Here is a 1,091,256-nt window from a genome sequence, read left to right as displayed (position 1 = left end):
ATACTGTAGAACAGCGGTCTGCGCACACACACTGTTAAGCCGCCCCGTACAATTTACTCACACAAATACAAAACAAAATGTAATTGTATGAGTGTGCCGACCGCTGCCATAGAGTTTCCATCCACATCCACATCCAATAACAGCTGACTTGAAGAGCAGTTGCTCAACTCAACATAAACGAAGGGGGATTTCAACTCGGGAAACTGTCGTAAAAATGCGTTGTCTTTATTTTATTGTAGAATAATTGCCATATCTGAACGTTTATAACATATCCAACAACGAGTATGCATACATATTGCTGACTGGGGGGAGCCTAACCTCCCGTACCCCACACTCCGCTCTTTCTGCGCCTCTGCCTAGCCAATATTAATATGAAAAATTTGTAAACAAAACTAAATTTATGTTTTTTTTGGTAAATTATAGACACTTTGGAACTTTATAGGAGTACAAAGTACACTTTTAATTAATATTAGTTATATTTATGAAGTGCAAAACATATTTTGACACTTTGCTGCCAACATTGATGTTTTCGTACGCACAACAGCTTACATTTTGGCCCACTCATAGCAACATGCTTGCGAACGCTTTTGCGCTCATAACAAACTACAAATAATTAAAAAAAGAAACCCAAAAAACAATGAGCTGAAGCAATATTTAATTTTTTCCCGCCATCGATTTGATTTGTTCTGCAGTCATCGTTTCAATTTTCACAGTCAAGAGGAAGAATTCAGAGTTGCACCGAGAAAACATCGCTTAAATATCGCATAATCAAAGTCCGTTAAAATTGGATTGCGGACTAACTGGAAAATTTTCGGAACGTCAAAACCTTACGGACCATCCGTTCAACGGATCGTGAAAAGTGGATGGAGCTCTGTGGAAAGACCCTATTAGTTTTTAAGCTATCGGGATGAAACTTTTCCAAAAGTCTTCTTTCTATTGCAAGTAGTATATAAGTCGGAACCGGCCGGATTGGACAACTATATCTAATAGCTCCCATAGGAAGGATCAGAAAAAACACGTGAAAAAAATCTAGCTTCGGTGTTCTTGGGAATATTATTTTTTAAGGGGTTATATACCTTTTGAGCGAAAAAATTGAGGGAACTTTGGATTTTTTTTTCAGGTGTGTAGCAATTATTTTATGACTCTGATGTTATTATTATTGATAGTACATGTTTTTATCGAAACAACAAGCGTTTGTTCTTGAAAAAATATGAATAATTTACGAAGTTATGGCAATTCTCTCGGAACCCTATTTTTTTCTATATCGGCTTGCGGTGACCACGATGGAAGTCCAGCAGGTCAACTGAGTTCAAAAAACCAAAAAATTTCTATTAGTATAGTATTCTTTCCAGTTCGTGAACGATTATTTTCAAGAATATTTGGTTTTTTCTGCATACAGTAACAATTATTCCAAAAATTTGATTTTTCGAGTTCTAAAAATTGTATTAAAAATTTCTGATCTGTGAAATCAAAATCGGCGCATAAAAACTGAATCGTTCACGAACTCGGCACAATCATTACGAATAATTTAAAAAAAAATTGAAGAAGATCGATCAAATAATTCTTGTGCAATCGTGGTCACAGCGAAGGCACTTTTGATAAAACACGACTTTGAGGTAATCGCATTCAAAGTTTTACGTTGAGTGTATGCAACTATGAAGTCGAGCACACAAAACGTTGTTTTCCTATAGAACTATTATTCGGATCTCTATGAAAATTTGGGAAAATGTTCTCTAAGGAATATACTTTAGGATTCAGCAAAAAAAAATTTTGTTTTTTTAAAGTTATATAACCCTTTAATTATTTTTAAATTTCGAATCAATTTTTTAAGAAAACGGACCACTATATCATATAGCTGCCATAGGAATGATCGGGAAACAAATGGGAATAAATAGGAAAAAAAGTATATCTTTGATGATTTCTTTTCCATTATTTTCTTCTCTGGTATAGAGCTTTTCTTTAACATAATAACATAAAAATTTCGAATAAAATTTAACAAAATTTAGACCATAGAAAAATATAATAAGAAAACAGCTAAAATCTTGGTTGTTGTTACATATAAGCAAGTATTTCTAAATTTAATGTTTATGTAAGTTAATAAGAATGATCTGCAAGGGTATATAAGCTTCGGCTGACCAAAGCTAGCTTCCTTTCTTGTTATATATGGGCGGTTCTTCTACAAACCGATCGGATTTGGCCAAAAAAAAAAAATTTCTCATTTTTGATTTGCTTGAAACTTTTTTAAGTGTACTATTCGGAAAATTAGTAAACACGTGTATCAAGATTTGGTTGAAAAAAAATTATTTGTTTTTCTTTAGAATTTTTTAAGTTTGCCCAAAAACGTGAATTTTGAAAAAGTACCCTCTCATTGAAAATCTGAATCTCCGGTTGTAGTAATCTGATTGACTTCGTGTCTTTTGCATTAATTTCTCTAAAACCTCTTCTTAAAAAAAAAATGTAGAAAAACAAAGAGTTTTTAATTTCTTAAAAATAAAAAAAATTAAGATTTAAAAAATTTTTTTTGACTGGTTCCCCACAAAAATAAATGTTTTTTAATTTAACATATGAGCCATATTGTTAGTTTCAATTAGTTTTTGTCAAAAAGGTGGAGCCATGTTTAGTTTTTAAAATATCGAATTTGTTTAAACAAGGCCTCGGCTTTTTTCTATGAAAAAATGTCGCAGCATGTAGATCTATTCTCTCACTCTTATCAGATCCTTATGGAATTGATGTTTTCTCATCGTTTACTAGTCCTTTAACAATTGTTAATGATTAAAAGTTATGTTTTAAGTCTTTTGACAATTTCTGAATGACAAAAAGTAAAAAGTCATTTTTTAATCTATTAAAAACTTACACTTATTTATTTTACCGTCCATTAAATAAACAATTATTTAAATATTTTTGTATTTATTATTTTTCTGTATTATGTAATTTATTAAACATTTTTAAATATATTTTTTTTAATTTTTTAAAAAAATTTATTAAATTTTATATGTTTTTATTTTTATTATATTATTATTATTATTTATAACGGCCCCAAATGCCTTCTGCGACGCATCAGAAAAACCATTTCACCTCTGGCTGGAAACCAACCCACCTTGGAATACGGATCTGCTCAAGCACGGAATAGCTGCGCAAAAATTCTTGCCATCTTTGATTAATTTCTGTGGGGATATTTTCATCCCAGCCCAACTCCTGCAACCAAATCTTTTGCATAAAGATTTTTGAGCGGATAATAAACGGGGAGAGCTATCCGGCTGGGTCAAAAAGCTTCGCGAATTGGGAAAGAGCCTCTCTTTTCATATAAGTAGATTTAATCGAAACTGGCGGTGGAACAAAATAGAACTCGTCCGAGGTCGCATTTTACCGAACTCCAAGTGTTTTGGCAAAGCTTTAGGAATTAAGATCGCGAAAGTCCTTGTGGAGTAGATGCTCGTTTGGGATATCTTCGAGTATGCTCTTCTGATTGGCTGTCCACTTTCTTAATGGGAACCCGGCGCGGTTGAAAGCGTGGTAAAGATCGCTAATCGCAAGTCGAGCCGTACATAAAAAAACGAATAATATTGCTTTTTTTCCCCAGATGTCATTAGTAACATAATGACGGGGGCCCTTACCTGACTCAATGAATGGGCAAGAACCTGCGGACTAGGTATAAACCCGAGTAAAACTGAACTAATGCTCTTCACGCGGGGAACAAAGATCGCAACATACAGTAAACCAAAAATAGATGGAATCGAACTCGAGCTATTGGGTAAAGCTAAGTACTAGTATACTAGACCCGAAGCTCTCGTGGAAACTGAACATCACGGAACGAGTAAGAAAGGCCAGCATAGCATTCTACTAGTGCAGGAAAATGTTCGGCAAAAACTGGGGTATACACCCTAAGATAATATTAAGGCTTTACACAGCAGTGGTAAGGCCAATTCTCACATACGGGGCACTAGTCTGGTTGCCAGCCCTGACAAGAGCATACAATATTACCACGCTGACAAGAATACAGAGATCAGCTTGCGCAGGAGCTACAGGGGCATTAAGATTATGCCCAGCTGCAGCGTTGAACACTATTCTGGAATTTTTCATAAAGGATACGGCAGCGCAGAGTGCGGCCAGACTGAAAGGCAAGTAAATGATGGAATGGCTACCACACAGGGCACTGCCGTATCTTAGAGGACAGCAACTATCTGGCAACAAAACAAAACGGATTATATGACAGCGGAGATAAGATTTGGAAATGGAATTACGACTACATTTCCAACGAGGGAAGACTGGGAGAATGACAGAGTAACCGGTAAAGATGAGGTATCACTCTACTCTGACGTCTTTAAGATGGACTGTGGTGTAGGGGCTGGAATTTTCGCTGAAAGCTGGGGGATAGACTCGAAATTCCACCTCCCAGAATCAGCGAAAGTTTTTCAGGCTGAGGTACCTGCTATTTTAGAAGCAGCCAAGCTTTCGATTCAGCAATGCCTCAGGAATACCAAGGTAAGGAAATAATCTGATAGCCAAGCAGGTAATAAAATCTCTCGCAGCAGCAAGAACCAACTCGACACTAGCAGCCGATTGTAAGTCGGCTCTTAACATACTAGCAACAAACAACTATGTAAAGATAACATGGGTGCCAGGGCACAATGATATACCAGGAAACGAAAAGGCGGATGAACTTGCACGAATGGGGTCGGCAGACGACTCTTATACAACTAGTCTACCTGAATCCCTAAATACAGTCCAAGCAAGGATTCACGAACACTACAAAACACAAGCTAGTAAAAGTTGGTCGGAAAAGCAGGGTCTCAGGAGATGAAAACTTTGCTGGCCAACCATCAATAGCAAGAGATCTCGAGAGCTAGTAACCAAAAGTAAAAAGGATATCACGGCACTCATCACAGGCCATTGGGCCATTGGCACGCAAGCCAACAACGCTAATTGCAGAAGCTGCAAAGAAAGAGACACACAGGAGACACCTGAGCAGATGATGTGTAATTGCCCAGCACTAAACCATATCAGGGCGAGATACTTCGGGGCGTATCAGCTGGAATCATTGGGAGAAATAGGAAAGCAGAGAATAACTGCAATCTTAGGTTTTATAAATGACGTAGGCTGGTTCTAAAAAGAACGCGGAGACAACAATTTACGAGGGTGTGGATCAAAACGGAGATCAGATTAAAAAATGACTTTTTACTTTTTGTCATTCAGAAATTGTCAAAAGACTTAAAACATAACTATTGCGTCGCCGGGCCATGCCTCCGTGGTCGCGGGGGGTTGTACCTTTTATAAGTCTGTCTGTTAGAGTCCCAAACCAAAAGCCGTTCCTTTCGTTTTACTCCGTGTAACTTTTATTTGCTTCATACATTGACACAAGTTTTAACTAGTGTGGAAATTGGAAATTATTATGGAAAGACTAAAAGAAAGAGAGACTAAATAACTTGTACGGCTCTCCGGCTAACTTGCAGCTTTCACGCGTTTTCTTCTCCTGTTCTTATTAGCTATTGGCCCAGCGTAACCATTCGCCGGCGATGGCCAGCCATCAGCTGTTCGTACGTCGCGTTGCCAGCTGATCTGTGCTGCCAATTAGGTTCATGCCGTAACATTCCCCCCTTCGCAAACAATCCTCGCCGATTTGTTTGCAAAACCTATGGTTACGTGTTGGCCGCCATCTTCACCAGCAGCTGCTGGTTTGTTGACATCAAGCTTGGCCAACTTGACGATCGGTCGGGTCAGCAATCCAGTTGCGGTGCGTATAACCGCGCTGCGTGCTGTCTTTGGCCACTCGAAGATCCATGATGACACCTTCTTTCCACTGCACCTTGGGGTTCGCTTCATCAACCATGACGACGACATCTCCTATGCAGATCGGATTGTTAGGCGGGCCATGCCATTTAGCTCTTTGTGTGAGGCACGGTAGGTATTCCCTCAGCCATCGCTTCTTGAAACTGTCTGCAATCTGACCTGTAATACGAAAACTCTTACCAAGCAAAATGCCGTTCGTGTTGCTGCCGTCCTTTGCTACCTTCGCGCTGCTTGCTCGTCGTAGAAAATGGTTTGGGGTAAGTGCATCAGCTTCTGGAGTCTCCAGCGGCAAGTACGTCAATGGTCGGGAATTGAGCGTGTTTTTTATCCTGGCTAGAGCTGCTCCAAGCACCGGTTCTTGAACGTGCTTCTCTTCTAGTATTTCAAACAGAATAGATTTTACAGATCTTATCATCCGCTCCCATGCGCCACCCATGTGGGGCGATCCTGGCGGTATGAAAGACCACTCGATCTCTGGGTACTTATTTTCCAGCTCTTCTACGAGATCCTCTCGATTTCTTCTTGTAATAGTCGGCTCGCTCCTCGAAAATTGGTCCCGTTGTCCGACATTATTTTTTTCGGCACTCCTCTTCGTGCCACAAACATTTCAAGGATCAGCATAAATGTATCCGTCGACAGCGAGTTAGCTAATTCGATGTGTACTGCTCGTACAGTGAGGCACGTGAACAGTCCGCCCCACCGTTTCTCTCTTCGTCTTCCAACGTTCACCTCGAATGGGCCGAAGTAGTCGATACCAGTGTTCGTAAAGGGTAGCTCATTAATAGCAAGTCTTTCTGGCGGGATATCTCCCATCTCCGGTGGCTCCGGAGCCGCTTTCTTATTGCGGCACCTCTGACAAGCATTTGCTAGTGATCGAACTTTGGCTCTCAGTCCCGGGATGTGATATAATTGGCGCATCTCGTTAACTACAATTTCGGTAAGTTGGTGGTGGAACTTACGGTGAAAATAATCGACCAGAAGATCGGTGATTTTGTGTTCTTTGGGTAGAATTACTGGTCTTTTCACGTTCAAATCTACTCCGCTCATTCGATCGATCCGGCCGCGTATTCTCAGCACGCCTGCTTCGTCCAAGTAAGTTTATAAAGTTTATATATTGGACTCTTCCTTCCTAATACGATTCCTCGGCGTAAAAGAATTATTTCTTTTGCATACGCTTCCTCTTAAACCATCCTGTAAATCACGTTGTTTACATCATCGAGGTTGCGAATACGTGTGGCAATATTTGCCTCCTCCAACGTTAATACTTTCTTGCATATTTTACTTAAAAAATGCATTACGCATTTTAGGGCTCGTCGCAGCTTCTCCCACTTGCTAAAATGGTTAATTCCCGGGAAGATGCTTGCCAGCCTTGATAATGACGTCTCCTTTAGTTCATTGACATTTATCCTCTCCAGTGTGTGTGGGCTTGGATCCGTAACCGGCCAGTGGTCTTCTGATTCTAATAAAAATGATGGACCTGTAAACCATCTCGAGTCTGCCTGAAAGCTCGATTTCTTCGTCCATTTTGTCCCATTCAGCGCAGATGGGACCCATTTCCACCAATTCGTAGGGCTACAAAGTGGTGATACTTTCGAGCATCTGAGCGTATCCAACATAAAACGTTTTTGGAATCGGTCCAAAACACACGTCTCTTCACGCCGATGGATAACTCCTGCTCCAAAAATGTTGCCAATCTTAGGCCTAAGATGGCAGCCATTAGTTCCATTCTAGGGATTGAAATGGGTTTCAGCGGCGCCACTCTCGTTTTAGAGGCCAGTAACGCACATCGGATACCGTCTCGTTCTTCGATCCTTATGTAGGCCACCGCGGCGAAAGCATTGATACTCGCATCTGTAAATATGTGTAATTGAATATTACATGTCTCAGTAGATAAGCCAAGATATGGTGGGATTTGTAAATCTTCGATGTGTTTGAGTTGCCTTATCCATAGAGCCCAACGATCATGCTCTTCTTCTCCGATTGGTTCGTCCCAACCTACGGCAGACCTCCACACATCCTGTAGTATCAGCTTCGCCTGAATTATATAAAATCCCAGCAGACCTAGAGGGTCAAAGATGGTCATAACTATTCGTAGAATTAACCTCTTTGTCACGACTGTAGTTTCGTTATAAATATTTTCTCCAATTTTGTTGACAAAGGTAAAGTGGTTAGCTCTAGGATCCACCACATTCCTAGCACTCGTTCGTTTGTCGTAGACTCGGCCATCTCAATGCTGCGTTCAGGTGTTTTAGTGTCACCCAAGAGCGTCCGCATTACTGTAGACGAGTTTGATATCCAGCCTCTCATCTCGAAGCCTCCTTCTTTATGTATGTGTCGTACTTCTTGAGCTAGGCGTACCATTTCTTCTTCAGACTCACAACTTTGGAGCCAGTCATCTACAAATGTATTCCTTAAAATGGCTCTCGCTGCCTTCGGGTGTTCATCGAGGAATTGTTTAGCGTTCCTATCTCTCACGTAGTTAGCCGCTGCTGGGGAACAGGAAGCACCAAAGGTCATTACGTACCTATCTGGCTCTCGACTGTTGTCGCCATATCGCCCGAGAAATTGCTGAGCTCCTTGGTGGAACATTTATTTTATGTCTCCACATATTCCGACCGCTTTCTGTCTGAATCTTAAAATCACACCAACAAGAGAGGGTAGTTGATCCGGTCCCTTTAATAGCATCGTGTTGAGGGCGATCCCTTCCACCTTGGCTGCAGCGTCCAAATTAGTCTCGATTTTCCTTTACTCGGATTTTTGACAACGAATATGGGCAAATACCAAGTCCGTTTTTCGTCGGCCATTTCGTCGGTTTCTAATTTGTGGATATATCCCAACTGCTCGTAGCGTCGGATCTGCTGATTCACGAACTCTCGTAGTTCTTTGTCTCTCGCCATACGGGTTTCCAAACACTGGAGTCTTTGCATGGCCATCTCACGGAAGGACGGGAGCTTCACGTTGTCGTACCGCCACAGAAGTCCAGTCTGCCACCTCTTCAGCTCTCTGTTATATGTCGTCGATTCATTTAAGATACAATTGGCTCTCTCATCTTCTTTGGACCTAAGAGTGTTATTAGATATACTGACACCAACCGCATCTAATGAAAAACTCTCTTTGATAAGAACATCCAATTGCTGATCGTTATTACATTCGCAGACATGCATTACCCTAGAGTTTGCCGGCTTACCAGTATCGCCTTTACGTCCGTAAACAGACCATCCGAGCCTGGACTTAGCTGCGATAAATTCCGAGTCTTCGAGCTCCTTCACAACAAGCGGTTTCCTAGTCGCAAGTGTTACGTACGCCCTTTCCTTCAATTTATTTGATGGAGAATAATGCACTTAGAAAAACCACAACTAATCTCAAGGCAAAGGGAGAGGGGCAATCGACAGATTGACTCACCGAAAACAAGCAAAGAAATGTGCAACTTGACGATCTTTTGCATGGCATACGGTCAGAACAACGACCGCGATCGACCTACTGGTAACCATACACCGGCAGCAGGCAAAGTGCATCAGTCGGGCGTTGGCGCTACATATAGGGGAAATCATAGGTGGGAACACCTAAATAACCCAAATATCACGGGAGCCGAGAAAAAGCTCTATACTGGTATAAAAGACCGTAGCCGGATAGAGAAGGTAGACAGAGTTCACCCTGATCTCTGATATAGTGCTTACACTACACTATATTCCAGAAGTCGACAATGACGACAGCCCAGACCAGGAATCCTGAAGATACTCCTGTGCCCGTCGATGCACCACAACTCTCCTTGGAAGAAGTCAATAAAAGCCAGCAAAAACATATCCCGAAGGAAGTCCTGTCAGTGACTGCATAAATCAGCGTCCTCGAAGGAAGTCCTGCTCGCCATTTATGAACCACAACCATCATTTGAAGGGAGTTTTGTTTTTGATGTCAGCAGACATATCCAGGGAGAAATCTTTCTGCCCACGATTTCAATAAGTGAAGTCTTGCTACAGCATAGCTTCTAAGGACCAGCATCTATTTGCGATTTATCAACCAGCAAAGACTTCACCATGGGTGGAACCAATTCCAGAGCGGACCACAGTACGGCCAATGTGATCAACACCGTCAAAATAATCGATCACAAGGTCGACATTCAGGATGTGAACCATAATCTAAAAATCGTCATCGGTATATTTGTTTTCGTGGCCATCCTGAAGGTAGTCAAGATGTACAAGCGATCTGTACAAGGTCGCCGGGACCAGAAGCAAGCCCTCGAACAGGCGATATGCCGAGTCTAATTAAAGCAAACAATAAAACAATAAACAGTGAAAAGAAGCCAAAACAATAAATGCATTAATTGCAAACAATAGTGCACCGAAACAAAAATAAAAAAACAAATTGTGAACTCAGGCATTTATGAATGCAAGTGCAACAACAGCGATACGAAGCGAAGTGAGCAAGACATCGGAGACGCCGCTGCCCGCAACCCAACTCATCGGAGAAGACGTGTGCCGCCGTGGGATACACCGACATATCTACATAAACATACATACCTACATATATATATATATATATATATAATAAGTGATTGTGTTTAAGATGTGTTTAAGTTTGTCGGAACACGGTTCCTCTTCATATACCAAATATATATATATCCGTGCACCATGATTAATAATCAGGCTCTAGCGGTCACTCTTAGAAAGGAACCCCATTTTTATATTAAAGTCCAGTATCTATTGTCTAAAGTAAATTCGCCTATTACTATAAATGATTTAGAACTTCTATACATTGAGACCTTCAGTCTGGATTTTTTCCCACTGTTACATTGTACTAAAGTAGAAAAAGCCATAGTCTGTGCCACGGTACCCAAGACTACTGTTAATTCTAAATACTTCTCTAATGAATTTCTTGGGGAGGTTAGCACCTTTGTCATCCATCTGATGAACTAATTAGATAAATAATACAGTACACTACCAGCTATTTTTAACTATATCTTTACCTAAGTTAATCTTTTATAATATAATAAACATTGACTTTTCAGCGGCGAGTATCAGCCTTGTGTTTGTATGAACAATCACAAGAGCCCTCAGAGCGACGTTTGTAGTCGTGAATAGTCAGCAATTTGCTGACGTGTGCACCCTGTACGGGTGGTAAATTCGATACTCTCCGCTAACAAACTTTGTTGGTCAATTAGAATTAAACGCATATGTATTCTCCATAATAATATTACTCATAAATGGCACTAGCCAATATTTTATTCAATAAATTTATAATGTGAAAAACGAACTTAAAATCATGCTGTGCTAGGTTTTCAAGCGGGGGTTGCTGACGCGATAAGTGGAGTAGGTGAAGAATAATGACATAACTTTTGACGAACAACCTTGACAATAGGGGATCGTATTGCGCGGCCCGCGACGATCCATTTGGCACACGAACGTGTGAAGGGGAGGGAATGTGGCCGAAACATTGCCCGATCGTGTTACGATCAAGCGAAAGCTAAGCTTGTGGGGCAATGTAGACTGATGACCGACGGACTTTACGACTCTTAGGGCCGGTTTCTCGAGTGCCGGCTAACATTTCTCGAACAGATAAAGTCCCTGCTAAGGCATTTTGACTTTCTCGAGCACCAATGTGAGAGCTAACTTTGACAGGGACTCGGAGTCCCTGTTAAGCGTTTTCGGCTCGATAGAATGACAGCTGATTTCCCAAAGCCAACTATGAAGAAGAAACGAAATCACAGCTGACTTTTCCTTTGAATTATACCCAAACAGCTGATGAAATAACCGAAGCAAGCCATTTTTTGTGCTTTACAGCACAATTCTGTGCGTTAACACCACTCTGTAATTGTTTCTCGTTCAGATAGTCGAGAAAGCGGATTTGCTTTTACGAACAGTTTATCTGGTATTTAAGTTTTTCGAACAGATAGCTATCAGGGACTTTGACAGGGACTCGAGAAACCGGCCCTTACTATTTTTTCAGGCATCTCAATATTTATTCTCGTTATGTTGGAGAGGAAAAAGTCTTACCAAGAACCCACCCCATCCGGCGAGCTTATGCCGGCAAAATTGGTGCCTGAACATCGGATGACTTTCCCTCGGCCCAAGTCCTTCTCAGGACTGGGGCACTAATATGTCCAGGTAACAGAATTGGCGCCCAACGGAGATTATCTCATATTCCTTAAGGACAAGGATTTTAAGTAGATTAACACGTGCTTATTAATTTGTTTTTATTTCTAAACGATTGAATTCGAAAGTCCCCAACTTCTGCGACAGTCAGAATTGAGCGGCCACTCAATCAGAACTTTGTCTCAGAATAGAGGTATGACTTTAGGAAATTTCATTATATTTTTAGAATCATAGATATCCTTTGTTTCTTTCATAAGAAAAATTACTAAAATTTCCATCGAGAGATATGAGGTTTCCTTTTATATTACTATATAACTATGTGCCGACTGACCCTTTACTTTTTGAAATTAACGTAAATACAATTTAGATGTGCTTTCTGGCCGACGCTACACGACGTACTAGGCGAAGCCTGGTCGTTTGATAGGCTCGAGTCCAGAAGGAGCAGGAGCGCAGACGATACGGTAACGCATTTAGCCATTGCGGTGCGGATCTATTGTGCGATTGTCGATCCAGGACAGAATAGGTGGGTGGGGGAAATGACAGGAAACGTAAAGCCGACGCTACACGACGTACTAGGCCAAGAGTCTGGTCGTTTGATAGGCTCGAGTCTTTACGGCTTCCTTTGACATATTTGGGCGGGGGACGTATTTTAGTTTCTCTGGCCGACGCTACACGACGTACTGGGCAAGTTGGTCTGGTCGTTTGATAGGCTCGAGTCCAGAGAAATAGGAAAACTGCTGTGGATCCCGAGAATGATCGGTCAGATAGCAGCAGGTTGTGGAGCCCGAGAATGATCGGTCAAATAACCTGATTTCCGACGACTGGCGGGAGGGGGATTTCGGACAGACTTTTCTTCTAGGCGTAGCTAGTTCCCATTGAGAACGTTAAAGCTGACTAGAAGGGAAGAAGAGCTGTTAGTTCAGGGGAACCCAGTTGTGTAGAAGCTGCTAATACCTCTAGTTAGGGATATTCGCAAACCTTAGTCAGCTGTACTAGGCTGATCGCGCGTGTGGACATTTAAAATTAGACAAGTGTAAAGTGTGTGGCATTTCTAAAGGACACAAGTGAACACGCGAGTGGAAAAGAAAGAAAAGAAATATACGTAAGACAGAAGAAAAAAAAATCTTTGGCCTAAATGAAGGGGGCAAAGAAAAAAGTGCTTTTCCAATCCATCCAAGGAGAATGACCCGATCAACGACAAGAGAAGCAAATCAAGCACCCAGGAGTGCTAGTGCCGACGACACGCCACGAAGAATCAACTCTCTAGATATAGACAATCTTAGTATATTCCGCGAGCCGGAAGAGCAAGAAGAAAGTAGATCTATTGAAGACAATATGGATCAGTTAGACGATACAGAAGGAGCTGTAGGGGGAGAAAAGTTGCCCCTGGGTCAGCCAAAGGGACGCTCAAGTATGCTCCCGCAATATGAGCCCAATCCGACAAGCGGTTTGGAAGCGGCTGAGAGAAGGGAGCAAATAATGCGCTCGGTAATAAAGCAGAACAATGAGACACAGGCAGCCATACAAGCGCAGATAGAAGCATTAAAGGCGCAAGTAGTGGAACTGCGATCCTCACAATCCATGAGGGTGGTGCAGCCAGTATTACCACCACCGCAGCGGTTCCCGGCACACTCATCGGACAGCTTTTTGTGTTACCAAGAGACGCCTCCTCTCGAACCGCTGTCGCAGGAGACTCTCAACAGTCAGAGGCACCGGCTTCGAGATTACCGGCGCCCTGATACATCCCAATCCCAACAACCTCGAAATAACGGCCCGAACACGAGTTATCCACGACACCCCGAATATGACCAGAGCCCCGGATATCAAGCATCAAAAGGAGTGCGGCTGGACAAATGGAATTTGAAGTTTGACGGAAACAGCCGCGGTATGACCGTTGAAAGTTTCTTGTTCCGCGTTGAACGGCTACAAGTACTCTATCGGATAGAGCCGAGCCAAGTTTTTCGCGAATTCCATAGTCTACTGGTAGGAGCTGCCAGCAAGTGGTATTGGCAGTTGATGGAGGATCGAGCAGACGACCTCAACTTCGATTACTACTCACTGACGACGGAAATGAAACGCGCTTTTTCCTCCTCCGGAAGTGACCTTATGAAAATCAAGGAATTGATGGAACGGCGACAAGGACAAAACGAATCTTTTAGCGACTATGTATCCGATATGCATTACTTGCATTTCCGGTTGCAGAACAAGCTTGAAGAGGACAAATTCGTTGAGCTCATCAAGGATAATCTAAATGCCCAGATGGGAAGCTTGTTGCTGACATCCCCAATTAAGTCTCTAGCGGATCTGAAGAGGGAAGGACTTAGAGTCGACCGCTGGTTAAGAAGTAACGGCAGATCGCGGAGCAGGCCGGTCAGTGAACTCGAGGAGTACCAAACACCACAGGATTTTCCGGACGCTGTAACTGTGGAAGAATTTAACCGGAAGCGAAGAGACACCCGATTGGGGCTGGAAAACGGACAGGGATGCCGAGGACCACTGCACGAACTAGTCTGCTATAAATGCGGCAGAGCAGCGGACTTTTATAGAAAGCATCCAAAAGAGGATCCCTGCCCTACTAGATTCCATGACGCCACTTGCAGAGTGTGTGAGGAGGTAGAAGACGCCCCAGATGCTAAACCCGCGGCTTTTCAGCGGAGTCCGTCAGGCCAGACCGGGGCAGCCGGGCGGACCAAGGCAGTCACATTCCCGTAGAGACCACCATTCCCAGACAAATCTCTCCCCACAAGAGCCTAGAACAACGAGAGAGGGAGTATGATCTGGCGAGACAGCGTATCTTCCACGGCTCAGAAGATACGGACAACACCACCCGGGACATACGAAAGATGCACAAGCTATATGACACCAGAGCAGAATATCGCAAGCTTAAGCAAAAAGTAGTAGACACGGTAGTAAGCATACAAAACGATAACCGTTTCTTTGCCAAGACTAAAGTCGACGGAGAAGAAATACTAGCGATACTGGATACAGGCGCTAGTGCAAATTGCATTGGCAGAGGAGCGGAAGCCGTCTTAAGGAACCGGACGCGGCCCATAAGAAAGCTTAGCGAAGAATGTGTGCGCACAGCTAGTGGCGGCGAAACTCGAGTAGTAGGAGCAATAACCTTACCCGTGGAATGGGAAGGCGAGACTAAGGATCTGGAATTTTTGATAGTACCAGGTCTGACACAACGTTTTTATTTCGGAATTAACTTCTGGGATACGTTTGGCCTAACATTCCTTGGTAAGGGCGGAAACGAGTTTGCAGCCATCGAAGCACCACCAGAGTACGACTTAATGACCGGAGACTTGGATATGAACGACCCTCCTAAACCCGAAACCGCGTACATGCCTCATCAGCTATCTACAGAACAACACAGTAAGCTGAGGCGAGTAATTGAGACATACCCATCATGTTTGGATAAAGGTTTAGGAAAGACCAGCTTGGAGCAGCATGTAATAGAAGTAACCGACGAGGACCTGCCGATCAAGCAGGGGCATTATCCGATTTCCCCAGCCAAGCAAAAGCTGGTGTATGCCGAGCTAGATCGCATGCTTGGTCTAGGTGTGATCGAAGAGAGCAACAGCAGCTGGAGTTCACCAGTGACTCTAGTCCAGAAAGGCCAGAAAAATCGCCTTTGCCTCGACGCTCGCAAAGTCAATTCCCGGACTATCAAAGATGCATACCCATTGCCACACATTGAGGGTCTGTTAAGTCGTTTACAGGAAACATACTATATTTCCGCAATCGATTTAAAAGACGCTTTTTGGCAAATACCCTTGGAAACAAAAAGTAGAGAGAAAACCGCGTTTACAGTACCCGGCAGACCACTATATCAATTTACAGTCATGCCGTTCGGCCTGTGCAATGCAGCGCAAAGAATGTGCCGACTAATGGATAAAGTAATACCGGCGTCGCTTCGCGAGAATGTATTCAGCAGCGTGCAAAACTGACAATAAATGTCGACAAAAGTAAGTTTTGCTATAGCCAGGCTAGATATCTAGGCTATGTAGTAGGAGGGGGATGCATACGAACGGACGACTCAAAAATCCAGTCAATCCAAGAATTTCCTCAACCAAGCTCTCCCAAACAAATGCGGAGGTTTTTGGGGATGACTGGCTGGTACAGGAGGTTTATTCAAAACTATGCCCAAACAGCGGCACCTCTTCATGATTGTTTGAAGAAAGACCGCGTTAAGAAATTTGAATTGTCCGAAGAGGCAATTAAGGCATTTGAAGAACTAAAAGCTAACATGGCATCAGCACCTGTACTTGTCACCCCTGACTTTAAAAAACCCTTCACCATTCAGTGCGATGCATCAACAACTGGAGTAGGAGGAGTTTTGTTTCAGACGGATGACTCAGGCGGCGAACACCCGATCGCCTACATGTCAGCCAAACTGAACAAGGCACAGCGGAATTATAGCATAACAGAGCTCGAATGCTATGCCGCCCTTCTTACGTAGAAGGCATGCCGTTTAAAGTGATCACCGATCATGCTAGTCTAAAATGGCTAATGAGTCAAAAAGATTTATCAGGCAGATTAGCACGATGGAGTCTGAAGCTGCAAGCGTTCGACTTTACCATCGAACATCGTAAAGGAGCACTTAACGTCGTGCCAGATGCCCTCTCGCGAGTGCATATGGACGAACTACAGAAAGAGAAGGCGGAAGAACAAGACGTACAGATAAACTTAGACTCACCAGCGTTCCAATCCCCGGAATATGTAAAATTGGTGCACGCAGTAACCCAGAATGAGGGAAAAATCCCGGATATGCAAACAGCGGACGGCTTCGTATACAAGCGGATAAGGTTCAGCTCGGGGGATGCCGTCGATGAAACTCGAGCATGGAAGCTCTGGGTACCCGCTGAGCTGCGATCTGACGTAGTCTGGAGAGCTCATCATGCCATGACCGCAGGACATGGGGGTTTGCACAAATCCCTAGCCAAACTGAGACAGTTTTACTACTGGCCAGGGATGGCAGTAGATGTGCAAAAGGTAGTGAAAGAGTGCGAGGTCTGTAAAATCAGCAAAACCACCAACAAAATTATCCGACCACCCATGGGAGAACAAAGGGTCACGGAACGGCCCGGTCAAAGGTTGTTTATCGACTTTATGGGGCCATATCCGAGAACCAAAACTGGGAACTCAGTGATTTTTGTATGCCTCGATCACTTCTCCAAATTTGTCTGGCTGCAGCCTATGCGACATGCAGTGGCATCAGAGGTAGTCAAATTCCTCGAGACCCGAATTTTCCATCAGTACGGAGTACCCGAGTACATACACTCTGACAATGGAAAACAGTTTGTGTCTCAAATGTTTGCCGAGCTAATGACCCGCTACGGTATTCGACATGTGAGAACAAGGCATTACTCCCCGCAAGCGAATGCAGCAGAGAGGGTAAACCGATCGGTGCTCCAAATTTTGCGAGCAACAATTGCATCGGATCAGCGAAATTGGGATACCCAGCTAAGCCGAATAGAATGTACCCTTAGGAGTGGCCGACACGAGTCGATAGGCATGGAACCCTACTATGCCATGTTTGGGACACAAATGGTGACACACGGTACTGCATACCCTATTTTAAGGAAGCTGGGTGGAATCCAGACTGGAGACCCAGAGATAAGCCTACCGGATAAAATGGATCTTATCCGACAAAAAGTGAGCCAGGGGCTAAACAGGACCCATGAACGAGCAGAAAAGGCCTATAACACCCGTAGCAAACCGGTGGAATTTTCCGTTGGACAAGTTGTCTATCGAAAAAACTACCGCCAGAGTAACAAAGCTGAGGGATACAATGCCAAACTTGGCCCGAATCGAATTCGCTGTGTTGTACTCCAGCGTAAGGGCAAGGCGTTATACGAGCTGGGAAATGTCGGTGGGAAGAGTGTTGGCGTATTCCATGCCAAAGACCTCTATATCGCTTGACCCCCTGGGTGAAATCCGAGGATCGTCCAAAGTGCAAGAGAGGGAAAAGCTCGGAACGTCGGAATTAGACCAGGGAACATGGAATCCGGGAGAGCGGCTCCGCTATATAACCCTCGACAAGGGGACTGCTGTCATACAGAACAATGACAACTACAAAAGAGCAACAACTGGAGATTGTCGAGACCGCCCGTCAGGTGCAAGCCTTACGGGGGTCTATTCAAGAGTGGGACCACCGCGTGACGGCAGTCTCCCTCAAAATCAAGGAGTCGCACGACAGCTTGCGTGCAGACTTCCACTGCGTACAGCGGTTATGGGTAGAAATCCTAGAACTGAGGATGGTGGAGCCGACCCGAAGGAATAAGCAGAAAATTGGGCGCTGTAAAAGTTTGATCCGTCAGCGGCTCAACTATGAGGAGCGCCTCAAAGGATTACTACAGGGACTACAACAGGACCTTGAGCAAGCCCGGTCAACATTGCTTAAGCGACAGACCCAAGAGGTGGAGCTGCTGGCTTGGTTGCATAAGGCAATCCTGAAGTTGGCGAGGACCAGTCCGGAGCGGGCTTTGCAGGCCAGAAGGGACCTGCTGGTAATTTTGTAAATTATGTTGCCAATCTTAGGCCTAAGATGGCAGCCATTAGTTCCATTCTAGGGATTGAAATGGGTTTCAGCGGCGCCACTCTCGTTTTAGAGGCCAGTAACGCACATCGGATACCGTCTCGTTCTTCGATCCTTATGTAGGCCACCGCGGCGAAAGCATTGATACTCGCATCTGTAAATATGTGTAATTGAATATTACATGTCTCAGTAGATAAGCCAAGATATGGTGGGATTTGTAAATCTTCGATGTGTTTGAGTTGCCTTATCCATAGAGCCCAACGATCATGCTCTTCTTCTCCGATTGGTTCGTCCCAACCTACGGCAGACCTCCACACATCCTGTAGTATCAGCTTCGCCTGAATTATATAAAATCCCAGCAGACCTAGAGGGTCAAAGATGGTCATAACTATTCGTAGAATTAACCTCTTTGTCACGACTGTAGTTTCGTTATAAATATTTTCTCCAATTTTGTTGACAAAGGTAAAGTGGTTAGCTCTAGGATCCACCACATTCCTAGCACTCGTTCGTTTGTCGTAGACTCGGCCATCTCAATGCTGCGTTCAGGTGTTTTAGTGTCACCCAAGAGCGTCCGCATTACTGTAGACGAGTTTGATATCCAGCCTCTCATCTCGAAGCCTCCTTCTTTATGTATGTGTCGTACTTCTTGAGCTAGGCGTACCATTTCTTCTTCAGACTCACAACTTTGGAGCCAGTCATCTACAAATGTATTCCTTAAAATGGCTCTCGCTGCCTTCGGGTGTTCATCGAGGAATTGTTTAGCGTTCCTATCTCTCACGTAGTTAGCCGCTGCTGGGGAACAGGAAGCACCAAAGGTCATTACGTACCTATCTGGCTCTCGACTGTTGTCGCCATATCGCCCGAGAAATTGCTGAGCTCCTTGGTGGAACATTTATTTTATGTCTCCACATATTCCGACCGCTTTCTGTCTGAATCTTAAAATCACACCAACAAGAGAGGGTAGTTGATCCGGTCCCTTTAATAGCATCGTGTTGAGGGCGATCCCTTCCACCTTGGCTGCAGCGTCCAAATTAGTCTCGATTTTCCTTTACTCACCAAATACCAAGTCCGTTTTTCGTCGGCCATTTCGTCGGTTTCTAATTTGTGGATATATCCCAACTGCTCGTAGCGTCGGATCTGCTGATTCACGAACTCTCGTAGTTCTTTGTCTCTCGCCATACGGGTTTCCAAACACTGGAGTCTTTGCATGGCCATCTCACGGAAGGACGGGAGCTTCACGTTGTCGTACCGCCACAGAAGTCCAGTCTGCCACCTCTTCAGCTCTCTGTTATATGTCGTCGATTCATTTAAGATACAATTGGCTCTCTCATCTTCTTTGGACCTAAGAGTGTTATTAGATATACTGACACCAACCGCATCTAATGAAAAACTCTCTTTGATAAGAACATCCAATTGCTGATCGTTATTACATTCGCAGACATGCATTACCCTAGAGTTTGCCGGTTTACCAGTATCGCCTTTACGTCCGTAAACAGACCATCCGAGCCTGGACTTAGCTGCGATAAATTCCGAGTCTTCGAGCTCCTTCACAACAAGCGGTTTCCTAGTCGCACGTGTTACGTACGCCCTTTCCTTCAATTTATTTGATGGAGAATAATGCACTTAGAAAAACCACAACTAATCTCAAGGCAAAGGGAGAGGGGCAATCGACAGATTGACTCACCGAAAACAAGCAAAGGAATGTGCAACTTGACGATCTTTTGCATGGCATACGGTCAGAACAACGACAGCGATCGACCTACTGGTAACCATACACCGGCAGCAGGCAAAGTGCATCAGTCGGGCGTTGACGCTACATATAGGGGAAATCATAGGTGGGAACACCTAAATAACCCAAATATCACGGGAGCCGAGAAAAAGCTCTATACTGGTATAAAAGACCGTAGCCGGATAGAGAAGGTAGACAGAGTTCACCCTGATCTCTGATATAGTGCTTACACTACACTATATTCCAGAAGTCGCCAATGACGACAGCCCAGACCAGGAATCCTGAAGATACTCCTGTGCCCGTCGATGCACCACAACTCTCCTTGGAAGAAGTCAATAAAAGCCAGCAAAAACATATGCCGAAGGAAGTCCTGTCAGTGACTGCATAAATCAGCGTCCTCGAAGGAAGTCCTGCTCGCCATTTATGAACCACAACCATCATTTGAAGGGAGTTTTGTTTTTGATGCCAGCAGACATATCCAGGGAGAAATCTTTCTGCCCACGATTTCAATAAGTGAAGTCTTGTTACAGCATAGCTTCTAAGGACCAGCATCTATTTGCGATTTTTCAACCAGCAAAGACTTCACCATGGGTGGAACCAATTCCAGAGCGGACCACAGTACGGCCAATGTGATCAACACCGTCAAAATAATCGATCACAAGGACGACATTCAGGATGTGAACCATAATCTAAAAATCGTCATCGGTATATTTGTTTTCGTGGCCATCCTGAAGGTAGTCAAGATGTACAAGCGATCTGTACAAGGTCGCCGGGACCAGAAGCACGCCCTCGAACAGGCGATATGCCGAGTCTAATTAAAGCAAACAATAAAACAATAAACAGTGCAAAGAAGCCAAAACAATAAATGCATTAATTGCAAACAATAGTGCACCGAAACAAAAATAAAAAAACAAATTGTGAACTCAGGCATTTATGAATGCAAGTGCAACAACAGCGATACGAAGTGAAGTGAACAAGACATCGGAGACGCCGCTGCCGCAACCCAACTCATCGGAGAAGACGTGTGCCGCCGTGGGATACACCGACATATCTACATAAACATACATACCTACATATATATATATATATATATATATATAATAAGTGATTGTGTTTAAGATACCCATTTTTTTTATTGTGTCTTTCAACGATAGTGTTTTGCACGTATATATATATATATGTTTCTAATTTCTTCAAAAAGCCCAGGATCCAGTGCGTCGAGATCTCATCGCCCAGGACATAAAGGGGTAAGTTTGTCGGAACACGGTTCCTCTTCATATACCAAATATATATATATCCGTGCACCATGATTAGTAATCAGGCTCTAGCGGTCACTCTTAGAAAGGAAGGGGAGGTTAGCACCTTTGTCATCCATCTTATGAACTAATTAGATAAGTAATACAGTACACTACCAGCTATTTTTAACTATATCTTTACCTAAGTTAATCTTTTACAATATAATAAACATTGACTTTTCAGCGGCGAGTATCAGCCTTGTGTTTGTATGAACAATCACAAGAGCCCTCAGAGCGACGTTTGTAGTCGTGAATAGTCAGCAATTTGCTGACGTGTGCACCCTGTACGGGTGGTAAATTCGATACTCTCCGCTAACAAACTTTGTTGGTCAATTAGAATTAAACGCATATGTATTCTCCATAATAATATTACTCATAAATGGCACTAGTCAATATTTTATTCAATAAATTTATAATGTGAAAAACGAACTTAAAATCATGCTGTGCTAGGTTTTCAAGCGGGCGATAAGTGGAGTAGGTGAAGAATAATGACATAACTTTTGACGAACAACCTTGACAATAGGGGATCGTATTGCGCGGCCCGCGACGATCCATTTGGCACACGAACGTGTGAAGGGGAGGGAATGTGGCCGAAACATTGCCCGATCGTGTTACGATCAAGCGAAAGCTAAGCTTGTGGGGCAATGTAGACTGATGACCGACGGACTTTACGACTCTTACTATTTTTTCAGGCATCTCAATATTTATTCTCGTTATGTTGGAGAGGAAAAAGTCTTACCAAGAACCCACCCCATCCGACGAGCTTATGCCGGCAAAATTGGTGCCTGAACATCTTCTCAGGACTGGGGCACTAATATGTCCACGTAACACACGTTATCCAAGCCGATGATGAGCGAAGCTTGCGCATCCTTATAGGTACGAAAGGGAAGTTTCTCGAGCTGCGAGTGCGATCTCAGGATGGATTCGTCCAACGTCTGTTTGGGCAGGTCCAGATGCTTGACGGTTTTCACATTTTGCAGCGTAAACTTACGGACTGCGTCGTAGCTTGGGGAGATCGTTGAATTTATGCGCTTCAATTCAGCTTTGAGTTATTATTGAGTTATTATTGAGTTATTTCTCCTGTCCACCGTAGGCACAGTTCGTCTGAAGGTCCGTCGATACCCAACTTTTCCGCTACATGTGTCTCGATCGGAGTGCAGGCTGATCCCTCGTCATTAAGTGCAAATGTTTCTACCTTGAAACTTGGCCCGTACATCGTTTTGGTCGTACTGCATTCAAATCCGCACCTTCAAGCATTTTTGCAACCTCATTAGATTTTCCTGGTCGCTAAATCCACACCTTTCAGTGGACTGCTCAAAGTTCACAATAAACATTGGCCATGCTTCTGGATTTCCAGAAAAGCAAGGCAAATCCTTACTAATAACTTGTCTTGTTGTTATTTGCGATGCATTTAAGCATACTTCTGACGCTGCCGGCGCTACTCTCTGTGTATTCATATATAGGCTTGTGCCCCAAGTGCCCTGACTTGTGCTCGCATAATCCGGTATGTTTTGAGGATTAATTCCATATACGCTCGTACTCGCAGTCGCTCGTGGCGTCGTGTAGGTCATGTTCGGCCTCCAATTGCCCGGGATGATAACTTGAGGTCCCGTAGGCTAATCGCTCCATTCCTCCTTTATAGAATGTAGAATTTACCAAGGTTCCTCCAAAAGCTGCTCCGGGATGCGTTACGCTAAAACGCGCTCCCTCATAGGCGGTAACATACATCATATTTCCCGATGCACCTGGTTTCCACTGACCAGCCAATCCGGACACCTCTCTATGACTTGTTATGGGCGAGTGTTGATCGACCCAATCCATTCTGCTTCTGTGTGCTGCTACCTGCTGACATGTGGATGCTACGATTGGCACGTTAGGTGCGGTCGATGTAACCGCCGTGATCACGCCACTGTACGTATCACTAACGCGATCCAAGTCCAAACGTCCTCCTTGTGCTGCAGAACTCGTAACAGACGTGACGCCTTCAATGTTTTCCATTAATTCGCTGAGGTCCCCACTCTCCACTCCGGCCTGTTGATCACTTGCGTCATCCATTATATGTAGTCGATGGCTGCCTTCTGACCACGCGGATCCAGGATGTGTGGTTATACACGAACCAAGCGCTTATAAAAAGGTGCAAACCGAACCTTCTCGTGTCGTAATAATCTCCGGTGCACGCGTCGATCTCTCTCCAGATCGTGGTCGTAGATGGTTCAGTTTGCTGCTGAAGTTTTCCACCAGAAGTTTTTTAGAATATTGCCTCGCCGGGTAATGCCTCCGTGCTGCCAATTAGGTTCATGCCGTAACAATAGCTTTTAATCATTAACAATTGTTAAAGGACTAGTAAACGATAAGAAAACATGAATTCCATAAGGATCCGATAAGAGTGAGAGAGTAGATCTACATGCTGCGACGTTTTTTCATAGAAAAAAGCCGAGGCCTTGTTAAAACAAATTCGATATTTTAAAAACTAAAAGTGGCTTCAACTTTTAACAAAAACCGATTGTAACTAACAATATGGCGCAAGTATTTAAGTATTATTATTTTGAAAGAAGAGGTTTTAGAGGAATTAATGCAAAAGACATGAAATCAATCAGATTCATATAACCGGGGATACAGATTTTCAATGAGAGGGTACTTTTTCAAATTTGACAATTTTTGGCAGACTTAAAAAAACTCTAACTACAGAAATAATTTTTTTTCGGTCAAATTTTGATACACGTGTTTACTTATTTTCCGAATAGTACGTGTAAAAAAAATTTCAGGCAAATCAAAAATGTGACCCAATAAAAGCTGTTCGGTTTGTAAAAGAACCACCCATATGTGTGGGAGATCTCGACCTTCTACACTCAAAAAAAAATTCCTAGATTTAAGGAAACACGGACTACATTGCCTTAAATGGTGTTTTAAGGCCATTGTGGACTTAAAAATAGTAAAAATGGCCAAAAGTGTTCAGTCCACTACCTAAAAAATACCAAGCCCATAAATAACACCAGCATACAAAAAAAAATCGATGAAATATACCATGAATGAAACTATTGTTTTCCGGTAAGGTACGTTTTCCTAATTAAGAAAATGGCACTTAAAATTTTTTTTTAGTTTAAAAAACGTTTTTGACACTTTTTTAATTTTTAACTTGCGTTGTGGTTAACCGTTTTCAACCATAAATGACTCAGTTTTCAAGTAATAGAATGAACTCCAACTTTCTTATACACTGCATTGAGTTCCATTCATTAGTTTAGAAGCTACACTTCGTCAAAGTTGTAAAAGTGAAAAAAAAGGGGAAAAATGCTGGCATAAATACACGCCTAAAAACCGAAATTAGTTTTATGACTTATACTTAAAGATACATCCTTAAGTCAACTAACAAGACCATCAACAAAAAAATCAATCAATAGTTCGATTTTTTACGTTGGGAAAAACGGGTATTACAGCCCTGTTGTGTCAGTTAACGGCCAAAAAAAACTCCATTGTCGCAAGCTTCAAAAATGCATATCAAATTAATTTGCTGGTGGATTTAATGATCAATAGCTTGTTATACCCTTGCAGAGGGTATTATGATTTCAGTCAGAAGTTTGCAACGCAGTAAAGGAGACGTTTCCGACCCCATATAGTATATATATTCTTGATCAGCATCACTAGACGAGTCGATCTAGCCATGTCTGTCTGTCCGTCTGTCCGTCCGTCTGTCCGTCCGTCTGTCCGTCCGTTTCTACGCAAACTAGTCTCTCAGTTTTCAAGCTATCGGGATAAAACTTTCCCAAAAGTCTTCTTTCTTATGCAGGTAGTATATAAGTCGGAACGAGCCGGATCGGACAACTATATCATATAGCTCTCATAGGAACAATCGGGAAAAAAAATGTAAAAAAATTATATCTTGGGTGTTTTTGAACCTATAACATCCTACTTTTGGAAATGTCATTTTTTATCTTATTCTGAATTTCGAATAAAATTTTTTCAAAATCGGAGGACTATATCATATAGCTGCCATAGGAACGATCGGAAAATTAATGGGAATATAATAGGAAATAAATTTTTGCTTCGTTGGTTTTTATTGTATTCTCTTCTACTATAAGATATTCTTCGTTTTCAAATATTTTCGAATTTCGATTTTAATTTTATCAACATCGAACTACTTTATCATATAGCTGCCATCGAAACGAACGCAAAATTAATGAGAAATAATAGAAAAATTAACATTTTTGCGATTTGTAAATTAATAGGAATTATCTGCAAGGGTATATAAGCTTCGGCTGGCCGAAGCTAGCTTTCTTTCTTGTTTTTTTTTTGTCAAAGCACCTTTTATCAGTAGAAGTTATAAAACTAATTTCGGTTTTTAGGGGTGTATTTTTAACAAAGCCATTTATGCCAGCATCTTTGCATTTTTTCTAACTTTTTCATCTTTGACGAAGTTTAGCTTCTAAACTAATGAAACTCAATGTCGTGTATAAGAAAGTTGGAGGGCATTCTATTACCTGTAACATAAGGCATTTATGGTTGAAATCGCTTAACCACAACTCAAGTTTGAAATTAAAAAAGTGTCAAAAACGCTTTTTTAAACTAAAACGAGGACCGAAGCTAACTTCGGCAAGCCGAAGTTTTAATACCCTTTCAGATTTCACGAATGAAAACTTGACTGAAATAGCAACATGAAATAATAAAAAACCAAATATTCTATAATTGAAATAAATAAAAATTTAAAATTTTTCACCCTATTGTTCCTATGGGAGCTATATGATATAGACGTCCGATCGGCACGCGCTTTTACCCTGATCAAGGTACGCACAAAAAAATACGATTTAGAATGTTTCATGGGAATAGCTTATATTTTTCGCGAAATATCCTGAAAATCGTAAAATTTTGACCGATTTCACCCTATTGTTCCTATGGGAGCTATAAGATATAGACGTCCGCTCGGCACGCGCTTTTACCCTGATCAAGGTATGCGTAAAAAAATAAGATTCATGTCAAAATCTCTTACACTGAGCGAAATATCTTCATTTTGTGAAAGCTATATCCGATTGTTCCTATGGGAGCTATAGGATATAGACGTCCGATCGGGTCGGCTTTCAAACTTGATCTGCGTACACATGTTTTAGGACGACTGTGAAAGTTTCAAGGCGCTAGCTTTTAAACTGAGCTCGCAAACGGTATTGAAAAAGACATACAGACGGACAGACGGACGGAATGACAGACGGACAGACGGACATGGCTATATTGACTCCCCTATTGATCCTGATCAAGAATATATATACTTTATGGGGTCGGAAACGTCTCCTTCACTGCGTTACAAACTTCTGACCAAAATTATAATACCCTCTGCAAGGGTATAAAAAAATTGGCTCCATAAAAAAAAAATTGTGTGTCATTTTCTTAATCAGGAAGACGTACCTTACCGAAAAACAAAGGTTTCATTCATGGTATATTTCATCAAATTTTTTTTTGGAACCCGGTGTAATATTAAAAAACTTTTTTTTTTTTTACAAAAAATAAGAAAATCTAAAAACAAATAATTTTTTTTATTCGGAGGGAAATTACGATCTCAGTACTAGACCTCGGATTTTGCATATTGGTCCATTTTTGGTCCGACTTTTATAATATTATTAATATTTTATTTTTCAAATATAATAAATTCGGATGCATATATATGGGCACTTCCAAAAAAAAGTCCACCAAGCCAAAAACCTTGAAACTTGAATAAAACATATTTCCACATGATTTTGCCCCGATATTACTTTCTAATTAGTTGGATACTGAGCTTAACTACAAATTTGGAGTATAGTTTGATTATTTTTATGACAAACTCCACCAATATACGCAAAAATCAGTTTTTGGCTATTTTTTTGTTATTTTTTGGACCTGTCTTCTGTTGTTAATTTATCCTATAGGAATGCTAATATGTAACATTTTTCTGTACTGAATGCTTCATTCACATGCTAAACTATTAAGTTAAAAGCAAAACATCCAGCAATTGAGAGATAGAGGTAAAGAAATCCGCTTCACACAACAGTCGGAAAAAATGTCCCGAGCGACATGTCCCGAGCGAATGTGGTTGAAACTGCATAAAAAAAAAACGGCAAAGAATTTTTGAGTAAAACCAAAAGTATTTCACAGCGACATGTTTGAACAACATTCTAAAAAAAATCGCATTCAAATATTCCATCAGAATTTGCTAATTTCTGGTGTTGTATGAACTTCCTCGAAATCCACTTCTATTTTTGTCCCGAGCGAATACGGCAGTTTTTTACCGATATCTTAAAAACTAAAAGTGGTACAAAAATAAGATTTTTACCAAAAATAGAGCTTGGGAAGAGTGAAAAGAAAAGCCCATAATTAAAATTAAAATCCATTGTTTTACAATTTATTTTCAACTTTAAAGGTGTGCAAATGTCCCGAGCGACATTTTGGAAGTGCCCATATGCAAAAAATATGCAAAAACAAGAGAGAACGCTATAGTCGGGTTCGTGTCCCGACTATCTCATACCCGTCACTCGGCTAAAGGGAGTGCGACGGGGATGGATATATATTTTTTTGATTGCGTATAACTTTTTAATAAATGGTCCGATTTGAAAAATGTCTTTTACATTTCGATAAGCATAAATCAGAGCTTGCAAATAACTGTCAACCGATTTTCCTGAGGCAGTTTAATCTCGACAAAACCGAAAAAAATGTTGCTCACAAACTCTCTCTCTGAGCGGAACCCTTTTTTAGTTTTGCTTGTCGGTTTCGGTCCGACCGTTCGACTTAACCGAACAAAGCAATCGGTCTTTCAATAACCACTCGGTGAGAACCTTTTAAGTTAACAGTCACCTAAAAGGGTTTCTATAAGACTACTGTTAAATAAAAGTCAAAAAAATGGGTTTTCTCTAGAAAGGGAAGAGTATAGGCCTGCTGTGATATGTGCATTAAATCAAGATAATTCTAAAATTGCTTTGTACAGTTAAATGTATATGAAATTGTATTCTGAATTTAGGTTAGCTGCTATTTTTTTGTTTGCTTCAATATGTTTATTGACTATATAAGGAACTATCTTTAATAAGAAATGCCATAAAGTCTTAAGATAAAAAATGACTCAAAGTATTCCAACCAAGCCTAATCCTATAAAATGGATCGCGCGTTCTTTCAAATCTTTCGAAATATTTTGAATAAAATTAAATATTGTTGTGAAGATATTCTTAAATAGTTAGGAATTGATTTAAAGCTACATAAACAAAATTTGAAAAAAAAAACTATAATTTTTCCTGCAGCTAAAAAGATTGGCTTCTTATTAAGTGGATTTGGTTACTAATCTCTAAAGATTATAAAATGAAAGACCGATTTTTAGGGGGATACGACCACAGCCTAAACCATAAGAGCTAGAGCAGCCAAATTTTTTCACAGTATTCCATTGGGGCGTAGGCGCCCACTAAGGCCCGACATGTCCCCCCAGTGGCCCCAAACAGCTCCAATATCCATATTTAGAGCAAAAAATCATTAGATTTACTTAAGCTTAGCTACTAAAGTGGTTGGAATTTCGAAATTTTGATTTTGCAGAATTTTAGGTCTTGAAAGGGCCTAATTAGAAATCTAAAAGAAATTTCGATATGCCCCATAATTTGGGGGCTACATTTAAAATTAACTTTTCGCTTTAAAAAATCTAAACCGCTGCTCCGATCAAAATGATTTTTTGGTAAATGGTTATTCCATGTCCCAAATGCTTAAGTTTAATTTTTTAAGTTTTTAACATTTTTTTAAAAGTATTTTTACCGAATTTATTTAGTTTTCATAAGTTATTGCGTTGCATTTCGTGGGAGCCCGCCGAGAGAGCGAAACCCAGAGAGCGGATGGCAAGAGAGCGACGGCCGAGAGAGCAGCAGTAAAGAAAACTGTCGATGGGGAGGGGTGCTGTGGGGAAGGGGGAGGGGAAAAGGGCAATTTAAGTTAAAATTAGTTTTGAATTTTAAAAACTTTAACTGCTGTTCCGATCAATATGATTTTCGATCAATAGTCAGTCCTGTGGATAAAATGCTTAGGTTTTATTTAAAAAAAAATATTTTTCATTTTGTAGCAGAAGTAAGAGCCTTATTTAATTTCCACCATGGAAGAAGATAAAAAATTACTGCAAATTCTGTAAACAAAGCCAAAATGTTTCCAAGTTAAATATCTTAAGATTCGAACTTTAGCCCAAATACGTATGTATATTTGGATATGTTTTGATTTGTACAATACATGTACAATACAATACATACACACAATGTGTGTTTATGTTTCTACTTGAAAGTCGATAATGTGCTCAAATACAAATAAAATTATTCATTTCCTTTCAGCTAATGCAAAATTTGACGAGTTTAATTTTAGTTAAAATTTGTTTTGAATTTTAAAAACTTTAACTGCTGTTCCGATCAATATGATTTTCGATCAATAGTCAGTCCTGTGGTTCAAATGCTTAGGTTTTATTTAAAAAAAAATATTTTTCATTTTGTAGCAGAAGTAAGAGCCTTATTTAATTTCCACCATGGAAGAAGATAAAAAATTACTGCAAATTCTGTAAACAAAGCCAAAATGTTTCCAAGTTAAATATCTTAAGATTCGAACTTTAGCCCAAATACGTATGTATATTTGGATATGTTTTGATTTGTACAATACATGTACAATACAATATATACACACAATGTGTGTTTATGTTTCTACTTGAAAGTCGATAATGTGCTCAAATACAAATAAAATTATTCATTTCCTTTCAGCTAATGCAAAATTTGACGAGTTTAATTTTAATAATTATCAATCAAATGTGGAAGCAGAAAATAAAAAGTTACTTCGCTACTTTTGTGTATACCTACAAATGTTTTCGTTTCATTCAAAACCACAAATTTTAAAACAACAAATTACAATTTACAAACAAGTATACATATTTGTGCGCAAATTAAAATTGCATTGATAACATTGTAACTGATAAAAAAAATATACAAGTTCACCACTTTTACTTGCTTCACATTCATTTATTATATTTGTTTAAGCAATCTGAATTTAATATATGTTTTTAAGGAATCTAAAAAGATGATATATATTTTCATCGACGATTTAACAAATTAATATCGCAAGTATTAGAAGAGGCGTATGCAAAAAATACACTTGCTCTCCTTTGCCACAATTCGATTTTTGGGAGTGAGAAGTAGGCAATTAGAAGAGGCCTATTTTTATTATTATACATATTAAACTTCCTTTGGATTTAGTTAATTTAGAAACACCTAATTGCTCTATTTTAAAGCAATGCAATATGGCTTCGGTGTTTAAAGATTGTAAGTTAATTGTTTGGGATGACTGCACCATGTCACATAAAGGTGGGCTTGAAGCCATAAATAGAACCCTTCAAGATATTAATGAGAATACTGTGTTGATGGGTGGTATTACAGTCCTGCTAGCTGGAGACTTTCGCCAAACCCTTTCTGTTGTGCCACGAGGTGCAAGAGCTGGCCACAGATAAAAAAAACTAGCGCTCACGAAACAGCAGATGGAAAAATAGTTATAACGCTTAGGAAATGTAGTCAAAAACGTTCAAGACCTTACATCCAAAATATTTCCTGACATTTCTAACATATCAAGTAACAGCTTAGATTGGCTATCTGAGCGCGCCATTTTGTCAACGAAAAATGAAAGAGCAGCTACTATTAATAATTTATTGCTAAACTCATTTGATGGTTTAGAAGTCTCCTATAAATCGGTCGACTCTGTTCCTGATGCTGATAATGCTGTTCATTACCCTTTTGAATTTTTAAATTCTTTGAATCCTCCAGGAATTCCTCAGTATAATCTGTCTCTTAGGATTGGAGCACACGTAATGTTATTGCAATATTTAAGTCCCCCAAAGATATGCAATGGGACACGATTGCAGATAAAAGGTCTTCATAAGAATGTAATTGAAGCAACAGTATTTACGGGATGCGCGAAGGGGGAAACAGTGTTTCTACCCAGGATCCCATTAATACCATCCAGTCTGCCGTTTCAGTTTAAAAGGTTACAATTCCCTCTACAAGTTTGGTTTGCAATAACTATAAGTAAATCGCAGGGGCAGACTTTAAAGCTGGCTGGACTAGATCTTAGAGAAGACAATTTTATGTCGCATGCTCTAGAGCTAGCTCCGCCAGTAGCCTTATTATTCTGGCTCCTAAAGGATCTTCTAAAAATGTTCTTTACACAGAGGTTTTAAAGTAATCTATTAATTAACATTATTAAACCAGAAAGTTTCAGTGAAATTGGTCTAATTGGACCTCAGGGGTGGTGTGGAAATGGAAAGTCTTGACAACCGTAATCAAAACTAATTTTAAGCGAACGAAGTCGCGCCGGGTACAGCTAGTTGATTTATAAAGCTATCGCAGAGTTTAATTAAATAATTAATTTTTATACTGCCGAATTTAAATCCGCCTGTCATATGCTTGGCGGAAAGTTTCCGTGTGAATTTTTCGGAAGTTAACAGAGTAACAACAGAGGGAAATTCGATTTCGTGCAGTTCTTTCGGAAGTGAGTCTTGGAACAGGTCTGGGCAATTCGAATCCGCGTGAATCTTTCGGAAGTGAAAACTAGAACAGGGCCGATAATATTCGTTCAATTCTTTTTTTGTATAATAAAAAAAAAGCGTAGTGACAAGAAAATGTCATGAACCCAAGCTTAAATAGATTTTGGCAGAACCCCACTTTTATGACAGAACTCGAATTTTATTAGCCCGAGAAAATAGACCAAGAAATGAATTCGAACACAAATACATTTCATAACTCGGACTATCATTCTCACCCTTAATAAGATGTAATGCAACAGCAAAAGCATTAAGCATTGTATTATCAACAATCTCCGGGGTATGCGTTATTTCTGTGGTTGATAACAATAAAATACTCGAAAGGATTATAAAATTCGTAGTTAGTCTTACATCAGGCCTTAGCCTAATGACTAGAAGATGGAATAGAATACAAAAGTTCTTTATTGAAAAGAAGAAGAACGTATTAAAAAGTTACAAGTGTATCAACAAAAATACACCCATAAGAGAAAAGACAGTACAAAAACATCTGTCCGACATAATTTTAAACACAGACAAAATTAGAAGAGCAATAGCCGTAACTTCGGATATGTTAGCTTTTACATATTTTAAATTTTTATTATATATTATTCGATGATCCCTTAAGAATTTGAAGACAATACCATAAATGTGGAACCCGATCATTTACGTCCAATCGAGATTGACAAAGAGGTCATAACAATGACTCAAACTAACGTCCAATTCGTGAGAACTACATCGTCGCTCATACCTGAGTTCGACGGCAAAGCAGAAAACTTCCGGAGTTTTGTAGATTCCCTAAGAGTGGTCGATACCATCAAAGAAACTTATAAACCTATAGCTGTCCAACTAATAAAAACAAAACTAAAGGGATAGGAGATCAAAATACCATCGCTAATTAATTGACAAAAACGGTCAAAGGAGAAGCAGCAGAAGTTTTATCGGCCAAATGGATGAATTTACAGCAAAACAAGAAAGAACGCTATAGTCGAGTGCCTCGACTATTAGATACCCGTTACTCAGCTAAACAACTTAATAGAAATATGCCTTCTTATATGTTTTTCGCCGCTCGATTTTTACCCAGGGATCCCTTTCTAGAAGAGGCTTTCTAGAACTTTCAATTCTGCCTAGCACATCTTCCGTCTCTCTCTAGCGCAGGTGAATGCACTTGTGAAAAACGTATACGAGCAAAAAGAGACAAAATGCGCGCCCCATTTCAAGTAATTTAAAATTTGCATTAACATAATGTGAATTAGAGTGACCACAGAAAAAAAGGCAGATTTTTTCCAATGCCATTTCCTAGATGGCGCTAGTGTATAAATTATTGCGCCATCTACCGCCAGATATTGGTACTACTGGTCATGAAAGGCGGAAATGTAGGCGCTGGCCAGGTTTAAGCGATTATTGGGTTTGTGGGCGTTAGAGTGGGCGTGGCAATTTTTTACTTGGCCAATCGATAGGTATTGACGAAGCGAATACATATCAGTTACTATTTTCATAATAGCTTAAAACTGTGGGCGTTAAAGGGGGCTTGTGGGCGTTAGAGGGGGCGTGGCACCTTTTTGAAACAAACTTGCGCTGCGTAGGAGCTCCTAGAATCTGCATGCAAAATGCCAATCTTCTAGCTTTTATAGTTTCGGAGATCTCAGCGTTCATACGGACAGACAGACAGACAGACAGACGGACAGACAGACGGACAGACGGACATGGCTAAATCGACTCGGCTAGTGATCCTGATCAAGAATATATATACTTTATGGGATCGGAAACGCTTCCTTCTATCTGTTACATACTTTTGCACGAATACAATATACCCTTTTACTCTACGAGTAACGGGTATAAAAATAGAACAGCTACAGTGTATGCAAGAAAGTCGAAGATTTGACAAAAGACCTTTAAGGAGCTTATGTTAATAATGGCTTACCACTGGAATTAGCATCAAAATACAGCCCGGTATTAATTGATACTATTGGCCCATTTCCGCGTTCGGAGAAGGAGAAACGAATACGCAGTCACAATTATTTGTGATTTAAGTAACCCTTAGTAACCGTACCAATTCCAAAGAAAAGCGCAAACACTCGTTTACGGCCCAATGAAAGTTATTCTAACAGACATGGGCACAGAGAATAAGAACAGAATAATATGAGATTTATACTGTACACCACCATCAAACCCCAGAGACTATTGGACGAAGTCCCCGAACGTTTAACGAATATGTCTGTTCATATATTTCAAGTGACAAAAGTGATTGGGACACATGTATTGTTGAAATTTTTCTCATACTGTTACTCGTAGAGTAAAAGGGTATATTGTATTCGTGAAAAAGTATGTAAAAGGGAGAAGGTAGCGTTTCCGACCCTATAAAGTATATATATGCTTGATCAGGGTCACTAGCCGAGTCAATATAGCAATGTCCGTCTGTCTGAACGCTGAGATCTCGGAAACTAAAATAGCTAGAAGGTTGAGATTTCCCACACATATTGATGGGCTTCCTACGCAGCGCAAGTTTATTTCAGCTGAGCGCCACGCCCCCTCTAACGCCCACTAACGATTTTAAAATGTGTCTGGCGCCCACAACTTTAAAGATTTCCGAGAAGTATAAATGCAATTATGTATACATCTACCTATCTTTGTATATTTATACCTATCGAAATCGGACCATTCATTAAAAAGTTATGCGCATTCAAAATGTTATATATCCATCTCCCTTGCACTCCCTTTAGCTGAGACACCAACCCGACTATAGCGTTCTCTCTTGTTTCACACTACATTAGTAAATTAATGAACTATAACACAGGTCAACAAAATGGACTTTATTAAAAGGTGCAGGCCTGTTGGCATTAAAACATGTTAATATAGACGTATATAAGCAAATCTGCATACTTAGTTTTCGCGTTTAACGGGTGGTATTTGGGCAATCGCGATTTGAAAAAAATAGCAACATTTAATTTTTTGATTTAAGATATCTTCGAGTGTCTGTGCTCAGTTGTAATAATACCTATGCCAAAAAATTGCTTAGATGCCCTTCTACTTTATTGCACTTATGGTTCCATCATAATTTGAGTCAATCACAGCCTATGAGCCATTGAAGTAATTTGTTCACCTCTATTCCCAACCAACTTGATGCGGTGAACACGCTTAAAAAAATACATGGAAAAATATATGCCCTAAAATATTTTACAGGCATCTAGAGGCGTCCTTCACCGAATTTTTAAGACAAATAAGACCATTGTACGTCGAAGGATGGAATTTATAGAATTTTTTCCGTAAGAACTTAAAAAGTAACAACTATTTTTAAATCCCATTTTACATAAATATCTGACACATTCGTAAAAATTTGCTTTCAATTTGGTCGGCAGTAGGCGCCGAACATAGACAAATTATATTTTTAAGGGGTTAATATGCCTTAAAAAAAATCCACACCACAATTTTAAGGCGACGCCACTGTTATCTTTACAAAGCCTACTGTGTAAAATCACGACAAACTCGTTACGTAAGAGTGACTCTAAAATACTTGTTACTTTTCCCATTCTTACGGAAAAAATTCTATAAATTCCATTTTTCGAAGTACAATAGTGGGATTTATCTCAAAAATTCGGGAAAAGACGCCTCTAGATGCCTGTAAAATATTTTAGGGCATATATTTTTCCTTGTATTTTTTTTAGCCTGTTTACCGCATCAAGTTGGTTGTAAATAGAGGTGAACAAATTACTTCAATGGCTTATAGGCTTTTATTAACTCAAATAATGATGGAACCTTAAATTCAATTATGTAGAAGGGCATCTAAGCAATTTTTTGGCATAGGTTTTATTACAACTGAGCACAGACCCTCGAAGATATCTTAAATGAAAATATAAAATGTTGCTACTTTTTTCAAACCGCGATTGCACAAATACCACCCGTTAAACTCGAAAACTAAGTATGCAGATATGCTTATATCCGTCTATATTAACACAATTTAATGCCCATAGGGCTGCACCAAAAACACTGTTGGCCTGTGTAATTAGTGTTTGGAAAACCAGCTCGAAAATTTAAAGATATTTCTAAAAAAAATCAAGTAGATCAAGAATTAAGTTTAGGTTAGAATCAGCATACAAACGGGCAAGAACCGTGCTGGAAAGGGAAAAAGAAAAGCGAAAAACACCATACGATTAAGACGTAAATAACTTCGATCTAAAAATCGGCGATCAAGTCTTACTTAAAAATGAAACAGGTAATAACTTTCTAGGACCATTTAAGTTCGTAGGTAAGAAATAAAATAAAAATTATAGACAGTAAAAAGAAGCAAACGAAAGGTAATCCAAGGCAGATTAACACTAATAACGTAAAATAAAAAAACTAAAAAGAAAAAAAAAAATTAAATAAAATAAATATACCAGCTATACCCGAAGCAACATATGTAGAAAATCCTTCAAGAGAGAGAATCAGAAGGCTATTGGCAGATCTATATAATAAATGAATGTAATCTTAGTAAAAGTAGTAAATTTTATACTTTCTATCAGTTACAATGTTATCAATGCAATTTTAATTTGCGCAAAAATATGTATATTGTTTGTAAATTGGAATTTGTTGTTTTCAAATTTGTTGCTTTGAATGAAACGAAAACATTTGTACACACACGAAAAGATTGGCACCCCATACAAAAGTAGCGAAGTAACTTATTACTTTCCGATTCCACATTTGATCGATAATTATTAATTTTAAACTCGACCAATTTTGAATTGGCTGAAAGGAAATTAATAATTACACCCGTTACTCGTAGAGTAAAAGGGTATATTGTTTTCATGCCAAAAAAGAAGGAAGCGTTTCCGACCCTATAAGGTATATATCAGGGACCGAAAATAATCATTATTTTTATTTCTTCAAACCAAAAAATCAACCACTTATTATTGCTACAAAAAAAAGATTTTCACCAAAATAATTAACTTTGTCCAATCTATGCACTTCCGCCATGGTTTTTAAGTATTTGAATTTTATCTTTTTGTTTCTTTATTCTTGATAAAAAAATAGGACTAAAAAATAATGATTATTAATGATTTTAATTTTTCCGCCTCCATATAGTATATATATTCTTAATCAGGGTCGAGTCAATCTAGCCATGTCCGTCTGTCCGTCTCTCCGTTTGTCTGTCCGTATGAACGCTGAGATCTCGGAAACTACAAAAGCTAGAAGGTTGAGATTTCCCACACATATTATTTATTTATTTTTATTTATTTATTTTTAGTTTTATCCTGGTGCTACAGGCAAGGTGAGCCTTTTAATTATGGCACCAGTCACTATAGATATAACATTATTGGGCTTCCTACGCAGCGCATGTTTATTTGAGACGAGCGCCACGTCCCCTTTAACGCCCACAATCGCCCATTAACAATTTCAAAATGTGTCTGGCGCCCACACCTTTAAAGATTTCCGAGAAGTATAAATGCAATTTTGTTGTGTATGTTTACTCTCCAATATATATATTCTTGATCAGGGTCACTAGCCGAGTCGATATAGCCATGTCTGTCTGTCTGCCTGTCTGTCTGTCCGTCAGTATAAACGCTAAGATCTTAGAAATTACAAAAAATAGAAAGTTGGGATTACCCACACATATTCTTGGGTTTCCTACTCAGCGCAAGTTCCAGCCCACGCTCCCTCTAACGCCCACAATCGCCTTAGCCGATTTTAAAAGGTGTTTGGCGCCCACACCTTTAAAAATTTCGGAAAAGTAAAAATTCAGTTATTTTTGTGTTTATCAATATCGAAATGTCGAATAATATTTCAAATCGGACCATTCGTTTAAAAGTTATGCACGATCAAAGTTTTATATCTCCATCTTCCTCGCACTCCCTTTAGCTGAGTCGGTCTAGCCACGTCCGTCTGTCTGTCCGTCTGTCTGTCCGTCTGTCTGTCTGTATGAACGCTGAGATCTCGGAAACTACGAAAGCTAGAAGGTTTGGATTTCCTACACATATTCTTGGCCTCCCTCTCTAACACCCACAAACCGCAAAAAGCCGTTGCGCCCACAGTTTTGTGTACAAACAGTACCAATTCCGTGCCATAGATGGCGCGTCGCCGCGTGCTTAACACTCCTGCTGGAGCTGAAAAAAGCTGATCACTCTAATTTGGAATATGTGAATGCAAAATGTAAATTATTTGAAATGCGGCGCGCGAAAAACGTACAAGAAGGCATATTTATATTAAAGTTGTTAAGCTGAGTAACGGGTATTTAATGGTCGAGGAACTCGACTATAGCGTTCTCTCTTGTTTTAATTATAACCCAAAGAAAATATAAAAATTGTGGTATGCAGATAGTTTATAAAACTCATTAGAGTTGTCTTAAATAAAGTTATACTCGTAGAGTAAAAGGGTATATTGTATTCGTGCAAAAGTATGTAACAAGAAGAAGGAAGAGTTTCCGACCCCATAAAGTATATATATTCTTGATCAGGGTCACTAGCCGAACCGATCTAGCCAGGTCCGTCTTTCTGTCCATCTGTCTGTCCGTATGAACGCTGAGATCTCGGAAAAGCTAGAAGGGTGAGATTTTCCACACATATTCTTGGGCTTCCTACGCAGCGCAAGTTTATTTCAGCCGAGCGCCACGCCCCCTCTAATACCCACAATCACCCACTAACGATTGTAAAATGTGTCTGGCGCCCACACCTTTAAAGATTTCCGAGATTTTTCAAATCGGACCATCCATTAAAAAGTTAAACGCAATCAAAAAAATATATATATATTATTAAAGATAATCGGGACATCAACCCGACTATAGCTTTCGCACTCCCTTTAGCTGAATGAGGTATTAGATAGTCGGGACACCAACCCGACTATAGCGTTCTCTTTTGACACGCATTTGTATGTTGGTTTATTTTATCAAAACGTCCGGCAAAGTACGGAGGATTTAGAAACGGTCAAAGAGACGTCTGTGACACCGAGCACGCTTTTGCTTAGTCCAAAGTAGTCCTCTTCCTGATGTTCTAATTTAACATGTTGTGGTACAAATGAACTTGCAATAAAGGATAGTGGGCTTCCATAAAAGTGAGTGAAAATTTCGAAATTTGGAGCAGTTATGGATAAATGCCCCAACGCAAAGTTTTATTTGTTTTCCTATTAAAAATACCCGTCGAATGAGGGGTCACGTGATAAAATCCGATGCTCCGTTCAAAAGTTAAAGCCAAAATAAGATTTTCTTCTTCTTCCCAAATTGAAAATTTAATTCTGTTTGTGAGTTTGTCAGTCTGTCCCAAGACAGCTCGATATAAGAAACATTAGTTGTACCACTTTTGGAAAAACTCGCTAGTTTAGCGGGAAAACAGCTATAAATAGCGAAATTTTGGAATGCCGTAACTTCTGTACTACTAAAGCTAAAGACTTGCACTATATCTCGTTGTAAAGGTATTTTGAAACACTATAAACGCCTTCTAAACGTAATTTGTCCAAATACAAAATTTTAAAAATTATAGCAAAATTTTTAAAATTATTTTTTAGTTTTTTTTTTTAAGTTTTCTCTAGAAAACTTTAAGCTGTACAGCCCTTGAGATTCCCCAAATTTTGGTGTATGGCGCGATATTGTAAAAAGTCTGGTTCACAAGTTATTCAAAAACAAAAATAGACAATTTTTCCAGCTTAGAACAACTAACGCTTCCTGAGCTTTTAATTTTGTGCGTGGGAATCCAAGCTGTATTTTAGGGTCATGGAATCAGTTAATTTGCATTTAGCAGTTCTATATAGGAATCTTTTGTTCTACGACTTTTGGAAAAAAAAACCGCTACTTTAGTGGTAAAAAAACTTAAAATAGCTCAATGTTGTTAGTTCGTAAGTTCTACACTACTAAAGGTACAGACTTGTGCTATAACTCGTTTAAAAGGTATTTTGAAATACTTCAACACCTTTTACACTTATTTGGTTTAAATACAATAGTTTAAAAATTATGATTGACCAATTTAAATTAAAATGTAGGGGAGAGTGGGGGAATTTCGTCAGCATTTTTTCAAAGTTTTTTTTTGTCCATCTTGAGACACGTTATCATATATCTATGATGCGGTTAGCACCAAGCTTTAAGATGTGACATTCCCCTATTTTTATACCCGTTACTCGTAGAGTAAAAGGGTATATTGTATTCGTGCAAAAGTATGTAACAGCTAGAAGGAAGCGTTTCCGACCCCATAAAGTATATATATTCTTGATCAGGGTCACTAGCCGAGTCGATCTAGCCATGTCCGTCTGTCCGTCTGTCTGTCCGTCTGTCTGTCTGTCTGTCTGTCCGTATGAACGCTGAGATCTCAGAAACTACAAAAGCTAGAAGGTTGAGATTTTCCACACATATTCTTAGGCTTCCTACGCAGCGCAAGTTTATTTCAGACGAGCGCCACGCCCCCTATAACGCCCACAATCGCCCACTAACGATTTTAAAATGTACCTGGCGGTCACACCTTTAAAGATTTCCGAGAAGTATAAATGCAATTTTGTTGTGTATATTTATACCTATCGAAATGTAGAAGACATTTTTTAAATCGGACCATTCATTAAAAAGTTATACGCAATCCAAAAATATATATCCATCTCCCTCGCACTCCCTTTAGCCGAGTGACGGGTATTAGATAGTTGGGACACGAACCCGACTATAGCGTTCTCTCTTGTTTTAATTACCTTGGTGATTTATAAAAAATTAAAAAGTAAAACCAATATACTGGGCCAATCTCGCCACACAGGGGGGTAAAATCACCACACCACCGGGGCAATTTCGTCACCTGAAAAATTTAGGGAGTTTAACGCCTGTAAATATGCTACACTGATCAAGCGTACCATTTTTGTTGACGTCCTATATTTGTTGCTGCTGCTGGTAGTCTGTTCGTTAGCCAGCTCGTCAAATATAAAAATATGTATTTAAAATAGGTGCGAATTTACCCTTAGCGTAGGGTTATTTTTCTTCCGAAATTAGGCGCGAAGTTAAAAATCACTGACGCAGAAATGCACATTATAGCACTGTGTATATATAAAAATTCCTTTTGAATTGTGGCATACAGAAAAAATTTCGTCGAGAACTAAATGTAGCTTTTGAACTGTTAAAACACATTTAATATTATAGCTTAATTATCTTGGCCTTCTGTGCAAAACAAATGCATTGGTTGTGTCTGGCCGTCTTGAAGGACTAAAACAAAAAAATTATATATTTTTACGACTTATGGATTCCGAGATATTGCAGGTGACGAAATTGCCCCTGTGACGAAATTCCCCCCCTCTCTCCTATATATTTGCTCCTATGAGAGCAAAAGTAAACAAACAAAAACTTCTGATATCAAATAAAAACACCTCCTAAGGAGGTAAAAAAACTAGTGACGCTCGCACCTTCAAAAGTTCTAGTATCAACATTTGTGACGAAAAATTATTACAGTCGTCATCAAATACACTTTCTAAAATTTTCCCATTCCGCACGCTGCAATAAAAAAGCTGTGAAGAGTAAAGGCTGGAATAGTTTGCTAGGTCGGGCCGAATCAGAAAATTTTAGACCGTTGAGTTATAAATAACTCAAACTTCTAAAAATGACCTCGAGTCTGCTAAAGTACTCAATAGTAAACATAGGTCGATTAAAATCACTAATACATTCTGTAATTTTTTGTAATTTATTCAAAGCAAACAAATTTGAACTACTTTATATAATTACTAGCAATACCCGAAGCGACTTTGTGCGCTACTATTAGCAAAGCATTTATTGCTGATTTTTTCTAATATTCAAATTCAAATTAATATCAGAGTAAAATCTTGTCTAACCTTAGCTAAACAGTAAACCCACCTAGAACGAACTCAGATTCTATCCATATCCTTCTAACCATAACATACCTTACCCTAACACCGTATTAACCCTAATATTACCTCACCTTAACCCCACATATTTTATTATAACCCTTGGCACACTTTTTTAGCACCTTATTGCTGTTTTCACTATTTCCTCGTCTTAACCCACCCTAAAACCAGTTCGTATTCTTAGCTAACCTAACTTTAGTCTCATCTGAAAACAAGAAAGGAAGCTAGCTTCGGACAGCCGAAGCTTATATACCCTTGCAGATCATTCCTAATTATTAGAAATCGGAAAAATTTTAAATTTTCTATTATTTCTTTATGATATAGTGTCCCGATTTGTTCTTAATTTTATTCGTAATTCATAAATATTTAAAAAAGAACATTCCCAAGAGTAGAAGTTAATATTTCAAACAAGAGAGAACGCTATAGTCGGGTGCCCCGACTATCAGATACCCGTTACTCAGCTAAAGGGAGTGCGAAGGAGATGGAGATAAAAACTTTGATCCGCCGACACTTTTTAAGGAATGGTCCGATTTACAAAATTTCTTCTACATTTCGATAGGTATTGATAAACACAATAAAACTTCATTTTTACTTTTCCGAAATATTGAAATTTTTAAAATCGTATATAAGCGATTGTGGCGTTAGAGGGGGCGTGGCGCTCGGCTAAAATAAACTTGCGCTGTGTAGGAAGCCAAAGAATATGTGTGGGAAATCTCAACCTTCTAGCTTTTGTAGTTTCTGAGATCTCAGCGTTTATACAGACGGACAGACGGACATGGCTAGACCGACTCGGCTAGTGACCCTGATCAAGAATATATATACTTTATGGGGTCGGAAACGCTTCCTTCTAGCTGTTACATACTTTTGCACGAATCTAATATACCCTTTTACTCTACGAGTAACGGGTATAAAACACAGAACAGAAACAAATTAATTTTTCGACACAAATCCTTACACTAATTTTCTTCACAACATTAATTTTTTGTCCAAAACATATTGTTTAAATATAGAATGTCATACTGTCTTTCTCTAAAAGATAGCTCACCAAAAACCAATATGATTCTTTTGGTTAAGATTTATGAAGTTAGAGGAAATATTTTTGTTTAGATAAGAAAAAGGTAATTAAAAAAAATCAAATACTCTTTGCGATTTAGCTATCATGGGGGTTTCTGGAAGGTATCCACTGTAGACAACTCTTATAAGGGAAACCAATATTTATGCGAAGCAAAGTTTGGTTTATATATTCGACTAATTTAAGAAAAGACATCAAGAAACGCAATTCCATAATACTGCATTTTACCATTCATATTTTGTTTCGGTATTTTAGTTTTCACATTAATTTTTCACCTTGATTATAATTATATTAATAACTAGCTATACCCGGAGCGACTTCGTTCGCTCAAAATTAGTTTGCAGTTTGGAAATTAGGTTGTCAGGACTTTCTTATATCTTATTTGCGCGTTTGTTGAAACCCTTTGCGTAAACATCCTTTCTAGAAGATTCTTCAAGAGAGAGAATCCGAAGGCTACTGGTAGAGCTATATAATAAACTAGCTGTACCCGGCGCGACTTCCTTCGCTTAAAATTAGTTTTGAGTAGATTACTTTAAAACCTCTGTGTAAACAACATTTTTAGAAGATCCTTCAGGAGCGAGAATAATAAGGCTACTGGCAGAGCTAACTCTAGAGCATGCGACATAAAATTGTCCATGAGAGAAGCAATCTTCTCTAAGATCTAGTCCAGCCAGCTTCAAAGTCTGCCCCTGCGATTTATTTATAGTTATTGCAAAGCAAACTTTTAGAGGGAATTGTAGCCTTTTAAACTGAAACGGCAGACTGGATGGTATTAATGGGATCCTGGGTATAAAATTAAATTTCTCAATAACATTACGGGTGCTCCTAAGAGACAGATTATGCTGAGGAATTCCTGGAGGATTCAAAGAATTTAAAATTTCGATAGGGTAATGAACAGCATTATCAGCATCAGGAACAGAGTCGACCGATTTATAGAAGACCATCGTTCTAAACCATGAAATGAGTTTAGCAATAAATTATTAATAGTGGTTGCTCTTTCATTTTTCGTTGTCAAAATGGCGCGCTCAGATAGCCAATCTAAGCTTTTACTTGATATGTTAGAAATGTCAGGAAATATTTTGGATGTAAGATCTTAAACGTTTTTGACTACATTTCCTAAGCGTGATGTTATAACTATTTTTCCATCAACTGTTGGATGGACGCCATTCCCAATTTGTAAAAGAGTTTCGGCAAAAATTCCTGCGGAGACAGTTCCGTTGCAGTTAAGTGCACTCGCATATTTTTCGTGAGCGCTAGTTTTTTTATCTGTGGCCATAAAAATGAAGATTTTAAACAGGCCTTTATTTCGTCAGCTCTTGCAACTCTTGGCACAACAGGAAGGGTTTTGGCGAAAGTCTCCAGCTAGCAGGACTGTAATACCACCCATCAACATAGTATTCTCATTAATATCTTGCAGGGTTCTATTTATGGCTTCAAGCCCACCATTATGTGACATGGTGGACTCATCCCAAACAATTAACTTACAATCTTTAAACACCGCAGCCATATTACATTGCTTTGAACTAGAGCAATTAGGTGTTTCTAAATAAACTAAATCCAAAGGAAGTTTAATATGTATAATAATAAAAATAGCCCTCTTCTAATTGCCTGCTTCTCACTCCCAAAAATCGAATTGTGGCAAAGGAGAGCAAGTGTATTTTTTGCATACGCCTCTTCTAATACTTGCGATATTAATTTGTTAAATCGTCGATGAAAATATATATCTCCTTTTTAGATTCCTTAAAAACATATATTAAATTCAGATTGATTAAACAAATATAATAAATGAATGTGATCCAAGTAAAAATGGTGAATTTGTAAATTTTTTTATCAGTTGCAATGTTATCAATGCAATTTTAATTTGCGCACAACTTGTTTGTAAATTGTAATTTGTGGTTTTGAATGAAACGAAAACATTTGTAGGTATACACAAAAGTAGTAAAGTAACTTTTTATTTTCCGATTCCACATTTGATTGATAATTATTAAAATTAAACTCGTCAAATTTTGCATTAGCTGAAAGGAAATGAATAATTTTATTTGTATTTGAGCACATTATCGACTTTCAAGTAGAAACATAAACACACATTGTGTGTATGTATTGTATTGTACATGTATTGTACAAATCAAAACATATCCAAATATACATACGTATTTGGGCTAAAGTTCGAATCTTAAGATATTTAACTTGGAAACATTTTGGCTTTGTTTACAGAATGTGCAGTAATTTTTTATCTTCTTCCATGGTGGAAATTAAATAAGGCTCTTACTTCTGCTACAAAATGAAAAATACTTTTTTAAAAATAAAACCTAGGCATTTGATCTACAGGACTGACTATCAGGGCTGTGAACCCATATTATTTTTGCATGGGTTCGGTTCGGGGTTCAAACCTAATCGATAGATAATGTTCCGGTTTGCGAACCGGTTCAATGATGAGCCGGAGCAGGGTTCAGGTCCGAACCAGGGTTCAAAAAATTTTTTTTTTAATGAAATAATAAAGTCAACATTTTCATTGAAATATGTACCATAACATTAAGACTTATAAGTAAAGTTACTAGATTTATGATTTATATAGTGTTTACCAGTTAAGGCAAAGAGTATACTCTTTGCTTTAATCATGTAATTTTAATGTGGGCATACTGCGAAAAGTTTTGGAAGATGGTAGTTATATATTATTAGATTGTTTGAGTTAGATGCAGTCATTGCATAGCCAAAAAAATTGCGGATTTTTATTTCCTTTAGTAAATAAACTCTATGTTAATATGATCAGAAAGCCCCCCACACTGTTGAATAAAAAAACACGAACACACAAAATAAATTTTTCGTGAACCGAACCGGTTCCGGTTCGGTTCCGGTTCAATTATAAAAAAATTCGGGGCTCCGGTTTATGGTTCGGTTCGTTTTCTAAAAAAAAGTGAACCACTCCGGTTCGGAGTGGTTCAGCTCCGGAGTGGTTCACAGCCCTGCTGACTATTGTTCGAAAATCATATTGATCGGAACAAATTTTAACTTAAATTGCCCTTTTCCCCTCCCCCTTCCACACAGCACTACCCCTACCCCTCATAAGTTTTCTTGGCTGCTGCTCTCTCGGCCGTCGCTCTCTTGCCATCCGCTCTCTGGGTTTCGCTCTCTCGGCGGGCTCCCACGAAATGCAACGCAATAACTTATGAAAACTAAATAAATTCGGTAAAAATACTTTAAAAAAAATGTTAAAAACTTAAAAAATTAAACTTAAGCATTTGGGCCATAGAATAACCATTTACCAAAAAATCATCTCGATCGGAGCAGCGATTTAGATTTTTTAAATCGAAAAGTTAATTTTAAATGTTGCCCCCAAATTATGGGGGATATCGAAATTTCTTTTAGATTTCTAATTAGGCCCTTTCAAGACCTAAAATTCTGCAAAATCAAAATTTCGAAAGTCCAACCACTTTAGAAGCTAAGCTTAAGTAAATCTAATGATTTTTTGCTCTAAATATGGGACATGTCGGACCTTAGTGTGCGCCTACGCCCCCAATGGAATACTGTGAAAAAATTTGGCTGCTCTAGCTCTTATGGTTTAGGCTGTGGTCGTATCCCCCTAAAAATCGGTCTTTCATTTTATAATCTTTGGAGATAGTGTCGGAAATGCTTCCTTCTAGCTGTTACATACTTTTGCACGAATACAATATACCCTTTACTCTACGAGTAACGGGTATAAAAATAACGAAGCTAGAATTTGTTTTATTTTTTTTTTGATCTTTTCTATGGGAGCTATAAGATATAGTTTTCTGATCCGGACGGTTCCGACTTATATACTACCTGCAACAGAAAGAATGCTTTTGAGAAAGTTTCAAGCCGATAGCTTCAAAACTGAGAGACTTGTTTGCGTAGAAACAGACGGACAGACGGACGGACATGGCTAGATCGACTCGTCCAGTGATGCTGATCAAGAATATATATACTTTGTGGGGTCGGAAACGTCTCCTTCAATGCGTTGCAAACTTCTTACTGAAATCATAATACCCTCTGCAAAGGTATAAAAAATGTTTCCTTCCTATACTTACATACTTTGACTTCACTTTTTCTAGGTAAAACTTGTTTGTCACCTTGACCCACCTTATCATCACTAAAGTCCAAACGATTCTTACCTTTCTCACCTTCACCCTTCCCTTACATCACCATGGATGGCAGTTTATGTAGTGACGAAGCGCACAAGGAGAGTGTGCGAAGGCGACTACTATATATACACAAAGAAATGAAAATCTGCTGTAATTGTCCGATCATAATGAGTGATACACCAATCGAAAAGTATCGCATACTTTCAGAAAATCAATCGGCTTGGAAGAGAGAGCGGAGAAAGTAAAAAAGTGATAATTTCGAATTTTGGAGCTGTTGGGGCCGGTGGGGATAAATGCCTCCCCACAATGTTTAATTGTTTTCCTATTAAAAATACCCTTCGAATGAGGGGTCACATGATAAAATCCGATGCTCCGTTCAAAAGCTATAGCCAAAACACGGTTGCCAGATTTGGCTCAAAAGAGCCAAATTTGGCTCTTTTTTTCGCGTTGGCTCTTTGGCCCATTTTTATTGAATTTGGCTCATTTTTAAAAATAGCGATATAACATATTTTAAAGTTGAAAAAAACGAAAACATTTTTTAATTAATTTTTTTTTTTTGCAATTTTAAAAGTGATTAATTGGCTAATTTTTAGTCTTTTTTTGGCTCATAAAAAATTTTTGAATTGGCAACCGTGAGCCAAAATAAGATTTTCTTCTTCTTCCCAAATTGAAAATGTAATTCTGTTTGTGAATTTGTCCCAAAACGTCGGTTTAAAGTCCTGCAAATTTTATATGGTGTTAAACAGGTCGATATAAGAAACATTAGCTCTACTACTTTTGGAAAAACTCGCTAGCTTAGCGGAAAAAATAGCTCAATTTTGTAAGCCCATAACTTGCGAAATACTTACGCTACATACTTGTAGTATACCCCATATTAAAGGTATTTTGAAGTTCAACAAACGCCTTCTTAACACTATTTATGTACATGCAATAGTTATAAACTTATGCACAAAACCATTTTTTTTTAACTTTATTTTTAGTTTTTTTTTATTTTTTTCAAAAAACACTTTTACAATTTTCTTTAAAACTTTAAACTATATAGTTCATGAAGTTCCTTAAATTTTGGTATATAACACATTATTGTAAAAACTCACGTTTAAAATTTATTAAGAAACGAAAGAAAAAAATTCTCGAGTGCCGACTAACATTTCTCGAACAGATAAAGTCCCTGCTAAGGTATTTTGGCTTTCTCGAGCATCAATGTGAGAGCTAACTTTGACAGGGACTCGGAGTCCCTGTTAAGTGTTTTCGGCTCGATAGAATGACAGCTGATTTTCCAAAGCCAACTAAGAAGAATAAACGAAATCACAGCTGACCTTTCCTTTAAATTATACCCAAACAGCTGATGAAATAATCGAATCACGCCCTTTTTTGCGCTTTACACCATAATTCTGTGCGTTAACAGCACTCTGTAATTGTTTCTCGTTCAGATAAATTAAAGCAGTCGAGAAAGCGGATTTGCTTTTACGAACAGTTTATCTGGTCTTTAAGTTTTTCGGACAGATAGGTATTATGTACTTTGACAGGAACTCGAGAAACCGGCCCTAACTCTTTCAAAGCATTTAATTTTGTGCGTGGGTGTCCAAACTGCATTTTAATTTCATGGAATCAGTTAATTTGCATTTACCAGTTCCATATAGGAATCTTTTGTTCTACGACTTTTGGAAAAACACGTTACTTTAGCGGGAAAAAAACTAAAAATAGCTACATTTCGTTAGTTTCTTAGTTCTACACTACTAAAGCTACAGACATGTGCTATACCTCGCTAAAAAGGTATTTTGAAATACTTCAACGCCTTTTTAACTTAATTCGTTTAAATCAGAGCTTGCAAGGTTCGGTCAACCTTTTCAAAGTGTTAGGAAAAAACCTGTCACAAAAAACCCTATGCCAACTGGGAGTGAGCTTATTAGATGTTACGCTCAGAGCAAAACCCTTTTTTTCAGAGTTATTTCGGTTTCGGTTTCTACTGACTACTTTGCTCGGTCTGTTAAGGAAAACGGTCTTTTGTGAATGTATGAGTGTGTATGTGTGACCTGTTCAGTAATGCTTCAGTCAGTTTTGATTATTAAAATTCAAAAGGGTAAGGACAAATACGTAATGTGTACTTTCTAAAGCTGAATCTGTAAGATTAGCCCATTTACCATTAAATTCCAATATTCTACATATTTTAAATAATTTACGATCCCAAAACTCCACTTTTGGCTTATCTATCTTATGTAGTAATTAATAACCAAATCCACGTAATAAGAAGCGAATCTTTTAAGCTGCAAGAAAAATTAGAGCTTTTTAACAGGTTAAACCTCCTTTAGCAGTTTCAAATTTTGTTTATGTAGCTTTAAATCAATTCCTAATTATTTAAGAATATCTTCACAACATTATTTGGTTTTATTCAAAATATTTCGAAAGATTTGAAGGAAGGCGCGATCCATTTTGTAGGAATAGGCTTGGTTGGTATACTTTGAGCCATTTTTTATCTTAAGACTTATGGTAGTTCTCATTTATTCTTATGGTATAGCTCATTTGAAAGGTAATTCGTTTCTTTATGGCATTTTTTATTAAAGATAGTTCCTTATATAGTCAATTAATATATTGAAGCAAACAAAAAAATAGCAGCTAACCTAAATTCAGAATACAATTTTATATACATTTATATGTACATTGTACAATGCAATTTTATAATTATCTTGATTTCTTATGTAAAATTTCTCGAACAGATAAAGTCCCTGCTAAGGTATTTTGGCTTTCTCGAGCATCAATGTGAGAGCTAACTTTGACAGGGACTCGGAGTCCCTGTTAAGTGTTTTCGGCTCGATAGAATGACAGCTGATTTTCCAAAGCCAACTAAGAAGAATAAACGAAATCACAGCTGACCTTTCCTTTAAATTATACCCAAACAGCTGATGAAATAATCGAATCACGCCCTTTTTTGCGCTTTACACCATAATTCTGTGCGTTAACAGCACTCTGTAATTGTTTCTCGTTCAGATAAATTAAAGCAGTCGAGAAAGCGGATTTGCTTTTACGAACAGTTTATCTGGTCTTTAAGTTTTTCGGACAGATAGGTATTATGTACTTTGACAGGAACTCGAGAAACCGGCCCTAACTCTTTCAAAGCATTTAATTTTGTGCGTGGGTGTCCAAACTGCATTTTAATTTCATGGAATCAGTTAATTTGCATTTACCAGTTCCATATAGGAATCTTTTGTTCTACGACTTTTGGAAAAACACGTTACTTTAGCGGGAAAAAAACTAAAAATAGCTACATTTCGTTAGTTTCTTAGTTCTACACTACTAAAGCTACAGACATGTGCTATACCTCGCTAAAAAGGTATTTTGAAATACTTCAACGCCTTTTTAACTTAATTCGTTTAAATCAGAGCTTGCAAGGTTCGGTCAACCTTTTCAAAGTGTTAGGAAAAAACCTGTCACAAAAAACCCTATGCCAACTGGGAGTGAGCTTATTAGATGTTACGCTCAGAGCAAAACCCTTTTTTTCAGAGTTATTTCGGTTTCGGTTTCTACTGACTACTTTGCTCGGTCTGTTAAGGAAAACGGTCTTTTGTGAATGTATGAGTGTGTATGTGTGACCTGTTCAGTAATGCTTCAGTCAGTTTTGATTATTAAAATTCAAAAGGGTAAGGACAAATACGTAATGTGTACTTTCTAAAGCTGAATCTGTAAGATTAGCCCATTTACCATTAAATTCCAATATTCTACATATTTTAAATAATTTACGATCCCAAAACTCCACTTTTGGCTTATCTATCTTATGTAGTAATTAATAACCAAATCCACGTAATAAGAAGCGAATCTTTTAAGCTGCAAGAAAAATTAGAGCTTTTTAACAGGTTAAACCTCCTTTAGCAGTTTCAAATTTTGTTTATGTAGCTTTAAATCAATTCCTAATTATTTAAGAATATCTTCACAACATTATTTGGTTTTATTCAAAATATTTCGAAAGATTTGAAGGAAGGCGCGATCCATTTTGTAGGAATAGGCTTGGTTGGTATACTTTGAGCCATTTTTTATCTTAAGACTTATGGTAGTTCTCATTTATTCTTATGGTATAGCTCATTTGAAAGGTAATTCGTTTCTTTATGGCATTTTTTATTAAAGATAGTTCCTTATATAGTCAATTAATATATTGAAGCAAACAAAAAAATAGCAGCTAACCTAAATTCAGAATACAATTTTATATACATTTATATGTACATTGTACAATGCAATTTTATAATTATCTTGATTTCTTATGTAAAATTTATGCACATATCACAGCAGGCCTATACTTTTTCCTTTCGAGAGAAAACCCATTTTTTTGACTTTTATTTAACAGTAGTCTTTCAGAAACCCTTTTAGGTGACTGTTAACTTAAAAGAGTCTCACCGAGTGGTTATTGAAAGACCGATTGCTTTGTTCGGTTGAGCCGAACGGTCGGACCGAAACCGACAAGCAAAACTAAAAAATGGTTCCGCTCAGAGAGAGAGTTTGTGAGCAACATTTTTTTCGGTTTTGTCAAGATTAAACTGCCTTAGGAAAATCGGTTGACAGTTATTTGCAAGCTGTGGTTTAAATACAATAGTTTTAAAATTATGATTGACTAATTTAAATTTAAATGTATTAGCTCCTATGAAAGCAACAACAAACAAACAAAAACTTCTGAAATAAAAACACCTCCTAACGAGGTAAAAAACTAGTGACGATCGCACCTTCAACATACAAAAGTTTTGATATCAACATTTGTGACGAAAAATTATTGCAGTCGTCATAAAATACACTTTCTAAAATTTTCTCATTCGGCACGCCTGTGAAGAGTGAAGAAAATAAAGGTTGGAATAGTTTGCTAGGGCAGGCAGAATCAGAAAATTTTACAAAGTGTATGTAATGACGAATGTAATAATTTTTCGTCACAAATGTTGATATCAAAACTTTTGTATGTTGAAGGTGCGATCGTCACTAGTTTATTACCTCGTTAAGAGATGTTTTATTTGATATATTATACGAGCTATACCCGGAGCGACTTCGTTCGCTTGAAATGAGTTTGGAGTTAGGAAATTAGGTTGTGAGAACTTTGTTATTTGCGCGTTTTTTGAAAACCTTTGTGTAAACAATCTTTGTGGATCTTTCAAGAGACAGAATCAGAAGGCTACTGGCAGAGCTATATAATAAACTACCAGGGTTGGAAGCCCGCAGCTTCGCCTGCGGAAATTAAAATTGAAAAATTAGCATAAATTTATATTTGGTTTTTATTTTAAATTAAAAAAATTCCTCTTTTTAGCCTATAAGCCGAGAAAAGATTTTATCATAACTTTTTTCATTTATTTTCTATAAAAACAACAGTATATTGTCCTATGCAAACTACTTAAGAAATATTAAAAAACTTGCAAAAATGAATCCTAAAAGTCTTATTGCTTGCGTAAGTTATCAGCTGCACAAAACAGAAACAAAGAAATCCATACATTAATTATACCCGTTAGTCGTAGAGTAAAAGGGTATATTGTATTCGTGTAAAAGTATGTAACAGCTAGAAGGAAGTATTTCCGACCCTATAAAGTATATATATTCTTGATCAGGGTCACTAGCCGAGTCGATATAGCCATGTCCGTCTGTCCGTCTGTCTGTCCGTCCGTATGAACGCTGAGATCTCGGAAACTATAAAAGCTAGAAGATTGACATTTTGCATGCAGATTCTAGGAGTTCCTACGCAGCGCAAGTTTGTTTCAAAAGGGTGCCACGCTCCCTCTAATGCCCACAATCGCTTATATACGATTTTAAAAATTTCAATATTTCGGAAAAGTAAAAATGCAGTTTTATGGTGTTTATCAATACCTATCGAAATGTAGAAGGAATTTTTTAAATCGGACCATTCGTTAAAAAGTTACTGCGGATCAAAGTTTTTATCTCCATCTCCTTCGCACTCCCTTTAGCTGAGTAACGGGTATCTGATAGTCGGGGCACCCGACTATAGCGTTCTCTCTTGTTTTCTTCATAACATTAGTACTTTACACAAAAAATATTGTTGAAATATAGAATTTCATACTGGGTTGAGCATTTAATTAAATTCCAAATTGATTAGCGTGTAAATCTAAAAAAAAAACTAAAAATATTTTTTATAGGTAACAAAAAGGTAAACAAAAACCAAATACTCTTGGCGAATAAGTTAACGGGGGGTTTTTAGAGGGTATCCACAGTAGACAACTCTTATAAGGGAAATCAATATTTATGCGAAGCAATGTTTTGCTTTATTGTTATGTTGAAAAGAATGGCAGCCCTTTTCATTCCGACAAGATCACCCTGTGGATTAATCGTGACGTGTCGTGGTGAATGTTCACTACATTATTGATATCCCATCTCTACTTTTTCTGTACTCTTAAGCTCGTGCATAATGCGAACCAATTAAATATGTATTAAAGCTAATAATAAAGGACATATCATTTGGTGTCAGAAGTGAGTCAACATGGCAGACGGAAACCTGGATCTAAACAGCCTAATTGCTTCCATAAGTGCTGCAATAACCCAAGCAGCCAAAAATGCTGGCCAGGCAAGCAGCTCTTCAATGACGCCGCCGTTTTCAATGGAAAACTACAAGGCGGGCGAGGACGCATCGGTACGCGAATACTTCACACGATTCGAATGGGCATTACAGCTGAGCAAAATCCCAATTGCTGAATATGAAAACTACATCCGAGTCCATATGGGTCCAGAGCTTAATTCCGCGTTGCGAATTTTAATAAGTCCACTAAATCCGGAAGATCTTCAGTTTACCGAAATTAAAGAGGTGCTAATTAACCACTTCGATGGAAAGCGAAACACGTTCGCTGAGAGCTTTAAATTCAGGCAGATTCGTCAGGAAGCAGGAGAATCAATTGCGACATATGCGCTGCGTCTGCGACAAGCAGCAACATATTGTGATTTCGGATCTTTTCTAGATAGAATGCTAACGGAGCAAATGCTCTTTGGAATGGAGTCTCGCAGTATATGTGACGAGATTATTTCTAAACAACCGAGAACTTTTACAGATGCTTACGAAATTGCTTATTCCAGAAAACTTACGCATCGATCCACGGGGATAGTAAATGCATCAGAATCGGTATTCCACGAGACAACAATCAAGCCAGAACCTACGTACAAATTGGGGTATTCACCAGTAAGAAAGAAACAAGGAAATACATCGGGATACACGCAGATGAATTCTTGCTACGGCTGTGGGGGCCAACATCTTCGAAAGAATTGCAAATTCAAAAATGAGAAATGTTTTTCATGTGGCAAACTGGGACACATAAGAAAGATGTGCAAATCTACTACAAACCAAATCACTGACTCCGAAGCAGAGGAAAATGAGCAGGTGCAAGTATTGCGCCAATGTAATAAACTGAGCACGTCAGGGAAACACAGTAAGAAAATGATTCAAATGCAGATCAATGGAAAGGAAATAGTAATGGAACTAGATACAGGGGCTCCATGTAGCATCATAAATCATGTCGAATTTCGGAAGAATTTACCTACAACACCCCTAACAAATACGAACCGAAGATTTGCGAGCTACACAGGTCACATCGTCAACTGTATAGGTCGTGCAGTGGTCAGAGTGAAATATAAGAACACCACCCAGAAACTAAATCTGTATGTAGTGGAGGGAAACTTTGACACATTATGTGGACGAGAATGGATTTCACAATTCGTGCGAGAAATAAACTTTTCAAGCCTATTTGCGCCCGATCAGACACCGCAATCGTCCGCTCAGGGAACCTCAAATGCGAGTAGAGCGTTGGTCAACGCAATAGAAATACGAGCGACAGACTTGAGGACAGCTGAGATGTTGCGCCTTCAACAATTACTTCAACAATTCACAGATGTTTTCAGTGCAACAGCGGGCATGTTTAAGGGACCACCTGCAAAAGTTCACCTCAAAGCGGATGCCAAGCCGATATTCGCACGACCAAGAGAGGTACCCTTTGCACTGAAGGATGCTTACGCCAAGGAGATCGAATCAAAAATTGCGGCAGGATTTTACAAACGTGTCGAATTTTCAGAGTGGGCATCAACTACACATGTAGTAACAAAGAAGAATGGAGGCATTCGCATTACAGGCAATTACAAACCTACAGTAAACCCGCAAATGATTATCGACGAACATCCCATCCCGAGAGCAGAAGATATCTTTAACAAAATGAGAGGAGCCACAGTATTCGCTCACTTAGATGTAACGGATGCCTATTCACACTTGCCTATCGACGAGGAATTTGGTCACGTGTTGACATTAAACACTCCTACGCATGGTCTAATTCGCCCAACACGTGCAGTCTATGGCGCTGCAAATATACCTGCAATTTGGCAGCGCACAATGGAATCTGTGCTTCACGGCATTCCGAACATTTTAAATTTTTTCGATGATATCTTGATCTACGCTAGTAATGTGGAGGAGCTTCTAAAATCCTTAGACAAAACATTACGTACACTGAAGACCCTGGGGTTCAAGCTGAATAAGAACAAGTGTGTATTCGCCGCCCGATCGATCGAGTTTCTAGGTCATAAGATCAATGATCAGGGCATTCAAAAATCGAACAAACACGTTGAAGCCGTCCTTTATGCACCAATGCCGAAATCAATTGAGGACGTACAACTATTTCTGGGAAAAGCAGCGTACTACACCAACTTCATTCCAAACCTGGCCAGTTTAGAAAGACCGCTTAGGAATCTCCTTAAGGAAGGCAAGTTTTATTGGACTGCAAATCACAATTCGGCGTACAATAGCATTAAGGACTTGCTAGTATCACCACAAGTCTTAATGCCATATGACCCCTCGCTCCCACTGCTACTAGCAACAGACGCCAGCCCAACTGGTCTGGGTGCTGTTTTGTCACACCGCCTGATGGATGGAAAAGAGAGACCAATAGCCTATGCAAGTCGAACGATGACTGGAACAGAACAGCGATATCCCCAGATTGATAAAGAGGCGCTCGCTATCGTATGGGCGGTGAACAGATTCTTTAAGTATCTGTACGCAAGGCATTGGACCCTTATAACTGACAATAAGCCGCTTTCCCAGATACTTCACCCAGTGAAATCGTTACCAACGTTATGCATCTCGCGTATGGCAAACTACGCCGACTTTTTGTCTAACTTTGACTTTGAGGTGATAGCAAAAAGATCCAAGGAAAATTGCAATGCCGACTACTTATCCCGTTTGCCTATCAAGGAAAAACAGAACTGCGACGAAGAATCCGATGCATTTGACAACTTTGTAATTCGCCAAATTAGACAGCTACCATTAACATCTACTCGAATAGCACTGGAGACAAGGAAAGATGACCAATTGGGAAAAATAATACAAGCGATTGAAGGGGGCCAATGCCTCAAGCGAGCAGGATATAAAGCTCCAGAACATCACTACCAAGTTTCATCTGGCTGCCTAATTTACGAGCACAGAGTGGTAATTCCGACCAAACTGAGGAAGTTGGTACTAGAAGAACTTCATAGTGCTCACTTGGGTATCGTCAAAATGAAGAGCATTGCTCGTTCGTTAACATATTGGCCAGGGATTGATAAGGACATTGAAAACATAGCCAAATTATGTGAGGATTGCGCAAAAAATGCTAATTTTCCGCCGAAATATTCTCAGCATCACTGGGAATATCCGAAAGCACCCTGGGAACGCGTGCATATCGACTATGCTGGACCATTTCAGGGCAAGATGTTACTGATAATCACGGATGCTTTCTCCAAATGGCTAGACGTGGCAGTTACAAAATCAATCACAGCGTCAGCTACCAGCGCTTTACTGGATAACCTTTTTGCGAAGTTTGGAGTACCCCAGATGATTGTTTCCGATAACGGAACCAATTTTAAATCCGAGGAGTTCAACGATTTTTTGACCAAAATCGGAGTAAAATACCATAAGTACACAGCCCCATATCACCCCGCAACGAACGGACAAGCTGAGCGCAATGTACAAACCGTCAAAGGTGCCCTTAAAGCAATGGGTACTTCTTCTAGTTCCTTACAGGCAGATCTCAACGAATTCCTCCGTCAGTATAACAACGCTCAACACTCCGCAACAGGCGAGTCACCAGCGAAACTATTTATGGGCAGACAACTACGCACGCGCCTGGATCTAATTCGCCCTGACGGACCCCAGAGCAAAGTAACATCCAAGCAATCAACACAATGCAAGCAGACATTCCGACGATTTGTTCCAGGTCAGAGAGTCTACTTTGCGACCTACACTCCGCGAATGGATAAGTGGGTGCCAGGAAAAATTGTCAAGAACTCAGGTGACTTCCATTATGAAATCGCCCACAACAACAAAATCTATAAGCGACATATTGACCAAATAAGGAGCGCACTGGAGGGGGACATTCAGGAACACCAAGAAGAAGTAAACATTTCGAGTCCCGCCTCTACCACCTACGGGAAGGATGAGGAAGTAAACCACCACCACAACAGATCCTTCGGCGATCCACCAGAGTTCGTAAGCCGAGAGTAATATTTTCCTCATCACCCTGAGAGGGGAAGAAATGTTATGTTGAAAAGAATGGCAGCCCTTTTCATTCCGACAAGATCACCCTGTGGATTAATCGTGACGTGTCGTGGTGAATGTTCACTACATTATTGATATCCCATCTCTACTTTTTCTGTACTCTTAAGCTCGTGCATAATGCGAACCAATTAAATATGTATTAAAGCTAATAATAAAGGACATATCATTTATGTATTTGACTAATTTAAAAAACAGCATTAACAAAAGGAATTCCATTTTACTGCATTTTACCGGCGCTCCCTCGTTGCTCCATCGTTGCTCCCTCGACGCTTTCTCGACGCTTTCAACTCCGAGAGTTTCTACGGCGCAAATCGGCATCTCTGCAGCAATTTTGAAACTCCCGCGCCGATCCTCCATCTGGTCCCACTGGGCATCGATAACCATCGGATATCGATATGCCAGCGGGCCCGTAGTTTGAATTTCCCGCGACGATCTCTGATCTGTTTCCGCTCGGAACCGATATTCATAATCTATCGTTATCATCCGCTATCGATATTGCAGGTGTAGTGTTGCCACCTGATCGCAGCGATATTCACCGTGATATTTCCATTTAGCTCATCGATCGCACTATCGTCCGGTGCCAATCGACCGCCTTGTCGAGGCGCCCCCGTCCCTAGTTCATGGTGAATTTGCACAATTTTTCTGCAAGTGCCGATTTCACTGGATTTGTTTTTGTGTTTTCTTTCCTTATTCATCCCTACCTTTTCAGATGCTGCAACTATGCCCTTCTTTGCCCTTGGGTTTTTAGGTAAATGCCCTTAACAGGTTCGGCTGCGGCTGCGCCGTAGGTTGTCGCGCTCTGTCAGCAGAAGGGTTTGTTTAACCGTGGTGAGTTTCCAATTTAACTGGACCGGCACTCACTTTTGTTTGCATTTCAGGGTTTTCCGGTGATTTGGTTGTGCTTGTTTTCTGTTCGGAGTGTTCAGCTGGCTACGGTATAGCCCCAAAGCTGTACCGTCTCCCCCCTTTCTTCGGGATAAGAAGAGTAGGTCTTCCGCGCATATTTTTTTCCCCTTTGGTGTTGTCCCTCTGCCTGTACTGTGTGTCTTTCTGTATTCTGGTATCCTTGGCGTTGCCTCGGCGTATCCCTGGAGTTTCCTCGGCGGTTCCCTGGAGTTTCCTCGGCTGTTTCCTGGAGTTTCCTCGGCTGTTCTCTGGAGTTTCCTCGGCTGTTCCATGGAGTTTCCTCGGCAATATCCTGGAGTCCTCGGCTGTTTCCTGGAGTTTTCTCGGCGGTTCCCTGGCGTGTCCTCGGCTGTTCCCTGGAGTTTCCTCGGATGTTCCATGGCGTTTCCTCGTATCCTTTGAGTCCTCAATGTTGTTGTTTCTCGGTTGCGTCTGCCTGATGCTGTTGATCGCTTGTGTCTTGTGTTTGTTGCTGTTTGAGCTCGCTTACATGTATGGTCCGATCCTTCTGTGTGTTTACGTTCCGTATTTTGCAGATCACCGGTGAGACGAAATCTACGACCTGGTAGGGCCCGTCATACCTAGGTGCCAATTTTGCGACAAACCCTTCTGCAGCTTTTGATAGGTGGTGTTCCTTGGCCCAGACTACGTCGCCCACCGCCGGCGTCCATTGCCTCCTCCTTAGGTTGTAATACCTAGCCTGTTCCTGGGAGGCCTTCTTACGATCTCGAAGATCTCTTTTAGTTTCTGCGCGTTTTCATCCGGGGTTTCCGTGGCTCGTCCGGTGCCTAAGGTTTCTCTGTCGTAAAGGGCGCTCGGTAGTCGTGGCTTACTGCCTTGGGTAAGAAACGATGGGGTGTATCCAGTGGATTCCGATATGCTATAGTTGACGGCCAGCATGTTCTCAGATTCGGCTGTCGCACTGCGTAGCGGCACTTGTTCCGTCCATTTAGAGAACCTGTCTATGAGCACCAGTAACATTGAATTGCCGTGCTTCGATCGCGGTAGTGGTCCAACGAAATCCGCGCATACTGTTGCCCATGGTTCCTCTGGCACTTGGGTTAGCATTTTGCCCGCCGCCTGCATTTGATTCGGCTTGAATGTCATGGAGGTTTCGCATTTCCTTACGTGGGCTCTGGCGTCTCTATGCATACCTGGCCAGTAGTATCGGGCTGCCAGACGTGCTATTGTCCTTTGGCTTCCTACGTGCCCAGCTGCTGGTGAGTCGTGGTTTTCCTTCAGTACTGTTTCTCGTAGGGCTCTAGGGACGCACATCTTCCATGTGACAACGTCCTCACTACCCGCTCTATGCGGTATGCTCCTGTACAGATTCTCGCCTTCCATAACGTAGTCCGGGTACTTTTGCGGTTGGGACCTTATCTTGTCGCACATTTTTTGAAACCAACTGCACGCTGCTGAAGCTTCCGCCGCCGATGTCTCCTTTATTCCCCTAAGCGTTTCGGGCAATGGCTGCCTAGACCGAGCGTCTGCCACCACGTTTAGCTGTCCCTTCCTGTACGCTATCTCAAAGTCGTACTGCTGCAATTCCAGGGCCCATCTGGCGATCCTTCCTGAAGGGCTTTCTATGCTGTTGAGCCACATCAGGGCCATATGGTCGGTTACTACTTTAAAGTGGTAGCCTTCCAGATACGGCTTGATTTTTCGGATCGCCCAGACAATTGCCAAGCACTCCTTTTCCGTCGTTAAGTAGTTCTTCTCAGCGCCGTTAAGCGTCCGGCTAGAATATTAAACTCGTCATAAAATTTTCTCATTCGGCACGCTGCCATAGAAAATGCCTGAGAAGGTAAAAAGGCTGGAATAGTATGCTAGGGCGGGCCGAATGGACAATTTTAGAAAGTGTTTTTAATGACGAGTGGAATAATTTTTTATCACAAATGTTGATATCAGAACTTTTGTATGTTGAAGGTGCGATCGTCATTAGTTTTTAATGATGATTTAAATGATCTCTCAAGGTAGAAGGTGAGGCCGTCACTATTTCCTTATCTCGTTCAGAGGTGCTTGGTTTTATTTCCAGAAACAGGAAATGAAAGCAGTTTTCCATGCACCCTGGGACAGTAGACAGCATCAACTTTCTGAGAAATTCAACTAAAACAAGAAAGGAAGTTAGCTTCGACCAGCCGAAGCTTATATACCCTTGCAGATCATTCTATTAATTTAATTTGGATGGATTTAATTCAAACCTTTTGTATATTATTTAGTGTCATTTAATTAACATCCACTAATTTTTATAGCCGATACTATCGACTAATATATTGGTGGCAAAGCGATTGCTAAAACACTATTAAAAAAAAGGGTACCTCCGCTAAAAATGATCGGATCTCGATTTTCTTTCACATTTCGCTAGTGAATTAAAAAACCCGCCCCCTATGAAGCCCTTTTTTTTATTTTTTATTTTTAAGAATTTTTTTCAATATTCCAAAGTCAAAAATGCGTTTTTCACCTAAAAAAATTTGACTTTCGGCTTAAATATAAAATATTTAAAGTTAAAAAATAACAAAAAACGCTTTCCAGGGGGCGGGTTTTTTTATGCAAAAAAATATGGGACAAATTTGAAATGATCGGTTGAGCCGTTTAGAAATGCCGATGAACATGGACTTTCAAAACGTGGTTTCGAGAAAAATGCACTTAAAGATGCACTTACGTACCTAAGATCTTAGAGGTTAGGGTATCGATAGTTTCTTTTTGCAAGACCCCATCTATGACTTTCGGAAACTTGGCTATTGAAGATCTTCAATACGCAGGTACTTCATAAATTGTTTTGAAAAAGACGTTATAGCAAAAGAAACTTCCGTAACAGTTTTGATTTATATTTAACTGTAAATAGAATCACCTGTTTTCGAATGAAGAGTGGAACCAGATGACAACGCTGAAATGTCTGGCAACAATTGCGCACAATCCAACCGCACAAATTTTGCACGGTGGATAAAATACCGAGACAAAATTTGTCGCTACCTGCGCTAACATAAGGACGAGTAAACCATTTGTTTATCGCTCCGTTGTCCCGGCAGGCAAATTAAAGTACGGACGAGAAAACGGCCCTTAAAGATGCCCTTACATACCTAAAGTCTTAGAGGTTAGGGTACTAATTTTAGCATACCTTCTAAAGTTTTTTTCCGATTGAACAAACATTTTTTTTGTATAATCTTAAGATGTCAATCTACAAGAAAAAAAATTAAAAAAAAATCGTCTTTATTTTTGTGCAAGACCCTACCCTATATTCTTGATCAGGGTAACTAGCCGAGTCAATATAGCCTGGTCTGTCTGTCTGTCTGGTATACCTTTTCCCCTTTTTCCCCTTCCAATTCGGCGATGGCCGCTACTTTCTCCGGATCTGTACCTATTCCTTCGCTAGTCATTCGGTGTCCTAGGTACAGCAGCTTTTTCTTGAAAAATTGGCACTTTTCCGGGTTAATCCTGAGGTTTGCTTCCTTTAGGCGTCGGAACACTTCTTTTAGGTTTTCCAGCGTGCGTCCGATCACTATGATGTCATCTTGGTAGGCAAATGCATGCGGTGACATTTCGGGTCCGATTACTTGGTCCAGAACTCGTTGGAACGTTGCAGACGCCGAGTGTAGACCAAATGGCATTACCCTCCACTGGAATAGCCCTTTGCCTGGCACTGTGAAAGCCGTGTATTGCCTGCTGCTTTCCTCCAGTGGGATTTGCCAGTATCCATCCTTCAGGTACAGGCTGCTTATGTACCGCGCCTCTTTAAGCTGATCTAGGATGTAGTTTATGCGGGGTAGGCGTCCTTTACAGACTTCGCGTTGATCTGCCTGAAGTCTACGCATAGTCTCCACTTGCTTGTCTTCTTTCTCACCATCACGATGGGGGAGCTGTATTGGCTCTTTGAATTAGAGCCCTGCACGAGTATACTCGTAGAGCCCTTTTTCTCCCATTTCAAAAAACAGCTCGAGTAAATCAGCTCACAAAAATTTTCAAATCGAATAGCTCAGCTCCTAAATTTTTACAATGAGCTACTCGACTCGTTCGAAAACAAAGGGCTCATGGAATCATAAGCTCATGGAATCATGGGCTCGAGTAGCTCCGTTTTTCGACCGGAGCTGAAAAAACCTTTTATTTTTTATTTTGCTTTAATTTCAACTCGATTTAATATGTTGTCCTCTTCAACAATTATCTTTGTTAAAAATTAAAAAATAATGAAACGTTTCTCCGCCCAAGAATCGCTAAAAATAAATAGCTACCCTCGATGGACCGCAATTTTATTTTAACAGTTTGCCAAAAAAAAATTGCTTGTTGACCATAGTTTTCTTGTAACCGTCTCTTCTTTTTGTTGATTCTTAAGAAATGGCGGTCCACCGAGGATAATTCTTTTGCTGCTTCTTCTAGTGAGTAATAAAACGTTTCTCCCCCCAAGAATCGCTAAAAAAAATTACCCTCTATGGACCGCGATTTCTTAAGAGTTTGCTAAAAAAAAGTACTGGATGCGGCCATGATTCTCTTATAATCGTTTTCTCTTTTTGTAAATAAAATGGAAATGACATTAAGCCCTTGGAGCTATTTTTGTTCGAATAACGTGAGCTGTTTGTTCGGTTTGTTTTTTTGACATGAGCTACTCGAGCCAAACTGTTTGAAAGGGCTCTTGGAATCATAGGCTCATGGGAGGAGCTCTTACTCGATGATTCTATGATCCCATGACCTATGATTCCAAAGTCACAAACAAACAACTCAAGCTCAAGCTCAGAGCTGTTTTAAACTCTACTCGTGCAGGGCTCTACTTTGAATGCTCTATGAACCCCATTTGAAGGAGCTCTTCTACCTTAGCATTGATTTCCCCTTGAACTTTTGGATTCTTGGGGTAGTAACGGTGCTTGATAGGTTTGTCGTCCTTCATCGTGATCCGATGCTCGACCATGTTCGACGTTCCCGTCATGGTGTTAAAGTCCGCTAGCTCTTTCTCCAGGAATTCCGCTGGGTCGTTATCCTCGCTTGTGTGTTGAACGACTGCCACCGATAGCTTTTCCTCGAGCCACCCATTGTGTCGGTTCCTGGCCGGTATTGTGATCTCGTGTCCGGCGCACTTTATTTCCGTTCCGACTTGCGTGAGGAAATTCCATCCTAACACCAACGAATCCACTACCCCTGGTAGTATCAGCAGGCTCATGGTCAATCGCTTGTTTCTGAATGCGATTTCTACCTCCAGCTGTGCATTGATTCCACCGCATCCCCGTCAGCCAACCTAACTTGCCGTCTTGTTTTTGTGATCTTTCCAAGGGCAGCCAGACTGTCCGCCAGTTCCTCGCTTATGAAGCTCGCTGTTGCCCCGGTGTCGATTGTGGCTTTATACGTGCCTCCACCAATCGTTACCGCTGCGGACAACTGCTGCTCCTTTTCGATCAGCTTGCCAGTTAGTTTGGAGAGGAAGCATTTTGCGATCCCCGCCCGCCTCTCTGCGGCTGAGATCGCTGACCATTTCCCGCTCTTTGTCAGCACTCGACGCTCCTGATACCCACTTTGCCGCACACCCAGCAGAACAACAAACACTGTTTGCTGCTATTTGTGATGAGTTATTCAACTCCTCACAACATGAATCACTGCAGGGCGGCGCATGATCTGCTCATGCAGACCGTTCGAGAGTTGGGATTGGAGGTGGCAATTTTGAGCGAACTTTACAAGGTCGGAAACGATCGACGATGGGCCGCTGATATAAATGGCAAAGCAGCCCTATGGCTTTGCGGCGGAGACGGGCTCGAGATGACCAACATCAGGACGGGCGATGGGTTCGTCCGAGCCAAAATTGGAGACCTATGGGTGTACAGCTGCTACCTAGCCCCAAACGATTCCGAGAAGGACCCTCTGCAGCGACCTCCGTGGGAAAACCAAAGTGGTGGTTGGTGGGGACTTCAATGCCTGGGCGGAGGAGTGGGGTTGCCCAACAACAAACGCCAGGGGACGCGCTGTCACAGACACCGTGGCCTCGCTCAATGTTGTCCTGCTTAACGAGGGCTCCCAGCAAACCTTTAACAGAGCCAGTGGTGGATCCATAATCGATTTCACGTTCGTGAGCAGCTCCCTAGCCAGCCGAACATCCTGGAGGATTGGCGATGTGTACTCAGCCAGTGATCATGAAGCCATACTTCTGACCATTGGCGTCACAGCGAGCAACAGACGGCCGCCGGCTGTACACAGGAAGGCCTACCGTCAGGACACGTTCAGGACTCAAGCCTTTGCCAGAGCGCTGGAAGGCTTGTCGGTCTCCGAGGGGGACACTGCAGACGAGGCAGCAAATAAGTTGGCAGCTCATCTAGAGGAAGCCTGCGATCAAAGCATGGACCAGCGAATGATATTCCGTATGCACCATTCGCCTGTGTACTGGTGGACGGAGGAAATCGCGAGTCTGCGGAGGACCTGCCATCGGGCAAGGAGGTTGGTCTAGCTTGCCAGGGACACACCGAGCCTGGACTCCCTCAACGAAACGTACAAGGCTGCAAAGGAGGCACTTAAGCTATCGATTAGGGACAGCAAGAGGGAATGCTACTGGAAGCTCTGCGACGAACTCGAGAACGACCCTTGGGGAAGAGCGTACAAGATGGTTGTGAAGCGTATGAGTGCAGGCAATAGATCGCCATCACCCGTCGGCCCTAGAAGCCATCGTACAAGCACTTTTTCCAGCGGGACGTAGGCACTCCATTCCCCGCTGCACTAGCGGAATCAGTGACTCCATATGTCCTGTCACGAAGGCTGAACTCCTGGCGACTGCTAGGGTCCTACACAATAAAAAGGCACCTGGACCGGATTCAGTCCCGAATGGAGCAGTCAAGGCCCTGCTCTCTCTTCAGACGAAGGCAGTAGCAGATTTGTTTAACAAGTGCCTAGTGAAAAGGACCTTTCCCGAGTGTTGGAAGCGCCAAAAACTTCTGCTACTCTCGAAGCCGGGCAAGCCAGCGGGAGAACCCTCGTCGTACAGGCCCATCTGTCTGTTGGACAGCATCGGGAAGGTCTGCGAGAGGGTCATAGCAACAAGGCTGAACACCGCCCTTGAGAGCGCCGGAATACTTTCTCCCAGCCAATATGGGTTCCGAAAGAGAAGATCAACCCTAGATGCGATCGGTAAAGTAACCAGGATTGCGGCTGAAGCCATCGCAGGCACAAGATGGAAGGGAGGGACGAAGGAGTATTGCCTTGTAGTGACACTCGACATCCGGAATGCGTTCAACACGGCCGATTGGGGAAGGACGCTGGAGTCACTAAGGTCCTTCAACATCCCCGGGTACTTGCTGAACGTAGTCCACAGCTACCTCAGCAAAAGGCAGCTGTCCATCGACACCTCATCCGGACCAAGGATCTACGAGGTCACTGCCGGAGTTCCACAGGGTTCGGTGCTCGGGGCACTGCTGTGGAACACCGTGTACGACGGTGCCGTTAGGCTCCCAATGGCAAGCAACACCAGCATAGTCGGCTTCGCCGATGACGTGGCGCTGGATGTGGCTTTCAAGCATGTGCCAACTATAGTCGCGGCTGCCAACAGGGCGACCCAAGCAATGGAGGCGTGGCTTTCTGTGGCGGGTTTGGAACTGGCAGCACAGAAAACAGAGGCTGTCCTAATCTCGAACAGGAGAGTGGAGGAGACGGCGGAGATCCTGGTCGGTGGGACTACAATTCAGGCTCAGCGTGCCCTGAAGTATCTGGGAGTGATGCTAGACACGCGCCTGTCGTTCCGCGAGCACCTCGAGTACTCGAACAAGAAAGCGAGGGAGACGACAAGACGACAAGAGGATACTCCTCGCGAGCGTGGTCAAGTCACAATTGCTGTACGCTGTCACGGCCAAGGATAGTTACATGCGAGAGGTCAACTCGACATATCGTCTGTGGCTATCAGAAAATCGTGCGCCTTTAGAACCATCTCTGACGATGCGGTTCTAGTTATCTCTGGCGAAGTCCCACTGGGAGAACTGGTACGGGAATCCAAGGATATCCGTACCACCCTGAGTATCATCCAAGAAGATCCGAGGTCCAAAGCCGAGGCCAGGGCCCGCTCCAGAATGCAGAGTGTCAGCAAGTGGCCTGAGTGCCACCGGTTCAACCACGAGCGCCAAGTGCTGGAGGAGATATCCGGGGCAAGAGTCCTACCTGAAACCCTCGTTCCCTTGATGATAGGGAATCAAAGGACGTGGAAGGCAGCAGCAGCATTCGCAGCTAGCGTTTTGCGGACGCTGCGATCGCTGGAGAGGGAAAGGAGAGGAGCAGCGGTATCGTGCGATGTCGCCCCTAATCACGAATAGTCAATATATTGTTAGTTTAGATAATCATAGTTGTTAATAAGGGAATACAAAAAAAATCTAGGGATTGTGTTTATAAAAAACTCATTTTGTGGCTTTTATGTTGGAGCCCTGCATGATTGGTGTCATAGCTCCCTTTGATTTCATGAGCCATTCGATCTATCTATGCTTTTTAAGTCATGACTCCTATAGCTCATGACTCCTATGAAACATGGCTCATACTATAAGCCATGACCTACTTAACTCATAAGAAATGAAGTGACTCCTATAGCTTATCAGCTGACTGGTATAGCTCACATAGTAGCTCATAGGGTTCATTGTCAACATAAAAAGTTGATTTTGTGAAAAATATTTGTTTCTGATATTTATTTATCATGGTTATATTTAAGATAAATTTTCAGCTATGTGTCAAATAATCCGCCAATTCTTAACGTCTTATAATTCGCGAAATCTTCAGGTAGAGTGATACGGGTATACTTAAGGTCAACTAGTCCGCGAGTTCTTCATGTCAAATAATCCGTCGGGTGCCCCGACTATCAGATACCCGTTACTCAGCTAAAGGGAGTGCGAAGGAGATGGAGATAAAAACTTTGATCCGCCGTAACTTTTTAAGGAATGGTCCGATTTACAAAATTTCTTCTACATACTGTAACATAAAACACTGTAAACATGCATAACACTGAAATAGAATTTACAAAGAGAGGAATAATAGAGAATTTTAAAAAGCAATTAATTGAGAATGAAAGGAAAATAGGGGGGCATCTGGATTTAGGAAGAAGGGGGTTAAATAGATTCTTCACCGTAAAATATAAAAGTGCTACGGTAGGTGTTAAATGTCACTACAATAATATATATAGAAGATTGAATTTTAAACGTAGTGTAAATAAATCTAAACGTAGGAATTCAAAACATATAACTACTCCCCACCACCACCACCGCCACCAGCAACGAAAATCTAAACGAAATATTAGTCCTCCCCTAGCAACAATAAGAATAAATTGCTTTGAATTTGCTGAAGTTCTAACACATGCACTAATACATGCAGAGAGACAGAAAGATAGGAAAGTATATGAAAGAATTTCGAAAGATGCTGATATTATTTCTATGCAAGAGAGTAAAAGGGAAGAGATTGGAGATGTAGAACCAGGATATCTTGGAGATGACCCACAAATAAATTAAATAGGTATTGAAACAGCAGAAAAAATTAATGCAATATATTTGAGAAAGAGAAATATAGAATCTCAAATGCTAACTGAGTATTTAAATAAAAAAGAAAGTGAGATTAGTACAGATACAATTCTAATTAATGACATTAATGACTTCAAAATAACTAATAGTGATACTATAATCTGATTGAGTAGGGAAATATGTTTGTTTTTGCAGAATTTAAATAAAGAAGTTGCTAATACTATTTCGAGTGGAGTACAAAAAGGTGAGTTGAATAATAAATATACATATATATAAAATAATATTTATACTAATAATATTTATATTTTCAGAATTTCAAAACTTTAACAAAAAAGAGGTTAATAATACTATTTCGAGTGGAGTACAACAAGGTGAGTTGATTAATAAATATACATATATAAAATAATATTTATACTAATAATATTTATATTTTCAGAATTTCAAAACCTTAACAAAAAAGAGGTTAATAATACTATTTCAAGTGGAGTACAAAAAGGTGAGTTGATTAATAAATATACATATATAAAATAATATTTATACTAATAATATTTATATTTTCAGAATTTCAAAACCCTAACAAAAAAGAGGTTAAAGACGACGCTCTGGGTTCGTATGATGAAGATGACGATGATGATGATGATGATGACCATGATGTGAATATTTTCGATGAGGATAATCCAGAGCCATGCATTACAAGATCACCTAGTGAGGAGGAATCTATTCTTGTCGAAGGTGGAATAAGTAACTACATACAAACTATTCCTTTAAATTTAGATAAGGATAATGATGAATATATAAAATCAATTCCTTTAAGTAATGATGATAATAAAATCTATATATTAGAGGGTGGTATAAATAGTTATGTACAAACTATACCACTAAATATAGAAGAAAGTAAGCAAATTGAATGTAATTCGAAGAAAACATTTTAATTGTTCTTTAAAATAAAAAATTTATAATATTGTTTTTGGAAATTTTAACATTAACCTCTAATAAGCTATGTTTGTTCTATAATTAAAAAAAAAAAAATTTATAATATTGTTCTGAGAAATTTTAACATTAACCTCTTAATAAAGCAATTTTTATTCTTTGGAATAAAAATTTTATAATGCTGTTTTGATTTGTAATATTTGGTCTATACATTACCTTTAATTAACCTTTAAATAACCTTTTATGTTACGATAGGTATTGATAAACACAATAAAACTGCATTTTTATTTGTTGCGAAATATTGAAATTTTTAAAATCGTATATAAGCGATTGTGAGCATTAGAGGGGGCGTGGCACCCGTTTGAAAAACTTGCGCTGCGTAGGAACTCCTAGAATCTGCATGCAAAATGTCAATCGTCTAGCTTTTATAGTTTCCGAGATCTCAGCGTTCATACGGACTGACAGACAGACTGACGGACAGACGGACATGGCTATATCGACTCGGCTAGTGACCCTGATCAAGAATATATATACTTTATAGGGTCGCAAATACTTCCTTCTAGCTGTTACATACTTTTACACGAATACAATATACCCTTTTACTCTACGAGTAACGGGTATAATTAATGAATGGATTTCTTTGTTTCTGTTTTGTGCAGCTGATAACTTACGCAAGCAATAAGACTTTTAGGATTCATTTTTGCAAGTTTTTTAATATTTCTTAAGTAGTTTGCATAGGACAATATACTGTTGTTTTTATAGAAAATAAAGGAAAAAAGTTATGATAAAATCTTTTCTCGGCTTATAGGCTAAAAAGAGGAATTTTTTTAATTTAAAATAAAAACCCAATATAAATTTATGCTAATTTTTCAATTTTAATTTCCGCAGGCGAAGCTGCGGGCTTCCAACCCTGGTAGTTTATTATATAGCTTTGCCAGTAGCCTTCTGATTCTGTCTCTTGAAAGATCCACAAAGATTGTTTACACAAAGGTTTTCAAAAAACGCGCAAATAACAAAGTTCTCACAACCTAATTTCCTAACTCCAAACTCATTTCAAGCGAACGAAGTCGCTCCGGGTATAGCTCGTATATACATACTCGTATATACATATATATCAAATAAAACATCTCTTAACGAGGTAATAAACTAGTGACGATCGCACCTTCAACATACAAAAGTTTTGATATCAACATTTGTGACGAAAAATTATTACATTCGTCATTACATACACTTTGTAAAATTTTCTGATTCTGCCTGCCCTAGCAAACTATTCCAACCTTTTTCTTCTTCACTCTTCACAGGCGTGCCGAATGAGAAAATTTTAGAAAGTGTATTTTATGACGACTGCAATAATTTTTCGTCACAAATGTTGATATCAAAACTTTTGTATGTTGAAGGTGCGATCGTCACTAGTTTTTTACCTCGTTAGGAGGTGTTTTTATTTCACAAGTTTTTGTTTGTTTACTTTTGCTTTCATAGGAGCTAATACATTTAAATTTAAATTAGTCAATCATAATTTTAAAACTATTGTATTTAAACCACAGCTTGCAAATAACTGTCAACCGATTTTCCTAAGGCAGTTTAATCTTGACAAAACCGAAAAAAATGTTGCTCACAAACTCTCTCTCTGAGCGGAACCATTTTTTAGTTTTGCTTGTCGGTTTCGGTCCGACCGTTCGGCTCAACCGAACAAAGCAATCGGTCTTTCAATAACCACTCGGTGAAACCCTTTTAAGTTAACAGTCACCTAAAAGGGTTTCTGAAAGACTACTGTTAAATAAAAGTCAAAAAGGCCTGCTGTGATATGTGCATAAATTTTACACAAGAAATCAAGATAATTATAAAATTGCATTGTACAATGTACATATAAATGTATATAAAATTGTATTCTGAATTTAGGTTAGCTGCTATTTTTTTGTTTGCTTCAATATATTTATTGACTATATAAGGAACTATCTTTAATAAGAAATGCCATAAAGAAACGAATTACCTTTCAAATGAGCTATACCATAAGAATAAATGAGAACTACCATAAGTCTTAAGATAAAAAATGGCTCAAAGTATACCAACCAAGCCTATTCCTACAAAATGGATCGCGCGTTCCTTCAAATCTTTCGAAATATTTTGAATAAAACCAAATAATGTTGTGAAGATATTCTTAAATAGTTAGGAATTGATTTAAAGCTACATAAACAAAATTTGAAACTGCTAAAGGAGGTTTAACCTGTTAAAAAGCTCTAATTTTTCTTGCAGCTTAAAAGATTCGCTTCTTATTACGTGGATTTGGTTATTAATTACTACATAAGATAGATATGCCAAAAGTGGAGTTTTGGGATCGTAAATTATTTAAAATATGTAGAATATTGGAATTTAATGGTAAATGGGCTAATCTTACAGATTCAGCTTTAGAAAGTACACATTACGTATTTTTCCTTACCCTTTTGAATTTTAATAATCAAAACTGACTGAAGCATTACTGAACAGGTCACACATACACACTCATACATTCACAAAAGACCGTTTTCCTTAACAGACCGAGCAAAGTAGTCAGTAGAAACCGAAACCGAAATAACTCTGAAAAAAGGGTTTTGCTCTGAGCGTAACATCTAATAAGCTCACTCCCAGTTGGCATAGGGTTTTTTGTGACAGGTTTTTTCCTAACACTTTGAAAAGGTTGACCGAACCTTGCAAGCTCTGATTTAAACGAATTAAGTTAAAAAGGCGTTGAAGTATTTCAAAATACCTTTTTAGCGAGGTATAGCACATGTCTGTAGCTTTAGTAGTGTAGAACTAAGAAACTAACGAAATGTAGCTATTTTTAGTTTTTTTCCCGCTAAAGTAACGTGTTTTTCCAAAAGTCGTAGAACAAAAGATTCCTATATGGAACTGTTAAATGCAAATTAACTGATTCCATGAAATTAAAATGCAGTTTGGACACCCACGCACAAAATTAAATGCTTTGAAAGAGTTAGGGCCGGTTTCTCGAGTCCCTGTCAAAGTACATAATACCTATCTGTCCGAAAAACTTAAAGACCAGAAAAACTGTTCGTAAAAGCAAATCCGCTTTCTGGACTGCTTTAATTTATCTGAACGAGAAACAATTACAGAGTGCTGTTAACGCACAGAATTATGGTGTAAAGCGCAAAAAAGGGCGTGATTCGATTATTTCATCAGCTGTTTGGGTATAATTTAAAGGAAAGGTCAGCTGTGATTTCGTTTCTTCTTCTTAGTTGGCTTTGGAAAATCAGCTGTCATTCTATCGAGCCGAAAACACTTAACAGGGACTCCGAGTCCCTGTCAAAGTTAGCTCTCACATTGATGCTCGAGAAAGCCAAAATACCTTAGCAGGGACTTTATCTGTTCGAGAAATGTTAGTCGGCACTCGAGAATTTTTTTCTTTCGTTTCTTAATAACTTTTAAACGTGAGTTTTTACAATAATGTGTTATATACCAAAATTTAAGGAACTTCATGAACTATATGGTTTAAAGTTTTAAAGAAAATTGTAAAAGTGTTTTTTGCTATTTTTTCCGCTAAACTAGCGAGTTTTTCCAAAAGTAGTAGAGCTAATGTTTCTTATATCGACCTGTTTAACACCATATAAAATTTGCAGGACTTTAAACCGACGTTTTGGGACAAACTCATAAACAGAATTACATTTTCAATTTGGGAAGAAGAAGAAAATCTTATTTCACGGTTGCCAATTCAAAAATTTTTTATGAGCCAAAAAAAGACTAAAAATTAGCCAATTTGAATAAAAACAAGAGGGAACGCTATAGTCGGGTTCGTGTCCCGACTATCTAATACCCGTCACTCGGCTAAAGGGAGTGCGAGGGAGATGGATATATATTTTTGGATTGCGTATAACTTTTTAATGAATGGTCCGATTTAAAAAATGTCTTTTACATTTCGATAGGTATAAATAAACACAACAAAATTGCATTTATACTTCTCGGAAATCTTTAAAGGTGTGACCGCCAGGCACATTTTAAAATCGTTAGTGGGCGATTGTGGGCGTTAGAGGGGGCGTTGCTCTCGTCTGAAATAAACTTGCGCTGCGTAGGAAGCCCAAGAATATGTGTGGAAAATCTCAACCTTCTAGCTTTTGTAGTTTCTGAGATCTCAGCGTTCATACGGACAGACAGACAGACAGACAGACAGACGGACAGACAGACGGACAGACGGACATGGCTAGATCGACTCGGCTAGTGACCCTGATCAAGAATATATATACTTTATGGGGTCGGAAACGCTTCCTTCTAGCTGTTACATACTTTTGCACGAATACAATATACCCTTTTACTCTACGAGTAACGGGTATAAACAGCCAACTTTTTACCATACACCAAATTACCATACCGGATTCAGTCCCGAACGGAGCAGTGAAGGCCCTGCTCTCTCTTCAGACGAAGGCAGTAGCAGATTTGTTTAACAAGTGCCTAGTGAAAAGGACCTTTCCCGAGTGTTGGAAGCGCCAAAAACTTCTGCTACTCTCGAAGCCGGGCAAGCCAGCGGGAGAACCCTTGTCGTACAGGCCCATCTGTCTGTTGGACAGCATCGGGAAGGTCTGCGAGAGGGTCATAGCAACAAGGCTGAACACCGCCCTTGAGAGCGCCGGAATACTTTCTCCCAGCCAATATGGGTTCCGAAAGAGAAGATCAACCCTAGATGCGATCGGTAAAGTAACCAGGATTGCGGCTGAAGCCATCGCAGGCACAAGATGGAAGGGAGGGACGAAGGAGTATTGCCTTGTAGTGACACTCGACATCCGGAAAGCGTTCAACACGGCCGATTGGGGAAGGACGCTGGAGTCACTAAGGTCCTTCAACATCCCCGGGTACTTGCTGAACGTAGTCCACAGCTACCTCAGCAAAAGGCAGCTGTCCATCGACACCTCATCCGGACCAAGGATCTACGAGGTCACTGCCGGAGTTCCACAGGGCTCGGTGCTCGGGGCACTGCTGTGGAACACCGTGTACGACGGTGCCGTTAGGCTCCCAATGGCAAGCAACACCAGCATAGTCGGCTTCGCCGATGACGTGGCGCTGGATGTGGCTTTCAAGCATGTGCCAACTATAGTCGCGGCTGCCAACAGGGCGACCCAAGCAATGGAGGCGTGGCTTTCTGTGGTTTGGAACTGGCAGCACAGAAAACAGAGGCTGTCCTAATCTCGAACAGGAGAGTGGAGGAGACGGCGGAGATCCTGGTCGGTGGGACTACAATTCAGGCTCAGCGTGCCCTGAAGTATCTGGGAGTGATGCTAGACACGCGAATGTCGTTCCGCGAGCACCTCGAGTACTCGAACAAGAAAGCGAGGGAGACGACAAGATCGCTTTGCAGGATTCTGCTGAACACAAAAGGGACCGAAACAGGACAAGAGGATACTCCTCGCGAGCGTGGTCAAGTCACAATTGCTGTACGCTGTCACGGCCAAGGATAGTTACATGCGAGAGGTCAACTCGACATATCGTCTGTGGCTATCAGAAAATCGTGCGCCTTTAGAACCATCTCTGACGATGCGGTTCTAGTTATCTCTGGCCAAGTCCCACTGGGAGAACTGGTACGGGAATCCAAGGATATCCGTACCACCCTGAGTATCATCCAAGAAGATCCGAGGGCCAGAATGCAGAGTGTCAGCAACTGGCCTGAGTGCCACCGGTTCAACCACGAGCGCCAAGGGCTGGAGGAGATATCCGGGGCAAGAGTCCTACCTGAAACCCTCGTTCCCTTGATGATAGGGAATCAAAGGACGTGGAAGGCAGCAGCAGCATTCGCAGCTAGCGTTTTGCGGACGCTGCGATCGCTGGAGAGGGAAAGGAGAGGAGCAGCGGTATCGTGCGATGTCGCCCCTAATCACGAATAGTCAATATATTGTTAGTTTAGATAATCATAGTTGTTAATAATGGAATATAAAAAAAATCTAGGGATTGTGTTTATAAAAAACTCATTTTGTGGCTTTTATGTTGGAGCCCTGCATGATTGGTGTCATAGCTCCCTTTGATTTCATGAGCCATTCGATCTATCTATGCTTTTTAAGTCATGACTCCTATAGCTCATGACTCCTATGAAACATGGCTCATACTATAAGCCATGACCTACTTAACTCATAAGAAATGAAGTGACTCCTATAGCTTATCAGCTGACTGGTATAGCTCACCTAGTAGCTCATAGGGTTCATTGTCAACATTAAAAGTTGATTTTGTGAAAAATATTTGTTTCTGATATTTATTTATCATGGTTATATTTAAGATAAATTTTCAGCTATGTGTCAAATAATCCGCCAATTCTTAACGTCTTATAATTCGCGAAATCTTCAGGTAGAGTGATACGGGTATACTTAAGGTCAACTAGTCCGCGAATTCTTCATGTCAAATAATCCGTCGGGTGCCCCGACTATCAGATACCCGTTACTCAGCTAAAGGGAGTGCGAAGGAGATGGAGATAAAAACTTTGATCCGCCGTAACTTTTTAGGGAATGGTCCGATTTACAAAATTTCTTCTACATTTCGATAGGTATTGATAAACACAATAAAACTGCATTTTTACTTTTTGCGAAATATTGAAATTTTTAAAATCGTATATAAGCGATTGTGGGCATTAGAGGGGGCGTGGCACCCGTTTGAAACAAACTTGCGCTGCGTAGGAACTCCTAGAATCTGCATGCAAAATGTCAATCGTCTAGCTTTTATAGTTTCCGAGATCTCAGCGTTCATACGGACTGACAGACAGACTGACGGACAGACGGACATGGCTATATCGACTCGGCTAGTGACCCTGATCAAGAATATATATACTTTATAGGGTCGCAAATACTTCCTTCTAGCTGTTACATACTTTTACACGAATACAATATACCCTTTTACTCTACGAGTAACGGGTATAATTAATGTATGGATTTCTTTGTTTCTGTTTTGTGCAGCTGATAACTTACGCAAGCAATAAGACTTTTAGGATTCATTTTTGCAAGTTTTTTAATATTTCTTAAGTAGTTTGCATAGGACAATATACTGTTGTTTTTATAGAAAATAAAGGAAAAAAGTTATGATAAAATCTTTTCTCGGCTTATAGGCCAAAAAGAGGAATTTTTTTAATTTAAAATAAAAACCCAATATAAATTTATGCTAATTTTTCAATTTTAATTTCCGCAGGCGAAGCTGCGGGCTTCCAACCCTGGTAGTTTATTATATATCTCTGCCAGTAGCCTTCTGATTCTGTCTCTTGAAAGATCCACAAAGATTGTTTACACAAAGGTTTTCAAAAAACGCGCAAATAACAAAGTTCTCACAACCTAATTTCCTAACTCCAAACTCATTTCAAGCGAACGAAGTCGCTCCGGGTATAGCTCGTATAATATATCAAATAAAACATCTCTTAACGAGGTAATAAACTAGTGACGATCGCACCTTCAACATACAAAAGTTTTGATATCAACATTTGTGACGAAAAATTATTACATTCGTCATTACATACACTTTGTAAAATTTTCTGATTCTGCCTGCCCTAGCAAACTATTCCAACCTTTTTCTTCTTCACTCTTCACAGGCGTGCCGAATGAGAAAATTTTAGAAAGTGTATTTAATGACGACTGCAATAATTTTTCGTCACAAATGTTGATATCAAAACTTTTGTATGTTGAAGGTGCGATCGTCACTAGTTTTTTACCTCGTTAGGAGGTGTTTTTATTACAGAAGTTTTTGTTTGTTTACTTTTGCTTTCATAGGAGCTAATACATTTAAATTTAAATTAGTCAATCATAATTTTAAAACTATTGTATTTTCCTAAGGCAGTTTATTCTTGACAAAACCGAAAAAAATGTTGCTCACAAACTCTCTCTCTGAGCGGAACCATTTTTATACCCTTGTAGAGGGTATTATAATTTCAGTCAGATGTTTGCAACGCAGTGAAGGAGACGTTTCCGACCGCATAAAGTATATATATTCTTGATCAGCACCAATAGCCGAGTCTATCTAGCCATGTCCGTCTATCCGTCTGTCCGTCTGTCCGTTTCTATGCGAACTAGTCTCTCAGTTTTAAAGCTATCGCGATGAAACTTTCCCAAAAGTCTTCTTTCTATTGCAGGTAGTACATATGTCGGAGCGAGCCGGATCGGACCACTATATCTTAAGGCTTTCATAGGAATATTAAAACAAATATAAGAAAATTCATTGTAACTTTGTAAGAAGTAGGCGTTTTGATTCTTGACTACTTATGTATAAACAAAATTAATATATAAACACTGAATCTGGAATCCCTGGAACTGCGCCGAGTAAGCATTACTTTATCTACAAGGGTATATAAGCTTCGGCTGGCCGAAGGTAGCTTCCTTTTTTGTTTAGTTTTGTTTAGTTTAGTTTGTCGGTTTCGGTCCGACCGTTCGGCTCAACCGAACAAAGCAATCGGTCTTTCAATAACCACTCGGTGAGACCCTTTTAAGTTAACAGTCACCTAAAAGGGTTTCTGAAAGACTACTGTTAAATAAAAGTCAAAAAAATGGGTTTTCTCTCGAAAGGAAAAAGTATAGGCCTGCTGTGATATGTGCATAAATTTTACACAAGAAATCAAGATAATTATAAAATTGCATTGTACAATGTACATATAAATGTATATAAAATTGTATTCTGAATTTAGGTTAGCTGCTATTTTTTTGTTTGCTTCAATATATTAATTGACTATATAAGGAACTATCTTTAATAAAAAATGCCATAAAGAAACGAATTACCTTTCAAATGAGCTATACCATAAGAATAAATGAGAACTACCATAAGTCTAAAGATAAAAAATGGCTCAAAGTATACCAACCAAGCCTATTCCTACAAAATGGATCGCGCGTTCCTTCAAATCTTTCGAAATATTTTGAATAAAACCAAATAATGTTGTGAAGATATTCTTAAATGGTTAGGAATAGATTTAAAGCTACATAAACAAAATTTGAAACTGCTAAAGGAGGTTTAACCTGTTAAAAAGCTCTAATTTTTCTTGCAGCTTAAAAGATTCGCTTCTTATTACGTGGATTTGGTTATTAATTACTACATAAGATAGATATGCCAAAAGTGGAGTTTTGGGATCGTAAATTATTTAAAATATGTAGAACATTGGAATTTAATGGTAAATGGGCTAATCTTACAGATTCAGCTTTAGAAAGTACACATTACGTATTTTTCCTTACCCTTTTGAATTTTAATAATCAAAACTGACTGAAGCATTACTGAACAGGTCACACATACACACTCATACATTCACAAAAGACCGTTTTCCTTAACAGACCGAGCAAAGTAGTCAGTAGAAACCGAAACCGAAATAACTCTGAAAAAAGGGTTTTGCTCTGAGCGTAACATCTAATAAGCTCACTCCCAGTTGGCATAGGGTTTTTTGTGACAGGTTTTTTCCTAACACTTTGAAAAGGTTGACCGAACCTTGCAAGCTCTGATTTAAACGAATTAAGTTAAAAAGGCGTTGAAGTATTTCAAAATACCTTTTTAGCGAGGTATAGCACATGTCTGTAGCTTTAGTAGTGTAGAACTAAGAAACTAACGAAATGTAGCTATTTTTAGTTTTTTTCCCGCTAAAGTAACGTGTTTTTCCAAAAGTCGTAGAACAAAAGATTCCTATATGGAACTGGTAAATGCAAATTAACTGATTCCATGAAATTAAAATGCAGTTTGGACACCCACGCACAAAATTAAATGCTTTGAAAGAGTTAGGGCCGGTTTCTCGAGTTCCTGTCAAAGTACATAATACCTATCTGTCCGAAAAACTTAAAGACCAGATAAACTGTTCGTAAAAGCAAATCCGCTTTCTCGACTGCTTTAATTTATCTGAACGAGAAACAATTACAGAGTGCTGTTAACGCACAGAATTATGGTGTAAAGCGCAAAAAAGGGCGTGATTCGATTATTTCATTAGCTGTTTGGGTATAATTTAAAGGAAAGGTCAGCTGTGATTTCGTTTCTTCTTCTTAGTTGGCTTTGGAAAATCAGCTGTCATTCTATCGAGCCGAAAACACTTAACAGGGACTCCGAGTCCCTGTCAAAGTTAGCTCTCACATTGATGCTCGAGAAAGCCAAAATACCTTAGCAGGGACTTTATCTGTTCGAGAAATGTTAGTCGGCACTCGAGAATTTTTTTCTTTCGTTTCTTAATAACTTTTAAACGTGAGTTTTTACAATAATGTGTTATATACCAAAATTTAAGGAACTTCATGAACTATATAGTTTAAAGTTTTAAAGAAAATTGTTAAAGTGTTTTTTGTAAAAAATAAAATAAAAATAAAGTTAAAAAAAAATAGTTTTGTGCATAAGTTTCTAACTATTGCATGTACATAAATAGTGTTAAGAAGGCGTTTGTTGAACTTCAAAATACCTTTAATATGAAGTATACTACAAGTATGTAGCGTAAGTATTTCGCAAGTTATGGGCTTACAAAATTGAGCTATTTTTTCCGCTAAACTAGCGACCTGTTTAACACCATATAAAATTTGCAGGACTTTAAACCGACGTTTTGGGACAAACTCACAAACAGAATTACATTTTCAATTTGGGAAGAAGAAGAAAATCTTATTTTGGCTCACGGTTGCCAATTCAAAAATTTTTTATGAGCCAAAAAAAGACTAAAAATTAGCCAATTTGAATAAAAAACTGCCAACTTTTTACCATACACCAAATTACCATACCAGCGAAACAATTTAGTTTCGATCTGGCACTTTTGGGTTTCAGACATTAATCATTTTTAAAATTGCAAAAAAAAAAGATTAATTAAAAAATGTTTTCGTTTTTTTCAACTTTAAAATATGTTATATCGCTATTTTTAAAAAAGAGCCAAATTCAATAAAAATGGGCCAAAGAGCCAACGCGAAAAAAAGAGCCAAAATTGGCTCTTTTGAGCCAAATCTGCCAACCGTGTTTTGGCTATAGCTTTTGAACGGAGCATCGGATTTTATCATGTGACCCCTCATTCGAAGGGTATTTTTAATAGGAAAACAATTAAACATTGTGGGGAGGCATTTATCCCCACCGGCCCCAACAGCTCCAAAATTCGAAATTTTCACTTTTTTACTTTCTCCGCTCTCTCTTCCAAGCCGATTGATTTTCTGAAAGTATGCGATACTTTTCGATTGGTGTATCACTCATTATGATCGGACAATCACAGCAGATTTTCATTTCTTTGTGTATATATAGTAGTCGCCTTCGCACACTCTCCTTGTGCGCTTCGTCACTACATAAACTGCCATCCATGGTGATGTAAGGGAAGGGTGAAGGTGAGAAAGGTAAGAATCGTTTGGACTTTAGTGATGATAAGGTGGGTCAAGGTGACAAACAAGTTTTACCTAGAAAAAGTGAAGTCAAAGTATGTAAGTATAGGAAGGAAACATTTTTTATACCCTTGCAGAGGGTATTATGATTTCAGTAAGAAGTTTGCAACGCATTGAAGGAGACGTTTCCGACCCCATAAAGTATATATATTCTTGATCAGCATCACTGGACGAGTCGATCTAGCCATGTCCGTCCGTCTGTCCGTCTGTTTCTACGCAAACAAGTCTCTCAGTTTTGAAGCTATCGGCTTGAAACTTTCTCAAAAGCATTCTTTCTGTTGCAGGTAGTATATAAGTCGGAACCGTCCGGATCAGAAAACTATATCTTATAGCTCCCATAGAAAAGATGAAAGACCGATTTTTAGGGGGATACGACCACAGCCTAAACCATAAGAGCTAGAGCAGCCAAATTTTTTCACAGTATTCCATTGGGGGCGTAGGCGCCCACTAAGGTCCGACATGTCCCCTCAGTGGCCCCAAACAGCTCCAATATCCATATTTAGAGCAAAAAATCATTAGATTTACTTAAGCTTAGCTTCTAAAGTAGTTGGACTTTCGAAATTTTGATTTTGCAGAATTTTAGGTCTTGAAAGGGCCTAATTAGAAATCTAAAAGAAATTTCGATATCCCCCATAATTTGGGGGCTACATTTAAAATTAACTTTTCGATTTAAAAAATCTAAACCGCTGCTCCGATCGAGATGATTTTTTGGTAAATGGTTATTCTATGGCCCAAATGCTTAAGTTTAATTTTTTAAGTTTTTATCATTTTTTTAAAGTATTTTTAACGAATTTATTTTGATTTCCTAAGTTATTGCGTTGCATTTTGTGGGAGCCCGCCGAGAGAGCGAAACCCAGAGAGCGGATGCCAAGAGAGCGACGGCCGAGAGAGCAGCAGCCAAGAAAACTGATGAGGGGTAGGGGTAGTGCTTTGCGGAAGGGGGAGGGGAAAAGGGCAATTTAAGTTAAAATTTGTTCCGATCAATATGATTTTCGAACAATAGTCAGCAGGGCTGTGAACCACTCCGGAGCTGAACCACTCCGAACCGGAGTGGTTCACTTTTTTTTAGAAAACGAACCGAACCATAAACCGGAGCCCCGAATTTTTTTATAATTGAACCGGAACCGAACCGGAACTTTTTTTTTTGATATTCGGTTCGGTTCACGAAAAATTTATTTTGTGTGTTCGTGTTTTTTTATTCAACAGTGTGGGGGGCTTTCTGATCATATTAACATTAACATTAACATTTGAAGGCCTACTTTTGAAAACTATTTTGTATAGAAATTGTTGTTGGAATTGATTTACACTTTTACACTTTACAAAGTTTGCAACGCAATTGAACACCCTAATTGTGTGTTTATGTTTCTACTTGAAAGTCGATAATGTGCTCAAATACAAATAAAATTATTCATTTCCTTTCAGCTAATGCAAAATTTGACGAGTTTAATTTTAATAATTATCAATCAAATGTGGAATCGGAAAATAAAAAGTTACTTCACTACTTTTGTGTATACCTACAAATGTTTTCGTTTCATTCAAAACCACAAATTTTAAAACAGCAAATTACAATTTACAAACAAGTTGTGCGCAAATTAAAATTGCATTGATAACATTGTAACTGATAAAAAAATTTACAAATTCACCATTTTTACATGGATCACATTCATTTATTATATTTGTTTAATCAATCTGAATTTAATATATGTTTTTAAGGAATCTAAAAAGGAGATATATATTTTTATCGACGATTTAACAAATTAATATCGCAAGTATTAGAAGAGGCGTATGCAAAAAATACACTTGCTCTCCTTTGCCACAATTCGATTTTTGGGAGTGAGAAGCAGGCAATTAGAAGAGGGCTATTTTTATTATTATACATATTAAACTTCCTTTGGATTTAGTTTATTTAGAAACACCTAATTGCTCTAGTTCAAAGCAATGTAATATGGCTGCGGTGTTTAAAGATTGTAAGTTAATTGTTTGGGATGAGTCCACCATGTCACATAATGGTGGGCTTGAAGCCATAAATAGAACCCTGCAAGATATTAATGAGAATACTATGTTGATAGGTGGTATTACAGTCCTGCTAGCTGGAGACTTTCGCCAAAACCCTTCCTGTTGTGCCAAGAGTTGCAAGAGCTGACGAAATAAAGGCCTGTTTAAAATCTTCATTTTTATGGCCACAGATAAAAAAACTAGCGCTCACGAAAAATATGCGAGTGCACTTAACTGCAACGGAACTGTTTCCGCAGGAATTTTTGCCGAAACTCTTTTACAAATTGGGAATGGCGTCCATCCAACAGTTGATGGAAAAATAGTTATAACATCACGCTTAGGAAATGTAGTCAAAAACGTTTAAGATCTTACATCCAAAATATTTCCTGACATTTCTAACATATCAAGTAAAAGCTTAGATTGGCTATCTGAGCGCGCCATTTTGACAACGAAAAATGAAAGAGCAACCACTATTAATAATTTATTGCTAAACTCATTTGATGGTTTAGAACGATGGTCTTCTATAAATCGGTCGACTCTGTTCCTGATGCTGATACTGCTGTTCATTACCCTATTGAAATTTTAAATTCTTTGAATCCTCCAGGAATTCCTCAGCATAATCTGTCTCTTAGGAGCACCCGTAATGTTATTGAGAAATTTAAGACCCTAAAGTTATGCAATGGAACACGATTGCAGATAAAAGGTCTTCATAAGAATGTAATCGAAGCAACAGTATTTACGGGATCCGCGAAGGGGAAAACAGTGTTTATACCCAGGATCCCATTAATACCATCCAGTCTGCCGTTTCAGTTTAAAAGGCTACAATTCCCTCTAAAAGTTTGCTTTGCAATAACTATAAATAAATCGCAGGGGCAGACTTTGAAGCTGGCTGGACTAGATCTTAGAGAAGATTGCTTCTCTCATGGACAATTTTATGTCGCAAAGGGTTTCAACAAACGCGCAAATAAGATATAAGAAAGTCCTGACAACCTAATTTCCAAACTGCAAACTAATTTTGAGCGAACGAAGTCGCTCCGGGTATAGCTAGTTATTAATATAATTCTAATCAAGGTGAAAAATTAATGTGAAAACTAAAATACCGAAACAAAATATGAATGGTAAAATGCAGTATTATGGAATTGCGTTTCTTGATGTCTTTTCTTAAATTAGTCGAATATATAAACCAAACTTTGCTTCGCATAAATATTGGTTTCCCTTATAAGAGTTGTCTACAGTGAATACCTTCCAGAAACCCTCATATTAGCTAAATCGCAAAGAGTATTTGATTTTTTTAAATTACCTTTTTCTTATCTAAACAAAAATATTTCCTCTAACTTCATAAATCTTAACCAAAAGAATCATATTGGTTTTTGGTGAGCTATCTTTTAGAGAAAGACAGTATGACATTCTATATTTAAACAATATGTTTTGGACAAAAAACTAATGTTGTGAAGAAAATTAGTGTAAGGATTTGTGTCGAAAAATTAATTTGTTTCTGTTCTGTGTTTTATACCCGTTACTCGTAGAGTAAAAGGGTATATTAGATTCGTGCAAAAGTATGTAACAGCTAGAAGGAAGCGTTTCCGACCCCATAAAGTATATATATTCTTGATCAGGGTCACTAGCCGAGTCGGTCTAGCCATGTCCGTCTGTCCGTCTGTATAAACGCTGAGATCTCAGAAACTACAAAAGCTAGAAGGTTGAGATTTCCCACACATATTCTTTGGCTTCCTACACAGCGCAAGTTTATTTTAGCCGAGTGCCACGCCCCCTCTAACGCCCACAATCACCCACTAACGATTTTAAAATGGGTCCTGCGCCCACATCTTTAAAGTTTTCCGAGAAGTATAAATGCAATTTTGTTGTGTATATTTATACCTATCGAAATGTAGAAGACATTTTTCAAATCGGACCATTCATTAAAAAGTTATACGCAATCAAAATTTATATATCTATCTCCCTCGCACTCCCTTTAGCTGAGTGACGGGTATTAGATAGTCGGGACACCAACCCGACTACAGCGTTCTCTCTTGTTTTTTATATATTTTATGTAGCCTGCATAGGACGATATACTGTTGTTTTTCCGGAAAATAAGAAAAAGTTATGATAAAAACTTTTCTCGGCTATAGGCTAAAAATAAGGAATTTGTAAATTTAAAATAGGTAGCAAATATAAAGGTATGCATAATTTTCAGTTTTAATTTTTGCAGGCGAAGCTGCGGGCTACAGACCCTGCTAGTAAAGTATATATATTCTTGATCAGGGTCACTAGCCGAGTCGATCTAGCCATGTCCGTCTGTCCGTCTGTATGAACGCTGAGATCTCGGAAACTATAAAAGCTAGACGATTAACATTTTGCATGCAGATTCTAGGAGTTCCTACGCAGCGCAAACTGGTGCCCCGCCCCCTCGAACGCCACAATCGCTTATATACGATTTTAAAAATTTCAATATTTCGGAAAAGTAAAAATGCAGTTTTATTGTGTTTATCAATACCTATCGAAATGTAGAAGAAATTTTTTAAATCGGACCATTCGCTAAAAAGTTACGGCGGATCAAAGTTTTTATCTCCATCTCCTTCGCACTCTCTTTAGCTGAGTAACGGGTATCTGATAGTCGGGGCACCCGACTATAGCGTTCTCTCTTGTTTTATTTGTATTTGGTCAAAAGTTAGAATCATAGGATTAATAACACTATGCAGCATCAAAAATTTACCTCGATTGATACTATATTTTTGAATTTGTTACGAATTCCAAAGTTAAACTGCGTTTTCCAAAAAGTTCCCCGACGCAAGGATTCTTAGCTAAAGGACCTCAAAGTTCGAAAAATTCCGAAATTGGCCAAATTTCCAAAGCTCTCAGAGGCAAACGGATTCATGGTTTGGTTAGATGCTAAAATTTTATAATAGATACACTCTTTATCTTTCAAACCCCATACTTAGAATAATTTTAGGATTTTTGTTAAGGGAGAAACAAGTTTTAGAAAACATAGTCAAAAAACATAAAAGTATACAGCTGCGGTCATGTGTTTTTAAAAGTTTTTTGTTGTCACTTTTCTTATCCAATTAGTCTAATAGTACAATTATAATCAATACAATATCACCAGAAGAAGATGAATTACAACAACAAACTTTTAAAAACACAGGGCGGCAACACTACTACTATTTTGACCGCAGCTGTCTGTTTTTAAGTTTTTTGACTATGTTTTCTGGAATCTATTTCTGCCTTAAAAAAAATCTTAAAATTATTCTAAGTATGGGGTTTGAAAGATAAAGAAGGTATCTTTTAAAAAACTTTAGCATCGAATCAAACCATGAATCCGTTTGCCTCTGAGAGCTCCGGAAAATTGGCCAATTTCTGCATTTTTCGAACTTTGAGGTCCTTTTGCTAAGAATCGTTGCGTCGGGGAACTTTTTTGAAAACGCAGTTTATCTTGGGAATTCGTAACGAATCCAAAAATATAGCATCCATCGAGGGAAATTTAAAAAGCACTAAAAATGCTGCACTGTGAGGAGTTGAATAACTCCCCACAAATGGCAGCAACAACAATAACGGATCGCCGGCCGCATACCAGTTACGGCGAATTAGCGTAGTAGCGGCGCGGCGAAGAGAGAGTGGAGACTTCAAGGTGAAGAGAGAGTTTGGAGAGTGAGAGTCGGGAGAACAAGGGTGCAGAGAGAGAGAGAAAGTGGAGACTTCTCCGGCAGAGCGAGAGCGCCGGGTGCAAAAGGGATTAACGGAACAGGCGCCGGACTTTGGACTCTGCCGTGGACTTCGGACTAGGAGGTCAAGTGCCACATCTCGGCAACCAGGCGGCACACAGGCATGCCACATGCACCATTGAATCCAGCGGGACGACGGCGACAAGCAGAACAACAACTAAAGGCCGTGGGCGATGTGCAAAGGAGTCAATCAGGAACCTTGGACTTTGGACCTGCGTTGGAGAGTCGCCGCGGGCAAAGCGCAGAAGGAAATAACGGAACTACACCGGACTTTGGACTCTGCAGTGGACGATGGACAAAGGCCACATCTCCGCAACGGAGCAACACACAAGCATGCCACATGCACCATTGAATGCAGCGGGACGGCAGTAACACGCAGAAATAAAAGCGGAGGCCATGCGTGAAGGACAAATGGGTCAAACGGGAACCACGGACTTTGGACCCAGAGTGGAGAGTTGCCGCGGACAGAGCGCAAAGGGGAAATAACGGTACCCGGAGGCCCTATATAAAGCCGCCGGGCGCTGGCAGCAGGATCAGTCGATCACGAAGAGTCAATCTATCAAGATCAGTCCAGATAATCCACGTGAACAAGTCAGCCAGTACAGTGAACAGTCAGTGAGCAACGAAAGTCGAGTCGCCGGAAGCAACGCCGTGGGAACCTACAAGGATCGAGATCGCTACGTCGAGACGTTCGGGATTGGATCACTAGGAATCTCCGAATTGAGACACAGGTAGCTGAGGTCCAGAGGGCGTCACACGGCTAGGTCAAGGCGATCCGCTTTCATTCCTGTCTCAACGAAATCCTCGCATCCAGCTTGGAGCGTCGAACAGGTCCTGAGTGGTGAAAGCCTGCGACAAGAAATCGTGAGCTTGGGAAGATCCTATCTTATCGGCCAGAAGGGAGATCGGTCAATCGTCTGTGGTCTCGAGTGGAGCACTCCAGAAGAGCCCTGCGGTTTGAGTTGTGTAGTCCCGGAGCGGCGTGTGTCGGAACCCCGAGTGAAACGAGCCAGAAGGGAGATCGGTCGAGCGTCTGTGGCCTCAAGTGGAGAACTCCATAACAGCCCTACGGTTGAGTCGTGTAGTCCCGGATCGGCGTACGACCAAGACCCCGAGTACCAGAAGCCACGCTACGTCAAGCCAAGCGGCCACACACCACGACAGACCAACCAACGCGGAAACGTCAAGGACGATAAGCCAAACGGTGAAGCTAGGGCGGAACGTTCGTTTGCACTAGGCGTAGAAGCGAAGTGAAGCGCTCGGCAGCATCCTTGCGTAACTTGGACTGCCAGCGCGATCTGAGTGGAACTCTAGTGGGACCATCCGGGACAGAGCAAGGGACAGACGGTGGTGCATCGAGAGGAGACACTCCTGGAGATCGCGACCTCTGTTCACCCTAGTCTGGGAACGGTGACGCTTCCCTAAACCCGCGCAGCTGAACTCTTGGCGAGTTTAAGACGCTACGAGTAGGGGTCGATTGTACACAGCCGAGACGAGCACCGCCAAGCATCTTCAGGGATCTTCAGGGAGCTGCAGAGATCGTCGAGGGAGCTACAGAACCGGAGCACTCCGTCAACGAGGAGAGCACCAAGTCATCAAGGCGACCAGGAATCATCGATGGCCACGAGTGTCCATATCAAGATCACTGTACTATCACACCCGCAATAAACCCACTAAGAACCCGTGAATTCTGTGCTTTATCACTGATCTACTGGGCGGTCACGTTTATATAAATTTGGTGGGACGAACACACAACTAAACTGAGCTAGCCGCACGAATCTCGTAGCGAGCAGACATAAATAATCAGTTCGTTACATCTGGCGCCCAAAACGTGATTGTCCCAGCAGTGAAAGCAACATAAAGCAGAATGGGAAAGAAGTGGATTTACCGCCTCAAGACAGAGGATTTTGCCTACGTCGCAGAGAGGCTAAACATCACTCTGGAAGGAAGAACAGACGACAAAAGAAAGGTATTGTCAGAATACTATTCTGAGACGGAGAACGACCCGGAACTTGTCGGGATCTGGGTCGAGCTGGAGGCAGCATACACCGAGAAAACAGCCCCAAGCATCACATTGACTCCCGCCGAAGGGGAATATCTATTGGCAAGCCTGAGCATCGACAACATGCAAAAGGAGGCACAAAAGAGGGAGCCAAGCCAGGAGAGGGAAAATACAGAGTTCGCACAGAAAACAGCAGCACCGGTACGGACTCCGACACCCAGCCAACCAGATTATGCAAAGGTTGCGAAACAAGTCCGCGAATGGTCGTTTAAGTTCGACGGAATTGAGAAACCGTTCGAGTTTCTGGAGCGAGTGGAGTGGTCCGCAAATACATACGGCCTGGATTTAGATATGATTCCCCGCGCCATGCCAGAACTACTGAAGGGGAGGGCATTGAAATGGTTCATCTCCAACAACAAACAGTGGCAAACCTGGGCGGAATTCATCCAGAGCTTTAACACATACTTCCTGCCGAGAGATTTCTTCTCCACACTTTCGGACAAAGTCAAGCAGAGGAAGCAAGGCTACGGGGAGACTTTTAAGGACTACATGATCGACATTCAGGCAATGATGAGGCCACTTAATTATTCGCCGACAGAAGCCCTCACCATCATCCGCCAGAACTGCACACCGAACCTAAAGATCGCCCTCAGAGCATACACAGTGGCAGACCTGGATACACTCATGGACCTAGCCGACGAGTTTGAGGAACTGGAGAAGGAACGGGAGACATTTGCCCAGGAGAACAAATTCGCCAGGGCAAAACCAGCAGCTCAGGCACAAACGATGTGCAGACGGTGCGAGGACACTGGCGACCAGGAACCCCATGGAAACAGTCAATGGACACCGCCCCTACAAGACCACCGACAACAGGCAAACAACCCACCGTATGAACACCAGCGGCCGCCGATACAACACCAACAGAGGCAGCCAACAAACCCCTTGTGGAGGCCACCAATCACAACGCAGAGACCACGGGAGAGTACCCACATCACAGACCCCCAGGAGGCCTGCCGAAAGTGCGGCGGTCACGGGCACTGGGAACGCGGCTGTCGAAACCAGCGCCTGTTGTTCTGTTGGGTGTGCGGCAAAGTGGGCATCAGGAGCGTCGAGTGCTGCCAAAGAGTGGGAAATGGTCAGCGATCTCAGCCGCAGAGAGGCGGGCGGGGATCGCAAAATGCTTCCTCTCCAAACTAACTGGCAAGCTGATCGAGGAGGAGCAGCAGTTGTCCGCAGCGGTAACGATAGGTGGAGACACGTATAAAGCCACAATCGACACCGGGGCAACAGCGAGCTTCATAAGCGAGGAACTGGCGGACAATCTGGCTGCTCTCGGGCAGATCACAAGGACAAGACTAGCCAGACATCCCTGAGATAAAGCACCAAACGGAAGAAAAACACAAAAACCCTGGAATGTAAACAGAGTAAATGCCGGTCCAGCCAATTGGGCAACTCACCACAACCAAAGTGGTAAACAAACCATTGGCTGACAGAATGCGGCAACCCACGGTTCCGCCGCAGCCAGACTGGTCAGGGGCATTGACCCAAGACCCAAGGGCAAGGAAGGGCATAATTTGGAAGCATCTGAAAAAAGGGGTTAGAAAACAAGAACAAAATCACCGAATGTGCACTCACGGGAACAATTTTTGCAACTCACCATGAACTAGGGACGGGGGCGCCTCGATAAGGCGGTCGATTAGCACTGGACGATAGTGCGATCGATGGGCACAAGCTAAATGGAAATATCATGGTGAATATCGCTGCGATCAGGTGGCAACGCTACACCTGCGATATCGATAGCGGATGATATCGATAGATCATAAATATCGGTTCCGAGCGGAACCAGATCGGAGATCGTCGCGGGAAATTCAAACTACGTGCCCGCTGGCATATCGATAGCCGATGGCTATCGATGCCCAGTGGGACCAGAGGGAGGATCGGCGCGGGAGTTTCAAAATTGCTGCAGAGATGCCGACTTGCGCCGTAGAAACTCTCGGAGTTGAAAGCGTCGAGGAAGCGTCGGGGGAGCAACGATGGAGCAACGAGGGAGCGCCGAGGGAAGCAGCAGAAGCAGCGCAAGGACTCAATGGCTAGGATACACGAGGAAACGCCGGAGAGTAGGAACGAGTTTTCTTTAAAACTTCCCGAAGTAAGGGGGGAATGTGAGGAGTTGAATAACTCCCCACAAATGGCAGCAACAACAATAACGGATCGCCGGCCGCATACCAGTTACGGCGAATTAGCGTAGTAGCGGCGCGGCGAAGAGAGAGTGGAGACTTCAAGGTGAAGAGAGAGTTTGGAGAGTGAGAGTCGGGAGAACAAGGGTGCAGAGAGAGAGAGAAAGTGGAGACTTCTCCGGCAGAGCGAGAGCGCCGGGTGCAAAAGGGATTAACGGAACAGGCGCCGGACTTTGGACTCTGCCGTGGACTTCGGACTAGGAGGTCAAGTGCCACATCTCGGCAACCAGGCGGCACACAGGCATGCCACATGCACCATTGAATGCAGCGGGACGACGGCGACAAGCAGAACAACAACTAAAGGCCGTGGGCGATGTGCAAAGGAGTCAATCAGGAACCTTGGACTTTGGACCTGCGTTGGAGAGTCGCCGCGGGCAAAGCGCAGAAGGAAATAACGGAACTACACCGGACTTTGGACTCTGCAGTGGACGATGGACAAAGGCCACATCTCCGCAACGGAGCAACACACAAGCATGCCACATGCACCATTGAATGCAGCGGGACGGCAGTAACACGCAGAAATAAAAGCGGAGGCCATGCGTGAAGGACAAGTGGGTCAAACGGGAACCACGGACTTTGGACCCAGAGTGGAGAGTTGCCGCGGACAGAGCGCAAAGGGGAAATAACGGTACCCGGAGGCCCTATATAAAGCCGCCGGGCGCTGGCAGCAGGATCAGTCGATCACGAAGAGTCAATCTATCAAGATCAGTCCAGATAATCCACGTGAACAAGTCAGCCAGTACAGTGAACAGTCAGTGAGCAACGAAAGTCGAGTCGCCGGAAGCAACGCCGTGGGAACCTACAAGGATCGAGATCGCTACGTCGAGACGTTCGGGATTGGATCACTAGGAATCTCCGAATTGAGACACAGGTAGCTGAGGTCCAGAGGGCGTCACACGGCTAGGTCAAGGCGATCCGCTTTCATTCCTGTCTCAACGAAATCCTCGCATCCAGCTTGGAGCGTCGAACAGGTCCTGAGTGGTGAAAGCCTGCGACAAGAAATCGTGAGCTTGGGAAGATCCTATCTTATCGGCCAGAAGGGAGATCGGTCAATCGTCTGTGGTCTCGAGTGGAGCACTCCAGAAGAGCCCTGCGGTTTGAGTTGTGTAGTCCCGGAGCGGCGTGTGTCGGAACCCCGAGTGAAACGAGCCAGAAGGGAGATCGGTCGAGCGTCTGTGGCCTCAAGTGGAGAACTCCATAACAGCCCTACGGTTGAGTCGTGTAGTCCCGGATCGGCGTACGACCAAGACCCCGAGTACCAGAAGCCACGCTACGTCAAGCCAAGCGGCCACACACCACGACAGACCAACCTACGCGGAAACGTCAAGGACGATAAGCCAAAGGGTGAAGCTAGGGCGGAACGTTCGTTTGCACTAGGCGTAGAAGCGAAGTGAAGCGCTCGGCAGCATCCTTGCGTAACTTGGACTGCCAGCGCGATCTGAGTGGAACTCTAGTGGGACCATCCGGGACAGAGCAAGGGACAGACGGTGGTGCATCGAGAGGAGACACTCCTGGAGATCGCGACCTCTGTTCACCCTAGTCTGGGAACGGTGACGCTTCCCTAAACCCGCGCAGCTGAACTCTTGGCGAGTTTAAGACGCTACGAGTAGGGGTCGATTGTACACAGCCGAGACGAGCACCGCCAAGCATCTTCAGGGATCTTCAGGGAGCTGCAGAGATCGTCGAGGGAGCTACAGAACCGGAGCACTCCGTCAACGAGGAGAGCACCAAGTCATCAAGGCGACCAGGAATCATCGACGGCCACGAGTGTCCATATCAAGATCACTGTACTATCACACCCGCAATAAACCCACTAAGAACCCGTGAATTCTGTGCTTTATCACTGATCTACTGGGCGGTGACGTTTATATAAATTTGGTGGGACGAACACACAACTATACTGAGCTAGCCGCACGAATCTCGTAGCGAGCAGACATAAATAATCAGTTCGTTACAGCACAGTGTAATTAACTTGGAAACATTTTGGCTTTGCTTACAGAATTTGTTGTAATTTTTATATTCTTCCATGGTGGAAATTAAATAAAGCTCTTACTTCTGCCCTCATCAGTTTTCTTGGCTGTTGGTCTCTCGGCCGTCGCACTCCTGGCATCAGCTTTCTCGTTGGCAGATATTTGCTAACTTTAAATAAATAAATAAATAAAAAAAAAAATAAATAAATAAATAAATGCAACGCAATAACTTAGAAAATCTAAATAAAATCTTTAATAATACTTCAAAAAATGTTAAAAACTTGAGAAATTAAACATTAGCATTTGGGCCATAGAATAACTATTGAGCCAAAAATCATCTTGATCGGAGTAGCGGTTTAGATTTTTTAAATCGAAAAGCTAATTTTAAATGTCGCCCCCAAGTTATGGGGGATATCGAAACTTCTTTTAGATTTCTAATTAGGCCTTTCAATACCTAAAATTCTGCAAAATCCAAATTTCGAAATTCCAACCACTTTAGAAGTTAAGCTTAAGTACATCTAATGTTTTTTTGCTCAAAATATGGATATTGGAGCTGTTATATGATGGACGTTCATTCAGTATGAGCAGTACAAACAAGTGGCCCAACGACACTAAGCACGTGCTTGTTACGCGCGGGACCCTTTTATCAATTTGGGCAAGAATGCGTGTTCGCGAGGAAGAATACATAAAACGAATAAAGACGGGACACATAATAAGCGTTTTTAATACCGGGATAGAAATTGAGATGCAAATTAAATGATAAAGGATATTATAATTATTACAAAGAAGGGAACATTAAAAGTTAGGCGGCTTACAAGTTCTACAGAATCAATATCACCTCTTATAAGATTATGCGTAAAAATAATACCAAGCATTATTCTACGATTTGCAAGTGTTGGGAAATTAAGCAATAATAATCTACTCTGGTAGGAGGGTAGCCTTACGTTTTGATCCCAGTTCAAATTACGAAGAGCAAAAAGAAGAAATAGTCTCTATACGGTCAATGTGCACTTGGTATTGTGGACTCCACAATAGAATAGTTGATAGAGTTTTTGACACTCCTCCTTCAAATCGTGTTTTTTAACACTTTGTCAGTAACCCTGCATTCGTGTTTAATACGGGCCATTCAGTTAATTTACATGGACAGTGACTTTATTGTTCGCAAAATTAAGTTGTAAACAGAATATGTTTGCTACTGCTCTATTTTGCCAGCGTTACTGCAAAACCCTGAGTTTGTGTTGTTGCTTAAACTACTCTCTCTGTGTTTACCGCGAGCACCTACGAGAACCTGCTTTATTGTTGCCAGCGGTACCGCTAAGCTTATAGTTCGTGTTGTTGGTTTGTAACCACTCTCTCTGTGCTTACCGCGAACATTCACATGAACTTGAAATCGGTGCATTTCGCTCTTTGCGGCTCCTTAGCGCTTGTATCTGACCGCTCTCTGCCCGGCTCCCGTGCTGCTCTTCGATCGCTGTATCCGACCGCTCTTTGCTAAGCCCTGCTGCTGCTGCGCTGCTCTTCGATCGCTTGCATTTGACCTGCTGCTGCTATTTACGCTGTGAGGAGTTAAATAACTCCGCACAAATAAACACAAGAAATACATGGAGAACTACATGGAGACCGGCCGCACTTTGGACTTTAGTGAAGTGCCGTGTGCAGAGGGCGAAAGGTCGAACGGTAAAACCGTGCACTTTGGACCCTGAAGTGGAGAGTTGGAGAGAGAGTTGGGAGAGTACCAACCCAGAGAGAGAGAGCAAAGAGAGGCGTCAGAGCGAGACGGCACTAGCCTAAGGGAGAGACGAGAGAGCGCAGGCGTGCCGTGAGCAAGGAATTAACGGTACAGCACCGCACTTTGGACCCTAGAGTAGTGCCGTGCGCAGAGGGCGAAAGGTCGAACGATAAAACCGTGCACTTTGGACCCTGAATTGGAGAGATGAAAAGGAGAGGCCGAGGATTAACGGGACCCGGAGGCCTATATAAGCGGGATCTGCGCTGGAACCAGTCATCGAGCATCAAACCGCGAGTGAACAACGTCTAGTAAAGTCAAAGTTAAGGAGAAACAGCCGTGTAAAACCAGCAAGGAGCAAGATCGCTACGTCAAGACGTTCGGGACCAAGCAAGTCTCCGAATTGCGACACAGGTAGCTGAGGTCCTTCAAGGCAACACACGGCTAAGTCTGCAGAACATCAAGGTTGGCCGTAGTACCGACCATCACAACCATATCGGCTATGATACCGATTAGTTCGGCTAAGTTGGCTGTAATACCGACTGGTCCGACTACATTGGCTGTGATACCGATTGGTCTGACTACATTGGCTGTGATACCGATTAGTCCGGCTACGTTGGCTGTGATACCGGTCCGTTTGGCTGCATTGGCTGTAAATACCGATCAGGCTAGCTGTGCCGGCTGTGATACCGACTAGTCCGGCTACATTGGCAGTAATACCGATGAGTCCAGCTGCGTCGGCCGTAGTACCGATCAGTTGAGCAGAACGTGGGCAGACTTGACACGGGCATCCACACCAGCAGAGTGTGGGCACGAGCAGCGGACTTCAGGGAGCAACGCAGGACAACGCAGCAACGAGTCGCCCAGGACATCGACGAGGACCAGCGTCCAGGGACCGTGCCGAGAACCAGGCATCAGGTACGATCGCAACAGCCAGGAGGGAAGGTTAGGGTGGAACGTTCGTCTTTCTCTGGGCGTTTGCTACAGGGACTGCTGGCGTAAACCGGCCGTAGTACCGGAGCGTCAAAGGAAACTGAGTAGGCGTCTAGCGGGACCGGCCGGGACAGAGCAAGGGGCAGGAGACTGCGGCTGGCAGGACGAAGCTCTTGCAAGCGTGGTGCCTGTTCACCCTAGTCTGAGAACGGTGACGCTTCCCTGAGCCCAACAACCCAACTCCACGCCCTCGTCTACGAGTGGCAGCGAAAGTACCCGGCGCAACCAGGAGCACCTGCAGCGAGGAACCCCGGATCGGAGTCGCAGGAGCATCGTCAGCACGAGTCACAATAATCATTGTAAGAGCGGAGCCGTAAATAAACGCCTCCTTGAACTGAATTCTGAAATGTTTTACTGTTAACCGGGCGGTCACGTTTATATAAATTTGGTGGGACGAACACACAAATCTACTGAGCTAGCCGCACGATCTTCGTAGCGAGCAAATCATTAAAATCAGTTTGTTACAACGCTTATTCTACCAAGATGAAGTTGTGTTGCTCCATATCTAATAATCTCATAATTTAATTGTTTCAGAGTCTGCCGCCCTTATGCAATTGAGCCCTATTTCAAGGAGGAGCCCCTCGCCTCTGAGGATGTATCGCTTGACTCCGACGCAATTCCTCCTTCCTTTACGGAAGTTCGGGGCGATTTGGATTCCGGCGTTTGTGATCATGCTGATGCTGGCGTGAGGGAAGGGGCATCCGTATCGTTGATTTTAGGACCGAGACGTCGTGGTGGGGGAGTCCTCATTGCGGTTTTATCCAACCTGACTTCAGAGCTTATAACCACTCCTGACTCTTCGAGTATTGAATTTATTTCTGTCTAACTCTCCCTTCCAACGTCCAATATGTTGATTACCTGGTCCTATATACCCCCAGGTTCTGAAATAAATATGTATTTACTCCACCTGTCTGCAATACGTCATGTATCGTCGTTGGCTGATGATAATGATCACCTAGATGTTCTCGGTGACTTTATTCTCCCAAATGTCTCCTGGTTTCAGTGCTATGACTCGATATCAATGACTCCCACAACTCAAAATGATTTTATTGAAGGCCTTATTGAACTGTCTTTGCTGCAAATAAATTGGATTTTCAATCACAATAATCGAATTCTAGACTTGACTTTTGAATCGGATAATTGCGACGCTGCTGTGTCTCGTGGCCCTACTCTATCTCTCCCTGAAGATAATCATCACCCTACCCTTCAACTGTCTTTAACTGGGGTTTTCAACTCAGTAAGAGCTTTAACAAGGCCAAGGCTCTGTTTTTGCTTTAAGAAAACGAATTATCCGCAGCTTTTTCACTCCTTACCTATAATTGATTGGTCATACCTCACAGATGTTCCTTTTGCGGACGGTGTAGCTTATTTTTATGGTGTCCTTTACAATTTGTAAATCCGGTTATTCTTGAATCTGATGTTCTCCAGGGCTTAATCGAATCAAAACTCACTTTTTCAGCAGGACCTGATATGGTCCCTAGTTGCATTCTAAAAAATTGTGCAAATTTTTTTTCTATCCCTCTAACAATCCTGTTCAATATGTCGTTAAATCAATGTAATTTTCCGTCAGCTTTGAAGGAATCTTTTATTGTTCCGCTGTTTAAAAAAGGTAATAGGGGTGATATTGCTAACTATCGTGGGATTGCTAAGCTCAGTGCTATTCCTAAATTATTTGAAAAATTAATAGCTTGTCAATTGCAGCATCAATTTCGGTCGCTTAATTTGCCATGTCAACACGGCTTCACCAGGTGCCGATCTACTACCACTAATTTGCTTGAATTTACCTCATTGATAAACCGTGGCTTTCTTCATAAGCAGCAAACTGATGTTATTTTTACGGATTTTTCCAAAGCTTTTGACTCGGTAAACCATGGCCTACTTATTTATAAACTTACCCTTATGGGATTCCCTCCAAAATTGTTAAAGTGGCTACATTCATATCTCACTGACCGCTCTCAGAGGGTAAAATATAATGATATAACTTCCAAAACTATAAATGTTACCTCTGGTGTACCTCAAGGAAGTCATTTGGGACCCTTGTTGATTAACGACCTGCCTCAAGTTATTAAGTCCGCAACTGTTTTAATGTTTGCTGACGACGTTAAATTGTGTTTGTCCATGTCATTACCTGATTCTTGTTCTCGTCTTCAATTAGATCTGGACTATTTACAGACTTGGTGCAAACTTAATAATTTATTTCTTAACTATTCTATATGTAATTTTATGGCATTTTATCGTCGTAATCCGTCTATGTATTCATACTCTATTGACAACAATGTGCTTCAACGTATTTTTACTGTACAAGACCTGGGAGTTTTTTTTTGAGCATAAACTATGTTTTAATGATCACATATCACTAATTTGTAATAAAGCTAGGAGCCTTTTAGCCTTTATAAAGCGCTGGTCTAAGGAGCTTGATGACCCTTATACAACCAAGCTTCTATATGTATCTCTTGTTCGGCCATCGTTAGAGTATTGTTCTTGTATATGGTCAACGCAGACGGTAACTTGTCAAAACATGTTGGAGTCCGTTCAAAAGCAGTTTTTGTTATTTGCTCTAAGAGGTTTTAACTGGGACGCTGGCCGTCGGTTGCCATCTTATAATGCCAGATTGCGGTTACTAGACTTGCCCACCCTGATCAACCGTAGGATTTGTCACGGTGTTATGTTTATACACAAATTAATAAACGGTGATGTCGACTCCTCCTTTCTCCTTAGTTCCCTAAACTGGAATGTACCATGCAGGACAATTCGCCGATATCGGCCTTTGTCTCTGCCATTGAGCAGGTCAAATTTTGCCCTTAATGACCCTTTCCGTGTTCTTTGTGATAAATATAATGATCTCAGTCACGTCTTGTTGTATGGTATCGTTATTGTCATCAAATATGTAATTTAAAGTGCCTACCACTCGATGTGAGCAGGGGCATATCGTTAAAAAATTCCCCTTATGTGGTTTGGCGCACTAGTTATTTAACACAAAATGTATATTAAAAATGCTTTACAAGCAGTCCATTGCCTAATAAATACAGTACAATACAATACAATACAAACCGAAGAACAATATTCCAATATAGGACGGACAAGGGAGGTAAATAGTAATTTGGTTATAAAATGGTCGTCAAATTCTTTTGACCAACGCTTAATAAACCCAAAAACACTCATAGCTTTGTTGCCAGTCAGCATTATGTGTCAGTCAAATTTAAGCTTCGGGTCCAGAAGAACGCCTAAATCATTTACTGAATATATACGGTCAAGTGGCAAGTTCTGAAGCAAATAACTTATAAATGTTGGAGTAACCCTATGAAAGGTCATTACGTTACATTTCAGGCAGTTCAAATTTAAGAGGTTATACTCACACCATACTTGAAAACTATCAATGTCTGATTGTAACCTGTAACCAGACTCTATCTATCAATGTCTGATTGTAAGCTGTAACCAGACTCTATATTATTGTATGTCAAACAAAGCCTAACATCATCAGCATATATTAGTACTCGAGAATTTGTTATGATAGAGGGAAGATCGTTTATAAACAGAGTAAACAGCTAATTACCCAGATGACTACCCTGAGGCACTCCAGATGTCACGTGGATCATTTTAGAAACAGCGTTCTTAAATATAACCCTCTGAGTCCTCCCATTCAAATAACTTGAAATCCAAGTTAAAAGATTACAAGGAAACCCAAGCAAGTCTAGTTTGAATAAAAGAAGAGAGTGGTTAACGGAGTCAAAGGCTTTACTGAAATCTGTATATATAACGTCGGTCTGCATTTTATTGTTAAATCCATTTATAACAATAGATGACAATTCAAATAGGTTGGTAGTACTCGATCTTCGCTTAACGAAACCATGCTGAAACGGTGATTTTAGCGAGGAACATAAATGTTGTAAATGAGATGTGATAATACGTTCAAATGCATTTGGAATTGCCGACAATTTAGAAATACCTCTATGGCATCCGCCTTCCCACCCTTTCTGTGAAGTGGAATAATAAAAGAGTCCTTCCAGATAGTTGGAAAAACTGATGATGAAATGACAAATGAAAGAGCTTAAGAATAGGTTTGCAAATGGTTGATGCACAAAACTTAAGCACACACCCAGGAAGTCCATCAGGACCGGGAGAATAAGTTGGCGTTGTTATTGTTAAATCTCTTAAGAGAGAATTTTCTGTAATTACAGGGGAATTTGCCCTATTTAAGGGATTAGGGAAGTTGGATTTTGACCATGAAGAGGAGCTATAAGTAGTTTGGAAAAAGTCGGCAAATAAATCAGCAATTTCATAATCTGTCGATGCCTCCATTGAGTTAAAATGAATCGATGAAGGCAAAGCTGATGACTTACGCTTGGCGTTAACAAAGTTATAAAAGTGCTTCGGATCATTTGTAAATTAAAATTTACAACGATTTAAATACATAGAATAGCAATGACAGATCGAGCCACCACATATTTCGAAAAATCGGATGGCTTACCCGATTTTTTCTAAATTTAAATCGAAAAGCTATTTTTAAATGTCGCCCCCAAGTTATGGGGGATATTAAAACTTCATTTAGATCTCTAATTTGGCCTTTCAAGACCTAAAATTTTGCAAAATCCAAATTTCGAAATTCCAACCACTTTAGAAGTTAAGCTTAAGTACATCTAATGTTTTTTTGCTCAAAATATGGATATTGGAGCTGTTATATGATGGACGTTGATTCAGTATGAGCAGTACAAACAAGTGGCCCAACGACACTAAGCACGTGCTTGTTATGCGCGGGACCCTTTTATCAATTTGGGCAAGAATGCGTGTTCGTGAAGAAGAATACATAAAACAAATAAAGACAGGACACATAATAAGCGTAAAGAAGCAATTAGGAGTGGAGCAGATGAGCTAAAATATTATTTTTAATACCGGGATAGAAGTTGAGATGCAAATTAAATGATAAAGGGAGTTATAATTATTACAAAGAACGCGAAAGGGAATTAAGAGAATGATAATTTCGTGTTCGTCTAAAGGGAACATTAAAAGTTAGGCGGCTTACAAGTTTTACAGAATCAATATCACCTGTTATAAGACTATGCATAAAAATAGTACCAAGCATTTTTCTACGATTTGCAAGTGTTGGTAAGTTAAGCAATAATAGTCTACTCTGGTAGGAGGGTAGCCTTACGTTTTGATCCCAGTTCAAATTACGAAGAGCAAAAAGAAGAAATTTTTTTGAACAGACTTTATACGGTTAATGTGCACTTGGTATTGTGGACTCCAAACCGAAGAACAATATTCCAATATAGGACGGACAAGGGAGGTAAAAAGTAATTTGCTTATAAAAGGGTCGCCATTTATTACAATAGATGACAATTCAGGTAAATTGGTGGTAGTCGACCTTCGTTTAACGAAACCATACTGACACGGTGATATTAGCGAGGAACATAAATGTTGCAAATGAGATGTGATGCTTTTGGAATTTCCGACAATTTAGAAATACCTCTATAATTCTGGGCATCCGCCTTCACACCCTTTTTGTGAAGTGGAATAATAAAAGAGTCCTTTCAGATAGTTGGAAAAACTGATGATGAAATAGACAAATGAAAAAGCTTAAGAATAGGTTTGCAAATGGTTGATGCACAAAACTTAAGCACACACCCAGGAAGTCCATCAGGACCGGGAGAATAGGTTGGCGTTGTTGTTGTAAAATCTCTTAAGAGAGAACTTTCGGTAATTATAGGGGAAACAAGAAAGGAAGCTAACTTCGGCCAGCCGAAGCTTATATACCCTTGCAGATAAAGTAATGCTTACTCGGTGCAGTTCCAGGGATTCCAGATTCAGCGTTTCTATTTTAATTTTGTTTATACATAAGTAGTCAAGAATCAAAACGCCTACTTCCTACAAAGTTACAATGAATTTTCTTATATTTGTTTGAACATTCCTATGGAAGCCTTAAGATATAGTGGTCCGATCCGGCTCGCATTTGTACTACCTGCAATAGAAAGAAGACTTTCGGGAAAGTTTCATCGCGATAGCCCTCTAACAATCCTGTTCAATATGTCGTTAAATCAATGTAATTTTCCGTCAGCTTTGAAGGAATCTTTTATCGTTCCGCTGTTTAAAAAAGGTAATAGGGGTGATATTGCTAATGCGGTTATTCCACTACATTGTTCGGGTCATTCATTAGTGCAATTTTTTCTCAGCATATACAATTTTACGTAGGTGCGAGCAAGACAGATATATGTCGGCTGCAATAAGCAATCAATGAGCAAATTGTAAAAACCGATGGGCACTTTTGGTATTTTTTTTTTAGTATTGTAAAATGCCTCAATACGGTACTACCTGAACCGATAAGCAATGAGCAAAATTGAATCTAAAAAGTACAATTTTGCTCATTTATTAGAGCTACTGTGAAATGGGATCAATAATAAAAATTGATTTGATTTTTTTTGGTTGAATTGCCAAACCTTTTGCGTCTAATAAGGTGCTATAAACAAATATGAACAATACAAAAATTATTTTAGTGGCCTAATTACTCCGTTGCCAACTAAAAATAACTCGCATATTTCTATATAAAGACATAACTGCGTCTATAAATTTATATAAAAATGCCTTCCTAAAAATTAATGCCGGGTATGATAAAATTAAAAATAATTACAGATGTACTTTAAACAGCCCAAAACAATTTAAAAACTTGGTAAAAGTGTCTGATTTTTTGGCAACACACACTATTAATTTTACAGCCTTCAACCTTAATGATTTAACCAGTCAAAGTTATTTGAATTATAAAGTTTAAATTTAACGTCTAAATTTTAAGTGACCATGCCATCTTATCCAAACAAATCCCAAAAATAGCATATATATTTGTCCCTTTCTAAGCCTCCAATGAATGCTCTAATGAATGAGCCAAACAATGTAGTGGAATAACCGCATTACTATCGTAAGATTGCTAAGCTCAGTGCTATTCCTAAATTATTTGAAAAATTAATAGCTTGTCAATTGCAGCATCAATTTCGGTCGCTTAATTCGCCATGTCAACACGGCTTCACCAGGTGCCGATCTACTACCACTAATTTGCTTGAATTTACCTCATTGATAAACCGTGGCTTTCTTCATAAGCAGCAAACTGATGTTATTTTTACGGATTTTTCCAAAGCTTTTGACTCGGTAAACCATGGCCTACTTATTTATAAACTTACCCTTATGGGATTCCCTCCAAAATTGTTAAAGTGGCTACATTCATATCTCACTGACCGCTCTCAGAGGGTAAAATATAATGATATAACTTCCAAAACTATAAATGTTACCTCTGGTGTACCTCAAGGAAGTCATTTGGGACCCTTGTTGATTAACGACCTGCCTCAAGTTATTAAGTCCGCAACTGTTTTAATGTTTGCTGACGACGTTAAATTGTGTTTGTCCATGTCATTACCTGATTCTTGTTCTCGTCTTCAATTAGATCTGGACTATTTACAGACTTGGTGCAAACTTAATAATTTATTTCATAACTATTCTATATGTAATTTTATGGCATTTTATCGTCGTAATCCGTCTATGTATTCATACTCTATTGACAACAATGTGCTTCAACGTATTTTTACTGTACAAGACCTGGGAATTTTTTTTGAGCATAAACTACACAGGTCAACAAAATGGACTTTATTAAAAGGTGCAGGCTTATTGGCATTAAAACATGTTAATATAGACGTATATAAGCATATCTGCATACTTAGTTTTCACGTTTAACGGGTGGTATTTGGGCAATCGCGGTTTGAAAAAAATAGCAACATTTAATTTTTTGATTTAAGATATCTTCGAGGGTCTGTGCTCAGTTGTAATAATACCTATGCCAAAGAATTGCTTAGATGCCCTTCTACATTATTGCACTTAAGGTTCCATCATAATTTGAGTCAATCACAGCCTATGAGCCATTGAAGTAATTTGTTCACCTCTATTCCCAACCAACTTAAAGCGGTAACCACGCTTAAAAAAATACAAGGAAAAATATATGCCCTAAAATATTTTACAGGCATCTAGAGGCGTCTTTCAACGAATTTTTAAGACAAATAAGACCATTGTACGTCGAATGGAATTTATAGAATTTTTTCCGTAAGAACTTAAAAAGTAACAACTATTTTTAAATCCCATTTTACATAAATATCTGACACATTCGTAAAAATGTGCCTTTCAATTTGGTTAGTAGTAGGCGCCGAACATAGACAAATTATATTTTTAAGGGGTTAATATGCCTTAAAAAAAATCCCCACCACAATTTTAAGGCGACGGCACTGTTATCTTTAAAAAGCCTACTGTGTAAAATCACGACAAACTCGTTACGTAAGAGTGACTCTAAAATACTTGTTACTTTTCCCATTCTTACGGAAAAAATTCTATAAATTCCATTTTTCGAAGTACAATAGTGGGATTTATCTCAAAAATTCGGGAAAAGACGCCTCTAGATGCATGTAAAATATTTTAGGGCACATATTTTTCCTTGGTTTTTTTAAAGCCTGTTCACCGCATCAAGTTGGTTGGGAATAGAGGTGAACAAATTACTTCAATGGCTCATAGGCTTTGATTGACTCAAATTATGATGGAACCTTAAATGCAATTATGTAGAAGGGCATCTAAGCAATTTTTTGGCATAGGTTTTATTACAACTGAGCACAGACCCTCGAAGATATCTTAAATGAAACTATAAAATGTTGCTACTTTTTTCAAACCGCGATTGCACAAATACCACCCGTTAAACTCGAAAACTAAGTATGCAGATATGCTTATATCCGTCTATATTAACACAATTTAATGCCCATAGGGCTGCACCAAAAACACTGTTGGCCTGTGCTATGTTTTAATGATCACATATCACTAATTTGTAATAAAGCTAGGAGCCTTTTAGCCTTTATAAAGCGCTGGTCTAAGGAGTTTGATGACCCTTATACAACCAAGCTTCTATATGTATCTCTTGTTCGGCCATCGTTAGAGTATTGTTCTTGTATATGGTCAACGCAGACGGTAACTTGTCAAAACATGTTGGAGTCCGTTCAAAAGCAGTTTTTGTTATTTGCTCTAAGAGGTTTTAACTGGGACGCTGGCCGTCGGTTTCCATCTTATAATGCCAGATTGCGGTTACTAGACTTGCCCACCCTGATCAACCGTAGGATTTGTCACGGTGTTATGTTTATACACAAATTAATAAACGGTGATGTCGACTCCTCCTTTCTCCTTAGTTCCCTAAACTGGAATGTACCATGCAGGACAATTCGCCGATATCGGCCTTTGTCTCTGCCATTGTATTTTATTGTATTGTATTGTATTTTATTAAGCAATGGACTGCTTGTGAAACATTATAATATTTTGTATTTAATAACTAGAACACCAAACCACATAAGGGGAATTTTTTAGCGATATGCCCCTGCTCACATCGAGTGGTAGGCACGTTGAATTACATATTTGAGGACAATAACAATAATAACTTATTATAATTAGACACTGAAGAGACTCCATACAACAAGACGTGACTGAGATCATTATATTTTTCACAAAGAACACGGAAAGGGTCATTAAGGGCAAAGTTTGTCCTGCAAAATGGCAGAGACAAAGGCCGATACCGGCGAATTGTCCTGCATGGCACATTCCAGTTTAGGGAACTAAGGAGAAAGGAGGAGTCGACATCACCATTTATTAACTTGTGTATAAACATAACTCCGTGACAAATCCTACGGTGGATCAGGGTGGGCATGTCTAGTAAACGCAATCTGGCATTATAGGATGGCAACCGACGGTTAGCGTCCCAGTTAAAACCTCTTAGAGCAAATAACAAAAACTGCTTTTGAACGGACTCTAACATATTTTGGCAAGTTAACGTCTGCGGTGACCATATACATGAACAATACTCTAACGATGGGCGAACAAGAGATACATATAAAAGCTTTGTTGTATACGGGTCATCAAACTCCTTAGACCAACGCTTCGTAAAGGCTAAAAGGCTCCTAGCTTTATTACAAATTAGTGATATGTGATCATTAAAACAAAGTTTATGCTCAAATAAAACTCCCAGGTCTTGTATAGTAGAAATACGGTGAAGGACATTGCTGTCAATGGAGTACGAATACAAAGACGGATTACGACGATAAAAGGTCATAACATTACATTTAGAATAGTTAAGATATAAATTATTGAGTTTGCACCAAGTCTGTAAATAGTCAAGATCTAATTGAAGACGAGAACAAGAATCCGGTAATGACATAGACAAACACAGTTTAACGTCGTCAGCAAACATTAAAACAGTTGCGGATTTAATAACTTGAGGTAAGTCGTTAATCAACAAGCCAAATAATAAGGGTCCCAAATGACTTCCTTGAGGTACACCAGAGGTAACATTTATAGTTTTGGACGTTATATCATTATATTTCACCCTCTGACAGCGGTCTGTGAGGTATGAAAGTAACCACGCTAACAACTTTGGGGGGAACCCCATAAGATTAAGTTTTTTTATAAGTACGCAGTGGTTTACCGTGTCAAATGCTTTGGAAAAATCCGTATAAATAACATCTGTTTGTTGCTTATGGAGAAAGCCACGGTTTACTAATGAGGTAAACTCAAGCAAATTGGTGGTAGTAGATCGGCACCTGGTGAAGCCATGTTGACATGGAGAAATAAGCGACCTACATTGATGCTGCAATTGACTAGTTATTAATTTTTCGAATAATTTAGGAATAGCACTGAGCTTTGCAATCCCCCTATAGTTAGCAATATCGGACCTATTACCTTTTTTAAACAGCGGAACAATGAAAGATTCCTTCCAAACAGATGGAAAATTACATTGATTTATAGACATATTAAAAAGGATTGTTAGAGGACTGGAAAGAAAATTTGCACAATTTTTTAAAATACAGCTAGGAACCATATCTGGTCCTGCTGAAAAGGAGAGTTTCAAAGCGATTAGGCCCTGGAGAACATCGGCTTCGAGAATAACCGGATTAAAGATTGAGTCCAGATGAGGTAGAGAATGAGGATAGTTAAAATCTTTACTACTGTCAGCATTGGTATAAGTTGATTGGAAAAAATCAGCAAATAAATTAGAAATACCATGATCATCGGAAGCAACAGCAGAATTAAAAAACAAGGAGGGAGGAAAGGATTGAGACTTTCGTTTGGCATTCACAAATGAATAAAATAGTTTTGGATTACTTTTAAAGTCATTTTTACAGCGAGCTAGATAGTTATTGTAGCATTCAGAATTATGCTTTAAGTAGTCTGATTTGACTACCGAATATTTGGCAAAGTCCGTCTGTAAGCCAGTTTGTTTGAATCTTTTAAAGAGTCTGGATTTTTTATTCTTAAGATAAGAGAGCTGGCGAGTAAACCACGGAGAGCTGTAAGGAGTTTTACCACTAAAAAGGGGTACATATTTATCAAACAAACTATAAAGGATACCATAGAAATACGCCACACCATCCGCAACAGGGACATCTGTTAGGCATGACCAATCAGTTATAGATAACGAATGCAAAAGCTGCGAATAATTAGTTTTTCTAAAGCAAAATCTTAGCTGTGGCCTTGCTGAAGCTCTCGCAGAGTGGAAAACACCACTTAAAGATAACTGGAGGGTAGGATGATGATTATCTTCCGGGAGAGATAGAGGAGGAATACGAGACACAGCGGCATCGCAGTTATCAGATTTTGCCCTTAATGACCCTTTCCGTGTTCTTTGTGATAAATATAATGATCTCAGTCACGTCTTGTTGTATGGTATCGTTATTGTCATCAAAGTGTTAAAGTGCCTACCACTCGATGTGAGCAGGGGCATATCGTTAAAAAATTCCCCTTATGTGGTTTGGCGCACTAGTTATTTAACACAAAATGTATATTAAAAATGCTTTACAAGCAGTCCATTGCCTAATAAATACAGTACAATACAATACAATACAAACCGAAGAACAATATTCCAATATAGGACGGACAAGGGAGGTAAATAGTAATTTGGTTATAAAATGGTCGTCAAATTCTTTTGACCAACGCTTAATAAACCCAAAAACACTCATAGCTTTGTTGCCAGTCAGCATTATGTGTCAGTCAAATTTAAGCTTCGGGTCCAGAAGAACGCCTAAATCATTTACTGAATATATACGGTCAAGTGGCAAGTTCTGAAGCAAATAACTTATAAATGTTGGAGTAACCCTATGAAAGGTCATTACGTTACATTTCAGGCAGTTCAAATTTAAGAGGTTATACTCACACCATACTTGAAAACTATCAATGTCTGATTGTAACCTGTAACCAGACTCTATCTATCAATGTCTGATTGTAAGCTGTAACCAGACTCTATATTATTGTATGTCAAACAAAGCCTAACATCATCAGCATATATTAGTACTCGAGAATTTGTTATGATAGAGGGAAGATCGTTTATAAACAGAGTAAACAGCTAATTACCCAGATGACTACCCTGAGGCACTCCAGATGTCACGTGGATCATTTTAGAAACAGCGTTCTTAAATATAACCCTCTGAGTCCTCCCATTCAAATAACTTGAAATCCAAGTTAAAAGATTACAAGGAAACCCAAGCAAGTCTAGTTTGAATAAAAGAAGAGAGTGGTTAACGGAGTCAAAGGCTTTACTGAAATCTGTATATATAACGTCGGTCTGCATTTTATTGTTAAATCCATTTATAACAATAGATGACAATTCAAATAGGTTGGTAGTAGTCGATCTTCGCTTAACGAATAGCAGTGACTGTTAAGGATATTAAAATCAGATCGAGCCACCACATATTTCGAAAAATCGGATGGCTTACCCGATTTTTTCTAAATTTAAATCGAAAAGCTAATTTTAAATGTCGCCCCCAAGTTATGGGGGATATTAAAACTTCATTTAGATCTCTAATTTGGCCTTTCAAGACCTAAAATTTTGCAAAATCCAAATTTCGAAATTCCAACCACTTTAGATGTTAAGCTTAAGTACATCTAATGTTTTTTTGCTCAAAATATGGATATTGGAGCTGTTATATGATGGACGTTGATTCAGTATGAGCAGTACAAACAAGTGGCCCAACGACACTAAGCACGTGCTTGTTATGCGCGGGACCCTTTTATCAATTTGGGCAAGAATGCGTGTTCGTGAAGAAGAATACATAAAACAAATAAAGACAGGACACATAATAAGCGTAAAGAAGCAATTAGGAGTGGAGCAGATGAGCTAAAATATTATTTTTAATACCGGGATAGAAGTTGAGATGCAAATTAAATGATAAAGGGAGTTATAATTATTACAAAGAACGCGAAAGGGAATTAAGAGAATGATAATTTCGTGTTCGTCTAAAGGGAACATTAAAAGTTAGGCGGCTTACGAGTTCTACAGAATCAATATCACCTGTTATAAGACTATGCATAAAAATAGTACCAAGCATTTTTCTACGATTTGCAAGTGTTGGTAAGTTAAGCAATAATAGTCTACTCTGGTAGGAGGGTAGCCTTACGTTTTGATCCCAGTTCAAATTACGAAGAGCAAAAAGAAGAAATTTTTTGAACAGACTTACGGTTAATGTGCACTTGGTATTGTGGGCTCCAAACCGAAGAACAATATTCCAATATAGGACGGACAAGGGAGGTAAAAAGTAATTTGCTTATAAAAGGGTCGCCATTTATTACAATAGATGACAATTCAGGTAAATTGGTGGTAGTCGACCTTCGTTTAACGAAACCATACTGACACGGTGATATTAGCGAGGAACATAAATGTTGCAAATGAGATGTGATGCTTTTGGAATTTCCGACAATTTAGAAATACCTCTATAATTCTGGGCATCCGCCTTCACACCCTTTTTGTGAAGTGGAATAATAAAAGAGTCCTTCCAGATAGTTGGAAAAACTGATGATGAAATAGACAAATGAAAAAGCTTAAGAATAGGTTTGCAAATGGTTGATGCACAAAACTTAAGCACACACCCAGGAAGTCCATCAGGACCGGGAGAATAGGTTGGCGTTGTTGTTGTAAAATCTCTTAAGAGAGAACTTAAATTATAGGGGAAACAAGAAAGGAAGCTAACTTCGGCCAGCCGAAGCTTATATACCCTTGCAGATAAAGTAATGCTTACTCGGTGCAGTTCCAGGGATTCCAGATTCAGCGTTTATATTTTAATTTTGTTTATACATAAGTAGTCAAGAATCAAAACGCCTACTTCCTACAAAGTTACAATGCATTTTCTTATATTTGTTTGAACATTCCTATGGAAGCCTTAAGATATAGTGGTCCGATCCGGCTCGCATTTGTACTACCTGCAATAGAAAGAAGACTTTCGGGAAAGTTTCATCGCGATAGCTTTAAAACTGAGAGACTAGTTCGCATAGAAACGGACAGATGGACAGACAGACAGACGGACCGACGGACTCGGCTATTGGTCTTCATCAAGAATATATATACTTTATGTGGTCGGAAACGTCTCCTTCACTGCGTTGCAAACATCTGCCTGAAATTATAATACCCTCTATAAAAATAAAATTGGCCCTATTTAAGGGATTAGGGTAGTTTGAATTTGACCATGACGAGGAGCTATAAGTAGTTTGGAAAAAGTCGGCAAATAAATCAGCAATTTCAGAATCTGTCGATGCCTCCATTGAGTTAAAACGAACCGATGAAGACAAAGCTGATGACTTACGCTTGGCGTTAACAAAGTTATAAAACTGCTTCGAATCATTTGTAAATTCAAATTTACAAAGATTTAAATACATAGAATAGCAATGACTGTTAAGGACATTAAAATCAGATCGCGCCACCACATATTTCGAAAAATCGGATGGCCTACAAGATTTTTTATACTTTTTATAAGTGTTTGTTTCAAAATTTTTAAGTCTTTGAAGCGCATTTGTAAACCAAGGGGACCTGTTCGGCTTTGGAGGAAGCCTATCAGGAACGAAATCATTAAAAAAAGTGTTTAGAACGCTATAGAAAAGTTTAGTTGCTCTTTCGATGTCCACACAGTTATAAATATCTGTCCAATTATATTGCGACCATTAGTTAAGTTTAGTATAGTCACATTTCCGAAAGCATCTCATTTAAGTTGGAGAAACTAAAGGAGAGGTAGTATCAAGGTAGGAGAGGCAAAGTGTCAATTCCATAGTTGGGTGGTATCGGTCTTCTGGTACCACAAGAGCGTTAATTCTAGATACTGTGACTTCAGACGGATCTGAAACAAACACAAGATCTAATTGTCTATTTAAAGAATTTCGTATAAAGCTAAATTGCTGTAACGATAATTCTAAAAGGCCATCCACAAAGTTATGGGCGGATAAAGGTAGAGCGCTAAGCGAGTCAGTAGGAGGGGACCAAATATCCGGGAGATTGAAGTCACCCAAAACAATCAAAAGGTCCCTATTGGAAAGAAAGGATAGAATCAGGGCTGTGAACCACTCCGGAGCTGAACCACTCCGAACCGGATTGGTTCACTTTTTTTAGAAAACAAACCGAACCGTAAACCGGAGCGCCGAATTTTTTTTATAATTGAACCGGAACCAAACCGGAACTTTTTTTTGATATGCGGTTCGGTTCACGAACAATTTATTTTGTGTGTTCGTGTTTTTTTATTCAACATTGTGGGGGGTTTTCTGATCATATTAACATAGAGTTTATTTACTAAGGGAAATAAAAATGCGCAAATATTTTGTCTATGCAATGACTGCATCTAACTCAAACAATCCAATAATATATAACTATCATCTTCTAAAACTTTTCGCAGTATGACCACATTAAAATTACATGATTAAATCAAAGAGTATACTCTTTGCCTTAACTGGTAACCACTTTATAAATCATAAATCTTGTAACTTTACTTATAAGTCTTAACGTTATGGTACATATTTCAATGAAAATACATGGAAATAAATGTTAACTTTATTATTTCATTAAAAAAAATTTATTTTTTTGAACCCTGGTTCGAACCTGAACCCTGATCCGGCTCATCATTGAACCGGTTCGCAAACCGGAACATTATCTGTCGATTAGATTTGAACCCCGAACCGAACCCATGCAAAAATAATATGGGTTTACAGTTCTGGATAGAATAGATTTAATAGCAGCTAGATGTTGCTCATAAATTATAAGGTCAGAGCCAGGTGGAATATAGGAACATGTAATACAGATAGACACGGATTTGAGGGTAACTTTCACACAAAAAAATTCAATGTCACTCACCCTCAGAATGTAGGCTAGAAGTAACGGCAATTAGAAAGCAGCCCCCTTCGGGAAAGCCGATTGGTTCTGTAGGTATTAAAATTATTTGACAGAACTTCAGAGTCCTTTATCTCTGGTTTCAGCCAAGTTTCTGTAAAAGCTAAGATATCTTCAGTGAATGCCGAGGAGTCCACATAAAGTGGGTAGCATCATGTTAAGTCCTCTAACATTTTGGTAAGCCAAGAATAAACTTTTCAGTTTTTTGGCAACGTGGAAGGACTGTTTTTTGTTCTTTTATAACCAAATCATCATTAAGCCAAAAGCTTTCAGATAGCAGTACTTTAAACACATCAGGCGGAGCAAAAATTTTGAAAGACGATATCCTGCGGGCGTATGAAAATCGAAATTGTTCAACAGCAATATCCTCGGATGGGAATTTTTCACGAATAAATTCCAAAACATCCTCAGATGTGGTATCAGGCGTAAATCTTGAAACAAATAGTTGCTTCCTATGAGAAACAACTGAGAGTTTCTTACGCCCCCCAGCAGCAGTCTGAACCTCACTCAGCTGAGAGCCAGAAGCGGCACGTAGGGGAGAGTGGGGGAATTTCGTCAGCATTTTTTCAAAGCTATTTTTTGTCCATCTTGAGACACGTTATCATATTTCTATTTTTATTGTTGAATGCGGTTAGCACCAAGCTTTAAAATGTGACATTCCCCTATTTTTTTAATTAGCTTGGTGATTTATAAAAAAATAAAATGTAAAACCAATATACTGGGGCAATCTCACCACACAGGGGGGTAAAATCACCACACAACTGGGGAAATTTCGTCACCTGAAAAATGTAGGGAGTTTAACGCCTGAAAATATGCTACACTGATCAAGCGTACCATTTTTGTTGACGTCCTATATTTGTTGCTGCTGCTGGTAGTCTGTTCGTTAGCCAGCTCGTCAAATATAAAAATATGTATTTAAAATAGGTGCGAATTTACCCTTAGCGTAGGGTGGCGAAATTTCCCCAGACCGTAATTTTTTAGAAATAATTATTTTTCTTGCGAAAATAGGCGCGAAGTTAAAAATCACTGACGCAGAAATGCACATTATAGCACTGTGTATTATATAAAAAATCGTGTATCTTATTCCTTTTGAATTGTGGCATACAGAAAAAATTTCGTCGAGAACTAAATGTAGCTTTTGAACTGTTAAAACACATTTAATATTATAGCTTAATTATCTTGGCCTTCTGTGCAAAACAAATGCATTGGTTGTGTCTGGCCGTCTTGAAGGACTAAAACAAAAAAATTATATATTTTTACGACTTATGGATTCCGAGATATTGCAGGTGACGAAATTGCCCCTGTGACGAAATTCCCCCACTCTCCCCTACTGTATGTCTGGATACAACTGATATATTTTTGCGCCCCCCAGCAGCAGCCTGAACCTTATTCGGCTGAGAGACAAAAACGGCGCATACTATACCTATGGGTATGGTCGGCACCGAACTGGTTGACTCCGCCGCCTCTGGAGATCTTATTAGAGCCTGACTTTCAGATACCGGGACTACACCGGAACTAGCAGTATCCATTGGCACAAGATGTTCACTTACCCCTGCGTCACCCGAAACTGCAGCAGCTACCAAGTTTGGATTTAAGGCGGATTCTACACTGGCAATTACTATCGTTGAGGTAGCTTTTTTTTGGTTAATAATTTTTATACCCATTACTCGTAGGGTAAAAGGGTATATTGTATTCGTGCAAAAGTATGTAACAGCTAGAAGGAAGCGTTTCCGACCCCAAAAGGTATATATATTCTTGATCAGGGTCACTAGCCGAGTCGATCTAGCCATGTCCGTCTGTCCGTCCGTATGAACGCTGAGATCTTGGAAACTACAAAAGCTATAAGGTTGAGATTTCTCACACATACTCTGGAGCTATTTCAGCCGAGCGCCACGCCCCCTCTAACGCCCACAATCGCCCACTTACGATTTTAAAATGTGTCCTGCGCCCACATCTTTAAAGATCTCCAAGAAGAAATGCAATTTTGTTGTGTATTTTTGTACCTATCGAAATGTAGAAGACATTTTTCAAATCGGACCATTCATTAAAAAGTTCTACGCAATTAAAATTTATGTATCTATCTCCGTCGCACTCCATTTAGCTGAGGTTCGAACATTAGATAGTCGGGACACCAACCCGAGTACAGCGTTCGCACTCCCTTTAGCTGAGTGACGGGTATAAGATAGTCGGGACACCAACCCGACTATAGCGTTCTCACTTGTTTGTTGTTCAATTGGAATTAATCCATTACTGAGCTGTTTAAAAACTCGTGAAAGATTACATAGGCCGTCTCGAGTCTGCCTCATAAAGCTGCTCATCTCAATTGCCAATTCCTTGCAGGACTCATATACCCACATGAGACCAACCCGCAGTTCAATGAAGTCTCTAACTCTGCCAGTGAATCCTGCACATTTAGAACGCAACATCTTTGCAGAGCCAACAGTAAACAAACGGGTCATGAAGTCCTACAATTTTTCTTAGTACAGACAAGAGCCATTGTATGAAAAATTGTATGTTATTCCAAGAGAATAAAATATAAAACAAGAAAGGAAGTTAACTTCGGCCAGCCAAAGTTTATATACCCTTGCAGATATGCCTTCTAAAAATGTTGCTTTTACATTGTCAAAAATCAAAACGCCTACTTTCTAAAAAGTTACTATGTTTTTTCTATTTTTCTTTTTGATAATTCCTATGGGAGTCATAAGATATAGTGGTCCGATCCGGCTCGTTCCGACATATGTACTACTTGCAATAGAAAGAAGATTTTTGGGAAAGTTATGTGTGTACTTTATGTGGTCGGAAACGTCTCCTTCACTGCGTTGCAAACATCTGACTGAAATTATAATACCGTCTGCAAGGGCATAAATATGAAAATAATGAAAAATACCTCAAGTAAATGACACTGGGATCGAATTCGCAAAACCGCAAAGTCACAAAACAACGAAAAGTATAAGAGCGCGAGATCGCGAGCTTAACTAGAAACAAGAGAGCGCGAGAGAAAAAACTTCTATCGACTGAGGGTGGCTTGTGGTACACCAACAACTATACACACGAACAGTAACAAGTGTAAATCAAGCAAGAGAGAGAGAAATCAGAAGTACAGCAAGTTCAGAGAGAGTGAGATTGGAAGAGGGATTACAAAAGTTTTAGCAAGTTTAGAGCGTGTAATTTACACTAACAAAGACGAGCGATTTAAACAAATCCAAACAGAAATGTTAAAATAACTAAAACAACGCACCCGTTAATTGGGAGATTTAGTTTAAAACACTAACACAATTGTTAGGCTACGCTTTCTTTGTAAATAATCACAAGACACTCGCAAAAATCACTGAAAACACAAAATAACGCAGAGCACAAAAGTAAACACAACCGTTCACAAGCGACGCTAAATCGAATCGGGGAGACATGCCGGACCTTAGTGAGCGCCTACGCCTTCCATGAAATACTGTGCAAAAATTAGGCTGCTCTAGCTCTTACGGATTGGGCTTTGGTCGTATCCTCTTAAAAATCGGGCTTTCATTTTATAATCTTTAGAGATTTTATTTTTTTAAAGTACATAAAGGGGTTATATACCTTTTTGAGCGAAAAAAATTGAGGGAACTTTGGATTTTTTTCAGGTGTGTAGCAATTATTTTATGAAACTGAAGTTGTTATTTATTGATAGTACATGTTTTTATCGAAACAACAAGCGTTTGATCTTGAAAATATATGAATAATTTACAAAATTATGGCAATTCTCTCGGAACCCTTTTTTTTTTATAGCGGCTTGCGGTGACCACGATTGCACAAGAACTATTTGATCGATCTTCTTAATTTTTTTTTAAAATTATTCGTAATGATTGTGCCGAGTTCGTGAACGATTATTTTCAAGAATATTTGCTTTTTTTTTGCATACAGTAACAATTTTTCCAAAAAATTGATTTTTCGAGTACTAAAAATTTAATTAATAAATTTTTTTCTGCGAAATCAAAATTGACGCATAAAAACTGAATCGTTTACGAACTCGGCACAATCATTACGAATAATTTTAAAAAAAATTGAAGAAGATCGATCAAATAGTTCTTGCGCAATCGTGGTCACAGCGAAGGCACTTTTGGAAAAACACGACTTTGAGATAATCGCATTCAAAGTTTTACGTTGACGTTGCAACTATTGAAGTCGAGCGCGGCAAAACGCTGTTTTCCTATCGAACTATTATTCGGATCTGTATGAAAATTTGGGAAGATGTTCTCTAGGGGATATACTTTAGGAATCAGCAAAAAAAAAAAATTCGTTTTTTTGAAAAAAAAAAAGGTAGGGGAGAGTGGGGGAATTTCGTCACAGGGGCAATTTCGTCACCTGCAATATCTCGGAATCCATAAGTCGTAAAAATATATAATTTTTTTGTTTTAGTCCTTCAAGACGGCCAGACACAACCAATGCATTTGTTTTGCACAGAAGGCCAAGATAATTAAGCTATAATATTAAATGTGTTTTAACAGTTCAAAAGCTACATTTAGTTCTCGACGAAATTTTTTCTGTATGCCACAATTTAAAAGGAATAAGATACACGATTTTTTATATAATACACAGTGCTATAATGTGCATTTCTGCGTCATGGATTTTTAACTTCGCGCCTAATTTCGCAAGAAAAATAATTATTTCTAAAAAAGTACGGTCTGGGGAAATTTCGCCACCCTACGCTAAGGGTAAATTCGCACCTATTTTAAATACATATTTTTATATTTGACGAGCTGGCTAACGAACAGACTACCAGCAGCAGCAACAAATATAGGACGTCAACAAAAATGGTACGCTTGATCAGTGTAGCATATTTTCAGGCGTTAAACTCCCTACATTTTTCAGGTGACGAAATTTCCCCAGTTGTGTGGTGATTTTACCCCCCTGTGTGGTGAGATTGCCCCAGTATATTGGTTTTACATTTTATTTTTTTATAAATCACCAAGCTAATTAAAAAAATAGGGGAATGTCACATTTTAAAGCTTGGTGCTAACCGCATTCAACAATAAAAATAGAAATATGATAACGTGTCTCAAGATGGACAAAAAATAGCTTTGAAAAAATGCTGACGAAATTCCCCCACTCTCCCCTATATAACCCCTAAATGCATATGGGCACTTCCAAAAAAAAGTCCACCAAGCCAAAAACCTTGAAACTTGACTAAACAATTTTCTACATGATTTTGCCCCGATATTAGTTTCTAATTAGTTGGATACTGAGCTTAACTACAAATTTGGAGTACAGTTGGATTATTTTTATGACAAACCCCACCAATATAGCCAAAGCCAAAAACCTTGAAACTTGACTAAACAATTTTCTACATGATTTTGCCCCGATATTAGTTTCTAATTAGTTGGATACTGAGCTTAACTACAAATTTGGAGTACAGTTGGATTATTTTTATGACAAACCCCACCAATATACGCAAAAATCACTTTTTGGCTATTTTTTTGTTATTTTTTGGACCTATCTTCTGTTGTAAATTTATCCTATAGGAATGCTAATATGTGACATTTTTCTGTACTAAATGCTTCATTCACATGCTAAACTATTAAGTTAAAAGCAAAACATCCAGCAATTGAGAGATAGAGGTAAAGAAATCCGCTTTACAAAACAGTCGGGAAAAATGTCCCGAGCGAATGTGGTTGAAACTGCATAAAAAAAAACGGCAAAGCATTTTTGAGTAAAACCAAAAGCATTTCACAGCGACATGTTTGATCGACATTCTAAAAAAAATTGCATTCAAATATTCCATCAGAATTAGCTAATTTCTGGTGTTGTATGAACTTCCCCGAAATCCACTTCTATTTTTGTCCCGAGCGAATACGGCAGTTTTTTACCGATATCTTAAAAACTAAAAGTGGTACAAGATCAAGATTTTTACCAAAAATAGAGCTTGGAAAGAGTGAAAGGAAAAGCCCATAATTAAAATTTAAATCCATTGTTTTACAATTTTTTTTCACCTTTAAAGGTGTGCAAATGTCCCGAGCGACATTTTGGAAGTGCCCATATGTACGTATGTATGAGCGTCTACGCATATCGCAATAGTTTTTGTAATTTCTTTTACAGTTTTCGAGAACAGCCCAGAAACTAAAACTCCTGAATAATTTACGGGATACATACACATTTTGATTTCGATTTGCATCCATAAGGTGGTCCGTTATTTTATCCTAATTTAATCATTACATACTTATGTACATGCCAATTTGTCAATGTGTGTGTGTGTCATTGCATTTCTCACATGCAAATGTGACGACTGAAAGTTTTTCCCATGAAAACCAATCCAAAATTTTTTTAAAATCAAACCCAAATTTCCTGTTAAATTTTACGGGTTGGCTACACACTTTAACTTAGAATTGCATCTATTAGATAATCCGTTCTGGTATCCAAATAGTAAAATTTTGATCAGGTGTTTCCGAACCCGGAAAAAACCTTGGCCGCCTCACTTTCGTTTCAAATGACTCTCTCTGCTCTCTACTCTCTCGCTCTGCTTCTGCTGACGTTGTTTTTGTGAGAGCTGCCGAAGCATACCAGCTTTAAAATACCAAATTTGTCCAAATTTCGGAGTTAGTTATCGAAAAGTTTTGTTAACGAATTATTTATTCAAAGGTACTTAGTATTGTGGTTAAAAATTAAACTTATTTCTGGTAAAAATTTCATGGTAAAAGAAGTTGTAGTTATTGAGAAATTAATACAAAATAAAATAAGTTTTAGTTATTGATAAGTTAATAAAAACAGGCCACAAAAAGTTGGCATCACTGTCGTGAAAATGTCCTATTTTTGCCAGGTAAAACGCCGGCTGTGAAAAAAAAGAAGACATTTAAGTAAAAACGTACAAATTTTTTGTTTATTATTAATTTAAACTAATAAACGTTGCTAATTTTCAGGGGTAAACATAGGTCATCAGCGCAAGACACCATATTCTTCCGATTCATTCGCGATAATATCGTTTGTAAAACCGTTTGTAAGGATCTCCTCTGCGTCCTAGCCTCTCGCAGTTTATGCCTTCGCAAGTACTCTAGAGCAGACGGCATTTTGGTTCGCTTTTAAAATTCTTGCCAACTTAGAAATGAAAAGCCGCGGCAAACCGCTGTTCAGGGCTGCAATATGTAGCCTGGCGGGTAATTCAAATTCTTAATTTTTTTCTTTTATTATGTGCATGAGCATGAGCGTGAGCATGAGCGTTAAACATATATTACGTTTGTAATTTTGCAAGAAAAACATAAATTAAGTTTAAAACGGATTGGAAAATGGTCCAAATAAGTCAAATAAAATTCGATAATTATTGAATATGCGATATTTAGTGTATGCATCCAGCCCTGGTCGTTTTTCGGTAAATTTTCCGAAGAAAGGAAATTTTTCGAATTCCTGTGACACCGGTTTTGGTCGGTTGGTTTCTAAACCAATCGTCCACAAATCCGTCGACGGTTTCTGTGACACCACTGATAAAATCAACCGTAAAAAAGTACCTTACTTATTGTATAGCATAGCTCTATACTGTAAACCAAAAACGGATCCGATCGCATAATCGGTGCAGAAAAATTAATTAAGTGCCCCAACCGGAAGTCGGTCATCTTCTGGGCTTTCAAAAATTTCTACAAACAAAGCTTAAAATAAAAATATCAACTTGTTTGGTTAAAAACTGTGGGAATGGTTGATCAAGCAATTTCGCATTTTTCGAGAGTCCTTTTTATACCCGTTACACGTAGAGTAAATACAATATAATTCGTGCAAAAGTATGTAACAGCCATAAAGTATATATATTCTTGATCAGGATCACTAGCCGAGTCGATCTAGCCATGTCCGTCTGTCCGTCTGTCTGTCTGTATGAACGCTGAGATCTCGGAAACTACAAAAGCTAGAAGGTTGGGATTTCCTACACATATTCTTGGGCTTCCTACGCAGCGCACGTTTATTTTATCAAGGTGCCACGCCCCTTCTAACGCCCAAAAACCGCAAAAATCCGTGGCGCCCACAGTTTTGTGTACAAACAGTACCAATTCCGTGCCATAGATGGCGCCGTCGCCGCGTGTTCAACACTCCTGCTGGTGCTGGAAAAAAGCTGGTCACTCTTATTTGGAATATGTGAATGCAAAATGTAAATTATTTAAAATGAGGCGCGCGAAAAACATACAAGAAGGCAATTTTATATTAAAGTTGTTAAATTGTTGGACGTTGATGCACTATGATCAGTACAAACAAGTGGCCCTTACGACACCAAGCAAAGCTTGTTACGCACGGAGCCCTAAGCCGTTTTGGGCAAGTAAGCGGAATCGCGGACATGGAAAAAATACGATCTAACAATAGACAGTTTAAAATACATGTTCACAAAGACTTTACAAATTATTTGAAGACAGAAAATACATAAGTTTAGTATAATTAGTAGCATTAGGGGTATCAAACAGTAAGACGTGGCACAGTGAATTATAGTCGTCACACAGAACACGAAAAGGATCATGCAGGGCATAATTAGATCTACATATTGGCAGGGACAACGGACGAAAACGGCGAACTGTTCTACAGGGTACATTCCAGTTAAGTGAACTAAGAAGGAAAGGGGAGTCGTCATCACCATTAATAAGTTGATGTAAGAACATAACTCCATGACACTTTCTACGATGGTAGAGGGTTGGTAAGTCGAGCAGGCGCAACCTCGCAAGATAAGAGGGCAGTCGACTACCTGTGTCCCAGTGTAATCCCCTCAGAGCAAATAAAAGGAATTGTTTTTGGACAGACTCTAACATATTTTGGTAACAGCTAATTTTAGGAGACCATATACAAGAGCAATATTCCATAGACGGACGAACAAGAGAAACATACAAAAGCTTGGTTGTGTAAGGATCATCGAACTCCCTTTACCAACGTTTCATAAATGCAAGAAGACTTCTGGCTTTATTAGATATAGTAGATATATGGTCTTTAAAACTAAGTTTATGATCAAATAAAACGCCAAGATCCTGAACTGATAAAATTCGTTCAAGGGCGTTATTTCCAATAGAATAAGAAAACAGTGATGGATTACAACGATAAAAGGTCATAAAGTTACATTTGGAATAGTTTAAATTTAACATGTTAATCATGCACCACGTATACAAACAGTCAAGATCTAATTGAAGGTCATTAAATGAGCTAGGTAAACACATGGACAAACAAAGCTTTACATCATCTGCATACATTAATACGGTAGACGATTTTATAACTATAGGTAGATCATTAATCATTAAGCCAAAGAGTAAAGGACCCAGGTGGCTAACCTGTGGCACTCCAGAAGTAACATTAATTATTTTGGAAATTCTATTGTTAAATCAGACCATTCGAGTTCTATTAGAAAGGTAGGAAAGTATCCAGTCAAGTAGGTTTGGAGGAAACCCTAAAAGGGACAATTTATAAATAAGAAGTTCACGGTTCACAGAATCAAAAGCTTTGGAAAAATCGGTATAAATCACATCAGTTTGATGATGTGTCAGGAAGCCTCTAGTAATTAAAGATGTAAATTCTAGTAGGTTTGTAGAAGTAGAGCGACGTCTAGTGAAGCCATGTTGACACGGTGAAATAATAGACCGGCAATGATGCTGCGACTGACAGGTAATAATTTTTTCGAAAAGTTTAGGAATTGCACTGAGTTTAGCAATACCACGATAATTTGAGATGTCCGACTTGTTCCCTTTTTTAAACAATGGAACAATAAAGTATTCCTTCCATATGGATGGAAATCTTCCTTGACTTAGCGACAAATGGGTGTCAGTGCCACTCGACTGGTTTTCGGTGGGGGAGATTGCAGCGCGCAATTACATGTTTGGCCTGTCCCTTCTTTTCCCAGGGAGCTCCCGAGCTCAATTATTTCCCGTGATTTGTAATAATTGCCTTTGTTTACGTTTTATATGTAGTGATGACCGATAGTTTATTGATGTGAGACTGCGTAGTCGTTGATATTTATGTTGCGAGCAGTGGCATTAGGGGGACTCCGCCCTGAGAGAAACTGAGCTAGCGGCATTGACAAAGGGAAAAATAGCAGTTCGTAACATGGGTATGGACAATTATTTATTATTATTTCCGCTTAGAATTGACGAAAGAATAAAAAAGTTTAGGATTACTTTTAAAATCACGCTTACAACGAGACAGGTAATTTTGATAACAGTCAGAATTGAGCTGGACAAATTCCGCCCTAGCAGAACTATATTTGGCCCAGTCCATCAGCAAGCCAGAAATTTTAAACCGTTTAAAAAGTCTGTGTTTTTTATTTTTAAGATAGGATAGTTGACGAGTAAACCATGGAGAGCTATAAGAATTCTTCAAGGAGGAAAGAGGGACATGTACATCAAATAGACGGTAAAGGACTTTATAAAAATAGCCAACTGCATCATCAACAGAAAGGTCAACAAGATAGGACCAATTAATTGTCGATAAAGATTCAACTAGTTTAGCATAGTAAGTCTTTTTAAAACACAAACTAGGATGTACGTTTATTGCAGTCCTGGGAGCATTAAAAAATTCATTTATACAGAGCTGAAGGGTAGGATGATGACAATCTTCTGGTAGAGATAGTGGCGGAATTCGACTAACTTCAGCATCGATACCATCAAAGACGAAGATTAAGTCAAGGAGACGACCAATATGATTGGGAATCCAGTTAACTTGCTGCAAGGATAGTTCAACAAGACCATCAACAAAGTCATGTTGCATCCTAGTAATCATTGCCAATGAGTCATTAATCTCCAACCAAGAAATATTGGGAAGATTAAAGTCACCGAGCACAATGAGTTGGTCAGTTTCAGCAAGCAACAAGGAGATGGACTGTATGGTGGATAGGTGCGATATATACACGTTAAATTCGGAGCTAGGGGGTATATAGTAGAGCCCTGCATGAATCATTCAATTTTTGTTTTATCATAGTATGCCATGAAATTTCTGATTTGTTTAATTCAATTTTATGTGAAATAAATTGAATGTTGTTCTAATTCATTTCGAATTGAATGAATCGAATGAATTATTTTATGAATTTTTTGAATTTTCCAGATTTTTTTTGTGCTTTCTTTTGAGAACACAAAGTGGAAAATTTTTAACAAATCAATGTTAACTGCATAGTAAATAAAATTCAGGCAGATTTAATCACAAAATTATGGCACTTTCTTCTTCAATATAAATTGTCGTTTGAATTATTTCGGAATTCATGCCATTCATTCTTTCAACTCTATAGAATTAATATAATAATTAATTAATTATTTGAACTCACGACCCAAAGATTATGAGTCGGATACTTTAACCACCCTAAGTCCAGAAAAATAGTTGACATACAATTTATAATCGTATTTTTAAAACAACAAAATATATGAAGGAAAAAAATAGTTGTGCTACGATATTAATTGTGGTGTTACTATTTAATGCCCCAAAAAATAAAACAACAAAATACACGCAAACAAATAAAATAGTTTTGCTACGATATTAATTGAGACGTAACTATTAACTTGCAAACAAAAGAATAAAACAACAAAATACATGCAAATTTCGTAAATAGGTTTTCTACTATTTTAATTGTTAAATACTATTCAATGACCCAAAAAATAAAACAACAAACAAGAAAGAAAGCTAGCTTCGGCCAGCCAAAGCTTATATACCCTTGCAGATAATTCCTATTAATTTACAAATCGCAAAAATGTTAATTTTCCTATTATTTCTCATTAATTTTGCGTTCGTTTCAATGGCAGCTATATGATATAGTAGTTCGATTTTGATAAAATTAAAATCAAAATTCGAAAATATTTGAAAAGAGTTATATCCTAGAGTAGAAGAGAATACAATAAAAACCAACGAAGCAATAATTTATTTCCTATTATATTCCCATTAATTTTCCGATCGTTCCTATGGCAGCTATATGATAGGGGAGAGGTCTGTAGGTTGAGACAGTCTGTAAGTGGAGACACTCAATTTTCTCAAAACTTTTACACTAAAAAATTTTTTTTTATTTTTTTGTAGTCCTTTTTAGTGACAAAACTTTTGGGGAAAATATTATACGCCAGGCTCTAGCCAGATTTAAGCTGTGAGAGTCGTGTACCATTTTGCACCAAAAAAGTTTTTGTCTACTTTTTTTCAAAATTCCATTTAAAATTAATAACGTCCTTAAATTAACTTGGTAAGAGATTTAAAACATTAGTATATTAACTGTTAACCAATTAAAAAAAGAATCAGCTTAATGTGACAGTCAGAACAAAAGTTATTAATTTTTTCCCGAAACATCCCATTTTGTGTAAGTTAAGACACTTTGAGCGTGTAAGTTGAGACACCCGTTTTTCATACAAAAAGGCCTGAGGCCAACAGAGGTCGCTTTCTGCCTAGTACATTTCTTTGATATTAGGGGAAAAGTGAATGTTCAAAGAGCCTTTTGATTTTGATTGTTATTTGGTCTAAGTTCTTAAAAAATGGATGGGAAATGATTTAGGACGAGCTAAAATTGATTAAATTAACATAAATAAATAGTTCCTTATAGTTTGGAGTACTTTTTGTGTGAGTATTATTGACTTTCAAAAGTGTCTCAACCTACACCCCTCTTTTTCAAATTGTCATTTTTTTGGCACTTTTCAAAAAAAATTTTTTTTTAGTTTTCCCAAGGGAAAAACATTTTTTTTTGTTGCTTTATTTTACAGCTAAAAGATTAAGCTTTCGATCGGTACCTAACACGTGAAGTTTCAAAAGCGAATGTCCAAATGGGAGACTAAAAACAAAAGGTGTCTCAACCTACAGACCTCATTACAGACCTACATTTTTTTCCCGATTGTTTCTATGAGAGCTATATGATATAGTTGTCCGATCCGGCATGTTCCGATACTACCTGCAATAGAAAGAAGACTTTTGGGAAAGTTTTATACCGATAGCTTGAAAACTGAGAGACTAGTTTGCGTAGAAACGGACGGACAGACGGACAGACGGACGGACAGACGGACGGACAGACGGACATGGCTAGATCGACTCGTCTGTATACTTTATGGGGTCGGAAACGTCTCCTTCACTGCGTTGCAAACTGCTGACTGAAATTATAATACCCTCGGACCACTATATCTTAAGGCTCCCATAGGAATATTCAAACAAATATAAGAAAATTCATTGTAACTTTGTAGAAAGTAGGCGTTTTGATTCTTGACTACTTAAAAACAAAATTTAAATAAATAGAAACGCTGAATCTGGAATCCCTGGAACTGCACCGAGTGAGCATTCTTTTATTTACAAGGGTATATAAGGTTCGGCTGGCCGAAGGTTCTTTTTTGTTTAATGTTAACTTTACATAGTTTTTTTTTTTGTGTGTAGTGGCTACTCCTCCCTGGAGTCCGAATGTTTTCCTGCTTGGTTTCTATTATGGAACCTGCGACTCACACAGGTTGTCCTGCTGGCGAATCCGACAATACTTATAGTCATCCGATGGATTATATATATATTTCGTGCGTGTGTGTGCACTGCACAGCATACAGTATACACACAGTATACAGTTTGTCAAAAACTCAACAGTTGAAAACTAAAAAATAGTTTGCTGGTCGGGTTTTTCGATGAAAATTAAAAACAATTTTAAGGAAATTTTTACTGTAAAACCGTTACCAAAATCTAAAGCAGCATGATTTTGTATATACGAAAATCTTTAAAAGATCGACGCAGAATTTAAATGTGTAAATTATAACAAAAGTATTTTTTCATTATATTTTAATTGATTTATTGATAACCCGTTTGGGCATTTCATTATATTTTAATTAATAACGCGTTTGGGCATTTTATTATATTTTAATTGATTTATTGATAACCCGTTTGGGCAGCTTGAGCTCTGTTTAGAAACTAAAAGTACAATTCAAAAAGAGACTGCAGCTCGCCACTCCATCGACCGGCTAAGATGCTGATGCCGAACTTTTGGGCATCCGCTGCTGGCGGCCAGCAACTCACGCTGCGCCTCGTGACCGTAACCACTCAGTGCTTGCATGGGCCGGATCGGATTTCGCCGGCTGGATTCCTGCTTACGCGTGCATCCGGCGCTGGCCCAAGATCGAAGACCGTAGTCGGGTTAAAATCCGCTTATGGGCTTTCTGTAGTTCCACCGATATTTTATTGCAGAGTGCGATGTGGAGGCCGTGACGTCACAATAGACACAGCTAAATTTGGAAATATTGGGGACTTGGTTAAGGGGCTGAATTTCCACAATATCTGAAGTGCAGTTATTTGCAGGTATGCCATAAGAAATTGAACAGCCCATTTTTAAAATATTTTGACAACATTTATAACAGACAAATGGCAAAAAAAAGAATTCAAAAAAAAAAAAAAAACGAATTTTGGGGAACTTTGTGGTCGTTTACTGTTCTAATTTGTACGACAAATTATTTCCGAATTAATTTGATTTTTTAGATTTTTATGTCAATGGCTCATTCCACGTGAAACGTGACAGGCCAATTAAGGACAAATCTCAGAAATGGTCGAAACTTTTTTTTCGATAGAGGATTTTTTTTTTATTTCTTAGAGTTATTTTATTATTTTATTTTTAAATATTTTTTTTAGAATTAAGTTCCGTATTTTAATTTATGCAGCACTTGAGACTCGTTTGAGTAATTATACCCGTTACTCGTAGAGTAAAAGGGTATATTAGATTCGTGCAAAAGTATGTAGCAGCTAGAAGGAAGCGTTTCCGACCCCATAAAGTATATATATTCTTGATCAGGGTCACTAGCCGAGTCGATCTAGCCATGTCCGTCTGTCCGTCTGTCCGTCTGTCCGTCTGTCTGTCTGTCCGTCTGTATGAACGCTGAGATCTCAGAAACTACAAAAGCTAGAAGATTGAGATTTCCCACACATATTCTTTGGCTTCCTACGCAGCGCAAGTTTATTTCAGACGAGCGCCACGCCCCCTCAAACGCCCACAATCGCCCACTAACGATTTAAAAATGGGTCCTGCGCCCACATCTTTAAAGATTTCCGAGAAGTATAAATGCAATTTTGTTGTGTATATTTATACCTATCGAAATGTAGAAGACATTTTTCAAATCGGACCATTCATTAAAAAGTTATACGCAATCAAAAAAAATATATCTATCTCCCTCGCACTCCCTTCAGCTGAGTTACGATTATTAGTCGGGACACCAACCCGAGTACAGCGTTCGCTTTAGCTGAGTGACGGGTATTAAATAGTCGGACACCAACCCGACTATAGCGTTCTCTCTTGTTTTAATATCTGGTATGCAACTTTGTGGGACATCTTAATATATTTCAGAAAAATATTTTTTAAAAGGGAATTTTTAATTAAAAAAATTCTGTACGCCGGAATACACGCGGTTTCTGAATAAAAAAATAATCCTCATATTGCTTTATCAATTGTTCACAAAATGGTAAAATAAAATTTTTATAATCGCTAGACCTACTAGTAAAGACAACGATTTTAGTTTAGCAACTTTTTATCAAGCTACAACAGCGCAACGTGTAAGAAAGGGAAAGCAATATTCGCGCTCTCGGGTGCTTGTTGCTCTCTGCTTGCTGTTCTCTTCTTACAACTTACCCGTCCGGTCCCACTCCGGGTAACCGATTGAGCCCGTAGTCAGTGCCGCCCCAAACCCGGCATGGGTAAAAGGTGTAGCATGCACCTGCTTTTGTTGTAATCCAAACAACTACAACAACACATCTGGGATTCAGAAGATAGAGTTTTGTGCACTATACTTCGCTCTATGGTTCGCTCGTCGGATATGTCGGGGTTCGTTTCTATCTCTTCTTTCCCTAAGCACGCTTGCATAATAATATAAGTGCACATTCGGAAACTATACTACTGGTGGACTAAGCAAATATAAGGTGAGTCTGTAAATATTGTTAAGTAGAACAGGCCGTTTCGTATGTGAATTAGATGTTGTTTTCACATTCTCCTCTAAACCCTCCCGACCATGGCAATACTGGAGACTATTTGTATTGCCCCAAAGAATTCCTTTTTCCGACTACTGGTTGTGATAAATTTGTGGCATGATGTACTTATGACAGACTACATTTTATTTAATCTTCCATGTTTAAATGAAATGAAATTCTATTCCAAGATTTCACAAAATGGTACTTTATTATTATTCAGTTGAACAATCCTTAGTTCTAATAAAAGCACATTGTTGCTGGTTTTAAATTTTACTTTACTTCCTAGAGACTTTTCACTGGGCCCACTGATCTAGCTGTATTTGAAGGGGTACTTAAATATTATTTTAATAGTTCTTACATTCTAAATGAATCTTAATTACTTAAATCATACTAAGGTGTTCGGATCAATTATCCGTATTGTGTCTTCATTGACGTTATAGGCTTAGACAAAAGATCAAATTAAGCGCGGCTAATGGCCGGGTTGCCTAAGGCGGTGGTGTGTAAATTTTAAGCTAGATGGTATTCATGAGTTTATTTAGAACTTATCCTGATCCTCATTCATTGTAATGTACCTTGCGCTCTTTTGTCCACAAAATAAATAAGTCTAGAAGCAGACTTTAATTTTTTTTTTCCCACTCAGGTTACCAAAGAGAATGAATCGCTGCCAAGCTCAGCTCAAAAAGGTTGCACTCAAGAGAAATTAGGGAATCAAAATTACATGAGAGTACCGTGGGTTGGCGGACAAAAATGGCGATCTTTTTTGAAATTTGGGGAAATTTTGGTTACATGAGGTTCAGACACGCGAGTATCGGCCTTTTCTAATTCTAACGCCAGCCAAGGCAGACGTGCATATCTCGAGCAAAGTCAAAGTTAATTCAAAGTGCCAGCCAGTCAAAGATTAGGAAAGTCATTAAATAATCGTGGGTTATACCATATTGGGTAAGAAAAATAAATCGGCTGTCTTCCCCAAAATTAGGCAATGCTGACCTTAGTCAATTTTATTTAGGTAGCCAGGTGCAAAAGCACACCTTTATTCTCCCAGCCATTGGTTTTTCCATCAATACGCTCCGACATCCAGACGTTCCAGGCAAAGCTCAGCTTTCCCGAAAGAGATCGGCACAAGCAGCGGCCAGAGAGGAGAGGAGCTTCAGTTTTTATTACCAGCGCAAACGCAACGGTCGCAGCTCCGACGCTGCTCCGCGCCGAGGGCGCGGAAAGTCGTTTTTTTTTCTGAGTGTGAAAATCTAGTCACGCACACACACATGTAACCTGCAAGACCACCACGCTGCAATTATGTAATCGCTTTGTAACTGACCTACGTTAAAGTACAGTGGCCTCTCTTATGAGCATCTCCGGTTGCTGGCTTTCTGTGTAATTTTACCTTTAAATGGTATTATTCTAAAAGTAGGCCACTGTACTCTTCCCCCTTATGATTATCACAGGTTTCTTTTTCTAAATTTTATAGTTAAATTATATTTTTTCTTAATACTTAAATTTAATTCCTTAAAATGCGCACACGCAAATATAAAGAAATAAAAGCCCATTTGTGAGTGAGTATGCGAGCGGTATAGTAACGCCAGAAAATCAGTGAAGAAAATTCTAATATAAACGTAAATTAATATTTGGTAAAAGAAAATGAAACCAATCAAGTAAAGTTATAGCTTTAGTCAGGTTTAAGAAAGAAGAAAGAAAAGAAGGCCCGTCTAGGTCAATTTGGTGAGGTTCTTGTGTCGTGCGGTGAAACATATATATTATTAACATTTCAGCGAATTTCAGTGACAACGTTCTACGAAGAAAGCGCTTTCCTCGTCGGATGTTCAATGAGTGAGTCACCTTACTTATATTATATATTTTTATTAAATGCATAAAGCAAACCCTCGACCAGAATTTCCGACCAAATAGCAAATGCCGAAGGGTCAAAATTAAATTAAAGTAATGAAAACTTAAACCGAAATTGAAATGAACGAAAATTAAAATAGAAAAAAAAACATGAAGTGAACGAAAAAGAATTTAAAAGAAAAGAAAAGAAACGAACAGAAAAGAAAATAATTAAATAAGAATTAGAGAAATAAAACAAAATAATTTGTGCCGTAATTCGAATTCGCCGCAAGTTTCGCGAATTCGCCGCTTAAGAATTGCCAAATGTAAAGTCAATGGAATCCACTTAGGTTCCACAGTTCTGACCACTGGTTGTATTTACTTTTCTCATACACACGGGTTAATTTCCTTTTTACTTACATATGAGTGATTCTTTGTGAAACGTATCGAGATTTTCTTCATGGTCTCAAAACGATATCTAATTTTTATGATACTATCACACCATTTAAAAAGGATTTTTAAAAAAGTTAAAAAAAAAATTCATTTGACAGAAGCGAAGATATGGCGATGCTATTTTTTTGTTTAATTCATTTATAATTTTAAATTACGTGGGGTAAAAAATAAATAAAAATACTCAAAAATTATTATTTTTGCCAAGCTTTCAGATGAAAATAACAGCCATAATGGTTCCAATGCAAAATACAGTCCAAACTTAAAAAAAATATTTCATTCGCGGTTTTCTGCAAATCGGCATTTTTAATCTTTATAAAAAAATAGCATAATGTTCTATACATAATTCTTGTTGGCTACTAAAAGTTTCGTCATGGGACCTCCATTACTTTCTGCATAATTTAATAAAACATTAAAAAACAAAGCAGTCTTTCGTTGTTATACATTAAATTATATTAGACGAACAGTTTTCGTTCTTCTTGAATTGCGGGAGTACGACCGTTCCCATTTAGGTAAAACTAATAGGAAAAATGCAGTTTGGTATAACAAATAAATCCCTACCAATTTCAACGTGGGACAATAACTTCTTGCTAATTATTTAGTTCTAAGGAACAACACTCGAATATATAGCAACACATTACATCCAAGCTAAGACCATTCCAGGCTCCTGGTAAATAACGCACCTCGTTCGGTTCATGTCGCTCCTTGATTCCCCCTGTGGCGGCGCTCCTCTGTTGTTTTAAGCCTCCTTACAATGATTTGTGTATTGGAAAAATTTAAATGTCTTCAGCGAATGAGTATCTTTTTAAAAGAGGTGTTGGAGCAATATGATGGTACTTTTGAGAACGCGGAATGGTCTTAGCTTGGATGTAAGGTGTTGCTAACGTGTTGTTCTTCCTTAGAACTACATAAGTAGCAAGAAGTTATTGTTCCACCTTGAAATTGGTAGGGATTTATTTGTTGCATTTTTCCTATTAGTTTTACCTAAATGGGAACGGTCGTTCTCCCGGAATTCAAGAAGAACGAAAACTTTTCGTCTAATAAAATTTAATGTATAACAACGAAAGACTGCTTTGTTTTTTAATGTTTTATTAAATTATGCAGAATATAATGGAGGTCCCATGACGAAACTTTTAGGAGCCAACAAGAATTATGTATAGAACATTATGCTATTTTTTTATAAAGATTAAAAATGCCGATTTGCAGAAAACCGCGAATGAAATATTTTTTTTCAAGTTTGGACTGTATTTTGCATTGGAACCATTATGGCTGTTATTTTCATCTGAAAGCTTGGCAAAAATAATAATTTTTGAGTATTTTTATTTATTTTTTACCCCACGTAATTTAAAATTAAAAATGAATTAAACAAAAAAATAGCATCGCCATATCTTCGCTTCTGTCAAATGAATTTTTTTTTTAACTTTTTTAAAAATCCTTTTTAAATGGTGTGATAGTATCATAAAAATTAGATATCGTTTTGAGACCATGAAGAAAATCTCGATACGTTTCACAAAGAATCACTCATATATTAAATTTATTTTTGCCCTTTATTTTGTTACTATTTTAATACTATATTGCCTTTATGATTATGTTATTATATTTTAAATAACTATTATATTTCTATATCTATAAATTTATATTCTGTTAATTCCTTGCGTAAAATAGCGATTGTGGGTGCGAATAAGCCCTGTAAAAATATGTTAGCCGTACATTTAAATATTTTATGTTTATAAATGAATTTTATAATGAATTTTGAGTAGACCGCCAATTAGCTAAAGGGGACATGCCGATAACAGGAGATGTGGGGGTAACATAGAGGGTTAATACCCTCATTTAGGGATCACACCTTAGCTATGGGACGGTGTGATCATGGAAGAGTGGGCGCATGTGGTTGCAACAACATCTTGCCACATTCTTTAGATTTTTATTTTTCCTTTTTTTTTGTAACCATTTTCATTTCCTAACTTCAATTCTAATCAAATCTCCAAAATGTTCGTCAGTCCGAATTGCGTTACCGTCGACTTATTCTTGCACGTGATCGATTTAATGATAATATATTTATGTGATTTCTTTTGTGGAGATAATGGGCTGTATATCAACGGACACGACGACTAGCCGGAACCATCACGTGGTCCGCCTGATATACGAATTGTTATCTGCTCTTCCTTTTGGAAAATATAAAGTTTTCTGGGATCTCCCTCTGTACGTTACATGCTACATCATTGGGTCCAATCCGTCCAAAGGGTGAAAATCTCCAGAGGGTGCCCTTTTAGAAAGAAACTCTCTCCTGTGTATAAATCGCACGTGGATATGTCGAAAGCGCCACCGAGGGGCGCGCTAGGCTGTACCTGAACTCGGACCGATCTGCAGCAGGCAGTGATGACTTCCACTTGGTCGCTATATAAGCCCCACCGTGCTCAGGAATTATCTGGCTGGGATACTTCGCTTGATTTATTTCTGCCAATAAACACAGTGCTAGTGAGCGGAACGGCCTATATCATAAAAGAATTGTTACCACTAATAAGCTTCTAATCACTTTAGGGGGAGTTACCTGTACTTGGGCAGGTCTTGCTCCAAGCAATGGAGTCTAACCTCGTGGTTCGCAGGTTATGCAACACCGGCTAGTGGTAACTGTTAAAATTCCCCACTGAACACAGGCGTCAGCAGCGGCAGTGCGGCGCGTCAGCAGCGCAAAGCTTGCTTGCCGGCTGGCCGAGAACTTTCCTAAACTCACGCAAATTAATACTGTTTCACAGAAACTTAATTTTGGTTATCACCTGGATCGTAAAGATCTCCGCTTATGCAAAATCAAAAGAGTCGGCCAGATTAGACGTCGACTGAGATGTTTGGTTTTTCTGGAAACGATGATTTGAGCTCGTTCGATGCACTAATAGGTAATGTTCACGATTCACTGTACTTATATCGCTGAGAATAAGCGGACTGTACCAACGAAATCTAGTTTCCATAAACGCACGTCTGCAACGTTCGAGAGAAAATTTGGTTATGAAAAGATCATTCGATTCGCCATGAGGTTTCGGCGTAGCAGAGTCCTAACGGGACTTTGCCGAAATTCGGTGAGCGCAGCTTGTGTGTGTATTAGGGTGGGTCGATTGGGAGGTCAACAAATCGTAGGGGGGGAACGTATTCTATAGACTATTCTAAGCAACATTGCCAAAGAAACTATGCCTTGGAAACCACGTTTAACCCTCCGCATTTGCAAGAGAACAATACTGGTTTTTTGATGAAAAATACCTCAGTAGCCTTGACTTTGGAACATTTGTATGGACGCGAAAAAAGATATAAATCGTTTGGGCGGAACATAATCAATGGACCATTCAAAGACATATTGGCCAAGAAACTATATGCCTAAAACCACGTTTGACCCTCCGCATTTGCAAAAGAAAAATACTGGTATTTCACTTTATTTTTGAGAAAAATATCATAGTAGCCGTTACTAATATACAAAATAACATTGTTAAAAAAATGCTTTAAAGAGAACAAAACATTTATAGAAAAGGGGAGAATTTAAAATTGACAAATATTTCACGGCTACTATGATATTTTACTCAAAAGTATAACGAAATACCAGTATTTTTCTCTTGCAAATGCGGAGGGCCAAACGTGGTTTATGGCATATAGTTTCTTGGGCAATATGGCTTAGAAATGCCCAGAGATTGTTTTCCGCCCAAACGATTTTTTACGTTTTTCAGGTCCATTCTAGTGTAGAAATTTTAGGGCTACTGTGATATTTTTCATCAAGTACTGGGTTTTTTTCTTTTGAAAATGCGGAGGGTCAAACGTGGTTTTCAAGATATAGTTTCTTTTGCAATATTGCTTAGAATTTTTCCTAGATTGCGTTCCCCCCCTACGATTTATCACTTTTTTTTGCCCATACAAATCGACCCAGTCTAGTGTGCACTATGGGGCATTTGACCACTTTTGTTGGCCGAAATTAATAACTCGGTCATTTCAAAAGATATTGACTTGAAACTTTACCAGTCGCCATTTCTTATCCCCCGCATATTATATATGATAATCATCCGGATCGGAAAACTATATCATATAGCTGCCATAGAAACGATCAAATTAACTTTGATGTTTTTGGAGATAAATGCACATAACTTTGGAAATAGCAATTATGTAAGTTTTTAAAGCAATATTAACAGTTTTGTACAAATCGGACGACTATATCCCAAAGTTCTCAAAAAAAGGGGCAAATGAAAGAATTTACTTTACATTTGTACGACTTTTTGTTCAAGTTGTAGCGGAACTTTCGTTTTAAAGCCGCTAAAGTCCACTTAAGTTAGTCAATAACAAAGCTAAGTATTTCTACTATATTTTGATAATAATTTAAAGTCACGAAAGTCCTTACTTCCTTAGCCACCAGTGCAAGCGATAGGAGTGTGTAAAATTTAAGGTTATGGTCTAAAAATTTAAATTACAGAAAAAGTGGCAATAAGTGGCGATTCTGACCGTATACATTTTAACAACAATTAAATAATCTACAAATTCCAATAGGTTCCAGAAGTGGACTCCGCTGGACTCACTTTGTTGCTCCATTTGAAAATTAGTTTTCTTACAAAAATGTACTTGTTAGACCACTCCCTTTAACACTCATTTGTAAGAAAAAACCGTCTCATTTTTGTCGTCGAACCACACAAATACTTAGTAAATAGCATAATCCTTTAAATCCAAAAAGTTTACTTAGATTGCTTAAAAACTCAAATTTAAAGCACTTTAAAAGTGCAATCAAAAAGTTGAAATTCAACAGCTCGATAATTGAATATCGAACAGCTGATTTAACAGCTCCTACCTTAACAGAGGCGACCTCTATCGGATTTCTGTAAACATAACTTTGTTAAATGGTCTTTTGTTAACACACCCTCAAACAACATTTTTTGTTTTAACGACTTTTAAAAAATGGGTTTTGGCCAACCAAAGTGGTCAAATGCCCCATAGTGGTGTGTATGTATGCAAGCTGGAATCGTCGTGCGTGTGAGCAGTGCGATCTCGAATGTTCCGAACTTTGCTGCCTTTTGCCTGCGTTGTCTGATGAGCGACAAAGAGGACAGGGCGAGGAGAGGAAGATAAAAGAAATTGTTATCTTAAGAAGAAACACTGCTTGCTTAAATCTGCTTGCTGAAAGGCTGGATACTACAAAGGTGAGAGCACTTTCCGCGGGAACTTTCTCTTTTGCGTCTCTTTTGTCGGTCACGCCAATTGACCGCTCGATCAGCTGCCGGCCAGTGTTGGTTAACGCGCGATGAAGGCCTATCTGTCAACGCCGTACCCCTATCTAGTCACCCGACCGCTAAAGGAGCTGCCGCAGTCACTGTCAGAAGCTGCTTGCTACAGATTGCACAACCGACAGGAGAAAGTTAATGTAGCATACATCTCCGGGCTGCTGCTCCAAATCCTTGACTAAAGGATTCGGAATCGGATCGGCAAAACCGACACGGTTTCCACAAAGGGGAAAAAAGGTGTGAAAAGGTCAAGGTGCGGACTAACAGCCAACTCCACCGCCTAGGCGGTACACCGCAAATTTGGATTTGGCGACCTAGCAGGAGCGGTATAGGGAAACTCATGTCCACCGTGGGATCCCAACTGTGCCCTTAACCCACTCTCCGAAAAATCCACGTAGCGTCTGACCCATACTGGGCAGCTGTGTAGTCTGCGTCTGTGCCACAGAGGCCGGCAGTCAAGACACCTGGCAGTAGAGATGCAAAACCATCGATATATCTTTCAATATTATCGATGCTTTTAAAAACGGCGATATATCGATGTAGGTTTTCAACCATCGATGTATCAATAAGAGAAAGAGACGATAAGCAGCCGTAAGTAAGCATGATAAAAGAGCACCAGACAGCTGCAACGAGTATGATCGAGTACGATCGATCGTCGCGCCTAAAATTTTGTTTAATCCGGTAAACTCACTCGGCTCGAATAATCACTATCGGATCATACTTCGGCTTTCGGGTTTGATCAACTACGCGACTCGCTTCGTAACGATCAATGATCTGATTTTTAGCTTCAGATGAAGGTGAACAAAATGATCGTTCCGAAGGGCTCAATCGTTCCCGATGATTGCGGCTTTGAGTCAATGTACAAGAATTGATTGTGAAAGGATTAAGTTGATTATAAATTTCGTGTGACCGCGATATTAAATTAAAGAAGAATGCGTTTGTATTGTATTGTATTGTATGTTTAATGAAAGCAAAAGGAATATTAAATATTTAATTATTAACTAAAGAAAGCAATTTTAACCCCTTCTATATTTACATACTAAGGCACACATTTTTAATAAGCTATTATTACATAAAAATAATATTAGATCGACATACATGACGTGTGCTTATTAACTAACTAACATAACCGTGGCAGGAAAGCTGACGAATGCACGATAAACTCGAGCTGCACGGTCACACTTATAAACGCGAAGGCGCTCGATCATACCAACCGATTTTACAAATTATTCGATCAAAAACGGGAAAAATCATCAAACCGTACGATCACAAACGATCATATCATTCATGGGACGATCGCGGTCGCTCACCGCTCATTTCGCTTTGCTCACCTGATTAATCAAAACGGGGTTGAGTAAATGATCGGTATATTTGAAAATGGTTGACTCGTTGCAGCTCTCTGATGAGCACATTTTTTCCAATATTTTAAGTTTTGCTACAGTTTCTTTCAGTTTAAGACCCTTAGGACGGTTCCTCGTTGTTGATAAAGTGTAGTTTTTTAAGAAATGGACTGAAGTTTTTCTTTATTTTATTTTCGTTTTGTTTTTCATGATCTCAATTTTTCGTTAAATAAATATAAGTTTGCATCTCTACCTGGCAGCAGGTATAAAATGCAAACAACCTGGCAGTAGGTAAAAATCAAGAAAGGAAGCTAGCTTCGGCCAGCCGAAGCTTATATACCCTTGCAGATAAAGCAAACACCTATAGTTTAATGCCCACTCGGTGCAGTTCCAGGGATTCCAGATTCAGCGTGCCTTTTTAAATTTTGTTTTTAAGTTGCCAAAAATCAAAACGCCTACTTCCTACAAAGTTACAATGAATTTTCTTATATTTGTTTGAATATTCCTATGGGAGCCTTAAGATATAGTGGTCCGATCCAGCTCGTTCCGACATATGTACTACCTTAAATAGAAAGAAGACTTTCGGGAAAGTTTTATCGGGATAGCTTTAAAGCTGAGAGACTAGTTCGCATAGAAACGGATAGACGGACATGGTTAGATAGACTCGGCTATTGGTGCTGATCAAGAATATATATACTTTATTTGGTCGGAAACGTCTCCTTCACTGCGTTGCAAACATCTGACTGAAATTATAATACCCCCTGCAAGGGTATAAAAATGTGCTCATATATCAAGTTTGCTTACGGCTGCTTAGCATGTCTGTTGCTCCTTGCTCTCGCGGTTTCGGAGTGGGCATTTGCATTTCGTGCACTCTATGGGGCCTCTTCGCATGTGGGAGTCCCTAACCTGGCTGAGGGAGATCATTGCACCTTCTTGGAGGGACCTCAATGTCGAGGCCATTGCCTTCATGGTGTGATTGATGTGACGCACCTGCTTGCAACTTGGTGCATTCACTGTCGAGGCGGCCAAGTTCGCCACCGCCTCGCCAGGTTTATTGTTCAGAATGGAAATTAGGGTCTCCACCTATATCTTATAGCTCCCATAGGATGGATCGAAAAACAAGAAGGGAAGCTACCTTCGGCCAGCCGAAGCTTAAATACCCTTGTAGATTAAAGAATGCTTACTCGGTGCAGTTCCAGGGATTCCAGATTCAGCGTTTATATTTATTTAAATTTTGTTTTTAAGTAGTCAAGAATCAAAACGCCTACTTCCTACAAAGTTACAATGAATTTTCTTATATTTGTTTGAATGTTCCTATGGGAGGCTTAAGATAAAGTGGTCCGATCCGGCTCGCTCCGACATATGTACTACCTGCAATAGAAAGAAGACTTTCGGGAAAGTTTCATCGCGATAGCTTTAAAACTGAGAGACTAGTTCGCATAGAAACGGACAGACGGACATACGGACATGGCTAGATAGACTCGGCTATTGGTGCTGAGCAAGAATATTACATAAATAATAATTAAATGCGTGACTAATTACTTGTGTAATGTTGCTATTATTAGGGCCGAGACAAAGACGCAGATTATGTAGAAACCTGACAAAGAAAGGGATACCCATTACCCATTAGGCGTAAGACGTTAGACGTTAGACGCTAGAGATTAAACACTCCCACACTTACAGACGGAAGGGCGTAATGAGCTGGCAATATGTCGTGTTATCGCCAGAAAAGGAGTTGAAATTCCACTCCTAGAGGCGCTGTATGAGTTGTCTTGACAATGATTAAGTTGACATCGACTGCCGGCTTTGCTTTGGTGCACTGAAATGGGCGAAATCGCAGATGGGAGCACAAATAACTTGTGTCGTGTTTACCTTTAAGGAGCACTGATTTATTTAATTTCCTTTCCATGTCATCAGGACTCGGTGGCAGCTTATTGAATTCGCTGCTGTCAATTTTGGATGCCAACGGCGTGAGTGACTGCAATAATTTAGCTTCTACTTCAGCGACTAATAAACCCATAATTACTTAATTAGGAGAACAATAGCTCTTCAGCTGGCTAATGAGGATCATCCCGCCTCGCACTGTGGCATTAACAAGGCTTTAGAAAAGCTTCATCGATGGTATTTTTGGCCAAGCTTGGTAGCTGATTTTAAGACATATAATATCAGCTGTGAGGTTTGTAAGCGAACACCCAAATCATACCCGGTCTAAGAGTGGGAAAGACAGTTCCAGCAGACAGGTTCTTTCAAAAGCTATATGTCGACATCTTAGGTCCAAATCCACGCGGGTATTATCGGTATTTTTGTGGTTTTAGACAATTTGTCTAAGTTTCCTTTTCTTAAGGGGTTATATACAGTTGTACTGCTCAAAAAATGAAATTTTATCGCATTTTTTTTGACACTATAAAAAATACTTATTAAAAATGTTTTGCCGACGTTGTTTAGTTCATGTTTCTGGGTACTTATTAAAATTTTTTTATAACAAAATATTAAATAATAAAAATGTTATGGCCGAATTCCAAGATCGTCTTTTTTCGATGGTGACTTGCGGTGGACATCATATATCAAGAACGGTTCATCTCAAATCAAATATTCAAAGAAAATTTCGCTAGTATATTGCCTAGTCCCTGGACGAAGGATTTGTAAAAATTTTGATTACAAAAAAACTGGCGACGGTTTTAACAAAAAATTTACTTTTTCAAGGTATACGATTTTCGATTTTTATGCTCTAAAAAATGAATTTTTCAAAACAATTGAAAATCCTTTGTCCATTTGATGTTGATCGGGTTAATAGTTTTTTAGTAATCGTGTCCACCGCAAAGGTAATTTCGATGTGCAGGTAGTGCGCTATAAATAAGTACAATTTCGGTTCTAATGCTCCGATCGTTATGAATTTTTGTGAGAGTATTCTCAACAGTATATAATTAAAGAATATGCAATAAAAAAATCGATTTTTTTACCTATTACAACTGTATATAACCCCTTAAACCAGTCAAAAAGTTTACTGCCGAAGCTATAAACCCATTCGTGGAGGAACTCTTTCTCTGTTTTGGCGTGCCAGAGAGGATAGTCTTAGAACGTTGCGTTAAACGTGGCGTCTAGTTCAAAGCGAAGCTAATGCTTCTGAAAGGGTCAATCGCTCTGTAATGGCGCAATAATGTAATGTAATCTTTAATAGATCCCGACCAGAAAAACTGGGATTCAATGCTAAATCAGGGGGGGGGGGGTATTTAAAGGGCGCTTGTCGTTAAAATTTTCAATTTTTAAATTTCCCACTTCAATTTAAAATTCCCGCCAGGCTTTGAAGTGGCCGCCAGTAATTAAAATGGCAGAGCCAAATTCAAATAATTTCTGTCTTTACAACACTGAAAAGACGTGTTCGATAAAGATTTTTGAGTAACTCTGGTCCCACACTTTTTCTATAAACAAGCCTTGCTGCCCGACGCATTTCGATTATTCGCCGTGTGAAGATCGTTCTCTCCTGAACATATCTTATTCAGTGTTTCAACCAAACCCAGAGATCTACCGAAACCAAATCGTGAACAAAATCAGACATCCTCAGCCTTTTATAAGGTTTTCTTTTACCAGTAGGTTTTAATCAAAAAAAGTAAGTTTTACTGTTATTTCTTGGAAAAACCCTCTTCTTATAATATAATGCGTTTTATAGAAAAATTTTTGGAAGTCCATTTTACTCCTTCACGTGGCTTACGCCCCAGGGAAATTTTGTCCAGATTTTCGCATCGTGAAAAATTTAAGTCGAGTTCCTCCTTCTATTGGTTCCAGTTTTTCTGGGAATTGTGTATAAAGCGCCACCAACGTGATCGTCAGGATTTTCATCAGTTTTCCACATTCACCATAAAACATCAAACAAAAATCTAATCAAGAAAGTGAACATAAAATGTGAAAATTAAAACCAGCGTTAAGTCTACTTAGTATATTTGCTAACCACTTTTACAGCCTAACCTCTTGAATTCAAAGAAATTAGACTTCGAGTTTTATTTTCTGATCAAAAAATAAAACTCAAGGAAAAAGTTTTATTTTTCAATCAGAAAATAAAAATCAAAAAGTAAGCGTTATTTGTCAAGCGGAAAATAATACTCAAAAAATAATCATTATTTCTAGAGCTGAAATAAAACTCAAAAAAAAATCATTACTTTTAGAGTTTTATAAAAAACTCAAAAAATAACGATTATCCTTCGAGTTTTAAATAAAAATTGGAAAAATAAAAATTAAATCGGATATTGAAACTATGGTGCTTAAAAAGTGTACTGGTATAGTTCTTTTTTTTATACGATTGTTCTTTGACCATGATTTTTTTATTAAAAAAAAATTAATAATGATTATTTACGGTCCCTGCTGGCAAGCTACTGGGGTAGGTAAGACTGCTCTCACCAGCGAAGCCGAAGTACTGGCCGCACTTAGGAAAACCAAGGTGGGTAAGGCCCCTGGTCCCGATGGCATTCCCAATGTTGCGCTGCACACATTGATGGCTGCTTACCCTGGTATATTCAGAGGAGAGAGTTGAGAAAGCAGAGAGTGCGGTCGCGTTTTAAAATCGCTCCGTCTAATCCTTCTAGTTTTCAGCACAAATCAAGCGCAGCCGGCCATCCGGCTAGGAGAACCAGCACACGTACCTGGACATCTTCTGGTGGCCAGGAGGCCGTGGGCAACATCTGGGAATTGTATTTCCAACAGGTTTGGCGGCCAGGCAGGGGCCGGTCATAGGCGAGGGAGGGGAGGTGTCTCTGCCTCTTATTATAATTTCCACTCTATGTTTGTTAGTTGTTGCCAAATTTTCACTCGCGCTTTTATTTTCGCAAACACACGTTCAGTGGTGGAAAGCGCTTGCGCGATCAGCTGATCGTAGTGTGCGAAAGGGGCTGCGGGTTCCAAAGCAGCGAGCTTCGGACAGGGTGCAGGCCAAGCACGTAAGTGCGTGCCGTTGCACGTAGGGAAATACTGGGCGGTTCTTTTAAATTTGGGCGGTAATTTTAAAAAATTGAAATATATTAATTTTTGAATATTAAGATTTATTCTTTATTTTAAATTTTATTTTTTCCGATTGAAGATCAGCAGGATACTGCGGGAAGAAGGTCCAACCTCCCCAAAAAACCAGTGCACACGCACTGAATCCTCCAGGCGGGGAAACGTCGGGCAGGGGATCGGGGGCACAACATCCTGGAGCCAGCCTAGGAGTTGTGCCAAACGATAGTGGAGACACGCCGGCAAACAAAGAATTGGGATGCGGTAGCCAATATGGCTGCTGGTATCTTGAAGAATTTAAGGCGTCGAGAGCAGAGTCGACGTAACAACCTATAAGGACGAGTGGCATCCTGACCGCCATCCGTCCCCGCGAAGTATAGCTTTGCGGCGGTCCCGCGGGAACGGAACTTCTCTACCTCTTCTTTTACCTTTTCTCCTGTATATATTACTAGTTTACAAAATAATATTCTTGGTGTGCAATTGTAATCTTTTAGCTATTAAATATCTGATTTAGCTATTTTTTGACCCCGTTGCCGTCACCACTCATTTATGTTTACATGTCGCCGCCTATGATAAATCTTAAATTTGGACTCTGTCAACCGAAAAAAGTAGAAAAATTCAAACTTTAAAAATCCACCAAAAATCCAGTTTTCCATGGATTTGGGCCATATCCGGCTTGTTTTATTTGGAAGTATGTAAACTTTAAGTTTGTACCCATTACGAGTTTTTACGATATATACAGCCGACTTACAGTCGACCAAAAAACACATTTTTCATCTTTGTCAAGCTTTTGCGCTGCCATTCCTAATCCAATCATATTAATCTGTATGGCAAAGTTAAGCTCTGATCTATTGACTTTAAAATAAAAAATAAATAAAATAAAACTGGCCCAATCGGGTGGATATCTGCCGAGATATAAGAGGAAATTCGAAAAAAGTCCGAAATTTAACATTTTGAACTTTAAAAAATCTTAAAAAAAAAACTGTGCCATCGAAAAAAAATTAATGGTATTTTCGTGATCTAGGGTCCAACACTGACAGAATTTGCCATCAATTGCTGGGGAGCATTTTGGCTGTAAACTAGTGTATTTAATAAAAAAAAGCCTGCAACACCCACTTAGTGATTCAGTCTAGTTTTACCAACCAGGGACCCTAACTGTTATGAGTTTTATGTTAAAAATCACATTTTAACAGTTATTTTCGGATTCGTAAAGTAAAACTCAAAGAATAACTGTTATTTTTTGAGTTTTATAATAAAAGTTGACAAATAACCGTTATTCGTCGTGATCAAAAATAAAACTCAAACTTGATTTATGGCGATTTTGTGGGTAAAACAAATGATATAAAAATATAGTTATACAATAAGCACGGTTGGCTTTTTTAAAGATTTTTAGTAAGTTATATAAAACTCGGTTAGCATGTTTTTTTAATTATTTAAATTTTTTTAAATGTCAAGGGAATAACTGTTATACATAAAAATCAACAAATAACCGTTATTTTTGACTTTCATTATAAAAATCAAATAAATATAAATCATTACGGATTTGTAAACCTCAATGGCTAACAAAAATAGTGGTGTATTGGCCTCCCCAAGCAGCCACCAAACGTCCTATAAAGCACGTACCCTTGACACAGTGGCCCTCCTATCGCACATGGAAGACGTCTGCGTTACAGGAGACGCTAGTACCTGCGCGAGTAACATAGCCGAATTAGTAAAGACGGCGTACGATGCCTCCATGGAAAAAGTCACGAAAGGCGGCAACGGGCGTAGACCTGTACCATGGTGGAACGACGAGGTAGATAGAGCAAGGAGAGACTGCCTAGCGGCCCGACGCAGGTGCCAGAGAAGCAGAGGACGCGGAAACCAAGAGCCGAGCGATGCAAACTATCGGGCCAAGAGAAAGGTGCTGAAGAACGCCATTAAAGCTAGCAAGGCCAGATGCTTCCAGGAGTTGTGCGAAGCGGCCGATGCAGAGCCATTCGGGGTAGCACACAGGATGGTCATGGGTAACCTCAACAGGAAGCCGACCCCTACTGACCACGTGCAGCTTGGCCAGATAGTGTCAACTTTGTTCCCCGCACAGCCGCCCCTTACCTGGCAAGCTACTGGGGTAGGTAAGACTGCTCTCACCAGCGAAGCCGAAGTACTGGCCGCACTTAGGAAAACCAAGGTGGGTAAGGCCCCTGGTCCCGATGGCATTCCCAATGTTGCGCTGCACACATTGATGGCTGCTTACCCTGGTATATTCAGAGGAGAGAGTTGAGAAAGCAGAGAGTGCGGTCGCGTTTTAAAATCGCTCCGTCTAATCCTTCTAGTTTTCAGCACAAATCAAGCGCAGCCGGCCATCCGGCTAGGAGAACCAGCGGAGCACGCATTCTTCATATGCCCCCTATACGCGAGGAACCGAGCCGAAGCTGAATCGATAACCGAGTGCAACCTGTCAGCGGATAACGTGATCGACTGCAAGCTAGAAAATCAGAGGAATTGGGATGCGGTAGCCAATATGGCTGCTGGTATCTTGAAGAATTTAAGGCGTCGAGAGCAGAGTCGACGTAACAACCTATAAGGACGAGTGGCATCCTGACCGCCATCCGTCCCCGCGAAGTATAGCTTTGCGGCGGTCCCGCGGGAACGGAACTTCTCTACCTCTTCTTTTACCTTTTCTCCTGTATATATTACTAGTTTACAAAATAATATTCTTGGTGTGCAATTGTAATCTTTTAGCTATTAAATATCTGATTTAGCTATTTTTTGACCCCGTTGCCGTCACCACTCATTTATGTTTACATGTCGCCGCCTATGATAAATCTTAAATTTGGACTCTGTCAACCGAAAAAAGTAGAAAAATTCAAACTTTAAAAATCCACCAAAAATCCAGTTTTCCATGGATTTGGGCCATATCCGGCTTGTTTTATTTGGAAGTATGTAAACTTTAAGTTTGTACCCATTACGAGTTTTTACGATAGATACAGCCGACTTACAGTCGACCAAAAAACACATTTTTCATCTTTGTCAAGCTTTTGCGCTGCCATTCCTAATCCAATCATATTAATCTGTATGGCAAAGTTAAGCTCTGATCTACTGACTTTAAAATAAAAAATAAATAAAATAAAACTGGCCCAATCGGGTGGATTTCTGCCGAGATATAAGAGGAAATTCGAAAAAAGTCCGAAATTTAACATTTAGAACTTTAAAAAATTTTTAAAAAAAAACTGTGCCATCGAAAAAAAATTAATGGTATTTTCGTGATCTAGGGTCCAACACTGACAGAATTTGCCATCAATTGCTGGGGAGCATTTTGGCTGTAAACTAGTGTATTTAATAAAAAAAAGCCTGCAACACCCACTTAGTGATTCAGTCTAGTTTTACCAACCAGGGACCCTAACTGTTATGAGTTTTATGTTAAAAATCACATTTTAACAGTTATTTTCGGATTCGTAAAGTAAAACTCGAAGAATAAGTGTTATTGTGTTTTATTAAGTGTTTTATAATAAAAGTTGACAAATAAGCGTTATTCGTCGCGATCAAAAATAAAACTCAAACTTGATTTATGGCGATTCTGTCTGTTTATGGTCTGTCTGTCTGTCTGTCTGTCTGTCTGTCTGTCTGTCTGTCTGTCTGTCTGTCTGTCTGTCTGTCTGTCTGTCTGTCTGTCTGTCTGTCTGTCTGTCTGTCTGTCTGTCTGTCTGTCTGTCTGTCTGTCTGTCTGTCTGTCTGTCTGTCTGTCTGTCTGTCTGTCTGTCTGTCTGTCTGTCTGTCTGTCTGTCTGTCTGTCTGTCTGTCTGTCTGTCTGTCTGTCTGTCTGTCTGTCTGTCTGTCTGTCTGTCTGTCTGTCTGTCTGTCTGTCTGTCTGTCTGTCTGTCTGTCTGTCTGTCTGTCTGTCTGTCTGTCTGTCTGTCTGTCTGTCTGTCTGTCTGTCTGTCTGTCTGTCTGTCTGTCTGTCTGTCTGTCTGTCTGTCTGTCTGTCTGTCTGTCTGTCTGTCTGTCTGTCTGTCTGTCTGTCTGTCTGTCTGTCTGTCTGTCTGTCTGTCTGTCTGTCTGTCTGTCTGTCTGTCTGTCTGTCTGTCTGTCTGTCTGTCTGTCTGTCTGTCTGTCTGTCTGTCTGTCTGTCTGTCTGTCTGTCTGTCTGTCTGTCTGTCTGTCTGTCTGTCTGTCTGTCTGTCTGTCTGTCTGTCTGTCTGTCTGTCTGTCTGTCTGTCTGTCTGTCTGTCTGTCTGTCTGTCTGTCTGTCTGTCTGTCTGTCTGTCTGTCTGTCTGTCTGTCTGTCTGTCTGTCTGTCTGTCTGTCTGTCTGTCTGTCTGTCTGTCTGTCTGTCTGTCTGTCTGTCTGTCTGTCTGTCTGTCTGTCTGTCTGTCTGTCTGTCTGTCTGTCTGTCTGTCTGTCTGTCTGTCTGTCTGTCTGTCTGTCTGTCTGTCTGTCTGTCTGTCTGTCTGTCTGTCTGTCTGTCTGTCTGTCTGTCTGTCTGTCTGTCTGTCTGTCTGTCTGTCTGTCTGTCTGTCTGTCTGTCTGTCTGTCTGTCTGTCTGTCTGTCTGTCTGTCTGTCTGTCTGTCTGTCTGTCTGTCTGTCTGTCTGTCTGTCTGTCTGTCTGTCTGTCTGTCTGTCTGTCTGTCTGTCTGTCTGTCTGTCTGTCTGTCTGTCTGTCTGTCTGTCTGTCTGTCTGTCTGTCTGTCTGTGTGTGTGTCTGTTTTTCTGTCTGTCTGTCTGTCTGTCTGTCTGTCTGTCTGTCTGTCTGTCTGTCTGTTTTGAGGTTTTTATTAATAATAAGCGATTAGCGACCGGTTGCGGGTACAATTCAACTATATGGCACCTATATGACTGCCGAAAAAACGTGCAGAAAGATAATGCAAAAAAAACGCATGATATTCTAATACTAATGCAGACCGAATGCAATTTCGGCTATGCGTGTGAGCTTAAAGCTTTTATGTAGAATGCAAAACAATGATATGCATTTAACTAGGTGTGATTAGGAAATAATACAATGATGAGCATTTAACTAGGTGTGATTAGAAAACAATAATAAATTACCGATCTATTTCTCAACAGTTTCCATTAATTTTTCACCTTGATTAGAATTATATTAATAATAGAATTTAAGAAGGCATTTTAAAATTTAACGTTTACTTAAAAAAAAGGCGCAAAAGAAAAGATTTGCGATATAATCGATTTTTTAACCGCGCATTTTAAACGTGTTATGAGCTTGGCATTTCCATTTTAAATGTGTTGACTGTGTTATTTTCATTTTCCCCTTACATACACACATACATGCGCCAGCAGAACATACATACAAACATATGGGGAGGCCGTGACGCACATCAGGTTAGCCAAATTTGAAAATATTGGGGACTTGGTTAAGGATGCTGAATCTGCAAAAAAATTAAATGCAGTTATTTGCGGGTATGCCATAAGATTATGAACATCACATTTTTAAACCATTTTAACAACATTTATAACAGAGAAATGGCAAAAGAAAGAATTAAAAAAAAAACAAATCGAATTTTGGGGCACTTTGGGGTCGTTTTTTGTTCTACAAAGTACCCCTCACGCGGCTCCTAATTATTTTAGTAATTACTGTGATTTTTTTAGATTTTTATGTCAATCCGTTCTGGGTGGAATTTGCTACTGACCGTTTTTTAGGGGTAGACTTATATAATAGTTTAGATTACTGTTATTTTTCTTGATTTTTAGGTCAATCCGTTCTGGGTGGAATTTGTTACTGACCGTTTTTTAGGGGTCGACCTTTATAATAGTTTAGATATACCTCTCGAAGACATTTTTCAAACCGGACCATTCATCTCTCGCCTGAATCGTGTGTTAGAGAAGGTGTGCACTAAGAAAGGACTTTTTAAAATTCCACTCCTAAGGAGTCCTAAGGATATGCATATTAGAATGTTTATTAACAAAAGTAGTGAAAAACAAGAGAGAACGCTATAGTCGAGTTCCTCGACTATTAAATACCCGTTATATCCGCCAGATACTGCCAATCGGTCACCATCTGTTGCCACTTCGGGGGCTCTGCCGCACCTCGCACTGCCGTTAGATAATACCCTTGCACCTCCTCCTGTTCCACTTTCTAGCATGATCCCTAGGAAGAATAGTAATAGCCCAGCTCTCTCTTCTCCGGAACCACTCACTCTCATGGTACCTAGGAAGTCTATTTTTGTGTCAAGATTGAATGCAGCACCCACAGTTAACGATGTGATGCATCATATTGTCTCAAAACTATCCCTTCCCAATCAAAAAGGTATTGACATCACTAAATTTAATTTTAAACAAATAAGAGATTATTCCTCATTTAAAATACTTGTTTCGGATGAACTGTTCTCCAAACTTCTTGACCCTAATTTTTGGCATGCTGATATAATTGTTCACGAATATATAAAAAAAAATAGTTCGCTTCCCATCACTTCCTTGTCAGCGCCCAGCTCAGCTTCAAATTCAAAAAACTAAATTTCATAATCCACTATCAAAATGTACGGGGGCTTCTTAGTAAACTCTCAACGCTTTATAAAAACAGCTCAATTTTTGAAGCCAATGTTATTGTATTCACTGAGACCTGGTTTAACCCATCTGTACACGATAGTGAGATTTTGTCAAATAACGTTTTTGTTTATCGGAATGATCGTCATACCCGTCGAGGTGGAGGCGTTCTTATTGGAGTCAAATCCGATTTAACTTCTGAGCTTGTTGATATTTCTGGTTCATCAGGTATTGAATTTATTTGCGTAAAACTATCTTTCCCAAAATATAAAATATTTTTAACTTGCTCCTATATACTAGAGCCCTGCATGAATCATTCAATTTTTGTTTTATCATAGTATGCCATGAAATTTCTGATTTGTTTAATTCAATTTTATGTGAAATAAATTGAATGTTGTTCTAATTCATTTCGAATTGAATGAATCGAATGAATTATTTTATGAATTTTTTGAATTTTCCAGATTTTTTTTGTGCTTTCTTTTGAGAACACAAAGTAGAAAATTTTTAACAAATCAATGTTAACTGCATAGTAAATAAAATTCAGGCAGATTTAATCACAAAATTATGGCCCTTTCTTCTTCAATATAAATTGTCGTTTGAATTATTTCGGAATTCATGCCATTCATTCTTTCAATTCTATAGAATTAATATAATAATTAATTAATTAATTATTTGAACTCACGACCCAGAGATTATGAGTCGGATACTTTAACCACCCTAAGTCCAGAAAAATAGTTGACATACAATTTATAATCGTATTTTTAAAACAACAAAATATATAAAGGAAAAAAATAGTTGTGCTACGATATTAATTGTGGTGTTACTATTTAATGCCCCAAAAAATAAAACAACAAAATACACGCAAACAAATAAAATAGTTTTGCTACGATATTAATTGAGACGTAACTATTAACTTGCAAACAAAAGAATAAAACAACAAAATACATGCAAATTTCGAAAATAGGTTTTCTACTATTTTAATTGTTAAATACTATTCAATGACTGAACGCTTCTGCTTCTGAACGCGTTCCAAAAGATGCGTTCTGGATCGCATATTTGAAGTGCTTCTGGATGCAATCCAAAAGATGCGTTCTGGATCGCATCTTTTGGAGTGCTTTAAAATGCGGCTTTCACGAGTGAAAAAAATTGGTCTACTCGATTTAAAAATAAGTTTTTTTTTAAATTTCATATTACTTTCTTTAATTTTCTTTTTAAACATATTAAAATTAAATTAAGCCTACTTCTTCCCCATCATCCTCAATATCGTTGTCCATCTCGTTGTCCTTGTCCGGTCCTTTATATGCATTGGTCGTCGCCTTTCTTCGTGTAGTCTCTTTATCCCCTCCCCTTTTCTGAGATTCTGCAAAATATAGAGTTTTAAAATTTTGTTAGACGAAATTGCCAAATTAACAGCAACAATCTTTAACACTTACCGTACAGAGCTTCGTTCAACGCATATCATAAAAATGCTTTATTTAAAAATTAAAATGTTATTTATTAATAACATATAAAATAATTTAAGCTTGCCACTGACAGCTCTTAATATTTTAACAAAAACAAAAAACCTCCATATTTAAAACACAACTCATAATTGATTTTAATTGTTTTTTTACACGTGTGTTTTAAATATGGAGGCTAATAATAGATAACACTATAATTGAAAAAGGAGCCAAAAAAATTGTGTTTCACTTTTTTTGTATGATTTTAGAGCACTGTATGTACAAACACTGTGCATAGGTAAAAACCTTAAACAACGCGATGCAGTGGCCGAATAAGAATTATTTTAAAAGCACTCTGTTTATTAAACACACACCAAATTATTTTTTTTTGGTTAAAAACATTAAATACACTTTTATTTGGTTATGGCTATTTTACCTCGTTAAGAATTATTATTTTTTATTTATTATTTCCACTTATCACCGCACTATACTTACTTGGCACAAAAAAGCACAAAGGTTTGTTTTTCAAGAACTATAAACAAATAAAACGATTAAAATTGGTTTAACCGAAAAATCAATTACACTTAACTGGTAAAATTCCAAAAAGCAAGTGGCAAGAATTGCATAAGAAACGAAAAAACCGCGTGCGTTCTTGCTATGTCTCTTTTGTTCTTCTCATTTGTTTTTTTCAAAAGTACAGTTTCAAAGATTATTATTTCATATTTTCCATTCCAATGGATGCATTCCGATGGATGCTATAATTGCAGCGATTGAACAAAACAAGCGATCGGCAAGCGTTCGGGTTTCGGCAAGGGTTCAGCTGCGACATAAGATTGAACGGTCCGCACCCTTTTTGCCTTCCAAAAGAACCTATAGGGGAGTGATGACTTGGGTTGCATCTAGAATGCATTCTGGATGCTGTCCAACATTATATCGCATTTTTACTGTGGACAAAGATGCGAGCCGGATGCATTCCGATAACCGACCACTCCAAAACTTCCGACTGGGAGGGTATCCAAAAAATTAATTAAATTAGTTTTTTAAAATCTATTAAACAAAAAAATTCCAACTAACTAATTTAGTTAGAATATAATATATGTGTTAAGACTCATCGACCTACATAAAATAATTATTATCGCAATTACGAATGTCGAACAATGAATCATATATCATGACACTTGCTCTAGTTACAATGGTCCCCAAAAAGGGCAAAGATCCGTGCTCCCCTGAGTCCTACAGGCCAATAAGTCTCCTGTCCACGTTTTCCAAGATTTTTGAGCGGATCGTACTTAACAGGCTCCTGGATATTGACACCTTTATTGACGCTCTACCAAACCATCAATTTGGTTTCCGTAGTCGCCACTCCGCTGTCGAACACGTTGACAGAGTTGTAAACCACATTCTAGACGCCTTAGAAAATCATAAATATTGCTCGGCTGTTTTTCTTGATGTCAGATAGGCTTTTGACAGGGTTTGGCATGAAGGTCTATTCTATAAATTAATGTCACTACTGCACTCAGAAAAATAAAATTCCTAGATTTAAGGAAACATGGACTACATTGCCTAAAATGGTGATTTAAGGCCATTGTGGACTTAAAAATAGTAAAAATGGCCATAAATGTTCAATTTTAGGCCATAGATTTTAAAGAATTAAAATCGTGAAATATAGTCCACTACCTAAAAAATAGCACATGCCCATAAACAACACAAAAAAACTTTTTTTTTAACAAAAAATAAAAACAAATAATTTTTTATTATTCGGAAGGATATTACGATCTTGGTACTTATCAAAATTTTACCCATATATGAGTATATTAAAAAAAAATAGTCTATAAACAATAATATATGTATTTGTTTTTATATTTTCAAGAAAATGTTTAATTAATTTTATTGTGTTGATTTTTTATATAGCGAAAACGTATAAAACTATACATTTAGTTTTTTTTGCCATACAGTAATCATTTGCTAATTACTTAATGTATGGACAGCCACAAGTTTGATGATTTGGCTTCAATGTATTTTTAGGAAAAGTATCCCTAAAAGGAAAATAATATGCAATTAAAGACGCTCTAAATCCTTCGTTCAAGGACTAGCTATTGTTATAATAAATAAGTGGTAAATTTTGTGTCGATCGGATTAATAGTTTTATAGTAATCGTGTCCACCGCAAAGGTAATTTCGAAAAAACAAGATTCTGAGATAATCGCGTTTAAAGTTTCAAGTTTGTAACGGCCGATGTGCAGGTAGTGGTAGTGCGCTATAAATAGCTACAACTTCGGTTCTAATGCACCGATCGTTCTGAATTTTTGTAAGAGTATTCTCAACAGTATATATCAGTATATTTTCATCTATCACAACTGTATATAAAAAATAGTCATAAATATGTTAGCTATGCTGTTAAATTAACAATGTTTATCTTATCCATATGAGATGTTAGCTTAGTAAGAGAGTGCGGCGTACACATAATATTTTAATAATTTTTATTTAATAAAAAATTTTAAAACTGACTTTATGTGTCGCTTAGACACATGTACTTAACAGTGTCTGATGGTGTGACTGGTAAGGTGTCTGCCCCTGAAGCGAGAGGACCCCGGTTCGAATCCCACTGGTGCAAATGAGTTGAAAGTTTTTTTTAGTTGTAAAATTCATTTACTAATAACAATAAAAAATAAATACAACAATAAAATTAAAAAATAAATGTAAAAAAAAAAATAAAACATGTCTTGTACTGGACTCGAACCCGGTTCAAAATAACCGGGAACTGGCATAGTTTCCTCTGGGCTACGCCCTTATTAAATTTTCGAGTGGCTAACTGCTTTTGTAAGCTTAGATGAATATCTAAAGGCTTAAATTTTTGGGTAATATGGACTTTTTTTAAGACCATCATGGCCTTAAAACAAGTCAGAGTGTTAGGACTTAAAACAAGTCTAAGATTCCTTAGGTCCAAAATTAGTCCATATTACCTTAGTTTAAGTCCATTTTTTGGGTTTTAAGTCCATATTTTTTTCTGGGTGTGCCTGAGGGACTCTGGAAGCTCATTGTGTCATTTCTGGACCATAGGATGTTTGCCGTTGACATTCGTGGACATCTTTCTGGACTACGTCTAATTCGTGCTGGTGTCCCACAGGGAAGCGTCCTTGGCCCGGTTCTGTACACAATTTACACTTCGGATCTCCCAAACCCAGTGGTTCGTGGTACTCTCCTTGCCACCTATGCAGATGATACTGCATTCCTAGCTACTGGCAGCACCCCCTCCTCGGCCTCGTGGCGTGTCCAGACATTTTTGAACGAGTTTGAATGTTGGGCCTCTCGTTGAAATATTGTGCTAAACGTTGATAAAACGCAACACGCCACCTTTGCCCTTCGACCTGGCCGATCCCGCAGTCTTTACTTGGATGTTGATAGACTTAAGCACGAGCAGAGAGTAACATACCTCGGTGTTACCTTAGACCGCCGTCTATGCTGGAAGGGTCAGATTGACCGTGTCTGTGGGTCAGCGAGGACGAAACTGGACAAAATGGACTGGCTACTTCGCTCAGATAGCGGATTATCCCTTCAGGCCAAGGTGCGGCTCTTTAAAGCCATTGTTCTTCCGACCCTAAATTGGGGAATAACATGCTGGGGCACCGCTTGCGACACGTCGCTAAGAAGGGTTCAGACTTGCATCACAAAAGCATTACGGAGGATACTTGGGGTGAAGTGGCATCATTACGCTGAAAATAGCGTTTTATTTCGAGACACAGGAGTACCAACAGTGACTGAGATGATAACTCAGTTCTCGAATCGATACAGGGATCGGCTTCTGGTACATTCTAACCGCCTGGCTAGACGTCTTGCCACACCACTGGGCCGACGTCGTCTCCGCAGACGACACCCGGCGGACTTATGGATTCTCGGCCGTGATAGACACGGGCGACTTTTATAATTAACCCAGATGAAGTAACATCCCCCACTGTGGCTCAACTACCCGCAGATTTCGGGATTATTTTTCTTTAATTATATGACGACAAACATGAAAACAAGAACTATTTTCTTGTGAGCCGTGTTAAATAAAAATGTGCCTACTTCGGCTTATACCAAATGACACTTGCTGCCGATACTGCAATTATACACCTAGACCGTCATTATGCTTAACAGTCATCAACTTGCCGACGCAGCGAAAATAGCTGACACCACAACTCGGAAATAGAGCAAAAACTCAGCACTGCATATAGCACTTTGAGCCACTGCGAGTTATGCAGAATAGCTTCATTTCATTTTCCCTTTCTACATATTTTGTTAACGTAAACACTTTTGTACCTATAAACACCGTTAAGTTTGTTCAATAATATTAGTCACAGTATCAATCTCATAATACCACTGTCTGTTACTCATCTACCATCGCAACCAACAGAGGCTGTCGCTGTGTCTTCAGATCCTCATTTGGCGCACCCGACGTCCACCTAGTTACAAGTGCTAAATGCGACACCGAACCATTAGACAGTTTATGTGCTATATACTACCCAATCCCCCGATACACATATCCTGTGACCAGGCGAAGTAATGCCACTCACACCAAGGATAACGTATTAACATTTGGTAACCCCGGCGTGATCTCACCAAGAGATCACACCCTAGAACACCACGTTGGAGATATCTTCCATACGAGTCCTTTTGCCCAAGTCGTCAACAAGGCGACTGATTATGGACGCCTGAGAAAAGTCGACTCAGGAAGTTGGAAGACTGGTCATCAAGGCGATTAGCTCCGTCAACGATTTGGTAAATCGTTTGTGGTCCCAGCAGGAAAGGATTCGTGAATCCACTCCCGGACACAGTCTCAAAGTTGTTAACAGGCAACACTTTGATAACAAACAAATGATAACTAAAAAATTGATAGAGAGTCAAAGTATTCGGACGTGTATTTGACGCTCCTCCTTCACTTCATATTTTTGCTACTGCTCTGTTTTCCCAGCGTTACCGCAAAACCCTTAGTTTGTGTTGTTGCTTAAACTCCTCTCTCTGTGCTTGCCGCGAGCACCCACGAGAACCTGCTCTATTGTTGCCAGCGGTACCGCTAAGCTTATAGTTCGTGTTGTTGGTTTATAACTACTCTCTCTGTGCTTACCGCGAACATTCACACGAACTTGCAATCGGTGCATTTCGCTCTTTGCGGTTCCTCAGCGCTTGTATCTGACCGCTCTCTGCCCGGCTCCCGTGCTGCTCTTCGATAGCTGTATCCGACCGCTCTTTGCTAAGCCCTGCTGCTGCTGCGCTGCTCTTCGATCGCTTGCATTTGACCTGCTGCTGCTATTTACGCTTATTCTACCAAGATGAAGTTGTGTTGTGCTGCTTCGTGTGCGTTCAACAACAAAATTACCACTCGTCAACCGCTGGTCTGTTGCTGGATCTGTGACAACTTGGCGCATCCTGTTTGTGTTGAGCTAGAGCTGTAGACACATTGAAGTTGATATGAAATCGTTTATGCGGCAAACCCATCTGGAGTTCCAAGCCCTGTCAACTGAATTTCGTGAGCTTCATGAGAAATTCAAGGCCGCGGAATCCCACTTTAAAAATCTAAAACTGCTAAGTGTTCCCCAATATCCAAACACGGGTAGTTGCTCCATATCTAATTCCATAATTTAATTGTTTCAGAGTCTGCCGCCCTTATGCAATTGAGCCCTATTTCAAGGAGGAGACCCTCGCCTCTGAGGATGTATCGCTTGACTCCGACGCAATTCCTCCTTCCTTTACGGAAGTTCGGGGCGATTTGGATTCTGGCGTTTGTGATCATGCTGAAGCTGGCGTGAGGGAAGGGGCATCCGTATCGTTGATTTTAGGGCCTGGCAGTATCTCCGTGAATACAACTAGAACTGATTTGATAACCGCTGAAATCGACGATATGGCTGCTGGAACTTCATTGGCTGCACAAAGCGCTGCCCCTGTGACTGCTCTGCTGGCTATTCCCCGACGTCCATCCACTATTCCATCTATTCCATCTTCTGCACCTGTTCCTCTGGCGGCCGTGGCTCCCAAAAAGTCTATTTTTGTGTCGAGACTGTTAGCTTCTGCAACTGAGAATGATGTGAGACATCATATTGTCACGAGACTCTCCCTTACCGATCCCAGTGCCGTCGGCATCACCAAATTTATTTTTAACTCAGAAGGGATTACTCTTCCTTCAAAATTCATGTTCCGGATGGGCTGTTTAGCAAAATTATTTGTTCGAGCTTTTGGCCAGAAAATACTATTGTCCATGAGTATTTGAAAAAGACAATATGACAGTTAGAACCTCTGGTGGCTCGCGCAATGCTTCTACGGCTCCAAAAAACTAGATTTTTTGATTCACTACCAAAATGTTCGAGCTTTTGGCCAGAAAATACTATTGTGCATGAGTACTTGAAAAAAGACAATTCCACAGTTAGAACCTCAACGGTTTCAAAAAACTAGATTTCTTTATTCACTATCAAAATGTTCAAGGTTTGCTAAGTAAGCTCTCCAAACTATTTCTAGATAATGCTACCTTTGATGCCAATGTTATTGCTTTCTCTGATGCCTGCCTTAACTCGACTGTAAACTACTTTATTTATAGAAATGATCGTCCGAGACGTCGTGGTGGGGGAGTCTTCATTGCGGTTAAATCCAACCTGACTTCAGAGCTTATAACCACTCCTGACTCTTCAAGTATTGAATTTATTTCTGTCAAACTCTCACTTCCAACGTCCAATATGTTGATTACCTGCTCCTATATACCCCCAGGTTCTGAAATAAATATGTATTTACTCCACCTGTCTGCAATACGTCATGTATCTTCGTTGGCTGATGATAATGATCACCTAGTTGTTCTCGGTGACTTTAATCTCCCAAATGTCTTCTGGTTTCAGTGATATGACTCGATATCAATGACTCCCACAACTCAAAATGATTTTATTGAAGGCCTTATTGAACTGTCTTTGCTGCAAATAAATTGGATTTTCAATCACAATGAGCGAATTCTAGACTTGACTTTTGAATCGGATAATTGCGACGCTGCTGTGTCTCGTGGCCCTCCTCTATCTCTCCCTGAAGATAATCATCACCCTACCCTTCAACTGTCTTTAACTGAGGTTTTCAACTCAGTAAGAGCTTCAACAAGGCCAAGGCTCTGTTTTTGCTTTAAGAGAACGAATTATCCGCAGCTTTTTCACTCCTTATCTATAATTGATTGGTCATACCTCACAGATGTTTCTTTTGCGGACGGTGTAGCCTATTTTTATAGTGTCCTTTACAATTTGTTTGATAAATGTGTACCCTTTCTAGTGGAAAAACTCCGTACAGCTCTCCGTGGTTTACCCGTCAACTTTCCTATCTAAGGAACAAAAAATCCAGACTCTTCAAACGATTTAAACAAACTGGCTCGCAGACGGACTTCGCTAAATATTCTGTTGTCAAATCTGACTACTTAAAACAAAATTCTGAATGTTATAATAACTTCCTTGCACGCTGTAAAAGTGACTTTAAAAGTAACCCAAAACTATTTTATTCATTTGTGAATGCCAAACGAAAATCTCAATGCTTTCCTCCCTCCATGTTTTTTAATTCTGTGGTCGCTTTCGATGAAAACGGTGTTTCTAACTTATTTGCTGATTTTTTTCAATCAGCTTATACTAGAGCTGATAGTGGCAATGATTTTAACTATCCTCATCCTTTGCCTCATCTGGACTCCATTTTCAATCCGGTATTCTTGAAGCTGATGTTCTCCAGGGCTTAATCGCATCAAAACTCACTTTTTCAGCAGGACCTGATCACTATGGACGGCAGTCCATGTAGTGACAAAGCGCACCAGGAGAGTGTGCGAAGGCGACTACTATTATATAGCCGCAAAATTGAAAATCTGCTGTGATAGTCCGATCGTAATGAGTAACACACCAAGGTATTGTTTAAACTAAAAGGATTGCATACCAAGACCTTAAGAAAATCAATTGGTTTGGGAGAGAGAGCGGTGAAAGTGTAAAAGTGAAAATTTAGAAATTTGGATCTGTTGGGGCCGTTGGGGATAATTGGCCCTCCGGACTACGTTAGTTGTGTTCCTACTGAAAATGCGCTTAATATGAAGGGTCATTTGAGAGAATCGAACGCTCCGTTCAAAAGTTATACGGAAAACAAATTTGCGGGGGCCTATTCAAAATGAAATTTTAATTCTGTTTGTCAGTTTGTCCGCTTGTCAGTTTGTCCAAAATATGTTTTTAAGTTCTGAAAATTTGATATGACGTTCATCACATCGATATAAAAAACTTTTGTTCTAACACTTTTGGAAAAACCCGCTAGTATAGCGGGAAAACAGCTATAAATAGCTAAAATTCGTAAAGCCGTAACTTATATACTACTAAAGCTACATACTTGTGATGCATCTCTTTTGAAAGGTATTTTTAAATGCTTTAAACGCCTTCTATATGCAATGTGTAAATGTAATAGTTAATAAGATTTGAACAAAAGAAAATTTTTTTAAACTTTTTGTTTAGTTTTTTTTTATTTTTTTTCAAAAACGGCTCTAACGATTTTCCTTACAACTTAAAACTGTATAGCCCTTGAGATTCCTTTAATTATTGTATATATCATGTTACTGTTAAAAATCACATTTAAAAGTAATTAAGAAACGAATATAGCCCTTTTGCCAGCTCAGAACAACTAACGCTTCCTGAGTGTTTAATTTTGTGCGTGGGTATCCAAACTGTATTTTAGGCTCATAGAATCATTTCAATTGTTTTAAGGAGTTCCAAATAGGAAACTTTTGTTTTACGACTTTTGGAAAAACCCGCTGCTTTAGCGGAAAAATAGCTAGAAATAGCTAAATTTCGTTACTTTGTAAGTTCTACACTACTGAAGCTACAGATATGTGCTATACCTAGTTTAAAAAATATTTTGAAATACTTAAACGCCTTTTAACTTAATTTGTTTAAATACAATGGCTTACAAAATATGATTGACCAATTTAAATCTAAATGTATATACTAGCTCCTATGAGAGCAAATATAAACAAACAAAAACTTCTGATATCAAATAAAAACACCTCTTAACGAGGTAAAAAACTAGTGACGATCGCACCTTCAACATACAAAAGTTCTGATATCAACATTTGTGACGAAAAATTATTACACTCGTCATTAAATACACTTTCTAAGATTTTCTCATTCGGCACGCTGCAATAGAAAATGCCTATGAAGGTAAAAAGGCTAAAATAGTATGCTAGGGCGGGCCGAATGAGAAAATATTAGAAATATTAGAAAGATGGTTAACAGCATGGGTGAAGAGAATTCTTCATCGGAAATTCAAAAGATTTTAATGCACAACAAGAAATAGGCCATGACATTGCTAGGTGCATCAATAATTTTAAGAAAGATGAACCTGCACGAAAACAAAAGCCTGAATAATTTGAAGCCCGATTATTGGCAATTAATGAAGCCTGGAAGATGATTAAAGAAAATGAGGCTCATCTGTCAGACTCACAGAAAGGATCTAAGTACGAGAAGTACGCAAACGATCTTCGATCGACTTACGAGAAATATACCAAGATCTTTCAGGAAGGTCTTGACGTACTCCTAGCCAGTAACAGCAAGGAAGTTGAAAGTTCGATCATAACTTGGCAGCCACCTATGACAGAAGTCAGCGACAAAAGGCTAGCCTCACTATGCCGACGCCAAGGAGAGGTTATTAAATCCCTAAGAATGGCGCTAAAGGAGTACGCGACTATAAAGGGTCATAAGTTCTTTGTGGTCACAAGTACAAGAGGTCCATTTAAAAATTTATGAAGAACTTGACAACCCGATAGGATTCCTACAACAAGGAAGCCTACGGGATGTTACAAATGGAAATGCAAAAGGCGCTCATGGCTTGGCCAAGTGCATCCGACACAAACAGCACTGATGTGCAGCTGCCAAGAATAAGCATCCCGAAATTCGATGGAGAACTGTTAAAATGGAGACAATTCTTTGAATTATTCTCATGCATGGTTCATGAAACCAACATGCCCACCATAAAGAAAATGTGGTACCTAAAAACCGCACTTACCGGTGATGCAGACATGTTGATTCGGCATATAGAATTCAAGGAAGACAATACTTGTTGATTCGTATGACAAGCCAAGACAGCTTGCAAATACAGTAATTCGCAAATTGTTGCGTCAACAGGCATCTTGTGATAGCGCAAAGTCATTGCAGGAATTATATATAACAACGATTGAGTCTCTCGCCTCCTTAAAGGGCCTAGGCATCGACATATCCACATGGGATCCAATTTTTGTCGTGCTCCTGACAGACAAGCTCGACATGAATAACCAGGCGTTGTATGAGCAATCACTTGGAAGCTCAACTGAGATCCAACCATTACATACAATGATAGATTTTTTGGATCAAAGATTACGAGTCCTAAACACAGGAAAATCGGAAAAATCGTCGAAAAGAGAGCCAAAGAACTCAACGTGTGCGTCGTTAACAACTGGAAAGTTCTCTGCATGTGAATTCTGTAAAAAGGAAGCCCATCCCCTACAGATGTGAAGACTTCCGATCTAGGCCCACATCTGAAAGCTTGAATTGGGTACTGAAACAAAAAATGTGCGTCAAATGCTTCGGCACTGATCACAAAACAAAGGACTGCGGCAGTCGAAAGTGTTTTAGGTGCAAGACATCTCGACACTACAATAGAGCCTCGTACACCAATTGTAGGGGCGGCGAGTAATAAGAATTATAATCTACTCGCCACGGCTAAGGTTGCAGTACAGGCCAACAATGGGCAGTGTGCAAACTTTAGAGCACTACTGGACTCTGGATCACAGATAAATCTGATTACAGAGCGAATGGCTTCAATGTTTTCACTAAAGCTCCACAATGCTAAGTTACGAATTGAAGGCATTGGAGGACTCCCGAAAACTAGTAAAGCACGAGTCAAGATACTAGTTAAATCACTTCATAGTGGTTTCACACAACGGATTGAAGCTTTTGTATTATCCCAAATAATACCTGATCAGCCAGCCCAGCCACTTTTGCCAGCGGCTACAAAGTTATCCAAGGGAATGGGCTTGGCGGACCACAATTTTGACAAACCAGGAAAAATAGACCTGCTCATTGGTGCAGAGCACTATTATTCTTTGCTTCTCCCAAATCAGAAGAACTTTACAACCAAAGGTCCAATTCTGCAGCACACAAAGTTTAGCTGGATCGTACCTGGTGAGGTGAATGCTACTGACAGTTCGTCCGCCGTCTGCGCGATTAATTCCATACAAGAAACCAACGATTTAATAAAAAAAATTTTGGACATTGGAAACCTTGGACACAACCGAAAAACATCGGTCTCCCACAGAAGCATACTGCGAAAAGCATTTCATGGGAAATTTAAGGACAGCAGCAGATGGAAAATTCATTGTAAAACTCCCGTTCTCTGAACAAGCTTCAGCCTTGGGGGAGTCAAGAGAAATAGCTACGCAAAGGTTCCTCGCGTTGAAGCGAAGAACATCAACAGCAGAAGTTTGGAAAGGGTATTCCGACTTCATGGATGAGTATGAAAAATTGGAACACATGAAAAGTGTAGCTCCAGCACAAATTCCCAAAAGTCATTACTTCCTTTTCTACCAAACGCTGTTTGGAGCGGTAAGCATCTATACGGTAGTTACCCGCTCTCCCGCATAAAACGTTGTTGTTGGCACAGCTAAAACTAACGCTCCCCCGCTTACTCACTCCCGCTCACTCTCTTCCGCTCTCTTACTCTCGTAGCTTTTTTTCTCTTTGCACTGTGGTTCGAAATATCGCGATGGCTGTCTGTTGTTCGAAGAAATGCAAGTCGTTGATTTTGGCTAGACAACAGAGTATTCCGTTCCATTCGTGCGATAGTATTTTTCATGCAAAATGCCTTGCACACAAAAAAAAGCACGTCGCCGTAAAATCGATTAGTCCAGGTAATTTTCTGGTTATTCCTACTCATATCGTTTTTACCTGAAATATTTATAACATTTACATTAAATAATATCATTATGCCGAATTCTCTCTCTCGGAGATTCCCTAACTTCGAAAAAGAGCGCAAGAATCAATATGGCGAGCAAAATGACATGAGTGGAAGCGAGAAAGACTGATTCGAAATTCGAACTGACGTACTTCAAGCCTGTTTTCTCGCTCGCACTATTATAAGTTTTGGTCAGGAATAAGGAAAATTTTCGTTCTTACATTTTCGACCATATCACATTTACCTGGCCCCATATCAAGTTAAAAATGATCTTAAAAAAGGTCAAATTGACGTACGATTCATATCGATTTTTTTTTGGGTGTGGCTATTCGGGCCTGGTTCGCGATGCAATCGACATGAGAAAAGGCTTGCGCTACTATTGTGAAGAATGTGTTGCTTATGAAACCCAGGCAATGTCTAAAAGACGGCTCACAAAAAGCACTGTGACGGAATTGAGTCGCAGCTCACTAGCGGTATGATATCTGAGCCCGATTCTCCTAAGCGTAAAAAGATCGCGGTTGATAGACAACCCACGGTAGTCGCTAGTGAAACTCTCTCTGGCGATCCGGGGTCTGCAGCACAGCAATAGATCTCTGCTGCCGCACAAATGGTACTGAGGTCAAAATCTAAAAAAAGATTCGCTTTCCGAATGTAAAGGACGTGAGATTTTGCTGCATGAGACACCCAAAAAAAATACAGAGATGATTCCAACGCCGCATGTTGACTTAACGTCTGGAGTACCAACTGGAAGTGCAGCCATAAAGGCTGTAGTACCAAAACCTGTCACTTGCGTGGTACCTAAAACAGTCAACTGTGTACCGCAGCGGAAAAAAATTTTTGTTTCTCGGCTGAATCCTGACCTTTCATCCCTGGATATTAGGGCCTATATCCGTAACAAAGTTCAGATTGATGATCTAAAGGTTGAACGATTTAATTTTCCATATGCTAGGGAAGTATCATCATTTTCGATCGGTGTTCCCTGTGCTCATTTTTCAACGATGTGCTCACCCAATTTTTGGCCTGCAGGCATTTTTGTTAAAAGAGTACGAAGCTAGAAAAAAGAAAATTCGTTCAAAGGAAGTTGGAAATCCCTTTAAAGAGCCATCCACATCTTCATCTGTATCTGTCTTAAATTCTTAGTTCCGAAGTCTTTCCAAGTAAGTTCACAACGTACAGGCTTGATCGTCCCTCCCGACGTGGAGGTGGAGTTTTAATTGCAGTTGACTCAGAATTAACGTCTGAAGAAACAACGTCCGATGAAATAATGGATATTGAATTTCTGTGTATAAAACTATCCTCTCCGGGTATTTCTATATACATAACATGTTTTTATATTCCGCCGTCATCTGAATTCCCAATATATGCAAATCATCTGTCCGCTATCCAGTTTATTTCATGTATTCTATCAGATAGGGATCAGTTAATAGTTTTAGGTGACTTTAATATACCTAGAGCGACGTGGTCCAACGTCGAAACCTCGAATATATTGTTACCTTCAACGCAGCATGATTTTCTTGATGGTTTGCTTGATATTTCATTGTCTCAAGTAAACCATGTTCTAAATTCGTTAGGACGCTTACTGGATCTATGCTTTGTTTCAAGTCCAGATTGTGTCTGCATAGTTAAAACCTCTGCAATTACTTTACCAGAAGACCCATATCACCCAACGCTAGAGCTGACTGTTGACACGGGTACAAAATTAATTGAAATATGTGAAAAGTCAGCTCAACGCATCCCCTGCTTCCGTAGAGCAAACTTTGCACTTATCAATAGCCTTATCGCTTACTCGGATTGGTCTAATCTGTACTTATGTACTAATATGACTGAAGCTGTTAATATATTTTATAATGTATTAAACGCAGTTTTTGATACATGCGTACCTAAGTAATATCCTAAAATTTCTAGCCAACCTCCGTGGTTTAGTAAAGAGTTGTCACGACTTAAAAATGTGAAGTCTAGACTCTACAAAAAGTTTAGAGCTTCCGGATCACAAGCTGCCTTTTCCCGATACTTAAGTGCTCGGTCGGATTTTACCGTGCTTAACGCTCAGTGTTACAAAAACTATTTAGCTCGTTGTAAGACGCAGTTTACACTGGATCCAAAACAGTTTTATAATTTTGTTAACACAAAGCGTAAACATTTGTGAAGAAAAATTATTACATTCGTCATTATATACACTTTCTAAAATTGAAGAAGAAAAAAGACGGAATAGTTTGCTAAGGCGGGCCGAATCAGAAAATTTTAGAAAGTGTATGTAATGACGAATGTAATAATTTTTCGTCACAAATGTTGATATCAGAACTTTTGTATGTTGAAGGTGCGATCGTCACTAGTTTTTTTACCTCGTTAAGAGGTGTTTTTCTTTGATATGGTCCCCAGTTGCATTCTAAAAAATTGTGCAAATTTTCTTTCCAGCCCTTTAACAATCCTGTTCAACATGTCGTTAAATCAATGTAATTTTCCGTCAGCTTGGAAGGAATCTTTTATTGTTCCGCTGTTTAAAAAAGGTGATAGGTCTGATATTGCTAACTATCGTGGGATTGCTAAGCTCAGTGCTATTCCTAAATTATTTGAAAAATTAATAACTTGTCATCAATGCCGTTCGCTTATTTCGACATGTCAACATGGCTTCACCAGGTGCCGATCTACTACCACTAATTTGCTTGAATTTACCTCATTGGTAAACCCTGGCTTTCTTCATAAGCAGCAAACTGATGTTATTTTTACGGATTTTTCCAAAGCTTTTGACTCGGTAAACCATGGCCTACTGATTCATAAACTTACCCTTACGGAATTCCCTCCAAAGTTGTTAAAGTGGCTACATTCATATCTCACTGACCGCTCTCAGAGGGAAAAATATAATGATATAACTTCCAAAACTATAAATGTTACCTATGGTGTACCTCAAGGAAGTCATTTGGGACCCTTATTATTTGGCTTGTTGATTAACGACCTGCCTCAAGTTATTAAGTCCGCAACTGTTTTAATGTTTGCTGACGACGTTAATCTGTGTTTGTCAACAATGTGCTTCAACGTATTTTTATTGTACAAGACCTGGGAGTTTTATTTGAGCATAAACTATGTTTTAATGATCACATATCACTAATTTGTAATAAAGCTAGGAGCCTTTAAGCCTAAATGAAGCGCTGGTCTAAGGAGTTTGATGACCCTTATACAACCAAACTTCTATATGTATCTCTTGTTCGGCCATCGTTAGAATATTGTTCTTGTATATGGTCACCGCAGACGGTAACTTGTCCAAACATGTTGGAGTCCGTTCAAAACAAGTTTTTGTTATTTGCTCTAAGAGGTTTTAACTGGGACGCTGGCCGTCGGTTGCCGTCTTATAATGCCAAATTGCGTTTACTAGACTTGCCCACCCTGATCAACTGTAGGATTTGTCACGGTGTTATGTTTATACACAAATTAATAAACGGTGATGTCGACTCCTTTCTCCTTAGTTCCCTAAACTGGAATGTACCAAGCAGGACAATTCGCCGGTATCGCCCCCTGTCTCTTTGTGATAAATATAATGATCTCAGTCACGTCTTGTTGTATGGAGTCTCTTCAGTGTCTAATCACTATGGACGGCAGTCCATGTAGTGACGAAGCGTACCAGGAGAGTGTGCGAAGGCGACTACTATTATATAGCCGCAAAATTGAAAATCTGCTGTGATAGTCCGATCGTAATGAGTAATACACCAATCGAAAGGTATTGCAAAAACTTAAAGGATTGCATACCAAGACCTTAAGAAAATCAATTGGTTTGGGAAAGAGAGAGGTGAAAGTGAAAATTTCGAATTTTGGAGCTGTTGGGGCCGGTGGGGATAAAAGCCCCCTCGCAATGTTTTGGTTGTATTCCTATTGAAAATACCCGTCGAATGAGGGGTAATGTGATAAAATCCGATGCTCCGTTCAAAATGTATAGCGAAAATAAGATTTTCTTCTTCTTCCCAAAATGAAAATTTAATTCTGTTTGTCAGTTTGTCCGCTTGTCAGTTTGTCCAAAATATGTTTTTTAAGTTCTGAAAATTTGATATGACGTTCATCACATCGATATAAAAAACTTTTGTTCTACCACTTTTGGAAAAACCCGCTAGTTTGGCGGGAAAACAGCTATAAATAGCTAAAATTCGGAAAGCCGTAACTTCTATACTACTAAAGCTACAGACTTGTGCTGCATCTCGTTTGAAAGGTATTTTTAATGAACGCTATGAACGCCTTCTATATGCAATTTGTGTAAATGTAATAGTTAAAAAGATATGAACAAAAGAAATATTGTTTAAACTTTTTTAGCTTTTTTTTAATTTTTCTTAAAAACGGCTCTAACGATTTTCCATACAACTAAACTGTATAGCCCTTGAGATTCCTTAAATTTTGGTATATATCATGTTTATGTAAAAAATCGCGTTTAAAAGTTATTCAGAAACGAAAATAGCCACTTTTGCCAGCTCAGAACAACTAACGCTTCCTGAGTGTTTAATTTTGTGCGTGGGTATCCAAACTGTATTTTAGGCTCATAGAATCATTTCAATTGTTTTAAGGAGTTCCAAATAGGAAACTTTTGTTTTACGACTTTTGGAAAAACCCGCTGCTTTAGCGGAAAAATAGCTAGAAATAGCTAAATTTCGTTAGTTTGTAAGTTCTACACTACTGAAGCTACAGACATGTGCTATACCTAGTTTAAAAGGTATTTTAAAATACTTAAACGCCTTTTAACTTAATTTGTTAAAATACAATGGCTTACAAAATATGATTGACCAATTTAAATCTAAATGTATATACTAGCTCCTATGAGAGCGAATATAAACAAACAAAAACTTCTGATATCAAAAAATAGTATGCTAGGGCGGGCCGAATAAGAAAATATTAGAAAGTGTATTTAATGACGAGTGTAATAATTTTTCGTCACAAATGTTGATATCAGAACTTTTGTATGTTGAAGGTGCGATCGTCACTAGTTTTTTACCTCGTTAAGAGGTGTTTTTATTTGATACAATACAACACCATCCTCACAGCAAGTGCCATCGTGGCCACAGAGAGACACCTGAGATCGAACCTATCGACTCAGGATCAATAAAGGACCGGTCAACAAGGCGACCACCTTTTCCACCATTACTGTTCAGTCTCTGAATAAAATAAGCGAATAAAATACTCCCACCGGGTCAGAAACATAGAACAAGATCAAAATGGTTAACAGCATGGGTGAAGAGAATTCTTCATCGGAAATTCAAAAGATTTTAATGCACAACAAGAAATAAGCCATGACATTGCTAGGTGCATCAATAATTTTAAGAAAGATGAACCTGCACGAAAACAAAAGCCTGAATAATTTGCAGCCCGATTATTGGCAATTAATGAAGCCTGGAAGATGATTAAAGAAAATGAGGCTCATCTGTCAGACTCACAGAAAGGATCTAAGTACTAGAAGTACGCAAACGATCTTCGATCGACTTACGAGAAATATACCAAGATCTTTCAGGAAGGTCTTGACGTACTCCTAGCCAGTAACAGCAAGGAAGTTGAAAGTTCGATCATAACTTGGCAGCCACCTATGACAGAAGTCAGCGACAAAAGGCTAGCCTCACTATGCCGACGCCAAGGAGAGGTTATTAAATCCCTAAGAATGGCGCTAAAGGAGTACGCGACTATAAAGGGTCATAAGTTCTTTGTGGGCACAAGTACAAGAGGTCCATTTAAAAATTTATGAAGAATTTGACAACCCGATAGGATTCCTACAACAAGGAAGCCTACGGGATGTTACAAATGGAAATGCAAAAGGCGCTCATGGCTTGGCCAAGTGCATCCGACACAAACAGCACTGATGTGCAGCTGCCAAGAATAAGCATCCCGAAATTCGATGGAGAACTGTTAAAATGGAGACAATTCTTTGAATTATTCTCATGCATGGTTCATGAAACCAACATGCCCACCATAAAGAAAATGTGGTACCTAAAAACCGCACTTACCGGTGATGCAGAAATGTTGATTCGGCATATAGAATTCAAGGAAAACAATACTTGTTGATTCGTATGACAAGCCAAGACAGCTTGCAAATACAGTAATTCGCAAATTGTTGCGTCAACAGGCATCTTGTGATAGCGCAAAGTCATTGCAGGAATTATATATAACAACGATTGAGTCTCTCGCCTCCTTAAAGGGCCTAGAGATTGACATATCCACATGGGATCCAATTTTTGTCGTGCTCCTGACAGACAAGCACGACATGATCCCAGGCGTTGTATGAGCAATCACTTGGAAGCTCAACTGAGATCCAACCATTACATACAATGATAGATTTTTTGGATCAAAGAAGGAAAATCGGAAAAATCGTCGAGCCAAAGAACTCAACGTGTGCGTCGTTAACAACTGGAAAGTTCTCTGCATGTGAATTCTGTAAAAAGGAAGCCCATCCCCTATACAGATGTGAAGACTTCCGATCTAGGCCCACATCTGAAAGATTGAATTGGGTACTGAAACAAAAAATGTGCGTCAAATGCTTCGGCACTGATCACAAAACAAAGGACTGCGGCAGTCGAAAGTGTTTTAGGTGCAAGACATCTCGACACTACAATAGAGCCTCGTACACCAATTGTAGGGGCGGCGAGTAATAAGAATTATAATCTACTCGCCACGGCTAAGGTTGCAGTACAGGCCAACAATGGGCAGTGTGCAAACTTTAGAGCACTACTGGACTCTGGATCACAGATAAATCTGATTATAGAGCGAATGGCTTCAATGTTTTCACTAAAGCTCCACAATGCTAAGTTACGAATTGAAGGCATTGGAGGACTCCCGAAAACTAGTAAAGCACGAGTCAAGATACTAGTTAAATCACTTCATAGTGGTTTCACACAACGGATTGAAGCTTTTGTATTATCCCAAATAATACCTGATCAGCCAGCCCAGCCACTTTTGCCATCGGCTACAAAGTTATCCAAGGGAATGGGCTTGGCGGACCACAATTTTGACAAACCAGGAAAAATAGACCTGCTCATTGGTGCAGAGCACTATTATTCTTTGCTGCTCCCAAATCAGAAGAACTTTACAACCAAAGGTCCAATTCTGCAGAACACAAAGTTTAGCTAGATCGTACCTGGAGAGGTGAATGCTACTGACAGTTCGTCCGCCGTCTGCGCGATTAATTCCATACAAGAAACCAACGATTTAATAGAAAAATTTTGGACATTGGAAAACTTGGACACAACCGAAAAACATCGGTCTCCCACAGAAGCATACTGCGAAAAGCATTTCATGGGAAATTTAAGGACAGCAGCAGATGGAAAATTCATTGTAAAACTCCCGTTCTCTGAACAAGCTTCAGCCTTGGGGGAGTCAAGAGAAATAGATACGCAAAGGTTCCTCGCATTGAAGCGAAGAACATCAGCAGAAGTTTGGAAAGGGTATTCCGACTTCATGGATGAGTATGAAAAATTGGAACACATGAAAAGTGTAGCTCCAGCACAAAATCCCAAAAGTCATTACTTCCTTTTCTACCAAACGCTGTTTGGAGCGGTAAGCATCTATACGGTAGTTACCCGCTCTCCCGCATAAAACGTTGTTGTTGGCACAGGTAAAATCTAACGCTCCCCCGCTTACTCACTCCCGCTAGAGTATTCCGAGCCCTTCGTGCGATAGTATTTTTCATGCAAAATGCCTTGGCTATTCGGGCCTTGTTCGCGATGCAATCGACATGAGAAGTGGCTTGCGCTACTATTGTGAAGAATGTGTTGCTTATGAAACCCAGGCAATGTCTATAAGACGGCTTAAAAAAAGCACTGTGACGGAATTAATTCGTTACATTCGTAGAAATACCGAGCTGCTTGTGGCGATTGAGTCGCAGCTCACTAGCGGTATGATATCTGAGCCCGATTCTCCTAAGCGTAAAAAGATCGCGGTTGATAGACAACCCACGGTAGTCGCTAGTGAAACTCTCTCTGGCGATCCGGGGTCTGCAGCACAGCAATAGATCTCTGCTGCCGCACAAATGGTACTGAGGTCAAAATCTAAAAAAAGATTCGCTTTCCGAATGTAAAGGACGTGAGATTTTGCTGCATGAGACACCCGAAAAAAATACAGAGATGATTCCAACGCCGCATGTTGACTTAACGTCTGGAGTACCGACTGCAACTGGTAGTGCAGCCATAAATGCTGTAGTACCAAAACCTGTCACTTGCGTGGTACCTAAAACAGTCAACTGTGTACCGCAGCGGAAAAAAATTTTTGTTTCTCGGCTGAATCCTGACCTTTCATCCCTGGATATTACGGCCTATATCCGTAACAAAGTTCAGATTGATGATCTAAAGGTTGAACGACTTAATTTTCCATATGCTAGGGAAGTATCATCATTTAAGATCGGTGTTCCCTGTGCTCATTTTGCAACGATGTGCTCACCCAATTTTTGGACTGCAGGCATTTTTGTTAAGGAGTACGAAGCTAAAAAAAAGAAAATTCTTTCAAAGGAAGTTGGAAATCCCTTTAAAGAACCACCACATCTTCATCTTTATCTGTCTCAAGAAACAAGATTTTTTACTTCTGCTTTCCTATCAGAATACAAGAGGTTTACAAAGTAAGTTGACCAAATTGTATACTGATAGTTTATCCTTGTCTTCCCATGTTATTGTGTTTACAGAAACTTGGTTAAAACCGGAAGTTCTTAGTTCCGAAGTCTTTCCAAGTAAGTTCACAACGTACAGGCTTGATCGTCCCTCCCGACGTGGAGGTGGAGTTTTAATTGCAGTTGACTCAGAATTAACGTCTGAAGAAATAACGTCCGATGAAATAATGGATATTGAATTTCTGTGTATAAAACTATCCTCTCCGGGTATTTCTATATACATAACATGTTCTTATATTCCGCCGTCATCTGAATTCCCAATATATGCAAATCATCTGTCCGCTATCCAGTTTATTTCATGTATTCTATCAGATAGGGATCAGTTAATAGTTTTAGGTGACTTTAATATACCTAGAGCGACATGGTCCAACGTCGAATATATTGTTACCTTCAACGCAGCATGATTTTCTTGATGGTTTGCTTGATATTTCATTGTCTCAAGTAAACCATGTTCTAAATTCGTTAGGACGATTACTGGATCTATGCTTTGTTTCAAGTCCAGATTGTGTCTGCAAACCTCTGCAATTACTTTACCAGAAGACCCATATCACCCAACGCTAGAGCTGACTGTTGACACGGGTACAAAATTAATTGAAATATGTGAAAAGTCAGCTCAACGCATCCCCTGCTTCCGTAGAGCAAACTTTGCACTTATCAATAGCCTTATCGCTTGCTCGGATTGGTCTAATCTGTACTTATGTACTAATATGACTGAAGCTGTTAATATATTTTATAATGTATTAAACGCAGTTTTTGATACATGCGTACCTAGGTATTATCCTAAAATGTCTAGCCAACCTCCGTGGTTTAGTAAAGAGTTGTCACGACTTAAAAATGTGAAGTCTAGACTCTACAAAAAGTTTAGAGCTTCCGGATCACAAGCTGCCTTTTCCCGATACTTAAGTGCTTACAAAAACTATTTAGCTCGTTGTAAGACGCAGTTTACACTGGATCTAAAACAGTTTTATAATTTTGTTAACACAAAGCGTAAATCTTCAAGTTACCCATCAACCCTAAAATTTGAAAATTCCGCCGCAAAAACTGATCAGGCCATAGCCGATCTGGAAGGAATCGTTTGTTATCCCGCTTCATAAAAAGGGGAGCAAATTGAACGCATGTAGTTACAGAGGTATTTCAAAGCTATCAGCTATTCCGAAGCTCTTCGAGAACATTATTACACCCCATTTGCAACACAGTTGTAGGTCTCTTATTTCCTCTTGTCAGCACGGATTTATAAAACGTAGGTCAAGGACAACCAACCTTTTGGAGTTTACTTCATTTGTGTTAAATGGTTTTAGAACAAATTGTCAGACTGATGTGGTTTACACTTATTTCAGTAAGGCGTTTGACTCTGTAAACCATCCGATTTTAGTTCGGAAATTGGACCTTTTGGGGTTTCCTGATGATCTTCTTAGGTGGATCTTAAGTTATTTGAATGGCAAGACTCAAAGGGTCATTTTTAAAAATTCTTTATCATCCCTAATCCGAGTTACGTCCGGTGTACCACAAGGAAGTCATCTTGGTCCGCTCCTGTTTACATTATTTATAAATTACCTTCCTCTAGTCCTAACGAACTCACGTGTACTTATGTACGCAGATGACGTTAAGTTGTGCCTGCAATTTATTGATCCCGCACAAAGTTTAGCTTTACAATCTGATCTCAATGCATTTCAAACATGGTGCTTGAATAATGGTTTAAATTGAAATGGTTCTAAGTGTAAACTAATGACCTTTTTTCGTGTCAGCCCTTACTATTCAACTTATACTTTGTGTGTGTTGTGTATGCGAAGTGGGCAGCTCTCTACCAGTCAGTCTGTACGCAATCGTCAACCAATGCAGGTCTCCCTGCAGCTGCGGTCAGGCCATCCACTGGCCTTATATCAACTATAACCTCTATCATCACACCGTACATTAAGTCTTGCACTGTTTTATCAACTTGCTATATTGTGAACAAAGTATCTCTAAAGATTATAATATGAAAGACCGATTTTTAGGGGGATACGACCACAGCCTAAACCATAAGAGCTAGAGCAGCCAAATTTTTTTCACAGTATTCCATTGGGGGCGTAGGCGCCCACTAAGGTCCGACATGTCCGACAGCTCCAACATCCATATTTAGAGCAAAAAATCATTAGATTTACTTAAGCTTAGCTTCTAAAGTGGTTGGAATTTCGAAATTTTGATTTTGCAGAATTTAAGGTCTTGAAAGGGCCTAATTAGAAATCTAAAAGAAATTTCGATATCCCCTATAATTTGGGGGTTACATTTAAAATTAACTTTTCGATTTAAAAAATCTAAACCGCTGCTCCGATCAAGATGAGTTTTGGCTCAATAGTTATTCTATGGCCCAATTGCTTAAGTTTAATTTTTTAAATTTTTAACATTTTTTAAAGTATTTTTAATGAATTTATTTAGATTTCCTAAGTTATTGCGTTGCATTTTGTGGGAGCCTGCCGAGAGAGCGAAACCCAGAAAGCGGATGGCAAGAGAGCGACGGCCGAGAGAGCAGCAGCCAAAAAAACTGTCGTGGGGTAGTGGTAGTGCTGTGTGGAAGGGGGAGGGGAAAAGGGCAATTTTAATTAAAATTTGTTTTGAATTTTAAAAACTTTAACTGCTGTTCCTATCAATATGATTTTCGATCAATAGTCAGTCCTGTGGATCAAATGCTTAGGTTTTATTTTTCAAAAAATATTTTTCATTTTGTAGCAGAAGTAAGAGCCTTATTTAATTTCCACCATGGAAAGAGATAAAAAATTACTTCAAATTCTGTAAGCAAAGCCAAAATGTTTCCAAGTTAAATATCTTAAGATTCGAACTTTAGCCCAAATACGTATGTATATTTGGATATGTTTTGATTTGTACAATACATGTACAATACAATACATACACACAATGTGTGTTTATGTTTCTACTTGAAAGTCGATAATGTGCTCAAATACAAATAAAATTATTCATTTCCTTTCAGCTAATGCAAAATTTGACGAGTTTAATTTTAATAATTATCAATCAAATGTGGAATCAGAAAATAAAAAGTTACTTCGCTACTTTTGTGTATACCTACAAATGTTTTCGTTTCATTCAAAACCACAAATTTTAAAACAACAAATTACAATTTACAAACAAGTATACATATTTGTGCGCAAATTAAAATTGCATTGATAACATTGTAACTGATAAAAAAAATATACAAGTTCACCACTTTTACTTGCTTCACATTCATTTATTATATTTGTTTAAGCAATCTGAATTTAATACATGTTTTTAAGGAATCTAAAAAGATGATATATATTTTCATCGACGATTTAACAAATTAATATCGCAAGTATTAGAAGAGGCGTATGCAAAAAATACACTTGCTCTCCTTTGCCACAATTCGATTTTTGGGAGTGAGAAGCAGGCAATTGAAGAGGCCTATTTTTATTATTATACATATTAAACTTCCTTTGGACTTAGTTAATTTAGAAACACGTAATTGCTCTACTTCAAAGCAATGCAATATGGCTGCGGTGTTTAAAGATTGTAAGTTAATTGTTTGGGATGAGTGCACCATGTCACATAAAGGTGGGCTTGAAGCCATAAATAGAACCCTTCAAGATATTAATGAGAATACTATGTTGATGGGTGGTATTACAGTCCTGCTAGCTGGAGACTTTCGCCAAACCCTTCCTGTTGTGCCACGAGGTGCAAGAGCTGGCCACAGATAAAAAAACTAGCGCTCACGAAACAGCTGATGGAAAAATAGTTATAACGCTTAGGAAATGTAGTCAAAAACGTTCAAGACCTTACATCCAAAATATTTCCTGACATTTCTAACATATCAAGTAACAGCTTAGATTGGCTATCTGAGCGCGCCATTTTGTCAACGAAAAATGAAAGAGCAGCTACTATTAATAATTTATTGCTAAACTCATTTGATGGTTTAGAAGTCTCCTATAAATCGGTCGACTCTGTTCCTGATGCTGATAATGCTGTTCATTACCCTTTTGAATTTTTAAATTCTTTGAATCCTCCAGGAAGTCCTCAGTATAATCTGTCTCTTAGGATTGGAGCACACGTAATGTTATTGCAATATTTAAGTCCCCCAAAGATATGCAATGGGACACGATTGCAGATAAAAGGTCTTCATAAGAATGTAATTGAAGCAACAGTATTTACGGGATGCGCGAAGGGGGAAACAGTGTTTCTACCCAGGATCCCATTAATACCATCCAGTCTGCCGTTTCAGTTTAAAAGGTTACAATTCCCTGTAAAAGTTTGGTTTGCAATAACTATAAGTAAATCGCAGGGGCAGACTTTAAAGCTGGCTGGACTAGATCTTAGAGAAGATTGTTTCTCTCATGGACAATTTTATGTCGCGTGCTCTAGAGTTAGCTCTGCCAGTAGCCTTATTATTCTGGGTCCTAAAGGATCTTCTAAAAATGTTGTTTACACAGAAGTTTTAAAGTAATCTATTAATTAACATTATTAAACCAGAAAGATTCAGTGGAATTGGTCTAATTGGACCTCAGGGGTGGTGTGGAAATGGAAAGTCTTGACAACCGTACTCAAAACTAATTTTAAGCGAACGAAGTCGCGCCGGGTACAGCTAGTTAAATATATATGCTTGCGCATACACAAAATTGGCGACGAGGATGGGATTTCACTAAGCGTGTGAATAACTGTGCAAGTCTGAGTCCAAGTTAGATTACAACAGCAAGAACGAAGAGAAGGGGAAAAGAGAACAGCAAAGAACGGTATCGAACAGAATAACTCCGCCGATATTTCAGCTCAGCGGCCAGAGCTTCTGTATTTTCTTTACTTGTACAGATGGACAAGAAGATAACTGTGAAACAATCTGAAAAGGAAAACGCCGATAGGGTCAAAGAAGAAGAAGAATCCGACGATAGACTGGAATCAGAAACGAAAAAGCGTGTGTCAAGTATTATTATGGCTTCTGTTGGAAGTCTGGAACCGTTTGACTTAACTACTCCCTCAAAATGGGTTGCCTACAAGGAGCGTTTCGAACTGTATTTACTGGCCAACGACATCGAAGATGAATCGCGGAAGAAAGCGGCGTTTCTCACACTGGCCGGAGCGCCATTGTACGAACTTCTTACGTCACTGGCATCTCCCAGGCAAATCAGCGAGTCGAAATTGTCAGAAATATACCACGTCTTAACCGCTCATTTGTCTCCTCGCCCATCCGAAATTGCTGCGTTCTATCATTTCCATAATCGGGACCAGCATTCGGACGAATCAGTGGGGGCGTACATGGCGGCCTTGCGGAGTTTGGCTGTGGACTGCATATTCGGAAGCGCCCTAGATCGAATGCTTCGTGATCGTTTTGTTTGCGGAATGCGGGATGAAGGCCTGCAAAGAACAGTGCAGCGGGTTTTGGAGCGAGCTGTAACGAGTGAGGCAACAGCCATCAGTGCCTTATCTATGCGGAAACAAAGTGATTCCCACTCAGATCCAAACGCTGAGTCCATTCATGGCATTCGCACAAGTCGTAATTTAAAGCCACGTACATCAGTCGTACCCGAAGGACCTTGCGCGGGCTGCGGAGGCCAACACATTCGCAAGAAATGCCCTTTCCGCAACGCCACCTGCCACGGCTGCGGTCGCACCGGCCATATACAAAAGGTGTGTCGCAGCGCTCCTCAAACACGGTCTTCAAGTTACGGGTCTCCAACGCCAAGTTCCCGATCGAACCGAAATGGGACATCTCGTGTAAACCAGATATTGCCGCTGGTCAGCCAAAAGAAATCAGTCTCAATCGCAATCAACGGCCGTACTTGCGTATTTGAAGTAGGCTCTGGATCCCCGGTGACCATTATGAAGGAATCGACGTTCAGGTACATCTGGCCAAACGAAAAGCCAGATCTAATGTCATTTAGAACTTAATCCCGGTCAAGGGGATAACTGATACAACCATTCAGAACGAAAACTTGCCCCTGATCGTAGTCTCTGGAGTCGGAGTCAACCTATTAGGCTGTAACTGGTTCGAGCCTTTAGGGATCCGTATCAAAGGAATTCATTCACAAAATGGAAAACGGAATGGAAAAGCCAATAGCATTTTATTCACGAACGTTGTCTAAGGCAGAGCGGAACTATTCACAAATCGACAGAGAGGCGGTCGCACTAATTTCCGGCGTTAAAAAGTTCCATAACTACCTGTATGGCCGTCCATTCACCTTGAGCACAGAACATCGCCCGCTTCTAGGCATATTTACCGCATCAAAGGCAGTGCCAAACATCATTTCGAACCAAATGCTGAGACGAGCCATTTTCTTGAGTGCATACGATTTCACTATCATCCACCGTCCTGGAGCAAAAATAAGTAATGCCGATTTTTTGAGCCGTTGCCCGATATTGACCGAACCGCAAACATCTACCAAGGAGGACGTTTTAATGATCGAATGGGCATCCCAACCTATTGTCAGCGCACAGTCACTCGCCTCGCATACTGCCAAGGAGCCAGTCCTTAGGAAAGTACTTAGCTGGGTGCTAAGGGGGTGGCCCAGTACCAAAATTAATCGAGCCGATGATCTGTACCCATACTTTATGCGACGGGACGAGTTATCAGCTAACAAGGGAGTCTTGGGACATCGCGCCTTAATTCCCACGACTGATCGGAAAGAGATCCTAGCCGCTCTTCACGCGCATTATCCTGGAATCGTAAAAATGAAAGCATTGGCGAGGAGCTACGTTTGGTGGCCAAATATCGATGCGGATATCGAGCTCACAGTTAAGCGCTGCCAAGCCTGTCAGGAAACTCGAAATGAGCCGCACAAATCGGAAGTACACTTTTGGGAATCTACTAAGAAACCTTGGTCGCGTCTTCATGTTGACTTTGCAGGACCGTTTCAAGGCAAGGTGTTCTTTTTGGTTGTTGATTCTTTCTCAAAGTGGCTCGAGGTTAGCGTTGTCAAGTCTACATCAGCAGCCTGCGCCATCGCGTTCCTTCGCCAGCTTTTTGCTACTCATGGAATTCCGGACGAGTTGGTTTCGGATAACGGAACCGCGTTTACATCTGATGAATTTAAAAAATTTATGAGCAACAACATTATTTGCCATATCCGATCGGCACATTTTCACCCGGCGACCAATGGGCGAGCTGAGCGGATGGTCCAAAGCACAAAAGGATTCTTAAAGAAGATGGAACGAGATACTGACATAAATCTAGCCCTGGCCCGATATCTGTTCAGCCAACATTGCACACCGCATTCGACAACGGGACATTCGCCAGCAGAGTTGCTCCTGAAGCGGGAACTAAAATCATTTCTTGATAAGATTCAGCCAAACGAAATCGTATTGGGTAAGGACTCTGAACCAGTCAATAAGAAGAGTTTTGTTACAGGTAGCCCAGTCTGGGTCAGAAACTATTCAAGCGGCCGGAAATGGATTGAAGGTCGCGTATCGGAGCAAACTGGACCTATATCTTACACAGTGGACCTCGATGATAGCCGTGTGGTTCGACGTCATCTAGACCAGCTTCGAGCTCGCGAACCTACTACCCCGTCTTCGTTTTCTGACGACTCTTTCCCCGTTCCACACCCAGTATCACCGTCGATGGGTCACGCCGTAAACACAGAGAACTCGCCAGCGCGACTAGCGTCAGTTTTGGAGCCGATCCAAGCGGAAGTGACATTAAGTCTTGCACTGTTTTATCAACTTGCTATATTGTGAATAAACTTTTAAATATATATGCTTGCGCAAACACAAAAATGTGTTAGATAGAATAACGCATGCTGACGACCTTGGAGACTATATGGATCCTAAACTTAAATTTTCTGATCACATTACTACGATGGTAAATAAAGCCAGGGGCGTGCTCGCATTTATCAAAAGGTGGTCGAAGGAATTCGATGATCCCTGTGTCACAAAAACTTTGTTTATTTCATTAGTCCGATCACTTCTTGAGTTCTGCGCTCCAGCTTGAAGTCCCCAATATGGGGTGCATATAGACCAAATTGTGTCTGTGCAAAAAACTTTTTAATATTTGCCGTAAGGCACCAAAAATTGCCCTAAAAAATACAAAGATTCAAACGAAAATTTTAAGACGCAATAAATGGATATATACATTTAAAACATGTTATGTAGGGGAGAGTGGGGTAATTTCGTCACAGGGGCAAATTCGTCACCTGCAATATCTCGGAATAAGATACAGTTTTTTTATATAATACACAGTGTTATAATGTGCATTTCTGCGTTAGTGATTGTTAACTTCGCGCCTAATTTCGGAAGAAAAATAATTATTTCTAAAAAAGTACTGTGTGGGGAAATTTCGCCACCCTACGCTAGGGGTAAATTCGCACCTATTTTAAATACATATTTTTATATTTGACGAGCTGGCTAACGAACAGACTACCAGCAGCAGCAACAAATATAGGACGTCAACAAAAATGGTACGCTTGATCCGTGTAGCATACTTACAGGCGTAAAGTTCCCTACATTTTTCAGGTGACGAAATTGCCCCGGTGATGTGGTGATTTTACCCCTTGTGTGGCGAGATTGCCCCAGTATATTGGTTTTACTTTTTATTTTTTATAAATCACCAAGGTAATTAAAACAAGAGAGAACGCTATAATCGGGTTTCGATAGGTATTGATAAACACCATAAAACTGCATTTTTACTTTTCCGAAATATTGAAATTTTAAAATTCTCATATAAGCGATTGTGGGCGTTAGAGGGGGCGTCGCACCCTTTTGGAACAAACTTGCGCTGCGTAGGAACTCCTAAAATCTGTATGCAAAATGTCAATCTTATAGCTTTTATAGGTTCCGAGATCTCAGCGTTCATACAGACAGACAGACGGACAGACGGACATGGCTAGATCGACTCGACTAGTGATCCTGATCAAGAATATATATAGTTTATAGGGTCGGAAACGCTTTCTTCTACCTGTTACATACTTTTGCACGAATCTAGTATACCCTTTTACTCTACGAGTAACGGGTATAAAAATAGGGGAATGTCACATTTTAAAGCTTGGTGCTAGCCGCAATCAACAATAAAAAAAGAAATATGATAACGTGTCTCAAGATGGACAAAAAATAGCTTTGAAAAAATGCTGACGAAATTGCCACACTCTCCCCTACATGTGTGTGTAGTTGACAGGTCAAACAAGTGAGTTAGAATGGGTAGCCCAGGTCGTGGGTTCGATTCCTGGCTGAGTCAACACTTTTTATTATTTTTTTTATTAGAGTTTTTATTACTTATTAAGTTTTTTCGTCCTCATGTAAAATTTAAAATAGTCTTAAAACCCCTAATACATATGGAAATTCTGAGTTTAAAGACTAATTTATTTTAAGCATGCGAAGAAAAGGCCCGAAGTATCCCAGCCATCAGCAAAAAAATACAAGTTTTTGTTTGCATAACTTAGACCGCAAGAAAGTAAGATGTGTACAGTGTTTGTAGCCGTGGGTTCGATCACCTGTGAAAGTTGAAAAAATGTTTCATTTCTGGCGATTTTTTGTTTTAGCTAGATTTTATTTACTTAAAAAAAATACAAATAAAAATGTAAAAATTATTATGAGCTTTCAGATCTAAATGCATTTTTTAGCGAAACAACCCATTTCTAAAAATGCTACTCTCCTGGTGCGCTTCGTCACTACATGAACTGCCGTCCATAGTGATTTAAGCCGGCTACCTAGCTGCTACCTGGCTGCTTTTGTTAGTTATGTTTTTGACATATGAACCGAAGTTTATTGGTCTCATGGTTTTTGAGATCTGTTAGATTTTATAAAAGAAGTGCCGAAAATCTGGATTTTTGCAAATATCTTCAGAACGGTTCTTTGGAATTTTTTTTAATTTGTTCAGCGTGATCAGCAACTCAAAACTAATAAAAAGAAGAGAGAACGCTATAGTCGGGTTGGTGTCTGGACTATCTAATACCCGTCACTCAGCTAAAGGGAGTGCAAACGCTGTACTCGGGTTGGTGTCGCGACTAATAATCGTAACTCAGCTAAAGGGAGTGCGAGGGAGATAGATATATATTGACAATTTTGAATGAGTATAACTTTTTAATGGATGGTCCGATTTGAAAAATGTCTTCTACATTTCGATAGATATAAATATACACAACAAAATTGCATTTATTCTTCTCGGAAATCTGTAAAGATGTGGGTGCAGGACCCATTTTAAAATCGTTAGTTAAAATCGTTAGTCGCTGAAATAAACTTGCGCTGCGGGTATAAAAAGCTGGTCTCAATGTTTATCTTTTTTTGCTGTAAACTAGTGTAATCTGTAACGATGTTCGTGTGCGTGTATGTGTGTATGTGTTAAGTTCAGTTCCCAGGAAATATTAACACCAAAAGTCGTGATTGCAGACAAATTTGATGTAACTATGTAAAGCATTAAATATTACACAATCTGATTTCTGTTTTTTTTTGTTCAATCATTAACATTTTCCGCACCTCCATATTTTATCGGCAATCAAAGAATTGGACAAATTAATTTAACTGTCTGCATCTGCTGGCTCCTAAATAAATCAAACAAAAACACCTCTTAACGAGGTAAAAAACTAGTGGCGATCGCACCTTCAACATACAAGTTCTGATATCAACATTTGTGACGAAAAATTATTACTTTCGTCATCACATACACTTTCTAAAATTTTCTGATTCAATTTATAGCATTATAGCATTTAAAAATACCTTTCAAACGAGATGCAGCACAAGTCTGTAGCTTTAGTAGTATAGAATTTACTGCTTTCTGAATGTTAGCTATTTATAGCTGTTTTCCTGCAAAACTAGCGGGATTTTCCAAAAGTGGTAGAACAAAAGTTTTTTATATCGATGTGATGAACGTCATATCAAATTTTCAGTACTTAAAAAACATATTTTGGACAAACTGACAAGCGGACAAACTGACCAACAGAATTAAATTTTCATTTTGACTAGGCCTTTGCAAATTTGTTTTCGGTATAACTTTTGAACGGAGCGTCCGATTTTCTCATATGACCCCTTGTTCATGCAAAGCACGAAGGCCAATACGGCAATTTATTTCCAACTAATAATTCGGACAGACCAGAATAGTACTTGTAGACACTTTCGTTTCCAAATTGAGAGTGATCCAATCACATTTATTCAAACTCTTCTAGAGCCATTATATGAGTTTCAAAGTTAAAATAGTGGTTCTCGCGAGTGCGAGGGAGCGAAAGCTCTTTTTAATACGAGAGGGAAAGTTCGACTTCATGAGATCTTAGGTACTAATTGTTACATTCTTTTACAAAAGTAAATCGCCACCGAATTGACTGAACATCGGCCGCGTTGACAGCATTAACATACAAATGCTTCAACTAATAGGAATAGGTGCAAGGCGGTGAATGGAGCGTTTATATAGACCCGATTTGGTTCTGACTATGGCCACGCGAACCTTCCCATCATGTCCTGGAACGACCTCTACGACTATGCCTATTATCCACAGCTGGGGGGGAACGTTGTCTTCGTGAATTGCCACCACTGTTCCGATCTGAAGATTGTCCACGCCTTTGGTCCATTTCCCTCGCTGCTGTAGGCTCAAAAGATAGTCCCTTGACCAGTCGCTCCAAAGCCGCTGTTTGATTGCTGAGACTAGCTGCCATCTCTGCAAGTACGTGAGGTTGCCGTTTGCCTTTGGCTGCGCGGATGCGGGCGGCAGCGTTGCTAGCGTTGTGCCTACTAGCAGATGAGCTGGCGTGACAACCTCTACCTCGTTGGGACTGCCACTGTCTACGATGAGCGGCCTCGAATTTAGGACGGCTTCCACTTCCACTATGACGGTATGGAGTTCGTCCTCCTTCAGAATAGCTCTGCCCATGGCTCTGAGAAGAAGATGCTTGGCCGATTTTACGGCCGCCTCCCAAAGGCCGCCTATATGTGGCGCTCTGGGAGGGATGAATTCGATGGTAAATCGGTGGGCCGCAGCATACGACATGATGCTCTGGTCGTTGGTGTCGACAGGTTCCAAAAACTCCTTCAGGATTCGAGCAGCTCCCACAAAATTCGTGGCGTTGTCGCAATAAAGTTTGACAACAGGTCCACGACGACCCAAAAACCTGGATAAGCATAAAATAAATGTATTAGACTTCAAATCTTTCACAATTTCCAAATGTACAGCCTTGGAAGCAAAACAGACAAACACTGCTATGTACATCTTGATTGGCTGCTTTCCCCGAATTCCAAGTGAGACTTTAACAGGCCCAAAGAGATCTACTCCGCTTACTTCAAAGGGTCTATTTCCATGCAATCGATCTCTTGGTAAATTACCCATTATCTGTGATAGAAGTTTTGGTTTATAGTGAAAACAATGAACGCACTGCCGTACAATGGTACTGCACTCGCGACGTGCGTTAATGAGCCAAATCACTTGTCTGAGAAGCCCAACCAACGATCGTGGACCCGCGTGACAGTTGGTTCTATGTAAGTGTCTCAAGTATAGGGTCACAAATTTGCAATTTTTAGGCATTAACAAGGGAAATTTAGCATTGTGAGGAAGGGGGGCATGTAGAAGACGACCACCTACTCGCAACAAAGAATATGACGACGTTCCAGACTGTTCAACTGATAGAAAAGGATTTGATTTTTGAATTCCAGCACGGATGTTAGCGGATTTTTCTAGTTTTACAATTTCTTCAACAAATGCCTTCTTTTGAATAGCTTCAACTACTTTAAGAAACGCTGTACCAAGCTCGTCCGCTGAAGGACAAATTGAATTCCAAGACATCTTTTTTCTTCGGTTGATAAATCGATACATATAAGCCACAATGCGAACTACTTTCAGATACGTCGATGACCTTTCTACAATATTTAACATCGGCTTACTGAGAGCAACGTGTGCCTTTTTGGTTTCTAGTGCTGCGTCTATTTCTGATAGCTGAAAATGAGAATTTTTTGGCCAGCACTCGGCTTCCTTCTGTAAAAAGCTAGGACCATTGTACCAAAATGAGGTATTTAGCTCATCAACAGAGCATCCTCGCGAGACTAAATCAGCAGGATTTTCCTTGGTTGGCACATGCCGCCAAACAGCTGATGACACAATGTCTTGTATATCAGCAATTCGATTAGAGACAAATGTAGCCAGCTGAGATGGATGAGTTTGTATCCAGTGAATAACTACTTCAGAATCGGACCACAGGACAACACTATCGACTGGAAAAGTGATGATGGTGCGAACTTCTTCCCAAAGCTTTGCCAACAAATGCGCTGCACATAGCTCTAGTCTGGGCACCGTCTTTGTTTTTAAAGGTGCAACCCTAGATTTTGCTGTTAGCAACTGCACCGACACCCCACTTGGCTCAACCACTCTAACGTAAAGGCAGCACCCATAGGCCCGAGTAGAAGCATCAGCAAACCCATGAATTTGACACGATGCTTGTTTGCGTGTTCCAAAGAATCTTGGAATAACCAATTTGTCCAAGAATGCATTGTCATTTTTTACCAGGTTCCACTTATTTTCAAAGTCTTGGGGCACAGGGTCATCCCAGTTCAGACTCAAAAGCCAAGCCTCTTGCAGAAATATTTTCGATCTAGTTATTATTGGGCATAACAATCCCAAAGGATCAAAAATTGTGGCTATAAAGGACAAGATCGATCTTTTTGTAACCGCCGTATTTAGGCGATAAGTTTTTAAGGGGCTGGCAACATCTCTTCTCCATACAATTAATTGAAAAATTCGATGCGCCTCGTCAACCTCCACTTGACGGTACATTTTAGTTATGTCTGCAACAAGTGCGTATTTGCGACAACGAAACCTGAGGAGAGTGGAATACAAGCATGGCTGTATTGTTGCTCCTACCATAAGAAGGTCATTAAGCGATACTTGAGAAGTAGTCTTGCAAGATGCATCAAATACAACTCTAAGCTTAGTGGATGTGCTTTGTGGACGTTCTACACATTGGTAGGGTATAAAACAATGCGAATCTTTCGGAATTGAACCCTCGATTGCAGTCATATGTCCGAGAGCCAAATACTCTTCCATGAATTGATTAAACATTACCTGCGTGTTCGGATTTTTAGTTAATCGTCTTTCTAACGATAAAAAACGCCTTCTCGCCATCTCAAACGATGATTCGAGACACGTTAGATTTAAACGGTAAGGATACTTGCAATCGACCTGAGGGTAAACGAACAATTGTTTCTCGAACGATTTTCTCACAAAGCATTTCTTCTGGGGTATATAGTTTGTCGCCCGAAACATTTGGAACTTGTTCCAACTCCCAGAATCGTTTAACTAGTTTTTCAAGTGGACCAGACTCCTCAACTATGCTCACCAAAGAACACGCTTCAGTCCCTTGGGGTTGTTTTGATTTACACCGCCCTGACACCACCCAACCAAAAACAGTGTTTTGCAAAGTCAGTGTATTTTCTTGTTTAATTTTGCCATCTTTTAAAAGATCAAAAAACGCGTCTGCTCCGAGCAGCAGATCTACTTTTTGTGGCTTATAAAAGGCTGGATCAGCAAGCTGTATATTTGGAGGAATATTAATAGATTTAATTGAAACGCCTTTTTCTGGGTGATAAGAGGAGATAGATTTTAAAACGACGAAGTCAGCAACCATTTCATACTTTTGAATGCGAGAACTAATTGTTGTTTGCACAACTTGGTGCGCAGATAAGCTTGATTTTCAAATTCCCAACAAGTTAATTTCTTTTCGAATCCGTTTTAGCTGCAAACTTTCCGCCAACTCGTCCGTTATAAAATTGACCTGGGAACCTGAATCCAAAAGTACACTGGCTGGCTGAATCTGACAAGAGCCACCTTTAATATCTACAATTGCTGTCGCCAAAACAACTTGCTGTGCATCGAGGGTGCTTGCATGATTCGACGACAACACGTTTGAGTGTTGCAAAGTGGGACCCCTTTGGCAAATTTAAAACGAGCCATGACAGAAGCAGCTGAGAATGATGGACATGTCGTGATAAAATGGTCATTAGACTTGCAGAACGAACATTTGGCTGTTTCTGGGGTTCTAATTGTTTGTGATACTGCCAGTGAAGTTTTGCCAAATTGCTTGTTTCTAGTATCTTGTTGTCCTTTGCGACCTTTTGAGCGTCCACTTGTAGCCTCTTCAGCCGACAAATGCTGAAAACGCTTATTAAGGGCAGTAACACACTCAGACCATAACGGGATTTTTTGGTAATCTAAATTCTCTTCCCACCTAGAGCGAGTCTTTCCGTCAACCTTTGACATGACAATGTGAATTAATAGTGCGTTTGCAATAACCTTTTCGTCGCCAACGGACAACAAGGACTCATATATTGCCCATACTGTATCAATAAGCGACCGCAATGCGCTTGCAGGTGGACTTTGGATAGGCTTTTACAGTACCTAACGCTTCGCTTTCTAAGCAACATAATAAATGATTCAACTTTTCAACGTTGCTTAGGGATCCAATAAAGTTTTTGAATTCAGAATATTTACCACCAAACTTGGGCAACTGCATTCGAGGAAGGTGTCTAGTATTCGATAGAGTTGTATTAAACACTAGTTCGTTTAGATTGCTTGACGGGGCTGGCTTACTGATAATAACAGTGCTCTGGTTAGCACGCATAAATCTTCAAGTTCAGATCGCGATGCCAAGTCCGGATCGACATCCTCAATTTGCAGTTGTAACGAAAATACGCGATCTATATACGTAACTAAAATACTCAAACGACAATCCAACTGTTCAGAGTTAAACGAAATCTTTTTATTTTCCACGGCTTTAGCCGATTACGATTAGCTATACGATTTATATCCTTCTTAACTGAATCCAATTTTCTCAAAATATTTTCTGAATCAGCTTCTACAATAGAAGTATTGCTGTCAGAAGCTCCACGACGTTTAGGCATTTTTAGAAAGTTACAAACAAAATTTTAATTATTTAGCAAAGCTATAATTGTTGAAATGTTCCACTGTAACTCTGAACCAAATTACTCAAAACAATCGAACTCCGTATTAGTGATCTCCAATTAAATAAGCGCAATGATATTCAAAAAAAATTTTTTTTTTTTTTTAATTATTGTGCAAAGCTGTTCTTACATATTCACAATGTAAAGGGCTCAATGTGGCTCGAATATAAGAGTGACTTCCAAATAGACGAACGCAGTGCAAACAATGAGTGAAAAGCTACCATGCAAATCACTCAACTTTTTTGATGTATATAAGCTGGGCTTAGCTGCGGTCAAGGGGCTTAAATAACTGTATGCACTTATGTATGCAGCCACAGCAAAACATAACTGGGACAAAGAGAAGACGATTACCAACGATACGGTACTTCTTTTCTTGTGACCCTTTTTACTGGTACTTGCGAATTAGCGGTAATATATATGTGGCCTTATGCAATGTGCATCAGCCTTTATGAAATATATTTTATTAGGGTTTTACCTTATTTGTTAGATGCCAACTATTTTTGTAATAAGGCATTCTCACTCTCAAACCAATTTTTGCGATGAGGGATTTTAATCCAAATTTAATTGCCCGGCGTCCAGAAATCGGCTCCAACCAAATTTTCCAAAATGACTCCAACGACCTGGCTCCAACGAAATGGGTCCGACGAAAGTGTCCAAAGATATAAACTCCTCGAAGTGTCCAATTTTATGGCACAAAATGTCCACCCGGGGGCGCCAAAATGTTCATGCAAATCACGAAGGCCAATACGGCAATTTATTTCCAACTAATAATTCGGACAGACAAGAATAGTACTTGTAGACACTTTCGTTTCCAAATTGAGAGTGATCCAATCACATTTATTCAAACTCTTCTAGAGCCATTATATGAGTTTCAAAGTTATAATAGTGGTTCTTGCGAGTGCGAGGGAGCAAAAGCTCTTTTTAATACGAGAGGGAAAGTTCGACTTCATGAGATCTTAGGTACTAACTGTTACATTCTTTTACAAAAGTAAATCGCCACCGAATTGACTGAACACCCCTCATATTAAGCGCATTTTTAGTAGAAATACAACTATTAAGCGCATTTTTAATAGAAATACAACTAACGTAGTCCGGAGGGCCAATTATCCCCACCGGCCCCAACAGATCCAAATTTCTAAATTAAAACTTTTACACTTTGACCGCTCTCTCTGCAATCCTTTAAGTTTTAGCAATACCTTTAATTTGGTGTATTACTCATTACGATCGGACTATCACAGCAGATTTTCAATTTTGCGGCTATATAATAGTAGTCGCCTTCGCACACTCTCCTGGTGCGCTTCGTCACTACATGGACTGCCGTCCATAGTGATAACTATTTATGAGAATAAATTTGATGCAAGTTAAAAAAAAAGAAAACTAAAAATTCGTAAAAAAATTCGTACATTTTTTTGTTTTTTTTTGACAAATGCATTTTATTTATTGGATCTTCTCTAAATTGAGACTAACAATCGAGTATTACTATAAAAGAGTAGATGTCGATTTACGTCATGTTCCCCCAGCCCAAACCATAAGACCTAAAATTCTGGAAAAAATTGGGTCTGAATCGTCTGTTAGAGGAGGTGTGCACTAAGAAAGGATTTTTTTAAATTCGGCTCCTACGGGCTCCTAAGACTCTCGAAAAATGCAAAATTGGTTGATTAAAACATCATATCAAACATCATCATCAACCATAAATCCTAGTAAATCAAAATGTCTGATAATTTATAAAAAGCACTTGAAACTAATAACTTGCCCCGTATAGTAATTAATAATATTCCCATTAAATATGTACAAAATGCTGTTAACTTGGGTGTAACTTTCAACAATACCTTGCAATGGAGTACACATATTACTAAAGCAACAGGAAAAATATATGGAATGTTAAGACAGCTGTCAGTATCCCAACACTTTCTGCCAGTAAACCTTAAGATCCTAATAGCAAAAATGTACCTACTACCCTCATTATTTTATTGTGTTGAAATCTTTGGCCATTGCGATACTCGGGACTTTCAAAAATTAAAAGTAGGGTTCAACTCCATAGCCAGATACGTATTTAATAAAAGAAGAGCAGAACACATATCCACCCTGGCAGAGTCTATTTACGATATGAAGTTAGAGCAATGGATAGATTCTAGAACTCTAATTTTCGTTCATAAGATTATAATGACAAATGAACCAACCTACCTCGCTGACAAACTTGTGCATGCCCAATCAAATCGAACTAATAATTTAATACATCCAAGAACAAGATTACTGTGTTCTCAGAGACAGTTCTACATCAATGCTGTGCGCCTGTGGAACGAACTGCCTCATGTTCTCAAATCAATAAGAAGTGCTAATCAGTTTAAAATTAAATTAAAAGAATTTCTAAAAATAAATAACTCTAACAATTAAAGATAAGTTTAGTTAAGTCCTTTGTAAACAACTATGTAGTATTTTTAAGAAATATTGTCAGCTATAAATTTACTATAATTATCAACACGGAGTGACTAGCGTACTAATTCATAAGTTTCAAAAACTTGTAACGCTAGGATACAATAAACAAATAAATTAAATTAAAATTAAATTCCCACAGTTTTCAACCAAACAAGTTGATATTTTTTTTTAAGCTTTGTTTGTGGAAATCTTTGAAAGCCCAGAAGATGAGCCCTAACCGACTTCCGGTTGGGGCACTTAATTAATTTTTCCGCACCGATTATGCGATCGCATCCGGTTTTGTTTTAAAGTGTGGAGCTATGCCATACGATTAGTAAGGAATTTTTTTTTTTTGTACTCACGGTTGATTTTACATGATCCTTTTTGTTTGCGGGGGTTGCGGGGGGCCTCTTTGGCAGCACGTTGTTTTTGTTTTTCGCAGCGCTCAAGAACGTCAGCAAAAGCAGAGCGAGAGAGTAGTGAGCAGAGAGAGAGTCATTTGAAGCGAAAGAGAGGCGGCCAATGTTTTTTTTCTGGGTTAGAAGCACCTGATAAAATTTGTACTATTTGGATACCAGAACGTATTATTTAATGGATGCAATTCTAAGTCAAAGTGTGTAGCCAACCCATTAAATGCTTAAGGAACTTTTGTTTTGATTTTAAAAAAATTTTGGATTGGGTTTCAAGGGGAGAGCAGGGAAAAACTTTAATGTGCGTACATGCATGCAATGACACACACACACATCGATATATTGGTACCCACCGGGAAAATTCCTCTGTAAAATGACATATTTTCAAGAGGTTTCTCCATACAAGCGGAAGGGACAAAACCTCATTCACCCCTTACATTTCTTCCATCTCTGGTTTCAAAATACACGGGGGTGACACAAAAAGTAAGGGGGAAATGAGGTTTCTATCTGGATCTCTGGCAGAAGAATGCAGGACAAAATCCACTGGTTTTTCGACTTCCCGCATTATAGATTTTCCACACGTACCCAGTTATGGTTTTCCTCCACTTGCAATATCTGTTTTTCTACACCCTCCCAGTTTTGGTTTTTCCAGACCCTCGCAGTTTTGGTTTTGCACTGCCTTGCAGTATCTGATTTTCCACAATAAAAATCATGTTTTTTGTAATATTTGTTTGTGTATTTATTAATAATATTTACAATCGAAGCATTGGAACTACAAATTTTTAATGCCTGAAGCATTCCCGGGTTTTGCTTGGCCGAATGCAGTTCTTAGATATCCATTTCTTGTCTGTCTTCTGAAAATATCAAACATAATTTAGATATGAATGTAAGACCAGGAATAATAATAAGAGTAATTACCATTATAAGGTCTCCGCACAAAATTAAAGGATCTCTCCAGAAATTATGGCCGATTTCCTTTTGATCAGTTGTTTTATGTCGTGTATCTATATCAAAAACTATGAGAAGAAAAACGAAAATATGACAAACGCAGGCGCAACACTTCTGGTCCCAAGAAGTCTCAGTCGGCCTGGCTGAAATAAATGTAATATTTTGATTAAGTTAAAAAACTAAGTTAGTACTAAATTACTATTTATACAACCATTTAATGAACACCTCACACCATTTACCACTGGTAAAGATTAAAAACATTTCAAGTGTCACTGAAATGCAGAATTTGTGTTGAAGATAGCATCCGGAGGCGTATATTTATTAATGGCGAAAATATCTGTGATACTAACCTTTGTAACGCTGAAATAAAGATTATAAAAAGACAAAATTTATTTTATCACTCACCTTTTTATTTTTTTTTTAGATTAAAATTAACTATTTTCACTTTTTCCAACAAATTTAAAAATGATGTGACCATACAAAATGCAGATAATTTTGGTGTAAATTTCGTTGTAAAGTATGGTCACACTTTGGCGCCGAATAAATATTTCGTTTAAACAATATTTTTCAGGGACCGTAATAATTGAAGGTTACGTATATTAATGACTATTAGGGTCTGTAGCCCGCAGCTTCGCCTCCGGAAATTAAAATTGAAAATTAAGCATTGCTTTATCTTTGGTACTTATTTTAAATTTAAAAAATTCCTAATTTTTATTCTATAAACCGAGAAAAGATTTTATCAGAACTTTTTCCCTTGATATCCGTAAAAACAAAAATATTTTGTCCTTTGAAAACTACTTAAAAAAACATGTGTTATTTTTAAATCTTTTTAAAATTATTATGGATTGTTTGCATAATATTAATAATAAGGAAGGCAGGTGGGCGGGGAAGCCGTGAATCAAATTGTTTAAACATTTAAACAATATAAGCACGTGTAATAAAGAGCAAGAGAATCAATTGGTTTGAATATTTAATGTTCTTTTAATATTATCAATGCGATTCGAATTTTAGTTCACAAAAATCGGTTACAAAATGTCTTATGTAAGTATGTTGTGGAAATGTAAATGAAATATTCTTTTAGCAAAAGGATATCAGTATTATCTTGAATTGGAATTTGAGCGAATCTCAATTCCTTAGTCAGCTGCAATGCACACACAAACGTACACACGCATATACATATGTATATAATGGCTGTGTGTGTAAAATACGCATTTGTTTGATATATTTATTTTGTGCGTGTGTGTGTACATAGCAGAACAAATCATTGTTTGATTTTGTTTTTTACAAATCCAAAGTTTGTCGATAACTCAACATTTGAAAACTAATAAATAGTTTGCTTATCGGGCTTTTGCATTTAAAAAAACAAAAGCAATTTTAAGGAAAATTTCGACTGTAAAATTCAGCTTAATGGGATTTCTGTAAGGTCTTCCGATATATTAAAATTTAACGTTTACTTAAGATTTGCGATATAATCGATTTTTTTTGGCTGTGGTATTTTCATTTTCCCCTTGCGCGGTCACACTTAAATTGCGACAGCAGGACATACATATGCACATACATACATGCGCCAGCAGAACATACATACAAACATATGGGGACGCGTGACGTCACATTATGTTAGCCAAGTTTGAAAATATTGGGGACTTGGTTAAGGATGCTGAATCTCCAAGAAATTTAAATGCAGTTATTTGCGGGTATGCCATAAGATTATGAACATCACATTTTTAAACCATTTTAACAACATTTATAACAGAGAAATGGCAAAAGAAAGAATTAAAAAAAAACAAATCGTTTTTGTTTAAATCTCTACGTCACACTCTGCGCTTAATTATTTCCGAATTAATTTGATTTTTTTAGATTTTTAGGTCAATCCGTTCTGGGTGGAATTTGCTACTGACCGTATTTTAGGGGTCGAATTTTATATTAATTTAGATTATGTATATTACGTATAACAATTATAGTGTTCTTTGTAATTTAATGTAATTCCTTGATAAATGTGATCAAATATTTTAATCGTCTTACCGTGGCTTTTCTCTATAATTTTGTTGAATCCCACATTCATTCTTATTATTATTTGAAAAATGTTGAGTAAAATAAATTAATATTATCATTATAGACATTATGATAATAGTTATGTAGATTAATTTTCTTGATTAACAATCATAAAATTTTTTAATTTTATAAGTTGGTGATTTTTTTGTTAAAAAATATTATAATCGTGGTGCCACAGAAATCACACAGCGCATAAGTGGCCTGATATTGATGCTTCTCAGAAACCCACCCCCATTTAACGCTCAGAAATTATCTATCCCCACACCGCCGCCTGCAAAAAGGAACAGGATTTCAAGAACACAAAAACCAACTTATCACATTCCCGCTGGGTATTGTTGGGGTTATTGCTATTTCACTCGTTTTGGTTCACTGAGCTTTATTCATCTCGGCTTATCTGTTGCACACTCAAAAAAAATTTGTCTTTGCATCCACCATCTTTCACTTAAATATTGGATTCAGAGAAAAAATTATAAAAATAATAAATGAAAGAATTAACTAAAAAAAACGCAAAATAATAAAAATAATAATAAGAAAGAAAATAAGCAAAAAATAAAAAATAGTAAATTAACAAAAATACAATATAATAATTTTAAAAATTAACAAAAATTGTTACGTACGCCCTCTTCTTCATTTTGTGTGATGGAGAAAGATGCACGTAGAAAACAACAGCGAATCTCAAGGCAAAGGGAGAGGGGCAATCGACCCGTTGACTCACCAAAACAAGCAAAGGAATGTGCAATTTGACGATCTTTTCGGTCAGAACAACGACCGCGATCGACCTACTGGTAACAATACACCGGCAGCTGGCAAAGTGCATCGGTCGGGCGTTGACGCTACAGATAGGGGAAATCATAGGTGGGAACACCTAAATAACCCAAATATCACGGGAGGCTAGAAAAAGCTCTACACTGGTATAAAACACCGTAGCCAGGTAGAAAAGACAGACAGAGTTCACTCTGATCTCACAGCATTATAGTGTAAGCACTATATTCCAAAAGCCGCCGATGACTACAGCCAAGACCAGGAATCCTGAAGATAGTCTTGTTTGCCATTAAGGAACCACAACATATCCTGAAGGAAGTCCTGTTACAGGGGCTAAATAAATCAACGTCCTCGAAGGAAGACCTGCTCGCCGTCGATGAACAGCAACCCTCCATGAAAGAAGTCTATAGGAGCTAGTGAACATATCCTGGGAAGAAATCCTACGGTATCCTCGTCCTGGAAAAGCGTTATTATCATTATCAAGGACTTTACCATGGGTGGAACCAGTTCCAAAGTGGACCACAGTACGGCCAATGTGATCAACACCGTCAAAATAATAGATCACAAGGACGACATTCAGGACGTGAACCATAATCTGAAGATCGTCATGGCTATGTTTGTTTTCTTAATCATCCTTAAAGTGGTCAAGATGTACAAGCGATCTGTACAAGGACGTCGGGACCAAAAACACGCGCTGGAACAGGCGATATGTCGCCAGGTCTAAAGAAAGATAAAGCACCAGAACAAGACCCAAAAACTATAACAAAGTGACAAGAATAAAGGCAATTAAATGCCTTAAATACAGACAAACGTGAATCAAAACAAAAGATAAACAAATTGTGACTCAAGCATTTATGAATGCAAGTGTAACAACAACGATACAAAGTGAAGTGAGCAAGACATCGGAGACGCCGCTGCCCGCAACTCATCAAGCCAGACGTGTGCCGCCGTGGGATACACCTACAAACGTGCATAAGCATACATGCATACATATATATATATATATATAATAAGTGATTGTGTTTAAGAACGAGACTTTTTTTTTGTTGTGTGTTTTAACGATAGTGTTTGCACGTATATATATATATATGTTTCTAATTTCTTCAAAAAGCCCAGGATCCAGCGCGTCGAGATCTCATCGCCCAGGACCAGTAAAGGGGGTAAGTTTGTCGGAACACGATTCCTTTATCAACCATATATATATATATTCGTGCCTTTGTTTGACTATCTGAAAGTAAAAATTCCACTTTAGGCCTCCTCAAGGCATTATAATCGTTTACATCAATCAGTATACCCTTTTGGGTTGTAATTTATATAATATAATAAAAAATAGACTTTTCAGCGGCGAGTATCAGCCTTGTGTTTGTATGAACAAAAACAAGAGCCTCAGAGCGACGTTTGTAGTCGTGAATAGTCAGCAATTTGCTGACGTGTTCACCTTATACGGGTGGTAAATTCGATACTCTCCGCTAACAAACTTTGTTGGTCAATTAGAAGTAAATTCATATGTATTCCTAATAATAATATTACTCATAAATGGCACTAGCAAATATTTTATTCAATAAATTTATAATGTGAAAAACGAACTTAAAACAAGAGAGAACGCTATAGTCGGGTTGTTGTCCCGACTATCTAATACCCGTCACTCAGCTAAAGGGAGTGCGAACGCTGTGTCGGGTTGGTGTCCCGACTAATAATCGTAACTCAGCTAAAGGGAGTGCGAGGGAGATAGATATATAATTTTTGATTGCGTATAACTTTTTAATGAATGGTCCGATTTGAAAAATGTCTTCTACATTTCGATAGGTATAAATATACACAACAAAATTGCATTTATACTTCTCGGAAATCTTTAAAGATGTGGGCGCAGGACCCATTTTAAAATCGTTAGTGGGCGATTGTGGGCGTTAGAGGGGGCGTGGCGCTCGGCTAAAATAAACTTGCGCTGCGTAGGAAGCCAAAGAATATGTGTGGGAAATCTCAACCTTCTAGCTTTTGTAGTTTCTGAGATCTCAGCGTTCATACAGACGGACAGACAGACAGACAGACAGACAGACAGACAGACAGACAGACAGACAGACAGACAGACGGACAGACGGACAGACGGACATGGCTAGTGACCCTGATCAAGAATATATATACTTTATGGGGTCGGAAACGCTTCCTTCTAGCTGTTACATACTTTTGCACGAATCTAGTATACCCTTTTACTCTACGAGTAACGGGTATAATCATGCTGTGCTAGGTTTTCAAGCGGGGGTTGCTGACGCGATAAGTGGAGTAGGTGAAGAATAATGACATAACTTTTGACGAACAACCTTGACAATAGGGGATCGTATTGCGCGGCCCGCGACGATCCATTTGGCACACGAACGTGTGAAGGGGAGGGAATGTGCCCGAAACATTGCCCGATCGTGTTACGATCAAGCGAAAGCTAAGCTTGTGGGGCAATGTAGACTGATGACCGACGGACTTTACGACTCTTACTATTTTTCAGGCATCTCAATATTTATTCTCGTTATGTTGGAGAGGAAAAAGTCTTACCAAGAACCCACCCCATCCGGCGAGCTTATGCCGGCAAAATTGGTGCCTGAACATCGGATGACTTTCCCTCGGCCCAAGTCCTTCTCAGGACTGGGGCACTAATATGTCCACGTAACAGAATTGGCGCCCAACGGAGATTATTTCATATTCCTTAAGGACAAGGATTTTAAGTAGACTAGCACGTGCTTATTAATTTGTTTTTATTTCTAAACGATTGAATTCAAAAGTCCCCAACTTCTGCGACAGTCAGAATTGAGCGGCCACTCAATCAGAACTTTGTCTCAGAATAGAGGTATGACTTTAGGAAATTTCATTATATTGTTAGAATCATAGATATCCTTTGTTTCTTTCATAAGAAAAATTACTAAAATTTCCATCGAGAGATATGAGGTTTAATTTTATAATACTATATAACTATGTGCCGACTGACCATTTACTTTTTGAAATTAACGTAAATACAATTTAGATGTGCTTTCTGCCGACGCTACACGACGTACTAGGCGAAGCCTGGTCGTTTGATAGGCTCGAGTCCAGAAGGAGCAGCAGCGCAGACGTTACGGTAACGCATTTAGCCATTGCGGTGCGGATCTATTGTGCGATTGTCGATCCAGGACAGAATAGGTGGGTGGGGGAACTGACAGGGAACGTAAAGCCGACGCTACACTACGTACTAGGCCAAGAGTCTGGTCGTTTGATACGCTCGAGTCTTTACGGCTTCCTTTGACATATATGGGCGGGGGACGTATTTTAGTTTATCTGGCCGACGCTACACGACGTACTGGGCAAGTTGGTCTGGTCGTTTGAAAGGCTCGAGTCCAGAGAAATAGGAAAACTGCTGTGGATCCCGAGAATGATCGGTCAGATAGCAGCAGGTTGTGGAGCCCGAGAATGATCGATCAAATAACCTGATTTCCGACGACTGGCGGGAGAGGATTTCGGACAGACTTTTCTTCTAGGCGTAGCTAGTTCCCATTGAGAACGTTAAAGCTGACTAGAAGGGAAGAAGAGCTGTTAGTTCAGGGGAACCCAGTTGTGTAGAAGCTGCTAATACCTCTAGTTAGGGATATTTGTTTTATGTGGGGCTTAAATATCGCACAGATTCTTCACCAAAGAGATGCTTAGTAATTGCAAAACAGCACCCCCATTATTTGTTATTTAATTCGCAAACCTTAGTCAGCTGTACTAGGCTGATAGCGCGTGTGAACATTTAAAATTAGACAAGTGTAAAGTGTGTGGCATTTCTAAAAGACACAAGTGAACACGCGAGTGGAAAAGAAAGAAAAGAAATATACGTAAGACAGAGGAAAAAAAATCTTTGGCCTAAATGAAGGGGGCAAAGAAAAAAGTGCTTTTCCAATCCATCACGGAAAGAATTAGCCGTTCAACAACAAGAGGAGCAAATCTAGCACCCAGGAGTGCAAGTGCCGACGCCACGCCGCGAAGAAACAGTTCTCTCGACAGAGACAACATAAGTATGGCCCGCGAGCGGGAAGAGCAAGAAGAAAGTAGATCCATTGAAGACAACATGGATCAACTAAACGATACCGAAGGAGCGGTAGGGGAAGAAAATTTGCCCCTGGGTCAGCCAAAGGGACGCTCGAGTATGGATCCGCAATATGAGCTCAACCCGATGAGCAGTTTAGAAGCTGCCGAGAGAAGAGAGCAGATAATGCGGTCCGTGATTAAACAGAACAATGAAACACAAGCCGCCATGCAAGCGCAGATAGAAGCATTAAAGGCGCAAGTAGTGGAACTGCGTTCCTTTCAATCCATGAGGGTGGAGCAGCCGGTATTACCACCACCGAATCAGTTTCCGGCACACCCATCTGACAGCTTTTTGTGTTTCCAAGAGACGCCGCCTCTCGAACCGATATCGGCCACTCTCAACAGCCAGAAACATCGGCTTCGAGATCACCGGCGCCCCGATAACTCCCAACACCACCAATCCCGAAATTACGGCCCGGACACAAGTTACCCACGACACCCCGAATACGACCAGAGCCCCGGATACCAGGCATCAAAAGGCGTTCGGCTGGACAAATGGAATTTGAAGTTTGACGGAAACAGCCGCGGTATGACCGTTGAAAGTTTCTTGTTCCGCGTTGAACGGCTACAAGTGCTTTATCGGATAGAGCCGAGCCAAGTTTTCCGCGAATTCCATAGCCTACTGGTAGGAGCTGCCAGCAAATGGTATTGGCAATTGATGGAGGATCGAGCGGACGATTTAGACTTTGACTACTACTCGCTAACAACGGAAATGAAACGCGCTTTTTCTTCATCCGGGAGTGACCTCATGAAGATCAAAGAGTTGATGGAACGGCGACAGGGACAAAACGAATCTTTTAGCGATTACGTATCCGATACGCATAATTTGCATTTCCGATTGCAGAACAAGCTAGAAGAAGACAAGTTCGTTGAGCTCATCAAGGATAATCTAAATGCCCAGATGGGAAGCTTGTTGCTGACATCCCCAATTAGGTCTCTAGCGGATCTGAAGAAGGCAGGACTTAGAGTGGACCGCTGGTTACGGTTAGTGAACTCGAGGATTCCCAAACGCCGCAGGATTTTCCAGACGCGGTGACGGTGGAAGAATTTAACCGGAAGCGAAGAGACACCCGATCGGGGCTGGAAAACGGACAGGGATGCCGAGGACCACTGCACGAACTAGTCTGCTATAAATGCGGCTGAGCAGCGGACTTTTATAGAAAGCATCCAAAAGAGGATCCCTGCCCTACTAGATTCCATGACGCCACTTGCAGAGTGTGTGAGGAGGTAGAAGACGCCCCAGATGCTAAACCCGCGGCTTTTCAGCGGAGTCCGTCAGGCCAGACCGGGGCAGCCGGGCGGACCAAGGCAGACACATTCCCGTAGAGACCACCATTCCCAGACAAATCTTTCCCCACAAGAGCCTAGAACAACGAGATAGGGAGTATGATCTGGCGAGACAGCGTATCTTCCACGGCTCAGAAGATACGGACAACACCACCCGGGACATACGAAAGATGCACAAGCTATATGACACCAGAGCAGAATATCGCAAGCTTAAGCAAAAAGAAGTAGACACGGTAGTAAGCATACAAAACGATAACCGTTTCTTTGCCAAGACTAAAGTCGACGGAGAAGAAATACTAGCGTTACTGGATACAGGCGCTAGTGCAAATTGCATTGGCAGAGGAGCGGAAGCCTTCTTAAGGAACCGGACGCGGCCCATAAGAAAGCTTAGCGAAGAATGTGTGCGCACAGCTAGTGGCGGCAATAACCTTACCCGTGGAATGGGAAGGCGATACTAAGGATCTGGAATTTTTGATAGTACCAGGTCTGACACAACGTTTTTATTTCGGAATTAACTTCTGGGATACGTTTGGCCTAACATTCCTTGGTAAGGGCGGAAACGAGTTTGCAGCCATCGAAGCACCACCAGAGTACGACTTAATGACCGGAGACTTGGATATGAACGACCCTCCTAAACCCGAAACCGCGTACATGCCTCATCAGCTATCTACAGAACAACACAGTAAGCTGAGGCGAGTAATCGAGACATACCCATCATGTCTGGATAAAGGTTTAGGAAAGACCAGCTTGGAGCAGCATATAATAGAAGTAACCGACGAGGACCTGCCGATCAAGCAGCGGCATTATCCGATTTCCCCAGCCAAGCAAAAGCTGGTGTATGCCGAGCTAGATCGCATGATTGGTCTAGGCGTGATCGAAGAGAGCAACAGCAGCTGCAGTTCACCGATGACTCTAGTACAGAAAGGCCAGAAAAATCGCCTTTGCCTCGACGCACGCAAAGTCAATTCCCGGACCATCAAAGATGCATACCCGTTGCCACACATCGAGGGTCTGTTAAGTCGTTTACAGGAAACATACTATATTTCTGCAATCGATTTAAAAGACGCTTTTTGGCAAATACCCTTGGAACCAAAAAGTAGAGAGAAAACCGCGTTTACGGTACCCGGCAGACCACTATATCAATTTACAGTCATGCCGTTCGGCCTGTGCAATGCAGCGCAAAGAATGTGCCGACTAATGGATAAAGTAATACCGGCGTCGCTTCGCGAGAATGTATTCAGCAGCGTGCAAAACTGACAATAAATGTCGACAAAAGTAAGTTTTGCAATAGCCAAGCTAGATATCTAGGCTATGTAGTAGGAGGGGGATGCATACGAACGGACGATTCGAAAATCCAGTCGATCCAGGAATTTCCTCAACCAAGCTCTCCCAAACAGATGCGGAGGTTTTTGGGAATGACTGGCTGGTACAGGAGGTTTATTCAAAACTATGCCCAAACAGCGGCACCTCTTCATGATTGTTTGAAGAAAGACCGCGTGAAGAAATTTGAATTGTCCGAAGAGGCAATTAAGGCATTTGAAGAACTAAAAGCGAACATGGCATCAGCACCTGTACTTGTCACCCCTGACTTTAAAGAACCCTTCACCATTCAGTGCGATGCATCAACAACTGGAGTAGGAGGAGTTTTGTTTCAGACGGATGACTCAGGCGGCGAACACCCGATCGCCTACATGATCAAGGCACAGCGGAATTATAGCATAACAGAGCTCGAATGCTATGCCGCCCTTCCTAGCATCACCAAATTCCGCGCTTACGTAGAAGGCATGCCGTTCAAAGTGATCACCGACCATGCTAGTCTAAAATGGCTAATGAGTCAAAAAGATTTATCAGGCAGATTAGCACAATGGAGTCTGAAGCTGCAAGCGTTCGACTTTACCATCGAACATCGTAAAGGAGCACTTAACGTCGTGCCAGATGCCCTCTCGCGAGTGCATATTGACGACCTACAGAAAGAGAAGGCGGAAGAACAAGACGTACAGATAAACTTAGACTCACCAGCGTTCCAATCCCCGGAATATGTAAAATTGGTGCACGCAGTAACCCAGAATGAAGGAAAAATCCCGGATATGCAAACAGCGGACGGCTTCGTATACAAGCGGATAAGGTTCAGTTTGGGGGATGCCGTCGATGAAACTCGAGCATGGAAGCTCTGGGTACCCGCTGAGCTGCGATCTGACGTAGTCTGGAGAGCTCATCATGCCATGACCGCAGGACATGGGGGTTTGCACAAATCCCTAGCCAAACTGAGACAGTTTTACTACTGGCCAGGGATGGCAGTAGATGTGCAAAAGGTAGTGAAAGAGTGCGAGGTCTGTAAAATCAGCAAAACCACCAACAAAATTATCCGACCACCCATGGGAGAACAAAGGGTCACGGAACGGCCCGGTCAAAGGTTGTTTATCGACTTTATGGGGCCATATCCGAGAACCAAAACTGGGAACTCAGTTATTTTTGTATGCCTCGATCACTTCTCCAAATTTGTCTGGCTGCAGCCTATGCGACATGCAGTGGCATCAGAGGTAGTCAAATTCCTCGAGACCCAAATTTTCCATCAGTACGGAGTACCCGAGTACATACACTCTGACAATGGAAAACAGTTTGTGTCTCAAATGTTTGCCGAGCTAATGACCCGCTACGGTATTCGACATGTGAGAACAGGACTTTACTCCCCGCAAGCGAATGCAGCAGAGAGGGTAAACCGATCGGTGCTCCAAATTTTGCGAGCAACAATTGCATCGGATCAGCGAAATTGGGATACCCAGCTAAGCCGAATAGAATGTACCCTTAGGAGTGGCCGACACGAGTCGATAGGCATGGAACCCTACTATGCCATGTTTGGGACACAAATGGTGACACACGGTACTGCATACCCTATCTTAAGGAAGCTGGGTGGAATCCAGACTGGAGACCCAGAGATAAGCCTACCGGATAAAATGGATTTGATCCGACAAAAACTGAGCCAGGGGCTAAACAGGACCCATGAACGAGCAGAAAAGGCCTATAACACCCGTAGCAAACCGGTGGAATTTTCCGTTGGACAAGTTGTCTATCGAAAAAACTACCGGCAGAGTAACAAAGCTGAGGGATACAATGCCAAACTTGGCCCGAATCGAATTCGCTGTGTTGTACTCCAGCGTAAGGGCATGGCGTTATACGAGCTGGGAAATGTCGGTGGGAAGAGTGTTGGCGTATTCCATGCCAAAGACCTCTATATCGCTTGACCCCCTGGGTGAAATCCGAGGATCGTCCAAAGTGCAAGAGAGGGAAAAGCTCGGAACGTCGGAATTAGACCAGGGAACATGGTCTCCCTCAAAATCAAGGAGTCGCAAGACAGCTTGCGTGCAGACTTCCACTGCGTACAGCGGTTATGGGTAGAAATCCTAGAACTGAGGATGGTGGAGCCGACCCGAAGGAATAAGCAGAAAATTGGGCGCTGTAAAAGTTTGATCCGTCAGCGGCTCAACTATGAGGAGCGCCTCAAAGGATTACTACAGGGACTACAACAGGACCTTGAGCAAGGCCGGTCAACATTGCTTAAGCGACAGACCCAAGAGATGGAGCTGCTGGCTTGGTTGCACAAGGCAATCCTGAAGTTGGCGAGGACCAGTCCGGAGCGGGCTTTGCAGGCCAGAAGGGACCTGCTGGTAATTTTGTAAATTATAACAAACCAAAAAAAAAAAACAAAAAAAAATTGAGAAATAATAAATAAATAATAAAAATATAAATAAAAGCATTTGTCATCTCTGGGGGGGGGGGAAAATATAGTAGGCAAAACCTCGAGCGACACTGCGATGGTAATCCAATCGCAGAGGTGGGAAATTTTGCCTGGCCACAGCACCTTATGCTCCTACACGGAAATACGATATATTTTTGTGTTTTCCTTGTCTTTGCTGACTTCAGCACATATTTTCTTTTTGCAGGTATTCATTTTTATTGTAATTTTTGTCTTTTTTTTTTTGGTATGTATGTATATGTATGTATGTTTCTGTCCAGTGACGGAAAGTTTTTTCAGATAACAATACTCCCCATCAAAAAACCAACCAAATAAATACAAATTAATAGTTTGATAATAGCCCGGTTAGAGCAGTCGGATGAACATGAGACTCTTGGTGCAGGAGTGGGTCGAAGCCACACTTTTAAGGACGCCTAAATAATAGAAATAGACAGGAGAAACCAAGCACTTATTCGATGGTCGTACGAAGATTCCTTTTTGCGATGTCATTCCATGCGTTTCCGCATCGATATCTTCGAGCCTGTTACGTACGCCCTCTTCTTCATTTTGTGTGATGGAGAAAGATGCACGTAGAAAACAACAGCGAATCTCAAGGCAAAGGGAGAGGGGCAATCGACCCGTTGACTCACCAAAACAAGCAAAGGAATGTGCAATTTGACGATCTTTTCGGTCAGAACAACGACCGCGATCGACCTACTGGTAACAATACACCGGCAGCTGGCAAAGTGCATCGGTCGGGCGTTGACGCTACAGATAGGGGAAATCATAGGTGGGAACACCTAAATAACCCAAATATCACGGGAGGCTAGAAAAAGCTCTACACTGGTATAAAACACCGTAGCCAGGTAGAAAAGACAGACAGAGTTCACTCTGATCTCACAGCATTATAGTGTAAGCACTATATTCCAAAAGCCGCCGATGACTACAGCCAAGACCAGGAATCCTGAAGATAGTCTTGTTTGCCATTAAGGAACCACAACATATCCTGAAGGAAGTCCTGTTACAGGGGCTAAATAAATCAACGTCCTCGCAGGAAGACCTGCTCGCCGTCGATGAACAGCAACCCTCCATGAAAGAAGTCTATAGGAGCTAGTGAACATATCCTGGGAAGAAATCCTACGGTATCCTCGTCCTGGAAAAGCGTTATTATCATTATCAAGGACTTTACCATGGGTGGAACCAGTTCCAAAGTGGACCACAGTACGGCCAATGTGATCAACACCGTCAAAATAATAGATCACAAGGACGACATTCAGGACGTGAACCATAATCTGAAGATCGTCATGGCTATGTTTGTTTTCTTAATCATCCTTAAAGTGGTCAAGATGTACAAGCGATCTGTACAAGGACGTCGGGACCAAAAACACGCGCTGGAACAGGCGATATGTCGCCAGGTCTAAAGAAAGATAAAGCACCAGAACAAGACCCAAAAACTATAACAAAGTGACAAGAATAAAGGCAATTAAATGCCTTAAATACAGATAAACGTGAATCAAAACAAAAGATAAACAAATTGTGACTCAAGCATTTATGAATGCAAGTGTAACAACAACGATACAAAGTGAAGTGAGCAAGACATCGGAGACGCCGCTGCCTGCAACTCATCAAGCCAGACGTGTGCCGCCGTGGGATACACCTACAAACGTGCATAAGCATACATACATACATATATATATATATATAATAAGTGATTGTGTTTAAGAACGAGACTTTTTTTTTGTTGTGTGTTTTAACGATAGTGTTTGCACGTATATATATATATATATTTCTAATTTCTTCAAAAAGCCCAGGATCCAGCGCGTCGAGATCTCATCGCCCAGGACCAGTAAAGGGGGTAAGTTTGTCGGAACACGATTCCTTTATCAACCATATATATATATATTCGTGCCTTTGTTTGACTATCTGAAAGTAAAAATTCCACTTTAGGCCTCCTCAAGGCATTATAATAGTTTACATCAATCAGTATACCCTTTTGGGTTGTAATTTATATAATATAATAAAAAATTGACTTTTCAGCGGCGAGTATCAGCCTTGTGTTTGTATGAACAAAAACAAGAGCCTCAGAGCGACGTTTGTAGTCGTGAATAGTCAGCAATTTGCTGACGTGTGCACCTTATACAAGTGGTAAATTCGATACTCTCCGCTAACAAACTTTGTTGGTCAATTAGAATTAAATTCATATGTATTCCTAATAATAATATTACTCATAAATGGCACTAGCCAATATTTTATTCAATAAATTTATAATGTGAAAAACGAACTTAAAATCATGCTGTGCTAGGTTTTCAAGCGGGGGTTGCTGACGCGATAAGTGGAGTAGGTGAAGAATAATGACATAACTTTTGACGAACAACCTTGACAATAGGGGATCGTATTGCGCGGCCCGCGACGATCCATTTGGCACACGAACGTGTGAAGGGGAGGGAATGTGGCCGAAACATTGCCCGATCGTGTTACGATCAAGCGAAAGCTAAGCTTGTGGGGCAATGTAGACTGATGACCGACGGACTTTACGACTCTTACTATTTTTCAGACATCTCAATATTTTTTCTCGTTATGTTGGCTCCAAACTCGACGGACACGTAGGTGGAGGCATATACTCCGAGCAATTAGAGATCAGGCAGTCATTCAGACTCCCTGACCACTGCAGTGTCTTCCAAGCGGAAGTGTATGCTATAATGGAAGCACTCGTCTGTTTAAGGGGCTTAAACACCCAGAACAGGCACATAAACATATATAGTGATAGCCAAGCGGCTATTAAATCAATATACTCGACGAATACAAACTCCCGAACAATAGCAGACTGTCGCAAATCTCTTCACGAGATGGCTAGTCAGTTTACTGTCAGCCTTATATGGGTTCCGGGTCACCGGGATATCGTAGGCAACTGTATAGCAGACGAGCTAGCCAGGCAAGGCACCACCATACCTCTCCTTCCAGGAAAGGAGAATGTTGGCATGCCTTTGGCTACCTGTAAGCTAATTATTAAAAACCATTTCTGCAAATTAGCCAACACCAATTGGCAAAACACACCGCAGTGCCGAATCTCTCACCAGACATGGCCTGCAATAAACAATAAGAAAACATCAGAACTACTGAATTTCAGCCGCACAGAGTGTGGCATGCTAATTCGAGTACTGACAGGCCATTGGCTCGTTGGCGCACACGCCGGCAGGCTAAAAGCCCCTAAAAATGACTTCTGTAGAAGCTGCAGGGATGAGGAAGAAGAGGAAACGGTGGAACACCTACTCTGTTCATGCCCAGCCCTATGCAGGCTTAGACTGAAACACTTAGGATATCCTTTCATAAATGACCTGACCGAAATTTCGCAGATTAATCTGAAGAGTCTAAGCTCTTTTATTAAATCCTCCGGATGGGGGACTTGCTGATCGACCAACCTACAGGCTGACCCTTAACGGATAGGGGACCCAAAAATAGAGATCATACGGTACCACAATGGACCCACAGAGGTCTAAGCGTGCCAGGCTATAGTCTAGCAGCCGTCCTAACCTAACCTAACCTAACCTACAGCTGTGAAAAAAATAATAGCACCACTAACCCAAAAAAATTTTAACTAGTCAACCTACTCACATTTTTTAACTTTTTTAACTTTTCAAAACGGGTTTTAAATAGTAAGACTAAACATAATTTGAATATGAAAAAAAATGTTAGCTTTATAAAAGGTTTCTGGACTTATTTAAGAAAATCTATGCAAAACTGGAAAAACGTACGAAAAAAATAATAGCACCACTTCTCTAAAAATAGAATAAAAGGTAGAAAAATGACAAATGGGTAACTTAATCTTTAGTTGGCGGTAGCTAACAAGTAAATCTAAGTTTAAAGTGTAAATATCTTTATCGATTTTTGGATATAATGACTTACTATCGATTAAACAAGTCAGGACCCTACCTATAGAGGAATTGGGGCCAAAAGTCATGATATATTTTCAAATTTATTCAGAAATGATTTAAGACGTTTTAGATTAACTGTATAAACTGTCTTTAAAAAAAAAACTCGAAGATTTTTGGTTGTGTTATGGTCAAGCGAGTACACAAGTCAATGTATACTGCTTACTGAGTACTTTCGAACTCTTTCTGACCGTGATCCTGGCCGGATTTTATTGGTCAAAGATTCATTTAAGAAGTATTTTGTATTTAGTTAAAGCTACGAATTACTACCGTATCACTATTTACATCATAGGATGATTCATGAACGATGTATTCATCCGTATTGATCTTACTTCAAGAAGGAAAAACAAGCCTATGTTAATACTAGGTCCATGCTCAGTAAATGGATGTTTTGGTACCATGTTATTGGTCAATTTAGGTGTTTAGAAGACACATGACTTATAAAAAGGATTTCTTCTTACCCAATTTAACTTTGCCTTCAAACATTCTCATAAGTTTGCGGGCATTCATTTGTAAGTTTTTTTGAGTAGCCCTATGCCCTTGTAAATATGTTTCGCATTTCGGATAGGATTATTTTTTTTAAGTTCATTTTTTATAAATTTGTTTTTTGAAACATTATCCAACTATTAAAATATTCGCTATTATTTTAAGCACGTGTTTTAGTTTAGTTTTGGCTCTGATAAGATTCTTTGTGCTTTGTAATATAACATTTTGGAAGGAAAAATGGGCCAGGACTCGGTTTTTTTGTGTTATCCTTCAAAGTTTATGTCATTCTTAATGAAGATGATCCAAAACCTAACCAATCCAACCGGTTTTCATTACCGTTTTCCATCCAATATGTTTCTTTTTTGAATATTTTTCTTTTCTGACTTGGAAAATTTTCCACATGTCCTTGTATTGCCAAATGGTAATCAATTTGATGTCTGAATATCAGGAGAAGTTAGTTTTAGTCAAATCTCATAAAATATATCCTTTATACACAAGAATATTAGCGCATCGTAACGTTTTATTTAAAGAAAACGGAAGTGGTGCTATTATTTTTTTCGGCCTTTTTTTGACTTTTTTTCTTAAAATCTGAAAAAATTATATGTAGACAATATTTTCGATATCCGTATCAATTTTTTCAAATAGGTGGAATACTAATCAAGATAATAAAAAACACTTCTTATATAAAAATCACCGTTTTCCACGTATTTCTTTAATATTAAGAACCTGTGACGAAGTGGTGCTATTATTTTTTTCGCAACTGTATGTTGGAGAGGAAAAAGTCTTACCAAGAACCCACCCCATCCGGCGAGCTTATGCCGGCAAAATTGGTGCCTGAACATCGGATGACTTTCCCTCGGCCCAAGTCCTTCTCAGGACTGGGGCACTAATATGTCCACGTAACAAAATACAACATAAGAAATTTGAAAATAAAGAAAACTAAAAAGTAAAGAACAATAATAAACTTAAAGTAAATCAGGAAAAAAAAATATAAAAGAAAATCCGGGGACAGATTTTTCGTACTGTAGAGGGGAGCTGAGATTCACGTGGTCTTTCCTTGTGCACGGAAAAAAATAAAGTTATGTTGAGACCGCGTGGTTCTTCTTCCTTCCAAAGGGTTTCTGGCGATGCCAACACGTTCTTTTTTCGCTCACTGCATCCACTATCTTGGGCACCGATTTACTACGGTTCTCGCGTGATTTGTTTCCACTTTTTCGGGCCCTGTAGTTTTTGGGGGTGAGGCTCGCTTTTTGCTGCTACAGGTTGTTTTGTCGATGTATGATGGCTGAGCAGCTGGCTACGGCGGCGGCTACTCTTTTAAGTTCAACTGCTGACTTTTATTGAGTTTTTGCTCAATTAAACAAGGATTGAATATGTTATTTTCGGCAACATAATACCTGGTGCCAGATCTACATAAAAACGAAAAATTAGGGAAACTATTGAAAACGCCCTTTTTTTTGTAAAAATAATTACCCATAAAGGCCTTGCACGACTACGGGAATGATATTTCTCCTTTTCGTATGAATGGCTAGCGGATGTGTATTTTAAGGCACTTTAAATAACTTGACCTCGTGGGGTTATTTTTCTAAGACTTTGAGCTGCACTTAAACACGTCTGTATAGTTTGACAATCCGGAAGAAAAGAGATCGTGGATAGGCATGGCCTTACGGACGTACCCCTTAGCGATGGCATAGAATCGCATTTACCCATGCAATCGACTAGTTTTAAGTATGACTGTAGATCTGCATTAGTGCAAGAGCTGCACAATAGGTGGCGCGGCCGATAGTGAAGGGCCACTTCGGTGAGTCACGATATAAGATATGATAGGGATATTTATAAAACATTCCTGGGCAGATTTATTTTGCCTACTTTTAAGAAATTGGAGTGACAAGCGCCACTACAAAACCTCCTGGCCAAAATCACACTTGGCTTTGAAGACAAGTGGGATTCACGCTGTCACGAAAGATCTTTTGTTTGATATCTTTGGCGTGGTATTTGCCAATAATATTACCCTGAAGATCTTCCAACTCGCCTAATCCGTGTTTTAACGAATTTAGGGGCTAATTTAGCGTTAAATCCTTTGACGAAATTGCTCTGTTGAAAGTTTCGGCGGAATACCTCCTGACCTACTTTAAAGAACACCTCACGACTCTTTAAATTATAAGATTTTTCGTTTCGATCGTGTTGGGTTTGAATGCCCTGTTTAGCGATTGCTCGCATAAGATCCAAAGAGTCGTCTTTACTAAGTTGAATGGTACGATCCTCTAGAAGATTTAAATTTCGTAACAACTTGTACGACGAGGCATCCGTTATCATATGCTGACCAAAAACTAATCGGTATGGGGTATAATTTAAGGCAGTGTGTAGACTAGATCGCAAGGAACAGCAAATTTTACTTAACTGTTCATCCCAATTGGTTTGGTTTGGATGAATATACGCCTTAATACCTGAGATAACCGACCTGTTCACACGTTCGGAGGAATTTCCTTGTCGGGAATAGTCGGCAGTATAGGCGTGAGATCACTATGGATTGCATACCAAGACCTTAAGAAAATCAATTGGCTTGGGAGAAAGGGCGGTGAAAGTGAAAAAGTGCAAATTTTGATATTTGGAGCTGTTGGGGCCGGTGGGGATGATTGCCCCCTCGCAATGTTTTAGTTGTGTTCCTATTGAAAAATGAGCGGTCAAATGATAAAATCCGACGCTCCGTTCAAAAGTTATAGCCAAAATAAGATTTTCTTCGTTTTCCCAAAATGAAAATTTAATTCGATTTGTCAGTTTGTCCATTAGGCACGCTACAACAGAAAACTTTCGTGTAGATATTAAATATTTGCTGAAGCGGGCCGAACGAGTAAATTTTAGGTAGCGTACTTATTTAGTCGCATCTAAAATCATTTTTCATCACAAAAGTTGATATCAGAACTTTTGTGCGTTGAAGGTGCGATCATCACAAGTTTTTTACCTCGTTAAGAGGTGTTTTTATTTGATATTCCATAGCTTTGCAAGAGATTATTAGACCCATGGGATCTAAATTGAACTCCGTTATCGGAAATCAAATTTCCGGTACACCAAAGCAATGAAAGAGGTCATGTTCCAAAAATGGCAAAATAGCATCAACTGTACATTTTTTTACAGCTTTTAGAAAAGGAAATTTTGTGCAATTATCTAAAACTATAAAGATTTTGATCGCGGGTAGGGGCGCGGTCTTAACGGTTTGTTAGAACTTTTTGTGCACTTACAAATTTCACAGCGTTTTATATAATCTCTTACGTCCTTTACTAAGTTAGCCCAATATGAAAAAACGAAGTCGTTCTAACGTTTTGTTTATGCCACAGTGTGACGATAATAGGTCATCATGGGCAATTCGCAAAGCTACGGGCAGTAATTCCAGGGGGAGCCACAGTTTTCAAGCAAGGTCATTGGCTATTCTGTCACCAGAAGCATGCTCTGTTCGGCGATATATGTAGCCATCGATGACTTTGACATAAGGAATACGCTCGGAATTTTCCTTAATTTTATCCTGCAGGACTCTGTATGCCTCAGATTGGAAATGTGAAGACTGTATATCGAAAAACTTGGTACTGTCTAGTTCTGATAAATCATCTGTATGCGTTCGGGATAAGGCATCTGGAACAATATTTTTACTACCCTTACGATGCTGAATAGTAAACTGGTAACCCTGTAATTTTAAGGCCCATCTAGTTAGTCGACTACTAAGGTCGGATTGTGACATAAGCCATTTTAATGACGCATGGTCAGTTATCACGGTGAAAGCATGACCTTCGACATAAGCACGAAATTTTTTAATACTCAACACCGCTGCCGGCACTCTTTCTTGGTAACAGAGTAATTAAGCTTGCGGGACATGTACGCTACAGAAACCTCATTACCTTCAGGATCAATTTGCATAAGCACTCCCCCAACTCCGGTGTGACTCGCATCACAATGCAGGTAAAAGGGCTCATTGAAATTGGGAGAGTGAAGTACTCAGCTTCTTGTGTCCATTCGATCTTACGATTTTGACGAAGAGCATCTGTTAACGTAGTGGCGATAGAAGCAAAGTTACGGGTGAATTTTTGATACCATCCCGTCATTCCCAGGAATCGACGTAGCTGTTTAACAAAACGAGGTGCTGCATAATTAACAATGGCAGTGATTTTATCTGCATCCATAGCTATTTTTCCGTTACCTACTACATGACCCAAATAACTAACTTCTTTTACACAGAAATTACTTTTTCCCACATTTATAGTTAAACCGGCTTTAGATAGCGCAAACGAGATATCCATTAATACTTCCACATGTCTTTCAAACTTCTCAGAAACTATTAAAAGGTCATCTAAATACACAAAGACTTCGTTCTTCAATGAGGCCGGAATAACTCGGTCCATTAACTTAGACATCGTCGCAGGTGCATTGGTCAGACCAAAAGGCATTACTGTAATTTGATACAGCGACCGGCCAGGCACGGTAAGGGCCGTCTTGTCGCGGGAACAGGGATCCACTGGTATTTGCCAGTATGCGTCTTTTAAGTCGAGACTCGTTATGTACTCGGCTAAAAATACTATCGATGAGAGGCATCGGATAGGCATCCTTTTTGGTCACCTCGTTCACTTTTCGACAATCTATGCATAGCCACACCTTGCCAGGTTTGCGGACGAGCACAACCGGAGAAGACCAGGATCTTTCCGATTCTTCAATGACACCTAGTGCAAGCATGCGATCCAACTCATCAAACAATAACTTTTCAATAGCTGGACCCACGGTATAGTGATGTTGCTTTATGGGTGTGGCATTGCCAACATCGATTTTATAGGATAGAAGATGGGTTTTACCTAGTCCTTTTTCACTGAAGGAAGGGAACATACGGATTACTTCATTTAATACCCTCTTCTGGGTATCTGAAAGAGCTCTAAGATCGCTACTGTTTAACTCTTAAATATTGGTAACATTGTTAGCTGGAACTAGATTAGATGGAAGTAGCTCAAGCTTCGTCCAAAAATCAATGCCCAGATACAATGACTGTATTAATGATGGAATAATATAAAATGAACTGAACATTGGTGCTTACTTTTCCGATGATATTTTGCTTATTACCATCGTCAGTTCAAACGGAGGAAGAAAAGTTTTTAAACGGTACTCGATCACGGATCAAGTCTGCTGCTAGGTTTCCACCAATGCAGCTAACGGATGCACCTGTGTCCATTAGACCGCTTACAGTTCTACCCAAAAGAATTACTTTGGCATATGGACGCCGATCAGGCGCGACAATAGCTGATATTAACGTCTGGTTTTCCAGCCTACGTTTATGGTAGAATTCTTTGATACGTAACTTTGACCGACTTTTTCTTTTATTTGGGCGACTAATGATATGTGTTACCCTGAAAGAACGTTTATGTAAAGGAATATCAGGGATATGTGAAAAGTCTGGGATATTTGATGAAGATATAATTGTGGAATTTAATCTGTATTCGTCGCTTTTGACGCCACTTGTCTGCGTGCACCTTTCGGTGGTCACGGGCTGAGCAGTTTTTTGCTTGACTACATTTCGGGCACGCCGTTCTGTTGACGTTTACTAAGCAACAGCCCCAGCAAAAGAGACGGCTTTCTTCTGGACATTGTTTATGCGTATGCCCACCTTTGCCACAATTCCAGCAAGTCCCATTCATTGCCGAAATTTCTGGTTCATCACATTCGGATTCCTCAGATTCTTGGGTTTTAGTTTGAACTTTGTGAACATGTCGACAAGGAGCTGGTCGTGGTTTAAAAACATCTTGTTTTGACACGGACTGCATAAACGACTCGCGAGTACGAACTATGTGAAGAAGTTGCGCAGTGCTGAAGATTTGTTGATAAAGTAACTCGTGTTGTATTTCAGGAAGTAAGTTTGAACGGACGGACTATAACATGGCTGAATCGGTCAATGGAACAGTTAGCTTATCAGACAATCTAAGGATGGAATCTTTAAATTCGTCGAACGATTCTCCAACTCTTTGCTTGCGACGATCTATAGACCCTCGAATGCTAAGATCCGTTTGATCCTCCTTAAATTGTATACGCAACGCTTGGCATAAAGGCGACCACTCTACTTTTTCCACGCTTTTGTGATACCGCCAATACCACTCATTTGCAGTACCTTCAAACACCGTACTTATTTACCCCGTCAATAACTCAAAATTTCCATGGAAGGTTTTATTGGTTAGGGCTTCAATGCGATATAGAAAGCTTTCTACGCTCATGCCTGACCTTCCTGTAAACTTAAGCCTTTAATTTCCTATAATTTGACTGACGCGCTCAGGTCGCAGATCTGTGCCTGAGAAGGAAGACCTAGATTGGTTAAGCAGACGACTTTCAAGTGCATTAGAACCACTCTGTTTAGCAGGTTCCTTATCACATTGAAGTGTATTGGGACCACTAGGTAAAAACTGTTTCTGATTTAACCTAGTAATAAATAATTTTCGCGTGTTATATTTATACCCTTGTAGAGGGTATTATAATTTCAGTCAGATGTTTGCAACGCAGTGAAGGAGACGTTTCCGACCAAATAAAGTATATATATTCTTGATCAGCACCAATAGCCGAGTCTATCTAGCCATGTCCGTCTGTCCGTCTGTCCGTCTGTCCGTTTCTATGCGAACTAGTCTCTCAGTTTTAAAGCTATCGCGATGAAACTTTCCCAAAAGTCTTCTTTCTATTGCAGGTAGTACATATGTCGGAGCGAGCCGGATTGGACCACTATATCTTAAGGCTCCCTTAGGAATATTCAAAGAAAATTCATTGTTACTTGTAGGAAGTAGGCGTTTTAATTCTTGACTACTTAAAAACAAAATTCAAAAATAGAAACGCTGAATCTGGAATCCCTGGAACTGCACCGAGTGAGTATTACTTTATCTGCAAGGGTATATAAGCTTCGGCTGGCCGAAGGTAGCTTCCTTTCTTGTTTGAAAGAGAAATAAGAAGAAAAGCCTTTCAACTAGCCTCGAAAAAAGAAGGGAAAAAAATATAGAGGGACTAGAACAGGATGGCCTTATACCCCACCATGATCACTATATTGCAGTATAACTCCATTTTTGGTAGTGATCCCTTGTGGTCGCTAAAGTGTTTAAATGATTTTCGTTGTTACACTTCTGTATCCCATGATTTCCGGAATGCTCAAGGTTTAGTTCGATTTCATAATATAAACATTTATTTTAAACATATTGGTAGTTTTGGATATTTAACATGTTTGAGTTTTATTTGTTTAGACTAAAAGAATTAACCATTACTTTAATGCGTTTAACTTTAAGTATTATTTCATTATCTAATTGCGTTCTTTATTCATTTTATTTCGATCACTTTTGTAAATTCAAAGCTTATTCACTGTTTGAATCTATTCAGTAGCTCGGCTTAATTTCATAATATTCAAGTGAATTAAGACGTGGCTGAAAAGGGGGATAGAAAATATAATATAATAAAATATAACTATACATATTACAGTAAACGGTTTATTTCGCTTGTAAAATACAAGCTAACAATTTGAATTTTGGATTTGTTTATGTTTTTTGAGCTAGTGTGACCAATAAATAACGAACGGATATTACCAAATTAATCAACACTGGACCCTCAAGAAATAATTGACTGGAAACAGTATTTTTTTGGGCTAGTTTTTGCTAAGTTGAGTACTAACCCTAATTATTAAACTGCAATCGATAGATTCTTAGCACAAAAACTTGATGGTTGTTTGGCCGTGTATCACACTCAATTGGCAAGTTTGTCGATTGTTCTCGGTCGAGCTCCGAAAATTGTAGAGAAAGGCTTGACTTCGGTGAATTTATTAAATGATTAGACACGATTTATTCTTCGATGAATACAGTTTTTTATACAGTTTTGTACTTAGTTTTGTCACTTTACTATACTTCAGATCATGGGCGGATCCACGGGGGGTGATATGGGTGATATATCACCCCAACTCGTGTGAAAATTAAAAGAAATTTTAGTATTCAAAAAGAATGCAACAAAAAACTTGGTCTGATATCACCCCCCACAAAAAAATCCTGGATCGGCCACTGCTTGAGATACACGCGACCATCCTCTGCTGATGCTCAATCTCTACTCTGTGCGTACTTTTCACGCTTCTTAACACTAAAGAAAAATGACATGGAACAGAACAACTGATCTTTTATTAAAATTAAAATTTACCTTCAGTAATTTATAAAAATGTAAAAAATATTTTTTTAAATATATAAGAAGTAAAAAAAAGAGATTTTTGATTTTTTCTTTTTAATACGGGTTATAATATTTATACTGGCATTCCTAAAATAGTATGAAAGGTATACTAAAATTTTCAGAAAATAGTATACAAAATGAACCAGAAGCTCAAATTTTAGTACACTGAGTGAGTATAAACTGTATACTCGTTAGTTTAAGCTTGACAACTTCGAAAGTTTCATTTTTATTCTTTCGAAGTCCATTAGCTTAATACTCAGAGTATCGAGAAATTTTTGACACTTAATAGTTTTCTTTTAATGTAGAAATAGTTTAGTTTCTATGATCTTTTTTTTTTGTGTGTACATATGTCGAAACGAGCCGGATCGGACCACTATATCTTATGGCTCTCATAGGAATATTCGAACACTATACGTTTTTCGTTGTGAAGTAGGCATTTTGATTTCTGACATTTTAAAACCCAAATTGTAACGAATTTCTCGGCTTAGATGGTGATGGAAGGGTTCAGGACGCACGCGCTAAGGTCCAGCTTGCTCCTTGTCGGTTGGTGGGGTGGTGATCTTGTCCTTAATTCTTCAGCCTCTATTCATTTTCAAAGAAATATATCAACTGCGTGCTACGACAAGAATTGGATAGCGGGAGAACAATCGTATACAGACAAGCAGACAGACAAAAATAGGTAGAAGCTCCTCGAATATCCCTAGTAGTCCTCAGATGTTCTTGGAGGAATCGCGGATGCCCTCCCTGCCTTGGCCATTCTGTACCTGATCTCAACTTATTTATCGAATGGCCCCTTCTGGGATCGCTAAACAGTTTTTACAGGGGAGTCATCCTAGTCTTAGGCAAACAAAGGGTTTTTCTAATACATTATAAAATATATTTTAAATCCTAATAAAACAACTTAATACTAACAGGCATAATAAAACAGATATAAATAAAAATGCATGCAAATATCTTCGCTAGCAAGCGGGATTATAAATAGGAATAAAAAATAGGAAAAATTTCTTTTCTAGATTAGAATATTTTTACCGAACATAAATAAAATAGACTCGAACATGAATAAAATTTAAATAGCACGATTAACTAAAAATAAAATAACCAAAAAGAAACTTCGGAGAATTCAAAGGAAATATGAGATCGTTCAGCAGCCAAAATAATGCATTAAAAATCAAAGAAAACAAGAGTCTGCGAATTCGCCTCAAAGACACTGACCCACATTTCAAATTGCCCTTGAATTCCAATTCCGCTGTTCCGGTAAGGGAGAGAGAGCTTGCCCTTGAAATTGCACGTTTGCCATTCCCCGTTTATCCGTTATAGCTATGGCCGAGAAATTCTAATTCTTTTTACTTTCGCATTCGCTTAAAGGGACTTGGGACAGTGGGGCAAATATCGATCTTTTGGGCTTTTGGTTTCTAGAATATATTTCTTTACTTGTGAAACTTCACTCACCAGAACTCGGGGGTTCCATCGACGAAAGCGCTTCCGTGAGGTTTTCCAATTGCTGTGAAACTTGAAAAAAAAAAACAAAAAATATTCACTATTCTACCCACTGTACCCGATCAAGCACATCTCTGCAACTGCTTTTTCACGGCTCACTCTTCTCTTATCTCCCTTTCTTTTTCTTCACTTCTTTTGGGGCCTTTCGGGTTTTATCTTTTGACTTTAGCCTTTAAACTTACATTTCCCGATTCTCCGCCTTTTCTTCGGGCCTTTCTTTTTTCCACTCTTGATGGGGTTTTCGTACACTAATACCACTAACACTAGTACAAAAAAAAACTTAATTTATCACTATGGACGGCAGTCCATGTAGTGACGAAGCGCACCAGGAGAGTGTGCGAAGGCGACTACTATATATACACGAAGAAATGAAAATCTACTGTGATGGTCCGATCATAATGAATGATACACTTATCGAAAGGTATTGCAAAAACTAACAGGATTGCATACCAAGACTTTAAGAAAATCAATTGGCTTGGGAGAGAGAGCGGTGAAGTGAAAAAGTGAAAATTTCGAAATTTGAAGCTGTTGGGGCCGGTGGGGATAAATGCCCCCTCGCAATGTTTTAGTTGTATTCCTTTTAAAAATACCCATCGAATGAGGGGTCATATGTTTAAATCCGACGCTCCGTTCAAAAGTTATAGCCAAAATAAGATTTCCTTCGTCTTCCCAAAATGAAAATTTAATTCTATTTGTCAGTTTGTCAGTTTGTCCAAAACATGTTTTTTAAGTTTTGAAAATTTGATATGACGTTCATCACATCGATATAAAAAATTTTGTTCTACCACTTTTGGAAAAACTCGCTAGTTTAGCGGGAAAACAGCTATAAGTGGCTAAAATTCGGAAAGCTGTAACTTCTATACTACTAAAGCTACAGGCTTGTGCTGCATCTCGTTTGAAAGGGGTTTTTAAATGCTATAAACGCCTTCTATATGCAATTTGTGTAAATGTAATAGTTAAAAAAATATGAACAAAAGACAATTTTTTAAAACTTTTTTAGCTTTTTTTTATTTTTCTCAAAAACGGCTCTAACGATTTTCTTTAAAACCTTAGACTGTATAGCCCTTGAAATTCCTTAAATTTTGGTATATAACACATTACTGTAAAAAGTCACGTTTAAAAGTTATTTTTATTCGAAAATAGCCACTTTTGCCAGCTCGAACAATTAACGCTCCCTGAGTATTGAATTTTGTGGGAGGGTATCCGAACTGTATTTTAGGGTGATGGAATCAGTAAATTTGCACTTAAGAGTTCCATCTAGGAATCTTTTGTTCTACGACTTTTGGAAAAAGCCGCTACTTTAGCGGGAAAAAACTAAAAATAGCTATATTTCGTTAGTTTGTAAGTTCTACACTACTAAAGGTACCGACATGTGCTATACATCGTTTAAAAGGTATTTTGAAATACTTAAAAGCCTTTTTAACTTAATTTGTTTAAATACAATGGCTTACAAATTATGATTGACCAATTTAAATTTAAATGTATGTATATATTAGCTCCTATGAGAGCAAATGTAAACAAACAAAAACTTCTGATATCAAATAAAAACACCTTTTAACGAGGTAAAAAACTAGTGACGATCGCACCTTCAACATACAAAAGCTCTGATATCAACATTTGTGACGAAAAATTATTACACTCGTCATTAAATAGACTTTCTAATATTTTTTCATTCGGCACGCTGCAATAGAAAATGCCTGTGAAGGGAAAAAGACTGGAATAGTTTGCTAGGGCGGGCCGAATGAGAAAATATTAGAAAGTCTATATAATGACGAGTGTAATAATTTTTCGTCACAAATGTTGATATCAGAACTTTTGTATGTTGAAGGTGCGATCGTCACTAGTTTTTACCTCGTTAAGAGGTGTTTTTATTTGATTAATCCGACAACACGTATCCAGCCGGACATTTTCACTGCTTTTCTTAGATTTTTCCCGGCGTTTCCACTCCTTTTCCCGGTTCTTTTACGGCCACTCGGAGATCGTGCGACCGATATCACGCGCTGGCCAAGGAAAACTACTCTCTCATAATTCCACTCAAGCCCACCACACTCGAAGCTTTGCGAATTAGGGGAGAGAGACGAAGCGGGATTGACTGATATTTCGGCGAATTCAAACTCTGGTTGATCGAAGTTGAATCGACCAACTTTCTGGAGACTTTGCGGTTCGATTCGCAAAATACAATGGATTTGCCTACGCCCCTGAGATAGAAATTTGACAAATATGCCTTTCTCTTAGCGTTAAATAACAATAATTAAAATCAATAAGGTTCCCTTTGGGGAGATGGGGGGTCGTCGTTTCGCTCGCAGCGGCTCGCTCCCGATCATGGGTGTATAATTATTCAGCATCAAGCGCCAAACCTGAGTAATAAAAAAAAATTCTAGATGGCTGCTACTTGTATATCCCTGACTGTTTGTAAGCTTACCCTAATTTTTGGATTCAGCGCGGATTTTGGTTTCCAGATTGAATACCTTTCGAGATTTTCCGTTTAGTGCTTCTGGGCCGTTTAAACTGTTGCACACACTGAAATTTACTTTCACATTTAGCTACCGATTAGACTTAACATTTTTCTCGCGGGACTGAGACTGCCAAAAACGGAAAGATTCATTATGGCGCGCGGATCCAGGTTGGAGTCACCACCGCTCTCCCAGACTATGACTTCGCCATTTTGGCAACCTTGACAATTGGCTCTGTTGCCTCTTCGTCTCCGAATTCTATCCCCTCCAGAGTTTCCTCCTCTGGCCCACTGGTAATACCCCAGCCGAAAAGTAGATGGCGGCACCACCACCGTTTGACCCCTAGGTGGCTCTGCTAGCCCCTTTTATCTGCCACAAGCGTTACAAATTTCTAAAAAAATGGCCAATATACATCTGATATACCTAAACGGGACCCATCGAGATAAAGCGTTTGAAGCTCTCGAAGAAGATAAGTATGCATTTGAACTGCAAGGGTATACAAACTTCGGCCTGCCGAAGTTAACTTCCTTTCATTTCATAAATTTTATTTTGTGGTAAATTGTTTTACTTACATTTTCGTAAAATTAATTATATATAATACCGCTTGTTTTTTTTAATATTTATGAAAGATCGCCGTCCTCATGCATTTGTACGGGTCCGGTAAATATTTGCCTAAGGCTCCTGAAAAAATTAAAGACATTTGTTTTAAAAACGTGTTTTAGTTGTATATTTTTATATTTATTACCTTTTTAAATCAAGTAGAGACCGCAGCGAGATCTTAGGTATTTAGCACTGACCACAGGAAATGTATGTATGTATGTACATATTGCAAGAGTTTTACCACCCAGAAACAATAGCAAACGGGACTTAAACCTACTGGGTATTTTAATAACTATCAAATGCACATATGTAAATGAATTAAAATGCCACTTACCTGACTTTCAATGCACTTGTTAAACACTTGTACAATGTTTTAATGCGCCAATTACAAATTGTCTACGCAAAAATTTAAGCACGTTGTTCTCTTCGATTGACAGTGAAAAAATTCAGCAAGTCATGATTTTTCTTTCCCGTTTTATTTTAAATCATTGTCGCTATTGGCGCGTGTTAATGCTCCTATGCATGTGCGAATTCTCGGGGGTCATATGGGGGATATATAAACCGCAATAAAGTTTATATATATTCTTGATCAGGATAACTATCTGTCTGTCCGTATGAACGCTGGGATCTCGGAAACTACAAAAGCTAGAAGGTTGAGATTTCCCACACATATTCTTGGGCTTCCTACGCAGCGCAAGTTTATTTTAGCCGAGCGCCACGCCCCCACAATCGCGTCCACATCTTTAAAAATTTCCAAGTAGTATAAATGCAGTTTGGTTGTGTATATTTATACCTATCAAAATGTAGAAGAATTTTTCAAATCGGACCATTCATTAAAAAGTTTCGCAATCAACATTGTGAATATATCTATCTCCCTCGCACTCCCTTTAGCTGAGTTCCGATTATTTGATAGTCGGGACACCAACCCGATTACACCGTTCGCACTCCCTTTACCTGAGTGACGGGTAATAGATAGTCGGGACACCAGCGTTCTCTCTTGTTTTCTAATTTAAATATTGCTTTTATTTTTTATTATTATTAGTTAATGCATTTTACAACTGCAAAAAACTTCCAACCCATTTGCACCAGTGGGATTCGAACCGGAGTTCTCTCGCTTTAAAGGCAGACACCTTACCAGTCACACCATAAGACTGTGTTAAGTACATGTGTCCAAGCGATAAACGATATACAAATGTACATATATAAAAACAAATTATTTTTAAAATTATTAATTAGATAATAAATTATTAAAATAATTAATAATATTAATTCTGAACGGCGCACTCTCTCACTGAGCTAACATCTCATACGGGACAACATTTAAGATAAACATTGTTTATTTAACAGCATAGTTAACATATTTACGACTATTTTTTTTAAGAAATGCAAAAAAATATTTTAACAGGGTAAGAATTTCTCAACTGCGCATATGAAATTTTAGATTTTCTTCAAACTCAGGTACTTTGAAGAGTTTGCCTTGGTTATCATCTGTGATTTTTTTGAAATTTGTGGGCGCTATGAATTTTTGAAGTAAAGAACTTAAAAAATGTTCTCAAACTTCAAATTAGTATATCTCAAGAACGGCTTAGAAGAATAACGTGCAACTTTACACGTTTTTAAATGTGTACTGGGGGAGTTAGAAAATAATTTTCTTAAATTTTTTGTTGTCCAATAAGTATGAATTTTAATTATTTGAAATTTTGTATCGCGGTTTTGACTGTCTTCTTCATCCTATAAAAAAAACTTAACTATCCAAGATTGCCCATCTCATAACCAACTTAATTTACCCGAAAAAACATTTTTGTTCCTTTTCATAATTTCCAAGATATATATTTTTTATGCGAATTTAGAAAAACCCTATTTATATTTCCAATGAGTACATTTCTTACATGGTTAAGCTGAAAGTTTTCACAACTCATTTACTCACTGATATTACGCACATATATTAATATCATAATATTACCACCGTCCCTTCATATAGCTGCCATACAAAACGATGCATTTTCTTATTGTTAAGAAGGTAGGCTTTGAAAAAATGTTTTGTTTCAGATTGTAATTTTAATTTTTCAAAGCCTACTTTCTTAACAATCACCAAATGATTAGGTTAGCCCACATAGGCCATGACTGGCCCACTGTGATACCGCAATGAATCTGATTACTGCAGTGCAACAAAATTCTTTGTTTAAAGAATTGAATGATATTAAGTTATCCCACAAAATTGTATACCAAAATTAAAAAAAAACTCAAATAACTCTCAAGTGCTGCGTGATTGCCCAAATCAGAGCTTAATTCTAAAATGATTTTAAAAAAAATTGCCTGTTGCGTTTCACATAGAATAAGCCTATAGTAAATAATTAGACTAATTTTTTAAATATACCCATATATGGGTAAACGTTTGATAAGTACTAAGTAGATCTCGGATTTTGCATATTTGTATACCCTTGCAGAGGGTATTATAATTTCGGTCAGAAGTTTGTAACGCAGTGAAGGAGACGTTTCCGACCCCATAAAGTATATATATTCTTGATCAGGATCAATATGGAAGTCGATATAGCCATGTCCGTCTGTCCGTCCGTCTGTCCGTCTGTCCGTCTCTCCGTCTGTCTGTTTCTACGCAAACTAGTCTCTCAGTTTTTGAGCTATCGGGATGAAACTTTCCCAAAAGTCTTCTTTCTATTGCAGGTAGTATATATGTCGGAGCCGACCGGATCGGACAACTATATCTTATAGCTCCCATAGGAACAATCGGAAAAAAAAACTTAAAAAAATTCTAGCTTCGGTGTTTTTTGAAATATTACCTTCTACTTTTGGGGATGTTATTTTTTAAATATTTCTGAATTTCGAATTAATTATTTAAAAAATCGGACTACTATATCATATAGCTGCCATAGGAACGATCGGAAAATTAATGGAAAAGTAATAGGAAATAAATTCTACCTTCTTTGGTTTTTATTGTATTATCTTCTACTCTAGGATATGACTCTTTTTAAATATTTCCGAATTTCAATTTTAATTTAATCAAAATCGGACGACTATATCATATAGCTGCCATAGGAACGATCGGAAAATTAATGGAAAAGTAATAGGAAATAAATTCTAGCTTCTTTGGTTTTTATTGTATTATCTTCTACTCTAGGATATGACTCTTTTTAAATATTTCCGAATTTCAATTTTAATTTAATCAAAATCGGACGACTATATCATATAGCTGCCATAGAAACGATCGGAAAATTAATGGAAAAGTAATAGGAAATAAATTCTAGCTTCTTTGGTTTTTATTGTATTATCTTCTACTCTAGGATATGACTCTTTTTAAATATTTTCGAATTTCAATTTTAATTTGATCAAAATCGGACGACTATATCATATAGCTGCCATAGGAACGATCGGAAAATTAATGAGAAATATTAGAAAATTGAACATTTTTGCGATTTGTTTATTAATAGGAATGATCTGCAAGGGTATATAAGCTTCGGCTGGCCGAAGCTAGCTTCCTTTCTTGTTTTTTTTCAATTATAAAATATTTTGTTGATTATTAATTCATGTTGCTATTCTAGTCAAGTTTTCATTTGTAAAATCTGCAAGGGTATTAAAACTTCGGCTTGCCGAAGTTAGCTTCCGTCCTCGTTATAGGATAAAGATAGAACAATTCTGAAAACACCAAAGTTCGTTTCAATAAACATGTAGTTTAAATTAATGGCATATTTTTTTTTTTTCATATTTTCAAAAATGCATATATGCATACAATATTCACAATATATGGGCACTTCCAAAATGTCGCTCGGGACATTTGCACACCTTTAAAGTTGAAAAAAATTGTAAAACAATGGATTTTAATTTTAATTATGGGCTTTTCTTTTCACTCTTCCCAAGCTCTATTTTTGGTAAAAATCTTGATTTTGTACCACTTTTAGTTTTTAAGATATAGGTAAAAAACTGCCGTATTCGCTCGGGACAAAAATAGAAGTGGATTTCGGGGAAGTTCATACAACACCAGAAATTGGCGAATTCTGATGGAATATTTGTATGCGATTTTTTTAGAATGTTGTTCAAACATGTCGCTGTGAAATGGTTTTGGTTTCACTCAAAAATTCTTTGCCGTTTTTTTATTATGCAGTTTCAACCACATTCGCTCGGGACATGTCGCTCGGGACATTTTTTCCGACTGTTTTGTAAAGCGGATTTCTTTACCTCTATCTCTCAATTGCTGGATGTTTTGCCTTTAACTTAACAGTTTAGTATGTGAATGAAGCATTCAGTACAGAAAAATGTCACATATTAGCATTCCTATAGGATAAATTAACAATAGAAGACAGGTCCAAAAAATAACAAAAAAAAAGCCAAAAACTGATTTTTGCGTATATTGGTGGGGTTTGTCATAAAAATAATCAAACTATACTCCAAATTTGTAGTTAAGCTCAGTATCCGACTAACTAGAAACTAATATCGGGGCAAAATCATGTGGAAATGTGTTTTATTCAAGTTTCAAGGTTTTTGGCTTGGTGGACTTTTTTTTGGAAGTGCCCATATGCAAAATATAAAATAAACTCAACTATTCAAGATTGACCATTTCATAGCCAACCTAATTTTGTTTGTTCTTTTTCATCATTTCTGAGATATCTAATTTTTTCCCAAATTTAAGGAAACCGTATTTATATTTCCAACGAGTAGGCGAGAAGGGGGCAAAAATAGTAAAAGGGGCAGAATAGTTTTTGGCACTATCGGCCAAACTGCTCGCCGTGTTTACTGAAGGCATAATTTGCATATATTGTTCTTATTTTTGTGTATATTTTTTTGCATATATTTTGCATATTTTCGATATGCATTCGAATTTATTAGATTTGAAAATTATGACACCTACCTAAAAATTTTGGTAAAAATCTGACCAAAAATAGACAAATATGCAAAATCCGAGGTCTAGTACTGAGATCGTAATTTCCCTCCGAATAAAAAAAATTATTTGTTTTTAGTTTTTTTTATTTTTTGTTAAAAAAAAAGTTTTTTAATGTTTTTTATGCTATTCATTCCTTAAAATGTATGGCCTTAAATTGAACACTTATGGCCATTTTTACTATTTTTAAGTCCACAATGGCCTTTAAGCACCATTTTAGGCAATGTAGTCCATGCTTCCTTAAATCTAGCAATTTTTTTTTAGAGTGTAAAAGGTTGAGATCTTCCACACATATTCTTGGGCTTCGTACGCAGCGCAAGTGTGTATATTTCAGCCGAGCGCCACGCCTCCTCTAACGCCCACAAACGCTTACTAATGGTTTTAAAAGATCGCAATCAAAAAAATTTTATATATCTATCTCCCTCGCACTCCGTTTAGATGAGTGACGGGTTTTAGATAGTCGGGCCACCTCTCTTGTTTTGAAGTGGTATCGTATTCGGCAGCAGATGCAGAGGTTGTCATAGCAAACCCTAGCAACCACTTTATTATTTTTATTAAACAATTCTGACATTCAAAAAATATACATATATTTTCACACTATCTGTAACTTCTTTCTTCAAGATTTAAATAGTTGTTTTATAAATAAAAAATATAATGTCGGACAATGAAGATATCGATTCGTGTGATTTTACCAATATTTCTGAGCAGAACGTTAGCTCAGTCCCTGAACCAGAGCAATTGGCCCTTCTTCCCCCGAACCATCCGCTTCTTCGCAAATTTCAAGAGTCTTTAAAGGGTCACCTATTACGAACTAAGCACGACATAGAAAATGAAATTGCGGAAATAAAATATCAAGTTAAACTGAAAGAACAACGTCGAGAAGAGCAGGGGTTGTCTTTATATGACATGCAACAGAAAATGGAATTTCAGGAAGAGCAAATTAATGAATTATCTGCTATAATTGAAAAGCATTTAAAAAATCGGGAAGTAGAAGAGTTCAATGCAAGAATTTTAAAAAAGGAATACGAAGAAAAAATTAAGCTAACTAAATCACAAAAACAGCTTTATCATGAAAGAATGGTTAAACTCGAAGATTTGCAAAGCTTAAGTAGTAATATAAAAAAATGGGCTTGCAATGTGGAGGATGAAGTAAAAAATGCTAAACGCATTGTTAGTAGAGACGCACAGCTGCAAAGCCAGCTATCCCAAGAAAAACTAAATTCAGATATACTTTTTTTCCGGCTAGATATGGAAGTTAAAAAGAGAGAGAAAGAGTTAATTTTGATTTGTGAGGAAGAAGCTGAAATGAAAGAGGTGGTAAATATTCTAAATATGAGCATAGCGAATGCTAATACAGACTTGGAAGTTTTGCAAAATGAACATAAGCGTCTTACACAAGCATGGAGCGAGGTTATCATTGCCATTCAGTTGAGAGACAATATTTTATTTCATGTTCAAGATACTGTAAGGTGAGTATCGAAAGAACCAAAACGTTTCAGTAAATTTTAACAAACCGGTATTTCAGAAAACACAGGGAATCAATAAAATTAAATTTGGCCGGAATCGAAGCAATTAAAAAACAGATTGAAAAGGAAATGGAACTTAATAAAAAACTTGAGTCATTCAAGCTACGACTGGCCGATGATACTAATTCATTGAGACGAGACTGTAAGTAAATAGACATTTGTACTTATTCTTCAAGGAACTATCCGGCCTGTTCCAGTTTTCACTCGGAGGTGAATCTGATTTCATGCTAGCGGATTTAAGTCCGCCTGTCAAATGCTTGGCGGAAAGTTTCCATGTGAATTTTTCGGAAGTTAACAGAGTAACAACGATTGATATTTAAATCCTTGCAATTCTTTCGGAAATGAGTCCTGGAACAGGTCTGAGAAATTCGATTCCGTGTGAATCTTTCGGAAGTGAAAACTAGAACAGGGCCGTCTTTTTGCTTATATATATGAAAAGGTATAAAACCAATCAACATAATAAAGTTTTGCTATCAAATTTTTTTATATTCTACTACATATAAACACTTTTTAAACTTTTCTAATTCTGCACGCTGGTCAGTGGGGCGAAAAAGCCCTATACCGACCATCTATTAATGGGATATTGTTATAGGTAATTAAATATTGGTAATTCCGCGTAAAACGTGATAGGCCCTTTTGGGTCAAATCTCAGAAGTGGCCGAACCTTTTTTTTCGATAAAGGATTAAAATATAAGGATCGGTTTTTTTATACCCGTTACTCGTAGAGTAAAAGGGTATATTGTATTCGTGCAAAAGTATGTAACAGATAGAAGGAAGCGTTTCCGACCCCATAAAGTATATATATTCTTGATCAGGGTCACTAGCCGAGTCGATCTAGCCATGTCCGTCTGTCCGTCTGTCTGCCCGTCTGTCTGTCCGTATGAACGCTGAGATCTCGGAAACTATAAAAGCTAGAAGACTGACATTTTGCATGTAGATTCTAGGAGTTCCTACGCAGCGCAAGTTTGTTTCAAAAGGGTGCCACGCCCCCTCTAACGCCCACAATTGCATATATACGATATTGAAAATTTCAATATTTTGGAAAAGTAAAAATGCAGTTTTATTGTGTTTATCAATACCTATCGAAATGTTGAAGAAATTTTTTAAATCGGACCATTCGTTAAAAAGTTACGGTGGATCAAAGTTTTTATCTCCATGTATAATCCTTCGCACTCCCTTTAGCTGAGTAACGGGTATCTGATAGTCGGGGCACCCGACTATAGCGTTCTCTCTTGTTTTTAACTCTTACCGTTTATTTTTAAAAAATATTTTTCTAATTAAGCTTTGATTTTTTAAAAAATTCTGTACGCCGGAATACACACGGTTTCCGAATGAAAAAATTATCCTCATATTGTCTTATCAATTCTTAACAAAGTGGTAAAATAAAATTTTTTTTATCGCAAGACCTACGAGTAAAGACAACGATTTTAGTTTAGCAACTTAGCAGCATCAAGCAACAACAGCGCAACGTGTAAGAAAGGGAAAGCAATATTCGCGCTTTTCGGTGCTCGTATTGCTGTTCTCTTCTTACCTTCTTAGAAGGATGTACGCAATGAAAATTGTTTATATATCTATTTCCCTCGCAATCCCTGAGCTGAGTTACGATTATTTGATAGTCGGGACACCAACCCGACTATAGCGTTAATGTTTATAAATAACTAGCTATACCCGGAGCGACTTCGTTCGCTTAAAATAAGTTTTGGAGTTAGGAAATTAGGTTGTCAGGAATTTCTTATTTCTTATTTGTGCGTTTTTTGAAACCCTTCGTGTAAACAATCTTTGTGGAATTTCTTTCAAGGAAAGAATCAGAAGGCCACTGGCAGAGCTATATAAGAAACTAGCAGGGTCGGTAGCCCGCAGCTTCGCCTGCGGAAATTAAAAATGAAAATTAAGCGTACCTCTTTATTTGCTACTTATTTTAAATTTAAAAATTCCTTATTTTTAGCCTATAAGCCGAGAAAAGATTTTATTATAACTTTTTTCCTTAATTTCCGCAATCATATTCCTAAAACTCTTATTGCTTGTGTAAGTTATCAGCTGCACAGAACAGAAACAAACAACATATCCTTACACTAATTTTCTTTACAACATTTGTACTTTGTCCAAAACATATTGTTTAAATATAGAATGTCATACTGGATTAAGCATATAATTAAATTTCAAATCAATTAGAGTGTAAATCTAAAAAATAAACTTGTTTTCTTAAAAAAAATACCCCAATACATTGCTTAAACATACCTCTTTCTCCAAAAAATAGCCCTCCAACAACCAATATGATAATTTTGGTTAAGATTTATGAAGTTAGAGGAAATATTTTTGTTCAGGTAACGAAAAGGTAAATAAAAACCAAATACTCTTTGCGATTTAGCTAACGTGGGGGTTTTTAGAACGTATCCACAGTAGACAACTCTTATAAGGGAACCCAATATTTATGCGAAGCAATGTTTTGCTTTATATATTCGACTAATTTAAGAAAAGACATCAAGAAATTCGATATTACTGCATTTTACCATTGATATTTTGTGTCAGTATTTTTGTTTTCACATTAATTATTCACCTTGATTAGAATAATATTAATAACTAGCAGGGTACACTCAAAAAAAAAATAGCCCGCAATCGCCATTAAATCAAGAAATTCGCCATGAATTTCAGTAGATGGCGATTTACCGTATTTTTTAGAAATGATTTTTCTAAAATTTAGAAAAAAATTTGTGAAAAACAGAAATATTTTTCTAAAATCAAGAAAAATTGCCAATAAATTGAGTTATTTTCCTAAAATCCAGAAAGTACTTTTCTTAAAAATAGAATTTTTTTCTTAAAATAAGAAAGGACTTTTTTATTTCTTTAAAAAAAAGAGAAAAGAAAATAAACAAGAAAGGAAGCTACCTTCGGCCAGCCGAAGCTTATATACCCTTGCAGATAAAGTAATGCTCACTCGGTGCAGTTCCAGGGATTCCAGATTCAGCGTTTCTATTTTTGAATTTTGTTTTTAAAGAGTCAAGAATTAAAACGCCTACTTCCTACAAAGTAACAATGAATTTTCTTTGAATATTCCTATGGGAGCCTTAAGATATAGTGGTCCGATCCGGCTCGCTCCGACATATGTACTACCTGCAATAGAAAGAAGACTTTCGGGAAAGTTTCATCGCGATAGCTTTAAAACTGAGAGACTAGTTCGCATAGAAACGGACAGACGGACAGACGGACAGACGGACAGACGGACATGGCTAGATAGACTCGGCTATTGGTGCTGATCAAGAATATATATACTTTATGTGGTCGGAAACGTCTCCTTCACTGCGTTGCAAACATCTGACTGAAATTATAATACCCTCTACAAGGGTATAAAAAGGTGAAAAGAAAATTATTAATATTTCCTTAACAAAAAAGGAAAAAAAAAAGAAAACAAGAAAGGAAGCTACCTTCGGCCAGCCGAAGCTTATATACCCTTGTAGATAAAGTAATGCCTACTCGGTGCAGTTCCAGGAATTCCAATTTTGTTTTTAAGTAGTCAAGAATTAAAACGCCTACTTCCTACAAAGTTACAATGAATTTTCTTATATTTGTTTGAATTTTCCTATGGGAGCCCTAAGATATAGTGGTCCGATCCGGCTCGCTCCGACATATGTACTACCTGCAATAGAAATAGAAATAGAAAGAAGACTTTCGGGAAAGTTTCATCGCGATAGCTTTAAAACTGAGAGACTAGTTCGCATAGAAACGGACAGACGGACAGACGGACATGGCTAGATAGACTCGGCTATTGGTGCTGATCAAGAATATATATACTTTATGTGGTCGGAAACGTCTCCTTCACTGCGTTGCAAACATCTGACTGAAATTATAATACCCTCTACAAGGGTATAAAGATAAAAATAAAATTATAAATATTTCCTAAACAAAAAAAGAAAAGAAAAGAAAACAAAAAAAGATAAAAACAACATTATAAAATATTTCCTAAACAAAAAAGAGAAAAGAAAACAAAAAAGATAAAAATAAAATTATTAATATTTATATTAAGTATTTAATATATTATTATTAAAACTTACTTACTTATTGCCAAATTGTCAAAAATACCTGAAATTAAAATATTTCCTGCAATCGAAAATAAAAATTAATATTAGAGAAGTATGGTATTTGCGGCCTGCAATATTATTAATAGCCAAATCTATTAAAATAGTATGCCCTTTGCTTACCATAAATTTTCACACACTTACCAAATTTATATTTAAATTTATTTAAATTGCTTACCTATTAATTGCCTCTTTGAGATATCGCACTTTAACTTTTTTAAATAGGCTCAACACAAACTTATTACTTTGAATGCTCATCCAAAACTGAGCACAAGGGTTCAAAATGGCATATAAGCTGTTCTAGTATTCGGACGTGTTTTTCGAAGCTCCTCCTTCACATCGTGTTTTTCCTGTGAAAACCTATTCCATTCTAATCAGATTTTGAACATTTTGTCAGTAACCCTGCAATCTTGTTTAATTCGTGCCATTCGGTTAATCTAAATGGACAGTGACTTTACTATTTGCAAAATTAATTTGTAAACAAAATATTTTTGCTACTGCTCTGTTTTGCCAGCGTTACCGCAAAACCCATAGTTTGTGTTGTGTCTGCCGCGAACATCCACGAGAACCTACTCTGTGTTGCCAGCGGTACCGCTAAGCCTATAGTTTGTGTTGTTGTTTTGTAACCACTCTCCCTGTGTTTACGCGAACGTGCAATCGGTGCTTTTCGCTCTGTGCGGTTCTTCAGCGCCTATCAGTCCGCTCTCTGCCCGACTCCCGCGCTGCTCTTCGACTGCTGTATCCGACTGCTCTTTGCTCTGCCCTGTTGCTGCTGCTCTGCTCTGCCCTGCCGCTGCTGCGCTGTTCTGCCCTGCTGTTGCTGTGCTGCTCTGCCTGGCTGCTACGCTGATCTTCGATCGCTTGCATCGGACTGCTCTTTGCCTTGCTGCTGCTATTTACGCTATTAAATCAAGATGACTTTATGTTGCGCTTCTTCGTGTGCGTTTAACAACAAAATTACCGCTCGTCAACCGTTGGTTTGTTGCTGGATCTGCGACAACTTGGCGCACCCTATCTGTGTTGAGCTGGGGCGCTCAAGCGGCCAAATCGTAGACAAGCTAAAGCTACGGGTTGGCCTTAACTGGACGTGTCCGAGCTGTAGACACATCGAAGTAGACATGAAATCGTTTATGCGGCAAACCCATCTGGAGTTCCAAGCTCTGTCAACTGGATTTCGTGAGCTTTATGATAAGTTCAATGCCGCGGAATTCCACTTTAAAAATCTTAAAATGCTAAGTGCTCCCCAATGTTCTAACACTGATAATTGCTCCTTACCTAATAACAATTTAACTGTTCCAGAGTCTGCCGCCCTTATGCGATTGAGCCCTATTTCAAGGAAATTTATGGACTTCAATCGAGCTGCTCCCCACCTCTCGGCCGAGGATAAATCGCTTGATTCAGACGCAATTCCTCACCCCTCTTCCCAGACGGAAGTTCGGGGCGATTTGGATCCAGGCGTTTGTGATCATGCTGATGCTGGCGAGAGGGAAGGGGCATCCGCTGATATCGACCATATTGCTGCTGGAACTTCATTGGCTGCACAAATCGTTGCCCCTGTGATGGCTCTGCTGTAGGGATGTCGAAAATATATCAAAATATCAATATATCGATATTTTTTACGAAAAAATAAATATTTTTATCGTGATATTTTTTTTGAATATTTATCATATATCATCGATTTTTTTTCACATTTTTTTTGATAATTTTAAGTGGTCTCACTTTTCATCGGGACAAGAAAAAATACATATGGGACGCTCCATATCAACCCGGCCACCCCCCTTTTTTTTAAATTTTCTATGTGGAAAGTACCACATTGATTGCAAAGCCCTTTGCTTCCAATATTTTACCTCATACCCATTTTTTCAATGTTACCACTCTTTCGCCGTATAATCGCGTAAAAAAGAAAACACAAAATCATTTTTATCCTGCGAACGGAAGAAACAATTGGCATGGTTCAAAATCAGAAAAACCTGTCTTTCCATAGCCGGTTACGAGAAAAATAATAGATTTTATTAGACCGTAGATGACCAAGCGATAGCGTTTTTAAAGTCTAAAAGTAGGATTTCGTCCAAAGGGCCAGTCTGCAAAAATACCATTATATTTTTCTCAGAAAGCCCCATATTTAACGGATTTTATGCCACTGATTTCAAAGTGGGATCTCTCATGAGGAATTAGCTATGAATTCTTTTTTACGTTTTTGTAGTAGTTAACTGTCAGATAATGCTAATAAGTAATATAAAATAATCGTATATGCTTTGGAAAAAATTAACAAATCAATGAAAAGAATTCATAGCTAATTCCTCAAGAGAGATCCCACTTTGAAACCAGTGGCATAAAATCCGTTAAAACTCGGGCCTTTTGAGAAAAATATAATGGTATTTTTGCAGACTGGCCCTTTAGACGAAATCCCACTTTTAGACTTTAAAAACGCTATCGTTTGGTCATCTACGGTCTTAAAAAATCTATTATTTTTCTCGTAATCGGCCATCGAAAGACAGATTTTTCTGCTTTTGAACTATGCTGATTGTGCCTTTCGTTCGCAGGTTAAAAATGATTTTGTGTTTTCCTTTCAGCGCGAATAGTGGTAACATTGAAAAAATGGGTATGAGGTAAAATATTGGAAGCAAGGGGCTTTGCAATCAATGTGGTACTGTCCACATACAAAAAAAGTCAAAAAAGGGGGTGGCCGGGTTGATATGGAACGTCCCATATGTGAAAGATGAGCGCCGCTAAAATTTATTTTTCGGCAAGTGAAAATGCATAGCATAGCATTCAGAATTCAATAAAACGCGCTAAAAAAAATGCGCGGGAAATACTAGACTTGAATATTATAAATAAAAACAAAAGAAAGCAAAAATAAATATTGTTTTCTTTCATTTATTAATAAATATAAACTAAAAACAAGAGAGAACGCTATAGTCGGGTGCCCCGACTATCAGATACCCGTTACTCAGCTAAAGGGAGTGCGAAGGAGATGGAGAAAAACTTTGATCCGCCGTAACTTTTTAACGAATGGTCCGATTTAAAAAATTTCTTCTACATTTCGATAGGTATTGATAAACACAATAAAATTGCGTTTTTACTTTTCCAAAATATTGAAATTTTTAAAATCGTATATAAGCGATTGTGGGCGTTAGAGGGGGCGTGGCACCCTTTTGAAACAAACTTGCGCTGCGTAGGAACTCCTAGAATCTGCATGCAAAATGTCAGTCCTCTAGCTTTTATAGTTTCCGAGATCTCAGCGTTCATACAGACAGACAGACGGACAGACAGACGGACAGACGGACAGACGGACAGACGGACAGACGGACAGACGGACATGGCTAGATCGACTCGGCTAGTGATCCTGATCAAGAATATATATACTTTATAGGGTCGGAAACGCTTCCTTCTACCTGTTACATACTTTTGCACGAATCTAATATACCCTTTTACTCTACGAGTAACGGGTATAATTATAAAAATATAATTTAAGATCGTATGTGGGTTAATGTTTAGTGGTTAATGCTTATGCAGCTTAAAATTAAAAAAAAATAATAAAACAAAAATATCAAAAATATCTGATATATAGATATTTTTTTCTGCTATATCAAATATCATTTTGATTTTTTGTTTAAATAAAAAATATCATCGATACGATATTTTTAAATATTTCGACATCCCTACTCTGCTGGCTATTCCCCGACGTCCATCCACTGTTCCATCTTCTGCACCCGTTACTCTGGCGGCCTTGGCTCCCAAAAAGTGTATTTTTGTGTCGAGACTGTTAGCTTCTACAACCGAGAATGATGTGAGACATCATATTGTCACGAGACTCTCCCTTACCGATCCCAGTGCTGTCGGCATCACCAAATTTAATTTTAAACTCAAAAGGGATTACTCTTCCTTTAAAAATCATGTTCCGGATGGGCTGTTTAGTAAAATTATTTGTTCGAGTTTTTGGCTAGAAAATACTATTGTGCATGAGTACTTGAAAAAAGACAATTCCACAGTTAGAACCTCAGCGGTTTCAAAAAACTAGATTTCTTGATTCACTATCAAAATGTTCGAGGTTTGCTAAGTAAGCTCTCCAAACTATTTCTAGATAGTACTACTTTTTATGCAAATGTTATTGCTTTCTCCGAAACCTGGCTTAACTCGACTGTAAATGATAGTGAAATCTTTTCTAAAAACTACTTTATTTATAGAAATGATCGTCCGTGTCGTCGTGGTGGTGGGGTCCTTATTGCGGTTAAATCCAACTTGACTTCAGAGCTTATTAACTGTCCTAACTCCTCAAGTATTGAATTTATTTCTGTCAAACTCTCCCTTCCAAAGTCTAATATGTTGATTACCTGCTTTTACATACCTCCAGGGTCTGAAATAGGCATGTATTTACTCCACCTGTCTGCAATACGTTATGTATCTTCGTTGGCTGACGATAATGACCACCTTATTGTTCTTGGTGACTTTAATCTCCCAAATGTCTCTTGGTTCCAGAGTAATGACTCGATATGAATGACTCCCAGAACTCAAAATGACTTTACTGAAGGCCTCATTGAATTACACTGTGCAGCATTTTTAGTGCTTTTAAAATTTACCTCGATGGATGCTATATTTTTGGATTCGTTACGGATTCCTAAGTTAAACTGCGTTTTCCAAAAAGTTCCCCGACGCAAGGATTCTTAGCAAAAGGACCTCAAAGTTCGAAAAATGCTCAAATTGGACAACTTTCCAGAGCTCTCAGAGACAAACGAATGCATTGTTTGATTCGATGTTAAAGTTTTTTAAAAGATGCACTCTTTATCTTTCAAACCCCATACTTAGAATAATTTTAGGATTTTTATTAAGGCAGAAACAAATTTTAGAAAACATGGTCAAAAACATAAAAGTATACAGCTGCGGTCAAAATAGTAGTAGTGTGCTGCCCTGTGTATTTAAAAGTTTGTTGTTGTAATTTATCTTCTCCTGGTAATATTGTATTGATTATAATTGTACTAATAGACTAATTGGATAAGAAAATTGACAACAAAAAAACTTTTAAAAACACAGGTCGGCAACACTACTACTATTTTTACCGCAGCTGTAAGTTTTTTAGTTTTTTGACTATGTTTTCTGGAATTTATTTCTGCTCTAAAAAAATCCCAAAATTATTCTAAGTATGGGGTTTGAAAGATAAAGAGTGTATCTTTTAAAAAACTTTAACATCGAATCAAACCATGCATCCATTTGCCTCTGAGAGCACTGGAAAGTAGGCCAATTTCAGCATTTTTCGAACTTTGAGGTCCTTTTCCTAAGAATCCTGGCGTCGGGGAACATTTTGGAAAACGCAGTTTAACTTGGGAATTCGTAACGAATCCAAAAATATAGCATCCATCGAGGTAAATTTTTGATGCTGCATAGTGTTATCTTCGCTTCAGATAAATTGGATTTCCAATCACAATGAACATATTTTAGACCTGACTTTTGTATCTGATAACTGCGACGCCGCTGTGTCTCGTGTTCCCCCTCTATCTCTCCCTGAAGATAATCATCATCCTACTTTCCAGTTATCTTTAAATGGTGTTTTCCACTCTGCGAGAGCTTCAGCAAGGCCACAGCTAAGATTTTGCTTTAGAAAAACTAATTATTCGCAGCTTTTGCATTCGTTATCTATAACTGATTGGTCATGCCTAACAGATGTCCCTGTTGCGGATGGTATGGCGTATTTCTATGGTGTCCTTTATAGTTTGTTTCATAAATATGTACCCCTTTTTAGTGGTAAAACTCCTTACAGCTCTCCGTGGTTTACTCGTCAGCTTTCTTATCTTAAGAATAAAAAATCCAGACTCTTTAAACGATTCAAACAAACTGGCTTGCAGACGGACTTTGCCAAATATTCCGTAGTCAAATCAGACTACTTAAAGCATAATTCTGAATGCTACAATAACTATCTAGCTCGCTGTAAAAATGACTTTAAAAGTAATCCAAAACTATTTTATTCATTTGTGAATGCCAAACGAAAGTCTCAATCCTTTCCTCCCTCCTTGTTTTTTAATTCTGCTGTTGCTTCCGATGAAAATGGAATTCAACAGAAAGAACCAAGGTTGGGAGGGTATAGAAGGGTCGGACGAACAACATCTTAGTCCCATCCGCTTCTTTTTATCTGTTCAACTTATGTGCATACTACCAGTTTAGTTTATCCACCATTCATTGTTTTGATTATTAATTTGAGGTTTCAGTGCGGACTTTCGATTAGTTAGTTTCAGTAGGGATCTTTAAATATTTCGACGTGATCGCGATCTACAACAACCGCAACAACCCACCCAATTCCTCCCGCTGAAGCTAGGGTGTTCAAAAGGTCGTTGTGGATTCATGTGCCAGTAGGGTTTCTCTAGTAAGAGAGACAGAAAAGACTTTACCTACAAGGCGAGCGTTACAAGATTTTGGGTTTTGATTTTTGAATTTCTAATTTATTTGCTGATTTTTTCCAATCAACTTATACCAATGCTGACAGTAGTAAAGATTTTAACTATCCTCATTCTCTACCTCATCTGGAATCAATCTTTAATCCGGTTATTCTCGAAGCCGATGTTCTCCAGGGCTTAATCGCTTTGAAACTCTCCTTTTCAGCAGGACCAGATATGGTTCCTAGCTGTGTTTTAAAAAATTGTGCAAATTTTCTTTTCAGTCCTCTAACAATCCTTTTTAATATGTCTATGAATCAATGTAATTTTCCATCAGCTTGGAAGGAATCTATCATTGCTCCGCTGTTTAAAAAAGGTAATAGGTCCGATATTGCTAACTATCGGGGGATTGCAAAGCTCAGTGCTGTTCCTAAATTATTCGAAAAATTAATAACTAGTCAATTGCAGCATCAATGTCGGTCGCTTATTTCGCCATGTCAACATGGCTTCACCAGGTGCCGATCTACTACCACCAATTTGCTTGAGTTTACCTCATTAGTAAACCGTGGCTTTCTCCATAAGCAACAAACAGATGTTACTTATACGGATTTTTTCAAAGCATTTGACACGGTAAACCACTGTGTACTTATAAAAAAACTTAATCTTATGGGGTTCCCTCCAAAGTTATTAGCGTGGTTACTTTCATACCTCACAGACCGCTGTCAGAGGGTAAAATATAATGATATAACGTCCAAAACTATAAATGTTACCTCTGGTGTACCTCAAGGAAGTCATTTGGGACCCTTATTATTTGGCTTGTTGATTAACGACTTACCTCAAGTTATTAAGTCCGCAACTGTTTTAATGTTTGCTGACGACGTTAAACTGTGTTTGTCTATGTCATTACCGAATTCTTGTTCTCGTCTTCAATTAGATCTTGACTATTTACAGACTTGGTGCAAACTCAATAATTTATATCTTAACTATTCTAAATGTAATGTTATGACCTTTTATCGTCGTAATCCGTCTTTGTATTCGTACTCCATTGACAGCAATGTCCTTCAACGTATTTCTACTATACAAGACCTGGGAGTTTTATTTGAGCATAAACTTTGTTTTAATGATCACATATCACTAATTTGTAATAAAGCTAGGAGCCTTTTAGCCTTTACGAAGCGTTGGTCTAAGGAGTTTGATGACCCGTATACAACCAAGCTTTTATATGTATCTCTTGTTCGCCCATCGTTAGAGTATTGTTCATGTACAGTGGTGGCCACAAGTTTAGCACACCATCCTCGCACCATTTTATTTCCTCTATATCTTCGTTACCGTTCGAGTTTTCGGCTTCCTGTTTTCACCCACCTTCGTGCTATAATTTTTATGAGCTACAAAAAAAGTGGGTTGAGAGAGTCCAGGACCTTTTATAAGGACTTGAAAATCAGGATCTGCTGAAATGCCATGAAAAGTGGAGTCTTTTTATCACCATTTATCAGGTCCCAGCTCAATGTTTTCGACCGCATTATCTTTTAATTGTTTTATTTTAAGGATAACACGTAAATAAAATTGATGAGGATCCATTTGGACACTTATCCTGCCTAAAAACAGGATATTTTGACAATTTTGGTTTTATATGTTCCAGGGTCCTGGTGATGCATCTATAAACATCGTTTCTTCAATTTCTTACCTTATTTAGGTTGACTAACCAGAATACGAAGTAAAAAGTTGAGGAAAATAATCAGAAGTGTGAAAAGGATATGAATTTCCTAAAGTGTGCTAAACTTGTGTCCAGCTCATTTTGCAGGTTGATCCACTAAAATGATTGCCATATATGAATGGTAAATGCGAATGCGATGATATTTACAGTGGAAGTTGTTCTATTTATAGCACGAAGGTGGGTGAAAACAGGAAGCCGAAAACTCTAACGGTAACGAAGATATAGAGGAAATAAAATGGTGCGAGCATGGTGTGCTAAACTTGTGGCCACCACTGTATATGGTCACCGCAGACGTTAACTTGCCAAAATATGTTAGAGTCCGTTCAAAAGCAGTTTTTGTTATTTGCCCTAAGAGGTTTTAACTGGGACGCTGGCCGTCGGTTGCCATCCTATAATGCCAGATTGCGTTTACTAGACATTCCCACCCTGATCAACCGTAGGATTTGTCACGGTGTTATGTTTATACACAAGTTAATAAATGGTGATGTCGACTCCTCCTTTCTCCTTAGTTTCCTAAACTGGAATGTGCCATGCAGGACAATTCGCCGGTATCGGCCTTTGTCTCTGCCATTTTGCAGGACAAATTTTGCCCTTAATGACCCTTTCCGTGTTCTTTGTGAAAAATATAATGATCTCAGTCACGTCTTGTTGTATGGAGTCTCTTCAGTGTCTAATTATAATAAGTTATTATTGTTATTGTCCTCAAATATGTAATTCAACGTGCCTACTACTCGATGTGAGCAGGGGCATATCGCTAAAAAATTCCCCTTATGTGGTTTGGCGTTCTAGTTCTTAAATACAAAATATTTTAATGTTTTACAATCAGTCCATTGCTTAATAAAATACAACACAATACAAATGCAGCGCAATGCAAGCAACTTGCTCGCGAGGGACTGCATTTCCAAAACAACAACGCAATAAAAATTACAGCTACGCACAAGAAAATTCTCGATCATACGCACAAACACACATGAACATATGCATACATACACCAAAAACTGTCGTCGCAACTAACCGCCGCGGACTAACCGCATGTCTTCTTCTTTTTCGTTTTGAAGAAAGAATGAGAAGCATAAAAGAAATACAAAAAGCTTTTCTTAAATATATGGTGATTTTCTAATTCTACTTTTCTGTTTTCAAGAAATTTTTTTTTTTAATTTAGAAAAATTCCTTAAATTTAAAAAAATGTACCGTGCTTTTTATGGCAACTTTCTAGATTCTAGGAAGGGCTGAAGTACATTTTTCGATTTCGCCATAAAATTAAGAAAAAATTTCATTTTACGGCGATTTTCTAAAATTTAGGAAAAAAATTTTTTGAGTGTAGGTAGCCTGCAGCTTTGCCTGCGGAAATTAAAACTGAAAATAAAGCGTACCTTTATATTTCATACTTATTTTAAATTTAAAAATTCCTTATTTTCAGCCTATAAGCCGAGAAAAGATTTTTTCATAACTTTTTTTTCTTAATTTCGGCAAAAACATTCATAAAATTCTTATTACTTGCGTAAGTTATCAGCTGCACAGAACTGAAACAAACAAATTCATTTTTCGACACAAATCCTTACAATAATTTTTCTCACAACATTAATACTTTGTCCAAAACATATTGTTTAAATATTGAATGTCATACTGGATTGAGCATGTAATTAAATTTCAAATCAATTAGCGTGTAAATCTAGAAAATTGTATTTTTTTCTCAAAAAAAAAAAATACTCTAAAACAGTTCTTAAACATACATACCTCTTTCTCTAAAGATAGCTTTCCAACAACCATTATGATAATTTTGGTTAAGATTTATGAAGTTAGAGGAAATATTTTTGTTTAGGTAACGAAAAAGTAAATAAAAACCAAATACTCTTGGGAAATTAATTAACGGGGGTTTTTGGAAGGTATCCACAGTAGAAAACTTTTATAAGGGAAACCAATATTTATGCGAAGCAATGTTTTGCTTTATGTATTTGACTACTTTAAAAAACAGCATTAAGAAAAGCAATTCCATATTACAGCATTTTACCATTGATATTTTGCTGCAGTATTTTTGTTTCCATTAATTTGTACCTTGATTAGAATTATTTTAATAACACAGGTCAACAAAATGGACTTTATTAAAAGGTGCAGGCTTATTGGCATTAAAATATGTTAATATAGACGTTAATAAGCATATCTGCTTACTTAGTTTTCGCGTTTAACGGGTGGCATTTAGGCAATCGCGGTTTGAAAAAAATAGCAACATTTAATGTTTAAGATATCTTCGAGGGGGTGTGTTCAATGATAATACAACCGGGAGAAGACGCCTCTAGATGCCTGTAAAATATTTTAGGGCACATATTTTTCCGTGTAAGCCTGTTCAAGTTGGTTGGGAATAGAGGTGAACAAATTACTTCATTACTTCAAATTACTTGACTCAAATTATGATGGAACCTTAAATGCAATTATGTAGAAGGGCATCTAAGCATCTTTTTAACATAGGTTTTATTACAACTGAGCACAGACCCTGGAAGATATCTTAAATTAAAAGATAAATGTTGCTACTTTTTATACCCTTGCAGAGGGTATTATGATTTCAGTCAGAAGTTTGCAACGCAGTGAAGGAGACGTTTCCGACCCCATAAAGTATATATATTCTTGATCAGCATCACAAGACGAGTCGATCTAGCCATGTCCGTCGGTCCGTCTGTCCGTCTGTCCGTCCGTCTGTCCGTCTGTCCGTCTGTCTGTTTCTACGCAAACTAGTCTCTCAGTTTTTGAGCTATCGGGACAAAACTTTCGCAAAAGTCTTCTTTCTATTGCAGGTAGTATATATGTCGGAGCCGACCGGATCGGACAACTATATCTTATAGCTCCCATAGGAACAATCGGAAAAAAAAAACTTTAAAAAATTCTAGCTTCGGTGTTTTTTGAAATATTACCTTCTACTTTTGGGGATGTTATTTTTTAAATATTTCTGAATTTCGAATTAATTATTTAAAAAATCGGACTACTATATCATATAGCTGCCATAGGAACGATCGGAAAATTAATGGGAAAGTAATAGGAAATAAATTCAAGCTTCTTTGGTTTTTTGTTGTATTATCTTCTACTCTAGGATATGACTCTTTTTAAATATTTCCGAATTTCAATTTTAATTTAATCAAAATCGGACGACTATATCATATAGCTGCCATAGGAACGATCGGAAAATTAATGGAAAAGTAATAGGAAATAAATTCTAGCTTCTTTGGTTTTTATTGTATTATCTTCTACTCTATGATATGACTCTTTTTAAATATTTCCGAATTTCAATTTTAATTTGATCAAAATCGGACGACTATATCATATAGCTGCCATAGGAACGATCGGAAAATTAATAAGAAATATTAGAAAATTGAACATTTTTGCGATTTGTTAATTAATAGGAATGATCTGCAAGGGTATATAAGCTTCGGCTGGCCGAAGCTAGCTTCCTTTCTTGTTTTAAAGTATTTTTAACGAATTTATTTAATTTATTTATTTAGCAGAAGTAAGAGCCTTACTTAATTTCCACCATGGAAGAAGATAAAAAATTACTACAAATTCTGTAAGCAAAGCCAAAATGTTTCCAAGTTAAATATCTTAAGATTCGAACTTTAGCCCAAATACGTATGTATAGGTATTTGGATATGTTTTGATTTGTACAATACATGTACAATACAATACATACACACAATGTATGTAAATTTGTTTAAACAATCTGAATTTAATATATGTTTTTAAGGAATCTAAAAATGTGATATATATTTTCATCGACGATTTAACAAATTAATATCGCAAGTATTAGAAGAGGCGTATGCAAAAAATACACTTGCTCTCCCTTGCCACAATTCGATTTTTGGGAGTGAGAAGCAGGCAATTAGAAGAGGCCTATTTTTATTATTATACATATTAAACTTCCTTTGGATTTAGTTAATTTAGAAACACCTAATTGCTCTATTTCAAAGCAATGTAATATGGCTGCGGTGTTTAAAGATTGTAAGTTAATTGTTTGGGATGAGTGCACCATGTCACATAAAGGCAGTGTTGGAAAAGGTACTGTGTTTTAGTACCTAGGTAAGGTAAAAGGTATTGGGCAAAAATAAATACCTAGGTAAGGTAAGGGTACTTCAATTTCCCAGTACCTAGGTAAAGGTAAAGGGTAAATATATTGTTTTTTTATTTTTTATAAAAGCTGAGCTCAAGGAACCGAAAAAACGATTTTTAATTTTCCTTACAAAGTTCCATATTTGTCTTAGCTTTCTTAGCTTTCAAGGCCTCGTAGTCCGTGTAACTGCTTGGATAAACCCTCTAAAGATGTTGACATTAAATCCAATTATTTATAAATATAAGCTTAAATAATTTTGTGTATATATTTTTAAAACACGCGGCATGAATAATTGTATGCACGTATTACTTCATTAATATATTTATGAAACCCTTATGTACATATTTGGCGCGCAAAAATTCCGTATGTAGAAACATTGACTATATGTATATTGTGCATATGTATATGCCGTTTGTTTACGTACATACGGCATTTTTGCGCGCCAAATACACTTTGGTTTCATAAATAAATTGATGTAGTGATGGGAACATACATTCGTGCACAAAATTATATAAAATAAAACCGCGATTAGTTTTCATTCTCAAATATGTACATATGTAAGTAATGTGTATATGTACATATCTCACACATAAAAAAAGGCATAGGCTGTGTGTGCAGATTTCCTGTCGATTTATCATCGAATTTTATTGTTTTATTAACACACAACACGCACTTGCCGTCCGGGTTAAAAAATTTGCCATTTAATATTGTTGGCAACACTTTCTCGTTTAAATTTTCTTTTTCGGCCATGTCTGTCGCGCAAAGTCAAATTGTTTTGTGCATTTGAGAAAATTGCAATGCAAAGGTAACTTTACAAAACAAACATGAGAACGGCTAATTTCCAATGACTTTTAATGCTGCGTTCTGACTATTACAATTTCGAAACGAAATGATACAATGACGTGTAGATGTGGTGGATTTAGCTTATTTCAGTGTCGCAGTCAGACGTGGCTAGTTTAAATCAGAGCAATGTTTAATACCTATGTAAGTACCTTAATAATTCCAAAGGTATATACAAATTTGTAGCTAGGTAAGGTAAAAGGTACCCAATTATTTTTATACCTAGGTAAGGTAAAAGGTACCACTAAATTGTACCTAGGTACGTACCTAGGTAAAAGTATCTAGGTATGTCCCAACACTGCATAAATCTGGGCTTGAAGCCATAAATAGAACCCTGCAAGATATTAATGAGAATACTATGTTGATGGGTGGTAGTACAGTCCTGCTAGCTGGAGACTTTCGCCAAACCCTTTCTGTTGTGCAACGAGGTGCAAGAGCTGGCCACAGATAAAAAAACTAGCGCTCACGAAACAGTTGATGGAAAAATAGTTATAACGCTTAGGAAATGTAGTCAAAAACGTTCAAGACCTTACACCCAAAATATTTCCTGACATTTCTAACATATCAAATAAAAGCTTAGATTGGCTATCTGAGCGCGCCATTTTGACAACGAAAAATGAAAGAGCAACTACTATTAATAATTTATTGCTAAACTCATTTGATGGTTTAGAAGTCTCCTCCAATGCTGTTCATTACCCTTTTGAATTTTTAAATTCTTTGAATCCTCCTGGAATTTTTCAGTAAAATCTGTCTCTTAGGATTGGAGCACACGTAATGTTATTGCAATATTTAAGTCCCCCAAAGTTATGCAATGGGACACGATTGCAGATAAAAGGTCTTCATCACTATGGACGGCAGTCCATGTAGTGACGAAGCGCACCAGGAGAGTGTGCGAAGGCGACTACTATATATACACGAAGAAATGAAAATCTACTGTGATGGTCCGATCATAATGAATTATACACCTATCGAAAGGTATTTCGAAAACTAACAGGATTGCATACCAAGACTCTAAGAAAATTAATTGGCTTGGGAGAGAGAGCGGTGAAAGTGAAAAAGTGAAAATTTCGAAATTTGGAGCTGCTGGGGCCGGTGGGGATAAAAGCCCCCTCGAAATGTTTTAGTTGTATTCCTTTTGAAAATACCCGTCATTTGTCAAAATCCGACGCTCCGTTCAAAAGTTATAGCCAAAATAAGATTTCCTTCGTCTTCCCAAAATGAAAATTTAATTCTGTTTGTCAGTTTGTCAGTTTGTCCAAAACATGTTTTTTAAGTTTTGAAAATTTGATATGACGTTCATCACATCGATATGAAAAACTTTTGTTCTACCACTTTTGGAAAAACTCGCTAGTTTAGCGGGAAAACAGCTATAAATAGCTAAAATTCGGAAATCCGTAACTTATATACTACTAAAGCTACAGACTTGTGCTGCATCTCGTTTGAAAGGGGTTTTTAAATGCTATAAACGCCTTCTATATGCAATTTCTGTAAATGTAATAGTTAAAAAAATATGAACAAAAGACAATTTTTTAAAACTTTTTTAGCTTTTTTTTATTTTTCTCAAAAACGGCTCTAACGATTTTCTTTAAAACCTTAGACTGTATAGCCCTTGAAATTCCTTAAATTTTGGTATATAACACATTACTGTAAAAAGTCACGTTTAAAAGTTATTTTTATTCGAAAATAGCCACTTTTGCCAGCTCGAACAATTAACGCTCCCTGAGTATTGAATTTTGTGGGAGGGTATCCGAACTGTATTTTAGGGTGATGGAATCAGTAAATTTGCACTTAAGAGTTCCATCTAGGAATCTTTTGTTCTACGACTTTTGGAAAAAGCCGCTACTTTAGCGGGAAAAAACTAAAAATAGCTATATTTCGTTAGTTTGTAAGTTCTACACTACTAAAGGTACCGACATGTGCTATACATCGTTTAAAAGGTATTTTGAAATACTTCAACGCCTTTTTAACTTAATTTGTTAAAATACAATAGTTTAAAAATTATGATTGACCAATTTAAATTTAAATGTATATGGGCGGTTCTTTTACAAACCGAACACCTTTTATTGGCTCACATTATTGATTTGCCTGAAACTTTTTTTACACGTACTATTCGGAAAATAAGTAAACACGTGTATCAGGATTTGACCGAAAAAAAATTATTTTCCTAGTTAGAATAAATATTTAAAAATGTTTAATAAATTACATAATATAAAAAAATAATAAATAAAATAAATTTAAAATTATTGTTTATTAAATAGACGGTGTAAGTTTTTAATTGATTAAAAAATGAGAAAATGTGAAATTTTTTTTTTGGCCAAATCTGTTTGGTTTGTAAAAGAACGGACGCTATAGCAAAATAAACGTCCTTAACAACTCGACTGGCTGTGGCCACACCACAAATATCGCCAACAGTTGTAAGAAAACTGCCGCTTAACACATGACGTTGTCGTTTCCCTGTAATAATGGTTTTTGATTATATAGAATTAATTAAATCAAATGAATGCACTTACTTCTCTACTTTAGATTCAAGTCGCAAAACAATTTTTTGCAAAACAAATAGCACCGTGCCTTTACACAAGCCAAACCTTTTAACAAATTCTTCATCACTGTAACGTTCGAAGTAATTTCTTTGGCCTGGATATATCGACGATATCCCACAGAGTTTGGTTTGAAGATAAATCGCTAGCGAATTCATTTTAAAATTGACTGGTAGATAAACTATAGAAAAATACCATAAAACAGTCATACTCACAGATAATGATTTAAACAAAATTTCAAACTAATAAAAAAACAAGAAAGGAAGTTAACTTCGGCCAGCCGAAGTTTATATACCCTTGCAGGTATGCTTACCTAAAATGTTGTTTTTACATTGTCAAAAATCAAAAAGTCTACTTTCTTTAAAGTTTTTTCTATTATTTTGTTAATTATTCCTATGGCAGCCATAAGATATAGTGGTCCGATCCGGCAATAGAAATCAGAAGACTTTTGGGAAAGTTTCATCGCGATAGCTTTAAAACTGAGGGACTAGTTCGCATAGAAACGGACAGACGGACATGGCTAGATGGACTCCGCTATTTATTTATTTATTTATTTCTTTATTCGCTATTGATGATGATCAAGAATATATATACTTTATGTGGTCGGAAACGTCTTCTTCACTGCGTTGCAAACATCTGACTGAAATTATAATACCCTCTGCAAGGGTATAACAATGTCGGCAGAAAGAAAGTTTCGCGGTAAAAATTATACCGATGAACAAGAGACAATTCTTGTAGAACCGGTGTCTTCGAAATCGGCTCCGGGAGATTGAATTCTTACATGCGTGCAATCTATGGCTCCAATGATTTTCGGAAACTTGGCTATTGAAGATCTTCAATACGCGGGTACTTCATAAATTGTTTTGAAAAAGACGTTATAGCAAAATGAACTTCCTTAAGAAGCCACTTGCGTAGAATCTAAGAGTTATGAGAAAATTATTGTCGTTTCCCTGTAATAATGGATTTTGACTATATGGAATCAGTAAAATCAAATGAATGCACTTACATCTTTACTTCAGATTCAAGTCGCAAAACAATTTTTTGCAAAACAAATAGCACCGCTTTTTCGCAAGCGAACCCTTTTAACAAATTCTTCATCACTGTAATGTTGGAAGTAATTTCTTTGATCTTGATATCTGCGCCGATAGGTTCGTACTTCAGACAAATCGCTCGGGAATTCGTTTTAAAATTAATTGGATGACTTTAGCAATTTTGATTTATATTTAACTGTAAATAGAATCACCTGTTTTCTAATGAAGAGTGGAACCAGATTGACAACGCTCGAATGTCTGGCAACACTTGCGCACAAGTCCAACCGCACAAATTTGGCACGGTGGATGAAGTACCGCGACAAAATTTGTCGCTACCTGCGCTAACGTAAGGACGAGTAACCCATTTTTTGTTTATCGCTCCGTTGTCCCGGCAGGCAAACTAAATAACGGACGAGAAAACTGCCCTTAATATGAAGAATACGGGTAATTATATTTCGATCATCTATTGAAAGAAAATGATGTTGAATTTTTCTGAGAGGTGACCCTAAAATTTGTGTCAATTTTGACGTGAAATCACCCATATCTGTTATGTTCGGAAAATGACACACAAAGTACTATACAAATGTATAATAAATGAAAATGATTGATACGCACAGTGTACTATTCCTTGTGTATTATACATGTGTGAAATAAAATGTGAAGTATTCTATTTAAATAAAAGACACGAGAAAAATACATTTTATTCTGACATGTACAATACGTCGTGTACTTTATTTCTGACATGTACGAAATAATTTCGATTTCGTACATCCCTGTTATGTTAACACTTAACATACTTGTTAAAAACTTGTAAAACCATAATAAGTAATTTTATGTATTATAAGTATTATTATAAGTATTATTATAAGTATTATTATAAGTATTATTGCTGTACAGTATACCAAGTGTACACTGAATGATATTAAAATTTTATTTTTAAAATTTGGATTTAAAAAGTTATAAATTGATTTTTATTCTACAATCCTGAATTCTTTAACTTTCTTTACCTATAAGCCACACTTTTATCAGAAACAAAAGACCATATGGGACAACCATGTTTTCATATATAAGCTGATAAATTCGGTGTTCCATTTTTCGATTATAATTGATAAAGATATGAAAATTTAAAAATTAGTATTGGCCATGGTGCTTGAAATTGGTTACTTGATTAATTTATTTTTCATTCATCTTTATTGTCTGTGTCGGTGTCTACATTTATGTTTATTGTGTCAATATTGTCGTTTAAGAACATAATTTGATTAACCATGTCTTTATTTGTACCAATTTTGCAACGTTTGTCCGAAATTAAATTTTTTGCAATACAAAACGCTCTTTCCGACGCTGCACTGCTTGCAGAAGCCGCAAAGATTTTGCAGCTTTTTTTAAAAAGCAGTGGGAACTGATCCTTTGAAGTGGCCCACCACACCCAGAAAAAAAAATTACCTTGATTTAATTCCACGTTCCTTAAATTAAGGAACGATGGACTAAAAATGGCTAAATAAGGCTATACATGGACTTAATGGTCTAATGGTCTAAAAAGGGATGGACTGTTACATGGACTTAGATCCATTTTTAGCCCATGTAGACTTAAAATGCATATGGGAAGAAAACTTTTAAGTCCATGTATAGCCTTATTTAGCCATTTTAAAGCCATTATTCCTTAAATCAAGGTCAATGGACCTAAATTAAGGAAATTTTTTTTTCTGAGTGCATTGAAGGATGTCAAATGTGGAGTTGAATCCAACGCGTACATTTCCGTATAAGTATATTTCATTATTAATTTTTTCCGAAGTATTGCGGTCCTCGTTGGTTGAGAAATTGTCCGAAAATATGGCATCTATCTCATGGTCGGGTGAAGGGATATGGTTTTCCAAAGAATCAGAAGCATACAAATTTATAATGGTTTTTATGTCGCCAATTGTTTCCTCTTTTTCCTCTTCGGAAAACTGGGACAACTTGTTGGTTTACGGGTTTAGAAATAAAGCCATTCTATGGAACTTTGTTAAATTTTGGAGAACTCCACTTTGAATAAGAGTAAGTAACTTAAATTTGGTATTTTGAATAATTTCCGGATCATCTGTGTCTAAACTGCAAATTTTTCGTAAATGATTAATATGTAGAATGGCCAAATGCAATGTTGGTTCCTTCGTAGCTTCTAATTTTTTGGATGCCATTTCAAAATGAGACAGTAATTTTATAAGTTCCCTCAAGTTGCTCAATCTTATTTCCGCTACCTTTTCCATTTGGTTTTTGTCTTTTAAAATATTTATAATTTGAATCCAGTTTGTTTCTATCGATTTAATCAGGTAATATACGGTGTTCCACCGTGTTGGGCAAAAACTTTTAAGGGAAATGTCCAAGCTGAAATTCATTCCAACGAGCTTACTGCATCGTTTAACCAATTATTCTAGTTCTGGAACTTCCTTTATTGATTTATCAATTATATTATGCAATAAATGGTTGATGCAAAATATATGTGGTAGTCCACGAAATGCCGATATCATGTTTGAACCTCGATCTGTAACTATGATAGGTTCGTCTAGTTCCAGGTCACATTTAAATTCGTTCAAAATTTTGAAAATTTTTCGTTTTATTCTTATGCCTATGGATATTCTTTGTTAAAGCAAATTTGTTGCTGTGTTTTTACTTACTGGTACAAGATTCACCCTTCATTGATTTTATTGCCAATAATCGATTAACTAAACTCCCTTCTGTGATAAAATTCATGGTAAGCGATAAATAGGACGTTTTTAAATGGTCGTCAGTCCAAATATCTGTCGTTATGCTATAGCCGTGACTTTTATTTTTCAGAATTTCATTTTTTATCTCCGTGAAGTAGTCGAAATAAATTTTCGATATGTTTCTTGAGATAGTGGTTGGATGGGGCAATAACTTATTAATATTTACATTTTCCCCAAAGGTGGCACCGACTTTAATGAGAAACTGCGCTACCTTTTTTAGTCCTGAGTCGTCAATTATATTAAAAGACCGTCCATTTTTTAAAGTCCATTCCGTTATAATTTTTACTCCGTTATGTTTTGTTGCCAAATCCACTTCCACTTCTTCTGGCCCAGCTGTCCTCATTGTATTATCTATTATGTAGCACTTATGTTTTACAAGGTTTGAAGTACTTTTTTTTAAATCGATAAACATTTTTGCAAGTTCTGCAGCACACAACACTTTTTAACTCTTGTCCTTTACGGTCATCAATTTTCCCAAAGGTGTTCCATACCTTGCTGCTTCCTCGTTTATTGGTCACGGTGTATTCTCCACTAATTATTTTACATTTTTTATTTGCCATCTCGGTCTTAGACAATTCCAGTAAATGTACCACAAATATAAAAATTAACCATCAATCTTACAAATTTGATAATTATTCTTACGGTTTCCATTTCCATGCTTACGAAATTATTTTCATACAGTTTCAATATTATTGTTGTGAATGACAGTAAGCACACTACTGTTCATATGAAATTTTTACTGAACACCTTTTTTATGAGGTGTACAGCATGAAAATCGATGAATGATCGTAGCATTCATTTTTAAGGTGTACTCAAAAAAGGTGTACTCATTTGAGTACATTTAATCGTGTACAGTATGTATAATACAATTTGAATAGATTCATGCAGGAGTCTAGCTCGTATAACACCATCACTAGAGGCTTAATTATACAATATTAAAAACCATGAATTCTTAAGGAGATAATGGTCACTTGTATATTTACTCGTACAACGCTATTAATTAGAGGCTTTATCATTCAAGATAAAAAACCGCGAATTCTTGAGGAGATAATGGTCCTTGTATATTTACTCTTACAGCGCTATCACTTAGAGGATTTAACATGCAAGGTAAAAAACCGCGAATTCTTGAGATGATATATATTTATATATTTACTTGAATAACAGTATTCCCAATGGCGCTATATCATAAAAGATGAAAAACCGCCAATTCTTCAGAAGGTGAAGGCCATTGTATATATTCACTCGTTTAACTGCATAACCAATTGCGCTTTATCATAAAAGATGAAAAACCGCGATTTCTTTAGCAGATATGGTCATTTATATAACAGCATCACGGGAAATAGTTAATGATATATTCTCTGTTAAGTATAAACTAAACAGTAATGTACGAAATCAAAATTAGTTCGTACTCGTCAGAAATAAAGTACACGACTTATTGTACATGTCAAAATAAAAAACATGTATTTTTCTCGTGTCTTTTATTTAAATAAATACTTCACATTTTATATCACACATGTATAATACACAAGGAATAGTATACTGTGCGTTAGACATTTTCATGTACTATACATATGTATTGTTTTCCGACCCCTGGAAGGAAGTAAGAAAAACAATAATAACTTATAATCAATATGGGTTTAAATATTTTTAAATCTGCATTTATAAGCAATGATATTTAAACTTCGGCTTGCGGAAGTTAGTTTATTTTCTTGTTTTATAATATTGTGGAAAAAATTATTTTTTATTTAAAGGTGAGGATGAAAACGAAACGCTTCTCAGGCTGCAAGGAAAACTTGATGAACTTCCAGAGTTCTTAAATACTATGGAAAACGATCTGCAAGACGCAATAAGAGAGGGAACGCGACTTGTCTCCGAAATTCGTAAGCTAGACTACACGCTAGATAAATATCAGACAAAAAAGTTTCGCTGTGAGGACACCATTTTAAAGTTGGCGCAGGATCACTTAATTACCGACAAAGCAACTGCGTACCGTTTGAAACTATTAAAAAAATCTCAGGAACGACGTCGTAATGTTGACTTATCATTATCAAAAGTTCAAAATCAGTTGGCATCATCAATGCTTGAGGTCGAAAAACTTAGATGTGTCGTCTTTAATGCAAGAACATTTAATGATAGTATAACTAAAAAATTGAAAAGTTCTGAAGATAAATCATGTACACTGGAAAATGATTTGAAAAAGATGCACATTCAAATAGAAATTAAAATGAAATTGTTCGAAAAAGTGAGCAACAAAATGGAACAGATTCAAAAATTATTGGGAGATGCATCTGGTAATCCTACTAATGTGAAGGTAAGCGTATTATTTTAGGAGTGTATGTCACAACGCCCTCGGGCTTATGGCCCTCAATTTTTTAAATATTTGCATTACCGTTTGTTACGATGTTCTCGATGGGTTTCATAACAGGTATATCAGATGTATTATTGCCCATTTTAAGGTATGGTTTTTAAATTGTCAAAAAAATTGTGTGTGCACTAAAAATAAGACTCTTGGAAGAGTTTCATAGCAATAGCTTTACAACTTAGATACTAGTTCGCATAGAAACGGACAGACTGACATGGCTAGATTGTCTCGGCTTAGAGGTGATCAAGAATATATCTGTTTTATATGTTCGATAACGCCTCCTTCACAGCGATGCAAACATCTGACTGAAATTTAATACCTTCTGCAAAGGTATACAAAAAACAAGCACTATAAGACTTTTTTTTACAAGAAAGGAAGCTAGCTTCGGTAAGCCGAAGCTTATATACCCTTGCAGATCATTCAATTAATTTATAAATCGCCAAAATGTTAAATTTCCTATTATTTCACATTAATTTTTCGATCGTTTCTATGGCAGCTATATGTTATAGTAGTTCGATTTTTTTAAAATTTAAATCGTAATTCGGAAATATTTAAAAATAGTCATATCCCAGAGTAGAAGAGAATGTTATAAAAATCAACAAAGATATAATTTTTTCCTATTAATTTCCATTTAATTTTTCGGCCGTTCCTACGGCAGCTATATGATATAGTGATCCGATTTTTTAAAATATTTAATTCGAAATTCAGAAATATATAAAAAATAATATTCCCAAGAGTAGAAGGTAATATTTGAAAAAACAAAGCTAGAAAAGCTAGAAAAACGAAGCTAGAATTTTTTTAACGATTCCTTCCTATGGGGGCTATAAGATATAGTTGTCCGATCCGGTCGGATCCGACATATGTACTACCTGCAATAGAAAGAAGACTCAAAAACTGAGAGACCAGTTTGCGTAGAAACAGAAGGACATACGGACGGACAGACGGAAATGGCTAGATCGACTTGTCTAGTGATGCTGATCAAGAATATATATAGTGACATATCCATAGTTCCACATAACTCTATGCACATGTCCATACGCCCACACACTTACACACACATACACCATCCCAGAATTCACCCTTCAGATAACCTTAGTTCGCCACCAGCCAATATCTAATTGCAAATGTACCCAGGCTTTAGACTAAACATCCAGATCGAATCAAATTACGTTATCAGTTCCTTACCACACTTTCGGACCCTCAATGGAAAATTACCATGAGAAAGAATCCCCAAAAGATTTAGACTAAACAATCGGATTGAGTCGCCGGGGCATTATCAATCAACATTCCAAAGGGCAATTTTAAAACTCACTCAATTAAAGCTAACTCCACGCATAGAAAGCTCTAAAGCTCAGAACCGAGGTATGATCATCAAAGAAGTTTAAGTTAAGAAGCGAGTTCAGTTTGAGACTTGTCTAAGGACAGTCGGTGTTCTTCCAAATAAAAAAATATTGTAATATTTTTTTAATTTAAATTAAATAAAGTTTTTTATACCCTTGTAGAGGGTATTATAATTTCAGTCAGATGTTTGCAACGCAGTGAAGGAGACGTTTCCGACCACATAAAGTATATATATTCTTGATCAGCACCAATAGCCGAGTCTATCTAGCCATGTCCGTCTGTCCGTCTGTCCGTTTCTATGCGAACTAGTCTCTCAGTTTTAAAGCTATCGCGATGAAACTTTCCCGAAGGTCTTCTTTCTATTGCAGGTAGTACATATGTCGGAGCCAGCCGGATCGGACCACTATATCTTAAGGCTCCCAAACAAATATAAGAAAATTCATTGTAACTTTGTAGGAAGTAGGCGTTTTGATTCTTGACTACTTAAAAACAAAATTGAAATAAATCGAAACGCTGAATCTGGAATCCCTGGAACTGCACCGAGTGAGTATTCTTTTATATACAAGGGTATATAAGCTTCGGCTGGCCAAAGGTAGCTTCCTTTCTTGTTTTATATTAAACTTATGGTGCAAACATTTTATTATATACTTTATGGGGTCGGAAACGTCTCCTTCACTGCGTTGCAAACTTCTGACTGAAATCATAATACCCTCTGCAAGGGTATAATTAAAAGCGTTGCCAAAATCTTAAGCTGGTCAGGCCAGCACGAGAGAGTGATGCAGCAATACATACATATGTGAAGACCACAACGTCGCAATCAGCAAATCGAATAAACACAAGAGAGAACGCTATAGTCGGGTTGATGTCCCGACTATATAATATCCGTCACTCAGCTAAAGGGAGTGCGAGGGAGATGGATATAAAAAAATGTTGCTTGTGCATAACTTTTTAATGAATAGTCCGATTTGAAAAATGTCTTCTACATTTCGATAGATATAAATATTCACAACAAAATTGTATTTATACTTCTCGGAAATCTTCAAAGGTGTGGACGCCAGACACTTTAAAATCGTTGGTAGGCGGTTGTGGGCGTCAGAGAGGGCGTGGCGCTCGGCTGAAATAAACTTGCGCTGCGTTGGAAACCCAAGAATATGTGTGGGTAATCCCACTTTCTAGCTTTTGTAGTATCCGAGATGTCAGCGTTCATACGGACAAACAGACAGACGGACATGGCTAGATCGACTCGGCCCTGATCAAGAATATATATACCTTATGGGGTCGGAAACGCTTCCTTCTACCTGTTACATAATTTTGAACGAATACAATATATCCTTTTACTCTATAAGTAACGGGTATAAAAATGTGAGACTTGGTGGAGGGGTCTGAATTTCAAAATAATTTAAATGCAGGTTTTTTGAAGTATGCTTTAAGATTATGAACAACACATTTAGAAAGCGGTTTAACAACTGTTTGCCCATAGAAAATAAGTTATTGAAGCAACATATAGACCCCGGCAGAACTTATCGTTTTCAAAAAATAGACACACGATGTTCTCCTTTACGCAGTTTTATTCCAAGTGCCGTCTGAGTCAATTCGACGTGGGTCGAAAAAGCTAACTGCGATCAGGGATTCTTCGAGTGCAACTTAACATAGTAAATAAACATTTACATGATCATAAATTAAAAAATCAAGAAAGGAAGCTATACTTTTGCAGATAAATTAAATACCATTATATTAATGCTGATTCGATCGGTGCAGGTTTAGGGATTCCATATATGTTATGGCCTATTAAAAATGTGGTTTTTAAGTTGTCAAAAATCAAAACGCCTACTTCCTAAAAATTTACAATTAACTTTAGTATATATATTTAATTATTCCTATGGGAGCCTTAAGATATAGTGGTCCGATCCGGCTCGCTCCGACATATGTAGTACCTGCAATAGAAAGAAGACTTTTGGGAAAGTTTCATCGCGATAGTTTTAAAACTAAGAAACTAGTTCGCATAGAATTGGACAGACGGACATGGCTAGATGGACTCCGTTATTGGTGCTGATCAAAAATATATATATACTTTATGTGGTCGGAAACGATAGGTCGAATGATAGAGGATTGAAATATAACGGTATTTTTTTATCTCTTACCTTTTATTTTTAAAAAATATTTTTATAAATTAGCTCCGATTTTTCAGTTATGCATAGCTTGAGACTCGTTTGAGTTATTTTAATATTTGGTATTGCAACTTTGAGAGATATTTTTAAATTTTTAATTTTAAAATTAAGTATTTTTTAAGAGAATTTTAAATTAAATTTTAATTAAATTAATTTTTAAATATTCGAGCTCTCCGGTGCTCGTATTGCTGTTCTCTTCTTACACGTTGCGCTGTTGTCTTTACTAGTAGGTCTTGCAAACAGGGTTCGTAAAATATCCCTCACAATCTGTCATTTTGCTCAAACAAAATAATTTCAAAATAGGGCGGTGATATTTGTCACAATAAAATGAGGAGTAACCAAGCAGGGCTGATGAATATTTTTCTGAAAAAAATCACAACTGCTTTATAGGAAAAATACATTTTCCTCATTTTTGACATACTGTGAGGAAAAACTGAGGAAAATATTAACCAAATTAATGCTACTAACACCAAGTTTGATTAAAATACTTTTTTTTATTATCTAGACTTTAATACAATTCATATGTTTGTAAACGCAGGTTACATCTTTTGAATCTTCTGTTAAGTCTACCACCGATTAAATACTTTATTTCTGCCCATTATAGATCGAAGACGCTTGAGTTGTTGTGCTATTTGTCTTCGACAATATTATCAATGATCATTTCATCACTCGTGAGGGATATTTTTATACCCTTGTAGAGGGTATTATAATTTCACTCAGATGTTTGCAACGGAGTGAAGGAGACGTTTCCGGCCACATAAAGTATATACATTCTTGATCAGCACCATAAGCCGAGTCTATCTAGCCATGTCCGTCTGTCTGCCTGTCCGTCTGTCCGTCTGTCCGTTTCTATGCGAACTAGTATCTCAGTTTTAAAGCTATCGCGATTAAACTTTCCCGAAAGTCTTCTTTCTATTGCAGGTAGTACATATGTCGGAGAGAGCCGGATCGGATCACTATATCTTAAGGCTCCCATAGGAATATTCAAACAAATATAAGAAAATTCATTGTAACTTTGTAGGAAGTAGGCGTTTTGATTCTTGACTACTTAAAAACAAAATTTAAATAAATAGAAACGCTGAATCTGGAATCCATGGAACTGCACCGAGTGAGCATTCTTTTATCTACAAGGGTATATAAGCTTCGGCTGGCCGAATTTAGCTTCCTTTCTTGTTTTCCCTCACTTCTTAATCATTTTATTTTCCTCACTCATGATGAATATTTGAATGAATTTGAATATTTGAATGAGCAAAGATGACAATTTGTTTGTATCGTGATTGATATTTATTTATTTTCATCATAGTCGGCTTGTTTTTGAGGGATATTTAAAATGAGTGCTATTTACGAACCCTGCTTACAAATACAAAAATTTTATTTTTCCACATCGTGAAGAATTGATGAAGCAACATGAGGATAATTATTTTATTTTCGGAAATCGCCGGCGTACAGAACTTTATTAATTTAAAATTTTCTTAAAAAACACTTAATTTTAAATTTAAAATTTCTTAAAAATATTTGTCTGAAAGATTTGAAGATGTACCACAAAGTTGCATACCAAATATTAAAATAACTTAAACCAGTCTCAAGTGATGCACTTGCAGTTGGCATTTTGTTTTTTGTTTATTCTTCCCAGTTTGCAAGTGTAAATATACGGGTGAAGTCGCAATCAGCTAATCAGGGCTGTAGTTTGTAACTTGGCAGGTAATTACCATTTTAATTTAGTCTTTTTTTATAATTTACGGTTTAAATAAGTAGGGAAGTGTAGGGTAAGGTGACGAACGATTCGTTTTTTGAATGTAACTTTTCTAAAAATCAATATTTTTTAAAAGTGTAAACTCAGAAAGTTGCTTACATCTACTGAGCATATCCCTGTAAAATTTGAATTCAAAATTCCAATGCAGCCAAATCTCACAGTGTTTGGCGTGAACCCTTCTTTTTTTGCACTTTCAAAAGTTGTAGGGTAATGTGACTAACGATTTGTTCTTTAATGTAACTTCTCCAAAAATCAATATTTTTTAAAAGTGTAAAAGCAGAAAGTTACTTACATTTACTAGTCATATTTCTGAAAAATTTGTATTCGAAATTTCAACGTAGCCAAATCCCACAGCGTTTGGTGTAAATCATCCTTTTCACAAACAAAACAAGAAAGGAAGCTAAATACCCTTGCAGATCATTCCTATTAATTAACAAATTAACAAATCGCAAAAAAAATTCTTGAATAAAAAAAGTTTGTCACAATACCCTACAAAAAGTTCGTCACGATACCCTACAAGGTAGACTTGGAGCAAAAACGGTGTCACACACGGTATACGTGCATATATTTCCCTGATTTTATTTACCACTCATCTTTGCTCTGGCACTGCTGAAACACAATTGAATAGGTTTGCTAGTTTGCGCACTACGTTTTTAGCGAAAATTACCTCACGAACAAATTACGGGACTTCTTATTAATATTACTCTAAATACATTGTCGACACGATAAGGGGAGACGACTTCGACGAGTTCGTCACATTACCCTACTCGTCAAATTACCCTACACTCCCCTAATTATTTTGTAATTTTGCAAGATAAAATAAAAATTGAGCTTAGAACTTATTAGGAAATAGTCTAAAAAAAAGTCAAACAAAAATAATTATGCAATATTCAATATTTAGTATATGGGCAATTCTCTGCTGGTGCACGCTTTGCAGATGAAAAAAATAATCTTCCGGGACTTGTTTTCTTTTACCACTAGGCTCAAATAAGTGCTCATTTACCCGATACTCAGCTTAAGGGAGTGTGAGGAAGATGGAGATATGCAGTTGTCAAAGCCACTGGCCATTTATTTTTTTGCTCATAACTTTTAAATGATTGCCAGAATTTAAAATATCGATAGGTATTAATAAACACAAGAAAATGGCATTTAAACTTTTTCAAATCTGTAAGGATGTGGGCGCCAGGCTTTTTGACTTAATTGTTAATTGTTGTGCATTATGCGGTTGTTATAGGGCGTGTCTACCTTTTTGTTATCTATTAGTGATTTTTAAGGACTCAAGGTCAATTTTAGTTGGTTACAAATAACTCAACAGTTTCTTGTTTCTAACGGTTACGCCCTAACGAGTCCGAGGTTCACTATCCAGCGAGCGCGAGTGTGGCGCGTAAAATATTTAAGAGTTAGAGTTTATGTGCTTTACTCCAAAACTGTAAAAAAAAACACAAACTAGCTAGAAGAAAGCATTTCCGACTCCATTTAGCCGTGTCTCGGATTTACCCACAGCCGAGGACCACGCCCCCTCCAAACCCCACAATCGCCTTAAACAATTTTAAAAGGTGTCTGGATCTTACACTATTTTATCTTAATATGTCCTTTATTATTTGAATAAATACATTATTAATTGGTCCGCATTATGCACGATCTTAAGAGTACAGAAAAAGAAGAGATAGGAAATACTTATATACGATAGTCAATATCGATAACGACACTTCACGATTAATCCACAGGGTGATCTTGTCATTCTTTAAAACATAACATTTCTTTCCCTCTCAGGGTGATGATAAAATAATACACTCGGCAGTGCTGCCATCACTCAGCTTTACAACAGGACAGATCAGCCAAAAAAAAACGGGGAAAGTAAGGACAAAAGAAAATTAAAAAGGACAAAAAAAGAGGTCAAAAGTTACCTCTTAAATATTTTTGTGTTATTGTTAATAGGTTAAATTTTGTACTAATTTAATTTGCATTTGTCTATGGCTCGACCGATCCACAGTGGCGCCTTGGGCCAAAAAACGTGCAATAAATCACTTTTTCGACTTTGTCCTAGAAAGTTGTGACCCATACCAATCGACAGGTAATTGATCCACTATTACAAATATGTAACCCTTTTTCAAATCAAAAATTTGTAAAAGATATGAATTTTCAAAGTTGAACAATTTTTCACTTAAAAAAAACACACCGTTTTTAGGTAATTTTTCACACTTCCGGGGGGTTTTTCTTAAAAACTAGGTATCGAATCGCTTTGCTTCTTTTTTCCACGGATTGGTGTGTTAGTTAAGAGTAAAAAAAGTAAAACATATTGCAGTTTGCCATGCGCATCTCTTAGTTATGAGTTATTTGCGAAACGTCCATTTTTTCCATATTTTTCAACTTTGATGGAAAATAAAAAAAAAACTATTTAATACTATTTTTTTTATACTTCCGTAAAACGTTATTTGGACTTTCTTCTTGATATTACGAAAGTTGTAGCTGCGTCCGCCTGCGTCCGCGGTTTTAAGAGCCAAAAAAGGGAAAAAAGTCATGGTCCAAGAAATTGCATATGGCGCTACCTTGTGAAATGACCATCTCTATTCATGGGAAACGTTTTTTATGTTATTATTGATTGTCAAATGGGGATTTTATTTTACAATTTTTATATGTTTTGCCTGGCAATTAGTTATCAAAAATATTGAAAAACCGAGGCGTTACCTTCAGGTAGTATGCAAAGGTAAATTATGCAGGTATACATGTACAGGTACATATAGTAGTATGTAGAATCAAAACAACATATAACTGTCCTCTGATTTAGCAGGTGCATACAGGTAGGCATTCATTGACAGAAAAATATAAGCTTGCAGTCTCCTACAGGTAGGCTGGAATTTAATTTGAACACCTGCAAAATACTTAAATTGCGTAATTCTACCTAAGGTTGGCGTTTCACTTTTTAAGGCGTTTGATAAACTCTTTACCTGTTTGTACCTATCAGGTAATACCTCACACTATATATTGCATTGTAGGCTTAATCCCTGGATTAGTCTATGACTCAAACTCAAAATTATATGAACTGTTTAGGTCAACAACTACCTATTCGGAGTTCAAAGAAGCTGTTATAGAAGAACTAAAACAGAGCAACGAAAATATATTACACACTCTTAATCTGACATATGCAAGCATTAAATTGAAATGGACGAATGTCAGCCGCAACGCAGGGAGGTTTGCAATGAAATACGAGGACTGGCTCAATGACGAAACTATCCTGGATATACCGGCCGAGGAAGAGCCCACCACATCAACAGGTCGTGGAAGAGGAAGACCATCTAAAAGTATGGAGGATTGTCAGGAACGCACAAGGAAAAGAAAACTGAAAGATGCAACTGATGATTTAACCACGGAAAATGTTTCCGAAGCGCTTTCTTTAAAATATAAATTGTATCCACAAAAGAAATTGACCCCGACAGTCCATAAGATATTGGCGCATGGAAAAGAAATAATCGAATACCAGTGTTTGCCAATTGGAGAGCTTTCCGAAGAAGCGCAGGAATCGCTAAACAAATTTTATAAAAAATACAGATTGCTGAATACATTTAAGACATCAAGAATGAGGGAAAATGAGGATCTGTTCAATATGTTGGCTGCATCTTCTGATCCTCTAATTTCCTCATTGCGGCATGTTAAGTCAAGAAAAGAGTTAGAATCTAGTAATTATAGTCCAGAAATGTTAAGTCTATTGGATTTACCAAGTTTACCAAATTGTGACCATTATTTCAAAAAACATGAAATATAAAAATTTTTATTTTTAAAAAAAAACTTTAATTTTTTTTTTTTTTTTGTTATTTTAGTTTTTAAAAATTAAAACATAAAAAAATAAACTAAACAAAACGTAATTTAAAAAAAAAAAAAAAATTTTTTTTTTAAATTCCAATTTTTTATTTATTTTTTTTAATAAGTTTTAAAAATTACAACATGAAAAAAGAAACTAAAAAAAACAAAAACTTTTTAAAAAAAGTTTTTTTTTTGTCGGAAAAAAATGGATTTGTTTTTAAATTCTGACTTTGCCGATTTGTAAGTACGCCTCTGCCACGCCCACTCCCTGTCTCAAGCAATAATTTGAAAGGTGGATCAATTATCTATCATTTGCCGTTTACAAAATTCAATTATCTTCACTGGTTCAAAAGTTATGATTTATTACCAAAAAAAAGTCAAAAGGCGCCACTGTGCGATCGTTTTTAAACTTATCGCCAGAGCTCCCCAAAAGTGTCCCTATTTTACAGGCTGTCAGAAAAAGATCTGTTACCTTAGGATACTATGGAAAAAAGGGTTTTTTGTTTCAAAGTGTCTTGCTCAGACACTGAGCATTTCCATTTGTTCTATTTGGAAACCTGTTTTCCTGAGACACTTTGCCTTTCACAATCTGGCGAAAATGTATTTCAATATTAAATGTGATTTGCCAGCATAGGGGTGACACAGAAATCTCTTCGGGTTGGAATCTGCGTTAGCATAAACCAGCGGTCGGCGGCGACCTATTAAGTGAGCATAGGGAATTGCTCTGCTCATCCGATGCTCCTCACGGACACTGTAAAACAGCAGTCTGCACACACACATCAATGAGCTGCCCAGTGCGAATTACTCACACATATATAAAACAAAATGTCATCGTATGTGTGTGCCGACCGCTGGCATAAACACAAGTTCCTTACTAATTTCACCTAAAGACTGTCCACGGATAAAAAGTTCCATGAGGCCGTAGCGTCACTTCCTTGATTAAGAAGTGGTAGTTTTCTTAAAACTAGTTCGAGCCAATTCGACTGAATGTTTAGAAATTTTTTTTTTTCGTGTGCTCAACAAAATGTTTATTGGAGGGTGTTATGTGAAACTCAATTCACTTTCACCCATGGTAAAAATAGCAAAAGTAGTGAATAAAAAATAGAGTCATTACAAAAATTGAGCAGTGTTGCAGTCTAAGCGTCTAAGTCTGGAATGAGTTTTCCTCAAGCGTGCCGTCCAAGTATCCAATTGTCTGATGGGTGCAATCTCTTTAGTCTTCTTCTGTTCATAGGTCTGGAAAGTCTGAAAGCAAGTCTGTTTTGTGTGGGAGACGAGTCTTGATCTGTAGCGAATGGCAGTATTGGTGATAGATTTACAAACAGGATTAATTTTAAGATCTCGAAAAATAGTAGTGTTTCTTGTATCAAATAAAAACACCTCTTAACGAGGTAAGAAACTAGTGACGATCGCACCTTCAACATACAAAAGTTCTGATATCAACATTTGTGACGAAAAATTATTACACTCGTCATTAAGTAGACTTTCTAATATTTTCTCATTCGGCCCGCCCTAGCATACTATTTTAGCCTTTTTACCTTCATAGGCATTTTCTATTGCAGCGGGCCGAAAGAGAAAATCTTAGAAAGTGTATGTAATGACGAGTGTAATAATTTTTCGTCACAAATGTTGATATCAGAACTTTTGTATGTTGAAGGTGCGATCGTCACTAGTTTCTTACCTCGTTAAGAGGTGTTTTTATTTGATATCAGAAGTTTTTGTTTGTTTATATTTGCTCTCATAGGAGCTAGTATATACATTTAAATTTAAATTGGTCAATCATAATTTGTAAACCATTGTATTTAAACAAATTAAGTTAAAAACGCGTTTAAGTATTTTAAAATTCCTTTTAAACGAGGTATAGCACATGTCTGTAGCTGTAGTGTAGAACTTACAAACTAACGAAAATAAGCTATTTCTAGCTTTTTTTCCGCTAAAGCAGCGGGTTTTTCCAAAATTCGTGAAACAAAAGTTTCCTATTTGGAACTCCTTAAAACAATTGAAATGATTCTATGAGCCTAAAATACAGTTTGGATACCCACGCACAAAATTAAACACTCAGGAAGCGTTAGTTGTTCTGAGCTGTCAAAAGTGGCTATTTTCGTTTCTGAATAACTTTTAAACGCGATTTTTTACATAAACATGATATAAACCAAAATTTAAGGAATCTTAAGGGCTATACAGTTTAAAGTTGTAAGGAAAATCGTTAGAGCCGTTTTTGAGAAAATTAAAAAAAAGCTAAAAAAAAAGTTTAAACAAATTTTCTTTTGTTCATATCTTTTTAACTATTACATTTACACAAAATGTATATAGAAGGCATTTATAGCATTTAAAAATACCTTTCAAACGAGATGCAACACAAGTCTGTAGCTTTAGTAGTATAGAAGTTACGGCTTTCCGAATTTTAGCTATTTATAGCTGTTTTCCCGCTAAACTAGCAAGGTTTTCCAAAAGTGGTAGAACAAAAGTTTTTTATATCGATGTGATGAACGTCATATCAAATTTTCAGAACTTAAAAAACATATTTTGGACAAGTGGACAAACTGACAAACAGAATTAAATTTTCATTTTGGGAAGAAGAAGAAAATTTATCATATGACCCCTCATTCGACGGGTATTTTTAATAGGAACACAACTAAAACATTGCGAGGGGGCATTTATCCCCACCGGCCCCAACAGCTCCAAATTTCGAAATTTGCACTTTTTCACTTTCACTGCTCTCTCTCCCAAGCCAATTGGTTTTCTTAAAGTCTTGGTATGCAATCCTTTAAGTTTTTGCAATACCTTTCGATTGGTGTATTACTCATTACGATCTGACTATCACAGCAGATTTTCATTTCTTCGTGTATATATAGTAGTCGCCTTCGCACACTCTCCTGGTGCGCTTCGTCACTACATGGACTGCCGTCCATAGTGATAGTACGGGGCGTTTATCATATGTCTTAAAATTTTGGATTGGCAGGATTCAATTCTTTTTATAGAAGTGTTACAGGCAGTGCCCCAGAAGTGTATACCCCAATGTAGACTAGGCATCAAGGTTGCTTTGAAGAGCCGGGTTTTCGCTCTTTTGCCTAACTTAAGCACAGGTTGCCACAATGTGCTGCTTCCAGGTAAGCCGCCTGTCCAGAGTAAGTCCAAGGTACTTAACCGTGTCCGAGTGCTTTATTGGAGTCCCGTCTAAGGTTAGGCGATAAGTGTTCAGCCTGTTCAATGAAAAGGTTGCATGCTGAGATTTGGCAGGATTAACTGCGATATTCCACCTCGACGCCCAGGCCTCAAACTCTTTTAGCATGTCTTGCACCATATCTGTCGCCTCTCTTCGCAGAGCACTTGTCGGCAGAAATGCTGTGTCATTTGCATAGGTAGCTGTTAAAACATTCCTGCCTCCGGGCGACAGAAGGTCCGAGGTAAATATTGTATACAAGACAGGCCACAGAACACTTCCTTGAGGGACTCCAGCAAGAATAGGCCTTGAGGCAGACTTGTATCCTCGAACATCTACCTGGAAGGTTCTACCAATTAGAAATGAGCGAAGGAGATCAAAGAATGTCGGTGGAAGAATGTGTTTCAGATTATAGAGCAATCCACTGTGCCAGACTCGATCGAAGGCTTGCTTGACATCTAGAAATACTGCGCAACAATACTTTTTCGCCTCGAATGCTTTAAGGATATGGTTGACCACCCTATGCATTTGTTCAGCAGCGTTATGCAGACTCCTGAAACCAAACTGATGATTTGGAATTGCATCCTGGAACATATTAACACTAAAAAGCCTTTTTAGTAAGATTCACTCAAAAATCTTAGAGAAGGTTGGCAATCAGGGTTCAAAATGCTATGCTATATTTGAAGTTTTTACTATTTGCCTTTTCCTTACCTTTTTCTTATAGTTCGTTTGACATTTTAATCGACTCTTCAATAATCGCGAATTCTTAAGAATAAGACAAAAAGCTTCTTTAGATTAAGTGGACTAACTAAATATATCAGAAAGTAGAAGTATTTTGGTAAATGTTGTTCCAGGTTGTGTTGAAGAACTCACGGCTCTTATTAGTTAAGTAATGAGAGAGGAGGATAAGAGCATTTCGACTGAAATCCATTTTTTAATACATAAACCTAAGCAAAGGCTGAAAGTATCTCCATTACTGACTAAAATTAGAGTACCATTGAACGGGATCCAGAATCCAAGTCCAAGTGAGTTTTATTTTTCCCGATCAGAAATAATGATTATCTTTAAGTTTTATTTTTTTTTTATCAAAAATAATGATTACACTATGCAGCATCAAAAATAAACCTCGATGAATGCTATATTTTTGGATTCGTTACGAATACCCAAGTTAAACTGCGTTTTCCAAAGAGTTCCCCGACGCAAGGATTCTTAGCAAAAGGACCTCAAAGTTTGAAAAATGCTGAAATTGACCAACTTTGCGGAGCTCTCAGAGACAAATGGATGCATGGCTTGGTTCGAAGCTAAAGTTTTTTAAAAGATACACCCTTTATCTTTCAAACCCCTTACATAAAATAATTTTAGGATTTTTTTTAAGGCAGAAATAAATTCCAAAAAACAACTGAAAAACATACAGCTGCGGTCAAAATAGTAGCAGTGTTGCCGTCTTGTGTTTTTAAAAGTTTCATGTTGTAATTTTTTCTTATCCAATTAGTCTAATAGTAAAATTATAATCAATACAATATTACCAGGAAAAGATCAATTACAACAACAAACTTTTAAATACACAGGGCGGCAACACTACTACCATTTTGACCGCAGCTGTATACTTTTATGTTTTTTGACTATGTTTTCTAGAATTTGTTTCTGCCTTAAAAAAAATCTTAAAATTTTTTTAAGTATGGGGTTTAAAAGATAAAGAGTGTATCTTTTAAAAAACTTTAACATCGAACCAAGCCATGCATCCATTTGTCTCTGAGAGCTCCGCAAAGTTGGTCAATTTCAGCATTTTTCAAACTTTGAGGTCCTTTTGCTATTGCTGAGAATGCAGCCTTGTTTAACTCCACTGTTGGTATCGAACCATTTCGAGAGCTCTGATCCGTCCCAAACACTTGCTTTGTTATCCTCATAGATACTGGACAGTGCTAGTATGGCTTTTGTTGAGAGACCGAGTTGGCAAGTTTATACAGTAGGCTATTTCGGTTCACTGTATCAAAGGCGGCTTTAAAATCTACAAAGAAAATGTACAGCTTCCTTTTTTGTTGCAGAAAGGTTTGGGCGATTGATGTCAGCACGAAAACACTGTCGACTGTAGAGAAACCCTTTCGAAAGCCTGTCTGAAATTCACTAAGAATGCTTTCTCGGTTTACCCATGTCGTCATACGTTTTAACAGTGCTCCTGCAAAATGCCTCGGTAGTTGCTGGGATCGGTCTCCATACCTTTTTTAAAAATTGGTCTGATCAGATTTTTTTTGAAGCAATCCGGGAAAATTCCATGGCTGTAAAATTCGTTGTAGGCATCGGTAAGTCGCTGTATAAAGCAAAGTGGCGCATTTTTGAAAAATTCTGCAGTTATTCTGTCTTCACCAGGAGCTTTGTTTAGCTTTAGTGTTAGGACAGCGCTTTCTATTTCTGCAGGGCTGAAAGAGGAGTCCATATGATCTGAGAAAAGCAGAGGCTTAGCATAGCTTATTTCTGATTCATTTTGAATTTGGGAGAGTAGGCTACTAAAATAGTCAGCCAAATCTGTTAACCTTACTTTTATGGGTTTTTTTCTGTTTGTTCCCGTTTAATTTATTAACGATTTCCCAGAACTGTTTGCTGTCGCGAACTTCTTGTAGTTGGCGTTCCAAATTTATCCAGAACTGTTTTGTCTTTGTCTTTGCATAGATGTTTGTAATTTGTTACTGCCGTTTTGTATATGGTGCCCATTATTTCGTTTCGCCGTAGCTGTTTAAGGCAATCAAAAGAGTGTTTCCTGGCCCTTTCGCATTGTACGTCGAACCACGGTTGCTTTCTGCTAAAGTTTAGTGTCTGCTACATGGGCCTGGAGGCATCTACGATTAAGTTGAGCAGTTTGACTAGCAGTGTAGACCCACTCAGATCTTCTATTTGTTGGACTCCTGATATTAATGCATCTGTATAACTTCGGAGGTGGTTGTCCTTCCACTTTAACCTTCGGTTGAGTTTTGGCTGGGTACTATCGACTTGTTCATGTAGATTGAGTTTTAAAAGTACTTCGATGGGCATATGATCAGAAAGAAGTTGAGCACCTACCACCAAATCTTTCACCACATCGTGCCACTTTCCTTGTATGAGACAGTAGTCAATAGTCGACCTTGCTGCGCCCCTTATAAAGGTATATTCTCCTTCTTGGTCACTGATTGTCCTGACTGTCAACAATATTTGCGCCTTTTTTGTCTGAGATTTCATCCTTAGATTTACGAATAGTGCTGCTGGTCCTGAGGTCTATATTTGTGGGTTCTGATGTGGCTTGTGCTTTTCCGATGCGAGCATTTATATCCCCAATAATCATTAGGTTATTGAAACCTGCTGTCAGTCCGAAATCGTACACCTTTTCAAAATCTGCTTGCCAGGTATTGCAGTTAATGTATACTGGAAGTATATGTAGTTCTTCGTCTTTCGTGTTTATTTCGATGACTTCTGCGTTTTCCTTGCTCGTAAAGGTAATGTGTCCTTCGTTCACCAGCTGCTTTCGGATTCCGTATACACTTCCTCCGCTGGCCCGTCCACGGGCTGCTACTCTCACTGCTGGTATCCAATGCAGCAAGTGATTAGGAAAGTAATTAGCAAAACTCGTTTCGTCGTTGGTCAGAAAAGTTTCAAATAGTAGAAAAATATCGCATTGTGTTACATAATTAAAGAATTGTTTAAATAGTTAGGGTGTTCAATTGCGTTGCAAACTTTGTAAAGTGTAAAAGTGTAAATCAATTCCAACAACAATTTCTATACAAAAAAGTTTTCAAAAGTAGGCCTTTAAAACTATTTTGTATAGAAATTGTTGTTGGAATTGATTTACACTTTTACACTTTACAAAGTTTGCAACGCAATTGAACACCCTAAATGTCTTATTTGCTAAGCCAGCTATATTATACGATACAATTTTAACATTAAGGGACGGTACTACATTGGGGACATTTAGTTTTTTGAATTTAGTTTGCTCAATATAACTTCGTAGTCTAGGGCTATTTTAAATGAGGTACCATATATGTTCTCCAGGACATTTTGTGCTAAATCTTCTCCACACATCAGCGTGCCGTCTTTATTCCAGTAGAACCATCTACCTTTTATAACCATAAGATCGTTTCTAGCAGTGACCTTAAAGTTTTTGTGGCTCGCCAGAATGTCCCGGCGGAGGGATAGCATCACGCGTTTTTTAAGTCTCCTTTCGATGTTCAGGTCCTGTTCGATTGAGACTCGCGTTCCTTTCAGGTTTTTGGTGTGCTTAAGGATGGTCTGTACTGCGCTTACTGTATTTAGTTCAGCAGCTTCTTTACCGAGTCTATCTCCATACGGTCCTTTATCAAAATTTTCCTCTTGATTAGGTCAGATACACCATTAAATGGATTTTTTTTCGGATTTTAGACCTCGGATAATTATGTTTTTTCTTTTATTTGCGTCTTCTAGTTGAAGAAGTCTTTCTTGTTTGTTTTCGTTGTCGCTTTTTATTTTGATAATCTCTGCCTGCAATATTTTGTTTTCCTCTGTTAACGAATCGACCTTTATTGAGAGACATTCTACATTTTGCTGAATCGTATCCATTTTTGTGGCAATCGAGTTAACGTCCGATTTTGTAGCTAGTTCTTTTAGCTTTGAGTCGAACATACCCTCCAGCATGGATTTCATATCTTTAAGATCTACCAGGTTGCCTATGTTTGTTGGTGTGGGATTATTTTGCGGGGGAGTGTCTGATCGACTAGCAGGTGTCGCATTGAATGTCCCGGCCTGACCGGTACCCTGAGGCTTAGTAGGGGTCCTGGCGAGTCCTAACATTTTTATTTAGTTTTGTGCAGAGATGAGATTTAACAGAATGCCTAAAACGATGCTTTATATTTTTTCTAAACTTTTCTAGACGCCGCCTATTGCGTTCGATAAGCAAGAGCTTTGGATCCGACTCACTGTGATTGCTTCTCAGCTGTTGTGTTCCGTCACTAGTTTTATTTGCGCCTAATCATTGCCGGTCTTCTGAGTGGTTTTTTTATTTTGGTTTTCCTCCTTTGCCGTCGGTTTCCACCAACAAAAATGGTCCGTTTGAGTGAAAAGCCGCGTTTCCAGGTCGGTTTCAAAATATGTCATCAAATAAACGAGGTCGCGCAAAAATGAATTATGAGGATGCTGGCGTAAGGCTCAAAAGAAAATTAGCATCTGAACTTGCTGAAGAAAATAACAATTAAAGTTCTCTTTTACTCCACGCTGCCACCATTTCGGCAAGAAAATCGAATGAAAATGACATGAATTTCGTTTTTAAAAAAAGCGGCTTCAACAGAATGTGTTGGTCAGTTAAAAGAGAAAACAAGATAGAACGCTATAGTCGGGTTCGTGTCCCGACTATCTAATACCCGTCACTCGGCTAAAGGGAGTGCGAGGGAGATGGATATATAACATTTTTTTGATTGCGTATAACTTTTTAATGAATGATCCGATTTTAAAAGTTTTGAGAGGTATAAATATACACAATAAAATTGCATTTATAATTCTCGGAAATCTTTAAAGGTGTGGGCGCCAGACACATTTTAAAATCGTTAGTGGGCGGTTGTGGGCGTTAGATTGGGGGTGGCGCTCGGCTGAAATAAACTTGCGCTGCGTAGGAAGCCCAAGAATATGTGTGGGAAATCTCAACCTTCTAGTTTTTGTAGTTTCCGAGATCTCAGCGTTCATACAGACAGACAGACAGACGGACAGACGGACATGGCTAGATCGACTCGGCTAGTGACCCTGATCAAGAATATATACACTTTATAGGGCCGGAAACGCTTCCTTCTCCCTGTTACATACTTTTGCACGAATACAATATACCCTTTTACTCTACGAGTAACGGGTATAATTAGCAAAACTCATTCCAGTCCCATATCTTCTGAAAAAGACTTATCTTTTTTTATGGAAAATAGTTTAACTAAACAGCAATATCAAAATATTAAAAAACTAAATAAACAACAGGGCTGCGATATCTACCCACCATATTCGAAAATAGTGGAGGATAAATTAAAATGTAGGCCTGATGGAATAGTTTGCAGCGAAAATGAAGCTCAAGTCTCCTTACAAAACTTGTTGAACCATACCGCTTCCCGATTACTACTCATGCAAGAGGAAGTTTGTGAAACGCTTTCGGATATAACTCAGTGCTTACTTATTTTCAGCTACTGTTTTGATGGTTCTACAGGTCATAGCTTATATAAACAAATATTTAACAAACCTGAATCTCCAACTTTTGTGACCTCAATAATTCCTATTAAAATGGTAGATCAAGCAGAAAGACTTATTTGGCTGAATAAATCGCCGCAATCCACAAGATTTTGCCGTCCTCTGAAAATTTCGTATATTAAAGGATCAACATCTCTCATAATAAACGAAAAAGAAAACTTAAAAATCTGAATGTGTACATGCACTCTTATAAGAAAATCGAAATATCAGTGAAATTTGATGGTCACCTAACCCTTATAGACGGCAAGGTTTTAAATATATTAACAGGAACGAAATCTTGTCAGTCGTGTCCAATTTGCGGAGCAAAACCAACTCAAATTCTTGACATAACTGATTTGAACATTTGATATGAAGCCGAATACGGACCAATATGGAATAAGCCCCCTTCATGCGTGGATACGTTGCTTTGAATTTGTACTTAAATTAGCATATAGGATTTAGCTAAAAAAGTGGCATGTCAAAGGAGTAGACAAAGACAAACTGGCGGCACGGAAACAGCAAATTCAAAATTCGTTTTGGAAAGATATGGGACTTCATGTAGGCAAGCCGAGGCAAAATGGTATGGGCAACAGTAATGACGGGAACACGGCGAGAAGGGCATTCTCTAACTCAAAACAATTGTCTTCGATTTTAGGAGTAGACCACGATTTGATTCATCGCCTTTACATTATTTTGATTGCTATAAATTGTAATAATCCTATAATCCTATATTTTGTTTTGAAACTTTCACCAGATATACGTCGAGCTATCCTTGGTACCCAATGTCTCCGACTGTATACAAAATTTTAGTACACGGATATAAAATCATACAAGGATCAGTTGTTCCAGTTGGCTCTTCAGGAGAAGGCACAAATTATTTAAAGCTGACAGAAAGCATCACGCAAGAAAATGTAGCCGCATTGACAATATGTCTGATGTGTTTCACAGGGCTATGTATTCGTCCGATCCTTTACTTTCTAATCTCTGCATCTCAGAAGGGCAAAACAAAAGAAAGCGTCTTCCAGCAGAGGTTATCAATCTTTTTGAGGAGCCAATATTGGTTGAAAAGAACAAAGATACCTCCGAATCCGATTACGATAATAAAAGTGATTGTTTGCAAATATATTTAGAGGACGAGAAATCTGATTAAACTGTACATTATTTATAATAAAAATTTAAAAAAAAATAAGTGGCTTACAGCAGTCTTACAAATTTAATTTATTGAAAAGGCCATGTCAAGTGATAAATCTAATCACAAAGGACAGTATCTTAATATGCGGCGTGGGGGGTGGATAAAAGCAATGGTCAGATTCAAAAAACAACAAAAACCGAAATTACACCTTAATCTTAATAGTATATATAAAAAATTTCAAATTTTAGTCTTTAAAACTAGAGTTTATGCCAAAAAAATCGACTTTTTTCCCCTAGTGCAGTGCGTACCCTTTAAGTACTTTCGGTACAGTGGGTATTCAATATATGTGCATATTACATCTCCCTCCTTTTGAAAAATAACCTAATATAATGAAGTTATTTTTATAATAGAAATTTTTTATAATTAATACATCCTTCTTTTTATACCCTTGTAGAGGGTATTATAATTTCAGTCAGATGTTTGCAACGCAGTGAAGGAGACGTTTCCGACCACATAAAGTATTTATATTCTTGCTCAGCACCAATAGCCGAGTCTATCTAGCCATGTCCGTCTGTCCGTCTGTCCGTTTCTATGCGAACTAGTCTCTCAGTTTTCAAGCTATCGGGATAAAACTTTCCCAAAAGTCTTCTTTCTATTGCAGGTAGTACATATGTCGGAGCGAGCCGGATCGGACCAGTATATCTTAAGGCTCCCATTGGAATATTCAAACAAATATAAGAAAATTTATTGTAACTTTGTAGGAAGTAGGCGTTTTGATTCTTGACTACTTATGTATAAACAAAATTAAAATAGAAACGCTGAATCTGGAATCCCTGGAACTGCACCGAGTGTGCATTACTTTATCTACAAGGGTATATAAGCTTCGGCTGGACGAAGGTAGCTTCCTTTCTTGTTTTTTTTTTTTTGTATTATGATATTAGAATCAAAGAAAATGTTAATGTCATAATGCTGCCACCGCACAGTGGTTTCGCTTGTATGGGAGCCGCGGCCAAAAATACTTCTAGTTGTTATATCGTTACGAAATTTTTCCCAAAATTCTTTAAAAATATTTTAATTATAGCAACAAAAAATTGGACATATCGCCCGACTATGTCCTATAGCTTCCATACAAAATATCGGACCAAATTTGAAACACGTAGCTTTTTTCAGTTTCAAATTTTTTTTTATTGAAGTATTTTTGCATTTAAATCATATTTAAGCGGATAAGAAACCATGCCTTCGGGTTCTTATCCGTCCACAAATATTAATCCGTTAGTTTTGATTATTACCTGTAAATTACTTGAAAAATAAAAAAACCCAATAATAATAATAAACAAAAAATCCAATAATAGCAAAAGAAAACAAAAATTACAATTTGAACATAATAAAAACACGAAACACGAATAAAGAACACAATAAACAGCTGATTTGACCTTAAGGACAAAAATAGAGGCTGGTAGTAGATTGTTGATTATGGACACATCTGCAAGTATCTGCAGCTAGCTTTAACTTTTTTTATACCTTAAGGTATTAACAATTACACTGAATAAAAAATGAATCGGGGAATCTTGAGGGAACACAGTTAAAACTTTAAGTAAACATAAAAAGACGAATACAACAGCTGCTAAAAACATTAGAAAGTAATTTCATAATAAGGACAACACAAGTTAGCTTTTATTAATATTGAAACTTAAAAATAATACCTCTAACTTCAAAATCCATATTACAGAATATTAATTTGGACACGTAATTTAAGAAATACACGCTTTTAAAGTTAGTGATGCGCGCAGTTTTGCTTTGCAACTAAACACGTGCTCACGACTTTAGGTCTTTTTTTAGAAAGTACCGAAAGTTTTCCAGAAAAATCTGGTATGCCACGAAAAAGCTTGAGCATTTTGGAGAAAATTTGCATAATCTTTGCCAATTTTGGGTTCTATCGATTTTTTGAATTTTGGCCTATGGAGGAAACCACTGTGCACCGTTCTATCATATAGCTGCCATAGAAATCGATGGATTTTCTTATTGTTTCAGATTGTAAAATAAATTTTTCAAAGCCTACCTTTTAAACAATAAGAAAATCCATCGATTTTAATGGCAGCTATATGATATAACGGTGGTACTGTGATGCCTTTTTCGTGAGTGTATTTGTAGCAATGGCTTCATATACCAAGTAGTCTCTCTTAAAGGTTTGGAAAAAGAAAGTTCAACTTTGAATAGAGATTAGAAGAAATGTTGAAATTTGTTGAGCCTGTGGGTTGAATCATTTTAAAGGGGGGTCAATTCTCGATTCGGGACATCCAGTCTTAATGTGCACTTTTTGCGACTTTAAGAGAAATTCAATTTTTACGGCACTGCCAAAAATGTTCAAACTAACACTTTATTTGTCTTCTTCTTGTTTTGTAAGATGAAATGTTAAATAAATTTAATGCAAAAGTCTTCGCCATAACAATATATTTGATTTAAAAACATTCCGCGTCTTATTTTCATGGAAAATATTTTTTTATAAGGCATATCCAGTATTTGGCATACAAAAATGTCGGATTTTACAGGAAAAAGTCAATATCTCTTCAAAGAAGAAAGTTTTCAAAAAAAATGTTTTTTTTGTTTGCTTTAATATGTTTCTTCATTATTAGAAACCATAAAGAAAAATTTTTTTTTTGTAGGTTTAAAAAAAAAAAATTTTTTTTTTGAATAACTTTATTTTAGTATTTAATGTTTGCTCAAAAAAATGTATTTAATTATTATAAACATATTTTAAAAAACCAAACTCAAAAAAGTCGCTTTGTTTTGAAATTATTAATTAATGCCAACAAAACAGGTCAAATGCCCCATAGTGCAGTGTCGAGCGGCAGTTTTCTCTAGATCTCCACATCTCGGTCGCTCGCACTGCCCTTCGCTCTCCCTCTCCAACTCTCCCCCAAGTCTCCGCTCCACTCTGGAGCCACTAAGCTTAGATTTTTGTAGTTAGTTCTAATTTACAAGTGTAATAATAAACAGCCGCACGTCGCGCAATACCCCGAAAAGTTTTTCCCGTGTTTTTTCAATACGCAATCTCTACGCGGATCGCACCCGTTGTTTTCTCTGGGACTTCAGCAGTTCTACGATCAAGCCGCCGCCCCAACATTTGATCCATCGACCGGATATTTCCGACCAGCGTTTAGCAGCAGATAAGTGCTTTCCAATTCCTATTATTTGCCGGTCATACAGCCAGTTGTTCGAACCCCATTTCGTTCAACTTGTTGTATGATTTCTTGTCTAAATCCAAAATAGATTTAATCCGACGCAACGGCATTTAATATATATATTCCAATATATCGCAATTCCTTTGTGCCCAACTTCCGTACACTCCAAATAATTTCGTTGCTATCCAAAAGTTTGCAAATCCGCAGTGATAATTTATTAAAGTTACAAATAAATATATATGCCTAAAAACACGAAGTGTTTGTAAAATATTACCCAGCCACAGTAAAAGTTTACGATTTTTTTACTGTGTTCCAGCTGCGCGTATATATTCACATAAATATTCTAATAAAGTTTACTTATACTACTATGGATTTATAAATCAAATCCAAGACCCTATATGTTTTCGTGGTCAATAAACTACATTTTTCCGTGTGTAAAAAATATATAGTCCAGCCACAGTGAATATTTCAAAATCAAAGTGATCCGCCGAAATTGGCAGCTTTTGTGATTTTACTGTGTTTCCTGTTGCGTGCATATATTTTTACATTTATATTCCAAAATACAGTCCACTTCATCTACATACATTTTTGAGCTAATTGTTTTAATAAAATCCCGCAAACATATTTTGCATTTCAAAGCTATTCCGCTATTCGCAATAAGTCTCCAGAACTCCCTCAATCGGTGACTTACAGTATCCAGCTGTTAGCTAGCCACATACATACATACACACAGCTACCCACCGGGAAAATTCCTCTGGAAAATAACATATTTTCAAGAGGTTTCTCCATAGAAGCGGAAGGGACTAAACCTCATTCACCCCTTACATTTCTTCCATCTCTGCTTTCAAAATACACGGGGGTGACACAAAAAGTAAGGGGGAAATGAGGTTTCTATCTGGATCTCTGGCAGAAGAATGCAGGACAAAATCCACTGGTTTTTCGACTTCCCGCATTATAGATTTTCCACACGTACCCAGTTATGGTTTTCCTCCACTTGCAATATCTGTTTTTCTACACCCTCCCAGTTTTGGTTTTTCCAGACCCTCGCAGTTTTGGTTTTGCACTGCTGTGCAGTATCTGATTTTCCACAATAAAAATCATGTTTTTTGTAATATTTGTTTGTGTATTTATTAATAATATTTACAATCGAAGCATTGGAACTACAAATTTTTAATGCCTGAAGCATTCCTGGGTTTTGCTTGGCCGAATGCAGTACTTAGATATCCATTTCTTGTCTGTCTTCTGAAAATATCAAACATAATTTAGATATGAATGTAAGACCAGGAATAATAATAAGAGTAATTACCATTATTTGGTCTCCGCACAAAATTAAAGGATCTCTCCAGAAATTATGCCTGGTTTGCCATGGCCGATCATTTACCCTCTGTTCAGTTGTTTTATGTCGGGTATCTATATCAAAAACTATGAGAAGAAAAAATAAAATATGACAAACGCAGGCGCAACACTTCTGGTCCCAAGAAGTCTCAGTCGGCCTGGCTGAAATAAATGTAATATTTTGATTAAGTTAAACAACTAAGTTAGTACTGAAGTACTATTTATACAACCATTTAATGAACACCTCACACCATTTACCACTGGTAAAGATTAAAAACATTTCAAGTGTCACTGAAATGCAGAATTTGTGTTGAAGATAGCATCCGGAGGCGTATATTTATTAATGGCGAAAATATCTGTGATACTAACCTTTGTAACGCTGAAATAAAGGTTATAAAAAGAAAAAATTCATTTTAACACTCACCCTTTTATTGTTTTTTAGATTAAAATTAACTATTTTCACTTTTTTTCACTTTTCCCAACAAATTTAAAAATGATGTGACCCTGCATTATATTCTTGATAATACCATACAAAATGCAGATAAATGTGGGGTAAATTTCGTTGTAAAGTTGGGTCACACTTTGGCGCCGAATAAATATTTAAACAATACTTTTCAGGGACCGTAATCATTAAAGGTTACGTATATTATAGGTATATTAGGCATTTTTCGTGTTATTAATACTACCAACACGAATTTTTATTTTTTAACAACACTTAAAAATGGCTTAGGCCACGATCTGACGATCAAATTATTTTATTTCACAAAAAATGTTTAAAAATAAAAAAAAACAACAATAGTTTTCTTTGTAATTTAATGTAATTCCTTGATAAATGTGATCAAATATTTTAATCGTCTTACCGTGGCTTTTCTCTATAATTTGGTTGAATCCCACATTCATCCTTATTATTATTTGAAAAATGTTGAGTAAAATAAATTAATATTATCATTATAGACATTATGATAATAATGTTATATAGTTTAATTTTTTTGATTAACAATTATTAATATTTTTTCTACGACTTTTAAAATTACTAACAATTAAAACTAAATGTGAGAAACAAGTCTTTTGGTTTTGGTGAAAATCATAGGATTTTTGAATATTATAAGTTGGTGATTTTTTTGTTAAAAAATATTATAATCGTAGTGCCACAGAAATCACACAGCGCATAAATGGCTTGATATTGATGCTACTCAGAAACCCACCCTCATTTAGCGCTCAGAAATTATCTATCCCTACACCGCCGCCTGCAAAAAGGAACAGGATTTCAAGAACACAAAAACCAACTTCTCACATTCCCGCTGGGTACGTACTCTCCAAGTATTCGGCAGCGCACAGTGGGTCAAGTGCCTACAATAATTATAAAAAAAACGACCATAAATCCGAATTTTAATATTGTTAAACAATTAATTTTTTTTTTCCCTATCCGTGCACCAGTGTGACCATATTTTCCCTTTGCATAATTTAATAATTATTTATTTTGTGCATACACTTAAATACTTATTTTCGAAATTATTTCAAATCGCCATACAGTTTCCTCCACACAATACAGTGTGACCGTATATCCCGACGGACTTTCAATTGGTTCCTAAATTCCAATTCACAATAATTTCCGTGTAAACGATTTCGCAATAAATTTTAAACTCCTGTCCGTAATGGCTTCTCAAGCAAAATCCGCCCTAAATAAATTTATTGTCACAGCTGACACTCTGAGCCATTTTGAAGCCACTTTAAACTTTCCGGGTGCACCCACACCAACGTTATCCGCATCTAAAATCCGTCGCGAGCATGTCACTTCCTTATGGCAAAAGGTGAATGATGCATATGACACATGCTCCGAGTGCATTGTGGCTGCGGGGGACAGCGCCGCAGACACCAAATCCATCCTGAAGGCGAAATATAACGAAACGTATTCCATATACGAAAGATTTGCTGCTCAGATCCTCGAGCAAATACAACAGGGCTCCCCCAAATCATCTCAACCTCCAGCATCGTCTCCCCAAGACTACATTTCGTTTGGCTGTCAGCTTCCTCCGATCGATACGGAGATTTTCTCAGGCGATTATCTTCGCTGGCCGACTTTCCGGGACCTTTTCAGCAGCCTTAAAGGAACTTCAACACACGATTCAAGGATGTTTAACTGCCTTAGAACTAACCGGCATTCAAATTGAGAATTGGGACCCTATTCTAGTCTACATTTGCTCCACAAAGCTACCACGCTCACGCTCTCATTATGGGAGCAATCCATTCAAAATAAAGCCGAAATTCCCACTTGGCTAGAGCTAGATTCTTTTTTGACTGAGCGCCACCGAACACTAGAGGCCGTCGATAGCATCCAGTCTGCTAGTTCACTCCAAGTTCCGTCCAAAGTCCCAGCTCGATTAGCAGAGCTTCCAAATATAAAGTCCTTCACCACGAGAGTACTTCCAATACCCAAAGGCTGCGATCTGTGTTTAAAAGAAAAACACCCCGTGCGTATATGTCCACGCTTTCTCCAAATGCGGGTAAATGATCGTTCAGCCTACATCCAATTGTTTTGCAAGCAGACATAAATTGCAGGATTGCATTAGCGCTCACAGTTGCTTTACTTGCCAAAGTCGGCATCATACGCTGTTGCATCCAAGCAACAATTCGACAATTACTTCGATTCCATCCAAACCTCCAGGGCCAGTGTCAGCCTCAATCCCATACAGAATTTCGTCTTTCTCAGCGCGTGTTTCCAACGTTCATGGGATTAAACGAATTTCCGATCCCGACCCGATTACAAGGGTCTATCCTACAGATAATTCTTCCGATTATTGGGTTCCATATCCCGCCTTGGATGACAGACGTTCCCGAGGTATTAAATCCTACCAATGCCGAGTCTGCCAAAAGATCCATCCGCTACGGAAATGCCACCGTTTTCTACGGCTTAGCGCCCAGAAAAGGATCCAGGAAGTACATATGCATAAATACTGTTCGAATTGCTTGGCCCACGATCATTCCCAGGACTCGTGCCGCAGTGGAAATTGCCGCCAGAAGTGTGGAAAGAACCACCACACTCTTCTACACTTGGACGATCGCTCCCGCTATCCTGCAAATACTTCTCCTGATGTTTTGCTACGGTGGTCCTCGCAAGGGGGGGAGAATGTTCACGCCAAAAGGGCGTCTAATTTCGAGAGGCAGTGTCGAGCGGCAGTTTTCTCCAGTTGTCCACATTCCGCTCGCTCGCACTGCCTTTCGCTCTCCCTCTCCAACTCTCCCGCAACTCTACGCTCCGCTCTGGAGCCGCTAAGGGGCTGTCCATATATTACGTAATCACCTAGGGGGGGGGGGGGGGGGGCTTTGAAATGTTTATGTTTGATTACATGGGGAGGGGGGGGGGGGTCTTGCACTATGATTTCGTAATCATTTTTTTTTTTTTTTTTTATTTAAAGAATTTTTTTTTAAACTTTTTTTCTTTAAATATATCTGCAAACTTAGATAGGAAAGCAGAGAAAAAATTTTTTTTAGTGGCTGGGCGGAGAGAAAGAGAATGTTTAGTGGTTCAATCACACGAAGAATGCGAAGACCTGGAATGGCTTGACGAAGAGTATGTTGGAGATAATTTCAGCGTATACGAACCGAATGTGTCATACCAAACTCCATTTATAAACAATATTAAAGATTGGGTTGCATCTCTGTTTGAATCCACATATTTAAACAAAAAAAATTTTATTCTTGGGATTACGTAATCATTGGGGGGGGGGGGGGGTATTTTTTTAAAGATTACGTTTGATCACCAAGGGGGGGAGGGGGTCAAAAATCAGCAAAAACGTGATTACGTAATATATGGACAGCCCCTAAGTTAAGCTTCATGTAATTAGTTCCAATTTAAAAGTGTCCAAATAAACAGCCGCACGTCGCGCAAAACCCCGAAGTTTTCTACCCGTGTTTTTCGTTACAATTTCTGCGCGGAAATTCATCCGCTTTTCCTGGGACTCATCATCACTTCGACAATCAAGCCACCCCCGACCCAACATTTGATCCTTCTACCGGATCTTTGGACTTCCACTCCTGGATTTTTCCGAAGATTATCTACAGCGCCTACGGTGGCTTGACCCGCTTCAGCTAAGTTCCATTTCCAATTGTTATTATTTGCCGGTCATACAGCCAGTTGCTTGAACCCCATTTGGTTCAACTTGTTGTATGATTTATTGTCTAATTCGAAAAGCGATAAAATCCGACGCAACGGCATTTAATATATATTTTAATTCCTTTTGTTTGCGAGCGGCCCTTCTCGAAATTTCGTACACTCGAAATTATTCCGCATACATATTTTCATTTCCGTAGTGCCAAATTATTTACAATTGTGCACATCCAAGAAGATAAATATTTCTAGCTCTACATGGATATTACAAATAGCTTCAATAATTTAATCCAAAAATATAACCAAGCCACAGTAAAAATTTCCGATCTAAAATTGTTCCGCAAAAATTGCACTCTGCATTTTTTACTGTGTTCCAGCTGCGCGTATATATTCACATAAATATTCTAATAAAGTTTACTTATACTACTATGCATTTATAAATCAAATCCAAGACCCTATATGTTTTCGTGGTCAATAAACTACATTTTTCCGTGTGTAAAAAATATATAGTCCAGCCACAGTGAATATTTCAAAATCAAAGTGATCCGCCGAAATTGGCAGCTTTTGTGATTTTACTGTGTTTCCTGCTGCGTGCATATATTTTTACATTTATATTCCAAAATACAGTCCACTTCATCTACATACATTTTTGAGCTAATTGTTTTAATAAAATCCCGCAAACATATTTTGCATTTCAAAGCTATTCCGCTATTCGCAATAAGTCTCCAGAACTCCCACAATCGGTAACTTACAGTATCCAGCTGTTAGCTAGCCACATACATACATACACACAGCTACGTACTCTCCAAGTATTCGGCATCGCACAGTGGGTCAAGTGCCTACAATAATTATAAAAAAACGACCATAAATCCGAATTTTAATATTGTTAAACAATTAATTTTTTTTTCCCTATCCGTGCACCAGTGTGACCATATTTTCCCTTTGCATAATTTAATAATTATTTATTTTGTGCATACACTTAAATACTTATTTTCGAAATTATTTCAAATCGCCATACAGTTTCCTCCACACAATACAGTGTGACCGTATATCCCGACGGACTTTCAATTGGTTCCTAAATTCCAATTCACAATAATTTCCGTGTAAACGATTTCGCAATAAATTTTAAACTCCTGTCCGTAATGGCTTCTCAAGCAAAATCCGCCCTAAATAAATTTATTGTCACAGCTGACACTCTGAGCCATTTTGAAGCCACTTTAAACTTTCCGGGTGCACCCACACCAACGTTATCCGCATCTAAAATCCGTCGCGAGCATGTCAGTTCCTTATGGCAAAAGGTGAATGATGTATATGACACATGCTCCGAGTGCATTGTGGCTGCGGGTGACAGCGCCGCAGACACCAAATCCATCCTGAAGGCGAAATATAACGAAACGTATTCCATATACGAAAGATTTGCTGCTCAGATCCTCGAGCAAATACAACAGGGCTCCCCCAAATCATCTCAACCTCCAGCATCGTCTCCCCAAGACTACATTTCGTTTGGCTGTCAGCTTCCTCCGATCGATACGGAGATTTTCTCAGGCAATTATCTTCGCTGGCCGACTTTCCGGGACCTTTTCACGGCGATCTATATAGACAATCCGAGTCTGACGCCTGTTGAAAAGCTGTACCATTTAAATGCCAAAACTAGTGGCGAAGCTCATTCTATAGTTTCCAAGTCCCCACTCACCAATGATGGCTTCCGTTCAGCTTGGACAAGTCTAACTGAGCGTTTCGAAAACAAGCGATTTAGGTGAACAGCCACCTAAAAACATTGTTCAATGTGCAATCCATGGCACAAGAGTCTGGGGCAGCCTTAAAGGAACTTCAACACACGATTCAAGGATGTTTAACTGCCTTAGAACTATCCGGCATTCAAATTGAGAATTGGGACCCTATTCTAGTCTACATTTGCTCCACAAAGCTACCACGCTCACACTCTCATTATGGGAGCAATCCATTCAAAATAAAGCCGAAATTCCCACTTGGCTAGAGCTAGATTCTTTTTTGACTGAGCGCCACCGAACACTAGAGGCCGTCGATAGCATCCAGTCTGCTAGTTCACTCCAAGTTCCGTCCAAAGTCCCAGCTCGATTAGCAGAACTTCCAAATATAAAGTCCTTCACCACGAGAGTACTTCCAATACCCAAAGGCTGCGATCTGTGTTTAAAAGAAAAACACCCCGTGCGTATATGTCCACGCTTTCTCCAAATGCGGGTAAATGATCGTTCAGCCTACATCCAAGATAAGCAGTTATGTTCCAATTGTTTTGCAAGCAGCCATAAATTGCAGGATTGCATTAGCGCTCACAGTTGCTTTACTTGCCAAAGTCGGCATCATACGCTGTTGCATCCAAGCAACAATTCTACAATTACTTCGATTCCATCCAAACCTCCAGGGCCAGTGTCACCCTCAATCCCACACAGAATTTCGTCTTTCTCAGCGCGTGTTTCCAACGTTCATGGGATTAAACGAATGTCCGATCCCGACCCGATTACTAGGGTCTATCCTACAGATAATTCTTCCGATTATTGGGTTCCATATCCCGCCTTGGATGACAGACGTTCCCGAGGTATTAAATCCTACCAATGCCGAGTCTGCCAAAAGATCCATCCGCTACGGAAATGCCACCGTTTTCTACGGCTTAGCGCCCAGAAAAGGATCCAGGAAGTACATATGCATAAATACTGTTCGAATTGCTTGGCCCACGATCATTCCCAGGACTCGTGCCGCAGTGGAAATTGCCGCCAGAAGTGTGGAAAGAACCACCACACTCTTCTACACTTGGACGATCGCTCCCGCTATCCTGCAAATACTTCTCCTGATGTTTTGCTACGGTGGTCCTCGCAAGGGGGGGAGAATGTTCACGCCAAAAGGGCGTCTAATTTCGAGAGGCAGTGTCGAGCGGCAGTTTTCTCCAGTTGTCCACATTCCGCTCGCTCGCACTGCCTTTCGCTCTCCCTCTCCAACTCTCCCGCAACTCTACGCTCCGCTCTGGAGCCGCTAAGGGGCTGTCCATATATTACGTAATCACCTAGGGGGGGGGGGGGGGTTCCTTGAAATGATTATGTTTGATTACATGGGGAGGGGGGGGGGGTCTTCCACAATGATTACGTAATCATTTTATATGTTTTTTTTTATTTAAAGAATTTTTTTTTAAACTTTTTATACCCGTTACTCGTAGAGTAAAAGGGTATATTAGATTCGTGCAAAAGTATGTAACAGCTAGAAGGAAGCGTTTCCGACCCCATAAAGTATATATATTCTTGATCAGGGGCACTAGCCGAGTCGATCTAACCATGTCCGTCTGTCCGTCTGTCCGTCTGTCCGTCTGTCCGTCTGTCCGTCTGTCCGTCTGTATGAACGCTGAGATCTCAGAAACTACAAAAGCTAGAAGGTTGAGATTTCCCACACATATTCTTTGGCTTCCTACGCAGCGCAAGTTTATTTTAGCCGAGCGCCACGCCCCCTCTAACGCCCACAATCGCCCACTAACGATTTTAAAATGGCTCCTGCGCCCACATATTTAAAGATTTCCGAGAAGTATATATGCAAATTTTGTTATGTATATTTATACCTATCGAAATGTAGAAGACATTTTTCAAATTGGACCATTCATTAAAAAGTTATACGCAATCTAAATATCTACATATATCTATCTCCCTCGCACTCCCTTTAGCTGAGTTACGATTATTAGTCGGGACACCAACCCGCGTTCGCACTACCTTTAGCTGAGTGACGGGTATTAGATAGTCGGGACACCAACCCGACTATAGCGTTCTCTCTTGTTTTCTTTAAATATATCTGCAAACTTAGATAGGAAAGCAGAGAAAAAATTTTTTTTAGTGGCTGGGCGGAGAGAAAGAGAATGTTTAGTGGTTCAATCACACGAAGAATGCGAAGACCTGGAATGGCTTGACGAAGAGTATGTTGGAGATAATTTCAGCGTATACGAACCGAATGTGTCATACCAAACTCCATTTATAAACAATATTAAAGATTGGGTTGCATCTCTGTTTGAATCCACATATTTAAACAAAAAAAATTTTATTCTTGGGATTACGTAATCATTGGGGGGGGGGGGTTTTTATTGAAATATTACGTTTGAGCACCAAGGGGGGGAGGGGGTCAAAAATCAGCAAAAACGTGATTACGTAATATATGGACAGCCCCTAAGTTAAGCTTCATGTAATTAGTTCCAATTTAAAAGTGTCCAAATAAACAGCCGCACGTCGCGCAAAACCCCGAAGTTTTCTACCCGTGTTTTTCGTTACAATTTCTGCGCGGAAATTCATCCGCTTTTCCTGGGACTCATCATCGCTTCGACAATCAAGCCACCCCCGACCCAACACTATTGTTCCAACTGTCTGGTGGTGGTGCGCTGTGGATGTAATATTTTCAATATTTAAATATTTGCACAAATCGTCTATAATTGAATTCTTATATTCTGTTCCCATGTCGGTAATGAACGTCTTCATTGGACCGTACTTCAGGATAAAAGATTCAAATATTGCTTTAGCGACAATATTAGCATTTTTATTTGGAACAGTTATGGCAACTACACCCAGAAAAAAAAGACCGAAAAAATCTAAGACCGAATTTCTTACATTACTACCGTGTTGTTCTTTTATTTTTTTAAGACCACATTCTTATATTAATACCAAATGGTATTGATTTAAGACCAGTAAATTTAGATTTAAGTTGAACTTATGCACGCGCGCGTAACACGGTGCGATGGCCCAGTTGGTAAGGCGTCTGACTCTGATGCGAGAGGACCCCGGTTCAAAACCCAAATAAGTCAAAGTAAGTAAAAAGTTTTTCAAATGTATTTCAATTAACATTTCCTTTATAACTTTAAGAACAAAAATGTATTAAAAAAGTTAAGTTGTTAATTTACTAATTACAAAAAAAAAATAAGTTGTGTTGTGAGCGGGAATTGAACCTCGTACCCCCAAACACAAAATAATACCAGAATCCAGCACCTTGGCCCCTGGGCCATGGCCTTATTATTTCCTTCCATGGCAGAATGCTTACAGGAGCATTCAAACAAAATTATTTTTTTACTAAAAATAAATATACATTTAAGTACGTTTCGTTCTTAAAGTAAGAACAGCGGTCTTAAAAATCCGTTCTTAAAATAATACCATAAATTCTTATAATGATACCAAACAGTATAAAGCTATTTTTGAGACTCAAAAAGACACGTTTTCAGACACAATCAGAACAATTTTTTCCCTGAGTGTAAATACTTAGTTAAATCACATATTAAAGTGACTGCATACTCATTGCCATTTTCTGATTTTGGTAGTGGACCAATAGTGTCCCCCTTTATGCTTGTTATCAGTGTATTTGTCAATGTTTGAAGGTAGCTGCTAAAATTTGCTAATTTGTTTGTATCAATTAATATACTCATGCTGTCTTACTGTTTTCAAGGTCAAATTTGCGACGCAGTCTGCTGCTGAGTGAGTCATTTATGGTTGAAATCGGTTACCCACAACTTAAGTTAGAAATTGAAAAAGGGTCAAAAACGTTTTTTACACTTAAAAAAAAAATTTATCCGTAAAAAAAATTTTAAGTGCCATTTTCTGAATCAGGAAGACGTACCTTACCGGAAAACAAAGGTTTCATTCATGGTATATTTCATCGATTTTTTTTTGTAAACTGGTGTAATTTAAATATACATATCTTGGATGCAAATAATGAAATTTTAGCACTGCACTATGGGCAAATATTCAGTCCTTGAGGCATTAACTCCAGTTTTAAAGATACAAATCTAAAATTTTTGTTATATACTTTTAAGGCTAAGATGTAATTTCGGTTTTTGTTGCTTTTTGAATCGGACCACATATTCATCCTACGCCCACGCCGCAGATATACATTTGAAGGCAAGGATTTAAAGAAAATGTTGTTTGTGTTGGTAACTGTAATACAATTTCTGTTTTTGTTAAATTTTGAATTGGACCAAGTCTCCATCAACCGCCAACGCCGCATATTTACTTTTAAAGGCAAGGATATAAAAAAAATGAATTTGTTAATAAATATTTCATATTTAACGCCTTTCGCAACAAAACTGAAGTATCTTCTTGTTTGATATTTTTTGCCAAAAAGAAGCACCATGCCAAATTAATGGCATCGAATTTTCTTTTTCTTTCGCCAATTGAGATGCCACCTTACGCTTTAATCGTGGTCCTGCCTCATTAGAAGTTAGGCATTTGCGACCAGGTTTGTCGCTTGGCAAGCCCTTTTCCAAAAATGAAATTTTCATGTTCGACGAAAGCCGCAGGAAATGTTCTTCCTTGAATCGGTCTATTATTCTATGACATTTTGGCAAATTACGACTAAAAAAGGCAACAATCTGCTTAATTTTTTTTTGACTATTGTGTGCTGACTATCGCTTAATTCGATTCCGTTCATAGTTTGCAAAACAAATTCCATCACAGCGGTTTGTTGCCGGTTGTTGCCGATACAAACATTAAGCAATGTGTAGTGACAGAACTCGAATGCAACTACAACATGGAGGTTTTACGTATAACGTGCAAAAACGTGCAAAAAGTATTGATAGGGTTCGATTAGCAATTGTTTTGTTTATAACTTCCTATTTTTACCTTGCCTATACTCTCCTATACTCACATCTTACACTCCACAGAAAGCAAAAATACATTTCTTATTTGTCATCTAAAAACTAAGCGACAACTCATCAAACAAATGGACAAAAAGCACATATAATAAACATTCAGTGTTTATAATTTATTTAACAATCCTTCACTCTTTGTATCCATATTTAAACTTTTTTGGTTGGCTTACAATAACCAAAGAAATCGAGGTGTGAAAACTACAAAGTTTTTCGTCCCTTTTTGTAAACGTGTGACCCTATTTCAAACTTTCGAATTTCTTAAGAAAAAAATAGCGAAAAACGCCAAATAAAATTCTTTGAAAATGGATTTTAGGTTCCTTTAAGTATTGTAAATAACCACAGAAGGTCATTTATGTAATACTGAAGAACAAAAAAATTTAAAAATGCCTCACTTTCGAATTTTTTGCCCATAGTGCACTGTAACTTCACTGGAAGTATTTTTGCGCACCATCGCCATACAAGACATACTAAGGTGCTATTTGAGCTATAGGATAAAGTCTTCCGATGTAGCCAAGTTTTTAGTATATATTCAAAATATTTTTTTAGATTTTTGGGGAAAATTTCATAACGATATCTCAATGGGAAATATTTATGGCCGCGGCTCCGTACAAGCCCAACCAGTGCACATTGGGATGAAAAGCGTTTTTTTTTTTGGCATAAACTCTAATTTTAAAGATACGGATTTCAATTTTTTTGTACATTATATTAAGATTATTGTAATATTTCGGTTTTCATTCGTTTTTGATTTTGACCACGCCCACATGAACCACCCCCGACCGCGAAGGTAATTTTAACAATACGGAATTACATTTTTTTGTACATTATATTAAGTCCATTGTAAAATTTCGGTTTTCATTAGTTTTTAATTTTGACCACGCCCACATGAGCTACCCCCGACCGCGAAGGTAATTTTAAAATACGGATTTCAATTTTTTTGTACATACTATTAAGACCATTGTAAAATTTCGGTTTTCATTAGTTTTTGATTTTTACCACCCCCCAGTCAGCCGGCCAAATTCCATATATAAATAAAATGTACGTGTTATATTTTTATTTTACTTATCATCTGTATTTAACTCGAAGTCCAAATTTTGTTCGAACTCGAAATGCGGGTTATCAATTACTGCATCATAATACCCTCTGCAAGGGTATAAAAATGTACTTCTTTAGATGTTCACTTTGAATAACAATTTTGAAATGTGTTCACCAAAAAATTCCCCGACGTTGCGTCTGAGAAAAAAAGCTCAAAGTTTAAGAATTGCTGTATTTAGTCAGCTTTTACACACAAACAAATTTGCTTAGTAAAATTTACCAACAAAGATAGTTACGTAACTATTAAAATAGTTACGTGTATTTTGTTTTTGCTTTGGGTTTGTGTCTTTGCTAATTGTGTGTATTTTGTTGTTGTGAAATGACAATTTACTTATTAGAATTGACAATTTTGCTGGTTGGGGCCTGTTTGACAATTATTACAGTTGATTTTACCAAGTATTTTTTTTGTGTGTAAGGGTAATCGCAGGCGAAAAAATACTTAGCTTTTAAGGAAGTCAAAGCATATAAAAAAGTACCGCTCCTCATTTCAACTCAACCCCATACTGTAAGGAGCGACTTCGTTCGCTTAACGTTAGTTTGCAATTAGGAAATTAGGTTGTCAGGACTTTCTTATATCTTATTTTCGCGTTTCTTGAAAACCTTTGCGTAAACAACCTTTCTGGAAGATTCTTCAAGAGAGAGAATCCGAAGGCTACTGGCAGAGCTATGTACACACAAAAAAAAAACTTGGTAAAATCAACTGTAATAATTGTCAAACAGGCCCCAACCAGCACAATTGTCAATTCTACTAAGTAAATAGTCATTTCACAACAACAAAATACACACATTTAGCAAAGGCACAAACCCAAAGCAAAAACAAAATACACGTAACTATTTGAATAGGTACGTAACTATCTATATTGGTCAATTTTACCAAGCAAATTTTTTTGTGTGTATATAATAAATGAATGCGATCTAAGTAAAAGTAGTGAATTTTTATACCTTCTATCAGTTACAATGTTATCAATGCAATTTTAATTTGCGCACAAATGTACACTTGTTTGTAAATTGGAATTTGTTATTTTTAAATTTATGTTTTGAATGAAGCGAAAACATTTGTACACACACGAAAAGATTGACATCCCATACAAATGTAGCGAAGTAACTTATTATATAAAATGAATAATTTTATTTGTATTTGATGAAAAGTTCGAATCTTAACATTAATATTTAACTTGGAAACACTTTGGCTATGTTTACAGGATTTGTAGTAATTTTTTATCTTCTTCCATGGTGGAAATTAAATAGAGCTCTTACTTCTCCTACAAATAAAAATTTTTTTTAAAAATAAAACCTAAGCATTTGCTTCACAAGTTTTTAAAATCCAAAACAAAACCAGAATTTCGAAATTCCAACCACTTTAGAAGTTAAGCTTAAGTACATCTAATGTTTTTCCTCGAAATATGGATGTTGGAGCTGTTTGGGGCCCCTGGGGGGACATGTTGGACCTTAGTGGGGGCCTAAGCCCCCAATGGAATACTGTGCAAAAATTTGGCTGCTCTAGCTCTTACGGTTTGGGCTGTGGTCGTATCCCCTTAAAAATCGGTCTTTCATTTTATAATCTTTAGAGATTTAAATGCTTGTACAATAGATCATACAAGTATTACAGCAAAAGTGTACATTACTCTATATTATGATTAATATTTAAAGCAGCAAGAAAGGAAGCTAGCTTTGGCCAGCCAAAGCTTATATACCCTTGCAAATGAAGTAAATACCTATAGTTTAATGCTTACTCTATCGGTGAAGTTCCAGGGATTCCAGATTCTGCGTGCCTATTTAAAATGTTGTTTTTAAGCTGTCAAGAATCAAAACTCCTTCTTTCTACAAAGTCACAATGAATTTTCTTATATTTGTTTGATTATTCCCATGGAAGCCTTAAGATATAGTGGTTTAATCCGGCTCGCTCCGACATATGTAGTACCTGCAATAGAAAGAAGACTTTTGAGAAAGTTTCATCTCGATAGCTTTAAAACTGAGAGACTAGTTTGCATAGAAACGGACAGACGGACATGGCTATATGATAAAGTAAATACCTATAGTTTAATACTCGTTCATCGGTGCAGTTCCAGGGATTCCAGATTCTGCGTGCCTAGTTAACATTTTTTTTTAGCTTACAAAAATCAAAACGCCTTCTTCCTGCAAAGTTACAATGCATTTGTTTATATTTGTTTGATTATTCCTATAGGAGCCTTAAGATATAGTGCTCCGATCCGGCTCGCACCGACATATGGACTACCTGCAATAGAAAGAATACTTTTGGGAAATTTTCATAGCTTAAAAACTGAGAGACTACTTTATACCTTCTGACATCAAATTTTGTGACGATGCCTACTTTCGATTAAATAAATGTCCTTTCTAAAATATTCTCATTCGGCACGGTGCAATAGAATGTGCCTTTGCAGGCGAAAAGCTTAAATATTTTGATAATGCGAGCCGAATGAGAATATTTTAGAAAGTGTATTTATTTAGTCGAAAGTACAAACATTTTTCGTCACACAATTTGATATCAGAATATTTTTAGCGATCGTCACTTTATTTTTACTTTGTTAAGCGGTGTTTTTGTTTGATAAACACTAAGGGGTATAACGCCCTTACACCTAAAGAAACTTTATATGAAACGATGATCGATGATGTTATGTGGTATCGATTGATATTGACTTGATATGCGGGCATCTCAATTCGATATGCTCGAAATGTATACAACAGGTCAGCTCGATGTTCGAATGTGTCTTTCTCTCTCCCACTCGTGTAACTTTAAGCGGTATCTCGCTCTATTTCTAATAGAGATAGTTTGTAAGAAATTTACCATGCGCATATCGATTTGACCGCGACGTGTTTTTTTTGTGAGCAACTAGGTCCGTGTAATTTAAGTAAATTTAAACTTAATCAATCAAAGAATCTAGCACGGACAACGCACACAAGGAAGATCGAAAGTACATCAAAAAATGTTGAGTAACGGGTATCTGATAGTCGGGGCACCCGACTATAGCGTTCTCTCTTGTTTTAAAATTAAATTAAACTGACGTCACTATTAAAAACAACAATAAAACTGCAGCAGTATATGTTATCTGGTATTATTATATTTTTTTACAAATAATTAATGATAACAATTAAAATTCTTGAATAAAAAAAGTTCGTCACAATACCCGACAAAAAGTTCGTCACGATACCCTACAAGGTAGACTTGTAGCAAAAACGGTGTCACTCTCAAACGGCGCAAAATAAAAAAACGCGAGGTACCAAAAACTGTTCATAAAGATCTCATGTATACGTGCATATATTTGCCTGATTTTATTTTCCACTCATCTTTGCTCTGGCACTGCTGAAACATAAGTAAATTGAATAGATTTGCTAGTTTGCGCACCACATTTTTAGCGAAAACTACCTCACGAACAAATTACGGGACTTCTTATTAATATTACAGTAAATACATTGTCGACACGATAAGGGGAGACGACTACATTTATTTGGAATTTTTGTCGTGACGTCATATATGAGATTCGACGAGTTCGTCACATTACCCTATTTGTCACATTACCCTACACTCCCCTATACTTTATAGGGTCGGAAAAGTTTCCTTTTACTCTACGAGTAACGGGTATACATATTTAACAAGCAATTCAAAACCAAATTAATCCATTTTTATCTCTTATCAATGGTATTTTTCAGATCAAACAATTAGAAAAAACTATTCACACAGGAGAGCTGCAAATTCGTGAGCATCAACAGTTTTGGATAATGCTGCAGAACCATTTTGTTAATCTGTCTCAAAAAAGAACTGACCAGTTAAACGAAATTCAAGTTACTCGAAAACGTAAGTCATCCATGAAAAATAGTGCATTCAAATTAATTTGTATGGTTCATTAAGAAAACACACCTCTTAACGTGGTAAAGAAGCCGTGATAAAATGATTACAAAAAATTAAAATTTCGTTATTTTTATATTTTGTTATATTATTTCCAGGATAATTTGTAAATATATGTAAATTCAACATTTTATATCAAGTGACATTTTTAAGTAAAGTTTACTTTAAATTATCTTTATTAATTCTATCTTTAAATGTAAAAAAAAATGATGAAATCGATACACGCATTAATAGCTCAGGACGAAAGAATTTCCTGTTTATGGTTGTCCAAGCCTGCCACCATTTTATTGTCCTATAAATGAGCCTTTTATAACCATAATTTACCACTACGCCTATAGTTCATCAGCTCTGGTACTTGCAATATCTTTAATTTAAGAAAATGACAAGTTTTATTAGCTTTTTGAGAATACAGGGGTGGTTAAAAGTATTTTCACAAATGTTAACTGTACTTATATTTTGAACTTATAATATAAACTTTTGGCACCTATAGAAAGAGCACTTCAATTCCGTTTAAATGACACAAAAATGTCTTAACCCATTAAGACCCCTTTGAAAAGTGAGCAAATTTTTCGAAAGTCAAATTTTCAACTTTTTTCCTGGGGCTTAAAACAAAAATGTTTTGATGCAAAGTTGTTCCCCAATCAAAATTATTAATAACAGCAAAAAAAAAATTTCAAAATATTTTTCCTTGTATTTTTTATGATTTTTTGAATGGAGACATCTTAGTAAAATTTTGTATGAAAAGAAAGAAAAAGCGGCTAAAATAGCTATTTTCAAAAAATCATAAAAAATACAAGGAAAAATATTTTGAAATTTTGTTTTTTGCAGTTATTATTAATTTTGATTGGGGAACAACTTTGCATCAAAACATTTTTGTTTTAAATTTTTTTTTGTTGAAAATTTTGTTTTTAAAAAAAATTGTCTAATTTGCTCACTTTTCAAAGGGTGCTTAATGGGTTAAGAACATTTTTTATAGGTACCAAAATGTTTATATTATAAGTTCAAAATATGAGTACAGTTAACATTCAAATTTGAGAAAATACTTTTGACTAGGTTTGTATATCTTTCAGAGGCGCACAGTGGCGCCTTGGGCCAAAAACCGTGCAATAAATCAAATTTTCAATTTTTGCCTAGAAAGATGTAAATGCGTTCACTGAGAGAAACATACATGTTTACTCGCATAGGATGCCTTGACTTTTGGAAAATTTGACAACATTTAGGAGTATGTATATGATTAAATGAAAAGTGCGGTTTTATTCGTTTAATAAATCCAATGCAAAATAAAGAAATAATAATAATAATAATAACACAGGTCGACAAAATCAAGACTTTTTCTTGGCCCAAGAATAAACGCTACAAAACCTGAAAGAATTATAGCTGTAGATTACTACCTCTTCCTTGGAAACTTTCCAACACGTCGAAGTTTTTAGAAATCCGTGGTCAAAGTTCCAAATTTTCGATTTTTAGGCACTTTTTGCGGCTTAATAGTAAAAAAAAATTTCGTAGCCCAGAGCCACAATTTAGAGGAACTGGTACCTTGAACCTTTAACTTCAAGAGTGTCCAATCACAAAGCTGGGCGACCTCTATTTCTTTAGCTACAATCGATTTTACAGAAGTAATTTTTGTCACTTTTTTTCATCTATAGTTAGCCTGATATTTTCCTTGTTGAACTGAGACCCGTACACATACATTACATTAAAAATATCAGGCTACTATAGATGAAAAAAAGTTACAAAAAGTACTTCAGTAAAATCCATTGTAGCTAATGAAGTAGAGGACGCCCAACTTTGTGATTGGGCAATCTTGAAATTAAAGGTTCAAAGTACCTTTTCCGATAAATTTTGGCTCTGGGCTACGAAGGATTTTCTAGCTATTAAGCCGCAAAAAGTGCCTAAAAATCGAAAATTTGGAACTTTGACCACGGATTTCTCAAAACTTCGACGTGATGGAAAGTTTCCAAGTATGAGGTAGTTCTCTACAGCTAAAATCCTTTCAGGTCTGGTAGCTTTTATTCTTAGGCTTTTTTTTTGTCGACCAGTGTAATGGATTTTCAACTTTGGCGTCGAGTCCCAAAGACATGGGCAATGGTTCACAATGGGTTCACAACGCTTCCTTCTCCCTGTTACACACTTTTGCACGAGTATAATATAACCTTTTATTCTACGAGTAACGGGTATTATTAATGAGAAATAATAGGAAATTTAACATTAGGAATGGTCGGCAAGGGTATATAAGCTTAAGCTGGCCGAGGCTTGCATCCTTTCTGGTTAGTTACTATTCTCCTCGGCTAGAACTTCCTACGAAAGGTCGAATGTTGCGTAGACTACTCAGTTTCGTCAATTTGTATAAATACCCTTGCAAAATAAATCAAGTAATAAGATGGCACAACAGATTCGGACATTTGAATTTCGAAAGTTTAAAATCCATGATTCAAAAAGAATTGGTGTGGTATACGCTGAGTAACCGGGAGCACGATTGACTTTGTTTGCGAAACGTGCGCGAAAAGCAAGATATGCGTGAAGCAATTCCCAAAGATGGCGGAAAATCGTTTGAGTAAAGTGTTGGGACTGATCCATACAGACGTGTGTCGTATGATCACAGTTTTTAAAGGTGAAGCGCGGTATTTTGTTACATTCATAGACGACAAGATGCGTTATGTATCCTGCATGTGTACACTTGAATTGACAAACAAGTCAATTTTTTGGAAAAAGAGTGAGTGAGTTCAAGTGAGTTAACTTGGATGACTTGTTTTACTTGATCACTCGTAAAAAAAAACAAGTGATACAAGCACAGAATAAAAGTGAGTGGGAGTAATAAAATTACTAAGCAAATTATTTATGTGATTCGAAATTATTTTATATATATTTATTATATATTAAATCACTTGTTTTTCCTTATGAAAAAATCAAATGAAAACAAGAAAGGAAGTTAACTTCGGCCAGCCGAAGTTTATATACCCTTGCAGGTATGCCTACTTAACATGTTGTTTTTACATTATCAAAAATCAAAACGCCTACTTTCTTCAAAGGTACAATAGTTTTTGTATTATTTTTTTGATTATTCCTATGGAAGCCATAAGATATAGTGGTCCGATCCGGCTAGTTCCGACATATGTACTACCTGCAATAGAAAGAAGACTTTTGGGAAAGTTTCATCGCGATAGCTTTAAAACTGAGGGACTAGTTCGCATAGAAACGGACAGACGGACAGACTGACAGACGGACATGGCTAGATGGACTCGGCTATTGATGCTGATCAAGAATATATAGGGGAGTGTAGGGTAAGGTGACGAACGATTCGTTTTTTGAATGTAACTTTTGTAAAAATCAATATTTTTCAAAAGTGTAAACGCAGAAAGTTGCTTACATCTACTGAGCATATCCCTGTAAAATTCGAAATTCGAAATTCCAATGCAGCTAAATCCCACAGCGTTTGGCGTGAACCCTACTTTTTTTGCACTTTCAAAAGTTGTAGGGTAATGTGACGAACGATTTGTTATTTAATGTAACTTCTCCAAAAATCAATATTTTTTTAAAGTGTAAAAGCAGAATGTTGCTTACATTTACTGAGCATATTTCTAAAAAAAATTTGGATTCGAAATTTCAACGTAGCCAAATGCCACAGCGTTTGGTGTAAACCATCCTTTTTACAAACAAAAAAATACATTTTTTTATATATTATTCACGGAAAGGTTATTTTCGATACGGAAAAGAAAAAAGTAATAAGATAATACCAAAACTTACAAAAAAAAAATGGTCAAAGTGCAAATTTTTTTTTAAATTAAATTAAACTGACCTCACTATTAAAAACAACAATAAAACTGCAGCAGTAAATGTTATCTGGTATTATTATATTTTTTTTTACAAATAATCAACGATAACAATTAAAATTCTTGAATAAAAAAAGTTCGTCACAATACCCTACAAAAAGTTCGTCACGATACCCTACAAGGTAGACTTGGAGGAAAAACGGTGTCACTCTCAAACGGCGCAAAAGAAAAAAACGCGAGGTACCAAAAACTGTTGATAAAGATCTCATGTATACGTGCATATATTTGCCTGATTTTATTTTCCATTCATCTTTGCTCTGGCACTGCTGAAACACAAGTAAATTGAATGGGTTTGCTAGTTTGCGCACCACATTTTTAGCGAAAATTACCTCACGAACAAATTACGGGACTTCTTATTAATATTACTGTAAATACATTGTCGACACGATAAGGGGAGACGACTACATTTATTTGGAATTTTTGTCGTGACGTCATATATGAGATTCGACGAGTTCGTCACATTACCCTACTCGTCAAATTACCCTACACTCCCCTATACTTTATGTGGTCGGAAATGTCTTCTTCACTGCGTTGCAATCATCTAACTGAAATTATAATACCCTCTGCAAGGGTATAAAAAGTGATCCAAGTTAACTGATTTTAAAAATTAACTTTCAAGTACTCATGCAGGACTCTAGTGTATATATACATAGGCATATATGCCTAAAACAAAGGACCAAGATTTTGAGAAATTCAAAGAATTTATGTTGTTGGCTGAGAGGCAAACTTAGCAGCAGATTAAAGCTTTACGGAGCGATAATGGTAGAGAGTACTTTAATGGCGCATTCGAAAACTTCCTGGTAAACAATGTGATTAAGAGGCAGCTCACCGTTCCCCACACTCCACACCAAAACGGAGTTGCTGAGCGTGCCAATCGGACGCTAGTGGAAATGGCAAGGACCATGATGGTTCACGCTAATACGAACGAGTATCTGATGGAGAGTTCAGAGTTCAAAGCACACCATGAATCCGCTTGCCTCTGAGACCTCCGAGAAATTGGCCAGTTTCAGCATTTTTCGAACTTTGAGGTCCTCGTGCTAAAAACTTTTTGGAAAACCCAGTTTAATTTGGGGACTCGTAACGAATTCAAAAATATAGCATCCATCGAGGTAAATTTGAAAGGCATTCATTTTGTTGCACAGTGTAATTGATCTACCTTTAGTATTTGAGGCAGGGAGTCGGCGTGGCTGAGGCTTACTTAAAAACCGGCAAAGTCAAAATTTATGAACAAATCCATTTTATTCCGACAAAAAAATGTTGAAAAGTTTTTTTTTGCTTTGGTTTTATTTTAATGCATAATTTTTAAAATGTTGTCAAATTTTAAATAAGTGAAGGCATCCTACACTCAAAAAAATTTTTTTCCTAAATTTTAGAAAATCGCCATAAAATGAAATTTTTTCTTAATTTTAGAAAATTTTCTGAATTTTAGAAATTGTTTTCTTGAATCTAGGAAAAAAGACCATAAAAACAGAATTTTATGAAAAACCTTTCTAAAATTTAGAAAAACGATTTTTTTTCTTAAATCAATGGTGTTTTTTCCTAGTTTGCTCTCCAAAAGTTTTTTTAAATTAATGGCGATTTCGCCATTAAATTAGGAAAAAATGTACTTCAGCCCTTCCTAGAATCTAGAAAGTCGTGTTGCGTTGTTGTTTTGGAAATGCAGTCTCTCGCGAGAGAGTTGCTTGTGTTGCGCTGCATTTTGAAACCTTGTGCTCAGTTTTGGATGAGCATTCAAAGTAATAAGTTTGTGTTGAGCCTATTTAAGAAAGTTAAAGTGCGATCCCTCTAAGAGGCAATTAATAGGTAAGCAATTTAAATAAATTTAAATATAAATTTGGTAAGTGTGTGAAAATTTATGGTAAGCAAAGGGCATACTATTGCAGGCCGCAAATACCATCCTTCTCTAATATTAATTTTTATTTTCGATTGCAGGAATAATTTTAATTTCAGGTATTGTTGATAATTTGGCAGTAAGTAAGTAAATTTTAATAATAGGTAATATATTAAATACCTACTTAATATTAATATTAATAATATTTTATCTTTTTTGTTTTCTTTTCTCTTTTTTGTTTAGGAAATATTTATAATGTCATTTTTATCTTTTTTTGTTTTGCTTTCTCTTTTTTCTTTAGGAAATATTTATTATCTTATTTTTATCTTTTTTGTTTTGTTTTCCTTTTCGTTTAGGAAAAATTAATAATTTTCTGTTCATCTGTTTTATTTTCTTTTCTCTTTCTTGTTTAGGAAATAAAATAGTAAAACAAATATTTAAGCATTTTATTTAAATAAAGAAAATTTTATGAAAATAAAAAAAGTCCTTTCTTATTTTAAGAAAAAAATTCTATTTTCAAGAAAAGTACTTTCTGGACTTAAGGAAATTTTTCGCAATTTTATGGCAATTTTTCTTGATTTTAGAAAAGTATTTCTGCTTTTCAGAAATTTTTTTCTAAATTTTAGAAAATTCCTTTCTAAAAAATACGGTAAATCGCCATCGACTGAAATTCATGGCGAATTTCTTGATTTAATGGCGATTTCGGGCTGTTTTTTTTTTGAGTGTATAGAATCCGAGTAAACATGTATGTTTCTCTATGTATGTTCGTAAGGAATTTTTCACTCACGTCACAAGATATTTGTGCAAAATAACTTAAACTAAAATCCAAAAAAATTTTTAATTAAATCTAAGGTTCTGCGAATGGTCTTAAAGTTTCCAAAAAGATTACCCATACGGCACGTAAGCCAGTATGAGTTTTGGGTTGGCAAATCTTTTCCTATTTCTAGATTTGTCAAATATTTGATTTCATTCATAATCGTTAACAAAATGGAGAGCCCTTTTTTTGGTTGAAAAGCTGAATTTAAATGTTGATGAAGAAGAAACTTTGGCGTCAAAGAGGACCGTACTGTCCTCTTTGGTCTACAGGATAGTTTTTCTGAAGCAAGCCTTATCTGAAAGTGCTCAGCTTGTTGCAAAAATGCAAAAATGGGAGAGCAAAGAAATTCAAGTATGTCCTTTGAATCACATTAAAGGGCTAATTTTGCGGGTACATAAAGAATATTTGAATATTACAAAAAATATTAGCCGTACGGAAACTTTACCGCAGCAGGTTAAATTTATTTGAAATTTCTTTGGATACAGTATTCAGTATCAAACACGCAATGGACAATGCCGAAGTTTCAGAGGCAGAAAAAGAAGTCTTAGATATGGCTTCGCTTGCGTTTTTTGACAAGGAAATTCCAGCAATTGAAAAATCGGTAATGGTTAAAGGCTTGCAAAATGAAGAGAACTCGTGTGAAGAAAAGAATTATAATTTAAAAATCAGCGATGTCCTACAGTTTCTCGGTAATATTATATGAGTCAAAATCTGCCAAGTGGGCCACCCCTGTTCCGAAGGTCCGATTTTCATCGAACTTTTTTACTTTTCCGGTTCACAACGAAAATATAAGAACTTCATTTGAACGGTTTTGCGAAATTTTGAGTTTTACCGGAGTTATAGGGGTCAAAACATGGCATTTTTGACACTTTTTCGAAAAAGTTGCACTCAGTCATCAATTCATAACTTCGGAACGGTATGAGATATCTTTATGATGTGTTCACTAATCGCTCAAGAATTATTATGGCATTCCATAAAAAAATGTAAAAAAAAATCAAAAATTTTTTTTCTTAAAAATAAATCAACATTTTTTTTTAGTTTTTATTTTTTTCAGTGTTCTTCACCAGCTATGGAGTTTAAAACCATTTGAAAATGAAGTTTGATTCATTACGAAAAAGATCCAAAAAAAAAAGAGTGGCCCGGCCAAAGGTTTTTCGCAATATCGATTTGAAGAAGGGCGCACAGCGGATTCCCATATAAAACGACAAAAAGTGCCTCATTGACAGCTGCAGTCGGCTGACGCTACGCGCCCAACGGCATGTGTTGACCAGCCAATTTTCACGAGCAAGCCGTTTTTGTATGGAAAACCGCTGTGCGCCCTTCTTCAAATCGATATTGCGAAAAACCTTTGGCCGGGCCACTCTTTTTTTTTTTTGGATCTTTTTCGTAATGAATCAAACTTCATTTTCAAATGGTTTTAAACTCCATAGCTGGTAAAGAACACTGAAAAAAATAAAAACTAAAAAAAATTGTTGATTTATTTTTAAGAAAAAAAATTTTTGATTTTTTTTTACATTTTTTTATGCAAAGCCATAATAATTCTTGAGCGATTAGTGAAAACATCATAAAGATATCTCATACCGTTCCGAAGTTATGAATTAATGACTGAGTGCAACTTTTTCGAAAAAGTGTCAAAAATGCCATGTTTTGACCCCTATAACTCCGGTAAAACTCAAAATTTCGCAAAACCGTTCAAATGAAGTTCTTATATTTTCGTTGTGAACCGGAAAAGTAAAAAAGTTCGATGAAAATCGGACCTTCGGAACAGGGGTGGCCCACTTGGCAGATTTTGACTCATATTTAAAACAATAATATAATATTTTAATGTTTTCCCCTCAGAAAAAAGAATGTACTCATTCATTTCCAAGAAAAGTATTAATTTCTTCCATGGTAGGGGCCTTTCAAGTACGCCTCCCACGGAATGGCTTAACAAGACGATTATAAAACAAACCTCAAAACAATAAATTCCTTATGGAACAAACACAATGCGTTTTTTAATGCGTTGAGCACCTCAGAAAAACATATCCCAATTTCGAACAATTTTGACGACTAACACGGCTTAATAAGAAAAGACAGACGGACAGGGCTTGATCGGGAGCGATCGTCCAAGTGTAGAAGAGTGTGGTGCTCCTTTCCACACTTCTGGCAGCAATTCCCACTGCGGCACGAGTCCTGGGCATGATCGTGGGCCAAGCAATTAAAGCAGTATTTATGTTTATGTACTTCATGGATCCTTTTCTGGGCGCCAAGTCGTAGAAAACGGTGGCATTTCCGTAGCGGATGGATTTTTTGGCAGACTCGGCATTGGTAGGATTTAATACCTCGGGAACGTCTGTCATCCAAGCGGGATATGGAACCCAATAATCGGAAGAATTATCTGTAGGATAGACCCTTGTAATCGGGTCGGGATCGGAAATTCGTTTAATCCCATGAACGTTGGAAACACGCGCTGAGAAAGACGAAATTCTGTATGGGATTGAGGCTGACACTGGCCCTGGAGGTTTGGATGGAATCGAAGTAATTGTCGAATTGTTGCTTGGATGCAACAGCGTATGATGCCGACTTTGGCAAGTAAAGCAACTGTGAGCGCTAATGCAATCCTGCAATTTATGTCTGCTTGCAAAACAATTGGATGTAGGCTGAACGATCATTTACCCGCATTTGGAGAAAGCGTGGACATATACGCACGGGGTGTTTTTCTTTTAAACACAGATCGCAGCCTTTGGGTATTGGAAGTACTCTCGTGGTGAAGGACTTTATATTTGGAAGCTCTGCTAATCGAGCTGGGACTTTGGACGGAACTTGGAGTGAACTAGCAGACTGGATGCTATCGACGGCCTCTAGTGTTCGGTGGCGCTCAGTCAAAAAAGAATCTAGCTCTAGCCAAGTGGGAATTTCGGCTTTATTTTGAATGGATTGCTCCCATAATGAGAGCGTGAGCGTGGTAGCTTTGTGGAGCAAATGTAGACTAGAATAGGGTCCCAATTCTCAATTTGAATGCCGGTTAGTTCTAAGGCAGTTAAACATCCTTGAATCGTGTGTTGAAGTTCCTTTAAGGCTGCTGAAAAGGTCCCGGAAAGTCGGCCAGCGAAGATAATCGCCTGAGAAAATCTCCGTATCGATCGGAGGAAGCTGACAGCCAAACGAAATGTAGTCTTGGGGAGACGATGCTGGAGGTTGAGATGATTTGGGGGAGCCCTGTTGTATTTGCTCGAGGATCTGAGCAGCAAATCTTTCGTATATGGAATACGTTTCGTTATATTTCGCCTTCAGGATGGATTTGGTGTCTGCGGCGCTGTCCCCCGCAGCCACAATGCACTCGGAGCATGTGTCATATGCATCATTCACCTTTTGCCATAAGGAAGTGACATGCTCGCGACGGATTTTAGATGCGGATAACGTTGGTGTGGGTGCACCCGGAAAGTTTAAAGTGGCTTCAAAATGGCTCAGAGTGTCAGCTGTGACAATAAATTTATTTAGGGCGGATTTTGCTTGAGAAGCCATTACGGACAGGAGTTTAAAATTTATTGCGAAATCGTTTACACGGAAATTATTGTGAATTGGAATTTAGGAACCAATTGAAAGTCCGTCGGGATATACGGTCACACTGTATTGTGTGGAGGAAACTGTATGGCGATTTGAAATAATTTCGAAAATAAGTATTTAAGTGTATGCACAAAATAAATAATTATTAAATTATGCAAAGGGAAAATATGGTCACACTGGTGCACGGATAGGGAAAAAAAAAATTAATTGTTTAACAATATTAAAATTCGGATTTATGGTCGTTTTTTTTATAATTATTGTAGGCACTTGACCCACTGTGCGCTGCCGAATACTTGGAGAGTACGTACCCAGCGGGAATGTGAGAAGTTGGTTTTTGTGTTCTTGAAATCCTGTTCCTTTTTGCAGGCGGCGGTGTAGGGATAGATAATTTCTGAGCGCTAAATGAGGGTGGGTTTCTGAGTAGCATCAATATCAAGCCATTTATGCGCTGTGTGATTTCTGTGGCACTACGATTATAATATTTTTTAACAAAAAAATCACCAACTTATAATATTCAAAAATCCTATGATTTTCACCAAAACCAAAAGACTTGTTTCTCACATTTAGTTTTAATTGTTAGTAATTTTAAAAGTCGTAGAAAAAATATTAATAATTGTTAATCAAAAAAATTAAACTATATAACATTATTATCATAATGTCTATAATGATAATATTAATTTATTTTACTCAACATTTTTCAAATAATAATAAGGATGAATGTGGGATTCAACCAAATTATAGAGAAAAGCCACGGTAAGACGATTAAAATATTTGATCACATTTATCAAGGAATTACATTAAATTACAAAGAAAACTATTGTTGTTTTTTTTTTATTTTTAAACATTTTTTGTGAAATAAAATAATTTGATCGTCAGATCGTGGCCTAAGCCATTTTTAAGTGTTGTTAAAAAATAAAAATTCGTGTTGGTAGTATTAATAACACGAAAAATGCCTAATATACCTATAATATACGTAACCTTTAATGATTACGGTCCCTGAAAAGTATTGTTTAAATATTTATTCGGCGCCAAAGTGTGACCCAACTTTACAACGAAATTTACCCCACATTTATCTGCATTTTGTATGGTATTATCAAGAATATAATGCAGGGTCACATCATTTTTAAATTTGTTGGGAAAAGTGAAAAAAAGTGAAAATAGTTAATTTTAATCTAAAAAACAATAAAAGGGTGAGTGTTAAAATGAATTTTTTCTTTTTATAACCTTTATTTCAGCGTTATAAAGGTTAGTATCACAGATATTTTCGCCATTAATAAATATACGCCTCCGGATGCTATCTTCAACACAAATTCTGCATTTCAGTGACACTTGAAATGTTTTTAATCTTTACCAGTGGTAAATGGTGTGAGGTGTTCATTAAATGGTTGTATAAATAGTACTTCAGTACTAACTTAGTTGTTTAACTTAATCAAAATATTACATTTATTTCAGCCAGGCCGACTGAGACTTCTTGGGACCAGAAGTGTTGCGCCTGCGTTTGTCATATTTTATTTTTTCTTCTCATAGTTTTTGATATAGATACCCGACATAAAACAACTGAACAGAGGGTAAATGATCGGCCATGGCAAACCAGGCATAATTTCTGGAGAGATCCTTTAATTTTGTGCGGAGACCAAATAATGGTAATTACTCTTATTATTATTCCTGGTCTTACATTCATATCTAAATTATGTTTGATATTTTCAGAAGACAGACAAGAAATGGATATCTAAGTACTGCATTCGGCCAAGCAAAACCCAGGAATGCTTCAGGCATTAAAAATTTGTAGTTCCAATGCTTCGATTGTAAATATTATTAATAAATACACAAACAAATATTACAAAAAACATGATTTTTATTGTGGAAAATCAGATACTGCACAGCAGTGCAAAACCAAAACTGCGAGGGTCTGGAAAAACCAAAACTGGGAGGGTGTAGAAAAACAGATATTGCAAGTGGAGGAAAACCATAACTGGGTACGTGTGGAAAATCTATAATGCGGGAAGTCGAAAAACCAGTGGATTTTGTCCTGCATTCTTCTGCCAGAGATCCAGATAGAAACCTCATTTCCCCCTTACTTTTTGTGTCACCCCCGTGTATTTTGAAAGCAGAGATGGAAGAAATGTAAGGGGTGAATGAGGTTTAGTCCCTTCCGCTTCTATGGAGAAACCTCTTGAAAATATGTTATTTTCCAGAGGAATTTTCCCGGTGGGTAGCTGTGTGTATGTATGTATATGGCTAGCTAACAGCTGGATACTGTAAGTCACCGATTGAGGGAGTTCTGGAGACTTATTGCGAATAGCGGAATAGCTTTGAAATGCAAAATATGTTTGCGGGATTTTATTAAAACAATTAGCTCAAAAATGTATGTAGATGAAGTGGACTGTATTTTGGAATATAAATGTAAAAATATATGCACGCAACAGGAAACACAGTAAAATCACAAAAGCTGCCAATTTCGGCGGATCACTTTGATTTTGAAATATTCACTGTGGCTGGACTATATATTTTTTACACACGGAAAAATGTAGTTTATTGACCACGAAAACATATAGGGTCTTGGATTTGATTTATAAATCCATAGTAGTATAAGTAAACTTTATTAGAATATTTATGTGAATATATACGCGCAGCTGGAACACAGTAAAAAAATCGTAAACTTTTACTGTGGCTGGGTAATATTTTACAAACACTTCGTGTTTTTAGGCATATATATTTATTTGTAACTTTAATAAATTATCACTGCGGATTTGCAAACTTTTGGATAGCAACGAAATTATTTGGAGTGTACGGAAGTTGGGCACAAAGGAATTGCGATATATTGGAATATATATATTAAATGCCGTTGCGTCGGATTAAATCTATTTTGGATTTAGACAAGAAATCATACAACAAGTTGAACGAAATGGGGTTCGAACAACTGGCTGTATGACCGGCAAATAATAGGAATTGGAAAGCACTTATCTGCTGCTAAACGCTGGTCGGAAATATCCGGTCGATGGATCAAATGTTGGGGCGGCGGCTTGATCGTAGAACTGCTGAAGTCCCAGAGAAAACAACGGGTGCGATCCGCGTAGAGATTGCGTATTGAAAAAACACGGGAAAAACTTTTCGGGGTATTGCGCGACGTGCGGCTGTTTATTATTACACTTGTAAATTAGAACTAACTACAAAAATCTAAGCTTAGTGGCTCCAGAGTGGAGCGGAGACTTGGGGGAGAGTTGGAGAGGGAGAGCGAAGGGCAGTGCGAGCGACCGAGATGTGGAGATCTAGAGAAAACTGCCGCTCGACACTGCACTATGGGGCATTTGACCTGTTTTGTTGGCATTAATTAATAATTTCAAAACAAAGCGACTTTTTTGAGTTTGGTTTTTTAAAATATGTTTATAATAATTAAATACATTTTTTTGAGCAAACATTAAATACTAAAATAAAGTTATTCAAAAAAAAAATTTTTTTTTTTTAAACCTACAAAAAAAAAATTTTTCTTTTATGGTTTCTAATAATGAAGAAACATATTAAAGCAAACAAAAAAACATTTTTTTTGAAAACTTTCTTCTTTGAAGAGATATTGACTTTTTCCTGTAAAATCCGACATTTTTGTATGCCAAATACTGGATATGCCTTATAAAAAAATATTTTCCATGAAAATAAGACGCGGAATGTTTTTAAATCAAATATATTGTTATGGCGAAGACTTTTGCATTAAATTTATTTAACATTTCATCTTACAAAACAAGAAGAAGACAAATAAAGTGTTAGTTTGAACATTTTTGGCAGTGCCGTAAAAATTGAATTTCTCTTAAAGTCGCAAAAAGTGCACATTAAGACTGGATGTCCCGAATCGAGAATTGACCCCCCTTTAATATGATTCAACCCACAGGCTCAACAAATTTCAACATTTCTTCTAATCTCTATTCAAAGTTGAACTTTCTTTTTCCAAACCTTTAAGAGAGACTACTTGGTATATGAAGCCATTGCTACAAATACACTCACGAAATAAGCATCACAGTACCACCGTTATATCATATAGCTGCCATTAAAATCGATGGATTTTCTTATTGTTTAAAAGGTAGGCTTTGAAAAATTTATTTTACAATCTGAAACAATAAGAAAATCCATCGATTTCTATGGCAGCTATATGATAGAACGGTGGCAGCATTATGACATTAACATATGTGCATAAAGTCATGCACCTGAAGCAGCCAACGCCACGTAGCCTGGAAGTGGTGGAGCCAACGGCAATAGCATGCCCCGAGGAAGCCCTAGCTGGCAACAGGCTATGCCTAGAAGCATGAAGCCCCAACGCAGCGCCAAGCAAGCCCATTCGAACCCCACCGCGAAGCCCAGAAGCCAGCGACCAGATGCCATTCTAATCAAATGTAGCGAAGGATCCTACGCAGATTTGCTGAGGTTGGTAAACTCGGAGCCATTCCTCTAGGGCCTCAAGCATAAGGTGCAAGGCAGCAGAAGGACAGCGAGTGGAGAACTACTACTCAGGATGCAGAAGCCCCTGGATCCGTCCACGCAGCAGCCATCCAAACTGCCATTTCCGGCAAAGCCGAGGTGGCTGTCATGCAGGAGACGGTCCAAGTGGAAATCCTCGACTTGGACAAGATGACCAGCGGCGAGGAGGTCCTGCAATCCATATACGCAGAAGAAGAAAGCAACATTCCTGGCGAGGCTGCTCCACGAATGCGAAAGGCCTATGGTGGAACGCAAACCGCGACCGTCAACCTTAGATTAGAAGGATCCTGCAAAAGTGCAAAATCAGGATTGGATGTGTCGTCTGCCGGATAAGGGAGAAGATCGAGCCAAGGCGATGCTATAAATGCAAGTGGTTCGGGCACACCTCCGCCAGATGCCGAGTCTCGGATGGAGTCGCCAAATCCGCGCAGGAAGCGTGCTACGGATGTGGTAAAATAGGCCACAAACACATCAAGTGCACCCGAAGTATTCCAAAATGCATCCTTTCCTCCAAAGGAGGCAAATCAGGGAGATCGACCAGCGAGTCGATATTGCGATCATTAGCGAGCCGTACAAGGCAAACTCAGAAGGTGTCTGGCCACAGAGCACGGATACAGGCGCAGCCATATGAAGTTGTGGGCAGCACCTGGGACACATGTCACAAAGGGCGTCTAGGCCTGGCTACGCTAGGGCGAAAATCCTGGGGGTAACCTTATACAGTTGCTATATAGCCCCGAGCGTACATGTAGACGACTTCAGGAACATAGTGCACGAAATCGCCCAGGACTCGCGCGGAAGATCTCCTGTCCTAATTGCAGGCGACTTTAACGCATGGTCTACTGCAGCGGTCGGCACACTCATACAATTACATTTTGTTTTATATTTGTGTGAGTAAATTGTACGGGGCGGCTAAACAGTGTGTGTGCGCAGACCGCTGTTCTACAGTATACGTGGAGGCAGCGCTCGAGCAGAATAATTTCCTATGCTCACTTAATAGGACGCTGCCGACCGCTGGTCTACTGCATGGGGCAGTGATAAAACGACGCCGCGAGGAACCATACTCCTCAACGCCATGGCTCCGCTACTTTACGAAGTGATCAGGTGCACCTTTAGCAAGGCTGGTCAGGAGTCAATCATCGACCTGGCCTTCGCTAGCTCCGAGCTGGCCAGAAACTGCGCCTGGAGAGTCACGGACCTATACACGGAGACGGCGAACAGCTCCCCCGCTCCAACTAGCCAGCAAACTCTCTACAGAGTTCACACCCTGAACGTCGATGTGCTCTTATCACGCATGGACCATCTCAGATGGCGCCGAGAAGGTAGCGGCCAGGGTTAAATCTTCGTGCGATGCGGCGATGGAAACGGCCTCGAGAGGTGGAAATGCAAGGCGACCGGTCCCATGGTGGAAGGGGCAGATGCCAGAGATGCAGAGGTCGCCCTACACAGGAAGCAAGCGAAATACACTGTAGAGCGATGAAAAAGGCACTGAAGGAAGCCATAAAAGCTAGCAAAGCCAGGTGCTTTCAGAAAGTGTGCGATGCGGCAGACTCCGATCCTTTTGGATCTGCTTACAGGCAGCCGACCCCAACTTATCCGGTACAGCTAGCCACAATAGTGTCTACCCTGTTCCCGCTCAGACTCCACTCGTACCACCTCACGTGAACACAGGATAAACGGTGCTAACTAGCGAAGCGGAAGTCCTGGGTGCCCTGGCCACCATGAAAAAAACCAAAGCCATTGGTCCAGATGGAATTCACAACGCCGTACAGATGTACAATAAGTACCTCTGCGAACGCGTTTTCCCCACGAGCTGGAAGCGGCAAAAACTCGTGCTTATTCCGAAACCAGGGAAGCAGAACGAGGACCCATCTTCATACAGACCCCTATGTATGCTAAATACAATAGGCAAAATCTTCGTACGCATCATCTGCAACAAACTGGAGAAGGAGCTCGAAGAACGAACCGCTCCGTCCGACCACCAGCACGGCTTCCGGAAGAAGCGTAGCACTGTCGATGCCATTCGAGAGGTGACACAACTGGCTGCAAACGCCATAGAAGGAGAAAGGTGGCGGGGTGGCGCAAAAAGGTACCTACTGATCTGCACCCTGGACATAAAAAACGCCTTTAATTCGGCCAACTGGGAACTTGTGCTCCGCGCTTCAGCGCAAAGGGATTTCGGAGTACCTGACGCAGTTGATAGCCGACTATTTCCGGGATCGCGTACTAATTTACAGCTCCGATGCTGGAGTACACGAACACCAGGTGACCGGAGGCGTACCCCAAGGCTCGGTACTGGGACCCATCCTTTGGAACGTCATGTACGACGGAATACTTAGGTTGACGTTTCCCGATGGCTACACGTTAGTGGGATTTGCTGACGACATAGCGTTGGTCACGGTGGCAAAAAAGCTAGACGACCTAGCGGACGTTTGCAGCCGGTCTATCGATATGCTGGCAACGGGCTTACACTAGCGGAGCATGAAACCGTGCGGTGCTCATAAGCAGCAGAAAAGTCGTCGAGAAGGTACGCCGAGCCGGCGAAGCAACAATCGAGTCCATCCCAGCGATCAAGTACCTCGGGCTCCTGATCGACCACATGCTGACATACCGCGCCTATATGGGCCGATGCAGCGAAGCGCCAAACATACATCAGACAATGCAAGGCAGTCTATCGACGATGCGCGGATCTCATGCTGCTTCTGCACAGTGTCCGAGGAAGCCGCCCTAGTGGTAGCGGGAACAATTCCGATAGACCTTCTAGCGGCAGAACGAAGGACAGGAGTCTCGGGTGACAGGATTCAGCGGACCAGGACTGTCGAACTTTGGCAGGAAAGATAAGACACCGCGAGAACCGGACGATGGACGCACAAGCTGATCTCTAATATAGCTCCCTGGCTAAACAGGAGGCATGGGCAGCTGGATTTTTACACGGCGCAGATGATAAAGGGGCACGGTTGCTTTAAGAAGTATATGTGGCGGTTTAAGCACGAACGTGACCCCTATTGCGACGTTTGCGGCAACACCACCAGCGAGGACGCGGAGCATGCTCTCTTTGTATGCCCCTCTATGGAAGAGATCGAGCAGTTGCGGAAGCGGCGACGAATTGTCCGATAACGGCGGACAATGCTATTGAGTGCATGCTGGACAGCGCAACCAAATGGGTCGCTGTTGCCCATATGGCTGCAAAAAATAAAACTCAAGGTCCAATTTCTTTGAATTCAACATGTTTGCTTTTAAAAGCGGTTTGCAAATATACTAAGTAGACCACGCAAATCGCATTAAAAAACTTTTAATTGTATACAATTACCGACCGTCAGCCGTCGGGTACACAGGGGGACCAACGGGGGACTCGTCCTTCGTCGTAACTGTGTGCACCGATGGTAGTGGGACTACACTCTCCCCGTGAGGGCGGCTGGAAGCAGGTCCATAGTCTAGCTATGAATATGGAAGCTGACGAATCGTAGTCGTGTCAAGCGATCCGTGCGCACTGACTTTCAGGCTTGCAGCTAAGGGGTATATCTAGCTGTGTTTTAACGGAGCCTTCCCAGGGCCAGGCAACCCTGGGTCGGAAGTGGCCTTGCCGTGGCTTTGGGGCGGAGTCACGGTCGCTTTTTCATAGAGCCCCAACAACCCTCAGGCCCGCCGCGCTTGCCTGGTCGAGCAACGCGGGCGATTATGTAATGAAAATTAAACCTAACACCGTAGCTTCGGACCTCACGGGGGAGGTTAAACCCCAAACCTATTCCGCTACCATCGAGGAAGGGCCGCGAACACCCAGCCAGGGTGTTCCGGCTCCGATGGGAACGGAAGGGGCTGCTAAGACCAGCATTCCACTAGACACCAAGAACATCGTCCCACACAACAGCGGAACCCAGCCAGGTACCAGCAAGGCAGCCACTGTTACGCATCAGCAGCGCAAGGCCAAGGTCAGTCGGGTTCGTTTTATTCTCGGCAAGATTGCCAAGAATGAGGCAGAGGGCAAGACTGACCAGCGCGATGCGGAGGACAAGACTCGATGCATTGACTTGAAGGAATACATGAGGACGTGCCCGGAGGCCACTCAAGCCAACACAAAAAGGGACCGCTCGCACGAGAAGTTCAGCGACGTAGCCAGAGACAGCCTCGCGATGGCACTGGCGGACGACCTGCACGACGACGGACGCCTGCTGTCGGAAAAGTGGGAGGAGATCGAGGTCAAGGTGGCCGACATGATAGCTGAAAGGCTATCAGCCGTGCCAAACGGTCCGATCCCCTCCTTCGATTCGTCGGACATGGTCAGGGGCCACCGGGTGATCAAGATGGCGGAATGCATAGCCAAGATTGGAGATGCATGGGACGGCCTTAGTATTAGGCTGGTCCACGCCAGGGTGATTCCAAGGAGGCCGCGGGCTCGCATTTGGTTGCCAAAGGAGCAGAATGAAGAAGGAAAGGTGCTGTCGCTGCTGAGGGCTCAGAACCCAGAAAAAGGTCCGAATTTAACATTTTGAACTTTAAAAATCTTTAAAAAAAACTGCCATCATTAGGCTAAGGCTTTTTTTATCTAGGGCTCAAGCACTAACAGAATTTGCAATCAATTGCTGTGTGTATTATGCACATATATTAATATCATAATTTTACCACCGTCCCTTCTTATAGCTGCCATAGAAATCGATGGCAAAAATTTTTTGTTTCAGATTGTAATTTTAATTTTTCAAAGCCTTCTTAACAATAAGAAAATCCATCGATTTGTATGGCAGCTATATGAAGGAACGGTGGAAAAATTCTGATATTAATATATGTGCATAATATCAGTGAGTAATTGAGTTGTGCAAAATTTCAGCTTAAACATATAAGAATTGTACTCATTGGAAATATAAATAGGGTGTTTCTAAATTCGCATAAAAAATTATATATCTTGGAAATGATGAAAAGGAACAAAAATGTTTCTTCGGATAAATTAAGTTGGTTATGAAATGGACAATCTTGGATAGTTAAGTTTCTTTTATAGGATGAAGAAGACTTTTAAAACCGCGATAAAAATTTCAAATAATTAAAATTCATACTTATTGGACAAAAAAAATTTAAGAAAACTATTTTCTAACTCACATAACATAACTACACATTTAAAAACGTGTAAAGTTGCACGTTGTTCTTCTCAGCCGTTCTCGAGATATACTAATTTGAAGTTTGAGAACATTTTTTACGTTCTTAACTTCAAAAATTTATAGCGCCCCTAAATGGACACCAACAATTTAAAAAAAAAATCACAGTACCCGAGTTTGAAGAAATTCTTACCCATCTATTCAATTCCGAAAAGAGAAATAAAATAAGTTAACCACTCTGGAGAAAATCAAAACGAAAGTGTAAATTATTGTTAATTGAGAACGCCGAAAAGTGAAAAGACTTGGCTTGGCTGCTGCAAAATTTGGGGGGAGAGAAAATACAAGACTGGCCGATTCGATATTCAAAATTCAACTAGTTTACTGTGCCCAGCAGCGCAGTTTTGTGAGAGCCTTTGCAGGCCCGCTGAATCCGATCTTAGATCTAACATGATAGTTCTGGGCCTGTAACCGGTGAACATAACGCTGTTGGGCTCTCTTAAGCTGTTACTTATTTATATCTTAACATAATTCAAAACTTTATGATTAGCGTTCTGCGCTTCAACATTCCGGCCACCTTGAAGGACCGGCCTTCAACATACTGAGAGTACAGCCAGCTTTTGAATAGAACGCTTAAATATGTGACCTGGTCTTGATTTCGGCCACTAGAACTCGACCATCGGCCCCTGAACCCCACGTTGATGATTACCCTGCCGGTAATCCAACGCTGGGGTGGAGTGTTGTCCTCGTGGATGATTACCAAAGCTCCGACCTCCAGATTGGGTGATGTAGTTTGCCACTTGGTTTTGCCCTGAAGGCTGTGGACGTATTCCTTGGACCTCGCCTGCCAAAACCGCTGTTTGAGCGTTGATAGCAGTGGCCACCTCTTTGAGTATCTCAAACCTCTGGTCGGTGCGCCTGATTAGCAGGTGCCCGATTAGGGAACCGATTAGCAGGTGCCCTGGAGTGAGCGCCTCCCCCTCGTTTGGATCGATGCTGATTGGAGTTAGAGGACGAGAATTCAGCACGGCCTCCGTGTCCGCTAGATAAGCCCTGACCTCGGCTTCGGTTAGGGACGCGTCTGCGACTTGACGCACGAGAATTTCCTTCGCTGACTTCACGGCCGCCTCCCACAAACCGCCAAAGTGCGGTGCTCGTGGTGGGATGAACCTCCACTCGATTCCCTTCTCGACGACGAACAGTTGAAACTGCGACTGCTGATTCTTAAAGGCGCTCTGAAGAATTCTCAACTCGTTCCTGGCTCCTACGTAGTTCATCGCGTTGTCGGAATGTACTCGATGCGGTGCGCCACGTCTTGCAATGAAGCTTTTAAAGGCCAAAAGAAAAGAGTCAGTCGACAAATTTGTAACGAGTTCCAGCTGAACAGCCTTGGAGCAAAACAGACAAATACAGCTATATACATCTTAATGGGGGGCCGTCCTCGGATACGCAAAGAGACATTGATAGGACCAAAGAAATCTACGCCAGAAATATGAAATGGCCTTACGGATTCGAACCTATCCGCAGGAAGATTTCCCATAATTTGGTTCATCAGAACAGGCTTATATCTAAAACAATGGATGCATTTTCGAACCACCCTCTGCGAGCATTTATTAACCAGATTTCCTGCCGAAGAAGACCGATCATCGTTTTTGCATTTGCGTGACAATTTCTCAAATGCAAATTTCAGAAATACAAATCAACAATTTTGTTTTTGGAAGGGAGTAATATCGGAAATGTAGCATTTTCTGAAATAGGTAAATGCAAGAGTCTACCTCCCACCCGAATTAGCGAAAATCTTCTACCAGCTTCAGAAAACTTTTGTATGAAGGGCGTCATCATCTGCAAACTTGGTTGTAAAACATGTCCTTTTTTAATTTTCTTGTACTCTACTGCAAAGACATTTTTATACCCGTTATTCGTAGACTAAAAGAGTATATTAGATTCGTGCAAAAGTATGTAATAGCTAGAAAGAAGCGTTTCCGACCCCATAAAGTATATATATTCTTGATCAGCCGAGTCGATCTAGCCATGTCCGTCTGTCCGTCTGTATGAACGCTGAGATCTCAGAAACTAAAAAAGCTAGAAGGTTGAGATTTCCCACACATATTCTTTGGCTTCCTACGCAGTGCAAGTTTATTTCAGCGGAGCGCCACGCCCCCTCTAACGTCCACAATCGCCCACTAACGATTTTAAAATGGGTCCTGCGCCCACATCTTTAAAGATTTCCGAATCGGACCATTCATTAAAAAGTTATACGCAATCAAAATTGCTATATATATCATCTCCCTTGCACTCCCTTTATCTGAGTTACGATTATAGTCGGGACACCAACCCGAGTATAGCGTTCGCACTCCCTTTAGCTGAGTAACGGGTATTAGATAGTCGGGACACCAACCCGACTATAGCGTTCTCTCATGTTTTTGATGATTTCCATCAGTTTTAAAAATTATAGTTTTAACTCTCTAGCCGACTTACTAATCTTTCTCGTGATTTAGCTAGGTTTAGAAATCTGTAAACGTATCCAAGAATTCTAATAATTTTGGGAAACGATGAGATACGCGTAATAAATTCGAACGGAGTTGATAGTTTGACGGCTATACACAATTGGGCAGCTTTTTTTAATTCGGAAGTTATAGAAAAGTGAGAGTTTTCTGGCCATAATGACTCATTTTCATACAGAAATTTCGGACCTTCAAACCAGATGGACTCAGTCAATTCACTGACATCGCAGCCACGGGACGCAATGTCTGCTGGATTAAACTGCGAAGGTACATGTCGCCAGGATATATTTTCTGATAGCTCTTGAATTGGGGCAACCCTGTTTGAAACAAAAACTGCAAGTGACAAAGGTTGAGACTTTATCCAATGTAGTGTTATTTATGAGTCTGTCCAGAAATAAATACTCTCGATTTCACATTTGTCAAGAACTTGTTTGACGTAGGACCAAAATTGTGCCAAAAGTGTGGCGGCGCATAATTCAAGCCTTGGTATCGCTGCTAGCAATCGACAAATAGCTTTACCGTTTTCGATTGCTCGAATGTAAATGCAACATCCGTAAGCTTGGCTGGATGCATCTGCGAAACCGTGAACTTGAACGGCTGAGCACCCACTGGCAAACATGTACCTAGGAATGGTGACTGCGTGAAGATTAAGTAGATTCTTCTTTAACCTTTCCCAACAATGTATGTAACGACATCGGAATAGATTCATCCCATTCCAGTTGAAGTTGCCAAAGGCTTTGAAGAAGAATTTTAGATGTAAGGTCAATGGGGCACAGCAATCCCAAGGGATCAAAAAGCCGCCCGCTTACTGAAAGAATGTTTCGTTTTGTGGGAGTCAATTGGTCAAGTGATAATAATAGTGGGCCCCACCATTAAAATGTCATTCAATGACTGCGCTGAAGTTGTCTTTGCAGACGCATCAAACACGACTCGAAGTTTGGTTGAGTTACTATCAGGCCTCAGAACGCATTGATGTGGTATGAAGTAGTGCGGCCCTGGTGGAATCTTATTGCATGTTGGAGACATATGACCCAGCTCCAAATATTCTTTCATAAAAGCGATGTACATTTCTCGAAGTGAGCTGTCTTTTAGGCTTCTCCGTTCTAACGATAAAAATCTACGTTTAGCGAATTCGAACGAGGATCCAAGCACGAGCGGATCAGATTTAAAAGGCAAACGGACTAAAAAACGACCACAATTTGAATTGGCTACGTTTTTCACGAAGTGATCCTCGCAGGCAATTTGTTCTGGTGAAAATTTAATAACTTCTTTGCTTTCTGGGACGGTATCTAACTCCCAAAGCCTTTGAACAAGTCCTCCTAAAACCATGTCTTCCTTGGACAAGGCGATACAAGAAGTAGCTTCTTTTTGTTGTTGCTTACACCGTCCAGAAACAACCAATCCCAATAGTGTTTTTTGAAGCAATAGACCTCCATTGGTGAGTTTGATTTGACCACTGCACAACAAATCAAAGAAGGAGTCTGCTCCGAGCAAAATATCAATTCCTTGCGGCTTTTGGAACTCTGGATCAGCTTAGTCTTCGCCGGCCGGAATTTTCCACTGCCTTGCAGGAAGCATATTATCTGGCTGATTGCGAGTTATGGATCCCAGTACCCAAAAATCAGACGTAAAAATGTGTCCATTGAGCCGCTAATATAAGGTAGTTGTGACTTCGCTTCTGGCAATAGAATTTTATCTTTCCGTTGATGTGATAGAAAGACATTTATTTGTTCTTGACAACCTTAGAAGCTGAGCAAGGCTTTCTGTCATGAAGTTAATTTGCGACCCTGAATCTAATAGAGCCCTGGCTCGATGGAGCTGACCAAATCGATCGCGAAAATTAACAACGGCTGTTGCTAGAATTACTTGGTTAATTTCCGAAGTGTCTTAAGTGACCTGAGCCGAATGGGAAGAAGCCTGAGAAGTAGAAGTACCTTGCCCTTGCTGGCCCTGCCAGCTTCTACCTTGATGTGGCTCAATCGAGTTTTGGTATCGATGTAGTAGAGTATGATGTGCCTGTGAGCATACTCGACATTTGGATGCTGTGCACTTAAATACTCTATGTGCCTCATTTAGGCAAAACTGGCATTCCGGTAAATCCCTGGCAATTACCTATAAAATGATTAGAACTGGAGTATAAACATTTTGGATCACTTGTGTTATTCCTAGTTTTTTTTTGCTTCCAGAGGGAGTTTCCGAACCACTTTTTCGCTTAACCCTCGACGCTTCCTCGGCTGACACATGTTGATATCGTCGATCTAAAACCTTTACGCAATCAGACCATTTAGGCAGTTCATCATAATTAAGCTGTTCCTCATACTTTGATTTGGTGTACGGATCTACTTTACAATATCCTTTTCGTCCCCTAGGGATATAAGCGAATCGAAAATTGCACTTACTGTGTCAATTATCAACCTCAAGGCAGGCGCAGAAGGTTATGTTATTGAAGGGACTTCAAACAGCTGCGCTAGGGTTTGTAGCGAACCACGTATTGAGAGCAGATGGTAAGGTAGTCTACGTTGAGCACGCGCTGGTTCCGGCTGTGGTTTCCAGTAGAGGGGGTCGGGGATATATTAAACGCAGCTACTTGCTCTTTACAATAAATCTGTAGGGTTATATTATATATCCCCAGTTATTAAATTTAACACAGTTATATATATTTATTAATCGCTTTATTTAGATTTATGGTTTTATATAGTCTCTTGTCAGGATCGCTGCTGGCTTTCAACTGACCTCGCTCTCAGCTCACGACACGCACCAACCCCCGACTCTCTAAGAGAGTGAGTGTAGTGAGATCACAAAAGAGAGAGCAAGCCCAGTGAGAGCAAGCTCTACAACAATAACAATGTATTCTAGGAATATACGAGAATATTCTAGAAGGAATACCGCTACTTATATATACATACATACTACTACGTAGCCGTCCTGCTACAAATCCTTATTAATTCGCGTGCTAAATGAGGAATCTTCGAGGACTAACCCGGACTATTGACTAGCAAAGGACAGACAAGGACGAACAAGGATGTAGTGCCTTTATGTCAGCGGTTGTTCAAGCTGACTTGCCCTCCCTACCATGATCACCATCGACCAGATATATTTATGGCGATCCCTAAAAGGCGTCTACACTTTACACGACAGATAACATTCGACGACGCATGGCTTCCCTATCGACACTACTCAACTTTAGAGAACATTATAAATTTTATTTTTAAATATAGAATAATCCTACTAAATGACAATCATTAATTCTAAGCCAGTTCATTAGGAGCCTAAGAAATGATTAACATATAGATTGAAATTAAAAATGCGAATTTAATGACTAAAAATTAAATTTAGCGATCGCTGAATATTTCTGTGCTCATGTATATAACGTCTAGATTTTACATGAAACAATACAAATGTAGAGAGCGGGTAGAATGGGTGTATGTATGTAAAATTATGGTATTATATGTGTGGCTTAAAATTTTATATTATTGAGCAGGGAGTTGTGGGTTGGACTTTACGGGGAGAAAATTTTTGGAATTTGGAGTTTCTTTAATTTTTTTCAGTACGGCATTTAGTAAGGGGTGAATTTTTAATTTTGTAACGAGTTAAATTTTAATGTTTGTTTTCTCTTTAGACTTTTGTTTTATAAAAAAAAAAGGTAGTTGAGATTCTTATGACATTACAATAGACTCACTTTGTTTTCCCACGATGAAGCGCTTCTCGAAGGGGCCTGTGAAAGAGAACCTCAACTACTTAAGAGATCACTTGTGTTACTCTCACTCGCCTTACTCGCAATCTACAGCGGTACGGTACTCTGCCGTTAAGATATGGGAGAGGGAAGGGAAACGTACATGGGAAGACGGGACTGCTCAGCTCTAATGCATATTTTTCCTGTTATTGACCTTCTCTCTTGATTATAACTATACTCTTAAAATACTTAAACTAAATTGCTGCTGTTTTGATTTTTGATTGGGTTTTTGGTTTTCCCCACGGCTTATAGGATGTATTGATTCTACATTATCGAATCTATATGTTGTGGTGTCTGCTGAGCAATATTAGCCTGGTTCTCGATCGGATCTAGTACTATCTGATTGGGGAATTGATTTTGAGTCCTTCTGTAAAAGCTTTAGTGATCTCTTCGGTTCCTTGGTCTAACAATTTAACAAGCTCTTTTGTTTGCTGGGCCATCGCCTCCACTATAGCCTGTGAAATGGCTTGACTTATACTTTGGACCATAGCAGTTTGAAAATCATTTGGCGGTCCAGTCTGGACTAGAGCCTGCTCTAAACTATTCGAATTTGACATGGTGATTTCGACTAGCGTTAAGCGGCACTCTTGGAGTTTTGCTTTTCGAGCCAGAAGGTTTAGTTGGAAGATCAACGGCTAACTTTTACGCAGAATTGACAAACTTTCTACAATTTTAGTTAGATCTTCTGTGCTGTGTGCTAGGGCATTTAAAAAAAAAAACCTATAGCTCAGGAATCTTGCAAGAATAATTGAAAAAAAAAATATCAACCTAATAATAACAATAAATAAATAAAATAAATAAAATAAATAAAATAAATAAAATAAATAAAATAAATAAAATAAATAAAATAAATAAAATAAATAAAATAAATAAAATAAATAAAATAAATAAAATAAATAAAATAAATAAAATAAAAAAAAATAAAAAAAAATAAATAAAATAAATAAAATAAATAAAAAAAAAAAATAAAATAAATAAAACAAATAAAATATATAAATATATAAATAAATAATAGTAAGCAAAGATAAAAAAAATAAACAAAACATAAATAAATAAATAAATAAACTTAAAAAAAACTCAAAATAAAACTTTCAAAAATAAGGGGTGCCATGCAATCTTTTTCTGCTATCTTTTTGGTAAAGTTCCTTGTCCTGCTAAGTCCTGTCTGTAATGAAATTTAATACTATTGACTCTACAATTTTTAATAAGAAAATGAAATTACAAGTGGAAGATGCCGTTTTCAGATGAAGAACTATTACACAAAAACAATAAAAAGGTTCACCTCAAGGCAAACGGCATCAAGAGGCGCCTGTAATATCTGGATTTGTATGTAACAGATTCACTAATCTTACATTTAACATATGGTATCAAATAACTTTTTGCAACTTGTATTATATACAGACTACATCAGACACACCAGACAAACGGCCAAAAGTGTTCTGTACAATTCCACCTAAAACTCCACTACAAAAAGATTAATACGCAAAACAAAAATAAATTACAAACAAAATTGACTAGAAAGGTGAAAGATATCGTTTTCAGATGGCGATCTATTAACGAAAATACCTACTTAATCGGTTCACCGCAAAACGGCAACATCCGGCTCCTATTGTTCAGATTCTCGAAAACTGACTCTCTACATTTAACATCTTGTATTAATGAAATTATTGAACTTCGCATAAAACACAGACTATACCAGATACACCAGGCAACCGGCAACAAGTGTTTTGTACAATTCCCTATTAGACTTCAGTACTACAAAACAATTAATACTTCCCACGCTAAAAGACGGGATGACAAATTTATTAAGCCAATAAACAACGCCCTATGCGTAAGTTTAATTAGGTAGCGGCGTTAAAGCTAAATAGCTAAAACTTTTCCAGCAGCCTAATAGTATGCAAGGAGTTTTGATCCGTAAATCACTCCTCGCCGCACCTAATCTAGAGGATGAATGCTGTGGAGATTCTCTTGACTAACGTCTGATGTTACTGACGGTTTTAAATATTTTTTTAATGGACAGAATCGCCATGACAGAATCGTGCCCCACGTTGGGCGCCAAATAAGTTTATTGTTATATATTAAAATACTGTAGCGAACCACGTATTGAGAGCAGATGGTAAGGTAGTCTACGTTGAGCACGCGCTGGTTCCGGCTGTAGTTTCCAGTAGAGGGGGTCGGGGATATATTAAACGCAGCTACTTGCTCCTTACAAAAAAACCTTATTAATTCGCGTGCTAAATGAGGAATCTCCGAGGACTAACCCGGACTATTGACTAGCAAAGGACAAACAAGGACGAACAAGGATGTAGTGCCTTTATGTCAGCGGTTGTTCAAGCTGACTTGCCCTCCCTACCATGATCACCATCGACCAGATATATTTATGGCGATCCCTAAAAGGCGACTACACTTTACACGACAGATAACATTCGACGACGCATGGCTTCCCTATTGACACTACTCAACTTTAGAGAACATTATAAATTTTATTTTTAAACATAGAATAATCCTACTAAATGACAAACATTAATTCTTAGCAAGTTCATTAGGAGCCTAAGAAATGATTAACATATAGATTGAAATTAAAAATGCGAATTTAATGACTAAAAATTAAATTTAGCGATCGCTGAATATTTCTGTGCTCATGTATATAACGTCTAGATTTTACATGAAACAATACAAATGTAGAGAGCGGGTAGAATGGGTGTATGTATGTAAAATTATGGTATTATATGTGTGGCTTAAAATTTTATATTATTGAGCAGGGAGTTGTGGGTTGGACTTTACGGGGAGAACATTTTTGGAATTTGGAGTTTCTTTAATTTTTTTCAGTACGGCATTTAGTAAGGGGTGAATTTTTAATTTTGTAACGAGTTAAATTTTAATGTTTGTTTTCTCTTTAGACTTTTGTTTTATAAAAAAAAAGGTAGTTGAGATTCTTATGACATTACAATAGACTCACTTTGTTTTCCCACGATGAAGCGCTTCTCGAAGGGGCCTGTGAAAGAGAACCTCAACTACTTAAGAGATCACTTGTGTTACTCTCACTCGCCTTACTCGCAATCTACAGCGGTACGGTACTCTGCCGTTAAGATATGGGAGAGGGAAGGGAAACGTACATGGAAAGACGGGACTGCTCAGCTCTAGTGCATATTTTTCCTGTTATTGACCTTCTCTCTTGATTATAACTATACTCTTAAACTAGAGCTGACAAAAGATCGACTGAAGTCGACTACAAGTCGATAGTATGCTTTGCGATTGTTCAGTCGATTTTCAGTCGACTACTATCGACTGTAGCTCATTTCTATAGTTTAACTCTAATATTTCTTTATAAAATCAAAAGAATCTTTTGAAATTATTTTCATTTAAAATGGAGAAGTTTTTAGCTGTTTCCAAAGAAAATGGTAAGTATAACTAAATTATTTAATCAGCATAATCTATTAATTTGGTTACGAGTAGACTCTCAAGAAAAAGGGAAACCGAGAGCTTCCGATGTATGGAAGAGGTTCCAAAAAATCGACAAGACGACCGCAAAATGTCTTTTGTGCAACAAGCAATATAAGACCAGCAACAACACCTCAAACCTAAGGGATCATCTCAGAAGGAAGCATGCTTACTGCGAAGATCAGTCTTTGCTTGAGCCGGAAATAAGCGAGAGTACTACACCCTCGTACTATGAGCAGGACTCTCCCCGGAAGATTGAAATTGACAACGCTGTGATGAACTTAATTGTATCAGACATGCAACCTTTTCGGATTGTAGAAGAAACCGGATTTAAAAAATTGGTGAGCATTTTGGACCCGAAATACAAATTGCCTAGCAGAACCGCCTTGCAAAACGTGTGTCTAATGACGTCATACGAAAAATGCAAGGAACGTCTTCAAAATCTTCTCAAATGTGTAAATTACTGCTCAATAACGTCAGACGGTTGGACATCAAGGGCCAATGTTAATTATTTAACCGTTACTTGCCATTTTATATTAAAGGACAAGCTAAGATCAGCGGTTTTATCCACTTGCCCATTGATTAATGACACCAATCATTCGGGTCAAAATATTGCAGATTCAATTAACAAGGTACTTGATGAGTGGAACATTCGGGAGAAGGTAGTAGCCGTTGTTACTGATAACGCTCAGAGCATGAAAAAGGCTTGTACGATTTTGCAGAAATTCAATTTGCCATGTTTTGCTCATACCCTAAACTTAGTTATGCAAGACGTTTTAAAGCATTATTCCCTGAAGGACATTATTATTAAATGCAAAAAATTGGTTGGTTTTTTTAAAAGTAGCTCAATAGCGTATGCTAAATTCCGATCCGCGCAGCTTAGAAACCCTCCCCTGTCTTTAATCCAGGAAGTAGCAACGCGGTGGAATAGCGCATACAAAATGATAAATAGAATTTTACTAACGAAAGATTCTATTTCAACGGTTCTTCTAAGTACCCGGAAATCACCGGAACCGCTTAACGCTGAGGAAATTGAGTTTTTGGAAGACATTGAAGATTTATTTAGCCAAGTGGACGATGCCACGAAAAAAATATCTGCTAACGATTCTGTGACAATTTCGTTAATATTGCCTTTAACGTGTGGTCTTCTGAAAAATATAATGGAGTCTTGTCAAAATATGAAAACAGTGGAGGGCACTTTTTGGAGAATATTTGCTGGAGCGTCTTGTTCACCGATTAAAATCATATGAGGAAATGCCATTATTAAAAAAAGCTACTCTTTTAGATCCGCGCTTTAAAAAAGAAGGCTTCAAATCCTTATCGATCGCTGATGAAGCAGCAGCAGAGCTTAAGCGTGAAGTGGAACTAATCGAAAAAGGAACGCTTGAGGTATCTTCTAGCAATTTGTCATCGCCTCAGTCACCATCTCTCTTAGGAAAACGTGACATATTTGGATTCCTTAAAAGTGCAGTACTTAAAAAATCCATACAAGTTGAGGAAGGGCACATCTTAGAACAATATTTCAGGCAAATAAATATTTCTACAGCGAAGAATCCAATACAATATTGGGAGGTAATATCTGCCCATATTTTTGTATTAATAATTTATATTGTGAGTTTGCTCTTTTTGTAGATGTCGGAGTCAAAATATAAAACTTTGAAATGCTGCGCTAGGAAATATTTACATATCCCAGCAACCTCAACTGAATCTGTGCGAATGTTCAGCAAAGCGGGTTACATTGCTTCAGATCGAAGATCTGCTCTAAAGCCCAGAAATATTAACATGTTACTTTTTTTAAACAAGAACCAATGGGTCCTTAGTAATTAAAAATTTGACTTTTATGTATATTTAAATTAACATACAGACTGATTAAAAAAAAACAAACAATACTATTTAAGGCTTTATTTATTATTTACTTGGAATAGAATTGATAAAAACTTTTCTTCTAATGTCAAATAACGACTAGTCGATAATATCGAAACAGTCGACTGAAATGCTGTCAAACAGTCGACTGACTACACTATCGATAGTTTGGCAGCTCTATCTTAAACTACTTAAACTAAATTGCTGCTGTTGATCTGCTCCTAGCGGCGTAAAATGCCGCGTAAAATTCGTTTGCTTGCGGGTTTCTAAATGGCCTTAAATTTGATTTTGTATTTCAAATAAATTTAATTAATTCGTTTTGATTGGGTTTTTGGTTTTCCCCACGGCTTATTGGATGTATTGCCTGTAAACTATCCCTAGCCTAAATTTTGTTGGCTACTGGGCTACTCTACAACATATAAACGGGCATGTAGAAAAATATATTTAGGTAAATGTAAAATAAAATTTCCAGCGCTATGTTTGCTGCTGCGGGATCTCGGATTCTGCTGCTGCTGCTGGTTTGATTGGAGGTCGATCGGTATATAAATTTACTCCTGTTGGCCCTTTGTTCTTCAGACGCCTCTTACGCCCAAGCCTGGCTTTTGGCGGACCGGGGTTATGTAACCGGGTGCCACCTGAAATATTAAGGCGTTCAGCCGCCGTTTCTTCACTTTCTCTACCAAAAAACTTACTCTCTAGGGGTTGGCACTTTAGCACTTGTATTTTTGTTTTAATGCAACTTGCAACGGTGATTGCTGGGAATTTTGGAAATTTTGAATTTCCTTTAATTTGTATAACTTTGATCTTTGCACTTAAAACTAACTTCTTCTTCGATCCACTGGTAATTTTGGTGTGACTCCAAACGAAATTGACTTCGGGTCGGGACCTGTACCACCAGCAGCTGACATATATAATGCCTTGGTAATGACGCGATTTTCTTCTAATGCCGGCCTATTCCGGTTATCTGGATCTATTATATATATTTCCGACTGCAATGCCATGGCTTTAGCAATATATGAATTTAAAATTTTCAGTCGACATTGAATTTGAAGCGGATTAAACGAAATTGTATTCTCCTCGAAAGCTTTCCTCATTCTTGTAATATCTTCACCAACCCTATCTACCTGCGAAAATAATTTCGTTAATTGCACCGAGGAGCAACTATCTTCCATCCCCTCTTCTGTCTCCGATGCGGTATCATTCTTTTTGGTTTTTGTAGGTGCCATTTTAATTAAAGATTATTTAATTTATCACAATATAGCCAATAGTTTTCTGTATTTCTGTAGTTATGTTTCTAGGTGGCTTGAATAAATTTGTTTAAGTGTAGAGCACTTGGCGTAACACAAATTGTGATCGAATCTCAATTCCTTAGTCACCCAGCGGAAATGTGAGAAGTTGGTTTTTGTGTTCTTGAAATCCTGTTCCTTTTTGCAGGCGGCGGTGTGGGGATAGATAATTTCTGAGCGTTAAATGGGGGTGGGTTTCTGAGTAGCATCAATATCAGGCCACTTATGCGCTATGTGATTTCTATGGCACTACGATTATAATTTTTTTAATAAAAAAAATCACCAACTTATAATATTAAAAAATCGTATGATTTACACCAAAACCAAAAATCTTGTTCTCACATTTATCTTAAATTTTTAGTTATTTTCAAATTCGTAGAAAAAATATTATTAATTTGTAATCAAATAAATTAAACTAAATAACTATAATCATAATGTCTATAATCATAATATTTATTGATGATTTTAATTTGTTTTACTCAAAATGTTTACAAATAATAACAAGAGAGAACGCTATAGTCGGGTTGTTGTCCCGACTATCTAATACCCGTCACTCAGCTAAAGGGAGTGCGAACGCTGTGTCGGGTTGGTGTCCCGACTAATAATCGTAACTCAGCTAAAGGGAGTGCGAGGGAGATAGATATATAATTTTTGATTGCGTATAACTTTTTAATGAATGGTCCGATAGGTATAAATATACACAACAAAATTGCATTTATACTTCTCGGAAATCTTTAAAGATGTGGGCGCAGGACCCATTTTAAAATCGTTAGTGGGCGATTGTGGGCGTTAGAGGGGGCGTGGCGCTCGGCTAAAATAAACTTGAGCTGCGAGCTAGCTTTTGTAGTTTCTGAGATCTCAGCGTTCATACAGACGGACAGACGGACAGACGGACAGACAGACAGACGGACAGACGGACATGGCTAGATCGACTCGGCTAGTGACCCTGATCAAGAATATATATACTTTATGGGGTCGGAAACGCTTCCTTCTAGCTGTTACATACTTTTGCACGAATCTAGTATACCCTTTTACTCTACGAGTAACGGGTATAATAAGAATGAACGTGGGATTAAAAAAAAAATTATAAAGAAAAGCCACGGTAAGACGATTAAAATATTTGATCACATTTATCAAGGATTGCCATTAAATTACAAAGAAAACTATTATTGTTGTATACATTTTTAAACATTTTCTATGAAATAAAATAATTTGATCGTCAGATCGTGGCCTAAGCCATTTTTAAGTGTTGTTAAAAAATATAAATTCGTGTTGGTAGTATTGATAACACGAAAAATGCTTAATATACCTGTTTAATCCGCTGCCGAGTTAGAGGCTGCCAAAGGTAATATTTGCCCTTGCGCAAATGTCAGTGGTTGTTGTGTGTTGTTGTTGCGCCGCCGCTGCCCCTGTGCAGATGGCGGAGCTCGATCCAAAATTAAAAACAACGGAGTAGACGATATTTCCTTCACGAAGTTCTGTCTGAGACTATATTTTTCCTTGCTTATACATTCGGTTGGGCTATGCGTACAGGAAATGCTTTACAGTAGAGGGTAATATTCTAGCATACAATTTTAACTAAAATAAAGAGGCAAGCGTGAACATACTCCGCCCGTTGGAAGGACGGTCGTTCTTTCAAGATACAGGTGAAATAGGCAGGGGCGCAACTTTACGAATTGGACGACGAATGATGACTCCTTTTGCCGTCTTAATATCGACGACTCGGACTCTTCCGTCCGCTCCAGAACAAGTGTTGGTAACTCGTCCCAAGGGCCATTGCTGAGGTGGAGCGTTGTCTTCATGGATCATGACCAGCTGCCCAGGAACTATGTTAGCCTTTGGAGAAAGCCACTTGCTGCGGGCCTGCAAGTTGTGCAAGTAATCTCGACGCCAAAGTTCCCAGAATTGTTGCTTGATGTGGGTCACCCGTTGCCAACGTGTCAAGTGCGATAGGTTGCATTCCTCTAAACTTGGCTCGGGAAGAGCCTTTAAAGACGTTCCGACCAAAAAATGCGATGGAGTGAGGGCTTCTCCATCGTTTGGATCTTCTGAAAGTGGCGTGAGGGGTCGTGAGTTGACAACCGCTTCAGCATCAACTGCGACAGTTTGGAGTTCCTCGTACGTCAAATGCGAGTGACCAGTGTTTTTAACCAATAAAAACTTCATGGACTTTACCGCCGCCTCCCACAAGCCGCCAAAATGTGGTGCGCGGGGTGGAATAAAGCTGAATTCTACGCCATTGGAGGAGGTGAACAGTTGTAAGTCCTTTAACGCTTGCTGGCTAAAGAGTTGCATTTTAAATTCCTCTAATTGAGAGCGGGTTCCAACGAAGTTGGTTGCGTTGTCGCAGAATATCCGACTTGGCAAACTTCTCCGCCCGATGAAGCGCTTTAAACAGAGAATAAAAGTATTAGTTGATAAGTCAGATACTAATTCTACATGTACTGCTTTGGTGGCAAAGCAAACAAAGACCGCCATGTATGTTTTGTATGGAGCCTTTCCGCGAATACGATAGGACGTCAGAAATGGACCACACAGGTCGACTCCAGAGACAGCAAAGGGTTTTGTGAGTGACAACCGGGCAGCAGGAAGTGACCCCATGATCTGGTCCAGCAAACGAGGCTTATAGTGGTAGCAGTGGACACAGTTGCGAACCACTTTGCTAACCAGTCGACGAGAATTAACGATCCATACTTGGAGACGTAGGATTCCGATAAGAGCCTTGGGCCCGGCGTGCATATTAGTTCGGTGAAGAAATTCGACGAGTTTATATGTGAATGCGTGATCTTTTGGCAGCAAAGGTGGGTATTTAGCTTCTATTGGTATTTGCGCATTTTCCAGACGCCCACCAACACGAATAAGTGTAACTGTGCGAGTTCCGATAGCTGATTCTGACAGAAAGGGTGTCAGCCTTTGAAGATCTGCGCTGAGGACTTTGCCCTTCCTTAAACAATCTATTTCCTTCCAATACGTTTGACGCTGAATAAGTCCTATAATAAACAGGAAAGAGTTCTGCAATTCAGTTGCTGGCACTTCAACTGCTTGCGACATGCTGATGTTTTGGCTTGCAGGAATCTTGTTAAACGCCCGCAAAACATAAGCTGTGACTCGAAGAACACGATGATATGAAGAGATTCGATTCAGAATTTGATCGAGGATGTTTTCTTTAGGTTCGGTGCATTTGAATGATGAAATTTTCCGTTTTTCCAGATCCGCATCTATGGTTTCGATGTTGTCCGACGACTGCGGCCAGAGATGTTCTTCCAACTTAAGAAAGGCTGGTCCTGTAAACCAACTGGTATTTTGAAGTTCGCTGGCCTTGCATCCCCGAGATATGATGTCAGCCGGGTTTTCTTTTCCTGGCACATGACGCCAAGAAATGTTCGCTGATTTAGTTTGAATTCCTGAGATCCGATTAGCTACAAAGCAATTTAATTGGGAAGAGTGCATAGTGAGCCAGTGTAATACGATTTTGGAGTCTGTCCAGAAAACAACCCTTTGTATGCTGCTGAACTTATGTTTTATTTTGCTCCACGTATCGCAAAGAATAGATGCAGCACATAACTCTAATCGAGGAAGAGATAGGACTTTAATTGGGGCAACCTTTGACTTTGCTATTAGTAAATGCGATTCCACTGATCCATTTTGAATTGAGATATATACAACAACCGTATGCCCGCTGTGAAGCATCTGCGAATCCATGTACTTCGCAGTCATTCCTCGGGGAAAAACCCACATATCGGGGTATGACGATTTGGCCTAAATTGTGCAGGTCAGGATAAATCGATTGCCAACGATCTGCTAATTCTTGAGGCAGTGGTTCGTCCCAATCCAGATGACTCATCCACAGCTCCTGCACATATATTTTGCATCTTATAACCACAGGTCCCAACAAGCCCAGTATGTCATACAAGCGTGCAATAATTGAGAGAATGTTTCTTTTCGTCGTAGTGTTCATTTCCGGCAAATCGAACCGAAAGCAAAATTCATCCAATTTGGGCCTCCACGACATTCCTAAAGTTTTTGTGATATCTTTGCTGTCTAACTTGAATCGATGTTCTTTGATATTATCATCCAATTTGCTAAAATTCCATTTGGCTAACTCTAATCCGGCACAAGACAAAATTCCAGTAACTTGATCAATCTTCAAGTTTAAATCCTCAATGCAGTCAGCTCCTGTAAGGAGGTCATCGACATACATCTCTTTAGATATGATTTCGGATCCTATAGAAAACTCTTTCCTATATTTCTCTGCGATGAAATGCAAACTTCTGATGGCGAGAAATGGTGCACAAGCGAGCCCATACGTGACAGTATTCAACTGAAATAATTTCAACGGGTCAGAAATATTGTGCCTCCACCAAATTAACTGAAACTTGCGGTCGTTGCTTGGCAAGTTCCACTGAACTTCCTAATTGTTGGGTAGATTTTGAGAAAGGAAGCCGAACTTGAACTCGCCCATTCTCGAGAAAAACAGAATTTTCACAGAAGTGACGATCACATTCTTCCTCTTCAGTTGTATACTGGCTTTGAGATGGTTCTGGAAACGATTCGATTTCCCAAAACCTTTTTAGACTTTCATTCAGTTGTTGGGACTGCGAGATGTTGCACATCAGAACATTGGCATTCGCCCTAGATTGCGGATTGTCAACAACTTGTCCGCCAATAATCCATCCAAGTGTGGTGTTGAGTAAGCATGGCAGCCCAGGCCCCAGTGATAGTTTTCCGCCAGTGAGCAGTTCAAAGAATTCCTGTGTGCTCAGTAAAATGTCAATTTTTTGTGGTTTAAAAAACAATGGGTCAGCCAAATCTATTCCGTCAGGAATCGACCATGTCGATGATTCTATACGAGTGGCGGGTTGAGTCAATGCTATTGTCTTGGTAACAGCAAATTGCAATGACCATTCGTCCGCAGACAAACGTGAGCGTATTGTCGTCGAGACTGAGAATTGAAGTTTTGCTCTAACATCTCCTATACCAGAAACTTCAAATTGTTGACGTTTTCGCCGAAGCTGTAATTTGTTGGCTAAAGTATCTGTGATAAAATTAATTTCCGAGCCAGAATCAAGCAAGGCCCTTGCTGGGTGGAACATTCCGTATTTATCCTGGATAAGAACTAGAGCGGTCGGGATAAGCGCTCGATTTGATTTACGAGATAGACATGCAACTACTTGTGTGGAGCAACGAGGTTGCTCGTTTGTTTGTTCTACATTTGGTTGAGAAGTTTCCTGTGGTTCACTCCTGCGATGTAACGAAGAATGATGCAACCCGCGACAAGTCCTACAGCGAAACTTTGAAGGACAGTCAGCTGCGATGTGGCCTTTATGAAGACAGTTCAAACATAGCGCTGCCTGTTTGACCCAAGCATGTCGCTTCTCATGTGGGAGTGCAATAAACGAAGGGCACGATCCTAGATTGTGTTCTGTAGAATCGCATTTTACACAACTGCCTCTAGCCGCTAGGAAAGCCTTTTTGTGGGGGTGATTTAGTTTTTCCGGACGCTTTTCAAACTGCTTGAACTCCTGGCTTGGCTTTGCGCTGCATTCTAGGAACTGACAATGCCTGCCTAATATGTTGTAGAAATTATCCCAAGTTGGAAACTGCTCATAGTTCTGACCTTTTGCAAGACTAGCTGAATTAAAATGGCTTCAAAGGCATTTTGTTCGGTGCCAAGTGAAAGAAGCGAACCACGCAACGCTGCAACTGTATCTAAGATTTCTCGAAGGGAAGAAGAGTCAGATTTTCTCATTTGAGAAATGGCGAAAAGGCTAGATACATGTTCGAGTAATATCAACACCTTTTTATCGTATCGTTCCTTAAGGCGCTCCAACGCCTTTTTGTAATTATCTTCCGATACTTGAAATGCAGCCACTACACTCAATGCAGGGCCAGAAAGACAACCGAGTAGATACGTAAATTTGTCAATGTCTGAGAGTGAGACATCTTCATGAACCATATGATTGAAGGCTGCAATGAAACGATTGTAATCGCCATATTTTCCGTCAAACTTTGGGAGTTTTAGAGAAGGCAATCGATTATGGGAACTGGCTCCTAAGCAGGTGGAATTGATCATGACGGAGTCCTCAGGGCCGTTACGCTTGTTAACACTTGCACGTTTTAAAAGCGTAGATTTTGAAGCTATAAATTCTGCCTCAAGCTGACCGCGAGAATCTTCTTCCAAATCTATTTCTTCAATTTGCTGTTGAACCTGACACAATTGCCTAAAGTGCGATTCCAAAAGGGCCAAGTGACATTCTGCCGTTGAAGCGTCCATCGTAGTGTCTGCAGCCGCTCGCTCCGAAGTTCGTTGCATGTTTCGTTGCAGAAGAGTTCTTTTGCGTCTAAGTGCAGCTAGCTGTTCTTCTATGGGTGGTTTGGTCATGGTTGCAAAAGAGGTTTAAGAGTCTTTAACAAGTTTTGAAACCACTGCGATAGTTTTAGAGTTACTGCAAAACTTTGATGTAAAACTGGGGTTCAGCGAGCCCGCGTGTTCTGAGAAGCTTTTACGAAATAGGTTAAATAAATCACACCTTTATAACCAGATTTAACCAGATTTTCCTTTTTATTTGTATTATTTGTGTCCGTAAGATCAAATAAGATGAACTGGGTTAAATCTGCTGATTTCAAAGCTTACGTGCTGCACTTAACTGTCCAAGGTGTTCCGGTGACGTAATGACGTAATGCCGAAGAAGTCCAAGTTGAGAAAAATTTCCAACTGATCCGCTTAAATGGCTGCTATCCCATGTGATTCCTCGCAGCCTAGTTGTTAATGTTCAGGACAGCAGTCCTGTCACGGTCGCCAATGTTTAATCCGCTGCCGAGTTAGAGGCAGCCAAAGGTGATATTTGCCCTTGCGCAAATGTCAGTGGTTGTTGTGTGTTGTTGTTGCGCCGCCGCTGCCCCTGTGCAGATGGCGGAGCTCGATCCAAAATTAAAAACAACGGAGTAGACGATATTTCCTTCACGAAGTTCTGTCTGAGACTATATTTTTCCTTGCTTATACATTCGGTTGGGCTATGCGTACAGGAAAGCTTATGATGTACCGTTTTCATTGTGGATCATAATGCTTTACAGTAGAGGGTAATATTCTAGCATACAATTTTAACTAAAATAAAGAGGCAAGCGTGAACAATACCTATAATATACGTAACCTTTAATGATTACGGTCCGTGAAAAGTATTGTTTAAACGTAATATTTATTCGGCGGCAAAGTGTGACCCTACTTTGCAACGAAATTTACACCAAATTTATCTGCATCTTGAATTTGGATATTATCAAGTACTTGATAGAGTCACATCATTTTTAAATTTGTTGCAAAAAGTGAAAAAAAAGTGAAAATAGGTAATTTTAATCTAAAAAACAATAAAAAAGGGACTGATAGAATAAATGTTGTCTTTTAATAATCTTTATTTCAGCGTTACAAAGGTTAGTACCACAGATATTTTCGCCATTAATAAATATACGCCTCCGGATGCTATCTTCAACACAAATTCTGCATTTCAGTGACACTTGAAATGTTTTTAATCTTTACCAGTGGTAAATGGTGTGAGGTGTTCATTAAATGGTTGTATAAATAGTACTTCAGTACTAACTTAGTTATTTAACTTAATCAAAATATTACATTTTTTCAGCCAGGCCAATTCAGACTTCTTGGGACCAGAAGTGTTGCGCCTGCGTTTGTCATATTTTATTTTTTCTTCTCACAGTTTTTGATATAGATACACGACAGAAAACAGCTGATCAGAGGGAAAATGATCGGCCATGGCAAACCAGGCATAATTTCTGGAGAGATACTTAAATTTTGTGCGGAGACGTAATAATGGTAATTACTCTTATTATTATTCCTGGTCTTACATTCATATCTTAATTATTTTTGATATTTTCAGAAGACAGACAAGAAATGGATACCTAAGAACTGCATTCGGCCAAGCACAACCCGGGAATGCTTCAGGCATTAAAAATTTTTAGTTCCAATGCTTCGATTGTAAATATTATTAATAAATACACAAACAAATATTACAAAAAAATGATTTTTATTGTGGAAAATCAGATACTGCAAAGCAGTGCAAAACCAAAACTGCGAGGGTCTGGAAAAACCAAAACTGGCAGGGTGTAGAAAAGCAGATATTGCAAGTGGAGGAAAACCATAACTGGGTACGTGTGGAAAATCTATAATGCGGGAAGTCGAAAAACCAGTGGATTTTGTCCTGCATTCTTCTGCCAGAGATCCAGATAGAAACCTCATTTCCCCCTTACTTTTTGTGTCACCCCCGTGTATTTTAAAACCAGAGATGGAAGAAATGTAAGGGGTGAATGAGGTTTTGTCCCTTCCCACCGGGAAAATTCCTCTGGAAAATAACATATTTTCATGAGGTTTCTCCATACAAGCGGGTCTGGAAAAACCAAAACTGGGAGGGTGTAGAAAAGCACATATTGCAAGTGGAGGAAAATCATAACTGGGTACGTGTGGAAAATCTATAATGCGGGAAGTCGAAAAACCAGTGGATTTTGTTCTGCATTCTTCTGCCCATGTATTTTAAAACCAGAGATGGAAGAAATGTAAGGGGTGAATGAGGTTTTGTCCCTTCCGCTTGTATGGAGAAACCTCTTGAAAATATGTTATTTTCCAGAGGAATTTTCCCGGTGAGTTTTTTGGATATATTTATTATGTGCGTGTGTGTGTACATATCAGAGCAAATCATTGTTTGTTTTTGTTTTTTACAAATCCAAAGTTTGTCGATAACTCAACATTTGAAAACTAATAAATAGTTTGCTGATCGGGCTTTTGCATTTTAAACAAGAGAGAACGCTATAGTCGGGTTGGTGTCCCGACTATCTAATACCCGTCACTCAGCTAAAGGGAGTGCGAACGCTGTACTCGGGCTGGTGTTCCGACTATCTAATATTCGAACCTCAGCTAAAGGGAGTGCGAGGGAGATAGATACATAAATTTTGATTGCGTATAACTTTTTAATGAATGGTCCGATATGAAAAATGTCTTCTACAGTTCGATAGGTATAAATATACATAACAAAATTGCATTTATACTTCTCGGAAATCTTTAAAGATGTGGACGCAGGACACATTTTAAAATCGTTAGTGGGCGATTGTGGGCGTTAGAGGGGGAGTGGCGCTCGGCTGAAATAAATTTGCGCTGCGTAGGAGGCCCAAGAATATGTGTGGAAAATCTTAACCTTCTACCTTTTGTAGTTTCCGAGATCTCAGTGTACATACGGACGGACAGAAGGACAGACGGACATGGCTAGATCGACTCGGCTAGTGACCCTGATCAAGAATATATATACTTTATGGCGTCGGAAACGCTTCCTTCTAGCTGTTATATACTTTTGCACGAATACAATATACCCTTTAACTCTACGAGTAACGGGTATAAAAACAAAAGCAATTTTAAGAAAAATTTCGACTGTAAAATTCAGCTTAATGGGATTTCTGTAAGGTCTACTGACCAAATTTTATCCCTTTAATTCTATTGGATTAGAGATAAAGCTTAATCCTAAGATCTCATCCCTAGCTCTCTCTACAAAAACGAGCCTCGACGAGTAACGTAACCGGCTAAGATTAATAATCATTATAATCAAGCACCATCAGTAAAATAAAAGATTACTGTGATACAGAACTCGCACATTGGTGACCCCGACGTGATATGAACACGCAACCTTCCGATGTGGAGTCGGGCTTTTCGAGTTCAATGTGATGACATTTGGACTCCGCAATGCATCGCAAACGTTTCAACGGCACATGAACAACATTCTCGGCGATCTCGACTTTGTGGCAGTGTATATCGATGACATTGCTGTGGCTTCGACAAATAAAGCCCAGCACTGTCAACACCTTAAGATTGTTTTTGATCGCCTGCGACAAGCCAACCTACGTATCAACGTGGCCAAGAGTGTATTTGGAAAGACTGACGTAACTTTTCTGGGACACTCTATCACGGCATCTGGCGTATCCCCAACAGTCGAACGAGTGAACGCGATAAATGAGTTCCCGAAGCCGACATAGATATGCGAGTTGGGCCGATTCATTGCCATGCTGAACTACTACCGCCAATTCTTGCCGCATGCAGCCGTCATCCAAAGCATTCTCCAAGCGCTCATTCCTGGCAACAAAAAGAACGACCAGTCGCCGTTGGAGTGGACCGAGGATGCCAGTAGAGCATTTGCGCGCTGCAAATCCGACCTGGCCAGCGCAACACGGTTGGCGCACCCGATAGCCAATGCACCCCTTGCACTTCAGGTCAAGTACACACAAAAAAATTTGCTTGGTAAAATTGACCAACAAACTATTTAACTAACAACTATTTAAATAGTTACGTGTATTTTGTTTTTGCTTTGGGTGTGTGTCTTTGCTAATTGTGTGTATTTTGTTGTTGTGAAATAACTATTTACTTAGTAGAATTGACAATTTTGCTTATTGGGGCCTGTTTGACAATTATTACAGTTGATTTTACCAAGTTTTTTTTTTGTGTGTATAGTCGGCTGAAATAAACTTGCGCTGCGTAGGAAGCCCAAAAATAGGTGTGGCAAATCTTAACCTTCTAGCTTTCGTAGTTTTCGAGATCTCAGCGTTCATACAGACAGACGGACAGACGGACATGGCTAGATGGACTCGGCTATTGATGCTGCTCAAGAATAGATATACTTTACGTGGTCGGAAACGTCTCCTTCACTGTGTTGCAAACATCTGACTGAAAATATAATACCCTCTGCAAGGGTATACAAATTATTGTAGACACTTAACCCACTGTGCGCTGCAGAATATTTGTAAAGTTCGTAAGTATTTATGCAGCCACACAGGCTGACAGCTGGATATTGGATATTGCTGCGACGTTTTTTCATAGAAAAAAGCCGAGGCCTTGTTAAAACAAATTCGATATTTTAAAAACTAAACATGGCTCCACCTTTTTGTCAAAAACCGATTGAAACTAACAATATGGCGAATATGTTAAAATAAAAAAAAAAAAAATTTTTGTGGGGAACCCGTTAAATAATTTGGTAATACTATACATTAGCGGACTCACCCCCGAAATTCGCGAAAAATTTATCCTCGATGGACCGCGATTTCTTAAGAATTTACGTGCAAAAAGAACTTTGCGGTCGGCCAAGAAATCGCTGTCCATCGAGGATCATTTTTACGCGGTTGTGACGACTACTTCCCTCTAATACCAATTACTCAGATGCTTGGAATTTTAAATTAGTCCTATTTTGACAAAAAAGGAAAAGGGTACATATATACATATATGATTTTAATAGCAAACGTTTGAAAAGCATACTTGTTTTTTATAGCAAGCCCGGGAACTTTGAAATTCAATTACAAGAGAACCATGGCCGACCGCCAAGTTCTTTTTGAACGTAAATTCTTAAGAAATCGCGGTCCATCGAGGATAATTTTTTCTCGAATTTCTGGGGTGAGTCCGCTAATGTATAGTATTACCAAAAGAGCTTTTAGAGGAATTAAGGCAAAAGACACGATACAGATTTTCAATGAAAGGGTATTTTTTCAAAAATCACCTTTTTTTGGCAAACTAAAAAAAAATTCTAAAAAAAAAAATATTTTTTTTTCGGCCAAATCCTTATACACGTGTTTACTTATTTTTCGAATAGTACACGTAAAAAAAGTTTCAGGCAAATCAAAAATGTGATCCAAGAAAAGGTGTTCGGTTTGTAAAAGAACCGCCCATATGCTTTGTGGGGTAAAAGCCGCAAAGCCGTCTGATGTTGGACCATGTTCTAGCTGGAGATGAGAAGGGGCTAATATCAGAAGTTTTGCGATGGCTTTTTTGTATTCGACTATATTATTAGTAGTAATGTTGAGCTTTAGTATTGACCAAACTGATAAGTTTTGATTCCACCAAGGGACTGTTCTTGGAAATTGAAAAGTAGTGTTCTGGGGGATAGATTGGTGCGCGCTTTGGATGATAATTTTTCTTAACATACATAGCTGCTTCTTTATTGACATTTTCGCTCGGTGACTTGTCAGTAGAATTGTATCGAAATGATTTTTATCTTTAGGTTAAAAGAGGGTTTACAGGTATAGGATGAGGGGGAGTTATTAAAATAGGGAGGTGATGACTTCCGTAGAGGTCGTCTATTGTTTCCCAGAGAAATTCTGGGGCTATATTGGATAAAGAGAAGGATGTGAAAGAGTTGTGTGTGGAGAAGTGACTTTTGTCGTTTAATAAGATGTAATCTGAACGGTCTAGGAATTTGGCAATAATATTGCCTCTGGTATTAGGGCTAGGAGAGCCCCAGTAGGGGTGCCAGCTAATAAAGTCTCCGAGGACTAACGTGGGTGTGGAGTCGTGGGTGTCGAAGCAAAGGACGTTTTCTAATTTAATTCTGTTAAAGGGCTTGGTTGGTGAAATGTAGGCTGATATTATGTTTAGTTTAAGTTTAGTATCTATTGAGACTCCGGTTGCTTCGAAGTCTTGGGTGATTGAGATTTGTCTTTGAGATATTGAGTTATGTATCAGAAGTGCTGCGCCTTCGTAAGAGTTGGTGCAGCATTGTTGGTAGAGTGTGTAGTTAATGGGAATGGGTAGTGAGTTAAAGTTGGTTATGTGTGTTTCTTATAGGGCAAGAATTAGGGCGTTGAAGGTCTTGATCAGGGATTGGAGTTTGATGTAGTTATTTCTATATCCGTGGATGTTCCATTGAATAATTTTAAGCATTAGAATGTTAGGGGTAGGTGTATTACTTAGTACTAGTTTGAGTGTTTAGTCTTTAACGTTCAATAACAATAATAAACTAAAAAAAAAACTTTTTAAAGCTCTTCTTCTTGCGATAGGCTAATCTGCTTAATTTGCTAATTTTGATGTGGTTATGGGCTTTGATTTATCTGCTTTGTCTTTAGCCTTGAAAGGGGGTTTGGAAATTACATTTGCGCTATCTTTAGTTTGGATTATATTGAAAATAGTAAGAACAAAGCTTAATTGTATTAAGTACTAAGTTTCTGTTGAATATATTTGCATATGCAAATATATCCGGTGGGATGTAAACTTTAAGTTTATACACATTATAATTTTTCAACGGATTTATTTCGAGTTTTTACGATACATACAGCCGACCTACAGAGGACCAAAAAACACATTTTTCATCTTTGTCGAGCTGCTGCGCTGCCATTACTTATCCAATCATATTGATCTGTATGGCAAAGTTAAGCTCTGATCTATTGACTTTATAATGAAACAAAAACTGGCCAAATTGGGTGGATATTTGCCGAGATATAGGAAGAAATTCGAAAAAGTCCGATATCTAACATTTTGAACTTTAAAAAATCTTTAAAAAATAACTGTGCCATCGAAAAAAAAATTAGTGTTATTTTCGTGATTTGGGGGTCGAACACTAACAGAATTTGCCATCAATTGCTTTGGAGCTCTCCAAGAATATTATTTTGTAAACTAGTGTAGTTATACATTATTAGATTGTTTGAGTTAGTAAATAAACTCTATGTTAATATGATCAGAAAAAAAAACACGAACACACAAAATAAATTTTTTGTGAACCGAACCGAGTATTAAAAAAAAAGTTCCGGTTCGGTTCCGGTTTAATTATAAAAAAATTCTGCGCTCCGGTTTACGGTTCAGTTCGTTTTCTAAAAAAAGTGAACCAATCCGGTTCGGAGTGGTTCAGCTCCGGAGTGGTTCACAGCCCTGTTTCTTTGACTATAAATTTTATTGGCGAACGCAAAAGAAACAGTTTATCTCTATTTTAGTGTATGTCACACAAAAAAAAAACGGTGGGTCGGGGATCGAACTCGGTCCTTTTTGTTCGGAGACAGAAGCTCTGTTAATTAACATGAAATAAACTTCTACTTAACTATTTTATTCGAGCAGACTAAAAAAGTTGACAAGTTAAGGAAGGAAGAAAAATATTACGATTCGTACAAGTTATATGTTTTTGTATTTTATTACGTGTCATCCTAACGCTACAAGTTTGGGACTTATAAATTAATGCGCTAGTCACAAATAGATGCAAATATTTACTTATTATATGACTGAAAACTAATTTTATATATAAAAGAAAAACTAACTTAAGTCGCTTTCTAATTTATTTTTATTTACCTGACAGTGTTTTTAAGGTGTGAGAGTAGCTTTGTTTTGAATTGCGTACCACTGATTCCATGATCGAATAGCATTTATTAAAAATTTTCTCTCGGCTGTCAATGATCTAGGTCTTATGCAAGTTAGGTTTTTTGCTCTTCTAGAGGCTGTAAATTTGAGTTTTTTAAATAGATATGAAGGTTCTTTTTCGAAAATAATTTTATGGAGATAAATTAAGTTACGCATTTTTATCTATTCATTAAGTCGACATTAAATATTTTTGTGAAAATTCCAAGACATGATTTCTTGGTGGTAGGTTGAATATGTACCTTGCTATGCAATTGAATACAACCTTAATTTTGTTTTGGCTGATCGTGTCACAATTTGAAAAAACTTTTATTTCATAGAAAAGCACTGGAGCAATACATGTTTTGGCTATCATTAAACGTATATGAGTGGGCAGGCAATTTCATGTCTTGGTTTCGTCAGCTGTTCCTTTTTATATGTAAACGCTGGCGAGTCTAGGCCGATAAACTTTAAGCTCAGTTGCGTTTTCCCCTCTCTCCGGTACGCCCCGATCGCACGCAGCAGTGCTGTGCTTTATCGTGCACGTGTTCCATTTTTATACCCGTTACTCGTAGAGTAAAAGGGTATATTAGATTCTCTGTAGGAATGAGACTGGCTCGCTTGCTTGTTAATACAAAAAAAAAGTATACATATTAAAAAAAATATAAGGCAAAAAAAGGAAAACAATCGGAAAATGATAGTGGTAAAATACTTTCTTGCAACCACGCGCATGCGCAGCGGTTCGAATTACTCGGTAGCAGTGGAGAAATGAGAGAGGGAATAGCTTTTTATACGTATCATAAAGAGTGAGATGCGGCGAGACGAAAATTAGAGACGATCTCGGATCGGATTTAAGCCTGCTTCTCGGCCTCGATCACCTCCTTGGTGGGCAGCACGTTCTTCTCGTGGGTCTCGGTGTGCTTCAACTTTTTCGCATCAAAGTTCTCGATGACGGCGATGAACTGATTCTTCTCCTTCTCCTGCTCGATGGCTTCCTTATCGGGCAACGGGTTCTTCTCGTTGGTCTCCGTGTGCTTCAAGTTGTTCTGATTGAAAGCGGTGATGCCCTCGAAGATCGACTGTTGGGTCTTCTCGGTGGCCACATCTTCGGCGGTGGGAAGAATGATCTTCTCCTGGGTGCTGGCGTTCTTCAGTTTGTCCTGGTTGAAGCCCTCCAACTGGCTCTTCAGGTTCTCGGCCACCTTGGGCAGATCCTTGAGTGCTGGTGCTGGGGCGGCCATCTTGATTTGGTTTTTGGCGTTGGTTTTTTGGATTGGCAAAGCAAAGAGGATTACTGCAAATTGGGATGCTGGCGGGGTCGGGCCTTATATATATCTATCTGTATAGTAGCTGTACACTTGGCGGCTGTTTAACCCTCGGCTTGTCGCGGTTTCGAAGCGGAGCTCTTGACGTCACAGATTTAATACTGATTCGTGCAAAAGTATGTTACAGCTAGAAGGAAGCGTTTCCGACCCTATAAACTATATATATTCTTGATCAGGATCAATAGCCGAGTCGATCTAGCCATGTCCGTCTGTCCGTCTGTCCGTCTGTCTGTCCGTCTGTCTGTCTGTATGAACGCTGAGATAGAGCTTGAAAATTATCGATGTCAGTATCGATATTATCGATACTTCTGATATTTTTCAAACATCGATATTTATCTATAACATCGATGTTTTTCTGACGTTTTATTAGAGAGAAACGAACAGATTTCACTCTTTAATTTTGAGGACCAAAATAACTTTAAATACAAAATCACTTAAAGTAGGGACAAATTACCATACAAGAACCGCGAGTTCTTGGTACTTTGTTCTTCTTTGGTCCCATAGATATTATGTAGGCGAAAAGGGCATAGGTTATGGCAAAAAATGGTCAATAAAAGAACCGCGAGTTCTTGAGAAGAGGAGGAACTTTGGTTTTTTTAGTACCAAAAACAAAATCTTGGTTGCAGCTACCGACCTTCTGTCCGCTATTAAAAAATCTCAAGAAACCGCGAATTCATAGCCTTTGATAAGAATTGGTCGCTTTTCGAAGATCGTTTGAGCGATTTGGACTCAAGGATAAAAAAAAAAAAACAACCGCAAATTCTTCAGAAGAGGAGGAATTTTTACTTCTTTATGGTATAGTATCAATTAAAGTAGGGGGAAATAACCATAGGTTGTGGCATAAAATCGAAAATGAAAGAACCGCGATTTCTTGGGGAAAGGAGGAACTCTCGTTCTTTTAATACCAACAACAAACAAAACGAAGACCGTTTGAGCAATTTTGGCAAAGGATCAAAAAAAAAAGCAACCGGGAATTCTTCAGAAGAGGAGGAATTTGTTCTTCTTTAGTACCAAAAAATGGGATGGAACAAAGGTTTGTTCTATTATTTTACATAAGTATTTCCTCAGAAGATATTTAAAAAAAAATTCTTAAGAAGCCGTGAATGTCTTTGACTAAGAATTGGTGTCTTTCTAGACATGTGACGCAACTCAACTCAATGATCAAAAAAAAAACCACGAGTTCTTAAGAGGAGGATCCTTTAGTCTAAAATTGCATTTTAATAATGAAAACCGGAAATTAAAATTAAATAAATTAACCGCGATTTTTTCTAATAATAATATTAATAATAATGCAAGTCTATTACGCATGTATATAATAATAATACGTGGTATTAACAGAATTATAAAATTGTTTTTAATTTGTCTTTGCTTTCCTTGAAAACATCGATATTATCGATACGATAATGATAAAGTATCGAAAATATCGATACTGTCATTTATCGATAATTTTCAAGCTCTACGCTGAGATCTCGGAAACTATAAAAGCTAGAAGATTGACATTTTGCATGCAGATTCTGGGAGTTCCTACGCAGCGCAAGTTTGTTTCAAAAGGGTGCCACACCCCCTCTAACGCCCTCAATCGCTTATATACGATTTTAAAAATTTCAATATTTCGGAAAAGTAAAAATGCAGTTTTATTGTGTTTATCAATACCTATCGAAATGTGTTTAATCGGACCATTCGTTAAAAAGTTACGGCGGATCAAAGTTCTTATCTCCATCTCCTTCGCACTCCCTTTAGCTGAGTAACGGGTATCTGATAGTCTGGGCACCCGACTATAGCGTTCTCTCTTGTTATAATAATAATTGGATCCACAATTGTATGCCCCGACTGTCGCGGTCGCATTCGAAAAATGGATCGTATTTTCGGCGGCCGGGTCAATTGAAGTGGAAAGCACAGTGCGTTGAAATGTGCTCTCACGTTCTCCCCTTGGACTTGTGGGAACCATGCCAGCGCAAGTCACAGGCAATTTCAGACTCAGCCTGTCCGTTGCAGGAGGCCACCCACTTTGCCTCCAACTCTTCTACTCGCTGGGCATGACAGTTTTTGGCCAGCTTCACCTACAGTTCTTGGATCCGTTGCTTCAACGTGCCCATCTCTCTCATCTCGTTCTCCAATTGAGTGACTCGCAGAGAGAGCTTGTTGCAATCAGCTTGAATTTTTCTTCCAGGCTGCCTGCTTTCTCTGTGCTTTGTGTTATGCTTGAAATTGTTTTTGTGGCTAGTTTGAGTTATCGTTGCAGAGTAACTGTTTAATTTGGGTATTTGTTATTGCACTTTGCTGGATTAATGGTGAGGTTGAAATGCCGTAGTCGTTCAAAAGCTTGGCGGAGGTGAACTTAGTGCTGCTCCATGTTGACTGATGCGACCGCAATGTCATCAACATTATCGAAGAAAAAATCCATCTCTGACAGTGTGGTATGCATGTATCACTGGAATGTTTGTGCCGCGATGCACAACAGCAATGTGGGTGAATTCGAATAAACCGAAAGGAGTAGTTATGGCCGTTTTGGGAATGTCTCGAGCCTCGATGGGGATTTGATGGTAAGATCGGATTAGATCGATCTTTGAAAAAACGTGTTTCCCGTAAAATATATGAGTAGAGTCTTGTATGTGAGGTAAGGGATACCGATCTGGTGTGGTTTGTACGTTGAGAGCTCGGTAATTACCGCATGGACGCCATTCACCAGTGGCCTTACGGACCATGTGTAACGGGGAGGCGTAAGGGCTTTTTGATAGGCGGCAAACGACAAGGTTGATTACACCAGTTTACAAAAAAAAAATCGATGAAATATACCATGAATGAAACCATTGTTTTCCGGTAAGGTACCTTTTACAATACAATTTTTTTTAAGTGTAAAAAACGTTTTTGACATTTTTTTAATTTCTAACTTGAGTTGTGATTAACCGATTTCAACCATAAATGACTCATTTTACAGGTAATAGAATGCCCTCCAACTTACTTACACACTGCATTGAGTTCCATCCATTATTTTAGAAGCTACACTTCGTCAAAGTTGTAAAAGTGAGAAAAAATGCAAAAATGCTGGCATAAATGGCATCGTTAAAAATACACGCCTAAAAACCGAAATTAGTTTTATGGCTTATACTTAAAGATACATCTTTAAGTCAACTAACAAGACCATCAACAAAAAAATCAATCAATAGTTCGATTTTATATCGATTTTTTACATTGGGAAAAACGGGTATTACAGCCCTGTTAGAGCCCTGTTGTGTCAGTTAACAACTGTAAACGGCCAAAAAAACACCGTTGTCGTGTAGTTTCATTTATGGTAGATTTCATCGATTTTTTTTTTGTAAACTGGTGTTAGCTACTGGAACTCACTATTTGCTGCTTGGAATTTTTCTGGAGTTAGCCTTCTGGGCCTGGCGAATAGTGGAGATCTTTTGGTTTCGATGCAATGTGTGACGTTGGTTTGGTTAAAGTTTTTGTTTTTTTAGTTTCTTTTTATATGTTGTAATTTTTAAAATTTATTTAAAAAAAAATTAGGTTTAAAAAAAATTGTTTTTTTTTAAATAATGTTTTGTTTAGTTTCTTTATTTATGTTTTAATTTCTATAAGGTAAATCCAATTTATGGACTATAATTACTAAATTCTAACTCTGTGACAAGGTTGTGATTCCATGACCCTAAAATACAGTTTGGATTCGCACATACTAAATTCAATGCTTAGGCAGCGTAAGTTGTTTTGAGCTGTCAAAAGTAGCTATTTTTAAACGTGATTTTTTACAGTAACATAATATATGCCAAAATTTAAGGAATCTCAAGGGCTATACAGTTTGAAGTTTAAAAGAAATCATTAGAGCCGTTTTTGAAAAAAAAATAAAAAAAAGCTAAAAAAAAAAATTTAAAAAAAATTGTTTTGTGCATATCTTTTTAAATATTACATTTACACAAATTACATATTGGAGGCGCTTAAAGAATTGTAAAATACCTTTTAAACGAGATACAGCACAATTCTGTAACTTCAGTAGTTACGGCCTTCCGTACTTTAGCTATTTATAGCTGCTTTCTCGCTAAACTAGCGGGTTTTTCCAAAAGTGGTAGAACTAAAGTTTACGTTACGACCATCGAAGCTGCCCTGTAGATTTCCAACGGTGGTGCTTAGTTTTTTGAACTGTTGTTGGTGTGGAAAGATCACGGTTGGATGCAGCGTTGGGCACTGTCTGCGTACTTATTGTGGTACCAGCACAATTGAGGGTTAGAGTTGTCCCTGGATGGTGTGTTGCTCCGGTAGCTGTTGTTGCTGGGCGATCGATTGTAGCTCCGACCACGTTGCTGATTTGTGGTGCCAAGCAGTTGACTTAGCTTGTTGTTGATCTGCTGCAGATTTTTGTCGTTGTCGTCAAGGCGTTTACCTAGTTGTGTGATGCGATCCTCCTGTGAAGCATGATGGGTGTTTTGTTGTAATACCGCACACATGTGGTCTGAAGTGTCGTAGTTGAGAGAATCCATCACAGCGTCGGCAGCAGTTGCGAGCTGTGCGGGGGTGGTGTTGGGAGAGCGATTACAGCACGTGCAGGTGGTGGGGCTTGATCCAGTAGAGACGCACAACCGATTCGTCATTGGTGGCGTTTGTTTGTTGAAGTTGGCTTGGACGACCGTCGCCGAGTTGTCGCAAGTCTGTCGAGGCGCACCATTTCTGATTCGGCAAATTTAGACAAAATTTCTTGTTTAAGTGTGGAGTACGGGTTCGTTTGTGGTGGGTTATTGACAAGATCATGCACTTGGGATCAGCGTACGCGATGACTGCCGCGTATTTATCTTGTTCTTTGCGTGCGCCAAGGCCTTGCAACAAATGCTGGTCGATGCTGGTAATGGAATTTAGTTGAGGGAAGGGCATCATGGATTGGCAATGGTTCATGCGCATCGACGAAATCCTCGTTGTCTTGCATTGTGTTAGGTTATGTTGAGGTTGGTAAATTGGACTTTGTTCCCTTTGGTTGCAGATGTTCGACTTGTCAGAGGTCACCAGTTATGGTTGTCTAAACCAAGTTAATATGTTGCACTTTATTAAATTACAAGAGAAATTTAAGTTTAAATTATATTTTGTAGTTTTTATTGATAAATGCTAACTGAAATAAAATTCTAGTTTCGGTGTTTTTAAACTCTTGTAGAGGGTATTATAATTTCAGTCAGATGTGTGAAGGAGACGTTTCCGACCACGTAAAGTATATATATTCATGATCAGCACTAATAGCCGACCCTAAATTGGGGAATAACATGCTGGGGCGCCGCTTGCGACACGTCGCTAAGAAGGGTTCAGACTTGCATCACAAAAGCATTACGGAGGATGCTTGGGGTGAAGTGGCATCATTACGTTGAAAATAGCGTTATATTTCGAGACACAGGAGTACCAACAGTGACTGAGATGATAACTCAGTTATCGAATCGATACAGGGATCGGCTTCTGGTGCATTCTAACCGCCTGGCTAGACGTCTTGCCACACACTGGGCCGATGTCGTCTCCGCAGACGACACCCGGCGGACTTATGGATTCTCGGCCGTGATAGAAACGGGCGACTTTTATAATATTTATTAACCCAGATGAAGTAACATGCCCCACTGTGGCTCAACTACCCGCAGATTTTGGGATTCTTTTTCTTTAACTATATGACGACAAACTTGAAAACAAGAACTATTTTCTTGTGAGGCGTGTTAATTAAAAAATGTCCCTATTTCGGCTTATACAAAAAAAAAAAAAAATAGCCGAGTCTATCAAGCCATGTCCGTCTGTCCGTTTCTATGCGAACTAGTCTTTCAGTTTTAAAGCTATCGCGAAAGTCTTCTTTCTATTGCAGGTAGTACATATGTCGGACCGAGCCGAATCGGACCACTATATCTTAAGGGGGAAGATACATATAGAAAACAAAGAAAATTAAATTTTTTATTTAAATTGGTAGTATAACTCTTTAAGAATGTGTCATGAAAGTTTCACGAAGAAATTCTAACTATTTTGGAACTTATTCAGAAATGGTGCGCCTCGACAGACTTGCGACAACTCGGCGACGGTCGTCCAAGCCAACTTCAACAGCCAACTTCAACAAACAAACGCCACCAATGACGAATCGGTTGTGCGTCTCTACTGGATCAAGCCCCACCACCTGCACGTGCTGTAATCGCTCTCCCAACACCACCCCCGCACAGCTCGCAACTGCTGCCGACGCTGTGATGGATTCTCTCAACTACGACACTTCAGACCACATGTGTGCGGTATTACAACAAAACACCCATCATGCTTCACAGGAGGATCGCATCACACAACTAGGTAAACGCCTTGACGACAACGACAAAAATCTGCAGCAGATCAACAACAAGCTAAGTCAACTGCTTGGCACCACAAATCAGCAACGTGGTCGGAGCTACAATCGATCGCCCAGCAACAACAGCTACCGGAGCAACACACCATCCAGGGACAACTCTAACCCTCAATTGTGCTGGTACCACAATAAGTACGCAGACAGTGCCCAACGCTGCATCCAACCGTGATCTTTCCACACCAACAACAGTTCAAAAAACTAAGCACCACCGTTGGAAATCTACAGGGCAGCTTCGATGGTCGTAACGTAAACTTTAGTTCTACCACTTTTGGAAAAACCCGCTAGTTTAGCGAGAAAGCAGCTATAAATAGCTAAAGTACGGAAGGCCGTAACTACTGAAGTTACAGAATTGTGCTGTATCTCGTTTAAAAGGTATTTTACAATTCTTTAAGCGCCTCCAATATGTAATTTGTGTAAATGTAATATTTAAAAAGATATGCACAAAACAATTTTTTTTAAATTTTTTTTTTTAGCTTTTTTTTATTTTTTTTTCAAAAACGGCTCTAATGATTTCTTTTAAACTTCAAACTGTATAGCCCTTGAGATTCCTTAAATTTTGGCATATATTATGTTACTGTAAAAAATCACGTTTAAAAATAGCTACTTTTGACAGCTCAAAACAACTTACGCTGCCTAAGCATTGAATTTAGTATGTGCGAATCCAAACTGTATTTTAGGGTCATGGAATCACAACCTTGTCACAGAGTTAGAATTTAGTAATTATAGTCCATAAATTGGATTTACCTTATAGAAATTAAAACATAAATAAAGAAACTAAACAAAACATTATTTAAAAAAAAACAATTTTTTTTAAACCTAATTTTTTTTTAAATAAATTTTAAAAATTACAACATATAAAAAGAAACTAAAAAAACAAAAACTTTAACCAAACCAACGTCACACATTGCATCGAAACCAAAAGATCTCCACTATTCGCCAGGCCCAGAAGGCTAACTCCAGAAAAATTCCAAGCAGCAAATAGTGAGTTCCAGTAGCTAACACCAGTTTACAAAAAAAAAATCGATGAAATCTACCATAAATGAAACTACACGACAACGGTGTTTTTTTGGCCGTTTACAGTTGTTAACTGACACAACAGGGCTCTAACAGGGCTGTAATACCCGTTTTTCCCAATGTAAAAAATCGATATAAAATCGAACTATTGATTGATTTTTTTGTTGATGGTCTTGTTAGTTGACTTAAAGATGTATCTTTAAGTATAAGCCATAAAACTAATTTCGGTTTTTAGGCGTGTATTTTTAACGATGCCATTTATGCCAGCATTTTTGCATTTTTTCTCACTTTTACAACTTTGACGAAGTGTAGCTTCTAAAATAATGGATGGAACTCAATGCAGTGTGTAAGTAAGTTGGAGGGCATTCTATTACCTGTAAAATGAGTCATTTATGGTTGAAATCGGTTAATCACAACTCAAGTTAGAAATTAAAAAAATGTCAAAAACGTTTTTTACACTTAAAAAAAAATTGTATTGTAAAAGGTACCTTACCGGAAAACAATGGTTTCATTCATGGTATATTTCATCGATTTTTTTTTTGTAAACTGGTGTAATCAACCTTGTCGTTTGCCGCCTATCAAAAAGCCCTTACGCCTCCCCGTTACACATGGTCCGTAAGGCCACTGGTGAATGGCGTCCATGCGGTAATTACCGAGCTCTCAACGTACAAACCACACCAGATCGGTATCCCTTACCTCACATACAAGACTCTACTCATATATTTTACGGGAAACACGTTTTTTCAAAGATCGATCTAATCCGATCTTACCATCAAATCCCCATCGAGGCTCGAGACATTCCCAAAACGGCCATAACTACTCCTTTCGGTTTATTCGAATTCACCCACATTGCTGTTGTGCATCGCGGCACAAACATTCCAGTGATACATGCATACCACACTGTCAGAGATGGATTTTTTCTTCGATAATGTTGATGACATTGCGGTCGCATCAGTCAACATGGAGCAGCACTAAGTTCACCTCCGCCAAGCTTTTGAACGACTACGGCATTTCAACCTCACCATTAATCCAGCAAAGTGCAATAACAAATACCCAAATTAAACAGTTACTCTGCAACGATAACTCAAACTAGCCACAAAAACAATTTCAAGCATAACACAAAGCACAGAGAAAGCAGGCAGCCTGGAAGAAAAATTCAAGCTGATAGCAGCTGATTGCAACAAGCTCTCTCTGCGAGTCACTCAATTGGAGAACGAGATGAGAGAGATGGGCACGTTGAAGCAACGGATCCAAGAACTGTAGGTGAAGCTGGCCAAAAACTGTCATGCCCAGCGAGTAGAAGAGTTGGAGGCAAAGTGGGTGGCCTCCTGCAACGGACAGGCTGAGTCTGAAATTGCCTGTGACTTGCGCTGGCATGGTTCCCACAAGTCCAAGGGGAGAACGTGAGAGCACATTTCAACGCACTGTGCTTTCCACTTCAATTGACCCGGCCGCCGAAAATACGATCCATTTTTCGAATGCGACCGCGACAGTCGGGGCATACAATTGTGGATCCAATTATTATTATAACAAGAGAGAACGCTATAGTCGGGTGCCCAGACTATCAGATACCCGTTACTCAGCTAAAGGGAGTGCGAAGGAGATGGAGATAAGAACTTTGATCCGCCGTAACTTTTTAACGAATGGTCCGATTAAACACATTTCGATAGGTATTGATAAACACAATAAAACTGCATTTTTACTTTTCCGAAATATTGAAATTTTTAAAATCGTATATAAGCGATTGAGGGCGTTAGAGGGGGTGTGGCACCCTTTTGAAACAAACTTGCGCTGCGTAGGAACTCCCAGAATCTGCATGCAAAATGTCAATCTTCTAGCTTTTATAGTTTCCGAGATCTCAGCGTAGAGCTTGAAAATTATCGATAAATGACAGTATCGATATTTTCGATACTTTATCATTATCGTATCGATAATATCGATGTTTTCAAGGAAAGCAAAGACAAATTAAAAACAATTTTATAATTCTGTTAATACCACGTATTATTATTATATACATGCGTAATAGACTTGCATTATTATTAATATTATTATTAGAAAAAATCGCGGTTAATTTATTTAATTTTAATTTCCGGTTTTCATTATTAAAATGCAATTTTAGACTAAAGGATCCTCCTCTTAAGAACTCGTGGTTTTTTTTTTGATCATTGAGTTGAGTTGCGTCACATGTCTAGAAAGACACCAATTCTTAGTCAAAGACATTCACGGCTTCTTAAGAATTTTTTTTTAAATATCTTCTGAGGAAATACTTATGTAAAATAATAGAACAAACCTTTGTTCCATCCCATTTTTTGGTACTAAAGAAGAACAAATTCCTCCTCTTCTGAAGAATTCCCGGTTGCTTTTTTTTTTGATCCTTTGCCAAAATTGCTCAAACGGTCTTCGTTTTGTTTGTTGTTGGTATTAAAAGAACGAGAGTTCCTCCTTTCCCCAAGAAATCGCGGTTCTTTCATTTTCGATTTTATGCCACAACCTATGGTTATTTCCCCCTACTTTAATTGATACTATACCATAAAGAAGTAAAAATTCCTCCTCTTCTGAAGAATTTGCGGTTGTTTTTTTTTTTTTATCCTTGAGTCCAAATCGCTCAAACGATCTTCGAAAAGCGACCAATTCTTATCAAAGGCTATGAATTCGCGGTTTCTTGAGATTTTTTAATAGCGGACAGAAGGTCGGTAGCTGCAACCAAGATTTTGTTTTTGGTACTAAAAAAACCAAAGTTCCTCCTCTTCTCAAGAACTCGCGGTTCTTTTATTGACCATTTTTTGCCATAACCTATGCCCTTTTCGCCTACATAATATCTATGGGACCAAAGAAGAACAAAGTACCAAGAACTCGCGGTTCTTGTATGGTAATTTGTCCCTACTTTAAGTGATTTTGTATTTAAAGTTATTTTGGTCCTCAAAATTAAAGAGTGAAATCTGTTCGTTTCTCTCTAATAAAACGTCAGAAAAACATCGATGTTATAGATAAATATCGATGTTTGAAAAATATCAGAAGTATCGATAATATCGATACTGACATCGATAATTTTCAAGCTCTATCTCAGCGTTCATACAGACAGACAGACGGACAGACAGACGGACAGACGGACAGACGGACATGGCTAGATCGACTCGGCTATTGATCCTGATCAAGAATATATATAGTTTATAGGGTCGGAAACGCTTCCTTCTAGCTGTAACATACTTTTACCCTTTTACTCTACGAGTAACGGGTATAAAAATGGAACACGTGCACGATGAAGCACAGCACTGCTGCGTGCGATCGGGGCGTACCGGAGAGAGGGGAAAACGCAACTGAGCTTAAAGTTTATCGGCCTAGACTCGCCAGCGTTTACATATAAAAAGGAACAGCTGACGAAACCAAGACATGAAATTTTTTAGCGGGCGATGCATCTCAAGACGCAAAAGCGACTAATAGCTGTTTTCTCTACACACAAAGAAAAGTAAAATCAACTGTTATAATTGTCAATCAGTCCCCAACCACAAAAAATAGTCAATTCTACTAAGTAAATAGTTACTTTCACAACAACAAATACACAAAATTAGCAAATTGTGTCTTGACAAAATTGACTATTTTTTGTGGTTGGGGTCTGTTTGTGGGGAAAACAACAAATATGCCACCCTTGATTATTTATAATTAAAAACGCACGAATAGGTTCTATTATATGTAAATCATTTATTCGGAGCGGTAAACGGACTATGTAAGCTTGGCTCCAAGCTCTTAATTTATATACAGGCCTACAAAGTAGTCGCTGACAGCTTTAGTAGAATGAGAAAGACGGCGACAAAAGATAAGCAGAGAGCGCTGCAGGTGCCGTCGTACACCTATGCGCGCATGACTAGGCGCTGCCGCTCTGCTCCGAACAGGGTCTTTTTGACATTTTTTTTTGTGTGAAGGCGTGGAGATATCTACGTAATGAAGAGAGTAGAAGGGAATGCGATTTACAGCCACTGAGCATAACGCACCACTTGAATATGTTGAAACAGCCATTAACTTAGGTTTCACTTTCAACAAAACCCTCATCTGGAATGATCATATAAAAAAGGCTGTGGGAAAACATATGGCATAATAAGAACATTATCCGTCACCAAAAATTGCCTGCCCACTCATATACGTTTAATGATAGCCAAAACATGTATTGCTCCAGTGCTTTTCTATGGAATAAAAGTTTTTTCAAATTGTGACACGATCAGCCAAAACAAAATTAAGGTTGTATTCAATTGCATAGCAAGGTACATATTCAACCTACCACCAAGAAATCATGTCTTGGAATTTTCACAAAAATATTAAATGTCGACTTAATGAATAGATAAAAATGCGTAACTTAATTTATCTCCATAAAATTACTTTCGAAAAAGAACCTTCATATCTATTTAAAAAACTCAAATTTACAGCCTCTAGAAGAGCAAAAAACCTAACTTGCATAAGACCTAGATCATTGACAGCCGAGAGAAAATTTTTAATAAATGCTATTCGATCATGGAATCAGTGGTACGCAATTCAAAACAAAGCTACTCTCACACCTTAAAAACACTGTCAGGTAAATAAAAATAAATTAGAAAGCGACTTAAGTTAGTTTTTCTTTTATATATAAAATTAGTTTTCAGTCATATAATATGTAAATATTTGCATCTATTTGTGACTAGCGCATTAATTTATAAGTCCCAAACTTGTAGCGTTAGGATGACACGTAATAAAATACAAAAACATATAACTTGTACGAATCGTAATATTTTTCTTCCTTCCTTAACTTGTCAACTTTTTTGTTCTGCTCGAATAAAATAGTTAAGTAGAAGTTTATTTCATGTTAATTAACAGAGCTTCTGTCTCCGAACAAAAAGGACCGAGTTCGATCCCCGACCCACCGTTTTTTTTTGTGTGACATACACTAAAATAGAGATAAACTGTTTCTTTTGCGTTCGCCAATAAAAGTTATAGTCAAAGAAACAGGGCTGTGAACCACTCCGGAGCTGAACCACTCCGAACCGGATTGGTTCACTTTTTTTTAGAAAACGAACTGAACCGTAAACCGGAGCGCAGAATTTTTTTTTATAATTAAACCGGAACCGAACCGGAACTTTTTTTTTAATACTCGGTTCGGTTCACAAAAAATTTATTTTGTGTGTTCGTGTTTTTTTTTCTGATCATATTAACATAGAGTTTATTTACTAACTCAAACAATCTAATAATGTATAACTACACTAGTTTACAAAATAATATTCTTGGAGAGCTCCAAAGCAATTGATGGCAAATTCTGTTAGTGTTCGACCCCCAAATCACGAAAATAACAGTTATTTTTTAAAGATTTTTTAAAGTTCAAAATGTTAGATATCGGCCTTTTTTGAATTTCTTCCTATATCTCGGCAAATATCCACCCAATTTGGCCAGTTTTTGTTTCATTATAAAGTCAATAGATCAGAGCTTAACTTTGCCATACAGATCAATATGATTGGATAAGTAATGGCAGCGCAGCAGCTCGACAAAGATGAAAAATGTGTTTTTTGGTCCTCTGTAGGTCGGCTGTATGTATCGTAAAAACTCGAAATAAATCCGTTGAAAAATTATAATGTGTATAAACTTAAAGTTTACATCCCACCGGATATATTTGCATATGCAAATATATTCAACAGAAACTTAGTACTTAATACAATTAAGCTTTGTTCTTACTATTTTCAATATAATCCAAATTAAAGATAGCGCAAATGTAATTTCCAAACCCCCTTTCAAGGCTAAAGACAAAGCAGATAAATCAAAGCCCATAACCACATCAAAATTAGCAAATTAAGCAGATTAGCCAATCGCAAGAAGAAGAGCTTTAAAAAGTTTTTTTTTTTAGTTTATTATTGTTATTGAACGTTAAAGACTAAACACTCAAACTAGTACTAAGTAATACACCTACCCCTAACATTCTAATGCTTAAAATTATTCAATGGAACATCCACGGATATAGAAATAACTACATCAAACTGCAATCCCTGATCAAGACCTTCAACGCCCTAATTCTTGCCCTATAAGAAACACACATAACCAACTTTAACTCACTACCCATTCCCATTAACTACACACTCTACCAACAATGCTGCACCAACTCTTACGAAGGCGCAGCACTCCTGATACATAACTCAATATCTCAAAGACAAATCTCAATCACCCAAGACTTCGAAGCAACCGGAGTCTCAATAGATACTAAACTTAAACTAAACATAATATCAGCCTACATTTCACCAACCAAGCCCTTTAACAGAATTAAATTAGAAAACGTCCTCTGCTTCGACACCCACGACTCCACACCCACGTTAGTCCTCGGAGACTTTATTAGCTGGCACCCCTACTGGGGCTCTCCTAGCCCTAATACCAGAGGCAATATTATTGCCAAATTCCTAGACCGTTCAGATTACATCTTATTAAACGACAAAAGTCACTTCTCCACACACAACTCTTTCACATCCTTCTCTTTATCCAATATAGCCCCAGAATTTCTCTGGGAAACAATAGACGACCTCTACGGAAGTCATCACCTCCCTATTTTAATAACTCCCCCTCATCCTATACCTGTAAACCCTCTTTTAACCTAAAGATAAAAATCATTTCGATACAATTCTACTGACAAGTCACCGAGCGAAAATGTCAATAAAGAAGCAGCTATGTATGTTAAGAAAAATTATCATCCAAAGCGCGCACCAATCTATCCCCCAGAACACTACTTTTCAATTTCCAAGAACAGTCCCTTGGTGGAATCAAAACTTATCAGTTTGGTCAATACTAAAGCTCAACATTACTACTAATAATATAGTCGAATACAAAAAAGCCATCGCAAAACTTCTGATATTAGCCCCTTCTCATCTCCAGCTAGAACATGGTCCAACATCAGACGGCTTTGCGGCTTTTACCCCACAAAGCATATGGGCGGTTCTTTTACAAACCGAACACCTTTTCTTGGATCACATTTTTGATTTGCCTGAAACTTTTTTTACGTGTACTATTCGAAAAATAAGTAAACACGTGTATAAGGATTTGGCCGAAAAAAAAAATATTTTTTTTTTTAGAATTTTTTTTTAGTTTGCCAAAAAAAGGTGATTTTTGAAAAAATACCCTTTCATTGAAAATCTGTATCGTGTCTTTTGCCATAATTCCTCTAAAAGCTCTTTTGGTAATACTATACATTAGCGGACTCACCCCAGAAATTCGAGAAAAAATTATCCTCGATGGACCGCGATTTCTTAAGAATTTACGTTCAAAAAGAACTTGGCGGTCGGCCATGGTTCTCTTGTAATTGAATTTCAAAGTTCCCGGGCTTGCTATAAAAAACAAGTATGCTTTTCAAACGTTTGCTATTAAAATCATATATGTATATATGTACCCTTTTCCTTTTTTGTCAAAATAGGACTAATTTAAAATTCCAAGCATCTGAGTAATTGGTATTAGAGGGAAGTAGTCGTCACAACCGCGTAAAAATGATCCTCGATGGACAGCGATTTCTTGGCCGACCGCAAAGTTCTTTTTGCACGTAAATTCTTAAGAAATCGCGGTCCATCGAGGATAATTTTTTCGCGAATTTCGGGGGTGAGTCCGCTAATGTATAGTATTACCAAATTATTTAACGGGTTCCCCACAAAATTTTTTTTTTTTTTATTTTAACATATTCGCCATATTGTTAGTTTCAATCGGTTTTTGACAAAAAGGTGGAGCCATGTTTAGTTTTTAAAATATCGAATTTGTTTTAACAAGGCCTCGGCTTTTTTCTATGAAAAAACGTCGCAGCAATATCCAATATCCAGCTGTCAGCCTGTGTGGCTGCATAAATACTTACGAACTCTACAAATATTCTGCAGCGCACAGTGGGTTAAGTGTCTACAATAATTTGTATACCCTTGCAGAGGGTATTATATTTTCAGTCAGTCATGTTTGCAACACAGTGAAGGAGACGTTTCCGACCACGTAAAGTATATCTATTCTTGAGCAGCATCAATAGCCGAGTCCATCTAGCCATGTCCGTCTCTCCGTCTGTCTGTATGAACGCTGAGATCTCGAAAACTACGAAAGCTAGAAGGTTAAGATTTGCCACACATATTTTTGGGCTTCCTACGCAGCGCAAGTTTATTTCAGCCGACTATACACACAAAAAAAAACTTGGTAAAATCAACTGTAATAATTGTCAAACAAGCCCCAACCAGCAAAATTGTCAATTCTACTAAGTAAATAGTTATTTCACAACAACAAAATACACACAATTAGCAAAGACACACACCCAAAGCAAAAACAAAATACACGTAACTATTTAAATAGTTGTTAGTTAAATAGTTTGTTGGTCAATTTTACCAAGCAAATTTTTTTGTGTGTACTTGACCTGAAGTGCAAGGGGTGCATTGGCTATCGGGTGCGCCAACCGTGTTGCGCTGGCCAGGTCGGATTTGCAGCGCGCAAATGCTCTACTGGCATCCTCGGTCCACTCCAACGGCGACTGGTCGTTCTTTTTGTTGCCAGGAATGAGCGCTTGGAGAATGCTTTGGATGACGGCTGCATGCGGCAAGAATTGGCGGTAGTAGTTCAGCATGGCAATGAATCGGCCCAACTCGCATATCTATGTCGGCTTCGGGAACTCATTTATCGCGTTCACTCGTTCGACTGTTGGGGATACGCCAGATGCCGTGATAGAGTGTCCCAGAAAAGTTACGTCAGTCTTTCCAAATACACTCTTGGCCACGTTGATACGTAGGTTGGCTTGTCGCAGGCGATCAAAAACAATCTTAAGGTGTTGACAGTGCTGGGCTTTATTTGTCGAAGCCACAGCAATGTCATCGATATACACTGCCACAAAGTCGAGATCGCCGAGAATGTTGTTCATGTGCCGTTGAAACGTTTGCGATGCATTGCGGAGTCCAAATGTCATCACATTGAACTCGAAAAGCCCGACTCCACATCGGAAGGTTGCGTGTTCATATCACGTCGGGGTCACCAATGTGCGAGTTCTGTATCACAGTAATCTTTTATTTTACTGATGGTGCTTGATTATAATGATTATTAATCTTAGCCGGTTACGTTACTCGTCGAGGCTCGTTTTTGTAGAGAGAGCTAGGGATGAGATCTTAGGATTAAGCTTTATCTCTAATCCAATAGAATTAAAGGGATAAAATTTGGTCAGTAGACCTTACAGAAATCCCATTAAGATGAATTTTACAGTCGAAATTTGTCTTAAAATTGCTTTTGTTTTTATACCCGTTACTCGTAGAGTTAAAGGGTATATTGTATTCGTGCAAAAGTATATAACAGCTAGAAGGAAGCGTTTCCGACGCCATAAAGTATATATATTCTTGATCAGGGTCACTAGCCGAGTCGATCTAGCCATGTCCGTCTGTCCTTCTGTCCGTCCGTATGTACACTGAGATCTCGGAAACTACAAAAGGTAGAAGGTTAAGATTTTCCACACATATTCTTGGGCCTCCTACGCAGCGCAAATTTATTTCAGCCGAGCGCCACGCCCCCTCTAACGCCCACAATCGCCCACTAACGATTTTAAAATGTGTCCTGCGTCCACATCTTTAAAGATTTCCGAGAAGTATAAATGCAATTTTGTTATGTATATTTATAACTATCGAACTGTAGAAGACATTTTTCATATCGAACCATTCATTAAAAAGTTATACGCAATCAAAATTTATGTATCTATCTCCCTCGCACTCCCTTTAGCTGAGGTTCGAATATTAGATAGTCCGAACACCAGCCCGAGTACAGCGTTCGCACTCCCTTTAGCTGAGTGACGGGTATTAGATAGTCGGGACACCAACCCGACTATAGCGTTCTCTCTTGTTTAAAATGCAAAAGCCCGATCAGCAAACTATTTATTAGTTTTCAAATGTTGAGTTATCGACAAACTTTGGATTTGTAAAAAACAAAAACAAACAATGATTTGCTCTGATATGTACACACACACGCACATAATAAATATATCCAAAAAACTCACCGGGAAAATTCCTCTGGAAAATAACATATTTTCAAGAGGTTTCTCCATACAAGCGGAAGGGACAAAACCTCATTCACCCCTTACATTTCTTCCATCTCTGGTTTCAAAATACATGGGCAGAAGAATGCAGAACAAAATCCACTGGTTTTTCGACTTCCCGCATTATAGATTTTCCACACGTACTCAGTTATGATTTTCCTCCACTTGCAATATGTGCTTTTCTACACCCTGCCAGTTTTGGTTTTTCCAGACCCTCGCAGTTTTGGTTTTGCACTGCTTTGCAGTATCTGATTTTCCACAATAAAAATCATTTTTTTTGTAATATTTGTTTGTGTATTTATTAATAATATTTACAATCGAAGCATTGGAACTAAAAATTTTTAATGCCTGAAGCATTCCCGGGTTGTGCTTGGCCGAATGCAGTTCTTAGGTATCCATTTCTTGTCTGTCTTCTAAAAATATCAAAAATAATTAGGATATGAATGTAAGACCAGGAATAATAATAAGAGTAATTACCATTATTACGTCTCCGCACAAAATTTAAGTATCTCTCCAGAAATTATGCCTGGTTTGCCATGGCCGATCATTTTCCCTCTGATCAGCTGTTTTCTGTCGTGTATCTATATCAAAAACTGTGAGAAGAAAAAATAAAATATGACAAACGCAGGCGCAACACTTCTGGTCCCAAGAAGTCTGAATTGGCCTGGCTGAAAAAATGTAATATTTTGATTAAGTTAAATAACTAAGTTAGTACTGAAGTACTATTTATACAACCATTTAATGAACACCTCACACCATTTACCACTGGTAAAGATTAAAAACATTTCAAGTGTCACTGAAATGCAGAATTTGTGTTGAAGATAGCATCCGGGGGCGTATATTTATTAATGGCGAAAATATCTGTGGTACTAACCTTTGTAACGCTGAAATAAAGATTATTAAAAGACAACATTTATTCTATCAGTCCCTTTTTTATTGTTTTTTAGATTAAAATTACCTATTTTCACTTTTTTTTCACTTTTTGCAACAAATTTAAAAATGATGTGACTCTATCAAATACTTGATAATATCCAAATTCAAGATGCAGATAAATTTGGTGTAAATTTCGTTGCAAAGTAGGGTCACACTTTGCCGCCGAATAAATATTACGTTTAAACAATACTTTTCACGGACCGTAATCATTAAAGGTTACGTATATTATAGGTATATTAAGCATTTTTCGTGTTATCAATACTACCAACACGAATTTATATTTTTTAACAACACTTAAAAATGGCTTAGGCCACGATCTGACGATCATATTATTTTATTTCATAGAAAATGTTTAAAAATGTATAAAACAATAATAGTTTTCTTTGTAATTTAATGGCAATCCTTGATAAATGTGATCAAATATTTTAATCGTCTTACCGTGGCTTTTCTTTATAATTTTTTTTTGAATCCCACATTCATTCTTATTATTATTTGTAAACATTTTGAGTAAAACAAATTAAAATCATCAATAAATATTATGATTATAGACATTATGATTATAGTTATTTAGTTTAATTTATTTGATTACAAATTAATAATATTTTTTCTACGAATTTGAAAATAACTAAAAATTTAAGATAAATGTGAGAACAAGATTTTTGGTTTTGGTGTAAATCATACGATTTTTTAATATTATAAGTTGGTGATTTTTTTTGTTAAAAAAATTATAATCGTAGTGCCATAGAAATCACATAGCGCATAAGTGGCCTGATATTGATGCTACTCAGAAACCCACCCCCATTTAACGCTCAGAAATTATCTATCCCCACACCGCCGCCTGCAAAAAGGAACAGGATTTCAAGAACACAAAAACCAACTTCTCACATTCCCGCTGGGTGACTAAGGAATTGAGATTCGATCAAATTCAAATTCAAGATATACTGATATCCTTTTACATTTCCACAACATACTTACATAAGACATTTTGTAACCGATTTTTGTGAACTAAAATTCAAATCGCATTGATAACACCAGTTTACAAAAAAAAATCGATGAAATATACCATGAATGAAACCTTTGTTTTCCGGTAAGGTACGTCTTCCTGATTAAGAAAATGACACTTAAAATTTTGTTTATGGATAAAATTTTTTTTTAAGTGTAAAAAACGTTTTTGACCCTTTTTTAATTTCTAACTTGAGTTGTGGTTAACCGATTTCAACCATAATTCACTCATTTTACAGGTAATAGAATGCCCTCCAACTTTCTTATACATTGCATTGAGTTCCATTCATTAGTTTGGAAGCTACATTTCGTCAAAATTGAAAAAGTTAGAAAAAATGCAAAAATGCTGGCATAAATGGCTTCGTTAAAAATACACGCCTAAAAACCGAAATTAGTTTTATAACTTCTACTGGTAGAAGGTGCTTTGACAAAAGAAACAAGCTATTGATCATTAGAATCCACAAGCAAATTAATTTGATATGCATTTTTGAAGCTTGCGACAACGGTGTTTTTTTGGCCGTTTACAGCTGTTAACTGACCTAACAGGGCTCTAACAGGGCTGTAATACCCGTTTTTCCCAACGTAAAAAATTGATATAAAATCGAGCTATTGATTGATTTTTTTGTTGATGGTCTTGTTAGTTGACGTACCTTACCGGAAAACAAAGGTTTCATTCATGGTATATTTCATCGATTTTTTTTTGTAAACTGGTGTAATATTAAAAGAACATTAAATATTCAAACCAATTGATTCTCTTGCTCTTTATTACACGTGCCTCATATTGTTTAAACAATTTCAAATGTTTAAACAATTTGATTCACGGCTTCCCCGCCCACCTGCCTTCCTTATCTCTAAACCAATAAAATTCAATTCAACTAGTGAAACAATATATCAATGGTAAAATGCAGTAATATGGAATTGCCTTCCTTGATGTCTTTTCTTAAATTAGTCGAATATATAAAGCAAAACATTGCTTCGCATAAATATTGGTTTCCCTTATAAGAGTTGTCTACAGTGGATACCTTCTAGAAACCCCCATATTAGCTAAATCGCAAAGTGTATTTGGTTTTTATTTACCTTTTTGTTACCTAAACAAAAATATTTCCTCTAACTTCATAAACCTTAACCAAAATAATCATATTGGTTTTTGGAGAGCTATCTTTTAGAGAAAGAGGTTTGTTTAAGCAATGTTTTGGTGTATTTTTTTAAGAAAACAAGCTAATTTTCTAGATTTACACGCTTATCGATTTGAAATTTAATTACATGCTCAATCCAGTATGACATTCAATATTTAAACAATATGTTTTGGACAAAGTACTAATGTGGGGAAAATTATTGTAAGGATTTGTGTCGAAAAATGAATTTGTTTGTTTCAGTTCTGTGCAGCTGATAACCTACGAAAGCAATAAGAATTTTATGAATGTTTTTGCCGAAATTAAGGAAAAAAGTTATGATAAAACCTTTTCTCGGCTTATAGGCTGAAAATAAGGAATTTTTAAATTTAAAATAAGTATGAAATATAAAGGTACGCTTTATTTTCAGTTTTAATTTCCGCAGGCGAAGCTACGGGCTACCTACCCTGTTAGTTATTAATATTATTCCAATCAAGGTGAATTATTAATGTGAAAACAAAAATACTGAAACAAAATATCAATGGTAAAATGCAGTAATATCGAATTTCTTGATGTCTTTTCTTAAATTTGTCGAATATATAAAGCATAACATTGCTTCGCATAAATATTGGGTTCCCTTATAAGAGTTGTCTACTGTGGATACCTTCTAAAAACCCCACGTTAGCTAAATCGCAAAGAGTATTTGGTTTTTATTTACCTTTTCGTTGCCTGAACAAAAATATTTCCTCTAACTTCAGAAATCTGAACCAAAATTATCATATTGGTTGTTGGAGAGCTATCTTTTAGAGAAAGAGGTATGTTTAAGCAATGTATTGGGTTATTTTTTTTTTTTAAGAAAACAAGTTTATTTTTTAGATTTACACGCTAATTGATTTGAAATTTAATTATATGCCTAATCCAGTGTGACATTCTATATTTAAACAATATGTTTTGGACAAAGTACAAATGTTATAAAGAAAATTAGTGTACGGATGCGGGCTACAGACCCTGCTAGTCTAACGATAAGTCTCATTTCCGGTGAAGCCTGCGCAGATCAGCTGTTTTGGTATTCACCGAGAGGCGCTGACATGTAGTTGGAACGTGTTTAATTATTTTCTGAATAGTACACGTAAAAAAGTTTCAGTCAAATCAAAAATGTGACCCAAGAAAAGGTGTTCGGTTTGTAAAGAAGCCGCCCATATTGAATAAAAAAAAGTTTTTTTTCCTTAAGGGGTTATATACCTTTTTTGAGCGAAAAAAATTTAGGGAACTTTGGATTTTTTTTTGGTGTGTAGCAATTATTTTATGACAGTGAAGTTATTATTTATTGATAGTACATGTTCTTATCGAAACAACAAGCCTTTGTTCTTGAAAAAATATGAATAATTTTCGAAGTTATGGCAATTCTTTCGGAACCCTTTTTTTTTATAGCGGCTTGCGGTCACCACGATGGAAGTCCAGCAGGTCAACTGATATCAAAAAACCAAAAATTTTTAGTTAGTATAGTATTATTTTCAGTTCGTGAACGATTACTTTTAAGAATATTTCCTTTTTTCTGCATACAGTAACAATTTTTCCAAAAAGTTGATTTTTCAAGTTCTAAAAATTTTATTAAAAAAACACGACTTTGAGATAAACGCATTCAAAGTTTTACGTTGACGTTGCAACTATTGAAGTCGAGCGCGTCAAAACGCTGTTTTCCTATCGAATCTGTATGAAAATTTGGGAAGATGTTCTCTAGGGGATATACTTTAGGATTCAGCAAAAAAAAAATTTCGTTTTTTTTTTTTTAAAAAGGTATATAACCCCTTAAATTACTAGAATAACTCTCTAAAAATGTGTCATAAAAGTTTCACCAAGAAATTCGAACTATTTTGGAACTAATACCAGGATGGCACCCACCTTCCTTGTGCAGTAGATACATTCCATTACTTTAAATGCCTTTTTCTCGAAACCACGCTTTCCTCAGCTGCGGATCGTGTATCTCAAAGAGTAATGCCTCAATCATCATGCTGCTTTTACAGAAATGTTTGTAATAAAATTGGACACTGTCTGAACCTACTTAATGTAGAAATTTGTCCGTTTAAGTATTTTTTAATAGCCAAAAACAACACAAAAATTATGAAATAAATAGATTTTTAACTTTGGAAGAGTGCTACAACCATAGTTTTTGAGATATTCTATGTAAGTTAGGCTCAGACAGTTTCTACATTATTTCTTAACAAAATAAACTTAGTTTCATAAAAATCGGATCTAAACAGCGAACTGTGGACGATCCGCAGCTGGCCTACTTGTTTTTAATATAGCCTGACAAAAAAATTCCCACGGCCGCCATTTTAAAAGATAAAAGCAAAATAAAAATTGGTTAAAATTATATAAGAACAATGTAATCAACATGCCAAGTTACGAAATCCCAGCACAATTCCTTATTGGTTAAAAAAATCACGAAAAACTTGAAAAAATTACAGTTTGATATGTATCTCCCCACTTAAAAATCCTAAATATTTAACGCTCGATTGCAAAAATTCACAGTTATCCAGTTTTAGTTTTAATTTATTTTTTTTAGTCCTTGCCAGGACTGTTTTCATAGTCTTAAAATGTTCTTTTAGGCATTTACTTTCAATATAAATGATTTCTGTATTATCCCGAGTCATAAAACATAATTTACCAATCTTTGGAATATATCTTTGGCATTCTTAAAAACTCAAACTAACCTAACGGGGTTACGAATGATGTATATTTGATCGACTCTTTTTAAACGAAAATATGAAAATATCTGTTTTTTAAATCCAGTTTCGAAAACACCGTTTTCTTAACGAGCTTATCACTGTGGATGGCAGTCCTCGTAGTGACGAAGCGCAACAGAAGAGTGCGACTACTAGGGGAGTGTAGGGTAAGGTGACGAACGATTCGATTTTTTAATGTAATTTTTCCAAAAATCAATATTTTTCAGAAGTGTAAAAGCAAAAACTTGCATACATCCACTGAGCATACTTCTGTGAAAGTACGATTAAAAATTCCAACGCAGCTAAATCCTACAGCGTTTGGCGTGAACCATTCTTTTTTTGCATTTTTAAAAATTGTAGGGTAATGTGACGAACGATTTTTTTTTAAATGTAACTTTACCAAAAATTAATATTTTTTAAAAAGGTAAAAGCAGAAAGTTGCTTACATCTACTGAGCATATTTTTGTAAAAGTACGATTCGAAAATCCATCGGATTTAGATCCCACAGCTTTTGGCATGAGCTATCCTATCCAACTGACGGCACAACTAAAATCAATACAAATCTACAATAAAACTGCAGCATTTAATGTTATCAGGTAATATTAGAGTTTTTTACACAAAATCAATAATAACAATTAAAATTTGTGAATAAAAAATATTTGTCACCATACAATATAAAATGTTCGTCACGATACCCTACAAGGTACACTTGGAGCAAAAACGGTGTCACTCTCAAACGGCGCAAACAAAAAAAACGCCAAGTACCAAAAACTATTGATTAAGATCTCATTTGTACGAGCATATATTTATCTGATTTTATTATTAACTCATCTTCGCTCTGGCACTGCTGAAACACAAATAAATTGAATAGGTTTGCTAGTTTGTGCACCACCTTTTTAGAAAAAATTACCACACAAACAAATTACGGGACTTCTTATTAATATTACTGTAAAAACATTGTCGACACAATGAGAGGAGACGACTACATTTATTTGGAATTTTTAACGTGGCGTCATATGTGAGATTCGACGAGTTCGTCACATTACCCTACACTCCCCTATATATACAGAATGAAATGAAAATCTGCGGTGATGGTCCGATCGTAATGAGTAATACACCAATCGAAAGGTATCACAAAAACTAAAAGGATTGCATACCAAGACTTTGGGAGAGAGATCGCAATGTGTTAGTTGTGTTTCTATTGAAAATACCCGTCGAATGAGGGGTCATATGATAAAATCCGTCGCTCCGTTCAAAAGTTTTAGCCAAAAGAATATTTTCTTCTTCTTCCCAAAATGAAAATTTAATTCTTTTTGTGAGTTTGTCAGTTTGGCAGTCTGTCCCAAAATGTTGGTTTAAAGTCCTGGACATTTTATATGGTACTAAACAGCTCGATATAAGAAACATTAGTTCTACCACTTTTGGAAAAACTAGCTAGTTTAGCGGGAAAACAGATATACGGGGGTGTCACAGAAAACCATTCCGAATTTCTCCCGAATAGCAAATCTCGGTGTCACAGACGTCATTTTTGACGGTTTCTAAATCCCCCGTATTTTGCCGGACGTTTTGATAAAATTACCAAACTTACAAATGTTTCCCAAAAATATAATTTTATTTAAGACAACTCTAATGAATTTTATGAACTACCTGGATACTACGATTTTTATACCTACTTCGGTTTATGTTTAAAAATATGCTTTTTATAAAACCTCTCGAAAAAATTAGCTAAAAAAAATCCGTCGGCAAACCGTCTACCTGGCAGTGTTACCAATTAGCTAGCACTTTAAAATACCAAATTTGTCCAAATTTCGGAGTTAGTTATCGAAATGTTTTGTTAACGAATTATTTATTTAAAGGTACTTAGAACTGTAGTTAAAAATGAAACTTATTTCTGGTAAAAATTTCATGGTAAAAGAAGTTGTAGTTATTGAGAAAATAATAAAAACAGGCCGCTTTTGCAAAAAGTTGGCATCACTGTCGTGAAAAATGTCCTATTTTTGACAGGTAAAACGCTGACTGTGAAGAAGAAGAAGACATACATGTAAAAAAGTACAAGATTTTTGTTTATTATTAATTTAAACTAATAAGCTTTGCTAATTTTCAGGGGTAAACATAGGTTACCAGCGCAAGACACCATATTGTTCCGATTCATTCGCGATAATATCGACATTGCCATTTATGCCTTCGCAAGTACTCTATAGCAGACGGCATTTTGGTTCGCTTTTAAAAATCTTGCCAACTTCGAAATGAAAATAAACCAACGCAGCCGCGGCAAACCGCTGTTCAGGGCTGCAATATGTAGCCTGGCGGGTAATTCAAATTTTTAATTTTTTTCTTTTATTATGTACAATATGCACTTTAAACATTTTTGTAATTTTGCAAGAAAAACATAAATAAAGTTTAAAACTTATTGGGAAATAGTCCAAATAAGTTAAATAAATCTCTCGAATTCCTGTCTGTCTGTCTGTCTGTCTGTCTGTCTGTCTGTCTGTCTGTCTGTCTGTCTGTCTGTCTGTCTGTCTGTCTGTCTGTCTGTCTGTCTGTCTGTCTGTCTGTCTGTCTGTCTGTCTGTCTGTCTGTCTGTCTGTCTGTCTGTCTGTCTGTCTGTCTGTCTGTCTGTCTGTCTGTCTGTCTGTCTGTCTGTCTGTCTGTCTGTCTGTCTGTCTGTCTGTCTGTCTGTCTGTCTGTCTGTCTGTCTGTCTGTCTGTCTGTCTGTCTGTCTGTCTGTCTGTCTGTCTGTCTGTCTGTCTGTCTGTCTGTCTGTCTGTCTGTCTGTCTGTCTGTCTGTCTGTCTGTCTGTCTGTCTGTCTGTCTGTCTGTCTGTCTGTCTGTCTGTCTGTCTGTCTGTCTGTCTGTCTGTCTGTCTGTCTGTCTGTCTGTCTGTCTGTCTGTCTGTCTGTCTGTCTGTCTGTCTGTCTGTCTGTCTGTCTGTCTGTCTGTCTGTCTGTCTGTCTGTCTGTCTGTCTGTCTGTCTGTCTGTCTGTCTGTCTGTCTGTCTGTCTGTCTGTCTGTCTGTCTGTCTGTCTGTCTGTCTGTCTGTCTGTCTGTCTGTCTGTCTGTCTGTCTGTCTGTCTGTCTGTCTGTCTGTCTGTCTGTCTGTCTGTCTGTCTGTCTGTCTGTCTGTCTGTCTGTCTGTCTGTCTGTCTGTCTGTCTGTCTGTCTGTCTGTCTGTCTGTCTGTCTGTCTGTCTGTCTGTCTGTCTGTCTGTCTGTCTGTCTGTCTGTCTGTCTGTCTGTCTGTCTGTCTGTCTGTCTGTCTGTCTGTCTGTCTGTCTGTCTGTCTGTCTGTCTGTCTGTCTGTCTGTCTGTCTGTCTGTCTGTCTGTCTGTCTGTCTGTCTGTCTGTCTGTCTGTCTGTCTGTCTGTCTGTCTGTCTGTCTGTCTGTCTGTCTGTCTGTCTGTCTGTCTGTCTGTCTGTCTGTCTGTCTGTCTGTCTGTCTGTCTGTCTGTCTGTCTGTCTGTCTGTCTGTCTGTCTGTCTGTCTGTCTGTCTGTCTGTCTGTCTGTCTGTCTGTCTGTCTGTCTGTCTGTCTGTCTGTCTGTCTGTCTGTCTGTCTGTCTGTCTGTCTGTCTGTCTGTCTGTCTGTCTGTCTGTCTGTCTGTCTGTCTGTCTGTCTGTCTGTCTGTCTGTCTGTCTGTCTGTCTGTCTGTCTGTCTGTCTGTCTGTCTGTCTGTCTGTCTGTCTGTCTGTCCGTATGAATGCTGACATTTCGGAAACTATAAAAGCTAGAAGATTGGCATTTCGCATGCAGATTCTAGGAGCTCCCACGCAGCGCAAGTTTGTTTCAAAAAGGTGCCACGCCCCCTCTAACGCCCACAGTTTTAAAGCTATTATGAAAATAGTAACTGATATGTGTTCGCTTCGTCAATACCTATCGATTGGCCAAGTAAAAAATTGTCACGCCCACTCTAACGCCCACAAACCCAATAAACGCTTTAACCTGGCCAGCGCCTACATTTCCGCCTTTCATGACCAGTAGTACCATTATCAGGCGGTAGATGGCGCAATACAATATACACTAGCGCCATCTAGGAAATGGCATTGGAAAAAATCTGCCTTTTTTTCTGTGGTCACTCTAATTCACATTATACTCTTTTTGATCATTTAAACTTTTAATCAAAATAAGCGATTTACCAGCGCTGCCATCACGTTGAAGCACTAGCAGGCTTTCACAGCTGATAACTTAACAGTGATGCGCACTGTTAATAACATTTGACATTCATGTTATCCTAATACATTGTGATTGACAAATAAAATTTCTAACGACTTTTTAAAAGTAGGTTTTGGCCAAAAAAAGTGGTAAAATTACCCATTGTGCACTGGTGGGGGAAAACTGCAGAGTAGTCTGGCCAATTATTCCGCAAGGAATCAAAAAAGCTCGAAGGAACAAAATGAAAGGGAATTCCTGTAATAAGGAAAACAACCTTCACGTTTGAGTTCTGTATAAAAACTGATTTTATTTCAATAAGTCTTTGCTTACGTAACTAACATGAAATTCTTACAATATACTTATCAATGGTCTACGCAGAGATCACATCTGTTTGCCTGAGCGGGAGCCTTATCAACGGTCTCCTGCAAGGCGACCCTTTGTGCAGTGTGAGAACTATATTTATAGTCAGGCTCAAGTGGCCTGTACTTCAGATTACAAGTGTTAGCACTGCACCCTTGTAGAGTTTATGTTACAGATCGTTATTTACGGCTCTAGATCATCTAACATATTGACATGTACTGAACTCGTAAAGTATTAGATTTATTATTTGCATTTAACAGTTCCATATGGGCAACATGTTGCTACTTAAAAAAAAATTGCAACTTTTTATTTTGTTAAAATGTTGCAGAGCTATTATACGTGTTACTAAAGTTCGTACTGTAAAGTTTGGTTAAATTATTTTAGCCTTATTCACTTCTTTTTAAAAGAAACATAGTTTTTATGTATCTTGTTCTGTGCGAATTATATGACAAAGTGGTTAGAGTTAAATTAAATTCTGCAGAAATTTAGCCAAATTACAACTGTTAAAAAATGTATACATTTTTAAAAAAATCTTAGAAATATGTTGCACGTATAGAGTATTTTATTAAATTATGTTTTTAGTTGGAAAGGCTGTAAGGCCCATAAAAATTTCGAATTCTCTGGTAATATATGCATGGTGTATTTTGGAATCTGTGCAACACTTTTACCTTTAAATTGTAGTGGTAACGAAAATTCCTCCACTTCTTTGGCACGGAGTGTAAAGAAGCTTTATTCTCGAGCATATTGAAACAATTCTAAAGGACTGGATAAGTGCTTTCTCTTTGATAGCAAAATTTTTTGTAAATGATATAAATATTATTAAATAAGGTTTATGAAAAGCAAGGTCTCGACGTTTTTTGTAGCCTCAGATAAAACAATAAGCTTCACAAACAAATTATGAAAAATTGTTTTCTAATAATAAAAAATTTAAATTACGGACGCGACAGAGTTTAAAATTTCTTTAAAAATATTAATGCGCTAAGTTTTTGGCAAAATATTTTAATTAATTTGTTGCAAATATCCTTGCTTTAGGCATAAAAGCTGGTTTATGTTTGTCGCGAATTGGACGCGTAAAAAGAAAAAATGAGGTTTTTTGATTACGGACGCGACATTAAAAATGTTTAAAAACAAACTTCAATAAAAACACCTAATCCATTATTTAATGGATTACAAATATTTTTAAAAAATTTTAAATTTAAAATTAAGTGTTTTTTAAGAAAATTTTAAATTAATAAAGTTCTATACGCCGGCGATTTCCGAAAATAAAATAATTATCCTCATGTTGCTTCATCAATTCTTCACGAAGTGGAAAAATAAAATTTTTGTATTTGTAACCAGGGTTCGTAAATATCACTCATTTGAAATATCCCTCAAAAACAAGCCGACTATGATGAAAATAAATAAATATCAATCACGATACAAACAAATTGTCATCTTTGCTCATTCAAATACATATCGCTCACTGATCGAAAAATATTGATCATGAGTGAGGAAAATAAAATGATGAAAAAGTGAGGGAAAAAATATCCCTCACGAGTGATGAAATGATCATTGACAATATCGTCAAAGACAAATAGCACAACAACTCAAGCGTGTTCGATCTATAATGGGCAGAAATAAAGTATTTAATCGGTGGTAGACTTAACAGAAGATACAAAAGATGTAACCTGCGTATACAAACTTATAAATTGCAATTAAGTCTAGATAATAGAAAAAATTACTTTAATCAAACTTGGTGTTATTAGCATTATTTTGGTTCAAATTTTCCTCATTTTTTCCTGACAAAATGTCAAAAATGAGGAAAATGTTTTGAGGAGAAAGCAGTATAAAGCAGTTGTGATTTTTGACAGACAAATATTCATCAGCCCTGCTTGGTTACTCCTCATTTTATTGTGACAAATATCACCGCCCTATGTTGAAATTGTTTTGTTTGAGCAAAATGACAGATTTTTTTTTTTAAGTTTTTGGGGTTTAGTTGACTTTTTCCTGGAATTGCCCATATGGGCCGTTCTTTTACAAACCAAACAGATTTGGCCAAAAAAAAATGTCACATATTTAATTGGCCTGAAACTTTTTTTACACGTACTATTCGGAAAATAAGTAAACACGTGTATCAGGAAATTTTTTTTTTAGTTAGAATAGAATAGTTCGAATATTTTTAAGTTTGCCAAAAATTGTCAAATTTGAAAAAATACCCTCTCATTGAAAATCTGTATCTCCGGTTATATGAATCCGATTGACTTCATGACTTTTCATGTTTTTCGACTTTCATAGATTTCATTGTTTTTAATAAAATTGTATTATTGGCAATTATTTGTAAGTTTATTTATTGCAAGTTTATTATTGTATTAGAAACCGTCAAAAAAGACGTCTGTGAGACCAAGATTTGCTTTTCGGGGGAAATTTGGTTGAGAGGGGTTTATGTGACACCCCCGCATATGTCAAAAGATATAATTTATTTCCAACAAAAAGTCTCTTTTAAACCTTAGCCAAACGCCAAATCCTTGAAATTAACTGTTTGGACAACCTTAAATGTATTTTTGTAATTGAATCAAACTAACAATATATTTTTATTTCGGTTTCAGAGCTCTCAATTATTAATCAAAAATCACTTAAAATTGATCAAGAGTTGGAATTATCACAAGGAAAATCTAAGGACTTAGCGCTATTTATTAAAAAATTTACATCAAAACTGGAACTACTTAATGAAAAAATATATAAGAAAAGGATTCACCATGATTTGGAGGAAACTGAATTTGAGCACGAGCAGACTGAGCAAACCCAAAAACTTAAGGTATTATTAAGGTCACAGACACATAATATTATATAATATCCATTATTTTATTTAAGGCTGCAGAGCTTGGCGTATTAAAGTTGGAAGGAACAATTAATGAGCTGCAAAACGAAATTGAACATCAAAAAGATTTGGTTGTAGATAACCATAGAGAAACATTATCGTGGGAAACTAAATATAAATTACTCGAGGAAACTATTCAATGGTCAAAATTGGAGCGATCTCTAAAGGGTGAAATCGGTTTGATGAAAACTGAAATACATCGCATGAATATAAGATATGGTCAACTAAAGAGAGCACAGGAAAGTCTTGTTCTAGATTTAGAACATTGTGTTATGCACAGGGAACAAATTTTTGTCAATGCATCAGTCAAAGAGCATTTGCAAAATAAAATTAAAAAAATAAAAAATACTTCTCAGATTCAGGTCAGACTTGATGAAGTACATAATAGAAAAAAACTAATAAGTAATGAAATAAAGTTTTTATCAGAAAAACATTTAATCGATAATGTCAATAAAATTGAACGCATGATTTATATGCTACGCAGAATTCAAACGGATCTTAATGAAATTACAAAGGATGATGCTAACATTCAAGACCGAATCGAAGAAGGAATTTTAGCAAAACATGCCAATTTGGAGCAAATTATAAGGAAACAGATGAGAGCAAAAGCTTATCAAAGACTTAATTTATTAAAATCACAGCAGAAAATAGTTCGATCTGAGGTGATAGTTCAACAGACCTCACTAAAGCAAAGCGAGCTTAATGACAGTCTAACGGAAATAGCCCAAAATCTATTATTAAATTTTCCTGATAACAAAACTTTTTTTACAAAAGTACTTCATGTTTTAAAAGACTAACGCTTTAAAAAAATAGTTGTATTCCTTATAAGTTTAAAAGCTACGTCATTAACAAGTTTAAATATAGTACTACTGGGAAATATTCACTGAATAAAATATAAGCAAGGTAAAACTCTACAGTCGTTACTCTGTTGACCAATTTCAAAATAAATATACCACCAGATTCATTACTGCACAAAATCATAAACTTCCTTTTAATTTAATAAAGAAAATAAATTTATGTTTTTTTTAAGTATTTTTATCAGGGCTGTGAATTACTCCGGAGCTGAACCACTCCGAACTGGAGTGGTTTACTTTTTTTAGAAAACGAACCGAACCGTTAACCAGAGCGCCGAATTTTTTCTAATTGAACCGGGTTTTTTTTTTTTTTATTCGGATCAGTTTACGAAAAATTTAATTTGTGTGTTTGTGTTTTTTTATTCAACATTGTGGGGGGCTTTCTGATCATATTAACATAGAGTTTATTTACTGAGGGAAATAAAAATGCGCAAATGGGAGGCGCCATTTAGGACTCATATAGGGAAATATATTGAGGGGCAAATAGAAAGGGGGAGGAGAGTAACAGACCCTAACGTCAACCTGCTTTGGGGCATCTCCCAGATTCGCCATGGGTTACCGCCAGAGCTATGGCGGCATAGTCGGTCTTTCCGATTTCGACCATCGAACTGAGCAGAAGTATTTCTTTCAAGTGTCCTCCAAAATTATAATTAAAAGAAAAGTGTACGAAAGTAAAAGTTCGGCGCAGCCATCAAAAATTAGCTCAGCGCTAAGTCCAATTGGGTGAGTGGGGAAGTTGAAGAATAATCCGGTTGGATTTCTGATTAGAGAAATTTGTTTTTTTGATATAGGCTTGGCGCTTTACAAATCATTTTTAAAGTTACAAGATCGGATCTAGAGGCACAAGAGAAAAGAGAGGGACGATAAAGCGAAAGAGGGAAATATTGGCGGACCTGACCTACCGCATCGTCGGCGGGAACGATTGGAACTGGAATTGAGCGGAATTGGCGTTTATTAGTTCTGAGCGCATCAGTAATCGCGCTGCTGCCCAAGAGGGCGCTCAAAAAACCCGAACGAGTGGGTTTTGTGTGTCGCCGGAAAAGAATCGCTGCCAGAGAAATATCGTTTTTGTGTGTGTGGTGAAAAGCGGGAAAAACCCGCGGGAAAAAATATAACCTCCATCTGCGTCCCATTTTTTTGCCTTCTTCATCGTCAAAAGATAGGAAAATTAAAGTTAACCTAAAAGAAAAGTAATTTTAACCTAAAAGTAAAGTAATGCTGTAGCCTTAAAAAGTAAAGTAATTCTAATGCCTTAAAGAGTAAAGTAATTCCATGCAGTAAACTAAAGCTATTCATAGTTCAAATAATCAAAGTAAAAAAAGCATTAAGTGAAAAAAATATATAAGTTAAATTATGTAATCTCCAAATAATGGCATGCGAAAGAAATAACGATGATGAAAGACGGCAATAAGGCAGAAAGGAGAAGATTTGAGTGATTTCTTTTTTTGTGGTTTTGAGTGATTTTCTGGCCGGCGACTCGGGGCAATTTTTTTCATGTGAAATATTTTTTGTGAAAACATTTTTTTAGAATTCTTTTTACAGCATTTCAGGACCACCTCTCGGAAAGCGCTTTCTACGAGGGAGTCGAGAATTGGTAAGCAAAAGACTTTCGTTTATGTAAACTTTTAAATCCCAAAAAAAAAAGATTAGAAAAAGAAGAAGGGGATAAATAAAAAAAAAAGGCAAAAAGATGCAGAAAGAAATTAGTGCCCGAGAAATTCGTTGGTGTTAACGTAAAGTAAAAACAAATTAAAGAATAAAGAACCTATTCCTTGTTTGCGCTCAAATCGCTCAGTTTCATGGCTTTTGTGTTTTTGCCAAAATTTTCTGAGTTTTTTATTGCTGCTAATTTAAGGCGGCGACTTGGAGGCAATCATTATTACACTCTATTCTGGATTTTCTTTAATTTTCCCCGTTCTATCGGCTAATGCCTATTTTTGATTGCTATTCCTTTCTCTCCAACTGTTATTGGCTGATTAATTAGGCATGCAACACAATCTTCCCATAATGATTATTAAAGGCGAATTTTAGGAAAGAGTAGCAAGACCACCACGACCATTTGCCGTCGAGCCAGAGCCAGGATAAATTTAATTGTTGCATGCGCACTCTTTTCAAAGCTAGCACCATCGCCAGGGTATACTAATAAAGGCAGTTTTTGTTTGTTAGTATAATTAAATAATAATAAGGGCCTCGTTAATACGTAGCTCACAAATAGCAATTTAAAAGAATTAGCCAAGATTGATAAGTCAGGGTGACGTATGGTTAAGGCGAGGGATTTTTACTCGATTAACTACTGTTGGAGTTTCACTCGACTTCTCACTCAAAGCACGCTCTCACTTCGCTCACGTTTAACTCAAACGCATCGGAAACAGACACCGAATATTAGATAGTTGGTCATCTGTCCACGGTTGAGGGAAATACTTAGGCGAAAAATTTAGATTTTCTACAACGTCAAAATCCATAGGTTGAGTCATTTAGGCGCATAGGACATGCAGGCAATAGAGGTTTTAAAACTGATTGCCTGACCACGAATAAATGACATCGACAATTACAAACTCAAAACCATATTTTTATTTCCCGTTTCGCATTGCTAAACGCTTGGGATTGCAGTGTGAATTTTATTAATTAAATCCACTGACCGCGTTGGACGGTGAAATGAATAGGTCTGAATTGCAGGGTATTAAGCGACCGCTCGGATTTCAGCGAGGCAATTGCGATTGCAGCCGCTGACCGCGAATCGCTCACGTTGTTGTTGTCGAGGGACAAGAAACAGCGCCGTGCGCTCTCATCGCCGTTATCTTTTTTTTCCTTTTCTTTTGCACGCCAAGTTTAGTTTCTCACTTGGGTGAGAGGGGAGTTATGCCAATTGTCGAAAATTTATATGTATTTGTTGTTATTATTGGAATTTGCATTTACTTTTATTTGTGTAGGTTCTTTTGAGTTGATGAGTTTTTAATTTGAGAGCGCTCGAGGAAGAGTTTGAGTTTAGAAGCGCTCTTGAGTAAGAACCTAACAAAAGGGAAATTCTCTCTTAAATTGGAGAAGAACTTTAATTACTTTTCAGTGCGTTTGCATGGAGAGGCATATCAGCTGATCGCATGGTGAGGTCGATGACCTGCGGTAGCTGGAATTTTGATAAGGAAATTAAAACAAAAATAAAATAAATCACAAATAAAATAAAATAACATAAAATAAAAATAAGAAAAAATTAAAAATAAAATTAAAAAAATAAGATAAAATAAAAAACCATAAAATAAAAATAAGAAAAAATTAAAATAAAATCAAAATAAAATAAAATAAAATCAAATAAAAATAAACTAAAATAAAATAAAAATAAAATAATATTATTAAATTATTGGTTCTCTTTGATAATTTCGTAAATTTTCGTTAGATTTTAAACAACATTTTTGTTAAATGGACCAGGCTGAAGGTAATGATCCGGCAAATTGCCATTTGGGCGGAAAGAAGTTAGACATAGCCAAGGTTTATAAAACTAAATGTGGGCATGAATTCCACGAAGCCTGTTTGGCTAATCATGCTAAAACCAAAAACACCTGTTCGATTTGTCCAACCGTCTGTTTTAGTACTCCAGCCACACCCTCTCAAAATACTAGGAAGAAGTCCCAGCAAATCGTGGAGGCAGGAGAGTTTACGCCAAGAAGAGAGGAGCCAAGCATCAATCAAAGGGATTTGATCGAAAGCTCTATTAAAACGGCTATTCAGGGAATGGAAAAGGATTTATTGGACAAATTGTCTGAAAAAATGGGTCAATTAATTCAAGAGAATCTCTTGGCAAGGCTCCCACCGCCAGTTGATAATTTAAGAGAGCCTGTTTTGCCATTGAATGGTAGAAACGAGTCTTTTGGTCACATACCGGATCCAGCAAGGTCAGGGCAGCTAACTGCAAGAAGCGGGACGTCTGATCTAATTAACAGGCCTGACAAAATAGGGCAGATATTGAACAGTTGGAAGTTGAGATTCAATGGTAGTTCTGAGGGTCCGCTCTGCGAAGGCAATTCAGAGACGCACGGACGGACATTGATATAAGAGAGGCTATAAGGGATCGGAAGCAGAAGGACCGGGAAAATTTTGACTCTTTTTATGATGCCGTAGTGGACTTAATGGATAATTTGGATATGCCTCTTACCGAGCTAGAAATTGTTGAAACCCTGCGCAGAAATCTAAGGCCAGAAATTCGGCATGAGCTGCTCAATGTTCCCATTCTGTCAGTGGCAAAGCTTCGGGAGGTCTGTCGCAGGAGAGAAAATTTCCTTGAGGAAGTGCGGAAAAACCAGCCTTACCAGAGAACTGTCCCATTTAGAAAGCAAGTGGCCGAATTGACAGGAGATATTCCGATGGAAAATGCATTGGAGTTCACAGAAGAAGAAATAAGTAGAGAAGTAGGTGCCGTAGCACTCATCTGTTTCAATTGTCGAAAGGAAGGGCATCGGCACAAGGATTGCGGGGAACAGCGCAAAGTGTTCTGTCACGGTTGTGGGGCTCCGAATACTTATAGGCATACTTGTAGTAGATGCCAAAAAAACGGGCGGACGAGCATAGGTCACTCCCGGCAGTCGTCCTGTGCTCACAACAGCAAGACGGACACCGAATTCAGTCCGAAGTAAAATCTCTTATTCCTTCCGATATGGAGGTCATTACGGAAATCAACGAAGACTTAGGGTCGGTGGCCGAGAATAGAACGGCAATAAAAATAGATTTTTCTCGGGCTAAGGCATCGTCTAGGAATGCAAAGAGATTGAGGGCCTATTGGAGGGCAATTAAAACCATAAATTCAATCGAGTTCAAAGATAAGGATGATCGCCCGTACGCGGAAGTTAGAATTTTAGATAGAGTAGTTATAGGTTTGCTAGACACTGGAGCTGCAGTTAATGCTATTGGTGGGAATCTGGCTAAGCAGGTCATACTGAATAACCTTCCATTTAAGAAAGTTTTTACTGTAGCTTGTACAGCCAGGGATCGCACGTAAGAATTACTTTTTTAAAAAAATTGACAAATAAGTCTTATTTTTCAATTTTTATTATAAAAGTTGACAAATAACTCTTATGCTTCAATTTTGTTGATTTTTATAATAAAAATTGAAGCATAAGAGTTATTTGTCAACTTTTATAATAAAATAAAGATTGAATTGAAATAACTCTTGAACTGTGGGATACATTGGTTTAAAATTTATATATGTATAATCTACGCTTTTATACCTTTCTGTTGATATGCCATATGTCCCCAACATATTTTTTATAATAGTAATATTTTTTACATCATCAAAAATATTTTGGGGACATATGGCATATCAACAGAAAGGTATTAAAGCGTAGATTATACATATATAAATTTTAAACCAATGTACCCCACAGTTCAAGAGTTATTTCAATTCAATTTTTATTATAAAAGTTGACAAATATTTGTTGATTTTTATAATAAAAATTGAAGCGTAAGAGTTATTTGTCAACTTTTATAATAAAAATTGAAAAATAAGACTTATTTGTCAATTTTTTTAAAAAAGTAATTCTTACTTGCGATCCCTGTGTACAGCAGATGGGAAAACTCAAGAGGTTGTAGGTAGGTTTAAAACCCCGGTAACGTTGTTGTGTCAGACACTTTTGAGACGCATTTGAGAGTGCTGAAATTGGTGGCAGAAAAAATTAAGATGGCTGGACTCACCCTAAATGTGGGGAAAAGTCACTTTTGTATGCGCTCAGCTTAGGACACATTGTGGGTGAGGGGGTGATTCTTACGGATCCAGGCAAAATTTCAGCTATGTCAGAATTTCCGCTTCCAAAGAATTTGAAGTCTCTTCGCAGCTTTTTGGGAATGGTAGGTTGGTATCGCAAGTTCATAAGCAATTTTGCATCCGTGGCTGCCCCATTAACTGATTTGCTGAAGCCCAAAAAGAAGTTTGAGATGACATCAGAAGCAGAGAAAGCATTTCAAGACTTAAAAAGTGCGCTTTGCTCTGCCCCGGTGCTTCATAGCGCCGATTTTAGTAAGCCATTTTTTGTCCAGTGTGACGCAAGCAGTACGGGGGTTGGTGGTGTGCTGGTACAGAAAACCGATCAGGGGGATGAGTATCCCATAGCATATGTGTCCAAAAAGTTGAATCGAGCTCAGCGCAGTTACTCAATGACCGAGCAGGAGTGTCTCGCAGCCATCATTTGCATCAAAAGATTCCGGCCATACATAGAAGGGCATGAGTTCACCGTAATAACGGATCATGCATCTCTAAAGTGGCTTATGTCTCAAACAGATTTACACTCCCGGTTGGCCCGTTGGGCGTTGAAGCTCCAAGGGTTTAATTTTAAAATAGAACACCGTAAAGGTAGTTTAAATGTCGTTCCGGATGCTCTGTCTACAGTAAACGAGTCAGAATTGGCTGTCATCGAGAGTGGACTAGGGCTAATGATTGATTTGCAAGCAACCAAGACAAGTTGCCGGACCTCAGAGTGGTAGATGGTTTGGCGTATCGTAGGTCGGATTATGCAACCGGCGATCAGCTGCATGATTCGCTCAGCTGGAAGTTGTGGATCCCAAATGAATTGGTAGGGGAAGTGCTAAAGAGAACTCATGACAGTAGTATGTTTATGGGGGTTCTGGATACAAAGGCTGGATACAAAAGTGGAGGGGGAGGTAATTAATTATGCTAATTAGGGTAATAAATCAGGACAATGTGACAGGTGTGGGGGTAATTAAAGTTAATGGGTGCGTGACGAGTGATCGTTAATTAGGGTCCACAATAGTTATATCCAGCTTTTGTATGTAGGGTTTGTATTCAGGAATCAGGAATCCCGAAATTCGGTCCAGAAATCGGGGGAGATATTACTGGGGTGTGACGGGTGATCGTAAATTAGGGTGATAAGTTGCTTATATCTAGGAATTGTATTCAGGAATTCGCTCCCCCGAATTTCGTTTAAGAAATCGGGACTCTTATTAAGCGGGAAGAAGTTACTGGGGTGTGACGGGTGATCGTAAATTAGGGTCCACAATAGTTATATCCAGCTTTTGTATCTAGGAAATGGGGTGAAAAGAGGGGAGGCATTCTGCTTAAGTGGTTGACGAGTAGGTTGACGGGATCGAACGTGGGAGAAGTTAGAAAAATAGGGTGAAACGAGGGGAGGGAATCTAGTTAAGCGGGTGAGAAGTTACTGGGGTGTGTCAGGTGATCATAGCGATATATTTGGGTTATCCTAGTTAATGGGGGAGAAATTACTGGGGTGTGCCGGGTGTCCTTTGCTTAGATTAAGAAAGTGTGGTGCTCACACGGGTACGTGTTAGAATGTCACGGGCTGTTGTCACGTCCAAAAGAAACAGGTGAAAGCAAGCACCCTTGAAAAGGGATCCCTTTGCTTGCCACTGAGAAACAAACTCCCAAAGAAACAGCTGAAAGCAAGCACCCTTGAAAAGGGATCCCTTTGCTTGCCACTGAGAAACAAACTCCCACCCCAATAACAAAAAGAATATGTAAATTTTAAATTCAAGTATAAAGAAATAGCTGAAAAAAAATCACCCATCCCCCAAACAAAAGAAGATGTTAATTTGAATTTAGGTCATGAATTTAGCTCATGTTTATTTGGAAATTTGTAACAGACTTTTCTTATACACTAAATATGATGACATTAGTTTTAAGGCTCCGTCTCGATGATTTTTATAGAAAAAGCAGGCACACGCGTCTTCGCCGAATCCATTATTACAAAACGTAAAATGATTACCATATACCGTTTTGTTAAGATCGTCTTCTCCTTTATCCATGAACATATTCCTCGTATCAATGAGATATTTTAAATCTTCTTTAAAAATTTCCTCACCAAATTGGGATGTGAAATTATTAATTCGGTTTATTAATCCACTTTGTCTGTTATCCATTGTATATGTATAAGTGTTAGACCATAGTTCCATTGCAAAAATTTAAAATATTGTGCGCATTATTCAGAGCACAAATACCGCTTTTAACATGTATTGGGCAAAATGGGAATTGGTTTATGTTTACGGTGTTTAATGGTGGGCAACCCAATTCCTCAACGTCTCTTATGTGCGGTGATCTGAGAAAGATTTGTAGAAAACGTTTCTTTTCAATTCCCTTGCATAAAACCACCTTTCCCGAAGTGATTTGTTTAATATATTTTCTTGTTTGCTTAAAGTTGTTTATTCAATCGTTCCAAAAAATTTTATGATGGTTTTTGGTGAGCCAGAGAGCAGTTTTTCGGGACTTGTTATTAAGACGAGTGAAATCAAATGGAGGTTGTATAACGAAATTATTGTTAAACTTATTTTCTTTGCTAAATACAACTCCAATTTCCTTTAGAATAAACTTGTCGTTGTTATCAAAAAATCCTTGTACATCAATTGCAACTAGTTCTTTCTCCATTTTATGTGATTGATATATTGTTAGACAATTCTTTGAACTAACCCACTTAAAGGACTATACTCAACTAAACGATCGTGAATAAGGAGACAATATGCTTGAGTGTTTTCATTGTTTGCTTTTTTCAAATCGATTGAAATTCTCACGTCGATAGGTCCCGATTTAACTGTTTCATTTTGATATGAAAGGTCAACTACAATAATAGGTTTACTTTAAATTCTGTCGGTGATAAAAATGGTTCTGCTGGGCGGTTGTAATAACTCTTTTGAAACATTGCATACATATCATAAAGGTGGGCATATTTATCATTTTCAAAGTTTACATTTAAGTCATCATATGGATACGTTTCTGAATTCAAGTGGACTTTCAGGTTGGATAAATTATTTGTAACTAGTTCTCCATTCAACATGAAGGCTATAATAGCAAATCTCGGTTTTTCTCTATTACTTCCTATCTTTAGACTCCAGACGTGTTGATTTCCCTGTATCAGTTTTGGGTTAATGTATGTATCCCAACTACGGAAAGCTATCGGTAAATTTACGCCACTCTTTATTATATCGTACATTTTAATTTTTGCAGCATCACTGGGTGTTACAAGAGGGATTTTCCAGCTAATATTAGTCATTTCCAAAACATATGTATGGTTTGATTTGTTTTTAACATATACATCATCCAGATTTTTTGTGAGCAAAAGTATAAGTTCATGCTTACAATTCAGTAAAACTTTTCTATAATCCTCAGCAAACCCCATTACATTTTTTAAGGGTAGCGAGAAATTAAAATTACCTTTTGTAATAATATCATTTCCACCACTCCATCTAGAATTTAAAAGTTTGCGACTCTCCTGACGACTTTCCGATAGATAATTTTTAAGGGTGCTGCTCATGCCAACAAACCGTGTTCTATCAATTTCGTATCCATTTATTTCATATCTAATTTCATCAATAAAATTTGCCATACAATTATTGCGAAACGTAACCTCGATATTATCAGTGGTGCTTGTACCATCGGCTGCTACTCTCTTAACAACTCCTTGAAAATTAAGATAGCTTTCGTGAGGGAGTACATACAAGTCCTGATTTTGAATACAAATACGTATTTCATCATTTGCTTTAAATGATTGATGATACGAGGAATATGTATGATATTCCTTTTTCGAAATACTTTCATCTGAAAACGGTCTCTCACGAACATTTAAAATTTCATTCATTTTTAATGCTTTTTATTATTATTATTATCAGATTTGAATTTTGAAGCCCAGTGATTTTAAAAACAATTTGTTTTTTAATGTAAGACCCTTTCGATTTAATCCTGTTCCTTTAGCTTTACAACTGCTAGTGCGGGGTTGATGAAGTATACCGTTGCTTTTATTGTAAATTATCATTCTATTGCGCGAATATGTATGCGAATTGATACGTTTTCACCACGCAAGTTCAATAAATCTCCGTTCTGGTCAACGATATGTATTGAGAGAGTACTTATTTTATGAAAATGTTGACAGCATTATCGGACAAGTGATTTTGGTTTGCCTTTAACACTCTTTGCTTAAAACCAAACAAATGACCTATTGACCTCTCCTTATTAAAGTATATATCTTCTTTACTGCTAATTATTTCCACTTGAAGTGTATTATTATTGCTTACAATTTTCACTGTATTTTCCAGATTATAATCCTTTAACTTGTTGTAAATAAATTGAGAAATATCGTTGAGTTCATAGGAGCCGGTGGGAATAATAATAACTTTATCACCAATATGAAAGAGGTTGTTATTTACATCCACGTTGGGAATTGAGTTGTACATGTTAAACTCAACTAGCGCACACTCATATTCCCCGTTTAATTCAATTGGTGGAAAATAAACTGTGTTTATAACGGAACTATTTCCATTCACTGATAGAGTCAATGATCTAACCATTTTGAAATCTGTTGTTCAACTGAGTGTCATACAACCCCGCCCCAATCTTATATTAAAATTAAAGAAGAATAAATTGGTCAAATCCTTTTCTATATCGTCCCTTATCAATATTGTCATCCTTACTTATAAATAAAAATCCATATTTATCCTCCCAACATTTTTGACAAATTTTTGTAAATGTCTCATAATTCATGTCAGGGATGATATGATCCCGAAATATGTATCGCATATTTAAATCATCCTGTTTAAACATAATAATTACATTTGCATTGTCCCGTATAAGATGTTTTGGTATCCGTGTATATGTTTGACATAAATAAAAAGAATCAATATTTTTGTGACGACCCATACAGAAATATGATCGAATATTATCTTGTTTCTCACAAGCCACATCGTCAAAAATCATGATTGAATTATTTTTTGCTTCGGTGGGTGGTAAAACAGTTTCGTTCTGAGAGAATGTATGATATCCCATACCTTTAATCGGTTTAAATAGCTTTTCCAAGTAATCATATTTCGGTTGGTATAGACTCTTTGAAAACACGTATATATTTTCAAATCTCAAGCCATTTGGACTCTCAATAAGACTTATCATTACATTAGTTTTCCCGCAGTTGGATGGACCAACCACAAGAGCTCTAATTGTGTTTGGTAATAATTCACTGTGACGTGGTGGTTGTTTAACATTATTCACGTTCTCAATGTTACGAACAATAATGTTATTTTTTTGCTTTATTAATCGCATCCTATTATAAATATGTTTATTCCGTAATAAATCTTCAATGAATAAAGACAATATATAATGGGGAAACGTTTTTATAATCACATCAGTCATTATTTACACCGTAAACGTGGAAGTGGTCTTATTAATAAGTTAATAGATTCTCTTCCGATTGAGTTTCACATTCCTGGATATAACTATTGTGGACCCGGTACAAAGCTTGCAGAGCGATTACAGCGTGGAGATCACGGAATTAATCAGTTGGATGAAGCTTGTAAGGTTCACGATATTGCCTATTCACAAAACAACGATCTAAGCAATCGACTTAAGGCAGATTCTGAATTAATTAACAAGGCTTGGGAGCGAGTAAAGGCGAAGGATAGTTCTCTTAAGGAGCGAGCAGCAGCATATTTTGTAACTAATATTATGAAAGCAAAGAAACATTTTGGAATGGGTGTTCGGAAGCGAAATAAGAAAAAACAGAAGAAGAGGAAGCGTAGGAGGATGAAAATAAATAGACTATCATCTGTTGTAAGAGAAGCGAGTCGGGAATTGAAAAAACGAAAACCCCTGGATGTGGTTAATGCAATTAAAATTGCACGTAAAGCAATACATAATTCAATCGGATCTAAGAAAAACGTTAAAGTTCCTCGAATAATAAATGTTCCCAAAATGGGGGGTTTTTTACCACTGGTACCCATCTTAACTGCATTAAGTGCTATAGGTAGTTTAGCTTCAGGAACTTCTAGTGTAGCAAAATTAATAACAAACGCAAAAATTGCTAAGCAACAGCTAGAAGAAAATAAAAGACACAACCGAAAGATGGAAGAAGTTTCCGTGGGTGAAGGTCTATACTTAAAACCCCATAAAAATGGTTACGGTTTATACCTAAAACCATACAACAGTCGTGGTGGGAGAATGAAGAAACAAAAAAACTAATTGGTCAGCTACCCAAAAGAGCATTATCAAATATAGATATAATGGAATTTGCTCAAAGAAATATACCGCATTTTAGGGGAGTGTTTATGAGAGACTCTCTCCCTAAAACACCTAAAAATAATGAGAGTGGAGTGATTAACTTGGGTGACTCAAAATCAAGGGGTACACATTGGGTAGCTTACCACAAAAACAAAAACAGCATATTCTATTTTGATAGTTTTGGAAATTTACAACCACCAAAAGAAGTTGTGAAATACTTAGGGGATAAAATCAAATATAACTATGAACAGGTACAACGTTTTGGAACATACAATTGTGGACACCTGTGCATTGAATTCCTGCTTTCATTCAAATAAAGTAACTGATTTAACGACATTTAAACAACAAGGGTGGAAAACAACAAGGGTGGAAAAACAACAGCCTGTTGCATAAAGTAACTGATTTAACGACTTTTAAACATCAAGGGTGGAAAACAACAAGGGTGGAAAAACAACAACCTGTTGCTATGGAAGTCTCGGTCTGAGAACTGGTATAAAATGAGCTCGGAAATCGTTTAGTCTTTACAGTCAGAACTTTAACATTAACTTGTCAAGTCGATCAGCTTGCTTCTCACTTAAACCACCTTCTTCAAGGACAAACTTCATACCAACAACAACATCATGAATCAATCAATTCCATCAGAAAGTGAGCTGGACACCATTATGGAGGAGGAAATTCTTCGAGGCGGGGTTTTAAAGGAGTTCAACACTCGAGCATTGAAGCCCTTGCTATCACAAAACAAGATGGGTATAAACGTCAGCTACCCAATTATCAATGCGCAGAGGAAGAAAACTGTTTATGGGGACTCCATTGCCTTGGAACTGGATAAATATATTCTATATCTACCAAAGAGATATAACACAATGAAAGATGGTCATCTGAAGTTGCTCAAGGACAAGGAATATCGAGTTATAAAAAGAAGCAATGATTCCCTGCAACTAAAGTTAAATAAAATTGTTTAATCCACTTATCACTTTGTAATATTTATAACATTTGTACATAATCATTTATTACATTCAATAAAACATGCACACACACACACACCCACATTAAATTCTTTAATTTGAAGAGGAAATGTAAACAATGTAAAATGATTCTTTTTCAGCCAAAAATAAAATCATATAAATAATATGGGCGGTTCTTTTACAAACCGAACACCTTTTATTGGCTCACATTTTTGATTTGCCTGAAACTTTTTTTACACGTACTATTCGGAAAATAAGTAAACACGTGTATCAGGATTTGACCGAAAAAAAATTATTTTCCTAGTTAGAATTTTTTTAAGTGTGCCAAAAATTGTCAAATTTGAAAAAGTACCCTCTCATTGAAAATCTGTATCTCCGGTTATATGAATCCAATTGACTTCATGTCTTTTGCATTAATTCTTCTGAAACCTCTCCTTTCAAAATAAAATTACTTAAAAAAAATTTTTTTTTAATTTCTTAAAAATAAAAACAAAATAAGATTTAAAAAAATTTTTTAACTATTGCCCCCACAAAAAAAAAAATTTTTTTTTATTTTAATACTTGCGTCATATTGTTAGTTACAATCGGTTTTTGTAAAAAGTTGGAGCCACTTTTAGTTTTTAAAATATCGAATTTGTTTTAGCAAGGCCTCGGCTTTTTTCTATGAAAAAACGTCGCAGCAAGTAGATCTACTCTCTCACTCTTATCGGATCCTAATGGAATTTATGTTTTCGCATTGTTTACTAGTCCTTTAACAATTGTTAATGATTAAAAGTTAAGTTTTAAGTTTTTTGACAATTTCTGAATGACAAAAAGTAAAAAGTCATTTTTTAATCAATTAAAAACTTACAACTATTTATTTAACCGTCTATTTAATAAACAATAATTTTAAATTTATTTTATTTATTATTTTTTTATATTATGTAATTTATTAAACATTTTTAAATATTTTTTTTAAGTTTTTAAAAAAATTTATTTAATAAAAATAAAAAATTATAAAATTTAATTAATTTTTTTTTTTATTTAAAAATAAATATTTTAAAATGTTTAATAAATTACATAATATAAAAAAATAATAAATAAAATAAATTTTAAATTATTGTTTATTAAATAGATGGTTAAATAAATAGTTGTAAGTTTTTAATTGATTAAAAAATGACTTTTTACTTTTTGTCATTCAGAATTGTCAAAAAACTTAAAACTTAACTTTTAATCATTAACAATTGTTAAAGGACTAGTAAACAATGAGAAAACATAAATTCCATTAGGATCCGATAAGAGTGAGAGAGTAGATCTACTTGCTGCGACGTTTTTTCATAGAAAAAAGCCGAGGCCTTGCTAAAACAAATTCGATATTTTAAAAACTAAAAGTGGCTCCAACTTTTTACAAAAACCGATTGTAACTAACAATATGACGCAAGTATTAAAATAAAAAAAAAATTTTTTTTTTGTGGGGGCAATAGTTAAAAAATTTTTTTAAATCTTATTTTGTTTTTATTTTTAAGAAATTAAAAAAAAAATTTTTTTAAGTAATTTTATTTTGAAAGGAGAGGTTTCAGAGGAATTAATGCAAAAGACATGAAGTCAATTGGATTCATATAACCGGAGATACAGATTTTCAATGAGAGGGTACTTTTTCAAATTTGACAATTTTTGGCACACTTAAAAAAATTCTAACTAGGAAAATATTTTTTTTTCGGTCAAATCCTGATACACGTGTTTACTTATTTTCCGAATAGTACGTGTAAAAAAAGTTTCAGGCAAATCAAAAATGTGAAATTTTTTTTTTGGCCAAATCTGTTCGGTTTGTAAAAGAACGGCCCATATATATATTTTATAACTTTCATTAGTAAGAAATGTAACCCTGTAAAGTATAGTTCATAAACTGGTATTACATCTTTTGTGCTGACGGTGGTGAAAGTTTTGAAAGTACCCAAAATGAGTCAATTTATTTTAAGTCAGCTTACTAAAACGAGAAATATATTAAAGAAAAAGTTTAATGATCTAAAACATTTTAAATCACAAAATGCTTACGAGTTGGAAGAAACTTTTAAGCCAATAACAGATCCCTTAAACGAACTAGTTAGTGAAAATAAAAAACGAAAGTTTATGAATACAAACGAAGATAAATCAACGGTTCTAAAGCAAAAAAGTGAAATATTTAAAAATGAAACCCCCAGTAAAAAGCTTAAGAAACATCAATTAAGGTATGATGACGATGATGATCATGATTACGATTATGATGATAATAATAGCCGAAATGAAGAAACAAAAATTTATAATGATGATGTTACTAGTGACTCAGATGATAAATTTTTTTCACAGTCACATATTGAATTGGGATCCGAGCCGGAAACACCGCTAGAAACACCTTTAGAAACACAGCTAGAAAAAGAAGCAGATGCTAGCAGTCTAATTCATGCAGACTATGATTTTAATATTAGCAGTCTATCGAGAAATAAAGTTCTGGACAATGCTTATGGACCTAGAAAAAGTTCATCAACCCCCAAATCCTTAAATTTGGGGAATAGTGAATTACATATAAGTCATAATAAAATTCAATTATCAAGTGGAAGCACGTGGGATTTGACTCCTGGGCTTTATTCTCTGATTGTTCATAATAAACCTACACAATTCAGTGCCACAGACTTGAAAAATTATAAAGATATCATTACTGAAACAAGTGCACATAGAATAGATTTTGATCCAAATAAGCGAATAAAAGGAACTAGAGGATACAAGTATACAAAAATTATTAAAAAGTTCATGAGCAATGAAAATATACATCCTTCAGCTATATCCACCCCAATTCAATCAAAACAAAAAAAATCAAATAAAAAGGGATTTGGATACATGTCCCTACAAAGAGCAAAACCCAATTATATTTATTGGGATGACGTCAATGAATTAGTTGAAAGATTGCAGCTTTTAATAGCTTCAAAGGCCGCTGGCAACACTAATCACAATAACGAGATCATGTCTATAATAGAAGAACTGCGAGAGGCTAAAATTATATATTAATTGAATAAATAAGGTTCACAAACTTTAAATTACCTTATAAACAAAATGTCTGTCGACAAGTTTGGTCACTTTTCAGACGAAAAAGAGCACACAGATATTTTAAAAAGGGATATTAAAACTGTTGTGGGGTTGTACATTGATGGCGACGAAAACCTGAATACCCAACAGAAACGAATTAAAAATTGTGGGAACCCAATAGATTATTCGGATGCAACGACGAAAAAATATGTCGATGAAAACTTGGAGACGTTAAAGAAAGACCTTAATACGAAAATAAATACATCCCTTAATCGAAGACTTTCTAAAATAACTTCTTTGGAAAATTTAGTTCAAGTTAATAATGGGAGGGTTGATAATGTTGATAAAATCCTATCCAATATGTTAACAAAGATTAATAGTATTGAGAGCTATGTTTATAAATATGTTACTCAACCGAAATCAGTTTTAAAATCACAGACAGTTGAAATAGAAGGTACTGCAACTCCAATAGTAAGAAAGTTCTAGTACCAAAAAATATGAGTGATAAATTGGGTATTGTTAAAGAAATTCATGCTCCGTGTCGACGTAATTTTAAACGTCGAAGGGTAGTGACAAAGGGTATAAATGACCTCTGGCAAGCAGATTTAGTGGAAATGGGAAAGTAGTCAAAGCTTAACGGAGGATATTTTTATATTTTGACTGTTGTGGATTGTTTTAGCAAATATGCCTGGGGAGAAGCATTAAAATCAAAAAGCGCTAAAGATGTCTCAATGGCAATGGAAAAAATTTTCAAATCTGGACGTGGAACACCAAAAAATTTACAAACGGATGATGGAACTGAATTTTTTAACAAACAATTTAACGCGTTAATAAAACAATATGGAATAAACCATTATTCTACCTATTCAATTGTAAAAGCTTCAATTGTGGAACGCTTCAACAGAAGTTTGAAGGAACTTATGTGGCGTGAATTTAGTTTTAGCGGAACATACAAGTGGGTTGATATGTATAAAAAATTAATTGATATATACAACAAAAGACCACATAGAACAATTAAGGTCGCCCCAATTGACGTCAATTCTTCCAATGAAAAACACATTTTGAAAACAGCCTACAATCATCTCAAAATGTTTAGTGTGGGGAAATTGCGTAATGGAGATTATGTACGCATCAGTAAATATAAACATGTGTTTGAAAAGGGGTATACACCGAATTGGACTACAGAAATTTTTAAAATAACAAGTGTGAAAAACACATACCCTACCACATACTTGTTGGAAGACTTTGAAGGTACTCCAATACAAGGTGGATTTTACAAAGAAGAACTGAAAAAAACTCGTTTCCCAGACAAATATTTAGTGGAAAAAATAATAAAGAGAGACGGGAATAAAGTCCGTGTACGTTGGTTGGGGTTTTCAAAAAAATATGATAGCTGGGAATCTAAAGATAATATTTTATAGAGCAACTCTTATTCGGATTGAAAATAAAAGAATATATACTCCATATACTAATCAACTCAGCAACAGAAAAATAAATATGTTCAGACCGGCATGCTCATGTAACAGCTTATGTACAAGTTCAAAAATAGTCTCCAGCCAAAATCCCCCACCACCCTACGTATACAAAGTCAAAATAGTTTCCACATACGCACACGCAAAGACTTCGAAGATCTTCCATTACAAGTGGTTTCTTTAATTATGTTCAGACCCGCATGCTCATGTACGTACACATCATCAAAAATAGTTTCCAGACACAATCGCCCGCATCGAAAGGCCGCACCCTACGTATACAAAATCAAAAATAGTTTCCACATACGCACACGCAAAGACTGATAGAATGTTCTGCTTTTTGTGGAGGGCGATAAGAATGTTCTGCTTTCTGTGGAGGGCGTGTGGAGGGCTATAAGAATGTTTACTCAAGGTTTGTATATATTGTTTCTGTTTGTTGGACTGGTTCGCCAGCATATTTAGGAATGATAGCCCCATCCCTTTATTCGTTTACATAAGAGTTATATACTGAAAATTCTAAATAAATACCACTGGGGCGCTTATGATTTTTTTCAGTAGCGATCGCAAGCAAGACAAGACGGTGAAAATTGGAGCTCAAATTGCTCATATAAAAGTGAAAGTGAAAGCTAAAAACTCAAACTTTATATATGATGGACGTTGATGCACTACGAGAAGTACAAACAAGTGGCCCAACGACACCAAGCACGTGCTTGTTACGCGCGGGGCCCTTTTGTAAATTTGGGCAAGAATGCGAGTTCGCGAGGAAGAATACATAAAACCAATATAGACGGGACAAATAATAAAAAAAAAAAAAAAACATGCAGTTAGGAGTGAAGCAAATGAGTTAAAATGTTAGTTTTTAATACCGGGATAGAAGTTGATGTGCAAATTAAATGATAAAGAACGTTATAGTTATTATATAGAACGCGAAAGGGCTCGTGCAGACCAAAATTTGATGTACATCGAGGTAAATTAAGAGGTTGATAATTACGTGTTAGTCTAACGGGAACATTAAAAGTTAGGCGGCTAACAAGTTCTACAGAATCAATATCACCTCTTATAAGATTATGCATAAAAATGGTACCCAGCATTTTTCTACGATTTGCAAGTGTGGGCAGATTAAGCAATAATAATCTACTCTGGTAGGAAGGTAGCCTTACGTTTTGATCCCAGTTCAAACTACGAAGGGCAAAAAGGAGACATTTTTTTTGTACCGACTCTATACGGTCAATGTGGACTTGGTATTGTGGGCTCCAAACCGAAGAACAATATTCCAATATAGGACGGACAAGGGAGGTAAATAATAATTTGGTTATATAAGGGTCATCAAATTCTTTTGACCAACGCTTTATAAACCCAAGAACACTCATAGCTTTATTGACTGTCGACATTATGTGGCAGTCAAATTTAAGCTTCGGGTCCAGAAGAACGCCTAAGTCATTTACTGAATATATACGGTCAAGTGGCAAATTCTGAAGCGAATAACTTATAAAGGTTGGGGTAACCCTATAAAAGGTCATTACGTTGCATTTTAGGCAGTTCAAATTTAAGAGGTTATACTCACACCATACTTGAAAATGATCAATGTCTGATTGTAAGCCAAAACCAGACTCTATATTATTATAAGTCAAACAAAGCTTAACATCATCAGCATACATTAGTACACGAGAATGTGTTACAATAGAGGGAAGATCGTTAATAAACAAAGTAAACAGCAAAGGGCCCAAATGACTACCCTGAGGTACTCCAGATGTCACATGGATCGTTTTTGAAACAGCGTTCTTAAATATAACCCTCTGAGTCCTCCCATTCAAATAGCTTGAAATCCAAGTTAATAGATTACATGGAAAGCCAAGCAAATCTAATTTGAATAAAAGAAGAGAGTGGTTAACAGAGTCAAAGGCTTTACTGAAATCTGTGTATACAACGTCAGTCTGCATTTTATTGTTAAATCCATTTATTACAATTGATGACAATTCAAGTAGGTTGGTGGTAGTCGATCTTCGCCTAACAAAACCGTGCTGACACGGTGATATTAGCGAGGAACATAAATGTTGCAAATGAGAAGTGATAATACGTTCAAAGGCTTTTGGAATAGCCGACAATTTAGAAATACCTCTATAATTCTGGGCATCCGCCTTCGCACCCTTTTTGTGAAGTGGAATAATAAAAGAAACCTTCCAGATAGTTGGAAAAACTGATGATGAAATAGACAATTGAAAAAGTTTAAGAATAGGTTTGCAGATGGTTGATGCACAAAACTTAAGCACACACCCAGGAAGTCCATCAGGACCGGGAGAATAAGTTGGCGTTGTTGATGTTAAATTTTTTAAGAGAGAACTTTCGGTAATTATAGGGGAAAAAATACAATTTGCCCTATTTAAGGGATTACGGTAATTTGATTCTGACCATGAAGAAGAGCTATAAGTAGTTTGGAAAAAGTCAGAGAATAAATCAGCAATTTCAGAGTCAGTCGATGCCTCCATTGAGTTAAATCGAACCGATGAAGGCAAAGCTGATGACTTTCGCTTTGCGTTGACAAAGTTATAAAACTGCTTCGGGTCATTTGAAAATTCAAATTTACAGCGATCTAAATACATAGAATAGCAATGACTGTTAAGAACGTTAAAATCAGATCGAGCCACCACATATTTCGAAAAATCGGATGGCCTACCCGATTTTTTATACTTTTTATAAGTGTTTGATTTAAGATTTTTAAGTCGTTGAAGCGCATTTGTAAACCAAGGGGGCCTGTTTGGCTTTGGAGGAAGCCTATCAGGAACGCATTCATTAAAAAAAGTGTTTAGAACGCTATAGAACAGTTCAGTGGCACTTTCGATGTCCATACAGTTATAAAATTCTGTCCAATTATATTGAGAAATCATAAGGTTAAGTTTACTAAAGTCACATTTACGAAAGCTTCTCATTTTAGTTAAAGAGACTAAAGGAGAGAGGGTATCAAGGTAGGGGAGGCAAATTGTCAATTCCATAGTTGGATGGTATCGGTCTTCTGGTACCACAAGTGCGTCAATTCTAGATACCGTGACTTCAGACGGCTCTGAAGAAAACACAAGATCTAGTTGTCTATGTAATGAATTTCGTATAAAGCTAACTTGCTGTAACGATAATTCTAAAAGGCCATCCACAAAGTCATGGGCGGATAAAGGTATAGCGACAAGTGAGTCAGTAGGAGGGGACCAAGAAATATCCGGGAGATTAAAATCACCCAAAACAATCAAAAGGTCTCTATTGGAAAGAAAGGATAGAATAGATTTAATATCTGCTAGATGTTGCTCATAAATTATAAGGTCAGAGCCAGGTGGAATATAGGAACATGTAATAAAGATAGACAAGGATTGGAGGGTAACTTTCACACCAACAAATTCAATGTCACTAGGGACATGAGAGTGAATTCTCTCAGAATTTAGGGTAGAAGTAACAGCAATTAGAACGCCGCCCCCCCTACGGGAAAGGCGATCAGTTCTGTAGGTATTAAAATTATTTGCAAGAACTTCAGAGTCTGCTATCTCTGGTTTCAGCCAAGTTTCTGTAAAAGCTAAGATATCGTCCGTAAATGCCGAGGAGTCAGCATAAAGCTTGGGTAGCTTCATGTTAAGTCCTCTAACATTTTGGTAAGCCAATAATAAACTTTTCAGTTTTTTGGCACCGTGGAAGGCCTATTATTTGTTCTTGGTTTATTAGGAACAAATTCTTTTATAACTAGATCATCATTAAGCCAGAAGCTTTCAGAAAGCAGTTCTTTAAACACATCAGGCGGAGCAAAAATTTTGAAAGACGATATCCTACGGGCGTATGAAAATCGAAATTGTTCAACCGCAATATCCTCGGATGGGAATTTTTCACGAATGAATTCCAAAACATCCTCAGATGTGGTATCAGGCGTAAATCTTGAAACAAATAGTTGCTTCCTATGTGGAACAACTGAGAGTTTCTTACGCCCCCCAGCAGCAGTCTGAACCTCACTCAGCTGAGAGCCAGAAGCGGCACCTGCTGTACGTCTGGGTACAACTGAGAGATTTTTACGCCCCCCAGCAGCAGCCTGAACCTCATTCGGCTGAGCGACAGAAACGGCGCCCACTGTACCTATGGGTATGGTCGGCACCAGATTGGTTGATTCCGCCGGATCTGGAGCCTGACATTCAGATACAGGGGCTACAGGGACAGGGACTACACCTGAACTAGCAGTATCCATTGGCACAGGTGGTTCACTTACCCCTGTGTCACCAGAAACTGCAGCAGCTACCAAGTTTGGATTTAAAGTGGATTCAACACTCGCCTTTACTGTCGTTGAGCTAGCTTTTTTGCGTTTGGGCGACTCGGTTAATAATTTTTTATTATTAAATTGTTCACATACGGAATTAAATCCATCATTGAGCTGTTTAAAAACTCGTGAAAGATTACATAGGCCGTCTCGAGTCTGCCTCATAAAGCTGCTCATCTCAACTGCCAAATCCCTGCAGTGCTCACATACCCACATGAGACCAATCCGCATTTCAATAAAGTCTTTAACTCTGCCAGTAAATCCTGCACATTTAGAATGCATCATTGCTTCGCAGAGCCAACAGTAAACAAAAGGGTCATTAGATGAAGTCCTACAATTTTTCTTAGTACAGATAGGAGTCATTATAAGAAAAATATGTTAGAGAATAAAGAGAATAAAATAAAAAGTATATAAAAGTATAAAAAACAAGAGAAAACGCTATAGTCGGGTGCCCCGACTATCAGATACCCGTTACTCAGCTAAAGGGAGTGCGAAAGAGATGGAGAAAAACTTTGATCCGCCGTAACTTTTTAACGAATGGTCCGATTTAAAAAATTTCTTCTACATTTCGATAGGTATTGATAAAGACAATAAAACTGCATTTTTACTTTTCCAAAATATTGAAATTTTTAAAATCGTATATAAGCGATTTTGGGCGTTAGAGGGGGCGTGGCACCCTTTTGAAACAAACTTGCGCTGCGTAGGAACTCCTAGAATCTGCATGCAAAATGTCAATCTTCTAGCTTTTATAGTTTCCGAGATCTCAGCGTTCATACTTGTGGCTTGTGGGGCACCAAAAACAACTCAACGCACGAACAGTTAAATGTCAAGCAAGCAAGAGAGAAAGAGACTATGAGAATAGGTCTACAAGAAATTCGGCAGGTTCAGAGAGAGTGAAATTACAGTTATAATAGAGCGGCAGAGAGAGAGAGAGTAAGAGTAAGAGAGAGAATATAAGAGCCAATTTATAGTGTGCAAATTACACTAACAAAGCCAAGATATTAAATAAATCAAATGGAAATGTTAAAATAACTATAACCACGTACCCGTAATCTGGGAGATCTATGAAAATCACTAACACGATTGTTAGGCTAAACTTTGTTAGTAAATAAACACAAAATACTTGCGGAAATAACACAATATAAAACAAAAACTCAGAGCACAATGGTAAACACAACCGTTCACAAGCGACGCTAAATCGATTATCGATTTATTAATAATTGTGTGTGTGTGTGTGTGTGTGTGAAAATGAATAATAATAATAATAATACAACGAGACAATGGAAACCACAATTATTCAAATTTTACTCCCTAACAATGATGTTTTGAATATTCAGCTGAAATTGTATCTATTTAAGAACAGTTCACTAGCGAATATAAATAACATTGATGAGTTAGAGAGTAAACTAAAAACCTCCCAAGGTAAGAACATCAAAACAATAATAACAATTAAAAAAATTTTTTATTTTTTGATTTGTTAACTTTGTTATGATATTTAATTTCAGAAGCAACAACAATGGCAAGCTACATAACAGAAGAGAGGAAACTAAAAAAAGATGAAGACGACGAAGCACCACAAGGTAAATATCAATATAAATAACAATCACAAATTACTTTTTTTCCTTTTTCGATTTTTGTTAACTTTTGTTATGATATTTAATTTCAGAAACAACAACAACAACAACAGAAACAACAACAACAGAAACAACAACAACAGAAACAACAACAACAGAAACAACAACAACAGAAACAACAACAACAGAAACAACAACAACAGAAGCATCATCATCATCAACAACAACAGAAGCATCATCAACAGAAGCAACAGAAGAATCATCATCATCAACACCCCCTCCAGCTAATTTCCAAATCTATGATGAGTACGATGATTTGTCGTCACCCTCCAAACAATCATTTACGCCACTAAATGAAGAAGATGGTAATAATGATAATGTAAGTGAAGAGTCAAAAATTTTAAATAAAACAGAGAAGCGTAGTGTAGAAAAAAAATATTCTTTTCTTAAAAAGGAATTGTTAGAGAAGTTTAAATCAGACTTGCTTGAAAGGGAAAATAGAGAGGGCGGAACTATTGTAACAGGAAACAGAGGTTTCGATAGATATTATAAACTCGGTTATAGAGACCTTTTCACTTTAAGAATCCAGTGCCATTACGTTTCAAAAAGATTAAAAAAACATTCTCATCTAGATATGTATAAGATTCAAATAAACTGTGTAGAAATTGATGAAGAACTTTTTTACTATCCACTTCTACCAAAAACAATAGATTTACCACCTCCACCCAAGATAAGTAAAAGAGAGGTTATAACAATTGAGGAACTAGACTTGAGTGGTATAGACTCTGATGGGGGAAAATTATGTCTATTAGAGTGTAGCGAGTTGTTGAACCGCAACAACTTTTATATGAATTAGGGATAACATATTACTTATTTATTTCAGAAGGATATAAAAATTCCTCAAGGAAATAAAATAATAAACAAAACAAAAGGCAAGTTAATTTACTTTAGTATATATTATTTCATTTCATTAATTCGTTTTTTTTTTCTTTTTCTTTTTCTCATTTCAGTTGAATATGTTCACCTTTTAGGATCTAACGTAGTTTCAGTAAATTCAATTTCTAATAATATTTCTAGTTTTAATTTAACTGATGATGACATCACACATCTTTATCACCAAAATATAAACATTAACTTAAACAATAGCGATGAGAGTAATGAAAATAATGATATTACTCCTGAACAAGTAGAGTTGGGTTATTATCTAAAACAGATAAGGGAAAAAAACGAGGAAGAAAAATCAGCTGAAGAAGAAGATGAACCTGTTCAAGACAGGGATTCTGAACCTGAAGCTAAAATGAACCCACATGAATTAGAACTGTGGAATTATCTATATAGGCAACGGGTACAAAACCAATCAAATAAAATATACTCACCCAATTTATAAAAAATTTCCAAAAAAAAAAAAAAATTTAAAAACACACCCAAATATTTTATATTTAATACTCAATTTATTGAAATGTATTTGTTATTTGTTCAACTTAATGTTATACTAACAAAATATAAACATTTATATATATATTGCTTAAGATTTATATATATTTTGTTAATTTTTATTGTTCAACACCTTTTAAGATTTATATATATTTTGTAAATTTTTATTGTTCAACACCTTTTATCAAACTTACTAATTAAATAAATATTTTGCATTGTTAAATCTAAAATTGTTTCTGTTTTTTGGGATCGGGGGGCAATTCATTATAAAACATTTCCAGTTCAAGCGACTTGTAAAGTAAATCATGTTCAACATTTTCAATTTCTGTTTTTAGACGCTTGAGTAAAGTTTTTTGTTCCTCAGTCTGGAATTCAAGACTTTCTATTTCATCTACCTGTCTCCCCAAAACAAGTGACTCTTCCTCAGGGATTTGAACATTTGATATGAGTTCCCTTTCTATTAAACCCTTATGATGATAAGGGAGTGTAGACTTTTTATCACCCTCAACTTTTCTCTTTGTATCATTACTGTTAAGTCATTTCGCGGTATTAGATAAACATTAGATTAAATCATGAAATGAATAAAATTGTAAGCAATGAAGTAAAAGAATGTAAACACATAATGTTAAGATCAGTACTTATGTTAAGCTTTCCTCTCTTGTATTTGCACACGCAGCCGCTGAGCTCGGCAAAGCTCCATGCAGATGAGAAGTTCATTAAAGCCAGTGAAGGCAGTTGAAATTTTACACTCTATACATCCACACCGTGTCCCTCATTTTCGTGGCTGTTTCCTGACGGAGACAGATTAATAATAGTTGTTAATTTATGACTATTCATTTTGGCGCCCCCGGGTGGACACACGGATTCCTTGGATTTTGGATTAGAGTTGTTAATTGGAATTAACATAATACATAGTTTCAAAAAAGTGAAACACATGGGTTTCTGTAACTGCACACGGCAGCTCGCCAGTACTCAATACCAGGTAACATATTGCAGTGTTATTTGAGCAAATAATCAATTGAAATTCTGTTGCTTATTATAATAAACATTAAACTTGTTCATTTAAATTTTGGCATATAAGTGAAATTTTGGTGGAAAAATTCCCGTACACAGTTGCATAGCTGTATATAATTGGCGGAGCACATGTCTACACACACATGTACCAGTCCGAAACGGTTATCTTCAATTCCTCTTTAAGAGCGGTAAACTCGTTAGTTAGAAGTAGTACAGTTCTGTGGCCGGCTCATATGTATTGAGCATTACGAGAGTAGTTCAATAAGTTTGTCGTTTGCACATTTACCATGCCTCCTAAAAAACGAAGTGGTAATAACTCTTCCTTTGTACAAGATGACGATGAATTGGAACTTCTTCAACAGCGAGACATTCTTGTCACCAAGATAACGCGAATTAAAGTATCAATCACTCAAGGAACTCTAGTAAAAGACCCACTACAGATAGAGTGTCGACTAGATGTACTAAACGCTTACGTGGAAAAGGCATTTAATATACAGTGGTCATTAGACAAAATTAATCCGGAGTTGGCATCCAGTGAAGAGCTGGAAGATTTATGTGTTACTACTCGGGCTCTTCTTCAATCTCTTAGAAGCTCACATCAACCACAAGATTTTAAAGACAACACACTAAATACAACTGGTGGACATCATAGACAGCTACCGCAAATGAAGCTGCCAAAATTTAGTGGAGTCTATTCAGAGTACAAAAACTTTATTGGGTTGTTCGAAACTCTTGTGCATGATGATGATCAACTATCAAACGTAGAGAAATTCAATCATTTGCTTGGCTGTCTTGAAAAAGAAGCATTGGGCACAGTAAAGGCATTCCAGGTAACGGATAGTAATTATACAAAGGCTCTCGCTGCGTTAAAACGTGTATATGATAATGAGTGCTTAATATTTTTTGAAGGTGTTTCAAGGCTATTTGATTTATCTTGCATACCCAGTCCGTCTGCTTCATCGTTGAGAACTTTGATTGACAATGCTAGGGCAATTTATGAATCATTGTTGTCTGTTGGTGACGACAGTAAAATTGTTAACGTCATGTTGATCCATATAGTCATGTCAAAGGTAGACGCAGGAACGCGAGCTAGATGGGAAGAGGGGCTTGATTACTCTAAAATTCCCACATGGAAAGATTGTGAAGATGAGATGAATAAGCGGTATCAACATTTGTCAGTTGAAGAATCTTCATCGAATAAAGGGAAAACCAATAAGGCTTATCGAGATAACCGACCAAAGAAGAGTGGTACTACATTATTAGCAGTCAATCAAATGGAGCAGTGTGTGTTTTGCAAGTCGCAGGAGCACGTGATAACTGCCTGTTCCTCATTTACTGCGCTTTCGGTTGCCAACCGCTTTAGATTCGCCAAGGGCTCGCGACTTTGTATTAACTGCCTTAAACGAGGGCATAACGTTTCATCTTGCAATTTATCACATTGCCGAGTCTGTAATAAGCCGCACAATAGTTTGCTGCATCGTTATATTTCCACTTCGACTCAGTCTATCGCACCACAACCGACTTTAGGTACCGCAACGAGTTCGAACCATGTTCCTGATGTGGCTGTGAATCATGCCCGGTCAGTAAACGCAGGACAGGTAGTGTTAGCCACAGCCTTAGTTAAAATAAAAGGACGCCTTGGGGAGTATCAAGTTGCTCGAGTTTTATTGGACTCAGGATCCCAGGTCAATTTCATAACTGAAAGTTTAGCCAACACTCTGAAACTGCACCGCATTAGAAAGCCGATCCGGTTGTTTGGAATAGGGAAGTCAAACTCCTTAACTGAGACCTGTGTACAAACCTTAATATGCTCTCGCACCAGCAATTTCCAGATGTCAGCAGAATTATGCGTTTTGCCATCCATTTCGTCATATCAACCAGAAAAGGCAATTCGGAACTCGGAGTTAGGCATTCCACAGCACCTTTCGCTAGCTGATCCATTATTTTACAAACCCCAAAAGGTAGATTTGCTATTGGGTGCAGATGCATTCTTTGACTTGCTAGCTGAAGGCCACATAAAGGGAGCCAGTGATAAACTGTCATTGCAAAACACTGTGTTTGGGTGGGTTGTATCAGGTCGATATAAATCCTTGACTAGTCAGCCAAAAGACTCTAGCTGTAATTTAACCACGCTCCAAGAGCAATCCCTCGATGTCAGTGTGCAGAAGTTCTGGGAGCTTGAGGAAATTCCTAACGTCGCATCAACAAAACGATATACCCCAGAACAACAGCTTTGCGAGAAATTATTCAATCAAACCGTAACAAGATTACCCTCGGGTCGGCTACGAGTTTCTTTACCCTTCAAATCGAGCCCTGCGAGCTTGGGCAATTCCTTCGAAACTGCCAAACGAAGATTCTTGTCTTTAGAGCGAAGGATTCAAAAACAACCTGAGGTCCAAGCTTTGTACGTTGCATTCATGAGGGAGTATTTAGCCTTAGGGCACATGTCACTAGCCGACAGTGGTATTCCCAGTGAACCACACTATTTTATACCGCACCAGTGTGTACTGAGACCGCAAAGTTCGACAACAAAATTACGCGTTGTTTTTGACGCATCGTGTAAGTCGTCAACCCAGCTATCTTTAAATGATTTGCTTATGGTTGGGCCAACAATTCAATCATCTCTCTTCTCTATATTACTACGCTTTCGTCTTCGTGCATATGCAATATCTGCAGACATAACAAAAATGTACCGGCAATTCGAGATTGATGAGAGTCAGCGTCAATACCAGATGATCGTATGGAGAGAAAGTCCAACAGAACCTGTGCAAGCATATAGACTAAATACGATTACATATGGGACGGCATCAGCGCCCTACCTAGCCGTCAGATGTCTTCAATACCTTAGTAATTTGTACGCTAGCTCTCACCCTCGCGGTGCCGAAGCTCTGTCTAAAAACTTTTATGTAGACGACTTACTAGCTGGAGCTGAGACGGTAGAAGAGCTTCAGGTTATGCGCCAAGAACTGGAACACATTTTAAGTTCAGCAGGTCTGTCTTTGGCGAAATGGTCGTACAATGTTGCCTCGGAAAATATTAACTCGTCAACAACTATTATTCTTGGCGACCAAGATGACACTAAAACATTAGGTCTAATATGGAGCCCCAATACAGATATTTTTAAATATTCTTTCTCAGCTGTAAGTCCAACCGAAGTTCTCACAAAGCGATCTATTTTATCTTTCTCAGCACGCCTGTATGACCCTCTTGGTTTACTAAGCCCAATAACAACGAAAGCTAAAATCCTTATACAACAACTTTGGTTGTGTAAACTCGGGTGGGACGATCCACTTCCGGAAGACTTCCGTCGAAGTTGGGAATCAATGGCCTCCTGTTTTCTTGAATTGGATAAAGTGTCTATACCCCGACATATTGGAGTTACTAACAAAGGGTCGACCCAGATCCATGGATTCGCAGACGCTTCGGCACGGGCATTTGGCTGCTGTTTGTATGCGCGTGTTGTTACGCCCAATGGAATTTCAGTCCGGCTTGTCACTGCGAAGTCAAGGGTTGCGCCATTAAAAACAAAAACAATCCCAAGGCTGGAGCTTTGTTGGCAAAACTATGGCAAACCGTAAGAGAAGATTTGGATTTCGCTGTAGAGCGTATTTTCTTTTGGTCTGACTCCGAAGTAGTTTTACACTGGTTAGAACAGCATTCGTCCACCTTAAATGTATTTGTTGCAAACAGAGTTGCTGATATACAAGAAATGGCGGCGGAAGTGCAATGGCGCCACGTGCCAACTAAAGAAAATCCAGCAGATCTTGTGTCTCGCGGATGCGCAATTACAGAGCTGAATGATTCCTTGTGGTTCAGTGGCCCATCATTCCTAAGTGAAAAAATTGAACTTTGGCCTCAAAATCCACATTTTACGCTTTCAGAGGTTGAAAAACGACTAGAAAAACGTTCCTCGGCAGCGGTCTTAGTAGCAATCAATCATCAACCTGACGAGATTCTTGCCTTACTTGAAACTCAGTCAAGCTATCTGAAAATCTTGAGAATTGTCGCGTACATACTAAGATTCGTTCGAGGGCGCAGAGCTGAGCAGTATACATCAGTTGTTATCACGGCCCAAGAATTAAGACATGCCTTTCTCACAATAATACACAGCACACAGCAATTCGAATTTGCTGAGGAGTTTCGCAAGATAGAAAAATCGGAAATACTTAAACCATCCTTGCAAAAGCTAACTCCATTTATTTGGAAGCATCAAGATGCACAACGAAACCTTCCTCTTCTACGGGTCGGTGGTCGTTTGTTAAACGCGCCACTGCCATACGATGCAAAGCACCCCCTTTTATTACCAAAATCGTGTAAATTTGCTAAACTATTCGTAGAACATCTTCACAGGTCCAACCATCACGCAGGCCCACGCATACTTGTCGGTTTACTTCAGCAACAAATCTGGCTCGTCAATGCACGTCAGTTATGCAACACGATCGTCAGGCACTGTACGCATTGCTTCAGATATAAACCTCGATTACTGTCACAAGTCATGGGAAATCTACCAGCTGATAGATTAAACGGACAATTTCCGTTTGAAGTCAGTGGTGTGGACTTCTGTGGTCCAGTTAAGGTTTCGCTAAAGTTGCGCGGCAAGCCACCTGTGAAAATGTATATTGCAGTCTTTGTGTGTTTTATCACCAAGGCTGTGCACTTGGACGTTGTCACAGATTTGACTTCTAACTCTTTCATTATGTGTCTCTCCAGATTCATAGGACGACGAGGGCCTGTTGCTCGGCTATACAGCGACAATGCAACGAATTTTGTCGGAGCAGCTCGCGAACTTCAAGATCTTGTCAAGGCTTTCACTGCTCACAGCTGCGCAATGGTAGAACATGCTGCAACGCACGGGACAGAGTTCGTCTTCATTCCCCCTCGAGCCCCCCACTTCGGTGGCTTGTGGGAAGCAGCAGTGAAGGTCGCCAAGCATCTTCTCATTCGGGCCATCGGCAGCGCTTTGTTGAGCAAGGACGAGCTCGACACAATCGTCGTGGAAGTGGAAGCTATACTGAACACCAGGCCAATAGTAGCCGTCACCACCAATCCGAACGACATTCAAGCCATAACCCCAGCACATCTACTAGCTGGTCGAACGCTAGGTGCGCTGCCACCCGTGTCCGTGCAACGCGTCAACGACGACAAGCTCTCTTACTTGAGCAGATGGCGGCTCGTGTCCGCCATCAAGGAGCGCTTTTGGACCAGCTGGTTGAGAGAGTACCTTCTCAGCCTTCAACAGAAGCAGAAGTGGACCAAAGATCAGCACAACCTCGTGGAAGGCACCATCGTATTAATTCAAGAGGACAACATTCCGTCGCAAGCGTGGCTGCTAGGCGTCGTCACTAAAGTATTTCCAGGATCGGATGGAAAGGTTCGAGTGGCAGAGGTCAAAACGAAAAACAATCATGTCAAACGAGCCATTCATCGACTAGCTCCGCTCCCTATTAACTGATTTGAAGTCTGGAGACTTTCAATGTGGGCGGTGTTAAGTCATTTCGCGGTATTAGATAAACATTAGATTAAATCATGAAATGAATAAAATTGTAAGCAATGAAGTAAAAGAATGTAAACACATAATGTTAAGATCAGAACTTATGTTAAGCTTTCCTCTCTTGTATTTGCACACGCAGCCGCTGAGCTCGGCAAAGCTCCATGCAGATGAGAAGTTCATTAAAGCCAGTGAAGGCAGTTGAAATTTTACACTCTATACATCCACACCGTGTCCCTCATTTTCGTGGCTGTTTCCTGACGGAGACAGATTAATAATAGTTGTTAATTTATGACTATTCAATTACCATCGAGAATTATTTTTGTCATTTTGTAAGTATTTATGGTATGATTTTTAGATCTAAAAACTGACATGCCGCCATACATTCGATTTTCAGTGAAAAGAACCTTTTTATATTTTTCAATATCTACACTCATAAAAAAAAATCGAAGAATTTCCTTAAAATCTAGAAAATTTTTTCTTGAATTTTTGCCAAAGGCGACCTTACCTTTGTTTCAAGAAATGTTTTTTTTGAAAGGCACCATTAAAACAAGAAAAAATATTTCTTGTTTTAAGAAATTAAATTTCTTAAAACAAGAAAGGGTTTTTTAGAAAGCCACCATAAAAACAAGAAAAAATATTTCTTAAAACAAGAAAGGCGATTCTTGTTTCAAAGGTGGTTTGTTTCTTGTTTCAAGAAATTAAATTTCTTAAAACAAGAAAGGGTTTTTTAGAAAGGCACCCTTTAAACAAGAAAAATTCTTTCTTGTTTAAATTTCCTTTCAAGAAATTTTATTTCTTGATTTAAGAAATAATATTTCTTGAAAGGAAGTTTTATATTAACACTGAAACCCTAAAAATAAAATGTAACTTGGTTTTTTCTTTTGCATATTATATTTATTAACATTTAAAACATTTAACACTTAACATTTAAACATTTTTAAATAACACATTTTTAACTCAAGAAAACATTATTATTACCCAAGGTCTGTTGAACTTCATATGACCTAAGGTGATCCATTTTCTTCGCCTTTTCTCATCTATAAAAAAAGAGTTATTGGGATATCAATGATTTGTTTTTAGATAAACAACTTTTTTGAAATAATGTAATGTTAATAATAGCCAAAATACAAACACGTTGGACAGACGACCGAGAGAGATGAGCAAGACAGGTAGAAAATGAAGGGTTGAAAATCGAATTTCAGAGAGAGAGAGAGGCACGGGAGACACACGTACATACATACATATATATTTACATACAGTCCTTTGCGCGAAGGGAGACCGAATGTAAGCAGGGCAGATCGTGTCAGTTTTAAGAAGGTGAAGAGAGAAACGTCGCGACGCGTAGGTCAAGCGAGCGAGAGAGAGGAGCAGAATATGAAAGGGTTGAAAATCGGGTTTCAGATCGGGTGAGCCGCGTACATGCATAGATATTTACATGCATACATAAGTATGTCAAACAAATACAACATATTTTTCTTACCTTAGAAGGTTTTAAAACAAAATTACAGCTTCGACAAACAAATTATTTGGCTGATGCAACTGCAGGTATTTTCACTCTGAAAAATAAATAAAATGCGAGTAATAAGATAAAGTTATTATAGAACTGTACACCCACAAATTTATGTACAAATGTATGTATGTACGTAGCTCTTAGCTAAAAAACAATTCACCTAAATTGGTATACGCTTGGTAAAGAGATTTGAAATGTATCCTTTAATTACATACATACAATTGTACGCCCGCTATACAAAAAATTATATACATATTTACATACCTTTGAATATTCGGAAAAAGGCTTCACCTCTTATCCGCTTGAAAATCACGTCCATCACTCACGAATTTTTTTCACAACTGACGCTCGGGGGATCAGATAAGTCGGTAGCCGGGTAGTAGTCGGGCCGAGTAGGCCCTTCGTCCCACTTCGTTTTTCTTGTCGTTAACATTCGGCAGCCGAAGGAAGTCAATGGCTACTTTCCTATATTCTAGGGTCATTTCATTCATATATTCAAAGGTGATTTTGTCCTTAAATACGTACAAAAATGTTTTGGCTGCGACGGCAAAACAAGCATATGAGATTTTCATTTTTCTATTTTTAAGAAAAATTCTTTCTTGAATTTTTTCCATCAAGAAAGGTTTTCTGTAATCAAAGGACAATTTTCTAATAACAAGAAATTTTTTTTCTATTTTCAAAGGTAGGCCGATTCAATGGCGAGATTTCCAAAATTTAGAAATTAATTTTTATGAGTGTAGATACTCTAGTGCTGTTCTCGTTACTCCCTTATATTTCATAAACGATTTGTCCATAGAATCAATTTTATAACAATAAACCTTAGGACGGAGACCAACAAACTCTGACATTGGTCTACCATGAAGCTCATCTTTAAAAACACCTAATACCGCTTTATTGCATATTTTAAAATTATATAAGTTGGCTCTTTCTTCGGAATAACCATATGTATCAAATTTGAATTCTATATCATTCCGAATATCTCTATAAAAATCATCAGTTTTAATTGTATAGATGAAGGAATCTGTATCCATGTAATTTAATCTTATATTATCTTGAAATTTCGGTTTCATATACTGATAATGGAAATTATACATGTTCCACTTTGATAACTCTAATACTGTAAACCCAAGATACATGGGTTTATCGTATACATATGACATTCTTCTCATTTGAATTGTATAAAAATCATTCTCTAGTTTTGTAGCACTTTGAAAATTAAATTTGGAAATTAATGCTCCTGCACATAATTTTTTACGACCACTTTTATTATTATTATTCTGTGGAGGATCCCAATCACAAACTATTTTAATGTCAACGCGATTCTCGATATTTTCTAGGGTTTTACCGTAGACTGCATTATTTAATAATTTAAAAAAATCTTTTTCAAATGAATTTTTAGCTTTTTGACGATATTGGGTGTTAAGGTCTATATACGTTTTGAGCCAAGGTTTTTGCTCAAAACGTATCCCTCTATGAATTGTTATTAGCTTCAACCCATTAAGCAAACATTGCTGTAAATTTTTATAATGAATGATATAATTTTTTTTATTTCCGAGGTCGGTAATTAATTTTTTTACTTTTTCGCTATTAGTGGCTAACTTTGTTGATGAACAAAACGGTAAATCACTATGTAAATCATGGATACTGTATGGATAGTCCAAATCCACTTCTAAAATATAACCATAATGTCCTTCGCTTGGAATATTTTCTACTACCAAATTTTCTATGTCTATGGGAGACAACCACTTAAACCCTTGGTAAGGTAAAGGTTGAGACATTGCCCAACCATACAAATTATTTGCATCTAAATACATTAAAAATGATGACTATTTACCAGCATCATAATCACTTAAATATTTATTATTTGCTTTACTATATCTGTGACAGCATTGTACCAAACCACCCCGAATTCCACTTTGTATAAATTTATACATATCAATATCAGTTATTAACTGTAACTCAATTTGAGTGGTTTTCAGCATTGCCTGCCAAGATAAACCTGGTGTTGTATAAAAATGAGCTGGGTCAAGAGAATAAATTTTCATGCAAATTAAACGGAAATTTTCAAAAACGTCAGTTAATAATAATACATCAGTTTTTAATTAAATCTCTAGATAGTCCTTTAGAGATTTACAGGAAAATTGTGTCCAAACTTTAACAGCATGACTATATTCCTCTTGAGAACAATGCTTTTCAGTAAACTGATTATAAAATTGGTCTCTTGATGGTAAACTAGTTTCCTCTAGTCTATGCTCTGAATCAAGATATTCATATGGGAATACACCCTTCTTCCGCATAAGCCTAAATTCATTTTCACAATTAAAATGTGATCTTACTGATTTAAGTTGATCATCTTCTAAATTGGACGCTAAGGCATCTAGACTAGATGACATAAATCTAAATGTGTCTAGAAACCTTATCTCAAAACTGTTTCCACATTCATTTTCAATTTTTTTCATTACTGAAATGAAGTGCTCCTTGTTTATGGGAATAACTTTAATTTCTCCAGGTATTAATGTTAATTCTTTGATAAACAAGTGACAATCATACTTGGAGAAATTGTGGAAGAAAACTGGGATAAAATTAGACGTTTTCAATTCTAAATTACATTTCGAATGAGCTGCACCCCTGTATCTACCTGTATAATGACAATGATCTCGAACCCTATCATCCGCTAAAGCCTTCTCACAAATATGACAATTGAGGGTAAACTCAAAATCATATTCGTCCTCTGGATTCATTACTATGGGAACAATTTTACTCAAATAATTTGTATGAATAGTTTTTAAGTTATTTACAAGGGAATTGACAAAATTTATGGCTGAATTACCTCCCGTTTCCATTACAAATTTATCTAAGCTAGAATCATATGCACACTTTATAAAGTAAGCATATGAAATTGGTACATGTTCATTTACATTAAACAGTTTAGGACTTACATCAATATTTTTACGTCGAAGTATACACTCGAAATCTGCATACACTGCGAACGGAACTTTTAGTTGGTGACGCAGTGCCGTATACTTCAATGTCGATTTATATGGTTTTGGGAGAGTGACAACCTTTCCACTGCAAAGCTCCTTGTGGCGAAGTGCGTGACTTGCAGTTGATGAAAAATTTAAGCAGGTATTGCAAAACCATGTCCGTTCCTTATGTAGACTTTTTTGTGCAGACATTAGTCTGTTAAATAAAAGAAAAATCAAACAAGTAATGTAACATAATAAGTAAAAGTAGGTCTATAACGAGTAAAATTCATACTTTGAAATATTTTTTATCCATGTGTAGTGACCGAACCCGTTTCCTTCCAGGAAAAGTATATTTATGTGCGTCGGCTTTTCAACTCCAGATTGATAAAGAGGTCCAATTATAGTTTCACTTTCCTCATCATATCCAAAAACGTTAATACTCAATGTAACGTTTTTTTGAATGAAAATGTCTATGTCCTTTATTTTGAGCGGGAATGTTAACCCACTGAAGTCCAAATTTATTCCAGATGTTAAAACAAATCTTTCGGCCCTTATATCAACTTTATATGTGTAGCATATACTAGGGTTACTTGCTACCTTTGTAAGTGCCGAAATCAAAGTCCATTTAAAACAGTATGAATCATTCTTATTTTGAACATTAATTATTGCTTTTTTCGAAAAAAGCTTGGGTGGTGTTGGGATAAATGAGGAACCAGAAAGCGGTTTAAATTGATTGAAATTCATTTCCAATCGAATTATGCGGAGTAGGGTCCACCCGCTATCCCTTTCCTGAAACTCTTCCATTTTTATTTTCAGATGGTCTGAGTGATTGGTGAATATGCGGTCTAAATCCGAGTGGTTTGTAACAACTTCCATTTTGCTTTGGAATTGTTTAGTCTCCGTTTTTAAATCGTCATCTTTCACGAGCATATATTCCGCAAAAAGCTCAAAATTAACTTTACCGGACATGTAGCTTTGAAGCACATTAAATAAATGCGATTTTAAAGCCTCTCCTGCTTCGAAGAGGAACTCTTCCGGGTATCTTAATTCCTCTCCTTCATTAACAAACATATAATGAAGGATTCGACCCTTGAATCCATCCGAAATCATTTTGATTCTTCCATCCAAAGGTACCATAGCGTTCATCTTGTGGTTCGCGGTTCGTGCATGGTGATTCCATTGAACTCCCACCGGGATGAAACGACGGCATGACTCACAATATTTTTGGGTTTGGTTATTCATTTTAATTTTTATTTTGGAAAGAATTACAATTGTAATTAATTTGTAGATTGTTTGAAATTTTTATTTTCTTTTCACAAAGTCACTTGTAATGTAGTTAATTTGTAGATTGTTTTAAATTTTTATTTTCTTTTCACAAAGTCACTTGTAATGTAGTTAATTTGTAATTTTAATTTAATTGTTCTCACAAAGCCACTTTTCAATTGAGGTACACACGTTGATAAGATCACTTTACTGTTTTTCGAAACTAGTAAAAAGAGTAGGTCACTTCAAGAAATTTGAAAACACTGATCTGAATTTGGTAAAATTCTAGCTTAAATATAACTTTGAGGATAGATTATTAGTATGAACTTAAACTTTAGTTTGAAAATTAAAAAATTCAAAGTTTTGATTGGTAAATGAAAATATTTTCCTTAAATTTAATATAGGAAATTAGAGTTGCAACGAATTGATTGGTTGATGAAAATATTTTCCTTAAATTTAATATAAGAAATTAGACTTGCATTATTTTCATTGGTTGATTCCATCGAATATTTGATGGCGAGGGAGGGGTGAAAGTGAACCGTGTCCTAGCAACCAGGTTGTTGACTACTCGGTTTCTAGTCACATTTGCATTTGTCTAACTAATTTTCTCAAAGGGATGATCGCGAGGGAAGGGATGGTGGGAAATTTTTGCTCCCCATATGAGGAGGGGATAAAAGTAAGAAGTTACTGGGAAGAACCTTCAGTTCGAATTACAAGTCTGGATTAATAATATCAGCAGCAGCAACATAAGTTTGGAATAACAACAAAACTACAACCAAAAATCAACAAACCAAACCAACAAAACAACTATACAACAACCAAAAATCAACTATACAACAAACAACTAATCAACAACCAAAAATCAACAAACAACAACATCATCAACAGACAAACAGCGCCAACAACATCAAGAAACAACAAGAAACAGCGCCAACAACATCAAGAAACAACAAGAAACAGCGCCAACAACATCAATAAACAACAAGAAACAGCAGCAGAATGAAGAACAACCACGTGTGTGATGAAATCACCAATTTCCTCGAAGAATTTGGTGACTTCATTTTTGAGGATCATCGGGAGTCCCTGGAGATGGACTTCTCCAAGCTACAACAGATGGATCGAGTCGGTGAGAGAGAATCTAGGTATGGTGTGCATATGCTAACATGTCCCTGGGCCGACGATGACGTAAGAGAGGGCCCGGATACATGTCAATGTCACCAGGCACCATACATTAGAATTAAAGCTATTGCTTTAATTAACAAATACAAAAATCTTAACCTTAAATTTACAAATAAAAAATAAATAAAACAATAAAAATATATTTGAAATTAAAATTAACATATTCTTTTGTTTGGGGGATGGGTGATTTTTTTTATTTCAGCTATTTCTTTCAGCTCAAAAAGTTAAAAAATAAAAATATACTTGAATTCAAATTAACATCTTCTTTTTGTTATTGGGGTGGGAGTTTGTTTCTCAGTGGCAAGCAAAGGGATCCCTTTTCAAGGGTGCTTGCTTTCAGCTGTTTCTTTGGGAGTTTGTTTCTCAGTGGCAAGCAAAGGGATCCCTTTTCAAGGGTGGTTGCTTTCAGCTGTTTCTTTTGGACGTGACAACAGCCCGTGACATTCTAACACGTACCCGTGTGAGCACCACACTTTCTTAATCTAAGCAAAGGACACCCGGCACACCCCAGTAATTACTCCCCATTAACTAGGATAACCCAAATATATCGCTATGATCACCTGACACACCCCAGTAACTTCTCACCCGCTTAACTACGATAACCCAGATAAGCAAAGGACACCCGGCACACCACAGTAATTTCTCCCCCATTAACTAGGATAACCCAAATATATCGCTATGATCACCTTACACACCCCAGTAACTTCTCACCCGCTTAACTAGATTCCCTCCCCTCGTTTCACCCTATTTTTCTAACTTCTCCCACGTTCGATCCCGTCAACCTACTCGTCAACCACTTAAGCAGAATGCCTCCCCTCTTTCACCCCATTTCCTAGATACAAAAGCTGGATATAACTATTGTGGACCCTAATTTACGATCACCCGTCACACCCCAGTAACTTCTTCCCGCTTAATAAGAGTCCCGATTTCTTAAACGAAATTCGGGGGAGCGAATTCCTGAATACAATTCCTAGATATAAGCAACTTATCACCCTAATTTACGATCACCCGTCACACCTCAGTAATATCTCCCCCGATTTCTGGACCGAATTTCGGGATTCCTGATTCCTGAATACAAACCCTACATACAAAAGCTGGATATAACTATTGTGGACCCTAATTAACGATCACTCGTCACGCACCCATTAACTTTAATTATCCCCCACACCTGTCACATTGTCCTGATTTATTACCCTAATTAGCATAATTAATTACCTCCCCCTCCACTTTTGTATCCAGCTTTTGTATCCAGAACTCTCATTTTCATACTACTACAGTACTCCGTTCCATTGTCAGATTGTAGCATCTTTATTTTCTTTCCAGTATAATTTTCAGCAGCGGCCTTATAATCGACGAAAGCTTCAAATACGTCAGATTTCTGTTTAATGAACGTAACATCGCAATATCTGGAGTAATCATCAATAAATGTCACGTAGTACTTGCATCCGCCCATGGATTCTTTTCGCATGGGCCCGCACACGTCGCTGTGTACTACTTCTAGTAGTTCAGCTGGTCTGCTTCCAGGGGAGCTTTTGTACGAATTCGCCGCTTGTTTTTCGCTTACACAGATTTCGCACTCCGACACTTTTTTCGTTTTCTTTTATATTCATTCCGTGCACTTTACCTTCATTTGCCATGTTTTTTAGATCTCGTTCGTTCAAGTGTCCCATTTGATAATGCCATCCGTCGATGTTGCTCAAGTTGATTTTCTCGATGTTATTTTATTGATGTTCTACGCTGTCCAAATAATAAAGGTTTCCGCGTCTTTGTGCGCGTAACCAAATTTCTTTGTTGCCCTTCACGTACCTCATGTACCTCATATCCCTTATCCTTAATCTTTGATATGGACAGCAAGCTCTGCCTGAGATCGGGAACGTAATGCACGTCTGTGAGAGTAATGATTTTCTTCTCTCCTTTGACGTCGACTGCGATTTTAATTTCACCCACACCAATTATAGTTGTCGTCTCGTAGTTGGCCAAATGTAAAGATTTCTTTATTTGTGTGCGCTGTACAACCGCTGTCTTGCCTTGCATGCGAATGTCGATTCCTCTGATCTCTTTGCTCTCTCTCTATGATCGGGCTCTTCGCCCTTTCCATTCGTTTTATTCCAGCAGTTTTTGGATATGTGCCCGACTTTGTTACAGTTAAAGCATTTTCTAGTCTGCTTTCCACTCCGGTCCTTGCGACGTTTCGCGAACATTGCGTTTTGATCATCTGGCACGTGCCTATTTTTTCTGGCTTCGGCCTCTTCTAATATTTTGACTCTTAAGAATTCTGGGCGTGGTAAGTCATCCCTTGCTTCCATAGCGCATCTAAACGTTTCGAAGGCCAATTTTTAAAAACGCGCCGGACATTTTTCGCGACCAAAACTTACTATGACGGCCTTCAGGTGAAGTGTTATTTTATTTCGCGGGTATATGTACTGGGCCCATAACCTGAAGCAGCGAATGAAAGAAAAACGTGGACTTGTAGGTTAAAGAATAAATGCTCTTTTATTGTCTTAGTATATTTGAACGGTTGGTACATAACCCGCGTGATATGCGGCTTGAAGCTGACTGACTGCAAAAAAAGGTTAGAGTCGCGCTCATCTGCACTTCTTTATATTATAAATGATGAAAGAGAGATAAGCCGTTACTTTTAAGCATTTACATATGATTCTCATCTCTTTATGATATTGCGCATACAGAACTGATCATATCATTTACATTTGTTGCTTTGATTAACATTACATAGTTTCAACAGTTTGAGTACAAATGATATACATTTTATAAATATTACAAAGTGATTAGTGAAGTAAACAATTTTATTTAACTCCAGTTGAAGGGAATCATTACTTCTTTTTATAACAAGGAGAAGGAGCGTTTCCGACTTTATAAAGTATATATATTCTTGATCAGGGTCACTAGCCGAGTCGATATAGCCATGTCCGTCTGTTCGTCTGTCCGTCTGTCTGTCCGTCCGTATGACGCCCACTAACTATTTAAAAATGTGTCTGGCGCTCACATCTTTAAAGATTTCCGAGAAGTATAAATGCAATTTTGTTGTGTACCTATCGAAATGAAGAAGACATATTTCAAATCGGACCATTCATTAAAAAGTTATACGCAATAAAAAAATGTATATATCCATCTCCCTTGCACTCCCTTTAGCCGAGTGACGGGTATTAGATAGTCGAGACAAAAACCCGACTATAGCGTTCTCCCTTGTATTCTGTAGGAATTGGTTGATTCCTTATGTTGTTGTTGTGGTTGGTTTGAAGTTTGTCCTCGGAGAAGGTGGTTTAAGTGAAAGGCAAGCTGATTGACTTCACAAGTTAATGTTAAAGTTCTGACTGTAAAGTCTCAACGATTTCCGAGCTCATTTTATATCAGTTCTCAGACCGAGATTTCCATAGCAACAGGTTGTTGTTTTTCCACCCTTGTTGTTTAAGAGTCATTAAATCAGTTTAGGCCTCCTCAAGGCATTACAATAGTTTACATCAATCAGTATACCCTTTTGGTTGTAATTTTTATTATATAATAAAAACATTGATTTTTCAGCGGCGAGTATCAGCCTTGTGTTTGTATGAACAATCACAAGAGCCCTCAGAGCGACGTTTGTAGTCGTGAATAGTCAGCAATTTGCTGACGTGTGCACCCTGTACGGGTGGTAAATTCGATACTCTCCGCTAACAAACTTTGTTGGTCAATTAGAATTAAATTCATATGTAATCTCAATAATAATATTACTCATAAATGGCACTAGCCAATATTTTATTCAATAAAATTATAATGTGAAAACGAACTTAAAATCATGAAGTGCTAAGTTTTCAAAAAGGGGGTGCTGACGCGATAAGTGGAGTAGGTGAAGAATAATGACATAACTTTTGACGAACAACCTTGACAATAGGGGATCGTATTGCGCGGCCCGCGACGATCCATTTGGCACACGAATGTGTGAAGGGGAGGGATTGTGGCCGAAACATTGCCCGATCGTGTTACGATCAAGCGACAGCTGAGCTTGTGGGGCAATGTAGACTGATGACCGACGGACTTTATGGACGCTTACTATTTTTCAGGCATCTTAATATTTATTCTCGTTATGTTGGAGAGGAGAAAGTCTTACCAAGAACCCACCCCATCCGGCGAGCTTATGCCGGCAAAATTGGTGCCTGAACATCGGATGACTTTCCCTCGGCCCAAGTCCTTCTCGGGACTGGCGCACTAATATGCCCACGTAACAGAATTGGCGCCCAACGAAAGGATTTTTCATATTCTTCAAGGAATTAGGGTCAACCACCTAGATACATCTAGTATTTGGATTGGCAAACCTAGGTATGGCTTAGCTTCAATCTTTAAGAGCCAAAAGTAATTGGACTACTGTTAGAACAAGGTTTTTTAAGTAGATTAGCACGTACTTATTAATTTGTTTTTTTTTTACGTTAAAGCGACTGAATTCGAAAGTCTCCAACTTCTGCGACAGTCAGAATTGAGCGGCCACTCAATCAGAACTTTGTCTCAGAATAGAGGTATGACTTTAGGAAATTTCATTATATTTTTAGAATCATAGATATCCTTTGTTTCTTTCATAAGAAAAATTACTAGAATTTCCAACAGGGACTATGAGGTGTCCTTTTATAAAACTATATGACTATGTGCCGACTGACATTTTTTTGAAATTAACGTAAATACAATTTAGATGTGCTTTCTGGCCGACGCTACACGACGTACTAGGCGAAGCCCGGTCGTTTGATAGGCTCGAGTCCAGAAAGAGCAGGAGCGCAGACGTTACGGTAACGCATTTAGCCATTGCGGTGCGGATCTATTGTGCGATTGTCGATCCAGGACAGAAAAGGTGGGTGGGGGAACTGACAGGAAACGTAAAGCCGACGCTACACGACGTACTAGGCCAAGAGTTTGGTCGTTTGATGGGCTCGAGTCTTTACGGCATCCTTTGACTTATTTGGGCGGGGGACGTATTTTAGTTTCTCGGGCCGACGCTACACGACGTACTGGGCTATATGGTCCGGTCGTTTGATAGGCTCGAGTCCAGAGAAATAGGAAAACTGCTGTGGATCCCGAGAATGATCGGTCAGATAGCAGCAGGTTGTGGAGCCCGAGAATGATCGGTCAAATAACCTGATTTCCGACGACTGGCGGGAGGGGGATTTCGGACAGACTTTTCTTCTAGGCACAGCTAGTTCCCATTGCGAACGTTAAAGCTGACTAGAAGGGGAGAGGAGCTGTTAGTTCAGTGGAACCCAGTTGTGTAGAAGCTGCTAATACCTCTAGTTAGGGATATTTGTTTTTTTGTTTGTGGGGCTTAAATATCGGACGGATTCTTCACCAAAGAGATACTTAGTAATCGCAAAACAGCACCCCTCATTATTTTCGATTTTTATTCGCAATCCTTAGTCAGCCGTACTAGGCTGATAGCGCGTGTAAACGTTTAGTTAAACATAGACAAGTGTAAAGTGTGAAGACACAAGTGAACTCACAAGTGAAACAAGAATAACGAATCTTTGGCCCAAATGAAAGGGACAAAGGAGAAAGTGCTTTTCCAATCGACAACGGGAAGAGTTACCCGTTCAACAACAAGAGGAGCAAATCTAGCACCCAGGAGTGCAAGTGCCGACGCCACGCCGCGAAGAAACAGTTCTCTCGACAGAGACAACCTAAGTATGGCCCGCGAGCGGGAAGAGCAAGAAGAAAGTAGATCCATTGAAGACAACATGGATCAACTCAACGATACCGAAGGAGCTGTAAGGGGAGAAAATTTGCCCCTGGGTCAGCCAAAGGGACGCTCAAGTATGCTCCCGCAATATGAGCTCAACCCGACAAGCAGTTTAGAAGCTGCCGAGAGAAGAGAGCAGATAATGCGATCCGTGATTAAACAGAACAATGAAACACAGGCCGCCATGCAAGCGCAGATAGAAGCATTAAAGGCGCAAGTAGTGGAACTGCGTTCCTCTCAATCCATGAGGGTGGAGCAGCCGGTATTACCACCACCGAATCAGTTTCCGGCACACCCATCGGACAGCTTTTTGTGTTTCCAAGAGACGCCGCCTCTCGAACCGATATCGCAGGCCACTCTCAACAGCCAGAGACATCGGCTTCGAGATCACCGGCGCCCCGACAACTCCCAACACCACCAATCCCGAAATTACGGCCCGGACACAAGTTACCCACGACACCCCGAATACGACCAGAGCCCCGGATACCAGGCATCAAAAGGCGTTCGGCTAGACAAATGGAATTTGAAGTTTGACGGAAACAGCCGCGGTATGACCGTTGAAAGTTTCTTGTTCCGCGTTGAACGGCTACAAGTGCTTTATCGGATAGAGTCGAGCCAAGTTTTCCGCGAATTCCATAGCCTACTGGTAGGAGCCGCCAGCAAATGGTATTGGCAATTGATGAAGGATCGAGCGGACGATTTAGACTTTGACTACTATTCGCTAACAACGGAAATGAAACGCGCTTTTTCTTCATCCGGGAGTGATCTCATGAAGATTAAGGAGTTGATGGAACGGCGACAAGGACAAAACGAATCTTTTAGCGACTATGTATCCGATATGCATAATTTGCATTTCCGATTGCAGAACAAGCTAGAAGAGGACAAATTCGTTGAGCTCATTAAGGACAATCTAAATGCCCAGATGGGAAGCTTGTTGCTGACATCCCCAATTAGGTCTCTAGCGGATCTGAAGAAGGAAGGAGTTAGAGTGGACCGCTGGTTACGGAGTAACGGCAGGGCCGCGCGAAGCAGGCCGGTTAGTGAGCTCGAGGATTCCCAAACGCCGCAGGATTTTCCAGACGCGGTGACTGTGGAAGAATTTGACCGGAAGCGAAGAGACAACCGATCGGGACTAGGAAACGGACAGGGATGCCAGGGACCACTCCACGAATTGGTCTGCTATAAATGCGGCAGATCTGCGGATTTTTATAGAACGCATCCAAAAGAAGATCCCTGCCTTACTAGATTCCATGACGCCACTTGTAGAGTGTGTGAGAAGGTAGGAGACACCAGTCCCACGGCTTTTCCGCAGAGTCCGTCAGGCCAGACCGGGACAGCCGGGCGGACCAAAGCAGTCACATTCCCGTAGAGACAACCACGCCCAGACAAATCTCTCCCCACAAGAGCCTAGAACAACGAGAGAGGGAGTATGATCTGGCGAGACAGCGTATCTTCCACGGCTCAGAAGATACGAACAACACCACCCGGGACATACGAAAGATGCACAAGCTATATGACACCCGAGCAGAGTATCGCAGGCTTAAGCAGAAAGTAGTAGACACGGTAGTAAGCATACAAAACGATAACCGTTTCTTTGCCAAAACTAAAGTCGACGGAGAAGAAATACTAGCGTTACTGGATACAGGCGCTAGTGCGAATTGCATTGGCAGAGGAGCGGAAGCCTTCTTAAGGAACCGGACGCGGCCCATAAGAAAGCTTAGCGAAGAATGTGTGCGCACAGCTAGTGGCGGCGAAACTCGAGTAGTCGGAGCAATAACCCTACCCGTGGAATGGGAAGGAGAGACCAAGGATCTGGAATTTTTGATAGTACCAGGTCTGACACAACGTTTTTATTTCGGAATTAACTTCTGGGATACGTTTGGCAAAACTTTCCTTGGTAAGGGGGGAACCGAGTTCGCAGCCATCGAAGCACCACCGGAATACGACTTAATGACTGGAGACTTGGATATGAACGACCCTCCTAAGGCTGAAACCGCTTACATGCCTCATCAGCTATCTCCAGAACAACACAGTAAGCTGAGGCGAGTAATTGAGACATACCCATCATATTTGGATAAAGGTTTAGGAAAGACCAGCTTGGAGCAGCATGTAATAGAAGTAACCGACGAGGACCTGCCGATCAAGCAGGGGCATTATCCGATTTCCATAGCCAAGCAAAAGCTGGTGTATGCCGAGCTAGATCGCATGCTTGGTCTAGGTGTGATCGAAGAGAGCAACAGCAGCTGGAGTTCACCAGTGACTCTAGTCCAGAAAGGCCAGAAAAATCGCCTTTGCCTCGACGCTCGCAAAGTCAATTCCCGGACTATCAAAGATGCATACCCATTGCCACACATTGAGGGTCTGTTAAGTCGTTTACAGGAAACATACTATATTTCCGCAATCGATTTAAAAGACGCTTTTTGGCAAATACCCTTGGAAACAAAAAGTAGAGAGAAAACCGCGTTTACAGTACCCGGCAGACCACTATATCAATTTACAGTCATGCCGTTCGGCCTGTGCAATGCAGCGCAAAGAATGTGCCGACTAATGGATAAAGTAATACCGGCGTCGCTTCGCGAGAATGTATTCAGCAGCGTGCAAAACTGACAATAAATGTCGACAAAAGTAAGTTTTGCTATAGCCAGGCTAGATATCTAGGCTATGTAGTAGGAGGGGGATGCATACGAACGGACGACTCAAAAATCCAGTCAATCCAAGAATTTCCTCAACCAAGCTCTCCCAAACAAATGCGGAGGTTTTTGGGGATGACTGGCTGGTACAGGAGGTTTATTCAAAACTATGCCCAAACAGCGGCACCTCTTCATGATTGTTTGAAGAAAGACCGCGTTAAGAAATTTGAATTGTCCGAAGAGGCAATTAAGGCATTTGAAGAGCTAAAAGCGAACATGGCATCAGCACCTGTACTTGTCACCCCTGACTTTAAAAAAAACCCTTCACCATTCAGTGCGATGCATCAACAACTGGAGTAGGAGGAGTTTTGTTTCAGACTGATGACTCAGGCGGCGAACATCCGATCGCCTACATGTCAGCCAAACTGAACAAGGCACAGCGGAATTATAGCATAACAGAGCTTGAGTGCTATGCCGCCCTTCTCAGCATCACCAAATTCCGCGCTTACGTAGAAGGCATGCCGTTCAAAGTGATCACCGATCATGCTAGTCTAAAATGGCTAATGAGTCAAAAAGATTTATCAGGCAGATTAGCACGATGGAGTCTGAAGCTGCAAGCATTCGACTTCACCATCGAACATCGTAAAGGAGCACTTAACGTCGTGCCAGATGCCCTCTCGCGAGTGCATATGGACGAACTACAGAAAGGGAAGGCGGAAGAACAAGACGTACAGATAAACTTAGACTCACCAGCGTTCCAATCCCCGGAATATGTAAAATTGGTGCACGCAGTAACCCAGAATGAGGGAAAAATCCCGGATATGCAAACAGCGGACGGCTTCGTATACAAGCGGATAAGGTTCAGCTCGGGCGATGCCGTCGATGAAACTCGAGCATGGAAGCTTTGGGTACCCGCCGAGCTGCGATCTGATTTAGTCTGGAGAGCACATCATGCCATGACCGCAGGGCATGGGGGTTTGCACAAATCCTTAGCCAAGTTAAGACAGTTTTACTACTGGCCAGGGATGGCGGTAGATGTGCAAAAGGTAGTGAAAGAGTGCGAGGTCTGTAAGATCAGCAAGACCACCAACAAAAATAACCGACCACCCATGGGAGAACAAAGATTCACGGAACGAGCCGGTCAAAGGTTGCTTATCGACTTTATGGGGCCGTATCCAAGAACCAAAACTGGGAACTCAGTGATTTTTGTATGCCTCGACCATTTCTCCAAATTTGTCTGGCTGCAGCCTATGAGACATGCAGTGGCGTCAGAGGTAGTCAAATTCCTCGAAACCCGAATTTTCCATCAATACGGAGTACCCGAGTACATACACTCTGACAATGGAAAACAATTTGTGTCTCAAATGTTTGCCGAGCTAATGACTCGCTACGGTATTCGACACGTGAGAACAGGGCTCTACTCCCCGCAAGCGAATGCAGCGGAGAGGGTAAACCGATCGGTGCTCCAAATTTTGCGAGCAACGATTGCATCGGATCAGCGAAATTGGGATACCCAGTTAAGCCGAATAGAATGTACCCTTAGGAGTGGCCGACACGAATCAATAGGCATGGAACCCTACTATGCCATGTTTGGTACACAAATGGTGACGCACGGCACTGCATACCCAATCTTAAGGAAGCTGGGTGGAATCCAGACTGGAGATCCAGAGATAAGCCTACCGGATAAAATGGATCTGATCCGACAAAAAGTGAGCCAGGGGCTAAACAGGACCCATGAACGAGCAGAAAAGGCCTATAACACCCGTAGCAAACCGGTGGAATTTTCCGTTGGACAAGTTGTCTATAGAAAAAACTACCGGCAGAGTAACAAAGCTGAGGGATACAATGCCAAACTTGGCCCGAATCGAATTCGCTGTGTTGTACTCCAGCGTAAGGGCAAGGCGTTATACGAGCTGGGAAATGTCGGTGGGAAGAGTGTTGGCGTATTCCATGCCAAAGACCTCTATATCGCTTGACCCCCTGGGTGAAATCCGAGGATCGTCCAAAGTGCAAGAGAGGGAAAAGCTCGGAACGTCGGAATTAGACCAGGGAACATGGAATCCGGGAGAGCGGCTCCGCTATATAACCCTCGACAAGGGAACTGCTGTCATTCAGCATGATGACGACCACCCTCGAGCAACTGCAGGAGATTACCGCGACCGCCCGTCAGGTGCAAGCCTTACGGGGGTCTATTCAAGAGTGGGACCACCGCGTGACGGTAGCCTCCCTCAAAATCAAGGAGTCGCACGACAGCATGCGTGCAGACTTCCACTGCGTACAGCGGTTATGGGTAGAAATCCTAGAACTGAGGATGGTGGAGCCGACCCGAAGGAATAGGCAGAAAATTGGGCGCTGTAAAAGTTTGATCCGTCAGCGGCTCAACTATGAGGAGCGCCTCAAAGGATTACTACAGGGACAAAAACAGGACCTTGAGCAAGCCCGGTCAACATTGCTTAAGCGACAGACCCAAGAGATGGAGCTGCTGGTTTGGTTGCACAAGGCAATCCTGAAGTTGGCGAGGACCAGTCCGGAGCGGGCTTTGCAGGCCAGAAGGGACCTGCTGGTAATTTTGTAAATTATAACAAACAAAAAAAAAAGAAAAAAAAAATTGAGAAATAATAAATAATAAAAATATAAATAAAAGCATTTGTCATCTCTGGGGGGGGGGGGGGGGGGGGAATATAGTAGGCAAAACCTCGAGCGACACTGCGATGGTAATCCAATCGCAGAGGTGGGAAATTTTGCTTGGCCACAGCACCTTATGCTCGTACACGGCAATACGATATATTTTTGTCTTTTTCTTGTCTTGGCTGACTACAGCGCATATTTTCTTATTACAGGTATCAATTTTTGTGGTAACTTTTGTCTTTTTTTTTCAGGTATGTATGTATATGTATGTATGTTTCTGTCCAGCGACGGAAAGTTTTTTTCAGATAACCTCTATGCACAATAGTCCCCATCAAAAAAACCCCACCAACATAATTATCCGTATAGGCCTATAATTAATAGTTTGACAATAGCCCGGTTAGAGCAGTCGGATGAACATGAGACTCTTGGTGCAGGAGTGGGTCGAAGCCACACGTTTAAGGGCGCCTAAATAATAGAAAAAAAAAGGAGAAACCAAGCACTTATTCGATGGTCGTACGAAGATATCTTTTTGCGAAGTCATTCCATGCGTTTCCGCATCGATATCTTCGAGCCTGTTACGTACGCCCTCTTCTTCATTTGATTTGATGGAGAAAGATGCACGTAAAAAACAACCAGCGAATCTCAAGGCAAAGGGAGAGGGGCAATCGACAGATTGACTCACCGAAAACAAGCAAAGGAATGTGCAACTTGACGATCTTTTGCATGGCATACGGTCAGAACAACGACCGCGATCGACCTACTGGTAACCATACACCGGCAGCAGGCAAAGTGCATCAGTCGGGCGTTGACGCTGCATGTAGGGGAAATCATAGGTGGGAACACCTAAATAACCCAAATATCACGGGAGCTGAGAAAAAGCTCTATACTGGTATAAAAGACCGTAGCCGGATAGAGAAGGTAGACAGAGTTCACTCTGATCTCTGATATAGTGCTTACACTACACTATATTCCAGAAGTCGCCAATGACGACAGCCCAGACCAGGAATCCTGAAGATACTCCTGTGCCCGTCGATGCACCACAACTCTCCTTGGAAGAAGTCAATAAAAGCCAGCAAAACATATCCCGAAGGAAGTCCTGTCAGTGACTGAATAAATCAGCGTCCTCGAAGGAAGTCCTGCTCGCCATTTATGAACCACAACCATCATTGGAAGGGAGTTTTGTTTTTGATGCCCGCAGACATATCCTGGGAGAAATCTTTCCGCCCACGATTTCAATAAGTGAAGTCTTGCTACAGCATAGCTTCTAAGGACCAGCATCTATTTGCGATCCATCAACCAGCGAAGAATTCACCATGGGTGGAACCAATTCCAGAGCGGACCACAGTACGGCCAATGTGATCAACACCGTCAAAATAATCGATCACAAGGACGACATTCAGGATGTGAACCATAATCTAAAAATCGTCATCGGTATATTTGTTTTCATGGCCATCCTGAAGGTAGTCAAGATGTACAAGCGATCTGTTCAAGGTCGCCGGGACCAGAAGCACGCCCTCGAACAGGCGATATGCCGAGTCTAATTAAAGCAAACAATAAAACAATAAACAGTGCAAAGAAGCCAAAACAATAAATGCATTAATTGCAAACAATAGTGCACCGAAACAAAAATAAAAAAGACAAATTGTGAACTCAGGCATTTATGAATGCAAGTGCAACAACAGCGAACGAAGTGATGTGAGCAAGACATCGGAGACGCCGCTGCCCGCAACCCAACTCATCGGAGAAGACGTGTGCCGCCGTGGGATATACCGACATATCTACATAAACATACATACCTACATATATATATATATATATATACAATAAGTGATTGTGTTTAAGAACGAGACTTTTTTTTGTTGTGTGTTTCAACGATAGTGTTTGCACGTATATATATATATGTTTCTAATTTCTTCAAAAAGCCCAGGATCCAACGCGTCGAGATCTCATCGCCCAGGACCAGTAAAGGGGTAAGTTTGTCGGAACACGGTTCCTTTATCAACCACATATATATATATATATTCGTGCCTTTGTTTGACTATCTGGAAGTAAAAATTCCACTTTAGGCCTCCTCAAGGCATTACAATAGTTTACATCAATCAGTATACCCTTTTGGTTGTAATTTTTATTATATAAAAAAACATTGATTTTTCAGCGGCGAGTATCAGCCTTGTGTTTGTATGAACAATCACAAGAGCCCTCAGAGCGACGTTTGTAGTCGTGAATAGTCAGCAATTTGCTGACGTGTGCACCCTGTACGGGTGGTAAATTCGATACTCTCCGCTAACAAACTTTGTTGGTCAATTAGAATTAAATTCATATGTAATCTCAATAATAATATTACTCATAAATGGCACTAGCCAATATTTTATTCAATAAAATTATAATGTGAAAACGAACTTAAAATCATGAAGTGCTAAGTTTTCAAAAAGGGGGTGCTGACGCGATAAGTGGAGTAGGTGAAGAATAATGACATAACTTTTGACGAACAACCTTGACAATAGGGGATCGTATTGCGCGGCCCGCGACGATCCATTTGGCACACGAATGTGTGAAGGGGAGGGATTGTGGCCGAAACATTGCCCGATCGTGTTACGATCAAGCGACATCTGAGCTTGTGGGGCAATGTAGACTGATGACCGACGGACTTTATGGACGCTTACTATTTTTCAGGCATCTTAATATTTATTCTCGTTATGTTGGAGAGGAGAAAGTCTTACCAAGAACCCACCCCATCCGGCGAGCTTATGCCGGCAAAATTGGTGCCTGAACATCGGATGACTTTCCCTCGACCCAAGTCCTTCTCGGGACTGGCGCACTAATATGCCCACGTAACATTTATTTGAATGAAAGCAGGAATTTAATGCACAGGTGTCCACAATTGTATGATCCAAAACGTTGTACCTGTTCATAGTTATATTTGATATCATCCCCTTAGTATTTCACAACTTCTTTTGGTGGTTGTAAATTTGCAAAACTATCAAAATAGTATATATTGTTTTTGTTTTTGTGGTAAGCTACCCAATGTGTTAATCACTCCACTCTCATTATTTTTAGGTCTTTTTGGGAGAGAGTCTCTCATAAACACCCCCTAAAATGCGGTATTTTTCTTTGAGCAAATTCCATTATATCAATATTTGTTAATGCTCTTTTGGGTAGCTGACCAATTCGTTTTTTTGTTTCTTTATTCTCCCACCACGTCTGTTGTATGGTTTTAGGTATAAGCCGTAACCAGTTTAATGGGGTTTTAAGAATAGACCTTAACCCACGGAAACTTCTTCCATCTTTCGGTCTTCATGTCTTTTATTTTCTTCTAGCTGTTGCTTAGAAATTTATGCGTTTGTTATTAATTTTGTAACACTAGAAGTTCCTGAAGCTTAACTACCTATAGCACTTAATGCAGTTAAAATGGGTACCAGTGGTAAAATACCCAACATTTTGGGTACATTAATTATTCGAGTAACTTTAACGTTTTTCTTAGATCCGATTGAATTATGTATTGTTTTACGTGCAATTTTAATTGCATTAACCACATTTAGAGGTTTTCGTTTTTTCGATCCCCGACTAGCATCTCTTACAACAGATGATAGTCTATTTATTTTCATTCTCCAACGCCTCCTCTTCTTCGGTTCTTTCTTATTTCGCTTCCGAACACCCATTCCAAAATGTTTCTTTGCTTTCATAATATTAGTTACAAAATATGCTTCTGCTCGCTCCTTTAGAGAACTATCCTTCGCCTTTACTCGCTCCTAAGCTTTGTTAATTAATGCAGAATCTGCCCTATGTCGATTGCTTAGATCCTTGTTTTGTGAATAGGCAATATCGTGAGCCTTGCAAGCTTCATCCAACTAATTAATTCCGTGATCTCCACGCTGTAATCACTCTGCAAGCTTTGTATCGGGTCCACAATAGTTATATCCAGGAATATGAAACTCAATCGGAAGAGAAACTATTAACTTATTAATAAGACCCCTTCTACTTTTACGATGTAAATAATGACTGATGAGATTATAAAAACGTTTCCCCATTATATATTGTCTTTATTCATTTAAGATTTATCACGGAATAAGCATATTTATATTAGGATGCGACTAATAAACCAAAAAAATAACATTTTTATACCCTTGTAGAGGGTATTTTAATTTCAGTCAGATGTTTGCAACGCAGTGAAGGAGACGTTTCCGACCACATAAAGTATATATATTCTTGATTAGCACCAATAGCCGAGTCTATCTAGCCATGTCCGTCTGTCCGTCTGTCCGTCTGTCCGTCTGTCCGTCTGTCCGTCTGTCCGTTTCTATGCGAACTAGTCTCTCAGTTTTAAAGCTATCGCGATGAAACTTTCCCGAAGGTCTTCTTTCTATTGCAGGTAGTACATATGTCGGAGCCAGCCGGATCGGACCACTATATCTTAAGGCTCCCAAACAAATATAAGAAAATTCATTGTAACTTTGTAGGAAGTAGGCGTTTTGATTCTTGACTACTTAAAAACAAAATTGAAATAAATCGAAACGCTGAATCTGGAATCCCTGGAACTGCACCGAGTAAGTATTCTTTTATCTACAAGGGTATATAAGCTTCGGTGTAGCGCTTGTAGTTAGCTGAATGTAAAATAGGGTTAGCGCCATCTAGGAGTCGCTCGGTGGTATGGGGTGTGGCAAAAGAAAAGCGGCAAGGAGAGCAACAGACCTTTCTGTCAACTTTCCCTTTCTCTATCTAATCTACCCAGCTAGAGGTTACCGCCATAATTGTGGCGTCTGAATCTGTCTGTTCTAATCGTGGCGTCAGAGGTACAAGTTGTGCTGGACAAAAGTTAAAATCATACAGTCCAAATTACATTTTTTTTGTGCGGAAGTAATCCCCGGCAGCTTGGCGAACTGAGAAACGCAAAAGCGTTAAAATATCCAGCGCAGCGCTAAATCCTAGCTGGTGAGTTTCCAAAGCGTAGGGTTTGGGTGAACTATAATTTAGAACGGAATTTATTTCATTAGGCTTGGCGCTAAAAAAATCACAATTATCAATTGGGAAGTAAGCGCACCAAAATTGAGTGCATATTGGCAAAGCGAGGACCGAAGAAAGACGAAGGCTTGCAACAACAAGAAATCTCCAAATCGCCGCCCCTGCTTGAGTTTTTCTGGATTCGCGCAGTTGTCGCGCAGCCGCCTTCGAGGGCGAGTTATTTTACGCCGGGAAGAGGATGACCGAAAGTCGCTAAACTTTCGTCGGGAAAATTTCAGTTTTAGTGGGAAAAATAGAGGAAAAATTTCCAATCATGAGTGCCCCGACCGAGTGACGTGAAAAATTCTCAAAGCCCAATTTAGATCCCCCAAAGCCAACAAATAAATGGCGCACATATAGTTGTTGAAATGTCGGAACGAATCCGAGTGCCCAATGATAAAAAAATATAAAAAAAATCAGGCAGCAGAAAATTTTTAGTTAAGTCTTAATTTAAAGAAAAAAAAAATATATTAGTTTAGTTGCTTAACCTAATTTAATTATATAATATCCATGCGGTGAAAAAAAAAAAAAACGAAACCCGATCAAAGTGCGAAAATGATGAGAAAAAGGCAAAGGTCGATTTGAGTGGTTTTAAAAATTGAGTGGGTTTTTTTTTTTTTTGGTGATTTCTGCCCGGCGACTCAATCGCATTTTTTTTGTGTGATTTTTTTAATCTTAAATGTATAAAAAAAATATATATATATTTAATCCCGTGGTATGTTTGTGCCAGGAAAAAAGAATATTTTCTGAAGTTTCAGGTTCATCCCGAGAAAGCGCTTTCGTCGAGGAGGACGCCAGCAGAAATTGTGGTGAGCGAACAAAAGTTCCGTATTAATTATAAATCATGACATATAGAGGATAATCCAACAAAGAAAAAGTCACAAGTTAAAATATGCGATACTGAGAATTTATATAATTTTTTTTCTTAAAGTAAAATTAACCAAAAAAATCCCACGGGAAGATGAAAGCCGAAAATAAGAAATAAAGAAAACAAATGAGTGGTGGAAAAATCAAAAAAAAATATAATTCAAATAATTTGCGTTTTGCTGCTCAAGTCATGGCTATGTGTTTACACTTGGTTGCCAAAATAATCTGATTCGCTGTCTAAATTTTGTCATTTTTATTTTTGATATCCAAGATATTTAAACCCGCATGAATATTTAACCTTTTATATAAACTATATTTTATTCCATATTTTTATCGCAATTTTATTTATATATATTTTTATATTGTCCCATTTATCATATTTTTTACTGTTCTCTGATTTATTATGATGTATAGCTGTCCCCATGAATTGCTCGTATTTTTCTTTTAGTTTTTAAATAAAATATTATAATGTTTTAAAATCCCCAAATTTTTGACTCGGCATAAATGACCCCCTGACACCCCTGAACAACAAGGGACCGTTTCATAGAATATGGGTTTTTTTAATAAGGAAAGAAACGGTCAAAGGAAGGGAGGGCGATGTAAAATCTCCACAACATCTGAGGTTTTAAAGTGTTCACAAAATAGGCGAAGTGCAATAGACCCCATAGTCATAGATTTCCGTATTGTCTGATTAAAAATATGTAGTATCTCGTCCCTTTTTCATAGCTTGTCCTGTCACGCGAATATTGTTTAGAATTAATAATGAAAATAGGCCAGTCAAGAGAAGTAGCTAAAACCTACACCAATGTCGACGAGCCAAGCCGGAAGATAATTTCGCGTGAGCTCTTCTCTTAGTCAACATCTTGGCCTGAGAATTATGAATGTTCGTTACATTTATAATTATATCTAATTATCATTATTATTTTATGGCGCCCAACTTCATGGCCACGTTTTTACGTTGCTCACGAGATACAATTCTATATTTTAGCCAGATTATAAATATTTGATTTTACTTAGGCAAAAAAATCGAGCAAATAATTCTCGTATTGCTATTGGAGACTTTCAGATATTTTCACTCAATTCAGCTTCGAGCCTCGCTTAGAATTCCACTCAAACGCTTCGGAAACGAAGAGACAGAGTCCAGAGAGATGAGTCATTCGTCCACGCTTGACCAAAAATTTTAGGAAGAGGAAGAAGGCCCCACTAGTATACCCTTACATTTTTTAAGTCAATAGGTTTGGTTATTAAACGCTTAGGAACTACAGGTTTTGAGATTTGTAGCTATAATTTCGCTACCTGACCACGGTTAATTAACCAAAATTCAAAGTTTAAATTTTACAGGAGTAACCTAATTACTTATCAGACAGATCAGCTTGCCATAATTCGCATGGGATATGCAGTGGATTTTATTTACATAAAGATTCGCTGACCACGATGAAAGGCATAGCTAACATGCCCCGCAATTGTAAAGTGCGAAGCAGACGGCTCGGATTATAGGCATTGTCGCGAAAGTCGTACGATCGGCTAGCCGCTGTCTGCGAGTGGCGCTTATTGTTGTTGTTGCAGTTTTTGGCAAAGCGATAAGCGCAATGCACATGCAATTGCATTTTATGTTTTTTTCTATGCACTTGTCTTATTTTCGTTAGGTTTGTCAGAGGGGGAATATTTATGTCCGACGTCAAATTATTTTATGATATTCATTTCTTTTCTTTACGAATTAATTTCATTTTAATAATTCTAATTGTTACTTTATTTTTTTATTTTATTATATTATTATTATATGTTCATATTTTTTCTGCTGTCAATCAATATTTGATTTTTCTCTGTGTATTCGAGCAGTTCGATTAGATTTTGGTTTGAGTTCGAGGCTTGAGTAATTTTGTACAGAGATTTGGACAGCTGATTGTTCAGCGGAGGTCATCGACCTCGCAAACAAAAGGAGATAAGGAGACCAATATTTCTGGTTTATGTAACGTGTTGTAATTTCGCACTCGTTTTATGCAATTTTCTAGTTTTATATATCTCGTATTTATATGTTGTTTTGAGTTTAGTTTTCACATTAGAATTTCTTTTATAAATTAGCTAATATTTTTTTTATAATTAGACTAGGATTTTTCTTATCTATTCAATATGGCTGATGGCGAAGATGCCGAAACCCGCCAGTGTTCGCTGTGCGAGTGTTATTTAGACTCCGCCAAGACATATAAAACTAAATGTAAGCACGAGTTTCATCAATCTTGTATCGCAAATTATTCCAAGACCCACACTACATGTCCCATTTGCCAAACTGTCTGTTTTGAGAAACCAGCAACTCCTTCTCAAAATACACGACAGCAGAAGACTCAGGTGCTAGCTGCGAGTGGCAATACGCCAATAGGAGCTCGAGGTTCAGCAGGGTTGGGAACTTCTCAAACAGCATTAATTGAGAACACAGTCAAAAGCGCTATACAAGGCATGCAAAATGAATTACTAACCCTGTTGTCAGATAAAATGGCCCAGCTTATAGAAACCAACCTTGCGGCTCGCTTTCAGCCAACGGGTATAAATATCTCTGAGCATGAAGAAGAGGTAAATGTGGAGCGACAAATGTCAGTGGATCACACGGGTGTTCGAGCAGGCTCGGGACGAGGAACTCCTAGAAGCTTCACATCCGATCTAAGCCAGAGGCCGGATAAGTTAGGCCACATCATAAATAGCTGGAAATTGCGTTTTAGTGGTAGTTCGGATGGCATTAGCGTAGATAACTTTATATATCGGGTTCAGGCTCTCACAGAACAGACTCTGGAGGGGAACTACTCGATCCTTAGTAGCAATGCGAATCTCTTGTTTGAAGGAAAGGCTAGGGAATTTTATTGGAGGTGCCATAGGAGAACAAGAAATCTTCAATGGGAATTCCTTTGCAATGCTTTGAGAAAACAATTTCGAGATGCTCGGACGGACATGGACGTAAGGGAGGCCATACGCGATAGGAAACAGCGAGAAAAAGAAGGATTCGACTCCTTTTACGATGCTGTGGTTGAAATGATGGACAGTTTGGAAGTGCCGTTGTCGGAAATGGAGATTGTTGAAATTTTAAAGCGGAATTTAAGGCCAGAAATTAGGCATGAGATTTTAAATCTGCAGGTTCTAACTGTCGAAAGATTGCGAGAAATTTGTCGTCGTAGGGAAGACTTTTTGGAAGATGTGCGAAAGACTCAGGGCTACCAAAAGGTCGTACCGTTCAAAAAACAAGTCTCAGAATTGGTCGAAGAGGTCAAGTGGGAAGATGCCGAGGAATTTTCCGACGCCGATCTCAGTTGGGAAGTCGGGGCAGTGGCGCTTATCTGCTTTAACTGCCATAAAGAAGGCCACCGATACCAAGATTGTAAGGCTAAGAGAAAAGTTTTCTGTTACAAATGTGGCCTAATGAATGCCTACAGTCATACCTGTGTTAGGTGCCAAAAAAACGGAAGGACGAACACAGGCAGCTATCGCCATTCGACCTGTGTTCCACCAAACAAGGCAACCAACGAAGAGTCGAATCCCCCATAAAAGGTCCAAAGGTTTGGGAGTCTGAGTCCAATGAAGGTCCAAAACTTTCAATTGGTTGGTCTAATATAGTTAGTAATAATGTTAGTTTAAACAGTCCGAAATTACCTAGAAAAATGTCGAGAAATACTAAAAGATTAAGATCGTTTTGGAATTCGATTAAAACCATTAATTGTATACGTTTTAAAAAACATGATAGTCGTCCGTACGCCGAAGTCAAGTTATTGAATAGGGTAGTAACAGGATTATTGGATACCGGTGCAGCTATAAATGTCATCGGCGGTAAATTAGCAGAGCAAATCATACTTAGTAGGGTTAAATTCAAAAGTGTTTCAATGGTAGCACACACAGCCGATGGAGCGAAACAGGATGTCATAGGTAAATTGAAAACCGAAGTGACTTTTAAGGACGTATCCAAGGAGCTGGAGTTTCACATCGTGCCGTCCTTAGGTCAGGATCTATATCTAGGGATACATTTTTGGAATACCTTTGACTTATTACCACCATCCATGCAAGTCTCTGAAATAGTGTCAGGCAATCATATGCTGTCCGATATACAACGAAACACTCTCAGTCAGGTTGTGGCCAAATTTCCCTCTTTTGCAGTGTCTGGGTTGGGAAAAACTACATTGATTTCTCATGAGATCGATATCGGCGATGCTAAACCGGTCAAACAGCGCCATTTTCCCGTATCTCCCGCAGTAGAAAAACTTCTATATGCCGAAGTCGATAGAATGTTGGAAATGGGAGTGATAGAGGAGTCCCAGAGCGCTTGGTCGTCACCAGTTGTTCTTGTTCAAAAGCCAGGAAAGGTCCGTCTGTGTTTAGATAGTCGCAAAGTCAATGCTGTGACGAAAAAGGATGCATATCCGTTGCCGCAAATCGATGGTATTTTGTCACGACTACCCAAGGCAATGTTTATCTCCAGTTTGGATCTGAAAGATGCCTATTGGCAGATCCCTCTAGATCCAAAATCGCGCGATAAGACGGCTTTTACCATTCCGGGAAAGCCTCTTTATCAGTATAAAGTGATGCCATTCGGGCTTACAAACGCCTCGCAAACTATGACGCGCCTAATGGACAAGGTCATACCAGCCAATCTGCGCAATGAGGTTTTCGTTTATTTGGATGATCTGCTGGTGGTGTCGGAGAGCTTTGAAACTCATCTAAAAGTGCTAGGCTTAGTAGCTGAGCAGATAAAGATTGCTGGTCTAACTCTTAACGTGGAGAAAAGCCATTTTTGTATGCGATCAGTGAAATATTTAGGTCATATAGTGGGAGAAGGAGTTATACGGACTGATCCGGAAAAAATATCGGCAATGTCAGAATTCCCTCTTCCGAAAAACTTGAAATCTCTCAGAAGTTTCCTAGGGATGGTAGGCTGGTATCGCAAGTTTATTAGCAATTTTGCCTCGGTAGCAGCCCCACTAACTGACTTGCTTAAGCCCAAGAAAAAATTCCAGATGACTCCAGAAGGCGAAACAGCATTTAATCAGCTGAAAACTATGCTTTGTTCTGCTCCTGTATTACGCAGCGCAGATTTCAATAAGCCCTTTTTCGTGCAGTGTGACGCGAGTAAGTCTGGAGTAGGTGGAGTCTTGGTACAAAAAACCGAGGAAGGTGACGAATATCCAATCGCATTCGTGTCCAAAAAACTTAACAAGGCACAACGCAACTATTCAGTCACTGAGCAGGAATACATTGAAGGACATGAATTTACGGTCATAACAGACCATGCATCCCTCAAATGGCTCATGTCGCAGACTGATTTGCATTCTCGTCTAGCTCGGTGGGCTTTAAAGCTGCAAGGCTTCAATTTTAAAATAGAGCATCGTAGTGGCAGGCTGAATGTTGTACCAGATGCCCTATCAAGGGTAAACGAGGCCGAATTAGCATCTATTGACTCAAGTCATGGATTATTAATCGATCTTCAGTCGCCACAGTTCAAATCGGATGAATATGTGAAGCGTGCAAAAAGAGTAGAAGCAAATCAAGATAAGTTGCCAGACCTGAAGGTAGTAGATGGACTGGTGTACAGGAGATCAGATCATGCCACGGGCGACCCATTGCATGATACCTTTATTTGGAAGCTTTGGATTCCCGATGAGTTAGTCTCAGAGGTGTTAAAGAAATCCCACGATGACCCACTGGCTTCACATGGAGGCGTACATAAAACTTTGGAAAGGATTCGTAGATATTATTATTGGCCTGGTCTGATTAATGATGTCAAGTCATATATTCAATCCTGCGAAACATGCAAGACCACCAAGTATCCGAATAGAATACAGCGGCCACCGATGGGCGTGGCACCAGAGTCACAGCGTTTCTTTCAGCGGTTGTATGTTGATTTCTTAGGCCCATATCCCAGATCTCGCTCTGGCAATGTGGGAATTTTCATTGTGTTGGACCATTACTCCAAGTTTGTGTTCCTAAAAGCGGTCAAGAAGCTCACAGCAGACGTTGTGATTAAGTATATGCAACAGGAATTATTCCATACGTTCGGATTCCCAGAGACTATAGTATCCGACAATGGTTCCCAGTTTAAGGCTGAAGCCTTTCAGAAGTTTCTAAGGGAATACCAAATATCTCATACCCTTACCGCGTCTTACTCGCCTCAGGCGAATGCTTCCGAAAGGGTAAATCGATCAGTGATCGCCGCTATCCGGTCGTACGTAAGGGCTGACCAAAAAGATTGGGATGAGCAGCTTAGTAGTATATGCTGTGCTCTACGTTCTGCAGTTCATTCAGCTATAGGGACCACACCGTACTACATGGTATTTGGGCAACATTTCCTCTCGTCCGGATCTTCCTATAAACTGTTGAGAGCATTGGGGATTTTGGAGGACAGATCTGCGGTGTTTACGCGAGAGGACTCCCTGGAATTGGTCAGGAAAAAGGCTCAGGAAGTTATGAGTAGGCAAAACGCCAAAAATGAGCGTCAATACAATTTGCGGACAAGAGAGGTTGCATACAGCGAAGGGCAAGAAGTTTACCGAAAGAATTTTAAACAGAGTAGTTTTCCAGCCGGATACAGTTCAAAATTAGGACCGACGTATGTTAAAGCCAGAGTCCGAAAGAAGTTAGGAAATTCATGTTATGAGCTTGAAGATTTACAGGGGAATTTGGTAGGACGGTTCCACGCCAAGGACCTGAAGCAGTAGACTGAATGAACTACAAGCTTGGTGGTGATCATCCTTCGGGTTTGTAAACCCTAAGTCTGCTCTTAGGAGGGGGGCTTTTTTGTAGCGCTTGTAGTTAGCTGAATGTAAAATAGGGTTAGCGCCATCTAGGAGTCGCTCGGTGGTATGGGGTGTGGCAAAAGAAAAGCGGCAAGGAGAGCAACAGACCTTTCTGTCAACTTTCCCTTTCTCTATCTAATCTACCCAGCTAGAGGTTACCGCCATAATTGTGGCGTCTGAATCTGTCTGTTCTAATCGTGGCGTCAGAGGTACAAGTTGTGCTGGACAAAAGTTAAAATCATACAGTCCAAATTACATTTTTTTTGTGCGGAAGTAATCCCCGGCAGCTTGGCGAACTGAGAAACGCAAAAGCGTTAAAATATCCAGCGCAGCGCTAAATCCTAGCTGGTGAGTTTCCAAAGCGTAGGGTTTGGGTGAACTATAATTTAGAACGGAATTTATTTCATTAGGCTTGGCGCTAAAAAAATCACAATTATCAATTGGGAAGTAAGCGCACCAAAATTGAGTGCATATTGGCAAAGCGAGGACCGAAGAAAGACGAAGGCTTGCAACAACAAGAAATCTCCAAATCGCCGCCCCTGCTTGAGTTTTTCTGGATTCGCGCAGTTGTCGCGCAGCCGCCTTCGAGGGCGAGTTATTTTACGCCGGGAAGAGGATGACCGAAAGTCGCTAAACTTTCGTCGGGAAAATTTCAGTTTTAGTGGGAAAAATAGAGGAAAAATTTCCAATCATGAGTGCCCCGACCGAGTGACGTGAAAAATTCTCAAAGCCCAATTTAGATCCCCCAAAGCCAACAAATAAATGGCGCACATATAGTTGTTGAAATGTCGGAACGAATCCGAGTGCCCAATGATAAAAAAATATAAAAAAAATCAGGCAGCAGAAAATTTTTAGTTAAGTCTTAATTTAAAGAAAAAAAAAATATATTAGTTTAGTTGCTTAACCTAATTTAATTATATAATATCCATGCGGTGAAAAAAAAAAAAAAAAACGAAACCCGATCAAAGTGCGAAAATGATGAGAAAAAGGCAAAGGTCGATTTGAGTGGTTTTAAAAATTGAGTGGGTTTTTTTTTTTTTGGTGATTTCTGCCCGGCGACTCAATCGCATTTTTTTTGTGTGATTTTTTTAATCTTAAATGTATAAAAAAAATATATATATATTTAATACCGTGGTATGTTTGTGCCAGGAAAAAAGAATATTTTCTGAAGTTTCAGGTTCATCCCGAGAAAGCGCTTTCGTCGAGGAGGACCCCAGCAGAAATTGTGGTGAGCGAACAAAAGTTCCGTATTAATTATAAATCATGACATATAGAGGATAATCCAACAAAGAAAAAGTCACAAGTTAAAATATGCGATACTGAGAATTTATATAATTTTTTTTCTTAAAGTAAAATTAACCAAAAAAATCCCACGGGAAGATGAAAGCCGAAAATAAGAAATAAAGAAAACAAATGAGTGGTGGAAAAATCAAAAAAAAATATAATTCAAATAATTTGCGTTTTGCTGCTCAAGTCATGGCTATGTGTTTACACTTGGTTGCCAAAATAATCTGATTCGCTGTCTAAATTTTGTCATTTTTATTTTTGATATCCAAGATATTTTAACCCGCATGAATATTTAACCTTTTATATAAACTATATTTTATTCCATATTTTTATCGCAATTTTATTTATATATATTTTTATATTGTCCCATTTATCATATTTTTTACTGTTCTCTGATTTATTATGATGTATAGCTGTCCCCATGAATTGCTCGTATTTTTCTTTTAGTTTTTAAATAAAATATTATAATGTTTTAAAATCCCCAAATTTTTGACTCGGCATAAATGACCCCCTGACACCCCTGAACAACAAGGGACCGTTTCATAGAATATGGGTTTTTTTAATAAGGAAAGAAACGGTCAAAGGAAGGGAGGGCGATGTAAAATCTCCACAACATCTGAGGTTTTAAAGTGTTCACAAAATAGGCGAAGTGCAATAGACCCCATAGTCATAGATTTCCGTATTGTCTGATTAAAAATATGTAGTATCTCGTCCCTTTTTCATAGCTTGTCCTGTCACGCGAATATTGTTTAGAATTAATAATGAAAATAGGCCAGTCAAGAGAAGTAGCTAAAACCTACACCAATGTCGACGAGCCAAGCCGGAAGATAATTTCGCGTGAGCTCTTCTCTTAGTCAACATCTTGGCCTGAGAATTATGAATGTTCGTTACATCGGCTGGCCGAAGGTAGCTTCCTTTCTTGTTGTTAGTAACATTGAGAACGTGAACAATGTTAAACAACCACCACGTCACAGTGAATTATTACCAAACACAATGAGAGCCCTTATGGTTGGTCCATCCAACTGCGGGAAAGCTAATGTAAAGATCAGTCTAATTTAGAGTCCAAATGGTTTGAGGTTTGAAAATATATACGTGTTTTCAAAGAGTCTATACCAACCGAAATATGATTACTTGGAAAACCTAATAAAACCGATTAAGGGTATGGGATATCATACATTCTTTCAGAACGAAACTGTTTTAGCACCCACCGAAGCATAAAATATTTCAATCATGATTTTCGATGATGTGGCTTGTGAGAAACAGGAAAATATTCGCTCCTATTTCTGTATGGGCCGTAACAAAAATATTGATTCTTTTTATTTGTGTCAAACAGATACCCGGATGCCAAAACATCTTATACGGGACAATGCAAATGTAATTATTATGTTTAAACAGGATGATTTAAATATGCGGCACATATCTCGGGATCATATCATGCCTGACATGAAATAAGAGACATTTACGAAAATTTGTCAAAAATGTTGGGATGATAATAATAGGATTTTTCTTTATAAGTAAGGGTGACAATATTGATAAGGGACGATATTGAAAAAGATTTGACCAATTTATTGTTCTTTAATTTTAATTTAAGTTTGGGGCCGGGTTGTATGTCAACAACAGATTTAAAAATAGAAATAGTTATAAACACAGTTTATTTCCCACTATTGAATTAATCGGGGAGTATGAGTGTGCGCCAATTGAGTTGAACATGTACAACTCAATTCCCAACGCGGATGTAAATAACAATCTCTTTAATATTGGTGATATAGTTATTATTATTCCCACTGGCTCCTTTGAACTCAACGATATTTCTCAATTTATTTACAAAAAGTTAAAGGATTAAAATCTAGAAAATACGCTGAAAATTGTAAGCAATAACAATATTCAAGTGGAAATAATTAGCAGTAAAGAAGATGTGTACTTTAATAAGGAGAGGTCAATAGGTAAGTTGTTTGGTTTTAAGCAAAGAGTGTTAAGGGCAATCCAATATCACTTGTCCGATAATGCTGTCAACAATTTAAAAATTAATTCGATTCGTTTGGAATGTAATATTGTGAGTGGCTCTTACGTTGATAATACACCAAATCATGTATTACATGAGGTTACAATTTCGGTTCCACCGGGCTATAAAATGACTGTGACACCACACAATGTCATCTATTTACCTATTAACTGCAGAGAAATAAGTACCCTCTCAATACATATCGTTGATCAGAACGGAGATTTATTGAATTTGCGTGGTGAAAACGAATAAATTCGCATACACACTAGAGTAATAGAATGAAAATTTACAATAAAAGTATCGGTAACTCCATCGACCGCCCACTAGCAGTTGTAAAGCTAAAGGAAAAAGATTAAATCGAAAGCGTCACATTAAAAAACAAATTGATTTTAAAATCACTGGGCTTCACAATTCAAATCTGGTAACAATAATAAGAAGCAATTAAAAATGAATGAAATTTTAAATGTTCGTGAGAGACCGTTTTCAGATGAAAGTATTTCGAAAAAGGAATATCACACATATTCCTCATATCATCAAACATTTAAAGCAAACGATGAAATACGTATTAGAGCCCTGCATGAATGGATTCAATGAATTATTTTATATATATATGATGGACGTTGATGCACTACGAGCAGTACAAACAAGTGGCCCAACGACACCAAGCACGTGCTTGTTACGCGCGGGACCCTTTTATCAATTTGGGCAAGAATGCGAGTTCGCGAGGAAGAATACATAAATCAAATAAAGACGGGACACATAATAAGCGTAACGAAGCAATTAGGAGTGAAGCAGATGAGCTAAAATATTAGTTTTTAATACCGGGATAGAAGTTGAGATGCAAATTAAATTGTAAAGGATGTTATAATTATTACAAAGAACGCGAAAGGGCTCATGCAAACTAAAATTTGATGTACAACGTGGTAAATTAAGAGGATGATAATTTCGTGTTCGTCTAAAGGGAACATTAAAAGTTAGGCGGCTTACAAGTTCTAGAGAATCAATATCACCTCTTATAAGATTGTGCATAAAAATAGTACCAAGCATTATTTTACGATTTGCAAGTGTTGGTAAATTAAGCAATAATAATCTACTCTGGTAGGAGGATAGCCTTACGTTTTGATCCCAGTTCAAATTACGAAGAGCAAGAAGAAGAAATTTTTTTGAACCGACTCTATACGGTCAATGTGCACTTGGTATTGTGGGCTCCAAACCGAAGAACAATATTCCAATATAGGACGGACAAGGGAGGTAAATAGTAATTTGGTTATATAAGGGTCGTCAAATTCTTTTGACCAACGCTTTATAAGCCCAAAAACACTCATAGCTTTGTTGACAGTCAGCATTATGTGGCAGTCAAATTTAAGCTTCGGGTCCAGAAGAACGCCTAAATCATTTACTGAATATATACGGTCAAGTGGCAAATTCTGAAGCGAATAACTTATAAAGGTAGGGGTGACCCTATAAAAGGTCATTACGTTGCATTTTAGGCAGTTCAAATTTAAGAGGTTATACTCACACCATACTTGAAATTGATCAATGTCTGATTGTAAGCCAAAACCAGACTCTATATTATTATATGTCAAACAAAGCTTAACATCATCCGCATACATTAGTACACGAGAATGTGTTACAATAGAGGGAAGATCGTTAATAAACAAAGTAAACAGCAAAGGGCCCAAATGACTACCCTGAGGTACTCCAGATGTCACATGGATCGTTTTTGAAACAGCGTTCTTAAATATAACCCTCTGAGTCCTCCCATTCAAATAGCTTGAAATCCAAGTTAATAGATTACATGGAAACCCAAGCAAATCTAATTTGAATAAAAGAAGAGAGTGGTTAACAGAGTCAAAGGCTTTACTGAAATCTGTATATACAACGTCAGTCTGCATTTTTTTGTTAAATCCATTTATTACAATTGATGACAATTCAAGTAGGTTGGTGGTAGTCGATCTTCGCTTAACAAAACCGTGCTGACACGGTGATATTAGCGAGGAACATAAATGTTGCAAATGAGAAGTGATAATACGTTCAAAGGCTTTTGGAATAGCCGACAATTTAGAAATACCTCTATAATTCTGGGCATCCGCCTTCGCACCCTTTTTGTGAAGTGGAATAATAAAAGAATCCTTCCAGATAGTTGGAAAAACTGATGATGAAATAGACAATTGAAAAAGTTTAAGAATAGGTTTGCAGATGGTTGATGCACAAAACTTAAGCACACACCCAGGAAGTCCATCAGGACCGGGAGAATAAGTTGGCGTTGTTGATGTTAAATCTCTTAAGAGAGAACTTTCGGTAATTATAGGGGAAAAAATACAATTTGCCCTATTTAAGGGATTACGGTAATTTGATTCTGACCATGAAGAAGAGCTATAAGTAGTTTGGAAAAAGTCAGAGAATAAATCAGCAATTTCAGAGTCAGTCGATGCCTCCATTGAGTTAAATCGAACCGATGAAGGCAAAGCTGATGACTTACGCTTTGCGTTGACAAAGTTATAAAATTGCTTCGGATCATTTGTAAATTCAAATTTACAACGATTTAAATACATGGAATAGCAATGACTGTTAAGAACATTAAAATCAGATCGAGCCACCACATATTTCGAAAAATTGGATGGCTTACCCGATTTTTTTTACTTTTTATAAGTGTTTGTTTTAAGATTTTTAAGTCTTTGAAGCGGATTTGTAAACCAAGGGGGCCTATTCGGCTTTGGAGGAAGCCTATCAGGAACGCATTCATTAAAAAAAGTGTTTAGAACGCTATAGAAAAGTTCAGTTTCACTTTCGATGTCCACACAGTTATAAAGATCTGTCCAATTATATTGCGAAATCATAAGGTTAAGTTTATTATAGTCACATTTCCGAAAGCTTCTCATTTTAGTTGGAGAAACTAAAGGAGAGGTGGTATCAAGGTAGGGGAGGCAAAGTGTCAATTCCATAGTTGGGTGGTATCGGTCTTCTGGTACCACAAGAGCGTCAATTATAGATACTGTGACTTCAGACGGATCTGAAACAAACACAAGATCTAATTGTCTATTTAAAGAATTTCGTATAAAGCTAACTTTCTGCAACGATAATTCTAAAAGGCCATCCACAAAGTCATGGGCGGATAAAGGTAGAGCGACAAGTGAGTCAGTAGGAGGGGACCAAGAAATATCCGGGAGATTGAAGTCACCCAAAACAATCAAAAGGTCCCTATAGGAAAGAAAGGATAGAATAGATTTAATAGCAGCTAGATGTTGCTCATAAATTATAAGGTCAGATCCAGGTGAAATATGGGAACATGTAATAAAGATAGACAAAGATTTGAGGGTAACTTTCACACAAACAAATTCAATGTCACTAGGGACATGAGAGTGAATTCCCTCAGAATTTAGGGTAGAGGTAACGGCAATTAGGATGCCGCCCCCCCTACGGGAAAGCCGATCGGTTCTGTAGGTATTAAAATTATTTGACAGAACTTCAGAGTCGTTTATCTCTGGTTTCAGCCAAGTTTCTGTAAAAGCTATGATATCGTCAGTAAATGCCGCGGAGTCCGCATAAAGCTTGGGTAGCTTCATGTTAAGTCCTCTAACATTTTGGTAAGCCAAGAATAAACTTTTCAGTTTTTTGGCACCGTGGAAGGCCTGTTATTTGTTCTAGGTTTATTAGGAACAAATTATTCTATGACCAAATCATCATTAAGCAAACAGCTTTCAGATAGCAGTACTTTAAACACATCAGGCGGAGCAAAACTTTTGAAAGACGATATCCTGCCGGCGTATGAAAATCTAAATTGTTCAACCGCAATATCCTCGGATGGGAATTTTTCACGAATGAATTCCAAAATATCCTTAGATGTGGTATCAGGCGTAAATCTTGAAACAAATAGTTGCTTCCTATGAGGAACAACTGAGAGTTTCTTACGCCCCCCAGCAGCAGTCTGAACCTCACTCAGCTGAGAGCCAGAAGCGGCACCTACTGTACCTCTGGATACAACTGAGAGATTTTTGCGCCCCCCAGCAGCAGCCTGAACCTCATTCGGCTGAGAGACAGAAACGGCGCCTACTATACCTATGGGTATGGTTGGCACCGAACTGGTTGACTCCGCCGGCTCTGGAGATCTTATTAGAGCCTGACTTTCAGATACCGGGACTACAACGGAACTAGCAGTATCCATTGGCACAGGATGTTCAGTTACCCCTGCGTCACCCGAAACTGCAGCAGCTACCAAGTTTGGATTTAAGGCGGATTCTACACTCGCATTTATCGTTGAGCTAGCTTTTTAACGTTTGGACAAATCGGTTAATAATTTTTTGTTGTTAAATTGTTCACAAACGGAATTTAATCCATCATTGAGCTGTTTAAAAACTCGTGAAAGATTATATAGGCCGTCTCGAGTCTGCCTCATAAAGCTGCTCATCTCAATTGCCAATTCCTTGCAGGACTCACATACCCACATGAGACCAACCCGCAGTTCAATGAAGTCTTTAACTCTGCCAGTGAATGCCTGAATTTAATGATTCCTGAATTTAATGATTTTAACTTATAACTATTACGGTCCCTGAAAAATAATAGTCAGTATCGTTATATCCTAAGCCAGCATTTCTTTGACGAAAATTTTTATTGGCGAACGCAAAAGTAATAGTTAATCCCAAAAATTGTAAAATAAAATCTCTATTTTATTGTGAGTCACAAAAAAAAAATGGTGGGTCGGGGATCGAACTCGGTCCTTTTTGTCGGGAGACAGAAGCTCTACAGGCTAGGCTACGTCCAACTGTTAATTTTCATGAAATAAATTTCTACTTGACTCTTTTATTCGAGCGAAACCAAAAAGTTGACATGTTAAAATCTGACAAGAAATGGAATGGTGTAAATACCTAGTTTTAAACTTAATTTTTAGCGAAACTTTAGGGCCATCACGCACCGCTTAAACGATGATATAAAATTGTTCGGTGTTCGCATACATTTTTTGGACACAGAAACCTATTACTCAAGATGCTGAGCTCAGTTGACCTTAAAAAAGTCCACCCTAATGAACAATAAGAGAATAAAGCCCAGGAGTCAAATCCCACCTTCTTCATGTATGTAATTCACTATTTCCCAAATTTAAGGATTTGGGGGTTGATGAACTTTTTCTAGGCCCATAAACCTTATCCAGAACTTTATTTCTAGATGGACTGCTAATATTTAAATCATAGTCTGCATGAATTAGACTGCTAGCATCTGCTTCTATTTCTAGCGGTGCTTCTAGTGGTGTTTCTAGCGGTGTTTCCGGCTGTGATCCCAATTCAATATGTGACTGTAAAAAAAATTTATCATCTGAGTCACTAGTAACCTCATCATTATAAATTTTTGATTTTTCATATCGCACATGATTATCATCATAATCATGATCATCATCGTTATCATATCAGAATTGATGTTTCTTAAGCTTTTTACTGGGGGTTTCATTTTTTAATATTTCACTTTTTTGCTTTAGAACCGATGATTTATCTTCGTTTGCATTCATAAACTTTCATTTATTATTTTTACTAACTAGTTCGCCTAAGGGATCTGTTATGGCTTAAAAGTTTCTTTCAAGTCGTAAGCATTTTGTAATTTATCATTTTTTAGATCATCGAATTTTTCTTTCAATGCATTTCTCGTTTTAGTTAGCTGACTTAAAATAAATTGACTCATTTTGTCAACTCTCAAAACTTTCACCAACGTCAGCACAAAAAATGTATTACCGGTGTCTGAACTATACTTTACATATATTATTTTATGTTTATATTTATACCCTTGCAGACGATATTATAATTTCAGTCAGATGTTTGCAACGCAGTGAAGGAGACGTTTCCGACCACATAAAGTATATATATTCTTGACCAGCACCAATAGGCGAGTCTATCTAGCCATGTCCGTCTGTCCATCTGTCCGTCTGTCCGTTTCTATGCGAACTAGTCTCTCAGTTTTAAAGCTATCGCGATGAAACTTTCCCGAAAGTCTTCTTTCTAATGCAGGTAGTACATATGTCGGAGCCAGCCGGATCGGACCAATATATCTTAAGGCTCCCATAGGAATATTCAAACAAATATTAAAAAATTCACTGTAACTTTGTAGGTAGTAGGCGTTTTGATTTTTGACAACTTAAAAGCAAAATTTAAATAATAGGCACGCTGAACCTGGAATTCCTGGAACTGCACAGAGTGAGCATTAAACTCTAGGTGTTTGCTTTATCTGCAAGGGTATATAAGCTTCGGCTGGCCGAAGCTAGCTTCCTTTCTTGTTTTTGACTGAAAAAGAATCATTTTACTGTTGTAGTTGTTGACATATTCCTTCAAGTAAAAGATGTATGTGTGCGTGTTTTATTGAGAATAATAAATGTTTGTGAAGCAGCGAATGAAAGAAACACGTGGACTTGTAGGTTAAAGAATAAATGCTCTTTTATTGTCTAAGTATATTTGAACGGTTGGTACATAACTCGCGTGATATGCGGCTTGAAGCTGACTGACTGCACTGACTGACTGCAAAAAGAGGTTAGAGTCGCGCTCATCTACACTTCTTTAGATTATAAATGATGAAAGAGAGCTAAGCCGTTACTTTGAAGCTTTTACATATGATTCTCATCTCTTTATGATATTGCGCATACAAAACTGATTATATCATTTACATTTGTTGCTTATATTACATAGTTTCAACACGCCTTCTCAAAGTTACAAGGTAAATTTACATTTCAGTGACGCCCAAAGTCTTATGCAGGTTTTATGCTTGTTGTGGCTAAGACCCTTAGTCAATACATCTGCTGGCATAAGTTCGGTCTGCAAGTACTTAATTTGAATGTCACCACTTCGCTGCTTCTCTTGGATGTAGTGGTGGCGCACGTCGATGTGTTTGGTGCGCTTTGGTTGTCGTTGAATATACGGATTGACTCGCGACCTCTTCCAATGCTGGTTAAGAGACTCCTTATAGTGTGTTTAGACTGGGCGAATCATTGACATGCGACGCAAAGTAGAATGTTCTGATTTTTTTTCCATAGGAACCCTGTGGATAGAAGAAGAGAAAATTTTCTCGAATGTTCGATGAAGGTTCGAAAATTTACTATAAAATGTAAAAGAATACAAAAGTAACGTCAGACTTTTATGTCATTTTTCTTCAAATTCGTATGATTTAAGGCCGCATTTATAATGTAAACGCCTTGCATCATTTTTGAATACTCGAAAATGATTCTAGTAGTCTAAATACACTATTAAGTATATGGCCTCTTTGACTGCTTCGGACATGGCTAGATACTCCGATTTCGTACTCGAAAGTGCCACAGTTCGCTGTTTTCGGGCTTCCCAACATAACATAACGCATAACAAACGCTTGTCCAGAGAAGGAGCGTCTATCGCTGAGGTTGGCTCCCCAGTCGGTGTCGGCCACACAGTACAGATCTTCCTTGCTCGGAAGGTATAACAGCCCCAGTCCTTTTGTCCCAGACAGATACCGTAGGACGCGTTTCGCTGCTTTCCAGTGTTCCCCATTGTAATTCGCGTTGAACTGGCTCAGAAAACTGACAGCAAACGTAATGTCAGGACGGGTGGAAACTGAAAGAAACATTAAAGCACCGGTTAAGTTTTGATAAGGGTATTTCTTCATTTCCGCTTCATCAGCTACGTCGGGGCGTTTGAGGTTGCTCTGTGCTTCGATGGGGATCAATGCTGGTTTGCATTCCGACATCTCGAATCTGGTTAAGATTTTGTTAATATACTGCTCCTGCGAGATAAATATCCAGTTCTCCTTCACGTTTTGCAGGAACTCTAGGAACGCTTCCGTGAGATTCGATTTGGTTTGGTCTATCCATGCGGTATGGTTCGAGGCAAGAAGAAGGTCGTCGACGTTAATGGTTACCAGTAATATTTTCTCTCCTCGCCGTTTCACGAATAAGCATGGATCTTCTTTGGTCGCTATCAATCCACTGTCTACCAACTTCGCAGTTAGCTTTTGATATCATTTTAGTCCGGGCTGTCGTAGTCCATATAACGCCATTCGAAGCACACATACAGGCTTTTGATATTTGCTCATGTTGTGAATCCAGTTTTTCGCTGTTTCGGTGGAATTTCGATCTAGAGGTCTCCCGTTTGATCCAATAGGCTCTCCAGTTGCCATTCTGGTGACGAAATCGCGAAATCCCTCAGGAATCTCCATAAAGATTTTCTCCTCGAGCTCTCCATTTAAGTAGGCTGTCAGAACGTCCATTTGATGAACTTCCATACACGCTTCCACGGATAATGCCATGAGGAGTCGGATCGTACTGAATCGAACTACGGGTGAGTATGTTTCATGGAAATCCTCACCTGGTCTCTGTGCGTAACCTTTGGCCACCAAACGCCCTTTTTTCTTGTACTCATTGCTTCCAGTATCCTTCGTGCGAAAAACCATTCTGTTGCCGATCGTCTTTCGGTCATCTGGTTGCTCCACGATGTCCCACGTTTTATTTTTCAGATGCGCCATAAATTCGTCTTCGATCGCCTTTATCCAGTTATCCGCATCGTCAGAGCTTTTCGCTTCTGCAATATTTACAGGATCGTCAAATAATGCGTTGGCTATCTCTTCGTAAGGTTCGTCGCTTTCCAATTCCTCGCTGTCCGCGTCGTCTGCATTGTTCTGTTCTGCATTCGGTTGTTGATAAATTTTTCGTGGCCTGCCACGGAATCCGCTTCGAAGGGTCTTCGGGCGCCCTCTGCCACGGCGTTGCGTCGAAATAGTGGGTTCTTGTGGAGAATACACCGACGGATCCACCTCAAGATCATCTTGCCTGATTTTCGTGGTCGTCATCTCGATGCTAGTCTCTTCTGAGTTGGGCTCCGTATAAAATTCGTCAAAATTGGTATTGAAACCTGGAAGACTCAGAAATTTTACGTCATTAGAAATTATTACTTTTCGCCTTTCCGGTACATAAAGTCGATATGCCTTCGAGGTAGCTGCATATCCAACCAAGATGCACTCAACTGATCTGGAATCAAATTTTCCCTTGCTGACGCCCTTTTCGAGCGCAAATGCCTTGGTGCCGAATGGTCTCAGGTGTGCCACTGTCGCAGTTTTCTGACAAGCCTGCTGTTAGACATCGGTTACGTATGTAGCACGCTGTGTTCACGGCTTCAGCCCAAAAAGTTGCCGGTGCTCCTGCTTGCCTCATCATGCATCTGGCCATCTCGACTAGCGTCCTGTTTTTCCTTTCTGCTAGGCCGTTTTGTTGGGGGGTATGCGGTGCACTTAGTCTTCGTTTAATCCCGTTTTTTGCTAGGTAGGCGTCGAATTCCTTGTTACAGTACTCCGTTCCATTGTCAGATTGTAGCATCTTTATTTTCTTTCCAGTATAATTTTCAGCAGCGGCCTTATAATCGACGAAAGCTTCAAATACGTCAGATTTCTGTTTAATGAACGTAACTTCGCAATATCTGGAGTAATCATCAATAAATGTTTCGTAGTACTTGCATCCGCCGATGGATTCTTTTCGCATGGGCCAGCACACGTCGCTGTGTACTACTTCCAGTAGTTCAGCTGTTCTGCTTCCAGGGGAGCTTTTGTACGAATTCGCCGCTTGTTTTTCGCTTACACAGATTTCGCACTCCGACATTTTTTCGTTTTCTTTTATATTCATTCCGTGCACTTTACCTTCATTTGCCATGTTTTTTAGATCTCGTTCGTTCAAGTGTCCCATTCGATAATGCCATCCGTCGATGTTGCTCAAGTTGATTTTCTCGATGTTATTTTTTGATGTTAGTAGTATGTTTATGAGAGTTCTGGATACAATGGCTGGATACAAAAGTGGAGGGGGAGGTAATTAATTATGCTAATTAGGGTAATAAATCAGGACAATGTGACAGGTGTGGGGGGTAATTAAAGTTAATGGGTGCGTGACGAGTGATCGTTAATTAGGGTCCACAATAGTTAAATCCAGCTTTTGTATCTAGGATTTGTATTCAGGAATCAGGAAACCCGAAATTCGGTCTAGAAATCGGGACTCTAATTAATGGGGGAGAAATTACTGGGGTGTGACGGGTGCTCGTTAATTAGGGTGATAAGTTGCTTATATCTAGGAATTGTATTCAGGAATTCGCCCCCCGAATTTCTATTAAGAAATTGGGACTCTTATTAAGCGGGGAGAAGTTACTGGGGTGTGACGGGTGATCATAGCGTCATATCTAGGAAATGGGGTGAAAAGAGGGGAGGCATTCTGCTTAAGTGGTTGACGAGTAGGTTGACGGGATCGAACGTTGGAGAAGTTATCAAAAAATAGGGTGAAACTAGGGGAGATAATCTAGTTAAGCGGGTGAGAAGTTACTGGGGTGTGGCAGGTGATCATAGCGATATATTTGGGTTATCCTAGTTAATGGGGGAGAAATTACTGGGGTGTGACGGGTGTCCTTTGCTTATCTGGGTTATCCTAGTTAATGGGGGAGGTATTACTGGGGTGTGACGGGTATCCTTTGCTTATCTGGGTTATCCTAGTTAAACGGGGGGAAATTACTGGGGTGTGTCAGGTGATCATAGCGATATATTTGGGTGATAAGTTGCTTATATCTAGGAATTGTATTCAGGAATTCGCCCCCCGAATTTCGGTTCAGAAATCGGGACTCTAGTTAAACGGGGACAAATTACTGGGGTGTGACGGGTGTCCTTTGGTTATCTGGGTTATCCTAGTTAATCGGGGAGAAATTACTGGGGTGTGACGGGTGTCCTTTGCTTAGACTCAGAAAATACGAGGGAACTAAATTTAGTGGTGGACAAAAAATTGTTCAAGGGCCAAATATGTGTAATCAGAGTGGCAACAGGTTGTTAATAGCAAATGACCCTTTTAGTTGCTCACACGTGCACGGGGTCACTTAATTACCATACTGAATAATATCACAGGATGGTGGGATCAGACAGAAAAACAAGTTGTTGAGAGCAAGCGACACAAACACCCTTGAATAGGGGATCCCTTAGCTTGCCTCTGAGAAGCAAACATCCACCCCGAACAAAAACAATATGTAAATTTACATTTAGCTCATTTTTGAAATTTTGTAACAGGCTTTTCTTATACACCAAATATGAAGACATTAGTTTTAAGGCTCCATCTAAAATATATGAAAGAGTTCTTAACATAGTCCCCAAATCACCAACACTAATTAGGGAAATGGATTATGAGAGTTGGCAGGTGGTGTTTACTTACTTTCTTACTTAGATTTAAAAAATACTACGGGAGGGAAACCTATATGATAATATGGTGTGATCAGAGTGGCAACAGGTTGTTGTTAGCAAGCGCCACTACAAGAGAGACATTTTAATTAGCATAAGCACTAGAAAATGTCACGTGCTGTTAATTAGTATAACCAAGAACAACCTTGAAAACAACCAGCTGAAAACAAACACCCATCCCCAAACAAAAGAAGATATAAATTTAAAATAATTTGAAATTAAAATATATTTGTATTTTATTAATTTATTAATTCGCTTTTACTTGTCTGATGCAACATCCGTCAAGATGCTCCAACTGATGGATGCCAGATTTGATGAGCAGAAGAAAATCTTCAGGCACGTTTCCTCAGCTCTCTCCAGGAGAAGTTCCAAGCAAGGACCGAAGAGATCCATACTCTCACTCAACGTGTGAGCCAGCTGGAGAATGAGGTAAAGGTGGTAGCTGAGCTGAAGCAACAGGTTAATGACTTGGATGCCAGACTGGCAGCCAAATGTGTAGCAGAGGAAGACGCAGCGGTCTCATGTACCTTGCGCTGGTATGGGGTACAGCAAGGGGAGGGAGAAAATCTTAAAACGCTTTTCAACCGGCTCTGTTTTTCACTCCATTTAACTCCGCCTCCACTGCACACTGGTCGGAATGACCAATTTTTTTGCATAAATTCAAAAAACGTTTATAGAGCTCTGTAACTTGGCACATCTCTAAAGATTATAAAATGAAAGACCGATTTTTAGGGGGATACGACCACAGCCTAAACCATAAGAGCTAGAGCAGCCAAAATTTTTCACAGTATGTCATTGGGGGCGTAGGCGCCCACTAAGGTCCGACATGTCCCCCCAGTGGCCCCAAACAGCTCCAATATCCATATTTAGAGCAAAAAATCATTAGATTTACTTAAGCTTAGCTTCTAAAGTGGTTGTACTTTCGAAATTTTGATTTTGCAGAATTTTAGGTATTGAAAGGGCCTAATTAGAAATCTAAAAGAAATTTCGATATCCCCCATAATTTGGGGGCTACATTAAAAATTAAATTTTCGATTTAAAAAATCTAAACCGCTGCTCCGATCGAGATGATTTTTTGGTAAATGGTTATTCTATGGCCCAAATGCTTAAGTTTAATTTTTTAAGTTTTTAACATTTTTTTAAAGTATTTTTAACGAATTTATTTTGATTTCCTAAGTTATTGCGTTGCATTTTGTGGGAGCCCGCCGAGAGAGCGAAACCCAGAGAGCGGATGGCAAGCCAGCGACGGCCGAGAGAGCAACAGCCAAGAAATGGGAAGGGTAGTGCTGCAAGGAAAGGGGAGGGGAAAGAGGCAATTTAAGTTAAATTTGTTTTGGATTTTAAAAACTTAAACTCCGATCAAAATGATTTTCGATCAATAGTCAGTCCTGTGGATCAAATGCTTAGGTTTTATTTTTTATTTTGTAGCAGAAGTAAGAACCTTATTTAATTTCCACCATGGAAGAAAATAGAAAATTACTACAAATTCTGTAAGCAAAGCCAAAATGTTTCCAAGTTCAATATTAATCTTAAGATTCGAACTTTTGACCAAATACTTATGTACATATGTATATTTGGATATGTTTTGATTTGCTTATATGTATGTACAATACATGTACATACACACAATGTGTGTGTATGTTTCTATTGGAATGTAGATAATGTGCTTAAATACAAATAAAATAATTTATTTCCTTTCAGCCAATGCAAAATTGGAAGAGTTTAAAATTAATAATTATCAATCAAATGTGGAATCGGAAAATAATAAGTTACTTCGCTACTTTTGTATGGGATGTCAATCTTTTCGTGTGTGTACAAATGTTTTCGTTTCATTCAAAACAATAAATTTAAAATTAACAAATTCGAATTTAGAAACAAGTGTAAACTTGCGCGCAAATTAAAATTGCATTGATAACATTGTAACTGATAGAAGGTATAAAAATGCACTTCTTTTACTTAGATCGCATTCATTTATTATATAGCTCTACCAGTAGTCTTCGGAATCTCTCTCTTGAAGAATCTTCTAGAAAGGATGTTTACGCAAAGGGTTTCAACAAACGCGCAAATAAGATATAAGAAAGTCCTGACAACCTAATTTGCAAACTGCAAACTAATTTTGAGCGAACGAAGTCGCTCCGGGTATAGCTAGTTTGATAATAAGATCATTAGAAAGATATATACAAACTTTCAGTTTGAGTGTTAACTGAATGAGTAAGGGCCGGTTTCTCGAGTGACGGCTAACATTTCTCGAACAGATAAAGTCCCTGCTAAGGCATTTTGGCTGTCTCGAGCATAAATGTGAGAGCTAACTTTGACAGGGACTCGGAGTCCCTGTTAAGCGTTTTCGGCTCGATAGAATGACAGCTGATTTCCCAAAGCCAACTATGAAGAAGAAACGAAATCACAGTTGACTTTTCCTTTGAGTTATACCCAAACAGCTGATGAAATAATCGAAGCATGCCATTTTTTGCACTTCACAGTGCGTTAACAGCACTCTGTAATTGTTTCTCGTTCAGATAAATTAAAGCAGTCGAGAAAGCGCATTTGCTTTTACGAACAGTGTATCTGGTCTTTAAGTTTTTCGAACAGATAGCTATCAGGGACTTTGACAGGGACTCGAGAAAGCGGCCCTAAAAGAAAGGTAATTTTTTTCTTTTTGTTTTTTGTAATAGAAAACAATTATATTTTAGGGCCGGTTTCTCGAGTGCCGGCTAACATTACTCGAACAGATAAAGTCCCTGCTAAGGCATTTTGGCTTTCTCGAGCATAAATGTGAGAGCTAACTTTGACAGGGACTCGGAGTCCCTGTTAAGCGTTTTCGGCTCGATAGAATGACAGCTGATTTCCCAAAGCCAACTATGAAGAAGAAACGAAATCACAGTTGACTTTTCCTTTGAATTATACCCAAACAGCTGATGAAATAATCGAAGCATGCCATTTTTTGCACTTTACAGTGCGTTAACAGCACTCTGTAATTGTTTCTCGTTCCGATAAATTAAAGCAGTCGAGAAAGCGGATTTGCTTTTACGAACAGTTTATCTGGTCTTTAAGTTTTTCGAACAGATAGCTATCAGGGACTTTGACAGGGACTCGAGAAAGCGGCCCTTAGTAAATTAAACAACAATATTTACATTTTTAATTTTCCACTGCTTAAACATAGCTTCTTTACTCAGGTTATTGCGATACCAAATGTCGAGCAGCGTGCTAGGACTGAACTTAACCTTGTCTTTAGCTGGAGGGGAAAGATAGAACGGGCAGGAACGGGCAAATACAATTAATGAATTCGCATAATATATATATTTACAAATACTATTGCAGACTTACTTTTGTATAGCGAGTCATAGCAGTTTAGTTATATTCCACAAAATACGGACACTTTGGTTAAAAATATACTACTTTTAGACAATATAAAAACGATTAACAATATAAACAAATAACACATATATTCAAATAATGAATTTAAACTATAATCTACATACCTTGAGCAGTATTATACATTTTTTTTATTCAAATTGTTGCACAAAATTAAAAATAGCGAATTGTTAAACTTAATAAACCATTTTAATTTTAATTTTAACGGTCAACAAACTTTGCGGCCCTAGCAAAACTCCAGACTTGCAAATATTCAACTTAAAATTATCGATTGTTTGTAGTTGAACAACATATTATAAGAATATTAAAGTTAATTCAATATATTTTACCATGAAAATTTTGATTTTATATAAAAAAATTGGGCATTTCGACAGAGAGCGGCCCCGGCAAACTGGCCAAACACTTGTAGACCCGATTATCCATATAAAGATGGATCACATGCGTAAAAAAGCGGCGTTACTACAAGCAATAGGGGCTTACCGGCGAACTACAAAAACACAACTGAGCTTACAGCTAATTGGTCTGGAGTCGCCAGCACTGATCTACATAAATGAACAGCTGACAAAGCATAATTACGAGGTCTTAAAGACAGCAATGCATCTCAAAAAGCACAAGCGCCTCACAGCTGTCTTTACTCGCTGTGGAGATGACTTTGTAAAGATGATCGACGGAGTGGAAGCTCACAACGTGCGGAGCTTGCGCGAGCTTTCTGAGCTGAGCAACAATTTGGGAGGCCCGTCGAGAAATAGTTTATTTCGAGATTAGTTTTAAACGCAGATCCATAGTTTTAGTATTTGTTAGATTAAGGATTATTGTAGGTCGCTACAGAACTTAATGTTCTCCGTGATGTTTTATCAATTCAATTTTTCATATCTAGTGCGTGATAATTTTATCTAAATATCTAATCTAAATATCTAATAATTTTATCTAAATTTTGGAAATGGATGACCTAAATCAAGTAAATAGCCATACCCTACTGCGCTTACTCACAAAGCAGAGAGCTGGGCTTAAAGTTTGTCACATTAATTCTCAAAGTTGGCCGAGAAAAGTCGATGAGTTTAAATATTTATTTGTAAATTCTGGTCTAGATATTATATGTGTCTCTGAAACATGGCTTGGCGTTAATGTTTGTGATGTTATAATTTCGTGTGATGGCTATAATGTTTACCGAGCGGACCGTGTCAGTCATGGAGGTGGGGTAGCAATTTATGTTAGTAAAAAACTAGTGTCCAAGTTTATATGTAAACAATTCGATACCAGCCCAATATTCCAACTTATTCCTTGAAATTAAAAATCAGTCCTCACAAAAAAAAAAATGCTGCTGGGTTATATATACCGTCCACGTAGTAGCCTTAACTATGACGATATTTTAAATAAGGTATCAGACATCACTATAAATTATGAAGATATACTTTTAGCGGGTGATCTCAACAGCAACATACTTCGGGAAGAGCACCTTAAAATTAACATGGAATCACTAGGCTTGAATCTTGTAAACTTCACTTCAGTCCTCACAAAAAAAACAAGAAAGGAAGCTAGCTTCGGCAAGCCGAAGCTTATATACCCTTGCAGATCATTCTATTAATTTACAAATCGCAAAAATGTTAATTTTCTTATTATTTCACATTAATTTTTCGATCGTTTCTATCACAGCTATATGATATAGTAGTTCGATCTTTTAAAAATTAAAATCGGAATTCGGAAATATTTCAAAATAGTCATATCCCAGAGTAGAAGGGAATGTAATAAAAACCAACAAAGATATAATTTTTTTCCCATTAATTTCCATTTAATTTTTCGATCGTTCCTATGGCAGCTATATGATATAGTGATCCGATTTAAAAAACAAAAAAACAGAAATATATAAAAAAAAATATTCCCAAGAGTAGAAGGTAAAATTTCAAAAAACACCGGAGCTAGAATTTTTTTTACGTTTTTTTTTTTGATCCTTCCTATGGGAGCTATAAGATATAGTTGTCCGATCCGGTTGGTTCCGACTTATATACTACCTGCAATAGAAAAAAGACTTTTGGGAAAGTTTTATCCCGATAGCTCAAAAACTGAGGGACTAGTTTTGCGTAGAAACAGACAGACGGACAGACGGACAGACGGACATGGCTAGATCGACTCGTCTTGTGATGCTGATCAAGAATATATATACTTTATGGGGTCGGAAACGTCTCCTTCACTGAGTTGCAAACTTCTGACTGAAATCATAATACCCTCTGCAAGGGTATAAAAATGCTGCTGGGTTGCATATACCGTCCACGTAGTAGCATTAACTATGACGATATTTTAAATAAGGTATCAGACATCACTATAAATTATGAAGATATACTTTTAGCGGGTGATCTCAACAGCAATATACTTCGGGAAAAGCACCTTAAAATTAACATGGAATCACTAGGCTTGAATCTTCTAAACTTCACTTACCCGACTCATTTTCGCAGAACATGCAGCTCACTGTTAGATGTATTTTTTGTTAGTGATGTTGAAAAATATGTTTGTATGACCAACTCATTGTGCCGTCGTTTTCAAAACATGACCTTATATACTTGACCTATAATTTTCACCTTCAGTATAATGACGAAAAAATATTACCTTCTTAATACCGAACTTCTTAAATGCAATTGGAATGACATTTTCTGTCTTCCAGATGTAGACGAACAACTCAGTTTGCTCCAACGTAATATTAGTTACTTGTACAATTGTTTCGTTCCAATCAAAAGTAATTCCATTAAACATTTTATTAAGCCGTGGTTTAATAATGAAATTAAGTCAGCAATACAAAAGCGAAACTTTGCATATCAAATGTGGAAAAGGTATAAGACTCCGCCACATTATGCCAAATTTAAATCATTGAGACACACAGTAACTAAATTTATTGACATCGCAAAGTCAAAATTCTATTTTCGAAAATTCAAAAACTCAACATCGTCTAGACAAACTTGGAAAGAAATCAAGTCACTAGGGTTAGGAAAACAAAAATCAACGCCGGGACAGGATGTTAGTTAATGTTGAAAAGCTAAACCAACAACTCTCAGAATGCAATGTACCTGAAATAGACAATAATAATTTGTACCTGAATTTAGTACCTGAACATTTCTGTGATAATAGTTTTAGATTTCTTTGTGTTAATCAGTATAAAGTTCTCGTCAATTTTCTTAAAATTAAATCAGACTCAATCGGACTAGACGAAATAAATCCTAAATTCATTGAAATAATACTTCCTAAAATTCTTACATACATAACTCACATTTTTAACACTGCATTTACAACATCCGCATTTTCTGACTGTTTGAAAATCGCAAAAATTATCCCAATTATGAAAGCCAACAAGGATTATACCCTATATCAATTCTACCCTTCTTATCGAAAGCCTTTCAGAACATTATGGCAGCCCAAATAAACGCATATATAGGTGATAATTCTCTAATTAATAACAACCAATCGGGATTCAGAATAAAACATAGCTGCACCTCGGCAACCCTAAAAATTTCGGATGATATACGTAAACATGCAGATAAATCCAACGTGACGCTTCTAGTACTTCTTGACTATAGTAGAGCTTTTGACTCTGTTAATCATGAAGTTTTGTGTTCAAAATTGAAAACTCAGTTCAATTTTTCAACAACTTCGGTCAATCTTATGACCTCGCATATAAGAAATTGTCGGCAGTCTGTATTAATATCAAAAGTTTCGTCTTCTCTTGTAATCCTTAAACGTAGTGTGCCTCAAGGCTCAGTTCTTGGACATTTACTGTTTACTCTGTATGTCAATGACCTTCCCTGTGTGTTGTCAAATAGTGATGTTCACATATACGCAGATAATGTCCAGATGTATGTTAGCCGTCCCATTAGTAGAATTAACGAGTGTGTGAATATATGTAATCGAGAGCTTGATAAAGTTAGCAGCTGGGCCAAAGACAATGTCCTTGGTCTATAAAAATAAAGTAAATATTGCTGATCTGCAGCCATTGATGATAAACAGCATGCCCATTAAATATGTTGAAAATGCTAAAAACTTGGGTATCATATTCAATAATAAACTTAGTTGGAATGACCACATAAATAAGGCTGTAGGGAAAACGTACGGCTTACTAAGATCTCTTTGTCCTGTTAAAAGTCTGTTACCCATAAATGTTCGTATGTTAATTGCCAAGACCTGTTTAATCCCAACACTTTTTTATGGGATAGAAATTTTTTAAATTGCGATGCAGCCAGCCATAAAAAAAAAAAGTTGCATATAATAATATAGCAAGATTTATATTCAATCTACGTCGATTTGACCATGTGACAAGCTGTGCATATAGAATATTTGAACTTAATTTGACCGATTGGATGAAACTAAGAGTTTTAATATATCTGCACAAAATAATTTACACGAGGGAACCAACTTATCTCTTTGAAGCATTAAGATTCACTTCCTCAAGAAGAGCAAATAACCTCATTCAAATAAGACACAGATCTCTACTTTCTGAAAGGCAGTTTTTTTAATCCTTAAACGTAGTGTGCCTCAAGGCTCAGTTCTTGGACATTTACTGTTTACTCTGTATGTCAATGACCTTCCCTGTGTGTTGTCAAATAGTGATGTTCACATGTACGCAGATAATGTCCAGATGTATGTTAGCCGTCCCATTAGTAGAATTAACGAGTGTGTGAATATATGTAATCGAGAGCTTGATAAAGTTAGCAGCTGGGCCAAAGACAATGTCCTTGGTCTATAAAAATAAAGTAAATATTGCTGATCTGCAGCCATTGATGATAAACAGCATGCCCATTAAATATGTTGAAAATGCTAAAAACTTGGGTATCATATTCAATAATAAACTTAGTTGGAATGACCACATAAATAAGGCTGTAGGGAAAACGTACGGCTTACTAAGATCTCTTTGTCCTGTTAAAAGTCTGTTACCCAAAAATGTTCGTATGTTAATTGCCTAGACCTGTTTAATCCCAACACTTTTTTATGGGATAGAAATTTTTTAAATTGCGATGCAGCCAGCCATAAAAAAAAAAGTTGCATATAATAATATAGCAAGATTTATATTCAATCTACGTTGATTTGACCATGTGACAAGCTGTGCATATAGAATATTTGAACTTAATTTGACCGATTGGATGAAACTAAGAGTTTTAATATATCTGCACAAAATAATTTACACGAGGGAACCAACTTATCTCTTTGAAGCATTAAGATTCACTTCCTCAAGAAAAGCAAATAAGACACAGATCTCTACTTTCTGAAAGGCAGTTTTTTGTACACGCAATAAGGCTATGGAACCAGCTCCCAAACCCTTTAAAAAATATTAGTAGCGCCACGCAGTTTAAGTCAAAACTCACATTACACCTACAAAATACAAAATAAAAAAACAAAATAAAAAAACAACAAAGCGACATTTCTTTAACCATTAATGTTTAAGCGTAATTTTAAGAATTTCATTAAAACCTCCAAAGAACTATGTCAAATCTGTATTTATGAGTAATTTGTTCTACGTGACTATCGAACTAATTATGTATAAGTTATCAACTTGTAGCTTTAGGAAAGCATTTTTGAAAATAAATGGAAATATATATAGATTTTTTTTAAATTATTTATTTTATTTATCAATTTAATGTTAAGTTTATAATATTTTTTTATTATATCAATAGCTTCAATCCTAAGGTATGGTGTCTGGTGACATTGACAAGTATCCGGACCCTCTCTTACATCATCTTCGGCCCAGGGACATGATAGCATATGTATACCATATTTGGATTTTCTGTCACCGACTCTGTCACTCCTTTGAAGATTGGAGAAAATCAACTCCAGGGTCTGCCGATGCTCCTCAAAAATGAAGTCACCAAATTCTTCGAGGAATTCGGAAATTTGGTTGCAAACCTTGTTGTTTTTGGTATACATTTTTTTGTTGTTTGTTGTATATTTGATTTTTTATTGTTGTATAGTTGATTTTTTTGTTGTATAGTTGATTTTTGTTTTATATAGTTGATTTTTGTTGTATAGTTGATTTTTGATGTTATATAGTTGATTTTTGTTTGTTGTATAGTTGATTTTTGTTGTTATATAGTTGATTTTTGTTGTTTGTTGATTTATGTTTGTTGTTCCTTAGTTGTTTGTTGTATAGTTGATTTTTGTTGTTATATTGTTGTTGTTGTGATTATGATTTGTTGATTTTTGATTGTTGTTTTGTTGCTGTTTCCAACTTACGTTGCTGCTGCTGATATTACTAATCCAGACTTTCAATTCGAACTGAAGTTCCTTCCCAGTTACTTTTCACTTTTACCCCCTCTCTAGTCCTAACGAACTCACGTGTACGCATATGACATTAAGTTGTGGCTTCAATTTAATGACCCCGCACAAAGTTTGGCTTTAAGTGGGATACAAGCCTAATACTGCCATCCTACTCTAGTAGACTACTTCTAACTAACTTACCATCATTAGTTCACCGAAGAACTATGCTTGGTATTACGTTTATTAGGAATTTATATTCCTCTAGTTTTAAATCATTGTATCTCTAATTATGCAATGCATGAACCTTTGAGAGTACTCTGCAATGACTATAATAGACTATATCACCTAATATCTACTACCAACTCACTGCCTATCCTTAAATCAATAATACTATCCTATTTAACAACTAATTAGTTTTACTTTATGTTTCTTGACTATTTGTATTTTAACCTGCATGTATTTTTAATTGTCTATTGTGAAATTGTATTTTATTTTTATTAAAGCTTTATATTAACTTATATTAATTATATTAATTTCTTCTGCGAAGTTTGGGTAGTTTCCCTAATTCCTCCTCATTTACGATTGGATTTCCGTTTTCGTTCCTCTTGGATATCGAGTTCTCTATGCCATTTAATCTCCTCCTCGAGCAGGAGTATATTATCCTTCAATGAGAGTATCGATGCCTTCGTCGATTCTACCTCCTTTATGGATTGTTCTACTTTAGAAGAATCGAAATCTGTTGCTTGATTCAAAAGCGTCTCCAGCTTTGCCTACTGGTCAAAAGTGAGATTCTCGATAGACATTAACTCGCAGATTCCTTAAGCTTGTTTGTTGGACACACTCGATCTCCTTTCTGCTACTTCTTCCTTTTTGGTGAATCCGAACTCAATCCACTTCTCAAGGGATTTTCCTGTGATTGTCGCCATATTTAGGGGAGAGGTCTGTAGGTTGGTACACCTTTTGTTTTTAATCTGCCATTTCGACATTCACTTATGAAACTTTACGCATTTGGTACTGATCGTAAGGTTAGTCTATTAGCTTAATAAAAAACGAAAAAAAATATTTTTTTTCCTTAGGGAAAACTGAAAAATTATTTTTTTTGAAAAGTCCCAAAAAAACGACATTTTGAAAAAGAGGTCTGTAAGTTGAGACACTTTTAAAAATCAATAATACTCACACAAAAAGTACTCCAAACTATAAGGAACTATTTATTTATGTTAATTTAATCAATTTTAGTTCGTTTTAAATTATTTCCCATCCATTTTTTAAGAACTTAGACCAAATAACAATTAAAATCAAAAGGCTCTTTGAACATTCACTTTTCCCCTAATATCAAAGAAATGTACTAGGCAGAAAGCGACCTCTGTTGGCCTAAGGCCTTTTTGTATGAAAAACGGGTGTCTCAACTTACACGCTCAAAGTGTCTCAACTTACACAAAATGGGATGTTTTAGGAAAAAATTAATAACTTTTGTTCTGACTGTCACATTAAGCTGATTCTTTTTTTAATTAGTTAACAGTTAATATACTAATGTTTTAAATCTCTTACCAAGTTAATTTAAGGACGTTATTAATTTTAAATGGAATTTAAAAAAAAGTTGACAAAAACTTTTTTGGTGAAAAATGGTACACGACTCTCACAGCTGTAATCTGGCTAAAGCCTGGCTTATAATGTTTTCCCCAAAAGTTTTGTCACTAAAAAGGACTAAAAAAAAAAAATAAAAACAATTTTTTTAGTGGATAAGTTTTGAGAAAATTGAGTGTCTCAACTTACAGACCGTCTCAACCTACAGACCTCTCCCCTATAATTTTCAAGTGTCTGTCATGTAATTTAAAAATACATCTTGTTTTCCATTCAAATTTGCTATTTATCGTGTGATGATCACTTAGATGATGCTTAAAATTATATATTTGACCTCTTTGTTATTCTTAGACCTTGTAATAATTTGGGATACAAGGCTAGTGATACAATCCGAGATATATAAAGGACGGAAAAAAAAAAAAATAAGTTTTTTAGATTTTTATGTTTAAGCAGGTAGGAATAATAAGAATAATGTCTCAAATATTAGTATTATTTTGTATGTTAAAAATATTGATGTTAAGTTTTTCGATAATTGTTAGCTAATCAATGACGAGAAAATGTGTAGTGTTGGACAGGTTTAAGGATTGGATTTTGTTCTCTAAGCATTGGTTTTTAGGTAATTTAATGCAAGGTAGTTAATGTCAGGAAGTTAATTTTATATACATCGATTCCATCGAATATTTACAGCTAGTGATAGGAAGTATACATCATCATGGTTGATTGAGGGGAGAAAGTGAGCAGTGCCTAGGAACCAGGTTGTTGACTACTCGGTTTCTAACAAATTTAGCAATTGTCTAACTAACGTTGATGCACTATGCTCATTACAAACAAGTGCACAGTGGTTTCCCCCATAGGCCAAATTTCAAAAAATCGATAGAACCCAAAATTAACAAAGATTATGCAAATTTTCTCTAAAATGCTCAAGCTTTTTCGTGGCATATCAGATTTTTCTGGAAAACTTTCGGTACTTTCTAAAAATAGACCTAAAGTCGTGAGCACGTGTTTAGTTGCAAAGCAAAACTGCGCGCATCACTAACTTTAAAAGCGTGTATTTCTTAAATTACGTGTCCAAATTAATATTCTGTGATATGGATTTTGAAGTTAAAGGTATTATTTTTAAGTTTCAATGTTAATAAAAGCTAACTTGTGTTGTCCTTATTATGAAATTACTTTCTAATGTTTTTAGCAGCTGTTGTATTTGTCTTTTTATGTTTACTTAAAGTTTTAACTGTGTTCCCCCAAGATTCCCCGATTCATTTTTTATTCAGTGTAATTGTTAATACCTTAAGGTATAAAAAAAGTTAAAGCTAGCTGCAGATACTTGCAGATGTGTCCATAATCAACAATCTACTAACAGCCTCTATTTTTGTCTTTAAGGTCAAATCAGCTGTTTATTGTGTTCTTTATTCGTGTTTCGTGTTTTTATTAGGTTCAAATTGTAATTTTTGTTTTCTTTTGCTATTATTGGATTTTTTGTTTATTATTATTATTGGGTTTTTTTATTTTTCAAGTAATTTACAGGTAATAATCAAAACTAACGGATTAATATTTGTGGACGGACAAGAACCCGAAGGCATGGTTTATTATCCGCTTAAATATGATTTAAATGCAATAATACTTTAATAAAAAAAAATTTGAAACTGAAAATAGCTTCGTGTTTCAAATTTGTTCCGATATTTTGTATGGAAGCTATAGGACATAGTCGGGCGATATTTCAAATTTTTTGTTGCTATAATTAAAATATTTTTATAGAATTTTGGGAAAAATTTCGTAACGATATAACAACTAGAAGTATTTTTGGCCGCGGCTCCCATACAAGCGAAACCACTGTGAAGTGGTCCTTACGACATCAAGCAATGATTAATACGCGGAGAGCGAAGACCCGTCTACCCGCGACAGTCGTGTGCCACGAAAAACGCTTGATCGGCGAAATTATACATTATTATTGTTGTGCGAACTTAATCTATGTATAACTTAGTGTAATAAGTGAAGTATAACCACATATTAATACCCCATAAGATTGTAGACGTGCACAAATATATGTTTAACAAGAAAGGAAGCTACCTTCGGCCAGCCGAAGCTTATATACCCTTGCAGATAAAGTAATACTCACTCGTTGCAGGTCCAGGGATTCCAGATTCATCGTTTCTATTTTTGAATTTTGTTTTTAAGTAGTCAAGAATTAAAACGCCTACTTCCTACAAAGTAACAATGAATTTTCTTATATATGTTTGAGTATTCCTATGGGAGCCTTAAGATATAGTGGTCCGATCCGGCTGGCTCCGACATATGTACTACCTGCAATAGAAAGAAGACTTTCGGGAAAGTTTCATCGCGATAGCTTTAAAACTGAGAGACTAGTTCGCATAGAAACGGACAGACGGACAGACGGACAGACGGACATGGCTAGATAGACTCGGCTATTGGTGCTGATCAAGAATATATATACTTTATGTGGTCGGAAACGTCTCCTTCACTGCGTTGCAAACATCTGACTGAAATTATAATACCCTCTACAAGGGTATAACAATTCTTCAAGGTTACAGCCCATACAACAGTAAGGAGAGCTCTCTTCGCTGGAGATATTAGAGGGTGAGTTTTACGGAACCCAAGTTCAACTCTCTATATATTATTTCTTATTTATATATATATTTGTGCATATAAAGAATACATAATGTTACCTACGAAAGTTATTGCTAAAACTTATGAGAAGGATTCAGATTTCAATAGTCGATCCGAATATGTGTTAATGAAATGTTCACTTCCAATATCTGTTAGTGAATTCGAACAAAAATATATGGATTTATACAATCTAGATTTTTCTCCGATTCACCATTGTACTAACACTCAGAAAGCGATTGTTATATCTACCCTTCCGTTTACCAAGGTATATTCTGTCATTGAAGAAAATCAATTTCTCGGGAGAATTATGAAGTTTGTAATTGCTCGTAAATAATAAGTTCCGGGAATCAAATCTTTACTTTCATAGATTATCTTAAAGAATATTATCTTAATAAGTAGTGTAGAACCGTACTACGGAATATAATATCATTTTTAAATTTTAAAATTAAGTACTCTTAAATACTTATACTTTTCAAATTATACTTAAAATATTAAGTACCTCTAATTAACCTATATTTATAATAATATTAAGCATTTATATAATAAGTGCATTTTAATAAAATTTAGTTCTAACTAAGTAAGCTAACTACATTTAATGAGTTGTAATTATTAGCATACATTTTTATTATTGAGCACTATTTTGTTAATTTACTTTATTACCTCTTAATTAATTTTAACTTCTTTTAATATCCATGTTAATCATATGTATAGGCAATATTTCTATAATAGTGTAAACTCTGTATTCCGTTTTTTTTTTTTATTAAATAAAATATTCTTTTTCAGCGGGAGGTATCCGCTCTTATATTTGCATGTTCAAATATAAGCAGCCCACAGAGCGACCTTTTTGTCGTGAATATTCTGCAAATCTTTTTGCTGACGTGCGCGCTTTTACAAGCGATCCATTCGATACCTTCCATAAAAAAATACATTGTCATTAATTGGTAATGCCAGTGTCATACACAAAGATTCTTAGCCTATACTTTATGATTTATTTCAATATATATTTATTAAAATTTATCGTGTGAGGAAAGTCTCAACATGAGTTGCTAGGTTCACGTGAACCTCCACAAGTGAAGTAGGTCTAAAATAATGACGACGACTTCTTGACAGACGACATTAACATTAGGAGATCAGATTGCAAGGCTAGCACTGATCCAACGGCGCACGATTTTTGAAAGGGGAGGGTAACAGCCACAAGCTGCCGATCGTATTTCGATTAAGTGCTCGAGTTAGCTATTCGGGAAACTTACGGGCAGCTAAGACAGATGACAGACGAAACAGACGATCTATATTATTTTTCCCAGGCACTTTTAATAATTCTTTCTGGTTATGCGGGAGAGGTGAGATGCTTACCAAGAACCCACCCCATCCGTCGAGCTCAGCCGACAAAATGGTGCCTGAACATCGGACTCATCCCCCTCGGCCCATGTCCTCAGGACAGGGCCCTAATACGCCTACGTAACAAATGCTTCAATTTTTCTTATTTTTTTTTCTTATTTCGCTACCGAACACCCATTCTAAAATGTTTTTTTTCTTTCATAAGAGGGACCTTAAATTAGAGTTAATTGAGACTTTTATTTTAAAAGGCCTACTGAGATTTGTTCAATTTTTTATCAACAATTTTACTGGTTTTTATGCACTTTATAGACATGGACAAATAACAGTTAATTTGCTTTCCAGATTTGTTGAAATGCATATGCTTTGTGGACCAGAGTAAAAAGATTGTTATTTTTGACGTTTCAAACAAAATATCACAGTAGTCTTTTTAAAATAAAAGTCTCAAATGACTGTTATTTACGGTCCCTGTTTCATAATATTAGTTACAAAATATGCTGCTGCTCGCCCTGTAAGAGAACTATTCTTCGCCTTTACTCGCTTCCAAGCCTTGTTAATTAATACAAAATCTGCCTTATGTCGATTGCTTAGATCTTTGTTTTGTGATTAGGCAATATCGTGAACCTTGCAAGTTTTATCCAACTGATTAATTCCGTGATCTTTGTACCGGGACCACAATATGTAGGGGTATGATATATGTCCCTATTAATGAAAGACCACACAGTAGAATGTATGTTTACACAAACTAGTTTATAGTTTTGTTATAGTGTTATTATAGTTTTATTTCACAAGTTTTATCTGGTCAGGATTACTGCTGGGATTCAACTGAATTCGCTCTCAGCTCACGACTGGCACCAACCGCCGACTCTCCCCTGCAAGCAATCGGGCGATATTTCTATCGCCTATCGTCCAGAAGTCACTTCTTAGTAACTTCTGGAAGATAGAAACACGACAGAACACATTTTACAAAAACAAAATATACATCTATCGCGAAGAAGTCACTTCTTGGTCACTTCTGGACGATTAAAATACGATAGAACACATTTTACAAAAACAAAAAGGGTCACGATCGTGGAGAAGTAACTTCTAAGACACTTCTAGGCGATAGAAAGACGGTAGAACACATTTTACAAAAACAAAAAGGGTTACGATCGTGGAGAAGTAACTTCTAAGACACTTCTAGGCGATAGAAAGACGATAGAACACATTTTACAAAAACAAAAAGGGTTCAAATCGCGTGGAAGTAACTTCTGAGGCACTTCTGGGCGATAGAATGGCGATAAAACACATTTGACTACCTAAAAAGGGTTCAAATCGCGAAGAAGTAACTTCTGAGGCACTTCTGGACGATAGAATGGCGATAGATCATATTTGACTACCTAAAAAGGCTTGCGATCGCGAAGAAGTAACTTCTGAGACACTTTTGGGCGATGAAAAGGCAATAGAACACATTTTACAAAAACAAAACCAATGGGAAAAAAACATCTTCCAATTCACTTCTGGAAGTTAAATTGAAGATAGAAAGGAATTTGGTTTTATTTTTTTGAAGTCTTTGGGGTACAGTCCGCTCTTGGCTCTCTCTTTATACCTGAAAACTACCCTTTTTTCTCTTTGACCTACGCACTTTGTATTTTGAATTCGAGCGTCAGTTCGTTTCGAGATTTCTTTGTGATCAGTGCGATTTATTCTAAATTCCTGTGTTTGTTATAAAATGCGGAGTGAACCCGTTATTTTTTAAATATTACATACCGGTGGAATATAAATAAAATACAATATTTATTTACATCAAAAATTAAAGTGATTGGAGAAATCGAGATTTAAGCGTGTACAAGGCTGTCCTGCGAAAGCAAAAGGAATTACTTGGCGTGAAACTCTGGGCAAACCGAAAACTTAACTATACTCCACTTATTTAATTATAAAAGGTAAATACCTCCTCCGATTTTTATATGGCACAATATTAATTATTTTTTTTTGTTGTTTTAAGCATTTTCATAGACGGAACACGAAATTGGAATTAAATAAAATAATACAACACCATTTCCTACAAGCTTATGGACCGTGCTTACATGCCGCAATGCTTTTGTAACTATATATTTCAATAAATGTGTTGAAAAAATAAACATGAAGAATGAGCACAAAAAACATATTTTCCAATTGGGAAAGGGTCTTCTAGGTATCGTCTACAAGTGTCTTCTGAGTAACTTCCAGAAGTGACTTCGGCGACACTTCTACAAGTGACTTGCACGATATCGCATTCGGATCGCCGAAGTCACCCCCGTCGGGAAGAACTGTTCCACTAAGGCGGCACTTCTAGAAGTGTCGCCTAAGTCACTTCTGGAAGTAACTTCCGCGATATCGCATTCGGATCGCCGAAGTCACCCCCGTCGGGAAGAAATGTTCCACTACGGCGACACTTCTAGAAGCGTCGCCGAAGTCACTTCTGGAAGTGACTTCCGCGACACTTCTAGGAGTCACTCAGAAGTGACTTCGGGAAGTGTCGCCGTAGTGGAACAGTTCTTCCCGACGGGGGTGACTTCGGCGATCCGAATGCGATATCGCGGACGATCGTTTTCATCTTCTAGACGTCACTAAATAGTGACTTCCGCGATAGAAAATGCTTGCAGGGTCTGAGAGAGTGAGTGTGGTGTGATCGCAAGAGAGAGAGCAAGCCTTACAACAACAATAACGTACATTAGAATATTCAGGAATGTTCTAGAAGGGAAAGTGAGAAGGTGGTTCTTTGTGTGTTGAAAATCCTGCTCCTTTTAGCAGAAAGTGTTGGAAATCCTGTATCTTCTAGCAGGCGACGGTGTAGGGAAAATGGAAATTCCCTTGGAAAACCACATCGAAACCTCATTTACCCCTTACTTTTTGTGTCACCCCCGTGTATTTTGAAACCAGAGACGGAAGAAATGTAAGGGGTAAATGAGGTTTTGTCCCTTCCGCTTGTATGGAGAAACCTGATGAAAATATGTTATTTTCCAGAGGAATGTTCCCGCTGGGAGTACAGTAACTTTTACATACATACTTACTACTACGTAGCCATCCAGCTAAAATTCGGCGGTCCTGACATTTCAAGATCCCCTTCTTTTGGCTTAAATTATAATTGATTTCAACTAATATTATCTTAAATACTATCAGTCTTTACATTTACAATTCTTTGGGTATGATAAGGGCAACGCGACAATTGAAAACCTTCCACATCTTTTATTGTGTTTGGGAACTAGCTTCCTTGCGACTCCTACTGCATTATTAAAATTGTTCACCATAATATAATCTCCAACTTTGTATTTTAAACTATCTTTCCTTTTCTCATTGTACTTATCTTTTTTTGTTGTCATTTTGTAATTTGATTTTTGATTCCACTCCATTTTTCCTAATTTTGTCTAAATCTCTAATATCTCTAACATCACTAACATTAACTAATTCTTCTAACCTTTTCCTCAATTCAATAATAACTTTTCCTTTCTGTTCGATTCCAAACAACATTATACTCGGCATTTGTGCAATGGTTCTTTGCTTTGTATTGGACAATGAAAATTCAAAATCCTCAAAAACTGTTTTAATGCAGTCCTTTTTTTGGATCTGCTAATTTAGCTATCATTGGCCCTACTATTCGATTAATTCTTTCCACCTGCCCATTGGCCTGAGGTGGCCCAGTCGCAATTTTTACGAGCTTAATATTATATTCCTAAACAAATTTTCCAAAATCTTCCGATGTAAAACAGCTTCCTCTGTCCGAAACGATACATGTTGGCCTGCTGTACGACCTAAAATAATCTACTATTGCTATAATGACTTATTTTGTGTTCGTCGACTTTGTTGCTTTTAGGCTAACGTATTTACAAACAGATGTTTCTTTGATCTTCCATTATCAACCGGTCCGTAATGATCGATTCGAATGGCACATTTCCTTTTGGTGTGCTGTGCAACATTCCTTCCCCCTTTCCTGACTTTGGCGAATATGCCATACATCTGAAACCATTATCAATATGCCTAACAACTTTTTCTTTCTTTTATATTCGGAAACCAATACGTCCTAACAATAGCATCCATAACTTTATCTCGTCCTAAATGACCTAATTTCTCCTGGCACTCAGAATAACAATATGCCATCATTTGATTTCCTATAAATAACTCCCTTCCTCATCTCAAAAATTTTATCTACCTCTTTTTTAAACCCTTGCAGAGGGTATTATGATTTCAGTCAGAAGTTTGCAACGCAGTGAAGAAGACGTTTCCGACCCCATAAAGTATATATATTCTTGATCAGCATCACTAGACGAGTCTAGCCATGTCCGTCTGTCCGTCTGTCCATCTGTCCGTCTGTCCGTCTGTCCGTTTCTACGCAAACTAGTCTCTCAGTTTTTGAGCTATCGGGATGAAACTTTCCCAAAAGTCTTCTTTCTATTGCAGGTAGTATATATGTCGGAAAAAACCGGATCGGACAACTATATCTTATAGCTCCCATAGGAAGGATCGGAAAAGAAAACGTTAAAAAAATTCTAGCTTCGGTGTTTTTTGAAATATTACCTTCTACTTTTGGGGATGTTATTTTTTAAATATTTCTGAATTTCGAATTAAATATTTAAAAAAATCGGACTACTATATCAAATAGCTGGCATAGGAACGATCGGTAAATTAATGGAAAAGTAATAGGAAATAAATTCTAGCTTCTTTGGTTTTTATTGTATTATCTTCTACTCTAGGACATAACTCTTTTTAAATATTTCCGAATTTCAATTTTAATTTGATCAGAATCGGACGACTATATCATATAGCTGCCATAGGAACGATCGGAAAATTAATGAGAAATATTAGAAAATTGAACATTTTTGCGATTTGTTAATTAATAGGAATGATCTGCAAGGGTATATAAGCTTCGGCTGGCCGAAGCTAGCTTCCTTTCTTGTCTAACTTTTTCCTAACATCTTTTAACTTCTCATCTTTCGCTTTACTCATTATTAAATTGTCTTCAAAACTATTCGTTTCTACTACCAGTATATTCGTATTCCTACTCAACGCGTCTACGTGTTGCATAAGCTTTCCCGATTTATGAACTAACTCAAAGTCATATTCAAGCAATTCTAATGCCCATCGTGCAATTCGAGGGTTTAACTCAATCCTATTTAATGTCAACGTCAGTGATTTACAATCAGGAACTATTCTAAACTGTATACCCTGCACATAAATTCTAAATCTTCGTAGAGCATAAATAATTGCTAACGTTTCAAGTTCAAAACTGTGAAACTGTTGCCTCGTCTTTTGTTGTGGCCTTTGAAAAATAAAATATAGGGTGCAACTTTTTATCCTCTTTCCTTTGTAGTAAGACCGCGTCAAAAACTTGTGCGCTTGCATCTGTATGCATTTCTATCTCGTCTTTGTAATAATATAATCCTAACACTGGCGCTTCTACTAACATTTTCTTAAGCATCTCAAAACATTGTAATTCCCTTTCTTCAAATGCAAACTCTTTATCTTTCTTTAACAGGTCATATAATGGCTTTGCGATCAACGATTCTTAATGAATCTCCTAAAATACGAACATAGACCTAAAAAGCTTCTAACACCATGTATTTTATCTGGAACAGGGAAATCTCTAACAGCTTCTATTCCTTTGTCATTAGCTTGTATTCCTTTGCTGGTTACTAAAAATCCTAAATATTGCACCCTTGCTTGTAAAAACTCACACTTGCCGATTCTTAATTCTAGTTTCTTTCTTGCTAAACGGTCAAAAACTTCCCTAACAATATTTAAATGTTCCTGTATCTCTTTACTAGCGATCATAATATCGTCCATATATATTACTACCTTACCATCCCTTATCATATCTGCAAAAATTGTATTAATAAATCGCTGAAACACCGCATGAGCGTTTTTAAGCCCCATTGGCATCCGCATAAATTCAAATTGTCCTAATGGCGTCATAAATGAAGTATATTTCATTCATTGTCCACGAACACATGAAAGTAGCCATTTTTTTAATCTAATTTCGAAAATATTGTTTTATTTACCAAGGTGTCTAACAAATCGTCTATTAAAGGTAATGGATAATTGTCTTTAACCATTGTCTTTTTAAGTTTTCGGTATTCCACACAGTGTCGTAGGTCGCCTGTTTTCTTTTTTACTAACACTATTCTTATAATTCTTCTCATTAAAGTATTCATCTAATATAACCTGTAATTTTTATTTTTATACCCTTGTAGAGGGTATTATAATTTCAGTCAGATGTTTGCAACGCAGTGAAGGAGACGTTTCCGACCACATAAAGTATATATATTCTTGATCAGCACCAATAGCCGAGTCTATCTAGCCATGTCCGTCTGTCTGTCTGTCCGTCTGTCCGTCTGTCTGTCTGTCCGTCTGTCCGTTTCGATGCGAACTAGTCTCTCAGTTTTAAAGCTATTGTGATGAAACTTTCCCGAAAGTCTTCTTTCTATTGCAGGTAGTACATATGTCGGAGCAAGCCGGATCGAACCACTATATCTTAAGGCTTCCATAGGAATATTCAAACAAATATAAGAAAATTCATTGTAACTTTGTAGGAAGTAGGCGTTTTGATTCTTGACTACTTAAAAACAAAATTTAAATAGAAACGCTGAATCTGGAGTCCCTGGAACTGCACCGAGTGAGCATTACTTTATCTGCAAGGGTACATAAGCTTCGGCTGGCCGAAGGTAGCTTCCTTTCTTGTTCTGTATAAGCTGAACGTCTGGACGAACAACTGAAAGGTTAAGAATCCTCTAAGCTCAATTTTATTTCACATCTAACTTCGGGTTCCTTTGGTCTTTCTTTATTTACATAACAACTTTCTACCATTTTAATAAAAAGACGCCAAACATTATAATTCACTTGATTGCAAATTTTATAATCTGGACTTTCATCTGTAATATTAATATTAAACAATTCCTTTGCCACTAGATCTATTTCATTACTATTCCTAACTATTTCTTTACCTGTATCTTTACCACCAACTTTTCTAATCATCTGCCTATTGTCGCTAATTTCATCACTAACATCGCTAACTATCTGGTTTTCATGACTAACAATATCACTAACTATCTGCTTTTCTTCTCTAACATTTCTAATAATATCATTAACATTTGGAGGGTTTTTAATGCTCTCAACCGTAACCATTTTCAAAGTGTCGAGGTTTAAATTAATGTTACAAGCTTCCATAAAATCTCTTCCAAGGATTACATCTTGATTCCTAGATTTGTTTGCCACAACAAATAAATGAAAATGAATTTTATTTAAATTCTTCATAACATAGCATAATATTTTTCCATAGGTTTCTAAGTAGCTCTTAATTAATCCATGATATAAACTTAAAACTGGTAATTTGCAAACATTTTCTGGCACTTTAGATATTTTAATAAAAGAAATCGGGCTCCCTGTATCTAAGGCATTCTGTAATTAACTTGGTATTAATATCGTTCATAAAATTGATTTCAACGTATCTTACATAATTATTATTGCCTGTGTTCTTATTTTTGCTCTTTAAACACGTCACCACAAAATGTTCCATCTCGCCGCACGCATAACACGATGCTTTTTCCCGTTTTTGACTTCCTGCACTCGTTCGCCCAATGCCCTTTGGCATTGCAATTAAAACATTGGGTCTCCTTGTTTTTCTTGAAGCCCATTGATGTCATCGGTTTTCCAACTCCAACAGATTTCGGCAAGCTAGCATCCGCAAATGCTCGCTTTATGTACCCAACATCCACAAAGCATTGAATGCGCGCCAGATTGCGCAGCCCTTGATTTGTAATACCTTCGATGATGCAGCTCAACATTTCATCTCCATCAATATTAATGCCCTGAGCAAGCATTATCTCGTCGTCAACATAACTCCCGAACGTCTCGCCTGCACTCCATTTACGATGCTCAAATTTGCGCCATATCTCCAGCTTTGATGATTTTTCGCCAAACATTACGATCAGCTCAACCGTCAATTCCTCCAATGGTAACAAAACACGCCCAACATTTGCGTGCAACCAAACATTAGCTTTGCCTTTAATTTTGATAGCCATCAACACATTTATATAATTTCCGGTTATACCGTAGATGCTTGCGATATTATACATCCGAGTGATCCATTTGCGAGAACATGATTCGCCCGCAAACTCACACAACACTTACGTAACCATTCCTAAGGAAGTGTCTACATTTTGATTAAAATTGTTCTCCATCTTTTCTTTCGCGACATTGCCCTTTTTCACCTCTCGCTTCTGCTTACTGCGTTGTTTAAATTCTCTCCAGCTTGGTTTTGCATGTTCACTTCTGCACAGTTTCGAATTTTGCCTCCACCGCCGTTTTCGTCGCTTCTTTCGTCTCTTCTTTCCTCGCCAATGAAAATGCTGCCACTAATTTCGGCAATGCTGCCCATAACTTCTTCATTCTCTTCTTTTTAATTGTTCTATCGATGCTTCGTTCAAATCCATTTTATTTTATTAACTTTTAACTTTATTAGTTTTTCTAATTTTAGTTTTTAAATAATTTGGTTCGTGATCGGCCCACTTCTGATTTTGTAGGGGTATGATATATGTCCTTAGGTTGGACTTTTTTGTATGAAATTTCTAAGGCCATGCTCTCACCCCTTCATATATAGCCTTTTGTATCCTTAATCCATAAAAGAAAGAAAAAGTAAAAAATAATTAGTTTTTAGATTCATCTAGATGCCGTAGACTTGATTTTATACTTTGACAGTATTTTAAAAAGTATCTTAATCACTTTCCCGAGCTTTTTAACAAGGTGCGAAGTCGTTTATAAAATTCGAGTCCTTGGGAGACAATTACAACTTAAAAATACAGTGTGCCACTTAAGTCTTGATACACCAGTAGATTTTGACTCAATTGTTTATTAATTCAGAATCTGCCTTATGTCGATTGCTTAGATCCTTGTTATCGTGAACCTTGCAAGCTTCATCCAACTGATTAATTCCGTGATCTCCACGCTGTACCGGGTCCACAATAGTTATATCCAGGAATTTGAAACTCAATCGGAAGAGAATCTATTAACTTATTAATAAGACCACTTCCACGTTTACGGTGTAAATAATGACTGATGTGATTATAAAAACGTTTCCCCATTATATATTGTCTTTATTCATTGAAGATTTATCACGGAATAAACATATTTATAATAGGATGCGATTAATAAAGCAAAAAAATAACATTCTTGTTCGTAACATTGAGAACGTGAATTCACACAGTGAATTATTACCAAACACAATTAGAGCTCTTGTGGTTGGACCATCCAACTGCGGGAAAACTGAGGTAATGATCAGTCTTATTGAAAGTCCAAATGGTTTGAGATTTGAAAAAATATACGTGTTTTCAAAGAGTCTATACCAACCGAAATATGATTACTTGGAAAAGCTAATAAAACCGATTAAGGGTATGGGATATCATACATTCTCTCAGAACGAAACTGTTTTAGCACCCACCGAAGCAAAAAATAATTCAATCATGATTTTCGACGATGTGGCTTGTGAGAAACAAGATAATATTCGATCATATTTCTGTATGGGTCGTCACAAAAATATTGATTCTTATTATGTCAAACATATACACGGATACCAAAACATCTTATACGGGACAATGCAAATGTAATTATTATGTTTAAACAGGATGATTTAAATATGCGACACATATTTCGGGATCATATTATCCCTGACATGAATTATGAGACATTTACGAAAATTTGTCAAAAATGTTGGGAGGATAAATATGGATTTTTATTTTAAGTAAGGATGACAATATTGATAACGGACGATATAGAGAAGGATTTGACCAATTTATTCTTCTTTAATTTTAATATAAGTTTGGTGTGGGGTTGTATGACACCCAGTTGAACAACAGATTTCAAAATGGTTAGATCATTGACTCTATCAGTGAATGGAAATAGTTCCGTTATAAACATTATATTGAATTGAATTAATCGGGGAATATGAGTGTGCGCTAGTTGAGTTTAACATGTACAACTCAATTCCCAACGTGGATGTAAATAACAATCTCTTTAATATTGGTGATATAGTTATTTTTATTCCCACTGGCTCCTTTGAACTCAGCGATATTTCTCAATTTATTTACAAAAAGTCAAAGAATTATAATCTAGAAAATACGCTGAAAATTGTAAGCAATAAAATTATTCAAGTGGAAATAATTAGCAGTAAAGAAGATGTGTACTTTAATAAGGAGAAGTCAATAGGTAAGTTGTTTGGTTTTAAGCAAAGAGTGTTAAGGGCAATCCAATATCACTTGTCCGATAATGCTGTCAACATTTTAAAAATTAATTCGATTCGTTTGGAATGTAATATTGTGAGTGGCTCTTACGTTGATAATACACCAAATCATTGTAACGAACTGTTTTCAACTGTTTGATCGCTACGTAAACGCCGCGACTAGCTCAGAGATATTGTGTGTTCGTCCCACCAAATTTGTGTTGCGTGACTGCCCGTGACCCAAGAAAATGCAGAGATATCCGATTGGGACAAATCGGAAAACTTTATTTAGTTTTTCTTTTTGCTGGAATTGGTTTCTTCGTCAGCTGGCTGTAGCGGCTTGCCGGGTCGGCGACGTGCCTTCCTCGGCTCAAGATTCTCTTCGTACGATTCTCTGCGGCGCTCCTCGACGGCGTCGCTGCTCTCGTACCTCTTCGTGCTACTTGTGGACTCCTGCGGCGTCGTTCTCCAACGGCGGCTCTCCAGTTCCACCCGGCTTGTAGGACTCAAAAGTCTGCACAACCTTCCTTTCGGGTCCGACCAGAATGATCCTGGGACCACCTGTGTCGTCGTATTCCCTGAGGTCGGTCTGGCTCTAGCCTGAGAAACAAATGTCCCGACAGGTCAAATCCTAGGATTCAGCCTTATCGTCAGTCCACCGTAACCCCGACGCCTGGCACAAACTCTTGATCCGCGCTTACCCTGCCGGTAGCTCGTCCTTCTCTAGCTCGTCCTTCTCTCGACTCTGCTCCACTTCAATCTCTGCGTCCTGCAGATCTCACCGTTGCAGTCTCAGCCTTGGCCTAGCGTCTTGACTCTGGTATCTTGATCTGGGCGTTGAGCACTCGGTTACTCGGTACTCTCACGGCCACGCACTCGATTAAATTCTCGCACTTGTCTCTTGATCTTGATCTCTGGTTCGTTGGTTGCACTTGTACTTTCGCTCGCGTATCTTGGTTGTCTGTCTGTACTCCGGCCGCCAGCGTCGCGTCTTCCGACCGACACGTCTCGTGCCTCCTGGCTGCATGAACTGCGGCGCTTACTGCACTGACTGTCGCGCGAACTCCAACTGACTGCCCCCAGCTGCGCCTGCGCCGTCCCTTTTATAGGCAGCGGCGGGGTCCCGTTATTTCCCTTTTTGCACACGGCTCGCTAGGGTCCAATGTCCAAGTGTGTCCCGTTAGTTCCCTTTGCACACGGCACGCATCGGGTCCAAGGTCCAAGATGTCCCGTTAGTTCACGGTGCATCCTCCTTGTGCTGGTCCGAAGTCCACGGATTCACCGTTCGACCTCATTGCCCTCTGGCGGCGTGGGTCCAAAGTCCAACGCGGCACCGTTATTTCACGGTCTCTCCGCTTTAGCCGGGTCCAAGGTCCAGAATTTACCGGTGGACCTGGATGCCCTCGGATTCTGCCGCATTCTCGCTGCCTTCGCTGTTGCTAGGGGCTCTCCTGCCTCGAGATTTGTGGGGAGTTTTACATGAGGTTACAATTTCGGTTCCACCGGGCTATAAAATGACTGTGACACCACACAATGTCATCTATTTATCTATTAACTGCAGAGAAATAAGTACCCTCTCAATACATATCGTTGATTAGAACGGAGATTTATTGAATTTGCGTGGTGAAAACGTATCAATTCGCATACACACTCGAGCAATAGAATGAAAATGTACAATAAAAGTATCGTTAACTCCATCGACCGCGCACTAGCAGTTGTAAAGCTAAAGGAAAAAGGTTAAATCGAAAGCGTCACATTAAAAAACAAATTGATTTTAAAATCACTGGGCTTCACAATTCAAATCTGATAACAATAATAAGAAGCAAATAAAAATGAATGAAATTTTAAATGTTCGTGAGAGACCGTTTTCAGATGAAAGTATTGCGAAAAAGGAATATCACACATATTCCTCATATCATCAAACATTTAAAGCAAACGATGAAATACGTATTAGAGCCCTGCATGAATGGATTCAATGAATTATTTTATATATATATGATGGACGTTGATGCACTACGAGCAGTACGAACAAGTGGCCCAACGACACCAAGCACGTGCTTGTTACGCGCGGGACCCTTTTATCAATTTGGGCAAGAATGCGAGTTCCCGAGGAAGAATACATAAATCAAATAAAGACGGGACACATAATAAGCGTAACGAAGCAATTAGGAGTGAAGCAGATGAGCAAAAATATTAGTTTTTAATACCGGGATAGAAGTTGAGATGCAAATTAAATTGTAAAGGATGTTATAATTATTACAAAGAACGCGAAAGGGCTCATGCAAACTAAAATTTGATGTACAACGTGGTAAATTAAGAGGATGATAATATCGTGTTCGTCTAAAGGGAACATTAAAAGTTAGGCGGCTTACAAGTTCTAGAGAATCAATATCACCTCTTATAAGATTGTGCATAAAAATAGTACCAAGCATTATTCTACGATTTGCAAGTGTTGGTAAATTAAGCAATAATAATCTACTCTGGTAGGAGGATAGCCTTACGTTTTGATCCCAGTTCAAATTACGAAGAGCAAGAAGAAGAAAATTTTTTTGAATCGACTCTATACGGTCAATGTGCCCTTCGTATTGTGGGCTCCAAACCGAAGAACAATATTCCAATATAGGACGGACAAGGGAGGTAAATAGTAATTTGGTTATATAAGGGTCGTCAAATTCTTTTGACCAACGCTTTATAAACCCAAAAACACTCATAGCTTTGTTGACAGTCAGCATTATGTGGCAGTCAGCTTCGGGTCCAGAAGAACGCCTTAATCATTTACTGAATATATACGGTCAAGTGGCAGGTTCTAAAGCAAATAACTTATAAACGTTGGAGTAACCCTATGAAAGGTCATTACGTTACATATCAGGCAGTTCACATTTAAGAGGTTATACTCACACCATACTTGAAAATTATCAATGTTACTGTCGCCATGTGGAGATGAAACTCTTTGGTTCGTTTTATTTTAATTTGGAGCGGCAAACGTCAAGTGTTTTCTGATTTTACATTTTTCCTTAAGCCTAGTACTCAGTACGACGAAAACTACTAGCAAAGCATAGGAGTAAGCCAGAGGCAAATAGGTAGCTAAAGCCTTTAGCCGGGGACTTTTTCCCACCTCGGTACTCAGTTAAGCTAAGGAAATAGTAAGGAAATACCAAAAAAATAGCAGATTTAGCGGATGAATTCCGATGAACGCCTTTAGCCGCGGCCCAAAGAATAAAAAATTTGATCTTTTGATCTTGAAGCGGTGTGCCAACAAAAAAATGGAAAAGTGCCTGTAGGAGTTGCGACAATACATATCGCCATGCCAACAGCGAGTGTAAAGTTTACGACCCAGGTCGGCTCAATATTTTATAATATTTTAAAATTGGCGCCATTTATAATAAGACCATGGTACATGCAAAGCGGGTGAACTCTGAAATCTTCGGTCACACTACAAATGAATAATATTTTTCGACTAGTGAAACTCTTAGCCAAACTGAGTACTAGGCTTTAAGTTCTACGCAGAACTTGCAAATAACGATTTTCCTAAGGCAGTTTGACTCTCGACAATACCGAAAAAAAAGTTGCTCACAAATTCCCTCTTTCTCTGAGCGGAACCCTTTTTTCGTTTTGCTTGAAAATAACTAATATTGTTCATTTTTCTTACAACAAAATCATGAACTCAAAAGCGTCGAAAAAATATGGTAAATTGTACCACATTACGCATCCGCAATGATTTTTATTTTTTTCAGTTTTATTATAAAACTTTAAGAATAACTGTTATTATTATTATTATTATTATTATTATTATTATTATTATTATTATTATTATTATTATTATTATTATTATTATTATTATTATTATTATTATATTATTATTATTATTATTATTATTATTATTATTATTTCAACTTTTATAATAAAAGTTTTACTATAAAAGTTGAAAAATAACAGTTATTTTTTTAGTTTTATTTTTCGATTAACAGATAACAGTTATTTTTTAATTTTATAATAAAAGTGCATGTAAGCAAATGTGACGACTAAAAGTTTTTCACTGATCTCCCCTTGAAAACCAATCCAAAATTTTTTTAAAATTAAAACAAAAATCCTTTTATGTATTTTATGGTTTGCCTACACACTTTGACTTAGAATTGCATCCATTAGATAATCCGTTCTGGTATCCAAATAGTAGGGGAGAGGTCTGTAGGTTGAGACACCTTTTTTTTTGGTCTCCCATTTGGACACTCGCTTTTGAAACTCCACGTGTTAGGTACCGATCGAAAGCTTAGTCTTTTTTTAGCTGTAAAATAAAGCAAAAAAAAATTTTTTTTCCCTTGGGAAAACTAAAAAGTAATTTTTTTTTGAAAGTGCCAAAAAATGACAATTTGAAAAAGAGGTCTGTAGGTTGAGACACTTTTTAAAGTCAATAATACTCACACAAAAAGTACTCCAAACTATAAGGAACTATTATTTATGTTAATTTAATCAATTTTAGCTCGTCCTAAATCATTTCCCATCCATTTTTTAAGAACTTAGACCAAATAACAATCAAAATCAAAAGGCTCTTTGAACATTCACTTTTCCCCTAATATCAAAGAAATGTACAAGGCAGAAAGCGACCTCTCTTGGCCTCAGGCCATTTTGTATGAAAAACGGGTGTCTCAACTTACACGCTCAAAGTGTCTCAACTTACACAAAATGGGATGTTTCGGGAAAAAATTAATAACTTTTGTTCTGACTGTCACATTAAGCTGATCCTTTTTTTAATTAGATATGCGGTTATTCCACTACATTGTTTGGCTCATTCATTAGAGCATTCATTGGAGGCTTAGAAAGGGACAAATATATATATGCTATTTTTGGGATTTGTTTGGATAAGATGGCATGGTCACTTAAAATTTAGACGTTAAATTTAAACTTTATAATTCAAATAACTTTGACTGGTTAAATCATTAAGGTTGAAGGCTGTAAAATTAATAGTGTGTGCTGCCAAAAAATCAGACACTTTTACCAAGTTTTTAAATTGTTTTGGGCTGTTTAAAGTACATCTGTAATTGTTTTTAATTTTATCATACCCGGCATTAATTTTTAGGAAGGCAATTTTATATAAATTTATAGACGCAGTTATGTCTTTATATAGAAATATGCGAGTTATTTTTAGTTGGCAACGGAGTAATTAGGCCACTAAAATAATTTTTGTATTGTTCATATTTGTTTATAGCACCTTATTAGACGCAAAAGGTTTGGCAATTCAACCAAAAAAAATCAAATCAATTTTTATTATTGATCCCATTTCACAGTAGCTCTAATAAATGAGCAAAATTGCACTTTTTAGATTCAATTTTGCTCATTGCTCATCGGTTCAGGTAGTACCGTATTGAGGCATTTTACAATACTAAAAAAAAAATACCAAAAGTGCCTATCGGTTTTTACAATTTGCTCATTGATTGCTTATTGCAGCCGACATATATCTGTCTTGCTCGCACCTACGTAAAATTGTATATGCTGAGAAAAAATTGCACTAATGAATGACCCGAACAATGTAGTGGAATAACCGCATTAACAGTTAATATACTAATGTTTTAAATCTCTTACCAAGTTAATTTAAGGACGTTATTAATTTTAAATGGAATTTTCAAAAAAGTAGACAAAAACATTTTTGGTGCTAAAAAGGACTAAAAAAAAAAAATAAAAAAAATTTTTGAGTGGAAAAGTTTTGAGAAAATTTAGTGTCTCAACTTACAGACTGTCTCAACCTACAGACCTCTCCCCTACAATTTTGATCAGGTATTTTCAAACCAGAAAAAAAACATTGGCCGCCTCTCTTTCGCTTCAAATGACTCTCTCTCTGCTCACTACTCTCTCGCTCTTCTTCTGCTGACGTTCGTGAGTCCTGCGAACTGCCGAAGCATACAAAAAACAACAAGAGAGAACGCTATAGTCGGGTGCCCCGACTATCAGATACCCGTTACTCAGCTAAAGGGAGAGCGAAGGAGATGAAGATAAAAACTTTGATCCGGCGTAACTTTTTAACGAATGGTCCAATTTAAAAACTTTCATTTCGATAGGTATTCATAAACACAATAAAACTGCATTTTTACTTCTCCGAAATATTGAAATTTTTAAAATCGTATATAAGCGATTGTGGGCGTTAGAGGGGGCGTGGCACCCGTTTGAAACAAACTTGCACTGCGTAGGAGCTCCTCGAATCTGCATGCAAAATGTCAATCTTGTAGCTTTTATAGTTTCCGAGATCTCAGCGTTTATACAGACAGACAGACGGACAGACGGACAGACGGACATGGCTAGATCGACTCGGCTAGTGATCCTGATCAAGAATATATATAGTTTATAGGGTCGGAAACGCTTCCTTCTACCTGTTACATACTTTTGCACGAATCTAATATACCCTTTTACTCTACGAGTAACGCGTATAAAAACAACGTGCTGCCAAAAAGGCCCGCGCAACCCCCACAATCTTACAAAAAAATCATATAAAATCAAACGTGGGTCCATAGAAAAAATAAATAAATTAATAATTGTATGGCATAGCTATACATACTTTAAACCAAAAACGGATCCGATCGCATAATCGGTGCGGAAAAATTAATTGAGTGCCCCAACCGGAAGTCGGTTGGAGCTCATCTTCTGGGCTTTCAATAATTTCCACAAATAAAGCTTAAAAAAAATATCGACTTGTTTGGTTGAAAACTGTGGGAATGGTTGATGTTTTAATCAAGCAATTTCGCCTTTTGCGAGAGTCCTGGGAGTCCTTAGGAGCCGAATTTTAAAAAGTCCTTTCTTAGTCCACACCTCCTCTAACACACGATTCAGATTAAATTTTTTCCAGAATTTTAGGTCTTATGGTTTGTGCTGGGGGAACATGACGCAAATCGACATCTACTCTTTTGTACTAATACTCGATAAAACAAAAACAAAAATCGTTTATATTCAACAAGAAAAATTATATATGTATATTATAAAAAAAATTATTTTCGAGAAAAACGCATATAAAGTAAGGAAATATATCTACTGCACAACGAAGGTGCGTGCCGTCATCCTGTTATAAGTTCCAAAATAGTTCGAATTTCTTCGTGAAACTTTCATGACACATTCTTAAATATATATATATTTATCTCAAAATGTAATACCTCGGTCATTATGCTGATTTTTCCGACCCTATAAAGTATATATATTTTAAATCAGGGTCACTAGCCGAGTCGATATAGCCATGTCCGTCTGTCCGTCCGTATGAACGCCGAGATCTCGGAAACTACAAAAGCTTCCTACGCAGCGCAAGTTTATTTCAGCCAAGCGCCACGCCCTCTCCAACGCCCACAAACGCCCACTAACGATTTTAAAATGTGTCTGGCGCGCACATCTTTAAAGATTTCTTTAAAGAAGTATTGTTTATTGATTGGCTTAGGTGCCTGGCATACAGTACATAAACTGTCTGCCTAAAGTCGTCGCAACTAGAACTTGAACCAGTTGGACTAAGGATTGCATATGAGGATCTGAAGACTAGAGCGACAGCCTCTGTTGAATGCAAAATGAGTAAAACTTGATTGTAGGAGTCAAAATTGTTACTGATTTTATTGTATAAACTTAACGGTATTTATAGGTAAAAAGTGCATAGGTTAACAGAATAGGTCTAAAGCAAGTGTCGGTTATTATGCATTATGCAAGCCCGGATAGTTACAATTCAGCAGAATAAGCTTGTGCCAATAAGTGGGTCATTGATAATGTTGCTGACGGCTTGACCCGATATATGATACTTCAGAGCGCTGACTTATAACTATTGCTGCGACTGAACATTCTCCCGGCCGTTGAACAAGTGTTCAACCATCGCTAATGCTGAACGCAAAACTTCGTGGGGTAGGTTCAGGTGATGGCTGCTCGTCGTTCTCTTGGTTGGTGCAGGTTGGCTGTCGTGGCTTCCAGTTGACGAATCGCCTTCTGAGACTATATGCAATGATCAATATTATTGATATTGCTAACGCAGCATTGCTACTTGATGATGCTGCACAGTGGTAAATTGATTTGACCAGGCTGTATCCTTTAGCTTAGCCAGGCTTTGTTGTAATGCGAGTTGCATGCGTTTTCGTTATGGAGCTCAGAACACTTGTGCCTGAGTTCCTTAATCCCAGTGGACAATATGTTCATATCGCTCCAATACGGTTTCAAATCATAATACGCAATGATGGTCCATTCCGAAACTGCCGTTCTTGCAGTGCCGAGTCGTTCCGGGCTCTTCTTTAAGAAGCGGGGCAAGCCGTGTGATTGGTCGCTGAACTACGCGAGAACCAATGTTTACGTCTACTACACGTACGTAATTATCAGTGTTGGGAAAGGTACTGTGTTTTTTTACCTAGGTAAGGTAAAAGGTATTGTCAAAAATAAATACCTAGGTAAGGTAAAGGTACTTAAATTTCCCAGTACCTAGGTAAAGGTAAAAGGTATTTATAAGGTATTTTTTATTTTTTATAATTTTTTTGTTTTGTTCAATGTAATCATTTAAACTTAAAATAAGACTAGTTTTCAGTTTTTAGTCGTCTTAATCAAACAATATCTTTTCATTTCATTTAAATTTAAATGTTTTAATTTTGTGCATATATTTTTAAACCACGCGGCATGAATAATTTTATGCACGTATCACTTCATTAATGTATTTATGAAACCCTCATGTACATATTTGGCGCGCAAAAATTCCGTATGTAGAAACATTGACTATATATTGTGCATATGCATGTATATGCCGTTTGTTTACGTACATACGGCATTTTTGCGCGCCAAATACACTTTGGTTTCATAAATAAATTGATGTAGTGATGGGAACATACATACGTGCACAAAATTATATAAAAAAAACTGCGATTAGTTTTAACTTCACAAAACAAACAATAGAACGGCTGAATTATTAATGCTGCGTTCCGACTATTACAATTCTGAAACGAAACGATACAATGAAACGATACTACAGTGTCGCAGTCAGATTTGGCTATTTTAAATCAGAGCAATGTTTAATACCTATGTAAGTACCTTAATAATTCCAAAGGTATATAAAAATAAATACCTATGTAAGGTAAAAGGTACTCAATTATTTGTATACCTAGGTAAGGTAAAAGGTACCACTAAATTGTACCTAGGTACGTACCTAGGTAAAAGTATCTAGGTATGTCCCAACACTGGTAATTATCTTTGCCAGGATATGTCTTTACTATTTTTCCCATCGGCCAACTCATCACCGGCAGGTTATCTTCTTTTATTAATACAAGTAGCCCTTCTTTGACGTTCTGCGACATGGTCTTCCATTTGTTGCGCGTTTGAAGCTCTTGAAGGTATTCCATTGACCACTGCTTCCAGAATGCGTGCTTGAGTCTGGACACTAATTCCCATCTTTTTACCAATGTTTTGTTGGTTGGGGAGAGATTTACATCGGGTGGGGCCGTTAGTGGCTCACCAATCAGAAAATGGCCTGGGGTTAATGCAGACACATCCGTAGGATCAGACGACATGGGTGTAATAGGTCGAGAATTAAGAATTGCTTCGACTTCCACTATTACAGTGTTAAGCTCCTCAAACGTCAATGATGCGGTGGCTGTGACTGATACTAGTAACCGTTTCGCAGATTTTACTGCAGCCTCCCACAGCCTGCCGAACGATGGAGCTCGGGGCGGTATGAACTTAAAATCCACCTGTCTCTGATTGCAATGGTTGATGATCTGGGCTTGTGCCTTATCCGTGAAGATCGCTTCTTCTAAGGCCTTTAGTTTATTGTTGGCGCCGACGAAGTTGGTTGCATTATCGCAATGGATGGTCTGACACCTTCCACGTCGTTAGGTCGCTTACCAACTCTAGATGTACTGCCTTCGTAGCGAAACAGCAGAAAACTGCAATATACGCCTTGTCTGGTCTCTTTCCACGGATTTTATGGTGAATCCAAATTGGCCCGCAGTAATCAACACCAGAATTAAAGAACGGTCGAGCTTGTGTTACTCGGTCGACTGGCAGATTGCCCATGATTTGTTGCATTAGTTTGGGCCGTGCCTTTGTACACTTGACACAACAATGTATAATGCTCCTCGCCATTGTTTTATCATTGATAATCCAATATTGCTGTCTGGCAATGGCTCTTAATGCCTGAGCACCGCAATGCATGTTCTCTTCATGCATTTCTCGCAACAGCATTCTTACTATTGGATCATTGTAAGGAAGCAAGATTTGATGCTTTGCGTTATACGGGAGTTTAGATTCTTCTAATCTCCCTCAAACTCTGATTAGGCTATCCTTGCCGATCATGGGGGATAGAGAGACGAGAGCGCTCTTTTTGTCCACGGCCTTGTGGGCAACAAGTTGCTTGTACTCACATGCGAAGTCAATTTTCTGAATGGTGCGCAGTATGATAGTACGAGCATGATTTAGTTCACCAATGCATAGGGTGGTTGTACTTGATCAGTTTCTTTTGTAACAGAAACGCATCATATATGCCACAATTCTTTGTAGCTTTCGAAAACTATTGCTATGCTTGCAATTATAGAGTTCTTCCCCTGTCTGACCCGGACATGCTGGAAGACTCACTTGTTTTGTTCGCCGTTCAAGATCACTTAGACCGATTATGGGCATCTTGATCCATTTGTCACTTGAACCGTGTAGAAAAAGTTGTCCATACAGCCAGAGGGTATGTTCTGATAATTTGCTGGCTGCAATTCCTCTTGATAGCACATCTGCTGGATTGTTTGCCGATGACACGTGTCGCCATTGAGATGGATCTGAGACAGCTTGGATTTTTGCTATCCGATTCGAGACGAACGTGTGGTATGCGGCCGACGATGCGTTTATCCAGGACAAAACTACAGTTGAGTCAGTCCAGAAGTATCCAGAAGCCCTCTCGATCGGTAATCGCAAATCCTTTCTTACTCTGTGTGTTAGTTCCGCGCCCAACAGCGCAGCACAAAGTTCAAGGCGGGGCAAAGTTTCTTTCGCGGATGGAGCCACTCGTGACTTGGAGCAAAGAAGTCGTACCGAAATTTGATTGTTTTTGTAGGTAGCTCTTATATATACTGCTGCTCCGTACGCACGCTCTGATGCATCCACAAATGTGTGTACTTCTTGATGGACTGGAACCTTTCCATTATAGATGTGCCTAGGAATTTGCATACTGTTTAATGCTTGGAGATCCGATCGATAGTTCTTCCAATCATTTTGAAGTTCTTGAGGGAGCTCATCGTCCCAACTCAGGTTCAGCGCCCAAAGCGTTTGCATAAATATTTTTGCCTTTACTACCACGGGGGCAAATAGTCCAAGTGGGTCAAAAATTTGTGCTGACTCGGAACTTACCACGCGTTTGGTGATGATTGACGCCTCGCTTTTCTGGGATCGCCCACACAGTTGATCCCTTTGTGGCATCCATACCAAACCCAACGTCTTGACACTGTAGTGTTTCAATGTTTCGTCTAGCTTGACGGTTTGATGGTGTCTGCTTCGGGAACGTCTGTTAGAATTTGCCCATTATTGGAGCACCATTTTCGGAGCTTGAAACCGGATGGTAACAGTATTTTATTTAATTCCCTTTGAATTTGGACTGCTTCCGCAACGCTGTTTGCTCCAGTGAGACAGTCATCTACGTAGAAATCGTGCTTTAGAGCAGACGATCCAAGCGGGAATTGATCCTTTGCCTTCTCGGACAAGTAATCTAAGCATTTTGTTGCTAGGAATGGGGCTGACGTTGTACCGTATGTTACGGTTTTGAGCCGATAATATTTAAGATCATCTGATGGATTCATTCTCCAGACGATTAGTTGATGATATTGATCGTCAGGGTGTATCCACACCTGCCGATACATTTTCTCTATGTCCGCTGTAAACACGTATTTATGAGTGCGGAAGCGTAATAGAATTGCAAATAGCTCGCTTTGCACCGTGGGTCCAGCATAGAGTATGTCGTTCAAAGACTTGTTGCTGGTGGTTTTGCATGAAGCGTCGAATACTACCCTCAACTTTGTTGTACTGCTTTCCGGCTTTAGCACACAGTGGTGTGGAATGAAGTAGTGATTAGCGGGTATATCTGTTTGATGCACTTGTTTCATGTGTCCGAGTGCTTCGTATTCATTCATAAAGTCCACGTAGCCTTTCCTGACTTCAGGTGACGTTCTTCTTTCTAGAGCCAGAAATCTATTCGTGGCTGTTTTCTGTGATGCCCCCAGGGCTGAAGACTGTTCAGAAAATGGGAGTTTCACAACAAATTTGCCATCCTTTGCAACTCCCAAGTTTCCTACGAAGTGCATTTCGCAATGAGCCTATATTGGTGATCGATGCCTTTCCTCGGTTTCAAGATTTTCTGGAGTCCAGAATCCTTCCAATAGTGTGTCAACTTCTTCGTCTGTAGCTGCGGCGGCACAAACCGCCGCTGAATCGTGATCCGAGTAGATCCGTCCGGCAATGATCCATCCAAGTTTTGTATTCTGAAGAACTGGTCCTCCTGTCTTTAGTATAGACTGGTTTGGCAGCAGCAATGAATAGTAGTGTTCTGATCCGATAAGCATGTCAATCTTTCCTGGCTTATCGAAATTTGGATCGGCTAGAGCTATGTTGCTTGGGATTTGTAGGCTTGCCGAATTTAACTGATGCGCCGGTTGATCAGCTATTATGTGTGGTAGGACAAAGGCTTCAACTTCTTGTGTGAAGGCGTTATGCATTGATTTTATTTGAACGTTTGCTCTTGCTCTACTGGTTTTTGGATTGCCTCCAATGCCCTCGATCCGTAGAGAAGTTCCATGAAGTTTCAGTGATAGTACTGAAGCCATTCGTTCGGAAATCAGATTTATTTGTGATCCTGAATCTAGCAGCGCTCTGAAGGTAGCAACTTGACCATTGCTAGCCTTCACTGATACTTTGACTGTGGCCAGCAAGTTATAATTCTTGTTGCTTGCTGCACCTACAGTAGGTGAATGTTGATTGGATGATGCACCTGATGTGGTTTCCAGATGCAACAAAGTATGATGTTTCTTGTCGCACTTAAAACACGGGCGACCACGGCAATCCTTTGCCTTATGGTCATTGCTGAAGCAGTTGACACACAGTCTTTGTTTTTGTACCCAATTAACTCGTTCGGGTATTGTTTTGCTCCGGAAGTCATCGCATTTATAGAGCCAGTGATTCCTTTTGCAAAATTGACAGCATGGTCCTTTTCCAGTACTGGATGATGAGCATGTAGGAACCTTCTGTTCCTTTCTTAATTGTTGTCCCTTTTTTCCTGTTCCAAGAACTCGGATGCGCTGGTCCAGAAAGCTGAGCAGTGTGTCGAGACCCTGTAACTCTCGGGACCCATCTAACGACTGCTCGTATAGGGCTCTGCTTGCAAGATCCAATTTATGCTTGATGATGGCAATCAATATTGTATCCCAACTTGATACATCGATGCCCAGTCCCTTTAATGATGCTAGAGACTCGATAGTTGTAATGTACAACTCTTTTAATGACCTTGGATCGTCACTAACTGTGTTTTGATGCAGGAAACGATTGAGAATCGTGTCTGCCACATGTCGGGGATTGTTGTAGGAATCGACTAATATACTGAGGTAATTTTCTTCCTTAAGATCGATATGTCTTATCAATCTTTCAGCCTCTCCAGTTACGGTGGTTTTTAGGTACCACATTTTCCGTACCGTCGGCATGTTAGTATCATGGACCATGCATTTAAATAAGTCAAAAAACTGAGTCCATTTGAGTAGATCCCCATCGAATTTGGGGATGCTGACTCTGGGCAAATGCATATCTTCATTGCTAGAGGAGTTTGATTTTGCTCCTAAGATATCTTGAATTTCCTTTTCAAGTTTCAGGAAGGATTTCATGTCATATCCTCCTTTGCTTGGATCATCGTATTCTTCATGTACCGAGAAATGGATCTCTTGCGTTTGCGCCCATAGTGATTTTATCAAATCACTTGTTACGCTCTTTCCCGTACCTGAATACTCTGTCAGAGCGCGCCTAATAGAATCTGATATTGCCTTTTGTCGACGACATGCAGATATTAGTTTCTGGAACCCTATCGTGGGATGCTGAATGCTTGCAGGGTTACCAGTTGGGTCTGGAATTACCTCGGCTTGGCTTGTAGATTGTTCCATGCCGTCCCGTATGATAGCTCGATATTTGTCGTATGACTCACGACAGTCGTTATAGAACTTCATGTATAACGTAGTTCTATACTTTTGAGGAATCTTGAGATCATTCGTTGTGAATCGATTCCAAGCGTCATCGAGAATGGTTAGTCTATTTTCATAATAGTTCGGACTTGACTTCCTCTCCGATGAATCTTTCTTGAAGTTGATGATGAATTTAGAGATTTCTTGACTGATCTCCTCTTGCACGTCTAGTGCTTCTTTGACGGCTTGCTCCTCCATGTCACTCATATTTATTATCTTGTGTTAAAACTTCTGACCCGTTGGGAGTGTTTTATTTGCTTGTATAGCTGGATACGCTCGCAACCGAAATGGTCTAAGAAGCTTTTAACACTTATGAATGATTTGGGTGAAATTGATGACAGCAACTGTGGTGCTGAGTTCTCGTATTCTGAGAATGTTTGATTCTGGTTTCAAAGTGTCGCCTGTTGACAACTTCGAGAATGTGTCCGGGATTGGATGATCTAAATCCGTTTACCGGGATCACAAAAAACGATTTTATCAAATCGTTGACGGAGCTGGTCGCCTTGTTGACCAGTCTTCCAACTTCCTGAGTCGACTTTACTCAGGTGTCCTTAATCTGTCGCCTTGTTGACGACTTGGGCAAAAGGACTTGTATGGAAGATATCTCCAACGTTGTGTTCTATGGTGTGATCTCTTGGTGAGATCACGTCGGGGTCACCAAAATGTTTATTGATTGGCTTAGGTGCCTGGCATACAGTACATAAACTGTCTGCCTAAAGTCGTCGCAACTAGAACTTGAACCAGTTGGACTAAGGATTGCATATGAGGATCTGAAGACTAGAGCGACAGCCTCTGTTGAATGCAAAATGAGTAAAACTTGATTGTAGGAGTCAAAATTGATACTGATTTTATTGTATAAACTTAACGGTATTTATAGGTAAAAAGTGCATAGGTTAACAGAATAGGTCTAAAGCAAGTGTCGGTTATTATGCATTATGCAAGCCCGGATAGTTACAATTCAGCAGAATAAGCTTGTGCCAATAAGTGGGTCATTGATAATGTTGCTGACGGCTTGACCCGATATATGATACTTCAGAGCGCTGACTTATAACTATTGCTGCGACTGAACAAGTATAAATGCAATTTCGTTGTGTATATTTATACCTCTCGAAATACCTATGACATTTTTAAAATCGGACAATTCATTAAAAAGTTATACGCAATCAAAAAAATGTATATATCCAACTCCCTCGCACTTCAGCCGAGTGACGGGTATTAGACAGTCGGGACACCAACCCGACTATAGCATTCTCTCTTGTTGGGTATTTATTGTTAAGCTAAAACAAAAACACAAATTCCCACAGCCGCCATTTTAAAAGAAAAAAAAAGCAATGAAAATTGGTTAAAACTATAAAAGAACAATGTAATCAACATGCCAAGTTACGAATTCCCAACACAGTCCCTTATTGGTTAAAAAAAGTCATGAAAAAGATGAAAAATCGCAGTACTATTTGTATCTCTCCCTTAGGTTACACCTCCTGATTTATATAACGATATATCAACATTTTAAGACTGAATAATGATTTTGATTCTCATCTAATCAAATCTAAACTAAAGACAAATATCACAAAACACACCACAAAAAGCACAGTTACACAGCTACAATAACTTCACAACTAAAAATCTAAGTAAAATTTTAGTTTAGGGGAGAGTGGGGCAATTTTGTCAGTATTTTTTTAAAGCTATTCTTTGTTCATCTTGAGACACGTTATAATATTATATTTATAATATTTTGTCTGTCTGTCTGTCTGTCTGTCTGTCTGTCTGTCTGTCTGTCTGTCTGTCTGTCTGTCTGTCTGTCTGTCTGTCTGTCTGTCTGTCTGTCTGTCTGTCTGTCTGTCTGTCTGTCTGTCTGTCTGTCTGTCTGTCTGTCTGTCTGTCTGTCTGTCTGTCTGTCTGTCTGTCTGTCTGTCTGTCTGTCTGTCTGTCTGTCTGTCTGTCTGTCTGTCTGTCTGTCTGTCTGTCTGTCTGTCTGTCTGTCTGTCTGTCTGTCTGTCTGTCTGTCTGTCTGTCTGTCTGTCTGTCTGTCTGTCTGTCTGTCTGTCTGTCTGTCTGTCTGTCTGTCTGTCTGTCTGTCTGTCTGTCTGTCTGTCTGTCTGTCTGTCTGTCTGTCTGTCTGTCTGTCTGTCTGTCTGTCTGTCTGTCTGTCTGTCTGTCTGTCTGTCTGTCTGTCTGTCTGTCTGTCTGTCTGTCTGTCTGTCTGTCTGTCTGTCTGTCTGTCTGTCTGTCTGTCTGTCTGTCTGTCTGTCTGTCTGTCTGTCTGTCTGTCTGTCTGTCTGTCTGTCTGTCTGTCTGTCTGTCTGTCTGTCTGTCTGTCTGTCTGTCTGTCTGTCTGTCTGTCTGTCTGTCTGTCTGTCTGTCTGTCTGTCTGTCTGTCTGTCTGTCTGTCTGTCTGTCTGTCTGTCTGTCTGTCTGTCTGTCTGTCTGTCTGTCTGTCTGTCTGTCTGTCTGTCTGTCTGTCTGTCTGTCTGTCTGTCTGTCTGTCTGTCTGTCTGTCTGTCTGTCTGTCTGTCTGTCTGTCTGTCTGTCTGTCTGTCTGTCTGTCTGTCTGTCTGTCTGTCTGTCTGTCTGTCTGTCTGTCTGTCTGTCTGTCTGTCTGTCTGTCTGTCTGTCTGTCTGTCTGTCTGTCTGTCTGTCTGTCTGTCTGTCTGTCTGTCTGTCTGTCTGTCTGTCTGTCTGTCTGTCTGTCTGTCTGTCTGTCTGTCTGTCTGTCTGTCTGTCTGTCTGTCTGTCTGTCTGTCTGTCTGTCTGTCTGTCTGTCTGTCTGTCTGTCTGTCTGTCTGTCTGTCTGTCTGTCTGTCTGTCTGTCTGTCTGTCTGTCTGTCTGTCTGTCTGTCTGTCTGTCTGTCTGTCTGTCTGTCTGTCTGTCTGTCTGTCTGTCTGTCTGTCTGTCTGTCTGTCTGTCTGTCTGTCTGTCTGTCTGTCTGTCTGTCTGTCTGTCTGTCTGTCTGTCTGTCTGTCTGTCTGTCTGTCTGTCTGTCTGTCTGTCTGTCTGTCTGTCTGTCTGTCTGTCTGTCTGTCTGTCTGTCTGTCTGTCTGTCTGTCTGTCTGTCTGTCTGTCTGTCTGTCTGTCTGTCTGTCTGTCTGTCTGTCTGTCTGTCTGTCTGTCTGTCTGTCTGTCTGTCTGTCTGTCTGTCTGTCTGTCTGTCTGTCTGTCTGTCTGTCTGTCTGTCTGTCTGTCTGTCTGTCTGTCTGTCTGTCTGTCTGTCTGTCTGTCTGTCTGTCTGTCTGTCTGTCTGTCTGTCTGTCTGTCTGTCTGTCTGTCTGTCTGTCTGTCTGTCTGTCTGTCTGTCTGTCTGTCTGTCTGTCTGTCTGCCTGTCTGCCTGCCTGTCTGAACGCTGAGATTTCGGAAACTATAAAAGCTAGAAGATTGGCATTTCGCATGCAGATTCTAGGAGCTCCTACGCAGCGCAAGTCTGTTTCAAAAAGGTGCCACGCCCCCTCTAACGCCCACCGTTTTAAAGCTATTATGAAAATAGTAACTGATATGTATTCGCTTCGTCAATACCTATCGATTGGCCAAGGAAAAAATTGCCCCGCCCACTCTAACGCTCACAAACCCAATAAACGCTTCAACCTTGCCAGCGCCTACATTTCCGCCTTTCATGACCAGTAGTACCATTATCAGGCGGTAGATAGCGCAATACAATATACACTAGCGCCATCTAGGAAATGGCATTGGAAAAAATCTGCCTTTTTTTCTGTGGTCACTCTAATTCACATTATGTTAATGCAAATTTTAAATTATTTGAAATGGGGCGCGCATTTTGTCTCTTTTTGCTCGTATACGTTTTTCACAAGTGCATTCGAGTGCGCTAGAGAGAGACGGAAGATGTGCTAGGCAGAATTGAAAGTTCTAGAAATCCTCTTCTAGAAAGAGATCCCTGGGTAAAAATCGAGCGGCAAAAAACATATAAGAAGGCCTATTTCTATTAAGTTGTTTAGCTGAGTAACGGGTATCTAATAGTCGAGGCACTCAACTATAGCGTTCTCCCTTGTTTTAATTGCCTTGCTGATTTATAAAAAATGAAAAAGTAAAACCAAACCAATTTTGAACTATTAAAACTCATTTAATATTATAGCTTAATTATCTTGGCCTTCTGTGCAAAAAAATGCATTGGTTGTATCATGTCGTCTTGAAGGACTAAGTCAAAAAAATGATATATGTTTACAACTTATGGATTCCGAGATTCAGGTGACAAAATTGCACCAGTGACGAAATTGCCCCACTCTCCCCTACATATTATATCTTAGTAAACAAGTATTACAAAAATTATTAAAAATAAACACAACATTCTAAGTACATGAATATAATTAAATATAATAGCTAATACCTTTGCTTACAATATTAAATACTTCCACTGTTATCATAATCTTCTTTAAAATATTTTTTATTTTTTGTTTCGAGTCCCCACTCTCAAATCGCTATACTAATGAAGATCGACTGCAGTTTCGGCTATGCGAGTGAGCTTAAAGTTTTTATGTAAAATGCAATAAAATACTATTTAAAGTAGAATTAAAATCTTAAAATCGAATAGGAAATCAGTGTTTAATACTTCCTTTGAATTGAACAGACGGACAAGAAAACGGTCCTTAGATGAACAAATTTCAATTTCATTGTCGGTCGCGTGTAGACGTGTTTTCTTAACGCTCCGGAAAAACAAAAGAAAAACAATCATTCACCCAGTTGAAAACGTTCGAAAATTTAGAACAGTATGGTCTTGCGTTTCGCGATGCTAGTCGCATTTTGTAAACTAACGTTTTAATTAATTAATTCATCTTTACGCTTGTGAACGGATGTGTTTACTTTTGTGCTCTGCGTTATTTTGTGTTTTCAGTGATTTTTGCGAGTGTTTTGTGATTGCTTACAAAGAAAGCGTAGCCTAACAATTGCGTTAGTGTTTTAAACTAAAACTCCCAATTAACGGGTGCATTGTTTTAGTTATTTTAACATTTCTATTTGGATTTGTTTAAATCGCTTGTCTTTGTTAGTGTAATTACACGCTCTAAACCTGCTAAAACTCTTGTAATCTCTTTTCCACTCTCCCACTCTCACTCTCTCTGAACTTGCTGTATTTCTGATTTCTCTCTCTCTTGCTTGCATTACACTTGTAACTGTTCGTGTGTATAGTTGTTAGTGCATGGTGGAACTATACAAGGTGGTCTCGCCTGAGGACGTTAAATATGTTTACCTCTCTGTCTCTCTTAGGCGATAGAATGAGATAGCTAGATACAGACTGACACAAATAACGTCCTCAAAAGAGGGCAGCTCTCGCGACGAGACCACCTTGTATAGTTCCACCATGTGTTAGTGTACCACAAGCCACGCTCAGTCGATAGACTTTTTTTCTCTCGCGCTCTCTTGTGTCTAATTAAACTCGCGATCTCGCGCTCTTATACTTTTTGTTGTTTTGTGTCTTTGCGGTTTTCGATCCCAGTGTCAAATTTACTTGAGGTATTTTTCATTATTTTCATATTTTATTTTTATTATATGTTATTTCTCTTGAATTAACATATTTTTCCTATGATGCCTTTTGCCTGTACTAAGAAAAATTTTAGGACATCATCTAATGACCCGTTTATTTACTGTTGGCTCTGCGAAGCGATGATGCATTCTAAATGTGCAGGATTCACTGGCAGAGTTAAAGACTTTATTGAACTGCGGGTTGGTCTCATGTGGGTATGTGAGTCCTGCAGGGAATTGGCAATTGAGATGAGCAGCTTTATGAGGCAGACTCGAGACGGCCTATGTAATCTTTCACGAGTTTTTAAACAGCTCAATGATGGAGAGCTTAAGAGATTTAACAACTACAACGCCAACCTATTCTCCCGGTCCTGATGGACTTCTTGGGTCTGTGCTTAAGTTTTGTGCAGCAACCATTTGCAAACCTATTCTTAAGCTCTTTTATTTGTCTATTTCATCATCAGTTTTTCCAACTATCTGGAAGGACTCTTTTATTTTTCCACTTCACAAAAAGGGTGCGAAGGCGGATGCCCAGAATTATAGAGGTATTTCTAAATTGTTGGCAATTCCAAAAGCCTTTGAACGTATTATTACATCTCATTTGCAACATTTATGTTCCTCGCTAATATCACTGTGTCCTTTGCTGCTTACTCTGTTTATAAACGATCTTCCCTCTATCATAACAAATTCTCGAGTACCAATGTATGCTGATGATGTTAAGCTTTGTTTGACATACAATAATATAGAGTCTGGTTTCGGCTTACAATCAGACATTGATAATTTTCAAGTATGGTGCGAGTATAACCTCTTAAATTTGAACTGCCTGAAATGTAACGTAATGACCTTTCATAGGGTTACTCCAACGTTTATAAGTTATTTGCTTCAGAACCTGCCACTTGACCATATATATTCAGTAAATGATTTAGGCGTTCTTCTGGAAACGAAGCTTAAATTTGACTGCCACATAATGTAGACTGTCAACAAAGCAATGAGTGTTTTTGGGTTTAGAAAGCGTTGGTCAAAAGAATTTGACGACCCTTATATAAACAAATTACTATTTACCTCCCTTGTCCGTCCTACATTGGAATATTGTTCTTCGGTTTGGAGCCCACAATACCAAGTGCACATTGACCGTATAGAGTCGGTTCAAAAAAAATTTCTTCTTTTTGCTTTTCGCAATTTGAACTGGGATCAAAACGTAAGGCTACCCTCCTACCAGAGTAGATTATTATTGCTTAATTTACCAACACTTGCAAATCGTAGAATAATGCTTGGTACTATTTTTATGCATAATCTTATAAGAGGTGATATTGATTCTCTAGAACTTGTAAGCCGCCTAACTTTTAATGTTCCCTTTAGACGAACACGAAATTATCATCCTCTTAATTTACCACGTTGTACATCAAATTTTAGTCTGCATGAGCCCTTTCGCGTTCTTTGTAATAATTATAACATCCTTTACAATTTAATTTGCATCTCAACTTCTATCCCGGTATTGAAAACTAATATTTTAGCTCACTCCTGCTTCACTCCTAATTGCTTCGTTACGCTTATTATGTGTCCCGTCTTTATTTGATTTATGTATTCTTCCTCGCGAATTCGCATTCTTGCCCAAATTGATAAAGGGGTCCCGCGCGTAACAAGCACGTGCTTGGTATCGTTGGGCCACTTGTTTGTACTGCTCGTAGTGCATCAACGTCCATCATATATATATATATATAATAAGCAAATGATTAAGAACGTGGATCAGCGCACTCAACGCCAAAAACAACAAGACGAAGCCCGTGAAAAAATTCAGAGAGAGCAAGACAAACGTCGTCTTTCTTTGGCCCGCAACAATGCTTATTTCTCTTTTACGAATAATACTCTAGAACCGAAAGTGCAAGAAAATGCAAGTTTACTGACCGCCGAAAACCAGAGAGCTAGTTCTTGCTCTCCCGCCCTGCTTCTCAACGCTCAAACGCCATGGAGTGAGCAATGCAAAACTCCAACCGAGCTTCAGCCACCTAGTGCAACAACAACAGCAACTACTACGTCAACTACAACGGCCTCTGTCGCCAACATTGCAATAACGACTCCACTCTCTTCTTCTGCAACGGGTAAAGCAACAACACAATTAAGTGCAAAAATCGGGTCAAACGGCAAAAACAAAGCTACGGTTGAAGAAATGACAAATCCGCAAGCGGGTTAGGCCATGCAGACAGGCATGGATCGCTACATAAATATTTCCAAGCGCAAGCTAACGCCCTCAAAAAATGCTGACGGCAATAAGCCCAAAGTAAACCGTACCAGCAAAGGCCCTGAAAATCTCGGGCCACTAAATAAAAATAGATTTTCCATTCTGGCGGAGTACGAAAGAGAGTCTGAACAATTAGCCCCAAGGAAACTGAAGCCGCCACCTATTCGGGAAAAAACCTCGAATGCCCTAGTCCACAAAATAGTTGAGCTAGTCGAAAAAGATAGCTTTAGGGAATATAAGTGAAACTAAACTGCAAACCAGAACTGAAGACGATTTCCGAGCAGTGTCAAAGTACTTAAACGATGCCAAAAAGAATTACTACTCGTACCAGCTAAAAAGCTGCAAAGGCTTGCAAGTTGTGTTTAAGGGAATAGAACCCGATGTGACCGATGTGAAATTACAGAGGCTTTAAAATAAAACGGTTTCTATGCAAAAAATGTTATAAACATTATGAACAAAAACAAGAAGCCGCAACCACTATTCAAGGTCGAGCTGGAGCCAGACAGCAGAACTTTGAAAAAAACACAGTGCACCCGATCGTATCGTAGGATCACAGTAGAAGAGCCGCACAAACGGAACGGGCCAGTGCAATGCACAAACTGCCAGGAATACGGACACACCAGGGGTTACTGCGCCCTCAGGTCAGTATGTGCAGCTTGTGGAAATATCCACGACTCCGAGCCCTGCCCTGCCAACAAGGAAGACTCCCTCACTAAAAAGTGTGTAAACTGCCAAGGAAACCCAGCAAACTACAGAGGCTGTCCAGTCTACAAGGAGATGAAAAGTCGGATGCAACGAACGACAACGGCACGCTCCCAGAACACACAGAACAATTACATGAGATCACAAACGACACCGGAAGTTTTCTTCGCAAAAGCAGCCAGGTCTTCATTTGGCCCTTCAATTACCACCAACGACATTTCTTACGCCAGTGCTCTAAAATCAGGCACAGCTCACATAGAACCGAAAATGGATAACATCCTGCAGGCCATGGGACATCCCCAAAGTGACATGGAAACTATGATGATCACTTTGCAACATAATATGATGGAATTTATGTCCTTCATGAAAACCACCATGCAAACCCTTGTGCAAACCCAAAACATCTTGTTAAAAATACTCGCAGCTCAGCAGTCCAAATAAACTATGCCTAGTCTTCGAATAACTTTGTGGAACGCCAACAGTGTTTCACGGCATAAACCTGAAATAAGTCAATATCTGAACGAAAACCACATCGACGTTATTTTGCTGGCAGAAACGCATCTCACCAGCAAATATAATTTTCAAATACGGGGATACACGTTCTACAGCACAGATCATCCAGAAGGTAAAGCACATGGCGGATCCCGCCTTGTGACCCCCAAAGGTAGGCAACTATATAATGCACTCATCAAGACATGCAACAAACTGGACTACGTTTCGCCAGGCAGCCCTACATACTGGCCTACAGATCCTAGAAAACTACCTGACTTAATTGATTTTGCTGTGACAAAAAATATTTCTCGCAATCTAATATCTGCAAAATCGCTTTTGGATATATCATCGGACCACTCACCAGTGCTAATAACTCTTCTTGAAAGCCCGGAATTAATCGAGCACCCTTGGAGGCTGACGTCGCATCGAACCAACTGGCTGAAGTTCAAAAAGTTCGTAAGTTCCCACATTGAACTGACTCCACAGCTCAACATCAAGGAGGACATCGACTGCTATGCCGATGCACTGGAGTCTGTACTCGTCGCAGCAGCCAAAGTCTCTACACCGCAAGGGAGGGATGGGCGCACACACCAACACAAAACTAACTTGGAAATCGAACAGCTTGTTTTGGAGAAAAGACGTTTGAGGCGTGCTTGGCAAACCAGCAGATCGCCATCCTCGAAATGTCTTTCAGCCAAACACTGCAACAAATTCATTCGCACTACCGTCGCCGCCAATTCGAATCGAAACTGAGTCGGACCCAATTCAGTTTCAACTAAACGAAGTTGCAAAAATCATCAGCGAGCAATTGAAACCAAAAAAGGCCCCAGGCGGTGATCTAATACCTGCGAAAATGCTAATTGAACTTCCAAACTGTGCAGTTGAGGTCATTTGTAAACTCTTTAACGGGATTACACGACTTGGCTACTTCCCAAAAAAATGGAAAAATCATAATGATCCCAAAGCCAGGAAAAGATCACACAATACCAGCTTCATACAGACCGATAAGTTTACTCTCGTGTCTGTCAAAACTGCTCGAAAAATGCCTTTTGACGCGCATAATCCCATATCTGAAAGAGCACAACGTTATTCCGGCACATCAATTTGGCTTTCGAGAAAGCCATGGATCAATAGAGCAAGACAACAGATTAACAACGGAAATACGGTCTGCATTCGAATATCGAGAATACTGCAGTGCGGTATTCCTTGATGTTGCAAAGGCTTTCGATCGAGTCTGGCTTGATGGCCTTATGCACAAAATCAGAACTATTCTGCCGGAAAACACTCACATGATACTTGAATCGTACCTTTACAACAGAGAATTCGCGGTGAGATGCAACACTACAACATCCGACGATTACACTATAGAGGCTGCAGTTCCCCAAGGTAGCGCCCTTGGTCCAGCTCTATTTCTCCTTTACACCGCAGATATTCCCACGAACGTCTGGCTAACTACTTCCACATTCGCAGACAATACCGCGATCATAAGTCGGTCCAAATGCCCAATTCAGGCAACAGCACTACTAGCTGATCACCTCGTGGTAGTGGAGAGGTGGTTATCAGACTGGCGTATAAAAATAAATGCGCAAAAGTGTAAACACATAACGTTTACTCTTAACAGACAAACGTGTCCCCCGCTAACTCTGAATAACACGCCTCTTCCACAAGCTGACGATGTAACGTACCTTGGCGTTCACCTAGACAGGAGACTTACATGGAGGAAACATAATAAAAATAAAATAAAAAAAAATTCATTGGCATCCATTGGCTCTTAAATGCTCGCTCCCCCCTCTGCCTGGACTTCAAGGTCCTGCTCAACAATTCAACGCTTAAGCCAGTCTGGACATACGGCTCCCAGTTGTGGAGAAACGCGAGCAGCAGCAACATCGACATTATCCAGCGAGCACAATCAAAAATCTTGAGAACTATCACTGGGGCATCTTGGTATGTTCGGAACGACAACATCCACAGATATCTTCGCATTCTGCCCGTAAAGGACGAAATATCATGTAACGATTTATTATTATTTAATTATACTAACAAACAAAAACTGCCTTTATTAGTATACCCTGGCGATGGTGCTAGCTTTGAAAAGAGTGCGCATGCAACAATTAAATTTATCCTGGCTCTGGCTCGACGGCAAATGGTCGTGGTGGTCTTGCTACTCTTTCCTAAAATTCGCCTTTAATAATCATTATGGGAAGATTGTGTTGCATGCCTAATTAATCAGCCAATAACAGTTGGAGAGAAAGGAATAGCAATCAAAAATAGGCATTAGCCGATAGAACGGGGAAAATTAAAGAAAATCCAGAATAGAGTGTAATAATGATTTTTGCCTCCAAGTCGAATCCCTTAATGCCTGTTAACCTCCGATGGTATTGAGGTACACATGACCCTCCCTTCCTGTGATCGCTCTTGTCAAAAGCATTTAATCTACCGAGCGACCCCTTTGGGCATTAGTGGGTTAAAAGAGTAAGTTAGCCGTGTCGAATATTTGGACTTACAAAATTATAAAAGTTTATTTAAAATCTAAAATATAAAATATCATGGGACAAAAATATAGTATGATAAAAATTATGTTTCGAATACATGCATATAAACCGTAGAATAAATTCAGATACTTTTAATCATAAAACAAATGTAAATATAAACAAATTTTTTTGCAATCAATAAACAAATAAGCAGACGTTCAGCAGGCCTCTGCCTGTCGTTCCCCATGGCACGATTGCGACTTTACCGCCTTAAATTAGCAGCAATAAAAAACTCAGAAAATTTTGGCAAAAACACAAAAGCCATGAAACTGAGCGATTTGAGCGCAAACAAGGAATAGGTTCTTTATTCTTTAATTTGTTTTTACTTTACGTTAACACCAACGAATTTCTCGGGCACTAATTTCTTTCTGCATCTTTTTGCCTTTTTTTTTGTATTTATCCCCTTCTTCTTTTTCTAATTTTTTTTTTTTTTGGGATTTATTTTACATAAACGAAAGTCTTTCGCTTACCAATTCTCGACTCCCTCGTAGAAAGCGCTTTCCGAGAGGTGGTCCTGAAATGCTGTAAAAAGAATTCTAAAAAAATGTTTTCACAAAAAATATTTCACATGAAAAAAATTGCCCCGAGTCGCCGGCCAGAAAATCACTCAAAACCACAAAAAAAGAAATCACTCAAATCTTCTCCTTTCTGCCTTATTGCCGTCTTTCATCATCGTTATTTCTTTCGCATGCCATTATTTGGAGATTACATAATTTAACTTATATATTTTTTTCACTTAATGCTTTTTTTACTTTGATTATTTGAACTATGAATAGCTTTAGTTTACTGCATGGAATTACTTTACTCTTTAAGGCATTAGAATTACTTTACTTTTTAAGGCTATAGCATTACTTTACTTTTAGGTTAAAATTACTTTTCTTTTAGGTTAACTTTAATTTTCCTATCTTTTGACGACGAAGAAGGCAAAAAAATGGGACGCAGATGGAGGTTATATTTTTTCCCGCGGGTTTTTCCCGCTTTTCACCACACACACAAAAACGATATTTCTCTGGCAGCGATTCTTTTCCGGCGACACACAAAACCCACTCGTTCGGGTTTTTTGAGCGCCCTCTTGGGCAGCAGCGCGATTACTGATGCGCTCAGAACTAATAAACGCCAATTCCGCTCAATTCCAGTTCCAATCGTTCCCGCCGACGATGCGGTAGGTCAGGTCCGCCAATATTTCCCTCTTTCGCTTTATCGTCCCTCTCTTTTCTCTTGTGCCTCTAGATCCGATCTTGTAACTTTAAAAATGATTTGTAAAGCGCCAAGCCTATATCAAAAAAACAAATTTCTCTAATCAGAAATCCAACCGGATTATTCTTCAACTTCCCCACTCACCCAATTGGACTTAGCGCTGAGCTAATTTTTGATGGCTGCGCCGAACTTTTACTTTCGTACACTTTTCTTTTAATTATAATTTTGGAGGACACTTGAAAGAAATACTTCTGCTCAGTTCGATGGTCGAAATCGGAAAGACCGACTATGCCGCCATAGCTCTGGCGGTAACCCATGGCGAATCTGGGAGATGCCCCAAAGCAGGTTGACGTTAGGGTCTGTTACTCTCCTCCCCCTTTCTATTTGCCCCTCAATATATTTCCCTATATGAGTCCTAGATGGCGCCTCCCAATTTACGAGATTAATTCAAGCGCTACAAAGCCCCCCGCCAAGATCTGACTTGGGTTCACCAACCAAAGGCTGATCCCAAACAAAGCTTGTAGTCAGCCCTATTGTTTCATATCCTTGGCGTGAAAACATCCCAGAATTCGGCCTTGCAGATCTTCTATCTCATAACAAGAATTTCCCATCTTCTTACGAACTCTGACTTTTAGATACGAAGGCCCTAACTTCGCGCTGTACCCAGACGTGAAGTTGCTTTGCTTGAAGTTCTTCAGATATACTTCCTGCCCTTCTCTATATACTACATCTCTCGTTCTCAGATCATACTGGCGCTTATTCTTGTCGATTTGCTTGCCTAGAATTTCTTGTGCTTTCTTTCTCATTATCTCCAAAGAATCCTCTCGGGAAAAGACCGCGGATTTTTCTTCTAAAATCCCCAAAGTTCGTAACAGCTTGTACGTGGATCCAGACGCAACAAAATGCTGGCCGAAAACCATATAATACGGGCTAGTCCCTATGGCTGAGTGCACCGCCGATCGAAGAGCGCAACAGATGCTACTTAAGTGCTCATCCCAATCCCTTTGGTCCGGCCGCACATATGCGCGAATAGCTGCTATGACTGACCTATTTACCCTTTCGGACGCATTAGCCTGCGGTGAATAGGACGCGGTCAAAATGTGCGAAATCTTATGCCCTATTAACAGTTTCCGGAACGCCTCCGACTTGAATTGAGACCCATTGTCGGATACAATCGTCTCTGGAAAACCAAATGTGTGAAATAACTCTAGCTGCATATATTTTATGACTACATCGGCTGTGAGTTTTTTTACCGCTTTTAAAAAGACAAACTTTGTATAATGGTCTAGGACTATAAATATACCCACATTCCCGCTCCGAGATCGGGGATAAGGACCCAAAAAATCAACATATAAACGCTGGAAAAATCGCTGAGATTCTGGTGCCACTCCCATCGGTGGTCGCTGAATTATATTTGATGCCTTCGTAGTTTTGCAGACTTCACAGGACTGGATATATGCCTTTACATCATTGACCAATCCTGGCCAATAATAATACCGGCGCACCCTTTCCCACGTCTTATGCACGCCTCCATGCGAAGCTAGCGGATCGTCATGAGTAGTATGTTTTTGGGGGTTCTGGATACGAAGGCTGGATACAAAAGTGGAGGGGGAGGTAATTAATTATGCTAATTAGGGTAATAAATCAGGACAATGTGACAGGTGTGGGGGTAATTAAAGCTAATGGGTGCGTGACGAGTGATCGTTAATTAGGGTCCACAATAGTTATATCCAGCTTTTGTATGTAGGGTTTGTATTCAGGAATCAGGAATCCCGAAATTCGGTCCAGAAATCGGGGGAGATATTACTGGGGTGTGACGGGTGATCGTAAATTAGGGTGATAAGTTGCTTATATCTAGGAATTGTATTCAGGAATTCGCTCCCCCGAATTTCGTTTAAGAAATCGGGACTCTTATTAAGCGGGAAGAAGTTACTGGGGTGTGACGGGTGATCGTAAATTAGGGTCCACAATAGTTATATCCAGCTTTTGTATCTAGGAAATGGGGTGAAAAGAGGGGAGGCATTCTGCTTAAGTGGTTGACGAGTAGGTTGACGGGATCGAACGTGGGAGAAGTTAGAAAAATAGGGTGAAACGAGGGGAGGGAATCTAGTTAAGCGGGTGAGAAGTTACTGGGGTGTGTCAGGTGATCATAGCGATATATTTGGGTTATCCTAGTTAATGGGGGAGAAATTACTGGGGTGTGCCGGGTGTCCTTTGCTTAGATTAAGAAAGTGTGGTGCTCACACGGGTACGTGTTAGAATGTCACGGGCTGTTGTCACGTCCAAAAGAAACAGGTGAAAGCAAGCACCCTTGAAAAGGGATCCCTTTGCTTGCCACTGAGAAACAAACTCCCAAAGAAACAGCTGAAAGCAAGCACCCTTGAAAAGGGATCCCTTTGCTTGCCACTGAGAAACAAACTCCCACCCCAATAACAAAAAGAAGATGTTAATTTGAATTCAAGTATATTTTTATTTTTTAACTTTTTGAGCTGAAAGAAATAGCTGAAAAAAAATCACCCATCCCCCAAACAAAAGAAGATGTTAATTTGAATTCAAGTATATTTTTATTTTTTAACTTTTTGAGCTGAAAGAAATAGCTGAAATAAAAAAAATCACCCATCCCCCAAACAAAAGAATATGTTAATTTTAATTTCAAATATATTTTTATTGTTTTATTTATTTTTTATTTGTAAATTTAAGGTTAAGATTTTTGTATTTGTTAATTAAAGCAATAGCTTTAATTCTAATGTATGGTGCCTGGTGACATTGACATGTATCCGGGCCCTCTCTTACGTCATCGTCGGCCCAGGGACATGTTAGCATATGCACACCATACCTAGATTTTCTCTCACCGACTCGATCCATCTGTTGTAGCTTGGAGAAGTCCATCTCCAGGGACTCCCGATGATCCTCAAAAATGAAGTCACCAAATTCTTCGAGGAAATTGGTGATTTCATCACACACGTGGTTGTTATTCATTCTGCTGCTGTTTCTTGTTGTTTCTTGATGTTGTTGGCGCTGTTTCTTGATGTTGTTGGCGCTGTTTCTTGTTGTTTCTTGATGTTGTTGGCGCTGTTTGTCTGTTGATGATGTTGTTGTTTGTTGATTTTTGGTTGTTGATTAGTTGTTTGTTGTATAGTTGATTTTTTGTTGTTGTATAGTTGTTTTTGTTGGTTTGGTTTGTTGATTTTTGGTTGTAGTTTTGTTGTTATTCCAAACTTATGTTGCTGCTGCTGATATTATTAATCCAGACTTGTAATTCGAACTGAAGGTTCTTCCCAGTAACTTCTTACTTTTATCCCCTCCTCATATGGGGAGCAAAAATTTCCCACCATCCCTTCCCTCGCGATCATCCCTTTGAGAAAATTAGTTAGACAAATGCAAATGTGACTAGAAACCGAGTAGTCAACAACCTGGTTGCTAGGACACGGTTCACTTTCACCCCTCCCTCGACATCAAATATTCGATGGAATCAACCAATGAAAATAATGCAAGTCTAATTTCTTATATTAAATTTAAGGAAAATATTTTCATCAACCAATCAATTCGTTGCAACTCTAATTTCTTATATTAAATTTAAGGAAAATATTTTCATCAACCAATCAATTCGTTGCAACTCTAATTTCCTATATTAAATTTAAGGAAAATATTTTCATTTACCAATCAAAACTTTGAATTTTTTAATTTTCAAACTAAAGTTTAAGTTCATACTAATAATCTATCCTCAAAGTTATATTTAAGCTAGAATTTTACCAAATTCAGATCAGTGTTTTCAAATTTCTTGAAGTGACCTACTCTTTTTACTAGTTTCGAAAAACAGTAAAGTGATCTTATCAACGTGTGTACCTCAATTGAAAAGTGGCTTTGTGAGAACAATTAAATTAAAATTACAAATTAACTACATTACAAGTGACTTTGTGAAAAGAAAATAAAATTTAAAACAATCTACAAATTAACTACATTACAAGTGACTTTGTGAAAAGAAAATAAAAATTTCAAACTATCTACAAATTAATTACAATTGTAATTCTTTCCAAAATAAAAATTAAAATGAATAACCAAACCCAAAAATATTGTGAGTCATGCCGTCGTTTCATCCCGGTGGGAGTTCAATGGAATCACCATGCACGAACCGCGAACCACAAGATGAACGCTATGGTACCTTTGGATGGAAGAATCAAAATGATTTCGGATGGATTCAAGGGTCGAATCCTTCATTATATGTTTGTTAATGAAGGAGAGGAATTAAGATACCCGGAAGAGTTCCTCTTCGAAGCAGGAGAGGCTTTAAAATCGCATTTATTTAATGTGCTTCAAAGCTACATGTCATGTAAAGTTAATTTTGAGCTTTTTGCGGAATATATGCTCGTGAAAGATGACGATTTAAAAACGGAGACTAAACAATTCCAAAGCAAAATGGAAGTTGTTACAAACCACTTGGATTTAGACCGCATATTCACCAATCACTCAGACCATCTGAAAATAAAAATGGAAGAGTTTCAGGAAAGGGATAGCGGGTGGACCCTACTCCGCATAATTCGATTGGAAATGAATTTCAATCAATTTAAACCGCTTCCTGGTTCCTCATTTATCCCAACACCACCCAAGCTTTTTTCGAAAAAAGCAATAATTAATGTTCAAAATAAGAATGATTCATACTGTTTTAAATGGACTTTGATTTCGGCACTTACAAAGGTAGCAAGTAACCCTAGTATATGCTACACATATAAAGTTGATATAAGGGCCGAAAGATTTGTTTTAACATCTGGAATAAATTTGGACTTCAGTGGGTTAACATTCCCGCTCAAAATAAAGGACATAGACATTTTCATTCAAAAAAACGTTACATTGAGTATTAACGTTTTTGGATATGATGAGGAAAGTGAAACTATAATTGGACCTCTTTATCAATCTGGAGTTGAAAAGCCGACGCACATAAATATACTTTTCCTGGAAGGAAACGGGTTCGGTCACTACACATGGATAAAAAATATTTCAAAGTATGAATTTTACTCGTTATAGACCTACTTTTACTTATTATGTTACATTACTTGTTTGATTTTTCTTTTATTTAACAGACTAATGTCTGCACAAAAAAGTCTACATAAGGAACGGACATGGTTTTGCAATACCTGCTTAAATTTTTCATCAACTGCAAGTCACGCACTTCGCCACAAGGAGCTTTGCAGTGGAAAGGTTGTCACTCTCCCAAAACCATATAAATCGACATTGAAGTATACGGCACTGCGTCACCAACTAAAAGTTCCGTTCGCAGTGTATGCAGATTTCGAGTGTATACTTCGACGTAAAAATATTGATGTAAGTCCTAAACTGTTTAATGTAAATGAACATGTACCAATTTCATATGCTTACTTTATAAAGTGTGCATATGATTCTAGCTTAGATAAATTTGTAATGGAAACGGGAGGTAATTCAGCCATAAATTTTGTCAATTCCCTTGTAAATAACTTAAAAACTATTCATACAAATTATTTGAGTAAAATTGTTCCCATAGTAATGAATCCAGAGGACGAATATGATTTTGAGTTTACCCTCAATTGTCATATTTGTGAGAAGGCTTTAGCGGATGATAGGGTTCGAGATCATTGTCATTATACAGGTAGATACAGGGGTGCAGCTCATTCGAAATGTAATTTAGAATTGAAAACGTCTAATTTTATCCCAGTTTTCTTCCACAATTTCTCCAAGTATGATTGTCACTTGTTTATCAAAGAATTAACATTAATACCTGGAGAAATTAAAGTTATTCCCATAAACAAGGAGCACTTCATTTCAGTAATGAAAAAAATTGAAAATGAATGTGGAAACAGTTTTGAGATAAGGTTTCTAGACACATTTAGATTTATGTCATCTAGTCTAGATGCCTTAGCGTCCAATTTAGAAGATGATCAACTTAAATCAGTAAGATCACATTTTAATTGTGAAAATGAATTTAGGCTTATGCGGAAGAAGGGTGTATTCCCATATGAATATCTTGATTCAGAGCATAGACTAGAGGAAACTAGTTTACCATCAAGAGACCAATTTTATAATCAGTTTACTGAAAAGCATTGTTCTCAAGAGGAATATAGTCATGCTGTTAAAGTTTGGACACAATTTTCCTGTAAATCTCTAAAGGACTATCTAGAGATTTATTTAAAAACTGATGTATTATTATTAACTGACGTTTTTGAAAATTTCCGTTTAATTTGCATGAAAAATTATTCTCTTGACCCAGCTCATTTTTATACAACACCAGGTTTATCTTGGCAGGCAATGCTGAAAACCACTCAAATTGAGTTACAGTTAATAACTGATATTGATATGTATAAATTTATACAAAGTGGAATTCGGGGTGGTTTGGTACAATGCTGTCACAGATATAGTAAAGCAAATAATAAATATTTAAGTGATTATGATGCTAGTAAAGAGTCATCATTTTTAATGTATTTAGATGCAAATAATTTGTATGGTTGGGCAATGTCTCAACCTTTACCTTACCAAGGGTTTAAGTGGTTGTCTCCCATAGACATAGAAAATTTGGTAGTAGAAACTATTCCAAGCGATGGACATTATGGTTATATTTTAGAAGTGGATTTGGACTATCCATACAGTGTCCATGATTTACATAGTGATTTACCGTTTTGTTCATCAACAAAGTTAGCCACTAATAGCGAAAAAGTAAAAAAATTAATTGCCGACCTCGGAAATAAAAAAAATTATATCATTCATTATAAAAATTTACAGCAATGTTTGCTTAATGGGTTGAAGCTAATAAAAATTCATAGAGGGATACGTTTTGAGCAAAAACCTTGGCTCAAAACGTATATAGACCTTAACACCCAATATCGTCAAAAAGCTAAAAATTCATTTGAAAAAGATTTTTTTAAATTATTAAATAATGCAGTCTACGGTAAAACCCTAGAAAATATCGAGAATCGCGTTGACATTAAAATAGTTTGTGATTGGGATCCTCCACAGAATAATAATAATAAAAGTGGTCGTAAAAAATTATGTGCACGAGCATTAATTTCCAAATTTAATTTTCAAAGTGCTACAAAACTAGAGAATGATTTTTATACAATTCAAATGAGAAGAATGTCATATGTATACGATAAACCCATGTATCTTGGGTTTACAGTATTAGAGTTATCAAAGTGGAACATGTATAATTTCCATTATCAGTATATGAAACCGAAATTTCAAGATAATATAAGATTAAATTACATGGATACAGATTCCTTCATCTATACAATTAAAACTGATGATTTTTATAGAGATATTCGGAATGATATAGAATTCAAATTTGATACATCTGGTTATTCCGAAGAAAGAGCCAACTTATATAATTTTAAAATATGCAATAAAGCGGTATTAGGTGTTTTTAAAGATGAGCTTCATGGTAGACCAATGTCAGAGTTTGTTGGTCTCCGTCCTAAGGTTTATTGTTATAAAATTGATTCTATGGACAAATCGTTTATGAAATCTAAGGGAGTAACGAGAACAGCACTAGAGTATCTAGATATTGAAAAATATAAAAAGGTTCTTTTCACTGAAAATCGAATGTATGGCGGCATGTCAGTTTTTAGATCTAAAAATCATACCATAAATACTTACAAAATGACAAAAATAATTCTCGATGGTAATGATACGAAGAGAAAAGTTGAGGGTGATAAAATGTCTACACTCCCTTATCATCATAAGGGTTTAATAGAAAGGGAACTCATATCAAATGTTCAAATCCTTGAGGGAGAGTCACTTGTTTTGGGGAGACAGGTAGATGAAATAGAAAGTCTTGAATTCCAGACTGAGGAACAAAAAACTTTACTCAAGCGTCTAAAAACAGAAATTGAAAATGTTGAACATGATTTACTTTACAAGTCGCTTGAACTTGAAATGTTTTATAATGAATTGCCCCCCGATCCCAAAAAACAGAAACAATTTTAGATTTAACAATGCAAAATATTTATTTAATTAGTAAGTTTGATAAAAGGTGTTGAACAATAAAAATTAACAAAATATATATAAATCTTAAAAATTAACAAAATATATATAAATCTTAAGCAATATATATATAAATGTTTATATTTTGTTAGTATAACATTAAGTTGAACAAATAACAAATACATTTCAATAAATTGATTATTAAATATAAAATATTTGGGTGTGTTTTTAAATTTTTTTTTTTTTTTTGGAAATTTTTTATAAATTGGGTGAGTATATTTTATTTGATTGGTTTTGTACCCGTTGCCTGTATAGATAATTCCACAGTTCTAATTCATGTGGGTTCATTTTAGCTTCAGGTTCAGAATCCCTGTCTTGAACAGGTTCATCTTCTTCTTCTGCTGATTTTTCTTCCTCGTTTTTTTCCCTTATCTGTTTTAGATAATAACCCAACTCTACTTGTTCAGGAGTAATATCATTATTTTCATTACTCTCATCGCTATTGTTTAAGTTAATGTTTATATTTTGGTGATAAAGTTGTGTGATGTCATCATCAGTTAAATTAAAACTAGAAATATTACTAGAAATTGAATTTACTGAAACTACGTTAGATCCTAAAAGGTGAACATATTCAACTGAAATGAGAAAAAGAAAAAGAAAAAACGAATTAATGAAATGAAATAATATATACTAAAGTAAATTAACTTGCCTTTTGTTTTGTTTATTATTTTATTTCCTTGAGGAATTTTTATATCCTTCTGAAATAAATAAGTAATATGTTATCCCTAATTCATATAAAAGTTGTTGCGGTTCAACAACTCGCTACACTCTAATAGACATAATTTTCCCCCATCAGAGTCTATACCACTCAAGTCTAGTTCCTCAATTGTTATAACCTCTCTTTTACTTATCTTGGGTGGAGGTGGTAAATCTATTGTTTTTGGTAGAAGTGGATAGTAAAAAAGTTCTTCATCAATTTCTACACAGTTTATTTGAATCTTATACATATCTAGATGAGAATGTTTTTTTAACCTTTTTGAAACGTAATGGCACTGGATTCTTAAAGTGAAAAGGTCTCTATAACCGAGTTTATAATATCTATCGAAACCTCTGTTTCCTGTTACAATAGTTCCGCCCTCTCTATTTTCCCTTTCAAGCAAGTCTGATTTAAACTTCTCTAACAATTCCTTTTTAAGAAAAGAATATTTTTTTTCTACACTACGCTTCTCTGTTTTATTTAAAATTTTTGACTCTTCACTTACATTATCATTATTACCATCTTCTTCATTTAGTGGCGTAAATGATTGTTTGGAGGGTGACGACAAATCATCGTACTCATCATAGATTTGGAAATTAGCTGAAGGGGGTGTTGATGATGATGATTCTTCTGTTGCTTCTGTTGATGATGATGCTTCTGTTGATGATGCTTCTGTTGTTGTTGATGATGATGATGCTTCTGTTGTTGTTGTTTCTGTTGTTGTTTCTGTTGTTGTTGTTGTTGTTGTTGTTTCTGAAATTAAATATCATAACAAAAGTTAGCAAAAATCGAAAAGTAAAAAAAGTAATTTGTGATTGTTATTTATATTGGTATTTACCTTGTGGTGCTTCGTCGTCTTCATCTTTTTTTAGTTTCCTCTCTTCTGTAATATAGCTTGCCATTGTTGGTTCTTCTGAAATTAAATATCATAACAAAGTTAACAAACCAAAAAAAAAAAAATTTTTTTATTGTTATTATTGTTTTGATGTTCTTACCTTGTGAGGTTTTTAGTTTACTCTCTAACTCATCAATGTTATTTATATTCGCTAGTGAACTGTTCTTAAATAGATACAATTTCAGCTGAATATTCAAAACATCATTGTTAGGGAGTAAAATTTGAATAATTGTGGTTTCCATTGTCTCGTTGTATGTCGTTAGATGTGAAGTGGGTATTACACCCATTTCCACTACTCCTATTACAGAAACTATTATTAAAAATAGTTTCATTATTTTATTATTATTCATTTTCACACACACACACACACACAATTATTAATAAAGTTTGAGTTTTTAGCTTTCACTTTCACTTTTATATGAGCAATTTGAGCTCCAATTTTCACCGTCTTGTCTTGCTTGCGATCGCTACTGAAAAAATCATAAGCGCCCCAGTGGTATTTATTTAGAATTTTCAGTATATAACTCTTATGTAAACGAATAAAGGGATGGGGCAATCATTCCTAAATATGCTGGCGAACCAGTCCAACAAACAGAAACAATATATACAAACCTTGAGTAAACATTCTTATAGCCCTCCACACGCCCTCCACAGAAAGCAGAACATTCTTATCGCCCTCCACAGAAAGCACAACATTCTATCAGTCTTTGCGTGTGCGTATGTGGAAACTATTTTTGACTTTGTATACGTAGGGTGCGGCCTTTCGATGCGGGCGATTGTGTCTGGAAACTATTTTTGATGATGTGTACGTACATGAGCATGCGAGTCTGAACATAATTATAGAAACCACTTGTAATGGATGATCTTCGAAGTCTTTGCGTGTGCGTATGTGGAAACTATTTTGACTTTGTATACGTAGGGTGGTGGGGGATTTTGGCTGGAGACTATTTTTGAACTTGTACATAAGCTGTTACATGAGCATGCCGGTCTGAACATATTTATTTTTCTGTTGCTGAGTTGATTAGTATATGGAGTATATATTCTTTTATTTTCATTGCGAATAAGAGTTGCTCTATAAAATATTATCTTTAGATTCCCAGCTATCATATTTTTTTGAAAACCCCAACCAACGTACACGGACTTTATTCCCGTCTCTCTTTATTATTTTTTCCACTAAATATTTGTCTGGGAAACGAGTTTTTTTCAGTTCTTCTTTGTAAAATCCACCTTGTATTGGAGTACCTTCAAAGTCTTCCAACAAGTATGTGGTAGGGTATGTGTTTTTCACACTTATTATTTTAAAAATTTCTGTAGTCCAATTCGGTGTATACCCCTTTTCAAACACATGTTTATATTTACTGATGCGTACATAATCTCCATTACGCAATTTCCCCACACTAAACATTTTGAGATGATTGTAGGCTGTTTTCAAAATGTGTTTTTCATTGGAAGAATTGACGTCAATTGGGGCGACCTTAATTGTTCTATGTGGTCTTTTGTTGTATATATCAATTAATTTTTTATACATATCAACCCACTTGTATGTTCCGCTAAAACTAAATTCACGCCACATAAGTTCCTTCAAACTTCTGTTGAAGCGTTCCACAATTGAAGCTTTTACAATTGAATAGGTAGAATAATGGTTTATTCCATATTGTTTCATTAACGCGTTAAATTGTTTGTTAAAAAATTCAGTTCCATCATCCGTTTGTAAATTTTTTGGTGTTCCACGACCAGATTTGAAAATTTTTTCCATTGCCATTGAGACATCTTTAGCGCTTTTTGATTTTAATGCTTCTCCCCAGGCATATTTGCTAAAACAATCCACAACAGTCAAAATATAAAAATATCCTCCGTTAAGCTTTGACTACTTTCCCATTTCCACTAAATCTGCTTGCCAGAGGTCATTTATACCCTTTGTCACTACCCTTCGACGTTTAAAATTACGTCGACACGGAGCATGAATTTCTTTAACAATACCCAATTTATCACTCATATTTTTTTTTTGGTACTAGAACTTTCTTACTATTGGAGTTGCAGTACCTTCTATTTCAACTGTCTGTGATTTTAAAACTGATTTCGGTTGAGTAACATATTTATAAACATAGCTCTCAATACTATTAATCTTTGTTAACATATTGGATAGGATTTTATCAACATTATCAACCCTCCCATTATTAACTTGAACTAAATTTTCCAAAGAAGTTATTTTAGAAAGTTTTCGATTAAGGGATGTATTTATTTTCGTATTAAGGTCTTTCTTTAACGTCTCCAAGTTTTCATCGACATATTTTTTCGTCGTTGCATCCGAATAATCTATTGGGTTCCCACAATTTTTAATTCGTTTCTGTTGGGTATTCAGGTTTTCGTCGCCATCAATGTACAACCCCACAACAGTTTTAATATCCCTTTTTAAAATATCTGTGTGCTCTTTTTCGTCTGAAAAGTGACCAAACTTGTCGACAGACATTTTGTTTATAAGGTAATTTAAAGTTTGTGAACCTTATTTATTCAATTAATATATAATTTTAGCCTCTCGCAGTTCTTCTATTATAGACATGATCTCGTTATTGTGATTAGTGTTGCCAGCGGCCTTTGAAGCTATTAAAAGCTGCAATCTTTCAACTAATTCATTGACGTCATCCCAATAAATATAATTGGGTTTTGCTCTTTGTAGGGACATGTATCCAAATCCCTTTTTATTAGATTTTTTTTGTTTTGATTGAATTGGGGTGGATATAGCTGAAGGATGTATATTTTCATTGCTCATGAACTTTTTAATAATGTTTGTATACTTGTATCCTCTAGTTCCTTTTATTCGCTTATTTGGATCAAAATCTATTCTATGTGCACTTGTCTCAGTAATGATATCTTTATAATTTTTCAAGTCTGTGGCACTGAATTGTGTAGGTTTATTATGAACAATCAAAGAATAAAGCCCAGGAGTCAAATCCCACGTGCTTCCACTTGATAATTGAATTTTATTATGACTTATATGTAATTCACTATTCCCCAAATTTAAGGATTTGGGGGTTGATGAACTTTTTCTAGGTCCATAAGCATTGTCCAGAACTTTATTTCTCGATAGACTGCTAATATTAAAATCATAGTCTGCATGAATTAGACTGCTAGCATCTGCTTCTTTTTCTAGCTGTGTTTCTAAAGGTGTTTCTAGCGGTGTTTCCGGCTCTGATCCCAATTCAATATGTGACTGTGAAAAAAATTTATCATCTGAGTCACTAGTAACATCATCATTATAAATTTTTGTTTCTTCATTTCGGCTATTATTATCATCATAATCGTAATCATGATCATCATCGTCATCATACCTTAATTGATGTTTCTTAAGCTTTTTACTGGGGGTTTCATTTTTAAATATTTCACTTTTTTGCTTTAGAACCGTTGATTTATCTTCGTTTGTATTCATAAACTTTCGTTTTTTATTTTCACTAACTAGTTCGTTTAAGGGATCTGTTATTGGCTTAAAAGTTTCTTCCAACTCGTAAGCATTTTGTGATTTAAAATGTTTTAGATCATTAAACTTTTTCTTTAATATATTTCTCGTTTTAGTAAGCTGACTTAAAATAAATTGACTCATTTTGGGTACTTTCAAAACTTTCACCACCGTCAGCACAAAAGATGTAATACCAGTTTATGAACTATACTTTACAGGGTTACATTTCATACTAATGAAAGTTATAAAATATATATATTATTTATATGATTTTATTTTTGGTTGAAAAAGAATCATTTTACATTGTTTAAATTTCCTCTTCAAATAAAAGAATTTAATGTGGGTGTGTGTGTGTGTGCATGTTTTATTGAATGTAATAAATGATTATGTACAAATGTTATAAATATTACAAAGTGATAAGTGGATTAAACAATTGTATTTAACTCTAGTTGCAGGGAATCATTGCTTCTTTATATAACTCGATATTCCTTGTCCTTGAGCAACTTCAGATGACCATCTTTCATAGTGTTATATCTCTTTGGTAGATATAGAATATATTTATCCAGTTCCAAGGCAATGGAGTCCCCATAAACAGTTTTCTTCCTCTGCGCATTGATAATTGGGTAGCTGACGTTTATACCCATCTTGTTTTGTGATAGCAAGGGCTTCAATGCTCGCGTGTTGAACTCCTTTAAAACCCCGCCTCGAAGAATTTCCTCCTCCATAATGGTGTCCAGCTCACTTTCTGATGGAATTGGTTGATTCATCATGCTGTTGTTGGTTTGAAGTTTGTCCTCGAAGAAGGTGGTTTAAATGAGAAGCAAGCTGATCGACTTGACAAGTTAATGTTAAAGTTCTGACTGTAAGGACTAAACGATTTCCGAGCTCATTTTATACCAGTTCTCAGACCGAGATTTCCATAGCAACAGGTTGTTGTTTTTCCACCCTTGTTGTTTTCCACCCTTGATGTTTAAAAGTCGTTAAATCAGTTACTTTATGCAACAGGCTGTTGTTTTTCCACCCTTGTTGTTTTCCACCCTTGTTGTTTAAATGTCGTTAAATCAGTTACTTTATTTGAATGAAAGCAGGAATTCAATGCACAGGTGTCCACAATTGTATGTTCCAAAACGTTGTACCTGTTCATAGTTATATTTGATTTTATCCCCTAAGTATTTCACAACTTCTTTTGGTGGTTGTAAATTTCCAAAACTATCAAAATAGAATATGCTGTTTTTGTTTTTGTGGTAAGCTACCCAATGTGTACCCCTTGATTTTGAGTCACCCAAGTTAATCACTCCACTCTCATTATTTTTAGGTGTTTTAGGGAAAGAGTCTCTCATAAACACTCCCCTAAAATGCGGTATATTTCTTTGAGCAAATTCCATTATATCTATATTTGATAATGCTCTTTTGGGTAGCTGACCAATTAGTTTTTTTGTTTCTTCATTCTCCCACCACGACTGTTGTATGGTTTTAGGTATAAACCGTAACCATTTTTATGGGGTTTTAAGTATAGACCTTCACCCACGGAAACTTCTTCCATCTTTCGGTTGTGTCTTTTATTTTCTTCTAGCTGTTGCTTAGCAATTTTTGCGTTTGTTATTAATTTTGCTACACTAGAAGTTCCTGAAGCTAAACTACCTATAGCACTTAATGCAGTTAAGATGGGTACCAGTGGTAAAAAACCCGCCATTTTGGGAACATTTATTATTCGAGGAACTTTAACGTTTTTCTTAGATCCGATTGAATTATGTATTGCTTTACGTGCAATTTTAATTGCATTAACCACATCCAGGGGTTTTCGTTTTTTCAATTCCCGACTCGCTTCTCTTACAACAGATGATAGTCTATTTATTTTCATCCTCCTACGCTTCCTCTTCTTCTGTTTTTTCTTATTTCGCTTCCGAACACCCATTCCAAAATGTTTCTTTGCTTTCATAATATTAGTTACAAAATATGCTGCTGCTCGCTCCTTAAGAGAACTATCCTTCGCCTTTACTCGCTCCCAAGCCTTGTTAATTAATTCAGAATCTGCCTTATGTCGATTGCTAAGATCGTTGTTTTGTGAATAGGCAATATCGTGAACCTTACAAGCTTCATCCAACTGATTAATTCCGTGATCTCCACGCTGTAATCGCTCTGCAAGCTTTGTACCGGGTCCACAATAGTTATATCCAGGAATGTGAAACTCAATCGGAAGAGAATCTATTAACTTATTAATAAGACCACTTCCACGTTTACGGTGTAAATAATGACTGATGTGATTATAAAAACGTTTCCCCATTATATATTGTCTTTATTCATTGAAGATTTATTACGGAATAAACATATTTATAATAGGATGCGATTAATAAAGCAAAAAAATAACATTATTGTTCGTAACATTGAGAACGTGAATAATGTTAAACAACCACCACGTCACAGTGAATTATTACCAAACACAATTAGAGCTCTTGTGGTTGGTCCATCCAACTGCGGGAAAACTAATGTAATGATAAGTCTTATTGAGAGTCCAAATGGCTTGAGATTTGAAAATATATACGTGTTTTCAAAGAGTCTATACCAACCGAAATATGATTACTTGGAAAAGCTATTTAAACCGATTAAAGGTATGGGATATCATACATTCTCTCAGAACGAAACTGTTTTACCACCCACCGAAGCAAAAAATAATTCAATCATGATTTTTGACGATGTGGCTTGTGAGAAACAAGATAATATTCGATCATATTTCTGTATGGGTCGTCACAAAAATATTGATTCTTTTTATTTATGTCAAACATATACACGGATACCAAAACATCTTATACGGGACAATGCAAATGTAATTATTTTGTTTAAACAGGATGATTTAAATATGCGATACATATTTCGGGATCATATCATCCCTGACATGAATTATGAGACATTTACAAAAATTTGTCAAAAATGTTGGGAGGATAAATATGGATTTTTATTTATAAGTAAGGATGACAATATTGATAAGGGACGATATAGAAAAGGATTTGATCAATTTATTCTTCTTTAATTTTAATATAAGATTGGGGCGGGGTTGTATGACACCCAGTTGAACAACAGATTTCAAAATGGTTAGATCATTGACTCTATCAGTGAATGGAAATAGTTCCGTTATAAACACAGTTTATTTTCCACCAATTGAATTAAACGGGGAATATGAGTGTGCGCTAGTTGAGTTTAACATGTACAACTCAATTCCCAACGTGGATGTAAATAACAACCTCTTTCATATTGGTGATAAAGTTATTATTATTCCCACCGGCTCCTATGAACTCAACGATATTTCTCAATTTATTTACAACAAGTTAAAGGATTATAATCTGGAAAATACAGTGAAAATTGTAAGCAATAATAATACACTTCAAGTGGAAATAATTAGCAGTAAAGAAGATATATACTTTAATAAGGAGAGGTCAATAGGTCATTTGTTTGGTTTTAAGCAAAGAGTGATAAAGGCAAACCAAAATCACTTGTCCGATAATGCTGTCAACATTTTAAAAATTAATTCCATTCGTTTGGAATGTAATATTGTGAGTGGCTCTTACGTTGATAATATACCAAATCACGTATTACATGAGTTTGCAATTTCGGTTCCACCGGGGTATAAAATGACTGTGACACCACACAATCTCATCTATTTACCTATTAACTGCAGAGAAATAAGTACTCTCTCAATACATATCGTTGATCAGAACGGAGATTTATTGAACTTGCGTGGTGAAAACGTATCAATTCGCATACATATTCGCGCAATAGAATGATAATTTACAATAAAAGCAACGGTATACTTCATCAACCGCGCACTAGCAGTTGTAAAGCTAAAGGAACAGGATTAAATCGAAAGGGTCTTACATTAAAAAACAAATTGTTTTTAAAATCACTGGGCTTCAAAATTCAAATCTGATAATAATAATAATAAAAAGCATTAAAAATGAATGAAATTTTAAATGTTCGTGAGAGACCGTTTTCAGATGAAAGTATTTCGAAAAAGGAATATCATACATATTCCTCGTATCATCAATCATTTAAAGCAAATGATGAAATACGTATTTGTATTCAAAATCAGGACTTGTATGTACTCCCTCACGAAAGCTATCTTAATTTTCAAGGAGTTGTTAAGAGAGTAGCAGCCGATGGTACAAGCACCACTGATAATATCGAGGTTACGTTTCGCAATAATTGTATGGCAAATTTTATTGATGAAATTAGATATGAAATAAATGGATACGAAATTGATAGAACACGGTTTGTTGGCATGAGCAGCACCCTTAAAAATGATCTATCGGAAAGTCGTCAGGAGAGTCGCAAACTTTTAAATGCTGGATGGAGTGGTGGAAATGATATTATTACAAAAGGTAATTTTAATTTCTCGCTACCCTTAAAAAATGTAATGGGGTTTGCTGAGGATTATAGAAAAGTTTTACTGAATTGTAAGCATGAACTTATACTTTTGCTCACAAAAAATCTGGATGATGTATATGTTAAAAACAAATCAAACCATACATATGTTTTGGAAATGACTAATATTAGCTGGAAAATCCCTCTTGTAACACCCAGTGATGCTGCAAAAATTAAAATGTACGATATAATAAAGAGTGGCGTAAATTTACCGATAGCTTTCCGTAGTTGGGATACATACATTAACCCAAAACTGATACAGGGAAATCAACACGTCTGGAGTCTAAAGATAGGAAGTAATAGAGAAAAACCGAGATTTGCTATTATAGCCTTCATGTTGAATGGAGAACTAGTTACAAATAATTTATCCAACCTGAAAGTCCACTTGAATTCAGAAACGTATCCATATGATGACTTAAATTTAAACTTTGAAAATGATAAATATGCCCACCTTTATGATATGTATGCAATGTTTCAAAAGAGTTATTACAACCGCCCAGCAGAACCATTTTTATCACCGACAGAATTTAAAAGTAAACCTATTATTGTAGTTGACCTTTCATATCAAAATGAAACAGTTAAATCGGGACCTATCGACGTGAGAATTTCAATCGATTTGAAAAAAGCAAACAATGAAAACACTCAAGCATATTGTCTCCTTATTCACGATCGTTTAGTTGAGTATAGTCCTTTAAGTGGGTTAGTTCAAAGAATTGTCTAACAATATATCAATCACATAAAATGGAGAAAGAACTAGTTGCAATTGATGTACAAGGATGTTTTGATAACAACGACAAGTTTATTCTAAAGGAAATTGGAGTTGTATTTAGCAAAGAAAATAAGTTTAACAATAATTTCGTTATACAACCTCCATTTGATTTCACTCGTCTTAATAACAAGTCCCGAAAAACTGCTCTCTGGCTTACCAAAAACCATCATAAAATTTTTTGGAACGATGGAATAAACAACTTTAAACAAACAAGAAAATATATTAAACAAATCACTTCGGGAAAGGTGGTTTTATGCAAGGGAATTGAAAAGAAACGTTTTCTAGAAATCTTTCTCAGATCACCGCACATAAGAGATGTTGAGGAATTGGGTTGCCCACCATTAAATACCGTAAACATAAACCAATTCCCATTTTGCTCAATACATATTAAAAGCGGTATTTGTGCTCTGAATAATGCGCACAATATTTTAAATTTTTGCAATGGAACTATGGTCTAACAATTATACATATACAATGGATAACAGTCAAAGTGGATTAATAAACCGAATTAATAATTTCACATCCCAATTTGGTGAGGAAATTTTTAAAGAAGATTTAAAATATCTCATTGATACGAGGAATATGTTCATGGATAAAGGAGAAGACGATCTTAACAAAACGGTATATGGTAATCATTTTACGTTTTGTAATAATGGATTCGGCGAAGACGCGTGTGCCTGCTTTTTCTATAAAAATCATCGAGACGGAGCCTTAAAACTAATGTCATCATATTTAGTGTATAAGAAAAGTCTGTTACAAATTTCCAAATAAACATGAGCTAAATTCATGACCTAAATTCAAATTAACATCTTCTTTTGTTTGGGGGATGGGTGATTTTTTTTATTTCAGCTATTTCTTTCAGCTCAAAAAGTTAAAAAATAAAAATATACTTGAATTCAAATTAACATCTTCTTTTTGTTATTGGGGTGGGAGTTTGTTTCTCAGTGGCAAGCAAAGGGATCCCTTTTCAAGGGTGGTTGCTTTCAGCTGTTTCTTTTGGACGTGACAACAGCCCGTGACATTCTAACACGTACCCGTGTGAGCACCACACTTTCTTAATCTAAGCAAAGGACACCCGGCACACCCCAGTAATTTCTCCCCATTAACTAGGATAACCCAAATATATCGCTATGATCACCTGACACACCCCAGTAACTTCTCACCCGCTTAACTAGATTCCCTCCCCTCGTTTCACCCTATTTTTCTAACTTCTCCCACGTTCGATCCCGTCAACCTACTCGTCAACCACTTAAGCAGAATGTCTCCCCTCTTTCACCCCATTTCCTAGATACAAAAGCTGGATATAACTATTGTGGACCCTAATTTACGATCACCCGTCACACCCCAGTAACTTCTTCCCGCTTAATAAGAGTCCCGATTTCTTAAACGAAATTCGGGGGAGCGAATTCCTGAATACAATTCCTAGATATAAGCAACTTATCACCCTAATTTACGATCACCCGTCACACCCCAGTAATATCTCCCCCGATTTCTGGACCGAATTTCGGGATTCCTGATTCCTGAATACAAACCCTACATACAAAAGCTGGATATAACTATTGTGGACCCTAATTAACGATCACTCGTCACGCACCCATTAACTTTAATTATCCCCCACACCTGTCACATTGTCCTGATTTATTACCCTAATTAGCATAATTAATTACCTCCCCCTCCACTTTTGTATCCAGCTTTTGTATCCAGAACTCTCATTTTCATACTACTTACTGTAACAAGGAATTCGACGCCTACCTAGAAAAACGGGATTAAACGAAGACTAAGTGCACCGCATACCCCCCAACAAAACGGCCTAGCAAAAAGGAAAAACAGGACGCTAGTCGAGATGGCCAGATGCATGATGAGGCAAGCAGGAGCACCGGCAACTTTTTGGGCTAAAGCCGTGAACACAGCGTGCTACATACGTAACCGATGTCCAACAGCAGGCTTGTCAGGAGATATTCCCTATACGTACTGGACACAGAAAACTGCGACAGTGGCACACCTGAGAGCATTCGGCACCAAGGCATTTGTGCATCTTGGTTGGATATGCAGCTACCTCGAAGGCATATCGACTTTATGTACCGGAAAGGCGAAAAATAATAATTTCTAATGACGTAAAATTTCTGAGTCTTCCAGGTTTCAATACCAGTTTGAGGAATTTTATACGGAGCCCAACTCAGAAGAGATTAGCATCGAGATGACGACCACGAAAATCAGGCAAGATGATCTTGAGGTGGATCCGTCGGTGTATTCTCCACAAGAACCCCCTATTTCGACGCAACGCCGTGGCAGAGGGCGCCCAAAGACCCTTCGAAGCGGATTCCGTGGCAGGCCACGAAAAATTTATCAACAGCCGAATGCAGAACAGAACAATGCAGACGACGCGGACAGCGAGGAATTGGAAAGCGACGAACCTTACGAAGAGTGTGAGATAGCCAACGCATTTTTTGACGATCCTGTAAATATTGCAGAAGCGAAAAGCTCTGACGATGCGGATAACTGGATAAAGGCGATCGAAGACGAATTTATGGCGCATCTGAAAAATAAAACGTGGGACGTCGTGGAGCAACCAGAAGACCGAAAGACGATCGGCAACAGAATGGTTTTCCGCACGAAGGATACTGGAAGCAATGAGTACAAGAAAAAAGTGCGTTTGGTGGCCAAAGGTTACGCACAGAGACCAAATGAGGATTTCCATGAAACATACTCACCCGTAGTTCGATTCAGTACGATCCGACTCCTCATAGCATTATCAGTGGAAGCGTGTATGGAAGTTCATCAAATAGACGTTGTGACAGCCTACTTAAATGGAGAGCTCGAGCAGAAAATCTTTATGGAGATTCCTGAGGGATTTCGCGATTTTGTCACCAGAATGGCAACTGGAGCGCCTATTGGATCAAACGGGAGACCTCTTGATCGAAATTCCACCGAAACAGCGAAAAACTGGATTCACAACATGAGCAAATATCAAAAGCCTGTATGTGTGCTTCGAAAGGCGTTATATGGACTACGACAGTCCGGACTAAAATTATATCAAAAGCTAACTGCGAAGTTGGTAGACAGTGGATTGATAGCGACCAAAGAAGATCCATGCTTATTCGTGAAACGGCGAGGAGAGAAAATATTACTGGTAACCATTAACGTCGACGACCTTCTTCTTGCCTCGAACCATACCGCATGGATAGACGAAACCAAATCGAATCTCACGGAAGCGTTTGAAATGAAGGATATAGGCACAGTCAACACCTGCCTAGGTATGGAGTTCCTGCAAAACGTGAAGGAGAACTGGATATTTATCTTGCAGGAGCAGTATATTAACAAAATCTTAACCAGATTCGAGATGTCGGAATGCAAACCAGCATTGACCCCCATCGAAGCACAGAGCAACCTCAAACGCCCCGACGTAGCTGATGAAGCGGAAATGAAGAAATACCCTTATCAAAACTTAACCGGTGCTTTAATGTTTCTTTCAGTTTCCACCCGTCCTGACATTACGTTTGCTGTCAGTTTTCTGAGCCAGTTCAACGCGAATTACAATGGGGAACACTGGAAAGCAGCGAAACGCGTCCTACGGTATCTGTCTGGGACAAAAGGACTGGGGCTGTTATACCTTCCGAGCAAGGAAGATCTGTACGGTGTGGCCGACACCGACTGGGGAGCCAACCTCAGCGATAGACGCTCCTTCTCTGGACAAGCGTTTGTTATGCGTTATGTTATGTTGGGAAGCCCGAAAACAGCGAACTGTGGCACTTTCGAGTACGAAATCGGAGTATCTAGCCATGTCCGAAGCAGTCAAAGAGGCCATATACTTAATAGTGTATTTAGACTACTAGAATCATTTTCGAGTATTCAAAAATGATGCAAGGCCTTTACATTATAGATGCGGCCTTAAATCATACGAATTTGAAGAAAAATTACATAAAAGTCGGACGTTAGTTTTGTATTCTTGTACATTTTCTAGTAAATTTTCGAACCTTCATCGAACATTCGAGAAAATTTTCGCTTCTATCCACAGGGTTCCTATGGAAAAAAATCAGAACATTCTACTTTGCGTCGCATGTCAATGATTCGCCCAGTCTAAACACACTATAAGGAGTCTCTTAACCAGCATTGGGAGAGGTTGCGAGTCAATCCGTATATTCAACGACAACCAAAGCGCACCAAACACATCGACATGCGCCACCACTACATCCAAGAGAAGCAGCGAAGTAGTGACATTCAAATTAAGTACTTGCCGACCGAACTTATGCCAGCAGATGTATTGACTAAGGCTCTTAGCCACAACAAGCATAAAACCTGCATAAGACTTTGGGCGTCACTGAAATGTAAATTTAACACGTAACTTTGAGAGGGCGTGTTGAAGAAGGAAGCGTTTCCGACCCTATAAACTATATATATTCTTGATCAGGATCACTAGCCGAGTCGATCTAGCCATGTCCGTCTGTCCGTCTGTCTGTCCGTCTGTCCGTCTGTCTGTCTGTATGAACTCTGAGATCTCGTAAACTATAAAAGCTAGAAAATTGACATTTTGCATGCAGATTCTAGGAGTTCCTACGCAGCACAAGTTTGTTTCAAAAGGGTGCCACGCCCCCTCTAACGCCCACAATCGCTTATATACGATTTTACAAATTTAAATATTTCGGAAAAGTAAAAATGCAGTTTTAAGGTGTTTATCAATACCTATCGAAATGTAGAAGAAATTTTTTAAATCGGACCATTCGTTAAAAAGTTACGGCGGATCAAAGTTTTTATCCTTTAGCTGAGTAACGGGTATCTGATAGTCGGGGCACCCGACAAAAATCAAAACGCCTACTACTTACAAAGTTACAGTGAATTTTCTAATATTTGTTTGAATATTCCTATGGGAGCCTTAATATATAGTGGTCCGATCCGGCTCGCTCCGACATATGTACTACCTGCAATAGAAAGAAGACTTTTGGGAAAGTTTCATCGCGATAGCTTTTAAACTGACAGACTAGTTCGCATAGAAACGGACAGACGGACATGGCTAGATAGACTCGGCTATTGGTGCTGATCAAGAATATATATACTTTGTGTGGTCGGAAACGTCTCCTTCACTGCGTTGCAAACATCTGACTGAAATTATATTACCCTCTGCAAGGGTATAAATATAAACATATAAATAATATATGTAAAGTATAGTTCATACACCGGTAATACATCTTTTCTGCTGACGTTGGTGAAAGTTTTGAGAGTTGACAAAATGAGTCAATGAGTCGATGATCTAAAAAATGTTAATTCACAAAATGCTTACGAGTTGGAGGAAACTTTTAAGCCATAACAGATCCCTTAGGCGAACTAGTTAGTGAAAATAAAAAATGAAAGTTTATGAATGCAAACGAAGATAAATCATCTGTTCTAAAGCAAAAAAGTGAAATATTTAAAAATGAAACCCCCAGTAAAAAGCTTAAGAAACATCAATTCTGAAATGATAACGATGATGATCATGATTATGATGATAATCATGTGCGATATGAAAAATAAAATGTATAATGATGATGTTACTAGTGACTCAGATGATAAATTTTTGCACAGTCACATATTGAATTGGGATCACAGCCGGAAACACCGCTAGAAACACCACTATAAGCACCGCTAGAAATAGGAGCAGATGCCAGCAGTCTAATTCATGCAGACTATGATTTAAATATTAGCAGTCTATCTAGAAATAAAGTTCTGGACAAGGTTTATGGGCCTAGAAAAAGTTCATCAACCCCCAAATCCTTAAATTTGGGAAATAGTGAATTACATATACATATCAAGTGAAAGCACGTGGGATTTGACTCCCGGGTTTTATTCTCTTATTGTTCGTAGTAAGCCCACACATAGTAAGTGATATAGACATACAAATTATAAAGAAATCATTACCGAGACAAGTGCACATACAATAGAGGTTACAAGTATACAAACATTATTATAAAATGTGAAGAGTCGGCCGCATACCAGTTACGCGGCGAATTAGCGTAGTAGCGGCGCGGCGAAGAGAGTTTGAAGATGTACAGAGTGGAGAGTCTAGCTCCGGAGAGAGAGACTCGGAGACTTCGCTGGCAGAGCGAAAGTGCCGGGTGCAAAGAAAATATCGGAACTACACCGGACTTTGGACTCTGCCGAGCACTTTCGACCAGGAGGACAAGTGTCACATCTCATCAACGGAGAGGCACACAGGCGTGCCACATGCACCATTGGAATCACCGGCAGCAACACGTGGAACTACAAGAGGCCGTGCGTGGAGGACAAGTGGGTCAAAGAGGAACCACGGACTTTGGACCGGGATTGGAGAGATGCCGCGGACAGAGCTCAAAAGGGAAATAACGGTTCCCGGAGGCAGCTAGATCAGTCGATCACGAGGAGTCAATCTATCAAGATCAGTGGGAGCTCCAGATGATACCTACGGTTGAGTCGTGTAGTCCCGGACCGGCGTATGACCAAGATGCCGAGTATCAAAAGCCACGCTACGTCCAGTCCCAGGAGCAGAGCGAAGGAGATCGTCAGCAGCAAGCCGACCAACGCTTTACGACAGATTGGGGAAACGTCACGGGCGATAAGCCAAAGGGTAAAGCTAGGGCGGAACGTCCGTTTGCACTAGACGTTGAAGCGAAGTGAAGCGCGTAACTTGGACTGCCACCGCGATCTGAGTGATACACTAGTGGGAACATCCGGGACAGAGCAAGGGTTAGGTGGTGGTGTTTCGAGAGGAGATCGCGGCCTCTGTTCACCCTAGTCTGAGAACGGTGACGCTTCTGATCTCCTGGCGAGACCAAGGCGCTACTAGTCGTCGTCGATTCCACGCATCATAGACGAGCAACGCCAAAAGTCTTCAGGGAGCTTCAAGGATCGTCGAGGGAGCTACAGGGAGCTACAGAAACGGAGCATATAGTCAACGAGGGGAGCACCCAGTCATCAAGGCGACTGGGAGTCGTCGACGGCCACGAGTGGCGAATCAAGGCCAGCCAGCAATAAAACCCACTAAGAGCCCGTGAGTTCTGAGCTTTCTCACAGATCTACTGGGCGGTCACGTTTATATAAATTTGGTATGACGAACCCCCCAATATACTAAGCTAGCCGCACGAATCTCGTAGCGAGCAGGCATAATAAATCAGATCGTTACAAAAGTTCATGAGCACCACCCCAATTCAATCAAAACAAAAAAAAAAATAAAAAAGTGATTTTGGTACATCTCCCTACAACGAGCAAAACCCAATTATATTTATTGGGATAATGTCAATAAATTAGTTAAAAGATTCCATCTTTTAATAGCCTCAAAGGCCGCTGGCAACACTTATCACAATATCGAGATCATGTCTATAATAGAAGGTATACAAACTTTAATTTACCTTATAAACCGGTCACTTTTCAGATGAAAAAGAGCATTCAGATATCTTAAAAAAAGATATCAAAACTGTTGTGGGGTTGTACATTGATGGCGACGATAACCTGAATACCCAACAGAAACGAATTAAAAATTGTGGGAACCCAATAGATTATTCGGATGCAACGACGAAAAAATATGCCAATGAAAACTTGCTAACGATAAAGGGAGACCTTAATACGAAAACAAGTACATCCCTTAATCGAAGACTTTTTAAAATAACGTCTTTGGAAAATTTAGTTCAAGGAGGATTGATAACGTTGATAAAATTCTAACCAATATGATAACAAAGATTACTAATGTTAAAAACTATGTTTTTAAATATGTTACTCAACCGAAATCAGTTTTAAAATCACAGACGGTTGAAATAGAAGGTACTGCAACTCCAATAGTAAGAAAGTTCTAGTACCATAAACTATGAGTGATAAATTGGGTATTGTTAAAGAAATTCATGCTCCGTGTCGACGTAATTTTAAACGTCGAAGGGTAGTGACAAAGGGTATAAATGATCTCTGGCAAGCAGATTTAGTGAAAATGGGAAAGTATTCAAGGCTTAACGGAGGTTTTTTTTATATTTTGACTGTTGTGGATTGTTTTAGCAAATATGCCTGGGGAGAAGCATTAAAATCAAAAAGCTCTAAAGATGTCTCAATGGCAATGGAAAAAATTTTCAAATCAGGACGTGGAACACCAAAGAACTTACAAACGGATGATGCAACGGAATTTTTTAACAACAAATTTAATGCGGGGATAAAACAATATGAAATTAATCATTATTCTTCCTTTTCAAATGTAAAAGCTTCAATTGTGGAACGCTTCAACAGAAGTTTGAAGGAACTTATGTGGCGGGAACTTAGTTTTAGCGGAACATACAAGTGGTTTGATATGTATAAAAAATTAATTGTTTTGTAGAATACATGTACAATACAATACATATGCACAATGTGTGTTTATGTTTCTCCTTGAAAGTCGATAATGTGCTTAAATACAAATAAAAATATTAATTTCCTTTCAACCAATGCAAAATTTGTCGAGCTTCAAATTTATAATTATCAATCAAATGTGGAATCGGAAAATAATAAGATACTTCGCTAATTTTGTATGGGATGCCAATCTTTTTCTTTTCTTTTTCATTCAAAACAAAAAATTTGAAAACAACAAATTCCAAATTACAAACAAGTATACATATTTGTGCGCAAATTAAAATGGCATTAATAACATTGTAACTAATAGAAAGTATACAAATTCACTACTTTTACTTAGATCACATTCATTTGATATATAACTCAGCCAGTAGCCTTCCGATTCTCTCTCTTGAAGGATCTTTGACATAGGTTGTTTACACAAAGGTTTTCAAAAAAACGCGGTAATAAGAAATAAGAATGTCCTGACAACCAAACTCCGAACTAATTTTAAGCGAACGAAGTCGCTCCGGGTAAAGCTAGTACCTATATATATCTAAACTACTATAAAGGTCGACCCCTAAAAAACGGTCAGTAGCAAATTCCACAATCACAGTAATTACTAAAATAATTAGGAGCCGCGTAGGGGGTACTTTGTAGAAAAAAAAACGACCCCAAAGTGCCCCAAAATTCGATTTATTTTTTTTTTAATTCTTTCTTTTGCCATTTATCTGTTATAAATGTTGTTAAAATGGTTTAAAAATGTGATGTTCATAATCTTATGGCATACCCGCAAATAACTGCATTTAAATTTCTTGGAGATTCAGCATCCTTAACCAAGTCCCCAATATTTTCAAATTTGGCTAACCTGATGTGACGTCACGCGTCCCCATATGTTTGTATGTATGTTCTGATGGCGCATGTATGTATGTACATATGTATGTCCTGCTGTCGCAATTTAAGTGTGACCGCGCAAGGGGAAAATGAAAATACCACAGCCAAAAAAAAATCGATTATATCGCAAATCTTAAGTAAGGCTTAGTACTCAACCCAACAAAAAGTCGTCCAAAACAAAAAACTTCATATGAAAAACAAGAAAGAAAGCTAGCTTCGGCCAGCCGAAGCTTATATACCCTTGCAGATCATTCCTATTAATTAACAAATCGCAAAAATGTTCAATTTTCTAATATTTCTCATTAATTTTCCGATCGTGCCTATGGCAGCTATATGATATAGTCGTCCGATTTTGATCAAATTAAAATTGAAATTCGGAAATATTTAAAAAGAGTTATATCCTAGAGTAGAAGATAATACAATAAAAACCAAAGAAGCTAGAATTTATTTCCTATTACTTTTCCATTAACTTTCCGATCGTTCCTATGTCAGCTATATGATATAGTAGTCAGATTTTTTAAATAATTAATTCGAAATTCAGAAATATTTAAAAAATAACATCCCCAAAAGTAGAAGGTAATATTTCAAAAAACACCGATGCTAGAATTTTTTAAAGTTTTTTTCTTCCGATCTTTCCTATGGGAGCTATAAGATATAGTTGTCCGATCCGGCCGGCTCCGAATTATATATACTACCTGCAATAGAAAGAAGACTTTTGCGAAAGTTTCGTCCCGATAGCTCAAAAACTGAGAGACTAGTTTGCGTAGAAACAGACAGACGGACAGACGGACAGACGGACGGACAGACGGACATGGCTAGATCGACTCGTCTTGTGATGCTGATCAAGAATATATATACTTTATGGGGTCGGAAACGTCTCCTTCACTGCGTTGCAAACTTCTGACTGAAATCATAATACCCTCTGCAAGGGTATAACAACGTCAAAAAATTTGGATTTTGTTTTTGTTTTGGACGACTTTTTGTTGGGTTGAGTACTAGCCCTAAACGTTAAATTTTAAAATATCGGAACCTTTACAGAAATCCCATTAGGCTGAATTTTACAGTCGAAATTTTCCTTCAAATTGCTTTTGTTTTTATACCCTTGTAGAGGGTATTCTAATTTCAGTCAGATGTTTGCAACGCAGTGAAAGAGACGTTTCCGACCACGTAAAGTATATATATTCTTGATCAGCACCAATAGCCGAGTCTATCTAGCTATGTCCGTCTGTCCGTCTGTCCGTTTCTATGCGAACTAGTCTCTCAGTTTTAAAGCTATCGCGATGAAACTTTCCCAAAAGTCTTCTTTCTATTGCAGGTAGTACATATGTCGGAGCGAGCCGGATCAGACCACAATATCTTAAGGCTCCCATAGGAATATTCATACAAATATAGGAAAATTCATTGTAACTTTGTAGGAAGTAGGCGTTTTGATTCTTGACTACTTAAAAACAAAATTTAAATAAATAGAAACGATGAATCTGGAATCCCTGGAACCGAAGGAGCATTCTTTTATCTGCAAGGGTATATAAGCTTCGGCTGGCCGAAGGTAGCTTCCTTTCTTGTTTAAAATGCAAAAGCCCGATAAGCAAACTATTTATTAGTTTTCAAATGTTGAGTTATCGACAAACTTTGGATTTGTATAAAACAAAAACAAACAATGATTTGCTATGCTATGTACACACACACGCACAAAATAAATATATCCAAAAAATTCGTATTTTACACACACAGCCATTACCCCTGCAAGCAAACGGGCGATATTTCTATCGCCTATCGTCCAGAAGTCACTTCTTAGTAACTTCTGGAAGATAGAAACACGACAGAACACATTTTACAAAAACAAAATATACATCTATCGCGAAGAAGTCACTTCTTGGTCACTTCTGGACGATTAAAATACGATAGAACACATTTTACAAAAACAAAAAGGGTCACGATCGTGGAGAAGTAACTTCTAAGACACTTCTAGGCGATAGAAAGACGATAGAACACATTTTACAAAAACAAAAAGGGTTCAAATCGCGATGAAGTAACTTCTGAGGCACTTCTGGGCGATAGAATGGCGATAAAACACATTTGACTACCTAAAAAGGGTTCAAATCGCGAAGAAGTAACTTCTGAGGCACTTCTGGACGATAGAATGGCGATAGATCACATTTGACTACCTAAAAAGGCTGGCGATCGCGAAGAAGTAACTTCTGAGACACTTTTGGGCGATGAAAAGGCGATAGAACACATTTTACAAAAACAAAACCAATGGGGAAAAAACATCTTCCAATTCACTTCTGGAAGTTAAATTGAAGATAGAAAGGAATTTGGTTTTATTTTGTTGAAGTCTTTGGGGTACAGTCCGCTCTTGGCTCTCTCTTTATACCTGAAAACTACCCTTTTTTCTCTTTAACCTACGCACTTTGTATTTTGAAGTCGAGCGTCAGTTCGTTTCGAGATTTCTTTGTGATCAGTGCGATTTATTCTAAGTTTCTGTGTTTGTTATGAAATGCGGAGTGAACCTGTTATTTTTTAAATATTACATACCGGTGGAATATAAATAAAATACAATATTTATTTACATCAAAAATTAAAGTGATTGGAGAAATCGAGATTTAAGCGTGTACAAAGCTGTCCTGCGAAAGCAAAAGGAATTACTTGGCGTGAAACTCTGGGCAAACACTCCACTTATTTAACTAAAAAAGGTAAATACCTCCTCCGATTTTTATATGGCACAATATTAATTATTTTTTTTGTTGTTTTAAGCATTTTTATAGACGGAACACGGAACTGGAATTAAATAAAATAATACAACACCATTTCCTACAACTTGTGGACCGTGCTTACATGCCGCAATGCTTTTGTAACTAATATATTTCAATAAATGTGTTGAAAGAATAAACATGAAGAATGAGCACAAAAACATATTTTCCAATTGGGAAAGGGTCTTCTAGGTATCGTCTACAAGTGTCTTCTGAGTAACTTCCAGAAGTGACTTCGGCGACACTTCTACAAGTGACTTCCACGATATCGCATTCGGATCGCCGAAGTCACCCCCGTCGGGAAAAAATGTTCCACCACGGCGGCACTTCTAGAAGCGTCGCCGAAGTCACTTCTGGAAGTGACTTCCGCGACACTTCTAGGAGTCACTCAGAAACGACTTCGGGAAGTGTCGCCGTAGTGGAACATTTCTTCCCGACGGGGGTGACTTCGGCGATCCGAATGCGATATCGCGGACGATCGTTTTCATCTTCTAGACGTCACTAAATAGTGACTTCCGCGATAGAAAATGCTTGCAGGGACCCTGCGATATCGCATTCGGATCGCCGAAGTCACCCCCGTCGGGAAGAACTGTTCCACTACGGCGACACTTCCCGAAGTCACTTCTGGAAGTGACTTCCGCGACACTTCTAGAAGTGTCGCCGTAGTGGAACATTTCTTCCCGACGGGGGTGACTTCGGCGATCCGAATGCGATATCGCGGAAGTCACTTCCAAAAGTGACTTAGGCGACACTTCTAGAAGTGCCGCCGTAGTGGAACAGTTCTTCCCGACGGGGGTGACTTCGGCGATCTGAATGCGATGTCAGGCAAGTCACTTGTAGAAGTGTCGTCACTTCTGGAAGTTACTCAGAAGACACTTGTAGACGATACCTAGAAGACCCTTTCCCAATTGGAAAATATGTTTTTTGTGCTCATTCTTCATGTTTATTCTTTCAACACATTTATTGAAATATATAGTTACAAAAGCATTGCGGCATGTAAGCACGGTCCATAAGCTTGTAGGAAATGGTGTTGTATTATTTTATTTAATTCCAGTTCCGTGTTCCGTCTATGAAAATGCTTAAAACAACAAAAAAAAATAATTAATATTGTGCCATATAAAAATCGGAGGAGGTATTTACCTTTTATAATTAAATAAGTGGAGTATAGTTAAGTTTTCGGTTTGCCCAGAGTTTCACGCCAAGTAATTCCTTTTGCTTTCGCAGGACAGCCTTGTACACGCTCAAATCTCGATTTCTCCAATCACTTTAATTTTTGATGTAAATAAATATTGTATTTTATTTATATTCCACCGGTATGTAATATTTAAAAAATAACGGGTTCACTCCGCATTTTATAACAAACACAGGAATTTAGAATAAATCGCACTGATCACAAAGAAATCTCGAAACGAACTGACGCTCGAATTCAAAATACAAAGTGCGTAGGTCAAAGAGAAAAAAGGGTAGTTTTCAGGTATAAAGAGAGAGCCAAGAGCGGACTGTACCCCAAAGACTTCAAAAAAATAAAACCAAATTCCTTTCTATCTTCAATTTAACTTCCAGAAGTGAATTGGAAGATGTTTTTTTTCCCATTGGTTTTGTTTTTGTAAAATGTGTTCTATCGCCTTTTCATCGCCGAAAAGTGTCTTAGAAGTTACTTCTTCGCGATCGCAAGCCTTTTTAGGTAGTCAAATTTGATCTATCGCCATTCTATCGTCCAGAAGTGCCTCAGAAGTTACTTCTTCGCGATTTGAACCCTTTTTAGGTGGTCAAATGTGTTCTATCGCCATTCTATCGTCCAGAAGTGCCTCAGAAGTTACTTCCTCGCGATTTGAACCCTTTTTGTTTTTGTAAAATGTGTTCTGTCGTGTTTCTATCTTTCAGAAGTTACTAAGAAGTGACTTCAGACGATAGGCGATAGAAATATCGTCCGTTTGCTTGCAGGGTAGATACATATATGGGCCGTTCTTTTACAAACCGAACAGATTTGGCCATAAAAAAAATTTCACATTTTTGATTTGCCTGAAACTTTCTTTACACGTACTATACGGAAAAATAAGTAAACACGTGTATCGGGATTTGACCGATACCTAGTTCCTAGTTAGAATTTTTTTAAGTGTGCCAAAAATTGTCAAATTTGAAAAAGTACCCTCTAATTGAAAATCTGTATCTCCGGCTATATGAATCCAATTGACTTCATGTCTTTTGCATTAATTCCTCTAAAACCTCTCCTTTCAAAATAAAATTTCTTAAAAAAAAATTTTTTCAATTTCTTAAAAATAAAAACAAATTAAGATTTAAAAGAATTTTTTAACTATTGCCCCCACAAAAATTTGTTTTTTTTTTTATTTTAATACTTGCGCCATATTGTTAGTTACAATCGGTTTTTGTAAAAAGTTGGAGCCACTTTTAGTTTTTAAAATATCGAATTTGTTTTAGCAAGGCTTCGGCTTTTTTCTATGAAAAACCGTCGCAGCAAGTAGATCTACTCTCTCACTTTTATCGGATCCTAATGGAATTTATGTTTTCTCATTGTTTACTAATCCTTTAACAATTGTTAATGATTAAAAGTTAAGTTTTAAGTTTTTTGACAATTTCTGAATGACAAAAAATAAAAAGTCATTTTTTAATCAATTAAAAACTTACAACTATTTATTTAACCGTCTATTTAATAAACAATAATTTTAAATTTATTTTATTTATTATTTTTTTGTATTATGTAATTTACTAAAAAAATTAAAAAAAATTAATTAATTAATTTAAAAAAAAATTAATTAAATTTTATAATTTTGTATTTTTATGGAAAGGGGAGGGGAAAGAGGCAATTTAAGTTAAATTTGTTTTGGATTTTAAAAACTTAAACTCCGATCAAAATGATTTTCGATCAATAGTCAAACCTGTGGATCAAATGCTTACGTTTTATTTTTCATTTTGTAGCAGAAGAAAGAACCCTCTTTAATTTCCACCATGGAAGAAAATAGAAAATTACTACAAATTCTGTAAGCAAAGCCAAAATGTTTCCAAGTTAAATATTAATCTTAAGATTCGAACTTTTGACCAAATACGTATGTACATATGTATATTTGGATATGTTTTGATTTGCTTATATGTATGTACAATACATGTACATACACACAATTTGTGTGTATGTTTCTATTCAAAAGTAGATAATGTGCTTAAATACAAATAAAATGATTTATTTCCTTTCAACCAATGCAAAATTTTTCGACCTTAAAATTAATAATTTTCGGTCAAATGTGGAATCTGCAAATAATACGTTACTTTGCTGTTTTTGTTATGGATGCCAATTTACTGTGTGTACAAAGGTTTTCGTTTCATTCAAAACAAGAAATTTGAAAACAACAAATTCCAATTTACAAACAAGTATACATATTTGTGCGCAAACTAAAATTGCATTAATAACATTGTAACTGATAGAAGGTATAAAAATTCACTACTTTTACTTAGAAAGGTGGTTTACGCAAAGGTTTTCAACAAACGCGCAAATAAGATATAAGAAAGTCCTGACAATCTAATTTCCTAACTGCAAATTAATTTTGAGCGAACGAAGTCGCTCCGGGTATAGCTAGTATATATATATAAATCTAATAATATATTTATATATATATAATATATATATATGTTTCTAATGTCTTCAAAAGCTCAGGATCCAGCGCATCAAGATCTCATTGCTAAGTTAGTTTTTCGGAACCCGGTTCCTTTAATCATTAGCCTCTCGCGGTCACTCTTATCACTATCACTATAAATATTTCACTTATCACTATACATAAATGATCTAGAACTTTTATACATGGAGACCTTCTGTCTGGACTTTTCCCCGCTTATACATGTAATATAGTTTTATTGAATAAGGTATTGATATTATAAAGTTATTGTGTTTCACATGTTCTTTTGAACCCTCCGCGACATATAACAACTTTTGGACCTATTTTTTTATACTCCGGACTTGATTAATGTGAATATTCTGCAACTGACAACTTTTTGCGACTTCACGATTTGACTGCTTCTTTCTTCCACTGTACCCAAGACTACCGTTTATTCTGAAATCTTCTTTAATGAATTTCTTGGTGAGGTTAGTTCGTTTGTCATCCGCTTGATGAATTAGTTGGAAAATAATACAATAATTGAAAGCCCACTAGTACATTATCTAGCTATTATAATTATTTTGAATTCGAGCGTCAGTTCGTTTCGAGATTTCTTTGTGATCAGTGCGATTTATTCTAAATTCCTGTGTTTGTTATAAAATGCGGAGTGAACCCGTTATTTTTTAAATATTACATACCGGTGAAATATAAATAAAATACAATATTTATTTACATCAAAAATTAAAGTGATTGGAGAAATCGAGATTTAAGCGTGTACAAGGCTGTCCTGCGAAAGCAAAAGGAATTACTTGGCGTGAAACTCTGGGCAAACCGAAAACTTAACTATACTCCACTTATTTAATTATAAAAGGTAAATACCTCCTCCGATTTTTATATGGCACAATATTAATTATTTTTTTTTGTTGTTTAAAGCATTTTCATAGACGGAACACGAAATTGGAATTAAATAAAATAATACAACACCATTTCCTACAAGCTTATGGACCGTGCTTACATGCCGCAATGCTTTTGTAACTATATATTTCAACAAATGTGTTGAAAAAATAAACATGAAGAATGAGCACAAAAAACATATTTTCCAATTGGGAAAGGGTCTTCTAGGTATCGTCTACAAGTGTCTTCTGAGTAACTTCCAGAAGTGACTTCGGCGACACTTCTACAAGTGACTTGCACGATATCGCATTCGGATCGCCGAAGTCACCCCCGTCGGGAAGAACTGTTCCACTAAGGCGGCACTTCTAGAAGTGTCGCCTAAGTCACTTCTGGAAGTAACTTCCGCGATATCGCATTCGGATCGCCGAAGTCACCCCCGTCGGGAAGAAATGTTCCACTACGGCGACACTTCTAGAAGCGTCGCCGAAGTCACTTCTGGAAGTGACTTCCGCGACACTTCTAGGAGTCACTCAGAAGTGACTTCGGGAAGTGTCGCCGTAGTGGAACAGTTCTTCCCGACGGGGGTGACTTCGGCGATCCGAATGCGATATCGCGGACGATCGTTTTCATCTTCTAGACGTCACTAAATAGTGACTTCCGCGATAGAAAATGCTTGCAGGGTCTGAGAGAGTGAGTGTGGTGTGATCGCAAGAGAGAGAGCAAGCCTTACAACAACAATAACGTACATTAGAATATTCAGGAATGTTCTAGAAGGGAAAGTGAGAAGGTGGTTCTTTGTGTGTTGAAAATCCTGCTCCTTTTAGCAGAAAGTGTTGGAAATCCTGTATCTTCTAGCAGGCGACGGTGTAGGGAAAATGTAAATTCCCTTGGAAAACCACATAGAAACCTCATTTACCCCTTACTTTTTGTGTCACCCCCGTGTATTTTGAAACCAGAGACGGAAGAAATGTAAGGGGTAAATGAGGTTTTGTCCCTTCCGCTTGTATGGAGAAACCTCATGAAAATATTATATTTTCCAGAGGAATGTTCCCGATGGGGTAGCTCGGCCAGCTTTACAGTGATCATCCGCACACTGCTGGCCGCATATGTATGTACAGTGGTTCACAGCTTATTTCAACCAGTCTACACCAAAAACTTTAACAGCCCATAAAAACTAAACAAAACATGTTATCAAAATAATTAAACGCAGAATACATCTATGATGATACACATTAGTGTATAATAATGTTATGATTTTTTAAATATTTTACAAATATGGGCACTTCCAAAAAAAAGTCCACCAAGCCAAAAACCTTAAAGCTTGAATAAAACATATTTCCACATGATTTTGCCCCGATATTAGTTTCTAATTAGTTGGATACTGAGCTTAACTACAAATTTGGAGTATAGTTTGATTATTTTTATGACAAACTCCACCAATATACGCAAAAATCAGTTTTTGGCTATTTTTTTGTTATTTTTTGGACCTGTCTTCTGTTGTTAATTTATCCTATAGGAATGCTAATATGTGACATTTTTCTGTACTGAATGCTTCATTCACATGCTAAACTATTAAGTTAAAAGCAAAACATCCAGCAATTGAGAGATAGAGGCAAAGAAATCCGCTTTACAAAACAGTCGGAAAAAATGTCCCGAGCGACATGTCCCGAGCGAATGTGGTTGAAAATGCATAAAAAAAAAACGGCAAAGACTTTTTGAGTAAAACCAAAAGCATTTCACAGCGACATGTTTGAACAACATTCTAAAAAAATCGCATACAAATATTCCATCAGAATTCGCCAATTTCTGGTGTTGTATGAACTTCCCCGAAATCCACTTCTATTTTTGTCCCGAGCGAATACGGCAGTTTTTTACCGATATCTTAAAAACTAAAAGTGGTACAAAATCAAGATTTTTACCAAAAATAGAGCTTGGGAAGAGTGAAAAGAAAAGCCCATAATTAAAATTAAAATCCATTGTTTTACAATTTTTTTTCAACTTTAAATATGTGCAAATGTCCCGAGCGACATTTTGGAAGTGCCCATATTTTTTATGAATTAATTACAAAAAAAAGTCCAATGGTCGTATTTGTCTTAAAAATTCGGTGAAAGACGCCTCTAGATGCCTGTAAAATATTTTAGGGCATATATTTTTCCTTGTATTTTTTTAAGCGTGTTCACCGCATCAAGTTGGTTGGGAATAGAGGTGAACAAATTACTTCAATGGCTCATAGGCTGTGATTGACTCACATTATGATGGAACCTTAAGTGCAATAATGTAGAAGGGCATCTAAGCAATTTTTTGGCATAGGTATTATTACAACTGAGCACAGACCCTCGAAGATATCTTAAATCAAAAAATTAAATGTTGCTATTTTTTTCAAACCGCGATTGCCCAAATACCACCCGTTAAACGCGAAAACTAAGTATGCAGATATGCTTATATACGTCTATATTAACATGTTTTAAGGCCAATAGGCCTGCACCTTTTAATAAAGTCCATTTTGTTGACCTGTGTTATCTTTGCATAAGTTAACTTTTTATAATATAATAAAACATTGACTTTTCAGCGGTGACTATCAGCCTTGTGTTTCTAAATTGTGTGGTAAATTCGATACTCTCCGCTAACAAACTTTGTTGGTAAATTACAGTTAAATTCCTATATGGCAATAAACAATAAATTTGTAATGTGAAATTGATCCTAAAACCAGGAAGTGCTAAGTTTTCAGAAGGGGGTTGCTGAGGCGATAAGTTGAGTAGGTGATAAATATCGACATAATTTCTGACCGACAACCTAGACAATAGGGGATCGTATTGCGCGGCCCGCGACGAACCATTTGGCACACGAATGTGTAAACGGGAGGGAATGTGGCCGAAACATTGCCCGATCGTGTTACGATCAATTTAGATTGATGACCGACGGACTTTACGACTTTTATTATTTTTCAGGCATCTTTAATATTTATTCTCGTTATGTTGGAGAGGAGAAAGACTTACCAAGAACCCACCCCATTCGGCGAGGTTATTGGTGCCTGAACATTTGATGTCGGCCCAAGTCTTTTTCAGGAATGGGGCACTAATATGCCCATATTGGCGCATAGGATTATTTCATATTCCTTAAGGACAAGGGTTTTTAAGCAGATAATGCGGTTATTCCACTACATTGTTCGGGTCATTCATTAGTGCAATTTTTTCTCAGCATATACAATTTTACGTAGGTGCGAGCAAGACAGATATATGTCGGCTGCAATAAGCAATCAATGAGCAAATTGTAAAAACTGATGGGCACTTTTGGTATTTTTTTTTTAGTATTGTAAAATGCCTCAATACGGTACTACCTGAACCGATGAGCAATGAGCAAAATTGAATCTAAAAAGTACAATTTTGCTCATTTATTAGAGCTACTGTGAAATGGGATCAATAATAAAAATTGATTTGATTTTTTTTTTGTTGAATTGCCAAACCTTTTGCGTCTAATAAGGTGCTATAAACAAATATGAACAATACAAAAATTATTTTAGTGGCCTAATTACTCCGTTGCCAACTAAAAATAACTCGCATATTTCTATATAAAGACATAACTGCGTCTATAAATTTATATAAAATTGCCTTCCTAAAAATTAATGCCGGGTATGATAAAATTAAAAACAATTACAGATGTACTTTAAACAGCCCAAAACAATTTAAAAACTTGGTAAAAGTGTCTGATTTTTTGGCAACACACACTATTAATTTTACAGCCTTCAACCTTAATGATTTAACCAGTCAAAGTTATTTGAATTATAAAGTTTAAATTTAACGTCTAAATTTTAAGTGACCATGCCATCTTATACAAACAAATCCCAAAAATAGCATATATATTTGTCCCTTTCTAAGCCTCCAATGAATGCTCTAATGAATGACCCGAACAATGTAGTGGAATAACCGCATAAGCACGTGCTTATTAATTTGTTTTTATTTTTAAACGACTGAATTTAAAAGTACCCAACTTATGCGACAGTCGGAATTTAGCGGCCACTCAATCAGAACTTTGTCTCAGAATAGAGGTATGACTTTAGGACCTTCCATTATATTTTGAAAATCATAGATATACTTTGCTTCTTTCATAAGCAAATTACTAACATTTTCCAGCGGGAGATATGAGGTGTTCTTTTATAATACTATATAACAATGCGAACTATTTCCGACGACTGGCGGGAGGCGGACTTCGGACAGACTTTTTTTCTAGGCGCAGCTAGTTCCCATTGCACTGTGGGCAAAAAACCCGTTTTTGGTGCAAAAACTCAAGTTTAAAAGATATATCGAAATTCTTTTTGATATTAAATTAATTGAAATTAAACAACATTTTGAATTTTGTTTTTTTTTTTCAATTTGTCCCCCGCACAGTAGTTAAAATCTTGTTTTTTTATTAAGTAATTGTTGAAAATTACACATGCCAACAGGCTTGCCACCATTTTATTTTGATAAATAAGTCTTTTCTAAGCATAATTTGCCACTACGCCTATACTCCATCAGCTCTGGTATTTCCGGAATTTTTGACCTTTGGGATATATTTTTGAGAGTGGGCAATTTTGTTACTCTTTCGGAATTAAATTAAAAAATTAAATAAAAACATTTTCTTCTACAATGCTTTTTGTGAAACAAAGATACCTTATGTCCTTAATTTTTAAGCCACTCATCAAGCTTTTGTGAATTTTTTTGAATTTTTTAAAATTAATTTTCTTAATTCCTTATTAGTAACGATTCAGAAAACTGCGCCTGGCTACAAACAAAGTTTGTGTCTTGCTTCTGATGCACTTTCTGCTAAGGAGCCATCAGGAACAATGTATTTATTCGTGCAAAAGTATGTAACAGCTAGAAGGAAGCGTTTCCGATCTAGCCATGTCTGTCTGTCTGTCTGTCTGTCTGTCTGTCTGTCTGTCTGTCTGTCTGTCTGTCTGTCTGTCTGTCTGTCTGTCTGTCTGGCTGTCTGTCTGTCTGTCTGTCTGTCTGTCTGTCTGTCTGTCTGTCTGTCTGTCTGTCTGTCTGTCTGTCTGTCTGTCTGTCTGTCTGTCTGTCTGTCTGTCTGTCTGTCTGTCTGTCTGTCTGTCTGTCTGTCTGTCTGTCTGTCTGTCTGTCTGTCTGTCTGTCTGTCTGTCTGTCTGTCTGTCTGTCTGTCTGTCTGTCTGTCTGTCTGTCTGTCTGTCTGTCTGTCTGTCTGTCTGTCTGTCTGTCTGTCTGTCTGTCTGTCTGTCTGTCTGTCTGTCTGTCTGTCTGTCTGTCTGTCTGTCTGTCTGTCTGTCTGTCTGTCTGTCTGTCTGTCTGTCTGTCTGTCTGTCTGTCTGTCTGTCTGTCTGTCTGTCTGTCTGTCTGTCTGTCTGTCTGTCTGTCTGTCTGTCTGTCTGTCTGTCTGTCTGTCTGTCTGTCTGTCTGTCTGTCTGTCTGTCTGTCTGTCTGTCTGTCTGTCTGTCTGTCTGTCTGTCTGTCTGTCTGTCTGTCTGTCTGTCTGTCTGTCTGTCTGTCTGTCTGTCTGTCTGTCTGTCTGTCTGTCTGTCTGTCTGTCTGTCTGTCTGTCTGTCCGTCCGTATGAACGCTGAGATCTCGGAAACTATAAAAGCTAGAAGATTGGCCTTTTGCATGCAGATTCTAGGAGCTCCTACGCAGCGCAAGTTTGTTTCAAAAAGGTGCCACGCCCCCTCTTACGCCCACAAGCCCCCTCTAACGCCCACAGTTTTGAAGCTATTATGAAAATAGTAACTGTTATGTATTCGCTTCGTCAATACCTTTCGATTGGCCAAGTAAAAAATTGCCACGCCCACTCTAACGCCCACAAACCCAATAAACGCTTAAACCTACATTTCCGCCTTTCATGACCAGTAGTACCAATATCTGGCGGTAGATGGCGCAATACAATATACACTAGCGCCATCTAGGAAATGGCATTGGAAAAAATCTGCCTTTTTTTCTGTGGTTGAAATGGGGCGCGCATTTTGTCTCTTTTTGCTCGCATACGTTTTTCACAAGTGCATTCACCTGCGCTAGAGAGAGACAGCGAAAAACATATAAGAAGGCATATTTCTATTAAGTTGTTTAGCTGAGTAACGCGTATCTAATAGTCGAGGCACTCGACTATAGCATTCTTTCTTGTTTTCAATTATGATGTAGCTTCATGGGGAAGCAAAAGTAACACAGGTCGACAAAATCAAGACTCTTTCTTGGCCCAAGAATAAACGCTACAAAACCTGAAAGAATTATAGCTGTAAAGTACTACCTCATCCTTGGAAACTTTCCAACACGTCGAAGTTTTTAGAAATCCGTGGTCAAAGTTCCAAATTTTCGATTTTTAGGCACTTTTTGCGGCTTAATAGTAAAAAAACCTTTCGTAGCCCAGAGCCACAATTTAGAGGAACTTGTACCTTGAACCTTTAACTTCAAGAGTGTTCAATCACAAAGCTGGGCGACCTCTATTTCTTTAGCTACAATCGATTTTACAGAAGTACTTATTGTCACTTTTTTTCATCTATAGTAGCCTGATATTTTCCTTGTTGAACTGAGACCCGTACACATACAATACATTAAAAATATCAGGCTACTATAGATGAAAAAAAGTTACAAAATGTACGTCAGTCAAATCCATTGTAGCTAATGAAGTAGAGGACGCCCAACTTTGTGATTGGGCAATCTTGAAATTAAAGGTCCAAAGTACCTTTTCCGCTAAATTTTGGCTCTGGGCTACGAAGGGTTTTCTTTCTATTAAGCCGCAAAAAGTGCCTAAAAATCGAAAATTTGGAACTTTGACCACGGATTTCTCAAAACTTCGACGTGATGGAAAGTTTCCAAGTATGAGGTAGTTCTCTACAGCTAAAATCCTTTCAGGTTTGGTAGCTTTTATTCTTGGGCTTTTTTTTGTCGACCAGTGTAATTAGTCCTATACATGGTGAACACATTGTGACGCTCCAGAGCGCACAATATAAATAAACATATAAATTAAGCTTAGGTTAAGAGAGATAAAAAGCATGAAGCGACATAGGGAATGGGATAAATATAATAATAATTAGTTTAAGAGAATAAAAAACCTGAAACGAATTCAAATTCAAATAAAAAGGCGGGCGCGCCAATAGAAATAGCTGGGCACACTGATCCACGATCACCGGGTCACACTGACCCACGATTACCTGGTCACACTGATCCATGATCAACTGGCCACACGCGCTAAGCCGTAGGATCAGGGATTTTGACGTGGTGCGGGCACACTTATTCACGCCAACGGGTATAAAAAGGGCGCCGGTTGCCCAGTTCTAGTCACTCTTCAACCGACAGTGATCGGAGAAGGTGAGCCTTACGCATTGGTGTGAGCAACCTCTCTGGGAGTTACTTGTGGAGTCTTTTTTCTAGGATAGGGTCTAGTACCCCGTCCAAATACATTGTAGTTAGCGAAACCCCCTCCTCTACCCACTCTCTCGCTTAACCTGGAAGACCTAAGTGGCCTCCAAAACTCTCTCGGTTAACCTGGAAGACCTAAGTGGTCTCCAAACCCTCTCACACACACGGAGACACCAGGGATTTCTCGGGACATATTCTCCGGCGCAAACAGGAAGCCGTTGCTCTCGTGTCCAACCACCGAGGGGCATACTTTCCGGCGCAGATAGCCGTATTCTTTCTTTCTCATCTACAGGACGCCAGCCGCTGCGCAACTACCGAAGGACGATCAGTAGCCATCCACGACCGCACTCGACGTCACCGCCGAAGAGGGAACCAGCCGCGCCGCTCTATCCTTTTCTTAAACTCTGTAAAATTTAAGTAAATAAACGCAACCCCCTTCAATTTCACCGAACCCCGCTCGTGTCATACTCTGGGAACCGGGTCAAACTCTTACAGCAACTACTCCTGACACAAATAAATGTTGGAACGAACTCCTGGACACCGTAGATTTACCCCAGCATAGCAGGAACGTTACAACATAGGTGGCTAGATAAACGCAAGTTTACCAAAAAGGAGCAAAAACAAGAAAGGGAGCTACCTTCGGCCAGCCGAAGCTTATATACCCTTGCAGATAAAAGAATTCTCACTCGGTGCAGTTCCAGGGATTCCAGATTCAGCGTTTCTATTTATTTAAATTTTGTTTTTAAGTAGTCAAGAATCAAAACGCCTACTTTCTACAAAGTTACAATGAATTTTCTTATATTTGTTTGAATATTCCTATGGGAGCCTTAAGATATAGTGGTCCGATCCGGCTCGCTCCGACATATGTACTACCTGCAATAGAAAGAAGACCTTCGGGAAAGCTTCATCGCGATAGCTTTAAAACTGAGAGACTAGTTCGTATAGAAACGGACAGATGGACATGGCTAGATAGACTCGGCTATTGGTGCTGATCAAGAATATATATACTTTATGTGGTCGGAAACGTCTCCTTGACTGCGTTGCAAACATCTGACTGAAATTATAATACCCTCTACAAGGGTATAATTAGCAAAAATTCTAATTCTATGGCAACAAGGACACTTTTATGGTTAATTTCTCTGTTTTACTGTTTTACTCATTTTTAAGTTATACTCCACAAACACAATCGCTAGCTCGAATCTATAAAGGTACACATATAAGACAGTTCACAGTTGGACAACAAGACACATAGAAGCAAACATTTAAGCTAATTTACATTAACAATGAATGAATGGGCAAAGAAGAAAGTGCTTTTCCAATCCACAGCAAGAAGTGCAAGTGCCGACGCTACGCCACGGAGAACCAGTTCTCTTGACAGAGACAATTTTAGTATGTTCCGCGAGCCGGAAGAGGAAGACGAAAGTAGATCCATTGAAAGCAACATGGATTAATTAGACGATACCGAAATAGCTGTAGGGGGAAGTATGCTCCACAGTATGCTTCCACAGTAAGAGGCCAGCCCGAAAAGCAATTTGGAAGCGGCCGAGAGAAGAGAGCAAATCATGCGTGAGCCGATTAAGCAAAATAATGAAACACAGGCAGCCACGCAAGCGCAGATAAAAGCATCAAAGGCGCAAGTAGTGGAATTGCGATCCTCGCAATCAATTAGGATGGAGCATCAAGTACCATCTGACATTTTTTGTATTACAAAAAGACGCCTCCACTCGAACCGCTGTCGCAGGAGACTCTCAACAGCCAGAGGCATCGGCTTCAAGATCACCGGCACCCGATACATCCCGAAATAACGGCCCGGACACGAGTTATCCACGACACGCAGAGTACGACCAGAGCCCAGAATTCCAGGCACCAAAAGAAGTTCGGGTGGACAAATGAATTTGAAGTTTGACGGAAACAGCCGCGGTATGATCGTCGAAAGATTTTTGTTCCGCGATGAGTGGTTACAAATACTTTATGGGATACAGCCGAGACAAAACGAGACAACACGAATCTTTTAGCGACTATGTATCCGATATGCATAACTTGCATTTCCGATTGCAGAACAAGCTAGAAGAAAACAAATTTGTTGAGCTCAATAAGGATAATCTAAATTCCCAGATGGGAAGCTTGTTGCTGGCATCTCCGATTAGGTCTGTCTGTCTGTCTGTCTTTCTGTCTGCAGCCATCGAAGCACAACCGAAGTACCACTTAATGACCGGAGACTTGGATATGAACGACCTTCCGAAGCCCTTTCACGCCTTATCAGCTATCTCCAGAACAACACAGTAAGCTGAGGCGAGTAATTGAGACATACCCATCAAGTCTGGATAAAGGTTTAGGAAAGACCAGTTTGGAGCAACATATAACAGGTTTACAAAATAATATTCCGGTGCTCGTATTGCTGTTCTCTTCTTACACGTTGCGCTGTTGTTGCTTGATGCAAAGTTGCTAAACTAAAATCGTTGTCTTTACTGGTAGGTCTAGCGATTACAAAAATTTTATTTTACAACTTTGTTAAGAATTGATGAGGCAATATGAGCATAATTATACCCGTAATGGTATATTGTATTCGTGCAAAAGTATGTAACAGGGAGAAGGAAGCGTTTCCGACCCCATAAAGTATATAGATTCTTGATCAGGGTCACTAGCCGAGTCAAAATAGCCATGCCCGTCTGTCCGTTTGTCCGTATCTCCGTCTGTCCGTCTGTATGAACGCTGAGATCTCGGAAACTACAAAAGCTAGAAGGTTAAGTCTTTCCACACATATTCTTGGGCCTCCTACGCAGCGCAAGTTTATTTCAGCCGAGCGCCACGCCCCCTCTAACGCCCACAATCGCCCACGAACGATTTTAAAATGTGTCCTGCGCCCACATCCTTAAAGATTTCCGAGAAGTATAAATGCAATTTTGTTGTGTATATTTATACCTATCAAAATGTAGAAGACATTTTTCAAATCGGTCCATTCATTAAAAAGTTATGCGCAATCATAAAAATGTTATATATCCAACTCCCTTACACTCCCTTTAGCTGAGTGACGGGTATTAGAAAGTCTTTCGATATTATCGATGTTTTTAAAAACGTCGATACATCGATGTAGGTTTTCAACCATCGATGTATCAATAAGAGAAAAAAACGCTAAGCAGCAGTAAGTAAACTTGATAAATGAGCAACAGAGAGCTGCAACGAGTATGATCGAGTACGATCGATCATCGATCCTGAATTTTCGTTTAATCCGGTAAACTCACTCGGCAACGAATAATCACGATCGGATCATACTTCGGCTTTCGGCTGATGTGATTTTTAGCTTCAGGCGTAGGTGAACAAAATGATCGTTCCGAAGCGATCAATCGTTCCCGATGATTGCGGCTTCGACAAGAATTGATTGTACAAGAATTTGTACAAGAATTGATTGTGAAAAGATTAAGTTTATTATAAATTTCGTGTGACCAAGATATTAAATCAAAGGAAAATGCGTTTGAATATATTGTATGTTTAATGAAATCAAAAGGAATATTAAATATTTAATTCTTAACTAAAGAAAGCGATTTAATTCCTTCTATGTTTACATACTAAGGCACACATTTTTTATAAACTATTATTACTTAAAAAAATAATATTAGATCGACATACATGACGAGTGCTTAAAATTTTAATAACATAACCGTGGCAGGAAAGCTGACGAATGCACGATAAACTCAAACTGCACGGTCACACGGTCATCAATCATCATCGTTCGCTGCCGCTGTTAGACGTGCTTTATATCGCTCTATCTTCAAACGAAGTTTTCTCCGTGAAAAATCTGTCCATTTTGACCAGAATTTCAGCAAGCTGTTGGTGACCTTGTGATCTTTAACAATCCGAACAAACTGGATCGTTTTAAGTAAAGACAGTGACTTTTTATATCGCAAAACTACATAGTGAACAATTTCCCTATCCGCTTTGCCGCCCCGTTCTTGTGCATTGCGTTTTAACCGCTAGAGTTGTTGTTGCTCGTGCTTTAGCTCTTCTATCGCTCTCGTGCATTACGCTTAACAGTGTGGTTTGTTGTTGGTGTAATTACTCTCCGGTCATCTGCTGCTGAACAATCACACGCACTTGATTTTTTGGAGCTTAAACAACAAGCTTTTCCTGCGCTCTTCGCTTTTTGTTTTGATCGGCTCTTAGCCGCGATTATTAAACCAATTACAAAATCAATTTATATATTAAAACAAACGAAATGAGTTCATGCTGTGCCGCTTCCTGCTCTTATGGCAACAAAATAACTTCCCATTAAACTTTGGTTTGCTGCTGGATTTGTGACAACTTGGCACATCCTATCTGCGTAGAGCTAGGGCGGACAAGTGGCCCAATTGTGGACAAGCTTAGGTCACGGGTTGGTCTTAATTGGACTTGTCCAAACTGCAGGCATATTGAGGTTGATATGAAAACATTCTTGCGTCAAACCCACCTGGAGTTCCAAGCCCTGTCGACTGGGTTCCTCGAGCTTCAAGATAAATTCCGCTCTGCTGAATCACACTTTAAGAACCTGAAAATGTGTCGCCCAAACGTACTCCTTGCCTAATAATACCTTAAATGTTCCACAGTCTTCCGCCTCAATGCAACTGAGCCCTATTACAAGAGCACTTATGGACTTCAATCAAGCCTCTCCCACTCTTACCACTTCCTCCCTGCCGGAAGGTGGTGCAGCTGATGAAGACCACATATCTTCAGATCACTCGACAACTGTACCAACAGTTGCCCCGGCGACGTCCCTGGTTTCTCTTCCTCTGCATTCACCTACTGGACTGCATCTTGGCTCTGTTGCCAACAAAGACCAGGCATCTACGTTGCAAGCCGCGGCACCAAAAGGCGCTTTATTGGCCACCGCCCGGTCGTCTGCTATTTCCGATAATATGGACGTAGCTAATTCTACTTGTACCACCAATGCCGCGATAGCCACACATTCGGCACCTGTAAGAATCAACTGTGGATCAATCATATCTGGTGTCGCGCCAAGGATATCTGCGCCCATAGTTGGCGTTGCACCCAAAAGGTTCATTTTCGTCTCCCGTTTAAAGCCTGGGGCTTCTGAGAACGACGTTAGGACCCACCTAAGTAGCAAACTGAATATTTCTGGCACCGAAATTACTGTCTCAAAGTTCAGTTTTAAGCAAAGACGCGAAATATCGTCGTTTAAGATTGGAATTTCTGACACTCTAATTGATAAAGTCATTGATAAAGCAATCTGGCCGGAGCATGCCATTGTTCACGAGTATGTTAACAAATCAAATTCTCGAGTTCCTGAGCCTCAAACCCTTTCGCCCAGGGTTCCAAAAAACTAATTGAGTCATTCTCTCTACACTATCAGAATGGACGTAGTTTACTGGGTAAACTCAGTAAACTGCACGTCAATAGTGTCTCCTTTGACGCCAATGTGATTGCCTTTACTGAAACGTGGCTTAATTCCTCTGTGTCTGACTGCGAAATACTTGCGGGCAACTATGTCATCTATAGACGAGATCGTACAGTGCGTCTGGGCGGCGGTGTTCTTATTACCGTCAAGTCCGATCTGGTTTCAGAATTAATTCGGATAATCGACTCTGAAAGCACTTTAGAATCTGTTGCTGTTCATATTAACGTTCAAGACTATTTTGTTTCCGTTTGTTCTTGTTCCCTCTTTACCTCACGAGTTGGTACACGGCCTTATCGACCTCTTATTGGGACAATTGAACTCTATTCAGAACTCCTCAAATATAATCATGGACCTTATTTTTGCGTATGAGTTCGCCAATGCCTACGTTTCTAGAATTGACCCGCTCGTTAGCCCTGAAGACAATTATCACCCTACACTTGAGGTCATTCTGGAAGCCTCGGCTCCTTTATTACCAGGTCCTGAAATCGAACCAGCATCTGTTCGCTGCTTTCGAAAGACCAGCTTTACTGATATGAATCTTTATTTATCCGAAGTAGATTGGTCTTTTATGGATTTAAACGAAGAACATCTTAACATTGTTAAACAGTTCTACGGCATTCTCGGCACGGTTTTCGATTTGTATGTGCCTTCATTCCCCTCACCTGATGTTTCTTATAAGCCTCCTTGGTTCACTCGTAGAGGACATGGATGCAAGTAGACTATTCGAGATACCTTCCTGCGCGTTCTGAATTCATAACTCACAATTCCCAATGCTACAAGAATTACCTTAATCGTTGCAGAACTGAGTTTCATGATAACCCGAAACAGTTCTATGCATTTGTTAACTCCAAACGCAAGTCTCAACAATTTCCATGCTGCCTTCATCTGAATTCCGTTTCTGCTTTTAATGATGCCGATATTGCCAATTTATTTGCAAATTTTTTCCAGTCCACGTATTTATCCACAAGCTACGATAATACCTCAGCGTATCCCTTTTCACTTCCGCACTCTAATGGTATGTTTATGCCTATAATAAGCGTAGATGATGTTTTTCAAAATCTACAAAGTATCAAGTCATCCTTCTCTTCTGGTCCTTATCTTGTACCAAGCTGCGTTTTAAAATATTGTGCTAGCGCATTGTGTGGGCCACTGTCAAAATTATTTCAGTTATCCCTGCAGCACTCATTTTTTTCAGAAGTTTGGAAGGAATCTTTTATAATTCCGCTTCAGAAAAAGGGAAGTAAATCGAACATTAATAACTACCGAGGGATTGCAAAACTCAGTGCTATTGCCAAATTCTTCGAACAATTAATTACTGCTCAGCTTCAGCACCAGTGTAGCTCAATAATGACTCAACACAGCACGGCTTTATGAAACATAGATCAGCGTCAACCAACCTTCTAGAGTTTACTACAGTTATTAGGAATGCGTTTAAAACAAACACCGAAACTGATGTAATTTTTACAGATTTCTGTAAGGCTTTCGATTCGGTGAACCATCTGTTAGTGTTAAAAAAACTTACGCTTTTGGAATTCCCGATCTCGTTGACGAAGTGGATTTCTTCATACTTATTGAACCGGACGCAGAGCGTATTATTTAAAAATTCGATCTCAAACCTTGTGCATGTGACTTCTGGCGTTCCTCAAGGGAGTTACCTTGGACCACTTTTGTTTGGAATCTTTATAAACGAGCAGTCTATCGACGTAGGATGGCAGGTGACGTTGTGGTTCCCAGTTTAACCGACGTAAAGCAAACAAAAGGAACTGTTTCTGTACCGATTCGATTAGGTCCTGATATTTAGCATATTGAGGTGACCATACGCACGAGCAGTATTCAAGAATTGGTCGCACAAGAGAAATGTAAATGTGCTTTGTGGTGTAGGGATCCTCAAATTCTTTAGACCAGCGCTTTACAAACGCAAAAACCCCTTTTGCTTTACTAACTATGATACCAATGTGATTAGAGAAATTAAAATTTATTCGACCCAATAGAATATGTAGTGAGGAGAAGCTTCTTCCGATAAAAGGACATAAAGTTACATTTAGAGTTGTTCAAAAACAACAATTTCTGGATGCACCAAGAATCCAGATTGTTCAGATCAGCTTGCAAAAGTGCCTGGGAATCGGGATTCGATAACGGCAAACAGAGTTTTACGTCATCAGCATACATCATAACATGAGCAATGAGAACAACTTGTGGCAAGTCATTTATGAAAATTCCAAACAGTAAGGGTCCTAGGTGGCTCCCTTGCGGAACACCAGAGGTCACGTGAACAAGGTTTGAGAATGTGCTTTTAAAAGCAATTCTTTGAATTCGGTTCGTCAGGTAGGCTGAGATCCACTTAGTAAACGTGATCGGGAATCCTAATAGTATTAATTTTTTCAATAATAACTGATGGTTCACGGAATCGAAAGCTTTACTGAAGTTCGTAAAAATAACAACGGTTTGATTATCATTTTTAAAAGCGCTTCTATATATGATGGACGTTGATGCACTACGAGAAGTACAAACAAGTGGCCCAACGACACCAAGCACGTGCTTGTTACGCGCGGGGCCCTTTTGTAAATTTGGGCAAAAATGCGAGTTCGCGGGGAAGAATACATAAAACCAATAAAGACGGGACAAGTAATAAAAAAAAAAAAAAAAGCAGTTAGGAGTGAAGCAAATGAGTTAAAATGTTAGTTTTTAATACCGGGATAGAAGTTGATGTGCAAATTAAATGATAAAGAACGTTATAGTTATTACATAGAACGCGAAAGGGCTCGTGCAGACCAAAATTTGATGTACATCGAGGTAAATTAAGAGGTTGATAATTACGTGTTAGTCTAACGGGAACATTAAAAGTTAGGCGGCTAACAAGTTCTACAGAATCAATATCACCTCTTATAAGATTATGCATAAAAATGGTACCCAGCATTTTTCTACGATTTGCAAGTGTGGGCAGATTAAGCAATAATAATCTACTCTGGTAGGAAGGTAGCCTTACGTTTTGATCCCAGTTCAAACTACGAAGGGCAAAAAGGAGAAATTTTTTTTGTACCGACTCTATACGGTCAATGTGGACTTGGTATTGTGGGCTCCAAACCGAAGAACAATATTCCAATATAGGACGGACAAGGGAGGTAAATAATAATTTGGTTATATAAGGGTCATCAAATTCTTTTGACCAACGCTTTATAAACCCAAGAACACTCATAGCTTTATTGACTGTCGACATTATGTGGCAGTCAAATTTAAGCTTCGGGTCCAGAAGAACGCCTAAGTCATTTACTGAATATATACGGTCAAGTGGCAAATTCTGAAGCGAATAACTTATAAAGGTTGGGGTAACCCTATAAAAGGTCATTACGTTGCATTTTAGGCAGTTCAAATTTAAGAGGTTATACTCACACCATACTTGAAAATGATCAATGTCTGATTGTAAGCCAAAACCAGACTCTATATTATTATAAGTCAAACAAAGCTTAACATCATCAGCATACATTAGTACACGAGAATGTGTTACAATAGAGGGAAGATCGTTAATAAACAAAGTAAACAGCAAAGGGCCCAAATGACTACCCTGAGGTACTCCAGATGTCACATGGATCGTTTTTGAAACAGCGTTCTTAAATATAACCCTCTGAGTCCTCCCATTCAAATAGCTTGAAATCCAAGTTAATAGATTACATGGAAACCCAAGCAAATCTAATTTGAATAAAAGAAGAGAGTGGTTAACAGAGTCAAAGGCTTTACTGAAATCTGTGTATACAACGTCAGTCTGCATTTTATTGTTAAATCCATTTATTACAATTGATGACAATTCAAGTAGGTTGGTGGTAGTCGATCTTCGCTTAACAAAACCGTGCTGACACGGTGATATTAGCGAGGAACATAAATGTTGCAAATGAGAAGTGATAATACGTTCAAAGGCTTTTGGAATAGCCGACAATTTAGAAATACCTCTATAATTCTGGGCATCCGCCTTCGCACCCTTTTTGTGAAGTGGAATAATAAAAGAATCCTTCCAGATAGTTGGAAAAACTGATGATGAAATAGACAATTGAAAAAGTTTAAGAATAGGTTTGCAGATGGTTAATGCACAAAACTTAAGCACACACCCAGGAAGTCCATCAGGACCGGGAGAATAAGTTGGCGTTGTTGATGTTAAATTTCTTAAGAGAGAACTTTCGGTAATTATAGGGGAAAAAATACAATTTGCCCTATTTAAGGGATTACGGTAATTTGATTCTGACCATGAAGAAGAGCTATAAGTAGTTTGGAAAAAGTCTGAGAATAAATCAGCAATTTCAGAGTCAGTCGATGCCTCCATTGAGTTAAATCGAACCGATGAAGGCAAAGCTGATGACTTTCGCTTTGCGTTGACAAAGTTATAAAACTGCTTCGGGTCATTTGAAAATTCAAATTTACAGCGATCTAAATACATAGAATAGCAATGACTGTTAAGAACGTTAAAATCAGATCGAGCCACCACATATTTCGAAAAATCGGATGGCCTACCCGATTTTTTATACTTTTTATAAGTGTTTGATTTAAGATTTTTAAGTCGTTGAAGCGCATTTGTAAACCAAGGGGGCCTGTTTGGCTTTGGAGGAAGCCTATCAGGAACGCATTCATTAAAAAAAGTGTTTAGAACGCTATAAAACAGTTCAGTGGCACTTTCGATGTCCATACAGTTATAAAATTCTGTCCAATTATGTTGAGAAATCATTAAGTTAAGTTTACTAAAGTCACATTTACGAAAGCTTCTCATTTTAGTTGGAGAGACTAAAGGAGAGAGGGTATCAAGGTAGGGGAGGCAAATTGTCAATTCCATAGTTGGATGGTATCGGTCTTCTGGTACCACAAGAGCGTCAATTCTAGATACTGTGACTTCAGACGGATCTGAAACAAACACAAGATCTAATTGTCTATTTAATGAATTACGTATAAAGCTAACTTGCTGTAACGATAATTCTAAAAGGCCATCCACAAAGTCATGGGCGGATAAGGGTAGAGCGACAAGTGAGTCAGAAGGAGGGGACCAAGAAATATCCGGGAGATTAAAATCACCCAAGACAATCAAAAGGTCTCTATTGGAAAGAAAGGATAGAATAGATTTAATAGCTGCTAGATGTTGCTCATAAATTATAAGGTCAGAGCCAGGTGGAATATAGGAACATGTAATAAAGATAGACAAGGATTGGAGGGTAACTTTCACACCAACAAATTCAATGTCACTAGGGACATGAGAGTGAATTCTCTCAGAATTTAGGGTAGAAGTAACAGCAATTAGAACGCCGCCCCCCCTACGGGAAAGGCGATCAGTTCTGTAGGTATTAAAATTATTTGCGAGAACTTCACAGTCTGTTATCTCTGGTTTCAGCCAAGTTTCTGTAAAAGCTAAGATATCGTCCGTAAATGCCGAGGAGTCAGCACAAAAATTTGGGTAGCTTCATGTTAAGTCCTCTAACATTTTGGTAAGCCAATAATAAACTTTTCAGTTTTTTGGCACCGTGGAAGGCCTATTATTTGTTCTTGGTTTATTAGGAACAAATTCTTTTATAACCAGATCATCATTAAGCCAGAAGCTTTCAGAAAGCAGTTCTTTAAACACATCAGGCGGAGCAAAAATTTTGAAAGACGATATCCTACGGGCGTATGAAAATCGAAATTGTTCAACCGCAATATCCTCGGATGGGAATTTTTCACGAATGAATTCCAAAACATCCTCAGATGTGGTATCAGGCGTAAATCTTGAAACAAATAGTTGCTTCCTATGTGGAACAACTGAGAGTTTCTTACGCCCCCCAGCAGCAGTCTGAACCTCACTCAGCTGAGAGCCAGAAGCGGCACCTGCTGTACGTCTGGGTACAACTGAGAGATTTTTACGCCCCCCAGCAGCAGCCTGAACCTCATTCGGCTGAGCGACAGAAACGGCGCCCACTGTACCTATGGGTATGGTCGGCACCAGATTGGTTGATTCCGCCGGATCTGGAGCCTGACATTCAGATACAGGGGCTACAGGGACAGGGACTACACCTGAACTAGCAGTATCCATTGGCACAGGTGGTTCACTTACCCCTGTGTCACCAGAAACTGCAGCAGCTACCAAGTTTGGATTTAAAGTGGATTCAACACTCGCCTTTACTGTCGTTGAGCTAGCTTTTTTGCGTTTGGGCGACTCGGTTAATAATTTTTTATTATTAAATTGTTCACATACGGAATTAAATCCATCATTGAGCTGTTTAAAAACTCGTGAAAGATTACATAGGCCGTCTCGAGTCTGCCTCATAAAGCTGCTCATCTCAACTGCCAAATCCCTGCAGTGCTCACATACCCACATGAGACCAATCCGCATTTCAATAAAGTCTTCTGATGACTGAAGTAAACTTAAGAAGATTTGTAGTCATTGATCTTCGTTTTCATTACTGAGCTGCATTGGTTCTGTAGCTGAGCGGTAATAAGCTGTTCGAAAAACTTGGGGATTGCGCTTAGTTTTGCAATACCACGGTAGTTTTTAATGTCCAACTTGCTTCCCTTTTTATGAAGTGGAATGATAAAAGATTCCTTCCAAAATTCAGGGAAAAATGAATGAAGGAGGGATATCTGAAAAAGTTTAAATAGCGGTTTGCACAAAGCATCGGCACATTTTTTTAAGATACAGCTCGGTACAAGATCAGGGCCAGAAGAGAAAGACGTCTTGATTGTTTGCAAATTTTGTAAAACATCGTCCTCACTAATTAGGGGTGTGAAAAAGCAGTTGGAGTGAGGAAGAGGGTATGGGTAGGAAGAGGTGTTATCGTAACTAAAAGAAGAGTACGTGGACTGGAAGAATTGTGCGAATAAGTTCGCAATATCGGAGTCGCTAGAGGCGGATACTGTATCAAGATGAAGGCATGATGGAAATAGTTGCGATTTTCGTTTCGAATTAACAAATGCGAAGAACTGCTTGGGATTGTCTTGGAATTCGATTCTGCAACGGTTTAGGTAACTGTTGTAACAATCGGAATTGTGGTCTAAAAAATTTGAACGAGCAATTAGATACCTATAATGGTCAACTTGTTGTCCGGTTCTCTTATATTTCTTAAAAAGTCTAGACATGGTTTTTTTAAGGAAAGAGAGTCGACGAGAGAACCACGGAGGCTTATGAGACGCGTTTCCAGTGGGAAATGAGGGAACGATCATATCGAAGGCTGCATATAGTAAGCCATAAAACTGTTCTATAATATGTGAGGGATTATCATTTGAATCCATAAAAGACCAATCAAGTTCGGATAAATGCCTATAGAGCAAATTTAGCTCTTCAAAAACAGCGAAAAGTTGCTGGTTCGATTTCGGGACATGACTGTAAAGGAGCTGATGATTCTGAAGTAAGAAAAGCCTCATTTATCGAAAGAAAATGGTGGCAGGCCTGGACATCGACCCATGTCACATTTTGTCGGCCTGTGTTTTTGGAAATAAATAAATAAACACTGGTAAGCGCGAATACGCATGATGATACCAACCGATTGTACAAATTATTGGACCACAAACGGGAAAAATCGTCAAGCCGTACGATCTAAACGATCAGATCATTCGTGGGACGATCGCGGTCGCTCACCGCTTATTTCGCTTTGCTCACCCGAAGCGATTAATCAAAACGGGTTCAAGTAAATGATAGGTGTATCTGAAAATGATTGACTCGTTGAAGCTCTCTGATAAGCACATTTTTTCCGCCCCTTAGGGCGCTTCCTCGTTGTGGATGAAGTGTAGTTTTTTAAGAAATGAACTGAAATTTTTCTTTATTTTATTTTCGTTTTGTTCTTCGTGGATCTCAATTTTGCGTTAAATAAATATAAGTTACTATTAAGGTTCAGAAAAACAATCATTTTATTACCAATTGGATCAATTTATGGGAAATTCAAAAAAATTTAAAAATTTTCGATGGTTTCAGCGATATATCGAGGTTTTCAATCATCGATTATGAAAACATCGATGTACCCACCATCGGTGGTTTTGCATCTCTACTCATGGCGTCAGATAACTGGCAATGAGTTAACAATATTGCAAAAAGGAAGCGTAATTTATTTGGATACTGGCATAATGATGCTTCTGCCAACGTAAAACCCCAGTGCTTATCGTCTTCAAGTGAGCCTAATGCTTTGAAAGCCAATTGGAATGTATCATACAAAAAACCATTAACGGTTTTTAGAAATGAGATCGACGATGGACCTTTAACTTCATGAAGTAAAAGTCATAAGTAATAGCACAAAGTATTATCCTTTTTAACACCAGAAAATGTTGGCGTATCTGACCCCATTTTCCTTCCTTGGAACTGGTTCCTAGCCCATATGTAATAAGACGACACCTCAACATAAAGAAGTGTTTAGGCCAGGGACCGTAATCATTATAAGTGAAAAAATAAAAATTACCCTTTAATGATTATTAGTAAGCGAAAAAATTTTTCACTCAGAAATAATGATTATTATGTGAGCGATATTATTTCGCTTAAAAATATCACTCAAAGTGCGATTGCAGCCGTTCTGTACGGAATTTTAGAAAGATTTAAATTTGTGCTTGTAGGTTGAACCACGAAGCACATATTGAGTTAATAAAATAAGGTGTTTTCTTTGTATAAACTTTTAAAAACGCGGTTATTAGTTTACAAGAGGTATGCATAAATACAAAAAGTTGTAGCAACCTTAGGACTTTATGTCATTTATATATTAGCAAAACGACTTAACAAGATGTTATGAACTATTCCACACAGACCCAACCCGACATGTGGGCTGGGTGTTAGTGTGTTGGTTTTTTTTTTATACAAAAGTCACCCGCTTTTTTTGCGGTTTATACAAAGAAAATGTATTTTATTCTTAGATGGATATGTGCTTTTTGGTTCTACCTACAAGTGCACATTTAAATAATTGTAAAATTCTGCGTAAGACGGCTACAATCACACTTTGAGTGATATTTTAAGCGAAATAATATCGCTCACAAAATAATCATTATTTCTGAGCGACATTTTTTTCGCTTACAAAATAATCATTAAATGGAGATTTTTATTTTTTACTCAAAAAAAATAATCATTATTTTCGGTCCCTGGTTTAGGCAAAAGAGTCAGTTTTGCAGTGATCGAAAAACGCTGTTAGTGTTGTCTGGGGCGGATTAGCTAACTGATTAGCTAAGTGATTTGGATTATTAGGCTCAAAGTAAATCATTTTCCAAATGAACATTTAATTGATGAATAGGTGCATAAATTTCAATGGTGCATATTGGAAATTCTAGATTCCTCTTACTAACTATTTTGTTGGTCTTTAATCTTCGTAGTATTTAGACAAACTTCAAAAATTCCTTTTGGGGTGAAAATGGTTGAGAGTACTATATGATGTAACGACCCTGGTTTGGGAGACGGTATAGCTCGGCGTGGTCAGGGTTCGCGACAGAACGTAAGTGTGAGTGATGAACTGCTTGCCGTCGTGGGTCCGATGCTACGGAAGTTTGAGTGATGAATTGCTTGTCGTCGTGGGTACGGTGCTACGGAAGTGTGAGTGATGAACTGCTTGCCGTCGATTCTCCGATGCCACGGAAGTGGCATCGATGAACTGCTTGCCGTCGAGGATCCTATGCCACGGAAGTGTGAATGATAACCTGCTTGCCGTCGGGGGTCCGATGCTACGGAAGTGTGAGTGATGAACTGCTCGCCGTCGTGGATCTGATGCTGCGGAAGTGAGACTGATGAACTGCTTCGTCGTGCGTACGTTGTGTACGTCGGGTACGTAGTGTTCTGAGTCGTTGGGAGTGATCTACTTGGATTTCTAGTGGTGTTCTGGAATGTAGGGCATCGTTAGTTTCGGTCTGCCGGGCATCGTTAGTTTCGACCTGCCGTTTCTACATCCGTTTCGTTTCCGGGTCGGGAGCCGGAAACGTGACGTCTGGAGGAACTCACTGAGGTGGGCCTGAATTACGTAAACCGGGCCGCTTCAGTGATTACGACTAGGTCTGGGCTGATTTCTAGGAAACCACACCGGGACGCCAGTGATCCTCACCAGGTCGCAGAGCCGATTTAAAAACCGCACTCTTACGTATCCACCACCAATACCAAGGTATACCAATATAGCGATGGTAATATATTATCGATGTATCGGTGGGATTAGTGTGGCCAGGCTTGGTAGATGACTATCGGTATATTAGTGCGACTAGCGTATCCGTTTGCTCGCTCGTTTTGAAAGTGTGCAATTTTGGCGCGTATTTTGAATGTGGTGCGGAGAATAAAAAGATAGATGTGTTTTTGGAATGTTCTTTTTATACCCTTGCAGAGGGTATTATAATTTCAGTCAGATGTTTGCAACGCAGTGAAGGAGACGTTTCCGACCACATAAAGTATATATATTCTTGATCAGCACCAATAGCCGAGTCTATCTAGCCATGTCCGTCTGTCCGTCTGTCTGTCTGTCCGTCTGTCCGTCTGTCCGTCTGTCCGTCTGTCCGTTTCTATGCGAACTAGTCCCTCAGTTTTAAAGCTATCGCAATGAGACTTTCCCAAAAGTCTTCTTTCTATTGCAGGTAGTACATATGTCGGAACGAGCCGGATCGGACCACTATATCTTATGGCTGCCATAGGAATTATTAACAAAATAATAGAAAAAACTTTATAGAAAGTAGGCTTTTTGATTTTTGACAATGTAAAAACAACATTTTAGGTAGGCATACCTGCAGGGGTATATAAACTTCGGCTGGCCGAAGTTAACTTCCTTTCTTGTTATTATTTGTGACGCTGGGTCGCCACACTCCCCCCGCTTAAGATGCTGATGTCTCGTTGGTGTTGACGTGTACGTGTCCATCTCTGCCGATCCGGATACGGGTTGTGTGGTTATCCGAGACCACCAGCTTTGTTTTTCGGTTTCCGCTCCGCCAGGTTGCCTTGCCGTGTTGCTGCTGTGGTCGTGTCCCTGATTGTTGTTGTCGCCAATGTTTGCCGTGTTATTGTTGTGGTCGTGTTCATGGTCGTAGGTGTCGCCAGCGTCTGCCGTGTTGTTGTGGTGGGTGTCGTCGAGCGTGGTTTTTTGTGTGGCTCCTGTCTGCCTACCGTGGCAGCCCTGGTTGTCTTCCGGCAACCAGCTGGACCTGCCACGTCCACGGCTCCGAGTATGATCACTCTCCGCCGCTGCTGGTTGAGCCTTTGAAGGTTCTCCCGGTACTTCGAGAGCGAGTTTTGTAACTTCTTGTCCATTCTGAAACATGGGCGGATGGATTTTAGTTAGTTGGTTTTGGAGTTGCGCATGCTTGTTAGTCGAGGGTTTCTACATGGGGTTTCAGTTCGTTTATGTAGGCTCTGTGCGTCTTCCCGGTCACCGTGTGCTTTGTTGTTGTAATAACCGCTGATATGAAACCTGTTACTTTGAATGGGCATTCGTATTTTGGAGCTAGCTTTGCCGCGAATCCAGTTGCTGCTTTTGACAAGGGGTGTTGTCTTTCCCATACTATGTCTCCTATTTTGGGTGTCCAGTCCCTTTTCCGGAGGTTGTATGATCTTACTTGATCCTGTGCCGGTTTTCCCATGTTTAGGTGTGCTAGTTTCCTTGTTTCCATGATACGCTCCCATCGTGCATGTACTGTCTCCTCTACGATTCCCGATCCTTGCGTGTTTTCGGCAAACAGGCTTCCTGGTAGTCTCATTTCCCGTCCGTATAGCAGATATGCCGGGCTATATCCTATTGATTCTGATCTGCTACTGTTGATTGCTAGTGATATTTCAGGTAGCCAGTCGTCCCATCTTGTGTGTTCTGTTTCCGAGAATTGTGCTATCATTGTTTTAATCGAACGGTTGCCCTTTCTGCCGGGTTTTCTTGAGGGGTGTATGGGGCTGTCAGCTGGTGAGCAATTCCCCATTTCTGTAGTTGTGGCATAAACTTGTTGCCAGTAAATTGCACCCCATTGTCCGAGATTATTTTTTTTGGTGTTCCGAATCGCGCTATGACCCTTATGCTATGATCCCTTAGTACCTTTAATACGATATCTGTTGTTGCTTTCCGGACGGCTGCAATTTCTACCAATTTTGTAAACCTGTCGAACATCACTAGCAACATGTTATTACCGTGGCTGGATCTCGGTAGTTGGCCCACGAAGTCTATGCAAAGGGTTTCCCAGGGTGCTTTCGCTATTTCTGACAACATTTTTCCTGCTGCTTGCTGCTGAGATGTCTCGTAGCGTTGGCACGTTTCGCAGCTTCGTACATGCTGCTGTATAAAAGCAAGCAAGCAAGGAAGAAAGACGTACACAAAAAGAGTCCTCAAAAAGTCTTCGTTTTTGTGAAATTCCCGCGTCTAAAAAATCCAAAATTGTTGAAAAGTGTCGTTTAAACTTCGTGTTGTTTCGTTCCGTGCAGTAAATTTTGTTAAAACAATTAAATACATTGGCAATTAGCAAATTTATACTTGCCAGTGCCAGCCAAAGCAATAACAAAACAAGCGTCGAGCTAAGCAAAACGGAATCTGAAAACTCACACGCACTCACTGTATTGACACTCAAATGGCTCCAGCAACAAAACGCTTGCGTGAAAATACTTCCACGGATCCTAAAAAAGACCGTCCAAATGATTCACTCTCGCCTACGCTGATTGAGTTAGTTGAGCAGAAATTTGCTGAGCAACTGCTAACATTACTGCCACAATAACTGCCTCAATGCAAAAATCTGAGGATCGCCTTTTACACGAAATGCATGAAAAAGTTAACGTGATGAGTGGAAAAATAGAAGAACTCACTCAACGGGTGCACCAACTGGAGAATGAGGTCGCAGTGGTGGAAAGGCTGAAGGAGAGGATGATGTAGCTAGAGGCCGAGACCAAGGATGCACAAACTCTAGGAGGGCGGGTTGGAGAGATTGAAGCGCGGGTGGCAACACAAGTGAACGAGTCCATCGCAGCGGACCTGAGAGTCCATGGTGTGCCGTACCAAGATAATGAAAACTTAAAGTCACTATTTCACTCACTGTGTTTCAATCTGAAACTCACGCTGCCACCAAGGATTCGAGAGGCCTTTCGCATATCACCGAGAAGGCCAAATCCGAACGTAGACCCGGTCATTATAATTAAATTCGAGCACGTGCGCGATAAAGCCGCAATACTGCGCGCGGCTGGTGCGTACACTCATAAAAAAAAATCGAAGAATTTCCTTAAAATCTAGAAAATTCTTTCTTGAATTTTTGCCAAAGGCGACCTCCCCTTTGTTTCAAGAAATGGTTTTTTTGAAAGGCACCATTAAAACAAGAAAAAATATTTCTTGTTTTAAGAAATTAAATTTCTTAAAACATGAAAGGGTTTTTTAGAAAGCTACCATAAAAACAAGAAAAAATATTTCTTAAAACAAGAAAGGCGATTCTTGTTTCAAAGGTGGTTTGTTTCTTGTTTCAAGAAATTAAATTTCTTAAAAAGGGTTTTTTAGAAAGGCACCTTTTAAACAAGAAAAATTCTTTCTTGTTTAAATTTCCTTTCAAGAAATTTTATTTCTTGATTTAAGAAATAATATTTCTTGAAAGGAAGTTTTATATTAACACTGAAACCCTAAAAATAAAATGTAACTTGGTTTTTTCTTTTGCATATTATATTTATTTACATTTAAAACATTTAACACTTAACATTTAAACATTTTTAAATAACACATTTTTGACTCAAGAAAACATTGTTATTACCCAAGGTCTGTTGAACTCCATATGACCTAAGCTGATCCATTTTCTTCGCCTTTCCTCATCTAGAAAAAAAGAGTTATTGGGATATCAATGATTTGTTTTTAGATAAACAACTTTTTTGAAATAATGTAATGTTAATAATAGCCAAAATACAAACACGTTGGACAGACGACCGAGAGAGAGGAGCAAGACGGGTAGAAAATGAAGGGTTGAAAATCGAATTTCAGAGAGAGAGAGGCACGGGAGACACACGTACATACATACATATATATTTACATACAGTCCTTTGCGCGAAGGGAGACCGAATGTAAGCAGGGCAGATCGTGTCAGTTTTAAGAAGGTGAAGAGAGAAACTTCGCGACGCGTAGGTCGAGCGAGCGAGAGAGAGGAGCAGAATATGAAAGGGTTGAAAATCGGGTTTCAGATCGGGTGAGCCGCGTACATGCATAGATATTTACATGCATACATAAGTATGTCAAACAAATACAACATATTTTTCTTACCTTAGAAGGTTTTAAAACAAAATTACAGCTTCGACAAACAAATTATTTGGCTGATGCAACTGCAGATATTTTCACTCTGAAAAATAAATAAAATGCGAGTAATAAGATAAAGTTATTATAGAACTGTACACCCACAAATTTATGTACAAATGTATGTATGTACGTAGCTCTTAGCTAAAAAACAATTCAACTTAATTGATATAAGCTTGGTGAAGAGATTTGGAATTTATCCTTTAATTACATACATACAATTGTACGCGCGCTATACAAAAAATTATATATTTACATACCTTTGAATATTCGGAAAAAGGCTTCACCTCTTATCCGCTTGAAAATCACGTCCATCACTCACGAATTTTTTTCACAACTGACGCTCGGGGGATCAGAGAAGTCGGTAGCCGGGTAGTAGTCGGGCCGAGTAGGCCCTTCGTCCCACTTCGTTTTTCTTGTCGTTAACATTCGGCAGCCGAAGAAAGTCAATGGCTACTTTCCTATATTCTAGGGTCATTTCATTCATATATTCAAAGGTGATTTTGTCCTTAAATACGTACAAAAATGTTTTGGCTGCGACGGCAAAACAAACATATGAGATTTTCATTTTTCTATTTTTAAGAAAAATTCTTTCTTGAATTTTTTCCATCAAGAAAGGTTTTCTGTATTCAAAGGACAATTTTCTAATAACAAGAAATTTTTTTTCTATTTTCAAAGGTAGGCCGATTCAATGGCGAGATTTCCAAAATTTAGAAATTAATTTTTATGAGTGTACCGAAGAGAATTTAAGCAGCCACTAACCCTTCAACTGCTGGGAATGAATTCGCCGGCTGCTGTTTACCTTAATGAACAGCTTTCAAGAGAAAATTACGAGATCTTCAGAGAGGCCAGAGGCCTATAAAAGCTTAAGCGCCTCTTTTGGGTCTTTACACGGCGGGGGATTGTTCACGTCACTCAATGCGTGGGAGCTGAGGTAATGTGCGTTGAGAGTATGCAAAAGCTTCACGCTTCGCTCTCTCTTAACAACTCATCTGTTGAGAAAGAAGGCGGGCAAAAAGAAGCAGCAGATGACCAAAATCTTTTTCGTTAGAATATATCTCTTAAATATGAAATGTATTAGGGTTAGTTATACTTGTGTAAGAGAAGTCGTAATAGTTATTTATTTTTATTGGTACAACATAATTGTTCTTAAATTGCGTGTGTTTATAGATTCTATTCAACGTTTCTGATATAGAGGCATCCCAATCGAATAGTCGATCAATTTTGAGGGTTCTCACCAAACAAAATAATGGGTTACATATCTGCCATATAAATGGGCAAAGTTTATGCAAAAAGATTGAAGAGTTCAGGTATTTGTTTGTTAAGTCCAACATAGATGTTTTGTGTGTTTCTGAAACGTGGTTTTCTCCTCAAATCAATGATGCAATGGTAGCATGTGATGGGTACGATATGTACAGATCCGATCGTGAGGGGCATGCCGGGGGTGTCGCTATATACATTAATACAAAACTTAAAACAAAACTAATTTGCAAACATCCAACAGGAAGTGCAGTTGAATACCTATTTTTACAAGTCAACGGGAGTCGAAGCGCTTCCAATATGCTTCTCGGGTGTGTTAACCGACCGAATCGAACAGTTGACTATTCTGATTATGTTGAAGTGGTGGCGTCGTTATGCTGTAAATATAACAACGTTTTAATAACCGGGGATTTTAATAGTAATCTGCTAATTGAGCGGCATCTAAACATAGAAATGGAGAGCCTTGGACTGTTTCCTGTGAACTCTACTTTACCTACACATTTCTCCAATTCTCTTAACAGTCTTCTTGATGTTTTCTTTGTAAATGATCGTAATAAGACTCTTTTATATGATCAAGTCTTAGTGCCAGCTTTTTCAAAGCATGACTTGATCTATCTCACATATGAATTTGACCCTATTTTTCTTGACAACACCATTAATTACAGAGATTTTAGGAGAATTGACATTGATCTACTTAGCCAGCTTTTAGATGCCCTCGATCTTAATTATATACATACTTTAACAGATGTAAATGCCCAAACAGGTTTTTTGACTGAATGCATAGAGTCGTTGTATGAGAGATTTGTGCCCCTTAAACAAAAAATTATTAAGGCCACGGGAAATCCTTGGTTTAATAATGCCATAGCTTTAAAGATAAGCCAAAGAGATAGTGCTTACAGAAGATGGAAAAGATACAAAATCCCTGATTACTATAAAGAATTTAAGTCATTACGAACTGTAGTAACCACCTTAATCATTAATGCGAAGCGTGCTCTCTATTCACAAAAACTTCAAACTGCCATGCCGATGGAGCAGAAATGGAAGGAGTTAAAAAATTTGGGTGTTGGCAAGTCCAAAAACAAAAGCAATATAACTGCAAACCCCAATGAACTGAATATAAAATTTGTGCAATCAAACGTACCTGAAACTATGACCAACCCTTATCTTGACATTATTGTGAATAATATCTGTGATAATAGCTTAAGTTTTATGTGTGCTTCTTCTTGTGATGTTTTAGATTCGGTTCCTAAAGTAAAGTCGAATGCGGTAGGGATTGATAATATACACCCTAGCTTCATTAAAATAATCCTGCCAAAAATCATTAACAAAATAACTTATGTGTTCAACACTGCATTTACGACTGTCTGTTTTCCTAATATCTGGAAAATGGCAAAAATTATTCCCGTCCCCAAAGCCAATGATGAATACAGACCGATATCTATTTTGCCATTTCTCTCTAAGGTTTTTGAACAATTAATGGCACAACAGATTAATTTGTTCTTAGGCCAAAATTCATTAATGTGCAATAACCAATCTGGTTTTCGAAAATTTAGAAGCTGTACAACTGCGATATTAGATATAACCGAGAACATCAGACAGAAACCAGATTACATTTTTAGCATTATTGGACTTCAGCAAAGCATTTGACACAGTTAACCACGAAATTCTATGTACTAAACTTTTAAAATCCTTCAACTTCTCTGGACTTGCTGTTAAACTCATATCATTGAGTGGCAGAATACAAGCGGTTTTTATTGAAATTGGATGTTCAGAACCGCTTGCACTGAAGCGTGGCGTGCCTCAAGGCTCTGTGTTAGGTCCACTTTTGTTTTCAATGTATGTAAACGATTTACCAACTGTATTGTCCAACTGTAATGTTCACTTGTATGCTGACGACGTTCAAATGTATGTTAGCTGTCCTATAGGAAGAATATTAGACTGTGTAAATTTATGTAACGTGGAATTGTCAAATGTTAGTAAGTGGGCAACAAGCAATGGTCTGTCGTTTTATCCGTCTAAATGTAAGTGTATCGTTATAAGTAAAAAATCCTCAAGCATCCGTAATCTTCCAAATTTACGTATTGATAATTCTCCGATCTTCTATGTAGAACAGGTGGCTAATCTTGGCATTACAATTAATTCCAATTTGTCATGGAGTGCACATGTTGTCAAATCTGTGGGGAGGTCATATGGTCAACTTAGGCAACTTTATCTGTCGCAACAATTTTTACCAACATCCATAAGACTTATGATAGCAAAATCATACCTCCTACCAACATTGTGCTACGGAACAGAGATTTTTGGTCATTGTGACAGTGCCCCGCAACACAAGTTAAACATTGCATTTAATAACATAGCTAGATATGTATTTAATATTAAACGAGGGGAACACATCACGTCACTTGCTAATAGTATATACGGCTTTAATTTTAAATCATGGAGTAATGACAGAAATCTCATTCTTTTACATAAAATTATAAAAACCAAGGAACACAGTTACTTATATGAAAAATTGAAATTTGGTACCTCAAAAAGAACCCGAAACATTATTACTATTAAACATAAGCTGGCATCTTCGGATCGCCAATTTTTTATTCATTCTATTCGGTTGTGGAGTGAACTGCCACAACATCTTAAAATAATTGAAAGCACATCGCAATTTAGAGACAATTTATTTACATTTTTAAAATCGCAATCTACCAATTAAAATTAAAATTAAAATAAAATACCAAAGTTAATTAAAATAAATTTTCAACAGTTTTGTAATATGTCAGCTCTAATTGTTAATTGTATTAAATGTTAGATATAAGTGTAAAACTTAAGAAGGGACCTACATATTCTTCATTTTCATTATACTTCATTTTGTTTTGTGACTAGTGCATTAATTTATAAGGAATTCCTTGTAGCACTAGGAAGTAAGAAAGAAATAAATAAATAAAATCTCTGTGCATTCCTTGCCAGTAGTATTGTGCCATTATTCGGTGTTTTGTCTTTCTCACTCCTAGGTGCCCTGCCGTTGCTTCGCTGTATTTTTCTTGTAGTACTCGTTCTCGTGGTTTTTTAGCCACGCATAGTTTCCATGGCTGTGTGTCCTCGTCTGCCGCCCATGACGGTATATGTCTATATAGTTTTCCGTTGATTAACGCGTAATCTGGCCATGTTTCGGGGTTTTTTCCCAAGTCCATAATTTTCCGTATACTCCAGATGTCTTCTTCGACCTCCGCTCCGTGGGCTTCTTCTTCTGGCATTCTGGACAATGCGTCCGCAACGACATTGAGCTTTCCTCTGCGGTAGCGTATCTCGAACGAGTATGGCTGCATTGCCAACGCCCATCTGGCAATCCGTCATGAAGGGCTCTCTATCGAGTTCTGTGATGACTAGGAAGTGGTAACCTTCTAAGTACATCCTCATCTTCTGGATGCCCCAGTGGATTGCCAGGCATTCCTTTTTGGTCGCTGAGTAGTTCTGCTCCGTCTTAGTGAGCTTCCGACTGGCGTACGATATCACGTGCCCGCCGTCTTTGTCTTCTTGAGTTAGGACTGCTCCTAATCCGCAGTTGCTGGCGTCTGGCCAAATCTGGCCAGGCCAGTACTGGTGCTTCTGCTAGGGCTTTTTTCAGGTGTTGCATTGCCTGTTCTGCCTCCTCGCTCCATTTAAACTTTGTGTCTTTTTTCACTTAGTTATACAGTGGTTGTGCCAGTTCCGTGAAGCTCGGAACGAATTTTCTGTACCACGAAGCTACTCCCAGGAAGCTGTGTATAATCTATAATCGCGGCTATCTTCCCCGGGTCAGTGTGTATCCCCCTTGCGCTTACAACATGGCCTAGGTACTTCAGCTCTTCCTTGAAGAAGTGACATTTCTCTGTGTTTATCTTTAGGTTTGCCTTGCGTAGTCGGCTCATTACCTCCTGTAGCTTTTCCATGTGTTCCCTTTTGGTAGGGCCGATTACCACCATATCGTCCATGTATGCGAATGCAAAGGGTTCCATCTCCGGTCCTACGACTGCGTCCAGCGCTCTTTGAAACGTGACTGGTGCTGTGTGTAGTCCGAAGGGCATTACCTTCCACTGATACAGTCCGCGACCTGGTACGGTGACAGCGGTGTACTGTTTGCTCCCTTTATCCATCGGTATTTGCCAGTAGCCACTTTTTAAGTCTAGTGTACTTATATATTTGGCCTACCGTAGTTGGTTGCGTATGTGGTCCATACGGGGAACAGGGTATGCGTCACGTTCTGAGTGCTCGTTCAGCTGCCTGTAGTCTATGCAAAGTCTCAAGTCTTTGTCTTTCTTTTCTACTATTACTACTGGTGAGCTGTAAGCGGAGTGCGAGGGTTCGATAAGATCCTGAGCCAGAAGCTCGTCCACTTCTTTGTTTATAATTTCTTGCATGGCTGGGTTTCGAGGATAATACCTCTGTTTGATTGGGCGATCGTGCGCATTGTAGTGTCGCGTTGCATTGTTCCAAGAAGTCTATCCCCAGCAGAAGGTCGCCGATTACCTCTTCGAGGATAAGCAGCGTTGTTGTGGTGGTTTTGTTCCCGAGTTGTATTGGTACTTCCAGTGCCTCTGTGACCGTTCTGTTTGTCCTGTCCTGTCTAATGGCTTCGGTTACTTGCTATTCCCATGCCTGGTTATGCTGCTGGCTAGTTTCCTGGCGATGAAACTTATTGTGGCTCCTGTGTCTATGGCCTCGCGAACTCTTGTGTTGCCTATATTCACTTGTGCAAGTAGTCGTCGGCCGTTAAAGTTTATTACTGTTGCGGGTGTGGTGTTTGCCCTGGGCGCCCGCTCTGATCCCATGGGCCTCTGGCGTTTCCTGACGTTTCGTTCCGGCGACAGCAATGGATCGTTCGTATTCCATCATGTCCGCATATCCAGCAGTATATTCTTGGCGTGTTGCTGCACTGCTATCCTCTGTGTTCCTCCTCTTTGCACCTTGAACATCTATTATTCATACTGAATGATCGTGTTATTCCTCTGTTCAGTGCTTGTGGGGGTCCCTGGGGTCTCCATTGGTTTCTTGTTTGTCTCCCGAAATTTCCCGGTTGCTGCTGTTGTGTCCAGTGGCTTTCCGGTGTGTGTTGTGTTGTGTGTTCCTGTGGCTGGAAAGCCTCGAATTCCTCTGCCAACTGTAAGTATTCCGCTAGGGTTCGGCGTTCCCCCGTTTCTACTTTACTGTTTTGGGTCTAGTTTCTTTTCTTCCGTGAGAATGATAAATCTCATGATCTTCCGGAGTTCCCGCGTGTAGTCCTTTGCTGGCTCGTTTGTTCCCTGGTGCCTGCGTGTTATGTTTTCCATTGCTTTTTTTTCGTAGTCCGCTGGCCTGTAGTATCCCAAGAATTCTTGAAGCTTTTCTATGATGGCATTGGAATTGGGTGGCCACCAGTCCAGGGCACAGTCTCAGAGCAAAATCATCATAGCTCCTACTGCGTGTTCGAGCTCTATCCCATAGGCCCTTGCCAGCTCTTCCGTTCTACAGATGAATTCTGTCGGGTCGCCCGTGCCGATATAAATTTCTCCCCAACTTCGTATTACTCCCATTGTGGCCACTTTGTGAGTTTTACTGGGTTCGGATATCGGTTTTCCGCTGCATGTTGCTTGCATGTCCGGTATCTGTAGCAAGTTTGGGGTTTTCTCTCTGATGTGTTGCTCTGTGTTGAATGTCCCACTAGCGCCTTTTGGTTGATTCCCTGATCCGTCGGGTGCTGGTGATGGGGTCCTTGCGTGTTTTTGTGCCAGCTCTTGGAGGCGTATGATGGTTTTTTTCGCTGTGGTCGCCGTTCTTTATGAACTCCGACATTTGTTTCCGCATGTCTTCGCACAGTGTTTCTGGCTCTATGTCAAATTCCATCAGATTGGAGATTCAGCTCCTAGTTAGCTTGTCTGCCATTTTCTGTATTGTTTTGAGGAAGAGGGTAAACGATCTTTGTGGTGTTTGAGGTTTCTGTCTATTTGCCTTCAATCTGTTCGGGCGCCACTCTAACGACCCTGGTTTGGGAGGCGGTATAGATCGCCGTGGTCAGGGCTCGCGACAGATATTTGTATTTCCTCTATAGATCGATTTACCTCCCTTTCCCCAATAATGACACAGAGGAATAGGACTATAAAGTAGGCGTGTATTTCGTGTATAGTAATTGTAAAAATGGGGTTTTGTCGGGTGATGACGTATACGTGAGTCGAGACTGCTTGCTTCGTTGGTTTGGCGCTACGGGAGGGCCGAAGGATGGATTGCTTGCTGTCGGTTTGGCGTTCCGGAAGGGCCGAGTGGTGAACTGCTTGCTGTCGTGGGTCCGATGCTACGGAAGTGTGAGTGATGAACTGCTTGCCGTCGTGGGTCCGGTGCTACGGAAGTGTGAGTGAAGAACTGCTTGCCGTCGTGGGGCCGATGCTACGGAAGTGTGAGTGATGAACTGCTTGCCGTCGTGGGTCCGGTGCTACGGAAGTGTGAGTGAAGAACTGCTTGTCGTCGTGGATCCGATGCTGCGGAAGTGTGAGTGATGAACTGCTTACCGTCGAGGATCCGATGCCACGGAAGTGTGAGTGATGAACTGCTTGCCGCGGAAGTGTGAGTGATGAACTTGCTGTCGTGGATCCGATGCTGCGGAAGTGTGGGTGATGAACTGCTTCGTCGTGCGTACGTCGGGTACGTAGTGTTCTGGGTCATTGGGAGCGATCTACTTGGAATTCTAGTGCGATTCGGGAATGTTAGTTTCGGTCTGCTGGGCATCGTTAGTTACGACCTTCCGTTTCACACCGGGACGCCAGTGATCCTCACCAGGTCGCAGAGGCGATTTAAAAACCGCACTCTTACGTATCCACCACCAATACCTAGATACCAATATAGCGATGGTATTATGGTATCGATGTATCGCATATTCCCATATATTTTTTGGATGCTGTTTGGGCCTTCAGTTGTTTCAAAAGTCATAACACTTATTTGCAGTCCCTGCTCTTTATAGCATCATGAATATCCTAATAATAATATCAACTTTACAGCCTCTGTGGACTCGATCACCGAGGGCGATAGACGCGCTCTGATGGGCGGCGATCTGCCTGCCTCGAGCACTTACTCAGGAGCCCTCTCCTACCACTATCCGCAGGCGGGACTCATCTGGCGCAGTCTGCCCAACATGGCCCACTCGATGCTGGTGCACGAGCCGGCCAAGATCTATCCCTATCACCTACTGCTAATCACAAACTATCGTCTGCCCTCGGACGTAGATCGCTGCAATCTTGAGGTACATAGATAGATAGATTATCCAAACAACATATTAATCTAATCTATTCTTCCCCAGCGTCATCTTTCGGACATCGAGTTCGAGCATATCTTGCAGTGCGCCAGGACGGAGTTCTACAGGCTTCCCCAGTGGCGACGCAACGAGCTGAAGCGGCGAGTAAAGCTCTTCTAAGGGCTAAGGGGCTTAGGAAGACGGATCCGAGGATAGCTACCCAAGTGGAGGCTGCTTGCGACGAAACCAAAAGAATTCAACTTACCTTAACAGCAGATGGTTATTACAAAAAACAATATAAAATGAAAACGAAACGGGAAACTATGCTAATTTCACAGCCAGTTTTGATACACGCTTTAAATAGTTGATGCAAGTAAAACCAACTAAACTTAATTTAAATACATAGTTACATTTACAGTGCGGAGCAACTAGCGGGCCGCTTCTGTTTATTTTTTTAAGAATTAGTTGCGCTAACGCAAAATTGTAACTGAGAAGACCTATATGAAAGGAACAGAAAATCCCAATAAAAACCAAGTGTATACAGATTTAAATTAGTTAAACACTGCATGTCCGGCATGAACGCTTTTTATACACAGTGCGAGAACAAATTAAACGCAAACATAAACTGGATCTTCTTTTCTTAATTACACTTTAATTAATAAAAAAAATGTTAACGGGCTAAAGTACCGAGAAATGCATCAAAGAATGAGAAATTAATGTACCTACAGCAAAACCACACAGCAAAAGGCGAAACGTTAGATGGTTGGCATCAAATTTACGCTAAATCAATATGCAAATTTTATTTATTACTAAATATTTTATTTATTTATTTAAATAGAATATGTCAAAGAATAAACCAGAGATAATAAAACAGGACAAAAGCAGTGTCAATGTGTTTACAATTATTCAAACATTTCGAGAGTGGCGGTTATAAAATAGCTTAATCCTAGATGGAATTTCTTAAAGGCTTTCTTTTAAAAGGAATTTCTATGGAATGTTATTATCTTAACTTTGTCGCATTGCCAACAAAGGACCATCTAGGGCTTAATTCGGTGTGTTTTGAGTTCAGGACGCAATATGTGACTGGAATGTAAAGTTCACAGAAGAAATACGTAAATATTGAACTAGATTTCACAGAACTTGAAGATTATCTATATTGCACCAATGATATTGCATTAGTTTTGCTTGTGCAGAGCCTCTTCGCTACGCAAACCGTAGGTTAGTTGAGTCTTCATCACCGCCAGACTGCTGCCGATGATCTTTTTGTGGTAAATCTGCCGCGTGACGAAGCCAAAGTCATCGTAGAAATCCCGCTCACTTTCCTGCCACTCGGACATGGTGCACTCCAGCAAGGCGTAACCGCCGGCAATGCAGTTCTTGACCACCAGCTTCACCATGGGCTCCATGATCGTCTGGTAGCGATAGTTGGAATCGAGGAGGTTCCGGACGAGATGACTGTGATTGGTGAGCCAGCGCCTAGTGCCAACTTGGTGGTTTTCTAAACAGATTCCTTCTCCTCCTCTAGTGAACTACAAGGTGGAGTTGTTTGATCCGCGCTCCAACGGATTCATGCCCTCATCCTCGGGTATTGGAATGCATGTGGAGGTCCGCGACAGCGACGACAAGATCGTGCTGTCCCGCGTGTACAGCTCCCAGGGACGCATCTCGTTCACCTCGCACACTCCCGGCGAGCACGTCATCTGCATGTACTCGAACAGCACCGCCTGGTTCAGCGGAGCCCAGCTCCAAAAGGAGAAGCTGCCCGAGCTGCAGCTGCGCATCCGCCAGCTGCTCGACCAAGTGGAGCAGATCACCAAGGAGCAGATCACCAAGGAGCAGACCACCAAGGAGCAGAACTACCAGCGCTACCGCGAGGAGCGTTTCCGTCACACCAGCGAGAGCACCAACTCCCGCGTTCTATGGTGGTCGCTCGTCCAGACCGTCGTCTTGGTCTGCATGGGCTTCTGGCAGATGCGCCATCTCAAGAGCTTCTTTGAGGCCAAGAAGCTGGTGTAAGGTGCCGATGAGCTCTGGGGGCATCATCATCAGCGTTGTTTCGTGTGTTTTCCCCCCGTCATTGCGGCAGGAATTGCGAATTTCATCGATGGATCGTCATCAACCAACCAGCCAACAGGCCTCTCGACTCCAAGCACTTCTAGTTTTAATTTCTTGTGCGTAATTGAATAAAATCCATTGTACAAAAAGAGACTGCGACCGAGTATGTGCACTAGGGCGGTGCAAAAAATGAAATTCTATTCTCACCCCATAACACGGTATATTAAAATAAGCAAAAATTGTATGTTAAAAGGAAAAAAAAAATTTTCGAGATGAATACCTTGCAAAACGTTTTCAAAGTTTGCTTGAAAATTACTCATACGACATGTATAACAGTTCGAATTTTGTCGAAAAAAATCGTTCTCCCATTTCTTGTCTTGTAAAAATATGAATTTCGTTGGAATAATTCAATTATTATAATTGGTAAAAAAAAGAGAGCAAAACATCAACCGAATTTTTGATATCTAAGCCACCTTGATTAGAAAAACTTTTTGATCGAAGGCAACAGTGCGTATGGGTGATAAACTTTGAAGCCAATTCGCAGACCCTAAAACCAGGGACCGAAAATAACTGTTATTGTAAATTTTTCTTACCAAAAAAATCTTAAATTTTGAAGAGTCCTACATTTTGTTTAAATACACCATTATTATACCTTGAATACCATAATTTGCACCGTATGCGCGGGTGAGAGTAGGACCTTAAAAATTTCCATACAAATGTGGACAGCCCTAATGTGCACCCCCGCATCCTATCTTGGATGGGTCAGACAACCAGTCAGCTGAGCCAGGTCCCATGACTTGCAGCCACGCTCGGCGTTCTTATCAGCGGTTTCTAGCAGATAAACTGCTGCATCGGCCCTTTATCTCACTGTTTGTTCTGGCGGAGAGTACTCTTTAGTATCTCTTGGACCGCCCAGAGCAGCGGTCGTCAGTCGCGGCACAAATCCGTCGCTTAAACAATAGAGCCCGTTTTGGCTGTGGCACAGCAAACGCAACCACCGACGACGACGACCCACAAAAGCCGCAGCTCTGTAAGCCAATCCGGTCCGAAGCGCTTTCGAGTCAACAACTGGTCCAAGTCTCTGCTCCCTACCTCTCCGGTTCAGTTCGTTTACGTCGGATTAGCCGTGAGGGCTGTGAAAATGTTTCGCGCTACGGAAATCAGCAGTGAAGAAAGTGAGTCTTCAGATAAGATAAGAAAAAAACTTCAGGTAATCCCCCTGGGTTTCCCTTTTATTGCATACAGCCCTGCCTGCTCTGCCGGAGCTCAGACAGGTGGGCTACGAGCCGGAGGGACGGGATGTGGAGTGGGGCGGCTGGAGAGGAGAACGGGCCCAGTTGAAGCGGCCGTTTCGCAGCTCCCTGCCCAACTATGGCTTTGCACCTCCGCCCATTCGCATGGAGTACAGGTATCCACGGGCCGTCTTCTTCGTCTTGGCCACCATGTTCTTTGAGGCCTTTGCAGCGAATGGCATACGCAGTAAGTTTAATGGTTTTGAACCAGAAAGGGAACATCGTGTTCGGGATGGGTACAAATATTCCGCTTTGTCTGGTCAAAAAATTCCGAAAACCAAGCTTATCAGCGGCATTATATTAGGGGCACAGATAAGGTGTGCAAGAGAAGCATGTTGGATCTGTTGAAAGACTGGGATGTTCATAGTATATTTTGCATTCCTTTAAAAGGTAACTGTACGATTTCGACTAAGCAGAAATTCGTTCGTTGCTGATAACTAATTTGACCTAAATAAATAGATTGCTGATATCTTGGTCTGCGCACATCTGCATGTGATAAACGGGTCATAAACCATATGCATCCAGCCGACGGACGTGTCTTCACACCATTTGTCATAACCCTTGGGAAATTCTAACCCGACCATTTGGTAGATGTAATTGCTTATTTAGGCTGTTTTCTTGTAAACTGATAATAAACCATGTTGTCCATTTGTATCTAACCTAGACCTAAGTAAATATCCTTGTAACCCCAAATCATGTATATAAACCCGGATCCATGCTCAATAAAATCAGTACGAAAAGAAATCTTGACGTATTCACTTCTCCGCAGCCCAATTTGTTCTGTACTTATTGCGGCGACTTTTGCCACTGGTTCTGTACTTGAGGCACGCAAAAAAAAACCCTTTTCAGCAAACCCGATTTCGGTAGAAATCATACATTTGGTGACCCCCGACTTTGAACCGCAACAATTGTTCAAATTGGGACTCTAATTTGAACCAGCATCATCGATCATAGTTTGATCAACCCAAGGTCTATTTGGTAAAAATTTGAACCGCATATATCGGTCAATTATAATATCCATTTGATCTGACTTCACGACGTTAAGTACAGTCTTCAACGGTCAACAAGGCGACCAAAAGACGGTAAATTCAACTACTTCAGGTGTGCGATCAACTTGGCGATCAAACACTGTAAGGATTTACATTGAAAGGTTCTGATCAACCAGGCGATTTGAACCAGATAAACTGCTGTTTCACTGATCGATCTGTTCAAAGCCAATTTACATATATATATCCAACGGTGTGAGTCGAGGCACATCATTACAAAATACCTCTTAAGTGGATTATATAAAAAAAAAAGGTAAAAATGGCACCGAACAGCATTCATCAGTTGTTGACAGGACAGTTATCGATAGGAGAGCAAATTCAGAATGTCATTCGGAATTATAAAAAGGATTCCGTCGACAGAAAGACTAAGCCAGCCTACTACAGAGAACGTTTATTAACGTTAGAATCCCTGTGGGATAAATTCAACTCCGGAGATAATCAAATAAATATTTTCCTCAAAGGAGTAACGTTAGAGCACGATTATTTTAACAATGAATTCTTTAATAAAATTAAGCAACTGGTTGAGGACTATAAGACAGAATTCAACAATCAGTTGTCTCTCTTGGAAGCGGATGTTACATCCATCGCATCCACAGCAGAGGACATCGAAATAGAATCGATGTTCAGAGAACAAAGGGTGTTGCTTGATTGTTTAGAGCGCATCATAAATAAAATGACCGAAGAAACGAAACAGAATTTCTCGACCGTCATAACACAATACTGGAATGAAATAAAAGATATTCATGTCCAAATTTATAAAAAATTTAAGGACCCTAAGGAACTTGGATATGACGACAGCAGATATATGGCAGCTGAAGATGCAGTCATAAAAATACAAACAGAAATGTATGTAAAAAAGGAGACAACAAATAGTTCTCCAACAAATGCTGTTCAAAATGCATTACATTTCCCAAAGGTAGCCATACCCAAATTTGATGGGGATTATTTAAAATGGCAACAGTTTCATGATATTTTCAAAAAAATGATTCATGAATCAACGTTACCCACTATACAAAAAATGTGGTACTTGAAGACTAACGTTAATGGAGAGGCCGAACGCCTAATTCGCCATTTATCACTAACCGAGGCAAATTATTCAACTGCATGGAAAACACTTGAAGAACGCTTCAACAATAGAAGAGTATTAAGTAATACTTTAATTCAAAAATTATTGGATCATTCAATGATTACAAATGATTCGAAAACAATTAAATCGTTGCATGATAATGTGAAGGAAACATTATCTGCTCTCAATAACATTGGGATAGAGACAGACAAATGGGATCCACTTCTACTCTGTCTTCTAACGAAAAAGCTTGATCGACCCAACCACTTGTTATATGAGCAATCCGTTCAAAATACAAGGCAAATTCAACCTTTGAACGAATTTTTAAGCTTTCTTGAACAGAGGTTTCTCACTCTTGAAGCCATTGGATCAGAAAAAGGAAAAAAGCAAAATACATGTGCATCAGTTGGAGCTGAAACACAATATAACTGTTTCTTTTGTAAGAAACCAAATCACAGCATATATAAATGCAACGAATTTTTAAAGAAAACCCCAGCAGAACGTCTTAACTGGGTTCAAAAACAAAAATTATGTGTTAAATGTCTAAGCCAAAATCACCCGTCAAAGACATGCACAAAGAGAGATTGCTTTAAATGCAACAAAAAGCACAATACATTGTTGCACTTGGAAACAAAACCTGAATTTTCGGATAGCATCACAGCCGCATCTGCAAGTGGAAAGCAATCCAGTTATATTCTTCTGGCGACCGCCCGTGTAATTATTCAAGGAGTAAATGGACAAAAGGCAGAATTCAGAGCCCTGCTTGACTCTGGATCCCAAATTAATGCCATTTCCGAAAGAGCAATTAAAATGCTCTCATTGAAAACTACAAATTCGATGCTGAAAATAAATGGCATTGGTGGAAAATGTCAGACTTCCAATGCAAGGATCAATGTTCAGCTAAAGTCAAAACAAGGCGATTTTAGTTCACGGCTTGAAGCAATGGTTTTGCCTCACATAGTCGCTGATCAACCAACGTATACAATTTCGACTGATAATTGGAAAATACCAAAAAATATAATGTTGGCTGACCCTCAATTTGGAAAGCCTGGAAAAATTGATATTCTTCTTGGAGCCGAGCATTATTACAATATAATGCAACCCGAGTGCATGAGTATAAAGAATGGACTCCCCAAGCTACAGAATACCAAACTTGGATGGATTGTAGCCGGGAAAATTTCGGAGAGAGCACCTACATCATCAGTATGTGCTGTACTTACGGAAGGAGAAAAAGTTGATGAGCAACTCGCTAAATTCTGGGAATTGGATAATTTTCAACCAGAGTCAAAATGCTATTCACCAATGGAGAAACAGTGTGAAGATCACTTCCTTCAGAACGTTCAGAAGGCTCAGGACTCGAGACTTATTGTTAAGTTACCCTTTTTGGAGCATACTTCAGCGCTGGGGGAGAGTCGTGACATTGCCACGAGACGGTTTCTATCGTTGGAGAAACGACTGCAAAAAGATCAGGAAATAAAAAAAGGATACATAGAGTTCATGAAGGAGTATGAAGCTCTTGGGCACATGAAGGAAGTACCCCAAATACATCTTCCAAAGTCCCATTACTTTATACCGCATCATTGCGTTCTCAAACCCGACAGTCAGACAACTAAATTAAGAGTTGTTTTTGACGCATCAGCAGTGACATCTTCCGGGAAATCATTGAACGATTTAATGCACAAAGGTCCTACAGTGCAAAACAGTTTAATATCAATACTGCTTCGATTTAGAATGCATAAATATGTATTCACTGCTGACATTGAAAAAATGTACAGGCAGATTTGGATAAATCCAAATGATCAACAATATCAAATGATCGTCTGGAGAAATGATCCGTCAGAAAGGCTTAAGTTTTATCGGTTGAAAACCGTCACTTATGGCACAAAGTCTGCACCATATCTGGCGACGAAATGCTTGGAGTATTTAGCAAGCAAGGAAATGCAGAAATATCCTATAGGATCGTCTGCTCTTAAAAATGATTTTTATGTCGACGATTGTATCACCGGAGCTGATACAATACCAGAGGCACTTCAAATTCAAAAGGAACTTAATCACATTCTATTAAGTTCCGGATTTAAATTAAGAAAATGGTGCGCAAATAGTAACCATCTTCTTCAAGGATTGGATAAGGAAGATATCATTCCCACAGTACAATTTGAAGATGCTGCCTATGAGGACTGCAGCATTAAAACCTTGGGAATCACTTGGAATCCTGCGATTGACAAACTCTGTGGAAAAACACAAACTGTGACCACAGACAAAATAACAAGACGGGATGTGGTTTCAGAAATATTCAAAATATTTGATCCTCTTGGACTATTTTCTCCAGTAGTCATAAAAGCCAAAATATTCATGCAAGGCTTAACAAAGGAGAAATTTGAATATAACGAAGAATTGCCAACACAGTTACAATCGGAATGGAAGCAATTCCGGGAAGACTTAAAAATGTTGAATGACATTAAAATTCCTCGTCATGTCTTTGATGGAAAAATTCCTGTGTCGAAGGAGATACACACGTTCGTCGACGCTTCAGAAAATGCGTATGCTGCAGCCATATATCTTCGTGCAGTTCACAAGGATAAACGAGTGACTGTACAGTTATTATGTGCGAAATCGCGTTTGGCCCCTGTAAATGCGATCACGCTCCCGAGACTGGAATTAAAGGCAGCAGTATTAGGTGCTCAATTAACAGCGACCATAAAAGAAGATTTGTCGCTGCAAGGGACTGCAACATATTTTTGGGCAGATTCCGAAATTGTGTTATCCTGGATAAATAGCCCAAAAACAATCAAGGACAAATTTGTGGCTACTATAATTACCACCATTCAAAAAGCATCGTTGCAAAGGGAATGGCGCCATGTTCCATCGGAAAACAACGCTGCAGACATAGCGTCAAGAGGAATAAGTGGTTCCAAGTTCAACAATTTCAGTCTTTGGTTTTATGGTCCACTGTTTTTGTATGGTCCATCATCCAAATGGCCATTACCATTTGTTGCGGCAAAATCAGAACGCTGTGCACTTCCCCAGGATAACCCAGAAATCTTGGTAGCTACCACGCAATGTCCAAATTGGCTTTATGGTATAAACCATGGGAATTCCTTCGATAAGTTACTAAGAATAGTAGCCTACATCATGCGCTTCAAAGGGAAATCTACAGATGCAACTACAATGGTGACATTGGAAGAATTGAAAAATTCTCGGAAGATAGTTCTCCGGCTAATTCAGCACAATAATTTTAGTGCTGAAATCAAAGAGCTAAAGAAATCCCGGGAAGTCGGACGAGGCAGTAATCTCAGCGCCCTAACGCCTTTCTTGGATCAGGATGATCTCATTCGAGTTGGAGGCAGATTAGAAGCATCTGAACTTTCATTTGATGCAAAACATCCTGTACTATTGCCATATAATGATCCAATAGTCAAATTAATATTTGAAAAAATCCACAAGGAAAATATGCATTGTGGTGCCCAAACTCTAATAGCCACATCAAGGCAGAGATATTGGGCAATTAAAGCAAAAACAATAGCTCGAAATGTTATTTTAAAATGTGTCAAATGCACCAGAGCTAAACCAAAGTTAATGGAACAAATAATGGGACAGTTACCACCTTTAAGAGTCACACAAGCTCGTCCGTTTCTTAATTCTGGAGTTGATTATTGTGGACCATTTAAGATTCACTATAAAATTCGTGGAAAGAAACCACATACTGCTTACATAGCAATCTTTTGTTGCTTTGCGACCAAGGCAGTGCATTTAGAATTAGTCAGTGATTTAACGACAGAAGCATTTTTGGCAGCACTTCGTCGATTCATAAGTCGTCGAGGAAAATGTCAGACTCTACACTGCGACAACGCTACGAATTTTGTTGGAGCAAGAAATAAGCTTCAGGAATTGGAAGAAGCTATCTTCTCAGAAAAGGCCAAGAGGTCTATAATGGAGACCTGCAATAATAAAGGCGTCAACTTCAAGTTTATCCCACCAAGAGCACCGCGTTTTGGAGGACTTTGGGAAGCGGCGGTAAAATCGGCAAAACATTTATTGTTAAAAAATGTTTCTACAGCGGATCTGACCTATGAGGAATTAGAAACTGTGATAGTGGAAATAGAAGCTATCATGAATTCAAGACCCTTGGTTCCAATATCGAGCGATCCAAATGATGTGACGGCACTTACTCCAGGTCATTTTCTAATTGGAGAACCATTAACCGCGCAAGCAGATAGTGAGCCATCTCAGCAACCACAATCATTGGGACAGAGATGGCAAGCCATATCCAAGTTAAAGCATATGTTTTGGACTCAATGGTCAACTGATTATCTGCAACAACTTCAGCATCGTCAAAAATGGAGAAGATCCTCAGCAAACGTAAAGGAAGGAGCATTAGTGCTGATCAAGGAAGACAATACTCCAGTTCTGCAATGGCCATTGGCACGAATAATTAAAACAATTCATGGCAAGGATAATTTTGTCAGAGTCGTAGAAGTCAAAACGAGTAAAGGAGTAATACTTACACGAGATATTCAACATATCGCCCCACTATTTATAGAGGAGGAATCTGTTCATAAGCATCCAGCTGCCTTAGAGGAACATGAGAATACACCTGATGAGAGGCAGGCGAAAAGGCCGAAGAAATCAGCAATGCCATCGCTGACAATGGCGTTAATAGTTATGCTTCTTCTATTACCTTTAGTAGCAGCACAATCAATTAACGTTACTCAATTTGCATCGAAACCAGGAATATTCTTCGAAAGGATTGGAAAAAGTCAACTAGCGAAAACGGATTGGACTTTAATTGTCTATTATAATTTGCGACCCTACTGGAAGGATATGAGTACCTTTTCGATGGGTACAACAAAAATTGGACACTTGTGCAAGCAGTTTTCAGAAACAGAGGCATGTGCAAGCATGTATCAACACTTTAAACACATCGAGGAGGATCTTCAAGCGGAAAATATGCTTATAACAAAATCACGTCAGCAAAGAGCGCCGTTGGATATCGTTGGAAATATTGCCAGTAGTCTTTTCGGCGTATTAGACTCCACTTATGCTGATAAAATGGTGCAAACGATAACAAAGGTTAAGGCGAATGAGAAGCATTTGCTTACTTTGCTAAGAAATCAAACATCTTTGATTGACTCTACAATTAATGTCATTAAAAGGGATGAGATCTCGAATTCCAAACGGTTAAAATCGATAGAGAATTATATTGCAGAAACAACTGGTACTGAAAGTAGATTTAATAAATTTTCATGGTACATAACACTTGCAACTCAACTCTCTCTGTTAGCCTCCAGTTTGCAAAGAATGCAAACCGAAATCATAAACGTTTTAACTGATATTCGGCATAACACAATAAGTCCGATGTTGCTGTCACCAAGGCAATTAAAGGATCAGTTAGATCAGATACGAAACCACTTAAAGCCTGGACAGATGCTTCCAGTTTCTCCTGATAATATATTAATGGCATATCAGATGATGAAGGCTGAGGGAACCATCATAAAAGAGCATGTTATCATCAAGGTAAACTTTCCATTGGTATCTACTCAGATCTTGGATATCTACAGATTGACACCAATTCCATTACTAGCCGAAGATGGAATCAGTATGTTTGAAATTAAAACCCCATACATCGCAATCACCAGTCATCGGGATGAATTCTTTGAAATGTCAGAGATTGATTTAAAGGCTTGTCAAGAGAGAGCAAAAGATGATTTTATATGCTACAACAAACAAGAAATGTTCTCTTCAGAAACTAGCTGTGAGATGCAGATGTTTCATAATAAAACAGATTCTTCTTGCAAATTAATAAAGGCAGAAAAACCGTTAGTCTGGCTAAGAACACATGCCAAAAATCACTGGATCTTTACAACAAGATCCACGCTAACATTATCTGCAGTTTGTTTGGACGGAACCTCCAATATAAATTTAAGAGGTTCAGGATTAATGGTTGCCAAACCTGGATGCACCATTCGAAATTCCTTAATGACAATTACAAGTCAAGACATATTGGAAACCACATTACATACATCGTATGCTCGCTTTGGAGAAGGAGAACTCACACAGAATTTACGATTTAATTCAACAAGATCTGCCTCTACAAGTTTGATGGAAGACTCAAACCTTAACTACAAGGAGTTGTATCAACGAGAAGCTCAACTCCTGCCTTCCAATAGTTTTAAATTACCATATAATCTTGAGACTATTGAACATCATCATATTGCGATCTATATTGCATTAGTTTTTATAATAATCATTCTTATAATTCATTTTATGAAGCAATGGCGAAAACCTCGAAATACCCTTCAGCTGAATCAACTGCCGACGACCACACCTGTAAATAGAGACGGCTCCTCGATCCAGCCTTTTACAATCAACATTAACGATTGTTGAACATCAGTTCAACGGCCGGGAGTATGTACGATTTCGACTAAGCAGAAATTCGTTCGTTGCTGATAACTAATTTGACCTAAATAAATAGATTGCTGATATCTTGGTCTGCGCACATCTGCATGTGATAAACGGGTCATAAACCATATGCATCCAGCCGACGGACGTGTCTTCACACCATTTGTCATAACCCTTGGGAAATTCTAACCCGACCATTTGGTAGATGTAATTGCTTATTTAGGCTATTTTCTTGTAAACTGATAATAAACCATGTTGTCCATTTGTATCTAACCTAGACCTAAGTAAATATCCTTGTAACCCCAAATCATGTATATAAACCCGGATCCATGCTCAATAAAATCAGTACGAAAAGAAATCTTGACGTATTCACTTCTCCGCAGCCCAATTTGTTCTGTACTTATTGCGGCGACTTTTGCCACTGGTTCTGTACTTGAGGCACGCAAAAAAAAAACCCTTTTCAGCAAACCCGATTTCGGTAGAAATCATACAGTAACCTTATAAAAAACGAATGGGTTTGTATTAATTAGGCATCGGATTTTAGGTGACATCTTCTTTTAAAATATAATTTAAATCCACATTTGATTGGTTAGAAATTTTTTACAAACACCTTGTAACGAACTGGTTATTTAGGTCTGCTCGCTACGAGATTTGTGCGGCTAGCTCAGTATAGTTGTGTGTTCGTCCCACCAAATTTATATAAACGTGACCGCCCAGTAGATCAGTGAGAAAGCACAGAATTCACGGGTTCTTAGTGGGTTTATTACGGGTCTGATAGTACAGTGATCTTGATATGGCCACTCGTGGCCGTCGACGTCTCCTGGTCGCCTTGATGACTTGGTGCTTTCCTCGTTGACGGAGTGCTCCGGTTCTGTAGCTCCCTCGACGATCTCTGCAGCTCCCTGAAGATCCCTGAGGCTCCCTGAAGATGCTTGGCGTTGCTCGTCTCGGCTGTGTAGGATCGACCCCTACTCGTGGCGTCTTAAACTCGCCAAGAGTTCAGCTGCGCGGGTTTAGGGAAGCGTCACCGTTCTCAGACTAGGGTGAACAGAGGTCGCGATCTCCAGGAGTGTCTCCTCTCGATGCACCACCGTCTGTCCCTTGCTCTGTCCCGGATGGTCCCACTAGAGTTCCACTCAGATCGCGCTGGCAGTCCAAGTTACGCAAGGATGCTGCCGAGCGCTTTACTTCGCTTCTACGCCTAGTGCAAACGAACGTTCCGCCCTAGCTTCACCCTTTGGCTTATCGTCCTTGACGTTTCCGCGTAGCTTGGTCTGTCGTGGTGTGTGGCTGCTTGGCTTGACGTAGCGTGGCTTCTGATACTCGGGGTCTTGGTCGTACGCCGATCCGGGACTACACGACTCAACCGTAGGGCTCTTATGGAGTTCTCCACTTGATGCCACAGACGCTCGACCGAGCTCCCTTCTGGCTCGTTTTACTCGGGGTTCCGACACACGCCGCTCCGGGACTACACAACTCAAACCACAGGGCTCTTCTGGAGTGCTCCACTCGAGACCACAGACGATTGACCGATCTCCCTTCTGGCCGATAGGATAGGATCTTCCCAAGCTCACGATTTCTTGTCGCAGGCTTTCACCACTCAAGATCTGTTCGACGCTCCAGGCTAGATGCGAGGATTTCGTTGAGACAGGAATAAAAGCGGATCGCCTTGACCTAGCCGTGTGACGTCCTCTGGACCTCAGCTACCTGTGTCTCAATTCGGAGATTCCTGGTGATCCAATCCCGAACGTCTCGACGTAGCGATCTTGATCCTTGTAGGTTCCCACGGCGTTGCTCTCGGCGACTCGACTTTCGTTGCTCACTGACTGTTCACTGTACTGTCCGACTTGTTCACGTGGATTATCTGGACTGATCTTGATAGATTGACTCTTCGTGATCGACTGATCCTGCTGCCAGCACCCGGCGGCTTTATATAGGGACTCCGGGTACCGTTATTTCCCCTTTGCGCTCTGTCCGCGGCAACTCTCCATTCTGGGTCCAAAGTCCGTGGTTCCCGTTTGACCCACTTGTCCTTCACCGCCTCCGCTTTTATTTCTGCGTGTTGCTGCCATCCCGCCGTTCCCGATGGTGCATGTGGCACGCTTGTGTGTTGCTCCGTTGCGGAGATGTGGCCTTTGTCCATCGTCCACTGCAGAGTCCAAAGTCCGGTGTAGTTCCGTTATTTCCTTCTGCGCTCTGCCCGCGGCAACTCTCCAACGTAGGTCCAAAGTCCAAGGTTCCTGATTGACTCCTTTGCACATCGCCCACGGCCTTTAGTTGTTTCTCTGCTTGTTGCCGCGGTCCCGCTGCTTTCAATGGTGCATGTGGCACGCCTGTGTGCCGCTTGGTTGCCGAGATGTGGCATTTGACCTCCTAGTCCGAAGTCCACGGCAGAGTCCAAATTCCGGTGCCTGTTCCGTTAATCCCTTTTGCACCCGGCACTCTCGCTCTGCCGGAGAAGTCTCCACTTTCTCTTTCTCTCTGCACCCTTGTTCTCCCGACTCTCACTCTCCAAACTCTCTCTTTACCTTGAAGTCTCCACTCTATCTTCGTCTTGACGTCTCCACTCTCTCTTCGCCGCGAAGTCTCCACTCTCTCTTCGCCGCGCCGCTACTACGCTAATTCGCCGTAACAGGTATGCGGCCGGCGATCCGTTATTGTTGTACTGCTATTTGTGGGGAGTTATTCAACTCCTCACATTCCCCCCTTACTTCGGGAAGTTTTTAAAGAAAACTCGTTCTTACTCTCTGGCGTTCGCTAGTGTATCCTAGCCATTGAGTCCTTGCGATGACCTTGTTGATTCCCTCGGCGCTCCCTCGGTGCTCCATCGTTGCTCCCTCGACGCTCCCTCGACGCTTTCAACTCCGAGAGTTTCTACGGCGCCAGTCTCTCTGCAGCAATTTGAACTTCCCGCGCCGCTCCTCCATATGGCCACACTGGGCATCGATAGCCGTCGGCTATCGCTATGCCAGCGGCCCGCAGTTTGAATTTCCCGCGACGATCTGGTTCCCCTTGGAACCGATATTCATAACCTATCGATATTCCTCAGCTATCGATATTGCAGGTGTAGCGTTGCCACATGATCGCAGCGATATTCACCATGATATTTCCATTTTCGTGTGCCCATCGATCGCACTATCGTCCAGTGACAATCGACCGCCTTATCGAGGCGCCCCCGTCCCTAGTTCATGGTGAGTTGCAAAAATTGTTCCCGTGAGTGCACATTCGGTGATTTTGTTCTTGTTTTCTAACCCTTTTTTCTCCAGATGCTTCCAAATTATGCCCTTCCTTGCCCTTGGGTCTTGGGTCAATGCCCCTGACCAGTCCGGCTGCGGCGGAACCGTGGATTGCCGCATTCTGTCAGCCAATGGTTTGTTTACCACTTTGGTTGTGGTGAGTTGCCCAATTGGCTGGACCGGCATTTACTCTGTTTATATTCCAGGGTTTTTGTGTTTTTCTTCCGTTTGGTGACTTCTCTCAGGGATGTCTGGCTAGATACGGTATAGCCCTAAAGCTGTACCGTCTGCCCCCTTTCTTCGGGGCACGTAGAGAAAAAAAAAATCTCCGTGCATATGATTTCCTGCGTGGCTTCATCTTGTGCGTTTCGGTTTCCTGCGGCGTGTTCTTGGATGCCTCTGGTGAATGCCCGACGACCAGTCCGCTGCTAGTGTGTGTCCTTGTGTATTCTGTGTATCAGCGTATCTGTGTATTCTGTGTATCCTTCGAGTTCCCTGGAGTTTCAACGGAGTTTCCCTGTAGTTTCCTCGGATTTACCTTGTAGTGTCCCTGGAGTTTTCGTAGAATCCTTGGAGTGATTTCGTAGTATCCTTGGAGTGATTTTGTAGAATCCTTGGAGTTCTCGTAGTATCCTTGGTGTGATTTTGTAGAATCCTTGGAGTTCTCGTAGTATCTTCTCGCTTACATGTATGGTCCGCCCTTTTTTATTGTGTTTACATGGTGTATTTTGCATATTACAGGCCGTCGCGCTGCGCAGTGGTACTAACTCAGTCCACTTGGAGAATCGGTCTATCAGTACTAGCAGCATTTGGTTGCCGTGCTTTGAACGCGGCAGGGGTCCGACGAAGTCCGCACATACCGTTGCCCATGGTTCCTCTGGCACCTGCGTTAGCATTTTCCCAGTCGCTTGCATTTGATTCGGCTTGAATCTCATGCATATCTCGCATTTTCTCACATGGGCTCGGGCATCTCTGTGCATGCCTGGCCAGTAATATCGTGCTGCCAGCCGTGCAATCGTTCTTCGGCTTCCAACGTGGCCCGCTGAAGGTGAGTCGTGGTTCTCTTTTAGCACCGTTTCCCTTAGAGCTTTAGGGACGCACATCTTCCACGTTGCGACATCCTCGCTGCCTGCTCGGTGTGGTATGTTTCTGTATAGGGTGTCACCTTCCATCACGTAGTCCGGGTACTTTTGCGGTTGGGTCTTAATCTTCTCGCGCATTCCTTGAGTCCAGCTGCATGCTGCAGATGCTTCCGCCGCCGATGTCTCCTTGATCCCTCGAAGCGTTTCTGGTAGTGGCTGTCTTGACAGGGCATCCGCCACCACGTTGAGCTGTCCTTTCCGGTACGATATCTCGAAGTCGTACTGCTGTAGCTCCAGGGCCCATCTGGCGATCCTTCCTGAAGGGCTCTCAATGCTGTTTAGCCACTTCAGGGCCATATGGTCGGTTACTACCTTAAAGTGGTAACCTTCCAGATATGGCTTTAGCTTCCGGATCGCCCAGACGATTGCTAAGCACTCCTTCTCAGTCGTCGAGTAATTCTTCTCGGCGCCGTTGAGTGTTCTGCTTAAGTAAGAGATTACCTTTTCGCCATTCTCCGTCTCCTGGGTTAGTATTGCCCCGATGCCGTAGTCGCTCGCGTCCGTCTGCAGGGTGAACGGTTTGTCGAAGTCCGGGCACGCCAATACGGGGTCTGCAACGAGTCTTGCCTTGACCTCTTCGAATGCCTTCTGATGTTCCAATGTCCACACCCACTTGTTGCCCTTGCGTAGCAAATCGTTGAGTGGTTTGACTATTTTCGCGAAATCAGGTACGAATCGGCGGTACCACGATGCTATGCCCAGGTACTGTCGGAGTTCTCTGACTGTGGATGGTGGTTCTAGTTCGGCGATGGCTGCTACCTTTTCCGGATCCGTGCCTATTCCTTCGCTGGTCACTCGATGGCCTAGATACAACAGTTCCTTCTTGAAGAATTGGCACTTGTCTGGGTTTAGCCTCAGATTTGCTTCTTTCAGCCGCCGAAACACTTCTCTCAGGTTCGCTTTGTGTTCTTCTAGCGTGCGTCCGATCACTATTATGTCGTCCTGGTAGGCGAAAGCGTGGGGTGACATTTCCGGACCAATTACTTGATCCAAAACTCGTTGAAAAGTCGCGGATGCCGAATGGAGACTGAAAGGCATAACTCTCCACTGGAACAAACCTTTTCCGGGCACCGTGAAAGCCGTGTATTGCCAGCTGCTTTCCTCCAGTGGGATTTGCCAGTACCCATCCTTCAGGTCCAAACTACTGATGTACCTCGCTTCTCGCAGTTGGTCGAGGATATAATTTATGCGCGGCATTGGGTAGGCATCCTTTATCGACTTTGCGTTGATCTGCCTGAAATCGACACAGAGTCTCCATTTGCCCGTCTTCTTCTTCACCATTACGATGGGGGAGCTGTATGGGCTCTTTGAGTGCTCTATATACCCCATTTCGAGAAGCTCATCCACCTTCGCATTGATCTCCCCTTGAACTTTTGGGTTCTTGGGGTAGTATCGTTGCTTGATTGGCTTATCGTCTTTCATCGTGATCCGATGCTCGGCCATGTTCGACGTTCCAGACATGGTGTTGAAGTCGGCTAGCTGTGCCGCCAGGAATTCCACTGTGTCGTTATCCTCGCTTGTGTGTTGAACGACTGCTACCGATAGCTTTTCCTCGAGCCACCCATTATGTCGGTTCCTGGCCGGTATTGTGATCTCGTGTCCAGCGCACTTTATTTCGGTTCCGACTTGCGTGAGGAAATTCCATCCTAACACCAACAAATCCACTACCCCTGGTAGTATCAGCAGGTTCATGGTCAATCGCTTGTTTCCGAATGCGATTTCTACCTCCAGCTGTGCACTGATTCCGCCGCATCTCCCGTCTGCCAATTTAACTTGCCGTCTTGTCCTTGTGATCTTTCCAAGGGCAGCCAGATTGTCCGCCAGTTCCTCGCTTATGAAGCTAGCTGTTGCCCCGGTGTCTATTGTGGCTTTATACGTGCCTCCACCAATCGTTATTGCTGCGGACAACTGCTGCTTCCCCTCGATCGGTGGTCTTGTAGGGGCGGTGTCCATTGACTGTTCCCACGGGGTTCCTGGTCGCCAGTGTCCTCGCACCGTCTGCACATCGTTTGTGCCTGAGCTGCTGGTTTTGCCCTGGCGAATTTGTTCTCCTGGGCAAATGTCTCCCGTTCCTTCTCCAGTTCCTCAAACTCGTCGGCTAGGTCCATGAGTGTATCCAGGTCTGCCACTGTGTATGCTCTGAGGGCGATCTTTAGGTTCGGTGTGCAGTTCTGGCGGATGATGGTGAGGGCCTCTGTCGGCGAATAATTAAGTGGCCTCATCATTGCCTGTATGTCGATCATGTAGTCCTTAAACGTCTCCCCGTAGCCTTGCTTCCTGTGCTTGACTTTGTCCGAAAGTGTGGAGAAAAAGTCTCTCGGCAGGAAGTATGTGTTAAAGCTCTGGATGAATTCCGCCCAGGTTTGCCACTGTTTGTTGTTGGAGATGAACCATTTCAATGCCCTCCCCTTCAGTAATTCTGGCATGGCGCGGGGAATCATATCCAAATCCAGGCCGTATGTATTTGCGGACCACTCCACTTGCTCCAGAAACTCGAACGGTTTCTCCATTCCGTCGAACTTAAACGACCATTCGCGGACTTGTTTCGCAACCTTTGCATAATCTGGTTGGCTGGGTGTCGGAGTCCGTACCGGTGCTGCTGTTTTCTGTACGCACTCTGTATTTTTCCTCTCCTGGCTTGGCTCCCTCTTTTGTGCCTCCTTTTGCATGTTGTCGATGCTCAGGCTTGCCAATAGATATTCCCCTTCGGCGGGAGTCAATGTGATGATCCCGGCCAGTTCCGGGTCGTTCTCCGTCTCAGAATAGTATTCTGACAATACCTTTCTTTTGTCGTCTGTTTTTCCTTCCAGAGCCTCTCTGCGACGTAGACAAAATCTTCTGTCTTAAGGCGGTAAATCCACTTCTTTCCCATTCTGCTTTATGTTGCACTGCTGGGACAATCACGTTTTGGGCGCCAGATGTAACGAACTGGTTATTTAGGTCTGCTCGATTCGAGATTTGTGCGGCTAGCTCAGTATAGTTGTGTGTTCGTCCCACCAAATTTATATAAACGTGACCGCCCAGTAGATCAGTGAGAAAGCACAGAATTCACGGGTTCTTAGTGGGTTTATCACGGGTGTGATAGTACAGTGATCTTGATATGGCAACTCGTGGCCGTCGACGACTCCTGGTCCTGGAGGATCCCTGAGGCTCCCTGAAGATGCTTGGCGTTGCTCGTCTCGGCTGTGTAGGATCGACCCCTACTCGTGGCGTCTTAAACTCGCCAAGAGTTCAGCTGCGCGGGTTTAGGGAAGCGTCACCGTTCTCAGACTAGGGTGAACAGAGGTCGCGATCTCCAGGAGTGTCTCCTCTCGATGCACCACCGTCTGTCCCTTGCTCTGTCCAAGTTACGCAAGGATGCTGCCGAGCGCTTTACTTCGCTTCTACGCCTAGTGCAAACGAACGTTCCGCCCTAGCTTCACCCTTTGGCTTATCGTCTTTGACGTTTCCGCGTAGGTTGGTCTGTCGTGGTGTGTGGCTGCTTGGCTTGACGTAGCGTGGCTTCTGATACTCGGGGTCTTGGTCGTACGCCGATCCGGGACTACACGACTCAACCGTAGGGCTCTTATGGAGTTCTCCACTTGAGGCCACAGACGCTCGACCGATCTCCCTTCTGGCTCGTTTCACTCGGGGTTCCGACACACGCCGCTCCGGGACTACACAACTCAAACCGCAGGGCTCTTCTCGAGACCACAGACGATTGACCGATCTCCCTTCTGGCCGATAGGATAGGATCTTCCCAAGCTCACGATATCTTGTCGCTAGTTTTCACCACTCAAGATCTGTTCGACGCTCCAGGCTAGATGCGAGGATTTCGTTGAGACAGGAATGAAAGCGGATCGCCTTGACCTAGCCGTGTGACGCCCTCTGGACCTCAGCTATTTGTGTCTCAATTCGGAGATTCCTGGTGATCCAATCCCGAACGTCTCGACGTAGCGATCTTGATCCTTGTAGGTTCCCACGGCGTTGCTTCCGGCGACTCGACTTTCGTTGCTCACTGACTGTTCACTGTACTGGCCGACTTGTTCACGTGGATTATCTGGACTGATCTTGATAGATTGACTCTTCGTGATCGACTGATCCTGCTGCCAGCGCCCGGCGGCTTTATATAGGGCCTCCGGGTACCGTTATTTCCCCTTTGCGCTCTGTTCGCGGCAACTCTCCATTCTGGGTCCAAAGTCCGTGGATCCCGTTTGACCCACTTGTCCTTCACGCATGACCTCCGCTTTTATTTCTGCGTGTTGCTGCCATCCCGCCGTTCCCGATGGTGCATGTGGCACGCTTGTGTGTTGCTCCGTTGCGGAGATGTGGCCTTTGTCCATCGTCCACTGCAGAGTCCAAAGTCCGGTGTAGTTCCGTTATTTCCTTCTGCGCTCTGCCCGCGGCAACTCTCCAACGTAGGTCCAAAGTCCAAGGTTCCTGATTGACTCCTTTGCACATCGCCCACGGCCTTTAGTTGTTTCTCTGCTTGTTGCCGCGGTCCCGCTGCTTTCAATGGTGCATGTGGCACGCCTGTGTGCCGCTTGGTTGCCGAGATGTGGCACTTGACCTCCTAGTCCGAAGTCCACGGCAGAGTCCAAATTCCGGTGCCTGTTCCGTTAATCCCTTTTGCACCCGGCACTCTCGCTCTGCCGGAGAAGTCTCCACTTTCTCTTTCTCTCTGCACCCTTGTTCTCCCGACTCTCACTCTCCAAACTCTCTCTTTACCTTGAAGTCTCCACTCTATCTTCGTCTTGACGTCTCCACTCTCTCTTCGCCGCGAAGTCTCCACTCTCTCTTCGCCGCGCCGCTACTACGCTAATTCGCCGTAACAGGTATGCGGCCGGCGATCCGTTATTGTTGTACTGCTATTTGTGGGGAGTTATTCAACTCCTCACATTCCCCCCTTACTTCGGGAAGTTTTTAAAGAAAACTCGTTCTTACTCTCTGGCGTTCGCTAGTGTATCCTAGCCATTGAGTCCTTGCGATGACCTTGTTGATTCCCTCGGCGCTCCCTCGGTGCTCCATCGTTGCTCCCTCGACGCTCCCTCGACGCTTTCAACTCCGAGAGTTTCTACGGCGCCAGTCTCTCTGCAGCAATTTGAACTTCCCGCGCCGCTCCTCCATATGGCCACACTGGGCATCGATAGCCGTCGGCTATCGCTATGCCAGCGGCCCGCAGTTTGAATTTCCCGCGACGATCTGGTTCCCCTTGGAACCGATATTCATAACCTATCGATATCCTCAGCTATCGATATTGCAGGTGTAGCGTTGCCACATGATCGCAGCGATATTCACCATGATATTTCCATTTTCGTGTGCCCATCGATCGCACTATCGACCAGTGACAATCGACCGCCTTATCGAGGCGCCCCCGTCCCTAGTTCATGGTGAGTTGCAAAAATTGTTCCCGTGAGTGCACATTCGGTGATTTTGTTCTTGTTTTCTAACCCTTTTTTCTCCAGATGCTTCCAAATTATGCCCTTCCTTGCCCTTGGGTCTTGGGTCAATGGCCCTGACCAGTCCGGCTGCGGCGGAACCGTGGATTGCCGCATTCTGTCAGCCAATGGTTTGTTTACCACTTTGGTTGTGGTGAGTTGCCCAATTGGCTGGACCGGCATTTACTCTGTTTATATTCCAGGGTTTTTGTGTTTTTCTTCCGTTTGGTGACTTCTCTCAGGGATGTCTGGCTAGATACGGTATAGCCCTAAAGCTGTGCCGTCTGCCCCCTTTCTTCGGGGCACGTAGAGAAAAAAAAAATCTCCGTGCATATGATTTCCTGCGTGGCTTCATCTTGTGCGTTTCGGTTTCCTGCGGCGTGTTCTTGGATGCCTCTGGTGAATGCCCGACGACCAGTCCGCTGCTAGTGTGTGTCCTTGTGTATTCTGTGTATCAGCGTATCTGTGTATTCTGTGTATCCTTCGAGTTCCCTGGAGTTTCAACGGAGTTTCCCTGTAGTTTCCTCGGATTTACCTTGTAGTGTCCCTGGAGTTTTCGTAGAATCCTTGGAGTGATTTCGTAGTATCCTTGGAGTGATTTTGTAGAATCCTTGGAGTTCTCGTAGTATCCTTGGTGTGATTTTGTAGAATCCTTGGAGTTCTCGTAGTATCTTCTCGCTTACATGTATGGTCCGCCCTTTTTTATTGTGTTTACATGGTGTATTTTGCATATTACAGGCGAAACAAAATCCACGACCTGGAATGGTCGTATCTAGGGGCCAACTTTGCTGCAAATCCCTCGGCCGCTTTCGACAAGTGGTGTTCTTTGGCCCACACGACGTCGCCCACTGCTGGTGTCCATTGCCTCCTTCTTAGATTATAATGTCTGGCTTGATCTTGGGAGGCTCTTTCCAGATTTCGCCGTACGATCTCAAAGATCTCCCTGAGTTTATTGGCGTTTTCGTCAGGGGTTTCGGTCGCTCGTCCGGTCCCCAAATTTTCTCGATCGTATAGGGCGCTTGGTAGTCTGGGCTCTCTACCTTGAGTAAGAAATTCCGGGGTGTAGCCAGTGGATTCCGAAACGCTCGTGTTTACTGCAAGCATGATCTCCGGCCATTTCTCGTCCCAATTTCTTTGGTCTTGCCCCGCGAACTGCGCAATCTCCGTTTTAACAGTCCTATTTGCTCGCTCGGTCGGGTTCTCTTGCGGGGTGTATGTAGCTGTGAACTGTTGTTTGATACCCATATCGGCTAGGAAACCCTTGAAGATTCGGCTGGCAAATTGTACTCCGTTGTCAGTAATGACCACCTTCGGGACCCCGTACCTTGCGATTATTCGTTCTCTGAAAGCCTTCTTCAGTGATTCGGCCGTCGCGCTGCGCAGTGGTACTAACTCAGTCCACTTGGAGAATCGGTCTATCAGTACTAGCAGCATTTGGTTGCCGTGCTTTGAACGCGGCAGGGGTCCGACGAAGTCCGCACATACCGTTGCCCATGGTTCCTCTGGCACCTGCGTTAGCATTTTCCCAGTCGCTTGCATTTGATTCGGCTTGAATCTCATGCATATCTCGCATTTTCTCACATGGGCTCGGGCATCTCTGTGCATGCCTGGCCAGTAATATCGTGCTGCCAGCCGTGCAATCGTTCTTCGGCTTCCAACGTGGCCCGCTGAAGGTGAGTAGTGGTTCTCTTTTAGCACCGTTTCCCTTAGAGCTTTAGGGACGCACATCTTCCACGTTGCGACATCCTCGCTGCCTGCTCGGTGTGGTATGTTTCTGTATAGGGTGTCACCTTCCATCACGTAGTCCGGGTACTTTTGCGGTTGGGTCTTAATCTTCTCGCGCATTCCTTGAGTCCAGCTGCATGCTGCAGATGCTTCCGCCGCCGATGTCTCCTTGATCCCTCGAAGCGTTTCTGGTAGTGGCTGTCTTGACAGGGCATCCGCCACCACGTTGAGCTGTCCTTTCCGGTACGATATCTCGAAGTCGTACTGCTGTAGCTCCAGGGCCCATCTGGCGATCCTTCCTGAAGGGCTCTCAATGCTGTTTAGCCACTTCAGGGCCATATGGTCGGTTACTACCTTAAAGTGGTAACCTTCCAGATATGGCTTTAGCTTCCGGATCGCCCAGACGATTGCTAAGCACTCCTTCTCAGTCGTCGAGTAATTCTTCTCGGCGCCGTTGAGTGTTCTGCTTAAGTAAGAGATTACCTTTTCGCCATTCTCCGTCTCCTGGGTTAGTATTGCCCCGATGCCGTAGTCGCTCGCGTCCGTCTGCAGGGTGAACGGTTTGTCGAAGTCCGGGCACGCCAATACGGGGTCTGCAACGAGTCTTGCCTTGACCTCTTCGAATGCCTTCTGATGTTCCAATGTCCACACCCACTTGTTGCCCTTGCGTAGCAAATCGTTGAGTGGTTTGACTATTTTCGCGAAATCAGGTACGAATCGGCGGTACCACGATGCTATGCCCAGGTACTGTCGGAGTTCTCTGACTGTGGATGGTGGTTCTAGTTCGGCGATGGCTGCTACCTTTTCCGGATCCGTGCCTATTCCTTCGCTGGTCACTCGATGGCCTAGATACAACAGTTCCTTCTTGAAGAATTGGCACTTGTCTGGGTTTAGCCTCAGATTTGCTTCTTTCAGCCGCCGAAACACTTCTCTCAGGTTCGCTTTGTGTTCTTCTAGCGTGCGTCCGATCACTATTATGTCGTCCTGGTAGGCGAAAGCGTGGGGTGACATTTCCGGACCAATTACTTGATCCAAAACTCGTTGAAAAGTCGCGGATGCCGAATGGAGACTGAAAGGCATAACTCTCCACTGGAACAAACCTTTTCCGGGCACCGTGAAAGCCGTGTATTGCCAGCTGCTTTCCTCCAGTGGGATTTGCCAGTACCCATCCTTCAGGTCCAAACTACTGATGTACCTCGCTTCTCGCAGTTGGTCGAGGATATAATTTATGCGCGGCATTGGGTAGGCATCCTTTATCGACTTTGCGTTGATCTGCCTGAAATCGACACAGAGTCTCCATTTGCCCGTCTTCTTCTTCACCATTACGATGGGGGAGCTGTATGGGCTCTTTGAGTGCTCTATATACCCCATTTCGAGAAGCTCATCCACCTTCGCATTGATCTCCCCTTGAACTTTTGGGTTCTTGGGGTAGTATCGTTGCTTGATTGGCTTATCGTCTTTCATCGTGATCCGATGCTCGGCCATGTTCGACGTTCCAGACATGGTGTTGAAGTCGGCTAGCTGTGCCGCCAGGAATTCCACTGTGTCGTTATCCTCGCTTGTGTGTTGAACGACTGCTACCGATAGCTTTTCCTCGAGCCACCCATTATGTCGGTTCCTGGCCGGTATTGTGATCTCGTGTCCAGCGCACTTTATTTCGGTTCCGACTTGCGTGAGGAAATTCCATCCTAACACCAACAAATCCACTACCCCTGGTAGTATCAGCAGGTTCATGGTCAATCGCTTGTTTCCGAATGCGATTTCTACCTCCAGCTGTGCACTGATTCCGCCGCATCTCCCGTCTGCCAATTTAACTTGCCGTCTTGTCCTTGTGATCTTTCCAAGGGCAGCCAGATTGTCCGCCAGTTCCTCGCTTATGAAGCTAGCTGTTGCCCCGGTGTCTATTGTGGCTTTATACGTGCCTCCACCAATCGTTATTGCTGCGGACAACTGCTGCTTCCCCTCGATCGGTGGTCTTGTAGGGGCGGTGTCCATTGACTGTTCCCACGGGGTTCCTGGTCGCCAGTGTCCTCGCACCGTCTGCACATCGTTTGTGCCTGAGCTGCTGGTTTTGCCCTGGCGAATTTGTTCTCCTGGGCAAATGTCTCCCGTTCCTTCTCCAGTTCCTCAAACTCGTCGGCTAGGTCCATGAGTGTATCCAGGTCTGCCACTGTGTATGCTCTGAGGGCGATCTTTAGGTTCGGTGTGCAGTTCTGGCGGATGATGGTGAGGGCCTCTGTCGGCGAATAATTAAGTGGCCTCATCATTGCCTGTATGTCGATCATGTAGTCCTTAAACGTCTCCCCGTAGCCTTGCTTCCTGTGCTTGACTTTGTCCGAAAGTGTGGAGAAAAAGTCTCTCGGCAGGAAGTATGTGTTAAAGCTCTGGATGAATTCCGCCCAGGTTTGCCACTGTTTGTTGTTGGAGATGAACCATTTCAATGCCCTCCCCTTCAGTAATTCTGGCATGGCGCGGGGAATCATATCCAAATCCAGGCCGTATGTATTTGCGGACCACTCCACTTGCTCCAGAAACTCGAACGGTTTCTCCATTCCGTCGAACTTAAACGACCATTCGCGGACTTGTTTCGCAACCTTTGCATAATCTGGTTGGCTGGGTGTCGGAGTCCGTACCGGTGCTGCTGTTTTCTGTACGCACTCTGTATTTTTCCTCTCCTGGCTTGGCTCCCTCTTTTGTGCCTCCTTTTGCATGTTGTCGATGCTCAGGCTTGCCAATAGATATTCCCCTTCGGCGGGAGTCAATGTGATGATCCCGGCCAGTTCCGGGTCGTTCTCCGTCTCAGAATAGTATTCTGACAATACCTTTCTTTTGTCGTCTGTTTTTCCTTCCAGAGCGATGTTTAGCCTCTCTGCGACGTAGACAAAATCTTCTGTCTTAAGGCGGTAAATCCACTTCTTTCCCATTCTGCTTTATGTTGCACTGCTGGGACAATCACGTTTTGGGCGCCAGATGTAACGAACTGGTTATTTAGGTCTGCTCGATTCGAGATTTGTGCGGCTAGCTCAGTATAGTTGTGTGTTCGTCCCACCAAATTTATATAAACGTGACCGCCCAGTAGATCAGTGAGAAAGCACAGAATTCACGGGTTCTTAGTGGGTTTATCACGGGTGTGATAGTACAGTGATCTTGATATGGCAACTCGTGGCCGTCGACGACTCCTGGTCCTGGAGGATCCCTGAGGCTCCCTGAAGATGCTTGGCGTTGCTCGTCTCGGCTGTGTAGGATCGACCCCTACTCGTGGCGTCTTAAACTCGCCAAGAGTTCAGCTGCGCGGGTTTAGGGAAGCGTCACCGTTCTCAGACTAGGGTGAACAGAGGTCGCGATCTCCAGGAGTGTCTCCTCTCGATGCACCACCGTCTGTCCCTTGCTCTGTCCAAGTTACGCAAGGATGCTGCCGAGCGCTTTACTTCGCTTCTACGCCTAGTGCAAACGAACGTTCCGCCCTAGCTTCACCCTTTGGCTTATCGTCTTTGACGTTTCCGCGTAGGTTGGTCTGTCGTGGTGTGTGGCTGCTTGGCTTGACGTAGCGTGGCTTCTGATACTCGGGGTCTTGGTCGTACGCCGATCCGGGACTACACGACTCAACCGTAGGGCTCTTATGGAGTTCTCCACTTGAGGCCACAGACGCTCGACCGATCTCCCTTCTGGCTCGTTTCACTCGGGGTTCCGACACACGCCGCTCCGGGACTACACAACTCAAACCGCAGGGCTCTTCTCGAGACCACAGACGATTGACCGATCTCCCTTCTGGCCGATAGGATAGGATCTTCCCAAGCTCACGATATCTTGTCGCTAGTTTTCACCACTCAAGATCTGTTCGACGCTCCAGGCTAGATGCGAGGATTTCGTTGAGACAGGAATGAAAGCGGATCGCCTTGACCTAGCCGTGTGACGCCCTCTGGACCTCAGCTATTTGTGTCTCAATTCGGAAATTCCTGGTGATCCAATCCCGAACGTCTCGACGTAGCGATCTTGATCCTTGTAGGTTCCCACGGCGTTGCTTCCGGCGACTCGACTTTCGTTGCTCACTGACTGTTCACTGTACTGGCCGACTTGTTCACGTGGATTATCTGGACTGATCTTGATAGATTGACTCTTCGTGATCGACTGATCCTGCTGCCAGCGCCCGGCGGCTTTATATAGGGCCTCCGGGTACCGTTATTTCCCCTTTGCGCTCTGTTCGCGGCAACTCTCCATTCTGGGTCCAAAGTCCGTGGATCCCGTTTGACCCACTTGTCCTTCACGCATGACCTCCGCTTTTATTTCTGCGTGTTGCTGCCATCCCGCCGTTCCCGATGGTGCATGTGGCACGCTTGTGTGTTGCTCCGTTGCGGAGATGTGGCCTTTGTCCATCGTCCACTGCAGAGTCCAAAGTCCGGTGTAGTTCCGTTATTTCCTTCTGCGCTCTGCCCGCGGCAACTCTCCAACGTAGGTCCAAAGTCCAAGGTTCCTGATTGACTCCTTTGCACATCGCCCACGGCCTTTAGTTGTTTCTCTGCTTGTTGCCGCGGTCCCGCTGCTTTCAATGGTGCATGTGGCACGCCTGTGTGCCGCTTGGTTGCCGAGATGTGGCACTTGACCTCCTAGTCCGAAGTCCACGGCAGAGTCCAAATTCCGGTGCCTGTTCCGTTAATCCCTTTTGCACCCGGCACTCTCGCTCTGCCGGAGAAGTCTCCACTTTCTCTCTCTCTCTGCACCCTTGTTCTCCCGACTCTCACTCTCCAAACTCTCTCTTTACCTTGAAGTCTCCACTCTCTCTTCGTCTTGACGTCTCCACTCTCTCTTCGCCGCGAAGTCTCCACTCTCTCTTCGCCGCGCCGCTACTACGCTAATTCGCCGTAACAGGTATGCGGCTGGCGTTCCGTTATTGTTGTTGCTGCTATTTGTGGGGAGTTATTCAACTCCTCACAACCTTTATTAAATTTGGCCTAAACCTAATGAAAGCTTACACACAAAAAAAAAACTATGTAAAATCAACTATTTAATAGTGAAAACTGCCCCAACCCATAAAAAATAGAAAATGCCCCGAAAAATAGTAGATTACCTATAAAATAGTAGATGACCTACAAAATAGAATTTAACCCGAAAAGAATTGTTTTTTTTTAATTATGTTTTTAACTTTTTTATTTTTAATTTAATTTGTTATATTAATTTATATGGAAGTTATTTATAGACACTTACATTTCACAGATACTTAAACTTACAAATCAGGTTTTTTGCCTCCGCTGGGAATCGAACTGGGGCCGCAACCATCGGAGTCAAGCACTCTAACCACTAGGCCACAGAAAAATGCTTTTTGTAGAGGAAAATCTATAGACTTGAAATCAACATTTAACAAAAAAAAAAAAAAAATTACCATCTGTGAAAGCGGGATTTGAACTCACGACCCAGAGATTATGAGTCGGATACTCTAACCACCTTAAGTCTACAAAAATGATATTAATTGTTTATTTAATGACCCAAAAAATAAAACAACAAAATACATGAAAAATTCTGAAAATAGTGAAATACCATTTTTCTATGTTAATTTTACATAGTATTTTTTGTGTGTAATAAATAAAATTTGTAACCAATCAAATGCGGCTTTAAATCGGATTAAAAAAAAAACGATTTCACCTAAAATGCGATGTCTAGTAATAATCGTTATTTTTTACGTATATCAGCACCTAGAATTTTCGAAAGGTTTTTTTTATTTTTTATTTACTCCTGGTATTGTGACATTTCCGCGGATTAAAGAAATTTTTCTATACATAGATGATCTTAAATATTTCCCAAGCATTGTCGAAGTCTCAAGGCGACGACATTGATTTCATGGTCAATAAATCGAGATTGCAGCCTTACACCCGATTATGTATCATTGAATTCGTTTCCAGCCGTACTCGCACTCTATCTTCGCGATGATCTCAACTTCACCGAAAGCTTCTCCACGGTGGTACTGCACATCTTTAACTTCTTCGGCCAGTTCTGCCCGATCATTGGGGCCATCCTGGCGGACAGCTATATGGGAAATGTGCGGACGATCTCCGGCTTCAGTATCATTTACGCCTTCGGATGGTTACTGCTCGTACTGTCAGCCCTGCCCGCTATGGGTCTTCCAATGGTGTTAATACACAAAAAAAAAACATGTCACCGTAAAATCGATATGGCATTGTAAATTTGAGGTCATGCAAAAACCAGGTTGTTTTTACATGAAATGCCCTTTTCGACCAGGTAAAAATTACCTGGCCTCATATAAAATTTAAATTGATCTTAAATAATGTAAAATCGATCTACGCTTCATATCGGTTTTTTTTGGGTTCAGATGGCCAGGACTTAAAATATTATTTTGGCTAATCCTAGTTTTCTTCCTTAGCCTGCTGGTGTCCATCGCCCCATTATTTATTGCCGTGGGTAATGGATCCATCCGGGCCTGCATCACTTCGCTAGGCGCTTTGCCAGAACAGAGCGTCCACCTGGCCGAGTACTTCTCCTTCTACTATTTCGTCTATTACTTTGGCATATTCCTGAGCAAAATTCTTCCTCCGCTGGTGAGGGCCAACACGCAGTGCTTCGACAAGGCGGAATGCTATCCGGCGGTGTTCGGCACTCTGGGCAGTGCCTTCATGATGGCCTGGAGTAAGTGTTTATCAGTTTTCATTAACTACTTTTATCTTATTTATATCTATTAGTGACACTAGTTGTCTTTCTGGTTGGGAAATGATTCTACAAGTTCGAAAAGCTGTCCGACGACAATATACTCTTCAAGTTCTGCGGCTGCACTAAAACCGCTCTGGTGGAGAAGTGGCGACGACGCAAATCCCCGAAGCAATCCAGCTACTGGCTACACAATGCAGTTGGTGCCTACGACGAGGAGTTCGTAAGCGATGTTTCCAGGGTTTTAAGGGTGAGATATTATTATACCCGTTACTCGTAGAGTAAAAGAGTAATTGTATTCGAGCAAAAGAATATAACAGGGAGAAGGAAGCGTTTCCGACCCTATAAAGTATAAATATCAGGGAACGTAACTGTTATAAGTTTTATTTTAAAAATCACACTTTAACAGTTATTTTCTGATTTGTAAAGTAAAACTCAAAGAATAACTGTTATTTTTTGAGTTTTATAATAAAAGTTGACAAATAACAGTTATTCGTCGTGATCAAAATAAAACTCAAACTTGATTTATGGCGATTTTGTGGGTAAACAAAATTTTAAAAAAATATAGGTATAAAATATGCGCGGTTGCCTTTTTTAACAAATTTTTAGTAAGTTATTAAAAGCACGGGTATTATGTTTTTTTTAATTATTTCATTTTTTCAAAAATGTCTAGGGAATAACTGTTATTCATAAAAATCAAAAAATAACAGTTATTTTTTGAGTTTTATTATAAAAATCAAAAAATAAAAATCATTACGGATTTGTAAACTACAATGGCTAATAAAAATTGTGGTGTATTTAAAAAATTTTTAGGACCCTTCTAAGTGCGTGATTTTTTTGTATGAAAAATTTACAATAACAGTTATTTTCGTTCCCTGATAAATATATTTTTGATCAGGGTCACTAGCCGAGTCGATCTAGCCATGTCCGTCTGTATGAACGCTGAGATCTCGGAAACTACAAAAGCTAGAAGGTGGATTTCCCACACATATTCTTAGGCCTTCTACGCAGCGCAAGTTTATTTCAGCCGAGCGCCACGCCCCCTCTAACAATCGCCCATTAACGATTTTAAAATGTTTCTGGCGCCCACACCTTTAAAGATTTCCGAGAAGTATAAATGCAATTTTGTTGTGTATATATATACCTATCGAAATTTAGAAGACATTTTTCAAATCGGACCATTCATTAAAAAGTTATGCGCAATCAAAAAAATTTTAGTGAGTGACGGGTATTAGATAGTCGGGACACCAACCCGACTATAGCGTTCTCTCTTGTTTTAAATTTCTCCTTCAAGTAACGAAGCCCATTCTTTCAATAGATATCCAAGCTTTTCATACCACTGCCCTTCTACTTTGCCCTGCTGGCGCAACATAACTCCAGCTGGACTTTCCAGGCGACTCAGATGAATAAAACAGTATTGGGCGTGACCATCCAGCCGGATCATCATCCCTCTGTGGCAGTACTTGACCGTGCCTCTGCTGCGTCGCTACTTCAACTGGGAGCTGCAGCCGCTCCATAGTGTGACAGTGGGTGGTATATTCTCCGCAGGCGCCTTCTTCTCTGCGGGAGCTGTGCAGGAACGTATAAATGTGAGTAATTAAGTACTTCCTTTGATGGTTGCTTAACCCGTCTTGAAGAATTCCCGGCTCCAAACAGTGAATATTACCTGGCAAATGGCGCAGTTCCTTCTACTTATGATGGGCGAACTGCTGCTCTCGATTCCGGGTCTCCAGTTCGCCTTCACCAAAGCGCCGACCTCCATGAAGTCGGTGGTCACGGCTTCCTGGTTCCTGAACAATGCCTTCGGAAATCTCATTGTGGTTGTGGTTACCGAACTCGGGTTGCTGAGCTCCCAGATGGCCGAGTACTTCTTCTACACGGTGGTCATGCTGGTCTGCATTATCCTCTACGCCCTGCTGGCCTTCGATTACACGCTGCAGGAACGCAAGGGTGGGCTCTATGTAAGGGGAATGGACAGCGATCCCGAGGAGCGGGATGTGCCCGGCACCAGCCGCAGCGGCAGCATCTAGGAGAGGTTCTATTCTCTAGTATTTCTATTAGAGCCCTGCATGAATGGATTAAATGAATTATTTTCAATTTTTGGTTTTATATGAATGAATTAATTAGAATTTTGAGTTTAATAGAATTAAATGAATGAATGGCATGAATTCCGAAATAATTCAAGCGACAATTTCTTTTGAAGAAGAAAGGGCCAAAATTTTGTGATTAAATCTGCATGAATTTTATTTACTATGCAGTTATCATTGCTTTGATAAAAATTTTCCACTTTTTGTTCTCAAAAAAACACACAAAAAAAATCTGGCAAATTAAAAAAATGCATAAAAATTCGAAATGAGTTAGAAAAACATTATATTTATTTATTTAATTAAATAACTCGGAAATTTCATGGCATACTATGATAAAACAAAAATGGAATGATTCGCGCAGGGCTCCAATTTCCATTGCACTTGCAATTTATTGGAACACGCACACAGGCAAACACGCATTTAACTGAAAAATAAATAAAAGCGCAAGCGATCTCCATGCACATGCACACTCCGCTGGCCAGTTGGGCCACCATGGGAATATACTCGGGCAGGACGCCGCGGTAGACCTCGTATAACTCCTCGCAATTGATGCGCGCCATCAGGATCATGCGCGTGGCGGTCAATCGAAAGCCATTGGCCAGGATCTCGGCAATGATGTCGCTCAGGAGACCATCCTTGATGCTGTGCGGCTTGATGATGGCCAGCGTGGTGTTCTTAAACACACAATCCTTGATGATGCTGTGCCGTGCTTCAAAAAAGAACTTGAACTAGTAGAAGCCATACCGGATCTCCTCGCTCTCGCAAAGCTCCTCCAGACTGGGCGACAGCTTCACATTGGGCGCCTCCAGTTCGGAGCTCTTGTAGCGGGCACAGGCCTTAATGGTCTCCACCACATTATCGCCGATCAGCTCGAGGCTAATGGCTGGACCCGCCAGCAGCTCGTTCATCAGCACTCTGGGATTGGGTGGTTAGGATATGCAGCTTCTTTGAGAGATTTACTCACGAGGAGGAGACATCTGTCTTGTCCATGCCGGACAGGAATTGGGTGACCATCTTGGGGGAGAACTGCACCATCATGCCCTGGTTTATGTTGATCTTGTTGTCGATCAGGGTCTTCAGGAATTTGCCCAGGTGCTTGGTCCACATATTGTTCTTGAGCAGCACGAAGCCCCTGGAGGGGATAGGGTTTAGTAACCAGGGAGGTGTATACAAGATAGTCCCTACTTCTTGCGGCCAAATTAGTGCGCGTGGTGTCATCTGCATAGTCCACAATATCGAATTGCCGGCCAAACACATTGATTTTGGAGCCCACAAAGAAGTCGCGTTGTGTCAACTCCGGAATCTTGGTGCGCCGCAGGAAGGTGCGCTGGTCAAACTGGGTAGGAGAATTACAAGGGATTAGCCTGCTAACAAGGAGGAGCATCCAGATCTCACCATTTCCACCGCCTTGTCGGAAACATAGTAGGTGATAAGGAAGGTGCGGATGATCCCGGCCTCCGCGTGGTACCCTTCGGCCACAAAGGCCAGTCGCCGCTTGCTCAGCGGAATCCCAACGGGTTTCATTTCTGGGTTTACTTAAGGGGTTATCGGTGGTTTTTCCGTTCAACCGCTTGACAGCAAATCCTTTAATTCGAGTGAAAACTGTTTGTTTGCTTCGCATTTTTAAGTGTGCTTCTTCTTTCCCGCGTTGTCACAGTAACAGCGTTGCCAACACAAAGAAAACCGATAAAAGAGCGCGAGATTTTAAATTTTAAAAACATTTACAAACAACTGACTTTAAACTTTACTTTTTTTAGTGAAAAAATATGGGAGTTGCATGCATTAACTATTAAAGTTTATATTTATATATTAGTTTAATTACCTCTTAACCAGAAAGAATAAATAAATCCATTTTAAGAGATTCCAGAACTTTCTCCCTCTCCCACTTACTCATTTACCATTTCAAAACCCATTCTTAAGTTTTCACTTTTTTTTATTGTAATTTCCTTTATTTACAGGAAACAAAAATAATAAACTGCAATCTGATTTTGCAATAAATAGGATGTAGCTTTTCTCTGGTTGTTAAATTCTAGCGTAAAACTTATGGTTTCCCTTGTCGGCGCCAAATCATCTTGTTCCTTGTGTTGCTTCTTGTTAACATCTCTCCTCTGAATACGCATAATATTCAGCTAAATTAAATGTGGTTTTCTTTGATTGGAATAGTGTGTTATGTACGCATGCGTTTTGTGGATGTTCTTATGAGTGATTGAGTGTTCTTTTCTTTTCGTTTTTCTTTTTGTTTTTGTTTCCTTGGGTGTGTGAGGAGTGAGTGTTGTGATCGTGTGTTGACTTATGGTATAAGCGCCACGGCTAACGCTACGACTACGCCAAAATGCTAGACACCATCCGAGCGGCCGTCTAGGCAGCTGGCTTCTTCTCCTTGTCCCCCTCGCCGCCATACCGCCATGCTGCCACGCAATCGGTTCCCCCATCACCGTTCACATCCGCACTGCAGTGCAGTTAGAAGACGTTGGCCACACTCCACGATTGCCACAGGATGGAGCCATCCAGTCCGTTCAGGGCCACCACTCCGCCCTCGCAGGGCACCTCCTCGCCCTGCTGGGCGGACTGGCATCTGGACAGGGGGATGCCCTCGTAGTGGATGTTGTCGTCCACGCCATAGCCGAAGACCACGTCCCTGATCCCGTCGCCATTAACATCGGCCGATCGCAGCGGACTCTCGCTGTTCATCCGCGCCAAGCTGCGCGTCCAGCGCTTTTGGACACTGATCTGGGTGCAGGGCACGAACTCGCTGCCCAGCGAGTCTTTTAAAGACTCTTTAATTTTTGCGGTAATTTATTTCACAGAGAAGTTTTCACATGTTCACAGTTGGGTAAGAATTTCTCAACTGCGCATATGAAATTTTAGATTTTCTTCAAACTCGGGTACCTCGTAGAGTTTGGCTTAGTTGTCCATTTAGGGGCGCTATGAATTTTTGAAGTTAAGAACTTAAAAAATGTTCTAAAACTTTAAATGAGTATATCTCGAGAACGGCTTAGGAGAACAACGTGCAACTTTACACGTTTTTAAATGTGTACTGGGGGGGTTAGAAAATAATTTTCTTAAATTTTTTGTTGTCCAATAAGTATAAATTTTAAATATATGAAATTTTTTATTGCGGTTTTGAATGTCTTCTTCATCCTATAAAAGAAATTTAACTATCCAAGATTGTCCATTTCATAACCAACTTAATTTACCCGAAGAAACATTTTTGTTCCTTTTCATTATTTCCAAGATATATATTTTTTTATGCGAATTTAGAAACACCCTATATATATTTCCAATGAGTACAATTCATACATGTTTAAGCTGAAAGTTTGCACAACTCAATTACTCACTGATATTATGCACATATATTAATATCATAATTTTACCACCGTCCCTTCATATAGCTGCCATACAAATCGATGGATTTTGTTATTGTTAAGAAGGTGGGCTTTTAAAAAAATTGTTGTTTCAAGTTGTAATTTTAATTTTTCAAAACCTACCTTCTTGGGCAATCTAAAAAAAATCACAGATGATAACCAAGGCAAACTCTTCAAAGTACCCGAGTTTGAAGAAAATCTAAAATTTCATATGCGCAGTTGAGAAATTCTTACCCAGTTGTATAAATAACCGAATATTTATCGCAAAAGGAACTTTGACAAATGGAAGCGCAAAACTTTGGATAAGTTCAGACCAAGTCTATATAAACTATATTAAAAACAAGAAAGGAAGCTAACTTCGGCCAGCCGAAGCTTTTATACCCTTGCAGATAAAGTAGTGCTCACTTCCAGGGATTCCAGATTCAGCGTTTCTATTTTAATTTTGTTTATAGATAAGTAGTCAAGAATCAAAATGCCTACTTCCTACAAAGTTACAATGAATTTTCTTATATTTGTTTGAATATTCCTATGGAAGCCTTAAGATATAGTGGTCCGATCCGGCTCGCTCCGACATATGTACTACCTGCAATAGAAAGAAGACTTTCGGGAAAGTTTTATCGCTATAGCTTTAAAACTGAGAGACTAGTTCGCGTAGAAACGGACAGACGGACAGACAGACAGACGGACATGGCTAAATAGACTCGGCTATTGGTCCTGATCAAGAATATATATACTTTATGTGGTCGGAAACGTCTCCTTCACTGCGTTGCAAACATCTGACTGAAATTATAATACCCTCTACAAGGTACTATGGGAAAAAAGTCAATTTTTTTGGCATAAAATCAACTTATTTTACAAATTATTTTTAAAAATAAAATATATTTTGTGAATTTACATACCCTAATTAGCCAAGAACAGTTATCTAAGATTTTTTACTAACAACACTATAGTGTTGATAAGCGAACAAAGTCAGCTCTTCGATTGACTTTGTTGTGTGCGTAAATTAGTGAAAAATCTTTGCAAACTTTCATATATCATATAAATATGATCTGTCTTAAGACCAAAAGTAGGGTTGCCATGCAAAACTATTTCTGATAATCGATAATTATCTGATAATTACACTATGCAGCATCAAAAATTAACCTCGATAAATGCTATATTTTTGGATTCGTTACGAATTCCCAAGTTAAACTGCGTTTTCCAAAGAGTTCCCCGACGCAAGGATTCTTAGCAAAAGGACCTCAAAGTTCGAAAAATGCTGAAATTGGCCAACTTTGCGGAGCTCTCAGAGGCAAATGGATGCATGGCTTGGTTTGAAGTTAAAGTTTTTAAAAAGATACACCCTTTATCTTTTAAACCCCATACATAAATTAATTTTAGGATTTTTTTTAAGGCAGAAATAAATTCCAAAAAACATAGTCAAAAAACTGAAAAACATACAGCTGCGGTCAAAATAGTAGTAGTGTCGCCGCCTTGTGTATTTTAAAAGTTTGATGTTGTAATTTTTTCTTATCCAATTAGTCTAATAGGAAAATTATAATCAATACAATATTACCAGGAAAAGATCAATTACAACAACAAACTTTTAAATACACAGGGCGGCAACACTACTACCATTTTGACCGCAGCTGTATACTTTTATGTTTTTTGACTATGTTTTCTAGAACTTGTTTTTGCCTTAAAAAAATTTTAAAAATTTTGTAAGTGTGGGGTTTAAAAGATAAAGAGTGTATCTTTTATAAAACTTTAGCATCTAACCAAACCATGAATCCGTTTGCCTCTGAGAGCTTTAGAAAGTTGGCCAATTTCTGAATTTTTCGAACTTTGAGGTCCTTTTGCTAAGAATCCTTGCGTCGGGGAACTTTCCTAACGAATCCAAAAATATAGCATCCATCGAGGTAAATTTAAAAAGCACTAAAAATGCTGCACAGTGTTATCAGTCATAAATGTTTTTGCATCTTTAAACAAATCAAGTATCCTTAAAGTTGTTAGCAATTTAAATTCAGAACGAATATCCTGAAACAGCTGTTTACATAAACAAATCAGATTTTTGAAGTAAAACTTATTTAGGCGCGTTATGCATTTGACATTATTTATTATTTTATTATTATTATTTTCTAAATTCTGAAATATAAAAATGAAAATGTATTTCAGAAAAGAAGTAAATACAATAAAAATTAAAAATGCTATAATTTTGTTCCTATTAATTTCCCTTTAGTTTTCCGATCGTTCTTATGGGGGCTATATGATAAAGTTGTCTGATTTTTATAAAACTTTAATTCGAAATTCAGGACAGTTAACAAAATGATATTCTCAAGAGCAATAGATAATATGTCGAAAAACACCGTTGTTATCAGTTTTTCAATTATTTTTCCGATTATTCCTATGTCATGCTTTTTTATTTTTCCATTTCTAATCCTTCTTTCCTTTGCAGCTATTTAAAAATGTCACTTGACATATTTTTGGATTCTGAACTAGATGACGCATTAATGCACACCATTCACGCCATTCAAAATGTGCTTGATGATGATGCATCAATGCACACCATTCAAAATATGCTTGATGATGATGCATCAATGCACACCATTCAAAATGTGCTTGATGATGATGCATCAATGCACACCATTCAAAATGTGCTTTATGATGCTGAAACAGAAGAAATAGAAGAAACAGGTAAAAACATTAAATAAAGTACAATACCCCCAAACCTTACCAACCATGGTCAGCCGACTGATCAACTTTTACAGCCGACTGATGAGTTCGTCAGCCGACTGATCAACTTGTCAGCCGACTGATGAGTTCGTCAGCCGATTGATCAACTTGTCAGCCGACTGATGAGTTCGTCAGCCGACTGATCAACTTGTCAGCCGACTGATGAGTTCGTCAGCCGACTGATCAACTTGTCAGACGACTGATGAGATGGTCAGCCCTTTAAATGCGGTTATTCTCGAATAACAGACCGGAACGAACATTTTTACAATCTGGGCCATTTAAAAAGAAAAATTTAATTTTCGGGATTAAACGAAAGAATATAAACATATAAAAAACATAAGCATCGAAAATGTATATTATATAACTAAATAGCTTACATTGCACTATGATTGCAGCCTTGTCTATCTAGCCATGTACGTCTGTCTGTTTGTCCGTTTGTCTGATTTGTCCATTCTTTTAAATATTAGTGCGATCTAACATTGCATGTTTTAATAATTTTAATTTTTGTTCAGAAATAAGTTTGTCTACAGTATGCGGCTTAAGTCGAGTCCGCCTGTCAGATATTATTTGTCCAGCCTTGTTGAGCATCCGTTCTGACCGCACGATGTTGCAGGAACGCATAAATATTTCTTTGAGATCTCTTTCAATGGCTTCATATTTTCAGAATTTGTCTAAAGGACAATTGATTAATATTACAAGATTTTTCTTATAACTCAAAAATTCACCTTCCAATACAAAAGTGGGTAACATTCCTCGGGCTCGTTATTTCTTTCAAGATGCTGCCTCAACATGCTAATAGCATCAGCTCGCGATGATTGCCCTATGTCCATAGACTTCGATTTCATAAATGAGAACTTTGGTTTTTTCGAAGGAAGAGTCAGTTCTGGTTGGGTTACATGTTCCTGGGGCGTTTTTAAAATAATTGACAGCTTCTTCTGCATTCCCTGACAACTTAAACCCATCCTTTTTAAATCTTTAAAGCTGACTATAAAAAAATATAATTAATGACTTTTTTCTTAGACGTTGAAAAAATCATCAATGCAGAAATGAAAATAGGTTCGCTTACAAATACCAACAAAGCAATTGTTTTAAATTACCTAAGAAAAAGTAATGTTAAGAACCCCGTTAAAAATGGAATTGTTCACCTTTTTGGTAATTTTCATCATTTCAAAGAAGAACATTTCGACATAAGCTTCGATGAAAACCATATATCAGTAAATAGAAGGAATTTCAAAATTTTAACATTTAGAGCACATGCCCACTCGAGAAAACTCGTTAAATCCCTATCATTGAGGGTTAACGAATTCTCGAAAAGTGATCATATACGTGCCATCAATATAGCCGAAGAAATACTTTACATATATGAAGCGTTAGACACATACAAGATTCGAAATAATGTGCTAGCTTTTAACTGTGACAATAATAAGATTAATGAAATAGCAGTGAAACATGTACTGCAACACCAGATTGTCTATGACATTCCGCATGTCATTGATACTTTGAAAAGACAATACAGTATTAGAAATGATAAAATTATCATTAATTTCATGAACGCCGCACTAATATGCATTAACATCGATGACGAATTTAAAAAAGCAGTACAGAACTTATACAAGAGAACGTTAACGCAAATACGAGATATGTACACCATTTAAAAAAAAACAATTTAAATATTGATTTTACTCACATCAATACAATCTCGTAGGAAGTAATTATGAGAAATTGGAAGAAAATTCTATGCCCAAAATTGACTAAGATTTCTTTAAAATACAATCGGTTCGAAAACAATAAAGATATGTTAGAACTTATAGTCAAGACATTCGCGTTGCAAATAGCGGATGAAGAGGGAGTAAGTATTACTTAAATCTTTTCTGTAAGCAATTTAATTAAAATTGTTTCTTTTCGTTTCAGGAACTATTTTTTTTTTTTTTTTTTGGTGGACTACAAGCAGGTCAACGTGGACCTGGAGCGGCAGAGGCCTTTGAGTCACCTGAACATCTTCAAGCAGCTATGGCAGTTGAGGAGGCAGTCGCAAACCCTTCAGCGCGGTCAGACCGAAGTGAAGGACGCAGTGCTGGCCGTTAAACGGTGACAAATAGAGCGATGGGAAATGGCCTCGATAATAACAATATATTTCCGCAGCTATCTCGAACGTGACTCGACCTATTTGACCCTTCTGAACATTTACGACGGCGTGGAGACCATTAATCTGCAGCAGAGCTTCCCCGGTTTGCCTTCTCAGCTCACAGTTGTGCTGGTCACAGAGCGATCTCAAGTCAAAGTGGGGTAGGTCATAAAGTTCATTTGAAATATAAGCCAGCTTTATAATGTTTGAATATACCCTGCAGGAAACGGAATCAGTTTTGGACTATTAAAATACTAGTTGGGTCAAGAAGGTTAACTAGTTCAAGTTATGTCCATTTCCTTGTAACGAAGTGGTCCATTTTTCATATGCTTGTCGTCGGAAACAACTAGTCTCTTTTGCCTCTAGTTTTGCACTAGTGACTGTTAACCAATTTACGGTTACAGCTGTTAAACTACACTCAAAAAAATATTTTCACGAAAAAACTAAACCATCAAGTGATGGAATTTCACTAGTACTTGACGATGCCTAACTTGACGCTCTCCTAATTTAGTATCCAATCAATAGGCGCGGTCCATAGAGAATTTCTGATAATTATTATGTAATCAAATACAGTAAATGATAATTAAATGGAATTAAAACAAACTTACTTTTTTTGAGGCAAGTCGCCCTCTCTAGGACTTGAACCCGGGACCTTTGGATTTGTAGACACACTAACTGATTGAGCCATACACGCATCACATTTTGTAATGCCCTAACAAGGTTTATGAATTTTAGTGTGACATAATTCAAAAACAGTGATTTTTCACATATATATTGCTTCGGACAGATTAAACAAAGTTTAAAATTAAACTAAAGCATCACCTAGCAAACAAAAAACAAAAAAAAATGCACAGAGACTGGGGATTGAACCGAGGACCTCGAGTGTTTGATTTGTTTATTGTTAAATTTCCCAAGACATTTACCCTCTAGGCTATATTTTTGGATCATATGTGTTTCATTTGCAACTAGTTAAATTCCAGTTGCCTTTTAACTAGTCCCTAACATGTATTTTTTCTACCAGTTAAATATTTTTAAGGTTTTTTTTGTCAGAAAGGTACTAGTCCGAGACAAGTTTATTTTTTACTAGTTTTGTATTAATCATTTTTTCGACTAGCACAAATTTTCTAGACCCTGTGTAGTCCAAATGCATTCAGACAAATTCCGGTTGCTTTATTTTAGTTGTATTACTAGTTGTTTTTCAGACTAGTTCGCATTTTTCCTGCAGGGTATTTATCACTCCTAGTGATCTCGTCAACTCCAGCCCAAGGACTCGCTGATCCTGCAGTCCAGCTCCTCCTACTACAGTTATGCCACCAATGGCGAGACTCGTTTTCTGCCCATTCTGGGCTTTTATCTCTGGCTGGCTCATGTGGCGCTCTATCTGAGCAATCGATGAGTTCCCACCCCCTGGATTCCAGCTGCTAGATAATAACTAAATACTCCCAATAAACGCAGTCGAAGCACTTGAGCACTTATCGGTGGAAAAATCTCTGGAAGCCCGTTCAGTCAGTCAGTCATGGCGTGTTTGCATCAGTTAATCATAGCGATACTCCTCCTAGGTCTACACTGCGCCCTTGCACTATGGGAAAAAATTCTATTTTTTTGGCATAAACTCTAGTTTTAGAGATACAATTTAGAACATTTTTATATATACTATTAAGATAAAGCTGGTATTTCGGTTTTTGTTGCTTTTTGAATCGGACCATTGCTTTCATCCACCGCCCACGCCGCATATTCAAATTAATTGGCAGGGATTTTAAAAAATTTGTATTTGTATTGGTAAGACGGTAAAATAATTTCGGATTATGATAATTTTTAAAATTTGTCAAAAAAAAAAATTGCTGACATGTACAAGAAAAGTGATGCCAATTTTAGCTTTAACGGGGGTCCAGCTTCTTTATATTTAAGCCCTTTGCAGCCAGGCTTTTCACTTGACTTGTCCCTTTCCATAAATTCAATTTTAAAGATTAATAAAAGCCACATAGATTGCTTTTTTATTAAAAAATTTTTTTTTATGATTTTAAATTGCTGGATTTAAGTCACTTTTTTGAAGAAACGTGCAAAAAGTTTCAAAAATTATTAGTTTTGCGATATTAAGGATACATTTGGTAATAACTTTGCGTTTTTACCTTTTTGCAACTTTGTGCCATTTATAAATTGTACACCACGGAACACAAACAAACTTGTTAGTTTTAATAAAAAGATACACATTTAAAACAGTTCACAGTTGAACAACAAGCCATAATAATCAAAACATGTAATCTAAGATACATTTATAAATACCTTTGCTACGATTGGACATGATCAGAAATAATAAACCATTTTGTTGCTCCACAAAATAAGCACTGAAAGTTTGCAAAGATTTTTCACTAATTTACGCACACAACAAAGTCAATCGAAGAGCTGACTTTGTTCGCTTATCAACACTATAGTGTTGTTAGTAAAAAATCTTAGATAACTGTTCTTGGCTAATTAGGGTATGTAAATTCACAAAATATATTTAATTTTTAAAAATAATTTATAAAATAAGTTGATTTTATGCCAAAAAAATTGACTCTTTTCCCATAGTGCCTTGGGAGAGCGGCAGCAGTCGATATGGATCTCGACTTGGAGAGGGTCACCACCACCACGGACACCACTCGGGATTGGTGGCAAATCGCCCAGTTCTATCAGATCTATCCGCGCTCCTTAAAAGACTCGAACGGCGATGGCTTCGGCGACCTGCAGGGCATCATCTCCAAGCTGGAGTACTGAAGGAGATCGGAGTGACGGCCACTTACAGCTTATATTTCGGCCATTTACAGCTCGCCCATGGCGGACTTTGGCTACGACATCCAGCCGGAGTACGGAACCCTCGCGGACTTCGATGAGCTGATTGTGGAGGCCAACAAGCGGAACATCAAGATCATCCTGGACTTTGTGCCCAATCACTCGAGCGACGAGAACGTTTGGTTCCAAAAGTCGGTAAAAAGGGAGAAGGGCTACGAGGACTACTACATGTGGCACGATGGCTATGTGAATGCCACCACAGGGAAGAGGGAGCCACCCTCCAACTGGCTGCAGGCCTTCCGCGGCAGCGCCTGGGAGTGGAACGCAGAGCGCCAGCAGTACTACCTCCACCAGTTCGCCGTCAAGCAGCCGGATCTAAACTACCGCAATCCCGCGGTGGTGGCCCAAATGAAGCGGGTGCTCACCTACTGGTTGGATCGCGGAGTGTCTGCCTTCCGCATAGACGCGGTGCCCTGGTGCTTCGAGGTTCTGCCCGACGAGCCTCTGAGTGGCTACACCGACGATCCGGATGATTCCTCTTACCTGAAACACATCTACACCCAGGATCTGCGGGAGACCGTGGAGATGGTGTTCCAGTGGCGAGGCAATTATCACCACTGAATGCTGCATCTCCAGCGATGTAAGGGAAACGCCGGAGGAGCCGGAAACCCAGGAACCGGAGCCACCTGAAACGGAAGCCCAACCCAGTGCCCCAAGTGCCCCGCCCGCGACGACCTCTCACATCGTCCAGTATCCCAATCTGCACCCTATGCAGTTGTCCAATGCCAAAGTGGAGTCCGCCAAGATTGTGTACCGCCAGGCGGAGTCACCCACCGGTTTCGCCCTGGCCAGGAGTCACATAAAGCCACTGAGCACCGAGCAACTCCCGCAAATCTACGATTGCCCCGATCTGGAGTTGGCCAAGCAATTTGAGCTCGAGTTCCTCATGAACTCTCTGCTGGAGTCCAGCGAATCGGATTCTCTATATGCTGCCGTAATGGAATACTACGAACTGCAGGGCAAGATTACCTCCAATATGCACGATGTGCAGAAACTGCGCAAGGGCTGCACGGACTCCCAAAAGCAAATCTGGGTGCGTCAGCCAGTTACGCGTACCTTCAGTGGAACCTGCGGAGATGGCAACGCAGTCCAGGAGAGCATCACCTACGAGTAAGTAATACTCTGCATTTGCACTTTAGAGTCTTACCTTTTTTCCCGCAGTCAAATCAAGGTGGATCCTATTAAACTAGAACTGGCCCAGACGGCTTTGACTGGCCTTTACGACCTGGTTTGTCACACTTACACCAACAACCTGATTACAGCCAATATAACCAAAGTGAAGGTGAACGAAATCATCAACGATCTGCTGGCCTATCCAAATGCAGATGGACAGTCGGCGATTATATTGCATCACTCACAGACTGGCAGTGTTGGGACATACCTAGATACTTTTACCTAGGTATGTACCTAGGTACAATTTAGTGGTACCTTTTACCTTACCTAGGTATAAAAATAATTGAGTACCTTTTACCTTACCTAGGTACAGATTTTTATATACCTTTGAAATTATGAAGGTACTTACATAGGTATTAAACATTGCTCTGATTTAAAATAGCCAAATCTGACTGCGACACTGTAGTACCGTTTCATTGTATCGTTTCGTTTCGAAATTGTAATAGTCGGAACGCAGCATTAAAAGTCATTGGAATTCAGCCGTTCTATGGTTTGTTTTGTGAAGTTAAAACTAATCGCAGTTTTATTTTATATCATTTTGTGCACGTATGTATGTTCCCATCACTACATCAATTTATTTATGAAACCAAAGTGTATTTGGCGCGCAAAAATGCCGTATGTACGTAAACAAACGGCATATACATATACATAGTCAATGTTTCTACATACGGAATTTTTGCGCGCCAAATATGTACATGAGGGTTTAATAAATACATTAATGAAGTGCATACAATTATTCATGCCGCGTGTTTTAAAAATATATGCACAAAATTAAAACATTTAAATTTAAATGAAATGAAAAGATATTGTTTAATTAAGACGACTAAAAACTGAAAACTAGTCGTATTTTAAGTTTAAATGATTACATTGAACAAAACAAAAAAATTATAAAAAATAAAAAAAAACAATATATTTACCTTATACCTTTACCTAGGTACTGGGAAATTGAAGTACATTTACCTTACCTAGGTATTTATTTTTGCCCAATACCTTTTACCTTACCTAGGTAAGGAAAAACACAGTACCTTTCCCAACACTGCAGACTGGGCAGGCTCTGGAGTGCGTTTCCCAACTAAGGCGAGCCATTTCCACACTCTTCAGCTTCGTTCGACGGCCAAGTCCCAATGTGGTAATGAAAAATGCCTCAATCCTTTTTAACACATTCATCTGATTATGTATTCTTCAAGCAGAACTTCGTCAAGGGCCTCAAGGAATGGCTGCGCAAGCTGATTGCCTTGCAAGTTTTGCTGGCCACCAAGGAGGTTCACTGGTTCTTGCTGTTCAATATCCTGCGCTGTCCCAATGGCGTTGGCTCCTGGGCCGCCCAATTCCTGCAGTTGCCTGGAACGCGAACAGTGGCTAAGGGTTCCCAAGAAAACGAGCTGCCCCTAGACCTTAACTCCCCGAGCTAAATCACTGTATGGCCGTGCTGCAGATTCTGCTGATGTCGGTGAAAAAGCGAAACGAGTATCTCAAAAGACAGGCCCAAGCACACCGGGAACTTTCCAACGATTTGGTGAGGAATGCGGAGGCTGCCTTTCAGCGGAAGACTTCTGGCAAAAGTTCGATCTGGCCAATGCAGATGTGGCGCCCGAGGATATGTACTACCTGCTGCAGCCCTTATTTGAGATGGCCAACGATCGGAACATCTTCCACATTGAATACATATACCAGTCCACGAGGGAAATTTGCTATAAAACGGCGCGTGACATGCTGGCCAACTTGATGGAAGAGGATCTCTTGGGCTGTCTGCTGGTTCACCTGAATATGCGATACGGCGAAGTCGATCAGGCGGCGTACCTTTTCAAGGCTCTGCCACTGGAGAACTGGCACCCCAGCATGGACAGCTTCGAGGTGCTTTCAAATTGGCTTCTTCACTTCGACTACCAATCCTCGGAGAGTCATTTGGCGCGCCTGATCATCAGTCACCTAAACTGGGGATTGGATTGCGAGGGACGTCTCTTTCTGCCCCACAACATTCATGTAAGAATGGCCCACTTGGTGAATGAGGCGTTGAACAAGTATGCTCCCAAGGTCATCGGAGCCTCCGGCATCTCCGAGATCAGGGAGTAGAGTCCGTGAAGCGCACGCTGCCAGCAGTTTACACCAGAATCAAAGCGTTTTTAAATTGGATTAAGGACAGGATGAGGGCCTAACATGTTGTAAAGATTAAATTTAAATTGGATTAGTTTTATTTGTCAAAAGAACTCGTAAAAGATACACAAATACACGCAGGTAAATACTGTTACGATTACAAGAAACCCCAGAACACGCAAATGACGATAAATTACAATAGTGACTGTAGTGACAGAGACATCGAGAGAAAGAGTTAGGCCGCCGGATGGCGTGCGGAATGTTTCGGCGTCGGTGGCCAAAAGGACCCGGTCGTCCGCTGCGAAATCCTCCACCGCCGCCAGCGATTGACGATTAGCGTTTAGTGGTTGTTGGCATAGAAGCCATGACCCGAGTTCCCCATGAACTCCGTCCAGCGCTGCGACTCCAGGGGATCCAGCTCCGAGCAGACCTCCCCTGGTCTCAGGGAGCGGCAGGTGCACTCGATCCCGATGCGGGCCACCACCAGCTGCGACTCGAACTTGGGCAGGGCCGGCTCCGCGTTCACCAGACGCTCGCTGAGGCACTGCTTCAGCGCAGCACGCGCAGGTTGTCGATGGTGTAGCCTGTGAATAGTCAGGAATATTTTACATAACTTCACTACCCAACCCTTGCCCCACTCACTCTTGTAGGCGCTGATCTTCTCCTCCACGCAGCTGAGATCCTACGGCGAGAAGAGCGGCGGATAGGCCTCCGATTCGCGGATGTTCAGGACGAAGGCAAAGTCCAGCGAGGAACTGGCATTGCCGAGTGCCTTTAGCAAAGCGCCGGTGGATGAGATGGAAGCCAGGTACCAAACGGCTCCGGAGGAATCCTCTGGATCCTCGCCAGCTGCAGTCGTGGTTCCGGCAGCAATCTCGCGTCTCTTGCGACGCCTCCTCTGCTTCTTGTTGCCCTCCTGGGCGTCCACGGCCTGTTCCCGCGCCTCGTTGTCAAGCTCCAGATCCCAAAGGCTGAGCGGGGACTGGTTGGACATTGGCTGCCCGGTGGTGCTGGGCGTGGCTATGGTGCTGGATGTGGCGGTGGTGGCCTCGCTGCGCACATCACGACTGCCGGGACTGGGGTACTTGGACCGCAGGTGGATGGGGCGCTCACGGTCGCTCAGCTCCAGCAGCGGAGGCTTTTCGTCGTTGTACACCAGCTCGTACTCCTCCGGCCGACGCAGTTGATTCGCAGCATCCGCCGGCAGCTGCAGTCCTTCGTAGTCCTTCTGCAAAAAGGAATAGGGGTAATCTCTACTACTATATAAAATAAGCATATTTAAAATGGGAAGTTGAATCGCCAGCAATGACGGTATGACATAGAAATCTAAAACGTAAACCGAAATTCGGTAAAAAATCAAAAATGAGAACTAATTGGTTTAAAAAAAAAAAAATTTTTTTCTTTAAGGTTAATATTTTTGAAAATTTTTGTTAAATTTCTAATTTAGCTTGTGCGCCAAAGACGGTATGACATAGAAATCTAGAACAAAACCGAATTAAGTTAAAAAATCAAAGATGAGAACTAATTGATTTAAAAATAAATGTTAAATTTTTTAAAAATTTCTAATTTAGCTTGTACTTACAAACTCCTTGGGGTAACCTCCTCCTCCACTCATTCCGAAGCTGGGCAGCTCGTTCTCTGCTCCCTGAGGCAACAGCTCCTGCCGTTCCGGCGGCCACCTGGCGCAGCAATTGCTCCCGATTGCCGGCCAACAGTTTCTTGAGCAGCTTGGGATGCTTCAGCGGGGATTTCTTGCCAGCCGCCGCCGGTCGTTGTGTGCGATTCAGCTGAACCTCCAGATCAACGGTGCTGAACAGAACAGCACCAGGTGGCTCGATGTGCCGGGCAATCCCGTAGAGCTTCAGCACCGTGGACTCGTTGTACCGCAGACGACAGGTGACGGCCCTGGCCTGGAGTATGATACCGCTGTCGGGCACAAATTCGTAGGCATCCCGGGCATCCGGACGATTGCGGCACTGCAGCTGCCAGTGCAGGAAGAAGTCGCCGCCGAAGCTCTGGGAAATGGAGACGCCACCGAGCAGGCTATTGGCACCACCTGCATCCGTCATCATGGCATTGAGCAGCGGTTGTCCCGTTTTGCCACTCAGGATGGTGGTCTGCGAGTAGTAGAAGACGGGAAATCCAGGACCCGTGTTGTACTTGACCATGAAATCGGTGACATTGTCGTGATCGAAGAGCCCCGGTACAATGGCACTGACGCACTCGCTGGCCGGGAAGGTGTAGTTCCACATCATCGTGTAGTTGGCTCCGTCGAAGGCCAAAACACTGCGATTGAAGGCGGCCACCACCACGTCCGAGATTCCATCGCCATTGAGGTCGGTCAGCACGGCGGGCACCATGAGTCCCGATCACGGTTGGCGATGGAGCGGCGTAAAGTGCTTCTCACTGGTGTGCGCCATCAGGGAGTACAGTCGCAGGGAGTAAATGCCACCTGGGGTGTTCTGACCCCCGGTGACGATCAGCAGCACCTCCGTTCCATCCGCCTGCGTGAGCATCTGAATGGGCACAAACATCTCCTCGCGATACGGCGTCGGAATGCTCCGGATTACCTTGCCCGTCTTGCCGGAGATCAGCTTTATGTGCCCCGCCTTCCTCGCGCTTCTCCAGATGGGCGGCTTTTATCTCCGGCACCCCATCTCCGTCCAGGTCGCGCAGCACATTGATCGTGTACAGATCCATGACGATCGGTGAGTTCGTCTCCACCTCTATTTCGCGGAAGCGCCAGATTACGGAGCCAGTGCGGCCATTTATGGCGTAGATCATCTGTTGGGGAAGTAAGAATAAAAATATTTAAATAATCATAAAGAATATTTTAGTAATTTAAACAAAATCTTCAAATATTTCCTTCCTTTGAAGTACACTGATAAAAAATGGAGTAGGAAAAAAGGGTAGCTTTATATTAAATTCAAAATTGAATTTGAAATATTGAAGTCGATTTCTTGATATACAAATTAAAATAAAACAAATTAAAATGATATACAAATAAAAAAAATAATACCCTCTGCAAGGGTATAAAAATCGGAGCTTAATTGGAAACATTTTTTTTTAAATAAAAGGTAAGAGTTAAAAAAAATTTAAAAAAAAAACCGATCCTTATATTTCAATCCTCTATAAAAAAAAAGTTTCGATGGATTCTGAGATTTGACCCAAATGGGGCTGTCAAGTTTCACGTGGAATTACTCTATATCTAAGGCTCCCATAGGAATAATAAAATATATATAAGAAAGTTCATTGTAACTTTTTAGGAAGTAGGCGTTTTGATTTTTGACAACTTAAGAACTAGCTTCCTTTCTTCTTAATTATATCATTTCATAAGTTATCTTTTTATAATAAAATAAAACATTGACTTTATAGCGGCGGCCTTGTGTTTGTATGAACAATCACAAGAGCCCTCAGAGTGACGTTTTTTTTCGTGAATAGTCAGCAATTTTTTGACGTGTGCACCTTGTACGGGTGGTAAATTCGATACTCTCCGCTAACAAACTTTGTTGGTAAATTACAATTAAATTCCTATGTATCCCCAATAATAATATTACTCATAAATGGCACTAGCCAATACTTTGTTTGATAAATTTATAATGTGAAAACGAACTTAAAACCAGGAAGTGTTAAGTTTTGTAACGCCCTAAATTGGAGGGCGTACAAACTTCATTTAATTAATCGTTATTTAGCATTATAATTAGCTTTAAGTTCGGACACGAAGTCCCCATGTCATTCATTGGAGTAATAATATTTAAGAAGAAACTAATTAAGCTAGTGTTTAAATTTGAAGCCGAGACACGCACCACGGGCAGAACCCCCTTAACCCGCTATCGCACTCGTGGGGTGGGCGGATATTGTGGATTTCCTTTTATTGGAACGAAAGGAATCCTTTACCTTTCCTCGCCTCCCCGCTTGTCACTTGAACTGTCAATTACATTTGTGAACCGCTCATCCTCGAGCTTCCCCACATCAAACTCATTTTCCTGTGCATGCATGCGAAATTTTCCTTCGATTCTCTTTATTTCGGTTTCATCTTTTTCGGATCGGGTTTTTCCGCTCATATTGTTCTTATGTATATTCCTCAGTAGCGGCATTTGATTAACATTTAAATTTGCCTTCGGCGTATGTGCAACTGACAGTTGAGTTTGGCCTGTACTGCGGTACATTTTCTTCACGTTTCCATTTCGATTTCCCTGGGCTCGAGTGCAAAGTGTGTTCAGAGAACACGACGCGAGCTGAAGTGCGATTTCTAGGAATCGGAATCGGTCTCTTTCGTTTCGACCTTTCGCCGCGAGTGGACATGTGCTCGAGGATCTCTCCGACACACCAGTACCGAGACATCGAGACAGCTTTGCAAGCCAAGAACCTACGCCAGACGCCGTAACCCCTCATTCTCAGCGCCCCGCATCTCCACTAAATCGTACCAGAGTTACACGTAAGCAAGAGCATTTATTGTGAGGGCAGCAGCCAGGAAACTACTTTCAATAACTATCAAATACAGCACGGAAATCGAACAACTAAAACCCCGCGTGTTATTTCTTTACTAGTACACTTCCCCTCTTCTAACCCCACCCGTTCTCGATCCCGATCTACGGCGCGTGTTTGGTTTCGCATCCACACGACGTATTTCGGCTGAGAGCTCCCTCCTTAGAATCCTCGTAGACTTCGAGCCTAGTCGGAGTATAGAACCCCCCTTAATCTCCGAGAATATCCGGAGCGTAGAGCCCTAGTAGACTCCGAGAATATCCGGAGCGTAGAACCCTAGTAGACTCCGAGAATATCCGGAGCGCTGAACCCTAGTAGACTCCGAGAATATCCGGAGAGTAGAAACCTGTAGACACCGAGTGTATCCGGAGTGTAGAAACCCGTAGACTCCGAATATATCCGGAGTGGACGACCCCCGTAGACCCCAAGCTCACCAGGAGCAGATCAACGCCGCCGTTCACGCCCGGCGGAGTTCCCCTCCCCGTAGCCACGCAGCCAACTGCAATTGGAACTATCCAAGTTCACCACCAAGCGGCGCGATCGTCCTTTTCTAGTATCTCGCTCCGCCACCAGAGTGCACCACTGACGGGTCCCATCCAAGTTCCCCACCAAGCAGTGCGATCACCCACTGAGTACCTCTTTCTATCACCAGGGGGCGCCTCAAACGGGATCCTCCCTGGATTTCACCCCAAGCAGTGTGGTCGGCCCTATTCCAACCGCAGGCCGCTAGGCGGCGCGCTAATAGATGCCTTGTCGTCAACCTCGTGTTCAGATCGGTCTGACTAACGCACAGAGGTATACTCGGCGATTAGAGTCCGTGCGGAAACAGCCCCTTACGATTGACTACCCCGTCGCGGAACACTCGTATATCCGGGCGCCTTACAGCCTTCCCATACAAATTCCTACTACAGGTCTCACCCTTCTATATAAATTTCTTGTATAGGTTCCTTGGCCCCGACTGAGATTCTATCCCGGCCAGAGAACTGCGTTACAGTTTTTAGAAGGGGGTTGCTAAGGCAATAAGTGAAGTAGGTAAAGATAAATGACATAACTTCTGACGGACAACCTTGACAATAGGGGATCGTATTGAGCGGCCCGCGACGATTCAATTGGAATTTGTGAAGCGGAGGGCATGTGGCCGAAACATTGCACGATCGTGTTACGATCAAGCGAAAGCTAAGCTTGTGGTGCAATGTAGTCTGATGACCGACGGACTTTAAGACTTTTATTATTTTTCAGGCATCTTTAATATTTATTCTCGTTATGTTGGAGAGGAGAAAGACTTACCAAGAACCCACCCCATCCGGCGAGCTTAGGCCGGCAAAATTGGTGCCTGAACATCGAATGTCTTTCCCTCGGCCCAAGTCCTTTTCAGGACTAGGGCATTAATATGGCCACGTAACATATTCTTATGAAAAACCAATTTTAAAAACAAAATGTTTAGTGTGGGGAAATTGCGTAATGGAGATTATGTACGCATCAGTAAATATAAACATGTGTTTGAAAAGGATTATACACCGAATTGGAATACAGAAATTTTTAAAATAATAAGTGTGAGAAACACATACCCTACCACCTACTTGTTGGTAGACTTCAAAGGTAATCCAATACAAGGTGGTTTCTACAAAGGAGAACTAAAAAAAAAAACTCGTTTCCCAGACAAATATTTAGTGGAAACAAGAGAGAACTCTATAGTCGGGTGCCCCGACTATCAGATACCCGTTACTCAGCTAAAGGGAGTCCGAGGGAGATGGAGATATTAAACTTTTATCGAGCATAACTTTTTAACGAATGTTTGTGGGCGATTGTGGCAGTTAGAGGTGGCGTAGCTCTCGGCTGAAATAAACTTGCGCTGTGTAGGAAGCCCAAGAATATGTGTGGGGTATCCCAACTTTCTAGCTTTTGTAGCTTTCAAAATCTCAGCGTTCATACGGACGGACGGACAGACAGACAGACATGGCTATATCGACTCGGCTAGTGAACCTGATCAAGAATATATATACTTTATAGGGTCGGAAACGCTTTCTTCTCCCTTTTAAATCGGTTAGCACTTTCGGCAGTGAAAGCAGCCGGTGATCGGGCAGCGGGTCTTAAGGTCTCCAGCGAGTCGCAGACTACAACGGAGATACTGAAGCCTTTCGTCCTGGCATCATTTGTTAGTGAAGTATATTTTCCAGTAGGATCGTCCTCATCGCATGCATCGCATGAAACATTTCCGACCTTTGGAGTAATATAAATATTCATATTTCGGAATTTGGATGTTTTATTAAATTAAAGATTTGTCATAAGCGTATAGTATTAAAATTAAGCAAGATCTGTATGTTAAATATGATTCTTGTTATGGTTCACGAAAAACAGGTATAAAAAAGTACATATAATTATAAAATATAAAATGTAAGCCCCGAAGGATACGTTATCAGTCAAAAAGGGGATACCTTAAATACATATGTATATTTTCTTAAATAATTATTTTTTCGATAAAATAAATTTTCCACTTCGATTTAGGAAAGTATCTTTTGTTAATGCACAGGATTGTGTCTATTTATCAGTAAAGTTATTACTTTGTGTGATTACACTAGTTTACAAAATAATATTCTTGGAGTGCTTCACAGCAATTGACTTAAAATTCTGTTAGTGTTAGAGCCTTAAATCACGAAAATACAACTAATTTTTTTTTTTGGTGGCACAGTTTTTTTTTTTGAATATTTTTTAAAGTTTAAAATGCTAATTTTCGGACTTGTTTCGAATTTTTTCCTATATCACGACTCATATCCACCCAATTGGGACAGTTTTCGTTTCATTTTAAAGTCAATAGATCAGAGCCTAACTTTGCTATACAGATCAATATGATTGGTATTTTAAAGTATTTTTAAAGTTCGGATTTTTCTACTTTTTTCGGTAGACAAAGTCCAAATTTAAGTTTTATCATAGGCGGCGACATGATAACAAAAATGAGTGGTGATGGCAGCCGGGGCAAAAATATACAGCCGACTTATAGTCTATTTACATTGGGGTGGAGTTATGGAGTTTGGGGTTATTGACATAACCCTGTTTTTTACATAGGCTGTGTATAGACAACTAGATGTGGGCAAAATTGAGGTACTTTTAGGGTCTTTGGTATTTCTGAGTATTTTTTATATTTTTTGGTATATTTTGTATTTATTTCCTATCGGTGAAGGTCCATCCCTAGTCAAATAAAGAACACAAACAACAAACAGTAGATGTCATTACTCGATATTTGGAGTTAACCCAGTGGAAACACTTTTTTGGAGTAATCGGGTTATTGGCTCCCTCGATAGGTTACCCCACATAGTGTAACTAGACTATTACAGTCGACCCAAAAACACATTTTTCATCTTTGTCGAGCTGCTCCGCTGCCACTACTTATGCAATCATAATGATCTGTATGGCAAAGTTAAGCTCTGATCTATTGACTTTAAAATGAAACGAAAACTGGCCCAATTGGGTGGATATGAATCGTGATATAGGAAGAAATTCGAAAAAAGTCCTAAACTTAACATTTTAAACTTTAAAAAATCATTAAAAAAAAACTGTGCCATCGAAAAAAATTAGTGGTATTTTCGTGATCTATGGCTCCAACACTAACAGAATTTGCAATCAATTGCTGTGGAGCATTTTGGCTGTAAACTAGTGTTACTAGTCAAACTTCTGCATAGTTTGCGAATTTGATGTGCTTTTTTAAATTGAATATATGTAACCACTAGAATTATATGTTCAATATTTATATTACGCTCTCATATTAATGACCATAACCAGATTGAGGGTTTAAAAAAATTACGAGCCTAAAAATGATTTACATCTGATGATATTATAAATTATTTGTAAAGCTTTAAAGATATAAACTACTAATTTTTTATCATTTTAAAATTACAGTATTTTATATTTGTGTTATATTGATTGCATCACTTATAGATTCCCTTCGTAACAGCTGCTTTGTATCATTTTCTATTTCAATCGGAGATATTCCAGCACTACGGTCGTTTAAATAAGTAGTGTCCTCCTCCACAATTTTTTCCAGAATAGCATCGGATCCGCTTAGTCCTAGAAACATTTTTAATTACACCAATCACTGAGCTAGTGCAATATTATTTACCATTACGTCCAAGTGTCGGTCCATTACATAGAGTTTCTGAAGTGCCGCAATTTACGACAGCTACATCTGTGGAAGAGTTGTTACGTCCGCTCTTTTGTAAGGCAACAGCTTTTCGAGCATGACGGGTGGTCAGTACACCAGTTTCAACATCTCGCTCAAGTCGGTGCCCTGAATACCATTAATGTGGAAGAATCCGCATTTACATACATATATAAAGACATATTACCAGAACGAGATCGAGTAAGCTGACGCTGCACGTAGTCCTCAAGGTCCTCCTCTTCTTTCCGACTTATGAGACAATTTAAGATTAGTAGAAATAATCCCAATCCGAGGGAAAATAAACCGGTGCAAGTCACTTCATTCCACCAGGCAGAGCTTGAACCTAATTAATCGATTAGCTGAAGCAAATTAAACATAGAATAACTACATACTAAATACATTCCAAGACATAGTTTCATCTGGAATAATACCAGCTCCGCAAAGAAAAACTCCAAACACAACGAACACAATACCAATATGCAACATTCCAATACTAGTAACTACCTATTTATAAAAAAAAATTATTTAATTTATGTATTTTTTATATTTTAAAACATATACCTGGCTGTCAAGCATTCCAGTACCGGCGTTATGTGCATGATGGGGATGATGATATTTGCGTCTTACGGATCCCGTTGGTGAATGATAGGTTTCTCCACTCTCGGAACTTTGGGTGCTGTAGCGCCTCTCTCGTGCCCTTTTTTGTTCATCTCGTCGTTTTCTTTGCCGCTTAATAGCCATTGCGGAATGTATACCCACAGAATGCATTTTTTAATCCTAAAAAAAATATATGTTACATATTTAGTTTAAGTGCATTAGGGCGGTGCACGTTTTTAAGGTTCGAGCCTCACCAGCGCAATGATGTAATTAAGGTATACCAAAACAAAGTCATACACACTTTTGCCTTTAATGACAAATATTATTTAATTCCTAATGCTGTTTATTCCACGACATTGTTCGGCTCATTCATTAGAGGCTTAAGCCTAGTACCCAGTTCGGCTACGAGTTTCACTAGTCAAAAAAAATATTATTCTTTAGTAGTGTGACCGAAGTTTTCAGAGTTCACCCGTTTTGCTATAGCATGGTGTTATTGTAAATCAGCTGGGTTCACGATCAGCAAATCACTATGGACGGCAGTCCATGTAGTGACGAAGCGCACAAGGTGAGTGTGCGAATGCGACTACTACTATAGCCGCAAAATTTAAAATCTGCTGTGATAGTCTGATCGTAATGAGTAATACACCAAATTAAAGGTAATGCTAAAACTTAAAGGGTTGCATACCAAGACCTCAAGAAAATCAATTGGTTTGAGAGAGAGAGCGGTGAAAGTGTAAAATTGAAAATTTAGAAATTTGGATACGTTGAAGTCGGTGGGGATAATTACTGAAAACTGAAAATCTACTGAAAATCCGCCTAATATGAGGGGTCAATCGGACGCTCCATTCCAAACTTATACCGAAAACAAATTTGCCGCGGCCTAGTCAAAATGAAAGTTTAATTCTGTTTGTCAGTTTGTCCAAAACATGGTTTTAAACTCCTGGAAACTTGATATGATGTTTAACAGCTCGATATAAGAAACTTTAGTTCTACCATTTTTGGAATAACCCGCTAGTTTAGCGGGAAAACAGCTATAAATAGCTAAAATTCGGATACCGTAACTTCTATACTACCAAAGCTACAGACTTGTGCTGCATCTCGTTTGAAAGGTATTTTTAAATGCTATAAACGCCTTTTATATGAAATTTGTGTAAATGTAATATTTAAAAAGATATGGACTAATTAACAGGGGAAATCCTAGAAATAAATGGAAGGCGGTTGAGTCCCAGCTGTTCCTAATGTGCCTGCGTATGGTACGCGAGAAGACCGGTTCATCGCCTTGCTGTATGGACGCGCGCTGAAACCAGGGCAGTGTAAAAGTGGTGGCCTGTGATAATCAGCGATCAGCTGACTTATACAAACAGGCGGCGGCACAGCCCGGAGCAGTTTAGTCGCACTAGATTGGTGTGACCCCAGGTAGACCCCCTGCAGGAAAAATGCGAACTAGTCTGAAAAACAACTAGTTATACAACAAATATAAAGCAACCGGAATTTGTCTGAATGCATTTGGACTACACGGGGTCTAGAAAATTTGTGCTAGTCGAAAAAATGATTAATACAAAACTAGTAAAAAAGAAACTTGTCTCGGACTAGTACCTTTCTGACAAAAAAAACCTTAAAAATATTTAACTGGTAGAACAAATACATGTTAGGGTCTAGTTAAAAGGCAACTGGAATTTAACTAGTTGCAAATGAAACACATATGATCCAAAAATATAGCCTAGGGTGTAAATGTCTTGGGAAATTTAACACTAAACAAATCAAACACTTGAGGTCCTCGGTTCAATCCCCGGTCTCTCTACATTTTTTGTTGCTTTTTGTTTGGTAGGTGATGCTTAAGTTTTATTTTAAACGTTGTTTAATCTGTCCGAGGCAATATATTTGTGAAAAATCACTGTTTTTGAATTATGTTACACTAAAATTCATAAACCTTGTTAGGGCATTACAAAATGTGATGCGTGTATGGCTCAATCAGTTAGTGTGTCTACAAATCCAAAGGTCCCGGGTTCAAGTCCTAGAAAGGGCGACTTGCCTCAAAAAAAGTAAGTTTGTTTTAATTCCATTTAATATTCCATTTAATTATCATTTACTATGTTTGATTACATAATAATTATCAGAAATTCTCTAAGGACCGCGCCTATTAATTGGATACTAAATTAGAAGAGCGTCAAGTAAGGCATCGTTAAGTACTAGTGAAATCCAATCACTTGATGGTTTAGAGATTAATTTTTAGTTTTTTCGTGAAAATTTTTTTTAGTGTAGTTTAACAGCTGTAATCATAAATTGGTTAACAGTCACTAGTGCAAAACTAGTACCAAATGGACTAGTTGTTTCCAACGACAAGCATATGAAAAATGGACCACTTCGTTACATGGAAATGGACATAACTTGAACTAGTTAACCTTCTTGACCCAACTAGTATTTTAATAGTCCAAAACTGATTCCGTTTCCTGCAGGGCCCCGATCTAGGATTTGGCTCCCAGCAGCAATAAAATCACCGGAGGTCATCCTATGTTGCAAGAATGCAACCCACAAAAGACAGGAAAGTCGTAAAGGTGGAGGAGCATGCTGGTGATGTGAATCAAGCGATCGTGGTGCTGAATAAGGTCGATACCTCCCTCCCATAGAGACTGCTCGGGGAGTGCTAAATTTCGGTTTCAGCTCAATTCACATCAAAATTTATAAAGGGGACTCTAATTCCACGGAAAGCCCTGCCGGCAACCCAGCTGAGCAGGCGCTTGCGGAGGAAGTGGAGGCCGCTGGTGTGCCGGAGGACGGCTACTCAACCGACTTGTTGCTGAGCAGAGAGATGCGAGCGCTGGGACCAGCAATCGATAAAGTGGATCGAAGCGATTCGGAGGCCGACGTTACTGTGGTGGAGGTTGCAGCTGAGGATGTCGCTAAGACTCCTGCAGATCAACCTACACCGCAGTAAAGCAGCGTCCGCTCCCCTATTGCTTCGCCTGGCCAAAGGCGAAGCCGATGAGTCTTAGTTGAGGAACCTTGGTTAGCTGGAGGCAAAGTTGCTGGACTAGGAAAAAAAAAAAAAAAAACAAGTTCGAACCTGCATTTTAGCCAAAAGCCATCTTAGTACATTTCTGCTTCGCAATTACAGCAACGGAGACAACACGGCAATAAGCCAGGAGCTGGAAAACGGCTCTATAAGGATGCTATCGGCCTACTTGGCTCCGATCCCCAGACGCGCTAGTCGGAGGACTGGTACAGGAATGTGAAGAGCTCAAGAAAGGTTTGGTGATAGGATGCGATGCAAATGCCCACCATACTCAGTGGGGCTGCCCTTTCAACAACGACAGAGGTGAGTCTTTATTTGATTTCATTCTAAATTCGAACTTATTTCTTTGTAATAGGGGTAATACTCCTTTATAACAAAAACGTGCCTTGGTATCAGATTCACTCATAACCACAGTCACAAACTGGGCTGTCTCCGACGAGCACTCATTTTCATATCACAGGTTTTTAGAGACAACTTTGTCCCTCGTGTCACCTGCGCCGGTCAGCTTTGCCAACCCCAGGCGGGCAAACTGGAATAAATACAAAGAAATTCTATTGAGCTTCCTCCCCAGGGAGCCCCCAGGGAGCCCCCAGAAAGCACTCTTTGCACTCAGGAGCTAGATAATATAGTAAACAATTTCACAGAAGCATGCAACGCGGCATTCACAGCTGCATGCCCGTTAGGAAAACCTAGAGGAAAGAAAAAACCTCCTTGGTGGACCCAGCAATTATCAATCCTCAGAGCGAAATGCAGAAGCCTGTTCAACAGAGCGAAAGCTACAAATGAGGACATAAACTGGCGAAGCTACAAAAAGGAACTAGCCACATACAAAAAGGCCATCAGAAAAGAGAAGAGAAATGCGTGGCAGAACTTCTGCTCGGATATTTCTAAGACAGCCGTAACCTTGGGCTATCTAGAAAAGGCTGACGGATTATGGTCGGACTCTAGTGAAGAATCCCTAAACCTACTCCTAGACGCTCACTTCCCAGGGAGCCTGCAAACAGGACATCCCCCAGGAAGACACAGTGGAGAAGAAATAAACCTAAAATGCCCATCGGCTTTTACAATTTTGCCTATTAATTGCTCATTGCAGCTAACATATATCTGTCTTGCTCGCACCTACGTATAGGCTGAGAAAAAATTGTTCTAAAGAATGAGACGAACAATGTCGTGAAATAACCGCATAAAAGATTATAGATTATAACAAATTTTAGATTTAGATTTACTTGCGCATATGGGCAATTCTATGCTGTCGCACGCGACATTGTTAAACTTTGCAGGTGGAAACGAGCACGGAAGCTAGCTTCAGCAAGCCGAATACACTTGCAGATTTCAAGAATAAAACTTAACTAGAATAGCAACGTAAAAAATTTTATTTTAGATTTTTTACTCAAATGTTTCTATGGGATCTACAGGATATAGATTTTACCCTATTGTTCCTATAGGGCCTATAGGATATACCGGCCTGTTTCAGTTTTCACTTGGACGTGAATTTGATTTCATGCTGGCGGATTTAAGTCCGCCTGTCAAATGCTTGGCGGAAAGTTTCCGTGTGAATTTTTAGGAAGTTAACAGAGTAAGAAAGAGGGATATTTTAAGCCATGCATTTCTTTCGGAAGTGAGTCCTGGAACAGGTCAGAGAAATTCGATTCCGTATGAATCTTTTAGAAGTGAAAACTAGAACAGTGCCGATAGACATCCGATCGGCACGCGCTTTTACCCTAATCAAGGTATGCATTAAAGAATACACTACGCGAAATATCTTCAAACCGATAAAGTCGATTTTCAAACTTGATCTGCGTACAAATTATTATTTTAAGTAAGCGGCCCGGTGGCGGTACAGTTCCTGCACAGGCTAAAGGGGCACCAGTGAGGTGCTTGCTGGATATAGAGCGAGGGGGCACCGGCTGACAACTATAACCGCTGAAGTGCTAGGTTTAACGTAGCCGCTGCTTAGCTCTCTTCCAATTGGTTGGGGGTTGGCTGCTGGGCAACTACGGCAACAACTATGGCCGCTGATGAGTCAACTGAAGATTACGGTGAGGGGATAGCTTCCCCCTATGCCCCCGGCATTAAGCTCAGTGGACGAATGTAAATAAGAGTGCTTTTTATTCGAAGTATAAAACAGAACTGAATATAAAAATCTTAAAGCTAACAGAGATCATAGCGGCCACGCAAAAGTGCTGCGTTTGCCGGCTATGCACGAGCATCCAGTAAATTACTGTGTCAGCGATTTGGCCGGTGCATGGTCTTCGAACAGTCGGTCGTTGACTCCGCCCGGTTAGTATTAAATCGCTAGCTTTTAAACCGAGCTCGCGAACGGTATTGAAAAAGACGGACAAACGGACTCCCCTATTATTCCTGATCAAGAATATACTTCATATACATACATTACAAACACCTGACCAAAATTAAATTACCCTCTGCAAGGGTATAAAACATATTCTAGGACTTATTGTGGCATAAGGCTCATGTTAAAGCTCTTGATTGGCACTATAATATAGGCTGAGGATGACTTTGGGACATTATGTATAAAAAACCAAGTATTTTGCACGCGACAAAAATATAAGTTACTTTTTGACTACAAGATTTTTTGAAATAATGTGATGTTAATAATAGCCAAAATACAAGCACGTTGGTCAAAAGACCGAGAGAGAGGAGCAAGACAGGTAGAACACGAAGAAGAAAGGGTTGAAATCGAATTTCAAGGAGAGATATGGGCGGTTCTTTTACAAACCTAACGGATGTGGCCAAAAAAAAATTTCACATTTTTGATTTACCTGAAACTTTTTTTAGGTGTACTATTCGGAAAAAAAGTAAACACTTGTTTAATAAAAATAAAAAATTATAAAATTTAATACATTTTATTAAAAAATAAAAAAAAATATTTAAACATTTTTAATAAATTACATATAACAAAAAAATAATAAATAAATAAATTTTAAAATTATTGTTTATTAAATGGGTGGTTAAATAAATAATTGTAAGTTTTTAATATATAAACAAGAAAGGAAGCTAGCTTCGGCCAGCCGAAGCTTATATACCCTTGCAGATCATTCCTATTAAGGGGTTATATACCTTTTCTTTTTTCAAAAAAACGAAATTTTTTTTGCTGAATCCTAAAATATATACCCTAGAGAACATTCTCCCAAATTTTCATAAAGATCCGAATAATAGTTCGATAGGAAAACAGCGTTTTGTCTGCTCGACTTTAATAGTTGCACATACTCAACGTAAAACTTTGAATGCGATTATCTCAAAGTCGTGTTTTTCCAAAAGTGCCTTCGCTGTGACCACGATTGCGCAAGAACTATTTGATCGATCTTCTTCAATTTTTTTTAAATTATTCGTAATGATTGTGCCGAGTTCGTGAACGATTCAGTTTTTATGCGCCAACTTTGATTTCGCAGATTCGAAAAATTAACTTTTTGGAAAAATTGTTGCTGTATGCAGAAAAACCAAATATTCTTGAAAATAATCGTTCACGAACTGGAAACAATACTATACTAATAAAATTTGTTTGGTTTTTTGATTTCAATTGACCTGCTGGACTTCCATCGTGGTCACCGCAAGCCGCTCTAAAAAAATAAGGGTCCGAGAGAATTGCCATAACTTCGTAAATTATTCATATTTTTTAAAGAACAAACGCTTTTTGTTTTGATAAAAACATGTACTATCAATAAAAAATAACTTCAGTGTCATAAAATAATTGCTACACACCTGAAAAAAAATCCAAAGTTCACTCAATTTTTTCGCTGAAAAAGGTATATGGCTCATTCCACGTGAAACGTGGCAGGCCAATTTGGGTCAAATCTCAGAATCAATCGAAACTTTTTTTTTCGATAGAGGATTGAAATATAAGGATCGGTTTTTATTTTTTTTTTTTTAACTCTTACCGTTTATTTTAAAAAAATAATTTTCTAATTAAGCTCCGATTTTTCAGTTATGCATCACTTGAGACTCGTTTGAGTTATTTCAATATTTGGTATGCAACTTTGTGGGATATGTTCATGTCTTTCAGAAAAATAATTTAAAAAATTTTTAATTTTAAAATTAAGTATTTTTTAAGAGAATTTAAATTTAAAAAAATTCTGTACGCCGGAATACACGCGGTTTCCGAATAAAAAAATTATCCTCATATTGCTTCAACAATTCTTCACGAAGTGGTAAAATAAAATTTTTGTATTTGCAAGACCTACTAGTAAAGACAACGATTTTAGTTTAGCAACTTTGCATCAAGCAACAACAGCGCAACGTGTAAGAAAGGGAAAGCACTATTGCTGCTCTCCCGTGTTCGTATTGCTGTTCTCTTCTTACACGTTGCGCTGTTGTTGCTTGATGCAAAGTTGCTAAACTAAAATCGTTGTCTTTACTAGTAGGTCTTGCAAATACAAAAATTTTATTTTACCACTTCGTGAAGAATTGATGAAGCAATATGAGGATAATTTTTTTATTCGGAAACCGCGTGTATTCCGGCGTAAAGAATTTTTTTAAATTTAAATTCTCTTAAAAAATACTTAATTTTAAAATTAAAAATTTTTTAAATTATTTTTCTGAAAGACATGAACATATCCCACAAAGTTGCATACCAAATATTGAAATAACTCAAACGAGTCTCAAGTGATGCATAACTGAAAAATCGGAGCTTAATTAGAAAATTATTTTTTTAAAATAAACGGTAAGAGTTAAAAAAAAAAAAATAAAAACCGATCCTTATATTTCAATCTTCTATCGAAAAAAAAAGTTTCGATTGATTCTGAGATTTGACCCAAATTGGCCTGTGACGTTTCACGTGGAATGAGCCATATAACCCCTTAATTAACAAATCGCAAAAATGTTCAATTTTCTAATATTTCTCATTAATTTTCCGATCGTTCCTATGACAGCTATATGATATAGTCGTCCGATTTTGATCAAATTAAAGTTGAAATTCGGAAATATTTAAAAAGAGTCATATCCTAGAGTAGAAGATAATACAATAAAAATCAAAGAAACTAGAATTTATTTCCTATTACTTTTCCATTCATTTTCCGATCGTTCCTATGGCAGCTATATGATATAGTAGTCCGATTTTTTAAATAATTAATTCGAAATTCAGAAATATTTAAAAAATAACATCCCCAAAAGTAGAAGGTAATATTTCAAAAAACACCGAAGCTAGAATTTTTAAATATTTTTTTTCCCATCCTTCCTATGGGAGCTATAAGATATAGTTGTCCGATCCGGTCGGCACCGACATATATACTACCTGCAATAGAAAGAAGACTTTTGCGAAAGTTTCGTCCCGATAGCTCAAAAACTGAGAGACTAGTTTGCGTAGAAACAGACAGACAGACAGACGGACGGACAGACGGACATGGCTAGATCGACTCGTCTTGTGATGCTGATCAAGAATATATATACTTTATGGGGTCGGAAACGCTTCCTTCTAGCTGTTACATACTTTTGCACGAATACAATATACCCTTTTACTCTACGAGTAACGGGTATAAAAACTGCCAAAATATGGCAGAAACAGATATTATTATTATAGAAATATTTATACTTTTTATACCCTTGCAGAGGGTATTATGATTTCAGTCAGAAGTTTGCAACGCAGTGAAGGAGACGTTTCCGACCCCATAAAGTATATATATTCTTGATCAGCATCACAAGACGAGTCGATCTAGCCATGTCCGTCTGTCCGTCTGTCCGTCCGTCTGTCCGTCTGTGCGTCCGTCTGTTTCTACGCAAACTAGTCTCTCAGTTTTAAAGCTATCGGGCTAAAACTTTCCCAAAAGTCTTATATCTATTGCAAGTAGTATATAAGTCAGAACGAGCCGGATCGGACAACTATATCATATAGCTCCCATAGGAATAATCGGGGAACAAAATTTAAAAAAAAAAATTATATCCTGGGTGTTTTTGAACCTATAACCTCCTACTTTTCGAAATGGCATTTTTTATCTAATTCTGAATTTCGAAGAAATTTTTTTTCAAAATCGGACGACTATATCATATTGCTGCCATAGGAACGATCGGAAAATTAATTGGAATATAATAGGAAATAAATTATTGCTTCGTTGGTTTTTATCGTATTCTCTTCTATATGACTCTTCTGGGATATGACTTTTTTAAATGTTTTCGAATTTCAATTTTAATTATATCAATATCGAACTACTATATCATATAGCTGCCATAGAACGATCGGAAAATTAGTGATCAATAGGAATTATCTGCAAGGGTATATAAGCTTCGGCTGGCCGAAGCTAGCTTCCTTTCTTGTTTCTTTTTTATACCCTTGCAGAGGGTATTATGACTTCAGTCAGAAGTTTGCAACGCAGTGAAGGAGGCCTTTCCGACCCCATAAAGTATATATATTCTTGATCAGCATAACTAGACGAGTCGATCTAGCCATATCCGTCCGTCTGTCTGTCTGTCCGTCTGTTTCTACGCAAACTAGTCTCTCAGTTCTTGAGCTATCGGAATGAAACTTTCCCAAAAGTCTTCCTTCTATTGCAGGTAGTATATATGTCGGAACCGACCGGATCGGACAACTATATCTTATGGCCCCTATAGGAAGGAAACGTTAAAACAAGAAAGGAAGCTAGCTTCGGCCAGCTGAAGCTTATATACCCTTGCAGATCATTCCTATTAATTAACAAATCGCAAAAATGTTCAATTTTCTAATATTTCTCATTAATTTTCCGATCGTTCCTATGGCAGCTATATGATATAGTCGTCCGATTTTGATTAAATTAAAATTGAAATTCGGAAATATTTAAAAAGAGTCATATCCTAGAGTAGAAGATAATACAATAAAAACCAAAGAAGCTAGAATTTATTTCCTATTACTTTTCCATTAATTTTCTGATCGTTTCTATGGCAGCTATATGATATAGTAGTCCGATTTTTTAAATAATTAATTCGAAATTCAGAAATATTTAAAAAATAACATCCCCAAAAGTAGAAGGTAATATTTCAAAAAACACCGAAGCTAGAATTTTTTAAAGTTTTTTTTTTTCCGATTGTTCCTATGGGAGCTATAAGATATAGTTGTCCGATCCGGTCGGCTCCGACATATATACTACCTGCAATAGAAAGAAGACTTTTGCGAAAGTTTTGTCCCGATAACTCAAAAACTGAGAGACTAGTTTGCGTAGAAACAGACAGACGGACAGACGGACAGATGGACAGACGGACAGACGGACAGACGGACAGACGGACAGACGGACATGGCTAGATCGACTCGTCTTGTGATGCTGATCAAGAATATATATACTTTATGGGGTCGGAAACGTCTCCTTCACTGCGTTGCAAACTTCTGACTGAAATCATAATACCCTCTGCAAGGGTATAAAAATTCTAGCTTTGGTGTTTTTTCAAATATTACTTTCTACTTTTGGGAATATTATTTTTTATATATTTCTCAATTTAAATTAAATATTTAAAAAATAGGATCACTATATAATATAGCTGCCATAGGAACGGTCGAAAAATTATATGGAAATTATTAGGAAAAAAATTATATCTTTGTTGATTTTTATTAAATTCTCTTTTACTCTGGGTTATGACTATTTTTAAATATTTTCAAATTTCGATTTTAATTTTAAAAAGATCGAACTACTATATCATATAGTAATGTGAAATAATAGGAAATTTAACATTTTTGCGATTTGTAAATTGATAGAATGATCTGCAAGGGTATATAGCTTCTTTTCTTGTTATTTCTACAACTTTAACAAATATTTTCACAACGAAATCCAATATTCTTTTCTTAATTTATGTAAGCTTATTGATACCAATTTCCTTAAAAAAATATCCTAACATAAACATTATTATTCTGTTTAAGTTTCATTATCAAATCAGTTCTTTAAGAATTATGTTTCAATTTCACAGAAACAACGATTGGTTTAAAAATTGTTTAACTCAATTTATCCATTCTCATATCTAATGCACCGCACGCCATGATCAAAACAAACATTAGTCAACTCAGGCCACGATACTGTATCTTTTTATCATTTCCTTACATTCTCTTTCGACAACCACTTTCTTATTTATTTATATTTGTTTTAAATTTCATTTCTGAGCTTGATTTACACGATCCAAGTACTCTGCCATTTCCGTTTGGCCAGCAGTACTACATCTTTTTTTTTCTACCCTTATTGGCGCAGTTTACTTTCTTCAACAACTTCGTCAGTATTAATATTTTCATTTTTGATTTCAACATTATTATAATCATTGCTTACATTAAGCTCCTCTTTCCCCATCTGGTAAAATTCTTAAATCTTCGTGAGCATACTTGTAAGTTCGTTTGCTAGTTAAGGACTTTAATTTTGGACTCAGCTTGGTTTGATGCCTTTCCTCGTTTTTAAGTAAAAGAAAATCTCCAACATTGTGTCTGCGTACTTTTACCTTACTTTTATCAAACCGTTCTTTATTGTAAACTGCAGTAACTAACATATTTTTTTTAGTCTGTGCTCTCAAGTTCGACAAATCTACATCATTTTCTATGTAACAAGGTGGAAGTAATCCTAATGGCCGTGCTACTTTTCCCAATAACATTTCTAGAGGACTTGCCTTCGTCACACGATTACACTATGGGGAACTTGACCACTTTTTTTTTGGCCAAAACCCATTTTTTTAAAGTCGTTAAACTAAAAATGTGTTTTCTAGAATACTCTAACAGAAGACCAATCTTCAATGTTACGTTTCAGGAATTCAATAGAGGCCGCCTCTGCTAACTTACAGCTGTTAGTTCAGCTGCTGTATGTAGCATTTTCACGACTCAGAAATTTGACGCAATGCTAGGACTATTTAATTGCTAAAAAAAGAGTCTTAAAGCAATTTAAGTGGAGTTTTTGGAATTAATTCAAAGGATGGTAGTGTGCACTAAGTATTTGTGTCATTAAACAATCTAAATTAATTGGGGTTTTCTTGTAATCGATTATTTTTATGACCGGTCTAACACGAATATTTTTAAAGATTTTTTTTTTATTTATATTTATTATTTATAATACTTAAAGTAACCCATAATCCATTTTCAAAGAATTTTATTTGGCGTTTTTACCTATTTTTCCCTTAAGAAAGTCGAAAGTTTAAAATAGGGTCACACGTTTTCAAAAAGGGACGGGAAACTTTGTAGTTTTTGCACGTCGATTTTTCTGGCTATTGTAAAAAACCCAAAAAAGTTTAAATATGGATACAAAGAGTGAAGGTTTGTGAAATAAATTATAAGCACTGAATGTTTATTATATGTGCTTTTTTGTCCATTTGTTCAATGTGTTGTTGCTTAGTTTTTAGATGACAAATAAGAAATTTTTTTTTTCTTTCTGTGGTGTGTAACTTGTGAGTATAGGCAAGGTAAAAATTGGAAGTTATAAACAAAACAATTGTTAATCGAAGCCTATCAATACTTTTTGCACGTTTTACGTAAAACCTCCATGTTGTAGTTGCATTCGAGTTCTGTCACTACACATTGCTTAATGTTTGGATCGACAACAACCGGCAACAATCCGCTGTGATCGGAATTAAGCGATAGTCAGGACACAATAGTCAAAAAGAAAATTAAGCAGTTTTTTGCCTTTCTTAGTCGTAATTTGCCAAAATGTCATAGAATAATAGATCGATTCAAGGAAAAACATTCCCTGTGGCTTTCGTCGATCATGAAAATTTCTTTTTTTTGGAAAAGGGCACCCCAAGTGACACACCTGGTCGCAAATGCCTAACTTATACTGAGGCAGGACCACGATTAAAGCATAAGTTGGCATCTCAATTCGCGAAAGAAAAAGAAAATTCTATGCTTTTGCTTGCTGCTTCTATTCTGGCAAAAAAAAAACAAAGAAGCAGATACGCAAGTTTTGTTGCGAAAGGCATTAAATAGCAAAAACATAGCTGACGAAAAAAAAATCGAGCGAAACGTTGTTTTGAAAATTAGTGCAGAAGAGGCTTTAGCATTTTTAATTGAGAATAGGCCAACAAAACAGCAGTATATTAATATAAAAGCCATTAGCAAGCAGCATGGATGCGATATCTATCCGCCGTATTCGGAGCTTACTGATATGAAATTGAAATGCAGGCCAGCTGAAATTACTTATACCGAAACGACGGCAAAAGTATCGATGCAAGCTATATTAAACCATACGGCTGAACGTTTATTTGAAATGCAAAAAGAAGTAATTTTTCATCCATTAACATCGCCTTGTACACTAATTTTCACTTATGGGTTCGATGGGTCAACAGGTCTATAAGCAGCGATTTCACACGGATAAACCTGTTAGCTTGGATCATTTACTGTTTGTGACGGCAATAATTCCTTTGAAATTAATAAACCACCAAAATCGAATAATTTGGTACAATCGATCTCCACAATCAGTAAGATTTTGCCGGCCTCTAAAATTGGAAACCACTGATCTCATATTAAGTGGAAAAAGAAACTTGGAATTTCAAACTCAAAATCTTAAAAAGCACACTTAGTGTTACGGAAATAAAAAGATAGCGGTAAACTATAACGCAAATCTGACTTTAATCGATGGTAAGGTTTTGAATATTTTAACTGGTACAAATTCATGCCAATCGTGCCCATTATGTGGTGCTAAGCCAACTCAGCTTTTGAAAACGAAAGAGATCAACTCGAAAAACTTCCAAGTTATTTCAGAAAATCTTAAATATGGAATAAGACCTCTTCATGCTTGGATATGATTTCTGGAATTTGTTTTAAAAGCGTCGTACAGAATTTCTTTAAAGAAATGGCGAGTCACAGGATCTGACAAAGAAGTGGTATCATTACGAAAGCAGGACATTCAACGCAGACTATGGATGAGATGGGTCTTAACGTAGACAATCCCAAACAAAATGGTAGTGAAAATAGCAACGACGGAAATACCGCAAGAAGAGCATTCGCAGATGCTGAAATTTTATCCACAATTCTTAACTTTGACTTGAAGATTTTGAAAAACTTTTATACAATATTAATAGCCATATCTTGTGAGTATAAGATATGTCCGGTAAAATTCAAAGCCTTTTGTACCGAGACTTTTAATTCATACGTGAAAAAATATAATTGGTATCCAATGCCTCCAACTGTGCACAAATTATACAAACGCGATAGACTTTCACACGCACGGAAATGCAGCCGGTTAGATACCATGACAGACGTGTTTAACAGAGCATTAGATTCATCTGACCCACTGCTGTCCACAATCAATTTACAGGGAAAAAAAAGTTTAACACGCAAAAAAAGTCTGCCAAAAGATGTCATAACTCTTATGGAATCTCCTGAGGTCGAACTCTCTAGAATAGGAACAATTAAAGAAAACAATAATAATGATGTTGATGAAGCCGGTGAAGATGAAATCGAAATTCTGGGACTTAATATGGAAGAAGAATTTTGGGTAGAGTAAATAAAAGATTTCACTTACAGGTATGTCGTCTTTAAAATAAATATTAGGGTGTAACTAACGTTTTAATAAAAAGTTTACAGGGACACGGATAATTCTTTTTTGCGATCAAGGGTCTAGTAATTATTCTTTAACAAATACATTTTTTTGAAATCGTTTCCTTTAAATGTATTAATGCGGCATGGGCGGTGGATGGAGACATGGTCAAAATTTAACAAAAACCGAAATTGTATTACAGTCTTACCAAATCAAATAACATTGTTTAATGCACAAAGCGTCTTTTATGCTGCATAAGATATCAGGTTGGGGGGTGCATAAACTAATTGCAATCTAAAAACTCAGGCGAGAAAAAGACAACCGTTTTCCAAGATCTAACATCAGCAACTGCCTTTTATTAGCACCGGCAAAATAACATAATGTTCTAACAGAGTAAGTTACAGAGATTGGTTAATACATGTTAATGAGCTTTGTTAACATTTGTATAGGCAAAGAGAAACAGTATGTAAGACGAAAAATATTGTGAGTTTGACCGAACATCCCGGCCGCCTTGAAAGTATCATCTTTCAACAAGATTGAGAATCCGTGGGTAATACTGCCAGCTTATGCACTGGTCGGCAGCACACCCCAGTGCTGGTTCGAATGTGGGCCACTCGAACTAGCCCATCCTTTCCGGGAACAACGGTCTCGACGCGCCCGATCTTCCATCGCTGAGGAGGCAGATTGTCGTCGTGGATGATGACCATGGTGTTAGCCCTGATGTTGGCCGATGGTGTTGTCCATTTGGTGCGCGACCGTAGTTCATGTAGGTACTCAAGCGACCACCTTCGCCAAAACTGTTGTTTGCTCGCGGTCACGGCGTCGAATCGTTCCAGGCTGGACGCATGTGTTGATGACACAGTCCGTTCTGGAAGGGCACGAAGAGATTTCCCCACCAGGAAGTGGCCCGGAGTAAGTGCCCCAAAGTCGTTGGGATCTGGAGACAGCGGAGACAATGGGCGCGAGTTGAGAATCGCTTCGACTTCAGTGGTTATGGTGCAGAGCTCCTCGAAGGTGAATCTTGAATTCATCAGTGTTCTGTAGAGTAGACTTGGCGCTTTTTACCGCCGCCTCCCAAAGGCCTCCAAAGTGAGCAGCTCTAGGAGGAATGAAATGGAAAGTTATGAAATCAGTTGACAAATAAGACGAAATGACTTCTTGCGTGGCTTTGTCTTGAAGGAACGCTCGCAGTTCTTGAAGATGGTTGGCAGCTCCGACGAAATTGGTTCCGCGTTCGCAGAAGATGTCGGTTGGAATTGACCGTCTGGCGATCATCCGTTTAAGTGCTGCAAGAAATGCCTTGGTTGACAAATCCGAGACGACTTCTATATGGACGGCCTTGGATGCCAAACAAATGAAGACGGCGAGGTAGGACTTTGTTGGACCCTTTCCTCTAATGCGAAGATATATGTTAAACGGTCCGCAGAAGTCGACGCCACACTGTTGCGGTAGCACTCGTTCTAGTGGTAGCGATCCCATGAGTTGGTTCTCCAGTTTGGGTCTGAACCGAACGCAGGCGATACAGGAACGCACCACTCGACGAGCCAGGTCCCTGGCGTTAATGATCTAGTATTCCAGACGGATTAGCGCGACTAGAGCTTTCGGGCCTGCGTGACAATTCCTCAGATGCAAGTGTCGTACATAAATCCACGCAAAGTGCGATTTGCTAGGCAGTAGCAGCGGATGCCTTTCAGATTTAGGGATGTCGGCGTTCTGTAATCGTCCTCCAACCCTTATAAGAGCATGTCCTGATGAGCTGTCGAGAAAAGGCGTTAAATACTTTAGGTGACTTGTAAGCGGCTTAGCTTTCTGCAGCGAGTGAAAATCTTCAAGTAACGACTGTTGCTGAATATTGTAGACGATGCTGAACAATGCGCGGCGAAGTTCTTCCGATGTTAGCGATGGATTGACAATTTTGACTCCTCTTGATAAGTTGGCGAAGCGAAAGACGTATGCGATGGTTCGAATGCAGCGAGTGTATGAGCTGATGTGAGTCAGCTGTTGGAGAACATGATTGCTGATCACAGCCGTGGTGAATGTGCTCCTTCGTTGCTCTGCTTTGACAATAGTTGGATCGATATCGATGATTTGCGGAGTGGTTGGCCACTGGGACGATGGTTGGGTCAAGAACTGTGGACCTGTGAACCACATCGATGCTGCCAGCTCAGTTGTAGCAGCTCCGCGCGAAACTATGTCCGCCGGATTGCTCTCACCTGGTACAAATTTCCCCTGGCCATCTGCGGTCCATTCTTGAATTTCGGAGATTCGGTTTCCAACGAATGCTGACAGTGTGACTGAGTGCTGTTTTAGCCAGTGAAGCACAGTCTGCGAGTCCGTCCAGAAATAGACCGAGACTTTTCTGTCTGCTAATAGAGGCTTCAATTTCGCATACAGTTGGCCCAGCAAATGCGCTCCACACAATTCCAGTTTTGGAAGGGATTTTTTCTTCACAGGAGCCACTCTCGATTTGCCAGTCAATAGCTGCACTGCGACGTCTCCCGTCGACGTTTCCGAGCGTAGATACACGCAGCAGCCGTAAGCCCTGATTGATGCGTCACAAAATCCATGAAGTTGAAGTGATCGCATCTTGTGTTGGAGGCAATAGCGGGGAATCGATAAAATTGAGACTGTTTGGAATGATTTTAGGCATTTGCTCCAGGCCGTGTGTATGTTTTCTGGAACGCTCTCGTCCCATTGCAGGCCAGCGAGCCAAAGTTCTTGCAGAAGTATTTTTGCGACAACAACAAGCGGTGAGAGCAAACCAAGCGGGTCGAACAAGGCGGATGCGGTGGACAAAATACTTCTTTTGGTGATACGCGTTGCATTGTTCCTTGGTATGAACTTGAAGAACAGTGTATCCTTGTGCTGGTTCCAGTTCACTCCAAGAGCGCTGGCTAGTCCCTCGCCACAGGAACTGAGCTTCTTGGATGCATGATCTTCCATGAATCCAACGTAGTTGGAATGCCATTTGGTGAGTGGGAAATGCCCTCGACGAAGAATTTCTGTGACTTGATCCTTGATAATGCGAAGCGTCTCTAAGTCGTCTGCACCCGTGAGTAGGTCATCAACATAGAAAGATTATGATAGCGGCGCCGATTGGACAGTCAGCTTGATGATCATCAGCGAGGTGGTTGAGGCTACGTGTTGCCAAAAATGGGGCGGCTGCAGTGCCGTAGGTTACCGTATTCAATTGATACGTGTGCAGCGTGTCTTCTGGAAATGCTCTCCAAAGAATGTACTGGTATTTGCGATCAATAATGTCGAGATTTACTTGCCTATACATCTTGGTCACATCTGCAGTGATGGCGTAACGATGAAGCCTGAACTTTAGAAGCTGCAGGTACAAGTCCTACTGGAGTGTTGGGCCAACGCATAGCAAGTCGTTGAGTGATAATTGATTTGACGTCCGGCAAGAGGCGTCAAACACCACCCTAAGCTTAGTAGACTCACTGCTGGGTTTGAGGACGCAGTGATGCGGGATGTAGTAGTGCGGCTCGTGCAGTTTAGGATGAATAACTGGGGACATGTGCCCCAATTTCTCATACTCCTCCATGAAGTCGCAGTATTGTTGACGAAGTGCTGGAGATTTCGATAGGCGACGTTCCATGCTTAGGAACCTACGGCGAGCGATATCAAATGAGTCTCCCAACCGAGTTCGGTCAGCCTTGAATGGCAGTTTGACGACAATCCTACCAGTGCTGTCGAGACAAGTGGTCTTCTCGTACTGTTCCTCGCAAATAGCATGCTCCGGCTTCTGCAGAGGTGGCGAGTCGACTGCTTCCAGTTCCCTCAGACGTTTAAGGTTGACATCAATTGAACTTGCGTTTAAGTCCATGCAAGTGGAAACTTCTATTGGCGCGGTTTGCTGCAGTCGGCCGGTTACGACCCAGCCAAACTTAGTTTTCTGCAGCAGCGGGCCTTGAGGTCCCAGCCTTTCTTGCCCTACAGTTAAGGCGTCGAAGAAGGCTTCGGTTCCCAGTAGCAGATCGACGTGGCGTGATTGGTAGAATCTTTCATCAGCGAGCGGCGTATTTTCTGGCAGCTTCCAAGTCGAAACGTCGATGGCCGGATCGGGCTGGTATGAGATTTGTGGAATAATACAGAGATCTGCGGAGAGTACGAAAGATGAAATGCGAGATTTGACAGATGCAGTTGTGCAATATTTAATATCTGTTTGCGAATGGCCGATGCTTCGAATTTGGACTGCATGTCTTTCCCTCCGTAAGCGAAGCCGTTGTGCGAAGTCTTCCGTCACGAAGTTCACTTGAGAGCAGGAGTCGAGAAGAGCTCTTCCAGGCCAGTAGGTTCCAAGCGCATCCTTGACGAGAACCATAGCAGTGGCAAGCAACACCTGAGACTTCTGGCCAGAATACGAGTGCGAGTGTGTTGCAGCTTCCAATGGCGGTGCGGTCGGATACGGTTGGTGCGAGTGAGACGAATCTAGCGAATGGTTGTTGTGCAACAGGGTATGATGTGCCTTGTTGCAGGTGCGACAGCGATTTCTCGATGGGCAGCTCGACAGTTGGTGACCTCTACACAGACAGTTTAAGCACAGACGGTGTGTTTTAACGACATCAAATCGCGCGGTTGGATTAAGCTCCTTAAACTTGTCACATCCGAGCAATTTGTGTGAGGGTGCGAGGCAGTATACACATGGTGCGTTGGTCAGCGAAAACGACGAATTGTGAGATCTTGCGGGGGGACGAGTCGGTCTTGGCCGCTCCGATCCATGGGATTGCTCGTCAGACAGAAGAAACTGGCAGTGGCGCTCAAGTATCTGCGTGCATTGGCTCCAGGATGGCAGAGTCAGATAATCCAGTGATTCGTTCCATTTTGTTTTGGTCTGCTGATCGCACTTCTCCATGACCACGTAAATGAGCATCGCCTCAGAAATTTGAGCGTCCGAGCCTAGCGATGAAAGGGCACTATATAACGCGGATGCGTTGTCGATTAGGCTGCGGAGCTGTTGAGCACTTGCCGCAGCAGCCGGCGGCAGTTTAAAAATCGAGGCTATCGTTTCGACAAAGATTAGGGCAGGCTTGTCATACCGGTCCTTCAGCCGTTCCAGCGCCTTCGCATAATTTTCTCTAGTGACCGGGAAGGCTGCGACAGCTTCCAGTGCAGGTCCCTTTAAACAATTACGGAGATGATTAAATTTGTCTATATTAGATATTTGCTCACGATTGACCAGTTGCAGAAACGACGAGATGAAGTTCTTGTAATCCTTATGATTTCCATCGAAGCTAGGTAGTGCCAATCTTGGCAGTCGAGACGGCGCGCTGTAGCTTGGTGCAGAGATGTGGTCGAAAACTGTGTTGTGCAGATCCTCTCCAAGAAGTTGCTGAATTGCCAACTTTGTAGTTATGTAACTGTCCTCCAGGTCTGCACGTCCACTATCTGTGGATTCCATGGTCTCAATTTCTGATTGTACCGAAAGGGCTTGCTTAAAATATGACTCTAAGATTCCCAAACGGCACTGAAGTTCAGCCGGCGATTTCTGCTTTTCTTCTTCCTTGGCATCGACCATTCCTCTTATGCGCGTAATGTTGCGCTTAATATTCGAGCGTTGCCGTTTGAGAGTCTCTAATATAACCGTTGCCATTGCGGCGACGAAGAATGCGAATGCGAGAACGAGAGTAAAGTTGCGGCAACAACAACGCGGAGCGACGAATGTGGCAATGCCGTGAAGTTAGTTCAAAGCGAAAGCGACTAGAACTCAAAAACTGTACCAGCGGCTGCAGTTGGCGATGTAAACAAAACCACAACACTTTGCTGGCGGAATAACGGAGCAAAGGAGAATGAGCGATCGACGCCGAGCTTATAGAGCGGGCGGGCACACACACACAAGCGAAGAGATGTGCGAAGAAGAGCGCGAATAGTTCCGTTATACGAACGACACGTTCCCCTTAGAATTTTCGTGAATAGTTAATAACTTTATTTGTTTATTTATTATTCACTTTCGATGAATGCACTAGGGTTGAATGTTCACCTTTGTATGCGGTTATGACAATGTTGAGTTGCGATGAGCGGGTCGAGCGAATAATTGTTGCGGGCGATAGTTCGACAATTGTTTATGAATTAATAAATTGTTAATAATTTGTTTAAACACTGCCCCGCGTTGGGCGCCAAAATGTTTAATGCACAAAGCGTCTTTTGTGCTGCATAAGATATCAGGTTGGGGGGTGCATAAACTAATTGCAATCTAAAAACTCAGGCGAGAAAAAGACAACCGTTTTCCAAGATCTAACATCAGCAACTGCCTTTTATTAGCAGCGGCAAAATAACATAATGTTCTAACAGAGTAAGTTACAGAGATTGGTTAATACATGTTAATGAGCTTTGTTTACATTTGTATAGGGCTCATTCCACGTGAAACGTGACAGGCCAATTTGGGTCAAATCTCAGAATCAATCGAAACTTTTTTTTCGATAGAGGATTGAAATATAAGGATCGGTTTTTATTTTTTTTTTTTAACTCTTACCGTTTATTTTTAAAAAATAATTTTCTAATTAAGCTCCGATTTTTCAGTTATGCATCACTTGAGACTCGTTTGAGTTATTTCAATATTTGGTATGCAACTTTGTGGGATATGTTCATGTCTTTCAGAAAAAAAATTTTTAAAATTTTTAATTTTAAAATTAAGTATTTTTTAAGAGAATTTAAATTTTAAAAAATTCTGTACGCCGGAATACACGCGGTTTCCGAATAAAAAAATTATCCTCATATTGCTTCATCAATTCTTCACGAAGTGGTAAAATAAAATTTTTGTATTTGCAAGACCTACTAGTAAAGACAACGATTTTAGTTTGGCAACTTTGCATCGAGCAACAACAGCGCAACGTGTAAGAAACGAAAATTATATTTCAATCCTCTATCGAAAAAAAAAGTTTCGATTGATTCTGAGATTTGACCCAAATTGGCCTGTCACGTTTCACGTGGAAAGAGCCATAGGCAAAGAGAAACAGTATGTAAGACGAAAAATATTGTGAGTTTGACCGAACAAACATTTTGTTTAAATCCTTGCCTTAAAATGTATATATTGGCCGTGGGCGGAGGATGAAGATGTGGTTAGATTCAAAAAGCAAAAAAACCCAAATTACACCTTAGTCTTAAAAGTACATCACAAAAGTTTTAAATTTCTATCTTTAAAACTGGAGTTTATGCCTCAAAAGCTGAATTTTTGCTCATAGTGCTGTGGAAGAAAGATATCAATAGACTTTAATTTGAAATGTCTACTAAAGTAAGGCAAAAACACTTATAGCTACCATTTGACAATAAAAACGGCCTTTAGAGGTTGTAAAAAGAAAAATAAAGCTATAACTGCATCAAAAAATTAAAGAAAGGGCAAGTAAGCTCTGACAATTTTCGGTTCTATGAAACTAAAAGAAATATTCTTCCGATTTTAACAAAATTTTGTATGTGGTTTTAATTAATTAAAACGGTACTCTTCAAGTTTTATGCATTTATCTCTAAAAATAGCAAAGTTGATCTGATCATTCCTATGGCAGCTATATGATATAGTTGTCTAATCCGAAAGATATTCATGCAGAATATGCGTTCTGATAAATAATAACGATTTCTAAAGTTTTACTTTGATATCTTTAAAATTGGGGGAGTTTTTAATATTGGCCAAAAAAAGTGGTCAAATTCCAAATAATGGATAGCCAGTTGCACCTCTCCTAGCACATCCTGCCAAGACTGTGTTCCAGTTTCAGCCGCCGTTAACATATTTTTCAACGTGCTCATTGTTCGTTCCACTTGACCATTAGCGCGACTTGCGCCGGTGGCAATCAAGTGCAAGTTTATTTTGTGATCTGAACAAAATTCACTAAACTTTGATCCAGTAAAACACCTTCCCTGGTCAGCTATTATTCGGCTTGGTACTCCAAACAACGAAACAGCGGACTTGACAGCCTTTATGCAACTCTCACTGTCCAATTTAAGGGGTGACTAAGATAGACATACTTGGTAAACGCGTCAACTTGAACAATAACATACTCCTTCTGGTCACTCTTGCCGCTTAATTTCCCTGTTATGTCGATATGGATTGTGTGCCAAGGAATATTTACTTTTGGGATGGGATGCAGTTCAGCCCGAATTTTTCCTAAGTTTGATTTAGACATTTTGCAAGAGATGCAGTTGTGAACAAATTTGTTGATGTATTTTGACATATTGTCAAACCAGTAAATATCGTAAACTTTGTCAAGTGTCTTTTCGAAACCTAAATGCATTATGCATAAATGCATTCGATCATGAACTTGGTTTATAACGGACCATCTGAAAGCACGGGGCACCACAGGTAAACAGCGGGTTCTGCCATTCCTCTGTATTTTTCGGTGAAGCCCCTCTGCCCTTATTTCATATGATTTCGCAAAATCTTCATCAAGAGAAAAATCTTTTAATTTAGTCACGATTTCGGCTATGTCTGAGTCTCGACGCTGTTCAGCAATGAGCCAATTACTTGAAATTTCGGCCAAGTTAACTCTTTTCTCATTAACTACGTTTGAGATTGGATTTCTCGACAAAAAGTCAACATGTCAACATTCTTTTCGCTGCTCTATACTGAATATCGAATGTAAATTACTGTAAGAAAGCCCACAAACGCTCTGCTCTAGGTATACAGTCGGTATAAAGTTTATCAAATAAAAACACCTCTTAACGAGGTAAAAAAAATAGTGACGATCGCACCTTCAACATACAAAAGTTCTGATATCAACATTTGTGACGAAAAATTATTACACTCGTCATTAAATACACTTTCTAATATTTTCTCATTCGGCCCGCCCTAGCATACTATTTTAGCCTTTTTACCTTCATAGGCATTTTCTATTGCAGCGTGCCGAATGGGAAAATCTTAGAAAGTGTATTTAATGACGAGTGTAATAATTTTTCGTCACAAATGTTGATATCAGAACTTTTGTATGTTGAAGGTGCGATCGTCACTAGTTTTTTACCTCGTTAAGAGGTGTTTTTATTTGATATCAGAAGTTTTTGTTTGTTTATATTTGCTATCATAGGAGCTAGTATATACATTTAAATTTAAATTGGTCAATCATAATTTGTAAACCATTGTATTTAAACAAATTAAGTTAAAAAGGCGTTTAAGTATTTCAAAATACCTTTTAAACGAGGTATAGCACATGTCTGTAGCTTCAGTAGTGTAGAACTTACAAACTAACGAAATTTAGCTATTTCTAGCTTTTTTTCCGCTAAAGCAGAGGGTTTTTCCAAAAGTCGTAAAACAAAAGTTTCCTATTTGGAACTCCTTAAAACAATTGAAATGATTCTATGAGCCTAAAATACAGTTTGGATACCCACGCACAAAATTAAACACTCAGGAAGCGTTAGTTGTTCTGAGCTGGCAAAAGTGGCTATTTTCGTTTCTGAATAACTTTTAAAAGCGATTTTTTACATAAACATGATATATACCAAAATTTAAGGAATCTCAAGGGCTATACAGTTTAAAGTTGTAAGGAAAAACGTATGAGCCGTTTTTGAGAAAATTAAAAGAAAGCTAAAAAAAAAGTTTAAACAAATTTTCTTTTGTTCATATCTTTTTAACTATTACATTTACACAAATTGTATATAGAAGGCATTTATAGCATTTAAAAATACCTTTCAAACGAGATGCAACACAAGTCTGTTGCTTTAGTAGTATAGAAGTTACGGCTTTCCGAATTTTAGCTATTTATAGCTGTTTTCCCGCTAAACTAGCGGGTTTTTCCAAAAGTGGTACAACAAAAGTTTTTTATATCGATGTGATGGACGTTATATCAAATTTTCAGAACTTAAAAAACATATTTTGGACAAACTGACAAACAGAATTAAATTTTCATTTTGGGAAGAAGAAGAAAATCTTATTTTGGCTATAACTTTTGAACGGAGCGTCGGATTTATTACCCCTCATTCGACGGATATTTTCAATAGGAATACAACTAAAACATTGCGAGGGGGCTTTTATCCCCACCGGCCCCAACAGCTCCAAAATTCGAAATTTTCACTTTTTCACTTTCACCTCTCTCTCTCCCAAACCAATTAATTTTCTTGAGGTCTTGGAATGTAATCCTTTAAGTTTTTGCAATACCTTTCGATTGGTGTATTACTCATTACGATCGGACTATCACAGCAGATTTTCAATTTTGCGGCTATATAATAGTAGTCGCCTTCCCACACTCTCCTGGTGCGCTTCGTCACTACATGGACTGCCGTCCATAGTGATACTATAAACAGTAAGTTCCTGCCCAGCAAATAATGTCGAAAATGTTTAATGGAGTTTACCACCGCTAAAGTTTCTAACTCATCCGAGTGATATCTGGACTCTGCAGGTGAAGTCGTTTTGCTATAATATTCTATTACCTGTGGTTTGTTCTTAATTTGGTGTAATAAAATTGCACCGTAACCACTTGCACTTGCATCTGTATGTAATTCAATGGGATAATTTGGGTCAAAAATAACAAGGACTGGTTCATCGGTAAGTATAGAAATAATTTGTTTCCGTATCTGTTTATGTTCTGCTTTCCAAATAAATTTATTAAACCCGTTACTCGTAGAGTAAAAGGGTATACTAGATTCGTGCAAAAGTATGTAACAGCTAGAAGGAAGCGTTTTCGACGCTAGCCGAGTCGATCTAGCCATGTCCGTCTGTCCGTCTGTCCGTCTGTCTGTCTGTCCGTCTGTATGAACGCTGAGATCTCAGAAACTACAAAAGCTAGAAGGTTGAGATTTCCCACACATATTCTTTGGCTTCCTACGCAGCGCAAGTTTGTTTCAGCCGAGCGCCACGCCCCCTCTAACGCCCACAATCGCCCACTAACGATTTTAAAATGGGTCCTGCGCCCACATCTTTAAAGATTTCCGAGAAGTATAAATGCAATTTTGTTGTGTTTATTTATACCTATCGAAATGTAGAAGACATTTTTCAAATCGGACCATTCATTAAAATTTATTTTATTTATCATCAAAAATTATATATCTATCTCCCTCGCACTCCCTTTAGCTGAGTTACGATTATTAGTCGGGACACCAACCCGACACAGCGTTCGCACTCCCTTTAGCTGAGTGACGGGTATTAGATAGTCAGGACAACAACCCGACTATAGCGTTCTCTCTTGTTTTTGTCTGAAGTTAAGGGGTTATATGTAGGGGGTTAGATGGACTTCTACGTCCGGATGGTTGATCGCAGCTCTTCCAGTTGAGACTTCTGTGTCCCAAATGCGTAGGTGTTGATCGCTGTCCTCAGTCACTTCGTTGTCGTCTGTATGATGATTATAGAAGTCCCAAGAATAAGTTTAATGAAAACAACTAAGGTTTCGATTTAACGAAGAGTTTTAATTGATGCGTGCGTATCGTTGTAAGTCATCTTATTAACTGACTCGCTTAAGCTTGGAGTCAAAAGCTTCAAGTTTAAGCTTATGTATGTAATGAACTTATGTTAATAAGTGAGGGTTTGTATGGGTATACATGACTATATACAGTTGTACCGCACAAAAAAATGAAATTTTACCGATTTTTTTTTGACACAAAAAAAAAAACTTATTAAAAATGTTTTGCCGACGTTGTTTAGTACATTTTTCTGGGTACTAATTAAAATTTTTCCATAAAAAATATTAAATAATAAAAATGTTATGGCCAAATTCCAAGATCGTCTTTTTTCGATGGTGACTTGCGGTGGGCATCATATCCCAAGAAAGGTTTATCTCAAATCCCCAATTCAAAAAAATTTCGTTAGTATATTGTATTGCCTAGTCCCTGAACGAAGGATTCGTAATAATTTTGATTAAAAAAAAATGGCGACGGTTTTAACAAAAAATGTAGGGGAGAGTGAGGGAATTTCGTCACAGGGGCAATTTCGTCACCTGCAATATCTCGGAATCCATAAGTCGTAAAAATATATAATTTTTTTGTTTTAGTCCTTCAAGACGGGCAGACACAACCAATGCATTTTTTTTTGCACAGAAGGCCAAGATAATTAAGCTATAATATTAAATGTGTTTTAATAGTTCAAAAGCTACATTTAGTTCTCGACGAAATTTTTTCTGTATGCCACAATTGAAAAGGGATAATTTAAAGGTTTTTTTGTATAATACACCGTGCTATATTGTGCATTTCTGCGTTAGTGATGTTTAACTTCGCGCCTACTGTGTGGGGAAATTTCGCCACCCTATGCTTAGGGTAAATTCCTATTTTAGATACATCTTTTTTTATTTGACGAGCTGGCTAACGAACAGATTACCGGCAGCAGCAACAAATATAGGACGTCAACAAAAATGGTACGCTTGATCCGTGTAGCATAAATATGCTACAGGCGTAAAATTCCCTACATTTTTTAGGTGACGAAATAGCCCCAGTGTTGTGGCAATTTTACCCCTCTATGTGGCAGGATTGCCCCAGTATATTGTTTTTGCTTTTTAATTTTTTATAAATCACCAAGGTAATTAAAAAAAAGGAGAATGTCACATTTTAAAGCTTGGTGCTAACCGCATTCAACAATAAAAATAGAAATATAACGTGTCTCAAGATGGACAAAAAAAAACTTTGAAAAAATGCTGACGAAATTGCCCCACTCTCCCCTACTTTTTCAAGGTATAAAATTTTGGATTTTATGCTCTAAAAAAATAAGTCTTAAAAAAAATTGAAAATCCTTCGTTCAAGGACTAGCTATTGTTATAATAAATAAGTGGTCAAAATGTTGTGTCGATCGGATTTATAGTTTTTTAGTAATCGTGTCCACCGCAAAGGTAATTTCGAAAGAACGAGATTCTAAGATAATCGCGTTTAAAGTTTCAAGTTTGTAAGGGCCGATGTGCAGGTAGTGCACTAATGGTATTTAATTTTTTTTTTTCGATTTTTTTTAAAATATTTTACAACACGTTAAGAATGTTGTGTTAAAATTTCATGTCAATCGGATGAAAATTACAAAAAATATGACCATTTGAACGAGGGGTGGTCCCAGCCGTCCCCTATACCTATTCAAAACTTTAAATCGTTCTCCTGAAAAGTATGTTTTTTTTAAGTCGGTGAACATTGTCCATCGAAATCTAATGTACCGATCGTTCTGAAATTTTGCACATAATTTCTGTACCTAAATCCGCAGGTAATCAGGTCGAGCTTTTTTTTTTATTATTCTTTTTATTTTATATTAACTAATATATTCATTTTTTTTTGGCTAAAATCACGTTTTTGACTTCAAAGTGTTATTAAAAATCAAAAAATTAAAAAAGAAAACAAAAAAAAACTTGACCTGATTACCTTAAGAAACATCTTAACTAATGGACATTTTTTTTTATATTTTTCTGATGATCCAGTAATGAGTTATGCTGTTCACCGCAAAACCTCTTTTCTTTGAGGCGCCAACGGAGATTGCCCGCAGACGGCTCATTTTTTAATTTTTTTTAATGAAAATTTCAGAAATATAGTTTAAGTATTGTACTTTGATATAATAATAAAATAATTTATCTAACATTAACCGTATAGTGTGAAAAAATTCATGAAAATAGGCCTTTTTTTTTTGACCGAATTAACCATACATATAAATAACGTCCGACGAAATAATGGACATTGTATTTCTGTGTATAAAACTATCCCTTCAGGGTATTTCTATATACATAACATGTTCTTATATTCCGCCGTCATCTGAATTCCCAATATATGCAAATCATCTGTCCGGTTTCCAATTTATTTCAAGTAAACTATCAGATAGGGATCAGTTAATAGTTTTAGGTGACTTTTATATTTTCTTGATGGTTTGCTTGATATTTCATTGTCTCAAGTAAACCATGTTCTAAATTCGTTAGGACGATTACTGGATCTATGCTTTGTTTCAAGTCCAGATTGTGTCTGCATAGTTAAAACCTCTGCAATTACTTTACCAGAAGACCCATATCACCCAACGCTAGAGCTGACTGTTGACACGGGCACAAAATTATTTGAAATATGTGAAAAGTCAGCTAAACGCATCCCCTGCTTCCGTAGAGCAAACTTTGCACTTATCAATAGTCTTATCGCTTACTCGGATTGGTCTAATCTGTACTTATGTACTAATATGACCGAAGCAGTGAATATATTTTATAATGTATTAAACGCAGTTTTTGATACATGCGTACCTACGTATTATCCTAAAATTTCTAGCCAACCTCCGTGGTTTAGTAAAGAGTTGTCACGACTTGAAAATGTGAAGTCTAGACTCTACAAAAAGCTTAGAGCTTCCGGATCACAAGCTGCCTTTTCCCGATACTTAAGTGCTCGGTCGGATTTTACCGTGCCTAACGCTCAGTGTTACAAAAACTATTTAGCTCGTTGTAAGACGCAGTTTTTTTTTGTTAACACAAAGCGTAAATCTTCAAGTTACCCATCAACCCTTAAATTTGAAAATTCCGCCGCAAAAACTGATCAGGCCATAGCCGATCTTTTTGCACAGTTTTTCCAAACCACCTATTCAACAACAAGTCCGTCAGATCAGTCTTACCCATATGACATTCCTAAATCAAACTTTATTTTTTGTCCAGTTATAAGTAAAAGCTCACTTCTTTTAGATTTGCAAAGGGTCAAACCAGTCTACTCTCCGGGTCCTGACGGAGTCCCTGGATGTGTGCTCAAGTATTGCGCTGAGACTTTGTGTAGACCATTGCATAAACTTTTTACTTTGTCTTTAGAAACGTCAGATTTCCCGCATAGATGGAAGGAATCGTTTGTTATCCCGCTTCATAAAAAGGGGGGCAAATTGAACGCATGTAATTACAGAGGTATTTCAAAGCTATCATCTATTCCGAAGCTCTTCGAGAACATTATTACTCCCCATTTGCAACACAGTTGTAGGTCTCTTATTTCCTCTTGTCAGCACGGATTTATAAAACGTAGGTCAACGACAACCAACCTTTTGGAGTTTACTTCTTTTGTGTTAAATGGTTTTAGAACAATTTGTCAGACTGATGTGGCTTACACTGATTTCAGTAAGGCGTTTGACTCTGTAAACCATCCGATTTTAGTTCGGAAATTGGACCTTTTGGGGTTTCCTGATGATCTTCTTAGGTGGATTTTAAGTTATTTGAATGGCAGGACTCAAAGGGTCATTTTTAAAAACTCTTTATCATCCCTAATCCGAGTTACGTCCGGTGTACCACAAGGAAGTCATCTTGGTCCGCTCCTGTTTACATTATTTATAAATGACCATCCTCTAGTCCTAACGAACTCACGTGTACTTATGTACGCAGATGACGTTAAGTTGTGCCTGCAATTTAATGATCCCGCACAAAGTTTAGCTTTACAATCTGATCTCAATGCATTTCAAACATGGTGCTTGAATAATGATTTAAATTGATGACCTATTGACCTTTTTTTGTGTCAGCCCTCACTATTCAACTTATACTTTGAGCGGTTGTGTGTTAGATAGAATAACGCATGCTGACGACCTTGGAGTCTATATGGATGCCAAACTTAAATTTTCTGATCACATTACTACCATGGTAAATAAAGCCAGGGGCGTGCTTGCATTTATCAAAAGGTGGTCGAAGGAATTCGATGATCCTTATGTCACAAAGACCTTGTTTATTTCATTAGTCCGACCAATTCTTGAGTACTGCGCTCCAGTTTGGAGTCCCCAATATGGGGTGCATATAGACCGGATTGGGTCTGTGCAAAAAACTTTTTAATATTTGCCTTACGGGGACATAACTGGGATACAAGCCTAATACTGCCATCCTATTCTAGTAGACTACTTCTAATTAACGTGCCATCATTAGTTAATCGAAGAACTATGCTTGGTATTACGTTTATTAGGAATCTTATTCATGGTGATGTGGAGAGTCCCGAGTTACTGGGTCGCCTGCATTTTAATGTGCCAAATAGATTCACAAGAAACTATATTCCTCTAGTTTTAAATCATTGTATCTCTAATTATGCAATGCATGAATCTTTTTGAGTACTCTGCAATGACTATCATTGACTATATCACCTGATATCTACTACCGACTCACTGCCTATCTTTAAAGCAATAATACTATCCTACTTAGCAAATAATTAGTTTTACTTTATGTATCTTGACTATTCGTATTTTGACCTGCATGTATTTTTAATTGTATATTGTGAAATTGTCTTCTTTGTCCGCGATTTCGTTTACTCGCCCAAAAAGGTGTAGAGCCCCGCGCGTAACAAGCATTGCTTGGTGTCGTAAGAGCCACTTGATTGTACTGACCATAGTACCTTCAACGTCCAAGAAAAAAAAAAAAAAAAATTCGAAACAAAGTTTCATCGAATACCGATAGAAGTATTGGATGAAGATCGAGTTCCAACTAAGAGAGAGCTACTAGGCATAGTGATGGCAATATTTGACCCATTTGGCTTGATTGCGGATTATCATATATCTGCCAAAATTCTTGTGCAGAATACGTGGAGCTATGGTACAACTTGAGATGAGGCTATACCAACAGAGTTACATAATAATTGGAACTACTGGCTATTATAATTGTGTCATATGCACTATTTCAAAATTCCGCGAGTATACTCCCCCAACTTAAGTTGTTATGAAAAGTTAGGAATACATATTTTTGTCGACGCCAGCCAGGCCGCCTTCGCAGCTGTTGCCTATTTACGTGTTCTTAGTCCAACCAAAGTTGATGTTGCCTTTGTAATGGGAAAAACGCGTTTAGCTCCGAAGGAACTCCTTTCTTTGCCTAGATCGGAACTGCAAGCTGCCGTACATGAACACAAGACACACAGGCAGACAGACAGACAGACAGACAGACAGACAGACAGACAGACAGACAGACAGACAGACAGACAGACAGACAGACAGCCAGACAGACAGACAGACAGACAGACAGACAGACAGACAGACAGACAGACAGACAGACAGACAGACAGACAGACAGACAGACAGACAGACAGACAGACAGACAGACAGACAGACAGACAGACAGACAGACAGACAGACAGACAGACAGACAGACAGACAGACAGACAGACAGACAGACAGACAAACAGACAGACAGACAGACAGACAGACAGACAGACAGACAGACAGACAGACAGACAGACAGACAGACAGACAGACAGACAGACAGACAGACAGACAGACAGACAGACAGACAGACAGACAGACAGACAGACAGACAGACAGACAGACAGACAGACAGACAGACAGACAGACAGACAGACAGACAGACAGACAGACAGACAGACAGACAGACAGACAGACAGACAGACAGACAGACAGACAGACAGACAGACAGACAGACAGACAGACAGACAGACAGACAGACAGACAGACAGACAGACAGACAGACAGACAGACAGACAGACAGACAGACAGACAGACAGACAGACAGACAGACAGACAGACAGACAGACAGACAGACAGACAGACAGACAGACAGACAGACAGACAGACAGACAGACAGACAGACAGACAGACAGACAGACAGACAGACAGACAGACAGACAGACAGACAGACAGACAGACAGACAGACAGACAGACAGACAGACAGACAGACAGACAGACAGACAGACAGACAGACAGACAGACAGACAGACAGACAGACAGACAGACAGACAGACAGACAGACAGACAGACAGACAGACAGACAGACAGACAGACAGACAGACAGACAGACAGACAGACAGACAGACAGACAGACAGACAGACAGACAGACAGACAGACAGACAGACAGACAGACAGACAGACAGACAGACAGACAGACAGACAGACAGACAGACAGACAGACAGACAGACAGACAGACAGACAGACAGACAGACAGACAGACAGACAGACAGACAGACAGACAACGCCTACTTCCTACAAAGTTGCAATGATTTTCTTATATTTGTTTGAATACTCCTATGGGAGATATAGTGGTCCAATCCGGTTCTCTCCGACATATGTACTACCTTCAAGAGAAAGAAGACTTTCGGGAAAGTTTCATCGCGATAGCTTTAAAACTGAGAGACTAGTTCGCATAGAAACGGAAAGACGGACAGACGGACATGGCTAGATAGACTCGGCTATTGGAGCTCATCAAGAATATATATACTTTATGTCTCATACCGAGTTGCAGAGATCCAGGAGTGGTCGGAAAAAGTAATTTGGCGACATGTCCCCACGAAAGTAAACCCAAAAGACATCGTTTCACGGGGATGTGACGTTGAGGAACTCACAGCTTCCATTTGATTCGCTGGGCCGCCATTTTTGCTTGATGCCGAAAAAGATTGGCCTGTAAATGGACACTTTACAGTACCTGCTGATGTCGTGTCGATGGAATTACGCAAATCAGCAATGGCGCTTGTGGTAATTCCAGAGCCCAACTATGTGATTCAGAAAATAGAGTCTTTTTCGTCGCACATAAGGCTTCTAAGAGTTTTCGTGTGGGTCTTTCGGTTTATTCAAAGGTGCAAAAAAGTTTCGCAGTCCTTTGGAAAAAGTATTACTCCAAGGGAATGGATTTTCTTTCGAGGGAATGGATTCACGAGTTCAGTGACGACATAGGCAAAACTCGGAAAAAGAAACCGGTAGTAAGTAGCCAAATTCCCTTTGTTGTTGTCGAAAGGCTCACAGTTTGTTAAAACCTACGTAACCCACCTGCACGTTACAAATTGTCATGCTGGTCCTCGAGCTCTTGTAAGTATGTTGCGAGAAAAGATCTGGTTGGTTAATGCGCAGGAAGTTTGCCGCAAAACAGTTCGTTCGTTGCTTTCGGTGCAAGCCGCAACTCTTGACGCAAAAGAATGGGGAACTTGCCATCAGACAGACTTCGGCCTCTCCGCCCCTTTTATATCTGTGGTGTTGTTTTTTGTGGCCCATTTAACACAACGTATCGTATCCATGGTAAGCCGCCGTACAAATCATACGTGGCATTGTTTGTTCGGACGGTCGGCGAAGACATCCTGACCGCGGAGGAGCTCGGAACTCTCCGCACCGGCGCTGACGGCAAGGTCCGAGTGGCGGACGTGAAGACGGCGGATGCGACCTATCGGCGAGCGGTCCATAGGCTGGCGGTGCTGCCCGTTGCGTTCTGAAGACGGCGGTCCTTCAGAGGGGGCGGTGTTTGCGCACTTTGCGCTTTTTTTTATGAAATTTGTTGAATAGTGTAAGGCGGGAGCGGGAGCGCAATAAAGCTTTAATGGCGCTCGCGAATTCACCCCGTTTATCGCCTCTTCGTTAAGCTACCTATTTTTTTTTTTAAGTTACGAAAAAAAAAAACATTTTATCTCCTTAGAATAATATACGCTGCATTTAAAAATCGCAATTTCGTTACTGAAATTTCAGCCATGCTCAATTTGGTGGCCCTGAAAGTCAACTGTTCGTTAAACAGAAATGTTGACTTTTTGACAAGCTGAACAATAGCACATTTTAAAGTAAGATTGCAAAAGTTCTACTTAACATTTTAAAATAAAGTAAAATGGAGAATATTAGTAGAAATATGTAAAACTTAAGTGTTTAGTGCAATATTTGATTAATGTGATGTATCTTTCTGTATACGTGCTTTTGTAAAGTTGTATATTTAACAATTTAGCCTAGCATTTTTCGTCTTTCGTGGAATAAAAGTAGGTTGGATTGTGCCGGATTATAAAAACTAACAATGCAGTTTTGTTCTTAAATGTATTTACAATACTATGACATAAACTTTTTTTGCTCGTTTTTGCTCCTTTTTAAAAAAACAAACTTTTTGCTAGACAACATAGACAACATAGACCTAAGCTATGCTGAAATGCTAGAGTATTGGCTGGCAAAAAAATGCTTTCGGATAATAATGATAAAGATGACTTGGATACATGTGGCCCCGGTATTCCGTCTAATGACGAAAACTCGTCATTAGACGACGTTGTATTATTAAATTTTATTACAATTTTAATTGCGGTTTTTACTTAAAGTTAAATAAGGGTATTTATCGCTGCGCAGGCAATGATATTTGTGTCTGGTATGAACGAGATCTTGACATTGACTGAACTTTACTCGCTTTTTGTACTCTCGATCGACTGTTCTAGAAACGCCGACCACTATGAGTTTGTCGTCCTATTTGCTCTTCTCGTATCGATGCCTATTTCTTTGATTTAGATAGAGAAAGTGACTTAAGATCAATTAAGATAATATGATATAATTGTTTATGATGCATTATTTAGTTTAGAAGTATAAGATTTGAGGGGCGGGAGGGAATAGGGAATTGAGGGGATATTTACTAAACTTATTTTATATATATTTCAAATTTATTGTATATATTGGCCCAATTTGAATGGATATTTTGTAAATTTTTGTCATTGGGTGCATTGGTTTCTATAGGGCGAAAAGGAAGACGTGGCCCGATCGGCACAAAATGTTGTCCACACTTTGCATTGCATGTTGGTGTACATAATGTCAATACGTTATTCTTAGCGTGAGTGGCGTTACTTCGCCTGGTCGAAGGATTTGTGTATCGGGGGTTTTGGGTGGTATACAGCACATAAACTGTCTACTGGTTAGGTGTCGCACCCAGCACCCAGGTGGACGTCGGAGAATGGTGCGCAAGATGAGGATCTGAAGACACAGCGACAGATGAGTAACAGTCAGTGGTATTCTGAGATTAAAACTGATTTTATTAAACAAACTTAACGGTATTTATAGGTACAAAAATGTTTATGTTAACAAAATATGTAGAAAGGGAAAACGAAATTGCTCTATTTCCGAATTGTGGTGTCAGCTATTCTCGCTGCGTCGGCAAGTTGATGACTGTTAAGCAGACTGACGGTATTGGCAGCAAGTATTATGAAATATGATTCTTTGTTCGACATTTGTAATAATAAAGATAATAATTATATTATGTAGGTCGATGAGTCTTAACATTCTCCCGGTCGTTGCGTGGAGTAGGTTCAGGTGATGGCTGCTCGTCGTTCTCTTTCTTGTTGCCGGTACGTTGTCGTGGATCCCAGTTGACGAATCGCTTTCTGAGACTGAATGCAATGTTTAATATTATTGATATTGCTAACGCAGCATACGCGGCTACTTGATGATGCTGCACGGTGGTAAATTGATTTGACCATGCTGTATCCTTTAGCTTAGCCAGCCTTTGTTGTAGACGATCCAGTTTGTCTGATTCAGGTGGTTGGGTTGCAGTCTCTCGAGCTGACTCTGATGTATCTTCCACAACAGGTGTTGTTATATTGCCAAAACGAATATACGATAAATGTGATTCGGTGATCATCGTGCTGAATGTGCTAATACCTGGGGAAAGAGACAATAAGCCCGATCCATCCACGTGAATAGTGGTTGGTATACCCTTGCATACAGCTTGAAGTACTATTTGGTTGCGGGTCGCAAACATCCACCTGTTTCGTTGATGCGTTCTTAACCAAATCAACTCTGTTTTCGACTTAAGATTTCAGATTTGTTTTTGAATAGCTGAAACTCACACCGATTTTCAGCGTTAAATGCGGTTTGATGGTTAAAGCAAATGTGTTCGTTGTTGGATAATACTAGACATTGCTCGAACTCATTCTCAGTAAAACCCATGAATTGATCTCTTGTTGAATTTACAGCTATGATAGGTGTCTGAAACTCACACCGATTTTCAGCGTTAAATGCGGTTTGATGGTTACAGCAAATGTGTTCGTTGTTGGATAATACTAGACATTGCTCGAACTCATCCTCAGTAAAACCCATTAATTGATCTCTTGTTGAATTTACAGCTATGATAGGTGACTTAATGTCGAATCGATTCCAGCCTCCTGATTTCCACGTCGGGATGGGAATGATACTGAAGACTTCCTGCTGTGCTGTCGCCACCAGAGGCACTGTTGTTTTGAATATAACATGATCTGTAGTTGTGGTTCCTTCTTCCTTCTTGTAGCTCGACATATACATGTTGAAAATGCTCAAATATAAAGTTGCATGCGTTTTCGTTATCCAGCTCAGAACTCTTGTGCCTGAGCTCCTTAATCCCAGTGGACTGAGACTGTGCTGCCCATCACTACTTTTATCCGACGTACAGGTTGCTCATGAGGTTCCAGACGGGATTCAGCTTCGGACCTTTGTGTTAACAAAATTATAAAACTGTTTTGGATCCGGTGTAAACTGCGTCTTACAACGAGCTAAACACTGAGCGTTAAGCACGGTAAAATCCGACCGAGCACTTAAGTATCGGGAAAAGGCAGCTTGTGATCCGGAAGCTATAAACTTTTTGTAGAGTCTAGACTTCACATTTTTAAGTCGTGACAACTCTTTACTAAACCACGAAGGTTGGCTAGAAATTTTAGGATAATACGTAGGTACGCATGTATCACAAACTGCGTTTAATACATTATAAAATATATTAACAGCTTCAGTCATATTAGTACATAAGTACAGATTAGACCAATCCGAGCAAGCGATAAGGCTATTGATAAGTGCAAAGTTTGCTCTACGGAAGCAGGGGATGCGTTTAGCTGACTTTTCACATATTTCAATTAATTTTGTACCCGTCTCAACAGTCAGCTCTAGCGTTGGGTGATATGGGTCTTCTGGTAAAGTAATTGCAGAGGTTTTAACTATGCAGACACAATCTGGACTTGAAACAAAGCATAGATCCAGTAATCGTCCTAACGAATTTAGAACATGGTTTACTTGAGACAATGAAATATCAAGCAAACCATCAAGAAAATCATGCTGCGTTGAAGGTAACAATATATTCGAGGTTTCGACGGTGGACCATGTCGCTCTAGATATATTAAAGTCACCTAAAACTATTAACTGATCCCTATCTGATAAAATACTTGAAATAAACTGGATAGCGGACAGATGATTTGCATATATTGGGAATTCAGATGACGGCGGAATATAAGAACATGTTATGTATATAGAAATACCCGGAGAGGATAGTTTTATACACAGAAATTCAATATCCATTATTTCATCGGACGTTATTTCTTCAGACGTTAATTCTGAGTCAACTGCAATTAAAACTCCACCTCCACGTCGGGAGGGACGATCAAGCCTGTACGTTGTGAACTTACTTGGAAAGACTTCGGAACTAAGAATTTCCGGTTTTAACCAAGTTTCTGTGAACACAATAACATGGGAAGACAAGGATAAACTATCAGTATACAATTTGGTCAACTTACTTTGTGAACCTCTTGTATTCTGATAGGAAAGCAGAAGGAAAGAATCTAGTTTTTTGAGACAGATACAGATGAAGATGTGGATGGCTCTTTAAAGGGATTTCCAACTTCCTTTGAACGAATTTTCTTTTTTCTAGCTTCGTACTCTTTAACAAAAATGCCTGCAGGCCAAAAATTGGGTGACCACATCGTTGAAAAATGAGCACAGGGAACACCGATCTTGAATGATGATACTTCCCTAGCATATGGAAAATTAAATCGTTCAACCTTTAGATCATCAATCTGAACTTTGTTACGGATATAGGCCGTAATGTCCAGGGATGAAAAGTCAGGATTCAGCCGAGAAACAAAAATTTTTTTCCGCTGCGGTACACAGTTGACGGTTTTAGGTACCACGCATGTGACAGGTTTTGGTACTACAGCATTTATGGCTGCACTTCCAGTCGGTACTCCAGACGTTAAGTCAACATGCGGCGTTGGAATCATCTCTGTATTTTTTTCGGGTGTCTCATGCAGCAAAATCTCACGTCCTTTACATTCGGAAAGCGAATCTTTTTTAGATTTTGACCTCAGTACCATTTGTGCGGCAGCTGAGATCTATTGCTGTGCTGCAGACCCCGGATCGCCAGAGAGAGTTTCACTAGCGACTACCGTGGGTTGTCTATCAACCGCGATCTTTTTACGCTTAGGAGAATCGGGTTCAGATATCATACCGCTAGTGAGCTGCGACTCAATCGCCACAAGCAGCTCGGTATTTCTACGGATGTTACGAATTAATTCCGTCACAGTGCTTTTTGTGACCCGTCTTATAGACATTGCCTGGGTTTCATAAGCAACACATTCTTCACAATAGTAGCGCAAGCCACTTCTCATGTCGATTGCATCGCGAACAAGGCCCGAATAGCCAAGGCATTTTGCATGAAAAATACTATCGCACGAATGGCACGGAATACTCTGTGGTCTAGCCAAAATCAACGACTTGCATTTCTTCGAACAACAGACAGCCATCGCGATATTTCGAACCACAGTGCAAAGAGAAAAAAAGCTACGAGAGTAAGAGAGCGGAAGAGAGTGAGCGGGAGTGAGTAAGCGGGGGAGCGTTAGTTTTAGCTGTGCCAACAACAACGTTTTATGCGGGAGAGCGGGTAACTACCGTATAGATGCTTACCGCTCCAAACAGCGTTTGGTAGAAAAGGAAGTAATGACTTTTGGGAATTTGTGCTGGAGCTACACTTTTCATGTGTCCCAATTTTTCATACTCATCCATGAAGTCGGAATACCCTTTCCAAACTTCTGCTGATGTTCTTCGCTTCAATGCGAGGAACCTTTGCGTAGCTTTTTCTCTTGACTCCCCCAAGGCTGAAGCTTGTTCAGAGAACGGGAGTTTTACAATGAATTTTCCATCTGCTGCTGTCCTTAAATTTCCCATGAATTGTTTTTCGCAGTATGCTTCTGTGGGAGACCGATGTTTTTCGGTTGTGTCCAAGTTTTCCAATGTCCAAAATTTTTCTATTAAATCGTTGGTTTCTTGTATGGAATTAATTGCGCAGACGGCGGACGAACTGTCAGTAGCATTTACCTTACCACCTACGATCCAGCCCAACTTTATGTTTTGCATAATTGGACCTTTGGTTGTAAAGTTCTTCTGATTTGGGAGCAAATTTATCGTTAGGAAGCCAAAACAATAAATAATAATAAAGAATAATAGTGCTCTGCACCAATGAGCAGGTCTATTTTTCCTGGTTTGTCAAAGTTGGGGTCCGCCAAAGCCATTCCCTTGGATAACTTTGCTGGCTGGCTGATCAGGTATTATTTGGGGTAATACAAAAGCTTCAATCCGTTGTGTGAAACCACTATGAAGTGATTTAACTAGTATGTTGACTCGTGCTGTACTAGTTTTTGGGAGTTCTCCAATGCCTATAATTCGTAACTTAGCATTGTGGAGCTTTAGTGATAACATTGAAGCCATTCGCTATGTAATCAGATTTATCTGCGATCCAGAGTCCAGTAGTGCTCTAAAGTTTGCACACTGACCATTGTTGGCCTGTACTGCAACCTTAGCCGGGGCGAGTAGATATTAATTCTTATTACTAGCCGCCCCTACAATTGGTGTACGAGGCACTTTCGACTGCGGCAGTCCTTTGTTTTGTGATCAGTGCTGAAGCATTTGACACACATTTTTTGTTTCAGTACCCAATTTAATCTTTCAAGTGTGGGCCTAGATCGGAAGTCTTCACATCTGTAAAGGGGATGGACTTCTTTTTTAAAGAATTCACATGCAGAGAACTTTCCAGTTGTTGAGGACGCACACGTTGGGTTCGTTGGCATTCTTTTCGACGATTTATCCGATATTCCTGTGTTTAGGACTCGTACTCTTTGATCCAAAAAATATATAATTTTATGTAATGGTTGGATCTCAGTCGAGCTTCCAAGTGATTGCTCATACAAAGCCCGGTTCTTTATGTCGACATTGTCTGTCAGGGGCACGACTAAAATTTGGTATCCAATTTGTGGATACGTCGATGCCTAGGCCCTTCAAGCAGGAGAGAGACTCAATCGTTGTTATATATAATTCCTGCAATGACTTTGCGCTATCACAAGATGCCTATTGATGCAACAATTTGCGAATTACTGTATTTGCAAGCTGCCTTGGCTTGTTATACGAAAGTGAAAAGTGCTTATGCAGTGATATTTCCGAATTGTGGTGTCAGCTATATTCGCTGCGTCGGCATATTGATGACTGTTCAGCAGAGTAACGGTCTAACTCTAGAATTGCAATTGGCAGCAATTGTTATGATATATGATTCTTGGTTCGACATTTGTAATTGCGATAATAATTATATAACAGCATACATCGCCAACGCATTTGCAAGTGAGTTTCCGATCGGAACAAGCGTACTCAAATCCGATCTATACGTGGACGACGTACTAACCGGTGCTGAAGACCTTGTCCTACTATACATAGAAAGGCGGCAGCTAACCGAAATACTGGAACGAGCGGGCCTCGTGTTAACGAAGTTTCACAGCAACTCAACTAGTTTGGTAGACGGACTACAATGAGAAGCTAAGATTAAACTCGACGAGCCGGATACAGTGAAAGCCCTCTGATTAGCTCAGGATACATTCGGTTTTCACTACAAGGCTTTCGTCAACGAACCACAGACTCGAAGAACAGTTCTCTCAACCATTGCAAGGGTTTTCCATTTTCTAGGGTTAATAAGGATTTTCCTACAAAATCTAACTCTTGTCAAATTAGATTGGAAGAGCCCTTAGAGGGAAATTTACGGCTAACCTGGGAAACTCTTCAGGGAGAATTTGAGAATACCTCGAATCTATGCATTCCAAGATTCGTGCACACTTCACTCAGCCACGAGAGCGAAGTGCACGGCTTCGCCGACGCGTCGGAACGCGCGTATGGATGCTGCATTTACAAACGAGCTAAGACGATCCAAGGAATCAAAGTCAATCTGCTAATAGCCAAGTCTCGTGTAGCGCCAATTAAGGTGCATAGGCTTCCTAAATTGGAATTATGCGCATTAGTTTTGTAAGATCGTACATACAAAAAAATCGATCAAAGAATAGCACCATACATCGGAAAGGTCTATTTTTGAACCGACTGTCAGTCATCGAATAATTTTTGATTACTCATCGCCTTATCATCAAGCTATTCAATAAAAATTCAGCTAACAGGGCCATAAACAAACAAGAAGTAGTACACATCGCAGCTCTAGAGCTTAATGTTATTTTTGGAGGGTAATTAAACATATACAGCAGTCGGTATATCTTAATCGTCGAGACTATTCTCACACGCTCCAGCAACGCGCCAAATGGACTAGTCCACAGCCCAATCTAAGTGAAGAACAACTGGTTCTTATACACGAGGACAACGAAGCTTCCCAAAACTGGCAACAGGGGCGTGTCATCGCAAAGATTGCTGGGAAGGACGACAAGGTGCGAGTCGTGGATCTCCAAACGCAGAAGGGAGTGCTTCGAGGACCAGTGCACAAAATCGCTCCGCTTCCCGTCCAATAAGCAATAAGTCAATTGAAGGATTCCGGATCCTATCAAGGCCGGGAGTATGATGGAGTCCGATTCCTAACTTAATTTAATTTATTTTTATTTTGACAGATTTAGTATATTTCTAGAATTCGTACGGTCACTTTGTAAGACCAGCCTGGAAGGAGGATTTATCTGTCCGTCTGTCTGCCCGTCTGTCTGTCCGTCTGTCTGTCCGTCTGTCTGTCCGTCTGTCTGTCCGTCTGTCTGTCCGTATGAACGTTGAATTCTCGGAAACTACAAAAGCTAGAAAGTTGGGATTACTTACACATATACGTTGGCTTCCTACGCAGCGCAAGTTTCTTTCAGCCGAGCTCCACGCCTCCTCTTACGCCCACAATCTCCTTAATCGAGTTTAAGAGGTGTCTGGCGCAAACACCTTTAAAGATTCCGGAAAAGTAAAAATTCAGTTTTATAGTGTTTATCAATACCTATCGAAATGTAGAAGAAATTTTTAATTTAATTTTAATTTAATTTTTAAAATAATCAGGCAATATATGATTATGCGTGGTACCCAAAACAGTCACCTGTGTACCGCAGCGGAAACCAATTTGTGTTTCTCGGATGAGTCCTAACCTTTCATCCATGGACATTACGGCGTATATCCGTAACAAAGTTCAGATTGATGATCTAAAGGTTGATAAATTTAATTTTCCATAAGATCGGCGTTCCCTTGGCTCATTTTGCTATGATGTGCTTAGCCAATTTTTGGCCTGCAGGCATTTTTGTTGAAGAGTACGAAGATAGGAGAAAGACAAGAGAGAACGCTATAGTCGGGTTGGTGTCCCGACTATCTAATAATCGAACCTCAGCTAAAGGGAGTGCAAGGGAGATAGATATATAAACAATTTGGATTGCGTATAACATTTTTATGAATGGTCCGATTTGAAAATTGTCTTCTACATTTCGATAGGTATTAATATACACAATAAAATTGCATTTATACTTCTCGGAAATCTTTAAAGATGTGGGCGCAAAAATTAAAAGTTAGTGGGCGTGGCGCTCGGCTGAAATAAACTTGCGCTGCGTAGGAGGCCCAAGAATATGTGTGGAAAATCTTTACCTTTTAGCTTTTGTAGGCTAGATCGACTCGGCTAGTGACCCTGATCAATGTGACCCTGATTATGGGGTCGGAAACTAGCTGTCTAGCTGTTACATACTTTTGCACGAATACAATATACCCCTTTACTCTACGAGTAACGGGTATAAAAAATCGTTCAAAGGAAGTTGAATATATCTTTAAACAGCCATCAACATCATCATCTTTACCTGACTCAAAAAACCTGACCTCTTAATGTTTCCTGATGATCTTCCTAGGTGGATCTTAAGTTATTTGAATGGCAGGACTCTAAGGGTAATTTTTAAGAACTCTTTATCCGAGTTACGTCCGGTGTACCACAAGGAAGTCATCTTAGTCCGCTCCTGTTTACAATATTTATAAATGACCTTCCTTTTATCCCAACGAACTCACGTGTACTTATGTACGCAGATGACGTTAAGTTGTGCCTGCAATTTAATTATCCCGCACAAAGTTTAGCTTTACAATCCGATGTATACTATTCTCTCTGCATTTCAAACATGGTGCATGAATAATGACTTAACTTTAAATGGTTCTAAGTGTAAACTAATGATTGGTCATTAGTCCGACCAATTCTTGAGTACTGCGCTTCAGATTGGAGTCCCCAATATAGGGTGCATATAGACCGGATTAAGCCTCTGCAAAAATTTTTTTTAATATTTCGCTTACGGAACTTAACTGGGATACAAGTCTAATACTGCCATCCTACTCTAGTAGACTACTCTAATTACCTTACCATTATTAGTTAACCGAAGAACTGTGCTTGGTATTACGTTTATGAGGAATATTATTCACGGTGATGTGGAAAGTACCGAGTTACTGGGTCGCCTGCATTTCAATGTCCCTAGCAGCTTTATGATGCAGACTCGAGACGGCCTATTGAACCTTTCAGGAGTTTTTAAACAGCCCGATAACGGGTTCAATTCCGTTTGTGACCAATTTAATAAAAAAAAATTATTATTAACCAAGTCGCCTAAACGCAAAAAAAGCCAGCTCAGGGGCAATTAATAAGACCGTGAAACAAAACAAAACACTGAACTTGGTATCTGCAGCAGTCCCTGTCGGCACAGGGGTAAGCGAGCCAACTGCGCCAACTATGGAAACAGCCAGTTCCGGAGATAGCCCTGTTTCTGGATGCCAACCTGAGGCACAGAATTCGGTGCTGACTGTTCCTATAGATACAGTAAGGACCGCTTCTGGGTCCAGCCGAGCGAGGATTAGATTCCTGCTGGGGGTCAAAAGAGATTGTCGGTTGATCCACATAGGAAGCAACTGAAACCAGAGATAACCGACTCTGAAGTTCTGTCAAACAACTTTAATACCTACAGAACCGATAACCTTTCCCGTTGGGCAAGGGGTGTTTTGACCGCCGTTACCTTTACCTTAAATTCGGAGAGAATTCACTCTCATGTCCCCGGTGACATAAAATTTGTTTGTTTGTAAAAGTTTCCCTGCAATCCTTGTCTATTGTAGCATGTAACGTACAGAGGGAGATCCCAGAAAACTTTATATTTTCCAAAAGGAAGAGCAGATGACAATTCGTATATCGGTCGGACCACGTGATGGTTCCGGCTAGTCGTCGAGTCCGTGGATATACAGCCCATTATCTCCACAAAAGAAATCACATAAATATATTATCATTAAATCGATCACGTGCAAGAATAAGTCGACGGTAACGCAATTCGGACTGACGAATATTTTGGAGATTTGATTAGAATTGAAGTTAGGAAATGAAAATGGTTACAAATAAAAAGGAAAAATAAAAATCCCAAGAATGTGGCAAGATGTTGTTGCGACCACAAGAGCCCCCCTTCCATGATCACACCGTCCCATAGCTAAGGTGTGATCCCTAGATGAGGGAATTAACCCTCTTTGTTATCCCAACATCTCCTGTTATCGGCATGTCCCCTTTAGCTAATTGGCGGTCTACTCAAAATTCATTATAAAATTCATTTATTAATATAAAATATTTAAATGTACTGCTGACATATTTTTACAGGGCTTATTCAAACCCACAATCACTATTTTACGCAAGGAATTAGCAGAATATAAATTTATAGATAGGGGTGAGTGGGGGAATTTCGTCACAGGGACAATTTCGTCACCTGCAATATCTCGGAATCCATAAGTCGTAAAAATATATAATTTTTTTGTTTTAGTCCTTCAAGACGGCCAGACACAACCAATGCATTTGTTTTGCACAGAAGGCCAAGATAATTAAGCTATAATATTAAATGTGTTTTAACAGTTCAAAAGCTACATTTAGTTCTCGACGAAATTTTTTCTGTATGCCACAATTCAAAAGGAATAAGATACACGATTTTTTATATAATACACAGTGCTATAATGTGCATTTCTGCGTCAGTGATTTTTAACTTCGCGCCTAATTTCGGAAGAAAAATAATTTACTTCTAAAAAAGGACTGTCTGGGGAAATTTTGCCACTCTACGCTAAGGGTAAATTCGCACCTATTTTAAATACATATTTTTATATTTGACGAGCTGGCTAACGAACAGACTACCAGCAGCAGCAACAAATATAGGACGTCAACAAAAATGGTACGCTTGATCAGTGTAGCATATTTACAGGCGTTAAACTCCCTACATTTTTCAGGTGACGAAATTGCCCCGGTGGTGTGGTGATTTTACCCCCCTGTGTGGCGAGATTTCCCCAGTATATTGGTTTTAAATTTTATTTTTTTATAAATCACCAAGGTAATTAAAAAAATAGGGGAATGTCACATTTTAAAGCTTGGTGCTAACCGCATTCAACAATAAAAATAGAAATATGATAACGTGTCTCAAGATGGACAAAAAATAGCTTTGAAAAAATGCTGACGAAATTCCCCCACTCTCCCCTATATAAATATAATAGTTATTTAAAATATAATAATATAATCATAATATAATCATAATTTTCTTTTCTTTTCTTTTCTTTTCTTTTCTTTTCTTTTCTTTTCTTTTCTTTTCTTTTCTTTTCTTTTCTTTTCTTTTCTTTTCTTTTCTTTTCTTTTCTTTTCTTTTCTTTTCTTTTCTTTTCTTTTCTTTTCTTTTCTTTTCTTTTCTTTTCTTTTCTTTTCTTTTCTTTTCTTTTCTTTCCTTTTCTTTTCTTTTCTTTTCTTTTCTTTTCTTTTCTTTTCTTTTCTTTTCTTTTCTTTTCTTTTCTTTTCTTTTCTTTTCTTTTCTTTTCTTTTCTTTTCTTTGCTTTTCTTTTCTTTTCTTTTCTTTTCTTTTCTTTTCTTTTCTTTTCTTTTCTTTTCTTTTCTTTTCTTTTCTGCCAACCCACGGTACTCTCATGTAATTTTGATTCCCTAATTTTTTGATTCACCACACGACACAAGAACCTCACCAAATTGACCTAGACGGGCATTCTTTTCTTTCTTCTTTCTTTAACATGCCTAAAGCTATGACTTTACTTGATTGGTTTCATTTTTATTTACCACATATTAATTTACGTTTGTATTAGAATTTTCTTCACTGATTTTCTGGCGTTGCTATACCGCTCGCATACACACTCACAAATGGGCTTTTATTTCTTTTAAGGAATTAAATTTAAGTATTAAGAAAAATATAATTTAAATATAAAATTTAGAAAAAAAAACCTGAGATAATCATAAGGGGGGAGAGTACAGTGGCGTACATTTAGAATAATACCATTTAAAGGTAAAATTACACAGAAAGCCAGCAACCGGAGATGCTCATAAGAGAGGCCACTGTACTTTAACGTAAGTATTGCAGCGTGGTGGTCTTGCAGGTTACATGTGTGTGTGCGTGACTTTTTCGGGTGGTTCTTATTCAGGCAATTATTATATTTTCACACTCAGAAAAAAAACGTAGATTCTGCCGGACTTTTCGTACGACGATCAGCGGTATTTCCCAGGCTGTTTTCCGCCGTTTTCCGACTTTCCGCGGCCTCGGCGCCGAGCAGCGTAATGGTAAGCGCTGGTAATAAAAACTGAAGCCCCTCTCCTCTCTGGCCGCTGCTTTGGCCGATCTCTTTCGGGAAAGCTCAGTTTTGCCTGAAACGTCTGGATGTTGGAGCATATTGATGGAAAAACCAATGGCTGGGAGATTAAAGGTGTGCTATTGCACCTGGGTACCTAAATAAAATTAACCTAAATAAATTGACAATATGGTATAACCCACGACTATTTAATGACTTTTCTAATCGTTAAAATTAAAATTTCCCCAAAGATCGCCATTTTTGTCTGCCAACCCACGGTACTCTCATGTAATTTTGATTCCCTAATTTCTCTTGAGTGCAACCTTTTTGAGCTGAGCTTGGCAGCGATTCATTCTCTTTGGTAACCTGAGTGGGACAAAAAAAAATTAAAGTCTGCTTCTAGGCTTATTCATTTTGTGGACAAAAGAGCGACAAGGTACATTACACTATTTTTGTTCCATGTTCTTATATTCTACATGGTTCTGACTTAATAATTTATGAGCAACATATATCTGCTATTAAAACTATTCTATCCTCTCTTTCCAACAGAGACCTTTTGTGGATGGCCTTTCTGAATTATTGTTACAGCAAGTTAGCTTTATACGAAATTCATTAAATAGACAATTAGATCTTGTGTTTGTTTCAGAGCCGTCTGGAGTCACGGTATTTAGAATTGACGCTGTTGTCCAGCAATGGAATTGACAATTGCCTCCCATACCTTGAGATGCTTGGGTAATTGTGACTAAAATATACATAATTTAATGATTTCGCAATATAATTGGAAAGATCTTTTTAACTGTATGGACGTCGAAAGTGCCACTGGAGTTTTCTATAGCGTTCTAAAGACTTTTTTTAATGAATGCTTTCCGGATAGGCTTCCTCTAAAGCCTAACAGGCTCCCCTGGTTTACAAATGCGCTTCAAAAACTTAAAAATCTTAAAAAAAACACTTATAAAAAGTAATAAAAATCCGGTAAGCCATCCGATTTTTCGAAATATTTTGTGGCTCGATCTCATTTTAATGCTTTTAACAGTCATTGCTATTCTTTGTATTTAAATCGTTGCAAATTTGAATTTTCAAATGATCCGAATCAGTTTTATAACTTTGTTAACCGTAACCGCAGCTAAGAAAGACTCTTGGAGGAATTATTTCGAATCGCTCGAGGGTATAAAAGACTCGGCTAGACTAAGCAAGGTCCTTGCCAAAGAATATAACAGCCCAACTCTATTACACAAACAAGACGGATCAGCGACTACAACAGTGGAAGAATCCATAGAGATACTAGTAAATACACACTTTCCAGGCAACCTTCGAGAAAAGTCAGCACCTACTGAAGGTCAGAGGGCTCATCAACCAACACACACAAGGGATATCATAACCATTGAAAGAATCAAATGGGCGATAAACTCTTTCGATAAATAAAAAAGTCCGGGGCCAGACGGCATTTTCCCGGCAATGCTTCTAGCAACACAGCTCAGCATCAGTAGGTGGCTGCAAGCCACCATATCCTAGCAAAGGATTGCAGGCCGATCAGCCTGACCTCCTTCATAATGAAAACGCTGGAACGAATTATCTATATTCCTATCGTACTGAAAGGGCAGATCGACAGAAACGGCACTACACAAAGTAGTCTGCCACATAGAAAAATCGCTACATTTTAGCCAATATACGATGGCCACCTTCTTAGATATAGAAGGTGCGTTCAATAATGTAAACACCAAATCCATACTGAGCTCCCTCAACTCGATCGGAATTAAGGGAGACTTCAGAGCTTGGATCGGAGTTATGCTCACGAGCAGGACGATAACAGCCGAACTGAGTGGCACTTACATCACACGCTTTGTGAGGAGAGGCACACCTCAGGGCGGGGTTCTATTAACATGAACGACATATTGAGAAAGCTCAATAGCGGAGGAGTTAAAGTAGAAGTCTACGCAGACGACGTAGTGCTGCTAATATCAGGACCATTCCCAGATGTCATTAGTAACATAACGACGTGGGCCCTTACCCGACTCAATGAATGGGCAAAAACCGGAATAGCTATAAAACCGAAGTAATGCTCTTCACGCGAAGAACAAAGATCCCACCATACAGTAAACCAAAAATAGACAAATAGAACTCGAGATATTGGGTATAGGCAAGTACCTAGGAGTGATACTAGACCCGAAGCTCTCGTCGAAACAGAACATCACGGAACGAGTTAAAAAGGCCAGTATAGCATTCTACTCGTGCAGGAAAATGTTCGGCAAAAACTGGGGTATACACCCTAAGATAATAATATGGCTTTACACAGCAGTGGTAAGGCCAATTCTCACTTACGGGTACTAGTCTGGTGGCCAGCCCTGACAAGAGCATACAATATTATCAAGCTGACAAAAATACAGAGATTAGTTTGCGGAGGAGCTACAGGGGCATTAAGATCATGCCCGGCTGCCGCGTTGAACACTATTCTGGATATAATGCCTATAGAACTTTTCATAAGGGATACGGCAGCGCAGAGTGCGGCCAGACTGAAGGCAAGTAAATGCTGGAAAGGCTATTACACAGGGCACTGCCGTATCTTTGAGGACAGCAAAAGAACAAAACGGATTATATGACAGCGGAGATAAGATTTGAAAACGGATTCACGACTACCTTTTCAACGAGGGAAGACTGGAAGAAGGACAGAGTAACCGGACAAGATGAGGTATCACTCTACACTGACGGCTCCAAGATGGACTGTGGTGTACGGGCTGGAATTTTCGCTGAAAGCTGGGGGACAGAATCGAAATTCCACCTCCCAGAATCAGCGATAGTTTTTCAGGCTGAGGTACTTGCTATTTTAGAAGCAGCCAAGCTTTCGATTCAGCAATGCCTCAGGAATACCAAGGTATGCATATACTCTGTTAGCCAAGCAACTATCAAATCTCTCGCAGCAGCAAGAACGAACTCGACACTAGTAGCCGATTGTAAGTCGGCTGTTAAGAGCTTACCAATAATAACAGATAACATGGGTGCCAGGGCACAATGATATACCAGGTAACGAAAAGGCGGATGAACTTGCACGAATGGGGTCGGCAGACGACTCCTATACAACTAGTCTACCTGAATCTCTAAATACAGTCCAAGCAAGGATTCACGAGCACTACAAAACACAAGCTTGTAAAAGTTGGTCGAAAAAGCAGGGTCTCGGGAGATCAAAGCTCTCCTGGCCAACCGTCAATAGCAAGAAAACTCGAGAGCTAATAACCAAAAGTAAAAAGGTTATTAATAGGATCACGGCTTCCGTACAACGCTATTTGTAGAAGCTGCAGAGAAACAGACTCACAGGAGACGCCTGATCACATGATTTGTCATTTCTCAGCACTAAACCACATCAGGACGAGATACTTCGTGGCGTATCAGCTGGAATCATTGGGAGAAATAGGAAAGCAGAGGATAACTGCAATCCTAGGTTTTCTAAATGACGCAGGCTGGTACTGAAGAGAACGCGAACACAACAATTTACCTCACCGCTTCTACCTACCTACCCAACGCTAAACGTTAGTCATCGGCTTCGCCATCATCGGTTCGTTTTAACTCAATGAAGGCATCGACAGATTCTGAAATTGCTGATTTATTTGCCTACTTTTTCCAAACTACTTATAGCTCCTATTCATGGTCAAAAACAAACTACGCTAATCCCTTCAATCTATAGGCAAATTGTATTTTTTTCCCTATAATTACCGAAAGTTCTCGCTTAAGAGATTAAACAACAATAACGCCAAGTTATTCTCCCGGGCCTGATGGACTTCCTGGGTGTGTGCTTAAGTTTTGCGCATCAACCATTTGCAAACCTATTCTAAAACTTTTTCATTTGTTTATGTCATTATCAGTTTTTCCAACTGGCAAAGGACTCCTTTATTATTCCACTTCACAAAAAGGGTGCGAAGGCGGATGCCCAGGAATTTTTTTTTATTTGGATCACCACGTGACATCTGGAGTGCCCCAGGGTAGTCATTTGAGCCCTTTGCTGTTTACCTTGTTTACACCAGTTTACAAAAAAATTGATGAAATACGCACTTAAAGGAACTTTTGTTTTTCAGCAAGGTACTTTTTTCTGATTTAGAAAAGAGCACTTACAATTTTTTGTATGGTACTAATTTTTCTTAAAGTGTAAAAAATGTTTTTGACACTTTTTTAATTTCGAACGCGGTTATCAAATACTCATTTTACAGATAAAAGAATACCCTCTAATCCATTCATTAGTTTAGAAGCTACACTTCGTCAAAGTTACACAAGAAAGGAAGCTAGCTTCGGCGAGCCTAAGTTTTTATACCCTTGCAGATAATTCCTATTAATATACAAATCGCAAAAATGTTAATTTTCCTTTTATTTCTCATTAGTTCTCCGTTCGTTCCAATGTCAGCTATATGATATAGTAGTTCGATTTTGTTAAAATTAAAATCGAAATTCGAAAATATTTAAAAAGAGTTATATCCTGGAGTAGAAGAGAATACAATAATTCCTATGCCAGCTATATGATAAAGACGTCTGATTTCGATACAATTTTATTCGAAATTATTTAAAAAGATTTATATCCTGGAGTAGAAAAGAATACAATAAAAACGAACGAAGCAATAATTTATTTCCTATTATATTTTCATTAATTTTCCGATCGTTCCTATGTATATAGTCGTCCTATATGATATAGTCGTCCGATTTCGATACAATTTTATTCGAAATTCAGAATTAGATAAAAAAAGTATTTCCAAAAGTAGGAGGTTATGTGTTCAAAACCACCCAAGATATAATTTTTATTCCCTTGTAGAGGGTATTATAATTTCAGTCAGATGTTTGCAACGCAGTGAAGGAGACGTTTTCCACCACATAAAGTATATATATTCTTGATCAGCACCAATATCCGAGACTATCTAGCCATGACCGTCTGTCCGTCTGTCCGTTTCTATGCGAACTAGTATCTCAGTTTTAAAGCTATCGCGATGAAACTTTCCCGAAAGTCTTCTTTCTATTGCAGGTAGTACACATGTCGGAGCGAGCCGGATCGAACCACTCTATCTTAGGCTCCCACAGGAATATTCAAACAAATATAAGAAAATTCATTGTAACTTTGTAGGAAGTAGGCGTTTTGATTCATGACAACTTAAAAACCAAATTTTAATAGAGACGCTGAATCTGGGATCCCTGGAACTTCACCGAGTAAGCATTAAACTATAGGTATTTACTTTATCTGCAATGGTATATAAGCTTCGGCTGGCCGAAGGTTAGTTTAGGTTAGGTGAGCATGGTTGGGGATTATAAACTAATCCACACTAAACCACATGATCTCAGAAAAGATCCATTTCCCTAGCTCATGGGTTATTGGGTTTCTCGAACCAGTTGGTTCTTTTCAGAAAACAACGGAGTTTGGGTATGCTGGTGCCTTGTATGGCTGCAAGGTTTGGAAGCGTGTAGCTTCCTAGTGTTTGAAAACGTTTGAGGTTGTGTGCTGGGCAGAAGCACAGGAGGTGTTCAATGTTCTCCTCTTCTTCTATCTGTTTACAGCTGCGACAGTAGTCGTAGCTGCTGAGTCCTAGCCTGCGCGCGTGTGTCCCTAAAAGACAGTGGCCCGTGAGGGCATTAATTAAGGTGGAAATGTCTGCCCTGTTACATTGTAAGAGGGTTTTGGTTCTTTTCGGATTATAGTTACCCCAGGTAAGCCTGGAGGAGTGCCATGTTGAGATCGTATTCCAACGGTTGTTGGAGAGGGTGTACAATCTTTGCTTGAGGAGAAGCTTGCAGGTAGCTATGGGCATTCCCACCGTGTCCTTATCGCGAAGGATGTCGGTGGTTGTCCCTTGTCTTGCTAGTTCGTCCGCTATGCAGTTGCCTTCAATGTTACGGTGTCCAGGCACCCAAATAAGGCTGATTCTGAGATGAGTGGCCATCTCGTTCAGAGATTTGCGGTATTCAGAGATAGTAAGTAAGTTAGTTGAGTAGGAGTCGAGGGCCCTGAGGGCTGCTTGACTGTCCGAAAAGATGAAGATGTCTGTGTTGCAGTGTTTTGTTGTATCCAGGTAAGACATGGCTTCCTGGATTGCCATCACTTCCGCTTGGAAGACACTACAGTGATCTGGTAGTCGAAAGGAGACTTTTATGTCTAGTTCAGGCGAGAAAACTCCCCCTCCTGTTTGCAAGTTAAGCTTGGAGCCATCCGTGTATATATTTACGGCGTTCTGGATCTGGTGAGGGAGGTGGTCCCATTCTGAGCGGGTGGGTATGAGAACCTTATAAGTTTTTTCGAAGTTGAATGTGGGTGGGACGTTTTTTTTTTTTTTTATACCCTTGTAGAGGGTATTATAATTTCAGTCAGATGTTTGCAACGCAGTGAAGGAGACGTTTCCGACCACATAAAGTATATATATTCTGGATCAGCACCAATAGTCGAGTCTATCTAACCATGTCCGTCTGTCCGTCTGTCCGTCTGTCTGTCTGTCCGTCTGTCCGTTTCTATGCGAACTAGTCTCTCAGTTTTAAAGCCATCGGGATGAAACTTTCCCGAAAGTCTTCTTTCTATTGCAGGTAGTACATATGTCGGAGCGAGCCGGATCGGACCACTATATCTTAAGGCTCCCATAGGAATATTCAAACAAATACAAGTAAATTCATTGTAACTTTGTAGGAAGTAGGCGTTTCGATTCTTGACTACTTATGTATAAACAAAATTAAAAAAGAAACGCTGAATCTGGAATCCCTGGAACTGCACCGAGTGAGCATTACTTTATCTACAAGGGTATATAAGCTTCGGCTGGCCGAAGGTAGCTTCCTTTCTTGTTTTTTATATATTCCTTTATTTTTTCTTACATCTACTAACAAATATACATATCGATGGACATAAACTGAAGAAGTTGTGCGGTACGGCCGCAAAGCATTGCTTCGCACAACCGCGGCAGCTTAGGTGGCCATTTCTCTCCTCTCTCTCTCAGCTTTCCTGAGTTTCTGCATCAGAGACGCAGCGAAATTGGCCGTCGCGTCCCACTCCAGTTGACCTTTCAGCATTGTTGGCACTAGCGTGCTGGGGCTAATGCTGACGCCGGTCGCCGTTTCCAAGGCGGTCCTGTCCTCTAAGAACCGCACGCACTCGAATAGGACGTGGTTCGCGTCCTCCTCGATTCCAGAACCGCAGGTTGGGCATCCGTCCCTTGTGTCGTGACCGTACTTCTTCAAGTACGACCGGAAGCAACCGTGTCCACTCTGAATCTGGGTCAGGTAGAAATCCACCTGCCCATGCTTCCTTTCCAGCCATGGACTCAAGACTGGAATGAGTGCATGGGTCCAGCGCCCAGATGTCGCGGAGTCCCATCTTTCCTGCCACTGAGAAATTGATCTTCTTCTCGCGGGCTGTCGCGCCTCACGCCTAGATAGGTCGTCCGTGCTCGTTACCGCTTCCTCTACTTCTGCTGCCTCTCTTACCAGCTCGTTTATCGGAACTAGACCAGCGATGACCAGCGCCGCTTCCTCAGAAATCGTCCGGAAGGCGCAGGATATTCTGATGGCACATAGTCTGTGGGTGCGTTCCACGCCCCTCATGTACGATGGCGTCGTGGCGGCCTTGGCCCATACCGGGGCGGCATATAGTACTTGGGACGTAACGACGCTCGCTAAGAGCTTCCTCCTTTCCTGCTTTGGGCCCCTCGTGTTCAGTAGAATCCGCGAGAGCGTCCTGGCGGTCGCTGCGGCCTTCTTGTTGGCATACTCCAGGTGCTCTTAAAAGACAGCCTGGTGTCGATCATGACGCCTAGATATTTTACTGCTCTTTGCGAAACTACTTCATCCCCGCCAACCGTCAGTTTGGCTGTCTCGACGCATTGCCGGCTGCTTATAAGGACAGCCTCTGTCTTGTGTGCCACGAGTTGGAGCCCGGAAAGTGACAGCCATGACTCAACCTTCCTTACCGCTGAGTTGGCCATGGCCTCCACATCGGCTGGCTTCTTAGCCACAATCGTAATGGCGACGTCGTCCGCGAATCCAGTCACATGGACGTTGGCAGGCATGGGAAGCCTCAGCACTCCGTCATACATTATGTTCCACAGCAAGGGGCCCAGGACCGATCCTTGTGGCACCCCAGCAGTAACATTATACTCTTTTGGGCCGTCGCTCGTATCGAACCGCAGCACCCTTTCGTCAAGGTAGCTGTCGATTATCTTGATGAGGTACTCCGGTATCCGTTGCCGCCTTAGGGCCTGCATAATCCCTGTCCAGTTGGCAGTGTTGAAGGCATTCTTGATGTCAAGCGTGACCAGCAGACAGTATTTTTTCGTGCCGCCTTTCCATCGCTTCCCGCGTATGCTTCCGCTGCTATCCCGGTGACCGTTCGGATCGCGTCTAATGTAGACTTTCCTTTCCGGAACCCAAACTGGGTGGGGGAGAGGCCACCAGCTGCATCTATGGCCAGATTTAGCCGTTTCGAGATGAGCTTCTCGAACACTTTGCCAACTGTGTCGAGCAGACAAATTGGCCTGTAGGAGGAAGCTTCACCAGGTGGCTTCCCAGGTTTGTTCAGGAGCAACAGGTTTTGAACTTTCCATCTCCGTGGAAATGTTCCCTCGCGCAGGCAGGCGTTGTAGAGCGCCGCGAAAATGCCCGGCTGAAGCGCAAGCGCCAGCTTCATTGCTTTGTTGGGCACTGCGTCGGGTCCTGGGGCTTTATTGTTCTGCAGGCTGCGTCCTGCTTCAGCAACCTCGGTCTCCGTTATGGCCCTGAACTCCCACGTAGGTCCCGTTTCGTGCAGTGTGCTCTTCTTGGCGCTACCCGAAGGGAACAATGTGCGAACGATCTCACTCCGGGTTTCGGGGTCCGTTGGAGAGCGGCTGCCTGCATTTACTCGCTTGACCACGAGTCTGTAGGCTCCACCCCACGGATCCTGTTCGGCTGCGTCACATAGCTTCAGGAAACATTCCCGTTTACTGTCCTGAATGGCGTGCTTCAAGGACCTCCTGGCTTGCTTGAAGGCGGCGTGTGCAGCCTCGGCCCTGTCCGTCCTTCTTGAGCGCTGAAGAGCTCTTCTGGCTCTGAGGCAAGTCCTTCTAAGGGTCGCTATTTCGGGGTTCCACCAAGGTACAGGCTCATGGTCTCTCCTAAACGGTTTACGCTGCAGCATACCTGCCCTGCACGCATCCTCCATGCTGGCTGCTATCCCGTCAGCATTGGTGTCGGCGTCCGCTTCCGTGACGAAATGCATGTCCGCAAGGCACCTGCTCATCTGTTCCGCGTTCAACGTCTCCTGGCGGTAGCACTTGACTGCCCGGTTCAGGGGTCCTGGTCCCGGGCCTCGTGGTCGCTGGCCGTGCAGAAGTCGCCGATTCTCCAGTGAGAACGTCGGGCTAGCGGGGAGCTCACAAAGGTGAGGTCTATGATAGACCCAGCTCCAGCCCGATTAAAAGTCTCCTGCGTCCCTTCATTAAGCAGCACAACGTCCAGCGTTGCAAAGGCTCTGAGTAAGGCTCGCCCCCTGCTGTTGGTGCTGGGGCACCCCCATTCTTCGGCCCACGAGTTGAAGTCGCCTGCGATGATGGTAGGGTGGCGGCCCCTTGCATCGAAGGCGATCGTGTCCAGTACACGTCTAAAGTCCACCTCGGATAGACTAGGTGCTAGATAGCAGCTGTAGACCCACATTTCGCCTATTCGAGCTCGGACGAAGCCCGATCCCTTACGCACGTCCAGGAATGATTTGCCGTTTCTCCTGCACAGCCATATCGCGGCCTTGCCTGATGTGTCCGTTATCCAGTCGCCGTTGTCCTCAACTTTGTAAGGTTCGCTGATGATAGCCAGTTCCGCCTTACATTCCCTCACAGACTGCAGGAGTAGGTCCTGCGCAGCCCGACAAGGATTCAGGTTTATCTGTATCACTTCCATTCACGAGGTTTGGCTACGGCTCTTTTTACTGCGTGAGGACACCGCCTACTTCCTGCTTGGTGGTTCCTCGCCTTTGGACCTCCTTCGGTGCATAAAAAGCATACGCTCTCATTAGGGCATTGAGCAATTTTGTGCCCAGTTTTGCCACACTTGAAGCAGCACCCGCTTCTGTCCACTTTGCTATGGCACTTTGCAGCAAAGTGCCCAACTTCCAGGCACTTGTAGCACCTGGGCTGCGAGTCCCTCCCCTTCACTTTGCAGATGGACCATCCTATCTTGATCTTGCCCTTCCCAAGAACCTCTTCTGCCTCTTTGCTTGCCAATCCAACTACTGCCGTCTGAGTGTCCCTGTATGATGGACGGAGACTCCTCAGTTTAACGGATGCGGTGTTCACGGCAAATTGGTCCACCAGAGCTTTGATGACATCTTCGGCCACCACTAGTGGATCCAGGTCGCTTATCACCACCGTCTTCGTCCTCGTGCTTTCGGATAGCGCTCGCACCGTAGTCGCTTCTCCAAGAACCGCCTCGAGGCTCTCTTTTATTTCTTCCGTGCTGTTGTCCTCGCTTCTGTTGAGCTCCAGAAGAAGGTTCCCGGTCGCTGTACGCCTAACCTTGTTGACTCGGGAGCTGAGGCTTTGCAGCTTCCCGTCGTCCCTACGGGTGACCATAGCTAGGACTTCGCTGTAGGTCTTGCCATTGGCTTCCACTATAAGGGCGTCCGGGCGGTGAGGCTTTCGGGGCCGCTTTTTCGGAGCAGCCTTTCTCCAGGCAGTGGTCGCGTCTTTCCCAGCGCTGCCTCTCGCTGCTGGATTTTCACGGGGGCCTCTGGATTTTTCATCATCTCGTGGGTTTCTTTTTTCTACCTGCTGGGACCCCGGGGGCGCTCTAAGCGTAGACGGTTGCGCTGATGGAGTCGGGAGCTCTCCCCCATCGAGAGCCGTGTCGGGTTGGCTGAGCCTTCGCCACGGGTCTGTCTGCACCGCGCTGGTGGTCGTCGGGCCTTGTGTCGCGTTTCGCCAGAACTCGGTTTGCGCTGCGTTGTCCTGTTTTAGACATACCGGCGTCTGCTGCTCCTTGCTCTCGCTGTTTCGGAGTGGACCTTTGCATTTCATGCACTCCATGGGCTCTATTTGCGTATGGGAGTCCCCAGCTTGGCTGAGGGAGCTCAATGCACTTTCTTGGAAGAACTTCATCATCGAGAACATTGCTTTCATGGTCACATTGATGTGACGCACCTGCATGACACTCGTGAGATGGATGACTTCGTCGAGAAGCACTCCAATCTCCGCGAGCTGTTCCAGTCCCGTGAGCTCCTGGTCCGCTTTGGCCCTCTTTGCAGAGGTTGTTTTCTGCCCGCCAGTTGGGCTGCATGGGTCCCTTTGACGCTTGGCCGCGTCCTGCACCGCGTCCTCTTCTCGCGGCGGCGGCAGGCCCGTGGGTTTTCTCAGGACGGGTGACCTGAGAATCTTCAAGCTGCTCTTGAACGCTCCGGGTGGGACGTAGTCTGTTATGTGTGGTATATAACGCTGGTTTGTAAGTATACGGAAGTGACCTGATGAACCTGTTAACCAGGCCGACGCTTCGCGGAGCCTCAGCGCCGTTGCTGATGCCCAGTTTTTTGGCAAGCAGGTCTAGAGGTTCTAGGTCAAGAATTGTATTCAATGCTTCAGTGGCGGTTGTGCGAAGCGCCCCACTTATGCAGAGTTCTGCGCTTCTTTGGATCTTGTGCAGATTCTTGAGGTTGCAATTCTTTTCTAGGGAGTGCCACCAGACGATGATTCCATAGAGGAGAATGGGTCTGACTATTGCAGTGTATAGCCAGTGAACTATTACGGGAGAGAAGCACCACTTTCTCCCTATAGCTTTTTTACAAGCAAAGAGTGCTATGGCCGCTTTGCGTGTGCGGTCCGCGATGTTCTCTGCCCAGAGGAGTTTCTTGTCTAGGATGACGCTTAAATACTTTGCTTGGCTGCTAAGAGTAAGGCGAGTTTGGAGTAGTTTTGGGAGAGTTAGACTTGGTATCTTATACTTCCTTGTAAATAGAACTAATTCTGTCTTTTCTGGGTTGACACCCAGTCTGCAGCGCGCTGTCCACCTTGAGAGTGAGGATAGGGCTGTCTCCATCAGGTTGCATAGCGTTTGAGGAAATTTTCCTTGCATTAGGATAACCACGTCGTCCGCATAGGCCACCACTTTTGTTCCCGCTTCCTCTAGAAGTGATAGAAGTTTATTAACAACTATAACCCGTAGCAGAGGGGAAAGTATACCGCCTTGCGGTGTTCCTCTACTAACGTTCCTAGTCGATTGTGCTGATCCCATAGTGGAGTACACTACCCTACTGGTGAGTATGGTGTGAATGAGTCCCACTATAGGACGCTCAATGCCTAGTTCCGTCATAGCGCCAGTGATAGCCGTTGGGGTGACATTATTGAAAGCGCCTTCTATGTCTAGGAAGGCTGCCAGGGAGTATTCCTTGTTATGGAACCCTCTCTCTATATAAGATACTAGGGAGTGAAGGGCATGTTGTGCATTTGAGAGTAAACTAGGGTTGGTAGTTAGTCTGATGTGTGTGTCAATTAGCCTTTCCAGGGTCTTTAACAAGAAGGAGGAGAGGCTTATTGGACGGAAGTCCTTTGGAGAGGTGTGAGAGGGCTTGCCGACCTTTGGTATAAATATTACTTTAATGTCCAGCCATCTGGATGGTATGTGATTCAGTGCCAGACAGCCGTGGAATATGACCGTCAGCCATGGAAGGGTAGTATCTATTGTCCGTTGAAGTTGTGCAGGGAAAAAGCCGTCAGGGCCAGGTGATTTGAAGGGCTTAAAGGAGTTAATCGCCCATTTGATGCGTTCAGGGTTTGAAATGTTGTCTATGCTCTGCTCGTCGAGGCTTTCCACTAAATGGAGGTCCTCTACTGCTTGCGTGTTATTAGGGAAGTGGGTGTCTAGCAGGAGTTCTAAAGTTTCCTGGCTGTTTCCCGTCCAGGTGTCTTCATTGGTTTTTAGGTATCCAACGGTTACTGGAGATTTTGCTAAGATTCTTCTGAGCCTGGACGCGTCCGCTGTAGATTCTATGCTCCTGCAGAAGTTGGCCCATTCTCTTCGCTTTGATGCTCTAATTTCCTTTTTGTAATGGCTTAGCTTCGTATGGTACGTGTTCCAGGAAGCCTCGCTGTTGCTATATTTAGCTCTGTTAAAATGACTTCTGCAGTCGCTTTTAAGGGCCGCTAGGGTAGTGTTCCACCAAGGCGGTTTGTGTTTTGTTTTGACTGTTCTGCTTGGGCAGGCCCTTTTAATGGCCTCACCACAGATGTCAGTGAAAGTATTGACTAGGGTTTCTAGTTTATGACTGTCGAGTACGCGAGTCGGTGAAGTATTTAGGTTTCTATCGAGGAGTTTTTTGTAGTACCCCCAGTTAGTGCGTCTTAGATTTCGTATGTTCTCGGGGGGAGGGCATTCTAGAGATATTGTAAATTCTACATATCGGTGGTCGGAGAAGGAGTGTTCGGCTCCCACTTTCCACTCTTCAAGATGGTTAAGTAGGGTGTCGGATATCAGGGTAATGTCTAAAACTTCCCTCCTATTTCTAGTGATGAAAGTAGGGTCATTACCTTTGTTGCAGATGAATAAGTTGGATTGAAGGAGATAGTCATAAAGTAACTCACCCCTTTCGTTCGTATTTGTACTTCCCCATTGTGTGTGGTGTGAGTTGGCGTCTCCACCCAGGATGAGTTCCTTAGATGAGTATGTTTGTATGAGTTGTTGTGTTATGATGTTTGGTAGTGGCCCCTCTTGGTCATGAGCCAGGTAAAACGATGATATGGTGTGATGAGTGTGTGAGTTTAGCTCCAGCCTGACCGTGGTAAGGTCGCCTTCGCTAAACTGTGGGTTTAGAAATGTATTAAAGTGTGTCTTAGTGAGAATGCAGGTCCTAGGTTTACCCTTACCCTTAATGTGAAAAAGCTTGTATGTGGGGGTTGATAAGCCAAAGATGTTGTCACCAGCAATCCATGGCTCTTGGATGAGGACTATGTCTATTTTGCCCGTTGCCAGGCGGGTCAGGAGGGCAGCAGATGCTGCCTTGCTGTGGTGCAGATTAATCTGTAGATACTGCACCATTTTGCGGGTTGGGCTCGGGCTGGGTACCCTCCACTTCCTCCACAATGTCCTGGAGCACACTGCGGGTGCTCAACTGCTTCAGAGTCTCTGTGAGCTCCGAATCGGTCGACACGTACCCTGTGTGGAGTGTCTCCTCGTGCTCCATCTCGTCGACGCTCGGGGGTTCGTAGGACGCACATGCAGCCAGATTGTCTGCCGCTAGTTTGTCCGTGTCGTATATGCGGAGTTGCACCTTGTCGAAACCGTAGTTGACTCGGTCCTGTGATGCTGCCAGGGGTTCCAGGCATGCCTGGTTGAGGAGAATCACCATGTTCATGGTGACGCGTTCAGTCTTCTCAACCTTCACTACCTTCCAACCTTCTGTTGGGAGCTTGGGGTTGAAACTTGTCAAGAGGCTAAGAATAGCCTCTGGCTCAGAGGGTTCAGACGGCATCCATCGCCCTTGGTCTGGACGGGATATCCGCTGCCTCGCAGACGGCTAGCTTGGCCCCGGGGTAGACCTTGCCAACTTTGGTAATGGCAGCCTTGTAGAGCGCTGCCGATCTCTCGTCCTCACAGGCGATCAACTTTACGTTGCCCTGGTACCACCCTGCATCTGTGCAGTCAGGTGGTGGTCCTGGGTTTTCGTCCAGCACTTTCAAGGCCACCGTCGCAAGTGCCCGCCTAACCTGACCCCACTGGTTCCTTGGGATCCTGCCGCCTTCATCGTTCTGGTCGATGACGCCGATGATCTTCCGATCCTTCACCACTTCGGCAAAGGATCTAGACCACGTGCCGCGGCTGGTTGTCTTGGCCTTCTTCCTCGCTGGTTGAGCCACTTCGATCGACCTCTCCCGCTTGTTGCTGTCGCTTGGTGCCTTTGCGGGGTCGAAGTCTGGAATTACTGCCTTTGCCCAGGCTATGTCCTCCTGGATCTTTTGGTAGTCCTCCTTGGAAGTCTGATCCTCTCTTATGGGGTTGGTGGCCAGACGTTTTAAGATGCGGTGTGCCTTCTTTCGTTCCCGTGGTCCTGCCTGATTTGGTGGTGTCCGCTTGAACTCTTTAGCCCTGGTACTTACCACAAGGTCAGCCCTTGCACCTCCCTCCGGTTGGTTTGGCTGGTTAGCCGCCCCAGCGTTGGTGGGTGTTTTGGTCTGGCCCTTGCGGTTCGTGGGGGCTACCTGGCTGCGTGGTCCGCTGGCCTTGGCTGGTGTCGATGTTGTATGAGTAGGGGCTTTCGGTACGGCACCCTTGCTCACTTGGTCGTCATTGGTGGTGACTTCCGACTTTTTAAGAGTGTCGGACTCTGCGTTTGATTTTTTGTATGTATTTAAATTCTCCATGTTAGTTCCCACGAGCTGCGGAGAAAGGACAGGTCCACCCGGGCAGAGATCCGCTGTACCCGGGTAAGGAGACTGAGTTATTTGTTGACTCGGGCTCCCAGCCAGATTGATTCTCGGCACGGTTCGAGTGACACCTAAGTCCAGCCCGGGGTGAGATGAGTGTTGGGGGAATAGGGAAGAGGTAGGCTTATATGTGGGGAGTGGGTTTGTGTAAGCTCTTTGTCGGAGGCGGCAGCACAAGCGCGACGTCGGCACTGCTACGTCGCAGATACCCGCTGACTGTCCGGGGCTACTTATTTGCGCTTCATGTTGGGGCCTAGCGGTGGCTGGGCCGTGCCAACATCCACGCTTATTCGTAGCTGCCCTGGATAAAAACCAGGGCGTTCGCTATCCGCAACCTGCGACCCTTTCGGTTGCCTTCAGCTCGGCGCCCTCCAAGCCATCCCACTAACTCATTGGCCGAAGGTAGCTTCCTTTCTCGTTTTACATTTTTTTTCCGATTACTCCTATGGGAGCTATATGATATAGTTGTCCTATCAGGCTCGTTCCGACTTATATACTACCTGCAAAAGAAAGAAGACTTTTGGGAAAGTTTTAGCCCGATAGCTTTAAAACTGAGAGACTAGTTTGCGTAGAAACAGACAGACGGATGGACAGACGGACATGGCTAGATCGACTCGTCTAGTGATGCTGATGAAGAATATATATACTTTATGGGGTCGGAAACGTCTCCTTCACTGCGTTGCAAACTTCTGACTGAAATCATAATACCCTTTGCAAGGTTATAAAAAGTGGCAAAAAATGCAAAAATGCTGGCGTAAATGGCTTCGATTAAAATACCCGCCGATTCGCGTGTGACCTGTTGCATGCAACGGAGGTGTTGAGCAGTGTGTGATATAAACCCAATTTTTACCTTTTTTTGTTTTTTTCAAAACAAAACAAGAAAGGAAGCTAGCTTCGGCCAGCCGAAGCTTAAATACCCTTGCAGATCATTCCTATTAATTAACAAATCGCAAAAACGTTCAATTAATTTTATTAATCTCATTAATTTTCCGATCGTTCCTATGGCAGCTATATGATATAGTCGTCCGATTTTGATCAAATTAAAATTGAAATTCGGAAATATTTAAAAAGAGTCATATCCTAGAGTAGAAGATAATACAATAAAAACGAAAGAAGCTAGAATTTATTTCCTTTTACTTTTCCATTAATTTCCCGATCGTTCCTATGGCAGCTATATGATATAGTAGTCCGATTTTTTAAATAATTAATTCGAAATTCAGAAATATTTAAAAAATAACATACCCAAAAGTAGAAGGTGATATTTCAAAAAACACCGAAGCTAGAACTTTTTTAACGTTTTCTTTTCCGATCCTTCCTATGGGAGCTATAAGATATAGTTGTCCGATCCGGTCGGTTCCGACATATATACTACCTGCAATAGAAAGAAGACTTTTGGGAAAGTTTCATCCCGATAGCTCAAAAACTGAGAGACTAGTTTGCGTAGAAACAGACAGACGGACAGACGGTCAGACGGACAGACGGACAGACGGACATGGCTAGATCGACTCGTCTAGTGATGCTGATCAATAATATATATACTTTATGGGGTCGGAAACGTCTCCTTCACTGCGTTGCAAACTTCTGACTGAAATCATAATACCCTCTGCAAGGGTATAAATATAACCAAATTTATACTTATAAATACTAATAGTTAATATTTGTTTATTGCTATTGGTTAAAAATAAAACAAGAAAGGATGCTACCTTCGGCCAGCCGAAGCTTATATACCCTTGCAGATTTTTTCTATTTTTAAGGAAGCTCTTTGGCTGGGATAGTTACTCAGGGCTCCCAGGGTCACTTACAATAATTTGTTTAAGTTTCAAGGACTTCAGGAAGGGGCGAGATAAATCAACCCTAGACGGGCCCTGTGGCAGGAAGTTGTTTCCCAAAAATGCCGACCACGGGCCGAAACCTGCAGCGGGTTTAGATTCCAACAATCGAGTACAGGACTCCGTTGAAAACCTCCACCCGCCACACGCTCCGGGATCCGCACTGCCCGGGGACCCGACAAACGAGTGCAAGACTCCGTCGTGATCCACGGCCACTGCGTGCCCCAGGACCGGTGAAAGCTGCGGATCCGACAAACGAGTTCAAGACTCCATCGTGATCCACGGCCATCACACGGTTCGACCACGATCGACGGAAGGGCTTTCCTAGATGGGAAAAAAAATTAAAGGAGAGGCGAATTTAATTTCCCCTTCTAAAATCACACACACACACACACACAGAATATAACAGGCGATGTTTATTTTAGTGCGAAGCACTTTTGGTCATTTATTAGATTTTTAAAGCTCGGATTGGGGCGTACACAGTCTTGGGCCACGCCACTCTAGTCAGTCGGTCGAAGAAATGTTTTAAAAAAAAATATCTTTGGGAAAAGAAAGTGGGCGCTTACGGTTCCTCCCACAGCAATTTCCACCAGTCGATGTCCCATGCCCCGTCTTCGGCACCTCGGTTATAGGCTCCTTCTCCACTATCACTCGACATTTTTCACTCGTAGGGTTTTTTTTAGCACTTTTCTTAGATTTCACGGCGGCGGATTTTCGGGGTGTTGCGGACCCTCTCACGATTCAAGTTGACCGGCGTGCGCGAAGCCTCAAAAGTAATTAAAAACTCCCTCTCCTCCATATCTGCTGACATACCCCTCTTTTGCCATTGCCTCGGCGTCGCTGCCGCTGCGCTTCAGCTTTTTCCCCTTGCTCGTAAACATCAATCGAGTTGGATGCCATTTGGTTCGATCGAGTGGATGCTAAGAGCGTGCAGGTGCAGATGTGGGTGAGGAGAGCGTTGAGTTCCATGTGGATGATAAGGGGAAGCGAGAGTGTTCGCCGGTGTTGGGTAGGTTGGCTATTAAGAAGCTAAACTAATATTAAATCTCTTCATGAGTCTTACATGGCTATAAAATATTTCTATATGACTTCAAAAATTCCTACATGTCTACAAAAATTCCTACGTGTCTACAAAAAGTCCTACGTGTCTACAAAATTGTGGAGGCAATTGTGGGGGGCCGTTTTACGGTTCCTCACATATTAATTTACAAATCGCAAAAATGTTAAATTTTCTATTATTGTACATTAATTTTTCGATCGTTTCTATGGCAACTATATGATAAAGTAGTTCGATCTTTTTAAAATTAAAATCGAAATTCGGAAATATTTAAAAATAGTCATATCCCAGAGTAGAAGAGAATGTAATAAAAATCAACAAAGATATAATTTGTTTTCCTATTAATTTCCATTTAATTTTTCGACCGTTCCTATGGCAGCTATTTGATAAAGTGATCCGATTTTTAAAATATTTAATTCGAAATTCAGAAATATATAAAAAATAATATTCCCAAGAGTAGAAGGTAATACTTAAAAAAACACCGAAACTAGAATTTTTTAACGTTTTTTTTTTCCGATCGTTCCTATGGGAGCTATAAGATATAGTTGTCCGATCCGGTCGGTTCCGACATATATACTACCTGCAATAAAAAGAAGACTTTTGGGAAAGTTTCATCCCGATAGCTCAAAAACTGAGAGACTAGTTTGCGTAGAAACAGACAGACGGACAGACAGACGGACAGACGGACAGAAGGACAGAAGGACAGACGGACAGACGGACACACGGACAGACGGACAGACGGACATGGCTAGATCGACTCGTCTTGTGATGCTGATCAAGAATATATATACTTTATGGGGTCGGAAACGTCTCCTTCACTGCGTTGCAAACTTCTGACTGAAATCATAATAGCCTCTGCAAGGGTATAAAAATCAATTACGGGTAAAATTACCCCAAGAAAAATGGCCTCCTCCGAGGCCAAGGGTAAAAGCCCTTTCTCGGAGTTGAGCAACTACAAAAGGCCGAAATTGTCGCACTTAAATAAGAAGAAAAAATCTACAGATAAAAATGTAGCGGAATCAGAAAGTGAAGAAGTGTAGATAAAAGAGTTCAATGACCCTGTAAGTCATCCGAGTTTAAGCAGCCAAGTAAGTCGTAATACTTTAACGGATCCTGCTAACAAAGAAGAGAAGAGAGAAAACGGATATTTGGAAAACAATGGTTACTCGTATAGCAGTGCACACAAGAGACCTTTTGTGGTCTACATAGACAAAATTGGTGAAAACAATGGCGATAATCGACCTACAAGAGTTTTTATAAATCCCCTTGTATTAAATGCTAAAATTTTCAAACATTTCATTTTTAAAATGGGTACTATTTTTAACATTCCGACAAAGTTTTCCGACTCTGAACTTAAGGAATACATTTCTTCTCCAGTGCCTATATATGAAATAATTCGTGTGAAGACTAAGGACCGTGATAATAAAGATATTTTTGTCAACACCCCTAGGGTTAAGATTCTGTTTAAATGTACTCAAATTCCCAACGAGGTTGTTTTTTTGTACACCAAAATTAATGTTAGTCCTTTTGTTCTTTTTGGTCAATGCTTTCGTTGTTTTAGATTTAATCATTTTGCTCAGAATTGCAAACAAACTGAACAAAAAAGCAGTAAATGTTCTCTTTCACATTCAAGAGAACAACAATGCAGTCAACTACTTTGTGCTAACTGCAAATAAAACCACGCAGCCACCTCTCTTGATTGCCCCGCTCGTAAGAGAGCGTATGCTATTCAGAAATGTATGACTCTTGAGAATTTATCTCGTAATGAAACGAAGATTAGGTACCCCTCTCTCTTCCAAATTTTAGATGAAGTCGACACCAAAGACTTAACTTATTTCCCCCAGACATCATGGCAAAGAAAATCCGCCATTCCAGTGTTACAAAATAATACAAAAATAGCTACCCAACATATATAACCCAGCACATAACTCTTTTAACAAAGTTGTTAAGAACTCTCTTAACAAGAAAAATTAAGAAAAAAGTTCCCGCGACACTATGTTCAGCTGGAAAGCTGCTCTTCAAGAAAATGAGTACACTCTAAATGAAAAGTTTTCGCACATTCATTCTAACCCGGCTAGCTGCTCACCCTCTAGTCAACCCATTACAGACAATCCAGCTCTTGAAGCTGCGGAAAATAGTTTCAATCAATAAGCTTCCGAAATCTCCTCATTTCTAGTCAATGGAACAACCAATTTAGTACCTTGTATTTTTTATGATTTTTTGAAAATAGCTAAAAATTACAATTTTAGCCGCTTTTTCCACCTTTTCATACAAAAAATCATAAAAAATACAAGGAAAAATATTTTCAAATTTTTTTTTGCAGTTATTATTAGTTTTGGTTGGGATAAAACTTTGCATCAAAACATTTTTGTTTTAATCCCCAGGAAAAAAGTTGAAAATTTGACTTTCACAAAATTTTCTTACTTTTAAAGGGGAAACGGAATTGAAGTGCTCTTTCTATAGGTGCCAAAAGTTTATATTAAAAGTTTAAAATGTGACTACAGTTAACAATCAAATCTGTCAAAATAATTATACAGACTAGTGTATCTGTTAATTTTTATAAAACTTAAAATTTTATTATTTAAATGTCTTTAAAAATCTGACAGTATAATATTCAGAGCTTAACTGCTAATAATAACAAACAATTATTAAAATTAGTCTTAGTTAATAATAATATAGACATAGCAATTTTATCAGAGATTTGGGTTTCCAATAATTCCATTGTGAGGAGTCGTAAAACTCCCCACAAATCTCGAGGCAGGAGAGCCCCTAGCAACAGCGAAGGCAGCGAAAATGCGGCAGACTCCAAGGGCATCCAGGTCCACCGGTAAAATAGTGGACCTTGGACTGTGAGAGTACCGTAGAAACCGAGTGCTTAACGCCCAGATCAAGATACCAGAGTCAAGATGCTAGGTCAAGGCTGAGACTGCAACGGTGAGATCTGCAGGACACAGAGATTGGAGTGGGGACGAGTGCAGGACAGGAGCAGAGTCGAGAGAAGGACGAGCTACCGGCAGGGTAAGCGCGGATCAAGAGTTTGTGCCAGGCGTCGGGGTTACGGTGGACTGACGATAAGGCTGAATCCTCGGATTTGACCTGTCGGGACATTTGTTTCTCAGGCTAGAGCCAGACCTACCCCAGGGAACACGACGAAACAGGTGATCCCAGGATCATTCTGGTCGGACCCGAAAGGAAGGTTGTGCAGACTTTTGAGTCCTACAAGCCGGGTGGAACTAGAGAGACGCCGTTGGAGAACGACGCCGCAGGAGTCCACACGTACCACGAAGGGAGACGAGAGCAGCGACGCCGTCGAAGAGCGCCGCCGAGAAACGCACGAAGTGAATCTCAAGCCGAGGAAGGCACGTTGCCGACCAGGCGAGCCGCAACAGCCAGCTGACCAAGAACCCAATTCCAGCGAAAAGAAAAACTTGAAAATGTTTTCCGATTTGTCCCAATCGGATATCTCTGCATTTTCTTGGGTCACGGGCAGTCACGCAATACAAATTTGGTGGGACGAACACACAATATCTCTGAGCTAGTCGCGGCATTTACGTAGCGATCCAACAGTTGAAAACAGTTCGTTACACCATGTGTGGTTTGGCAAATTATAACTATTTTTGTAAGCCGCGCAACAATGGTTATGGCGGCGTTGGAATTTATTAAAAAAAATTAAACGTTTTAGACAAATTAACTGTGATATTAGCTTAGAAGTCATTGGTATCCCTACAAAGAATTTAAGAAATAATATTAATATTTTCAGTGTCTATGCTGCACCCAGCACAGACATTAGTTCCTTTCAACAAGGTTGTGATTATCTTTTTACTATGGCTGCTCAATCGAGTGGTTTAGCTGTCATAGGTGGTCACGTTAATGCCAAATCCAGCATATGGGGTAATAATACTCAAGATGCCAGAGGAGGCATTTAAGAAAATTCCCTTTTACACTCAGGTTTTTTTTGTCTCCACAATGGTTCTCCAACATACTCCCATAATCCATCCTATATTTCCACACTTGATGTCACTTTCATTAATAATAGTAATCTTAGTTCTAACTGGTCTGCAATAAATTCAAAAATTTCAAATAGTAATCTTTTTCCAAATTTAATAGAAATAAACCAATTTTCAGCTTCAACTAACATTACAAAATTTAATCATCACAGAATAATCCAGGACTTTTCTAAAATTCAGATTACAACATTAGATAGTATTTTCAAAGCTTCAAAGCTTGAATAGTTAATTTACTCTAATAACTCAATTCAAATAAATACAAACAATAGATATGTTCCAAAAAAGTATTGGGACGAGGTCTGTGAAAAATTGTTTAGACTTAGAAATGCGTGAAGACAAAAGTATTATAAATCCAAGCTATACCCTGATGCTGTTGCCTATATTAATAGTAATAAAGAACTTGACAACTACTTATATGAAATGAGAAAGGAAAACCTTAATAAGCTTGCAGAAGATATTTCCAAGCCCTCTTCAATAAAAGATATGTGGAACAAAATCCATTCTCTTAAACTTTACAATCAAATCAAACCTTCCAATAGTGCAATTTCTGACTCAGAACATATAATCAGATTTTTATAATCAAATAGTCACTGCTCCCAACAATGCTGAGTGTTTTGACGTTTCTTTCTATGAAGTCCTGCTTTATCGCTATAACAACTCCAATTTGTCTGCTAGGGAACTCCTTGACTTTTTGAACTCTCGCAACCCAGATTCGGCTAAGGGCCTTGATAATATTTCTTATATAATGCTTTTAGCTCTACCCTTGGAACAAATAGAAAAACTGGTATCCCTGCTAATCAATACTTTAGACAATGGTGTTATTCCAGATATGTGGCGGAAAATAAAGGTTATACCTGTTCCCAAAAAAAATCTTGATTCTTCTATTATTACGGACGGAGTACTTTGGTCTCCGAATGGAGGGTCCTAAAAGCACCATCTTTCTCGGACCATAGGTATATTTAGTTCAGATATGATTTTAAAAGCGCTCCAAAGGTAGCTGTCTATAGGAACCCCGGAACACGAACTGGGAACAGTTTACAAGGACAGTGACCTCGAAACTCGCGACCAGCCCAGGCATAGTAAAATCCGAGAGAGACATAGAAAGGTCCCTAGAGACCCTGTCCAAGGAATTACTGGATGCGTATAACCCATCCTGCCCAACTTCAAGAACAAGGAAGAAGACCAGGCCACCATGGTGGAATCGGGAACTTACACTCCAAAGACATAACCTTCGAGGATTCTTCAAAATCGCCAAAAAGGCAGACGATGAGATCATTAACGAGGAATACAAATTCCTACTGAGGCATTACAAAAAGAAAACACGCAGGGCCCAGAGAAGCTCGTGGAGAAACTTCTGCTCCAGCATCGAGAATGTCCCGGAAACAGCTAGACTCCGGAAGCTGCTTTCAAAGTAACCTACCATACAGAGTCAGCTAAAACGCGACGACGGACAGTGGATTGAGGGCAGTGAAGAAGCCCTAACAGCACTTATGCAATCGCATTTTCCAGGATGCACGGATGTCTTAGACGCCGGCACGCTGTGAGGAGTTAAATAACTCCGCACAAATAAACACAAGAAATACATGGAGAACTACATGGAGACCGGCCGCACTTTGGACTTTAGTGTAGTGCCGTGTGCAGAGGGCGAAAGGTCGAACGATAAAACCGTGCACTTTGGACCCTGAAGTGGAGAGTTGGAGAGAGAGTTGGGAGAGTACCAACCCAGAGAGAGAGAGAGCAAAGAGAGGCGTCAGAGCGAGACGGCACTAGCCTGAGGGAGAGACGAGAGAGCGCAGGCGTGCCGTGAGCAAGGAATTAACGGTACAGCACCGCACTTTGGACCCTAGAGTGGTGCCGTGCGCAGAGGGCGAAAGGTCGAACGGTAAAACCGTGCACTTTGGACCCTGGATTGGAGAGATGAAAAGGAGAGGCCGAGGATTAACGGGACCCGGAGGCCTATATAAGCGGGCTCTGCGCTGGAGTCGGGACCAGTCATCGAGCATCAAATCGCGAGTGAACAACGTCTAGTAAAGTCAAAGTCAAGGAGAAACAGCCGTGAAAAACCAGCAAGGAGCAAGATCGCTACGTCAATCGGCTGTGATATCGGCTGTGATACCGATTAGTCCGGCTAAGTTGGCTGTAATACCGACTGGTCCGACTACATTGGCTGTGATACCGATTGGTTTGACTACATTGGCTGTGATACCGATTAGTCCGGCTACATTGGCTGTGATACCGGTCCGCTTGGCTGCATTGGCTGTAAATACCGATCAGGCTAGCTGTGCCGGCTGTGATACCGACTAGTCCGGCTACATTGGCTGTAATACCGATGAGTCCAGCTGCGTCGGCCGTAGTACCGATCAGTTGAGCGGAACGTGGGCAGACTTGGCACGGGCATCCCCACCAGCAGAGTGTGGGCACGAGTAGTGGACTTCAAGGGAGCAACGCAGGACAACGCAGCAACGAGTCGCCCAGGACATCGACGAGGACCAGCATCCAGGGACCGTGCCGAAAACCAAGCATCAGGTACGATGGCAACAGCCAGGAGGGAAGGTTAGGGTGGAACGTTCGTCTTTCTCTGGGCGTTTGCTACAGGGACTGCTGGCGTAAACCGGCCGTAGTACCGGAGCGTCAAAGGAAACTGAGTAGGCGTCTGGCGGGAACGGCCGGGACAGAGCAAGGGACAGGAGACTGCGGCTGGCAGGACGAAGGTCTTGCAAGCGTGGTGCCTGTTCACCCTAGTCTGAGAACGGTGACGCTTCCCTAAGCCCAACGACCCAACTCCACGCCCTCGTCGACGAGTGGCAGCGAAAGTACCCGGAGCATCCAGGAGCACCTGCAGCGAGGAACCACCGAGCGGAGTCGCAGGAGCATCGTCAGCACGAGTCACAACAATTATTGTAAACCAGAGCCGTAAATAAACGTCTCCTTGAACTGAATTCTGAAATGTAAAATCTGCTGACCTAGCCGCACAATCTTCGTAGCGAGCAAACCGTAGAAATCAGTTCGTTACAACGCATCAAGACATAGCAACTGGCGAAGAACGCCCCCCAAACGATCTAATAACAACCTCGAAAATCAACTGGGCCATAGACTTCTTTGCGGTCTACAAGGCACCAGGACTAGAGGGAATATTTCAAGCCATGTTATAGGCGACCAAGGAAAGGATCACCCCATGGCTATATGAAATATATTCTGCATGTCTAAGCACGGGCTGTATCCCAATCCAATGGAGGACCTCTCGGATTGTCTTCCTCCCAAAAGCGGGAAAGTGCAGTCACGCGAGCCCCAAGGATTACAGGCCGGTAAGCCTCACCTCTTTCATACTCAAGACACTGGAAAAGCTGCTGCATCCACTCATCAGGAATGATGTAGGGAGGCTCATGTCATCCAACCAGCACGCCCACACCAAAGGGAAATCTGTGGAAACGGCACTACCCTCGCTAGTAGCAACCGTTGAGAGAGCCCTACACATTAAGGAATATGCGCTTGGAGTATTCGTAGATATATCCGGAGCATTCAACAATGTCAAGACGGATGCTATAATGGATCGCCTAGAAGCAACCAACACGCACCACGCAATAAGCCTCTGGGTAAGAAACATTCTTAGCTGCAGGGGGTACATTCAGAGTGGGGCACCGTTTCCATGGTAAAGGGGGCACACAGAGGCACACCACAAGGTGGGGTCCTCTCGCCTCTCCTATGAATTTTGGTTGTCGACGATCTAATCAAGAGATTCAAGATTCGATTCGGCATAATTATTACGGGAGTTTGTCCATCGACCCCCAGCTCTATAATGGAATCAACATTCAGGGGGATATGTGAGTGGGCGGAAAAGGTGGGACTCAGTATCAATGCGGACAAAACGGACCTCATTCTCTTTACAAAGAGATACAAGATGCCAAAATGGGCCCCCCAGAAAATCGGCGTAACCAGGCTGACCCCAAAAATACATGTCAAGTACCTAGGCACAGTACTGGACTGCAAGCTGGCATGGAGACCCAATGTAGTGGAAAGGGTGAAAAGGCCACTATTGCGCTATATACATCCAAGAATATGCTTAGCAGCACATGGGGCCTGTCACCTGCTCTGATGCACTGGATCTACATCTCGGTGGTGCGTCCGACTCTGCTGTATGGAGCTTTAGTGTGGTGGCAAGCCACTGAAAAGACGACGTACACCGAGCTTATGGAGAGAATTCAGCGGCAGGCATTGGTCTGCATAATGGGGGCGCTGAAGTCAACCCCAACTAAAGCTCTAGAAACGATCCTCGGAGTCGACCCCATAGACATCCACGCACAACTGACTGCAGGAAAGGCAGCACAACGTCTATTTGCTTCAGGTAACATGACGGCGCAAAGCTTCGTGCATAGTTCAATCGGCAGAAGCATGATCAACAAAACGGACCATATGACCCCCAGAACGTGCCCGGAGCTTAAAACAATCTCGGTTATGGGCCCAGATGACTGGAAAACGGGTCGGGACCAGACTCAACACCTCAATATATACACGGACGGCTCCAAGATGGAAGGAGGAGTAGGAGCGGGCTTATACTGTACGGACCCTAAAATAAGGCTGTCCTTTAAGCTACCCAATGACTGCAGCATATTCCAGGCGGAAGTCTTCGCCATAAGGAAAGCTGCTGAAGTGGCTCAAAAATTTAAACCGACCACACGATGTGGACAACTTGTTCGTGGACAGCCAAGCGGCGATAAGATCCATGCAGTCGTCAACAGTCAGTTCCAAAAATGTGATGGCGAGCAGAGCGGCATTAGACAACCTTACCACGACAAAATCAGTGCGGATCTATTGGGTTTCCAGTCACCAGGGCATCGATGGCAACGAGACAGCTGACATTCTTGCGAAGGAGGGCGTTGAGCTAGCAGACGACAGAACGGAGAACGTGCCCGTTTCCATCCGAACGCTCCAAAGCGCCCTGGAGAAACAGGCGGACACGCGAGCAAAAAGCAGGTGGAGGAATACCAGGACCTGCCGAATCTCAAGAACTATGTGCAAAAAGCGCAACGACAAACACAGCCAGTATGAATTGCGTCTACCACGGAAAGACTGCAGACTGTTAGTGGGAATCCTTACAGGCCGCGCAACCACGCAACCACACTCGGAATACTCAACAGCCGCGCCTGCAGGAAATGTGATGAATCGGGGGCTATCGAAACCCTGGAACATCTTATCTGCAACTGCACGGCTCTCTCAAGAGCGAGAAGAAGATACCTCGGTGCCCCAGTACTGGCATCACTAGGAGACGCCTCCAGCAGGGAACCAGGACAACTACTTGCCTTCCCCAAAAACACCTCGATCCTTATGGACATAACAACCTCTTAACTTATCTCATCATCAATATACGCATCAACCGGACAACTAAGGGCCATACGGGTTAACCTAACCTATTATTACTAACAACAGACCTATCTGCCTCCTAAATGTGATTTTTAAGTGTTTAAAAGGTTTGATAAAATTGCGTATGGAAGAGCACATAAATAAAAATGAAATTTTGCCACCTAGATCATATGCGTTCAGGAAAAACCATTCTACTGCCCAATGCATTAACGACGTGATAATTATTATATAATATACATAATTTAAAAGCTCGTGGTTTCCATGTAACCGCAGATGTATTAGACCTAAGTAAAGCCTTTGACGCTGTCAATACTCCAATTTTATTGTCAATATTCCAATTTTATTATTTTTCACACGAAAGATTTCTGTTGATACAAAATGTTTTAAAGGCTCTTGTAATAATAAAAAAAATGGCAAACGAAGCCATTATTCTTTCTCTATTTAGAGGAAATCATCTTCACGGATGGTTCCGTGTCGGAAGATTTGTGAGGAGTCGTAAAACTCCCCACAAATCTCGAGGCAGGAGAGCCCCTAGCAACAGCGAGAATGCGGCAGAATCCGAGGGCATCCAGGTCCACCGGTAAATACTGGACCTTGGACCCGGCTAAAGCGGAGAGACCGTGAAATAACGGTGCCGCGCTGGACCTTGGACCCACGCCGCCAAAGGGCAATAAGGTCAAACGGTGAATCCGTGGACTTCGGACCAGCACAAGGAGGATGCACCGTGAACTAACGGGACATCTTGGACCTTGGACCCGATGCGTGCCGTGTGCAAAGGGAACTAACGGGACACACTTGGACATTGGACCCTAGCGAGCCGTGTGCAAAAAGGGAAATAACGGGACCCTGCCGCTGCCGATAAAAGGGATGGCGCAGGCGCAGCTCGGGGCAGTCAGTTGGAGTTCGCGCGACAGTCAGTGCAGTAAGCGCCGCAGTTCATGCAGCCAGGAGGCACGAGACGTGTCGGTCGGAAGACGCGACGCTGGCAGCCGGAGTACAGACAGACAACCAAGATACGCGAGCGAAAGTACAAGTGAGACAACCCAATATCAAGATTCAAGTGCGAGGATTCAATCGAGTGCGTGACCGTGAGAGTGCCGAGTAACCGAGTGCTCAACGCCCAGATCAAGATACCAGAGTCAAGACGCTAGGCCAAGGCTGAGACTGCAACGGTGAGATCTGCAGGACGCAGAGATTGAAGTGGAGACGAGTGCTGGACAGGAGCAGAGTCGAGAGAAGGACGAGCTAGAGAAGGACGAGCTACCGGCAGGGTAAGCGCGGATCAAGAGTTTGTGCCAGGCGTCGGGGTTACGGTGGACTGACGATAAGGCTGAATCCTAGGATTTGACCTGTCGGGCCATTTGTTGCTCAGGCTAGAGCCAGACCGACCTCAGGGAATACGACGACACAGGTGGTCCCAGGATCATTCTGGTCGGACCCGAAAGGAAGGTTGTGCAGACTTTTGAGTCCTACAAGCCGGGTGGAACTGGAGAGCCGCCGTTGGAGAACGACGCCGCAGGAGTCCACCAGTAGCACGAAGAGATACGAGAGCAGCGACGCCGTCGAGGAGCGCCGCAGAGAATCGTACGAAGGGAATCTTGAGCCGAGGAAGGCACGTCGCCGACCCGACAAGCCGCTACAGCCAGCTGACGAAGAAACCAATTCCAGCGAAAAGAAAAACTAAATAAAGTTTTCCGATTTGTCCCAATCGGATATCTCTGCATTTTCTTGGGTCACGGGCAGTCACGCAATACAAATTTGGTGGGACGAACACACAATATCTCTGAGCTAGTCGCGGCGTTTACGTAGCGATCAAACAGTTAAAAACAGTTCGTTACATCTGGCGCCCAAGCGTGATTGTCCGGACCAAGAGTGCAAGAAGGAGTGCAAGGCGATGCAGAGCGGCAGACCCGAGGACAGAACTTGTTCGAAGGAAGGGGGAAGACGATACTTGGCGTATCGTAACACCCGGAGCAGGCGTAGACAGAAGTTCCGCCGCTGGAGCGCGATCACAGGAGGGCACAGCCCGCATCCACAGGCGCCACCGATACCAGGTACACGTCGCCGGCAAGGATGGAGGCGATACACGCCGCCGTCCAGAGATCAACCACGGCAACAGCGACTAACAGCAGCGGGACAGTGGCACAGATTACCACCACAGCAACAGGTACGGTGCGAGCCGTGGACTGCTGCACCACTTGCAGTAGCTATAGGCTCAAGTGCGTGGTTGAGTGGTTCATCACGAGGCATCATGGAGCTGGAATAGCAAGTAAATGCTGGCTATATGAGGGAAAACAAAATCAATTGGCTAAATTCACTCACCTGCAATGTAAACATTGAACAGCTGATCAAGAGTCACACGCGAATGGTACGAATATGGCAACGCTGGGATCTCGATAACGGACTTCGATAACTGGAACTGACGACATGGAAGTGGCAACGCTGCTCACCACGATCGATTAACGCGATTGTGAGTTGGAGCGGAGTTGCCAGATGGAGGAAACGGAAGCGGTGTATTTCCACGGGAGATGGCGCGGAAATTCAAAATTCCGAACGCAGGCGAGGATCAGCGACCAAGGAGAGAAAATCGTCAAGGAGCAGGAGGAGAAACAAGGAAACGAGGAACAAGGAGCAGAATCAAGGACGGCGCCGGGAGGGTCTATACGCGGGGGTCGAGATGCCTATAGGACACGGCTGAGACTGGCATCGCTGCGATCCGACCGGTGGCCAACGGCAGGAGAAAGGCATCAGCGAGGGTTAGACGCGGTCGTCGAGATGCCTACAGGAAAAGGCTGAGATTGCACCGCTGCGTCCGGACTGATGGCCAACACAAGGAGTAGGGAACCAGGAGCAGGGAACCAGGAGCAACGGAGGACGAGGACAACAACGAGGAAGCTGAGATACGTCGACGGAGTGCGCCGGGAGGAGAAAGCACCTTCTTCAACACATTTCCGAAGAAAGGGGGAGATGTGAGGAGTCGTAAAACTCCCCACAAATCTCGAGGCAGGAGAGCCCCTAGCAACAGCGAGAATGCGGCAGAATCCGAGGGCATCCAGGTCCACCGGTAAATACTGGACCTTGGACCCGGCTAAAGCGGAGAGACCGTGAAATAACGGTGCCGCGCTGGACCTTGGACCCACGCCGCCAAAGGGCAATAAGGTCAAACGGTGAATCCGTGGACTTCGGACCAGCACAAGGAGGATGCACCGTGAACTAACGGGACATCTTGGACCTTGGACCCGATGCGTGCCGTGTGCAAAGGGAACTAACGGGACACACTTGGACATTGGACCCTAGCGAGCCGTGTGCAAAAAGGGAAATAACGGGACCCTGCCGCTGCCGATAAAAGGGATGGCGCAGGCGCAGCTCGGGGCAGTCAGTTGGAGTTCGCGCGACAGTCAGTGCAGTAAGCGCCGCAGTTCATGCAGCCAGGAGGCACGAGACGTGTCGGTCGGAAGACGCGACGCTGGCAGCCGGAGTACAGACAGACAACCAAGATACGCGAGCGAAAGTACAAGTGAGACAACCCAATATCAAGATTCAAGTGCGAGGATTCAATCGAGTGCGTGACCGTGAGAGTGCCGAGTAACCGAGTGCTCAACGCCCAGATCAAGATACCAGAGTCAAGACGCTAGGCCAAGGCTGAGACTGCAACGGTGAGATCTGCAGGACGCAGAGATTGAAGTGGAGACGAGTGCTGGACAGGAGCAGAGTCGAGAGAAGGACGAGCTAGAGAAGGACGAGCTACCGGCAGGGTAAGCGCGGATCAAGAGTTTGTGCCAGGCGTCGGGGTTACGGTGGACTGACGATAAGGCTGAATCCTAGGATTTGACCTGTCGGGCCATTTGTTGCTCAGGCTAGAGCCAGACCGACCTCAGGGAATACGACGACACAGGTGGTCCCAGGATCATTCTGGTCGGACCCGAAAGGAAGGTTGTGCAGACTTTTGAGTCCTACAAGCCGGGTGGAACTGGAGAGCCGCCGTTGGAGAACGACGCCGCAGGAGTCCACCAGTAGCACGAAGAGATACGAGAGCAGCGACGCCGTCGAGGAGCGCCGCAGAGAATCGTACGAAGGGAATCTTGAGCCGAGGAAGGCACGTCGCCGACCCGACAAGCCGCTACAGCCAGCTGACGAAGAAACCAATTCCAGCGAAAAGAAAAACTAAATAAAGTTTTCCGATTTGTCCCAATCGGATATCTCTGCATTTTCTTGGGTCACGGGCAGTCACGCAATACAAATTTGGTGGGACGAACACACAATATCTCTGAGCTAGTCGCGGCGTTTACGTAGCGATCAAACAGTTAAAAACAGTTCGTTACAGATTTTACAGGAAGTGCTTTCGCACACATGAATTCAAACTCTATAAAAAGTTTTTACACTGACAAAAAACTGTCGTCGCTGACTGGCATAGCTAGCAAATTTAACAGATAGTCTTGGTGCCATCCAGACATTAAAAAACTCGTACTCAAAAAACTGCATTTCTCAATGCATTCTAAAAAAAACCATAAACAGTACAAACTTGATATCTATAGAATTCCCCCATATTCCAAGTCATTCCAATATTTGGGAGAACGACCTCGCGGATATAGCTGCTAAAAATGCTCGGTTTAGCGGCACATTCGTATCCGTAAGATGGACCCTAAAAGATTGAGAACGTAAATAAAACCAACTGGCAGGGTCTGTAGCCCGCAGCTTCGCCTGCGGAAATTAAAACTGAAAATTAAGCATTGCTTTATATAGTATAACTATTTGTATACCCTTAATTGTAACCTACATGTATAAGCTTAGCATAAGAATAAAGATAAGAAAGAAAGACATTACAATAAAAGCTCTGATCTGGCAGTCGTGTATAGACCGCACAAGCAACAGCTCGCTTTAAACAAATATCTCTTTGAAACGATTTAAATGAGATTTCATTATTGGAACTTAATCTTTGCGGGACCTAACTAGCATTTAGACTTGTAACAACGACTCGATCGAAACCGGCAATAAAAATTGGCTAAGAACGCCTTTTTACTTAAGTTGATACCCTTGAGAAAGTCAACTGACGATATCGCGTACAATGGGCCAAGCCGCGATCTAACTGGCGACGAGGATCTAAAAACCACCGATTTTGGAATTACATTTTCCAAATTACCACGTGTATTTGAGTGCACACGATATTGCGTAATGGTCTTAGACAAGCGGCTCGAAAACATTACACCAAGCTCCACATACGTCATCCTTATCAGCAAAAGACAAAGCTCTGTTTTTGCGCTCAACTTATTCACCGATTTTCGCTACGACGAGCTCCAGCAATTACCACGTTGTCAACGTCATCATCTACGGTATCATCTATTTCTCATTATTTTGGACTTCGAAGAAGACGGCGAAACAGAAAAAAAAAAAATATTTCTAAGAGGAAAAGCTTCCGCCTAGGAATACTGGAGTCGTACAATCTATCATTGTGTATTACTTTCTTTTCATGATCCAGAAGTCTTTGTTAATCTTAAGTAAGTTCTAATTTTATTTTACATTTAAAAAAAAAACAAAAACTAGGCCTAAAAATGAATTCCGAAGTAACCGCATCATTTACTCTTTATTTAAATTGTATAAAAAATGTCCAAGATTTCGATGGCTCAGATAAAAACCAGCTTCCCGACTTTATAAATCAAATCAACGTATTAATGCCATGTTTTCGAGTGTTCGACGAGCAATCGAGAGAAGTCCTCTTTAACTTTTTAAAAAATAAATGTTGTGGACTAGTAAGACCAGTTTTACATAGGTACGAAAACGTTACGTCCTGGGAAAGACTAAAAGAAATACTAATAAAACATTTTGGAAAAAAGGAAAGTAGTGACGAATTGATGGACGCATTAAAACTATGTAGAATAGAATCGACAACAGAGCAATATTACGACAAAATAAATGAAATTGCCAATAGACTGCACAATCGAATATTAACACATTCTGACGGGACGTATACCACTGAAGAAGTAAACAGAATTTCACTTAGAGTATTTAGGGACAATCTTCCTGAGCCAACGAAAACAATGATTTTTGCCAGAAACCCTCCATCATTGGACGACGCATACAAAATTATTGAAGATGCCCGTCATCAAAGTTATACCTTGTATGGACCAATTCGAAAACAATTTAGCAACAAACCCTCTTTTAGAAAAGATTTCAGTAACGATAGTAACAATCGAAATGAAAGAACTCCAAATGGATACCATAATCAACCACAAGTAGAGGAAAATCCTGGCAATTCCAACAGGCAAAATACAAATAGGTATGAAAATAGGGGCAGTTATAATAACAATTATGCCGCTAATCCATCTAGTAATTCTAGAATGTCCTATAACACTATCCAGCCTCAACAGGTAGCTAGCCGTAACACCCAAAATAATAATTCGGTAGGTCAAATGGACGTAGGTCATATTAATGCAAATTTTCAATTAGGGGACCAGCAAGACTACCTTATATAAAACTTCGATCAACTCAAAGGGACCTTCTATTCATTATCGACACTGGAGCGGAATTCAGTATCATTAATGGAAACATATGCCACCCAAAATGGAAAACAAACATCGAAGTCCAAGTAAAAGCAAACATTATTCAGATACATAAACTATGTAGGTTTCCTTCATTTAAAGAATTTGGAGCAAATAATTATTCGTGTGAGTTCTTGGAATACAACTTCCACGATATATTCGATGGGATAATAGGAGGAAACATATTAAATGATTTAAACGCAATAATAAACTATTCAGAACAGACAATTACTTTGAATAATGTTAAACTAAACTTCTACACAAGGCACCCAAATACGTTAAATAGTCCGGAAGTTAACACTAGCCATAGCGTGTCGTTAGAATATCTAAATCCTATTTCTCAGAATCTACTCACTCCAGTTTTGAAACGATTCGAAGGTATATTTTATAAAGAAGGAGATAATTTAACCTTTACGAGTGAAGTTAAACACAAAATTCATACAAAAAATGATATTCCCGTCTATTCGAAAGCCTATAGGTATCCCGAGGCCCATAATAACGAAGAAAACAAACAAATATCCGATATGCTAAAACAAGGAATAATAAGACATTCGAATAGTCCGTACAACAGTCCCTTATGGGTTGTCCAAAAGAAATTGGATAAATCAAATCAACCGAAATGGCGACTCGTTGTCGACTACAGAAAATTAACACGCAAACAATTGAAGATCGTTATCCTATTCCTAATATAGATGAGATATTTCATAAGCTGGACGGATGTAAAATATTTTCTTCCTTAGACTTAGCAAAGGGTTTCTATCAAATTGAAATGAGCGAGGGCGATATCCAAAAGACGGCATTTTCAACTGCTAGCGGGCACTACGAATTCTTGCGTATGCCATTCGGTCTTCGAAATGCTCCCGCAACCTTCCAACAGCTTATGAACCATTTACTCAGAAACTATATTGACCATTTTTGTATTGTATACATGGACGATATTCTTATATTTTCGAAAACAATCGAAGAAGATATTGAGCATCTTACCAAAATACTAAATTGCTTGGAGAATGCAAACTTAAAGCTTCAAACTGACAAATGCGAGTTTGCCAAATCCGAAATAGAGTTTTTAGGGCACGTTCTAAATTCAGACGGTCTGAAACCCAGCAAAAAAAAAGTTGAGGCAATCGATAGGATTAAATTGCCAACAACGCAAAAACAAATAAAAAGTTTTCTGGGCATGACTAACTACTTAAGGCGATACATAAAAGATTATTCTAAAATTGCAAAACATTTAATAAAATACCTGAAAAAAAATTCGAAAATTAATACAAATGATTTAGAATTTATAGAATCATTCGAAAAGCTAAAAGTCCTAATTAAAAGCGAACCAATTGTAGCCTACCCTGACTTTCAAAAACAGTTTACACTTATTACAGACGCTAGCAACCATGCCTTGGGAGCGGTGCTAATGCAGGATAACAAAGTAATATGTTATGCCAGCCGTACTTTAAAAACGCACGAACTGAACTATAGCACGATTGAAATGGAACTTCTAGCTATTTTCTGGGGCGTCAAATATTTTCATTATTATTTATATGGGAGAAAGTTTTTAATAAAAACCGACCACCGCCCACTAGTATGGCTAAACAACTTAAAAGAACCCAATTTAAAGCTACAGAGATGGAAAATTCAACTAAATGAATATGATTTCGATATCGCCTTTATTAAAGGAAAAGAAAATGCTCTAGCAGACGGACTAAGTAGGATATGCACTGATAATAATTTGTTAGATTGTCCCGAAGTAAATATAAGTGATCTAATCCAGCTGAATGAAGCTTGTATATTGGTAGGCAAACTCGACAATACAGCGCAAACCGTCGAAACAATTGACGAACTAAACAACGACTTTTCGTTAGACCTAATAAACCTTTTTTCAAATCAATCTACTAATTGTGAAACCATCCACAGTGCTCAATCCGATAACTTAAACTATATAAAAAATACAGATAACGCGTTAAACATATATAAGTCACAAATAGTACTAAAAGTATCGCAAAAGCAATCGCGAGCCACCAAAATCTTGTATAAACGAAAAATAAGACACATTATAGAAACAATAGGAAATAAGTCCACCATTTTAGAATTAATGCAGGAAATCTTACCAGATAAAGGCCTAGTAGCCATTTATTGCGAAGACGTTAATTTGTACGTGAAATTCAAGGAATGTTACAGACAATACTTCGCATGCAACGAAAACTTAAAACTAGTAAGATCGTTTATTTTGCTAAAAGATGTAACAGATAAAGAACAAATTTTAAAAATAATAAACGAAGAACATTTAAAAAACAACCATAGAGGTATTAACGAAATCTTTGGCGAAATAAAAAAAATGTATTACTATCCGAATCTTCAGAAAGAAATTCAAAAATATGTTAATAATTGTAAAATTTGTAACTTGGCCAACTATGATCGAAACCCCTTAAAATATAAGCTAAACATAACCGATACCCCTTCGCAACACAACGAAACAATCCATCTAGATATTTGGTTCCCCATGCATTCACAAAATACGCTACTGCTTGTCATATTAAAGATAGATCTTGGGTTTCGTTGCTAAAGGCTATACAAGAGAGAATCCAGTACCTAGGCAAGCCCAAGCTTATTATAACGGATAATGAATTTAATATAAATTGCATAAAACAGTTTCTTATAGATAATAATATAGAAATCCATTTCACGACACCGTATAAAAAAAACAGGGAACTCAGATGTTGAGAGACTACACTTGACATTAAATGAGCACATCCGACTTTTTAATGCAGACGAGAAAAACAATGATACGGTTCAAAACAAAGTATTTAAAGCAATGCTATGCTACAATAATACTATTTACTCTATTACAAAGATGAAACCAATCGATTTCCTAAACAACATCCTAAGTGCAGAACAACAACAAAACATCGCGAATAAAATCAAACATAATAAGGAACTCTTAAATTTAAAAAATAATAGTATTAATAGGGAAAATTTTGAAAATGATTATGTTAAAAATAATAAAATTGGTAAATCAAATCCTAAATATAAGCTAGTTCAAAACTATCATCAAGATGGAAATTACCTAATATCAAATGAAGACGCAAACGCAAAAATATACAAAGACCAAGTCAAAAGAAAATACACATTCCAAAATTTAAAAAAAAAAAAAAAATGTTTATAAGAGTTATACATGTATTTACAATTTATAAATTTCTACAATTAATTTCGCAGAAACTTGTCGTGGGGGAGTCACATATCCAAGTATAACTATTTGTATACCCTTAGTTTATCACCAGCCAGCAAACCTCTCAGTTCCAATCCGCTCAGTAGCCCCAGCTGCGAGCTCCACCACTTCCAGTGAATCCAGGCGCCTTCTTAGCGTTACAAAAGTCAAGCAGCTAAACAAAAGAAGTCAGTTAGCTTTCAATGCGTTCGGACGTGCTTATCTTTCGCTATGTCTATTCCAAATTGCTCAGAGTGAAATTCGTCGGTCACTGCAGCCCAGCTTCTATGTTTTGATGCTGTCCGCTGCTCTTCGTTGTGCCGTCGCGCCTTCCACACTTCGAGTGTAAACATTTCGCCAGATGTGTCTAAACTGCTGACCAATTTGCCGAATTTATTGTGGCAATGTGACAACTGTCTTGTCGCTAATGATTCCCACTCCAAAATTGACGAACTCAATGAGAAAATCAATAAGCTGGAATTATTTTGTATGGATCTCAATAACAAATTCTTAAGTGCGATCGCCCATAAACCTGGGGTCATTCAATCTCAGCCTCAGCCGCAGACGCAGCCGCAGGAGAAAACTAACAACATGAACAACGTTAGTACCAGGCCGCGGACCCTTAGACCTTTGGCAGTGTCCGCCAGTGATGAGGTGCATGTTGCGGACCCGTTAACTGTGGTTAAGGAGGGTGATTGGAGCATCGTTCGTAAAAAGAGGAGGAATATTCGAAAAAACAACAAAACGCGTTTAGTTGGAGAGGCCCCCAGCTGTAGCGATTTGACAGTAATGCAAAGTAAGAAATATTTGCATGTCGGTAAATTTGCCGTTGACACCGAGCCAGAGGCGGTGTTAAAATATGTGGCTGAAAAGCTTAATGTGGCCACTGAAACTTTTACATGCTTCAAGCTGGTCAAATTGGATGCTGACTTGTCGGCTCTTAAGTTTGTCAACTTTAAGCTGGGAGTTCCTGAGCATCTCCTGGCAGCAGTCTTCAATAATAAATTCTGGCCAATATCAGTTAAGGTGGGACATTTCGTTCAACGGGAGAGGCCCAAAGCGGATCACGTTGCTCTTCGAATTCCAGCAACAGATGAATCTTCTACCCCCGTAAACTCCCCTTCAAAAAACTTCCAATAATCGGCGTCACTGGCATTGACGTCTGTTGCGGGCTCTTCGTTTCTTATGGCTGCAATTCTCTACTGTATTATCTACAACAACGGCAGAAGCGAGCGGTTAATCTGCTTGCTCTCAGCATCCATCTCTCTCATCAACTCACGCACCAACAGCTGCATTCACAACAACAACAACACCTGCTGATTTTGCCGTTTCCTTTATGCACCTCTGAGCTGTTGTTTACGTCGTCTGCCGTGTATGATGTGTTAAGTTCTCCCGCATGCGAGACATATGCTCGTAGCGTGCTCTTCGGAGTGGCGCTCTCTTCACCTCCCGCTGTATTGGCGCAGCATACCACAGATCGCAGTGTGCTCTTCGGAGTGGCGCTTTCTTCACCTCCCGCTGCCTGGGCGCAGCATCCATCATCTCGCAGCGTGCTCTTCGGAGTGGCGCTCTCTTCACCTCCCGCTGCCTGGGCGCAGCATCCATCAGCTCGCAGCGTGCTCTTCGGAGTGGCGCTCTCTTCACCTCCCGCTGCCTGGGCGCAGCATCCATCATCTCGCAGCGTGCTCTTCGGAGTGGCGCTCTCTTCACCTCCCGCTGCCTGGACGCAGCATCCAGAATCTCGCAGCGTGCTCTTCGGAGCGGCGCTCTCTTCACCTCCCGCTGCCTGGACGCAGCATCCAGAATCTCGCAGCGTGCTCTTCGGAATGGCGCTCTCCTCACCTCCCGTTGCCTGGTTGCAGCATCCAGAATCTCGCAGCGTGCTCTTCGGATTGGCGCACTCTTCGCCGCACACTACATTGGAGCTGTGGCCAAAACCTGGGTGGCTCAGCGGTTTTAATAGAGTATCACTCTCGGCTACACAGTTGGCAACATTGGATTGTAATACCATTTATGATCCTTGGGTTGATGATCTCAACCCACCAATACGTATTCGTACAGAATCACTGCGCCGCGTTCTTAATGGATCCTACGGCGTTGGAGGGCAGAAAACTGTTGCTGCTGCTGCTGATTTCACTCTCCAGGATTACCGCCAGGCATCCATGGCTAGAGTTCCTGGAAGGTCGCCTAGCCGTAGAATTGGAAACCTTCTTAAAATTTTCTTTCAAAATGTATTTGGAATGAGGACCAAAACCCAATCTGTCTTCATGAACACATCCAATAGTGATTATGACGTCATCATATTGGTGGAAACCTAACTTTAACGCCAACGAGTTCTTCGATGCAAATCTGTTCAACGTCTATCGTAAGGACAGCAGAATGCAGTGCGATAGAGGTGGTGGTGTCATCGTGGCAGTACGCCATACTTTCTCGTGCATAGCCGTTAAACTTGAAAACGAAGACTCTCTTCTGGACCAGTTGGCTGTCGAGGTAGCTGGCTCGTTAGGAAAGATTGTAATAGTTGCTTCCTACATTCCCCCTGGTAGCGATTTTACGCTTTATCAGGCACATTTGAATAATATTTCCAGTATAAATGACAGTTTAGTTGATGGTGTGGGTATTTGTGTGACAGGAGATTTCAATTTAGGATCTGTTGTATGGACATGTGACCCGCAATCGCTCTTTATGGTGCCTGGTAATGTCCACCAGCCACATGAAATTATTGTCATTGATGATTTTTATAGTATGGGCCTCACCCAAATAAATAATATCTTTAATGATTTGCATAGGCTACTAGATTTAATTTTCATCAATTCGATTGTTCATTCCTCGGTAAGCCTTGCTGAATATACTATTTCTAATTGTGATTCTCATCATAAACCAATTTGCTTTAATATTGAATTTTATAACTTTTTACCAACAGTTAATGTAGTTCCTATGTATAACTTTGATGATTCCAGCCTGGCTGCCGTAAGCGATTGCCTCGTATCTATTAATTGGGTCTCTGTACTATCGGATGCTTGCATTGAAACCAATTATAATAATTTTCTAGCTGCACTCAAAAATACTCTGGATAGCATTGTCCCAACTAAGGTGCGGGGTTCCTATAGGCTTCCGTGGTACACTAAGGGCCTCCAGAAGTATAAGAATTTAAGGAATAAGTTCTATAAAAGGTTCTTGAGATGGGGTAATCCGGTGGATGGCGATAGATACAGGCAACATAAGCGAGAATTTGAGTTTTTTAACAAATTTCTATACAATCAATACATTTCTGATATTGAAAATAGCCTAAAGTCCAATCCTAATTCGTTCTGGCGCTTCGTTAATTCTAAAAAGTCATCATCATCCATCCCTTCAACTATGACATATAAAAATATGGTCGCTAACTCTGGGGCTGATATTGCCAACTTATTTGCTTCCTTTTTTTCTGCCAACTTCGAGCCCGCGTCTAGCTGGAATAACCAGGAAGTCTTAAACAATATTCCAGAATTCAGTAGCATCGGCTCCCTTGATATAACTGATTCCGACATCTCTGAAGCTTTAGTTCACTTTGATGACTCTAAGAAGCCCGACGTTGATGGAGTATCTTCGTTCTTTCTAAAACACTGCTATACTGGTATTCTTGAACCTCTTAAAATCCTTTTTTCTGCCTCTCTAGCTCAGGGAAATTTTATATCTAGATGGAAAATGGCTAAAATTCTACCGGTCCACAAATGTGGATGTAAGTCTGAGATCTCCAACTACAGGCCTAATGCCAAAATAAGCAATATAGCTAAGCTGTTCGAGAGAATCGTAGTTAAAAAGTTATCTTTCCATTTAAGTGCCTATATTGACCCAAATCAGCATGGGTTTATGCCTGGACGTTCTACGACCACGAATCTAGCTATCTTCACAAAATTTTGTTTACAATCCTTTGAGTCCCATTCGCAGGTGAATACAGTTTATACTGACTTTGCCAAGGCTTTTGATAAGGTCTGCCACTCTGCCTTACAAGCAAAGCTATTCAAGCTGGGCTTTCACTCTTCACTTCTCAAATGGATTTCATCTTTCATGGTAAACCGATCCTATCAGGTTGAAGTCAGTGGATCTGTATCAAACTCATATAAAGCGACATCTGGGCTTCCTCAGGGAAGTTCCCTGGGGCCCTTGCTCTTTATCATTTTCATTAATGACATTTGCTTCTGCATTCAGTCAGCCAAATATCTTCTCTATGCAGACGACTTCAAGATTTACCTTTCGGTGAATTCGATAAGTGACACTTATTTGCTGCAGGCTGATCTAAGCAAAATTAGTTTATGGTGTACTCGGAACAAACTGCCACTTAATCAAAACAAATGTCATGTGGTCCGCTATAGTAAATGTTCATTATCTATTATTTCAACGTATTATATTTACGATCACCCACTCCAAGCGCTGTACGAAATTATGGATCTTGGGGTCCTCTTTGATAGCAAATTCCTTTTCAATCACCACATTAATTACATCTTGCCCAAAGCATATGCTATGTTCGGTTTTGTCAAACGTAATACTGTACTGTTTAGGGACCCGTACGCCAGACTGTCAGTGTTTTCTGCATTTGTTCGCTCAAGGGTGGAATATGCTTCTTTTATTTGGAATCCCTCAAGCGCAGTGCATAGCAATAGGGTTGAGCGGCTTCAGAAAAAATTTCTGAAGTTTTCACTCCAGCCGTTGCATTTTTGTGATCCATTCCCATCTTATTCCAGCCAATGCCGCCTACTACATACTTGTAGTCTTAAAGACAGGCGTTCAATAGCGGGCCTACTTTTCGTGAACGACTTAATTATTGGTAACATTGATAGTCCTTTCCTATTGAGTTTAATTACCTTTAATGCCCCAGCCAGGAATCTCCGTACCATGGTCCCTTTTTTGAAAGTGCTGCTAGAACCAATTATGCTCGGAATGAGCCACTTTTAAGGGCTTTGCGTTTATTTAACTCCCTACCAGCCAGCATCCGGTTATGTTGGGGATCCAAGAAGGATATGCTTAGGCAATCACTTAGGGAATATTTATACCCTTGTAGAGGGTATTATAATTTCAGTCAGATGTTTGCAACGCAGTGAAGGAGACGTTTCCGACCACATAAAGTATATATATTCTTGATCAGCATCACTAGACGAGTCGATCTAGCCATGTCCGTCTGTCCGTCTGTCCGTCTGTCCGTCGGTCCGTCTGTCCGTCTGTCCGTCTGTCCGTTTCTATGCGAACTAGTCTCTCAGTTTTAAAGATATCGCGATGAAACTTTCCCGAAAGTCTTCTTTCTATTGCAGGTAGTACATATGTCGGAGCGAGCCGAATCGGACCACTATATCTTAAGGCTCCCATAGGAATATTCAAAGATATATAAGAAAATTCATTGTTACTTTGTAGGAAGTAGGCGTTTTAATTCTTGACTCTTTAAAAACAAAATTCAAAAATAGAAACGCTGAATCTGCAAGGGTATATAAGCTTCGGCTGGCCGAAGGTAGCTTCCTTTCTTGTTTTTATGTAGTTCTTAGTCTTAGTTTTAAGTTTATACTTACTAGCCAGATAAGGATTTAATCCATTGGCGGAATAAATAAATAAATAAATAAATAAATAATTGTAACCTACATGTATAAGCTTAGCATAAGAATAAAGATAAGAAAGAAAGACATTACAATAAAAGCTCTGATCTGGCAGTCGTGTACAGACCGCACAAGCAACAGCTCGCTTTAAACAAATATCTCTTTGAAACGATTTAAATTAGATTTCATTATTGGAACTTAATCTTTGCGGGACCTAACTAGCATTTAGACTTGTAACAACGACTCGATCGAAACCGGCAATTAAAATTGGCTAAGAACGCCTTTTTACCCAAGTTGATACCCTTGAGAAAGTCAACTGACGATATCGCGTACAATGGGCCAAGCCGCGATCTAACTATATTTGCTACTTATTTTAAATTTACAAATTCCTTATTTTTAGCCTATAGCCGAGAAAAGTTTTTATCATAACTTTTTTCTTATTTTCCGCAAAAACAACAGTATATTGTCCTATGCAGGCTACTTAAAATATATAAAAAAAAAACTTACGAAAAAATTTCTAAAATTCTTATTGATTGCGTAAGTTATTAGCTGCACAGAACAGAAACAAATTAATTTTTCGACACAAATCCTTACACTAATATTCTTCACAACATTAGTACTTTGCCCAAAATATATTTTTTAAATATAGAATGTCATACTGGATTGAGCATGTAATTAAATTACAAACACGTAATTAATTAAATTTCAAATTTACACGCTAAATCTAGAAAATAAGCTTGTTTTCTTAAAAAAAAAATATACCAAAACATTGCTTAAACATACCTCTTTCTCTAAAAGATAGCTCTCCAAAAACCAATATGATTGTTTTGGTTAAGATTTATGAAGTTAAAGGAAATATTTTTGTTTAGGTAACGAAAAGGTAAATAAAAACCAAATACACTTTGCGATTTAGCTAATATGGGGGTTTCTAGAAGGTATCCACTGTAGACAACTCTTATAAGGGAAACCAATATTTATGCGAAGCAATGTTTTGCTTTATATATTCGACTAATTTAAGAAAAGACATCAAGAAAGGCAATTCCATATTACTGCATTTTACCATTGATATTTTGTTTCAGTATTTTTGTTTTCACATTAATTTTTCATCTTGATTAGAATTATATTAATAATAGGGAATGCAGGTGGGCGGGGAAGCCGTGAATCAAATTGTTTAAACAATATGAGGCACGTGTATTAAAGAGCAAGAGAATCAATTAGTTTGAATATTTAATGTTCTTTTAATATTATCAATGCGATTTGAATTTTAGTTCACAAAAATCGGTTACAAAATGTCTTATGTAAGAATGTTGTGGAAATGTAAATGAAATATTCTTTAAGCAAAAGGATATCAGTATTGTCTTGAATTTGAATTTGATCGAATCTCAATTCCTTAGTCAGCTGCAATGCACACACACAAACGTACACACGCATATACATATGTATCTAATGGCTGTGTGTGTAAAGTGCGCATTTTTTGAATATATTTATTTTGTGCGTGTGTGTGTACATAGCAGAGCAAATCATTGTTTGTTTTTGTTTTATACAAATCCAAAGTTTGTCGATAACTCAACATTTGAAAAATAATAAATAGTTTGCTTATCAGGCTTTTGCATTTTAAAAAACAAAAGCAATTTTAAGGAAAATTTCGACTGTAAAATTTAGCTTAATAGGATTTCTGTAAGGTCTTCCGATATATTAAAATTTACCGTTTACTTAAGATTTGCGATATAATCGATTTTTTTGGCTGTGGTATTTTCATTTTCCCCTTGCGCGGTCACACTTAAATTGCGACAGCATGACATACCCTGTAGTTCTCAAGGGGGCCGGTGGCACTTTCGGGGTAGAAAAGGGATCGACCACCCAGTGGTCCCTTAAGGGTCAATAGGTGGCGTGTGTATTTTTTACAAGAGCAAAAGAGTTATCGGAGAGTGAACACTTCTATGTGAACACTTCTATATGAGTTAAAAAAATTGTAAAATTAAATTTTTTGGCCAGTATATAATGATTTTAATAACGAATACAACTTTATTTTGTTTATATAAAAACAAATTTAAAACAAGAAAGGAAGCTAGCTTCGGCCAGCCGAAGCTTATATACCCTTGCAGATCATTCCTATTAATTAACAAATCGCAAAAATGTTCAATTTTCTAATATTTCTCATTAATTTTCCGATCGTTCCTATGGCAGCTATATGATATAGTCGTCCGATTTTGATCAAATTAAAATTGAAATTCGAAAATATTTAAAAAAAATCATATCCTAGAGTAGAAGATAATACAATAAAAACCAAAGAAGCCAGAATTTATTTCCTATTACTTTTCCATTAATTTTCCGATCGTTCCTATGGCAGCTATATGATATAGTCGTCCGATTTTAATTAAATTAAAATTGAAATTCGGAAATATTTAATAAGAGTCATATCCTAGAGTAGAAGATAATACAATAAAATCCAAAGAAGCTAGAATTTATTTCCTATTACTTTTCCATTAATTTTCCGATCGTTCCTATGGCAGCTATATGATATAGTAGTCCGATTTTTTAAATAATTAATTCGAAATTCAGATATATTTAAAAAATAACATCCCCAAAAGTAGAAGGTAATATTTCAAAAAACACCGAAGCTAGAATTTTTTAAAGTTTTTTTTTTCCGATTGTTCCTATGGGAGCTATAAGATATAGTTGTCCGATCCGGTCGGCTCCGACATATATACTACCTGCAATAGAAAGAAGACTTTTGGGAAAGTTTCATCCCGATAGCTCAAAAACTGAGAGACTAGTTTGCGTAGAAACAGACAGACGGACAGACGGACAGACGGACAGACGGTCAGACGGACAGACGGACAGACGGACATGGCTAAATCGACTCGTCTAGTGATGCTGATCAAGAATATATATACTTTATGGGGTCGGAAACGTCTCCTTCACTGCGTTGCAAACTTCTGACTGAAATCATAATACCCTCTGCAAGGGTATAAAAAGTTAAAATAATAAAATACAAACTTAATAATGAGATAAAATAAAAGAATAAATGATAGAATTTTATTTCTTTTTATATTATTTATATTTAATAATGAGCAATTTAGCTGCAGCATTATTTTTAACAATAGCGGTGGTTCAGTAGCAAAACGTTTTCTTTCCTTCCATAACAAGCGGATTTTATTGGTGCTTAGATATATAAAATAAATATATAAGTACCTAATTTTATATACTTTTCTTTTTTGGTTTTAAACCATCTGACCGATGATTTTTTACTTTTGGTCGCGACAACACTGCCGCATTGACCAGATACTGGTGGTTTGAGAGCGTGTATCGGGTACGCTCACGTAGATACGGCCACACTGACGATATGAGAACGCCTTGCTATTGGAAACGACAGTCTAGGGTAGCTGTCTAGGTTGACATTCTACCCTTGTAGACAATATTTTGTTTATTTGTTTGCACTACTTTGATTTTTTTTTTTTTCCTCTAGTTTGTTTTTTGTTTTGCTTTGGTTAATTTTTTGTTTTTTTGATTTTCTTATATCTTTATTTTTTATTGAATAAGGTTTTTCGTTTGTTTTTCTCTTTTTTTTTTCATTGTTTTTATTTCTTTTTCTCTTTTTTTTTCTCTTTAAGAAAACCACAGAAGGTGGTTTTCAGCAAGCCTTCCTGTTTTTTGAGCTCGGCAGGTTGGTTTATTGGCCAACTGCCGAATTAATATGCCTAAACAACAGGAAAATTATAAACTACAGTGATTGATAAAAGTAAACCTAAAAATTTAAATTGGCAGTGTTTATAAAAATTACCAACTCCCTCATGTGGAGTGGTTCTTTAACTTGAAAAAATTGATTCAAGTTGCTGTAATATTTAAATATTTTAAATTTTTTTCGGAGTGTGATAAATTTTGGGCAGTTAAAGATTAGATGCTCCGCATATTCAGGAACATTACAGGCCTCACACAAATTAGAGTCTATAGCTTTTATCCTATGTAAGAAGGTTTTGTCATATGTATGTCCTGTCATTAGTCTGTTTAGTACTTTTAATCCTTTTGCTTTCCATTTTAAATCATGGTGCCAAGGTTTCTTAGGTATTTCAGGAAAGACGTTTATGAGATTTGTTCCTTTGTTTGTGCATTTTATCTTGTAACCCTCGTTCCATTGTTCCTCTATTTTCTTTTTAATTTCCCTCAGAGCTTCTTTGGTGCTTAGTTTTATATCTACCACTTCTCCTTCCCTAACAGCTAACTTAGCTAGCCTATCAGTCTTTTCGTTTAACGGAATACCCTTGTGCCCTGGTATCCAAATTATGTCAAGTTTTTGTACGTCTGATTTTTCAATTATATTGTGTATTTCGTGTACTAAGTACGAGTCAGATTTTTTGTTTTTAACTAAACTAATTGCTCCTAGGCTATCACAGAATATCACAGCGTGTTTGTATTTATTGCTTTGGCATATAGTGCATGCCATTTTGATACCAGCTAGCTCTGCTCCTACAGATGAGAGAGATGCGTTTAATTTAAATTTGTGTGCTTTGTGACTGGGTAGTTCCATGATTCCTATTCCTATAGCCTCTGTGTTTATGGACGCATCGGTGGATATGATGCTCCATCCCTTATCCAAGTATTTGTTTATTTCTTCCCTATATATTGCATTTGCTTCCTCAGTCGAGTAGTCCACCTTACTTTTTGCCAGTAGTTTGTCTTGGATGTTTATCTTGTTTGATACTAAGAAAAAATCCCTAGTTCTAGTATTGTCAAAGAAAAATCTAAAATCCCTTATTGTGCTTGTGTAGCTTGTTTCTGCTGGTGAATTTTTGAGTTGACTGAAGAGAGATGGGTTCATCGCTTTCACTTTGAAAAGTTCTTTGGCGGTGAGCCATTTGGCTCTGAAAACTGGCGGCATTACACCAGCCAACATGAAAATTTCATGTTTGCTGGTGCCCGGTGGAACACCTACACACCTTCTCAGGGCCTTGGCTTGCGCAATTTCAAAGTTCTTGCTTGCCCCATAGACCATATCAGCTAGGCTGGTTATGGCATATTCTTGCTTGGACCTCACAAAGGACTTAAAGATGTTGGTGCTTACTTTGGGCTTTAGGCCAGACTTAATAGTAGTTGCAAATTGTAGAATTTTCCCACTGACTTTGGTTTCTGTTTTAATTTTTTTTATCTGATCTGTACAGGACATATTTGCGCTTAGGATGCGACCTAGAAAGTTGACTTTTTTTTGATTTGGCATCGCGACATTTTCAATAACTATGTTTGCTTCTTTTGTGTTACCTTTGCCTATGTTAACAACCGTCGATTTGGCCGGATTAAAGGCAAAACCGAGATCCTTGCATAGCAAATTGAAGTCGTTTAGTTTTGTTTGCAAGTTGTTTACTGTTGTATTGAAATCGTGCCCAGAAGAGATGATGACAAAGTCATCTGCAAATTGCATTACGTGCGTTTTCCTATCGCTGATCTGATGAAGCCTTTTGGTGTAAACATTAAAAAGAACAGGTGATAGGCAGGATCCTTGAGGTATCCCACCATTCACCACCTGAACTGCCTTCCCAAGTTTTAACTCCCTGCTAGCCATACAGCTTAGAATCCAGTCTGTGTACATTTTTGGAAAGGATTCACTTTCCATGATGATCTTTAACGAGTTCAGATTGACACAGTTGTACGCATTCGATAGATCCACTACCGCTACCATTACATTCTTACGTAATTTTTTTTTTTCGGCTATAACGTTTATGACGTCGTTTATACACATTGCTGCAGACTTGCCCTTCTGGTATGCGTATGATCTGTATGGTAGTATTTCGTGGTCTTTAATAAATTTTTCTAGTCTGCTTTTGATCATTGCATTTATCGTTTTGGCCAGCACTGAGATAAGAGAGATGGGTCTGAAGTTCTGCACATTGGTCAGGTCTTTGTTTTTCTTAGGAATGGGAACAATTTTGATTTGCCTCCATTCTGACGGAAAATCACACCTTGCTACCTTGGAGTTGTAGATAGACACTAGCTCATTTTTAGCAGTATAGCTCAGGGAATTTAACATTTCATATGTTATCCTGTCGATTCCACCAGCTGTTTTTTTGTTTTGGCTAAGAACCATTTCTAGATCCTCCAACCTAAAACAAGGGTTTTCATTGTTCTTCGTGGCAACTAGACTTTTATCTATTGCCATACTTTCTGCTGGAATCTGATTCCGTAAAAATTCCAAGAATTCACTGGAGTTTTCTGGATCAAATTTGCCAGGGCTTTCCTCTTGACAGTATTTTAGGCTCTTTAGGAGACGCCACGCTGGTGTTGTGTTGGGTTTTGTGTTGAGCTCGTTTATTTTTCTCAGAAAACTTGTTTTTTTCGCAATTTTCACGGCCTTTTTCCACTTGCTTTTGCAGTTTACCGCCTCCACATAGTTGTGATATGTCGGAGAGGTGCATGCTTTTGTTTGACTTTCGCGAAACTCGTTGAATAAGTTGCTTAAGTCATCGTTCCACCAATATTTGGGAACTTTGTTTGCCCCAATCTTATAGGTGGCTGCCTTGATTTTATCTTTAATGTTTTTTGTAAGGTTTTCTAGGTTGCCACTAATTTCTATTTTCCCTAAGTTTTTACCTAGCCTTTTTTTGGCTAAGAAGAGGTTTGATCTGCTAAGATTTTCCTTTACTGTGAATGTGATTGGGTGATGGTGACTTCCCCCCAGAAAAAAGGTGTCACATTTCCATTCGGCTATTTTAATTCCCTTTACAAAGGTTAGATCAAGGACTGACCCCTCTTCCGAGTCAATGTTTCTCCTAAACGTGGGACCCCTGGTGTTTTCCAGCTTATATCCGGCGTTTAGCATTGCCTGCGCCAGAAAAGAGCCTTTGCTGCTGTTTATTCGATCAAAAAATTCACTGGATCTTGCATTAAAATCGCCAGATATGATGACATTTTGAAAGGAATCAAGTTTTTCTATCAGATTGTTAATCTCATTTTTAAATACGGATAAAGTTATCTGCGGTTCTAAATATACTGAGGCTAGTTTAATGTTTAGATTTTGTTTTGAAATGTTTACAATGATAATGTCACGAGTTGTGTCGTGACAGAATCTTTTTACGTTTAGGTCATTTTTAAAAGCTACGGCTACCCCTCCGTAGCCATCTTCTCTGTGTTTTTCTAAAAGTTTAAAGTTAGCTATTTTTCTAAAAGATAAATCGTGTGAAAAAACTTCTTGTAATAAGGCTACACTAATGTTTTGGTCATTTAGAAAGAATTCTAAATCGTTTTTGTTGTTTTTGATTGATTGTATATTGTGCTGTAGAATCTTTAAAGTCATTTCAACTTTTCAAGTGATTGTCTTTCTATTGTGTCTACCGGCTTTCTCCTTTCCATAAAGTTTTTTTTTGTGCTTTGTGTTGTATAGTCGCTGTCCTGTGTGGAGATTGACATCTCCGAATTTATGTTGCCGATTTGAGACAACAACTTAATGATTTGATAGATTTTGTCATTGGTAGTTATGTTGGGGAACACTGGTACATGATCGCTTGAATCGTTTGTGTAGGGTTCTAACTGAAAATGGGGCTTCTGATAGGGAGCTACAGGTCGTTGTATTAATCGGCTGGCATAACTGTGTTTTTTTAAGACCTCGTTGACTTTTAAATCTTTGTTTTGAATGTTTTCGTCTTTCTTGTTTAAGGCTGGGAAATTTGTGTCGTAATTTTCCAACTGGGAATAGTTTTGTTGTACAGAAAAAGAACTCAAAACCTCTTTTCTGGCTATTTTTTTAATTGTCATGATCTTAGTGATATCCATTTCCTTCTCCCAGACTGGACAATTTCGTCTATCCCTAGCAGAATGGTCTTTGGCGTTGCATAAAATACATTTCAAAATTGAGCACGTTCCCTTACAATCTTGGACCCCACACTTGTTGCAGCGTCCTGTCGACCTGCATCTTTCCGAAGTGTGTCCCAGTCGCCCACAATTGTAGCACTGGCGCACTTTGGGAATGTAGTGGCTGACTTTTAATGAGCAAACGCCAAAAAGTGAAACCTTTTCAGGTATGTTTGCTCCATCAAAACTTATTTTTACAGTTTCCGTCGGCATTAGCTTCAGGGTTGTAGCTCTATCTAGGTTTGTGGATCTATCGCGCCTAAGAAGTCGTTCAATAAGGTTTATTTTAATGGGAGAGTCTATATTCTCCAGAATTTCACTGTCAGAAAAACCAGTGGGAATACCCTTAATGATTCCTAATGACTCGACAAAATTTCTTGGTATAAACGCAACTATGTTCATCTTCTTTAGTTCCTCATTGTTCACAAACTCGTTTGCACCCTTGGATTTGTTAAAATAAACTTTGTATAATTTTGGAGAAAGTGAAACTATTTCTTTGAAACCATCAATCTTTAAGTGTCTAATTTTTTCAAAGAGAAACAAGCCACTTTTGGCTCTTGTATTTTCAAAAAGAGCACAGTCCTTTGTGGACACAAGCACCGCTGCTTCCCCCACATGATGTTCTCCATAAAAACATTTGGGACGTTCAACTTTTTTTTGCACTGAAATTTCATTTGAATGACCTTTATTTATCAAGTATTCTTTGTTTGCACTAGTTTTTGGGTCCACTGGGCAGTTGGTAGTTTCTAAGGTAGTATTGATGTTGTTTTGGCAACCATCTGAGACGGTCACATTTTCACTTGTTTCTTTTGCACTGTTTTCGTCACCTGCATTACCCGCCATAATTGTCGTGTCTGTATGCGTGGCGTCCGTTTCTTGTTCTCTTGTGTCCATGTGTTCTGCTTTACCGTTGCCCTGCATGGGTTTTATGTCACCCTTGCGTGGTTTTTTAATACGATTTTCTGACTTTTTCATAATTAATAAAAGCTCATCTTTGTTTAAATTGTTGAAACCGAAAGGTCTCTTGTTGTTTTTGATAGTTCTGTCGGGGGGTCTTGCATTGGCAGACACCGAGTTACCGGTATCCGCCATACTTTTTGCTGGTTTTACCAGCCTGCCGCCAAAATTTACCACTCACCAGAAAAAAAAACAGGGGAAATATCCCACTTTGTAGCAACCTGCCGAGAAATCCAAAGACTCTTGGCCTTAAGCGTTTAAAAACACTGTTTACTTTTGTTAATCACTTTTTTTAGCCTTTAAAGCTTTCACAAAAAATAAAAAACCAAACTTTTCAATATACGATGTAAAAACGCAACCGGTCTCGCTCGCAAATGAAAAGGAAGTGAGCAATTCTCATAATTTTATATACATAGAACTAAACAAAAATAATATTAGCGAATGTTTTTATTGCCATCGATTATACGATATCGGTAGTCGCAATATTAATCGTAACGGATTGCCATAACTACCCAACCCCGCTACCATCACTAACCCAACGTTTGCGCCAAATTTTGTAAACATTGTATTTAATTTGTCTTATTGTACATTTAAAGTGTTATATTTTGTTGTGATCTGAAGTGTCGTCAACAGGTGAGTAACACCATGAGTTGTGCAAGTGAAATACCTAATAATGTGTGATATTTAGCCATGAACAGCAACAGGCACATTCGTCGATTTGTTAATGAGGAGAAGGAGAAATAGTGGTGCAAAGGACTCCTACGTAAGTCTTTTTTCTTTGATATAAATATTTTAGTGAAATTTTCTTCCTTTTTAGATTAAAGCCATGAGATCGTTGTTGCTGCCAGAAGGGTGTTTAAAAAACTTGCGGAGGGTTCTCACGGATGAGTTTGTTGTGGGATTTAATGTTAAAGGCCTTTCTGGAAAAAAAAGCCGTAAACTCCTTTACACATTTCTATAGTGCACTTCACGGTAGGTTATTTTTATAACTGTATTTTTTATAATACACTTAGTTTCTTGATTCAATTTCAATCTATTTACTTAGAATGCCATCTGTCTTTAATCCTATTTCTTTCTGTCTTTTTCTGCTTTTCACTTTTAAAAATTGGTTTGATGTAAACAGGCTTGTATAACAAAATCTAAAAATATATATTTAAACCCATGCAGAGGGAATTATAATTTAGTCCAGAAGTTTGTTACGCAGTAATGGAGACCTTTTCAAACCTATAAAGTAAATCCATTTAACCATGTCCGTCTGTCCGTCGCACAGTGGCGCCTTGGGCCAAAAAACGTGCAATAAATCACTTTTTCGACTTTGTCCTAGAAAGTTGTGACCCATACCAATCGACAGGTAATTGATCCACTATTACAAATATGTAACCCTTTTTCAAATCAAAAAATTTTTGTAAAAGATATGAATTTTCAAAGTTGAACAATTTTTCACTTAAAAAAAACACACCGTTTTTAGGTAATTTTTCGCACTTCCGGGGGGTTTTTCTTAAAAACTAGGTATCGAATCGCTTTGCTTCTTTTTTCCACGGATTGGTGTGTTAGTTAAGAGTAAAAAAAGTAAAACATATTGCAGTTTGCCATGCGCATCTCTTAGTTATGAGTTATTTGCGAAACGTCCATTTTTTCCATATTTTTCAACTTTGATGAAAAATAAAAAAAAACTATTTAATACTATTTTTTTTATACTTCCGTAAAACGTTATTTGGACTTTCTTCTTGATATTACGAAAGTTGTAGCTGCGTCCGCCTGCGTCCGCGGTTTTAAGAGCCAAAAAAGGGAAAAAAGTCATGGTCCCAGAAATTGCATATGGCGCAACCTTGTGAAAGATTTGTCCAAAACATGGTTTTAAAGTCCTGAAAATTTTATATGATGTTCAACAGCTCGATATAAGAAATTTTAGTTCTACCACTTTCGGAAAAACTCGCTAGTTTAGCGGGAAAACAGCTATAAATAGCTAAAATACGGAAGGCCGTAACTTCTAAACTACAGAAGCAACAGACTTGTGCTGTATCTCGTTTGAAAGGTTTTTAAAAAAGCTTTAAGCGCCTCCTAAATGTAGTTTGTGTAAATGTAATATTGAAAAAGATATGCACAAAACAATTTTTTTTTAAATTTTTTTGTTTAGTTTTTTTTATTTTTCTCGAAAACAGCTCTAACGATTTTCTTTAAAACTTTAAACTGTATAGCCCTTGAGATTCCTTAAATTTTGGTATATATCATGTTACTGTAAAAAATCACGTTTAAATGTTATTCAGAAACGAAAATAGCCACTTTTGCCAGCTCAAAACAACTTACGCTGCCTAAGCATTGAATTTAGTATGTGCGAATCCAAACTGTATTCTAGGGTCATGGAATCACAACCTTGTCACAGAGTTAGAATCTTGTAATTATAGTCCAGAAATGTTAAGTCTATTGGATTTACCAAGTTTACCAAATTGTGACCATTATTTCAAAAAACATGAAATATAAAAATTTTTATTTTTAAAAAAAAACTTTAATTTTTTTTTTTGTTTTTTTAGTTTTTAAAAATTAAAACATAAAAAAATAAACTAAACAAAACGTAATTTTTAAAAAAAAAAAAATTTTTTTTTTTAAATTCCAATTTTTTATTTATTTTTTTTTAATAAGTTTTAAAAATTACAACATGAAAAAAGAAACTAAAAAAAACAAAAACTTTTTAAAAAAAGTTTTTTTTTGTCGGAAAAAAATGGATTTGTTTTTAAATTCTGACTTTGCCGATTTGTAAGTACGCCTCTGCCACGCCCACTCCCTGTCTCAAGCAATAATTTGAAAGGTGGATCAATTATCTATCATTTGCCGTTTACAAAATTCAATTATCTTCACTGGTTCAAAAGTTATGATTTATTACCAAAAAAAAGTCAAAAGGCGCCACTGTGCGTCGGTTCAAGTTTCAAAAGCGTGAAATAAGTCTACATTTAACTGTTGGTTATTCTTATTTTATATTTATGCTTTTCTAGTCACAATTTTATTCCTGAAAGCTGCAAGGGTATTAAAACTTTGGCTTGCCGAAGTTAGTTTCTGTTCTCATTTTATTTTAAAACACTAAAATCTTATTTTTTTTTAGATGTTGTTTCAGAATCTGGTAATGCAGAAATATTGATTCCCAAGGCAATTCAATTGCAAAAGAAACGATTTTTTAAAAATAAATCCAAATCAAATAATAACAACAATGAGGAACTCAACAAAAACGTGTCAGCAGAGGAATTTGTTCAATAAATATAAATTTAAAAAATAGAAAAATTGTCTACTTATAATACAATAAATTAATTTAACAAAAAGAATTTTTTCTTGGGAAGTTTCATAGCATTCAGCTTTTTTGGTATTGAAAACACCAACCCCATTTCATACCCCTTTTCGCCACAAAAGGGACCGATAGGTGGTCCCATTTAATACCCCTTTTCGCCACAAAAGGGACCGATAGGTGGTCCGATAGATGGTCCGATAGGTGGCCCCTTTTGTGGCGAAAAGGGGTATAATATGGGACCACCTATCGGTCCCTTTTGTGGCGAAAGGTAATGCAGAACTTCGCCATATGACCACCGCCTAGGACATGCCGTGGTAAAAGTGGATAGAAATTTACATTGCGGGTGGTATGAACGGGAGTTAGTCCCAAGCCCCCGGTGTATGGCGATTTCGCTAGTTCGGGACCAGTCCCGGCGAACTACAGGGTACATATGGACATAATTACATGCGCCAGCAGAACATACATACAAACATATGGGGACGCGTGACGTCACATTAGGTTAGCCAAATTTGAAAATATTGGGGACTTGGTTAAGGATGCTGAATCTCCAAGAAATTTAAATGCAGTTATTTGCGGGTATGCCATAAGATTATGAACATCACATTTTTAAACCATTTTAACAACATTTATAACAGAGAAATGGCAAAAGAAAGAATTAAAAAAAAAACAAATCGAATTTTGGGGCACTTTGGGGCGTTTTTTTTTCTAAAAAGTACCCCTTACGCGGCTCCTAATTATTTTAGTAATTACTGTGATTTTTCTAGATTTTTAGGTCAATCCGTTCTGGGTGGAATTTGCTACTGACCGTTTTTTAGGGGTCGAATTTTATAGTAGTTTAGATAGGGAAGGCAGGTGGGCGGGGAAGCCGTGAATCAAATTGTTTAAACATTTGAATTTGTTTAAACAATATGAGGCACGTGTAATAAAGAGCAAGAGAATCAATTGGTTTGGATATTTAATGTTATTTTAATATTATCAATGCGATTTGAATTTTATTTCACAAAAATCGGTTACAAAATGTCTTATGTAAGTATGTTGTGGAAATGTAAATGAAATATTCTTTTAGCAAAAGGATATCAGTATTATCTTGAATTTGAATTTGAGCGAATCTCAATTCCTTAGTCAGCTGCAAAGCACACACACAAACGTTCACACGCATATATGTATCTAATAGCTGTGTGTGTAAAATACGCATTTTTTGGATATATTTATTTTGTGCGTGTGTGTGTACATAGCAGAGCAAATCATTGTTTGTTTTTGATTTTAACAAATCCAAAGTATGTCGATAACACAGGTACACAGCCAAAAATTTCCAGGAACCATTTCAAGTTTTCCATGATATTTGGGTGCTCCTGAGTAAAAGTCCCATACAAAATTATTTTCCATCACCTACAGGTTCCGCGGTATACCTAAGAATACAAAAAACCGATGTTTTCCGACATTTTGAATTACGTGGCCAATATAAGTGGACTTACCTTTATTATTTTCGGTAGGACCTACTCTCAGTACATCACGGCACTACTAAAAAATAGTCTCAATCGTGAAGCATTGCCCATGTCTTTGGAATTCGACGCCAAAGTTGAAACTCCCAAAATTTTCAAAATTTGTGAGATGAGAAAACAATTCTAAGAATTAAATTTTGAATGGAACTAATTTTAAATATTCATTGAATCGATTGTTTATTGTATTTTTTAATTTCGGTTTTTAAGCGTTTTCATGAGGACATTTTATTGGATTTATTAAACAAATAAAACCGCTTTTTTGATTTTATTATCTACTCCTATTTGCTGTCAAATTTCAAATAAGTCATGGCAACCTCTAGAACTAAGAAACTAAAATACGTTCACTGAACATACACAGAGAAATGTAAATGTTTACTCCCATTCTGTAGGATGCCTTGACTTTTTTAAAATTTGACAACATTTAGGAGTAGATAATGAAATAAAAAAAACGGTTTTATTAGTATAATAAATCCAATAAAAAATATTCTCATGAAATCGCTTTAAAGCGAAATTAAAGCATACAATGAACAATAGATACAATGAATAGTTAAAATTACTTCCATTCAAGATTTAATCCTCAGAATTGTGTTTCCATCAGAAAAATCTCTACAATTTTGGGATTTTCAACTTTGGCGTCGAATTCCAAAGACATGGGCAATGGTTCACAATGGGGACTATTTTTTAGGAATGCCTTGATGTATTGAGAGTAGGTCCTACCGAAAATAATAAAGGTAAGTCCACTTATATTGGCCACGTAATTCAAAATGTCGGAAAACATCGGTTTTTTGTATTCTTAGGTATACCGCGGAACCTGTAGGTGATGGAAAATAATTTTGTATGGGACTTTTACTCAGGAGCACCCAAATATCATGGAAAACTTGAAATGGTTCGTGGAAATTTCACAAAGTTTAATTTTGTGTTCCTGTGTAACTCAACATTTGAAAACTAATAAATAGTTTGCTGATCGGGCTTTTGCATTTTAAAAAACAAAAGCAAGAGCAAAAGCAAAAAACAACAGCAATTTTAAGGAAAATTTCGACTGTAAAATTCAGCTTAATGAGATTTCTGTAAGGTCTACCGATATTTTAAAATTTAACGTTTACTTAAGAAAAAGGCGCAAAAGAAAAGATTTGCGATATAATCGATAATCGATATAATCGTGTTATGAGTGTTGGCTAAGGTATTTTAATTTTCCCCTTGCGCGGTCACACTTTAAGTGCGACAGCAGGACGTACATACATGCGCCAGCAGAACATACAAACATATGGGGAGGCCGTGACGTCACATCAGATTAGCCAAATTTGAAAATATTGGGGAGTTGATTAAGGATGCTGAATCTCCAAAAAATTTAAATGCAGTTATTTGCGGATATGCCATAAGATTATGAACATCACATTTTTAAACCATTTTAACAACATTTATAACAGAGAAATAGCAAAAGAAAAAATTTAAAAAAAAAAACAAAACGATTTTTGGGGCACTTTGGGGTCGATTTTTGTTTTAATCTCTATGTCACACTCTGCGCCTACTTATTTCCGAATTAATTTGATTTTTCTAGATTTTTCAATTGAAAATTGGAAACATTTAATATAACACACCACACTACACATTTCCTGTATGTATTTAACACCATTATCACATTATCACAAATCGCAAAATTTTTGAATTTGAAATTACTTACACTCATCGATAACTTCACCATCGTTTATCGTCATCATCATATCATCACCAGAAACTACTGAACGCTATTTACATTTTCGGCAATTAAATTTTGTTGTTCTTGAAAATTAATTTCATAAATTGGCGGTGGCGTTAACCCGTAACGGGGCGGCCAAATAATTCTTCCTTCTTAACGAAAGTAACTCAATTATTAAAAAAAAAAAATCCCGCTTAAAATCCGAAATTAGTTTTATAACTTCTACCTTAAGATACATCTTTAAGCCAACTAAAAATTCAATAAAGGGTTCGGTATTATATCGATTTTTTACGTTGGGAAAAGTGGGTATTACAATTAAATATGTAAAAAAACATCATAAGGTGAATTTTTTTAGTAAAAATTTGTTATTGTAGGAAATTTTTAAGAAAAAAAAATGTTTTTTTTTAATAAGACAAATACAAAAAAAATTCTTTGAAAAAAAAATTATTTAAATCGGTCAACTATATCTTATAGCTGCCATATAAAAGCTAATTACAAAGGGGAATATCTCAATTCTATTTCAATATTGGTTCATATAAATCGGGATTAAGTCATTATTTATCATTTAACTCTATGCTTACCTTTTTTTTTAAATTGGTCAATGATATCTTATATGTGTCATAGAATCAATCAAGGAAATATAGAATAATTTCAAAAAAATCTGGTAGAAATCGATATTTATTTCATATCTAGTAAAATAACATAATTTTAAATTTTAAACCCAAATTTGTTTATTATTTTAGCATTATCTTATCAATACCTTCACATAAGTAAAATATTTTCATGATGTTTGGGGCGCGCGGATGAACCAGGGCTGATGATATTTCAAATTATGAACATTTCTTGCTAACTTTACTGCGGTTTTTTCAGAAAAGCCACAAAAGGGCATGATATTTTTTTCCGAATTTTTAGTTAAACATCTAAACTTTTTTTTTAAAAAAAGATTTAAACGGGGATCTAGGGTAATACACCACTTTTCGTCCAAGAATATCCAAAAAAACCCAATTTTTTCGGACCACTTTTAAAAAATTTTAGATAAATAGTAATTATGCACTTAAAATTTGTATTTTTTTTAATATTCTAAGTATTGGTTGCTGATAAAAATTTCAATCGTTACATATACTATTTATTCTATTACAAAAAAATCAACTTTAAAAATCTTTAGTGGCAGAACCATTCATCACACATAAATTTTTTCTTTTTGATTTGAATAGAGAATTCAATTGTTTTTAAAGTTGTACTAAATATTTTTAAAGTTGATTTTTCGAAATAGAATCTTTAAATTTTTTCTGAAATGGCTTAAGGGCTTAAGTTGTATATGTAACGATTAAAATTTTAAGAGCAACCAATTCTTAAAAAATTAAAAAAAACCAAATTTTAAGTGTATAATTACTTTTTTTTTTTTTAAAAGTGGTTCAAAATAATTGGGTTTTTTTGGATATTCGTGGAGGTAATAATTCCTTTTAAAAAAAAATTTAGGTACTTAACTAAAAATTCTGAAAAAATTAGCTTGCCTTTCTGTGCCTCTTCTGAGACAACCGCAGCTTACGCTAGCAAGAAATGTTCAAAATTTAAAATATCGTCAGCCCTGGTTCATCCGATCGCGCTCTAACATCATGAAGATATTTTAATTTTTTATTCGATGTCAAATATTTGGGGGCACATATTTTTCCTTGTATTTTTTTAGGCCTGTTCACCGCATCAAGTTGGTTGGGAATACAGTTGAACCAATTACTTCAATGGCTCATAGGCTTTGATTGACTCAAAGTATAATAAAACCTTTAATGGTTTTATTACATTAGGTTTTATTACAACTGAGCACAGACCCTCGAAGATATCTTAAATCAAAACATTAAATGGTGCTACTTTTTTCAAACCGCGATTGCTCAAATACCACCCGTTAAACTCGAAAACTAAGTATGCAGATATGCTTATACATATACGTCTATATTAACACAATTTAATGCCCATAGGGCTGCACCAAAAACACTGTCGGCCTGTGTTATTTTTAAAATTATGAGATGTTCTGCTAAGTTGATATCAACTTATCAGAACACCCACACTAAAGTTCAAAATTTCCAAAATCTTTTGTAATGGGAAATTGCCGTTATTTTGTCGTAAATTATTTGTGAAAGAAAAAATGTAGTTGCTCTTGTTTTAACATTTTTTTTTTAACATAGTTGATCTGCTAACATATTACAACGCGGATGGTAGCAGAGCTCTGCTAACGTCGACGTCAAATGTGTAAAATTCCCCCGAATTCTGCTTCTGTGAGAAGCAACATCCATTTTTCATGTTTAAACATTTTTAACTTTTGATAACACTAGTTTACAACTTTAAATTTTTTTTCGAGGTAAGCCTTGAGACCAATTTTTATACCCGTTACTCGTAGAGTAAAAGTATGTAACAGGGAGAAGGAAGCGTTTCCGACCACAATCGCCCACCAACGATTTTAAAATGTGTCCTGCGCCCACATCCTTCAAGATTTCCGAGAATGCAATTTTGTTGTGTATATTTATACCTATCGAAATGTAGAAGACATTTTTTAAATCGGACCATTCCCTCGCACTCCCTTTAGCCGAGTGACGGGTATTAGATAGTCGGGACATCAACCCGACTATAGCGTCTTCTCTTGTTATACTTATGTATTATAATTTCTTGTAACTTTGAAGGAAGTAGGCGTTTTGATGTTTGACGACTTAAAAACAATATTGAAATAGGCACGCTGAATCTGGAATCCCTGGAACTGCGCAGAGTGAGCATTAAACTATAGGTATTTACTTTATCTGCAAGGGTATATAAGCTTCGGTTGGCTGAAGCTAGCTTCCTTACTTGTTATACCCTTGCAGAGGGTATTATAATTTCAGTCAGATGTTTGCAACGCAGTGACGGAGACGTTTCCGACCACATAAAGTATATATATTCTTGATCAGCATCAATAGCCGAGTCCATCTAGCCATGTCCGTCTGCCCGTCTGTCCGTTTCTATGCGAACTAGTCCCTCAGTTTTAAAGCTATTGCGATGAAACTTTACCAAATGTCTTTTTTCTATTGCAGGTAGTACATATGTAGGAACGAGCCGGATCGGACCACTATATTTTATGGCTCCCATAGGAATAATCAAAAAAAAAATAGAAAAACTATTGTAACTTTGTAGAAAGTAGGCGTTTTGATTTTTGACAATGTAAAAACAACATTTTAAGTAGGCATACCTGCAAGGGTATATAAACTTCGGCTGGCCGAAGTTACCTTCCTTTCTTGTTTTTGATTAGTTTGGAGTTGCTTATCACGCTGAACAAATTAAAAAAAATTCCCAAAGAACCGTTCTGAAGGTATTCGCAAAAATCCAGATTTTCGGTACTTCTTTTATAAAACCTTACAGATCTCAAAAACCCTTAAACCAATAAACTTGTAACTTACACTATTTAAAAGGAAATAGATCCACCTTTCCAAAAAGCTATTACTTGTTGTGGTCGGGTCGCAATTAATGGAGGTACAACCTGTGAAAGTTCAAAAAAAGTTTCATTTCTGGCGTTTTTTTGTTATAGCTAGTATTCATTTACATAAAAAAAAGTACACATAAAAATGTTTAAATTATTTTGAGCTTTCAAATCTAAAGGCTCTTTTGTTGTTAACAAGTTAAGGCCATATATTTATACGCTTGCAGGGGGTATCATATTTCAGTCAGAAGTTTGCAACGCAGTGAAGGAGACGTTTCCGACCCCATAAAGTATATATATTCTTGATCAGCATCACTAGACGAGTCGATCTAGCCATGTCCGTCTGTCCGTCCGTCTGTCCGTCTGTCCGTCCGTTTCTACGCAAACTAGTCTCTCAGTTTTCAAGCTATCGGGATAAAACTTTTCCAAAAGTCTTCTTCCTATTGCAGGTAGTATATAAGTCGGAACGAGCCGGATCGGACAACTATATCATATAGCTCTCATAGGAACAATCGGGAAAAAAATGTAAAAAAATTATATCTTGGGTGTTTTTGGCCCGCCCTAGCAAACTATTCCAGCCTTTTTCCCTTCACAGGCATTTTCTATTGCAGCGTGCCGAATGAGAAAATATTAGAAAGTCTATTTAATGACGAGTGTAATAATTTTTCGTCACAAATGTTGATATCAGAACTTTTGTATGTTGAAGGTGCGATCGTCACTAGTTTTTTACCTCGTTAAGAGGTGTTTTTATTTGATATCAGAAGTTTTTGTTTGTTTACATTTGCTCTCATAGGAGCTTATATATACATTTAATTTTAAATTGGTCAATCATAATTTGTAAGCCATTGTATTTTAACGAATTCAGTTAAAAAGGCGTTGAAGTATTTCAAAATACCTTTTAAACGAGGTATAGCACATGTCTGCACCTTTAGTAGTGTAGAACTTACTAACTAACGAAATGTAGCTATTTTTAGCTTTTTCCCGCTAAAGTAGCGGCTTTTTCCAAAAGTCGTAGAACAAAAGATTCCTATATGGAACTTTTAAGTGCAAATTTACTGATTCCATGACCCTAAAATACAGTTCGTATACCCTCACACAAAATTCAATACTCAGGGAGCGTTAGTAGTTCGAGCTTGCAAAAGTGGCTATTTTCGTATAAAAATAACTTTTAAACGTGACTTTTTACAGTAATGTGTTATATACCAAAATTTAAGGAATCTCAAGGGCTATACAGTTTAAAGTTTTAAAGAAAATCGTTAGAGCCGTTTTTGAGAAAAATAAAAGAAAGCTAAAAACAAAGTTTTAAAAAATTGTCTTTTGTTCATATTTTTTTAACTATTACTTTTACACAAATTGCATATAGATAGCGTTTATAGCATTTAAAAATACCTTTCAAACGAGATATAACACAAGTCTGTAGCTTTAGTAGTATAGAAGTTACGGCTTTCCGAATTTTAGCTACTTATAGCTGTTTTCCCGCTAAACTAGCGAGTTTTTCCAAAAGTGGTAGAACAAAAGTTTTTTATATCGATGTGATGAACGTCATATCAAATTTTCAAAACTTAGAAAACATGTTTTGGACAAACTGACAAACAGAATTAAATTTTCATTTTGGGAAGACGAAGAAAATCTTATTTTGCCTATAACTTTTGAACGGAGCGTCGGATTTTATCATATGACCCCTCATTCGACGGGTATTTTCAAAAGGAATACAACTAAAACATTGAGAGGGGGCAATTATCCCCACCGGCCCCAACAGCTCCAAATTTCGAAATATTCACTTTTTCACTTTCACGTCTCTATCTCCCAAGCCAATTGATTTTCTTAGAGTCTTGGTATGCAATCCTGTTAGTTTTCGCAATACCTTTCGATAGGTGTATCATTCATTATGATCGGACCATCACAGTAGATTTTCATTTCTTCGTGCATATATAGTAGTCGCCTTCGCACACTCTCCTGGTGCGCTTCGTCACTACATGGACTGCCGTCCATAGTGATTTCGAATAAAATTTTTTCAAAATCGGACGAATATAATAGGAAATAAATTATTGCTTCGTTGGTTTTTATTGTATTCTTTTCTACTCTAGGATATAACTCTTTTCAAATATTTTCGAATTTCGATTTTAATTTTATCAAAATCGAACTACTATATCATATAGCTGCCATTGAAACGAACGCAAAATTAATGAGAAATAATAGGAAAATTAACATTTTTGCGATTTGTAAATTAATAGGAATTATCTGCAAGGGTATATAAGCTTCGGCTGGCCGAAGCTAGCTTCCTTTCTTGTTTTTAAGTGAAACAACCCATTTCCATAAAATTCTTTTAAAGGCAAGTGGCCTGCTTTTGTTAGTTTGCTTTTTGACATATGAACAAAATAGGAGTATTTGTTGTACATTTCAAATACATTTAAGGTATTTAAACTAATATCGTAAAACAAAATCTGTGGAGCCTCTTCGAAGAAAGTATGGTTTTTGGTGAGCAACAACGCCCAAAGAAAAATCGGAAATACTGTAACGAACTTTTTTCGACTGTTTGCTCGCCTCGAGCAACGCTTCGACTAACCAAAAGGTTGTGGAAAATATGTTATTTTCATGAGGTTTCTGCATATAAGCGGAATGGATAATGCCTCATCACCCCTCACATTTTTTAATCTCTGGTTGCGAAATAAACGGGGTGACACAAAAAGTGAGAGGACGAGTGTGGTTTGTAGATGGTTTTCCAAAGGAATTTGCATTTTTCCTAAGGGAAAAAGGATTTCTAACAGTCTCACTTTCCCGTTGGGAAGCTCAGAGAAGTTATGTGTTCGACCCACCAAATTTTATTGTGTGATTGCCCGTTACCCAAGGAAATGCAAGACATCCGATTGGGACAAACCGGAAAACTTTATTTAGTTTCACTTTCGCTGGAATTGATTCGTTCGTCAGCTGGCTGCGGCGGCAGGCCTGGTTGGCGTTGCGCCTTCCTCGACTCAAGATCACTGCGGCGGCGACGCTCCTTCACGGCGCCGTCGCTCTCCGCATTCTCGCTGCCTTCGCTGTCCCTAAGGGCTCTCCTGCCTCGAGAGTTGTGGGGAGTTTTAAGACAACATTTAAGCTCGGAAGAAGACTTTATTATTTAAACTTTTTCGCTCATGATGTGAAGAAACTTCCCGCACTTGCATCCAGCAATAGTCGCCTAGCCTTCTTTCATCCTAGAAACCTTGGTAGCGCTTTTCAAATGATGACATATCCTTTTATCATATTACTTTTTGCCCCAAGTTCAACGGAAAGAAATCCAAATGACTGTCAAGGAAGTGCATCTTAAGAGACCAGTATTAAGGCATATGACTAACTTAAAGGATTGTAATCTTATTTAAATGTTTATACCACTCACCAATGGCGTGAAAGGTTTTCATCATGGTCTTAATTAAATGACTGGAATTATCTTTTCTTTCGTTTCCCAGAAATCCGTGAACCACTTCCTGAAAAGCCTTCCAAGCCGATTTTTCTGCAGGTCGTAATGAATTTGTAAAATGTTCGTCTGTCAACAATTTTTTTATTTGAGGCCCAACAAAAACATATACCGGCTTTGACTTTTTCCGTGGATAGCTTTGGAAATTTCGTTTTAAGGTACTTCATACCTTTGCTGTGCGGATCTTTCGCCATTGCTTTTACAAAATTTTTCATCAAACCCATTTTTATGTGCAGCGGAGGAAGAATAACGTCCTCTGCACGGACAAGGGCTGCTTTAAGGACATTACCTTCGCCGATGACATGATCCTTTCGATTTGGCCAATCATGCTGTGAAAAATGTAAAGCATCTGCCCTGCTATTCCAGAAGCACAAAAAGCAGCTAAACTTTGTGTATCCACCTTGGAGACCAGTGTGTATAGCAACAACCTTCAAGTCACAACATATTTCCCAATTGTAGGATTTGTAGTCAATTAGTTCCATAAGCAGTTTCATGGTCTCATATGTTTCCTTGACGTTACTGGAATAAATAGGCATAGACGGTTTTTCGTTTCCCTTATACAGTAAAACAGCTTTAACGCCATAATTGCTTCCGTCAATAAATAAACTCCTGTCAGCAGGATTGTGATGTTCTCCTACTGCTTCAAATAACTCTGAAACGTTATTGCAAAAACAAAAATCATTAGTTTTTGAAAAAAAAATTTCAAAAATTTTGCCTTGATTTCTGTAAAATAAAATTCGAGTTTCCGTTTTTAAAAAACCATGTTCCCTTAATCGGGAAGCAAGAACTTCTAACTTTTCTTTCGAAAATTTAAATCTCGACACAGGTCATAGAGATCTTCTTGACTCATAGGCTTCCGGACGGAATTTCCCGATTCTGAATGTTCAGATTCACTTGAATCACTTGTAGTCTCTTCATCAACTGGAACAACATTATTATTTCGGTTGATTGTTGGCTTTTGAAAATGCGAGGAATGTTCTTCTACTTTGGATACTGATGCTACATCGGGGTAAACTAATTTGCCAAATTTTCCACCGCAATCAGTATTGTGATCCATTGGATTTCTCCACAGAACCGGCCTTCCAAACGTTAAATATTTTTCCTTTGCACTTTTAAACAAGAGTAACCGACTTGAACATGTGAGGCAAATTGACTTAGAAGTCCATGGTTTAGATACGTTTTTTGGATCAATGCCGAAGTACTGTTTGTAAGCACAGACACCATCTGTTATTTTAACACACTTTTTTGGGTTGAGGAAATAACACCCGCAAACGTAACAAAATCTCGAAGGAGAATTTTTGCACATTTTTAAACTGTTATTTTTCGAAAGAAGTTTTACGAAAAGATTACTTAATTGCTCTTGATTGAGTCAAGAACTGTAGTGCACCCAAAATTTGCAAAATGTTCTTCTCAGAGGACCACCGATTTTCTTCCACTACTTTTTGTTTAAAACGCACTTCCTTGATAGTCATTTGGATTTCTTTTCAGCATTTGAAAAGCAATTTTTTTGGGATGAAGGAATGCTAGGCGACTATTGCTGGATGCAAATGCGGGAAGTTTCTTATTATCATGGGGGAAAAAGTATAAATAATAAAGTCTTTTGTCGATCTTAAAAATTTCTTGCTTACCAAAAACCATACATTCTTCGAAGAGGCTCCACCGATTTTGTTTTACGATTTTAGTTTAAATACCTTAAATGTATTTGAAATATGTTTCGGTATACTTAATGTACAACAAATACTCCTATTTTGTTCATATGTCAAAAAGCAAACTAACAAAAGCAGGTCACTTGCCTTTAAAAGCATTTTTTGGAAATGGGTTGTTTCACTTAAAAATGCATATCTCCTAGAATTTGCACTCCATTTACAAATATATGGCCTTAGCTTGTTAACAACAAAACAGCCTTTAGATCTAAAAGCTCAAAATATTTTAAACATTTTTATGTGTATTTTTTTTAAGTAAATGAAAACTAGCTATAACAAAAAAACGACAGAAATGAAATTTTTTTGAACTTTCAGAGGTTGTACCTTGCCTTTAAAAAGTGTAAGTTACAAGTTTATTATTATTTATTTATTTACAATGGTTTTTGAGATCTGTACGGTTTTATAAAAGATGTGCCGAAAATCTGAATTTTTGCGAATATCTTCAGAACGGTTCTTTGGGAATTTTTTTAAATTTGTTCAGCGTGATAAGCAACTCAAAACTAATCAAAAACGAGGACGGAAGCTAACTTCGGCAAGCCGAAGTTTTAATACCCTTGCAGATTTCACGAATGAAAACTTGACTAGAATAGCAACATAAATTAATAAACAACAAAATATTCTACAATTGAAAAATAAAAATTAAAAATTTTTCACCCTATTGTTCCTATGGGACCTATATGATATAGACGTCCGATCGGTACGCGATTTTACCCTGACCAAGGTAAGCATAAAGTAATACGATATGGAAAGTTTCATGGGAATAGCTTATATTCTGCGCGAAATATCCTTAAAAACGTCAAATTTTGACCGATTTCACCCTATTGTTCCTATGGGAGCTATAAGATATAGACGTCCGATCGGCATGTGCTTTTACCCTGATGAAGGTATGCGTAAGAGAATAAGATTAATATCAAAAGCTCTTACACAGAGCGAAATATACTCATTTTGTAAAAGCTATATCCGATTGTACCTATGGGAGCTATAGGATATAGACGTCCGACCAGGTCGGCTTTCAAACTTGATCTGCGTACACATGTTTTAGGACAACTGTGAAAGTTTTAAGCTATTGAAACAGACGGACATGGCTATATCGACTCCCCTATTGATCCTGATCAAGAATATATATACTTTATGGGGTCGGAAACGTCTCCTTCACTGCGTTACAAACTTCTGACCAAAATTATAATACCCTCTGCAAGGGTATAAAAATTGGTCTCAAGGCTTACCTTTTTTTTGCTGTAAACTAGTGTTATGTGTAATTTTGTAATCTCATAATTTTAAAAACAATTGAGCGGCAAATTTTTTTCTTTCAAAAATAACACCAGTTTACAAAAAAAAATCGATGAAATATACCATGAATGAAACCTTTGTTTTCCGGTAAGGTACGTCTTCCTGATTAAGAAAATGACACTTAAAATTTTTTTTATGGATAAATTTTTTTTTAAAGTGTTAAAATACGTTTTTGACCCTTTTTTAATTTCTAACTTGAGTTGTGGTTAACCGATTTCAACCATAATTCACTCATTTTACAGGTAATAGAATGCCCTCCAACTTTATTATACATTGCATTGAGTTCAATTCATTAGTTTGGAAGCTACATTTCGTCAAAGTTGAAAAAGTTAGAAAAAATTCAAAAATGCTGGCATAAATGGCTTCGTTAAAAATACACGCCTAAAAACCGAAATTATTTGTATGACTTATTCTTAAAGATACATCTTTCAGTCAACTAACAAGACCATCAACAAAAAATCAATCAATAGCTCGATTTTATATCAAGTTTTTACGTTGGGAAAAACGGATATTACAGCCCTGTTAGAGCCCTGTTAGGTCAGTTAACAGCTGTAAACGGCCAAAAAAACACCGTTGTCGCAAGCTTCAAAAATGCATATCAAAATAATTTGCTGGTGCTTTTTTTTGTCAAAGCACCTTCTACCAGTAGAAGTTATAAAAATAATTTCGGTTTTTAGGCGTGTATTTTTAACGAAGCCATTTATGACAGCATTTTTGCATTTTTTCTAACTTTTTCAACTTTGACGAAATGTAGCTTCTAAACTAATGAATGGAACTCAATGCAATGTATAAGAAAGTTGGAGGGCATTCTATTACCTGTAAAATGAGTCACTTATGGTTGAAATCGGTTAACCACAACTCAAGTTAGAAATTAAAAAAATGTCAAAATCGTTTTTTACACTTTAAAAAAAATTTTATCCATAAAAAAAATTTTAAGTGTCATTTTCTTAATCAGGAAGACGTACCTTACCGGAAAACAAAGGTTTCATTCATGGTATATTTCATCGATTTTTTTTTGTAAACTGGTGTAATTTACGAATAAATAACGGCAAATTGTCGATATAAAAAAATTTGCATTTTCAAAAGTTGCTTTATGCACATGGTACTTTAACAATAAAAATAGTCGTCCGTGTATTTGTTTTTGCTTTGCGTACTATTAAATAGTTAAACTACTATTGAAATAGTTACGCTTACGCGAAGTGTGTATTTTGTTTTTTACCTTGAAACTATTTTTAATAGTGGTTTAACTATGAACAATAGTTACCCTTACATAACTTCTTTAATATAAAAGTATGCAACAGTAATTTTAAAAGTCTTCTGCGATGCCTTATATATAATTCCCAACTGGGTCTAGCCCTTCATGAACCAAGCCCATGTCAGATTTTGAGTCATTAAGACTTTACTTTAAAACTTGTTTTCTGTCTTAAGTCTGGAAGACAAGTGCAACCCCCACCTTTATAAGGTGTAGGATGAAGTTACTTTTGGAAAAGGTTATTACTTTGCTGCACTGAAATAACTATAAATAATTGTATATTTACTATAAAAATAGTAAGGTAACTACAATTTATGGTTTATTTCATTTTTATTTAAATGTCTATTTGGTAAGAAAAGTGGTCAAATACCCCTTAGTGAACCGGGTTGCAAAAAGGGCTCAGCCTGACATTAAAATTAGGTGAAAATGTAAGTCGTTTAGAAAACCTCTTAGATTTACTTGTAATCGCCGGTAGTTGGAAACAGGGTGCAAGCTATAGCTTTGCAGCATGCTCCATCACCCTCGCACTTCCTTTAGCTTAGTGTCATAGTCGAGGCGCCCGACCACATAGGTCTCTCTTGTTCTTGTTGCAAACCCACCCTAACAGAAATTCATATATGTACATATGTACATATGTATGTAATTCAACAGGTTAATAGGCGAGGTTTAATTAAATATATTCACATGTAAGTTACTCAAAATCGTTTTTGATAAAATGTAAGTGGTGGTGTCACAGAAACTTCTTCCACCCAAAAGCGGTTGGTTTAATATAAAAAGATTTCTATGACACCTCAAAATAACATGTTCGAAAACTTTGTTATTTTTACGCTTTTGCCTACATACACTCATATATCATATATATATACGTTTTATTTATGCATACATTTGAATGTTTTGTTTACGCATTCGCATATCTGCAGTTCCAAAATTCATAACTCAAAAACTGCTAACGCAATGCAAAAGTAACAAAATGGCGGTCATATACTTATGAAATGGTCATGATTTTCTGAAGTTTTCTTCATATTAATAGAGTATATAGGGTATATACACATACGACCCATATATGTTGGCAATTTAATGATATAAAACGCTTTAACAGTCCTGAATAAAATTACCTTTGGTCGTCGATAATTTCCTATATGGTTTTTAGCTATAATATATTCCGTTCAATTTAAAACGCCTACGATAACGCATTATAGCCATCGAAATAGTTTTACGCCTTAATAATAACACGCAAATACATCTCGTTTCAATTTATTTTTTATCGATTGCTTTCTTGTAAAAGTCGTTGCAACGTTTCGCGCATGATTCCTAACATTTGGTAAAGTTATTCTCAACACAGTTAGTCAAACACTGATAATGACAGATTAATAAATTCTTGGCAAGCACTTAAAATATATATACTATTTTTATTTAAAATATTTACTATTTTGTATTCACAAGAGAGAGAGCTTTTCCCTTATATTAGAGAATCTTTTAAGATAGCTTAAAGGACGCCATATTAACACAAAAATAGCTTTAAGAACACTGCAAAAAGCTTTTGAGTCGCTGGTTTTCGTCTAAGATTAAAAATCTTAAAGCTCTTTTCCGTTCTAGACGTGTCGCTTTTAAATCCATTTACTGTTAGATGCGCCCAAAGTCCTTGTCTTTACGCTTAGACAATAAAACAATAAAAACATCAGATACAGATTTTAAAAGATACATTCTTTATCTTTCAAACCCCATACCCCAACAAACTTTTAAAAACACAGGGCGGCAACACTACTACTATTTTGACCGCAGCTGTACGCTTTTATGTTTTCGGACTATGTTTTCTAAAACTTGTTTCTCCCTTAATAAAAATCCTAAAATTATTCAAAGTATGGGGTTTGAAAGATAAAAAGTGTATCTTTTAAAAAACTTTAACATCAAATCAAATAATGTATCCGTTTGCCTCTGAGAACTCCGGAAAGTTGGCCAATTTCAGCATTTTTCGAACTTTGAGGTCCTTTTGCTAAGAATCCTTGCGTCGGGGAACTTTTTGGAAAACGCAGTTTAACTTGGGAATTCGTAACAAATCCAAAAAAAAATATATTTTTTTCAAATTTTTTTTATTGTTTTTAGCTATCAAAAAATACTTAAACGTACAAATTTCAGACAGTGGCCAATTTCATTACAAACATTTCTGTAAAAGCAGCATGATGATCGAGGCATTACTTTTTGAGTTACTCGATCCGCAGCTGAGGAAAACGTGGTTTCGAGAAAAAGGCATTTAAAGTAATGGAATATATCTACTGCACAAGGAAGGTGGGTGCCGCCATTCTGGCATAAGTTCCAAAATAGGTAGAATTTCTTCGTGAAACTTTCATGACACATTTTTAGAGAATTATTCTACCAATTTAAAGAATAAAATAAAAAATTGAGTTTTTATTTTTTCTATCGGGTGTGTCACAGAAAACCATTCCAACCGAATTTCCCCCGAATAGCAAATCTCGGTTTCACAGACGTCATTTTTGACAGTTTATAAATCCCCCGTATTTTGCCGGACGTTTTGATAAAATTACCCAACTTACAAGTGTTTCCCAAAAATATAACTTTATTTAAGACAACTCTAATGAATACTACGATTTTTATACCTACTTCGGGTTAAATTTAAAAATATGCTTTTTATTAAAACTCTCGAAAAAATTAGCTAAAAAAATCCGACGGCAAACCGTCTACCTGGCAGTGTTACCAATTAGCTAGAACTTTAAAATACAAAATTTGTCCAAAGGGCATAGCAGACTTACCTAGGGAAAACGGCCCCCAGCGATTTTTAAAAATTTTGAATCAGCGATGGTAGATAATTAGAAGGAGAATATGGAAACCAATTTTCAAAGCTATTGGACATTTGGCTGAGGAGTAATCGTCTGCAATCCAAAAATGTATTTAAGCTTATATCTGACCAACGGAAACGCTTAACTGAAAATTAGTGATGAGAAATCAAAGGGATAAGAAATAGGTCCTCGCTAAAGAAGCTTGGAATTTTTAAGACTTTTTAAAAGTGCAGAAAAACGCGATTAAAATTTTCAAAAAAATTTTTGACCACTTTCAAGTTTTTGCAACACCACCAATTTTTTACAGCTCCTGTGTCTTTTAACCATTGAATTAATAAAAAAAAATCATAATTTTATAGGTGGTGCAACAGTGTCAAAGAAAGGAAAAACTAGATTTCAAGTAGTTTTGTGGGACTTTTTCTACAACCCGGCCACCCCAGTTTTTTTTTTTAAGTTTTTGAAGTGCACAGTACCAACTTGATTGCAAAGCCCATTGCTTCCAATATTTATTCTCACACCTATTTTGGCACTATCATCACTCTTTTGCCGTATTTTGGCGTTAGAAAGAAAACACGAAATCAATTTTATCTTTCGAGCAGAAAGCACGATTTGCATAATTCAAAAGCAGAAATATCTGTCTTTTCATGGCCGATTACGAGATAAAAAAATAATGCTTTCAGACCATTGATGACCCAGCGATACCATTTTTTAAGTCCAAAAGTAGGCTTTTAATATGTAATACACAAAATTGTATATGCTTTGGAAAAAAATAATAGGTCAATGAAAAGAATTCATAGCGAATTCCTCAACGGAGATGCCACATTGAATCCAGTGAATTGGGATAGAATGGTATTTTTTAAACTTACCTATTGGCCGAAATCCTACTTTTGGACTTAAAAAATGGTCTGAACATCTATGGACATCTATGGTCTGAAAGCATTATTTTTTTATCTCGTAATCGGCCATGAAAAGACAGATATTTCTGCTTTTGAATTATGCAAATCGTGCTTTCTGCTCGAAAGATAAAATTGATTTCGGTTTTCTTTCTAACGCCAAAATACGGCAAAAGAGTGATGATAGTGCCAAAATAGGTGTGAGAATAAATATTGGAAGCAATGGGCTTTGCAATCAAGTTGGTACTGTGCACTTCAAAAACTTAAAAAAAAAAAACTGGGGTGGCCGGGTTGTAGAAAAAGTCCCACAAAACTACTTGAAATCTAGTTTTTCCTTTCTTTGACACTGTTGCACCACCTATAAAATTATGATTTTTTTTTATTAATTCAATGGTTAAAAGACACAGGAGCTGTAAAAAATTGGTGGTGTTGCCAAAACTTGAAAGTGGTCAAAAATTTTTTTGAAAATTTTAATCGCGTTTTTCTGCACTTTTAAAAAGTCTTAAAAATTCCAAGCTTCTTTAGCGAGGACCTATTTCTTATCCCTTTGATTTCTCATCACTAATTTTCAGTTAAGCGTTTCCGTTGGTCAGATATAAGCTTAAACACATTTTTGGATTGCAGACGATTACTCCTCAGCCAAATGTCCAATAGCTTTGAAAATTGGTTTCCATATTCTCCTTCTAATTATCTACCATCGCTGATTCAAAATTTTTAAAAATCGCTGGGGGCCGTTTTCCCTAGGTAAGTCTGCTATGCCCTTTCGGATTTAGTTATCGAAATGTTTTGTTAACGAATTATTTATTCAAAGGTACTTAGTATTGTAGTTAAAAATGAAACTTATTTCTGGTAAAAATTTTATTGTAAAAGAAGTTGTAGTTACTGAGAAATTAATAAAAACAGGCCGCCTTTGCAAAAAGTTGGCATCACTGTCGTGAAAAAATGTCCTATTTTTGCCAGGTAAAACGCTGGCTGTGAAGAAGAAGAAGACATGTAAGCAAAAATGTACAACATTTTTGTTTATTATTAATTTAAACTAATAAGCGTTGCAAATTTTCGGGGGTAAACATAGGTCACCAGCGCAAGATACCATATTCTTCCGATTCATTCGCGATAATATCGACATTGCTAAAGGATTTACTCAGGGCGGCCGCATTCTTGTGAAAAGACCTGGCCAATGAGTTAAATCTCCATGGTAGTCCATGTAAAACCGTTTGTAAGGACCTCCTCTGCGTCCTAGCCTCTCGCAGTTTATGCCTTCGCAAGTACTCTAGAGCACACGGCATTTTGGTTCGCTTTTAAAATTCTTGTCAACTTAGAAATGAAAATAAATCAACGCAGCCGCGGCAAACCGCTGTTCAGGGCTTCAAATTTTTAATTTTTTTCTTTTATTATGTACAATATGCGCTTTAAACATATATTCTTTTTGTAATTTTGAAAGAAAAACATAAATTAAGTTTAAAACTTATTGGAAAATAGTCCAAATAAGTCAAATAAAATTCGATAATTATTGAATATTCGATATTTAGTGTATGCATCCAGCCCTGGTCGTTTTTCGGTAAATTTTCCGAAAAAAGGAAATCTCTCGAATTTCTGTGACACCAACGGTTTTGGTCGGTTGGTTTCTAAACCAACCGTCCCCAAATCCGTCGACGGTTTCTGTGACACCCCTGTATATGTATCTTCCCCCTTAAATATTAAATAAGTTAATATATTATAATTGCACTAGTTTACAAAATAATATTCTTGGTGTGCTCCCCAGCAATTGATGGCAAATTCTGTTAGTGCTGGACCCCTAGATCACAAAAATAGCACTTATTTTTTTTTCGATGGGACAGTTTTTTTTTTTTAATTTTTTAAAGTTCGAAATGTTAAATTTCGGACTATTTTCGAATTTCTTCTTATATCTCGGCAGATATCCACTCGGTTGGGCCAGTTTTAGTTTTATTTTAAAGTCAATAGATCAGAGCTTAACTTTGCCATACAGATCAATACGATTGGATGAGTAATGGCAGCGCAGAAGCTCGACAAAGATGAAAAATGTGTTTTTTGGTCGTCTGTAAGTCGGCTGTATATATCGTAAAAACTCGAAATAAATCCGTTGAAAAATCATAATGGGTACAAACTTAAAGTTTACATCCTACCGAATAAAACAAGCCGGATATGGCCCAAGTCCATGGAAAACTGGATTTATGGTGGATTTTTAAAGTTCGGATTTTTCCACTTTTTTCGGTTGACAGAGTCCAAATTTAAGATTTATCATAGGCGGCGACATGTAAACAAAAATGAGTGGTGACGGCAGCCGGGTCAATTTGAAAAATGACTTCTACATTTCGATAGGTATAAATATACACAACAAAATTGCATTTATACTTCTCGGAAATCTTTAAAGGTGTGACCGCCAGGCACATTTTAAAATCGTTAGTGGGCGATTTTGGGCGTTAGAGGGGGCGTGGCGCTCGTCTGAAATAAACTTGCGCTGCGTAGGAAGCCCAAGAATATGTGTGGAAAATCTCAACCTTCTAGCTTTTGTAGTTTCTGAGATCTCAGCGTTCATACGGACAGACAGACAGACAGACAGACAGACGGACAGACGGACATGGCTAGATCGACTCGGCTAGTGACCCTGATCAAGAATATATATACTTTATGGGGTCGGAAACGCTTCCTTCTAGCTGTTACATACTTTTGCACGAATACAATATACCCTTTTACTCTACGAGTAACGGGTATAAAAACGACCCCAAAGTGCCCCAGAATTCGATTTGTTTTTTTTTTAATTCTTTCTTTTGCCATTTCTCTGTTATAAATGTTGTTCAAATGGTTTAAAAATGTGATGTTCATAATCTTATGGCATACCCGCAAATAACTGCATTTAAATTTCTTGGAGATTCAGCATCCTTAACCAAGTCCCCAATATTTTCAAATTTGGCTAACCTAATGTGACGTCACGCGTCCCCATATGTTTGTATGTATGTTCTGCTGGCGCATGTATGTATGTGCATATGTATGTCCTGCTGTCGCAATTTAAGTGTGACCGTGCAAGGGGAAAAAAAAAATACCACAGCCAAAAAAAATCGATTATATCGCAAATCTTTTCTTTTGCCCCTTTTTCTTAAGTAAACGTTAAATTTTAAAATATCGGTAGACCTTACAGAAATCCCATTAAGCTCAATTTTTCAAATTCAAATTCAAGATAATACTGATATCCTTTTGCTAAAAGAATATTTCATTTACATTTCCACAACATACTTACATAAGACATTTTGTAACCGATTTTTGTGAACTAAAATTCAAATCTCATTAATAATATTAAAAGAACATTAAATATCCAAACCAATTGATTCTCTTGCTCTTTATTACACGTGCCTCATATTGTTTAAACAAATTCAAATGTTTAAACAATTTGATTCACGGCTTCCCCGCCCATTTGCCTTCCTTATTATTAATATAGTTCTAATTAAAAAAAAATTAATGTGAAAACAAAAATACTGAAACAAAATATCAATGGTAAAATGCAGTAATTAGGAATTGCCTTTCTAGATGTCTTTTCTTAAATTAGTCAAATACATAAAGCAAAACGTTTCCCTTATAATAGTTGTCTACTGTGGATACCTTCCAAAAACCCCCAGGTAGCAGATTCGCCAAGAGTATTTGGTTTGTAATAGTTTAAATAAATAGTTTAAAAATTGCATCTTTAAAAAACAAAAAATATAAATAGAAAATAGAAATAGAAAATGTAGAACGAGGTAGCAAGGCCAATATCAACAGGATTTGTTTTAAGGGACCGATGAAATAAAAATAAGCCTAAAATTATCCTATCTCTGGCATTCATTTTTTTAAATAAGAATTGGGGACATTAATTTTTTTTTAACTGTCGAAGGATAAACATCCCATCACATTTTGAAGCGGTTGTAACATTTCAATGCGAACTTAAATTAAAAATATTCCCTCAAATTTTTTAAATCTTAATCAAAATTATTATATTGGTTGTTGGAGAGCTATGTAAAACTTTTAGCAATTTTTTTTAAGAATACAAGTTTTTTTTTCTAGAGTTAAACGCTAATCGATTTGGAATTGAATTACATACTTAACGCGGCGTGATAATCCATATTTTGGCAGTTTTTTGCTTTGTTTTCGATAAAGTACTGCTTTGAAATTCATATTTTTGCACTCTTAATTCATACAAAAAAATTCATAACTTTATCTGGGTAAGAGCGGGACAGCAATAGTCAAAACTCTCCGAAATTGAAAAAGAGTTTAATATTTTTAACATGTAAATTTAATCAAATTCGTATCCTATCTATTTTTTTCTTAAAGAAATTTTTTTTCAAATAATGTTTCTAGGCTTTAATGGCAATGGATTGGGAATTTTACTACATGCTCAATGCAGTTTGACATTCTATATTTAAATAATATGTTTTGGACAAAATACTAATGTTTTGAATGAAATTAGTGTAAGGATTTGTGTCGAAAAAGGAATCTGTTTGTTTCTGTTTTGTCCATCTGTTAACTTATGCAAACAATCCATAATAATTTTAAAAATATTTAAAAAAGACACATGTTTTTTTAAGTAGTTTTCAAAGGACAAAATATTTTTGTTTTTACGGATATCAAGGGAAAAAGTTCTGATAAAATCTTTTCTAGGTTTATAGAATAAAAATTAGGAATTTTTTAAATTTAAAATAAGTACCAAAGATAAAGCAATGCTTAATTTTCAATTTTAATTTCCGCAGGCGAAGCTGCGGGCTACAGACCCTGCTAGTTATACCCTTGTAGAGGGTATTATAATTTCAGTCAGATGTTTGCAACGCAGTGAAGGAGACGTTTCCGACCACATAAAGTATATATATTCTTGATCAGCACCAATAGCCGAGTCTATCTAGCCATGTCCGTCTGTCCGTCTGTCCGTCTGTCCGTCTGTCCGTTTCTATGCGAACTAGTCTCTCAGTTTTAAAGCTATCGCGATGAAACTTTCCCGAAGGTCTTCTTTCTATTGCAGGTAGTACATATGTCGTAGCGAGCCGGATCGGACCACTATATCTTAAGGCTCCCAAACAAATATAAGAAAATTCATTGTAACTTTGTAGGAAGTAGGCGTTTTGATTCTTGACTACTTAAAAACAAAATTGAAATAAATCGAAACGCTGAATCTGGAATCCCTGGAACTGCACCGAGTGAGTATTCTTTTATCTACAAGGGTATATAAGCTTCGGCTGGCCGAAGGTAGCTTCCTTTCTTGTTTTATATATATTTAAAATCTATTGTATATATTGGCCCAATTTACATGGATATTTTGTAAGTTTTTGTCCCAGGGTGCATTGGTTTCTATCAGGGGTGTCACAGAAACCGTCGACGGATTTGGGGACGGTTGGTTTAGAAAGCAACCGACCAAAACCGTTGGTGCCACAGAAATTCGAGAGATTTACTTTTTTCGGAAAATTTACCGAAAAACGACCAGGGCTGGATGCATACACTAAATATCGAATATTCAATAATAATCGAATTTTATTTGACTTATTTGGACCATTTTTCAATAAGTTTTAAACCTTATTTATGTTTTTCTTACAAAATTACAAAAAGAATATATGTTTAAAGCGCATTTTGTACATAATAAAGGAAAAAAATTAAAAATTTGAATTACCCGCCAGGCTACATATTGCAGCCCTGAACAGCGGTTTGCCGAGGCTGCGTTGGTTTATTTTCATTTCTAAGTTAGCAAGAATTTTAAAAGCGAACCAAAATGCCGTGTGCTCTAGAGTACTTGCGAAGGCATAAACTGCGAGAGGCTAGGACGCAGAGGAGGTCCTTACAAACGGTTTTACATGGACTACCATGGAGATTTAACTCATTGGCCAGGTCCTTTCACAAGAATGCGGCCGCCCTGAGTAAATCCTTTAGCAATGTCGACATTATCGCGAATGAATCGGAAGAATATGGTGTTTTGCGCTGGGAACCTATGTTTACCCCTGAAAATTAGCAAAGCTTATTAGTTTAAATTAATAATAAACAAAAATGTACTTTCCCTGCAGGAAAAATGCGAACTAGTCTGAAAAACAACTAGTAATACAACTAAAATAAAGCATCCGGAATTTGTCTGAATGCATTTGGACTACACAGGGTCTAGAAAATTTGTTCTAGTCGAAAAAATGATTAATACAAAACTAGTAAAAAAGAAACTTGTCTCGGACTAGTACCTTTCTGACAAAAAAAACCTTAAAAATATTTAACTGGTAGAACAATTACATGTTAGGGTCTAGTTAAAAGGTAACTGGAATTTAACTAGTTGCAAATGTAACACATATGATCAAAAAATATAGCCTAGAGTGTAAATGTCTTGAGAAATTTAACACTAAACAAATCAAACACTCGAGGTCCTCGGTTCAATCCCCAGTCTCTGTACATTTTTTTTTGTTTTCTGTTTGCTAGGTGATGCTTTAATTCCATTTAATTATCATTTACTGTACTTGATTACATAATAATTATCAGAAATTCTCTAAGGACCGCGACTATTGATTGGATACTAAATTAGGAGAGCATCAAGTTTGGCATCGTCAAGTACTAGTGAAATTCAATCACTTGTTGGTTTCGAGATTCATTATTAGTTTTTTCGTGAAAATATTTTTTTCAGTGTAGTTTAACAGCTGTAACAGTAAATTGGTTAACAGTAACTAGTGCAAAACTACTAGCAAATGGACTAGTTGTTTCCGACGACAAGCATATGAAAAATGGACCACTTCGTTACAAGGAAATGGACATAACTTGAACTAGTTAACCTTCTTGACCCAACTAGTATTTTAATAGTCCAAAACAGATTCCGTTTCCTGCAGGGTTTTTACTTACATGTCTTCTTCTTCACAGCCAGCTTTTTGCATGGCAAAAAGAGGACATTTTTTCACGACAGTGATTCAAACTTTTTGCAAAGGCGGTCTGTTTTTATTAATTTCTCAATAACTACAACTTCTTTTACCATGAAATTTTAACCAGAACTACAATACTAAGTACCTTTTTAATAAATAATTCGTTAACAAAACATTTCGATAACTAACTCCGAAATTTGGAAAGTTGGCCAATTTTAGCATTTTTCGAACTTTGAGGTCCTATTTTTAACTTGGGAATTCGTAACGAAATATAGCATCCATCGAGGTAAATTTAAAAAGCATTAAGAATGCTGCACAGTGTATTTTGTTTCAGTATTTTTGTTTTCATTAATTTTTCACCTTGATTAGAATAATAATAATAACACTAGTTTACAAAATAAAATCGACCTCACCCTAATCGAAGGCAACCTTAATTTTCCGGTAAAGTACATCTCCCTGATTAAGAAATGGGCACTTATAATTTTTTGTATGGTGTCAATTTTTTTTTAAGAGTAAAAAACGTTTTTGGCCCTTTTTTATTTTTTATCTTGAGTTCTGGTAAACCGACTGAGGTCATCGATGACTCATTTTACAGGTAATATACTGCTCTTTAACTTTTTTATACACAGCATTGAGTTTCAGTCATTATTTTAGAAGCCACACCTCGTCAAAGTCTAAAAAAGCATGTAAAATTCAAGTTTGGAAGGCATAAATCGGGTCATAAAAAATACACGCCTAAAAACCGAAATTAGTTTTATAGTTTATTCTTAAAGATTGATCTTTAACGAAGAAATTGAGCCATTGATCACGACAATCCGTCGGTAAATAGATTTTTGACAGATTTTTAATCGTATGTACCTAGGCTCAGCATTTTGGAGCAGAGGCCGTTAAACGAGATTTTAAATTTTTAGTGTTGGGTAACGTCAGAATTTTGTGCAAGTAGCTATGCATAACGTCAGTTTCTGTGCTATTAGTGCTGTGCAAAGTGAAAAGTATGCGATTGCAGTTACGAGGAAAACATTTAATGATTTGGCAAAAAGCTTGACATGGATTATAAAAGACTGTTTAATTGTTTAAATGATCCTAATGATTTTTGTTTTGTATGCGGTAAATACGTTAAGAAGAAACGTTCAGAAATTCTAGTTTTTAATAATAAAATGCGAGAATGGTACAAAGAATGTTTTTCTCGGAATTTCTCAAAATTCAATTCCAAGTGGACACCAAATGTTGTGTGTGTTTTGTGTCGTGTAAATTTATATAAATGGTCTAAAACCCGATGGTACGCTATTATAAATTTGCACATTCGGCCGCCAATAAAATACAATTTTCATATATGTAGATCTGCTTTTTGGTTCAAAACGCCAATGATTTGGAGAGAGCCCCAAAATCACTCAGTTGATTGCTACTTCTGCTTAAGCAAGTTATGTGGGGTGGGGCGTTCGGCCACCTGGAATTACGCGGAAGTTCAGTCAGTTACCTTTCCTAACGCTTCTAAGTTTTCTGAAAATTTGACCCGTGTTGCTACGGATGAAAGTTCAGAGGAAACATGCGTTTCAAATGATTCCGAAACGTTGCCGGAATTGGAAAAGCTCACACAAGAGACTCTGAACGATTTAATTAGAGATCTTGAGCTAACTAAAGAAAAGTCTGAATTGCTGGCTTCTCGAATGAAGCAGCATGGCTTTTTAAACCAGAATGTTAATTCGTCAATTTACAGAAGTCGCCACGAAAAATTTTCGAAGTACTTTTCAAAACAGGACAGTATTTGTTTTTGTAATGATATTGACGCTTTGTTTAAAGAGCTCAATGGAAACCACATACCAATGGAGTGGAGGTTGTTTATTGACGGCAGCAAGGAGAGTTTAAAGGTTGTCTTATTGCATAAAGGTAATGAGAAACCATCTCTACCTATCGCCCACGCAGTAAACACGAAGGAGTCATATGAGACAATGGTAGCACTGCTGAAATTAATCAAATATGACGAATTTCAGTGGAAGATCTGTGCAGACCTAAAGGTTGTTGGCATGATCTGTGGGATGCAAGGAGGTTATACCGAAAACTGCTGTTTCCTCTGTCTTTGGGACAGCCGAGCAGACTCACAGCACTATGTAAAAAAAAGTGGGAACCTAGAAAACGCGCTGTGATTGGACAAAACAATATTAAATATAACCCAATAGTAAATAAGGAAAATATTATTCTCCCACCGCTTCATATAAAATTGGGCCTAGTAAAAAACTTTATCAAAGCCCTTAACAAAGAAAGCGCCGCATTTACATATTTAATTACCATTTTCCCAGCACTGTCCTACGCTAAAATTAAAAAGGGCGTTTTTGCAGGTCCTGAAATTAAGAAATTATTAAAGGACAATAAGTTCACAACGCTGTTATCTTCTAAGGAAGCGGCAGCGTGGAAGTCTTTTAGGCTGGTGGTTGAAAACTTTCTCGGAAACAACAAAGCGGGAAATTACAAAACTATTGTAAGGAACCTACTTAAAAACTATAAGGCTATGGGTAAGCTATTATAACCTTTTAAAAGTAATGTTTATTATGTCTATGTTTGTTTTGGCAGGAGTGCATATGTCTCTAAAGATTCATTTTCTTGACTCGACCTTGGACTTCTTTCCGGAGAATTTAGGAGCTGTTAGTGATGAGCATGGGGAGCGATTTCATCAGCAAATGAAGGACATAGAGCGCCGATACAATGGCTTTTGGGATGCCGCTATGATGGGCGATTATATTTGGTTTCTTATTCGGGAAACGGACAATAGCTCCTACAAGAAGCAAATAAGAAGCCAAAACTATTTTTAAGGTTTAGTTTTATACTGCGTTAAATTAAATTAAATAAAATTAAATAAAGAAACCGTAACCGCAAAACAAAGAAATAATGAAATCGCATACTTTTCAGCTTGCACAGCACTAATAGCACAGAAACTGACGTTATGCATAACTACTTGCACAAAATTCTGACGTTGCCCAACACTAAAAATTTAAAATCTCGTTTTACACTTAAAAAAAATTGACACCATACAAAAAATTATAAGTGCCCATTTCCTAATCAGGGAGATGTACTTTACCGGAAAATTAAGGTTGCCTTCGATTAGGGTGAGGTCGATTTTATTTTGTAAACTAGTGTAATAAGGAAGGCAGGTGGAAGGGGATGCCGTGAATCAAATTGTTTAAACATTTTGAGGCACTTGTAAGTAAGGGCAATAGAATCAAATGATTTGAATATTTCGTTTTATTTTAATATTTTCAATGCAATTTGTATTTTAAAACAAAAAAATCTGTAAGAAAATGTCTTTGATCTGTTGTGGTTTTTTCTATAAAAACTGGTTGGAAGGATTAAATTCAAACCTTTAATATATTTTTAAGTGCCATTTTAATAACATCCACTAATTTTTATAGCCGATACTATCGGCGAATATATCGGTGGCAAAGCGATTGCTGGAACATTATTAAAAAAGGCGTTTTGCAGTGTTCACTGTACCTCTGCTAAAAATGATCGGATTTCCATTTTGTTTTTACATTTCGCTTAAGAATTGAAAAATATTAAAATTTGGTTAGGGTTTCAAAAATAACATACCAAAATATAGAATCCGCCTTAGAGATGCCTCACAAGTATATCCCGGGCACCTTAAAACTTTATACGCGTTTTTCTCGAAACCACTTTTTTTGAGACGGCCTGACACATAACTCGAACAAATCATAACCGATCAATCTGAAATTTTGACAATATATTCAAAATACCTTTGTCTATCGACACACGCGCTAATTTACTTACTTATATTGCTTACTTTTTTTATCAACAATTTTGTGACCATTTTGCAAAATTTTGCAATATTTATATATATTATATATTTTATACATTTTTACTTGTATTTTTTTTAAGTAAATGAAAACTAGCTATAACAAAAAAACGCCAGAAATGAAACTGTTTTTGAACTTTCATAGGTTGTACCTCCATTAATTGCAACCCGATCACAACGAGTAATAGTTTTTCGGAAAGGTGCGTCTATTGCCTTTTAAATAGTGTAAGGTACAAGTTTAGTGGTTTAAGGGTTTTTGAGATCTGTAAGGTTTTATAAAAGAAGTACCGAAAATCTGGATTTTTGCGAATATCTTCAGAACGGTTCTTTGGGAATTTTTTTTAATTTGTTCAGCGTGATCAGCCACTCAAAACTAATCAAAAAAAATTGGTCTCTGCGTTTATCTCGAAAAAAAATTTAAAGTTGTAAACTAGTGTAATCATTATTTTAGATTTTTATTTTAAAAGGCCTTCTGAGGTTTTTACAAGTTTTAATCAACAATTTAAATGGTTTTTATGCACTTTATAGACATGAACAAATAACAGTTAATTTGCTTTCCAGATTTGTTGAAATGCATATACTTTGTAGACAAGAGTAAAAAGAACGTTATTTTTGACGTTTAAAACAAAATATCACAGTAGTCTTTTAAAAATAAAAATCTCAAATAATGATTATTTACGGTCCCTGATTCTAACTTAATATTTTTTAGACGGACACTTCATCTCGAGTACGCTAAAAATCCTCATAAAGTAAAAAGTCGCCAAAAGTAAAGAAATATTCTCATACAAATTTATACTTATTTTAAAAAATTTTAGAATGAGTTATATTTATTTTTTATTGGGTCGGAAATGTCTTTATAAATGTTTATTATAATTCCATTTAAAATTGTTTACAACAATATATTTTAATTAAAATGTATAACATTTTTCCTATTATTGCGCATGCGTTTGCGCATGTGTAATATAATATTAAAAACGCAACACTCAGCCCGCATTTAGTGCTGAATATTGTATTATGTTTGAGAGATAAAAGCATTAAAATGAGAATTTTCTTGACTTTCCGGTTATTTCTTTGTATTTGTAAGTATATTGTTATAATTTGGAACACAAAAATGTAATAACTTGCTTAGTAATTTTAAGGGAAACTTGCCAAAAAAACGCGGTACCAATGACAGACCGCTATCTATTAAGTGAAGAAAATATAGTGAGTACGGTCCTGAACAGAGGTCCCTATTTTGATACTTCAGCAACCAAAAATGTTACATCGTTGGTTGGAAAAACTGGACATCTGAACTGTCGCATTAAGAATCTTGGAAATAAAACGGTAAGGTAGATTTTTCTACAGAGTAAGTAGTGTGCGTATCAAATACCATGCAACACGTAAAATGTAACAGCAATTTTAAATTGAATTCAAAACTATTCAAAGCTTAATTGATGTGTATTAAGTTAGTAGTGCAACTTTTGATTTTCCACATTTTTATACCCGTTACTCGTAGAGTAAAAGGGTATATCGTATTCGTGCGAAAGTATGTAACAGCTTGAAAGAAGCGTTTCTCACCCCATAAAGTATATATATTCTTGATCAGGGTCACTAGCTGAGTCGATCTAGCCATGTCCGTCTGTACGTCTGTCTCTCTGTCTGTCTGTTTGTCTGTCCGTCCGTATGAACGCTGAGATCTCGGAAACTACAAAAGCTAGAAGGTTGAGATTTCCCACACATATTCTTGGGATTCCTACGCAGTCAAGTTTATTTCAGCCGAGCGCCACGCCCCCTCTAACGCAAACAATCGCCAATAACAATGCAATTTTGTTGCGTATAAATATACCTATCGAAATGTAGAAGACATTTTTCAAATCGGACCATTCATTTAAAAGTTATGCGCAATCGAAATGTTATATATCCATCTCCCTTGCACTCCCTTTAGATGAGTGATAGCGATTAGATAGTCGGACACCAACCCGACATACATGATTAGATTCATGCTTCGCATGTTCGGAAATTTTTATGTAAATCGTGCTTTTCGGCAAAGTAGTTTTGAATATGATTACATCGCTAATTGTATTTCAGTAAGTTGTGGACCGATCTTAATAAAACATACCTTATTTTTTAGGTAATTTTTTCAGCTGGTAAAAATTATTGAATTTTTAAGATTTTTTTTAACATTAAAATCGAAGATAACCTTAAAATTGTTGCCTTTATGTTCCGTGTTTTCTTTATTTTGGGCAGAGTTAACTACTCCATTTCTTCAAAATAGCCTACATTTATAAAGAAGAACATTTCAAAAGGCAATTTGAGAGATCACAAGTCCTTAAAAAGCGATCCCGTACTTGTACAACTTAACAAGAAAGGAAGTTAAATTCGGCCAGCAGAAGTTTATATACCCTTGCAGGTATGCCTACTTAAAATATTGTTTTTACAATGTCAAAAATCAAAACGCCTACTTTCTACAAAGTTACAATGGTTTTTCTATTATTTATTTGATTATTCCTATAGGAGCCATAAGATATAGTGGTCCGATCCGGCTCGCTCCGACATATGTACTACCTGCAATAGAAGGAAGACTTTTGGGAAAGTTTCATCGCGTTAGCTTTAAAACTGAGGGACTAGTTCGCATAGAAACGGACAGACGGACATGGCTAGATGGACTCGGCTATTGATGCTGATCAAGAATATATATACTTCATGTGGTCGGAAACGTCTCCTTCACTGCGATGCAAATATCTGACTGAAATTATAATACCCTCTGCAAGGGTATAAAAACAGAATGGTAACTGCAAACTACCTAAATGCGTTGTTGGGAACTAGATGGCCAGCCAAATTCGTAAATTTTTTGTTTAATGTATCATAACACAACACATTCACTTACGATTGTAACGGGAATAAGCCAAAATTTTGGTATAATTTGCGAACGTTTCTATTATTTTCTCCACAAAAATATCGGGCTATAATAAGAATTAATTTTTTTGGACTTACATTTTTTTTTTAAATCTCTCGCTTGTTGTAAATTAAGGTTCTAGAATACACTTTAAACAAAAATTATAACCAAATTTATATCAGGTTTAATTAGTGAGAAAATGAGAAGAAATCAGGCTCTACCAAATCGTTTCTATTTTTTTTTGCCACCAGTGTATATGTCAAATAGAGAACTAATAAGCATCCCGAGCGAGACGTCCAGTTTGAGAGTGAATTTATCCAAAAGTCAAACATTCTTAGCTGCTAGAATTAAGTGAGCAGCGGGCGAAGTAAATGCAACGTTAGCATATTCACGTACACACATATATGCCCTGAGACGGCTGGCTCAATGTGTTAGCGAGCGACAACCAGCCGGCACCGTGGGAATGCATAGTCAGCATTTTAGCATGACCGTTGTCGACCAAATGTTGAGATTAATAAGTGTGTATAAATATGTGCATATATATGAATATATATATTTAATGAAGTAAATAGGTAAAATAATATATATCAAGTACTTCGCTCGCTACACCTCCCCCGTTAAAAAGTATGACGTATATATTAAAGAAGTCGGTCTAAAGATATCTTATTATTATTTTAGATTTTGAATTACTGATAAAAAATTTAAATAAAATTCAATAAAATGATTTGAAGTTTTATCATTATTAAAATTTATTATATATATATATATATATATATTATATATATATTATATTTTATTATATATATATTTTTTTCAGTTTGATTATTTTAAGTTATTAGCTATAAAAAGGTTTTAATCTGTCTTTGCTTACTACCTGTTGCTTCTTTTTACTGTCTATAATTTTTATATTATTTCTATCGTTAATACTTACGACCTTAAATGGTCCTAGAAAGTTCTTATCTAGATTGTGCCATGTTTCATTTTTAAGTAAGACTTGATCTCTGACTTTAAGATCGAAATTATTTACGTCTTTATCGTATAGGGTTTTTCGCTTTTCTTTTTCCCTTTCCAGCATGGTTCTTGCCCGTTTGTATGCTGATTCGAACCTAAACTTAACTTCTTTAGCATAATCATCTATGTTGTATATGGGATCTATTTGATTTATTTTAGAAATATCTATAAATTTTGAGCTGGTCTTCCGAATTCGTACGGACAATAATTATGCGTGACTGATGGTGTAGTGTTATAACAGTACGTGAAATATTTCAACCATATGTCCCAATCACTTTTGTCACTTGAAATATATGAAGGGACATATTCGTTAAACGTTCGGTGACTGATTTCAATAGTCCCTAGGGTTTGATGGTGGTTTGCAGTCGATGAGATGTTGTCAATTTTTATATATTTACATAAATCTCTTGTTATACTGTTTTTATACGCTGTGCCCGTGTCTGTTATATGATGGACGTTGATGCACTACGAGAAGTACAAACAAGTGGCCCAACGACACCAAGCACGTGCTTGTTACGCGCGGGGCCCTTTTGTAAATTTGGGCAAAAATGCGAGTTCGCGAGGAAGAATACATAAAACCCATTAAGACGGGACCAATAATGAAAAAAAACATGCAGTTAGGAGTGAAGCAAATGAGTTAAAATGTTAGTTTTTAATACCGGGATAGAAGTTGATGTGCAAATTAAATGATAAAGAACATTATAGTTATTACATAGAACGCGAAAGGGCTCGTGCAGACCAAAATTTGATGTACATCGAGGTAAATTAAGAGGATGATAATTACGTGTTAGTCTAACGGGAACATTAAAAGTTAGGCGGCTAACAAGCTCTACAGAATCAATATCACCTCTTATAAGATTATGCATAAAAATGGTACCAAGCATTTTTCTACGATTTGCAAGTGTCGGTAAATTAAGCAATAATAATCTACTCTGGTAGGAAGGTAGCCTTACGTTTTGATCCCAGTTCAAACTACGAAGGGCAAAAAGGAGAAATTTTTTTTGTACCGACTCTATACGGTCAATGTGGACTTGGTATTGTGGGCTCCAAACCGAAGAACAATATTCCAATATAGGATGGACAAGGGAGGTAAATAATAATTTGGTTATATAAGGGTCATCAAATTCTTTTGACCAACGCTTTATAAACCCAAGAACACTCATAGCTTTATTGACTGTCGACATTATGTGGCAGTCAAATTTAAGCTTCGGGTCCAGAAGAACGCCTAAATCATTTACTGAATATATACGGTCAAGTGGCAAATTCTGAAGCGAATAACTTATAAAGGTAGGGGTGACCCTATAAAAGGTCATTACGTTGCATTTTAGGCAGTTGAAATTTAAGAGGTTATACTCACACCATACTTGAAATTGATCAATGTCTGATTGTAAACCAAAACCAGACTCTATATTATTATATGTCAAACAAAGCTTAACATCATCCGCATACATTAGTACACGAGAATGTGTTACAATAGAGGGAAGATCGTTAATAAACAAAGTAAACAGCAAAGGGCCCAAATGACTACCCTGAGGTACTCCAGATGTCACATGGATCGTTTTTGAAACAGCGTTCTTAAATATAACCCTCTGAGTCCTCCCATTCAAATAGCTTGAAATCCAAGTTAATAGATTACATGGAAACCCAAGCAAATCTAATTTGAATAAAAGAAGAGAGTGGTTAACAGAGTCAAAGGCTTTACTGAAATCTGTATATACAACGTCAGTCTGCATTTTTTTGTTAAATCCATTTATTACAATTGATGACAATTCAAGTAGGTTGGTGGTAGTCGATCTTCGCTTAACAAAACCGTGCTGACACGGTGATATTAGCGAGGAACATAAATGTTGCAAATGAGAAGTGATAATACGTTCAAAGGCTTTTGGAATAGCCGACAATTTAGAAATACCTCTATAATTCTGGGCATCCGCCTTCGCACCCTTTTTGTGAAGTGGAATAATAAAAGAATCCTTCCAGATAGTTGGAAAAACTGATGATGAAATAGACAATTGAAAAAGTTTAAGAATAGGTTTGCAGATGGTTGATGCACAAAACTTAAGCACACACCCATGAAGTCCATCAGGACCGGGAGAATAAGTTGGCGTTGTTGATGTTAAATCTCTTAAGAGAGAACTTTCGGTAATTATAGGGGAAAAAATACAATTTGCCCTATTTAAGGGATTACGGTAATTTGATTCTGACCATGAAGAAGAGCTATAAGTAGTTTGGAAAAAGTCAGAGAATAAATCAGCAATTTCAGAGTCAGTCGATGCCTCCATTGAGTTAAATCGAACCGATGAAGGCAAAGCTGATGACTTACGCTTTGCGTTGACAAAGTTATAAAATTGCTTCGGATCATTTGAAAATTTAAATTTACAACGATTTAAATACATGGAATAGCAATGACTGTTAAGAACATTAAAATCAGATCGAGCCACCACATATTTCGAAAAATCAGATGGCTTACCCGATTTTTTATACTTTTTATAAGTGTTTGTTTTAAGATTTTTTAGTCTTTGAAGCGCATTTGTAAACCAGGGGGGCCTGTTCGGCTTGGGAGGAAGCCTATCAGGAACGCATTCATTAAAAAAAGTGTTTAGAACGCTATAGAAAAGTTCCGCTGCACTTTCGATGTCCACACAGTTATAAAGATCTGTCCAATCGTATTGCGAAATCATTAAATTAAGTTTATTATAGTCACATTTCCGAAAACATCTCATTTTAGTTGGAGAAACTAAAGGAGAGAGGGTATCAAGGTAGGGGAGGCAAATTGTCAATTCCATAGTTGGATGGTATCGGTCTTCTGGTACCACAAGAGCGTCAATTCTAGATACTGTGACTTCAGACGGCTCTGAATCAAACACAAGATCTAATTGTCTATTTAATGAATTTCGTATAAAGCTAACCTGCTGTAACGATAATTCTAAAAGGCCATCCACAAAATCATGGGTGGATAAAGGTAAAGCGACAAGTGAGTCAGAAGGGGGGGACCAAGATATATCAGGGAGATTAAAGTCACCCAAAACAATAAAAAGGTCTCTATTGGAAAAAAAGGATAAAATTGATTTAATAGCAGATAGATGTTGCTCATAAATTATTAGGTCAGAGCCAGGCGGAATATACGAACATGTAATAAAAATAGACAAGGTTTGCAGGGAAACTTTCACACAAACAAATTCAATGTCATTAGAGGCATAAGAGTGAATTCTCTCAGAACTTATGGTGGAGGTGACGGCAATTAAAACGCCGCCCCCCCTACGGGAAAGGCGATCGGTTCTGTAGGTATTAAAATTGGTAGACAGAACTTCAGAGTCTGTTATCTCTGGTTTCAGCCAAGTTTCAGTAAAAGCTAAGATATCGTCCGTAAATGCAGAGGAGTCAGCATAAAGCGTTGGTAGCTTCATGTTAAGTCCTCTAACATTTTGGTAAGCCAATAATAAACTTTTCAGTTTTTTGGCACCGTGGAAGGCCTATTATTTGTTCTCGGTTTATTAGGAACAAATTCTTTTATAACCAGATCATCATTAAGCCAGAAGCTTTCAGAAAGCAGTTCTTTAAACACATCAGGCGGAGCAAAAATTTTGAAAGACGATATCCTACGGGCGTATGAAAATCGAAATTGTTCAACCGCAATATCCTCGGATGGGAATTTTTCACGAATGAATTCCAAAACATCCTCAGATGTGGTATCAGGCGTAAATCTTGAAACAAATAGTTGCTTCCTATGTGGAACAACTGAGAGTTTCTTACGCCCCCCAGCAGCAGTCTGAACCTCACTCAGCTGAGAGCCAGAAGCGGCACCTACTGTACGTCTGGGTACAACTGAGAGATTTTTACGCCCCCCAGCAGCAGCCTGTACCTCATTCGGCTGAGCGACAGAAACGGCGCCCACTGTACCTATGGGTATGGTCGGCACCGGATTGGTTGATTCCGCCGGATCTGGAGCCTGACTTTCAGATACAGGGGCTACAGGGACAGGGACTACACCTGAACTAGCAGTATCCATTGGCCCAGATGGTTCACTTACCCCTGTGTCACCAGAAACTGCAGCAGCTACCAAGTTTGGATTTAACGTGGATTCAACACTCGCCTTTACTGTCGTTGAGCTAGCTTTTTTGCGTTTGGGCGACTCGGTTAATAATTTTTTATTATTAAATTGTTCACATACGGAATTAAATCCATCATTGAGCTGTTTAAAAACTCGTGAAAGATTACATAGGCCGTCTCGAGTCTGCCTCATAAAGCTGCTCATCTCAACTGCCAAATCCCTGCAGGGCTCACATACCCACATGAGACCAATCCGCATTTCAATAAAGTCTTTAACTCTGCCAGTAAATCCTGCACATTAAGAATGCATCATTGCTTCGCAGAGCCAACAGTAAACAAAAGGGTCATTAGATGCAGTCCTACAATTTTTCTTAGTACAGATAAGAGTCATTATAAGAAAAATATGTTAGAGAATAAAGAGAATAAAATAAAAAGTATATAAAAGTATAAAAAAATACCTCAAGTAAATTTGGCACTGGGATCAAATTCCAAAACCACAAAATCACAAAAACACAAAAAGTATAAGAGCGCGAGATCGCGAATTAAATCGAAAGAGAGCGCGAGAGAAAAGTCTTCTATCGACTGAGCGTGGCTTGTGGGGCACCAAAACAACTCAACGCACGAACAGTTAGATGTAAAGCAAGCAAGAGAGAGAGAGACTATGAGAATAGGTCTACAAGAAATTCGGCAGGTTCAGAGAGAGTGAAATTACCCAGCGGCGAAAATTGCCATTACAAAATGGATTACGAATGCATTACTTCTCCTCTCGTAATAGAGAAACAATGGATTACAACATGGATTACTTTGCCATAGGCATGGCCGCCTTGTAATGTGGTCGGGAGAAAATTTGCATTACTAGTAATGGGAAAAGTATGCTAGGGCCGAATCACCTTCGGGTCTCCATTACGAATTCAATATACTTTTCCGAAATTGTAATGCAAAATGTAGACGGACTAGAGAAAATTCAACATACAATTTGAAAAACGTATGCTGAGTTGTAATGCATGTTCATTTATGAAAACAAAAAATATTCTTTCCTCATGTAGGAATTGAACATGGGTATTATTGTATAATGGATGGAAAGGCTAACCGCTCGGCCATTGTCTGTGCTTTTTTTAGTTCGTCAAACTATATTTAGAATGCATGCTGTTATTATTAAAGTTCCGAAGCTCAAACGTGAGGGAGGGGAAACGAAAAACGAACACATAGACAATAATTTTTATGTGTGTTTGTGATTTTTGACGAAGGGAAATCGTTAGCGAACGAAAAAACGAAGTCATAGGAGCCCTGATTACAACTTCTCTAACGAAAAGCAGCGATTGTAATCGGTTATACCCAGCGGCGAACAGGCGAATGGGGTCTGGAGAAAAAATGCATTACATGTAAAGAAAATGTAAGACGGACAGACGGACAGACGGACAGACGGACGGACAGACGGACAGACGGACAGACGGACATGGCTAGATCGACTCGTCTTGTGATGCTGATCAAGAATATATATACTTTATGGGGTCGGAAACGTCTCCTTCACTGCGTTGCAAACTTCTGACTGAAATCATAATACCCTCTGCAAGGGTATAAAAATTCTAGCTTCGGTGTTTTTTGAAATATTACCTTCTGGGGATGTTATTTTTTAAATATTTCTGAGTTTCGAATTAATTATTTAAAAAATCGGACTACTATATCATATAGCTGCCATAGGAACGATCGGAAAATTAATGGAAAAGTAATAGGAAATAAATTCTACCTTCTTTGGTTTTTATTGTATTATCTTCTACTCTAGGATATGACTCTTTTTAAATGTTTCCGAATTTCAATTTTAATTTGATCAAAATCGGACGACTATATCATATAGCTGCCATAGGAACGATCGGAAAATTAATGAGAAATATTAGAAAATTAAACATTTTTGCGATTTGTTAATTTATATTTATTTATATATTTATTTTGATCGATTCCTAACGCTACAGTATTTCTACTTTTATCTTAGCGCGCTAGTCACAATGGGTTTCAAGCAGTTTGATTTACTTATTTACTAAAATTTATGTCATTTCTTGATATTAACATTATTAAACTATATGTAATATTACAATTATACTATTATTCCTACTGTGTGTTTGCAAAGTGTTCCCTAACTTTTATGGTAAATCTATGTGCATTGCTTACACAGGCCGACAAAATGTGACATGGATCGGTGTCCAGGCCTGCCACCATTTTATTTCACTGTTGTGAATCGTCACTGTGAAGGAAGTAAGAAAAACAGTAAGGAACAGTAAGGACATAAGGTGTCTTTGGATCAAAAATGCATTGTAGAAGAAAATATTTTTATTTAATTCTTAAACGCTGTTCACAAATGAAGATTTTTAAACTTTGCTGTGACTTGAAAATTTTGAATGCGCCCACCTCCTCTTGTGGTTGACTTAGATTGAATTTTCCAAAACGACCGTATAAAAGAGACATGTAACTATTTAATTCCAAAAATATTACCAAAATGTGTTGACCACTCTTGAAGATATATCCCAAAAGACGAAGAAAATTTGTGATTTTCTTAAATTAAAGATACCGCAAATACCAGAGCTGATGGACTATGGGCGTAGTGGCAACTTATGCTTAGAAAAGCCTCATTTATCGAAATAAAATGGTGGCAGGCCTGGACACCGACCCATGTCACATTTTGTCGGCCTGTGTTATTGATTTGATTTCATGCGGAAGTTGATTCCAAAGCCGAATAGTGTTAGTGTAGAAGTGCTTGTCAGAGCTAGCCAGAGTAGTTTTAATAGGAATTATATTTTTGGTGCGTTGGGAAGTAAATAGATTTATCATGTCATATATATAATCAGGTTGTTTAAACTATTTTGTGGAGGAGTGTCAAAGCTTTAAGTTTTATCCAATTCGTCAAACTTATATCAAAAATCCTATTTGAATAACACGTAACATGGTCATATCTCTTAACATTGAATACATAACGGGCAATACAATTAAACGCTACATTTAAGTTGTATTGGCTGGCTCCATCACATCTTCCGAAAATCTCAACCCCATAAAATAGTACGGATGTTAAGCACGCCTTGGCGACCATAAGCCGTATATTCATTGGGAGGAAGTGCTGCGATAAGGATAGATTCCTAAGCACACCGTAAGTTTTACCTACTGCTTTATTAACTTGGTCAGTCCATGATAGGGTATTGTTTAATGTGATGCCCAGGTTCTCCGCCTTAGCAACATACTCAATCTTTTTGCTCCCTATGGTAAGGTTGTTTAAATGCTCAGTACTAAGGTTTTTTTATAAATAACAAGACATTTACATTTAGACGGATTTAAACTGAGACCATTTTTACATGCCCACTCACTAACATATAATAACTCATCATTACAGACTTTAACACAATCACTAATTTGACACAAAGGACGACTAACATACATTTGAACATCATCTGCATACATATGGACTTCACAGTTGGACAGTACATTCGGCAGATCATTTATGTAGATCGTGAACAACAGGGGCCCTAGGACAGAGCCCTGAGGGACACCCCGTTTAACGTGCATGTAGTTCGACCTAGTTTCGTTTGTAACGACTGCTTGCTTACGGCTACTTAAATAAGAGTTCATAAGGCTTAGTGCAGTGTTAGAAAAATTGTAAAGAACTTTTAACTTCGTCAAAAGGATTTTGTGATTCACGGTGTCAAATGCTTTGCTAAAGTCAAGAAGTGTCAGGAATGTTACGTCGTTTTTATCTAATTTTCGTCTGATGTCTTCTACAACTTTAATTAAAGTGGTTGTGCAGCTTATATTTTGTCGAAAACCAGATTGCTTGCTATTTAGTAGATTATTAGTGGTAAAAAAGGTGTTTATTTGTTTTGTAATCAGTTGCTCAAACGTCTTTGACAAAAACGAAAGAATAGATATCGGCCTAAAATCACGGTTTGATTTGGGTATTGGAATAATCTTTCCTATTTTCCACTGCTCAGGGTACATACAAGTAGTAAATGCAAAATTAATTATATGTGTAATATGCCCCAAGATGTGGGGCAGAAGTATTTTTATAAATTTAGGGCTCATATCGTCCAAGCAAACGGCATTTGATTTAATTTTTAACATAGCCTCTAAGACATCACACTGACTAACACATGCAAAATCAAACATATTAATACAATTATTAGACACTAGAGTCAGCTTCAGGTACGTTAAGGTCAGTAAATTTTTGAATTAGGTCAGTTACGTCAATATCGTCATTTTTTTCAGGTACTGCTTTGCCTATTCCGAGACTCTTAATGACTCTCCATGTTTGTTGAGAGTATATTGCACTTTCAAATTTAGACTAATAGAACGTTCGTTTAGCATTCTTAATTAGAATACTTACTTCTTTTCTGCTATTCTTGTACTGCCTGAAAAAATGCTCCATTCTATATCGTTTCCACTTGTCATAATTATAGTCTCGCCTTTTTATTGCACTTTTTGTGTAGGTATTAAACCATGAGTTGACAGCCGGCTTTATAATTTTAGTCTTAAATATTGCCAAAATATTGCTGTTTAAGTCCCCAGTTATTATAATCACTATGGACGGCGGTCCATGTAGTGACGAAGCGCACCAGGAGAGTGTGCGAAGGCGACTACTATATATACACGAAGAAATGAAAATCTACTGTGAAGGTCCGATCATAATGAATGATACACCTATCGAAAGGTATTGCGAAAACTAACAGGATTGCATACCAAGACTTTAAGAAAATCAATTGGCTTGGGGGAAAAAGCGGTGAAAGTGAAAAAGTGAAAATTTCGAAATTTGGAGCTGTTGGGGCCGGTGGGGATGTTTTAGTTGTATTCCTTTTGAAAATACCCGTCGAATCCGACGCTCCGTTCAAAAGTTATAGCCAAAATAAGATATTCTTCTTCTTCCCAAAATGAAAATTTAATTCTGTTTGTCAGTTTGTCAGTTTGTCCAAAACATGTTTTTTAAGTTTTGAAAATTTGATATGACGTTCATCATATCGATATAAAAAACTTTTGTTCTACCACTTTTGGAAAAACTCGCTAGTTTAGCGGGAAAACAGCTATAGATAGCTAAAATTCGGAAAGCCGTAACTTCTATACTACTAAAGCTACAGACCTGTGCTGCATCTCGTTTGAAAGGTATTTTTATACCCGTTACTCGTAGAGTAAAAGGGTATATTGTATTCGTGCAAAAGTATGTAACAGCTAGAAGGAAGCGTTTCCGACCCCATAAAGTATATATATTCTTGATCAGGATCACTAGCCGAGTCGATCTAGCCATGTTCGTCTGTCCGTCTGTCTGTCCGTCTGTCTGTCTGTCTGTCTGTCCGTATGAACGCTGAGATCTCGGAAACTAGAAAAGCTAGAAGATTGGCATTTTGCATGAATATTCTAAGAGCTCCTACGCAGCGCAAGTTTGTTTCAAAAAGGTGCCACGCCCCCTCTAACGCCCACAAGCCCCCTCTAACGCCCACAGTTTTGAAGCTATTATGAAAATATTAACTGATATGTATTCGCTTCGTCAATACCTACCGATTGGCCAAGTAAAAAATTGCCACGCCCACTCTAACGCCCACAAACCCAATAAACGCTTAAACCTGGCCAGCGCCTACATTTCCGCCTTTCATGACCAGTAGTACCAATATCTGGCGGTTGATGGCGCAATACAATATGCACTAGCGCCATCTAGGAAATGGCTTAGGAAAAAATCTGCCTATTTTTCTGTGGTCACTCTAATTCACATTATGTTAATGCAAATTTTAAATTATTTGAAATGGGGCGCGCATTTTGTCTCTTTTTGCTCGTATACGTTTTTCACAAGTGCATTTACCTGCGCTAGAGAGAGACGGAAGATGTGCTAGGCAGAATTGAAAGTTCTAGAAAGCCTCTTCTAGAAAGAGATCCCTGGGTAAAAATCGAGCGGCGAAAAACATATAAGAAGGCATATTTCTATTAAGTTGTTTAGCTGAGTAACGGGTATCTAATAGTCGAGGCACTCGACTATAGCGTTCTCTCTTGTTAAATGCTATAAACGCCCTCTATATGCAATTTGTGTAAATGTAATAGTTAAAAAGATATGAACAAAATAATTTTTTTTTAAACTTTTTTTTTTAGCTTTTTTTTAATTTTTTCAAAAACGGCTCTAACGATTTTCCTTACAACTTTAAACTGTATAGCCCTTGACAGTCCTTAAATTTTGGTTTAAAAGTTATTTTTATACGAAAATAGCCACTTTTGCCAGCTCGAACAACTAACGCTCCCTGAGTATTGAATTTTGTGTGAGGGTATACGAACTGTATTTTAGGGTCATGGAATCAGTAAATTGGCACTTAAGAGTTCCATATAGGAATCTTTTGTTCTACGACTTTTGGAAAAAGCCGCTACTTTAGCGGGAAAAAGCTAAAAATAGGTAAATTTCGTTAGTTTGTAAGTTCAACACTACTAAAGGTACAGACATGTGCTATACCTCGTTTAAAAGGTATTTTGATATACTTCATCGCCTTTTTAACTTAATTCGTTTAAATACAATGGCTTACAAATTATGATTGACCAATTAAAAATTAAATGTATATATAAGCTCCTATGAGAGCAAATGTAAACAAACAAAAACTTCTGATATCAAATAAAAACACCTCTTAACGAGGTAAAAAACTAGTGACGATCGCACCTTCAACGTACAAAAGTTCTGATATCAACTTTTGTGACGAAAAATTATTACACTCGTCATTAAATAGACTTTCTAATATTTTCTCATTCGGCACGCTGCAATAGAAAATGCCTGTAAAGGGAAAAAGGCTGGAATAGTTTGCAGGCCGAATGATAAAATATTAGAAAGTCTATTTAATGACGAGTGTAATCATTTTTCGTCACAAATGTTGATATCAGAACTTTTGTATGTTGAAGGTGTGATCGTCACTAGTTTTTTACCTCGTTAAGAGGTGTTTTTATTTGATATCAGAAGTTTTTGTTTGTTTACATTTGCTCTCATTGGAGCTTATATATACATTTAATTTTAAATTGGTCAATCATAATTTGTAAGCCATTGTATTTAAACGAATTAAGTTAAACAGGCGATGAAGTATATCAAAATACCTTTTAAACGAGTTATAGCACATGTCTGTACCTTTAGTAGTGTAGAACTTACAAACTAACGAAATTTAGCTATTATAGCTTTTTTCCCGCTAAAGTAGCGGCTTTTTCCAAAAGTCTTACAACAAGAGATTCCTATATGGAACTCTTAAGTGCAAATTTACTGATTCCATGACCCTAAAATACAGTGTTTTTATTTGATAAATTCTTTATTTGCAAATAAAAGAATGCTCACTCGGTGCAGTTCGTGGTATTCCAGATTCAGCGTTTCTATTTATTTAAATTTTGTTTTTAGGTAGTCAAGAATCAAAAAGCCTACTTCCTACAAAGTTACAATGAATTTTCTTATATTTGTTTGAATATTCCTATGGGAGCCTTAAGATATAGTGGTCCGATCCGGCTCGCTCCGACATATGTACTACTTGCAATAGAAAGAAGACTTTCGGGAAAGTTTCATCGCGATAGCTTTAAAACTGAGAGACTAGTTCGCATAGAAACGGACAGACGGACAGACGGACAGACGGACAGACGGAAATGGCTAGATAGACTCGGCTATTGGTTCTGATCAAGAATATATATACTTTATGTGGTCGGAAACGTCTTCTTCACTGCGCACAGTGGGGCGCCTAGAACAAAAAGCCTGCCAAAATGGTTTTTTTTTTTTAAGATTTTCCAAAATGTTGAAATGCAACTTTAAAAACAATTGAATTCTCTATACAAATCAAAAGGAAACAGTGATCTGTGATGAATGGTTCTCCCACTACAGATTTTTAAAGTTTATTTTTCGAAATATAATTTTAGCCAACAAGAAAAAAAGGTATTTTTACACATCTTTGAAATTTTTCTGAAAGCGCCCAAGGGCTTAAGTTGTATATGTAACGATTGAAATTTTAAGAGCAACCGATTCTTAAAATATTTAAAAAAAAATAAAAATTTTAGATACATAATTACTATTTTTTTTTAATATTTTTAAAGTGGTCCAAAAAAATTGGGTTTTTTTGGATATTCTTGGACGTAAAGTAGTGTTACACCCTAGATCCCCGTTTAATTCTTTTTTTTAAAAAAAGTTTAGATATTTAACTACATTTTCTGAAAAAATTAGCCTGCCCTTTTGTGCCTCTTCTGAGAAAACCGCGGTTAAAGTTAGCAAGAAATTTACGTAATTTGAATAGTTGCCAGCCCTGGGTTCTCCGCGCGCACTTACAGCATGAATCCCTAGTTGTATTACTAGTCAGCTGTTTCCAATTACTTTTGTTTTTCTTTCGCGGCAAGCTGTCCAATTATTTTGTATTATCAAATTTAAATCCAATTATAATGGAAAGTGAAGCCGGAGGTATTTATATTGTGTTCGTGGCGTTAAATATATTCTTACTAATGTGATGTATTCGTGTTTTAGAGCTATTGTTATGTTTTAGAAGAGTGAAAAATTGTGATTTATCTTGTGGGTAAAATTGAATGTGATACATGTGTGTCTTTAGAACAACAAAGGTTAAATGAGTTGATATCTTTTAAGCATTTCCGAGAACACAATTCCAGAAAATCTAGTCGCGAAAAATCAAACCAGGATGTTTTCAATAGAATGCTTGTAAACTCGGATCCTATAATTTCCAGTTATTTTAAAACTCCTTAAAAAAAAAATTGAAAAAATGCCAGAGTCGGCTTTAGCTCTTATAAAAAGCCTTCCCTGTCCTAAAAATAAATATCGACGATTTTTGACTGCTCTGACAGTAGCGATAAAAATGAAAATGAATAAAAAAAATTATAATTTAAATTTCTTTTATTTTGTTGAAAATATAAATATAAACGGAATATGTTATCGAGATATAATCAAAAACGTGATTTATACCAATTTATGATTTATATCAAAAACGTGATTTATATTATGCAATATTTTCTTGACAGAAATTACAAGAATAAGAATTAAGAAATTACAAACCAATATAAAAAAAAATCTGAACATTGACGTAAATTGATAAATAATGACTTAATCCAAATTTACATAAAAAATATGAAATAGAACCGATATATTCCCTTTTGTACTAAGCGTTTATATGGCAGCTATAAGTTATAGTTGACCGATTTGAATAATTTTTTTTTTTAAAAATCAAGTTAAATTAAAAAAAAATATTGGGAAACTTAGAACCCTATAACTAATTTATTTATATTTTTTTTCTTAATAAAACAATTTTTTTTTTCTTAAAAATTTTCTACAACAAAAAAATTGCACTAAAAAAATTCACCTTATGATGTTTTTTTACATATTTAATTGCCTTTAAGAATGCCTCATCAAAAGATATTCGCTATAGGGCTCCGCTGATTTAAGGCAGACTTTTGGCTTTTTCGCCCCACTGTGCTGCGTTGCAAACATCTGACTGAAATTATAATACCCTCTACAAGGGTATAATTATTGCCAATGTGTTCGTTTTTCGTTTCCCCTCCTTCACGTTTGAGCTTCGAAACTTTAATAATAACAGCATGCATTCTAAGTATAGTTTAGCGAACTAAAAAAAGCTCAGACAATGGCCGAGCGGTTAGCCTTTCCATCCATTATACAATGATACCCATGTTCAATTCCTACATGAGGAAAGAATATTTTTTGTTTTCATAAACTAACAGCATTACAACTCAGCATACGTTTATCAAAATGTATGTTGAATTTTCTCTAGTCTGTCTACATTTTGCAATTCAATTTTGGGAAAGTATAGAGAATTCGTAATGGAGACCCGAAGGTGATTCGGCCCTAGCATACTTTTCCCATTACTAGTAATGCAAATTTTCTCCCGACCACATTACAAGGCGGCCATGCCTATGGCAAAGTAATCCATGTTGTAATCCATTGTTTCTCTATTACGAGAGGAGAAGTAATGCATTCGTAATCCATTTTGTAATGGCAATTTTCGCCGCTGGGATAATAGAGCGGCAGAGAGAGAGAGTAAGAGTAAGAGAGAGAATATAAGAGCCAATTTGGAGAGTGCAAATTACACTAACAAAGGCAAGATATTAAATAAATCAAATGGAAATGTTAAAATAACTATAACAACGTACCCGTAATCTGGGAGATCTATGAAAGTCACTAACACGATTGTTAGGCTAAACTTTGTTAGTAAATAAACACAAAATAATTGCGGAAATAACACAATATAAAACAAAAACTCAGAGCACAATGGTAAACACAACCGTTCACAAGCGACGCTAAATCGAAATCTGTTAGAATGACTTTCATTGGGCCGTAAACGAGTATAAACCCTGCAGGAAACGGAATCAGTTTTGGACCATTAAAATACTAGTTGGGTCAAGAAGGTTAACTAGTTCAAGTTATGTCCATTTCCTTGTAACGAAGTGGTCCATTTCTCATATGCTTGTCGTCGGAAACAACTAGTCCATCTGCTACTAGTTTTGCACTAGTGACTGTTAACCAATTTATAGTTACAGCTGTTAAACTACACTCAAAAAAATATTTTCACGAAAAAATTAAAAATAATCTCTAAACCAACAAGTGATAGAATTTCACTAGTACTTGACGATGCCTAACTTGACGCTCTTCTAATTTAGTATCCAATCAATAGGCGCGGTCCTTAGAGAATTTCTGATAATTATTATGTAATCAAATACAGTAAATGATAATTAAATGGAACTAAAAAAAACTTACTTTTTTTGAGGCAAGTCGCCCTCTCTAGGACTTGAACTCGGGACCTTTGGATTTGTAGACACACTAACTGATTGAGCCATACACGCATCACATTTTGTAATGCCCTAACAAGGTTTTTGAATTTTAGTGTGACATAATTCAAAAACAGTGATTTTTCACATATATATTGCCTCGGACAGATTAAACAAAGTTTAAAGCATCACCTAGCAAACAAAAAACAAAAAAAAAATGTACAGAGACTGGGGATTGAACCGAGGACCTCGAGTGTTTGATTTGTTTATTGTTAAATTTCCCAAGACATTTACCCTCTAGGCTATATTTTTGGATCATATGTGTTTCATTTGCAACTAGTTAAATTCCAGTTGCCTTTTAACTAGACCCTAACATGTATTTGTTCTACCAGTTAAATATTTTTAAGGTTTTTTTTGTCAGAAAGGTACTAGTCCGAGACAAGTTTATTTTTTACTAGTTTTGTATTAATCATTTTTTCGACTAGCACAAATTTTGTAGACCCTGTGTAGTCCAAATGCATTCAGACAAATTCCGGTTGCTTTATATTAGTTATTTAACTAGTTGTTTTTCAGACTAGTTCGCATTTTTCCTGCAGGGAAGTTTTCGAAGATTGCTTTTGCAACGGTATTTGCGCTTTTATTCGGAATTGATACTGTTACTAAATATTTTTATTTAAATCACAAATAATTGTGATTGCTTATTCATTTCCGTCCTCCGAACGCGGTAATGGACCAATAGTATCAATTAGTACCGTGTCAAAAGCTGAAGTAGGTGTCTCGGTAATAGTCAAAATGGTGTTTTTGTATAAGTGGTTGTCTTAGATTGTTGGCAGGTCTGACAGGTTTTTACATATTTAGTAACTACCCTGCAGGAAACGGAATCAGTTTTGGACTATTAAAATACTAGTTGGGTCAAGAAGGTTAACTAGTTCAAGTTATGTCCATTTCCTTGTAACGAAGTGGTCCATTTTTCATATGCTTGTCGTCGGAAACAACTAGTCCATCTGCTACTAGTTTTGCACTAGTGACTGTTAACCAATTTATAGTTACAGCTGTTAAACTACACTCAAAAAAATATTTTCACGAAAAAATTAAAAATAATCTCTAAACCATCAAGTGATAGAATTTCACTAGTACTTGACGATGCCTAACTTGACGCTCTTCTAATTTAGTATCCAATCAATAGGCGCGGTCCTTAGAGAATTTCTGATAATTATTATGTAATCAAATACAGTAAATGATAACACTATGCAGCATCAAAAATTAACCTCGATAAATGCTATATTTTTGGATTCGTTACGAATTCCCAAGTTAAACTGCGTTTTCCAAAGAGTTCCCCGACGCAAGGATTCTTAGCAAAAGGACCTCAAAGTTCGAAAAATGCTAAAATTGGCCAACTTTGCGGAGCTCTCAGAGGCAAATGGATGCATGGCTTGGTTTGAAGTTAAAGTTTTTAAAAAGATACACCCTTTATCTTTCAAACCCCATACATAAAATAATTTTAGGATTTTTTTTTAAGGCAGAAATAAATTTCAAAAAACATAGTCAAAAAACTGAAAAACATACAGCTGCGGTCAAAATAGTAGTAGTGTTGCCGCCTTGTGTATTTTAAAAGTTTGATGTTGTAACTTTTTCTTATCCAATTAGTCTAATAGGAAAATTATAATCAATACAATATTACCAGGAAAAGATCAATTACAACAACAAACTTTTAAATACACAGGGCGGCAACACTACTACCATTTTGACCGCAGCTGTATACTTTTATGTTTTTTGACTATGTTTTCTAGAACTTGTTTCTGCCTTAAAAAAAATCTTAAAAATTTTGTAAGTATGGGGTTTAAAAGATAAAGAGTGTATCTTTTATAAAACTTTAGCATCTAACCAAACCATGAATCCGTTTGCCTCTGAGAGCTTTAGAAAGTTGGCCAATTTCTGAATTTTTCGAACTTTGAGGTCCTTTTGCTAAGAATCCTTGCGTCGGGGAACTTTTTGGAAAACGCAGTTTAACTTGGGAATTCGTAACGAATCCAAAAATATAGCATCCATCGAGGTAAATTTAAAAAGCACTAAAAATGCTGCACAGTGTAATTAAATGAAATTAAAACAAACTTACTTTTTTGAGGCAAGTCGCCCTCTCTAGGACTTGAACCCGGGACCTTTGGATTTGTAGACACACCAACTGATTGAGCCATACACGCATCACATTTTGTAATGCCCTAACAAGGTTTATGAATTTTAGTGTGACATAATTCAAAAACAGTGATTTTTCACATATATATTGCCTCGGACAGATTAAACAAAGTTTAAAGCATCACCTAGCAAACAAAAAACAAAAAAAAAATGTACAGAGACTGGGGATTGAACCGAGGACCTCCAGTGCACTATGGTCCAAAAGTCGATTTTTTTGGCATAAACTCTAAAAATTGAGTCACAGACTTAAAACTTTACACATTCTGTTTTTTTACAAAGAATAGTATGCAAACAAATTTTTGAGTCTGTGCGACCACGCCCTCTTTTGCCTCCCATACAAGCAAATTCATAATACTACCCTGTGTTATAAAATTTAACCTTTTTTTAAATACCTCGATGAAATCTTAAAAGTCCTATTTGCTTTAAATAATCGGCGCTCTAAATGTGCTCTCGAAAAAATTTTCACACCCAAGGATTCTAAAAAAAAGGACACTAAAGTTGGAAAAATTCTGTTTTTGGCAAACTTTGAACCTATTTTGCAGACGAACGGATTCTTCGTATGTAATGTAACTCAAAACATTTAAAAAGTGCAACTCTGTATCTTTCAAACCCCACACTCACAATAATTTTTGTAATTTTTTTAACGGAATTATAAGCAAAGGAAGACATTTCCTTTTCTTTCTCTTACGAATGCTTAACAAGGAAGGATTCAAAATAACTACTTTTTTAAATTTATTTTTGATGTTTTATCATCTTTTAAGTGGTAATTGATAATTTTTACAGAAATGCAATCCGAAAAAATTAAATTTTCGATTGTTGCTGCGCCAAATATCCTAGAGATCGCTACGAAGAAACTTTAAGGTCCCTGAATAGTGTGGAATTGCGTGAAAAGGGGGACGAACGGGGAAAAGGTGTTAATTAGCGCTGAAAAACGACATGTATATGTACAAACTGGCGTACTTAGTTTTTGTGGGCAGACGTCGGGTCGTTAGTTTTATCCCACTAAATACAGGGAACAAATATTAATTTTCTATAAAAATACACATAAATTGGAAATTAAACACAGGTCGAACACTAAGATTACACATTAATGTACTATACACACTAAATATTACATACCTTGATCTTTCATTTCCATAATTTACTTAGTTTAGTCGGGACAAAGAAGTTTTATTTTTTTGCACAAACGTAAAGAAAATATTATGGCGCCAATTTCTTAGTCCTAAGCAGCTGATCGATTGTGTACTTTTGAAAGCTCATAAAAAGCGTTAGTGTAGCTTTTAAAGTTTTTTTTTTAAGTTTGTATATGTATGATCTATTAACTTTAAGAATTTAAAATAAAAAATACAAAACATTAACATAAAAATTTCGACTTTATGCCAAAAAATCGGCCGCTCGGACCATAGTGCAGTGTTTGATTTGTTTATTGTTAAATTTTCCAAGACATTTACCCTCTAGGCTATATTTTTGGATCATATGTGTTTCATTTGCAACTAGTTAAATTCCAGTTGCCTTTTACCTAGACCCTAACATGTATTTGTTCTACCAGTTAAATATTTATACCCTTGCAGAGGGTATTATGATTTCAGTCAGAAGTTTGCAACGCAGTGAAGGAGACGTTTCCGACCCCATAAAGTATATATATTCTTGATCAGCATCACAAGACGAGTCGATCTAGCCATGTCCGTCTGTTTGTCTGTCCGTCCGTCTGTCCGTCTGTCCGTCTGTCTGTTTCTACGCAAACTAGTCTCTCAGTTTTTGAGCTATCGGGACGAAACTTTCGTAAAAGTCTTCTTTCTATTGCAGGTAGTATATATGTCGGAGCCGACCGGATCGGACAACTATATCTTATAGCTCCCATAGGAACAATCGGAAAAAAAAACTTTAAAAAATTCTACACTCATAAAAAAAAATCGAAGAATTTCCTTAAAATCTAGAAAATTCTTTCTTGAATTTTTGCCAAAGGCAACCTCACCTTTGTTTCAAGAAATGGTTTTTTTGAAAGGCACCATTAAAACAAGAAAAAATATTTCTTGTTTTAAGAAATTAAATTTCTTAAAACAAGAAAGGGTTTTTTAGAAAGCCACCATAAAAACAAGAAAAAATATTTCTTAAAACAAGAAAGGCTATTCTTGTTTCAAAGGTGGTTTGTTTCTTGTTTCAAGAAATTAAATTTCTTAAAACAAGAAATTTCTTAAAAGAAATTAAATTTCTTAAAACAAGAAAGGGTTTTTTAGAAAGGCACCTTTTAAACAAGAAAAATTCTTTCTTGTTTAAATTTCCTTTCAAGAAATTTTATTTCTTGATTGAAGAAATAATATTTCTTGAAAGGAAGTTTTATATTAACACTGAATCCCTAAAAATAAAATGTAACTTGTTTTTTTCTTTTGCATATTATATTTATTTACATTTAAAACATTTAACACTTAACATTTAAACATTTTTAAATAACACATTTTTGACTCAAGAAAACATTATTATTACCCAAGGTCTGTTGAACTTCATATGACCTAAGGTGATCCATTTTCTTCGCCTTTCCTCATCTATAAAAAAAGAGTTATTGGGATATCAATGATTTGTTTTTAGATAAATAACTTTTTTGAAATAATGTAATGTTAATAATAGCCAAAATACAAACACGTTGGACAGACGACCGAGAGAGAGGAGCAAGACAGGTAGAAAATGAAGGGTTGAAAATCGAATTTCAGACAGAGAGAGGCACGGGAGAGACACGTACATACATACATATATATTTACATACAGTCCTTTGCGCGAAGGGAGACCGAATGTAAGCAGGGCAGATCGTGTCAGTTTTAAGAAGGTGAAGAGAGAAACGTCGCGACGCGTAGGTCAAGCGAGCGAGAGAGAGGAGCAGAATATGAAAGGGTTGAAAATCGGGTTTCAGATCGGGTGAGCCATGGTGGAACTATACAAGGTGGTCTCGTCAGCTCTGCTGAGGACGTTAAATATGTTTACCTCTCTGTCTCTCTTAAGCGATAGAATGAGAAAGCTAGATAGAGACTGGCACAAATAACGTCCTCAAAAGAGGGCAGCTCTCGCGACGAGATCACCTTGTATAGTTCTACCATGGGGTGAGCCGCGTACATGCATAGATATTTACATGCATACATAAGTATGTCAAACAAATACAACATATTTTTCTTACCTTAGAAGGTTTTAAAACAAAATTACAGCTTCGACAAACAAATTATTTGGCTGATGCAACTGCAGGTATTTTCACTCTGAAAAATAAATAAAATGCGAGTAATAAGATAAAGTTATTATAGAACTGTACACCCACAAATTTATGTACAAATGTATGTATGTACGTAGCTCCTAGCTAAAAAACAATTCACCTAAATTGGTATACGCTTGGTAAAGAGATTTGAAATGTATCCTTTAATTACATACATACAATTGTACGCCCGCTATATAAAAAATTATATACATATTTACATACCTTTGAATATTCGGAAAAAGGCTTCACCTTTTATCCGCTTGAAAATCACGTCCATCACTCACGAATTTTTTTCACAACTGACGCTCGGGGGATCAGAGAAGTCGGTAGCCGGGTAGGCCCTTCGTCCCACTTCGTTTTTCTTGTCGTTAACATTCGGCAGCCGAAGGAAGTCAATGGCTACTTTCCTATATTCTAGGGTCATTTCATTCATATATTCAAAGGTGATTTTGTCCTTAAATACGTACAAAAATGTTTTGGCTGCGATGGCAAAACAAACATATGAGATTTTCATTTTTCTATTTTTAAGAAAAATTCTTTCTTGAATTTTTTCCATCAAGAAAGGTTTTCTGTATTCAAAGGAAAATAAAGTTCTAATTCTAGCTTCTTTGGTTTTTATTGTATTATCTTCTACTCTAGGATATGACTCTTTTTAAATATTTCCGAATTTCAATTTTAATTTGATCAAAATCGGACGACTATATCATATAGCTGCTATAGGAACGATCGGAAAATTAGAAAATTGAACATTTTTGCGATTTGTTAATTAATAGGAATTATCTGCAAGGGTATATAAGCTTCGACTGGCCGAAGCTAGCTTCCTTTCTTGTTTTAAGGTGTTTTTTTCAGAAAGGTACTAGTCCGAGACAAGTTTATTTTTTACTAGTTTTGTATTAATCATTTTTTCGACTAGCACAAATTTTCTAGACCCTGTGTAGTCCAAATGCATTCAGACAAATTCCGGTTGCTTTATATTAGTTATTTAACTAGTTGTTTTTCAGACTAGATCGCATTTTTCCTGCAGGGTACTTTGGTCATGTTTGGCCAATAGTAATGTTGCCTTATTTTTAATAAAGTTCTCCTTATTCCTGAATGGCCTCCCTCGATTGGAACATCATGAAATTTTTTGAAGATTTCTCTTACGTTCTTTTCATTATTTTTGTCTACTATGGTCACCTCAGAAAGTAGCGCTATTTGTACTTTTTGCAATGTACGGTTGCCCATTTCTTTAAATTCTCGTAAAAGTACTGACTTTAAAATCAGTGCGCTGGGTGCCAGTTGAAATTGTTTTATTTTTTGCATTCCGGCGTGTATCTCAAACCTTTGGAAAAATTGTTTTAAATCAACTTTTCCATTGGAGTACAAATCATCAATTACAAATTGTGAAATTATTCGTTTTCCCCGTTTAAACCAGGAATCTTAAATAAGAGTTTTTTTTTTTTTAAATTGACAAATAAATCCTATTTTTCAATTTTTATTATAAAAGTTGACAAATAACTCTTATGCTTCAATTTTTATACCCTTGTAGAGGGTATTATAATTTCAGTCAGATGTTTGCAACGCAGTGAAGGAGACGTTTCCGACCACATAAAGTATATATATTATTGATCAGCACCAATAGCCGAGTCCATCTAGCCATGTCCGTCTGTCCGTCTGTCCGTTTCTATGCGAACTAGTCTCTCAGTTTTAAAGCTATCGCGATGAAACTTTCCCGAAAGTCTTCTTTCTATTGCAGGTAGTACATATGTCGGAGCGAGCCGGATCGGACCACTATATCTTAAGGCTCCCATAGGAATATTCAAACAAATATAAGAAAATTCATTGTAACTTTGTAGGAAGTAGGCGTTTAGGTGTACTGCTCGAAATGCTGGCGATGTATGCTATAATATTATTTGATTTCGCGTGCTAAGGGAGTATAGGGAATTTGCTCGCCCTTATCAATAAAAACGAGGACGGAAGCTAACTTCGGCAAGCCGAAGTTTTAATACCCTTGCAGATTTTACGAATTAAAACTTGACTAGACTAGCAACATGCATTAATAAACAACAAAATATTTTATAATTGAAAAAATAAAATTTTAAAATTTTTCACCCTATTGTTCCTATGGGAGCTATAGGATATAGACGCCCGATCGGCACGCGCGTTTACCCTAATGAAGGTACGCACAAAAAAATACGATTTGGAAAGTTTCATGGGAATAGCTAATATTTTGCGCGAAATATCCTGAAAAACGTCAAATTTTGACCGATTTCACCCTATTGTTCCTATGGGAGCTATAAGATATAGACGTCCGATCGGCACGCGCTTTTACCCTGATCAAGGTACGCACAAAAAAATACGATTTGGAAAGATTCATGCCAATAGCTCTTACACTGAGCGAAATATCTTCATTTTTGTGAAAGCTATATCCGATTGTTCCTATGGGAGCTATAGGATATAGACGTCCGATCGGGTCGGCTTTCAAACTTGATCTGCGTACACATGTTTTAGGACGACTGTGAAAGTTTCAAGGCGCTAGCTTTTAAACTGAGCTCGCAAACGGTATTGAAACAGACGGACAGACGGACAGACGGACAGACGGACAGACGGACAGACGGACAGACGGTCAGACGGACAGACGGACAGACGGACAGACGGACATGGCTATATCGACTCCCCTATTGATCCTGATCAAGAATATATATACTTTATGGGGTCGGAAACGTCTCCTTCACTGCGTTACAAACTTCTGACCAAAATTATAATACCCTCTGCAAGGGTATAAAAACAAAGAAAGAGAAGAGTATTCAGACGGTCGACAATAGAAGAAAGACTTTATAAAAAACAAGAAAGGAAGCTAGCTTCGGCAAGCCGAATCTTATATACCCTTGCAGATCATTCTATTAATTTACAAATCGCAAAAATGTAAAATTTTTTATTATTTCACAATAATTTTTCGATCGTTTCTATCACCGCTATATGATATAGTAGTTCGATCTTTTTAAAAATTAAAATCGAAATTCGGAAATATTTCAAAATAGTCATATCCCAGAGTAGAAGGGAATGTAATAAAAACCAACAAAGATATCATTTTTTTCCCATTAATTTCCATTTAATTTTTCGACCGTTCCTATGGCAGCTATATGATATAGTGATCCGATTTAAAAAACAAAAAAACCGAAATTCAGAAATATATACAAAAAAATATTCCCAGGAGTAGAAGGTAAAATTTCAAAAAACACCGGAACTAGAATTTTTTTACGTTTTTTTTTTTATTTTTCCTATGGGAGCTATAAGATATTGTTGTCCGATCCGGTTGGTTCCGACATATATACTACCTGCAATAGAAATACAACTTTTACGAAAGTTTCATCCCGATAGCTTTAAAACTGAGAGACTAGTTTGCGTAGAAACGGACGGACAGACGGACAGACGGACGGACAGACGGACATGGCTAGATCGACTCGTCTTGTGATGCTGATCAAGAATATATATACTTTATGGGGTCGGAAATGTCCCCTTCACTGCGTTGCAAACTTCTGACTGAAATCATAATACCCTCTGCAAGGGTATAAAAATCGGACGACTATATCATATAGCTGCCATAGGAACGATCGGTAAATTAATGGAAAAGTAATAGGAAATAAATTCTGGCTTCTTTGGTTTTTATTGTATTATCTTCTTCTCTAGGACATGACTCTTTTTAAATATTTCCGAATTTCAATTTTAATTTGATCAAAATCGGACGACTATATCATATAGCTGCCATAGGAACGATCGGAAAATTAATGAGAAATATTAGAAAATTGAACATTTTTGCGATTTGTTAATTAATAGGAATGATCTGCAAGGGTATATAAGCTTCAGCTGGCCGAAGCTAGCTTCCTTTCTTGTTAAAATGCAGTTCAATCACAAAATCATGTAACTTTTTTTGTTAGCGTTCCGATGTATTTATTGATTGTGGTGTTTCTAAAATCTTGAGTAAAATCTAACCTCAAAAAACATAAAAATTGGTATTGAATTTTTATTTTTAAATGGAGCTACAAAATGAGTCCATCTCTGGAACCTTTTTTATCTTGTCGAGTACTTAATTCTCTTTAAACTCAGTAAGTATAAAAGTGCACTTTTGCGCACTTTCTCTGAAATAAATGTTTTAAGACCTCCGTCAAAACATGAATATTTCTCGTATTTTTGTATCGTAAATGTCAGTTACGGTGCAATCTTTGCAAAACCGGTATGCAACTATCTTTGTTGTTAAATATTCATTATTTCAAAATTATGTTTCATCTTTGTTTCATTGCAATAACTTTGTTATAAAGGTTAACAGTATTTTTGTTAGAAATTATAATGGTAATAATTATAAAAATAAAATTGCAATTCAAAAATATAAAAATGGGAAACGTTGATATTTTTTTAAAAATTAAATACGTTGTTCTTATTAAAATATATTAAAAAATATTTTTTTTTCTTCACGTTTAGGAGAAAAAAATGTTTTTTCTTAAAAAAAAGCCGGGACCACGCCTATTTTTAAAAATTAAATACGTTGTTCTTATTAAAATATATTAAAAAATATTTTTTTTTCTTCACGTTTAGGAGAAAAAAATGTTTTTTCTTAAAAAAAAAGCCGGGACCACGCCTATTTTTTCAACAAAAATTCCTTTAAATTTAATATAGTAAAATCAAAAAACCGAATTGTTAATTATTGGGTCGTTTTTAAGTTATTAATTAATGCCACAAAAAGTGGTCAAATTACCCATAGTGGAATGGTGCTGTGGGTAGATAATATGGCATAAAGATAAATATAAAAATAATTTGTAATTTGTTTTCATTATAAATATATATATGTGGGCTATGTAGGGGTTATATTATTCTTAGTTTTATTTGATTTGGTTGGCAAAAGAAAACAGAAGTGTCGGATGGTTTAAGTTTAAATTGGAATTTTAATTCAGGTACGAAAATTTTAGGGAGGCCGTAATCAAGAGTGCTTTATTTGCTTTTTTTTTTTTGGTTTTGATTTCATTTAAGTTACTTTACTTTCCATTTACTTTACTTTTTATCGTTTAGTTCAGCAGCAAAACTCTAAGAAACCGATGGTTTACTCATTTTAATAGGTTTTGGAAAACTTACCTCTCCATTTCCAGTCCGGCTAAAGCACTTTCGGCGAATTTTACGGGGAGTGGTATAAAAGATTTTAGATCACTCTCAATTTTTTTTTGTCACTGACTCAAACATAATTCACTTTCGGTTTTAATGGGTTTGGGCTAATACTCAACCCAACAAAAAGTCGTCCAAAACAAAAAACTTCATATGAAACAAAATTTGTTGACGTTTTTTTCATATGAAGTTTTTTGTTTTGGACGACTTTTTATTGGGTTGAGTACTAGCCCTTTACCTATAAACTTTTAGATCACTCTCGATTTCGAGGGGTATACCTAAAACTTTTTTAGAACACTCTCGATTGTTGGCTGGCAATGCCTTTTTTTACATTTTATATTACTTATTTTCTTTCATAGCAATTATTGCAAAATTTTAATTTTATTTTAGCCTTTTCTTTTATATTTTCTTTTGAATTTTAATTTTTCCACATTTTATTATACATTTTTTTTTGTTGTTACTTTTTCTATATATTTTTTTTTTCTTCTTTTTCTATTTAAATATGGCTTCTTGCATCTTGAAATATGCGTATTATTTATCGTTATTTTTCACATTAGTTTTCACCACACCATTCTCTCACATTTTCGATTTCCTTTTTCTATTTCAGATTTTCTTCATCTTAGTTTTTTTTCTCAATAAATGAACCAAATATAATACAAAAAAAATTAACACTAATTCCCGCCCATACCTTTTGCACTGATTTTATATTAGCGCAAAACCTGGCCCGTGGGAGTTATGGGTATTTCACAGGCGTTACGTAACTCCTATCTGGTAGGGTTATGTAACCGCACTACGGGGGTTATGCAACCGCCCTGCACATGGCAAAAACCAGATTTTTCCGCACTTTTCGGCCTTTTCCCACTTGGCGGAACTACCGGCGAAATTCAAAGCTACTTTTAGGCTATTTTTCGAGCTAAATCGCAGCGGCGACGGTGGGCTCCACTTTTATTATTGAGTTGTCTTCGATTTCTAAGGGATCGGTGAACCCAAAAAAATCTTCTTTGTCTTCTTCTAATAAAATGTCAGCCAACGATTTGTTGGAGTCTGAATTTTGAGGGAATGCTAAGTCGACCTCAATTTGGGAATGAAAGTTGTTTGGTATTTTAAATGGTATACCATACTTTTGTAAGGCTTTCGATAACACAGGTCGACAAAATCAACACTTTTTCTTGGCCCAAGAATAAACGCTACAAAACCTGAAAGAATTTTAGCTGTAGATTACTATTTCATACTTGGAAACTTTCCATCACGTCGAAGTTTTGAGAAATCCGTGGTCAAAGTTCCAAATTTTCGATTTTTAGGCACTTTTTGCGGCTTAATAGTAAGAAAACCTTTCGGAGCCCAGAGCCACAATTTAGCGGAAATGGTACCTTGAACCTTTAACTTCAAGAGTCTCCAATCACAAAGCTGGACGACCTCTATTTCTTTAGTTACAATGGATTTTACAGAAGTACTTTTTGTACCTTTTTTTATCTATAGTAGCCTGATATTTTCCTTGTTGAACTGAGACCCATATACATACAATACATTAAAAAAAACTTTCGCTCTTTCAGTGAACGGTCGTGTTTTTGTCTTGCGCTCCGAATTTCTGTTCTTTTTGTCCATAAACCATCGGGGTTTAATTCGAATTTTCTAACAGTTAAATGGCTTATTATGTCACTAACAACATATGTTCGCTTCGCGAGTGTTTAAATTAACTAAATTAGTTTTCACGCCCAGTCTCTGTGCAGTGTTTGTTGTTATTGTTTTATCTTATTGCATTCTCCTTTTCTACCAAACGCTGTTTGGAGCGGTAAGAATCTATACGGTAGTTACCCGCTCTCCCGCACTCCCGCATAAAACGTTGTTGTTGGCACAGCTAAAACTTACGCTCCCCCGCTTACTCACTCCCGCTCACTCCCTCCCGCTCTCTCTTACTCTCGTAGCTTTTTTCTCTTTGCACCGTGGTTCGGAATATAGCGATAATGGCTGTCTGTTGTTCGAAGAAATGCAAGTCGTTGATTTTGGCTGGACAACAGAGCATTCCGTGCCATTCGTGCGATAGTATTTTCCATGCAAAATGTCTTGGCTATTCGGGCCTTGTTCGCGATGAAATCGACATAAGAAGTGGCTTGCGCTACTATTGTGAAGAATGTATCGCGTATGAAACCCAGGCAATCTCTATAAGACGGTTTACAAAAAGCACTGTGACGGAATTAATTCGTAACAGCCGTAGAAATACGGATCTGCTTGTGGCCCTTGAGTCGCAGCTCACTAGCCGTATGCTAACTGAGCCCGGTTCTCCTAAGCGTAAAAAGATCGCGGTCGATAGACAACCCACGGAAGACGCTAGTGCAACTCTCTCTGGCGATCCGGGGTCTGCAGCACAGCAGTCGATCTCAGCTGCCGCACAAATGGTACTGAGGTCGAAAGCTAAAAAAGATTCGGTATCCGAATGTAAGGATCGTGAGATTTTGACGCATGAGACATCCGAAAAATCTGTTTAAAAAAATACAGAAATGATTCCAACGCCGCATGTTGACTTAACGCCTGGAGTACCGACTGGAACTGGTAGTGCAGCCATAAATGCTGCAGTACCAAAACCTGTCACATGCGTGGTACCTAAAACAGTCACCTGTGTACCGCAGCGGAAACAAATTTTTGTTTCTCGGCTGAATCCTGACCTTTCATCCCTGGACATTACGGCCTATATCCGTCCATATGCTAGGGAAGTATCATCATTTAAGATCGGTGTTCCCTGTGCTCACCCAATTTTTGGCCTGCAGGCATTTTTGTTAAAGAGTAAGCTAGAAAAAAGAAAATTCGTTCAAAGGAAGTTGGAAATCCCTTTAAAGAGCCATCCACATCTTCATCTGTATCTGTCTCAAAAAACTAGATTCTTTCCTTCTGCTTTCCTCTCAGAATACCAGAGGTTTACAAAGTAAGTTGACCAAATTGTATACTGATAGTTTTTCCTTGTCTTCTTATGTTATTGTGTTCACAGAAACTTGGTTAAAACCGGAAATTCTTAGTTCCGAAGTTTTTCCAAGTAAGTTCACAACGTACAGGCTTGATCGTCCCTCCCGACGTGGAGGTGGAGTTTTAATTGCAGTCAACTCAGAATTAACATCGGAAGAAATAACGTCCGACGAAATAATGGACAACCCTTCAGGGTATTTCTATATACATAACATGTTCTTATATTCCGCCGTCATCTGAATTCCCAATATATGCAAATCATCTGTCCGCTATCCAGTTTATTTCAAGTAAACTATCAGATAGGAATCAGTTAATAGTTTTAGGTGACTTTAATATACCTAGAGCGACATGGTCCACCGTCGAAACCTCGAATATATTGTTACCTTCAACGCAGCATGATTTTCTTGATGGTTTGCTTGATATTTCATTGTCTCAAGTAAACCATGTTTTAAATTCGGTAGGACGATTACTGGATCTATGCTTTGATTCAAGTCCAGATTGTGTCTGCATAGTTAAAACCTCTGCAATTGCTTTACCAGAAGACCCATATCACCCAACGCTAGAGCTGACTGTTGACACGGTTACAAAATTAATTGAAATATGTGAAAAGTCAGCTAAACGCATCCCCTGCTTCCGTAGAGCAAACTTTGCACTTATCAATAGCCTTATCGCTTGCTCGGATTGGTCTAATCTGTACTTATGTACTAATATGACTGAAGCTGTTAATATATTTTATAATGTATTAAACGCAGTTTTTGATACATGCGTACCTACGTATTATCCAAAAATTTCTAGCCAACCTCCGTGGTTTAGTAAAGAGTTGTCACGACTTTAAAATGTGAAGTCTAGACTCTACAAAAAGTTTAGAGCTTCCGGATTACAAGCTGCCTTTTCCCGATACTTAAGTGCTCGGTCGGATTTTACCGTGCCTAACGCTCAGTGTTACAAAAACTATTTAGCTCGTTGTAAGACGCAGTTTACACTGGATCCAAAACAGTTTTATAATTTTGTTAGCACAAAGCGTAAATCTTCAAGTTACCCATCAACCCTTAAATTTGAAAATTCCGCCGCAAAAACTGATCAGGTCATAGCCGATCTTTTTGCACAGTTTTTCCAAACCACCTATTCAACAACAAGTTCGTCAGAACAGTCTTACGCATATGACATTCATAAATCAAACTTTATTTTTTGTCCAGTTAGAAGTGAAAGCTCACTTCTTATAGATTTGCAAAGGGTCAAACCAGTCTACTCTCCGGGTCCTGACGGAGTCCCTGGATGTGTGCTCAAGTATTGCGCTGAGACTTTGTGTAGACCATTGCATAAACTTTTTACTTTGTCTTTAGAAACGTCAGATTTCCCGCATAGATGGAAGGAATCGTTTGTTATCCCGCTTCATAAAAAAGGGAGCAAATTGAACGAATGTAATTACAGAGGTATTTCAAAGCTATCAGCTATTCCGAAGCTCTTTGAGAACATTATTACTCCCCATTTGCAACACAGTTGTAGGTCTCTTATTTCCTCTTGTCAGCACGGATTTATAAAACGTAGGTCAACGACAACCAACCTTTTGGAGTTTACTTCATTTGTGTTAAATGGTTTTAGAACAAATTGTCAGACTGATGTGGTTTACACTGATTTCAGTAAGGCGTTTGACTCTGTAAACCATCCGATTTTAGCTCGGAAATTGGGCCTTTTTGGGTTTCCTTTTTTTTTTTTTATACGTTTGCATTTTATTTATTGGATCTTCTCTGAATTAAGACTAACAATAAGTATATAAAATCTTAAATTAAAAAACTATCTAACAGTCATGATGACTGACGCGAGATTAAAGGGCTCTAATAACTATTGCTGAGCTGGAAGGTCATTTCGTTGCAATCGGGTCCGGTATGAGACCCTGGCTAGCCCCCTGGCGAGTTGGTTTGGATGAGAAGTTAGCTTGGTGAGGTAGGACGCTTTTTGTTTTGATATTTCGTCTTTTACGGGCAGAATGCCAAGATCTCTGTGGATGTTGTCGTTCCGAACATACCAAGGTGCCCCAGTGATAGTTCTCAAGATTTTTGATTGTGCTCGCTGGATAATGTCGATGTTGCTGCTGCTCGCGTTTCCCCACAACTGGGACCTTGAAGTCCAGGCAGAGGGGGGAGCGAGCATTTAAGAGCCAATGGAGGCCAATGGATTTTAGTTTTAGATGAATTTTCTTTTCATGTAAGTCTCCTGTCTAGGTGAACGCCAAGGTACGTTACATCGTCAGCTTGTGGAAGTGGCGTGTTATTCAGAGTTAGCGGGGGACACGTTTGTCTGTTAAGAGTAAACGTTATGTGTTTACACTTTTGCGCATTTATTTTTATACGCCAGTCTGATAACCACCTCTCCACTACCACGCGGTGATCAGCTAGTAGTGCTGTTGCCTGAATTGGGCATTTGGACCGACTTATGATCGCGGTATCGTCTGCGAATGTGGAAGTAGTTAGCCGGACGTTCGTGGGAATATCTGCGGTGTAAAGGAGAAATAGAGTTGGACCAAGGGCGCTACCTTGGGGAACTCCGGCCTCTATAGTGTAATCGTCGGATGTTGTAGTGTTGCATCTCACGGCGAATTCTCTGTTGTAAAGGTACGATTCAAGTATCATGTGAGTGTTTTCCGGCAGAATAGTTCTGATTTTGTGCATAAGGCCATCAAGCCAGACTCGATCGAAAGCCTGTGCAACATCAAGGAATACCGCACTGCAGTATTCTCGATATTCGAATGCAGACCGTATTTCCGTTGTTAATCTGTTGACTTGCTCTATTGTTCCATGGCTTTCTCGAAAGCCAAACTGATGTGCCGGAATAACGTTGTGCTCTTTCAGATATGGGATTATGCGCGTCAAAAGGCATTTTTCGAGCAGTTTTGACAGACACGAGAGTAAACTTATCGGCCTGTATGAAGCTGGTATTGTGTGATCTTTTCCTGGCTTTGGAATCATTATGATTACCGATTTTTCCCATTTTTTTGGAAAGTAGCCAGGTCGTGTAATCCCGTTAAAGAGTTTACAAATGACCTCAACTGCACAGTTTGGGAGTTCAATTAGCATGTTCGCAGTTATTAGATCACCGCCTGGGGCCTTTTTTGGCTTCAATTGCTCGCTGATGACTTTTGCAACTTCGTTTGGTTGAAACTGAATTGGGTCCGTCTCAGTTTCGATTCGAATTGGCGGCGACGGTAGTGCGAATGAATTTGTTGCAGGGTTTGGCTGAAAGACATTTCGAAGGTGTAAAGCAAATGTACAAGATCTGTCTTTGTCGCTTCTGGCCCAGCTGCCTAAAGAGTCTCTTATGGGGATTACTGTTTCGGACGGCGCACTTAGATTTGGGTGGGCCTTCCACAAGAGATGCTTGGTGCTGGTGGGTGAAAGTTTCTCAATGTACTGGCGTTGTGCTTCTACTTCTTCGTGCCTTAGGGCCCAGGTAAGTCTGCGACCAGCTTCCTTAAGACTTTGTTTCGAGGATGGCGATCTGCTGGTTTGCCAAGCACGCCTCAAACGTCTTTTCTCCAAAACTAGCTGTTCGATTTCCAAGTTAGTTTTGTGTTGGTGTGTGCGCCCATCCCTCCCTTGCGGTGTAGAGACTTTGCCTGCTGCGACGAGTACAGACTCCAGTGCATCGGCATAGCAGTCGATGACCTCCTTGATGTTGAGCTGTGGAGTCAGTTCAATGTGGGAACTTACGTACTTTTTGAACTTCAGCCAGTTGGTTTGATGCGACGTCAGCCTCCAAGGGTGCTCGATTAATTCCGGGCTTTCAAGAAGAGTTATTAGCACTGGTGAGTGGTCCGATGATATATCCAAAAGCGATTTTGCAGATATTAGATTGCGAGAAATATTTTTTGTCACAGCAAAATCAATTAAGTCAGGTAGTTTTCTAGGATCTGTAGGCCAGTATGTAGGGCTGCCTGGCGAAACGTAGTCCAGTTTGTTGCATGTCTTGATGAGTGCATTATATAGTTGCCTACCTTTGGGGGTCACAAGGCGGGATCCGCCATGTGCTTTACCTTCTGGATGATCTGTGCTGTAGAACGTGTATCCCCGTATTTGAAAATTATATTTGCTGGTGAGATGCGTTTCTGCCAGCAACATAACGTCGATGTGGTTTTCGTTCAGATATTGACTTATTTCAGGTTTATGCCGTGAAACACTGTTGGCGTTCCACAAAGTTATTCGAAGACTAGGCATAGTTTATTTGGACTGCTGAGCTGCGAGTATTTTTAACAAGATGTTTTAGGTTTGCACAAGGGTTTGCATGGTGGTTTTCATGAAGGACATAAATTCCATCATATTATGTTGCAAAGTGATCATCATAGTTTCCATGTCACTTTGGGGATGTCCCATGGCCTGCGGGATGTTATCCATTTTCGGTTCTATGTGAGCTGTGCCTGATTTTAGAGCACTGGCGTAAGAAATGTCGTTGGTGGTAATTGAAGGGCCAAATGAAGACCTGGCTGCTTTTGCGAAGAAAACTTCCGGTGTCGTTTGTGATCTCATGTAATTGTTCTGTGTGTTCTGGGAGCGTGCCGTTGTCGTTCGTTGCATCCGACTTTTCATCTCCTTGTAGACTGGACAGCCTCTGTAGTTTGCTGGGTTTCCTTGGCAGTTTACACACTTTTTAGTGAGGGAGTCTTCCTTGTTGGCAGGGCAGGGCTCGGAGTCGTGGATATTTCCACAAGCTGCACATACTGACCTGAGGGCGCAGTAACCTCTGGTGTGTCCGTATTCCTGGCAGTTCGTGCATTGCACTGGCCCGTTCCGTTTGTGCGGCTCTTCTACTGTGATCCTACGGTAGGTACTGCAACTTGTAGATCGGGTGCACTGTGTTTTTTTCAAAGTTCTGCTGTCTGGCTCCAGCTCGACCTTGAATAGTGGTTGCGGCTTCTTGTTTTTGTTCATAATGTTTATAACATTTTTTGCATAGAAACCGTTTTATTTTAAAGCCTCTGTAATTTCACATCGGTCACATCGGGTTCTATTTCCTTAAACACAACTTGCAAGCCTTTGCAGCTTTTTAGCTGGTACGAGTAGTAATTCTTTTTGGCATCGTTTAAGTACTTTGACACTGCTCGGAAATCGTCTTCAGTTCTGGTTTGCAGTTTAGTTTCACTTATATTCCCTTTCATAAGCGGAATAACATGAAAGCTATCTTTTTCGACTAGCTCAACTATTTTGTTGACTAGGGCATTCGAGGTCTTCTCCCGAATAAAGAGCTTCAGTTTCCTTGGGGCTAATTGTTCAGACTCTGTTTCGTGCTCCGCCAGAATGGAAAATCTATTTTTATTTAGTGGCCCGAGATTTTCAGGGCCTTTCCTGGTACGGTTTACTTTGGGCTTAGTGCCGTCAGCATTTTTTGAGGGCGTTAGCTTGCGATCCATGCCTGTCTGCATGGCCTAACCCGCTTGCGGATTTGTCATTTCTTCAACCGTAGCTTTGTTTTTGCCGTTTGACCCGATTTTTGCACTTAATTGTGTTGTAGCTTTACCCGTTGCAGAAGAAGAGAGTGGAGTCGTTATTGCAATGTTGGCGACAGAGGCCGTTGTAGTTGACGTAGTAGTTGCTGTTGTTGTTGCACTAGGTGGCTGAAGCTCGCTTGGAGTTTTGCATTGCTCACTCCATGGCGTTTGAGCGTTGAGAAGCAGGGCGGGAGAGCAAGAACTAGCTCTCTGGTTTTCGGCGGTCAGTAAACTTGCATTTTCTTGCACTTTCGGTTCTAGAGTAATATTCGTAAAAGAGAAATAAGCATTGTTACGGGCCAAAGAAAGACGACGTTTGTCTTGCTCTCTCTGAATTTTTTCACGGGCTTCGTCTTGTTGTTTTTGGCGTTGAGTTCGCTGATCCACGTTCTTAATCATTTGCTTATTGTTAGTGCGTAAAGATTAATTAATTAATTAATTAAAACTTTAGTTTACAATATGCGATTAGCATCGCGAAACGCAAGACCACGCCGTTCTAAATTTTCGAACGTTTTCAACTGGATGAAAGATTGTTTTTCTTTTGTTTTTCCGGAGCGCTAAGAAAACACGTCTACACGCGACCGACAATGAATTGTAATGCATTTTTGGGTTTCCTGATGATCTTCTTAGGTGGATCTTAAGTTATTTGAATGGCAGGACTCAAATGGTCATTTTTAAAAACTCTCACAAGGAAGTCATCTTGGTCCGCTCCTGTTTACATTATTTATAAATGACCTTCCTCTAGTCCTTACGAACTCAGGTGTACTTATGTACGCAGATGACGTTAAGTTGTACCTGCAATTTAATGATCCCGCACAAAGTTTAGCTTTACAATCTGATCTCAATGCATTTCAAACATGGTGCTTGAATAATGATTTAAATTTAAATGGTTCTAAGTGTAAACTAATGACCTTTTTTCGTGTCAGCCCTCACTATTCAACTTATACTTTGAGCGGTTGTGTGCTAGATAGAATAACGCATGCTGACGACCTTGGAATCTATATGGATCCCAAACTTAAATTTTCGGATCACATTACTACCATGGTAAATAAAGCCAGGGGCGTGCTTGCATTTATCAAAAGGTGGTCGAAGGAATTCTATGATCTTATGTCACAAAGACCTTGTTTATTTCATTAGTCCGACCAATTCTTGAGTACTGCGCTCCAGTTTGGAGTCCCCAATATGGGGTGCATATAGACCGGATTGGGTCTGTGCAAAAAACTTTTTAATATTTGCCTTACGGGGACTTAACTGGGATACAAGCCTAATACTGCCATCCTATTCTAGTAGACTACTTCTAATTAACGTGCCATCATTAGTTAATCGAAGAACTATGCTTGGTTTTACGTTTATTAGGAATCTTATTCATGGTGATGTGGAGAGTCCCGAGTTACTGGGTCGCCTGCATTTTAATGTGCCAAATAGATTCACAAGAAACTATATTCCTCTAGTTTTAAATCATTGTATCTCTAATTATGCAATGCATGAACCTTTTAGAGTACTCTGCAATGACTATAATAACATCCTACTTAGCAAATAATTAGTTCTACTTTATGTATCTTGACTACTCGTATTTTGACCTGCATGTTTTTTTAATTGTCTATTGTGAAATTGTCTTCTTTGTCCGCGATTTCGTTTACTCGCCCAAAACGGTGTAGGGCCCCGCGCGTAACAAGCATTGCTTGGTGCCGTAAGGGCCACTTGATTGTACTGACCATAGTGCATCCAAGAAAAAAAGTGACAAAAAGTACTTCTGTAAAATCCATTTTTAGGCACTTTTTGCGACTTAATAGTAAGAAAACCCTTCGTAGCCTAGAGCCACAATTTAGCGGAAAAGGTACTTTGAACCTTTAACTTCAAGATTGTCCAATCACAAAGTTGGGCGAACTCTACTTCTTTAGCTACAGTAAGTCATAAAACTAATTTCGGTTTTTAGGCGTGTATATATCACGAAGCCATTTATGCCAGCATTTTTGCATTTTTTCTAACTTTGTCAACTTTGACGAAATGTAGCTCCTTAACTAATAAATGGATCTCAATGCAGTGTATAAGAAAGTTGGAGGGCATTCTATTACCTGTAAAATAAGTTATTTATGGTTGAAATCGGTTAACCACAACTCAAGTTAGAAATTAAAAAAGTTTCAAAAACGTTTTTTACACTTTAAAAAAAATTTTATCCATACAAAAAAATGTCAGTGCCATTTTCTTAATCAGGAAGACGTTCCTTACCCGAAAACAAAGGTTTCATTCATGCTATATTTCATCGATTTTTTTTTGTAAATTGGTGTTATTTTATATATCCATCTCCCTCGCACTCCCTTTATCTGAGTGACGGGTATTAGATAGTCGGGACACCAACCCGACTATAGCTTTCTCTCTTGTTAATGTTTAATTTAAAACGCATTATTAACCGTTAATTTCAATTTAAATTTTAACAATTAAGAAAGAAACGTTTTTGTTAGGAGGCATATATGAGAATCAAGAAAAGTGCTGGGTAAAGTCGGAGCATTTAAAAAAATTTGTAAAACGTAATTTTTTTATTTTAGTTCTGGAAAATATCAGTTTTTTTTCAATTTGAAATACCCCACAAGAGCAAGACCGTACCTAATTACGAACAGTACCTAATTATGGAGAACAGTACCTAAATACAAGGAACAACCTAAGGGGACGCGGCAGTACCTTGTAATGGGTAACCTTTAAAAATATATAGGCAAGATGGAATTCTCGGGTATAGCCGGCACGTATGATATTTCTCCGGCTTCACTGGCTCGTCGGCAAATGGGGGGGATGTTATATTTGCTATACCACGAGGCCTACTACCTTATTATTAAATTAAAACGTGCAAAAACGAACCAAAAAAATGCTAAACCGGACGGAGAGAACAAGTTACACGTATGACAGCTAGAAGGACATGCAAAGAAAATATGGATATCGGAGAGGGTCCGCTGATCTTGTTGCGGCCCAATATGCCCACCCAACCTTGGCCACGAAGTTCCACTTTAAACTTATTCATGGCCCCTTTTGTTTTATGGGGTTAGGGGTTAATTAGCGGGGATCAAAAAATAGTTATCTACGCAAACATTATAATAATTTATTATAGACTAAAAATTACAATATAAAATTTCATATCTTTCTCCGGGTTTTTTCCAATATTGATAATTCATAAATTTAAATATAATTCTTTAAATTATTACGTTTTAAAATGTACTTTTACGATTAAGTTCTTCCAGAAATTCAAAACAACAAAACCACTTTGTTTACCATCTGATTTAATTTCGCTTTTATATATCGCTGTTAATTAGCAGTTTTAGTTATGTTAGCTAAGGTAAACAAAGGGTTTTCTGTTCCCATGTTATCGTTGGCAAACAGTGGCTTTACATAAACGCGAATGGAAAAAAAACACCCAAGCGAAAATTCAACTTCTCAAAAATGGTTTCAAAATATAAAAATTTAACAAGTTCACTCACATTCAATTCGGCTCCAACGTAGAAAGCGCTTCCCAGAGGTTGTTGCTGTTGCTGCTTGTTGGGAGGGTTTATAAATATATTATTTTTAACTATTTATTTAATACAAGTTTTTTTTTCCACACTCGCACCGTTCAACGCGCACCGAGGCCCTTGGGACATTTTTTTTGTTATAATAAGAAGACTCAAACTATACACTAAAAATTAATTAATCTTACGTAACTACCCACTATCTATTCCAACGTTCGGTCATTGCTCTCTCCAGTAACTTCTGAGCTATGCTTTCTCTCCCTCTAACGCATACTCTTTTGGGGAGCCACTCTCTCACTGGTTCAAGTCCGGGCTACTTCCCTCTCACTGTTCGCTCATGTTACCCGATGGAAACTTTTTCAACGGCCAGAAGAGTGCACCAAATTTGAATTTCCAACCGGAAATGGCCTTAAGATTGATAGATTGGGCTTTCCCGGGGCGGTTCTGGCGTTTTCTCGTATTTTTCAGCCATCAGGTTACGTAATCACTCTGGGGTTACTCCGAGGGGTTAGGGACGAACATTGGGTACCGATATTAATTTCTCGGCTCGCACATATTTCTACGGATCACTACTGCTCGCTTGGCATGCACAGACTAATTTCAACCCCCAAACGTCCCAATGTCCTTTTTGCGCACGCGCGTTTCTCGTAAATCGGGCTTAAACCAGCAGCATTGGGGACGACGACGTCAGCTGCTCGCGTTTAGATTTTACTGCTCTTCTTCTTCACCAGGTTGGTAGTCGCTGCTCTCTCTGGCTATTATTCTCCGGTTTTTTTTCCCCGCTAGTTGCAGTTTGTAACTTTTGCCCAAAAATATGGGTGGCCAAACCTATTCCCAAAAAACAGGACTTAACACTTGCAGGATTTCTACTCTTACGAAAAACTCACCCAAAGGATTTGACCAGAAAAGTGGGGTAGATAAATATGGTTTTCTTTTTTTTTGGTTCACTTGGCTTTTGGTCGTAGGTATACAGTTTCGGTTAGGATCACCCGCGAACAAGTTAGATCTATTTAACCGACTTTTTGGTTAACTAGCGGAAAAATCGAGTTGAAATTATTACTCCGACCTAACGACCTTCTCCGTCCGAGATGTAAAACCAAAAGAAGGTAACCTCATCCCTTTAGATAGCACGAAACCCGACTTTCCCTTTTCCTTTTCCCAGCGTTTTCTTTGACCTTGTCTATATTCTGTAAGGGTTTAACAGAGCTGTTAAACAGATGCTCACTGACACCGTCTCGACTGCAAAACACTGTATCTTACAGATAAGGCCTAACGGACTTTAGGTCTTAGCTTAGTTCTAAGGGTATTTTAGGTAGAGCTTGAAAATTTTTAGGGGCAGCTACAAGATTCCGAGAATGGAGGGAAGGCCCATTAGAAGGCGCTGGGAAAAAGGAGAGGAAAGTATAAAGGCGGACTACGAGAAATGGTGAAGGGGAAAAGAGCAAGGCAGCGTTGAGAATCAGCGAGATTTGTTACCTTACATGGGTATAAAATGGGGCCAAGCGCGGCTGACCTTATTTGGTCCTGAAAAACCAAAAGACGGCCGCAACCCGTTACACGGGAGCAACAAAAATTAATGGAGGATCACGTGATGGAAAGTTACCCGGCGGAAGATGGCGGCGGACGGGGTATATAAATAGGGCCGCGGCGGCGGGAGAGGTCTTCCTTATGCGCGGGCGTGAACAAGCGTACGTTGGGTGAATATCAAAGTGGAGTGGAAAACTTCAACACAAAGAGTCCTGACACGAGCAGAAACGTGCGATTTTGGGAGGAAACCGCCCACGAAGCAGGCAAAGTAGCACAGGAGGGGAGCTCCTCAACGGTGCCCCGACAAATCCTGCCAGGAGTGTAGGAGCGCTTGTCGCTGGCTAAAATACATTTAAAAAAAAAATCGTCAATATGTCTAAAAGCAGGCAATAGTGTTCCTGGACATGCACTTATCAGTTCCAGTCACAAAGTTAATTAGGCTGATTAAACCATGCACATAATTAGGGTCCGTCTGCTGCATAACTTTGGTTATAGCTAAGTGTAAAATAAATATAATTATTTTTAGGTGTTGAAGAAATAAAAGTTCATTTGTAAATAAAGAAAAAATTTTTTAATATTTAAAACTACAAATGAATAATATAATTTTTTTTAAGTTTAGTCCGTCTGTCTGTCTGTCGCTGAGATCTCGGGAACTTCAAAAGCTAGAATATTGAAATTACCCACACATAATCTTGGGCTTCCTACGCAGCGAAAATTTATTTCAGCCGAGCCCACAAAAGATTTTAAAATGTGTAAAGCGCTCACATTTTTAAAGATTTCGAATAAGTACAATTTTTAGTTTGGCCTTGTTTACCATGGCTGCAATATGATTATTGAAACACAGTTTGTGATCAAAAGAACACCAAGGTCATTTGAAATTCGATCAAGGGTATGATTTTCAAGGGAATATGAGACAAGATGAGGAGAGGAACGGTGAAAAGTCATAACTTTACATTCTGTATGGTTCAACCCATGGTGGAACTATACAAGGTGGTCTCGTCAGCTCTGCTTAGGACGTTAAATACGTTTACCTCTCTGTCTCTCTTAGGCGATAGAATGAGATAGCTAGATAAAGACTGACACAAATAACGTCCTCAAAAGAGGGCAGCTCTCGCGACGAGATCACCTTGTATAGTTCCACCAGGGTTCAACCCAAAGATAATATAAACACTAAGATGTGTAACGAGGAGCAAGAAAATTTACGGAGGCAGCGCCATTTTTGGAGTGCCGTTACTTTACTTCTCGCTCACTTGCTCTCTCGCTCTCAGCACTCCGCGCTGCCGAAGAGTCAAAATTCAGTTTTTGTCTCATTTGACGATTCTTGAATTATGTTGCCGAAAAGGTATCGACCTATAAGGCACATTGCGCATAAGATTTCAAAGAGGGCTGTGGCGCATTGCGTAAGTTGGTGGCCTGCGAATTGTGCGATCAAGGTTTAAGTCCACTCTGAGGCATTTTACTTTGTTTTTTTTTTAAATTTGTTTTGTAGTTTTTGTTTGTTTTTAAATTTTTTTTTGTAGATTTTTTGTTCGTTTTTTAAATGTTGTTTTAAACGCTTATGGTACTTTATCATGATCAGCAAAAAAAAGTTGAACAAAAATGGTAAAGAAAAAGTAAGTTCTAGAAGCAGAAGCATTTTGAGCAAATCTTTTAAATTCATTACTTTTAAATTAAAAATTTATGAAATATGCATCCGAGTTTACTTTTATAATTTTATTTAACAAAATCCTTATTAAAGTATTCAATTCAGAGACCCAAAATAATGATAATTGTATTTTTTAAACCATAAAGCAACCACACTATCCCTAGAAACAAATAATTTAAACCAAAATAAATCATTCTAATAATGTTCTTTACCTTTCATTCAATTTTATATAGTTATATTAAATAAACAATGTTTAAAAAAAAAATAAAAAAAAATAAAAAGTTGCTTTCAGTCGGAGTTGAACTTGATTCGAAACGATCCGCAGTCGAGCGACTATACCCCTAGCCCACAGGTCTTTATTTCGATGCGCCAGTCAGATGCGAGTTTGAGCCTATTTCGCAGCAAACCAAACGAACCCTGCAGTTCCATTCAGCGCTTTTTTAGCAGTGAATCACTGCTAAAACAATCACTAGTGAATTTGTATGAAAAATAGCGCTGATTTTATATGGTATGTCCTAGGGGCTCATTACTGCCAGAAACTAGCGCCATCTTAGCACTTGTTAATCACCATTTTTCAGCGCCTAATTCATCACCGAATTCGGCGCCTTTTTGGCGCTATTTAAGCGCCGAAATATCACCCAAAATCATCAGCAAAAAATTGAATTTCATCGCCTTTATCAACAGGTTTATTTACTACATCATATTTGGTAAATTATTTTCATACTTTTACATTAAATTAATAGATTTTTACCAAGTACGGTGACGTGTAGGATCTTCGGTACGTTTGTCATGGCTTCCGGAGTCTTGGCGAGCTCCGTTTTCGCGCATGGATATTTTTCACTCATCTCCGCATCCTCTCTGGAGGCTCTGCAGGCTTCACCTGACCAATGGGATCTGAATTTGGAAAATATATATTTTTATAATAATGTATAATATTAGAATATTAGAATATTGACAAGAACGATAAAAACTTACTTAGAAGTGCAAGAATAACATCCTTCTGGCCTGTATCATCTGAAATTATTTTGTTCATGCAACTTGTACCATTACCTTGACCTAAAAATAAAATATACATATTCTAAGAATGAGAAGCTATAATAATTTTGACAAGACAAAGTTATAATACCCTTTAAAATTACCTATCTAAAAATGCATTCTTGATTAATAGCACTTTTGTTTGAACTCGAAAACAACTTATCACAGTTAGAAGGCAATTGAAAAATGCGGAACAACGGCGCCTGCTATTCAGAAATAGAAAAAGAGTACTGAGCGAGAAAAACAACATCTGCAATTTCAATCTCTCTTGTTGTTCTTTTCCCTTTGCCACGATCGCGCTTGCATAATTTGAGAGAGAGAAATTTGGGACAGCGTCGTCTCTGGCGCCGTTTCCCAGCGGCGAAAATTGCCATTACAAAATGGATTACGAATGCATTACTTCTCCTCCAATAATAGGGAAACAATGGATTACAACATTACTTTGCCATAGGCATGGCCGCCTTGTAATGTGGTCGGGACACAATTTGCATTACTAGTAACGGGAAAAGTATGCTAAGGCCGAGTCACCTTCGGGTCTCCATTACGAATTCACTATTCTCTCCCAAAATTGTAATGCAAAATGTAGACAGACTAGAAAAAATTCAACATACATTTTGATAAACGTATGCTGAGTTGTAATGCTGTTAATTTATGAAAACAAAAAATATTCTTTCCTCATGTAGGAATTGAACATGGGTATCATTGTATAATGGATGGAAAGGCTAACCGCTCGGCCATTGTCTGAGCTTTTTTTAGTTCGCTAAACTATACTTAGAATGCATGCTGTTATTATTAAAGTTTCGAAGCTCAAACGTGAAGGAGGGGAAACGAAAAACGAACACATTGGCAATAATTATACCCTTGTAGAGGGTATTATAATTTCAGTCAGATGTTTGCAACGCAGCACAGTGGGGCGAAAAAGCCAAAAGTCTGCCTTAAATCAGCGGAGCCCTATAGCGAATATCTTTTGATGAGGCATTCTTAAAGGCAATTAAATATGTAAAAAAACATCATAAGGTGAATTTTTTTAGTGCAATTTTTTTGTTGTAGAAAATTTTTAAGAAAAAAAAAATTGTTTTATTAAGAAAAAAAATATAAATACATTAGTTATAGGGTTCTAAGTTTCCCAATATTTTTTTTTAATTTAACTTGATTTTTAAAAAAAAAAATTATTCAAATCGGTCAACTATAACTTATAGCTGCCATATAAACGCTTAGTACAAAAGGGAATATATCGGTTCTATTTCATATTTTTTATGTAAATTTGGATTAAGTCATTATTTATCAATTTACGTCAATGTTCAGATTTTTTTAAATTGGTTTGTAATTTCTTAATTCTTATTCTTGTAATTTCTGTCAAGAAAATATTGCATAATATAAATCACGTTTTTGATATAAATCATAAATTGGTATAAATCACGTTTTTGATTATATCTCGATAACATATTCCGTTTATATTTATATTTTCAACAAAATAAAAGAAATTTAAATTATAATTTTTTTTATTCATTTTCATTTTCATCGCTACTGTCAGAGCAGTCAAAAATCGTCGATATTTATTTTTAGGACAGGGAAGGCTTTTTATAAGAGCTAAAGCCGACTCTGGCATTTTTTCAATTTTTTTTTTAAGGAGTTTTAAAATAACTGGAAATTATAGGATCCGAGTTTACAAGCATTCTATTGAAAACATCCTGGTTTGATTTTTCGCGACTAGATTTTCTGGAATTGTGTTCTCGGAAATGCTTAAAAGATATCAACTCATTTAACCTTTGTTGTTCTAAAGACACACATGTATCACATTCAATTTTACCCACAAGATAAATCACAATTTTTCACTCTTCTAAAACATAACAATAGCTCTAAAACACGAATACATCACATTAGTAAGAATATATTTAACGCCACGAACACAATATAAATACCTCCGGCTTCACTTTCCATTATAATTGGATTTAAATTTGATAATACAAAATAATTGGACAGCTTGCCGCGAAAGAAAAACAAAAGTAATTGGAAACAGCTGACTAGTAATACAACTAGGGATTCATGCTGTAAGTGCGCGCGGAGAACCCAGGGCTGGCAACTATTCAAATTACGTAAATTTCTTGCTAACTTTAACCGCGGTTTTCTCAGAAGAGGCACAAAAGGGCAGGCTAATTTTTTCAGAAAATGTAGTTAAATATCTAAACTTTTTTTTAAAAAAAGAATTAAACGGGGATCTAGGGTGTAACACTACTTTACGTCCAAGAATATCCAAAAAAACCCAATTTTTTTGGACCACTTTAAAAATATTAAAAAAAAATAGTAATTATGTATCTAAAATTTTTATTTTTTTTTAAATATTTTAAGAATCGGTTGCTCTTAAAATTTCAATCGTTACATATACAACTTAAGCCCTTGGGCGCTTTCAGAAAAATTTCAAAGATGTGTAAAAATACCTTTTTTTCTTGTTGGCTAAAATTATATTTCGAAAAATAAACTTTAAAAATCTGTAGTGGGAGAACCATTCATCACAGATCACTGTTTCCTTTTGATTTGTATAGAGAATTCAATTGTTTTTAAAGTTGCATTTCAACATTTTGGAAAATCTTAAAAAAAAAAAAACCATTTTGGCAGGCTTTTTGTTCTAGGCGCCCCACTGTGCGCAGTGAAGAAGACGTTTCCGACCACATAAAGTATATATATTCTTGATCAGAACCAATAGCCGAGTCTATCTAGCCATTTCCGTCTGTCCGTCTGTCCGTCTGTCCGTCTGTCCGTTTCTATGCGAACTAGTCTCTCAGTTTTAAAGCTATCGCGATGAAACTTTCCCGAAAGTCTTCTTTCTATTGCAAGTAGTACATATGTCGGAGCGAGCCGGATCGGACCACTATATCTTAAGGCTCCCATAGGAATATTCAAACAAATATAAGAAAATTCATTGTAACTTTGTAGGAAGTAGGCTTTTTGATTCTTGACTACCTAAAAACAAAATTTAAATAAATAGAAACGCTGAATCTGGAATACCACGAACTGCACCGAGTGAGCATTCTTTTATTTGCAAATAAAGAATTTATCAAATAAAAACACTGTATTTTAGGGTCATGGAATCAGTAAATTTGCACTTAAGAGTTCCATATAGGAATCTCTTGTTGTAAGACTTTTGGAAAAAGCCGCTACTTTAGCGGGAAAAAAGCTATAATAGCTAAATTTCGTTAGTTTGTAAGTTCTACACTACTAAAGGTACAGACATGTGCTATAACTCGTTTAAAAGGTATTTTGATATACTTCATCGCCTGTTTAACTTAATTCGTTTAAATACAATGGCTTACAAATTATGATTGACCAATTTAAAATTAAATGTATATATAAGCTCCTATGAGAGCAAATGTAAACAAACAAAAACTTCTGATATCAAATAAAAACACCTCTTAACGAGGTAAAAAACTAGTGACGATCACACCTTCAACATACAAAAGTTCTGATATCAACATTTCTGACGAAAAATGATTACACTCGTCATTAAATAGACTTTCTAATATTTTATCATTCGGCCCGCAAACTATTCCAGCCTTTTTCCCTTTACAGGCATTTTCTATTGCAGCGTGCCGAATGAGAAAATATTAGAAAGTCTATTTAATGACGAGTGTAATAATTTTTCGTCACAAAAGTTGATATCAGAACTTTTGTACGTTGAAGGTGCGATCGTCACTAGTTTTTTACCTCGTTAAGAGGTGTTTTTATTTGATATCAGAAGTTTTTGTTTGTTTACATTTGCTCTCATAGGAGCTTATATATACATTTAATTTTTAATTGGTCAATCATAATTTGTAAGCCATTGTATTTAAACGAATTAAGTTAAAAAGGCGATGAAGTATATCAAAATACCTTTTAAACGAGGTATAGCACATGTCTGTACCTTTAGTAGTGTTGAACTTACAAACTAACGAAATTTACCTATTTTTAGCTTTTTCCCGCTAAAGTAGCGGCTTTTTCCAAAAGTCGTAGAACAAAAGATTCCTATATGGAACTCTTAAGTGCCAATTTACTGATTCCATGACCCTAAAATACAGTTCGTATACCCTCACACAAAATTCAATACTCAGGGAGCGTTAGTTGTTCGAGCTGGCAAAAGTGGCTATTTTCGTATAAAAATAACTTTTAAACCAAAATTTAAGGACTGTCAAGGGCTATACAGTTTAAAGTTGTAAGGAAAATCGTTAGAGCCGTTTTTGAAAAAATTAAAAAAAAGCTAAAAAAAAAGTTTAAAAAAAAATTATTTTGTTCATATCTTTTTAACTATTACATTTACACAAATTGCATATAGAGGGCGTTTATAGCATTTAACAAGAGAGAACGCTATAGTCGAGTGCCTCGACTATTAGATACCCGTTACTCAGCTAAACAACTTAATAGAAATATGCCTTCTTATATGTTTTTCGCCGCTCGATTTTTACCCAGGGATCTCTTTCTAGAAGAGGCTTTCTAGAACTTTCAATTCTGCCTAGCACATCTTCCGTCTCTCTCTAGCGCAGGTAAATGCACTTGTGAAAAACGTATACGAGCAAAAAGAGACAAAATGCGCGCCCCATTTCAAATAATTTAAAATTTGCATTAACATAATGTGAATTAGAGTGACCACAGAAAAATAGGCAGATTTTTTCCTAAGCCATTTCCTAGATGGCGCTAGTGCATATTGTATTGCGCCATCAACCGCCAGATATTGGTACTACTGGTCATGAAAGGCGGAAATGTAGGCGCTGGCCAGGTTTAAGCGTTTATTGGGTTTGTGGGCGTTAGAGTGGGCGTGGCAATTTTTTACTTGGCCAATCGGTAGGTATTGACGAAGCGAATACATATCAATTAATATTTTCATAATAGCTTCAAAACTGTGGGCGTTAGAGGGGGCTTGTGGGCGTTAGAGGGGGCGTGGCACCTTTTTGAAACAAACTTGCGCTGCGTAGGAGCTCTTAGAATATTCATGCAAAATGCCAATCTTCTAGCTTTTCTAGTTTCCGAGATCTCAGCGTTCATACGGACAGACAGACAGACAGACAGACGGACAGACAGACGGACAGACAGACGGACAGACGAACATGGCTAGATCGACTCGGCTAGTGATCCTGATCAAGAATATATATACTTTATGGGGTCGGAAACGCTTCCTTCTAGCTGTTACATACTTTTGCACGAATACAATATACCCTTTTACTCTACGAGTAACGGGTATAAAAATACCTTTCAAACGAGATGCAGCACAGGTCTGTAGCTTTAGTAGTATAGAAGTTACGGCTTTCCGAATTTTAGCTATCTATAGCTGTTTTCCCGCTAAACTAGCGAGTTTTTCCAAAAGTGGTAGAACAAAAGTTTTTTATATCGATATGATGAACGTCATATCAAATTTTCAAAACTTAAAAAACATGTTTTGGACAAACTGACAAACTGACAAACAGAATTAAATTTTCATTTTGGGAAGAAGAAGAATATCTTATTTTGGCTATAACTTTTGAACGGAGCGTCGGATTCGACGGGTATTTTCAAAAGGAATACAACTAAAACATCCCCACCGGCCCCAACAGCTCCAAATTTCGAAATTTTCACTTTTTCACTTTCACCGCTTTTTCCCCCAAGCCAATTGATTTTCTTAAAGTCTTGGTATGCAATCCTGTTAGTTTTCGCAATACCTTTCGATAGGTGTATCATTCATTATGATCGGACCTTCACAGTAGATTTTCATTTCTTCGTGTATATATAGTAGTCGCCTTCGCACACTCTCCTGGTGCGCTTCGTCACTACATGGACCGCCGTCCATAGTGATTATAATAACTGGGGACTTAAACAGCAATATTTTGGCAATATTTAAGACTAAAATTATAAAGCCGGCTGTCAACTCATGGTTTAATACCTACACAAAAAGTGCAATAAAAAGGCGAGACTATAATTATGACAAGTGGAAACGATATAGAATGGAGCATTTTTTCAGGCAGTACAAGAATAGCAGAAAAGAAGTAAGTATTCTAATTAAGAATGCTAAACGAACGTTCTATTAGTCTAAATTTGAAAGTGCAATATCCTCTCAACAAACATGGAGAGTCATTAAGAGTCTCGGAATAGGCAAAGCAGTACCTGAAAAAAATGACGATATTGACGTAACTGACCTAATTCAAAAATTTACTGACCTTAACGTACCTGAAGCTGACTCTAGTGTCTAATAATTGTATTAATATGTTTGATTTTGCATGTGTTAGTCAGTGTGATGTCTTAGAGGCTATGTTAAAAATTAAATCAAATGCCGTTTGCTTGGACGATATGAGCCCTAAATTTATAAAAATACTTCTGCCCCACATCTTGGGGCATATTACACATATAATTAATTTTGCATTTACTACTTGTATGTACCCTGGAAAATAGGAAAGATTATTCCAATACCCAAATCAAACCGTGATTTTAGGCCGATATCTATTCTTTCGTTTTTGTCAAAGACGTTTGAGCAACTGATTACAAAACAAATAAACACCTTTTTTACCACTAATAATCTACTAAATAGCAAGCAATCTGGTTTTCGACAAAATATAAGCTGCACAACCACTTTAATTAAAGTTGTAGAAGACATCAGACGAAAATTAGATAAAAACGACGTAACATTCCTGACATTTCTTGACTTTAGCAAAGCATTTGACACCGTGAATCACAAAATCCTTTTGACGAAGTTAAAAGTTCTTTACAATTTTTCTAACACTGCACTAAGCCTTATGAACTCTTATTTAAGTAGCCGTAAGCAAGCAGTCGTTACAAACGAAACTAGGTCGAACTACATGCACGTTAAACGGGGTGTCCCTCAGGGCTCTGTCCTAGGGCCCCTGTTGTTCACGATCTACATAAATGATCTGCCGAATGTACTGTCCAACTGTGAAGTCCATATGTATGCAGATGATGTTCAAATGTATGTTAGTCGTCCTTTGTGTCAAATTAGTGATTGTGTTAAAGTCTGTAATGATGAGTTATTATATGTTAGTGAGTGGGCATGTAAAAATGGTCTCAGTTTAAATCCGTCTAAATGTAAATGTCTTGTTATTTATAAAAAAACCTTAGTACTGAGCATTTAAACAACCTTACCATAGGGAGCAAAAAGATTGAGTATGTTGCTAAGGCGGAGAACCTGGGCATCACATTAAACAATACCCTATCATGGACTGACCAAGTTAATAAAGCAGTAGGTAAAACTTACGGTGTGCTTAGGAATCTATCCTTATCGCAGCACTTCCTCCCAATGAATATACGGCTTATGGTCGCCAAGGCGTGCTTAACATCCGTACTATTTTATGGGGTTGAGATTTTCGGAAGATGTGATGGAGCCAGCCAATACAACTTAAATGTAGCGTTTAATTGTATTGCCCGTTATGTATTCAATGTTAAGAGATATGACCATGTTACGTGTTATTCAAATAGGATTTTTGATATAAGTTTGACGAATTGGATAAAACTTAAAGCTTTGACACTCCTCCACAAAATAGTTTAAACAACCTGATTATATATATGACATGATAAATCTATTTACTTCCCAACGCACCAAAAATATAATTCCTATTAAAACTACTCTGGCTAGCTCTGACAAGCACTTCTACACTAACACTATTCGGCTTTGGAATCAACTTCCGCATGAAATCAAATCAATAACACAGGCCGACAAAATGTGACATGGGTCGGTGTCCAGGCCTGCCACCATTTTATTTCGATAAATGAGGCTTTTCTAAGCATAAGTTGCCACTACGCCCATAGTCCATCAGCTCTGGTATTTGCGGTATCTTTAATTTAAGAAAATCACAAATTTTCTTCGTCTTTTGGGATATATCTTCAAGAGTGGTCAACACATTTTGGTAATATTTTTGGAATTAAATAGTTACATGTCTCTTTTATACGGTCGTTTTGGAAAATTCAATCTAAGTCAACCACAAGAGGAGGTGGGCGCATTCAAAATTTTCAAGTCACAGCAAAGTTTAAAAATCTTCATTTGTGAACAGCGTTTAAGAATTAAATAAAAATATTTTCTTCTACAATGACGTAAGTAAGTAAATTTTAATAATAATATATTAAATACTTATAATAAATACTAATAATTTTATTTTATCGTTTTTGTTTTCTTTTCTCTTTTTTGCTTAGGAAATATTTATAATGTTATTTTTATCTATTTTTGTTTTCTTTTCTCTTTTTGTTTAGGAAATATTTACTATCTTTTTTGTTTTGTTTTCCTTTTTTTTAGGAAATATTAATAATTTTCTATTCATCTTTTTTATTTTCTTTTCCCTTTCTTGTTTAGGAAATCAAATAGTAAAATAAATATGTATACATATTATTAAAATAAAGAAAATTATCTGAAAATAAAAAAAGTCCTTTAAAATTTTAAGAAAAAAAATTATAATTTCAAGAAAAGTACTTTCTGGATTTTAGGAAATTTTTTGAATTCTATGGCAATTTTTCTTGACTTTAGAAAAGCATTTCTGCTTTTCAGAAATTTTTTTCTAAATTTTTAGAAAATTCCTTTCTAAAAAATACGGCAAATCGCCATCGACTGAAATTCATGGCGATTTTTTTGATTTAATGGCGATTTCAAGATGTTTTCTTTGAGTGTATAGGCCTATTTCAATATTACCTTTCCTATAAAAAGTCTTTGAAAATCTTATGTCCCTTCAGATTCAACTTTACTTAGCTAATAATTCCTCACTAAATGAAAAACAATCTGGATTCCGTAAGAAAAGGAGTTGTATTACTGCAATCACTAATATTGTTGAGGATATAAGACAAAAACTGGATGAGAACTGCGTAACGTTTCTAACGCTCCTTGACCATAGTAAGGCTTTTGATTCTGTGAATCGTAATACTCTCATTACCAAGCTTAGAAACATGTTTCATTTCTCGACTAATGCGACAAAGCTTATTAGGTCGTACTTAACGAATAGATATCAAGCGGTCGTCTCTCGGACGCAAGTTTCGTCCCTCCGAAACTTAACCAGGGGAGTGCCACAGGGATCTGTGCTGGGCCCTTTATTGTTTTCTATATATGTCAATGATCTCCCTAGTATCCTGTCTGAGTGTGAAGTACATTTATATGCTGACGATGTCCAAATATACATATGTTAGTAGACCCGCAACCGAAATACATGCCTGTGTCCGTAAAAGTAATAAAATGTTGTCACTCATTGAAATATGGGCAAAGGAAAATGGCTTGGGTATAAATCCGAAGAAATCGAAGTGCTTGGTAATTGGTAAAAAGCCAATTTGAACACTTTCACTTCAAAAATTATACATAAACCATACGCCGATAAACTATGAAGTGAGTGCAGTTAATCTGGGGATAACATTTAACAATACTTTATCTTGGAGCAACCACATAGTCAAAGCGACAGGACGTACATATGCTCTGTTAAGAAAACACATTTAATATTATAGCTTAATTATCTTGGCCTTCTGTGCAAAACAAACGCATTGGTTGTGTCTGGCCGTCTTGAAGGACTAAAACAAAAAAACAGGGAACGAAAATAACTGTTATTGTAAATTTTTCATACAAAAAAATCACGCACTTAGAAGGGTCCTAAAAATTTTTTAAATACACCACAATTTTTATTAGCCATTGTAGTTTACAAATCCGTAATGATTTTTATTTTTTGATTTTTATAATAAAACTCAAAAAATAACTGTTATTTTTTGATTTTTATGAATAACAGTTATTCCCTTGACATTTTTGAAAAAATGAAATAATTAAAAAAAACATAATACCCGTGCTTTTTAAAACTTACTAAAAATTTGTTAAAAAAGGCAACCGCGCATATTTTATACCTATATTTTTTTAAAATTTTGTTTACCCACAAAATCGCCATAAATCAAGTTTGAGTTTTATTTTGATCACGACGAATAACTGTTATTTGTCAACTTTTATTATAAAACTCAAAAAATAACAGTTATTCTTTGAGTTTTACTTTACAAATCAGAAAATAACTGTTAAAGTGTGATTTTTAAAATAAAACTTATAACAGTTACGTTCCCTGCAAAAAAATTATATATTTTTACGACTTATGGATTCCGAGATATTGCAGGTGTCGACTGACGCTGCCAGCTTTTTGGCAGCTTTATTTATTCAAATGACAAACTCGTATATTTAATCGTTATAATATATATTTATTTGAGTTTAAATTGCGGGGCAACAACGACAACGACAATGTATATCTCTTCCGATCAACGAGCATCCAACCAAAGTGACAAAAGTAATGTCAACGACGAAGAAAAAGAACAGCGACAAGAGAGCGAGAGAGTGAGAGAGTAAGAGAGCAGTTAATGCTGGCAGCTGGAGTTCACAGTGCAATAGATAACAATCGATTGTTTACGCTTTAATTTTAATTTGGCTGTAAAGATTTGTCTGCTCCCGACAATACTAGTAATTTGAAAACTACAAAATATTTGATGTTAGTAATTAAGTAATTAAGTACGTAAGTGAGAAAAGTTGTTTAAATATTTTACATTTGGATAGGTATAAATATACACAACAAAATTGCATTTATACTTCTCGGAAATCTGTAAAGAATTTCTTCTACATTTTGATAGGTATAAATATACACAACAAAATTGCATTTATACTTCTCGGAAATCTTTAAGGATGTGGGCGCCAGACAAATTTTAAAATCGTTAGTGGGCGATTGTGGGCGTTAGAGGGGGCGTGGCGCTTGGCTGAAATAAACTTGCGCTGCGTAGGAAGCCCAAGAATATGTGTGGAAAATCTCAACCTTCTAGCTATTTTAGTATTCGAGATCTCAGCGTTCATACAGACGGACAGACGGAGAGATGGCTAGATCGACTCGGCTAGTGACCCTGATCAAGAATATATACACTTTATAGGGTCGGAAACGCTTCCTTCTACCTGCTACATACTTTTGCACAAATATTGTATTCCCTTTTAAACTACGAGTAAAAATTACCTCATGAACAAATTACGACACTTCTCACTAATATTACTGTAAACTACATTTATTTGGAATTTTTGTCGTGACGTCATATGTGAGATTCATCGAGTTCGTCACATTACCCTACTCGTCACATTACCCTATACTCCCCTATCTCTTGTTCGCCCATCGCACTATAGGCTGGATAATAGGGATGTCGAAATATTTAAAAATATCGTATCGATGATATTTTTTATTTAAACAAAAAATCAAAATGATATTTGATATATCAGAAAAAAAATATCTATATATCAGATATTTTTGATATTTTTGTTTTATTATTTTTTTTTAAATTTTAAGCTTCATAATCAATAACCACTAAACATTAACCCACATACGATCTTAAACTATATTTTTATAATTTTTAGTTTATATTTAGTAATAAATGAAAGAAAACAATATTTATTAAAATTATCAAAAAAATGTGAAAAAAATCGAGGATATACAGTTGCGAAAAAAATAATAGCACCACTTCGTCACAGGTTCTTAATATTAAAGAAATATGTGGAAAACGGGGATTTTTATACAAGAAGTGTTTTTTATTATCTTGATTAGTATTCCACCTATTTGAAAAAATTGATACGGATATCGAAAATATTGTCTACATATAATTTTTTCAGATTTTAAGAAAAAAAGTCAAAAAAAGGCCGAAAAAAATAATAGCACCACTTCCGTTTTCTTTAAATAAAACGTTACGATGCGCTAATATTCTTGTGTATAAAGGATATATTCTATGAGATTTGACTAAAACTAACTTTTCCTGATATCCAGACATCAAATTGATTACCATTTGGCAATACACGGACATGTGGAAAAATTTTTCAAGTCGGAAAAGAAAAATATTAAAAAAAAACATATTGGATGGAAAACGGTCATGAAAACCGGCTCAATTTGTTAGGTCTTGGATCATCTTTATTAAAAATGGCATAAACTTTTAAAGGATAACACAGAAAAAGCGAGTCCTGGCCCATTTTTCCTTCTAAAATGTTATATCACAAAGCACAAAGAATCTTATCAGGGCCAAAACTAAACTAAAACACGTGCTTAAAATAATAGCGAATATTTTAATAGTTGGATAATGCTTTAATAAACAAATTTATAAAACATGCACTTAAAAAAAAAATCCTATCCGAAATGCGAAACACATTTACAAGGGCATAGGGCTCGTCAAAAAAACTTACAAATGAATGACCGCAAACTTATGAGAATGTGTGAAGGCAAAGTTAAATTGGGTAAGAAGAAATCCTTTTTATAAGTCATGTGTCTTCTAAACACCTAAATTGACCAAAAACATGGTACCAAAACATCCATTTATTGAGCATGGACCTAGTATTAACATAGGCTTGTTTTTCCTTCTTGAAGTAAGATCAATACGGATGATTACATCGTTCATGAATCATCCTATGATGTAAATAGTAATACGGTAGTAATTCGTAGCTCAAACTGAATACATAATACTTCTTAAATGAATCTTTGACCAATAAAATCCGGCCAGGATCACGGTCAGGATAGCAAAGAAAGAGTTCGAAAGTACTCAGTCAGCAATATACAGTGACTTGTGTACTCGCTTGACCGTAACACAACAAAAAATCTTGGAGTTGTTTTTTAAAGACAGTCTATACAGTTAATCTAAAACGTCTTAAATCATTTCCGAACAAAATTTGAAAATATATCATGACTTTTGGGCCCCAATTCCTTTATAGGTAGGGTCCTGACTTGTTTAATCGATAGTAAGTCATTATATCCAAAAATCGCAAAAGATATTTACACTTTAAACTTAGATTTACTTGTTAGCTACCGCCAACTAAAGATTAAGTTACCCATTTGTCATTTTTCTACCTTTTATTCTATTTTTAGAGAAGTGGTGCTATTATTTTTTTCGTACGTTTTTCCAGTTTTGCATGGATTTTCTTAAATAAGTCCAGAAACCTTTTATAAAGCTAACATTTTTTTTCATATTCAAATTATGTTTAGTCTTACTATTTAAAACCCGTTTTGAAAAGTTAAAAAAGTTAAAAAATGTGAGTAGGGTGACTAGTTAAAATTGTTTTGGGTTAGTGGTGCTATTATTTTTTTCACAGCTGTATGATAATTATTCAAAAAAAAAATATCACGATAAAAATATTTATTTCGATATATTGATATTTTGATATATTTTCGACATCCCTACTGGATAACCACTTTAGGTGGCCAAAAGTCATTTTTTTAAAAGTCCTTAAAATTAAGATCCAATGATGTCATTCTGTTACAATAACATCAGACTTTAATGTTACGTACCAGAAATTTTAACAGTGGCTCGCACTGTTAAGGTACAGGCTGTTAAAACAGCTGTTGGCTGTTGGACAAAAATAAGAACTTTTAAATTAATTCAAATCGCCATTTTGAACGATTATAACAAAACGTGCTTTACGGCATCGAAAGAGGGTGGATTAAACTATTTTTTTGTATATTTTAGGTTGTAAAGACGTTTTCCCAGCCGGGGTACGTTGAGAGGGGTTTGGCCGAAGTCTCCACAAAAATTTATAAACTTGCAGTGGACGATGTGGGTTCAGTTAGTGCATTTATAGGCGTGATCTCGGTGGTAAGAGAGGGTGAGAAATCAGGGTAGTACGAATATGACCTCGGAAGGGGTTCCGTATCAATTAAAACTACTAGCAAAAGACCCGGGCGTGCCGAATAATGGGCCCCTCACGTAGTCTAGACGTAGAGTTTAAGGGTCTAAGAGTTAATAACTTGAAACTCGGGAAAGGCCTAGAGGGTAGTAATGACTACAGTATTATCTTGGACATGCTCGAGGTTGTCAAAGCACCACACTAAAAGTTCGGGCGGACCCAGAACCTTTAGAACTAATAACGACAACGTTCGGGCCATCCCAAGAACTATGTCGAGCAATGCACTATGGGAAAAAAGTCAATTTTTTTTGGCATAAAATCAACTTATTTTACAAATTATTTTTAAAAATTAAATATATTTTGTGAATTTACATACCCTAATTAGCCAAGAACAGTTACACTAGTTTACAGCCGAAATGCTCCCCAGCAATTGATGGCAAATTCTGTTAGTTTTGGACCCCTAGATCACGAAAATAGCACTAATTTTTTTTTCGATGGCACAGTTTTTTTTTAAAGATTTTTTAAAGTTCGAAATGTTGAATTTCTGACTTTTTTCGAATTTCTTCTTATATCTCGCCAGATACCCACTCGATTGGGCCAGTTTTAGTTTTATTTTAAAGTCAATAGATCAGAGCCTAACTTTGCCATACAGATCAATATGATTGGATAAGTAATGGCAGCGCAGAAGCTCGACAAAGATGAAAAATGTGTTTTTTGGTCGACTGTAAGTCGGCTGTATATATCGTAAAAACTCGAAATAAATCCGTTGAAAAATCATAATGGGTACAAACTTAAAGTTTACATCCTACCGAATAAAACAAGCAGGATATGGCCCACATCCATGGAAAATTGGATTTATGGTGGATTTTTAAAGTTCGGATTTTTCCACTTTTTTCGGTTGACAGAGTCCAAATTTAAGATTTATCATAGGCGGCGACATGTAAACCAAAATGAGTGGTGACGGCAGGCGGGTTAAAAAATAGCTAAAATTAAAAGCTAAAAAATTATAACAAAAATTTAATTTCTGAACATTCCTTTAAAAATATAAAATTGCTTCCGTTATGACTGTGAGTGTTTTTAATTAAGTACTATCCATTTGGATAGTTCATTCTTATGAAAAAAGTAACCTTAATTTCAAAAATTAAATTCACTTTAATAATTTTCTAGCTTTTAAATATCTGATTTAGCTATTAAGTGACCCGGCTGCCAACACCAATTATTTTTGTTTACATGTCGCCGCCTATGATAAATATTAAATTTGGACTCTGTCAACCGAAAAAAGTGGAAAAATCCGAACTTTAAAAATCCACCATAAATCCAATTTTCCATGGATGTGGGCCATATCCTGCTTGTTTTATTCGGTAGGATGTAAACTTTAAGTTTGTACCCATTATGATTTTTCAACGGATTTATTTCGAGTTTTTACGATATATACAGCGGACTTACAGTCGACCAAAAAACACATTTTTCATCTTTGTCGAGCTTCTGTGCTGCCATTACTTATCCAATCATATTGATCTGTATGGCAAAGTTAGGCTCTGATCTATTGACTTTAAAATAAAACTAAAACTGGCCCAATCGAGTGGATATCTGGCGAGATATAAGAAGAAATTCGAAAAAAGTCAGAAATTTAACATTTCGAACTTTAAAAAATCTTTAAAAAAAAACTGTGCCATCGAAAAAAAAATTAGTGCTATTTTCGTGATCTAGGGGTCCAAAACTAACAGAATTTGCCATCATTTGCTGGGGAGCACACCAAGAATATTATTTTGTAAACTAGTGTTATCAAATTTTTTTTACTAACAACACTATAGTGTTGATAAGCGAACAAAGTCAGCTCTTCGATTGACTTTGTTGTGTGCGTAAATAAGTGAAAAATCTTTGCAAACTTTCAGTGCTTATTTTGTGGAGCAACAAAATGGTTTATTATTTCTGATCATGTCAAATCTTAGCAAAGGTATTTATAAATGTATCTTAGATTACATGTTTTGATTATTATGGCTTGTTGTCCAACTGTGAACTGTTTTAAATGTGCATCTTTTTAGCTTAAAACTAACAAGTTTGGTTGTGTTCCGTGGTGTACAACTTATAAATGGCACAAAGTTGCAAAAAGGTAAAAACGCAAAGTTATTACCAAATGTATCCTTAATATCGCAAAACTAATAATTTTTGCAACTTTTTGCACGTTTCTTCAAAAAAATTACTTAAATACAGCAACTTATAAACATAAAAAAAAATATTTTTTAAATAAAAAAACAATCTAAGTGGCTTTCATTAATCTTAAAAATTGAATTTATGGAAAGGGACAAGTCAAGTGAAAATCCTGGCTGCAAAGGGCTCAAATATAAAGAAGCTGGACCCCAATTAAAGCTAAAATTGGCATCTGCTATTAGATAATATTTCACTTTTCTTGTACATGTCAGCAATTTTTTTTTTGACATATTTTAAAAATTAACGTAATCCGAAATTATTTTACCGTCTTACCAATACAAATACAAATTTTTTTAAATCCCTGCCAATTAATTTGAATATGCGGCGTGGGCGGTGGATGAAAGCAATGGTCCGATTCAAAAAGCAACAAAAACCGAAATTACAGCTTTATCTTAATAGTATATATAAAAAATTTATAAATTGTATCTCTAAAACTAGAGTTTATGCCAAAAAAATAGACTTTTTTCCCATAGTGCAATGGTACAGATACATGCGAGCTAGCGTTACCAAGGTCGATTGTAAAATTCGGGCGGACCCAGAACTCCAGAATTACCTACAGGCAATCCGGGCGGGCCTCAGGATACCTATGGTTTTACTACGACGTTAATTGTAAAATCTAAGCGGATCCTAGACTTTATAATTAACTACGGAAATCCGGGCGGGCCCCAGGATATCTACTGGTTTATTGGTTACTGGTTCAGGTGGTCAATGCTAATTATAAAATCCGGGCGGACCCAGGATTCTTATAATCAACTGCGGGGGTGGTCTAGGAAATCAATATTAATTATAAAATTCGGGCGAACCCAGAATTCTATAACGAACTACTTTAAAAAACCGGGCATACCCAGAACTTGATAATCCCTATTCCCGGTTTCTCTACGACGTTCCGATCCGTTTCAGTACTCGCACTCGACTGACTTTCCGGCGTTTTTCCCTCTGCCTTCGACCCTCGCAGCCGCGGATTTTTTTGTAATGCACCACATCACGGCGCGTGCCTACGCGCCGTCGCTGAGGTGAGATTTTATCGCTAAACTCTCTGATCGCGCGTTTACGCGCTCGCACTCCGTCGTATACTTTGTCGCGCTGCCTTTTCGTTCCTTTGTTGCTTCTCGCTCTGTCTGATAACAAAACTCCCTTGCCTACTCCATGGGCTTGGGGCTGTCAATAACGTAGTAATAATAATGATAATATTGATTAAATATAATATAATTATATTGATAATAATAATATAATAATAATATTGAATGCCGTCCCTCCCCCTTCGTGGGGTTTTCGGCGCTTAAGTGGCGGCGTCGGAATCGGCTTCACAAAGTGTTAAAATATAATGCGGTTTCTTTGCAATTGACAGTTTGTTTATATCCCTTTAACTTTTAACAAATCAAAATAAAAACTCATCTTTAAATAGACAAACAAAGAGAATGTGACCTAGTTTCACCTTAATATTTATACTGGGTTGTAGGGTATACAATTCTTGATTATATGAAAGTGTATTTAAAGAAAGGAATACAAGTATCATTCTTATTATATATTAGGGGAGTGTAGGGTAATTTGACGAGTAGGGTAATGTGACGAACTCGTCGAATCTCATATATGACGTCACGACAAAAATTCCAAATAAATATAGTCGTCTCCCCTTATCGTGTCGACAATGTATTTACAGTAATATTATTAAGAAGTCCCGTAATTTGTTCGTAAGGTAATTTTCGCTAAAAATGTGGTGCGCAAACTACCAAACCTATTCAATTTACTTGTGTTTAAGCAGTGCCAGAGCAAAGATGAGTGGAAAATAAAATCAGGCAAATATATGCACGTATACATGAGATCTTTATCAACAGTTTTTGGTACCTCGCGTTTTTTTCTTTTGCGCCGTTTGAGAGTGACACCGTTTTTGCTCCAAGTCTACCTTGTAGGGTATTGTGACGAACTTTTTGTAGGGTATTGTGACGAACTTTTTTTATTCAAGAATTTTAATTGTTATCGTTGATTATTTGTAAGAAAAATATAATAATACCAGATAACATTTACTGCTGCAGTTTTATTGTTCTTTTTAATAGTGACGTCAGTTCAATTTAATTAAACAAAAAAAAAATTTTTAATTTAAAAAATTGCACTTTGACCATTTTTTTTTGTAAGTAACTTAAGTAACTTTCTGCTTTTACACTTTTAAAAAATATAGATTTTTGAAGAAGTTACATTAAAGAACAAATCGTTCGTCACATTACCCTACAACTTTTGAAAGTGCAAAAAAAGAAGGGTTCACGACAAACGCTGTGGGATTTGGCTGCATTGGAATTTCGAATCCGAATTTTACAGGGATATGCTCAGTAGATGTAAGCAACTTTCTGCGTTTACACTTTTGAAAAATATTGATTTTTAGAAAAGTTACATTCAAAAAACGAATCGTTCGTCACCTTACCCTACACTCCCCTAGTAATTAAAAAATTTTTCAATAAAATTTTTTCAAAAGAATAACTTTGTTAACAAGTATTTTTGAATTTTTTGTGTTTCTTATATTGATTTTAATAATAAAAATTCGATTACACCTAACAAAAAAATGGAAGGCACTCATTTTTTTTTTGGGTAATTATATTCTTTTTATTATAAACCAAACTAAAAATAAATTTTGTTTTAATTAAAAAAAACTTTTTTTTTCTTTAAAAAGGTGTGAGCACGGTCATTTAAAAAATAACATATTTTTTATGTTACACTAGTTTACAAAATAATATTCTTGGTGTGCACCCCAGCAATTGATGGCAAATTCTGTTAGTGTTGGACCTCTAGACCACGAAAATAGCATTAATTTTTTTTTCGATGGCACAGTTTTTTTTTTTAAGATTTTTTAAAGTTTGAAATGTTAAATTTCGGACTTTTTTCGAATTTCTTCTTATATCTCGGCAGTTATCCACCCGATTGGGCCAGTTTTAGTTTTATTTTAAAGTCAATAGATCAGAGCTTAACTTTGTCATACAGATCAATATGATTGGATAAGTGATGGCAGCGCAGAAACCTGACAAAGATGAAAAATGTGTTTTTTGGTCGACTGTAAGTCGGCTGTATATATCGTAAAAACTCAAAATAAATCCGTTGAAAAATCATAATGGTTACAAACTTATAGTTTACATCCTACCGAATAAAACAAGCCGGATATGGCCCAAATCCATGGAAAACGTGATTTATGGTGGATTTTTAAAGTTCGGATTTTTCCACTTTTTTCGGTTGACAGAGTCCAAATTTAAGATTTATCATAGGCGGCGACATGTAAACAAAAATGAGTGGTGACGACAGCCGGGTCAAAAAATAGCTAAATTTAAAAGCTAGAAAATTATAAAATAAATTCAATTTCTGAAAATTCCTTTAAAAATATAAAATTGCTTGCGTTATGACTGTAAGTATTTTTAATTAAGTACTATCCATTTGAATAATTCATTCTTATGAAAAAAGTAACCTTAATTTCAAAAATTAAATTCACTTTAATAATTTTCTAGCTTTTAAATATCTGATTTAGCTATTTAGTGACCCGGCTGCCAACACCAATTATTTTCGTTTACATGTCGCCGCCTATAATAAATCTTAAATTTGGACTCTGTCAACCGAAAAAAGTGGAAAAATCCGAACTTTAAAAATCCACCATAAATCACGTTTTCCATGGATTTGGGGCATATCCAGCTTGTTTTATTCGGTAGGATGTAAACTATAAGTTTGTAACCATTATGATTTTTCAACGGATTTATTTTGAGTTTTTACGATATATACAGCCGACTTACAGTCGACCAAAAAACACATTTTTCATCTTTGTCAAGTTTCTGCGCTGCCATCACTTATCCAATCATATTGATCTGTATGGCAAAGTTAAGCTCTGATCTATTGACTTTAAAATAAAACTAAAACTGGCCCAATCGGGTGGATATCTGCCGAGATATAAGAAAAAATTCGAAAAAAGTCAGAAATTTAACATTTCGAACTTTAAAAAATCTTTAAAAAAAAACTGTGCCATCGAAAAAAAAATGAATGCTATTTTCGTGGTCTAGAGGTCCAACACTAACAGAATATGCCATCAATTGCTGGGGAGCATTTCGGCTGTAAACTAGTGTTATAAGTTCAATTAAAAACAAGAGAGAACGCTATAGTCGGGAGCCCCGACTATCAGATACCCGTTACTCAGCAAAAGGGAGTGCGAAGGAGATGGAGAAAAACTTTGATCCGCCGTAACTTTTTAACGAATGGTCCGATTTAAAAAATTTCTTTTACATTTCGATAGGTATTGATAAATACAATAAATCTGCATTTTTACTTTTCCAAAATATTGAAATTTTTAAATCGTATATAAGCGATTGTGGGCGTTAGAGGGGGCGTGGCACCCTTTTGAAACAAACTTGCGCTGCGTGGGAACTCCTAGAATCTGCATGCAAATTGTCAATCTTCTAGCTTTTATAGTTTCCGAGATCTCTGCGTTCATACAGACAGACAGACGGACAGACAGACGGACAGACGGACATGGCTAGATCGACTCGGCTAGTGATCCTGATCAAGAATATATATAGTTTATTGGGTCGGACACGCTTCCTTCTACTTGTTACATATGGGACGTTCCATATCAACCCGGCCACCCCCTTTCTTGATTTTTTTTCTATGTGGACAGTACCACATTGATTTCAAAGCCCCTTGCTTCCAATATTTTACCTCATACCCATTTTGTCAATCTTACCACTCTTTCGCCGTATATTCGCTGAAAAATGGTATTTTTGCAGACTGGCCCTTTGGACGAAATCCTACTTTTAGACTTTAAAAACGCTATCGCTTGGTCATCTACGGTCTAATAAAATCTATTTTTTTTCTCGTAATCGGCCATGGAAAGACAGATTTTTCTGCTTTTGAACAATGCCAATTGTTTCTTCCGTTCGCAGGATAAAAATGATTTTGTGTTTTCTTTTCAACGCGATTATACGGCGAAAGAGTGGTAACATTGACAAAATAGGTATGAGGTAAACTATTGGAAGCAAGGGGCTTTGCAATCAATGTGGTACTGTCCAAATAGAAAAACAATCAAAAAAGGGGGTGGCCGAGTTGATATGGAACGTCCCATATTTTTGCACGAATCTAATATACCCTTTTACTCTACGAGTAACGGGTACAAAAAAATTGTAAATGTTGCTTTGTTTTTAAGTTTTTAATTAAGGCCACAAAAAGTGGTCAACCAAAAAAGTCCCCTTATGTAGTTTGGCGCTCTAGTTCTTAAATACAAAATGTATATTATAATTTTTTTATAAGCAGTTTATTGATTAATAAATACAATACAATACAATACAATACAAACAAGAAGGGAAGCTACCTTCGGCCAGCCGAAGCTTATATACCCTTGTAGATTAAAGAATGCTTACTCGGTGCAGTTCCAGGAATTCCAGATTCAGCGTATTTATTTATTAATATTTTGTTTTTAAGTAGTCAAGAATCAAAACGCCTACTTCCTACAAAGTTACAATGAATTTTCTTATATTTGTTTGAATATTCCTATGGGAGCCTTAAGATATAGTGGTCCGATCCGGCTCGCTCCGACATATGTACTACCTGCAATAGAAAGAAGACTTTCGGGAAAGTTTCATTGCGATAGCTTTAAAACTGAGAGACTAGTTCGCATAGAAACGGACAGACGGACAGACGGACATGGCTAGATGGACTCGGCTATTGGTGCTGATCAAGAATATATATACTTTATGTGGTCGGAAACGTCTCCTTCACTGCGTTGCAAACATCTGACTGAAATTATAATACCCTCTACAAGGGTATAAAAAAGAAGATTATGTTACGTGGGCATATTAGTGCCCCAGTCCCGAGAGGGACTTGGGCCGAGGGAAAGTCATCCGATGTTCAGGCACCAATTTTGCCGGCATAAGCTCGCCGGATGGGGTGGGTTCTTGGTAAGACTTTCTCCTCTCCAACATAACGAGAACAAGAGAGAACGCTATAGTCGGGTGCCCCGACTATCAGATACCCGTTACTCAGCTAAAGGGAGTGCGAAGGAGATGGAGAAAAACTTTGATCCGCCGTAACTTTTTAACGAACGGTCCGATTTAAAAAATTTCTTCTACATTTCGATAGGTATTGATAAACACAATAAAACTGCATTTTTACTTTTCCAAAATATTGAAATTTTTAAAATCGTATATAAGCGATTGTGGGCGTTAGAGGGGGCGTGGCACCCTTTTGAAACAAACTTGCGCTGCGTAGGAACTCCTAGAATCTGCATGCAAAATGTCAATCTTCTAGCTTTTATAGTTTCCAAGATCTCAGCGTTCATACAGACAGACAGACGGACAGACAGACGGACAGACGGACAGACGGACAGACGGACATGGCTAGATCGACTCGGCTAGTGATCCTGATCAAGAATATATATAGTTTATAGGGTCGGAAACGCTTCCTTCTACCTGTTACATACTTTTGCACGAATCTAATATACCCTTTTACTCTACGAGTAACGGGTATAATAAATATTTAGATGCATGAAAAATAGTAAGCGTCCATAAAGTCCGTCGGTCATCAGTCTACATTGCCCCACAAGCTTAGCTGTCGCTTGATCGTAACAAGATCGGGCAATGTTTCGGCCACATTCACACCCCTTCACACATTCGAGTGCCAAATGGATCGTCGAGGGCCGCGCAATACGATCCCCTATTGTCAAGGTTGTTCGTCAAAAGTTATGTCATTATTCTTCACCTACTCCACTTATCGCGTCAGCACCCCCTTTCTGAAAACTTAGCACTTCATGATTTTAAGTACGTTTTCATATTATAATTTTATTGAATGAAATATTGGGTAGTACCATTTATGAGTAATATTATTATTAGGAATACGACACCCGGGAATCGCCGACTTGCACTTTTCTTTGCTTGCTTTTCTGAGTCAACTAGCCAATTGTGCCTCTTCTTTTGCCTCAAGATTCGTTGTTGTTTCATAAGTGAATCTTTCTCCATCAAATAAATTGAAGGAGAGGGCGTACGTAACAATTATTTTGGCACCAATTCTGGAATTCATTAAGTCAAGCTGAAGGCGCGTGTACAAAAAGTTTTTAGCATCAGCATAAATGAGGATGGAAGAGTTTAAAATTACTTGAGGAAGGTCATTTATAAATAGTAAGAAAAGTAATGGACCTAGGTGGCTCTCTTTTGGAACACCAGATGTGACAACATTTAAAAAACACATAGTTGAACAAAACACGTTATGTACGGTTTGACAAGTAAGACGCAATCCATTTTAAAAGATTTTGAGGAAATCCCAAAGGCGAAAGCTTAAGCAAAAGTAGGGAATGGTTTACCGAATCAAAAGCCTTGCTAAAGTCGGTGAAAATTACGTCGGTTTGCAAGCAGCTCTGAAAACTTTGATTAATGATAGAAGAGAACTCAAGAAGATAAGTCGTCGTTGACCAATGTTTAAAAAAACCACGCTGAGATTGAGATATAAGACCGCTGCAGAGGTGTTGCAGTTGGTGCGTGATCTGGTGTTCGAGCAGTTTGGGAATAGCCGATAGCGATGCAATGCCTCGGTAATTTTCAATGTCAGACCTTGAACCTTTTTTGTGCAGAGGAATAATGTATTATTCATTCAAAATCACTGGCATGCAGGATTGATCCAGAGATAGAAAGATGCCAGAAAAATATTGTTCACATAAGGTAGGTTATAAGGACACGGACAACGGGTGTAGAGTAAGTTGAATGGAAGAAAGAAGCAAATAAGTTTAATATACCAAGATTAAAAGATTCAGCACTTTTATGATAACGGAGGAACGAAGGAAATGCGTTAGATTTACGTTTGGAGTTAACAAACGAGTAAAATTGCTTAGGATCAGTGCGGAAGTTTTCATTGCACTGCATGTTACATTAACTAGTAACATTGACTATGCGTGGTAAGGAATTGGGAGCGGGTAGAGGGGTATTGAGCAAAGTCAACCAAAGATCCAGATTTTTGGTATTTTTATAATAGCCTAGATTTCTTATTTTTTAAATAAGAAAGATTCCTTGTAAGCCACGAAAGCTTGAAAGTTGAAGTAATTGTATCCTTGGGAACAAATGTATCCAGGGCCGAGAGAATAGAAGCGTAGAAAGCATGAACGGCAGAATCAATATTCTGGAATGCATATAAAAATGACCAGTCGATCCTCGAGAGATGCAAATTAAGACCGTTAAAATCTGTTTTTCTGAAACATTTAGCAGGGCACGCAGTTACAGAATCAGAACTTGGGCTAGAAAACTCAACAGAAATAGCTAGGGTTGGGTAATAAGGATCTTCTGGAAGGGATATCGGGTTAGCTCTCGACACAGTTGCAAGCAAAGAATCGCATACAAACATCAGGTCTAGAAGTCTGACGCGGCTATTTTTTACGGAATTAATTTGAACAAGAGAAAGATTGATTATCCCTTCGTTGAAATCATGATTTGTGTTACGTAACAAAAAGTTTGTATCATCGCAAAAAAACCATAATATGAATGGAATGTTAAAGTCACCCATTACAATGAGGCTGTTAGCGCAGTCTAAGACTGACATCACAAGTTGAATGGCAGAAAGGTGCCTCGAATAAACGCTTATGTCGGAGCAAGGAGGGGTGAATGGGCAAGTTATGAAAATAAAAGCAGCACCGACGTGTCTTTTTACTGCAAAAAATTCAATTCTATCATTGTTGGCGTAAGGGAACAACTTAGAGGAAAAATCGTTAATAACTGCTATAAGGAAACCCACCCGCAAAAGAAGGACGATCCCTTCTATAAGTGGTGAACTTATGAATAAAAATTTCATGATCGAAGACAGAAGAATTAAGCCAGGTTTCGGTTAAGGCGATGGCATCAAAGTCAAAGGCAGCACTATTAGTATGAATTTGACTCAGTTTACCCAAAAGACTGCGTACGTTTTGATAGTGGATGGAGAATATGTTATCTAGTTTTTTGGATCGGTAATTTTGGAACTCGGGTTAGAATCTTTTTGCAAAAATTCATGAACTATCGTGTGTTCAGGCCATAATGTAGGTTCAAGAGCTCGTGATAATAGAGAAGGTGGAAGAAATATTTTAAATGAAGAAATTTTGCGCGCATGGTTAAAATTGAATTTAATTACAATAAAATTATTGGAAGTAACTGCGAGTTTAGAGCATAAATGGTTTTTAACGGCATCGGGTGTAGCATCGGGATACAAAAATAGCACTACGAGGGCTGACAGCCCTTATACGTGAACCAAAAGACCGTGAGGGAGGCGGTACTCCCATAAGAGGTGGATCCACAAAGGCAGTAGTGCTTGCAGCGGCGTCAGCTTGAGTATCCAGTTGGGCGAAACCATAAAAAACGCCAGTTTGACGCCGTACGCTAGCAGATGAACTAGCAGTAGCAGGAGCAACAGGAGCTACTGTTTTTAAAGAGACCGTTGAGATGGGTTCAACGTGAAGGGCAGCAGCAGGTTCAGTTAAGCCATGGGCAGGTTCGGTATAATCCATCCGATTATATGTAGGTCTGGGTGCAGCAGGTAGAGGTAGATGCGTGGCAGTTATGGCAACGGGCACAATAGTGGAGTTAGACCCCAAGTTGGTTTTAGTTGGGGAGTCGCTTAGCAGTTTCAACTCAAGACCGCGACTCCACAGAAAGGAATTCATTATTGAGGGCAGCGAACTGTTTTCGAACCCTCTGGAAACCATTTCGTGTTTCCCTTATAAAAATGCGCATTTCCATTTCAATTCCTCGGCATGCCTTACACGACCAGGTGAATCAAGATTTTTTAGATAAAATATCGGCTCTGCGACCATTATGGCCACCACCACCACATTTACTATGCGAGCAGTTATCGTCAGCCAACACAATAGGTATATTTCGCAGGCAATGTTGCCACCGAAATCGCATTTCTTACCAGATTATCTGAAACTCATTTTGGCAGCTAGTTCAACCATTGTGTGGGCATAGTACAGATCAAACTAAGAGCGAGAGATAAGAGAGGAAGAAGCGAAAAGCAGCGTAATCACAGCAAGCAGAAAATTCAGCGGCGATGAGTACCACGAAGAGATGAACACAGCAGAGGCAAAAGAAAGCAGGTGCAGGTAAATTCAGTGTCCGGCGTGTCCAAGTAGATAAGCGATGTAACGGAGAGCGGTAGACTGCGGCAGAGAACGGCAAACAGACCAAACAACCACAAACTAGGCAAGTTGTTTGGCAATGTCTTTGCTTGCGCTTTTCTTTGAATTGAATATGTTAAAACAAATCAACAATAAAACTGTCTTTGTCTTCGGCTATCGAAATAGAACGGCGTTGTAAAATGGAATTTATAAAACCGAACAGTAGCTAAATGGTCGCAATATTATCAACGCGGGGCAGAAAATATGTGGGAGCGATTAAAAAGCACGTCCGACTTCAGAAAGCTTCTCTATGAAACTCCTAGAAAACTCTACAAGATCTGTGACCCCTACGGTTTGGATGGGCTCCTTTCCAAACCAACTGTCCCCAAATCCGTCCTTGGTTTCCTTAACACCCCTTTATAAGGCAAACACGCTTGCCCTTAGGCCAGCTGTCCTTCTAATCCACATGGGGCAAAAGCGGGCACATGAAGTTCCATAGAGGTATTGCGCAAATAAAAACATTAGCAGCATGTCATTTGGTGGGCTTGAACTCAGGCCTGCGCTCTCCAAAGGTAATAATTAAAATTCAAAGTATCAACGTCTCTACCCACAAGGCCATGCTGTAGTCCACAATTGATTGATAGGTTAATAACGATTGTTTTTATTTTAAGAACGTTTGAACTTATTTGAAGTGCAAAATTCAAAGAACAAAACATTATTAAATTAAGAACTTTTTCCTTAAATAAAGACTTAGTTTGTCCGTCTGTCTGTCTGTATGAACGCTGAGATCTCGGAAACTACAAAAGCTAGAAGTTTAAGATTTCAGTTAGATTGAATTTTCCAAAACGAGACATATAACTATTTAATTTTGAAAAGATTACTAAAATTGGTTGACCACTGTCGAAGATATATCCCAAAAGACGAAGAAAATTTGTGATTTTTTTAAATTAAAGATACCGCAAATATCAGAGCTGATATATATATATATTATACTACAAACAAAAGATAAACTTTTGGTTATGGTATAGGTCCTAGGATTTCAGAATGTTATAAGTTAGTGATTTTTTGGTATAAAATATTATAATCAGAGTGCCACAGAAATCACACAGCGATTAAGTGGCCTGATATTGATGCTATTCAAAAACCCACCCCCATTTAACGCTCAAAAATTATCTATCCCCCCACCGCCGCCAGCAAATAGGAAACGGATTTCAAGAGCACTAAAAACAAACTTCTCACTTTCCCGCTGGGCGTGCAATTTACTCACACAAATATAAAACAAAATGTAATTGTATGAGTGTGCCTACCGCTGCGTTAAAACAACGAAACCATTATTGAAGATCAATAATAACCCTCTTAGGCTGTTAGTGTAAATTTCGCGATTGTTTGTGGAAAGAAATTATAGCTATCGGCAATTGCTTTTATATTTTTGACAGTTCTATATTAACATACCTTAGAAATAATAGTATTTATTCCCTATTTTATTTTTAGTAAAATAAAAATGTAATTCATTTTTTAAAATCATTTTGAAATAGGTATCATGGATACGCCATAGAGACCTACACCTACTAACTGTATCTGAAAGTACATACACTTCGGATCAACGATTTACTTCAATTTATAACAAACAAACTGGAGATTGGACCCTACAGGTATGATGTTTCTTAAATAATATTTCGAGTTTAAATTTCATATAATAATTCGTCTGAGTTGTTCGTGTTCTCATTTACACGATTCGATTTACATCACTTTTTCTGGTTCGGCTGAGTCAGCACACTTATTTATTCAGACCAGTTTACCTTCACATTCAAACTCATTTAACTCATTTTGAACATTGTTAACTCGACTACGTATTTTTTGATAATCATGGGTTTTTTTTCAAAAAATTTATTTTGGCATACCTTAAATACCTTAATGCGCAACGTATAGGCGGGCGAGAGTAGGACCTTAAAAATTTCCATACGAATGTGGACCGCCCTAATGCACATGTCTAGCAAAACTAAGAGGTAAAATCAGCTGTGATTACTTCTCCTCATTTGGGAAATCAGCTGTCATTTTATCGACCAAAAAATGAATTTAGATGGAGTTCCTGTCAATGTTAGTTTTCAAAAAGGTTTTAAGCGAGTACGAAGATTTGGATTTGAATTATAACTGATTTGCGGGAGAAATTTGATAGCGTTCCGTTCGATCAGAGATTGTAATACCTATAAGATTTATATTCCATGTTTACTAAAACATTGACAGCAAATTTGAACTCGACAACCAGCAAAAGCTGCAGCAACGATCACGTCTGAAGGACACGGTGTTCGGAACTATTCGTTTGCTAGAAATTCCAACGGGGAAATGTTGCAAAACAGATTATAAATTCGTTTTTTGTGTTTTCAGGCACACATAAATAAGATATTGGGCTAAATATGTTATGTGTTATATGCTTCGTGAACTGCCAATAAATTCAACGCTCAAAATTGTGATTTAAGGGATTGGATACGAAGGAAATACTGCTGGAGTCGCTGAATCAGGCAAATTGGGGACCCAGCATTCGTTAATTTCGTTCCGACGCGTCGGACATGGTAATCTATGGTTTCATACTTAGCTACCATCACCGCAGTGGTAGCTCTAAAGGAACGAATGCCCAGCTTTGATCCTGATATGTGCAACTGGAACATACCTCAAACCTACAGCGCGGTCTTCCCAAGTTCCGTTACCCATAGCGTGTAATCTTTATACCCGTTACTCGTAGAGTAAAAGGGTATATTGTATTCGTGCAAAGGTATATAACATCGAGAAGGAAGCGTTTCCGACCCTATAAAGTATATATATTCTTAATCAGGGTCACTAGCCGAGTCGATATAGCCATGTCCGTCTGTCCGTCCGTATGAAACGAAAACTACAAAAGCTATAAGTTTGAGATTTTCCATACATATTCTTGGGCTTCCTACGCAGCGCAAGTTCATTTCAGCCGAGCGCCACGCCCCCTCTAACGCCCACAATCGCCCACTAACTATTTTAAAATGTGCCTGGTGGTCACACCTTTAAAGATTTCCGAGAAGTATAAATGCAATTTTGTTGTGTATACTTATACCTATCGAAATGTAGAAGACATTTTTCAAATCGGACCATTCAATAAAAAGTTATACGCAATCAAAAAAATGGTATATATCCATCTCCCTCGCACTCCCTTTAGCCGAGCGACGGGTATTAGATAGTCGGGACAACAACCCGACTATAGCGTTCTCTCTTGTTTTAATTGCATTCGTTCTATTTTAAGATCTGCTCTTGGACGGCTGACTATTCTGGTAATATTGCTACTGTTTGCGCTACCAGGCTAATGCCTTCTCCCATATCTATAATTTTTTGGTAATTTTCCCATAATTTGTGTCTTCAGTGTTCACTGATTGCCTCCCTCCTGAGAGTTTACAATACAAATACAATACAATCAAAGGATACTCATAAGTGGTTGTGGACCGGTACAAAAATTCGAAGAAATTAGAGTTTGGGCATCCAATGATATGGAGCGATAGAAAGTCCAAATATTCGTGTCTTAGGTCCGGTTTCTCTAGTCCCTGTTAAAGTGCCTGATAGCTATCTGTCCGAAAAAGTTAAAGACCGACTTAAAAGAAAATTGGCTTTCTCGACTCCTTTAATTTATCTGAAAGAGAAACAATTACAGAGAGCAGAATTAAGCTGTAAAACGCAAAAATTGCCTGCTTTGATTATTCTATAAGCTGTTTGGGTATAAGTCAAGGTAAAGTCAGCTGTGATTTCATTTCTTCCCCTTAGTTGGCGCTGGGAAATCCGCTATCATTTTATCGAGCCGAAAACGCTTAGTAGGGAGTCCGAGTCCCTGTCAAACTAAGCTCTCACAATGATGTTTGAGAAAGCCAAAATGCCTTAGCAAGGACTTTATCTGTTCAAGAAATGTTAGCCGGCACTCGAGAAAAAACAAAATAAAAATTCGAAAAAAGTTATTTCCAGATCCTAAAACTAAAAATTCAACAAGCCGACCAGCACACATTAATGAAATAGATAGGAGAGCGTTCCGCAGATCTTGAATGGCTAGTCTGGTTTCTTGTAATAATACGTCTTCTGCCAATTGCTGCAGTAGGCGTATGGCCAGAAAAGACGAACAATTGACACCAAAGGTCACGGTCTTTATTTCGGAATAGAATCCTCTAGAATGCAGCATGCTTTGGATCTAACCAGATTTGATATTGACTATTCTATATTGGATCCGCAAAGGAATGTGTCGCGGAAAGACAACGCTATCACGCATTTTCTCTAGCATATCTGGTAGTGGTTCGGTGAAAATTGCTTTCGCAAAAATTGGTGCTGGATTGGCGCTGGACAAATTGTACACTGGGCCTGTTACTAGCCAGCCGGAAATAGTTTCTGACCTCTTCAAACGGATGGCAAAATATCAGCTCCCATCAAAACGTCTATCTGGGAATTTTAGAACTTTGCCAAACCAGATGGGCAAATCGTTTAGAGCGCCTTGTGAAATTGGATAAGACTTCAGTTATCGGAATGTACGGAATGTACTGCAGCCTCGGAACCTGAGTCGATCAGTGCCCGAGCTCGATAGGTCGCCCCATGTTGCATATATTAGTTATGGCCGTGCCTAATAGAACCGTTTTAGTCCCAGCAGCAACCAGACTAGATACAGTATCTGTAGTTGTACACACATGATCCAAAAATATAGCAATGAACAAGAAATCCATGACATGATTGCAGACTACTTTACAACGGAAAACTTCGGTGTAAAAATACCAATAAAGCCCTTAGAATCTGCCAGTATATCCAGAGCCATAGATATATTAAAAAACACGTCTAGGAAACTAAATGGCTGTTATGAAACTGGACTTCTTTGGAAAGAGGATGTGACTAAATTTCCGGGCAGTTATAAAATGGCTCTGCAAAGGCTGCAGGGCCATTATGGATTTCATAAATAAAAGATATGCAGTTAAAATGTCGGATCGAGAAGCCGCTTTCGTTGGACCGCGTACGTGGTACTTACTCCATTTTGGTGTAATTAATATATATTAATATAAACAAGCCAAAAAAGAGGAGATTGGTATTTGATGCAGCGGCTACGATCGACGGCTTTTCCCTGAATACCATGATTTTAAAAGGACCCAATGAAAACCCACCATTGACGACGATCCTTTTTAAATTCCGGAAAGGCAAGATAGCAGTATGTGCTGATATAAAGGAAATGTTTTTGCAAGTGCAAGTCCGTAAGGAAGATCAGGATTCCTTGAGATTTCTTTGGAGACATGGTAATCGCGATGCTCAGGTTGATACATACAAGATGACAGTCCTTATATTGTGCTGGGACTGTTGGTCTGTCAAGTTCGTATTTGATCTCAAGCTAAACCGAGTGGACAAGGAAATTATAGTTTTGTTGACAAATAGATATAATACAATTAAGTATTAAGCAGGCCACCTTCCAATGTACAAATAATAATGCAGATTTAGACTAAATGAACCGCTCGCTCTCGATGCCAAAATAGAAGTGAAGGAGACTATCGAGAGAGCAAAAGAACGACGAAAAGATGAGAGAAGAATCACGATGGTCTCGTTACTTTTAGCGGTTTTCTTGAGACATCAGAATGTGCATCTACTTCATGTACATCCAAGTGACTTTTGTACATTTGAACATTCAAATTCCAACACGCCGCCTCAAAAGTTACATTGATTATCACTTTAATTCTTGACATAAGTTTGTGCTTTAGTTTTAATTTGTTTCTTCATTTCAGTTTTCGTTTTCAATTCTGGGGATACATTAGATCCAGCATTTGCTGAAAGAGTTAGGGAAACCAAGTAAAACCAAACTAGATCCATTCAAAAAAATTAACATGAGTAAAAGTTTAGACAAATTAAAGTAAACAGGAATATAAACTTGATTTAATTACTTAAGATTATAAAATATGAAAATTTATATTACTTACAAGGACTTTATGAGATCCATACGAAAAATAAACAAGAAAATGAATTCAATTCAATTACTTGAGACTTAGTAAATATGGAAATTGAAATTAATCACAAAAGACTTCATGAGATCCATTTCATGTTTGGCTTTTAAAGGTGATGAATTTTCAGCAATAGTTAAACGGTTCGTAGTTGGTTTATTCAGACAGTCCCAGCTGGCTTCTCAAGGAAATAAGCCGTGCAGATGGTAATGGCTTCGTCAATATGTCGGCTAGTTGCAGATCTGTGGGAATATACCTTACACAAATTAGTTTCTTTTCAATTTGCTCTCTTGTAAAGTGATACTTAATATCTATGTGCTTTGTTTTCTTATGGCAAGTAGGATTGTTTGCAATACTTATACAACCTTGGTTGTCTTCAAAAATATCTATAGGACCACTTAATTCTAGATTAATCTCATTTATTAGTGATTTTAGCCAAACAGTTTCTCTAACTCCTTCAAACAAGGCCATGTGTTCTGCTTCAGTAGATGAAGCAGCAACCGACTTTTGTTTTATGGTACTCCAAGAAACCAAAAAATTTTCAAACATTTTAAAAAAATACCCAGTGGTACTTCTTCTGTCAGTTTCATTTCTAGCCCAATCGGAGTCTACATATCCTTTAAGAATATTATTAAAATTGGCTACTTTCTTGAATCTAAGCTTGATATTAACAGTTCCCTTCAGATATCTAAGAGCTCTTTTAAGGCATTGCCATAGTTCCTTATTGTTGTTGTTTGTATATCACCTTAGAATACCATGATTTTAAAAGGACCCAATGAAAACCCACCATTGACGACGATCCTTTTTAAATTCCGGAAAGGCAAGGTAGCAGTATGTGCTGATATAAAGGAAATGTTTTTGCAAGTGCAAGTCCGTAAGGAAGATCCGGATTCGTTGAGATTTCTTTGGAGACATGGTAATCGCGATGCTCAGGTTGATACATACAAGATGACAGTCCTTATATTGTGCTGGGACTGTTGGTCTGTCAAGTTCGTATTTGATCTCAAGCTAAACCGAGTGGACAAGGAAATTATAGTTTTGTTGACAAATAGATATAATACAATTAAGTATTAAGCAGGCCACCTTCCAATGAACAAATAATAATGCAGATTTAGACTAAATGAACCGCTCGCTCTCGATGCCAAAATAGAAGTGAAGGAGACTATCGAGAGAGCAAAAGAACGACGAAAAGATGAGAGAAGAATCACGATGGTCTCGTTACTTTTAGCGGTTTTCTTGAGACATCAGAATGTGCATCTACTTCATGTACATCCAAGTGACTTTTGTACATTTGAACATTCAAATTCCAACACGCCGCCTCAAAAGTTACATTGATTATCACTTTAATTCTTGACATAAGTTTGTGCTTTAGTTTTAATTTGTTTCTTCATTTCAGTTTTCGTTTTCAATTCTGGGGATACATTAGATCCAGCATTTGCTGCAAGAGTTGGGGAAACCAAGTAAACCCAACTAGATCCATTCAAAAAAATTAACATGCGTAAAAGTTTAGACAAATGAAAGTAAACAGGAATATAAACTTGATTTAATTACTTAAGATTATAAAATATGAAAATTTATATTACTTACAAGGACTTCATGAGATCCATACGAAAAATAAACAAGAAAATGAATTCAATTCAATTACTTAAGACTTAGTAAATATGGAAATTGAAATTAATCACAAAAGACTTCATGAGATCCATTTCATGTTTGGCTTCTAAAGGTGATGAATGTTCAGCAATAGTTATACGGCTCGTAGTTGGTTTATTCAGACAGCTTCTCAGGGAAATAAAGCGTGCAGATGGTAATGGCTTCGTCAATATGTCGGCTAGTTGCAGATCTGTGGGAATATACCTTACACAAATTAGTTTCTTTTCAATTTGCTCTCTTGTAAAGTGATACTTAATATCTATGTGCTTTGTTTTCTTATGGCAAGTAGGATTGTTTGCAATACTTATACAACCTTGGTTGTCTTCAAAAATATCTATAGGACCACTTAATTCTAGATTAATCTCATTTATTAGTGATTTTAGCCAAACAGCTTCTCTAACTCCTTCAAACAAGGCCATGTATTCTGCTTCAGTAGATGAAGCAGCAACCGACTTTTGTTTTATGGTACTCCAAGAAACCAAAAAATTTTCAAACATTTTAAAAAAATACCCAGTGGTACTTCTTCTGTCAGTTTCATTTCTAGCCCAATCGGAGTCTACATATCCTGTAAGAATATTATTAAAATTGGCTACTTTCTTGAATCTAAGCTTGATATTGAGTCAAAATCTGCCAAGTGGGCCACCCCTGTTCCGAAGGTCCGATTTTCATCGAACTTTTTTACTTTTCCGGTTCACAACGAAAATATAAGAACTTCATTTGAACGGTTTTGCGAAATTTTGAGTTTTACCGGAGTTATAGGGGTCAAAACATGGCATTTTTGACACTTTTTCGAAAAAGTTGCACTCAGTCATTAATTCATAACTTCGGAACGGTAAGAGATATCTTTATGATGTTTTCACTAATCGCTCAAGAATTAATATGACTTTCCATTAAAAAATTTAAAAAAAAATTAACATTTATTTTTCTTAAAAATAAATTAAAATTTTTTTTTATTTTTTATTTTTTTCAGTGTTCTTCACCAGCTATAGAGTTTAAAACCATTTGAAAATGAAGTTTGATTCATTACGAAAAAGATCAAAAAAAAAAAAAGAGGGGCCCGGACAAAGGTTTTTCGCAATATCGATTTGAAGAAGGGCGCACAGCGGATTCCCATACAAAACGACAAAAAGTCCCCCATTGACAGCTGTAGTCGGCTGACGCTACGCTCGCTACGGCATGTGTTGACCAGCCAGTTTTCACGAGCAAGCCGTTTTTGTATGGAAAACCGCTATGCGCCCTTCTTCAAATCGATATTGCGAAAAACCTTTGGCCGGGCCCCTCTTTTTTTTTTTTGGATCTTTTTCGTAATGAATCAAACTTCATTTTCAAATGGTTTTAAACTCTATAGCTGGTGAAGAACACTGAAAAAAATAAAAAATAAAAAAAAATTTTAATTTATTTTTAAGAAAAATAAATTTTAATTTTTTTTTAAATTTTTTAATGGAAAGTCATATTAATTCTTGAGCGATTAGTGAAAACATCATAAAGATATCTCTTACCGTTCCGAAGTTATGAATTAATGACTGAGTGCAACTTTTTCGAAAAAGTGTCAAAAATGCCATGTTTTGACCCCTATAACTCCGGTAAAACTCAAAATTTCGCAAAACCGTTCAAATGAAGTTCTTATATTTTCGTTGTGAACCGGAAAAGTAAAAAAGTTCGATGAAAATCGGACCTTCGGAACAGGGGTGGCCCACTTGGCAGATTTTGACTCTATTAACAGTTCCCTTCAGATATCTAAGAGCTCTTTTAAGGCATTGCCATAGTTCCTTATTGTTGTTGTTTGTATATCACCTTAGAATACCCTGCAGGAAACGGAATCAGTTTTGGACCAGTAAAATACTAGTTGGGTCAAGAAGGTTAACTAGTTCAAGTTATGTCCATTTCCTTGTAACGAAGTGGTCCATTTTTCATATGCTTGTCGTCGGAAACAACTAGTCCATTTGCTACTAGTTTTGCACTAGTGACTGTTAACCAATTTATAGTTACAGCTGTTAAACTACACTCAAAAAAATATTTTCACGAAAAAATTAAAAATAATCTCTAAACCATCAAGTGATTGAATTTCACTAGTACTTGACGATGCCTAACTTGACGCCCTCCTAATTTAGTATCCAATCAATAGGCGCGGTCCTTAGAGAATTTCTGATAATTATTATGTAATCAAATACAGTAAATGATAATTAAATGGAATTAAAACAAACTTACTTCTTTGAGGCAAGTCGCCCTCTCTAGGACTTGAACCCGGGACCTTTGGATTTGTAGACACACTAACTGATTGAGCCATACACGCATCACATTTTGTAATGCCCTAACAAGGTTTATGAATTTTAGTGTGACATAATTCATAAACAGTGATTTTTCACATATATATTGCCTCGGACAGATTAAACAAAGTTTAAAATAAAACTAAAACATCACCTAGCAAACAAAAAACAAAAAAAAAATGTACAGAGACTGGGGATTGAACCGAGGACCTCGAGTGTTTGATTTGTTTAGTGCTAAATTTCCCAAGACATTTACACTCTAGGCTATATTTTTGGATCATATGTGTTTCATTTGCAACTAGTTAAATTCCAGTTGCCTTTTAACTAGACCCTAACATGTATTTGTTCTACCAGTTAAATATTTTTAAGGTTTTTTTTTGTCAGAAAGGTACTAGTACGAAACAAGTTTCTTTTTTACTAGTTTTGTATTAATCATTTTTTCGACTAGCACAAATTTTCTAGACCCTGTGTAGTCCAAATGCATTCAGACAAATTCCGGTTGCTTTATATTAGTTATTTAACTAGTTGTTTTTCAGACTAGTTCGCATTTTTCCTGCAGGGAAATGTTGTATTGTATTTTCTCTAACTCAGAAAAGCATTCTGCCACGAAAAAAAAAATGTGGGCATGGCTCAGAGGCCAAGGTGCTAGCTCCTGATATTATTTTGTGCTCGGGGGAACGAGGTTCAAATCCCGCTCACAACACAACACAACTTTTTTTTTTTTTATTAGTAATCTTATCATATAACTTTTTTCCACAATTTTGTTCTTAATATTGTTAAGGAAATGTTAATTATGCGCCTTAAAAACTTTTTACTTACTCTGCCCTAGCCGGTTTTGAACCGGGGTCCTCTCGCATCAGAGTTGGATGCGTTACCTGTTGGGCCATCGCGACAAGTTACACGCGAGTATATTAGCTAAAGTTGATTGTAAAATTAGCTCGTTTAAGCATGCTCAACTTGTAAGTGTGACCACAGCATATAAAGCGTTATAATACCATTGTATACCAGAAATACAACAAAAATACAACTTTACAGCCATACTATTTTTTCGAAGACTTTTCGATGCCCCATTTGATATGAAAAACATATCAATCTTTGAAGTATTCATATTAATATGTTACGGATTCATATCAACATGGGTAATTGTTATGATTTCGTATCATATTGGTATGAATTCGTATTACATTTATATGGAAAAATTGATATGTACAAATTGAGGAGACAATATCACCCTGGTATTGTTCCGTTTTTTTCTCTGTGTAGGAATATCATTTAAACATATTTGAGTATTCATGAGACATCTTTCTAAAAATCGATATGATAATTTGGGTTTACTTCCAATTCTTTCACTGCGTCTGATTTCATAATTATTTTTATTTTCTATTAATTTATTAACAGTCTCAACAACTGGATCGGCATTCTCTAGACGTTTGAAATTTTCATTGAGTTGTTCACTTAACTCAGAATCAACAGATTCATTATTTTCCACCAAAGGAAAATCAACTCTTCTCTTTTTATTTTATATTTGATATTTTTCTCAAAAAAACAGTATTTTTCAATCGCGTTTGGGGGGGTCAAACGTCATTTTAGACCATAAGTATGTTCGCCAATATGGCTTAGAATCCTTTAAAGATTACGTTCGCCCTATACGATTTTTGGGGTCCCAAATCGACCCACACTAATACTGATCAATAAAAACTACATAGTAGTTCTTATTATCAAAGATAGAGGGTGTTATTGGACCACAGACATCGGAATGGACAACAAATAATGGTCGTGTAATAGTTTAAATGGAAAATTTTATCAATTATCATCTAACTTTGCTCCTGACGCGATAAGTTCAGTAATGAGGTCATCAAATTAAGCAATCATTAAGCTTTTTGCATTTCGTTCTGGCTTTTCTATCTCGTCGGTCATTCTAACAGCGCTCTCACTCTAAACTTCCATATTGAATATTTTTCTCCATCAAACGGTTTGATGTTTCTTTTCCCTTTATCCATTGTATGGTTTTGTATAAAAAAACAGTACCGCAAAACTACCTGTCAACTCTCCTTAGCAACACCGAACAGCAACCTTTTACAGCAATAATTCCGCAACAACAACTTTTCAAAGTAATATTTAGCAACAGCGGCCTGCAACTTTCAACAGCAATAACGTCGCCCAACACTGTCCTGCAACAATGTCTTTTAGCAGCAGCACTGTCTGGCAACACTGTCCCGTCGCAACGTGGAGATTCCCAGCGGGAATGTGAGAAGTTGGTTTTTGTGTTCTTGAAATCCTGTTCCTTTTTGCAGGCGGCGGTGTAGGGATAGATAATTTCTGAGCGTTAAATGAGGGTGGGTTTCTGAGTAGCATCAATATCAGGCCATTTATGCGCTGTGTGATATCTGTGGCACTACGATTATAATATTTTTTAACAAAAAAATCACCAACTTATAATATTAAAAAATCCTATGATTTACACCAAAACCAACAGACTTGTTCTCACATTTAGTTTTAATTTTTAGTAATTTTAAAAGTCGTAGAAAAAATATTAATAATTGTTAATCAAAAAAATTAAACTATATAACATTATTATCATAATGTCTATAATGATAATATTAATTTATTTTACTCAACATTTTTCAAATAATAATAAGGATGAATGTGGGATTCAACAAAATTATAGAGAAAAGCCACGGTAAGACGATTAAAATATTTGATCACATTTATCAAGGAATTACATTAAATTACAAAGAAAACTTTTGTTGTTTTTTACATTTTTAAACATTTTCTGTGAAATAAAATAATTTGATCGTCAGATCGTGGCCTAAGCCATTTTTAAGTGTTGTTAAAATATAAAAATTCGTGTTGGTGGTATTGATAACACGAAAAATGCCTAATATACCTATAATATACGTAACCTTTAATGATTACGGTCCCTGAAAAGTATTGTTTAAATATTTATTCGGCGCCAAAGTGTGACCCAACTTTACAACGAAATTTACCCCACATTTATCTGCATTTTGTATGGTATTATCAAGAATATAATGCAGGGTCACATCATTTTTAAATTTGTTGGAAAAAGTGAAAAAAAAGTTAAAATAGTTATTTTAATCTAAAAACAATAAAAAGGCGAGTGATAAAATGAATTTTGTCTTTTTATAACCTTTATTTCAGCGTTACAAAGGTTAGTATCACAGATATTTTCGCCATTAATAAATATACGCATCCGGATGCTATCTTCAACACAAATTCTGCATTTCAGTGACACTTGAAATGTTTTTAATCTTTACCAGTGGTAAATGGTGTGAGGTGTTCATTAAATGGTTGTATAAATAGTACTTCAGTACTAACTTAGTTGTTTAACTTAATCAAAATATTACATTTATTTCAGCCAGGCCGACTGAGACTTCTTGGGACCAGAAGTGTTGCGTCTGCGTTTGTCATATTTTATTTTTTCTTCTCATAGTTTTTGATATAGATACCCGACATAAAACAACTGAACAGAGGGTAAATGATCGGCCATGGCAAACCAGGCATAATTTCTGGAGAGATCCTTTAATTTTGTGCGGAGACCTAATAATGGTAATTACTCTTATTATTATTCCTGGTCTTACATTCAAACCTAAATTATTTTTTATACTTTCAGAAGACAAACAAGAAATGGATATCTAAGAACTGCATTCGGGCAAGCAAAACCCGGGAATGCTTCAGGCATTAACAATTTTTAGTTCCAATGCTTCGATTGTAAATATTATTAATAAATACACAAACAAATATTACAAAAAACATGATTTTTATTGTGGAAAATCAGATACTGCAAAGCAGTGCAAAACCAAAACGGCGAGGGTCTGGAAAAACCAAAACTGGGAGGGTGTAGAAAAGCAGATATTGCAAGTGGAGGAAAACCATAACTGGGTACGTGTGGAAAATCTATAATGCGGGAAGTCGAAAAACCAGTGGATTTTGTCCTGCATTCTTCTGCCAGAGATCCAGATAGAAACCTCATTTCCCCCTTACTTTTTATGTCACCCCCCCCCCGTGTATTTTTAAACCAGAGATGGAAGAAATGTAAGGGGTGAATGAGGTTTAGTCCCTTCCGCTTCTATGGAGAAACCTCTTGAAAATATGTTATTTTCCAGAGGAATTTTCCCGGTGGGTTTGCGGCCAATTTGTCGAATCGTTTGTGTGTGTGTATGTGTTTTCTGGTCGAATTTGAAAAAGTTCTAGAAAGATCACGGCGAATTGGTTAAACGTATGTAGCTTCTTCCTGGAAATATAAAAATGGATTGCAGCGAATTTTTCGCAGCGTTATATATAAAACCAATTTGACCCTCTATAGTTCAGGAATCACTCCTTGTTGTTCATGGACCACCTCATGTATGTAGATACGCATATTCGTATGCACACACACACATATCACTATTTCACTTTTATGCACTTTCACATTGTAACGATCAAAACACTCTTATTTATTCACTGCAATCGAGTATTACTATAAAAGAGTAGATGTCGATTTGCGTCATGTTCCCCCAGCCCAAACCATAAGACCTAAAATCCTGAAAAAAATTGGGTCTGAATCGTGTGTTAGAGGAGGTGTGCACTAAGAAAGGACTTTTTCAAATTCGGCTCCTAAGGACTCCCAGGACTCTCCAAAAATGCGAAATTGCTTGATTAAAACATCAACCATTCCCACAGTTTTTAACCAAACAAGTTAATATTTTTATTTTAAGCTTTATTTAAGGAAATCTTTGAAAGCCCATAAGTTGAGCCCCAACGGACTTCCAATTGGGGCACTCAATCAATTTTCCGCACCGATTATGCGATCGGATCTGTTTTTGTTTTAAAGTATGGAGCTATGCCATGCAATCAGTGAGGTATTTTTTATTGTTTTGGACACACAGTTGATTTTATTTTATTTTTTTGTGAGATTGCGGGGGTTGTGGGGGTTTTAGGTTTTTTAATAAACGTACACACAATCCCACTGGTTTTGATTATATTTATTATAGTTTTATTGAGTTATTTAGTATTATAAGTAGGCTTTGGTAATTGAATATTCTGCGTCTTAGTTCTTCGTCTTTTCGTTTTTCCACGTCTTTTGTACTCGCGTCGTTTTTCATACGTCTTCTCCTCGTCGTTGCAAATTCTTAATTGCTTATCGTCCTCAATTTAGGCAAGCTTGCCACGTCGTTAGTTCGTTAAATCTCTCGCTAACCCAGCTGATCTGGGTTGCCAGACCATTCCCACAAATCGGCCATCCTACACTGCATTCGCCTCGAATGCGTCGTCTTCATTGTCGTCCTAAGGCAACCACGGCTTTAGATACTCAGCGCAAGTGCTCGTCTGCCTTGGATCTTCGCTGAATACTGAGTCTTTAGCTACGTCATAGGTATCATTCGATTTCACCCTTACAATGCGGTATGGGCCAAGATACTTCGGTTTTAACTTTAGCCCTGGACCAAGCTGGGTTCTCTTGATAGCAACTAAGTCGCCGACTTTGTACTCTAAAGCTGGTCTTCGCCGTAGGTTGTATCGTTTTTTATTTTCTTCTTGTAATTTAAGAATGTGCTGCTTTGCTTGATTTCGAAGTTCATCTCGATCGTCGTTGCAGAGCTGAATCATTTCTGCCTCTAACATCTGCTGGATCTGTATGTCGGCTTTGAGACGCATCTTGGTTCCCGTAAGTAACTCAAAAGGCGTTGTTTTAGTGCTTCTGCAAAACGTTGAGTTGATGACTTGCTGTACGCTGCTGACAAACTTAAATCATTGTCGTGGGTCATCGATTGAAAGTTTCGAAAGGACAGCAATTATTGTCATATTTTGCCTCTCGACCTGACCGTTGGCACGTGGTAGGCCCGTTGTGATGAGAAGATGCTTGATGCCGTCGGTGTTGCAGTACAGTTGAAAGTCCTCCGACGTGAAAGCAGATCCTTTGTCAGAGATAATGTGACTAGGATTGTTGAAGATTATGCTTTGCTCCTGAAGTCTTGATACACCATTTTTGGTAGAGGTCGTCTTGGTCGGAAAGAGCCAGCAAAATTTGGTGAAACTATCGATCACTGCCAGTATGTGCTTATACTGTGTAGAAAATCGAAACGAGAGTTTAAATTATTGTTAATTGAGAACGCCGAAAAGTGAAAAGACTTGGCTTGGCTGCTGCAAAATTTGGGGGGAGAAAAAATACAAGACTGGCCGATTCGATATTCAAAATTCAACTAGTTTATTGTGCCCAGCAGCGCAGTTTTGTGAGAGCCTTTGCAGGCCCGCTGAATCCGATCTTAGATCTAAAATAATAGTTCTGGGCCTGTAAGCGGTGAACATAACGCTGTTAAGCTCTCTTAAGCTGTTACTTATTTATATCTTAACATAATTCAAATTCATTCCGGCCACCTTGAAGGACCGGCCTTCAACATACTGAGAGTACAGCCAGCTTTTGAATAGGACGCTTAAATATGTGACCTGTTGCGGTCTTGATTTCGGCCACTCGATCTCGACCATCGGCCCCTGCCACCACGCTGATGACCCTGCCGGTAATCCAACGCTGGGGTGGAGTGTTGTCCTCGTGGATGATTACCAAAGCTTCGACCTCCAGATTGGGCGATGTAGTTTGCCACTTGGTTTACGCTGAAGGCTGTGGACGTATTCCTTGGACCACGCCTGCCAAAACCGCTGTCTGAGCGTGGATTGCAATTGCCACCTCTTTGAGTACCTCAAACCTCTGGTCGGTGCGTCTGGCTCTAATGCTGATTGGAGTTAGAGGACGCGAATTCAGCACGGCCTCGGTGTCCGCTAGATAAGCCCTGACCTCGGCTTCGGTTAGGGACGCGTCTGCGACTTGACGCACGAGAATTTCATTCGCTGACTTCACGGCCGCCTCCCACAAACCGCCGAAATGCGGTGCTCGTTCCCTTCTCGACGACGAACAGTTGAAACTGCGACTGCTGATCCTCGAAGGCGCTCTGAAGAATTCTCAGCTTGTTCCTGGCTCTTACGAAGTTCGTCGTCTTGCGATGATGCTTTTAAAGGCAAAAAGAAAAGAGTCAGTCGTAATTTGTAACGAGTTCCAGGTGAACAGCCTTGGAGCAAAACAGACAAATACAGCTATATACATCTTAATGGGGGGCCGTCCTCGGATACGCGACAAGACATTGATAGGACCAAACAAATCTACGCCACAAATGTGAAATAGCCTTACGGATTCGATCCTATCCGCAGGCAGATTTCCCATAATTTGGTTCATCAGAACAGGCTTATATCTAAAACAATGGATGCATTTTCGAACCACCCGAGTGCATTCTCTGCGACCATTTATTAACCAGATTTCCTGCCGAAAAAGACCGATCATCGTTTTTGCATTTGCGTGACAATTTCTCAAATGCACATTTCGGAAATACAAATCAACAATTTGGTTTTTGGAAGGGAGTAATATCGGAAATTTAGCAGTTTCTGAAATAGGTGCATGCAAGAGTCTACCTCCCACCCGAATTAGCAAAAATCTTCTGCCAGCTTCAGAAAACTTTTGTACTCTTTCAGTGAACGGTCGTGTTTTTGTCTTGCGCTCCGAATTTTTGTTCTTTTTGTCCATAAACCATCGGGGTTTAATTCGAATTTTCTAACATTTATATAGCTTTTTATGTCCCTAACAACATCCGTTCGCTTCGCGAGTGCATAGTGATTGTTTTGTGTTTAAATTAACTAAATTAGTTTGCACGCCCAGTCTCTGTGCAGTGTTTGTTGTTATTGTTTTATCTTATTGCATTCTCCTTTTCTACCAAACGCTGTTTGGAGCGGTAAGAATCTATACGGTAATTACCCGCTCTCCCGCACTCCCGCATAAAACGTTGTTGTTGGCACAGCTAAAACTTACGCTCCCCCGCTTACTCACTCCCGCTCACTCTCTCCCGCTCTCTCTTACTCTCGTAGCTTTTTTCTCTTTGCACCGTGGTTCGGAATATAGCGATAATGGCTGTCTGTTGTTCGAAGAAATTCAAGTCGTTGATTTTGGCTGGACAACAGAGCATTCCGTGCCATTCGTGCGATAGTATTTTTCATGCAAAATGTCTTGGCTATTCGGGCCTTGTTCGCGATGAAATCGACATAAGAAGTGGCTTGCGCTACTATTGTGAAGAATGTATCGCGTATGAAACCCAGGCAATCTCTATAAGACGGCGTAAAAAGATCGCGGTCGATAGACAACCCACGGAAGACGCTAGTGCAACTCTCTCTGGCGATCCGGGGTCTGCAGCACAGCAGTCGATCTCAGCTGCCGCACAAATGGTACTGAGGTCGAAAGCTAAAAAAGATTCGGTATCCGAATGTAAGGATCGTGAGATTTTGACGCATGAGACATCCGAAAAATCTGTTTAAAAAAATACAGAAATGATTCCAACGCCGCATGTTGACTTAACGCCTGGAGTACCGACTGGAACTAGTAGTGCAGCCATAAATGCTGCAGTACCAAAACCTGTCACATTCGTGGTACCTAAAACAGTCACCTGTGTACCGCAGCGGAAACAAATTTTTGTTTCTCGGCTGAATCCTGACCTTTCATCCCTGGACATTACGGCCTATATCCGTCCATATGCTAGGGAAGTATCATCATTTAAGATCGGTGCTCCCTGTGCTCATTTCGCAACGATGTGCTCACCCAATTTTTGGCCTGCAGGCATTTTTGTTAAAGAGTACGAAGCTAGAAAAAAGAAAATTTGTTCAAAGGAAGTTGGAAATCCCTTTAAAGAGCCATCCACATCTTGATCTGTACCTGTCTCAAAAAACTAGATTCTTTCCTTCTGCTTTCCTATTAGAATAAAAGAGGTTTACAAAGTAAGTTGACCAAATTGTATACTGATATTTTTTCCTTGTCTTCCCATGTTATTGTGTTCACAGAAACTTGGTTAAAACCGGAAATTCTTAGTTCCGAAGTTTTTCCAAGTAAGTTCACAACGTACAGGCTTGATCGTCCCTCCCGAGGTGGAGGTGGAGTTTTAATTGCAGTTGACTCAGAATTAACATCGGAAGAAATAACGTCCGACGAAATAATGGACAACCCTTCAGGGTATTTCTATATACATAACATGTTCTTATATTCCGCCGTCATCTGAATTCCCAATATATGCAAATCATCTGTCCGCTATCCAGTTTATTTCAAGTAAACTATCAGATAGGAATCAGTTAATAGTTTTAGATGACTTTAATATACCTAGAGCGACATGGTCCACCGTCGAAACCTCGAATATATTGTTACCTTCAACGCAGCATGATTTTCTTGATGGTTTGCTTGATATTTCATTGTCCTTTTGGGGTTTCCTGATGATCTTCTTAGGTGGATCTTAAGTTATTTGAATGGCAGGACTCAAAGGGTCATTTTTAAAAACTCTTTATCATCCCTAATCCGAGTTACGTCCGGTGTACCACAAGGAAGTCATCTTGGTCCGCTCCTGTTTACATTATTTATAAATGACCTTCCTCTAGTCCTAACGAACTCACGTGTACTTATGTACGCAGATGACGTTAAGTTGTGCCTGCAATTTAATGATCCCGCACAAAGTTTAGCTTTACAATCTGATCTCAATGCATTTCAAACATGGTGCTTGAATAATGATTTAAATTTAAATGGTTCTAAGTGTAAACTAATGACCTTTTTTCTTGTCAGCCCTCACTATTCAACTTATACTTTGAGCGGCTGTGTGTTAGATAGAATAACGCATGCTGACGACCTTGGAGTCTATATGGATCCCAAACTTAAATTTTCTGATCACATTACTACCATGGTAAATAAAGCCAGGGGCGTGCTTGCATTTATCAAAAGGTGGTCGAGGGAATTCGATGATCCCTATGTGACAAAGAACTTGTTTATTTCATTAGTCCGACCAATTCTTGAGTACTGCGCTCCAGTTTGGAGTCCCCAATATGGGGTGCATATAGACCGGATTGAGTCAGTGCAAAAAAACTTTTTAATATTTGCCTTGCGGGGACATAACTGGGATACAAGCCTAATACTGCCATCCTATTCTAGTAGACTACTTTTAATTAACTACTTCTAATTAACTTGAGTTTATCGAAGGACAATGCTTGGTATTACGTTTATTAGGAATCTTATTCATGGTGATGTGGAGAGTCCCGAGTTACTGGGTCGCCTGCATTTTAATGTGCCAAATAGATTCACAAGAAACTACATTCCCCTAGTTTTAAATCATTGTATCTCTAATTATGCAATGCATGAACCTTTTAGAGTACTCTGCAATGACTATAATAGACTATATCACCTAATATCTATCTGTTTTACTTTATGTATCTTGACTATTCGTATTTTGACCTGCATGTATTTTTAATTGTCTATTGGGCGGTTCTTTTACAAACCGAACACCTTTTATTGGCTCACATTTTTGATTTGCCTGAAACTTTTTTTACACGTACTATTCGGAAAATAAGTAAACACGTGTATCAGGATTTGACCGAAAAAAAATTATTTTCCTAGTTAGAATTTTTTTAAGTGTGCCAAAAATTGTCAAATTTGAAAAAGTACCCTCTCATTGAAAATCTGTATCTCCGGTTATATGAATCCAATTGACTTCATGTCTTTTGCATTAATTCTTCTGAAACCTCTCCTTTCAAAATAAAATTACTTAAAAAAAAATTTTTTTTAATTTCTTAAAAATAAAAACAAAATAAGATTTAAAAAAATTTATTAACTATTCCCCCCACAAAAAAAAAAATTTTTATATATTTTAATACTTGCGTCATATTGTTAGTTACAATCGGTTTTTGTAAAAAGTTGGAGCCACTTTTAGTTTTTAAAATATCGAATTTGTTTTAGCAAGGCCTCGGCTTTTTTCTATGAAAAAACGTCGCAGCAAGTAGATCTACTCTCTCACTCTTATCGGATCCTAATGGAATTTATGTTTTCGCATTGTTTACTAGTCCTTTAACAATTGTTAATGATTAAAAGTTAAGTTTTAAGTTTTTTGACAATTTCTGAATGACAAAAAGTAAAAAGTCATTTTTTAATCAATTAAAAACTTACAACTATTTATTTAACCGTCTATTTAATAAACAATAATTTTAAATTTATTTTATTTATTATTTTTTTATATTATGTAATTTATTAAACATTTTTAAATATTTTTTTTAAGTTTTTAAAAAAATTTATTTAATAAAAATAAAAAATTATAAAATTTAATTAATTTTTTTTTTTTATTTAAAAATAAATATTTTAAAATGTTTAATAAATTACATAATATAAAAAAATAATAAATAAAATAAATTTTAAATTATTGTTTATTAAATAGATGGTTAAATAAATAGTTGTAAGTTTTTAATTGATTAAAAAATGACTTTTTACTTTTTGTCATTCAGAATTGTCAAAAAACTTAAAACTTAACTTTTAATCATTAACAATTGTTAAAGGACTAGTAAACAATGAGAAAACATAAATTCCATTAGGATCCGATAAGAGTGAGAGAGTAGATCTACTTGCTGCGACGTTTTTTCATAGAAAAAAGCCGAGGCCTTGCTAAAACAAATTCGATATTTTAAAAACTAAAAGTGGCTCCAACTTTTTACAAAAACCGATTGTAACTAACAATATGACGCAAGTATTAAAATAAAAAAAAAATTTTTTTTTTGTGGGGGCAATAGTTAAAAAATTTTTTTAAATCTTATTTTGTTTTTATTTTTAAGAAATTAAAAAAAAATTTTTTTAAGTAATTTTATTTTGAAAGGAGAGGTTTCAGAGGAATTAATGCAAAAGACATGAAGTCAATTGGATTCATATAACCGGAGATACAGATTTTCAATGAGAGGGTACTTTTTCAAATTTGACAATTTTTGGCACACTTAAAAAAATTCTAACTAGGAAAATATTTTTTTTTCGGTCAAATCCTGATACACGTGTTTACTTATTTTCCGAATAGTACGTGTAAAAAAAGTTTCAGGCAAATCAAAAATGTGAAATTTTTTTTTTGGCCAAATCTGTTCGGTTTGTAAAAGAACGGCCCTATTGTGAAATTGTCTTCTTTGTCCGCGATTTCGTTTACTCGCCCAAAACGGTGTAGGACCCCGCGCGTAACAAGCATTGCTTGGTGTCGTAAGGGCCACTTAATTGTACTGACCATAGTGCATCAACGTCCAAGAATATAAGGGCGTCATCATCTGCAAACTTGATTGTAAAGCATGTCCTTTTTTAATTTTCTTGTACTCTACTGCAAAGACATTTTTTTTGATGATTTCCATCAGTTTAAAAAATGATAGTTTTAACTCTCTAGCCGACAGACTTACTGATCTTTCTCATGATTTATGCAAGTGACGAAGGTTGAGACTTTATCCAATGTAGTGTTATTTCTGAGTCTGTCCAGAAATAAAAACTCTCGATTTCACATTTGTTGACGTAGGCCCAAAATTGTGCCAAAAGTGTGGCGGCGCATAATTCAAGCCTTGGTATGGTTTTCGTTTTAAGTGGAGCCACTCTCGATTTGGCTGCTAGCAATCGACAATTAGCTTTACCGTTTTCGATTGCTCGAATGTAAATGCAACATCCGTAAGCTTGGCTGGATGCATCTGCGAAACCGTGAGCTTAAACGGCTGAGCACCCACTGGCAAACGCGTACATAGGAACGGTGACTGTGTGAAGATTAAGTAGATTCTTCTTTAACCTTTCCCAACTCGTATGTAACGACATCGGAATGGATTCATCCCATCCCAGTTGAAGTTGCCACCGTTTCGTAGGTTTACTGTATTAAGACGAAATATTTGTAGTTCATCAGATGGATTTTCGCGCCATACTATCAATTGATAGTTACGATCTTCTTCTGCGAGACTTACTTGCCTATACATTTTCGATATATCTGCAACTAAAGCGAATCCATTTAAACGAAATCTAACAAGTGGTAATAACAGTTCCCTCTGAATAGTGGGCCCCACCATTAAAATGTCATTTAATGACTGCGCTGAAGTTGTCTTTGCAGACGCATCAAACACGACTCGAAGTTTGGTTGAGTTACTATCAGGCCTCAGAACGCATTGATGTGGTATGAAGTAGTGCGGCCCTGGTGGAATCTTATTGCATGTTGGAGACATATGACCCAGCTCCAAATATTCTTTCATAAAAGCGATGTACATTTCTCGAAGTGAGCTGTCTTTTAGGCTTCTCCGTTCTAACGATAAAAATCTACGTTTAGCGAATTCGAACGAGGATCCAAGCACGAGCGGATCAGATTTAAAAGGCAAACGGACTAAAAAACGACCACAATTTGAATTGGCTACGTTTTTCACGAAGTGATCCTCGCAGGCAATTTGTTCTGGTGAAAATTTAATAACTTCTTTGCTTTCTGGGACGGTATCTAACTCCCAAAGCCTTTGAACAAGTCCTCCTAAAACCATGTCTTCCTTGGACAAGGCGATACAAGAAGTAGCTTCTTTTTGTTGTTGCTTACACCGTCCAGAAACAACCCATCCCAATAGTGTTTTTTGAAGCAATAGACCTCCATTGGTGAGTTTGATTTGACCACTGCACAACAAATCAAAGAAGGAGTCTGCTCCGAGCAAAATATCAATTCCTTGCGGCTTTTGGAACTCTGGATCAGCTAAGTCTTCGCCGGCCGGAATTTTCCACTGCCTTGCAGGAAGCATATTATCTGGCTGATTGCGAGTTATGGATCCCAGTACCCAAAAGTCAGACGTAAAAATGTGTCCATTGAGCCGCGAATATAAGGTAGTTGTGACTTCACTTCTGGCAATGGAATTGGATCCTCCCACTGATGTGATAGAAAGTCATTTATTTGTTCTTGACAATCTTAGAAGCTGAGCAAGGCTTTCTGTCATAAAGTTAAGTGCGACCCTGAAACTAATAGAGCCCTGGCTCGATGGAGCTGACCAAATCGAACGCGAACATTAACAACGGCTGTTGCTAGAATTACTTGGTTAATTTCCGAAGTGTCTTGAATAACTTGAGCCGAATGGAAAGATGCCTGAGAAGTAGAAGTACTTTGCCCTTGCTGGTCCTGCCAGCTTCTACCTTGATGTGGCTCACTCGAGTTTTGGTATAGATGTAGTAGAGTATGATGTGCCTGTTGGCATACCCGACATTTGGATGCTGTGCATTTAAATACTCTATGTCCCTCATTTAGGCAATTAATACATAATTGCTTCATTTTGGCAAAGTTAAAACGATCTAAAACTGACATTCCGCTAAATCCCTTGCAATTACCTAAAAAATGATTAGAACTGGAGCAAGTATATGAATTCCTAGTATTTTTTTTGCTTCCAGAGGGCATTTCCGAAAAACTTGTTCCCTTTACCCTCGACGCTTCCTCGGCTGACACATGTTGATATCGTCGATCTAAAACCTTTACGCAATCAGACCATTTAGGCAGTTTATCATAATTAAGCTGTTCCTCATACTTTAATTTGGTGTACGGATCTACTTTTGAAAGAACTATGTGTATAATTGCCGCATTGACAATATCCTTTTCGTCCCCTAGGGACATAAGCGAATCGAAAATTGCACTTATTGTGTCAATTATCAACCTCAAGGCAGGCGCAGAAGGTTATAGAAGAAACAGCTGCGCTAGGGTTTCGAAGAAAATTAAACACTTGTTGTCATAGAGTCTTTTTAAACTTGCTAATGCCTATTTATAATTTGCATCTGAGACTTGAAGAGCTTTTTTTGTGCCCAATGCCTCGTCAGAAAGGCAGGATAGCAAATGGTTAAATTTTTCAATGTTAGATAACGAATTATCAGACTCAACTAGTTGCTCAAAAATTTCAATAAATTGCACAGGCCGACAAAATGTGACATGGGTCGGTGTCCAGGCCTGCCACCATTTTATTTCGATAAATGAGGCTCTTCTAAACATAAGTTGCCACTACACCTATAGTCCATCAGCTCTGATATTTGCGATATCTTTTAAATCACAAATTTTCTTCGACCTTTGGGATATATCTTCAAGAGTGGTCAACCAATTTTGGTAATCTTTTCGGAATTAAATAGTTACATGTCTCTTTTATACGGTCGTACGGTCAATCTAACTCAACCACACAAGGAGGTGGGCGCATTCAAAATTTTAAAGTCATAGCAAAGTTTAAAAATCTTAGTTCGTGAACAGCGTTTAAAAATTAAATAAAAATATTTTCTCCTACAATGCATTTTTGATCAAAAGACATCTTATGTCCTTAATTTTTAAGACACTCATCAGGTTTTTGTTAATTGTTTTGGAATTTTTAAAATTGTTTTTCTTACTTCCTTCACAGTGACGATTCACAAATCTAAGAAGTTTTGCTTTGAGTATACACCCAAAAAAAAAATCGATTGAAATCGTCCTTTGTTTTAGAAAATCGCCTATGAATTTGCTTTACTGGCGATTTTGTCTATATTAAAGAAAGTAGGTTTTTAAAATCAACGACGTTTTTTTCTAAAAATCAAAAAAAATAGACTGCAATTTAGAAATACGGTTTTTTTAAATATAGACAAATATTCTTTAAATAACAAAAAAAAATTTCTTAAATTTAGAAAATACAAAAATCTATTTTCGGGCTTCGGAATTACAACCCTAGTCAAAAGTATTTTCACAAATTTGAATGTTAACTGTACTCATATTTTGAACTTATAATATAAACATTTTGGCACCTTTGGAAAGAGCACTTCAATTCCGTTTAAATTACACAAAAATGTTCTTAACCCATTAAGCACCCTTTGAAAAGTGGGCAAATTAGACAATTTTTTTTGAAAGTCAAATTTTCAACTTTTTCTCTGGGGCTTAAAACAAAAATATTTTGATGCAAAGTTGTTCCCCAATCAAAATTAATAATAACTGCAACAAAAAAAATTTCAAAATATTTTTCCTTGTATTTTTTATGATTTTTTAAATGGAGACCTCTCAGTAAAATTTTGCATAAGTCAGTACAGAAATAGGCATAAATTATAATAATTCCGACTAGAATCGAAAAATTTCTAATGAAAGTAATACCGCGAGCATTGACCCGATTTTTCTTTTCTCTTTTTCGATATGTACAATGTACATATGTACATGAGGGTGGACTTATTTTGTATGAAATTTCTAAGGCCATGCTCTCACCCCTTCATATATAGCATTTTTGTATCCTTAATCCATTAAAGAAAGAAAAAGTAAAAAATAATTAGTTTTAGGCGGTGCGCAACGGCTTTAAAGTTTATTACGCATATTTCAGATTCATCTAGATGTCGTAGACTTAATTTTATACTTTGACAGTATTTTAAAAAGTATCTTAATCACTTTCCCGAGCTTTTTAACAAGGGATGTAGTCGTTGATAAAATTCGAGTCCCTGGGAGACAATTACAACTTAAAAATAACAATAATAACGAATAATCAAGGACTTTTAGAGTAAAACTTATAAATATTACGGTCTCTGAAAAATAAGAGTCAATATCGTTGTATCCTAAATGCTGGCTTTCTTCTTTGACGAAAATTTGTATTGGCGAACGCAAAAGTGATAGTTAATCTTCAAAATTGTAAAATAGAATCTCTATTTTATTGTGAGTCACAAAAAAAAAAATGATGAGTCGGGGATCGAACTCGGTTTTTTTTGTTCGGAGACAGAAGCTCTACTGGCTAGGCTACGTCCAACTGTTAATATTCATGAAATAAATTTCTACTTGACTCTTTTATTCGAGCGAAACCAAAAAGTTGACATGTTAAAATCTGACAAGAAATGGAATGGGGTAAATTCCTAGTTTTACACTTAATTTTCAGCGAAACTTTAGGGTAGAGCTGCAAAACTATCGATAGTGTAGTCAGTCGAATGTTTGACAGCATTTCAGTCGACTGTTTCGATATTATCGTCTAGTCGTTATTTGACATTAGAAGAAAAGTTTTTATCAATTCTATTCCAAGTAAATAATAAATAAAGCCTTAAATAGTATTGTTTGTTTTTTTTAATCAGTCTGTATGTAAATTTAAATATACATAAAAGTCAAATTTTTAATTACTAAGGACCCATCGGTTAAATAATTAACATTGGCCCTTGATGTCCAACCGTCTGACGTTATTGAGCAGTAATTTACACATTTGAAAAGATTTTGAAGACGTTCCTTGCATTTTTCGTATGACGTCATTAGACACACGTTTTGCAAGGCGGTTCTGCTAGGCAATTTGTATTTTGGGTCCAAAATGCTCACCAATTTTTTAAATCCGGTTTCTTCTACAATCCGAAAAGGTTGCATGTCTGATACAATTAAGTTCATCACAGCGTTGTCAATTTCAATCTTCCGGGGAGAGTCCTGCTCATAGTGCGAGGGTGTAGTACTCTCGCTTATTTCCGGCTCAAGCAAAGACTGATCTTCGCAGTAAGCATGCTTCCTTCTGAGATGATCCCTTAGGTTTGAGGTGTTGTTGCTGGTCTTATATTGCTTGTTGCACAAAAGACATTTTGCGGTCGTCTTGTCGATTTTTTGGAACCTCTTCCATACATCGGAAGCTCTCGGTTTCCCTTTTTCTTGAGAGTCTACTCGTAACCAAATTAATAGATTATGCTGATTAAATAATTTAGTTATACTTACCATTTTCTTTGGAAACAGCTAAAAACTTCTCCATTTTAAATGAAAATAATTTCAAAAGATTCTTTTGATTTTATAAAGAAATATTAGAGTTAAACTATAGAAATGAGCTACAAACGGTACTTGATTAAAAAAAAAGTCGATAGTAGTCGACTGAAAATCGACTAAACAATCGCAAAGCATACTATCGACTTGTAGTCGACTTCAGTCGATCTTTTGTCAGCTCTACTTTAGGGCCATTGCGCACCGCCTAAACGATGAAATAAAAATTTTCTGTTTTCGCATAAATTTATTGGACACAGAAACCTACCATTTAAGATGCTGAGCTCAGTTGACCTTAAAGAAGTCCACCCTAATGTACATATATGTATATGTATGTGCTCTAGCGCCACAATGCCGGCCTTTAAATCACTCACGCATTTTTAAACTTTTGTATCATTAAACTTGAAGCAAATTTTATATTTCCTTTTTTATAATTGAAGGAAAAGTACCGGCGTTGTGGCGCCAGAGCACACACATATGTACACTAGGGCGGTCCAAAAAATGAAATTCTTTTCTCACCCCTTAACATGGTATATTAAAGTATGCAAAAAATGTATGTGAAAACAAAAATTTTTTTTTCGAGATTTAGACCTTGCGAAACGTCTTTAAAGTTTTCTTTAAAATTACTCATACGACATGTAAACAGTTCGAATTTGGTCGAACAAAATCGTTCTCCCATTTCTTGTCTTGTCAAATTATGAATTTTGTTGGAATAATTGGTAAAAAAAGGAGAGCAAAACATCAACTGAATTGTTGATATCTATGTCACTTTGATCAGAAAAACTTTTTGATCGAAGGCAACAGTGCGTATGGGTGATAAACTTTGAAACCAATTCGCAGACCCTAAAACACGATTTAAAAAAAAATTTTTTTTTGGTATACCGTGAATACCACAATGCGCACCGTATAAGCGGGTGAGAGTAGGACCTTAAAATTTTCCATACAAATGTGGACCGCCCTAATGTACACATATAAGGACCCAGCGGGAATGTGAGAAGTTGGTTTTTGTGTTCTTGAAATCCTGTTCCTTTTTTCAGGCGGCGGTGTGGGGTTAGATAATTTCTGAGCGTTTAATGGGGGTGGGTTTCTGAGAAGCATCAATATCAGGCCACTTATGCGCTGTGTGATTTCTGTGGCACCACGATTATAATATTTTTTAACAAAAAAATCACCAACTTATAAAATTCAAAAATTCTATGATTTGCACCAAAACCAAGAGACTTGTTCTCACATTTATTTTTAATTTTTAGTAATAATATAATTCGTAGAAAAAATATTATTAATTGTTAATCAAAAAAATTAAACTATATAACATTATTATCATAATGTCTATAATGATAATATTAATTTATTTTACTCAACATTTTTCAAATAATAATAAGGATGAATGTGGGATTCAACCAAATTATAGAGAAAAGCCACGGTAAGACGATTTAAATTTTTGATCACATTTATCAAGGAATTAAATTAAATTACAAAGAAAACTATTATTGTTTTTTACATTATTAAAATTTTCTGTGAAATAAAATAATTTGATCGTCAGATCGTGGCCTAAGCCATTTTTAAGTGTTGTTAAAATATAAAAATTCGTGTTGGTATTCGGCGACAAAGTGTGACCCTACTTTACAACGAAATTTACACCAAATTTATCTGCATTTTGTATGGTATTATCAAGAATATAATGCAGAGTCACATCATTTTTTAAATTTGTTGGAAAAAGTGAAAAAGAAGTGAAAATAGTTAATTTTAATCTAAAAAACAATAAAAAGGTGAGTGATAAAATGAATTTTTTCTTTTAATAATCTTTATTTCAGCGTTACAGAGGTTAGTACCACAGATATTTTCGCCATTAATAAATATAAGCCTCCAGATGCTATCTTCAACACAAATTCAGCATTTCAGTGTCACTTGAAATGTTTTTAGCCTTCACCAGTGGTAAATGGTGTTCGGTGTTCATTAAATGGTTGTATGAATAGTACTTCGTTGTTTAACTTAATCAAAAGATTACATTTATTTCAGCCAAGCCGATTGAGACTTCTTGGGACCAGAAGTGTGCGTTTGTCATATTTTATTTTTTCTTCTCATAGTTTTTGATATAGATAGTATCTATTAGATACCCGACATAAAACAACGGCCATGGCAAACCAGGCATAATTTTTGGAGAGATCCTTTAATTTTGTGCGGAGACCCAATAATGGTAATTACTCTTATTATTATTCCTGGTCTTACATTCATATCTAAATTATTTTTGATGAGAAGACAGACAAGAAATGGATATCTAAGAACTGCATTCGGCCAAGCAAAACCCGGGAATTACAAATTTTTAGTTCCAATGCTTCGATTGTAAATATTATTAATAAATACACAAACAAATATTACAAAAAACATAATTTTTATTGTGGAAAATCAGATACTGCAAAGCAGTGCAAAACCAAAACTGCGAGGGTCTGGAAAAACCAAAACTGGGAGGGTGTAGAAAAGCAGATATTGCAAGTGGAGGAAAACCATAACTGGGTACGTGTGGAAAATCTATAATGCGGGATGTCGAAAAACCAAAACCAAACCCCATTTCCCCCTTACTTTTTGTGTCACCCCCGTGTATTTTGAAACCAGAGATGGAAGAAATGTAAGGGGTGAATAAGGTTTTGTCCCTTCCGCTTGTATGGAGAAACCTCTTGAAAATATGTCATTTTCCAGAGGAATTTTTCCGGTGGGGAACTGCACGTGTGCGCTTCCCACCGGGAAAATTCCTCTGGAAAATAACATATTTTTAAGAGGTTTCTCCATAGAAGCGGAAGGGACTAAACCTCATTCACCCCTTACATTTCTTCCATCTCTGGTTTCAAAATACACGGGGGTGACACAAAAAGTAAGGGGGAAATGAGGTTTCTATCTGGATCTCTGGCAGAAGAATGCAGGACAAAATCCACTGGTTTTTCGACTTCCCGCATTATAGATTTTCCACACGTACCCAGTTATGGTTTTCCTCCACTTGCAATATCTGTTTTTCTACACCCTCCCAGTTTTGGTTTTTCCAGACCCTCGCAGTTTTGGTTTTGCACTGCTTTGCAGTATCTGATTTTCCACAATAAAAATCATTTTTTTTGTAATATTTGTTTGTGTATTTATTAATAATATTTACAATCGAAGCATTGGAACTAAAAATTGTTAATGCCTGAAGCATTCCCGGGTTTTGCTTGGCCGAATGCAGTACTTAGATATCCATTTCTTGTCTGTCTTCTGAAAATATCAAACATAATTTAGATATGAATGTAAGACCAGGAATAATAATAAGAGTAATTACCATTATTAGGTCTCCGCACAAAATTAAAGGATCTCTCCAGAAATTATGCCTGGTTTGCCATGGCCGATCATTTACCCTCTGTTCAGTTGTTTTATGTCGGGTATCTATACCAAAAACTATGAGAAGAAAAAATAAAATATGACAAACGCAGGCGCAACACTTCTGGTCCCAAGAAGTCTCAGTCGGCCTGGCTGAAATAAATGTAATATTTTGATTAAGTTAAACAACTAAGTTAGTACTGAAGTACTATTTATACAACCATTTAATGAACACCTCACACCATTTACCACTGGTAAAGATTAAAAACATTTCAAGTGTCACTGAAATGCAGAATTTGTGTTGAAGATAGCATCCGGAGGCGTATATTTATTAATGGCGAAAATATCTGTGATACTAACCTTTGTAACGCTGAAATAAAGGTTATAAAAAGGCAAAATTCATTTTATCACGCACCTTTTTATTGTTTTTTAGATTAAAATTAACTATTTTCACTTTTTTTTCACTTTTTCCAACAAATTTAAAAATGATGTGACCCTGCATTATATTCTTGATAATACCATACAAAATGCAGATAAATTTGGGGTAAATTTCGTTGTAAAGTTGGGTCACACTTTGGCGCCGAATAAATATTTAAACAATACTTTTCAGGGCCCGTAATCATTAAAGGTTACGTATATTATAGGTATATTAGGCATTTTTCGTGTTATCAATACCACCAAAACGAATTTTTATATTTTAACAACACTTAAAAATGGCTTAGGCCACGATCTGACGAACAAATTATTTTATTTCACAGAAAATGTTTAAAAATGTAAAAAACAACAATAGTTTTCTTTGTAATTTAATGTAATTCCTTGATAAATGTGATCAAATATTTTAATCGTCTTACCGTGGCTTTTCTCTATAATTTGGTTGAATCCCACATTCATCCTTATTATTATTTGAAAAATGTTGAGTAAAATAAATTAATATTATCATTATAGACATTATGATAATAATGTTATATAGTTTAATTTTTTTGATTAACAATTATTAATATTTTTTCTACGACTTTTAAAATTACTAAAAATTAAAACTAAATGTGAGAACACGTCTTTTGGTTTTGGTGTAAATCATAGGATTTTTTAATATTATAAGTTGGTGATTTTTTTTGTTAAAATATATGTAAATCATAGGATTTTTTAATATTATAAGTTGGTGATTTTTTTTGTTAAAAAATATTATAATCGTAGTGCCACAGAAATCACACAGCGCATAAATGGCCTGATATTGATGCTACTCAGAAACCCACCCTCATTTAACGCTCAGAAATTATCTATCCCTACACCGCCGCCTGCAAAAAGGAACAGGATTTCAAGAACACAAAAACCAACTTCTCACATTCCCGCTGGGTTGATTCTGAAAACATACATACATACATATTAGAAAAAACGTGCACTTTGCTTACCTTTTAGATAAGTGTAAACTTCTTCAATTTTCAACTTTTTTAACAGTTCGTGAAGATCATCATTGCTGTCTTCTCCACTCATTTTACCGATCGCTTTATTTTTGTAATTCCACTTAAAAACTTCACTTTACGAACACGCTTGTAAAACTTGAGTGACTTAGAGTGACCGTCCGAATTATTTATAGAAAACGACAAATGAGAAATATTCCTCAGGCTACGGTCAGACGGCCACACTACGTAAACAAAAGTATCAAATGGAGCCAAGAAAATATTTATATTTCAATTTTAATAAATTGAATGGGATAATCTGGCCGTAGCAATAAATATATTATTAGAATTTCTGTATTATATTATATATTATATTATATTACATTATTCTGTACACATTTAAAGTTTTTAGTAATTTCCAACCTTGCAAATGCATAATTGGCGATATAAATAAAACGTTAATTATAATTAATTATTAATTATAATAATTATTATAAATAATAATGTTATTAAGTAGTATTTTCCATTATTACCTTTACACCATTTAATAAACAAGAACTTGTTACATAACACACATATATGGCAAACACTTTCTGAACTGGAATTAAGTTTGATTGTCTCAAAGTAAATACTTTTAAACTCAATTTAAGTATTTTTGTATTGAGTTTGAGAATATTTGTGCTTGATTGGCATTTAAGTTTAAATCGTGCTCAATTCAAGAACTTTCAGTACGAAACGTTCTTGAAATTTTAAGTATGAAATCGTTCTTAAATTAAGACTGATTTTGCTTGTTTCTAGCACGGTGTTTTTTTCTGAGTGTAGTTTGCGTAGAAACAGACAGACGGATGGACAGACGGACATGGCTAGATCGACTAGTCTAGTGATGCTGATCAGGAATATATATACTTTATGGGGTCGGAAACGTGTCCTTCAATGCACTGCAAAGTTCTGACTGAAATCATAATACCCTCTGCAAGGGTACAAAAATTGAAAATAAAGATTGAATTAAAATTTATTTATATATAATCTACGCTTTAAAACCTTTCTGTTAATATGCCATATGTCCCCAAAATATTTTGTATAATAATAATATTTGTTACATCATAATAAACATATGGCATATCAACAGAAAGGTATTAAAGCGTAGATTATATATACAACCCTATTCAAAAGTATTTTTACAAATTTGAATGTTAACTGTACTCATATTTTGAACTTATAATATTAACTTTTGGCACCTATAGAAAGAGCACTTCAATTCCGTTTAAGTGACACAAAATATTTCAAAGTTCAAAATATGAGTACAGTTAACATTAAAATTTATGAAAATACTTTTGACCACCCCTGTAAATAAATTTTAAACCAATTTACCCCACAGTTCAAGAGTTATTTCAATTCAATCTTTATTTTCAATTTTTGTTATAAAAGTTGACAATTAACTCTTATTTGTTGATTTTTATAATAAAAATTAATACAAACTAGCTATACCCGGAACGACTTTATTCGCTTAAAATTATTTTTTATTTGCGCGTTTTTTGAAAACTTTTGTCTAAACAATTTTTGTGAAAGATTGTGTGTATGCTCGAATCTTAAGATTAATAATTAATTTGGAAACATTTTGGCTTTGCTTACAGAATATCTAGTAATTCTCTATTTTCTTCCATGGCGGAAATTAATTAGGGCTCTTACTTCTGCTACAAAATGAAAAATACCTTTTGAAAAATAAAACCTAAGCATTTGATCCACAGAACTGACTATTGATCGAAAATCATATTGATCAGATCAGCAGTTTAAGTTGTTAAAATTCAAAACAAATTTAACTTAAATTGCCCCTTTCCTCTCCCCCTTCCACACAGCACTACCCCTCCCCCTCGTCAGTTTTCTTGACTGTTGCTCTCTCGGCCGTCGCTTTCTTGGCATCCGCTCTCTGGGTTTCGCTCTCTCGGCAGGCCCCCACAAAAATCCTTTAAAAAATGTTAAAAACTGGAAAAATAAAACTTAAGCATTTGGGCCACAGAATAACCATTGAGCCAAAAATCATCTTGATCGGAGCAGCGGTTTAGATTTTTAAAATCGAAAAGTTTATTTTAAATGTAGCCCCCAAATTATGGGGGATATCAAAATTTCTTTTAGATTTCTAATTAGGCCTGTTCAAGACCTAAAATTCTGCAAAATCCAAATTTCAAAATTCCAACCACTTTAGACGTTAAGCTTTAGAACATCTAATGTTTTTTTGCTCAAAATATGGATGTTGGAGCTGTTTGGGGCCACTGGGGTGACATGTCGGACCTTAGTGGGCGCCTACGCCCCAATGGAATGCTGTGCAAAAATTTGGCTACTCTTACGGTTTGGGCTGTGGTCGTATGCATTTAAAAAGCGGTCTTTCATTTTATAATCTTTAAAGATTGAAAAATAAGACTTATTTTGTTAATTTTTTGAATAAGTTAACTCTTATTTGCGATCCCTGCTTTAAACGGAGAATAAAAGAATTAGTTGAAAGGTCAGATACTAATTCTACATATACTGCTTTGGTGGCAAAGCAAACAAAGACCGCCATGTATGTTTTGTATGGAGCCTTTCCGCGAATACGATAAGACGTCAGAAATGGAGCACACAGGTCGACTCCAGCGACAGCAAAGGGTTTTGTGGGTGCCAAATGGGCAGCAGGAAGTGTCCCCATGATCTGGTCCATCACTTCGGTAACCCGTCGACAAGAATTAACGATCCATACTTAGAGACGTAGGATTCCGATTAAAGCTTTTGGTGATTCGACGAGTTTATATGTGAATGTGTTATCTTTTGGCAGTAAATGTGGGTATTTGTCTTCTATTGGTATTTTCGCATTTTCTAGACGCCCGCGAGTTCCGATAGCTGATTCCGACAGAAAGGGTGTCAGCTGCGCTGAGGACTTTGCCATTCCTTAAACAATATATTTCCTTCCAATACGTTTGATGTTGAATAAGTCCTACAATAAACAGGAAAGAGTTCTGCGATTCAGTTGCGGGCACTTCAACTGCTTGCGAAGTGCTGAGGTTTTGGCTTGCAGGAATCTTGTTAAACGCCCGCAAAATGTAGGCTGTGACTCGAAGAACACGATAATACGAAGAGATTCGATTCAGAATTTGATCAAGGATGTTTTCTTTAGGTCCGGTGCATTGGAATGATGAAATTTTCCGTTTTTCCAGATCCGCATATATGGTTTCGATGTTGTCCAACGACTGCGGCCAAAGATAGAACATCCAACTTAAAAATGGTTGGTCCTGTAAACCAAATTATATTTTGAAGTTCGCTGGCCTTGCATCCATGAGATATGATATCAGCCGGGTTTTCTTTTCCTGGCACATGACTAAATTTCCTAATTGTTGGGTAGATTTTGAGAAAGGAAGCCGAACTTGAACTCACCCTTCTCGAGAAAAACAGAGTTTTCACAGAAGTGACGATCATATTCTTCCTCTTCAGTTGCATACTGGTTTGCAGACGGTTCTGGAAACGATTCGATTTCCCAAAACCTTTTTAGACTTTCATTCAGGTTTTGGGACTGGGAGATGTTGTACATAAGAACATAGCATTCGACCTAGATTGCGGATTGTCAAGAGCTTGTCCACCTATAATCCACCCATGTGTAGTGTTGAGTAGGCATGGCAGCCCAGGTCCCAATGATGATTTTCCGGCAGTGAGCAATTCAATGAATTCCTGGGTTCTTAGTAAAATGTCAACTTTTTTGTGATTTAAAAAACATTGGGTCAGCCAAATCTATTCCGTCAGAAATTGACCATGTCGATGATTCTATACGAGTAGCGGGTTGAGTCAATGCTACTGTCTTAGTAACAGCGAATTGAAATGACCAATCGTCCGCAGACAAATGTGAGCGTATGGTCGTCGAGACTGAGAACTGAAGTTTTGCTCTAACATCTCCTATACCAGAAACTTCAAATTGTTGACTTTTCGCCGAAGCTGTAATTTGTTGGCTAAAGTATCTGTGATAAAATTAATTTCCGAGACAGAATCAAGCAAGGCCCTTGCCGGGTGGAACATTCCGTATTTATCCTGGATAACAACTAGAGCGGTCGGGATAAGCGCTCGATTTGATTTACAAGGAAGACATACAACTACTTGTTAGAGCAACGAGGTTGCTCGTTTGTTTGTTCTACATTTGGTTGAGAACTTTCCTGTGTTTGACTCCTGCGATGTAACGAAGAATGGTGTAGCCCGCGACAAGTCCTACAGCGAAATTTCGAAGGACAGTCAGCTGCGATGTGGCCTTTATTTGAAGACAGTTCAAACATAGCGCTGCCTGTTTGACCCAAGCATGTCGCTTCTCATGTGGGAGTGCAATAAAAGAAGGGCACGATCCTAGATTGTGTTCTGCAGAATCGCGTTTTACACAACTGCTTCTAGCCGCTAGGAAAGCTTTTTTGTGGGGGTGACTTACTTTTCCCAGACGCTTTTCAAACTACTTGAACTCCTGGCTAGGCTTGCGCTGCATTTTAGGAACTGACAATGCCTGCCTAATATGTTGTAGAAATTAATAGTTCTGACCTCGATCATAAGCATGTTTTGAGATGAATTAAAACGAGCTGAATTAAAATGGCTTCAAAGGCATTTTGTTCGGTGACAAGTAAGAGAAGCGAACCACGCAACGCTGCAACTGTATCTTAAATTTTCTCGAAGGGAAGAAGAATCAGATTTTCTCATTTGAGAAATGGCGAAAAGGCTAGATACATGTTCGAGTAACATCAACATCTTTTTATCGTATCGTTCCTTAAGGCGCTCCAATGCCCTTTTGTACTTTTCTTCAGATACACTCAATGGGGGACGACATAATCTCGCCAACTTAAACTCTTCAAAATTTAAGCGACATAAGATCGCGCGAGTTTATTTCGTTTGCAGGCGTCATAAGCTCGCCACAAAATATACGACATAAACTCGCTTGCGATGTTATTTCGTGCTGAAGAGAAATAAACACGCTTGCGGCAAATGACACAAGCTAACTACACTAAGGGTTGGTATCCAATCCTACAAAAAGTCGTTTAAAATCAAAAAACGTCACAAAATTTTTCTGTCAAAATTTTGGTTGAAGTTTTTAGGCAGCATTACTCATGCCTCACAAAAAAAAAAAAAAACTAAAATACCGCTCAAGAAATAATTCATTTTACATATATATTTATTGAGCTATCAAGCAATTCCGATAACAACCTAATGAAATTCTTAACGAAAATCGCTCTCAACAAGAAAGTGTATTAATGAAATACCACACAGTAAAATATATGTTTACACAAAATAGTTTACACGTTTATTATAGTTTTATTTCACAAACTTTATCTGGTCAGGATCACTGCTGGCATTCAACTGAACTCGCTCTCAGCTCACGACTCGCACCAACCCCCGGCTCTCTGAGACAGTGAGCGTGATGAGATCGCAAGAGAGAGAGCAAGCTCTACAACAACAACAACGTACTCTAAGAATATTCAGGAATGTTCTAGAAGGAATACAATTACTTATACATACATAGCCATCCTGCTACAAAAGGAAGCTAGCTTAGGCCAGCCGAAGCTTATATGGGCACTTCCAAAATGTCGCTCGGGACATTTGCACACCTTTAAAGTTAAAAAAAAATTGTAAAACAATATATTTTAATTTTAATTATAGGCTTTTCTTTTCACTCTTCCCAAGCTCTATTTTTGATAAAAATCTTGATTTTGTACCACTTTTAGTTTTTAAGATATCGTTAAAAAACTGTCGTATTCGCTCGGAACAAAAATAGAAGTGGATTTCGGGGAAGTTCATACAACACCAGAAATTAGCAAATTCTGATGGAATATTTTAATGCGATTTTTTCAGAATGTTGTTCAAACATGTCGCTGTGAAATGCTTTTGGTTTTACTCAAAAATTCTTTGCCGTGTTTTTTTAATGCAGTTTTAACCACATTCGCTCGGGACATGTCGCTCGGGACATTTTTTCCGACTGTTTTGTAAAGCGTATTTCTTTACCTCTATCTCTCAATTGCTGGATGTTTTGCTTTTAACTTAATAGTTTAGCATGTGAATGAAGCATTCAGTACAGAAAAATGTCACATATTAGCATTCCTATAGGATAAATTAACAACAGAAGACAAGTCCAAAAAATAACAAAAAAATAGCCAAAAACTGATTTTTGCGTATATTGGTCAGGTGTGTCATAAAAATAATCAAACTATACTCCAAATTTGTAGTTAAGCTCAGTATCCAACTAATTAGAAACTAATATCGGGGCAAAATCATGTGGAAATATGTTTTATTCAAGTTTCAAGGTTTTTGGCATGGTGGACTTTATTTTGGAAGTGCCCATATACTCTTGCAGAAATCAAAATTTTAGCTGCTTTCGTATTATTTGGGCATTATTGATCCTTCCCATGGCATCTGCATAATATATCCGTCCGAATTTGGTTAAATTTAATTCGAAATTTTGAAAAGTTAAAGCAAAGCTATATTCCAGAGAAGAAGATAATGTGATAAAAATCAACATAGATATGCTTTTTTCCAGATTAATTTCCATTTATTTTTCCGACCGTTCCTATGGCAGCTATCTGATATAAAGATCCGATTTTTTAAAAATTTAATTCGAATATTAAAAATCTTTAAAATGTAATATTCCCGAGAGTAGAAGGTAATATTTCAAAAACACCGACAATTTTTTTTTTAGAAGATATAAGACTTTCGGGAAAGTTTCATCGCGATAGCTTTAAAACTGAGAGACTAGTTCGCATAGAAACGGACAGACGCACATGGCTAGATCGACTCGTATAGTGACGCTGATCAAGAATATATGTACTTCATGGGGTCGGAAACATCTCCTTCACTGCGTTACAAACGTCTGACTTAAATCATAATACCCTCTGCAAGGGTATAAAAACATAATTTTTGCCAGAGTGCTTAAAGTATTCTATACAAAATAAGAGAGAGCGCTATAGTTGGGTTGTTGTCCCGACTATCTAATACCCGTCACACGGCTAAAGGGAGTGCGAGGGAGATGGATATATAATATTTTTTTGATTGCAACACAACAAAATTGCATTTATACTTCTCGGAAATCTTTAAAGATGTGGGCGCAGGACCCATTTTAAAATCGTTAGTGGGCGATTGTGGGCGTAAGAGGGGGCGCGGCGATCGGCTGAAATAAACTTGCGCTGCGTAGGAAGCCCAAGAATATGTGTGGAAAATCTCAACCTTCTAGCTTTTGTAGTTTCCGAGATCTCAGCGTTCATACGGACGGACAGACGGACGGACAGACGGACAGAAGGACAGGCGGACATGGCTATATCGACTCGGCTAGTGACCCTGATCAGGAATATATATACTTTATAGGGTCGGAAACGCTTCCTTCTCCCTGTTACATACCTTTGCACGAATACAATATACCCTTCGTATCGTAGAGTAACGAGGTTTTGTTTTACAACTTGTATGCCGCCTTGGAATTCATTTTGGGAAATTCTGGGAGCATGCGCAGACTATGCTATTGAGTCAAAATCTCCCAAGTGGGCCACCCCTGTTCCGAAGGTCCGATGTTCATCGAACTTTTTTACTTTTCCGGTTCACAACGACAAAATAAGAACTTCATTTGAACGGTTTTGCGAAATTTTGAGTTTTACCTTAGCTATTGTAATGTCCTACCTAGCGGCCCTAGATGTTTTTTAAAATTTACTAGGATCCGCTAGTGGTCTCGCCAAATCCTTCCCGGGCACTCTTGTCTCGTAACTTTACTCTCAGATGAAATTGACGCACATATCTTTCCAAAGACAGGATTTTTAGGACTGGACTTGGCAAGCTGAGACGGGCTATAGTTATTGGGAAAATTGTCAGTTTGGGACTTTATGGTAATCAGCTAGCGAACAGCCTGCGGGAGGGTTCTTGGACTCTTTTCTTCCACAACACCCGCCTACATAAAAATTATAAATCCCGTTGCTCTGAAATTACCGTTAATGAATCAAAATTAATTATAAAAAAAAAACCGAAAGACTCTATGCCAAATATCACACCTCTTAGTTGGTTGGCTACCGAGTTGTTCCGGTAGCCTCATGTCTTTACCCACCTTACCGTTGATTTTCGGCTATTGTTATTGAAAATCCCAATGTTGATTAAGACGTCTACTTCTTCTTCACATTACCAATCAGGGATAATACCAAAACTCAGCACCTCATGTTTTAATGATTTAATTCAGTCCAAAGCTCACACAATTCTTTCATACTTGAATCCAAGTTTTGTTTTCGCTTAATGACATCCGATAGTTTCGACTTAAATGTCAGTTCAATGTTCTTATATGTGTAATATTCTAATAGAAGAGGGTTTATAAATGATCTATTGAGTAAAATATAATTCAAATGGTTCTTCCATAATTGCAGGGCTTTTGCCAGCGAATATAGTTTGTTAACACATAATTTTTTAATACCAGCTTTCCGAAATGCGATAAAAAAATCTAATAGATGGGGCAAAATATATAACCACAATGCTACATGTTGTCACTCACCCTCTGTAGACTCCGTCGAAGGCCTTCGTCGTTCCGCAGATTGGGTTGCTAGAGGGGGGTTTATTTAGGTTTAGCACGGAGAGAAAATATATTGTGCACCCATGGGAATTATTATTCGCATCGGATGCCCATTACTTGCTCTAGCTATCTTGATAACTTAGTTTATTGTTTATTTTAATCCAGGCTGACAGGGCTCTTGGTCCGGTTCTTCTTATCGGGTCGCTACTGTGGACTATTTAACGCCGTTGGGGCGTACAGCTATACAGTTGAACAGGCACAGATGTGCGCCCCTACCAAGTAGACCTACAGTTTGACTCCAGCGAGCATCGAGCACCGAGAAAAGCACAGCAGAAAATTGGCACAGTTTTATAAGGACGGATTGCCAGGCACAGATGCCGACGAATCATTGGGGCTTAAACGCACGCACATACGGTTTCAGCTGGTTGGGCTCGGTGACGTAATTTCTTGAGCTCCACCAACGACCATGCACATTAGAACTGGTTCACATTCCTTGGTAGTACTTCACGTGAGGGTGGCCGTTTGCAAATATTGCCGCTGCCGTCTAACAGTTTCAAAGTCACTGCCGCGTGCTGGTAGATTGCGGTAAGACGTTGTTGAGGCTCGCTGTACTCTGTTGACAATTTGCAGCCAAATGAACGTAGGTATTGGTCGGAACTAGTTCTAAACAGGCCTTTTTGTACAACCTTGCAGTTTTGTATCCCAGTTTGACAGCCCCTGCCTCTCTACGTGGATCGCCGTATTTCCTTGCGCCGTTCGTTAAAATCTTTTGTACGGCGCGTATGTCTAATGGCTGTGCTTGATTTTTGCGGACTGCAATGTGGAGAAGGGGCCTCCGGCCACGTAGGGTGCTCCTATGTTTCCTTTGGGAGGCTTTTCGGTGATCTCGAGCCCGCCGATCTTTCCGCAGCTAAACTAAATGAGCGAAGAGTAATTGCATTTTACATTTCAGAGCTTGTTAACTGTATGTAGCAGTATATTTACCTTGTCCAGTTAATGTACACCCTAACCAATACAATCAAGCGGTTGATGTGGAGCCGCTTTTGCCTCAGGCGCTCTGCTAGTTGTTTTAATTAGTTCCTGAACGGGGTTGCCTAATCAAAGATAACCAGTGTTAACCTCAGTCGCATGGTACTGTTAAAAGTCGCCATGCTTACCTTGATCACGTCTGATTTGCTGAGCTGTTTTCAGAAGAAGAACTTTTCCGGAAATGGCATGGAGTTGACAATCACCCTGAGCTCTGACATGGTCAGCTATGCTATCTATCGATAGGTAACTATCGCCCTTCGTGCAACTCTACGTCGTAACCTCAGCGAATGGCAAAGCGTTAACGTAAACGTCACTTTTGAATTCAAACTTGCAGTTCCTAACTTCGCCACCAGGCTGGACATTACACTATAGTGGTCGTAATATGGCATTCTTAACACTTTTTCGAAAAAGTTGCACTCCTTCATTTTTGTATATTTTCGGAACGGTTAGAGATATCTTTATGATGTTTTCACTAATCAACCAAGAATTGTAATAGCTTTTCATAAAAAAATAGAAAAATTTTTTAAAATTTAGTTTAAAAAAAAAATTAACAAAAATTGTATTCAGAATATTTTTTTCAGTGTTCTTCACCAGCTACGGAGTTCAAAACCATTTAAAATTTAAGTTTAATTAATCATGAAGAAGATCCAAAATAAGTAGGCCAAAGGTTTTTCGCTATACCTATTTTTCGGTGGACGCCCAGCGGTTTCCCATACAAAACGACAAAAAGTCCCTCATTGAAAGCTGTAGTCGGCTAAAGCTACGCGCGCTACTGCATGTGTTGACCAACCAATTTTCACGAGCAAGCCGTTTTTGTATGGAAAGCCGCTGTGCGCCCTTCTTCAAATTGATATTGCGAAAAACCTTTGGCCGGGCCCCTCTTTTTTTTTAATCTTTTTTGTAATGAATTAAACTTCAAATGGCTTTAAACTCTATAGCTGGTAAAGAACACTGAAAAAATAAAACCTAATAAAAATTTTAGTTTATTTTTTAGAAAAATAACTTTTGAATTTTTTTATATTTTTTTTATAGAAAGGCATAATAATTCTTGAGCGATTATGGAATAATTACTGAGGACAACTTTTTCGAAAAAGAGTCAAAAATGTCATATAGCGACACCTATAACTCCGGTAAAACTTAAAATTTCGCAAAACAGTTCAAATGAAGTTCTTATACATACAAATTTATATTAAATTGTTTTGCTAACATTTTCGAACAATGAATTATAAATAATACCCTTTGTTTTTAATATTTATGTTAGATCGCCGTCCTCATGCAGTTGTCCGGATCCGGTGAATATTGGCCCAAGGCTCCTGAACAAATTAAAGACATACCTATGTTTTAAAACTGTGTTTTATTTGTATATTTATACCCGTTACTCGCAGAGTAAAAGGGTATATTAGAATCGTGCAAAAGTATGTAACAGCTAGAAGGAAGCGTTTCCGACCCCATAAAGTATATATATTCTTGATCAGGGGCACCAGCCGAGTCGATCTAGCCATGTCCGTCTGTCCGTCTGTATGAACGCTGAGATCTCTACAAAAGCTAGAGGGTTGAGATTTCCCACACATATTCTTTGGCTTCCTACGCAGCGCAAGTTTATTTTAACCGAGCGCCACGCCCCCTCTAACGCCCACAATCGCCCACTAACGATTTTAAAATGGGTCCTGCGCCCATGTCTTTAAAGATTTCCGAGAAGTAGAAATGCAATTTTGTTGTGTATATTTATACCTATCGAAATTTAGAAGACATTTTTCAAATCGGACCATTCATTAAAACGTTATACGCAATCAAAATTTATATATCTATCTCCCTCGCACTCCCTTTAGCTGAGTTACGATTATTAGTCGGGACACCAACCCGAGTACACCGTTCGCACTTCCTTTAGCTGAGTGACGGGTATTAGATAGTCGGGACACCAACCCGACTATAGCGTTCTCTCTTGTTTTATATTTACTCGGTTAGTGATTCTGATCAAAAAAACATATAATTTATAGGGACGGAAATGCTTCCTTCTACCTGTAACATATTTTTTCACGAAAACAATATACTCTTTTACTCTACGAGTGACAGGTATAAAAAAAAACAGGCGTTTAGCCTGTTTAGCCCTGGTATCTATTGTGAGGAGTCTTACAGGTCCACCGGTAAATAATGAAGCCTGGACCCAGCCAAGGACGAGACCGTGAAATAACGTTGCCGCGCTCTACCTTGGACCCTCGCCGCCAAAGGGCAAAGAGGTCGAACGGTAAATCCGCGGACTTTGGACCCGCACAAAGTGGATGCACCGTGAACTAACGGGACATTTGCGGACCTTGGACCCGATGCGTGCCGTGTGCAAAAAGGGAAATAACGGGACCGCTGCAGCCTATAAAAGGACGGCGGAGGCTCAGCTGGAGACAGTCAACTAAGATACACGAGCGAAAGTACACGAGCGACAAGTTTACAAGGAGATCAACAATTCAAGTGTGAGGATTTAATCGAGGGCGTATGGTCTCCGTGTGGTCTATACTCAGATCCAGATACCAGAGTCATATTATATTTGCATTTAAAGTATTTGTAAAAATCGAGTCAACAAGACTAACACAGCTTCAGCTCAAGACACATGCAATTTCAAAGACATTGTATTTTAAAATGAAATGAATTAGGAAGTAAAGAGAGAAACCATCATTCCGCTCGTGCGAAGCCAACTCTTTGGATTGACTAACATAACACGAAACCCTAACTAATCGGTAAGTTACACATAAATTAATCATATAGGTCAACAACTACAACTAAATATTAGTTATTAGCGGATAAAGCGCGCCCCATAAACTATTTACACTACGCTAGAGTCTACTAGAGTCCCATTTCCGTTTTCGCTGCCATTTCCGCTCCTCGGATCTTGGATTTACGATCTTAAATCTCAGGCGAGAACGGGGGCACTGCAGCCGTTATTCAGGCGATATTCGGCATAGACCAGTCCGGTGTTGTGCCAGTGGTAGAAGGCCGCCACAATGATCAGGTGCCACCAGTTGTGCGAGTGTCCCACAAAGTCCACCTTGCCGGTGAACCAGCGCTCCGGGATTTTGGCCGCGTAGAAAACGAAGGCGATGAGGCAGAGCAAGTACATGACCACGATGCGGGGCACCATCAGCCTGACTAGCTCGTTCTCCAGGCCGCCCATGGCCACCGCCCAGTGGCCCAGCGGAATGATCCCGTAGGCGGACCACAGCAGCAGCACCGACACCTTGGCGTTCATGGACACATTCAGCCGGGGAATCTGCACGGCAATGGCCAGGGCGAACATGCCCAGGGCGATCGTGGAGTACAGGGTGCGCAGGAAGGTGTGGCACCAGAAGGCGTAGTACATTCCACTGATATAGATGGCCACCAGCGACAGCGAGATGCCCAGGAAGTCCACGGATAGGAATAACTCATAGTGCTCCTCCGATTTGCAGGAGAATATGTGGTATATGGCGGACATCAGCATGCAGAGGCAGAAGCAAACCAGCAGACAGACCACCAGTATCTGGTCGCTCAGGGAGGCATGGAGGCGCAGGAATTGGAGGTCGAAGATCGTCAAGCCAATGAACAGGATACACCCGGCCAAATGGCTCCAGATATTGATCGTCTCATTGGTCCACCAAAAAATGCTCTGCAAGCACAACTTGTTGGATAGGAATGTGCGGTAGCCTCGGCGGATATAAGGGTTGAACTTCAAGTGACTGGGGGCATCATCGAAATTGCAGAGCCATTTGAATTTGGACAACTTCTCGTCATAGTTGGGTCCATGCCCCAGAATATTGGGCTCCTCGTCGGACGGAAATTGATGCGATGCGTCCGAAGAGTCCGTAACCAGTTGACCATCGATCCAACAGTTGTCCGCAGAATCCTTTCCAGATTTTCGTAAGTAGCAGGTGGACGATTCTACCGATAGTTCTGTTTCCTCAAGGACCTCTCGGGGACGGGGACTCATGGCGACTTGGAAGCTTTAGTTTAACTTGGCCACACACGGAATAGGAATCGGAATTTCACTTCGAGCTGAGAAGTTCTCGCGACGCGGCAAAAATATCAGTCAAGACGCTCATACAAGGTTAAAACTGCAACGATGAGATCTGTCGGACGCGGAGGTTTGAGCAGAGACGAGAGAAGGACAGGAGAAGGATCAAGAGTTTGTGCCAGGCGTCGGGGATATAGACCTGCCGGACCATTTGTTTCTCAGGCGAGAGCCAGATCGACCTCCGAGAGTCCTGCGATACAGGTGATCCCACGATTATTCTGGCCGGACCTGGAAAGGAAGGTTGTGCAGACTTTTTGAGCCGGGTGGAACTGGAGAGACGCCGTTGAGGAGCGACGCCGCAGGAGTCAACGAGAAGAACACAGGAGCCGGATAGTAGCGACGCCGACCAGGTAAAACTAAATTATGTTTTCCGATTTGTCCCAATCGCAATACAAATTTGGTAGGACGAACACACAATTTCTCGGATCTAGTCGCGGCGTTTACGTAGCGATCAAACAGTCAAAAACAGTTCGTTACATCTGGCGTCCAAGCGTGATTGTCCTGATCAAGGAAGTAGGAAGAAGATGGGTAAGTCGTGTTTGTACAACCTCAAAAGGGATGACTTTCCCGCTATCGCAGCCGCCCTTGGAATTAATCTATTGGGTCTCGTAGATGATATAAGAAAGGCACTGTCGTAGTTCAAACACACAAAAAAATTTGCTTGGTAAAATTGACCAATAAAGATAGTTCAGTAACTATATAAAATAATACTTTAACAATAAAAATAGTCGTCCGTGTATTTGTTTTTGCTTTGCGTAACGTAACTTTTTTAGTATAAAGTAAGTGCAACAGTAATTTTACAAATCTTCTGCGATGCCTTTTTTATAATTCCCAACTGGGTCTAGCCCTTCATAAACCAAGCCCAAGTCAGTTTCTGAGTCATTAAGACTTATTTTCTGTCTTAAGTCTTTTATATACTTCCACACTAGCTGGAAGTCAAGTGCAACCCGCACCTTTATAAGGTGTACGGTAAAGTCACTTTTGGAAAAGGTAATTGGACAACTACCTTTTTAATATAACTTATAAAGTACTGTGAAATAACTATAATATAGTTATATTTACTATAAAAATAGTAAGTTAACTACCATTTCTGGTTCGGGCAAATTCTACCCTTTTATACACTTGCATAACTATTTTTTATAGTAACCCTTACGTTTACGAATTACTTAAGAGTAAGAATTTACTTAGTAGATTTGACAGTTTTTATGGTTGGGGCCTGTTTGACAATTATTACAGTTGATTTTACCAAATTTCTTTTTTGTGTGTAGACCGCGCGAGCATAAAACCGGAGACAGTTGCCATCCTCCAAGTGCTGGAAAGGGAATACTCCCAAAGTAAAACTCACGTGCACAGGGGGCTCGGTAAGCACCGGTTCTGCAAAACCTGGGGAAACATCACCCGGGGTTTCCACGAATTCTTCCTAACCAGGGGTTTCATGATGAAGCTAGCGGATCATGTCATGCAGTGTGAGACTACAGTGAGACTTTCAAAGACTACATGGAAGGCATACAGACTTTCATGCGGCACCTGGGTATGTCCCGAAAGGAAAGGATCATTGAAAACAGCACACCGGCACTACAGATTCATCCGTCATCACGAAGGCCAACACTTCACAAGCTAGGGTGCACCCTGTACACGCACGGAGAGAGGTCGAGCACGATGTTGCTGCACGGAGGAACCTCCAACACCCGGTAGTTTCACGACGGGAGTTCGAACTCCCGGGAACAGTAAGGAGACAGTTCGGGCACCAAGCAACCGCTTGAAGAAGCAAGGTGCAATCTATAGAGGCTCCCTGGAGGCGAGGTCCACAGGACCAAAGGGCGGACGGCGGAAGGAGAGGTTACATATCGAACCCGGCGTCGGCATGCCGAAGATGTGGAAGCTAGGAGCACTGGGCAACAAAGTGCCGAGACCGCCGGGAGCTGTTCTGCTGGAACTGCGGGAAAATAGGCCTTGTGACCACGAACTGCCATCCGAGATCGGGAAATGCCCAGCGATCCCAGCCGCCGAGGGGCAACTAGGGTTCACGAGGCACTGCTCCTCAAATTTAATGGGCGACCTGAAGGCGGAAGAAATGCAACTGTCCGCCACAGTGGTCATAACGGGGAAGAGACACCGACGCCACGACTAGAGTTATAAGCAAGGAGCTGGCGGACAGGCTGCACGCGGTAAGACAGGTCAGACGCACGAGGAGGTAAGTACGGATGGCAAACGGACGGTGCGGGAGCATCACCTCGCAGCTGAAAATATGAATAGGACTCGGCACAAGAACTGTGGTAATCCAGTTGCTAATCCTTCCTGGAATCATAGACACCACAATAGAAGCGAAAATGGAATGCGCTAGCAATACCATCAAGAGACAGGGAACAAAGCTGCACAGAGGAAAGACTGTCCGTCGCGGTCACGGAAACGCCAAAAGAATTCACGGAAGAGGACATAGGTGAATTCCTAAAAACGGACTTGGCAGATTCCCGCAAATAAACGCGAAGTCCGTGAAGAACGCGTATTCGATGCTGGACCAGCTGAGAAAGGCCAAGTACATTAGCAGGTTACATGACAGTTCACAGCCAAGTACATTAGCAGGTTACATGACAGTTCACAGCCTTGACAGTCCCTGGTAAAGGTCTATTCCAATGGAGAGTCAAGCTGTTCGGACTACTCTCGGCATCATTCCAAAGAGCGTTGGCCCGACAGATGCAGACGATATTATCGTCAGCGGACGGACCATAAAGGAGCACATGCAGAACCTATAAGAGATGTTCAGGAGACTGCGGCAGCAAACCTGAGAGCAAACGCTGAAGGAGTTGCAATACTTAGGGCATCGAATCCCAGACCAAAGCATCGGGACGGACCCGGAGAAGGTCTCGTCTATAGACCAGCTTAAACCACAGGCAAACGTGAACACGCGGCGGCAGTATCTGGGGGTAGCATCATGGTTTAGGCGATTCGTACCAGACTTCGCGATATAGTGCAACCCCTGAAAGCACTCATCCGGAAGAAAGCCAACTGGGAATGGACCAGTAAGCGTTCGAAGCCGTCAAGGCCAGGCTGGTCGCTGATCCAATCCTGGCATGCCCCGATTTCAGCAAAACGTTCCTCGTGCCTCGGTGCTATCGTCACACAACATTCTTAACAGGGGGAGCGGGTGATTTTCTATTCCAGCCAATCCTTAAACGGAGCGGAAAGGAATTATTGTGAAACAGAAAAGGAATGTTTAGCGATCGTGTGGGCCATCAGGAAATTAAAACCTTTCCTGGAATGCTACCACTTCAAAGTGATAACCGATCACATGACCCTGAAGTAGTTATCGAAAGGGCAGGGCAGCATCAGGCACATCACTACAATCTACGAAGGCGACCATGAAAGCCAAAGATTGGGACAGAGTCTGGGCCAAGGGGCACCACCTTTCCAAGGCAGTAGAGGGTTTCAATGCGAAACTGGCCCCAAAATTCGATGGGCCGTTAATAATCAAAAAGTTGATCTGCAAGTTACGGTACGAGGAAAGCGGCAAGGAGAAAACAGCACTCATAAGCGAACCAATGCCTTGAAGTGAACCAAGTGAAACGACCACGACATCGAGGGAGCACTGTGCTTTTCGTTAGCGAGAAAAGAGAGAGGACGATACGGAGTATCGAAACGGGTACAGCACATGCAACGCTTACGGATACACAAGCACACACACACACGAGCGCGAGAGCGGGTCAGAGGGTCAAAACCGCGACTATCGTTACCGGCTAACGCACACCGGTGCAAATTCCGTAGAAGGCGTACACGGAGGCCAAGTCCCAATAACGGTACAAATAATAACGAAAAAGAAACGCGGCAGAAGAACCGAGGTGACGCGGAGAGTAGAGCAGAGCGAATCTGCTTATTCGAAAATCTTCAACAACATGAACCACCAGCAACACAGCGAATCCGAGGAACGAGGAGCCGGCGTCGAGGAACAGCCCACAGCATTATGGAGGCAGGACCCCGAGTCCTATCTCCAGCTGTGCGCGTCAACCCTGACGTCGCGCTCTCCGCCGCCAGCTGAAATCGAGGAGGACCGCGGCAAGAATCCGGAAGTGAAACTGGAGGACGACGGGGATGCCGGACGATGCCGGATGCGTGGTATCGCTCTCGTCTGATGACAACGAGGAGACAGCCTTAGACTCGGTCACCCCGGAGGTGTCCTCGGATGAGAAGTAGCAATTGCGACGAGAGGAGAGGGTGCGGTTCAAGTCCCACCCCATCCAATTGGCGAGCAAAATGGAAGTTACATCCCGCACGGAATGGCTCCGCCGACGAACTGCTTGAGGGACTGGCGGCGGATGTTTTTGGAACGCCGGATGACGCACACCCGGATAGTGGAGCAGATGAGGCGCCAGGAGGCCGACGTCCAAAGGCTTCTCAAGTGGGAGCCTCAGACCGTGAAATGACGGTGCCGCGCTGGATGTTGGACCCTTGCCGCCAAAAGGGCAAAGAGGATGCACCGGCTCGAGACAGTCAACCAAGATACGTGAGCGAAAGTATACGTGCGACAAGTTTATTAAAGCTTTCCGATTTGTCCCAATTGGATATCTTGCATTTCCTTGGATCACGGGCAGTCACGCAATAAAAATTTGGTGGGACGAACCCTTAATTTCTCTGAGCTAGTTGTGGCGTTTACTTAGTGATCAAAAAGTGAAAAACAGTTCGTGACACTATATTTTGTAAAACAAATGAAATTGGATCATTCTAGGTGAAACGTGACAGGCAAATTGGGGTCAAATCTTAGAACACATCCAAATTTTTTACTTCGATAGATACCAAGAGTACAAGGTTTATACAATTTAAGGTCTTTTGTCATCAACATAAATGCCCAAAATACGAACCGCTCGATGTGCCTTGGCCCGCACGCAAAAAGTGCAAGTGTCAGCATATTTGCAACACAAGCGGACCTCATGTATGTGCATATATATCAGCGCTTCAGACTAAGTGAGCATAGCTATATACATAAGAATATAAGAATATATAGGCCTTCTCTCCGCTGCCGCTGTTGGCAGCGCCGCTACGCGACTTAGACCTCTTTACCTCCTAAGTAAATTGGGCTCAACAAGAACCACTTTCGAGCTGGGAGCGGCAACAACGGCTGCCCCTAAACAACCAAATATATTTGCGAAAAACTTTATAGAAACAACTAATCATCCAAAATTAAATTGTGAAAAACTTTATTAAAAATAAATGAAGATTTTAAATGCAATATAAAAGCGGAGCGTTACTATTTTCTTATAAGCGGAGCGGGACTATTACAAGAGGATTGAAATATAACGACCAATTTTTATTTGTTTATCTCTTGCCGTTTAATATTTTACAATCTTTTTAAAATTAAGCTCCGGTTTTTATACCCGTTACTCGTAGAGTAAAAGGGTACATTGTATTCGTGCAAAAGTATGTAAAATGGAGAAGGAAGCGTTTCCGACCCTATAAAGTATATATATTCTTGATCAGGGTCACTAGCCAAGTCGATATAGCCATGTCCGTCTGTCTGTCCGTCCGGATGAACGCTAAAATCTCGGAAACTACAAAAGCTAGAGAGTTGAGATTTCCCACTCATATTTTTGGGCTTCCTATGCAGCGCAAATTTATTTCAGCCGAGCGCCACGCCCCCTCTAACGCCCACTAACGATTTTAGAATGTGTCTTGCGCCCACACCGCTAAAGATTTCCGAGAAGTATAAATGCAATTTTGTTTTGTATATTTATACCTATCAAAATGTAGAATACATTTTCGCAATCGCACCATTCGATAAAAAGTTATGCGCAAATTTATATATCCATCTTCCTTGCACTCCCCTTACTTGAGTGACATGTATTAGATAGTCGGGACACCAGCCCGACTATAGCGTTCTCTCTTGTTAGTTTATGCATTTTATGTTATTTGTTTTAATATTTGGTATGCAACTTTATGGAATATTTAAATTTTCAAGTTTTCTCTGATGAAACAAGAAATCTGATAATTAAATCTTAAATTGAACTAATTTTAACTATTTCTTGAATATATTGTTCATTGTATGCTTTAATGCAATAAAGAAACAAAATTACAGAAATAATCGGTTGAACTTGAAAAAAAAAGCAATGTTTAAAAGAAAATGCGGGACCTAATCTAAAGTTTAAAATTCAAATTAAAATCTAATCAAATAAAAAAAGAAAAAAGTAGATCGAACCCCCTTTTCTCACTAAATTCACTCAAGTTCGAACGTATGTTCGTTTATATGTTTGATGGTTCGTTTGCATGTTCGATGGTATTGCTCAGTCCCATGTTTAAGCTTAAATTAAAGAAACTAATTATATTTTTTTATTCATTTTAATTTCCCCAATATTTTATAAGAATTGCCACTTATTTTGATTATATTTATTTATACTATATTTTCTATTTTATATACTCTTCTATTTTATTATATTATAATTTTTAACGTGTATGTTGTCTGCTTAGGTCAAATTTTATATTTTGTTTAGAGACTAAATAAATCATTATAATGTTCTAAAAAGACCCAGTGTTGACCCGAGCTAACATGACCGTCTGAGAACCCCGAACAAGGGGCTACTATGGACGAAATGAATTCAACAACCAGGATTATAGTAGCCGTAGGTTGGGTGGGTAAACCAGGCCTAAAAACATCAAAGGGTTTGGACGTTTGCACAAAGCCTTAGTTTGCAAATGAATTCCTTTTTTTTTTTTATATATCCCTTAAACCGTTTCCTAGTGGCTATGTATGAGTAGTGATCCTCTAACCGAGATTAGCTTGTCATTTGCACGCAAGTTTTTATTGAAGTAATGATCATAGGCACCTTGGGGGGCGTGGCAAGAATACCACCCTAATTGCTGGCGAGCGAGAGTCGGAGAATTTTTTATATATTGCGTGCGGCACCCCTCCCAAATCAACATCTCGCCTGAAAAGGAAACTTCGTAGGTTACGATTTTCTGAATCTCTCATCATTAGTGTTATAAGAGTGGTTAACGGAGTCAAAGGCTTTTCTGAAATCTGTATATATAACGTCGGTCTGCATTTTATTGTTAAATCCATTTATTACAATAGATGACAATTCAAGTAAGTTGGTTGTAGTCGATCCTCGCTTAACGAAACCATACTGACACGGTGATATTATCGAGGAACATAAATGTTGCAAATGAGATGTGATGATACGTTCAAAGACTTTTGGAATTGCCGACAATTTAGAAATACCTCTATAATTCTGGGCATCCGCCTTCGCACCCTTTTTGTGAAGTGGAATAATAAAAGAGTCCATAAAAGTTCCAAATAGTTGGAAAACATATTTAGGGTATTCAATTGCGTTGCAAACGTTGTAAAGTGTAAAAGTGTAAGTCAGTTCCAACAACAATTTCCATACAAAATAGTTTGCTAGGCCTACAACACCCCAGCCTATGTATACAAATCCGTTGTACTTGTGTAAAAATAGGGGGTTAATAATGGGTAGGAATTTAAGCTAAAATACTAAAAATATACCGAAAAGTTGGGTTTGAATCCATGATAATGACAGTGAAAGCTAAGAAACAAATTTGATTTTTAAATGCAAAAGAAAAAAAATTTTCTTCTATAAATCAAAATAATTGAAGAATAATTTCAATGGAAGAAAAACCCTCTAGAAAGCGTACCAGGGAGGTCGAAACTAAGCGATGGTCAGAGAGCGAAGTTGATAAAGTCCTAGACTATATGTTGGAGCACAAAAATGTTGAGGTAAGAGCTTGCAGAATGTGAGTTATAATTGTAGCTAATATTTAAGCCTATAGAAACCAACGGCCCAACTTTACTACAAGAAGTTGTTGGAGGCTACAAAAATTGACGCTACTTGGAACAGTCTCCGTTTTAAGGTGCGTCATTTGAAGTTGGCTTGGCGAAAGGCAGGAGACTTTTGTAAGTCAACAGGAGCAGGAATAGAGGAGGAAGATTCTGAGACAACTATTGAGGGTAACATTTCATATTTTCAAAGTATTTTAAACTATCTAAAATACTATCGCAGCAAAAATCTTAAAGATGTGTCCCAAGTACTATTTACTGCGATCAATATTCTTTGTAGAAAAAGATCTGGACATAGTGGTACACGAATCGCAAAACTATGAGGGGAGCATTATTGAGATTCCTGAAGAAAAAGTTGATATAGATATCGCTTCGGATCTGTCCTTCGAAGGTAAAACTAAACGGAAGACAGAAAAAACTGCAATAGCGAAACTTCAAGAAATGGACTCCGAAAGAATGAAATTTAGGCAGGATACGCTTGCTCTGGAAAGGGAGAAGTTTATGTGGAGCAAGGAACTAGAAAACCGGAAACTGGAAATAGAGGAAAAGCGATTGGACAACGATATGAAAAAACTTAAAATGGAACTAGAACATAAGGAGCGAATGTTAAAGATTGAGCTTGACATGAAAAAAAAATAATTGCAATAAATCTTAAAAAGATAATTTTATTTATTATTCAAACATGAGGTGGTACAAGCTATTCCTTTTATTTTCGGCGGCAGCAGGATTTCGAGTATTTTCTATTTCTGATTCATTGCCGTTCTGGAATTCATTTAAATGTCCTTGTTGGTCCGGTATATCGTGATCAGTCAGTAAAATGTTATGAATTATGCAGCACACCATAACCATAACCAACCACCAATCGCAGAGAGATGCCTGGGCTGAACTATTTGATAGTCGTAGTCTAAGTTCTTTTAAACTACAGAATTTTTCTTTCAAAATCCCGAAACAATTTTCGATTCTAACGCGGTATTGGCTGTGTCTTTTATTGAAATTCAGCTGCTCATTCAGTTCCAACTGACGTGAATTGCTGCGGTATGGGGTAATTAAATTTACTGAAAGTGGATAGGCAGAGTCGCCTGCAATCCACTGATTTTCACTAAAATGTCTTTTAAGGTGCTTTCCAATTATTGAATTTTTGAATATTTTAGAATCGTTGTAGCTACCGGGACTTCCTATTACAACATCTCAATACAACAATTTAAAAGTTGGCTTTTTATTGAACGTCAATTTCCTGCAACGATATTTTAAAATATTGGGCGTTCACAATTCTCGTCTGGCAAACTTACAAAGTTAACACTTTTGCAACGCAATTGAACACCCTAATTATGAAATAGACAAATGAAAGAGTTTAAGAATAAGAATAACCCTATGCTCACTTAATAGGACTCTGCCGACCGCTGATCTAAATACATAGAATAGCAATGACTGTTAAGAACATTAAAATCAGATCGAGCCACCACATATTTCAAAAAATCGGATGGCTTACCCTACTTTTTATACCCTTGTAGAGGGTATTATAATTTCAGTCAGATGTTTGCAACGCAGTGAACGAGACGTTTCCGACCACATAAAGTATATATATTCTTGATCAGGACCAATAGCCGAGTCTATCTAGCCATGTCCGTCTGTCCGTCTGTCCGTCTGTCCGTCTGTCTGTCTGTCCGTCTGTCCGTCTGTCCGTTTCTATGCGAACTAGTCTCTCAGTTTTAAAGCTATCGCGATGAAACTTTCCCGAAAGTCTTCTTTCTATTGCAGGTAGTACATATGTCGGAGCGAGCCGGATCGGACCACTATATCTTAAGGCTTCCATAGGAATATTCAAACAAATATAAGAAAATTCATTGTAACTTTGTAGGAAGTAGGCGTTTTGATTCTTGACTACTTATGTATAAACAAAATTAAAATAGAAACGCTGAATCTGGAATCCAAAGAGAATATAAACACTGTTTATAATATCTTTGCTGGAATCCCTGGAACTGCACCGAGTGAGCGTTACTTTATCTGCAAGGGTATATAAGCTTCGGCTGTCCGAAGTTAGCTTCCTTTCTTGTTATACTTTTTATTAGTGTTTGTTTTAAGATGTTTAAGTCTTCAAAACGCATTTGTAAACCAGGGGGCCTGTTCGGTTTTGGAGGAAGCCTATCAGGAACGCATTCATAAAAAAAAGTGATTAGAACGCTATAGAAAAGTTCAGTTGTACTTTCGATGTCCACACAGTTATAAAGATCTGTCCAATTATTTTGCGAAATCATTAAGTTTAGTTTATTATAGTCTCATTTCCGAAAGCATCTCATTTTAATTGGAGAAACTAAAGGAGAGGTGGTATCAAGATAGGGTAGGCAAATGTCAATTCCATGGGTGCATGTCATAATTGTCAAAATTGACAAATGACTCTTGCGAAGACGTACACCTAGCGCGTTAAAAATCGAAAAATTAGGCAAATTTGTTTTTTAACGCGCTAGGTGCTAAGTGCGCAAGAGTCATTTGTCAATTTAGTTCCTTGGGTTCATAGCTACATAATCACTGAAGACTTGATAGTGAAATTTTAATCGGTTCACAAGATATGGCCGTTACAAATAAATTTTGTATGTAAAACTTTAACTCGCTATAAAAGGTAAACGCGAGCTAAGCCAGAGAAACCCAAATGGGTTTTAGCTTATTTCGATGAGTTCTTTTCGCCCATCAAATCAGAATTGCGGTTACATTTTTCATGTTGCACTGTGTAATTAATGTGATTTTTTTAGATTTTTATGTCCGTTCTGGGTGAAATTTGCTGCTGACCGTTTTTTAGAGTTCCAATTTTATATTAGTTTAGATTATTTATATAAGTAAAGAAGTCGTATTCAGGTTGAGCGCGCGCAGTAAACAACAATGCGGCTTGCACTTTTATTCAAAAAAAATTTTTGTCTGCGCCCTTTATAACATTTTATTGAAATACTTGTAAATGCGAGTAACATAGAGGCAATATAGTTTTCAGTTGTGTAGAATAATTTAGCGATGCGTAATGTGGTAGAAGTTCTCTACGAATACTTGTAGAGAAGAAAAGCGCCGAAGCACAATTTTTTTTTCAAAAAAATCGCGCGATTTTTTAGAAAAACAATTTTTGTCTGCGGTCTATTTAACAATTTATTGAAATACTTGTAAATGATTTTTAACTATCTGTCTGCAGTTCGGGCAGAGCATTAGAGAGTTTATTGAACGCTGTTCCAGATTTTTGAAGCACTCAAAGCATATTTTGAAGTGCCAACATGGAAGAAAAACTACGTCCTGCGGCCTATCAATGCAAATAATACATTTTAGCACGTCAGCCATTTGGCTGAACTGCAAAGTATTTTCCACATCTTCATCTTCTGAATCATCTGAAACATAACTCCTGAAATGTTTAACTGACTAAAATATGATAAAGCATGAAAGGTATCATAACAAACGCTACTCTCTTCTCGGTAATCTCATTGATTCGAATGGGCTTATAACAAAAAGTAATTCTCTTATCGGAATTCTCATTATCTCAAAATGCATTTTAGAATTTTTTTAGAAGTTTCGGGCGTTATGACACTTTTAAAAGTGTCATAACGCCCGGGGGCACCATGACATTTTTTGAAAGGGCGTTATGACACTCGTAAAAGTGTCATAATACCCACGGGTCACTTTTTAGTGTGTCATAGCGCCCGCGGGCGCTATGACACCGGGCGTTATGACACGCACCCCAATTCCATAGTTGGGTGGTATCGATCTTCTGGTACCACAAGAGCGTCAATTCTAGATACTGTGACTTCAGACGCTAACTTGCTGTAACGATAATTCAGAAAGGCCATCCACAAAAACATGGGCGGTGTAGTATATAATGCAATTCTAAGCTGTCTTTTCTCTTCTTCAGCCTCTCCTGGGAAAAGGGAATCGGGCTAGTGCACTATGCTGCGCTCTGCGCTCAGCTCGCCGGATGGGGTCGCGGTTCTTCCTATCCCTTTAGGGTTCCCTGGCACATTGTGCAGAAAATAAAGTTAAGTGGACTGGTTACAGAAATTAGTCGAAATTAAATCAAAAGCAAATCAAAATAAAAATAATTAAGGTTTAAGTCCCGCTTTCCGGTCAGTATATCAGGTTTTAGTTTTATACGAACAGGGTGTCTTAGTTCGTAGGCTCTCTGTACCTTCCATACCATGGCAATTGTTAAGCGTTATTAAAATTGCCCCAACAGTTATTTTGCGGTGCTTTTGACGATACACAGTTTATTAGCAATTCATAGTTCCAGATTTAAATTCAAATTAAACAAAAAGAAAAAAATATATATATAAACGGTTCATTCCGTTATGTAAAGGTTTCATTTCATATTCAATAGATAATGTTTTGGTAGAAACCTATGTGATGAATGTTAAGACCCCAGACAGATAATGGATGTAATATAATTGTTGTTACTCACAAGTTTTGCTCCATCAAAGAGTCCGTTGGTACCAAAGAACTGTAAGCGAGGCGCTGTGAAATTAAGACAGTATTTAACTCACTACTAGGGTGGGGTTAACATTTTAGAAAAGGCCCTACGATCCGCATATGCAAATGCAAGAAATACAACTACAATCTAAATCTAACAAAATTTGGCTGGTCAAATTTTACATAGCCTTTCGTGGCTGTTATTTAAACCGCAACTTCTCAAAAGCCGACTGTTCGTTGGTACTCAGGATCGACTTTATCCGTGATGATAGAGTTCCAGGCAATTTCCAACAGAACTAGGGTTTTGTAGCACGCATGCCCACGTCACTAGAACTGAGTTTTGGTCGTCCCACGTTGCCACAGTACTAGGGTAGTGTAGAGCGTTCGCCTACGGCACTAGACTGCGCTGTGGTCGAATTCGCTGGTAAAATCCTCAGATGTAGTCGTATCCGGTTGCCGCAGAACTAGGATGCCGTAGCACGTGTGCCTACGTCACTACTCTGGGTTATGGTCACTTCCGGTGGTTTTTTTCCAATCTGGTTGCGGCAGAACTAGGTTGCCGTAGCACGTGTGCCTACGTCACTAGTGCCGGTGGTTTTTGTCGAATCTGGTTGCCGCAGAACTGGGTTGCCGTAGCACGTGTGTCTACGACACTAGTCTGGGTTATGATCACCTCCTCGCTGCCACAGAACTAGGTTTATGTAGAGCTTGCGTCTACGTCACTAGTTTGGGTTACGAACAGAGTCCGCGCTGTCCTCCAGAAACTAGGGTTAGGTAGAATTATCGTCTGCCTCACTAGTTTGGTCTCGTTGAACTTGTAGAGATTTTAAGTGGTCGGCGGTGGCTGTACGCACGTTTAAAGAATTAAGCGCCCAGCGGAAGCTTTTCACTGACCGCCTACACTTAAGATTTCTGAGGCTCTAAAACGTTAAAAATCAGCAATTGACCTCTGGTTACTTAACTAATATTACCGATGCACTTTCACTTCTGATAATAAACAGTTGGCCGCTTGGCAGCAGCCAAGAACTAACGTCGTAGTTTTATCACTTTCCGATATGACTTTAGCGATATCTGGGTAAAATGTTTGAGCCACGTGGTTCTTATACAAATACTTTACTTTTAGATTCGTACAATTAGTTTGGCACGTCCGCACAGCTCAGATCGCCAAACAGAAAAGATCGAGTGTGCAGAAAATATTTCTGAACAGCCACGCTTAATTCCAGTAATGAGCTTTCATACGGGATCCTTCCAGTCAATACAAGCATGCCATGCGTGCGAAAGAGACAACTATACTAATTCTCACCTTCTTGCATTTCATTCCACGCACAGTGGGATGGTATGTACTGTTTTGTAGCGATTTTGTTATGCGCGTGTCAATTAATTTCGTGGGACCGAGATTGTACGATGGGCACCTCAGCGGATAAGAGAATAGCGACAAGTGAGTCAGTAGGAGGGGACCAAGAAATATCAGGGAGATTGAAGTCACCCAAAACAATCAAAAGGTCTCTGTTGGAAAGAGAGGATAGAATAGTTTTAATAGCAGATAGATGTTGCTCATAAATTATTAAGTCAGAGCCAGGTGGAATATAAGAATATAAGAAAATAGACAAGGATTGGAGGGAATCTTTTACGCTAACAAATTCTATGTCATTGGCGACATGAGAGTGAATTCTCTCAGAATTTAGGGTAGAGGTAACGACGATCAGAGCACCTCCCCTACGGGAAAGGCGATCGGTTCTGTAGGTATTAAAGTTGCTTAACAGAATTTTAGAGTCGGTTATCTCAGGTTTCAGTCAAGTTTCTGTGAAAGCCAAAAAAGTCGCATGTAAATGTCGAGGAGTCAGCATAAAGCTTAAGTCCTCTAACATTTTGGTAAGCCAAAAATAAACTCTTCAGTTTTTTGGCACCATGGAAGGCCTGTTATTTTTTCTCGGTTTATTAGGAACAAATTCTTTTATAACCAAATCATCATTTAGCCAAAAGCATTTCAGAAAGCAAATATTTTAAAAGACGATATCCTACGAGCGTTAGAAAAACGAAATTGTTCAACAGCGATGTCCTCGGATGGGAATTTCTCACGAATAAATTCCAAGACATCCTCGGATGTTGTATCTGGGGTAAATCTAGATACGAATAGTTGCTTCCTATGTGGAACAACCGACAATCTCTTTCGACCCCCAGCAGGAATCTGAACCCCGCTCTGCTGGGACCCATAAGCAGTTCCTACTGTATCTACGGTCAGCACCGAATTCTGTGTCTCAGGTTGGCATCCAGAAACAGGGTCACCTCTGAAACTGGCTGTCTCCATTGGCACAGATCGCTTACCCCTGTGCCGACAGAACTGCTGCAGCTACCGAGTTCAGTGTTTTGTTTTGTTTCACCGTCTTATTACCTGCCCCTGAACTGGCTTTTTTGCGTTTAGGCGACTCGTTTAATAATAATTTTTTATTATTAAATTGGTCACAAACGGAGTTGAACCCGTCATTGAGCTGTTTAAAAACTCCTGAAAGGTTCAATAGGAATACTGTGCAAAAATTTTAGATGCTCTAGTTCTTATGGTTTGGGCTGTGGTCGTATACCCTTAAAAATCGGTCTTTCATTTTATAATCTTTAGAGATTATATCTACTTAGTCATATATATTTTTATAGAACAAGCTATATAAAAACTATATTTCTATTAAGGGGGGACATCTACGAAAAAAAGGCGGATTTCCTGGAATTTTTTTGGCATAATGAAGAAGCCAATCGAAAATTTGTAAACTTGGTTTTGTAATATTAGGTCCGAAGTACACAATAAATTTTTTTCGAATACATCGAAAACAAAATGGCGGCTGTGCAGCATTTCTCTGTAGGCCCTTTTTTGGTTAAAGGTGGTCCATGGCCGGACAGCTAACGTCCTTAACTTTTGATCTGGAAAAAAATATCAAGTTTGGTTAGTTTCTATACATCAACAGGTATCGACACACGTAGGATTTTTTCGACATATAATAAAATTTTTGTACCATAAGTTTAATATAAAAAAAACTTTATTTAATTTAATTTTAAACTGGTTACAATATTTTTTTATTTGGAAGAACACCGACTGTCTTTAGACAAGTCTCAAACTGAACTCGCTTCTTAACTTAAACTTCTTTGATGATCATACCTCGGTTCTGAGCTTTAGAGCTTTCTATGAGTGGATTAAGCTTTAATTGAGTGAGTTTTAAAATTGCCCTTTGGATTGTTGATTGATAATGCACCGGCGACTCAATCCGATTGTTTAGTCTAAATCTTTTGGGGATTCTTTCTCATGGTAATTTTCCATTGAGCGTCCGAAAGTGTGGGAACGAACTGATAACGTAATTTTATTCGTTCTGGATGTTTAGTCTAAAGCCTGGGTACATTTGCAATTAGATATTGGCTGGTGGCGAACTAAGGTTATCTGAAGGGTGAATTCTGGGATGGTGTATGTGTGTGTAAGTGTGTGGGCGTATGGACATGTGCATAAAGTTATGTGGAACTATGGATATGTCACTCCCCCATTCTTTGAATTTGGCCTGTCCTCAGGTGGATAGTGTTGGGTGTAGCATTACATTTTCTTCTATGTTAATTTGCCTTGGTAGATCATTTACAATTTCTGTACTCTTTTGTGTATCTTCCTTTGGTTTTTCATATTTTACAATAAGTTTTCTTGGTATGCTCTTAAATTTATATAATAAGTACAATAAAATGCTTATAATAATGATTACAAAAGTTGTTAAAGTGATTATTTGGAATACATTATAATATTTTGTGTCTGATTCTATTATCTCTTTCGTTTGAATATAAGATAATGGTTCTAATTTTTTCACTTGTTATTTACGTAAACGCTCTGTGTGTAATCTAACATTGTATTTGAAAGAGTGAATTCATCTAATTGTACTGAACAATTAAGGATTTTAACGAGGTTACTTCCAACTATAGAAATTTCTTTATTAATGCAATTTTAATTTAATAATGTTTTAGGGATATTCCATGTCAATAAAATATTTGGTTCAACATAATTAATTTGGAAATTTTTATGTTTTGGTATTCTTGCATTCAGTATTTTCTTGTTTAATTATTCCATTTATACATTCGTCAAATACAATTTTTCCTGTTTCTTTGTTAAATACTTTATCTTCGTATAAGAAATATTTGTCGAATATATTTTCTGTTAAAATATTATTGCTTTCATCGGGATAAGGAATAATTTCAAAAACGGGCGATTTAACTATCTCTGAAGGAATATGGGAAATGATCAAAATTTCATTTGTGTCTGTTTTAAGCCAAGTGGAAGTTTTGATTTTCAACAATTTCTCAGGGTTCACGTTTTTTAAATAATCATGTTTTAATAATTTTGGATTGAATAAACCTAATCTTGTCAGTTGCATCCCTAATTCGATATCTTCTACGTATTCTGTAAAGTGTTGTAAATTAAATATTAAAACGCTGGCTTGTTGTTCCCTTTCTCCGTCTGCCTTTAATTTATTGATTACTTCAATTCCATTATTTATGACATCGATAATCATATTTAAATTGGTGTTCTGAACACTAGTATCTTCTAAATTATTAATTTTTTCTTCCATCTCATCTTTATCATCTTGGTCTAATGTTCCGAATAGGTATTTATATACTGATCCTACAATATTGAATAAACCTCTCTTACTGCGTTTTGCTAATGTGATTCCGTTAATTTCTCTTTTAAGTTTTTCTGCTAGATATCGGATTTGTATTACGTCATTAAATTCATTAGCTTCTTTCAAAAGACTCTCAAAAGTTTGTTCAGTTTTTGTTATGTTTACACTTAGATAATGATATTCATAATTAATCGGCATATCTATTGATCCTGTTTTAAATACAAGATATCCATTTTGGGCCTTAATGGGGTTTATTTCAATGCTCTGTCCGATTGTTAGTTGTTCTTAGTAGTTCTTCTGCTTGCCTGGAATTATCATCGTATTTACTTTTATTAATTTTCTTCTTTTTTTTAAATTTCGATTTATAATGAATAATCTTTCTTCCCCTATTTGTTTCCTCAAAGTGTTTTTCGTCAATTTTTCTCAAGGTTCCTGTCTTTTTAAATGGATTTGTAGTTTTGGACTTTACTAAAGGTGCTTGTCTATATTTTGTGTCTATTTCGTAATCATGACGTTTTTCATTAAGCTTTTCAATTCTATTTATTTTCTTTTCTTGTGTATCGTAATCAAGGATTCCTGCATACATAAATATGTTGGCTGGTACTTGATTTGTAGCATTATGTTTTGTTTTATGATTATAAATATACAGAATTAAGTCAAATTTGGTATACCTGTTTTCAATGTCCGGTTCACTTCCTATGATTCTCAGCTTCTCATTTACCATTTTATGAAATCTTTCTACGTCCGATATACCGTTTTTACTTGTTGTTACTTGAATTTGTACTCCTTCTGAGTTTAACCAATTGTGTAAAGCTACACACATAAATGCTGAATCCTTATCTGCTTTGATTTCTTGCAACATTGCTAAAACGGAACATAGAAATACCAAATTGACATTTGAACTTACACCAGAAATTCAAAATATAAGAGAGAAATTTGTCATGGATTTTTATATGGCGGGTAACCAACAATTTTTATCATGTATCGACGTTTACTCAAAATTTGCTACTTTAGTAGAAGTCACAATTAGGGATTAGTTAGAAGCTAAAAGAGCTATCATGAAAGTATTTAACGAAATGGGAAAACCACAAGAAATCAAAGCAGATAAGGATTCAGCATTTATGAACTGCTAGCGATAGACAAAGCGGTCAACCATGTCATCTCGGTGGGCATACCTCGAGTAGCCATCCTAACCGACAGCAGGAATAGCGCGATAACATTACAAAAGGCCAGTCATAACAACTTTTTAACCTACAATATTAAAAAGAAAATTGCCAATAATGAGAAACTGAGTCTAGTAGAAATTCACCACATACCCAGTCACACCGGAATTCCCCAAAATGAAATCGTGGACCAGGCCGCCAAGAATGCCCCCTCCCAAGGAACTTTCACAGCACTAGGATGGAGTATAAAAGATGCCACTGCCGAAATTCACTGGCTAATACAGGACGACTGGGAGAAGGACTACGCCAACTTTGCTGCGGAAAAACAGCGGGGTTACTGCGAACTCTTCCCTACAACACTAAACAAACCATAGTTCACCAACCAAGGCTCCAAGCTAAAACCAAACAGTATTAAAATAATTAATAGATTACTTAGCGGCAACGCATTTGACAATTATACGCTTCACAAAATGCACGTAGTAAATAACAACAGATGTGACAGTTGCGATGTTTTCGACAACGCTTCACACATCATCTTCAGCTGTTCCAAATACAACACTGCCAGACATCGCTTTCCATCCCTGGAAAAATACCAAGACGTATACCAGTTCCTAAAACACGAAAATATAGACGCTTACCAACACATAATTAATTTTCTGGAAGAAATTAAAGTAAACTTATAACTAACGGGCCTTAATCCAAATTTCTTAAACCATACAACTTGGCAATTTCCACGTTTTCGAGGGTGGCCAAATAATCCCACGGCATTCAAGGGTGTCGTGGAAACTTAAACCACAAAAAAAAAATAAATAAATAAATTAAATAAATACATAAATAAAATAAACTTATGGTGCAAACATTTTATTGGCGCAGCCGGTAGGATCTTGAAGTCATTTTAAAAGTCATCGGTACTGATCAACTAAAGGATATTACTATACGACTAGTTTGTCCTGATCAGCGAAAAATCCGTAAATATACAAAACGACAAATATCGAGATCCGCTAAAGAATCTATGTGTAATTTTCGCACGCAGAAACTAAAATAAAAATCCAATTCGGTCAATACGCGCTTGAAATTTAAAAAGTGTCAGTATTAAAAACAAAATATAAAACATTAAACATGGCAAACCCACCAGTGCTACGGCAGTTGTCTGAGCTGCATCTGAATCAGCTTATCGGACAAATCAAAGAGCTACCTTATTTCGACGGCAACCCATCGGAATTAAGTCGCTATATTGCCAGAGTTGAGTACTTACTGCAACTTTACCCTACTCAAGATGTTCGCCAAACCCACATCATCTATGGAGCCATTGAGAGGACCATCGTCGATTCCGCGCAAGCAGTGATCGAGGAGGAAAAGTCGAACACATGGGGAACAGCAAAAGTGGCCCTAATTAAAGCTTTCAAGGATCACAGGCCATACGAGGACATCATACAGCACGTTCGTGACACCCCATACCAAGGAAGCATCAGTAAGTTCGTAAACGAACTAAAATCCAGATCATCAAACGTACACAATAAGTTAGAATTAGAATCAGATCCAACAGACAAGCTAATTTACACAAGTTCCTTGAAGAAAACAATTAGGGATTGTATCGAAAGAAAACTTCCTTATAGATTGTATACTTCCTTGTCCAAAAAAGATATAACAACAGTTGCCAATCAAAGAAGCAGCAATGATTCTAGGCCCTTTTGATAATTATAAACCCAGGCGCAACGATAGTCGAAGGAATTCGGGAAATACACATCAAAATTATTATTATCAAAGGAACAATTCCCACTTCTATAGTTATCCAAGAAACAACAATAATAATTCAAATTCAACAACTTCTCAAAGTTCACCAAATAGAAATCAAATTCCCCCTCAAAATCAGGGAAATTATCAAGAGTGTAGGAGGAATATAGATCAAGGTAGGGCCCAAAACCCCTTAAACTTTCAAGCATCAACTTCCAATAATTCTCCGAATACACGTGTTAAAAGACAAAGAGAAAGTGACAGTGCACAGAATAGAATGGACGTAAATTTTCAGCAAACTGCCTCGGATACAGAAAGTGTTGCCCATATGTCAGAGTAATGATTAAAGGAAAACTTCTTAGAGCTATGATACAGATACAGGGCCATCTATCAATATAATGACGCAGAATTTTGGAAATAATGAGGAACAAAATGTAAAATTAAAAGTATTCACAAAAAATAGGTCAATGGAACTAAATAAAAGTATTACATTGGATCCATGTAAAATCTGTCCAGTTAAACAAAAATTTTATTTACATAAATTTTCTGAAAATTATGACATTTTAATAGGTAGAGATCATTTGAAAGAAAGTAAAGCAAAAATAAATTACGAAGAAGAAACAGTGACGTTAGGAGATACATTACTTTATATAAAATATGGTGAGAACGATGTAGGAAAGGGCAAGACCGCAGTAAAATGCCTTAGTCCACCATCGGTTAAAAAGGAGATTGAAGAGGATAAGACCGCATTAGAATGCCTTAATCCGCCCTTATCAAAGGACCAATCATTTAATTTTGCCATTAATAATGAGTTAAAAGAATGCAATGAATACAGATTAGAACATTTGAATGAGGAAGAAAAAGAAAATTTAAAGAAGGTTTTATTTGAATACAATGACATACAGTACAAGGAAGGTGAGAATTTGACTTTTACAAGTACTATTAAACATTCAATACAAACAAAACATGAAGACCCAGTATATAGGAAGGCATATAAATACCCTCAAACCTTTGATGAAGAAGTTAATAAACAAATAAATGAAATGATTGAACAGGGAATAATTCGTAAATCAAAATCTCCCTATTGTTCACCCATTTGGATAGTTCCAAAAAAGAACGATGCATCAGGCAAAATGAAGTTTAGATTAGTAGTGGATTACAGAAATTTAAATGAGATCACTATCAATGATAAATTTCCGATACCCAGAATGGATGAAATATTAGACAAATTGGGAAGATGCCAATATTTCACTACCATTGATTTAGCTAAAGTATTCCATCAAATTCAAATGGAACCGGATCAATAGCTAAAACAGCATTCTCAACAAAACACGGTCATTACGAATACACACGAATGCCATTTGGTCTTAAAAACGCCCCCGCCACTTTCCAAAGATGTATGAACAATTTACTAGAAGATTTAATCTATACAGATTGTTTGGTATATCTAGATAATATTATAATTTTTTCCACTTCATTGGAAGAACACATTTTATCATTGAAAAAGGTATTTCAAAAATTACGTGATGCAAATTTAAAATTACAACTAGACAAATGTGAAATCATTGAAAAGGAAACAGAATTTTTAGGTCACGTAGTAACTACTACAGGTATTAAACCAAATCCACAAAAGATAAGTGCCATTATAAATTTTCCAATACCAAAATCTCCAAAAGAAATTAAATCATTTCTAGGATTGTGTGGATTTTATCGAAAATTCATACCAGACTTTGCACATATCGTAAAACCAATGACAATGAAATTAAAAAAAGGCGCCACAATCAATACTAAAGACAAACCTTACATAGAAGCATTTGAAAAAATGAAAGTTTTAATTACCTCAGACCCAATTTTAATTTATCGCGACTTTAATAAACCATTTTCTCTAACAACGGACGCAAGTAACATGGCTATAGGAGCAGTACTGTCACAAAATCATAAACCAATCTGTTATGCTAGCAGAACTCTTAATGAGCACGAAATAAATTACGCAACTATTGAAAAAGAACTTTTAGCAATCGTATGGGCTACCAAATATTTTAGATCATATTTATTCGGTAGGTCATTTGAAATATTAAGCGACCATAAACCTTTAGTCTTTAGTCTAATATAAAAGAACCAAATATGAAGCTACAACGGTGGAAAATAAAATTAAACGAATTTGATTATCAGATTAAATATTTGCCAGATAAAGAAAATTATGTTGCCGACGCTTTATCCAGGACCAAAATAGAAGAAAATATGTTTACAGATGATATTGAGGAAAATGTCCTAGAAGAGACAGCCAGTAGTGGAAACGCAACAGCACACAGTGCGCAAGAGGATAACCAGAACTATATTTCTATAACCGAGAGACCATTTAATTATTTTTTCCGACAAATTGAAGTAATTAAGGGAGCTGAAGATAAAACAGACACACATAAAACAGTAACGCATTATTTCCACAAATTAAAAATTCAAATTATTTATAAAGAAACGACGGAAACTTTAGCAAAAGAGATAATTAAAGAATACCTATGTACCAAGAAGAGCGCAATATATTTCCATAACGATTCAGATTTTCTTATATTCCAAAAAGCTTATGTGGAAATTATAAATGCAAGTCATTTGACGAAATTAGTAAGATGGCAAGATTTGAAGACATACTGACATACGCAGACTTTAAAGAAAAAATATTGAAACGACACAAAGACCTCTTACATCCAGGAATCGAAAAAACTACTAAATGGTTTAGAGAAAAATATTACTTCGCTGATTATCAAAAATTAATTCAGAATATAATAATTTGCGCCTGTATTCAACACTTTCTTTGCTAATGCAAGAACCACTAACTTTGCAAAGCCTCTTACGGTTGTTTCTGTCTCCTTCACTTTCGAACCGAAATTGTGTAATGCAACGAGTACTTTTTCCCGGTGAGCCCTCAAAATGTGGGGTTTTGGTTAAAGTTTGATAGAGTATTTAATTAAGCTTTTGAATGATTACAGCTTCTTCAAATTACAATGTCTACAGGTTTTTGATAATTTTTATGAATTGTGAATGTTGTTTCACTCGTCTTAATGCGTCGTTTTCGGCTTCCTTCATAAAACTCAACGGCTCGTCTCTTGCCGCTTGATGTCGTCGTTTCGTATTTTCCCACTTCTCGTCGTCTACTATTCGCACTCGTCGTTTTAGCAGGTTTTACCATTGCTGATAATCTTGTCGTTCTCTTAAGTTTAAATTGTTTGTTACCATTCAAATAATACTGTTCGTTACTTTTTAAACGGAACTTGTTGTTACTTCTTAATTGAAAAGTGTACAGCAAACACACAATTTCCACATACATACAAGCTGCCTTAAAATTTTACCGAGCTATCCCTGCAGGAAAATTCCTCTGCAAAATATATTATTTTCATGACGTTTCTAAATACAAGCGAAATAGGCAAAAACCTCATTCACCCCTTACAATTCTTTTCTCACATAATCTGTGAAACAAAAAGAAAGGGGTAAATGAGGATTCTATATGGATTTCTGGCAGGCCAAAATCCACTGGTTTTTCGACTTTCCGCATTATAGAAATATCTCCTCCCAGTTTTGGTATTCCACTCCTTGCAATATCTGCTTCTCCACACCCTCCTAGTTTTGATTTTCCAATGCCTTGCAGTATCTGATTTCTAACAGTAAAAATAAATTTGTATACCCGTTACTCGTAGAGTAAAAATTGTATTAATAACTCCAGTAAATGAATATATATAATATATATATATCAATGAAACTTTGTACGTATTTGTAATGCAGTGTAAATTAGTTGTTTTTTAAATCGGTATGTTTTAGTTATATATTTTTTGTTTTAACAAATGTGTTTTGTTACATATATAATGTGACATTTAATCTGAATCAGAAAAATCAGAATTGATAGGCAGTCCAGCAACGACGTTATCAAAATTGCCAATTTTTTTTTTTTACATATGTAACGGTATTTTTTGATAAGCTTTTGTTCTCCACAATTGTTTCAAACACAAATTCGTTTAGCACTAACATCTTTTGAGATGCGACCGTTTCCCCAAGCCACATGGAAAGCGCTTACAGACTGACATCTCATCTAAAAAATGCAACAGACTTGAGAGTTGGGCGTAGTTGGTGATCATTTTGTACATTTTCACACCGCACACTGGGCCAGAAAGTTAATTTTTTGGCCAAAAATCTATAATTTCTTTCCTAGATCAGTTAGAAGCAGGGACCCTAACTGTAATGAGTTTTATGTTAAAAGTCACATTTTAACTGTTATTTTCGGATTTGTAAAGTAAAACTCAAAGAATAACTGTTATTTTTTGAGTTTTATAATAAAAGTTGACAAATAACAGTTATTCGTCGTGATCAAAAATAAAACTCAAACTTGGCTTATGGCGATTTTGTGGGTAAAACAAATTTAAAAAAAATATAGTTATACAATATGCACGATTGGCTTTTTTTTAAAGATTTTTAGTAAGTTATATAAAACTCGGATAGCATGTTTTTTTAGTTATTTAACTTGTTTTTAAATGTCAAGGGAATAACTGTTATACATAAAAATCAACAAATAACAGTTATTTTTGACTTTTATTTTAAAAATCAAATAAATAAAAATCATTACGGATTTTTAAACTACAATGGCTAACAAAAATAATGGTGTATTTAAAAAATTTTTGGACTCTTCTAAGTGCATGATTTTTTTGGTAAGAAAAATGTATAATAACAGTTATTTTCGGTCCCTGGATAGAAGGATGAAGTTTTTTGCGTTTTTTTTTTAAAAGATTGAACTTTTTAACTAACTAAAAGTAAAATCTCTTGGAACTTTATATGATATAGATAATCCAAACCAAAGTCGGAAAATTACGTACTTTTCGGTTTATTATTTTTAAAAAAATAACTAGAAGACGCACTCAATCCATTTTCATCCACGATAAAGCATGAGATAAAACAAACTAAACAAGAGAGAACTCTATAGTCGTGTTGGTGTCCCGATTATCTAATACCCGTCACTCAGCTAAAGGTAGTGCAAACACTATAGTCGGGTTGGTGTACCGACTATTTAATAATCGTAACACAAGTAAAGGGAGTGCGAGGGAGATGGATACATAACCTTTTTTGATTGCAAATAACTTTTTAATGAATGTACTATGGGCAAAAAATTCGAAAGTGAGGCATTTTTACATTTTTTTGTTCTTCAGTATTACATAAATGACCTTCTGTGGTTACTTACAATACTTAAAGAAACCCAAAATCCATTTTCAAAGAATTTTGTTTGGCGTTTTTCGTCATTTTTATTCCTTAAGAAATTCAAAAGCTTGAAATAGGGTCACACGGTTACAAAAAGGGACGAAAAACTTTGTAGTTTTCGCACCTCGATTTCTTTGGCTATTGTAAGCCAACCAAAAAAGTTTAAATATGGATACAATATACGATAGGCATAAATAAATTATAAACACTGAATGTTTATTATTATTATTATTATTATGTCGCTCAGTTTTTAGATGACAAATAAGAAATGTTTTTTTTTTTTCTGTGGAGTATAAGTTGGAAGTAATAAACAAAACAATTGTTAATCGAACCCTATCAATACTTTTTGCACGTTTTACGTAAAACCTCCATGTTGTAGTTGCATTCGAGTTCTGTCACTACACATTGCTTTATGTTTGGATCGACAACAACCGGCAACAATTCGCTGTGATGGAATTTGTATTGCAAACTATGAACGGAATCGAATTAAGCGATAGTCAGCACACAATAGTCAAAAAGAAAATTAAGCAGATTGTTGCCTTTCTTAGTCGTAATTTGCAAAAATGTCATAGAATAATAGACCGATTCATAAAAAAACATTCCTTGTGGCTTTCGTCGAACATGAAAATTTCATTTTTTGAAAAGGGCTTGCCAAGCGACAAACCTGGTCGCAAATGCCCAACTTATAATGAGGCAGGACTACGATTAAAGCGTAAGGTGGCATCTCAATTGGCGAAAGAAAAAGAAAATTCGATGCCATTGCTTTTGCATGGTGCTTCTATTTGGCAAAAAATATCAAACAAGATGATACTTCAGTTTTGTTGCGAAAGGCGTTAAATATGAAATATTTATTAACAAATACATTTTTTTAGATCCTTGCCTTTAAAAGTAAATATGCGGCGTGGGCGGTTGATGGAGACTTGGTCCAATTCAAAATTTAACAAAAACAGAAATTGTATTACAGTTACCAACACAAATAACATTTTCTTTAAATCCTTGCCTTCAAATGTATATATGCGCCGTGGGCGTAGGATGAAGATGTGGTCCGATTCAAAAAGCAACAAAAACCGAAAATACATCTTAGCCTTAAAAGTATATAACAAAAATTTTAGATTTGTATCTTTAAAACTGGAGTTTATGCCTCAAGGACTGAATATTTGCCCATAGTGGAATGGTCCGATTTGAAAAATGTCTTCTACATTTCGATAGGCATAAATATACACAACAAAATTGCATTTATACTTCTCGGAAATCTTTAAAGGTGTGGGCGCCAGACACATTAGTGGTCGATAGGGGGCGTGGGGGTACAATACAACCTTTTACTCCACGAGTAACGGGTATAAAAAAATGAACATGACTTTTAAATATTATGTCGTTTAAGATTTATGAACCGTTAAAAATTGCAACTTTTGGAGGCATCCACATCAACGTTTATCAAACAATAGACTTAAAAAAAATTTATATTTATACCCCTACAGAGGGTATTATAATTTCAGTCAGATGTTTGCAACACAGTGAAGGAGACGTTTCCGACCACATAAAGTATATATATTCTTGATCAGCATCAATAGCCGAGTCCATCTAGCCATGTCCGTCTGTCCACCTTTCCGTCTGTCCATGCGTCTCTCAAAAATCTTCTTTCTTTTGCAGGTAGTATATAAGTCGGAACTAGCCGGATTGGACATATAGCTCTCATAGGAATAATCGGGAAAAAAAACTTTAAATAAATTATATCTTGGTTGTTTTTGAACATAGAACCTCCTAATTTTGGAAATACCATCTTTCAAACAAAACTTAATCAAAATCGAACGACTATATCATATAGCTGCCATAGGAATGATCGGATAATTAATGGGATTATAATAGGAAATAAATTATTGATTCGATTGTATTCTCTTCTACTCTGGGATATGATTCATTATACCCTTGCAGAGGGTATTATAATTTCAGTCAGATGTTTGCAACGCAGTGAAGGAGACGTTTCCGACCACATAAAGTATATATATTCTTGATCAGCATCAATAGCCGAGTCCACCTAGCCATGTCCGTCTGTCCGTCTGTCAGTCTGTCCGTTTCTATGCGAACTAGTCCCTCAGTTTTAAAGCTATCGCGATGAAACTTTCCCAAAAATCTTCTTTCTATTGCAGGTAGTACATATGTCGGAACGAGCCGGATCGGACCACTATATCTTATGGCTCCCATAGGAATAATCAACAAAATAATAGAAAAACTATTGTAACTTTGTACAAAGTAGGCGTTTTGATTTTTGACAATATAAAAACAAGAAAGGAAGCTACCTTCGGCCAGCCGAAGCTTATATACCCTTGTAGATAAAAGAATACTCACTCGGTGCAGTTCCAGGGATTCCAGATTCAGCGTTTCGATTTATTTCAATTTTGTTTTGTGGCGGACCCACCTAGAGGGTGTCCGCCACAATTACCCATATCATAGTATTTAAGAGAGATACCATGAAGTCGATTTGTTATTAGTTTTTAAGAGAAATTCCATGAATTACGTTAAATAAATAGTAATAAGTTATAACTAGGTTCCCGGGTGGCAACGCCAACCGATATTTAGCCAAGACAAATTCAGGTTCCAGGGTGGCAACGCCAACCGATATTTAGCCAAGACACCTCACATACTAGAAATCCCAACCTAGGATACTAAAGTAGAAAAATACTAGAAATCCCGAAAGCGGGAAAAAGGGAAAAGAGAGAGGGGCACACAGGAAAAGGGTCTCTTCTCTCGGGATCGCGGAACGGGCAAGACGTGTGCTCCGGGCTTTTTCCCTTCGCAGGCAGAGGATCGCGGGATAGGCCAGCTCAGACGCCTAACGCGAATGTTCCCGTATTTCTAATCGCGTGTGTTCCGACAGTTCAAGGTGGCGAGGCTCTACTCAGTGTTTCGCGGGTGATCGCAAGGAGGATTGTATAAGAGAAGGACCAGTCGAGGTTAGTACGACTAGGATCACTTGTGGTCAAAGCGGTGTAGCGGACTCAAGTGAGGGTAATTTGAATAAACGGTAAAGAATATATGATCGCACATCTCGACCACGTGTTTTTCCTTTCTTAACCAATTGCTGTTTTGGGCCCGAACGCGGACACCCCTCCCGTTCGGCACAGTAGTCGTATTCCTGTTCGGGGTAAAACATCGTAGCACCACTGGACCTAAATGTGGACCCCTCCTATTCGGCCCAGTAGTTTTCCTCGCCTTTCCCGTAGTTTTGGGATCTGCGCGTGGACTTCCGTCCCGCCTTATCCGTCCCCCTAGTTCTCCCACCTTTTCCGTAGTTTTGGGATTCGCGCGTGGACTTCCGTCCCGCCCTTCTCAGTAGTTTTGGGATTTGCGCGTGGACCCCCCCGTCCCGCCTTATCCGTTATCATAGTTTTCCCGCTCTTTCCGTAGTTTGGGATTTGCGCGTGGACCCCCCGTCCCGCCTTTTCCGTAGTTTTGGGATTTGCGCGTGGACTCCCGTCCCGCCTTATCCACAACCCTAGCTTCCCTATCCCCGCCGTAGGGTTGCAAGGCTCGCACGCGGACACCCGTCCCGGCCGTTCGATTGAGCCTAACCTTCTCGTCCTCTTACTACCCAACGTACTACCCCAGTATCCTTCCCGGCTCGGCCTCGCCCGAAGGTCCAGCCCGGCGGATTTCCTGCCCTGCCACAAGACCCCGCGAAATATCTCTCCCGGCTCGGCCTCGCCCGAAGGTCCAGCCCGGTGGATTTCTTGTCTCGACTCAAGACGCGGTACTCTACGCCCGCGAAGCATTCCTCCCGGCTCGGCCTCGCCCGAAGGTCCAGCTCGGCGGATTTTTCACCGCCGACGCCCACAAGATACGCTCCCGGCTCGGCATCGCTCGAAGGTCCCTCAGGGAATAGTGCTCTACGCAACCAACGTCGTCTGCGTTTTCTTCGACGTGGATAAAGATCTTCGGCGAAGACTCCTTCAAAACTACCCGTTCACCTGTGGAACGGAACCCCCTAGTCCGGTGTTTCGGTGATTTACAAATTTCTTGTAAAGGACTCTTGGATACGACTGAGATTTGTACCCCGGCCGAGAAAACATCCTTACAGTTTTTAAGTAGTCAAGAATCAAAACGCCTACTTCCTACAAAGTTACAATGAATTTTCTTATATTTGTTTGGGAGCCTTAAGATATAGTGGTCCGATCCGGCTCGCTACGACATATGTACTAACTGCAATAGAAAGAAGTCCTTCGGGAATATTTCATCGCGATAGCTTTAAAACTGAGAGACTAGTTCGCATAGAAACGGACAGACGGACAGACGGACATGGCTAGATAGACTCGGCTATTGGTACTGATCAAGAATATATATACTTTATGTGGTCGGAAACGTCTCCTTCACTGCGTTGCAAACATCTGACTGAAATTATAATACCCTCTACAAGGGTATAACAACATTTTAAGTAGGCATACCTGCAAGGGTATATAAACTTCGGCTGGCCGAAGTTAACTTCCTTTCTTATTTTTTTCTTGTTTTCTTTTAAGATTTATATAATAAAACTAGCAACACCCGAAGCATTTATTGCTGACTTTTTCATATATTTAATTTCAAATTAATATCAGAGTAAAATCCCGCCTAGCCTTAGCTAAACAGTTAACCCACCTAGAACGCACTAATATTCTATCCATATCCTTCTAACCATAACATACCTTACCTTAACAACGCATTAACCCTAATATTACCTCACCTTAACCCCACCTATTTTATGTTAATCCTTGACACACTTTTTTAGCACCTTAATGCTGTTTTCACTATTTCCTCGTCTTAACCCACCTTAGCACTAGTTTTTCCTCTTCTTAGCTAACCTAACTTTAGTCAAACCTGAAAAACTTAACTTCACTTTTTCTAAGTAAAACTTGTTTGTCACCTTGACCCATCTTATCCTCACTAAACTCGAAACGAACCTTACCTTTCTTACCTTCACCGTTCCCATACTTTGCAAGACCTACTAGCACTATTGCTGCTCTCCCGTGTTCGTATTGCTGTTATCTTCTTACACGTTGCGCTGTTGTTGCTTGATGCAAAGTTGCTAAACTAAAATCGTTGTCTTTACTAGTAGGTCGTGCAAATAAAAAAATTTTATTTTACCACTTTGTGATGAATTGATGAAGCAATATGAGGATAATTTTTTTATTCGGAAACCGCGTGTATTCCGGCGTACAGAATTTTTTAAAATTTAAATTCTCTTAAAAAATACTTAATTTTAAAATTAAAAATTTTTAAAATTATTTTTCTGAAAGACATGAACATATCCCACAAAGTTGCATACCAAATATTAAAATAACTCAAACGAGTCTCAAGTGATGCATAACTGAAAAATCGGAGCTTAATTAGAAAATTATTTGTTTTAAATAAACGGTAAGAGTTAAAAAAAAAAAAATAAAAACCGATCCTTATATTTCAATCCTCTATCGAAAAAAAAAGTTTCGATTGATTCTGAGATTTGACCCAAATTGACCTGTCACGTTTCACGTGGAATGAGCCTATATATATAAAATAACACACAAATACCTATGAAAGGCTACGGCCAAAATTCTTTAGGCGAAAACCGTATCCGCTCGCAGGATCGATAATTAAACAAAAAAAGAAGTGCCCCAATGTCGGCTGGGGATCAACAGCTGGAGTTAAATAATTCTGGAAATAAGGAAAATATAAAAAAGTACCTAAAGCTCCAACTCTTTTGGATAAAAACTGAGGGTGTAATTTTGGAGACGAAATTTTGCAACTATTTTCATCGTGCGCTCCTCGTCTTTAACTCAATTTAAAAGAAATTTTTGAAGTGAAACTTCTTCAGGCGCGTTATGCATTTTCGGGGACGGAGTAAAACCAATTCATGACCGTCACGAAAATCTTCTTCTCTATCACAGCTGACGAACGTTCTCTTTGTACTCTGAGCGCGCTCAGAGCGAAGAGAAGAAAGAAGAGATATATGTACATTGTACAATGTAAGGGTGTTTTTTTAGAGGTATAGAACTTTAAGTTGGCATCACTGTTTAAGATGGCGACCGATTTAACAGCTGTCAAGTGATTTATTCTCAGTTTTGTTTGGCAATTCATCATGAATAGACTCACGCCTGAACAACGCTTGCAAATAGTGCAATTTTATTTCGATTTATTGAAATTGGATTGGACTACATCCGAGCCAGTCGTGGCGGTCATATGCCAGAAATCATATATAAAATGTAATGCCACAAGATTATCTTTCGAATAAAAAAAATTCATGTCAATCGAATAATCCATCATTGTTTTATTGCAACTTAAAGTTCTATACCTCTAAAAAAATCACCCGTTACAAATATATATTTATATATTATATATATTTATGTGTATATATGTATTTGCACCATGTGCGAGCGCGCTCAGAGCGAAGAGAAATCCATGTTTTAATACATAAGCAAAAACAAAGGCTGGAAGTCTCTCCTTTACTGACTAAAATTGAAATACCATTTAACGGTATGCAGGGGCCAAGTTCAAGCTTATTTTTGTCAGAGGTGGTACATCTGCGTTCGCTTCATAGGACTATGTAAAAAGAACGCCCAGAATCGGTATAGTAAACCCGTGGCGTCCAAGTGACTTTTATTTTTGATAAAAAAAATTAAAATCAACAATAATCATTATTTTTGAGTTTTATTTTTTCCGATCAGAAATAATGATTATTTTCATGAAATAATCATTATTTTTGAGGAATATTATAAAAATTTTAAAAATTTTTAGTGTTTTTTAAATTTACCTCGATGGATGCTATATTTTTGGAGTTAAACTTCAAACTTTTAAAAACACAGGGCGGCAACACTACTACTATTTTGACCGCAGCTGTATGATTTTAAGTTGTTTGACTATGTTTTCTGGAATTTTTTTCTGCATTAAAAAAAAATCCTAAAGTTATTCTAAGTATGGGGTTTAAAAGATAACGAGTGTATCTTTTAAAAAAAATTTAACATCGAATCAAACCATGCATCCATTTGCCTCTAAAAGCTCCGCAAAGTTGACCAATATCAGAATTTTTCGAACTTTGAGATCCTTTTGCTAACTTTTTGGAAAACGCAGTTTAACTTCGGAATTCGTAACGAATCCAAAAATCCATCGAGGGAAATTTTTGATGCTACATAGTGTAATCATTTTTTACGGTCCCAGGTAATTTTTAATTGGTATATTGTTATTTATGTAATACTTGTAAATAAATCGAGTATTACTATAAAAGAGTAGATGTCGATTTGCGTCATGTTCCCCCAGCCCAAACCATAAGACCTAAAATTCTGGAAAAAATTGGGTCTAATTCGTGTGTTAGGAGGTGTGCACTAAGAAAGGATTTATTTTAAGCTCTTTTGGTGAAATCTTTGAAAGCCCAGAAGATGAGCCCCAACCGACTTCCGGTTGGGGGCACTTAATTATCTTTTCCGCACCGATTATGCGATCGGATCCGTTTTTGGTTTAAAGTGTGGAGCTATGCCATACAATCAGTAAGCTATTTTTGAAGTGAAACTTCTTTAGGCGCGTTATGCATTTTCGTGGACGGAGTAAAACCAATTCAGACCGTCACGACAATCGTACATCTACCGTTATTTTCTGCACCGCTGACGAACGTTCTCTTTGTCCACTTCTTTCCTCTCTTCGCCATGAGCGCGCTCGCACATGGTGCGATCTTAGCTCTGCTGAGAACGTTAAATATGTTTACCTGTCTGTCTCTCTTAAGCGATAGAATGAGATAGCTAGATAGAGACTGGCACAAATGACTTTTTAAAAGAGAGCAGCTCTTGCGTTGAGACCACTGTACCCATTCCTAGTGTGCGTTGTCCATATTAGATTCTTTGGTAATACTATACATTAGCGGACTCACCCCCAAAATTCGCGAAAAAATTATCCTCGATGGACCGCGATTTCTTAAGAATTTACGTGCAAAAAGAACTTGGCGGTCGGCCAAGGTCCTTTTGTAATTTAATTTCAAAGTTTCCGGTTTTTGGTATAAAAAACAAGGGTTCTTTTTGCACGTAAATTCTTAAGAAATCGCGGTCCATCGAGGATAATTTTTTTCCGAATTTCGGGGGTGAGTCCGCTAATGTATAGTATTACCGATTCTTTGGTTGTTTAAGTGTATAAGCAAACGAAATTATGCACTTACACTCTTTGGTTGCAGCATGCGCTCGCATAAAGTTGGGAGAGTAAAGTCAAAAGTAAAGCTAAGCTTGCTTGTGTGAGAATACAGAAATCATTTCTGTGACATCAATTAAGATACAAGAAAGAAATACAGAGAGCGTCTGCGATCTGCTGCAGCTGACGCTATAACACCAGCTCCAATTCATAAAAAACAAGAAAGGATAGCTTCGGCCAGCCGAAGCTTATAGACTCTTGCAGATAATTCCTATTAATTTACAAATCTCAAAAATGTTAAATTTCGTATTATTTCTCATTAATTTTTCAATCGTTCCTATGGCAGCTACACTTGCCAGGAAAAGTATGCGTACAAATATTTTCCGCAACTTTAGAGCTTAAAAAAACGTCTTCAAAAAAAAGTCTTAAAAAAATTCGTAAAAATGGCTAGCCATATAACCAAACAAACAACTGCTTTGGCTTAATGCACGAATTTCATACGAATTTCAAAAAAAACTAACCTTCTATCTAAATAAGAAAGTTTTTATACCTATTTCTCGTTAAGTTGTCGACCGATTTTAATAAACGATACCTCATTTTGTTGGTTGTTTTATGCACTTTAAGACAACAAATTAAAGCGCCCTGAAAGTGGGACTCGAAAAGGACTTTTGGTACCAAAAGGACAACGAACCTAAACATTGCTCCCACAAAACAAAGCTTTTATGTGTAAAACAGCTACATTCTCTAATACAATAGTATATCTCAATCCCGAAAAGCATTTTTGTGATGTCCTGGAGGGCAGGACTCACCTTCACACCCTTGCATCCAAGGATATGCTGAAAAAACTCAATATCGAGGAATAGAATCAAATAACGGCGAAGGATGCAAGGACATTGGTCCAATCGGGTAAAGGGTATCAAACTCCGTACTAAACTCGACGTACTTTGCCCAAAATATGGCTTTTTCTAATACTATATGCATTTGTACGCATACTTTTTCTGATGCGAAATCCGGCCAATTTTTACATTTTTGTTTATATTAGGAAAAGTAAAGGTGCTAGAAATTAATAAGTTACGTCAAATTAAAGCTTAATATGTGTACTAAATGTTAAAATTAAAATGACATTTTTACGAATTTTTTTAAAACGTTTTTTTAAGCTCTAAAGTTGCGGAAAATATTTGTACGCATACTTTTTCTGACAAGTGTATATGATATAGTAGTTCGATATTGATAAAATTAAAATCGAAGTTCGAAAATATTTAAAACAAGAAAGGAAGTTAACTTCGGCCAGCCGAAGTTTATATACCCTTGCAGGTATGCCTACTTAAAATGTTGTTTTTATATTGTCAAAAATCAAAACGCCTACTTTGTACAAAGTTACAATAGTTTTTCTATTATTTTGTTGATTATTCCTATGGGAGCCATAAGATATAGTGGTCCGATCCGGCTAGTTCCGTCATATGTACTACCTGCAATAGAAAGAAGATTTTTGGGAAAGTTTCATCGTGATAGCTTTAAAACTGAGGGACTAGTTCGCATAGAAACGGACAGACGGACAGACTGACAGACGGACATGGCTAGATGGACTCGGCTATTGATGCTGATCAAGAATATATATACTTTATGTGGTCTCCTTCACTGCGTTGCAAACATCTGACTGAAATTATAATACCCTCTGCAAGGGTATAATGAGTCATATCCCAGAGTAGAAGAGAATACAATCGAAGCAATCATTTATTTCCTATTATAATCCCATTAATTATCCGATCATTCCTATGGCAGCTATATGATATAGTCGTTCGATTTTGATTAAGTTTTATTTGAAAGATGGTATTTCCAAAACTAAGAGGTTCTATGTTCAAAAACAGCCAAGATATAATTTATTTAAAGTTTTTTTCCGATTATTCCTTTGAGAGCTATATGTCCAATCCGGCTAGTTCCGACTTATATACTACCTGCAAAAGAAAGAAGATTTTTGAGAGACGCATGGACAGACGGAAAGGTGGACAGACGGACATGGCTAGATCGACTCGTCTAGTGATGCTGATCAAGAATATATATGGGCACTTCCAAAATGTCGCTCGGGACATTTGCACACCTTTAAAGTTGAAAATAAATTGTAAAACAATGGATTTTAATTTTAATTATGGGCTTTTCTTTTCACTCTTCCCAAGCTCTATTTTTGGTAAAAATCTTGACTTTGTACCACTTTTAGTTTTTAAGATATCGGTAAAAAACTGCCGTATTCGCTCGGGACAAAAATAGAAGTGGATTTCGGGGAAGTTCATACAACACCAGAATTAGCGAATTCTGATGGAATATTTTAATGCGATTTTTTCAGAATGTTGTTCAAACATGTCGCTGTGAAATGCTTTTGGTTTTACTCAAAAATTCTTTGCCGTGTTTTTTTTATGCAGTTTTAACCACATTCGCTCGGGACATGTCGCTCGGGAAATTTTTTCCGACTGTTTTGTAAAGCGGATTTCTTTACCTCTATCTCTCAATTGCTAGATGTTTTGCTTTTAACTTAATAGTTTAGCATGTGAATGAAGCATTCAGTACAGAAAAATGTCACATATTAGCATTCCTATAGGATAAATTGACAACAGAAGACAAGTCCAAAAAATAACAAAAAAATAGCCAAAAAATGATTTTTGCGTATATTGGTCGGTATATTGTCATAAAAATAATCAAACTATACTCCAAATTTGTAGTTAAGCTCAGTATCCAACTAATTAGAAACTAATATCGGGGAAAAATCATGTGGAAATATGTTTTATTCAAGTTTCAAGGCTTTTGGCTTGGTGGACTTTTTTTTGGAAGTGCCCATATACTTTATAGGCTCGGAAACGTCTTCTTCACTGCGTTGCAAACTTATGACTGAAATCATAATACCCTCTGCAAGGGTATAAAAAGAGATATTTGAAAAGATAAACGTGAGAGGAGTACTAGAAGTTTCAATTCTGGACACACCCCAACCATGGTGGAACTATACAAGGTGGTCTCGTCGCGAGAGCTGCCCTCTTTTGAGGACGTTATTTGTGCCAGTCTCTATCTAGCTTTCTCATTCTATCGCTTAAGAGAGACAGAGAGGTAAACATATTTAACGTCCTCAGCAGACCTGACGAGACCACCTTGTATAGTTCCACCATGACCCCAACCGTGGGATATTATTCTTGGCAGCACGTTGTTTTTGTTTTTTGTATGCTTCGGCAGTTCGCAGCACTCACGAACGAATTCCAAACACAGCTCTCACAAAAACAACGTGGGCAAAAGCAGAGCGAAAGAGCAGAGAGAGAGTCATTTGAAGCAAAAGAGAGGCGGCCAATGTTTTTTTTCTGGTTTAAAAACACCTGAAAAATTGCACTATTTGGATACCAGAACGAATAATTTAATAATTAAATAATTTAATAATGCAATTCTTAGTCAAAGTGTGAAACTAAGTCGATAGAAGACCTTTCTCTCGCGCTCTCTTTCGATTTTATTCGCGATCTCGCGCTCTTATACTTTTTGTGATTTTGTGGTTTTGGAATTTGATCCCAGTGCCAAATTTACTTGAGGTATTTTTTTATACTTTTATATACTTTTTATTTTATTCTCTTTATTCTCTAACATATTTTTCTTATAATGACTCTTATCTGTACTAAGAAAAATTGTAGGACTGCATCCAATGACCCATTTGTTTACTGTTGGCTCTGCGAAGCAATGATGCATTCTAAATGTGCAGGATTTACTGGCAGAGTTAAAGACTTTATTGAAATGCGGATTGGTCTCATGTGGGTATGTGAGCCCTGCAGGGATTTGGCAGTTGAGATGAGCAGCTTTATGAGGCAGACTCGAGACGGCCTATGTAATCTTTCACGAGTTTTTAAACAGCTCAATGATGGATTTAATTCCGTATGTGAACAATTTAATAATAAAAAATTATTAACCGAGTCGCCCAAACGCAAAAAAGCTAGCTCAACGACAGTAAAGGCGAGTGTTGAATCCTCTTTAAATCCAAACTTTGTAGCTGCTGCAGTTTCTGGTGACACAGGGGTAAGTGAACCATCTGGGCCAATGGATACTGCTAGTTCAGGTGTAGTCCCTGTCCCTGTAGCCCCTGTATCTGAATGTCAGGCTCCAGATCCGGCGGTATCAACCAATCCGGTGCCGACCATACCCATAGGTACAGTGGGCGCCGTTTCTGTCGCTCAGCCGAATGAGGTTCAGGCTGCTGCTGGGGGGCGTAAAAATCTCTCAGTTGTACCCAGACGTACAGTAGTTGCCGCTTTTGGCTCTCAGCTGAGTGAGGTTCAGACTGCTGCTGGGGGGCGTAAGAAACTCTCAGTTGTTCCACATAGGAAGCAACTATTTGTTTCAAGATTTACGCCTGATACCACATCTGAGGATGTTTTGGAATTCATTCGTGAAAAATTCCCATCCGAGGATATTGCGGTTGAACAATTTCGATTTTCATACGCCCGTAGGATATCGTATTTCAAAATTTTTGCTCCGCCTGATGTGTTTAAAGAACTGCTTTCTGAAAGCTTCTGGCTTAATGATGATCTGGTTATAAAAGAATTTGTTCCTAATAAACCGAGAACAAATAATAGGCCTTCCACGGTGCCAAAAAACTGAACAGTTTGTTATTGGCTTACCAAAATGTTAGAGGACTTAACATGAAGCTACCCAAGCTTTATGCTGACTCCTCGGCATTTACGGACGATATCTTAGCTTTTACAGAAACTTGGCTGAAACCAGAGATAGCAGACTCTGAAGTTCTTGCAAATAATTTTAATACCTACAGAACTGATCGCCTTTCCCGTAGGGGGGGCGGCGTTCTAATTGCTGTTACTTCTACCCTAAATTCTGAGAGAATTCACTCTCATGTCCCTAGTGACATTGAATTTGTTGGTGTGAAAGTTACCCTCCAATCCTTGTCTATCTTTATTACATGTTCCTATATTCCACCTGGCTCTGACCTTATAATTTATGAGCAACATCTAGCAGATATTAAATCTATTCTATCCTTTCTTTCCAATAGAGACCTTTTGATTGTTTTGGGTGATTTTAATCTCCCGGATATTTCTTGGTCCCCTCCTACTGACTCACTTGTCGCTATACCTTTATCCGCCCATGACTTTGTGGATGGCCTTTTAGAATTATCGTTACAGCAAGTTAGCTTTATACGAAATTCATTACATAGACAACTAGATCTTGTGTTTTCTTCAGAGCCGTCTGAAGTCACGGTATCTAGAATTGACGCACTTGTGGTACCAGAAGACCGATACCATCCAACTATGGAATTGACAATTTGCCTCCCCTACCTTGATACCCTCTCTCCTTTAGTCTCTTTAACTAAAATGAGAAGCTTTCGTAAATGTGACTTTAGTAAACTTAACCTTATGATTTCTCAATATAATTGGACAGAATTTTATAACTGTATGGACATCGAAAGTGCCACTGAACTGTTCTATAGCGTTCTAAACACTTTTTTTAATGAATGCGTTCCTGATAGGCTTCCTCCAAAGCCAAACAGGCCCCCTTGGTTTACAAATGCGCTTCAACGACTTAAGAATCTTAAATCAAACACTTATAAAAAGTATAAAAAATCGGGTAGGCCATCCGATTTTTCGAAATATGTGGTGGCTCGATCTGATTTTAACGTTCTTAACAGTCATTGCTATTCTATGTATTTGGATCGCTGTAAATTTGAATTTTTAAATGACCCGAAGCAGTTTTATAACTTTGTCAACGCAAAGCGTAAGTCATCAGCTTTGCCTTCATCGGTTCGATTTAACTCAATGGAGGCATCGACTGACTCTGAAATTGCTGATTTATTCTCTGACTTTTTCCAAACTACTTATAGCTCTTCTTCATGGTCAGAATCAAATTACCGTAATTCCTTAAATAGGGCAAATTGTATTTTTTCCCCTATAATTACCGAAAGTTCTCTCTTAAGAGATTTAACATCAACAACGCCAACTTATTCTCCCGGTCCTGATGGACTTCCTGGGTGTGTGCTTAAGTTTTGTGCATCAACCATCTGCAAACCTATTCTTAAACTTTTTCAATTGTCTATTTCATCATCAGTTTTTCCAACTATCTGGAAGGATTCTTTTATTATTCCACTTCACAAAAAGGGTGCGAAGGCGGATGCCCAGAATTATAGAGGTATTTCTAAATTGTCGGCTATTCCAAAAGCCTTTGAACGTATTATCACTTCTCATTTGCAACATTTATGTTCCTCGCTAATATCACCGTGTCAGCACGGTTTTGTTAAGCGAAGATCGACTACCACCAATCTACTTGAATTGTCATCAATTGTAATTAATGGATTTAACAATAAAATGCAGACTGACGTTGTATATGGGCAATTCTCTGGGGATGTCAACCAAGCCAAAAAGCGTAAAACTTGAAAAAAATATATTTCTACATGATTTTGCACTGATAATTGATTCTAGTTAGATGGATCCTCAACTAAGCTAAGTAATATGAGTATCCTTGGATAATTTTACAGGGTAATACCGGTTATATGGACAAAAAAGTCATTTTTTGGTATTTTTTTAGTATTTTTTAAAGTGGCTCTTAAACGGTTTTTTTGACGTTAAGGTTGCAGAAAAACCACCTAAGAAAATGACGGAAAAAACTGTCGCGTGCGACATGTAGCGTGTGACAGTCACTTCGATACTAATAAAAAATTAACCACTCAATATTTTGAATTCAAACCAAATACACTTTAAAGAAGAAAGACCAAGGAACACTATGAAATTAACTGCATTAAAATATTCCTTCACGTTTCGTTACAATCGAAAGTTAGGCAGGAAGTCAAAAAAGTAACTTCTATTCGTGTCGCGTGCAAAAGTCTTGGTTTTTTTTATATATCTTAAAAATAAAAAATGTCCCAATGTCACCCCTAGCACATATTTTAGTGCTAATCAAGACCTTTAATTTGAGCCTAGTGCCAAAGGAAAAGAAGTACTGGAAGATAGTATTTTTCACCTGCAAAGCGTACGAACGTCGCGTGCAACAGCAGAGAATTGCCCATATACAGATTCCAGTAAAGCCTTTGACTCTGTAAACCACTCTCTTCTTTTATTCAAATTAGATTTGCTTGGGTTTCCATGTAATCTATTAACTTGGATTTCAAGCTATTTGAATGGGAGGACTCAGAGGGTTATATTTAAGAACGCTGTTTCAAAAACGATCCATGTGACATCTGGAGTACCTCAGGGTAGTCATTTGTTTACTTTGTTTATTAACGATCCTCTCTCTATCGTAACACATTCTCGTGTACTAATGTATGCTGATGATGTTAAGCTTTGTTTGACATATAATAATATAGAGTCTGGTTTTGGCTTACAATCAGACATTGATCATTTTCAAGTATGGTGTGAGTATAACCTCTTAAATTTGAACTGCCTAAAATGCAACGTAATGACCTTTTATAGGGTTACCCCAACCTTTATAAGTTATTCGCTTCAGAATTTGCCACTTGACCGTATATATTCAGTAAATGACTTAGGCGTTCTTCTGGACCCGAAGCTTAAATTTGACTGCCACATAATGTCGACAGTCAATAAAGCTATGAGTGTTCTTGGGTTTATAAAGCGTTGGTCAAAAGAATTTGATGACCCTTATATAACCAAATTATTATTTACCTCCCTTGTCCGTCCTATATTGGAATATTGTTCTTCGGTTTGGAGCCCACAATACCAAGTCCACATTGACCGTATAGAGTCGGTACAAAAAAAATTTCTCCTTTTTGCCCTTCGTAGTTTGAACTGGGATCAAAACGTTAGGCTACCTTCCTACCAGAGTAGATTATTATTGCTTAATTTACCGACACTTGCAAATCGTAGAAAAATGCTTGGTACCATTTTTATGCATAATCTTATAAGAGGTGATATCGATTCTGTAGAACTTGTTAGCCGCCTAACTTTTAATGTTCCCGTTAGACTAACACGTAATTATCATCCTCTTAATTTACCTCGATGTACATCAAATTTTGGTCTGCACGAGCCCTTTCGCGTTCTATGTAATAACTATAACGTTCTTTATCATTTAATTTGCACATCAACTTCTATCCCGGTATTAAAAACTAACATTTTAACTCATTTGCTTCACTCCTAACTGCATGTTTTTTTTCATTATTTGTCCCGTCTTTATTGGTTTTATGTATTCTTCCTCGCGAACTCGCATTTTTGCCCAAATTTACAAAAGGGCCCCGCGCGTAACAAACACGTGCTTGGTGTCGTTGGGCCACTTGTTTGTACTTCTCGTAGTGCATCAACGTCCATCATAGAAGTAAAAATAGAAGTAACCCGTAAAATGCATAAGGAGTTTTTGTTTTGATTTTAAAAAATTTTTGATTGGTTTTCACATTTGAATGTAAGAAACGCAATGACACACACACATCGCAAAATTGGCATATACATAAGTATGTGATCATTAAATTAGGATAATGGATGCAATTCTAAATCAAAATGTGTATGTATCCCGTAAAATATTCAGGAGTTTTAATTTCTGGGCTCTACTCTAAAACTGTAAAGAAGTTAGAAAAACTATTGAGATATGCGTATACACACATTTATATGAACATATGCATTTATGTACTTTAAAACATAAAATGAAATATGTACATATATGCGTGCACAAATAACATTCTAATTTAAGAAAAGGTAATATTCGCACAACGTTGACAATCTGGAAATTGTACCAGCCAAAACGTACCTACAAAACTTTTTAAAAAATTCGTTTTAAATTGTGTTAAAGGCGAGGACCGTACGAAGAAAATTGTTGTAGAATTTATTCTCCAAAAGGCTCACAGGTCGAATTACACCCACAATTTTCACCTAAAAGAGTTGGAGCTTTAGTTTCGTTTTTTTTTTTAATTTTTCCTATTTCCGGAAATATTTAACTGCAGCTGTTGATCCCTTCTTTCTTTTGTTTTTGTTTACCTAGCGATTCTGCGAGCGGATCCGTTTTTCGCTTAAACCATTTTGGCCTTTCATAGGTATTTGTGTGTTATTATACCCTTGCAGAGGATATTATGATTTCAGTCAGAAGTTTGCAACGCAGTGAAGGAGACGTTTCCGACCCCATAAAGTATATATATTCTTGATCAAATCAATCGAAGATGTCGTTAGTTTTCTTTAGAATATTGACGACACCAACAAAGTTTGTTAGGAACGCCACGTCTGTTTACGAAATTTCTGATGGCTACAATGCATGCATCAGATGATAGGTACACCGCTAGTTCTAGGTGTATAGCTCTGTAAACAAGGCGACCCAACGCTTTTCATGACGACGCCCTATTGTCACAAATAAAGGGCCAAAATAGTCAAGTCCTGTGTAAGTAAACGGTCGATTGTACGGCGTAACCCTATATTTAGGCAATTGTATAAGCGTGGGCACTGGCTTTAAGTTTTTGTTTTTACAGAACTGACAGGACGATTTGGCGCGTTTGACTGCTGTACGTATACTGATCACCCAGAACTTACGACGTATTTCGCTTATTACACCAGTTAACAAAAAAAAAGCGACCTCTTCCTACTCGAAAAAAACCTTTGTTTTCTGTTAAAGTACATCTCCCTGATTAAGAAATGGGAACTTTCACGGAGAAAATGAGCCATTGATCACGATAATCCGTCGGAAATCGATTTTTGACAGATTTTCAATCGCATGTACCTAAGTTCACCATTTGGGAGCAGCGACCGTTAAACGATATTTTAAGTGCTTAGTGTTGGGCAACGCCCGAATTTGGTGCATGTAGTTATGCATAATGTCAGTTTAAGTGATGTGCAAGCTAAAAAGTATGCGATTGCAGTTACGAGGAAAATATTTACACATATTTCTTTACTTTGCGCTCACGGTTCCCTTGTTTATAGCAAAAAAATTATTTGTTTCAGGATAGATTAACTTTTGGGGATGTTATGGTAGGAAAAGAACAAGTTTATTTTAATTTAACGCAGTATAAAACTAAACCTTAAAAATAGTTTTGGCTTCTTATTTGCTTCTTGTAGGAGCTATTGTCCGTTTCCCGAATAAGAAACTAAATATAATCGCCCATCATAGCGGCATCCCAAAAGCCATGGTATCGGCGCTCTATGTCCTTCATTTGCTGATGGAACCGTTCCCCATGCTCATCACTAACAGCTCCCAAATTCTCCGGAAAGAAGTCCAAGGTCGAGTCAAGAAAATGAATCTTTAGAGACATATGCACTCCTGCCAAAACAAACATAGACATAATAAACATTACTTTTAAAAGGTTATGATAGCTTACTCATAGCCTTATAGTTTTTAAGTGGGTTCCTTACAATAGTTTTGTAATTTCCCGCTTTGTTGTTTCCGAAAAAGTTTTCAACCACCAGCCTAAAGGACTTCCACGGTGCCGCTTCCTTAGAAGATAACAGGGTTGTGAACTTATTGTCCTTTAATAATTTCTTAATTTCAGGACCTGCAAAAACGCCCTCTTTAATTTTTGCGTAGGTCAGTGCTGGGAAAATGGTAATTAAATATGTAAATGCGGCGCTTTCTTTGATAAGGACTTTGATAAAGTTTTTAACTAGGCCCAATTTTATATGTAGCGGTGGGAGAATTATATTTTCCTTATTAACTATTGGGTTATATTTAATATTGTTTTGTCCAATCACAGCGCGTTTTCTAGGTTCCCACTTTTTTTTTACATAGTGCTGTGAGTCTGCTCGGCTGTCCCAAAGACAGAGGAAACAGCAGTTTTTGGTATAACCTCCTTGCATCCCACAGAGCATGCCAACAACCTTTAGGTCCTTTAGGTCCACTGAAATTCGTCATATTTGATTAATTTCAGCAGTGCTACCATTGTCTCATATGACTCCTTCGTGTTTACTGCGTGGGCGATAGGTAGAGATGGTTTCTCATTACCTTTATGCAATAAGACAACCTTTAAACTCTCCTTGCTGCCGTCAATAAACAACCTCCACTCCATTGGTATGTGGTTTCCATTGAGCTCTTTAAACAAAGCGTCAATATCATTACAAAAACAAATACTGTCCTGTTTTGTAAAGTACTTGGAAAATTTTTCGTGGCGACTTCTGTAAATTGACGATTTAACATTCAGATGTAAAAAGCCATGCTGCTTCATTCGAGAAGCCAGCAATTCCGACTTTTCTGAACTTTCATCCGTATCAACACAGGTAACATTATCACTGATTGAACTTCCGCGTAGTTCCAGATAGCCGAACGTCCAACCCCACATAGCTTGCTTAAGCAGAAATAGCAATCATCTGAGTGATTCTGGGGCTCTCTCCAAATCATTGGTGTTTGGAACCAAAAAGCAGATCTATAAAACAAATTTTATTTTATTGTTGCCGGATGCATATTTAGAATAGCGTACCTTCGGGGTTTAGACCATATATATAAATTTACACGACACGAAAGACACACTATATTTGGTGTCCAATTGGTATCGAACATTGAGATATTCCGAGAAAAACATTCTTTGTACCATTGTCGCATTTATGAAAAACTTGAATTTCTGAACGTTTTTTCTTAACGTATTTACCACAGACAAAACAAAAATCATTAAGATCATTTAAACAATTAAACTTTCTTTTATCTTCCATGTCAAGCTTTTTGCCAAATCTTGAAATATTTTTCTCGTAACTGCAATCGCATACTTTTTAGCTTGCACAGCACTAATAGCACTTAAACTGATGTATGCATAACTACTTGCACCAAATTCGGACGTTGCCCAACACTAAACATTTAAAATATCGTTTAACGGTCGCTGCTCCCAAATGGTGAACTTAGGTACATGCGATTGAAAATCTGTCAAAAATCGATTTACCGACGGATTATCGTGATCAATGGCTCATTTTCTCCGTGAAAGTCCAATCTTCAAGAATAAACTATAAAACTAATTTCGGTTTTTAGGCGTGTATTTTTAATGATCGGATTTATGCCTACCCAAATTGAATTTTTCCCAATTTTGTAGGCTTTGACGAGGAATAGCTGCCAAACTAATTACTGGAGCTCAAGGCTGTGTATAAGAAAGTTAAAGGGCATTATATTACCTGTAAAATGAGTCGTCGATGACCTCAATCGGTTTAACAAAACTCAAGATAGAAAATAAAAAAGGCCCAAAAACGTTTTTTACACTTAAAAAAAATTGACACCATAACAAACATTTTAAGTGCCCATTTCTTAATCAGGTAGATGTACTTTAACAGAAAACTAAGGTTTTCTTCGAGTAGGAACAGGTCGATTTTTTTTTGTAAACTGGTGTTATTAGTTCATTTTGATGGTGATTTATTTTTTGATAGTACATTATAATTAGGTCGGTAAGTAGATGTCTTTTTGGAAGTATTATTGGCTGCCGAGTACTTACAGCCAATATAGATGCATTGTTGAGCCTGCCCTGAACGACCAACAAGCCATCTACATTTAGACCAGGTGACAATGAATATATTGGGCTATTTTTGGAAATCAAATCATTTTGCCGAAGAGCGCCTATTTCTTCGCAATATGTGTGTTGCTGTGCTACCTTGCATAATGCTTTCTCAGCATTTACCAATTCTTTGAAGAATATTTCTCCTTCAACCTTCTTTTTGTCTTTTTTCATATTTCCTATGAACCTGAGCAGCCATCCCATTGTTCGCTTTAGGCGCATAAAGTTTGAAAACCGACCAATGTCTATTGGTGGGTCTATCGCTATTGTCAGGACAATTTTGCGCTTTTCGTCAGAGTCATCTGGTAATGGGATAGTTTTATCGGTTGTTGGCCAGGCGGATTCATGTTCTTTCAGGAATAATGGGCCTAGGGTCCAAACAGTTTGCGGATCATACTCTTGACACTTGGTGGTTCTTGTCGCTTTATCAGCTGGGTTTAAGAGTGTTGGAACCCAACGCCATTCATTATACCCTTGTAGAGGGTATTATAATTTCAGTCAGATGTTTGCAACGCAGTGAAGGAGACGTTTCCGACCACATAAAGTATATATATTCTTGATCAGCACCAATAGCCGAGTCTATCTAGCCATGTCCGTCTGTCCGTCTGTCTGTTTCTATGCGAACTAGTCTCTCAGTTTTAAAGCTATCGCGATGAAACTTTCCCGAAAGTCTTCTTTCTATTGCAGGTAGTACATATGTCGGAGCCGAATCGGACCACTATATCTTAAGGCTTCCATAGAAAAATTCAAACAAATATAAGAAAATTCATTGTAACTTTGTAGGAAGTAGGCGTTTTGATTCTTGACTACTTAAAAACAAAATTGGAATTCCTGGAACTGCACCGAGTAAGCATTACTTTATCTACAAGGGTATATTAGCTTCGGCTGGCCGAAGGTAGCTTCCTTTCTTGTTTTCCTTTGTTGTGTCCAGAATTTCAGCTATCTGATATGCCACAAACTGTTTGTATTGCCTGTGGTCAGAACAAATCCAGGCGAGTACTGTCCTTGAATCTGACCAGAAGACAGATCTTTCAATGGCAATATCATTACTTTCTAATATCAAGTTTCTCAATCGCGTTCCTAGTACTGCGGCTTGGAGCTCTAGCCTAGGCATCGGCAACAACTTCAGGGGAGCACATTTAGTTTTTCCTGCTACAAAGGAAGTCTTAATATTGTCGTCAGATATGATTCGCCAATAAGCCACTGCAGTAAACGCCTGCTCACTTGCGTCGACAAATATGTGAAGTTCCCTTGTGATACTTGAATCTTAGAACTTTGGAGAATAGCAACGGCTAATTTAAAAATGCTTCACTCTACCCAATAGACCGATCCATTCCTTGAAGCGCTTTTATATATTATTGTCTATTAAGTCATTCCAGGTAATTCCTGTGCGCCAGATATCCTACATTAAAACTTTGCCAATTATCATAAGATCAGCCAGCAAACGGTCGTACACTGACCTTATGATACTAAGAAGTTGTCTCTTGTTTGGAACTTTTATTCCTTACTTTATTTCATTATCAACTCTGTTCATTTTAATATCGAACAAGAATGCGTCCTTTCCGCTATCCCAAAACATACCAAGGATTTTATCGACGGAACTGGAGTCGAGATTTACCGATGAAGGAATTGTAATGTCTGGCGAGCTGTCTGAACCGTTTAGCATATTTTGGATACTCGATGAGTTTGATATGAAACCTCTCAAATCAAAATTGGCTAATTTGTGGACCTTTTTTACTTCATTGCTTATCTCGTATGCATCCTTCTCATTTTCAAAGCTTGCTACAAAATCATCTACATAAAGATTTTCTTGTATGGCTTTAATAACAGCTTATTTCCTGTTCGTGGCATTTAAGGCATTTTGATTTTTTACATTCTGCGCACAGCAAGGTGAACATGTATGAAGGCAAATACTTTTAGGATCGTTCTGTTTGGTCCAGTAACCTCAATTGGCAGCACCTTAAGTAAAAGCATCGATGTGCTGTTCCTGACTGTGAGAATATATGCTGGGCTACATTCTTGTTGTTCCTGAACTGTTTCTGTTAAACTATTTACAGCCATTAAAAGCTTCTTATCCTGATGTATCATGTAGTTGTGAAACGATTTACAGTTTTCGTCCTTACAAATACGTTTCTTCTTGCACACGTTTAGGTTATGCCCCTGCCGAAAACATCCAAAGCCTACTTTCAGTTTTTTGATCATTAACCACCTATTATTTACGTCACTCTTTGTAAATTATTCACACTCTTCAAAAATGTGTTGGCCCTTGCATTCATAACATTTAATTTTCCCTGTATCCTTAGACGGTTCCTTGGTTATCTGCATCACCATCTTTTGGTTTGAGCCTTTCTCATGCTTGGAATTTGGCTTACTTGATGCAGTTGTAAGAGAAGCTTGTGATATATCCATTGCAATTATATCTATCCACGAACCAAAATGTCCTAGATCAGCATAGGTTGGATACGAGTTCGCATAGGAAGTTTACTTATAGGGTCACTTAATAGGACAGGGTTTTGCAAATGCTGCAAAGCGTTAGCCGATTTAAGAAATATGATCAGGTTTGATACCTTTGCTGCAAATGGTATAATTTTGTCCAGGTTGTTTTCTGTGATCTGCTGCATTTCAGATACCTTTTCCAACTGGTTCCTAATAAGCAGTCCTGATTGCCCATACTGAAATTGTAGGCGCTTCATAATGTGATCGACGTTAACTGGATTTATTAACATTGCCGCCACCTCTTCCCTGGCAACACCTTTTAAACTCTTCTGCAGTCGGAGTAAATTTTCCAAATCGGAGTACTTGTATGGGAGAGTTGTCTCAACAAACATACTTCTAAATATTGGCCAATCTTCTGGCAGTCCATAGAAATTAGGCAAATATATTATTCTTCCCTTCGAAAAATTCTGACTATCACCCAACTCGAATGCAATTCTGCATATGAGGAAGCCAGCCCAATGATGCCGTCCTGTGCGACATCCAGATACGATGAACTGCTGGTTGTTGAAGCAAATCCAGAATGCAATCCTCCATATGAGGAAGCTTGTCCACAGATGACGCCCTGTGCGACACCGGAATGCGATGAAGCTGCTCCATGATGCGGTCCTCCGTGTGAAGATACCAGGCCATGAATACCGCCCTGTGCTTCATTAGCGGGTGGTTCACTGCCCTGTTTATACGCTTCAGAAACCAATGAATTTACTTTCTTCTTATACTCAGTAAACTCTTCGCTCATGGCATTAAATTTTTGCATAATTCGATCCGTCTGCAATTGCTGCTCCACCAACATCTTCTCCATGAAATCCTGCATGGTCATTATTGGAATTTCCTTGTCCTTTTCTATTACAGTGTTATCCTCATTGTCACTTAGTGGATCCATGTGGTCCTCATGTTACGTGCCAGCCACGAAACTTAAAATACTTTAATAAAACACTTCTGTTTGCGATCGGCGACTATATATATATTTTTAAGAAATTGTTCTCCACAGGCTATTTTGCAAATCGTTGCGTTTATTAAATTGTATTTCTGCTCACATCAACGAATTAGCGACAATGAAGAAATAATAGAAAAAGTGTTGGGCAACATATTTATAGACAGGCGAGCTGAAATTGGCATACAGGGCAACTCAAGTGTAACGCATTCAAATTAGGGCGGTTAAATTCAAAATTTATTTTCTCCAGCAACAGATAATCTGTTCTAATATCCAAATAGTAAAACTTTGATCAGGTATATTCAAACCAGAAAAAAAACATTGGCCGCCTCTCTTTTGCTTCAATTGACTCTCTGCTCACTGCTCGGCGCAGCAAACGCTGCAATTACGAACACTCGACAAACGTCAAACACGAAAGGAATAACTCAAGCCACTCAAAATCTCACTCAGTGCACAAAACAAACAACAATAATGACACCAGCACGGCCAAACGTCAGCGAACTACAACTGATCTTAAGGAAGGTCACCACTCTGAAGCACTGTCTCCAAGTTGTCGCGATCTCCTATTTAAACGCTTTGCGGAGCAGGCTGAGCATATATGTATCTGTCAGCATCCAATCTGCTGAAAACCACATTATGGAGCGCATAATGGGTCTGCTGACCGACCAGGTCGGGAATCTGGCTGGAGTAATGGAACAGCTGAACCAGCGTGTGGTACAACTTGAGGTGCAGCTTAGTCGTCGGGGAGACCAGCTGGAGGGTGACGTCGAGGGAGTTCCCGCACTTATGGTCAAGGTTGATCAGCTGGAGGCAAAGCTGCAGGCAAGTAAGGCGGCCCAGGCAAATTCAGAAATAGTTTCTGAGCTGCGTATTCATGGAGTTCCCTTTCAAGAAGGAGAAAACCTGAAGACCATCTTTAACACTCTCTGTTTTGCACTTAACATCACACCGGCCCTTAACTAAGTAGCATTCACCGAATCCGACGACGTACGGAAAATAACACCACAGTTGACCCGGCCATAATAGTAACAAGTAAGCAAGCTACCTTCGGCCAGCCGAAGCTTATATACCCTTGCAGATAAAGTAATGCTCACTCGGTGCAATTCCAGAGATTTCAGATTCAGCGTTTCTATTTATTTAAATGTTGTTTTTAAGTAGTCAAGAATCAAAACGCCTACTTCCTACAAAGTTACAATGAATTTTCTTATATTTGTTTGAATATTCCTATGGGAGCCTTAAGATATAGTGGTCCGATCCGGCTCGCTCCGACATATGTACTACCTGCAATAGAAAGAAGACTTTCGGGAAAGTTTCATCGCGATAGCTTTAAAACTGAGAGACTAGTTCGCATAGAAACGGACAGACGGACAGATGGACAGACGGACATGGCTAGATAGACTCGGCTATTGGTGCTGATCAAAGCAAAGGTATAAAAATAATAAAAAAAATCAAAACCCGGCTGCCATCACCACTATGATAAATCGGAAATTTAGACTCTGTCGACCGAAAAAAGTTGAAAAATCCGAACTTTAAAACTCCACTATAAATTCAATTTTCCATTATTTTGGGCCATACCCAGCTAGTTTTATTCGGTAAGACTTAAATTTTAAGTTGGAACCAAAGCATGCAAATAACTGTTAAACGTTTTTTTCCTTACGCTCTACTCCCGAGAACAACCGAAAAATAGCATGCCCCTCGTTCTCTCTCTGCGCAGCACACTTCGTTTCCTTTCGTTTTGGTTTTCGGTTGAGCCTTTTACGTTGAGCTGTTCGTGAGACGCTCTGTTACGAACCTCGTTCAATGAGAGATACGAATGTCTCTCGCACAGGGAGACTTATTAAAAGACCGATTGACTGAAAAAGTCATCGCAAAAAGTCTTTTCACTAATACAACTATACAATGTATTCCCTTTGAAAGTACGTGCGAGTGAAAGGGAGAGCAATATCGCCCAAGCACGTTAACGTTAACACATGCGCAAAAGACTTTTTGAAACGTCGTTCAGGAGCAATCGGTCTGTAAGCGAGCCGAGCAAAAGAAAGCCGAAAAAACTGCTCGTCGGCTGAGTGCGAGCAAAATTTCTGTACAAACAATTCAATCGGTTGCTCTCTGATTGTTTGCTCAAAGTCTCAGAGAAAAACAGTTATTTGGGGACCGCACGAATCGGTCAACAGTTATTTGCGAGCTATGGTTGGAACCCATTTTGATTTTTCAACGGATTTTTTTTCGAGTTTTTACGATATATACAGCCGATTTACAGTCGGCCAAAAAACACATTTTTCATCTTTGTCGAGCTTCTGCGCTGCCATTACTTATCCAATCATATTGATCTGTATGGCAAAGTTAAGCTCTGATCTATTGACTTTAAAATAAAACGAAAACTTCCCCAATCGGGTAGATATCTGCCGAGATATAAAAAGAAATTAGAATAACGTCCGAAATTTAACATTTTAAACTTGTGCTATCGAAAAAAAAATTAATGATATTTTCGTGATCTAGGGGTCCAACACAAAAAGAATTTACCATTAATTGCTGGGGAGCATTTTGGCTGTAAACTAGTGTACTTAAATTATCTTCAGTATACATTTTTGAAAGTGTAACTCTTCTCCCTTTCTCCACAAGCTTTTCTAAATATAAAGAAATGAAGTTCTCTAGTTCTTTCAGTGGATTTAAATCATAAAAAACACAAACAAAGTAATTTAGATTTTAATTTCAGTACAAAAATCAAACAAAACAAGAAGGGAAGCTACCTTCGGCCAGCCGAAGCTTATATACCCTTGTAGATTAAAGAATGCTTACTCGGTGCAGTTCCAGGGATTCCTGATTCAGCGTTTCTATTTATTTAAATTTTGTTTTTAAGTAGTCAAGAATCAAAACGCCTACTTCCTACAAAGTTACAATGAATTTTCTTATATTTGTTTAAATATTCCTATGGGAGCCTTAAGATATAGTGGTCCGATCCGGCTCGCTCCGACATATGTACTACCTGCAATAGAAAGAAGACTTTCGGGAAAGTTTCATCGCGATAGCTTTAAAACTGAGAGACTAGTTCGCATAGAAACGGACAGACGGACATGGCTAGATGGACTCGGCTATTGGTTCTGATCAAGAATATATATACTTTATGTGGTCGGAAACGTCACCTTCACTGCGTTGCAAACATCTGACTGAAATTATAATACCCTCTATAAGGGTATAAAAACAAAAATTTACAAATATCTTCTAATAAATGAAATGCAGAGAAAAACAAGAAAGAACGCTATAGCCGAGTTTCTCGACTATTAAATACCCGTTACTCAGCTTAACAACTTTAATATACATATGCCTTCTTGTATGTTTTTCGCGCGCCCCATTTCAAATAATCTACATTTTGCATTCACATTTTTAAAATTAGAGTGACCAGCTTTTTTCCAGCAGCAGCAGGAGTGTTGAACACGCGGCGACGGCGCCATCTGTGGCACGGAATTGGTACTGTTTGCACACAAAACTGTGGGCGCCACGGCTTTTTGCGGTTTGTGGGCGTTAGAGGGGGCGTGGCACCTTGATAAAATAAACTTGCGCTGCGTAGGAAGCCCAAGAATATGTGTAGGAAATCCTAACCTTCCAGCTTTTGTAGTTTCCGAGATCTCAGCGTTCATACAGAGAGACAGACGGACAAACGGATATGGCTAGATCGACTCGGCTAGTGATCCTGATCAAGAATATATATACTTTATGGGGTCGGAAAAGCTTCATTCTAGCTGTTACATACTTTTGCACGAATACTATATACCTTTTTACTCTAGGAGTAACCGGTATAAAAAACAAAGATGAAACTTCGCAGTTACAAGAAGCACCCATAGACAATAATAACATACAAATGAGCAAAAAAAATAATATCCAAAATTGTCTACAAACACAACTGACGAACACAAAAGAAACATCAAGAAAGCAAAGGAAGTGTAGCAGACCATAAGACCTAAAAGTCTGGAAAAAATTGGGTCTGAATCGTGCACTAAAAAAGTACTTTTTAGAATTCGGCTTCTAAGGACTCCCAGGACTCTCGAAAAATGCGAAATTGCTTGATTAAAACATCAACCATTCCCACAGTTTTCAACCAAGCAAGTTGATATTTTTATAATTTCACTATAATTTCAGCAGTAAAGGAGACGTTTCCGACCACATAAAGTATATATATTCTTGATCAGCACCAATAGCCGAGTCTATCTAGCCATGTCCGTCTGTCTGTTTCTATGCGAACTAGTCTCTCAGTTTTAAAGCTATCGCGATGAAACTTTTTCGAAAGTCTTCTTTCTATTGCAGGTAGTCCATATGTCGGAGCGAGCCGGATCGGACCACTATATCTTAAGGCTCCCATAGGAATATTCAAACATATATAAGAAAATTCATTGTGACTTTGTAGCAAGTAGGCGTTTTAATTCTTGACTACTTTAAAACAAAATTCAAAAATAGAAACGCTGCACTCAGGGAAAAAATCAAGTATTTCGTGCTTGAATCTAGCATTTTGAGTGTCAAAAGTGAGCCAAGCAACGAAAATCTGATCTTGAGAACGAAATACTGCTTTCAAGAACGAATTTTCAAGACCGAAAATACTTGATTTTAGTACGTTTTAAGAACGCTCCTTTCTAAAATTAAGAATGAATCATTCTTAAATGTAGACATATTTGTACTTGAAATAAGAAATTTTAATTAACAAAATAAGAAAAGTGCAGGCTTGAATTAAGAACGTATAATTCTTGATCTTAGTAAGATATATTCTAGAAGGTAGATTATATATGCTTAAATCAAGAATATTAAATTGTTATATTATGCCCCAATAATTCTTATAATAAATAAGAATGCTTCTTGTATTAAGATAGCAGGTGCTTGACTTTAGAGTTTCAAGTTCTTATAACAAATCTAAAATATTCTTGAAAAAAGGTATAATAAAATTTAAAAATCGTTTATATTTTTGGTATTTATTCTGTTGGTTCGATTTTATTTATAGGTACTTAAATTTAACATAAGATTTTGCGTTGTTTATTGTATATGAGTGCAAAGGAAGAGTAATAAATTCACAAATGTTAACAATACATACGTTGTCGGATGGATAACCTATCTCGTAAGAATGAAAGTGAATGTCAAATTTTTTCAAATTAATTTCATTACATAAAATGAAAACGTTATTCTTAAAATTAACAAAACTTAAAATTTTATATAATTTTACATTGGGATTTTGTGTGGCAACAAAGTAATTTTGTTTGTATTTAGTCCCTTTGTAATCCAGTTCCTGAAATAATATACAATTTTCAAAAGCAGAATCAAAGTAATGAAGGTAGATTAATTTATCGAAATGTTCTGAGTTTTTAAGTATTGTATCAGTACTTTTTGAAAGAAAGAAAGGCTCTTCCAAAGAATCTTGATGATCCATTAAAAATTTTTTGAAAATTTTAAACCGGATTTTATGGCTATTGAATAAGCAGGATTCACCCTTGAGTTCATATTATGGGTATACAATTTAGCTTCTCTAAGCTTCGATTCAAAACGCATACACCATAGATGTTTAATTGGTCCACTTCTCTTGATAGCGGATGCATAGTGCACAAGGAAGTGGTGCTTCGGCTTTAAAGCCCCATATAACTCGATGTATGCACTGTGATGTTTTTGGACTACACTATTTAGATAATTTAAGTCTTCTTTCGAAAACTCAGACTTAAAAAGTAAATCGATTATAGCTAACAAATATAAAAGAATCTGCCAATCTGGGTTATCAAGAGGTATTAGATCACCTATCATTAGAGGAAGAAAATGTGTAAAACTCATGGTTTCACTTGCAGTCATATTGATATTATAATTTTTTAAACGTACCAGATCAAGCGAATTTGATTTGTTTCCTATCTCTGTTTCACCAAACGGAAATAAACTTTTTCTACCATTAATATCATTTAATGTTACAATATTGTTTTTGATTAACGCTAGCAAAATATTACATAGGTCATACTTGCAGACTCCCTCAAACACATCGTGCATTAAATCAAAACAAGTTCTCTCTGTTATATAAAACTTATCTAGTTCGTGAAAAACGCAATTTGTTTTAATTCCAGTACTTTGAATGTCGTTTAAAAGAAGGTCGGACTTATAATTAGTTGGATTTCTCAAATAATAGACTTTTCCACAGTATCGAATTGCATTTCGAATTTGGATCTTTTACAGGCGCGACAGTAATAATTAGAGTTAAAGGATTGTAAAAATCCGGCTAAGGTGTTTACAGCTAAATTATCTCCAATGACTGCTCCTAAAAAAAAAAATTACTTGTGATCCATTTGATGTATCAACATCTACACCTTGTTCCAATAATTTAAGTTCTTCAATTAAATGGTGTAATGATCGTTCCACTCCATATTGCTTTATATCTGCAGTCGAAATAAACGCAGTAGGAAAAATATACGGGGGTGTCACAGAAAACCATTCCAACCGAATTTCTCCCGAATAGCAAATCTCGGTGTCACAGACGTCATTTTTGACGGTTTCTAAATCCCCCGTATTTTGCCGGACTTTTTGATAAAATTACCCAACTTACAAATGTTTCCCAAAAATATAACATTATTTAAGACAACTCTAATTAATTTTATAAACTATCTGCTTGATAAAATTTTCGGAGTTAGTTATCGAAATGTTTTGTTAACGAATTATTTATTCAAAGATACTTAGTATTGTAGTTAGGTTAGGTTAGGTTAGGTGAGCATGGTTGGGGATTATAAACTAATCCCCTCACTTAGGCCGCCACGGGCCTGCTGAGTCCTAGCCTGCGCGCGTGTGTCCCTAAAAGACAGTGGCCCGTGAGGGCATTAATTAAGGTAGAAATGTCTGCCCTGTTACATTGTAAGAGGGTTTTGGTTCTTTTCGGATTATAGTTACCCCAGGTAAGCCTGGAGGTGTGGCATGTTGAGATCGTATTCCAACGGTTGTTGGAGAGGGTGTACAATCTTTGCTTGAGGAGAAGCTTGCAGGTAGCTATGGGCATGCCCACCGTGTCCTTATCGCGAAGGATGTCGGTGGTTGTCCCTTGTCTTGCTAGTTCGTCCGCTATGCAGTTGCCTTCAATGTTACGGTGTCCAGGCACCCAAATGAGACTGATTCTGAGATGAGTGGCCATCTCGTTCAGAGATTTGCGGCATTCAGAGATAGTAAGTGAGTTAGTTGAGTAGGAGTCGAGGGCCCTGAGGGCTGCTTGACTGTCCGAAAATATGAAGATGTCTGTGTTGCAGTGTTTTGTTGTATCCAGGTAAGACATGGCTTCCTGGATTGCCATCACTTCCGCTTGGAAGACACTACAGTGATCTGGTAGTCGAAAGGAGACTTTTATGTCTAGTTCAGGCGAGAAAACTCCCCCTCCTGTTTGCAAGTTAAGCTTGGAGCCATCCGTGTATATGTTGACGGCGTTCTCAATCTGGTGAGGGAGGTGGTCCCATTCTGAGCGGGTGGGTATGAGAACCTTATAAGTTTTTTCGAAGTTGACTGTGGGTGGGACGTAGTCTGTTCTGTGTGGTATATAACGCTGGTTTGTAAGTATACGGGAGTGACCTGATGAACCTGTTGACCAGGCCGACGCTTCGCGGAGCCTCAGCGCCGTTGCTGATGCCCAGCTTTTGGCAAGCAGGTCTAGAGGTTCTAGGTCAAGAATTGTATTGCTTCAGTGGCGGTTGTGCGAAGCGCCCCACTTATGCAGAGTTCTGCGCTTCTTTGGATCTTGTGCAGATTCTTGAGGTTGCAATTCTTTTCTAGGGAGTGCCACCAGACGATGATTCCATAGAGGAGAATGGGTCTGACTATTGCAGTGTATAGCCAGTGAACTATTACGGGAGAGAAGCCCCACTTTCTCCCTATAGCTTTTTTACAAGCAAAGAGTGCTATGGCCGCTTTGCGTGTGCGGTCCGCGATGTTCTCTGCCCAGAGGAGTTTCTTGTCTAGGATGACGCCTAAATACTTTGCTTGGTTGCTAAGAGTAAGGCGAGTTTGGAGTAGTTTTGGGAGAGTTAGACTTGGTATCTTATACTTCCTTGTAGTATTGTAGTTAAAAATGAAACTTATTTCTGGTAAAAATTTTATGGTAAAAGAAGTTGTAGTTATTGAGAAAGGCCGCCTTTGCAAAAAGTTGGCATCACTGTCGTGAAAAAATGTCATATTTTTGCCAGGTAAAACGCTGGCTGTGAAGAAGAAGAAGACAAACATGTAAAAAAGTACAACATTTTTGTTTATTATTAATTTAAACTAATAAGCTTTGCTAATTTTCAGGGGTAAACATAGGTTACCAGCGCAAGACACCATGTTCTTCCGATTCATTCGCGATAATATCGACATTGCCAAAGGATTTACTCAGGGCGGCCGCATTCTTGTGAAAGGACCTGGCCAATGAGTTAAATCTCCATGGTAGTCCATGTAAAACCGTTTGTAAGGATCTCCTCTGCGTCCTAGCCTCTCGCAGTTTATGCCTCGCAAGTACTCTAGAGCAGACGGCATTTTAGTTCGCTTTTAAAAATCTTGCCAACTTAGAAATGAAAATAAACCAACGCAGCCGCGGCAAACCGTTGTTCAGGGCTGCAATATGTAGCCTGGCGGGTAATTAAAATTTTGAATTTTTTTCTTTTATTATGTACAATATGCGCTTTAAACATATATTCTTTTTGTAATTTTGCAAGAAAAACATAAATTAAGTTTAAAACTTATTGGAAAATAGTCCAAATAAGTCAAATAAAATTCGATAATTATTGAATATTCGATATTTAGTGTATGCGTCCAGCCCTGGTCGTTTTTCGGTAAATTTTCCGAAAAAAGGAAATCTCTCGAATTCCTGTGACACCAACGGTTTTGGTCGGTTGGTTTCTAAACCAACCGTCCCCAAAACCGTCGACGGTTTCTGAGACACCCCTGATATTGAAGCTTTGAGAGAAGATACTGAGGAATGTTGGGAAATATAATGTAAGCTCCACAAATTGATATCACTAGTTTACAAAATAATATTCTTGGAGAACTCCAAAGCAATTGATGGCAAATTCTGTTAGTGTTCGACCCCCAAATCACGAAAATACCACTATTTTTTTTTTCAATGGCACAGTTTTTTTTTTAAAGATTTTTTAAAGTTCGAAATGTTAAATTTCGGACTTTTTTCGAATTTCTTCTTATAAACATAAATCTTAACGTCATTACATTTAATGTATATGATTTTGGAGCCATTGTAGACACACCTCGATGGACTTTTTTGACAATTTTTTGATCGATTTTGAATGACATTGGGTCTTGATATAAATTTTGTTTCTTTAAAGCTTGTAAAAATTCGGATTTGACATTATTAAATGGGTCTTTACAGAAAACAAAAGTTCTTCCGATTTTGATTTTGTATCTAACTGCTCTTCAATTAGGGATCCTAATGTTGAAATTAAAGAAGCTGTCATTTTCTGAATTTGACATACATTCTTCCTTGGCATAAAGTTTTGCTCATACAAAATTAAAGAGAACTCAAGAATTTGTTTTTCCATACTTTCAATTTCAGACTTCTTAGTAACTTTCTCTTTTACAAAGGGTTCATCAAGATTAAGCGGTAAATAGGCTTCCGAAACATAATTAATTTCGACAGTTTCCATTTTTAAATTGATTTCACTATCGATTTTGTGGCATTTATCCAAATGTTTTTTAAGTCGGGAGAACTGGGAAAAGGTTTGGTGACAATTTTGTTGCATACATTGCAGCTTTAGATTTTTCCCTGATAAAACATGATCTACTTTAAAGTGAGAAATTACCTTATTAGTTTCGGCAAAGCCGTTTTTACAAATAAAGTATTGAAACATCTTGAAATACTGATTTGTCAAGTTTACATTACTTTAAAGAAAACGTATTTAATTTTTCAGATAATCAATTAAAGAAGCTATGTTAGCAGACTTGGTGTCGTATTTGGTTTTAATATCATAAAAATACTGCTGTATAAACAGCCAAGTCTGATGTGAAGCTTTCGGATATTCAAAAGTTAATATTTGAAATGTCTTAAAACAAAGCTCCAGACAATTTACGAACGAAGTGCAACTTATTAGATTTGCATCAAAATACAAAAAAAAATCTTTTATATCGTTATCAAATGGCCCAACTACGATAATTATTGGCTGTAATTTTAAGCCGGAACTATAATACTTATTGATGACCCGATCCAATTGGATTTCGAAATCATTAATGGTTACTAGTCTTAGGACGAAACTCTCCTGAGCGTCCAAAATTGTGGCCTTTCGCGTTAATTTTCCATCCTCATTTCTGAACCGGCCTGATGAGGGAAGTACGGCGTTCAACAACGTGGCGATCAAGAAGTCCTGGGCATCTGCAGTATTGGAATAGTAAATTAGAGTCTATTCATAATACAAATATTTAATACATAAATAAAATATTTATAAATCGTAATATCCAATTTCTATATTTAAAGTTCAAGAGTATTTAAAAAAAATTATATGCTTAACTCTTAACTTAGTATATTTGCTGTAAGAAGCTTTACCTAAGTTGGTGCATTTTTTGGCCAGTGTGAGTTGCGTTTTGCACTGTGCATTGGATATGTTGTCTTCATAGTAGCCAAAAATTTTGTCTCGAAACTCTTGCCATTTGGAAAGCAAGTGAAAACCTTTGCCGGGATACATTATTTCGAAATCGATATCAATCTAGAACAAAATTTGTTATGAAGATATTGTAAAAAAAAAACGAAAATGTACATATTTGACTTACCAGTTCGAAAGCTTTAGCGTGGGAAAACTTATTCCACGCTTCAAAAAACTCTAAATTATTTAGAGTTGTAACGTCTTGTCGACGTAGATTAAAAGTCTTCTTCCACATATCGCGTACACTATCCCAATCGTCGCAAGTACGGCTGAGTGTCAGCTTGTACGCCTTGCAGATGGAACTGTCTTCGTCGTCAGCCCCAGATACCACCATTTCCAAAGATTTTCTCTCCATTTTTTTCTTTTGGCTGCGGCGATTTCTATATTTTGAGTAAAGTTTTCCAGACGGATTTCCTCTACCCTTTCGGGGAATAAAGTAATATTCCTAAATAAAAAAATATTTCAAAATCAAATCTAACTATTTATAGCAAATATTTTACCTTCACGCTTATCTGGCTTGGAAAAAGCAAACATATTTCATCCAGCAAGGTTTGGAAATCGGGAACTTTAATCGTAATATTCCCGAATATTGCCTCTTCTACTATAATCGCAATAAGGTCGTCACGAAGGGTTTGGGAAAGGTTACGATGGGTTTCTTCGTACTCCAAAATAGCCTTGCCTTTTTGCGTTTCATTAAGTAGGGAATGCAAACTTTTAATCAAGACGGACTTTCCGCAAGACGACACTGCGGGTACAACATCGGAAGGTTTTTCGGAAAATTGTTTTTTATCTCCGCTCTACAAAATTGAAAATATTTACTTAAATTATATTCACACATTTATAGTTGGTCACTTACCTGAGAATTCCTCCATTGGTAGAGTTTTTGTCTAAACTCAATGCGCAGACCTAATGGCGCAACTGCCTCCTTAATATCGTCGTCGTTCATGTATTGCAGTTGCTGGATGTTAACTTGTGCAGCTAAGATGATGCACAACAATATTTTAATTTATGTAGATAAATAAAGTTAAAGTAAAGAAAGCAAACACAATTTTCGTAAGTTAATGAGATATTTGCTAAAAACTATTTTTGGCATTCAATATTAAAAACGGATTTTCTAGGAATTTCAAGTACATATGTGAGATCCGCATGTTTAGTTGACATCGACATACATACATATGTACTTATCGACAGAGTTAAAAAAAGCGCGCAAAATTTCGCTTTCAATGCACATGCAAACATTCATATGTACATACATACAAACTTGTGTACATCTATGAGAGACTGCATAAGTCAGTACAGAAATAGGCATAAATTATAATAATACCGATTAGAATCGAAAAATTTCTAATGAAATTAATACCACGACCATTGACCCGATTTTTCTTTTCTCTTTTTCGATATGTACATACATATATGTATATGTATGTGCTCTAGCGCCACAAGGCCGGCCCTTAAATCACATTGTTAAACTTTTGTAACATTAAACTTGAAACAAATGTTATATTTCCTTTTTTATAATTGAAGGAAAAGTACCGGAGTTGTGGCGCTAGGGCACACACATATGTACACATATAAGGAACTGCACGTGTGCGCTTGATTCGGAAAACATACATACATACATATTACGAACACGCTTGTAAAACTTGAGTGACTTAGAGTGACCGTCCGAATTATTTATAGAAAAACGACAAACGAGAAATATTCCTTAGGCTACGGTCAGACGGCCACACTACGTAAACAAAAGTATCAAATGGAGCCAAGAAAATATTTATATTTCAATTTTAATAAATTGAATGGGATAATCTGGCCGTAGCAATAAATATATTATTAGAATTTCTGTATACATTATATTATATTACATTATTAGAATTTCTTTACTCATTTAAAGTTTTTAGTAATTTCCAACCTTGGTAATTTCCATAATTGGAGATATAAATAAAATAAAAATTATTATAAATAATAATGTTTTTAAATAGTATTTTCCATTATTACCTTTACACCATTTAATAAACGAGAACTTGTCACATAACACACATATATGGCAAACACTTTCTGAACTGGAATTAAGTTTGATTCAGTCTCAAAGTAAATACTTTTAAACTCAATTTAAGTATTTTTGTATTGAGTTTGAGAATATTTGTGCTTAATTGGCATTTAAGTTTGAATCGTGCTCAATTCAAGAACTTTCAGTACGAAACGTTCTTGAAATTTTAAGTATGAAATCGTTCTTAAATCAAGACTGATTTTGCTTGTTTCCAGCACGGTGTTTTTTTCTGAGTGTGAATATGGAATACCTGGAACTGCACAGAGTGAGCATTACTTTATCTGCAAGGGTATATAAGCTTCGGCTGGCCGAAGGTAGCTTCCTTTCTTGTTATTTTAAGCCTTGTTTGTGGAAATCTTTGAAAGCCCAGAAGATGAGCCCCAACCGACTTCCGGCTTGGGCACTTAATTTTTCCGCACCGATTATGCGATCGGATCCGTTTTTGTTTTAAAGTATGGAGCTATGCCATACAATCAGTAAGGTATTTTTATACCCTTTACTCGTAGAGTAAAAGGGTATATTATATTCGTGCAACAGCTAGAAGGAAGCATTTCCGACCCTATAAAGTATATATATTCTTGATCAGGATCACTAGCCGAGTCGATCTGTCCGTCTATCCGTCTGTCTGTCTGTCTGTCCGTATGAAAAAATAAAAGCTAGAAGATTGACATTTTGCATGCAGATTCTAAGAGTTCCTACGCAGCACACTGGGCAAGCCGATCAGATTTTTGGCCAAAAATACGTTTTTCTTTTTTAAGAAAATGACCAAATTGAGTTTGGGATCCTTTTTATAATACATTAAACTAATTTATGCCAAAGTTTCAAAGAATTCGGGCAAGTAGTTTTCTTTTACCATATTTTCAAAGTGAAAAATTCATAAAATATTGATGGAAATGAAAAAAAATTTAGAAGTCAAAGATGCTGATGTTGCTGTTCGACTTCTTTCCGAAACTTGCAGAAGGGATTATTTTTAACAAGTAAAAAATATAATATAGCTCGTATGTCTTACTTGTTTGCTAAAATATATGTAATTGTTAATTTTTGCGCTTATTTTCAGCCAATGAGTACTTTGCTTTTCGAGTGCCTTCGAGTGCCATCCCCAAATTAGTTCATTCCTTCAAAAAAAAAATTCGTTGATCAATTTACTAAAAGCGTAGCCCACCGACTCGATGCGGTTTTGCCTTAGTTTTCGGTAATTTAAGTTTTAATTGAAGGCTTAACTCGAAGTCGAGCTATTTTGAAGAGCTTAGCTAAGAGAGCCCAAGAGTATGCCATACTTTATTTCTTCAGGTTTTGGTGAACATTTTGCGCTCAAAAATTTGATTTTAGTGTGACTAACATCTAAAATCTACTTTTTACGTACACTAATCGATTATGGTATTTTCCAAACCTATATCTATCTATTTAATCAGGACTATGCAAATAAAAATTTAGCATACTTTTGTGATGACTTCAGAATATGTCAAATTAACATAAAACAAATCAAAAAACAATATTTTTAAACAATTTTTTTTACATAATTTGATTATATAAAACTTAAAAGGTAACAAGAAAAAAAAATAGAAATTTTTTTTAAATCGATTGTTTGATAAACGTAGATGTGGGAGCCTCCGAAAGTTGCACTTTTTAACGGTTCATAAATCTTAAATGACATAATATTTTTTAGTGATGTTAATTTTTTTTAGTTTGTTTTATCTCATACTTTATTGTTTTCGAAAATGGAAGAAGTGTGTCTTCTAGTTATTTTTTTAAAAATAAAAAACCGAAAAGTACGTAAAATTTTCCGACTTTGGTCTGGATTATCTGTATCATATAAAATTCCAAGAAATTTTACTTTTAGTTCGTTGGAAAGTTCAATCTTTTAAGAAAAAAACGCAAAAAACTGCATCCTTCTAACTGTCCTAGGAAAGAAATTACAGATTTTTGGCCAAAAAATTAACTTTCTGGCCCAGTGTGCGCAGCGCAAGTTTGTTTCAAAAGGGTGCCACGCCCCCTCTAACGTCCACAATCGCTAATATACGATTTTAAAAATTTCAATACTTCGGAAAAGTAAAAATGCAGTTTTCTTGTGTTTATAAATACCTATCGAAATGGTTTTTTTTTTTGGACCCACGGTTGATTTTATTTGATTTTTTTGTAAGATTGCGTGGGTTGCGGGGGCCTATTTGGCAGCACGTTTTTTTATTTTTTTTATTTTTAATTTTGTTTTTTTGCATGCTTCGGCAGTTCGCAGCACTCACGAACATCAACAAAAGCAGAGCGAGAGAGTCATTTGAAGAGAAAGAGAGGCAGCCAATATTTTTTTTTTGTTTGGAAATACATGATCAAAATTTTACTGTTTGGATATTAGAACAGAGTACACAGGCCGACAATATGTGACATGGGTCGGTGTCCAGGCCTGTCACCATTTTATTTCGATAAATGAGGCTTTTCTAAGCATAAGTTGCCACTACGCCTATTGTCCATCAGCTCTGGTATTTGCGGTATCTTTAATTTAAAAAAATCACAAATTTTCTTCGTCTTTTGGGATATATCTTCAAGAGTGGTTAACCAATTTTGGTAATCTTTTCGGAATTAAATATTTACATGTCTCTTTTATACGGTCGTCTAAGTCAACCATAAAAGGAGGTGGGCGCATTGAAAATTTTAAAGTCGCAGCTAAGTTTAAAAATCTTCATTTGTGAACAGCGTTTAAGAATTAAATAAAAATATTTTCTTCTACAATGCATTTTTGACCCAAAGATACCTTATGTCCTTAATTTTTAAGCTACTCATTAGGTTTTTGTGAAAAAAAAACCTGATGAGTGTCCTAAAATATAAGGACATAAGGTGTCTTTTGATCAAAAATGCATCTTAGAAGAAAATATTTTTATTTAATTTTTAAGCAAGAAGTTATTGTCCCACGTTGAAATTGGTAGGGATTTATTTGTTATACAAAACTGCATTTATCCTATTGGTTTTACCTAAATGGGAACGGTCGTTCTCCCGGAATTCATGAAGAACGAAACTGTTCGTCTAATATAATTTAATGTATAACAACGAAAGACTGCTTTGTTTTTTAATGTTTTATTAAATAATGCAGAAAGTAATGGAGGTCCCATGACGAAACTTTTAGGAGCCAACAAGAATTATGTATAGAACATTATACTATTTTTTTATAAAGATTAAAAATGCCGATTTGCAGAAAACCGCGAATGAAAAATTTTTTTTTAAGTTTGGACCGTATTTTGCATATGGTTGTTATTTTCATCTGAAAGCTTGGCAAAAATAATAATTTTTGAGTATTTTTATTTATTTTTTATCCGGCGTAATTTAAAATTATAAATAAATTAAACAAAAAAATAGCAACGCCATATCTTCGCTTCTGTCAAATGGATTTTTTTTGAAACTTTTTTAAAAATCCTTTTTAAATGGTGTGATAGTGTCATAAAAATTAGATATCGTTTTGAGACCATGAAGAAAATCTCGATACGTTTCACAAAGAATCACTCATAAGTATGTAATGATTGAATTGGGATAAAATAACGGATCACCTAATGGATGCAATTCTAAATCAAATATTTTGAAAAAATTAAAAAAAAGAATTGTTTTTAAATTGTGTTAAAGACGAGGGGCGCTCGAAGAAAATTGTTGGGAAATTTCGTCTCCAAAATTACACCTACTGTTTTCACCCAAAAGGGTTGGAGCTTTAGGTGCTTTTTTTAATTTTCCTTATTTCCAGAAAATATTTAACTCCAGCTGTTGATCCCCAGCCGACATTGGGGCACTTCTTTTTTTGTTTACCTATCGATCCTGCGAGCGGATCCGGTTTTCGGTTAAAGCATTTTGGCCGTAGCCTTTCATAGGTATTTGTGTGTTATTTTTATACCCGTTACTCGTAGAGTAAAAGGGTATATTGTATACGTGCAAAAGTATGTAACAGCTAGAAGGAAGCGTTTCCCACCCCATAAAGTATATATATTCTTGATCAGGGTCACTAGCCGAGTCGATCTAGCCATGTCCGTCTGTCCGTCCGTATGAACGCTGAGATCTCGGAAACTACAAAAGCTAGAAGGTTGAGATTTTCCACACATATTCTTGGGCCTCCTACGCAGCGCAAGTTTATTTCAGCCGAGCGCCACGCCCCCTCTAACGCCCACAATCGCCCACTAACGATTTTAAAATGTGTCCTGCGCCCACATCTATAAAGATTTCCGAGAAGTATGAATGCAATTTGGTTGTTTATTTATACCTATTTTCAAATCGGACCATTCATTAAAAAGTTATACGCAATCAAAATATCTACATATATCTATCTTCCTCGCACTCCCTTTAGCTGAGCTACGAATATAGTCGGGACACGAACCCGAGTACAGCGTTCGCACTCCCTTTAGCTGAGTGACGGGTATTAAATCGTCGGGACACCAACCCGACTATAGCGTTCTCTCTTGTTTATATATTCTTTTTATGTTTTTAAGGTTTTTGGCGGTTAAAGCTGTTCGAAATTAACGGTATAAAAGAGTATGTTTTTCTCTGCATTCGCTTAGCTACCAAAACTATATAATTAGGCTACCAGAACGGTGGAGTTAGGGTGGGAATAAGGTGAGGCTAGGAGTTAAGTTGCGATTAAGGAGGTATTAGATATATTAGGGTAAAAGTAATGTAAGGGATGGTGAGAAAGGTAAGGTTTGTTTGGACTTTAGTGAGGATAAGGTCAAGGTGACAAACAAGTTTTACTAAAAAAAAGTGAAGTTAAAGTAAGTAAGTATAGTAAGGAACATTTTTTTTCAGGTGAGACTAAAGTTAGGTTAGCTAAGAAGAGGAAAACTAGTGCTAGGGTGGGTTAAGACGAGGAAATAGTGAAAAGAGCATTAAGTTGCTAAAAAAGTGTGCTAAGGGTTAGAATAAAATAGGTGGGGTTAAAGTGAGGTAATATTTGGGGTAATGCGGTGTTAAGGTAAGGTATGTTATGGCCAGAAGGATTAGAATATTAGTGCGTTCTAGGTGGGCTTACTGTTTAACTAAGGTTACGCGGGATTTTACTCTGATATTAATTTGAATTTGAATATATGAAAAAATCAGCAATAAATGCTTTGCTTATAGTAGCGGACAACGTCGCTTCGGGTATTGCTAGTTTTGAATAATCTAATTCGGACCTTTCTTGCGAACGTTTCACCACTTTGAAATGCAACTTTGTTTTGACGAAATGCTAACGTAACGCCACTGCGCTGCATAATTGAACACGTGTTCACGCTTTGCGTTCTATTTTTCGAAAGTCCCGTTAGATTTCCAGAAAATTCCGGTTTGCCATTAAAAAGCTTAGTCATTTTTGAGACAATTTGGTTACTAATAAATCATTTTTGGTACTGGCGATTGTTTGAAATTTGGCCTATGGGCGCAACCACTGTGCGTGGGTCAAAAAAAAAACCTTACTGATTGTATGGCTTAGCTCCATAATTTAAACCAAAAACGGATCCGATCGCATAATAAGTGCGGAAAAATAAATTAAGTGCCCCAACCGGAAGTCGGTTGGGGCTCATCTCCTGGGCTTTCACAGATTTTCACAAGCAAAGCTTTAAAAAAAAGTATCAACTTGTTTTGTTGTAAACTGTGGGAATGGTTGATGTTTTAATCAAGCAATTTCGCTTTTTTCGAGAGTCCTGGGAGTCCTTAGGAGCCGAATTTGAAAAAGTCCTTTCATAGTGCACGATTCACACGATTCTGACCCAATTTTTTCCAGAATCGACATCTACTCTTTTATAGTAATACTCGGTTACTTAAAAAAAACTGTTTTAAAAATATGGTTTTTAATTTGTTTAATGTTAGTTTGACATATTCTGAAGTCATCACAAATGTGTGCTACATTTATATTTGCATAGTCCAGATTAGTCATATTTTAGTTCTCTCTGAAGGAAGTACAAGAAAGTACAAGAAATGCTGCATACCTTTGGGCATACTTAAGTCCTCTCTTAAATCCCTTAAGCCCTCTGCCGGGCATTTCGACACTGCGCTGTAATTTCCTGTTTAGTAGTTTTCGGATCAAAACTATATAGATTTCGAAAATACCATGATCGATTAGTGTACGTACGTAAAAAGTAGATTTTAGATGTTAGTCACACTAAAATCAAATTTTGGCGTGCAAAATGTTCACTAAAACCTGAAGAAAAAAAGTACCGCATACTTTTGGGCTCTCTTAGCAAAGCACATCAAAATAGCTCGACTTCCAGTTAAGTCTTTAAATGAAACTTAAATTACCGAAAACTAAGGCAAAACCGCATCGAGTCGGCGGTATACGCTTTTAGTAAATTGATCAACGAATTTTTTTTTAAGGAATAAACTTATTTGGGGATGGCACTCAAAGGCACTCGAAAAGCGAAGTACTCATTTGCTAAAAAAAAGCCGTAAAAATCAACAAATAAATTTATTTTAGGAAACAATTAAGACGTACGAGCTATATTATATTTTTTATTTGTTGAAAATAATCACATCTAAATCTTTCGTGAAGAGTCGCTACAGAGCAGCTACATAAGCATCTCTGACTTCAATATTTTTTTCCATCTATATTTAATAAATTCCCCACTTTAAAAAGGACCCACATATTACATAAATACTAAAATTAGCTTGAATACGATTGAATAACGTTAGTTATAGTCCAATAAAGTTGGCAAACTGCTCAAAAGCAATTTTTGCAAACATAACTTACAAATAACTTTACCTACACATGGATAGACAGGTCACGGCATACAATTTATATTTAGTACATACCTTATTTTAAAAGAATCAAAAGTTTATTTATTAATAAACTATAATTTATCCCGTTTCTAGAAAACCCGGCGAACTCTATTTCGCCACCAGATGGAGGTCAGTCGAGCCCCACCCCCCATTACTCCGATCATGTTAATTCTTTTTTTCAAAATGTCGTGCTAATCTGGTGCTAATTTCGGGCCTAATTCGCGAATTTCGTGCTCGAGTGAAAAACATTTTTTTAAATACCCAAAATGCGGGGTGTAGAACGGCAAACGGCCTACACCCCGCATCAAGTTCTGATCATACTAGATGAAAATGAAGTACCACATAATTTTGTGCTAATTTTGTGCTGGCTAAATCCAAAAGCCCGACTTTCGTGCTCAACGAGAAAATTTTTTTTTTAATTTTCAAAATGCATCTTGTTCTGATCATACTAGATGAACATGAAGTACCACATAATTGTACCCGTTTATGTTATTAGTCTAACATTAAATTCTTTGAATTGTGCATAATTCTATTATTAAAGATGCATTTTTATTACACAAACAAAACTTCTGCACTCTTCAGTAAATTATCTGTAAGAATTACAAATGCTTGCATTAAATTCGTTTTTCGGTCTTTTCCTTTCTTATTGGTTCTATAGTTCATCCTTCCTGTTGACTCTTCAGCAATAAAATTAAATAAAGTTGAATTAAATAAAAAAAAAACAAACTAAAAACACAGGCCGACAAAATATGACATGGGTCGATGTCCAGGCCTGCCACCATTTTATTTCGATAAATGAGGCTTTTCTAAGCATAAGTTGCCAGTACGCCTATAGTCCATCAGCTCTGGTATTTGCGGTATCTTTAATTTAAGAAAATCACAAATTTTCTTCGGCTTTTGTGATATATCTTCAAGAGTGGTCAACCAATTTTGGTAATCTTTTCGGAATTAAATAGTTACATGTCTCTTTTATACGGTCGTTTTGGAAAATTCAATCTAAGTCAACCACAAAAGGAGGTGGGCGCATTCAAAATTTTAAAGTCACAGCTAAGTTTAAAAATCTTCATTTGTGAACAGCGTTTAAGAATTAAATAAAAATATTTTCTTTTACAATGCATTTTTGACCCAAAGATACCTTATGTCCTTAATTTTTAAGCTACTCATCAGGTTTTTGTGAATTGTTTTGGAATTTTTAAAATTGTTTTTCTTACTTCCTTCACAGTGACAATTCACAAACAGTGCCCAAACCTGTCAATGATAGTCATTGCAGAGTACTCAAAAAGGTTCATGCATTGCATAATTAGAGATACAATGATTTAAAACTAGAGGAATATAGTTTCTTGTGAATCTATTTGGCACATTAAAATGCAGGCGACCCAGTAACTCGGGACTCTCCACATCACCATGAATAAGATTCCTAATAAACGTAATACCAAGCATAGTTCTTCGATTAACTAATGATGGCACGTTAATTAGAAGTAGTCTACTAGAATAGGATGGCAGTATTAGGCTTGTATCCCAGTTATGTCCCCGTAAGGCAAATATTAAAAAGTTTTTTGCACAGACTCAATGCGGTCTATATGCACCCCATATTGGGGACTTCAAACTAGAAAGCAGTACTCAAGAATTGGTCGGACTAATGAAATAAACAAGGTCTTTGTGACACAGGGATCATCGAATTCCTTCGACCACCTTTTGATAAATGCAAGCACGCCCCTGGCTTTATTTACTATGGTAGAAATGTGATCAGAAAATTAAAGTTTAGGATCCATATAGACTCCAAGGTCGTCAGCAGGCGTTATTCTATCTAACACAAAACCGCTCCAAGTATAGGTAGAAGTGGTCCTCACCACTGTCTGTTGACCTCCAAGTAGAGCTGAGCTCAGTTTTGATCGCTCTACGTATAAGTTGAATGGTAAGGGTTGACACGAAAAAAGGTCATTTGTTTACACTTAGAACCATTTAAATTTAAGTCATTATTCATGCACCATGTTTGAAATGCATTGAGATCAGATTGTTAGGCTAAACTTGTGCGGGATTATTAAATTGGAGGCACAACTTAACGTCATCTGCGTACATAAGTACACGTGAAGCCGTTAGGACTAGAGGAACGTCATTTATAAATAATGTAAACAGGAGCGGACCAAGATGACTTCCTTGTGGTACACCGAACGTAACTCGGATTAGGGATGAAAAAGAGTTTTTAAAAATGACCTTTTGAGTCCTGCCATTCAAATAACTTAAGATCCATTATAAAGAAACCCTAAGAGGTCCAATTCCCGAACTAAAATCGGATGGTTTACAGAATCAAACGCCTTACTGAAATCAGTGTAAGCCACATTAGTCTGACGTTAGGTTTGTGGTAAGGTCCTTATTAGCCTTGTTGTAAAAACCCGCATACTATAAAATTTGATTGCATTTCAAATTTAGATTGCTCGGGATTTCTTTGGCGCAGGGACCCTCCTCGACCAGATCGCTGTGGTGCGGCTGCTGGCCACGTCCCCTGAACAGCCCGGTTATCCCAGCCCCAATCGCATGACCCACAGTCTATCCTGCTGCCACGCCCGGCGCATCGGCGGCCACGTCCTTGAAGATCATCTGTGGACGCCGGGCGGTCGGCAGTAACACGGGCAAAGGACTGATGACATTCGGCTTGGCCGAAGCACTCCTCTGCCTGCGTGGCATCTTCTCCCCTTTTTTATTCTAGGCTTTAAATTTCCTGCGTATACGTGCTTCCAAAGGGAAAACAGATTTCCGAATGACACATGTGGAGGCATTGAAGGCTAGCTCATAGTCCCCAGGCCTTCTCCTTTTTCCCAGCTTTGTCAGCTAATTCATAGTGCATTGAAATAAAAATTGATTTTCCCGCTTTGCTGTCAAAGGGAGGAAAGCCCGACTTATTTTTATGTAATAGAATAAAGGGTACATAAATGATAGATTTTATGTTTAAAGACGAATCACATTCTCAAATCTTTGCATGAACACGTGGTGACAATAGGTCAACTTTTAAAGTTCGTAGCCCATCAGGTATGCAATTAAAAGCTTATCCAAAGGTTTTTTTTTAGATTTACAAAGTTTTTCCAAAAAAATAAAAACAAAAGTTGACGTATTTTTCAAAACTTCAAAATGTACTTTTATTCCGCTAGATTTATTATTTTATCCACTGTGCGGATCTCCCAAACCAATTGAATTTCTTAAAGTCTTGGTATGCAATCCCTTAAGTTTTTGCGATACCTTTCGATTGGTGTATAACTCATCGGACCATCACAGCAGATTTTTAGTTCTTCGTGTATATATGTAGTAGTCGCCCTCGCAAACTTTCCTGGTGCGCTTCGTCACTACGTGGACTGCCGCCAACAGTGATAAATAAAAATATTTTGCTATATTTGTATACCCTTGCAAAGGGAATTATAATTTTGACGTTTCCGACCCCATAAAGTATATATATTCTTGATCAGGATCAATAGGGGAGTCGATATAGCCATGTCCGTCTGTCCGTCTGTATGTCTGTTTCAATACCTTTTATATGCTCAGTTTAAAAGCTAGCGACTTAAAACTTTCACAGTCGTCCTAAAACATGTGTACGCAGATCAAGTTTGAAAACCGACCCGATCGGACGTCTATATCCTATAGCTGCCATAGGAACAATCGGATATAGCTTTAAAATGAAGATATTTCGCTCAGTGTAAGAGCTATTGATAAGAATCTTTCTAAATCTTATTATTTTACGCATACCTTGCTCAGGGTAAAAGCTCGCGAAATCGGTCAAAACTTGACGTTTTTCAGGATATTTCGCGCAGATTATAAGCTATTGACATGAAACTTTCCGAATCGTGCCGATTTGGCGTCTATATCCTATAGCTCCCATAGGAACAATAGGGTGAAAAATGTTTAAATTTTATTTTTTCAATTATAAAATATTTTGTTGTTTATTAATTCATGTTGCTATTCTAGTCAAGTTTTCATTCGTAAAATCTGCTGGGTAATACCCAGTGGGTATTAAAGCTTCGGCTTGCCGAATGAACGAATGAAAACTTGACTAGAATAGCAACATGAATTAATAAACAACAAAATATTTTATAATTGAAAAAAATAAAATTTTAAAATTTTTGACCCTATTGTTCCTATGGGAGCTTAAGGATATAGACGCCAAATTTGCACGCGCTTTTACCCTGATCAAGGTAAGCATAAAATAATACGATTTGAAAGTTTCATGGGAATAGCTTATATTCTGCGCGAAATATCCTGAAAAACGTCCAATTTTGACCGATTTCACCCTATTGTTCCTATGGGAGCTATAAGATATAGACGTCCGATCGGCACGCGCTTTTACCCTGAGCAAGGTAGCTGATATCTTGGTCTGCGCACATCTGCATGTGATAAATGGGTCATAAACCATATGCATCCAGCCGACGGACGTGTCTTCACACCATCTGTCATAACCCTTGGGAAATTCTAACCCGACCATTTGGTAGATGTAATTGCTTATTTAGGCTATTTTCTTGTAAACTGATAATAAACCATGTTGTCCATTTGTATCTAGACTAGACCTAAGTAAATATCCTTGTAACCCCAAATCATGTATATAAACCCGTAGCCATGCTCAATAAAATAAGTACGAAAAGAAATTTTGACGTATTCACTTGTCCGCAGCCCAATTTGTTCTGTACTTATCGCGGCGACTTTGCCTTTGGTTCTGTACTTGAGGCACGCAAAAAAACCTTTTCAGCAAACCCGATTTCGGTAGAAATCCTACATTTGGTGACTTTGAACCGCAACAATTGTTCAAATTGGGACTCCAAGCCAGCCTACTACAGAGAACGTTTATTAACGTTAGAGTCCCTGTGGGATAAATTCAACTCCGGGGATAATCAAATAAATATTTTCCTCAAAGGAGTCACGTTAGAGCACGATTATTTTAACAATGAATTCTTTAATAAAATTAAGCAATTGGTTGAGGACTATAAGACAGAATTCAACAATCAGTTGTCTCTCTTGGAAGCGGATGTTACATCCACCGCATCCACAGCAGAGGACATCGAAATAGAATCGATGTTCAGAGAACAAAGTGTGTTGCTTGATTGTTTAGAGCGCATCATAAATAAAATGACCGAAGAAACGAAACAGAATTTCTCGACCGTCATAACACAATATTGGAATGAAATAAAAGATATTCATGCCAAAATTTATAAAAAATTTAAGGACCCTAAGGAACTTGGATATGACGACAGCAGATATATGGCAGCAGAAGATGCAGTCATAAAAATACAAACAGAAATGTATGTTAAAAAGGAGACAACAAATAGTTCTCCAACAAATGCTGTTCAAAATGCATTACATTTCCCAAAGGCAGCCATACCCAAATTTGATGGGGATTATTTAAAATGGCAACAGTTTCATAATATTTTCAAAAAAATGATTCATGAATCAACGTTACCCACTATACAAAAAATGTGGTACTTGAAGACTAACGTTAATGGAGAGGCCGAACGCCTAATTCGCCATTTATCACTAACCGAGGCAAATTATTCAACTGCATGGAAAACACTTGAAGAACGCTTCACCAATAGAAGAGTATTAAGTAATACTTTAATTCAAAAAAAATGGGATCCACTTCTACTCTGTCTTCTAACAAAAAAGCTTGATCGACCCAACCACTTGTTATATGAGCAATCCGTTCAAAATACAAGGCAAATTCAGCCTTTGAACGAATTTTTAAGCTTTCTTGAACAGAGGTTTTTCACTCTTGAAGCCATTGGATCGGAAAAAGGAAAAAAGCAAAATACATGTGCATCAGTTGGAGCTGAAACACAATATAACTGTTTCTTTTGTAAGAAACCAAATCACAGCATATATAAATGCAACGAATTTTTAAAGAAAACCCCAGCAGAACGTCTTAGCTGGGTTCAAAAACAAAAATTATGTGTTAAATGTCTAAGCCAAAATCACCCGTCAAAGACATGCACAAAGAGAGATTGCTTTAAATGCAACAAAAAGCACAATACATTGTTGCACTTGGATACAAAACCTGAATTTTCGGATAGCATCACAGCCGCATCTGCAAGTGGAAAGCAATCCAGTTATATTCTTCTGGCGACCGTCCGTGTAATTATTCAAGGAGTAAATGGACAAAAGGCAGAATTCAGAGCCCTGCTTGACTCTGGATCCCAAATTAATGCCATTTCCGAAAGAGCAATTAAAATGCTCTCATTGAAAACTACAAATTCGATGCTGAAAATAAATGGCATTGGTGGAAAATGTCAGACTTTCAATGCAAGGATCAATGTTCAGCTAAAGTCAAAACAAGGCGATTTTAGTTCACGGCTTGAAGCAATGGTTTTGCCTCACATAGTCGCTGATCAACCAACGTATACAATTTCGACTGATAATTGGAAAATACCAAAAAAATATAATGTTGGCTGACCCTCAATTTGGAAAGCCTGGAAAAATTGATATTCTTCTTGGAGCCGAGCATTACTACAATATAATGCAACCCGAGTGCATGAGTATAAAGAATGGACTCCCCAAGCTACAGAATACCAAACTTGGATGGATTGTAGCCGGGAAAATACATCATCAGTATGTACTGTACTTACGGAAGGAGGAAAAGTTGATAAGCAACTCGCTAAATTCTGGGAAATGGATAATTTTCAACCAGAGTAAAAATGTTGGAGAAAAGACTACAAAAGGATCAGGAAATAAAAAAAGGATACATAGAGTTCATGAAGGAGTAGGAAGCTCTTGGGCAAATGAAGGCAGTACCCCATATACATCTTCCAAAGTCCCATTACTTTATACCGCATCATTGCGTTCTCAAACCCGACAGTCAGACAACCAAATTAAGAGTTGTATTTGAGTCTATCCGAGGTGGACTTTAGACGTGTACTGGACACGATCGCCTTCGATGCAAGGGGCCGCCACCCTACCATCATCGCAGCGACTTCAACTCGTGGGCCGAAGAATGGGGGTGCCCCAGCACCAACAGCAGGGGGCGAGCCTTACTCACAGCCTTTGCAACGCTGGACGTTGTGCTGCTTAATGAAGGGACGCAGGAGACTTTTAATCGGGCTGGAGCTGGGTCTATCATAGACCTCACCTTTGTGAGCTCCCCGCTAGCCCGACGTTCTCACTGGAGAATCGGCGACTTCTGCACGGCCAGCGACCACGAGGCCATACTATGCACAGTGGGCATACGCCCGGGACCAGGACCCCTGAACCGGGCAGCCAAGGGCTACCGCCAGGAGACGCTGAACGCCGAACAGATGAGCAGGTGCCTTGCGGACATGCATTTCGTCACGGAAGCGGACGCCGCTCTCCAACGGACCCTGAAACCCTGAGTGAGATCGTTCGCACATTGTTCCCTTCGGGTAGCGCCAAGGAGAGCACACTGCACGAAACGGGACCTACGTGGGAGTTCAGGGCCATAACGGAGACCGAGGTTGCTGAAGCAGGACGCAGCCTGCAGAACAATAAAGCCCCAGGACCCGACGCAGTGCCCAACAAAGCAATGAAGCTGGCGCTTGCGCTTCAGCCGGGCATTTTCGCGGCGCTCTACAACGCCTGCCTGCGCGAGGGAACATTTCCACGGAGATGGAAAGTTCAAAACCTGTTGCTCCTGAACAAACCTGGGAAGCCACCTGGTGAAGCTTCCTCCTACAGGCCAATTTGTCTGCTCGACACAGTTGGCAAAGTGTTCGAGAAGCTCATCTCGAAACGGCTAAATCTGGCCATAGATGCAGCTGGTGGCCTCTCCCCCACCCAGTTTGGGTTCCGGAAAGGAAAGTCTACATGAGACGCGATCCGAACGGTCACCGGGATAGCAGCGGAAGCCATACGCGGGAAGCGATGGAAAGGCGGCACGAAAAAATACTGTCTGCTGGTCACGCTTGACATCAAGAATGCCTTCAACACTGCCAACTGGACAGGGATTATGCAGGCCCTAAGGCGGCAACGGATACCGGAGTACCTCATCAAGATAATCGACAGCTACCTTGACGAAAGGGTGCTGCGGTTCGATACGAGCGACGGCCCAAAAGAGTATAATGTTACTGCTGGGGTGCCACAAGGATCGGTCCTAGGCCCCTTGCTGTGGAACATAATGTATGACGGAGTGCTGAGGCTTCCCATGCCTGCCAACGTCCATGTGACTGGATTCGCGGACGACGTCGCCATTACGATTGTGGCTAAGAAGCCAGCCGATGTGGAGGCCATGGCCAACTCAGCGGTAAGGAAGGTTGAGTCATGGCTGTCACTTGCCGGGCTCCAACTCGTGGCACACAAGGCAGAGGCTGTCCTTATAAGCAGCCGGCAATGCGTCGAGACAGCCAAACTGACGGTTGGCGGGGTTGAAGTAGTTTCGCAAAGAGCAGTAAAATATCTAGGCGTCATGATCGACACCAGGCTGTCTTTTAAAGAGCACCTGGAGTATGCCAACAAGAAGGCCGCAGCGACCGCCAGGTCGCTCTCGCGGATTCTACTGAACACGAGGGGCCCAAAGCAGGAAAGGAGGAAACTCTTAGCGAGCGTCGTTACGTCCCAAGTACTATATGCCGCCCCGGTATGGGCCAAGGCCGCCACGACGCCATCGTACATGAGGGGCGTGGAACGCACCCACAGACTATGTGCCATCAGAATATCCTGCACCTTCCGGACGATTTCTGAGGAAGCGGCGCTGGTCATCGCTGGTCTAGTTCCGATAAACGAGCTGGTAAGAGAGGCAGCAGAAGTAGAGGAAGCGGTAACGAGCACGGACGACCTATCTAGGCGTGAGGCGCGACAGCCCGCGAGAAGAAGATCAATTTCTCAGTGGCAGGAGAGATGGGACTCCGCGACATCTGGGCGATGGACCCATGCACTCATTCCAGTCTTGAGTCCATGGCTGGAAAGGAAGCATGGGCAGGTGGATTTCTACCTGACCCAGATTCTGAGTGGACACGGTTGCTTCCGGTCGTACTTGAAGAAGTACGGTCACGACACAAGGGACGGATGCCCAACCTGCGGTTCTGGAATCGAGGAGGACGCGAACCACGTCCTATTCGAGTGCGTGCGGTTCTTAGAGGACAGGACCGCCTTGGAAACGGCGACCGGTGTCAGCATTAGCCCCAGCACGCTACTGCCAACAATGCTGAAAGGTCAACTGGAGTGGGACGCGACGGCCAATTTCGCTGCGGCTCTGATGCAGAAACTCAGGAAAGCTGAGAGAGAGAGGAGAGAAATGGCCACCTAAGCTGCCGCGGTTGTGCGAAGCAATGCTTTGCGGCCGTACCGCACAACTTCTTCAGTTTATGTCCATCGATATGTATATTTGTCAGTAGATGTAAGAAAAAATAAAGGAATATAAAAAAAAAAAAAAAAAATTTGACGCATCAGCAGTGATGCGAAATCATTGAACGATTAAATGCACAAAGGTCCTACAGTGCAAAACAGTTTAACGTCAATACTGCTTCGATTTAGAATGCATAAGTATGTATTCACTGCTGACATTGAAAAAATGTACAGGCAGATTGGATAAATCCAAATGATCAACAATATGAAATGATCGTCTGGAAAAATGATCCGTCAGAAAGGCTTAAGTTTTATTGATTGAAAACCGTCACTTATGGCACAAAGTCTGCACCATATTTGGAGACGAAATGCTTGGAGTATTTAGCAAGCAAGGAAATGCAGAAATATCCTATAGGATCGTCTACTCTTAAAAATTATTTTTATGTCGACGATTGTATCACCGGAGCTCATACAATACCAGAGGCACTTTAAATTCAAAAGGACTTAATCACATTCTATTAAGTTCCGGATTTGAATTAAGAAAATGGTGCGCAAATAGTAACCATCTTCTTCAAGGATTGGATAAGGAAGATATCATTCCTACAGTACAATTTGAAGATGCTGCCTATGAGGACTGCAGCATTAAAACTTTGGGAATCACTTGGAATCCTGCGATTGACAAACTCTGTAGAAAAATACAAACTGTGACCACAGACAAAATCAGGGACCGTAAATAACAGTTATTTGTGATTTTTATTTTAAAAGGCCTACTGAGATTTTTAGAAGTTTTAATCAACAATTTAACTGGTTTTATGCACTTTATAGACATGAACAAATAACAGTTAATTTGCTTTCAAGATTTGTTGAAATGCATATACTTTGTGGACAAGAGTAAAAGGAACGTTATTTTTGACGTTTAAAGCCAAATATCACAGTAGTCTTTTTAAAATAAAAATCACAAATAATAATTACGGTCCCTGGACAAAATAACAAGACGGGATGTGGTTTCAGAAATATTCAAAATATTTGATCCTCTCGGACTATTTTCTCCAGTAGTCATAAAGGCCAAAATATTCATGCAAGGCTTAACATAACGAAGAATTGCCAACACACTTACAATCGGAATGGAAGCAAAAAAAAATGTTGAATGACAATCAAATTCCTCGTCATGTGTTTGATGGAAAAATTCCTGTGTCGAACGAGATATACACGTTCGTCGACGCTTCAGAAAATGCGTATGCTGCAGCCATATATCTTCGTGCAGTTCACAAGGATAAACGAGTGACTGTACAGTTATAATGTGCAAAATCGCGTTTGGCCCCTGTTAAAGCGATCACACTTCCGAGACTGGAATTAAAGCCAGTAGTATTAGGTGCTTAATTAACAGCGACCATAAAAGAACAATTGTTTCTGCAAGGGACTGCAACATATTTTTGGGCGATTCCTAAATTGTGTTATTCTGGATAAATAGCCCAAAAACAATTAAGAACAAATTTGTGGCTACTAGAATTACCACCATTCAAGAAGCATCCACCAGAAAACAATGCTGCAGACATAGCGTCAAGAGGAATAAGTGGTTCCAAGTTCACCAATTTCAGTCTTTGGCTTTATTGGCCCACTGTTTTTGTATGGTCCATCATCCAAATGGCCACTACCATTTGTTGCGGAAAAATCAGAACGCTGTGCACTTCCCCAGGGTAACCCAGAAATCTTGGTAGTTACCAGGCAAAGTCCGAATTGGCTTTACGGTATAAACCATGGGAATTCCTTTGACAAGTTACTAAGAATAGTACCCTACATCTTGCGCTTCAAAAGGAAATCTTCAGATGCAGCTACAATGGTGACATTTGAAGAATTGGAAAATTCTCGGAATATAGTTCTCCGGCTAATTCAGCACAATAATTTTAGTGCTGAAATCAAAGAGCTAAAGAAATCCCGGGAAGTCGGACGAGGCAGTAATCTCAGCGCCCTAACGCCTTTCTTGGATCAGGATGATCTCATTCGAGGTGGAGGCAGATTGAAAGCATCTGAACTTTCATTCGATGCAAAACATCCTGTACTATTGCAATATAATGATCCAATAGTCAAATTAATATTTGAAAAAATCCACAAGGATAATATGCATTGTGGTGCCCAAACTCTAATAGCCACATCAAGGCAGAGATATTGGGCAATTAAAGCAAAAACAATAGCTCGAAATGTTATTTTAAATTGTGTCAGATGCACCAGAGCTAAACCAAAGTTAATGAAACAAATAATGGGACAGTTACCACCTTTAAGAGTCACACAAGCTCGACCGTTTCTTAATTCTGGAGTTGATTATTGTGGACCATTTAAGATTCGCTATAAAATTCGTGGAAAGAAACTGCATACTGCCTACATAGCAATCTTTTGTGGCTTTTCGACCAAGGTAGTGTCTTTGGAATTAGTCAGCGATTTAACCACAGAAGCATTTTTGGCAGCACTTTGTCGATTCATAAGTCGTCGAGGAAAATGTCAGACTCTACACTGCGGCAACGCTACGAATTTTGTTGGAGCAAGAAATAAGCTTCAGGAGTTCTCAGAAAAGGCCAAGAGGTCTATAATGGAGACCTGCAATAATAAAGGCGTCAACTTTAAGTTTATCCCACCAAGAGCACCGCATTTTGGAGGACTTTGGGAAGCGGCGGTAAGTACAGCGGATCTGACCAATGAGGAATTAGAAACTGTGATAGTGGAAATAGAAGCTATCATGAATTCAAGACCCTTGATTCCGATATCGAGCGATCCAAATGATGTGACGGCACTTACCCCAGGTCACTTTCTAATTGGAGAACCATTAACCGCACAAGCAGATAGTGAGCCATCTCAGCAACCACAATCATTGGGACAGAGATGGCAAGCCGAATCCAAGTTAAAGCATACGTTTTGGACTTAATGGTCTGATTATCTGCAACAACTTCAGCATCGTCAAAAATGGAAAGGATCCTCAGCAAACGTAAAGGAAGGAGCATTAGTGTTGATAAAGGAAGACAATACTCCAGTTCTGCCATGGCCATTGGGACGAATAATTAAGACAATTCATGGCCAGGATAATTTTGTCAGAGTTGTAGAAGTCAAAACGAGTAAAGGAGTAAAACTTAAACGAGATATTCAACATATCGCCCCACTATTTTTAGAGAAGGAACCTGTTCATAAGCATCCAGCTACCTTAGAGGAAGATGAGAATACACCTGATGGGAGGCAGGCGAAAAGGGCGAAAAAATCAGCAATGCCATCGCTGACAATAGCGTTAATAGTTATGCTTCTTCTATCAATCAATTAACGTTACTCAATTTACATCGAAACCAGGAATATTCTTCGAAAGGATTGGAAAGAGTCAACTTGCGAAAACGGATTGGACTTTAATTGTTACTGGAAGGATATGAGTACTTTTTCGATGGGCACTTGTGCAAGCAGTTTTCAGAAACAGAGGCATGTGCAAGCATGTATCAACACTTTAAACACATCGAGGAGGATCTTCAAGCTGAAAAATATGCTTATAACAAAATCACGTCAGCAAAGAGCGCCGTTGGATATCGTTGGAAAAATTGCCAGTAGTCTTTTCGGCGTATTGGACTCCACTTATGCTGATAAAATGGTGCAAGCGATAACAAAGGTTAGGGCGAATGAGAAGCATTTGCTTACTTTGCTAAGAAATCAAACATCTTTGATTGACTCTACAATTAATGTCATCAAAAGGGATGAGATCTCGAATTCCAAACGGTTAAAATCGATAGAGAATTATATTGCAGAAACAACTAATACTGAAAGTAGATTTAATAAATTTTCATGGTACATAACACTTGCAACTAAACTATTTCTGTTAGCCTCTAGTTTGCAAAGAATGCAAAACGAAATCATAAACGTTTTAACTGTTATTCGGCACAACACAATAAGTCCGATGTTGCTGTCCCCAAGGCAATTAAAGGATCAGTTAGATCAGATACGAAACCATTTAAAGCCTGGACAAATGCTGTCAGTTTCTTCTGATAATATATTAATGGCATATCAGATGATGAAGGCTGGGGGAACCATCATAAAAGAGCATGTCATTATCAGGGTAAACTTGCCATTGGTATCTACTCAGATTTTGGATATCTGCAGATTGACACCATTTCCATTTCTGGCAAAAGATGGAATCAGTATGTTTGAAATTAAAACCCCATACATCGCAATAACAGTCATCGGGATGAGTTTTTGAAATGTCAGAGATTGATTGAGGAGAACTCACACAGAATTTACGACCTAATTCAACAAGATCTACCCCTACAAGTTTGATGGAAGACTTAAACCTTAACTACAAGGAGTTGTATCAACGAGAAGCTCAACTCCAGCCTTTCAATAGATTTAAATTACCACATAATCTTGAGACTATTGAACATCATCATATTTCGATCTATAATGCATTAGTTTTTATAATAATCATTATTGTAATTCACTTTATGAAGAACTGGCGTAAACCTCGAAATACCCTTCAGCTGAATCAAATGCCGACGACCACACCTGTAAATAGATACGGTTCTTCGATCCAGCCTTTCACAATCAACATTAACGATTGTTGAAAACTAGTTCAACGGCCGGGAGTATGTACGATTTCGACTAATCAGAAATTCGTTCGTTGCTGATAGCTACTTTGAACTAAATAAATAGGTAGCTGATATCTTGGTCTGCGCACATCTGCATGTGATAAATGGGTCATAAACCATATGCATCCAGCCGACGGACGTGTCTTCACACCATCTGTCATAACCCTTGGGAAATTCTAACCCGACCATTTGGTAGATGTAATTGCTTATTTAGGCTATTTTCTTGTAAACTGATAATAAACCATGTTGTTCATTTGTATCTAGACTAGACCTAAGTAAATATCCTTGTAACCCCAAATCATGTATATAAACCCGTAGCCATGCTCAGTAAAATCAATACGAAAAGAAATCTTGACGTATTCACTTCTCCGCAGCCCAATTTGTTCTGTACTTATTGCGGAGACTTTTGCCACTGGTTCTGTACTTGAGGCACGCAAAAAAAACCTTTTCAGCAAACCCGATTTCGGTAGAAATCCTACAGTCTCCTTCACTGCGTTACAAACTTCTGACCAAAATAATAATACCCCCTGCAAGAGTATAACAAAAGGTGTACCAACCTACAGACCTCACCTATTTATATAATATAGGGCTTAGATCAAAAACTTTTCAATCAGTTGTTGTCGTTATAATGTAAAATTTATATTACCAAACAAACACTATAATTTTCAAACAGGGTGATAAAATTGAGTAACATTTTAAAATTGTTCTATTTTTTAAGATAAAATTTCCTCAACTAAGAGATTCGGGAACCTACGAATGTCAAATATCAACAACACCGCCGGTGGGGTATACCATGATGTTTTCAGTTGTCGGTGAGTCCTCCTTCTATGTACAACACCAACATACTAAAACTATCGCACCCAACGCTACACGTATACTTATTTTTAGAGACAAGTTTTTGGTAAGAAGTTTGTAGCATGGTCCCTGCTACAAAGTCTAGTCTTTAGAGATTATAAATTAAAAGACCGATTTTTAAGGGGATACGACCACAGCCCAAGCCGTAAGAGCTATAGCAGCCAAAATTTTGCAAAGTATTCCATTGGGGGCGTAGGCGCCCACTAAGATCCGACATGTCCCCCCAGTGGACCCAAACAGCTCCAGCACCAATATTTTGAGCAACAAAAATTAATGTATTTAATGCTTAACTTCTACAGGATTTAACCATATTTTAGGTTTATAAAAAGATAATTAGAAATATAAAGAAACTTCGATATTCCCCATAATTTGGGGGCTACATTTCTAATTCACTTTTCGTTTTGAAAAATCTAAACCGCTGCTCCGATCAAGAGGATTTTTGGATCTGAAGTTAATTCTATGGCCCAAATGCCTCGTCGTCAACCTCGCGGTACGATAATATTCACTAACGGCTCTCACGCAAAAAAGCGACTAGAATCTGTGCGGAAATTTCTTTGCGATCGGTAGCCCTATCGAAGAGCACCCGTCTCCAGGCGTCCTACAACCCCCTCATATAAATTCCTACTACAGGTTTCACCCTTCTATATAAATTTCTTGTATAGGTTCCTTGGTCCCGATTGAGATTTTACCCCGGTTAAAGAACTACGTTACATTATTAGGCTAATTGAATAAAAAAAAGTTACAACAACAAACTTTTTAAAACACAGGGCGGCAACACAACTACTATTTTGACCGCAGTTGTGTGTTTTTAAGTTCTTTAACTAAGTTTTCTAGAATGTGTTTCTCCGTTTAAAAAAAATCATAAAATTATTTTAAGTGTGGGGTTTGAAAGGTATAGAGTGTATGCTTTAAGAAAGACCTCCGGAAAGATGGCAAGTTTCTGCATTTTTCGAACTTTGAGGTAATTGTGCTAAGAATTGGAAAAGTTAAACTGGGAATTCGTAACGAATTCAAAAATATTGCACCTTTCGAGGAGTTTTGATATTGCATAGTGTTATTAGTCTTTAGATTCGAATTTCTGATCAAGTACGGAAGCTTAAACTGCAAGCAATCAAAAACGTGAATACTTTAATATGTTTTTATTCGCCCAGTGGACCATATGTTCGTTAGCGATATCGCAAACGATAGTTGCGCGAAACCTAAACGGAGAACAACTATCACCTCAGATCCGAAAACGATAAAAAACGAATGACTGGTCTCTCAGTTTGTAGCAGAGAAAGATTCGTTTTCGATATCTAGTAAACGGATCGTTTGCGAGCCTTTGGTGCACTAGGAAAAAAAATCGCCCTGAATTTTATAAAATCACCATACTTTTTAAGCCAAAGGCAGCTGCCTTTCTAAACAACAGAAAAAAATTTCTTAAATTTAGGGAAAGTATTTCCAAAGTTGAATAAGAAGAAGAAAATAAAAATCGGAGAATGCCGGTTACTCCCCTCTGACGGTGTTTGTTGTTGATTCCCGTTTCGCAACTTATGTTTCTAAACACACGGATGTCGTCACGATGTACGTAGTTAAACACACCTTTAGTTTCATAATTTAGCTGAAATAATAACTGAAATAATTATATTACTTACAAATGATGAATATAACAAGAAAAGAAGCTACCTTCGGCCAGGCGAAGCTTATATACCCTTGCAAATAAAAGAATGCTCACTCGGTGCAGTTCCAGGGATTCCAGATTCAGCGTTTCTATTTATTTAAATTTTGTTTTTAAGTAGTCAAGAATCAAAATGCCTACTTCCTACAAAGTTACAATGAATTTTCTTATATTTCTATGAATTCCTATGGGAGCCTTAAGATATAGTGGCCCGATCCGGCTCGCTCCGACATATGTACTACCTGCAATAGAAAGAAGACTTTTGGGAAAGTTTCATCGCGATAGCTTTAAAACTGAGAGACTAGTTCGCATAGAAACGGACAGACGGACAGATGGACAGACGGACATGGCTAGATAGACTCGGCTATTGGTGCTGATCAAGAATATATATACTTTATGTGGTCGGAAACGTCTCCTTCACTGCGTTGCAAACATCTGACTGAAATTATAATACCCTCTACAAGGGTATAAAAATCAAATAACTTACCATCTTGAGAAAAACATTTTGGTCGCTCGTGGGAATCGAACCTCTTACCTCACAGTTTGCAGTTACTAGCTGCGCCAGGGAAGCATCACGTGAGGCGCTGTACAAAGTACATTCCACCATTTTATTTCGATAAATGAGGCTTTTCTAAGCATAAGTTGCCACTACGCCTATAGTCCATCAGCTCTGGTATTTGCGGTATCTTTAATTTAAGAAAATCACAAATTTGCTTCGTCTTTTGGGAAATGTCTTCAAGAGTGGTCAACCAATTTTGGTAATCTTTTCGGAATTAAATATGTTTGCTCGCAGAGCAGGGTTAAAAAATGCAACTTCGCGAACCCACTGGGTTTTATCCAGAAAAATCGAAACAAAAACGTGTAGCCGGCTTATTTTCAAGTGTGTGCTTTATTCCAAGAGTTTCGTTAACTTAGTGTTACCAACTCTCTTTTTTCCGTTCTTGCCATCGTACATAGGTATTTTTCTCAACTTAGTACTTTATGAAATTTTAGTATGTTCGTTGCTTGCCGACTCGTTGGGGGTATTATTTATTAGCGATATCAGCTGGGCTACGCCCCTGCTCGCAGCTTTCGATAGTCAGGCATCGCAACGAACAACAAAAAATAAAGAATATAATGAAATGACCAAACATCGCCCGCGTTGAAGCGCTGCAAGCCTTCAATCAATTGGTAGAGGTGCTAGTCGGTGTACTGATCGCTTGTACACGCCTTGTTTGGTGTCTACTATAGCAACTCGAACCTTGCCATCCGCTCCTTGCGTTACCTCTGTGACTCTGCCTAACAGCCACTTTTGTGGCGGTAAATTGTCTTCTTTGATGTCGACGATAGTTCCTGGTCGAAGGTTGGCCGATTCCTTTGTCCACTTGACTCTTTGCTGCAGTCCCGCAATATAGTCACGAGACCAGGTTTGCGAAAACCGTTGTTTAATGGCTGATATAAGGTGCCACCGTTGAAGGTGCGTTAAGTCATCCTCCGGATGAGGAGGAACCGATCCTGGGGGTAGCGCAGCGAGTGTGGTGCCTACCAGAAAGTGGGCTGGAGTTATTGCCTCTCCGTCGTTGGGGTTGTTGCTGTCAGCTACCAGCGGACGCGAATTCAATACCGCTTCCACTTCAACTAGGATCGTTTGAACTTCGTCCTCCTTGAGCAAGGCATTTCCGACGGACTTCAAAAACAGATTCTTAGCGGACTTGACGGCCGCCTCCCATAGGCCTCCAAAATGGGGGGCCCGGGGCGGAATGAATACGAACTCAACCTGGTGATGGACGCCGTACGTTCCCAATGTGTTGCGATACGACCGGACATCGGAGGCCATTTCTTCAAGCATCCTTGCGGAACCGACAAAATTGGTTGCGTTGTCGCAATACAGTCGTTCGAGCGGGCCGCGCCGCCCAACAAATCTGCTGAGACAGAGGATAAATGAGTTAGAAGTTAGATCTTTCAACAGTTCTAGGTGAACCGCTTTCGTGGCAAAACATATGAAGACTGCGACATACATTTTTAGAGCTGCCTTGCCACGCACTCCTAGCGACACCTTGATTGGGCCGAACAGATCGACTCCGCTTATTCTAAAAGGTCGACTGACTCTGACACGGTCAAAAGGTAGATTTCCCATTATTTGCGACAATAACCGTGGCTTGTATCGGAAACAGTGCGTGCATCGTCGCACAACAGCACTGCACTCGCGTCGAGCATTGATCAACCAAATTGTCTGCCGAAGCAGGCCGACTAGCGCGCGCGGTCCTGCGTGGCAATTAGCGTAGTGCAGGTGCTCGATATATAATTTTACAAAACGATTCCCCTTGGGCATTAATATCGGGAATTTGGCACTGGCTTCTAGATCCGCGTGCGCTAGCCGACCGCCTACTCGCACCAAGGTTAAAGTACGAGTTCCAAAGCTTTCATTGCTGATAAATGGACTGAGGTTTTGGTACGAATTAGGTAATGGCAAATTGTTCTTTAGTTTCTTAAATTCGACCGCAAAGGATTCGCGCTGAACAGCCTGCGCGATAATAGAAAATGAAAAACTAAGTTCTGCAGCTGATACTACGTGCTCGTTCCACAAGTTCCAGGTCCTGCCGTACACAAAACGAAAGATAAAGGTTGTAATTCTCAAGACCTTTACATAGGAAGACGAATTTTCGACTACCTGTAGTAAAGGATGATTGGAAACAACAGCAACCATATGAGCGATTGCTGGCGGTTTCATTTCCAGTTGGCTGTCGAGGGGCATGTTAGCCAAGTGTGGGTTAACTGGCCAATGGGTCGAGTCCATGGACAAAAACGAAGGGCCTTCGAACCAAAGGGACGTATCAAGATCTTTGACCGTAGTTCCTCGAGAGGGTAGGTCCGCTGGATTGAAGTTAGTTGGGACGTGTCGCCAGACTGCAGTTGGAGCCAGCTCGTGAATAGCCGAAATCCTATTTGCAACGAATGTTTTAAGCTTCGACAGATGAGTCCTCAACCAAAAGAGAACAACTTCCGAATCCGACCACATGATAATATGCTCGGCGCTGTAAAGATTGAGTGTTTGCACATCACTCCACAACTTTGCTAAGAGATGAGCCGCGCAGAGTTCTAGCCGTGGAACACTAAGTCTATTGATCGGTGCGACTCTGGATTTGGCTGTTAGCAATCTAACCTTTATCCCCTCTGAGGTCACTGACCTTACGTACAAACAACAACCGTAGGCATCCTCTGACGCGTCCGCAAACCCGTGGATTTCATAAGAGCCACCTAACTGAGTACCGACATGTCGAGGGATTTTTAACGTTTCTAAATCTGCAAAGCATAATGACACTGTCTTCCAGCTATGCAGTACGTCGGCGGGTATCTCGTCGTCCCATCCAATTTGTAGCGACCATAATTTCTGAATAAAAATTTTTGCAAGGGTAACGACAGGGCAAATGAGTCCTAACGGATCGAACAAACGCGCTGCAAATGAAAGCATGGATCGCTTAGTGGGTGGGTCTTCAAGCTGTAACTTCTGGGCGTTGAATTTGAATGTATCCTGATTTGGACTCCAAGTAAGACCCAACGTTTTTGTATCGGTGTCTTCGCCAATGAGGACTTTTGATTCATCGACCTGTTGTTCGGTGAGAGTACAATTCGAAGCCCACTTAGCTAAGACAAACCCTGCGGAATCTAAAATCTCTGTGACTTCCTTTCGCAATTTCTTTAGCTCCTGGATGGAATCGGCCCCTGTTAATAAGTCATCGACATAGAAATCATTTGCTAACGCCTGTGAAGCTAGGGGAAGAGAATCGGAGTATGTCTCGCTAAGCAGTTTCAAACACCGTATTGCAAGGAAAGGAGCACTTGCCGTACCATACGTCACGGTGTTCAAACGATATATTTGTAGAGGGTCTTGCGGGTTTTCTCGCCATATGATCAGCTGAAACCTTCTATGAGCCTCATTTAATATCACTTGTCTATACATTTTAGTGATATCTGCCGACATTGCGAATTTATGGAACCTAAATTTAAGCAGCGTGGCATACAGGCAAGGCTGAATCGTTGGCCCTACCAAGAGAATTTCATTTAAAGAAATTTGGGAAGTGGTTCTGCACGACGCGTCGAAGACGACTCTTAATTTAGTCGAAGAGCTTTCAGGCCGGAGAACGCACTGATATGGTATAAAATAATGAGGCTCGTTGGGTATCCTATTATCTGTAGCCTCCATGTGACCGAGGACTAAATATTCCTTCATAAACTGGGTATACATCGAATGGTTTAACGGGTTCACCTTCATACGCCGCTCTAAAGAGAGAAACCGGTGTCGTGCTGTTTCATACGAGGAACCGAGACACGAAGGACTCGATTTGAAGGGCAGGCTAACTACAAATTTTCCTGTAGGGTCACGCGAGACGGTATCAGCAAAAGATTTTTCACTCAACACTTGGTCAGGGGTATACAGCTGTGATTTCGTTAAATCAGGTATTCTTTCAATTTCCCAAAACTTCCTTAGTGTGCGATCCAGACTGTTGTCTTCCGTAGCTATTAAAGTAGAGTATGAGATAGATCGTGCCGGCGGATTTTCTTTGCAGGTTCCTGATGCTACCCAACCTAAGACCGTGTTTTGTAGGGTTGGACCTGAGTGCCTATGACGTATTTGCCCTTCCCTAAGCAAGTCGAAAAACAAGTCAGCGCCGATCAGCATGTCGACGCGTTTGGGCTTGTAAAAGTAAGGGTCTGCTAGGGGGATATCATTAGGGATCCAATTGGCAGAGATTGCAGTTGCTTCTGGACGATACCCTGAGATCGACGGTAAAATTATGCATTCAACTGCTGCTTCGAAGGAGTTGAGTCGCGACCCAATTGTCGTCTGGACTGCGAAGCTAGCTGAACACGCGGAATTCCCGATGCCCGAGAATTTAGCCTCATGCCGGTGACGCTTTAGTTGCAAATTATTTACCAATTCTTCCGTGATAAAATTAACCTGAGACCCGGAATCTAGCAAAACTCTAGCGCACAGCTTAGTTCCTGACTGACTTTGAACCTCGACAAGAGCCGTTGCAAGTAAGACGTGTTCTATTCTTTGAGGCATAGGTTGACTGATCGAGGCACTTAGTGACTGTTGGGATACCTGGTTGGCAATAGGCAGTGGCAATTGATTACCAGACGGTACTTGGGAGGCCGTTGTATACCGATGAAGAAGTGTGTGATGATTCTTTTTACAAATTCGACAATGAGATGACTGGCATGTTGAGACACTATGCCCTCTGCGTAGACAATTAATGCAAAGAGGTGCATTCTTTGCGAATTTGAACCGAGCTTCTACCGAGATATTTGCGAAAGATGTGCAACTTTGAATGAAATGTTCATCTGACTTGCAGAAGAAACATTTAGATTTGGGTTCTTCGATAGGTTGAGAAACTGCTAGTGCTGCCTTGCTATATCTAGGCTTGTTCCCTTGTTGACCCTGTTTGGAAGCTCTCCTGCACGTCGTAGATTCCTCAGCCGCTAAGTGTTGATAACGTTTATTTAGCGCTTCTGAGCAATCTTTCCACAACGGAATGGAATTGTAACTTAGTTGTTCTTCCCATCGCGACCGCGTTTTAGGATCCACTCTAGACATGACAATGTGAATTATCATTGCATTGGCTATATTTTTTTCGTTGCCGAGCGAGAGAAGAGATTCATAGATAGCAGTTACGGTGTCGATAAGCGATCGTAATGCTGCAGCGGATGGCGTGTGCATTGCTGGGATTTCAAACAAGTGAGATATACTTTTAAAGTATATTAGGCACGGATTTTCATAAACTCTGATCAAGGCAGCATGGGCCTTTGCGTAATTTGCTTTTGTGATCTGGTAAGCCCTTACTGTTCCTAACGCTTCCTTTTCTAAACAGGATATCAAATGATTGAACTTTTCGACATTGGATAGTGACTCATCGTTGTGAACCAAGCTATTAAACAAGCCTATAAAGTTTTTGAACTCGGCGTAGTTGCCGTCGAATTTTGGAAGTTTCATGTGTGGTAGTATTTTACTATGGCTTGTTGAAGAATTTAAACTACTGTTATTGGCGAAGGTAGAATGACTTCTTTCTCCTTCAGACCGAGTGCAGTGTGACAGTACTACGGACTTGGCTGATACACATAAATTCTCTAACTCCTCTCTACATGATAACTCAATATTAATTGCCTCTAATTGTTGTTGCAAATCAAACGCCTTTTCAATGTATCCATTTAAAATACTTAAACGACAGTCAATTTCGTACGCATTAGGGGAAGTTTCTTGACTACGAACTGTGGCCTCAATTCTAACAATGTGATTCTTATTCCGCTCAAGCTGTTCCAGCAATTCATTTGTGTCTTCCTCTGTTGAGGGAGTTCTACCAATACGTTTTCGACCTCCACCCATTGTGACCAGCAACGTCTCTTTTGTATATTATTCCTAACAAGAAATGCCAGTGCAATGCTGCTAGTACCGATCGAATGTCTACACTGAAGAATTCTGCTAGGCTATGCGCGATAGAAACAATGGAGGCAAAAAGTCAGACACAAACAAGGAGCGCGCGAGGAACGAGGCAATTAGCTTATTGAAGACCGTTTGTGTATGTGCGCTGATGACTGAAAGCCCAACGAATTATAATATGTGTTGTACAAATGATTATGATAAAGTTTGCATGTATGTACGTAGGCACTTTACCGTCGATGTTAATGCGGATCGCTGTATGGTCGCTCCTGCGATGAGATGCTGATGCTGTTCGGTGACGATTTGGGGTTAGGGACGCAGCCGATGTGCGCTTCCTGTACGAAGTTGGGTTGGAGACCGCTGATGCTCTCCAGTACGAAGTTGGGTTAGAGACCGCTGATGCTCTCCTGTGACAAGGTCGGAGTTTCGGGCGTACCGATTGTGCGCACCGACGACGAGATGAGTAGGGCTCTTCAATCTTTAGGTGCTCCAGCGGCGAAAGACCAAGTTGTTATCACACCGCTCAATGGGTGCCGACGAGGTGGAGGTTAGGGACGCAGCCGATGTGCGCTCCCTCTACGAGGTTATTTGAGGTTAGGGACGCAGCCGATGTGTGCTCCCTTTACGAGGTTATTTGGGGTACGGATGCACCGCTCTGCGGGGCCTAGCTGACGAGATGGACGTTAGGGCGCACCGATTGTGCACTCCTAGTCCAGGATTGAAATTCGGAGCTCTCTCCGACGACGAGATGTAGGCTAGGGCCCACAGTTGTGTTGCTCCTACGACGAGATGGGTAATGGCGCACCGACTATGCGGGCGCTCAAGCGACAAAGATGAAGTTAATGTTCAAATGCACCCAATGTGCGATGTTTGATGCGCTTCTTGTTGCGCAACGCACTTGGCCACGTGCTTATTATGTAACTCCTGGTGATATGCGAACTTTCCAGAATTCGCAGATCCGAAAGTATAGATGCCGGATAAGAACCAGTGAGTCCACCCGGGGGCGCCAATGTTTGCTCGCAGAGCAGGGTTAAAAAATGCAACTTCGCGAACCCACTGGGTTTTATCCAGAAAAATCGAAACAAAAACGTGTAGCCGGCTTATTTTCAAGTGTGTGCTTTATTCCAAGAGTTTCGTTAACTTAGTGTTACCAACTCTCTTTTTTCCGTTCTTGCCATCGTACATAGGTATTTTTCCCAACTTAGTATTTTATGAAATTTTAGTATGTTCGTTGCTTGCCGACTCGTTGGGGGTATTATTTATTAGCGATATCAGCTGGGCTACGCCCCTGCTCGCAGCTTTCGATAGTCAGGCATCGCAACGAACAACAAAAAATAAAGAATATAATGAAATGACCAAACAAAATAGTTACATGTCTCTTTTATACGGTCGTTTTGGAAAATTCAATCTATCTCAACCACAAGAGGAGGTGGGCGCATTCAAAATTTTAAAGTCACAGCAAAGTTTAAAAATCTTTATTTGTAAACAGCGTTTAAAAATTAAATAAAAATATTTTCTTCTACAATGCATTTTTGATCCAAAGACACCTTATGGCTCTAATTTTAAGGACACTCATAAGGTTTTTGTGAAATGTTTTGGAATTTTTAAAATTGTTTTTCTTTCTTCTTTCACAGTGACGATTCACAAGCAGTGCCATTGCTTCCGTCTCTATCTCTTTTTCTTACTCACGCAATACACCGTTTTTAACAAGAAACACGCGGTGCAAACGAAACAGAACAGTACAGATCAGGCGAGTTTACCGTTTATTCGCCGTGGTGAGTTTTCGGGTTTCCTTTGACACTGCTGCGTTGATGTGTGTGAGATTTGACTCAAGCGTGCTGCCGAAAGTTCGTTCCATTTCAACTCAATCGCTTCCCAGAGTCAGACGTGAAAAAATGAAGTGTTTTATAAATCCAGTTTTAGAAGCATTTGCGCAATATACTTACGTAATTCAATACATTCTGCTGCAGGTAATTATTAGCGTTGAGAAAGCCAGACAGAGTGAAAACTAAAACAAATGTTTTCTGCGTACATTTTAAGTAGGCATACCTGCAAGGGTATATAAACTTCGGCTGGCCGAAGTTAACTTCCTTTCTTGTTTTTGGTTAATTATACCCGTTACTCGTAGAGTAAAAGGGAATATTGTATTCGTGCAAAAGTATGTAACAGCTAGAAGGAAGCGTTTCCCACGCCATAAAGTATTTATATTCTTGATCAGGGTCACTATCCGAGTCGATCTAGCCATGTCCGTCTGTCCGTCTATCCGTCCGTATGAACGCTGAGATCTCGGAAACTACTAGAAGGTTGAGATTTTCCACACATATTCTTGGGCCTCCTACGCAGCGCAAGTTAATTTCAGCCGAGCGCCACGCCTCCTCTAACGCTCACAATCGCCGACTTACGATTTTAAAATGTGTCCTGCGCCCTCATCTTTAAAGATTTCCGAGAAGTATAAATGCAATTTTGTTGTGTATACCTATCGAAATGTAGAAGTCATTTTCAAATCGGATTATTCATTAAAAAGTTATACGTAATCAAAGGTAGGGAGCACTCCCTTTAGCTGAGCTACGATTATAGTCGGAACACCAACCCGAGTACAGCGTTCGCTTTAGCTGAGTGACGGGTATTAAATAGTCGGGACACCAACCCGACTATAGCGTTCTCTTTTGTTTTTTTTTTTTATTTTTATACCTTTTTTAATCAGTTAGTCATAACTTAATCATAAACATATAAATTCAATTCGATTAGCAGTTGTAGGGAATAGTGCGTTGTTTTCAAAGAGAATACCGCAACAGCCCTCGTGTTTCTAACAGTGGCGTTAGATTACGTAAATAGAATCTTGTTAAGTTTCGTTCAGTCAACAAGATCTTCGTTAACAGCAACGATGGGCTCAGCGTGCTAGTGAACGGATGGATATCATGTGAGTTTTAACTATCCTATTAGAGGTGGAGAAAAATCGATTTTTGGGAACATCGATGCTTTCGATGTTTATGTCAAAAAACATCCATGTTTTTTAATGGTTTTAACTAAAAATGGACATTTCTATTGGATTGCCGTATATTTGCATTTGTTTTTACACATATAAAAATGAACATAAATATACCTTTGCAGAGGGTAATTTAATTTCAGCTAAAATATTGCTACTAAGAGCAGGAGACAGACCGGTACAAAAAACATCGATGTTTTTAAATAAAAATAAATTTTTACAAACAGGACCATTGAGAAAGAAAGAATAATTCATTCCTTTTTTCCTTTTAAATCTGAAGAGTATGCGCTCGACGAATTCGCTCGCTTGAGATGTTCCATTATATTTGTTGTGTTCCCTGATGTTTTCAAAGATTTTCCACAGTAACTACTGATTGCAATGGCCGGTAATACTCTGGAAAAAGTATTCTCGATGGACCGCGATTTCTTAAGAATTTAATGTAATCCCCCTTGAACAGCGATTTCTTTTGATTATCATAAAAATACACATGTAGTCATCCATCCAAAATGTTTATTGCTTGGCTTAGATGCCTGGCGTACAGTACATAAACTGTCTGCCTAAAGTCGTCGCAACTAGAACTTGAACCAGTTGGACTAAGGATTGCATATGAGGATCTGAAGACTAGAGCGACAGCCTCTGTTGAATGCAAAATGAGTATAACTTGATTGTAGGAGTCAAAATTGTTACTGATTTTATTGTATAAACTTAACGGTATTTATAGGTAAAAAGTGCATAGGTTAACAGAATAGATATAACGCAAAGTGTCGGTTATTATGCATTATTGCCAATGGGAGCAAACCCAGTTACAATTCAGCAGAATAAGCTTGTGCCAATAAGTGGGTCATTGATAATGCTGCTGCCGGCTTGACCCGATATATGATTCTTAGAGCGCTGACTTATAACTATTGCTGCGACTCAACATTCTCCCGGCCATTGAACAAGTGTTCAACCATTGCTAATGCTGAACGCAAAACTTCGTGGGGTAGGTTCAGGTGATGGTTGCTCGTCGTTCTCTTGGTTGGTGCAGGTTGGTTGTCGTGGCTTCCAGTTGACGAATCGCCTTCAGAGACTATATGCAATGATCAATATTATTGATATTGCTAACGCAGCATACGTGGCTACTTGATGATGGTGAACAGTGGTAAATTGATTTGACCATGCTGTATCCTTTAGCTTAGCCAGCCTTTGTTGTAGACGATCCAGTTCGTCTGATTCAGAAGGTTGGGTTGCAGTCTCTCGAGCTGACTCTGATGTATCTTCCACATCATTCCAAACGAATGTACGCTAAATGTGATTCAGTGATCACCGTGCTGAATGTGCTAATGCTAATGTTCACGTTTCTTGCGGTGCAGCCTGAGGACAGAGATAATAAACCTGATCCATTAAGGTGAATGGTGGATGGCATTCCCTTGCATACAGCTTGAAGTCCTATTTGGTTGTGGGTCGCAAACATCCATCTGTTTCGTTAATGCGTTCTTAACCAAATCAAGTCTGCTTTCGAATTAATAATCTCACAGAGTGTTTCAGATTTGTTGTTGAATAGCTGAAACTCACACCGATTTTTAGCGTTGAATGCGGCTTGATGGTTAAAGCAAATGTGTTCGTTGTTGGATAGACATTGCTCGAACTCATCCTCAGTAAGACCAATGAATTGATCTCTATGGGAATTTACAGCGATGATAGGTGTCTTAATGTCAAAACGATTCCAGCCTCCTGAGTGCCACGTCGGGATGGGGATGATGCTGAAGACTTCCTGCTGTGCTGTTGATACCATGCTGTCATGCTGAATTTAACACGATCTGTAGTTGTAGTTCCCTCGGCGCGCATGATTTTATAGAGTTCCATTACATTTTCCGACGAGACCGGCAACATCTGATCCGGAAGTAGATGATCCCGAATTTTGTCTAATTGGTCTCTTAGCTGCTTAGGAGTTACCAGCATGGGACTGATGGTTCGATGACGAACGTCGGTAAGAACGCTGGCAATTTCCGCTTGCATCCGCTGCATTCCAGTAGCCAACAGCGTTAGCTGGGCAGTTAAGATCACAAATGCTTGCTGTAAGTGGTCGCCTTGATATCTGCCTCGTTCCTTGTTGATGGTTGCAAGTTGATGCTCCAATAAGCGGCGCGAACATTTTCCCCGCCTTGGAAGGTCCTTCCAAAGTCAGTCATCCAGCGGTAATGGGCAGATTTTCCGAATATTTCGCTTCAGATATCCCGTTTTGAGCGTGACCACACGCACGATGCCGTCTTCTCCTGGGTGCAGCTCAGCTACTCGGGCAAGTAACAATTGTCCTGGTGGCGAATTGTCCTCAGCAATAAGCGCCAAGGTGCCCAGTTGAACGTTGTTGGCAGAGGTAGTCCACTTCGAACGCGCCTGTATTAGAGTCAAATACTCAGTCTTTCAACGCTTCCAGAACATGTTGTGAACTGCTAGTATGCGATTCCTGTGGACAATTTGATCAAATTCTCGTCGAAGGGTTCCAGTTGAGCATTCAGTGATCGTCCTACCAAAAAATGACCCGGTGTCAATGTCTCCAGATCATAAGGATCTGATGACAAGGGATACATTGGCCTGTGCTACGGCTGTCGAAAGGTCTTCAAAATTGAAGGCGGTGCTATTTGCGCTTTTGACTAGCAGTTGTTTAGCAACTTTCACAGCGCTCTCCCACAATCCTCCAAAATGAGGAGAGCGGGGTGGTATGAAGTGAAATTTGACTCCGCGCTGACTGAAGGTGTCTCCGATTAAGCTCTGGCTTGCAAGATCAAATGTTTTGGCCATCTCCCGTGAGGCGCCTACAAAATTTGTAGCGTTGTCACAAAACAGATCCGTACTGAGGCCACGTCGAGCGAAGAAGCGCTTTAAGGCAGCGATGAACGCGTTGTCGCTTAAGTCAGATACGATCTCTATATGGCATGACTTCGTTAGAAAGCACACAAATACATAAAGATAGACCTTGACGGGACGTTTTCCTCGGATATTGAAGTGCATTTGTATTGGGCCTGCGAAGTCCAATCCAGCGCGTTCAAACGGATGAATACTGCCTCGCACTCTGCTTTTTGGAAGCGCACCCATTAGATGTTGTCCTAGGACTGGGCGCTGCCGGAAGCAGACGACGCATCTTCTGACAGCCCTGCGAGCTACCTTCCTGCAATTGATAATCCAATACTTCTGCAAAAAAGCGCATAAGGATTGCACTCCGGCATGTAAATTTATCCGATGTGTGTATTTAATTAGGGCTTCAACTGCCAAATGATTAAATCATCAGCCTTTAATAATCGCCCGCCTACACGAATAACTTGTAACCCTTCTTGTACATCGATGAACGGATTTAAGCCTTGTATCGTCGCTGATTTTAACCTCTTACTACACAATAGCCTACGGAATTCCTCTTTTAACTTCTCTGTTTGTATGACATAAATTATATAACGAAGGCCTCCAGCCATGTCGCCTGCAGTTAACTTGGGTGAGCCGGTCCTATCTTGCTTACTTGTTCGCCGCCAACGATATATATATCCAAACACTCGGTGAAGCTTCAAAAAATCTTTTACAAATTTGCATCGTCGTCGTCCTTATCACAACGTGCTGCTAAAGAGAATGCACCCTGTTTATACTCAGGCATTGACTCGTGCTTTTGTAACCATGATATTTCCGGCCAGCTATCTATCGGCTGCTTGACGAATGCTGGACCGTGCCACCACAAACTTGATTTGTTAAGGTCTGCGGAGTACAGTCCTCTGGAAACCATATCCGCTGGATTGATTTTGGACTCTATTTTGCACCAATCCTGGATGTCTGAAAGCTCCTGTATAAGCGCTACTCTATTTGCGACAAATGTTGTCCAGCGGCTTGCATGCGACGCGAGCCAGTTGAGCACAATGGTCAAGTCAGTGAAATACCTAATTATTGTAACCTTTAAGTGAATACTTGATGTAACCTTGTCCATTAACGTAGTCATAAGCAATGCCCCTTGCAGTTCTAGTAGGGGTAGAGATGTTACCCTTACTGGCGCCACTTTGGATTTGGCGGCTACCAAATGTACGTAGACTGATCCGTCATGGTCCTGAACGCGAGCATAGATGACTCCGCCATAAGCGCGGCTCATAAAGCTCTAGAGTGGTTAGATCAGCCTGGTGTTGGATTACAGAACGAGGCATCGCGCACAAGCCGATTAACTTCAGCTCCTCTCGATATTTTTTCTATTGACTGGTATAGCTAGGAGGCAGATATTCGTCCCAATCAAGCCTTAGCAACCACAGCTCCTGTACGAATATTTTTCCCAAAATTATAATTGGGCTTAAGAAACCCACTGGATCTAACACTTGAGATATTTCTGAGAGTACTATACTTTTGGTAATTCTGGGATTATACTCCGCCTTGAAAGAGAATTGAAACTGGTCGCTTTGGCTTGACCAATAAATGCCGAGCGCCTTTGCTGCATCTTCAGTATTGAGCTTATGGGGTTCTTCTGGAGCGGCTTCACTGTGCTCCGTTGGATAGCTGCTACGCCATATGTGTAAGACGAATCGACCGATATTTAGGAGATCAGAAATTTCTTGTTTTAATTTGGACAACTCGGATGGAGTATCCGCTCCGCACAGCATATCATCCATATAAAAGCTTTTCCTATGGCCTCAACTGCAAATGGATAGGGCTCACCGAAGTTTTCAGCCAAATAAAACAGGAATCGCACGGCTAGGAATGGAGCGAAACTTGTTCCGTAGGTCACGGTTTTTAAACGCAGCGTTTGCACCTCATTATTAAAACGCCACAGTATGCATTAAAAATTACAATGGGGATCTGTTACTAAAATTTGCTTATACATTTTGGCAATGTCCGCGGTTAGCGCGTACTTATAAAATCGGAATCGAATTAATATCTCAAAAAGGTCAGGCTGCAAAGTTGCTCCCACGAGCATAGTGTTATTTAGCGACACTCCGTTGCTGGACTTGCAACTAGCATCAAATACGACGCGCAACTTGGTCGTTAGGTTACCCGGCCTTAAGACGGGATGATGAGGCATGAAATACTTTACGTTATTCGTCTGACTCGAATCTAGGACTTCAAAGTGGCCTAATTCCTTGTATTCATCGATGAGTTCTGTTTACTGCCTTTATAGATCCGGACTGCGGTTTAGTTTTATCTCTAAGTTTAGAAACCTATTCAACGCTATTGAGTATGTATCTCCTAACGGCGTTGTCTGACTTTTGAATGGGAAAGCCACCACAAGCCGTCCGGAAGTAGAACGACTAATATGATCGACAAAGTGAGTCTCGCATTCCTTCTCCTCTTGAGTAAGTTTATCGGCAGGCGGAGCCAATTCTTCACACTTCCAAAACTTTTGAACTAGCTCGTGTAGGTCGTTTGCCGCCTGAACTTTCTCCTCTGTTTCACCTGCTAATAAGGAGACGCTCGGCGAATCGGATAGTTCACCTACGACTACCCATCCTAAGAGTGATTTTTGTAGAGTGGGCATTTTTGGTCCCAGCTTGATTTGGCCTGCGACAATCAGGTTAAAGAAGGATGACACCCCCAGGAGCATATCAATTCTTTCTCCCGAATCGAATGTGGGGTCTGCCAGTGTTACGCCTTTTGGGGTCTGTAACATCACTCCATGTGTTGCTATCGACGGCTGATACTGTGTGGTTTCGGGCAAAACACAAAAGCTTTCAGTGGCCGCAAACCTCGTCACTCTAGACTTGAATGTGGCAGTTACCGATCCCCTGGTCTGAGAAGTTGAGTTACCTATTCCGCTAAGTCTGGTACTTGACTCTCTCACTGCCAAAAAACTGAACTGGCTTCCAGAATCTAAAATACACCTACAGTTTTGGTAAGTTCCGTCGCTGCCTTTAATAAGCACAACGGCAGTTGACTTCGTCAACAGCGAACTATATAAAGAGTTGTGAGGTTGTTGATCCAGTGTGGTTGGGATGGAACTGTTAGTGCTTAAATTAAATTAAATTTAAATTAAAAAGCTCTAGATCGTTGGACTGAACAACGATTGCTTTATTTTCATAGCAATCTTGTAGCAGGCGAAGAGCACGAATATAATTAGCTCCTGATATTTCCAAGCAATCAATTGTACTTAACGGCACGGGACCTAGAGCAGATCTCAAATAAATCATTTTTGATAGCTCATCCAGTTCACTGTCCGAGGCTATCAGCGTTCTAAACGTATTGAACCAACTTGTCCACTCGGTGAATTTTTCGGAAAATTCAGGAACCTTTAAAGACAGAAGCGGGACCGATCGCTGCGGACGAGCTACCTGTGTACTATTCAAAACATCAGTACCGCTAAAATTCTTCAGACTGCTTAATACGTGAGCCTTAATTTTGCAATAAAGTTCCTCTAATGTGTAACGATAATCAATTCCGCTTGCATCGTCCATCTCCTGCTCGATCCTGGCTTGAATGTTGCAAAACTGGCTGTAATTCGACTCCACCAGGCTCAACCGCGATTCTAGTTCTGCAGGCGTCATGGTAGCATTGTTTGCTGTAATGTAATCTTTATTGCGCGTAAAGGAATTCACTAGGCCAGTTCGCGCTGAAAGAGCTTCATGCTCCTTCGATTTTTTAGGAGCCATATTTTAGGGAACGAATTTACTATGTTTTTAACACAGGCTTAAACCCAGTCAAATTTCAATAAATATATTAAAGGTTAAATTGCTTCCTTAAATTTCCTTGTTGCTTAGTTTGGCAATGTTCTTATAAATTTCATTAACAACTTAACGTCGAGCACGTGTTCGTGAATTATATAACCTACTCAGCTATGCGGATGTGTATATGTGGATTCGCAGTCCCCCTTTACGTGTATGAATGCTTTAGATTGGGACCTACGCTGACGTCCGATTTACATGTGATCGCTGTCTAGAAAAATGGTAGCGATCAATTCTAACCTCACACCATAAAGACCGATTTACCACGCTATTAGAGTTAATATTCACAAATCAAACCAAAAACATGTCTGCAAGAAATATTAAATTTATCAACCCAGTTCGGACTCACTTTCCAATATAGTCGATGCAGCCGCAGTCGCCGTCGCAATTATGACGCAGTCGCCGGCTTTCCAATAAATTCGATGCTGCCGCAGTCGCCGTGACGTAGTCGCCGGCCAGTAGTTAATTTCAATTAAATTGAGCTCCAACGACGAACTCCTCCGGGATTGAACCTTATCCAATAGGTCCCTGTTCGGGCGCCAAAATGATCGAGCCCAAAGTCCTTCAGATAGCCTTAATATAAAGGATCCAAGATCTCCTTTTCTCCAGAAGAAAAAATGCACATCAGCTCAGCTTAAAGTCTTTACTCGAACAGTAGTGATGACAAAACCCACTTCGTTTGTCGATAGCGTTTTCATAACAGCGATAGTTAACATTGCTAGTATATAGATAGTGTTATCATTTAAATTCAAGGAATCTACACAATACTAAATTCAATAAATTTCACAGAATTAATTTAATAAGCGGCGCGATCAACATCTTCTTTGGATTTCACCTCATTTATAACCTAGCCACGTTACCTACTACATCGATTGGTGATCTTCGCTGTCGGGAATGGTTGATCATACATACATGTTGAAAGTGCTCAAATATCGAGTTGCATGCGTTTTCGTTATGGAGCTCAGAACACTTGTGCCTGAGTTCCTTAATCCCAGTGGACAATATGTTCATATCGCTCCAATATGGTTTCTAATCATAATACGCAATGATGGTCCATTCCGAAACTGCCGTTCCTGCAGTGCCGAGTCGTTCATAGAATATTCCGGGCTGATTGGCGAACTGAGTTACATTTGTTGGCTGTCCCACTGCGAGCGGAAGAATAAGTAGCATTGCTAGCAGTGTTGGGAAAGGTACTGTGTTTTTTTACCTAGGTAAGGTAAAAGGTATTGGGCAAAAATAAATACCTAGGTAAGGTAAAGGTACTTCAATTTCCCAGTACCTAGGTAAAGGTAAAAGGTAAATATATTGTCTTTTTTATTTTTTTATAATTTTTTTGTTTTGTTCAATGTAATCATTTAAACTTAAAATAAGACTAGTTTTCAGTTTTTAGTCGTCTTAATCAAACAATATCTTTTCATTTCATTTAAATTTAAATGTTATAATTTTGTGCATATATTTTTAAAACACGCGTCATGAATAATTGTATGCACGTATCACTTCATTAATGTATTTATGAAACCCTCATGTACATATTTGGCGCGCAAAAATTCCGTATGTAGAAACATTGACTATATATTGTGCATATGTATATGCCGTTTGTTTACGTACATACGGCATTTTTGCGCGCCAAATACACTTTGGTTTCATAAATAAATTGATGTAGTGATGGGAACATACATACGTGCACAAAATTATATAAAATAAAACTGCGATTAGTTTTAACTTCACGAAACAAACAATAGAACGGCTGAATTCCAATGACTTTTAATGCTGCGTTCCGACTATTACAATTTCGAAACGAAACGATACAATGAAACGATACTACAGTGTCGCAGTCAGATTTGGCTATTTTAAATCAGAGCAATATTTAATACCTATGTATGTAAGTACCTTAATAATTCCAAAGGTATATAAAAATCTGTAGCTAGGTAAGGTAAAAGGTACTCAATTATTTTTATACCTAGGTAAGTTAAAAGGTACTCAATTATTTTTATACCTAGGTAAGGTAAAAGGTACCACTAAATTGTACCTAGGTACGGACCTAGGTAAAAGTATCTAGGTATGTCCCAACACTGATTGCTAGTAACGTTGGTAAAACTGGAATTTTTACTTTCTTCCTTTTTGGGACCTCTTATGAAACTATTGCTCCTTCGATGGAACTTTTAGACCGCTTTGTCGATACTTCTTCTTTAAGAAGCGGCGCAAGCCGCGTGATTGGTCGCTGAACTACGCGAGACGCAGGTTTTACGTCTACTACACGTACGTAATTACTCTACTATTTTTCCCATCGGCCAACTCATCACCGGCAGGTTATCTTCTTTTATTAATACAAGTAGCTCTTCTTTGACGTTCTTCGACATGGTCTTCCATTTGTTGCGCATTTGAAGCTCTTGAAGGTATTCCATTGACCACTGCTTCCAGAATGCGTGCTTAAGTCTGGACACTAATTCCCATCTTTTTACTAGTGTTTTGTTGGTTGGTCCGCGTCGACTCAACACATTTTTGATCTTTGTCGAGCTTCTGCGCTGCCACTACTCATCCAATCGTATTGATCTGTATGGCAAAGTTAAGCTCTGATCTATTGACTTTAAAATAAAACTAAAACTGGCCCAACCGAGTGGATATCTGCCGAGATATAAGAAGAAATTCAAAAAAAGTCCGAAATTTAACATTTCGAACTTTAAAAAATCTTTAAAAAAAAACTGTGCCATCGAAAAAAATATAAGTGCTATTTTTGTGATCTAGGGGTCCAGAACTAACAGAATTTGCCATCAATTGCTGCTGAAACGCAATGACACACAAATTGACAAATTGCTATTTTCATTAGTATGTAATGATTAAATTAGGATAAAATAGCGGACCACCTAATGGAGGCATTCCGAAATCAAAATGTGTGTGTATCCCGTAAATATTTGGGAGTTTTAGTTTCAGGTCTCTGCTCTAAAACTGTAAACAAATTACAAAAACTATGTACTTAAAAAAAAAAAATTAGTATATGCGTGCACAAATAACATTCCAATTTAAGAAAAGGTAGTTTTTGCCCAACGAAGAAAAATTTGTAAAATATCGTCTTCAAAAGGCTTACAGGTTGAATTACACCCACTATTTTTACACAATAGAGTTGGAGCTTTAGGTGCCTTTTTTTTTTAATTGTCCTTATTTCCTATAGTTCCTATACCTATAGTTTAATGCTCACTCGGTGCAGTTCCAGGAATTCCAGATTCAGCGTGCCTATTTAAATTTTGTTTTTATGTTGTCAAAAATCAAAACGCCTACTTTCTACAAAGTTGCAATGAATTTTCTTATTTCTTTTTGAATATTCCTATGGAAGCCTTAAGATATAGTGGTCCGATCCGGCTCGCTCCGACATGTGTACTACATGCAATAGAAAGAAGACTTTCGGGAAAGTTTCATCGCGATAGCTTTAAAACTGATAGACTAGTTCGCATAGAAACGGACAGACGGACAGACGGACATGGCTAGATATACTCGGCTATTGGTGCTGATTAAGAATATATATACTTTAAGTGGTCGGAAACGTCTCCTTCACTGCGTTGCAAACATCTGACTGAAATTATAATACCCTCTGCAAGGGTATAAAAATGAAGTTAAAGTAAGTAAGTATAGTGAGGAAACATTTTAAAGTTAGGTTAGCTAAGGGGAGGAAAAACTGGTGTTAAGGTGGAGAAAGGTGGTTAAAATTATGTAAATTCGGCGTGAAGGGTAAGTATGGATGGATTACACTGGGGTTAAGACGAGGAAATAGTGAAAACAGCATAGTGGTGCTAAAAAAGTGTGCCAAGGGTGAGATTAAGAATGGAGAGCGGTGGGGTAAGGATGAGGTAACATTGGGGTTAATGCGGTGTTAAGGTAAATTATGTTATGGTTAGAAGAATATGGAAAGAATATTGACATTTCCTTTAATGCTCCTGTAACCATTCTGCCATGGAAAAATATAATACGGGCATGGTTCAGCGGCCTAGGTGCTAGGTTCTGGTATTATTTTGTGCTCGGGGGTTCGAGGTTTAAATCCCGCTCGCGACAACATTTTTTTTTTGTAATTAGTAATCTAACACAAATTAACATTTTTGTTCTTAAACTTATTAATGAAATTTTAAATATCCATTTTAAAAACATTTTACCTACTCTGATTTATCTGGGTCTCGAACCGGGTACCTCTCGCATCAGAGGCAGACGCCTTACCAACTGGGCCATCGCACAATTTTTCGCGCGTGTGTACTCTTGACAATTATAAAACGAAATCGATACTTGAGTAAATCATCGTCCTATCGCCGTCGCGATAGACTCAGCTCGAACTCAAAATGACACTACTTAGTATCAAATACGATTTTTCTAAACATGCGGTATACTTTTGACACTTATTTGGGGCAAATTGACCCCAAAAATTTGAATCACAACTATTAAATGGACACTAAGAATTTTTTTTGGGTGTAACTGTAACGTGTTTACGAGATCATTCAGCTTTTATTACACCAATACCAATGCAACGCATCGCTCTATGGATTCTACTAATCTTTGAAATGTTCGGTGAAGACAAATAAATATCAATGAATGCATATCAACACTACTGGCGTCTGATTTGTAAACACTAACAAACACTGTTAGACTGGCTGTAACAGGCTAAGCAGTCCGAGTAAATTCCGGTGATGCCTATCTCAGATGATTCACTAATCGGAAACGATTACCCTGCAGAATAACCTCAGAACAATGTTCATATATCCTATAATTTTGATATTAATATTTTCACTATGGACGGCAGTCCATGTAGTGACGAAGCGCACCAGGAGAGTGCGCGAAGATGACTACTATTATATAGCCGAAAAATTGAAAATCTGCTGTGATAGTCCGATCGTAATGAGTAATACACCAATCGAAAGGTATTGCAAAAACTTAAAGGATTTTGCATACCAAGACTTAAAGAAAATCAATTGGCTTGGGAGAGAGAGCGGTGAAAGTGAAAAAGTGCCAATTTCGAAATTTGGAGCTGTTGGGGCCGGTGGGGATAAATGCCCCCTCGCAATGTTTTAGTTGTGTTCCTATTGAAAATACTCGTCGAATGAGGGGTCATATGATAAAATCCGACGCTCCGTTCAAAAGTTATAGCCAAAATACGATTTTCTACGTCTTCTCAAAATGAAAATTTAATTCTGTTTGTCAGTTTGTCAGTTTGTCCAAAACATGTTTTTTAAGTTTTGAAAATTTGACATGACGTTCATCACATTGATATAAAAAACTTTTGTTCTACCACTTTTGGAAAAACTCGCTAGTTTAGCGGGAAAACAGCTATAAATAGCTAAAATCCGGAGAACCGTAACTTCTATACTACTAAAGCTACAGACTTGTGCTACATCTCGTTTGAAAGGTATTTTTAAATGCTATAAACGCCTGCAATTTGTGTAAATGTAATAGTTAAAAAGATATTAACAAAAGACAATTTTTTAAAACTTTGTTTTTAGCTTTTTTTATTGTTCTCAAAAACGGCTCTAACGATTTTCTTTAAAACTTTAAACTGTATAGCCCTTGACATTCCTTAAATTTTGGTATATAACACATTACTGTACAAAGTCACGTTTAAAAGTTATTTTTATACGAAGATAGCCACTTTTGCCAGCTCGAACTACTAACGCTCCCTGAGTATAGAATTTTGTGGGAGGGTATCCGAACTGTATTTTAGGGTCATGGAATCAGTAAATTTGCACTTAAGAGTTCCATATAGGAATCTTTTGTTTTACGACTTTTGGAAAAAGCCGCTACTTTAGCGGGAAAAAAGCTAAAAATAGCTAAATTTCGTTAGTTTGTAAGTTCTACACTACTAAAGGTACACCCATGTGCTATACCTCGTTTAAAAGGTATTTTGAAATACTTCAACGCCTTTTTAACTTATTTCGTTAAATTACAATAGTTTACAAATTATGATTTATGACCAATTTATTTAAATGTTAATATTAGCACCTATGAGAGCAAAAGTAAACATACAAAAACTTCTGATATCAAATAAAAACACCTCTTAACGAGTTAAAAAACTAGTGACGATCGCACCTTCAACGTACAAAAGTTCTGATATCAACTTTTGTGACGAAAAATGATTTTAGATGCGACTAAATAAGTACGCTACCTAAAATTTGTTCATTCGGCACGCTACAACAGAAAACTTTCGTGTAGATATTAAATATTTGCTAAAGCGCGCCGAACGAGTAAATTTTAGGTAGCGTACTTATTTAGTCGCATCTAAAATCATTTTTCGTCACAAAAGTTGATATCAGAACTTTTGTACGTTGAAGGTGCGATCGTCACTAGTTTTTTACCTCGTTAAGAGGTGTTTTTATTTGATATTATATATAACCAAAAAAATTTGTATTTTTAGAACCTATTACAAGTATTCCCGGAGGACCAGAGATTTACATGGATTTGGGGTCAACGGTTAATTTAACTTGCGTGGTCAAACACTTGCCAGACCCTCCCATTTCAGTTCTTTGGACTCATAACAATCAGGTAATTTTTAATAATCACCGAAATAGAAATCACAATAATTTATTAAACATAACTGTTGTGACCAAGATCGTTTTCTTAGGCAACATGAGTCATTCAGTTTGAGTGTGAGTGCAACAACCGATAAAAATAATACAACCGCATTCTTTTGCTTCCAAGTTTGAACACTTTTAGTGTAGTCACTAAGAAAAGGGGAAGAGCTGTTTACAGAGATCAGAGAGCGACATGTGGCAGTAGTGTACAGATTCAATTCCAAAAAGTTCTACAATAATAGGGGAGAAGGGGGACTTAAATCAGTAGGAGTCGTATTTTTTAAGATATCGTCTTCAAATTCGGAGTGAATATACTAGTAAGCCCAAAGATTTCGTTAAACAAAAAAAAAGTGCTTTTTTAAGATAAAAACCCCAATAAAAATATTTAAACATTTTTTTCGAAATTTTTAATGTTTTTGTATTTGTATACACTTGTAGAGGGTATTATAATTTCAGTCAGATGTTTGCAACGCAGTGAAGGAGACGTTTCCGACCACAAAAAGTATATATATTCTTGATCAGCACCAATAGCAGAGTCTATCTAGCCATGTTCGTCTGTCCGTTTCTATGCGAACTAGTCTCTCAGTTTTAAAGCTATCGCGATGAAACTTTCCCGAAAGTCTTCTTTCTATTGCAGGAAGTACATATGTCGGAGCGAGCCGGATCGGACCACTATATCTTAAGGCTCCCATAGGAAAATTCAAACAAATATAAGAAAATTCATTGTTTGTAGGAAGTAGGCGTTTTGATTCTTGACTACTTAAAAACAAAATTGGAATTCCTGGAACTGCACCGAGTAAGCATTACTTTATCTACAAGGGTATATAAGCTTCGGCTGGCCGAAGGTAGCTTCCTTTCTTGTTTGTTATAATTTTCGCCAACTTAAAAAATTTGTGTTTTACTTTTTGGAGACCACTTTTTTTTTAAGTGAAACTTCTCTAGGCCCGCTATGGATTTTCGGGGACGGAGTAAAACCGTTTCATGGTTTCATGACCGATTGTACATCTCCCGTTATTTTCGTCACCGCTGACGAACGTTCTCTTTGTCCACTCCTTTCCTCTCTTCGCTGCGAGCTCAGCTCTGCTGAGAACGTTAAATATGTTTCCCTGTCTGTCTCTCTTAAGCGATAGAATGAGATAGCTAGATAGAGACTGGCACAAATGACATTTTAAAAGAGAGCAGCTCTTGCGTTGAGACCACCTTAAGTGTATAAGCAAACGAAATGATGCACTTACACTCTTTGGTTGCAGCATGCGCTCGCATAAAGCTGAGAGAGTAAAATCTAATGTAAATCTAAGCTTGCTTGTGTGAGAATACGATTTTTAAGCCGAAATTATTTCTGTGACATCAATTAAGATGCAAGAAAGAAGTAAAGCATACAGAGAGCGTCTGCGATATACTGCAGCTGACGCTATAACACCAGCTCCAATTTCATAAAAAACAAGAAAGGAAGCTAGATATACCCTGGCAGATAATTCCTATTACTTTACCAATCTCAAATATATTAAATTTCCTATTATTTCTTACTAATTTTCCAATCGCTTCTATGGCAGCTATATGATATAGTAGTTTGATATTCATAAAAATAAAATCGAAGTTAGAAAATATTTAAAATAAGTCATATCCCAGAGTAGAAGAGAATACAATAAAAACCATAGAAGCAATAATTTATTTTCTATTATATTCCCATTAATTTTCTGATCGTTCCTATGGCACCTTATCATATAGGTAGTGGTCCGCTTTTGAAAAAAAATTTTAGTTGAAGATGGTATTTCCAAAATTACGAGGTCCTTTGTTCAAAAACAACCAAGATATAATTTATTTAAAGTTTTTTCCCGATTATTCCTATGAAAGCTATATGATATAGTTTTCCGATCTAGCTCGTTCCAATATATATACTACCTGCAAAAGAAAGAAGATTTTTGGGAAAGTTTTAACATGATAGCTTTAAAACTGAAAGGCGGATGGACAGCCGGGCAGATGGACAGACGGACTGACGGACATGGCTAGATCGACTCGTCTAGTGATGCTGATAAAGCTTTATAGGGTCGGAAACGTCACCTTCACTGCGTTGCAAACTTCTGACTGAAATCATAATACCCTCTGCAAGGGTATAAAAAGAGATAAAGAATTGATAAACGTGAGAGGAATACTAAGTTTCACTTCTGTAGTGCGTAGGCTGGGACACATCCCTTTTTTTTTTGGAAATTGAAAAAATTGGAAAATGTTGGATTTTGGTTATATGCTTATGTTTTTAGCTGTAACTTCGATGTTATAAGCTAAACAGCTGCAAATAAGGTCTTATATTAAAGATAAACAAGATAAGATAATAAAAAAAACAAAAAATCTTTGGTTTATATTTTTAACATTTTTTCTACCTGTTACTCGTAGAGTAAAAGGGTGTATTATATTCGTGCAAAAGTATGTAACAGCTAGAAGGAAGCGTTTCCGACCCCATAAAGTATACATATTCTTGATCAGGGCCACTAGCCGAGTCGATCTAGCCATGTCCGTCTGTCTGTCTGTCCGTATGAACGCTGAGATCTCGGAAACTACGAAAGCTAGAAGGCTGAGATTTTCCACACATGTTCTTGGGCCTCCTACGCAGCGCAAGTTTATTTTAGCCGAGCGCTACGCCTCCTCTAACGCCCACAATCGCCCACTAATGATTTTAAAATGTGTCTGGCGCTCACATCTTTAAAGATTTCCGAGAAGTATAAATGCAACTGTTGTGTATATTTATACCTATCGAAATGTAGAAGACATTTTTCAAATCGGACTATTCATTAAAAAGTTAAACGCAATCAAAAAAATGGTGTATATCCATCTCCATCGCACTCCCTTTAGCCGAGTGACTGGTATTAGATAGTCGGGACACGAGCCCGACTAAAGCGTTTTCTCTTGTTTTTAAATGGTAACAATTCATACTCCATAGAACAATTTTTACTAACTAGTCCGATTCGGAATTCGAGTCACAGCTGTCGTCAATGTAACCATCTTTTGATAAAAGTTGGAACACATCTTCTGGAAGCTCGCAAACTTGCTATAAATGGTTCGGTTGATATCAGTAACCTGTGCATGATATCAGCATTTGTGTGTACGAGATCATAACATGAATACAATTTTGGACAATTTTTTACTGTCTATCATAATGGCAAGTGCTTGATCTGCTGAAAGGCGTTTGAAGTGCCATTAGAAAATTATTAAGCATTCTTAATTATAGTTCCCGTGGACGCGGCAGCATTTAATAATTCATTAATTAATTTAGCTGAATCACGTTTTACTCCCGCCCGCCCGATCAAAAAATTGGTTCTCATCTATCGTTGACAACAATTTTTGGCTTTTCCTTATATGTGTTTTAGGACAACACTCAGAAAAGGCTTTTTGGTGGTGGAAGCAATGACATCAATGGGATAGTCTTCGCCAATCAATCCTAGATTATCTTATCGTGTCGCCAATGCATTTACAGTAATATTAGTAAGAAGTCCCGTAATTTGTTCATGAGGTAATTACCCGTTACTCGTAGAGTAAAAGGGTATATTGTATTCGTGCAAAAGTATGTAACAGCTAGAAGGAAGCGTTTCCGACCCCATAAAGTATACATATTCTTAATCAGGGCCACTAGCCGAGTCGATCTAGCCATGTCCGTCTGTCCGTATGAACGCTGAGATCTCGGAAACTACAATAGCTAGAAGGCTGAGATTTTCCACACATGTTCTTGGGCCTCCTACGCAGCGCAAGTTTATTTTAGCCGAGCGCTACGCCTCCTCTAACGCCCACAATCGCCCACTAATGATTTTAAAATGTGTCTGGCGCCCACATCTTTAAAGATTTCCGAGAAGTATAAATGCAACTGTTGTGTATATTTATACCTATCGAAATGTAGAAGACATTTTTCAAATCGGACTATTCATTAAAAAGTTAAACGCAATCAAAAAAATGGTGTATATCCATCTCCATCGCACTCCCTTTAGCCGAGTGACTGGTATTAGATAGTCGGGACACGAGCCCGACTAAAGCGTTTTCTCTTGTTTTTAAATGGTAACAATTCATACTCCATAGAACAATTTTTACTAACTAGTCCGATTCGGAATTCGAGTCACAGCTGTCGTCAATGTAACCATCTTTTGATAAAAGTTGGAACACATCTTCTGGAAGCTCGCAAACTTGCTATAAATGGTTCGGTTGATATCAGTAACCTGTGCATGATATCAGCATTTGTGTGTACGAGATCATAACATGAATACAATTTTGGACAATTTTTTACTGTCTATCATAATGGCAAGTGCTTGATCTGCTGAAAGGCGTTTGAAGTGCCATTAGAAAATTATTAAGCATTCTTAATTATAGTTCCCGTGGACGCGGCAGCATTTAATAATTCATTAATTAATTTAGCTGAATCACGTTTTACTCCCGCCCGCCCGATCAAAAAATTGGTTCTCATCTATCGTTGACAACAATTTTTGGCTTTTCCTTATATGTGTTTTAGGACAACACTCAGAAAAGGCTTTTTGGTGGTGGAAGCAATGACATCAATGGGATAGTCTTCGCCAATCAATCCTAGATTATCTTATCGTGTCGCCAATGCATTTACAGTAATATTAGTAAGAAGTCCCGTAATTTGTTCATGAGGTAATTACCCGCTAGTCGTAGAGTAAAAGGGTATATTGTATTCGTGCAAAAGTATGTAACAGCTAGAAGGAAGCGTTTCCGACCCCATAAAGTATACATATTCTTAATCAGGGCCACTAGCCGAGTCGATCTAGCCATGTCCGTCTGTCTGTCTGTCCGTATGAACGCTGAGATCTCGGAAACTACAATAGCTAGAAGGCTGAGATTTTCCACACATGTTCTTGGGCCTCCTACGCAGCGCAAGTTTATTTTAGCCGAGCGCCACGCCTCCTCTAACGCCCACAATCGCCCACTGACGATTTTAAAATGTGTCTGGCGCCCACATCTTTAAAGATTTCCGAGAAGTATAAATGAAACTGTTGTGTATATTTATACCTATCGAAATGTAGAAGAAATTTTTCAAATCGGACCATTCATTAAAAAGTTATACGCATTCAAAATTGTTAATATATATCCATCTCCCTCGCACTCCCTTCAGCCGAGTTACGATTATAGTCGGGACACGAACCCGAGTACAGCGTTCGCACTCCGTTTAGCTGAGTGACGGGACACCAACCCGACTATAGCGTTATCTCTTGTTTTTTTAACCACTTTGTACAGAAATGTTTTAATTCTTTAAGACGTAATCCTTAATTTTAAGTGATTTTAACATAACTGTTTATATCCGTATCTCTTTATTTTTTTGTTTTTAAGCTATATGAAGGGACGGTGGTAAAATTATGTTATTAATATACAACCCTAGTCAAAAGTATTTTTACAAATTTGAACTTATCAAATAAAAACACCTCTTAACGAGGTAAAAAACTAGTGACGATCGCAACTTCAACATACAAAAGTTCTGATATCAACATTTGTGACGAAAAATTATTACACTCGTCATTAAGTAGACTTTCTAATATGTAAGGATGTTTTCTCGGCCGGGGTACAAATCTCAGTCGTATCCAAGAGTCCTTTACAAGAAATTTGTAAATCACCGAAACACCGGACTAGAGGTTTCCGTTCCACGGATGAACGGGTAGTTTTGAAGGAGTCTTCGCCGAAGATCTTTATCCGCGTCGAGGAAAACGCAGACGACGTTGGTTGCGTAGAGCCCTATTCCCTGAGGGACCTTCGAGCAATGCCGAGCCGGGAGCGTGTCTTGCGGGCGTCGGCGGCGAAAAATCCGCCGAGCTGGACCTTCGGGCGAGGCCGAGCCGGGAGGAATACTTCGCGGGCGTAGAGTACCGCGTCTTGAATCGGGACAAGAAATCCACCGGGCTGGACCTTCGGGCGAGGCCGAGCCGGGAGAGATATTTCGCGGGGTCTTGTGGCAGGGCAGGAAATCCGCCGGGCTGGACCTTCGGGCGAGGCCGAGCCGGGAAGGATACTGGGGTAGTACGTTGGGTAGTAAGAGGACGAGAAGGTTAGGCTCAATCGACCGGCCGGGACGGGTGTCCGCGTGCGAGCCTTGCAACCCTACGGCGGGGATAGGGAAGCTAGGGTTGTGGATAAGGCGGGACGGGAGTCCACGCGCAAATCCCAAAACTACGGAAAAGGCGGGACGGGGGGTCCACGCGCAAATCCCAAACTACGGAAAGAGCGGGAAAACTACGATAACGGATAAGGCGGGACGGGGGTCCGCGCGCAAATCCCAAAACTACGGGAAAGGTGAGGAAAACTACTGAACCGAATGGGAGGGGTCCACATTCAGGTCCAGTGGTGCTACGATGTTCTACCCCGAACAGGAATACGACTACTGTGCCGAACGGGAGGGGTGTCCGCGTTCGGGCCCAAAACAGCAATTGGAATGAGGTTAAGAAAGGAAAAACACGTGGTCGAGATGTGCGATCATATATTCTTTACCGTTTATTCAAATTACCCTCACTTGAGTCCGCTACACCGCTTTGACCACAAGTGATCCTAGTCGTACTAACCTCGACTGGTCCTTCTCTTATACAATCCTCCTTGCGATCACCCGCGAAACACTGAGTAGAGCCTCGCGACCTCGAACCTGTCGGAACACACGCGATTAGAATTACGGGAACCTCCGCGTTAGGCGTCTGAGCTGGCCTATCCCGCGATCCTCTGCCTGCGAAGGGAAAAAGCCCGGAGCACACGTCTTGCCCGTTCCGCGATCCCGAGAGAAGAGAGCTTTTTCCTGTGTGCCCCTCTCTCTTTTCCCTTTTTCCCGCTTTCGGGATTTCTAGTATTTTTCTACTTTAGTATGCTAGGTTGGGATTTCTAGTATGTGAGGTGTCTTGGCTAAATATCGGTTGGCGTTGCCACCCTGGAACCTGAATTTGTCTTGGCTAAATATCGGTTGGCGTTGCCACCCGGGAACCTAGTTATAACTTATTACTATTTATTTAACGTAATTCATGGAATTTCTCTTAAAAACTAATAACAAATCGACTTCATGGTATCTCTCTTAAATACTATGATATGGGTAATTGTGGCGGACACCCTCTAGGTGGGTCCGTCACACCCCGTCCGTCGCTCTTGATAGTGACGGTGCACCTATAGGCGCCCGTGCCGGCGGCTATTCGCACTCGACGTCCGCGGCCGCTCCGAGTTGCTACCTTCTGCGTTATCTGCCTGATGACGTGCCGAGGCAGAAAGCCTCGGTGCCGTCGGAGTCGTCCGACAACACGATTACCTCGTCCATCTGAAATGGCAATCTCGACTTATTGATATAACCCCACCTTCCGACCTTCCTACCTAACGGTGTAGCTAACAAAGGACTAATTAATCTTAACCTATTACAAGCATGGATCTTAAAGTTATTCCGTGGTTCCAGATGCTTACCGTGCCGGGCTATTTGGCCCGGTGGTGCTGTCCTCGATCGGGTCGGCGGTGTCCGCCGCGTAGTAGGGTTTAAGCTGCGATATATTGGCGATCCGTCGCCGTCGATCTCCCGAGCGCTGCAGTCGTACCAGATTCGGAGAGGTGAACTTCACGACGGTGTAGGGGCCGTCATACTTAGGAGCAAGTTTGGCGGCGAATCCCTCAGCCGCTTTCGATAAGGGGTGTTGTCGCAACCATACCTGACTCCCGAGCGTAGGTCTCCATTCGCGCCTCCGAAGGTTATAGTGCCTTGCCTGCTCTAGAGACGCACGTTGAAGGTTCGACCGTACGATGTCGAAGATTCCTTGAAGATGCGACGCCTTGTCTTCGGGGTCCGCATGCACGGCCGCCGATCCAGGAGTGAGTTCGTCGTACAGCATCGCAGGCAGGCGTAGCTCCCGTCCCTGAGTGAGGAATGCTGGAGTATACCCCGTCGAGTCCGACACACTACTGTTGATTGCGAGGGAAATCTCCGGCAGCATATTATCCCAAGAGCTTTGGTCGTCCTCCGACAGCTGAGATATCAGCGTCTTCACAGTACGATTAGTTCTTTCGGTAGGATTCTCCTGGGGACAATACGGGGCCGTGAACTGGATCTCCACGCCGAGCTTGGTGAAATAGTCTTTTAGGGCCCGACTTGTAAACTGTGTCCCATTGTCGCACACGAACTTCCGGGGGATGCCCACCCGTCCGAGTATGCGTTCTCGAAACGCTTTCTGCACCACCGCAGCGGTGGCCTTCCGGGTCGGGATCAACTCTACCCATTTGGAGAACACGTCGTGGAAAACCAAGAGCATAGAGTTCCCTTGTTTTGATCGGGGAAGTGGGCCTACAAAGTCAGCGCAGAGAAGGTCGAAGGGTTCGCTCACGACCCGAGTTAACATTCTTCCGGCGGCCTTGGTCTGAATGGTCTTAAATTTCTGGCAAGACTCGCAGTGCCGCACGTGGTGTTTGGCGTCGCGGTACATGCCGGGCCAGAAATATCTCTGGGACAGTCGGGTGATCGTCTTTCGGACCCCCAAGTATCCTGCGGTTGGGGAATCATGACACTCGTATAAGACACGGGCTCTCTGGGAAGAGGGCACACAGAGTTTCCACGGGAAGTAGTCCTCGTCGTCGGCTCTGTGACCCATATTCCTATAGAGTTGGCCGTTCTCGAGTGTATAATAGGCGAACTTCTCGGGCTCGTCGCGTACTTTCTCTTTCATCTTCCTAGTCCATTCGCACTGGCCCTCGATCTCCACCGCACCCTGAAGTACGTCCCTCGGCTGTCGCGAGAGAGCATCGGCCACGACATTCAACTTCCCTCGTCGGTAGCGCACGTCGAATTGAAACTGTTGCAATTCCAAGGCCCAGCGCGCTATTCGGCCGGAAGGGCTCTCAATAGAGTTTGAGGGCCAAATGGTCAGTAACGACCTCGAATCGGTAGCCCTCCAGGTAACAGGGCATCTTCCTGATAGCCCAGATGATGGCCAGACACTCTTTCTCGGTCGTCGTGTAGTTATGTTCCGCGGAAGTTAGTCGACGGCTGGCGTACGCGATTACCTTCTCTTGGCCCTCGATGTCCTGAGACAACACCGCTCCCAAGCCGACGTCACTCGCGTCTGTTTGCAAGACGAACCTTTGGTCGAAATCCGGACAACCCAACACGGGGGCGGTGGTCAGGCATCTTCTAATTTCTTCCAAGGCGGTTTGCTGTTCCGGTCCCCATGTCCACTTCCGACCTTTCTTCAGTAGCGCGGTAACTGGTTGTACGATGGTCGCGAAGTTAGGAACGAACCTTCGGTACCAGGATGCCATCCCGATCCATTGACGAAGTTCCTTTAGATTGGTGGGTGTCTTCAACCCATTAATCGCAGACACCTTCTCAGGATCCGTCTGAACCCCTTCGCCGCTAATCACGTGTCCGAGGTAAACCAATTTCTGCTTGAAAAAGGTGCACTTTTTCGGATTAATCCTCAAATTGGCTGCCCGGAGTCTGCGAAAGACTTCGGCGAGATTTGCGAAGTGTTGCTCCTCCGTAGCGCTAATGACGATAATGTCGTCTAAGTACGCGAAAGCGACCGGCTCCATCTCCGCCCCGATAACGCTATCCAGAGCGCGTTGGAACGTGGCACTGGCGGAGTGTAACCCGAAGGGCATTACCTTCCATTGGTATAATCCCCGGCCCGGGACAGTGAAGGCCGTGTACTGACGACTATCCCGAGCCATGGGAATTTGCCAATAGCCGTTTTTCAAATCCAACGTGGAGATGTACCGGGCGTGACGCAACTTCTCCAGGATATGATTGATTCTCGGGACCGGGTAGGCGTCGGGCACCGAGTGTGCGTTCAACTGCCGATAGTCGACGCACATGCGCCAGTCGCCAGCCTTCTTCTTCACCAATACGATTGGTGCGCTGTGCGGGCTCCTGGACGGCTCGATGGCTCCCGCGCGGAGCAGCGCCGGGTTCCGTGGGTAATACCTTTGCTTCAGGGGTTTGTCGTCGCGCATGACGATACGGTGTTCAGCGACGTGGGATACCCCATGGAGACTCTCGAACAAAGCCAATTCTCGGTCGACGAAGCCTTGTTGCCTCGGACTTAAAGGCGCTAACCGTCGCTCTTCGTCGTACCCCTCCACATCCGTTCTAGTGGGTGTCCTGGCGTCGTTTGGTGTGGTCACGGCCCGTTCCGGCGTAGGGTCGGGAACCTCCGCTTCCCCTTGTCTAGCAGTCCCCAATTGGACTCCAGACTCGACAAAGCGCACCGCTTTTCCTCTTCGTCCGGCAGTCCCCGATTGGACTTCAGACGCAACAGGGTGTAGCGCTTCTTGTCGTTCGTCCCCCCGTGGCAAGAGTACCGGGAGTAACAACGGATCTCCTACTTCTCGGGGTTCGGGGCGCAAATCGAGGGTGGCTTGCCCGCATCGTACGTGCGTTCCTGCCGCTCTGAGGAAGTCCATCCCAAGTATCACCCGATCCAACATGGTAGGCATCACCAACATGGGTAAGAGCACCGTGGTTCCGGCCAATGTGACCGGAGTTCGCCACAACTTCGTCACATCCAGACATGACCGGTCGGCCAACGCTATTCTAGGGACGACATCCCGAACCTCGCCTGCGCGGGCGACCATGTTTGTGAAGCTTTCGCTGGCGAAACTCCTCGACGCCCCGGTATCAACGGTGGCGTCCACCCATTTTCCTCCGACTTCCACCGCTGCCGTGATGAGCCCACCGTGTGTCCTTAACGGGGGTCTGGTTGGGGTCGGGCCGTTGCTTCGCCCGTCTCCGCCGCACCCGAGTTCCGGCGGAGACGTCCTCCGTTTCCCGAAGCATTCCGGCGGCAGCACTCTATGGTTAGCACTCCTACCCGGCCACAATCCCAACAGAAGTCGCGGCGTGGGTTGGGGCAGTCTCGACGGAAATGTCCGATCTCACCGCAGCGGCCGCAGGCCCTCTGCAAGTCTACTCGCGAGGTTCCTTGCCCGATCATCCGGTGAGTCGCGTGTCCAGTCGGTGCAATAGGCTCCGAGTTTCGAAAGGGGTTTGGTGACCATCGAGTTCGCGATCCCTCGTCGTACCCGCTCGTCCCTCCTGGGGTTCCACTTCGGGTCGACTCGAGTTGCTTGACGCTCTCATACTCGGTCGCCATGTGGGTCAGCTGCTTCATCGTCGCGAACTCGTTGCGCTTAATGTACAGCCGGTACTCTGGGGCCATGTTTTCGTATGCTCTGCATAACTCTTCTTCCTCTCGGTATCCGGCCTGCTGCATCTTTGTCCTAAGCTCGATCAAGTATGTCTTGAAAGGCTCTCCTTTCCTCTGTACGCGAGTCCGAATCTCGTCCTCTAATCTTTCGAAGTATCGGGGAGGAAGGAAGAAATCCAGGAATTCCTTCCGGAAAGTTCCCCACGAAGAAGACTGTAGGTGGCTAGTGCGGAACCACCGCGCCGCTGGGCCCTCCAAGATTTCGGACATAGCCCGGGGGATCTCTTCCGGGTTTATCCTATACGTCATCACCTTTTCCTCGAGAGCGGCGATAAGCGTCAATGGATCCGAACTACCATCGAATCGCAGGTTCCACTTGCACATCTTCTCCGGGAGCAAGCGCTGAGTGGGGGTCGCATCGCTCCGTACCTCCTGTAGGCTCGTGGTCGAGCGAACGTCTTCTGGCGGCATCTGGCCAGCTTGTGTCATCCCTGGATGTACCCCACGAGGACGGGCTGGGGCCTCGATCGGCGTGACGCCGGAACCGGTGGGGACACGGAGGGACTCCGTAAATTTCCCCATCTCGTCGTTTTTCCCCGTTGGGGATGGGCTCGGGGCCCGGCTGCTATACTGCTCCTGCAGCTGGATGAGTCGGTCCCACACCCGTTGTGGGAAGGATCCTGAGCTGACCAGGTTGGCGAAAGCCTTCCTGGCCTCTTCGACGGTACCATCAGCTTTAAAGCCGAACTCAACGGCGAGGGAGTTGAGTTCGTCTTTCCGGCGAGCATAAATCCAGCGGACTCCTACACCAGGGTTTTTAATAAAATCGGCTTCTTCGTACTCACCATCCGATCCCTTAGGAGTACTCATCGTTTTATCTTCCAGGGCAGATTTTCTTTTAATTGCTTCGATTTCTTCCCGTCGTCGGGTAGAGCAGTCGTCGCGTCTCGGCTTTCCGGGTGACTCTTCTTTTCCAGTGGGTCTTTAGGGCACTTAGGTGAATCCCTAGCTAGTCTCGGTGTCCCTGCTCGGGCGCCACTTGTAAGAATGTTTTCTCGGCCGGGGTACAAATCTCAGTCGTATCCAAGAGTCCTTTACAAGAAATTTGTAAATCACCGAAACACCGGACTAGAGGTTTCCGTTCCACGGATGAACGGGTAGTTTTGAAGGAGTCTTCGCCGAAGATCTTTATCCGCGTCGAGGAAAACGCAGACGACGTTGGTTGCGTAGAGCCCTATTCCCTGAGGGACCTTCGAGCAATGCCGAGCCGGGAGCGTGTCTTGCGGGCGTCGGCGGCGAAAAATCCGCCGAGCTGGACCTTCGGGCGAGGCCGAGCCGGGAGGAATACTTCGCGGGCGTAGAGTACCGCGTCTTGAATCGGGACAAGAAATCCACCGGGCTGGACCTTCGGGCGAGGCCGAGCCGGGAGAGATATTTCGCGGGGTCTTGTGGCAGGGCAGGAAATCCGCCGGGCTGGACCTTCGGGCGAGGCCGAGCCGGGAAGGATACTGGGGTAGTACGTTGGGTAGTAAGAGGACGAGAAGGTTAGGCTCAATCGACCGGCCGGGACGGGTGTCCGCGTGCGAGCCTTGCAACCCTACGGCGGGGATAGGGAAGCTAGGGTTGTGGATAAGGCGGGACGGGAGTCCACGCGCAAATCCCAAAACTACGGAAAAGGCGGGACGGGGGGTCCACGCGCAAATCCCAAACTACGGAAAGAGCGGGAAAACTACGATAACGGATAAGGCGGGACGGGGGTCCGCGCGCAAATCCCAAAACTACGGGAAAGGTGAGGAAAACTACTGAACCGAATGGGAGGGGTCCACATTCAGGTCCAGTGGTGCTACGATGTTCTACCCCGAACAGGAATACGACTACTGTGCCGAACGGGAGGGGTGTCCGCGTTCGGGCCCAAAACAGCAATTGGAATGAGGTTAAGAAAGGAAAAACACGTGGTCGAGATGTGCGATCATATATTCTTTACCGTTTATTCAAATTACCCTCACTTGAGTCCGCTACACCGCTTTGACCACAAGTGATCCTAGTCGTACTAACCTCGACTGGTCCTTCTCTTATACAATCCTCCTTGCGATCACCCGCGAAACACTGAGTAGAGCCTCGCGACCTCGAACCTGTCGGAACACACGCGATTAGAATTACGGGAACCTCCGCGTTAGGCGTCTGAGCTGGCCTATCCCGCGATCCTCTGCCTGCGAAGGGAAAAAGCCCGGAGCACACGTCTTGCCCGTTCCGCGATCCCGAGAGAAGAGAGCTTTTTCCTGTGTGCCCCTCTCTCTTTTCCCTTTTTCCCGCTTTCGGGATTTCTAGTATTTTTCTACTTTAGTATGCTAGGTTGGGATTTCTAGTATGTGAGGTGTCTTGGCTAAATATCGGTTGGCGTTGCCACCCTGGAACCTGAATTTGTCTTGGCTAAATATCGGTTGGCGTTGCCACCCGGGAACCTAGTTATAACTTATTACTATTTATTTAACGTAATTCATGGAATTTCTCTTAAAAACTAATAACAAATCGACTTCATGGTATCTCTCTTAAATACTATGATATGGGTAATTGTGGCGGACACCCTCTAGGTGGGTCCGTCACAAATATTTTCTCATTCGGCCCGCCCTAGCAGACTATTCCTGCCTTTTTCCCTTCACAGGCATTTTCTATTGCAGCGTGCCGAATGAAAAAATATTAGAAAGTCTATTTAATGACGAGTGTAATAATTTTTCGTCACAAATGTTGATATCAGAACTTTTGTATGTTGAAGGTGCGATCGTCACTAGTTTTTTACCTCGTTAAGAGGTGTTTTTATTTGATATCAGAAGTTTTTGTTTGTTTACATTTGCTCTCATAGGAGCTAATATATACATTTAAATTTAAATTGGTCAATCATAATTTGTAAGCCATTGTATTTAAGCAAATTAAGTTAAAAAGGCGTTTAAGTATTTCAAAATACCTTTTAAACGAGGTATGGCATATGTCTGTACCTTTAGTAGTGTAGAACTTAAAAACTAACGAAATTTAACCATTTTTAGCTTTTTTCCCGCTAAAGTAGCGGCTTTTTCCAAAAGTTGTAGAACAAAAGATTCCTATATGGAACTCTTAAGTGCAAATTTACTGATTCCATGACCCTAAAATACAGTTCGGATACCCTCACACAAAATTCAATACTATATGATGGAAGTTGATGCACTACGAGAAGTACAAACAAGTGGCCCAACGACACCAAGCACGTGCTTGTTACGCGCGGGGCCCTTTTGTAAATTTGGGCAAAAATTCGAGTTCGCGAGGAAGAATACATAAAACCAATAAAGACGGGACAAATAATGAAAAAAAACATGCAGTTAGGAGTGAAGCAAATGAGTTAAAATGTTAGTTTTTAATACGGGGATAGATGTTGAAGTGCAAATTAAATGATTAAGATTGTTATAATTTTTACATAGAACGCGAAAGGGCTCGTGCAGACCAAAATTTGATGTACATCGAGGTAAATTAAGAGGATGATAATTACGTGTTAGTCTAACGGGAACATTAAAAGTTAGGCGGCTAACAAGTTCTACAGAATCAATATCACCTCTTATAAGATTATGCATAAAAATGGTACCAAGCATTTTTCTACGATTTGCAAGTGTCGGTTAGTTAAGCAATAATAATCTACTCTGGTAGGAAGGTAGCCTTACGTTTTGATCCCAGTTCAAACTACGAAGGGCAAAAAGGAGAAATTTTTTTTGTACCGACTCTATACGGTCAATGTGGACTTGGTATTGTGGGCTCCAAACCGAAGAACAATATTCCAATATAGGACGGACAAGGGAGGTAAATAATAATTTGGTTGTATAAGGGTCATCAAATTCTTTTGACCAACGCTTTATAAACCCAAGCACACTCATTGCTTTATTGACTGTCGACATTATGTGGCAGTCAAATTTAAGCTTCGGGTCCAGAAGAACGCCTAAATCATTTACTGAATATATACGATCAAGTGGCAAGTTCTGAAGCGAATAACTTATAAAGGTAGGGGTAACCCTATAAAAGGTCATTACGTTGCATTTTAGGCAGTTCAAATTTAAGAGGTTATACTCACACCATACTTGAAAATGATCAATGTCTGATTGTAAGCCAAAACCAGACTCTATATTATTATATGTCAAACAAAGCTTAACATCATCAGCATACATTAGTACACGAGAATGTGTTACAATAGAGGGAAGATCCTTTATAAACAAAGTAAACAGCAAAGGGCTCAAATGACTACCCTGAGGTACTCCAGATGTCACATGGATCGTTTTTGAAACAGCGTTCTTAAATATAACCCTCTGAGTCCTCCCATTCAAATAGCTTGAAATCCAAGTTAATAGATTACATGGAAACCCAAGCAAATCTAATTTGAATAAAAGAAGAGAGTGGTTAACAGAGTCAAAGGCTTTACTGAAATCTGTATATACAACGTCAGTCTGCATTTTATTGTTAAATCCATTTATTACAATTGATGACAATTCAAGTAGGTTGGTGGTAGTCGATCTTCGCTTAACAAAACCGTGCTGACACGGTGATATTAGCGAGGAACATAAATGTTGCAATTGAGAAGTGATAATACGTTCAAAGGCTTTTGGAATAGCCGACAATTTAGAAATACCTCTATAATTCTGGGCATCCGCCTTCGCACCCTTTTTGTGAAGTGGAATAATAAAAGAATCCTTCCAGATAGTTGGAAAAACTGATGATGAAATAGACAATTGAAAAAGTTTAAGAATAGGTTTGCAGATAGTTGATGCACAAAACTTAAGCACACACCCTGGAAGTCCATCAGGACCGGGAGAATAAGTTGGCGTTGTTGATGTTAAATCTCTTAAGAGAGAACTTTCGGTAATTATAGGGGAAAAAATACAATTTGCCCTATTTAAAGGATTACGGTAATTTGATTCTGACCATGAAAAAGAGCTATAAGTAGTTTGGAAAAAGTCAGAGAATAAATCAGCAATTTCAGAGTCAGTCGATGCCTCCATTGAGTTAAATCGAACCGATGAAGGCAAAGCTGATGACTTACGCTTTGCGTTGACAAAGTTATAAAACTGCTTCGGGTCATTTGAAAATTCAAATTTACAGCGATTTAAATACATAGAATAGCAATGACTGTTAAGAACGTTAAAATCAGATCGAGCCACCACATATTTCGAAAAATCGGATGGCCTACCCGATTTTTTATACTTTTTATAAGTGTTTGATTTAAGATTTTTAAGTCGTTGAAGCGCATTTGTAAACCAAGGGGGCCTGTTTGGCTTTGGAGGAAGCCTATCAGGAACGCATTCAATAAAAAAAAAAGTGTTTAGAACGCTATAGAACAGTTCAGTGGCACTTTCGATGTCCATACAGTTATAAAATTCTATCCAATTATATTGAGAAATCATTAAATTAAGTTTACTAAAGTCACATTTACGAAAGCTTCTCATTTTAGTTGGAGAGACTAAAGGAGAGAGGGTATCAAGGTAGGGGAGGCAAATTGTCAATTCCATAGTTGGATGGTATCGGTCTTCTGGTACCACAAGAGCGTCAATTCTAGATACCGTGACTTCAGACGGCTCTGAAGAAAACACAAGATCTAGTTGTCTATGTAATGAATTTCGTATAAAGCTAACTTGCTGTAACGACAATTCTAAAAGGCCATCCACAAAGTCATGGGCGGATAAAGGTAGAGCGACAAGTGAGTCAGTAGGAGGGGACCAAGAAATATCCGGGAGATTAAAATCACCCAAAACAATCAAAATGTCTCTATTGGAAAGAAAGGATAGAATAGATTTAATAGCTGCAAGATGTTGCTCATAAATTATAAGGTCAGAGCCAGGTGGAATATAGGAACATGTAATAAAGATAGACAAGGATTGGACAAGGAAGATCTATGAAAGTCACTAACACGATTGTTAGGCTAAACTTTGTTAGTAAATAAACACAAAATACTTGCGGAAATAACACAATATAAAACAAAAACTCAGAGCACAATGGTAAACACAACCGTTCACAAGCGACGCTGTGAAGCACGACTCAGGAAGCTTTAGTGGCAAAAGTGGCTATTTTCGTATAAAAATAACTTCTAAACGTGACTTTCTACAGTAATGTGTTATATACCAAAATTTAAGGAATCTCAAGGGCTATACAGTTTAAAGTTTTCAAGAAAATCGTTAGAGCCGTTTTTGAGAAAAAAAGCTAAAAAAAAAGTTTTAAAAAATTGTCTTTTGTTCATATCTTTTTAATTATTACATTTACACAAATTGCATATAGAAGGCGTTTATAGCATTTAAAAATACCTTTCAAACAAGATGCAGCACAAGTCTGTAGCTTTAGTGAAAATGATGTGATGAACGTATGGGAATCCGCTGTGCGCCCTTCTTCAAATCGATATTGCGAAAAACCTTTGTCCGGGCCACTCTTTTTTTTTTTTTGATCTTTTTTGTAAGGAATCAAACTTCATTTTCAAATGGTTTTAAACTCTATAGCTAGTGAAGAACACTGAAAAAAAATAAAAACTAAAAAAAATGTTGATTTATTTTTAAGAAAAATAAATTTTAATTTTTTTTACATTTTTTTATGGAAAGCCATAATAATTCTTGAGCGATTAGTGACAACATCATAAAGATATCTCTTACCGTTCCGAAGTTATGAATTAATGACTGGGTGCAACTTTTTCGAAAAAGTGTCAAAAATGCCATGTTTTGACCCCTATAACTCCGGTAAAACTCAAAATTTCGCAAAACCGTTCAAATGAAGTTCTTATATTTTCGTTGTGAACCGGAAAAGTAAAAAAGTTCGATGAAAATCGGACCTTCGGAACAGGGGTGGCCCACTTGGCAGATTTTGACTCTATACCGATCACCATTGACTGTAACGTTCTGGCCATAATCGTTTTTGAAGAAGTACGGACCAATGACTCCACCAGCCAATAAAGTGCACCAAACAGTCAGTTTTTCTGGATGTAACGGTGTTTCGACATACACTTGGGGATTAGCTTCACTCCAAATACGGGAGCTTTGTTTGTTGACGTAGCCATTCAACCAGAAGTGCGCTTCATCGCTAAACAAAATTCTCTTATGAAAATCGGCAACAACGACAATCTCGTTTTGGGCCCATTCGACGAATCTACGCCTTGCTTGATGATCGTTTGGCTTTAATTCTTGGACGATTTGTATTTTGCAGAGCTTGCAAGGTTCGGTCAACCTTTTCAAAGTGTTAGGAAAAAACCTGTCACAAAAAACCCTATGACAACTGGGTGTGAGCTAACCCCTTAAAAGGGTTTTTGCTTAACAGATGTTACGCTCAGAGCAAAACCCTTTTTTTCAGAGTTATTTCGGTTTCGGTTTCTACTGACTACTTTGCTCGGTCTGTTAAGGAAAACGGTCTTTTGTGAATGTATGAGTGTGTATGTGTGACCTGTTCAGTAATGCTTCAGTCGTAACATTGCTTTTTGATTATTAAAATTCAAAAGGGTAAGGGAAAATACGTAATGTGTATTTTCTAAAGCTTAATCTGTAAGATTACATATATTTTAAATAATTTACGATTCCAAAACTCCACTTTTGGCATATCTTTCTTATGTAGTAATTAATAACCAAATCCATGTAATAAGAAGCGAATCTTTTAAGCTGCAAGAAAAATTAGAGCTTTTTAACAGGTTAAACCTCCTTTAGCAGTTTCAAATTTTGTTTATGTAGCTTTAAATCAATTCCTAACTTTTTAAGAATATCTTCACAACATTATTCAGTTTTATTCAAAATATTTCGAAAGATTTGAAGGAACGTGCGATCCATTTTGTAGGAATAGGCTTAGTTGGAATACTTTGAGCCATTTTTTATCTTAAGACTTATGGTAGTTCTCATTTATTCATTTCGGCATAGCTCATTTGAAAGGTAATTCGTTTCTTTATGGCATTTCTTATTAAAGATAGTTCCTTATATAGTCAATTAATATATTGAAGCAAACAAAAAATAGCAGCTAACCTATATTCAGAATACAATTTTATATACATTTATATGTACAATGCAATTTTAGAATTATCTTGATTTCCTATGTAAAATTTATGCACATATCACAGCAGGCCTATACATTTTCCTTTCTAGAGAAAACCCATTTTTTTGACTTTTATTTAACAGTAGTCTTTCAGAAACCCTTTTAGGTGACTGTTAACTTAAAAGGGTCTCACCGAGTGGTCATTGAAAGACCGATTGCTTTGTTCGGTTGAGCCGAACGGTCGGACCGAAACCGACAAGCAAAACTAAAAAAGGGTTCCGCTCAGAGTCAAAATCTGCCAAGTGGGCCACCCCTGTTCCGAAGGTCCGATTTTCATCAAACTTTTTTACTTTTCCGGTTCACAACGAAAATATAAGAACTTCATTTGAACGGTTTTGCGAAATTTTGAGTTTTACCGGAGTTATAAGGGTCAAAACATGGCATTTTTGACACTTTTTCGAAAAAGTTGCACTCAGTCAATAATTCATAACTTCGGAACGGTATGAGATATCTTTATGATGTTTTCACTAATCGCTCAAGAATTATTATGGCTTTCCATAAAAAAATGTAAAAAAAAATCAAAAATTTTTTTTCCTAAAAATAAATCAACATTTTTTTTTAGTTTTTATTTTTTTCAGTGTTCTTCACCAGCTATGGAGTTTAAAACCATTTGAAAATGAAGTTTGATTCATTACGAAAAAGATCCAAAAAAAAAAAAGAGTGGCCCGGCCAAAGGTTTTTCGCAATATCGATTTGAAGAAGGGCGCACAGCGGATTCCCATATAAAACGACAAAAAGTGCCTCATTGACAGCTGCAGTCGGCTGACGCTACGCGCGCAACGGCATGTGTTGACCAGCCAATTTTCACGAGCAAGCCGTTTTTGTATGGAAAACCGCTGTGCGCCCTTCTTTAAATCGATATTGCGAAAAACCTTTGGCCGGGCCACTCTTTTTTTTTTTTGGATCTTTTTCGTAATGAATCAAACTTCATTTTCAAATGGTTTTAAACTCCATAGCTGGTGAAGAACACTGAAAAAAATAAAAACTAAAAAAAAATGTTGATTTATTTTTAAGAAAAAAAATTTTTGATTTTTTTTTACATTTTTTTATGGAAAGCCATAATAATTCTTGAGCGATTAGTGAAAACATCATAAAGATATCTCATACCGTTCCGAAGTTATGAATTATTGACTGAGTGCAACTTTTTCGAAAAAGTGTCAAAAATGCCCTGTTTTGACCCCTATAACTCCGGCAAAACTCAAAATTTCGCAAAACCGTTCAAATGAAGTTCTTATATTTTCGTTGTGAACCGGAAAAGTAAAAAAGTTCGATGAAAATCGGACCTTCGGAACAGGGGTGGCCCACTTGGCAGATTTTGACTCCTCAGAGAGAGAGTTTGTGAGCAACATTTTTTTTCGGTTTTGTCGAGATTAAACTGCCTCAGGAAAATCGGTTGACAGTTATTTGCAAGCTCTGGTATTTTGTAAGCACGGAAGCCAAGATCCTTTCGCAAAATCTTCCATAAAGTGGATGGACACAGATTCAATTCCTGTGCTCGATGGCGGATGGACTCATTCGGGTCTTCCTCAATGCTACGATAGCAATAGCTTCTTCTGTACGCACCGTACGGCGTCTCTGGGGATGCGAGTTATCAATAAGAGTAAACGTGGTGCGAAAACGTTCCATGGTTAATCGAATAACCTGCTCTGATAGACGATTTTGTCGACGATAAAATGGACGTAGTGCGCGATACGTATTCCGCTCTGAACCATTACTTTCAAAATAAAATTGCACTATTTAAAGCGTTGTTCAGGCGTGAGTCTATTCATGATGAATTGCCAAACCAAACTGAGAATAAATCACTTGACAGCTGTTAAATCGGTCGCCATATTGAACAGTGATGCCAACTTAAAGTTCTATACCTCTAAAAAAAAACACCCTTTTATTTTGGAAATGATGAAAAGGAATAAAAATGTTTCTTCTGGTAAATTAAGTTGGTCATTAGATAGACAATCTTGGATAGTTGAGTTTATTTTTTATTTCAAAACCGCGATAAAAAATTTCAAATAATTAAAATTCATACTTTTTGGACAACAAATTTAAGAATTTAAGAAAATATTATCCTAATTCCCTTAGTACACATTTAAAAACGTGCACTTGTTCTTTTAAGCCGTTCCCGTGATATACTAATTTAAAGTTTGAGAACATTTTTTAAGTTTTTAATTTCAAAAATTCATAGCGGCCTTAAATGAACACAAAAAAATTTCAAAAAAATCACAGATGATAACCAAGTCAAACTCTACGAGGTACCCTAGTTTGAAGAAAATCTATTATTTCATACGCGCAGCTAAGAATTTCTTACCCACCAATGAGTGATCATTAAACTATAGGTATTTACTTTATCTGCAAGGGTATATAAGCTTCGGCTGGCCGAAGCTAGCTTCCTTTCTTGTTGGCTATTTCTTTTGTTATTTTTTTAACCCGTCTACTGTTTTTAATTATACTCGTTACTCGTAGAGTAAAAGGGTATATTGTATTCGTGCAAAAGTATTTAACAGCTAGAGAGAAGCATTTCCGACCACATAAAGTATATATATTCTTCATCAGGGTCACTAGCTGAGTCGATCTAGCCATGTCCGTCTGTCTGTCTGTCCGTATGAACGCTGATATCTCGGAAACTACAAAGGATATAAGGTTGAGATTTTCCACACATATTCTTGGGCCTCCTACGCAGCGCAAGTTTATTTCAACCGAGAGCCACGCCCCCTCTAACGCCCACAATCGCCCACTAATGATTTTAAAATGTGTCCAGCGCCCACATTCCGAGAAGTATAAATGCAATTTTGTTGTGTATATTTATACCTATCGAAATGTAAAAGACATTTTTCAAATCGGACCATTCATTTAAAAGTTATGCGCAGTCAAAATGTTATATATCCATCTCCCACGTACTCCCTTTAGCTGAGTGACGGGTATTAGATAGTCGGGACACCCACCCGACTAAAGCGTTCTCTCTTGTTCTACGCGTTACTCGTAGAGTAAGAGGGTAAATTGTATTTGTGCAAAAACATGTAACAGGTAGAAGGAAGGGTTTTCGACTCCATAAAGTATACATATTCTTGATCAGGATCACTAGCCGAGACGATCTAGCTATGTCCGTCTGTCCGTCTGTTTCTACTGTTTACACCAGTCGGCACAATTATTTTGACAGATATTAAAGTTAAAGTGAGAAAGCGCACTTCAATTCCGTTTAAATGACACAAAAAAAATTTTTTCCTGGGACTTAAAAAAAAATTCTTTGATGCAAAGTTTCTAGTAGTACGGCAAGAATTTTTCAAACTTTCTTTAAGCTCGAGTACATCGTAGAGTTTGCCTTGGCTATCATCTCCGATTTTTTTTAATTAGTTTTGGTGTCCAGTTAGGGGCCCTATGAATTTTTGAAGTTAAGAACTTAAAAAATCTTCTCAAACTTTAAATTACTATATCTCGGGAACGGCTTAGGGGAACCAACTTTACACGATTTTAAATGTGTACTAGGGAAATAAGGAAAATATTTTTTTAAATTTTTTGTTGTCCAAAAAGTATGAATTTTAATTATTTGAAATTTCCTATCGTGGTTTTGGAAGTCTTCTTCATTCTAGTGTTAGAGCCCTAGATCACGAAAATACCACTAATTTTTTTTTCGATAGCACAGTTTTTTTTAAATTTGGCCCAAATCTATGCAAAATTGGATTTATGGTGGATTTTTAAATTTCGGATCTTTCAACTTTTTCGGTTGACAGAGTCCAAACAAACAAGAGAGAACGCTGTAGTCGGGTTGTTGTCCCGACTATCTAATACCCGTCCCTCGGCTAAAGAGAGGGAAAGGGAGATGGATATATACAATTTTTTTGATTACGTATAACTTTTTAATGAAAAATTTATATATGCATTTTCAAATCGGACCATTTCACTATGGGAAAAAAGTCAATTTTTTTGGCATAAAATCAACTTATTTTACAAATTATTTTTAAAAATAAAATATATTTTGTGAATTTACATACCCTAATTAGGCAAGAACAGTTATCTAAGATTTTTTTACTAGCAACACTATAGGGTTGATAAACGAACAAAGTCAGCTGTTTGATTGACTTTGTTGTGTGCGTAAATTAGTGAAAAATCTTTGCAAACTTTCAGTGCTTATTTTGTGGAGCAACAAAATGGTTTATTATTTCTGATCATGTCAAATCGTAGCAAAGGTATTTATAAATGTATCTTAGATTGCATGTTTTTATTATTATGGCTTGTTGTCCAACTGTGAACTGTTTTAAATGTGTATCATTTTAGCTTAAAACTAACAAGTTTGTTTGCGTTCCGTGGTGTACAACTTATAAATGGCACAAAGTTGCAAAAAGGTAAAAACGCAAAGTTATTACCAAATGTATCCTTAATATCGCAAAACTAATAGTTTTTGCAACTTTTTGCACGTTTCCTAAAAAAATGACTTGAATCCAGCAACTTATAAACATAAAAAAAAATTTTTTTAATAAAAAAACAGTCTAAGAGGCTTTCATTAATCTTAAAAATTGAATTCATGGAAAGGGACAATTCAAATGAAAATCCTGGCTGCAAAGGACTCAAATATAAAGAAGCTGGACCCCCGTTAAAGCTAAGCTTGGCATCTGCTCTTAGATAATATTTCACTTTTCTTGTACATGTCACCAATTTTTTTTTTTGACAAATTTTAAAAATTAACGTAAACCGAAATTATTTTACCGTCTTACCAATACAAATACAAATTTTTTAAAATCCCTGCCAATTAATTTGAATTTGCGGCGTGGGCAGTGGATGAAAATAATGGTCCGATTCAAAAAGCAACAAAAACCGAAATTACAGCTTTATCTTAATAGTATATATACAAAATTTCTAAATTGTATCTCTAAAACTAGAGTTTATGCCAAAAAAATAGACTTTTTTCCCATAGTGCATTTGTTAAAAAGTTATGAGCAATTAAACAAATGTTATATATCCATCTCCCTCGCACTCACTTTAGCTGTGTGACGGGTATTAGATAGTCGGGACACAAACCCGACTATAGCGTTTGCTCTTGTTTTAATTAAGTACTATCCATTTATATAATTCATTCTTATATTAAAAGTAAAATTAATTTCAAAAAATAAATTCACTTTAATTATTTTCTAGCTTTTAAATATCTGATTTAGCTATTTAGTGACACGGCTTCCGACAACAATTATTTTTGCTTACATGACGGCTATGATAAATCTTAAATTTGGAATCTGTCAACCAAAAAAAGTTTTAAAAAAAAGTTTTAGCTGTAAACTTGTGTTATCAGCTGCACAGAACAGAAACAAACAATTTCATTTTTTGACACAAATCCCTACACTACTTATCTTCACAATATTAGTACTTTGTCCAAAACATATTGTTTAAATATAGAATTTCATATAGGGGTTGAGCGTGTAGTTAAATTCCCAATCGATAAGCGTGTAAGTCTTCTAGAAAATAAACTTGTTTTCTTAAAAAAAAAATGGAACAAAAAAGTGTTAACCAATATGATAATTTTGAAATTAGAGAGAATATTTTTTATAGGTAACGAAAAGGTAAATAAAAACCAAATACTCTTGGCGAATTAGCTAACCGGGGAACTTTTGGAATGTATCCACAGTAGACAACTCTTATAAGGGAAACCAATATTTATGCGAGGCAATGTTTTGCTTTATGTATTTGACTAATTTAAGAAAAGGCATCAAGAAATCAATTCGATATTACTGCATTTTACCACAGATATTTTGTTTCAGTATTTTTGTTATACCCGTTACTCGTAGAGTAAAAGGGTATATTGTATTCGTGCAAAAGTATGTAACAGCTAGAAGGAAGCGTTTCCGACCCTATAAAAAGTATATATTCTTGATCAGGGTCACTAGCCGAGTCGATCTAGCCATGTCCGTCTGTCCGTCTGTCTGTATGAACGCTGAGATCTCGGAAACTACAAAAGCTAGAAGGTTGAGATCTTCTACACATATTCTTGGGCCTCCCACGCAGCGCAAGTTCATTTCAGCCGAGGGCCACGCCCCCTCTAACGCCCACAATCGCCCACTAACGATTTTAAAATATGTCCTGCGCCCACAGATTTCCGAGAAGTATAAATGCAATTTTGTTGTGTATATTTATACCTATTGAATCGTAAAAGACATTTTACAAATCGGACTATTCATTAAAAAGTTATACGCAATCAACAATTTTATATATCCATCTCCCTCACTCTACCTTTAGCCGAGTGACGGGTATTAGATAGTCGGGACACCAACCCGACTATAACGTTCTCAATTGTTTTATTGTGGAATCAAGCATCACATCATTTAAAAAGTGGCACTCATTATCTTTCGAATGCCATACTAAAAATTATTTTACAATTTTTTTAAATAAAGATATAAATACGATTTTAAGAAAAAAGGGTATGGTTTTGTCAATAAATAGATATAATACAATTAAGTATTAAACAGGCCATCTTCGAATGAATAAATAATAATGCAGACTTAGATTGTATGAACCGCACGCTCGCAACGCCAGCGTGCGAGAATATCGAGAGAGCAAAATAACGACGAAACTATGAGAAAAAGAAGCTGGAAGCGATGGTTTCGTTACTTTTAGCGGTTTCCTTTAGACATAGGAATGTCCGCCTACACAGAAAAAAAATTGATATGAAATTGCACTCAAGCTAACATTATTTCATATCAAATTTGGGCCGATATTAATTAATGCAGCATTGATATTTGGAACATATCAAGTTGATATTTTCGAGAATATCAAGTTGATATTTTTAAATATCAATTCAATCTTAAGAAAGATTAGTGTTTAAAATAACATTTGAACTTTTTGGTCATTAAAATGATATTTTTTATATCAATTTTTGTCATCAAAATGATATTTTTTATATCAATTTTGTTCATCAAAATGATATTATTTCGTGTATATTAGTACCCCCCAGTAAAACAGAAATTTTTATTTTATATTAAAACAATTTAATTCTAATCATTTCACATTTTTTTTAGTCGGTGTACATATGTATAGGTGGGCCAGCAAAATCTTCAATATTTTATTATTTTAGTTTTGCCTGTGACACACACAACGTAAAACTGCGGCCGGCACACACACACACGCACATTCAGAACCGAAATGTCTTTAAATTGTGTGCTAACTCGACGGCAAAGTTAAAATCACCACAACTTTGTAATGTTTCGACTTAGCACTCAATAAAAAAATAAATTGATTTCATTTGACAATAAAAACACCTTGTTCTCGAATATTTTTGGTCTCAAAGTTGGGCCAGCTGTTTTTGCAGTGCTGCACAATTGGTACAGTGTTGTAAACTGTGGAACACTATTTCTCCCTTTCGAACTAAATTCGAAACGACATTTGATATTTTTTCATATCAAAGTCATACGATTTCATATAAATTGTAAATATACTTGTTTTAAATACCGAATTCAGTATTATTCAAAAATTAATATGAAATAAGATCAAAATAATATTTCTTCATGTTAGAATGATATGACGAAACTTGATCCTTAAAAAAGATCAAATTAACCAACAAATATCAATTTGATATTTTGTCATATTTTTTTCTGTGTAGCCATTTATGTGTATGTTACATAAACTAAATCTCAATTTAGGGCAATTCCTAAAAATTGTTGATATTTTATCATATCAGTGTCATATGATTTCATATAAATTATAAATATACTTGTTTAAATTACCGAAGTCAGTATTTTTTCGAACAAATAACATGAAATAAGATCAAAATAATATTTATTCATATTAAATTTATGTGACAAAACTTGATCTTAAAAAGATCAAAATAACCAACACTTCTCGTACACATACATTCATACAAACATTAATGTATGCGTGTTCATTTATCCATGTGACTTTTTTACATTGGATTATTCAAAGATTACACAGGCCGACAAAATGTGACATGGGTCGGTGTCCAGGCCTGCCACCATTTTATTTCGATAAATGAGGCTTTTCTAAGCATAAGTTGCCACTACGCCTATAGTCCATCAGCTCTGGTATTTGCGGTATCTTTAATTTAAGAAAATCACAAATTTTCTTCGTCTTTTGGGATATATCTTCAAGAGTGGTCAACCAATTTTGGAAATCTTTTCGGAATTAAATAGTTACATGTCTGTTTTATACGGTCGTTTTGGAAAATTCAATCTAACTCAACCACAAGAGGAGGTGGGCGCATTCAAAATTTTAAAGTCACAGCAAAGTTTAAAAATCTTCATTTGTGAACAGCGTTTAAAAATTAAATAAAAATATTTTCTTCAACAATGCATTTTTGATCCAAAGACACCTTGTGTCCTTACTGTTTAGGACACTCATCAGGTTTTTGTGAATTGTTTTGGAATTTTTAAAATTGTTTTTCTTACTTCCTTCACAGTGACGATTCACAAACAGTGCCCAAACCTGTCACTATTTTACGTAACTCATAACTATTTTTGAGCACAAGTGACCCTTGCTTTAAAAATATTTATACATGGGCGTAAGTTAAAAGCTGGAGGGGGATAACACTTCAGGCATTTCAGCCCCCAAAGATTAGTAGGCTACGCTCATGTGCTTATATTCAAAGCAAAACTACTTAGATCGTTTAGAAATATGTGATTTAAAATTGTGACAGGTTTGGGCACTGTTTGTGAACCGTCACTGTGAAGGAAGTAAGAAAATCAATTTTAAAAATTCCAAAACAATTCACAAAAACCTGATGAGTGTCCTAAACAGTAAGGACATAAGGTGTCTTTGGGTCAAAAATGCATTGTAAAAGAAAATATTTTTATTTAATTCTTAAACGCTGTTCACAAATGAAGATTTTTAAACTTAGCTGTGACTTTAAAATTTTGAATGCGCCCACCTCCTTTTGCGGTTAAGTTAGATTGAATTTTCCAAAACGACCGTATAAAACAGACATGTAACTATTTAATTCCGAAAAGATTTCCAAAATTGGTTGACCACTCTTGAAGATATATCCCAAAAGACGAAGAAAATTTGTGATTTTCTTAAATTAAAGATACCGCAAATACCAGAGCTGATGGACTATAGGCGTAGTGGCAACTTATGCTTAGAAAAGCCTCATTTATCGAAATAAAATGGTGGCAGGCCTGGACACCGACCCATGTCACATTTTGTCGGCCTGTGTTATTAGTAAATATGAAAATTTAAAATTTATTTTATTTTTTTATTTATTAAAACTATAAGCTAGCTATGAATTAAGAGCTCTAGCTGCAAAGGCCTTCAGCTCGTTGAATTCGATACATTTTAGATTAGATTATATAAGTTTGTATTTTTTAGGAAATTTATGACCGTTTTTATATTTTCTGTTGTTGGGTGCTTGAGGTAGTCTGTGGCTTAGAGATTTTTAAAAAGAAGTTGCTTGTCCTGGGTTATTGCTGGGCATGTGTCTAGGATGTGTTCCATGTTAACTGGGGTTGATTTGCAAAGAGGGCAGTTGCGTGAGGTGAGCTGATCGAGAAGGTGTTTGTGTGTTATGTTTGAATGTCCAAGGCGGAGTCTAATGAATTTAATTTGATCAATTCTGATGGTTTCTTCTTGAATTAAGTTAGAAAGTTTTGATATGTGGATGTTATTTGTGTTAATGTTTTTGTACCATGTGTTGCATTTACTTATTAAGTTTTCATTTTCTTGATTTGGATTATTTTTAGAAGTCTGTTTATGTCTTTTATGTTTTCGTTTTGCGTAAATATAAGTGGCATTTTTGTTGCTTCTTTTGCCGTTTTATCTGCGAGTTCGTTTCCTTTGATGCTGGAGTGTCCTGGGGTCCATAAGATTTTAATTTTAGGTTGTTTTAGTTGTATTTGTGATCTGATGTGTGTTGGGTATTTGTTGAGATTTTGTGGATTTCGTATTGCTTCGATCGCTCCTAAGGAGTCAGAGCAGATTACGAATTTTCCGCTCCTGCTAGTAGCGATTTTTATGGCTTCGAGTATTCCAATTATCTCTGCTGTTAGGATTGATGAGTGCGGTGGCAGGTTACCGTAGTGCAATATTTCTGTTTCGGTGGTAATAGCAAAGGCTGTAGTTGAGTTTTGTTGAGATCCGTCCGTGTATATAAATGTATGATTTTTGTAGTTTTCTTTTGTTTTATCAAATAGTTTTTGGTATGTTTCTGGTGAAGTGTTGTTTTTTTTGTAATTATGCAGCGAGCTGTTTATTATATTTTGTTGTAGTTGCCATGGCGGTTTTGTTTTGTATAGTTTTGTTGGTTTAAAGGGTATGTTAAGTTGTCGACAGTTTTCTATGGTTCGATCTAGTGTTGAGGTCCATTTTTTTCTTCTGGTTGTTGGTTTGATAAGTTTGTGTATTGGTGTGTCTTTGGAGCGCACAAGGTTATTGAAGAGTTTAGTTGTGAGATGATCTCGCCGTTGTTCGATGGTTGGGATGCTAGATTCGTAGAGTAAATTGTATGTTGGTGTTGTGCGAAACGCACCTAGGACTGCTCTAAGAGCTGCGTTTAGTGTGGTTTTTAATTTGTTTAGTGTATTTTTTGGGGCGTACCCATATGTGTGAAGTGCATAGTTAATTTTAGATAAAAGTATGGCTTTTGTGATGTTTAATAGAGTGTTTGTGTTGCAGTTAAACTTGGGGCTGGCCAAGCATTTAATGATGTTGAGTTTGTTGGAGAGTGATGGTATGAGAGTGTCAATATGTGAGTTCCAGTTGTATTTCTTGTTTATAGTTAGTCCGAGTATTTTGAGTGATTTTACGTTTTTTATGTTTGAATTCTGTGTTGTGATTATGCAGTTCCATCTGCCTTCTATTTCCCAGTCTTCTATTTTCCTAAAAATGTGGTTTAGGTTGATGGTAATGTTTTTCTTGTTTTTTAGATTTACGAGCAAAAGGAAGTCGTCTGCATATGCGCTAAATTTTATCTGTTTATATCTTGTCAGGATGTTGGCTAGTTTATTAAAGGCTATTAGGAAGAGTACAACTGATATGGGGGATCCTTGTGGGATTCCGTTTTCTAGAGGGTGTATGTTTGAGTTGTGTGTCCCTATTCTGACTATTATCTTTCTGTTCTTGGTGAAGTTTATAATATAGTTTATAATTTTGTGGCCACATTTCCATTTAATTAGTTGGTCAATTATTGAATGTGTACCCACTCGATCGAAAGCTCTTGCAAAGTCAAGAGAGATGAGTGAGGTATGTTTCCTGGTATTAAGTGACTTCGTAATCCGAAGTCTATTTACCTTTTTTGAAACCGAATTGATGTGGGTGTTATGCAGTGTAATTGTTTTGCTGGGTTAAGACCGCAAAATCGGCGAATGTTGTTCCATATTTTTGTTGTTGGTGTGCTTGCTCGAATGGCTGATGTGAAGGTGGTTGTGGATACCCTTTTCCTAATTTTAATTTCCCTTTTCAGAAGCGCGTTTGCTTTTCTGTAAGCAATGATCGTTTCTTAGGTTGTGTTTCTTTTCAGTGCTTTCCATGTTTGTTTTTTCTCAATGTGTAAGTCTGCTAAGTTTTTGTTCCACCAAGGAACTGTGCGTGAGTGTCGGTGTGGTAGTGTTTGTGGTATCGTATGGTGTGCGCTTTTAATGATTATTTTGTTAATTAATGCTGTTTCTTTGTTTATGTTGGTTGAAGGAGGGTATAGGTTATTGTTGTTATGTGTGTGGGTTGTAAAGTTATCCCAGTTTGCTTCGTTTAATTTAAAAATTGGTGTGTTTTTGTTGATGATTGTGTCGGTTGGAAAAAGAGTGATGATGATTGGGAAGTGGTCGCTTCCGCAAAGGTCATCTATCAGATTCCAGGTTGTGAGTGGTGTGAGTGGTGTGAGTGATGGAGAACAAAAGCTGAGGTCAATGTGTGTGAAGGTGTTGTGTGTAGTAAAGTGTGTTGGTGATTTATCATTTAGTAGTGTAAGTTGTGACTGTTTAATGAATTTGGCTATTGTTTTTCCTCTTGAATTCGAGTGTGCAGATCCCCAGTTTTGGTGCCAGCTGTTAAAATCTCCTGTTATCATAACAGTTTTGTTTTTAAAGTTAATTAAGTTGTTCAGGTTGTTGCGTGAAAAAGATTTGTTAGGTGAAATGTAAATGGATTATACGTTAAAGTTTTCTTTTGATTTTATCTTTGCTGCTATTGCTTCTACATCTTCATTGATATTACTTTGAGTGTGTTGGATTGATTTGTAGATTAGCAGAGCTACTCCTCCAAATCTGTTAGATGCAATGTTTGTTAGTATATTGTAGTTTACTGGTGTTGGTAGGCTCTGAAATTGTTGTATGTGTGTCTCTTGGAGTGAAATAATATGTGGAGAGTGTGTCTTGATGAGTATTAGTAGTTGGTTGTAGTTGTTCGAATATCCTTTAATATTCCATTGTAATATTTTTAAGGACATAGTTTAGGGCAGTTTTTGTGTTTGTTTTATAACGTTCGTACTGGAAAGGATTGTTCTTTGGTCTTTTGCTTTGAGGTTTTTAGATAGGGTGGATTTTTCTGTAGCTTGGCTTCTGAGAACGCGGTCGTTTGTTGTTGTCGAGGGTCTTTCAGAGTCGTCATTGGTAATTGAGCGCATTTCTTCGTCGAATATTTCGTAGGCGGCGGGGGTTCGTGCTATCCTCTTCAGTCCTGCATGTGCCTTATTCACCTCTTTCATGAACTCGTGTATGTTGGTGGTTTTCTTATGGATTTCATTTGTGTTATGTATTTGTGTTTCAATTGCTGAGGTGGGGTTTACTGTTGGTGATGGATTTTGAAGGGTTTGAGAATATGAAGTTTCTTGGATAGAGCTATGACGGGTGATGTATATGGAACGGGCAGTTTTGTGGTCAACTTTTTCGGTGATTCTGATGGCTATAAGTTCCTGTTCTTTGAGAAAGATTGGGCATTTTCTGTCCCTGGATGAGTGGTTTCCTTTGCAATTGATGCATTTAGATTGTTGCCTACAGTCGTTGTTGTCGTTGTTGTGGGTGGTCTCAGAGCAGTTTTTGCATGTAGGGTTGTCTTGCTTGCAGCCAACTTGGGGGTGGTTGAAGCGAAGGCATTTCTTCTTTTTTAGGGAGATTGGTAGAGTCAAATGTAAGCGTTATAAGTCCTGTTGGAACTCGATTTTGATCGACTAGTTTGGTCCATTTGTACACTTCAGAAACTTTTTGGGACTTCAGTTCGTTTAGAATTTCTTCTTCTGTGATATTCCTAAGCAAATTACAATAAGTAACTCCTTTGGTCTGGTTAAGGTTCTTGTGTTCGTATGCTTCTACGTCTACTATACCAAGTTTTTTAATTTTTAGTAGTTTTTCGGCTTGTTGAATGTTTTTTGTTTGAATTAGAATTGTACCTGCTCTTGTAATTTTACATTTTTCCACTTCCCCTCCGCAGATGTAGTCGATTGATTTTTTTAGAATGAATGGGTTTGTGTTTTCCAGGGATGTATTGTCTTTACTTTTTATAACGATGAATTTATGTTCAGTTATTAAGTTTTTAGAAAAAAGTCTGTTTTTATCTGGTGTTTTTATGCTTGTGGTTGCTGTGATTACGTGACTGTTGGTTGTTGTATTTTTATACCCTTGTAGAGGGTATTATAATTTCAGTCAGATGTTTGCAACGCAGTGAAGGAGACGTTTCCGACCACATAAAGTATATATATTCTTGATCAGCACCAATAGCCGAGTCTATCTAGCCATGTCCGTCTGTCCGTCTGGCCGTCTGTCCGTTTCTATGCGAACTAGTCTCTCAGTTTTAAAGCTATCGCGATAAAACTTTCCCGAAAGTCTTCTTTCTATTGCAGGTAGTACATATGTCGGAGCGAGCCGGATCGGACCACTATATCTTAAGGCTCCCATAGGAATATTCAAACATAACTAAGAAAATTCATTGTTACTTTGTAGGAAGTAGGCGTTTTAATTCTTGACTACTTAAAAACAAAATTCAAAAATAGAAACGATGAATCTGGAATGCCTGGACCTGCAACGAGTGAGTATTACTTTATCTGCAAGGATATATAAGCTTCGGCTGGCCGAAGGTAGCTTCCTTTCTTGTTTTTTGCTCTTTTTTGCTGATAAGCACTGGTTGTTGGTGATATAGATCGCCGTAGCTGCACGTCTTTACTCAATGAGGTCTGGAGTGAAACTGAAAAATTTAAAATTAATTACAAGGACTTTATGAGATCCACATGAAAAATAAAACAAGAAAGGAAGTAAACTTCGGCCAGCCGGAGTTTATATACCCTTGCAGGTATGCCTACTTGAAATGTCGTTTTTACATTGTCAAAAATCAACACGCCTACTTTCTACAAAGTTACAATAGTTTTTCTATTATTTTTTTGATTATTCCTATGGGAGCCGTAAGATATAGTGATCCGATCCGGCTCGTTCCGACAAATGTACTACCTGCAATAGAAAGAAGACTTCTGGAAAAGTTTCATGGCGATAGCTTTAAAACTGAGGGACTAGTTCGCATAGAAACGGACAGACGGACATGGCTAGATGGCTACTTTATGTGGTCGGAAAGGTGATGGATTTTCAGCAATAGTTTAAAGGTTCGTAGTTGGTTTATTCAGACATTCGGTAATGGCTTCGTCAATATGTCGGCTAGTTGCAGATCTGTGGGAATATACTTACATAATTAAGTTTCTTTTCAATTTGCTCTCTTGTAAAGTGATACTTAATATCTATGTGCTTTGTTCTCTTATGGCAAGTAGGATTATTGGCCATACTTATACAACCTTGGTTGTCTTCAAAAATATCTATGGGACCACTTAATTCTAGATTAATCTCATTTATAAGTGATTTTAGCCAAAGAGCTTCTCTTACTCCTTCAAACAAGGCCATGTATTCTGCTTCAGTAGATGAAACAGCAACCGACTTTTGTTTCATGGTACTTCAAGAAACAAAGCAATTTTCAAACAGTACACCGCACAGGCTGTTATTTCTGGAAAAACTTAGTTTTTGTCACCGGAATAATCACAAACATTCAATTTCGGAGAAGCGTGAGAAGGGGAGGTAAGCAAGCGCGAAATCGTTATCTTCATTCCTTTCTAAGTAAGAAACGTGTGAAAACTACATACAACATCAGTGGTGACACACGTCAGCTGATTGGGACACCCATCGATACTGCCATTCACACTTCTGAATCTTTGCACAGTGCATCTAAAACTGTCAGAACTTACAACTATAAGAAGCTACGTTAAGTTTTAAAAAATGTCAACGTCGCAGCCCAAGACAAAACGCTTGCGGGAAAACACAAAACACAAACACAAAACACGCTTTCATGGGTGATGTTAAACAGCTGGTTGGTAGAATTCACAACGAAATGAGCTACAAAGTAACTTGGAGCGCATGGATCACGAGATGGCTCGGCTGCGTGAGCTGGTCGTACGCGTTGACAAGAAGCAGGCTGTGCAGGACGTGGCCAAAACTGCTCTTGACCTACGCATTCATGAAGTTCCTTATTCTGAAGGCGAGAATCTTAAGATGCTCTACAACACTCTATGCTATGCCTTAGGCCTAACGCCACCACCTAGGATCACAGAGATCTTCCGAGCTCGTAAAACACAGCGCAGTAATGTGGATCCTGTAATAATCCTAAAAATAGAAAATCTTCGGGACAAAATATTGCTACTCAGGTCCCTGGGAAGTCATCGCCGCAAAAGGAAGCAGCCTCTTCAGATGAATCTGATTGGATTTGACTCTCAGGTGCCGTTCTACATTAATAAACAGCTATGCACCTTAAAAGGATGAAAAAGGTGACAGCAGTATTTACGAGACGCGGCCTGGTGCATGTTAAACATGCTGGAGATGAAACATTTCACTTCTTCGAAGGAATGCAGCAGTTCACGGATGCCTTTCCATCAACTGAGTTGTCATTTCGTGAACAACAATAACAATTATATGTCTCTGGTAAATTGTATGTCTGTAATCTTGATGATTATATTATAATAATAATTTGTATAACTTTATCCTTCTTTATACCCTTGTAGATGGTATTATAATTTCAGTCAGATGTTTGCAACGCAGTGAAGGAGACGTTTCCGACCGCATAAAGTATATATATTCTTGATCAGCACCAATAGCCGAGTCTATCTAGCCATGCCCGTCTGTCCGTCTGTCCGTTTCTATGCGAACTTGTTTCTCAGTTTTAAAGCCGTTGAAACTTTCCCGAAAGTCTTCTTTCTATTGCAGGTAGTACATATGTCGGAGCGAGCCGGATCGGACCACTATATCTTAAGGCTCCCATAGGAATATTCAAACAAATATAAGAAAATTCATTCAAAAAGACAAGCCCAAGGCTTAACAATTATACATCTTAATGCACAAAGTCTGGTAAGCAAAATGGATGAGTTCAGGTATATTTTTGCTAGTTCTGAGGTTGATATTATATGTGTGTCAGAATCCTGGTTAACAGCTGAAACTAGTGATATGTATATTTTTTGTGATAATTATGTGTTGTATCGTTCTGATCGTGCTAGTCACGGGGGTGGTGTTATTATTTATGTTCAAAATAGGTTGAATACCAAAATTATTTGTAAACATCCAACGGAAACCCTCATAGCATATATTTTTGTCGAAGTATCGAACAAACATATGTCTCCAAAAGCTCTTATAGGATGCATCTACAGACCAAACCGTAACACAGAATATAGCCACCTGTTAGATGTAATTTCGGACGTTTCTTTGTCTTATACAGATGTCATACTCACAGGAGACCTGAACAGCAACATTTTAAAGAAGGCTAATCTGCTAAATAGCTTCAAAGCACTCGGATTAGATATAGTAAACCTACTATACCTACCCATTTTTCCAACAGCTGTGATACATTGACGTTCACGCTTGACGTTTTCTTCCTAATGACTTAAGTAAATATGTGATATATGACCAGGTCTCTGTACCAGTTTTTTCCAAGCATGACCTTATTGTCCTGACATATAATCTTACCTTTGAATATAATGACATTAATATTGAGTATAGGAACTTCTAGAATATCAACTATCATGAACTTGAAACTGATTTTGTAGCGTGTGATTGGAATTTTATCTATTTGCTTACAAATGTTGAGGACCAATTATGCGTTCTTAATACTAATATTAAACATCTCTATAATAAGCATGTTCCAATGAAACGTAAAATCACTCAGATGTACCTGAAGCTTCGCGCAATGAGTACCTGAACCTGCAACCATCCTGTGATAATATCTTTAACTTTGTGTGTGTTAATAGCTGTGATGTATTAAAATGAATTCTTAATATAAAATCTAATGGACAGCAGTAGCAGGTATAGTTATATCCTCCGAACGCAACTTGACAAAGGATATTTAACCTTCTTAACGCTCTTAGACCATAGCAAAGCTTTCGACACTGTCAACCACCAGATTCTCTGTACCAAGCTCAGTAACATTTTCAACTTTAATACCACAGCAGTTGCACTACTTAAGTCGTATCTTTCTGGCAGGGCGGTGTCCCTCAAGGATCTGTGCTCGGTCCTTTGATGTTTTGTGTGTATATATGTACGCAGATGATGTACAAATATATGTAAGTCGACCTATATGTGAGATCTGTAATTGCATGTCTATATGTAATACTGAATTAAACAAAATACATAAATGGGCGCAAAGAAATGGTCTGGGACTAAATCCTAGTAAATCCAAACGTCTGATAACACAGGCCGACAAAATGTGACATGGGTCGATGTCCAGGCCTGCCACCATTTTATTTCGATAAATTAGGCTTTTCTAAGCATAAGTTGCCACTACGCTTACAGTCCATCAGCTCCGGTATTTGCGGTATCTTTAATTTAAGAAAATCACAAATTTTCTTCGTCTTTTGGGATATATCTTCAAGAGTGGTCAACCAATTTTGGTAATCTTTTCGAAATTAAATAGTTACATGTCTCTTTTATACGGTCGTTTTGGAAAACTCAATCTAACTCAACCACAAGAGGAGGTGGGCGCATTCAAAATTTTAAAGTCACAGCAAAGTTTAAAAATCTTCATTTGTGAACAGCGTTTAAAAATTAAATAAAAATATTTTCTTCTACAATGCATTTTTGATCCAAAGACACCTTACGTCCCTAATTTTTAGGACACTCATCACGTTTTTGTGTATTGTTTTGGAATTATTAAAATTGTTTTTCTTCCTTTCTTCACAGTGACGATTCACAAACAGTGCCCAACCCTGTCACAATTTTAAATAACATATTTCCAAACGATCTAAGTAGTTTTGCTTTGAATATAAGCACATGAGCGTAGCCTACTTATCTTTGGGGGCTGAAATGACTGAAGTGTAATTCCCCTCCAGCTTTTAACTTACGCCCATGTATAAATATTTTTAAAGCAAGGGTCACTTGTGCTCAAAAATAGTTATGCGTTACGTAAAATAGTGACAGGTTTGGGCACTGTTTGTGAATTGTCACTGTGAAGGAAGGAAGAAAAACAATTTTAAAAATTCCAAAACAATACACAAAAACGTGATGAGTGTCCTAAAAATTAGGGACGTAAGGTGTCTTTGGATCAAAAATGCATTGTAGAAGAAAATATTTTTATTTAATTTTTAAACGCTGTTCACAAATGAAGATTTTTAAACTTTGCTGTGACTTTAAAATTTTGAATGCGCCCACCTCCTCTTGTGGTTGAGTTAGATTGAGTTTTCCAAAACGACCGTATAAAAGAGACATGTAACTATTTAATTTCGAAAAGATTACCAAAATTGGTTGACCACTCTTGAAGATATATCCCAAAAGACGAAAAAAAAATTGTGATTTTCTTAAATTAAAGATACCGCAAATACCAGAGCTGATGGACTATAAGCGTAGTGGCAACTTATGCTTAGAAAAGCCTAATTTATCGAAATAAAATGGTGGCAGGCCTGGACATCGACCCATGTCACATTTTGTCGGCCTGTGTAATTTATAAAAAAGCACTTCAAACTAATAACTTGCCCGATATAATAATTAATAATATTCCCATTGAATATGTACAAAATGCTGCTAACTTGGGTGTAACTTTCAACAATACCTTGCAATGGAGTACACATATTACTAAAGCAACAGGAAAAATATGGAATGTTAAAGCAGTTGTCAGTATCCCAACACTTTCTGCCAGTAAACCTTAAGATCTTAATAGCAAAAATGTACCTACTACCCTGATTATTTTATTGTGTTGAAATCTTTGGCCATTGCGATACTCGGGACTTTCAAAAATTAAAAGTAGGGTTCAACTCCATAACCAGATAAAGAAAAAAGAATTTCTAAAAATAAATAACTGTAACAAATAAAGATAAGTTTAGTCAAATCCTTTGTAAACAACTATGTAGTATTTTTAAGAAATATTGTCAGCTATAAATTATCTATAATTATCAACACGTAGTGACTATCGTATTAATTCATAAGTTTCAAAAACTTGTAACGCTAGGATACAATAAATAAACAAATAATAAATAATAGTTAAGTCGGGCCATGTAAATAACATAATGTATATCACGCAACCAATTAAATTTCTACACGGTGCATCCCATAAAACTTCTGATTGCAGATGTATAGTCCACCTTTCTTGGAAGGGGAGTACTGACTGAATTACAATCTTCCATATAACATTTTCTCAATATATTTTTAATATTTGCTGATTGACTAAGACAAATCTCACAAAACAAATCAATAACTACATCATCCACATGTAACAATATTAAGTCAAGCCTTGTTCAAGCCTTTTGGAACGCACATGTAGATTTCATCCTTTAGAGTTCCGTTTGACAGGATTGGGCATTGTTTGTGAATCGTCACTGTGAAGGAAGTAGGAAAAAAAATTTTTTAAATTCCAAAACATTTCACAAAAACCTGATGAGTGTCCTAAAAATTAAGGACATAAGATGTCTTTGGATCAAAAATGCATTGCAGAAGAAAATATTTTTGATTTTTTTTTAAACGCTGTTCACAAATGAAGATTTTTAATCTTTGCTGTGACTAAAATTTTGAATGCGCCCACCTCATCTTGTGGTTAAGTTGATTGAATTTTTCAAAACGACCGTATAAAAGAGATATGTAACTATTTAATTCCGAAAAGATTACCACAATTGGTTGACCACTCTTGAAGATATATCCCAAAAGACGAAGAAAATTTGTGATTTTCTAAAATTAAAGATACCGCAAATACAAGAGCTGACTACTATAGGCGTACGCCTATGCTTAGAAAAGCCTCATTTATCGAAATAAAATGGTGGCAGGCCTGGACACCGACCCATGTCACATTTTGTCGGCCTGTGTTATTTTCCACCAAATTATTCAATTCAAATCATTATTTTGTGCAACAACATTACTTTGAACCTCAGAATCTTCTCCATGTAAATATCTTGATTTTAACATGTTTATTTCATCCACCACAACGTCTCTTCCTATCATAAATTTCCTCATTCCACAATTTATAACAAGTATAGCTTTAATTGACTTTTCATCAAACTTTCTTTTTCGTACTTTATTTTAAGCATATACCGTCGAACCAAATATCTTGAGATATTTCTTTTGCAATGCTCTACTTGGGTTCTGTTAATTAAATAGGTTGCTGTTAAAAGAGCCTCACCCCAACAATATGTGAGTGAGAAATCACGCATTTTGTTTGAAAGACATATCCTTCCATTATCGATATATAAATTCACAATTTTTAAATTAAAGTGAGCATCGCTCTTCGCTACAAAGTCTTTGAAAACGAAAAACACATCCGACTTATAAGTAATTAAATAGGTCACAAAGTAATGTGTATACAATGGTAGTTATTGGTAGTTATGGTGTTATTGGACCACAGACATCGGAATGGACAACAAATAATATTATCTTTATTCTTAAATTTTTGAAACTTTAGTCTGGATTGCTTGCCATTTATACAAGCCTCGCATAATTCATGGTTTAAATCAATGTTTAAAATATTAGTATCTTCAAAAAGACTACTTCATTTTATTTCTAAAAATTTTCCTACACCTATGTGGCCTAATCTTTCAGACGTAAATATTTTACTGTTCAATTGAAATTGGATAATAGGTACATTGTACTCACATATTCCATAAAAGGCCAGTTTACCATTTTTAGATACTTTTACACCTCCAGGGTTAAATTTGATGGTCATTCCTGCATCCTGCATCTTCTTTACCGATAGTAGGTTGTATGGAATATCCTTACAATAAAAAACGTTTTGCAAGGTGATTTCGTTTCCGCAGTTGTTAAGATTGACCACTCCTTTGGCTGTAGCGTAGATAAACTCTCCGCGTTTGGCAATCTCGATGGCCACATTTGATTGCAAACGCTCATATTCGGAGATTAGCGCTGTCTCATTTATAAGGTGGTCCGATGCTCCTGAGTCTAGGATAAACTCAGCCTCGCTTGTCATTGAACTGGAAGTTGCATTTCTCAACATGAAGAGAAAACTACGCTCTGGTTGGGTTGTTGCTGCGGTTGCCATCTGAGCCTGCCCATCCTTCTTTTTGTTTTCATTAAAGTTCTGATTCGGCTGCCTTTTCAAAGGAAAACAATCTTTATGTAACTGTCTTGGCTTACCGCAATGAAAACATTTTGGCTTCAGTTTGAAACTTGGCTTAAACGGATTCTTCTTGAACTTCTGCATTGCATCACTTTAAAATTTTGTATCTTTGAACTCCCTTTTACCTACTACTTGCAAGACTTTAACACTCGTATCCTTACTAATATTCCTAAGCTTAATCTCTTGGTCAAGAAGTCGTGTTTTTACAAAAGCTAATGCTAAGTTACTTTCAGATAGAATCTCTATTGCGGTTATAACTCCATCATAACTGGGTGGAATAGTTAGGAGTAAATGGAAAATTTTATCAATTATCATCTAACTTTGCTCCTGACGCGATAAGTTCAGTAATGAGGTCATCAAAGAAATTAAAATGATTGAGGAGCGAAGTGTCACCTTTTACTTTCATGGCTAAAAGCTTCTTTCGCAGAGATAGTTGCGATACCAACCTTCTCCTCTCATAAATTGCATCCAAATTTGCAAAAATCTGCTTAGAAGTGCTTTCACTGTTAGCGTAAGATAAGAAATCATCACTTAAATATTCAATCATTAAGCTTTTTGCATTTCGTTCTGCCTTTTTTATCTTGTCGGTCATTCTAACAGCGCACTCACTCTAAACTTCCATATTGATAATTTTTCTCCATCAAACGGTTTGATGTTTCTTTTCCCTTTACCCATTGTATGGTTCTGTATCAAAAAACAGTACCGCAAAACTACCTGGCAACTCTCCTTAGCAACACCGAACAGCAACCTTTTACAGCAATAATTCCGCAACAACAACTTTTATTTATTTAGCAACTTTTTTATATTTAGCAACAGCGGCCTGCACCTTTCAACAGCATTAACGTCGCCCAACACTGTCCTGCAACAATGTCTTTCAGCAGCAGCACTGTGTGCCAACACTTTCCCGTCGCAATGTGGAGATTTGTTGAAAATTTGTCGAAGTGTTTGTGTGTGTGTATGTGATCTCGGCGAATTCGTAAAAGTTCTAGAAAGATCACGGCGAATTGGTGATATGTATGTAGCTTCTTCCTGGAAATATAAAAATGTTTTGCAGCGAATTTTTCGCAGTGTTATATATAACACCAATTTAACCCTCTATAGGTCAGGAATCGCTCCTTCCCAGCGGGAATTTTCCTTTGAAAAATATGATATTTTCATGAGGTTTCTCCATACAAGCGGAAGGGACAAAACCTCATTTACCCCTTACATTTCTTCCGTCTCTGGTTTCAAAATACACGGGGGTGACACAAAAAGTAAGGGGTAAATGAGGTTTCTATGTGGTTTTCCAAGGGAATTTACATTTTCCCTACACCGTCGCCTGCTAGAAGATACAGTATTTCCAACACTTTCTGCTAAAAGGAACAGGATTTTCAACACACAAACAACTACCTTCTCACTTTCCCGGTGGGTTATTTTTCATGGACCATCGCATGTATGTAGAAACGCATATTCGTATGCACTTTCACATTGTAACGATCAAAACACTCTTATTTATTCACTGCAATTGTGTCTGGGCCCATAACCTATGGTTTTGTCAATAAATATATATTACACATTTATAAGTATTAGGGCTAGTAATCAACCTAACAAAAACTGGCCCAAAAAAAATACTACTTTCAGACAATTATTTCTTGAGGGTCCGGTGTTGAATAATGTGGTCACATTAGCTTGAACGAAAACAAATTCTAAAATTATAAAAATTCTAAAAAACTAATAAAATGGATATTGTACTTCTAAAAGGAATAAAATGAATGCTATAATAGCTACTGTTGTTACAGCATTAATTATTAAGGACAAAGACCATAAGAAGCGACCTAGATCTTGTTGGGTTAGTCCGTATTTGACCGAACGTCTCAAGAAAGGACGATTTACAACAGATGTAAGATTTGCAAAAAACAAAATAGACTACATTATGAATATCTTATTACACAGTTTGAAGATTTAACACAAAACCCGTCGCTCTTTTTTGAAAACTCTCATATGAGTTTGGTCCATTTCAAAGAATTGTATGAGAAGTTGAAGCCAATTTTTATTCCAAAAAGGTTTTCTCGTTCTGACTCTATTTGCATCCACGAAAAATTGGCCTTGTACTTGAGTAAGTTGTCCCGCAAATCGCTAGAACTATTCATTAAACTTTCAACCTAGGTATCTAGCTTCGGGTTCTATTCAACGTCATATTGCTTCTTCTTATCGAATAAGCAAGCAACGCGTAGGTTTGTTGATTGATTTGGTGTGCACTGAAATATGCAAGAAACTTCAAAATGAAGTACCCTCCTGGACCAAGAAAACAATGCTAAAAAATGCAGAAGATTTTTATAATGTGTGGAATTTTCCTAACTGTGCATTTCCTTTGTCGAAGCGCATTATGAAGCCGTATAGCTTGAAAAACTTAACTAAAGCAGAGTTAGCTTTCAATTATCGGCTTAGCCGAGCGCGAAGAGTTGTCGAAAGTGCATTTGGCATACTAAGCCATAAGTGGATGGCCGTGCACAGAACTCTTTTGTGCCATCCAGATAGAGCTAAAAATATTGTCGCTGCCTGTTGCTTACTCCACAATTATGTCCTTAGAAGATGCCCATTGGAGTATAATCCAGTACCCAATACAGAACTTAATTCTTTGCCTGCTGAATTTACTCAATTTCGTGGCAGAGTACAGGAATATCCTAAATATGTAAGAAATAGCGTAAAGAACTATGTCAACAGTCCACAAGGATTATGTCCTTGGCAAAATAAATAAGCCTAAGTCACCTAAGTCCAAGTTATTAAAAATAATCTTTTGGAATTTTTGTTTTAATTTTATTTTAGTTATTAATTTAATCCTTGCTTAAAGCTTTAATAACGGTTAGCTGGGCCTGTTGATATGGCATGTTTTTCAAAAGGCTGTCCCAGTAGCCAAGCGCGGATGCGAATGGTGAAACTTCCTTCTGATTTTGATGGTTGATATGGGTATCAATAGTTTCTTTAGATTCCTTTAGATATCCGCCAAGCATCTCCACTAGAGCCATATTTTCTTTGCTCTTCGACTTTCCCTTGCCTGGTGTCGCCTTTTGTTTCTAAAAATAGATGGGGGGTTAAAAAAGTCCGATAATTTTAAAATATTACTAACATAGTCATATTTCATCGTCGAGGAAGTCAATGGACTCGTCGTCTTCAGTGAAATTGGTGTTGTATGTACTAAAAAATTCGTATATCATATGTTGTGTGTATTTCATATATAGGATAAAGGACTTACGTTCTTTTTGTGGAGAAGTCGGGCAAGAAAGACATGCGGTCGCCAAACTCCCACTGCACCTTTGGTTGGGACTCCAAAGCGTCCCCGCAATCTGCACCACTTTTTCGGAATCGTAGGGAAGCCTGCTTGCGATGGTACCTATAGCTCTCTCGGAGAGAGGTCCACGCATCCTTGCATTCAGTAACTTGATAAAAATAATAATGTTAGATAACACAGGTCAACAAAATGAACTTTAATAAAAGGTGCAGGCCTATGGGCATTAGTTATGTAATATAGACGTATATTAATATAGACGTATATAAGAATATCTGCTTACTTCGTTTTTGTGTTTAACGGGTGGTATTTGTGCAATCGCGGTTTGAAAAAAATAGCAACATTTAATGTTTTGATTTAAGATATATTCGACGGTCTTTGCCCAACTGTATTAAAACCTATGCCAAAAAATGGCTTAGATGCCCATCTACATAATTGCATTTAGGGTTCCATTATTATTTGAGTCAATCAAAGCCTATGAGCCATTGAAGTAATTTGTTCACCTCTATTCACAACCAACTTAATGCGGTGAACAGTCTTAAAAAAATACAAGGAAAAATATGTGCCGTAAAATATTTGACAGGCATCTAGACACGACTTTTCCCGAATTTTTGAGATAAAACCCACTATCGTACTTCAAAGGATGGAATTTATAGAATTTTTTCCGTAAGAACGGGAAAAGTAACAAGAATTTTGAAATTCCATTTTACATAAATATCTGACACATTCGTAGAAATTTGCCTTCTGCTAGGCGCCGAACATCGAAAATTTGTATTTTCAAGGGGTTAGTATGCCTGTTAAATATCTCCCCCCACAATTTTAAGGCTACGCCACTGTTACCTTTAAAAAACCTGCTGTGTGAAATCACGACCAACTCGTTACGTAATAGTTACTCAAAAATACTTGTTACTTTTTACGTTCCTATGAAAAAAATTCTATAAATTCCATCCTTCGACGTATAATAGTCTTATTTATCTTAAAAATTCGGTGAAAGACGCCTCTAGATGCCTGTCAAATATTTTAGGGCACATATTTTTCCTTGTATTTTTTTAAGCCTGTTCACCGCATCAAGTTGGTTGGGAATAGAGGTGAACAAATTACTTCAATGGCTCATAGGCTTTGATTGACTTAAATTATGATGGAACTTTAAATGCAATTATTTAGAAGGGCATCTAAGCAATTTTTTGGCATAGGTTTTATTACAACTAAGCACAGACCCTCGAGGGTATCTTAAATCAAAACAATTAATGTTGCTATTTTTTTCAAACCGCGATTGCACAAATACCACCCGTTAAACGCGAAAACTAAGTATGCAGATATGCTTATACCCGTCTATATTAACACAATTTAATGCCCATAGGGCTGCACCAAAAACACTGTCGGCCTGTGTAATTATCCGTGCTTATTGATAATAACTTACCAGTTTTTTCTAAAGTTCCGGCAATAAACTCCCAATCCTCCCTGACAGCGTTGTTGTCGCTATGCCTAGCGTCAATTAGGTCCCAAATTGAGCCATGGTTTTTCACGCAATGGATGAGCCAGTTTGTTCATCACTTGAAAATCCTTTAATGCACTTACGGCGTTGCGAACTCATTTTGGTTAAACTTAAAGTGACAACACCGAAAGTGACAGCACCGAAAATGCTCGATAAATTAAGTATTTTTTTAGTTTTTTTTTTGTGAGGCTGAGTACTGCCGTCCAAAATTGTCGACCAAAAATTTGCCAACAAAAATTTTGTGACGTTTTTTTATATAAAGTTGTTTGTTTTGGACCACTTTTTGTTGGGTTGAGTACTAAGCCATAAACAGGCCACCTTCCAATGAATAAATAACAATGCAGTCTTAGATTGTATGAACCGCACGCTCTCAACGCCAGAATATAAGTGAACGAGAATATCGAGAGAGCAAAAGAACGACGAAAAGATGAGAAAAGGAAGCAGGATGGTCTTGTTACTTTTAGCGGTTTTCTTCATGCAAACATTAATGTATGCGTGTACATTTATCCATACATTTGAACATTCAAATTCCAACAAAGGGCATATTGTATACATGAAAGAGCATGTATCAGGTAGAAGGAAGCGTAAGAGCCAAGTTATATGATGGACGTGGATGCACTACGAGCAGTACAAACAAGTGGCCCAACGATACCAAACACGAGCTTGTTACGCGCGGGACCCTTTATCAATTAGGCCAAAAATGCGAGTTCGCGAGGAAAATACTTGAAACAAATAGAGACGGGACACATAAAGATTATAATGGCTAAAACTAAGATTGAAGCAAATGAGATAATATTTTCGATTTTAATATAGCGTTAGATGTTGAAGTGCAAATTAAATGATAAAGATTGTTATAATTTGTACATAGAACGTGGAACGTAGAACATAGAATTTGATGTACATCGAGGCAAAATTAAGAGGGTAATAATTTCAAAGCTAAACGGTTAACCAGTTCTACAGAATCAATATCACCTCTTATAAGATTATGATTGCTTAATATACCAACACTTGCAAATTGTAGAATTGAATAGAATAATGCTTGGTACTATTTTTATGCATAATCGTATTAGAGATGATATTGATTCTGTAGATCTTGTAAGCCGTCTAACTTTTAATTTACCTCTTATTTTAATACGTTGTACACCAAATTTTAGTCTGCACGAGCCCTTTCGCGTTCTTTGTAATAATTATAACATCCTTTATCATTTATTTTGCATCTCAACTTCTATCACGGTATTAAAAACTAATATTTTAGCTCATCTGCTTCACTCCTAATTGCTTTTTTATACCCTTGTAGAGGGTATTATAATTTCAGTCAGATGTTTGCAACGCAGTGAAGGAGACGTTTCCGACCAGATAAAGTATATATATTCTTGATCAGCATCACTAGACGAGTCGATCTAGCCATGTCCGTCTGTCCGTCTGTCCGTCGGTCCGTCGGTCCGTCTGTCCGTCTGTCCGTTTCTATGCGAACTAGTCTCTCAGTTTTAAAGATATCGCGATGAAACTTTCCCGAAAGTCTTCTTTCTATTGCAGGTAGTACATATGTCGGAGCGAGCCGAATCGGACCACTATATCTTAAGGCTCCCATAGGAATATTCAAAGATATATAAGAAAATTCATTGTTACTTTGTAGGAAGTAGGCGTTTTAATTCTTGACTCTTTAAAAACAAAATTCAAAAATAGAAACGCTGAATCTGGAATCACTGGAACTGCACCGAGTGAGCATTACTTTATCTGCAAGGGTATATAAGCTTCGGGTGGCCGAAGGTAGCTTCCTTTCTTGTTAGGCTTATTATGTGTCCCGTCTTTATTTGTTTTATGTATTCTTCCTCGCGAACTCGCATTCTTGCCCAAATTGATATAAGGGTCCCTCGCGTAACAAGCACGTGCTTGGTGTCGTTGGGCCACTTGTTTTTACTGCTCGTAGTGCACCAGCCACTGAATTCATATACCGAGTCCGTTCCTCAACAGCTCAAACCTTATCAGGAGATACAAAGAAATCGGCAGCGATGTAGGTGTTTGGTTTAAAATTGCAATGCGTAGACAAGGCGACGTGAACCATTTGATGTATATCAAGTATCCGAGGAAAATCTTCTGGGGCGATTAATCAAAACAATTTCGGAACAAGAACTCGTCAAGCTTTTGGTAGATAATTCTAAACCAACACTTCGACACGAACTGATGCACCTTGAACTACGCTCAGTTGAACGGTACCATGAACAATTTTACAGTGATCTTAGGAATTCCTCGTTTAAGTCCCAATTTATGGCACGACGCAACATTTCAGAGATTCAATCTAGCGGAGAAATAGAAATCGATTTCCAAATTGATGAAATTCGCAACAAGATCGTTTTTTGGAATTGCTATAAGAAAGATCAAAAATTCGTGGATCGGGTTGCACCGCGTAAAATTTTTTGTTACGGATGTGGTGCAAAGGAGATAGTTATACCCATCAGTAAGAAATGTAACCCTTCGGGAAACGGACGAGTGGATGCACAGACCACTATCGAGTAAACGAACAATTAACGAAGGAAAACTAAAACATTTTTAAAAAAGCAATGACAATGAAAAAACAAAAGCTCCTATCAGCTGTTTTCTCTCGTCGTGGCTTCGTTCACGTTAAAGTGCATGGGAGAGAATATGTCATGTGTCTGGAGACCATGCACAAGCTTTATGAGCTGCAGTTCGAATTGTCTCCAGAACAGCTGTGAGCGTCTAGTTCGTTTCGCACATAAAATTAGGCTAAAATTATGCTTCGATTTTGTATGTCTTTTTATTTTTCATAGCAATGACAATGAAAAAACAAAAGCTTCTATCAGCTGTTTTCTCTCGTCGTGGCTTGTTCACGTTAGAGTGCATGGGAGAGACCATGCACAAGCCATGGTGGAACTATACAAGGTGATCTTGTCGCGAGAGCTGCCCTCTTTTGAGGACGTTATTTGTGCCAGTCTCTATCTAGCTTTCTCATTCTATCGCTTAAGAGAGACAGAGAGGTAAACATATTTAAAGTCCTCAGCAGAGCTGACGAGACCATCTTGTAGAGTTCCACCAAGGCACAAGCTTTATCAGCTGCAGTTCAAATTGTCTCCAGAACAGCTGACTGCGTCTAGTTCGTTTCGCACATAAAATTAGGCTAAAATTATGCTTCGATTTTTTTTGTTTTTTTATTTTTCATAGTAATTACGATTTTATCTTTAGAAAATTTTTTGTGTATGTAGTTTACATTGATTTGCGTGTATTTTTATGTATTAAGTATGGATAGTCCACTCATCTCCAGAACAAGCAGCCAGGTAGTAATCAAAGTTCTAGCCAAACAAAAACCAGGCTTAAAAGTAATACACTTGAATGCGCAAAGCTTTTCAAAAAAGATTGAGGAATTCCGTTTCTTATTTATAAACCCCAATATTGATGTTATCTGTGTATCCGAAACGTGGTTTGTGTCAGATGTTAGTGATTTAATTTAATTTATTTGTTTATTGTATCCTAGCGTTACAAGTTTTTGAAACTTATGAATTAGTACGCTAGTCACTCCGTGTTGATAATTATAGTAAATTTATAGCTGACAATATTTCTTAAAAATACTACATAGTTGTTTACAAAGGACTTAACTAAACTTATCTTTAATTGTTAGAGTTATTTATTTTTAGAAATTCTTTTAATTTAATTTTAAACTGATTAGCACTTCTTATTGATTTGAGAACATGAGGCAGTTCGTTCCACAGGCGCACAGCATTGATGTAGAACTGTCTCTGAGAACACAGAAATCTTGTTCTCGGATGTATTAAATTATTAGTTCGATTTGATTGGGCATGCACTAGTTTGTCAGCGAGGTAGGTTGGTTCATTTGTCATTATAATCTTATGAACGAAAATTAGAGTTCTAGAATCTATCCATTGCTCTAACTTCATATCGTAAATAGACTCTGCCAGGGTGGATATGTGTTCTGCTCTTCTTTTATTAAATACGTATCTGGCTATGGAGTTGAACCCTACTTTTAATTTTTGAAAGTCCCGAGTATCGCAATGGCCAAAGATTTCAACACAATAAAATAATGAGGGTAGTAGGTACATTTTTGCTATTAGGATCTTAAGGTTTACTGGCAGAAAGTGTTGGGATACTGACAGCTGCCTTAACATTCCATATATTTTTCCTGTTGCTTTAGTAATATGTGTACTCCATTGCAAGGTATTGTTGAAAGTTACACCCAAGTTAACAGCATTTTGTACATATTTAATGGGAATATTATTAATTACTATACGGGGCAAGTTATTAGTTTCAAGTGCTTTTTATAAATTATCAGACATTTTGATTTACTAGGATTTAGTCCCAGACCATTTCTTTGCGCCCATTTATGTATTTTGTTTAATTCAGTATTACATATAGATATACAATGACACATCTCACATAAAGGTCGACTTACATATATTTGTACATCATCTGCGTACATATGAACATTACAGTTTGACAGATTATTAGGCAGGTCATTAATATACACACAAAACATTAAAGGACCGAGCACAGATCCTTGAGGGACACCGCGCTCAATAGTTTTAAACGCGGAAATGTCCGAACCTGACACTACTGCTTGTGCCCTCCCAGAGAGATACGACTTAAGTAGTGCGACTGCTGTGGTATTAAAGTTGAAAATATTACTGAGCTTGGTACAGAGAATCTGGTGGTTGACAGTGTCGAAAGCTTTGCTATGGTCTAAGAGCGTTAAGAAGGTTACATATCCTTTGTCAAGTTGCGTTCGGATATCCTCAACTATACCTGCTACTGCCGTGGTACAGCTTCTGTTCTTAGTGAACCCCGATTGTATCTTACTTAGCAGATTATTTTCATCAAAAAAGAATTGCATCTGGGATGCAATTAGTTTTTCAAAGACTTTGGCAAAGAAGGGTAAAATAGATATTGGTCTGTAATCATTGTTACTTTTAGCTATAGGTAAGATTTTAGCCATTTTCCATGTACATGGAAATGTTGACGTCATTATTGCAGTATTCATTACGTGAGTTATGTACTTAAGAACGCTAGGTAGTAAAATTCTAATAAATTTGGGACTAATATTGTCCAGACCTTCAGCATTAGATTTAATATTAAGAATACATTTTAATACATCACAGCTATTAACACACACAAAGTTAAAGCTATTATCACAGGATGGTTGCAGGTTCAGGTACTCATTGCACGAAGCTTCAGGTACATCTGATTGCACAAACTTTGAATTTAACTCGTCAAGATCACCATTAACAGTACTGTGTTGCTTTGACTTTCCCATGCCTAAGTTGCGCAGTTCAGCCCAAGTTTTTTTTGTGGAAGAAAAATTGGCGAATTTAATGCTGTAGTATTCTCTTTTAGCTGCTAAAATTCTGGATGACACCATTGCACGTAGTTTTTTAAAATTATTTTGCGTACTCGAAGTTTTATATCGCTTCCATCTTAAGTATGCTTTGTCCCGTAGCTGAATGACTTTTCTAATATCTGCGTTAAACCATGATATGTCAATTATGTGTGAAAGTTTTAATCTTTTTCGCTCCGATCGTAGTGGTCGAGGTGGAGGAGTTGCAATTTATGTAAACAAGAAACTAAATGCTAAAACGGTATGTGTCCAATAGGGCGGTTTTTTATAAAGAATTTTTATCTCAACCTTTTAAACACAAGATATTTGTGCAAAATAACTTAAACTAAAATCCAAAAAATTTTAAATAAAGTCTAAGGGCTTGCGCAATGGTCTCAAAGTTTCCAAAAAAATTACTCATACGGCACGTAAGCCAGTATGAGTTTTGGGTAGGCAAATCTTTTCCCATATCTACACTTGTCAACTATTTGGTTTTCTTCATAATCGTTAACAAAATGGAGAGAACCTTTTTTTTGGTTGGAAAGCTAAATTTCAATTTTGATGAAGAAGAAACTTTGCCGTCAAAGAGGACCGTACTTTGCTCTACAGGACAGTTCTTCTGAAACAAAGTTTCTTATCTGAAAGTGCTCAGCTTGTTGCAAAAATGCTGGTTAGCGTATGGGAGAGCAAGGAAATTCGAGTACGTCCTTTGACGAATAACGCGACTTAACAAGAAAAGACAGACGGACATGGCTTGATCGACTCTCCTGGTGATGCTGATCAAGAATATATATACGGTAATAGTCTAGAAGAGCGGCCTGAGCACCAAAAACCGCGAAAAAATTACCCTCGATGGACCGCGATTTCTTAGTAATTTACGTGCAGAAGATTATTTGCGGAAATGCATGGTTCTCTTGTAATTGCATTTCAAAGTTGCGTGTTTTGCTATAAAAACAAAGTAGGATTTTCTAGGATTTTGAGGTGTTTTATGTCATTTTGCTATAAAAAACATATGGGCTTTCCGTTTGTTGTCAAAATAATAAGCGTTCGAAAAAATTCGACAAAAATGTGAAATTGTTTTTATAGCAGGCCAGACCCCACAACCGCGCATTAATATCCTCGATGGACCGTGATTCCTTAAGAGCTTGGGCGACCATGGATGACCAACATATACATTTTTAAGATGAATCTTAAGAAATCGCAATCCGAGGAGGATCAACCTTAGTCTTTATCAAAGCCAATTACGAGAGTTTTTAGTTCAGTACCTCCTTATACTTGTAACTCATTTGTAATAGTAAATAAAATGCTATATTAAACTATGGTTAATGATTGGACAGTAAATATTTATTTATAAAAAATGCTGGTTAGTGGTACAGATTAAGCCTATTCCTTTTCATTGCCCGTATCGGTGGATTTAAAAAATGGGAAATGCTAAAAAAGCGCCGGAGGCAAAAAAATTAAAAAAAAAAATCGCGCGATTTTTTTTTTTAATTTTTTTGCCTCCGGCGCTTTTTTAGCATTTCCCATCTCTTTTTAAATACTAACATCGCGTTCAGGATTAAACAATTCGCCCATTGCTGAGAAAATTGCATGGAATCTTGAGGTGTGGTTTGGGTGCCTTTTCAAAAAAGTGAATCGCGCTATGTACCCTTGGTAGTGCTCCGTTTTCCGGCCATAGTGGGGAATGTTCTCCTTTAGATCACGCCATAGTCTCTCTATTCGCTGTGTATTGGCTCCCGTTTCAGGGTCGACGAAGTTTACTGAGTGATGAACGATCATGTGAGAGTAGTTCGCATCCTTTAAACCATTGTATGACTTCCAGCAGTCGGATATAATTCTGGTTCCATTGGCGATGTTGGCCTCTATAATTGGAAGGAGTGTTTCCTGGCTACGGTCCTCCACAGGCACCAAAAAAAAGTCACCGGTTTCTCTGCAAATTCCTCCGAAAACCCACTGGCCATCCACCACGCGACCGCAATTATACTTGCGCCGGCCAATTTTGGTTTCGTCAATTTCGACGGTTAAACCGTCTCCACCTATTATTTGTTTTGCGTTCTTCTTCGTCCAGCTAAGATAAATTTCCCGAAGAAAATTACTCCAGTCAACCACCGTCTGTTGGGACCAGCCTAGTTCTTCCCGAAGGAATGAGATTGTTGAACCCTTCATCTCCCAAGCCACAAAATTACAGGCCTGTTCAATGCCAACGTGGGACTTGCTGAAGAATGTCCGTTTGATGGCGGATTCCTTACAAATATAATTTAAAGCAATATTTTGTTCAAATTAAACAATTGTTACCTTAAAGGAGCATTGAACTTTTCTTAATTTCCGTTTCTGTTGATGATTACTTATCATCCTGCGGCACCTCCAAAATGGCGTACTAATCGGTCTCTTCGCATTGAAAGACAATGTTGCGGGATTACTGCAGTTGGGACAGTCCTTGCTCTTTAGAACAACTCCATGTCTCTGCAGAAATGAAAACACTTCTTCTTCGTCCATGGCAAGAACGTCTTTATAAGAAATAGTGCACCCGTTGCAGGAATCCATAGTAAACAAAAATCAAAAGTGCAATTTCTGATTAAGCAACAAAAGCCTACTTGTTTTTTATAGCAAACCCATAAATTCATAGAAAATGCTCATTGTTTTTATAGCAAAATGACACAAAACACCTCAAAATCCTACTTTGTTTTTATAGCAAAACACGCAACTTTGAAATTCAATTACAAGAGAACCATGCATTTCCGCAAATAATCGTCTGCACGTAAATTCCTAAGAAATCGCGGTCCATCGAGGGTAATTTTTTCGCGGTTTTTGGTGCTCAGGCCGCTCTTCTAGACTATTACCTTTAGGTATGAAGGATTCAATAAATGTAGATGTAGACGATTTTGTTGAATAATAGTAAAGTAAAGATTTAGGTTTCGACTTGAGATCTAAACTTGTTATAAAACCCTAGCAAGTGTTTTTTTTGGCCACGATACGTACATTAAGATTTTTAAAAATATCTAAATAGCTTTTTATCCACATATTCTGCATGTAGTTTGGGGGCGATAAATAAAAATAAATACTTGTTTGATTTGTGGTGCGACTCCCTTAAATATTGGAACTTAAATAGCCATAGCGATTTTATTTTTCTTTAGCCGTTTGTAAAGGTGACAAGGTTACCTTTATGTTTAGACTCAATAAGTAATGACAAGTCTCCGCCATCTATATGAAATTAAAATATTTGATCAAGGGCAACAGTACGTATGAGTGATAAACTTAAAGGTCAATGCGTAAGAACTAAATCGCATTTGTTTATACTTTTTCTTTTTGGTATGTCTTAAATGCACCAATGCGCAAAGTATAAGGGGGTGAGAGTAGGACCTTAGAATTTTTCATACAAAAAAAAACCGCCCTAGTGTCCAACCAGAGACAAGTGCGATTGAATTCCTAAATATCTGATTCCTAAATATCTTAAACAAAGGATATAACACATAAATTTTAATTGGCTGTATCTACCCTCTCATTAAAATACACAGACGTAATTCTTGCTGGTGATTTCAACAGTAATATGTATTTTAATTGAAAAGCATTTGTCAAACGATATTTAAACTTTAAATATCTTACGCATTTTTCCACTACCTGCAACGCCCTACTTGATGTATTCTATGTTAGTGACTGTAAAAAATTCAGAATTATAACCAAATATTGTTGCCTGCTTTTTCCAAACATGATCTGATCTTTTTCACGTACAACAGTAAGCTTGACCATAATGACTATTACATAGAGTTCAGGGACTTCATCAACATAGACTACACTTCACTTAGTGCTGATTTAGACTCTTGCGACTGCTGAGGTTAACACTCAGCTAGAATTTTTACAACGGAAAGTTAAATTCAGGGACCGTAACAGTTATAAGTTTTACTTTTAAAGTCATAGAATAATCGTTATTCACCTTTTATTTATAAGTCATGACGTAACTGTTATTTCAGACTTTTAAAATAAAAGTCAGAAAATACCAGTTATTTTTTGACCGAAAAAAAAAAGTCCTCCGTAATTTTTATCCATGACTTTTAAAAGAAAAGTCTAAAAATAACTGAAAAATAAAAGTCAAGATAACTCTTATGAAACTACTTATGTATAGTAAAACAAGAGAGAACGCTATATATATAACATATTTTTGATTGCGTATAACTTTTTAATGAATGGTCCGATTTGAAAAATGTCTTCTACATTTCGATAGGTATAAATACCCTGCAGGAAAAATGCGAACTAGTCTGAAAAACAACTAGTAATACAACTAAAATAAAGCAACCGGAATTTGTCTGAATGCATTTGGACTACACAGGGTCTAGAAAATTTGTGCTAGTCGAAAAAATGATTAATACAAAACTAGTAAAAAAGAAACTTGTCTCGGACTAGTACCTTTCTGACAAAAAAAACCTTAAAAATATTTAACTGGTAGAACAAATACATGTTAGGGTCTAGTTAAAAGGCAACTGGAATTTAACTAGTTGCAAATGAAACACATATGATCCAAAAATATAGCCTAGAGTGTAAATGTCTTGGGAAATTTAACACTAAACAAATCAAACACTCGAGGTCCTCTGTTCAATCCCCAGTCTCTGTACATTTTTTTTTGTTTTTTGTTTGTTAGGTGATGCTTTAGTTTTATTTAAAACTTTGTGTAATCTGTCCGAGGCAATATATATGTAAAAAATCGCTGTTTTTGAATTATGTCACACTAAAATTCATAAACCTTGTTAGGAAAATACAAAATGTGATGCGTGTATGGCTCAATCAGTTAGTGTGTCTACAAATCCAAAGGTCCCCGGTTCAAGTCCTCGAGAGGGCGACTTGCCTCAAAAAAAGTAAGTTTGTTTTAATTCTATTTAATTAACATTTACTGTATTTGATTGCATAATAATTATCAGAAATTCTCTAAGGACCGCGCCTATTAATTGGATACTAAATTAGGAGAGCATCAAGTTTGGCATCGTCAAGTACTAGTGAAATTCAATCACTTGTTGGTTTCGAGATTAATTTTTAGTTTTTTCGTGAAAATATTTTTTTAGTGTAGTTTAACAGCTGTAACCGTAAATTGGTTAACAGTAACTAGTGCAAAACTAGTAGCAAATGGACTAGTTGTTTCCGACGACAAGCATATGAAAAATGGACCACTTCGTTACAAGGAAATGGACATAACTTGAACTAGTTAACCTACTTGACCCAACTAGTATTTTAATAGTCCAAAACTGATTCCGTTTCCTGCAGGGTATGTACAACAAAATTGCATTTATACTTCTCAGAAATCTTTAAAGGTGTGGGCGCCAGACACATTTTAAAATCGCTAGTGGGCGATTATGGCCGTTAGAGGGGGCGTGGCACTCGGCTGAAATAAACTTGCGCTGCGTAGGAATCCCAAGAATATGTGTGGGAAATCTCAACCTTCTAGCTTTTGTAGTTTCCGAGATCTCAGCGTTCATACAGACAGACAGACGGACAGACAGACGGACAGACAGACGGACAGACAGACGGACAGACAGACGGACAGACAGACGGACAGACGGAGAGACGGACATGGCTAGATCGACTCGGCTAGTGATCCTGATGAAGAATATATATAGTTTATAGGGTCGGAAACGCATCCTTCTACCTGTTACGAAGGTCTGAATAATTCGCGGTCTTATTATGTTGATGAATTCATGTGTATAAGTACAAATTGCAACCTTTAAAATTCCAATTCCAATTGAGCAACAGATATTTAAGACTTATTGTTTGATCCCAAGCGTGGCTTGTAGATCAATATAAGTTTGTATACGAGGCCTCTTCCCGGAGGTCAGAAAGGAAGACCGCGGAGTTATAAGATGTGTTGATAACTGATTTATTGTGAATTTGGTACTAGCTTATATACTACTTGGATAACACGGAAGTTTAGTGTAAAGAATAGTGGAATTGGTTGTAATCTGGAGTAGGTCAGAATGTTTTGAATGTTTTTTATGGTAGCAGTTTGCATCGTTGGGTCGGTTGACTCTGCAGAAAGTTCTGACTGCTTGGCGGGTCAGTGAGACATCGAGTCAACCGTTGACATTGACTATGTAGAATATGCTGATCGGCAAATAGTATCTGCCGTGGGTGTAACTGAACGCCTGATACTGTTACCAATAATACTACTGCTAGAGTTGTTGGTCGTTGATCATGTTGAGCAACATACAGTACGAACGTTGGTCATGTTGAGCAACATTGATAACGAACACTTATATATTTTCGATCACCAAATAAAAGTTATTTAATGATTTTTTTACTGTAAGTCTTTTCATAAGAGTTATCTTGACTTTTATTTTTTTAGTCTAAAAGTAACAGTTATTTTTAGACTTTTATTTTAAAAGTCATGAATAAAAGTTACATAGGACTTTTATTTTTTCGGTTAAAAAATAACTGTTATTCTCTGACTTTTATTTTAAAAGTCTGAAATAACAGTTACTTCATGACCAATTTCAAAAAAGTTACAAAAATTTAGGTCATTGCGGATCTGAATAGACCGCATTAGATTGGTTATGTGACTTTTTTCTCCAATTTTTAGTGGGATCCGAAGTGCATGATTTTTTTGATTAAAAATAATAAAATAACTGTTATTTTCGGTCCCTGGTTAAAATCCTGCACGACAGAACGGTTCCATTGAACCGCCAAATCGTGGTTTAATTCTAATATAAAAAACCTAATAGAAAAGCGCGACAAATCGCATGCGAAATGGAAACGCTACAAAACAGATACTTTTTATAACGATTTCAAAAAAAAATAGGAAATTGGTAAATGAAAACATTGCTGAGGCGAAACGAAATCACTTTATACATAAATTTCGACATTCAAAAAACAATAAAAACACATGGTCAATTTTAAGGGAACATGGGGATCGGCAATATTAAACCAACATTAGGCTGTGATATTGATCTTGATGATCTAAATCATAAGTTCTTGCTATTGTCCGTTCCTGAAACCGCTGATAACACCTATGTTGGCTCGCGACTGGTGCGAGAGACGTTCCATCCACATAAAACACAGACTTCGAGTAGTTCACTTCAGAAACAGTCGATCAGAACAATAACAACTGAAATCTTTATTTCATGTTAGCATTTGTGGCAATTCAGTTATATAATATCTCGTCTGCTCGCACGTCTACGCCGTTCGCCAACTTTTTACAACTGCGCAACTTCACCGCGTGGCTTCGGCAGCGGAGACGTGCAAGAGAGAAAGAGATGACAGTACCGCGGCTTTTAAAGCGGTAAATTCTCGAAAATTTTCGCGATCTTGCCGGGGCGTATCGGCGCCACCGCGGTTTTGGGCACGTTGAGTACGGGGCGATGGATTCGGAGTGCGAATGGGACAAGATGCATGGTCGCGGCGGCGATATTTAAGTTGCCGACGCAACAACCCACCTGACATCTTCTGATCCTTGTGATAGAAATAGCTTTGATATTATCTTTAGTTTTAATTGTATCAGTCAGTGCGATGTCCTTAACTCAATCCTAAGCATTAAGTCTAATGCAACGGGCTTAGATGATATTAATCCAAAATTTTTTAAATTAATCCTTCCCAAAATTCTTCCAGTAATAACGCACATTTTAAACTGCTCCATCACCACTTCTACGTTTCCCACGTCTTGGAAAATAGCAAAAATAATACCAATTCCCAAATCAGCTACAGAATATCGACCTATTGCTATCCTGCCTTTTTTGTCAAAAGTTCTTGAGAGGTTATTTGCTAACCAAATCGTGATTTTTATGGATGCACATAATGTCTTTTCAGAAAAACGTCTGGTTTCCGGAAGAACAGAAGTTGCACAACACCTGTTATAAAAATCACTGAAGATATTAGATTACATATGGATAGTAGCAATATTATTATTATTATTATACTTAAACCCCCTCAAATCAAAATGCATAGTAATAATTAACCAATTTTTTAACACAGATCATTTGGAAAAAATTTGCTTGAATGGTCAACCATTAAACTATGTAGATCGAGCGAGCAACTTGGGGCTTACAATAAATTCTACTCTTTCCTGGAGTAATCATGTAAATTGCACGATTGGGAAAATGTATGGAATACTTAGACAACTAAACGACACGAAAACCTTGCGAAAACTAAGCTGACACTATTTTATAGAGTCGAAGTCTTCGGAAATTGTGACGCTACTAGCCAACTCCTTGTAGCCTTCAACAATGTTGCGATGTATATATTTAATCGCAGGCGCACAGATCGTATCTCTCACGGAACTTTTAAAATTTTTGACATGCCGTTCAAAGCTTGGATCGAGTTTAAAACACTAATACTGCTGCAAAAAATAATAACAACTGCCGACCCAAAATATCTTTTTAGCAAGCTAAAATTCAGCGCTTCCAACAGAGCAAATAACATTTTTTTATCTGTGCTATACGTTCTTGGAACAAACTGCCACATGCACTAAAAGCAATTAAATCTGCCACGCAATTCAAAGTAAAATTACACACCTACATTTTTCAAACTAGTAATTCATTTAAAACAAAACTTAAGTCTTTAAGAAATCAATGTTTGTAATGTCATCTAGCTTTAATGTATTTGTAATAAAAAAATGTAGTTAAGAAATTGATTTATGTCCATGAATGTAACAAATTGTGACTAGCGCTTTAATTTATTAGTATTTTTGTACTTGTAGCGTTGGGTAAAAAATAAAACAAAAATTAAATTAAATTAAATTAAGTTCATCCGATAACAGCACCGTTTTGAAAATAGATAGCTATACTCAGACTTTAGACAATAAGCATAACAATGTATGTTGTAGTCAAAGAGAAGACCATCATGAATTCAAATTAAAGCTACTCCATGAAAGATTAGAAAAGTATTACAGAATTAGGTAGCGTATTTTGGGTGATATTAATATTATGCAAGCCGCAATACGTCCGAAAAGTTCGACTCTCCGATGTCGTAGGTTTTGGAAAAAGAGTTGCAAAACTCGCAAAAGAATAATTTCTTCAGTTTATAAAAACGAAGATAGCCAAATCTATACGAAAATATCGATAGAGGGAAAGACTTATAGTCTTAGTCTCAGTCCAGTCATAGGACAGATAAAATCGATGATAACGTACGACGAAAAGTCTAAGGCAGTGACATTTTTTGTGATTCCTGACTTAAAGCAAGACATCTATCTTGGGATACATTTTTGGCACCTCTTCGTATTTACTGATCGGATATTAAAACCCCAGAATTGATTAAATATATACCGGATGCAATATTTCAACCAACGAAAACTTAAAGTTTCACGCTCTTACTCATGTCCAAAAGAAAAGGTTAGATAGCGTAATAGAGATGTTTCCTAACTATGAGCGATGCGGATTAGGAAAGACCAGAGTCATTTCACACACAGACAACGCACGCCCGGGTAAGTAACGGCATTGGCCAGTATCACCGTCAAAAGAGAAAATAATGTTTTCTGAGATAGATAGGATGATAGATCTTGATATTATCGAAGAATCGACAAGTCCGTGGAATAGCAACGTATTCCCTCAACGTACCCTCAAAGTCGCTTATCCCCTACCTCACATCGACGGAATCTTGAATAGACTACTTCCAGCTCGCTTCATAACCGGATTGGATATGAATCATCCCATTTGGCAAATTCCATTAGAAGAAAAATCCCGCCAATACACAGCGTTTACTATTTCAAATCGACCATTATATCTATACAAGGTCATGCCGTTCGGATTATGTAACGCGCCCCAAACCCTTCGTAGATTGACGGATCAGGTAATACCCGCTCACTTATGCACAACCGTCTTCATCTATTTGGATGACGTTTTGGTCCTATCGGATGACTTTAACTCTCATATGGTGTCACTCCAGGAAATTGCTTTGTGGTTAAGGAAAGCGAACCTTACGCTAAACTTTAATAAATCTAAGTTTTGCATGGCAGATATAAAATATTTAGGTTTTATAGGGCTCTCCGGCTGGTGCCGTCGTTTTGTTATTAACTATGCTTCGTTAAGCTTCTCGCTGACAGAATTGTTAAAGAAAAATAAACCCCTGGAATGGAACAAGGCAGCTGAAACTTCGTTTGAAGAGTTAAAAGAGTTAAAATTGACCTTCGCCCCGATACTCAGTACTCCAGATTTTAATAGACCATTTTTGCTAATTTGTGACGCAAGTTCGTATGGTATAGGATGTGTGCTGGCCAAAGCATGCAAATAACTGTTAACCGTTTTTTCCTTACGCTCTACTCCCGAGAACAACTGAAAACAAGAGAGAACGCTATAGTCGGGTTGTTGTCCCGACTATCTAATACCCGTCACTCAGCTAAAGGGAGTGCGAACGCTGTGACGGGTTGGTGTCCCGACTAATAATCGTAACTCAGCTAAAGGGAGTGCGAGGGAGATAGATATATGTTGACAATTTATAAATCGTATAACTTTTTAATGAATGGTCCGATTTGAAAAATGTCTTCTACATTTCGATAGGTATAACTATACACAACAAAATTGCATTTATACTTCTCGGAAATCTTTAAAAATGTGGGCGCAGGACCCATTTTAAAATCGTTAGTGGGCGATTGTGGGCGTTAGAGGGGGCGTGGCGCTCGGCTAAAATAAACTTGCGCTGCGTAGGAAGCCAAAGAATATGTGTGGGAAATCTCAACCTTCTAGCTTTTGTAGTTTCTGAGATCTCAGCGTTCATACAGACGGACAGACAGACAGACGGACAGACGGACAGACGGACAGACGGACAGACGGACATGGCTAGATCGACTCGGCTAGTGACCCTGATCAAGAATATATATACTTTATGGGGTCGGAAACGCTTCCTTCTAGCTGTTACATACTTTTGCACGAATCTAGTATACCCTTTTACTCTACGAGTAACGGGTATAAATAGCATGCCCCTCGTTCTCTCTCTGCGCAGCACACTTTGTTTCCTTTCGTTTTGGTTTTCGGTTGAGCCTTTTACGTTGAGCTGTTCGTGAGACGCTCTGTTACGAACCTCGTTCAATGAGAGATACGAATGTCGCTCGCACAGGGAGACTTATTAAAAGACCGATTGACTGAAAAAGTCATCGCAAAAAGTCTTTTCACTAATACAACTATACAATGTATTCCCTTTGAAAGTACGTGCGAGTGAAAGGGAGAGCAATATCGCCCAAGCACGTTAACGTTAACACATGCACAAAAGACTTTTTGAAACGTCGTTCAGGAGCAATCGGTCTGTAAGCGAGCCGAGCAAAAGAAAGCCGAAAAAACTGCTCGTCGGCTGAGTGCGGGCAAAATTTCTGTACGAACAATTCAATCGGTTGCTCTCTGATTGTTTGCTCAAAGTCTCAGAGAAAAACAGTTATTTGGGGACCGCACGAATCGGTCAACAGTTATTTGCGAGCTATGGTGCTGGCACATACCGGCGAAGGCGAAAGTGAGTTGCCCATTGCTTACATGCGTAAAAAATTTTCAAAGGCACAACGCAACTACTCCGTTACAGAATTGGAGTGTCTGGCGGTGATAAAAGGAATAAAGAAATTCCGTGCCTATATAGAAGGTAAAAAATTCGGCGTAATAACAGACCACTCCTCGCTGCAATGGCTTATGCTGCAAAAATATCGTTCTGGTCGTCTTGCCAGATGGGCTATAAAATTGCAAGTGTTTTCGTTTTTCATAGCACATCGCAAGGGTACGCAAAATGTTGTTGCAGACACATTATCAAGTTACGACTTGAACGACTTAGATCGGATAGTAGATTTAACAGCAAAGGAATTTCTATCCTTGCAGTACACCGATCTTATCGAAAACATACGGAACAATCAAGAACGACTACCCGATCTCGAGTTCGTGCTCAAGAGAACCAAAAACGCAACAGGAGGCTCAAAGCAAGAACAAAAAACCTGGAAGCAAAATTTCTATACCGAGCTCATGACGCACCAGACTCTGCGCATTGCGACATGGGAAAGCTTGTAGAGAAACTAAGGCGTTACCTATTTTGGCCACGCATGGTTACCGAAATTAGGGATTACTTTAGAAAGTGCTCTGTGTGACTCCCTACCAAAAGTTCCAATACAGTTCTTCGACCGCCAATGGGAAAGCCAATGGAACCCAGAGACCCTTTCAGAATCTGTACATGGACTTATTGGGCCATATCCTAGATCAAAGTCCGGTAACATAGGCTTGTTGTTAATTGTAGGCCATAATACGAAGTTTCATTTTCTCCCCCCTTTAAATAAGTTCACCTCCAATAAGATTTGCGACTTTTTTCAGGACCAGGTTTTATTTACATTCAGAGTTCCCGAAGTAATCTTAACTGATAATGGTTCGCAGTTTCGGTCTAGCCTATTCCAAGCCTTTTTGACTAGATTCGGCGTTTCCCATAAGTGCATTGCAATTTACTCTCCGCAAGCAAACGCAAGCGAAAGATTAAATCGCTCAGTTCTAGCAGCGATTAGAGCGTGTATAGACATCTCAGATGGCTCATGCGCTGCATTAACTGTGGTGTATTATCCAGCTTTAAGCAAGCAGTGTAGAAAACTTCCTGGCCAGCTGGCAAGCCAGCTTTGCGCTGCTAACGCGCTGCTGATGCCCCTCACTGCCGCTGCTAACGTCTGAGTTCGGTGGTGAATTTTAACGGTTACCACTAAAGCACTGGTTTTATTGGAAATAAATCAAGAGAAATTCCTAGCCATATAAATCATGAGCATGATGGGGCTTACATAGCAACAACGTGGAAGCAGAGCTTGCAAATAACTGTCAACCGATTTTCCTGAGGCAGTTTAATCTCGACAAAACCGAAAAAAATGTTGCTCACAAACTCTCTCTCTGAGCGGCACCCCTTTTTAGTTTTGCTTGTCGGTTTCGGTCCGACCGTTCGGCTCAACCGAACAAAGCAATCGGTCTTTCAATAACCACTCGGTGAGACCCTTTTAAGTTAACAGTCACCTAAAAGGGTTTCTGAAAGACTACTGTTAAATAAAAGTCAAAAAAATGGGTTTTCTCTAGAAAGGAAAAAGTATAGGCCTGCTGTGATATGTGAATAAATTTTACATAGGAAATCAAGATAATTCTAAAATTGCATTGTACATATAAATGTATATAAAATTGTACTCTGAATATAAGTTAGCTGCTATTTTTTTGTTTGCTTCAATATATTAATTGACTATATAAGGAACTATCTTTAATAAGAAATGCCATAAAGAAACGAATTACCTTTCAAATGAGCTATACCATAAGAGTAAATGAGAACTACCATAAGTCTTAAGATAAAAACTGGCTCAAAGTATTCTAACTAAGCCTATTCCTACAAAATGGATCGCGCGTTCCTTCAAATCTTTCGAAATATTTTGAATAAAACTGAATAATGTTGTGAAGATATTCTTAAATAGTTAGGAATTGATTTAAAGCTACATAAACAAAATTTGAAACTGCTAAAGGAGGTTTAACCTGTTAAAAAGCTCTAATTTTTCTTGCAGCTTAAAAGATTCGCTTCTTATTACGTGGATTTGGTTATTAATTACTACATAAGAAAGATATGCCAAAAGTGGAGTTTTGGAATCGTAAATTATTTAAAATATGTAGAATATTGGAATTTAATGGTAAATGGGCTAATCTTACAGATTAAGCTTTAGAAAATACACATTACGTATTTTCCCTTACCCTTTTGAATTTTAATAATAAAAAAGCAATGTTACGACTGAAGCATTACTGAACAGGTCACACATACACACTCATACATTCACAAAAGACCGTTTTCCGACCCCAGACCGAGCAAAGTAGTCAGTAGAAACCGAAACCGAAATAACTCTGAAAAAAAGGGTTTTGCTCTGAGCGTAACATCTGTTAAGCAAAAACCCTTTTAAGGGGTTAGCTCACACCCAGTTGTCATAGGGTTTTTTGTGACAGGTTTTTTCCTAACACTTTGAAAAGGTTGACCGAACCTTGCAAGCTCTGCGTGGAAGTCATCACTACCTGCTGCAGATCGGCCCGAAAGTACAGCCTAGCGCGCACCTTGGTGGCGCTTTCGACTTAACCACGTGCGAGTCCTCACTGCCTGCTGCAGATCAGTCCGAGATTAAAGTAATTCTAATTCATTTAGAATGTAAGAACCCTAAAAATAATGTTTAAGTACGAAAAAGTACAAATGCAGTTTTATTGTAGAATGTAGAAGAAATGTTTAAAATCGGACCATTTCCCTCGCACTCCCTTAAGCTGAGTAACGGGTATCTGATAGTCGGGGCACCCGTTCTCGTTCTCTCTTATTTTGAACATATAATATCGTGATTCCCGGTGTCAAAAGCTTTGAGCCTTATTTAAAAAATCCTGTACTTCAATATTTTTATTTATTTGATCAGCAATTAAACGTTCGCCGACTTTAACCAAGAATGATTGGACTGATATAGGCAAAAAATCTTTGTTCGCTTTCGGAATAAGGATGATTCGGGCATCCTTCCATTGATCAGGGAAATGTGACAAAGTGAACACTGTATTTATTATATATAAATATTTTCATAAAATTCGGGTCTATTCCATTAAGTCCGACAGCATTAGAAAGAGTTTTTTAAAACATATTGCAGGGCATCGTATTCACAAACACAAGAAAAACTAAATCTACTGTCACAGGATATATCACAGTAATCAATAAATTCTTTATGTTCAGACAACTCAGTATGGGAAACCTCAGGTATTCAGGTACTTTACCTGAATGTTCTTAAAACAAATATTCAATTTTGCTATTGATTGGATGATTACATTTAACGGTAGAATTCAATTTTTTTAAATAACAACCAAAAGTTTGATTTTATATATTTTGTTTTAACTGGGAAAACGGGTATTACAGCCTTGTTAGAGCCCTGTTGTCTCAGTTAACAGCTGTAAACGACCAAAAAATCACCGTTGTTCGTTGCTTCAAAAATGTATATCAAATTAATTTGCTGATGGATTGCTATGATTATTAGCTTGTCTTTTTTGTTCGAATATAAATTATAAGACTAACTTCGATTTTTAGGCGTGTATTTTTGAAAGGATTAGTTTATGCCAAAGTTTTTGCATGTTTTCCAACATTTTTAACTTTGGCGAGGTGTACCTAGTGAAATAAGACGTCGGTGACCGAAATCGGGTTATCAGAACTCGAGATAGAAAATAAAAAAAATTTTAAAACCGTTTTTACACTTTTAAAAAATTGACACCATAGAAAAAAAATATTTTTTTTATTTAGTTAGCTATTATACATAAATTGCATTTAAAATATAATAACTAATTTAGGTAAAGGAGTAACTAGCTACTGTGGCCATCGACTCGACAATTGATAAAACTTGTTATTTGAATTTGAGATTTAACAGTTTTGATATTTCGTAGGGGTGTTTAAATTTGATGTATAATTTTACATATGCGTAAGAAAGATAATATTAGATTGCAGTTAGAAGCTGTTAGGTCAGATAATAGTTTTGAGGGCGGGGTAAGACCGAATAGGTTTATTCTGATGTTTTGGTAGTGTCCACATGTATCTAGTAGATGTTGGACTGATAGTTCTGCTCCGCAGTTAGGGCAGTTCAGCCGACTTTCACCGTTGAGGATGTGTTTATGTGTGAGATTTGTGTGTCCAGTTTTTAATCGAGTGAGAATTGCGCATTCCCTTTTGTTGATCGAAGTTGGGAACTTGATGTCCTTTTTGCCAGGATTGAACTGCTTATACCAGTGGTTAAACGCCGACCAGTCTTCCAGTTCGATGTTCAGCAATATGTTTTTGATGTTTTTCCAGATGTCCTGTTGTACTCCAGGTATGATAGTGTGGCACGGAGCTCGTCCAGCTAGCTTTGCAGCTTTGTCAGCTAACTCGTTCCCATCTATTCCTATATGAGCCGGGACCCATAATAGCTTAATTTTGCTGTTGTTCTTGATGCAGAGATGACGAATTTCTGATAACAGGTTGTTGTTATTGCAGAAGTTTTGGACTCCTTGCAGGGTGGACAGATTATCACTGCAGACGATATATCTTCCTTTAAGTTGGAGAGCAAGTTTAATTGCCTTAATAATAGCTACTGCTTCCGCAGTAAAAACGGAGATGTGGTGAGGTAGCTGTCCCTATGACACGATTAATCCGAGTTGGTCAACCACTGCAAAGGTGGTTGTGGCGTCGGACTTTGAACCATCGGTGTAAAGCCATTTCCTATCGGAGTATTTGTGGGTAACTTCTTCAAATAGCTGCTTAAACGTTGTGCTTGGAGTCCTTGATTTTTGGAAATCGTGAAGTGTGTCCATGGCGGTGGAGCACAATTTCCACGGAGGGGACGGAATGACTTTATTCCAGCGATAAGCCGTTTCTATGTTGTGTCTCTTGATAAAGGTTATACATCTTCGTATAGTGGAATGGACTTTAAATTTCCTTCGATGCTTCGGGGCTACTTCAAAGACCTTCAGCAGAATAGAGTTGGTTGAGCACATGAGTTTTGGTATTAATTTGAAGGTAGTTTGCGCGACTCTGGTTTTAATGTCCGGTAATCTTGCTTCGGCTAGGATGCATTTAGTTGGGGTCGTTGGAAATGCGCCAATGCTACATCTGACGGCAGCATGATAAGGAGGTAAGATCCTTTTTAAATTCGATGGCGCGCACCACCCATAGATGGCGAGGCAGTAATCAATTTTGGATAGCAACAAAGCTCTAGTCGCTTGTATAAGTGTTGTCCAATGGATGAAAGATCGCTTAGAAGTTAAGAATTTAATAATGTTTAGTCTATTTATAAGATTGATTCTAAGTTCGTTACAGTGTTGTTTAAATGTGAGTCGTTTATCAATTGTCAGGCCAAGAATTTTAAGAAAAGAAACTCGTTCTTTATCTATGTTATTGTATGATAATGGGTATGTACAGCGTTGTTTTTTATAAATATGAAAAAGCTTACACTTATTTACAGCAAGGGTCGCACTGAAGTTGTTTCCCCAGATTTGGGTTTCATGAAGGAATTATTTAAACTTATTATAGTGGTATTCTTACATTTGCTAAAAATAATGGCATCGTCTGCATAAATTGACAGTTTAATTTGCTTATTTCTTAAAATTATGTTATTTAAGGACTGGAAGCCGATCATGAAAAATACCACAGAGAGAGGCGATCCTTGTGGGATGCCATTGTGGAGAGTATACAATTTAGATAGAGTGTTGTTAACTCTTACTCGGATAGACCGGTTGATCATGAAAGCCTTCGCTAAATTGAAGGTCTTTTGACCTACCCCCCACCGGGAAAGTTGATCCAATACTGTATGCACCCCTACGCGATCGAGGGCCCTTTCTAAATCAGTTGCCAATATGGTAACATGATTTTTGCTAGAAAGGGCGTCCGATGCGTAATGGTGGAGATGCAGAAGAGAATCAAGAGTGCTATGCTGTTGTTTAAAAGCTGTTTGGTGGGGGCTGATCAGTTTCTGATTCGTAATGAACCACATAAACGTTTTGGCAAACATTTTTTCCAGCGTTTTGCTTAAACAAGGGAGTAAAGAAATGGGTCTAAAGGATGTTATTTCGTGTATTGGTTTGTTAGGTTTTAAGATAGGGATAATAATAGCAGATTTCCACACATGAGGGTAGGTACCTCTAGCGAGCATTGCGTTAAACATTTCTAATAGGCGGTATTTCGGAGGGTAACTGTTTAAGCATTGGATATGAGATTCGGTCTATACCAGGGGCTTTTCCTTTCGCATACTGAAGGGCAGTGAAATTGGAGTCAAGGTCTGTGGAGGCGAAGAACAGTTGGGTGGGGGTGTATTCCTGTGAAAGAATTTCTTCTTTCCGGGTCTTGTATTGGTGGGAAAAGTTGTCGTTTTTGGAGTAGTCCGACCAAAAGTTTGCAAAGGCATCCCTAATATCTGCAGAGTGATGGAGATCTTCGTTGTTATATTTAATTGTTCTGAGGTTATTTGGGAAATTACCTATTAAGCGATTTAGGTCAGACCAAGTTTTCTTGGTAGATGATAGAGGACTTATATTAGATGTGAATCTTTCAAAGGATTCCCGTTTTGCTTTTTTGGAATTGTATTTGTATAGAGCATTCGATTTTCTATAGGAAATCAGGGCAGCGGTGCTCTGAGTTTGTTTGTATGCATGCCAGAAAGATTGCTTTTGTTGCCTTAGATCTTGCAGAGTTTTGCTCCACCAAGAAACATTTCGCGAATGTACAGAGGGTTTGGTTTGTGGGATGGCTACATTAGCTGAGACTTTGATTCCTTTTATTATTTTGGCGGCAAACAGATTTAAGTCGTTTCTTGCGGGGAAATTAAAGTGAACTTTGCATTTGCTGCGGTACAAATCCCAATTGGCTTGGTGGTAGTATGCTTTTGGGACTAGTTTGAAACTGAATATGTGTCATTAAAGGATAATGATCGCTTCCGTATAGAGAGTCTTTTACAGACCACATACAAAAAGGGTACAGCGATGCGGAGGCTAACGTTAGATCTATAGCCGTGAAAGAGTTGTGAGTGGAATGATGGGTGGCGGAGCCGTCATTAAGGACCGTTAATGTTGATTTGCTTATGACTTCTTCTATTTGGAGACCTCTAGAGTTTTGCGAGGATGACCCCCACAGTGGACTCCAAGCATTAAAATCTCCCACATATAGGATTGGTTTTGTAGTAAGATCTACTATTTTAAGAATTTCGTTGGCTACTACTAATTGAGAAGGACGTATATATGTATTAAAAATCAGATATTGGGATGGGCTAGGATTTCAATTCCAAAAGAGCATGCATTGCTGTGGATTGGTATGGGCTTTTGGGGAATGCATTTACGTACGAGTATGCTAACACCTTGTTTGGCATAGGTATTGGAGCTAAAATTATAGGAGTATCCTGTAAATTGTTTGGGGTAAGCAATATTCTTTAAGTTTACATTAATATGAGTTTCCTGAAGGCAAATAGCATCAGGGTTGGTATCGTTTATCAAAAGTTGTAGTTCGTGGTAATTGTTAAAGTAACCATTCATGTTCCATTGTATTAGTGTAATGGACATAAGTGGGAAGAGAGAGTGGATGTTATTTGGTTTGGATCTTAAGGTGGTTTTGGATTAAGGAAACTATGAATCACTCATAGCATCGTCAGATTCGTGGCTATTTAAATTATTATTGTGAGAAGTTGATTTTTTATGATTTGAAGTTGTTGCTTTGCTGCTACTTTCGTGTTCAGCATGGATATAGGTTATAGGATAGGATAGGATATAGGTTATAGGATATAGGCGATAGGTTATACTTGTTTTGCGCAAGTGGAGCGGATGGCTTTGGCTGATTGGGGGTTGTGGGGGTAGGGGACTGAGAGATGGGAGAAGGGGACTGAGGGATGGGGGAAGGGGTTTTTTCGGGGCTTCTTCGGTGGAAGCGATTTTAATTTTGTCATTTTTGTTTTGGTTTGCGTTTTCGCTATGATGATGTGATGTTTTGGCTACTGAAGAGTAAGAAGCGGTATTAACCGGATTATGTGACGTTGTTTTGTATAGTGTTTTGGCTTCACGCATAGTGCATTTTCTGAGTGCTTTTACTTTGAGTATTTCTCTTTGTTCTTGGTACTTGGGGCATTGTGGGGAATAGGCCGGATGCTCGCCAGAGCAATTGGCACAGCAGATTTTTGTGCATTTGTTTGGTGAATGAGGTGGTTGGGCATACTCGGAGCAAAGTGGCTATTTAAATTATTATTGTGAGAAGTTGATTTTTTATGATTTGAAGTTGTTGCTTTGCTGCTACTTTCGTGTTCAGCATGGATATAGGTTATAGGATAGGATAGGATATAGGTTATAGGATATAGGCGATAGGTTATACTTGTTTTGCGCAAGTGGAGCGGATGGCTTTGGCTGATTGGGGGTTGTGGGGGTAGGGGACTGAGAGATGGGAGAAGGGGACTGAGGGATGGGGGAAGGGGTTTTTTCGGGGCTTCTTCGGTAGAAGCGATTTTAATTTTGTCATTTTTGTTTTGGTTTGCGTTTTCGCTATGATGATGTGATGTTTTGGCTACTGAAGAGTAAGAAGCGGTATTAACCGGATTATGTGACGTTGTTTTGTATAGTGTTTTGGCTTCACGCATAGTGCATTTTCTGAGTGCTTTTACTTTGAGTATTTCTCTTTGTTCTTGGTACTTGGGGCATTGTGGGGAATAGGCCGGATGCTCGCCAGAGCAATTGGCACAGCAGATTTTTGTGCATTTGTTTGGTGAATGAGGTGGTTGGGCATACTCGGAGCAAAGTTCGGTGTTTCCGCATTTTTTGGTTGTGTGACCGAGGAGTTGGCAAGACTTGCATCTCAATGGGTTAGGTATGTACTCGCGAAGTTTTACCGAGTGCCAGGAAATTTCGATTTTAGATGGGAGGTTATAGAGTTCGAATGTTATTAGAATGACTCCGCTGGGTTTAGACACACCATCGTAGGATTTCATAAATTTGTAAACTTCCGTAACTTTTTGTGCTTTAAGTTAATCGACGATTTCTTTCTAGGGAATGTCACAGAGGTACGGGGCATAAACTGTCCCTTTCACAAAATTGAGAGCCTCGTGGAGCTTACACTGTACTTTGAATATACCGGTGAGCTCGGTAGTGTTTAGAAACTTTTCAGCATCGGCTTGAGATTTTTTTTTTATCTTAACTTTTTTCTTTATTTCCGCAAAAACATTCCTAAGATTCTTATTTCTTGCGTAAGTTATCAGCTGCACAGAACAGAAACAAACAAATTCATTTTTCGACACATTTCCTTACACTAATTTTCTTTACAACATTAGTACTTTGTCCAAAACATATTGTTTAAATTTTAATTGTATCTAACCCTGCATGGGTATACAAAATGGGTTATTTGGGTACCCAAACGAAATTTCAGGTCAAGTAGGTCAGGCTTTCTTTTAAAAATGTACCTACCCAACCCGAACCCAAAATTTTCGGGTCGTTTGGGTTTGGGTAAAATTTTACCCATTTACCCAAATACCAAAACCCAAACGACCAAAGTCAAATGGGTTTCAAGTAGATCAGTTCAGATTTAAGGTTACCCAAAGAAAAAAAAAGATTTTTAAATAAGACAATCACAGCTCATCGACCCTTTAAATATAGAATGTCATACTGGATTGAGTATGTAATTAAATTTTAAATCAATAAGAGTGTAAGTATTAAAAACAAACTTGTTTTCTGCTTCGGGGCTACTTCAAAGTCCTTCAGCAGAATAGAGTTGGTTGAGCACATGAGTTTTGGTATTAATTTGAAGGTAGTTTGCGCGACTCTGGTTTTAATGTCCGGTAATCTTGCTTCGGCTAGGATGCATTTAGTTGGGGTCGTTGGAAATGCGCCAATGCTACATCTGACGGCAGCATGATAAGGAGGTAAGATCCTTTTTAAATTCGATGGCGCGCACCACCCATAGATGGCGAGGCAGTAATCAATTTTGGATAGCAACAAAGCTCTAGTCGCTTGTATAAGTGTTGTCCAATGGATGAAAGATCGCTTAGAAGTTAAGAATTTAATAATGTTTAGTCTATTTATAAGATTGATTCTAAGTTCGTTACAGTGTTGTTTAAATGTGAGTCGTTTATCAATTGTCAGGCCAAGAATTTTAAGAAAAGAAACTCGTTCTTTATCTATGTTATTGTATGATAATGGGTATGTACAGCGTTGTTTTTTATAAATATGAAAAAGCTTACACTTATTTACAGCAAGGGTCGCACTGAAGTTGTTTCCCCAGATTTGGGTTTCATGAAGGAATTATTTAAACTTATTATAGTGGTATTCTTACATTTGCTAAAAATAATGGCATCGTCTGCATAAATTGACAGTTTAATTTGCTTATTTCTTAAAATTATGTTATTTAAGGACTGGAAGCCGATCATGAAAAATACCACAGAGAGAGGCGATCCTTGTGGGATGCCATTGTGGAGAGTATACAATTTAGATAGAGTGTTGTTAACTCTTACTCGGATAGACCGGTTGATCATGAAAGCCTTCGCTAAATTGAAGGTCTTTTGACCTACCCCCCACCGGGAAAGTTGATCCAATACTGTATGCACCCCTACGCGATCGAGGGCCCTTTCTAAATCAGTTGCCAATATGGTAACATGATTTTTGCTAGAAAGGGCGTCGGATGCGTAATGGTGGAGATGCAGAAGAGAATCAAGAGTGCTATGCTGTTGTTTAAAAGCTGTTTGGTGGGGGCTGATCAGTTTCTGATTCGTAATGAACCACATAAACGTTTTGGCAAACATTTTTTCCAGCGTTTTGCTTAAACAAGGGAGTAAAGAAATGGGTCTAAAGGATGTTATTTCGTGTATTGGTTTGTTAGGTTTTAAGATAGGGATAATAATAGCAGATTTCCACACATGAGGGTAGGTACCTCTAGCGAGCATTGCGTTAAACATTTCTAATAGGCGGTATTTCGGAGGGTAACTGTTTAAGCATTGGATATGAGATTCGGTCTATACCAGGGGCTTTTCCTTTCGCATACTGAAGGGCAGTGAAATTGGAGTCAAGGTCTGTGGAGGCGAAGAACAGTTGGGTGGGGGTGTATTCCTGTGAAAGAATTTCTTCTTTCCGGGTCTTGTATTGGTGGGAAAAGTTGTCGTTTTTGGAGTAGTCCGACCAAAAGTTTGCAAAGGCATCCCTAATATCTGCAGAGTGATGGAGATCTTCGTTGTTATATTTAATTGTTCTGAGGTTATTTGGGAAATTACCTATTAAGCGATTTAGGTCAGACCAAGTTTTCTTGGTAGATGATAGAGGACTTATATTAGATGTGAATCTTTCAAAGGATTCCCGTTTTGCTTTTTTGGAATTGTATTTGTATAGAGCATTCGATTTTCTATAGGAAATCAGGGCAGCGGTGCTCTGAGTTTGTTTGTATGCATGCCAGAAAGATTGCTTTTGTTGCCTTAGATCTTGCAGAGTTTTGCTCCACCAAGAAACATTTCGCGAATGTACAGAGGGTTTGGTTTGTGGGATGGCTACATTAGCTGAGACTTTGATTCCTTTTATTATTTTGGCGGCAAACAGATTTAAGTCGTTTCTTGCGGGGAAATTAAAGTGAACTTTGCATTTGCTGCGGTACAAATCCCAATTGGCTTGGTGGTAGTATGCTTTTGGGACTAGTTTGAAACTGAATATGTGTCATTAAAGGATAATGATCGCTTCCGTATAGAGAGTCTTTTACAGACCACATACAAAAAGGGTACAGCGATGCGGAGGCTAACGTTAGATCTATAGCCGTGAAAGAGTTGTGAGTGGAATGATGGGTGGCGGAGCCGTCATTAAGGACCGTTTATTGTTGATTTGTTTATGACTTCTTCTATTTGGAGACCTCTAGAGTTTTGCGAGGATGACCCCCACAGTGGACTCCAAGCATTAAAATCTCCCACATATAGGATTGATTTTGTAGTAAGATCTACTATTTTAAGAATTTCGTTGGCTACTACTAATTGAGAAGGACGTATATATGTATTAAAAATCAGATATTGGGATGGGCTAGGATTTCAATTCCAAAAGAGCATGCATTGCTGTGGATTGGTATGGGCTTTTGGGGAATGCATTTACGTACGAGTATGCTAACACCTTGTTTGGCATAGGTATTGGAGCTAAAATTATAGGAGTATCCTGTAAATTGTTTGGGGTAAGCAATATTCTTTAAGTTTACATTAATATGAGTTTCCTGAAGGCAAATAGCATCAGGGTTGGTATCGTTTATCAAAAGTTGTAGTTCGTGGTAATTGTTAAAGTAACCATTCATGTTCCATTGTATTAGTGTAATGGACATAAGTGGGAAGAGAGAGTGGATGTTATTTGGTTTGGATCTTAAGGTGGTTTTGGATTAAGGAAACTATGAATCACTCATAGCATCGTCAGATTCGTGGCTATTTAAATTATTATTGTGAGAAGTTGATTTTTTATGATTTGAAGTTGTTGCTTTGCTGCTACTTTCGTGTTCAGCATGGATATAGGTTATAGGATAGGATAGGATATAGGTTATAGGATATAGGCGATAGGTTATACTTGTTTTGCGCAAGTGGAGCGGATGGCTTTGGCTGATTGGGGGTTGTGGGGGTAGGGGACTGAGAGATGGGAGAAGGGGACTGAGGGATGGGGGAAGGGGTTTTTTCGGGGCTTCTTCGGTGGAAGCGATTTTAATTTTGTCATTTTTGTTTTGGTTTGCGTTTTCGCTATGATGATGTGATGTTTTGGCTACTGAAGAGTAAGAAGCGGTATTAACCGGATTATGTGACGTTGTTTTGTATAGTGTTTTGGCTTCACGCATAGTGCATTTTCTGAGTGCTTTTACTTTGAGTATTTCTCTTTGTTCTTGGTACTTGGGGCATTGTCGGGAATAGGCCGGATGCTCGCCAGAGCAATTGGCACAGCAGATTTTTGTGCATTTGTTTGGTGAATGAGGTGGTTGGGCATACTCGGAGCAAAGTTCGGTGTTTCCGCATTTTTTGGTTGTGTGACCGAGGAGTTGGCAAGACTTGCATCTCAATGGGTTAGGTATGTACTCGCGAAGTTTTACCGAGTGCCAGGAAATTTCGATTTTAGATGGGAGGTTATAGAGTTCGAATGTTATTAGAATGACTCCGCTGGGTTTAGACACACCATCGTAGGATTTCATAAATTTGTAAACTTCCGTAACTTTTTGTGCTTTAAGTTAATCGACGATTTCTTTCTAGGGAATGTCACAGAGGTACGGGGCATAAACTGTCCCTTTCACAAAATTGAGAGCCTCGTGGAGCTTACACTGTACTTTGAATATACCGGTGAGCTCGGTAGTGTTTAGAAACTTTTCAGCATCGGCTTGAGATTTTTTTTTATCTTAACTTTTTTCTTTATTTCCGCAAAAACATTCCTAAGATTCTTATTTCTTGCGTAAGTTATCAGCTGCACAGAACAGAAACAAACAAATTCATTTTTCGACACATTTCCTTACACTAATTTTCTTTACAACATTAGTACTTTGTCCAAAACATATTGTTTAAATTTTAATTGTATCTAACCCTGCATGGGTATACAAAATGGGTTATTTGGGTACCCAAACGAAATTTCAGGTCAAGTAGGTCAGGCTTTCTTTTAAAAATGTACCTACCCAACCCGAACCCAAAATTTTCGGGTCGTTTGGGTTTGGGTAAAATTTTACCCATTTACCCAAATACCCAAACCCAAACGACCAAAGTCAAATGGGTTTCAAGTAGATCAGTTCAGATTTAAGGTTACCCAAAGAAAAAAAAAGATTTTTAAATAAGACAATCACAGCTCATCGACCCTTTAAATATAGAATGTCATACTGGATTGAGTATGTAATTAAATTTTAAATCAATAAGAGTGTAAGTATTAAAAACAAACTTGTTTTCTAAAAAAAAAATACACCAAAACATTGCTTAAGCATTCCTCTTTCTCTAAAAGATAGCTCTCCAACAACCAATATGATAATTTTGGTAAAGATTTAAGAAGGAAATATTTTTGTTTAGGTAACGAAAAGGTAAATAAAAACCAAATACTCTTGGGGATTTACCTAACGTGGGGGTTTTTAGAAGGTGTCCACAGTAGTCAACTCTTATAAGGGAAACCAAAATTTATGTAAAGCAATGTTTTGCTTTATGTATTTGACTAATTTAAGAAAAGACGTCGCAATTCGATATTACTGCATTCTACCATTGACATTTTGTTTCAGTATTTTTGTTTTTATTAATTTTTCACCTTGATTAGAATAATATTAATAATAAGGAAGGCAAGTGGAAGGGGATGACGTGAATCAAATTGTTTAAGCATTTCCATTTGTTTAAACAATATGATGCACGTGTAAGGAAGGGTAAGAGAATCAATTGATTTGAATATTTCGGTTTTTTTTTAATACTTTCAATGTTAATTGCATTTTAAAACACAAAAAGAAAACACAAAAACACAAAGAAATAATGTTTTTTTTACAAATCTACGTTTGAAAACTAATGAGTAGTTTGCTGATCGGTTTTTTGGTTTTGGTGTTAATCATACGATTTTTTAATATTATAAGTTGGTGATTTTTTTTTGTTAAAAAAATTATAATCGTAGTGCCATAGAAATCACATAGCGCATAAGTGGCCTGATGGTGATGCTACTCAGAAACCCACCACCATTTAACGCTCAGAAATTATCTATCCCCACACCACCGCCTGCAAAAAGGAACAGGATTTCAAGAACACTAAAATCAACTTCTCACTTTCCCGCTGGGTATATTTATTTTGTGCGTGTGTGTGTACATAGCAGAGCAAATCATTGTTTTTTTTTTTTTTTTACAGATCCAAAGTTTGTCGATAACTCAACATTTGAAAACTAATAAATAGTTTGCTGATCGGGCTTTTGCATTTTAAAAAACAGAAGCAATTTTAAGGAAAATTTCTACTGTAAAATTCAGCTTAATGGGACTTCTGTGGGGTCTACCGATATTTTAAAATTTAACGTTTACTTAAGAAAAAGGCACAAAAGAAAAGATTTCCGATATAATCGATTTTTTAACCGCGCATTTTAAACGTGTTATGACTGTGGTACTTTCATTTTAAATGTTTTGACTGTGGTATTTTCATTTCCCCCTTGCACGGCCACACATAAAGTGCGAAAGCAGGCAGCATACAGACATACAAAGTGGGCCAGCAAAACATACATACATACATATGAGGAGGCCGTGACGTCACATTAGTTAGCCAAATTTGAAAATATTGGGGACTTGGTTAACGACGCTAAATCTCCAAAAAGTTTAAATTCAGTTACTTGCAGGTATGCCATAAGATTATGAACATCACATTTTGAAACCATTTTAACAACATTTATAACAGAGAAATCGCAAAAGATAGAATTAAAAAAAAACAAAACGACTTTTGGGGCACTAAGAGGTCGTTTTTTGTTCCAATTTGTACCTAATTATAATTAAATAAAATAAAAATAAATATTTTACTAATTAAAGTGATTTTTTTAGATTTTTCTGTCAATCCATTCTGGGTGGAATTTGCTACTGACCGTGTTTTAGGGGTCGACCGTTATAATAATTTAGATGAATGAGAAATTATATGACCCCTCATTCAACACCCTCCGCGCACAGTGGCGCCTTGGCCCAAAAAACGTGCTATAAATCAATTTTTCGACTTTGTCCTAGTTTATTGCAGTTTGCCAGCCGCATCTCTTAGTTATGGGTTATTTGCCAAACGTCCATTTTTTCAATATTTTTCAACTTTGATGGAAAGAAAAAAAAACCATTTTATACTATTTTTTTATACTTTCCTAAAACGTTATTTGGACTTTCTTCTTGATATTAGGAAAGCTGTAGCTGCGTCCGCATGCGTCGTTAAAAAGGTAAAAAAGTCATGGTCTCAGAAATTGCATGTGGCGCAACCTTCTGAAATGATCATCTCTATTCATGGCAAACGTTTTTTATGTTAATATTGATTTTCAAATGGCGGGGAATTGTATCTACAAAAGAAATTGACCCCGATAGTCCATAAGATATTGGCGCATGGAAAAGAAATAATCGAATATCAGTGTTTGCCAATTGGAGAGCTTTCCGAAAAAGCGCAGGAACCGCTAAACTAATTTTATACAAAATACAGGTTGCTGAATACATTTAAGACATCAAGAACTAGGGAAAATAAGGATCTGTTCACTATGTTGGCTGCATCTTCTGATCCTCTGATTTCCTCATTGGCATGTTAAGTCAAGAAAAGAGTTAAAATCTAGTCTAAGTCTTAAGTCTAATGAATTTACAAAGTTTACCAAATTTTGACCATTATTTACAAAAAAACAAAACAACAACTTAAAAAACTTTTTTTTTATTTAAACCCCAATTTTTTTTTTTTATAATAATTTTTAAAAATTAAAACACAAAAAAACAAAAGCTTTTTAAAACAAGAAAGGAAGCTAGCTTCGGCCAGCCGAAGCTTATATACCCTTGCAGATAATTCCTATTAATTTACAAATCGCAACAATGTTAATTTTCCTATTATTTCTCATTATTTTTCGTTTGTTTCAATGGCAGCTATATGATATAGTAGTTCGATTTTGATAAAATTAAAATCGAAATTCGAAAATATTTAAAAAGAGTTATATCCTAGAGTAGAAGAGAATACAATAAAAACCAACGAAGCAATAATTTATTTCCAATTATATTCCCATTAATTTTCCGATCGTTCCTATGGCAGCTATATGATATAATCGTCCGATTTTGAAAAAATTTTATTCGAAATTCAGAATTAGATAAAAAATGACATTTCCAAAAGTAGGATGTTATAGGTTCAAAAACACCCAAGATATATATTTTTTTACATTTTTTTCCCGATTGTTCCTATGAGAGCTATATGATATAGTTGTCCGATCCGACTCGTTCCGACTTATATACTACCTGCAATAGAAAGAAGACTTTTGGGAAAGTTTTATCCCAATAGCTTGAAAACTGAGAGACTAGTTTGCGTAGAAACGGACGGACAAACGGACGGACAGACGGACAGACGGACATGGCTAGATCGACTCGTCTAGTGATGCTGATCAAGAATATATATACTTTATGGGGTCGGAAACGTCTCCTTCACTGCGTTGCAAACTTCTGACTGAAATCATAATAGCCTCTGCAAGGGTATAAAAAGTTGTTTTTTTTGTCGGGAAAAAAAGGATTTGTTTTTAAATTCTGACTTTGCCGATTTGTAAGTACGCCTCTGCCACGCCTACTCCCTGTCTCAAGCAATCAAGATCAAGATTAGTAGATCAAGTATCCGAAAATATTTTAAAAATGGGAATGGGCAAGGCATTGTTGGGCTCGGTAGTTTAAGCCTTAAACTTTAAGGCAACTGAAATTACAAGGTTCTTAAGATCCATTGAGGATTATATTTACGCGATTTAGGCCCATCATGACTTATTACTTTAATTAAATGGAAAGTCTTATTACTTATTACTTTAATTAAATGGAAAGTCTTTTTTTTTTAATATGTATTGTTAACAAAAATGATACGAACATCATGGCATACTCAGTTTTTTTTAATGTCTTTAAATAAAAGAGCAATTTGCAAAGTAAGTTAAAATTGACTGGTGTATCATGACTTAAGTGGCACACTGTAGTCAAACCACAAACGCCCATCACTCATCAAATTACATTCAGATTCTACAGTGCCAATTAATGCTCTCTCCAGCCGAGCCCAATTTAACGCCCACAAACTGCAACCCATTAGTTATTTTGTTAATTTGGTTAGCTGGGTAAGAGATATGTAATAATTGAGGAATAATAAAATGACTTTTTAACTATACTTCAACGCTAAAGTGTAAAACTTTAATAAGATGTGTACGTTTTGCAGGAAATAAACTATGATTCGCCACGAGGAGGAGTGTCAGTAATAACTGAAAAAGGAGACATAACTACATCTTACCTATTGATTCAACGAGCGAAAATTGCTGACTCAGGGCAGTACTCTTGCCTACCATCAAACGCAAACCCCAAGTCCGTTAATGTTCATATTTTAAAGGGTAACTACATTTCTTTTAGTTTAGTTTCTTTATTAATCGTAACTATATTTGTATAACAAGGTGATCATCCTGCAGCAGTGCAAAAATCCCAAATGCTGATATCGGATACTTTAAATTGGTTATTCCTTCTCATATTATTAAATTTCATTGTTTTATAATTACTTTTTTTTAATAATAAACTGTGAATTTACGTATAAGCCAAAATAAATATTTCTAAAAACAGAATTTGAAAGTAGTTGAGTTTATTTTCAGAGCACATATATCGAAGTGGTTTATTTTACACAGAATTGTCATAGACATGACAATTGCTCTGAAATACCACATTAAGGGCCGTTTTCTCATCCGTCCTGCAAAGTACAATTTATCTAAAGGAAGGATACATTTTTTCACACGGCTAATAGGTTTTGATTTTCTCGTCCGTCCTTTAAAACTCCAAATAAAAGGGGCACTAATTTGAGATTTTGTGGCAACCCCACAAAAGTTAACTAATTGTCAAAAATTAGTCAAAAATTATCAAAAAATACCATAAAACAGTCATACTAACAGCTAATGATATAAACAAAATTGTTCACGCACTTTGCGGGAGCGGGAGCGCATTAAAGCTCATTCCATCGCTTTCGCGAATTCGCCCCGCTTCTCGCCCCTTCGTTAAGATGGGCTTAAGCGTTTTATAATGGAATTAAAAAGTTATTTATTATATGAGAATCAAATAGAGCACTCCTTTTCTTCGTCGTTTAAATAACATTAAATTCCCTAACCACCAGTTTTCGCGTTTGTTAATAGAAAATAGTACTACATTTTCATGGTGACCCCGACGTGATCTGCAGTGAAACTCGAGTTATAATTTTTTTGGTAAAACAAACAAATTAAAAATCAAATAAGTCGCGCCGGCCTTTTTTAAACCATTGAAGGGGTTGTTGCAATTGTTGCCGCTGCCGGTGAAGTTGTTCCTGCCTACTAAAATTTGGCGTTCCTGCCCCTGAAAAATGTTGGCCGCTGCAGCTTTAAATCGCCGTTAGCTGGACCAGTGCCGCTGCTTATCGCCTGTTGCTGCCTACTTAAATTCGTCGTTGCTGCCGCTGGATATTTTTGGCCCCTGCAGTTTTTAAATCGCTGTAACCCACCTCAGTGAAGTTGTTGCAGCCGGTTACATAATTCGTTGTTGCTGGCCCCAAAGCAATTTGTTGCCGCGGCAGTTCTCAATCGCCGTTAGCTGGACCGTTGTTGTTGTGCCGCTCATCGCCAAATTCACCGCTTTTGATTCCCTACGCACAGGAAATAAATCATTTGGATTCTAAGAGGGAAATTACTGACGGATGTAAATTGTCTCATAGAGTGCTAAAAGTTAAGGATTAATCTGTGGCGTGGCCCATCTTTCAACTTTTTCCATTTGTGTGAAAAATTCGATAGATAGCGAGGATTCTAACCAAAAAATGAATAAAACTTGCATGCACTAACGATTATAATTCAGATATATATACACCCAGAAAAAAAAATGACCTAAAATGTCTAAAAATGGCCTAGAATTTAGGTAAAATTGGCCTAAAACTGGAGCTAAGTCCTTGAATGGCCTAAAATTTAGGATTGTATGACCTAAAATGTTAGGCCATTAATGGCCTAAAATGGGGTAATTTTTGGCCTAGATTTTAGGTAATTGGCTGCCTTAAAAAAAAATTTTAGGCTTTATTTGGCCTAAAAATTTGTACTGAAAAATGTTTCATATTATAAAGTAAATACAGAGAAATTTATAGCTAACTCGAGGTCAATGTCGGCTTAGTATTCAAGAAGTCGTCATTATGCTAACACACAAAAAGGAGCGAGGAGGCTTCACTGTTCAGCAGTGAAATCGCTGTTTTATTCAACGATCGAAGTGGGTTACCATGCAAGCCGCGCTATAACTGGTTGGGAATTATAGCGTCGCTAGAACGGTATCAGAGTTCCGTGCAAATTTATTTAGGTAAAATGCATTCATTTTAAGGCCCTCGATGACCTAAAATATTAGGCTATACGGGACCTAAATAGTAGGGCAAATATACCAAAAATTTAAATTTTTAGGCTGTGCATGACCTAAAAAGGAACTTTTAGTCCATTTAAAATGTTTTAGGCTATGCATGACCTAAAATGTTGTCCATCATTTTTCTGGGTGTACATACATCCATACATATATACTTATTTCGAATTATACATATTTAATTTAATTTTAATTTTATTGTTTTACTATCCTAGCACAACAAGCGTGAAACTTACTTCTTACTGCGCTAGTCACTTTGAACATAAAATCTTACATTAATTACATTAAACAAGTTAGAAGTTAGAAGTTATTATTTTATTATGCCTTTTTCTATTTTATTTTATTTTACTACTTTTATTTTATGTGAGTGTGTTAAAGTTTTGTTTAAGTTTAACACTACATTTTAATGTGCCAGTAATGGTTTTTAAGAAATGAGGCAAAGAGTTCCAAATTTGTATGGCATATACAAGAAATTGTTTCTCCGAGCTTGCAAGTTATGTTCTAATGCTTATTATATTGTTCGTTCTTTGTGAGGACGTAAATCGAATCATGTCATACAAGTAATCAGGTTGCCTGGAATTAATAATCTTATGAAGAAGAACTAATATTTTTAGGTCAATCCAGCTGTCAAAATTCAAGTCGAAGATTTTTTTTCCTCTTTCAGTAACATGGTCATTCCTACTTAATTGGTATATGTAAAGGAGAGGTCTGTAGGTTGGTACACCTTTTGTTTTTAATCTGCCATTTCGACATTCACTTATGAAACTTTACGCATTTGGTACTGATCGAAAGGATAGCCTATTAGCTTAATAAAAAACAAAAAAAAATATTTTGTTTCCTTAGGGAAAACTGAAATATTTTTTTTTGAAAAGTCCCAAAAAACGACATTTTGAAAAAGAGGTCTGTAAGTTGAGACACTTTTAAAAGTCAATAATACTCACACAAAAAGTACTCCAAACTATAAGGAACTATTTATTTATGTTGATTTAACCAATTTTAGTTCGTCCTAAATTAGTTCCCATCCATTTTTTAAGAACTTAGCCCAAATAACAAATAAAATCAAAAGACTCTTTGAACATTCACTTTTCCCCTAATATCAAAGAAATATACTAGGCAGAAAGCGACCTCTGTTGGCCTAAGTCCTTTTTGTATGAAAAACGGGTGTCTCAACTTACACGCTCAAAGTGTCTCAACTTACACAAAATGGGATGTTTCGGGAAAAATTTAATAACTTTTGTTCTGACTGTCACACTAAGCTGATTCTTTTTTTAATTAGTTAACAGTTAATATACTAATGTTTTAAATCTCTTACCAAGTTAATTTAAGGACGTTATTCATTTTAAATGGAATTTTAAAAAAAGTAGACAAAAACTTTTTTGGTGACAAATGGTACACGACTCTCACAGCTTTAATCTGGCTAGAGCCTGGCTTATAATGTTTTCCCCAAAAGTTTTGTCACTAAAAAGGACTAAAAAAAAAAAAATAAAAACGATTTTTTTAGTGGATAAGCTTTGAGAAAATTGAGTGTCTCAACTTACAGACCGTCTTAACCTACAGACCTCTCCCCTATCTGGCTATATTATTAAATGTCACTTTTATTTTATGTCGACTTCCTACATCACAGGTACCAAAAACTTCAACTCCATACAAAACAGTCTCTGTTGGTATAACTAAAGTTTTAGCGAGTAATAACCGGATAGAACTAGACAAAAAAGTTTGTGTCGCATGTAATTGTCGCAACAATCCATATGTTTTTCCTGTGGCTGCTCTGACATGGTTCACTGTATCAAATGCCTTACTAAAGTTATTTTGCTCTTATCAGTTTCCCTTCGTATATCCTTCGTAATCTTAATAATAGCAGTCGGGCAGCTTCTCTGTTTTCGAAAACCTGACTGATTACACTAGTTTACAAAATAATATTCTCGGTGTGCTCCCCAGCAATTGATGGCAAATTCTGTTAGTGTTGGACCCCTAGATCACGAAAATAGCATTAATTTTTTTTTCGATGGCACAGTTTTTTTTTAAAGATTTTTTAAAGTTCGAAATGTTAAATTTCGGACTTTTTTCGAATTTCTTCTTATATCTCGGCAGATATCCACTTGGTTGAGCCAGTTTTAGTTTTATTTTAAAGTCAATAGATCAGAGCTTAACTTTGTCATATAGATCAATATGATTGGATAAGTAATGGCAGCGTAGAAACTTGACACCATAAATCCAGTTTTCCATGGATTTGGGCCATATCCGGCTTGTTTTATTCGGTAGGATGTAAACTTTAACTTTGTAACCATTCTGATTTTTCAACGGATTTATTTCGAGTTTTTACGATATATACAGCCGACTTACAGTCGACCAAAAAACACATTTTTCATCTTTGTCAAGTTCCTATAAAAGTTTCAAATAAAAGCGTGTTAGGTGGAAACCTAGCTAAAAGGGTAGAGGCAGACCAGAAATTTCTGAAAATTAGTGGAAGCCATCAAACAGCAGACGGGCAGAGCCAACCCATTATACGATCCGTAGTAGTCCCGATCTCTTACAATGATATCCATTCCAACTTTGAATTTTTAATAGTTTCCTCCATTAGACAAGACATCATTTGCGGCATGGACTTCTGGAATAAGTTCGGGACTAAATAGAACACAATAGAACACCGCAAAGGCAGTGAAAACATAGTGGCAGATGCGCTGTCAAGATCCTTTGAAGACGAAATCGCGTTTGTAGACTTTGATATAGGACCAGAAATTGACGTGTCATCTAAATCCTTTCGCTCGCAGGAATATGAAGATCTAAAGGAGAGATTTCTGAAATCAAACTTGCCGGATTTTAGAATAGCGGTCGGTTATCGTTATTACCGCGCTCAGTTCCAAAACGAGAATCCCGAACCAGAGAGCGGAGGGTGGAAGTTGTTCGTACCAATCCAGCTACGCGAAGGTGTCATAAGGGCCGCGCACGAACCACGAACCGCGAAGTGCTTAGATCGCATTCGAAGGAACTTGTTCTGGTCAAACATGGTTGTACAGACTCGAAATTGAATACGTAACTGCGAGGTATGCCAAACATCAAAAGTGCCAACCAAAACCCTTCGGCCACCCATGGGTCGACCAAAGGTTAGTGAGCGGGCCTTTTAGCGCTTATACATCGATTTTATTGGGCCTCTTCCTCGGTCAAGAAAGGGACATATAGGAATACTTATCATCCTCGATCACTTCACGAAATTCACTTGGCTACGACCAGTTAAGAAATTCACTGCATAAGTCACTGATAGTATCCTTATGCACGATATTATCGATTGTAATGGCGTTCCGGAGATTATAGTTAGCGAAAACGGTTCGCAATTCAAAAGTCGCGAACTAACAAAGTTTTTGTCTCGCCACGGCGTGAAACACATATTCACAGGTCGCTACTCACCACAGGCCAATGCGGCTAAGCGAGTTAATCGTTCTATCAACACGGCTCTGAGTGGGATAACTACTAAAGTAGTATCAACTGTGCCTTACGAAAATACGTTCACCAGTCTACGAAGTTGTCGCCATACTAAGCCGTATTTGGGCATCATTTACTGATGCATGGGGATGACTAAAAATTTCTTCGAAAATCGACTTACTAACTGAAGGCAAAGTTAAACTGAATCGAGCTGATAAAAAGTCTTGCAACGTTTTACTAAAGCGCTTACCTGTCTCGGCGATCCGTTCAGCGTGTGCAGATAGCACCGCCAACGGGACGAAAACTTATTTGATAGGAAATTCCTGAAAAAATCTGCACCTGAAGTAAGAAAACGTTGTGTGAGGTTACTCTGACTTACGATGCACCCCTCCCCCCGCAGCCGTGTGAACGCGTACATGTGAAGTTCTACTTAATACTCGTCTGTAGTGGCTCGAGATACTTGAAAAATTTGCTTTGACCGCCGTAGCCGTACGATCACCACGCACAAGTAGCCGTCCACATCAAAATACCAACGCAAATTATAAAACCGTATTCTGGCAGCCACGGAGGCATAGCCGCACATCGGCCATTGGTGGTCACTTACGACAGCACTAAGCACGTGTTCTCACATCTTGCCCAGTACTATCCGAGGCGATCCCAGCAGCTTCCGCCGCTACCAACAGTGCAGGGCAAGGGTGTTACGGCGACCTCTCCCCCACGTGGTTCTTTTCCACCGGAACACTCACCGCCACAGACAGCGGTACAGGCCACCTATCCCTGATTATCCTATACTTGAGCGATACCGAGTGTGAGAGTCGCACCTGGAATCATAGACGAGCCCCGACCAAGGAGAGACCGTCCAGGCCCAAGCACCAGGATCCGTATTGCCGCGATCCATTCTACTATAATTATTTTATAGAATTCCTAGCTTAAGTTAGTTCCGTGGGGCCAAATTTGCTTGATTAGTTGGCTTGCGTGGGCATCTTCTTATTTGGTCTTGATTTGCTCCAGCGTCAACAGGCCTGCAGACACCGCTGGACACAATTTAAAGCAGTGAGTACGGCATATCCGAGTGGGTATAAATACCCTTTTGTACGCGCCCACATAACGTCATATTTTAATTAATCAAGATTTTGCCCCACGACCCTAATTGCACGGAGAAATAGCATCCGTGTAAAGAAAAGTAAACGACACTGATTCTTGAATGCTTTATATTGTTAGGTTTTAGAACTACACTGTCAATCATGACTTATGTTGATTTGAAGTACAGATGTACGTGACATGAACTAAACTTGAAATACTAATGGGATGAGCCGGAACATCACTCGGCTTACATAGGCACAATTTCTTTACTCTGTCGATTCGTACGATTCGTAAAACCCACCCCAGCCCTGAGCTCAGCCGACAACCCAAGACAGAGTAGGTTCCGTGTTCGCCACTGAACGTGTCCGTTACAGTCTTCAGTGATTATTTAGCTATGAACCCAAGGAACTAAATTAGTATTTTTAGAAAATTTGCCTTTATATATAAAAAACCTTTCTAGATGAAAGAAAGAACAAAATTTCTTGAAAATATAAAAATGATAGTCTAATATGTTTTTTGTGCCGTCGCACAGTGGCGCCTTGGGCCAAAAGACGTGCAATAAATCACTTTTTCGACTTTGTCCTAGAAAGTTGTCGACAGGTAATTGATCCACTATTACAAATATGTAACCCTTTTTCAAATCAAAAAATTTTTGTAAAAGATATGCCCTTTCAATGTTGAACAATTTTTCACTTTAAAAAAACACACCGTTTTTAGGTAATTTTTCGCACTTCCGGGGGGTTTTTCTTAAAAACTAGGCATCTAATCGCTTTGCTTCTTTTTTCCACGGATTGGTGTGTTAGTTAAGAGTAAAAAAAAGTAAAAGATATTGCAGTTTGCCATCCGCATCTCTTAGTTATGCGTTATTTGCGAAACGTCCATTTTTTCCATATTTTTCAACTTTGATGGCAAATAAAAAAAAAACTATTTAATATTATTTTTTTTATACTTCCGTAAAACGTTATTTGGACTTTCTTCTTGATATTACGAAAGTTGTAGCTGCGTCCGCCTGCGTCCGCGGTTTTAAGAGCCAAAAAAGGGAAAAAAATCATGGTCCAAGAAATTGCATATGGCGCTACCTTGTGAAAGATTTGTCCAAAACATGGTTTTAAAGTCCTGAAAATGTGATATCATGTTCAACAGCTCGATATAAGAAACGTTAGTTCTACCACTTTTGGAAAAACCAGCTAGTTTAGCGAGAAAACAGCTATAATTAGCTAAAATACGGAAGGCCGTAACTTCTAAACTACTGAAGCAACAGACTTGTGCTGCATCTCGTTTGAAAGGTTTTTTAAAATGCTTTAAGCGCCTTCTATATGTAATTTGTGTAAATGTTATATTTAAAAAGATATGCACAAAACAATTTTTTTTGCTTTTTATTTTTCTCAAAAACAGTTTTAACGATTTCCTTTAAAAATTCAAACTGTATAGCCCTTGAGATTCCTTAAATTTTGGTATACATCATGTTACTGTAAAAAATTACGTTTAAAAGTTATTTAGAAACGAAAATAGCCACTTTTGCCAGCTCAAAACAACTTACGCTGCCTAAGCATTGCATTTAGTGTTTGCGAGTCCAAACTGTATTTTGGGTCATGGAATCACAACCTTGTCACAGAGTTAGAATCTAGTAATTAAAGTCCATAAATGTTAAGTCTATTGGATTTACCAAGTTTACCAAATTGTGACCATTATTTCAAAAAACATGAAATATAAAAAAAATTTTTTAAAAAACCTTTAATTTATTTTTTTTTTGTTTTTGAAAATTAAAACATAAAAAAAGAAACTAAACAAAACAACATTTAAAAAAAAATAAAATTTTTTTTAAAACCTCAATTTTTTTTTTAATTTTTAAAAATTACAAAATAAAAAAAGAAACTAAAAAAAACAAAAACTTTTTAGAAAAAGTTTTTTTTTTTTTGGAAAAAAAATGGATTTGTTTTTAAATTCTGACTTTGCCGATTTGTAAGTACGCCTCTGCCACGCCCACACCCTGTCTCAAGCAATAATTTGAAAGGTGGATAAATTATCTATCATTTGCCGTTTACATCATTCAATTATCTTCACTGGTTCAAAAGTTATGATTTATTACCAAAAAAAAGTAAAAGGCGCCAACTGTGAGGCGTTACTGTGTGTCAGTTTTGATGCATCCGCTACCTACAACATAGCCCAAATATCGTGCTTGGCTATATCAAAACTTATTTTTATACCTATTCGTTTAAAAGTTATGATTTATTACCAAAAAAAGGCGCCACTGTGCGACGACTTCCCGCAAAAACTATGTACGCCAGTTTTAACATAAAGGGGAGAGGTCTGTAAGTTGGTACGGTCTGTAAGTTGGAAAACCCGACTTTGTCAAAACTTTTAGGAAAAACATAATAAGCCAGGGTCAAGTAAAGTTTAAGCTGTGTTTTCGTTTTCGCGTTTAACGGGTGGTATTTGGGCAATCGCGAATTGAAAAAAATAGCAACATTTAATTTTTTGATTTAAGTTATCTACGAGATACTCTTCTACATAATTGCATTTAAGGTTCCATCATAATTTGAGTCAATCAAAGCCTATGAGCCATGAGGTAATTTGTTCACCACTATTCCCAAACAACTTGATGCGGTGAACAGGCTTAAAAAAATACAAGGACAAATATGTGCCCTAAAATTTTTGACAGGCATCTAGAGGCGTCTCTTCCCGAATTTTTGAGATAAATACCACTATTGTTCTTGGAAGGATAGAATTTATATAATTTTTTCCATAAGAACGTAAAAAGTAACAAGTATTTTTAAGTCACTCTTACGTAACGAGTTTGTCGTAATTTCACACGTAGCCTCACGGTTGCCACTTCCAAAATTTTTTATGAGCCAAAAAAAGATTAAAAATGAGCCAATTTGAATAAAAAAGAGCCAAATTTTTACCATATGGGCGGTTTGTTGGATCAGTAGCCTTATTTTGTAATTATTAAAAATAGGAAAACATGAATTTAAAAATGAAAAGAATTATCTGAATTGTAAACAAAACATAATGTTAATATTCGCATTCACATACGAGCTTTGTTTGGGTTTGCACTCAAGCTCACCACATAGCTGAGTCGCTTACTCTTATACTGATAAGCTTGTAACTTCGGAACTCTTGTAATTGTTCGCACTGCTTGTGGGAGTCAGTCGTTCGTTATCGCTTGAAACCGCTGGCTGCGCCAGCGCAATAAATGGATTAAAATTGGACTGCTGCTCTGTTTTTCGTTCGAGTGGAAAATCCCCAGCTAGGTTGCTTAACGTAGTCGCATTTGTAACATATTCTTTTCCGTGAAAAATCTCACGGATATTCTTGGCGCCCGAACAGGGACTACGGCTATAGCATTTTCGTGGAAATTCGCGTCGGAAAATTGATCATATAAAGTGCATTTTCGTCGTTTCGGCACGTATTCAATTTTTCCTTTTGCGAACATAACCTAGCTGGCGGGATTCGCCGCAGCAGTTGGAGTCGACGTTGCCCACTCCAGCAACTGTTTTAAATTTTTGACACTCTGTAAATTGGAAAACCAATTAAAAAGCAACACATCTAAACCAAATAAATAAAAGTGAACTGCCTTTGACAAAAATATTGCGTGTGAAAAATGTTTGTGAAATTCTGGAAAATTTGGTATGCTGCATAGGCCATGGCACATTTTTTTGCAGTGCAAAAAGTACAGCTATAACTGAAGCGGCTATGTGCAGCGATATTGTCGATTCCCTTTTGTGCAGTACAGTACCCAGTTGCAGAGCAGTTATTTTTGAGCAATACATACTGTTGCAGTGCCTCTCAAACAGTACATAACATTTTGTAGGCACCGGCGAAAAGGGCAGTGAACTTTATCGCTTCGTACATACATATACACCCCTACATATGTATGTAATTGTGCATCGCAATATAAACTTGGTTACATTGGAAATTTTCGGTCTAATTTTTGGAAATGATTGACTTCGGAGCTGTGTGTTGGCATCGTTAACCCATATACGATCCACATACAGACCTTTGGCCGCATAACTTAAAACATTTTGTGCACTTTTGCGGTGTTTCGTGGGCACCTTTAACCCGTATGGGAACCATATAAATAATTTGGACAGTGTATTTGTCAAATTAATAGAACGTTTTGTGCATTTTGGCGGTGTTGTGTGGGCATCTTTAACCCGTATGGGATCCACAAAAAATAATTGACACATTTATTTGTCGAATAAAATTCAATTATTATTACGTTTTGGCGCTGCGTGTTGAATTTATTAACCCTTTATATAACCCAAATAAAATATTTTCGGCTTCTTTTAATATTTGGGTAACCGTTTAAAATTCATTACATCGGCATCAACATTACGAAAGAGATTAATTTAACCCTTGTATTGAGTTGAAATAAATTCGAATAATTGTCAAAATGAGTGATAAAGAGGAGGAAGTTGTTGCAAAGGAAGTTAATTCCAAAGCAACCAAAAAAATGCTGTCGACAATGCAAAAACACGAAAGGGTTATGAGTGACATTAGGCGAATGAAAACGGCTTTCGAGGAAAAAACTATTTCTTTCGATAAATTTCAAATTGAATACCGAATGCAGCTGCTTGAAACTTATTGCAAAAAATTGATGGATATCCAGGCAGAAATCGATGTTCTTTACCCAAGTAATGATTTAAGAGCGTCGGTTGAGGATATGTGTATTATTACAAAGGCTTTATATCGGTCCGCAATAAAAGAGAACGATTCACAGAAACTTAGTCAAGGGGATAGCAGTGTTCATCGTCATTTGTCCCAGTTACCTAAAATGAGCCTTCCCAAGTTTAGTGGAAAGCATGCTGAGTTTAAAAACTTTATAAGTCTGTTTGAGAGTTTGGTCCATAATGATTCATCTTTAACAAACGTTGAAAAATTCAACCATTTGCGTTCGTGTCTCACTGATGATGCGTTGGGAACTGTGAAGGCGTTTCAAATTTCGGACAGTAATTACGAAAAGGCGTTAGACAGTTTGAAAAATGTTTATGACAATAAATGTTTGATATTTTTCGATACAATTTCGCAACTATTTGACATTCCCCATGTAGTAAAACCCTCAGCTTCGGGCTTGAGGTCTCTTATCGATGAGATGTCGGCTCTTTATGCATCATTGCAGTCATTGGGCAGTGAAAAGGAGATTAATAATGCAATATTTATTCATATAGCAATGTCCAAGGTAGATAATGCAACAAAATCTCGTTTTGAAGAACAGCTCGATTATAATAATTTACCGACATGGTCCGATTGTGCGATTCAGTTAAATCGGCGATATCAGTATCTAACTGCTGAGGAATCAACCAAAAGTAAGGGAAAGCCTACCCAAGGTTCTAATAACGGGTATTCAAAGTCGTCTTTTTCATGCACAAAAACAGATCGCCGGACTGAGTCAAAATGTCGATATTGCTCAGCGACGAATCATACTTTGGGCAAGTGTCAAGCTTTCAGTGCCCTTTCAGTGACTCAGCGTTTCGATTTTGCCAAACACAATCGTTTGTGCATCAATTGTCTAAATGAAGGACACTCAGTAAAGAAATGTAAAGCTGCAAAATGTGGAGTTTGCTCCAAGCCCCATCATACTCTTCTTCACAGATACGGGTTAGAACACCATCCAGCTAGTTCGGCGTCAACGCCTCAAGTGGCATCACGGACAACGTCAGTAGCTTCAGACCATCCTAATCAAGCGTATTCAAGTCATGTTGCTAGTAGTGATCACGTTATTCTTGCTACTGCAGTAGTAAAGGTACGGGATAGATTCGGACAGTTCCAATTAGCACGAGCTTTGTTAGATTCTGGTTCGCAAATAAACTTCATGGCCGAAGATTTAGCACAGCGTTTACGGTTAAGGAGAGAAGATTCGTGCTTAAATATTACCACGGTGGGGAAGAATGATTCGGTAGTACGACACAAAGTCCACACGTCTATTCATTCTCGCGTTAACTCTCACACTTTCGTTACCGATTTCTGGGTGATAAGATCAATTTCTACATATCAACCCGACCATGAAGTCAACTTTGCGCAATGGAGTATTCCAGCAAGCATTAAGCTGGCAGACCCTAGATTCTACAAGCCCGCAAAAGTGGGCTTACTAATTGGAGCAGAATCCTTTTTCGAACTATTGAGTGTAGGCCAAATAAAGCTAGGTTCCCAACATCCGTTAATTCAGAAGACTTTATTGGGATGGATTGTTTCGGGTAAATATACTCAGCATGCATCGAATAGAGCTCAGGTGTGTAGCGTCACGGTCAAATAAAATATTGGTTCTCTCGACTCTCTGGTGGAGCGATTTTGGGACTTAGAACAAGTCGCTGAGAGATCGAAGGCTGCCTATACAGCTGAACAATTTGCGTGCGAGCAAAACTTCAATCAAACCGTACGCAGGCTATCGTCAGGTCGTTTTGAAGTGAAACTGCCATTTAAAACAGATCCAAGCGTTCTTGGCTTATCCATCGCAACGGCAAAGCGCAGATTTTTTGCGTTGGAGCGCAAACTGGCAAATAATGCCGAGTCATATGACATGTATCAAGACTTCATGAAAGAGTACCTTGCTCTTGGACATATGTCATTACTACCAACCCCTCCTCCAGGACACCACTACTATATACCGCATCAATGTGTCCTGAGACCTGAAAGTAGCTCCACAAAGTTGCGAGTTGTATTCGACGCATCGAGTAAGACGTCAACCTCGGTCTCACTAAATGAGACTTTAATGGTGGGTGCAACTATTCAGAGGGAGCTTTACTCTATTCTAGCAAGATTTCGATTGAACAAGTATGCCTTAACGGCTGATATCCCAAAGATGTATAGGCAAGTTAACGTTGCCGCAGAAAATCGGGACTTTCAACTTATCTTGTGGAGGGAGAAATCGACACAAGCTCTCCAAACCTATCGTCTCAACACTGTTACGTATGGGACAGCCTCAGCTCCGTTTTTGGCCATCCGTTGTCTCTTTGAGCTATCAAAGATTTATGCTGAATCACATCCTATTGCTTCAGAGGTGATATCAAGCGACTTCTATGTTGACGATATGCTCACAGGAGCCAGCAGTTTAGAAGAGTTGGAAACCATTCGTAGAGAAGTAACTGAGGTCTTAAAATTTGGAGGCTTTGATCTGGCCAAATGGGCCACAAATCATCCTAGTCTGCTGGATAATAGAGGGTCAGACAAGTCTCTTAAAGTTGACCCTTCCGCTTCCATTAAAACACTTGGTATGAGATGGAATCCTCAGAATGACGTTTTTCATTATAGCTTGGAGGATTCGTTTGATTCGTTGCCAGCAACAAAACGCAACATTTTATCCGTCATAGCTCGGTTGTTTGATCCCTTGGGTCTATTGTGTCCGTTGATAACTAGAGCAAAGATCTTGCTTTAGGAACTGTGGCGACAAAAATTGGATTGGGACGAGTCAGTTCCCATGAGTTTGCATACCAGCTGGAATAGGTTCAAGCAGAATTTACTAGAACTAGACAAGATCTCCATACCTCGATATATCTGTCTGTCTGCTTATGAAACTGTCCAGATCCACGGCTTTGCAGATGCGTCGAGTGAGGCCTACGGCTGTTGCATATATATCCGTACCATGGTTGGGACAACTGGTCTATCGAGACTGCTAACCGCCAAGTCTCGAGTGTCTCCCCTTAAAACAAAGTCAATTCCAAGGCTCGAGTTGTGTGCAGCGCATCTTCTTGCTAAGCTATGGGCTCAAGTAGCTCCCTTGCTTAACAACTTTAACTTGGAAAGCATAAATTTCTGGTCGGACTCTCAAGTCACATTATATTGGTTGAAAAGGGATCCATCCACATTAGCAACGTTTGTTGCAAACAGAGTATCTGAGATCCAAGAGCTTTCAGAAAATGTAGTCTGGCGTCATGTGCCTACTGAAGAGAATCCGGCTGATTTGGTGTCACGTGGAACAGATATAGATGGTTTGAAGTGTACTCTGTGGGAAAACGGACCAGAATTCTTGCTCAGAAGTCAAGACGAGTGGCCTCGTCTTCATCAGATTGAAGTTTCACCTGATTTACAGCTGTCCGAGAACAAGAAAAGCGTGGCAGTGTGTTCCGTAACAAAAAGCCAACCTAAATATTTCGGCACAAGAACTAAAAATATCGTTCGTTAGGCTGGTCCAAGTACTTCAGAATCTTGAGTTTGGTTCAGAACACATTAAGTTAGAGAAATCAGAATGTTTGGCCCCACATCTTCAACGTCTAAATCCCTTCATACACACAATGGAGCTTGATGGTATGACCTTTCGATTAATTCGTGTTGGAGGCAGGTTGGGTAATGCGCCTATTCGTTATGATGCTAAATTTCCATTATTGCTGTCTCAAAAGTCACAATTTGTTACCCTCTTTCTTCGCAATTTGCATCAGACTCATTATCATGCAGGTGCCAAAGTGATGGTATCACTCTTGAGGCAGCAGATTTGGCTTATCAACGCACGAGAGGCGTGTACGAGGATTGTCCGTAGCTGCGTCCACTGTTTCCGTTATAAGCCCAAGCTACTTGGTCAGATAATGGGCAATTTGCCCGCCGATCGGGTTAGGAAAGCTCGACCCTTTTTGATTTGTGGGGTAGACTTCTGCGGTCCATTCTATGTCTCGTTGAAGCTCCGTGGGAAACCTCCCATAAAGACTTATGTGGCTGTCTTCGTTTGTTTTTCGTCAAAGGCTGTTCATCTTGAGCTCGTTGTTGATTTATCTACTGACAGCTTCTTATCTGTGTTCAAAAGGTTTGTCGGACGGAGAGGTCTTCCGGAGAAGGTATACAGCGACAATGCCACCAACTTCGTGGGAGCGAGCAAGGTTCTCGAAGAGCTGCACGTAGCGTTTCACCGGAACAAGGATCAACTGACGGCGTACGCGGCTCAGAGGGGCGTCGAGTGGTCGTTTATCCCACCGAGGTCACCACACTTCGGCGGGCTATGGGAGGCAGCCGTCAAGGCAGCCAAGCATCGCTTGCTGCGAGGGGTCGGCAACGCCAAGCTCACAGCAGACGAGTTGAGCACCCACCTAGTGGAGGTAGAAGCGCTGCTCAATTCTCGTCCGATTGCGTCGCCTGGCAACGACCCCAACGATGGAGAAGCTCTCACACCAGGACATTTGCTCATCGGTCAGCCTCTTCTTACGCTGCCGCCAGAATCCGAAACAAACGAAATCTGCAGCAAGGCAAGCTTCGGATATTTGAAGCGGTGGCGAATGCTGTCTGCGCTCAAGCAGCAGTTTTGGCAAAGCTGGTCCAAGGATTACCTGGCCAGCCTGCAGCAGCGCAACAAATGGAGCATCGAGGGCCCCGATCTAAAGATTGGGTGCCTTGTTCTCGTCCACGAGGACAATCTGCCGCCGCAACGGTGGCTTACAGGGCGCGTGGTGGCAACATTATTCGGCAAGGACGGCAGAGTGCGTGTCGCCGAAATTCAGACGTCTGGAGGCGTCATCAAGCGCGCAATCCACAAACTGGCGTTGCTGCCAATAAGCAGCACAAACGAGGAAGTTAAAGCGCCGGAGGCCTTTAACGGGGTCGGAATGTTGGATCAGTAGCCTTATTTTGTAATTATTAAAAATAGGAAAACATGAATTTAAAAATGAAAAGAATTATCTGAATTGTAAACAAAACATAATGTTAATATTCGCATTCACATACGAGCTTTGTTTGGGTTTGCACTCAAGCTCACCACATAGCTGAGTCGCTTACTCTTATACTGATAAGCTTGTAACTTCGGAACTCTTGTAATTGTTCGCACTGCTCGTGGGAGTCAGTCGTTCGTTGACTTGAAACCGCTGGCTGCGCCAGCGCAATAAATGGATTAAAATTGGACTGCTGCTCTGTTTTTCGTTCGAGTGGAAAATCCCCAGCTAGGTTGCTTAACGTAGTCGCATTTGTAACATATTCTTTTCCGTGAAAAATCTCACGGATTTTCACGGTTCTTTTACAAACCGAACGGATTTGACCAAAAATATTTTTTCACATTTTTGATTTACCTGAAACTTTTTTTTGCAAACACGTGTATCAGAATTTGACTAAAAAAAATGATTTTTTTTTTAAATTTTTTTCAGTTTCTAAAAAAACGTCAATTTTGAAAAAGTACCCTCTCACTAAAAATCTGTATCACCGGTTGAAGTAATCCGATTCACTTCGTGTCTTTTGCATCAATTCCTATTAATCCTCTTCAATAAAAAAAAATGTTTTAAAAAGTTTTTAATTTCGTAAAAATAAAAAGAAATTAAGATTAAAAAAATTGTTATAATGGGTACCCCACAAAACGGGGAACCCGTTAGAAAAAATTGTTTAAATCTTAATTTGTTTTTATTTTTAAGAAATAAAAAGCTCAATTTTTTTTAAAGAAGACGTTTTTTAAGAATTAATGCAAAAGACAAGAAGTCAATCGGATTACTACAGATACCAAATCCTGATACAAGTGTTTACTTATTTTCCGAATAGTACACATAAAAAAAGTTTCAGGCAAATCAAAAATGTGACCCAAGAAAAGGTGTTCGGTTTGTAAAACAACCGCCCATATACCAAATTATCGAACCAGCGGAACAATTTTGTTTCGATCTGGCACTTTTGGGTTTCAGACATTAATCACTTTTAAAATTGCAAATGCATTAATAAAAAAGCTGCGATTGTCACTGGTTTTTACCGCGTTAAGAGGGGTTTTTATTTGATATCAGAAGTTTTTTTTTGTTCAGTTTTGCTCTCATAGGAGCTAAAAAACTATTGTATTAAAATTAATTAAGTTAAAAAGGCGTTTAAGTATTTCAAAATACATTTTAAACGGGGTATATCACATGTCTGTCGCTTTAGTAGTTTAGAAGTTACGAAGTTCGTAATACGAACCTACGAAAATTAGCTATTTGTAGCTTTTTCCCTCCAAAGTAGCGGGTTTTTTCAAAAAGTCGTAAAACAAAAGTTTCCTATGTTAAATGCAAAATAACTGATTCCATTACCCTAAAATACACTTTGGATACGCACACACAAAATTCAATGCTCAGGAAGCGTTAGATTTTCTGAGCTATTTTTTCAATTCTGCCTATTTTGGTTTTTAAATAACTTTTGAACCTGAATTTTTACAATAACGTGCCATACACCAAAATTTGGGGAATCCCAAGGGTTATACATTTTTAAGTTTTAAAAAAATCGTTAAAACCGTTTTTGAAAAATTAAAAAAAAAGATAAAAAAATTATTTTAGAAAATTTTTATTTTGCTATAATTTTTAAAATTAATTTTTAAATGATTCCATGACAAAAACAGTTTGGATACCCTAATACAAAATGCAATACTCAGGAATTAATAGTTGTTTTGTGCTGGCAAAAGTGGCTACTTTTGTTTATAAAAAATTTTTAAACGTGACTATTTACAATACCGTAATATATGGCAAAATTAAATGAATCTTAAGAGCTATACAAAAAAAAAAAATCTAAAAAAAGTTTAAAACAATTTTGTTTTGTTAATAGTTTTTTAACTACTGTGTTTGCATAAATTACGTTATAGTATTTCAAAACACCTTTAATGTGTGGTAAAGCACAAGCCTGTATCCATCCCAACACTCTTTAGATTTAGTTATAGATAACACGCCTATGGGCATTAAATTATGTTAATATAGACGTATATAAGCATATCTACATATTTATTTTTCGATTTTAACGTGTGGTATTTGAGAAATCGCGGTTTGAAATATATATAAACATTTAATTTTTTAATGTAATGGGTTTACGAAATTGATATTGATATTGATTGTTGATATTGAGCTGTTTAACACCAAATAAAATTTTCATTTTGGGAAGAAGAAGAAAATCTTCTTTTGGGTATAACTTTTGAAGCATCGGATTTTGCGATATGACCCCTCATATTAAGCCCATTTTTAGGGAGATTTTAACGTGTGGTATTTGAGAAATCGCGGTTTGAAATATATATTAACATTTAATTTTTTAATGTAATGGGTTTACGAAATTGATATTGATATTGATTGTTGATATTGAGCTGTTTAACACCAAATAAAATTTTCATTTTGGGAAGAAGAAGAAAATCTTCTTTTGGGTATAACTTTTGAAGCATCGGATTTTGCGATATGACCCCTCATATTAAGCCCATTTTTAGGGAGAATACAACTAGACTAGTACGAGAGGTTATTGAAAGGACACCGGCCCCAACAGCTCAAATTTTCTGAATTTTCACTTTCACACTTTAACCGCTCCCTCTCCCAAACCAATTGAAATAGATCAAGTCTTGGTATGCAATCCTGATAGTTTTTGCGATACCTTTCGATTATTGTATCACTCGTTATAATCGGACCATCACAGCAGATTTTCAATTGGCTTGGGAGAAAGAGAGCGGTAAAAGTAAAAAAGGGAAAATTTCGAAATTTTGAGCTGTATTGAAAATACCCGTCGAATGATGGGTCATATGATAAAATCCGACGCTCCGTTTAAAAGTTATAGCCAACAGAAGATTTTCTTCTTCTTCCCAAAATGAAAATTTAATTCTGTTTGTCAGTTTGTGAGTTTGTCCCACAACGTTAGTTTAAAGTCCTGGAAATTGTACATGGTGTTAAAGAGCTCGATATAAGAAACATAAGTTCTACCACTTTTGGAAAAACTCGCTAGTTTAGCGGGAAAACAGCTGTAAATAGCGAAATTTTGGAAGGCCGTAACTTCTGTACTAACTGTACTAGCTTAGCTTTTTGATTTTTTATTATAACCTTGCAGAGGGTATTATAATTTCAGTCAGATGTTTGCAACGCAGTGAAGGAGACGTTTCCGACCACATAAAGTATATATATTCCTGATCAGCATCAATAGCCGAGTCCATCTAGCCATGTTCGTCTGTCCGTCTGTCCGTTTCTATGCGAACTAGTCCTTCAGTTTTAAAGCTATCGCAATGAAACTTTCCCAAAAGTCTTCTTTCTATTGCAGGTAGTACATATGTAGGAAGAAGCCGGATCAGACCACTATATCTTATGGCTCCCATAAGAATAATCCGAAAAACCATTGTAATTTTCTAGAAAGTAGGCGTTTTGATTTTTGACATTCTAAAAACAACATTTTAAGTAGGCATACCTTCTAGGGTATATAAAGGGTATAACTAAATCTGACTAGTTCAGCTCGGTCAAAAATTGAATTTTACGTCAAAAAAAAACATCGATGTTTATCTAGGAAACATCGATTTTTGTAAAATATCATTAAACATCGATTTTCATATATATATAGTATATATATATTTTTGATCAGGATCACTAGCCGAGTCGATTTATCTATGTCTGTCTGTATGAACGCTGAGATCTCGGAACCTACAAAAGCTAGAAGGTTGGGATGACCCACACATATTCTTTGGCTTCCTACGCAGCGCAAGTTTGGCGATTGTGGGGGTTAGAGGGGACGTGGCGCTCGGTTGAAATAAACTTGCGCTGCGTAGGAAGCCCAAGCTACATATTGCAGCCCTGAACAGCTGTTTGCAAGTTAGCAAGAATTTTAAAAGCGAACGAAAATACCATCTGCACGAACTCCTGATCTAGAGTACTTCCGAAGACATAAGCTGCGATACGCTAGGATGCAGAGGAAAATCCTTAGAAGTGGTTTTACATAGTAAACCATGGGGATTTAACTCATTGGCCAGGTCCTTCCAACCTCGACCTTTTTGAGGTCGATGAGCCTTAAGCGCGCTATTCAAAATGTTCAACTATTACAAAAACAGGCTCATAACAAAACAAAGAATTTTTTTTTCCAAGATAACGGTTTTTAAAGCTGGACTTTGGTTGGATAACTACTCGTGAAACGGCTCGACTTATGGAATTAATAAACACTTTTTAAAATTCAATCTCAGCTTTGCCTTTGCCCTTGTTTAAGATTCTGCCTTTGCATTTTTCATTGATTTCGAGGGCCGCGCTTGACCGTCCTGCTAAGATAAATAAACCAATCGTAAAGTAAACACAAGCTGCCGTTCGAAGCCAAAAGTATTGCGTTCCAATTTTCAATCAAAATTGCATCGGTCAGCATAATTTAATTTCACAATGAGATGCGACAGTTTCATCTTAAGCTTTTAATCTATTAACCTATATTATATTTGTTTCAAAAAAATGTTCGGAGGAAAATTAATTTGCATGCAGGTTTGCACTGGAAAGCAAGCAACAGTTGACAAAGTTTAGTCTTATCAATTGCATCGCGTAATCAGTGGGACCAGCCAAAAGTTATTTTTTCCAGAAACTTTAAACAATTTTAAATCCACTTTCAAAAACAAAAAAATTTTTTTGGACCAAAAATTTTTTTTTTCTTTTTTTGAAAAAGTCTCAAAAGTAAGTGTATTTTTTCATGTTTCTGTTTTTGGTGGAAAAAATATTATTCTATCGTGTTCTATCCAACCAGAACATACATAATTCGCAGGCAGTCATTCTGATTCAGAATCTAAAATAAAATCTTGCCCATATTTGGGCCAAAGACCTTCTATTTTAAAAATAAGTGAAATAAGCCGTGCTGCATTTTTAGAGGTTTGGTCGAAAAACTTAAAAACGGAAAAGCCAAGAATTGTTGTCAACGGTAGATAAGGAATAATTGCTATCAGCCCCAGAACAGCCTTTGCAGGCGTAAGAAAAACGGGATTCACCTAAATTAATTAATGAACTATCAGATCAAGCACTTGCCCTTATGATAGACAGTAAACAATTTTTTAAAATTGGATTAATGTTATGATCTCGTACACACAAATACTGATCTCATGCACAGGTTACTGATATTATCCGAATTTATACCAAGTTCGCGAGCACCACCAAAAACTAGACTCTTAGGGCTTCCAGAAGATGTGTCCCAACTTTTATTAAAAGATGGATACACTGACAGCTGTGACTCGAATGCGGAATCGGACTATGAAGTTTGAGCTATTACCATTTTTAGCGCCTGCATTTGATTACCTAAGATGTCAACAGCAGCTACAGCCAGCGCCAGCTCAAACAACGCTACCTGCAGTTCCAGCATTCAATTTTTAATAACCCTAGCCTTTTAATCCCTTGTATGGGAGACAAATTGTATGACTCTGTTTTTCTGTATATCTTAGAACGTATTTATAACTAACAAACCCCCTTGCGATACCTTCGCTATGGTGACCTCCTTAACTCCGAAATCATGTATATAAGGCTCAGATATTCCTAAATAAAATCAGTAGGGGAGAGTGGGGGAATTTCGTCACAGGGGCAATTTCGTCACCTGCAATATCTCGGAATCCATAAGTCGTAAAAATATATAATTTTTTTGTTTTAGTCCTTCAAGACGGCCAGACACAACCAATGCATTTGTTTTGCACAGAAGGCCAAGATAATTAAGCTATAATATTAAATGTGTTTTAACAGTTCAAAAGCTACATTTAGTTCTCGACGAAATTTTTTCTGTATGCCACAATTCAAAAGGAATAAGATACACGATTTTTTATATAATACACAGTGCTATAATGTGCATTTCTGCGTCAGTGATTTTTAACTTCGCGCCTAATTTCGCAAGAAAAATAATTATTTCCAAAAAAACACGGTCTGGGGAAATTTCGCCACCCTACGCTAAGGGTAAATTCGCACCTATTTTAAATACATATTTTTATATTTGACGAGCTGGCTAACGAACAGACTACCAGCAGCAGCAACAAATATAGGACGTCAACAAAAATGGTACGCTTGATCAGTGTAACATATTTTCAGGCGTTAAACTCCCTACATTTTTCAGGTGACGAAATTTCCCCAGTTGTGTGGTGATTTTACCCCCCTGTGTGGTGAGATTGCCCCAGTATATTGGTTTTACATTTTAATAATTTTATAAATCACCAAGCTAATTAAAAAAATAGGGGAATGTCACATTTTAAAGCTTGGTGCTAACCGCATTCAACAATAAAAATAGAAATATGATAACGTGTCTCAAGATGGACAAAAAATAGCTTTGAAAAAATGCTGACGAAATTCCCCCGCTCTCCCCTACTCAAGCAATACTTGTGTATTCAACTTCTCCGAGTTAACCCAATTTCAGTGTTGGTTTAGCGGCCTACTGTCACTACATTATGTTCTAGGGGCAACCTAAAATTATAAACAATAAAAGTAATTCTACAAACATTTTGTTTTTTCCAACGAATTGTTACGTAGGCATATTAGTGCCCTAGTCCTAAAAGGACTTGGGCCGAGGGAAAGTCACCCGATGTTCAGGCACCAATTTTTGCCGGCATAAGCTTGCCGGATGGGGTGTGTTCTTGGTAAGACTTTCTCCTCTCCAACATAACGAGAATAAATATTAAGATGCCTGAAAAATAGTAAGCGTTGTAAAGTCCGTCGGTCATCAGTCTACATTGCCCCACAAGCTTAGCTGTTGCTTGATCGTAACACGATCGGTCAATGTTTCGGCCACATTCCCTCCCCTTCACACATTCGTGTGCCAAATGGATCGCCGCGGGCCGCGCAATATGATCCCCTATTGTCGTCAAAAGTTTTGTCATTATTCTTCACCTACTCCACTTATCGCGTCAGCAACCCCCGCTTGAAAACTTAGCACAGCATGTTTTAAGTTCGTTTTCACATTACAAATTTATTGAATAAAATATTGGCTAGTGCCATTTATGAGTAATATTATTATGGAGAATACAGATGAGCTTAATTCTAATTGACCAACAAAGTTTGTTAGCGGAGAGTATCGAATTTACCACCCGTACAGGGTGCACACGTCAGCAAATTGCTGACTATTCACGACTCAAACGTCGCTCTGAGGGCTCTTGTGATTGTTCATACAAACACAAGGCTGATACTCGCCGCTGAAAAGTCAATGTTTATTATATTATAAAAGATTAACTTAGGTAAAGATATAGTTAAAAATAGCTGGTAATGTATTAGTGTGTCTTTTCAATTATTGTATTATTTATCTAATTAGTTCATCAGATGGATGACAAAGGTGTTAACCTCCCCAAGAAATTCATTAGAGAAGTATTTAGAATAAACAGTAGCCTTGGGTACCGTGGCACAAACTATGGCTTTTTCTACTTTAGTACAATGTAAAAGTGGGGAAAAATCCAGACTAAAGGTCTCAATGTATAGAAGTTCTAAATCATTTATAGTAATAGGCGAATTTACTTTAGACAATAGATACTGGACTTTAATATGAAAATGGGGTTCCTTTCTAAGAGTGACCGCTGGTTACCGACCGATGGTTAATCATGGTGCACGGATATATATATATTTGGTATATGAAAAGGAACCGTGTTCCGACAAACTTACCCCTTTTTGTCCTGGGCGATGAGATCTCGACGCACTGGATCCTGGATCCCTAGCATACTATTTTAGCCTTTTTAGTAAAAAGTTTTTACCTTCATAGGCATTTTCTATTGCAGCGTGCCTAATGAGAAAATCTTCGAAAGTGTATTTAATGACGAGTGTAATAATTTTTCGTCACAAATGTTGATATCAGAACTTTTGTATGTTGAAGGTGCGATCGTCACTAGTTTTTTACCTCGTTAAGAGGTAATGTTTTTATTTGATATCAGAAGTTTTTAAGAAAATTAAAAAAAAGTTTAAACAAATTTTCTTTTGCTCATATCTTTTTAACTATTATATTTACACAAATTGCATATAGAAGGCGTTTATAGCATTTAAAACAACCTTTCAAACGAGATGCAACACAAGTCTGTAGCTTTAGTAGTATAGAAGTTACGGCTTTCCGAATTTTAGCTATTTATATCTGTTTTCCCGCTAAACTAGCGTGTTTTTCCAAAAGTGGTACAACAAAAGTTTTTTATATCGATGTGATGGACGTTATATCAAATTTTCAGAACTTAAAAAACATATTTTGGACAAACTGACAAACAGAATTAAATTTTCATTTTGGGAAGAAGAAGAAAATCTTAGCGTCGGATTTTATCATGACCCCTCATTCGACGGATATTTTCAAAAGAAATACAACTAAATTATTGCGAGGGGGCTTTTATCCCCAACGGCCCCAACAGCTCCAAAATTCGAAATTTTCACTTTTTCACTTTCACCTCTCTCTCTCCCAAACCAATTGATTTTCTTGAGGTCTTGGTATGCAATCCTTTAAGTTTTTGCAATACCTTTCGATTGGTGTATTACTTATTACGATAGGACTATCACAGCAGATTTTCAATTTTGCGGCTATATAATAGTAGTCGCCTTCGCACACTCTCCTGGCGCGCTTCGTCACTACATGGACTGCCGTCCATAGTGACAAAGCAAAAAACTTCCAAAATATGGATTATCACGCCGCGTTAAGTTTGTAATTCAATTCCAAATCGATTATCGTTTAACTCTGGAAAAAAACTTGTATTCTTAAAAAAAATTGCTAAAAGTTTTACATAGCTCTCCAACAACCAATATAATAATTTTGATTAAGATTTAAAAAAATTGAGGGAATATTTTTAATTTAAGTTCGCCTTGAAAGGTTACAACCGCTTCAAAATGTGATGGGATGTTTATCCTTCGACAGTTAAAAAAAAAATGAATGTCTCCGATTCTTATTTAAAAAAAAATGAATGCCAGAGATAGGATAATTTTAGGCTTAATTTTATTTCATCGGTCCCTTAAAACAAATCCTGTTGATATTGGCCTTGCTACCTCGTTCTACATTTTCAATTTATATTTATATTTTTTGTTTTTTAAAGATGTAATTTTTAAACTATTTAAACCGAGTTATGTTTACTCTTTGTAAAGATGTTAATTCTTGATAATTAATTAGTTACCTAAGGATGTAGCAAAGCTAATTTTATGCACATGGGTAAGTACAAACCAAATACTCTTGGCGAATTTTGGAAGGTATCCACAGTAGACAACTATTATAAGGGAAACAAATATGTTTTGCTTTATGTATTTGACTAATTTAAGAAAAGACATCAAGAAAGGCAATTCCAAATTACTGCATTTTATTATTGATATTTTGTTTCAGTATTTTTGTTTTCACATTAATTTTTCACCTTGATTAGAATTACATTAATGATCCGCTTGTATGGAGAAACCTCATGAAAATATGTTATTTTCCAGAGGAATTTTCCCGGTGGGAAGGGACAAAACCTCATTCACCCCTTACATTTCTTCCATCTCTGGTTTCAAAATACTCGGGGGTGACACAAAAAGTAAGGGGGAAATGAGGTGTCTATCTGGATCTCTGGCAGAAGAATGCAGGACAAAATCCACTGGTTTTTCGACTTCCCGCATTATAGATTTTCCACACGTACCCAGTTATGGTTTTCCTCCACTTGCAATATCTGCTTTTCTACACCCTGCCAGTTTTGGTTTTTCCAGACCCTCGCAGTTTTGGTTTTGCACTGCTTTGCAGTATCTGATTTTCCACAATAAAAATAATTTTTTTTGTAATATTTGTTTGTGTATTTATTAATAATATTTACAATCGAAGCATTGGAACTAAAAATGTTTAATGCCTGAAGCATTCCCGGGTTTTGCTTGGCCGAATGCAGTTCTTAGGTATCCATTTCTTGTCTGTCTTCTAAAAATATCAAAAATAATTAAGATATGAATGTAAGACCAGGAATAATAATAAGAGTAATTACCATTATTACGTCTCCGCACAAAATTTAAGTATCTCTCCAGAAATTATGCCTGGTTTGCCATGGCCGATCATTTTCCCTCTGATCAGCTGTTTTCTGTCGTGTATCTATATCAAAAACTGTGAGAAGAAAAAATAAAATATGACAAACGCAGGCGCAACACTTCTGGTCCCAAGAAGTCTGAATCGGCCTGGCTGAAAAAATGTAATATTTTGATTAAGTTAAATAACTAAGTTAGTACTGAAGTACTATTTATACAACCATTTAATGAACACCTCACACCATTTACCACTGGTAAAGATTAAAAACATTTCAAGTGTCACTGAAATGCAGAATTTGTGTTGAAGATAGCATCCGGAGGCGTATATTTATTAATGGCGAAAATATCTGTGGTACTAACCTTTGTAACGCTGAAATAAAGATTACACAGGTCAACAAAATGGACTTTATTAAAAGGTGCAGGCTTATTGGCATTAAAACATGTTAAAATAGACGTATATAAGCATATCTGCATACTTAGTTTTCGCGTTTAACGGGTGGTATTTGGGCAATCGCGGTTTGAAAAAAATAGCAACATTTAATTTTTTGATTTAAGATATCTTCGAGGGTCTGTGCTCAGTTGTAATAATACCTATGCCAAAAAATTGCTTAGATGCCCTTCTACATTATTGCACTTAAGGTTCTATCATAATTTGAGTCAATCACAGCCTATGAGCCATTGAAGTAATTTGTTCACCTCTATTCCCAACCAACTTAATGCGGTGAACACGCTTAAAAAAATACAAGGACAAATATATGCCCTAAAATATTTTACAGGCATCTAGAGGCGTCTTTCACCGAATTTTTAAGACAAATAAGACCATTGTACGTCGAAGGATGGAATTTATAGAATTTTTTCCGTAAGAACTTAAAAAGTAACAACTATTTTTTAATCCCATTTTACATAAATATCTGACACATTATATTTTTAAGGGGTTAATATGCCTTAAAAAAAATCCCCACCAATAGTGGGAAATTCGGGAAAAGACGCCTCTAGATGCATGTAAAATATTTTAGGGCACATATTTTTCCTTGTATTTTTTTAAGCCTGTTCACCGCATCAAGTTGGTTGTAAATAGAGGTGAACAAATTACTTTAATGGCTCATAGGCTTTTATTAACTCAAATAATGATGGAACCTTAAATGCAATTATGTAGAAGGGCATCTAAGCAATTTTTTGGCATAGGTTTTATTACAACTGAGCACAGACCCTCGAAGATATCTTAAATGAAAATATAAAATGTTGCTACTTTTTTCAAACCGCGATTGCACAAATACCACCCGTTAAACTCGAAAACTAAGTATGCAGATATGCTTATATCCGTCTATATTAACACAATTTAATGCCCATAGGGCTGCACCAAAAACACTGTTGGCCTGTGTTATTAAAAGACAACATTTATTCTATCAGTCCCTTTTTTATTGTTTTTTAGATTAAAATTAACTATTTTCACTTTTTTTTCACTTTTTGCAACAAATTTAAAAATGATGTGACCCTATCATATACTTGATAATATCCAAATTCAAGATGCAGATAAATTTGGTGTAAATTTTGTTGCAAAGTAGGCTCACACTTTGCCGCCGAATAAATATTTCGTTTAAACAATACTTTTCAGGGACCGTAATCATTAAAGGTTACGTATATTATAGGTATATTAGGCATTTTTCGTGCTATCAATACTACCAACACGAATTTATATTTTTTAACAACACTTACAAATTTAGGCCACGATCTGACGATCAAATTATTTTATTCCACAGAAAATGTTTAAAAATGTATAAAACAATAATAGTTATACCCGTTCCTCGTAGAGTAAAAGGGTATACTAGATTCGTGCAAAAGTATGTAACAGCTAGAAGGAAGCGTTTCCGACCCCATAAAGTATATATATTCTTGATCAGGGTAACTAGCCGAGTCGATCTAGCCATGTCCGTCTGTCCGTCTGTCCGTCTGTCCGTCTGTATGAACGCTGAGATCTCAGAAACTACAAAAGCTAGAAGGTTGAGATTTCCCACACATATTCTTTGGCTTCCTACGCAGCGCAAGTTTATTTAGCTGAGCGCCACGCCCCCTCTAACGCCCACAATCGCCCACTAACGATTTTAAAATGGGTCCTGCGCCCACATCTTTAAAGATTTCCGAGAAGTATAAATGCAATTTTGTTGTGTATATTTATACTTATCGAAATGTAGAAGACATTTTTCTAATCGGACCATTCATTAAAAAGTTATACGCTTTATAAATTGTCAACATATATCTATCTCCCTCGCACTCCCTTTAGCTGAGTTACGATTATTAGTCGGGACACCAACCCGACACAGCGTTCGCACTCCCTTTAGCTGAGTGACGGGTATTAGATAGTCGGGACACCAACCCGACTATAGCGTTCTCTCTTGTTTTCTTTGTAGTTTAATGGCAATCCTTGATAAATGTGATCAAATATTTTAATCGTCTTACCGTGGCTTTTCTTTATAATTTTTTTTTGAATCCCACTTCATTCATATTATTATTTGTAAACATTTTGAGTAAAACAAATTAAAATCATCAATAAATATAATGATTATAGACATTATGATTATAATTATTTAGTTAAATTTATTTGATTACAAATTAATAATATTTTTTCTACGAATTTGAAAATAACTAAAAATTTAAGATAAATGTGAGAACAAGATTTTTGGTTTTGGTGTAAATCATACGATTTTTTAATATTATAAGTTGGTGATTTTTTTTGTTAAAAAAATTATAATCGTAGTGCCATAGAAATCACATAGCGCATAAGTGGCCTGATGGTGATGCTACTCAGAAACCCACCACCATTTAACGCTCAGAAATTATCTATCCCCACACCACCGCCTGCAAAAAGGAACAGGATTTCAAGAACACTAAAATCAACTTCTCACTTTCCTGCTGGGTATATTTATTTTGTGCGTGTGTGTGTACATAGCAGAGCAAATCATTGTTTGTTTTTTTTTTTACAGATCCAAAGTTTGTCGATAACTCAACATTTGAAAACTAATAAATAGTTTGCTGATCGGGCATTTGCATTTTAAAAAACAAAAGCAATTTTAAGGAAAATTTCGACTGTAAAATTCAGCTTAATGGGATTACTGTAAGGTCTACCGATATTTTAAAATTGAACGTTTACTTAAGATTTGCGATATAATCGATTTTTTTTGGTTGTGGTATTTTCATTTTCCCCTTGCGCGCCAGCAGAACATACATACAAACATATGGGGACATCAGGTTAGCCAAATTTGAAAATATTGGGGACTTGGTTAAGGATGCTGAGTCTCTAAGAAATTTAAATGCAGTTATTTGCGGGTATGCCATAAAATTATGAACATCACATTTTTAAACCATTTTAGCAATATTTCAAACAGAGAAATGGCAAAAGAAAGAATTAAAAAAAAACAAATCGAATTTTGGGGCACTTTGGGGTCGTTTTTTGTTCTAAAAAGTACCCCTTACGCGGCTCCTAATTATTTTAGTAATTACTGTGATTTTTCTATTCTTAGGTCAATCCGTTCTGGGTGGAATTTGCGTCTGACCGTTTTTTAGGGGTCGACCTTTTTAGTAGTTTAGATAAGGAAGGCAGGTGGGCGGGGAAACCGTGAATCAAATTGTTTAAACATTTGAATTTGTTTAAACAATATGAGGCACGTGTTTGAATATTTAATTTGTTTGAATATTTAATGTTCTTTTAATATTATCAATGCGATTTGAATTTCAGTTCACAAAAATCGGTTACAAAATGTCTTATGTAAATATATTGTGGAAATGTAAATGAAATATTCTTTTAGCAAAAGGATATCAGTATTGTCTTGAATTTGAATTTGATCGACTCTCAACTCCTTAGTCAGCTGCAATGCACACACACAAACGTACACACGCATATATGTATCTAATGGCTGTGTGTGTTAAATACGCATTTTTTGGATATATTTATTTTGTCCGTGTGTGTGTACATTAGGGCGGTTTTTTATAAGGAATTTTTATCTCACCCTTTTAAACACAAGATATTTGTGCAAAATAGCTTAAACAAAAATCCAAAAAATTTTAAATTAAGTGTAAGGGCTTGCGCAATGGTCTCAAAGTTTCCAAAAGATTACTCATACGGCACGTAAGCCAGTATGAGTTTTGGGTAGGCAAATCTTTTCCCATATCTAGACTTGTCAAATATTTGATTTCGTTCAAAATCGTTAACAAAATGGAGAGCACCTTTTTTTTTGGTTGGAAAGCTAAATCTGAATTCAAATCTGAATGCAATATCAATCAAAGCGCCAGGAGGCATTCACCAGGCAAGGTGGATGGCCAGAGCCATTTATTCCATGAAAATACTTATGTTTCAAAGGCAATTTAACATTAGCAACGACGAAAAAATAGCTCTGGAAGACATTTGTGTGTTTGTCGTAACGGAATATTTAAAAGTGTGGTTTACCTGCACTATTGCTAAGAAATCGCCGTATCTAGATTTTCAGTTCATCGGACGAATGAAAAACTATGAAAAAATAGATCAAACTGCGTCTTCAGTAGCATTAAAAAAAATGTTAAACCATTAATGGTAACTTACAGATGAAACGGCTTCGCTTGCGTTTTTTGACGAAGAAATTCCAGTAATTGAAAAATCGCTAATGGTTAAAAGCTTGCAAAATGAAGAGAACTCGTGTGAAGAAAAGAATAACAGGGCTTAACAAGAAAAGACAAACGGATGTGGCTTGATGGACTCTCCTGGTGATGCTCATCAAGAATATATATACTTTATAGGGTCGGAAATGTCTCCTTCACTGCGTTGCAAACTTTTGACTGAAATTATAATACCCTATACCCTATAATGCAAGGATATAACAAAATAAATAAATTTATGAATTTTCGGTACAATTATATTGCTTTGTTTGTTTTTAATTATTGTTACCACTGTAATTTAAATTGTTAAGCCTGCCGCCAAATCGAATTGCCACTTATGCGAATATGGCACTACCAACATATAGTATGGCAGCTCTACTTGAGAAAAAACCAGCGAAGCAGCAACACAAAGTTTTTTAAAGCTCTCTATTATAATTTAAAATTTGATTTAAATAAAGACCGCTACATAAATTTGTCAACTCTAAACTGTTTCACCTATTATTAACATCGGTGCCACGATACACTCTTAAGAGGGTCACCCCATGTTACTTCTTTTAAAAATATGTTTATAGCTTTTTATCCACATATTCTGCATATAGCTTGGGGGCGATAAATTAAAAAAAAAATTTTTTGATTCTGTGGTGCGACTCCCTTAAATATTGGAACTTATATAGTCATAGCAATTTTATTTTTCTTTACCCGTTTGTAAAGGTGACAAGGTTACCTTTATGTTTAGACTCAATAAGTAATGACAAGTCTACGCCACCTATATGAAATTAAAATTTTTGATCAAGGGCAACAGTACGTATGAGTGATAAACTTAAAGGTCAATGCGCAAGCACTAAATCGCATTTTTTTAAACTTTTTCTTTTTGGTATGTCTTAAATGCACCAATGCGCAAAGTATAAGGGGGTGAGAGTAGGACCTTAGAATTTTTCATACAAAAAAAACCACCCTAGTGTACATAGCAGAGCAAATCATTGTTTGTTTTTGTTTTATACAAATCCAAAGTTTGTCGATAACTCAACATTTGAAAACTAATAAATAGTTTGCTGATCGGTCTTTTGCATTTAAAAAAACAGAAGCAATTTTAAGGAAAATTTCGACTGTAAAATTCAGCTTAATGGGAATTCTGTAAGGTCTACCGATATTTTAAAATTGAACGTTTACTTAAGATTTGCGATATAATCGATTTTTTTTGATGTGGTATTTTCATTTTCCCCTTGCGCGGTCACACTTAAATTGCGACAGCCGGACATACATATGTACAGACATACATGCGCCGGCAGAACATACATACAAAAACATGGGGACGCGTGAGGTCACATCAGGTTAGCCAAATTTGAAAATATTGGGGACTTGGTTAAGGATGCTGAATCTCCAAGAAATTTAAATGCAGTTATTTGCGGGTATGCCATAAGATTATGAACATCACATTTTTAAACCATTTTAACAACATTTATAACAGAGAAATGGCAAAAGAAAGAATTAAAAAAAAAAACAAATCGAATTTTGGGGCACTTTGGGGTCGTTTTTTGTTCTAAAAAGTACCCCTTACGCGGCTCCTAATTATTTTAGTAATTACTGTGCTTTTTCTAGATTTTTAGGTCAATCCGTTCTGGGTGGAATTTGCTTTAGATTTAAATGTAATTTTATTATAAATGCTTATTAACTACAATGCATTTTAAGTACAGAAAAAACTTTTTTCATATAGCTGCCATAGGAACGATTGGAAAATTAATGGGAAATTAAATGGAAACAAATTATAGCTCCGTTGGTTCTTATTGTATTCTCTTCTACTGTTTTTTTAATATTTGCGAATTTCGAATTAAATTTAACAAAAATCCTACGACTATAGCTACAATAGGGAAGGACAGAAAAAATAATGTCAAAATAATAGGAAATACATTTAACATTTTTGCGATTTTTAAATTAATAGGAATGATCTGCAAGGGTATATAAGCTAAGGCTGGCCGAAACTAGCTTCCTTTCTTGTTTTTATTATACAAGCATACATTTCAATAGTGACCACCATCGAAAGCCAAAAACATCGTTAAAAGACACACTGATATGGGTGATATATAACCCCCCACTCGAGTATGCAACAAAAAATTGTTTTGATATTACCCCCCACAACAAAATCCTAGATGCGCCACTTACACACAATAACAAGAAAGGAAGCTAAAGTTTCGGCCAGCCGAAGCTTATATACCCTTGCAGATCATTATTTTTTTGATCCCTCCTATGGGAGTTTATGGGAGCTATATAATATCAAATAAAAACATCTCTTAACGAGGTAAAAAACTAGTGACGATCGCACCTTCAAGGTAAAGGATACTCTCACACAAAATTCAACACTCAGGAAGCGTTAGTTGTTCTGAGCTGGCAAAGGTGGCTATTGTCGTTTCTTAATAACTTTTAAATGTGATTTTTTACAGTAACATGATATATACCAAAATTTAAGGAATCTCAAGGGCTATACAGTTAAAAGTTGTAAGGAAAATCGTTAGAGCCGTTTTTGAGAAAATTTAAAAAAAGCTAAAAAAAAAAGTTTAAACAAATTTTCTTTTGTTCATATCTTTTTAACTATTACATTTACACAAATTGCATATAAAATACCTTTCAAACGAGACGCAGCACATATCTGTAGCTTTAGTA

The 1,091,256-nt window shown here is 38.5% G+C and overlaps 14 protein-coding genes, 10 long non-coding RNA genes and 5 pseudogenes across 47 annotated transcripts; 12 read left to right on the top strand and 17 right to left on the bottom strand.

Moving 5' to 3' along the window:
• Positions 1-67,290: 67,290 nt before the first annotated feature.
• Positions 67,291-68,799, top strand: LOC123002891 (uncharacterized). The gene is made up of 4 exons (XR_011420664.1): positions 67,291-68,063; positions 68,131-68,190; positions 68,256-68,315; positions 68,381-68,799. It is a non-coding gene; the product is annotated as an uncharacterized lncRNA (long non-coding RNA).
• Positions 68,800-180,149: 111,350 nt separating this feature from the next.
• On the bottom strand, positions 180,150-253,447 carry LOC138913840 (uncharacterized). The gene is made up of 2 exons (XM_070218919.1): positions 253,431-253,447; positions 180,150-181,074 (listed from the first exon to the last, which is right to left on the bottom strand). Exon 2 carries the CDS (start codon positions 180,951-180,953, stop codon positions 180,333-180,335), a length of 621 nt encoding a protein of 206 aa, XP_070075020.1. The 5' UTR covers positions 180,954-181,074; positions 253,431-253,447; the 3' UTR covers positions 180,150-180,332.
• Positions 217,751-220,508, bottom strand: LOC138914800 (uncharacterized). The gene is made up of 3 exons (XR_011420617.1): positions 218,110-220,508; positions 217,921-218,051; positions 217,751-217,856 (listed from the first exon to the last, which is right to left on the bottom strand). It is a non-coding gene; the product is annotated as an uncharacterized lncRNA (long non-coding RNA).
• Positions 223,221-568,010, top strand: l(2)41Ab (lethal (2) 41Ab). 3 transcript variants are annotated; one of them, XM_070214114.1, is made up of 6 exons: positions 223,221-224,135; positions 224,192-224,334; positions 249,338-249,897; positions 289,528-289,672; positions 567,233-567,474; positions 567,532-568,010. In XM_070214114.1, the coding sequence occupies exons 1-6, from the start codon at positions 223,321-223,323 to the stop codon at positions 567,643-567,645; spliced, it is 2,019 nt and encodes a 672-aa protein (XP_070070215.1). In that variant the 5' UTR covers positions 223,221-223,320; the 3' UTR covers positions 567,646-568,010. The 3 variants fall into 3 exon arrangements, with proteins under 3 accessions (XP_070070215.1, XP_070070434.1, XP_044249583.1); XM_044393648.2 differs by lacking the exons at positions 567,233-567,474; positions 567,532-568,010 and adding exons at positions 367,817-368,025; positions 368,082-369,105 and having other exon boundaries at positions 223,224-224,135; XM_070214333.1 differs by lacking the exons at positions 289,528-289,672; positions 567,233-567,474; positions 567,532-568,010 and adding an exon at positions 367,817-368,020 and having other exon boundaries at positions 223,223-224,135.
• Positions 336,849-337,670, bottom strand: LOC108059455 (thymosin beta-like). Its single transcript, XM_017144769.3, has one exon. The coding sequence runs from the start codon at positions 337,486-337,488 to the stop codon at positions 337,099-337,101; it is 390 nt and encodes a 129-aa protein (XP_017000258.1). The 5' UTR covers positions 337,489-337,670; the 3' UTR covers positions 336,849-337,098.
• On the top strand, positions 360,793-361,786 carry LOC138913859 (uncharacterized). Its single transcript, XR_011419727.1, has 3 exons — positions 360,793-360,890; positions 360,951-361,084; positions 361,148-361,786. It is a non-coding gene; the product is annotated as an uncharacterized lncRNA (long non-coding RNA).
• Positions 386,976-393,924, top strand: LOC138911831 (salivary glue protein Sgs-3-like). Of its 7 annotated transcripts, none has more exons than XR_011417474.1 (5): positions 386,976-387,078; positions 392,050-392,108; positions 392,192-392,266; positions 392,353-393,192; positions 393,271-393,924. XR_011417474.1 is itself a non-coding variant. In XM_070211409.1 (5 exons), exons 1-4 carry the CDS (start codon positions 391,967-391,969, stop codon positions 393,170-393,172), a joined length of 519 nt encoding a protein of 172 aa, XP_070067510.1. In that variant the 5' UTR covers positions 391,281-391,966; the 3' UTR covers positions 393,173-393,192; positions 393,271-393,924. The 7 variants fall into 7 exon arrangements, 2 of the variants coding, with proteins under 2 accessions (XP_070067510.1, XP_070067509.1); XR_011417473.1 differs by having other exon boundaries at positions 391,777-392,108; XR_011417472.1 differs by lacking the exon at positions 386,976-387,078 and adding an exon at positions 387,093-387,255 and having other exon boundaries at positions 391,777-392,108.
• Positions 401,140-402,062, bottom strand: LOC138911965 (uncharacterized). Its single transcript, XR_011417592.1, has 3 exons — positions 401,974-402,062; positions 401,680-401,755; positions 401,140-401,236 (listed from the first exon to the last, which is right to left on the bottom strand). It is a non-coding gene; the product is annotated as an uncharacterized lncRNA (long non-coding RNA).
• Positions 504,226-507,641, bottom strand: LOC138911970 (zinc finger CCHC domain-containing protein 10-like). 4 transcript variants are annotated; one of them, XR_011417598.1, is made up of 5 exons: positions 507,074-507,616; positions 506,917-506,991; positions 506,584-506,831; positions 506,031-506,076; positions 504,226-505,956 (listed from the first exon to the last, which is right to left on the bottom strand). XR_011417598.1 is itself a non-coding variant. In XM_070211649.1 (5 exons), exons 1-4 carry the CDS (start codon positions 507,321-507,323, stop codon positions 506,051-506,053), a joined length of 588 nt encoding a protein of 195 aa, XP_070067750.1. In that variant the 5' UTR covers positions 507,324-507,626; the 3' UTR covers positions 504,245-505,956; positions 506,031-506,050. The 4 variants fall into 4 exon arrangements, 2 of the variants coding, with proteins under 2 accessions (XP_070067750.1, XP_070067749.1); XM_070211649.1 differs by having other exon boundaries at positions 504,245-505,956; positions 506,031-506,079; positions 506,598-506,831; positions 507,074-507,626; XM_070211648.1 differs by having other exon boundaries at positions 504,247-505,956; positions 506,031-506,079; positions 507,074-507,641.
• On the bottom strand, positions 560,076-560,832 carry LOC123002925 (uncharacterized). 3 transcript variants are annotated; one of them, XR_006412322.2, is made up of 3 exons: positions 560,728-560,832; positions 560,496-560,611; positions 560,076-560,444 (listed from the first exon to the last, which is right to left on the bottom strand). It is a non-coding gene; the product is annotated as an uncharacterized lncRNA (long non-coding RNA). The 3 variants fall into 3 exon arrangements; XR_006412321.2 differs by having other exon boundaries at positions 560,076-560,424; XR_011420647.1 differs by having other exon boundaries at positions 560,076-560,424; positions 560,732-560,804.
• Positions 568,011-568,306: 296 nt separating the features above from the next.
• On the top strand, positions 568,307-569,673 carry LOC123002806 (transmembrane emp24 domain-containing protein eca-like). Its single transcript, XM_070219568.1, has 3 exons — positions 568,307-568,357; positions 568,710-568,929; positions 568,991-569,673. Exons 1-3 carry the CDS (start codon positions 568,307-568,309, stop codon positions 569,479-569,481), a joined length of 762 nt encoding a protein of 253 aa, XP_070075669.1. The 3' UTR covers positions 569,482-569,673.
• Positions 569,674-570,661: 988 nt separating this feature from the next.
• On the top strand, positions 570,662-599,583 carry LOC108054738 (peptide transporter family 1-like; annotated as a pseudogene).
• Positions 599,584-599,901: 318 nt separating this feature from the next.
• LOC108054739 (nucleoside diphosphate kinase homolog 7-like) lies at positions 599,902-601,138 on the bottom strand (annotated as a pseudogene).
• A 9,243-nt stretch (positions 601,139-610,381) lies between these two features.
• On the top strand, positions 610,382-613,861 carry LOC108054741 (ectopic P granules protein 5 homolog; annotated as a pseudogene).
• A 107-nt stretch (positions 613,862-613,968) lies between these two features.
• On the bottom strand, positions 613,969-617,946 carry LOC108054742 (uncharacterized; annotated as a pseudogene).
• On the bottom strand, positions 616,587-740,472 carry LOC108070170 (uncharacterized). 5 transcript variants are annotated; one of them, XM_044393677.2, is made up of 8 exons: positions 740,136-740,472; positions 664,930-665,040; positions 623,085-623,300; positions 622,916-623,027; positions 622,711-622,866; positions 622,485-622,652; positions 622,263-622,432; positions 616,587-616,666 (listed from the first exon to the last, which is right to left on the bottom strand). In XM_044393677.2, the coding sequence occupies exons 3-7, from the start codon at positions 623,289-623,291 to the stop codon at positions 622,269-622,271; spliced, it is 807 nt and encodes a 268-aa protein (XP_044249612.1). In that variant the 5' UTR covers positions 623,292-623,300; positions 664,930-665,040; positions 740,136-740,472; the 3' UTR covers positions 616,587-616,666; positions 622,263-622,268. The 5 variants fall into 5 exon arrangements, with proteins under 5 accessions (XP_044249612.1, XP_044249614.1, XP_044249611.1 ...); XM_044393676.2 differs by lacking the exon at positions 616,587-616,666 and having other exon boundaries at positions 619,957-622,432; XM_044393678.2 differs by lacking the exons at positions 616,587-616,666; positions 740,136-740,472 and adding an exon at positions 731,302-731,381 and having other exon boundaries at positions 619,957-622,432.
• LOC123002805 (uncharacterized) lies at positions 638,075-643,149 on the bottom strand. The gene is made up of 5 exons (XM_044393431.2): positions 640,998-643,149; positions 640,689-640,841; positions 639,189-640,591; positions 638,613-639,113; positions 638,075-638,551 (listed from the first exon to the last, which is right to left on the bottom strand). Exons 1-5 carry the CDS (start codon positions 643,147-643,149, stop codon positions 638,075-638,077), a joined length of 4,686 nt encoding a protein of 1,561 aa, XP_044249366.2.
• Positions 695,861-697,214, top strand: LOC123002804 (uncharacterized). Its single transcript, XM_044393430.1, has 2 exons — positions 695,861-696,689; positions 696,754-697,214. Exons 1-2 carry the CDS (start codon positions 695,861-695,863, stop codon positions 697,212-697,214), a joined length of 1,290 nt encoding a protein of 429 aa, XP_044249365.1.
• LOC138913878 (uncharacterized) lies at positions 721,884-724,680 on the top strand. Its single transcript, XR_011419753.1, has 4 exons — positions 721,884-722,040; positions 722,096-722,170; positions 722,225-722,379; positions 724,505-724,680. It is a non-coding gene; the product is annotated as an uncharacterized lncRNA (long non-coding RNA).
• A 13,876-nt stretch (positions 740,473-754,348) lies between the features above and the next one.
• Positions 754,349-1,058,106, top strand: dpr21 (defective proboscis extension response 21). 6 transcript variants are annotated; one of them, XM_044393668.2, is made up of 7 exons: positions 754,349-754,452; positions 754,503-754,696; positions 826,164-826,280; positions 953,277-953,370; positions 977,516-977,643; positions 1,057,719-1,057,887; positions 1,057,948-1,058,106. In XM_044393668.2, exons 1-7 carry the CDS (start codon positions 754,413-754,415, stop codon positions 1,058,043-1,058,045), a joined length of 840 nt encoding a protein of 279 aa, XP_044249603.1. In that variant the 5' UTR covers positions 754,349-754,412; the 3' UTR covers positions 1,058,046-1,058,106. The 6 variants fall into 6 exon arrangements, 5 of the variants coding, with proteins under 5 accessions (XP_044249603.1, XP_070072488.1, XP_044249604.1 ...); XM_070216387.1 differs by lacking the exons at positions 1,057,719-1,057,887; positions 1,057,948-1,058,106 and adding exons at positions 1,033,199-1,033,302; positions 1,033,366-1,033,450; XM_044393669.2 differs by having other exon boundaries at positions 754,351-754,452; positions 754,513-754,696.
• LOC138911834 (uncharacterized) lies at positions 776,617-778,043 on the bottom strand. Its single transcript, XR_011417482.1, has 3 exons — positions 777,703-778,043; positions 777,409-777,484; positions 776,617-776,785 (listed from the first exon to the last, which is right to left on the bottom strand). It is a non-coding gene; the product is annotated as an uncharacterized lncRNA (long non-coding RNA).
• LOC138913286 (uncharacterized) lies at positions 798,392-815,475 on the bottom strand. Of its 2 annotated transcripts, none has more exons than XR_011418957.1 (3): positions 815,389-815,475; positions 798,692-798,772; positions 798,392-798,610 (listed from the first exon to the last, which is right to left on the bottom strand). It is a non-coding gene; the product is annotated as an uncharacterized lncRNA (long non-coding RNA). The 2 variants fall into 2 exon arrangements; XR_011418959.1 differs by lacking the exon at positions 815,389-815,475 and adding an exon at positions 798,856-798,953.
• Positions 832,255-852,163, bottom strand: LOC138913285 (zinc finger BED domain-containing protein 4-like). The gene is made up of 3 exons (XM_070216413.1): positions 852,028-852,163; positions 851,647-851,972; positions 832,255-832,437 (listed from the first exon to the last, which is right to left on the bottom strand). The coding sequence occupies exons 1-3, from the start codon at positions 852,059-852,061 to the stop codon at positions 832,426-832,428; spliced, it is 372 nt and encodes a 123-aa protein (XP_070072514.1). The 5' UTR covers positions 852,062-852,163; the 3' UTR covers positions 832,255-832,425.
• On the top strand, positions 837,277-838,310 carry LOC138911969 (uncharacterized). Its single transcript, XR_011417596.1, has 3 exons — positions 837,277-837,683; positions 837,891-838,081; positions 838,146-838,310. It is a non-coding gene; the product is annotated as an uncharacterized lncRNA (long non-coding RNA).
• LOC138911992 (uncharacterized) lies at positions 855,106-855,897 on the bottom strand. The gene is made up of 3 exons (XR_011417624.1): positions 855,769-855,897; positions 855,371-855,561; positions 855,106-855,306 (listed from the first exon to the last, which is right to left on the bottom strand). It is a non-coding gene; the product is annotated as an uncharacterized lncRNA (long non-coding RNA).
• Positions 868,890-870,402, bottom strand: LOC108066359 (progestin and adipoQ receptor family member 3 pseudogene; annotated as a pseudogene).
• On the top strand, positions 877,690-879,496 carry LOC138914975 (calponin homology domain-containing protein DDB_G0272472-like). Its single transcript, XM_070219718.1, has 3 exons — positions 877,690-878,111; positions 878,165-878,342; positions 878,395-879,496. Exons 1-3 carry the CDS (start codon positions 878,001-878,003, stop codon positions 878,808-878,810), a joined length of 705 nt encoding a protein of 234 aa, XP_070075819.1. The 5' UTR covers positions 877,690-878,000; the 3' UTR covers positions 878,811-879,496.
• LOC108054889 (uncharacterized) lies at positions 940,919-941,433 on the bottom strand. Its single transcript, XM_017137991.2, is given in 1 exon segment — positions 940,919-941,433. A coding segment is annotated over 1 exon segment (285 nt). The 5' UTR covers positions 941,373-941,433; the 3' UTR covers positions 940,919-941,087.
• Positions 1,029,965-1,031,204, bottom strand: LOC138913944 (uncharacterized). Its single transcript, XM_070219257.1, has 2 exons — positions 1,030,751-1,031,204; positions 1,029,965-1,030,699 (listed from the first exon to the last, which is right to left on the bottom strand). Exons 1-2 carry the CDS (start codon positions 1,030,997-1,030,999, stop codon positions 1,029,989-1,029,991), a joined length of 960 nt encoding a protein of 319 aa, XP_070075358.1. The 5' UTR covers positions 1,031,000-1,031,204; the 3' UTR covers positions 1,029,965-1,029,988.
• Positions 1,058,107-1,091,256: the final 33,150 nt, after the last annotated feature.

Source organism: Drosophila takahashii, chromosome 2L, assembly GCF_030179915.1.
Source record: "Drosophila takahashii strain IR98-3 E-12201 chromosome 2L, DtakHiC1v2, whole genome shotgun sequence".
NCBI classification, from domain to species: domain Eukaryota; kingdom Metazoa; phylum Arthropoda; class Insecta; order Diptera; family Drosophilidae; genus Drosophila; species Drosophila takahashii.
Note: the sequence above shows the minus strand (reverse complement) of the source record. Positions and strands in the feature narration are given on the sequence as shown.

Excerpts from the sequence above, each read along its gene's own strand:
- LOC138911831 (XM_070211408.1), top strand. The coding sequence starts at position 391,967 with ATGGAAACCACAATTATTCAAATTTTACTCCCTAACAATGATGTTTTG. Across the intron at positions 392,109-392,191 it reads TAAACTAAAAACCTCCCAAG|AAGCAACAACAATGGCAAGC; the intron begins GTAAGAACATCA and ends ATTTAATTTCAG. Across the intron at positions 392,267-392,352 it reads AGACGACGAAGCACCACAAG|AAACAACAACAACAACAACA; the intron begins GTAAATATCAAT and ends ATTTAATTTCAG.
- LOC123002805 (XM_044393431.2), bottom strand. The coding sequence starts at position 643,149 with ATGGCAACGGTTATATTAGAGACTCTCAAACGGCAACGCTCGAATATT. Across the intron at positions 640,842-640,997 it reads CTGCGTCCTCAAACCCAGCA|ATGTGACCAAGATGTATAGG; the intron begins GTGAGTCTACTA and ends CCATCACTGCAG. Across the intron at positions 640,592-640,688 it reads CGCCCCATTTTTGGCAACAC|ACGACTTAGAGACGCTTCGC; the intron begins GTAGCCTCAACC and ends TCACGGGTGCAG.
- LOC108059455 (XM_017144769.3), bottom strand. The coding sequence starts at position 337,488 with ATGGCCGCCCCAGCACCAGCACTCAAGGATCTGCCCAAGGTGGCCGAG.
- LOC123002804 (XM_044393430.1), top strand. The coding sequence starts at position 695,861 with ATGGGCCCCCCAGAAAATCGGCGTAACCAGGCTGACCCCAAAAATACA. Across the intron at positions 696,690-696,753 it reads GATCCATGCAGTCGTCAACA|TGCGGATCTATTGGGTTTCC; the intron begins GTCAGTTCCAAA and ends CGACAAAATCAG.
- LOC138913840 (XM_070218919.1), bottom strand. The coding sequence starts at position 180,953 with ATGTCGTATGCTGCGGCCCACCGATTTACCATCGAATTCATCCCTCCC.
- dpr21 (XM_044393668.2), top strand. The coding sequence starts at position 754,413 with ATGAGAATTTTCTTGACTTTCCGGTTATTTCTTTGTATTT. Across the intron at positions 826,281-953,276 it reads CTGGAGATTGGACCCTACAG|ATAAAATTTCCTCAACTAAG; the intron begins GTATGATGTTTC and ends CTATTTTTTAAG. Across the intron at positions 977,644-1,057,718 it reads TTTGGACTCATAACAATCAG|GAAATAAACTATGATTCGCC; the intron begins GTAATTTTTAAT and ends TACGTTTTGCAG.
- LOC138913285 (XM_070216413.1), bottom strand. The coding sequence starts at position 852,061 with ATGGAGAAGTTTTTAGCTGTTTCCAAAGAAAATG. Across the intron at positions 851,973-852,027 it reads AGCTGTTTCCAAAGAAAATG|ACTCTCAAGAAAAAGGGAAA; the intron begins GTAAGTATAACT and ends GGTTACGAGTAG.
- LOC108070170 (XM_044393677.2), bottom strand. The coding sequence starts at position 623,291 with ATGCATTCTGTGGGTATACATTCCGCAATGGCTATTAAGCGGCAAAGA. Across the intron at positions 623,028-623,084 it reads CTGGAATGCTTGACAGCCAG|GTAGTTACTAGTATTGGAAT; the intron begins GTATATGTTTTA and ends TTTTATAAATAG. Across the intron at positions 622,653-622,710 it reads GCTTACTCGATCTCGTTCTG|GGCACCGACTTGAGCGAGAT; the intron begins GTAATATGTCTT and ends AATGGTATTCAG.
- LOC138913944 (XM_070219257.1), bottom strand. The coding sequence starts at position 1,030,999 with ATGGATTCCTGCAACGGGTGCACTATTTCTTATAAAGACGTTCTTGCC. Across the intron at positions 1,030,700-1,030,750 it reads AAGTTCAATGCTCCTTTAAG|GAATCCGCCATCAAACGGAC; the intron begins GTAACAATTGTT and ends TATATTTGTAAG.
- LOC138911970 (XM_070211648.1), bottom strand. The coding sequence starts at position 507,323 with ATGAATAATAATAAAATAATGAAACTATTTTTAATAATAGTTTCTGTA. Across the intron at positions 506,080-506,583 it reads AAGATGGTAATAATGATAAT|AAGGATATAAAAATTCCTCA; the intron begins GTAAGTGAAGAG and ends TATTTATTTCAG. Across the intron at positions 505,957-506,030 it reads AATAATAAACAAAACAAAAG|TTGAATATGTTCACCTTTTA; the intron begins GCAAGTTAATTT and ends TTCTCATTTCAG.
- LOC138914975 (XM_070219718.1), top strand. The coding sequence starts at position 878,001 with ATGGAAGAAAAACCCTCTAGAAAGCGTACCAGGGAGGTCGAAACTAAG. Across the intron at positions 878,112-878,164 it reads TGGAGCACAAAAATGTTGAG|AAACCAACGGCCCAACTTTA; the intron begins GTAAGAGCTTGC and ends TTAAGCCTATAG. Across the intron at positions 878,343-878,394 it reads TTCTGAGACAACTATTGAGG|CAAAAATCTTAAAGATGTGT; the intron begins GTAACATTTCAT and ends ATACTATCGCAG.
- LOC123002806 (XM_070219568.1), top strand. The coding sequence starts at position 568,307 with ATGTCAAAGAATAAACCAGAGATAATAAAACAGGACAAAAGCAGTGTC. Across the intron at positions 568,358-568,709 it reads AGGACAAAAGCAGTGTCAAT|ACTGCTGCCGATGATCTTTT; the intron begins GTGTTTACAATT and ends CATCACCGCCAG. Across the intron at positions 568,930-568,990 it reads GGACGAGATGACTGTGATTG|TGAACTACAAGGTGGAGTTG; the intron begins GTGAGCCAGCGC and ends CTCCTCCTCTAG.